Raw genomic sequence first — 1,153,433 nt, 5'->3', positions numbered from 1 at the left:
CAGTTCACTTGTCCTCCAGATCACCTGATATAACGCCATTTGACTTTTTCCTGTGGGGTTACTTAAAGCAGGTAGTGTATGTACAGGAGCCTGAATATCGTGGTCACATTCCGCAACTGATCACCGAAGCATGCAAAGCTGTTTCACCTGACATGTTACAATGTGCAAGCATGTTTTAAGACGTCGTGCTGAAATTTGAATAAACGAAGGCGGTCAACACTTCAAACACTTGTTATACTGAATATACTGGATACCCTAATTCCTACCTATAGACCACCATGTCATAGTCCAACGTTGCTACGTAACATCAGATTAAAACGACCGTTTTCCGGACCAAATTAAATTGAGCCCTTTGGAGCAGGATGATGTGCGGCCACATGACAGTTACTGTAAACGGCGTTAATAAAAAAAGAAGTGTACCAGCCTGGGATTCGAACCTAGTACCAGACAGCTTAGTTGATACAATGGCACCAAAACGTCATTTAGCCACCTTAACTACCCCGAGCGCTAGTGTATAGCTAGCACGTGTAGTCCTTATAGACACTTTTTCTCCAAACGCAAGATATTGTTACACATTCAGTATAGTTTAAATATTAGAAATAACACGGCCGCTAATGATTTCTCCCACATATGCGAGCATCATATAAACGGTATAGTTGTACTAAGGCCATAAAGGAACAGGTACTATTGTTTTTCGGATCAATATGATATACATGTTAGATGTTTTACCTACTTCCTAAAAAATAAGGGGCTGGTAAACCACTCGGTATATATAGCCTAGTGTATATATATTACAAGTTGCTTTACGTCGCACCGACACAGACAGTTCTTATGGCGGCGATGGGACAGGATAGGGCTAGGAGTAGGAGAGAAGCGGCCGTGACTTTAATTAAGGTACAGCCTCAGCGTTTGCCTGGTGTAAAATTGGGAAACCATGAAAAATCATCTTCAGGGCTGCCGACAGTGGAGTTCGAACCGACTATCCCCCAAATACTGGATAGTGATCGCACTTAAGCGATTGCAGCTATCGAGATCGGTCCAATATAATTTACAGGTTAGTTTGTTTTAAAGTCTATATTTCAAAACTGGTTTATTTTTCCAATTCACTACGGCCCCAATAACTGGGAATTTTCAGTTGAACACTCGTTAAGCCATATGCCTATTTCTGGGCTTATGCTAATATTCATTACGGAGGCCACAGTTCCTAACAACTTTAAAGGAACTCAAAAACAACATTGCTATACAGAGATGGCGGTCTCAAGTGACTTGCTGGCCTTGAATGAAAACGCCTAGGTCGCCTATAGCTTGTCGGGATATTTGCGGTCAGCACAAAATCACGGACACTTGCGGTCACTGAGATATATTTGTGCCCAATCACAGAAATTCCCCCAGCGGTCACAGGAGATTTGCGATCAATTGCAACAGGGGGTGGGCCTCATAAGCTTCATCTCAGGGTATCCCAACTGACCTGCCTGGATTCCTGCTCTTTCGTTCTAAATCAACATTCTCTCACGCGCGTTATTCAAAGTCTGATACCTTCAGCCACAAACACCATTCTATATCGAAACTTCCTGGAGTAAGTATTTACTGTTGTATTCTGTAATGGAGTTGACAGTTACTAATACGGCATACAATACTGTACATAAAATTCTGCTGTTTATAGACCAAGGATAAAACAGACCAATGTATACGGACACTTATGCGTTCCACCTGCGATAAAAATATGAAAGTAATTACATATTCAAAGCCTAAAGTAAAATGAAAGGAGAAAAATTATGTTTTAATTGATTTTCTCGTAGGCATATTGGTTATTATTAAACAACCTTCAAACTCCAGTACATATAATAATTTGGTCGACGGTAAGTTATATGTTTTGAAATGCTGATTTCCATTGCACTTCATCCAAAATGTTGATCTAGAGTGAGCGAGCAGGAACCCAGGCAGGTTGGTGGAGATACCGAGGCCCATCCGCTGCTGCAGTGACCACAAATCTCCTGTGACTGCTGGGGAATTTCTATGAATGAGCACAAGTTTATCTCAGTGACCGAAAATATCCGGCAACCGCCTATAAGGAAACAACTCGACAAATCTGCAGCAAGCCTCTCCAGAGGCCATAGGCCATTATTATTACCGCTGTCATGATTTTGTTAATTTTAGTAACGTTCTCGTAATTTACACGGAATAACAAGAACTTTCAGATTAATCACTTTAGGTAACCTTGTACCGTATGTCTTTCATTTGCGAACAAATTCCACTAGATGAGATTTGTAAGTATAACGAAAAATAAAAATTAACAAAACGGAAAAGAAAATTTAATCATGAGAGATTCACTAATATTTGAAATAGCACTTCTTTAACACAAGAAACTTTAAGAACAATAATCACTTTTTTAATGATAAATTAATTTCTAGATTACAGCGTAAATCTGTTTCAATTAGAAAAGATTGCTCTTCAGCAAAATTATGTGACATTACAGGAAGTAATAAAATATAGCTTGTTGTCAACGAAACAAAGCTTCTACCACTGCTAAGAGCATTAACTACCCTATTTCAAGAAGTTTAAAACGGAGTTTAATGCACCTATTTCTCATTCCGAGTTCTCACAATAAGATGCGGAGGAGAAGGCTTTTATAATCCGATTACAGTTTACCAGAATCTCAAACTTTGTCTTGGCTGAGAGAATGGTCGCACCAACTGCTTATTTATTCTCTTTGAAGATAACACCGCAATTAACACGTGCAAAAACAGAACACTTCGACGTTGATTATTCGTTAGTGCGGATTAGCTTCTGGGATTGTGCTTTCTTTCACAGAAGTAGTAAACCGACATTCCTTTCCAGAGGAGGATATAAAACTATTGTGTGTATTTCATGCAAGACATGACTACAGTTCTTGAGGCGATTGATTTATCAAATTCTCCGGTAATAATTGGAGAACAGAATGAGTCCAGAAATATGCTACTGTGTTTCTATATATGTATAGACCGCGTTCAGCAAATACGGTGCACATTGTACAGACAACTTATAACGGTTTATGTCTTTCCATTTGTGTCATGAATACCTAATGTTGCGGAGACTCCACAGAAAACATTGCGAGTTAATGGTTGACGACGTGTGGGGGGTTAGGGTTAGTGAAAAATCCGACGGCCAGTAAAATTGCTTCCGTGGCTGATGATAGGAATATTTGTGTTCCTGAAAGTGAAAGTTATATTCCCTTCTCTTGCCCTGTCTTGGTTATTACAAGGGTCTGTGAATATTTCAAGCGAGCTGCATTACTGAAATTATAGGTATCCATGATGCCGTGTATTGCCATTTCCCATAGGAGAATTCGGTTATGTCTAATGTACAGTACTTCATGGGGCACGGGCGGTAATTTCATGCTGATTTTTCACCGTCTATTATATGTATCAAGCAGCGACGGGTATGTCTAAGCTGACTTTTTTCAACTTGAGTGTTGGTAATACTGTACAACTTTGTCAAATGCGGAAATATAGCAGTGAATTCGTTAGTTGTGAATCCAGAAGTGACACCGAACAATCAGAATGAAACGTCCAATAATTGTACATCAGAACTTGCTGTAACAACCCGTAGTGACGGGTTAATCAGAATTAAAATACAGTACACTAAGTGGAATACTCGAAAAATAATTATTCGTTTTGTGTTTCCTGCTGTATAGACTAAAGGGAATATGGTTACCATCCATTCTCCTTTGCACTTCACTGTACGAAACAATATAAAATAAGATAATGATACACTCAAATGATATTGCGTATTGTTGCTGACATATAGAATTTTAGGAGCTACACGTGAGGGCTATTCTGTATTAAGAACACTTGAAGTGGGTTATTTTATCCAATGCTTCTTTGTACACTACATTCGCTGTTCAGTTACCGTGAGCACAAATGAAGGATGATTTACTGGTACTAACACGGAAGTACGTGACGTACAGCTAGCCGGATGTGGAGCATCTCGACTTGAGGTCATGTCCGGCGTCTCACAGAGCCTCATCCTGTGACTTGATAGCCGTCGCGAGTGACGGACTGACGGGGAACTGCAAGCAGGTACTGGTAGGCAACCTTTGTCGAAGTTGGTCCTACTGCTGCTGTTATGATTGGGATGTAGAAAGGATAGGTGCTCAAGTACTTGAAGTTAGGTACTACATAAGCATTTCCCTGAAATGTTGAGGGAAGGGGACAACTATGTGGAGTGTGTAAGGTAGTGAGAAGATAGGAATGGTAGCTGAGGGAGTATTCATTTTGGTGAAAGAAGAACTTATAAGCTACGAAAAAGTGTAAGGCTCATCTCTAAGGATAATAGACAATTAGATGTATTTGGAGTGTGCAGACAAAGACAAGGTGGTGCTGACGCTGATTCAGAATTATTGTATAATATAATCAGCTATGTGGAAAACGATATGAAAAGGAACCTGATTGTAGCGGGTTTTCTCAATTTGCAAAATGTCAATTGGGGAGAGAATGCGAACGACAAGAAGTATTACCAAAAAATAGAAAATAAAGTTAATATGGGAAGGGCAGTTGATTCAGAAACTGATGGAACCAGCTAGAGGGAAGAATATTCTGGACGTGGTGGTGGTGAAAGCGGAAGAGCTCTATAGAGAAACAGAAGTAATAGATGGTATTCGTGATAACCAAGCTGTTTTTGTTGTAATTAAAAATAAATGTGATAGTGAATTTTTAAAATGTAAGTATGATCGGTTGAAAACGGTAAATAAAACTGTAAACACACACTGGATTGGGTTTAAACAGTTGTTGAGGATTGTAAAAACAGGTTTGTACCTTATCAGGTGGTAAGGAATGGTAAATATCCACTATATTATAACAGACAATTAAAGAGAAATAGAGTTAGAAATGGCTGTGGAAGTAAGGAGAAATTGAAGGAACCTAGCAACCTAGTCAGCCAAAGATAACATGATGGCAAGAATAACTGGCGTAATTTTAGTGAAAAAATGGAAGGGTGTGTATCGGTACTTCAAGGCAAAAACAGGTTCCAGAACGAATCATTAAAAAGCAAGGCGAGTGTATATGCGAGGATTTTCAAAAGGCAGAACTATTCATTTAGCAGTATGTAAAGATTGCTGGTCACAAGGATAATGTCCAGATAGAGGAGATGACTAATACTAAAGAAGTAATAAAATTTGTCCACGCTAATAACGACATTTAAAATAAGGTGCAAAATTTGAAAATAAGAAAAGCAGCTGGAATTGGCAAGGATTTGGGAGATATACTAAAGACAATGGGTTGGGATATATTACCATATCTGAAGTATTTATTTGATTATTGTTTGTATGAAGGAGCTATATCAAATGAACGGAGAGCTGCTATAGTAGCCCATGTGCATAAAATAAAAGGTGAAAATTACTCGCCATAAAATTTGACATGCATTGCATGTAAGCTTTGGGAAAGCATTCTTTCTGATTATATTATACACGTTTGCGAAATTAATAACTGGTTTGGTAAAAGGCAGTTTGTGTTTAGGAAAGGTTATTCCACTGAAGCGCAACTTGTAAGATTCCAGAAAGATATAGCAGATATCCTGTATTCAGGAGGTCAAATGATCTTTGTCGCAATTTATCTATCTAAGGCATTTGACAGGGTAGATTATGGGGGACTAGTGGAACAAAATGTGTGAAACTGGACTAGACTAAAGAGTAACTGAATGGACGGCTCTACTTTTAGAAAATAAAACTCAGAAAATTAGAGTAGGCGAAACTATATCTGACCATGTAATGATTAATAGGGGAATATCTCAAAGCACTATTATTGGACTTTTACGTTCTCTTATATATAAATGATATGAGTAAAGAAATGTAATCAGAGATAAGGCTTTTTGCAAAATTCTGCACAGAGTAATAAATAAGTTACAAGATTGTGAGCAACTGCAAAATGACTTTAATAATGTTGTGAGATGGACAGTAGGCAATGGTATGATGACAAGCCCGGTCAAATGTCAGGTTGTGAGTTTCACAAATAGAAAAAGTCTTCTCAGTTTTATTTACTGCGGCTACAGGGTTAAAGTTCCTTTTGTGGATAATTGTAAGTAACCAGGTGTTAATATGAGGAAAGACCTTCATTGGAGAAATCACATAAATATGAATGTATATAAAGGGTATAGATCACTGCACATGGTTATGAGGGTATTTAGGGGTTGCAGTTAGGATGTAAATGAGGGGACATATACGTCTCTGGTAATAATCCAACTAGAGTATGGTTCCAGTACATGGGTCCCTCACCAGGATTACTTGATTCAAGAAATGGAAAAACTCCAAAGAAAAGCAGCTCGATTTGTTCTGGATGATTTCCGACAAAAGAGTAGCGTTACAAAATTACAGAAAAGTTTGGGCTTGGAAGACTTGGGAGAAAGGAGACGAACTGCTCGACTAAGTAGCATGTTCCGAGCTGTCACTGGAGAGATGGCGTGGAGTGACATCAGTAGACGATTTTCAGTGGTTCATTTAAGTAACAAAGATCAAAATATGAGGGCAAAGTTGGAAGAGGAAAAATTGCGGAAAATATCCGTTCATAGGAAGGGGAGGTAGGGATAAGAATAACTTACCAAGGAAGATGTTAAATAAATTTCGAATTTATTTGCAATAACTCGAGAAAAGTCTAGGAAGACAACTGATTTGGCATCTGCCACCAGGGTGACTGCCCTAAGTGCAGATCAGTAGTGATTGATTGATTGATTGATTGATTGATTGATTGATTGATTGATTGATTGATTGATTGATTGATTGATTGATTGATTGATTGATTGATTGATTGATTGATTGATTGATTGATTGATTGATTGATTGATTGATTGATTGATTGATTGATTGATTGATTGATTGATTGATTGATTGATTGATTGATTGATTGATTGATTGATTGATTGATTGATTGATTGCGGAATTACGTTATTGACAACAAATAACATTGTTATATCTTAGATTAGGTATTACACAAGATTTTGGAGATATTTTTAATAAAGAAGAAGTGAGGAAATATTTAACAAATGATTGTAATTTTCGATTGCAAGGAGAATATAAAGAAGATTTCTAATGAAATAATTAACGATAATAATTCTCTTTGAAAAGATTATATATAACTTGGTTAAATTCTAATTCTAGAACAAAAATATACAATAAATTTATTTGCCGATTAACAAGCCCAGGAGTTTAAAAAGTCAGCTTGGAAACATATTATGCTTTTTTAAATTGTCAGATAAAAGATTAAAATAAAAAATTTCTTCTAAATTAGCTAAAGAAAACGGAATTACAAGATCGGAGGCAACAATTTATGATTATGTTTATCCAGATTTCCAAACAGAAAAGGAATATTATCCATTAACATAGGGTTTACAATTAATAAGGAATAATAGCGACTATTTCTAAAAGGCACCATTTTACTCTGATCCAATAGCTACAATGTGGCAAAATTAACAGGTACGTTACAAAACAGTTTTACCTTGTTTTTAAATATCTACTACATTATGTTTATTGGGTCAAAAAGAACACGAAAACTGACAGATATACAAATAAAAATTGGAACAGATAGTAAAGAAGAGAAAATTCGTCAAATTTGTTTTATCTGCATATAGTTTTAATTATCTACCCATTAACTGTACAGAAGCTCTAGAAGATCTAGACAATTCTAATATTATATCTATAGTCCAAAATTTTGTATTAAATCTGGAGAAACCTATTATTCTAAAACACATATTTTTCTACCATATCCAAAGAAATAAGTATAGAAGAATTAGGATTAACTAGTCCTGAACTATTCTGTTCGTGGTCGAAAAGCATTGATATACTGATAATTAGGGTAATCATATGAGAGTACAAAGAAAGGACATTATATGGTATTTTATTGTGCAATAGTACCTAACATTGCGCGCTTTCCAAGAGAACGTAGCGTCAGAAGCGAGCTGAAGTTCCCAGGATGATCATTAAAATTTATTATCCCAAGCGAACTACTTAACTTATAGCGTGGGACGCGAGCAACTTCATGAGAAACCATGGCGAAGTTTATATTGGAGGGAAATGAATATATTCGACATCTCCGCCTACAAGAGGAATGTAGAACATTGGATGTAATAATTGCAATGAGCATATTTTTCTGCAAAATTTTATATGCTACATGACACTAGTTATAATCACAATGAAGAAATGAATAATTATTCTAAGTACCGTGGCAGAATTTTCATCTCCGCCGGCACGCTTACAAGGGCCCACACACGACGAGCTCTTTAGCGTGGATTCATGATCGTTCTTATATACAGCCGGCAAGTGCGCGAGCCTTATTCTCTGTATGTATTGCTGTCAGGAAGGTGTCTGTCGCACGGCGACTCAGCGAAGGGATGATTACCTTTGTCTACGAATATCGCAGTTAGAGTCTACATTGTCCTAGTAACTTGTAAGTAACAACCATTTGTGATATAAATAAGAACTGTGTACAGCAAATATTGAACTGATTTTCTTTGAGAACATTTCTGTGCTAGTAATTTGTTCACGCAAAGTCGCATAGCATGATCTGATGCTAATATTGTTCAAAACTAATGTTGCATGCTAGTGTAGGCTCGCAAAGTTGGTGTTAATTCAATTCGGTCAGAATAAATATAGGTCAAGAACAAATTAAATTGCTTCTGAGAATTGTGCGACCGCTTCATAAAGAAAGGGCTAGGAGTGAGTCAAGATATTACAAGATTAAAATATAGGCAAGAGGGGAGACGTAGGCATCGAAGTAAGAACACGTGTGTACCGGACGCGGCCCATCCATCACGCTGGGGCCGTAATTTCGAGTGGAGCAACAGAACATCCTTCACGGCATCCAGGTACGAGCGTGGACCACCAGCAACGTCCAGTCAACACATCGACCACGTCGAGGAGGCGGCAATCTACTCACCTGAACGTGTTGCAGTTGAACGTCGCAGCAGACCAGGATGTCACCAGTCACCAAACCACGACTGCTGTTGCCTGCCCACAACGTTAACATGATGACTTAAATTAGCATGTCATTATGCTATCAGAAGACATTGGTCAGACCACTCCATTTCTTAGCATGCAACAGGTAGCACAATGAGAGGATCGTAACAGATAAACTTTGGCCTTCCGCCAACATGTGAATAGGAAAGGTGTCTGAGGGCACATGTATATAGAATTTATGCCCAGGACTCAATGCTTGTAGGATAGTTAATGTTTTGAATGCTATTGTTTCTCGTTTAACTTTGCTAGTGTGACAACTTGATATACATAAGTTTTCAACCTATGTATATTAGGGTCGTGTACTTTCATCTATCCAAGACTTACACAGTCTCGAATGGTTAGAGGCAGGACAAGATATTTAGGGACTAGCTAGATACATGGAGCATGATATATTGTGGTGTTTATTGTGAGATGAATAAAATATTTCTTTAATGCACGAGGAATAGCGTACTAAATTTAGCTGTTCATGAACTAAGAAGCCCATAGGAAATGAGGAATATGTTTGATAGGCCCAGAGTTAAGAGAGAAGACCGTAATAGCATAACGAATGAAGGCCCAAGGTGTAATCTGATAGTTCGGTGTGCCAATAAGAGCACCAGTATGGATTTGAATAAATGTGCCAGTTGTATTTGTGTGGTAAGTAGAATAGAGTGTTGAATTTCATTCTGTATGGAATGAATAGATATGTGGTAATTTCATGTGAATTATATGATTAAGAGTGCACCACGGAGTGTAGATCAATGGACTAGAATGCGAGTGAGAGTCTTCACTTGGATCTGTTTACCAGTTGTCAGCTGAGCGAAACTTATGGCTGCTAGAATATGGTCGCTGAGTTTATACAAAAGCCGGGACGTTTTGAAAGAAAAAAGGTAGGTCGTTCTGATGTCACAACAGGGAAGTCTGCGTTTGTGTAACAATACTGTTTCTGTCAAGGGAAGAAAAGAGCATTGTCCTATACGTACTATTGCTTGGAAGATAATTTTATACACGACTGCATGTGGCATTTAAAGGTGTATGTAACTATTCATAATATGTCTGCACCGTGTAAATAGTGTGCTTCTTATAATACCATAAGTTGTGTTGTCGCAGGATATTTTATAGTCTCGTGTTCGATTCCCAGACGGTAGATTGTGTATTGGATGTTTAGTTTTAGAGCCTACATTAATCATGAGTCCTGTGGCATAGAATTATTTTAGGAATATGTTATGTTGTTTGTAGATATGGTTTGGCTATGCGCAAAATTACAGTTTGTTTTATTTTCATTTTGAGGGAGTCGTTATGCTGGCTGTTGCAGTATCAATGGAATATGATGCTAGGAGTCTCCTACACCATGCCATTAACTTCAGGGGAAGTGCCTCGTTAGTTCAAACATTTTATTTGACAACATTGTCAATTTCACATAGTAATTTTGGTTTATATCCGATCTTCAACTATTATTGTAATAAAATGGCTTACTTAAGCGGACTTGCAGCTCATCTATAATTTCTTATTTGGCTTGAGTTAGTTTATATCCTGATCGTTCTATTCCTCCTCATTTATTTTTTACGGTGACCCATATACACCCAATTTTTCCCGTTTCTGCCTGAGCTACACCGAGCTGGAGAAGAGGATGGACGAATCAGGTAAGCTATGTGCCAGAGGGATTCACCAGGTGGTTAGTGTATTGTCCTCTAATGTACTTAGTCATATTTCAGCATTTGCTTTACGTTGACTAAGGCATTATAGGGCACAGTACCAAAAAGTTATTCTTTTTGTGTCTAGTAAAATAATAAATACCCATAGCAAACTCTGTCCATACCCATTAAAGGAATTATAATTAATAAATTTACAGAGAGGCTCCGTGGCTCAGACGGCAGCGCGTCGGTCTCTCACCGTTGGATACCTTGGTTCAAATCCCGGTCCCTCCATGCGAGACTTGCGCTGGGCAAAGCGGAGGCGGGGCAGGATTTTCTCCGGGTACTATGGTTTTCCCTGTCATCTTTCATTCCAGCAACACTCTACATTATCATTTCATAGCATTTATCAGTCATTGGGTATGGCGACCCCATTGTAACAATAGCCTACATCTGGTCCAGGCATTCCATCCCTGACCCGGTCAATGACTGGAAAGCCGGTGATAGGTTTTCATTTTCAATATATTTACAATCTACTTCATACGAGAACAAGAGCTGGAATCCAAGAGCAAAAGCTCTCTTATTTGGAACAAACAAGATCTATACATGAGGAATATGAGAAAAAAGTAGAAAGAGAACAAAAATAGAAGGCACAGAAAAAGAAATGCGAGAATATTTTAGCAAACTTTGGAAATACTTGGATATAAACAATTGTGGTTATAATATATATGCTTTTGTGGTAAATAATAAAACCAAGTTTCTGTATGTTGGAGCATTATGCGAGAAAGATGGAGTTAAATCTGTTTATTTTATTAAAGGTGCTCTAAAAAAACTAATAAATATAAGTAAAAACTTGCCCAATATTGAGTCGTCGTAGTGCAGACTAACAGTTACCAGTGAATTACTTGTGAAGTTGATTGTGAAGTGTGAATATAATTTCAAGCCATGCTGTATTTCGTTTGGTTAACTAAAATGATACATCAAAAATTACCTACAGCTGATACCAGTTCAAAGGAATACGTCGTAATAACACTTAAAGTGTTCAAGGTACAATTAAGTGAACCAGTGAAGGATAAATTTCTTATAAACTTTAAAATGTCCGGTCAAGAGGATGTCAAATTTAATGAATAGAGTTTCTTTCAGTTGTAATTTCAGAATTTATATTATTTTATTAATTATGTTATCACCTCTATTATCGCATAGGTGATAATATAAAATTGTCCTTTCAATTATAAATTTAAAGAATATATTTTGTTTAGTAACAAATACAATTAATTGTTTTATTAGTAGATCAGCTAACCTCAACTTTTAATGGCTAAACCAAACTTCAATGTCCTTTTCCCAGAACCTATATGTTATGCTGTCAATGTAAGCTTATTACCTCACACCCTAGAGATATTCAAGACTCTCATTCTATTATTGTTACATTTATTTGTAGCTGGCGCCCATCGACAATTGTATGTGTAAGTAATCAGGTAAGCACTAAGTGTGAGTACATAGTCCCACGATTGAATATTTTATTTCACGAGTATTCTTACTCTGATGAATTCTAATTAATGAGTTAACCACAGAGATATAAAAACAAATCCTTCTTTTTTAAAATCTGCTCTGTTTTTACCCATTTTTATTAGTTTTATTTTTAAGAGCACCTATAATAAAATAAACAGATTTAACTCAATATTTCTCGCATAATGCTCCAACACATAGAAACTTATATTTATTATTTACTACAAAAGCATGCGTATTATAACTACAATGGTTTATATCTAAGTCTTTCCAACGTTTGATAAAATAATCTCGCAATTCTTCTTCTGTTTCCTCAATTTTTATTATTTTTCTAGTTTTTTCTCGCATTCCTCTTGTATCGATCTTGTTTGCTCCAAAAAAGGGAGTTTTCGCTCTTGGATTCCTATATTTTCTTCTTTTTCTCGTTATTTAGTAGGTTGTAAATATATTACATTAATTCTTCTAATTTCTTCAATGGTACTTGGATAGAGTTTGCTACGGTTATTTATTCTTTTTCTAGACACAAATTTTATAACATTTTTTGTACAAGTTAATCCTAGTTCCTCTAATTGTTTTCTTTTGGGTATGGTAGAAAACAAGCTGTTCGATTTAGAAAAATAAGTTTCTCCTGATTTAATATAACATTTTTGGACTACAGATATAATATTAGAGTTGTCTAGATCTTCTACACTGACTGACAGTGACAATGCAACACCAAGGAGGAGTGGTTCGAAAGGGATGAAAGTTGGGGAAAAAACAGAGACGGCACGGATGAATAATTGATGTTTATTTCAAACCGATGTGCAGGTTACACAATGCGCACGGCATCGACTCAGTAGGATGTAGGACCACCGCGAGCGGCGATGCACGCAGAAACACGTCGAGGTACAGAGTCAATAAGAGTGCGGATGGTGTCCTGAGGGATGGTTCTCCATTCTCTGTCAACCATTTGCCACAGTTGGTCGTCCGTACGAGGCTGGGGCAGAGTTTGTAAACGGCGTCCAATGAGATCCCACACGTGTTCGATTGGTGAGAGATCCGGAGGGTACGATGGCCACGGAAGCATCTGTACACCTCGTAGAGCCTGTTGGGAGATGCGAGCAGTGTGTGGGCGGGCATTATCCTGCTGAAACAGAGCATTGGGCAGCTCCTGAAGGTACGGGAGTGCCACCGGCCGCAGCACATGCTGCACGTAGCGGTGGGCATTTAACGTGCCTTGAATACGCACTAGAGGTGACGTGGAATCATACGCAATAGCGCCCCAAACCATGATGCCGCGTTGTCTAGCGGTAGGGCGCTCCACAGTTACTGCCGGATTTGACCTTTCTCCACGCCGACGCCACACTCGTCTGCGGTGACTATCACTGACAGAACAGAAGCGTGACTCATCGGAGAACACGACGTTCCGCCATTCCCTCATCCAAGTCGCTCTAGCCCGGCACCATGCCAGGCGTGCACGTCTATGCTGTGGAGTCAATGGTAGTCTTCTGAGCGGACGCCGGGAGTGCAGGCCTCCTTCAACCAATCGACGGGAAATTGTTCTGGTCGATATTGGAACAGCCAGGGTGTCTTGCACATCCTGAAGAATGGCGGTTGACCTGGTGTGCGGGGCTGCCACCGCTTGGCGGCGGATGCGCCGATCCTCGCGTGCTGACGTCACTCGGGCTGCGCCTGGACCCCTCGCACGTGCCACATGTCCCTGCGCCAACCATCTTCGCCACAGGCGCTGCACCGTGGACACATCCCTATGGGTATCGGCTGCGATTTGACGAAGCGACCAACCTGCCCTTCTCAGCCCGATCACCATACCCCTCGTAAAGTCGTCTGTCTGCTGGAAATGCCTCCGTTGACGGCGGCCTGGCATTCTTAGCTATGGACGTGTCCTATGGCACACGACAACACGTTCTACAAGGACTGTCGGCTGAGAAATCACGGTACGAAGTGGGCCATTCGCCAACGCCGTGTCCCATTTATCGTTCGCTACGTGCGCAGCACAGCGGCGCATTTCACATCATGAGCATACCTCAGTGACGTCAGTCTACCCTGCAATTGGCATAAAGTTCTGACCACTCCTTCTTGGTGTTGCATTTGCTCTGTCAGTCAGTGTATAACTTCCATATATTTCATGGGTAGATAATTAAAACTATATGCAGATAAAATAAATTTAACTAATTTTTCTCTTTCTTCTTTATTATCTGCTCCAATTTTTATTAGTATTCCTGTTAGTTTTTTGTATTTTTGTTGCCCCAATTAACATATTGTAACATATTAAAACCAAGGCAACAACTGTTTTGTAACGAATCTGTTAATTTTTGCCGCATTTTAGCTATTGGAACAGAGTAAAATGTGCGTTTCGGTAATAGTTCTTTTTATTCCTTATTAATTCTAAACAATCTGTTAATGGATAATATTCCCTTTCTTTTTGGAAATCTGGATTAATAAAATTATAAATTTTTCCGTCCAATCTTGTAATTCCGTCTTCTTTAGATAATTTAGAGGAAGATTTTTATTTTAATCTTTTATCTGGACAATTTAAAATATCTGTAATATGGTTTCCAAGCTGTTTGTTAACTCCTGGGTTTGTAAATTGGCAAATCAATTTATTGCTTATTTTTATTCTAGTATTAGACTTTAACCAAGTTAGACAATCTTTACCAGCAGAATTATTATCAATAATTATTACATCACAATCTTCATTATATTATTCCCCTTGCATTCGAAAATTTATTTATTTGCTCATTTCTTCTTTGTTAAAAATACCTCAAAAATCTTGTGATATGTCTAAATCGAAGGAAATGTAATGTTCATTTTCAAGTTCTTTTAAAATATCTGGTAATTCTTTTAATAGTGTATCGAATTTAACTTATGACTGTTCTATTTCGTATTGAATAGCGACAGGATTCGTGTATATTTGCTTCATAATTTCTATATCCTTATTAATAATTTGTTTAATACCTTTAATTATTTGTAAATTAGAATCTAATGGATACGGTATTTTCGTTTCAACTTCATGCCCTACTAAATTGAATTTAGAAAATCTAGACCATAAAATACTATTAAAACCGCCGCGTGCTCAATTTTTTACAAGAAATTTGCTATTTTTCATTTCTCCTTCGCAATCCATAAAATATGTCATTTTTACAACCATAATATTATCGAAAAAAGGTTCTGTGATTGGTTTAAATTCTTGTAATTTCTGTTCTCCATTTGCGTAATTAATATCTCCATTACTTGTAATAAGACTTGAGTGATTTAAATTTTCTGTTAGTAACCATAATCCAAATCTATTGTTGGTTGGTTTCGTTTTATTTCCAAATAATTCTGTTCTAAAATCTTTATTTTATTAGCTCTAATTGCTTTTTCTCCTTCCATTTACTATAGATAATAGCTAGCTGGAATCATTTTTAGAAATTTTTATTGACTTGTATTTGTTAGAACTTTTGAGGAAATCCGAAAAAAAGAGAAGTAGCCAGAACATGGTAGCGAAAAGTAAACTTTATTGTTTTGCCTATATGATATATTTTACTAAAAATGGGGGGATTGCAATTTTTTTAATTTTATAGAAATGTTAACTTTTGATATTTTTCCCTTAAATGGGTGATTTTGTGGGAAAAGGTATAAAATTCTAAGAAAATATACGCAAAATTATGAAAAAGTTAAAGAATGGGTTAGCGCGCTAGAGCCGGCAAGTGGCATCTTCCACCTAGATATCCGTAAGCCATAATACAATCCTCCACCACAATAACATGCAGTTTCCCATACACGGGAGACACCGTCCATATTCATCCGAGGACCTGCTTTAGAAGGGGTGCTAGGATTTGTCTAACGGAATTGTTGTTATCTAGAACAATAAATACCAGGCTTATTGTCACCTTATGTGTTTACTTTTGTACTCTTTTCGTTTCGTGGCTGGGTCTCCTGCCATTCCTAAATCTCTGGCAGTACCAGGAATCGAACACAGGCTCCCGAATACGGCGGCTAATAGTGCTAACCGCTACGCTACGGAGGCGGACACTCTTCTAGGTAATCTGTATACTTCCACTCACCTCTCATTGCCCCATCAATGGAGGCGGATAATGAGTACAGCTTCAACCACTTTGCTGTTCCTAATTTGGCTCATTTGTCTTCATTACGAATATTCACCAACTATGGTTTCAACGTGCATGTACAACTAAACATTCTCACTAGTTTCATGTGTTTACCTACAGCTTATGCATATGTTGTAATCTAGTCTACTTAGCTTCAGTTCAGGCAGATCGAAGTTGGCTTCAACACAGAATTATCTGCGGCGAGTTTGGTCAGTGATCTTGCCCACTTCCGTGCAACAAAAGACCTCTGCCTGTAACTTCCAAGGAAACGGTGTTAGCGTTTCAATACATGATCACACAAGATAAGGTCATGTAACGTTCCTGTTGTTTATTATGGTATTTCACAGTTAACTAAGTTCTTTCGTAATCAAAGTTTACTGTCTGGGAATGGCTTATTTCTTCTCTGACATTTCTCAGTATGTTACTGAAAGCACTATATTACTCCCGGCAGTTGCACGTGCTTCGATTTTTGGGCGGACTAAGAGTTTTAACTGCGTAATGTTAATTTCTGCGACTCTGGGGCTGTATATTGTGTCCATCTTAATACGTTTCTCCTCAAATGCATGAAACACACAGTAGGAAACACTCCCTTCCATAAAGATTTGGAAGCAGAAAGAATGTCTACTCGTAAAATGGGCCGAATCCATACTTTTCGCGGTCGCTGAGATGAATAGTGACACTCCGGAAATTTCTAATGGGGCGAGGGAGCAGTAGTATATAAATATAGTCGAATGTAGTGTCTAATCCACAGTTTTCGGGGTCGCTGTGATGAATAGCGGCACTCCGGGTTTTAGTGTAATGATAGAAACCACGTGGGTTTAGGACATTCCAGGTACACTTTAGGGGTGGTGGGGCGAGAGGGGGGGGGGTGAGATATAAAAATCTTCGAAAGTAGTATTGAATCCATACTTTTCGGTGTCGCTGAGATGAATAGCGACACTCAGGATTTTCAGTATCATGAGAAAAATCACGTGGGGGTAAGACACCCCAGGCATCCTTATGGGTGGGGGTGAGGATGGGGTGAGAGATAAAATTCATGAACAGTGACATTACAGAAGTTTATAAACCAAGTTCAGCCCCTTCCGGAGGGGGAGGGGATGAGGAGAGCTATACAAAAATAACCGAAAATAGTGTCGAATCCACAGAGTTCGTGGTCACTCAGATGATTAGTTGCAGTCGCTTAAGTGCGGCTAGTATCCAGTAAACGGGAGATAGTGGGTTCGAGCCCCACTGTCGGCAGCCCTGAAGATGGTTTTCCGCGGTTTCCCACTTTCATACCAGGCAAATGCCGTACGCCACGGCCGCTTCCTTACAATTCGTAGGCCTTCCCTGTCCCATCGTCGCCATAAGACCTATCTGTGTCGGTGCGACTTAAAACAAATAGCAAAAAAGAAAAAAAAAGATGATTAGTGGCACTCCGGATTTTTTAAAGTCCAAATTCAGGCCCCTTTATGGTGGGGGGTGAGGGGATTTGAGATATAAATATTAATGGAAGATAGTATCGAATCCATAGTTTTCGGGGTCGCTGATGTGAATTGTGGCACTCCGGATTTGTTTAAGTCCAAGTTCTTCCCCTTTGAGGTGGGGAAGAGGGGAGAGTGATATACAAAGTAATCTAAAACAATGTCGAATAGGTAGTTTTCGTGGGCACTGATGTAATTCGTCTCACTCCGAATATTTTCTAAGTCCATGTTCAGTTCAGTTTGGGGCGCGGGGAAGTGTTAAGTAAAAATAATCGAAAATAGTTTCGAATCCATAATTGTGAGGTCCCAGAGATTAATAATGACACTCCGGATTTTTTATAAATTATATTTCATCCCCCTTTGGCATAGGGGAAGAAGGGGTAAAACAGAAATTTTCAAAAATGACCGAAATAATGGACGTACCATAGCCTACGTATGTTACAGCGTAGCTTTCAACCAAAATTGATAGAAGTATGACTTACTATCTGGAGAAAGTACTGTTTACGATAAGACACTCCTGGAACCTCTAGAGGAGGGGTGATTTATATACGTAACTGAAAGCGAACAATAATACTTTTCCGGACTACTGGAGCGATTAAAAAAAACCCGGGTACACTTATGAATTACTATCATGAGATAAATTGGATGGGGTGATGACAAATTAGCACCCCTAGGGTAGGTGTTGGAAAGGGTGAGATATAAAAATAATCGAAAATAGGATCAAATCAAAATACTGTGGGGGGAAAGACACCCCTAGAAGCTCTAGACAAGGGGACGAAATATAACAATATTATTGTTGAATCCATACTTTTCGGGACTACGGGAGAGATTTCAAACGAAATTAGTCACTTATGACTTATTATCAGGAGGCAAAGTGCGTGGAAGTACGACAAAGCTAAGCACACCCACGAGGGGGTGAGATGTAGAAATAATCGAAAATAGTGTCGAATCCATTTTTTTCGGGGTTGCTGAGATGAATAGTAAATCTCCGAATTTTTTAGAAGTCCAAGTTCTGCCTCCTTTCGCATCCAGAGTGTCACAGTTCATCTCAGAGATCCTCATACCTATAGATTAGACACAGAAGTTTAATCCTAATTGGCAGGCGAGTTAGAATAGGTAAAGAAAAGAAAATGTCCAAAGGGACAGAGTTTAAAGACGTACGTGTGTATGCTCTAGCATACTTCTCAACCAAACGTGGTATACACACTTTCTATATAGAAAACATTACTGTGGGGTTCAGATACACCTAGCACCACCAGGGGTGAGGCTGAATTATAAAAAGCACAGAAAGACGAGTGAAATATAATAAATAACAGATAACGACAAATATTCGTGTACAGTCCATAATTTTCGAGGTCGCTTAGGTGAATAATGACACTCCGGTTGTCGTTGTTCAGCCCCTATCGGCATGGATATTAGAAGGGTTGGAAAGGAAAATGTTCAAAATGACCAAAAATACGGATCCAGCATAGCCCTCATATAAAATTGGTACACGTATGACTTACTATCTGAAAAATATACCGTTGGGTTAAAACACTCCTAGCACACCTAGGGGAGATGGTGAAATATAAAAATAAACGATTTTTTACAGATATTAATGTCGAATACGTTCTTTACGAGGTCACAGAGTTGATCTGTGACACTCTGGATGGTTAAGTCATACTTCAACCGCAATCAGTATGGAGGTTGAGAGGGGGTGAAAAATGAATGAAATATAACGGATATTACGGATGTACTGTATGTGGGTATGTTCCAGAATTGCTCTCAACGAAACTTCATACACATATGACTTACCATCTTAGAAAAAATACTATGGAAATGAAAAATCACAGCCTCTGCTGGGGGTGGGAAAAGAGAGGGGCTGACGTGCAAAAATGATGGAAAATAATCGATATTAATGTCGAAATCCATTGTTTATGTGTCTCTTATACGAACTGTGACGCTCTTGATACCGTTTATTTTTTATTTTTTTTTTGCTAGGGGCTTTACGTCGCACCGACACAGATAGGTCTTATGGCGACGATGGTATAGGAAAGGCCTAGGAGTTGGAAGGAAGCGGCCGTGGCCTTAATTAAGGTACAGCCCCAGCATTTGCCTGGTGTGAAAATGGGAAACCACAGAAAACCATCTTCAGGGCTGCCGACAGTGGGGCTAGAACCCACGATCTCCCGGATGCAAGCTCACAGCCGCGCGCCTCTACGCCCACGGCCAACTCGTCCGGTTGATACCGTTTAAGTCCACGTTCGGTATTCATTGAGTGTCATTCAGTGTCGAATACACTGCTTTTGGGGTCACTAGGCTGATTGTGACAGTCTCAATGACTGACGAAATTGTGTACATCATTATGTACGGTGCGACTGGTAAATAGATATAATTATTACTTTTATTGGTTTTTTTTGGAAAGAATCAAATACTTCCCGGTCAATTCTAGCTTATACAAAGAAAAGTTTTACTCGAAAATTAAATAATCTAAACTTGAAATCAGATACATCTAAATAACTCTAAAACTACATAATATGTAGTAAAATCAACATCTCAAAAATAAATCAATAAGCATCCACTTCACTCTCAACTAATTGGTAATACAAATACAAAAGGTAAACATTCAAAAGCTACCTGGACAACGCCGGGTACTACAGCTAGTAAATATATAAAAATGAAAATAGACATGAATTAATGAGGCACTTCCAGATATTTCAGAAATTTGAAACTTGGTACGGGAGAAGCTGATGACCCCAGAATCTCTAGAAAAATTCAAAATTCTCAAAATTCCCTGAAGGAGGCACGCTGGGGGCTTCAAATTTTGGGCTCAGCATAAGAACGCAGTCGTATAATTCATCCAAAGCGACAACCTTTAGGTTTCGTGGGCTTGAAAATTATCAGGAATTTCTTAATTTTTATCCCCCTTCCCCCCAAATGTAGATGGTAGCACAATCTGCCAGACGACTTAGAAAATTGAAATTTAATTATAGCTTTTAGCCTCTAACCGACAGGAAAATTCCAAGATGTTCAAAATTTTCACTTTTTACCCCAAAAGATATCGAAATAATGAGGCAATTTTAAAGACTGTGCACACATTCGTTTAGAGGTATTTGTTGTCTAAACGGTACGTCGTATCACGAAACAGATGGCACAATCTCCATTCAATTTGGAGAGATCCACAACTTTGGTACTATGACTTTTTTGTCCTATCTCTCTCCCTTATAAATTAGATTTGACCGTATTTCTGGATTGTTCGTAAATTTGGTGATATTTCATTATTTGACACATTTATAAGAAAGTTAGAGTCATCATGTTTGGTGCGCATATTGGTACGATCGATGGTCATACCTGGACTAAATTTCAAGATTCCAGCTTATACATAAGTATCCAAAAAATAATGTAAAGCGTTCATAGTGTACCAAAATTTCACCCTATTCAAATTTTCGAACTCAATTTACCCCCTAAATATGGGAGATATGAGGAAATGTTTTAGATACAAACAAGTAAAAGGATAAGGCGTCTAATGGCGCAAACTGTTTCTTAATATCATGTGCCGTTTAGGAGTAGTGAATCTCGAAGTGGAGGTCTGCATTTTCAACGTGCTCATCCTTAACCGTATAAATATATAAATATAAAAATAAAAATAGACGTGAATTAATGAGGCACTTACAGAAATCTCAGAAATTTGAAACTTGTTGCCGGAGAATCTCATGACCTCAGAATCCCTAGGAAAATAAATAATTTTCAAAATTCCCTGAAGGGCCACGCTCTGGGGACTTTAAATTTTTGGTAGAGGCCATGGTTTGAACGATGCAATTTCGGTGATCAAGAAGGCATTGATGAGAAAATCGATTGTGCACGTCAAGAAGACATGAGTGAATGGTGAATTTGCTTCTTTGCGTAACTTCCTAATTATGAGAGTGACATTATCAGAGAAGATATTCCTCAAATGTCAAAAACAGATGGAAGGGAAATTATAAACTAACGATCTTGTCAGAAATTATGAAATGCGAACCAATATTATTGTTGTTTTAATGTGATTTGTTTTATGAACAATGATATTGTAAAAATTGAGATTGAAGGTCGAGAAAAAACTGCTTGACACATTCTAAGAGAAAGTTAGTTGAAATTGTGGGATTTGAAGTTATTAAGAGAGAATTATTGAGGAAAATAATAATAATAATAATAATAATAATAATAATAATAATAATAATAATAATAATAATAATAATAATATCTAACATTCATTATAAAATCAAGGCGATTATTTTGGGTTAATATTGAGATGTTGTATGATATATGTATATATGTCGTAGTACTAATTCCGATTGTACAAGTTTCACGTCAGAACGCACACTATGGTTGAAGATTAATTCTGTAATATCATTATCAGATCCATTATGAGGGCCTGAACGGGATTAGTTTCCTGACAGGCCTGGATCTATGGTGAAATGAAATGACAATTTAAATCCAGCCAAATGAGAGGTTGGAGAATAGCTTCAAGAATTCATCAACGATAAGTACCCAAGATATTGTCTTTCCTCTATTCTACATGTAGAATGCATTGTAGTCGCATATATTACTCTTTTATTTGTCACAAGGTGACATGATTAAGACACAACTTGAGTAACCTAATGTGATCGTCGCAAATATTCAGTGATATCCGTAATTGTCGTTAAGTGTTCAATAAGGAGATATTTGAAGTTATTTGTCCCGTACAATATTCAACTTGTAAGCACGCATTTCGTCCTAATCATTCCGGGATTTCTTTATGATTATTCGTGAATATAGGAAATGTTTTCTTCATAATTGAAATGGCATACTATCTATTGTGTAGATAATTCTTGTGAGTTGATGTGATTTAAATGTCGATTGTAATGTCTTCTTATACGATAATTTCATATACGCGTGTGTTGTGCAGATGCGAGTATTTCGTCCGATTAATACCAGGATGATTATAACATGTTTCTGATGATGAGATGGTTCTTCGGATAAAGAGGCCTGTGTTTTTTTCGAATGGATGATTATGAATAGGCATGGTGAATATGTAAGGTATTGTGAATTACAAATGATAGGATCGTCGATAAAATGTGATAAAATGAGGTTGCTATAAAATATGATTTGTTGAGAATAAGCATTACGGGAGTGTAATGTAGTCTTCGAGAGTTTCAATGAATTTAAGGTTGAGAATGATTGAATAAAATGTTCATCATGCAAAATTGAAATGGCACTAGAGATAGACAAGCAATAAGGTTTGATGTTAATATTTTCACATAATGTTTCCGAAGATTATAAATATTGAAACGTGTACACGGTCATCAAAATATTAATTTACGGCACGACAAGATGCGTATGTTATACATTTAAACGGATAGTAATTGACAGAGGATCTTCGACACCAAATGACATTGATATAAATATAGTGAGGCGAATCATACTTAAGCGAGGTTATTGTCACCTGTTGCATTCATTTGAGTAGTTGCTTTATAGCATGGATTTTGGTAGTCAACAGTAGATGCTAATGGATGTTTTCCAAGTCTTCTTATTTATTAATGATGGTATCAGCAAGATATTGTGTATTTTAGGTGCGGCGGATGTGAATTTCCAGAAAATACTGTTCCTGATATGATTGAATTTATTTGTTAGACCTAGTGCCAATGTCTTGGAAGTGCCTTGTAAGAAACGGCAGCGTTGGATATTTGTTACTGGGAAAACTCAAGTTGGTAGATAGTTAATTCATGCGAGAAGCGATAACATTGACGGAATAGAGAAAGATAAAATCTTGGACTAGTGACTGAGAAACACGAGTGAAATAATTGAATATTTTCTCATATTTAATTCTTTGACTGGGGGACAATTTAAAAATAACAGGATAATTTAATGGATTGCGATAATAAGACTTCAGCAAGTTCCATGTTGAATTTTATTACAAGTCAATTCGAATTTAAATTAATTTATTAACAACATGTGATTTCGTTATAATACAAACCAACAAAGTATTCAATATCGATTTCATTATTATATTTTCCAATCATGTTGTAATGAGAATATTATTGTTATTCATTTCACTTACATATTTTGATTAATTAAACTGGAATATCCTTCCAAAAAACTAAAATTCTCGATATTTTCTTTTGCTGAATTAGAAATTATATTAGCCTTACGTAATTAATTGAATGACTTCTTGCTATGGTGGTAGGAACCTAATGTTAAGTAGAAAATGAGATATAACCGGTGTTCGTCCAATGTCCATGCCATGAGTTGAGACTCGTGTAACTCCGCTGACACATGCCGAGACGTACTCACACTACCTTCGAACCCTACGGACGGTCAGAGTATATTTCATTGTTTGACACACTAATAAGAAAAATAGGGTAATGAAGTTTGGTGTGCATACTGGAACGATCGAAGGCCATATGTGTACAGAATTTCAAGATTCTAGCTTATACATAAGTATGGAAAAAATAACATAAAGCGTTTAAAATGTACACAAAATTTCACCATATTCAAATTTTCGAACTCAATTTACCCCCTACATTTGGGAGATATGAGGAAATTGTTTCGAAACAAACATGTAGAAGGATAAAAGGGGCGTCTGATGACGCAAACTGTTTCTTAATATCAGGTGCCGTTTAGGAGTAGTGAATCACAAAGTGGAGGCCTGCACTTTTAAACGTGCTCATGCTTATCCGCATAAAATATAAAAATGAAAATGGACCTGAATTAATGAGGCACTTCCAGGAAGCTAAGAAATTTGAAACTTGGTACTGGAGAAGCTGATGGCGTCAGGATCCCTATAAAAGTAAAAAATTCTCAAAATTCCTTGAATGGGGCAAGCTAGGAGCTTCATATTTTGGGCTCAGCATTAGAACGCAGTCGTATAATTTATCCAACGGGACAACCTATAGGTTTCGTGGGATTAACAATTTTCAGGAATTTCCTAATTTTTATCCCCCTTCCCCCCAAATAAAGCTGGCGGCACAATCTGCTAGACGAGCTAGACAATTGAAGTTTGGCGACATTATAGCTTTTAATCTCTAACCGACGGAAAAATTCCAAGATGTTCAAATTTTTTACTTTTTTCCGCCAAAGATATCTAAGTATAGAGGCAATTTTAATGACTGTGCAGACATTCCTTTTGAGGTATTTGTTGGCTAAACGTTAAGTCGCATCCCAATATGGATGGCTCAATCTCGATTCAATTTGGAATGATCTACAACTTTGGTCCTATGACTTTTTGTCGTATCTCTATCCCTTATATGTTAAATTGGGCTCTCTTTCTGGAATGAACCTAAATTTTGCACCTTGTACACGTATAATTGATGGTTTGAATCACTTATAAAAAATTCATCAAGTTCTCCCCGAATATTGGCCCACCCAGTAGCCATATGTGTGCCAAATTCTATATCTTAAGCTGTCAGATAAGTATCTGAAATGAAATTCAATATGTGAAATGTTTACACCTATTTCACCCTATTCAACGTTTCTAAAACCATCTTACCTTTAAATAGATGAGATACTTGAACATATCATAGGTGCAGCCATTTATATCGCTAAATGAGACCAGGTTTGATGTCCCGTTTAGCAGCAGTTATTATGTAAATGAAGGTAAACATCTGTATACTTTCGTATGACGATCTATATTTATTCAATGAAGTCGATTTGTAGTTATCTGAAAAGGGTGTGTCGGCCATTGTTATTAAAACTTCGCAAATCGATAGTGACTGTCAGCAGAAGGGCGTCTGCTATTGTAATCAGTACTCCCCACATCGACTTTGACTGGTAGTAAGAATGGGGTCGTCCTCCAACTCCTGTGCACCATTGTAATGAATAATTCCCTTCTCGATTCGACTAGCAGAAGGCAAGGGTGCGTGCAATTTTTTTCAAAACTCTTTTGCGCTATTCTTTTTGTCAGTAGGCAAGGGTGCCTCCCATTATAAACAAATTTACCCATCTAAAATGTGACTGACGTTAGGCATAGTGGCCTGCTATTAGAGTATAATGGGAACTCACCAACTCTGTGTGACTGGCAATAAGCTGACTGAAATGAGAAAATACGTCTGCCATTATAATGATAACAACACAACTTAATTTTGACTGGCTGTAGGGAAGGAGCCTCAAGTATAATAAAAATTCCTCAAGTGTAATCTATCTGAGAGTAGAAAATGCGGTGTGCCATTGTAATGAAAACTCCCCAAATCGATTGTGGCTGCGCAGTAGGGAATGGGTTCTGTCGTTAAATGAAAATTACCAACTTCTTTGTGTATTGCAGTAGACAAGTGGAGCTGCCTTTTTCATCGCAACTCCGCAAGTCGCACTTTACATTGGAAACAACGTCTGTGGGATTCACAATGCTGTTTCTCGGATAACGCCAAAAGACATACAATTTAAACTGTGTATTCACTTCATGTACAGTGATTTACTTCGAAATGCGCATACAATGTAGAGTACCGTAGCGAAGCACGGCTACATTTGCTAGTTTATATATGTTGTTGTTTAAGTCATTAGTCATTAGACTGGTTTGATGCAGCCCTCCATGCTACCCTATCCGGTGCTAACCTTTTCATTTCTACGTAACTAGTGCATCCTACATCTGCTCTAATCTGCTTGTCATATTCATACCTTAGTCTACCCATACCGTTCTTACCACCTACACTTCCTTCAAAAACCAACTGAACAAGTCCTAGGTGTCTTAAGATGCGTCCTATCATTCTATCACTTCTTCTCGTCAAATGTAGCCAAATCGATCTCCTCTCGCCAAGTCGATTCAGTACCTCTTCATTTGTGATTTGATTTATCCACCTCACCTTCAGCATTCTTCTGTAACACTACATCTCAAAAGCTTCTATTCTCTTTCTTTCTGAGCTAGTTATCGTCCATGTTTCACTTCCATACAATGCCACGCTCCACACGAAAGTCTTCAAAAACTTCTTTCTGATTCCTATATCAATGTTTAAAGTGAGCAAATTTCTTTTCTTAAGAAAGCCCTTCCTTGCTTGTGCTAATCTGCATTTTATGTCCTGCTTACGTCTGCCATCGTTAGTTATTTTACTACCCAAGTAACAATATTCATCTACTTCCTTTAAGACTTCATTTCCTAATTTAATATTTCCTGCATCACCTGCCTTCGTTCGACTGCACTCCATTACTTTTGTTTTGGACTTATTTAATTTCATCTTGTCCTCTTTACCCAAGACTTTGTCCATACCAATGAGCAGCTTCTAGAGATCTTCTGCAGTCTCAGACAAAATAACAATATCATCGGCAAATCTCAAGGTTTTGATTTTCTCTCCTTGTATTGTGATTCCCTTTCCAAATTCCTCTTTGATTTCCTTTACTGCCTGTTCTATGTAAACATTGAAAAGGAGGTGGGGGCAAATTGCAGCCTTGCTTCACACCTTTCTGGATTGCTGCTTCTTTTTCAAAGCCCTCGATTCTTATCACTGCAGACTGATTTTTACACAAAGTGTAAATAATTCTTCGTTCTCGGTATCTGATCCCAATCACCTTCAGAATCCTAAATAGCTTGGTCCAATCAACATTATCGAATGCCTTTTCTAGATCTACGAATGCCATGTACGTGGGCTTGTCCTTCTTGATTCTATCCTCTAATATCAGACGTAAAGTCAGGATTGCTTCACGTGTTCCTACATTTCTTCTGAAGCAAAATTGATCTTCTGCCAACTCAGCTTCAACTTGTTTTTCCATTCTTAAATAATTCGTGTTAAAATTTTCAGGCATGAGATACTTAATTAATGGTGCGGTAGTTTCCACACCTGTCAGCACCGGCTTTCTTGGGAATAGGTATAACAACATTCTGCCGAAAATCGGATGGGACTTCTCCTGTCTCATACACACTAAATGGAATATCCTTGCCATGCTGGTTTCTCCTAAGGCAGTCAGTAATTCAGAGGGAATGTCATCAATTCCAGGTGCCTTGTTTCTATTTAGGTCGCTCATAGCTCTGTCAAACTCTGACCTCAAAATTGGGTCTCCCATTTCTTCAGCGTCAACAGCCTCTTCTTGTTCCAGAACCAAACCTTGATACAACTGCTGGATATGTTCCAGCTATCTTTCTCCTTTGTATTCTTTCCCTAGAAGTGGCTTTCCATCTGAGCTCTTAATATTCATACACCTAGATTTCCTTTCTACAAAGGTTTTCTTGATTTTCCTGGATGCAGCATCTACCTTTCCTAGGACCATACAACCTTCGACATACTTGCACTTCTCCTTCAGCCAGTCTTCCTTAGCTACTTTGCACTTTCAATCCACATGATTCTTTAATCGCCTGTATACTTTTCTGCCCTCTTCATTTCTAGCTTTCTTGTATTTACGTCGTTCATCAATCAGGTCTAGTATCTCCTGAGTTATCCACTGATTATTAGTTGATCTTTTCTTCCTTCCTAACATTTTTCAGCAGCCCTGCTAACTTCATTTTTCAGGACTTCTTCCACTATTGTGTTTCCTTCAGCCTTTTCACTTAGTCATTTTGCATTATCTTCCTTGAAACAATCCCTCACGCTCTTTTAACTTGTCTAGATCCCATATTTTTGCATTCTTTCCTTTCTTCAATTTCTTCAGCTTCAGAGGGCATTTCATGACCAACAAGTTGTGGTCAGAGTCCACGTCTGCTCCTGGGAATGTTTTGCAATCCAACACCTGGTTTCTGAATCTCTGCCTAACCATAATTATTTTACACCTTCCAGTGTCTCCAGGTCTCGTCCACGTATACAGCCGTCGTCTGTGGTGTTTGAACCAAGTATTGGCAAGGACTAAATTATGATCAGTGCAGAATTCAACCAGCCGACTTCCTCTTTCGTTCCTTTGTCCCAATCCAAATTCTCCTACTCTATTACCTTCTCTTCCTTGGCCTACCACTGCATTCCAGTCTCCCATCACAATTACATTTTCGTCACCTTTTACATATTGTATTACACCTTCTATCTCTTCATATGTTCTTTCATTTGTCTCATCATCTGCTGAGCTAGTAGGCATATAGGCCTGCACTATTGTAGTAGGCATTGGTTTGGTGTCTATCTTGACGGCAATAATTCTTTCACTATGCTGGTCGTAGTAGCTTACCCGCTTCACTATTTTCTAATTCATTATTAAACCAACTCCTGCATTTCCCCTGTATTTAGTGCTGATAATTAGGTAGTCGCCTGACCAAAAATCCTACTCTTCCTGCCAACGTACTTCACTCACACCAACTACATATAACTTTAGTCTATCCATTTCCCTTTTCAGATTCTCTAATCTACCACAACGATTTAAACTAACATTCCACGCTCCGACTCGCAGAATGTCAGTATCCATCTTCCTGATGATCGCCACCTCTCATGTAGTCCCCACCCGGAGATCCGAATGGGGGACTAGTTTACCTAGGGGATATTTTACCCGGGAGGAAGCCATCATCAGTACATCATTCATACAGAGAGAGCTGCATGTCCTCGGGAGTTAGTTACGGCTGTAGTTTCCCGTTGCTTTCGGCCGTATCAACACAGGTAAGCCATGTTGAGTATTATTACAAGGCCATATCAGTCAATCATCTAGACTGCCGCCCTTGCAACTACCGAAACGCTGCTATCCCCCTTTCGATGAAGCATTCCTTAGTCTGGTCTCTCAACAGATACCCATCCGATATGGTTGCACCTGCGGCTCGGCTATCTGCTTCATTGGGATACGCAAGCCTCCCCACCGCGGCAAGTTCACATGGTTCGCAGAGGAGGAGTTTATTTATATATATATATATATATATATAGACCTATAGTTTTCAGAGACTGGCCTTTGCTCGTTGAGAAACCCCAATTGCTCTTTCCTAGGAGGGGATAATACCTCGTGTCATTCCACTGCCGATATTCTATATTTTTCACAGTTTCTTAAATATTTTACACATCTAATAAACAGCTGCCGACCACTTGGTGTAGTGGTAGCATGCCTGCCTTTTACCCGGAGGCCCCGGGTTCTATTTCCGGTCGGGTCGGGGAATTTTGCCTGGATCTGAGTGCTGGTTCGAGGTCCACTCAGCCTACATGATGAGAATTGAGGAGGTATCTGACGGTAAGATAGTTGCCCCGGTCTAGAAAACCAAGAATAACGGCCGAGAAGATTCGTTACGCTGACTACATGACACCTCGTAAACTGCAGGCCTGCGAGCTGAGCACCGGTCACTTGGTAGACCAAGACCCTTCAAAGGCTGCAGTGCCCTGGGGTTAGTTAGTACACAGCTATATTCTTCAAACTGGGCAGACCCATCAATGTTAGTCCTATGACATGAAAGTACGTTTCGATCACGGCATGTTGGATTGCTATTTCCAAATAACAGGCATAAGAATGAACCTCCTATCAAGAAAGATACTTTATAAAATATGGCGGCGTGTTCCCATCCTTTTAAACACAGCGCTTTTTTTGCTAGTGGCTTTACGTTGCACCGACACAGATAGGTCTTATGGCGACGACAGGATAGGAAAGGCGTAGGAGTTGGAAGGAAGTGGCCGTGACCTTAATTAAGGTACAGCGCCAGCATTTGCCTGTTGTGAAAATAGGAAGCCAGGGAAAACCATCTTCAGGGATGCCGATAGTGGGATTCGAACCCACTACCTCCCGGATGCAAGCTCACAGCCGCCCACCCCTAACCGCAAGGCCAACTCGCACGGTCACAGCATTTTTCTACCGGACTATCATGATATAGGGTAAGCTTCTGTCGCCTAGCGACAATCTGCCCATCAAGTGGATCCAATCTTGGTGCGGTTTTGCATTTTAATAAAATTGCGTAAAGTTACTCTATAATAAAAGTACCTATTCGGCTTCATTCAAACCACTTCATAATCCCTCTCAGAAGTAATAGAACAAATTGTGAATTTTTCAGCGAAATCGGTCCAGTAGTTTTTGAATCTATTAATCTGAAATATACCAACATCCAATTTTATATGTATAAGTTAGATATAAATGACAGATAAGCATGGGCGCGTTTGTAAGTGCAGACCTCCGTTTCGAGATTTACTGTTCCTAAACGATACATCATATCAATAAACGGTTTGCACCATTAGATGCCCCGTTTATCGCGCTATATGTTTAGTCTTAAAAACTACTTTCTCGTGTCTCCTATATTTATGGGTACGATTGAGTTACGATATTTGAATGGGGTGAAACTTTGGGTACATTTTTAACATTTTACATTATTTTTCACATATATAGGTAGAAGCTAGAATCATGATATTTTGTTCGCATACAGCCATTGGTCTTGTCAATACGTGTGCCAAATTCGATTACTCTATCTTTCCAATAAGTGTGCCAACCTGTGTAATATACGTGTAAAAAGGCACAAAATTTACAAACAATCGAGAATACAGGCAAATTTAACGAATAAGGGGGAGAGAAACGACAAAATGTCGTAGGACAGAAGTTGTAGATCACTCCAAATTGGACTGAGATTGTGCCATTCGTTTTCTGATAGGACTTTCCATTTAGCCGCGAAGTACCTCGAAACGAATGTTTGCACCGTCATTAAAATTGTCTCCATATTTCGATATTTTTCGGTTATAAAATGTGAAAATTCAAGGATCTTGGAAGTTTTCCGTCGGTAACAGGCTAAAACGTATAATTTTTCCTAATTTCAATTTTCTGGCTCGTCTTTCAGATTGTGTCGCGAACTTTATTTTGAGCTAAAGGGAGGGGGCTAAAATTTAGGACTTTCTGGAAACTAGAGCTAACAAATATGCAGATGGTCGTTATTACCCCTTAAAGGGATAGCTGTATGAAAATTTCGCCAAAATTGTCAATGCACAGACACACGGTCGTCACGATTTTATTTATAGTAGATAGATAAGGAATCTGTTCCACGTACAACACCATTTGGGCTATGTCCACTTGACATAGTCTGCGAAACTGACCTTTCATGATATCCCCCTTATTAAACCTCGAATCGAAATGTTGCATACGAGAAAATTGGTTTAGAAATCTATTTTCATTAAGGCAGGTATATTTCCATTAAGTTTGGTTGTATATATTTTGTGGGAGTGCAAAATCACGGTTTCCGTTTCGTATAAACCCCCAGGAAATTCAGCCATTCAGAAACAATATTGGACCTAAAACCTACCGAAGGACAGGTGGATTCTAAATATGAAGTTTTTGTAGAAATATATTGTAACCGGACTTATTGTTCAAGTCGGCTAGCTAAGCATAAAACTGACACTGGCTGTGTCCGGTTCTTAACTGAAGCGCTGCAGAGAGGAGAGGTTGGCATGACATAAGTATAATGGCATCCTTTTTTAAAATTGTTGAAGAATTTATGAACAATATAAATGTTAAATTCCACATCATCTCGGTACAGAAGATTTATGTGAGTGCCCTCCTTGGTCTGGGCTGGTAATGTACACTGCGGTCCTGCTATTGCTAGTTCACCCCTGCATCGGCTTCCGATGGAGGTCTGGAAGTTGCCGAAATTCTAGAAGATCTAGAAGATCTAGAAGATTATAGAAGGTCTGGAAGCTCTTGTAGACGTGTAAATAGAACACGACAATGCACTTGCGCCCGAAATGTACTCGTTTAGGCAAATGGCTTATGCACAGACAAAATTATTAGTAGTAATGGTTTCAAAATAAATCTCTAGTTACGACAGAATGTTACTGAAATCTGATCGCACTTGAAAAATTTAAGATTTAATTTTACTAAGGTTGAAGTTACATAGTCGAAAATATTAGACCGAGTCGAATGTGAAATTGAACTGAACTCGTAGTAATGCAAAACAGCTACTTAGGAAGAAACAAAAGTATGTCACTTTATCACTGTCAAATGACATCGGCTGAAGAATAACGTGAAAGATAAAGTACCCCACTCGTTATTACTTATACGTTCACACAACTTGCAATTGGAATTAATCACTGTATTAAATTTTAAATTTAAATTTCTATCTTGTGAATTTAGTTCCGTTCACTTCACTTGATTATAAGCAATAATATTGTAACACAAACATAGTCTTTTCGAAAACAGTCCTTGGTTCGATCTATTTACAGACACTAGTTTAAGAACGCGAGAAATGTCTTCCGCACGTTAAACACAAGCTAATGAAGTATCACAAAGTCGTGACAAAGTCCCATTATTCACTTGAGGAAATCTAAGTTCGATTGTAATGTTTTACTCGGTAAAATATGTCAAACACTTGATAAAAATAGACGTACAGTTTGAAGTTTACTATTGGAAAAATATTCTATCACATTTTGAATTTGAACACTGAAATATATTTAATCACTTGGAAAAAATGTTGCACTCGTGAAAGACAAAATACAAGTTCTCACTACACTTGAGCTGGTCACACAAATAATCACTTGAAATGCACAAAATTGACATGTATTTATTCAGAGTGGAACTTCTCTATCACTCATGGATGGTGATGAAATTTCTAATTCCGATACGAAGCATCGTAGAGTTAAACTTATCACGCAGACTTTCAAACACTTAACGAGAATCGAACTCGTAACACACATCACGGCGGTGTAGAACCATCAGCCGATCGTCAGGCCTCGACTGTGGCACGTAGTTGACTGACTTGACATGAAAATATGCCTCTCTTATATACAAGATTCTGGAGAATTGAGGCTATATGTATTTCCTTCAAAACTTGGTGACTATGAGGGTAAAAACGTCAACATGATGACGTTGTTCATTACTTTGATCCAGACAAAAGTTTTTATTGATAGAGCATTTAGAATGTTCCCTCGGCTGACGTAATTTACCCTTGACAGAGATCTGCACGACGTGACGTTACATGCTCGACGTTGCTCGCAGCTGACGCGGCTGGGTGTTAGCGCACGGCGCGGAGTTCGACTTTAAACATCGGGAACTCTGTCTTGGACCAGCATTCCTGGTACAATATCGAGTAGTTTTCAAATTATAGACAAACGGACAAACAAACAGACATATGTACAAACATACACCAAAGCTAAAAGGTATGCAGTTGGTCATTATTACACCTGAAAATGTTAACAGTATGGAAATTTTGCCAAAATAGTCAATGTACAGACACACGGTCGTTATTTATATAGATTTGTTTATTTTAAGATATTTAATATTCTCCACAATTTTTCTGTACAATGACGTGGTTATGTGTAAGAGAGGACCATGAGTCCTAACTTCGCCACTATTAAAAAAAAGCAAAGTCTTCTCCGTACAGGCCATGAAGGCCCTTGGAGGGGTGGAAGGTAAAGACTTCCACTATCCGTAACCTCGGCACTTGATGGGGTAGAGTGGTTAGCTCTACGCCCGGCCGCCTTTGCCCCCTGGAATTAACCTGGTACTCATTTTTGGTGTAGACTGAGTGAACCTCGTGGCCATATGCACCTCCGGAAGTTGAAATCTCATTCCTTAAATTTTATGACTTCCTGACGGGGATTCGAACCCACGTCCTTCCGGGCGAACCGAGCACTCATTTTCCGCCTCGGCCAGGCATCCCCTTCGCCAATTTTAAAGACAAATAAATAAATAAATAAATAAATAAATAAATAAATAAATAAATAAATAAATAAATAAAATAAAATAAATAAATAAATTTTCGTTGTATAGTATAGGCGAATAACCTTTAAAATCATTAAAAACCTTTGCTTATCCTCTTATGTCTTCTCTTAGAGACTCTTCTGATAAAGCAGTGGAATAGTTACTGGCTTCCTCATCATGTCGACGACGGTTCGAGTCGCGGCCAATTTAGGTCAATATGGGATTTTCGAAATGTAATTCACGTGTGAGTGTTTCGGATTGTACGTGAAACAAGAGGTCCCTTGGCTATGATCATGATAGGGACAGTCGCACAAAACATAAAGATTGCTAATAATGCTGTTTTTAATTAAACATTTATATAGACGAAACAGCACCTGTTGTCAACTGTGTGTTGTGTAACGTATAAATTCTCATAGCCCTCTATATGTATATATGGCTGAGATATTCCCATACACAATGAAGAATTCTTCGTGCAGTGTCATAGAGTATGCTTTAAGAAGATGGTGAATGTTGTATGCTTGAATTACAAACAATTTAACGGTATCTAATTAAATCTGGAGAGACAGTGTGCAAGGAAAAGGGAATGGAACGGGCTTGGAGCTGAAAGCTGCATTGGAATTCGATTCCAAGAGTTTGTACGCTTGTGAGAGGAGAAGAGAGTAGAACATTTCCGAACAGAAACTCGGGTGGGGCAGAGTAAAACGGTGCTTTTGCTACGATATATATAGTGGTTGATGATTTAATTGAATTCCACCATGTAACAGAGGCTCACAGGCAAGAATTCAATTTCTGTCTTCTCTTCCACTATTGAATAGAATGAAATCAACTTATATCAGCTGGGAACTTCAAGAAATGATGCTCATACACCAATGTTATGTAGTATTAAAGTGTGAAAGATATATGTGTGTGGGTGAGAATAAAGTTTCACTTTGCCGTACAAAAAGAATGAAGGCATTTTCTTTCGTAGAATCGTCAGTCTCACTTAATAACGTTTCATGATATGCCTGGAAATAATTTGACCTAAAGATTTAAGTTACCTACTCGGATTATTTTACTGCAATCCAGTACGAATTCTTGGCAGGAATGGTAAGCGTATTAACCTTCGGTTATGAGGGCACGTGCTTCGATATTTGGGCGGACCAAGAGTTATAACTGCGTAAGGTTAATTTCTCCGACTCTGGGGCTGGATATTGTGTCTCTCTTAACACGTTTCTCCTCAAATGCATGAAACACACAGTAGGAAACACTCCGTTCCATAGAGGTTTGGAAGCAGAAAGAATGTCTACCCGTAAAATGGGCCGAATACATACCGTACCAATCGCAATAAAAGAGAACGACCCACGTAGAAGTACTCGAAGTTGCTGTGCACGCCATAAGATCACTTACCATTTTCCAATTCTTTCGGATTCAGAATTCATGTCAAGGAAAACATTATAATAGAGTGTTTTCCGTACATAATGTCAGTCACATTCTGAAAATGGGGTTCGAATGTTATCACCGGCAGCACTGAAGATGACTTTCCGTTGTTTCGCATTTTCGCACCAGACAGTTGTGCCTTAATTAACGCCACGCCGCTACCTTTCCATCCGTAGATCTTCCCTATCCTTGCGTCTACGAAAACTTATGTGTTATTGCAACGTTAAACCACTAGAAAAGAAATATTAATTGTTATAACCAGTTCTTTTCTGAATTATTCCTACTGGCACTTAGGCCTACATATTAATTATCCAATAATGTAGGTAAAATCAGCACTGTTGTTATTTTAATCAAATATGAAAAATTCGGTATTTAAAGCCAATATTTACTAAAAACATTTCATTTTGGCTATGTAAAGTATATTTACAGGGGCTGCCTGGCCGAGGCGGTAAAGGCTTGCTCGGTTCGCCCGGAAGGACGTGGTTCGAATCCCCGCCAGGAAGTCGTAAAATTTAAGAAACGAGAGTAGTATAATTGGATGGTTCTGCCGCCTACTCCTCCTCCCGCGGGAAATTTGAATTCTGGCGGGAAATTTGAATTTTTGGCGGGAGATTTGAATTTTGGCGCGTGATTTGAATTTGTAAACAAAGCCAGGTGCTTTTTGACAGCTGTCATCGACAACAACGCATCGCTAACCTCACTGCTGCCATCTTGACGGGCCTAAACCTCAGTAGTGCCAACTTAACCTAACTAGCATGAGGTAAACAAAGCCACGTGCTTTTTGACAGCCACGTGCTTTTTGACAGACAACAACGCATCGCTAACCTCAGTACTGCCATCTTGACGGGCCTAAACCTCAGTAGTGCCAACTTAACCTAACTAGCGCGAGATAAACATATCCACGTGCTTTTTGACAGCCACGTGCTTTTTGACAGATTTGTAAACAAAGGCACGTGCTTTTTGACAGCTGTCATCGACAACAACGCATCGCTAACCTCAGTACTGCCACCTTGACGGGCCTAAACCTCAGTGGTACCAACTTAACCTAACTAGCGCGAGGTAAACAAAGCCACGTGTTTTTTGACAGCCACGTGCTTTTTGACAGACAACAACGCATCGCTAACCTCAGTACTGCCATCTTGACGGGCCTAAACCTCAGTGGTACCAACTTAACCTAACTAGCGCGTGGTAAACAAAGCCACGTGCTTTTTGACAGCCACGTGCTTTTTTGACAGCTGTCATCCGCCATCTTTAAACCACAGAGCGCTGTGCTGCCCTCTTTAGATGTAAAATTCGTCACCTGTCATCGGCAGTGCTGCCATCTTGACGGGCCTAAACCTTAGTGCTACCAACTTAACCTAACTAACGCGTGGTAAACAAAGCCACGTGCTTTTTGACAGCCACGTGCTTTTTTGACAGCTGTCATCCGCCATCTTTAAACTACAGAGCACTGTGCTGCCCTCTTTAGATGTAAAATTCGTCACCTGTCATCGGCAGTGCTGCCATCTTGGCGGGCCTAAACCTTAGTGCTACCAACTTAACCTCACTAGCGTGATTTAAACAAATCCACGTGCTTTTTTGACAGCTGTCATCCGCCATCTTTAATCTATAGAGCACAGTGCTACCCTCTTTAGCTACTTACCTTTTTGAAAAATGCTTTTTGACAGCAGCCATCTTTAAGCACCGTGCTGCCCTCTTAAACAAACTCAAGTGCTTTTTTCTGACAGCTATCATCCGCCATCTTGCATCTCAAACCTCAGTGCTGCACTCTTTAGCTAGATACCTTTGAAATGTGGTGGCGGCAATTTGAAAAATTCTACATTCTCTTGTTTGGAAACAAACCCATGCGCTTTTTTGACAGCTATCATCCGCCATCTTTAATCCAGAGAGCACCGTGCTGCCCTCTTTAGCTACTTACCTTTGAAATGTGGTGGCGGCAAATTCTACGTGCTCTTGTTTGGAAACAAAGCTATGTGCTTTTTTGACAGCTGACATCCGCCATCTTTAATCTATAGAGCACAGTGCTGCCCTCTTTATCGTAGTAGATGTAAATTCGTCACAGCTGTCATCCGCAGTGCTGCCATCTTAACGGGCCTAAACCTTAGTGCTACCAACTTAACCTCACTAGGGCGAGATAAACAAATCCACGTGCTTTTTTGACAGCTGTCATCCACCATCTTTAATCTATAGAGCACAGTGGTGCCCTCTTTAGCTACTTACCTTTGAAATGTGGTGGCGGATAATTTGAAAAATGCTTTTTGATAGCAGCCATCTTTGAGCACCGTGCTACCCTCTTTAGCTAGATACCTGTGGTGGCAGGCAATTCCACATGACAGCAGCCATCTTTAATCAAGAGGGCACCGTGCTGCCCTCTATGTGGTGGCGGCAATTTGAAAAATTCTACATGCTCTTGTTTGGAAACAAACTCACGTGCTTTTTTCTGACAGCTGTCATCAGCCATCTTGCATCACAAACCTCAGTGCTGCGCTCTTTAGCTAGATACCTTTGAAATGTGGTGGCGGCAATTTGAAAAAATTCTCTATGTGCTCTTGTTTAGTAAACAAAGCCACGTGCTTTTTTGACAGCTGTCATCCACCATCTTTAATCAATAGAGCACTGTGCTGCGGGCAATTTCGTCAGCTGTCATCCGCCATCTTTAATCTACAGAGCACCGTGCTGCTCTCTGTAGTAGCGGGCAATTTGAAAAGTTCTGTTAGCTGTCATCCGCCATCTTTAATCAAGAGAACACCGTGCTGCCATCTTTGGCTAGATACCTTTGAAATGTGGTGGCGGCAAATTGAAAAATTCCACGTGCTCTTGTTTAGTAAACAAACTCACGCGCTTTTTTGTCAGCTGTCATCCGCCATCTTTAATCTATAGAGCTCAGTGCTACACTCTTTAGGTACATACCTTTGAAATATGGTGGCGGATAATTTAAAAAGAAAAATTCTACATCAGCCATCTCTCGACGCTAATTGCACAAGATGGTGACTATATATGACTCCTTAAAGGTGCTTATGCAAGATGACCGCTATACATAGGTTCTTATGAGATGCCCTTGGGATGCTTGCGCAAGATGGCGGTTATACAAGGCTCCTTATGAGACGCCCTAGAGATGCTTGCGCAAGATGGTGGTTGCTCTTATGAGACGGCTTAAGGGTCCTTGCACAAGATGACTAGAGACGCCCTAAGGATGCTTGCGCAAGATGGCGGACGCAAGATGGCGGCTATACACGACTCCTTATGAGACCCCTTAAAGGTGCTTGCGCAAGATAGCTGCTGCTATTAGCTTAGAGGCTAACGTGTCGTGCTAGTTCGATTCATTAAATTTGGGGCTTAAATGCATAATGTTAAATATCTCGAAAACGGTGCATCGTAGAGCAAAACGGACAAAATTTTTCTACCCAATACCTCGGTTAGCGGTATGGGGAACAAGTAAAACATAGTCTAATGATGAGATCAACGGTTCGGTTCTAACTTAGGCCCTTTGGCATTAGCTCTGTTTCAGCTTGTAATGAAGCAAGTCTTCGTAACATGATCAGGTCTAGCTATGGTAGAGAATATAACGTACCGTGCAGGTTCGATTCATTACATTTGGGGCTTAAATGCAAAATGTTAAATATCTCGAATACGGACAAAATATTTCCACCTGATACCTAGGTTTGCAGTATCAGGAACAAGAAAAAAACATAGCCTAATGATGAGATCAACGGTTCGATTCCTACTTAGGCCCTTTGTCATTGGTAGCTATCGATTTCTATAAGATGGCGGCTATACATAGCTTCTTATGAGACAGCTTAAGAGCGCTTGCACAAGATGGCTGCTGCTCTTATGAGACGCCCTAGGGGTGCTTGCGGGAGGTCGCAGCGACAAGACGATGACTATACACAGCTGCTTATGATACGGCCTAGAGGTGCTTACACAAGATGGTGGCTGCTCTGATGAAGAAAGCTAGCTTTGCATCGTGCAGGTATTTTTACAGCACTAAACCTCATACCTTTGAAATGTGGTGGCGGGTAATTTGAAAAATTCGACGTGCTTTTTCTTCACAGCGGCTATCTTTAGACAATAGCGGCTATACATAAGCTGTTAAGGCCTCCTCTTATGTCAAGGCATAGCTCTATCGAACAAGTTTAAACCTGCATCGGAATAGCTAGAGTAAGCACGTGCTGCAGTGATGACGTCATTAAGCATGTTTAGACTTGCAAATCACAGAAGAAACGTAACAAGGCTGTAATCGAAAACTGCACTCTATGCCGTTAACTTTATCATGTGATCGGAACATTGATTGAAGTGTTTAGAACACTAAATAAGTAGAACCGAACACTGTACTCGATACAACATGTCAGGGATATCTTTGTTCTAAGAAGATTAGTTTACTGCACATTCCTTGGCTAAAGGGCTAATGGGCTAAAGGGCTAATGGGCAAAAGGGCTAAAGGGCTAAAGGGCTAATGGGCTAAAGGGCTAAAGGGCTAAAGGAGCAACAACCTCATCGATCGCTATCAGCAAGAACGCTTGTACTTTGTAGAAAATTAATCTTTATTTGTAAATGGTTTCATGTTCAGAACAAGGAATGGAACCTAGGGGTTACGTCTTACCTAATAAAATCCCCGAGGTGCGATGAGTTACGTTTTTCGAACTAGTGTTTGGAACACTGCACTTTTCATGATGATAGCAGAGAGTTTAGCAATGTTCTGTTGTTGGATTATAAATTCCGCGCTACAACATGCATAAGGTGGCAGCCCTTGAGGTTTACCGCCGTAAAGATGACGAGAGTGAGGTTAACAATGTTCCGTTGTTGGATTTTAAATTCCGCGCTATAACATGCATAAGGTGGCAGCCTTGAGGTTTACCGCCATAAAGATGACAGTAGTGGGGTTAGCGACGCTCTATTGTCCTTCAAAGTGAGGTTAGGGTTCGTCAAGAAGACAGCTGTCAAAAAATCACGTGGCTATGTTTACCAAACAAGAGCACGTGGCTGTGACTTCACGGTCACGTAGTATGCTGCCTCAGCATGCAAAGTTCAATGTCTACACCTACGTAGTAAACATTCTGCTATGTTCACAAGATTTTTTACACATAACTATTCTTTTTCTTTAAGTTCATGCACATAGGCTATGCTAAGTTAGCAGCACAAACACATGCGAACTTTGTACATTCTAATGGAATAAGTTTAGTACTGCGTGCATCATGGATACATGATGTGTACACGCATTTAAACATGGCTATACTTAATGCTGCTGCTTTGTTTACAAGATTTTTATACATTGCTATTCTTTATGCTTTATGTTCACGCACACTCAAGCGATAGTCGTACGCTCTGGCAGGAGAAGTTTAGTACGATATTCGATACATACATTATCGATAGGTGATATGTACACGCTTTAGAACATAGCTCTTCTTTATGCTTTAAGTTCGAGCACATGGGTTAGGGATACACACAAGCGATTGCTACATGCTCTAGCGGAAGAAGTCTAGTATGATAGTCGATGCATGTAAAATCGATAGGTTATGCTAAGATAGCAGCACACTTACACGATTTTAGCACAATCTAGTGGAAAAAGTTTAGTATGATAATCGTTTCGTGCAAAATCATTAGGTAATGTGTACACGCTTTGAAACAAGGCTATTCTTTGTACATTAAGTTCATGCGTACAGGTTATGCTAAGATAGCAGCACAATCTAGCGCAAGAAGTTTAGTACGATATTTGATGCATGCAAAATCGAAAGGTAATGTGTACACGCTTTGAGACATAGCTATTCTTTGTACTTTAAGTTCATGAGTATAGGTTAGGCTAAGATAGCAGCACAGTCTAGCGTAAGAAGTTTAGTACGAGAGTCGATGCTTGCAAAATCGATAGGTAATGTGTACACGCTTTGAGACATAGCTATTCTTTGTACTTTAAGTTCATGCGTCTTAGTTATGCTAAGATAGCAGCACAATCTACCTGAAGAAGTTTTGTACGAGAGTCGATACATGCAAAATCGTTAGTTGATGCGTACACGCTTTGAAACATGACTATTCATTGTACTTTAAGTTCATGGGTATAGGTTATACTAAGATAGCATCACAATCTAGCGGAAGAAATTTAGTACGATATTTGATGCATGCAAAATCAATAAGTAATGTGTACACGCTTTGAAAGACTATTCTTCGTACTTTAAGTTCATGTGTATCAGTTATGCTAAGATAGCAACACAATCTAGCGGAAGAAGTTTAGTACGAGATTTGTTGCATACAAAATCGACAGGTGATGTGTACACACTTTGAAACATGGCTATTCTTTTTACTTTAAGGTCATGCGTATAGGTTATGCTAAGATAGCAGCACAATCTAGCGGAAGGAGTTTAGTACGAGAATCAATGCATGCAAAATCGATAGGTAATGTGTACACGCTTTGAAACATGGCTATTCTTTTTACTTTAAAGGTCATGTGTATAAGTTATGCTAAGATACCAGCACAATCTAGCGGAAGAAGTTCAATACGAGATTTGATGAATGCAAAATCAATAAGTGATGTGTACACGCTTTGAAATATGGCTATTCTTTGTACTTTAAGTTCATATGTATAAGTTATGCTAAGGTAGCAGCACAACCTAGCGGAAGAAGTTTAGTACGATATTTGATGCATGCAAAATCGATAGGTGACGTGTACACGCTTTGATACATGGCTATTCTTTGTACCTTAAGGTCATGCGTATAGGATATGCTAAGATAGCAGAACAATCTAGCGGAAGAAGTTTAGTACGAGATTCGATGCTTGCAAAATCGATAGGTAATGTGTACACGCTTTGAGACATAGCTATTCTTTGTACTTTAAGTGCATGCGTCTTAGTTATGCTAAGATAGCAGCACAATCTACCTGCAAAAGTTTAGTACGAGAGTCGATACATGCAAATTCGATAGTTGGTGTGTACACGCTTGGAAACATGACTATTCATTGTACTTTAAGTTCATGGGTATAGGTTATGCTAAGATAGCAGCACAATCCAGCGGAAGAAGTCCAGTACGAGATTCGATGCATGCAAAATCAATAAGTAATGTGTACACGCTTTGAAACATGGCTATTCTTTGTACTTTAAGTTTATGTGTATAAGTTATGCTAAGATAGCAGCACAACCTAGCGGAAGAAGTTTAGTACGATATTTGTTGCATGCAAAGTCGATAGGTAATGTGTACACGCTTTGAAACATGGCTATTCATTGTACTTTAAAGTCACGCGTATAGGTTATGCTAAGATAGCAGCACAATCTAGCGGAAGAAGTTTAGTACGAGAGTCGATGCATGCAAAATCGATAGGTAATGTGTACACGCTTTGAAACATGGCTATGCATTGTACTTTAATTTTATGGGTATCGGTTATGCTAAGATAGCAGCACGATCTAACGGATGAAGTTTAGTTCGATGGTCGATGCATGTAAAATCGATAGGTGATGTGTACACGCTTTGAAACATGGCTATTCATACTGCTGCTCCGTCCCCAAGACTTTTAAGCATAGCTAATCCTAATGCTGCTCTTAACGACGTCGAGCTAAGGATTGATTACGTGACCGTGATGTCACAGCCACGTGCTCTTGTTTGGTAAACATAGCCACGTGATTTTTTGACAGCTGTCTTCTTGACGAACCCTAACCTCACTTTGAAGGACAATAGAGCGTCGCTAACCTCACTACTGTCATCTTTATGGCGGTAAACCTCAAGGCTGCCACCTTATGCATGTTATAGCGCGGAATTTAAAATCCAACAACGGAACATTGTTAACCTCACTCTTGTCATCTTTACGGCGGTAAACCTCAAGGGCTGCCACCTTATGCATGTTGTAGCGCGGAATTTATAATCCAACAACAGAACATTGCTAAACTCTCTGCTATCATCCTGAAAAGTGCACTGTTCCAAACACTAGTTCGAAAAATGTAACTCATCGCACCTCGGGGATTTTATTAGGTAAGACGTAACCCCTAGGTTCCATTCCTTGTTCTGAACATGAAACCATTTACAAATAAAGATTAATTTTCTACAAAGTACAAGCGTTCTTGCTGATAGCGATCGATGAGGTTGTTGCTCCTTTAGCCCTTTAGCCCTTTAGGCCATTAGCCCTTTAGCCCTTTAGACCTTTTGCTCATTAGCCCTTTTGCCCATTAGCCCTTTAGCCAAGGAATGTGCGGTAAACTAATCTTCTTAGAACAAAGATATCCCCTGACATGTTGTATCGAGTACAGTGTTCGGTTCTACTTATTTAGTGTTCTAAACACTTCAATCAATGTTCCGATCACATGATAAAGTTAACGGCATAGAGTGCAGTTTTCGATTACAGCCTTGTTACGTTTCTTCTGTGATTTGCAAGTCTAAACATGCTTAATGACGTCATCACTGCAGCACGTGCTTACTCTAGCTATACCGATGCAGGTTTAAACTTGTTCGATAGAGCTATGCCTTGACATAAGAGGAGGCCTTAACAGCTTATGTATAGCCGCTATTGTCTAAAGATAGCCGCTGTGAAGAAAAAGCACGTCGAATTTTTCAAATTACCCGCCACCACATTTCAAAGGTATGAGGTTTAGTGCTGTAAAAATACCTGCACGATGCAAAGCTAGCTTTCTTCATCAGAGCAGCCACCATCTTGTGTAAGCACCTCTAGGCCGTATCATAAGCAGCTGTGTATAGTCATCGTCTTGTCGCTGCTACCTCCCGCAAGCACCCCTAGGGCGTCTCATAAGAGCAGCAGCCATCTTGTGCAAGCGCTCTTAAGCTGTCTCATAAGAAGCTATGTATAGCCGCCATCTTATAGAAATCGATAGCTACCAATGACAAAGGGCCTAAGTAGGAATCGAACCGTTGATCTCATCATTAGGCTATGTTTTTTTCTTGTTCCTGATACTGCAAACCTAGGTATCAGGTGGAAATATTTTGTCCGTTTTCGAGATATTTAACATTTTGCATTTAAGCCCCAAATGTAATGAATCGAACCTGCACGGTACGTTATACTCTCTACCATAGCTAGACCTGATCATGTTACGAAGACTTGCTTCATTACAAGCTGAAACAGAGCTAATGCCAAAGGGCCTAAGTTAGAACCGAACCGTTGATCTCATCATTAGACTATGTTTTACTTGTTCCCCATACTGCTAACCGAGGTATTGGGTAGAAAAATTTTGTCCGTTTTGCTCTACGATGCACCGTTTTCGAGATATTTAACATTATGCATTTAAGCCCCAAATTTAATGAATCGAACTAGCACGACACGTTAGCCTCTAAGCTAATAGCAGCAGCTATCTTGCGCAAGCACCTTTAAGGGGTCTCATAAGGAGTCGTGTATAGCCGCCATCTTGCGTCCGCCATCTTGCGCAAGCATCCTTAGGGCGTCTCTAGTCATCTTGTGCAAGGACCCTTAAGCCGTCTCATAAGAGCAACCACCATCTTGCGCAAGCATCTCTAGGGCGTCTCATAAGGAGCCTTGTATAACCGCCATCTTGCGCAAGCATCCCAAGGGCATCTCATAAGAACCTATGTATAGCGGTCATCTTGCATAAGCACCTTTAAGGAGTCATATATAGTCACCATCTTGTGCAATTAGCGTCGAGAGATGGCTGATGTAGAATTTTTCTTTTTAAATTATCCGCCACCATATTTCAAAGGTATGTACCTAAAGAGTGTAGCACTGAGCTCTATAGATTAAAGATGGCGGATGACAGCTGACAAAAAAGCGCGTGAGTTTGTTTACTAAACAAGAGCACGTGGAATTTTTCAATTTGCCGCCACCACATTTCAAAGGTATCTAGCCAAAGATGGCAGCACGGTGTTCTCTTGATTAAAGATGGCGGATGACAGCTAACAGAACTTTTCAAATTGCCCGCTACTACAGAGAGCAGCACGGTGCTCTGTAGATTAAAGATGGCGGATGACAGCTGACGAAATTGCCCGCAGCACAGTGCTCTATTGATTAAAGATGGTGGATGACAGCTGTCAAAAAAGCACGTGGCTTTGTTTACTAAACAAGAGCACATAGAGAATTTTTTCAAATTGCCGCCACCACATTTCAAAGGTATCTAGCTAAAGAGCGCAGCACTGAGGTTTGTGATGCAAGATGGCTGATGACAGCTGTCAGAAAAAAGCACGTGAGTTTGTTTCCAAACAAGAGCATGTAGAATTTTTCAAATTGCCGCCACCACATAGAGGGCAGCACGGTGCCCTCTTGATTAAAGATGGCTGCTGTCATGTGGAATTGCCTGCCACCACAGGTATCTAGCTAAAGAGGGTAGCACGGTGCTCAAAGATGGCTGCTATCAAAAAGCATTTTTCAAATTATCCGCCACCACATTTCAAAGGTAAGTAGCTAAAGAGGGCACCACTGTGCTCTATAGATTAAAGATGGTGGATGACAGCTGTCAAAAAAGCACGTGGATTTGTTTATCTCGCGCTAGTGAGGTTAAGTTGGTAGCACTAAGGTTTAGGCCCGTTAAGATGGCAGCACTGCGGATGACAGCTGTGACGAATTTACATCTACTACGATAAAGAGGGCAGCACTGTGCTCTATAGATTAAAGATGGCGGATGTCAGCTGTCAAAAAAGCACATAGCTTTGTTTCCAAACAAGAGCACGTAGAATTTGCCGCCACCACATTTCAAAGGTAAGTAGCTAAAGAGGGCAGCACGGTGCTCTCTGGATTAAAGATGGCGGATGATAGCTGTCAAAAAAGCGCATGGGTTTGTTTCCAAACAAGAGAATGTAGAATTTTTCAAATTGCCGCCACCACATTTCAAAGGTATCTAGCTAAAGAGTGCAGCACTGAGGTTTGAGATGCAAGATGGCGGATGATAGCTGTCAGAAAAAAGCACTTGAGTTTGTTTAAGAGGGCAGCACGGTGCTCAAAGATGGCAGCTGTCAAAAAGCATTTTTCAAAAAGGTAAGTAGCTAAAGAGGGTAGCACTGTGCTCTATAGATTAAAGATTGCGGATGACAGCTGTCAAAAAAGCACGTGGATTTGTTTAAATCACGCTAGTGAGGTTAAGTTGGTAGCACTAAGGTTTAGGCCCGCCAAGATGGCAGCACTGCCGATGACAGGTGACGAATTTTACATCTAAAGAGGGCAGCACAGTGCTCTGTAGTTTAAAGATGGCGGATGACAGCTGTCAAAAAAGCACGTGGCTGTCAAAAAGCACGTGGCTTTGTTTACCACGCGCTAGTTAGGTTAAGTTGGTAGCACTAAGGTTTAGGCCCGTCAAGATGGCAGCACTGCCGATGACAGGTGACGAATTTTACATCTAAAGAGGGCAGCACAGCGCTCTATGGTTTAAAGATGGAGGATGACAGCTGTCAAAAAAGCACGTGGCTGTCAAAAAGCACGTGGCTTTGTTTACCACGCGCTAGTTAGGTTAAGTTGGTACCACTGAGGTTTAGGCCCGTCAAGATGGCAGTACTGAGGTTAGCGATGCGTTGTTGTCTGTCAAAAAGCACGTGGCTGTCAAAAAACACGTGGCTTTGTTTACCTCACGCTAGTTAGGTTAAGTTGGTACCATTGAGGTTTAGGCCCGTCAAGATGGCAGTACTGAGGTTAGTGATGCGTTGTTGTCGATAACAGCTGTCAAAAAGCACGTGCCTTTGTTTACAAATCTGTCAAAAAGCACGTGGCTGTCAAAAAGCACGTGGATATGTTTATCTCGCGCTAGTTAGGTTAAGTTGGCACTACTGAGGTTTAGGCCCATCAAGATGGCAGTACTGAGGTTAGCGATGCGTTGTTGTCTGTCAAAAAGCACGTGGCTGTCAAAAAGCACGTGGCTTTGTTTACCTCATGCTAGTTAGGTTAAGTTGGCATTACTGAGGTTTAGGCCCGTCAAGATGGCAGCAGTGAGGTTAGCGATGCGTTGTTGTCGATGACAGCTGTCAAAAAGCACCTGGCTTTGTTTACAAATTCAAATCTCGCGCCAAAATTCAAATCTCCCTTCAAAAATTCAAATTTCCCGCCAGAATTCAAATTTCCCGCGGGAGGAAGAGGATGCGGCAGAACCATCCAATTATACTACTAACGAGATTTCCACTTCCGGAGGTGCACATGGCCCTGAGGTTCACTCAGCCTACACCAAAACTGAGTACCAGGTTAATTCCTGGGGGCAAAGGTGGCCTGGCGTAAAGCCAACCACTTGCCGAGGTTAACAATGGTGGAAGCCTTTACCTTCCACTCCTCCAAGGGCCTTCATGGCCTGTACGGAAGTGACTTTGCTTTGCTTTTGCTAAAGTATATTTACCCCACGATTGTTCTGACTGGTAAACAAAGATTATAAAGTCTATCAAATATATATATATATATTGTACCAGGAAGGCCTAGGTCCTGGTCCATGTTAATTGAAAGAAATGTTATTTCCAGCATTAAAAATCCGACCGACGTACGAACATCCATGTAAAGAATGTTCCAGTATGTGCCAGACCCTACGAGTGCGCTAGGCGGAGTCAAGTGACGTCACTTGTCGCTTGAAGCTCACCTCCCCTAGAGATATTTCTCGAAAGAAATTTTCTTTTAACAGCTTTTTAACGCCTTAACCAATTTCAACGGGACAAACGCTGAATTATAGCAAACATCATAAAAGTTAATCCCTGTAAATTTCAAATTAATTCATCAAACGGTTGTTGAGTTATAATAATTTAAAGTCTCAACGAAATTACGTAATCACGGTCACATGGCCGAGAGAGCCGCCACCCCTCCCTGCGCTGGTATCTATATATGTCAAGGCCAGACAGCCCGCAAACTAGTACAAGGACAAGCAAACAGCTGTGTGAGTGAGATAGCGAAGAGACCGGCCCGCGTACAGTATGTTCGCGCAGTCACGGTAGAAGTACTTTCCGTCGTATCTCCGGAACGCGAAATTCTATCACCGATAGAATTATTAAAGGACGTCGCACTGCAGTTAGTATACCGCGTCGCGATTACAATATAATCCTAAAGACATTTAAGACTGTAACGCGAGTGAACTTATTGGAGTACAAATATTAACTATTTCATTACGTGTGGACTTAGGTAACTTCAAGTAACATTGACCTTCTACTGCGCCTAATACTTAGAATTACCAGAACTCATATTCACGTCACATCAACATAAGACTCACAGTAGTAATTTGAGTGAAAAAGTGAGAACTTTTCTGTGTTAATATAACATTATAGTAACAGGATTAGCAGAAAATAATCCCTAGCAACTTCAGACTGTGTTCAAAGACTGTGCTTATCGACTTACTTTCTTTTTTTTTAATGTGAACTGTGTGATTATGAACGTTTCAATAACGACTGTAAATAGCATTTCGTACAGAAAGGACTGTGATTCTTCATACGCCATAAATAGTGTTCAACAGTGTCAGTGATAAACTACTCACACTAAGTAAATTTTCGTGTGCGAAAATCACCCGAACAAGCTACAACTCAACGTGATCCAGTTCCAGCTGTCATCACCTCATTGGGAACGTCAACATCGCCAATCCTGATTCTACATGGAACATTCCAGACGTCCATCTTTCGACATTTGGTAACAACAGTTCTTGTCATAAGTGAGTAACAAACTGACTAAACTTTTTCATTTATTTTGAACAGTGAAACTACAGTGTCGCGTGTGAACAATTTTCATAATTTCTCAAAAGTGATAAATTTAATTTCAGTTTCATTTCTCATAGAAAGACTGTAGGCTTTCAAGTGTGCTATATATCGAGATTGACGAACTGAGAACTGAAAACTTCGATAATTTTCTCATATCCATTTACAATTACAAAAGTGTGCTTAGGTTTAAAAAGACTTTAGGTGGAAATTCCCCCATATGAAAGACTTTGAAACCAATGATATTTATGCCATTTTTTTTAAGGAGATTATTTTCGACATTTAATTTCTATGCAAAATTTGAGTCAATAGTCATACCGCAGGGTGAAAAATTAATAAATTGTTTTAAGAAAAAAAAAATTATTTACCATCTATTATTCGCTCTGCGAGACTATCCTTCTCTGTATCGGCTCCAAAACCCAGTTCCACTCCCTGAGGTCCTACTCATGCCCTTTGCCCACAACTTTTCCTGGTACAATATATATATATATATATAATCAGTATATACGTGAAATGTTAACGAAATTTCCGCAGTACGTGCTATTCGCGTGATATTAATTTAATAAACAACGAGTAATATAACATTTCTCGCTCGCTATTACACATTGCAATTTTTCTCTGTCCATTTGTAACAGAACGTAACTTCTGATACAGAACAAGGTGAACTGGAATATCTTCGCTATAATCCAATATGTAATATTCAAACTAGAGATTCATGGTTTAAACAGGAGCACAAACTAGTACGGCCGCATGCCCAGACGTTAGGCATTTTAAATCAACATTTAAGACAACTCAAACATGTCTGGAGTTACCTGGTTGACGTGGTCGCAGACCATGCCGACATCGTTAATCCTCAGTCTCATGTCAATAGTTTTATTTCCATTTCCAATGTGATGAGTTCCAGCGGTAAGTTCTCTTTTGACTATCCATCACTGTCCCGTAAGAACTTTTTCGCCTAAAGTCATTGGCGTAGAATCGACGTCTGTACGGCCCCCTTCGTTATCCTAGTGGAGTAGCCGATCAGACACTCGGTATAAAAAAGTCCCCGCCACTAAATAACAGCTCTGGGCGCTTTTCAAGAAAAGGCGTGCGAGTGTCTCCGCGGAGTTCTCAGGCCGCACCTACCCATCTCGCTGCGCTGAGCCAGTACCCCAGGGAGCTGCTCCCACAATAGACGAGCTGTTGTACAGGTGAGGTTGGTCTAGGGTTTTCATGTGTCGATGGAAAGAAAGAAGAAAACCGAGTAGCATTAGAGCCTGTAATAAGCGCTATGATCACATCATACAATCGCATTTCCTTTATATATTGAGACGAATCACTTAGAGGTTTTACCTGGTGTGATTCATATTCTCCTATGCCACAATTGGCAATGCAGCTACAAAATCGTGAACATCTATACGCAACAGAAGTCCGAAATATTAGTGAGCGCAAAATCGTGAACATCTATACGCAACAGAAGTCTGGAATATTAGCGAGCGACAAAATCGTGGACATCTATACGCAACAGAAGTCTGGAATATTAGTGAGCGACAAAATCGTGAACATCTATACGCAACAGAAGTCTGGAATATTAGTGGGCGACAAAATCGTGAACATCTATACGCAACAGAAGTCTGGAATATTATTGAGCGCAAAATCGTGAACATCTATACGCAACAGAAGTCTGGAATATTAGTGAGGGCAAAATCGTGAACATCTATACGCAACAGAAGTCTGGAATATTAGCGAGCGCAAAATCGTGAACATCTATAGGCAACAGAAGTCTGGAATATTAGTGAGGGCAAAATCGTGAACATCTATAGGCAACAAAAGTCTGGAATATTAGTGAGGGCAAAATCGTGAACATCTATATGCAACAGAAGTCTGGAATATTAGTGAGGGCAAAATCGTGAACATCTATATGCAACAGAAGTCCGGAATATTAGTGAGCGACAAAATCGTGAACATCTATACGCAACAGAAGTCTGGAATATCAGTGAGGGCAAAATCGTGAACATCTATAGGCAACAGGAGTGTGGAATATTAGTGAGGGCAAAATCGTGAACATCTATAGGCAACAGAAGTCAGGAATATTAGTGAGGGCAAAATCGTGAACATCTATAGACAACAGAAGTCTGGAATATTAGTGAGCGACAAAATCGTGGACATCTATACGCAACAGAAGTCTGGAATATTAGTGAGCGACAAAATCGTGAACATCTATACGCAACAGAAGTCTGGAATATTAGTGGGCGACAAAATCGTGGACATCTATACGCACCCGAAGTCTGGAATATTAGTGAGCGACAAAATCGTGGACATCTATACGCAACAGAAGTCTGGAAAATTATTGAGCGACAAAATCGTGAACATCTATACGCAACAGAAGTCTGGAATATTAGTGAGCGACAAAATCGTGGACATCTATACGCAACAGAAGTCTGGAATATAAGTGAGCGACAAAATCGATGACATCTATACGCAACAGAAGTCTGAAATATTAGTGAGCGACAAACTCATGAGCATCTATACGCAACAGAAGTATGGAATATTAGTGAGCGACAAACTCATGAGCATCTATACGCAACAGAATTCTGGAATATTAGTGGCATTATCTTTTGGAAAATGAGCGACGTCACCACGACTGTATTATCACTAACAATATGCAATCTTTCCAACGAAAATTGCGTTCTTTTATGCAGAAAGTGAATTGGCGTTTTTATTATCATTATTATTATTAATAATAATTTATTTTGATTAGAAGTAGTATTCGAAGTAGTGGTAGTGTTGGTAGTAGTAGTAGTAATGTTATTTAACAGTAAATGTACAGTATATTGAGAAGTTGTCCTAGTCATTTGAAATGACGTTCTCTAGTGATGTTATCATCATAGTTATCTTTGTTGAAACATAACATTGTTTATTTGTTCTTACATTTTATGTAAACCTCTATTCATATGAAAGAAACATTACCAATTGTGGCCACATGAAGAACTCCTCCAACGGGCTCGTTTTACAAAGATTGAACAAAGTGCCGTACAGTATACAGAATATGAAATTTTTTAAAAGAATGTGTATCTAGCACAGTCTGCTATTCCGTACAGCTACAATCGACTTCCATTTTTAATCTATATTTTTTGCTGAAAGTGATAAGTTCTATTTCCTGCCACGCGAGGTCCATTGCTTAATGTCACGCTAGAAACGCCGCAGTTGTTAATTATACTTAATTTTATTCAAATCCTGATTAACAACGAAACTTTTAATAAAATAATTCCGTTGTTGCTTCGCAAATACTTTACGAAAGTTAACTAGATATTGATGAATAGAGATCACCTGATAATGTCAAGAACTAACGCTGCAGTTCTTGAATCCCGGTCATGTGAACTTTACTTTCACTATCCCTGGTGTTTACCGAGTCGCGGCTCGAGGAATCTTCCTCACAGCTTCTGCTGTTAGTCACATTAATTGTTAGACACTCAATTTTAAGTTCCTGGCGGCCTCTACCTCTCTGATATGACGGCATACTAGACCCCAATCTTCCACACCAATTTCATCAAATCTCTGAACGCAAGGATTTCTTACAATAATCCAGCTTGAAGATTGTATTTTGCTCTACCACACATTGATTTACACCACCCATGATTTATTGATGCTGTTCAAATCGGGATGATAAACCGGCGAGCGAATAACAGTGTGCCCATATTCACATATTCACTCTCCAGAGTATAGCTCTTAGTTCGAGATTTGTTGATCTTCTTAAGTTCACTAGCTGAAGAACGCGGCTATGCTCGAGTACTTTCTTTTAATGTTTAATTTCAGGATTTTTACTAACTGCCTGATGTAAAATTTTGTACTTTTCTTTATTGTGACGTTAATTGACTGGCGCTCTGAGTCACGCAGTATACAGGAAACTCACACACACAGACCGGTACCTACACGCCTCTTCTCATCACCATCCATCACAAAAGCAGGCTGTTCTAACAACACTGGTTAACAGGGCCATAGCGATATCAGACGCAGAAAACCTCGAATAAGAAACACAACATTTCACAACAACCCTCAGGAGAAATGGCTAACTCGCTTAGTAACATCCGACGAGTTTTTAGATAATCAGAAGAAATCAAAGAGAAGGCCGCCGTAAAAGGAAACAACGAGGAAGAAGAACTGACCTGTCCGTAAACAGCGATACTTCCGTACATTAGAAACACTACAGACAGGATCTGTAATATACTGAATAAATATGATAAAAAATCCATAAACCACACCGGAAGTTTTGCCCGTTATCTACCACCAGTAAAAGACACAATATAACTACAGGCTTCTGGAATATACCAGAGTGAATGTAGCTGAGGAACGTGCTATGTCGGAGAAACAAAACGTCTGACCTCTACCTGCCTAAAAGAATACATCCGTCACAAAATGAACCAAAACACAGACATTTCAGCTGTATCCAAGCATTCCCACGAAACAAGACACGGAATATCATTTGACAAGACCAAGATCCTAGCAGCTATCCCATAGAATCTCGAAAAGAAATTCCATGAGGTTATTGAAATCAAAAAACACCCGAACAACATGAATTTAGAAGAAGGATATAAAATCAACAATTCTTGGATGCCTATCTTACATAGATTAAGACATACAAACGTCAACATAAACACGCAGGACGAAAGAACATAACAGCGCGAGCAAGTCCCACTACCTGGCTGAGACACATACATTCCAGAATTCTCACGAGGAGCCAGGGCTACGTCAGCCAGAGAGGGTAGGATATATAAGGACAAGATCATGAACCACTCCCGTAGTGTGAATACTGCCTTGAAGACTGATTACCTCGGATCGAGTAGGGATATTTCAGTCGCCTTGACAAAGAATACTGAAATATATTCGAAACGTCGGAAAACTGTACGGAAGGTAAAGAAGACAACAGAATGGTTTAACCCGGAAAAAGAACTAAATACTACACAACCTGGAAGTTCCACTTCTAAAATTATTATTAATTTTGGAATATTTATTTTAGGATTTGCATTACGTGTCAATTATGTGCGAAGCGAGTTTTTCGTGGATTTCTTTATTGTGATGTTGATTGCTATTTTGTGGTCTTAGAGTCACTGGTATGGGTCTATTTATTTAATTTTTAGATTATTTTGTTTCACGTTAATCTTTTTCCGTGTAACAGCAGAGGTTGTTTGGGAAGTACGTGACCCCATACGAAAGAACTAATTGATAACTGAATATATTTACGCGTTGTGCTGCAGGTTTGATGTACAAGATTCCAATTGTCTTTGAGACAAGTCACCAATAATCCTAGCGACCCAGAAATTTATGGATTTGACACCAGTATAGGTAATTCACGAATAATGTTTTATTTCACCCCGTCCCCTATGGTGCTAGGATGGTCTTAAACCCACCGTATATTTGCAGATATTAAGTGATATGTGTACCATATTTGGTTGAGAGCTATGCTGGAACATACACACATACATCCATAATACCGGATATTTTGGACATTCTTTTTCATCTATTCTCAACCTTCAATCCGACTGGCGCTGAACTATGACTAACATAGAATTCAGGGTGTCACAGTTCATCTGAGGGACCTCAAGTACTCGACACTAATGTATGTCGTTTTCGATTAAGTTTATATTTCATACCCTCCCCTAGGGGTGCTATTTTTTCAGATAGTACTTGGTATGCATACCAAGTTTCTTTCAGAGCTATGCTGGAACATACACACACATACGCTACATAAGCTTGGTCATTTTGGATGTTCCTTTTCACGACTTCTAATTCTCATTCCTACTGGGGCCGAACTTCGAATTAAACGGCATCCAGAGTGTCATAATGCACCTCTGCAACCCCGAAAACTGTTTATTTGACCCTGAAATTGTTCGGGTTTTGTTATATTTGTGGGTTTCACCTTCTCCCCTAGAGGCGCTTTGGGTGCCTTGTTCCCACAGTAGTTTCTTTCCAGATTGTAAGTGATTTGTGTACTAAGTTTGGTTGAGAGTTATGCTGGAATATTCAAACACACATCCTTAATCTCGGTCATTGTGAATTCCATTTCACCCGTTCTCATTCCCCATGCCAATAGGGGCTGAATTTGGACTACAACGACATCCGCAGCGACCCTGAAATCTACAATATTTACGATATTTTTATGACACCCCTCCTCATGCCCGGCTTCTAGTTGTGATAGGAGTGTCTTACCCCACAGTGCTTTTTCCAGATAGTACGTGCTGTGTGTACCATGTCCGGCGCAGTGCTATGCTGGAGCATACACACACATACATCCATTAGGTCCGTCATTTTGAACATTCCTTTTCAACTCTTCTCAACCGCCATTCCAACTGGGGCTGAAGTTTGACTTAAACGCCATCGACCGAGCTCGATAGCTGCAGTCGCTTAAGTGCGGCCAGTATCCAGTTTTCGGGAGATAGTGGGTTCGAATCCCACTGTCGGCAGCCCAGAAGATGGTTTTCCGTGGTTTCCCATTTTCACACCAGGCAAATGCTGAGGCTGTACCCTAATTGAGGCCACGGCTGCTTCCTTCCCAGTCCTAGCCCTTTCCTGTACCATCTTCGCCATAAAACCTATCTGTGTCGGTGCGACGTAAAACAAAGAGCAAAAAAAAAGTAAACACCATCGAGAATACCACAGTTCAAACCAGGAACCCCGAAAAGTACGGATTCGGCACTAATATTGGTTGTTTACGATTATTTTTACATTTCACCCCCTCCTCTGGTGCTGTTAGAAGTGTCTAACCCCCACAGTAATATTTTCCAGATAGTAAGTTATATGTGTACCAATTTTGTTCAAAGCTATGCTGGATCATACACGTACATGATCATCTCTAATATTGGACATTCTTTTAAATCCCTTCTCAACCTCCGTTCCAACTGGGGCTGAACTTTTACTTACGGCATCCAAAGTGTCACGCATCATCTCAGCGACCCCGAAAACTATGGGTTTGACACTAATATCGATCGCTTTGGATTATTATTATTATATTTTAACCCCACCCCCCTCCCCTAGTGGTGCTAGGGGTATCTTGCCCCCACAGTATTTTTTCCGGATATTAATTCATATTTGTACCAAGTTTGATTGAGAGCTATGCTGATACACACATGCATCTATAATTTCGGTAAATTTTAGACATTTTCTTTATCCCCCTTTCTCACCCCCTATGCCGGTGAGGTCCGAACGTGAACTTAAAGGGCGTTGAAAGTGTCACTGTTCATCTCAGCCAACCCGAAAACTTTGAATTCGCCAATATTTTCGATTAGTTTTGGCAGCTCAAGTTCCTCATCAGGCTATTGCGCCACTCTGTGATATAGTGGTTATAAAGTATATCTTGCCTTATCCTTTAAAATAAAATGATGCAATACACACTTTTAAGAAGACGTAGTCATGCTGTGTTAGGAAAGTTACAAGCAGCTTTTTGGACAATTCGTAGCAAGTTTCTCTCGTGCTTAAAAGTTTAGAACCGAGCTCGATAGCTGTAGTCGCGTAAGTGCGGCCAGTATCCGGTAATCGGGAGATAGTTGGTTCGAATCCCACTGTCGGTAGCCCTGAAGATGGTTTTCCGTGGTTTCCCATTTTCACACCAGGCAAATGCTGGGGCTGTACCTTAAATAAGGCCACGGCCGCTTTTTTCCCATTCCTAGGCCACTCTCATCTCATCGTCGCCATAAGACATGTCTGTGTCGGTGCGACGTAAAGCAAATAGCAAAAAAAAGTTTAGACAAATTGAAAATATACTTCATGATACTAATTAGACAAGTTGACGTATAGTAAAATGAGGAACACGGGAAGGAAATTATATTACATGTTCGTTTGCAAGTCGGGGAATTTATAATTGGAATATTTAACCTACTGCAATCTCAGAGCCTCTACCACCACAAAAAACGAAAACAAAGAAAACGTTAGATGCCACAAGGAAAGACCTCAATATCCCCATAATATTGTGTAACCTTCTTCATGATAGTGCTTTAAATACACTATTAAGCAAGTATCAAGTCATTGTATACTAAAACTACTGTGGATCATGGTGTTAAGAATTGCAATAATTTCAGTTATCCTTTTCTTTGGCGATATGAATGTGACTGAGGTGTGAGCGATGCTAGTAATGCCATTTCTTATGCAGCCGGTCTTTGCAATGAATGGTGTGAAAATAACACTTTAAAAGTCGGTTGGAGCGTGCATTTCAGTGGGCTTTTCAGATTTCTGTGTAATAGCAACTTCTGGCTCGGTGAGAAAAACGACGGGAAACTGCCCCACTACTCATATCCTTGTAATCCCTCTTCGGTGACGGCTAGGACATCTATGAAAGCTGATTGTGAATCCATTGAGGATCAAATCAGCCTTCGCCCTCAGTACCCATCATGCATAATTATTGTATGACCTCGCTGCAATTATTATATTACGCTGCTTGCCAATAGAAAGTTATATACTATTGTAAATACTTTAAGTTACATTGTGTTGACTTTGTGTGAAGTTGTATGCTGTTAATTTTAATTTTGTTACACCACCCGTAAATTAATTTTCATTTTCCCGTACTTCTTTATTTTTTCCAACTGCAGGAAGTACTCTCTAAGGATCAGAAAAGCCGACCCTGAGTGATATTTGAGAGTGTCCATAGTGGGCACATATACGGAGAGGAAAGAAGAAGAGGAAGAATAATAAGAAGAGGAAGAAGAAAGAGAATGTTTTAGGCAATCTTTTACAATTTTTCTCTATGTCGTACCGATATAGATAGTTCTTATGGTGACGATGTGATACGGAAGGGCTAGGAGTAGGAAGGGAGTTGCCGTGACCTTAATTTTCCTGGTGTGAGAACACTAAACAACGGAAAAACATCTTCAGGGCTGCCGGTAGTGGGGTTCGAACTCACTTTCTTCCGAATGCAAGCTCACAGCTGCGCGACACTAGCCGCACGGCCAACTTGCTCGGTTGTTTTAGTTTTCTTCTTTCGTGTATATATGTTCGTCTTTGATAGTTTCTGGTAATATTTTGTTTTTCTGAAATTAAATTGTTTTTAGATAATGTACGTTTTTCTTAACTTGGTTGCTGTACTATTGTCAAAAAGCATTGCCATCAGAATATCTCACCTACAATGTATTTTATTATAGTAATAAATCTTGATGATAATTAGTTTCTTCCATTCTGCTATTTAGAATTTTCAGTCAATTACTTTTCGCGTCAGAAAATGTAAATAATAGAAATACTATACTACCTTTCATTTTGGTATAACTGATGAGAAGGTATATAATTATTTCAAAATCTACGAGTATTATTCACAACCTCATGTATTTTGAGGCTCGATGTCTTAACCTGAGTTCACTGCAGATTCATAACAACACACGTGCTGTACATGATTGGATGTGTCTAAAGATTGTTGGTAGAGAGTAACACCTTAAAGTAAATAAGAGACAAGTGAGTTTCTGTTGCAGTATCTCCCTGGACTTTTAGATCTATCAAAAACTCATAAAATACTTGTAAGAGTCACTTTTACTCCGGTTAACTGGAATCTTGCCAGTAGTGCTGCAGCTTCTCCTTCTCCAAACCCACGCAACTCCTTATATAGGTCCATACATCGCAGTTATGAGCTTCTTCGTGAGTGCTTGGGGCGCAAGTACATATTGGCATTTCTAAAGCAACAGACGAGAGGGAAAAATCAATAAGCATTCTTCCAATAGCGGAACACGAGCGACTGAATGCAGTATCATTGTTTCAGACGAAAGCAAAATGTAATAAGAGAAGGAGGCCAACATTTGAATTCGAAAATATTAGATGTTATATTACATTCTATTCCTTAACAAAACGTCGCAATTTTACTTCCAAAAATATGTCTTAATAAAACATTTCAGCTTCTATTTTAGACGCCTCTAATGATACATTAGTTATCTTACTCCTTATACCTTTCCTTTCATTTCTTGACTGGGGACATAGTTGTAATCAATACTGCGCACTTGATGCTTGCATGAAATACAACTTACGAAGATTGGTTTTGTAGTTTTATCACCGAGCAGAGTTGCATCGGCTAACAGTGGTAGCGGCTTTACTGTTTTTTGTTTTTTTTTGTTAGGGGCTTTACGTCGCACCGATACAGATAGGTCTTATGGCGACGATGGGATAGGAAAGGCCTAGGAGGTGGAAGGAAGCGGCCGTGGCCTTAATTAAGGTACAGCCCCAGCATTTGCCTGGTGTGAAAATGGGAAACCACGGAAAACCATTTTCAGGGCTGCCGATAGTAGGATTCGAACCTACTATCTCCCGGATGCAAGCTCACAGCCGCGCGCCTCTACACGCACGGCCAACTCGCTCGGTCGGCTTTACTGTAGCTTTAGAGCTCTGCATTCGGGAGGCGGTGAAGTAGTGCTACAGTCCGATGACCTGAGAATGGTTTTCCGTAGTTATCCATTCTTCTCATTAAGGAAAATGCCGAAAAACTCAATTTATAGAGCACGTACGCTGCCTTCTTATCTTTACCGTACCGCAAGTCACCGCATCACATATCCTGGCCTGAGGGAGGGATTTAAACTCAAATAGGCTCGCCGCACCCCATCAGGGCACAGAATGGAAACAATTTTGTAGTAATAGTAGTAGTAGTGGTGGTGGTTTATACTACGGTACGCAAATGTAATTGTCAATGGTATTCATACTATTCATTGTCAACAAGACAGGAGGGATCCAGTGACGTGTAACGTAGACAGCAATTATCATGGACTTTGCAGGACGAGAAATATGTAGGAATATATCAATGATTTGAGCAATGGCAAAGTGCCACCGAACTACACCTGTTTCTATCGTAAAGTGTAGCAAAGGTGAGGACAGGTATGATATACTGTGGTTAATAAAAATTTGTGGAAAACAGTGGATATGTATATTAGAAATATGTGTCTGAAGACGTTAGTGTGGCACATGAAATTTTCTAAATAAGGCACATGGAAATTAACTAAATATGATTCTGCAGAAAATTATTGAAGGTGAGATTAATATCGGTTCATAAAATACGAATACTGAACGAAGTGCATCATTTGGCGAAATCTGAGAAGGAGAAGCGATAGGCTAAAATGACTCGTCTTCAGATATCCGAGACCTTTTCTGCTGATGGTTTTTCTTTACAACTTTATTTACGTCGTATCGACACAGATAGGTCTTATGGCGACGATGGGATAGGAAATGCTTTGGAGTGGGAAGGAAACGGCGATGATCTTAATTAAGGTACAGCCCCAGAATTTGCCTAGTGTGAAAATGGGAAACCACGGAAGATACATTTTCAGGGCTGCCGACAGTGCCGTTCGAACTCATTGTCTCCCGAATGCAAGCTCTCAGCTGTGCGCCCCTAACCGCACGGCTAACTCGCTCGGTTCTGCAGGAGATGCTATAGCAAAGGAAGGGTAAGACATTGGAGTAAATTTAGGTTAAAATAGTTCCATAATAAGACAATATTTGTACTGGATACAGTATCACTTACGTAAAATCCCCCTATGAATTTTTAAACAAATCTGCAGTGTTTGTAATATTAGTTCCAGCTTGTTTAAATAATCAGTGCTGTAAATTATTTTCATTTTCGTAGTTTGCATTCCTTGTTTGTACATTATTCTTCTTCTTGTGCCGTTCCATCACAGAAATTTGACGAACGTCATGGAGTATTTTGTCCTATTTAGAGGTTCCTCTGTCGGAGTCACTGAATCGTAAATATCGAACAACTGTTGGACATTCCGCGCCCAGAACATCCCCGTTAGTCCTCTACCTTACCTATAAATTCTGTTAGTCGTATAAGACTGAATTTGCCATTTTGGAATGTGTGATCAGTATACACTGCTTTTCTGCGTTTTACGTAGATTAGGACTTGGAATAATTTCTCGGAACGATGGAGTACACCTACCTTGAAAACGTGGCCTACCTATAGAATTATTACGTGCCAGGCACGTCGAAGCCTCCTTCCTGGAATGATCTAGTGAGTCAACTGCGAGTTCCCAACCTAAGGACGTCTCAGGCCTTTCCGTGTAGCGTCCTCTTCGTCTGGCTTCCCTGCTCGTTTCTGGAAGGTGCAGCGATAATGCTACCTCTCTAGCCACATCGCAAATATTCCGGTACTCATCGCCCGAGCTATAGAAAGGAGGCAAGCCGGGAAGAGTGAGTCAGAGTTGGGATCGATGTGTTGGGATGAGAGTTGGAGTGCGGTGACCACGCTGCTGTGACAGCGGTGTTGAATGTTACCAGTGCCCCACCGGGCTCTGAACGAAGAATTGCTTTTGTTGTTGTGTCAGAGTGTCAAGCGTAGTATTGGTGAGCTGAGTACAGAATACCGAGTACTGTGTGTGTACTGCCTTCGAGTAATATCTGTGTACCGACGTGGAGTGAGAGAATGTAGCTTGACGAAAGTAGTGCTGGTAGTCGTCTTCGCTACCCCTCCCATAGAGTCGGAGTATCGACGCGTACAGAATGGAAAATTGTGTGTGCTGCCTTGTAGTACTGTGTGTGTGTACTTCCGTGTACTGAGGGGCATAGTATCAGCGTATGCAGCAGCCGTCGTGAGTGTAAATGGTCGTTATTGTAAAGAGTATTGTCGTTGTGTTGAACTCCTGCTGTATAGCTGGCAGCGTTAAGTAGCTTACTGTGTTTGATGGTGTGAATTACTGTACTGTGTCTGGACTCGAACCAAGGAACAGTCATTGTGTGCTGTGCGGCCAGTAGCCCCGTGTTCAAACATAGCTGTCTGTACGCAGCTACTGTGTGAGGTGATTGGACATGAAGTAGAAGTTAATTTAAGGCGAGTCTGTCGATAAAGATTATAGCCATCTCAGGTAATACCGACAAGCCTGACTACCTGCTGGTTGAAGGGGACGAAGACTTGTAAATAGTGAGTGTGGTCATTCTTGGCTGAATATAATTGTGTGCTTATGTGTGTGTATTTATTGGATGTAAGAACAGGCGGTGTTTCATTCGTAACACAATCTTCAACATTATGCGATGCATCAAAATTTGAAAACCTTGCAGACAATATGGTTTAATATCACAAACACACTTCTTACATTGCTGATTGTATTACCGTTTTTACAGCGGCATCCAATTCTTATATTAGCTAGCATACCAGGTACTTGATTTGTGACACCTTTTCAATGGAGTTCCCATTCAGTATCAAAATATGATATGAATATCTAGTCAGAAACAGAATGTATATCACCGAAATGGAGGAAAAACGTGTATTAACTTCCTAGTAAACGTAAACTGGTGTCCTCATCCCAAAGTGAGTACAGGACCGTAGTTCTTTCAGGCACACCCGCAATGGAGGTGAGTTGCTTGTACTGTTTTAACCACATACCAGCCCTCCTTCCATTCGTAACATTCTGGCAGTACCAGGAATCGAATACTGTTCTCCGCGGACGGCAGCTAATATTGCTAACCGTTACAGTACAGATGCGTACAATTTCTAAGTGATAGACTGGCTATAATTGGAACCACTAGCCATCACATACGGTGACAGTCACAAGCTTAGTCTGTGTTTTGTGACTGAAAATTCACAAGTTGTTTCCAGTCATTTGACTGAGTCAGTAATGTAATGAATAAAGCCCCCATCCAGCGGCGAGGATAGAAATTGTGCTGGCTGCCGAAACCTGTCGCACTCTTCTAAGACAATGATGAAATGACAGATGAAATGAAATGACATTGGAAAGTGTTGCTGCAATGAAAGATGACAGGGAAAACTGGAGTACACCAGGAAAAACCTGTCCCGCCTCCGCTTTGTCCAGCATGGAATGACTGGGATTTGAACCACGGAACCCAGCGGTGAGAGGTAGTGTTGGCTACTGAATGCATGATTCGAAGCAGTGTATCGATTCATTCAAGTGTCCGAGCGAATCGATTCACAGGAAAGGCGAGCTCACGGCACACAATTCAGCTTACTCCCAGCGGACAGTGCTGAGTGGCGCACTCACTGGACGTTGACGGGAAGCCGAGCTTCCACTGCAGCGATACAGTGAATCATGGCACATCGAAAGAATCGTGAACGAGCGCGGCTCAGTGAGACACATGATACACACGGCTCCTTATCGGCTCACTGGACACGCGGAGAGCCGAGCTTCCGCTGCAGCGAGACATACAGTGAGCCATGCTACACTGAAAGAATCGTATGCTATAATGGATTCTCGAGCTCAGCTCATTTGAAAATAATACCCATTTGCATTCACTGTCCTCTTCTTACAGGGAGGTTTAAATAATAGATGGATTTATTTGCAATGTTAGAAAGGTAGTCACAACATAATTCTGAAGCAGCTAGTAAGTAGATAGGCTATTAGGTAATACTATTTATTAGTTTAATGAGTCTTAGTATTATAACTTAGTTGACATTTGACAATTAAACTCGACTCTAGCCTGCCCTAAGACTATGAGTCATGCTCATGACCACTCAAAAGTACCTGTTTTATATTGGGAAGGACGGCTCAGTATTTTCTCAGTTCATATGTCACATCGTTGCACAAGACTTCAATCATATGTGGACAGACGCAATAACAGTATGTTGAATCAGAAAACCAACGGGCTACTGTACATCTCGGGTAGCTTATACAAAATATGACGATTTAAAAAAATCCTCAGCTGATAGAAAAATACATATTTTCAAAAATGACTGAGCGAGTTGTCGTGCGGTTAATATCGCGTGGCTATGTGCTTGCATTCGAGGGATGGTGGGTTCGAATCCCACCGTCGGCAGCCGTTAAGATGGTTTTCCGTAGTTTCCCCATTTTCACACCAGGAAATGCTGGGACTGTACCTTAATTCAGGTCATGGCTGCTACCTTCCTAATCCTAACCTTTCCCACCCTGCGTCGCCGGAAACCTTCGATGTATTAGAGTAACTAGCATTTTTTTCTAAGAAAGGAGTTGATAGTGTGAAGACCAGATGGCAGCTGCGAGCACTGAATGCTGTTGCTCCTGTCTTACCAGCACATACTACACAGATGCAGTAGGAGCGGTGACCAATGAGCCGTGAATCGGATCACTGTATCGATTCAGTGACGTGAATGGAATCAAATGAATCGATTCAGTAAAACGAATCTAATGTCCCATCACTAGTGAGAGGGCGGCGTGCTGCCGCCTGAGCGACGGACGCCCGTCCGGGCCACTCCCGGTGTCTCGCTACACGTGGTAATCTTCGGTTACAGAAACTAGTAGCCGCCCTTGGTCATATCCAAACATTGACGGCGGTGTGTACTGGCTACTTTCGCACCTTACAGTTACTGAATAGTACTCGTTAATGAACACGAGAGTGAGAAATTCTAGATAGATTTTAGACAATAGAATTTAAAACTTTTCAGTCCGTAAAAGCACAAAATGTAACACTTAGAATAATATAATATACTCGTAAAATATCAACTAAGTATTTTTTACAAGTACGTGTTCTCCAATTCAAATCCGTGTGAATGCTGAGAGAGATATCCTACCACGACATTTTTTCTTTGCGATTCCAGCACCAAAAATGTGATCACTTACCAGATTATGCAAACTAGCTACTCACACACCAGGTACATGATGTTATTGTACAAGCGTTCGAGTAGCAAGGAGAGATTGCATCCCCAAATTCTTTTTCTTATTCTTCCTGTCCTGATCCAAATTACGAAGAGTTGGATATTTATGGATTAAGCCACGTTTTACGACCTGATACCTCCCCAAACTATATGAAAGGATTACTTATATCTAGAATTGAGCCTGGGACCCTCTGAACCGAAGGCCAATATGCCAAGAGTCGGACCAAAGGTTACACGTCCATACAATAACGTAGCTATGTTTCCATATTCAGGTGCCACTAAATCTTATTTAGTACTGCAGGGTGTGATACCCGAATCGCTTCGGCTTCTCGCCAAAGCAATCGCGGTGCGAAACCCTTAGAACATCAGCTTTAGCCCTGTGTTACTCTGCGCTCTGCGGGCGAATATGCCAGTCCAAGGTGCTATAAAGCAGCCCTTACGTAACAACTTGACACTGCACTCAACGAAATCTACACAATTATTAGTGGATGCCTGAAGCCTACCCCCGTTGAGAAAATCTCCTGCTTAGCTGGTATTGCCCCTGGGGAGATATGTAGTCAGCAGCGAACCAGGAAAAGTTTAAGGTATCCGCAACACAAACACACCACTATTTTGATATTCATCCGCTAATTTCGCCTTAAATCTATTAAAAGTTTCCTTCGGACTTCATTCGGTCTTGAAACGAATGTTGATACCACTAGAACTAGAATGTGGTAGGAAAGAGCTGGTCATCTCTCCAACTGGATGACCCCAAAAGAAAGCCTCCCTCCTGGTGACAAGGAAGGCTTGGCTCAACAGGCTACGAACTGGAGTCGGCAGAACCACGTACCCCATGTTTGCAACAAAAATGTACGATGAAAGATTTAGTACTTTTTATGTCTAATGCTATTGACATCCCCGCTACTCCGAAAAGAGCACTTAATAGGATGAGGTCTACCAGGCGATCAGACGTTTTTTTTCTTGAACGGTTCAAACGATTTGTGTCTCTGTGTGATGAATACATAATGTTAGTTTTAGAATCTATTTAATGCTGTAATCTTTTTTCATATTTTACGGTACTTTATCTTAATTTCAGTATTTTACTTCTTACTGTTCATCATCTGTGCTGTATTTAACTAGTGCTTCTTATGCTAATAAAGAATGACCCGCTCATTGCATATGGTCATTTTGAGATGAAGAATGATGGCCCTGTTTTTCGTAATCCACGTAAAACTACAGGTTACGAAGCTACGATCATTATATCAAGAGTCATGTAAAGCTACAAGCTTTTATAACTTTCGTGAAGTTAATTATGCTATTTATGATTCCCTAAAATAGTAAAAATTCTCAAAGAATGATTTTATTTCCATTTAAGGATTCATCAGAAGTAACAAACATTTGTTAACTTTGAGTTAAGCATAAATCATGATTAATTCATAAAATAATTTGTGAAATATCCTAACTCGACTAAAAAGTATTACATATTCCATTATTATATATGAGCTCTTATACATGATAAGCTCAAATTTTTTGTTCTTTCCTGATATTCCATTTAAATATGTTCTAGGGATATTTTACGTTTAATTCATTTATTGCAGAATTTCGTCATATTAACTTGAAAGAATGTGTGATTACTGTATATTCGGCAAGGTTTAGTAATTATAATAAACTAACTTTAAAATGGAAGAGATTATTCTGTATTCCTGAATATTCATTTATTGAATTCAGATGAGCATTGAAAGCTTACGTGACTTCTTGTGTATTTGATAGAATAAATTATAATAAATTTTGGCACTAAATGCTACTCTCTGTTATTTCTGGTATACGAGGATACACGGTACTAAGTTACATTGATAGAAAATATCCAAACCACATCAGACTGCGTACCTCTTCTGACTTGATGGGTATTAGCCATCCAGGAGACCACTGTTCAGCCTGATACCTGCAGATAACGAAGTTGCATGTAGTCAACACAACAAAAATATTTTAACGAGGTCGCTATCTCACCGTCAGATAGTTTCCCAATGGTACTCACATAGACAGAGTGAACCTGCAACCAGTCCTCAGATGCAGTAAAATATCCCTGATCTCATTACGAACCGAAACTGGGCCATTCGTGTAACAGATAGCGTCATCACGCCCACGCTGTGGGGCAAGTTGACACTAAATGTCAGCATAGTGAAATACGTACAGGGCATTCGGTATTAAACTTGACCGCTCGCACGCGGCTGAGCTTAGGCCTGCCGGCTGAAAACACTTTGTGACGAGACCAGGGTAATTGGTAAAAGTATAATTTGATAATTATAATGATGGTCCATTTCCTAATGATGGTAATGATGATTGCTATTGTGGGGTGTGAAACCATAGTGACATGTCAGTGACTTCCCAGTAAAACAGCAGCGGTTCGAATTTTGGCCAATGAATGTGGAAATTAAGAGTAAAAGTTCTCCTAGCTGTGTCTTGAAGTACATGTAAACCACAGCTCCCGTGGCTGGTCACTTAACACTGTAAACTTTCCCGCTTTTGATTGGTGCTTAATATTGTGTCCAGAAACCAAGCTCATAAATTCTCGAAAATATGAGAAGTATGGGTATCGATGTTTTATTTCCTTGCCAATGTAACTTGGGATGTTTGTTATTCAGTCAAAGAAAACATATCTGCGATACAATAGTCCATTAAAGGGTATTGGCCTGCCAAGTTAATGGCTAGCCAATCAAATTGCCTGCAGATGTTGTAGGTTCACGTGTTCAGCGTAACGTCATCCTCAGCTCTATTGCAAGGGTTTCGTGACCAAGTCACTGCCTCTCAAATCAGACTGACATCCCCCCCCACTCAGTTATTCCCCTTGTGGGTGAGGGTGGTAGACTAAAACCCACGGTAGCACCTGCCTGTCGTAAGAGACGACTTAAAGGGCCCCAGGGGCTTTTAACTTGGTATCGTGAGCTTGCGACTACGGGGCCCTTAGCTGAAACCTGGCATTGCTTCCACTTACTTGTGCCAGGCTTCTCACTTTCACTTATCCTATCCGACCTCACTTGGTCAACTCTTGTTATTTTCCGACCCACACGGTATTCCGTACGGAGGCCTAGGGAGTTTCGTAATTTCACGCCGTTCTTGGCCTTTCCGCTTCTTTGACCGATACCTTCATTTTTCAAAGTGTCCGACCCCCTTCCTATCATTACCGATATATTGCCAACCTAACAAAGAATTTAACTCCCTAGTTATGGCAAAATGTAAATGATGGTTGCCCAGTTGTATTCCCTCTTAAAACAATAACCACCACCACCTCGCCCTCAGTTAATCTGAAGAGGCCGAGTGAAAACTGATCCACCCCTCAGTTCAGAACTAAAACTGGTAGGGAATCGAACACGAGAGCTCCGAGGAAGAGGTTAACACGCTACTCCTACACCACGGGGATGACATTGAGTTACAGAAATGTCAATCATAACTCTGAAGAACTACTCTGTTGAATTGACCTTGAACAGATACGGAAGAGAGAAGTGTTCCTGTTCTAACAATATTAAGAACAATAACAGTGCAATTAATGGGGGTGGAGTATTGATCAGTAACTTTGAAACAGGAGGAAAAAAAGAAAGGGACCTCGATATTTATTAAGGTAAAATGGTATTCATCCTATCCAGTTATGAAAGTGTCAAATATTCGCGTTGAAATATTTTCCTCTGGATATTGCCTATCAAACGACAGAATCCAATCACAGTTTCGGAGCATGGGTGTTCCGAATGACTCGGCGCCCAAACAGAAGGCTTCCGCTTTTATGTTGGGCTGAGAGTAATAAAATGGATTTATGAAACAAATCAATTCGTTAAAAGCCTGCTACAGGCAGAATTATTTCCAGTGCTGCAGTAAATATACAAAGGTTAGTGAGAGAATGCTTTTTGTAGTTATTTATTGAAATATAATATTTTAAAATAATTGTTGGATATGGCCATATAAACGATAAAACAATCCACTACAACTAGGCCTTTGTACTTCCAAATACTCAATCACATACAGGTTTTGGATAAGAGCTTTCATTTCATATTCTAGGAATTTAATTCATTGGATATTATCGATATATTGCAACCCGAACAAAGAATTTAACTCCATGGCAAAACATCGTAAATGATAGTCGATATTCCAGAAATCTTTCTACCCGGAGTTCCACTGGGACTACTATTTAAACGAAATGAATGAAATGGCGTATGGATTTTAGTGCCGATCTGAGGACATGATCGGCTCGCCAGGTGCAGGTCTTTTGATTTGACGCCCGTAGGTGACCTTGCGCGTCGTGATGAGGATGAAATGATGATGAAGACGACACACACACACCCAGCTCCCGTGCCAGAGAACTTAACCAATTAAGGTTCAAATTCCCGACCCTGCCGGGAATCGAACCCGGGGCCCCTGTGCCAAAGGCCAGCACGCTAACCATTTCCCATGAAGCCGGACTACTATTTCAATGAATTTTGTTAGAGAACCAACTGGGAAACATATAAGTGATATTGAACAAACAGGAAATTCCTCAATAAATATTTGTGTCTCACTGCAAACATCTTCGAAGATTCTCCTTAGGTCAACTAAGGTACTCATCAAGAAACATAAAAAATAACAACCCTTTCATACCAGTCCAGAAGTGTAGGCGGCTCCGCCCACATTTAAGTACGAATTATAAATCCGATTTGGATACTGTTGGTAACAATTTTACACAGTCCTACAGCACAATGTGTATCTTTCTTCCTTTCTTCCTTTCTTAATCTGCTTACCCTCCAGGTTTGGGTTTTCCCTCGGACTCATCGCGAGATCCCACCTCTACCGCCTCAAGGGCAGTGTCCTCGAACGTGAGACACTGGGTCGGGGATACAACTGGGGAAGATGACCAGTACCTCGCCCAGGCGGCCTCATCTGCTATGCTGAATGGGGACCTTGGTGGGGGATGGGAAGATTGGAAGGGATAGACAAGGAAGAGGGAAGGAAGCGGCCGTGGCACAAAGTTAGGTACCATCCTGGCATTTGCCTGGAGGAGAATTGGGAAACCACGGAAAACCACTTCGAGGATGGCTGAGGTGGAAATCGAACCCACCTCTACTCAGTTGACCTCCCTAGGCTGAATGGACCCAGTTCCAGCCCTCGTACCACTTTTCATATCTCGTGACAGAGCCGGGAATCGAACCCGGGCCTCCGGGGTGGCAGCTAATCACATTAACCACTATACGACAGAGGCGGACACTATTTATGGTTCACTTTTCTTTACACATCTGCGAAGGAAAATGCACTAAACGAACAGTGTTCGATGGACTGCATTTCAATATGTGGCTGGGAGGCGTGACACGACAAGGAAAATAATGGATAGGAAGAACATTGTGACATGTGAGGTTTGGTTCCTTCACCGACGATATTTTCTTTGGCTTGATGAAAATTGATTGCTTATTTAAGGGCCCAAGATGTGTATTTCCTCTAGCTTGCTGAGCATTTAATTGTCATTTAAGGGCTCAAGATGTACATTTGCTTTCGCTTGCTGAATATTGTGTTCTCATTTAAGGGCCCAAGATGTTTCTGTTTGGCTTGTTCAACATAGAATTCTCTTTGAAGTACCCAAAATACGTATTTGATTGCTCAACACTGAATTATTTGTTAGGACACCGGAACAGAAGACGTATATTTTATTTGGTTTGCTCAATATTATCTTACCCTGTCTTCTGCTTTTCAGACTTAAAATTTTTCCGATAGAGTGATATGATATCTCTACCGTTGTACTTGCACCAATCAAGGATATCAGAAACAATATTTCACCTCAGTTAACCCAAATGTACGAAGTATAACTAAATGAAAAACTCTTAGAGATACGAGAAAATGCAATTTACATTTTTGTAGGAAGTTTTACACACAATTCTATATTTTCACACCTTTCTCGATATGAATAATAATTTACCCGTTCCTTTGGCTTTAACCGGATAAAGCATGCTTCGAAACAAAGAAAGGTATCTTTGCATGGAAAACTGCTAGATTAAAGAAAATTAAATCCAATATTAACAATTTCTATTGTAGAAAATTGAATTTTAAGTATATTTGGTGGGCCCCATTTTAATAGGATTAAAAGATTTTAAGATTCCTGGACACACAACCTAGAGTACAGAAAGCGGGTTAACTTTTAACAGCATCACAGAGTCCATCCACCCACTCTGTCTCGTTCTCCAATCTCAACTGGAAGTTCTTCGTCGGATAGCATATAGGCCTTGATAGCACTAGGTAGAGCCCCGTTGACGCAAAGGACTGAGTATGCCGTTACGTTGCGGTTCGTCCAGTATTTTGAAATGTGAGTACTGGAATTCTGAACAAAGAAACGAACAAACCCATGGGGCAATCACCCATTCAGTGCCATGATCTGCCGACCAAGGTGTTCCTGAGATATTGGAGAGCCATGTGATCTGCGCATTGGCATTCTGAGGCATATTACAGGACATTCTTCACCGGGTCCGCTGTCACTTGTGACAGCCAGATTCTCACTGTGACTCACGAGGCCGAGATAAACCCATTCCAGTACACAATTCAGAATTTGAAAGGGCTGCTTCCCTTGAACTATCCTAGTTGCAGCACAACTTTGGCAATACTTATCTGATCGTATCTGGCTACCAAGGTACCAAAATAACTTTTTGTAACTTCTTTCCTTCTAGCTGTATGTTTATCTTCTGATTCGCATCTTGTTTTTTTTAATGACTTTGTTATTATTTCATTTATATTAATTTTGCTGACGCCATTGGATTTCATGTTTAGTAGCTCTGTCCGGTTCTCCAGACAATCCCCCTTTCTAAAGGCAATACTATCGGCAAATCTTAAGGTATCTGATGTAACTGTTTAAAAGCAACCCTATAATTTAGTGTAAAATAACACGCACTAATAAACAAAGAATAACATGTTTCGTTTTACGAGAACATCCTCAGATTCAATTAAATCACCTTAAATAATGAAAATATGTTTGCAATGCATTTACATGGCGTAAACCTGTCAATTATTGTGAATTGGTGATGTTCTGAACAAGTGATGCAAATTATGACTTTATTAGTCATTTGAGAATGTTTCCTGAACTTGTCCTAAGCTGCTTATCGTCCATTACCTCCAGCGGCCACGTATAGACTGAAGGCAATTACCTAGCTACGATCGTGGCTGCTATGTAGGAGTACCCGTTCTGATTAAAATAGAGTCGATTATGAACCGTATGCGCCTACCCTTCCATGTGTAGCGGTGAATATCCTTATGCATGCAGAATGTATTCATAACTGCTAAACACATAATAACACATAAGTCCATCAAACACTTACCAATCCAATTAACTTCCATATCTTCCCATATTCACCAATCACCCTTTCGTATCATTCAGTTCAATTTGAAACCCTCACACTGAAATCGCCCATTAGCACTATCCTATCCTTGGTGTTCACCCTGACTACGATATCAATCAATGCTCCATAACACTTGTCAACCTCATCCTCATCTGCATTCTCACATGGTGAATAAACTGAGAAATTCTCGTTATGATTCCTTTAGCTGCCAAATCTACCCATATCATTCTCTCATTACGTGTCTAACTCAAACTACAGCATGTCGCGTGCGGTAGCATTCCTGATGAACAGTCATATCCCACACTCTCCCCTTTTTAACTCCCGTCAAGTACACTTTATAATCTCCTATCTCTTCCTCGATATCTCCCCTTACCCAAATGTCATTATCTCCTCCTCTTTCCTGACTCAGTCAGTTCTACTTTCTTTCTTCCATAATCTCCATTATTGACAGCTCCCCATCGAATTCAATTTCATTCGCCAAGTTGTTTCCAAGGAGTCCCTCGCCTGTCTAATGGGAGTGGGACTCTGTTACTCCCACAAGTCCGAGGCTTGCTTAAAATATTATGAGTGTGCGCGGTGAAACTTCTCTGAAGCAGGATGCTGCCCTTACTTACACATAGTCCCAATGAGGATTTTTCCTCTAACTCGTTAGGGACCACCGGCGGATTATATAGTCCTAGCCGCCTGAGTGCAAGGAGGACCGTGACTCAAAATATATCCGAGATGTCCACTCCGATTCCATAGCAGCTGGTATCCTAAATCGCAAGACCAATATTACTATGCCACTCCACCGTTGCCCATGGTTCACGAACTAGGACGTTCCTACAGTAACCCACACGACGAACCATGTTCCACGTTTTCTCTAAGAATACAGTTTTCATTATCCCTGTATTTGTATTCATATCACTCCTCTCTTGGAGTTTTTTCCTCTTTATTAACTTTGTTCTGATTGTATTATACTCTTCTGTTTTCCGGGTTATTTCATATAGTTGACGTTTCTCCATTAGTACAGATAAACATTTTTTTTAAATGCACGGTTTATCAATGATCTAATTCTTCCTTAGGCAGTAGCCTGTTGATATAGTCTATCATTTCACATATATCGATGTATCTTGACTAAATTCTCACTGGTTCGTTCCGTGGCAAATACCTTAACCACTTTTCTAATTTGTTTATAGCACCTAGATTAGATTTTATGTGATTCGGATTCCACCAATGTTTATGTTTTCCTTGAGTTTTCGTAACTTTATGTCACTGATCAAGTACGGAGGAGAAAATACACGTGGGCTTTGCAAGAAAGTGGAGCGAGATACCATCCAGTCTACATGACGATTAATCAAATACATCAAAACCAAGTCATCATCATCAGTCGGTTTACTCATTGCTGAGCGTCGTGACCTCATTTCTTCGCTACGTTAGTAACTGCATCCTTAACGAGATTTTTCCATGCTGAGTGGTCTTCAGCTCTTCTTAAGATATTGTGAAGAAGTAGACCGGTGATCTTCTTTGCTTGGTCTAACCATCTACTTGTTGTTCTGCTTTTGGTCTGGAGCCTTCAATTTTGCCTTGAAGAATGGTATTTTCTAAATTGTCTCCTTCCCTCCTAAAAATGTGTCCCAGGAACTGGAGGGAATTTCCAGTAACAGGGGACGATAAACGTTTTGTGATGCTCAGTTCTTCTATAATGGAGGCATTTGTTCTTCTTTCAGTCCATGGTATACGGAGCATTTCCTCCAGAACCACATCTCAAAGGCATCTATTCGGTTCTTGTCACTAGCCTTCACAGTCCAGGTCTCACAACCGTACAGGAAAACAGAGAACACCACTGATTCCACCAATCTTATTTTCACTGTTTTGGATAACGCCCTTTTCTGTCAGATCTTTGTGAGTTTAACCAATGCGGCACGACCTAGGACAATCCGTCGTTTTATTTCTTTATCACAATTTCCCGTGTTACTGATTATGGAGCCCAGATATACAAAATCATCACCAACTCCAGATCTTTCAGACATCCTGTTATTTGAATTGGGGTTTGACTTTGTCGGTTGATAACCATTAGTTTGGTCTTTTTCATGTTAATTTCTCGGCCAAAATCCAAACTAATGATTGTCACTCTAGACAGCAATTCATCAAGTCGACATCGCAGCTGATCATAATCCCATTGTACTAATAAGTGGTACGGTTAAGTCATGGCCTTACAGAACTCACCAAGTCCATTTCCTCTCCTCTCCCGTATTCCAAGACCGAAGTTACGTGCAGTTTTCCATCATTCCCTTCATTCACAACTGCATCGCAGCCTCCTACAATAGCTTTCTTTTCCCTCAACGTTTGTGAAAACTTCAATTTGCTCATACACCTCTTCAACGATATCCTCGCGATAGACAATGATAGCCTTCACCCTGGACTACGTCCTTTGGTTCTGCTTCCATTTGAATCATGATGATTCTTTCACTGCATGCTGAAATTCTTTTCATTCTCAGAAAGAGGATACCTTCTGAGCAACCGGAGTATTGCATTGTATAGTCTCTTTCCGCTAGCCAACACATTCCGCTGAACCTTAAGATACAAATGTTCCTTATTTGCATTTATTTCTTTAGATTTCCTAGTTAATGTTTTTCATTGAATCTACAGTCCAACAAGCTATCCTGCAAGGATTTCAATGAATGAAGACCTTGGAAGTCCTATTACATCAATACCATCCATGACATTTTGTGCGTCGGCAGTGATTTTTCCCTCATACTGTATTCTTCTACAATTCCAAGCTGCGTAACGTGGACAAACAAAATTAAGTGGTGATTCTCGTTGCCTTTAAAAAGTAATAACATTATTAATTGTATTATTCTCCAAGAGAACAGTTTTCCTCCATAAGTGACCATTAAATAATTTTCCGCTGGTATGAATGGAAACTCGAGTTAAAAAGCTAAAAAAGACGCAGCTTTCGATGGAATCCAAATCCACTTGTTTCCATACAGCCAACACTACAATGTTCCAAATAAATTTAGTCACATAAATCAATTAATATAAGACCAAGCCCAAACTCCATGGTGAATCGGCCCCGATTGGCCATAGCCTACCAAGCGACCGCTGCTCAGCCCGAAGGTGTGCAGATTACGAGGTGTCGTGCGGTAGACACGACGTAAACTCTCGGCCGTAATTATTCTATAAGGAAGTAGAAATGTACTTGTTGACTCAAGTATTAGATAAGGCAAGTTTAATGGTTAAGTAATGGGTAAATTAAATTCAAATTATAAATTAATATTTCATGCACTTAACTCATTACATAATTACCGTTCTATTTCATGCTAATACTCGGTTTTCTCATAATTGAGGCGTTATCTATGAAATGATTTCTTTCCATCTAAGTGCGTAATTTGTAATAGGAAGTATTGTAACATTATTGGGTTTTGCATAGACTTACAATAAACTGAATTAAATAAATTAAGAAGTGTCTTTGATCACGAGGTTTTCTCCTTTTTTGCAATTTGCTTCACGTCGCACTGACACAGAGAGGTCTAATAGCGACGATGTGATAGAAAAGGCCCAGGAGTGCGAAGGAAGCTGCCGTAGCGTAAATTATATTACATCCCCAGCAATTGTGTGAAAATGGGGTAACCACCGAAAACCATCTTCAGGGCTGCCGACAGTGAGGTTCGAAACTACTATCCCCCAGATGCATCACCTTGTTAAGAAAACTGAAGTAACGTTACAGTTTTAGAGGAAGGAGCATCAATCTTTAACTAATAAAATTGAATATTGAGGGAGTAATCTAACTTAATAAGTGGCATATTTTCTGAACCTTGAGTATTGATGTGAAAGTATTCATGTTGAGTTTTCAAGCTGGTCTCAAACACAGTCGGTGTACAAAGCGTAGGCGACACTGAAGAGCCATGCAAAGAAATATAGAGTGAAAAGTCTCCCCATTGCTTTTCTTACCGATCCAGAAGACGATGCTTCATGTACGTCTGCCAAGCACTCTGAGAAGTATGAATCAATTGCTTGTTTGTACTAGTACAGATAGGTTTCCAGATTAAGTGGAATGAGGAAGTGCTAGGACTGAGTAGGAAGCGACCGTGGCAGTAATTTAGGTGCAGTGCCATTCTGAAAAATGGAGAACGTGGAACTCCAGACTATAGGCCGTGAGTTTCGAACCCATGGTCTCCTAAATTCAGCCTAATGGCTACTCAACATGCACCGTGTGTCCAGCTCGGTTACTATATCATCTGACTCAACAGACCATACTTTCATACTGTTCATCACTGAGACTAGCTGCATATGTCATCATATTCATATTGTCAAAGATCATACTTAGAAAGGTTGATGAAAGTAACATATTTCTCTATCTACAATCAGAGCACGTAACGCGCATCAAACAATACACTTTCCGAGACTGAAGTGCCTGAAAGATGAAGACAGATCTGGAAGGAATCGACTCAGTGGACTATAATCCCTTATAGATATACATTGAGGATTAAAATGTTGGGAAATTTGCACAGGCTCTGTAAATAAAATAGTAATCCAACATTTAGTGGAACTTCAGTATCATTTTTGTCGTGAGTATAGGCACTACATTACCTGCAAATGTTCCCATCTGTTTGCACCAGTATTCATTCTTTGTACTTTCATATCTGTTACACAGTTGATTTTACTTACTTTGATGTCATACTGGGAACATACCAAGTATCTTAATGATCCATACGTTCCAGTTTCCAAATACAGTACCTGAAACTAAACACATTTAGGCTCTTCCCAAATGGCATCATTTAGACATAATGCGCATCTTGAAAATATCATACTCGCTCTAATCATTTTCAGTTACCAAGATATTATATTGCATGACTTTTGCAGTATCTTCCATTAGGACCAAGTTGTTGCCACGGGCCTAACTCCTTACTATGTTTCCAAGCAGCAAATCCCTGCCTGGATTTCTATATTAAACTAGCGAATGTACCCGCGCTTCGCTACGGTATTCTACATTGTATTCGAATATCGAAGTAAATAGTGAGCATGCAGTAAAGAAGATTGTTTTAAAATTGCATGTCTCTTAGCGTTATCCGAGGAAGAGCATGGGGAGGTCCCCGTACGTTCTTTCCAATGTAAAGTGTTTGTTATGGATTTGTGATATAACGGCAGGCTCACTTGCCTACTGCCATTCACAATCGAGTTGGGAAGTTTACATTATAATTGCAAGCCCCATTGCCTACTATGCGGACAGAATCGATTTGGGGAGTTTTCGTTAAAATGGCAGCCCCCCTTTCCTACTTCCAGACAGATTACAGTTTTTATTATAATGGCAGGCAATTACCCTACTATCACTCGAAATTGAGTTGTGCAGTTATCATTATAATGCCAGGCCCATTTTCCTACTTCCAGCCAGCTTACTGCCAGTCACACCAAGTTGGTGAGTTTCCATCAAAATAGCAGGCCACTATGCCTAATGCCAGTCACATTTTAGACGAGGACATTTCTTTATAATGGCGGCCACCCTTGCCTACTGCCAAACACAATCGGGTAGGGGAATTTTAAACAAAACTGCATGCTCACTTGCCTTCTGCAAGTCAAATCGAGAAGTGAACTATTCATTACAATTGTAGACCTTCCTTACTAATGACAGTTACACAGGAGTTGGAGAAGGAACCCTTTCATACTGCCAGTCAAAGTCGGTGTGGGGAGTACTGATTACAATAGCAGACCCACCCTTTCTCGATCGCTACAAATCGACATCAGTGAATATATATAGATCGACATACGAAAGTATATGCGTGTTTACAATATTGAAGACCTTCATTTACAGATTAACTGCTACTAAACGTACGTCATATCGACAAAGGATTATACCATAAGACACGCCGGATTTTGTGGCCTAAATGGCTGGTCCAATGATATGTCATCTTTTCTTGGGTCAGATTGAGTTAGAAACGTGGAACAGGGTAACGTTCTTGTAAGATTATCTCACATTACATTAATTTTCGGATAATTATGTGACAGCTACATACATAGCATTTGGCTCATATGTGGCTACTGGGTGGGCCAATTTTCGTGAAGAGTTTGATGATTCTGTATTTCATATAAGTAATCGAAGGTATGAATTATGCATGTGAAAATTATAAATTGACTTAACATCCATTAATAGAGAAAAATCAAACGTAAAAGGGATACAGATACGGCAAAAAGTCATAAGACCAAGGTTGTAGATCATTCCAAATTGAACGGAGATTGTGCAATCTGTTATGTGATAGGAATTTCCGAAGATCTGCACCATCATTAAAATTGTCTGCATATTTCGATATTCTTCGGGGATAAAAAGTGAAAAATTAAATGATCTTGGATGTTCTCCGTTCGTTACAGGCTAAAACGTATAATTTTGTCAAATTTCAATTATCTTCTTTTTCTTCTGGCAGATTATGCCGCAATCTGGATTTTGGATGAGGCGGGTAAAAATTAGGACTTGCAGGAAACTAAACCAAAAATTATGAAGATGGTCATTATTACCCCTTAAACGGAAAGCTGTACGAAAATTTCGCCAAAATAGTCAGAGTAGAGGCACACAGTCGTTACGATTTGATTTATATAGATAAGGAATCTGCTTCATGTAAAACACCTTTTTGGCTATGTCCGCTGGACTTAACCTGCAAAACTGACCATTCATGATATCTCCCTTATTAATACTCCTGACGAAAAAATGCACATGAAAAAAGGTTTAGAGGTGGAATTCCATCACGTTTGGTCGATTTCCAGTCAGGTTGGTCTTGTTCTGTATATATTGTGGAAGAGTAAAATCACCATTTCGGTTCCCTATAAACCGCCAGTCCATTCCGGAACATGAAATGTTATTTACGTTTAAAACCTACCTTTGGACAGGTGGATGCTAAATATGAATTTTGGTTCGAATGTCTTCAGTAGTTTTCAAGTTGTAAGGAATACGCTTTACACGCACCCGCTCGTGAGTTAAGTCCGATGGGACTTGTACAAAAAAACGGTCCGTTAATGATATCTCCCTTATTAATCCTCGTATCGAAATGACGCACATGAGAAAAAAGGTTAAGAAATTAATTTCTACCAAGGCAGGTAGATTTAAATTAACGTTGGTTGTGTATATTTTGTGGAAGTGCAAAATCACTGTTTCGGTTTCGTATAAACCCCCAGTCAGTTCAGGGATTTAGAAACAATATTTGCCCTAAAACCTACCAAGGACAGGTGTATTCTAAATATTAGTATTGGTGGAAATACATCCAGTAGTTTGTAGCACTCGCGTACATACGGCGTAATTAAGGAAGAAAATAATACAGTTAAGAAAGTTGAAAGTAATAGAAAATGGATTATAACTGAGGACAGCCGGATAACGACAAATATGTAAATGCCAAGTAAATGTATTGGAAAATCAAATGCCCCTCAATAAATTATGCTAGTGTGAGTTATGGATATAATAAAGCGGTAACAGGGAAGAAATTTAGGTCCGTTGATTCCTAGGTAAACAAATAATAAGAAGATGACTAATGGTGTTATTACTTAATCTATTTGAAGGCGGTTATAACATCCAACGATATTCCGCCAATATCCCGCAGATAGGCCGATTGACGCCTCTCTTGCCTTCTACCTAAGGAACTTCTGAAACCACTGGAGGTAGACACTTCATATTTTTGCAGCTTATAGTTGAATATCTTGGTCTTCTACTGAAACAAGCATAATTTTTATAACGACCTACTTAAGGAAGATATTATTTTTTATTTTGAAACTAGATATTTTTGGTATTTTTAGAATATATTCTTGCTAATAAAATTTGTAATATTCAGACAAATTAAAAACTGTTGTTTCAGCAATTGAAAGAGGTATTTGTAAGTATGTCCTACAAATTTCAAGTTCATATATTCAAAACTGGCTGAGAAAATACACCGTAAGTATTAAAAAAGTAAACTTACGGGAAACGGGCTTCAAAGTTAACACATCAATGCATGCCAGGTCCATAGCTTGCATTATCTTTATCTTCTTCAAATTCCTCTTGTAGTCTCTGCTTGGCACCTCTCCTGTCCTTTTTGTCTTGAAAAGCTTTTCTTTTAAAGGGCATTTCAATCAGACCTCAGCCTTACCAGGTCTTTATGCAACATTGCATCAACAGTACGACACCCAACATTCAACCCTAACACTTTCAGAACTTTGCAACTTGTGATGTTTCCCTGGTTAAAACTTGAAACAGCATTATATATACCAAAATGATGAGTGCTGATACCCATAAACACTGTTTTGGGTAGGCGGTTCCAGATGACACTATTGACACATTCCTTTGGCTTTTGTGTTCTGCCGTGCAGGCATTTTTTCAGGAGATTTGTCAAACAGATCCCTGAAAATTGGTTTGATTTCATCCATAATGGCTGGTGGCAAACTATGAGGATGGTTATATTTCTCCCCTGTTACTTTACTCCTGTTATATTTGCACCAGCTGTCTATCCCTGAAAGACACAAGCCATGTACAGGATTTTCATTACTGGAATAAATGTTGAAATATGATGCCCAGACAGCTTTCCTCATTGCTTCCACATTATCAGTATTTTTCCTGATGGTCAGACCACAGTAATTATGGACAGTATCAATGACTGAATCAGTCAATCTGTTCTTACCCTCTAATATTCTACCATCACTAAGTTTCTTTCCCTTTCTGCTTGATTTTAGTCTTCTCAATCTTGTCCCCATACGTTTCCGAACGTGACCAACACATTCCAGTTTGGTTATATTTACATCATTTCCATAGGGCTTAGAATCCTGAACAACTTTGAAAGCCTTAGAGTCACCATCCCGTAAGTAATACAAATACCTAGCATTGTACCACTGAATAGAACGTTGGTCAAGTGACTTGCAAGAGACCGTCAAGTCTACTCACAGCAGAAATCTAGCGTGCATCATCATATAAATTATTTTGAAAAGCACACTTGTAGTTATCATATCATCATAATTCATACACCATTTTAAAGAGGGCATTTGACATATTAAGAAATAACAATAGTATAAAAATGACAAATTTTTGGCAAAATACCCATTCCGTATCCCCTTAATCTATTCGAAGCCGGTTATAACATCCAATGATATTCCGCCAATATCCCGCAGATAGGCCGATTGACGCCTCTCTTGCCTTCTACCTAAGGAACAACCACGAATTTAAAAGCATGATGAGGAAAATGGCAATACGTTACTTCCCTGCTGGCATGCAGTCAGAGACGTTGCCATGGTAACCAGTAGGTTCGTTGTCGGTCTGTCGGTCACTCAATGCAGAGCATGGTACCAGCAGAAAATTGTAAATTTCTCCGTCATGTAAAGAGTAAGGTAAATTATGAACATGACGAAAGTTGTTTATAATGAAGAGACGTTTCACGTACGGTAAACGAAGCTTACAGAAAATCAATAGTATAAGAGAAAATGGAGGAAAACCATTCTGATTTTCCTATAAACCCCCCGTCTGTTCAAAGATTTTAAAATGATATGCATAATGAAACCTTCCCCGGGATGAGTATACTCTAAATATGAAGTTTGGTTGAGATCTATGGAGCCGTTTCGACGTGATGGTGGAAAAACCATTCTGGTTTTCCTATAAACCCCGTCTATTCAAAGATTTTAAAATGATATGCATATCGAAACCTTCCCGGGGATGAGTATACTCTAAATATGAAATTTGGTTGAGATCTATCCAGCCGTTTCGACGTGATGGTGGAAAAAACCATTCTGGTTTTCCTATAAACCCCCCGTGTATTCAAAGATTTTAAAATGATATGCATATCGAAACCTTCCCGGGGATGAGTATACTCTAAATATGAAATTTGGTTGAGATCTATCCAGCCGTTTCGACGTGATGGTGGACAAAACCATTCTGGTTTTTCTATAAACCCCCCGTGTATTCAAAGGTTTTAAAATGATATGCATATTGAAACCTTCCCCGGGAGGATTATACTCTAAATATGAAGTTTAGTTGAGATCTATCGAGCCGTTTCGACGTGATGGTGCAAAAACCATTCTGGTTTTCCTATAAACCACCGTCTATTCAAAGATTTTAAAATGATATGCATATAGAAACCTTCCCCGGGATGAGTTTACTCTAAATATGAAATTTGGTTGAGATCTATCCAGCCGTTTCGACGTGATGGTGGAAAAACCATTCTGGTTTTCATATAAACCCCCCGTGTATTCAAAGATTTTAAAATGATATGCATATCGAAACCTTTCCCGGGAGGAGTATACTCTAAATATGAAGTTTGGTTGAGATCTATCCAGCCGTTTCGACGTGATGGTGTAAAAACCATTCTGGTTTTCCTATAAACACCCGGTGTATTCAAAGATTTTAAAATGATATGCTAATCGAAACCTTCCCCGGGAGGAGTATACTCTAAATATGAAATTTGTTTGAGATCTATCCAGCCGTTTCGTCGTGATGGTGAAAAAACCATTCTGGTTTTCCTATAAACCCCCCGTGTATTCAAAGATTTTAAAATGATATTCATATCGAAACCTTCCCCTGGAGGAGTATACTCTAAATATGAAGTTTGGTTGAGATCTATCCAGCCGTTTCGACGTGATGGTGGAAAAAACCATTCTGGTTTTCCTATAAACCCCCCGTGTATTCAAAGATTTTAAAATGATATGCATATCGAAACCTTCCCCGGGAGGAGTATACTCTAAATATGAAGTTTGGTTGAGATCTATCCAGCCGTTTCGACGTGATGGTGGAAAAAACATTCTGGTTTTCCTATAAACACCCCGTGTATTCAAAGATTTTAAAATGATATGCATATCGAAACCTTCCACGGGATGAGTATACTCTAAATATGGAATTTGGTTGAGATCTATCCAGCCGTTTCGACGTGATGGTGGAAAAACCATTCTGGTTTTCCTATAAACCCCCCGTGTATTCAAAGATTTTAAAACGATATGCATATCGAAACCTTCCCCGGGAGGAGTATACTCTAAACATGAAGTTTGGTTGCGATCTATCCAGCCGTTTCGACGTGATGGTGGAAAAAACCATTCTGGTTTTCCTATAAACCCCCCGTGTATTCAAAGATTTTAAAATGATATGCATATCGAAACCTTCCCCGGGAGGAGTATACTCTAAATATTAAGTTTGGTTGAGATCTATCCAGCCGTTTCGACGTAATGGTGGAAAAACCATTCTGGTTTTCCTATAAACCCCCCGTGTATTCAAAGATTTTAAAATGATATGCATATCGAAACCTTCCCCGGGATGAGTATACTCTAAATATGAAGTTTGGTTGAGGTCTATTCAGCCGTTTCGACGTGATGGTGGAACAGACAAACAGACAAACAGACACGAACAATTTTATTTATATAGATGATGATCCCTGTGAACTATAAACAATAACAGTGAGTTCAAAAAATATGTTTAAAGTTAATTTACGAACAATGGTAAGTTATTCTGAAGATAGAATTCAGAAAAGGTGAAATATTAATGGAATGGCATTGCATCCCTTGAAGGGCCTTGGCCTACCAAGCGACCGCTGCTCAGCCCAAAGGCCTGCAGATTACGAGGGGTTGTGTGGTCAGCAGGACGAATCCTCTCGGCCGTTATTTTGGCTTCTAGACAGGGGCCGCTATCTCAGCGTCAGAGAATTCCTCAATTCTAATCACGTAGGCTGAGTGGACCTCAAACCAGCCCTCAGGTCTAGGTAAAAATCCCAGACCTGGCCGGGAATCGAACCCGGGGCCACCCGGTAAGAGGCAGGCACGCTACCCCTACACCACGGAGCCTATTTATGGAATAGTTTCTAATAATTATTAAATCAGCTCCTTAAATACCTTTTATGCGCGTTGCGAGCTTGTGTAGCATTGCATTTATTCTGTACTATTTAGCGGGACTCGGTTGAGTATCGATAGGGAAAATGTTTAGCACTAATATTTGTAAAGCGTCGTACCCTAAAAATGTTCGTCTGTGCCAATTAAAACAACAGAATAGGCATTGAGTAGAGTGATTGGGATCTGTAAGTGCGTATTCAAATAATGACTGCGGCGAAACTTTTTTTAATTTAGTAGAGTGGACTAAAAAGTGGGCGACACACAATGGGCCTCGATGAGGCCGTGGTCACAACTCAGAGAGGCTATAATTGTTTGGAACGAGAGTTTCTGCTTCCTATGTGCTGGTGTGTTGCATTTTCAACTATCAGTCGGTAAAGTTATAAGCATAAGGCTGTTAGTTCTGTGTACGGAGCTGACGACAGACGTATTGATATTGAAGGTAGGAAATTTTAGCAATTGAATGCTTTACTCTGCAACGAGACACGATTTCCTGGTGACTAGTCGAGATTCGAAATCCTAATTTGGAGCCTTTGAGATATTATGCTCTATTGTTCTCTGAACTTCAGTTTTACTTACGAAATACTAAAACATACATGGCAAATAACGATCTTATTAACAATTATTATTATAGAGTAGTTGGAGAATAGTGGTAGTGATTATTATTTTATGATGACGTGCAACCGGTCCATTCTGTCATCCAGTCCTTCAAAGAATGAAGGTATCGTCAAAAGAGGCACTTGAAGGGCATGAAACCTAATGCCATCGCGGTGGGAAGAGAGCAAGATTTGATCAATGGACGTCGGATAGGAAAGACGCAAGTGAGGAAACTGGTAGAAGTAACTGGAAACAATGCCAGGATAAGCTATAGTCACCATTGTTGCCAATCCACGCTCCGAAAATAAAAGCTCCCCCGGGTACCCCTTTCAGCCGCAGGGATACAGTGGATATATTCTATTCCCCACCCACAGGGGGAATTTGGAGAATAACCTTGGGAAAATATATCACTAACTACTAACACAAGTAGACGTAAGGAGATTCGTGAAAAAGTCAGAATAAGGGGTAACGTAAGATAGATGAAGTAAGAGAAGGATCTATTTTAACGATTAGCTTTCGTCGCACCGACACTGATAGGCCTTATGGGGACGAAGGTGTAGGAATGGAACAGGAGTGGAAAGGAAGCAGCCGTGACCTTAATTAAGGTACAGCCCTAGCTTTTGCCTGGTGTCAATATGGGGGACCACGGAATACCTTGTTCATTACGTCAACAGTGTGTTTCGAACCCACTACCTCCCGGTTGCAAGCTCATAGCTGCATGCCTCTAACCGCACCGCCGACTCACTCGGTAGCAGAAGAACCCTTTCACGGTAAACTGAAAGATTTATAAAACGTTGAAGATAAGAGTGTAGGTGTGTGCCCCACTGCAGAAATAATATCAAAGTAGGAAATGTAGACAGAATAGTAATTTTTAAACCTACAACCTGTTCTCCAGTCATTGACCGAGTCAGGGATGTATGAATGAATCATATATATAGGCTATTAGTACGATAGGGTCGCCACTCACAAAGTGATTTGTATTAATGACTTATAGATGCTATGAAATGAGAATGTTGCTGCAATGAAAGATGACAGGGAAAACAGGAGTACCCGGAGAAAAACCTGACCAGCCTCCGTTTTGTCCAGCACAAATCTCACATGGAGGGACCGGGATTTGAACCACGGTATCCAGCGGTGAGAGGCCGACGCGCTGCCGTCTGAGCCACGGAGGCTCACAGAATAGTAATATTCATTACATATCCTTACAGGCACAACTATCAGGATAATAATGTTAGTTCCTTTACGTCCCACTGACTACTTTTACGACTTTTGGAGACGCCGAGGTGCTGGAATTTAGTCCTGCAGGAGTTCTTTAACGTGCCATTAAATCTAGCGATACGAGGCTGATTTACTTGAGCACCTTCAAATACCACACTACTCATCCGTGACTGGGGGTGGGAGGGTGGTCCTGTTCGTTGTATTCGGGCATTCTAGTGTAGCTGGATGTTTGATTTCCTAAAACTAACAACAGTAGTGGCATGTGATTCTGATGATTGCAGTGGGCGGGTGTTCTCTCCCAGGATTGGTGGTCATCCGTGACTGGGGGTGGGGGGTGGGATTCTCTTAATTGTCTTCATCCATTCATATGTAGTATAAATCAGGTTGTATAATATGTAATGATTACGCAACATAAGTCATATTTTATAACATTTAAGGAAATGGAATTTCTTTGGATTTTTTTTTTGTACTATATTCAAATGTGACTCCATATAATGATTTAGATTACAATAAACGAATACGCTATCCCAAGTTGCCGGTCATCTGTGACAGGGAAGGAAGTGTATTCATTCGTCCATTCAAATACCACAGGACTGAGCCAGGATGGAAACTACCAAGTTGCGGTCAGTATGCTGCACCTCAACCCGGCTGGCTGCGATGGGGTAAGTAACTCCATATAAGGCTTACGATCAGTATGATAGAAGCCAAAAAGGAGGAAGATCCCGTTGGAACAGAAACTAAAATTTACCAATTTCAACTTTGAGGTTTCAGTTAACACCATTTAATTAACGTGTTTAGAGCAGTAAGCAAGTACAGCAGGAGACAAGACAAACACCACTGCAATTAAAAATCAACTCTGAACGTCAAACACTAGCGAATGTCGCCAGAAACCTGCTCTTGCAAAGAAAATCAATGATGCAAGAAGTAGCTGCAGCCTTCACTGCAAGGAAGCATTTGCCCTTCTGTAAAAGACATGTTTGACATCTCCTAATTTCCAGTACCCTTCCCACTCCTTATATTTCAAGTCCCCAGGTGTCCACATATGAGACATGCAGAAAGAATCCGTTTTCCGGTCAGGATGGCCCACCTAGGAATGTTCCCGAATTACGAGAGAAGGTACAATCATTCTTGTGGCCTGGCAGCAACCTGTGTTGTTCAAGATGTTAAACAATTTACAGGACCGTTATGAACACTACCTAAGACGTGAGGGTGTAAATTTTGAACCACATGGTGTACAGATGTAGTAAGATACGTGTAGCCGTCGTCATCTTGCATGTTATAACGACGTATCAGATGTTCAGAGCATGTTTGTAATTTCTTTCTCACAATTCGTTCTACGTCTCCCCGACACAGATAGGTCTTACGGTGACGATAGGATAAGAAATGGCTAGGAGTGGAAAGGAAGCAACCGTGGCATTAAGTAAGGTACATCCCCAGCATTTGCGTGGTGTGAAAATGGGAAACTACAGAAAATCATCTTCAGAGATGTCGACAGTGGGATTCAAACCCACTATCCCCCGGTTGCAAGCTCACAGCTACGCGACTCTAACGACAGGGCCAACTCTCCCGGTTTGTAATTAATAATAATAATGATAATAATGATAATAATAATAATGATAATAATAATAATGATAATAATAATAATAATGTCCGCTCTGTGGTTTAGTGGTTAGTGTGATTAGCTGCCAAGCCCGGAGGCTCTGGTTCGATTCCTGGCTCTGTCACGAAATTTGAAAAGTGGTACGAGGGCTGGAACGGGGTCCACTCAGCCTCGGGAGGTCAACTGAGTAGAGGTGAGTTCGATTCCCACCTCAGCCATCCTGGAAGTGGTTTTTCGCAGTTTCCCACTTCTCCTTCAGGCAAATGCCGGGATGGTACCTAACTTAAGGCCACGGCCGTTTCCTTCCCTCTTCCTTGCCTATCCCTTCCAATCTTCCCATCCCCCCGCAAGGCCCCTGTTCAGCATAGCAGGTGAGGCCGCCTGGGTGAGGTACTGGTCATTCTCCCCAATTGTATCCCCCGGCCCAAAATTCTGAAGCTCCAGGACACTGTTCTTGAGGTGGTAGAGGTGGGATCCCTCGCTGAGTCCGAGGGAAAAGCCAACCTTGGAGGGTAAATTGATTATTACTACTACTACTACTACTACTACTACTACTACTACTACTACTACTACTACTACTACTACTACTACTACTAATAATAATAATAATATTAATAATTGTACCGGGCGGTACACCTCTACGACGCAAGTTCAAATCTTGCGCCAGTTGAAACTTCCCTACTGAAGAAACCCGGAACTTTAACAACTGAACTAATTCTACTGGTTATCAGAAGATGTCACTGTGTGTTTTTGATTTGCTTTTGTTGTTCATTGATCAAGAAGTGTGGACATTCTCTAACAGATGTATCTACCAAAAACTATGATAACGAACTCTGGTGTAAAGGAATGAACCTTCTTGGAGAAATGTTGTATTCATAAGTTTTGTCTTTACTAAATTTTGTTCTGTGGTTTGTAGGTTGGCAATATTAATCCTTTCCTTTCGCCTGTTTTGAATTTAGCCAATCAATAATTTATGTAATTAATTCTCCTCCAATCATAGCTTTCTTCTTCGAATTTCCATGTGTAACTCTTAGTCAACCAATAAAAATTAAGTGGGTGTGACTACTCATTCTTGAAAGGTCTCGAATTTTCCACGAGGGTATAAAAACTGCTGATTTTCTTGTCTCCGGGCCACTTCAGTAACATCTAGCTGAGTGTGTGGATATGTAGCATGGGGCGGGAAGCGCCTCTTTCTTCGGGCAACAGATCTCCAACAAGGTAATGGCCTTTAAACATCTTTATTTCGTGCTAGCTCAGCAGTTTAACTCTCGGGGAGGGTTCGAAACCTTTAATATGTAAACTATTAAACATGTAAACCCTTTTCCTGGTAAACTTCATTTTTCTTGAACTTTAATTCGGGGATATAGAGTGCTTTACCCTCTCGAGCTCCCGTTCATTTGAAATTGAGGTGACTACGTCTTCGCGACCGTTTCTTTTCTTCCTTAATGTATTAAAGTTTTCTCATACGAGTCACCTCCCTAGCTTGGGATTAGCCCCTGTGTATCGGCCTAGCGCCACATAGGTTTTAACAAACTTTAGTGTAGGAGAGTGCAAGTACTCGCCTCCATTCAATTTTGTATTTTGGGCCATTTGTTTAACCCGTTTTGTTTTCCTTCCTGAGAAGGCCCAGTAGATTGGGTACGAGGTACCCCTGTGCCATTATAAGTGTGCCTTGAGGGCAGTTAGTGTAAAGTCAGTTTATGGACTCTTAAATAGGCTTGAAAGATCGAGAGCGGGTCAGCTCTTTTTGGTATTTTGAAAGGTGCCTCGGGGAGGCGTGACATTTTGATTGCTGGGAGCTAATGCTCCATGTAATTAAGGGTTTTCTGCCCTTTGGTAATTTGTGGTTATGACCTGAGGGCTCAGGAATTGTAACTTGGGGCACGAAGCCCAGAACTTGTAAGAACCCGAAACTCGGGCTTTTCTTGTAAATCTACTCTGGTACCTGATTTTGTTATTTCCCTTAGTGGAAACTGGTTTAAGTTTTTATCTAATCTTGGTCTTCTTGATTGTGTACCTGATTTAACTTCTTGTTATTTGTTGGCTCAAAAATTCTATGTCACCATTGTTAAGTTTTGAAAATATAACCTTTATTAAAATTTTAAATCCATCTTTCGGACTTAGACCCATTCCAGCCCGCACCTTCTTTCACCTCTGACTTCCACGGATAACTCCGTAATAATAATAATAATAATAATAATAATAATAATAATAATAATAATAATAATAATAATAATAATAACGTTTGGTAACATCAAGCAAGAACAGACTGCAAGGTTGAGCTCCCCTCAGGACGAAGTCATACCAGCAGAGGTGGTTTTCCAGCAGCTTGTCTTCTATTGGCCTTAACTTAAAGATGCCTCAGAGGTAAAAGAAAATAGAAGACTGACCTACTAGGCTAACATCATGGAGGTTGATGTAACACATTAGTAAGAGGGTGCAGGACTATTATAACAATTTTAATTGATGATGTTTGCTACAAATTTCCCCAAACTTTGCTCGTCTATTTTCCATTTTTATATAATCATGCAAGTGTACATTATCTCCAGTTCATTGGACACATGTAAAATTCATGGTAAGACAAACATTATTTTATTATGAAATCCCTTCGAATTAGACGAGGTATACAAAATTTGACGGTGATTCCTCCGTTCATGGGTACACTCAGTGATTGTGTCTGGAAGTTAACATATGGGATGAATATTCCGATTAGAAAACAGCACAAGCTTACTCAAAAACAAAATCTCCAAATATCTCATTGTCATATAATGAATTGAAAATTTTAGTCAGTACTCTTCATGATTTTCAGAAATAAATGTCAAAATATATAACGGAGCTTCTGTTTGCCTACCGTAGGTCCTATATTGAATCAGTAGAGACAATAATATTTCACGAAATATAGATTATTTTTATACTACAAATGTAAAAATTATTTCCTTACACCGCAGTGAAACACAGAAATCAGTTCCGTCAACCATGAACCATTGTTTGCTCCATATCTTGAATTTAAGATGGACAGATATAAAACATCGAGTTGTAGAAAAATGAACGGATCGATAACCTATGAAAGTACAAATTACACAGACGACATAATGCAAACGTTTTCGAAACAAGCTAGAAAGAAGGCTGTAGACTGGAACCAAGAGTTCTTAGAGACGAGGACAGCCAAGAGTAACCTGGGGAAGAAGGTTCGGTTATTGGACGATTTTTTGTCAGAAATGAAGCTGAAAAATGGCAGAGACAAAAGGAGGTAAATTTAAATACGAAAATATATTTTAAACTTCACGTGTATTCTTCGTGAACTGTCAGGCGACATAACAAAGTATCGCTAGTGGATAGAGAGATGTATGATTAAGATCAGAATTTCCCTTTGGCGTCACATCCGATGCTTAGCGTAATTCATCTTCTTTCAAAAATCGTGTGACAAACTGGAAAAGACCTTCCACTCTTCAGATGTGATTTTAATAACCTCACCGTCTCAGTTTGTGGCAGTGATTAGCGCACGTCAGCGATGTTCAACTCGTTCAGTGGATATTGATTCTCCGTAAACTAAAGATATATGACGTGACGTCTGATAACAGAGATAAAGAGGAACATACTTTTTAGCTATCGAAGTCAGTATCTGTTATGGCTGCACAATTCTCATTGGAAACCTAAAGATTATGGTTCATTTACACCCAAACACTTAAGTAGCCAAATCTAACCGCTGTTGTAATCTGAACCTTGGCTACAAAAAATTACACTACTTCAAAACAATTATAATACTCTAGATTTGTAAACATACAAAATATGTAGCTTTAGCGAGTCGTGCTGTTTTTAAAATACGATTATTTAGAACGTCAGATTAAATACATTCCTACTGCTACAGTTCAAATTTTTGCACCATTGTATCCACCATGATGACTTTTTGAAATCATTGAATAGAAATTAGTCAACAAATGCTAGTACATATATAATGATTCACATGTTCCTATACACATTTGTGTAGGCTATTGAGTGTACGGATGTAATCTTTGTAAACTGCTCGCTACTGAGGTAATTTTGGGATACCGATAAATTTAACGTACACTATTGATTAATTAAATGAATACAATGAAAATTTTATCAAAGGCATTAAAATTCCTCAGACAATATTTTATTCCAGAGAACTTATCTCACCGCAAGAACTGAGTCTGCATTAAGTTCAACCAGTACTGACTGATTAATTGATAGATAGATAGATAGATAGATAGATAGATAGATAGATAGATAGATAGATAGATAGATAGATAGATAGATTGACGTTGTGTGGCCTCCGGAGCTGCGTGGTGCAGGTATCTAGTTGACGCCCATAATGGACCTCAGCGCCTGGGCGAGTGATAATGTGATAGGAAAGGTGTGAAATAACACATACGTGTTTAGCGTGGATAATATCACGGGGTCTGATCAAGGCTTAACGTTTCCATTCGACGTACCAATAACTATCAACAGCGTCATAGGCCTATGACCTCACTCCATATGAGCACTGTAGTGAGGTTTGGAATTGTACCCAGGATTTTGATACGCAATCCAATGATTAGAAATTGTATACACCACCTCAGCCTGCCAGCAAAAATTCTTATGGTGAACGCATTTTTTCCACCAACGGTACACGAACTGGGTAACCATGGTGTCAGACCATAAACAGTTGACGTAAAACGATCATTGCCCCTATTTTTGTACCTTTATTTTAGTTGGAACATCTTTGATAATTCAAATTTATGAAGTCACTGTATGTATTAGTAAAGATAATTTCCTGCCTCTTCTTGATCTTTAGGTGCAGCAAATATAGGGAAATCAAATACCTGTCCTTTGATGAATTTCTGAGGTACAGCCAGAGTATACCACCGTTAAGTCACAAAGTTATACAAAAATGTCATAACACACAAAAAAATAACATCGAAATACAGTAGATGCAAATGCCACAGTAGTAACTGGAAGAGCAAATGAAACACACATAAAACACGAGGGCTAAGTGCAGGCTGACACAACAATGGCACGGCTTGGTGGCGAGAGTAGTAGGTGGGCTGAGCGTCGGAGTCTTTGACCCGAGCGAGTTACGACGAGCGCGAGATTTTGTTAGATTTCTGACGGTTGTTGCGCGAGTGGAAGACCTTAACCGATTTGAACCATTCTTTTTTCTAAATCTTATTGGTTCGAGTAGAGCTATTATACTTAAATATTGACAAGTTGTGCAAGGTAGAAAATTATCGTAAAAATATACATTTTTCCGAATTTCGGCAAACTTTAGAGCACGTGCGCGACCGGAAGAAATGAACATATTTTTTTAATTTTTTTTTTACCCCGTTGTATTCTACCCAATTCGCAACTTTTCCACGGTATTACGACTTGGAAAAAATAATTCGAGTATTTTCGGCCCACCCTAGTGTGAATGTTAATGCGGAATAAGTCAATTATTTGCAACATTGAAAGTATTTAATCGTGGAGGTTATACTGACTAAAGCTTACGTCGTGTAAGTTTCTCATTAAATTGATTCAGGCATTTGGAATATAGCTTAAAGTTACTACACCTTTCTGAATTAGGATTTACTGTATTTCTTTGTTAGTTCTTCTTTCGCCACTGCTGAACTCAGTCGGGATGTATACAAGACTCAATTATCGTACTGTGTGTAGATGCAATATCTATAATGGGGGCGCAAAATATTTGATGTTATTGGCTCGTGAACTAGGTAAAGCTGGTTAAGTATGCATACAATAAAGGAACTGATAACCTCTAGTTACATTTCCCAGATATATATGTTCTTTATTTAGTTAATTACTGAAAGTATGAGTTATTATGGAGGTGGAAATAATTAAATTAATTACCCTGACAGGAAAATCAGAAGTGTTGAATGACTTTGTGGAAAAAGAGAATGTTGCAATGATGGGACTGGGTGAGGTCAATTGGAAGGGAAAGGGAGTGAAGAAGATGAGTAGAGGATACACCCTATTTTTTTTTGCTAGTGGCTTTAAGTCGCACCGACACAGATAGGTCTTATGGTGAAGATTGAATAGGATACCCTAGGAGTTGGAAGGAAGCGGCCGTGGCCCTAATTAAGGCAAAGACCTTGCATTTGCCTGGTGTGAAAATGGGAAACAATGGAAAACCATCTTCAGGGCTGCCGTCAGTGGGATTCCACCCCACTATCTCCCGAATGCCAATTCACAGCCGCGCACCTCTTACCGCACGGCCAACTCTCCCGGTCACACCCTATACTGGAGTGAAGGAGGTGAGGAAAGAATGGAGTAGGAATGATAGGTAACAAGTCCCTTGGATAAAAATGTGGATAAGATAGCGATAGAATAATCAGAGTACGACTGAAGATGGAAGAAGGAGCAAAAGACTTCATCCAAGTTTATCCACCCCAAACTGGAAATTTTAGAGGAATTCTTGGAGGCACTCGGAGAAGTAATCACCGATGTGTAAGTGATAATCATGTGAGATCGCAATGCGCCAGCAAGGAATGCAAGAATTGGGAACGAAGAAACAACTTTTTTTCATATGAAAAAGGAAACAGCGAGGGAGGTAACTGATTGTTTTTTGAGAAAAACACTTGGTTTAGAAAGGTCACTGTCTGGGGTGAAGGAAGGACAAAAACAGTTATTGATTACTTTCTGGTTGAGAAAACAAGTCGTAAACAATCAATGGATGTAACAGCACTACCAGGTGAGGCATTTTGGGAGATCACATAGTAGTGGTAGCAAAATTGAAAATAGTTGAGATTGTGAGAGTAAAAGAAATGAAAATAAATGTATGTAAATTAAAAGATAACGGAACTCAGTAGAAATTTCGGGAGGAAGTAAAACAGAGCACATAACTATATCATAAATGGAAAGTGTAGAAAAATAATGCTCCAAATTTGAAAACACATTTGTAAGCTGTGCAATGACGGTTTGTTGAAGAACTTCGATGAGAGTGGAAAAAATGGAGACACATTTGTGGAATAAAAGGAGAAGGAGATAGTTAAACAAAATAAGAAAAATGACAAGAATGGAATTAAGATAGGAAAGATGGAATTAAAAATTAAGGAAGTTAAAAGTAAGTGAAAAAAACCTGGTAAATAATGAAAGGAAAAATGCTGGGAGGGTTTCACTGAAGAGTTGTAAAAGTATGTAAATGGTGGGAAAAGGATATTTTATGAACTAATAAAAAAAGACACATGAAAATGTTTACACAAAACATGCGAAGGAAGAGAGTGTACATGTAATAAAGACCCAGAGGAGGTAAAGAATCGGTCTAAAGATTACCTCGATAAACTCCTTAATGTGAACATTCTGGCAAAAAGAGTGTAATGATAAATGAAGATGAGATAGGAACGAGGAGTGAAACTGCAATAGCAGAGATGGAAATGGCTCTTGAAAAAATTAAAACAGTAACAGCAGCAGGGATAGATGTCGAAATGATAAAGGCAGCAGGACCCATCGATCTATTTCGGTGATATAGACTGCTAAGTTTTATATGGAGAAAAAAGCAAGTACATGGGGGCTGGTGTAAAGAAGGTTTTCCGTGGTTAACCATTTCCACAGTAGACAAATGCTGGGGATTTACCTTAATTAAGGCCATGTCAACTTCCTTCCCACTTCTAACCCTTTCCTATCCCATCGCCGTAGTCCAGTTTGGTTTTTAAACCAATCTCTTCACCCCACTTGAGTCCGGACACTACTGCAACAGATTTTATACATTGCTTCCAATAATTCCCTTGATTGCTTTCCACATCTTTTCTTTCTAGAGTTTCCCACGTCTTTTCTCTATTAACACCATCTTATGATTTCACTACGTCAAGGAATACCATCTCTAGGTCATTTCCATATTCCATTGTTTATGCATGAGTAATCTGATAAAAAATATGGGGTCTATCGTATACCTGCCCTGTCAAAAGTAACACTGCTCTTCTTCTAAATTTCTTTCCACACAGGCTCGCATCCTGCTTTCTATTAATCTCTACAAAATTTTGGCTACTTCTGAAAACAGTATAATTCCTTGGTAACTGTCACACACAATCCTATCACTTAAACACTGGTATTATTACACCTTTATTTATTGTGTTACCATATTTGTTCTGATCGACGTTTTGTATAATTTTGTTTGTTTCTTAAACGTGTGTTATGATCTTTCATTAGTTTCATTTGTATTAATTATGCTGTTACAACAGGAAACAGAGACAGCTGAACTCCACCCATCTTGGCGAAGGTAGCGTAGAGAAAATAGCAAATAATTTCGTCATGGTGAATGAAACGTTTAATAAAAATAAAGAATAAAGTGTTAGCCATTGTTGGTGATAGTTCGATCTGCAAGATAGTGACATATGGGTTTATGAACTAACAACATGGAATGAAAATGAAAATCCACAGCCTGTTTTCAGTCATTCGACAGGGTGTGGAATGTAATGAATGAAACCCCCATCTAGCGGCGAGGATAGGAATTGCACCGGGGAGCAACACCTGTCACACTCCTCTGGGGCAAGGATTAATGACTGGCAGATAAAATGAAATGATACCGGAGAGTGTTGCAGGAATGAAAGATGATAGGGGAAAACCCAGAGAAAAGCCTGTCGCGCCTCCGCTTTGTCCAGCACAAATCTGAAATGAAGAGGCCGTGATTTGAACTTCGGAAACCAGCGGTGAGAGGCCGACGCGCTGCCGACTGAGCCACGGAGACTGCCTAACAACAATATGGAATAAATAAAAAAAATATTTCATAAATGACAAATTTTTCCGTTTCCTTCTTTTTTTTTTTTTTTGTTATTTGTTTTACGTCGCATCGACACAGATAGGTCTTATGGCGACTATGCGATAGGAAAGGCCTAGACATGGGAAGGAAGCGGCCGCGGCCTTAATTAAGGTACAGCATTTGCCTGGTGTGAAAATGGTAAATTACAGAAACCACCTTCAGGGCTGCTGACAGTGAGGTCCAAACCCACTATCTCCTGGATGCAAACTCACAGCTGCGCGCTCCTAAACACACGGCCAACTACCCAGTTTTCGTAATTTCAATGTAAGTAGTTTTTGGTATTGAAGTTAGCGTAATTGATGCACGTAACCTAAAACATGTAAGTGTCCGTGATTGTATGTTAAACGAATTATTTTCTTACGCAGTTGGCACAGTTATGATTCATTTGCTTACGTAATAATTTCATGATTTTTATGGAACGGAACACTTTATACAACTGTAATCTCATTTGCAGGTTCCAGTGAATATTCTGGAAAGTTAACTTGGCCGAAGCGATGGAGACACCACCAGACAATGAAACTGGAGCAGACGATTTGTAACAATGGAAGCGTAGAGTGCTTTTAAGGAACTGAGGACGCCTAATTATCCAAACAAAGGTAGCCACTGAATTGAAGTGAAGGAACAACCCTCCTACGAAAGAAGTCGATGTCCTATTTCAAGACTAATCGATATCGAGAATTCTGATGGTGAACTAGGAATATTGTGCGAAGAGGTACTTCAAATAGATTCCGGCGTGCACCAAATTTTATTATGTCACGTTTGTAGAAATTTATCTGAGTAAATAAAATAGATAAATGTACCATTTTATGTTAGCTGTTCTATTTCCAAAATTACAATGTATGGGACGTGTGTCCAATGGAAGGAATTCTCTTCCGATAAAACTGATTTATACGTGAATAATATTAAAGTCATGAAGCACCTGATTAATGAGAATCCTTATTATATGTTAATTGTTTCCCGTCTACGTAATTATACTAAAGAGGAAAATCCAATTTGTATTCCCAGCAGTGTTTTAATACAAGGACTATCAACAATAATGTGGAGGCTTGCAAATGTTTGTAGTAGAATTACTTGAATTATTTTCAACTTAATGAAACAATGAAATTTTAATATATACGCACATATACATGTAACGGTACATACAACTTATAGAATATTTTTAACCTTCAGTGCTCTGTCTGAAAGCCTCTGTGAATGATGTAAGTACACCACTAGTCTTTATATGCAAACAGCGTTGTGGCCAAATTTATTGCCTATTGCCTACAATTGTTAAAATCTGAGTCTAAACAATGCCGTAATTTTCAACCGATTTTTATGCCGCGATGGTCGAGTCTATGGTAGAAATCCTACCATAAACTTCCCAAATTAATTAGAAAAAGTTGTAAATAGACGAATATTTTGAAAATATCTGTGAAGATTAGAAAAAGATAACCTAGAGGTAATCTATTACATGAATGCAAAATAGACGATTAAGGATCAGAATGTGAATGATAGCAAATTCTATATATATCATCCATGTGGAAGGATTTTTCTCGTTGATGGCTGCTTACTGAGTCGGTAAAGAGTACTCGGTTCACAAAGTAAGACGTTGATGCGATTTCTTGCTGGGAAGCCGAGCAATTCAGAGACAGGGCTTACACTTCTGGATAGGCATATCACCTTGGATTTTCACAGTCTACGTTAAAAATGGGTAAATGTGGTGGGACGTGTAAAAAATTGGGTCTCTCTATCACATAAAATTCGAGTTCTTGGATAGCAGAAACGTTTACCTTCCACTCTTCCAATGGCCTTCTCGGCCTGTTCGGAATTGGCTTCTCTGGTTTGGTTGTCCCAACTGCAAAAACCTGTTCTAATTTTCGGAAAGAGTCATGTTGCCGTGTTCCTTGAGGGAAGTTATTTCCTGTGCCAATTATATTTCACAACTACTGTACTCAACTGACCGTGGGATTTCACAAATATAAGCTTACAACAAAAAATGATATTATATTAAGTGAGCTTGCAAACCAGCGATTTAAAAATTGCTTATATATTTTACGTGTAACTGACACAGGAAATATCTACCGGGATCGTACGCTGCGTCATGACTCTTTCTCATGTTTTCTCAGTCATTTCTGCACCTGTTCTTTCTACTAATAATTCGAAGTACCGAGCTCGATAGCTGCAGTCGCTTAAGTGCGGTCAGTATCCAGTATTCGGGAGATAATAGGCTCGAACCCCACTGTCGGCAGCCCTGAAGATGGTTTTCCGTGGTTTCCCATTTTCACGCCAGGCAAATGCTGGGGCTGTACTTAATTAAGGCCACGGCCTCTTCCTTCCCACTCCTAGGTCTTTCCTGTCCCACCGTTGCCATTACACCTCTCTGTGTCGGTGCGACGTGAAGCAACTAGAAAAAAAAAATATTCGAAGTAATAAGGCGATGATGGATGGCCTTATCTCCGTCCTCCTCTTATTTGTGATTCATTTCTGAATCTATTGACTATTACTTATCTAATTTGTATTGCACAGATTTATTTATTGGCCAGTGGAAATATTTCAGCGCTAAGTTTCGTAGATTCTAGGGTAATAATATACAAATATCCTACTGGTAAATATTACTTCCAGCTGCAATATAAAGCAGTAATATTCAGTTCCTCATATTAGTCATACTTCATTATTGACATGTTCCTTACCTCTAAAATGAGATTTTAGTTTTCCTATAATCTCATAAACGTATCTAATATTAAAGACACAACTCTCAGGATCAAATGTCCCTTCAAGAAGAGAATACAAAATAACGGACATGTCACATTAACGCTTTGCATAACACTGCTACTTTATACCAGCAAGCTTTTGTAATCCTGCTTACAATGGGGAGGACTATGTACTTCACAGCGTGCATAGTTCTATGTAACTCTTTCTTTTGTTGGAAGGTGATGGATTACTGCTGTTGGGATGGTGCAGTTGGTAAACCGAAACTGATTACTCACACAGCACCATATAATCCTTTGGTTATTCAAAGGCTCATTCTTGTAACAACGTTTACATGGTGTTTATATACGACCAACTCTCTCCCTTCAATAGTCTATAGGTAAGTGAATGCGTGATGAATGACGCCCTAAATAAGGGAAGTTCTATTTTGTTTGGCGGATGTGTTAGTGCCGTCTGGGCCATTCAGTCTAGTATGCATCACTATGTTATACATTAAAACGTATAATTATTGGTCGCAAACATGACGATACTGGATCAGATCGATCTCTACTAGGATGATATTAGAGTAAGTGAAATTCAATCAAAGAGTACCAAAACTCATTCGGAAAACCCACAATTACGATTAACGGCATTCTATGAGAACTAAGTGAGCTCCCTGACGACATCATGGTTATGTCACTCAATTTTCAGAACGATTTTGCTGCTTCGATCTGAAAGGTGAGTAACCTCACAACATATCATTTATAGTCCTTTGGTTATTATGATCTTTCGTGCCATCCTTCTGCACTTGTACATCTTCAAGATCAATCCCTGTTGTGCACCTAGCACTACAGGAGCTTCGTTGTTCACATCTCCAATACCGTCGTAAACAGACTTTACTGAATGAACGGAAGTGATGTGTATAATTATTGAAATGTAGCATTGGTTTATTTCTTTTAGACAAAATCACTTCTGCCAAACTTTTTGCATCAAATCCTTCCAAAATGATATCGCCTAGCAATGTGGAGAAGTATAGTTTTAATTTGCAATAATAATAACGATATTTGACTTGATATTACAACTAGACCAAACTCTCAATGGAATAACTGAAAGTGAACCAAAAAGTAATGGTGGACCATGCGGAATGGAAGAAAAGACCAGTGGACGTTAAATAAAACGGACAAACAAATCAGTGGACATTGGAACTCTTGTGGACCTTACGGTGTGGACCAAACGTCCGCTAATCAATGACAAACATAAAAGTAGTGAGTATAATTCATTCATCCGAGATAAGTCAAAAATGGGAGTTTTCTGGGGAAATATACTTTTGTGTTTGAATTATTCGAAATCACTGATTGTCACCATATGTTGTCGAAAATATATGAAACAAGTTCCTAAAATAATGGTTTTGGTTTGATTTCGTTTTGTTTAATTTCAAAAATTAATGACATTGGACAAGGACAATGGATTCGATAGTGGGCGAAATTGACTTGTCCTATAAGGAACCGCCATTATTTTCTTATGTGGACCAGTCAAAACCAAAATGGTGTAAGACATATTTGTATATTGATAACTAGTAAAATTTGATAATTTGCATTAACCCTTTCAGACCCCACGTTCATTCCAATGGACATAACACATTTTCACTTATATATTTCCACTTATAACAGAAATGGAACGACCGGCCACGGCCTCTTCCTTCCCACTCCTAGCCCTCTCCTGTCCCATCGTCGCAATAAGACCTATCTGTGTCGCTGCGACGTAAAGCAACTTGCAAAAAAAAAAAAAAAATAAAGAAATGGAACGGCTTCCGCAGTTTTTTGCCTGTTTCTCCATCTCAGTTGACATGTATACTCAATACATATTCAGTGCTGCAGCCAGTGTTAGCAGCTGGAATTTAAAGTGGAAATTACAACCAGATAATGTTTAGTGCCTGTAAAAAAGGTCAGGTCTGAAGGTCACTACCAATAATGTATTTATAAGATAATAATGTCCACGTTTACATTAACAACAGAAAAAAACTACATCCAAGTGGCGAGAAGCCACTTTTATCCATTTTACCCCAAACTTTTCATTTTTGGGTAAATGAACACAAATTCATCTTTCTCATGTTCATATTGATCCCATAAACATGTCTCAATCTGGTTTCGAATTTTTAGTGCAGTCTCCTAGAAAAAATTGTTCTAATAATGGAACAGTGGGACCATAGAGGGTCGACATAATACTGCACTCGTTTCTTATGTTTTTAAATCTTTATTTGCATATTATGTGATCATCTTTCTGTTAGTTTTAAACAAGTTTCATATTTATTATAATGCTAAAAGAATTTTTTGTTTGCAGAATTATCATGGTGGATACTTCTCAGATAGGCATTGTTTTTCATAAGTTAGTCGTATCTTTTCGGATATAACTCCTATTGGTGGGCCAGCACAAGGTTGCACTTGACAGTTGTAATTCATGTTGGCACCACTACGAAAAGTAAATGAAGAACGTCACCGATCAATCAGAATCACCAATCTACTACTTTTTTATGTCAGATACAGTTACGCATTTTATTCATGTTAATTCGTATTTCATTCCATATAGTGCGTATCATATTTTATTTGCTTACATAAATATAAGCATTTTAAAAATATTATAAGGTTTAAGCGAGCCACAAAATAAATACGAACTATTTTCAGTTGATTGTTGTTGGCAATATGGGTAGTTTTTCCTTTTTTTTTTTTTTTTTTTTTTGCTAGTTGCTTTACGTTGCACCGACACAGATAGGTCTTATGGCGACAATGTGGGTAGTATAGTGGTGGCATTTATATCTAGCTTGACTACCATGTTGAAGTGTTGCCATTTCGTCTGTCGTCGCTAGCACGTGGTCAGGTGTGATTGGCGCGTTTGTGAAAGTTTTGTTTTCTTTGTGAGATAATTGTGAAATTTTAACTAATGCAGTGCGATGTCACGGAAACTACAACATAGTTATGAGGGGCGAAGTGATAATCCTTTGCGCCGTGGAGTGGCCCTTAATAGTCAGGCATTAGAATTAGTGCGGAGAACTCGTTTTATGAGAGGGAGAGGAAATTCGTATGCTTGTATGGCCATCTCTCTTTTCCTGCAGATCAAGTTGTGTAACGCATATGTCAAACATTAGGGCTTTCAAAGCGCACTGCTATTCAGACAGGTGTTCGCCACCAAGAACAGAAGGAAAAAGGGACTGGAGAATATAGCAGTAGCGGAAATTGGGCTGATAGTGGGGACTTGTTTCACAGCACTCCGGGAAAGAAACGAATTAAGCTATCTCCTGTAACAGGAATTGTCATTGTTATGGGCAATGCACCTTACCACTCCTTAATAATGGACAAGACCCCGACTTTGAGGGCCCATAAAGAACTGTAAGTGGAATGGCTGCAGGAAAGAAATAACCCAGCGAATATGTGTATGACTAAATTAGTCGACGAGGTAGCGAAGGAACAAGGACACGCAGTTATTCTTTTTCCGCCGTATCACTGTCACTTCAACCTCATTGAGTTGGTACCGGCACGGTATGGGGTGAAGTAAATATTACGTACTCACTAATAACAAGTCCTTCACAATTACTGGAAGAATTGTTCCGGGAGAGTATTGCTCGAATGGATGCGGCTTTATGGAGGAAGAAAGTTAGCCACGTCGCAACATTCATTAACTCGGCAATGGCAATACATGGCATCAACAGTGACTGTCAGCAGTTGATGATCTGCCTAGACGACGATGACAATAACAACGAAGGCGACGGTAGTGACAGCAGTGATCTGGAGGATATTGAGCCTCTACCTATAAGAATCAGGTATGAAAATAAGATTTCTGAATTTTCGTAAATTTTATAGATTTTGCTTGAAACCTTTTGTGTTAGCACCGGTGTATATTATGGTGTATTTAAAGTGAGATTCTTGCCGGCCGATTTCTTCCGTATTTTCTAACATCGCGATAAAAGAACTTCGAAGTATATGCATCTCGTATCATTTAGTGTGATGAAAATGTTTATTGTAAACTTAATCGATGTGTTGAAAGTTCGATTTTTGTCGGCCGATTTCATTTGTATTGTGTATCATCGCGATGATACTAAAATAATTTCTCCCATGATTTTAAAAACTCACGTGTCGTGCAATCAGCTGTGTTGCGACGGCAACATCGCTTAGCGCGCCATTGCAGTGTGACCAACATTGGGCGCAGCTGTCATGTGCAACCTTACGCCGGCCCACCTATAGAAGAAATAATGAATCAATAGGAATGTATAGAACTAGCACCGATAGAGCACACTGTTGTTGTACTGGGTAAGCGCAATGTGCCCTTCATTTGTCTCACGTGTACTCATGCCGCTAATATATCCGCGAATTTAAGTTGTTTAAATTGTTATTTTCGTGACTATGCCGAGCTGTTGCAGTGTTCCATTTTCGTTTCACCAGTTTCCACAAAATAAAGAAATGAGGAAGAAATGGTTACATGCTATTAGAAAGAAAAATTTCGGTGAGAAGAATCTCATACATACATACATACATACATACATACATACATACATACATACATACATACATACATACATACATACATACATACATACATACATACATACATACATACATACATACATACATACATACATACATACATACATACATACATACATACATACGTTATCATTATAGACTGTTATGCCTTTCAGCGTTCAGTCTGCAAGCCTCTGTCAATGTACTAAACGTCGCCACAATCCTCTATTTGCAACTAGTGTTGTGGCCTCATTTAGTTCTATACCTCTTATCTTTAAATCGTTAGACACTGAGTCTAACCATCGTCGTCTTGGTCTACCTCTACTTCTCTTACCCTACATAACAGAGTCAATTATCCTCCTGGGTAAGCTATCCTCCTCCATTCGCTGCACATGACCCCAACACCGAAGCCGGTTTATGCGTACAGCTTCATCCATCAAGTTCATTCCTAAATTAGCCTGTATCTCCTCATTCCGAGTACCCTCCTGCCATTGCTCCTACGTGTTTTTTAGCAGCAATCAGTCTCGCTACTTTCATGTCGGTTACTTCTAACTTATGAATAAGATATCCTGAGGTCACCCAGCTTTCGCTCCCGTAAATCAAAGTTGGTCTGAAAACAGACCGATGTAAAGATAGTTTCGTCTGGGAGCTGACTTCCTTCTTACAGAATATTGTTGATCGCAACTATGAGCTTACTGCATTAGCTTTACTACACCTTAATTCAATCTCACTCAGTAAATTGCCATCCTGGGAGAACACACAACCTAAATACTTGAAATTATCGACCTGTTCTAGTTTTGTATCACCAATCTGACATTCAATTCTGTTGAATTTCTTACCCACTGTCATCAATTTAGTCTTCGAAAGGCTAATTTTCATACCATACTCATTGTACCTATTTTCAAGTTCCAAGATATTAGACTGCAGGCTTTCGGCACAATCTGCCATTAAGACCAAGTCGTCAGCATAGGCCAGACTGCTTACTACATTTCCACCTAACTGAATCCCTCCCTGCACTTTATACCTTTCAGCAGATGATCCATGTAAACTACGAACAACAAAGGTGAGAGATTACAGCCTTGTCTAACTCCTGTAAGTATCCTGAACCAAGAACTCATTCTACCGTCAATTCTCACTGAAGCCTAATTGTCAACGTAAATGCCTCTGATTGATTTTAGTAATCTACATTTAATTCCATAGTCCCCCGGTATGGCAAACATCTTTTCCGTCGGTACTCTGTCATATGCCTTCTCTAGATCTACGAGACATAAACACAACTGTCTATTCCTCTCGTAGCATTTTTCAATTACCTGGCTCATACTGAAAATATGATCCTGACAGCCCCTCTGGGGTCTGAAACCACACTGGCTTTTATCTAACTTCCTCTCAACGACTGATGGCACCCTCCCTTCCAAGATGACAGTGAATACTTTGCCTGGTACAATAATCGATGAGATACCTCGATAGTTGATGCAATCCTTCCTGTTCCCTTGCTTACAGATAGGTGCAATTTCTGCTTTTGTCCAATCTGAAGGTACCTTACCAACATTCCATGCCAATCTTACTACTCTATGAAGCCATTTCATCCCTGCCTTCCCACTATACTTCACCATTTCAGGTCTAAGTTCATCTATTCCTGCTGTTTTTTGAGAGTGGAGTTTATTTACCATCCTTTCCACTTCCTCAAGCGTAATTTCACAAACATCATTTTCCTCCTCCCCATGAGCTTGGCTGTTCACAACACCACCACGAAGATTTCCCCTTTACGTTGAGAAGATGTTCAAAATATTTCCTCCCCCTCTTCAGTGATTCTCTGGAATCTATTATGAGTTCACCTGAATTACTCAAAACACTGTTCATTTCCTTTCTCCCACTCTTCTTAAGATGTTTTATTACTGTCCAGAAATGTTTCCTTCTGCTTGACCTAGCCTTTCCAGGTTATTACCAAAGTCTTCCCACGACTTATTTTGGATTCAACAATTATTTGTTTCGCTCTGTTTCTTTCATCTACGTACAAATCCCTGTCTGCCTCGGCCCTTGTTCGAAGCCATTTCTGATAAGCCTTATTTTTACGTTTACAAGCTGCTCTCACTTCATCACTCCAGCAAGATGTTCGCCTTTTCCCATCTTTACACACAGTTGTTCCTAGGCATTCCCTTGCTGTTTCTATTCCCCGTATGCCACCCATTCTCTTTCTATATCCCGAACCTGCTTACTGTCTACTGTTCGAAACTTCCCACTAATCATATCCATGTACTTCTGTCTAATTTCCTCGTCCTGGGGATTTTCTACCCGTATTCGTTTGCAGACAGATTTCATTTTCTCTACCCTAGGCCTAGAGCACCGCCGTCTCGATCCTCCTATACTGCCTGGTCTATGCGAGCCTTTTCGCGACTACGCTGCGATAAAATTTCTCCGCTAGATGGCAGACATAGACGCACAATGTTCTAAACTTATTCTAATGACGACAGCCTACAAAACACTATGGAGTATGGTCATATGTTCACTGAAGCTCGTAAATTACATCAGTAATATTAAATATCGGCCATATTACCTGTATTAAGTCGCAGTTGGCCTCTTCACGCACAATTTAAAGATTTTCCTGGAGGAAGGCTCGGAGTGGCGCCGTACTTTTTATGTTCTTGCCAACGCAATATCAAATAATAGAGGTCTTACGAACTTCGTTAGGATAATATCACTAACAGTTTGCTGATGTTCTTTGACTTCAAACTGTAACAAAACACTTTCTGAAAGGTGGTTTTTGCTATTTGTTTTACGTCGCACCGACACAGATAGGTCTTATGGCGACGATGGGATAGGAAAGGCCTAGGAATGGGAAGGAAGCCGCCGTGGCCTTAATTAAGGTGTGCCTGGTGTGAAAATGGGAAACCATAGAAAACCATCTTCAGGGCTGCCGACAGTGGGGTTCGAACCCACTATTTCCCGAAAGCAAGCTCACAGCTGCGCGCTCCTAACCGCACGGCCAACTCGCCCGGTATTCTGAAAGGGAAGACGTCGCAAGTCCTCGTATTACGCTCGTACGTTTGAAGGACTTCGACAATAGGGCACAGCAGCTTCAATGAACTCCTGCAGATGTTTCACCAAAGCAACAAAACAAGGTTTTGGGTATCGAACTCCTCCTCTGTCCTGATGCACAATCAGTTCCATTTAGTGGTGTCGAAGCTCTAGGCAGTGAGATGTTGCTGAAACTAATGTCACCCTCCATCCTCTCTTCAACAACACGAACCTAGTACCTGCAAGTTAGAATTTGATTTCCTGTTCCTAGTTTGATTGGAATATTATCGTCTGGATATCTGAGGTTGTCCAAAATGTCTAAACATGAAGAGTTTGTTTTGTGATTGTCCGTCACAGTTCTTATCACAAGGAATCCACTATCCTCCACGGTTTTATTCACCTTCTGGAAAAAACCGTCATTCGACCGGGTCAGGAATGGAATGAATGAAGCCCCCATCTAGCAGCGAGGATAGGAACTGTGCCGGCTGCCGAAGCCTGTCGCACTCCTCCGGGGCAATGATTAATGAATGGCAGATGAAATGAAATGATATTCGAGAGTGTTGCTGGAATGATATATGACATGGAAAACCGGAGTATCCGAAGAAAAACCTGTCGCGCCTCCGCTTTGTCCAGCACAAATCTCAGGTGGAGTGACCGGGATTTGAACCACAGAACCCAGCGGTGAGAGGCCGGCGCGCTGCCGCCTGAGCCGCGGTGGCTCCATCACCTTCTGAAATAAGTTGTAAAGGCACAGACGCGAGGGTAATCTGAGGATATCCAATTTCTTCCTTTATTAGGCCCTTGCCGAGATAAAGCTGACAGCCACTTTTCTCTTCTAAACGGTATTTCATGGAGTCGTATCTGTCCTGGCTGCGAACCACCTTGCCGAGATTGGCAACATGGTACACAACAGTTGAATATTTCGGGGAAAGAATCTGAAGTTTCAGTTCTACGAAAAATATGCCTTGCATGAACGGGAAGAAACGAGTACCAACACCTTAATATCACTTTTGAAATATCTATAAGCATAACATGATTAATTCATTTCACAGTTCTATACAAAATATCTCATGTACGAACGGAAGTGACCAGACACGTTTACTCATTGTACGAAATAACTCAGGTTTTCACAGACATTCATGCTCCAATAACACTGTGCTATACCCACACTGACAGCGAAGATTGTGCGTCTACTACTGCATTCTTACGGCGACTTGAAGAAATATTGCTAGTCGCGCCTTCCTGTGTTAAACAGTGGCATAGAGCAGGCAGTATAAGAGGATCGAGACGGCGGTGGCCTAGAGATACTTAGTTCACTACAGATCAGATAGTGGTCTGTATCATCGAAAAATTCCCGGAAAACGCTTACAACAATAGCTGTGTAAATATACGTTACTGACTAAGAATCATTCGATAGAATGTAGTAGCAACTGTGTGGAGGTTAGGATTATCTTTGTTTCAAGGTCCATATTTCACTCTTTTTTACGATATTCGCAAAACTAATGACACTGAGGTGATTGCTTATTGCAATCCTCCTTAACCTAGCAAAGAAGTATTTAGTCATTATGTACATAAATAAAGTTGTAGGGGGGTGATAATGGTTTTAAGATGAAGTACAACTAGGCAACCATCCTCTATATAACACTAATCAGAGAGAAAAAAATGGAAGGGATCTGACATTTCAAAAAATGAAGATTTCGGCCAAAGAAATACCTCCCTTGGTCAACTCTTGTTCTTTTCAGACCCCGACGGTATTACGTATGGAAGCCTAGGGAGTCTTTCATTTTCACGCTCTTCGCGGCCCTTGCCTTCTTATGGCCGATACCTTCATTTTTCGAAGTGTCGGACCCCTTCCATTTTCTTCTCTGATTAGGGTTATGTAGAGGATGGTTGCCTAGTTGTACTTCCTCCTAAACAATAATCACCACCACCACCACCTCGCAGACCGACAACGCAACTGCCGGTTAGCAAAGCAACGTCTCTGGCTGCTTGCCAGCAGGGAAGTAACATGATGCCGTTTTCGTCATCATTCTTTTAAACTCGTGGTTGTTCGTCAGGTAGAAAGCGGGATGTTTGTGGAATACCGTGGAAGTTACAATCGTGTTCGAATAATACTCAGCGTGGCTCTTAATATTTCAGCAGCACCGTGGAGTGAGCATATTTTTTCATGACGTAAAGTGATTTCTGGCATTTGCTCCAATGTTTACTGTATTTCCGTTCTACTTCCGTTTTCTGCGTTAATTTCTTGTCTCTGCCTTGCTTCTTTAGGCTCAAATAATAACACCATAATCCATCTTCTTATCTGAATGTGTAGGAATCCCTGTACCTAAAGTTAGCATCTGTTACCGCTTTCTTAAATCCGTAAATCATATCAACACAATTTATTTAGGGACACTTCTTATTTTTCAATATATCCATATAGTAATTATATATCTTTCCTATCCGGCTGTCCTCAGTTATTATCCTATCCTCAATTAATATCAGATTTCTTAGTGTCTCCGTATGTCTGCGAGTGCTAATCCAGAAACTTGGACTCCCTTTCCTTTGAGTGATACTATGCACAATTATTTTCGAGCATTTTTTCCCTCGCAGTCTATGATATCACCGATCAAGTCACATACCGTACCTACGGTTTACAGTAGGTATTGCACCCAAAATGCGATAAAAATTGTACAGTACGTTGTGATACTTTTGAGAGTTAGTTCTTCTTTCTATGGCAACTAAGAACCGAGCTGCCCTTGGAGAACCTTCGTTCAAAGAATAAACAGATTATTCCATGGCTAGGGCGTCTGAAAATCTTCTAAACTTGAGGCCGGTTAGTATGCGGTCAGATTCAGGAATATATTTTGGGAACGATGCTGATAGCAGGCCAGCTTCATATCGTAGAAAGAATGTCATTGGAAATCTAGGGCGCCTGGCGCTGCTTTTAATAATGTTGCTTTACGTCGCAAGGATTCCGAAGACACCGAGGAGCCGGATAATTTTTTTTTTTTGCTTTACGTCGCACCGACACAGATAGGTCTTATGGCGACGACGGGACAGGAAAGGATTATGAATAGCAGGGAAGTGGCCGTGGCCTTAATTAAGGTACAGCCCCAGCATTCGACACGAGGTTTGCAGATTTTCAGCTTCCCACGAGCGACACCTCCTCACGTACCATCGAACTGGCCAAGATCAAACAAACTACCGGTTTTGAAATTTGTGGCTCAGCACAGGAACGCAAGTGCAAGCATTTATTTCACCCCGTGGGGCATATTTTTTCTAAAATGATGACCTCTAATTTTCATGGGCTTATCAGTTTCCTTAAAGTCCTAATTTTACCCCCACCCCCACTCCCAATCAATATGGCGCACACAATCACCATACGAGCTAGGAAATTGAAATTTGTCAAAATAATATCTATTAGCCTCTAACCGAAGGAAGAATTCCAAGATGTTCACATGTTTAACTTCTTAGGCCTGAAATATCTCGAAATACTGAGGCGATTTTAATGACGATGCAGACCTTCATTTCGGGGCAATTGGTGGCTAAGCGGTAAACAGTATCTCAAAACAGATAGCACAACCACTCCAAAACTTGGAGGGATCTCCAACTCGGTCCTATGACATTTTGTTGTATGTTGATCCCTTGTACGTTAGATAGAGGTGCATTTCCAGATTGTACGCAAAGTTTGAAATTCTGAAACGTATATTTTATTGTATGCAAGGAGGCCTGCCATTGTAATCAGAACTCACAATTGATTATGATTGGCGGTGGGCAAGTGTGACTGCAATTATAATTGAATCTCTCCAATTCTAGTGTGACTGGCATTATGAAAAGGTGCCTGTCGTTATAATGAAAACTCCCCTGCGCAATTGTGAATGGCAGTAGACAAGTGAGCCTGCCGTTTTAGTAGAAACTCCCGAACTCGATTGCGAATGGCAGTAGGAAGCGTGGCCTGCCATTATCATAAAACCTCTCCAACATGCATCGGAAACAACGTGTTGTTTCCAGGATTATGCTAAGAGAAGATCTAATAAAAAGTTACTGCGTGTACAGTAATTTATGTAGAAATCCATACACAATGTAGAATACCGTAACCGTGCACGGGTACAATGGCTAGTATACAATAATTTAGCATATCGTGAATTCAGTGTTGTGTTATTTTCTTCAGTTACGGTTCTCACAACACAGGGGATAAGCATATCGTGGAACATCATTTCCTGTCATACGGATCGGAATGTCAGAATGGGCCTAGTTTACTTCACGTTAAAGAACAGTACCGATGAGCGAATTTATAAATTGGCCCCCAAATAACAGAACAATATTAGCTGTCGTTCACAAGTTCCGCCATACGGGGTCAGTCTTAATGTCCAGGAAAGTGGACAAACAGGGCGCTCACACAGCGCGCGGGTTACGATTTGATGCGCAGTGTGCTGTCATGCAATATTGGCCCGGCACAGAATCCAAAAGCAATGGACCTAATAGTCTATAGAGTTCTCATTATTATCCCGTTCGTGCGGGATATGTGCCGTTTCATCCGCCGGAAATATACACCTCTAACGGGAATAGGAGAAACAATATAGAGCTAGAGCTTACATCGCAAGGGAGTCATTTACCCTGCTGCTATGACTCTTTGGATATCCCCTAATTTCTCGAGGAAGTCTATTCCGTACCCTTCCTGATCCCCATAATTCACGGCAACACATACAGAGCATGTTGAAGCAAATATTTTTTCAAGCCAAACGGCCCGCCTACAAAATATTTCCGAATGAAGGTAGAAGATAACTTCATTTTATGAGCCCTTGTTTCAACCTATTCAATAGTGTCACACTCTAGACCCCAAAATCGTGGTTTCAAACCCAGCAGAGTTGGTCGGATTATTGAAGGGCTGAGAAGAGTCCATTCGGCGCATTTTTCTTGTACGATGCCGGTATGTAAAGTACCTTCGATAACATATTTTGTGTTCACCTGACAAAGTAAATTAAAAGCCATGGATTGTTCAACAGACATCTGTCTGCCTGTCTGCGATCTCGTATTGAAAACTACACCACCCCTCGGAAAATCGATATACCGTGGATCGGTCGAAACTGGCTAGGATCCTGGCTCAGTCCGGTGGTATTTGAAGGTGCTCAAATACGACAGCCCCGTGTCGGTAGATTTACTGGCACGTAAAAGAACTCCTGTGGGATTAAATTCTGACACCTCGGCGTCTCCGAAGACCGTAAAAGTAGTTAGTGGGACGTAAAGCTAGTAATATTATTATTATTAAACTGGCTAGAAACTGCCAGGAGCTGAATCTGGTCCTCTTAGACAAGAGAAATAAAGTATAAAAGGCATAAACCCAAGGCATAGATCAATTAAAGATGATCTGGGGAGATACAGGGAGATAGAAACTCACATATGTAGTCCGTGAGCGTACCTTAAACACAATCACAATCGAGTTAAACTCAACCTCGTGAAATTTTACACTGTCGCAACAGAGGTATCATGAAATGTGACACAGATTATATTCAATTATTTACAGAGTGTGCTAATTAAAATTCGATGCAGAGTATTCCTTCCTCGAATTAGAGGTAAAAATAGTCGCTTTCACGCAAGAAAAATTAATATTACAGCTCCCCAGATAAGACAAGGCTTAAATCAATTATCTAAAAAGGAACATGCCTCCCAAAAGTCTCCAAAGAGACTGCATCTCCCAAAAATCAAAACGAAAGTGAAGCAAAGCTGGCAGAAAAAAAGAACAAATATTGCACCCGCCCCCTACCTAACTGTCACCGGCATGAGATCTACAGGGTCGCTGACAGGTCATGAAGTAAGAAATAAATAGGCGCTGAACTAAAGTAAGCTTAGAGGCGTACAAGGGAGGAGAAGCGGGGCATATAACTAAAAATGAGAACACCTTCGAATTAAAATATTTGACTCACAAACCGGTTTATTGAACCTTAATGATAATGGGAAATGATGCATTAAACAACACTAATGAATTACATTAAAATTTACAGATGCTTGTTGTAGGTTGTTTGTGGACCTCAGTCCGTTATACGTGATAGAAACGAGTACGTTATCGCGAAGCGATGTATCGTGACATATAGCGAATGGAAATTTTATCATAACACTGAGGCTATATTATCGCTAACACATAAAACTAACATGCGTCCGACCACACGTCTGAGCAATCCCTATTCTAATAAAGACCTAGATTTCCCAATGAAATGACAAAAAAATTAAAATACACACATATGATACAACACCTGGGATCGAACCGACCCTCGCTATTCTAGGCATCGTCGAGCTGATGGACAGAACCACCACTGACCTTATGTACAACCACACATGACACAAAAACACATACATGGTACATGATATGCAAGAAAAACACGTAAAAGGCACTTGATCTTCCTTCTGACACTGTAGGCCTCCAATGCCTACGTTGAGCATCGAACTGACAACCTCTTGCGATGAAGGCAGGGTCCTGTAATCCCTATCTAATTATACTTGTACAATTAACAACGATTCATTGGCAAACATTACCATCATCGGCCGGGTCGCGTGTTAATTATTTCACAGCTCTGCCGTGTTAGGTAGATCACATTATTTCGCCGTTCAAAGAAACCAACTTCCCTTTTAACAGCCACGTCCTTCCTTCCTCCGCTTACGGGACATTCAGACAAAAAAAAAAACACGCTGGGCCAAGGCCAGACGGTGGTTCATCCTCCCCTAGGGGTCAACACCCACATTAACAGGCGTAACATTCCCTTTCAAAAGGAAACTGTAACACATCACTCGGACGTACTTCCACAATAAACTGCGGTCTTAAAATGACTCGCGCAAATCACCTTGAAATAAACACACATCTACCCAGCAGTATCATATCATTCTTACAACTCGACTCCCGTCTCATAATGGTAATCTTTGCCCGATTGTTATTATTTTTATTATTATTATTATTATTATTATTATTATTATTATTATTATTATTATTATTATCGTCGTTCTACATAGCTTACCCGCTACCTTACTTATACGTGGCCATCGCGCGGAATCTATACAGCAATTACAACACAATTAAGCACTCGCGCGGCAATTAACATCTGATTACTGACTGCTAATTAATCGATGGTCGGCACACGGCTACTCTATCGTCACACGGCAATACATGCATTAATTAATTAATTTTCACACGAATCGATGTTTAATAAACTTATTATGATCACTTCCTGGCATATTTAATCACAGAATCAATTTAAACTTATCACTCCTTATCTAAGTATTTCAAAGGGTGGAATTTTGAGGTTGTCACGTTGGCCGCTGGGTCTCGTAGTGACGTGCCTTTGCATACTGCAGTACTTACCGTTTTACATACCATGCACTTATCAAATTAATGAATACTCTACTAACTACTCTCACTGCACTCCCATAAACTAATTATTACTGGTCTTCTGACGCAAATAAACAACAGAATCTCCCAAGAAAGAAATAATTGAATGAATCACTATCCCAAGCAAAGCTAAAGTATTATATTCCCTTAATTATTTACACTCGATTACTCAGACCTGTAGTCGGTTTCCTAAGCTAAGAATTAATTACTACGCGCCCATTCCGGCGCTCTATTTCCACAGGACTACATCTTTAAATCCCTTATAGCGTCAGTTTACAATAAATATTCCCATCCCTTCTATGCATGCCAGATATTAGAACTTTGTACTCATCTCTATCACATGATGATGCCTTCGTCAACTCGGGAAGTCCATTCTGAGTTTACTCCTCCTCCATGGGCACCACGGTGATGACTTCCATTATCGTTCCATCTTGAAGTTGATGAGCCATGGTTTGATGATGTTGGAGCTGCTAACACTTAATCCTGCACAGACACAACGACACTGTTTAAGTCACACTCCGGTTAACAGCGTTCAATGTGAACGTCCGGTCACGATCTCCTATGCGACTACGTAAGATTCTTATATTATAGTAATCATAATAATATGACTTTTCACGTCACGGTTTTCCAAAAAGTTAACACTGGCGTCACAGAGATCAAACTAAACACTGTTTATGCAAATTGGATTATTTCACCTTAAATAGGAATTAATTTCTATTGAACAAAGACCTAACGAGGGCTTAACGGAGCGTAGCTGCGCCGTCAATAAACCGCAAACCCGGACTGACGCTTGTCCCTTCCTGCAGTAGTTTTTACTAGGGAGCGGTACCCCTTCCCCTATTTGCGTGGCGCCTATTCCCGGCGTACTCGAGGTAAAATAGTGCGGGTGACCGGTGACCAATATCTAGTTGGTGCGATTGAGACATAACCACTCAATTATCCTTCTGTGAATCTCTTTAAATTAATTAAAATCTGTTCTGCTTCCCCTACCACACGGGGTGAAGTCCCGATCTCGAGGAGCTGTCGTGAGACTAAACAGATGGCCCCAGTACTTTTCCACGCAGAAACAACACAGTATTCCTTCTTCGGCTGAAAGTTATCACGGAAGAGGACATTAAACACTCTAAATAAATGTCCCAATGACATTTATCCCTTTTAAATCGGGAGATGAGCCCCTAATTCGAGTTTTATTAATTTTCTATCTCGTAGGTAATTAAGTTGGCCAGTCCGATTCCAAGATGGCTCCTATATTCCGTTTCGAAAAAGTTAGTTTCCCCTCATTCTGTGAGTCTTGAGGAGGGATGTCTTATCTCGAGTGATGTCACAGGGAATCCCCATTCGTAACCCCTCCCGGGTCTAAGTTGGCTTGGCTTCATCTACGGGGCCCCCGCTACACAAAGGATAATACTGCGCAATAAGTCGCAGACAAAGAAATCTCGTAGAATAATTTTAAAATACACAATTTATCTATCTCAATGGTATGAATATTAATTAGTTTCGGTATGACCTCTATTAATGATATGTATATTAATCATTTTCAGCGTTCTTTCCTTTTAATAGCATTGCGTGCGTAATTATGGAGATCGATATCAACCAAAGGTCCTTGGATCGTGCCCCTGTCGGGTTCAATATGGAACACAAAGAGGTTAAAAAGAGTTGCCATAGTTGCGGAAGCAAATAAATATGAGTCAAATGAAACAAGTAGAATTGAGAGTAAGGTCCAAAAATAGGGTAATAAATTGGCTGAGTAAGCCGCGAACAACAGTAGGATAAAATGATAATAATAATAATATTAATAATATTAATAATAATAATAATAATAATAATAAAAGCAACATCCATAAGGCAGTGGAAAATAACACAGATCCGACAATCACACAACTCCCACACACACACGCACGCACAGACCAAATGTGCAAAGTAGAATAAATAATATAGTATCAAGACACGTTACGATAAGAACCGTAACAGCATGACAAGAGTCAGTCGATGGCTTATGAGCTTGATCTGAGTGCACAGATCACATACCTGGGTCGCCGCAATATAGGTCAGGCTCACCCAGTCAACACCATAACCAAATAACAACACACACGCTACATGATATATTCACATCACACATAAAGGCGGACATGAATCGTACTGCATCAGCGTTAAATCATATTACTGAACATAAGCTCCAACCAGACGTCGAAGCTGAAGAGAATATAAAAGGTATCCATTCAAAAACCACAAATAAACTCATCACACACACGGATCAAATGGATCAGTGTTACCTTTCACCCCTAGATAGCAATGAATACTTAACAATCAGACATGAAGGAAGGGTAAGACACTGAAATAAGTCTGCAGCAAATAAATAAAAGAATAATATATAGAACACACTAAACCAGGATAACTATGGCAAGTCAAGGAAAGGCAAATAAGATAAATACCTGAAGATTGAAGGAATAGATTCCATAGATTCTAAGTAATCATATACACTGACTGACAGAGCAAATGCAACAACAAGAAGGAGTGGTCAGAACTTTATGCCAATTGCAGGGTAGACTGACGTCACTGAGGTATGCTCATGATGTGATATGCGCCGCTGTGCTGCGCACGTAGCGAACGATAAATGGGACACGGCGTTGGCGAATGGCCCACTTCGTACCGTGATTTCTCAGCCGGCAGTCATTGTAGAACGTGTTGTCGTGTGCCACAGGACACGTGTATAGTTAAGAATGCCAGGCCGCAGTCAACGGAGGCATTTCCAGCAGGCAGACGACTTTACGAGGGGTATGGTGATCGGGCTGAGAAGGGCAGGTTGGTCGCTTCGTCAAATCGCAGCCGATACCCATAGGGATGTGTCCACGGTGCAGCGCCTGTGGCGAAGATGGTTGGCGCAGGGACATGTGGCACGTGCGAGGGGTCCAGGCGCAGCCCGAGTGACGTCAGCACGCGAGGATCGGCGCATCCGCCGCCAAGCGGTGGCAGCCCCGCACGCCACGTCAACCGCCATTCTTCAGCATGTGCAAGACACCCTGGCTGTTCCAATATCGACCAGAACAATTTCCCGTCGATTGGTTGAAGGAGGCCTGCACTCCCGGCGCCCGCTCAGAAGACTACCATTGACTCCACAGCATAGACGTGCACGCCTGGCATGGTGCCGCGCTAGAGCGACTTGGATGAGGGAATGGCGGAACGTCGTGTTCTCCGATGAGTCACGCTTCTGTTCTGTCAGTGATAGTCACCGCAGACGAGTGTGGCGTCGGCGTGGAGAAAGGTCAAATCCGGCAGTAACTGTGGAGCGCCCTACCGCTAGACAACGCGGCATCATGGTTTGGGGCGCTATTGCGTATGATTCCACGTCACCTCTAGTGAGTATTCAAGGCACGTTAAATGCCCACCGCTACGTGCAGCATGTGCTGCGGCCGGTGGCACTCCCGTACCTTCAGGGGCTGCCCAATGCTCTGTTTCAGCAGGATAATGCCCGCCCACACACTGCTCGCATCTCCCAACAGGCTCTACGAGGTGTACAGATGCTTCCGTGGCCAGCGTACTCTCCGAATCTCTCACCAATCGAACACGTGTGGGATCTCATTGGACGCCGTTTGCAAACGCTGCCCCAGCCTCGTACGGACGACCAACTGTGGCAAATGGTTGACAGAGAATGGAGAACCATCCCTCAGGACACCATCCGCACTCTTATTGACTCTGTACCTCGACGTGTTTCTGCGTGCATCGCCGCTCGCGGTGGTCCTACATCCTACTGAGTCGATGCCGTGCGCATTGTTTAACCTGCATATCGGTTTGAAATAAACATCAATTATTCGTCCGTGCCGTCTCTGTTTTTTCCCCAACTTTCATCCCTTTCGAACTACTCCTTCTTGGTGTTGCATTTGCTCTGTCAGTCAGTGTACATTGACTCGAAACAGAGAGTCATATTGGGCAAATTATGAAACTTAAAATACCAGTTGCAAGAGGTGAGAATCATTTCGTAGTCAAGCGCCTCCATCTTTCTAACCCAAGCCATTATTGTCCCCAGGTCAGAGAGAAAACGAATCAAAGATACGTTAGAAATAAATCCTTCGGAAATCCTTCTTTACATGAGGTGTCATCTGTCTAATCGGGATGAACTACACGTCAAGTTAGAGAACATTAACCAGTCACAACCGATTGATCTATGACATCGTAAAGAATGCCATATCAAAAGGTAAAACATGACGGTAAATTAGGTGTGGCACGAAGCCGATCGTCAAAACTGACACAAAGGCAGCCTAAAGGGCGTCAAATAGAAATGCCTATACACGGTAACTTAGGCCATTGGATTATAATTATTATTAATATTATTATTGTCATACATGAAGGTTCAATTGTTACATGAATCGGATTATACAGGGAGAATAATTTAAGAGTTCAGACTTCGGCTCGCATGCCGTGGGAATTCCCGACCAAGCGCCATATGTCTTGTGTCAACACTGGCGAGATTAGAAGTGTTCACTGCCAGCGCGCAGCCGTTTAGCACTCTGTCCCTGAGTTCGCTAAAAACTATTGGACTTTTAAAGTGTGTTGTGAGGTTATTATCACGAAGGTTAAATACACTATAGAGCAAAGAATATTTTTGATCGAGTATTATTTGCACAAGAAGAAGAAACCAATTAATAGGTGCTTTCAAAAATTCCGTAGACAATTTCCTGGTGCGACAGTACCCACAAAACGTTACGTGCGTCAGCTCGTTTACAAGTGGCATAGTACTGGTTCCATGATCAATAATAAAAACAAGCGAAGGAGAACAGCTCTCACACGGGAGAGGTTAGAAGATATACAGGCAAAACTCCAGGTCACTCCACAGAAGCCGCTTCGGAGAGTAGCTCAGGAAAGTGGTATTTCATCTTCATCCGCACGTAATGCAACAAAATTGTTACATTTACTGTCTTATCGGACTCATTCAGTCCATAACATACTGCCTACAGATTTCAATGCAAGAATACGATTTTGCATTTGGCTAATGAATAGTGTCCACGACGGTATTGTGGATCCGAACTTTCTTTTTATGAGTTACGAAGCCTGGTTTAATTTGAGTTGCTATGTCAATTCACAGAACAATAGAATCTGGGATACAGACAACCCGCACATTTTACAGCCGAGACCTCTGCACGACGTGAAGGTGGATGTGTTGTGCGCTATCAGTGCCCGATGAATTATCGGTCCGATATTTTTTCAGGACACGATTACTTGTGACCGTTATATTCACAACATTTTGGAACCATGTTTTGCTGAACTGACTGAAGAAGAGAAAAGGTACGGCTACTACCAGCAGGATAGTGCAACGGCCCATACGGCGTGTAGCTCTATGCGACGGTTACGGGAAGTGTTCGATGATGATCAGATCATCATTAAAGGCTTATGGCCCCCTCGTTCACCTGATTTAAGCACAAGTGACTTTTATCCATGAGAAAATGTAAAATGAAAAGTTAACAGGAATAATCCTCGAACTGCAGAAGATTTAAAAATTGAAATTAGGAACATTGTGCGTTCTATCGGTGTCCATGAACTATAAAGTGTGTTTCGAGATATCATTAAAAGATGTGAAGCTTGCATTGCAGCGGAAGGAGACCACTTTCAGTGTCGTCTGTAAATACTGGTGAGTTCAATTTAATTTCCTAGTTGATTTATTTATTTATTTATTTATTTAGTTATTTATTTATTTATTTATTTATTTATTTAATACTGGTGAGTTCAGTTTAATTTCCTAGTTGATTTATTTATTTGTTTATTCATTTACTTTTTTGTCCAGAGCATCTACGTAGCCGGTGAGTTCAGTTTCGTTTAGTTCCTATAGGCGTAATCATGCCGCTTCTTTGAGCCGACTATGCCTGCTTGTCATTGCGGGCACTGCGCTCTCTGTGTTCGCTTCCCAGTGCGTGTAATCCTCGGCACTCCGCTCTGAACCTTTAAATTAATCATCCTGTATATTGTAGAATATGTATATATATAGGCTACATGTAACCTACATAACATACATGAACCTTACTGTACCGTAATGTAGCAATGTATGTTTCCATGACATATTTGTCCACTCTTAGAGTATTATGTATTTAAAGCTCGTTTTCCTGTACACTGCATCGTAGGAAAATGAACACAACGAAAATGTTCTGATGGACTGTATATTAGTACGTGCCTGGGAGGCGTGACAAGTCTTAAGGGTAGCTGCAGTCGCTTAAGTGCGGCTAGTATCAAGTATTCCGGAGATAGTAGGTTCGAACCCCACTGTCGGCAGTCCTGAAAATGGTTTTCCGTCGTTTTCCATTTTCACAGCAGGCAAATGTTGGGGCTGTACCTTAATTAAGGCCACGGCCGCTTCTTTCTCACTTCTAGCCCTTTCCTTTCCCATCGTCGCCATAAGACGTATCCGTGTCTGTGCGACGTAACGCAACTAGCTAGGAGTCTTAAGGGAAGTAATGGATAGCAAGAGCATTGCCAAATTAGCGGTTTTGGCACCGCAGCGACGATATACGACAGTAGAAAGGGAGAGGGTGAAACCCGGTACCGGGACATAACCTACTCCTGTCGAATACTACCAAGGATTCTTCTCAAGGCTTTACATCTCCATCCGACGGACGAATCTCCATCAATAGCGTCATATGCCCTCACTCCATATGCGCACTGTGGGGAGGCTTGGAATTGAATCCAGGCTTTTACCACACACATTGTGTACCATCACCTCTCCTACCCTATCGGCCAGCATTCTGATGGTAAAATTTTTCTTCAACCTACGGGACTCGAACCGGATAATCAAGATGGAGGAACATATGGACTTCATGACTTAACGATCATGGCCACCAGATGACTGAAGTAAATATTCTTCATATTCTTAATCTCTTTACCCTTCAGAATCAGCTTTACCCTCGGACTCAGCGAGGGATCCCACCTCTACCGCCACAAGGGCAGTCTGTCCTGGAGCGTGGGACTTTGGGTCTGGGGATACAACTTGGCAGAATGACCAGTACCTCGCCCAGGCGGTCTCACATGGTATGATGAACAGGGGCCTTGTTGGGCGATGAGAAGATTGGAAGGGATAGACAAAGCAGAGGGAAGGAACCGGCCGTGGCCTTAAATTAGGTACCATCCTGGCATTTACCTGGAGGAGAAGTGGGAAACCACGGAAAACCACTCCCAGGATGGCTGAGGTGGGAATCGAACCCACCTCTACTCATTTGACCTCCCAAGGTTGAGTGGACCCCGTTCCAGCCCTCGTGCCACTTTTCAAATTTCGTGGCAGAACCGGGAATCGAACCCGGGCCTCCGGGGGTGGCAGCTAATCATACTAACCACTACACCACAGAGGCGGAGTGGAGTAAATATTGAGGAATAAAAATGTAAATTTTAACTGAGCTTCATTTCTACTCTTTCCAACACCTCGGGGTGCATTCATAGGTCAGTGAATAAACTACTTTATACAAATCTGGAACACCGGGCGAGTTGGCCGTGCGGTTAGGAGCGCGCAGCTGTGAGCTCGCATCCGCGAGATAGTGGGTTCGAATCTCACTGTCGGCAGCCCTGAATATGGTTTTCACCGGGCGAGTTGGCCGTGCGCGTAGAGGCGCGTGGCTGTGAGCTTGCATCCGGGAGATAGTAGGTTCGAATCCCACTATCGGCAGCCCTGAAAATGGTTTTCCGTGGTTTCCCATTTTCACACCAGGCAAATGCTGGAGCTGTACCTTAATTAAGGCCATGGCCGCTTCCTTCCAACTCCTAAGCCTTTCCAATTTCAATCAATCAATACTGATCTGCATTTAGGGCAGTCGCCCAGGTGGCAGATTCCCTATCTGTTGCTTTCCTAGCCTTTTCCGAAATGATTTCAAAGAAATTGGAAATTTATTGAACATCTCCCTTGGTAAGTTATTCTAATCCCTAACTCCCCTTCCTATAAATGAATATTTGTCCCAGTTTGTCCTCTTGAATTCCAACTTTATCTTCATATTGTGATCTTTCCTACTTTTATAAACGCCATTCAAACTTATTCGTCTACTAATGTCATTCCACGCCATATCTCCGCTGACAGCTCGGAACATACCACTTAGTCGAGCAGCTCTTCTTCTTTCTCTCAATTCTCTCAATTCCTATCCCATCGTCGCCATAAGACCTACCTGTGTCGGTGCGACGTAAAGCAATATAGCAAAACAAAAGTAGCAAATCTAGAACATTCATGCATATCTGTGTTATGTCCTGTGGTTTTTTGTTCAGATTGAGCGCAATATACCAAAATTCACCAATATGGCACTTGCCATATTTCTCGTTTTCACTGTTCATATCTCAAACATGGGCAAGTATGACAACCCAAGAATCAATAATTGTTACCACACATGTTTCTGTGTATTAGTAACATACACACTTCCTCAAGAGGTTTTGTTAAAAGTTGGACTGCAAAAAGTGTTTAATGAAGTCATAAATTTGGATTCCTCAAACGTGTAAGCCCCATCAATAATAAGAGAGTCCTTCTCATTCAATTGAGGATTATATTTCGACAGTGTTTCTCCACACCCTCTAAGAAAATAACTTCAGAGGAGCTTCTTATCAGTTGACGGCAGCACTCAATAAAAGTTGGTCACCCTCACAATTGATCGTCTTGAGAAGACGCGGTGAAGAGAGCCCACTACGACTCCCTTTGCTCCTCAATGGAAACGATAAAACACCCAGTCTCAATGTAATATCGGAGTAATTTGTGCAGACAAAGGAGGGGAGATCTCCTCACTAAAAAAAAAAAAAAAATTATTTTGTACGAAATACTGTACTCGGCGAGTCAATATACCAGGGAACCCAGTCTACATGTTCTGTAAAAAAACTCGACAGAAAAATAACCATTTCCCATACTACGTTAAAAAACACACTTGTCGCTCTTGAAACGGAATCGAAAAATATCCGTGTAAAAAGAGTTTTCCTTCACTCGTAAAATGAAACATACACATAGAGGGCCTCGTTGTAAAAGGTTCCAGTATTTACTGGGTAGGCAGCACACAACAAACATTCCTCATAAACCGAATATCTTTGGAGTTATGGTCCACTAGCACTACAATCAATTATCATGATGTTCCAACAATTTACGGAAGGTCGTATGGAAAAAAAGGTGGAAATACGTTCCTAGCTAAACGTTGGCCGTAATAATTATAATTTCGAGTGGCTATTTCTAGCCGAGTGCAGTCCTTGTAAGGCAGACCCTCCGATGAGGGTGGGCGGCATCTGCCATTTTTTGGTAACTGCGTGTTATTCTGGTGGAGGATAGTGTTGTGTGTGGTGTGAGTTGCAAGGGTGTTGGGGACAGCATAAACACCCAGCCCCCGGGCCATTGGAATTAACCAATTAAGGTTAAAATCCCCGACCCGGCCGGGAATCGAACCCGGTACCCTCTGAACCGAGGGCCAGAACGATGACCATTCAGCCAACGAGTCGGACAACGTTGGCCGTATCATGGTCTTATTATTCTAGCATGTCCGACTCGTTGGCTGAATGGTCAGCGTACTGGTTCAGAGGGTCCCGGGTTCGACCCCCGGCCGGGTCGGCGATTTTAACCTTAATTGGTTAATTCCAATGGCTCGGGGGCTGGGTATGTGTGGCGTATTCAACATTAGAAATCATCCTAGGTAGAGCCCTCATCTTCACAGACATGCAGGCCGCCTAATAGGCCGTCTACTAGAAAAAAGACCTGCACCAGACCTCTCGGAGGCCATACGCCATTAATTATTGTAGCGTGTACGTACACAATCGATGCAGTACATCGTGTGTGTGTGTGTGTATTTCAGCAAGGATCAAACATACTAGTCCAAGTACAGTATTCCACTGCATACAACCGACCGTATTACTCTCACAGTCAAGTAGATAAGTTTGTACAGTAGTGCTCAATTGGCGCATGCTTTTATTATTATTTTTTTTTTGTGACATTGCAGTACTGTATGGTGGGGGAGGTAGCGTTGCTCACGTCCGTAGGTTTAACCTCTAATTGCCCTACACGTGCCTCCTGGGTGGTGCTAACTGAGCAACAGTGAAAACAGGCAGCCAGACTATCCACAGGATCTCCTGGCAATGACATATTTTCGACGAAATAATAGAAACAGTTCTTCTCAGAACTCACTAGTGAGAAACATTGGTCCATCTATCAGACTCCTACAACTGAATGTCGAGGGCATTAGCAAGGCAAAGTGTGACTATTTGTCGAAATTCCTGTTGGACAATAACATCGACATTGTCGCCATTCAGGAAACTCATGTTTCCAACGAAGAAGCATTCCGAAGCAGAGGTCGAATTCCTGGATATACTGCTCTTGGTGCAACTTATCACGAGGTATATGGTATTGCTACGTATGTTCGGAGCAACCTAAACAAGGCTTCACTAATATCTGTTAATGTGGAGGAAGATATACATACGGTTGTCATGCAAGTGCATGATATCACTATAACAAATGTTTATAAGCCACCTAAGACACCCTGGCCCGATTTTGTCTTACAAACTGCAGAACATCCTGCAATTTATATAGGGGACTTCAATAGTCACCATGAATTTTGGAAATACTCTGACAATGATGAGAATGGAAGTATGCTTGCAGAATGGGCTGAAGTGAACAATCTTCATCTAGTGTTCGATGCCAAAGATCAAGGTACTTTCAGGTCAGCTGCTTGGAGTAAGGATTCTAATCCTGACTTATGTTTTGTTACCTGCAATGACAGAGGTTTCCCGATCAATGCCACAAGAAAAGTGATAGATGCCTTCCCCCACAGCCAGCACAGACCTGTAATAATACAAATTGGTTGCACGGTCCCTGTCATACGATCAACTCCACATGCTCGATGGAACTTCCAGAAAGCTGACTGGGCAAAGTTTTCGAGGGAACTGGATAAGTGCATTCGCTGGATCCCTCCATCTCATAAGAACTACCATCGGTTCATCGGTGCAGTAACAACAACAGCTAAAAAGTGTATGCCGAGAGGATATCGAAAAGAATATATCCCAGGATGGAGTGATGAAAGTGAAACACTGTACCAACAATTCCAGCAAAGTAGTGACCAAGAGATAGCTACAGAACTTTTGACCAGCTTAGACTTATCTCGTAGGCAGAAATGGACAGACACAATTGAAAGTATGGACTTTACCCACTCAAGCAGGGAAGCATGGAGTCTTCTGAGGAGATTGGGAGGAAGTGGATCAGTATGCAGGAAACCTTCAGGAGTAACACCTGACCAAATTGCTTCCCACATCATTACCACATCAAGAGTGCCTCCCGACAAGAAACATACCAAACATATCAGACGGCAGCTTCGTGACTTGAAAAAGATAACATCTCCCTCATCTGAATATGCACGCCCCTTCACAGTTTTAGACATTGACATGGGACTGAAGGACCTCAAACCTTTTAAGTCACCTGGTTTCGATGGCATCCATCCAGAATTTCTTATTCATTTGGGAGGATATGCTAAGAAATGGTTGGCAGAGTTCTTTACTGACATCCTACTGACTGGTCAACTTCCACTGGAGTTCAAGAAGGCAAAGATAATTTCTATTCTGAAACCTGGCAAACCCAGCAACAAGGTAGAAAGCTATCGACCCATTGCCCTTCTTAGCTGCTGCTACAAACTTTTTGAAAAGTTGATATATAACAGAATAAGTAGCGCAATCCTAGAGCATATTCCAGTTGAACAGGCAGGCTTCAGACCAGGACGTAGCTGCTGTGACCAAGTATTGTCTCTTACATCCTTCATTGAGGCAGGATATCAAATGAAGCTGAAAACATCTGTAGCATTTGTTGATCTTACTGCTGCCTTTGACACTGTATGGAGGGAAGGCCTTATCTACAAATTTCTTCGTATCATACCATGCAGAAAGATGGCTCAACTGATTAACAACATGTTAAGTGATCGGAAGTTCCAAGTAATCACTGGATGCAAGATAAGCAAGGAGAGGAAGCTGAACAACGGATTGCCCCAAGGATCAGTTCTCTCACCATTATTGTTCAACTTATATCTCTCTGACCTTCCTCACACTTCATCCAGAAAATTCTGCTATGCCGACGACTTGGCTCTAGCTGTACAAGATCAGGTAATGGAGACGACTGAAGAGATTCTGACCAAAGACCTGTCTTTACTGGAAGACTACTTCAAAATCTGGAGACTCCAACCCAGTGCGAGCAAAACAGAAGTGTCCTGCTTTCATTTAAATAATCGTTTGGCGAACGTGAAACTGAATGTTAGTTTCAGAGGGAGAATTCTTCATCATAACTGGAACCCAAAATACCTTGGTGTCATCTTGGACCGTACACTATCCTTCAAACAACACCTCCTGAACTTAGCACAAAAGCTGAAGTCTCGAAATAACATCCTTCATAAACTGTGTGGAACTACTTGGGGATCTTCAGCAACCACTTTGCGATCTTCAGCCCTGGGTTTGGTGTATTCAAGTGCCGAGTATTGTGCACCTGTTTGGATGAACAGTCATCATACAAGGCTTGTTGACACCCAGCTTAATACCACAATGCGCATCATATCTGGCGCAATCACATCTACTCCAGTTCATTGGCTTCCACTGCTAACTGGTATAATGCCACCTGATCTACGCCGATCTAATGCCCTTATGAAGGAATTTCACAAGATCTCAAGAAATCCTAGTCTACCCGTGAATAGTGACCTGCCACTTCTGAATCTTAACAGACTAAAATCACGCCATCCAACTCTGCGTGATGCCTCTAACATGGATGCTAAATATTTTAAATCTCTTGATGAGTGGAAAAGTAGATGGGAAGCAGCAACGGATGTGCGCCTTCATACCTTCTTCTCAGGTCCCAGACTTCCAAGTGGATCCCACCTACCACGCAAGACCTGGACTGCCCTGAATAGAATCAGAACAGGACATGGTCGGTGCAGAGCCGCTCTCCATAAGTGGAAAAAGCTACCTAACCCAGACTGTGACTGCGGAGCTCCACACCAGACTGTTCGTCATATCGTCAGGGAATGTAGGATTCGAGCCTATCACGGTGATGAGGATGACTTCCTGCTGCTAACTCCGGATGCTGCACGCTGGATCGAAGAATTAGACATTCAATTGTGAAGCACAAGTTGCTTTGTTTCTCAGCTGTAAATATGTATATATGTATATTACTGATTATGTCTGTATAAGCCATACGCTAAATAATAATACTGTATGGTGGAAGGCTGTATTGAATGGATGGCGGTCACATCGAGCTCATGTAAAGAGTAGACCAAATCAATTGTTGCGCAGCGGACCATAACCCCGAGGATATTTGATTTGCGACCAATGCTTATACGATATTTTCCTTCGTTTGTTGCGTACTTCCTCCTCTGTATATACTGGAAGCTTCTTCCTTTATACCCTATATTTATACGGATGGTACATCTGCCCCCATTTTTCCCGAACAACCAACTAGAAATTAAATGCCTCTTAGTCCTACCTTACGCAACATCTTACAGCAATGAATTAGGAAACTAATTAGGATAAATATTGAAACACCTTTCATTGGGCCGATGACCTTAGATGTTAGGCCCCTTTAAGCAACAAGCAAGAAGTAATAAGGTTCTGATCTTGCTCCAAGATTGCAAGAAAATATATAATAAAATAAAATTACAAGCCTTTAAGTAGGTGAGGGATTACATGACCCAGCATATAACACACGCCAGATGTAGAGATCGCACATATCGTTAGAGCCCTTGCTGGCAAGATGTAGTGTTTACAGTGCGCCATGTCTTCTGGTATGGGCTAGAGCAATTTGTAACTTTCATTGACCTGTCTCAGTCTCATCCTTGGCTTTCACAATACTAAAGTGACCGAGGCATGAGCGATGCTAGTAATACCATTCCTTATGCAGCCAGTCCCTGTTATGATTGATGTGAAAATAATGCCCACAGGGTCGGTTGGTGCATGCATTTCAGTGGGCTTGGCAGACTGTTATGCAATAGCGACTTCTGGCTCGGTGAGGAGAGCAACGAGAAACTACCTCACTCATCATTTCCCTAGTATGCCTCTTCAGTGACGCCTAGGCTATGATAGCCTTTGGTGGAGCTGTGGAGGATCAAACCAGCCTTCGGGCTGAATACACAACATACATACACAGCGTTAGCATCACGCCAAGATTGAAATTTAGGAAATATAACTTTAAAGTGCCGAAAACACTGGTGTCACACGCAAACAGGTTGAATCCCACGATTTATCATATTCGCTTAACGTTTTCAGGATATGTGAAGCAACATTCTGACGAAGAAAGTTCCAAATGATGAAGTGAAAAGCAGCTTACAATCCAGTAACAGACCATCCCGGCCCCTTTTCGTGTAATATCAGAATAACACTAAAACAATCCTTTGGGCGGTGCTGAAATTATTGGCACTCAGCCATTGTCAAGAAACATAGCTCTAATGTAGGCTAACTGCATCTTCCGGACATCGTGAGGAACAGGGACAGCGACTGTGTTATGTCCCTAAGGCAATAATCGCGTCTCGATTCCAGCTCCCAGAGGTAACACAACATATGCTCGCTACCGGGTGTCGACGATGTTCACGCTACCGTTACCAGTTGAGAGACAAGTCCAGTATAGCATGAGTCGCCGAATAAACAAAAGGCATGTAGAAATAAGGATGCAGATAAGAAACAATATTCTCATGGCCATGGTAAGTATAAGATGGAAAGTACCAAGTTTAACAGTTTCACACGCACAAAAAAAGGAGACGGGAAGCACCCATATACAATATTCTTTTTCCTTTTTCTCAGTCTTTTTGCCCTCTAGGGTTGTTTTTTCCCCTCAGAAACAACGAGGGATCCCACCTCTACTGCAAAAAGGGCAGCGTCCTGGAGCGTGAGATTTTGGGTCGAGATATAAAACTGGGGAGGAGGACCAGTACCTCGCCAAGGCGGCCTCACCTGCTATGCTGAAGAGGGGCCTTGTGGGGGGGAATGAGAAGATCGGAAGGGAAATACAAGGAAGAGGGAAGAAAGCGGCCGTAGCCTTAAGTTGGGAACCATTCCGGCATTTGACTGGAGGAGAAGTCGGAAACCACTCAAAACCACTTCCAGGATGACTGAGGTGAGATTCGAAGCCCCCTCTACTCAACTGACCTCCAGAGGCGAAGTGGACCACGTTCCAGCCCTCGTACCACATTTCATATTTTGTGGCAGAGCCGGGAATCTAACTAGGGCCTCCGGAGTTGACAGCTAATCACACTAACCACTACACCACATAAGTGGACTAAAGTAGTATTCACTGGGAATTAATGATGCTGCAATGGTAGCCTGTATTTGGTGTATGAATATTTCAAAATTAAATAAAGAAAATATTAGTGTTATGTAACTATTAATTCTCTTTAAATAAAATAAAACAATAAATCGCTGGTTAACAAACAATACAACGTACTGTTCAGTGTTCACCCCTCCTAGCTGCTGTAGGAGTGCGTAATTACCTCATACAAACATTCGTGCAGTTCGGTACGGTATGTTTCATTTATTTAGTGTCTGAGTTTCTTTATTTTCAGAGTTTAATACTTCCATATTCGAAAGTCCCGATTCATTTGTGTGAATCCAGATTTTAAATGCCTTTCTTGTTCCATGTTAGAAATACGTTGGTGATATGCATCCTCAGAATTCCTACAAAGATAAATCCTGACTTTTAAGAATTTTGTAACACTAGTGAGATTCGTGGGATATTCCTCTCTTTTTACATTTAAAGATGTTGCCAAGGAACATTTAAAAATAGAGTTTTAATATAATAAAATTAATCCAATTCATTTTCAGTGATATATTTCGTATATCTTTGTATTATTATATAATTACACTGATTTAATATTTATGTGTAGGAAATCATCCTGAGTCACCTTTGGGAGTCACACACTGCCATTTGGGAACGAGGGTCTGCCTTGCAAGGGCTGCACTCGACTAGAAACAACCATACGAAATTTATTATTATTATTGAGTACAATTACATTACCGGCATAGGGGAGCAACCATGAGTGTGATACATGAATGTCTGCAATTTTGAAGACACATACTGAAATAGACCAAACTTATTTCAAATATTTTGCAAAGAGCAAGAAACATACAACTATGGTGCTTTCCCAACCATAAACCGTAAGAGTCGGAACTTTATACAAGATAAAAGCTACGAGATAGAAAGAAAGAAACCAAATGAGGAAGAGTGAAGCAGGAATGAAAAGGAAAAAGCAGGAAAAAGGAAAAATACGCCTACCTATTGAAAAGTCAAGAGTAACAAGAAATACAGCTGCTCGCATATGTATTCGTCCACGTACGTCATGTGAGGACAATGGTCAATAGCACCAATATCATAAAGAAGTTAATGATAAACAAATAACAGTATGTTTTATTTGCCATCTGACGATCTGTAAACATAATGTATAACACTGTAAGTACTCGCATTTGGAAATAATAAAAAACAATCGCACTGCTCGCAGAAAAGTCACGTTGCAAAAGTATTCGTCCACAGTAAGAATTCGAAGACTGTACAGTCATTTCCTAAGAATCAGCAGCGCGTTGAACGTTTTTCGGAAGCAATCACGGCTTGAAAGCTTTTTGGCATGGATGTCACCAGCTTTTCTATCACTTACGGGTCTATTTTGTGCAATTCGTCCGAGAAGTAATGCTTCAAAGCTTCCTTATGTGTAATACGCTGCTTGCTCAGTTTACATTTTAATTCCACCCGTAAATGTTATATGTGCTTTAAGTCTGGGGACTGGAGTGATGTTTGCAGCACATGAGGTGTATTGTAGAGTAGCCATTCCCTAACAACACGAGCAGTGTGCTTAGGGTCATGATCTTGCTGGAAGAAGTACCCTCTATCAAGACCTAATTTTGCTACGCTGGGTGATATGTGTTGTTTTGAATTATTAAAATACAGCATCATATCAATTCGTTCAGGTATTATGTGGCAGTTACCTACCCCAGCCGCCGACATACACCCCCATACCATAATGGAACCTTCTCCATATTTTACGGTTGGTTGCAGACTTTGATTTTCGTGCCCGGCGTTCTTCTTTATCCATACACGTCGCTTTCCAGAGCAATCATAAACAGAATTTGCTCCTCTCAGTAAACAACACGTGTTTCCAGAACGCCGAAGGCTTTCTAACGTACTCTTTGGCAAATGCCAGCCTCTTCCTACAGTTCATCTCAGTCATCCTGGGGCTTCTTCTGTCTTTTACGGCCCTGCAAAACAGCTCTGTAACACACGTCGTACGGTGTTTTTGCTGATGTTCTTCCCAGTGAAGGTCTGTACATCTCTTCGAAGCACAGGTCCAGACACATGGGAATTTTGCTGAACGGTGCGTATATCGCTTCGCTCCTCTCGTGCTGTCAGCTTTCTTGGCCACCCAGTTCTTGTTCTATTGAGTACAATTACACTGGTCTTATATCGCTGAAAGATACTTGCGACTGTATTTCGCGGCATTCCTGTTTTCTCAGCAAATACTCTCTAATAATTATCAATTTGGTAGAGTTCGATAATTCGTTTGTGTTCAACAAGAGCTCTTTTCCTTATCTTACCCACTGTACTCGGGGCATGCACTAGATGTTCACTCACTGACACTGTCCGCATCACTGATTGGCTGAGCTTGGTGATGTGACTGACTTTCTCAATGCTGTGATCGTTATACAAGACAGTGCACAAGGTTGCCATTTCCTAGCTTAACCACACTAATGATTTTTTATTAAAGAGTATTGACCTGCAAGAGGGTATATTCTGCGTTATTATTGTAAGTATATATTGCATATCCACTCCTTACTTATTTCTAAACGTACCTTAAACTTTGTAATGTATTCTTGGTGTTCAATATATGAAAAGGGCAGTCGAACGAATACTTATGAGAGGGGCTGTATGAATTTAAAAATTATTTACTCAACACCAAAGTCCTTCGAAGTGAAGTCCAAATATAAATTAGAAGTGCACCAGTTACCAGTCAGTCACAGCATGAATTCACACTAAGGATTATCAAGCAGGCCGAAATCAAATTATCCGATAAAACTGTTCCAAGAGAGTCACATTGAAACATGAGCAACTGTAAACATGAATGCGAAGCACTGTTCACGTACAAGCGTGCGTAGGACTCGCGGAGTGCCAGATACCGAACACGCACAGCTCGAAAGAGAATTGCAACTTAGTTCATGAATGGAGACATGAAATAGTTTGAAAGTAGATGGAATCTTGGTCTGGATATGCCATGCTGCCTATTGAAATTTCAGAGGAAAATTGTTCCTTTTGAAGCTTTTACAGAAAATGAATGATTTGTTTGTCATAGCTCATCTTGATGTTTGTAGTACTGGCACAGAAAGAGCACTCATGTGCACAAGGTCCGCAAATTACGGAGACGACGTTTAGTGTTCCACCCTCCACACAGGCTAAAGCCCATTTCACTTAATCCGGAGAAAGGCCTAGTTTTTATATGCTAGAGTAGAGGGGAAATAATTGAGGAGAAATACGTCTGGAAGATTCCAGATGTTACGGGAGCATGCGCAACAAACTAATCAGTATTGTATGACGTCAGCAGGCAAGAAGGTAGTCAGTTGACAGCAGATAGTGAAGATGGACAGAACTGAAGTCCGTACAGAGTATGTGATGTCCAAATAAATATATTCACTGAGGTATTTGAGTCCCAGTTGCAGAGTAAAATACGGCGTGTTATCAAATGTGGGTGAGTCCCTATTAGTAAAAGAAAGATAAAAGTAATGTGCATGGCGAATTTCGTTACAGTAGATGCCGGTGAAGTGACGAGTCCGTTAGAATTTGAACCTCATTATCAGTAGCCCTGAAGATGATTTTCTGTGGTTTCGCAATTTCACACCTGGTAAATGCTGGTATTGTGCCTCAACGAAGGCCAAGGCAAGTTCCTTACCACTTCTGGCCCTAATCCATCCATCCCATCGTCGCCAGGTATTTTTCTGAGTAGGTGAGACGTTTAACCACCAGCAAAGGAACATCCCTTTAACATGGTCACGTTTGGCAGTTACAGGCTAGAACTTTGACCCGCATAGAGTCACAAGGTGTACAACACATATCATGAGGTGTTGTTCCGTAGTTCCTCAGTGATCTTGATGTCACAAGGTCCTCTTGCAACTTGTCTCAATTTAAGCGGGATATGCAAACCTAGGCACTTGATCTTATTCAGTTGTTTGCCTTCGACACCGCAAACACCGTTACTTCGCGGCCCACCTTTTCTATGCTTACATGACCGTGCAATCGATGTTCGAGTTCTTGATGGGTCCCATTGACTACAATACTCACACACCACACATAACACTATCCTCCACCACAATAACACGCAGTTACCTACACACGGCAGATGCCGCCCACCCTCATCGGAGGGTCTGCCTTTCAAGGGCTGCACTCGGCTAGAAACAGCCACACGAAATTTATTATTATTATTGACTACAATTACATTACCGGCATAGGGGAGCAACCATGAGTGTGATACATGAATGTCTGCAGTAGCGGAATACTTGCAAGAAAATACCAGGGTGGAGATTATACCGATGACTGAAGTTTGTCAACAAAAATTGAGACTGCTTGGACTGTACAATAGGACACCTCACAATTTTGGAGATGCTAGATTCACTGTACATATGATTAAGTAACATCGTGAGAGCGGAGAAAGTGCCAAATGAGATCATGTCGCATTCGGTTAAATGTATTCTCAATGTGAACCGAACAGTTCTTCTCACGGTTTCGCTCCAGAGGTAAACGGACGGCATAGATGAAAATTCTTGGTCCGCCGCCTATGACGAATTAACACTGATCGAGACTAATGGAGGTGAATTGTTGCAGATGAATATGAATCACACTTTCAATATTTTCATTGAGTGGTATCACAGCTGAATTGGACGATAGTTGAGATATTAATCTAAATTATACATGATCTGCTAGATTGGTTCTATCCATTCTTATCGGTGATTACGTTTCTAAAGGGATCTGTTTATACTCAGGCACTCAACAACAAAGCATCTTCAGTGCATCAACCGAAATATTATCAGAACATTCCCCGACATTTCAATAATTTTATAGGTTTCAATATAACTGATTGTCCCAGCGGGGTCAATGATGGGTCCATTGCTTACTGTCGGTGAATGTGGAATTTTCGCCTTATATTTTATGGCGAATACTCCCTACCGAGCTTCATAATAGCTGGCAGGTTGCAAAAGATATCAAGATTGATATTTCTTATATTGGTTACTTTTCCAGTGTCATAGATAACACATAAAGTGCACGAATTGGTATCTATATGCATATATATATATAACATCCCTATTCTGTCTCTCATTCAGTGGGATACTGAGAAAACGAGAATGTTTTAGCAGCTGTAATTGATATCAGTTACAGTTTGCTAGTCTTCTTTACAAGTAAAATACAATGAACATCTTACGATCACGACTTTCGTACGTTTTAAAAGAAAAAATACGCTTCTACTTATCTATGACTACAATGCTTAAACTCTTCAGTGAATTTTCTTTTTGCTAGTTGTTTTACGTCGCACCGACACAGATAGGTCTTATGGCGACGATGGGACAGGAAAGGGCTAGGAGTGGGAAGGAAGCGGCCGTGGCCTTAATTAAGTTACAGCCCCAGCATTTGCCTGGTGTGAAAATGGGAAACCACGGAAAACCATTTTCAGGGCTGCCGACAGTGAGGCTCGAACCTACTATCTCCCGAATACTGGATACTGGCCGCACTTAAGCGACTACAGCTATCGAGCTCGGTCCCTTCAGTGAAAAATGCTATTTCTTTTCTTAAACCATTTACCCTCCAGGGTTGGTTTGTCTCTCGGACCCAGCGAAGAAACCCACTTCTAACGCCTCAAGGGCAGTATCTGGAGCGTGAAACATTGGGTTGGGGGTTACAACTGGGAAGGAGGACCAGTACCTCGCCCAGGCCTCACCTGCTATGCTGAATAGTGGCCTTGAGCGGGGGGGGGGGATGGGAAGATTGGAAGGGATAGACAAGGAAGAGAGAAGGAAACGGTCGTGACCTTAAGTTAGGTAGGCTACCATCCTGGCATTTGCCTAGAGGAGTAGTGGGAAACCACGGAAAACCAACTCGAGGGTGGCTGAGTTGAGAATCGAAGTCCCCTCTACTCAGCTGACCTTCCGAGGCTGAGTGGACCCCGTTAAAACGCTCGTACCTATGCGAGGCGAGAGCACGGGTGTCGGCTTTCGTCGTCACTCGCCGCAGTTATAGCAGGGACAAGAATCAGTAATTACTGTCATGATTGTTTCCTTAGTTAATATTACTATTCTATATTTTCAGTAGGATTGGCATACGGCTTTTGATGTTTGAGATAAGTTCATTTTTAAAATTATTGTAACTAAAAAATGAAATAAATACCCTAATTAATTTCTCTTCCCCTGCTAACCAAGTAACGTCAATCAATCAATCAATCAATCAATCAATCAATCAATCAATCAATACTGATCTGCATTTAGGGCAGTCGCCCAGGTGGCAGATTCCCTATCTGTTGCTTACCTAGCCTTTTCCTAAATGATTTCAAAGAAATTACAAATATATTGAATATCTCCCTTGGTAAGTTATTCCAATCCCTAACTCCCCTTCCTATAAATGAATGTTTGCCCCAGTTTGTCCTCTTCAATTCCAACTTTATCTTCATATTGTTTCCTACTTTTATAAACGCCATTCAAACTTATTCGTCTACTAATGCCATTCCACGCCATCTCTCCGCTGACAGCTCGGAACATACCACTTAGTCGAGCAGCTCTTCTTCTTTCTCTCAATTCTTCCCAACCCAAACATTGCAACATTTTTGTAACGCTACTCTTTTGTCGCAAATCACCCAGAACAAATCGAGCTGCTTTTCTTTGGATTTTTTCCAGTTCTTGAATCAGGTAATCCTGGTGAGGGTCCTACACACTGGAACCACACACTAGTTGGGGTCTTACCAGAGACTTATATGCCCTCTCCTTTACATCCTTACTACAACCCCTAAACACCCTCATAACCATGTGCAGAGATCTGTACCCTTTATTTACAATCCCATTTATGTGATTACCCCAATGAAGATCTTTCCTTATATTAACACCTAGATACTTACAATGATCCCCAAAAGGAACTTTCACCCCATCAACGCAGTATTTAAAACTGAGAGGACTTTTCCTATTTGTGAAACTCACAACCTGACTTTTAACCCCGTTTATCAATATACCATTGCCTGCTGTCCATCTCACAACATTTTAAGGTCACGTTGCAGTTGCTCACAATCTTGTAACTTATTTATCACTCTATAGAGAATAACATCATCCGCAAAAAGCCTTACCTCTCAACTATTACAGGGTCAGACAAAGCTTCACCTACTCTAACTCTCTGAGATCTATTTTCTAGAAATATAGCAACCCATTCAGTCACTCTTTTTTCTAGTCCAATTGCACTCATTTTTGCCAGTAGTCTCCCATGATCCACCCTATCAAATGCTTTAGACAGGTCAATCGCGATACAGTCCATTTGACCTCCAGAATCCAAGATATCTGTTATATCTTGCTGGAATCCTACAAGTTGAGCTTCAGTGGAATAACCTTTCCTAAAACCGAATTGCCTTCTATCGAGCCAGTTATTAATTTCACAAACATGTATAATATAATCAGAAAGAATGCCTTCCCAAAGCTTACATACAATGCATGTCAAACTTACTGGCCTGTAATTTTCAGCTTTATGTCTATCACCCTTTCCTTTATACACAGGGGCTACTATAGCAACTCTCCATTCACCTGGTATAGCTCCTCCGACCAAACAATAATCAAATAAGTACTTCAGATGTGGTAATATATCCCAACCCATTGTCTTTAGTATATCCCCAGAAATCTGATCAATTCCAGCCACTTTTCATTTTTCAACTTTTGTGTCTTATTGTAAATGTCATTGTTATCATACGTAAATTTTATTACTTCTTTGGCCTTAGTCTCCTCCTCTATCTCGACATTATCCTTGTAACCAACAATCTTTACATACTGCTGACTGAACACTTCTGCCTTTTGAAGATCCTCACATACACACTCCCCTTGTTCATTTATTATTCCTGGAATGCCCTTCTTGGAACCTGTTTCTGCTTTAAAATACCTATATATACCCTTCCATTTTTCACTAAAATTCGTATGACTGCCAATAATGCTTGCCATCATGTTATCCTTAGCTGCCTTCTTTGCTAGATTCAATTTTCTAGTAAGTTCTTTCAATTTCTCCTTACTTCCACAGCCATTTCTAACTCTATTTTTTTCCAGTCTGCACCTCCTTCTTAGTCTCTTTATTTCTCTATTATAATAAGGCGGGTCTTTACCATTCCTTACCACCCTTAAAGGTACAAACCTGTTTTCGCATTCCTCAACAATTTCTTTAAACCCATCCCAGAGTCAGTTTACATTTTTATTTACCGTTTTCCACCGATCATAGTTACTTTTTAGAAACTGCCTCATGCCTGCATTATCAGCCACATGGTACTGCCTAACAGTCCTACTTTTAAGACCTTCCTTTCTATCACATTTATTTTTAGCTACCACAAAACAGCTTCATGATCACTAATACCATCTATTACTTCAGTTTCCCTATAGAGCTCATCTGGTTTTATCAGCACGACATCCAGGATATTTTTCCCTCTGGTTGGTTCCATCACATTCTGAATCAGCTGTCCTTCCCATATTAACTTATTTGCCATTTGTTGGTCATGCTTCCTGTCATTTGCATTTCCTTCCCAATTGACATCTGGCAAATTCAGATCTCCCGCTACAATCACATTTTTTTTCTATGTCGTTTCTCACATAGCTGTCTATCCTATCAAATAATTCCGAATCCGCGTCAGTGCTACCCGTTCCCGATATGTACACTCCAATTATATCAAGTTGCCTATTATCTTTAGATATTAGCCTTACACCTAGAATTTCATGTGTCACATCTTTAACTTTTGCTTACAAATTCTTCTTTCACCAGAATGAACACTCCCCCTCCCACCCTTCCTATCCTATCTCTACGATACACACTCCAGTGCCGTGAGAAAATTTCTGCATCCATTATATCATTTCTCAGCCATGATGCAACTCCTATTACTATATCTGGTAAATATATATCTATTAAATTACTTAATTCTATTCCTTTCTTTACAATACTTCTACAGTTCAACACTAACAATTTTATGTCATCCCTACTTGATTTCCAGTTCCCTGTTCCCTTATCACCGCTCCCTAGGCCATCCCGTTTCCCTGAATGTACCTCCCTATTACCCTTCCAAACAAATTTCCTAACTTATACGTACCATTGCTGTTTAAATGAAGGTCATCTGAGTGCAGATCCCTATGTCCTACCCACCCATTAGGATCTAGAAATTTCACTCCCAGTTTCGCACATACCCACTCCATAGTCTCATTTAAATCCCCAATCACCCTCCAGTCAGTATCCCTTCTACACAGTGTTCCACTAATAACAATCTCCGCTTTCTTAAACTTCACCGTGCTGCATTTACCAGATCCCACACATCTCCAACTATGTTGGTACTTATATCAGCTTGCCTTACGTTGTTGGTAACAACGTGAAACACTACCACCTTCTCCTTCTCCTCCTCCCTGTCTTCTACTTTCCTCAACATCTGCCTCAACCTAATTCCTGGATAACACTCTACCCTGGTACCCTTTCCTCCATACACTTTGTCCACGTGTCTAACGATGGAATCCCCCATGACCAGAGCCTCAACCCTCTCCACCTCATTTGATCCCCTCCCCTCCTGGTCAGCCCTATCTTTCCTGATAGCTGGAGAAGCTACTTCCTCCTCCCTTTTCTCCTTCCCATGACCCTGTTCCACTTGTCTTTTCCTATCCTCTACTCTACATTTTCCTTTCCTACCTTTTCCCTTCCTCCTACTTCCGCACATCTCAGCAACAGTTCCCTGTCCCTCACCTTTCCTCTGTTGTTCTACCTGGAGTGACTCGTACCGATTTCGCACAGACACCTGTCCTGAATTCTGATCCTGAATAGAGCCCTTAGCCTGCAATCTCCTTCCCCTTAGAACGTTAGACCACCTGTCTTCTACAACTCCTCCCTTTCCATCCCCTCCCTCTTGTACACCTACTGTAACCTGTACATTCTTTGAGGGAGTCCTATCTTCCTTCCTGTCTTCTGCGAGAAACCTAATTTTCTCCCTCAAACTGTCCAACACCTCCCTCATACCCCTCAATGCCTCGCCACACCCACAGTAAGTACACTCACGCTCCTTAGCAATTCTGTACGGGGGGGAAAATGAAATTAATAATAAAATAACTTATTTGCAAAAAATAAATGAACGGAGGGATATATTGTCTGGGATAGTACACAACAATAAGGTATTTAATATACGACTACACTACAATACTACTTATTCGTGCTCTATTTTTTTTATCCTACAACCCCTGACAGGGTAAAAACTGCTGTTAATTACTGAATATCGAAAGTAATAGCCTACACAAGAACTACACAATTCCAAACTGCAATTAGGCCTATTCTAATTACAACAACAGTATTTGCCGTAGTGGGGGGGCTTGCGCGGCCCAATGAAGCAGATGGCCGGCCGCAGGTGCAACCATATCGGATGGGTATCTGTTGAGAGATCATACTAACGAAAGGTTCATCGAAAGGGGGGGGGGGGGGCGGGTAGCAGCCTTTCAGAAGTTACAAGGGTGGCAGTCCAGATGATTGAATGATATGGCCTTGTAATTATACTCAACATGGCTTAGCTCTGTTGATACTCCTGCACGACTGAAAGCAATGCGAAACTACAGCCGTAACTAAGTCCCGAGGACATACAGCTCTCTGTGTATGAGTGATATACTGATGATGGCTTTCTCCCGAGTAAAATATTCCGGAGGTAAAATAGTCCCCCATTCGGATATCCGGGTGCGGACTACACGAGAGGGGGCGATTATCAGGAAGATGGATACTAACATTTTGCGATTTGGAGCGTGGAATGTCAGAAGTTTGAATCGTTGTGGTAGGTCAGAGAATCCGAAAATGGAGATGGATAGACTTAAGTTAAATATAGTTGGTCTAAGTGAAGTACGTTGGCAGAAAGAGCAGGATTTTTGGTCAGGCGACTACCTAATTATCAGCACTAAATACAGGGGAAATGCAGGAGTTGGTTTAATAATGAATTAGAAAATAGTGAAGCGGGTAAGCTACTACGACCAGCATAGTGAAAGAATAATTGACGTCAAGATAGACACCAAACCAATGCCCACCACCATAGTGCAGGACTATATCCTTACTAGTTCAGCGGATGAAGAGGAAATCGTAAGAATATATGAATATATAGAAGACTTTATACAATATGTTAAAGGTGACTTGAATCTAATTGTGATGGGAGACTGGAATGCAGTGGTAGGCCAAGGAAGAGAAGGTGAAACAGTAGGAAAATTTGGATTGGGACAAAGGAATGAAAGAGGAAGTCGGCTGGTTGAATTCTGCACGAATCACAATTTAGTCCTTGCTAACACTTGGTTCAATCACCACAAAAGACGGCTGTATACGTGGACGAGACCTGAAGACACCGGAAGGTGTCAAATAGACTTCATTATTATTAGGCAGATATTCATAAACCAGGTGTTGGATTGCAATACTTTTCCAGGAGCAGACGTGGACCCTGATCACAACTTGTTGGTCATAAAATGCCATCTGAAGTTGAAGAATTTGAGGAAGGGAAGGAATCCATTGAGATGAGGTCCAGAAATGTTTAAATAAAAGAGTGTGAAGGATTGTTTCAAAGGACATGTTACATAAGGACTAAATGGAAAGGCTGAGGGAAATACAGTGGAAGACTAATGGACAGTCATGAAGAATGAGGTCTGCAGGGCTGCTGAAAAGATGTTAGGGAGAAGAGAAAGGTCAACTAAGAATCAATGAATAACTCAAGAGTTACTGGACCTGATCGATGAACTTCTAGGGAAAGAAGACAACGCAGAACATATCCAACAGTTTTATCAAGATAAGAAAGTAGATCATATGTTTCTGGATCAAGCAGAGGCTGTTGATACTGATGAAATAGGTGACCCAATTATGAGGTCAGAATTCGACAGAGCATTGAGGGACCTAAATATGAGCAAAGCACCTGGAACTGATTGCATTCTCTCTGAATTACTGACTGCTTTATGAGAAACGAGCATGGCGAGGTTATTCCATTTAGTGTGCAAGATGTATGGGACAGGAGAAGTGCCATCCCATTTTCGGCAAAATGTTGTTATACCTATTCCCAAGAAAGCCAGTGTTGACGTGTGTGAAAAATACCATACCATTAGTTTAGCATCTCTTGCCTGCAAAATTATAACACGTATTATTTACCGAAGAATGGAAAGACAAGTTGAAACTGAGTTGAGAGAAGATCAAATTTGGCTTCAGAAGAAAGGTTATTTATTTTTCTCAAGTTGCTTTACGTAGCACCGACACAGATAGGCCTTATGGCGACGATGGGACAGGAAAGGCCTAGGAGTGGGAATCAGTGTTTGCTTGGTGTGAAAATGGGACACCACGGAAAACCATCTTCCGACAGTGGGGTTCGAACCCACTGTGTCCCGAATACTTGATACAGGCCGCACTTAAGCGACTGCAGCTATCGAGCTCGGTCAGAAGAAATGTAGGAACGCGTGAAGCAATCCTGACTTTACGTCTGATCTTAGAGGATCGAATTAAGAAGGGGAAGTCCACATGCATGGCATTCGTAGATCTTTAAATGGCATTTGATAATGTTGATTGGACCAAGCTATTTGAGATTCTGATGGTGATCAGGATCAGGTACTGAGAAAGAAGAATTAGCTACAATCTATATAAAAATCAGTCTGCATTGATAAGAATCGAGGGCTATTAAAAGAAGCAGCAATCCAGAAGGAGGTGAGGCAAGGCTGCAGTTTGTCTTCCCTTCTTTTCATTATTTATACAGAACAGGCAGTAAAGGAAATCAAAGAAGAATTTGGAAACGGATTCACAAGCCAAGGAGAGGAAATCGAAACCCTGAAATTTGCCGATGATATTGTTATTTTATTTGAGACTGCAGAAGATCTGGAGAAGTTGCTTATGGACGGAGTCTTAGTATGAGGAGAACAAGATGAAAATAAATAAGTCGAAAGCAAATGTAAGGGAGTGGAGTCTTACGAAGTCAGGTGATACAGGGAATATTAGATTAGGAGATGGAGTCTTAAAAGAAGTGGATGAATATTGTTACTTGCATAGAAACAAACTAACGATGCCAGAAGTAAGGAAGACATAAAATGCAGGCTAGCACAAGCAAGGAAGGCCTTTCTTAAGAAATGAAATTTGCTCACTTCGAATATTGATATAGGAATTAGCAAAATATTTTTGAAGGCTTTCGTTTGGTGCGTGGTATTGTATGGAAGTGAAAGATGGACGATAACTCGCACAGAAAGAAAGAGTATAGAAGCATTGAAAATGTGGTGTTACAGAAGAATGCTGAACCCGAGATGGGTAGATCCAATCACGAATGAAGAAATACTGAATCGAATTGGTGAGAGGAGATGGTTGTGGCTAAATTTGACGAGAAGAAGAGATAGAATGATAGGACACATATTAAGACACCCAGGACTTTTGTAGTTTGTTTTTGAGGGAAGTGAAGTGGGTGAGAACGTTGGGGGTAGACCAAGGTATGAATATGACAACCAGATTAGAGCACATTTACAATGCAGCAGTTAGGTAGAAATGAAAAGTTTATCAAAGGATAAGGTGGCATGGATCACTGCATCTAACCAGTTTGTGGACTGATGACTCAAACAACAAGTAATTTCTAGATTTTCCCAGTCTGATATAGTTGATGGTAGTATTGCATCTAGCCACCAAACACAATGGGTATTGGAAAGAAAAAGAGAAGGGGAGATATCTACATCTCACAGCTAGCTAACTAGCAGCATGGCAGATGAAAGTGCCCTAGTAACGGACGCTCGCTGTAAGGATTCCTATAAAACATACAAAGTGATACAAAAACCCTCCGGCCATGATTATGACATCAAAAGTTACGTAAACTATTAGCTTGGTTCCGGTGATTCAGAAGTCCGGCACCATACGAGAACTCCACAACTAGCACGGGTACTGAAAACTGGAAACAGGAGAAAGTTGTTGAAAAAACTGAATGTTTATTCCATTCTAACGTGATTGAAGACATGGTCATACTCTACGTCCCGGTCACTGATAATCCATGGCAGAAAAAGGCAAGGGATGACGAACTGATAAATAATTACCACTGCAACATTACCGGTTGAAACTTTCAGCATTCGAATAATGACGAACTGAAACACGTGTACCATTGCACTTGCGATGTCCCAGGATCTGTTCCGCACTCAACTTCGTTCACGTAAACTTACAAGGAATGTGTTAAAATTGGTTTTCGCTCTGTAGACGACACAGCGGTACATGGTAACGAAAACTTCGGTACACTTTCCTTAATATTGCAGGTGTTATTTTGATACAGGCTACAGTGTCACTTTTCGTGTACATAGCAGATTTGGCAAGCCTCCAGAGGAAGTAGGCTGGTGAAGTCAGATCTTGGAATCCAGCTAACAATTCCACCAATCCACCACCCAGGAACAAACTCATCCAGCCGCTGGCAGTTTGTCCTTCCGAAGTGCAGGTGCTCCATTCTGTCTTCGTGCTTCGGGGAGACCAACCCCATAGGGTCACAAGGAATCTTCGATTTGATTTGTATATTTCAGGAGCCATTCCGAAATACGATACAAATAAGGAAATCCCCGTGTTCTCTACATTACGGATGATGGATCCGTCGTACTAACCTAAATCGAGTTATAGAAGCCATATTAGCAGAACGGAAAAGAAAAGTTACCGGTATTGAAAGAAAATCGATTGCTTATTGCTTGCTGCTTCTTCTTCTTTTCCTACCGCTTTATCCCACACCTGTGGGGTCGCGGTTGCGAACTGCGTCGCACATGGGGATTTGGTCCTGTTTACGGCCGGATGCCCTGCCTGACGCCAACTCTATATGGAGGGATGTAATCACTATTGCGTGTTTCTGTGGTGGTTGATAGTGTGGTATGTTGTCTGAATATGGTGAGGAGAGTGTTGGGACGGGCACATACACCCAGTCCTCGAGCCAGAGAATTAACCACAAGCGATTAATATCCCCGACCCGCCCGGGAATCAAACCCGGGACACTCTGAACTGAAGGCCATTACGGTGACCATTCAGCCAACGAGTCGGACTATTGCTTGCTGTTTGAAACACTAAAAAAGTTGAAAAATATAAATTGTCAGTTTCAGTGAACATGTTCTTAATCCCAGAATATTCACAAGATGGCGGCGAGCATGCTGGTCGTTACAAGTGTTCTCCGTGCATTAATCATAGTTTTGTTGATAAAAAGTGCCGTGACGTACGCGAAAAGTGTAACAGTACATTCGGATAAGTCTTGCGGTGATTTGAAGAAGATTCATCTACTGGAAAAACTGTTGGTAAGTGAGAAATGTTCTCTTAAGTGTCTCACTTGGTGTGGCAGTGAAAGCCTTGGGCTGCTGGCGGTAGGGCGGCCGCGTCGTAATGGGGAAGGCAGAGTTGTCAGACTTCCGATTGCTGGGCGGCCACTGTGGTGCCTAACTCTCGCGCTAATTGGAGACATTGAATTGAACCCCGGACCTCAGCATTGTACAATATGTGAAAGCAGCGGGCGTCGTAATCAACTATTTGTAAACTGCAATAATTGTTCGTCAAGTAGTCACAGGACATGTGCACAAATTTCTACCTCAGAATACAGGAAATTAAAGAAGGGAGGAAGAACGTGGACTTGCTGGCAATGCGAAATGCCGCCACTAACGAACTCTTTCTTTACCAATACAAGTGACGTTACCAGTGACTCTGTAAATAGCTACAACTGTAAATATTTAAATAATAATCTAACTCTCTTTGCGTTTAACGCACGCAGCATTTTACGTCCAGGTAGAAAAGAATATATTCTCGCTTCGCTCTCAAGCCTAGATCCCTCTGTTGTGTGTATCAGTGAAACATGGCTTTCAGACACAATTAATGACTCAGAAGTGCTACCAGATTCTTTCATCCTGTTCCGTAAGGACCGCATTCTAACCACAGGAGGTGGAGTTCTTATTGCCGCAAAACCAGAGTGTAATCCAACTAGACGTCCCGAGTTGGAGACGACAGCTTAAGCCGTGTGGGTAGAAATTACGTGCGGTAGTAATAAATTCCTCATAGGATCTGTATATCGTACGCCGAAGTCCTCACAAACAATGAACGATGCCTTGCTCTCCTCTCTGGATCGTGTGCAACAAGTACAGAATAATTATGACGCAATTTATATTGCTGGTGACTTCAATCTTGAAATTACTTGGTCTAGAAATGCCGCCCCAGTACCAAACAATCCTCTTGCTAATAGTTTTCTCTCCACCTTCTACGACATTTTCCTCCATCAGTTAGTGTTCGAAGCGACTCGTATTACTCAAAATTCCCGCACCACACTAGACCTGTTCCTTACTAACTCTCCATCATCCGTCCAGTTCCTGGACGTAAAACCTGGATTTTGTGATCACCAAGCCATTATTACAACTTTGGGCTACAGAAAACCTTCCCCAAAACTCCACTCCAGAACAATATATAATTTTTCCCGCACCAACTGGAACGATCTTTCCTCTCTTCTATCAAAAAGTCTTCCTATTCCCCTCGCGTCCTTCACCGGCGATATAAATATCAACGAGATCTGGGAAAACTGGAAAAAAGTATTTTTGAATGTGTTGATCAAGTTGTGCCGAAAGTTTCTATCTCTAATAAGCGAAAAACACCATGGATCAATAAAGAGATAACATCAGGTATTCGAAAGAGAAATTGTTTATACAGGAAATGGAAGGAAAACCCAAGTGACAGTAAGTGGGAGAAGTACAGACTGGCTAGGAACTAACTCAAATCATTAATCCATGATGCCTACAGTTCATATATCCACAGCCTTAGTTCCAATAGTAAAGAGCTATGGGCTTTCATTAGAAACAAAAGCGGCAAAAGTGCTACATCCGTTTTCAAGTACAACGGACTATCAGTTTCCTCTCTCCAAGAAATAGCAGACACATTCAATAGTAAATTTAAAAATAACTTCTCCACTGCTGACAAGGATGAAGACATGTTCACTCCAAGGTCAACCCCTCCCTTCCTGCCCCTAACTAGCTTGTACTTCACTGCTAACGAGGTCGTAACAAGTCTTCGGAGAACTAGACCTCATGCTGCGAACGGCCCAGACAACGTGCCGGCCAGAATTCTCCATCGATGTGCAGAAGCATTAGCACCTTCTCTCTGTGCAATATTTAACATTTCAATGAACAGTGGGACTGTTCCAGAAGAATGGAAGAAAGCAAATGTCGTTCCCGTATTCAAAGATGGTGACAGGGAAAATGTAGACAACTATCGCCCAGTCTCTATTACATCTGGCTTATGTAAATGCATGAAACGCCTAATTGTTAAACATGTGCTGGATTTTCTGAATGAGAGAAACCTGTTGAATAACAACCAACATGGATTCCTCCCTGGAAAATCCTGTACTACACTTTTAACAACAGTAATTAATGAGTGGCAACATTCCCTGGACCAGTCTAATATACCCCAAGTGGACTGCGTAACTCTCAACTGGAGTAAGTCCTTTGATCAGGTACCTCATCAACGACTGTTGTTAAAACTTAACAAGTATGGCATTCAAGGCAACCTGCAGGCATGGTTTCGATCATTCCTGGTAGGTCGGACGCAGAGCGTTGTGTTCAGTGGGGCCAGGTCAAAACAAACCTCAGTCACCTCGGGTGTGATTCAAGGTAGTGTGATAGGACCGCTTCTGTACACGATATTTACGCTGGATCTGCCAGGTTGTGTATCGTCTTCTATGGCACAGTACGCTGATGACACCATCATTTACAGAGCCATTCGCAATGAGAACGACGTAAATAAGTTACAGTCAGATCTGGATAATGTGGTTCTGTGGTGCAAAATAAATAGAATGTGTATAAATGTACAGAAATGTAAATATATCCGCTTTACTAGAGCAAGATCACAGTTACAACACGAAATTTCACTGTGTGGTAAAAACCTGATGCCTTGTACCTCAATAAAATTGCTTGGCATTCACATCTGCAGCAATTTAAAATGGAATAAGCATGTTGAGGAAATAAGGTGCAAAGCATACAGAGTCCTGGGATTCATCCGCAGATCTCTACTGGGAGCCAGGAAGAAAGCCGTTCAGACAGCCTATTTGTCATTAGTACGGCCAATACTGTTGTACGGGCTTCCTTCCTGGCACCCTACTACAGTGGAGAACATGACGAAATTAGAGAGAGTTCAACGCCGAGCAGAACGACTAATTACTCAACACGGTCATTTAAATACAGCCAGGTCACTGCCCTCCATAACATCCCTCTGTAAACAAATAGATATTGCTTTCCTGAGAAAATCCCTCGCAGGTAACATTCATATAAACCCTTTCAACCGCTTACAGCTCTACTATAGTTCCGCTCAAAGAGGTCGAGGTGTGTCCCTTTTCCCTCCATTTGCAAGAACAGCGTCATATCAAAGCGGCTTCTTTAGTCGTTCTGCTCGGTTGTGGAATAAACTCCCACCGCAGATAAAAGAACTACCTGCAGAAAAATTTTGTAAAGACGTAAAAATGATGTATATATAACGAAATCCTCTGTACAAAACATAATTTATCTACTGTGTGAATGTTCAGTATGAGTGGGAGGATGGATGAGTTATGGGGTCCCGAGTGATTGAGACGGTAAATGGGAATGAGTGAACCGGCCTAGCTAAAATATATGTGAGGTTTCTGGAGAGAGAGAGACTCTCTCTGTGTGTGTGTGTGTGTGTGTGTGTGTGTGTGTGTGTGTGTGTGTGGGTGGGTGGGTGTGTCGAATTACTTGAATTACTTGAATGTTGATCAGATCTTGTGAGTATTATGTAAATATGCCTATGTATATACGGTAACTGTATATAAGAACACCATGTAGAATGTAATTGTATACTTGTATATTATAATTTTAAGTGGTGATGGAGGCACTTTTGTGTATGCGGGGCTATGCCCTTTCTCCATTCACCATCCCTAAATTGTAACTACAATTAGTGGAAAATAAATAATAATAATAATAATAATAACAAAGATTGGAAACCTACATTTGATGGAACTGGGAAGCTGATTTTGTAATTAGAAACACAGACATTCGACGAGTGACCTGTTCAGTTATCCCGTTCGCGATCGTATTTGCGAATACGACTTTCTGAACGGTCTAATAATAATAATAATAATAATAATAATAATAATAATAATAATAATAATAATAATAATAATATTGGGTTTATGTCCCACTAACTACATTTTACGGTTTTCGGAGATACCGAGGTGCCGGAATTTAGTCCCGCAGGAGTACTTTTACGTGCCAGTAAATCTACTGACGCGAGGCTGACGTATTAGAGCACCTGAAAAATCCAACCGAACTGAGTCAGGATCGAACCTGCCATGTAAGGGTCAGAAGGCCAGCGCCTCAACCGTCTGAGCCACTGAGCCCGACTCTGAGCGGTCTAATATCCAAAGATAAAACATTTCGAAAGTTCCATTTTCCAAAAAGCCCGGTTCTAAAGAACTAATTTCCGAAATCGAATGCATTCCCTAAATCGCTATTTCCGAAGAACCATCACTCCATATATTTAACAAATTAAATAATAACACCAGAGTAATTCACAACTGACTGCTTTTCACTTCTTTCCTTGTTCTGCAATTTCAGCCCCCACCTCCTATATATTGCGAGGGTGCATGTGCTCAGAAGGGCATTTAGGAATCCTTCGAGAAATACACACTTTCACGCCTACTTTCTTATATTTTGAATATTATATTCCCGTTCTTGCTTTTATAATATTTATATGCGTCCATAATCAACTTCTCTATTCAGTTAGTTCCTGGAATGCCTGTCGGTCCATCCAGGAATTTTCACTTGAAATTTTTAAGAATTAATGTTACTACCATAACTAAGCGCAATTACAGAAAACAATGGATTTGAAAGCAACTTGTAGCCTATGGGTCTATTACAGTTTATTTAAGTTTGGAATCAAGTATAGTTTATTACCGAGCGAATTGGTCGGGTGGTTAGTGTCATGGCTGTGACCCTGCATTCGGTAGATAGTGGGTTAGAACCCTACTGTCGACAGTTCTGAAGATGTTTTCCGTGGTTTCTCATTTTCACTCAAGACAAATGCCGGGGCTGTACCATAATTAAGGCCATGGCCACTTTCTTCCCACTCCTAGTCCTTTCCTACCCCATCTTCACCATAAGCACTATCTCTGTCTGTGCGACGTAAAGCAAATTGTAAAAAAAAAAAAAAAAAAAAAAAGGGGGAAATTTTAATTTTGAATTTGAGGAACAGAGTATGTTGGTTTCCGAAAACATGGCCCGGAAACAGTACACTCTAAAATAAAACCATTCTACTCCTCCGTATTTCGAAAATGACACCGTTGGGAAATACAGAAATATATCCGGGAACCAAGTTTTCCTTGAAGACATTGTACCAGTTACTTTGAAATACGAGCGGCTGTCTCGTGCATATTCTGGATGTTGGTCCTCCTTAGGCTCAGGACTACTAAATCCATCAATGGTCGAAACACTGTTAGAGTGAATGAATTCTCACAGAAACGCTTAAGGTATATTTACTGAGCACGATACAATATTTTCGGTAAGCTGTGAGAATGATGAAGTCGCGTGTCAATTTGAGAGGTCGGGATCTCCTTAGGAGAAACTCAGCGAAGTAGAAGACACCACCAATCTCATTGAAAACTGTCGGTTCATGGGAGATATAATTCTTTCTCAGAGGCTTTGCCGACTGAATACTGGAAGACGTTAAAATATATTATGGATTTGTATTTATTATATCGCAATGCTACCTAACTGAAATATTCAAACCTTCCACATTCATTTAAAGCCTAAAGGCCCTAATTTTCCGCCTAGAAATGCAAACATCGGAAGGGAATATGTATAGATGACAGATAATCTTAAACGTACAATGCAATCAAATATGATAATTACATTTGTAATTCAAAAACGTTAAGAAATTATGTTCGCACATGGCTGGTGGAATATATTTTCCATTTACGCTCAATTATATATGGTAATATTATATTTTATCCATTCATTCTCGCGTAGACTGTGTATTTATTAATCATAAGGTAATAAATATTTATATAGAAAATTTAAAGTGTGCGAGGTACATAAACACAATAATGCATGTACAGCACACAAACGAAGCTGTGTTTTAATTTTGGCTCACATTACACTCAGTAGAGTTTATTAAAATATATTTTACATCTAAAAGCAGACCGTATTTCATGTTTCCAAATGCACGGCAATGTGTTTAACATTGTGACACGGGAATTAGAACTGTCACTGCAGTTACACAGGAAGAAGAGTGCGATGCAAAACTCATATGACAATCCATGATATATTTTTATACTAGTCAAAATTTTATCCCGGCCTTCAGTAACATGGCAATGAAACCCTAGGAAAATCCACAAGATTCAGTGTAGGTGGATAGTATTCTGAAGAATGAATTCATTGTTGAACTACTCCAGTGTTGCTTAGTTCGTTTCCAGGAAAAAATCACTTTCCCTGTCTGCCATCGTTCCTGTAGTGTCACTGTGCAAATGAGTTAATTGAAATTCAATTAATATAAAACATCAGTAAGTGTTCAACTAGCGATATGTGACAATTTTACTGATGGCCCTTTCTAAATTCCACAGAAATATTAACAATACCAATATTTATCGAATATTTTCAAGTAAAACAATTATTGCCTTTGTATATTGCAAAGTTAGAGCTCAAAATACCCTCTTACTAGGTGTATACATACGTTTTTGCCGGTTTTATGGTGAACAATCACGCAATTTCCAAGGGAAATTCGTTTTTTCTGTATTCAAAGTATTGGCCACCGGCTTCTACACACTTCGCCCATCTTTCAGGTAGGTTATGAATACCATGCCAGAAAAACTGATTGTACTTCGTGGCAAACTATTCGTCAAGCCATTTTCCAACTTCCTGCAAATTGCTGAAGTGTTGCTCTGCGAGCGCGTGCCCCATTGATGCGAGGAGGTGACAGTCACATGATACCAGGTCGGGGCAGTATGAAGAGCGCTGAAGGATGTCACATCCAAGCGATTTCAAGTTTTTTTTTCACTAGTTAAGTTGTGTGAGACGGCGCATTGTTGTGTAACAAAATTTTTTGCCTGGTCTTCTGGCCCATTCCGGTCGTATTTCGATCAAAGCATGATTTAAATTAATCATTTGTTGACAATAGCGTTGTGCATTGACGGTTTCGGCGGGCTTCAAGAGTTCATAATACACAATACCGCTCTGGTCCCACCAGACACAAAGCATGGTTTTCTTGCCGAAGCGATTTGGCCTTGGTGTTGAAGGACCGGCTTCGTCAGGTGACATCTACGGTTATACCCGCTTCGGGTTTTCAAAATCAATACATTTTTCGTCACCTGTTATAATCCCTTCGTGGCGTTGAAGCAGCATTTCACACGTGACTGTGCGATTTTCCATTTGCCGTTCATTCAAATCGCGTGAGACCCATTTACGGAGTTTACTGATTTCACCATTACTCGTAAACGTCTGCTGATTGTTTCCTGTGACACATTTAACGCTCGTGCCAATTTTTGTTGAGTTTGACTTTGGTCGTCATCCAGTAACGCCTCTAATTGCTCGTCTTCGCATTTTTGTGGCCCACCAGATCACGCGCTGTCTGTCACATTAAAATCGCCACGTTTAAATTGTGAAATCATGTCTCACATGTTCTAATCGATGGAGCTTGTTCACCATATGCTTCTATCAACAAACGGTTGTTTTCCACAGCCTTTTCCTTTTGATTAAATAAGAAAATCAGTGTGTGCCTTAGGTTTTCTTTTTCAGGCACAAACGTCAATATGATCACTGAATGATACATCACAGGCGGTAATGTTTGGCGGATTCAACTCGTGTGTTAGTGGGTTTATGCCAGACAAACAAACTGACGTTCGTGTCATATTCATACGCTGCGTACTGTTCGCTGGCGCCATCTCTTAGTGAAACCCTACCATATAAACTTCAAGTAGTATAGTAGTTCCTGAATATATATTGAAACGCTGTAAAATTAAAGGCATAGAGCAGGCATAGTGCCGTGTTGTATAAAAATTGAAATTGAAGTAAATTAAAGTAACATGCAAAAGATAAAGAAAAAGGGATGACACAAATCTTATTTTTTTACGTAATTTATATAGAAAAATTCGTCGGAAGACTTCATGGTAGACCACATTCATGGTTCGAATGTAACCATCTGCGGCGACTTACCGGTCTCTTCCTGGAGCGGTAAAATGTCGTACACTCGAGAACTTTAGTATCCCGTAGCCAGAAATGTTCATTTCAATTAAGAAATCAGTACAGCCCTCAGAACCGCCCAGTACCTAGTTACACATTCTCTCTCATTGTTCACATCCATTAGACACGTAACACATGCGCACATCTGAAGAGTGAAGGGGAGGTGGAGGGAGTGAATTCCGGGATATCTAGCATGAACGAAACACGCGGAGGGGGAAGTACTTGCTCCCCGCCCTCCCGCACGACCCCCCTGGCTTGACAGCGATGAGAGAGGGGAATGAGGGGAGTCTTTAAGGCAACAGACATGCTGTGTATATCAACTCAATGAGGGTCAAATTCTCTAGCTGCTTTGTAATTCTTGTTCGCGAAGGCTCTCTGATATGATAGCGTCTCGACCATGACCGTTATCATCAAGATCAAAAATCTGTAAGGAAGAATGACCCACATTTTCGTTAATAGTGACCCTATTAAATTAAAGTACCTTAATACTCATGCAGACACTGTCAAAAGAAGAATTATATACTTTGCACTAAGATACACACTGATATCAAATTTGAACGCATGAAATTAAGACGAAAGAAGGTAACTGTTTCATATAAAGATTTAGGGCTTTCCCTTGTACTGAAATATTATATCAATTGTTTTTATTATATCAATGGGATAAAATTACGTATAAAATACAGGATGAAAACAGTGCTTACATTTAAAAGACATGTTAATGAAGAACGTTATTCACAATCCAAGAAACAATGGTAGGTAATGATAAAAGTAAGGTATTCTCATAATATCACAGTAAAATGTCTAAAAAGGAACTTTTTCTTTCGCTATTTGCTTTACGTCGCATTGACACAGATAGGTCTTATGGCGACGATGGGACAGGGAAGTCCTAGGAATGGAAAGGAAGCGGACGTGGCCTTAATTAAGGTACAGCCCCAGCATTTGCCTGGTGTGAAAATGGGAAACGACGGAAAATTATATTCAGGGCTGCCGACAGTGGGGTTCGAACCCACTGTCTCTCGGATGCGAGCTCACACCTGTGAGCTCCTAACCTCACGGCCAACTCGCCCGGTCTTAAAAGAAACAAAGAAGTGCATTGTGTAAGAAAAATATAAATAAATAAAATGAACGCTTCCTGCACACGGAAATAATTGTAGTCGTATAATCTTAAACAGTGCAGTAATTTACCATAAAAATAATAATTTTCTAGCAATTCAAATGATTGGAAGAATCTTTCTTTCATAATCTGCTTACCCTCCAGGGTCGGCTTTTCACTGGGACTCAGCGAGGGATCCCACTTCTACCGCCTAAAGTGCAGTGACCTGGAGCTTCAGCCTCTTGGTCGGGGGATACAACTGGGGAAGATGACAAATACCTCGCCCAGGCGGCCTCACCTGCTATGCTGAACAGGGGCCTTGCGGGGGGATGGGAAGATGGGAAGGGATAGACAAGGAACAAGGAAGGAGGCGGCCGTGGCCTTAAGTTAGGTACCATCCGGGCATTTGTCTGGAGGAGAAGTGGGAAACCACGAAAAACCACTTCGAGGATGGCTGAAGTGGGAATCGAGCCCACCTATACTCAGTTGACCTCCCGAGGCTGAGTGGACCCCGTTCCAGCCCTCGAACCACTTTCCAAATTTCGTGGCAGAGCCAGGAATCGAACCCTGGCATCCGGGGGTGGCAGCTAATCACACTTACCACTACACCACAAAGGCGGACTGAAAGAAATTAATGAAAAACGGAAAAAATGTTCTTCATTACTTTGTCAATAGCAAAGGTGTTTGGAAAACCGTTCCTATGGATTTATTGTCAGCGCTGACCTAACAATTAAATGCCACACGTTTTGGGGCTGGATTACATCGTGCATATTTTTTCACAAGTAAATTACAGTTAATTAATTACTTTCCTTGATAGGAGAAGCCAGTATAGCCAGAATATTTAACTATAGAAGCATCTTAATCAGTTCCCAAGAAAATGGTGTTGGGAGTTACCTCTGATTGTGTAACGGGACAGGTCACACCTCCTGGACGACGAACTTATGTAACGTTGCATTGGATACTTCTCCTTCGTCCTCAGGGTTGGCCAAAATCTTCGCCCAAATGTTACCTCTTTCCTTTTCTATCCGGAACTCTTGTGATCGCGATTGTGCACCATCCGAAAAACGGTAGTGTCTCATAGAAAAATATAGCTGGCCGTGTCTGAATACCAGCTTTGAGCGATAAATGCCACCCGAAAAGAATGAATGGCCCTGTGAGCGATTGATGGCCATCACGATGGCCAGAAGGAGGGTGAAATGCAAGCGCTCAAGTTGGACCAATAAAACAGCAAAATATCAAATTTCTACCGGGTGCTCTCCGACCAAAACATCATGAATTTTGCCGTAATTTGCTAAGACTTTAATTTGCATTTGTGGGGCCCCGACATCTCATCCAGGTGAAACTTTTGTTCGCACAACAAATAGGGGTAATGAAGTACTGTATTAGTTTCGGGAAATAATGGGTTACTAATGTGGGACTTGTTAAAGGAACAACGATTACCGTTATTGCTAAGAGTTTCGATGTTATTTGAGGCTCCGGATGGACCCTTTTCTGAGATATCCAGACAAATATTTTCTTCGTACATTGAGTGGTGGTACGTAATCACTGTGCGGATTTTGGTCAATATAGGGTACAACCTCTGGGACTTATTAAATGAACAATGATCCCCGTTGCTGAGATCGGAACAGGACAAAACCTCTTTTTGTACATCGAGTGGAGTTACTGTGGTGAAAACTGGAGAAATCCTCCAGGGCTTATTAAAGTAACAACAATACACGTTAATCAATTAATATAATACTATAGTTATACAAACAATTAATACAATAGTAATTAGGTAATTAGTCACGTAGATAACAGTTTGCATTCGGGAGATAGTGGGTTCGAGCCCCACTGTCGGCAACCCTGAATATGTTTTCCCGTAATTTCCCATTTTCACTCCCGTTAAATGCTGGAACAGTACCTTAATTATGGCTACGACCGCTTCCTTCCACATCCTAGCCCTATTCTCTCCTATTGTCACCATATGACCTATCTGGGTCAGTGCAACGTAAAGCAAATTGTAATAATAATAATAATAATAATAATAATAATAATAATAATAATAATAATAATAATAATAATAATAATAATAATAATAATAATAATATTTTAACATATAACCTAATTGCTCTAACTCCATTTTTTCCACAATTATCCAACAAGTCAGTGGGATCCACTCAACAAGTACTCATGGCAAGCTTCCTTAAACTTGCCACGAGAGGAAATGCTTTAATGTTTTCAGGGAGGGAATTCCATTAACTGAAGTTGGTAGTATATTTCACTTATTCGTAAATACTCGACACACCACATTTGAAACGATTTGAAGCTCATTTTTTAAAACTTGTGATTGCTGTAGAAACCATACAGTGGAATAAATCTTTATTGGAGAATATTAATTCATAGAGGCATGTGAACTGGCTGCTGAAAGGCATATGATTGTATAATGGAGCTTTGTGTGTTTTTCAGTATATATAAGAATATCATGGGCGTATGCCTGCTTTTCATTATAGAAAAATATCAGGAAACATGTATGATGCCATTCATAATAATTGGTTAGAATACAGACGTGTATCTGAAATACATTTACCGATTTCCTCCTTCACGCATAGTCATCCCTTTTAAAGCCTGAAGAATGGATGTTGTACCGTGACATTCGTACTGAAGATTATGTAATTGTTTTCCTGATATCTGTTTGCTTCGCCACGTGAAATTTCTAAACCCATACGTACATACAAAATATGTGAATAAATACTGAAAGTCGTATGAGAAGTCTTTGTTGCATCACGAAACTGATGTTCTTATCTTCAAATATATATTTCGAAAGTGAATTTTAAAGTTATAAAAACATTGAATCAAATTTTCAGACCATATACATAGATCAGAAGGGTGATCCGAAAAAAAAGTGCAAGTATTGCAAGGACCAGATTTGCTTCTGAGCACGAAGTAATTTTAGTGATTTTCTGCATGCTATGAATACTTGACCCCTATGTGCAAGCCGTAACATATTTAAAATATAGTTCTAAAAGTGATTTGGGCACCTCTGTAGTGCTTGCTTCCCATGTGCTTCAGGACGTTTACAGAATGTCTTTGACATTGGTTGCTCGGTGGTTGTCTGCACTGCGGGTTTACTCTGGTATCAACTGATTAGTAGAAAGAGGTTACATCACGCAGCATTGAGGTGAAGTTTGGAATTCATTTTACCTTACTTATTATTTATATATTCAGCGTGTGGCGATAAGTTACACATATATCCACAAATTTTTGCCTTGGAGTAAATTGTCGCATCAACGTTTACTACAGAATCATTAACACATGGTTTCTTCAAAAACAAATGTACTGAGTTTACTTCTAGGTGTTATGAATAACTCGTTCTGTCTTATAAGTAATTCATTTCACTTGAAATTTTATCATAGCTAATTCTTATTTGAAGTCGTTTATTATCAGTAATGATAAATAGGGTTGATTTATTCGTGTCATAATTAAACAAAATAATGACCGTTATTGATTCTGATTCCCGTATATTTATGAATAAGAAATTTACTATTCCTAAGTTGTGTCGTGACGCGTTAACGTGATTCGTTAACACTTGAATTGAAAACACTAACTCGTAGTTTACTTGTAATCTGATCATTACGTGTGGCCGATTACTGCATGTCACGGGAAGTGAGACGTCCCCGAAATATCTGTATTTAATTATCCAAATAAATTCTTGAAATGAGGGAGTTAAAACATAGAAAATGCCACACTGAGCATCAGGACGCTATGAGCACCAGGTATCCGATCTCGGATTTTTAAATAGTGCATCCATCCTGTCGATTCCAAGTAATTGCACTGGAGTGAGAATATCATGATGTTCATTTTGTGAGATAACTGTTCATCAAACGGTGACCTGACTTTTGTGGGAGGCTTCCTGATTCGACCAGAGGATGAAACAATTTAGAAAATAATTTTGAGGATGGTCAACATTTTATATTAATTCAACATGAATTATTTCGATTCTTTGCTCAAATTTACCTAATAGTAAGCCTTGGTGAAAGTCATTTCATCAACGCCTACCTTTTACCGTATTTCAACAGAAGAAATGATGCCTTCACTTCTCTCCCCCCCCCCCCCCTCCTCTACAGTATCGGGTCGTGAAGACACCTCGAGGAAGCACTAAGGTACACAAGTAGAGCACCTCCAATGTTATTCCAATCCGTGCTCGTCACGTGTCATGGACTACTTGTAGTCACCAGGGAGTTCCGTGCGCCTGCCGAGGATTCAACAGACAAACCCCTCCACTGCTCGTAAATCTAGTCGCGAAACTCCCTGCGCTGGAGGACATGTCATTTGTTTCACGCAAGGGAGATGAAGCTATCCCACTAAGTCTTGTTCAGGCCAAAGACGACGATATACCAAATATTCATACGATATTGTTGGAAAGGTTTCAGAGAACAAAGCGTTGTAACAATAAAATGTATATATATTTGAAACTGGAGTTTAGTAAGGGACTGTAAATCTCTTTCTACACAAAGATGTTGAAAACATAAGACATTTCAATTTATTTCGAGTTATTTAATGGGTCGTATTTAATTGAATTTTCATGTTGTTTAATTATATAAAACTTCAAATGTTTCATCTTTTTAAGTACACGACGTTACACCAATCCATCGCAGGTTTGGAACATGAAGTCATAATCCTGGTGGCTGAACTTTCACGTACTTCTGTAGGTCGCGAGGGTCCTGATCATGAAATAAATGTACATGAAATGAACTTCATGCCGACTTGTATTGTACATATTGCACCCTTACTTGCCGAACGTCAACGACTACCTCCAGCTCTTTCAGATGTACACTCTTCTGGTCTCAGAGTTTTCGAGTTCTTCTGTCACTTGTTGACATAAATCGACGGGTGACACAAGGAAATCTTATTTTTACTTCAAATAAAATTCAAGAAGTGTGCTAAGTTGGATTAATTATATCGAAAGGAATTCATGAATTAAATACGTGTGAAGCATAAAAAATAAGAAAAATAACATTCATAACACGTATGACTGTATTTGAACATAAATGTGGGTTACAACGAAGATTTCAATATCCCGGCTTTATTTTGTCATTAATTAAATTTAACGCGAATCGCCATTGCTAGAATTTGAAATCAAAAAAGAATGAAAAAGATAAGAGCCTGAAACGTATTATCGGATTTGAAGCAATGCCTTTGTCGATTAACTTGATCCATGAAGATCCAGTCTCCGTGACCGGACTCTGAATTTTTCTTAATCAAGGTTACCCACAGATCATAAAATATCAGGTAGGATATCGTTAGCCACCCAATGGATCCTTAATCGAACCAAAACAACCTCTGGTTATACCTGAATCTACGATTGCATGAAATAAAGGAATTTACTTGACAAGTTAATTAGTTCCTTGGCAAGGTAAGGTGCTCCGAAAGTCAATGTTAGCAATCGTTATATCTAAAAATAAAGCAAATTATCGCACCATGTTGTATCAGAACCAAACAACATGAATTTAATTTACTTTAATCTATGTTAATTAAATGAAATTGAAGTTTCTGTTTGTAACGTCAAAATAACATCATTTTACTAAGTGCATATTAAAGTATATACTGCACTTATAACTAAAAACCAATCTTTACAATTAGGTCTGTCTGTCTGTCTGTCTGTCTGTCTGTCTGTCTGTCTGTCTGTCTGTCTGTCTGTCTGTCTGTCTGTCTGTCTGTCTGTCTGTCTGTCTGTCTGTTCCGGCTAATCTCCTAAACCGTTGGACCGATTTTGACTGGACTTTCTCTGGCAGATAGATGATGGTATAAGGAGTAATTTAGGCTACTTTTATATTTTAAAACAATTAGAAAGGGTGAGAGAGATAAAAGTAATAGGCGAAATACCGAATTGGTCATACAGGGACGAGACAAAGCTCATTTTAAGCCACATGACGCAAAGAACAAAAGTCGGTAAGACCTACGGGCCCGGAAACCATGTTTTAAGGCCCTAAAACTAACAATAATGGCGATATTGGCACCACACTACCCCTTCTTTATGAATCCGATAAAGAAACGACCAACCGTAACCATGGCAACATCAGCTCAAGGATTGTACAGCATTGAGATTTGCCACCCGAAATTGGTACACATATGAATCACTATCTGGAAAAAATTATACTGTGTGGTTAAGACACACACAGCACCCGTATGGGCGGGGATGGTAAGTGGGTAAAGTATAAACAAAATTTGAACAGAGAATATATTGAACACACAAATAATTGTGCACGGTGTGCCCCTCACAAACTAGAATTTAAGATTGGCGTGCCCATCGTACTTCACCGAAATTTAAACCTACCGAAACTTTGCAACGGTACTAGATTGCTAGTAGTGTCATTACAAAGAAACGTTATAGAAGGTTGTATAATATCCGGATGAGGAAAAGGTGGGAGGGTATTTATACTACGGATTCCCATCATACCGTAGAATTTTCTCCTTGATATCTCCTATCAATATCAGCTTTGCTGTGACAATCAACAAGTCACAAGGGCAAACGTTGTGCGAAGCTGGCATAGATTTAACTAAGGGTTGCTTTACCCATGGGCAGCTATACGTCGCATGTTCACAAGCAAGGGACGCCACTAGCGTTGCTGTTTTAGCCCAAGGAAATCGTACACCAAACTTTGTATATAAAGAGATTTTACAATGAGATTAATATGAAAAGCAAAAAAAAAAAGGGAAAATTATATCATATGATTTCAAACTTTGACAAGGAAGCTTTATAAGTCAAAATAGCCCAAGGAAATCGCACACCAAACATTGCATATAAAAATTTTTTCCATTGATATTAATATGAAAAGAAAAAAAAAACTTCAAAAGTTGACAAGGAAGCTTTATAAGTCAAAAATAACATTCAACGCGTTCTAACTCGTGGGCACAGATATTAAAAATAAAAGTACTGTATTTTATCCAATTTACCTGCGTAAAAACGATGTGTGTTAATAAAATATAATGTTTCATTTTGCTTTCAAACACGTAGTTTAAAAATCTAACGGCTGAATTAATAAACGCGGGTGAAGCCGTGGGTACGTTGTAGTATTTAAATTATTTAAGTAGAATATTCCACTGAACCACAATATTAATCAATTAAGAACTTGAATTTACATTTAATTGAATACAACAAAATCACTTTCAGATTATGTTTGTTTACAATAAATAATCTTGAATAAATAATACGTCCGCCTCTGTGGTGTTGTGGTTAGCGTGATTAGCTGCCATCCCCGGAGGTCCGGGTTCGATTCCCGGCTCTGCCACGAAATTTAAAAAATGGTCCACTCAGCCTCGGGGGGTCAACTGAGTAGAGGTGGGTTCGATTCCCACCTCAGCCATCCTGGAAGTAGTTTTCCGTGGTTTCCCACTTCTCCTCCAGGCGAATGCCGGGATGGTACCTAACTTAAGGCCACGGCCGTTTCCTTCCCTCCTCCATGCCTATCCCTTCCAATCTTCCGATCCCTCCACAAGGCCCCTGCTCAGCATAGCAGGTGAGGCTGCCTGGGCGAGGTACTGGTCATTCTCCCCAGTTGTATCCCCCGACCAAGAGTCTGAAGCTCCAGGACACTGCCCTTGAGGCACTTGAGGCGGTAGAGGTGGGATCCCTCGCTGAATCCGAGGAAAAAGCCGAACCTGGAGGGTAAACAGATGATGATGATGAAATAATCCAATGAGCGCGGAATTTTAAATTAATTTTTATTCTCCTCCTGAATAATAATTTTAAAATCACTTAACTCAACCATTTATGAACGGTGACAAGAAAAGTAATAAATAAAGAAAGTAACATCGATGGATGGTGCCATAATAAAATATGGAATCATCGCTACACTCCTAATTGCAACGATCGTGAAACTGGTTTTAAACAAATGACCTTCGCCCTTAGATTAAATTGATATTATTGATTTCAATGATAATTACCATCACTGTGGTAAGAAACGAATATTTTACACTCCCTAACATCACATGTAAAGAAATACAATTATTACTTGGGTTGGCAAACACCACCATTATCGTGGACCGAAAGAAAAGCACTATGTGTTATCTGTGATGAATAATGTACCATTATAATAATTTCTGAGCACCACCATTGAGAAAAAATTAAAGAATAGTTATCTTCAATAATCAAAAACGCCGTTTTTCCGTCTCCGTAGCGTAACGGTCAGTGTTATTAGTTGCCGTCCTCGGGGGCCCGGGTTCGATTCCCGGTACTGCCAGAAATTTAAGAATGGCAGGAGGGCTGGTATGTGGTTGAAATGGTACATGCAGCTCACCTCCACTGGGGTGTGCCTGAAAAGAACTGCACCACCTCGGGATGAGGACACGAGTTTACTTTTAACACCACCGTAACAAAAAAATAAATAAAAAGTTAACTTTAATAATCACCACTCTTGGAAAGAGAAACACTTTCAATGCAGACTGAACTACTGAATATTTAACATGGGTAATGATCACCAGTGAAAATAAGTAACGCTATCAATGCCGACTGAACTAATGACTAGTGAACTTGATTTATGATCAGCATTCAAAATCAAGACACTATCATTTCAGAATGAACTAGCGAATAATTAATTTAAGTGATAACCAACATTGATGATAATAAAGCATTATCAATGCAGACTGAAGTAATGAATAGTTAACTTGAGTATTGATCATAATGGAAAATAAGTAAAACACTAACACTGCAGACCGAACTAGTGCATAGTTAAACTGAATAATGATGACCATTGATAACACGTAAAACACCGTCAATGCATACTGAACTTATGATCCCTCCATTTTAATGAATGTTAATTCTTCGCTGTTGACCAGGTCTGAAATAACGACATGATAAATTATATTTGCGTCGTTTTGTCCTTAACCCTAGATGTTTATAACATTATTTAGATCAAACTATCCTATGTTGTCACCAATGCCGTAAAAACCACTCGGAATTCAACCAATAAAATCAAAGTATAACGGCTCATGAAAGCAAACAAATCGATCCAATCTAATAATTAAACAAAATCAAGCATTAACTCCAATATCAGAATATATACAACAAACCTTCCTAGTTTTATTACGATTCTCATCAGATGTCAACAAACCTAAGTACCAACTAATCTCATCCAAAGAATATCACAAAATAACATGTACTTGCGCCTGGTAGACCAGCACAGTCAAAATCATATTTACGAGCTGATGAAAATGCCACAACACGATCTGAATATTCGTGTCCACAAAAATAAATGTGTTAATATTTCGTAGTAGTCATTTTTTCTACATCTTAAAGATCACTGACCTGCGTCAGTCTGATTATAGGCTTTAAAAATTTCAAATTGACCGAGTTATTCATTTATTCATTTATTTACCTGAAGTACCGCTATATCAAATGCATGGAGAATACAAATTACGAAATGTGCTATATACGCATATATACGGTATGGGCACATAGTAACAACGATGGAGGTACTATTACCAAAAAAACTATATTCACAGAAGGTTCAGAGAAGCATCATAACCAGTTACAGCTGGATATTCAGATCGTTAAGCCACTGAATTAAGCTAATTGAGACATGTATTTAGTCTGCTTGTGGTCCTTTTTGTGAGCGAAAAGGTCAGTCGAACATGACATGCTCTATTGCTAGATAATTATGTCACAAGTAGGTGAACTACGGAAACCCACTTATGCTCGCATATTCCCTGTTTCGTACAAAGTCTATTCACTGCCTACGTGGTAGATTATAAGCTCCCAAGGTATGACTTTTATTAAATAACGTATACCATTCTTGAGCTGAGCGTGTCCACTGGTGTCTCCACACTTCAGATAGCTTAAAAGCTTACTCAACTGTTCCTACTGGTAAGTGACGTTATTTCAGTCTTCCTCTCCAGGCATTTGTAGAACATGGATATGCGCGACGCAAGTAACGTCATTCTTTATGAATATTATACTTGTGGAAAGCTGTAAGACGTCGCTCATAGAGTCCGTCAGTGTACGAATTTCAGTGGTAATGCTAACTGATAGTTACGGTTTGACTCGACGAGGAAAGGAACGGGGAACTACTTCACCTCTCGTATATATGACATCAATAGTTTACGGGAAGCTACAGGAGCCCAACTAGCCTTTGGAATGAACACTCGACAGAAGCAATCCTAAGGGCTCAGCCTGCGAACCCAAATCAATCGCGCACACTGCACCAAAATGAGCCACCTCATATGTAACGCACAATGGTTATTAGTTAGACAGTAGCTCATTTCCTTCATCATATGAGTAGACATTGAAAACTAAGTCTGTAGGACACTAGCACTAACATTCGTGATGTTTGCAAGCAGTCCACAGTCCTTTAGACTTTTCGCAAAGGATTTTAGAAATAATAGACCGATAACAAATACTTCAGATCACATTCCTCCTGGAAATATGGCGGAGTACCTTCTTTTCATCATAAACAGGAATTACTTGTTAAATACTTGAAAAATGGGGATCGTCATTATTTTGAACGTCTGGAGTAGGCAATGTTATCCACACGGCACGTTGAACGGTTTTCAGGAGCACGAATTAGATCTCCGATGGTGTTTCTCCTACTTGTACCAGAAGATGATAATTTGAAATATTGCATATGCATTCTATGAAAGAAATGTGAACTCTGATATTTATATCAAAGTCAAACTTTGGTTATCGCTCCAGTTCTATACATCCGGCAACGGATCCGTTGGTATAAGCCGATATGAATTGCTACAGTATTGCACGGTGAGTTTGGATGACTAAGATAGACTGCTGAGATTCAATTGCTTTCTGATAGATACGACCATGAACTCATAGTAATTGAAGAAGTGTTATTACGAACTTACAGTAGGTGGTGAAAAGGGAGGAGAAAGGAGATGAAAGAAACTCTGATTGCAGGTAATGAGGCATGACGGAGTCGGGAAGAGGCAAACGTCAGCGCTTTAGGGGAGCAGAATTTAAAGCTACCATGGGCTGTCTAAAAGCTGTATCTTGTGACTTTCTCTCGTGACAGCAAGCCGCATAGTTCTTTTCGATCTGTCCAGTTTACAGAGCTTATCAGGGAAATCTCAACGGATTACATTCATAATATTTACAAACATGTACATATAAGCACTTATTCCTATAAAAGCTGATGTACCCGTGCTTCGCTACGGCATTCACAGCAAGACTGACTTTGTGGTTTTCCTAACTGAAGTGAACATAGGTCATTACAGAAACGTCAGTAGAGATGTAGCGATCAAAAGCGATCATATAAAATACACGAACAAATGCAAAACCGCACATTTTATCACATTTAACGAACAGTACTACGGTGCCGATCTAACAGTCCAGAGTTCCAGAGCTGGAATGACCAGACCGCAGACAGCCGTGAACACTCCTCTGCGATTACTCCGTTAAATATGCACACTGCTCATTCCAATCAGTGCCTCAGAGTAGGGATTAAATAGCTCGAATGCTATGATGAACCAGTGTGTTACGTACCAGTAGTATCAGAAAATGTACGAACCAGAGGAATGGCATGCTAAAGAAGAAATTTATCTAACTCCCAACCTTCCCGTCAATATTCAGGCAAGCTGTTACACTATGTACGACCCGGCGAGTTGGCCGTATGGTTAACGGCGCGCAGCTGTGAGCTTGCATCCGGGAGATAGTGGATTCGAACCCCAATATCGGCAGCGATGAAGATGGTATTCCGTGGTTTCCCCACTTTCACACCAGGCAAATGCTGGGACTGTACATTAATTAATTAAGGCCAAGGCCGCTTTCTTCACACTCCTACCCCTTTCCTCTCCCATCGTTGCCATAAGACCTACCTGTGTCAGTGCGGCCTAAACAAATAAAAAATCTCGGTATGCAGCAGTAATCTTACCTACCGGAGATGAGTGGCAACAGAAGACACAATGTACATCACAATAAACAATGGTCACTGTAATGTTATTGTTGCTCAATGTGATGAGCTTTCTATATTGTAGGCCTTCACATTTAGTTTTCTTTCGACTCTGTGATTTGTAAAATTCTTTATATCATAGATTGCAGTTCCTTTTTCTCAGACTTTGCATACCGATTTTCATTAACTTCTGTTTACCCATTTACTCGTGAGTCGGCGCAGATATGGACTTAGTAACAAATTTATGAATATCTTTGTGATCATAACCGGTACGGTAACAATGTATAAGACATAAATGATCGGAAATTTAATACTACACAACTTTAGTTATGTAGTTATCGATACGGCCTCTAATAACAAATAGTTGAGAATTAAATTCTAGGCCTTCCCCTAAACTATCATTTCACTCAGTGTGAATAAACCTATTTATGTTCTAGATTATAGAGACTTATTTCCCAACTTTGCATACCGATTTTCATTAAGATAAAACCACTAAGAACATAAATAGTTGAGAATTAAATTTTAGGCCTTCCCCTAAACTACCATTTTTCTCAGCGTAAATACAATTATTTATATCCTGAATTGTAGCAACTTATTCCCTGATATTGTATACCGATTTTCATTAAAATACGACCAATAATAACAAACATTTTAGAATTAAATTTTAGGCCTTCCCCTAAACTACCATTTCACTCAGGTTGAATACAATTATTTATAGCCTAGATTGTAGGGGCTTATTCCCTGACTATGCATACCGATGTTCATTAAATTCTCTTCAGCCGTTTTCTCGTGATGCGTGTACAGACAGACAGACAGACAGACAGACAGACAGACAGACAGACAGACAGACAGACAGACAGACAGACAGAAATTACGGAAAATTAAAATATGCATTTTCTTGTTATTGTGGACATGACTGATACATAAATTTCGTTCTTTTTAAATTCTGAGCAATGTACAGCAAAGCTCTTATTTTATATTATATAGATATGAGCCATATTTAGAAAATAACACGTCCTTGAAAATGACATGCACTAAGTGGCGGTGTATAGTGGTAAGCAGCCATTTCCAGTACATTTCTAAAACAAATGTTTATGGCTCACGAGTTGCACGTTAGGGAGAATGTTAAGTATGTATTGCGATTCACACGCGATGAAGATGAGAACATAAAAACCATCATAAATGGTAATATATATCAGTTTATGAATACGACATCTAAGCAAAAGTGCAATCGTAACAGCGGTGAAGTAAAATTCGTCGGGATCGATGAAAGAGCGGCAAGTAAAGTAGAACGTGAAAGTGTTCTTGATGTTCTTGATTCTATGACTACTTACTTGTCTATTAAATTGTAAACGGCTGGCATTATCTCGAAGAACTAAATTGATTGGGAGAAAATGTTTGGAGAAAAGACCAGTATTGCGGTGAAACAACTCCAACAACGTGCCATTTCGGTCATCACCTATGAAAAGATACATGAAGTTTTGACGAAAATGAAGACAACTGTGCCTGTCTATCTACCCTACATACTTGACCTAGCCCAACTCACTCTGAAAGGACGACGATTTCAGTCAATTGAATAGACCAAACCGAAATCGCTGGTTTAATTGATAAATCTCCTGCCAGGACTACTTTCACAAACAGACACAACGTTAGGAGTATTGTATTAAAACTCTTTCAAGCCCAGTGATGCCGAAAGGCACCATGACCTTTCTTTCTTTCCATCTTTCTTTCTTTCTTTCTTTCTTTCTTTCTTTCTTTCTTTCTTTCTTTCTTTTTTCAGTAAACATAAAATTATGTTTGTGTCAAAATTCCGTTGTTGAGCTGTTCCAACGCTTCCAGTTAATTCCTGATATTACAATTCATGAAATATTAGAAACCATTCTTGCCCCGGCTAGAGTCTGGAACCATCAACTAATTCTCCTCATTCCCGTTTTACTTCCAATGAGAGTATGTCTATCCTAGCAAATAGTTTATTGAAAAATGCTACGAGACGCATATAGAGCTATATTTATCTTTCGCACATCCAAAGAAGGTATATAAAAAGAGGGAAATAATGTTAGCCGTTCTAGGGAACTAGTGGATTAAATGTGGGTTATTGTAAGCGATAAACGCTATATATGTTGACAATTGGAATGCAGTGACAGTTGATGGCAGAATGAGTTCTTGATTCAAAGTTGCTACAGGGGTTAGAGAAGGCTGCATTTTTTCACATTGTTGTTCATAGTTTACATGGAAAATCTAATGAAAAGTAGGTGGAAATATATTAAGTGGTTTGACCTTTGCGGAAACTTCGTCTTACTAGCAGAGTGTTGAAAGCCTGCAGTTAAATATCAATCAATCAATCAATCAATCAATCAATCAATCAATCAATCAATCAATCAATCAATCAATCAATCAATCAATCAATCAATCAATCAATCAATCAATCAATCAATCAATCAATCAATCAATCAATCAATCAATCAATCAATACTGATCTGCATTTAGGGCAGGCGCCCGTGTGGCAGATTCGCTATCTGTTGTTTTCCTAGACTTTCCTTAAATGATTTCAATGACATTGGAAATTTATTGAACATCTCCCTTGGTAAGTTATTCCAATTCCTAACTCCCTTCTTGTAAATGAATATTTGTCCCAATTTTTCCACTTGTATTCCAATTTTATCTTCGTATTGTGATCTTTCCTACTTTTAAAGACATCACTCAAACTTATTCGTCTACTAATGTCATTCCACGCCATTTCTCCGCTGACAGCTGGGAACATACCACTCAGCCGAGCAGCTCGTCACCATTCTCCCAGTTCTTACCAGCCCAAACTTTGCAACATTTTTGTAACGCTACTCTTTTGTCGGAAATCACCCAGAACAAATCGAGCTGCTTTTTTTTTTTCCAGTTCCTGAATTAAGTAAACCTGGTGAGGGACCCACACACTGGAACCATACTCTAGTCGGGGTCTTACCAGAGACTTATAAGCCCTCTCCTTTACATCCTTACTACAATCCCTAAACACCCTCATAACCATGTGCAGAGATCAGTATCCTTTATTTAAGTCCCATTTATGTGATTACCCCAATGAAGATATTTCCTTATATTAACACCCAGGTACTTACAATGATCCCCAAAATAAACTTTCACCCCATCAACGCAGTAATTAAAACTCAGAGAACTTTTCCTATTTGTGAAAATCACAACCTGACTTTTAACCCTGTTTGTCATCATACTATTGCCCACTGTCCATCTCTCAACATTATCGAGGTCATTTTGCAGTTGCTCACAATCTTGTCACTTATTTATTACTCTATACAGAATAACATCATCCGCAAAAAGCCTTACCTCCAATTCCACTCTTTTACTCAAATCATTTATATATGCAGTATACTCTAATTCTCTGAGATCTATTTTCTAGAATTATAACATTCAGTCACTCTTTTGTCTAGTCCAATTGCACTCATTTTTTCCAGTAGTCTCCCATGATCCACCCTATCAAATGCTTTAGACAGATCAATAGCGATACAGTCCATTTGACCTCCAGAATCCAAAATATCTGATATATCTTGCTGGGATCCTACAAGTTGAGCTTCAGTGGAATAACCTTTCCTAAAACGGAATTGCCTTCTCTCGAACCAGTTATTAATTTCGCAAACATGTCTAATGTAATCAGAAAGAATGCCTTCCCAAACCTTACATGAAACGCATGTCAAACATAGTGGTCTGCAGTTTTCAGCTTTATATACAGGGTCTATTATAGCTACTCTCCATTCATCTGGTATAGCTCCTTCAACCAAACAATAATCACAAAAATACTTCAGATATGATACTATATCCCAACGCATTGTCTTTAGTATATCCCCAGAAATCTTATCAATTCCAGCATCTTTTCTAGTTTTCAACTTTGAATCTTATTGTAAATATCATTGCTATCATATGCAAATTTTAATACTTCTTTAGCATTAGTCACCTCCTCTATCTGGACATTATCCTTGTAACCAATAATCTTTACATACTGCTGACTGAATACTTCAGCCTTTTGAAGATCCTCGCATACACACTCTCCTTGTTCATTCATTATTCCCGGAAGTCCTTCTTGGAACCTGCGTCTGCCTTAAAATACCTATACATACCCATCCATTTTTCACTAAAATTTGTATGACTGTCAGTTATGCTTGCCATCACGTTATCTTTAGCTGCCTTCTTTGCTAGATGCAATTTCCTAGTAATTTCCTTCCATTTCTCCCTACTTCCACAGCCATTTCTAACTCTATTTCTTTCCAATCTGCACTTCCTTCTTAGTCTCTTTATTTCTCTATTATAATAAGGTGGGACTTTACTATTTCTTACCATCTTTAAAGGTACAAAACTGTTTTCATATTCCTCAACAATTGCTTTAAACCCATCTCAGAGTCTGTTTACATTCTTATTTACCGCTTTCCACCGATCATAATTACTTTTTAGAAACTGCCTCATGCTGCTTTATCAGACATATGGTACTGAATAACAGTCCTACTTTTAAGACCTTCCTTTCAATCAAATTTATTTTGAACTACGACAAAAACAGGTTCATGATCCCTAATGCCATCTATTACTTCGGTTTCTCTGTAGACCTCATTTGGTTTTACCAGCACCACATCCAGAATATTTTTCCCTCTAGTTGGTTCCATCACTTTCTGAATCAGCTGTCCTTCCCATATTAAATTTGCCATTTGTTGGTCATGCTTCCTGTCGTTCGCATTTCTTTCCCAATTGACATCTGGTAAATTCAGATCTCCCGCTGCGATCACATTCTTTTCCATGTCGTTTCCCACATAGCTGATTATATTATGAAATAATTCTGAATCCGTGTCAGCGTTACCCTTTCCCGGGCTGTACACTCCAAAGATATTGAGTTGCCTATTATCTTCAGAAATGAACATTACACCTAGAATTTCATGTGTGTCATCTTTAACTTTTTCGTAGCTTACAAATTCTTCTTTCACCAGAATGAATACTCCCCCTCCCACCATTCCTATCCTATCTCTACTATACACACTCCAGTTCCGTGAGAAAATTTCTGCATCCATTATATCATTTCTCAGCCATGATTCAACTCCTGTTATAATATCTGGTAAATATATATCTATTAAATTAAGTATATTCCTTTCTTTACAATACTTCTACAGTTCAACACTAACATTTTTATTTCATCCCTGCTTGATTTGCAGTTTCCTGTTCCCTTATGACCGCTCCCTAGGCCACCCCGTTTCCCTGAATGTACCTCCATATTACCCTTCCAAACAAATTTCCTAACTTATTCGTACCACTGCAGTTTAAGTGAAGGCCATCTGAGCGCAGATCCCTATGTCCTACCCACCCATTAGGATCTAGAAATTTCACTCTCAGTTTCCCACATAGCCACTCCATAGTCTCATTTAAATCCCCAATCACCCTCAAGTCATATGGTTTAAAAATCACTGAATGGACGGGGGTTTATACGGATAGCACAACAGTTTTCTTCCATTTGCTTTTATAGTCTAGATATCCTGTAGAATACATGGACTATATGTGAAACGTCCCTTCATTTTAAACCAAAAAATCTTTATGAACATAATTTCGCTCCCTCTTGAAATGACCGAGAAAATTACTACTTGCTGTAGGTGTCATGCTCTGCATTGAGTTGCTGGCAGGCCGACACCAAACCTACCGGTTACCATGGCAAAGTCTCTGGCTGCTTTCCAGCAGAGAAGAAACAGAATGTAATTTTCTTCAACATTCCCATAAACTCGGGGTTGTTCTTTTCGTAGAAGGCGATGGAGACGCTATTCTGCCATTCTGCGGGATAATAAATTGCGGAATACCGTTGGAAGTTAAAATTGTCTTTGAATAGCACTAATGTGTCTGTTAATATGTGAACAGTACCGCAGAGTGTAGCCCACAATTTTACATCTTAAGGTGTTTTCTGGCATTTGCTATAATCATTACTGTATTTCTCCTGTACTTCTGTTTTCCGATTTAATTTCATGCCTCTGTCTTGCCTCTTTAGTCTGAAATAATAAACACCGTAAGTTATCTTCTTATCGGTTTACCGGAGAATCCCTCCGTCTAAATTTCCCCTCTGTTACAGCCTCCTTATAACCGCCAGAGTCCTGCAGCGAGGCCCACCATGCTACTCCTCAAACCCACGGGCTCCGGCAGCCCCGCCCCTGCAGTGCCATTCCTTTCTGAAGCGGCCGCTTTCTGGCCCTCAGCTCTGGTCTCACATTGACTACCGCAGTCCACCGCACTGAGCGGGCTCAGTAGAATAACTTTGATTACTTCCCCGCAATAACATGTACACTGTGTACAACAAAATGTTCACTTCAGAATTCTATTCGCTATACGAATTCCCGTACGCTAATGACGTATTCCAAAGTAGGCTAATCGCATTTGGAAATAAAACGGCAGAGATCACACCTTCTCCGTAATAATAATAATAATAATAATAATAATAATAATAATAATAATAATAATAATAATAATAATAATAATAATAAACAGAAACTTTATTATAAACTATTATTCATCTGCAACTGACATCAAATTAACTGAAAATGAATCTAAATAACATGAAGCATATTCATAGGACTTCATTCGCTTCGCGTTTACCTCAAAATAAAATACAAACTGAAATGACGTGCAATATACCAACAACGAAATTTCTTTCTTTCTTTCTTTCTTTCCTTGCTGTCATTTATTCAGAGTCAAATGTGTGGTGCTCATTGAACTGCAAATTTCTATCCACCTTTATTTAACTCCATATATGTTAATCCTCCTCGCATAACATCCATCGTCCTTCTAGATTCTAGAACAGACGACATTTATTTCAAGCTTATAAACATCTTGAGAAGACAATGTTACTGTAATTTCCAATGATCTCTGAATGAACAGCATCATCGCTTGAAAACCAACCTTTTTTGATTTCCATGACCAACAACTTAAGGATTACTTTTACAACTTGTTACTTTTATACGGTGCACTGGACCTTTCTATGCATCTCTATTTTTTAACATAATGTAGCGCATCTCTGGATTCTTAAGCCTCCACGCGCATCAATTACCTTCCTTCAAGTTCCAAAAAACTGAAAATCCTTTCCAGCATCCATGTGTTTTTACATCTATGAATATCTTAAACATTTCTTCTCAGTTGTTCTTCGAATATACAGCAGCAAATTTAAGAAGCCAGCATATTTGAATTCCTTGACCCATAACTGAAAAATTTCCATTCCTATCAACTTTGTTATACTATCCGGCGCACTGGTCTTTAATCGTAAATAAACGACGTGACTTCGGCTCAGTGGTTCTTCAATACCAGCATCTTAAAGGGGCCAGCATATTCTAATCTCCTTATCCAGCAACTCAAGAATTCTTTTCTATAACATCTCTTTAGTGTGCACTGGACTTTTTAATGCTATACGGCGCACTGGACTTAATTCATAAATAAACGACGTAACTTCGGCTCAGTGGTTTTTCAGGTGGATACCTGCATCCTAAAGGAGTCAGCATATTATTATCTCCTTATCCAGCAACTCAACGATTCCTATCAACAACATCTTTTTAATATGCACTGGACTTTTATGAATCTCTTTCAGAGAGTTATTTTTTAACATAGTGCTGCACAATATCTCACATGGTATGTACTTTTACGAGACCTTACGTGTCTTTACTTTGTTTTATTTCTTCGGTATTTGTTTTAATTTTGCTTTAGGCTGACGATGACCTAGTACTAGGTCGAAACTAGTCCGTAATCATTTATGTAATTTAAACTCTTTATATTTTGTATTGTAAAGGTGGACCCAAATAATACATTAATTTACTCTATTGTTGTTTGTCTGTTTGTTTGTCCTTCTATAACTTGAAAACTGCTGAATATACTTCCACCAAACTTCATATTTAGAATCTACCTGTCCTTGGGTAGGTTTTAGGCCAAATCTTTTTTATAAATCCCTGAACTGACTGGGGCTTTACGAAACCGAGACCGTGATTTTGCACTCCCTCAAAATGTACACAACCAAACTTATTGGAAATCTATCTGCCTTAGTAAAAATTAATTTCTAACCTTTTTTTCTCATGTGCATCATTTCGATAACAGGATTAATAGGTAGATATCATTAACGGACCTTTTTTAGGTACAAGTCCCACCGGACTTGACGCAAGAGCGTGTGCGTGAAAAGCGTATTTCTTATAACTTGAAAACTACTGAAGGTATTTGAACCAAACTTTATATTTAGCACCCACCTGTCCAAGGGAAGTTTTAAAGGCCAATACCATTTCAAATTCCAGAAATTGACTGGGGTTTTATAGGGATCCGAAATCGTGATTTATTTGAACCAAACTTTATATTTAGCACCCACCTGTCCAAGGGTAGGTTTTAAGGCCAATACCATTTCAAATTCCAGAAATGGACTGGGGTTTTATAGGGATCCGAAATCGTAATTTTACTCTCCCACAATATATAAAGTACAAGACCAACCTGACTGGAAATCGACCAAACCTTATGGAAACCCAATTCTAATTTTTTTTCTCATGTGCATTTTTTCAATAGGAGGATTAATGAGGGGGATATCATGAAAGGTCGGTTTCTCAGGCACCCACCTGTCCAAGGGTAGGTTTTAAGGCCAATACCATTTCAAATTCCAGAAATGGACTGGGGTTTTATAGGGATCCGAAAGCCTTTGAGGAGAAAAAGCAGCTCTTAATTAATAAATCCTTAGGTACTGAACGAAAGAAATTGTTTATCAAAACATTCATTTGGAGTGTGCTGCTATATGGCTGTGAAGGATGGACTCTCTTGAAGGAGGACGTGAAACGACTAGGGGCAGTAGAAAAGTGGCTTTGGTGGAAGATGACAAGAACTAGCTGGATCGAGAAGGAAACTAATGAAGCAGTGCTTAGAGAAATAAACACCCAGGGACAATTAATAGAAACGAGAAAAAGGAGAGAAGCGTCAGTTTTCGGTCACTTTCTCCGGCATAATGACTTCATAAAGAACTTGTTCGAAGGCAAGGTGATGGGAAAGAAAGGCAGAGGGAGACCATGGATGAAGATCATTGAAGAGGTAGTTGAGATGATGGGATGCCAAGGTTATGGAGGGATGAAAAGGATCGCAGAGAGAAGAGATCAACGGTTGCAGCGACAAGGCAAATCCTTTAGATAATGATGATGATACGTTTCAACCGGTAATCTACGGAAAACTTCCAAGATCTTTAAATTTTTCAATTTTTATGCCGAAGAATATCGAAATATGGTGGCAATTTAACGACGGTGCAGATCGTCGTTTCGAGGTATTTCGCAGCTAAACGGTAAGTCTTATTACAAAACGGATGGCACAATCACTGTTCAATTTGGAGTGATCTACAACTTTGGTCCTCTGACATTTTGCCGTCTCTATCTCTCTCTCTCTCTCTTTTCTCTCTCTACCTTATAGGGTAGATTTGGCTGTATATCGTCGTTGCCGGGACAAAACCTCCTATGTGATAATATTTTTGGAGATATACTGACCCGCAGCACATACAATATGAAGAGCGAGAATGCCTGGACGATATTCACACAATATTGCACCTTTGGTGAAAGACCCTTACCGGCCAAAGTTCTAAGCAAAAATATTTCACATAGGAGGTTTTGTCCCGGCAGCGACGATATTTCGATTGTTCGTAAATTTTGTATTTCTTGCACGTATGTTAGTTTGACACACTTACATGAAAGATAGTGTCATCGAATTTGGCACGTACATTGACACGACCAATGGCCATATGCGAACCAATTTTCATGATAAGTATGTGAAAAATAATGTAAAATGTTAAACATGTACCCGAATTTAAAAAGCAAGCAAGCAAAGTCACCTCCAGTACAGGCCATGAAGATCCTTGGAGGAGTGGAAGGTAAAGGCTTCCACCATCGTTAACCTCGGCACGTGATGGCGTTGATTGGTTAGCTCTACGCCCGGCCGCCTTTGCCCCCAGGAATTAACCTGGTACTCATTTTTTGTGTAGGCTGAGTGAACCTCAGGGCCACATGCACCTCCGGAAGTGGAAATCTCGTTTCTTAAATTTTACGACTTTCTGACGAGAATTCGAACCCTCGTCCTCCCGGGCGAACCGAGCACGCCTTTACCGCCTCGGCCAGGCAGCCCCTACCCTAATTTCACCCCTTTCAAATAACGTAACTCAATCGAACCAATAAATATGGGACATACAAGAAAATGTTTTAAAACCAAACATGTAGAGCGACAAAGGGACGTCTGAGGGTGCAAAACGTGTGTTGGTATGATCTACTGTTTAGCAGCAATAAATCTCGAAGTGAAGATTTGCACTTACCAACGTGCCCATGCTTATCCGTCATCTATATAAATATAATCGTAACGACCGAGTGTCTGTACATTGACTATTTTGTTGGAATTTCCGTACAATTATCCCTTTCAGGTGTAATAATCACCATTTGCATATTTCTTAGCTTTGGTGTCTGTTTGTCTGTTTGATTGTATGAATTCTTATATCTTGAAAACTACTGAATATATTTCTACCATACTTTATATTTAGAATCCACCTGTGCTTGAATAGGTTTTAAGGCTAATATTATTTCTGAATACCTAAATTTGCTATGGAAACCGAAACCATGATTTTGTACTCCCTCAAAATGTGCACATCCGAAATTAATGGAAATCTACAATCCATAATGGAATTCCTTTCTAAAACTTTTCTCCACGTGTACATTTTTCGACAAAGAATTAATAAGCGAGATATCATGAACGGTCGGTTTTGCAGTCAAGTCCAGCGGACATAGCGGACGTAGAGCATATTCCTTACCTATCTATTCAAAAAAAATCGTAACGATTCAGTGTGCCTGTACATTGACTGTGTTGGTGAAATTTTCGTACAGTCCCCCTTTTGATAGGTTCGTATCTATTTCTCGATTTTAAGTTAATTTGGACGTATTATATGCATAATTCAAACTTTCAGTCACTTACAGGAAAGACAGAATCATCAAACTCTACACGAACATTGACCCACCCCGTACCCATATGTGAGCCAAGCGCTATGTCACGTAATTATCCGAAAAGTAATGTAATGTAAGATAATCTTACACAAATTTCACCCTATTCAACGTTTCTAACTCAGTCTAACCCATGAATAGTTGAGATGCGAGAAAATATCATAGGACCAGCCATATACGCCGCTAAATACTGCGTCTTATGGCACAATCCTTTGTCGATATGACGTACCGTTTAGCAGCAGTTAATCTGTATATGAAGGTCTGCAATATTGTAAATGCACATATACTTTCGTATGTCGATCTATATGCATTCATTGATGTCGATTTGTAGCTATCCAGTAAGTGTGTGTCTGCTATTGTAATCAGTACTCCCCACACCGACTTTGATTGGCAGTAGGAATGGGGTCCTTCTCCAACTTCTGTGTAACTAGCATTAGTAAGGGGGGGCTATCATTGTAATGAATAATTCACTTCTCGATTTGACTTGCAGAAGGCAAGGGAACGTGCGATTTTGTTCAAAACTCCCCTACCCGATTGGGTTTGGCTGTAGGCCAGGGTGTCCGCCATTATAAACAAATGTACCCATCTAAAATGTGACTAGCATTAGGCATAATGCCCTGCTATTTTAGTGAAAAGTCACCAACTCTGTGTGACTGGCAGTAAGCTGGCTGTCAGAAGGAAAAAGGGCCTGTCATGATAATGATAACTCCAGAAATCAATTTTGACTGGTAGTAGGGAAGTTGCCATTGTAACGAAAACTCCCCAAATCGATTGTGACCGCACAGTAGGCAATGGGGCCTGCAATCATAATGTAAATTTCCCAACTCGATTGTGAATGGCAATAGGCAAGTAAGCCTGCCGTTATCATCACAACACTGCAACTCACAATTTAAATTTGAAACAACTTATGGAGACCTCCCCATGCTAATTCTCGGATAACGCTAAGAGACATGCAATTTTAAAACCATCTTATTTACAGCACGTACAATATTTACTTCGATATCCGTATACAATGTACAATACCGTAGCGAAGCATGGGTACATTTGGTAGTTTACAAAATATCTCAAAAACTTAAAATGTTACAGACGTGAAGTGTTATTGATAATCTCTTTTTTAAAATAAAGGATCATGCATTATTTTGTTTTCGGAAAAAAACGCTTACGGAGAGGGGGGGGGTGTTGTAAAAGGACTAAAACGTTGGTTGGCGTGAATTTTTTTAAAGATGAGAATATCTATAGTATATCTCAAAAACTTAACCCCGGTGGATTGGCCGTGCAGTTAGGGGCGCGTAGCTGTGAGCTTGCATCAGAGGGATAGTGCGTTCGAATCCCACTGTTGGCAACCCTGAAGACGGTTTTCCGTGGTTTTCCATTTTCACGCGAGGCTGTACATTAACTAAGGCCACGGCTACTTCCTTCCCACTCCTAGCCTTTTCCTATCCCATCGTCACCTTAATACCTATATGTGACGGTGCGACGTAAAGCAAATAGAACAAAAAATATTTGTTCAACTACCTCACCGAAGCGCACAATATTGATCCAGGTCTATAATTTTTCAGCTTTGCACTGTCACCCGAATTGAAAGTAGGGCATGCACCGATAATTTTCAATATAATAAAATGTTTTTTCACAAAGGTTTCATCACTATCTCAGAACATCCTTTACAACATACAAAGGTATACCATCTTGTCCACTTGATTTATTCGGTTTAAGATTTTTAATTACCTCCCGATACTAATACTATGTATTAGCATGACGTGAGTTCTTCCAAATTATCTGATGGAACCGAGAGAGCAGAGTGTTAACAGTCTTCAAGTACTAAAAATGAATTTCTCCGGTTATTTGTGATAGTGGTCAAACTTGTTAACGTTAAGTTAAATGAATTATCTGCGGAATTAACATATTCTATTTCATATAATAGTAAAAAGTTAGATGGACTTTTTAACTAGGCCCTCTTAACAACAGATCAGAATTTCTATTATTTAATAAATAAATACATTTTTTATTATCAGAGACTTAGATTGTCTTCTGATGTATTTCAGTTTCTTAATATGATGCTTTGAAAATATATATCGCTTTCTGTGATATTCATATAAGAAGAAACTATATGTTATTTGAAACAACATGAAAACTTTCTTTCCTTATAGAACCTTTTCTTTGGCACAACCTCAATCACCAAATTAAATTATTCTGTAGAAATATGGAAGCGCTTCATTTAGATCCATGAGGTTGTTTAATTTCTTCCACGATTCGTCTCGTAGTTGATCATAAAGTTTAAGTAAATTAGCCTTATGAAAATTGTAACTTTCAACCACTTGGGGTTTAATGGGAGTTTTGGTTCGTTAAATAGGCAATTTAACCGAGGGAGTAGAGTGGTAAGAGTCTTCAAATGATAAGAAAGGAGTTTTTCTCGTTACTAGTGATAGTGGTCAAGCTTGTTAAAGTTAAGTCTAGAATTTTATTTTATTCATTCTGCAGGGATTAACAGATTATATTTAATGTATTAGAAAAACGTTTGGAAGGACTTTGTAACTAGGCCCTTCTATCATCTGATCAATATTTGAATTATTTAATCAATAAATATTAATTCACCTTCCATACAACAATTTCTCCATGTTCTCAGATCTATCTTAAACATCCTTATATATGTCAGCACTAGAAATTAGTTCAAATTATGTGTGCTTATTTTATTTACTGTAATTTCTACGCACATGCCCTGATTCCAAATTTATATTAACGATGAACATATCTTCCGAAACACCAATTAGAACTCTTCACATTTACTTTTTCGGTCCCGCCGGAAAATATTGTATCTATTGCAAATTACTTCCTTATTGAAAACAACTCTATGAAGCCGAGTCTCAGTTAAAACCAGAATATCCAGGTCAGTTGCAAGAGAACTCGTATTTCGGTTATTTAAACCTCTAACGTTCTGATAAGACATGAGTAAATTATTAATTTCAATCATTCCTGACGTCTTCAACGATTTTACAGGGTCTTTGTTTAGACCCTCCGGCACCTCATTGATCTGAACACTAGTTAATATTAATCGAGATCATCCACCTGCAAATTCATTTCTTCAACCTCTCACATCAGGGCGGTGTCTTCACTCCTAAAATTGTCTATTAGTCGGTGTACAGTTTCAAATTTTCGGCCTGAACTTTCAATTACGATTTTCTTTTTCAATTCCTTGTGTTAAGAAATTAAACGAATTATTCAGTTGTTTAGTTAAATTTGTGATCTTTTGTTGAATTTATATCAAGAAATAATGAATATCGGTTGGCGTTGTACGCTCGGTAGGATTATCGGGCAGAAATTCGGCCTCGCCTTCTAGATATCCGCGTCTTACCTTGGCCCATGAATTGCGTTTCGTACACCTCAAATATTTAATGCCTCCTTCCTTAAGTCTCACATAGATAGTGCGATACAGATTGCTATTTGTATCTCAATGAACTTTGGCATTTATATCCGCCCACGAAACTGTGTTAAGATTGAAATTGGCTCACCTTACTCCTGACACTTCCCCTCTCACTTGTTTCCGTATCGGTATGACTGTTTACAGCTCAATTACCAGATTACTGAAAAGTATTTCTGATTATTATTGAAAGAAGTTAAGTTATAAATGTTGGCTTATTTGTTGGTAAACAGTATAGGCTACAATACTTACATAATAAGAAGCAACCAACCATTTAACTCTTATTTACATGTTAACTTCACTTTTTCACTTGTAAATGGGAGCACACGTTCATTGCCACTAGAGGAATTGAAAACGTGATCATCTCCTAAACTCCTACGTGATTTCTCATACTTTATTTTTTCCTTCCTTCTTTCCTTCCTTCCTTCTAATGAACAGAAGTCTATCAGTACTTTAGTTACAGAAAGTAGTTAGTAATACATTTTACGTGTCAACACTAATACATATTTAACTCAAGATGTTGCGGATAAGCATAACACATTCTGACAACAGACTAAATAAATTATCTGTTATTTAAGTAAAAATCGTACAGCTAGAGCTTCTGTTCAAGGCGATTTTAATTTGGTGCCATTCAGGCTGTCTGTATGCCAATCTCAACGTTTTGTTTCTATACCAGATGGCAGAAAACTTCTGCTGTATTAAGTTACCCATTGCTTCGTTGTGATTATTTCTCCGATAAGGCTCCGAATGTATCACATGAGAAGATTTTTCATGTTGATTGCGATCTGAATGGAGGGTCGAATGGCATTTGCTTCCAATCTACACAAATACGACCAGGTTTGCCACTTCTCATAACAGGACGTGAAATAAATTTATGTGTATGGGTTTACCACATATGGTGACACTAGAAGAAAATTTGATATATTGTATTAGTATTGCAATAGAGAAAGAACAAACTACCGGGTGGCAGATGAATAAACTAAACGTTTTCTATGCAGCTCTACTACCAACGATACGCTATTATTTTCCATATTCAGTGGGGAAAGTGTTTATGCGCTGAGAACTGTGGCAACAATTCAGAGATAACACATCTGGCATGTGCGTGTGTTTATACAAAAATGTTTGCTTGTTCCTTTAGCTCATCATATGTTTTCATTCTCACAACATATTCTGTCACTTCAAAATAAATATTACTCTCTTATCTGTATATTGCCGTGATGAACAACAGGTACGATAGACCCAAGTATTTTAATTTATCTGATGGCTTTTATAAAAGAATAACTCTCGATAAATTGGAATTGAAATTCGAACAATATTTATGCTCTCTGCCATGTATAATAGAATGTAAAATTGATATGAGTTATCAGATTGTATTTATAATACGAATATCGACGAAAAGAACGTAAATTGTAATAAAAAAATAAGGGTTCTTTCAAACGAGCACGAGCGCAGAACAATTGTTTTACGTGAGAATTAAATTAGTATGCAAAAGATGCGAAATAAATATATAATTCCTTATTGAATTATATATTAAATATATGGAGATATTGCTACGGTATTCTTCCTGATATTCTATATACAATTTAAGCTTTCAAATTACTTAAAATTCGTTGACTATTATTATTTGGACCTACTTAGAAGTCTATTACAAAATTACCTTCTATATAAATAAAATCGTAACGAACGTGTGTCCGTACATTGACTAGTTTGGCTAAATTTCTCTACTAATCCGTTTCAGGTGTAATAATGACCATCTCCGTATTTTGTAGCTTTGGCGTCTATTTGTGTGTTTGTCGGTTGTCTCCTTGTTTGTCTGGCTTCATATAACTTGAAAACTATTGGATATATTTCTACGAAACTTGATATTTAGAATCTACTTCTCTTTGGGTAGGTTTTAGGGGCAATATTATTTCTGAATACCTGAATTAACTGGGGGTTTATCCGAAACCGAAACCATGATGTTTCACTCACGCAAAATATGCACATCCGAAATTAATGGAAATCTGTGTGTGTTTGAGTCATCAGTCCAGAGACTGGTTTGATGCAGCCCTCCACGCCACCCTATCCTGTGCTAAAATTTTCATTTCTACGTAACTATTGAAGCCTACATCTGCTCTAATCTGCTTGTCATATTCATACCTTGGTCTACCCCTACCGTTCTTACCACCTACACTTCCTTCAAAAACCAACTGAACAAGTCCTGGGTGTCTTAAGATGTGTCCTATCATTCTATCTCTTCTTCTCGTCAAATTTAGCCATTTCGATCTCCTTTCACCAATTCGATTCAGTATCTCTTTATTCGTGATTCGATCTATCCACCTCACCTTCAGCATTCTTCTGTAACACCACATTTCAAAAGCTTCTATTCTCTTTCTTTCTGAGCTAGTTATCGTCCATGTTTCACTTCCATACAATGCAACGTTGCACACGAAAGTCTTCAAACACATCCTTCTAATTCCGATATCAATGTTTGAAGTGAGCAAATTTCGTTTCTTAATAGAGCTCTTCCTTGCTTGTGCTAGCCTGCATTTTATGTCCTCCTTACTTCTGCCATCATTAGTTATTTTACTACCCAAGTAACAATATTCATCTACTTCCTTTAAGACTTAATTTCCTAATCTAATATTTCCTACATCACCTGCCTTCGTTCGACTGCACTCCATTACTTTTCTTTTGGACTTATTTATTTTCAACTTGTACTCCTTAAGCAACACTTCACCCATATCCTTCAGCAACTTCTCGAGATCTTCTGCAGTCTCAGATAAAATAACAAAATCATCGGCAAATCAAGGTTTTGATTACCTCTCCTTGGACTGTGATTCCCTGTCCTAAATTTCTCTTTGATTTCCTTTACTGCCTGTTCTATGTAATCATTGAAAAGGAGAGGGGACAAAATGCAGCCTTGCCTCACTCCTTTCGGGATTGCTGCTTCTTTTTCAACGCCGTAGATTCTTATCACTGCAGACTGATTTTTATACGGATTGTAGATAATTCTTCGTTCTCGATATCTGATCTCTATCATCTTCAGAATCTTCAGAATCATGAATCGCTTGGTCCAATCAACATTATCGAATGCCTTTTCTAGATCTACGAATGACATGTACGTGCGCTTGTCCTTCTTGATTCGATCCTCTAAGATCAGCCGTAAAGCTAGGATTGCTTCACGTGCTCCTACATTTCTTCCGAAGCCAAATTGATCTTCTCACAACTCAGTTTCATTTTTTTTCCATTCTTCTGTAAATAACACGTGTTAAAATTTTGCAGGCATGAGATACTAAACTAATGGTGCGGTAGTTTTCTTACCTGCCAGCACCGGCTTCCTTGGGAATGGGTGTAACAACATTCTGCCGAAAATCGGATGGGACTTCTCCTGTCACATACATCTTGCACACTAAATTAAATAACCTTGCCATGCTGGTTTCTCCTAAGGCAGTCAGTAATTCAGAGGGAATGTCATCAATTCCAGGTACCTTGTTCCTATTTAGGTCACTCACAGCTCTGTCAAATTCTGACCTCAAAATTGGGTCTCCCATTTCATCATCATCAAGAGCCTCTTCATGTTCCAGAACCAAATTATCTACATCTTTACGTTGATACAACTGTTGGATACGCTCCTGCCATCTTTCTGCTTTGTCTTCTTTCCCTAGAAGTAGCTTTCCATCTGAGCTCTTAATATTCATACACCTAGATTTCCTTTCTCCAAAGGTTTCCTTGATTTTCCTAAATGCAGGACCATACAGCCTTCGACATCCTTGCACTTCTCCTTCAGCCATTCCTCCTTAGCTATCTTGCTATTTCTATCCACTTGATTATTTAATCGCCTGTATTCTTTTCTGACCTCTTCATTTCTAGCATTCTTGTATTTTCGTCGTTCATCAATCAGGTCTAGTATCTCCTGAGTTATCCACTGATTCTTAGTTGATCTTTTCTTCCTTCCTAACATTTCTTCAACAGCCCTACTGACTTCATTTTTCATGACCCTCCACTCTTCCTCTGTAGTGTTTCCTTCAGCCTTTTCATTTAGTCCTTGTGCAACATGTTCCTTGAAACAATCCCTCACAATCTTTTCTTTCAATTTGTCTAGATCCCATCTCTTTTCATTCTTTCCTTTCTTCAATTTCTTCAGCTTCAGATGGCATTTCATGACCAGCAAGTTGTGGTCAGAGTCCACGTCTGCTCCTGGGAAAGTTTTGCAATCCAACACCTGGTTTCTGAATCTCTGCCTAATCATAATGAAGTCTATTTGATACCTTCCAGTGTCTCCTGGTCTCGTCCACGTATACAGCTGTCGTTTGTGGTGTTTGAACCAAGTATTGGCAAGGACTAAATTATGATCAGTGCAGAATTCAAGCAGCCGAATGCCTCTTTCGTTCCTTTGTCCCAATCCAAATTCTCCTACTGTACTACCTTCTCTTCCTTGGCCTACCACTGCATTCTAGTCTCCCATCAGAATTAGATTCTCGTCACCTTTTACATATTGTATTAGATCTTTTATCTCCTCATATATTCTTTCAATTTCTTCATCATCCGCTGAATTAGTAGGCATATAGACCTGCACTATTGTGTTGGCATTGGTTTGGTGTCTATCTTGACGACAATAATTCTTTCACTATGCTGGTCTTAGTAGCTTACCCGTTGCCCTACTTTCTTATTCATTATTGAACCAACTCCTGCACTTTCTCTGTTTGATTTTGTGTTGATAATTCGGTAGTCGCCTGACCAAAAATCCTGTTCTTCCTGCCAACGTACTTCACTTATACCAACTACATCTAACTTTAGCCTATCCATCTCCCTTTTCAGATTCTCTAACCTACCACATCGATTCAAGCTTCTAACATTCCACGCTCCGACTCGCAGAAAGTCAGTATCCACCTTCCAGATGATCGCCCCCTCTCGTTAGTCCCCACCCGGAGATCCGAATGGGGGACTAGTTTACTTCCGGAATATTTTACGCGGGGGAAGCCATCATCAGTACATAATTCATGCAGATAGAGCTGTATGTCCTCGGGAGGTAGTTACGGCTGTAGTTTCCCGTTGCTTTCAGCCGTGTATCAGTATCAACACAGCTAAGCCATGTTGAGTATTATCAGTCAATCATCTAGACTGCCGCCCTTGCAACTACCGAAAGCCTGCTACCCCCCTTTCGATGAACCACTCGTTAGTCTGGTCTCTCAACAGTTACCCATCCGATATGGTTGCACCTGCGGCTCAGCTATCTGCATCATTGGAAATCTACCATCCTTATTGGAAATCAATTCCTAAAACATTTTTCTCATGTGCACCATTTCGAAAGAAGGATTAATAAGGGAGACATCATCAACGGTTTGTTTTGCAGGAAGAGACCCACGGACTTACGTGTAGCAGAATCCTTTCTATCTATATAAATAAAATCGTAAAGACCGTATGTCTGTACATTGACTATTTTCGCGGAATTTTCGTACGGCTATCCGTTTAAAGGGTAATAATGACCATTTGCATAGTTTTTGGCTTTAGTTTCCTGAAAGTCCCAATTTTTACCGCCCTCCCCCAAAATAAAAATGCGGCTCAATCTGCCAGACGAGCTAGAAAATTGAAATTTGGCAAAATTATACGTTGTAGCCTGTATCTGACGGAAAAATTTGAGATCTTTAAATTTATCGCCCAAGAATATCGAAATATCGAGGCAATTCTAATGACGTTGCAGACCTTCGTTACAAGGTATTTTGTGGCTAAACGGCAAGTTCTATCACAAAGCGGATGGCACATTCTCCGTTCAATTTCGAGTGATCTACAACTTTGGTCCTACGACTTTTTTCGTGTCTCTATCCCTTATATGTTAGAATTATCTCTTTTTCTTTTATTTTAAGTAATTTTGACACTTTTTACATGCATAATTCATACTTTGAATCACAAATTGGAAAGATAGGACCATCAAATTCTACACAATAATTGGTCCACTCAGTATCCACATGTAAGCCAAATGATATGTTGGCCGTGCGGTTAGGAGCGCGCAGCTGTGAGCTCGCATCCGAGAGATAGTTGGTTGGAACCCCACAGTTGGCACCCTTGATAATAGTTTTACGTGGTTTCCCATTTTCACACCAGGCAAATGCTGGGTCTGTACCTTAATTAAGGCCACGGCAGCTTCCTTCCCATTCCTAGGCTTTTCCTGTCCCATCGTCGCCATAAGACCTATCTGTGTCGGTGCGACGTAAAGCAACTAGCAAACAAGAAGTGCTATATTTGTAGCTATCACTTAATTATCTAGAAGTAATGCACTGTGAGACAATCATACCCAAATTTCACCCTATTCAACGTTTCTACATCAATCTGACCCATGAATAGAAGAGATACGAGAATAAATCATAGGACTAGCCATTTAGACCGCTAAATACATCGTCTTATGGTACTATCCGTTTGTCGTTATGACGTACCGTTTAGCAGCAGTTTATCTGTAAATAACGGCCTGTAGCAGTTTCAACACGTATATAGGCCTACTTTTTATGTCGATATATATATATTGGTTTGTAGCGATCAAGCAAGGGTGTGTCTGTAATTGTAATCAGTACTCCCTACATCGACTTTGACTGGCATTAGTCATGGAATCCTTTTCCAGATCCTGTGTAAGTAGCATTAGTAAGGAGGGCCCACCATTGTAAAGAATAATTTCCTTCTCGATTCACTTGCAGAGGGCAATGCAATTTTGTTCCAAACTCCCCTACCCGACTGTGTTTGGCTGTGGGCAAAGGTGCTCGCCATTATGATCAAATGTACCCATCTATAATGTGACTGGCATTAGGCATAGTGGTCTGCAATTTTAATAGAAACTCACCAACATGGTGTGACTGGCAGTAAGTTGGCTAGCATTAGGAAAATGGGCCTGTCATTATAATGATAACAGCACAACTCAATTATGACTGGCAGTAGGGAAGTTGCCTGCCATTATATTAAAAACTCTTCTACTGTAATATGTCTGGAAATAGAAAGCGGGCATGCGATTTTAACGAAAACTTTCCAAATCAATTGTGATTGCGCATTAGGCAATGGGGATTGCCATTATAATATACACTTCCCGATTCTATTATGAATGGAAGTAGGAAAGTGACCCTGCCGTTAACATCACAACTCAACAATTCACACTCTACATTGGCAACACGTATGGTGACCTTCCCATGCTGTTTCTCGGATAACGCTAAGAGGCATTCAATTTAAAAAATCTTATTTACTGCATGTACAGGAATTTACTTCAATATCTATATACAATGTAGAATACCGTAGCGAAGCACGGGTACATTTGCTCGTGATACTGTATAATTACAGAGCAGCGGGCAACATCAAGCATGTAGGGCGAGTGACGTAGGAGTCAGCCCCGCCTCGCCAAGGATAAGTTGCCTCATCCTTAGAAACTTACAAACCTCGCATAACTCGTACAGGATTTGCAATACGAATATATTTACACCCTCGTACACACCATTTTAATATCTCCAATACCACCAAGGTTCGTTAAAATCCACCTCAGATTAATTAAGGTACCGAAAGAAATGAAACAGCTGCAAACTCCGCTATAAAATAGGAGCGAGAATTCAACACGACACAGTCTTGTCCCGCAGTCGATCCAGGACGTTGGCTGATGGAGGTTTGTGGCCCGATGTGACAGTACGGAATTGGAATCTACAGCCAACTATTCGAAATTACGGTGAGAAGTGATAGAAACATTTTGATAGTCTTTGGAACTTAGATTATTAAACTGTTCATTAGTACTTATATTTTCTCCGGTGTTAAATATCTCGAAGTGATTGAAATATTTCTGCAGATAGCGAATTTAGAATATGAACAGTGCATTAGGACCCGTATTCAAAATAATTGAAATATTCCCGCTGATAGCGAACTTAGAACATTGAAGAGTGCATTAGGACTTGTATTTTTCAAGTGAAATCGGAATGTCAGGAAAACATCAAAACTTCACGTGTGAATTAACTTGTAATTTCACAGGACCAAGAGTGAATGGAACCAGTTTTCACGATCAATGTATTCTAAAGCCTTACCAGTGTTATTATTCATGTTTGAACATTAACATGACAGTGCGTGTGAACGGAACTAATTTCGCATGTAAAGTATTTAACTTTTCTACGAATGTGAAGTAATTGCTATTCATAGTGCCATCACAGTGCTAAATAAACTTTGTAAATACATGCAAAGCAATCATGCAGCAGTAGAACTCCACAAATAATTGTGATATATTCTTCGAACGTTAAAAATTTAAGTGAGCCTTTTGTGAACAATATTTTCATTTGTGCAAAGTTTCACGTACGTTAAAAAGGAATGCGCGTTCAATTCAATTGACATTCGGCCACTTGAAGGTAAATTTCTTTATTTTCTCAAGTGACCAGTTTATTTGCGGGTTCGATTCTATTGACGTTTGGCCGAATGAAAGTTAATTTCTCAAGTGACCCGTTTATTTGCCTTTATACATTTTTGTCTATTTCATTGGCATTAGATACGGCATTTTTGCAGAAATTACACCTCAGACTAATCTTCCTCCATGCTCCCATAAATTTGAACGCCGGAATCAATATCCAGGTGTTCTGAATTTAGGCAGCTTCGGCCATCCATCACGCATGATTAAGGGATTTAGGTGCCTTCAGTGGAGTGAGGTGTTATAGAATGTGCTCAGTTAGCTGCTGGTACATACCTGAAACGCCCTGCGTAAATTAGAAATTCAGAAAATTAAAAAATTTCAGACTGTCTGAAATCCCACACAGCAAACTTTGAATTTACTTCAGAATTATAAAGAAAATAATCCTTTCAAAAAGTAAGTTCCCAGAATTGAAGCATAATTCAGTTTCACTCATTTGAAATATTACAATATTCAAGCTTTATATTCTCATTCGTTGAAGTTAAATTAGGGTTCCTTTGTGGGAAGTTATTTTTTGATACAAAAGCCAAAGGCAACAGGCATGATTTCTTATGAGTGGAGGAGCACTTCTTCCCCAGTAAAATGCCACTAAATTGTCCTACCAAAATAGGCATGCAGTAGAGTCTCCATGGCACACTGGCCACAAGCACCATACAAGTATGTGACAATCTAGCTTCAAAAGTAAGGCAAAAAGCTGGTAAAGTCACAAATGATAACTGCTTGAATATTTAGACTACTAGCAACTCACCTCGGCTTAGCACTGGCATCACTCTGAACATATTTTGATAGATTTTATGGACGTCTCTTGTAGAGATGGGGTGCAAGGTTGTTGGATGCGCAACAAAGAGCCTCTCCAATTGCAAAAGTCAACCTCACCTTCCCGTGGTGGTCCCTGTTATCACAGACGAGGCTCTGGCGACCGAATATATGGTGGAATCACAATTAAGGATGCAGTAAATGGCATCCTTTCCACCCGTAACATCTGAGGTGGGAGCAAGTGTCAAGTCTTAAAGGTTGCAGCCCCACCATGACACTCGGTGAATGTGGGCTAATAACTCGCAGTCTCTTAAAACTAACTTAAGGAAACTAAGAAAAGCAGCCGGACGGATCCTAAGACGATGACCTTTGGGTTGAAACAGGACATGAAAATTGGATTTTGGAACGTCAGAACACTGTGTGAGACTGGAGACGCAGTGTGATGGAGGAGGCAAAACAAGAAGGGAAGACCTTTGGAGAAGTCAAGACCGCGGCTCAAAATAGGATACGCTAGCGCTGCTTTGTCGAAGCCCTGTGCTCTGCAAAATAGTAAAAGGAAATAAGTCAAGTAAGTCTCTTGTAGAGTTTAGTTTCTTTCCTCCTGATTAATGTACGTTGCTCAGTTCAGTGCTTTTACAAGAATTTTTCGGCCACCCGCCTGTTACTTTGATTTAAATATATATATATTTAAAACGTTTCTTTGCTTCCACTAAACTTGCGACAACTATGCACCGTAAATATGTTTACCTTAACAGGCCTAGTATTATTGAGGTGATGATTTTTTAAGCTCAACCGTTATTGAGATCTATGAACGGATTAAACGGCGTAAGACCAGAATGCACTCGAATAGCCATGTTTTTCTTTGACTACCTTCACCAACATCAGCAATATTCAGCTCCCTTCGTGTCGTATGATTCATACACCTGAACTTTCCACGATAAATGCTCTAAAAACTCATACGATCATTTTCGAGATCAGCTGATAGTTGGCCTGAACATACTGTACTTCCTCGTAGGTTGTTTCATTAGTCGTGGTAACGAACACCGAACACGGACAGACGCTAACCTAGGACCTCATTGCCTCTTGATCCCGATATTTCTTTATTCGATTTAAAAGCCATTTATAGCTCTATACCTAATTGCCTATACTAATTCTGAAACGTTGTAAAAGAACATGTTAGAAACATTAACTGAATAACAACAGGTTAATAACGATCTTAATTTAGCGCCCTCTCAACTGCTGTGAGTTTTACGAGGTACGATGGGCCATCAAATTTTCTCCTGTAGGAGTTTCTCAATGTTCTGGTAAGATTCGACACAGAGTTGTCAAACCTTAAATGCTACAGACGACCACCTTGAAAACTTACGGACAATTGACTGTGCCACTGAGTTCGGATAATTGAAAAGCCTACTGACGTTGCGTCACAAGGGTCGATAGAATCCATCTCTTTTTGGCGTACGACAGCCAAGATGCTCTGGAGTATTGTGCTGTTCGTTAGGGCCATACCGTCATTACCAGTACCACCATATATTTCTGTAGGTTCATCTGTTCCGTACGCTTCAGCAGAAATGTCCGGTATTACAGAATAACGCCATACTCCGTCATGATAAAGATACAGCTGACACTACGGCTCTCATCAGGGACCTTGTACAGCAGTAGGGGTGGACAGATTTAGGACACCCTCCCTTAAAAGGATTTCACTCCATACGACTTTGCTCTCATTTAAAAACTGAAAAAGGCGTTGAGTTGTATGCGTTTTACAAACACGTCGGCCATCTTTTTGACTTATCGGTGACAGGTGGTGCCCGCCAACCTCGTCGTCGGCAACGATTTAGTTCAGGCGCGAGTCCACAAAGGGGGAGGGGGTAAGCCCCTCCCAAACGGCCTGATGAAAATATTTATTTTTTAATTTTGCAGACATTTTAAAAACTCAAATAGAGCATCTGCGTCTAGGGTCATACGATAATAGAGTATGCAAGTAATCACTGTAAATTTTAATGGATGTACAATTTATTTAGCAACAGGACACATGTTGTGACATTACAAAATGAAATGGCAATAGGTAGGCATGTCGCCGGTTAAACATGCATGGCAAGAGTTACTCTCTTCTCTTGACAGCACCGGACACTTGACCTTGAATACGAGCGAAGAGAACGAGAAAGAAAGAACACTAATATTCAAAGTCCCAAACCCTGGTGTCAATTTATTTTAAATCACGATAAGATTTGTGTTTTTGAAAATATCTGTTGTGAGTCCCTCTTAATCCCATTTTCAAACACCGCCTTTCTCATAGCACAATAGGCCTTAGCTCGTAGCATTTGGTATTTCATGTTTCTAGGGAGGGACAGCTTATTCTTAGTATGCGGACTACTTCCTAATGTGACCACGGATTGCAGTGCATGGAACATTATTTTTGTTACATATTTAACGACGTACGAACAACAGCAGTTTTTGTCGACGATGGAAAAGGAGAAGACCAGCACTAAGAAGGTAGTGATATTGGCTTTAATTAAGAAACACGATGAGAAAAACGGAAATCATGAAAAAGCATTTAAGAGCGCCAATGTTGAGCCTCGAATCCACCTTCTCCAGAAAGCAGGAGCATGCGAGTAATACAGTCATTGGGCCCGTGATTTATGAACACAATATTAGGAATCATGTAAAATTGCAAACTCGCCTGCTTTATTATTTGTTTCCGTTATCATATTTTATTTCGTTTTTTCCTTATGATCTAGACGCTAAATGCCTAATACGAGTCAAGATTGTAGACTAAAATCATTTTTTCTGTTTCCTGTAAATGCAAAATTTTTAAGGATACTTTCAAAATGTTCGACATTTTGAAGAGATTGCAAACATTTTCGTAAGTATTCATATTGGATGGAGATTATTATTACACTTTGAATTTATTATTGTTGTTTTATAGGTTTAAATTTAAGATTCATTAACAGTAGAAATTCCGCTTAAGAGTATTGATGAAGATCAAAGTAGGCTTACTACGTATCACCTAAGTAAGGTGTTAATTTAATTATAAAGTGTGATTTGATTGTTCAAACTTCACTATTTATTTTCATTACACTTTGGTGGCCTCTTCGTGCCTTTAACGCTGGTTCTGGGTTGAGACCAGGTGACTACATGTAATTTTTGTGCTGGATAAAGTTGAGATGGGCTTTCAACGGGATCTCCGGAGGTCAATGACAAGTTTCTCCATCCGGTATATTCCCCTTCTTCGACCTAAATTGTGACTCACCCAACCCGGAACTTCACTAGATTTGTGGTAGACAGTTCACCACGGATCCTAAGATCGTTGGTTCAAAATCGGCAGATGTAATTGATTTCTCTTCATCTTCATCTTATTCCGGTATTCTTCTCATTATAAGTGAGGTTGGAATATTTTGCATTTTACCCTCCACTTTACCGTGTCTTCAGCGTCCGCAAGATCTACAGCTCTCATGCCCTCCTCATAGAGCACATCCACCGCTCCGCAGGTCGGCTGCAAGGCCGTTGAGTATCTGGGATGAGTGGAAATGGTCGCTTCGCGATAGATTCTGCGGCATCTCCTGTCACCTGAACATATCACCTCATTTTTGCCTCTCTCACTGTGTCTGAAATGAAGGAAACGCTAAGAGTGACTTAATTTCTAGTGCGATCTGGTCGCCGCCGTTACGTGCAGGACCTGCCCATGTCTCTCTTTCACCGGCGAATTTCCACTCCATACACTATAACTTGGGGAACGACTGTGCGCTAGATCCTCGATTTGAGACATAGGGGAACTTACTGTCACAAAGGACAGTAAGGACAGTGACTGGTGTTACTTCAGCCAGGCGGCTCTAAATCGAGATCGAGTATCTAAAATGTGTCATCGTCAGCTGTCATGCGGGAGCGAAAATCACGGAAAGCAAGATGTCTTTGGTAGTGGAATGTCGTCGACCAACATTGTCGCACTTATCAGGGTGCCGTACTCCAGGTACTGTGTTTTTGCGAGTTTTAGCCGCAATTCAAATCTTCCCAGCCTTGTTTTCCACTGGGTAATCAATTCCTAAAGCCCCTTTCATGGGTCACTAACCAACATAACATATTTGCAGAAGAGTCCATGGATGGGGTGCTTCTAGATGCGTTGTCACTGTGTCCATGCATTGGATGAACAGGAGTGATGACAGGGCGGATCCTTCATGAACGCCCTCTGAAATTCAAACGGAGCTGTGATGCCAGCTGCACAGCGGACAGAGCTTATAGAGTTGTGGTAGAGGAACTGAACCTTACGGACATGTTTCTCTGGTACACGCACCATGCGTACGGAGTAAATACCAGATCAATTCATAGGGAACCCGGCGAAATACATTTTTGTAAAAAATGGTCCATTCTGCCCTTCTCTGTGTGTCCCTCTGCCAACAACCGGACGGCATGGACAGCATCTCTTGTTTTGCAGCCTTTGTCGAAGCCACGTTGGTTTTATGATACAGTACTGATGCTTCTACGTTTGCGTCAACCACCCGCTCGAAGATTTCCATTGTGTGGCAGAGGAGTGGAGGCAAATTGGGCGGTAATTCGCGCAGATAATAACATCACCCTTGGCTTGTCATTATTTACAATGCATCTGTTGAAGAATTTTGCTAGAAATTCAGTTCCACATTGCCCATCTCCTTCCAGATTTCAAGAGGGTTGTCATCAGTGCCAGTTGCTTTGCTGTTTTTCATTGCGTGGATAGCAGCTGCAACCCCGGCAAGAGTGGTGGATATATATTCACTCTCCAATCGATTGGCTATGGTGATAGTTGGATGTGGGAACTCCTCATTACAAATGACGTGTTTACGCCAGTGTTTAATTAGGGTTTTCGAAGGAGATGTCAGTGTTTATCCTTGATGTGAATGGCAAGACCAATATATTCAGTGGCATAACGACAAGATATGGTTATTTTGTAGATAGTATTAGCTCCTCTGGTTTTGTCTAATTGTTCATAAAAATCGCGAAAGAAATTCTCATTGTGGCGGTAGCCACTGTTCATTTGGTTACAGTTTTGAGTTCCCTGTAGTGGAGAAGATCGGAGTCAATTCTTGTTGATGATGGATTTCACTGCATGCTGAACCTCGTCATTCCACCACCAGACCTGTTTGTCCGCAAAACGCATTTTCGGTTTTGTCAGTCCTACTATGTCTTCCACACTCGATATAATTCGCAACCCCCAACCTATCCTACACAAGACGGTTAGTATTCAGGAGGGAAAATATGGTGTCCATTAGCACTGTCAGACTGGTGGGTGAAACTGAAATTCAAGAACCAGGATATACCTCGTATTCTGAGCAGTTATGTTGTCTGATGTTATCACATTAGAGTCCATTACCAGCCTCATATCCTTCCTCTTCACCACCCTGTAATCGATTTGCAACTTGCGACGACCACTACTGTGTGTGATGATGTGGGACAGGCGTTTCTTGAAAAACACACTTACTTTTCCCAAGTCGCACTCCAAAGCGCGTTGACCAGCATCCTTACACACACCAGAGCCGAATAAACCATGCACTCATTCAAAACCATTCCTTGAGTAGCCAACACGGCTGTTGAGATATCCAACAGATGTTCACTGGCGTCAGTAGAGTTGTATGTACTATCCGTGTCTGACGAGAAGTCGCGGCAGCTTGTAGGAACGGCACGAGTAACAGATACTACACTCTCAGCTACAAACATCCGTCCTGACAGACAGTGCGAGCTCATTGAATCAATGCATATTCATCATCAAACTGTTCATTCTGCAGCCATATATTAATTGTGTAACTAAGGCACAATTGCACTACCACCTTGAAACTCCACGACAGAACCTCACATCACAAGATTCACCGCGGAGTTTAGTGTCAGGCCTTGAAACGTGAGATAGGCGCATGCCCAACAGCCATCCTCACCGCTCGTACCTCTTCACCTGCATCCACCCGACTTCTCGTCAGACGACCATAGCCTAGTATGACTCCATTCCTGTCCAAAATCAGTCTTGTTCCTCCAATGGGCATCCTTCCTGAGGTGCATAACAAGAGACGATGCATACCACTGTTGACCTGATGACAACTGGGGTGTCAAGCAAGTGATCGTATATACAGTCTATGTAGGTGATGGTCCATCACGATCTTTTGGAGACGGCAATTGCCACGCCATTTTGGCAGGATGTTGTGCCATAGTAAAATAACTTTTATCCTCCACCTAAGTAACATGTTTTTGTACCTTTCCGCTTTGTCTACTGGATACAGGCAATATCTACCCATCGTAGCTGGAGAGATTCGACCAACTCGGGGGTGTGTCCAGTATTCTCCCTTGATCAACTCCTATTCTTTTCCGACCCCGAAGGTGTTAGAGCATTTGAAGCCAAAGGAGTTTTTCATTTTCACGCCCTTTATTTCTTTCTTTCTTTCTTTGACCGATACCTTCATTTTTCGAAGTACCGAATCCCTTCCATGTTTACCCTCTGAAAAGTGTTAATAGAGGATGGTTGCATAGTTGTACTTCATCTTGAAACAATAATCACCACCTTCACCACCGCAATTCATTGTCCCATTTTTAATCGTTGCAATTTGGGTAAATTTGCCTAGTTTTAATAACCAGCTCCGCCTTGAATACCTCGCCCATTTCTCACACGGATTGGGGGGAATTGGATTTCTAAAAGATACAAAATAAATTAAAATTTCTCGCCGTTCCATGTGGTACGATATCAGCATGTTATAGATCTCTGGTGGTACATTCGGTGTCTACGCGACACAATTGATTAAGAATTGCGATATGGCGGCAGACTAAAACGAAACGTCGAAACTGACACGCCGGCTGCCTAGATGGCGTGACCTTAATATGCCTTCTCCTCGTGACTGGAGCCTTTCAATTACTATTTTATTTGAAATTTGCCACCAAGCCTAATAACTTTATTTGCAAATAAAACATACTGATTGATTAATTAATTGATTTACTTTCTGGTGCCTAGAAACATTTCAAACATTTTTTAAGTGTAGGGTTAATTATATTTTTTGGTTACTCCAAACCCCTCCTCCTGCCAAATTTTCAAACTCACTAACTCACTAGAACTGACGGTTTATGTCCCCCCCCCCCACAAAAAATGCTCCCTGGATCAGACCCTGATTTGATTTCATCCTGGAGCTAAGTCGAAGGACGTTAAATGTTCGCAAAGGACGTCTGCGTTTAATTTGTAGATCTAAATGCATTGAATAACGATCACGATCAATGCTGGTGGAGAGTACTCACTTCAGTGTTAATGATCATGGTGGTTGGTGATGATGAGGTTCATTTCACGTATTCAGAAACCAATTCAGATTCCCCTTCCGGAAAATCAATTACGATTAGGATGAAATAAGTAATGTATTAGAATTAAGTTAATGCGGTGATTGGGTTTATTATAGAGTTTGATTACGTGAGGGGTGGCTTCTGTGTTTAATGTGTTAGTTACCAGGTCAATAGATACCTGACCCTTATTCCTTGCGAGTATATTTCAAAACTATGGATCTGTAGTAGAGGCGATTGCTAAGAAAAGGTTTATAGATGAGAGGATAATTACGAGATTTTTTAGAAGTGTAGAATAATTCATTGGATGCATGCTTGTGATATAGATGAAAAGTACGTTATTCCCTCCAAAAAAGAATAACACAACGGAAAATCAGAAGGAGGATAATATTATCCCTATGGTCATTGAGACGATACATATTTCCACAATGATAATTAGTGTTACAGCAAGGGGGTGGTTGGCTTGAGTAATCCTACTGCAAGGTGTATACCCCGAATGAAACCAAGGAGCTCTTGAGTGAGTTTGCTAGGGTTGTAGTTGAATGAACGTACAATCGCTCAACAAGGAATGTGCACATTGTATTTTATGCTCCTCACGTTTAATATTATATCAGAACTTTTTTAATAATTATCAAAATATAGTTTACCTAACACAAAAAATAAAGCTTGTGGATACCTACAAAAAACATTATATTTTTAGGTTAAAATGTTTCTGAGAAAAGTGTACCTGCGACGAACTCATAATACCATACGATAATTCCTCCTTTTATTTTAGAGCGACTGTACCAAAAACAGATGGACTTCGGTATGTGAGATCACTAGATATAAGTAACATTACGTATGAAGAGTATCAAAGACGACGATATTTTTTTTTCAGTAAGAAATGAGTATTTAGATAACAGAGGCCTATTGTTTATTGTTAGTTAATCTTGGTTATTTTGTAGCAGCAGAGACGGCTAAACAAGATGAAGCCATATCTTGAGTGTTCATTAGGAAGGAAATGTAACATGGATTAATCCTCATAACGATAGATTTTGTGTTTTAATCAGCGCACATATTCAAATAAAATCACAGTGTAATTTCTGGAAAATAAAATACGTAGAAGCGAATGTATCAAACGATCACTACGAATTATTTGCATTTAGGGCAGCCGCTCAGGTGGCAGATTCCCTATAAGTTGTTTTCCTACCATTTTCTTTAATGATATCAAAGAAATTGGAAATTCATTTCAAGTCACCCTTTGTAAGTTATTCCAGTCCCTACCTCCCCTTCCTATAAACGAATATTTTCCCCAATTCCTCCTCTTGAATTCCAACTTTACCTTGATATTGTGATCTTTCCTACTTTTAAAGACACCATTCAAACGTTTCGTCTACATATGTCATTCCACGCCATATCTCAACTGACAGCACGAAACTTACCACATAGTCGAGCAGCTCGCCTCCTTTCTCCCAAGTCTTCGGAGCAGAAACTTTGCAACAGTTTTGTAACGCTACTCTTTTGTAGGAAATCACCCACAACAAATCGAGCTGCTTTACTTCGGATTTTTTTCAGTTTTCAGAAACTTTGCAACATTTTTGTAACGCTACTCTTTTTTTTTTCGGAAATCACCCACAACAAATCGAGCTGTTTTACTCTGGAATTTTTTCAGTTCTTGAATCAAGAAATTCTGGTGAGGGTCCCATACACCGGAACCTTACTCTAGTTGCGGTCTTACCAGAGGCTTCTATGACCTCTTCTTTACATCCTTACTGCAACCACTAAATACCCTCATAACCATGTGCAGACATCTGTATCCTTTATTTAGAATCATATTTATGCGATTACCCCAATGAAGATCTTTCCTTATATAAACACCTACGTACTTACAATGATACCCCAAAGTAACTTTCAACCCATCACGCAGTAATTAAAACTGAGAGGACTTTTCTTATTTGTGAAACTCACAACCTGACTTTTAACCCAGCTTATCATCATACCATTGCCTACTGTCTATCTCACAACATTATCCAGGTCATCGTGCAGTGGCTCATAATCCTATAACTTATTGGTTACTCTGTACAGAATAACATCATATGCAAAAAGCTTTATCTCTGATTCCACTTCTTTACACATATCATTGATATTTATAAGAAAACACTATGGCCCAATAATACTGGCTTGAGTAACTCCCCTCTTAATTATGACAGGGACAGATAACGCTTCGCCTACTCTAAATCTCTGAGTTATATCTTCTGGAAATATAGGCATCCTTTCAGTCAATCTTTTATCTAGTCCAGTTGCACACATTATTGTCAGTAGTCTCCAGTGATCTACCCTATAAAATGCCTTAGATAGGTCAAACGCAATACAGTCCATTTGACCTACTGAATCCTGGATATCTGCTGTATATTGCTGGAGTCCTACAAGTTTAACTTCATTGGAATAACCTTTCCTATACTCAAACTGCCTTATATCAGACAAGTTGTTAATTTCGCAAAGATATCTAATAAAATCAGAAAGAATGCTTTCCCAAATCTTACATGCAATGCATGTCAAACTGAGTGGCATTTAATATTCAGCTTTACGTCTATCACCCTTTCCTTTATACACAGGGGCTGTCAATTCAAGATGCTTTTCTAGTTTTCAACTTTTGTATGTTACTGTTAATGTCATTGTAATCATAGGTAAATTTTAATACTTCATTAGTATTAGTCACCTCCTCTATCCGGACATTATCCTTGTAACCAACTATCTTTACATACCGCTGACTGAATACTTCTGCTTTTTGAAGATACCCGCAAACACACTCGCCTTGTTAAATAATGATTCATGGAATGTCCTTCTTGGAACCGGTTTCTGCCTTAAAATGCCTATACACACTCTTCCATTTTTCACTAAAATTTGTGCGACCGCCTATAATGCTTGTTTTCATGTTATCCTTACCTGACATCTTTGCTAGTTTCAATTTCCTAGTAAGTTCTTTCAATTTCTCCTTACTTACACAGCCATTCCTAACTCTATTTCTTGCCAACCTGCACCTCCTCCTTAGTCACTTTACTTCTCTGCTATAATATAGTGGATCTGTTCCATTCCTTACCACCTTTAAAGGTACAAATCTATTTTCACATTCCTCAACAATCCTCAGCAATTGCTTTAAACCCACCTCAGGGTCTTTACATTTTTATTTGCCGTTTTCCACCGTGCATAATTACTTTTTAAACTCCCTCACGCCTGTTTTTCCAGCCATGTGGTACTGCCTAATAGTCCTAATTTTAATACCTACCTTTCTTTCACACTACAGAAACAGCTTCGTGATCACTAATAGCATCCATTACTTCGCTTTCTCTATAGAGCTCCTTTGGTTTTACCAGCATCACATCCAGAATACTCTTCCTTATAGTTGGTTCCATCAGTTTCTGGATCATCTGCCCTTCCCATATTAAGTTATTTGCCAATTGTTGTCCATGCTTCCTATCGTTCGCATTACCGTCCCAATTGACTTTTCGTAAATTGAGATCACCCGCTACTATCACGTTCCTTTCCATATCGTTTCCCCACGTGTACTTCAATTAGGAGGGAATTTTAAATTGTGGATTTATAATTTATTCCAAAAACTGTATCCGTTATAATATTGCTTATTTGTGATCATTCGTTAATTTAGAATGTAAAACTCTGTCAAACGTCATTCTTCGTACAAGTATCATCATTATAAATTCTCCCACATGAGATCTACTAGCCTATATTGTGAAAATCACAATGAATTATGGAATTGATGTCATATACTGTGTATTGAATTAGGAGGAGTTAGAAGATGTTCGGAACTTTTGGAACTTCGAAATAAATACTATTTTAGAGAATATGAAATTAGATGTGAATCTTCCGAATTACTTCCCACCTTTATTTTACATATCAACATGCTGAGGTACAGTTTCCTTCTAAGTTTCGTACGTATTACATGTACAATGATCAGCACGGTAAATATTACAAGACCGAGCTCGATAGCTGCAGTCACTTAAGTGCGGCCAGTATCTAGTATTCGGGAGATAGTAGGTTCGAACCCCACTGTCGGCAGCCCTGAAAATGGTTTTCCGTGGTTTCCCATTTTCACACAGGCAAATGCTGGGGCTGCACCTTAATTAAGGCCACGGCCGCTTCCTTCCTACTCCTAGCCCTTTCCTGTCCCATCGTCGCCATAAGACTTATCTGTGTCGGTGCGACGTAAAGCAACTAGCAAAAAAAAAAAAAATACAAGAAATACAATCACTCAGGTATAGAGAGTAAATTCGAATGTTAGAAGGAAAGGACGTTCCAGAAGTGGATAATTTGTTCCTGAACTTTTCGACTATCTGACGAAAAATTGAACCCGCATCCTTCGGCGCGAACCACCTTCGCCTTCACTGAATCGGCTAGGCATGCACCATTTGGTTAAGGCTAAAATAAAATAATGCAGGATTCAAAAAAGCGGCACGGGTGTCATTGCTTTAGTATACAGTAGTGGGAACGTTTAGTGTTTGGGTGGACGATCTATTGTCTGTAAGTACACGAATGGACAAATCTTCACGTACAGATGTGTGAATAACTTATCTGCGTGATAAAATAATCTACATATTTACTATAAAGTACTTTACAGCATAACTTAATCTGCTTTACATGCACCATAAAAGTAAAATAACTCCGAAAACTTTGTGCATTTTTATTACGTACTTTTTGAGTTTTAAATCTAACAGCTGCCGCGAATGAACTAAGCGCCTTCATAATCCATAAGTTATAATTGACAATGCAGTAGCTTCTAGATTATTCTCAAACTCGATATCACGAATTTTCATTTACACCTCATTCTGATCCTCTGGACAATCTAGTAATCTCGATTTCCTTTACATCTTCGAAGCCAAGTCATCCATCTAGTGGTAACCAGAATTCTCATTCATAATTTAGTCCTTTTGCTTTCATTATGGATTTCCTGAAGCAATTTCTTCTTCCAGTTCGAGCCAACAAACATTCTCATTACCTGTGTGTTAATTAATTATTTATTGCTTATGTAAAATATAGAGATGGCTCACCCAGATTTCATTTCGAAACAGCGAAAATGGTATGGATACTTTGTGATGCAAGGATAATATAGACTGTTAATAATCCTTCCTTCGTTCTATATACCGTTGACTGCAATTTGTAAACAACTTCATTAGCTCCCAGCTTCGTATCATTTTTTGTACCCTCAAATTTTTGAAATTATTTCCTTACCACTCCAGACTTGTAAAATTTCGATTTTCTTACTATACTCACGAATTTTCCTTTGAATCGTTTTGTTCTTAATTGTTAGATACAAAAAATTTCATTCAGTTTAATTTAGCACGTCATCTTTTCTCAGTGAAAATCACTTTGCGTCTCTGTCCACCAACAATTCCGTTAGATATGTGCATCGCGGCAGGCGTACTCTCCCGGGATGTGGCACTAAGTTTTGGTAATCAAGGCAAGTGACACAAGACAAGCTGTCTCCTAGCGTGAGATATGTCAGCCTGCCAGATGATTACACCGCAGTACTGAAGTGCGAACATGCATCTCAAACGATCATAACAGAGTTAATCATTCTGATAAACTGGGACCGCTGGTACAGACTGTTGTGGTGGATAATGGTGATCATGTGGCATCACACTATGTAGACGACATTGCGATTTTAGCAGGCACACGAAATAACTGAACAAGTGCACCATAAACTTAATAAATGACTGCGGAACTTAAACCAAATTAAAACTGCCACCATTATGGTAATAAGCGAGAGAAATATTGAAAAACAAAACAATTTAATTGGGCTGAGTCGGGGTCACTGCCGCAAGTTTCGAAGTAGAACACGTGATAGGAACTATCCAAATAAAGTGCCTAGGTAGTATCAATTTGAAATGCCTTCGTTCCCACCTCACCTCACCAATACGTGTTCGGGACTGTCATAATAGCGTAATTAAATTTTTAATGGCATGTGGCCTCAGAAGAACCCTGGTGAAGGTCCTTTGAATTGACGCCATATAGGCGAATTGCACACTGTGAGTTCGGGGTCCTACCTATGATAGATGCTAAAGATGGCACGCACACCCCGCCCCAGAAGTATCGACATTAATTAATGAAAGTTTAAAATCCCCGACCCGGTCGTGAATCGTACCCGGGACTTCCTGGATCAAAGACCAGCACGCTAACCATTTATCCATGGAGCCGGATTAATTCTCCCCGAGGTAGTACAGGTATTTTCAGTCCTAGGAAGTTGTTAAACAGAATGAGTGAGAACAATGAAATACAGAAAAATATTATTCCGTTATGGCTAGCTGTTCCGATTAGGGTTTTCAATTCGACATGAAAGATGCGAATAATTCAGTCTATCAGGTAATGGAGATACGTGAAAGGATTAATCAATATAGGAGTGGTAATATTAGAAATCCGAGGTGAGCTGTATGTAACAATTTAACCATATACCAGCCTTCCTCTCATTCTTATTTTTCTGGCAGTAGCGGGAATTGAACCCGGACCCTCGAGGACGGCAGCTAGTAGTGATAACCGTTACGCTACGGAGGGGGACACTATCAGAATAAAGTGTGTAATTAGTATCAGTTTGAAATATCGTTGTCCCCAGCCCACCTCACCAATACATGATAGGAATTGTCCGAACAAAGTGTCTAGATATTATCAGTTTCATATGTCGTCGTTCCCACCAGCTGAGGTAGTAGATGTGTTCGGCTGCGGCTTCTGTTGCGCAGAACTCGCCTCACGGCGCTCGGCCCCTTAACTTTGAGACGCTCCAGTTAAGCCTTTCGAAGCTCGAGGTGACAAGGTGTCCAAACCATGCTACATTTTAAACAAAATTTGGGGGGAAAGTTTTAGAGACATCGTCTGTCTGGACGTCAAAGGGATGGTCTAATGGCACTTTGTAAGGTACTATAGCTGGTGCTTCCGGGAAGAAATATTTATAATCGAGCATGCGGGACATCCGACGGTTTTCTAACCAACGCTCTCCTTCTATTTAAATTAGAAGCGAACTTGAGATTATCACGAAGAGATGGATCACAACAGATTTTTAAGGCGGTTCGAGCAACAACTGCTGAAAAAGATAAAGGCGAACGGTGTCAACAGGTGTACAACCGGTGCAGCAAAGAGATCAAAAGGCACTTGCCAAACAGGCGTTTAGTAATAAGAGAAACCCTCTAATCAGTGCAAAATTTAGATTTTGGAATTTGGAAGAAATTTGTGATTTCTTTATATGGAGTGAGCTATTGTATGGTTGTGAATTTTGGACAATCAGAGGTCAGGATTGGAAACGACAGGAAGCGTTTGAGATCTGGGTCTGGAGACGAATGCTCAGGATAAAATGGATTGAAAAGTAAAAAAGAAAGAGCTTTCTAGAAGAAATTCGAGGGAAGAGAGAACTGATTTTAACTATACGAAGAATAGGAGCTAAATTCACTAGCCACATCTTGTCACAACACTTTTCGTTCCAATTTTCTGGAAGGAAAAATCACAGGGATGAAAGGCCAAGGACGACTGAGGAAAAAGTTCCTCCAAGATTTAGCACTAGGTCTTCATTATGGTTCATATTATGATACGAAACGAGGAGCTGAGGACAGGAAAGGAAGGTTGCATAGGCAAATCATTGCTTTTAGACACTGATGATGAAGATGATGATGATGATGATGATGATGATGATGATGATTGCCATAATAATAGACAATACCCCATACCACTCTGTAAAGATAGACAAGAGATACTTGAATCGAATTGATAAAAGGATTTGGTTAAACTTGACGAGAAGGAGAGAAAGAATGATAGGACACACATTAAGACGCCCTGTTGATTTTTGAGGGGAGTGTAAGTGGTAATAACGGAAGAGGTAGGGCAAGGTATGAATATGACTTGCAGATTAGAGCAGATTTACTATGTAGTAATTGCGTAAATTGAAATCTTAGCACAGGATAGGGTGGCATGGAGAGATGCACCAAACCAGTCTACAAGCTGATGACTCAAACAAAAACACTGCAGCGCAAATCATTTCTGATAATCATGTACTGTAACGAAGGTAACTTCTGATAACAAGAATAAAAGGAAAGGACAGGAGAGGAAACACTTTGAAGACTCCTAAAATGAATGGGACAGCACACTCAATCAGAAATGCAGACATCTGGCCTTAGGAGATTGATTGATTGATTGATTGATTGATTGATTGATTGATTGATTGATTGATTGATTGATTGATTGATTGATTGATTGATTGATTGATTGATTGATTGTGGAGAGTTACTGGAGTGAAATTAAGCAGAGATACAGGACAATAGCTCGTCAATTCCATTTGATTTGCATAAATTTCACTTCGTCACGGTAAAATGAGCCTTTGATAGAGTGATGAAATGTTGCTACCTAAGAGAAGCTTCTTGAGATATAATATTTAAAATAATGTCAGCGTTGTCATCCACTCGGTGGACGAGTATAACAATTATCTTCCCAGTGTATCAGTATTTTAGAAAACATGGTGGAACATCCCCGAACGACCATGGCGTACCAAGCGACCACTGCTCCGCCCGAAGGCTGCAGATTACGAGGTGTCGTATGGTCAGCACGACGAATCCTCTCGGCCATTATTCTTGGCTTTCTAGACCGGGACCGCCAACTTACCGTCAAATAGCTCCTCAGTTGTAATCACATAGGCTGAGTGGACTTCGAACCACCCCTTAGATGGAGATAAAAATCCCTGTCCTGGCCGGAAATCGAACCCGCGGCCCCCTGGTAAAGGGCAGGCACGCTACCCCTACACCGCGGGGCTGGCAGTGTATCAGTATTGCTGATGACAAAAGATACACATTTTAAAACCGAAAGCTCTAGCACTCTGCTGGTACATCAAGCTCCTAACAGTTGTAGAACTCAATTGTTATTGTCCGTTGAAGATCGCCTGTTAATGGAATATTTTAACTTAGAAAGGTTGGTTCACTACAATAGTCACATGGTTCTTACAGATCCGGATATCCATCCTGTCCCATGGCATGTACGACGATTGAAGACTCCAAAACCACTGCAGCTTTCCAGGCTGCAGGGAAATTAGAGATTTATAAGTTTGCTGCACCTTTACTGATATTTGGAGTGTAGATGAGATTCCCCGTTGTGCACTATTTAATTTTTAATTTCGTATCGGTTACACTTCTATAGTAACAGGCAGTACGGTTCTTACGGGGTACCATAGCAGATCTCACCTGACTAGAATTCCTCAGTGACCCCCAGTAAGGCGCGGCTTACATCTTCCTCCAAACTCACCGAACTGAATAATTACTTTCCCTTTGAATCCAACGTTGAGGACTTCATAGTACCGTTCAGCCGGGCCAGCTGGACGAAGGTTTATGAGAGAAGTGTTATTACTCTATATCCAACCCCCCATCCCCCCATCGATTTGTCAAAAGGTTTCATTGCTTTATTTTGTGGAATGTAGTAATAAACTATGCACAAATTTTGAGAAACAAATTCCAACTTCCTGTATAACGACCCACAGGTGACAATTGACAATGAGGTTAACTTGAAATAAACCCACCTATAAAGCAGCATACATTAAAAAACACTAGTCAAAATACCGAGAAGACGTAACTATTATCAAATTAGAAGTACCATCCCGACGCTTACAGTGTATATCTTCTCAGTAATTCTCAAAAATAATTTTTAAACAATCTCGAGATCATATGTCAGTCTAATGCCCTCTTAATTATGTTTTATTACAAAAACTGAGCAATAACGGAGGCTAATAGACAGCCTCTTTCATACGTTTTAAAGATGAATAGTCTGCGAGTAGTCTACTAAACTATGTTACTTAACTAACAACGGCGTCCCCTTCCAGTATTAACCTGTTGTACAGATCAGTAACCCTTGCTGCCATTGTAAGGAAGATAAAACCCAGGTATAGAAATCAGTCTACTCAACAGATATTACTGATGATAAATATGTAACCTCTGTAGGTTAAATGGCAAGCAGCTAACGTACATTTTCCCCACTAGATTCCATATATTTGCACTCGGAATATAGCCTATAGTAACAGTGTTCTCTTTTCGCGTCCCTTTACGTTCGAAGTAATCCTCCAAATTCCTCATAAAGAGCACGCAATGATCAAATAATCGTTTCAAATTGGTCTCCCAAACCTCTTTAAACAATATCAACAATAGACACGAACTTTACAAATCAACAAATAAAGACATATTCCATAGCAGGGTTAGTAATATTACAAAATGTGGCGTGCCGCTAATCTTGACTACGAACATGGATAATATTCCCCCTTTTCGATTTGGACAGTTATTATTTGTATGAACCTGATCATGCTACTCGACTATCGATTGTGATATTTATATGTTATACTTTATTGTTAAAATTTCCTTTATTTATATATTTGTTGACAGTTAAAGTGCAAGGTGCACCGTTTAGCATAGTGTTGGATGTTTTCCGAATAATAAGTAGATAAATAAAAAACGAATCAATAAATAAATTAATTAATTAATGTAGGATCAGAGAGAGAGGAAGGTAGATGAAGATAACGGCTGTTTAATGTGAAACATTTAAAAAAAATGGCAAATTAATTGCGTGTGGAGTAATCACTAAAACAGTATGTATACAGTACAAGCTCATTACAATTACAATTAAGTCACATAACCTTCCAGGATTCTCCTACTCAAAACAATCCTATTTATATTACTCCACCCATCCACTTATGCCATTATTTCAGTTTCTCCTTTTGTGAATAATTAATTTGGGTCATGTATGTGTGTCTACATATTCTAATTGCCTCTGCTTCTTGTATCTGCTCACGTTAACTCAAAGACTTTCTTTGATAACATTTATAATTATTATCTTACTTTATTTATAACCGGCAGACACCAAACCTTCGCTTCTGACTTTTATTTTTTCTCTAATCTGTCATTTGCGATCATGATTTTAAAAATTCAGCCAATATGCTCTAATTTTCAAATTTGGTTGCTTTTCCATGAAGGGCGCAGTGTAGGAGTGGCGCTCCTACCTGTTACCTGGAGGGCCTGCGTTCGATTCCCTACCTCGTCAGGCATTATTGCCTGGATCTGAGGAGCTTTTGTCAGGCAGATAGCGGGCCCGGTCTAGAAAGCCATGTATATCTGCAGAGAAAATTCGTCGAGCCAACCACACGACATATCGTAATACACAGGCCTTCGGGCTGAAAGTGGACGCTTGATAAGCCACCGGGGTCGTTGCGCCACGGGTTTTACTTTTCTTTCATTAATTTGCTTTACATCGCACCGACACAGGTAGGTTTTATGGTGACGATGTACAGGAAAGGCCTAGGAATAGGAAGGATACGGCCGTAGCCTTAATTAAGGTACATCCCCAGCATTTCCCTGGTGTGAAAAAGGGAAACCACAGAAAATCATCTTCAGGGCTGCCGACAGTGGGATTCGAACCCACTATTTCCCGGATGCGAGCTCACAGCTGCGCGCCCCTGTGAGCCAACTCGCCCGGTAATACGGGGTTTAGTTGTCTTCTTTTTCTCATGAAGGATATGTAGAGTGATTCTGAAAAGAATTATTATATATTTCAGGAGGTCCACTGCATTGTTGACAACGCGAGTTCAAAGAGAGTGGATATTATTGCAACTGCCAAAAAAAAAAAAAAAAAAAAAAAAAAAAAAAGAGTTTCAGAATCGATCAAAACATACGAACTTGAATAGACTCTGAACAGCCACAAGAAGGTGACCGTGAAAATAAAAAGGTATATGAACATTTAGAACTGCAAAAAGAAATACCCATTTGCTAATGTCTCTGTCTTTGGGTCAAAGATCGAAAACCGTAGAATTATTCTAAATTCTGTACCCTTCGATACAACACAATAAGAGGTGGGGAAAAGCATTCTTAAATTTCGCAAGTTATTTTGGATTTCGAAGCATTTAAGCAAATAAGTGGTCGCTCTCGCACTGTAAAGTTCAGTACGAATTATGTGGGACCATTCCCATCATTTATGAAGAAAGGCTCAGTGTATACTTGGAAAAAATCGATTTATCCCAAGGTTCACATCTCTTACCCAAGGTATGGACGGACGTATTGTACAAATATGTATTAAGTATAGTACAGCTACATCACAATACATCAGTTCGACTTCACTTCAGGATGAGAATACTTTTGCAAAGAGATCATTGTTTCGAATAATTTAGAATGCACACCACAGGTATCCACAGCAGCAATAGTATCTAGACAGTTGCTCATGTAGAGGTAGATGGCATGTTGTCCTGTCCTTCCGGTCTCATATTTGTCAGCAGCACGATGATGAACACATCAGAATCTGGCGTTGCCGCGGTGGCAGGCTTGGAAACCCTTGCGCTGTACATAACCATACTGATCAGAAACATTGTTCATACACTGAGAGGCTGGCGGTGAACAATTACTGTTACTACCACTACAACTGTACATCCGAAGGAATTTTACATTTGGTTTCTGTAGTCTCGTTGTTTGTGTTCCTAAAAGTGGTAAACGGCTGGACATATGTTAACTTTACTTCGTATTTATAATCTACCCATTCCGGTAGGTGAATATGACTTCAGGGTTATCACATATCAATCAATCAATCAATCAATCAATCAATCAATCAATCAATCAATCAATCAATCAATCAATCAATCAATCAATCAATCAATCAATCAATCAATCAATCAATCAATCAATCAATCAATCAATCAATCAATCAATCAATCAATCAATCAATCAATCAATCAATCAATACTGATCTGCATTTAGGGCAGTCGCCCAAGTGGCAGATTCCCTATCGTTATTTTCCTAGCCTTTTCCTAAATGATTTCAAAGAAATTGGAAATTTATTGAACGTCTCCCTTGGTAAGTTATTCCAATCCCTAACTCCCCTTCCTATGAATGAATATTTTCCCCAGTTTGTCCTTTTGAATTCCAATTTTATCTTCATATTGTGATCTTTCCTACTTTTATAAACGCCACCCAAACTTATTCGTCCACTAATGTCATTCCACGCCATCTCTCCGCTGACATCTCGGAACATACCACTTAGTCGAGCAGCTCTTCTTCGTCCTCTCAATTCTTCCCAACCCAAACATTGCAACATTTTTGTAACGCTACTCTTTTGTCGGAAGTCACCCAGAACAAATCGAGCTGCTTTTCTTTGGATTTTTTCCAGTTCTTGAATCAGGTAATCCTGGTGAGGGTCCCATACACTGGAACCATACTCTAGTTGGGGTCTTACCAGAGACTTATATGCACTCTCCTTTACATCCTTACTACAACCCCTAAACACCCTCATAACCATGTGCAGAGATCGGTACCCTTTATTTACAATCCCATTTATGTGATTACCCCAGTGAAGATCTTTCCTTATATTAACACCTAGATACTCACAATGATCCCCAAAAGGAACTTTCACCCCATCAACGCAGTAATTAAAACTGAGAGGACTTTTCCTATTTGTGAAACTCACAACCTGACTTTTAACCCCGTTTATCAACATACTATTGCCTGCTGTCCATCTCACAACATTTTCCAGGTCACGTTGCAGTTGCTCACAATCTTGTAACTTATTTATCACTCTATAGAGAATAACATCATCCGCAAAAAGCCTTACCTCCGATTCCACTCCTTTACTCATATCATTCATATATATAAGAAAACATAAAGGTCCGATAATAATGCCTTGAGGAATTCCCTTCTTAATTATTACAGGGTCAGATAAAGCTTCATCTACTCTAATTCTCTGAGATCTATTTTCTAGAAATATAGCAACCCATTCAGTCACTCTTTTGTCTAGTCCAATTGCACTCATTTTTGCCAGTAGTCTCCCATGATCCACCCTATCAAATGCTTTTCACAGGTCAATCGCGATACAGTCCTTTTGACCTCCAGAATCCAAGATATCTGCTATATCTTGCTGGAATCCTACAAGTTGAGCTTCAGTGGAATAACTTTTCCTAGAACCGAACTGCCTTTTATCGAACCAGTTATTAATTTCACAAACATGTCTAATATAATCAGAAAGAATGCCTTCCAAAAGCTTACATACAATGCACGTCAAACTGACTGGCCTGTAATTTTCAGGTTTATGTATATCACCCTTTCCTTTATACACAGAGCTTACTATAGCAACTCTCCATTCATCTGGTATAGCTCCTCCGACGAAACAATAATCAAATAAGTACTTCAGATATGGTACTATATTTCAACCCATTGTCTTTAGTATATTTACAGAAATCTGATCAATTCCAGCCGCTTTTCTAGTTTTCAACTTTTGTATCTTATTGTAAATGTCATTGTTATCATATGTAAATTTTAATACTTCTTCGGTTTTAGTCTCCTCCTCTATCTGGACATTATCCTTGTAACCAACAATCTTTACATACTGCTGACTGAATACTTCTGCCTTTTGAAGATACTCACATACACACTCCCCTTGTTCATTAATTATTACTGGAATGTCCTTCTTGGAACCTGTTTCTGCCTTAAAATACCTATATATACTCTTCCATTTTTCACTAAAATTTGTATGACTGCCAATTATGCTTGCCATCATGTTATCCTTAGCTGCCTTCTTTGCTAGATTCAATTTTCTAGTAAGTTCCTTCAATTTCCCCTTACTTCCACAGCCATTTCTAACTATATTTCTTTCCAGTCGCACCTCCTTCTTAGTCTCTTTTTTCTCTATTATAATATGGTGGTTCTTTACCATTCCTTACCACCCTTAGAGGTACAAACCTGTTTTCGCATATAGTGGGGTTTATAAGATCAAAATTGTTATTCTTAAATAACTCCGTTAATATTAGAATTATCGAAACATATTACATAGGCCTAAGTTGTAAGAAGTGCATTTTTCGACCGTTTATGTTATAAACATATCTATCGTACTACGGATACTGATGGAAATTTAATGAATATTTAATTTTTAGCTGGTCACGTGTGTAACTGAGAAGCGGAGGTAATTTCATAAAAGTCTGCACCAGAAACTGTGTCGTACTATATTCGGCAATCGTCCTCATCCAGTCATGATTTGGTTCCGTTTTACCGTGCTTCACACTACTGTTAAACGCTTTCGGAGATAAATATCACTTTAACATATCGTATTGAACGTGGACAGAAATACATAATAATAAACAACAGAAATATTTTTTTTCCTGTTTGGTGCCTGTCTGTATATTTGTCTTCCTTAAACTGGTAAATTGTTGGACATTATCAACCGAAATACGTATTTACTATATACCGTACCGGTATATAGATTCAAATGACTTCAGGGTTAACGCACGTAGGAAGATCAAAACGGTTATTTCTAATATTGTGCTAAATATTCATTATGTCTACCGAAAATTTTATAAATATGAGTTGCAGGAATTGCAATTTACAGCCGTTTCCGCCACACCCATCTTACGATGGAGCTATTCGGTCTTTAGTCGAAATCCTGTGAGATACTCGTTGCAAATAACCTCATGGCAGGATTATCTTAAGGCGGGCTTGTTGAAGAACAAAACCGTAATTTGGTTTTTTTGATAAGGCAAGTAATAGGGGACATATCCGACATATTGGCTGAATGGTCAGCGTACTGGCCTTCGGATCAAAGGGTCCCGGGTTCGATTCCCGGCCGGGTCGGGGATTTTAACCTTCATTGGTTAATTCCAATGGCCCGGGGGCTGGGTGTTTGTGCTGTCCCCAACATCCCTGCAACTCACACACCACACATAACACTATCCTACACCACAATAACACGCAGTTACCTACACATGGCAGATGCCCCCCACCCTCATCGGAGGGTCTGCCTTACAAGGGCTGCATTCGGCTAGAAATAGCCACACGAAATTATTATATAGGGGACATATCAACAATGGGTTACGTGGTGGGACTCCAGTCGCAGCGCACACCCCCGCGGTGTGATGAACCACAGTTTCAAACTACGCAGCAGGGCTAATTTGCACAACTACGGACAAACTTTGCCGTACTATACATTCGGAAATCGTTACCATTCTGTCTGGATTTAATTCAACTTTATCATACTTCACATTACTGCCACATCCCTCCAGAAAAACATATCATTTCTGCATGCCGTACTTAACGTGTGAACTGATTACGGAACTAGGCTTAAATTAACGGGTAAGAAATACATTCCACTGCAAAATTACCGTTCGAAGAACGGGTATGAATGATAAAAACGTTTGTATTATAAACTAGCTGTTGTACCTGTGCTTCGCTACGGAATTCTACCTTGTATACATAATTCTGGGTTAGGTAGTGTACACGTTGTGAGAAAGATTATATTAACTTGCATAGCTCTTAACGTTACCCTAGAATCACGACGCGGATTTCACCAAACGTCTTTTCTCATACGAAAACAATCAGGTTTGGGAGTTTTCATTATAATGGCAGACACTCACACTCCATCTGCCTTTTTACATCCTCAGAAAGACTGTCTTAGTGGTTTTCCCAACTGAAATGAAAAAGGCCATTACAATGACGCCAGCAGGAATGGCGCGATTAAAAGCAATGCTTTCATATGAAATACTCGATCAAATGAAAAACCACACATTTTCTCACTTTTAACGAACGCTGCCGATCTGACAGTCCAAAGTTCCAGAGCTGGAATGGCCAAGCCGCAGACAGCCGCGAACCGTGAACACTCTTCGTCTTTTTTCGGCAGGGGAAGTCGAATAGTGGAGAGTCCCAGGTCAAAAAACTACGTCTTTTTACTAATCTGTTTCCTAGGAGTACCCGATTAGTCGGAAAATCTCAATAATACAGAGGAGGCGGAGAAATCTATCTGACTTGGAGGTAAATTTTTCCTCCAAGCCAGGGTACAGAAATACCATTGTTTTCCAATTCTGAGCAATGTACGGACAACACTCTTATTTTATATATATATAGATTGTGTTTGACATGCTGCTACTATTTCCTCACTGTAAATAGAGAGGTGGATGATCCGCCTAGACAATACTATGTGTTTTACACACTGCTAACTTGGAACAAAATGAATGTAGAATTTAATTAAAGGAAGAGGAAGAAGCTTTTCTTTAAAAAAATCGCTCTTTTCCGGGTTGAATTTTGAGTTATTTAGTGAATTGTGGTGCTATAATTTGGAATAGGCCTAAATTGTAATCCTAGATCAGGTCATACTACTACTACTGCTACTAAGTGAGCCTCGGCCTTAAGTGGGCACACTGCTCATTCAAAACAGCGCGTCAGAGTAGGGATGAACCAGTATGTTACGTACCAGCAGTATCAGAAAATGTATGAACCAGAGGAATGACATGCTAAAGAAGAAAGTTGTCTAACTCCCCAGCCATTTCCCTCCAATATTCAGTCAGGCTGTTATAATTGGTACACAGCAGTAATCCCATCTATCGGAGTTGAGTAGAAGTATAAGAGACAAAGAACATCACAACAAACAATGGTCAAAGTAATGTTACTGTTGCTCAATGCTATGCACTTTCGATATTATAGGCGTTCATATTTAGTTTTCTTCTGACTCTGAAAAAGCACTTTTACGATAGTCGGTACGGTAAGACTGAATAAAACACAAATGATCGGAAAATGTATTCTCTATAACTTTTGTTATGTAGTAATTTACGATAGGATCAGTAATATAGGTATTTAAAAAATAAATTTTAGGCGCCTTCTCCTAAACTACAATTTCATCCTGGGTGAATAAAATTGTTTAGAGCTTAGACTGTAGTTTCCTATTCCCCGACTCTGTATATTAATTTTCATTAAATTCTGTTAACCCCTTTTCTCGTGGCTCGGCGTTGATATGGATTTAGCAACAAAAATACAAATTCATGAATATGTCTGTTATCATAGCCGGTACGGTAAAAATGTATAAGGCATAAATGATCGAAAATTTAATTATATATATATAACTTTAGTTATGTATTATTCATCGATAAGATCACTAATAATATAAATATTTGAGAGTTAAATTTTAGGCCCTCCCCTAAACTACCATTTCACTCAGCGTTAATAAAATGATTTACAGCCTAGATTGTAGTGGTTCATACCCCGACTTTACATACCGATTTTCATTAAATTCTCTTAAGCCGTTTTCTCGTGATGCGTGTACAGACAGACAGACAGACAGACAGACAGACAGACAGACAGACAGACAGACAGACAGACAGACAGACAGACAGACAGACAGACAGACAGACAGACAGACAGAGAGACAGACATTACTGAAAAGTAAAGTGCATTTCCTTGTTACAGTGGGCATGACCGATACAGAAATACCATTATTTTTCAATTCTGAGCAATGTACGGACAAAACTCTTATTATATATATATATATAGGCCCTATATATTTTGTTTGATATGCTGCTACTATTTCTTCCCTGTAAACAGAGATGTGGATGATCCGCCTAGTCAGTACTATGTTTTTTTAAATTTACATTTCACATTTACATTACATTATATACGTGTCTCGAGAATATGCACTTTCTCTTCTTCAGCTAATTAAGATAAACTTCGTGCATACAATAAGACCTAATGAAAATGGGGGGCCCCCTTTGAGGAGGATTTCCTTGGCAGGATAGGCTAGCTAGAAAAATAATGGACTCGGTCGGGGTGGTTAAGAAAAGTACAGGGAAATCAAGACGAAGATCGTTAATTATATTTAATACAATAGGTAGAAGTGTAAACAATTCAATTTTTACAAGGTTGAGAATACAAAGGAAGGATTTTCTAAAGGGGGCCCCCATTTTCATTAGGTCTTATTGTATACAGGAATTTCAACTTAAGGTATGTGTACACCCAGAATTTTATTTTTTAAATTACAAGGTTTCCTGTTTGGAATTTAGGTTACAGAAATGAGCAAGAAAAAGTAGAAAGATCAGTATGTATATAAACTAAAAGTATTGCATGATTTGTTAATAACAAATTATTTTGTTTATAAATGTATTATATTGTTTTAAACATCATAGCTCCCAAACAACTTGACATTTCTCAAATCTGCAAATTTGCATTCTCTTCACAACACTTACAGGTAAAGCATAAACCTAAAAACATGATCCTAGAATGAAATTGTGCCTGTTGATGTCCATTTACTTTAGTGGATACAAATGTTTTTGTGAGTGTTTATAAACAAATCACATAATCAATAAATTTTACAACATTAGTTACATATCTGAGGTTTGTGCCGTGGAGTAGGCTTCTGGCTTTAATTTAAAAGAATATTCAGTGAAATAGGATAATTAGGTCTAATGTTATGATTTTTAAAAATACTGAGACCATTAAAAATTATTTTCCAGAGAAATCCATCTCAAAGTTTTAACACAGTTTTAGAAACCTCCTCCGTCACATGACGTCCTTTCTAATGCTGTATTCTGGTCTTCCTTCGTCTTTCTTCTTCCTCTTAGGTACCTCGTCCTGGTTTTCTCCTCTAGGGTGTTCTGTAGATGATACATTTTCTGTTTTACAGCTTTAGCCAACTCCACACCGGCTCGAGTATGTTTACCAATAGTAAGTAACACCTACTCGCTTTAGAATTTAAAATTCAATCAATCACTACTGATCTGCATTTAGGGCGGTCGCCAAGATGGCAGATTTCCTATCTGTTGATTTCCGAGCCTTTTCTGAAATGATTGCAGAGAAATTGAAAATTTATTGAACATCTCCCTTGGTAAGTTATTTTAATCCCTAACTCCCCTGCCTATAAACGATTATTTGCCCCAATTTTTCCTCTTGATTTCTAACTTTATCTTCATATTGTGATCTTTCCTACGTTTAAAGACACCATCCAAACTTATTTGTCTACTGATGTCCTCCCACGCCATCTATCCACTCACAGCTCGGAACATACCACTTATTCGAGCAGCTCGTCTCCTTTCTCCCATGTCTTCCCAGCCCAAACTTTGCAACATTCTTGTAACGCCACTCTTTTGTCGGAAATCGCCCAGAACAAATCGAGCTGCATTTCTTTGGATTTTTTCCAGTTCCTAAATCAAGTAGTCCTGGTAAGGGTCCCATACACTGGAACCGTACTCTAGTTGGGGTCTCACGAGAGACAAATATGCTCACTCCTTTACATCCTTACTACAACCCCTAAATACTCTCATAACCATGTGCAGAGATCATTATCCTTTATTTACAAATCATATTTATGTGATTACCCCAATGAAGATCTTTCCTTGTATTAACAGCTAGGTATTTACAATGATCCCCAAAGGGAACTTTCACCCATTCAACGCAATAATTCAACATCTGGTCCACAATTTATAATGGCAAATAGCATTCATAACATAAGAATTCAATGTTTTTAGTCCTACATAACCATCTTTTGGACATCTTCTCCATATCATGCCATTCAAACTTGCATTTTGATTTTGCATTTGCCATGGAGACAACGCCTTAGCATGGCAGGCAGGATCAGTCGGCTTGGAGTACGGTACACTGGGTTGACAGCTTCAAGTGCATTGTCAGGTAGTCCATTTTTAGGCTTATATTTATCCATTGTGCCACGTGGCACTGCTGTTTGGAAGGGACACCAACTGCCTTCACCTTTCGATATCCAATTGCATTGTCCTGCTCTAACCTATCAACTTTCTTCATGTTTGTAAACTGGTTTCCATGGAACTCCCTTACAGGCCATCTGTTAATTTTTCTGTTACTCATGGTTATAACAACAATGTACAACAATATTCAACAAATTAGAATTGCTGGAAAACTTTCTAAAAGTACAGTATATCAATATAAATAGTAGGCCTACAAAATGCAAGGGTGCTCAAATCTTTTAGAGCGGTTTATTCAAATAATTAAGAACAATTCTCATAGACAGCAGCACAGCGTTAGTGTGGAGTGAACTCTATACTGTACATCAGTACTTGTGTCCATAAAAGGGAGCGTGGCTCAGTGTGCTGCATTTTACATAAATGTCAATACCTCAAAAAGTAGTGAAGATACGGTTATGTATTGTACACCAAATGAAACCTAATAAAATAACGAATCCAGTTAATGTGAAATTCAAAATTGGAAAAATGAGACTTTTTGGCAATTTCTGGGTGTACACAGGGAAATCAAGACGACGATCGTTAATTATGTTTAATGAAATAGTTAGAAATATAAACAATTCAATTTTTCCAAGGTTGAGAATACAAAGGAAGGATTTCCTAAAGGGGGTCCCCATTTTCATTAGATCTTATTATATACAGGAATTTCAACTTAATTAGCTGAAGAAGAGAATGTGCATATTCTCGAAACATGTACTAGAATAATGCAAATGTGAAATGTAAATATTTATAAAAATCAACACATAGTATTGACTATGTGGATCATCCATCTCTCTATTTACTGTGATTAAATCAATAAGGACCCAATACTGACCATTAAGGTCAAGATTATTAAAATAATTTCCTCGCTATAATAAAACTGACACTGAGAAGCATGGATGCTAACCGGACTACATTTAAACGTTATTTTCAGAACATCTGTTACTTTAGACTAAAGGACGTGTAATAATAATTAAGTTGTTATATGAAGTTGTCAATTGAGAGAAGGTGAAAAACTGTCGGTCTCCATTATCTCCAAAGGATTTGGTGTATAGGTGATGAAGGCAGCTATAAACGTCTAAAAATTCACCTCAAAATACCCATTATATTTTAATTAAATTCCTTTCAAATGAGTCATAATTATGTTTAATACAATAGATAGAAATATAAATCATTCCATCTTTCCAAGATTGAGAATACGAAGATGGAACACATGGATCATTTCAAGTATTTGGGATGTATGTGTGCTCCGAGGACTGTAAGTGAGATTGAATCAAGGTGAAACAAAGCTTATGCAGCGAGTTTACAGTTGTGATCAAGAAGTCAGCTCCCGGACGAAATTATCTTTTCACCGTTCTGTTTTCATACCAACTTCGCTGTACGGGAGTGACAGCTGGGTGGACTCAGGATAACTTATTCATATGTTGGAAGTAATGGACATGGAAGCAGCAAGAAAGATTTCTGCTACGAACAGGGAGGAACAATGGCAGGAGGGTATTCGGAATGAGGAAATAATGGCTAAGTTAGAAAAAAAGATCGATGAAACTATACGCATGAACCGACTTTAGTGTTGAGGTGATGTGAGGTGAATGGATCAGGATAGGCTACCTAGAAAAATAATGGACTCGGTCCGGGTAGTTAAGAAAAGTAGAGGGAGATCAGGAAGACGGTCGTTAGACTCGGTTTGTAATGATTTAAATATAAGATGTATAGAAATAAACGAGACCATATAGTTAGTTACAAATATGACGCTCTCCAGGACACCATACCTCAAGTCGAAATATCGCATTTTTGCTTATTTTATATTTTAATAGTAGAGGATATTGCGATGATTTTCGTGAAAACCAGAAGTCTCTAGCTTAAAAACTGATCACTTTATGCAACTTTTCATTTGTATAACACGATTTATTGAATTGCGAGAAAATCGATTTGAAAATGGGGTATAGTACTCCTACTCAGGATTTAAGAAAATCTGACTGTTTCACTGAATAAATGAATATTAGATCTGCGTGCGGAAGTAATTTTTCATAAATATTTAGGAGTTTTATTCTCCGAAAATTAAATATGTAAATATGTTCAAAATTTGAAAAACGTTAAAAGGAACTTTTAGTGTTGCGGCACTCATATTCGCAGAAGTTCTGTCTTAAGATGTACAAATAAGTTAAGGATACAATAATTATAATAGTAGTAGTAATGTTAATAATAATAATAATAATAATAATATGGATATTTTAGAAGATCGTTCTGAAACTACACACAGTCGATATCATATATTAATGATTTACAAAATCTATCTTGTATCCTGTAATAAAAAACTAAATTGTTGCTCATTTTCCTGGAATGATCATCTGCGAATACAATCCGGCTCAATCAATCACTCAATCACTACTGGGCTGCATTTAGGGCAGTCGCTACTTGATCCTGGTTCAGCGCCCTTAATGTCGCCTGGTCGTTGGTACAACGAACACCTCGTTTCTGCTGTGCAGTACTCTCGAATGCTGTCGAACAAACATTTCGTCCTTTCTGCAGTCATGCCTTTTACTTCCAACTTTATGTTCTGAGGAAGATTATCTGCTTTGCAAATCTTCACAATTACAGTTGAACAGTCCAGTTTTTGTTGACAAGTAATAACCCCATTTATATATTTATCGCAGTAAAATGATCTAAGGAACTCTTTTCCAATCATATGGCCAGTCACACAGATTCATAAACAGCTCTCCAGTTTCTCTTCCGATTTTGACTCAGCAGTGCTCTCTTAAAAGACCGAGACATTATCTATCACGTGCTACTTCCTTCATACGATACCAGACGTCCAGTCACCAAAACAAATCTCTTATGACGCACTGGCAGAAAATAAATTATTATTTCTTCATTTAAAGCCGACATTTTTCTCCACATGGTAATGTTCATTTTATATTAAACGAAGAACTTGTCAGCATGCAGAAACAAATCACAGCACCTATGACCGGGCTATTACCATTTAGAAAATAAGCAACCAAGTAAATAACTTTAACTGTTCATTATGATGCACAAGCTGATTATTTCATATTTTGGTGCAAGAAGACAATGCAGAACTTCATTTAAGAAACCATACCTTAAGTCGCCAAAGTTAAATTCCCATTGCGACATTTGTTTTGTTAGAATGCACACCTTGCTACCAAGATTATTTTGAAGACTTTTCCGTCACATTGAAATCTCTCTATTAAATATAAATATAAATAATAATGACTAATGGAATTTGGGAGCCATAAATATACAAATAAATAATTCTTAAACTTTGCCGGCTGTTGAAACTCATCTTCAGGGTCGTTGCCTTGTGACAAGGAGATCTGAATCACTTGATACCTAAAAAATTAATATTGGAAAAGGAGTCCATCTGGTAATTTCCCCCACCCATAGAAATTAAACAGAATATATATTAATCTCATACAATTTACTTAGTCAATTAAACCTGTATTTACCTAGAAATCCGAGCAGAGCTCGTCGTGATACACCCTTGAACATATATAACAAAATAAAGAGAATATTGATATAAATAATAAATGTCTTAATTTATGAAATAACTCTCTCTCAATAACTGGTACTCAGTTTATTCCGCAACGCAAAATATTCACACGCAGTCATGACTCATTTTTCAAGAATGGACTCCACTTTGCTGATGGCGTTGGTATAGTTTGAAAAGGCCCAACACGTTACCTTACGTAGACTCTCCGTAGAATTATATATGGCTAACATTCATAACCATAGAATGTTGTTACACTCCAGCATCTTTCTCCCTGGTTCCTTCAACAGCAGATCTCGAACTCCCAACATGGCATGGGACATCTTCCTCACAACTCGTACAAAACACCTCTCAGATTACCACCAGTATCACCTCTGCACACTGCAAGCTGCAACTTCCAACTCTCGACGCGTGCTTGCACCACACTAGCCCAAGCCAACACAACAGCATCTTAAAATAGCCCAGTTCCTGGAATTTTCCACCTCAGCTCCGTCAACACGTAAACCCCCGCTCGGAGACTCGTCACGTACACAACCGGGAGATAAACTGAGTTATCGAAACACACTAGTCCCAAATAAAATATAGAGAGTATCCATAATAACGAGAGTTCCAAAAAGAGTTACTAAGCCGCGACGGCTAAATACACACATAAATGAAATATACACATGAATAAATAATAATAATAATAATAATAATAATAATAATAATAATAATAATAATAATAATAATAATAATAATCTTCTTAATTCTCAATCCTAAGATTGGTTGGCAGCAATTCGTCTTCTCCACTCTTCTCTGTAATCCGCTAATCTCTTCATTTCCACATATGAGCCTGTTCCTACGTCATCTCTGATCTGTCTTGCATATTGCAGTCTGGGTCTTCCTCTTCCTCTTTTACCTTGAATCTTTCCTTCTATGACATTAACTATAAATCAATAATAATAATAATAATAATATCTGACCGGGGTTTGTCAGGTTACAATACTCCCCCTTTGTTTTCCAACAGATGCAAATGTTGGCAAAACAACACAAATCAGGTGGCTGATGGCCCAAGGACAGCTCCTCAAACTACCCATCAAATATACAATATACAACATTAGGGATCCCGATGGTATCTCCTCAAATTGAACACATTATAAGTTCCAATACATTTCCTATTAGCATCAATTAAGGAATATGCACACCTCCCTATCCTTCTCGCAACAATAAAAGGACCCTTAAACAATTGAAAAAACTTAGACATGGTCTTATCCTCAGCGTTAGATGGGTGAGGCACTCGCAACAATACTTCATCTCCTACCTCTAAACTATCAGAGCACCTATTCTGAACTATCCTCGCACGTTTCTGACCAGACTTAACCTGCTTCTCCCTAGCAAGCTGTACAAATAGATCCTGAGGAACCTCCTCCACGCTCTCCAACCTCAATATCTTGGCCAACTGAATATCTTCATTAAAATGTCTAGCCATCCTCCTAACAATATCCTGCTCTGGCAAACTCTCTTCTAAGTTCTGACTAATAGCCACGTGCACAAGAAAATACTCCGTACGAGAAATACCCTCATTACCCTTATACTTCCCAGCCATAATCCTATCTCTTTCCCTACCCTGAATCACCTCATCCCAAAACTTATCCATAAACAACTCCCTGAATCCCCTTAAACCCTTAATATGACCTCTATAAACATCATACCAACTCCTAGCTTCACCCGTAAACGCACTTGCTAACATATCATCTACCAAGTCCCACTCTAACACACCTTCTTCCAAGCTCCTAGTAAAACATTTCTCCACTACCTTGAGAAATTCCAGAGGGTTAAACTGCTTACCATTAAACTTAGGCAGCTCAATTTCCTTAATAATATGCCTTTGTATGCTAGAACTCTGAACATCACCTGAGGACCTGACTGATTGAATCTTTTCGTCAACCCTCTGTAATACATCTGCCTTCCATACATCAATATGACTAGCGTTCTCTCTGACCTGATGTTCAATTACACCTTGTTTACTTATCACATTGTGAATACTGTTAAAGTTATCTAAAATTTTATCCTGACATTTAGAATTATTTTCAACAAGTTTAGCTTCAAGATTATTAGCAACGTTACAAATTACTCGGTTAAATTCACTTTTATTTGATTCAGATATACCCCTCATTTCTTCAATTTGCCTATCATGCTCAGACAATTTACCATTAATTTCTACACATTGATAGTTTAATTCCTTCCTCATCTCCATAATACCTGAATCGACTTTCTCACTTAACCTCTTTACTTGATTATCCATCCTATCACTAATTTCCTGAACTTGTTTTTCAATTTTAGCAACATTAATTTCCATTTTCTGATTATTATCCTCAAGTTTACTTTCAAGTTTCTGTGTTAACTCATCATTCTGCTCTCTAAGTTTACTTTCAAGTTTATTAGTAAATTCACTCAAAATATGAACTAATTGGTCTAGCTGCTGGTCACTATTATCGCTACTCTACTCCGATAGAGATGATGAAGCATTGTCCCCGGTTACCATCGAATCTAACACAACATTTAAATTATTATCGCCCATTGTGGCTTCACTCTCTGAATTAATCATGTCAACGGTATAGTTTGCTCCCCCTGTACTACAATTAATATGCACTTTCCTTTCCACACTCCTACTTCTTAATTTTAACAGATTAATATTTTCTCTCGTCCAACTCATCACCTTGCGTTTCCCACATACGCAAAATTTCCACAAGACATATTATACACTCCACAGCGAACAAGAAATCTCCACAACAACTGTACATATCATGAAATTTGAGAGCAACTATACCATTTCTGTGTGCATACCCTATCGTGACTCAGATCAGTCTTGCCCCACGTTGCTAGCGACATTGAAATCTTTCTATTAAATATAAATATAAATAATAATGACTAATGGAATTTGGGAGCCATAAATATACAAATAAATAATTCTTAAACTTTGCCGGCTGTTGAAACTCATCTTCAGGGTCGTTGCCTTGTGACAAGGAGATCTGAATCACTTGATACCTAAAAAATTAATATTGGAAAAGGAGTCCATCTGGTAATTTCCCCCACCCATAGAAATTAAACAGAATATATATTAATCTCATACAATTTACTTAGTCAATTAAACCTGTATTTACCTAGAAATCCGAGCAGAGCTCGTCGTGATACACCCTTGAACATATATAACAAAATAAAGAGAATATTGATATAAATAATAAATGTCTTAATTTATGAAATAACTCTCTCTCAATAACTGGTACTCAGTTTATTCCGCAACGCAAAATATTCACACGCAGTCATGACTCATTTTTCAAGAATGGACTCCACTTTGCTGATGGCGTTGGTATAGTTTGAAAAGGCCCAACACGTTACCTTACGTAGACTCTCCGTAGAATTATATATGGCTAACATTCATAACCATAGAATGTTGTTACACTCCAGCATCTTTCTCCCTGGTTCCTTCAACAGCAGATCTCGAACTCCCAACATGGCATGGGACATCTTCCTCACAACTCGTACAAAACACCTCTCAGATTACCACCAGTATCACCTCTGCACACTGCAAGCTGCAACTTCCAACTCTCGACGCGTGCTTGCACCACACTAGCCCAAGCCAACACAACAGCATCTTAAAATAGCCCAGTTCCTGGAATTTTCCACCTCAGCTCCGTCAACACGTAAACCCCCGCTCGGAGACTCGTCACGTACACAACCGGGAGATAAACTGAGTTATCGAAACACACTAGTCCCAAATAAAATATAGAGAGTATCCATAATAACGAGAGTTCCAAAAAGAGTTACTAAGCCGCGACGGCTAAATACACACATAAATGAAATATACACATGAATAAATAATAATAATAATAATAATAATAATAATAATAATAATAATAATAATAATAATAATAATAATAATAATAATAATAATAATGACAATAATAATAATAATAATATCTGACCGGGGTTTGTCAGGTTACAACATCACTGTCACTCCTTTCACGAAGAACTTCAAAGATAAGGCTAACAGATCGCGTTCAAATCGAAAAATTGATCTTTGTTGCTCTTCCCGCCTTTCTTCCTTCGTAGCGCAAAATGTCGTCACGCAACTTTAGTCTCTTTCCCGCGGGTTGCGTAGTAAAGCGTACTGGAGTTCCACACTGTCTTCCGCTGGTTGCGTAGTAAAGCGTACTCGACTTTCAAACCGACTTCCTCTGCCATCTGTCCGCTAAACTTAGAACTTTCTGAAAACAGTGAATTCCCTACGCTTCCTAGATACAACAGGCTTGCACGGATTTCTTAGTTAGAACAGACAGGTGACTGAATGCAAACACATTGCCGCAATATGGCTGCTCATAACCAGTTGAGTACGGAGGATATTTGTTACAAATTAGATCAATATGTTGACAAATGCAATGGTAATGAGTTTGAAGTTGTAGGTATGATAATAGAAAAGGTATAGGAAGCAGTTGGGACATGATATGAATCTGAGGGTAATCAAAATACGGCGCATGACAGGAAATGTTCATTCAGGTACCGTCTCCTTTTAAAACATTAGGCCAACTTGTACAAAACGTAATTATCAGTTTTAATTCTGCAGTTAATTCTGTTTCGGACTATGAGCCTCTACTTAATTACATAATATTCCAACTAATGTCAATTTATCTTCGAATCCCATTCAGTGAAAAATTGTTTATAATTTGTATGTCCGAGAGGAAGTATGATTTGCTATCTAAGTATCTTCATCCGACGGACCCCGAAAATGAAATAAATTGGGAGATTCAGGGTAAATTCCTGCGTTCTCTGAATTACCAAGAAAATAAGAGCCCCATCAGATCTAGCAATTCAGACTGAATTCAAGAACAAGCAATTTAATATTATGCACTACATTGGATGCTTCTTGATGTATCATTCTGAACAGGAAAGGGGGGCTCCAGTGTGTAAGTAGGTGATATCATTGTATCATTTTAGAATAACTATCGTGTATTCTCCATTGTTACACAATTTGAAAGCGATATCTTCAGTGGCTTTTGCAGAATAAATTATTTAATGAAGGTACTCCACAACTATACCGGTACCTGACAAGCAAATTATTACTCTAGGTTTCGCCAGACAGTGAGTCAAAGATAGTCCGTAGGAAAGGGTTAACGTATGTTTTCCTGGAGAGTGTCGCAAATAGAGAATTATGGCGAAGTTTAGTGAAGTCACAGAGGCTTTCAGACTAAACACTGAAAGGCATAACAGTCCATAATGAAGATGTATGTATGCTGTATGAACAACAGAAGAAAAATCAGTTCGATGGAAACTGATTCATTACGTTAAATTAAAGCATGACTGAACGTTTCGTTCTGTGGTATTTCCTTGAATTTTTCGTTTGATTTTATTAGTTTATAAATAATATTGTAAGAGGAAATTGAATATTGTAATTTTGTTTGATTTAGCGTATTCCTTTGCGTGAAAGTAGATATACATTTAAAAAACTGATCGGAATCCTCAAAAATGTAGATCATGCTTTGTGCTAGGATTGGAATATCTAACTACTGTGATTTGATATTTCAACTTCAACTTAATTTTCTCAGATAACGTTGTATGAATGATTAGATAAATGTATAGAACTATTGAATTGAATGAGGGAGTCAATGGTTTATGTAAAACGTTTTAAATATAAGGTTTGATTTTAGCTTAAGTATTTTCTGACTTGAAAACCGTGGTCCTGTAGCCATCCTTTGGAAAATATCGAAGCTATCTACGCTGAACAATTTTAGGAAAGACAACGTCCTGGGGAACATATAAGCAATATGAAATTGATACTATTCGCTATGGGCGGGATGGTACATCCCTCATCGTGACCAAGCCGTCAGCGGAACGACGAGCAGAAAACTATGAGTCGCGTTTCAAACAGCCCGCGAGTGAGGTAGGGGTGACAAGCTGCGTCGCATTATCGTCTAGCCATTTTCATGCATGTGATCCTGTTCTAGCACCAGGGCTATGTTAATAAAATTTCAAGGTATGTATCTGTATGAAGAGTGTGACACATTTACTGCATTTAGTGTGCATAATTTGAAGCCGTCTTTCCTCAAAAGACGTTTCACTAATTATCGTGATTCACACAAATAATTGGATGGCAACAACAGCCTGAGAATCAGTCAGGTACTTTCTGATTATATTTTGAAGTTTATCTCATGTAAGAGGAGAATACAATATTATTCTCTCTTTATTTGGTATATATTTTCATTACGCAATACAATTCAATTACTTCATAACTGATGCAACTATATGTCTATCATACATAGATTAAGACATACAGACCACAATATAAACACGCAGGAGGAACCTCTAATTACATAACAGCATGGGCAATTTCCACTACCTGGCTGTGACACATATTTTCCAGAATTCTCACAAGACGGCCGGGGGATTACGTCAGCCAGAAAGGGTAGGATATATAAGACCAAGGTCAGAAATCACTCTCGTAGTGTGATTCCTGCCTGGGAGACTGATTACCTCGGATCGAGTAGGAGTATTTCAGTCGCCTTCACAATGAATACTGCAATGTACTCGAAACGTCGGCAAACTGTGCGTAATCTACAGAAAACAACAACACGGTTGAACCCAGAAAAATAACTAAATAATTCTACACACTGTGGAAGCCTCACTTCTCAGATATATAACCATAATTTACATTATATGCATTTTTGGAAAATATGCCATAACATTTCTTTCCAGGAAGAAGAAACTTCGGTGAAGTTACATTAATACTCCCAAATGCAAGCAGTTACTTACCACTCTGATGGAGTTGCATCTTTCTTCATCGATACGTACCTACATCTCTGCCGTGGAGTTGAAATATTTGTTGGAAAGAGGTAGAGTAGTAGTCATTTACTGGAATTTTAGACTTCAGAATATAATAAGTAACATATACGAAAACGTTTAATAGTGAACACACTTTTCCAATGCTTTTAATTTTTATTTCAAATATTTCAGTTGTCCGATAATTATTTGAAAAATAAAAGCAATGATTAACACTTCAGTCTGTGTGGTTCATTGATACACGCCACAACACATTTTTTTTTCAATCTTCTGCACCTAAAACAATATACAAAGTTCATCACCTAGTCTGAAAAGTCAGTGTTTCTCCATCCACATTTAACCATGATAGACAAATGACGATTATAGTTTCTCTTGTATAGACATGCCCTTACCACTGTATCCAACACCCAGAAACGAACGTAGGTCAAAAGAACATATACTGTAAATGTAGTTCAGAATTATATTTAAAATACGCACAATAATAGTTGTTGGAATACAACTAATTACTTATACAAGCATGAATTTTATCGTAGAAAGAAATTCTTATTTTGAACATGTATATAAAATTTTAGGAAACAACTTTTGAGAATCTGAAATGTTTTGAAATACTGAAACACGAAATACTAAATTGTATTATGGCCCATTTACATATTGAAGTTCATTTTCTTCTCGAGCCCAGAAATTTTTAAAAGCCAAACATTAATTAAGAAACTATTAATTTAATTGTCTTTCGTCTGACAGAATTTAAAGTATTATAACAATTCTGAACATTATTATTTACCTTCGTTTATATGTTCATTTTATGATCACAGGTATTGTCAGTCAAATAATACCCTGACAGAATGCATTTTACTTTGTTTAAGAATAGGCCCGTCGAAATACATATCGATTAAAAATATTCGTGCAAACACAGTATCCTAAACTTTCCTCCAACTATATCAAATTTCAAGACTCAAATACAAGAAGTCTGTTGACTCAAAGAGTTCACATAACTACGAAAATAATATTCAACATATCCGTTTACATTTCTTCAGCATGTGCTTAGTTTGAGATCTAAAGCAGAAATTAGTTAGTGAAAGCATTCAAATTTTAATCTGTACTTACATTCGAAAACAACTTTCAGGGTATTAGGTTGTGTCCATTTCATAGAGAACACAACTAAGAAAAGTTAAGTATGGAATGAAAATGGCCAACCAGACACCAGTGGAATCCGAATCTACAACTTACACCACCATAGATCAATGGTATAGCATCCGATGTGCAACATGAGGGTTTAAAATCTGAAGTTTTTCACCATTATTTACCTACAATTAGCAGTGCATGATAATCGTCACCGTTCGAATTGAGGGTAAAAGAGTGCATTATATTTTGAATTGATACTATACCATTCCCTTACATTAATTTTGAGTAAAACGACATGATGTGTGTATTGGTGAATATTTCTCCTGCACAACAAACATACCATTCGAGGGCATAATAAATTTAGGAAAAACGTATTTCGGCTAATTTAATTTTAAGTCAGTTTTTATACAAGTTTGTATTTAAAGATCATCATATATTCCAAAAATATTCGGTACGAAGTTTTCCCTACCCTATTATTTACTGTATTGTAGGTGAAGGAATGAAAAATTCTTAAATAAATACAAATTGGTACATATGAACTTTTCTTAAGTATTAGAAATGGATTAACTAATAACATTAAACATTGATGCAATATCATATTTTGTGGAACAGAATATTAAGAATCTCTTTCAACTTTCCAGTCTCTGAATTGTGTTGTTCAGGTCTTAGTTTGTCTCGGAACTCGTCCACTGTAAATACGGTTTCTGAACACAATATTTCGGTTCACCATCTAAATGCGGTAGAAATTTACAATATACATCCTGTACATATCACGATTTAATTATTTAAGTACATTTATACCTAATTTAAGTAAATTAACGTACATACATAACGTAAGTTGATTAATTTAGGTACAGTCGAGTGGATAAGTGGCTAAGGAATAAATTTCATACACATTTTTCTCACAATGAATCGAAATATTTATAAGCTATCTAGTCGAAATGCTCCTCTCATATGACCCTTCATTATCTCATTATTATACTACACGTTAGCATATTAATTGTAAAAGAAGTAAACTCTTTCATTTATGCTTTCACTTAATATCGTTACAATGAAGGAGTTATTAAAGGGGAAATGCCGTTCTCAAATAATCAGGAGGCGAAGAGAAGTTATTCGGTGTACTACCTGTTAGAATTATAATTTCATATAACGAACATAAGAGAAAATATTCCTAAAATTAAAAATATCAATATAAATTTAATTTTGTAGTGTCAGTTTCTGAAATTATAAACAAGTGTTTCTATTAGTGAAATTCAGTTGCTCACTACACTGATTAGGTGATAAATATGTTCTATAGAAAAATAGATTTATCGAGACGTTACCCACTGATTTTCTGTTGGCGTTATCCTCCTGTTCTTCGGAGCAAGCACAGTTTCATTTATATCATATCATTATACCTGGTTCATTACTAGCGTTCCGTACCAGGTATAATGTAAAATTTGATGAAAGAATTTATGAAGAGGATATTTTAAAATATGTAGAATATTTAAGAAATTTGATAATACTATTTATTTTCAGTGATTTAGCAGTTCATGACGATCCACGTAAATTAAATAAGCAAGAAACGATGGAGGATTCAATTACTGAATAATAAATCCATTGTGTTGCCAAGATCAAAACAAATAAGTTCTTACGATATTTCAAAATAATTTTATCTCACTTTAATGACTAGAATTTCTAATTTGATGGACCATCTCAGTGCATCTTATTATCATTATTATTCCTTTCAGAGTTTTATGAACTTTTTATTCCACACATTTTGTATCAATTTATTAATGGACTCATAAAATTATTAGTTATTTCGTTCATTCCAAAGCAAACGTGTGTTGATAAGAAACACTACTTCTGTAAGCAGACCAAAACATTTCAGATCATTTGACAACAGTAATTTCACATATTTTGATGTTTTACAGGACATGCCTGTACAAAATTTTACTACAGTACAGTTACATAGGTTTTGGGTTCTAAGATTTTCTTAAAAACAACTAAACTTTATTTGGGAACTTTTTTAAATTTCAGCTTCACAAATAACAGCTAGATTTTCGTGTTAGCAAGGGATAACATTTTTCGAGTTCGTATATTCCTTCGTTTCGAGGAAGACCTGACTACGTCGTTAAGCACATCACTTTGGCACGTTTTCTCCAAACATTAGGGCTTCAAACTTTTTCGAAATTTCTCACTATTTTTACACATTGAGAATAATTACACAGTTTCAAAACGAGGGATTAATAGTTCACAAAAAATATATGTATAGACGATTAAAATTTATATTACCATTAATATGAATCAAACTCAACCACGTATGCCCCAACTTGAATGGAACATTAGCTTAAAAGCTTATCACCACATATAGTCACAGTTCTTAAATGCAAAATGCATCTTTATAACTCATATAAATTTCTTTTACTTTTTCAAATAACCTCATATTTCATTAAAATAAGATTTTGTTAGTAATAAAATATATCCGTAATCCACATTTGCACTAAAATATTCCCAGAAACTAAATCAGTAATGCATGAACTGAATGAATAACCAATGATGTGTCAAGGATAGAAATGTAATTAGTAAATAATTTTATCGAAATAAAAGGGAGTTGTATGTCCATTTTCACACCACATAGTAAAACCGTCACTGCATTTTATTTCACTTCAAAATGTGCCAAAGTTTTGTTTTCAACCAAATCAGTTACATTTCTTCCATTATTACCTTAATATATTTTAATGTTTCCTTTTTCTATCACATAACACACGTATAGACACTGAGCATGCCCAATGTTTGTCTCTTCAACTTTCTAAGTGGTCTTTATCCATCTCGACGGGGCTTGTATTAAGATGCGCTACACAGACCACATATATCTGACGCTCGATGTGAGTCTTTACGGGAACGGTAGCCTCACAACTACACTTAGTCGATGGTAAATGGACCGTGGAAATACAAACAAGCACAGTTGAGGTGACCAGATAAATATTTAAGAGCTCTTGTCTTATGTACCATGACACTCTGGCATATAAGGCCATATCTTATATTTGATAATTACTTAATGTTATAACTACAAAGTAATAACAGCGCTTCTTAGTTTATTAAGAACCTTAGGCCAGATTTATTGGAGTGAAGTAAAATCACCAAAACAATATTCAGATATTTATGTATGTTAATAGCATTATACTCAGTCCTTATACAATTGAAACGCGATTTATGATAGGAGTTCTGAATTGCATAAAGCGTTCAGAGGATAAAGGAAAAAGGATATCTTCCCCAACGCCACGAATGCAGAAGGATGACAACATTAATGCATGTAACTGGCATTGTTTCAGAACTAGAGGTGTGTTGAATTTTGTAAACATCATGAGTCTCTCAAATTCATATAACTATCGTGAGTAAAAGTTACTCACAGAATGAAGTTTGCTTTCAAGTACTTAAGTGAAATTTTTCATACTTGATACCAATGTGATCTTTCTGATAGACATACACTTGTAGTATCAAACCTACGGAGGTAATACAATTTTCAATCTTCGAAGAATTCACTATCTATCGACATTGTTATAGAAACCCGTCATAAAAGACCATTTATTACATGGAATACATGTCGTAATGTAACCACTAATACAAATAAAATCTACATTTTACCTTTCATCTTACAGCCAGGATACGATTGTCACGATAGGATGCTGTAGAGTATGTTGATTTACCTTAACAGCCCTGTATTTATGGATATTTATTTTGAGGTAACAGACTGAATTTCTCACTAACTAGGAGTACGCGTGCATGGGATTCTTATCTGGTGAACCTCGTTGAAATTATGACAAAAAACAAGTAGGTCTTATTCAGGATGGTTAATGAAGCATCGTTAGTCTCCCGTACCCATTAACAAACGAACAGTGGTATCTACGGTTCTAATTACAATATAAGGTGAAGGAGTACCAGACAGAAAAAATCATGACAATGGATTATACTTTGTATGTAACTGAAAACGAGTTATCATTTAAATAAATTTTCTTACTAATTATTTAACATCCTCTCATTTATTTTCTCAAATGCATTCACTTGGCGGGTTCACTGAACAGCTGTACTTGACCTATCGTTCGCTAACTCAGTACTGTATCTAAAGGCTGGGACAGCAGCAACAGCTGAACCTTTCCCGCGATGGATGAAAATGTTGATATTTTCCCGTGTTTTGTTTCATTTTATTAGGTCAGTAGTAATGCGTGATTGTTAAATTAATCAAAAACAAATAAATTTATTTTATTTTCGTCTGTGTCTTTTAATCCTTTTGGTTTGTGAAAATAGTTGGTCTATACAGTTTCATTGCAATATATCACTGCTATGCTGCGTGATAGAAAATGTAAAGTACTACTATCATATTCAATGTCGAGTCGAAAGAAGTTGTGCAAATTAATATGCAGTACATAGAATGTATCTGGGTGTTGCTTTGCGAATGACCGTATTATCGCCTCTATTAGGAACGCTACTTTCCTTTAGGTGTTCAGGAAAAACTTAGGTAAAGTCTTCATGATATCAATGAAAGGTAGGTATTCGAAGATACTAATTCTTAGGACAACAGTCATAACAGATTTTAATTTAGTCAGTGTACACATAGATTTTTAACTTGATCGAGAATGTTCCCGACTGGCTGCCTGTCAACAGTTTCAGAAAGATGAGCCTTTCTTCAAAACTTTTAACTTGTGATTGAACATTTCAGAGATGAGTTCCCTGGTTCACACATTGCAGTCTTCTAAGTAAATTTTGCATTTCTCTGGATTATCATCCGAGAAGCTGAATTTTGATAGAGGAAATTTTTGAAGAAACAGGCAGTTTGAAGTAAATCCAGAAGTGGTTCAGAAAGGTAAGGTATTGCCGAGATTTATTTATCTTTATATACTGTCAGGTGTCAACTATAGAGTGCCTGTCTGTGCCCATCAATGCTTCTACGTTCATGTTTTAGGTTCCTAAATTTTACCTTGTTATTTCTTATTCAGTTCCTTTCCTTGGGGTATTAGGTTGGCGAGACCTAGTGACTTTCATTTTCATGTCCCGCGGAGCCCTTCTCTTTCTACTGTCCAACATCCTCATTCTTCAACTGGTCGAAACATTCATTTCCTTCCTTCCACTACGAGTTAAAAGGAGATAGTTATCAAGTTATAGTTACCCTAAATACAAAATCATATTAACTCACCGCAAATGTTACTGATTATTCCTGTTTGTGTTTTGCTAATTTCTTCTCAACCAATATCAAAACATACATCCAAGTAAAATTTGAGATATAAATTTATTCTCATAATTTATACCCGTTGTTGCAATGGAACGCTTTCATTCCTTTAACTTGTTTGTCTTCCTTTTGACAGATGTAAGGTACCTAGAATTTATGCTTTGAAATATATTTCTTTAATTACAATTCAAATACTTTCAAGAGTAATGTCATGATCCGTCTCTTAAGGCAGATCATTACGAGTACAGTGGTCGCCGGCCACCTGGTGCATACAGACGTTTTAGAAGAAATCAAAGAAGTCTATATGCATATAATAGTTGTACGAATTATTCATTTCTGTATCCATCTCACATATTTACCAATTTTATCAAATTCAAATATCATGATATGTTACGAGAAATAATGGAGCCTAGAACTGATGATTGTTTATCATGCCATGGTTACATGATGATTATCACAACAATCGGAGAAACTACACTGCTGTCAAATATTTAAGGAGACAATGAATATCTGTTTGGCTATCAACTGTGTGGGATGAATAATCTTGAGGTGTGAATCTTATTGAATAGGAATGTGTGATACTGCGTGTGAAGTATTCATCAAATGTGTGTGACCATAGAATGAAGACAATTCGTATTTGGGATTACCAATTTGTCTCATACTTAAGATTAACTATTAGAGGTATTCATCAAGGTAGTATTAATATTTCGTTCTTTTAATACTTGAAACTTAACCATTAAATACGGATTACATGCTGATTTCCAGGAGATACCATAAATTCATGAAGTTGCACTCGTCATCCCCATTCCTGTAAATGTTATAATATTCATACATTTCAATGAATGCTTGGTGAGATACTGCTGTCTGTAAATACCCTACATGCTATGACTTTATAATGAATATCAGCTATACATATATACCTTTCCAAGAGGTGCTTTTTACCTGACCTTTTTAAAAAATGTACATCAAAATGTTTAACAATAAAAATTACTGTCGAACGGCAATTGTTTCAGATCGATAGTTAGTCTAACCACTTCATCCGCAATACGGTAAACTGTGCCTGTCCGTATTTTCACTGCCACAACCAATGTAACACTTGTTCAATCTTGTGAGGAATATTTTGTGAGTACGCGTCAGCCAGGAGTTGATCATCACAGGCATGAGGCAAAGTTCGCTGGTCTATCCTGCTACCTCGCATACAACGCTGAAAGCGCGATGATCGGCAGGATGAGCCATTGGGACTTCCATCGCATCGCCGCGCCACCTGAAACAATGAAAAGTATTCTCATCAAAGTAATCTGAACGCAAACATACAAGAAAAGTAACAGTTTATTACCTCTGCGAATGGTAAGAAGAACTGAGAACAAACATGAATGATAATGAGTTTGTATTTTAGAAAAAGAAAGATATGACAAATGTTTAAGAACGGAAGTAGCAGCTTAGAGATAATAAGATTTCCATGTAGTCTCAAATACTTATACCGGATATGCATAGTCAACCTTACTCGATGTCATTCTGCTGAATAATAAGTAAGTCAGAAGTGTTATACGTAAATTAAATGTACATGCAAATGCAAATTGAAGAGGAATTCAATCGAACAGGACTAGTTATAACGTCCCTATGAAATAGCTAAATTTCAGTTATAATACCCGGTTGGATTCGCACCAGGTAAGGATCAGAGAGAAGTCATGGATAACCATTAATCTTGGAAGTGCAGTCGCTTAAGTGCGGCCAGTATCCAGTATTCGGGAGATAGTAGGTTCGAACCCCACTGTCGGCAGCCCTGAAAATGGTTTTCCGTGGTTTCCCATTTTCACACCAGGCAAATGCTGAGGCTGTACCTTAATTAAGGCCACGGCCGCTTCGTTCCCACACCTAGCCCTTTCCTGTCCCATCGTCGCCGTAAGACCTATCTGTGTCGGTGCGAGGTAACACAACTAGCAAAAAAAAAAACTTGGAAGAACGGTTTGTTGGCCGCAGGGCTCTTAGGTGAGACGTGGCAATTTTTACGTACTTGTAGCAGTTTCCTTATTTTAATTTTTCCTAAACGATTTCCCTTGGGTAGTTAACTCGAAAAAGAAAACACCAATAATATTATTCTAATACAGTTCCTATTAACTTTATTGCTTTCTTTTATAAATGTGATTTTTTGTTATTTTCTTTACGTCACACCGACACAGATAGGTCCTATGGCGACGATGTGATAGGAAAGGCCTAAGAAAAGGAAGGAAGCGACCGTGGCCTTTACTGAAGGTACAGCATTTGCCTGGTGTGGAAACTGAAAAAAACGGATATCCATCATCGGGGCTGTCGACAATGTGATTCAAACCCACTATCTCCTGGATGCAAGCTCACAGCTGCGCGCCCCTAACCGCACGGCCAACTCGTCCGGTAAAAGAAAATATGTTTGGGAGAATTCCTAGAATATTTTAAATGGTTGGATTAGGAACATATTTGGAATGAAATTCCACTTGAGAAACTCCGTACATCTACTATCACTTTTTCAGACTGCGATTCATCAAAATTATGTAAGAAGAAAATACATAATAGAACCCGTAAACAAATGAAAACTCGTTCATCTATATATATAAAATAACTTGTCCTGACTGACAGATTCATCACCGCCGAACCAAGGGATGCATTCATATTAACATGTAGGTGCTCGCTAAGAAATGAATTTTGGGGGGTGAAAAGGGGGGTAAAATTTTAAAATGAGTGTATCTATATCTCAAAACTTTAAAAGTTTACAGATGTGAAAATTTGTATTTAGAATCTTCTTTAATAATAAGGAAAAACATATTTTCTGTTTTCGGAAAATCCGAATAGGAGGGGTGAAAATTTGAAAAAGGAGTTGAATGCCTTTAATGAGGTTACTTATATCTCAGAAACTGAAGATGTAACAGACCTGAAAATTACTATTTGGATCTCCTTTATAAATAAAGAAACACGTATTCTTTGTTTTTGGACAATCCAGTTAACGAAGGGTGAAGAGGGGTGAATTTTAAAAGTAAGTATATCTATATCTCAAAACTTTGAAAGTTTACAGATGTAAAAAAATTGGTGTTTATAATCTCCTTTAAAAGTAAAGAAACACGTAATATTTTGTTTCCGGTAAATCCCAATAGGAGGGGTGAAAATGAGTGAAAAAGGGGTTGAATGCCATTAATGAGGATACTTATATCTCAGAAACTGAAAAAATTACAGACCTGAAAATTGGTATTTGGGATCTCCTTTAAAAGTAAAGAAACACGTATATTTTTGTTTTTGGAAAATCCAATTAATGAGGGGAGGGTTAAAAGGGGGTGAATTTTTAAAATGGGTGTATCTATATCTCAAAACTTTTAAAGTTTACAGATGTAAAAATTGGTATTCAGAATCTCCTTTAAAAATAAAGAAACACGTATTTTTTGTTTTCGGAAAATCCCAATAGGAAGGGTGAAAAAGGGTGAAAAATGGGTTGAATGCCTTTTAACGAGGATACTTATATCCCAGTAACTGAAGATATTACAGACCTGAAAATTGGTATTTGGGATCTCTTTTTAAAATATAGAAAGTAGGGGAGGGAAATTGAAAAATTATTTGAATTATTTGTATGAGGATACTATTATCTCAAAAACGAAAGGTTTTAAAGACGTTAAAATTGGTATTTGGAATCTGCTTTAAAATCAAAGAAACACGTATTCTCGGAAAATCCAATGAAGGGGGAGTGGAGGTGAAAGGATAGAAAAATTAATTGTATTAGGATACTTACATCTAATAAAACTAAAGATGTTACAGACGTGAAAATTGGTATTTGGATCTCCTTTTAAAACAAAGAAAAAAGCGTTTTGTGTAAATCATCTTGGGGGACGGTGGTGAAAAGGAGTTGAATTCCTTTCATGAGGAAACATATCTCAAAAACTGAAGATGTTAGAGTCGTGAAAATTAGCATTTAGAAGATCCTTTACTATTACTGAAACAGGTACTTTTTAACGCGAAATTCACTTAAGGGGGGGAGGGGAGGGAGTGTGAAATGGAGTGAGAAAAATTGAATTATTTTTATAGGGATACCTATATCTCAGAACTGAAGATAACAGACGTGAACATTGGTATTTGGGATCTCCTTTAAACATAAGGAAACACGCCTTCGTTTCGGGGAGGGATGGGGGGTAAATCGACTTAACGGCGGTGGGGTGAAAGAAGGAGTTGAGACCAATTGATTTTACTGTTCATAATGTACTTATTCTGATCATAAACTGATCACGTTTAATCTTTCCTTGGGTTCGTTTTTAGGAACCATCTTTTCCTTTGGAGAACATAAAGTTAGATTACATTAGATTCTCCTGGCATATAAATAAAAATTTAAACACGTTTGAAATAAGCGATAGGAATGACAGTGACCGTGCAATTGTTCACCTCTACAATAAGGTCAATAATGCACAAAAGTATATAATTCGTGTCGCCAGAAACCTCGCGCACTTGCCTACGAGCGACGATGGTGCTGGTCCCATTTTCAGCAAAGACAATGGCAGCAGATGTAATTTACCGGCAGGTAGCGGTATTGCATTTTTCTGTGGCTTCCAGACCATCAATAATAATAATAATAATAATAATAATAATAATAATAATAATAATAATAATAATAATAATAATAATAATAATAATAATAATAATAATAATGTGCTGACCGCGCTGAAAATGGGTCCTGGCTGGGTGATGACGAGATTGCAGCCCGGCCGCGGGTTCAGTACCGCCAAGGCACCCAAGACGACACCACGCCGGATCTCCTCAAGGATTTGATCCATATTAAAAATGCTTATAGGAAAGGATAGCAAAGATTTAGGGACCCAACTGACCGGCTGGAATACCTGGACCTAGCCCGGGAAGTACGAAGAAAGATTGAAAATTAGGAGGAACTTTACCGTAATCTCTCAGAAAACGAGTCAGATCAAGAATTTTAGATCGCGAATTTCGGAGGATTAGATATAAAACGTTAAGCATTCAATTATTAATTTCATTATAATACCGTAGCGAATAACGGATATCTTGCCAGTGTAAACATATGTCTTCAGGAATAATTTGAATGTAATGACTTACTAACCTCGAACAAGACTGAATTATGCGTAGATTGCCATTTAGAACGCGTTGAATGTTGTACCTTTTGTTACGGTACATTACCATCGCTTATCGCTGGAAAAAGAAACTCTCTAATACCACCGGTTGGATTATTCTAGCGCAGTAACCCAGTTTCCTTAAAAAAATCAAATATATTTCACATTATCACATTGGGTGCGGGCTCGTTCACATCATAACGATGCTGAGACTCAATAAGTTGTGTTGTAAACAAGGTTGGGTTTACAAAAACACCTTTATTTACTTCACATGTAAAATTACAATATTTATACTAACAAAACTGAAAGTTATCTCGAAGCAAAATGAACTATGAATTTGGAGAAAGAGTCTGTCTTTGTACACTATATACATGTTGGAGTATTCACGTTCACTACTATTTCGGAAAGATAGTCCTTGTGACATGAAAAGTTCTTGATAGTCGAAAACTATCAGAAGCACTGACGTAAATATCTCAGAGAGTCCTTCCTTGTTGAAGTGTCTGAGTTCATTAACGTAAGTTCAATGACTGAAGAGTTCCTACTTAGCAAAACTAAGTTGATAATGGGAGCTTGCATTAGCTAGGGAATGATAGTGGCATATAATGGTAAGACTGGGCATGGACAGCGGAATAGGCAAGAGGAGCGGTGACCCGAGGTGAGACCTCTTACTGCCAGAAATTCAGTCCACCTGGCCGAAGCACATTTTCAAGAGGAGTAGCCTCCGTGCTCGACGTAGGGTGTATTCTGGAGCTGGACACCGGGGTCAGTGGGCGTCTGGACAGACTAGGAGCTCCTTTTTATAGCACACACACGTTCCAGGCACGCGCACTGAGAGCTGCGCGTCGAGGCTCGAAGAATAACACACTGGCACGCGTGTAGCTGGCTGGCGGATCGAGAAGGGAGCGACGGACATACAACATGTTCGTCACCGCAAAGCATTGTCGCAGCGTGTCCAGACCTTCCTAGACTGACTTTTGTACTCGGTACGCAGCAGTAATCCCATCTATCGGAGAAAAGTTGCAGCAGAAGACACAAAGCAAATCACAACAAAAAGATCATTGTTATATTATTGTTGATCACTTTTATGCGCTTTCTATATTGTAGGCCTTCATATTTAGTTTCCTTCCGACTCTGGGGTATAACGGGATCTACTGTACAGTAGTGTTGGGTACTGAATGTATGATTCGAAGCAGTGTATCGATTCATTCAAGTGTCCGAGTGAATCGATTCACAGGAACGGCAAGCTCACGGCACATGATTCAGCTTACTCCCAGCGGACAGTGCTGAGTGGTGCACTCACTGGACGTTGACGGGGAGCCGAGCTTCCGCTGCAGCGAGACATTGAATCATGGCACATCGAAAGAATCGTGAACGAGCGCGGCTCAGTGAGGCACATGATACACACGGCTCCTTATCGGCTCACTGGACACGCGGAGAGCCGAGCTTCCGCTGCAGCGAGACATACAGTGAGCCATGGCACATCAAAAGAACCGTGAACGAGCGCGGCTCAGTGAGACACAAGATACACACGGCTCCTTATCGGTTCACTGCAGCGAGACATACAGTGAGCCATGCTACACTGAAAGAATCGTATGCTATAATGGACTCTCGAGCTCAGCTCATTTGTAAATAATACCCATTTGCATTCGCTGGCCTCTTCTTACAGGGAGGTTTACATAATAGATGGATTTATTTGCAGTGTTAAAAAGGTAGTCACAACATAATTCTGAAGTAGCTAGTAAGTAGGTAGGCTATTAGGTTATACTATTTATTAGTTTAATGAATCTTAGTATTATAACTTAGTTGACATTTGACAAACTCGACTTTAGCCTGCCCTATGACTATGAGTCATGCTCATGACCACTCAAAAGTACCTGTTTTATATTGGGAAGAACGGCTCAGTATTCTCTCAGTTCATATGTCACATCGTTGCACAAGACTTCAATCATATGTGGACAGAGGCAATAACAGTATGTTGAATCAGAAAACCAGCGGGCTACTGTAAATCTCGGATAGCCTATACAAAATATGACTATTAAAAAAAAAACCTCAGCTGATAGAAAAATACTTTTTTTTAAAATGACTGAGCGAGTTGTCGTGCGGTTAATATCGCGTGGCTATGCGCTTGCATTCGGGGGATGGTGGGTTCGAATCCCACCGTCGGCAGCTGTTAAGATGGTTTTTCCGTAGTTTCCCCATTTTCACAGCAGGAAATGCTGGGACTGTACCTTAATTCAGGTCATGGCTGCTACCTTCCTAATCCTAACCTTTCCCACCCTGCGTCGCCGGAAACCTTCGATGTATTAGAGTAACTAGCATTTTTTCTAAGAAAGGAGTTCATAGTATGAAGACCAGATGGCAGCTGCCAGCACTGAATGCTGTTGTTGCTGTCTTACCAGCACATACTACACAGATGCAGCAGGAGCGGTGACCAATGAGCCGTGAATCGGATCACTGTATCGATTCAGTAACGTGAACGGAATCAAATGAATCGATTCAGTAAAATGAATCGAATGTCCCATCACTACTGTACAGTGAGTCCTCCTTTCTTTCATGAGTGTCTCTTGTCTTATTGTTTAAGCGATCGTTCCGTTCCCCGCGATGAAGGGGTAGTGTGCCTGCCTCTTGCCTGGAGGCCACGGGTTCGATTCCCGGCCAGGTCAGGGATTTTTCTCTCGACCTGAGGGCTGGTTCGAGGTTCACTCAGCCTACGTGATTGGAATTGAGGAGCTATCTGACGGTGAGATGGCGACCCCGGTCTCGAAAGCCCAAAATGACGGCCGAAATGATGTGTCGTGCTGGCCACACGGCCCCTTGTAATCTGCAGGCCTTCGGACTGAGCAGCGGTCGCTGGGCAAGCCAAAACCTTTCAAGGGCGTTAAGTGCCGTGGTTTTTTTATATGATATTTTTCTCATTTTTATAATCATCTTCACAAGTTTCCCTGTCGATGTGGACCGATGACCATGCGTCTTTACATCTTAAGACAATCTTGACAAATACCATCGCCAGTTAACACGATTGAACAATGGAACTAAATGTGGCCCCAGGGGCTTTTAAGTTAGGAGTGTGGGTTGGTAACCACTAAGGCCTCAGCTCACTTCTGGCATTGCTTCCGACTTACTTGTGCCTGGCTCCTCTCTTCTTAAAACGATAATCACCACCACCACCACCACAACAACACTCATCATAGTCGGTACTGTAAAACTGAATACAACATAAGTAATCGGAAGTTGTACTGTCTATAACATTTTTTATTTAGTACTTTTCGATCGGAACAATAGGTATTTAAAAAATTAAATTTTAAGCACCTACTCCTAAACTACATTTCATCTAGACTGAATAAAAATTATTTATAAACAGGACTTAGCATACCGATTTTCATTAAATTCCATTCACCCGTTGTGTCGTACTTCGGCGTTGATATGCACTTAGCAACAAAAGTCGAAATTCACGAATATCTCTATTATTATAGCCTTTAGGGTAAAAATCTATAAGACATAAATGACAGGAAATTTAGTATTTATCGATAGGACCGTTAATAACATACATATTTGAGAATTAAATTATATTTATTCCCCTAAAGTACTATTTCACTCAGCGTAAATAATATAATTTATAGCCTAGATTGTAGTGAATCATTCCCCGACTTCACATGACCATTTTTATTAAATTCTCTTCAGCTGTTTTCTCGTCATGACTTTACATACATGCACACGTACGTACATACATACATCATCATGGACCATTATGCCTTTCAGCGTTTGCAAGTCTATGTGAATTTACTAAACGTCGCCACAACCCTCTATTTGTAACTACTGTTGTAGCCCCATTTACTTCTATACCTCTTATCTTTAAATCTTTAGAAACTGAGTCTAATCATCGCCGTCTTGGTCTCCCTCTACTTTTTTTACCCTCCATAACAGAGTCCATTATTCTCCTAGGTAACCTACCGTCCTCGATTCGCCTCACATGACACCACCACCGAAGCCGGTTTATGCGTACAGCTTCATTCGTCGGGTTCATTCCTAACTTAGCCTTTATCTTCTCATTCCATGTACCCTCCTTCCATTGTTACCACATGTTTATACCAGCAATCATTCCCGCTACTTTCATGTCTGTTACTTTTAACTTATGAATAAGTCATCCTGAGTCCACCCATCTCTCGCTCCCGTAAAGCAAAGTTTGTCTGAAAACAGACCGATGTAAAGATAGTTTCTTGCGGGAGCTGACTTCCTTCTTACAGAATACTGTTGATCGCAACTGCGAGCTCACTACATGAGATTTACTGCACCTTGATTCAATCTCACTTACTATATTACCATTCTGGGAGAACACACGCCAAAGTAGGCCTACTTGAAATTTTCTGCTTGTTCCACTTTTGTATCGCCAATCTTACATTCAATTCTCTTACCTACTGACATAAATTTAGTCTTCGAAAGGCTAATTTTCATACCATACCCATTGCACATATTTTCAAGTTTCAGGATATTAGACTGCAGACATTCGGCACAATCTGCCATTAAGACCAAGTCGTCAGCATAGGCCAGACTGCTTGCTACATTTCAACCTAATTTAATCCCTCCCTACCACTTTATACCTTTCAGCAGATGATCCATGTAAGCTACGAACAACAAAGGTGAAGGATTACAGCCTTGTCTAACCCATGTAAGTGCCCTGAACAAAGAACTCATTCTACAATCAATCCTCACTACAGCCCAATTGTCAATATAAATGCCTGTGATTGATTTTAATTAATCCCATAGTTCCCCAGCATGGTAAACATCTTTTCTCTCGGTACCCTGTCATATGCTTTCTCTAGACCTACGAAACATCAACACAACTGCCTATTCATCTCGTAGCATTTTTTCAATTACCTGGCGCATACTAAAAATCTGATCCTAGCAGCCCCTCTGTGATCTCTAACCACACTGGTTTTCATCCAACTTCCTCTCAACCACTGATCGTACCCTCCCGTCCAAGATGCCAGTGAATACTTTGCCTGGTATATTGATCAATGAGGTACCTCGATAGTTGTTGCAATCCTTCCTGTTCCCTTGATTATAGTTAGGTGCAACTACGGCTTTAGTCCTATCTGAAGGTACCTTACCAACACTCCATTCTAATCTTACTACTCTAAAGCCATTTCATCCCTGCCTTCCCTCTATACTTCACCATTTCAGGTCTAATTTCATATATTCCTGCAGATTTGTGACAACGGAATTTATTTACCATCCTTTCCACTTCCTCACGGGTAATTTTACCAACATCATTTTCCTCCTCCCCATGAGATTGGTTTTTCGTGACACCACCATGAAGATTTCCTTTCACGTTGAGAAGATTTTCAATATATTCCCTCCACCTCTGTAGTGATTCCGTGTGATCTATTATGAGTTCACCTTAATTACTCAAAACACTGTTCAAAACCTTTTTATTCCCCTTCATTTATTATTATCCAGAAAGATTTCCCTGATGCTTGAACTAACTTTTACAGGTTATTACTAAAATCTTCCCATTACTTCTTTTTGGACTCAACAACTATTTTTTCGCTCTGATTCATTCATCTACGTACAATTTCCTGTCTGCATCAGCCCTTGTTTTTGAGCCATTTCGGATAAGCCTTCTTTTTACGTTTACAAGCTACTCTCACTTCATCGTTCCACCAAGATGTTCGCTTTTTCCCATCTTTACACACAGTTGTTCCTAGGCATTCCCTTGCTGTTTCCACTACAGAATCCCTGTATGCCACCCATTCTCCTTTCTATTTACTGAACCTGCTTACTGTCCACTGTTCGGAACTTCTCACTATTCATATCCATGTACTTCTGTCTAATTTCCTCCTCCTGGAGGTTTTCTACCCTTATTCGTTTGCAGACAGATTTCACCTTCTCTATCCTAGGCCTAGAGATAGTGGTCTGTCTCACCGACAAATCTCCGAAAAACCCGTACGTTCCTAACAGTGTTCCTGAATTCGAAGTCGGTTAAGATATAATCTGTTATAGATCTGGTACCCTACCATCGCATGTGTAGTGGTGAACAGCCTTATGCTTTAGGAATGTGTTCGTAGTTGCTAAACCCATACTAGCACAGAAGTCCATCAAACGCTTCCCATTCCTATTAGCTTCCATATCATTCGCAAATTTACCAATCACTCTTTCGTATCCTTCAGCTCTATTCCCAATTCTCGCATTGAAATCGCCCATTAGCACTATTCTCTCCTTGCTGTTGACCCTGACTACGATGTCATTTAATGCTTCATGAAACTTGTCAACTTCATCCTCATCTGCACCCTCACAAGGCGAATACACTGGGACTATTCTCGTCCTAAATCCTCCATCTGCCATATGTACCCACATCATTCGCTCATTTACGTACCTAACAGAAACTATGTTGCGTGCAATAGTATTCCTGGTGAACAGTACTACCCCATACTCTGCCCTTCCCCTTTTAACTCCCCTCCAGTACACTTTATAATCTCGTATCTCTCCCTCGTTATCTCCCCTTACCTGAATATCACTTTCACCTAGCACATCAATATGAATAATTTTTGCTGGCTCATCCAGTTCTACTTTCATTCTCCCATAAGCCCCATTAATATTGATAGCTCCACATGGAATTAGATTTCGTTCATCGCGTTGTTTCCAAGGAGTCCCTCGCCTGTCAAATGGGAGTGGGACTCCGTTATTCCAAAAGGTCGGAGGCTTGCTTAAAATATTTCTGAGCTCGGTAAATTTGCTACCCTGCTTACACATAGTCCAAGTGAGGATCTCTCCTCTAACGTGTTATGGACCACCTGTGGATTGCATAGTCCTAGTCGCCTGAGCACAAGGAGGGGCGTGACTCAGCATATGTCCAAAATGCCCACTCCCATTCCGTAGCAAATGATATCCCGACGCTCAAGACCACTAACGTGGCCACTAGACGTTGCCCATGGTTCACGAAATAGGACTTGACTACAGTAACCCACAACATGAACCATCCCACACCCATACATACAGACAGAAATAGGGAAAATTAAAAAAGTGCGTTTCCTTGTTACTGTGGACACGACCGATACAAAAATATTATTTTTAAATTCTGATAAATGTACAGACAAACCTTCATTTTACATATATAGATGACATTTAAGATAATGAGTAAAGAGAATATGAAGTTGACGAGAGCGATAGTTTAATGGCATATGAACGACATGCAGGTGGAGTATAAGGTATATCTGTCTAGGACAAATGTCCACTGATAATCAGGCTCAAATCGGAAGTGAGTTTCAAGAAACACGTAAAGTAACACACGACAGAATCCAATTCCATATATTTGATACCTGCTTCTTAAAGGGTTAACATTAAATGGTCTCAAGGCATTTTGCTGATCCTTAAAGGGGTTTGAATGAAGCTGGGGCCCGATAACAAAAAATATATTTATTCAAAACCATCTGACATAAGAAGATAAAATTTCACAAGAGAGTCACTTATTTTCCCTAGGTTGTAGGTAAGAGGTCTGAAAATATCATCGTCAGGTATTCAATTGGGGTTAAGTTCCGATATAAAAATGTGCATTTATCCAAATCAAGTTGACGTAGGAACCAGAAATTTCATGTGATGGTTGCTTTGTAATGTCCCAGGCATTATGCAAGAAATATGTTCCAATATTCCACCCCTAATGGATTTCGATGGGGCGTAGTGCCGGAAACAAAAATATTGATTCCTCTGAAACATACGAAGTTGAAATTTCAAATGATAGTTGCTCTTTTACGTCTAAGGAGTTTGAATAGTGGTTATGCACAGTAAGAATAATTTCATCCCTCCGAAACAGTTTGACGTATGAGTTTGAAATAAGATTTTAAACCATGTCACACATTAGAAGTTTTAAATGGGGGATTATTTCCGAAACGAAATGCATTTATTCTTCCGGAGTCGTTTACGAATTTGAAATTTCACCTGTTGGATGCCTTTTAATGTTCCAAATGCTGAATAGATACACTTTAAAACATTCCACCACTGATACCTTGAGAATAAGTTCTTCGTTTACTCCAAAAACAAAAATATTCATTCTTCTGAAACTGTTTTACCTACCAACTGAGGGTGTATTCTACAGGTTCCGCAAACATTGCCATCTCGAAAATGTATAACTTTGATTAAAAACAACCTCTATTCTAAAGTAATAGCAAAGCACGGAAACTTTGACAGTAATATTGCTCTCCCATATATTTGTATAATTTTTCATCGTGTCATAACGGATAGAATATGTATTTCAAAATAATGTTTTGAAAGAACACGTTATATCGTACAATTTTCGGTCATTCAAAGTGAATGGTACTCTAGATACAAACCTGTGGTCAATTTCTTACAGAAGAAAATTAGCAGAGTGAAAATATGATCACAAAATTGAATCGTATTCAGCAGTTAAAATTTGTCAAAATGTTTCGTGAAATATATAAACATATTTTGTTACCAGTATATATTTGACTGCGTTACAAAAGATAAAGTGAACTCGCAAGTTCTAGATAACTCTTCAATTTTCCACCAATTAGATCCTCAAACCGGCCAAAATTTCAATTTAAAGGCAGAAAGGTAAATATGTTAGTATTTTTGAAGATGACTTACATTCAATACTTTATCGTTTTAGCTCCATTGAGAACTTAAGAAGCTAGCCCTTAAAATGAACCAACGTAGATTCACAATGTTCTTGCAAAGTCTGTACCTCTGCGCATCTGCTCGACTCTTCCGTTCCTGCTGCGAAAAGAGGAAATTAAAATTAAAGGCTTAGCCGGTCATCAATATTACTTACACCTTAAGAATAAGTTCTTCGTACTTGGCATCCCCGCGATACTTGAAGAGAAAATGCTTGCTAAGGAAGATGAACACACAGCTCAGTTTATTTTCATTAGAGGACGTCTTAGCTGTTCATGCCACTTATAAAGAGCATTATGATGCATCTTTCTTTGTAAAGGAGCTTTCTTTCCTCGTATACAGGATTAAAGCTTTTGGTTTTTCTTCAATTAGTGCCTCTTTTATGGAATATATTCTTTAGAAATATTACCTTCATAACCATTAATATTCATACTGCTGTATACTAATTCGAATTTAATGGTTACTGTACATGATGTTGCTGATAGATTTTTCTGTGAATATGAATTTTTATCTTACCGTATCCTACAACAGGCTATTTCAACTCTGCGTTTGAGTACTAGCTAGCCCTGGCACTGCCTGTGTCCACCCCCGGCTGGCTGAACCCCTGCTGCTCTCTGACTTCGCCTTTCCAGTCGATATTACAACCATCATGTGATTTTAAATGTTTTCTTGCAAGACAAAAATATGTTATCAGTGCTGTGTGGGACAGAATTCGGGCTTTAAGATGAAAATGTCATTGTTCGAAATGTCTGACTGCAGCACTGATGGTTACTGTGGAGCCCTTAAACAATTCAACATTTGCTTAGAAATATCGAAGGAAAATGTCACCTCAATTAAATATTTTACGACCATATTTCATGTACATTTTGAGCAAACTTCTGGCAAATTTCAAAGAGAACTGATAAGGCTCCAACGCAACAGAAATTTGAAAGATAGGTATTATAATATTCTATGTGGTCTCTTTGAATTTTATGAGAACTAAAGCAAAAAGCATTTCAGTTTCCAACTACTGGCATGCTAATTATTACTACGTTTAGCGAAATATTCTGAGTTACGAACCTGAGTAAAAGTAAGACTAGTGTACGTTTGTCCGTTGTTGCGTTGGAAGCAGGGTTAAGCGTTTATTCTGCCCAAATAGGTTTGCCTGACATCATTGAGTCGGTACAACCAAAGCAATGTCCGGGTCAATCCTATATTTCAAAAATATGTTTGAATTTGTTGTATTATTTTTATAGGCTCCCACCAAAGCAATGTCAAGTCCAATCTTAAATTTAGAAAAAAATAGTTTCAATTTATTTAAATAATTTTTACAGGCTCCTAACAAAGCAATGTCAGATGAAATCCCCAATTTAGAAAAGAATAGCTTCAATGTTTGTATTAATTTTTATAGGCTCCTACCAAACAATTTCAGATGCAATTATGAATGTTGAAAAATATAGTTCCATTTTATTGTATTATTTTTTATGAGCTCTACCAAAGCGCCGGCCCCGTGGTGTAGGGGTAGCGTGCCTGCCTCTTACCTGGAGGCCCCAGGTTCGGTTCCCGGCCAGGACAGAACCTGCGGGCTGGTTCGAGGTCCACTCAGCCTACGTGATTAGAATTTAGGAGCTATCTGACGGTGAGATAGCGGCCCCGGTCTAGAAAGCCAAGAATAATGGCCGAGAGGATTTGTCGTGCTGACCACACGGCACCTCGTAATCTGCAGGCCTTCGGGCTGAGCAGCGGTCGCTTGGTAGGCCAAGGCCCTTCAAGGGCTGTAGTGCCATGGGGGGGGGGGGTTCTACCAAAGCAATGTCAGAAGCAATCAGAAATTTAGAAAAATAATTACGATTTATTTTATTAATTTGTATAGGCTCCTACAAAAGCAGTTCAGGTGCAATTATAAATTCAGAAAAATATAGTTTCACTTTATTGTATTAATTTCTATAGACTCCTACCGAAGCAATGTCAGCTGCAATCCTTTATTTAGAAAAAAGTTTCAATTTATTGTATTAATTTTTATGAACTCCTAGCAAAGCAATGTCAGGTGCAATCCTAAATTTAGGAAAAAGGAACAGTTTCATCTTTTGTATTAAATTTTATAGTCTCCTAACAAAGCAATGCCAGGGTTAATCTTAAATTTAATAAAAATAGTTTCAATTTGTTGTATTAATTTTACGCGCTCCTGCCGAAGTAATGTCAGGGTCAATCCTAAATTTAAAAAAATTGTTTCAATTTGTTGTATTAATTTTACAGGCTATGCAATGTCAGGGTCAATCCTAAATTAACAAATGTTTCAAATTGTAGTATTAATTTTTATAGGCTCTTACCAATGCAATGTCAGGTGCAATCTTTAATTTAGGAAAAATTTCAATTTATTGTATCAATTTTTATGGGCTCCTGCCAAAGTAATGTCAGGGTCAAACCTAAATTTAAAAACTAGTTTCAATTTATTTTATTAATTTTTATAGGCTCCTGCCAATGCAATATCAGGGTCAATCCTAAATTCAAAAAATTGTTTCAAATTGTTGTATTATTTTTTAGTCTCCTAGCAAAGCAATATGAGGGTGAATACCAAATTATAAAAAAATGTTTCAATTTATTGTATTAATTTTTATGGGCTTCAACCAAAGCAATGTCAGGTGCAATCCTAAATTAAGGAAAAAAATTCAGTTTATCGTATTGATTTCTTTGGGCTCCTACCAAAGCAATGCCAGCCCCAATCCTAAATTTAGAAAAAGCAGTTTCATTTTTGTATTGAATTTTATAGACTCCTATCAAAGCAATATCAGAGTCAATCCAAAATTTAAAACAATAATTTCAATTTGTTGTATTAATTTCTTTGGGCTCCTACCAGAGCAATGTCAGATGCAATCCTGAATTTAGAGAAAAACATAGTTTCAATTGTATTAATTTTTATGGGCTAATACCAAAGCAATGTCAGGTGCAATCCTAAATTTAGAAAGAACTGTTTGATTTTGGTATTACTTTTTATAGGCTTCTCGGTAAAGGGACATGTGAAAGAAGAGTTTGGACATATTTCCATTTTTCCGGTCGTACAGTCGGCTTAAGTGCTCCTTTCTAGGATTGATCTTCTACGAGTCATAATTAGGTCCTACACTCTATTACCTTCTGGAGATTTAATTTAACTTTTGCATCATCTAGGTCGTAACTATTATGGATGTGAAATTCCTCTCTACGTACAATGTTCACTGTATTCAAACTGTTTCCCCTCCATAAATTGACATCCTTTCAGTAGTGGCTTTGTGAGCCATTTTTCTCAAATCAGAATAATTCTTCACAAAATCTTGTGGATTTCTTCAAACTGGCATTTCTCAATGACGATTAATGTTCTTTAGAATAAATTTTAGCGTGACGTATTACTTTCTCATTGTGGCCATAATCACGACTAGACGGCAAGTATGAATGGCCAAATATCATGAAAATATTCTTAATTTCTTCGAATTTATATTTAGGCATGAACGCTAAATTGGCTAAATCAACATGAAGATTTTTTCTCCCCAAAGCAGTTGTCTCAGAACATCACAATCGTTTTATATTTATCATCTACACCTGACAGTAATTGATTTAAAAACCTGCTATCTTAATAAAATTCAGGAAACTCAATGGAAAAAGTTACCAGTGTTTCGCCGCAGTGCGGCATGGGCTCATCAGTTGGATACCGCACCTTCCCAAGACACTGGCCGGTTAGATTTAGCTATCTCAATCGGAAGCCATATATGTGGTCAACCTGCAATCTTACATGAACCATGTTTTTCAACTGCTTCGTCACATATATACATTATTGCCTCCCAGTCTTAATGTCCTGAATGCCGCAGCTGTAGGATCAAATCTTCCGTTTGTAAAACTGGATCCTGTTCGTAAGATTAGGAGTTGAAAGAACCTGCTGGAGGTTAAATGTTATGACCAACATGGTTTCAATTTGATCGTTTTTGGAGAGAGATGTAATGAGACCCTGTGGAGCGCGTCAAGTGCAACTGCTTGTCTGCTTCATTTTTTCTTCACTTTTCAGTATTATTTTCAATGCCGTCCTTTAGACTGTTAATATAAAAATCGATTTCGTCGAAAAAGTTACAAGTTGCTTACGGAAGGTGTAATCATAATATTAAAACTGGTATTGAATCTGTCACGATAAGAAAGTTTGGAAATAGTAGCAAATCCTCAGTAATATCCTTCAACCACTGCATATAGAGTTCGGACAGAGCATTCAGGTGGAGACCGACAGGAAGATATTTTCTGAGTGGACCTTTTGTCAACTGTACTGATGAGAGAATAGGCAGAGACTTCATGTCATCCGGTCATCGTCAGTTTAATTTACAGCTTTGTGTTTTCTCCTGGCTGTCCCTGCTGATTGCAATGTATCTAGCACAGTACGAAGGCAATATTCGCTGAACGTGAATGTTTCCCAACGTGGTACGGCACACACAAACAAAAGCCTTCAGTATTACTCGACGTAACGTAACGTTCGGCTCGGCCTTCCTTTAACGTAAATAGGCTCTTTAGATACATTTAGATTATTATTAATAATAATAATAATAATAATAATAATAATAATAATAATAATAATAATAATAATAATAATAATAATATATAATGTATGAAAATGGAAATTCACAGCGTGTTTTCAGTCATTCGAGCGGGTCAGGAATGGAATGAATGAAGCCCCATCTAGTGACGAGAATAGGAATTGCGCCAACTGCCGAAGCCTGTTGCACTCCTCTGGAGCAATGATTAATGAATGACAAATGAAATGAAATGATATTGGAGAGTGTTGCTGGAATGAAAGTTGACAGGAACAATTGAAATACCCGGGGAAACCCCCGTCCCACCTCCTCTTTGTCCAGCATAAATCTCGCATGGAGTGATCGGGATTTGAACCACGGAACCCAGTGGTGAGAGGCCAGTGCGCTGCTAGCTGAGCCACGGAGACTCAAGATATAATGTATATTTATTATAATTATCCCAACGGCCGTAGCCGTGTTGAAACACCGGATCCCGTGAGATCTCCGAAGTTAAGCAACATTGGGCGTGGTCAGGAGTTAGATGGGTAGCCACGTGTTGTTGGTGGGGGTAAGGGAATGGAGGAGCGGAAAGGAACTGGCCACCCTACCGCACGTAAACTCCGACTCAGGAACGCGTCTGCGGGGGTTCGGACCTGCTTTCGGGCAGAATAACCCTTACCTTACCCATTATAATTATTGTTTTGTTAGCGTAAGTCTTTTGGTGCCGGGAGGATCCGAGGACGTGTTCGGCTCGCATCGTACAGGTTTTCTTATTTGATGCCCATGGGTGAACCGCCGGTCTAGATGAGCGGTGATGATAATATTATTTAAGCAGAGAGATGGTGAAACCCAGTGTCGTCATATAGCCTACTCCTGTCGAATAACACCAAGGGGTCTGTCTCAGACTTAACGTTTCCATCTAACGGACGAATTACAATTAACCGCACTCGATAGCTGTAGTCGCTTAAGTGCGGCCAGTATCCAGTAATCGGGAGATAGTGGGTTCGAACTACACTGTCGGCAGCACTGAAGATGGTTTTCCGTGGTTTCCCATTTTCACACCAGGCAAATGCTGGGGATGTACCTTAATTAAGGCCACGGCCGCTTCCTTCCCAGGTCTAGGCCATTCCCATCCCATAGTCGCAATAAGACATGTCTGTGTCGGTGCGACGTAAAGCAAATAGGAAAAAAAAGAAAACAATAAAATAAAATAAAATAAAAATAAAATTACTGTACGATTGAATTAAATTAGTATAGCTGAATCGTTTCTGCCAGTGCAAGAACCAGACTGCTCCACTGAGAGTCTCTTTCACTGTTTCTGTCGGCATAAGAGCAGGGAGGGCTCCCAGAGCAGTATGGTTTTTGAAGTGGAAATCTCTGCTCGAGATAGCACAAGGTTGATAAGTGATTCCTATAGTTGAGATTGGTGAGTTTTATACTACAGTAATCACTGCTGTAAAGGACTGCGATTTCATTAAATATTTAAATATTAAATTTGTCGAAAATGCGTACGTTTTACTTCGAAAGGTATCGACCGAAAGTCTATGAAAGGCTTCATGACGTTCTTTAACCGAAGCAAAAGGACGCTTCTGGAAGACATACTACTCTTTGAGGATATTGTAACGTAGTATTCATTAGTGTCATCAGATTTTTTCGCTGTCATTTTCTTGTGCACTCTTTAGGGGTGCCAAGAACTGACCTGCCGGATAAGTGACTGACAGGAAAAGTGAGGGTTTTCATGATGTACTTTAACCGAAGCAAAAGTACACTTCTGAGGGACTTACTATTCTTTGAACATAAAAACGTTGTTTCGTTGTAACAACATTTAGTCTCATTGCAAGATATCCATGGTAAATAGTGACATTTCTTACGTCCTTCTACACTAAGGACTTTTATTCTGGGGAAGATATACGATAGCTCAAACGTGTATAAAAAAGAAATGAGAGGAGTAAACTATTACACAAAAATATAATCTTAATATTTTATGATTATTTTGCTTCTAAAAGCTATACGTACGTATATTAAACTTGTTTCCTGTTCAATTCCTTTGTATTAAGGATGGACACATTCTCCTTTTATCGACTCAGATAATATAACTTATAGATTTTCAGTCTATTGAACACGAATATAACACTTACACACTCTAACATTCATAATTGTTCATTTTTTTACAGGTATGTTTTAGTGTTCTATAGTAAGTATTATACTCGTATTAGACATATCGAAAAGCTATACGTTATATATACGTTTAATCTATTCATTTTTATCTTAATGTTTCCAGTAAACTTGTATGACTTGAAGCCGTCTGGTTCTTGTGCCACCGGGCGAGTTGGCCGTGCGGTTAGAGGCGCGGGGCTGTGAGCTTGCATACGGGAGATAGTGGGCTCGAATCCCACTGCCGACAGTCCTGAAGATGGTTTTCCGTGGTTTCCCATTTTCACACCAGGCAAATGCTGGGACTGTACCTTAATTAAGGCCACGGCCGCTTCTTCCTAGGCCTTTCCTATCCCATCGTCGCTATAAGACCTATCTGTGTCGGTGCGACGTAAAGCCACTAGGAAAAAAAAGGTTCTTGTGACTGTCTATTAAATTGGAATCCTTGGTGAAACAAAACACAGATTTACCATTCGTATTTGCGTGTTTCCGTTCCAATCCTGAACTTTCTAGTGACCACAATGATATAAACTAAATTTTTGGAAATATTACAAGTAGGAGGCTACCTCAACTACTGATATAAGAAGGAAAGCCAAGCATAATACATAATAAAGCATTAAAAATATTGTAGACAGAAATATGCATACCCTATGCAATGTTAGAAACCTTGCGCGTGGTTTCCGATTGTAGAAAGAGTATTCTGTGAACTATAGTAAATTTGTTTATCTGCCTACAGACCAACAGAGGAGCTGTTAGCACAGATTTACGATGATGGAACATGACTGTAACTACCACTGACAACAGAACATTGAATCGCTGATTAGCTGAGTAGTCCCGGGTCAAAACGCAGAGTTCACTGCCACTGGTGTACATTTTATCCAGTGATTTATATTGATTGGAGTGTAAACAAGGAATCAGTTCCAATCCAGTCTGACGGAATGACAACAACAAACTGAAATATTGCGAGGTCATATGGCAGTGTTAACACACAATTGCTGTGGCAAGATGCCCCGATAGATTTCCTGATTCCATTTCATGGAGAAACATGTACCGTTGATTACCAGTACAATATTAAGCGAACGCTATTAGCAAATATTATATACAACATCGCCAGAATACAACATTTTACAGATGAGCTGATTTAGAGGATGATTACTTACTATGTGCCTAACAAGACAATATTAGCGGTGTTATGAAACACAATATCCTAAACAGCATGAACACAAAGTGGAAAACTAATATTCAGTAAAAATACTAATTTCTTTGAAGTATCATTTGTGTTTTACAGAATGACCCATAAAGTAATTATTGAAGGTTAATTTTTTTAATTTTCCGTGTGGCTATTTCTAGCCGAGTGCAGCCTTTGTAAGGCAGACCTTCCGATGAGGGTGGGAGGCATCTGCCATATGTAGGTAACTGCGTGTTATTGCGGTGGAGGATAGTGTTACGTGTAGTGGTGTAAGTTGCAGGGATGTTGGGGATAGCAAAAACACCCAGCCCCCCGGCCATTGGAATTAACCAATGAAGGTTAAAATCCCCGACCCGGAGGGGAATAGAACCCGGAACCCTCTGAACCGAATGCCAGTACGCTGACCATTCAGCCAACGAGTCGGACATTATTGAAGCTAATTTTGATATAATTACTACAAATATGGATTTGTGTGGCAGAAGAAATCGTGAAGATAATCTTGAAAAATTAAAAATTCATCAATCTCGTAATTCACCTCGTGTCGGTGACGATAACTGAATGCAAGCGATTTAACGTTGCACTAACTTAGATAGGTCTTCGGCGACGATGTGATATAAATGGTCTATGACTGGGCACGAAGGTAAAGGTACATCTCCTGCATACCGTCCCTCAAATGCAAGCTTAGAGCTACACGACCAGTAATATACAGCCACAGCCAAATTGTTGGCAACTGCCTGCACAGAGGAGTCGAAACTGGAATGTTTACCACAGATCGTGTGAAATTTGACCACGAGTCAAACATTCATACATGACGAAGAAAGTGTATTTCATGTACAAGTTACAGTAGTCTCAAGTTATGCAAAATAAATTTCTAACGTAGAGTAATTTATCTCTTCCATGAAATGTGTTTTTAGAAATAGGTTACTATTAAGGCTGGTAGATTTTGATTAACGTTGATCATTGGCATTTTGTAGGACAGTAAAATCACTCCTTCGACCTTCGATCATCCAGTCCATTCAGAAATTTTGAAATGGTATGGACCAAAAAATCTACATTTAGATTGGTGGATTATCAATAAATCAAGTTTAGTTAAAATACGTGCAGACGTTTTCCAGTTATAAGAAATCAGCTCTGCGCACACCCGCTGTTGGATTATGTCCACTAGAACTTAGGTTTTAGGCTATAAAACATTGCGTTAATAATATCTCCCTTATTAACCCTCCCATCAAAAAGTGTAAACGTGAAACAAAGTTTAGAAATTAATTTCCATTAAAGTTGTTGTTTTCCACGAAGGTCGGTCATTTTGGGGGAGTGTAAAATCACGGTTAAGGTCTTCCTATAATTTCCCAGTACATTCAGGGTTTTGAAATAATATGGACCCTAAAAACTATAATTCAACAGGAAAATGAGCCATGTCACCGCTCTGCGGTGGCCCGCAGGTTGTTGGAGGTGCACTCAAGTGAAGATACGGCGACGGATTTGCCCTACAGATCCCCCGATCTTAATGCAACCGAGTAGTTATGGTACTTTTCATTTTGTTCTACCATTTATTGTAGCCATAATAGTTAAAATTCACCTCTTATTCCTTCACCAAACAGGGTAAAGGATTACGATGAGGTAAAATTTTATTTATTATTTCTGAAGTATTTTTCTTTATCTCCTTCTTCTGAGCTTTTTTCCATAGAAGTCTCTCACCCAGCGATGCTGGTGTACGCTCCATGAACCCCGCACAAACTACACAAGAGCAGTTTTGGGTAGCAGTGCAAGATGCGTGTGTCCAGATCCCTCCAGAACGATTTCAACATCGTATAGAGTCCATGCCTCGCCATATTGCTACCGTCGTGAGGGCTCGCGGAGTAGCAATTCATTGTTAACATCACATTCATTGTCTTCCCATGACTTTTGACCACTTAGTGCATCTGAAGCAGTTTTAAGATTATAAAAAATCAAACAAACAGACATAGCAAAGTCACCAAGCTAAAAATTATGTATCTGAAATTGATAACTATAAAAAATCGCTAAAATTATCAGTACACAGACACATGGTCGTTGCGATTTTATTTATACAGAATAAATAAAAATTCGACCCTGCTTGACCTAACATGAAGTAAAACGAGGAAAGTTGTGGTGTTATTGGAATTTCTGTAGGACTATTGCTTATTTCATATGAAACAACTTCCAAATCTGGAGCGCACATTATATTTTGTTTGATAGTATTTGGCATGAATGTATTATTAACTTAATCGCACTCTTTCCTATGAACAATTTTTATAAAATTAAGCAAGGTTACGTTCAATACGTCCCTATCATTGGGACAAATATTTCAGTTCTCCTTATTTGATTTCAGATAGTTCAAGATCACAAATAATATAAGCTACGCTATAGGAACAACATCTACCTCTCTACTGTTTCTATGTATGACACAATTACAGTATTATATACTAACAGCAGGTGACAAATATCAAAACGTGTTTAGGTTAATCTGTGTCTGGAACGGCGAGAGAATTAGAAAGTATTTTCAGATTTGACGTTTACTGACAAGGTTATAGGCTATACAATATGACAGGGAACTTGTTCGATAATGCAATGTAAAGTAAAACAGTTTGAAGGAAAATTGCGTAGGATGATCTTTAACTGACATCTAAATGAAAAACTACTCAATTCATGACCCTTTACATCATTTGGAAGATAATAGGGATAGCATTAACGGACGATGTGAAGTTATAAACCGGGATGTTTTTACACAAACAAACTGGTAGACAGAGCGAGCCACCCAACATTATGCCTTGGCGTAGGGTGGTGCTTAAGGGGGTACGGAATGCCCTATGCTTACAATGATAAAATCGGCTGTTTATATTGTACTTTTTCTCTGAAACCACTGAAGGTAGACACTTCAAATTCTTGCAGCCTATAGTTGAATATCTTGGTCTTCTACTGAAACAAGAATAATTTTTATAAGGACCTACTTAAGGAAGATATTATTTTCTATTTTGAAACTAAATATCTTTAGTATTTTTAGAATATATTTTTGTTAATAAAATTTGTAATATACAGACAAATTAAAAACTGTTGTTTCAGCAATTGATAGAGGTATTAATAAGTATGTAATTCTAATTTTAAGTTCATATATTCAAAACTGGCTGAGAAAATGCACCCGAAGTATTAAAAATGTAAACTTTCGGGAAACGGGCTTCAAAGTTAACACATCAATGCATGCCATGTCCATAACTTGGATTATCTGGATCTTCTTCAAATTTCTCTTGTAGTCTCTTCTTGGCACCTCTCCTGTCCTTTCTGGCTTGAAGGGCTATATTTTAAAAGCATTTTCAGCAGACCTTAGTCTTACCATTTCACTATGCAACATTGCATCAACAGTACGACACCCAACATTCAATCCTAACAGTTGCAGAACTTTGCACTTTGTGATGTTTCCCTTTTTAAAACTTAAAACAGCATCATACACCAAAATGAAGTGTGCTGATACCCACAAGCACTGTTTTGGGTAGGCGGTTCCAGATGACACTATTGACACCATCTTTTGGGTTTTGTGTCCTACCGTGCAGGCATTTTTTTCAGGAGATATTTTGTCAGAAATATCCCTGAAAATTGGTTTGATATCATCCATAATGGCTGGTGGCAAACTATGAGGATGGTTATATTTCTCCCTTGTTACTTTGGTCCTGTTATATTTGCACCAGCTGTCAGTCCCTGAAGAGCACAAGCCATGTACAGGATTTTCATTACTGGAATAAATGTGGAACTATGATGCCCAGACAGCTTTCCTCATTGTTTCCACATTATCAGTATTTTGTCTGATGGCCAGAGCACAGTAATTCTGGAGAGTATCAGTGACTGAATTAGTCAATCTGTTCTTACCCTCTAATGTTCTAGCATCAATAAGTTTCTTTCCCTTCATGCTTGATTTTAGTCGTCTCAAGCTTGTCCTCATACGTTTCTGAACGTGACCAACACATTCCAGTTTGGTTATATTTACATCATTTCCATAGTGTTTAGAATCCTGAACCACTTCGAAAGCCTTAGATTCACAATCCCCTAAGTAATACAAATACCTAGCATTGTACCACTGAATAGAACGTTGGTCAAGTGACTTGCAAGAGACCGTCATGTCTACTCACAGCAGAAATTTAGGGTGCATCATCATATAAATTATTTTAAAAATCACACTTGTAGTGATCATATCATCATAATTCATGCACCATTTTAAAGAGAACATTTGACATATTAAGAAATAGCAATAATATGAAAATGACAAATTTTTCGCAAAATACCCATTCCGTATCCCCTTAACAGATAATGTAACTGTTACAATGGTCCCCATTAATATTAACTGTTTTAATATTATCATGTAGAAACCACGATTAAAGTTAAAATTTCCGTGTTTTGGAACATCTATTGTAATCTTAAATGTTGGCCTCGGTTACTACCATAATTACGGTAGCTGATTCTGTCGGTTAGTTACCAGTATAATTTTCTGATACGAATTTCCAAACAGCTGACTAGATGTACCTTGACACAATTCATGTGGACAAGACACAACTCATAGCAGGTTTCGTTCAGCAATTCTTACTAAATTATTTATTGCTATAAGAAAAGACAGAGAAAAATATATAACTCATTGAAGTACCGTTCCATTATTACTAATATTAAACATATCAGTAGTAACGATCTCATCTACACGTGAGATTTACGTCTGAGTTAAAATTATAGTACAGTCAAAACGAACATTCTATTCACGTGAGCCTAAGACTTTAGCAGTTACTTTAAAGTATAGGAACCAGTTCTTGTGTATACAGAGACTGAAAATAATTTTTTAGTAGTTCACGGTGAAGAAATGTTTCTGGTTAGGTGAAATTTAGTGCAAGGAATGTAGATCTGAGATTAAGGATGATGTTTTGGGGTGTATATATGTGGCAAGGCTGGCACTGACGCTGATACGTAATTATTTGATTGGCTAATCAGCTATGCGAGGAACGACACGTTAAGGAACATTACACTGAGTTACAAAATGAGGTTTTTTTCAAGGCTTTTAGTTTTGATGGGTGATTGTAATGTAGTTTTGCCTCCTATTTATGAATCTGAAATCAAATTTTATGAATCACTTAAGGATTTTACAGAATTTCAAATTAAGAATTTACTTAATCTATAATATCACTTGCAGCGAAGTTGGGGAATTAAACACCAGCAAAGTAACTATAACTAACTTAAAATAAAAATACTTAGAAATACTTAGAATACTTGTTTGTGAACATATAAAATTAAATTCTACAAATGGCAAGTCCAGGACACAATTTTCATGACTTAAACTCTCTTCCTTTTGCTGCGGAGCTGTGTTCTTCATGATCGTCTGACGTGTTGCAACTCCGGATTGTCTCTCTTCATAGACCAGCAATAGACAGCTAACATCACAGCATTCCACTTGCACTGATAACGATTTTCTATCTCTTTCATGTCCCGGTGGAACCGCTCCCCATGTTCTTCATTAAAATCTCCTAAGTTTTCAGGGAAAAAGTTGAGGTGACTATGATGGAAATGTAGCTTGATACTCATATTACAACCTAAATTTTTCATAGTCATCAACAAATCATCTACGATTTTCTTGTAATTCGGATGCTTCCTGTTCCCAAAAAAAACCGTTTATCACGTTCTTGAAACCTATCCAAGCCAATCTTTCCTCAAAGGTCATCAACGCCTCAAATTGTTCATCTGTCGTAAGGCTCCGTATCTGTGGTCCCACAAAGATTCCTTCTTTTAGTTTCGCATCAGACAGAAAGGAGGATTTCAGACAGATGTACTTAAAACAGTCACCATCTTTATTCAACCCCTTTACGAACTGTTTCATGATCCCTAGTTTAATATGGAGAGGTGGCAGAATGATTTTTTCTCGTTTCACCAAACATGATCTTATTACATTCTTGTCTCCTGGATCCATTGTTGTTCTAGATGGCCATTCCTTTCTAACCCAGTGTGCATCACGTCTACGGCTGTCCCATAGGCAGAGGAAACATGGATACTTTGTGTAACCTGACTGTTGTCCAAGAAGCATTCCTATAACTTTTAGATCACTACATACAACCCATTTGTGCTCTGAATACTTAATTGCCGTTAATAACATTGAAAGGGTTTCATAGTTTTCCTTCAAGACGTAAGAAAACGCTACAGGTATCGAACCATACTTATTGGTGATGTGTAAGACTACAGCTTTGATATTGTTTATGGTTCCATCAATAAATAACCTCCATTCATTCTTGTTGTATGTAATTCCGTATCTTGATACTACTCCCTCAATGTTCTTACAGTAAACAAGAGGACCCTGTTCAGTGAAATACTCACGAAATTCTTCTTCTCTTGTTCGATACCAAGAAAGTGTTGTACGTGGAGCTAGCAGTCTTTTCTCTTTTAAACGAGAACCCAGCATTTGTGACAACTCCTTTGAGAGACCCAGATCTCTTACCAAGTCGTTTAGTTTACATTGAGTAAACAACTCTGGTTGTAACTCTTCTGTGGTTATCAAGATTTCATCGCTGCTACTATAACCAGACGATGATGATGATGGCGATGTTGACTGCAGGGTTGCTGGTGGGTTACGCACAGGAATGTCAGGTCCATGTGGTACAGGTCTGATTGCTGATTTCAGGTTTGGATATGCAATGCTTCTAATACTTTTCTTGTTATGGCCTTCAACTTTTACCTTACAAAAATAACAATCATCGATGTGATTTGTTTGCTCTCTCTACACCATTGGAGTTCCAAAAGGTAACGACATCTGCTTCCCCTGAGTTCATTTTCTTAATCTCGTAACACACGTATGACACACGCTGTGCGGCGCAAACCTTTTAACTTGGTCGCCTAACTTGACACCGAAATATGCCAGGTAAGCTTTCTTTACGAATGAGGTTATGTTCTCTCTTCTGGATTTCAAAGTCAATGAGCCGAAAATGAAACAAAAGGAGTTGGGATAGTTTACACACTGTCGTCTTGAGGAACTCTCCATTTGTATACTGATTTGCACTTGTAATATGTATTAAATAGCTATTTAGAGCACGTTTCCAAACGAAACTAAACCAGTTGCAGTGTTCATCTGTAAACATACACATCAGACTATCGATTTTACCGCAATTGATCGCTTTCTATTACTCTAATGTACATATTTTATGGATCAGTGCACATTGTTACGCGGGAATTTAAAGAAACGAAAATTACGTAATTACATAAAAACTGTGGGTGTTACAGGAAATCTGATACCATATTTGTAAACAGCTCTAAAAAGTTATCTACTGTAAATACACCCATTTTCATGTAAATCCCGAAAATGATGTTACCCAGTGCATTATTGTAGCGTGTGATCTCAATTTACCAATTGTTAACCGGGAAGGGAATGCGAATGGCAGAAATCATGTCCAGAAATGGTGAATACGTTATTACGGGAAGGACAGCTGAACCAGAATGTAGTGGCTAGACGAAAAATATTCTAGACGTGGTATTGATAAAACTAGATGAGCTTTACAGAGGAACTGAAGTGATAGATGGTGTAAGTGATCGTGAAGCTGTTCTTTGTCGTGAAAGATAGGAATGTTGTTAAAGCTAGACTATTCAGCAATATCATATGATTGATAAGAGGGGCATAGGGGCATTTTTAAAAAGCAATGATGATCAGTGGGAAATGGTAAATCGGTCTATATATAAATCAATGCCTTTGTATGTATGTGGGTATGTATGTATTACATCTCCTCCTAAACCACTGGAGCGGTTTCAACCAAACTTGATACGCTTATGACTTACGAGGGAAGTACCCCGACTCGTACGGCTAAAGACGACAGAAAGTGGGCTTAAAGTATACAGTTGTACCTATGTCAATAGCTTTCAAGGCCATTCATCTGTAAAAATACGTGTTCGGTCGCCAGCGCCATCTGACAGTCAGCGCACAGGCCGCGCTGCATTGGAGCTGTACACGCAATGCCTGTTAGTCAGTTACAGTATGTCGTAGTATAGTACACACACAAACGTCCGATATGAGTAGGTGGAAGCCAATCAACCCTGTGAATGTTGTGAAGTTGCTGCACGAAACGGTACGCCGACGCTACACACTGGATAGTGAAGATGTAACTGGAGTGGAGGATGGGCATTTGCATGCTTGTTATATGATATCATAACACAGAAATACAATGGATCTGTAACAGAACTACATACTGACACATTGGAGAGTAATGATGACTGTGAGGCGGACGGCGTAGAAGAAACAGCACATGAGTATGAGGTTTACTACCTTACAGACAATCCAGCAACGGAAGGAACTACACGTGACAGCGATTTCGCTCCTTCACTCCCAAAACCTGTACGAACAAGTGTGACACGGAGAACTGATAACCGAACATTGGACAATATATATGAGGATTATCATAATCGCTGTTACAATTCTTATCAGAAACGGATGAAGCGTTATGGCTGCATTAGGTTTTAATCAAACTGCAAGATAATTTTAGATTATGTGACGCGCAAAAGGCAAGACCCGGGTCTTTTCGAGGGAAACAAAACATTGAAGGCTTTAAAAGAGTATATAAAAGCACAATTTGACAGAGTTGGAGATAATGGATGAGTGGTCCACTACTGGCACATTCAAGCATGGGCTCTGGAGGTCGCTAGAGCAGTTTCTCTGGACAATTTTAAAGCTTCGATGCATTTTGTCAGGGCCTTCAAAGACGAATGTAATATTTTGTCCATACATATCACTATGTTCATGGTTCGCAAAGAGATTGAAGGAGAGCATGTTATTATATAAACAGCAGAAACATTTGTGGCAGACGTGAACATGTTTATTCAAGACGGGAATATAATGAAGGAATGCGTGTTGAATAGTGATCAGAGCCAATTCTTTTATGAACTATCGTCTTCTGCAACACTTTCAAACATAGGGGAAAAATCAACAGTTGGTCTGCTACAGTCTGTGCATAGTTCTACGCATAGTTACACAACTGATGTAGCTGTGTCCAAGAATGGGAAATCAGACATTTGTCTGCAGGAAAAGGATGGAACGTTTGGTCAGCAGGTTGCAATGAAACTGACAGCAATGTCTCCACGGAACATCCATGTTGAAGCGAGTAAAAGTGGAAAAATGACTAAACCATATATGAAGAGCTTCTTTAATTCGGTCCTCGCTGAACATGTTGGTAAAAAAGGTCTATTACTTTGCGATTCAAGGTCAGGACATAACGACTACAGCGTCATTGAAAAAAGTTTTCCATATAAAGATATTACAGTAAAGATATTGCCACCAAAGACAACCAAATATTTTCAACCTCTGGATGTATATTTTGTTTAGGCAATACAAGCTCTATGTCAGGCATCATGTTGATTTTGCACGTTTGCCAACAGATAGCACGCAGGCCGCGTTACATGATCGATACTTCATCATCCGTCTTCACTCCGTCATCTACAACCAACTATCTGCACCGAGATACAGACCTATGTTAAAATACGCATGGCAAAGAGCAGGTTATGATGTGGATGTTCCTGTTTCTTCGTTTGATAATGTGATCACCGTGGCATTTGAATTTGGACCATTGCAATGCTTGAACATTGTAAATAATGTAGTATGTCTACATATTGCCCTCGTTAAGTGTGCATACTGTTCCATTCCTCTGTATTTTAATCACTTCATTGAAACTCCACATTTACAGTCGACGTCGAATAAAGCACAACACCGTATATTCTACTGTGGGAAAGATGACTATGTCAACATGGTACTGCATGTGTTAAGAGTTCTTGTTGCAAGCACGTGTTCAACCTTTTGCCAGTACCACATCTATTTCTTGTTAGTATAATGGTCCGAAGTGCCTGTTGCACGGTAGTTTCTGCTGCTAATTGTGTTTCTGCAATCTTTGTACGCCGCAACTTCCAAACATTGATTGTACGCTAATGCGGGGTTTTACAGATAAATACTCTCGAACAGACATATCTTCGTATGCGCACTTCCAGTCGGTTTTAGCCGTTCGAGCTGGGGTACTTCCCTCGTTAGTATCAGGAGACAAACCGTGTGAGGATTAGACACCCCAAGAACCCTTCGGGCGGGAGGTGAGCGAATGGGGTGACAAATAAAATCAAACATAGTGTCGAATCCATACTTTTCGGGGCCACTGAGATAAATATTGACACTCCGGATTTTTTTAAAATTCAAGTTCAGCCCCCTTTGGGGTGGAGGGCGAGGGGGAGTGATATATACAAATAATCTGAAATATTGTCGAATCCATACTTTTTGAGGATTACCATTTGTGGCAAAGCAATATGTGGATCAACTCAGTGAAAATTCAGGCCGATTCTTCTGAGTGTTCACATATCTGATTAGATCACGCGAGACGCTAAACACTGGCAAGTGTGAGTCAATGTTTTCCTGTAGCAGTTACCAGCAGATAAGATCCGATCAGTCTGGGCTGAACAGGCAGTTTCTGCTTGCAGCCACATTCCTCATTCTTGAATTCTTCTCATCTGTACATAGTACAGCCCCCTTTCGGGTGGGGAATAACATATAAAAATAATGTAAAATAATGTAGAGTCCATACATTTCGTGGTCACTGAGATGAATAGTGACACTCGGGAATTTTTAAAATCCATGTTCAGTCCCCAATGGGGTGGGAGACGAGGGTAAAGTGATATATACAAATAATCCAAATAGTGCCGAAGCCATATTTGTGAGGGTCGCCGAGGCAGATAGTGACACTCCGGATTCAACACTGGTGTCGAATCTATACTTTTAGGAGTCGTTGAGATGAAAAGTGACACTCCGGATTTTTTTAAAGTGCGAGGGTGATATATAAATATAACCTAAACTAGTGTCATATCCATACTTCTCCGTGTCGCTGAGGTGAATAGTGACAATCGGTTTCTTAATTCCAAGTACACCCCCCTTTGGTTGGGTGACGAGGTAGGAGTGGTATATAAAATAATCTAAAATAGTGACGAGTCCATACTTTTGGGGGTCGCTGAGATGAATAGTGATAATCTTTTTTTTAAGTCCAAGTCCAGTTCCCCTTGGGGTGGGGGGCAAGGGGAGAAGTGATATCTAAAAATAATCGAAAATAGTGACGAGTTCATACGTTTTGGGGTCGTTGAGGTGAATAGTGACATTCCGGAATCTTTATAAGTCCAAGTTCGTCTCCTTTGTCGGGGGAGCAAAGGGTGGAGTGATATCTAAAAGTAATCGAAAATACTGTCGAATCCATAGTTTAAGGGTTCGCTAAGGGATAGTGACACTCCGTATTTTTTTTCCGTTAGGAGTAGGCGCGGTCACTGAGATGAATATTGACATTCAGGGTTTTTTATGCCTTAGGGATGGGGAAAGATAGGGTGAGATATAAAAAAATCGAAAATATTGTCGAATCTGTAGTTTTCGGTGTCGCTGAAATGAATAGTGACTCGTAGGTGAAATCTGCTAGACGAGCTAGAAAATTTAAATATGTCTAAATATATAAAAATAATGTAAAATAATGTCGAATATATATGGATGGTGGACGAGGGGTGAGATACAAAAATAATCGAAAATATCTTCGAATCTGTAGTTTTTGGTGTCGCTGAAATGAACAGTGTCCTGTCGGCGAAATCTGCTAAACGAGCTAGCCTATAACGAAAGAAAAAATACGATATGTTTAAACTCTGCATTTTTAACCCACGAAACGTTTCGAAATGTGGAGATAATTTTAATGACGGTGCAAACCTCCGTTTCGAGGTATTTGATGGCTGAACGGTAAGTAGAATCACAATACGGATGGCACAATCTACATTCAACTTTGAGTAATCTACAATTTTTGGTTCTATGATTTTGTGTCGTTTCCCCATTCCTTATGCGTTAGATTTGGCTGTATTTCTCGGTTGTTATTATTTAGTACCATTTACACGCATAATTCGTAGCTTGACACACTTATAGTGAAGATAAAATCATAAAATTCGGCACTATCATTGGCCCACTCAGTGGCCACATGTGAGCCAAATTGCATGTTTCTAGCTGTCACAGGTATATCCGAAATTTAATGCAATGTTAGAAAACTGTATACGAATTTCGCCCTATTCAACGTAACCAACTCAATGTAACCCTTAAAAGTAGAGATACGAGAAAAATCATAGGAGCAACAATTTAGACCGCTAAGAGGGGCAAATTATGGTGCAATATGTTTGTCGATATGACTTAATGTTTAGCAACAATTAATATGTAAAGGAAGGTCTGAACAATTTTAAATGTGCGTATGCTTTCGTATGTCGATCTGTATATATTCGCTGAAGTCGATTTGTAGCTACCTGGATAAGGGACGTCTGCTATTTTAATCAACACTCCCCATAACGACTTTGACTGGCAGTAAGAAATGGGGTCCTTCTCCAACTCCTGTGTAACTGGAATTAGTAAGGAAGGCCTGTCATTGTAATGAATAATTCCTTTCTCGATTTGACTAGCAGAAGACAAGGGAGCATGCAATTTTGATCATAACTCCCCTACCCGATTGTGTCTGGCAACAGGCAAGCGTACTCACCATTAAAACAAATTGGCCTATCGAAAATGTGACTTGCATTAGGCAAACTGGCCTGCTGTAATAATCAATACTCACCATCTCGAGTGCGACTGACATCAAGCTGAATGGCATAAGAAAAAGGGTCTGCCATTATAATGACAAAAGTACAACTCAATTTTGACTTGCAACAGGGATGGTGACTGCCATTATAATAAAAACTCCTCACCCTTGCTGGCGAGATGTAGTGTTTACAGTGCACTATGTCTTCTGGTATGGGCTATATCAAATTTGTTACTTTCATTGATCTGTCTCAGTCTCATCCTTGGCTTTGACAATATGAAAGTGACTGAGGTGCTAGTAATACCATTGCTTATGCAGCCAGTCCCTGTTATGAATGGTGTGAAGATATCGCTCATAGGGTCAGTTGGTGCATGCATTTCAGTGGACTTGGCAGACTGATATGTAACAGCAGCGGAGCTGCAGAGGATCAAACCAGGCTTCGGGCTGAATACCCAACATACAACCGTAATGTGTCTGTAAGTAGTAAAATGGACCTGACATTGTAAAGAAAACTCCCCGAATCGGTTATGACCGTGCAGTAGGCAAGAGGACCTGTCATTATAATGAAAACTTCCCAACTTGATTGTGAATGTTAGTAGGTAAGTGAGCCTGACATTACCATCACAACTCCGCAACTCACTCTTTACATTGGAAACAATGTATTGGGACCTCCCCATGCTGTTTCTCGGATAACGCTAAGAGATATGCAATTTAAGGAAATCTTATTCACTGCGTGTACAGTGTAGAGTGTAGAATACCGTTGCGAAGCGTGGGTACACTTCTTAGTGGTAAATAAAAATGTGAACAGTCTACTATATGGATTGAAAGCAATATTATTGACGGGTGTGTATGTACCTTCAAAAGTGGTAGTGAAATGTAAGGATTCATTATTTTATATCAAGGAAGTAAAGGTATTAAGAAAGAGGTGCAGGTTAGAAGGAAATAGAGTAAGGGATAATGACGCGATCAAGGAGAGATTGAAGAAACTTACTAGAAAATTGAATTTATCAAATAGGATAACATGATGCAAACATCATTGACAGACATATGCATTTTAGGGAACAATGGAAGGATATGAACAGGTACTTTGAGACATAACAACTTCCAGGAAGAGCACTTTAGGGATCATTAACGAACAAGGTGAGTGTATAATGTGAGTACTTACGGAAGGCAGAAGCATTCAGTGAGCAGCAGGTAAAGGTGTAAGGATAGTGTGCGAATAACGGAAACGAACCTGTGATAATAGAGACATTTAAGAAAATGGACTAAAGTCGAAAGAGTTGTGATACAGTACCATATCTGATATACTTCTGAGTACTGTATGCAGAAAGGAGAGATACCAGTTGAAAGGAGAGTTACAATAGTAGCCCCAGTGTACAAGGGAAAAGTTGATAAGCAAAAAGCGGATAATTGTAGGAAAGTCAGCGTTACATGTGTCGCTTGTAAGTTCTGGGAAATTATTCTGTCTTATTATATTAAACACGCTTGTAAAATTACTAACTGCTGTGATGGAAGGCAGTTCGTATTTAGGAAACGTTATTCCAGGGAGGCTCAAATAGTAGGATTCCAGTAAGATATAGCATATATTTTAGATTCAGGAGGTAAAATGAACTGTATCGGTATTGATCTATCCAAGGATGTTGATAAGGTAGATCATGAGAGACTGATGTTTGATTAATCAGTCCGTAGACTTGTTTGATGCAGCCTCCATTCCACCCTATCCTGTGCTATCATCTTAATCTCTACCTAACTACCACAACATACATGTGCTCTAATTTGCTTGTCATATTCATACGTTGGTCTATCCCTACCGTTTTTACTGCCTACACTTCCCTCAAAAACCAGGTGAACAAATTCTGGATGTCTCAAGATGTGTTCTATCATTTTGTCTCTTGACAAATTTAGCTAAAATTTTCTCTTCTCACCAGTTCGATTCAGCATCTCTTCATCTGTGATTCGGTGTACCCGCGGGAGGCTACTGACGAAAATGAGGGCAATTGGACTAGACAAAGGAATGGTTGTAGTAACGATGTAAAGGAGAGGGTGTATAATTGGCTTTTAATATCACAATTATAGTATGGTTCAATTGTATGGGACCCTCTCCACAATTACTTGACACGAGTATTGGAGAAGCTCCAAAGGAAATCAGCATTATTTGTTCTTGGTGATTTCCGACAAGAGATTAATGTTACGAAAATGTTGCAAACTTCAGACTGGAAGACTTGTGAGCTGCTCGGCTAAGCAGCATGTTCCAAGCTGTCAGTGTTGAGATGGCGTGGAATGACATTAGTAAAAGAATAAGCTTGAATGGAGCTGTAAATTTAAGATAGGTTATAACATGAAGATAAAGTTTGAAGGTGCTGCTGCCTTGTAGTATGTGGGGTTGGTTCTCTATAGGCTAAGGGAAGAAAACCCTGATTAAAAATTACCCGTCCTCCGGAAGAGGATGGACGTAGGGGTGACACCCCGCTCTGTAAAAAAGGTCAAATTGCGAAACTTCGACGAAAGAAAGCCGGAAATGGCGGATGATTGTTGAAGAGGCCAAGGTTCACAATGAAATGTAGAGCCATAGAAGAAGATAAAGAAGAATAAGAAGAAGAAGAAGAACGTTTGAATTGAAGAGGACAAATTGGGGCGAAAATATTCACTTAGAGAACGAGAAATAAGGGACTGGAAACTTTTATAAAGGGAAATTTCGATAAATTTCCAAATTCTTTGAAAACTTTCAAGAAAAGGCTAAGTAAATTATTGATAAGGAATCTGCCGCCTAAGCGACAACCCTAAATGCAAATGATTGATTGATTGATTGATTGATTGATTGATTGATTGATTGATTGATTGATTGATTGATTGATTGATTGATTGATTGATTGATTGATTGATTGATTGATTGATTGATTGATTGATTGATTGATTGATTGATTGATTGATTGATTGATTGATTGATTGATTGATTGATTGATTGATTGATTGATTGATTGATTGATTGATTGATTGATTGATTGATTGATTGATTGATTGATTGAATATATCGTTAATTTTCCTTAAATAAACGCGTTGAAGGGGTAAAGAAGAACCATCCCGTCTGTACTGTTATATTTTTTCGCAGATGATGAATGTATCTTTGAGACTGTAAATGAAGAAGGAGGTAGTTTTCATTAAATATACTTTCAAGCCTAAAATGTTATTACTAATCCGTTACTTACCATACGTGTTGATGATCAACATCATTTCAAATTTTATGGTATTTGATACGACGAAAACTAATACGGCGACGGTCACTGTAAAGTGTGCTATGAAAATAACTACCGGTGACATAACCACTCATTTTATGGTCAGTTTTATACTGAACGTTTTCAGCTACCTAGCATTCAGCTGTCACTACTCGAAAATTTCTTTATTTCCAAACCAATACTGATTCCAACAGGTAAATATTCTGAAGATCACAGCATATATTTGGTACAAACAAAATCACTGGTTCTGTAGGTCTTACAATTAAAATGAACTCAAGCGGGTATAATGATATTAGTATAGGTCTATGCGAGAGACGAAGTTAAAACCAAATATATGTGCTTATTCTTCTTCTTCTGATTATTATTATTATTGTTATTATTATTATTATTATTATTATTATTATTATTATTATTATTAGCACTAGTAGTATCGATTGCATCTTTGCTTTATTGTGTGGCGTCAGCTACCGTGTTTGTTGAAGCCCTTGTGAATTGTTATTAGGTGGTTCTCATTCCAAAGGTTGCCTAGCCGAGGTGTTAAAAGCATGCTCATTTTATCAAGAAAGACGCGAGCTTGATTCTCCATGAGAAGTGTAATAATTTTTAAACGGGATTACCTCTTCTTGAGAGACAAATGGTTTACTCAGCCTATACTGCACCCATAAGCGAATTTGCCAAATTAATTTACAATTAAATGTTGAATATTTCGCATATGGGATATTAGAGTAGGCTGTGAAACTAGCAGTCACAAAGGAACTTTCTGGCGCCAGTCAGACGGCAAGAAGTATCCATGAAACTCTTCTCTAAGCACGACCAACTTGTAAACCAACCTAAGGGTTCCTTCCAATAAATTTTATGACACCGCGTAGGAGTGGCGATTTGCAGTTTGGTTCTCACGAGAAAAGCACGCGTTGAGGCCTGACCTACTTAGCTAGGACAGAAGGGACAACGACAATAACCGCCAATCCTTGGGAGGAAGTGGAAGTACCCACGTTTGGAAGAGCGCGAAAGTCTCAGCCAATCAGAAAATTCTAAATTTGAATGAACTGTCACAGCGGGAAATCTACAGTCAGTATTTCGCCATCTGAAGCCCGTTGTGGTGGTGAGAAATAGTGTCCTGATTTCTTTATAATATTTGGTGAATTATCACTGCGAATCTGTGGTTAATTAGTGCCTAATTAATAAAATTTAACTTCACACGGAGGAGTAAGAGGACCCAGAAGAATGAGCTGTCATGGCGGGATGAAGCCATCCACCGGAAAAAAATAACACCAGTGACGCGCGCCGTCGTGTGGATTATCCTGTGATCATTTCCCGCGGCGCATTATCACATGTGAGTCAGACAGAATTTAGGAAGTTCTGCATATAAATTTTGAAAACTACAACCTACGGATGTACGATAAAGCGCTCCCGAGGACTAGATTATTACGCCACATCCCTTCCACGGAACTATTTTCCAGGTGGTGGGAGAACCCTTTACAAAACCCAGCGACCAGAGGGTTGATTTCTCAGTGTGTTTCTTGAATTCTCAGTTGTTTTGAGTACTCTCGATGTGTCTTCAGAATTCTCAGTTATTTTGTTGAGTCTTGGCAGTGATTCTGTGTGTCTTAGTGTTACTTCAATATTCTCAATGTATCTACGTTTGACAGAGTGACAGAGTGTGTCAGCTATTTCATTTAGTCAGATTTACTTTTGGCTGGTAAGAAAGCGATTAGACACTTGTAGGCATTTTAGAGAGCCTTGTATTATTTACTTGGGAGAATAGCATTTCAAAAAATGAACACTTTAACAGACTTTTACTGTAAATGCAGGGAGAGCAGGCAAGGGCTACACTTTCAACTTAATTAAACTCACATTACGAGTCGAGAGGAACAAGTCCATGTTTTCAGCATATTTACATAAAAACATCTCTAACCAACGGGTAGTTTCACATGTGATATCAGCATAAAATTTTCTCCACAACATAAACTGTATTTTAGCTTGTTTCTACCATTCAATAAACTGTTTTAACAAGCGAGATATTTACGGCCAGAAACTAGTAAAGACAGACAGGGAGGAGATTGACTTTCTTCAATGCAGGCTGTAGTAGTAAACCTTGAGGAAACAGTTATGTCCCGGTGGGGTTAATGTTCTGTAAGCTGCAGTGTAAACAAAGCTGAGAGACCGGCGAGCAGACCAGCAGGTGATTTCCAGGTAGATAGCGAGACGACCGTCCAACAGGTACAGGAGTTTGCAGTGGTATCATCTAACTTTCACTGGAGTGAGAGAAATGCGAGTGTTTTATGCTAATATAAGCGTGTGTCGCGGCATGGCAAAAATGTGTCAAATTTGCGTGTGTAAAAATCTGGAATACCACATCAGCTTGAAGATGGAATTCTAATTTCACCATGACCGAGGCCGGAAGGTGAGCCAACCATGCCTCCATCACACAGGTATGAGCATCGTTAAATAATGTAAATAAATATGTAGGACCGTGGCTAATTGATGATCAATGTAGTTTAGAGTATTAGGTAGGATTGTAAATAATTCACGGTTGATAATTGTAATTATAACTATAATAATAATAATAATAATAATAATAATAATAATATAATAATAATAATAATAATAATAATGTTAATGTTGCACTTTCAGCTAGGATTATTTGTGCACTTTGTTTAGGTAGATGTTTGTTTGCGTGTTTTTGGTTTATTTCTGTAGTATGTCACTTTGACAGTTAGGTAGCTATGATATTTGATCTATTGAGTGTAATGCCGTTTTATTATTATTTTCATCATGTGTTTAGATCGTTGGTTTTTGAGTCACATTTTGTTGGAGTTTTGATCTTGTAGACGCCGCCGCGATGATTTCAATGTTTATTTTTGCTATGTTTGCGCATTTCAGTTTGTTTTATTTGTGGAGTCATCCTTCAGATGACCGGTTTTGATTGTACCTATCACGTGTATTTTGCGACGATTTTGGTAGACGCGAGTGGTTTATTTCTGTGTAGTTGCGGTTACGCATGTTTCAACATCTGTGTTTTGAGAGGCAATCTCGTCACTTTTTTTTATTTTAAGAAGCAGTGAGTGCCATTGATGAGTCAGCTCTGAGATTTTTGTGATGTGTTAAGCAGAGAATGATCGAGAGATCGAGCTAGATGATTAATATCCCTGATGATCTACGTTGGTAATGGAAATATGATATTTGGACCATGTCATGAGTTGTCGTAAGAAGTCGTAATGCGCACGACAGATATTTTGCCCGCCGGATACGAGCGAGGCTGTATTGTGAGAATAATGAATAATAATGACGTCGAGAATTAATGGGTAAATAGAAACGTGAAATGAAGAATTCAACCACGAGTGTTAAAGGGGTTACGACATGGGTTATGATAGTAGGCAGAAGCCTGTATTTGTTTAAATAATTCCAGGGAAAGTAGATGCTCGGCAAATAATGCTAGCCAATGTACAATGTGAGCAGAGCGACGAGTCAATGTGTTTTGAATAATCATGTAGAGTCATGGATGCCATGAAATAACAGTAATTTGTCCATCAAGGTTAAATAGTATCATGTCCAGACATTTATCGTCTGAGGTTACAGATTGCCGTCAAATTCACAATATTTATTTTTTTTGCTACTCGCAGCGGGGTATATTTTTTCTGGAGACTCCGATTTTATTTTGCGCACTTCCATCCTTATTAATTTCCAGTAGGCCGCGATGGTGGGATCTAGTTTTGTTTATTTGTTTTTCATTTTGATCGTACTTTTCACCGTTCATTTGTAGGACGTAAGCGTATGTGAATTATTTATATTTGATTTGATGTAAATAGATAGGTGAAGATAGGCTAGTTTTTTTTTTATTTCTGTATTCTCTTTGTCGGAGCAGTGTGTCTCCGTTAACTGATGTAATGTTGTAAATAAGATTTCAGATGTTAGGTTTATTGGATCATCGATTATGTCACAGTCGAAACTATAGTAGTGGTATGCTCATACCAGGCATTTATGTAATTACCAAACTTTCCTTTTAAAATCCACTACATTTTTATTTTGAAATGAAGCGATCCTTAAATAAATAAATTGTATAAACTGCCGCAATGAACGAGATAAACAAGATGGCATCTGCCTCCATCTAGTGGTGGTACCACAAATATGAGTTGATAATGAAATGCAGTCAGCGGCAAATCCAATAGAAATGTTAATGTACAAGGATCGCTATCATTTGAAATGTTAACATCGGGTACTTGGCCTAAAATTTGGTTTATTCTTAAGAAGTCCAGTCTATCACAGGTATGCAAGTGAAGTTTAAAATTTAGATGAGTGGTTGGATACACTCAGATTGATGTTTCAATAATTTATTTTGTTTAATCATGAGGTGTTGAATAAGACAAAGGTTATGTAGGAAATGAAGTGTAATGTTCATGGCTGGTTTTCTTCGAATTTTTCCTTATGTGATACACTTGGTTAGTGCAGTCCATGATTATTTAAATTTGGGTATTTTACCAAATGAGCCACATGTGATAGAACGTTTGACAACTCCTATGAGTCAGTGGATTGATGACGTAACAAATTTAATTCACTTTATTATGAGACAACTACTTTAAATGTATTTTTGAGAAGTATTATCTACATAATATAATTCTGTATTTCAAGAAGGTGGTCTTTCTGACCAGAGTTTTAAACTGAGTCATGTTATTAATTTGAGGACAGTGTCAACAGAGTTTGGAATAATTTTAATTAATGTGTTTGACCTTCAGTCAGTTGATTAGGCAGATTATGATGGTGTTTTGTAAGGCAGATCTTCAATCTTTAATTTTATTAGTCTCATTTATTTCATTTTGTTTACATTTTTTTTTACTAGTTCAGTTTACGTTCATTTTAGCATTTTGCATTTTTTTCAATAAATTAGTCTTTTATTTAAATTTTAATTCAGTCTTGGGTACCTTCATTTTTAGTTAGTTTACCCCCCCTCTTTTCATTTCTTCACTCCTTAATCAGCGGGTGGCCTCTCCGGGGATAACGGACGGGCACGACTGAGGAAGAAGAGTCTACATGCAGCGGTGAGTATGATTTACATGTCATTTATTACAGGAGCAGCCGGCGCACAGAAGAAGGAAGAGATCACCGCAGTTGTTGCCTTGAAAAGGGCACAATACCAAATGAATACCAGGTTAACTCCTGTGGAGAAAGGCCGGGGGCATATAGCTAACCGCTGTATCGCACAAGTCCCGAAGTTAGAGATAGCGAAAGTCGTTTCGTTTAACTCCTACCAAAGCTTCTATGACCTTCATGGAGACGGTTTTGCTATTTTCTTATCAATTTCAATGTCCCGATTTCTTAGCCACCTAACAGTGGAGTAGAACTCTACTAGGCAGAGTGGAAGCAGAGTGCTTTAACATGTCATTATCATTATGACACTCGGTAGTGTTGTGACAATTGTGTTTAAAGGAAATACACCTGGCCAATCATTCATTAATACGAAATGGAGGTGGGAATGCGTCTGATCTTCCGAAGAATGAAGGTACCGGCAAATAAATTAAGTACCACGAAGGCGGAGAAACTTAAAGAATTCTTATGTCTCGCAAACCTGATACCATCGGTTCTAAAGGGAACAAGAGTTGACCAAGGAAGCGAGGAGCCAGAAAAGTGTAAGTGAAAGCATTGCCAGACTCAGCTAGGGCCCCTGTGGTCAATTATTCACTTTCCGAAGTTGTAAGCTCCAGTGCGTTCCCCCTCTATCCGCTTCTTACGACAACCTGGGAATACCGTCCACATCCACAGCGGCCAACATTTTCCCTCGTCTTTTAAAAGGGTCATCTCCTGCTGGTAGTAATAGTAGTAATAGTAGTAGTAGTAGTTGCTGTTTTTCGTGTAGTTTTGCAATATCCGTTCACTAGAAAAGCAGTCTTTATAGAGCATTTTTTTGTTATTTTATATTATTTCTTTGTAGTGATGACAAAGGACGAATAACATTGTGACATTCTTTCCTTCCTTAGCTGTCATTCATCTCAGTTTTCAACTTCGAAGTCTTATCTCACCACTACAATACTCTTGGAAGTCGCATTCACGGATCATCTTGCATCCTTGCCTTCCGGTTGGCATGCTCTCACAATAAGAAAACATCACAGAATACTTGCACTTACACTCCGTTACATTCTTATTCAGCGCTTTCATAGAAATCCACGAAGCGCTAAACGCACAACACGTCTCGGTAAGTTCTCCATCACTGTTTAATCTTCCGCCCTATTGCAACTTAATGCAAGCATAACGTATGAGTAAAGCGATATGTTGAACAAAAGGGAGGATATTCTTATATCTCCTTTAAATTTTGATATGAAGGATTTCGTATCGATGACGTACTTGCACCAACCAAGTAAATGTCAGAGAATATTTCTAAGGTACTGGTGGAGATGGAGGTGGTGTGGAGGGTGTAGATTGTTGTTTCATGGGACAAAGCAAAGCGGCCCGTATTAGTAATAATCGTAGGGTAGAGAATAAGATATCTGCTCTCAAAAATCGAAACCTCCCCGATAAAGGAAAAAACTAAAAATTAAGAAAGCGGCGGTCAAGAATGTCTCCCCTTCTATCGCAAAACTGAGAATATAGGATTCTCCACCTATCTAGCTAAGATAAAATCGAGGAGACTGTCACAGATAGGAATGATTAATTGCAGCCGCAGATCAATCCTGTGGTTGTAAAGTTTTGTTGACAAATGGGCAGTACCTGGAGGCTGTTTATGAAAGAGAATTACGTCGTGATTTCATATTAAATGACCGGGCGAGTTGGCCGTGCGCGTAGAGGCGCGCGGCTGTGAGCTTGCATCCGGGAGATAGTAGGTTCGAATCCCATTATCGGCAGCCATGAAGATGGTTTTCCGTGGTTTCCCATTTTCACACCAGGCAAATGCTGGGGCTGTACCTTAATTAAGGCCACGGCCGCTTCCTTCCAACTCCTAGGCCTTTCCTATCCCATCGTCGTCATAAGACCTACCTGTGTCGGTGCGACGTAAAGCCCCTAGCAAAAAAAAATCTTTTTAAATGTCGAATTTCTTTCCATCTGCCACATCAACTATTTAGGCTTATACTATCTATTATCAGAAACTGGGTGGTCGTAAATAGGTAATGCATTACTTAAATCACGTATTGTTTCTGGAATTCTGCATCAATATAAATCAATATACCTTATAAGGGAAGCTTCAGTATTATCACTTACCTGAAACTTTGGTAGCACTCTCTATGTTCCGTGAAATTGCTATCTACTAAATAATAGAACTATTATTGTATTTACGTCCAACTAACAACATACGTAGTATTTATAGTTTTTGGAGAAGTTGAGGTAGCAAAATTTTGTCTCGTAGGAGTTCTGTTACGTGATAGTAAATCTATCAACGTGAAACTGCGGGATTTGAGCACTTTCATATACTACTAGACTGAGCCAAGATCAAACCCACTAACTTGAGCTCAGAGGATGAGCGCCCTACTGTCTGAGCTACTCAGCTCACCTGTTGGTAGCTTAACGTCGCACTAACACATAGACGACTTTCGGCGAAACAAGGAAGGGCAAGGGGTTGGAATGAGCACGTAACAGCTGTGGCATTAAGTAAGGTACAGCACTAGCATTTGACTGGCGTGAAAGTGGGAAACCTTCTTCAGGGCTGCAGACTGTGGTATTTAAATAACCCATCTTTCGAATGCTACCTCTGAGCTATGCAATCCGAATCGCACAGCCACCTCCCTCAGTTTAAAAATTCTAAGTCAATATATATTGGTATGTCAGTTGATATGATGCTATTTGGTTGAATTATACTTCTATTTCAACATTCTTCGCGCTCTATTATAGCCACGCTCTTGGTCAATGATCGTAAGAGAGAACAACCGAGAAATCTATGGAGTTCACTTTCAGCGCCGCCAGGGTTCCATGAAATGAAATGGCGTATGGCTTTTGGTGCCGGGAATGTCCGTGGACATGTTCGGCTCGCCTGGTACAGATCTTTTGATTTCACGACCGTAGGCGGCCTGGGCGTCGTCATGAGGATGAAATGATGATGAAGACGACACATACACCCAGCCCCCGTGCCAGCGAAATTAAACAATTATATTTAAAATTCCCGACCCTGCCGGGAATCGAACCCGGTACCCTGTGACCAAAGGACAGCGCGCTAACCATTTAGGCCTGGAGCTGGACAGGGGTCCATGATCTGCGAGAGATAAAGAAGGTTAAGTATCTTTGAATATTATTTGACAAAGAACTTACGTTTAGTCCTCATCTACACAAATTGATAAATGGAGTGTACAGAACCATTGGTTTTATAGTTAGCAATATCAAATTATGGAAGGGACTAAAGTACGTATACTCTTTTCTACAATGCCCTTGTGAAATCAATATTAGAACATGCAAGCATTGTATGGACTACCAGATGTACAATATTATAGGTTAGGATCCACCTTTCAATACTCCGTAATAAGATGGTAAAAAGTAGTTACAACCTGTTTAATGGGACCGGTTTCAACACATTTTAAGTGTCATCATCAGCCAATTTGCGAAGATCTTAAAACAACTAGCACATTGAATACAGGCAAAAAATTAACATTGTATCATAACGTAGCAATTCAGTAAATGTTCAAAACACATTTACTGAATTGCTACGTTATGATACAATGTTAATTTTTTGCCTGTATTCAATGTGCTAGTTGTTTTAAGATCTTCGCAAATTGGCTGATGATGACACTTAAAATGTGTTGAAACTGGTCCCATTAAACAGGTTGTAACTACTTTTTACCATCTTATTACGGAGTATTGAAAGGTGGATCCTAACCTATAATATTGTACATCTTATTTCTCTATTCAATACGGAACAATAATGAAGTTTTTAACTTTAAATGGACTACCAGATGTTAAAATAAGACATTGCACGAATTGAGAAACGGAAAAGATGTCTTGCAGTATCACAGTACAAGGAAAGAGGGGTATGCTGACTATTCTCACCATACAATTACGTATAAATTGAAAGTTTGATATCCCATAATTCCGAAGGGAGAAATATGCTATCACATTTCTGTACAAAATTATAAATGGTAGAATATTTCACTCTGAATTCCTGGCACTTTTAAAATTTAATGTGGCTAGGGCCACCTGCACAAGGTAAGGGTTATTCTGCCCGAAGGCAGGTCTGAACCTCCGCAGAGGTGTTCCTGAGCCGGAGTTTACGTGCGGTAGGGTGGCCAGTTCCTTTCCGCTCCTCCATTCCCTTATCCCCCACTAACAGCGCGTGGCAACCCATCCAACTCCTGACCACGCCCAATGTTGCTTAACTTCGGAGATCTCACGGGATCCGGTGTTTCAACACGGCTACGGCCGTTGGCACCATTACAAGAACATTTCTAAATGAGAAAGTTAGAACAACTACTCATGCAAATTATCCTCTTCACAGACAATGCACTATGTACAACAGCGCAGTTCGTATTAATGCCTGACTGGATTTCAGCTCACCACTCAATGCCTTCATAATAGACTTCAGAGCTTCAAAAAATCATAAAAATATTTTATCCAGTCACAAATTTGTAAATTAATGTACACTTTCCAAAAATATATAGATAGTATATTAATATTTTACGTGTGTTGATATATTAAATAATTTCATAATTTATGGATATATTCAATCGTAAATTAATTACTAGTTTAGAATATTATTGGAGTAGGCTATAGCATATTATTGGTATTAATATAATGTAATGGTATAAACTATGAGTGACACAGTGCAAATGGGCTAAAGAAATCCTGTACTGTGCAATACTTAAAATAAATTACCTGCATATACATCTAAAGTGCACCGTAATGAAAAAACATGGAGTACTACAAATCATTTTCCAAAAATCAAGGATGAAACTTTTCTTACAAGAAGATAGCTTCACAAACCTTGGTGACCCAGAAAACTTGGTTGCCATAACGCAGTTGGAATGAAGCACATAACAAGAGTGCGTTATCTAGCGAAGCCTGTAAAGACGGCACATCAAGTGCGGTCGCTGAGATTAAAAGTATCACAGAAGACAGCAGATTACAAGCTTAAGAGCTTTCCTGCCCGAGCACTCATTGACCATTTTAAGAGTAATACTCCAGAATCCCGTGGTACTAAGTAAAGATTACGACTGAGATCGTGAATCTCAAGACAAATCCACGGTGTTATTGTAAACAGCAGTCAAGTACAACTGAGGATCAATATAAGTGTTGAGGTAGCGTACCTGCCTGCTACCCGGCAGCTCCAAGTTCGATATAAATATAGTGATTGTAAAACACGACTGAGGTTTGGAATAGGCTTCACTCAGCCCTGTGAGACCAAGTGAGGAGCTGTCTGGATATTTCGAGGTCCGAAATGGGCTTCACTCAGCCTCGTGAGACCAACTGAGGAGCTGCCTTGTATAACAGGCAGCGTACCCGGTCACGAAAGCCGAGCGATTGTCTGGATATGCCTTGCCGCTGACTGCGGGACACTCCAGGTACTGCAGGACATCTGACTGGGCAGTAGTAGTCTTGGTAGGCCAGGTCCTTAAGTATATTACGTCTCGGTTTTGTTTTAAATCGTTGTTGTTGTTTACGAACTCCCAGTTGAGTTTTCTACTATCTTGAATCAAGGTTCGGACAGAGTTCGTATTCTTTCTTGCTATTTGCTTTACGTCGCACTGACACAGATAGGTCTTATGGCGACGATGGGATAGGAGAGGCCTAGGAAGTAGAAGGAAGCGGCCGTGGCCTTAATTCAGGTACAGCCTCAGCATTTGCCTGGTGTGAAAACGGGAAACCACGGAAAACCATCTTCAGGGCTGCCGACAGTGGGGCTCGAACCCACTATCTTCCGATTACTGGATACTGACCTCACTTAATCGTATTCTTTCACGTGTTATGTGTTCACTTAAATTTTCATTAATAGAGGTCTTCTTTTGGCGGGGTTAAATAGGAATAACAAATGTGTGACATAACGTAAAAACTTATGTTTATGCATTGTAGAGGATATTGTTACTGTAAGATGCTTGGTGTATTCTCTAAAATAACTATTTAAAGTTACATTTCCTTTTAAAGGTGCCATTCACTATGACAGTTAAGTTTTATTGCTTTAGTAATTTCAGTGTAAGTGTGGTCTTACTAATAAAACAAAAATAATATATCGTCATTCTGGATAGTAACTTCAAAGTCACGTAATCCTTGCAGTCGAATTATACAAGGGTTACAAAATTATCTCTCATAGCTTTAACTCAGACATATTTTCCTACCGTACCTTCAGCTATAAAATAAAATTTATGGTTTCCTCTAAAGGAGCAGAAACTACGGCAATCACGATAACAGGCACAAGTCTGATATTCTAGATTGACAGACAGGATAATAAAGTTAACAATATGAAGGCAGCGAGGCACTTCGTTATTGAGTCTTAACGCGTAATGGTCTTCCCTTCTCTTCGTACTGCTGCTACTACACATAAGTGAAGTCTTCACACTTAATAAGAAGCAACGAGTGCGAATACGACCTAATGTGCTGATTATATTCCTTCGAAAGGAAGTCGTCATTCACTTCAACGATTTTCTGTCGTAAAAAGCAATGCTGGTTTTCTTAATTTGCCGGAGAAGGTGCTGGTAGGCATTCGACAAAGTTGTAGGTGTACTTTACGATGGGTTGGTAATGACACACCACGGACGTACGGCGAATGGTGTCAATAGCAAAATTGTGCTATGCAATACAGGCGACGGACATGGGAAGGCCGAATGTAACGATGTTCAGGCAGCAGTCTGTGTTTACAAGGAGAGGCATACATTCGATCAAACCGAGTGCAATGCAAAGTACTCTTGGGGAAATTGTAGACATGGTGTTCGTGTGCGGACAAACTAATGGAAACAGTCGCAAAGCAGCAAAAATTGTATCAGTCCAAGTACCCACGTAACGAACATCTACATACAATTTTCCAAGGTTTTAACAGCTGTTTAAATAAACAGGGCATTCTTTACCACAATACCACGGTGGAGGAATAATATGAACAGTACGGAAGTCCTACTGAGAGGAAGCAGTGCTTGATCGCTTGCCTGAGGTGCCTTCAATTGGCAGTCACTCCACAGCACGCCAAAAGGGGTATCGTTCACAGTACTGTCTGTAAGCTAATGTAGGAATAGAAAATGCAAACCTACCACTCTCAGGAAGCTCATGCATTGACCGCTTTTTAATTCGCACCACGAGTCTTGATCAATAAATGGTTTGCAGCGCGATTTGGTGGATACTCATTTTCTTGCGTATGTGCTTTTTCTTCAAGAGAGAGATCCTAAACAGTCGGAATAATCACATATGTACCAATGAGAATACCTGCGCTAGAGTTGCTACACACATGTTCTACTTTTTATGAAATCAAAATTTTTAACTTACGAGGGTTACCCAACAAGTAACAAGTTTTTGTGCAAAAAATCATATTATTTTTAAACGGCTATTGCCTGTACGAAACTTAAAAACTAACTATTGTACAATATAATAAATGATTGTACAAATAACTGCATTAAATTACCTATGATAATCTATATGATATTACAGCAACAGCGTCCACCGCACTCACAGTATTACTATGAGTGCGGACGCTACAGCCCGCTTAACGGCACTGGCGTAACTTGCACTGCGTTTCTGAGGGATATATTTCTCGAGTTCTTAGAGAATATCCCACTTGTTCGCCAACGAATTTTTGTTCGAACACACTTTCCACATGCTGTTTGTGAATATCTTATTCAGATGTTTCCGCAAAATTCGATAGGCGAATGAAGACCTGTTGCATGGTGAGTTCGTTCGCGTGATATGAAACCACTTCACTTCTTCTTGTGGAGTCATTCGAAGAGTCTTGTCTGCGAGACACCAGTAGAGACGGGCGAGTAGCTCCTGGCAAGAATCCTCACTTCCTGTAATATCGTTAGAACGACGGCAGAGTTTTCGAGTGTTTATGCCAGAACTTACTGCCAGGTTTTCATACATACGTAGACTAAGGCCGGGGGATGTCATTTTGAACAGGTGTTATAAATGTGGTACAGTGTGTGTGATACAGGTAAATAAAAGTTATCCCTTGTTCTTAGGTTTGACAAAACAAATATGGCTTATACCCGGCGACTGAAGATTTTCAATGCCGCGGTTCTCTATCGCAAATTGATATGTTTACCCTTCTGGAATATCCCTGAAAGTCAATATCATGGCGAAAGAAAAACATATATACTGGTAAAAAAATTACGGTCAGCTGAACTCTGATGCTACAGAGGGTAACTTTTATTTTGATGAAAAATTATTATTATCATCTTCATCATCATAACAATTGCTTTATATTCGTGTATCCTTGAGAAGCAAACACACTGCAAATTGCGACAGACAATTGTAAAATAAGCGTTACGGTAATCTTAATACGTAGACTTTCACGACCACTAAATGACATTATGATAATTATTTGGGGATATTAGGTCGTGTAATAATAAATAAATACCAGCTGACGCGTTTCAATCCTGCGACCAGGATCATCTTCAGAGCAACAACAAAGCAAAATGGTTACGGTCCCTCCATAGTAACCAGACTCAAGATAGAGAGACCCTGTTATAAATATAGTTCATTCCAGGGCCTCCAGAGTCACGGAGAAAGATGTTGGCGAGTTAACTCTGGAGAGTAGCCATGATCTACTCAGTATATAGCCGTCACCTTTGTTGAAATTATTCGGGCGTTTAGCAATTTCTATCGCCTCACGAATGATTCTGGGAATAAAATGTTTCTCTTTACAAATGACTGAAGTTGCATCAAAAATTATTTCATGGTCATTATGTATGGCATGTTCTGCCACAGCCGACTTCTCTGGCTGGCAAAGGAGAAACATTTTATTCCCAGAATCATTCGTGAGGCGATAGAAATTGCTAAACGCCCGAATGATTTCAACAAAGGTGACGGCTATATACTGAGTAGATCATGGCTACTCTCCAGAGTTAACTCGTCAACATCTTTCTCCGTGACTCTGGAGGCCCTGGAATGAACTATATTTTGTAACAGGGTCTCTCTATCTTGAGTCTGGTTACTATGGAGTGACCGTAGCCATTTTGCTTTGTTGTTGCTCTGAAGACGATCCTGGTCGCAGGATTGAAACGCGTCAGCTGGTATTTATTTATTATTACACGACCTAATAACCCCAAATAATTATCATAATGTCATAAGCGTTACAGTGTTTGGTTCCTTAAGTAGGAAAGAGACTAATCTCATAAAAATAATTAAATCTCAATTGTATACTCCGAGACTGCTTCCCTTTCTACCTTACCCTCAGTTACAGTTACACACAGTAATGCCGACAATGTATCGAATGATTTATCAGAATATGAACTTATGATAAAGATGTTCCTACCATGTAGTGACATAACGCTAGCAATGAACATTAGCGAGATACGAACTGAAGCAATGAATGTTACGACACGATAGTGCTGTCTATAGGGTTTGAGCATAAGTATTGTGCAACTTATTGTTGTTGAAGTGGAACACTATGTACCTAGGCAAAGCTATTTAATATTCTCGTTGAACTTATGATAGACAGTTTTATTACTGAGCATAGTTTCCCGTTTCATAACAAGGACGTAGAAAGTACTGAATCCGTTATTTTAAGGAACATTTTGTTGACATTATGAAATAATGCATAAGTTTAAGGGAATTCCAATGAAGAGGAAATTATTCATGATAGTTTTCACATAAAGCTTATTTCGATAATCAGTTATACCCGGTAGGAAGACAGATTAGGATAGATGGGACGTCAAGCTTTGAAGAGTGTTGTTCAATACAAATTTTTAATATAGTATGCACTATAACAAGCTTACACTCCGTCAAACCAATTATGAGTCATAACCAAACGGTATAATACATATTTTAACATGAACTATGAGGTAGAAGCTTGTAACCGAAGGACACCAAAGAATACACTATTTTGCACTGAAATGAAACAAAGATTAGTGCGAAAACCACATTAAACATTTAATATTTGTGGCGTATGGAATGATAGAAAACTAATCTAATTTCAGTACATGAGGTATAATATACATTACCGGAAAGTAATGATTTTTCTGAATAGTAAGTAAAATTCATCCTCTAAGAATATCACTACAGTGAAAATACTGACCAGAGTGAATTCTATTCGCGTCATGAGGGAGCGAAGGATGTGTGATGAGTCACGGCAGGAGAGGGAACTAATATTTCACGTCAAGAGGAAGAGAACAAATGAGGAGGACAAAATTACGGAAATAAGAGATGGAACTGATCCCTCGGCAAGCACGATAAGGAACAATACTGCTGTCAGGGAGACTCACCAGCCATATGGGGTAGTTCAACAATAGGGATGGAGTTTATCGAGAAAAGTCCACTGCAGCGGCCGCAATATTCAGGGAGAGAAAGGTCATGCATGCTTCATTCAGAAATGAATTCGTGGCGTCTTCACTGGGCTGCTGTTTATCCTTCTCAAAATATAAACTCGCTCACAATCAATAATAAAACCTCCATGGCAGCATAGATCAGAAGGGAGCCGTTTAAGTAAAACATGCACCACTAATAGCGGTAGAAGGTAAATTTAAGAAATTATGCGAGCACTATTCGGTTGCTGAGTGATGTATTTGAAATTACTTAGTAAGAAACATAAATATATATTTAGTATGTCAAATACATTTTAAATTTATTAATTATATCTGTAGTCAATAAGTTATTCCTAGTATTAAGGATAAGTTATTATTAGGAAATAGAAATCGATATAAATTGCATCATATTCTTAACACACAACAATATCGCAACACTTTTACGAAGAAAATGTTTCCAAATTCTCAATTATTACGAACAAAAATTGTATATAATCACGTGCGTCTATTCTTTGAACACTGTCTCAAATGATCTTCACTAGCAATTCTGCACAGTGTGTCACACTTAAACAAATTCCGCGCTGTAAATGATGTACTAATATTTCTGACTAGATGACTATAGGATTCAGGATAGTTTGCCGCCATATTATATATCAAGGAAATATCATGAAGTAAGATTCCAAGAAAGAAAGTGTTGAATGTCTGACACCCAAGATCAGAAAGGATGCGATTTATAGTTGCAAGGAAGATATATACCGCTCTGTGCTGTTCCATGTTTGGAAACGCCTCATCGCTGGCATGCTTCATATATTTCCCAAATAAATATGTACGCGCGATCAATAAGAACTACAAATTCAGAAAACAGGTGATAACTTTTTGGTCTTTCTACAGATCAATTTGGACTGGAATGAAGGAAAATTTAAAAGGATACGCAAGTATACATATATATGTACCTATATGTATGTATGACTATGTAGTGAAACTAGCAAATGTACCCGTGCTTCGCTACGGTATTCTACATTGTATACGGATATCGATGTAAATACTGAGCGTGCAGCAAATGAGATTGTTTTAAAATTGCATGTCTCTTAGCCTTATCCAAGAAATAGCATGGGGAGGTCCACCTCGTCTGGCAGATTGTGCCCCAATCTTGATTTGGGGGATAGGGGATAAAAATGAGGAAATTCCCGAAAATTTTTAAGCCCACGAAACGTATAGGTTATCGTTTTGGATATACTATACGACTGTGTTCTTATGCTGAGCCCAAAATTTGAGCCCCCCCCAGCGTGCCCCCTTCAGGGAATTTTGAGAATTTCCGATTTTCTAGGGACCGTGGGGTCATCAGTTTCCCTCGTACCAAGTTTCAAATTTCTGAGATTTCTGGAAGTGCCTCATTAATTCACGTCTTTTTTCATTTTTAAATATTTATATATACATCGCTCCAGCCCGACTTGCTTTTATACATATAGATGACGGATAAGCATGAGCACGTTGAAAAGTGCAGACTTCCACTTCGAGATTCATATCTCCTAAACGGTTTAAGATATTAAGGAACGGTTTCCGCCATCAGACGCCTCATTTATCGCTCTAAAGGTTTGTTTCGAAACCATATCCTCGTATCTCCCATTTTAAGGGGGTAAATTGAGTTCAAATTTTGAATAGGGTGAAATTTGGGTGCATTTTTAACATTTCACATTACATTTTGCCTACTTATGTATAAGCTAGAATCATGAAATTTGGTACACACATGTCCCTTAATCGTGCCAATGTGCGCACATAACGCGATGATCCTATCGTTCTAATATGTGTGTCAAACAATGAAATATACTTGTAAAAATCACCAAATTTACGAACAATCCAGAAATACGGCCAAATTTAACGTATAAGGGAGAGAGATACGACAAAGTGTCACAGGACCAAAATTGTAGATCACTCCGAATTGAAGGGACATTGTGCCATCCGTTTTGTGATACGACTTACCGTTTAGCCAAAAAATAGCTCAAAAGGAATGTCTGCACAGTCATTAAAATTGCCTCCATATTTCGATATCTTTGGGGGTAAAAAGTGAAAAACATGAACATCTTGGAATTTTCCCGTCGGTTAGGGACCAAAAGCTATAATTTCACCAAATTTCAATTGTCTACCTCGTCTGGCAGGTTGTGCCGCCATCTTGATTTGGGGGGATGGGGGATAAAAATGAGGAAATTCCCGAAAATTTTTAAGCCCACAAAACCTATAGGTTATCGTTTTGGATTTACCATACGACTGTGTTCTTATGCTGAGCCCAAAATTTGAGCCCCCCCAGCGTGCCCCCTTCAGGGAATTTTGAGAATTTCCGATTTTTCTAGGGATCCTGGGGTCATCAGTTTCCCTCGTACCAAGTTTCAAATTTCTGAGATTTCTGGAAGTGCCTCATTAATTCACGTCTTTTTTCATTTTTAAATATTTATATATACATCGCTCCTGCCCGACTTGCTTTTATATAATTATATAGATGACGGATAAGCATGAGCACGTTGAAAAGTGCAGACTTCCACTTCGAGATTCATATCTCCTAAACGGTTTATGATATTAAGGAACGGTTTGCGCCATCAGACGCCCAATTTATCGCTCTAAAGGTTTGTTTCGAAACCATATCCTCGTATCTCCCATATTAAGGGGGTAAATTGAGTTCAAATTTTGAATAGGGTGAAATTTGGGTGCATTTTTAACATTTTACATTACATTTTGCCTACTTATGTATAAGCTAGAATCATACAATTTGGTACACACATGTCCCTTAATGGTGCCAATGTGCGCACCTAACGCGATGATCCTATCGTTCTTATAAGTGTGTCAAACGATGAAATATACTTGTAAAAATCACCAAATTTACGAACAATCCAGAAATACGGCCAAATTTTACGTATAAGGGAGAGAGATACGGCAAAATGTCACAGGACCAAAGTTGTAGATCACTCCGAATTGAAGCGACATTGTGCCATCCGTTTTGTGATACGACTTACCGTTTAGGCAAAAAATAGCTCAAAAGGAATGTCTGCACAGTCATTAAAATTGCCTCCATATTTCGATATCTTTGGGGGTAAAAAGTGAAAAATTTGAACATCTTGGAATTTTCCCGTCGGTTAGGGACCAAAAGCTATAATTTCACCAAATTTCAATTGTCTACCTCGTCTGGCAGGTTGTGCCGCCATCTTGATTTGGGGGGTTAGGGGATAAAAATGAGGAAATTCCCGAAAATTTTTAAGCCCACGAAACCTATAAGTTATCGTTTGGGATATACTATACGACTATGTTCTTATGCTGAGTCCAAAATTTGAGCCCCCCCAGCGTCCCCCCTTCAGGGAATTTTGAGAATTTCCGATTTTTCTAGGGATCCTGGGGTCATCAGTTTCCCTCGTACCAAGTTTCAAATTTCTGAGATTTCTGGAAGTGCCTCATTAATTCACGTCTTTTTTCATTTTTAAATATTTATATATACATCGCTCCAGCCCGACTTGCTTTTATATATATAGATTAGATTTTCCTATGCTATTCATGAACAAGGTTGTGGGATTAAACCTAGCTGATACAGTTCTTTGTTTATTTTATACAAATTTTATAGTTTAACAGTCCCTTTAACATACATGTATTTTAATTGAATTGAATATCCAAATATTTGGATTGTGGTCTAGGGTTTACACAATGGAGATATGTAAATTAATCGATTTACGAGGAATGAGAAAAGACCGTTTTATACGCGTTTATAAAGAGCTTGTTATGACAAAACCATGATCACAATGTAGATATCTTATTTCGTACGTCATTGGGAGCCAATGACAATGTCTTCTACATATGCTTTACGTCGCACCGACACAGATAGGTCTTATGGCGACGATGGGATGGGGAAGACCTAGGAATGGGAAAGAAGCGGCCGTGGCCTTAATTAAGGTACAGCCCCAGCATTTGCCTGGTTTGAAATGGGAAACCACGGAACACCATCTTCAAAGCTGCCGACAGTGGGGTTCGAACTCACTATCTCCCGATTACTAGATATTGGCCGCACTTAAGCGACTGCGGCTATCGAGCTCGGTATATATAATAAATATCAAGAACAAAGTGAGTTACAGATCCAAGTAAAATACATTTGCTGATATGATTTCCAAACCTTTAGGAGAGTAGGAGTTCGAGAGACCTAATAGAGCAGTTAAACGGAATCCTGCTCAAAAAATCAGTCTTGAATACGGCCGCTCGTGTGGACTGGGGAGGTGTCTTGCACGAACTGTATTGTCTTTGTGTACCTTTGTCGTGTCGGGTTCTCCGTGGCCCGTGAACATGAACTGGCCCGGCCACCTCCGAGCTGAAAGAAGTCTCGGCAGAGAAAATCACTTGATCCGAATTACGATTTAACTCCATATCGGCAAAGGTGCACCGAACGACCATTTTTCATCGTGAAAGCCTCTTTGGCAACAGATTTTATGCAGTGGAATCCCCCTTCTCGAAATCTTTTACGGACCGTGTATGGACAACCGGTTAAATTTGATCACCTGGATGAGCTCCGCCGAGTTTAGGAACGGGTTCTTCTGTGAAATTTTGACTAACCTGTTGTCTTCTTCTCTAGTAGAAATTCCCATTAAACCAGTGCTCGGTACGCCTCCAATGTCCCTTGACACCCGCCACTGCTGTCTCCTTTTCTGAGCGGCCCTAGGCGAATCACCACAGCGAATTGCTACCTGGCAAATGCTAAAATTGTCATTTTGGACGAGAGCCAGCACTTGCTCTCTTGACAAAGTATTCATTCAGCACGGAAGTTAGCTCGGCCAATCCTGGTGTGTTCGTAGCCTGATGCATCATGGTGTATTCATTCAGTAACACAAGAGATATCGTTAATGCCGAGAATCAAATCTTAGGTGTTATAGTAGTCAGCTAAACCACTGCGATACGTATGAGTGTACCATGTGCTTATTGCTATATGCAAGTGCATGTCGTGAGGAAGTGAGAGTAGGTATAGGGAGTGGGGGAGAGGTGAGAGGGTTGAGTGAGAGTGACGGATACAATGACTGAGAATTACGAGCCATGCAGCAAAACGTATCCAGGGGAGTGTGCAAAGCCGAATATAACCGAAGTATTTCACGTCTACCTAGCTACTTATAAAAAAATGCCGTATTTCACTGTCTTGTGCCTATTGCCTTATGCAACAAGTAGTATAAACGATGATCTCTGAACAATCGCAAAAAAATAAGCTAACTTCTTTAGCATGACTCTCTTCGAGTAATTTGTGCCTACTGAATTTAGTAAGTAAACTCGTGTCCTCACCCTGAGGTGGTGCAGCTCTTTTCAGGCACACCCCCAATGGAGGTAAACTGCATGTACCATATCAACCATATACCATTCTTCCTGCCATTCTTAAATTTGGATGAATCGACTGATGTCAGCTACGCGGGTTAGTTGTTAGATTTTGTCGAAATGGGTTTTGATGATTTCGGCGTCAGAGGGGAACTTCTTGGAATGATTTAATTGAAAGGTAGAGCAACAAGTCTGGATATATATAATTATTCCTATTGTTTTGTTAGAAATCTTAATGTACATTATATTATAATTGTTTGGCCTCCACCGCTGATTTTGCAAAAGCCACGGCATGTCGTACCACTGCTTAATTCATCAGAAAATTTTTGTGATTTTACATGTCATTTACCATGATTACGGTTTATTGATATTAAATCACAATATGTTACTTAAAATCTGCGGTTTGATAGTCTTTGACCGCAATTATAATTCAACTTTCAAATAATTCCATGAAATTTTCTTGCATTTGTTGTAAATGTGCACTTTATAAAATACTTCTGTGATAAAGTTTATTCTTTCTCCGTATAGGTGTACTAGTTCTAGTGCATCATTTGAACGAGCCATTCCTCATAGACAACTCAAGTATACCAAAGAATCCATCATCTTCCTCCGCCGTCTCTTCCATACCCTGAATGGACCGTCGGAGCGAACCAGTGTTGGCAACCCATAAATACTTTCTCCGCTAAATTTTTGTTGAATATCCGCTAAATTCCGCTAAATTTCGAACTGAAGCAAAATATCGTATACCAGCTATCTATATATATAAAAGCAAGTCGGGCTGGAGCGATGTATATATAAATATTTAAAAATGAAAAAATACGTGAATTAATGAGGCACTTCCAGAAATCTCAGAAATTTGAAACTTTGTACGGAGGAAACTGATGACCCCAGGATCCCTAGAAAAATCGGAAATTCTCAAAATTCCCTGAAGGGGGCACGCTGGGGGGGCTCAAATTTTGGGCTCAGCATAAGAACACAGTCGTATAGTATATCCAAAACGATAACCTATAGGTTTCGTGGGCTTAAAAATTTTCGAGAATTTCCTCATTTTTATCCCCTATCCCCCCAAATCAAAATGGCGGCACAACCTGCCAGACGAAGTAGACAATTGAAATTTGGTGAAATTATAGCTTTTGGTCCCTAACCGACGGGAAAATTCCAAGATGTTCAAATTTTTCACTTTTTACCCCCCTAAGATATCGAAATATATAGGCAATTTTAATGACTGTGCAGACATTCCTTTTGAGCTATTTTCTGGCTAAACGGTAAGTCGTATCACAAAACGGATGGCACAATGTCGCTTCAATTCGGAGTGATCTACAACTTTGGTCCTGTGACATTTTGTCGTATCTCTCTCCCTTATACGTTAAATCTGGCCGTATTTCTGGATTGTTCGTAAATTTGGTGATTTTTACAAGTATATTTCATTGTTTGACACACTTATAAGAATGATAGGATCATCACGTTGTGTGCGCACATTGGCACGATTAAGGGACATGTGTGTACCAAATTTCATGATTCTAGCTTATACATAAGTAGGCAAAAAGTAATGTAAAATGTTAAAAATGCACCCAAATTTCACCCTATTCAAAATTTGATCTCAATTTACCCCCTTAATATGGGAGATACGAGGAAATGGTTTAGAAACAAATATGTAGAGCGATAAATGAGGCGTCTGATGGCGCAAACCGTTTCTTAATACCATAAACCGTTTAGGAGATATGAATCTCGAAGTGGAAGTCTGCACTTTTCAACGTGCTCATGCTTATCCGTCATCTATATATATAAAATAACTTGTCCTGACTGACTGACTGACTGACTGACTGATTCATCATCGCCGAGCCAAAACTACTGGACATAAAGAAATGAAATTTTGGGGATTTATTCATATTAAGATGTAGCTGCTCGCTAAGAGAGGATTTTTGGATATTCCGTCGCTAAGGGGGTGAAAAGGGGGGGGTGAAATTTTAAAATGACTGTGTCTATATCTCAAAACTTTAAAAGTTTACAGATGTGAAAATTGGTATTTAGAATCTTCTTTAAAAATAAGGAAATACGTATTTTTTTGTTTTCTGAAAACCCCAATAGGAGGGGTGAAAAAGGGTGAAAATGGGGAAAAATGGGTTGAATGCCTTCAATCAGGATACCGGTACTTATATCTCAGAAACTGAAGATATTACAGACCTGAAAATTGGTACTTTTGATCTCTTTTAAAAATAAAGGAGCACGTATTTTTTTGTTTTTGCAAAAGCCAATTAATGGGAGGGTGAAAAAGGGGTGAATTTTTAAAATGAGTGAATCTATATCTCCAAAATTTTAAAGTTTGCAGATGTAAAAACTGGTATTTAGAATCTTCATTAAAAATAAAGAAACACATATTTTTTGTTTTCGGAAAATCGCAATAGGAGGAGTGAAAAGGGGTGGAAAAAGGGTTGAATGCCTTTAATGAGGCTACTTATATCTCAGAAATTGAAGATATTACAGACCTGAAAATCGGTGTTTGGGATCTCTTTTAAAAATAAAGAAACACGTATTTTTTGTTTCTGGAAAATCCAATTAAGGGAGGGGGGAAAAGGGGGTAATATTTTAAAATGAGTGTATCTATATCTCAAAACTTTTAAAGGTTATAGATGTGAAAATTGGTATTTAGAATCTCCTTTAAAAATAAAGAAACACGTATATTTTGTTTTCGGAAAATCCTACTAGGAAGGGTGGAAAAGGTTGAAGAAGGGGTCGAATGCCTTTCATGAGTCTACTTATATTTCAGAACCTGAAGATATTACAGACCTGAAAATTGGTGTTTGGGATCTCCTTTAAAAAAGAAACACGTATTTTTTTTGTTTTTGGAAAATCCAATTAATGGGGGGGTGAAAAGGGGGTGATTTTAAAAAAAATTTTGTATCTATATCTCAAAACATTTAAAGTTTATAGATGTAAAAATTGGTATTTAGAATCTCCTTTAAAAATAAAGAAACACGTATTCTTAAGTTTTCGGAAAATCTCAATAAGAAGGGTGTAAAAGGGTGAATAATGGGTTGAATGCCTTTAACGAGGCTACTTATATTTCAGAACCTGAAGATATTACAGACCTTAAAATTGGTATTTGGAATCTACTTTAAAAGTAAAGAAACACGTATTTTTTCGTTTTTGGAAAATCCAAGTATTGGGGGGTGAAAAGCGGGGGGGGGGGTGAATTTTTTAAAATGAGTGTGTCTACATCTTAAAACTTTACAGATGTAAAAATTGGTAGTTGGAATCTCCTCTAAAAATAAAGGAACACGTATTTTTTGTTTCCTGTAAATCCCAATGGGAGGGGTGTAAAAGGGTGAAAAATGGGTTGAATGCCTTTAATGAGGATACATATATGTCAGAAACGAAAGATATTACAGAACTGAAAATTTGTATATGGGATCTCCTTTAAAAATAAAGAAACACGTATTTTTTAGTTTTTGGAAAATCCAATTAATGGCGGTTAAACAGGAGTGACAAATTGGGGTGAATTTTTTGAAAGACTATATCTACAGAATATCTTGGAAACGTAGAATGTTACAGACGTAAAAAGTGGGTGTTTGGAATCTCCTGTAAATGTAAAGAAACATAGGTGATTTGTTTTTGGAAACTCCACTTAAGGGGAACTCAAAAGGGGTGAAATTTTAAAATGAGAATTTTTACAGTATATCTAAAAAAAAACTTAACATGTTACAGAAGTGAAAAATGGTATTTTTTATCTCTATTAAACATAAAGAAACGTGTATTTTTAGTTTTCGGAAATATCACTTTGGTGGAGGGGGGGGGGGGGCGGTAAAATTGACTGAAAATGGTGTTGAATTCTTTTAATTATGCTACTGATATATCAAAAATGAAGATGTTACAGACGTGAAATTTGATATTTTCAATCTGCTTTAAAAGTAAAGAAACACGTATTCTCTTAAAATCCAATGAAGCGGGGGGATGGGGGGGGGGGTTGAAAGAATTGAAAAATTAATTGGCTTAATTGTATGAGAATACATACATCTAATAAAAACTACAGTTGTTACAGACGTGAAAATTCGTATTTGGATCTCCTTTAAAAACAAAGAAAAACGCGTTTTGGGCGGGAAACCATCTTGGAGGGCGGGAGTGTAAAGGAGTCGAATTCCTTTCATGAGGACACATATATAAAAAACTGAGGAAGTTAGAGTCGTGATAATTGGTATTTAGAAGATCCTTTACTATTAAAGAAACAAGTATTTTTTGCGGGAAAGTTCACTTAGGTGGCGGGGGGGGGGGAGTAGTGTGAAATGAAATGAAAAAAGTAAATGACTTTTATGGGGATACTTATATCTCAAAACTGAAGGTAATAGACGTGAACATTGGTGTTTGGAATCTTACTTAAACATAAAGAAACAAGCCTTCTTTTAATTTTGTTGTGGGGGGGGGGGGGCGGTAAATAAACTTAACGGCGGTGGGGTGTAGACGGAGTTGAGACCAATTGATTTTACTGTTATTAATGTACTTATAAGGATCCTCCGTTGCTCAGGCGGCAGCGCGCCGGCCTCTCACAGCTGGGTTCCGTGGTTCAAATCCCGGTCACTCCATGTGACATTCGTGCTGAACAAAACGGAGGCGGGACAGGTTTTTCTCCGGATACTCCGGTTTTACCTGTCATCTGCCATTCCAGCAACACATAATAGTAATAATAATAATAATAATAATAATAATAATGTTCCGGACCGTCGTCAAATGTGCGGACCGCGCTGGTAACGGCTCCTGGACGGGTAATGACTAAGAATGCAGTCCGGCCGCGGGTTCAGTGCCGCCAAGGCGCCCAATATGACACCACGCCGGATCTCCTGAAGGATTTTATCCATATTAAAAATGATTATCGGAGAAGATGGCAAAGATTTACGGACCTAACTGACCGGGAGGAATACCGGAGCCTAGCCCGGGAAGCACGAAATCGATTGCTGGAAAAGAAGATCGATAAATGGGAGGAAACGTGCCGTAATCTAATAGAAAACGAGTCAGATCTGGAATTTTGGTGGATTCTCGCAGAAAACGAGTCAGATCGCGAATTTCGGCGGAGTATATATCTAAAACAATAAGCATTCAATTATAAATTTCAGTATAACACCGTAGCGAAGCACGGGTATCTTGCTAGTTTTAATTAAAGAGATTAACTCAACACTCACCAGTTTCAGAACAGTCCATCTTCTTCTCCCCCCCCCCCCCGCAATATATGCTTTGAAGCAGATGTGCTGGATTGAAGTCCTGTGGTTTCATATGAAGCCACATGGTACCATTTTCAAAGCATATGCTGGCACTTCACAGCAGCAGAGCACATACAGAAGTTTTCAAATCTATTTCGAAAGTTATTTTTATTTTCATTACTTTTTTCATTGTTTTTGTTAAGAGCGGAAAGAAATAATGTCCAACAATTTCGCATTTATATTGCACTGCCAATAGGTGCATCGTAGGTATTTGGGGTCAGTGGAAAGCTCAACCAACTAGTATTTTAAAGTTTAATTTTTTAACCACTCTTTACGAAATATCTGACTACTTTTTAACCTCTTCTTTCGACATACTGACGTGCCAAAAAGAACCTGATATCAAAAGAAACACGTTATCAAACACGACACTCCCCGGCTCCTCAAGAGTAGGTACAGTAGTGATTTTAACATATTCTGACTGAGGCTGTGGGCAAGAGCTGGTCTAGAAAACGAGTCGTAGTATGCAGTATAAGTTCAATACAATGGGAATAAGTAGACTATTTTGCCTTAGTAAGTTCTATATTATTTTTCCTGGCGATGAAAGGTGATATTCTTAACGCTGAAAATCGCTAAAAGAAGTTTGAAAATCCGTCAAAAATCCGCTGTCCGCTAAATGGAAAATGTATACGCTTTTCTATTTAAAATCCACCAAATTTGGCGGAAAATCCGCTGAGTTGGCAACACTGGAGCGAACTGTGTCGCACATACGTATTTGGCTTGTTTTTAAGTCGGACACCTTTCCTGTCTTCGACTCTATATGTAAGGATGATTGGTAGTGCGTTGAGTTGTGTTGTGCGTTTATAAGGATGCGTGTACTGGGACAATCACAAACATCCATTGTCCGAATCACAGGAATTAAGCTGATGCAGCTACAATTCCCAATGTGCCGGGAATACAAACGAAGACCCCCTGAAGCCTGGACACTAGCCTTTCAGGCAAGGAGTAGGATAAATAAATCAATAATTATACGAGTACCGGTACCGGCCCCGTCAACAGTTAATCGCACTTAAATTCAGAAGACCAAAGTAGATTTAGGGCTGTGTAAAAAGAACCCATATCAGAGCAAAATTCCGATACTACCACAGGTATAGTAATATATAGACCAGCTGAAGGGAAGAGCATAACTCTATTAAATGTGTGTGCACTGTATGCATGTGTGTTGATTTGGCCGCGAATTTATTGACAAGACGATATATTCTCAGTGGATATGTAACTTTGCTTTTCACGTTTCCTCCACCCTGTATAAACTAAGTGAAAGGCAATTTGTCCCCATTAAATACGGAAGTGGTGTGGCTTTCAGCGGGACGAGCAACACGTGTCGTGTAGACTGCCACTTTGCGTGTGGGGGCGGGAACGGCGCTCCACGCCTTCGTCCTTAAAGTGTTGCTTTCAACACCACCTGATCCTCCCGGCACGCTGTTATCTGATCGGAAGTAGTTATCCAATCAGGTGTTTAACCACCGCTTATCTAACTCTCTTTCTTCCTAACACACTTTATTTTGTTGTCACGCGATCAGCTATTCGCTAGACTTTCATATTTTCTTTCAAGACTAATTTACTGTGCGCCGTAAGACCTATCTCTTTCGGTGCGACGTAAAGCAAGTAGCAAAAATATTTACTGTGCTGTAAAATTGTATGTCAGCGATGCTAGAGATAATTCCATGGCAATATGTAAGAAATAGAAGTGTTACCTTCATGCTAATAACGGAAAAGCAAAAATAATTTTCCCGCTCAACATCAACGAAAGGGATCGGGGGCTACGGAATATAAGACAAATCCAGAAACGAGTGAGACAGAGTGGTGGTTTGTTTCCCCACCTTTCCAATATTTATATAGAACAACAGATTAAGGAAATCAAAGAGAAATTTGGCAAATACATTGCAGTTCAAGAAGACGAAATCAAAATTCGATTGTATTGGTATTCCATCTGAGTGTAGATGATCTGGATAGGTTAAATTGATGAATGGTAGGGACACAGTGCTGTGGAAGGTGTACTTTTTTTTTGCTAGTTGCTTTGCGTCGCACCGACACAGATAGGTCTTATGGCGACGGTAGGATAGGAAAGGGCTAGGAGTGGGAAGGAAGCGAGCGTGGCCTTAATTAAGGTACACAGGGCGAGTCGGCCGTGCGGTTGTGGGTCCGCAGCTGTGAGCTTGTATCCGGGAGATAGTAGGTTCGAAAACCCTGTCGCCAGCCCTGAAGATGGTTCTCCGTGGTTTCCCATTTTTACATCAGGAAAATGCTGGGGCTGTACCTTAATTAAGGCCACGGCCGATTCCTTCCAACTACCAGCCCTTTCCTATCCCATCGTCGCCATAGGACCTATCTGTGCCGGTGCCACGTAAAGCCAATAGCAAGAAAAAATAAGGTACAGTACCCAGCATTTGCCTGGTGTGAAAACTGGAAACCACGAAAAACCATCTTCAGAGCTGCCGACAGTGGGGTTCGAACCTACTATCTCCCGGATGCAAGCTCACAGTGCGCTCCCCTAAACGCATGGCCAACTCGCCCGGTTGCTGTAAAAAATAAAAATATATAAATTAGTGATAAAATTAACGAGTTGCAGTCGAATACAATCAGTGTATGCATGACATACTAGATTTCTCCTTCATCTAAGTAGTTTTTCCAAACCTGGACCTTGGTGGCCTAGTCAGTGCCCTAGCTAGGTCAGGGCCAGCTAATCAGGCGTCCTGAACCGGACTACTCACCTGGGCTACTCTTCCAGCTAATGGGCATATCCAATATCGTTTAACTTTGGAGATTTTACGGGATGCAGTGTTTCAACATGGTGACCCATTGCCAAATTCAGTATAAATGAAATGTAAAGGAAAGTACATGAATATGTTACAAGAGTAGCAGAGCAGCTAACAATAGCAAAAGTAAGAACGGCATAGAACTTGTGCAAGCAACAAAGGCCTTTATAAGAAAAACAAATGTGCTTACTTCAGGTATAGATATGCGTATTAGAAAGATGTTTCCAATACTTGTTGGGGAATGTGACATTGTAATAAAGTGAAACATGTACTGGTTAGAAAGGGAGGGAAGAGAAGTTTCTAATTGATATATCTGTGTTGATTGCAATAAAAATCCCTAGGTTCAAAGTGCGTAATTGCTGTTCGTAAAGAAGGGTTTCTATTGATTAGTATTTTCTTAATGAATATTGAATTTTCACGATCGTGCTCTACTTGAAATAAACATTTCCAACGTATTAGATCAAGCTTGGTACACACATTATGTACCGAAGAGATATTAAGAAAAGTACAAAAAATGCCAACTGGAATGTGTAGTTTGCTATCTCAGCATGTATTTACAATTTATCAAGACGATAGTGATCATTACCATATTGCGATCAGGTCCAGTGAACTTTGTTCGATAATGAGTCATTTTGTCTGCTCAGCCCTAATCATTGCTGTCTCCCGAGAGTCGTCCCCAAGGCTGATCTGTGTGACGTCTTCGTGTAGCCCGTCACTACACCGTTTCTTCACTCAGCCAGGTACTCTCATCCCGCACGCGACAAAGTAGCCTATATAATCATCACTGGCAGTCTATTCGTACCCACGCAGGCGTTTACATTGCATGCGGCATTTAATATTTTGGATCCTTATATACTTGATCCACCTGACGATCAAGGTGATCACACTATAGACTATACGGAACTTGTGACTACATGAGTAACAATTCAAATGATTGATATTATGATGCGAAATTTTACACGAACTCCAACTTTGTCCATAGAGTTCTTCCCTTGAAAATTTGAGGAAGGTCCCGTAAGTCAGTGTTATTGGGCCGCTGTGTTTTCGTATTCAATAGCCTATATATTATTTGTATAAGTAAATAACTGTAATCACAAAAAAGGTGTTTGTGGATGATTTTATACTGTATAGAGTAATAAATGTAAGGGATTGTAAGCGACAGCAAACTGATCTGGACTGTGGTAAATAGGGCAAGAAGTCAGATTGTAAGTTGCACCATGAGAAAACTTCCTCTCACTTTTAATTACGGTGTTGATGCAGTGAAAGTAACTCATGGGGATAACTGTAAGTACCTAGGTGTGGACGTAAGGAAATATTTTCATTGGAATAATCACATAAGCAGTATGTAAACAGAGGATACACACTTCTTCATATGAGCGTATTTAGGGACCATACTAAGGGTGTACAGGAGAGAGCGAGTTAGTGTATGAAACTCTCATCTGGATTACGTGATTCGAGAATTGAGCAAGATTTAAAGGAAAGCAGCGCGATTTGTTCTGGGCGATTTCCGACAAAAGAGTAGTATTACGACAATGCTGCAAACTTTGAGCTGGAAGACTTTGGAGTAAGGAGACGAACAGCTCGACTAAGCGGAATGTCCTAAGCTGTCAGTGGAAAAGGCCTTTGGCCACAGTGGTCCCGGGTTCGATTCCCGGCAGCGTCGGAAATGTTAACCGTAATTGGTTAGTTTCGCTGGCACGGCGGATGGGTGTATGTGTCGTCTTCATCATCATTTCATCCTTATCACGGCGCGAAGGTCGCCTACGGGTGTCAAATCAAAAGACCTGCATCTGGCGAGCCGAACTTGTCCTCGGACACTCCCTGCAATAAGAGCCATACGCCATTTCATTTCAGTGGGGAGATGGCTTGGAGGCGAATAAGCTTGAGTGAAGTTTTTCAAAGTAGGAAAGATCATAACATGAAGATAAAGTTGGAATTCAAGAGGACAAATTCTCGTTTTCAAAGAAGAATTAGAACAGGAATAATTTACCATGGGAAGTGTTTGATAAATTCCCACCTTCTTTGATATCATTTAAGGAGAAACTAGGTGAACAGCTGACAGGGAATCTGCCACCAGGACGACAGCTCAAAATACAGATAAGTGAAGATTGATTGATTGATTGATTGATTGATTGATTGATTGATTGATTGATTGATTGATTGATTGATTGATTGATTGATTGATTTTGACAAAGCTGACTGTAATTTACGGATGGGGGAGGCAATGAAAGATACAAGGAGTGTAGTGATTGAATAGATCAAGTACATACATAGGATGAAGTCGACAATAGATAGTGTTCGAATGAAGTTTGCAGGCTAATATCCATAAAATCAGAGATTGTAGAAGCCATTCTAAGTCAATCCTGTCACGTGTGTTTGCGTATTAATCATGTTTTGGTGTTTTACGTCCCCCTGACTATTTCTACGGTATTCGAAGAGGCTGAGGTACCGGAATTACGTCCCACAAAATTTGTTTTACGTACCAGTAAATCTACCGACACGAAGCTGTCGTATTTGAGCACCAAATACCAGCAGACTCAGCCGACATGGAACTCACCAAGCTGAGCTACATTCGAAGAACTCACGTCGGTAAATTTATTTGTACCTTTCTCGAATATTGTAATGAAATCAAATTTAATATTTCTTTTGAGTAGTTTTATACATAAGTCTCCTGTATTCTCGACTATACGGACATAAGTTATGGTTTGACTAATTGGAAAACATTGCGCATTTAGGTAGCAAGTACCTCCGTCACATTAAAAATTTAGATATATATTGCGCCGTGTTGTTCTAAGGCGGCAGCGCGCCGGCCTCTCACCGCTGGGTTCCGTGGTTCAAATCCCGGTCACTCCATGTGAGATTTGTACTGGACAAAGCGGAGGCGAGGCCGGTTTTCGCCAGGTAATCCGGTTTTCCCTGTAGTATTTCATTTCAGAAAATCTCTCTCCAATATCATTTAATTTCACCTGTCATGCATTAACCACTGCCCCAGAGGAGTGCGAGAGGCTTCGGCAGCCGGTAAAATTCCTATCTTCGCCCCTTCATTCATTCCATTCCTGACCCTGTCGAATGACTGGACACAGGCTGTGGATTTTCATTTTTTTTTTTTTTTGTGCGGTGTTGAATTGCTCAATTTGGCGGTAATTGAAGGTGCTCAAATATGCCAGCCACGTATTGGAAGCTTTAGCAACACATAAATGAATCCCTATTGGATAAAATCTTCAGCAGCTCGGCGTCTCCGAATACTGTAGTAGTTTATGGGACTTGAATCAAATCATATTCTGTATTGATATAAAATAACGAATAATGAAATCTCGAAGATACAGTCCGGAAATCATGAACATTACCGTAAAAAAGGGAATAAACATAGACTCAGATCACTACGCATCAGTAATAAAGTTTCGGCCAATTCCTCTCAACAAAAAGATAAACGAACCTACCATACTTCGCTTTGATACAAAAGAGCTCAGAGAAAGAGAAAATGAGTTTAATGAATTTGCCCAGCTAGTGGAAAAAGACTTCAACAGCACGAGAAAGCAGATGATACAAGCTCAAAAAAGGAATGGCCGAAATCAAGAAGAGGAAGAAGCACATGTGGTGGAACGATAACTGCGAGAAGACCTTAGGGGATCGTCTGAATGCCTATGAAATATATTAAACCTCAAGAAAGAAGACGATTGGAAGATGTACAAAACACAACACTCAAAAACAGGAAAAAAATAATACGCATTGAGAAACGCAAGTACGAAAATGAACTAATGGACAAGATTGAACAAAACTTTCATAAGGGTGAGACCCGTGAATACTTCAGGAATTTTAAAAAGATGGTGCAAGACTACAAGACACCTTCCCTTTGATTTCTAAGGAAAAATGGAACTCTTGCACCATCAAATGAAGAAAACCGCGAAATCTTAGTTGAGTAATTTAATGACCTTCTAAACTGTGAAAAACCAGCCAACCCCATTAAAACAAACACACCAGTACGCCAAATCGTGATGAAATCAAACGCCATATAAAGAGACTGAAAAATAACAAGACTCCTGGTGAAGACTCCATGATTGTAGAACTGTGGAAATATGCCCCGCAAGAAACAAATGACATCCTACACCAAACCGTTGTAAATACACTGACTGACAGAGCAAATGCAACACCAAGAAGGAGTGGTCAGAACTTTATGCCAATTGCAGGGTAGACTGACGTCACTGAGGTATGCTCATGATGTGAAATGCGCCGCTGTGCTGCGCACGTAGCGAACGATAAATGGGACACGGCGTTGGCGAATGGCCCACTTCGTACCGTGATTTCTCAGCCGACAGTCATTGTAGAACGTGTTGTCGTGTGCCACAGGACACGTGTATAGCTAAGAATGCCAGGCCGCCGTCAACGGAGGCATTTCCAGCAGACAGACGACTTTAGGAGGGGTATGGTGATCGGGCTGAGAAAGGCAGGTTGGTCGCTTCGTCAAATCGCAGCCGATACCCATAGGGATGTGTCCACGGTGCAGCGCCTGTGGCGAAGATGGTTGGCGCAGGGACATGTGGCACGTGCGAGGGGTCCAGGCGCAGCCCGAGTGACGTCAGCACGCGAGGATCGGCGCATCCGCCGCCAAGCGGTGGCAGCCCCGCACGCCACGTCAACCGCCATTCTTCAGCATGTGCAAGAAACCCTGGCTGTTCCAATATCGACCAGAACAATTTCCCGTCGATTGGTTGAAGGAGGCCTGCATTCCCGGCGTCCGCTCAGAAGACTACCATTGACTCCACAGCATAGACGTGCACGCCTGGCATGGTGCCGGGCTAGAGCGACTTGGATGAGGGAATGGCGGAACGTCGTGTTCTCCGATGAGTCACGCCTCTGTTCTGTCAGTGATAGTCACCGCATACGAGTGTGGCGTCGGCGTGGAGAAAGGTCAAATCCGGCAGTAACTGTGGAGCGCCCTACCGCTAGACAACGCGGCATCATGGTTTGGGGCACTATTGCGTATGATTCCACGTCACCTCTAGTGCGTATTCAAGGCACGTTAAATGCCCACCGCTACGTGCAGCATGTGCTGCAGCCGGTGGCACTCCCGTACCTTCAGGGGCTGCCCAATGCTCTGTTTCAGCAGGATAATGCCCGCCCACACACTGCTCGCATCTCCCAACAGGCTCTACGAGGTGTACAGATGCTTCCGTGGCCAGCGTACTCTCCGGATCTCTCACCAATCGAACACGTGTGGGATCTCATTGGACGCCGTTTGCAAACTCTGCCCCAGCCTCGTACGGACGACCAACTGTGGCAAATGGTTGACAGAGAATGGAGAACCATCCCTCAGGACACCATCCGCACTATTATTGACTCTGTACCTCGACGTGTTTCTGCGTGCATCGCCGCTCGCGGTGGTCCTACATCCTACTAAGTCGATGCCGTGCGCATTGTGTAACCTGCATATCGGTTTGAAATAAACATCAATTATTCATCCGTGCCATCTCTGTTTTTTCCCCAACTTTCATCCCTTTCGAACCACTCCTCCTTGGTGTTGCATTGTCACTGTCAGTCAATGTATATGGGAAAAAGAACAACTAACAGAGGGCTGGAAGCTAGCTTTGATCCATCCTTTACACAAGAAAGGAAATATAAGAGATGTGAACAATTACCGTGGTATTTCTCTTCTGTCAGAAGCCTACAAGATCCTGTTACTATCCATCCTTGAAAGACTAGAACAGGAAGTTGAACACAAACTCGGGGAATACTAAGCAGGTTTCCGGAAAGGCCGATCAAGTGCAGAACAAGTATTTAAATAACCATAGTAAGGATACCGTATGATGAGAGATCGAACCTATGTATCGACATTTATAGATATCAGGAAAGCATATGTATCCATCGACCGTGATGTGTTGCTTATCATATTTGCAGAAATGGGAGTCGATGAGAAAATTCTGATGATAATAAAGGCAACGCTAACTAATACAAAATCCAAAATAAAATTCCAAGGATCTCTCTCTGTACCTTTTGAGATGAAGACAAGACAGGGAGATGGGCTGTCACCTCTTTTTCTCAACTGCATACTTGAGAAGGTAATACAGGAGTGGCGAAAGACGTTAAAAGATGATAATATAACCCTGATGACAGAAAACTTCGAAATTGCAACAGAACAGATCAATGTGTTGAAGGATGTAACAGAACAAACACGTTCACAAATTTCCTTTCAAAAGACAGAAGTAATGTCGAACATCAAAGGTGATACGGCACAACTAAACACCAAATATAGAACGATAAACCGTGTTAATACCTTGGGGAATGTATAACGTGTTTATTACATGTTTTGGAGATATATTTGATTGACAAGCATAGGAAATTGGTATCAAAACGCATTTAGGTGCGTAATTATATTTGCCGACGTTAAAGTAATTTAATGTAATTCGTGATGCGATCTACTGAACTTTTGGTAGTACGCATAATTGACGCAGGGCGCTGGAGATCGATCAGTGAATTTCATCTTGGCTGCACTGTGGTGCCATCTGGCCGCATGCGCACTACTTCTTATGCCGTCATTTGTCGAGTCAATTGCAATAGGACAATGATGAGTGTCGTTTCTTCTGCATGGACCGTTGAAGAAGACACGTCGTGCCCTGGTCGCTGGTGGAAGATTTAAGGCAAACTAAGTAAAGAAAGGAGGAGAGATGATGCCAATATTTGACCCGGGTTGATCTAATCGCCATCCGGCGATTGCGCAGAGTTTTGTTATGGTTTCTCCAGATTTTGTTTTCTTATCAATTGGAATAACTGTAAGTAGTTACTGAATATTTGCCTGGTAGCCTGGATTACACTACAGTGATGTCTTTGGAATATCAAGAATAACGAGTTCGGACTGAATAATTAAAAAATCTACTCAAGTCATTGAAATTATTCGACTCTGATTACTATCTAAGATTATTTTGGAGGCTATAATTGACTCAATTAGCTGGTAACATTTTGGTTTCCACAACCTTCTTTGTAAATCATATTTAACACAGGTAAATCTCGCGGAAATTATACGTAAACCCAGTTAATTGAAAATTGTTCCCAGTGGCTATCCGATAATACTTTGGAAGCCATGTTCCTTTTGCTTGGTCATGTGATCTGGTTGCCATGGGTTACATTTTGTAATCTTAAAAGCGGGTGTGGCCACTGTTTTGACATTGGAACATGTGAACTTCGATAATTGAGTCGTGATTGTTCTGGTTGACTTCGTGGATTACATTTGGACTTGAGTTGCCTGAATCTGTATGTAATACCGTTTTAATTGAATTGCTATTCTAAATTAATATTGACTTCGGAAGTTATTACCTTCTTAGGTGTATCATTGTGTGTTTTCTTCCTGATGTCGCATTATTTTTGCCTTGTGGCAGTAATATATTTCCATTTCTTATGAGATTATTGCAAGTCATGGAGAAACAATTCTCTACTCAGCATTAATTTGTAATATTTCTAAGTTATTCGTCCTATTCAGATTAATTAATTAATGATTTTCGTGAATATGGTGTTAAGTTTAATTTCAATCTTCAAATGATTATTTCACTTCTTGGAGACATTCATGTATGTATAGTAATTTCGACCATTTAACTTATTCATTTAACTTTGAAAGAATTTCAAAACTGATTTAATTTTTCATTGTAATTTTGAAAGAAGTTTCTAAACTGAATTCATTTTCATTTTTAAATAAGTTTCAAACATTTTCAATGACTATTTTTATTGATTTTAAAATTAATTAAATTTTTTATTATGGCGTTCCGTCTCTTTTATTTAAGTCATTATATTTGATTCATTTTTTTACTAATCCGCCTGACTTCAGGGCCCACATTGCTTTAATTCATTCACGCTTCTACTTTGGGACTGTTTTGGTAAGTACTTTACTTCTCCCGTTGTGATTTTATTCATGTGAAGGTCCCACGTTGTCCAACAATTATCGCTAGTGAATACCTTGGAGAAACGCGATAGAATGGATCCAGCAAAATAGACTTGAGAAAGAGGCCATAGCTGCAAGATTCAAGAAAATGGAAGTCACTTTCCAAACCACCCGCAACATAGGCCTATAGAACAAACAGTGCTTTTCTCGAAAAAAAAAAAAACATCGTTACTACAACACTGTCATCAAACCAGTATCGCTGTATTCATCTGAATGCCTTATCCTGTCAGATAAATGTTTGCTTGCGGATTTAGAGAGGAAAGGAAAAAAGATCCTATCTACCATACTTGGCTCAAACTATAAAAATGGCATCTACGTTAGAAAATCCAGACAAGAAGTACACTGTAAGATAGAGAAGATCACGGACATAATGCGTAAAGGCAGAGTTCGCTTCTACGGTCATATACGACGGACGATTGACTCTCGATGGACGAAACGTATCTTCAGTATATTTGACTCAAAACCAAAAACGGCAATGCCATGTTACGTTAATGTCAAGAAAGATCTTAAAAAACTTGGCATACAAGCAGATGATGCACAAAACCGAAAACTTTTCAGAGCAGCCATCAACAATTTTGGGACTTTCCGGGATGAAAAACGGGCAACTGGTGCGAAATGGACAAAACAACGTCGTGCTAAACACAGTGAGCTAATGAAGACGATTTATATCAAGCGAAAATTGAACCAGTGCCAGAATATAAAGTGAGGCTTATCGTGGTCCCTAGTTGGCCGACTAGCGAAGTTGAAAGAATAAAATAACATATTCTGACTGACTGACTGACTGACTGATCTATCATCGCCAAGCCAAAACTAATGGACATAAAGGAAGGAAATATTGGGAATACATTTATATTAGAGTGTACGTTCTCACTAAGGGGGGATTTTTGGAAATTCCATCGCGAAGGGGGTGAAAAGGGGGGGTGAATTGTTTAAATGAGTATACTTATATCTCAAAAACTTAAAAGTTTACGGAAGCAATATTTGCTGTTTGAAATCTTCTTTAAAAATAAAGAAACACTTTTTTTGTTTTGGGAAAAATCACATTAAGGGTGCTGAATGTGTTGGTTATTCAGCCCGAAGGCTGGTTTGATACTCCACAGTTTCTCCAATAGCTGTCATAGATAGCCTAGGTGTCACTGAAGAGGCATACTAGGGAAATGAGGAGTGAGGTAGTTTCCCGTTGCTTTCCTCACCGAACAGGAAGTTGCTATTACATATCAGTCTGTCAAGCCCACTGAAATGCATGCACCAACCGACCCTATGAGTGACATTATCACACCATTCATTACAGGGACTGGCTGCATAAGGAATGGTATTACTAATATCAATACCTCGGTCACTTTCATATTGTCAAAGCCAAGGATGAGACTGAGACAGGTCAATGAAAGTAACAAATTTGATTTAGCCCATACCAGAAGACAGAGTGCAGCGTAAACACTACATCTTGCCAGCAAAGGCATAAGGGTGGTGAAAAAAGATGAAAAAACGATTGGATAAATTTTATGAGGGTACTTATATTTCAAAAACTGAAAATATTACAGACATGAAAATTGGTATTTAAAAGTAAAGAAACACGTATTTATCTCGAAATTTAAAGTGTTACAGATGTGAAAATTGGTACTCTTAATCTTTTAAAAATAAAAATAAAAGTATTTTTCTTTGTTTTCAGAAAACACTTAAGGGGGTTAAAAAGTACCGAAAAAGGAGCTGAATTATTTTTATTTGGATACTGAATTTCAAAAATTGAAGATGTCACAGAAGTGAAAATTGGTATTTTATTGCCAAAGACAAAATAAAGAAATACAGTACGTATTTTTTGCTTTCGGAAAATCCACTCAAAGGGATGGGGTGAAGTAATTTTAAAAGATTGTTGAATTCTTTGGATGAGGATATTTATATCTCAAGAACTAAACAGGTTGCATGCGTGAAAATTGGTATATGTAATCTCCTTTAAAAATAAAGAACCGAGCTCGATAGCTGCAGTCGCTTAAGTGCAGCCAGTATCCAGTAATCGGGAGATAGTGGGTTCGAATCCCACTGTCAGCAGCCCTGAAGATGGTTTTCCGTGGTTTCCCATTTCCAAACCAGGCAAATGCTGGGGCTGTACCTTAATCAAGGCCATGGACGCTTCCTTCCCACTCCTCACCCCTTCCTATCCCATCGTCGCCATAAGAAGTATCTGTGTCGGTGCGACGTAAAGCAACTTGCAAAACAAAAAATGTATTCTTTCGTTTTCGGATAATCCACTTAAGGAAGGGGAAAAATTGAATAATTAGTTGAATTATTTTTATGGTTATATTTATATCTAAAAAACGTAAACCGGGCGAGTTGGCCGTGCGAAAGAGGCGCGCAGATGTGAGCTCACATCCGGGAGATAGTGGGTTCGAACGCCACTGTCGGCAACCCTGAAGATGGTTTTCCGTGGTTTCCCATTTTCACACCAGGCAAATGCTGGGTCTGTACCTTAATTAAGGCCACGGTCTCTTCTTTCCCATTCCTAGGCCTTTACTGACCCATCGTCGCCATAAGACCTATCTGTGTCGGTGCGACGTAAAGTAAATTGAGAAAGAAAACTTAACATGTTACAGACGTAAAAATTGGTATTTGGATTCTCCTTTAAAAATGATTAAGCACGGTTGGGGCGAAAATCAACTTGGCCCGGGTGGGGTAGAAGAATGAGTTGAATTATTTTTATGAGGATACATATATATCAAAACCTGAAGATGTTACATTCGTGATAATTGATATATGAAGCTCATTTATAAATTAAGAAATACGTACTTTCGTTTTCCGAAAATTAACTTATGGGTGGGGGAGAGTGGCGGAGGGTTAAAGGAAGTGACAAAAATTGAATTCATTTGTACGGATGCTTACATCGCAACAAAAACTGAAGGTTACAAACGTGAAAATTGGTATTTGGGATCTACTTTAGAAATAAAAAGAACATGACGCCTTTGGGGGTGGGGTGGAGAGAATCAACTTAACGGGGGAAGATGAAAGTGGAACTGAATTCCTTTTATGAGAATACTTAGATCTCAAAAACTGAAGATGTTACAGATATGAAAATTTGTATTTAGAATCTTCCTTCAAAGTAAAGAAACGCGTCTTCTCTTTTTCGGAAAATCCACTTAAGGGGTGAATGAATTTAAAAATTACTTTAATTATTTGAATGAATTCTGTTGATGAGGATAATTATATGACAAAACTACGGACGTGAAAATTGATTCCTTTATAAAAAAACAACTATTATTTTGTTTCCGGAAGGAACACTTAATGGGGCTAAAAAGGATGGAAAAAGGTGTTGAATTTTTAATTGGGATACTGATATCTCAAAACTGAAGGTTATAAGAGTAACATTTTGTGTTTGGAGTCTCTTTTAGAAATAAAGAAACATGTAATATTCTGTTTTCGAAACATCTACTTACGTGGGGGTGGGTTTGGGAGAAGAACTGAGTAAGGGTTTGAATTCCTTTTATGGGGATATTTATATCTCAAATACTGAAGATGTTACAGGCATGGAAATATGTATTTGAAATTTCCATCAAAAATAAACATGTTTTTTTTTCGACCTGAAATAAGACTGTTTCTCACATGTTTAGTTCTATGTCGCCTGGTCATCTTAGCCCAAAAAGGCAATACAACAAATGTAGTTTACAAAGAGTTTCTCAGGTAATTTTTTTTTTGCTAGTTGCTTTACGTCGCACCGACACAGATAGGTCTTGTGGCGACGATGGAACAGGAAAGGGCTAGGAGAGGGAAGGAAGCGGCCGTGGCCTTAATTAAGGTACAGCCCCAGCATTTGCCTGGTGTGAAAATGTTAAACCACGGAAAACCATTTTCAGGGCTGCCGACAGTGGGGTTCGAACCTACTATCTCCCGAATAGTGGATACTGGGTGCACTTAAGCGACTGCAGCTATCGAGCTCGGTAATTCAATTTTTACGTGAGTTGTTATACCTTAGGGTTTTTACAGGTAGTGTGTTACTACAGTACCGAAGAACGATTACTTTTATCAAATTATGAACAACGCGAACGAAACCGCGGGTAACTAAAAACTAAGAATTTGTAAAAGACAAACTGAACTGGACCGCGAGTGCGGAAGTGACATGATTCGCACAGCTATCTGTGAGTACAGGTTTATGAAGGTACTTATTTAAAATGGCTAGGAGACTAAAGGTTGAAAATGAAATGGCGTAAGCTGTTAGTGCCAACAGTGTCCGAGGACATGTTCGGCTCACCAGGTCTTTTTGATTTGATGCCCGTAGGCGACCTCCGCGTCGTAATGAGGATGAAATGATGACGAAGAAAGGATATAACGTTACACATGAATACTCCACTTCCAAAACCGCCTACAAACTTACTAAACGAATTTGTAAAATTCGCGGGAAACTAATAACTCATTTTCTTTTGCTGGCAGTGGCCAATTTTTCTCAGTCTTTTAGCTGGGTGAAAACACGTTTTTTATATTCATAACTGTGAAAGGCAAGGCTCGATATTTGCGAAGTTTAAAAGGTTCTTTGTTGATGCAGAAAGTTTTGGAATTGTACACTGGAATGTGAGAGTATTGAAAATGACTTCGTGACTTAGATGAAAATAATATTATAGTTATATAAAACCCTGCAAGCAGATATCATAAACTTGAATACTATTACAGTGTTATGGTAAACTGTAAAATATTACAATAGCTTTTTTTTTTCTTTTGGTATAGGCAATGTTTGAACTTTAAATGAAAATGAACACAACAGTTAATGTCCTCAGATCATCGTCCTCTTCAGTGGGATGTTGTAATTCATCGTGGTCTTCATTTGAATCTGATTTACCCTACATAGCATAGTTACAGAATGACAACCCATTCTTCTTTCTCCACTCACACCCGAATTTATCTTGGTCTGTTTTGAATAGTTGGCATAAAAGTTTGCAAGGATTGTTCGTATTGTCAAATTACCACAACCATAAACATATTGTTTTTTATTACTTCCTGGACGATTAGCGAGATACATAGACCTATATCTGGAAATAAATAAAAACTACTCAATTTTGAGGATATTGTTTGAAGCATGATAACTCGCGCCCTCGGAATTAAAGATTATGCGTACCCTTACCTGTAATATTCATCTTGTTTTACTTTTCCTACATTTTAACGGATCATTAAATTTTCTTCGTCCTCTACCAGGAGGTGTTAGCAATCTATCTTAAACAATTTTAGTAATTGATGACAACATGAACCTTGTAGAAAAAAGTAAAGGAAGTTTGGAGAGAGTTTTGGAACTCAAGAAACAAATAGCAATATTCTTGCTTATGGATTGAAGAAGTTCTGAAAATAATTCATGGAGGGAAAGAGATATTGTAGCAGTATACGTGCAGGAAGGAGAGAGTTTTGGAATTTTACATCATACTTGAAGCTAAATTATGCATAGAAAGGTTAAGTTTAGCCTTGAAATGGGTAACAGAGTTGTTAGAAGAGTTTGTTGAGAGATTGAAACCGCTATTACTTCATTTCTTTTTTAATGGAAGGAAGCAGTTTTGGAAGCGGAGTCATCACATTTAAATCGACTATACATGTGCATATATAGTGTGAAATTTTATCTTGACTTGATTACATTGCATTTTAAGTAGTTCATATCGAGAAGGCCTGTCAAATCGAGGCTCTTTTACATAGTGTTATTATGAGACGGTACCCACACTATTTAATTAAATATTATTTTACAATGGAAGTTCAATTAATTATAATTAGGCTTTCAAGTTGAGGAACGTATGCTCTCTTTCCGAGGCTCAAGATTGTCTGAAGCAAGTAAGTTGTACAACAAAGAGAAATACTGGCAGACGCTTTTATTTGGCCAGTCTCCTTTTCCACTCGGATAACACCTTATGTACATTCTAAAAGTATAGAGGACTTAATTTTCTAAAGTGCTCTTTAGTTGAGAAGAAAGTACTTTTGAAATAAAAGGAACTGCTGTTTCTCTTTCCACAGAGTTGAGCTTAACAAAGCCTGCCTGTCTGTAAACTGACTTGTATCACGGGAACTTTTAAAGTTGGTCGTGATATGCACAGGGGGCTGTTCTAACGTGCCTCCCCCTTTTCCATCCTTTCTAACCATCTAAACGGTCGTGTTTAACGACTGCGGAAGAAGTTTAACAGGCCTTAGAGACTATAACGGTATTCCACACGGACCTTTACGAGTGGCTACAGACATCAGAATCCCATTCGTACACTCAGTTACACTAGCTAGCAATATACTAACAGGGAAAATTAGAACAATTCGCCACAAAATCACCAAACGAATGTCTATATTGTACTTAAAAGTCAGTTTTTAAATAATGGCAGTCAGTCTTAAAACAGCATAAACACAGTACGGTAGCCAATATTTGCCTGAATACTACGCTGTCATGAGTACCAACATTAAATGTTCAATAGTCGCAATTTTAAACCTGGAGTTTCCATCAAATCAATACCGTACTTGATTTATAATTAGTGAACTTAAGTGGTGATATATTTTAAGTGCTGTGAAATTAAAGTGGAATAGTTAATACCAACATAAGAAGAGATATCTCAAGACCCTACCCTACTAGAAATGTACGTGACTGAAAGAAAACAATACAAAACATTGATAAAGGAAAAGAAAAGAGCATACAGTGGAAAAAGCTCATCAACTGGCTGAAGAAGCAAGAAAAGGTCTATACATTGCACTTATCCCACGACAAGTCCACCAATACAGTATATAAACATGACAGTTTGGAAAGAACACTTCATTTTTATATTGAACAAAAAAGGAATAAATAGATTTACCTAACCACAGAACGGAAGAAGGCAACAGAAAAAATCCCAAGTGACTGGATACCCTTTACAACAGAAGAAGTCCGGAAGACAATAAGAAGAAAAAAGAACAAGAAAACTGCAGGTCCAGACGGCATCTATAATGAAAATATAAATAATCCATAGAATCATTACTCCCAATATTGACCAAGCTATAATAAATACATAGAGACCGGGACAATACCAGAACAATGGAGGAACTCCATGATATTAAAGTTATATTCAAAGGCAAGGGAGACTCGGAAGATCCCAACAAATACAGAGGCATTGCACTAGAAAGTGCCTACTTTAATATACTCTCAGAATTAATAACTGAACCAAAAAGTGACCTATTGATGAGATACTCCCTGAATCTCAATTTGGATTCAGAAACAACAGATCGACACAAATGGCAGTGGAACTATTATTAGGCAACTTAAAAGAAGCTATTAAAAAGAAAGGAAAGTTCTATTCCGTCTTTATACATTTCGCAAAAGCTTTCGACCAATTGAACAGAGCACTAATCCTATCCAAACTTGAAAAATAAGGAAGATAAAAAGTATGGGCAACAGTAATCAAATAAATAGTACAATACAACACTATAAGGATATCGGACGGGCTTTCCATTTCACATGTTATTAGGCAAACAAATGGCGTGCTTCAGGGAGATCCCATGAGTCCACTACTATTCATCTTCGCAACTGAGGAAATATTAAGGATAATGGAAGATAGAGAACACATTCACATTTTTGCACATGCAGACGAAGACGACATAGCAGTTAGCTTTACTAATCTGGAAAATTTACAGAGTGCCACAGATATTGTAAAATGGTGACAAAGCAATAACTTCCACATTAACGAGACAAAAACGGAAATGATGGTCTTCAGAAATGGAGATAAAATACCTAAGAGAACAGAAATTGCCATCTCCAACAGCAAACTCAAAATAGTCGACGATTTAAAATACTTAGGGATCAAGCTACAACCTAGCGGCAAATGCTTTACAAATGACATAACAGAAAGAGCTGAACAAGCTATCCTAGCAATAAATAAAATCAAGCATATACAAGCACTAAGCTTGGAAACAGCAATAAAATTATTCGAGGCCAAGGTTATTCCTCTCCTAACCTACGGCACTGAAATGATATGGCCTGACCTCACCAGGGAAACCTAGCTGCCTTGGAAAGAGTTACAGCTTGCTTCCTAAAAGAAGCCGTGTGTGTATCCAAATCAACAAGATCTCGCCTAAATGTATTAGCTAGAGAGAATTTTCTGCTGGAGGATTTGAAAACAACACTCGTGCTTCCATCTACCAAAGCAGCAGAACAAGAATTACAAAGTTTTAGAGACCGCCGCCTAGAAATCTGGCCAGAGTTCTACAGCATGTGTGCGATGATCGATAGGACCTGGACGTCAGTAAACTTCGAGATGAGACACCTACTAACGAGACTGTCTGTGCATGGCTTTCATCATCACCTCTGCAAAAACAAGATACACCACAATCCGGTGAAGACTTGCATAAGTCAATTGTGAAAAAAAAACGTGTGATCCTTATCACATCGAACTGCGTACAAAGCGAATAATAACCATAAAAGAATATGCAAAACTAAACGCTAGTATAAATAATATTTAAATCTTTTCTGATATACATTTGTACGCATTTCCAATAATAAAAATTTGTTTTCGATATGTTTAATGCATTTGGGAGTTCCAGTTTCGGTCTCTATTAAAGGTCATTTTCAGCTACTGAAGAACCTTAATTTGATCAAAGAACAAACAATAATGTTAAAACACTACTTATTTCTAAGATTTTTTATTTTTTGCTAGTTGCGTTACGTCGCACCGACACAGATAGGTCTTATGGCAACGATGGGATAGGAAAGTCCTAGGAGTTGGAAGGAAGCAGCCGTGGCCTTAATTAAGGTACAGCTCCAGCATTTGCCTGGTGTGAAAATGGGAAACCACGGAAAACCATCTTCAGGGCTGCCGACAGTGAGATTCGAACCCACTACCTCCCGGATGCAAGTTCACAGCCGCGTGCCCCTGACCGCACGGCCAACTGGCTCGGGATTTCCAGGATTCAAGAATACAATTTGTAATAAAACTTGCGTCATATTGGTGTTATAAAGATCTAAAATTATGTCCAAAACGTCGTTTGTGAAGTGTCACTGGTATGCCCTTGATATTTCATTCACAATCACTCGATGAACTGTACATTTCTACATTAAAACAAGTACGTATTTTGGCATGTTTTGAAGGATACAGACTTTGGTAAAATTAGTCACATGTGACGCCTAGGCTGTTTATGACAGCTGTTGGCGAAGCTGCAGAGGATCAAACCAGCCTTCGGGCTGATTACCCAACATACATACATACGTGTTAAAATCTTCGTATCACTAACATTGGGTGCTCGTCGACCTCAGGTCTTGTAGATTCAATTCTCCAATATTTGGAGTAAAATGGTGAAAACATCTCCTTGATTTAATTTGCGTAAATTGTGATCTGTTAGAAGCTGGCACTGATTTGTATCCTCTTGTATCCGGCCCATCACTTGCGAACTTGTCGGGAGAGTGTCGTTTCATGTTTTCAGAAACTTAAGGAGTAGGTCTAAAAGAAATTCGTTCCTATTATTAGTAATAACTAGTGACCTTAGCAGGGCTCAGTGATCTGTCATTGATATACAAGTAGTAATGGAAGGCATTGTTCATTGTTCTAATATTAACACGGCATAATAGTACAAATCGCTGGAAGTATTTCAATATAATGTCATTCTTTTGCTCTTAAGACAGTTCACATGAACACACGTATAGATATTGTTTCTATAAAGGAGAAAGGGGTGTATGAACGAAAATATTCAAAATAGCTTCATTGCGGTAAGCTTATGGGTTGTTCGAAGAGAAGTAGTAGGTTGAAGTGAGCCTGTTTAATTTTCTGACTTGTCTGATGAAATGCTTGGCTTGAAATTATAGAACTTGATGGATTCAAATCGACTTTCTTCTATGATATTCACAGGTTTTGATAGTAACGAAGCAGCGTCATTAAGCCATGTTGTTGACAGAGTCTTAGATGGCGAAGTTACTCTAGTGCTCCCTATCAATGAGTAAACAGTTTCCGACGCGTACAGAGATCCCTCTCATTCCACCTCATCAATACAAAAGTTATTGCAACCCTACGATGATGCTGATAATAATAATAATAATAATAATAATAATAATAATAATAATAATAATAATAAGAGCGTGCACTGTCTTTCATATTAAAATCAGCACGTTTAAGTTGTGAAAATAATAATAATAATAATAATAATAATAATAATAATAATAATAATAATAATAATAAGAGCGTGCACTGTCTTTCATATTAAAATCAGCACGTTTAAGTTGTGGAAATAATAATAATAATAATAATAATAATAATAATAATAATAACAAGAGCGTGCACTGTCTTTCATATTAAAATCGGCACGTTTAAGTTGTGAAAATAATAATAATAATAATAATAATAATAATAATAATAATAATAATAATAATAATAATAATAATAATAATAATAATAATAATAAGAGCGTGCACTGTCTTTCATATTAAAATCAGCACGTTTAAGTTGTTTCTAATCGATGGAGCGTGTTCACCATACGTTTTCACCAGGAAACGATGCCATTCCACAGCTTTTTTTCTTTTTATTAAATAAGAAAAGCAATGCGCAACCGCAAATGATCGTCCTCAGGCACAAACGTCGACATGATCACTGAACGATACAATGCAGACGCTAGTGTTTGGCGTATTCGGCTTGTGGGTGTTGGTAGGCTAATGTCAGGCGAACAAACTGACGTATGTATCAAATTCATACGCTGCGTACTATTTGCTGGCGCCATGTCTTAGTGAAACCGGAAAATACTTAAGCATACACCTGGTACAGTGGATAATGTAGATATGTAAAAGAAATTGCAATCTCATTTCCGATATATTTTCAATTTTGTGCAATTGTTCCTTATTATTTCTTTATTTCCATTTTTCTGTTGTTTTCATTGGACCTAATATTCTTCTCATCATTCATCCTGATAGTACTCCCAGTTTATCTAAACTATAGTTCAGAACTCTTTTTTTTTTTGCTGGTTGCTTTACGTCGCACCGACACAGATAGGTCTTATGGCGACGATGGGATAGGAAAGGCCTAGGAGTTGGAAGGAGGCGGTCGTGGCCTTGATTAAGGTACAGCCCCAGCATTTTCCTGGTGTGAAAATGGGAATCCAAAGAAAACCATCTTCAGGGCTGCCGCCAGTGGGATTCGAATCCACTGTCTCCCGGATGCAAGCTCACAGCCGCGTGCCCCTAACCGCACTGCCAACTCGCCCGGTAGTTCAGAACTAGAGATTCACTTGCGTGAAGATATTATGGTTTCAACGCTGTGTTGTAGTGTCTTACTTTTAGATGTTCTGTTATTTATTGTTGCAAAAATTCCTGGTTATGCCACACGCACTCTCCATTTGTGTAACCTTTCGTATACAACAATTTTTTCTAGATCATTTTCTTGAATTATTTCTCCAAGTTATTTGACTTTGTTTACATTCTCTTCAACGAATCCCTGCCGTCAAATATTTCTGAGAGTTTTAATGTTTTAATAAATTTTATTTTTCTACAAAGGTTTTCAAATGTGTTTTTTGGCTATTTCTTCCAAGAAATTGTTTTGTATTGTTGAATCTGCCAGGACCTCTGAAAGTATAGAAAAATTGTGTGAATATGGCAAGCAATTAATTTCAACACCTTTGTTTCTTCTCCCCCAAAGTTATGGGCGAAATGCTTTCTTTTAATCTTTCATTCCAATTTTCTCTAGGATACATTGCCGTACGCCCTGAACCTATATTTATCTTGATAGGTTTTGATATTTAACCCGTAAATTTAAACATTTGTCTGTATTAGGTTTGCTAATTTAAATTTCAATACAAATACCCGTATATTTTGTCTTAAGTTTCTCTATCAACTGAATCAAAGGCCTTTTTAAAATTCACAAATTTCGCTACTATGTATTTGGAGTTCTGTATTCTATGACGAATTATTGATATGAAATTAAATATTTGTTCTGAGCAAGATCTACCTTTTCAAATTCCACCCAGATATAGCCTACACCTAATTGTTTTTCAAATGTTGTTTCTACTCTTTCGGCAAGATTACTGTTATTACTCTCACTATTATCATTATTATATGTACGTCGACCAACTGAAATTTTTTACTCTCGATTAAAAAGTTAGTGTTTCAATTTATCAAACAGCTAACGATACGTCGGGGTGTAACTTTATATTAAAACTTTTTGTATACACAAAAGGTGCTCGGCATTGTTAAATAGGTGGAATATTCAACTTCTCACATTTTAAAACAAACATTTTTACCCTACATTATTCCTAACAGGAACACGGCCCCTGAATACCCTTGGCGATAATATATAGCAGCAAAAGATCACCCTTGCCATTACTCGGCTCGGTTCGCTACAATTTTTACAAAAAGGAAGCAGAAATCCTTCGGGAGAGTATGTTAGGAGAAGTCCAACGTTATTCCGTGAAACATTAACTGAAACAGAACCATTTTTATTATGTATTTGCATCTCTTCAGCCAAATTGTTTATATTTCCACGTGTTCAATTAAACTGGGCATAGATAGAAATATCTAGTTCGTTATGTTGCGCTGCCTGCGAACTAAAGCTACAAGCTAATTTTCTTTCCCTCAGGTCATTACTTAATTACAAAACCACTTGTTAACACACATTTATTGGAATTTAGCATCAACATAATTATCAGACTTAATTTTTTATCAAAATAATGCACCACCATGTAGATACAAATCCTGTAGATACCCTGAACAAACATTTTATCTATACGTTCAATTGTTACTGAGAAGGGTGTAGGCATACCTGCGAGGAACTTATACAATACCAGATTTCGTTCTTTCTATGATATACATTACCACTATTGTTATCATGGCAACATTCTTTTCGTAAACCTAGAGTGAAAGAAAATTTCCTCGTAAGTGAAAGTAATCTATATTATGTCTCATATCTAGGATGAAAATTGGTCCCATTTAAGACGCAATATAAAAAGCTGTGTCTACGCCTCGGGGGAAAGGGCGGTGGAAACATGAATGTTGCATTATCAGCTCAGGTGATGCGGTAAGAGAAGTAGGCGCCAGATAGTCAAGCGCAAGTTACTGCTCCATTTTAATGATTCTGGCCGTGAGTTACATTATGTATCCATTACTGAACTCGTTTTTTTTTAGTTTCTTCGCATTTTACGTGAATTGTATGAAACACGGCAGCTCACTCTGACAGGAAGTCCCTGGGTCTTAAATAAACAATTGTTAAAAAGAAACAAGTTAACAAAATATTATAGCTTTACGTGGCCTTGATATCGTGCTCATAGACATGCAGTTCCCTGTTTAACATGGAATACGAACCACAGGGACGTGACTTTTCATTCCATACATCAAAGAAAGTATCGGAGGAAACTGAACTGCGGCCGACTTTCTGGGAAGTTAGTGACTTTATTGCACAGCTATCACGCCCGTAGTTCACATAGAACACATTTAGAAAAAAAATGTAAAAGACTACAAAAATTTGTATTATATTATTATTATTATTATTATTATTATTATTATTATTATTATTATTATTATTACAAAACGCAGTCCTATTCGTTTATTAATTTAATTTAGATGCGAAGCAAACTGCTGGTAATAAAGATGCATATCTCTGAGCATTTGCATATTATCTAATATATTAAGGAGTTCCATGCACAAACGAACGTACATTTTTAAAAATATGAAATAATAGCTGTTATACCCGCACTTCACTACGGAATACTACATTATATATAGACACATATGAAGAAGGGTACACAATGTAAGTAGGATTTTATTAAATTGAATAACTCGTGGCGTTATTCATTAAAGACGATGGGGACGTCGCTGCACGTCGTTTCTCATTTGAAGACCGGGTTAGTGAGTTTTCAATGTCATGGCAACTCCCTTGCATATTGTCAGTCACAATCAAATTGGGCAGTTTTAATTGTAATAGCAGACACTTTTCACCTGCCTTTATATCCGTAGAAAGAATATCTCTGTGGTTTTCACAAGGTCTTAAGGGATCTGCCAATGGGCAGAAAACCAACGTGAAAGCAATATCAATGCACTAAAGCGAATTAAAATGAAGATATATTAACCATATTTCCATGTTAGCGATACTCGGCGTTGTAGTATTTATAGATGGGACCACTAATAACATCGTTATTTGAGAATTCAATTCCAATCCTTCCCATAAACTGCCATTTCACCCAGCGCGAATAAAAGTATTTATAGCCTAGCCTGTATTGTCTTATTTCCCGACGTTATATAGCCTAGCGATTTTCATCCATTTCTGATCAGACATTTTCTCGTAACTCGGCGTTAATACGGACTAAGCAAAAAAATTTTAAATTAATGAATATCTCTGTTATCATAGCCGTTACGGTAAAAGTGTATAAAACATAACTGATACTAAATTCTATTTTCTATTTGTTACGCAGTGTTTATCGTTAGGACCAATAATAGCATAGATATTTGAGACTTACCTTCTGGGACTTCCCCTAAACTACCGTTTCACCCAGCGTGAATAAAATTATTTATAGCCTAGATCAGGGCCTCTCAGGGTGCATGCGCTTGGTGCATGCACTGTGCATGGTGCAAAAGACGACTTCGCTTGGTTGACCAGAGTGCAGACCCCCCACTGCTCGATTTGGAGCAATAGCGCTCTCTCTCTCTCTTTCCTCACGCCGTCTCGCTCGCTCCCCTTGTCTCCCTGTTCCACACTTGCTTCGTAGCGCTCCAAATCCGAGCTGACTTGCGCCGAGTAGAGCCGAGCTTAGCCGAGTAGCCCATAGACGAAGCGTTGGTCCGAGTCAAGACGAGCGGGACCGATGCACAGTGCACGGAGCTCTTGCACGCGTGAGGTTTTGGGCGTTTGAGAAGCCCTGGCCTAGATTGTAGTGCCTTATTCCCCGACATTGAATACAGATTTTCATTGTATTCCGTTCATTCATTCTCTCGTGATGCGCATACAGACAGACTGACAGACAGAGAGACAGACAGACAGACAGACAGACAGACAGACAGACAGACATGACAGAAAATTGAAAATGCATTTCCTTCTTACTGTGGACACGAACGATACAGAAATATTATTTTTTAAATTCTAAGTAATGTACAGGCAAAACTCTTATTTTATACATATACATATGAACAAAGAAATAATAATAATAATTAAGAAAATAATAATAATATAATTTTACGGCTCACTGATTTGGCGATTCCGGAAACACCTAGGTACCAACACTTTCTTCTGCAGGGGCTCTCCTACGAGTCTATAAATCTACTGTGCAGAAACAGCTGAATATTTTTTTCAATTTTAGCGAGCAAAGCATATTTTGTAAAGCGAGGAAATTATCAGGGCTTGAGGGCTGGGATCCAATTGAGTTTCAACAGAGACTCCGCCCGAAATTTTAAGTGTTCGCTTTCTCCGAAGACCAGTATTGGACTGACTATTTCAAACAATCACCTCGTATGTTCTCAGCAGAAATTCGTTCTGTTCAATGCCGTGAACAGTTTAGTTCGTCGACCGTGCCGGTCCTCACTGGCGTACATTAATATTTAATATCATGGCCTCAGTGCCGCCAGTGAGGAACTGGATGAAACAGTTTTCATGTCTTAATTGACCAAAGCGTGATCTGGTGCCAGGTGCTGTGTGTTGGTTTGTCCGTGAGAGACGACGGCCGTCTGTATGTAAGGCCTTGGGTCTCATGTAGTAGGTATCTAGAGATGTTATTAGGAGTTTCCACAGGAAGGAGTCCTTTCGTAGATTTTCTGTGTCAATCTCCTCATTCTCACACAATGAGTGTCAATTTGACACAGGTCATGGAGTTGGGTAGTGTGTGTGTGTGTGTGTGTGCGTGTGCTTCTTGGAACACATCCCAAGCCGCAGTTCCCCATTCTTATCAACATGTAGCTTTTGAAAGTGCCAATAGGCAGAAGAGTTGGGAGTTATCGTAACGTAGTAGTAGGCTTATATCCTGTTCCCTCACAATAGGCTGTTCCAGAAGTGTTACGTTTCACTGGAAACACTAATACGAACGTAACCGTCTTAAAGAGACCAAGTTTCTATGGCAGAAGGCGAATAAATTTTAGTCTTCTGTATTAGATTTACCGAGCGAGTTTGTTAAGCGGTTTGGATTGTGCCGCTGTTAGTTTGCATTCAAGAGGTAGTGAGTTCGAACCCCACTGTCGGCAGCCCTGACGATGGTTTTTCCTAATTCCTTAGTTAAGGCCAAGGTCGCTTACTTCCTTCCCATAGTCGCTATAAGATCATTCCGTGTTAGTGCGACGTTAAAGATAAATAGCAAATAAAACATACTGGATTAAAACCTGCTTCGCCCTACGTTTCGCCTGATAGAAGGACCGTTTCCTCCTCCATCATTCCGGCAGCATATGAAGACGCTTGTTCAACATATTTTATGATGTTGTGTGCCAGTGTCTCTTTCAACTACAGATCCTTGGACATCTAGGAATTCATACAGATACCTAACTCGCAAAGCGATTATTTTACAACATGTTTCGAAATATTAGTTCTGGGAGTTTAAATGGGATATTACAAGAATTTCTTGGAATAGTTAAGAATATGAATGACGAGCTGCGAACGGGAAAAGGGAAGAGAAGAAAGCGAGATGAAGTTACATATAATACAGCTATTTATGTCAGGTACTAACTAAGGTGCGGCCAGGGACTGCAAGGGGCGACTTGTAGTACCTTGTATTATACAGTATTACTTGTATACCTTAACAGCCTAACCTAATACTACAGTGGACCGAATATGTTGGAACATGATACTCGGAGGTCATCTGTCCCATCCCTAATAGGCAGTAAGGTCCTAAGGAGAACAGGCGTTCTCAAGGGTGGCTAAATATTCGTAGTGTACAATAGGAGCCTGTTTTCAGTTGAAGGGCTGTTGTCAGCATATATCAATAGGAATAATTGTCGATAAGCTACCATAACTCGATTCTGAGTGTCTGTTACGAGACTCTGGACCAGGGCCTCTCAAACGCCCAAAATCTCACGCGTGCAGATAGAGGCGCAAGAGCTCCGTGCACTGTACATCGCTGCCTCTCGGCATGGCTCGGATCAAAGTTTCGTCTCTGGGCTACTCGGCTAAGCTCAGCTCAACTCGCCTATACTCGGCTGAAGTCAGCCCGGATTTGGAGCGCTACGGCGCAAGTGGGGCAGAGGGAGACAGGCGGAGCGAGCGAGACAGGCGTGAGGAAAGAGAGAGTAAGCGCTATTGCTCCAAATCGAGGAGTGGGGGTCTGCACTCTGGTCAACCACGACAAGTCGTCTTTTGCACCGTGCATAGTGCATGCACCACGCGCATGCACCCTGAGAGGCCCTGCTCTGGACTGAGCTTTATCATCAGCATATAGGTAAATTTCGAAGTTCGAAGGATTTTGCATGACACAGATGAAACTTGTGAAAAAAGAGGGTGATAAAAAACTTCCCTGCGGTACTCCGAATGTTATGGAGCGTCCTTTGGACAGCTTCTTGTTTACGGAAATTTCGAAGTAACAATATTTCAATTAGTGCCATGCAGTGTCCAGGGAATCCGATGGATTCCATTTTATGTGAGAGTTGTGCCATATATTATCAAAAGCGCGTGATATATTTCGAAAAAAGATTATTTTCTTCGTCGTTAAAGTTTTACGGGATATCCTCTCTTAGTATTGGATTTTAGAATAACTAAATGTCGTTACTGTTTCATGATGTTGCTCCTTAATTTAAGTTTTAGTTATTCCATTTTATGAAATTAACTGTAGGTAACCAGTCAATTTCTAGCGTTTAAAAATGGATTGTTTAATCTATTTCAAATAATAATAATAATAATAATAATAATAATAATAATAATAATAATAATAATAATAATAATAAAAGGTAAAGAAATTCAAATATTTGGGTGAGACAATTCAAGAAAATGGTTTAGAAAAATCTGCTATAGAGGAGAGGATACAAAAGATGGAAAGAGCATACGGTATAACTAAGAATACTTACAACAAAAAGTGCTTATCAAGGAAACTTAAAATAAAGCACTACAACACAGTAGTGAAACCAGAATGCCTTTATGCCAGCGAATGTCTAGCACTGAACTACAAGCTTGATAAATTAGAAATATTAGAAAGAAGAATTATAAGGAAAATATTAGGTCCTCCAAGAATTGCAGAGTTTTGGAAATTAAGAAGTAACAATGAAATTTACCAGAACGTAGAAAACATATCAGAAACAATAAGAAAAAGGAGATTGCTATTTCTTGGACACATTTACAGAATGGATGACAATAGACTAACTAAACGAATCTTCAAGTACCTTTGGGAAAAGAAATCAACTACCACCTGGATTCAAGAAGTCAAGAAAGACCTGGAAAGGAACAACATATGAGAAGAAGAATTATTGGAAAGAAAGATTTTTAGGAAGAAAGTCTTACAAATGGAAGGATTCCAAGGGAGGAAGGAAAAGAAAACAGGCACAAAGTGGACTGAAGACAGGAAAAAGAAACACAGTGAAACAATGAAAGAATACTGGAAGAAAAGGAAAGAACAACTAAGGAGGAACAATTGAAATTGTAACGTGGTCCTTAGAAGGCCGGAACGCAAGAAGAAGAAGAACAATAATAATAATCACCGATTTTGAAGTCTCAATGATTCCATTGTCCAATGCGAAGGTGATATTTAAAAAAACGATGTCGAGTTCACCGTTACCGAAAAAACTGTCCTATCAGCATCCAGTTGGTATATACGTCTTTTTGTACTTCAAAATTTGATCACAGTCTTGATTTGTAGAAGTGTTGGAGTCTCACGAACAGAGATAACACATTTTTGACATCCAGTTAAAGATATCAAGGTAGAAAAGTTATAGCTGTTCTCAAATGAGGAATTTCTAAACATACAGTTAATGAGGTCGAAAGAATCTAATGCCTTCGAAGGAATTCCTCGTTTCAATCAGATACTTTTTCTGACATTTCATGAATTATTTTACTTGTGAAATAAATATATTTAATCTACTGAATTTGAGGTATTTTATTAACGGGAGTAAAGACAGGCATTAACATTACAAGCGCACGTACCGCTGAATTTCTGTTTGTTGATCTTTTCACACAGAACTCATCAGGAAACCATTTTTGAGCCATCACTTCCTGTCTTTTTACTGTTAAACAGATGTACTAACAAATGAGAACAGTTAGTTTAAATAACCATCAGGGTTAGGCAGAAAATATGTCGCACATAAGTCTAGGAATCTCAGTGATTGTTACTCCGTATGAGCATCCGGGAGATGGTGGGTTCGATCCCCACTGTCGGCAGCCCTGAAGATGGTTTTCCATTTTCAAACCAAGAAAATGCTGGAACTGTACCTTAATTAGGGCCAAGGCCACTTCCTTCCCATCCCTAGACCCTTCCTGTCCCATCGTCTCCACAAGATCTATTTGTGTCGGTGCGAGGTAGAGCAAATAACTACAAAAAAATTACTCCGTGTGCATCGTGTGGGTGTGTTTATTATCAGTGTGCGAGTGTAATTACCGACGGTGTAATTACTTCATTGGCCGGGCTGAGTGGCTCAGACTGTTAAGGCGCTGCCCTTCTAACCCCAACTTGGCAGGTTGGTATTTGAAGGTGCTCAAATACGACAGCCCCGTGTCTGTAGATTTACTGGCACGTAAAAGAACTCCTGTCGGACTAAATTCCGGCACCTCGGCGTCACCGAAGACCTTAAAAAGTAGTTAGTGGGACGTAAAGCAAATAACATTATTATTATTACTTCATTAAACCCTCTTGGCATACCATAAAAATTCATCGAATTAGTATTGTAATGAAGATTGAAGTACAACATAATGAAGTAAGAAAGTGGCAGAGAATTTTGATCACAATATTTGTAAATACTATTATTGGTTTCGCGTCCACTTATTACTTTTACTGCTTCTGTAGACGCCGAATTGTAGAATGTTTGTTCCACAGGTGTTTACTAGCGTATTTGAGTATCATTAATTACCACCGGACTGAGCTGGGATTAAACCCGAAAACTGGGTAGGAGGACCAGTACCTCGCCCAGATGGCTTCACTTTTTTGGCTGAACAGGGGACTTCCGGGGGAGTGGGAAGATCGAAAGGGATACACAAGGAAGAGTGAAAGAAGTGGTCGTGGCCTTAAGTTAGGTATCATTCCGGCATTTGCCCGGCGGAGAAGTGGGAAACCACGGAAAACCACTTCGAGGATGGCTGTGAATTGAACCCACCTCTACTTAGTTGACCCCCCGAGGGAGAGTGGACCCCGTTCTAGCCCTCATACAAATCAAATTTCGTGGCAGAGCCGGGAAAAGAACCCGGACGTTCGGAGGTGTCAGCTAATCACGCTAACTATTATACCACAGAGGCGGACGTTATTCAAACATTATTTAAAATCTCGTTGGACATGAGAAGTCCTACTTTCATGTCCCGTAGGCCATTCTCTCAAATAAACAGTGCGTCCAGATGAAATTTTCTACTCTTCTTTTCTTTTGGAATCACTTGTCTGGATTTACACTACTTACTGCATGAAAAGATAAGTGTATTTTCCGTGCTGCCAAGCATCGGGACCTCTTTGAGTTGAGCTCTTACAGACTTCCTCAGTTACCGATTTGGGAATTGTATTGCAAGGTAACGCCAAACATTGCTTCAAGGAAACGTTGACCTCTGTAGCGTAGCGGTTAGTGCTCCTAGCTGTCGTCCTCGGAGGCCCAGGTCCGATTCCTGCTATTGGCAAAGATTTCAGATTTGGAGTAGCACTGCTATGTGGTTAAAGTGGTACATGTGTTTCATCTCATTTGGGAATGTGCCTGATAAAAGCTCCACTGCGTGGTTACGAGGGTATCAATTTCCTTTTACTTCAGAAAACAATAATGTTACTTGTTTTACGTATCCACTAACTACTTTTACGGTTTTCGGAGACGCCGAAGTGACGGATTTGTTTCCTGTGGGAGTCCCTTTACGTGCCGTTAAATACGTGATGTATTTTAGCACCTTCAAATACTACAGGACTGAACCAGGATAGAATCTGCCAACTTGGGTTCAGAAAGCCAGCGCCTTAACCATTTGAGCCACTCATCCCGGCTTAAGGAAACGAGGAACCATGGATAAACCGAAATCCACCTGGAACACCTTAGAAGCGTGCAGAATTACGAAGATGGAATTGGATTTTTCGACTGTGAATTCTGAAGTGTGATGGAGCACTAAATTATTCGCACTGCTATGGGAGGGCATGGATAGCGTATTCATCTTGCTGAGGACAAGAGAAGACAGCAAAGGATGAATAGCTGAAATTATTTGCCGCTTCCTTCCCTTTAAAATATATCTTGTTAGAACAGTGTACTGCCTTTAGTGGAGTAGAAGCAGATAGTTTTGTTAGGGAACCATAATGTATTCATCTCCAAAGTCGTGCGTGAATTTCCGTGTGTTAGTTCTACGTTGTATTTTTTCAGGTGCTAGCATGTACGCACGACTTCACCCGCCTTTATTAATTTAACAGCTAATTGCTTTTAAAACCATTTACAGTATTTCAAAGCAGATTAATAATGCCGTTTTTACATACATTGCACAAATTACATTATTTTATTTTAATAAGTATTGCAAATGCCTTTGCTGGCGAGATGTAATGTTTACAGTGCACTATGTCTTCTGGTATGGGCTACATCAAATTTGTTACTTTCATTGACCTGTCTCAGTCTCGTCCTTGGCTTTGACTGAGGTATGAGTGATGCTAGTAATACCATTCCTTATGCAACCAGGCCCTGTTATGAATGGTGTGAAAATATCGCTCATAGGGTCGATTGGTGCATGCATTTCAGTGGGCTTGGCAGACTGATATGTAATGGCAACGGCTGGTTCGGTGAGGAAAGCAACGGGAAAATACCTCACTCCTCATTTCCCTAGTACGCCTCTTCAGTGACGCCTAGGCTATTTATGACAGCTGTTGGAGCAGCTGCAGAGGATCAAACCATCCTTCGGGCTGAATACTCAACATACATACAAGTACTGTAACTCCAATGCTTAAGATGTACCGAGTTGGTGGATGGTACACATAATATTAAAACAACATTACAGAGATTACGTATGAACTATATTAAGTGTCCTTCCATTTGGAGCTAAGATGTATAGTGTGTTTGCCGTTCGAACTCTTGAACAACCCACACAGTTTCCGATGATCCAGTCCTACAGCTTTAAACGATTACCTTTGATCTTGTTTATGTGCATATCGAAACTCAAACAAATGGGGTAACTACAGACGTTTAAATTGAAACGGTATATCCGAAGAGATCATTTGAATCTGAGGAATGAATAGTTTACACCCGTGGCATAACCAGTCATGGTGGAGGCTTCAGTATATTCGGCATCAGTTTCTTGACAGAGAGTCATACTCCTTTCGAGAGTGAAGTAGTATTCATATTACTGAGAAGGATAATCGTTGCCAAAATCGTCCACTCCAAGATGTTCGTGGTACTTCAAGTTGTTCAGAAGCTCTGTAGTGTAGTTGACGGCCTCAACTGTATTTCATGTTGTGTGGATAAACTTGGATATTTGTAGAACAACCGGGTAATTTTTGTAGAATTCTCTTGTTGAAGAAGTTGACAACTTCATTTCCTGGAGCAAGAATTTCTCTTTGACACAGCCAGGCGTGATCGGTGAAATGCTGTACCCAAATATGACAAAACTTTCAGATCTCTGCGTGCCGTAGATTGGGCCCGGCACCAGACAAATACAAGCAAACACTTCCGGATATTACGGACTGAATTTGGCTCCTCGTGTCGGGGAACGAATATGGCTTCCTACGCCATGGATTTAAAATGGCTCCTTGACTTGTATTACCTATCTTATGTACGTTGCCTAGCGATGGTCCATCTATGCTGGTGGCAGCACGTTGGATTGCCGTAAACCAACACACATTTTTCGAAATTAAAAAAAACACACAAAGGGGTCTGTATATCTCACATAAGCAAGTTCATAAATGGCAGCCTTGTTTCCAGTTATCAATCAAATGAAAACGAGTTGGCGTGAGAACATATGATCAGGTAACAGGGAGGTAGTACACTGGAAATCTTTAGTATCTCGTGGTCAGAAATATTCATTTCAGGCAAGAAATCAGTACAGCCCTCAGAACCACCCAGTACATTCTTACACACGCTCTCTCTCATTGGTCAAATCCATCAGACACATGCACACATCTGAAGGGTGAGGGGAGGTGGCGAAAGCGGAAGTACAAGGATATCTAGAGTAGCATGAACGAAACACACACGGAGGGGAAGGTACTTGCTTCCTTGCCTGCCCACACGTCCCACTGGTTCGGCAGTGAAGGGAGAGGGGAATGAAGAGGGAAACCACATGCCTTCTTCAAGGCAACAGACGTAATGTGTACGTCAACTCATTGAGGGTCAAATTCTTCAGTTTCTTTGTAATTCTTGAGTGCAAGGTCTGGCGGAAATGTAAGCGGTCTCGACTATGACTTCATAATCAAATGGCATCGCGCTCAACCACTGTGAGAAATAATGACACTTATTTTCGTCAATATAGACTGTGTTAAATACTACTACTACTACTACTACTACTACTACTACTACTACTACTACTACTACTAATAATAATAATAATAATAAAATACCGGGCGAGTTGGCCGTGCGCGTAGAGGCGCGCTGCTGTGAGCTTGCATCCGGGCCGCTTCCTTCCAACTCCTAGGCCTTTCCTATCCCATCGTCGCCATAAGACCTATCTGTGTCGGTGCGACGTAAAGCCCCTAGCAAATAATAATAATAATAATAATAATAATAATAATAATAATAATAATAATAATAATAATAATAATAATAATAATAATAATAATAATAATAATAATAATAATAATAATAATAATTGTACCGGGTGGTACATCTCTACGCCTCACATTTGAATTTTCCGCCTTAAAGTACTCCTCTACAGGACAAACAGTGAACTTAACACTGGACCTACTTAAACCTCCTCTGAAGATGTCACTGTGTGAATTTCCACGTGTTTTGTTTACTATTTATCAAGAAGTTTGGACATTCTCTCATAGATGTCACTGCCTAAAAACTATGATCATGCACCCTGGTGCGAAGTGAAGGAACTTTCTTGAAGAAATTTTGTACTCATAAGTGTATTTTTTTACTAAATTTCATTCTTTCATTTGTGGGTTGGCAATAGTAATCTTTTCTTTCCGCCGGTTTTGAACTTAGCCAATCCAGAATTTCTGTAATTAATTTTTGACCAGTCGTGTCTTTCTTCTTCGATTGTGAGTGTACTTTCAAGACTGACCAATAAAGTAAGAGGGTGTGGCTTGATTATTCATGAAATGTCTCGAACATTCCCCGAGGGTTTACATACTGCTGATTTTATTGTCTCTCAGCCACTTCATCAACATCTAACTAAGAGTGTGGACGTGACGCAGGAGGCGGGAAGCTCCTCTTTAATCTGAGAGCAGGTCTTTAATAAGGTAATGGCCATTTAACATCTTTATTTCTTGCTAGCTCAGCAGTTTAACCCGCGGGAAAGGTCCTAAACCTTCACCATGTAACCCATATCTATAAATATATAAATTTCTAAAAGCTTATGTAAAAATTTAAGTAAATTTTGTGACTGTAATTCGGGGATAGAGAGTGATTTACCCTCTCGAGCTCCCCTTCATTTTGGTTTGAGGTGACTACGTTTTGTTAACTGAATTTCTTTCCTTCCGTAATGTTCAGATTTGTTTCTTATACGGGTCACCTCCATAGTTTGGGAATAGCCCCTGTTTCATCGGCCTAGTGCCTTTTAGGTTTTAAGAAGTTTCATTTAGGAGTGCAAATTCACGCCTCCATTCCTTTTGTATGTCGGGCCATTTACTTAACCTGTTCTTTTTCTGCTAAGGCCCAGTAGGTTGATTACAAGATACCCCCGTTTCATTTTGTAAGTTGTGCCTTGAGGGCAATTAATGGTAAAGCCTGGTATGGCCTTTAATAGGCTCGAAAAATTGAGAGGGGGGCAGCTCTTTTATGTATTGTAAACGTGCCTCAGGGAGGCCAGATATTGTAATGAGGAGCAAGGGGTACGCGTATTAGGGTATTTCTGCTCTTGAAACAAAATTTGGTTTTGAGCCACCACTCAAAAATTGTAAAACTAAAGGCTTGAAGCCGAAAGGTGTTAAAGATTTAAAATCTGAATTTTTTTCTGAATCTTGTTTTTAATTTGCTATGCAATTGTTATCTCATGAAGTGAGGATTTGTTAACTTCTTGCTGTGCAAAGAAAATAACCTTCCATTTCTGTTTAAATTCTTTCTTGGCAAAGCAGTTAGACCCATTCACCCCAGCACCTTCTTTCACCTCCGCTGATCCACTAACAACAACAACAACAACAACAACAAATACAACAACAACAATAATAATAATAATAATAATAATAATAATAATAATAATAATAATGTTATCTTCAAAAATCAAAGTAAAAATAACCTGGCATAATAATTATGATTATCAGGGACGCAAGGGCGTTTGAAAAACCGTTCCTATGAAATTGTCAGCGTTGATCAAACAATTAAATGCCATATATTGTGGTGGGATTACATCTTGCACACTTCATCGCATTTGAATTAGAGTTAATTAATTGTTTTTCTTGATTAGGAAACGCTAGTATAGCCAGAATGTTTAACCATAGAAACACCTAGTTCAGTTCCCGAAAAACTGGAGTTTGGTGTGGCCTTCGAGTGCGCAACGTCGCAAGCCACACCTCCTGAAAGACGAACACATGTGACGTTGTCTTCGTTACTTCTCCTTCATCCTCCTTTCCCACCCGGAATTCTTGTGATCGCGATTGTACGTGGCGACTGAACGTCATAAATTTGTAAGAAGTGTAAAGTTCAATTCTCACCTTCAAGAATGCCAGGCGCATGATCAGCGTATTTCACTAATCGGAGTGCCTTGTGCATGTGCACTGGTTTGATGCAGGCCTATTTCAGTCAAACGTCCACCAAGTATGCTAAATACAGTATTTTAACTGCTTTTTGTGAAATTTATGAAGTGTTCATTATAGATGTCAGTCACATTATATTTAAAATAAGGCTGAATATCATAATGTACAATTATAAAGGTTATATTTCAGCTAGTAATCCCAATATATTAAGGTGATTGGAGAAAATTATATGTCCCATATATTATAATAAATCATAACGTTAAACAATTATAGTGGTACTTATGGGAATGCAGTACGTTTAAAAATATGATCAGAATCAGTTAGCGTTATTTTTTTAATGTTACACCAACACTTCGAAAGTTTCGGCATAGAAGGAATGGGAAAGGGCTAGGATTGGGAAGGTAGTGGTCGTGGTCTTAATTAAGTTACAGCCCCAGCATTTGCCTGCTGTGAAAATGGAAAACTACGGGAAACCATCCTCAGAGCTGCCGTCGGTCGGATTCAAACCCACTATCTCCCGAATGCAAGCTCACAGATAGCGCGACCTTAACCGCACGGCCAACTCCCTTGGTGGAGGAATGACGTTGTAACCTATCGTAGGTTCCTTTCCTTTTATGGATTTGCGTCCTAAATACTCGTTTATATCGACGGTTTGAAAAATGTAATTTATACTTAGCCACAACAGCCGAGCAGGCTAATGCTCTTGATTTGATTTCGCGGTTAGTTCATTTGTCACTGTATAACGATTTTCCTTAGATACCTTTCGAACTATCCTACAATCAGCTGATCGTGATGTTGGCCTCACGCTGCAGCATGGTTGAAGTGGTGGTATTCGCAATCTGTTATTGCTAATGCTCTAAGCTTTTGACTAACGGTTTTGAATTTTCCACCTGTGACTTTATAATGCGTATTTTCAACATTTCTTTGTCATTCGAGAACCACGTCCCCTTGATTACTTGACCACAGTAAACATTGCTGACGTTCATAGAGTTAAGTTCAGCTAGGTAGCTCTTCCACCCTAACGCGTAGCATTCACTACAGGAATATTTCATTTCTTTCCCTCTTCCAGTTTCCCAGAGAGGGATTACCTGCCATTTTGCCTGTCTCCAAGTGGCTCATTGTTGTGGTTTGCTAATAACACGTAGAGCAGTTCAATGAGAAATTCATACACGTGTAGAAAAAATACCACAGGCTTTTAAATGTGCTATAATTTGTGAATTTTCTTCTTGCTGTAGTTTCTTACATGTTACGCTTTTCGTTACTTATGGCTGTAATTTTTGTTGCTTTCTGAGAGTATCTGTGCAGTGTCCGCTGGTTGCTGCGTAGGATGTGTGTACGGTATTCCCTGCCTCTTTCAAGAGGATACTAAAAGGGGTAACCCTAGGCTCTACGTTTGAGACAGCAGGGCCGCTAGCCATGTCTGACATTGCTTCCATACAATTCTACAAGCTTCACCACATTCATCATTCCATCGGACCTCACTTAGTTAAACCTTGTAGTCTTCCGACCCAGACAGTATTTAGCTTGCGAGACCTAGTCAAACTTTTCATAGCTCCCTAAACACAGTTTGTATGCCCATTTCTTACTCTGATCCGACCCCAACATTGTTAGGTTTGTGAGACTTAGGCAGTGGGCCTGGCCCGGTTTTGCGACTGAATGCCCTCATGACACCAACCCTGTGTAGAAGGCTGTATTGAATAAATATGTTGTTTTGCAGTGGTTGACAGCGTGCTCTGCTGTGTGTGTAATTTGAAGATCTGTAACAGAATTCCATGAAGTAAATAGTATTATTGTTGAGTTTATGTCCTAATAACTACTTTTAAAATTATCGAAGACGCCGAAGTGGCGTTATTTTGTACCGCAACAGTTCTTTAGGTGCCAATAAATCTAACGCATTGAGCCTTCGTACCTGAGAAGACTGAAATATCCGTTTTACTGTTTGGGCTAATCAGCTCGAGACACAGCTGAAGGCCGCCACGCTGGTTATTAAGTCATAAACTGCTAATCTCAAGGTTATTATTGAATGCTATGTGTATTTATTATTACTATTATTATTCGATCTGCTTTGCACTGCTCGTATCTTGGTCTTTCTCTTCTAGTGTAATCCCCTAACAGGCCTTTTAATGCGACACATCACGAATCACCTTATTTATTTATTTATTTATTTAATTAATTAATTTATTTATTTATTTATTTATTTATTTATTTATTTATATACCATAGCGTTCTTTATGCATGTTCACTGTTTACGCTTCTCAAAGACCATATTCCAGAACAAAGCAATTTCTCCAGATCCTGTCTACGTAGGTTCACAGAAAATACACGTATTTTTTTTTTACCTATGTCTTCATGTCGTTGTGAAAACACATCTTTAGATCTCTCCGTTCCGTGAATTTGGCTGCGCATAGCACACATACGTCTTACGTACGTTGCCTAACGACAGTGAATCTATGCATTCAATCTTGGTGACAGCACGTCGAACTGTCATAACCCAACACACGTTTTCCGATGGTTTTTAGTTCATAACTCATCACTGAAAGCGAAAATGTAAAATCCGGATTCGAGGTGCATTCGGACCCCTATCCATCTACCTATTTTCAAAATTTCAGATCTCTGCGTGCTGTAGATTTTGCTGGGCATCGCGCACACACACGCCCATAAAACACAAACACTTCATTGTATTATTATAGATGTTGGAAACAAGATGATACTGGAATTCAAATATTTTTTTAAACCTCAATTATGTGATGAGGGAATGGTTAGATTATCTTCGAATTTAATTGTCATTAACTTTGTGAGTTATGGGAAACATTGATAACCGAATAATAATGAGATAATTCTTAATCAATATTAATCATATTGGTAATGGTAATAATTAAATATGAAACATGAAGGCATGATAAGGCACTAAAGTATTCGCACCGGCATTACTATTATTGTTATTATATTTTGAGTGCCGAGTGTATCGCTTATGGTTTATTAAGAAAAGTGATTCTTATCATTTAGGATGTGTTTGTAAGATGTGAAATTGGTGAAATATTTGACAAAAAGCTTGCTGTGTGGAACATTCATGGATTTTATTTCATCATCACCATCACGATCATCATCATCATCTGTTTACCCTCCAGGTTCGGATTTTCCAGCGAGGGATCCCACCTCTACCGTCTCAAGGGCAGTGTCCTGGAGCTTCAGACTCCTGGTCGGAGATACAACTGGGGAGAATAACCAGTACCTCGCCCAGGCGACCTCACCTGCTATGCTGAACAGGGGCCTTGTGGGTGGATGGGAAGATTGGAATGGATAAGCAAGGAAGAGGGAAGAAAGCGACCGTGGCCTTAAGTTAGCTACCATCCCGGCATTCGCCTGGAGGAGAAGTGGGAAGCCACGGAAAACCACTTCCAGGATGGCTGAGGTGGGAAAATGGGAAACCACGGAAAACCATCTTCAGGGCTGCCGACAGTGGGATTCGAACCTACTATCTCCCGAATACTGGATACTGGCCGCACTTAAGCGACTGCAGCTATCGAGCTCGGTTATACATTTTAACTCCTGGAATAATTATAATGGAATAAAATTAGTATTTCAAAGGGAATGTTACGTAACTTGTATGTTACACATGATTATCTTGCAATTTAGTTTGGATAGTGTTATTTCAATTGTTAACATACCGTAGCAATCCTAGTCAAAATCTCAGTTAGGTAGGTAACTTCGTTTTACAAATTTGAAAGTGCTATAAATTTGTGAATAAATATTAGAGGATAGTGGGTCTGTCACAGTCTTATTAGTATCTGAACTGGTCTGATTTTATTCACCCAACGTATGTATTCCATCCATATGCATCGCAACCCGATCTCCTGATGAGCAGAAGTCAGACATGCGAATGAGGGTAGTTCTATTACGGAGTGAAAAATTTTCAGCAAATTTATTGCTGGAAAAGCAACATTCTCACCTTCCCTAATGAAATAACATTTTGAGATGTGGCATAAAATCTCCATTTATGTCTTTACCTTGAGGTCTCTTTGCCCTGGATATGACTTAAATCGTCCTTTTAGTCCATAAGAACTGAAAAGGCTTAGTAAATTTGAATCACCACATCGCACGACCAGAGAAGTATGCTTATTATTTTGTAGTAGAATACATGCAGAGAGCGGAGGCCACATAATTTGTATTCTAAATCTCATTGCATTTGCGTGCCCTTCCCCGGCCCAACGTGTGTTTTGAGCCCCGCAAAGTATGAAGTGATTTCCCAGGAGGGGGGCGCCAACATAGAAACCACTCAGCAAAAATGAAGCCGTGTGGCGGGAGGGGTAGGGGATGAGTTAGCAGGGAGCCGACAATTGCACGACAACTGGTGGCGTTGAGAGCTTGAGCGATGATCCCACTCAATATCTCTACAAGAAAAACAGATTAAAAATGAAAAGTGGATGCTAAGAAGGGAAAAGTACGAAGGAAAATATGAATCTGGGTCAGAATGCATTGCTGTAAATTAGTAGGCGTTTTTTTTCCTAGGGAGTGAGTTACGAAGCATGTTTACCCACCATGCAATGTAAACGTAACGAATATATTATATTAACAAATTAAAACATTGAAATGGTACAAACAGCGTAATTAATCTACAAAACTCTGCATGATTACTAAGTTTGAAGAGTATGTGATTAAGGAGCCCCTTTCCCATTATTCAAGGTAATAAGATCGTATCCTAGAGCATTAAATCAATAGATTTGTACAGCACTTTGGTGAATGGTCATTGCAATAGCCTTCATTTCCCGGTCGGGCTAATTATTCCTCTGGACCAGGCATTGATTTCCTTTTTTGTCTCAATAACAGATCTCATTTACACGCAATATTCCACGCTACCAACCATCAAAGAAACACTCCATCATGAATACATCCCTGCCGTAAAAGTGAACTAAGTCCACATTGCTGCTCCGATCGCACACTCAAGGTCGCAGCAGGTTGATATAGAAACATATGAAGAACTGGACCTCAAGCTTACCCAGTGAAACTGTTTTTTACCGTTGCCCATTTTCACGCCAGGAAAATACTGAGGCTGTAAGTTAATAATGGACACGCACCCATCCTTCCTTACTATATCCAGTCACCGAAAACATATCTGAATGAGACGTTAAGCCACTAATAAAGATAAAAACCATTTACTTACACGTGGCAATCATCTTATCCTCGTCATCTCTGAAGACTGATAGTACAGTAGTAGGACAGACATTATCGTAGCTTTAAGTAAGGTACAGCACTTGCATTTACCTGGTGTGAAAATGTGAAATCACGGAAAACTGCATTTAGGACTGCCCACAGATTATTAATATGATTATATTTTATTATATATATAATTCACAATTTTACAATTGTATTTATGAGCTTCTTCGTACAATGTACATGGAAGAAGTAGTATTTATAAGCACATATGCTTCATACACATCGGTATATACTTACATTGTTGACAAATAAAATTTACAGATATTTCTGAGATATTTTCTATACATAATTGTTCAAAATTATTAGTGGACGGTATTCATTAGTTCATTGTATATGGTGGATGATTCATGCCAATAAACTTCCTTCGTATATGGCACGTGGCCAGGATTGCTGCTTTTTGCAATTCTCTGTGGGTTTCCACATGGTTTTTATCTCTGTGGCCAGATCTGTGTATTTGGAAATCTTCCCTGTATGTGTTGATTGGAGGTTGTGAGTATTAGGGCATGCTACGTCAATTAAAGCAGATTTTCTTGTTCTTATCTACAAAAGTTATATCTGGTCTATCGCACGTAATAGTTTCATCAGTGATGATACTTCCAACCCAGTAAAGTTTGTAATTTTCACTTTCCAAGATTGATTGGGGTTTGTACTTCCAATACGCTGTGGTACAATGGATTAGTTTATTTTGTCGGGCTAATTTCCGGTGAATGACTTTTGCAATAATAATAATAATAATAATAATAATAATAATAATAATAATAATAATAATAATAATAATAATAATAATAATAATAATAATAATAATAATAAAGAATATGATTATTATTTAATAATATGATTATTTATTATTATTATTATTATTATTATTATTATTATTATTATTATTATTATTATTATTATTATTATTATTATTACGCATGGAAAATGATGTGTTATAAGGTATAAACTTGTGGGGCAGCGGCGACCCGGTCCAGCTGACTTAAAATCCTTTCATCACTTGATTAAATTCCACTGTCCAACGACAATACTATATGTATCGTAGGCCAGTTATTGTATTACTGCTCATGACCTCAAGTTACACAGGCGCGCTCATAACTATCGATGCAATCTCGGCACACATAGAAATTAATAATACAAAAATATTCAGAGGACATGAGAGATCAAACAAGACATGAACGGATGTGAAAGTGAACTGGAACGGATCCTTGATTCGTAACATGTGTAACTGGTATCATGATCGAGAAATCGGATTATTAGTAAAATAAATTTAATACGCTAAGCATAGAAATGCAATAAACAATCATTAGTGGAAATAAACAAAATCATCAAGAGAATAGAAGGAAATGAGAGAAATTATTATACAAAAATTAATTAAAAATATTTCATTAACGTAAAAAAATAGTTAGAAACATCTTTCAGCATAGATTTGAATGGACATGAAATAAAGCGCTAGTTCGTAACTAACTGAAATTCTGCGATAAATCATATTGAATATAACAACATAAGTCTTTGGACAATGTACCCGTGATAAATTAAAATTTAAAAACCTAAATATGGATGTTGAACATGGGAGTAATCCCCAAGCTACTACGCCCATCCTGCATCCAGGTCGGTCAATGTAAAGGATTCGCAGCCAGCTTCTCAAGGAATGTCGAATTTGGTTCAGTTTTACGTGGGATCCAAGAGATTATTCGATGCGCCGATAACCAAGTCATCAACTTTGACCTTACTGATGGACGTCTCCATCCGGCACATAACGCCAATGTTACCCAACTGGAAAATGCAATACCATAATTCTAATACATTTATCCTATTATGTTCATAAAAACCACTCCAAGTTATCCAATTTATTATAACGGTTTTTTAAACATAACGAAGCAAATAAAGAATAGGAAGAGAAAAATTCTCTATGTACAAACTGTATTCCAATAGATAAATAATCATTGAAAACCTGATTCCTCAATTTCTACAGCTAGTCTTCATATCTTACTTCCTACTTTCTCCATTTCATTAATGGAAATGAGTTCGCTTTTCTTCTTTTATATTTTCTTACAAGTTGAGATTGATCAATTACTATTTACATCTGACCATTCACATTATCCTAAACTGATTTATTTACAGTATTCTTCTCAGTGTATACCCTTAATTAAGAATTGGAGCTTACCATCGTATCTAACCAAAATTATACTATTCAGCATCATCAGTTCAATATCCTAACTCAAGTACACTGTTCTTTCACTATTTATTCTAAATCTATCTGATCCGAATTATTTTTGAAATTTCTAATTGGATTTTATTAGCTGACATTTTTTTATTTGATTTATTTACCTGAAATTTATTATCTGAAATTAATTATGTTATCTAAAATTTATTGTGTCATCTGAAGTTTATTATGACCTCAGTCGACTATTTAGGTTTCGGAAACGCTTAACACGTTTCTTTTATGCAACCAACATATGCTGTTATTAACCTGTCATTCACAACGAAACATTACTACATCTAACATACACATATTAAATTCATGTAACACATTAGCAAGGTTCACTAGGTCATATCTATCTTACATTCTATATAAATGAGCATTAGAATTCAACATGTACCAAGAATGTATTGTACTTCCTTCTGTGGTGATATTATAAACTGATATTACATATACTCTCAAGTGCCATTTATTGAATCACCTCATAACCTCCATCTTGACTTGCTCTGGAAAATCGTAGTTTGAGTGTGTCAACTGACCCAATCATATTTCATTACCATGGTATCTATTTGAAGTATAGAGGATATCAGTTGATTAGGGACATTCCTTTGAGTTTGATATAAGGTTGGAATACGCTGTAATCACAGTATTATACTTTATTCTCGACCTTAACTATTGCCATACAATAACTACCAAAGTATGATCCTATTCACGTGTCATCTAATATAAGAATTATTACATCTTTCTTCAAAATCGAAGATGAATACACCTTCATATCTTTTACATTTCCATATTTTTATATTCAACTCTATCACTTCATGGACTATGCATTTCTCATCTCATATCTTCTTAATATCTCTCATTCTTCATAACATTTACCTTCCCTCGACGTTATTGCTTCTACACTGGCTCATACTCGTAATTTCTTCTTTGTATTACACAGCCATCGTCCTGTCTATTAACATTACTATATCTTAGAATCCACCTTAACTTCAACAGCACGTAACTTCTCCAATACTCTTCGAATGACAACGACCTATACCTTCAATATGACTTGGGGGTCTATATATTCTACTTGTAACACATCCTCCAACAGCATTAACAACACTGTGGCTATGAGTGGAATTCGCTTACAACATTATCACTTCCTACACCAATATACATTGATTAGCACACTAAATATTTGTAAGTTCACATGAAATAGGTTAGCTCTGAATATCACGTTTGGCACATTGATTACATGACACTTGAAATTAAGCTACTTAAGTTATTTTCTGTCAAATGATACATAAAAGTTTGAGAAAACAAGAAACCTATCTCGCTTTCTTCGCTTTTCTGGGATGGTCTCTTCTTCTCGGCTGCAACATGTGATCCCCGCGGCTGGCTGCTGCTCCTCCGAGTGTCATCTCTGATCGGGGTGGTCGATCACCTTGAGTTAAATTATGTAATCTTGGGCAGTCCATTCCATCATCTTAGAAGGACGCCATGGTACGATCTCGTTCATAAGATACAATTTGTATGAAATGTCGCCGTTCATTAAATCTCTAGTATAGTTATTTCTCCAAGTATTTATGGTGAAAATGAGATTTCTGGTTACTGACTCTGATTTTCTTGGTTAATATCAGTATTAAACATTTTGTTTTTATTCTTTCTCTTCTCTTGGTGGATTAGCTGAAGTTACGTATAGTGCTCTTCTTTTCTTCCGATGTTATAGATCAATCTTCTGGAATTTTAGAATTTTCTTTGTGACGGCCGAATTGCTACAATACAGGTACAGTAGTTCACTGTGACGGCTGAATCGGTACAGGTTACAGTTACGGTTAGGTTAGGATAATGATACACAGTGACCGTCGGTTATATTTAGATACAGTTAGATTCAGTTAGAGGTGGTTACGATATACAGTGATACACTGCTACGGTTAGGTTAATATAAATACACAGTGACGGTTAGGATTCCACCAGCACTAGTTAGGTTAATGATCAAACTTAACATGTTGGGCACCAGAACATAAAAACATTTTTAAACACTGTAAAATGCCAGGTTAGAAAACATACCAAAGTAACGGTGGCACCAAAAGAGAATCTAGCTATAATGACACAGTAAGGTAGTAGGCGACAGCCAGTTGACAGTTCAATAACAGTAAGAAACCCAGTGCACAGCGATTATCCAAGATTGTGCACCCAGTAAATCCAAATAAATTACCACATAGAGTCACCACACGATAGCAGTTATTGCAATAAGTAAATACAAGTGAAAGGCAAGACAACTTACCTCAAAGGTGAGAATGTGGAAGGTGCCTTAGGATCTTTGCAATCATGACCGTAGATATTAGAAAGGATAAGCCGAGGATTTTTAGAAATATCGGAATTTAATTAAAACGCAAAATGAACATTACATGACGTCAAATAAAAGAAGAATAAGTCAAGTTTTTGAAACCAAAGATCAAAGCATGGAGCAATAGATAATTAATTTCTTTAAATCGCAAATACCAAGGAGAGAAATGAATCCAATCTTTAGCACGGTGTTATTCTAGAACAACCTGCATAAACGAACAGGGCTCGGTAAACAGCAAACCCGAAAACGCAATTCAATGGAAATACACTAATACACGGTACCGGCCTGGTACAATACCAAATCGGTTAGCACGAAGAAACAGCTAAATTCAGAATTAGGAAATAAATCACAGGAAATTCCCAAAATCACACTATCAAGGCAGTGGAGTGCAGAAGAGGGGTAATTCGGCAACACAATCACAACACTTTCAGGAGCGTAACGGAGCAAGCAGATATTTCTGCTAAATACAATATTTCATACTTAAAATCATAGGCCAAAAATCCAGAATGGCATCACAAGCACTGAGAAGTAGTTACCGTAAGGGTCCTCACCAACTCAGTAAGAGATTTCCAGAATACGCAGAAGTTTCTGCCGAATTCAATAATTCACACACATAAATCACAGGAGAGATAACACGGATTCCCCCAACAAACAATCAGATACCGGGGAAGGATTTAAGCAAAACCAATAATAATAATAATTCCCCAAAATTCCAGTCAACCTCAGATCAACCAATTCCAACCGTAATCCGTGCCAAACTCCAACCAACAACACATCAGTCATCGCGTAAAATCAACACTCTCACCAATATCTTTAAGAAGAATAGTCACCAAGACGACCGCAAATTAAAATTAAAAACAAACAGTCAACGAGTGACAAAACACCGATGAACGGATTAGTATTCATTTTTCTCAGCTCCTTTTAAAACAATTAATAACAGTTTACCACCCAGAGTGGTTGGTGATGAAAATTAACCCTACAGAACTGTTAGGCATATTTAGCAATTGCCAAGTTTTAAAATGATGCAGAACTACCTTTTTTTAAAAACACAAGTTTGATGACCTCCAGAAGGGCAGGTCTAAATTAACATAACTGACCATTCGAAAAATAAATACAACAACCAGCAGAAAATGCATTTTAGGAAAAGGGTCAGTTATGGACGAAAGATCAAACAAGTTCCTGTTACTAGCGATAATGCCAGGTCGGGAAGAGAATCCAGAACAATAATAACGGTACAAGCACAATTTACGTCAACAGATATAAGAAATGATAAAAACATACCAAAACTCCCACCCAAAAGGGGTGGAAACCCAGGGAAAACCCTGGAAAAATGTAATCTCTTACATGGCACATCTGTCTGGTACAAAGACAGGAATAAAACTGCAAGATGGCTTCCCCAACAACGGTCAAGGCCCCAGCGTTCTCGCTAGTAAAAGGGAGTGAGGGGGAGGGGGAAACAATACAGAAGTAGGCCTACACATACAATAGTATGTATACCTCTGCTGACATCAAAAGGAGGACGAGGTTCAAGGAGATTGAACTTTAGGTAACAACCTTACATCTTCACGTAATTTTCGCTGTATATCGGCAAATGGATTACAGATTCTTGTTGATCTTCCCCTAGATGAGCTTCTTTCTTTTATAGCGATGATTTCTTTCTTTCATTTCACCTCCATACAGGCCATGAAGGCCCTTGGAGGAGTGAAAGGTAAAGGCTTCCACCATTGTTAACCGCGGCACGTGATGGGGTAGAGTGGTTAGCCTGGTACTCATTTTTGGTGGAGGCTGAGTGAACCTCAGGACCATATGCACCTCCGGAAGTGGAAATCTCGTTTCTTAAATTTTACGACATCCTGACGGGGATTCGAACCCATGTCCTTCCGGGCGAACCGAGCACGCCTTTACCGCCTCGGCCAGACAGCCATGGAGATGATTTTATATAATATTTTACCCTTCCAGCTTTCTTGCGTGTGTCCCTCAGAAAAAGCGATTCAGGAGTCATTTTTTCTTTCTTTTTGTTGTTTCAACAGTTTCCAGCTCCCGCTTCGTGGTCTTTTACACGGTCATTATGATTTTATACCTCCTGCTATGATGCTAATCTGGATTTCAGCTACATTGTGTATTTATTTATCTATTCCGTTTAATGCCTCCGCCGGCCATTGTATTTATTTCGGCCTCCATTTCCATTTTATTACTTGCGTAATGGTACAATACCGAAAGTCAAGCACATGGGAAGTTTAAGTTACAATAGAAAATAGTAAAAGAGCTAACCTTCAAACAAAATGTACTACTTATTTCGAAGTTACCCATCATACAAGCTGAAAAATTACATTCCGATAACAAACTGAAAAACTAGAAAATGTTTGATCAAGGTACAGCCCCAGTGTATTCCTGATGTTAAAATGAGAACCCGCGGAAAACCATCTTCAGTGCTGCCGACAATGTGGTTCAAACCCACTATCTCCCGGGTGCAAGCTCACAGCTGCGCGCCCCTAACCGCATGGCCAACTCACCCAGTAACTATAAAATGAAACCGAAAGAAAATTAACTTGTCTCCGTAGGAATGACTACGAAAGCTCCAGCGGATCATCGTAAAGAGCATCCGACTCGCAGGCAAGCGTTCAAGGTAGTGATCCACACGCTTAACTCGCGCTTGGAAAGACTGTAGCAAACGCACATTGCAAAACCAAAATATCAGCAGATTTTGTCAGAGGACCAATGAGCGTGAAGATTATTTTATATATCCCTTTAGAATTGTTGCTTTTCTTCAGTATATAACGACCTATTTATCAGAGAGACTTCACAGTATACGTCTAATGTAATTAAACTGCTATCTTATTTCATGAAAGAAATAGCTTTCTTTACTGCTCTGGGAAAAGGTAGTCGCATATTCATACCGTTCTCTCGGGCATAAGACGTCTGGGGAAATATTAAGACATGTCAACTCGATGCTCTCCATCAGTTACCTGGTATTTGCAGGAGTAAGTTATAGGGTGAGAATGGATTTACGCACTATGTGCCATAAATAGTTAACTGGGTTAATATCAGGTGAACACGGTGCGTATACAATTTGTTGGAATTATTGTAATATTGGATACGATTCTAGGGATACCTTAAGCCAAATAATTTTACTACTTTCATTAATACTCGATTAGCACAAACATATGAAGGATACTATGACACAAGTGCATTCGGGAGATAGTGGGTTCGAGCCCCATTGTCGACAGCCCTGAAGATGGTTTTCCGTGGTTTCCCATTTTCACACCAGGCTAATGCCGGGGCTGTACCTTAATTAAGGCCACGGCCGCTTCCTTTCATTTCCTAGGCCTTTCCCATCCCACCGTCGCCATAAGACATATCTGTGTCGGTGCGACGTAAAGCAAAAAAAAAACAAAAAAACCAACAATAGTGTTATTCATAACTACGAGCAAAGAGCACTGGAGATGGAAACTAGGGTCATGTGAAGCAGACTTTAGTTAAATTCCCTCTAGCGAAACCGCTTTTAAAACTCGAAATGATCGATAGATGGTTGATTTTCTTTTTCATCCGTGGACCCATTGTCGCCGTCTTAATGCTGTATTTACCGTACTGCCTCAGCTCAAACAAACATTGAATATTGTGACGCGACAATTCACTTAAGCGAGATTCCTGTTATTCTGGGTGGATTCAGAGGCGCTTCAAAACTTTGTTCTCACACTCTCGATCTATACTCTACTATTGTCTTTCATAACTCTCTATATATAACAATGAGCCCTCCAGAATGGCAATGGAATAACATAAACCAATAATTTCAGACTTTTTCCGTCGGTTAGTAAGTCACGGCTACCCGTGATCGGGAGAGAAGAGTGTTCATTCATTCATTTGGGAATAAACACAATTCAATCACGGAAACATCCATTCATCAATTCATCATTCATGAAAATCTTGGTGCCTATCCGTGACTGGGAGAGAGGTGTTTGAATCCGGTCCAATCATTCATGCACTCCGTCATTCGGCCATTCATTCATTCACTCATTTAGGCAGTAAGGATTTCACTCATAATGGGATGTTCAATTCGTCCATCAATTCACGCAATAAATCACTCGTTTATCAATGAATGCTTTTCCCCCAAGTTAGTGGCTATCCTTGACCAGATGAGAAAAGTGTTATTCATTCATTCATGCACGATCACAATTCAACCACGAAACAATCCACTTACCAATTCACGTAGTCATTTAATTCAGTCATAATGTATGTTGTAATGGTAGGATATCTCCATATGACTTGTGATGCAAAAGTAAGCACTAAATAAGCTAAGGGAAAGATACATGTTGTCCTTCTTCTTCTTCTTCTTCTTCTTCTTCCGAATTTGGCCAACTGTGGACCGCATAGAACTTAAGGCTTGTTGGCCTTTCTTCTCTTCTCTTCCCAGAACCTTTTCATTCTCTCGCTTCGTATTTTTCTCTCCTCCTCAGAGATTATCCGGTTGGGCTTCTTTTTAGGTGTTTTGTCCTCAAAAAATTTGATTTTGTTGATTAAGTTTCTAAACTCTTTCCTTTTATTGATCACATCTAGTGTAATTCAAACTTCTTCTGCATCTCTTTTGACCTCTTCTACCCACTTAGTGGTGGCCTTCAATCCTACAATATACTTAAAGTTATTTTTGGTCAGTCTGCTTTCATCCATTCTTACTAGATGTCCGTAGAAGTTCAACCTTCGCTTCCTCATTGTGTCTGAGATATTTTCCGTATGATTATAAAGATCCTTGTTTTTCCTTTTTTTCCAGGTTCCATCAGTAGTTTTCTAGGGTTCCAGAATCTTCCTTAGGATCTTCCTTTCTTTCTTTTCCAGTTCTTGTAGCTCCCCTTTTTTTAATTCAAAATAAGACACTCTGAGACATACAATCCTTCTGGTTTGATTACTGAATGATAGTGTCGGATTTTGGCCATGTAGCATATTGCCCGTTTGTTGCACATACTCTGGGTTAGTTTGTAGGCCAATTCTAATTTTCTGATTATTCCTCTGATAGCCTCTTTGTCTAGCCCATTGGGTTGGATCCATTCTCCCAGGTATCTGAACTTCTCTGCCCTTTTAATCTTCCCATACTTTATCTCCATGTACTTCTCATTTCGGTGCCTATACTCCATATACTCCGTCTTTCCGTAAGAAACTTTAAGGCCTGCTTTTCCGGCGATTTCGTGCAGTTTCTCTATCATCTTCATAGCGTCTTCTCGATTTTTAGCTAAGACGACGAGGTCATCGGCAAAAGCTAGACATTTAATTTCCAAGTTCTGGCCTTCTCTTCCAAGGTGTATTCCTCTTATCCCTTCCGATTTCAGAGCTTCTTCTTCTTCATTATTTTCTCCAAAACTAGGTTGAAGAGGATCGGGGACAGTCCATCTCCTTGTCTGAACCCTGTCTTGATTTCGAACGGGTCAGATATATCTCCGAGGAACTTGACTTTCGAGATGGTATCCGTCAGGGTTTGTTTAATGAGTTCTCTAGTTTTCTTGTCAATTCCAAACTCCTCTAGGACTTTAAATAAGGTTTGTCTGTCTATTGAGTCACATGCTTTTGTGAAATTGATAAAGATGACTACGGTGTTCTGACTCCTTATTGCTCTTGTCCGCAGTATACTTTTGAGGTTGAAAATTTGTTCTGCGCACGACCTTCCTTTTCGGAAACCAGCTTGGTATTCTCCAATGAGGTGGTCAGTCTGTTTCTGAACTCTGTTTAGTAGAACTTTAGAGAATATCTTATAAGCAATTGACAGTAAAGAGATCCCTCTGTAGTTGTTCGGGTCTGTTCGGTTACCTTTCTTGTGAAGCGGATGTATAAGCGCACATTTCCAATCTGCAGGGATCTTCCCAGTTTTCCATATATCTTCTATACAGCGATGAATTGCTTCCGCTGTGATTTCTCCTCCAATCTTCCACATTTCTACCACTACGCCATCTTCACCTGGCGCTTTGTTATCCTTAAGCTCTTTGATTACCTGTTTGATTTCGTCTAGATTTGGAGGTTTAGAATCTGGGTTCTCATGGATTGGTTGCTGGGTCTCTAGTCTGTCCAGAGGTTCTTCACAGTTTAGCAGCTCTTTGAAATAGTCTGCTAGGAGTTGGCAGTTTTCTTTGTTATTGGTAGTAATGCAGCCGTCTGTTCGCTGGAAGCAGAGACTTGGTGGTTGATAACCTTGTAGTTCCTCTTTGAATATTCTGTAAACATTTCTGGTGTTGTTCTTTCTAAAAAATAAAAACATTGTTTAGGTCTTGGTATGACGCTGTTGATGGTGATTCATCTGTCGGATGAGGACATAAAGCTTTGACCAGAACCCTTGGTATTATTCGACAGGAATAGGCTACGTGCCGACACCGGGCTTCACTATCTCCCTAACAAATCATAATTATCATCATCATACCACATCCAGACGCGTAGGTCACCTATAGGCTTTAAATAGAAGGACCTGCACGAGTTGAGCCACACATGTCCTCGGACACTCCCGGCACTAAAAGCCATACGATAAATAAATAAAAAGAAAATGTATATCTGCGATGGTGATATCCTTCGCGATGTCCGTATTATATTTAATTCAACTTGGATAAAATGGCGACAGGCCACTGGAGTCCTTTGTGACGGGCGGTTGCCCAAAAGGATCAAGGCTAAAATATACAAGACTATCGCTTGTCCTGTCGCCCTCTATGGAACCGATTGCTGGCCGGCAACAGCAAGATACAAACAAGTACAACATGTGATGGAGAATTATAATCATTATAAAATATCAAAGCCATTTCTTAACAGTGCTGATGTAGTTATTTTATTATTATTCCGTTCCGTTCTTAAAGCTGAACGTTTGTCAGTACTCGACCAACAGCCCTCCTTCCTATGGTATGTCCGTACCTTTTACAACAAAATTGTAAGTTTATATGTATTGTTTTAATACCTTTACACTGGTTTTTTCTTTTTTCTTCTTTTGACAGTTGATGTCAACAGAGCTACATTTAAACTCATTTTAATCAATTTTGACGACACACTTATGTGATATTAAATTTAAATTTTAACACTGATGATGCTATGTTGGGTCCTTCAGTTAGCCCAATGGGATTATGTGTCAAATGAGACTGTTCGTCTGGATGTGGCTCCAGTCGTGGAGAAGATGCGGGAAACGCTGAGACGATTGCTAACACGAATTTGTGATTGGACTCTGCCGGAAGATGGCCACGCCTAGTAGTCGCTGGTCAAGCAGGTTTGTGGCAGATATGGAAAAAGCCAATGCCACACCTGAAGATGAATTTCACCGCAAGAAATGTCCGACTCGTTGGCTGAACGGTCAGCGTACTGACCTTCGGTTTAGAGGGTCCCGGCTTCGATTCCCGGCCGGGTCGGGGATTTTTAACCTTAATTGATTATTTCCTACGGCATGGGGGCGGGGTGTATGTGTGGTCTTCATCATCATTTCATCCTCATCACGACGCGCAGGTCGCCTACGGGAGTCAAATATAAAGACCTGCACCTGGCGAGCGAAACCCGTCCTGGGATATCCCGGCACTAAAAGCCATACGACATTTCATTTCATTTTACCGCAAGAAATGGCGACGACTTTGCAAACATACGGACCCTGCGATCGCGCAGGAATAATGAAAGGAAACAGAGTGATTATCATTATTATTATTATTATTATTATTATTATTATTATTATTATTATTATTATTATTATTATTATTATTATTATTATTGATTTTTTCATAAGGACTGCGATGTCCCATGAGTTGTCAGATTCGTTAGTTCCATTTAGTGAAAAACTTAGGTTGACGTAAAAAAAAAAAATCATAATTCACTCTTGCGGCCTCACGTCACGTTGGCACTCGTGCGGCAATTTAGCTACCCATCATATTTTTATAATTTTTACTAATTCTTCCCCACTTCAACCGCACCGTTTCAAAATAATTAGGACTGCAACTATGACAAATCTTTGCAAGCATATTTTTGGCCAAAAGTCTTTATTAAGTCATGCACAAAAATGTTTATTACACAAATTACAGAAGTTCAGTTCCTCTAATAATTTTGGACCTCGTTTTTTTAAATAGAGCAACGGGTTTGCTTGCCCAAATTGTTTCTTCATCCTCCAAATTGGTAGTTCACTATGCTTCACCATGAACACTGCCTTCGCCACATTACACTGTGTCACTGCCGTGATTTTCCGCTTCAATTTCTTCTTGATCAAAATCCGTTTCTGTATCGGCATCTTCCATGCATTCACCCCGTGCATCGTGAACTGCTTCTTCCTTCCCCAGTTTATCCAAAATTTGAAGAATGCCTGCATGTTCCCTGTACCGTTGGGCACCGAAAAAGAGAGTAAATAACGAGGTCTATACTAGTCGTTAGTATTTTCTAGCAAAAGAAGGCTATATTTCAAAGAAACAATTAACATGGAAAATATTTACACATACTATTTTACCGGAAGATTAATATATTTCATAAATATTAGCAAAGAAAGGGACAACTATTTTTCCATCTCTCAACAAAATTGTCACTTCTTTGACGTCTCCGTCAACTTTCGGACTATACTTTGAACGTGAGAAGTGATGGGCTGAAATCGAACGCCAATTAGCGACGAGATGAATAAGTGAGCTCTACCTGCTCCTCTCTGGCCTCTGTCAACTATCCGGAGGGAAATGTGCGACATAATATTAAAATGCGGCCAATCCGCCGTCCACGCGAGCGTATGATGGCTGTTACGATCTTGACAATAATAGGTTTCACTTTACAGGTAAAAGTTACTCGCTCCTTATCCATACAATCAGGTTGTACTTTAATGTGTTGAAAATGCTGTTATTTTCAGGATTGAATTTGATTCCATCAATTGAGTCTGCCACTTTTACTAGGAGGGTTCGTACTGAACAAGCTTATTTTAACTAATTTGATTTTTATTTATTTTTTGGTGTGAAGTGTGCCCTGCTTTTCTACATCAGAATCTAACATTGCAAAATAATATTTAATTACCCTCACATGCAGTTTATTAATATATATTACATTATATGATAACGGATGCGATCTGGATGTTGGTTCAGTTGAAGACTTACAAAACTACAGAGATTTCAATTCAGCCGCTCATTTTCCACTACCACCTTTCATTCCCAACAACTTAACTTACAGTCTCGTATCCCTTGCAGAAGAGGAGTAATCTTACTACGTCTGTGGATGACAGGCTAAATTATTCCATTAGTAAACAGTGAAATGTTTTAGATGACCTGCACATTTCACTCATTGACTCTGAAATAGACTTTCCTTGCAGCAATTTACGAGAGAAGGAGAATTTCAAAAACCAAGCAAACACTCCTACGACTGCGGCAGTGAAGCATTACTCACATACATCTTATGAATATGCATGTTACTGGGGGATGTCTTAGCTTCATTTCAAAAGGAGAAGCGAAGCTTCCGTTCTTTCCACAAACAGCTCAAGTATTTATTCAGGTACGAATGTACTTGTGAGCCTTACTGAGAAACCCTACTTTGTTTCTTTAGTCTTTCAACTTCTCGTGGTGTCTCAATTATAATGCAAATCCCAATGAGGAACACAGTGATCGACGATCATGGCAATCATGAAAGTTGTTGTAAGTCGGGTAAAATGTTCACGTTTATTAAGTCCTGTACGGACTAATAAAAATATATTGAAAAAGGGTTGTTTATTATAATCGAAGTACCCAGTTTGTGTTACTAATTGACAGGGGATTTAAGGTCTAAAAATGGCATTTTACATGCCTAAACAGGCTCTTATTGAGCTCTATTTAGATTCTATAATATGCTGAAGAATGGCACTAATATAACGAGATACGATATTTAATGAATGCACATTAAAGAACTAACAGGTATTTCACTCTTTGAAACGTACCCATACGCATATTAAGTATTATGTTTTCTTTACAATGATTTGTTCATCACTGCTGCCATACTCCGTCTCAAAATATATGATAAACATGTTTTCCTAGATTTTTCACGGAATGTTATAGCATTTATCACTTCAAACTAAATTAGAAGTCACAAAACGTGATACAGCGACTGAAGGAACAGGACAATATTTTACGTTTGGAATGAGAAACTGGTAAATAAATTCCCCCTTCTTTCTTCTTTCCCATTAGAATCTTGGCGGCACCGATTAAAGTCTTCACTCCATTGGTTTCCTGCAACACCATGATCACATTTTTGGTGTGTGATGGTTTTATTTTCAGAATTACACAATTACAAATTAGAGTTACAAGTTACCCACACAACTGATTGTGAATACTTGAGAGTGAAAGGACGAACATGATTTTGGTTGGAGATTCGTCGTTGCTATTTCAGTGAATGATTAGTAGGCCTATTGAATTAGAAGGAGTGGGGTTGAGACACTTCTATACAGTGTCACCCATTGCTGGATTTCCCGACAGATGGAAGGAGAAAAGATTGAAGGCAGTATAGTTTGTTCTGAAAAATAGTAGGCATAGTGAAAAGCGAAACATTTGAATAAAAATTAAAAAGAGGCAATAACGTAAAATTAGGCATTGTAGAGACTAACTGTCCATTAAAATCTAAATAACTTAACGTGAAACGTGGATGTGTTAAGGAAAAAGATGTGTTTTTAATCTAAATTCCACTTTCTGTCCATTTTTTTCTTATTAGGGTATTCATTTCCAAGTTCCGCGCTACTTTGGAAGTTTTGTTTCCACAGCTTCCGTTTCCAAGTAATGTACTATGCTGTAATATATTAGAAGTAACGGCACTGTTCTCAAGAAATTGGACCAGTTTTAGCGGTTATTACTCCCTCACTTTCTCTTTTACACCATACAAACACGTTTCACCCTTTACTTTAGCTACAATTTTTTATTGAATTCCACGGTGTTGGAGTGAAGATAGTGTAAACCGTATAGACTTAAAAATTAAAGAAAATCTTAAGTTACTGTAACCGTACCACTTGCTTGGTTACAGACTTCCCTTCGCATTCATTATAATTATTAATAAAATTAATTATATTCATTATATATTTGATCGTATTATTAATTAGGCATCACGCATCTCATATCAACTAATCAATAAAATAAGGGAATTATTCTTGTAATCATTACATATTACCGATCATTACTTATATTTTCAATTACCGTATATATTCAGGAACTCTTCCAGCCATTTGGAAGGTCTAGTGATTCTAGTATCAACGAACACCACATAAAATTATCCATCAGATTACCGCCCTATGCATATACAGCCTCCCCTTTCTAGAGCCCTTGAACTGCTAATACACGAGCAACTAACTGAATAACTCACAAATCATTCACTATTATACCCGTTGCAATCTGGCTTAATGAAGGGCCACATTACGACAACAGCACTTCTTCGGGTAACAGATGATATCAGGCTTGCTATGGATAAACGATAGCTGACGATACTCAAGCTCCTTGATTTTAGCAGTGCATTTGATAAAGTCAACATACAACTCTTCCTTTGAAAATTGCGCTCGCTTGGCGTCGACCGGAGTGCGCTGAAGTTATTTATATCCTATCTCACGAATCGTCGACAGTGTGTCTCAGTAAACGATGTTACGTCCAAATGGGTTATCAGATTATCTGGCGAGCCTCAACGATCTGTGCTGGGACCTTTATTATTCAGCCTGTATATCAATGATATTTCATCCCCACTTGTCCACTATAAATACCAGCTGTATGCTGACGACTTACAGGTATATTGCCATGCTAGTATACACAGTATATGTGAAGCGATCCAACATATGAATACAGTCCTACAACGACTCACGGCATATGCCAGAAACAACGCCTTACTCATCAACCCACGAAAAACCCAAAGCATAATATTTGGACATAAAAAATTACTATGTGCTTTAAATAATAATAACAATCCTCCTCCAATTACCACTGATGATACCGAAGTGCCACAATCCAAGATAGTTACAAACCTTGGGGTCTCCTTAAATAAGACTCTGACCTGGGATGAGCATGTAACTAATGTGTGAAGAGAAGTAAATGTTTTCCTTTATCATCTGAAGCGTCATAAAAATGTTCTCCCACTGTACCTTAAATTAAAATGCATACTAACACTTCTATTTCCAATCCTTGACTAATGTGGCAGTATATTGATCGACCTAATCCGTGAACAAGCAGCAAGACTGCAACGTGTACAGAAATCTTGCATTCAATATGCCTTCCAGATCCGACATGATGCTCATATAATACCATACTGGAAAAAGTGTGGATAGTTACGTTTAAATAATCGTAGAAAAACCCACCAAATGACCCTAGTCTAGCAGTTGCTTTCTTCAAACCGCCCCAAGTTTTAGATTTTCTTCTTCATTACAAGGAATGAACACTTGTTCCGGATCACTACTTGAAATAGCACCGCTTCGAACACATACCTATAATCATTCATTCCTGGTCTCTGCTTCGAGGTTATGGAATACGATCCCGGAAGATATTAAAATGCCCTCTTCGTCTAGGATATTTTAAAACAGCCTACCGTAAATTCCTCCAGAGTACATACAGTTGACTCGAATGAACGTAAGAGTGAATGAAGTGTGAAGGTTCGAGAACTGAATTAACTAAAATCCATCTCAAACATCTCGTATAACTGTCGTATGTATATCAACAGTCTCTATTTATGCCGTCAGGACGTGTGAAATCAGATTAGTTAGCATGCCTGAACATTACAGATTCTACAATAATGGGTTCAGGACCAGTTACAGAACACGGACCGTGTCTTCACGGCAGTACGAGTCCAGGACCACGCCGGTAGCAGATAAAATGTAATTCCAACACCAAACAATGCATACATACATATAGAAGAGAGTTTTCGGTGGCGATAAATTATCATTCTTGACAATGCCAATAGCTTCTTAACGTGCCTTATATTATTATTCATTGTAACAAAAAGTATCACAGGATATAATTTCTTCATTAAATTAATGCAATTTCATTTGGGTTCGACGTTCAATTTTTCATATTACAATAGTTAATAAAATTTCCAATCATAATCCTCAATTGTGAGAATTAGACAATTCCTGATAAATATTCTAGTATTTTGCCAAGTGTTTGAGCTAATTACCCCACACCTTCAGAGTAATAAGAATAAGAGTCATGCTCTATGACGTCGTCATTAACAGTAGTGGCTGGCGCTCTACCGAAAGCACTACTACTAAAATAATTCCGTACTCTGATGGGGTAACGCGGAGCTCCTGGAGAGTGGCGCCTCTCTGATGTCAAGGAATGTTTTGCTGTGATTTGAGGGTCAGTGAAGGTAAGAAGGGCGCCGCGTGGCCTATAAAAGGAACTGGTTTAGATGGTTGTAGAAAGTAAGAAAACTCGTGGTTGTCAACACCGAAATTGAAGGAAGAATTAAAAGGTTCCAGATATAACTGAATCAATAAGAGGCATCGGTATTTAATCTCTTTGTATATATTGAAAATGCTTATTGTGACATCCTATGTAGTGTGAACATCTGTAATTTTCTGAATATGTACTTGTTAAAGAGTATCAAATGACATCAGTAATGCTCGCAGTCTAAAGGTACGATTCTACTGTCTACGGCCAAACGTGGCGTGTACCATGCTACCGGCAGCAAATGTTGCATTTGCCTTAGTCAGGAGAATGGAAAACTACGGAGGAGCATTCCAAAGACAGCCGACGGTGGACCAGCCCGAAGCCTCTCAAATGCTTAGATGTAAAGCAACGGTAAAGCCGCGGCCACTGTTAGCCGAAGCTGTTCTGCTCGGTATCCGAAGGCCTTTATAACCTGTATGGAGGTGGCTTTGCTTTGTTTAAGTGTACTTCTAGCATGGAAATTTGATTCGTTTGAATACCTACATAATGTTACAAAAATGCTTTTAATCAGTATTACCTAGATTAATCTTTATCAGAGGAACGGGAACCAGAACCAAAGTCAACAGACGTGATTTTACAATACACCAGGAAACACATTTCTATGAGGGAATGATCAACTTTCAGATTGCAGTGTCATCTGAAACTTTGTGACTTGAACTACATGTTGAACATGAACTTGATAACGCTGCTGTAAAGACTCAGGAAATGGACATAGAGAGAGAGAGAGAGAGAGTAAAATGATTAACACGAACATATAATTCTATGTTAAGGGAAGTATTCAGTACTATATGTTTCTGTACTGGTTGGTAGTGTATGCATTGTATGTATATGAAGAGGGGAATATTGGAGCAAACACCAGCACCCAAATGCCAAGTAAACGGAATTAACCATATGAAATTAAATTCCTCGACACAGCAGAAAATTGAACTCAGGACCCTTTGCACCGGAGGCTTCGACCCTTATCATCGAGCCAAGGGGTCAGAGAATACACTACTATGTATAACGTACTTTTTATAGCGATGACCATTAAGAGCTCTTTATTGCTTCTGAGGGGTCGAATATCAATCCGCCAGCTAATGACCGAAAACACTGCGGTCCCAACCGTTTGGCAACTTTACGAGAAACAGTTCCGGAAAGATACCGGGCACTTATCGTTGTCCTACAATGATGCACTTACTGTGAAACGTGTACATTGTAACTCATGCAAAACTGACTTCTTATCTCTCCTATAAATCTTAGCGAAGGAGGTTTGTGCGATAATGATCCCGTTATGCTCGCAAGCAGCACTGCTCTTCTCGCCCCCGCCATAACATTTCCATATTCGATCTTTGCATTTTAAAAATTCCACTTTATATATTCTCACGACATTAACTTACATGTTGATGCGACGCGGCGACGGGAATTCTTTTCCCACCTACGGTTTTTTTTACAGTCATTCCGGAGTTCGTATGTATTATATGCTCAGATATTACATCTGAATATTTCAGATCTCGTTCTGCAGATAGAAGTTCCAAAGTAAACCAACTAAATCTGAAGATTTAGATGGTTGTAGTAAGTAAGAAAATTCGTGGTTGTCAACACCGAAATTGAAGGAAGAATTAAAAGGTTCCAGATATAACTGAATCATTAAGAGGCATCGGTATTTAATCTCCTTGTATATATTGAAAATGCTTATGTTGTGACATCCTATGTAGTGTGAAGATCTGTAATTTTCTGACTATGTACTTGTTAAAGAGTTATTAACTGTATCAAATGACATCAGTAATGCTCGCAGTCTAAAGGTACGATTCTACTGTCTACGGCCAAACATGGCGTGTACCATGCTACTGGCAACAAATGTTGCTATTTGTAGCATGCCACTTGTCAGTGGGGCAGAAAATATGCAGTATGCTACATGTGTTGCCGGGTGTAGCATGCGTCACTTGTGGAGACATGTCGCCAACTACAAACGTTATTCCATGAAGGTAACAGTTTCACACCCGACTTTGGCCGAGGAGGATGTCTTTGCAGACTATTGCGGCAGTAGCGTACTTATTATTCAGCACAGTCGTAGGAGAAAATGGTCCCGGTAGTGGAGGCGAGAATTATTCGTTCGATCAAATCAAATAATTTGCAGCATGAATTATTATTTGAGAAGTTGTTGGCTGACGATAAAGCGCATTTGAAAAATAGCTCACGGATGAGCTAGGAAAATGTTGAACCTTTGTTAAGAGAAGGCTGGGCCCATGATTGCAAGTCCGATACCAATTTTCGTGAAACAATACCGCCAAAAGTTAGATTATTGTTTCTCTTTCGATTTTTTGGCTACTGGTGACTGCTATACTTCCTTCCTTGAAGTACTGTTTCAAGTTTCTGAAGCTATCATCTCACGAAGTATCCCGGAGGTTACATAGTGCGGAGTGATCCTTGCTGATAAAGGCATGGAGCCTCTGGGAACCAAGCCACGTCGGAATTCGCAAGTAGCAAAAGCCATCAGGGTTGATTTTATGGAGTACATTGACAGATGAAGGCCGTTTACCATGCCAGGATAGGTATGCTTAGAGATATGGGAAGTTTTAGGAGTTTCTCGAACACTGAAATTTAATCATAATCAATTGTTCTTAATAAAATGTAAAGTAGAATATCCTAACCATAATCTCATTACTTTACCCCCTTACAGTTCTAATAAACTTATATCAGGAGAATGGAAGATAACTCGTGGCAACTATGACAATAAGCAGACGTGGTGAGGAAGAAAACAGACTGCGATGAAACAGTGTTGGAAGACGATGAGTAATTAGAGTAGCGGCGAAAGGATTTCTAAATAAAAAGTATTAAGTGTCCACAGCGATGAGTGTGTCACACGATGCTGTTACGTAGAACATATTATTATTATTAATATTAGTAGTAGTAGTAGTAGTAGTATTTCAAAAAATGTATGTTCAATTTTATCTCTAATTTGTTTATTTCTAGTGCAAACTGTGTTGCCAGTACTACTAACCAGAAAACCAGGCATTGAATAAATCAAAATATTACGTACAAACGTCCATAAGCAGTTAACTTATATTTTATTAAAGGAAAATAGTGTCTTAATATCAGTTAACCTCAAGTTACTCATTGTCACCTGACGTTGAAGTAATTTGCCTCGAAGTATCGATGTTAACAAGAAACGCAAGTAGATTTTTTTTTTTTTTTTTTTTTTTTTTTTTTGCTATTTGCTTTACGTCGCACCGACACAGATAGATCTTATGGCGACGATGGGACAGGGAAGGGCTAGGAGTGGGAAGGAAGCGGCCGTGGCCTTAATTAAGGTACAGCCCCAGCATTTACCTGGTGTGAAAATGGGAAACCACGGAAAACCATCTTCAGGGCTGCCGACAGTGGGGTTCGAACCTACTATCTCCCGAATACTGGATACCGGCCGCACTTAAGCGACTGCAACAAGTTAATTATACCCGAACCACATTTTACCTCTCACCACTAGTTTTCATTTTATGAATTCTTATATCCTATCGGTGGAAAGCAGAATGCAATTTCTTTTATCTTCTTCTTCAGTTCCTGAACACTCAGCCCTATTTATCTAGAGCCATACCAACTTATCATCTTAATGTTATAGTTTTAAAAGCATTGTGGTTTTCATCAATTAAATTCACAGCTTTTTTAATAGCCTTGTCGCACGGAAATTGTAACACCGACCACACACTGTCGGATTCCGGGCGACAGTGTTCGACAAGAATATTTTTGAGGCATGCAGCACCAGAAAGTGTTCGACAGATCACCACATGTCTCATGCCACACAGCCACACGTACATAGCACACCGTGTTTCATCAATATTGAAAGTTGACTGCAACATGCGTCATTGTCGCATGCTCCATGTCGCAAAAATGTTGCTCCAGTGGAATCCCGCCTTAAGAATTACTTTTGACAACGAATCATCGTGGTTATACGTTCAAAATAGTATATGATGAAAAATATATAGCTGATATAAACTGTTAATGAAAACCTTCAATTGAACATATTATTTCTGGCCACTTACCAGGTGACGAAGACTCCCGAGTTCCGAGCACTGACGCCAGGCGCGGGCGTTCTTCCTCAAGTAGAACTTTGGCCTGTGAGTGATAAAGCTGGAACATTGTGGCCATACACTTTACCTCCACTCTCCCAGACTGGAATATGCTGGAATCCATATCCAGCTCGAGTCCAATAATTGTAACTTGCCGAGAACCTACATCCCCGCTTCGCACAGCATGCCTCACCAAGAAACTCTCGTTCATCTGTAAAAAGGAAACAATGCTCATGAAATGGCTGCTAAGTAGAATTTGAAACTGTTTCTTTCCTTAATAATAATAATAATAATAATAATAATAATAATAATAATAATAATAATAATAATAATAATAATAATAATAATAATAATAATAATCCCCACAAATATAACGCTCGAAAGAATTTCAAAATATTGATATTTTTGTGTATAGCATTATACAGAATTAGAACGAAATGCAGTTTTCAGATTTCCGCCATGTCTGATTAGACCATATGTAATATGTATGTACGCTACACCGAGATAACAGCATAACATAATTTAATACGAACTGGTGGTTCAAGATCACGGAGGCACTACATACTACGTTTATCATATTTTTTAATTCACGCTACGTGAAACAGCAACTTAGGGAAAATATCTCAAATATCTCCATTAATACTGACAAAATGTTTCAAACATTTAATTTCTTATCTCTCCGTGCATGTTAGCGTAAGACGAATGATAACAGAGACATTCGCGGTTATTACGTTTTCACAAACATATTAATATCCCCGGCAATATTACCTCTATCTAAGTTGCAATGTAGGTACATAACAAAAATTATAGAAAATCCAGTAGTCAATGTTTTATATCCGATGCTATTTACCGTAGAGTTATTAAAATGGAGATATTCACAAATTTTGATTTTTAATGTCGAGTATATAAACGGCAATTGTACTCTTAAACTGTAAAACTATGTGGTCATTAGCGGCTGTTGATCAGGAATATGACAAATCATGACTATCGAAAAGAAAAGGAAGGAAAATAGTTCTAAAACAATGGGTGCTGAATCAGCATTTTCACACGAGGTCATTCACCCTTAGTAGTGTACCTATGCGGGTTCTGATCTCTAGAACAGTAGTGGAACTATGGGGATTCGCGGATTTTGACAACATGCAGGGGTCTAACCTCACTTTTAGGCCCAGATGCCCTTCCCGACACGGATTTTGCGTAAGAGAGCAAGCCTAACCTTACAGTCGCCAACATGGAGGGGCCTAACTTCAAGTTTACGGTCACATGACCTTCCCGACGCCATCATGAGTAGTAGGACAATAGGGATTTCCTGACGCCATCTTGAGTAGTAGGACAAGGGAGATTCACATAATAGAGCAAGCCTAATCTCATGGAGGGTCCTACCTACACAGAGCCTGGTTCTATGGTCAGATGCCCTTCCCGGCGACATTTTTGAGTGGCCTAACTAGACAGTCGTCTACTTTTGTCCAGTTTTACAGTCAGATGCCATTCCCGTTACCATTTTGATCCTCCCATCAGAGGGGCACATATGGCCTATCCTAGTTATTTGGCCAGATGCCCTTCCCGACATCACCTAGAAGGGGCCTAAATACATAATGTAGAGTTTCACGGTCGGATGCCCTTCCCGTCGCCATTTCTATCCTCCCACCACAGGGCCACTAATGGCCAAACCTAGCTTTTCACGGCCAGATGCCCCTCCCGCCGCCATTTTGGAGGGGCTAACTAAACAGGTGCCATCTTTGGCCCAGTTTTACGGAAACATGCACCTCCTGACGCCATCTTGGAGGGGCCTAACTACACCGTTGCCATTTTGAGCCCAGTTTTACAGTAAGATGCCCATCCCGTCACCATTTTCAAGTGGCCTAACTGCACATCGCTATCCTGGGCCCAGTTTTACGGTCAGATTCCCTTCCTCCTCCTCCTCCTCCTCCTCCTCCTCTGGCCTAGTCACCCCTTGGAGTAGCGACAGATCTGTAACGTAATAAGCACGGGCGATTTAGAAATTCCGTTTTAACATGCAGCAATTACGTCGATATTGTTATGCATGTTTAGACTTTTTGGTTATCAAGGTTACTCTCTAGTAAACTCAAAACTTTATAGATGATAAAAGTGTGAATTTTTTTTTTTTAGTCTCTGAGATAGAGAGTAGAGCGCTTTTTCCAAAATGACAGAACATTAATAGTTAATGTACAAGGACTTAGAGTGAAAGCCAACAAATTTGTATTCGAAGAGGTGCCTGTGTTGGATTACACTGTGTTGTGGGCTCAAACATTCGTCAGTTTAGTACATAGCCCATATTTCCCTTATGGCTTGCGAACAGATGAAGACGAAAACAGACTCAATGGATAGAAAAAATTAGGTCTTCAATGGGAAGAAAAAGGAATAACTTATCGCTTTCCATCTATGAAAATGAACGCTCATTTGTCAAGAGCAGATTTTTTTTAAGAGTTGCGAAAAGAAGGAGTGGTAGCTTGAGTATCTACGATCAACCTGCGAAATTATGGACATGCATGAATTAGGATATCCATCATTCAAAACTCTTCACAAGGAGCGTAGTGGAGAAACAATTAAACAGTCTTTACGACATGTGTTCATGCTTTTTGATTGGTTGTGTTACAGTGCATGCCGGGAGGTAAACAACATATGTATAATGCAATGTATAAATGACGTCAGTGTAAAACAAACATTTGTAGTGTAAAGACGCCATGTCATTTCTATCTGATACTAAGTGGAACGCAGTTGAAAAGGCAATTGTAAAGTTTTATGCTTGCAAAAACAAACTGAGGAATTTTGCTGAAGAAGTGCTGAATGCATTACCAAAAGCATTTTTAGTCAATGTAGCTGCGAATGCTGTAAAGAAAATCTGGGATAAGGTGTCTCGTGAGTGGACTCAAGTTCGAGATTTGTCAGAGCTTCAAACGTGTAGTTTACATCATAAACAACTGAGTTTAGCTAGGAGACCTTCGGTGAGACAGTGCCATATATGTCAACTCATTAAACTGTATCACGGACCTAAAACTAACGAGTTGTCTTCGCTTATAAACACTCATCATGGCTACGAAAAGAGTAAACAAGCTGTGCTGGGAGAAAGGTGAAGAAGCATGCTGGACATGGACTCATCAATAAGGTGATAGATCTTCTTCCGTTTGAGCTTCACCTTCCTAGTTACCAGAACTGTGACCCTGGAATTCGACTTGACGTCCGCTTGACACATGGTGATACTGGTATTAATATGTTAGATGCTGCCTGCAAAGAGCATGATATTGCTTTCGTCAAAACGTGTAGCTGATGAAAATCTGCTTTGTAAAGCTATGCAGCGTGTGTCGTCACCTAGTGTTTCATTTGCTGAGAAGATAGCAGCACTTGTCCTTGCCGGTGCAGTAAAAGCAAAACTGTAGCTGGGTTGTGGCATTAAACAGCGAAGACATAAGGAATAATCTACGTAAGAAAGGACAGAACAGATTTATTGAAGAAAGAAAAATGTAAACATTCTAAAATAAATACGAATTGTGAAACATACTGCAGGTGCTGCAGGTCCTGATCCTTCTCATCAGTTTAAGCCCTTCTGTCTCTGCCACTTTTCCCATAGTTTGGTGGAGTTGTTTTGCGATCTGTGTCACGCATGCCGATTTGGCCCAATTTTACGGGGAGTTGTACTTCCTGACGTCAGTCATGTATGGTTTTCATTTTTCCTAGTGTTAGCACCAACTCAGGTGGGTTTTTGGTGACGATGGATAAGGAAAGGCAGGGAAGGCAGTGGTCATGGCCTTAATTAAAATGAAAATGTTGTGAAAATGGCAAACTACGTAGAACCAGGACTGCCAATAATGGGGTTCGGACCTATCATATCCCGAACATAAACCAACAGCTGAGTGGCCCGCACTGCACAGCTAGCTTATTCGTTCCTGTGTAGTTTATTGTCACGTCAGGACAATAAAGCTTCATAGAACACCTCGCATATTTGTTTTTAATTTGCCTCCTACCTACGGCGATATTAAAAGTGGTAAATCATACATTTAATTTGCCGGGCTGAGTGGCTCAGACGGTTCAGGCGCTGGCCTTCTGACTCCAACTTGGCAGGTTCGATCCTGGCTCAGTCCTGTGATATTTGAAGGTGCTCAAATACGTCAGCCTCGTGTCGGTAGATTTTCTGGCACGTAAAAGAACTCCTGCGGGACAAAATTCCGGCACCTCGGCGTCTCCGAAAACCGAAATAGTAGTTAGTGGGACGTAAAGCAAATAACATTATTATCGTTATTATACATTTAATCATAGTGTATTTGTGAGTACAGTAGAGGAAATACTGTACCTACTGTATCTGCCAGAAGAAAGTGAAGCAACTCTGTATGTCAAGAGCTAGCTCATGTTCCATGCGGAGCGCGAATCGAACAGGGCAGCATCTAGCTGACGTTTCAATCCATCACATTTTCTCGGGATGGACTTGTTCTATATCCAAAATAATCACAGTGCCAAATTTATAATATTTGTAGGTTTAAGGTTGTATGTAGAAAACGGTATAATTCCATTTAATAAATCAAAGTTAGTACCACTACCTCAAAAGATACTGATGCTATGGTAAAGTGCTATTAGTACTATTATCAGTCACTTAGTACCATTACTGAAAGTGAAAACAGAGTATAACAGTTCACGAGTTATTTGAGGTTGATAACGGAATAACCCTGTATATTGTAGTGCCACATTTGTCCGACTCTTGGCTGAATGGCCAGCATTGAGGCCTTCGGTTCAGTGTTCGATTCCCGGCCGGGTCGGGCTTTTTAATCGCCTTTGATTAATTCTTCTGGCCCGGGGACTGGGTGTTTGTGTTTGTCCCAACACTTTCCTCTTCATATTCAAACAACACACTACACTACCAACCACCACACAAATACGCAACAGTGAGATCACATCCCTCCATATAGGGTTGGCGTCAGGACGGGCATACGGCCATAAAACAGGTCCAAATCCACAGTTCGCACCCGCGACACAACAGGTGTTGGAAAAGCGGTAGAAAAGGAAGTAGATTGTAGTGCCACATTTGTTTTCATTTATGTTAACAAAGTGTCTGTTACCGGAAATCAAGAATAAATCTTCTAACGCTACTTGCTGCAGCATTACAGTGTCAACATGTTAGTCACAGCATAATAATAATAATAATAATAATAATAATAATAATAATAATAATAATAATAATAATAATAATAATAATGATAATAATAATAATAATAATAATAATAATGTAATTGGTTTTTACGTCCCAGTACCTACTTTTTGTGGTTTTCGGAGACGCGGTGGTGGGGAAAGTTAGTCCCGCAGGAGTTCTTCTACGTGCCAGTAAATCTACCTACACGAGGCCGACGTATTTGAACACCGTCAAATACCAACGGATTGAGCCAGGATGGAACCTGCCAAGGTGGGATTAGAAGGCCAGCGCCTCAACTAGCTGAGCCACTCAGCAGGTCACAGATTAACTGCCCCAGTAGTTGTATTTTGTTTACCGCTTGATGTAATGAAAGTATGTGTAAGTAACACGCAGGCCTGAGTGGCTTAGATAGTTGAGGCGCTGGCCTTCTGACCCCAACTTGGCGGGTTCGATCCTGGCTTAGTCCGGTGGTATTTGAAGGTGCTTAAATACGTCAGCCTCGTGTAAGTAGACTTACTGAGGGACAAAATTCCGGCATCACCGCGTCTCGAAAACCGTAAAAGTTGATAGTAGGACGTAAAGCCAATTACATTATTAGTAACTAACACAGGAATTATGTAATGAATCGCACAAAGGATGCCAGGCGGGAGAGAACTGAGTACTATTACCCCGTAGTCGGGGATCGTTTGGATTTAAATGCGGCTGTGTGTTGTGTACACCATTCTTCTATAGCCTCGTCGTTTTTCTCTCGTGGGATTCTTGAAGAGTGATGATTCGTGTTTTCTTGGTAGTGTTTACTTCTGAGCCCTTTGTTTCTCCTGGATGTGGAGTTATACTCGTATATCCATTCACCTGTTATCCATCTGCTTGGTGATATGTAAGTCAGGCTATCAGTATATTTGCCTGCAGGAGTTACTTTGAATTTACTAGTTATGTGCGTGAGTCCGGCTCCAGCTTTTCGAACAGATGACGTCAGAGATCGAACAAGTTCGAACTTTACTCGAGCTTTTGCGCTGCAACCTAGCGACTTGATCTTACTAACATCCAGAAAACATGAGAAGGATATGTAAGTTTATTACGCTAAACAGTACAGGTTCGTCCTCTGTTTACTACTATTTCCCTGTCTTTTGTACATTATAAAATTTAGAGCCATATTTGTATATTGAATACAATCAAATTTTGTGCGATGATTAGTTACAAAGGTCTCCATCAGAATAGGCAAAATCAATTATCTACTAAAATGTGTTGCTTGGGCCGCATAAATACAGAGAAGATAAAAGGAGTACATTGTCTTAACATTATATGTGTCGAAATAGATACATATATGGATGATAATAAGGTTAACAAAATAGGATATTTTGTCTTCAGTAATTGACACATTTGTCATCAGTTCTTGCGAATGATCTATACTAGAGCTAAAAATGAGATGCTGACTGTTTTCTTTGTTCCGGATAGGCTTGAAAACTACTGTACCGATGGACGTGAATTTGGTGACGATACAGCTTGAACTCCCGAGTCATGGAAGGGATACTTTTGATTCCAATCAGATAGTTAACACTGTTTCATAATGGTATTTATAAATTATTTATGTTCATAATTGATAAAATATCAATCCTTTCCGAACCAAATTCTTCTATACCACTAAAAAGTGCCATTCTTTCCCAAGGAGTGGATTCTAATCTCCAACAATGAGGACAAAAGGAGCACCTCGCCTGCCGCGCTACGCAGCTGTCCTAGCTGCCCAAAGCATGACAACGTAAGAATATTACCGTATTCATGATATTGCGTCAAGCAAACGGTTGTTACAAGATACAATGCCTTGGGAGGAAATTCTTTTTTTAATACGCGCGGGCTATTACGGATACATGCTTTGTCCTTTTTATAGCATATTATCATAATCTAAGCCTTCGAATTTTATGGTCAGTCTTTATTCCCCTCAAGACATACGTCAATCAATGAATGTAGTAATATATGGCAGCACGCGCCTTCGTTATCAATAACATACATACACCTGCGTGAACGGTGCTTCAATTCATATGTTATTTGTTTATCTACACATTCGAGCTGTAGTCCGAGCCAGACTCCGCCTTCGTTAACGTGACTGCTCGAGCTTGCTTCGAACAGGCTCTAACCACGGTGCGTATCGGGTCGGATCGATCCCGCTCGCACACGGGTATCGTTTGCCCATCACTAGGATTTACTGTTGTTACGTGTTTGTGCTGTTGCAGTGTTTCTTTCACTTTTCCTGTTGTCTAGAAGTCTGTAAATGCGCTGTTAGAGCCATCACACTCCGCAAATTCCATTTTTTAAATTGTGGAAAGGAGAATGGAATTTACTGTAGTTATACATGACTGTACGTATGTTCTCAGATTCTGAAGTTCAATTTCGGACTGTACATTGTCAAGCTGCAAGTGAATGTGACGTACTCCCGACTGTCGTGCGTAATAGTAATGTCTTCGGCCTTTGCTATATTCCTTTCATGAAGAGTTTGTTGGTTAGACTCCGTGGTCTCTTGGGTAGAAGGGGTATATTAGGTTTATTTTTCAGTTATTCCATGATTGTATCTTCCTGTTGATGTGTCCTTTGGCTGTGAGTTATTAAAGAGGAATCTTGTTTCTGATCTGAAACTGATGCGTTCGGTTATGATTTTTGTGTGGGTGTGATATCGGTTCGTGGTAGCCGGTTCTTTTTGTGTTTCTATGTTTGTAGTGTATCGGGTGAGTGATTCTGCGTTCTTTTTGTGTGGGTAACGGTGAATCATTCTGTTTATTATGTTCGGCTGACGCACGGGTATCCATGTTGCGTCAGTGGTTCATCACCACACCGCTCATTTGCCTCCGGGTTTTATTGGTGCTTCTCTCACTGACGCACGGGGTATTACTGCGTGAAGTAATCAGGAGAGTTGCAATAAAAATCGATGTCTGGTTGTCTGTCATAAACTTCCATTGCCCTATATTTGTCAGTGCTGACGGGAGTTTTATGATTTACAAGAAGTGCCCTGATACCACTGTACACGTTACAATTATAATTTACAGACCAGTGTCCATTCCTAATGACCCTTACTTTACCCTGTCTAGAAAATAATGCAGGTATTATTTCATTAGGAAGCTGAATTGGAAGATTCCTTGTAGGATAACTTTAATGTCTAAATCTGCGGATGTAATTTTTACTTGCAATAAGGAACCATGAAATTTTCGTACCTGTGCGATCCCGTTCGTTGCAAGAGAGTTTTCTTGGTGAGCTTAATGTATACTGCATTCTTCACGTTATCCACCTATATGACGTTTTATCTGGTCCACGTTAAAGCTCAAGGTATCTGAAATGCACTCGTGAATTTATTTAGGCCCTGATTTTATTGTCCTTTCCAAGATTTACATGGTACCAAGCGAGTTGGCTACTCAGTTCACGTCGCCTTGATGTGTTTTGGCATTCGCGAGATGTGGATTTGAATTCCTCCGTCGACAAGAACATGATTTTATGTGGTTTCGCATTAGTACCTGTACCTTAAACGAAATCATGGCCATTGCCTTTCTAATCCTAACACTTTCCTGTCCCCTCGACGTCGTAAACATTATATTAGTACGACGTTGAAAATCTAGCCAAGAAGGATGATACTACCAATACCATTTTTTTTTTTTTTGCTATTTGCTTTACGTCGCACCGACACAGATAGGTCTTATGGCGACGATGGGATAGGAAGGGCGTAGGAGTTGGAAGGAAGCGGCCGTGGCCTTACTTAAGGTACAGCCCCAGCATTTGCCTGGTATGAAAGTGGAAAACCACAGAAAACCATCTTCAGGGCTGCCGACAGTGGGATTCGAACCCACTATCTCCCGATGCAAGCTCACTAATACGAATTGTAGAACATAGCCTAATATGAGCAAATTTCAATCGTGTGATTGACCTCGCCAATGAAGGTCAAGAGTTAGAGATTAGGCGGTACTATCTTAGAAACAGCATATTTTATAATCAGGTAATTTAATTTTTAATTAAAATTTTAAATTTAAATTTTAAATTAAATGAAATTTTCTGTTGAATTTTTCCCATATTTGGCCAGCCCAGTGTTCTAGGGGTAGCAAGTCTGCATATTATCGGTAGATCCTGGATTCGATCCAGGCCTGTATACATCGACTAGCTCGAAGTACACTCACCCTGCGTGAGAACAATTGGGGAACTATCAGACGGTGAGTTAGTGGCTGGAAGGTTCATCGTGCCAACTTCGCAGGTCTTAGGGCTGAGCAGCCCTCACTTTGTCTATCAGGGCTGTTGCGCCATGAGGAGTTTCCCATTATTTATCCACAATAATATGCTTAACCAACGCTTTTATCGGAAATCATTATACTACGATTATACTGCTGGGATACACATTATTAGGGACCCGGTTCCTGGATAGTTTCTGTATAAGCACCCTCCTGTATAATAAATTGAGCGCATTGCTTGCTTAGTATTTGCTACCTTTTAAGGGATATCATTGAAAATGTTAAGTGATGTTTTCGTGTCCATGTTATGCTGCATTTCAAAATAAAATATATTACGCTGGCAGAAAGGACACAAAGAAGTTTTAAGGCAAGAATTTTCAATGGAGAAAGTAAGATTTATAACCTCTTCCTACTATGTTTACGAGCAGTAGAAGGAATATAGCCAGATTTTGTTTCCTGGATGAATAAATCCTTATCGTTCCGGGAGATGTGCTCACCAGTGAACACAACAGTTCATGTCCGCTGTTTGTGACGACAGGAAGCCTCGTCTCTGACGTGTTTCCTCCGGAAAGAACCTTGCTACCGTCGTCTTTATCTGAACGCTGTATCCTCCTCCTCACAGCACCTCCTTGGTATTTTACTGTTTAGTTTACCGAACCACCACATTGGCTCCTTAAAGTATTCGAATCAGTGTTCTGATTAATTAAAACTTATTTAACGCGTTTCATTCTTCTCAATACTGGCATTTTCTCAATTATTTGGGGTCAAGAATTAAATTTAGTTTTAATTCCGAATGCCTTTCCCGTCGCCAGTTCTGTGTGGAGGTATTTCTGAGATGGTTGATAGTGCGATGCTTTTTTTTTTTACGTAAATGAGGATGTGTCTTAAGGTTAACGGAAACAAGTAGCCCCTAAGCCAGAGGAATTTACAACTGTTTTAATCTCTGACCCACCCGGGTTTTGATAATGTTACAGAAACTGAGGTATGGGAGACAAATGGAGTACAATTACTCATACATCCAGTTCCGGTGACTAATCGTGTAACAGCGTAGCTCATAGGATCCAATTGGTTTGTGAATTTCAGTAATCTTGGCAAACCAATAAATAATAGCAATTTCTGTCACGATTATGACAAATTTTGACAACCACTTAAGTAAGATTAGCTCCATCAGAGCTTCATAGACCTATGTCTGTACTTATTGGATGAGTCCATTGTTTTCAGTCCAATACAATTCATCCTGTAATCAAACCTCTGAGGACTAGGTAACAATTTGTCTAATTATTTACTTCGTGAATATTCAAATCTACAGGACAAATCAGTGGAAGGACATGCCATCAACACCATTACACCAACAGTGAAATCGGCAACAATTTTCTGTCAAAGTACCTCATGACCAGGGCCGGATTAATGGGGGGCTAAAGGGGCTGCAGCCCCGGGCCCCGCGTGACAAGGGGCCCCGGCCCTTGGCCGAACCGAAAATTGTATAAAGAGGCCTGCTGCTCCACCTCCGTGCATGTATATGAATATTTACGCTCTCAAAATATCGAACACTCACTCTTTCTTCCTTGCTTCATTCCTTCCTTCCTTCCTTCCTTATTATCAGCTGTCGGCGTTAACATTTCATCACTGCTAGAATCAATTACCGTCCGGAGACACGAATCCTCGCTACTCACGCACTGTAATTATTGTAAAGGTTATTGTTGAAGAAAATTTAAATCTGGCAGCTTGCGAGTACGGGCAGAGGGGAAATGAGGAAGAGGTGCCAAAAAAAGTAAGTTCTGTTTTGTATGTCGATTTGATAGTGATGAGACAAATGTAAAATATGTCCAGGCATTATGAAATATTAACATGAAAAATAGAGAAAAATTGTAGTCTATTTCAACACTTCCCTATTCATTAATTTAAGTGGAAGTAGTTCTATAACGACTTCAGTATGCTAGTCTTATGTGGTGTTACGAAGAAGGGGCCCCACATTTTTAAATAGCCCAGGGCCCCCAAACACCTTAATCCGGCACTGCTCATGACTAACACATTTCGTCAACATCTAATATACTTACACAGATTATTATTGAGAGGGTTATTCGCACAACAGTTTCTCCATTAAATGGGTATCTGTATCAAATGGGAAACTATCTTCATTGAGTTGTTAATACGCCTCACGGTTTCCTAGAAACGACTTAATTCGTATGTTCACGAATGTGGATATGGACTGCACTTTAAATTCAAACCGAAATATTTGTGCAGTATTCCAACATGACATGACTAGTGTATACGATACACAGTACAGTACACGATTTTGTCTTTTCGCTGTTGTGTAAATTCGCTGTAAGACGGAATGAAACTACAAACGCAGCCCAAATCCCCAGAGTTAAATACCAGAATCAAAGTTTGGCAACACTTAGGCCGAAACCGGACAGAGTGGCAATTATCGAGTTCAGATCACATGGTGTCTGTGTACGTTTAGTAGTGATTTAAAAGAAAGAGCTCGAAGTGTTATTATTCTACTGTATGTGTTCTCCGTAATATATCCATGGAGTAGGAAATATCATCAAACCATGTAAGCTGTCACAACAATTCACAGATTTTGGCACCAATTGCCGAGAGAGATAAAGTGGTGCTGGGTTGTACATTGAAATTTGGTGACTTTCACAACCCGAGAAGACGTTGTATATGCATGTGTCGGAGTAGAATAGATTATAATTTATTGCATGTATTTTGTTACACCTACTTTAACACAATCCTACAAACACAATATACATTTGAATGGATTAAATGAATGAATGAATGAATGAATGAATGAATGAATGCCCACATGAATTACTGGATATATATTATTTCATGATTGTGTTCGTGCATGAATGAATAAACAATCCTCTCTCCCAGTCACGGATAACCACCAACATGGGAGAGAGAGTTTCATGAATGAACTGAATGAGTTGAATGGCTGCATGAATTGGTGCATGAATGACTTTATGATTTAATCGTATTCGTGCATGAATGATTGAATAAACACTCACGCATTGTGAAGGTACAAGAGCATTACAGGTTAAATACTTGGAAATGGAAAAAGTAAATAAAATGGAAAGAGTATTTGAATATTACGCGATGCATGTATGTTGGGTATTCAGCCAGAAGGCTGGTTTGATCCTCCACAGACCTGCAAACAGCTGTCATATATAGCCTAAATATATGCCGGAGTAACTATCATATTAAATCAAATGGTTACATTACCGTAGTTTGGTTTCCTTCAAATGAAAAAATAAAACAAAAATGGATTCGTCAGATAAACCTGAATAACTGGGGGCCTGGAAAAGTTTCGATTGTCTGCATAAAATATTTCGGTAAAGGAAACTTTTCTACCGTAGAATCATGTTGTGACAGCAAACGAACTTCCACGTGATGCATGCTCAACAACATTTTTTAAATTTATGCAATTAATTTTCGTCAGAGAAGATCTAGATGAAAGATCCAGAAAAAATAACATAGAAAATTTAATGTACAGAACGTAGGATAAGAATTGACTTTGAGGACTCACAACTTCATGATTATAATGATACTATGGTTGATTATTCTCATTTAAAAGCTCATTCCACTTCTAAGTTCGATATAGCTGTGTAATAGATTCCTGTCAGTCACGAATTTATTTGCATAATAGCAAATGTACCCGTGCTACGATACGGTATTGTACATTGTATACAGATTTCTCCGTAAAATACTGCAAAGGCAGTGTGTAAGATTATATTTATTTTTTGATTCAGATGTGGGAGCAGGAATCATAAAATTAGGCTAACGTAAGGCCACGGGTCGTGTTAGTTTGCGTGCCGAATGTGATCCTTCTATACATCCTACAAGTGTGTCAAACGATAACATATTCGTGTAAAAAGTACAAAATTAACTTGATGTCGAGAAATACAGCTCTGTTTAACGTAGAAGGGATAGGGATAACTAAAAGTCATAGGAACAAAGTTATACATCTCTCCAAATTGAAAGGCAACTATGCTGTCTGTTTTGCGATGCGACTTACCGTTTAGCCACCAATTATCCCGAAACGAAGGTCTGCGCCGTCATTAAAATTGCGTTCATATTTCGATAATTTCCGAGGCTAAAAGTTATACATTTCAACAGCTTAGACTTTTCCTCAAAGACAAGTGTGTCCAGGCTTCGGGATTAGCACTCGCATACGTACTGAATAATTAAGAAATAAAGTAATACAGTTGGGAAGGTGAGGTTAATAGAAAATAGGATCATGACTGAGGACAGCCGTCTACGACAAGTAAATACCAAGTGGATGTAGTGGAAAATTTAATGCCGCTCAATAAATGGTGATGGTATCAGTTATGAATATAAGAAAGCGGTAACAGAGGAGAAATTTAGGTGGCGAGATTCTTAGGTAAACAGATAAGCAGATGAAATGTGTAGTTATTACTCAAGCCTAAAGAGGCAGAGCAAAGGCAAGAGATTAAAGCGGAACAAAATGTAGAAAAGAAATACAGTAAAAGTTATAGGAAAATGAACACCTTACCATGTGGGATAATGGGATATATCTGCGGTACTGTTCAAATATTAACAATATTCGAGGACGATTGTAACCTCCAACGGTATTCCGACAATATTCCGCAGAATGGCCGATTGACGCCTCTCTTGATTTCTGCCGAAGGACCAAACACGAGTTTACAGGAATGATGACGAAAATGAAAATACGTTACTTCCCTACTGGCAAGCAGCCAGAGGCGTTGCCATGGTAACCTATAGGTTCGTTGTCGGTCTGTCGGTCTCTCGATGAAGAGCACGAGACCCGCAGAAAGTAGTAATTTTCTCCGTCATTTGAAGAGTAAGCGAAAGTATGTACATAACAAAAGTTGCTTAAAATGAAGGGAGGGTTTACGTATAGTTCACGGATTTATAGAAAATAAATGGAAGTAAACTCTTCTCTTTTTCCTATAAACCCCCGTCTATTCGGAGATTTTTAAATCATATGCATATCAAAACCTTCACGGGATGAGTTTGCTCTAAATATGAAGTTTGGTCGAAATCTATCTAGCCGTATTGCCGTGATGGTGGAACGAACAAACAGACACGAAAAATAAAAACCAATAATACGGTCTTGAGTTGGCCTAAAACTGATAAATATCTGAAAAATAGGCAAAATAAACGAAATTACAGACAGTGGAGCCCCTACAAATTTATTTATATAGACTGACAAATGAACACGTACTTCGCTACTGTATTCTACAATGCGTACGGATTTCTACATACAGTAAATTACTGTTCATACAGTGAGTAAGATTTTATAGACTGCAAGTCTCTTAGCGTTATCTGAGAAACACTATGTTGAGGTCCCCATACATTGTTTCCGATGTAAGGTGCGAGTTGGGGAGTTTTGATGACAATAGCAGATCATGTTTCCTACTGCCATTCACAATCGAGTTTGGGAGTTTCTACTAACGGCAGGCACATTTGTCCACTGACAGTCCCTATGTTCTACATCACTACACATCGATTTCAATGTATACATACTGTACCAGGAAGGCATAGGCCCTGGCGCATACGAGTTATAAATTTTATTTATGAGCATACAATTAAGTTCCGATGCATGAACAACTGTGAGAGAGAAGTTCTCGTTCCCACTGCGCTGCACAAGGTCAAGGTCGAGCAAGGTCAAGTGACGTCACCGCTGCCTATAGCTTACCTCCCCTCCGGAATTTTCTCAAAAATTATTTTATGAACTTTTTAACGCCTGGACCGATCAACACGAGACCAACGCTGAATTGTAGCTAATTTTCTGGAAGTAAAACCCTGAAAATGTGAGGTCAATCCGTCGAGTGGTTTTCGAAATATAATAAATCAAAATTTTGGAAGGAATTCTCGCCCCTTCATCACCTGATTCCGAGCGCTGCTCGCAAGACCGCTATAAATAGGTCAGTGGACCAAGGCCATAACCAGTGTGTGTGTGTGTGTGCGGTAAGTGTGCCGTAAGGACAGTATGCTCCGTCGCGATTCGCGAGGACATAGTACTGGCCACACTGGAACGCTGTGAAAATAGTACAACGACGTCGTACGTAAAGTTTCTGCCGCGCCGCGACGACGGAAATATTCTGATAGTTTCTGAAACTAAATTGTCGTGATATGATACTTGTAACTTTGTTAACTGAGTGAAGCTATAATAGGAAGTGTAAACTGAGGTGTCCAATATTTTACTGACCAGTATACGACATCGTGTAATTTACCAATTTCACGTAATTCTGAACTGTGATAATATTCTAAGTCATTGCGTGTGGTGAACTGAAACCCTAATTTGAGACCATTTCAACCAATCTAAGACGTATTTATCCGACGATATTATAACAGTGAACTGTATGAGACATTATTTCGCTAGACATTCGTCCTATAACAGGGCTAGAATTGACTATTTTCTTGTGCACTTTCTCGATCTTTCGATCACCACCGTGAGAAACCCAGTGAACATTAACGACTTTTTATGATAATATTAAGTAGTACAGACTAGTGTGTTGTAAATACAGCCATAAAATCGGCCTTAATCCATGAACAATGTTATTTCAGAGACTGTGGTAGAGACTGTAATAAATAACATTTTTCAAGTGCTTATGGACTGTGTTCATTACTTTACAGTCGAATCTCAGACATAATTACTGACAATTATGAACTGTGTTAAATCTCAATTCCATGAACTGTGTATTTAAAAACTGCAGCATGGACTGTGAATTCTAATTCAACACCGTAAAATTAATATAAGAATAGAACTGTGCATTACAACTCATGTCAGTGTATAGTATTAATACCCGTGATATTTGTGAGCTCTATAATGCCAATTGAACTTCCGTGTTCCAACATTGCTTCGAAGAACAACGGAAATCTTGGCAAAGTGCTGCGAGATTCTGCTACATCGAACGTCACTTCCAACGAGGGATTTACGTGGTTTCTTCAGTTATGGTACCCATCGAGGAACGTCGACGAGGGAGATTGACGTGGTACCTTCACTGAACATCGCCGGTGCTGAGTTCGAGCCTTGGCCGCACGCTGCGGAATGTTCCAGACACCAAGTCGCCGTACAGCACAACTCCAACACTTGTAAGCAGATCTTCTCGTATTCTGAGTGAGTAATCCAACTGACTGACTTTTTACCAAGCACTTAGTTCATTACAGTGCTCTAACAAGTGCTTCGTGTGAATATCAACTCATAATTTATCATCATTCAAGAGAATTTCATATTTTGCTTTTAAACTATAAATTCCTTTTCAAAGTAATTCATTAATAGAATTCATTTCACCTGGATGACTTTAGGATTTACAAGTGCACAATTAATTTCATTTTTCAACTCAAATGCACAGTAGAGACATACAGCAAGTGACCAAATATTTTATTTAAGCTATCAAATTTTTAATCACACTGTGTGTTCATTTTATGCTCTAAATATTAGAAAGACTGTAGGTCAGCACCATAAATGATGAACTTGATAATACTCAAGGTGCTAAGTGATATTTTTGTGTTTGCATTTATATTAGATGAACTGTAGGTTGTACATGATCTATGAAAGAGTAATATTTATTTTGGACATCCTCAAGCAAATAGACGTCATAGAAGATAGTAACATCAATCTTTTATTTTGCACTTTTTGGGAAAATATTAGCTGGAAATTTAAATTTGAAATTCCAATTGCAGGGTGATATTTCTGTGAATATTTTAATAAATTCCATCAAAAATATTTACTTTCTATAATTCGCCCTGCGATACTATCCGTCTCCGTAACTGCTCCAAAATAAACCGAACACTACCTGAGATCCTTCCCATGCTCTAGCCCAACAATCATTTCCCGGTACAATACAGACATACATACAGGGTTTTTAACTCAAAATGGGGCCGGCCGGTGGAGCGCAGAGGGTAGAAGGGCGAGCTGGTCAGACGGGCACATGGCAACTCGCTAAGGTTGGGGCGGAGAGAGCGCCCGAATGAATCGCACACATAATAACACATAATCTAAGCAAAATAATTACTCGCCGGGCTGAGTGGCTCAGACGGTTAAGGCGCTGGCCTTCTGACCCCAACTTGGCAGGTTCGATCCTGGCTCAGTCCGGTGGTATTTGAAGGTGCTCAAATACGTCAGCCTCGTGTCGGTAGATTTACTGGCACGTAAAAGAACTCCTGCGGGACTAAATTCCGGCACCTCGGCGTCTCCGAAAACCGTAAAAGAGTAGTTAGTGGGACGTAAAACAACTAAAATTATTATTATTATTAATAATTACTCACCTTGTCATAGGAGATATTGAAAATGTCCTACACTCGCAACTACACATGTGTAGCATCGTCTAAGGAAATTTTCATTCACACGCATTAGTTCATCTACCGAGATAGCCTCAATTTCTCTCGTTGTTTTGTTTGAGTTCATGCAGGGTGTGAGGGTTGGTTGCATAAATTTTATTTTCAATTTTCCCCATAAATAAAAATCTTGCGGGCCACAATGGTTTACTAATTACCCTGTTGTTGAAAATTTCCTGAATTAAACTTAATGACTCGTTAGCCGTATGCGCGATTGGCGAGTCTTGCTGGAAATATCCAGACTGGCATTCATTGTCCGTCAATAAAGAACAATAAAGAATGAGTCTATACACCCTCAATCTCATAAACAAGTAATTTTCTACAGTTTAGTTCATCGATCATTAAATGTTCCACTATCCCCTTCTAACCGGAAAAAAGATTTCGAATATATAAATGAACTTGCAAAACTTAACGGGTATAAACCTAACCTGATCAATAAGGTTATTGGTAAAATAAAATCCAAAAATACTACAAATTTAATTCCTGATAAGCCCAAAAGAATAAACACTGCTTCCTTCACCTTCACTAACCCCTCCATATACAGCATTACCAACCCATTTAAGAAGCATAACATCAGAATCGCCTACCGAATTCGCAACACTAATCGGAATATATTTTTTAATTCCAACTTGTTAAATACTTCTCAGGACAAATTTTCGAACTCTAGTATTTACAGACTCAAATGCCCCCAGTGTGAATTTTCTTGTATCGACTAACCGGTCGCAGTTTTAGAACTAGATACTTGGAACATTATAATGCCTTAAAGCATAAAAAGTACTCTGCCATGAGCAACCACATGAGGGATTTAGGCCACAATTATTCTACAAGTGATCAGGACCTCCACATTATAAAATATGTAAATAAAAGCAGCTTAATCACTGAATTGGAAAATACGTATATTTTCTTGGATCAACATTTTAATAATAATTTAAACGATGTCCCTGAGAACAACAGCCCATTAATTGAACAAGTTCCCAAGTTACTCAATAATTTGAAAATAAATCATAACAATTTCACAAAAATCTTCAATTATAAACCTTTAAATATCCCTCCGGTCGCCATAACAGATTCCACCTTACCCAATCCCCATACTCCGCCGCCATCGTTGCGCCTACCCCTCCCGCCCCAACTTACTCTCCGCCTAAGCAAGCACACAGATACAACACACGCAACAGCGGGCATACGTTTAACAGACCCCCTCGAACGGCTAATGTATCCAGTCAACGCTCATGCAACATAGGAGGTAAGCGATCTTAGACTCATTTTGAACTCCCCATTTTCAAGGCCCGAGTACATCTCTTTCCTTTTTCCATTTTTCAGACTTCAGTTCACGCAATTTAGATCTTATTTTTCCGTTTTGGTCTTGAATCCCCAGTAAAATGAAGACACCTGTTATTCGGCTTTAACCATTGTTTTGGATGAAGTGGATATTGGCCTCTACCTTATAAGCAGCGTCAGGCGTGATGAATCCTGTTTGAAGTGTAACTACTCCATGTCTTCAACAATATGTGATTTCTCTTGCCCGACTCACGTATCTATACAAGAGCGAGATTTAATTATTTCTACATTCAAAAGAATATAATCATCATTGTTTGTTATGTATGAACATTCTTATAAATTGACTGGTAGCAAAGAGTTTGATTATTACACTGCCAGCTCTGTGTTGTACCTTATGTTTTTAACCTCTGGCAACACGATTATGTGTTTTCTTCACTTAGCCATGATGAACACTCTTATATATTTTCACTCTTGTTTTATGTTTGAACATTCTGATTGACTGACTGGTAGCAGTGATATCCTAATGATTTTAATTATTTCACTACCAGCACCGTATTGTACTTTCTGTTTTTGACCTCTGTTTCAACACGATTGTATGTTTTTCTCTTAGCCATGTTGTAATATTCTATTTTTTTTCGCACTAGTTTTAAGTATTTGTGGTTTTCTAAATGTAAATGTTGATTCTTAGGTTGCCATATATTTTAAGGACACTAGGTTCGGGGCGCATCTTTTGAACAACAGTGATCCTGTATGGCTTCAATTTTAACATTTTTGTAGCTCGCCGCGCGGTGGTAATCGAAAATTGTTTTTCCTGCAAACGTTTTTGAGCGATTTTGTAGGAGAATGTTCTAAATTTTCTCCTACCTCGCTTCTCCTCAGTAAGCATAGGCTTTTTTACTCTTCGCCTTCTATCGAGAATCGAACCTGGTTTCTGAATTTGTTCACAAGTCTTCTTACAGTTTTTCTACCTGGTATGTTTGCACCCGGGAATTTTCCCATATATCGCCTTCTAACTTCTCTACAGGAATTTGTCAATACATATGTGTCGTATAGGAAAATTCCTGTCCTACTTTGTATACACAGTTTGAGACAATAATCTTCAACACTTAGCAATAAAAATTTTAAACACAAGAACAGTTAAACAATAACCACATACACGTCGTAAACAATAACCTCTAACACGTACATTCGTTATGTACTTATAACACGTATAAGTTAAAATAGGCTATTGACGAAATAACAAAGTCAACTCGGCAAATCCTGCTTGTCAACTGCCTCAGCTACGCGTTGCCATGTGCTCGTCTGACTCTCAGCTCGCCCTTCTACCCCACCTTGAGTGAAAAACCCTGTAGATATAGGGAAGTAAGTGCACGTTTATAGTTGCAGACCCTCTTTTCGAAATGAATTGCTGTTAAACCCTACGTCACATCGACAAGAAGGTTGCGCCGCCAGACGTCATTTTTAGTGGTCCACATGGCTTCTCCTTAGAAACATTCAATATGGTAAACTTCGGGTACAGTTTTCAGACATTACTTTATTTACCGCATAATTATGTTCCAGCTAGAGTCATAAAATTTTGCTCGCATAAACCCACTGTTTGTGCCAATGTGCCAGCTGAATTTAATGATTGTATACTTTATAAGTGTGTCAAACTGTAAAATATACGTGTAAACGTTAAAAATGTTACCCACAATCAAGAAATTCCGCTCTATATAACGTACAAGGAATCGAGATACGACAAAAGTCATAAGACCAAGGTTGTAGATCACTCCAAATTGTGCAAAGATTGTGTTATCCACTTTGTGATATGACTTACCGGTATCGTTTAGCAATAAATTTCCTCAAAACGGAGGTGATTACCGTCATTAAAATTGCCTCAATACTTCCATATGTTATGGAATTTTTCAATCGGTTACAGGCTAACAGATATAATTATGCCAAATTAAAACTTTCTAACTCGCCTGGTAAATTGCGTCTGCCATATTGATTTGGGGCGGAGTAAAGAATTAGGACTTCTATGAAACTATTAATCCCATGGAAAAATATACCCCATTTGCATTCTTGTGCTGAGCCCCAAATTTCAGAACTGGTAGTAGTTTTAATCCTGATTCAGCTTGATGGTATGTGAAGATGAGTGCTTGTGGGAAGCTGGAAATCTGCAAAGATTTTTTCGGGAGATCTCTACATAAATTAATTCTTGCGGCAGAAAATAACCGGCTCCTCGGTGTCTTCGGAAATCATGGGAAGTCGACATTATTAAAAGTAGCCAAAGACGCCGTAGATTTTCAATGACGTTCTCTCTGCGAGCTGAACCTGGCCTGCTATCTGCGTTATTCCCCAAATGTCTCCCAATATCTGACCATATTCAAACCAGCCTCGCCTTCAGAAGCATTCTCTGACGCCTTAGATTTTGACTGGTGTTTCTAGGCCAAGATATTTCAAGGCAAGCTCGCATTTTAGTTGCCATATTAAGAGGCACCAACTCTCAAAAGTGTCACAACCTACCTACTGACGTTAAATAGGTTTCATTTAAGGATGGGTACATTGTACGACTTAATTGTAAAAATCATAGACTGCGAAGGAAAAAAATTCACGAAAGATATAGTGCTTAATATCATTCGAAGGAAAGGGAGTCCACGTTTCGGGATTGGCACTCGCATGCATACGGAGAAATTAAGGGAGAAAGTAAGACAGTTAATAAATTTGACATTAATAATTGAAGACAGGATAATAACTGAGGACAGCCGGATAGGGCAAATATGTAAGTACCATGTGGATGTATTGGAAGAACGAAAAGTTTCTACACTAAATTCTGATGATATGAGTTAGGGATATAAGAAAGCGGTAACAGAGTAAAAGTGTTGGTGCAGGGATCCTTAGGCATTCTGATATGAAGATGATTTATGGTGTTGTTATTAATGACTTAAGAGGCAAGACAGAGACCAGAAAGTAAAGCAGGAAACGAAAAAAGAGGAAAACAGTATGAATTATAGCCAATTCCAGAAAATACCATAGGTGTGAAATGATAGGCTGAACTCCACGGTACTGTTGAAATATTAAGAGCCACACCTAGTACTATTCGAAGACTATTGTTTACTCCATCGGTATTGTGCAAATATCCCGAAGAATGGCAGCTCTACGTCTCTCTAACATTCTACCCAATGAACAACCACGAGTTTATAGGAATGGTGACGAAATGGCATTACGTTACTTCCCGGCTGGCAAGCAGCCGGATACGTTGCCATGGTAACCGTAGGTTCATGGTCGGTCTGCGAGTGTGTCTGTCACTCAACGCAGAGCATGAACCCCCTGGAAAATAATAATTTTCTCCGTCAGTTGTAGAGTAAGCGAAATTCTGCAGATAACAAAAAGTATTTTAAATGAAAGAACGTTTGAATATAGTCAAAAGTTAATACAGAAAATCAATAGCGTGCGAGAAAATATAAGAAAACTCGTTTGATAGCCTTATAAATCCACAATATTTTCCGTGATATGCAGAAAAAACCTGCTCCTGGTAGAGTGTACTTTGAATATGAAGTTTTGTCGAAATATATCCAGCCGTTTCACCGTGATCGTGGAACACATAAATAGACACGAAAACTAAAAATGTAGTGCTCCGGACTTAAGTTGACCTAGAACGGATAAACATCTTAAAAATTTGGAAAATAAATTAAATTAAAGGCACTGGACCTCCTAAAATTTAACTTAAATAGATACAGATCTAATTTTGATTATATGCCGAATGTTATTAATTTCCTAGGAGAAAGTTAACAAGACCATCATTGTTACTGTGATTGTTAGTAGTTATGAGGTTCCAACATCAGAAATTAAATATTTGTATACTGATAGTAAAATATCAAATTGGTATCTGCTAAGTGAGTTCTCGTAAATTACGCAGACGAATGGCATTGGGGATAACATTCTCCAAAGTAGTATTCTCGAAATAATTGATAAAATATTTGGTTTTCATGACGTAGGTTTTGAAGGAACAGGAATTGTAACCAATCTTGCGTTTGTGTGAGAGTTCGAACTGTATACGAAAACGAATTGCTAAAATAATACATGAATTCTTGCATTTATGTTAAGCGGTCATTCCGTTTCTGCTTATACCTCCTTAAGGGAGAATGTGACCTTAATCGTTCGACATACTAAGTACGTGGGGAAATTAACTTCAAGTTTCCCAGTTTCTTCTTATTTATAAAAGTTGTATATCCAGAGTGACGTGGAATCCATCTGATATTTAAAAATATGTGATTCTTAGACCGGATGAAATTTACGTGAATCCATGTCCCGAATATGTGAATGAGGTGTTTATGGATCGGCTAAGAATAACTCTTTAGAAGAAGCAAGAACAATACAAGCTTTTATGGTGCACTCTGCTTTCGGATCGTTTAAAGAAGTCTTCATCTTTCTCTCCAGTTAAAGCACTCTCAGCAGAAATTTTAGCAGAGCTGACAATGAAAGCTACACATTTTTTTCAGGATGCTGGCCTAAAAATAGTATGTAGAACAGTAGAATCACGCTAACTCGACTCTCGATAATTCTACATTCCTTATAACTCGGGAACTTTAGGAGCACTTCTTCCTTTTTGGCTAAAGTACTTTCGTTGGTCAAGATATAAAAGTCAAGTTTCTTCCTCCTAACGTGATCTCGATGTGTCAGCTAATGAACCAGGGCATTTTGGAAGCATCGAAGAAGAGATACATACGTAAACGCCTTTCTTCTCTTGCCTTATCCGTAGAGGTAGGGTATGAAATAATCGATAAACTAGAGAAAATAGACATGTTGGGAATAGTGGAATGGATATCTGAAACTTGGATTCAAATAGAGCATCTGCTGTTAGAACGTCTGCTAATCGAAGAGACTGAGATAAATTAATGAAAATTTAGCGAAAATAACAAAATTCATCTATTGCATAGCTACCACTACATCTCAGCAGAGATGATTAGTACACTCACATTGTATTTAATGTCCCCATCACTACCCTAGTCATTATGTACCAGTCTCACATTTGCAGATATTTTGGAGACAATGTAAAGCACTAGAATATAACACAATATATGGGGATGATTCATTTAAAAACTCTCTCTATGAACAGTCGCAGTAGTTGGGTTCCGACTCGTCGACGGAATATTTCGTTTGGCTATGATATCACATGCTCCGATCAAGAAGAAAATTCAGTGCATTTAGGATGCAATTCGCCTAAAGTTACACAATTTCCCCTTATTTGGATACTATATTTTAACGGTGCACCTGCTTAAAGGCTGTTGTATTAAACCAAAAATTCATAATAATGAATTTTCTCTGCCAAATAATTCTATTGAATTTAAGTTATAATTGAAATCACCCATGTTCGGAGTCAGTTAATAGAGACTGCATTTATTACTTTATTACGAATCTTACTACAATTTAAGAACTGAACACAAATTGAGGACGTAGTCAAGTGATCAAAATGTCAGACAATTCTGTCAGTACTATCGGCAGCAGGTAAGCAGATGTTCATTGCGACGAAACAGAATTAAGGTAGTTTTGAATGAGCCAGTCAAAGATCCTAATTAATTCAAGTGACGAACATTCAGGGTACTTGGATATCTCCGCTTAATTAAATGAGTGAAATATTTTTCGCAGCGAATGTATCCGAATATAACCATACTTTAGAAGTCACTGAAGTGTAATCGGATAAAGGACTGAAATACACTGTTCGTAAGGTTCTTCTACTCATCCTTAGTCGGTGTGTGGTGAAAATTACTGAAGCAACAAAGGTATGTTTGTGGTATCTTATGGGATAAAATAAATATAATGACGTATTTACAAGTGCTTTAGCTATTTTCTCATTCACCAGCTCTGTCCATCCATTTTTTGAACAAAGGTATCGGTAACTGGTATGACACTGCTGCCGTACGTACTAAAGAAAAGATCAACTGTGTTTAGCGACAGGAGGTTTCATTTCTGCATTAGAAAAATAAAACCATATTACTCGTTATTAATTCAACACTTAGCAGTCGATGTATTAATATGTATCATTCGTCATAAATCATAAATAGTTAAACACTTTACATTCTATACATTAAATACAAAATATATTACATATGTTAAAACTTATAGCCGCAATAGAAAGTTCGATTTTCTATCATGAAGATTGCATACGGTGCATAAAAAACCGTCTGCAAATTTTAATAGAAGAATAACATTTTGTCATTGGTTACAAAGTAATAAATAATATTTGCAATCTTGTTATTGGAGTGTAAGGCAACATGGTTTACATGAGAAAGTAAGACAGCTCGCAGAATATAGCAATTTGGTAATTTTGATCATCAGTAACAAATATTGTGCTTTCCATCAAAGTGTATAGCTTACAAAGAATTTTCTCTAACCTTTTAACAAAGTATGTTTAAGAATTCATTTGGACTACACTGAATACTTTTCTAAAAAGCCAGTAAAATTAATTGTACTGATTTATTTATTTATTTATTTATTTATTTATTTATTTATTTATTTATTTATTTATTTATTTATTTATTTATTTATTTATTTATTTATTTATTTATTTATTTATTTTTCAGAACGTACAGTAGGTCTTCATACAATTAATATTGTAATTTAGAAGGTAGAATTTTTAACGAGATCGCTGGGAGTAGACATGCTCCTCCTGTGTAAATGCTCAGCTTGCTCACTACAAACTTACTACTCAAATGGCTCTCTCTTCCTCTTAAAGGAAAATCTCACCACAACTACCACTACGATATATGATGCATTCAACACAGCATCAACAGAACCCAGAGCACATTCTAACCATAATATTTCAACCAACTCAAATATAATAAATTTTTTAAACTCTTCAGTCCAAAAATTAAATTCAGTAGCTTCTAAATAATTTCACGTATACCATTGAACGAACATTGCACATCCAAAATGACATAAGGCTGACGAGTTAGAACTCAGCAGATATTATTTTATACGTTACAAACTCTCTCTGTCCCATTTTCCTCCCTTCATTTAGTCACATGCTTTTGACAGCTCATTATTGCAACTTACTACTTACATGGCATTACGTCACTGCATTTAGGTTGGTTAAGTCTAAGAAATTTCCAGAGCATCTAGGTTTTGACATGCTTAACACATTCGGAAATAACTCGCTTTATTCTATTATCGTTCTGAAATTTCAGAAATCCCAAACCACGAACATTCAATAAAATGAAATTTCATTCTACAATTTTTAAACCTCCAGATTTCATCCATTAGCGAAATAAATTACTTTATAAATGTAATAAAGGAATGTCAAGTATGTGATGAGATTTACGGTTCCCTACTTTGTCTATGAATATTGACAGGAAAATTAATTTAATAGTTGACATCAGTCATCCCTTTCTCCGCTGATTACCGTTACCAAAAGAGTCCTTAGTGGTAGATGTAAAACACATTTTCATTCTTAGAACTGTCATACACAATCATATCCTAATTCTCATGTTCATTTTTTCATATTTATCGATTTCAAAAGAGTCGATGGAAACAGTTCCACGGCAAAGCAAATGTCCACAACACCTTGAATTTCTTCTAATTATTACTATTACTAGCAAATGTATCCGTGCTTCGCTACGGTATTCTACCTTGTTTATGTTTTATGTGAGTTACTGTACAAGCAGTGAGTAATATTATATTAAATTGCATGTCCCTTAGCGCTATCCGAGAAAGAAAACGGGGAGGACCCCATACGTTTTTTCCGATGTAAGGTGCACGTGGGAGAAATGTTTATGGCAATGGCAATTCAAATTTACCACAGCCATTCACAATCGAGTTCAGGAGTTTCTACAATTAAGGCAGGCTCACTTGTCAAGTGCCATTCAAATTGCTAGTTGCTTTACGTCGCACCGACACAGACAAGTCTTATGGTGACGATGGGACAGGGAAGGGCTAGGAGTGGGAAGGAAGCGGCCGTCGCCATAATTAATTGCCTGGTGTGAAAATGGGAAACCACGGAAAACCATCTTCAGGGCTGCTGACATTGGGGTTCGAACCTACTATCTCCCGAATTACGGATACTGACCGTACTTACGCGATTGCAGCTATCGAGCTCGGTCCATTCAAATTGAGATGGATAGTTTTTATAGCAGGTAAACTACCATTTTATGTCAGTCATAATCGATTTAAAGAGATTTGATTATAATTGATAAATGCTGCGCTATCTAAAGTATAAAGAATCAAGATACGACTATACGTCATGAGACCAAAGCTGAAGATTGAGCAGCGATTGTGTAATCGGCTTCGTGAAATATCTTACCGTTTATAAAGTAGTTACGACGAAACGAAGGACTGCAAATAATTAAAATTGCCTCCGCATATCGACATTTTCCGGGGCCTAAAAGTAATACATTTGAACAGCCTGAAACGTTCCCTCAAACGAAAGAGTGTCCAGTGTCCATGCGATATTATGTACATAATAAAAGTTTTATAATAAGAATTAATTGAGGGACGTTCCACCATTCAACACAATATATAATACATAAAACTTATTGAGTGAACCGGGTTCGATTCCCTTGGAATCATCATCAGTTCACAGGAAATAAATAAATCAAAGGATCTTAACAACAATCAATATGAAAACTGCCTTAAATACATTTTAAATGGTTTATTTATTTATTTATTTATTTATTTATTTATTTATTTATTTATTTATTTATTTATTTATTTATTTATTTATTTACTGTGAACTTATGATGATTCCAAGGGAATCGAAACCGGTTTTCACTCAATAATTGTTACGTATTATAAGTTATATTGTTTTGAATGGTGGAACATTCCTCAATTAATTCTTATTTTATAAGTTATACGTCAACACGTAAATGAAAATAATAACTTATGATAATAAAGGTTGTTTAATTTGAAGTGACGTTTCATATATAGTGCACGGATATTACAGAAAGTCAATAGTATAAGAGAAAACGGAAGAAACATGTTGTGGTTTCCCTATAAATCTCCATTCTATTGAGTGATCGTTAAATAATATGCATATCTAAACTTTCCTATGGATGAGGATACTCTATATGTGAAATTTGGTCGAGATCTACCCTGCCGTTTCGCCGTTATGGTGGAACAGATGGACAGACAGACGGACAAACAGACACGAAAGCTAAAAACCATTGATCCGGGGCATAAATGGGATAAATATATGAAAAACTGGCAAAATAACCGAAATTAAAGACAGCGGACCCCGTACAATTATATATGTGTGGGCACGTTAATATGCTCAAACAAACGTTTTTTTTAAATGAAGGGACGTTTCACACTTTGTCCACGGGTTTTACAGAAACTCAATAGTATAAGAGAAAATTGAAGAAAACTGTTGTGGTTTCCCTATACCCCCATGCTGTTCAGTGGTTTTGAATCATATGCATACCTAAACTTTCCCCTGGATGAGTATAACCTATATATGAACTTTGGTCAAGATCAATCCAGCCGTTTAGCCGTGATGGTGGAACAGAGAGATAAACAGACAGACACGAATGCAAAAAACAGTTTCCAGTTGAACTAAATCGGATAAATATCTCAAACATTTGCAAAACAAACTAAATTACAGGCAGCGCATCCAATGCAACTTTATTTATATAGTTAAGCATGCGCACGTTTATAAGTGCAGACTTTCATTTCGATATTGCTTTTAAACGGTACATCGTATGACAAACGGATTCCGCCATCCGGCGCCTATTTTAGTGTTCTACTTGGTTGTTCCTATCACATTTTCTCATATCTCCTATATTTATGGATTAGATTGAGTTAGGTGAAATTTAGGTACAGCTTTCACACATTATTTTTCGGATCTGTCAGCTGGAATCTTAAAATTTGATTAACATATTGCCCCCATTTTTCCCGAGCTAAGCCCAGCCATCGAGCGAGGAATCCCAAGGTGGACCGTTCGATCGTTGGCTATCACTTTCTAGAGGCATTTAAGGGTTGTTAAGGATTGATGACCAAGCAGGATAAAAAGAAATATTAAAACAACACTCTGACATTTATTCACATAAGCAGGCAAATAACAAAATATTCTTGATGATATTTTTCTTTTAACATAACAGAGCTTTCATAATATCGGACTTCTTCCTCGATTTAGAGTGACACGTGCTCATATCTCCAGCTCTACTGTGCTGTAAATGAAACCAAAGAAGTAATTAGGCCACTTGCCTTTTTAAACCAAACATTTGACTGAAAGAACTAAATAAACATGTGTTCAAAGTTTCACCAACTTAAAGTAATCTCAACACGTGGTTTTTCTTACGACGTACACAACTGAATTAGTCATTTACAGTATTTAATGTTGATCAATGACACTAACATGAACTTCAGTAGCAAAGAAAAACTGTTTCCAAAATTCTCAAAATTAATTAATTATTATCTTGATTATTATTATTATTTTATCATTCAATTAACCTGTTTCATTGTCACACGATCGTGTTCTTATTAATTCTCCACCGCATCATTTACCTAATGATCATCATTAGCATTTCAGAGTAATGATTTTTAATTAATTATTAATGACTTATTTTCACAATGTTTCAAAGCAATCATGTGGCTGACAAATTTCTACCTTTGATCTTTGCATTTCGTTTCTATTCAAATTAATCTTAAAGTATTTCAGATTTTTAGAAATTTACATTACCAACGTGTGAGCTAGTTAAATAAATTTTATTTTACAAATCGAGTGCCTTCTCAAAGTAACGAGATGATCTTTCCTTTTAAATCTCGCTAATTAAAAAAAAATTAAATTCCTTCCTAGTCTTCCTTGACTTAATTTAATTAAACTTTCCCTTAAGGGCATGAAATTATTTCTTAAGGCAACACACAACGATGAATGTGATCCGCGTCACAGCGAGTGCACGACCAGATCAAAATTAAATGAAATCAACATGGCACAAGAGAAATATACACATTTACACACACACATTCACACTAGGGAAACACGTTTTTATGTACACTATTTACATCGAATCCTGATTTGGCAATTTTTATTTATGATTTTTATCGATGGTCGGGACGCGTAATGTCTCGCAGAATAATCCGTGTACAGAAATTCTCCTACATTTATGGTGGCTAGTGATCGAAGTCATGGGTATCACTTGGTAGAAACACATTTCACATATCAGCGCAAGTTCATCTAATTCATGAGATTATAATGGAAGATTCTAGTAAAATCCATAAGCACTACCATCATGTGGGCTACAGGTTGAATTTACCGCAAGCGTGAGCCTTACTCGCATTATTTTTACTTCCTACCTGTGAAATACACTCGCAAACACGTGCTCCACTAATTATAATCTATCTTGCGCTCCAAATACACAAGAATAAATCAACATCACCACTAATTCATCATTTACTCAATTATGCAACAAATATCCCTCAGGATAGGCCATATTCCAGACCCTTCATGAACAGAGCACATTCCATCTCACATTTAGGAACTCTACAGTAGTTTTATGGCTCACGAGCGTTTACATCTGTTTTACCCGATCTTTAGTCAATATTATTATTATTTAAGTGATTATTACATCCACTGATTCTCCTGGAATATCGAAAAATTAGATGACTTCATCATAAAAACGACAAGTGATTTTAAAAGACACTAGGTTCGACCCTTTTCACTCAAGATGTACACGCAAATTCTCCGTCCGGTAACTTTCAATATCACAAAGAAAGTAGATTTATCGTGTGGTCAGTGATTATTAAACTTAAGCTCCTTAAGCATGGGAAGTCATTCAAAGACAACCTACTTGTCTACTCTAATAGATTCCAAAATTTCATTCACACGTACCTAGTCTACCACGACACCTTAAGAAGTAGGAAAATGAAATATTTCTAACTACAGCAAACTAACAGATCTACGACTTAAGAAGAAAGACCTCTAGTTGTACAAAAGATAAGACAGATAAATTAAATTAAAAAGGTACTCAAGTTTTTGTAGAGTTCGATTCCCGTCGACAGTCAGTTATTTCAGCATACTCCGGCCAGTCTCCTTCCCATTACCAGAGACGCCTTACATTTTTACAGCTCCATGGAGGCTCTGCGATGGATGTCCCTCGATGAAATGATGTTGGTAATTGCGGAATTCTTCATCTTGAGGTGTCCAATTCCAAGACGTCTTCCGTTGATTGCTGGTCACAAGCTGTAACTGAGATGACAAAATTAAGTATTTTGCACAAGCACACGCAGAATATAAACAGCTCGTCTACACTGTCACACTTAACTTGGCTCCTAGGCGTTTTTATTCCACAGAATTCACTAATTATCAGACTAAATTCTGGTAGAACGGGCGTCGACTTGACTTGAAAATTTTCTCTCCACGTGGTCCGGTAATGTGATGTCTCACGCAGCGAACAAGCATTAAGAAGAGCATAAAGCATTAAGCATTAAGAGAGCGATTCACTCGAAGCAAGGCCTTTTATCTAATTAGCCCAGGGAGGTGTGTTCTTCAGCGAGAACGGTAATTGGCTGATGATCTCCTTTAATTTGCGCAGACTATTCCAGAAACAAGCTGGGTCGCGCGTGCGAAGGCAGTCACGTGGTTTGCTATAACCTTGGCACAGTCTCGCCGATGACGTATCGCACCCCTCTGAACGACAAAAAAACTCGTTCTCACCTCGCCACGACTTCCCAAGTGATGTGTTGCGGCTTCAAGCAGACAATAAAATTTTTGCTTTCCACTTGTTAAAATATTCATAAGGTCGCCAATTTTCACGGGGACAATATGACCACTGGTCGTGTCAATGTTCGTACCGAATTTGACGATTCTATCTTTCATATACGTGTGCCAAACTGTAAGATACGCGTGTTATCAGAACAAATTAACTTAAAATTGAGAAGTGCAGTTTTATCTAACGTTCACGTGTGGAGGTACGACAATATGTCATAGGACCAAAGACGTAGATCTCTCCAAATTGAAACGCGATTGTGCTATCTGTTCTGTTATACGACTTACCGTTTAGCCACCAATTACCCCGAAACGACGGTCTGCGCCATCATTGAAATTGCTTCCATATTTCGACACGATCCGTGGCCAAAAAGTTATACATTTGTACAGCTTTGAATATTTCCTCAATGGAAAGGGTGTCAAGGTTTCTGGATTAGCACTCGCACATATACGGACCATACGGAGTAATTTAAGGAAGAAAATGTTACAGTTATGAAAGTTAAACTTAATAGGAAATAGGAATATAACTGAGGTCATCCGGAGGGGACAAATATGTAAATACCAAGTGGATGTATTGTAAAATGAAATGTCAGTAAGTTGTGATGATATGAGTCACGGATATAAGAAGTCAGTAACAGAGAATAAATCTAGGCGCAGGGATTTTTAGGTAAATAGATAAGAAGATGACTTATGATGTTATTACTTAAACCTAAAGAGGCAAGACAGAGGCAAGATATTAAAGCGGAATACAAAAGTAGAAGAGAAATGCAGTAAATTATAGCTAACGCCAGAAAACACCTCACGGTCTAAAATCATGTCCTATACTCCGCCGTAAACAGCCCATCTGGAGCTATTCGAAGACGATTGTAACCTCCAAGGGTCCACAGAATGACATCAGGAATGTTGACGACACTGACATTATGTTACATACCCGCTGGCAAGCAGCCAGAGACGATGACATGATAACCGGGTTCGTTGTCTTAATGCAGAGTATGAAACCCGCAGAAGGTAGTAATTTTCCCCGTCATTTGAAGAGTAAGCAAAAATATGCTCAAGCAAAAGTTGTTCAAAATGAAGGGAAGGTTTACATGTACTCCACGGAATGAAAGAAAATCAAGAGTGTAAGAGAAAATGAAAGAAAACTGTTGTTGTTTCACTATAAACCCCCTTTCTGTTCAAGTATTTTAAAATCATATTCATACCTAAAACTTCCCCTGGATGCGTTTACTCTATATATGAAGTTTGGTCGATATTTTTCCGTGATGGTGGAATGAAGAGACAGACACGAAAGCTAAAATCCACTGATACGATCTTGAGTTGACCTAAAACGGATAAATATCTGAAAATGTACAAAACAATCGAAATTAAATACAGCGGACCCCCTACAACTTTCTTTATATGGATTAGGTACATCAAGAAATATCATAAGTCAGGAGTCATGGAGGTTTACGATGTTACACTCAGCTGTTAGAATGTATAAGTTTTGCCAAAATATGTCAAGGCCGTTTCGTTCAAGTCAGTGAGTGAGTTTGTATTGTAGCTCAATATACTTTTTTAAGTCGAAAGAACTGTACTATCCAGGCGTGGGCTGAGGGGTGGTAATGAAAGTTCAATGACATCTTTAGATAAACATAGCGAGTTTGATCCTGGCACAGTCAGAATGGCATACAAACATGACAGCCTCGTATGGATATACACTGACAGCTGTACAAAACTTTGGGATGAAAGTAACTTTCGCATGTTGTGTCAATGTCAAGTAACATAGCTTGATGAAAATTCAACCATACATAGGAAGAACTGCTAAAGTATGTTACGGTAGGTGACTGAAAGGAATATGCGATGAGACGAACAGAAATGAAAAAATGTCACTGCGACACATGATCGTCTCCTGGATATCACAAAATAAGGGGTATGGTTCTTAAAAGGGTGTGTGATCACCACGAACAGCGATGCATGCTTTGGAACGTGTTCCTATGCTGGTCAGAAGGTTGGTAAGGAGTTCTTGTGGTAGAGCGTTCCATTCCTCTATCATCGCTGTTGAGAAATGCTAGAAGGTCGTTGGCGCATGTGGACGTGCTGCAATACATCTGCCCATCATGCCCCACATGTACTCGATGGGATTTAAGTCGGGGGAACAGGCAGGCCAGTCCATTTAACGAATATCCTCGCGTTCCAAGAGATCCTCCACCTGTGCTGTTCGATGCGGTCGTGTATTGTCATCCATGAATATGAAGTCAGGGCCGAATGCACCCCTGAGAAGGAGTACATTGTCACAATAATTTTCACCGGTGAGTGTAGCCCGTTCAAAGACTTGGAGGTCGGTACGCGCATGCAACATTATACCTCCCCACACCATAACATTTGGACCACCAAAATGATCCTCTTCGACAATGCCCCTGGGTTCATTACGTGCTCCCACCACTCGCCAGATGAGGGCACGTCTCAGACTAAATCTGCTCTCATACGGGAAGAGTACGCGACCCCACTCCTTGTCAGTCCAGACCTGATGCTCCTGGCACCATTGCAAACAGCGTCACCGATGTGTGGGTGTCAACGAAACACAACGTAATGGTCGTGCGGCAAACACACCATCCCATGCAGTCGCCATGCCACTGTGGAATGCGAGATTGAGTGCTTAGCAGTGCTGTTAAATGTGGTTGCAATTGCACCCGCTGCTTGACGTGAGTCTCTTCTGGCCTGTTGCACATTGTAGCGGTCAACTGCTGCTGTAGTTGACCGTGATCGACCCCCTCCTCTCCTTCGGGCAGCAGGGCCTGTGGTTCTGAATGCTCTCCATGTACGTGAAACAATGCTGTGAGCAATATCAAACTCCTGGGCTACACTCGTCACACTTCGACCTTTTTCCAGTTTCCCGATGATTCTTCTCCGTGTGAAGTCATCTAAATGCTGTCTCCGGGCCATGATGTAATTAATAATACCACCACAGTGCACGTAACAGCTCGCTGATTGACTCACACTGTCTTGTCACGTACCTTCAACTTCCTCGTTTTGTCGGGCCAGACCCACTTGGCGCTATAGTCACCCTGACCTCACACCAGATTTCTATAGACATGTGGGAGGCCTCTGGAAATATGTTACCACACTTTCATTCATTTCCACAAAGTACGTGATGTTATGTTGCTTTATCTATCTCGTCCTTAATGTTTGCACAGCAGTGTTTGAATACAGAACACATTGTTGAGCTTGTAGGCCTGCTCCGGCATTTTATCGAAAATTGCGTTCGGTAAATTCTACAATCTGCTCGCTACGGAGTTCCGTAAATCACATCGGGAAAGTTTCTTCCATATTCCTCAAACTGCAAGCTGATAATGCTTAAGTTTTTATAGTCGTATTGATAGATTTACGACCACGTCATAGAGCTCCCGTGAGACAAAACTTCCGCCCCCTTCGCTTCTATCAAGACCATGAAAGTATTTATTAGGCCGTGAAACCAGTAGCGTTACTACTCTCGGTCACCTGAATGTCACATTTCCAGGTGTGCACTCGTATGCAACATACACTCTAATATTCACGTTACTCCCATGTTTAGAGTTAGACTTGGGAGCTAGACGTGGTAAGAAACGGAAACCACTGTAGTTCGTTGTTTCACTAAAACGACATTCACGTTTACTGTCTACTGGCGAACTGATAGTGCCCGTATATATCTCTTAGTCCATAACCATATGTCACATCATACATTGACTCTTGTGTAAAACTTAATTGTTGTCGTATGAGTTCAAATGAAGTAATTTTGTCAGGTTTAATTTTATATGTGTCTCTATTTAGGAGAAAGTAACGACCTCAATACCGTCTGTCTGTCTGTCTGTCTGTCTGTCTGTCTGTCTGTCTGTCTGTCTGTCTGTCTGTCTGTCTGTCTGTCTGTCTGTCTGTCTGTCTGTCAGGACTAATCTCAAGAACCAATGGATGGATTTTGATGCGGTTTTCACCATTCTATTAACCATTTATGTGTAAAAACATTCACCTATAACCAAAGTAATCCAAGCAGTAAGGATTTCAGTGTAGCAAGTCGAAGATAACTCGGCCGTTCGTGCACCTTTTTAGCTTACGCTGGCTAAAACGTTTATACTATGAGGGTAAGAAGTGTTCAGCATAAAAAGCACAAGAATTTCCGGGACAGCATATATCTATCTTTACAACATATCCCACTATAAGCCGCTTTATGTTACAGTAACGATTTAATTTAAGCAAGTCGAAGAAAATCGGTCCTCCGTGAGCCTTTCCAGTGTATGCTGGGTAAACCGTAACAAATATTTTGGAAATATAGTCGTTGTCATGTTTTAGCGCTATCTCCATTCTAACATATGAAAATGTAAATGATCAGCCTTAGAGCGACTGAGTAGCCAGCGCGCGAGCTATCAACAACTTCAGCCAGCATTCGCTGAACATACTACGATACAATAATTAATAGTTTTCTAGTGATGTCTCGTTGTCTACGATAATCCATCCCGCCAAAACGGGAAGCGGATAGAGTTTGTAGTAAATTGTAATCGAAAAAGTCCGTTTATCACGTAACAATAGAACTCACCAACAAGGGGATTCTCCAATGTGACAGGAGAGATAAAAAATGACTTAACAAAGACAAAGTGAGTCATCCATTTCCAAATGCATTGCCCATGTTCAAATATGTTACTCAGTGCACACAGCATTCGATTGTGAAGAAGCTGTTCATTATCCTACAAAATTTCTAAATTGTTTCCATCCTCACGACTTGCCAACAAGCAAGCTGATTTGGAAAGTTGGGGGTGCCTATTATTTTGTTACATAATCTACACCTCCTGAAGTTACGCAATGTGACATGATTTGCAGTGAACATTTTGAAAAAATGTTTGAATGAAGCTACTATTTTAACTGGCTGTGGCCCAGGAGAGGCGGTCTTAATACCAACAATCCCTATGGTTACATAATATAATATAATATAATATAATATAATATAATATAATATAATATAATATAATATAATATAATATAATATAATATAATATAATATAATATAATATAATATAATATAATATAATATAATATAATATAATATAAAACGAGTAATGTCGTATACAAGAAAATTTTCTGAGTCCTTGGTTAAAAGTAAACTATCGTCTTAAAAATCACAGCTGCTCCCGTGCGATTCTGGGACCGGGTAGCTGGTATATAATATATTCAATAATAGTTTAAAAGATGTCTTTTTTTGCTATTTGTTCGGGGCGTCGACCCATGAGGATCTTTTGCCCCTATTGGCACCATATTGTATGAACCTGCGTGTAATTGGAATGGTGGTAGTGTGGAATGTTGTGTGTGAGGAAAGGAAGATTATGGACGTCACAAATTCCCAGTCCCCAGACCAGGGATATTAGTCATATTAATAATTAAAAACCCCTGACCCTGAATCGAACCCGAGGCCGCCGGGTGACAGGCGGACGCATTTCCCCCTACACCGCAGGGCCGGACTGCTTAATTTATTTCAAACAAATTGAATGGAGGTGGTGTATGCATGGAAAATGAATTCATGACTTCAAATGTACATAATATTTTCGTAAATATATTCAAAATATCTGCTTTCGTGTTCTCTTAATTAATTTATTTCTTTATTCACAAACTGGAAGGACGCTCACAAAAGTTCAACTAATTATTTTCAATATTCGGAAATAAATATTAAAATGCACGTAATTATTCATACAATAACGGCTAACGAAACATTTATTCTAATAATTCAAGATATAGAAAGCCTCCGTGGCTCAGACGGCAGCGCGTCGGCCTCTTACCGCTGGATACCGTGGTTCAAACCCCGGTCATTCCATGTGAGATTTGTGCTGGACAAAGTCCCTGAATCCGGGTACTCCGGTTTTCCCTGCCATCTTTCATTCCAGCAACACTCTCCATTCTCATTTCATAGCATCTATCAGTCATTAATATATAACTTTGGGAGTGGCGACCCCAAGGAACTAATAGCCTATATATGATTCATTCATTACATCCCCGACCCGGTCAATGACTGGAAAACAGGTTGCAGGTTTTCACATTCAATTCAAGATATAGTACTTTGTTATTGCCCTTCAAATTTTAATTCTTGATTTTGACTTATAAATGTTTAATAATAATAATAATAATAATAATAATAATAATAATAATAATAAATTATAAACTACGTTCTTACCGCTAACATGTTGGAATCCTTTACTGTAAGTTTTACTTAACGAAAAAAATCAAAAGACACCGAATAATAGTATTTAACACCCTTAAATCGGTCTGATCTCATTCAGAAGCTAACCCACTACCTTGCCCAAACACGTCCAACACTAACCGATTACACACTAATGTAATGTAAGGAAGAAATCAACTTTTAAATCATCAATTTTAATTTATTATCATTCTAATGCATTCAGTTTTCCTCAGAAGCAATATTAAGGCAGCGAATTGCAGTTGAATGAGTAAACATTTTAAGATGACATAGGTACATATCAATTGCTTAAAGAGGGGGGGGGCTACAGCTATGGGGTCACTGATTTCGTTGAAACTTTGGGAGGTAAATCTATGAAAATTAAACATATACGTGTCCTAGGGCTTATGCCATTGGCCCTTACCTGATGAAATGAAATGGCGTATGGTTTTTAGTTCCGAGAGTGTCCGAGATAAAGTTCGGCTCGCCAGATGCAGGTCTTTTGATTTCACTCCCGTAGGCAACCTGCGCGTCATGATGAGGATGAAATGATGATGAAGATGACACATACGCCAAGCCCTCGTGCCAGCGAAGTTAACCAATGATGGTTTAAATTCCCGACCCTGCCAGGAATCGAACACGGGACCCCTGTGACCGAAGGCCATTACGCTAACCATTTAGACATCGAGCCGGAACTGATGAGAATTTTTAACAGCCTGCATATTTGTTGGGAGTTTCCTGGATAACATCCAAGTCGTCGCTGGTCTAGTAATCAACGTCCCTGACCCCTTAGGGGGGAGTATCTGCTTCGAGATGCTCCAGCTCCTCATTTCTCGTTCTTTCTTTTCTTTTACCTTTCTCTTTTTCTTTTCTCAGTTTTTTCTTTGTCCGTTAAAACTAGGTAATACGTAGATTAATTACAGTGCCGGTATAACCTGTATCATAAACTCGTTTATTCTTGCCACTTATTTCTGACAATCCTTCGCTATTTGTTACACTTCGAACCACTACTCTAGTTGTGATAAGAGAGCAAAATTGTTTATGTAAAGAAATAAAACACTCGTGATAAGAATTATTTACAATGCTCATTGTATTGTTTGCGACATCGTCGGTGAAGAAACAATACCTCGTATGCCTCAATGTTCTTCATATCTTTCATTTTCCTTAAGATTAATCACGCCTTGCAGCCACATATGAACATGCAGTCCATCAGAACAATGTTCGATCTGTTCATTTCCATATGCAAATGAGTAAAGGAAAATACACCTTAAATGCAGTATACTGTAGGAGTGCGTAAATATGTCACGAAAACATACATTCCTTCAGTACTCTAAGGTTCATTTTCCCTTACGCACACGCATGGGGAAATGAACACAACGAAAATTGTTCTGATGGACTGCATATCCATATGTGGCTTGGAGGAGTAACCAGTCTTAAGGAAGATCATTGTAGGAAGGGCATTGTGACATACGAGGTTTATTTCTTCAAAAATGATACATTTTCTTGGCAATCTCATACACTCTCATTCGTCGCAGAATGGATCAGTGCGGGTTAACGTTTTTGTACACCTGTGTATTATCTTCAAACAAACGCATTATGAATTAGAAAAGGAGAAGGAGACGAAATGTAAACGGGACAATCACTCTTTGAACCCGAGACGCCCCCGTGGAAATAAAAGATTCCCCTCGCTAGCCCAGCGGTGCTACTGGCACTCGCACACTAATTGTCTCTATGTATGCAGAATATTAAATGAAAAGGGTCAAAGGGAGAAGCCCTACGACACGCCCCTCATTTTATTCGACGCAGATCAATCTTTCAATGTCTGAATGGAGTTGATTACCCCGTAACTGTGGCCTCCCATTGTTAGTTGAGTATACAAATTATTGTATACAATGATACACTATTAGGTATAACAAAGTGTTAATTATACATTTCTGATTATATTCAATGTACATTTAACTGGAAGATATATTCGATATTTTTGTGCTTTGGGTGAGAGTCTTTAAGTTCCAATGATGTGCAATTTGTGGCATTTACCACGAGGGGTATCGATTTAATGGCTCAACTGTCTTCATAAATTTAAAAGATTTTACGAATAGTTTCCGGAAAATCTACTGGAATGCTGATTGTTAGCAAGGTCATCACTACTTTGTTTCTCTTTTTTAATGCTTTAAGTACACACGTTTACGGCTAACCACTGGTCTTAAAGAATGAAAGTTTTTCTTTGTTCTTTGACCATATCAGATTCACCTAATTCGCTCAGGTGAATCTAGACGAGAAATTACGAGTAAGCTCTCTACACACAGCAATCGCAAAAGACTCATTTAACAATGCGAATATGAAGACTTAGTCTGAAATATTTGAATGCATAACGGTTTTGCGAATTTTTAATTATGGTCTCTGAACTGAGCATAATGTGTTCATCTTAATATTATTTAAGCAAGGAAAGAATTGTATGAATTAAAATATTGTACGTAACAAGAGTGAAAGTGTTTCACGTATTCGTTTCGAAATTCTCGCCTAGCCTGACACCTCAGCTGTAAACATCTCGACTCCCACCGTTCACATGTAAAACTTCAATTTCACCCCTTGTAAGGTAAATAATTAATCCGTGTTTGTGATGGCTCGTTCATAGCCTGACGCAGGGATAATTCGAGACACCTTCTCGTTATTAGTTATGAATGATGGTAATGTATTTAAGCGGATAAGGAATGACGATGTGTCCCGATTACCGTATACAGAATTCTCTTCAAGCGAAGATATCCATCTGGTGGGTAGTAAAGCTCATGTGGCAGAACGTTAACGGCTTGCAGGCGTGGTATGCATGTGTGTTCTTGACTGAGCTAATGGCGGGAACCCATTAACCCCAATCATGTTAAACATCATTTCCTTGATGACATCCAACCAATAGCTCATCGTTATGTACACCCACATAATTACACTTCATGTTCAGAACTGCAGTTAGCAAGGTTACTATGTATTCAACTCCACACAGACACCACAATAATAATTACCCAGTGAATGAACAGCTACTGGGTCCACAACTTAGCCACGTCTTAAATACACCGATCTCTCATAAGAATACATCGATTATTATTAGGTGAAGAGGGGTGGGTTTATATTTCAGAAGAGTCTTGACTTTCTGGAGAAAAAACTGGATTCGAATCTTTAACAGAGCTGAAAACTGAGAAAGAAGGGATTCAATGTGCACGAAGAGGTACACGCACTTGCAATAAACATCAGTTCATAAGTAATTAATATGCTTGCTATAAAATAAAACAGTTCTCGGGGATAAATTTTAGATACAACTGTCAGATTTGACCAAAATTGTCGCCAGTTAGAGGAGGTCAATCTAGAAAAGAAGTACAAATATGAATCTAACATCCATTACTAGAAATCCAAATAACACCTTAAGGTAACTGAGGTAATAAGGCTAATGTTCGGAACTCGTGGTACCATTACTCGTCATTGAAGTGCATCCTTGAAATCGTGAATCTCATCCTCCGAGCCTCCATTAATATCCTGAGACACCACCAGTACAGTGGGAAAATATTGCGCTAGTCATATAACCATCTTTGCATTTTCAGATTTTTACGTTTACAATATTTAACAAGTTTTCTTAATTAGCACAACTTAATTGATACAGTTCGATGTGTATTAATTGTTTCAACGACAGCCTCCAAATTCGGGAGTTTGGTTCCTTAATGGGTGGAAATACATATGTACGATTTTGTGTTACAATAATCTACGCATTACTTGCACAGCCAGTGGCCAGTATCACGATTCACCAGTATTAGTATTAGGGGGAGGAGGAGGAGGAGAAGGAGGAGGATACCTAGTAATAGTCTAATAGCCGCGCTGGTAGTAGTATAACAAACCAGAACGAAAGACTTCGTGAAACTCGATATACGAAGTAGAAACAATCTGACTTCCGAGCACCTTGCTGTACGCATTTCTTACATCTTCATTAATGATGATAATAATAATAATAATAATAATAATAATAATAATAATAATAATAATAAGAAGAAGAAGAAGAAGAAGAAGAAAGGTTTTACGTCCAAGTAAGTACTTCTTATAGTTTTCAGAGACGCGGAAGTGCCGGAATTTTGTACCGCAGGAATTCTTTCACGTGAAAGTAAATCTACCGACAAAAATGTGACGCGTTTGAGCACCTTCAAATACCACCGGACTGAGCCTAGTTGGGGTCAGAAGCTCAGAGCCTTAACAGTCTGAGAAACTTAACCCTGCGGTCGTAATTTATATTTACACTTGAAATTCAAAGTAGTCTCGTTATGTAATACTGATGCATCAAATGTCTGTTGGAATCGTTTCCAAAGTGGAGATCGTAATTCATCTCTACGAATAAAACACACATTCTATCACTACACTATTAAAATTATCGTACATAAGTTCGAGTAGCACGCAAAAATTCCAAGACATACTTTTATGAAACTCGGCATGTATTTTAGAATTGTGTAAAATTAGTCACAAGGCTAATTAAACGCCATTCAGCAAAAATGAACTAATCCACAAAACAATAAAAAAGTCCTTATGAAATTCAGTATTTCCAAGTCAGTGTAAAGAAATTTGGCAGTCACCACTTTCGGCTTTATAGAAAATGAACTCTTTTATATTCTTTAAATAGACAAACTTTATTTATTTAATTTCAGAACAAGTGAGCCACTTGTTTAACTTTGCTTCCATTTCTCTCGGAATGAACTCCATGACGGTTAGTTCCTTTCTGATTAATGCTGTTGGACTGACATTAGAAATTCGAAAGGGATAGTAGGGCTAAGAAGAGTTTGTTGATATTTTGGAAACAGTCACCTTTATTTAGAATCTTTAAACCGTACCGTTCTTTCAATTTTATTTTTAACTTTTTATGCAATTACAGATAATTTGATACAGATATAAATTTATTGCTAATAACCACTGTCGATTTTGAACATGCGATCTTTGAATCCAGGTAATTCTCAGAGGTAGCCCCTTGAAATTATAAATACGAACTCAAAAAGGGTAACAGTTCTGACGGACTGCTGTCTGATGTGTTTTTTGTTTCATAGACAGTCAGCCTGAGAATTCAAATTTCACATCTTCCCGACTTCAGAATTTTCACTAGAACTCTGATCATAAAGCCACAGCAACATCGAAATTGACCCATCTCCATGTAAGAAAAATATTTTGCTGTTATGGTTTTCGGCTACTCAAGGTAGAGGAAGGGCTAGGATTGTAGAGGTAGTGGCTGGATCCTTAATATAAGGAAATACCCACGCATTTGCTTGGTGTGAAGATGAATATTGGAAACAGGAAATTGAAATAGAATAAAATCGTATCAGTAGTTTCTATTAAGATCATTGTAATGTATTCTATAAATGCAGAAAAATCATTATCATGATGGTTCTAGTCAGGAAAAAACTAACTTATGCTCAATTTCGAGGAATATATAACTTATTTAAATACTTATTACAATAAGAGTAAGCACTCATTCGTGTGAATCTTTAATACATTTCTAATTTCCATTCTATGCACTGAATTTATTGCATATTGGCAAATGCCGAAAAATCTATGCCGTAATTGGTATAATTCACAAATTCAGTTTGTGATTCATTAAAACATCTCTTGCATACATTAATCGGAATATTATTATTTATAAAGTCTCAAAAAGTCTGATTACCTACCGGAATTTGCCATAAATACACCAAAGCAATATTGGTCTATAATATTTTCAGTAGTTTAGTGAGACTAATCATCAAGATGAATAAGGTATTTTTCTCTTATTTTGGAAGTGCACACTTACGACGACGTATGATTCTTCTCTTTCACGGATACATACAACTTGCTGTCTGCTCTTCAGCCAGACATATTTCAACACGTGAGAAATTGATCAAAAATAAAATTTTGCATCTGAGTTTATTTTCCTAAGTAAAATTCGCCATGTATATTAAAATATCTGGGACTATTCGTTGGGCAGGATGATGTTCATCACCGAAACACATCACTTTAGCTTTGGAAATACTGCCTTTCACTTCCGTGTACGTTATTACTCTCCTTTGAACAGAGCTTTTATGTCAGTCCATTTCTTATAAACTTCCGAAACAGTATGAAATTTTTGGAATAAATTATTCCATACCCTGTCTTCGTACATTAGATATACAAGGCTAAAATATGTATATAGCCAAACATTTTATTTGACGTTTTGCTTATTCACAGCACGCATTTCTTCATGTAGCAGTGAGGCTCCGTTCTCTTAATCTTTGAAATGCAAGGCATTTATTCCATTTCCTTGTTTCCAAGAGCTACATTTTTTGTGTAATTTACGAGTGTTACAAGCCATTCTTCAGATCCAACTCTTTCTTCCTTTCAACACTTTTACATTCTTTTTGTACTCTTCGAATGCTCCTTAATTCTCCCCATTTCTTCACATCCCCGCTCTACTTAACACCCTTTCACACACACGAGGTTCGTTCTTCCTGCAACCCTTCACCCTCCTATTCTTCCTAGCCTCCTACGCCCAGTTTCTTTCACTAACACCCGTTCTTTTATCCCAGGGACTTTATTTCTCCGCAGAGTTTTACTGTCAAGAGTTCAAAGATGTGTGTACAAGGAATACGAAATGACCAGCCTTTTATTCTGAATCGTGTGTGTGAGAGTCTTGGCGACTCCCGGCCATCCCGGCCTCTACTCTGAGGGAAACCCAACTTTTGTGTTCCAAGTGAATTATGACCATGGCGTAAAGTGGGATTAAATACATTAAATGGAAAGGGAAATGTAAAAGGAGATAATGACATTGCTTGGGCGGGGATAGTGCAAGTGGAAGAAAACGACTGAATATTAGTTTCGCTGTCCTCTAAAAGCAGCCTGGTATGATGCACACTAAACTTAATTTAATGTTTAATGAACCCGTTTCAAACTATTTTTACCGAGCTCGATAGCTGCAGTCGCTTAAGTGCGGCCAGTATAAAGTAATCGGGAGATAGTAGGTTCGAACCCCACTGTCGGCAGCCCTGAAGATGGTTTTCCGTGGTTTCCCATTTTCATACCATGCAAATACTGGGGCTGTACCTTAATTAACCCTCTTGGAGCCAAGAGCCGATCTGGTCGGCCGCTCCCCTTAATTAAGGCCACGGTCGCTTCCTTCCTACTCCTAGCCCTTCCCTGTCCCATCGTCGCCATAAGACCTATCTGTGTCGGTGCAACGTAAAGCAACTAGCAAACTATTTTTGGTGAGATTATCAATGCATGACTGTTTTGGTGTACGTATTATAGCTTTCTCATTTTTAATACACTCCAAAATGTGATATGATAGCCCTCGTTCCAATGCGAATACCTAGGAAAATGTTTGGGATTCCTTAAAAAAAATAAACAATTTTTGACAGCGCTCCTAAAACTTTTGTATTCGCAGAAAACAGAGTTATTTGAATTTTAATCAACGAAACAATGGCAGGAGGGTACTCGGAATGAGGAGATAAAGGCTAATTTAGGAATGAACTCGATGGATGAAGCTGTACGCATAAACCGGCTTCGGTGGTGGGGTCATGTGAGGCGAATGGAGGAGGATAGGTTACCTAGAAGAATAATGGATCGAGGTCGATAGCTGTAGTCGCTTAAGTGTGATCAGTATCCAGTAATCGGGAGATAGTGGGTTCGATCCCCACTGTCGGCAGCCCTGAAGATGGTTTTCCGTGGTTTCCCATCTTCACACCAGGCAAATACGGGGGCTGTACCTTAATAAGGCCACGGCCGCTTCCTTCCCATTCCTAGGCCATTCCCATCCCATCGTCGCCATAAGACATGTCTGTGTCGGTGCGACGTAAAGCAAATTGCAAAAAAAAAAAAAAAAAAAAAATGGACCTTGCTTTGGACGGTAAGAGAAGTAGAGGGAGGCCAAGACGACGATGGTTAGACTCGGTTTCTAACGATTTAAAGATAAGAGGTATAGAACTAAATGAGGCCACAACACTAGTTGCAAATCGAGGATTGTGGCGACGTTTAGTAAATTCTCAGAGGCTTGCAGACTGAACGCTGAAAGGCATAACAGTCTATAATGATAATGTATGTATGTATGTATGTATGTTCTATCCTGAATCTTGATCCGTAGTAGCCATTTAGCTCTTGAGCCTAAGGAAAAGTGAATACAATATCCTAATGGAAATAAATAACAAAATCGGGCGAGTTTTCAGTTTTAAGTGATTCTGAATGTTGTGATCATAAGTCATGTGACCAATAATTTTATAACCCACATGTTTCGCGTGGATTCGAGGCTCACCCTCGTCAGTCCTAAAATGGTTTTCCATGATTTCTCATTTTCACACCACCTTTCCAGTACGGGTGATCTCCTTCCCCACCGTCGGCGAAAATTGCATTTGTTAGTGTGACGCTAAACACGTATCAAGATTAATCTCGCATGCACTGTAATCCATGGACACTTTGGTAAGAAGTCAGCATACTAGGTAAAGATATCCCTCCCTAGAAAAAAAAGTACCACAGAGCTGTCGCAAGGGAAGGACCCGCAGGGAGATGCCACGAGGTAAGGCCTATTATTTTATAAGAGGGACGGCGTTTTGAAAATTTGTTTGGGGATTAAGAGGGCATCACAAAGTATATTTTCGAAAACTCAAGTCTATTCGTGGTCAAAAATTAAACTGGCACCTGGGGTTGGGCCTTGGCACATTTGCGTTCTCTCTGCCACTGCCTTCCCTCCTCCTCAAAGTCAAGTTGACGGTGCTACTCACAGAAGATGGTAACTCTTACCACTTATGATGAACCGGTGACAGGAATACCTATGACCATTTCATGGTATAACGCAGGAATGTGTGTTCTGTTGCTAAGTAAATTGTACATAGATTACAATTCACAGTGATTAATTGCGCATTGTACTATCGTATCACCCAAGGCACAGAAGCTCTCATTTACTTTTTAGAAAAGTCTGTAATTTTACTTTATTCTAATTTGATCAGGCTGTGGATCCGCGCCTGGAACATAATGATGAACCTACAATTACCAATTCATTCAGACGTAGTTGGCAGTAGTTTTTGACGTCTCACATCTAGCAGAATCTAACTAGACCGGAACGATTTAACTTAGTGAGTGGTTCTACGCAGTGAATTCGTAGGCAGCAGAATCGTTGAACTGTGCACCTAAACAGTGAATAAATTCGACTCTACCATAGAGAAAGAATGAGGGCCATGAATGAACGTCAGACGAAATGCTGTAGAAATCGGGTTATAAATCCTAATGCTGGATGATTGTAACACACAACGCCAGGCATTCTCCCTCACCGCCCGGGTCATATCCCTGCAAGCCAGGCAACTAGGGTAAGAGGCCGTATGGCCCAAGGCGCAGTTGACGCACACCGGCGCCTGCCTAGATGCCGAGAGGGCTGTGTGGTGGTGATCTCCAGAAAAGCGATTGCAGCGTACCTGGATCTCAAAGCTACCATGTCGGTGGCCCCATCTCATTCAGATCTGCAACATCTGTGGAGGTCCATAGTAGCAAAGTGAATGTGGGAGGGATTATGGTTGCTGTGAAATATGTCCTCTGGCCAGTTTCGCCGCCAGAGCTAGTGAGAGACCGGGGGTGTCTGGAGGTCAACGCCACCCCTAGACCAGGATGGGCTGTATTTTTAGTGTGCTGCTACCTACCACCGGGCGAAATGACTGCTAGAATAAGTAGTTTATGAGCAACACTGGCTAAAGTCACAGCTGTCTTATACCCACAGGATGTTCTTGTTGTTTGCGGAGACTTTAACAACAGGCGTTTGATTTGGAATCCTGGTCCAGTTATAAAATAGAGATGTGAATGTATCATCTTATTCTTGAAGCCATCAGTTAATTCGGACTCAAGCAATTGTGTCACTTCCCACCATGAAACGAGAACTTCATGGACATTGTTATAATCTCGGAGCAATAATGCGCATTGAGACAAAAATTTAATTGCATCAGAGCTTCGAGCTGTAGAATTCACTATATCCTTACCGCGAGTTTTAATATTAATGTTTGCATGGACTGAGGTCGATTTTCCTCAAATCAGAAATCTCCCTCCGTTGTGTCCTTGGAATTTTATCAAAGTATAACCATCCATTAATGAGGCATTAACCCATTTTTAAAACCCCCTTAGCACTGTAATAAGGAATACTGCACGGTCCCGGATAGTAAGCACACCGGAGTACCTTTGCTGGTACGATACGGAGGTAACAGAAATAAAAGAAAAGGAAAGGCCAAGAAGGAGCTCTCAAAAATGGGACAAAGTAGTGATTACGTGCAGTTTTTGATCTACGCTGTTACTGTAAGCGTCCTCAACTAAAAAAGTACAGAAATTATATAACTTTGATGGAATCGAAATTAGCTGACAAATTAGCTGGAATTGTATGAACAACCAACGGAGGTCATCCAGCCTGCCATCTACTACGCTTCAGGACGAGGAAGAATTACAGGAAAAAAGGAGCATCTTGGACAGTTTTCCAGATACATAAATAAATCAATACTGATCTGAATTTAGGGCAGTCTCCCAGGTGGCAGATTCCCTGTCTGTTGTTTTCCTAGCGTTTTCTTTGAAAAGTATCACTCATCTCCCGCTTAGTGTAATCTGTCCACTTCGAGTGTGATTTGGGTCTGACCGCAATAGTGACCTCTCCTGCAGAGGTATCTTCAATTCTAGCGTCACTGGACCCCTCCAAATAATTTGGTCCAGATGATGTTCCCGCAAATATTTTGAGGGAATGTGCATCTGAGCTGGGTAGGCCACTTAGCACCATAATGAATATGTCATTCTCATCATGTTATTTACCGCGTGTCATATCAGAGTTCGAGACAGGAGACAAAATACTCCTTGATTACTGTCAACTGTAAAGTCACAGCTGTCTTTACCCACAGGATATTCTTGTTGTTTGCGGAGACTTTAACAACAGCCGTTTGGATTGGAATCCTGGTCCAGTTATAAAATAGAGATGTGTTGTTTTGTTATTGTCCCCGATATCAAAGGCGGCAGAGAAGAACCCTCCGATCACTGCAACTATTTCACTGTCGCCTTGTAATCCATGATGTTCATCCCACTCCACCTATTCTACAACATCACCATTGGTAGCTGATTGGAAACTCATAACTTTCTCCAGTAAGCCCACAAACTCGCAATTTTGTCCCTTTTCCGCATTCCTGGAACTTGTTTCCACAATGGTCAAGTAATTTTGTACATGAAAAAAACAAAACTTCAGGCTCAACTTCGTCCACGTTCGATGAACTTCTAACTTCATTGCAATTACACACTATCCAGTCTCTTTAACGCATGTAATTATCAATTTCATTTCCAGTCACATGGTTTTATTTCCTCTTCTTCTCACTCTATATTTTCAGTGGCAAAACCGCACAACACTCAACTTGAACATGTTTCTGCACGACTCACTCAGTTGAACATGCTGTTCTTCTCATCAAATTGTCAGATAACTGGATAGAAGGAAATGTTTTGGAGTGGATTAGAAGGTATCTCACAAGTCCGACTCGACTGAATGGTCAGCGTACTGGCCTTCCGGGGAATTTATCGCTTCTGATCAAATGGAAAATTTCGTGTTGGTTCCTGCATGCTATTCGATCTTTAAAATCCACTTTTTGCTAGAAAATCCACCTCATAAAATGACTGGAAAAATTAGGATTGAATGTACCGGTAACGACTGATAAGTAATTGATTCGATCTGTCCCACGTTCAAAGACTACTACAACGAGGTAGGGAGAAATATTCCTGTTAAGTCACTCGCCACGTGGAACGTTGATATTACAGTATGTTCCAAATATGACCGCCCCCAGTCATACTGCTCGTTCAATGTAAGCACACAAATAAAATAATAAGTCAAATTCATGAGTTATCCCTTATGGAAAACTAAACTTCTGTAGATATCAGAGAGTCGAGTTTCCGGGAATCTATTGAACCCTAAAAATAAAATTAAGAACTATACAATGAACATACAATAACATACTATTTTTATAATATTAAACGGATCATAAATAACTCATGATTAAAACAGAGAGCACGAAACTCCGGAACCCGAGCCTCAAATGTAGGTTCAGGAACTGCTGCACTACCTCAGAAGATGCTTTCAGGAATTCACCCCTCATTTCTAGATAGGCTCATGTCTGGCATCCGAACCTGAAATATCGTCGTTGCCGGGACAAAACCTCATATGTGAAAATTTTTAGCTTAGCACTTTGCCCGGTAAGGTTCTGTCATCTAAGGTGCAATAATGTGTGAATATTGTCTTCACGATGTATGTGCTGCGGGTCAGTATATCACCAAAAATATTATCACATAGGAGGTCTTGTCCCGGCAACGACGATATTTTGTATTTGTTTTTTTACAATTTGCTTTATGTTGCTCAGACACATATTGGTCACATGGCGACGATAGGATAGGAAAGGCCCAGGCGTTGGAAGGAACTAGTCGTGGATGTATACAATGCAGTAATTGCCTTCTCTATCCTGACGATCTGAATATCTTCGAGGTCAGACTTAAAAACCCTAAGTAACTGATCTCAAAAGCGGCTACTTGATTTGAATACCGGTACTTCAAATTGTAATGCTACTTGAAAGCAGTAAATTACCCTTGCTACTTATGCAATTTAAAAATAACTCATGTGAATGAAATAAATGATCTTGGTGTGACACTTTCAAATAGATACGGTTTTTCTTTAGAGAAACCAGATTTATAAAAATGTCTTTAAATTACTTTCTTTTTAATGAAACTGCACCGAATTTGTTTCTCTTAGAACTATAATAATATGTTTTGCGCTCTAATCAGGCCTTCGTTAGAATACTTATGTAGGTGTTGCTACCTTTTCAGCGGTATTTAATACAAAACTTGGAATGAATCCAAATAATGTTCGTGAATTAGATCAGCTACAAAAGTCTGGGTATTTCTCTCTCTACGTCCGATTACGAGTCCTTTTGTGAGACTATGAGTATGAGTACATTACACTGTTTGACGAATAGAGTGGACTGCTCAGCATTGTTGAAGGTGATTCTATTAAAAGTTCCTCGCCGCAATAATAAGCAAAGGTCTATCTGCCTTAAGTGAGACGTGTGGCTCGGGCAAATTCATGGCTGCTGAGGGCACTAAAATCACTGAATGATTTAGGTGAATCAGTGGACCTTTTTCACTCGATCCCCTATAAAATTAATCGTGCCCTAACGAACTCAAGAAGGTAATGTCCCCTCTTCATAAATATGTACTTATACATGCCTCTAGATTTAGTCTAACCATTGCAATTATTAGAGGAAATTCTTTTTGATTTATTTAAGGTGCTGTAAATATGTGTATATAAACGTAAGATTTAGTTTAAATTTGGTCATTATTTTAGGAAGTACGTTTTATTTATTAATGGTGCATTTGTTGTAAATATTTATTGAATAATTTATAAGCGGGTAAACAAGCTGTTGTTGATAAATAAATCTATTTATATAACCGTAAATGATGTGCTTATATATCATTTAACGTTACATTAGCACTAATTTAAGAAAACTTAAACGTTTTCCCCAGTGGAACCCTACCAGATGGAAAAAATCTAAAAGCACATTTTGAGCTCAACAAGTAAAACACACGTGAATTCAGTTAATTACATTCTTGTGAAGGAGAAATGATTTTTCTTTTAGATCAGAATTTAATTTGTTGGACTGCAATTTGGTGGGGATTGTTTTGAATCCTAGTACTGTGCTTCCTTCTAATGTTCAATATCCATGGACTTTTACAGTAGGGGCACCGATGTTATTATTATGCATTACAGAGATGATGTTGATGGGACTATCACTGATATACTAGATACATTTTAGTTTGTGGTATGGTCCTTATCGCAGTAGAATGAAAGTCTCAGAGAATATCGATTATTTTCAATATCGTATAGCAGAACAAGTCCAATGTATGAAGTTAAATACATACTCTACAACCAATACCATATAGTTGGTAAAAGGTGTTTTTAATCCTCGCTCTCTGCACTTTGATAATCCTTTGATGATTAATTCCACATGAACGTAGGAGCAAACATTTCACTTCGTGGATATTTATCTAAATCTCTCAGACCAAGTAGGACCTGTTACTATAGACTTCTGGTGAAAAACAACAGAAATACTGCGTATCGAATGTATATGCTAAAACCGTTCAATTCAAATCATTATATATATATATATATATACGGGATGTGGAACTGCGTTATATCGAAGGGAAATATATCTCACTGCCACACAATGGAATATATACTGAAAAGTAATATGCGTGTGAAACAGATTCCACGTAACATAAAATAACCTTTGTGCGTTCAGCAGGCAACTATAAACTATCTAAACTGCAATCTAGGACGGGGTTTTGTAATGTTGCCCATGTCATACCCCTTCGGCAGCTGAGTGGGATATGTGAATTCTCGTGCAAATCCAGGTTACAAAGGACATTGCTGGTGTAGTCTAGTTTAATTCTACCTCTAATTTCTAGTGAGTATGAAGTAATCATTTACTTCAGATAGCTAGAGCTCTAGGTGTCCGACCAATGCCGTCCTTGGCACACGAGGATAGATAATCCGTACTTAATCGAGAGAGGCGAATTTCGCTTGTTTCTGTCGTGCATTACTCTCCCTTGATAGAGGAAATTTACACTGTGATCACCCTATTCGGAATACATCCAAGACGTAACGTTCACCAAATGTGATTCTTACTACAGTTTAGTCCGTAATAATAATAATAATAATAATAATAATAATAATAATAATAATAATAATAATAATAATAATAATAATAATAATAATAACATGGGCAACATTACAATAATATATTATTATTATTATTATTATTATTATTATTATTATTATTATTATTATTATTATTATCATTATTATTATTACGCCAAAAGGCCTGCTCAATGCTTAACGTCACCTTACGGTGGATGAATCTGCATCAAGAGAGTCATATCCCCTCAGTCCATGTGAACATTGTGGATAGGTCTGTGAAAGAATCCAGACTTCTGGCACTCAGTCTGGTGATTAGAAATTCTGCTAAGTTTCCGGCCAACATAATGAAGGTGATCTTTTTTCCACCAGTGTGACTAGAGCCGGCAGGCCTCGGTGCCAGACCATGCAGACTTAATACATTAACCATCATGGCCACCAGGGCATTTCTTATAGACATAAGACACAAGACACACTTTCTGGGATTTGAAGCTGGGACAGAACGACTAACTACTCTAACCAATTACGTTTGACATGTTTAATTAAGACATGTTTTGTACCGTACTATACATAGTTTCGTTTGAATACAATTCTATTCGTCAGCGACATACCAGTATGTTAATAGGACTAAAGGAACTAATATTGTGATACTTCAAGCTTGATAAGGAAAATGCTCTTTGTTATGAACATAGAGGCTTTAATGGCGTTCTTGGTTCTCGCGGAAGGACATAGTACAATTCCTTGTCAAAAAGTAGGAAAATCAGAAGATATTTATTTCTGGAGAGGCACATGACTCCGAGGTTCATCCAGCCTACATCAAAAAAGAGTTCCAGGTAAATTCCTAGACGAATGAGGACCTGGCGTAGAGCTAAGGACAGTGTCCCACTTGGTACCGATATTTCATACAGTGGAAATTGTTACCATTGGCTCATCTGTGAACCTTCGTGAATTGTACGGGTTTTGTTTTACTTACTTTTAGTATGGACAAAAGCACAAATCAAAGTGAATAAACACTGAAATTGTCACTTATATCTTGATTGTAAGAAAGTAGGTTTGGGATGTAGGCCTGACAGTATTTAGAACTGTCAGAGGAATCCTGATTTGAAGTATTCACCCTTTGGTGAGGGGCAGGGTTGCCGCAAGTTCTCAACTTTTCAGCATGCGTTGTAGCTGCTTCCATTCAATCATGTCAGGCATGTCCTTCCCGCTTGAACACACTTGTTCAACACTTATTCTCTTCCGACCCCGATGGTATATTAGGTTTACGAGGCCCAGGGAGTAACATTTTTCATTTAATTCCTGGGCCTCTTCTTCCTGTTGCCGACATTTTCATTTTAGAAGGGTGGGATCACTTCAATTCTGATTAGTGTTAAAAAAGGATGGTTTTCAAATTGTGTGTCCTCTTGAAACAATATTCACTACCATTCAGAACACTTGAGAACCACTGCATTACTTCTGACGTGGAGAATTTCGATGCTTATGATCATTTCTATGTCTATCTGTGCAGTGTCATGTAAATGGCTCGAAAATTCAGGTTCTGTTTGTTTTGTGTGTACTGGGTGTATGCATAAGTTTTTGCCGGTTTTGTAGTAAAAATAATACAAATTTTCAAGGGGAAATTCATTTTTTTAATTCAAAATATTGCCCATTGGCTTCTACAAACTTTGTCCATCTTTTTTTTTTTTTTTTTACAAGTTGCTTTACGTCACACCGACACAGATAGGTCTTATGGCGACGATGGGGCAGGAAAGGGCTAGGAGTGGGAAGGAAGCGGCCGTGGGCTTAATTGAGGTACATTCCCAGAATTTGCCTGGTGTGAAAATGGGAAACCACGGAAAACCATTTTCAGGGCTGCCGACAGTGGGATTCGAACCTACTATCTCCCGAATACTGGATACTGGCCGCACTCAAGCGACTGCAGCTATCGAGCTCGGTGTCCATCTTTCAGGAAAGTTATGAATACCATGCCATAAGAACTGCTTGTCTTCTGCGGCAAACCATTCGTCGAGCCATTTTCCAACTTCCTCGAAATTGCTGAAATGGTGCTCTTGAAGCGCGTGCCTCATTGATGCGAAGAGGTGATAAATAGCGTCAGGTCGGAGGAGTACGGCAGGTGCGGAAGGTTATCCCATCTATCTGGTGTATCAAAATCACTTTGCCATATCTTCTGGCCCATTCCTGTCGTCTTTCGATCAATGCGTGATTTAAATTAATTAATCATTTCTTGGTTGTGCATTAAGGGTTTTGCCGGGCTTCAAGAGTTCATAATACACAATACCACCGTGGTCCCAGCAGTCATAAAACACCATGTTTAAACTGTCGGAAACCTGTCTCACATGTTCTAATCAATGGAGCGTGTTCACCATATGTTTCTACCAGCAAACGGTAACTTTCTACAGCATTTTTTTCTTTTGATGAAAAAAGAAAAGCAATGCGTACCGCAAATGTTCTTTTTCTGACACAAACGTCGACAGTAGACGTGGTCACAGAACGATACAAGGCAGACGCTAGTGTTTGGCGGACTCAGCTTATGTGTGTTGGTAGGTTAATGTCAGACGAATAAGCTGACATATGTGTCAATTTCATACGCTGCGTACTGTTCGCTTGCGCCATCTCTTACTGAAACCGGAAAAGACTTATGCATACCTCTGGTATATGCTGATGTGTTCCGTGTACCTTGTTATATAATTTTTTTCCGTGTTAACCTGTCTAATCTAAACATTAATGATTGACCCAAGAGATCCAGTGTTCCTCTTCGGATAGACAGAAAACTGAAAGCTCGCCCGCGGGGTAAAATATCTCTATACAGTAGAAACTCATTTATCCGGACCTTAGTTATTCGGTCCCTCCATTATCCGAATGTGAAGAGTTCTTTTTTTCATACAACGCCGATACGGTACGTAATTTTGTGGTTTCATAAGTGTTCATAAATGTTTTATATATTGCACTTTATGTTTCTTATTATTCTTTATGTGCTTCTGTTTTACATTTTTCACATTTTGAATTAGATTATCTGACTGTTTGCTTATTCTAACGAACCCTAGTACCAATAAAACCAGATAATCGCATTCCTACTGTACCATAAAAATAAAATGACATCTATCTGTCTGCCTAAACGATTATAAGACACTCGATGGAATTTTATGAAACTTTCCAGAAACATTCTCAGTGAACACTGTCACCTAAATAACTATATTGTATTTCAAAACATTCACATGAAAGTGTATAATTTATGCAATCACTTGAAAAAGTCGCGTAACAGATTGAAATGAATTGTGGCTTTTTTCTGTACATTTTTCATGCCAGAGGTACAACACCAATTCAGATGAAATTTTGGTATGAGCTGGTATTCAATTCAAATTCAACTCTAATCTCATTTTTAAAAATTAATCATTTAAAATAAGAGCCATTAATACGTAGGCATTTGCTGAACGTGTACATGTTTAATCCAATATAAATACAAACAGTTCACGAGTGATTAGTCTCTCAAAAAACAGACGTAAGTAGGTACAATTAAGCTTCAGTTTTGAACAAAAAGTGCCATAATCATTTTCCTTGAAACATTGGCTTCCCAGGTAATTAACGCTTTTACATTGCACCCTCCGGCTGAGTTATGTTTGGTAAGTTCTAATAATTACAAGAATGGACAATAGAATGTGCGAAGGTATCCCAAGAATTTTGAGTATAGCTGGTATTCAATTCAAATTCAACTCTAATCTGATTTTTAAAAATTAATCATTTAAAATAAGAGCCATTTTGATTTTTAAAAATTAATCATTTAAAAACAGAGCCGTTTTGTACAATTACCATTCTTCTGAAAAATTCAGTTTTATTTATCTATTTGTTTGTTTTTAGTTGTGGTGAAATTAGAATACAGTTAAAGCGAAACGTAAATTCGTTTGAGTAATATTTCAATTACGAGCAACATAAGAACCACTTTAAATACATATATACATGTGATTCTTCGAACTTCTAATTCAAAAATATTTATTAGAATTAATTATATAATTTATCAGGTCAGTTGGCTACGTAGTTCGGGTCATCCATCTGTGTAGTTGCACTCCCAGGATGGTGAATTCGAATTCCACATTGGCAGCCATGAACAATAAAAAAATCAATCACTACTGATCTGCGTTTAGGGCAGTCGCCCAGGTGGCAGATTCCCTACTTTTGTTTTCCTAGCCTTTTCTTAAATGATTGCAAAGAAATTGGAAATTTATTTAACATCTCCCTTGGTAAGTTATTCCAATCCCTAACTCTCCTCCCTATAAACGAATATTTGCCCCAATGTGTCCTCTTGAATTCCAACTTTATCTTCATATTGTGATGTTTCCTACTTTTAAAGACACCACCCAAATGTATTCGTCTACTGATGTTCTCCCACGCCATCTCTCCACTGACAGCTCGGAACATACCACTTAGTCGAGCAGCTCGTCTCCTTACTCCCAAGTCTTACCAGCCCAAACTTTGTAACATTGTTGTAACGCTACTCTTTACCGTTTCCATTCTTTACACTAGGCTTATGCTGGGGCGTACTTTACTTAATAATGTGGTCCAAACTTCTTTAATCCTAGCTCTCTCCTTCTCTTGCGTTGCCAAAAACCTACGATGTGATGAATGTAACGTTAAACTTTAGCAATTTATTTTTTATCTACACACTATCATTCACAATTCGCACCGATGATTTATGCATCTAAGCGGTACTTTCTCTATGTTATTCGGACTCAAACCATATAGTCTGATTCTGTTGCAATAAATAAGCGATTATAGTCAGCTGGGCTGCTGAAGTGAATGGAAAGTGTGGTGACAGCGTTTATTACTATGCTGATAAAAAGCGAAAAGTTAATTCAATTTTCAGGACGGGTAATAAGAAGTCATCCAAGTCATGGATCAGAACGCGAAGTCGACTTATTGAAGATTTCTGAGTTTTTCAAATATTAGAAGGCTGTGAAACGTGTCATAGCGCATCGATTCGCAAACTGGTCTCCTTAAACCATAACATAATGTTCGTTCCCCGCTGAGGTGCCAAACAAAAGCCATTTTTTTCTTTTTTCACTTTCCAAAACAATGTAATCTAGTCTAGTAACTGACATTGGTGAAAATGATATAGCCATCGCCCTTTCTGAAATGATCCAGCGGCTTACCGAAATTTATCGGTACGTTGTATTTGTAGACAAGTAACTGCCAAATTTCTCGAGTTGTGTAATCTCTGTTCGAAAGTTAAATCAATTTAATGTAATTCAGTTCAATCAAAACATTTTTTTTAGTTGGGAAGTAATTTACACAAAAGTAATAACTGTCATGAGAATGCAATAAAAAGCTGCAGCGGCACCCAGTGTAAACAGTGTAAAGAAGCGTGAATATCAGAAGTGTTACGGAAAAATATTGAACTTTGAATTCATATTGTTAATAGATGAACTACATAGTACCGATCTACTAATTTTCATTCTATTTATGATCTCTATTTTCTAAGAAGTATGGTTTGTAAATTCACTGTATTAAAGAGTAACGGCTTGGATTCTGAGACTTTACACTCGCAAGATGTGAGGTTCGATCGCCTCGCACAGATCCGTCCCGCCTGATTAGTATGAGGTGCGAGAATTCGACAAGTGGTTTCTGTTCTGCAATGAGGATCATAATGAGTTTTAGTAATGAAGTGGTCGAGAAACTGCTCCCGTTTACCCTATGGAATAAGTTACGCCTGAAGACACTTAAGGATATGTAAGTGAATTGATGAAGATAGAAAACAGTGTGATTTTTCAACATTATTAAAAGGAGAGCCCAGGAAAAACAAAAAATGTGCGTTCACTTATTTCTAATAACCATTGAACACTCATGCGACGTATTAGACGACCAGAATACATGTGGCCTTGGCCCCAGTACAGCCCAGCACCCAGTTTCTATGAGTCTAATAATGAGTGAAATAATATATTCCTTCTTCTTTTATTTGTGAACTAGAAATGTGTTTATTTTAGCAAAAACTTCTCAGAGAGGGTATTTGAACTTTCCTTCCGTGAAATAAATAATCATGCTCGAGTTAACTTCACTGGCTAAATCATTGCACCTATAAGATCTTGGGTCTCTCTTCCATACCACGGTAAATAATATCCTTATAGCGACGCTCTAAAGAAATCCTCAGATAATAAGGCAGAAAGTTAAGAGTTAAGAAGAAGACTGTATGAAGTTTTTGGTAAATAACTCTTGATGGCGGCGGAAGAGAACTAGGTTGCTTCTCCCTTTCTTCTTCGTTTGTTTGAATGTCTTTCTTCCTTTCTTTCCATTTCAGCCGTATTCTCTCTTAACTAGTCTGTACTAACAACGGGTTGGGAGGGATGGGTTGGTTGAAATGCGGGCCAAGTGTTTACAAAGTCATGATCCGCTCACACAGTTTACTGACTCTCCAAATTCAGATACGTATCTCCTCTCTCACTGGTCAACATTCTTCGCAAACAATGCAACGGATAACTAGTCAGGTCAATCAGTAGGATCAATGACCTTTATACGTTAAGGATGGACGACTGTATCAAACTTGCACTGCCAATGCAAATTTACGCCCGGTAATGAATGTTTGAGAACAGCGGTTGGTTAATTATAATATATGATTTTCGAGTTATATAAGGTCATAGTTCATATGGCAGGAAATTGGTATGTGTGGTATATTGGAAGAGATGACTAAGGCTCTCAACTTGGGAGCGAGGCTTGTAGACCACGTGGCTCCTAGCTGAGTTTGTTACTATTTTCAACTGCATGTGCCACATCTTTTATGTGTTCTCTGTTATCTTCTGACGCGGATGGTGTTAGAGTACTAAGCCTAGAGTGTCTTCCCTTTTCAAGCCCTTTGTGATCCTCTCCTCAATTTTGTCGATATCCCCATTCTTTCCAGGTCCAAAACTCTCCTATTTCTTCCTGTGATTTGAATAAGGAAATGATTATTGTATCTCCCCTTAAAATAATAACCACCTTCTGGTAAACAGACTGGACAATGTCTTGTGTGAGTTGTTGGATCACTTTTCTCGTACCTTATCCTATAACAATGAATATTCACACTCATCTTCAAAGATTCATGAATTATTATTCCGCACATGACAGGCAATGTTCAAACTCGTTCGCTGATGAGATGTCCTCTCGCGGACATATTTCAAAAGTACATTCCCTCCTTGTCTACTTAGATCCAGAGAAAGCAACCTCATTTCCTCCATTGCAACATTATTTAGCTCTCTTTCCAACCTCCCCCTTCTAAACTCCAGTTTACTTCGAGACACCAGTGTATATCTGAGAATTCTGCGATATCATCTCCACGTCCATGTGATCGGTTATAAGCTATTCTTAAGTGAACAGAGTGATGTAAGGCACACCAGATAATATTTACGCATGTGGTTATATATTTTCTTCCATACTATGAAGAACCTTAATGTCGTTCATCTTGTGGCTTAAAGGGAGGCAGAGAGGCATGGAAAGGTCAATGCTGGGTTTTACAAGGAAAGATAAGATGAGAGCAGATGACATCAGATCAGTCACTAAAGTTAATGACATTCTTGAGAAAATAGCGACCTTAAAATGACAATGGGCTGGACATATTGCTCGAGGGGAAGATGACAGATGGACGAAGCTAGTGTTAGAATGGAGTCCAAGAGATCATCAAAGGCCTAGAGGAAGACTGCCAGACAGATGGGACAATGACATCAAGAGAATACCTGGTGATACCTACAGAGAACTGCTCGAGACCGTTCCAACGGGAGAGTTCTGCTAAAGACTTACCTGAGTTCACGACTTAAAGAGGCCACATCACGTAATGATAGAATTGGCTGATGATCATGATGTTAATGATGACTCTGAAGAAACTGACTGCGTTCCACACTCAAAAGAGTACGGAAAATGACGCTTTATGTTTCGGTTCCTACTTTGGGCACACTTTTATTCGAAAGCGTCTATGACTGGTTGAACTCCGCTTCGCTTACCAATAGGTTTCTCTACTTGGTTCAAATATCCTACCTTTTACAGATTTTGCGAACTTACGTTCATGTTCTTCATTTTTCAAGTACACTTCACAATAATTTTAAGGAATTCTAGTTTAGCAGTAATAAAGTTCACATCTGTATCTGAAGTAACATTCATGTAAGTCTTCATAGGATTTAAACACGCCTTCTAAAGTCATATTTGAGTAATTTAAGTTTTAACGTCCTGAATCATTGTTATGGTTAGGAGACATTAATGTAAGGATGGATAGTCAGAGAGATTGTGAATCAGCGAACACCAAACTTAATCTTGTTGAATTGTTTATCTCCCTGACTGCAGCACTGTAGTTCCGTACCCAAGTATATATAAAGTAAGAGTTTTGTCTGTACATTGCTCATAATTTTAAAACATTGGTGTTTCTGCATCGGACGTGTCCACAGTAAGAAGTAAATGCATTGTTTTAGTTTTCCGTGATGTCCCTCGGTCTATCAGTACTTATGTACGTGCATCACGAGGAAATGGATGAAGGGAATTTAATGAAAATCGGTATGTAAAGTCGGAGAATGAGCCACTACATTCTAGGCTATAAATCATTTATTCACGATAAGAGAAATGGTAGTTTATGGGAAGACCTCACATTTAAATCTCAAATATTTAGGTTATTAGTGGTTCTATCGATAAATACTCCATAAAGTGCGTTCTATAGAATTATAACCCGATCGTTTATATCTTTTACAGTTTTATCGTGCCGGCTATGATAAGAGAGATATCCATGAATTTGTAGTTTTGTTGCTAAGTCCATATCAACGCCGAGGCAAGAGAAAATAGGTAAATAGAATTTAATGAAATTGTTTAAGAAGCCTTTCTCGTGGACAGAGCCTCCGTGGCTCAGACGGCAGCGCGTCGGCTTCTCACCGCTGGATACCGTGGTTCAAATCCCGGTCACTCCATGTGAGATTTGTGCTGGACAAAGCGGACGCAGGACAGGTTTTTCTCCGGGTACTCCGGTTTTCTCTGTCATTCCAGCAACACTCTCCATTTTCATTTCATGGCATCTATCACTCATTAATAAATCACTTTGGGAGTGGCGACCCCATCGTACTAATAGCCTATATCTGCTTCATTCATTACATCCCTGACCCGGTCATTCACTGGAAAACAGGTTGTAGATTTTCATTTTCATATTCTCGTGGACAGTCGAGATTTGATTCTGATGACGCAGGGTACAGTTCTCTGCGAAACGTAAAGAATTTCACCTTATTTTCTTGACACGTCATAATCCCAAAAGCCTATACAGTATCATCAGTATATATAGTGGGGGAATTGTAAACTAGAGCCTGCCCCGCGTTGTAGGGGTAGCGTGCCTGCCTCTTACCCGGAGGCCCCGGGTTCGATTCCCGGCCAGGTCATGGATTTTACCTGCATCTGAGGGCTTTTTCGAGGTCCACTCAGCCGACTTGATTACAATTGAGGAGATATCTGACTGTGAGATGGCGGCCCCGGTCTTGAAAGCCAAGAATAACGGCCGAGAGGATCCGTTGTGCTAACCATACGACACCTCGTAATCTGCAGGCCTCCGGGCTGAGCAGCGGTCGCTTGGTAGGCCATGGCCCTCCGTGGCTTTTGCGCCATGGGGTTTGGTTTGGTTTCTGAATTGGAAAATACAGTCTAATCAATAAACAATTTTATTCACCCTGGATGAAATGGTAGTTTAGGGAGGGCATCTAAACTGGAATTTTGAAATACATATGTCGTTGGTACTATCAAAAAGTACTGCATAACAAAAGTTATAGAGAATACAATTTCCGATCATTTATGTTTTATTCAGATTTACCGTACTATGATAAGAGTGGCATTTCAGAGTCGGAAGAAAACTAAATGTGAATGCCTACAATATCGAAAGCTCATAAAATTGATCATGATTAACAATACATTGACCTTTGTTCTTCGTGATGTTCTTTGTCTCTTATGCTGCTACTCATTTCCCATAGATGGGATTACTGCTGCGCACCTAGAGAGCAAGATAACTTTCTTATTTAGCATGCCATTTCTCTGGTTGACATATTTTAACATTTTAACACACTGATTCATAATAGTATTCCAGCTATTCGATCCCTACTCTAACGTGCTGGTTTGAATGAGCAGTGGGCACACTTAACGGAATAATGGCAATATTCAGCAATAGCACCCAAAACCCTAATTGGGTTGATGGGATATAATTCTCAACAGATTCTGGCGTAGCCCGAATCTGTCGAGAGACGGAGGCATGGCTCAATTATGACCTGGTCTAGAATTGCAATTTCGGCCTATTTCAAATTATAGCACTTCACTAAATAACTCAATATTCAACCCTGAAAAGAGCCGTTTCTTAAGAAAATCTCCTTCCTCTTCGCTTTAATTATATATTCCAAATGAGCAGCGAAGAGGGGGTTTCTCCTCTGTCTTTGAAGAAGAATTTGCCTTCAAGTCAGATACTTCTTTTCCTCCGCCAGTGTAATGAATTCAAATTTTCAGACTCATCGATTAATCCTAGAAAACAGATGAGTAAAAAGGCACAGTTCTGCCCTGAGACTCTCCACTATTCGACCCCAACCCCTTCCCAAGAAAATAAAGAGTTCTCATGGTTGTCTGCGGCCTGATCATTTCAGCTCTAGAAGTTTGTATGTTAGATCGACAGCGTAATATTATTAGTTAAAATTGAGAATATGTGTGGTTTTTCATTTGATCGATTATTTCATGAGATGGCATTTCCTTTAATCGCGACATTCCTACTGACGTCACTGTACTGACCTATGTTGGTTTCAGCGGGGAAAACCACAAAGACAGTCTTTATGAGGATGTAAAATGGCATGTGGAGAGTGAGTGTCTGACATTATAATTAAAACTCCCCAACTCGATTGTGAACGATTGTAGGCAAGAGGTGCTACGCTTACATTTAAAATACCCTAACCCAGTCTTCATATAAGAAAATATGTTTGGTGACTTCCCCGTCGCGTTTCTAGAGTAACGTTAAGAGCTATGCAATTTAATACAATCTTACAACGTGTACACTACTTAACCTAGAATTCTGTGCACAATGTAGAATTCCGTGGCGAAGCACGGGAAAATCAGCTAGTCTACACTAAAAATATCGACTCTGGTAGCTTAGTGGACCGTTCACTGCTTCAAATAACATTAATCCTGTTAAGCACATAACACTATGTACACATCTCCTGTCTTTCATAGCAACTCTCTCTCCCTCTCTCAGACACACACGCAACAGTAACTAATCTGATAAGATTATCTTACTCTCACGGGAGGACAATACATTTCTTGGCTGTTGCGTAAATGTCCATTATATGCTATGTTATGATGAAATAGTACGGAAGATTCAAACAGGCAAAAAAATCAATGATTTGTGTAAGGAAGTACACAGTGAAAATAAATGCGAGAGCGAATCAAAAGGTAAGTCTACCTAATATTCTGTAGGTGATCAGGCAACGATAGATCAAGATAAAGAACACACATGATTGGACGTAAACTTTCATGGAGATCATGTTGTTAACAACATTCGAAATACAAATTTGTAATCGATTGTAATAACTTTTGTAATACATAATTGTAATAGATTATAGTTTCAATACTGTACAATTTGCTATTTTCTAAAAGACAATCCTTCCTTTTAATAAATTTCAAAGCATGTTCAATATTATTTCGGAGTATACAAAAATTTGCAGCCGTACCTTGGAATCTGCATGAATAGAGAAACGTTTTTCCTAGCGAAGCACGGTCATTGCTCATTTTCATTTATGAAAATCGTATATTTCGTACGAGGAAGTATAAGAACCGAATTATACTTTCACGGAAATCTTATAATGTATATAAAAATATACTATGAATACCGTAGGCGCATTATCATCAAATGCAACGTGTATGGTCATTTGTGATAGGCCTATATTGTGCAGGGTTTTTAAACTGACACAAAGCTCGTTTTATTCTTCCCATCACTTCTTCACAAAACGCTGGTTTTCACTTGATACAGCGGATTTATAACAATAGTATAACTTATGTAAGTTTCATTGATCATGGATTTATCTTCAGATTTAATACGTAATAATTACTGTATAAAAGGGAAACATTAACCTAGTTTACTTTCTATTTGCACCTGATTACCAAATTCAACAGCCAAGACTATACAATGCGCATTATATCTCAATGTTTTAGTGTAGTGTTTATTTCCGTGTACATTATTTCTAAGTCATTTCGTCGAACGAAACAGGCTTGAAAGGAAGAATGATGATACGTTTTAAATGAATTCTTGAATTAAAAATTATGTTAAAAATCATTTCCCAGTGTGATTATTTTATGTTTCGATTAACTTCTCCACACAATAAGAAACCCATAAATTCGTAGGTATAATTTAATGGAGATAATATTTCTGCTATTTACAACATATCAATGGTATATTATAATTAAAATTTGGAATGACAGTGCTTTGTTGAAATAAACTTTAGTACCTCGAAATGATTCACAGAAATTCAAATGCATGTATAATTCTGGAGATGTTTTCTGGCACATCCTCGCAATGCTAACAGATTGCGAAATTTCTAGGAGTGTAGGAGGTTGAAAAATTATTTTCTAGTTAGTTTAAACCTAAAATTGATTTGCTCTACTACAGGTAACGTATAGACTTCCTACTTCTGTACATTCCTTCAGCGTTAGGGAAGGAGAACTTCAGTAGGTAGGTGGTGGTGTCACAAGGTCCGTATCATAGTGCTACGAAAGTTAATCAGTAGAAATTTCACCTTGAAGCACATATACGGCAACGGTTCCACTACCGAAAGCGGCCATAACAGTGAATTGCTGTTTGAACTTTTCACTCCGGCGAAGAGAGAGCAGACACGTGCCTACGGTGGCTGGCCGTGCCCGGTGTACGGAATAATTTCCGCTCTCCGCTACCTCGCTCGCATTTGTTCACGTTGTTAACACACGAAAAGTTGGCTATTTCTTAAATATATAAATTTCATTCAAATATATTTGCATATGTACAAATTGGTAATTTTCATTCATGCAAAGCTTCCCGTCCTTCTTCTAAATCCATTGCTCTGGACACAGAATGGGCAGATTTAAATATTTCCCTACTTCACTTTGTTCAAAGTGACTACCCGACAGGAGGATAACAGCTTCATCCCCGGTGTACAACTTCTCATGAAAAATGAAATACGATGCCACAAATGCTAATACGTTGGCAGTGAAGAATAATTACGTGACAAATGACGAGCATGAATGTCACTCGGACCTTTGCCGTCTAAGTTATTGCTCCTGTCATCTGGTGACTCCACGAGTTACTATACACTCGTGAGACACCCGCTAGGAACCATGCAGGTCTAACTTTTCCAGCAGTCCACCGTAGCGTATCACAGGAAAGCCGAACAACACACGACTTCTACAGCAGTCCACCGGCCGTGTGGCATTGCTGGCGCACAACTGCTACAATAGTCTACCGGAGTGAGATTTTTAAAAGTGTGGATCAATAGCTGGACAGATTAACTATTTGCAGGTATCATCACTTAAAATCGCAGCTTTCGGGGGCTCTATCCCTTCTTTTTCACTTTATGGTTTCATCCCTGAGTTCTTCGGAGTCTGGATTCAGTCCGGATGGGTGGATTTCCAATCTCAACGAACGATGGATTGGATCGGTGGGTTCGGGTGTGGTCCTACAACCCCTCCCCCCATCCCACCCAAACAAATTTCTTTGCCTTCCTCAGCATTCAGCCACTAGACTGGAAGAGTTGCTCTGTATACATACAATTCGGGGAACTTAATCATGTACCCTTACACACCCTACGTTCCCGCTGCCACCACTACTACAACAACAACCACCACCACCACAATCGCCTCCACTCCAGATTCTTCCTATCTGCTGCTGAGACTGTCGCCGACGCATATCACATGACATTAATGTCATGCTGTGCGAATCCCAACTACCAATCTAGATATATTCCCATGTCACCAGCACCAAATAGGGAAAGTTTACGGATGCATTGCAAGAGAACGGTACCACGTACCGCTCCTGAGGAAGAACAAACCTCACGGCTATTAGTGGCTCACTCAGAACCAACACAACCACGGACACACAAGGCACGGCATTATGGACTCCAAAGTGCAGCTCCTTCCCCAAGCACCACCACCACAACCACAACCACCGCCATCACCACCACCAATATAAACACTATATGAATTATTGTCTTTCAATTCTGGCACCAGGCGCCCCATTAGCAACCCCGAGTTTCCTCAGCTCACCTAATCAGGAACACATTTATTTATTCTCTTTATCCCATTCACGGAATTTATAAACAACACACGCCATTTTCACGCTTCTAAGAAGAAATAAGCGATGAGAAAAAATTGCTGTTATCTAGTTAACAACAAATGTGGTAAGTGTCAAAGCAAACGGAGATAAGGCGGCCAGTAAGCTCACGCACTCTAAAGCAGGGCCTCTCAGGGTGCATGGGCCGTGCAGTGCACGGGCGCAAGGTGCAGGAGACGACTTCACTAGGTTGACCAGAGTGCAAACCGCCACTCCACTTCCCCTACACCTGTCTCACCCGTTCGGCCTGTCTTCGCCTTCTCCACCTTCCTCGCTGATCCTCCCCTCACTGAGAAATGTTTATGTGCGGTGAGCGGTGACACTGTTGTATGGGACAACATTACCGGTGTTAAAACACTCTTCTTTCAATTTGGTTTGAGCAGACAATTTATCTTCTCTAGCTCTTCTTTTCCTTTATCTTTGCAATGATACCAGTTATGCCTGCAACAAGGGGCCGGCCGACAGCAATTTGAAAGCCGTCTTTAAGTTACAATCAGAAATAGGCCTACTCGCACGCAATCTAGTTTTCGTACAAGTCAAAGCGGGAAAAAAATACCTCTCACACATGCATGTGGAACCAAACATAGAAATAATCTTAGCTGCTTCTCGATGAAGCTCAGGAAAATCTTCCTTCGACAAATTCTCGTAGAATTTGAGCAAAGCCGCTGTATCGGAAAATAGATGTTTTTGATTAACTTATCACATAATTATTGTCCCACGGATTACGCATTTCGCTTTATCGTCACGGCTGACAAAGTAATACGAAAGTTCCCAGTTCGATTGAAATGGACATTCAGAAGTCTTTGCTTTCTTTGAAACAGGCTGCTCCATTATTATGTTGTCTTGCGCTTATCAATTTCACTGATAAACAAGCCGTCTATCACCGAACGCTTCGTCGCTCTCAGCGCACTACACCGTCCGAGTCAAGCCGAATTGAACCGAGTCGGAACGATACATAGTGCACGGAGTCTCTGCGCCTCGATATGCACGCGTGAGATTTTGAGCCTTTGAGAGGCCCTGCTCTAAAGGATCAAACTAATTAAGCTCTACCACCCGTCAAATCCTTACCCCTAACACCGCGCCACATTCTCTTCGGATGTGTCAGCGAATAGACCATATCATCCGAGCTGAATGTGAAGGGCGCATCAGCCGGGAAAGACTACTGATTTGGAACGCGACGGGGCCCGCATTCATGGGGAGATCTTTTATAACTTCAGTCGAAGACATGGATTTTCTACTTGCCAGCGGAGTCTCCAGATATTACGACCAACACAGCACAGATTCATTACGTGCCCTCCCATCACAACCCATCCGCTGCGAGTGCTGCCTCGTCCTTAATTTAACATTTCACCGCACAATGTAAACCCAATAGAGCAATACGTGGCCATTGCACCCAACATTACCCCATTTTTAGGTGTCCCAACACCCAGAAACCCCACTGTTGCAACTCTTGTGGTGAAATACATACAAAACACGCTTGACGCTGCAGGACCCGCCCCGCTCCTCCTTCAAACTAGCCGGAATTAATAGCCCTTATCCGAAACACTCACACCCGATAACCTCCACCTCCCATAGTCATGGGTATGATTAGATATGTAACTATTGCTCTGTACAATACCCACCCCTAAAACGGAATCGTTCTCCTCACCCATATACAAGCCGCAGCAAATCAAACAATAAACCAACATTTTCAAACCACTCAGTCGGGCCTAAACTCAAATTTCATTCCACTGAAGACATTATTCTGAAACTAACCCTGACACATCTCTCTAACCACCACTCTTATTTAATGATCTTCATCAACATAATCAACTGCCTCAGTGAATAGAAGATCCGGTGTTCTATGAAGATAAATGGATGTGTTGTGCGTGAATGGATGGAAGGGGTACTGACATTAATACCATCCCCTTATAGGACAGAATTCATCAGCTAATTTGGCATTAAAGCATGTGGGAGAGAACGTGCAACCAATTGCTCATTCATCTGTTCACTTACTAATTTCACTCATCCATTGGTTCAATACATCATTCGCACTTCCAGACAAATACCTATCTATACATCCAATCACACAGCAATCATGTACACGTCATCTCAGGCATAACCAAGACACACGCATCTGCAATTCCTGTCTATCCAAATCAAGCCTCGCTCACAATGATTACCGTTATAAGGCAGAAACACCAATCGCCTATATTCATTTCTAAGATATATTCCAAAGGTATTTAGAGAACTTCAATGTGAAATATTGAATACTACAGAAGAGGTACGTACGTTCAGTATATAATATAATATAATATAATATAATATAATATAATATAATATAATATAATATAATATAATATAATATAATATAATATAATATAATATAATATAATATAATATAATATAATATAATATAGCAGGTGACAGGCAGCCCTGCCCAGGTAGTGACACCCTCGCGTATGTAAGCCCCAGAGCACACTGACACGGTGTGTATAATCTGGTAAGGTTCCCAGCTCAGGGTAACTAGTGAAGACCTCAACGGCAGTGAAGGCGGAGATGAAGATCTTTGGTACGGCGGAACTCGTGGGAGAGGCATCCTTGCTTTTTGGGATAGTAATGAAAAGCCTGTTTAACATCCAAGTGCTTCTGTGTGGTATCCACAGCTTCCTGGTCCTCGTCTGACATCTTGTGGGTGCGGTGGCAACACCAAGCACCAAGAACTATCAATCCCTGGTTCTAAGCACCCAGCATTGCTGGATCTCCTATTACAAGCCAAACATAACTCGTGAGCGTAGTAGCAACATTACCCCAGGTGGTACCCAATCTACCCTTTGCGTATTGACGGCATCCAGGCTTTCGGATTCTGGGGTAACTGGACGACCACGAAAACATGGGAGAAAGTCGGAGCTCTCTGGTAAACTGTCCCACAAAACCCCCACATACATTGGTACATTCAATACCAACACTTTAATTCAACAAGGAATATTATTAAATTTAGTCACAGAACTTGATCGGCACAAAATTCTTATCCTTGCTCTGAAGGAAACTCGATTTACTGATGATGCCACATTGGATTATGGAAATTATCGTATATTGAAAAGTAAAACAGACCAAAAGATTATAAATAGGACACAACAAAAATTGTGCGTCTCTCCACGTTAAGATTAAACAATAAAATACTCTAATCAAACCTGAGGATTTATATGCAGGGGGAACTCCAACACTTCACAAAAATGGCGAGCTCGAAAATATCTTAAAGGAAGAGCGAAAAATCACGAAGAAAATTTTAGGACCAAGGCACACGGAAGAAGGGCCTGCCTCAAATTGCGGAAATCCACATAAAATGTATCTAATATTGCGGCAGACCTCAGGAAAAGTAGTCAAAAATATTAGGGACATGTTAAGAGGCTTCCAGAAAACATATTAACCCACAAAATTCTTGAAATAGTTGATAAACTGAAGAATTTCGCTTGGACACAACAAATAAAAGCGGACATGAAGAACGCATAAATTCAACCTGAAGACATTTTGAATCGAAATATATATAGAAATAAAATTCACAAGTGAGAAGTTACTCCAGAGAATGAAGTACCAAAAAGAGCAGGCACCAAGTGGACGGAAGAAAGGAGGGGGTTTTATTAAACAGATGAAGGCATCCTGGATACCCCGCAAACTAAATTATAAATAAAGCTTTGTGTGTTCCGGAAGTGAACATCATGTAATAATAATATGTATAACACCAGACAACGTATCATCTGAGCGAAGCCAATATGAAATACATTTCACTAAGCACTCGTACAATAACTAAACAAAACATTTTCCATTTCCTTTGTAATTTTGCATAGTGAGCATTTCTCTGTGTGAATCTCTACTTGAAAGAGATGGTTTGTGCAGATGTGTGGGCAGCTTGTTCGAGTGATTTGTGAATGCCATGTTTTCCGTAGAGAGTACATCTGTGTATGTTTTTGTGTGCGCGTGTGCGTGTGCGTGTGCGTTAGGATAATATAATTATGTGATTATCACGCAATGTCACGTGATTTTTACACAGTAAATCAATGCTGGTGGTTAATGTGATGAAATAAGGTAAATTAATTACCTTCTATGTTATTTTTCATAACAATGAAAATGTAATAATTATGTTATTGATTTTACGTCAAAGTAACTATATTTGATGGTTTTAGGAGACGCCAGGTTGGTGGAAGTTTGTCTCGTTGGAATTCGTTTGTGTGCGATTATATTCATATTTGAACATATTCGAATACCACCGGACTGAGCCAGTACATAATGTGCGAAGTTGAGCTCAGCAGGCCTGCACTATGTCCCTAAACTAATCAGTCCAGCCCACGAAAACGTCTGGTGAATATAATATTCAGAAAAAGATTGTTTTAGAGCTCGCGAATAAATTACGAAATTGTGTAACATTATGTTATTACAAATTATTTACACTCTGGCTGGTTCTGATTGCCAGTAAAAGTGACCTCATAACATTATTTTATGTCTTTATTAATTGTAGGGTGCACTACAATTCCTTTCCTTATGAATATCTTAGAGGCTTTACAGCTTATTTACTAAATCGTTACTTGTTCTTGAGTGATGTTTTGTGTATTTTTGCTGCTCCTTCAAAACTCTTGGTTTTCTTCAAGGTCCAGTAACCGAGTGGGTCTCGTAAATGACGTTGAACATCTCTTATATAAAATGCCGGATTGATTATGACGTTTCCCTCATTGGAAATTCCAGTTTTCACCAACACTTAACTTCATACTGTCATACCACTTCATTTTACACAATACCAGCCCAAAACAACGTCTGGTGAATATATTTAATAATATACGAGACTCAAAATACATAACTCAAAGAAAATAATCCTGAAGATTATCAACGAATGACGTGGTACGACATTATAAAGTTAAGTGTTGGTGAAAACTGGAATTTCCAATCAGTGAATCGTCATAAACAATCCGGCATTTTCTTATATAAGAGATGTTCAACGTCATTTACGAGACACACTCGGTTACTGGACCTTGAGGAGGACCAAGAGTTATGAAGGAGCAGCAAGAAATACACAAAACATCACTCACAAAAAAGTAACGATTTAGTTAATAAGGTGTGAAACCTCTAAACTATTCATAAGAAAATGATTTGTAGTGCATCCAGCAATTAATAACGAGATAAAATAATGTTCTGAGGTCAGTTTTGCTGGCATTCAGAGCCATCCAGAGCATAAAGGATTTGTATTAACATAATGTTACACAATTTTGTAATTTACTTCGCAAGCTCTAAAACAATTATTTTCTGAATATTATTTCACCGGATGTTTTCGTGGGATGGCCTTGTTTAAAACGAACACAATGCATCACGTCCATACTCATTAATGCTGGTAATAAAACAGTGAATACTGTTATAAACATGCGTGGGAGGAAACTGAGACACATTTTAAAATTGAATTAAGCGTTAAATTTATCACGAACATTACTGGTCACTAATGAAAAGAGGAAATTAATTTGATGAAAGTTTACTAAACAATACATTAACCATAACTGTTTAATGAATGATATCTGCTAAGAATTGTGCATAATTGAAGGATAATTCGAAATAACCGTAACACATTTCTACCATCCTATGGAGATGCGTAAAGTATAAGTTGATGTTTGCATGTAAACATTTTGAAACACAACCTGTGTCTGAAAAGTCCGGTGAATTATCTTATGAAATAAAGACAACGTAAGTTACGCAAAAAAACTCCTTTATTGGCCTTCAAAAATAATCTCCGTTAGCTACAACGCCCTTCTGACATAGACTGTAAAGCTGCTGGAAGCTGGCAGCAAACGCTCCTTTTGGAATCTCCCGGGGAACTCTTGTCACGCGTTGTTGGATACCTGCTACACTGTCGAACCGTTGGTCTTTCAAGGCTAATTTAAGGCGGGGGAACAAAAATACGTCTGCCCGCGCCAAATCCGGAGAATGCGGAGGATGTGTAAGAACAGTCGCCTTGTGTTCAGCGAGAAACTGGGTCACGCGGATCGCGGAGTGCGGACGGACATTGTCGTGGAGAAGCTTCCACTGTCCACTCCGGGACATTTCAGGCCGAACCCGTCTGATACGTTGCAGTAGCCGTTTTAAAACTCCTTCGTAGAATTCCGCGCTGACAGGTGTATCCTGGGGTACAAATTCGTGATGGATGACACCATTACTGTCGGAAAAGGCGATCAGCATTGTCTTAATCTTGGACTTTGTGTGCCAACTTTTCTTTGGAGGCGGAGAAGACGCTGAACATCACGCCATTGACTGTCTCTTGATCTGCGGATCATACTGGTAGCACCACGACTCGTCCCCTGTAATTATGGTTTTCAACACCTCCGGATTTTGGTCACAAACGTCAATGAAATCACCCGACGTTTCCATCCGAGTTTGCTTCTCTTCGTCTGTGAGGTTGTGCGGTACAAACCGGGCACAAATCTTCTGCTTTTTCAAATGTTCGTGAACAATGGTCCTTACACTGTCCTTGCCTACACCCACTTCATCTGCTATCATTCGTAAGGACAGTCGCCGATCATTCGCGAGCATCTGTCACACTCGTTCAATGTTGTCTGGAGATGTGCTTGCGGTTGGTCGTCCCGAAAGCGTCTCGTCCTCAACACCTTCCTTTCTATCTCAAAAGCGTTTAAACCGGTCAAAATTTCACGTTTTACTCACTGCATGAGCGTGGTAAATATGCACTAACATTGCGTGTATTTCCGTTGCCATTTTGACTAGGTGGAAGCAAAACTTCATGTTAACGCGTTGCTCCGTTTTGCACTCCATTGTGCAATGACACGAGTCCTCACAATGACTCTGTGCGATGTGCTGCAGCATTTAACCCCGTTTAACTGTGTTGAGTTGACCTACAGGGGCACTTGGTGTCATGTCTCGCAATGCGTATGCGCGAGTGCATCGTCCGAACCAGCACGGTGTACAAACTAGGCGACCATTCACCAAAATTTTCAGACACAGTTTGTAGAATAGTTGTTGCAGGAATTGTGTTTCTGAAATTAAGACATCCTGTGCGCAACTGTAACGTCTGGTGCAAAACTCTTGGTGCGTTGTTGATGTAATAGATGCTGTTGTATGGTGTCGAAGACTGGACGCTACAACCTTCTTCAGTAAGCCAACATCAAACGTTTGAAAATGTGTATTACAGAAAATTGAAGATCCTGTGAGTAGGTATCAGCAACGAGGTGGTAGTGCCGGGAAATCATATGAAGTCCTAACCTTAATATAATGAAGGAAAATAGCCTACTTCGGTCACATATTCCAAAATAAATATGGACTATTACCAATAATCACAGAAAGCAACACTGAAGAAAAACGGACATGAGTGGAGGAGATAATTCTGGATACGCAAGCTCCGACAATCCACGGTACGGAAACCCTGATACCGGAAACGTCGAATAGGAAAAGTCGTTACGAACTCCATCTACTCTAATAGATGCAGAAACATTTTCACAGACGAGAAGATAAAACAAATCAAGGTACGTATAATATAGTAATTGTTACTCTGTGAGTAGACAACAGAAGAAAAATGAAGAAGGACTCTCCCCATGCTGCGTTCATGTCGGAATTCTCATTCATAAATATCTCACCTATTTATCTACAGGGGTATCTTTTGGAACTTGGACGTCGTTTCGCAAGAGCCAATGCGGTGAAAGAATAATCTCGAGAGATACATAGGTGGATGCAATATGGTATCCTGTTGTGCTCCCAAAAGCCTTTCTAACGCTAGCAAAAATGTATAATCACCCAAGGAAAACGTAGAAGGCATCGTTTCTTTAATGTACTGGTGGTGCATAGAAAGTCAGCGGACCTTCGGATCATACCTCACACAATGCAGCAAAAGTAAGTACGACATTTTTTTTATTATTATGCAGTAAAAGAAACAGGCGTGCGTTAAATAGTAGTGCAGGTTTTAAGCCCTGTTTTACGGAAATTAAACTGAAGGTACTTCCAAAGTCTTTAGTAGTTTCAAGGGAAATTACTTGGCTGTCGTGACAGCTAGAAGGGAGTAATGTTCACACAGGGGCAACGATGGAATTAAAGTATGTGGGTTCTCTAATGTATCGGTCGTTGTCTCTATCTCTGTGTTGTATCAGGGTGCACATAAGGAGACTAATATGTCTGTGCACTGATTTAATTTCTTTTTTAACGTTCTCAGCTCTAAAACTGGAACTGCGTCTATTACCTTACAGTAGATGGAGTTAGTAACGAATGTCAGCAATCTCCGCACCAGATGCCACGTGAGTTTTGGGCATTCCTTTTACAAGCTTGTGATACTGCATTAACCAACTTAGAAAATTTACTGCGAATAGAAATCCTGTATGATACTCAAGACTTGGCACATCATGGCCACACAAATCTGATACTGATAGGTTGAAAGATCAAATGATGACCAAATGATGTTAGAGAGTAAATATGAAAGAAAGGAGTGGTGTTAGTAGTGGTGATTGTTGTACAACGATGTACTGTACAACTTGTCACCTATTCTCTATTAAAGCTATTCGGAGGAGAAAACGGTAGATAGTCAGCACTTAGAAAAATGATGGTATCAGCGAAGGTAAAGTAAGGATACGAAAGGCATAAAAATAAAATATTTCCTAGGCCTCGCAAACCCACTACCATCGTGGTCGGTCCGTGGGAGGTCTTATAGGAAAGATGAAAGCCGGCAGCCTTGCACATCAATGTGGAAATAATTCTAAACTCTGTTTAGATGGCCCCGAGTTCTATTTTTAAAAGGTCAAGAAACTTGAACTGCGTATCATATACCTCCCGCTCCGGAACTGCGTGTTGTTGTTGGTGTTGGTGTTGGTCTTAATATACCTAGGTACATCTTTCATCTACACACTACACATCGTTAAGCTTCATGACTGAATGGTTAGCGTTCAGGCCTTCGGTTCTGAGGGTTCCTGGTTTGTTTTCTGGTCGGATCCGGGACTGTAATCACGACATTAATTCTTCTGGCTCTCGGACTAGCTTTTTGTGTTTCTCTCAACCCTCTCCTCTTCATATTCAAACAACACACCACATTAACAACCACACAGGGTTGACCTCAGAAAGAGCATCCCGCCGTAAACCAGGGCCAAATCCGTGTGAAACATTTCCATTACACAGGTGTGGGGAAATCGGCAGAAAATGATGAAGATTTACACACCACACTACCGACCACCCCAGACAAACACAATAGGGGACACAACCCGTCTCATAGTGTTGGCGTCAAGAAGATCATACGACCGTAAAGCTGGATCGAATTTACACAAATTATCGACTCCAAGGTAGTGGTGCTCATTATTGTTTAAAGAGGAAGTACAAACAATCACGCTCTTTTAACACTGATCTGTGTGGGAAAAGGAAGAGATCTGTTACTTCGAAGAATTAAAAAACGCCAAAGAAGAAAGGAAGGCCATGAAAGACGCGAAAATGAAATATTACCTTGTTCCCGCAAGCATAATACTTTCGGAGTCGGATGAAAAAAAGAGTTGACCAAGAAATGCTAGACAGCAAAGAGCAAATCGAGGGGCCTGGCATAAGTAAGTGGAAGCAATGCCAGACTCAGGTAGAGGACCTCACGTGGTGACTATTCCATGTTTCAAAACTTGAGAGCACCTGGGGTTACCCTCGCAATTGTCTTATCATCAGACAGGGTAAGAGATGTACTGGATGACCTCTACCTCCTCAACACACAAGGGATGAAATTGAGAAAATAGTCTAGAAGAAGTTTGTTTTCTTCAATGGTAATACTTCGTGTAGTATACATGTCACGGAGGATTTTATTACCGAATTGAAATATCACAGCACTGCTTGAGAACCAACCAGGAGCCATTTCTTTGCCAGGAATATGTGCTATTTCGTCGTATTGTGCCATTTTAGTTCTGTAATATAGCACTAGGTACGTAATAGACAATAATTGTTGGACGAAAAATGTTATCGTGGAAGACCTTCCTTGGTTATGCTAGACTTATACAACTAATATTTGTAAAGAAAAATAGAAAAATGAGAAACCTATAAATGGATCTTCCGAATCACGCAGGCTTCATATTTTCTGGGAGTGACATTGTAACTTTAGAAATTGTATCAGGGTCTCAATATTCTTCTAATTTTTGAAGTATATGGTTAGTTTGCAGAGTAATCAATCAATCACTAGAAGCTAGTTTATTTATTATCAAGCTACCGATACGAGGCCGACGTATTTAAGAACCCAGAAGTGCCACCAGACTGAGCCAGGTTCGAACTCCTGACTTGGTCTCAGAAAGCCAGCGCTCTGAATGTATGAGCCACTCAGTCCGGCCAAATCGTCACAATTGATGTCAGAACATTGAATGTAGTCCTATTAGGGAACTACGAAACTGACAGTAAATTTGCGATTACGTGTCTGTTGTAAGTACGTCGATTCCTTTGGACTCAAACATGACTGCCTTCAACAACGAACACGGACATCTTGCAACTACTCCAGCAGTAAAATATAAATATCAAATTATCTACTTCCTCTTTTACATTTCTTAACTACTTAGTATGGGATATTTATTCTTTTGACGTACAGCACTCCAATAAATTAATTTTGTAGTCTTCCTGGCCTTTGTGTTAGGAGCAAGTCGTTAGAATGGAGTATAAACTTTTATAGGTTTCTCATACAAGGCTTAGATTGGAGGTTCTTTATACACTAATCCATTATGCAAAGTTAAGAAGTTTAATTATAGAACGAGTTTGTAGCAAGAACAGGTGAGGAAGTTGTTGAAGCGATAACAGGAACACCTACAGCGAACAAGAAAGTGTTTTGTTCTTTTCAAACAAATACTTTGTGTGATGTGTTCGTAAATTGCATAATTGTGTTCGTTATCTATCACAGCTGTACAATATAGAAAATAAATGCACACCATATAATACATAACTTCACTAATCCGATCCGAACTCTTTGCGACTCCCTGTGTGCCCCCACGAAGGGATTGTGGATATTGTAAGGTGGGACCACCGACCTATTTAGGTACTATGTCCCATGTGTTCGTAAATTGCATAATTGTGATCGTCATCCATCACAGTTGTACAATATAGAAAATAACTGCACACCATATAATACATAACTTCACTAATCCAATCCGAACTCTTTGCGACTCCCTGTGTGCCCCCACGAAGGGATTGTGGATATTGTAAGGTGGGACCGCCGACCTATTTAGGTACTATGTCCCATGCCAAGTGGTGCGTTTATTGCTTAGTGCAAGTGGGTTGTTTTCAGCTTGCCTATTTTTATTTATTTTGTGCCACATGTTAATATTTATATTATATTATAGTGAAAATGAAATGAAATGGCGTATGGCCTTTAGTGTCGGAAGTGTCCGAGGAAAAGTTTGGCTCGCCAGATACAGGTCTTTCGATTTGACCCCCGTAGGCGACGTGCGTGTCGTGATGAGGATGAAATGACGATGAAGACGACACATACACCCAGTCCCCGTGCCAGCGAAATTAATCAATTATGGTTAAAATTCACAACCCCGCCGGAAATCGAACCCGAGACCCCTGTGACCAAAGGCCAGCACGCTAACCATTTTGCCATGGAGCCGGACATAGTATTAGTTTTAGGTGTACGTTAGGCTACCAGTTTCCGCGATGTGTGAGACGTGTTGCCTGTATGCTCCTAGAGACTTTTACATGGTTGTGTCAGTTGCATTAGGCTCTGGAAGCAAGCAACCCCTCATACTCACCTGAGAGGCGGTTAGACTAGGGGACTATTTGGCTTTGAGAGGTGTTGAGCACTGGAATTGCATTGAGTGTTGCTCCAGAGTGGCAGACTCTTTGTAGTACAGGTGAGTGAAACTTGTAGTCGCGAGTGGGTTTCCCTTGTCTATTATGAACTTATTACGCGATATGCTTATGAGTCATAATTTATTGTGTTATTATTAATTGATTTGTGATATAGGGTACAGTATTGATATTTGATTTTATATTGTTACTAGGATATTATATACAACTGTGTACATTATTATGTTCCGTATATGTCGGATATATACCTTATATATACAGTGTTGTGAACAACATTTTGCACATTAATTGAGCTTTGCAATTATTTTGCTTTGTGTCCACAATTTGTTTACCTTACTAGACGACTGGCTATTGATGAATAAGGGTCTTTAAATGCTAGACAGTTATGTACATTGTTGTGTTCATTTATGTAGGATATACACATTATATTTACAGTATTATACACAACTTTTTGCATATTAACTGTGCTAAGCAAGTTTGCTTTTTTATTAATGATTTATTGACTTTACCAGAAGTCTAGATATTGGGGAATTAGAGACTTTAGACGCAATGCAGCTATGCACATTGTTAACTTCCATGTTCGTAGGCTATATACATTATATATTCAGTATAATATACAACTTTTTGCACATGTACTGTGCTAAGCAGGTTTGCTTTGTGTCCACGGTCTGTTAACCTTAGTAGATTCTTTAGATGGCTTTTCTTACAATACACGTTCTCATCCACATACTTTGATCAGCAGGTTTTGTGTTTCGGGTGCTGTTTCATAAAATCGTTTAGCTTGAAAGATGATTTCTTCTTTAATAGTCTGAATTTCGTATTTATCCCGGATATCCTTGTTTCGAATATGGAAGGGGGTATTGTCAATCATCCGAAGAAGTTTGTTTTGATGTAATTGTAATCTACTGATATGACAATCCTGTGCAACTCGCCAAGCAGAGGCGGCGTACCCTATGGTAGTTCTTATGTAAGCTTTGAAGTGTATTAGCTTATTTGATACAGATAATTCAGATCTGACGTTATTACGTACATATACAATATGACTGCGAAATTTTAGTCGTCTATCAAGGATGACACCTAGATATTTAACTTCAGGATTTTTGTGTTGTATATATTTGCGAAACCTGTTGGTGTGTGATTCCATCTGATAATATTTAATACTGAAACGACCTCATTGTGAAGTATAAAAGTGAATGTCTTCCATTACACGTAACAATCAGTTGAAAAGAATGCCAGTCCAGTGATGTGCATTTCATCAGTGTTCCAGCCATGATAATGAGCATTGTAGCAACTGTTATTGTGGAACGTATCATCGTAAGTATCCACTATTCGCACACTTGGTTCGGCTTCAAGTGGGATAGAGTGATTAGCCGTACACCCAGTTGTGTTTCTCCTCAGAAATCATTCTGTTGAGCTTCTTACGGAGCGAGTTGGCTGCACAGGCCACGCTGTGTTAGAGACAATTCGGAAAATTGTGGGTTCGAATTCCAATGTCAGAGGTCCTTAAGGTGATTTTCAGGGGCTTCCCGTTTCCACACGAGGCAAACGCTTCCTGTCTTCCTTCTTACCTTCCTTCCTTCCTTCCTCCCTTCCTTCCTTCCTTCCTTCCTTCCTTCCCTCCTTCCTTCCTTCCTTCATGTCCTAACCCATTGTGCATTAACACCTGTCAGTGTTGGTGCGGCTTACACAAACACTTACCGAGCTCGATAGCTGCAGTCGCTTAAGTGCGGCCAGTATCCAGTATTCGGGAGATAGTAGGTTCGAACCCCACTGTCGGCAGCCCTGAAGATGGTTTTCCGTGGTTTCCCATTTTCATGCCAGGCAAATTCTGGGGCTGTACCTTAATTAAGGCCACGGCCGCTTCCTTCCCACTTCCAGCCCTTCCCTGTTCCATCATCGTCACCATAAGACCTATCTGTGTCGGTGCGACGTAAAGCAACTAGCAACTAGGCTGGGTGAGCTCTTGGACTTGCACCGCTCGAGAAGGAGGAAGACTCGTTTTTACACTCGCCGTTATTCTGTCAGGGAATAGAACTCACTGGATGGTATAGGCTCCCATTATCCATAACATTTGCACTAGCTGTGGTAGAGTAGTCGGCTATAATCCAAGTCACATGTCACATCTACTGCACGAAATTAACCTAATATTCATCACTTTTCAAGGTTCTGCGAACCCCAGGACCACACGTTTCTCCCAATGTAGAAGACTCATTTCTAAATTGTTCAACTCTCCAAAGTGGAATCAAATCTTCGACATTCAGACCGAACCAATGGACACATGTATGTTATTTATAATGAATTCGTCCACTCAGTGGTACAATTAGCATATATTACGGATCATAATGAACAATTTATATATACCGAGAGAGTTAGCCGCATGTGAGCTTGCATTTGGGAGATAGTGGGCACGAATTCCACAGTCACATTGGCAGCCCTGCAGATGGGTTCTAATTTTCACATCAGGCAAATTCTGGGGCTATACCCTAACTTAACGGCTACTACCTTTCCTACGCCTTCCATGTGTTAGTACGATGTTAAAGGACAAGATACAATAAAAACAGTTTTAATTACCATAAACTATTGACTTGTGGAAGGGTGAAATAGCAAATCAAATCTGGTTTAGAAAAAAAGTTTGGTTTTACGTCGCACTAACTCACGCAGGTATACGGTGACGATGGGGTAGGACGGGAGTAAGACTGCGAAGGATGCGACCATAGTCTTAGTTAAGGTACAGCCCTAGTTCTTTCCAGGACTGAACATGGGAAAGCAAGGAAAACCCCTTACAAGGCTGCCGGGAGTGAGGTTCGATCCCACCATTTCTGAATGCAAGTTCGTACCTAGATTATCACAATAATGCTGCCAAATCGGCAGGTAGAAAGTAAAGGCCCCTGAGAAATTAAATTACTTGAATAATGAAGAGGTAATACGTCAGGAGTTTATTCGACGCCACCGATTTTGGGAGGAGACCGGGGCTTCCTACAAATAACATAAGACTCGTAGAAGGAATCCGTCACTAAAATGCTTTATTATATTTGTCAAGCAATGTAAGTCGTCACTGATTTTGTCGAAGTAATTCGTTTATGCAACAACAGACGTCTATGAACCGTGGGTTTAGTAGTTGATCTCACTCGGTGAAAGCCTTGTAATGTCTAGGTTGTGTAGGCGATTATTTCTTTAAGACGAAGCACAACTGGAAGCCATTAACACCATTCAGAGAAAATTGAAATACTTATGATCCTTTGGAGAAAAATTGAATTGGTCAAGGTAAGGGAGGATCCACGAAAGGCGTAAAAATAAGGACTCTCATGTGTGGTGAAGAGTGCTGTTGTAAGATAAAATGCGGATGGGGAATCAACCTCTCTTGTCACTAATTGCCAAGAAAATGTGAAGAGGTGAATGTGTATCGGCGAAGGAAAGAGAAGGATCAACGTGGGCATCAAAGAAGATTCCAGTGGTGATCGTGGTTATTATGTCTTAACCGAGGAAACAGTGAAGCAGTCCGGCCCTTGAAGAATGACGATATAGGCAAAGTGATAAAGGACGTGAAAATTAGACTCTCTGTAACTCTGCCCGAGTCAGAAGCTATGGAAAGTTGACAAAGGGAGGCTTTGCAGAAAAGTTGAAAATGAGAAGTCTATCACAGGAAAATAATTCCAGGCTCAGCCTGGAGACCCAAGCACTTGGCCAAGTTGAGAGCCGCTAGTGTGTACTCCTTTCAGTCACCTTTTACGTCAGGCAGGGGATACTGTTCCTGTATTCTACGACCCCATGTACCAGTTGTTGTTGGTTGTGCAAATTCCTTCATGTTCATTACGTCAACACCTGACCTGCGAATAACCTATAAGGAAATTCATGAAGCCACCTCAGAGAGAGATATGATCGGAAAAGGCCATTCTGAATATATTCCTACCATAACTGTACTTTTGTCAGTATCACCCGTTAAATCCTTGCTGACAGAAGGAAGGGAAAATACCCATTCTTCACTCGATGACGCATGATGTCGGCATGGAATAGATATCTGGGGTGTCCATTCTGAATGCCTACACACGACAGCTGAAGCTATACGATTATTATCATTATTATTATTATTACTATTATTATTATTAAATAATAATAATATTAATAATACCTGAAGATTGATTGAAAGTAAAACCATGGGAGCCTAATCCAAAAGTATTAGACGGACAATTCGAATTTAACTTCGCCTGAGATTATGAATTCACACACAGGTATCTAGTGCTTTCATGCTGTACTCGGTATATGTACACTGACTGACAGTGACAATGCAACACCAAGGAGGAGTGGTTCGAAAAGGATGAAAGTTGGGGAAAAAACAGAGACGGCACGGATGAATAATTGATGTTTATTTCAGACCGATATGCAGGTTACACAATGCGCACGGCATCGACTCAGTAGGATGTAGGACCACCGCGAGCGGCGATGCACGCAGAAACACGTCGAGGTACAGAGTCAATAAGAGTGCGGATGGTGTCCTGAGGGATGGTTCTCCATTCTCTGTCAACCATTTGCCACAGTTGGTCGTCCGTACGAGGCTGGGGCAGAGTTTGCAAACGGCGTCCAATGAGATCCCAAACGTGTTCGATTGGTGAGAGATCCGGAGGGTACGATGGCCACGGAAGCATCTGTACACCTCGTAGAGCCTGTTGGGAGATCCGAGCAGTGTGTGGGCGGGCATTATCCTGCTGAAACAGAGCATTGGGCAGCCCCTGAAGGTACGGGAGTGCCACCGGCCGCAGCACATGCTGCACGTAGCAGTGGGCATTTAACGTGCCTTGAATACGCACTAAAGGTGACGTGGAATCATACGCAATAGCACCCCAAACCATGATGCCGCGTTGTCTAGCGGTAGGGCGCTCCACAGATACTGCCGGATTTGACCTTTCTCCACGCCGACGCCACACTCGTCAGCGGTGACTATCACTGACAGAACAGAAGCGTGACTCATCGGAGAACACGACGTTTCGCCATTCCCTCATCCAAGTCGCTCTAGCCCAGCACCATGCCAGGCGTGCACGTCTATGCTGTGGAGTCAATGGTAGTCTTCTGAGCGGACGACGGGAAATTGTTCTGGTCGATATTGGAACAGCCAGGGTGTCTTGCACATGCTGAAGAATGGCGGTTGACGTGGCGTGCGGGGCTGCCACCGCTTGGCGGCGGATGCGCCGATCCTCGCGTGCTGACGTCACTCGGGCTGCGCCTGGACCCCTCGCACGTGCCACATGTCCCTGCGCCAACCATCTTCGCCACAGGCGCTGCACCGTGGACACATCCCTATGGGTATCGGCTGCGATTTGACGAAGCGACCAACCTGCCCTTCTCAGCCCGATCACCATACCCCTCGTAAAGTCGTCTGTCTGCTGGAAATGCCTCCGTTGACGGCGGCCTGGCATTCTTAGCTATACACGTGTCCTGTGGCACACGACAACACGTTCTACAATGACTGTCGGCTGAGAAATCACAGTACGAAGTGGGCCATTCGCCAACGCCGTGTCCCATTTATCGTTCGCTACGTGCGCAGCACAGCGGCGCATTTCACATCATGAGCATACCTCAGTGACGTCAGTCTACCCTGCAATTGGCATAATGTTCTGACCACTCCTTCTCGGTGTTGCCTTTGCTCTCAGTGTATTACGTATACGTATTAAATTTAAGGCATTTCGGGTGTTACAATAAAATGCACTAGATATGTTGGTATTTAACCACATGCTTTTGATAAGAAGAGCATCCATGAACATGATCGACGCTAGGCTTCACCTCACATGGTCATAGTCATCACCTGATATGACTCCTTGTAGTAACGAAAATAGGGATGCATTATTTGAACCGAGCATACACTACAGTAGCATCAAGTTAGAAATAAACACAAGCTCTTTACCACACTGCAGCAAAACCCAAATGAGGTAGCTCCTTCCTTCGTAATTTCTGCAGAATATCGAACACTTCCCTTACCTTGGCGGTCACTTCTCGACAAGCGCTAACATAATATACTTAAAATACAGTACTACCTCAGAGGTGCGTGTGTGACGTTCAGTCATCTTTTTAAAAGTGTCTTCGACAACTATGACTTTCGTGTCCACAAAGCTTTATGTTAACAGAGGCATGTAGTGACACCACCTCTTGCTTATGGATGCGAGATTTGGAATATTTGCAGAAGATGCATAACATGCCCACATATATAGCCCTTGGAAGAATCTCCAACATAGTGAAAGTCGTAGGTTCGATTCCTGGCCTGGGTGTGGATTTTAACCAATTGTAGACAATTCCTCCAACTCGGCGATTGATTATCTATTTCTGTCTCAGTGCAATCCTCATTTACATACAATATATAGTACTGCAAACCACTGCGGAAACACACAATTAGCGACCAGATTTCTCCATGTAGGGTTTGCATTAGTTAAGGCATCTCACCATAAAACTGGACTAAATTCATGAAGATTAGCAAAGCTCATATAATTGATAGAAGGCCGGGAGGAGAAAAATAAAAAATGTCCAGAAAAGATAGCCAGAGCTATCTAAAAGGAATACTTATAGTGGACTGGCAGGGCAGCCGAACAGAGCAATGTCGTGGAGGAGGCCAGTATCACGAGCATCGATGGATCACACGCGTCTTCCAAAATATGTGAATCTCGGCGAATGTGATGACGTTCTGAAGTCCAATAAGACCAACTAACAAGTCAATATCAGTAATTGCAGGATGACATAGCAGGTGAAAGCACCTGGGTGAATTACTGGTCATCATCCCCAGCTGTATCCCCCTATCCAGAGTCTGAAGCATCAGGACACTGCACTTGAGGCGGTAGAGGTGGGATCCCTCGCTGAGTCCGAAGGAGAAACTAACCCTGGAGGGTAAACAGATGAAGAAGAAGAAGAATTGCAGGATGTTGGGCCCGATAGGCCAATGCAGTCACGAGTGTGTACACCATTTTGAACAGCATAGACGAAGCCACAATTCCTATAAAACAGATCATGACAAAGAAGAAGGAAATCAAGGAAGGAGTGACCGCCAGGTTTCACAACAAAAACAATTAATTTTGTTAGAATTGATGCGTCAGAAATGCCGCAGAGCGTGTAGTATTAGAATTGGTCCCTTCAGCCACATGAGAACCCTTAACGGACATAACTGATAAACTCGAAAGACTTTCGTTTCACTCGCCAGCGCGCGAATTCCTGTGATGATGATGATGATCAATACTGGCCATTGCAAATGAGACAAGAAGGAACTATAGGGTACATATTTGAAAACCGCCTTACAAGTATAATATTAATTTAGTTAATCTATCATTTATTTGCCGGCCCAATGGTGTAGGGGTAGCGTGCCTGTCTCTTACCCGGAGGACTTGGGTTCGATTTCCGGCCAGGTCAGGAGTTTTTACCTGTATCCGAGGGCTGGTTCGAGGTCCACTCAGCCTACGTGATTACATTTGCGGAGTTATCTGACGGTGAGATAGCGGCTCCGGTCTTCAAAGCCAAGAATAACGGCCGGTAGGATTCGTAGTGCTGACCACACGGCACCTTATAATATGCAGGCCTTCGGGCTGACCATCAGTCGCTTGGTAGGCCATGATGGGCCTTTGCCTGCAGATTACGAGGTAGTGCATGATCAGTGCGACCACACAACCGTGTCGGCGAAGAGACCAATACCATGAGGATCGATGGGTCACACACGTCTCCCAAAGTACGAAACGTTACACCTTCAGATGATATTCCGGACGTGACAATATACATAACTGAGTGAAAGATCCAGGGAGTGTGCAGAATACTAAAAAGCCGCCACATTGTGCCTGCAAGGTAATTATACCAAGATGGACTGAAGTGCAAGCGCATTGTCGTGCAAACTAAATCAGCTGTTACCAGTTCAGATTTCCGATCTTTTCCTTCTCACTGCGATATTGAAGTGACGCAAGGATATCTGCGTACATTGGTCTCTTTACCGTAAGACCTTCAAGAATAAATTATGAGAAAAATAAAGTTTATTTTAGAATAATTTTACCTTTGCTTATTGACTGAGAAGATATTTAGAATTTCCACTCAGACGCCTGACACGTATGCGGCGAGTCTTACAAACAGCACTAAGTTAAATCCCGACTGATTTTATTGCAAAAATAATTACTAGTCCGCCTCTGTGGTGTAGTGGTTAGTGTGATTAGCTCCCACCCCCGGAGGCCCGGGTTCGATTTCCGGCTCTGCCACGATATTGGAAAAGTGCTACAAGGGCTGGAACGGGGTCCACTCAGCCTAGGGAGGTCAACTAAGTAGAGGTGGGTTCGATTCCCATCTCAGCCATCCCGGGAGTGGTTTTCCGGGGTTTCCCACTTCTCCTCCAGGCGCATGCCGGGATGGTTCCTAACTTAAGGCCACGGCCGCTTCCTTCCCTCTTCCTAGTCTATCACTTCCGATTTTCCCATCCCCCGATAAGGCCCCTGATATAGCAGATGAGGCCGCCTGGGCGAGGTACTGGCCATCCTCCCCAGTTGTATCCCCCGACCCAAAGTCTGAAGTTTCAGGACACTGCCCTTGAGGTGGTAGAGGTGGGATCCGTCGCTGAGTCCGAGGGAAAAGCCAACCCTGTAGGGTAAGCAGATTAAGAAGAAGAAGAAAACGAAGAAGAAGAAGAAGAAGAAGAAGGAGAAGAAGAGAAATAATTACTATCTTGGTCAACTATTCTAATTCCCCCATCAAGAATCATTCGGGTATCTTTCAGGAGTAAACTTTTTTGGCACAAACGTTTGAGAAATGCAATGAATGTTCCAATTTATTTCAGTATTGTGTCAACACATCTAAATGAATCTCATCAAAAGTATTTCGTTTGCCACCCCTCATTGCATCGCGCGCACACAGAATGTCTGCTTCGTATGTCGCACTTAAAGGACGACCACAGCGCGGATTATGTTAATTACTTGCACGACCTTCACAAAAACATTTATACCAGCTATAAACCTGCGTTTTCTTTTCTGTTTCAGTCGAAATATTCTTAATGTCTCTAAAGGAAATGTGTGCAATGAAACAGAACATCTGATATATTTACGCTGCTCTGTAGCTGGGATTCTCAAATGCGGCGAAGAAATAGCACACAAACAAGAGACAGCTTCCATGTCAAGTCAGTAACCGGTATGAATATGAAATGTCAGCAGTGTTGCTAACAACTAATATAAAGGCGCTCTACATGTTGTTATTCGTTTTGGCGGAAGAAATATTCTGAGAACATGTTGACCCTAATAGCGAGTTATCTTGGCTAACTGGTTTCATAAAAGGATTGATTTGTACTAACATAAATGTGATGATTATGATGATGATGATGATGCTTTTTGCTTAAAGGTGCCTAACATATATGTCATCGGCCCCTAATAACATAAATAATGATCTCTTCAAAACAGACATTATGTTATTGACATATTGACAGAAATTAATTCAGATAATAGGCTTTATTGATTACTTATTATAAATTGTTTGCATTGATATATTTTTACAGTGATATGTTTGCATTAAGAATTGAATATAAGTTAAGTAAAAATAGTATTTAATGGGATTTTATTACTACACAGTTCTTTACTTCGATTATTTCTTCTTTTATCTTAAAATTAATGCAATGCGGTAGTTGTTGTTATTTACAAGTAGTATTAATCTGTCGGAAAGCATCGATGACTACATATTTACAAAATACTACAAGAAACGTTTAAATTAGTAGCCTAGAACAATTGCTGTTGGAACATAGGGAATGATTCTGAAATACCGAAAAGAATATTTGTGGTTTGCGACTCACTAGGAGAATTAATTTGGGATTGGATATTTCTCCATTCTGTTACGTAACATTTTCATCTATGTTATTTCCTTCTGTTTTAAATCTACATTATCATGTATTCTGTAACGCACTTCAGGGAAATTACTATTCTGCGGCCAGCATCATATTTCTGTCCCTTTTCTACTGGCCATATATCAGCCACATTTCATTATTATCCCTTCAAACTTAACCGAACTGCGATTTTGCGAGGCCCATTCGCAACCCAATCTACTGACTACTTAATAAGTGAATGACACGATACACTTCCAGAAAATAAGTCTCTCACGTATTACCTGACTTCTGTGAGTTCAGAAATATTGATATTATCTGGCAGTCTCCATACCACATATAAATCACACATGTTACCTGCGCTATCCCTAAGAGATTACCTCTCGGCCTGGATGGATGTGAGGGAGAGCCAGGTGTGGCCAGGCGCAAGTGGTGAGAGAGAAATAGATAAAACTGCTCTGTACTTGCTTCATGCTCTGGAGAGAGAGAGAGAGAGAGAGAGAGGGCATATACGTAGTCTAGTGAAATCAAAATAGTGGTAAATGTATTCTGTTATGTCTCTTCCTGCTTCAACATACAATGTTTTAATCAAATTACGTTCGTTATTTCATCAATTTTCGAGCGTCGAAGGGAAAATGCTGGACTTCCACAGCACTGGGAACAAGGTAGAGAGATGTCAGTCTATATAATATTTTTGTCACATTACAATACATATTTTCTGACAACAAACATGTCACATTAACATTTATACCGACAGGCCAGACAAATTATATCTCTCACTGATTCGTTGTATTATCGAGTGAAATTACTGTCTTTATATGATACACTTTGGTTTTGCAGAGAGAGATAGCGTCTTATAATAACTGAATTGGAATTAAAATTCCATAAGAAAGACAGAATCATGTATGATATCATTCTCTGAACCAAACATTGATTTTTATCTACCTAGGCAACAAGCATCATAATACACAGACTGTGCTACACAATTCACACCAATTAACCAATTGACTCAAATTACCATCTAAGGTGTTGCAGCGTAATACGAAATCCATAGTGAAAAAGGTACTAGAAGAAATTGAAAATAGGTAAGAGTTTCCAACAGATTGAAACTTATCAGTGTCTCCAGTGCAGCAATAGCTTTTTTTTCTTTTTTAGGAGAGGTCAGACCCTGCGTCCACGGACACTCAAAAGTAACTCGTGTGTAACTTGTCTTCGAAAAAATGAAGATAAATGCCATGAGGCAGGATCCGCTTCGGAACAAGTGAAGGTGATAGAACACTAAAAGACGAACATACTTTACTTAAATATGTCAGGTCCGCAACCTAACAATTTCCGAAAGATTAATGAATCCACAGATTCCAATGCAAGGCGTATATACTTGTACAGTTGCAATACGGTCAAGAGGAGCAATGGCCGAGTGATCACCGTGCTTATCTGCGAACCGCCACGACGTGAGTTCAAGTCCCGCCGTAGTTATATCTTTGTATACACATTAAATTATTATATGAGGGAACGTGATGGTAAAAATGCAAAAATATGTATTAGGCAAACTGCAGTGAACTTTATTTTCTACCGCAAATTAACATATATAGGTATACAACAGAAGACTATGTATAAATTGAAGAAGGCAAAGGACGACCCATACTAAGAAAAAAAAAACACACTTTTAGAGTTGTCTTAAGAATGATTTATACAAAGATATCTAATAACTAAAGCCATAATGAACAAGGTACTAGAACAAATTGAAAAGAGTTTATATGGATATATACAAAGAGAGAGGGAGAGAGAGTATTCCAGCAGTAACTGTGAGAACGTTTAGGCCTATATTAATTACAGGTAGAAAATTAAGTGTACTGAAATTTGCGTAATATCTTTGTTCCCATTTTTATCTTCACAGCCCGCTCGAATATTAATTTATTTTGTACAGGAATTATAGATGCGACGAGACTTGAACTCACGCCTACGAGATTCGCAGACAAGTACAGCGACCATCAGGCCACCACTTGGTTTGACTGTGATGTAACTCCAATTATATATGCGTTGCATTAAAATCGGGGATTCACCAATTGTTCAAAACTTATTAGGTTGCGAGCCTGAAATGTTTAAGTAAAATTTGTTCGCCTTTTAGGTTCGATCCTGGCTCAGTCCGGTGGTATTTGAAGGTGCTCAAATACGTCAGCCTCGTGTCGGTAGATTTACTGGCACGTAAAAGAACTCCTGCGGGACTAAATTCCGGCACCTCGGCGTCTCCGAAAACCGTAAAAGAGTAGTTAGTGGGACGTAAAACAAATAACATTATTATTATTATAGTGTTCTATCACCTCCACTTTGTCCGAAGCGGATCCTGTATCATGACGTTCGATCACTTTCTTTTTTTTTCGAAAACTATAGCGTATTGACCTAAAACCCTTATACACGAGTTACTATTGAGTGTACCCCCACAGGTACATTGAAGCTCGTTGAAATCGGTTGACCGCAGTGTCTGGCCTCTCCTTGTTAGAGATACTTTTCATGTAATTGTAGGCGACTATGTTCACGAGTGCAAGACAAGAGCGTGTGGAATACTGAAAAGAATTCCAGCTGCCATTACAGCATTAACAAGGCATTAAATAATTTTCCCGCGGTAAAAGAACGCCCGAAAATCATTCAAAAATATCAATTATCACATTTACCCGGTGATGTAGGAACAGTAGATTGCACTAATAATATGGAATGTTGTGATATAACAGTCCATTCTTTCATGTTTCAAGCACACTCGCATACTTTCGAATTAAAATTTATAACAACATTTGTCACGTATTCATCATAATAATGCTTTTGTTTCCTCTTACTACACATGTTTATGCCTTAGCAGTTTGTGCTAACCATAACCTATAATAATATCAATCATCATCATCATCATCATCTGTTTACCCTCCAGGTTCGGTTTTTCCCTCGGACTTAGCGAGGGATCCCACCTCTACCGCCTCAAGGGCAGTGTCCTGGAGCTTCAGACTCTTGGTCGGGGGATACAACTGGAGAGTATGACCAGTACCTCGCCCAGGCGGCCTCACCTGCTATGCTGAACAGGGGCCTTGTGGAGGGATGGGAAGATTGGAAGGGATAGGCCTTAAGTTAGGTACCATCCCGGCATTCGCCTGGAGGAGAAGTGGGAAACCACGGAAAATCACTTCCAGGATGGCTGAGGTGGGAATCGAACCCACCTCTACTCAGTTGACCTCCCGAGGCTGAGTGGACCCCGTTCCAGCCCTCGTACCACTTTTCAAATTTCCTGACAGAGCCGGGAATCGAACCCGGGCCTCCGGGGGTAGCAGCTAATCACGCTGACCACTACACCACAGAGGCGGACAATATCAATCATGCGTGGCAAAATACTTTATGTTAAGAAACAAAAGACGCTCACTGCCAAGCGCGTTCACAAATTTTCATTTATCTTTAAAAATTGTTTCATAACAAATGTTGGAAATGAATTCGTGAAACAGGGCACTTTTAACCAAAGTGTTAAATTAATAACAGTTGTTAGTTAACATTTGGTAAGTAAAATTTAACACAGAGTTGGAGAAACCGGGCCTGAAAATGTTGCGATTAACGGGTCTCAAAACAGGTAACCATGGCGTCAGACCACTTTATGGCCACCAGGCTGATTTAAATAAAACTATTGTAATATAATAAGAAGTAAACCACAACCAAAAATTGATAATCCGGTTTAATTGGTTAGTTGAATTTTTTGTTGTTTTTACAATCTGCTTTACGTCGCACCGACACAGATAAGTCTTATGGCGACGACGGGATAGGAAAGGGCTGGGAGTGATAAGGAATCGGCCGTGGCATCAATTAAGGTACAGCCCCTGTATTTGCATGGTGGGTGTGAAAATGAGAAGCAACAGAAACCTTTTGCAGGGCTGCCGAACCCACTATCTCCCAAATGCAAGTTCACAGTTGTGTGACCCTAACCGCACGGCAAACTCGCTCGGTAAAACGCGTCAGCACGTGTTTGTGAATATTGAGGGCATCAGTGTTGTCGACTCAGAGGATTTTCCGCTGAATTTGTCGGATTTTTAAATGGAACAGCGTATACATTTTCCATTTAGCGGACAGCGGATTTTTGACGGATTCTCAAACTTCTATTATCGATTTTCAGCGGTAACCTTTCATCGCCAGGAGAAAAAAAACAACAATGCAGCACTTACTGCGGTATAAGAGTCCAATTAATCCCATTATATTGAACTTATGCTGCGTACTACCACTCGTTTTCTAGACCAACTCTGGCCTACAGCCTCAGTCGAATTAGTTACAATCGTTACTGTACTCTTGATGAGTCGGGTAATGTCGTGTTTGATATCGTGTTTGTTTTGACATCAGGTTCCTTTAGGTGAAATGGCGTTTGGCTTTTAGTGCCGGGAGTGTCCGAGGACATGTTCGGCTCACCAGGTGCAGGTCTTTTTGATTAGACTCCCGTAGGCAACCCGCGCGGCGTTATGAGGATGAAATGCTGCTGAAGACGACACATACACCCAGTCCCCCTGCCTGATGGTTAAAATTCCCGACCCTGGCGAGAATCGAACCCGGGACCCATGTGACCAAAGGCCAGCACGCTAACCATTTAGCCATGGATCCGGACCTCTTTTAGGTTTGTGAATTGCTGTGAACCGCCAGCACATATTTTGAAAAGGAATAGTACCATGGCGCTTCATATGAAACCACAGGACCTCAAACCAGCACATCTGCTTCAGAGGATATAGTGAGGGTAGAAGATGACGACCTGTTCTGAAACGGGAGAGTGTTGATTTAATCTCCTCTATTAAAGCAGCTGGTATATGTTGTTTTGCTTCACTTCGAGATTTAGCTGAATTTAGCTGATTTTCAACTAAAATTTAGCGGCGAAAAGATTTGTGGGTTGGCAACACTGCTTGACATAGGGAGATCACTCTTAGAGTGATTATTAGGAGAACTGCTGAGCCAAAGATCGGCTGTTTAGCAAGATCCATTCGGTTTAGAATGTGCTAACCCCACTAACGAACGGATATGGCCAATTCAACTATGGTAATGATGATAGTGATTACGATAAAGATAATCGCATTAAAGTAATATAATTTGGCTAGTAAAGCAATGAAAACAGTTACTTTTCGTGACAAAGGCAGTTTATTTTCAGAAATGCAGTCAGCGCATTAGTTACCCTTTAATGCATTTCACCACAGCACCATTTATCCAGGTCCGGTTTGTCATTGTCTCGTTAAACTGCTCGTTAAATTTTAACTTCTAGTTAAGCTTGGAAACGCGTCTGTCAGTGTCACGTTAAGCTGGCGTAAGGCTTTGAAACAACGGAGAACAAAATCAAATTAGCCTTCTACTGGTTTTAGTTACTTATTTAAGGGGTATCACAAGAAGATATAAAATGCTAACATGTTTTAATTCTGTCGTTTTTTTCATGATTTATAACGCCCGTAAATTATTCAGTGATCCCTGAATAGGAATCTAACTCAATTATGACGACTCAAGGAACTGAATTGTGTATCGTGTTAGTATTACGATGAATCAGTGGCGGAATGCCCGATGTATGACCCCAAGTCTGCGAGTTCAGTCCCGACCAAAGCAGTCGATTTTTGAAGAGAGATCGAAAACATGCTATTCCATATCATTTTCGTATTAAACGAGCAAGTGGCCGTGAGGTTAAGGTCGCGCAACTGTGATCTTGCATTCGGGAGATAGTGGGTTCGAACCCCAATATCGGCAGCCCTGAAGATGGTTTTCCGTTGTTTCCCATTTCACACCAGGTAATTGCTGGGACTGTACTTTAACTAAGGTCGTGGCCACTTCCTTCCCGTTCTTAACCCATCGTCGCCATAACACATATCTGTGTTGGTGCGATGTAAAGCAAACTGTGAAATTAAACAAATATTTCAAAAATAATTTTCACGTATTTTTTCTAGTACTGCACCCAGTCTCACCCAATAAAATTCTGCTTCCGTTGCTATACAACGGCATGATAGATATTAAGATTTTTTTTCAGTCAATCAATCAATACTGATCTGCATTTAGGGCAGCCGCCCAGGTGGCAGATTCCCTATCTGTTGCTTTCCTAGCCTTTTCCTAAATGATTTCAAAGAAACTGGATATTTATTGAACATCTCCCTTGGTAAGTTATTCCAATCCCTGATGGCAACATTTCAGACGATAAGCAGCTCGATAGCTGAGGCTACACGACAGCTATATTTTTGCTACGATTTCAGGAAAACATTTACATTCAACTTAATCTACAATTCATGGACGAAAGGAATCACTCAACAAGTAGGAGTTACCCACGGAAATTGATATAGGTGACTGTACCGTAAGGACACGTAATGGGCACCGTGAGATAAATTTCCTTCAGCCAAGCGCTTAGAAATTGTTCAGGCAGACACAGGAACTTGTGATACCTTAGCAGTCGGATCTACTTGTGCTTGTCGATTATTCAGAGGTTCTTCTCTTCTGGTAGTATGTCGAGGGTGTCCTGAGTCATTTTGTATTGTGTGAATACCCTCATCTATCCACAGATCCCGTCATGCTCTAACTCTCCCGTAAGAATATACTAGGTCACAGGTAATTCATCGATAGGACCATTCATTCTCGCGTATTGAAATGACATACTCTTCTTTCAAACTCAAAATCGGTGGAATCTCTTCGATTGCGCTATGGAGTCATGCCATGTGGTCCATGAACGCTACACAACCATAACCTGCTTTTTAGTAAGTATGAGTAACTTCTGTGGGCCTTTAGATAGGTGACGGGTGGAAGCAAGTACACAACCCCTGGTTGTTCAAATAGTCACGTCACTTCGCTAATCGTTGGACTACAGGCTTGAGACATAACTATATGGAAAGTTTTATAGCTGAGACATATTTTCTGACATGTTTTACAGCAAAACATAAACTCTTTATTTTACAGTATTTTTGTTGTTGTTCTTGATGATGACGTGTGTATTTGTACTTAAGACATTACCATCACACGTTCAAGTCCGATGTATAGTCCTCTAATAGAGAGGTCCGCAACAAAACATCAAACACTCATCCAGATCATTTTCCTAGCGCATGTAAATTATGATTGTTCAACTTTGCCTATCACTAATCCTTAAACAGGGCGAGTTGGCCTTGCGGATAGGGACGCGCAACTTTGATCTTGCATCCGGGAGGTAGTGGTTTCGAGCTTCAATGTCGGTAGCTCTGAAGAAGCTTTTCCGCCATTTCCCATTTTCACACCAGGCAAGTTCTGGGGCTTACCTTAATAGAGGCCATAGCCACTTCCTTCCTACTCCTAGGTTTTTCCACTCCTGTCGTCGCCATAATACCTATCTGTGTCGGTGCGACATAAAACAAATTCTTAAAAAAAAAAAAACGAGAGAGCTTGAGACGATTACAATTCCTCAAAGAATAACGATGACTGGAGCTAACAAATGATCAGTGTTTCAATGTTGTACGTTATTGTTTATATAATTTTATCGTAATTGATAAGACATGGAGTTCATGATCAATTTCATTCAGTCACCCTAATAGCAAAGATAAAAGGTCTGAATTTCTATGAATGTCGGTGAATCTGCTGGAAGATGCATACGAGTGTTCTGCCAATCATGTCAGAAATGCGCCAAACGTTTGAAAATGATACATACTTCTTCCTTAACAAAGCTTGAAGAAATTAAAGCAGAAAAGTAGGATAATGTAGCTGTGCAAGTTGGCTGTCCTGATATATCATGCTCTTAGGAAAGTTAGCAGAAGACTGTTATTAATGCCAGTCTACAATGACATTTATAAGGGCTGCCTGAGTGAGGCGGTAAAGACGTGCATGGTTCACCCGGAAGAACGTGGGTTCAATTCCCCGTCAGGAAGTCTAAAAATTTAAGAAACAAGATTTCCACTTCTGGAGGTGCACATGGCCCTGAGGTTCACTCAGCCTACATGAAAAATGAGTACCAGGTTAATTCCTGGGGGCAAAGGCGGCCGGGCGTAGAACTAACCACTCTACCCCATGAAGTTCCGAGGTTACGTATAGTGGAAGCCTTTACCTTACACCCCTCCAAGGGCCTTCATGGCCTGTACGGAGATGACATTGCTTTTACAATGACATTTACCAGAAATTCATTAGAAATGGAAATATATGGAATAAACAGTGCCTGAATGTCAGCGTTACGAGTTATTATGTCAGGGAGGGTGCGTATCATTACCGGAAGAAAAATGAATTGTGCAAGAATTTAAATTGTAATTTCCTGTATATTCCAGAAGCTGGTCGTGATGTATTGTATGCGAAAAATGTTCGAACATTACTCACCTCAGAAACTTAAGTTGTTTTGGCCACTAGGCCTGCTCTACAGTATTATTTCCACTATAATAGAACTTGTTGAGAATTCTGCATTAGCATTCTCTCCTATTTCTCTCAACAAATATTCCAGAAACCTTCAAAGTTTGAGAGGTCACGTTGAAAAATCGAAAATACCAAAATGCCATGGTAATGGAATCATACAATTGGCATGTCTATAAGCATTGTAACATGGATTGCTATTCCCTGCTTCATTTAGGATTGAAATCTGAGGAATCATCTCACTGTCACTCTTCTTGCCTTACGCATGTTAATTGAGCATTTAGAATTTCCTCTTCATACACACGAAATATATGTTCTAGAATAATGAGGTTCAAACCTGCAGTGGATATGTCTGACTTTCACTCTGACATCATTTGCAATACTGCGAATCTCTAACATTTCACCTTAAACGAATAGCGTCTAAACAACGAAACATTTCCTCCAGTCACTAAATCCTTTTACATCATTGTTATAGTAAGTGATGCTACCAAATTTTCCGTCGACTGACATGTAATGTTTCATCCGTCTAACGCAACTTAAAGTACACATGACACCCGATATGTGAGGCACATGGTGCACGCTCTATGGCAGCTTAGACGTTCATTCTCTTTTAGTTCCATTCTTGGGTAACATGTACACGAGCCTTTAGATGCATTCCATCCACAAATATTGAAGAATGGGAATGGGAATGGGAATGTTTACAATCTCATGTCACATTTCTGATGTCAGATTTCTTAGACACAGTTCAACTCCCTCAACGTGGTCTTATTCGGATACAACTTGTGGATTGATACAAATTTTACCAGTGAACGTTTTTGTGCGTAAAGTGCATCAACGTTGCGTAAAATGTCTCTAAAGAAAATACATTACCCAGACCCCTGTCCTACAATTATTTCCATTCAAACATCTTCATAAAGAAGAGCTATTAAGTACCCTTCCAAACACCAGTTGAATTTCGTTGCGATTTGACTGCTTATATTAATTTCGAATCCTGGATTAAGACGAATATTCCGCACACTGTGTGCATTTTGACTTGCTACTGGGTTGCGTTCATGCATACACATTTCTATAAATCATTCACCTTTACACTGATTAAGCTTCAAGAGGACGATGAAATATTTCAAACTGAAAAGTTTAGAGAGTTAATCCTTGTGGGATTCTTTGATTGTTAGGGCATTTCACTGGAATATCAAAACACCATTAATATTGTGATTATATTGTCTGTGTAGATAAATGTGCAAGCATTAAATGAAGTATTTTATTTCACCGTAGCATGAAAATTACGTTTTGTTGCCCTGCGTCTCCAATCCCATCTTGCACCACTATGAAACCTAATGAAATGGTCTGTGTTTACTATAGTAAAACGCATTCTTGTTAGCATGGTTCGTCCCTTAGACATACATTTAAAGGAACGAATTTTTAATATTCTCTCACTCATATCAAACCGAGGGAGGGAACGCTCTGAGATGTTATCTTTAGAAATTTCTGACCCAATTAATTGCAAATACGTACACCTCAATAATAGTCTTATCAAACTGTCTCCCGCGTAAATACAGATATATAGTTCATAGCCGTGGCGTATACTGAGGACTACCGAGGCTATCAGAGAAGCCCAAACCTCAAGTGAGAACGATAGAAATCTGAAGCACATTTCAATGTAAACATGTGACACATTGTTCTATTTACAAAACTTGAACGCAATGAGAACAAACTTCGTACGTATTTCTGAGAGCAAGGCTCGGGAAACTGATATTGCAGTCCAAGCACTGAGTCCCCCTTCCTTCGCCGCACATCGCGCGGCATGCTGGTGAATGTCAGTTGGGTGCGGGGACCGGGTAATAGGTGTGCTAGGCTTCGCTCCGTCAGATCGCCGCTGCTAACGAACAACCAACCATGCGTTATTCATCGTACATACTTCATCACCTCATAATTCTGACTTAATTGTATGGATAAAAGAGTGCTGGTATTTCACTCTCGTTTGCTTCCACCTCTCTATAGGAAGACCCTGCAGGGCTGCTCTTATAGGAGTAATATAGTTTTTTGTAGGTAGATCTGCTAAAATAAAATGCAATCTTTCAGGTTTAGTTATCTCATTTGTTGGTTGGAATAGAACTCGTGATCATGGGTCGGACACCATCACTGATCTCACGAGGAAGCTAATAAACCAATGAACGATGGGTACGACCACTAGCAGTGCTGTAAAATTTCGAATTTCAAATTTGTATAACAATGTTAATAGTAATAGCAATAATAATTGTGCTTGGTGTCTGTAGGATGAGGTTGAAATGAATGGTGAAGACGTCATAAACTCCCAGTCCCCAAGCCAGGGGAACTAAGAGTACGAGGTGGTTGATTCTGACAACTAAACCGGGGTCATCAGACCAAAGGCTAGCATTCTATCCATTTAGCAACAAAGCCGGACTTTTACCTTAGGCTACCCTCCCCTCTGATCAGGTGTTGATTATTGACAGTAGCAGAGGCCGGGGCAGTAGCTTGTGAAACAGCCTTCACAACATAGCAGGCTACTTCGTTGGCTGTTTGCTGCAGCTCAAAATGCTTAAGACATGACGTACACTAAACCAACTATCGAAAAGGGATAACCTAAATCTAGTGTTAGCCCGCGTATTAATCCCTGTATACGCCACTCGTTCATAGAACTCTTAACTTAGAATTGAAATAATACGACTTATGATTTTTGGATGGTAATAAGGTGCTTTCCTATGAAAACATCGTGACTTTCTTTCAGAACGACGTTAGAGTGGATGGAATAGTATTGACTTCTTTCATGTCTTCACTGGTAGGCGACTGATTATCAAGTTTTATTCTTGTACTCCAGATTGCAGGTTCTACTGCAGCCATAGTTGGCTGATTATCAAATACTACAAAATTGCTATCTTACCATGTCACTCTTATTGGCATGTACTTGGACGGTGATGTTCACAGTAGTGTCCTTCGGACGTATTTAATTGGTAACTTGATTTTGCTCTGACTGTCACAGTGACTACAGCGGAAGGAACAGTGCAGTAAAATTTAACAATACATCTCTAGATGGCGTCAGATAAAAATTCGTATCATTGGTAACCGAGACCATACGATCAACATTAGATTTTAACTACTTCCACACTCATTTTTACATACACCTCTACTTCGGTGCTAAATCTCCATCTGGTGTTCAGTAAACTGTTGTTTATTTGGAAATGTTCATGTATAATCTTTATGTGAATCGATAAGACGTACTTTTCAATTTATTTTAAGAACATTCCTCCGAGGATACTGTAAAGAAATACTACCTATTACAGTTGTGAAAATAGTTTGGTGTTTTTTCTTGCTATTTCTCCACCAAGCTATTTATTTGAAACTACAACAATTCATTCATATCTAACTGGGGGGAAGGGGGCTGAGGAATCAAATTGTTTCGAATAAATTAACTAGCCTAGCCCCGTGCTGACCTTGGATACACCACAGAGCAGCGGGCGTGGCACAAGGCGAATGATGGGCTCCCCGTCATCGTTGTGAGATATGCTGTGATCGATAGCCGCACACTATTAATGTGAGGAGACAAGTAATGCAGTGCCCATCTCACCTCAGTTTACGGACTCACACATCACGACCAACTGGCTGTGTAAGGTAACTACCGAAGAATGCTTCGTGATATGTTGTGTAGGGGTGATCTAGGGAATAACCTCAAACAGCAGCCTAGTTCATTAAAATACCTAGTCTATATTTACCCACTATCACAAAAATCTAAGTATTTTCTAAATAGTTTTGTACTTGAAAAGAAGGCTTTCATGTACACTGTGTTAGGTTACCTCACGCCTGTGATAACTTGGCCGGTCAGTGCATGACCCAGTGCAATACATCACTGCTTTTGTAATGTAGCATAACGAAGTTAGTGGTTATTTCCAGTTCAAATACAAAGGGAAGATTTTATAAAAAATTCGTGTGGCTATTTATAGCCGAGTGCAGCCCTTGTAAGGCAGACTCTCCGATGAGGGTGGGCGGCATCTGCCATGTGAAGGTAACTGCGTGTTATTGTGGTGGAGGATAGTGTTATGTGTGGTGTGTGAGTTGCAAGGATGTTGGGGACAGCACTAACACCCAGCCCCCGGGCCATGGAATTTACCAACGAAGCTTAAAATCCCCAACCCGACCGGGAATCGAACCTGAGACCCTCTGAACCGAAAGCCAGTACGTTGACCATTCAGTCAACGAGTCGGACAAAGGGAAGATGACACATTATAAAAACAGAACAACGGAAGATATTTCAACAACTTAATTATACGTTGTGCATAACTTTACGCATGTTACTTTAAAGAGGCCTATATCTTGAAATAATTGAATGAATTCAATGTAATATATCAACATATCTCAGTTCCCTAAAACAATCCATACCAAAGCCAACAAGAAAGACAAGCCTGGGAGCGAGCACGAGCGAGCGAAGTCACGTGGCCCGTCTAGCCTTTGCTGAACTTATGAATGATCCTTGGATTTGCTCATATGAATAACCTAGCGTTTTACTATTTTACAAACATTCGTACACTGTTAACAGTAAACTCTGCATCTTACACGGCCAGCTACGTTATGAATCGCGAGAGACTGAAAAAAAGGAATCGTTGTGAAAAATGCAAAGGTAATAAACAGCTTAATTTGAGGATTGAAATGTATCACTAGACATTTTAATCAGGTGATCAGTGTAATTCTTCGTGATTGTGAATTTTACACTTTGAGTAATTTGATATGTACCGATTAGATTAATTAATTACATTCATTTAACGCAGTACACTTCCTTCACATTTATTACTGCATGAGAAAACAAAACATAACTTACCAGCTTACCCCAATTTTCCATTGTCATACTTCCCTCTTCCGTCCTACTGAAGCAATGCTAAGATCGTGAAATAACATTCTTTTGCTGTATTTGTTCATTTATATTTCCATGAGTAAAGTCATTTAAGTTGAGTGCACTGCAGTTGATGTCTCTGAGATAGAAGGGAGAGGTTTGGAGAAGGTAATAAATGATTGCTTTTGAAAATGGTGAAATAACTTTTGCCATTAATCATTTCTGAAAATTATTTATTATTATTATTATTATTATTATTATTGTTATTATTATTATTATTATTATTATTATTATTTTATTATTATTATTATTATTATTATTATTATTATATGGCATTTACAAGCATAATGTCCAAAAATATACAATGAACATATTAATTAAAATACATACGTAATTAAACTAGAATATCCAGCTTCGACAACCAGTCGACTGCACTTGGCATCAGTTCATGCAGAGCCCGTAAACCGTCCTTAAATGCTGACAGTGGACAGCTCTCAACAACATGAAGCAATGTCTGCTTCTCAGCACCACACTCACACGCAGCACTTTCACAATATCCCCAGTTTTTCATCATATATCGGCAGCTGCCGTGGCCTGTTCTGAAACGGCAGACTTTTGACCACTTATGTCTAGGAAGATCGAAGATCGAAACCTGGCGCTTTCTTCGTTGGGTCTTTAATCCGAAAAGCGTTTGTGGGTGGACATTGTTCCCATCTCTGTCTCCATTATGCTGTTACACTGTTTTTTTTTTCGTGGGAATGTAGATCAGTCCAGGGTGTATTCCGGGATGTTAAACTCATCACAGGTGGATCTCGTAAGGCATTGAACAAGAGTGAGTTTCTGTGTGTTGAGGTCTTCTTGAGCAACTGTACTTTCGCTGTTTTTCTCCTCAGATCTGGAGGAGCAATGTTTGTTAAAACAGGCAGCCACTGATTAGGAGTGGACCTCACTGTGCCAGTTAAAACTCTCATGGTTTCATTGAGCTGTACGTCAATCTCGCCCGAATGTGCGCTCTGTCTCCACACAGGAACGCAGTACTCACCAGCGGAGTATGCTAATGAAAGTGAAGCAGTGCGAAGGGTCTTTGCATCTGCACCCCAGTTTCTGCCAGCTAGTTTATGCAGCACATTTACTCTTGCACTCAGCTTCTTTGACAAAAGCAGGCAATGCTGTTTGAACGACAAGGATCGATCCAGTGTGACACCCAGATATTTTGGGAAGAAGTTGTGGTAGACTTCTATTCCGTTAAAAACCACATGTAGCTTCCGATTAGCTTCCATGTTATGCAATTGGAATCCTGTTACTTCTGTTTTACTAGAATTTGGCTGGAGTCTCCATTTGTGGAAGTAGTCACACATGGTAGCAAGGTCCTCTGTAAGTACACCCTCACAGTGTGCCAAATCCGTACTATCATCTGCTTGTTGCTGTGTAGCAGCGCCTTCGTGGAAGAATCAGACGGTGTACCACCCTTGCCCAGGGAACGCTTTATTTCCTTTAATTTGGTGCATTTCGGGCGTTGGCACACTGGAAAGACGACAGGGTAAAAATGACTTTTAATATAGGGTGGGTACATAAGTTCGTTCTGTATTCTTTTCGGTTGTCAACAATGCGGCGTGAAGGGATTGCATATCGTTATTCCGTTGTTTTAACTGAGTTTGTGTGTTGTGAAACACAGATTTTCTTGATTGTGAACGTATTATTTGTGTTTATTTCAGACAAACGGATTTGGAATATCAAGATGAGAAAAGTGAGCCTTTCCGACACATTTTACTCATTGAGTTTAACGGAGGATCCAGTGCAGCGGGAGCTGCGAGAACAATTTGTGAAGTGTACGGGATTGAAGCAATTGGTGAAAGAAAGCACAAAAATGTTTTTTCCGCTTTCGAGCATGACGGCTTGACTTGCCTGGTGATCCACGTTCTGAAAGACCTTCAGATTTTGACGAAAATAACTTGAATGAGTTGCTTCAAGAGAAGCCTCGTCAAATAACGCGGGAAATGGCGCAAGTTTTTTAATGTGATCAGTGAACTCTTAAACGCCATTTGCATTCGATGGATAAGGTACAGTAATTGGGTATATGAGTACCACATGTGCTAAGTGTCAGTAACAAAATTCAACGAGTAAACATCTGTTCGTCATTGCTTGCCCGGCACCGGTTGGCTTGTGATAGGCAAGAAGCATTCCTTTCAAATATTGTCACCGTTGACGGGAAATGGTGCCTGTATGCCAACATGATGTAGAGGAAAGAGTGGCTCAGCCCATCAAAAAAACCAATTCCCCGTGCCAAGGATAGCGCCCATCGACAGAAAATCCTGTTGTGTGTTTGGTGGAACAAAAATGGCATTCTTCACCTTCAACTTCTTCCGAAAAACGTAACGATTACCTCTGCTGTGTATATTGACCAGCTAAGACGGCTTGCCGTTGCTATTGACAACAAAAGACAAAGACTACAACCAGTCTTTTGCTCCATTATAACGCCTGTCCGCATACAGCGCAACTGACCAAATGTGTGATTCCAGAACTTGGCTGGGAACCTCTTCCTCATCCCCCGTATTGCCCTGACCTTGTACTCTCAGATTTCCATCATTTTCACTCTTTCTAACCACATTCAGGGGCAAGTGCTTCATTACGAAGCTTCTCTTGACCAATGGCTAGCAGATTTATTTCAGTCAAAACCAAAACAATTCTTCAGCCGAGGCATTCAACTGCTACCTGAACGTTGGCAGAAGGTCATACAGTGGAGGTGAATACATCACTGAATGGTTGTGATTGTGAGTTACAGTGCGTTAAAGTGACAGTAGAATAAAATAAAATAAAATAAAATAAAATAAAATAAAATAAAATAAAATAAAATAAAATAAAATAAAATATAAGAACCGCACGAACTTATGCATCGATCCAATAATAAGCTTCCTTGTATTCACTATATCTTTGCATTGATAATATTTGTGCTCCATAGATTTACTCATTTTCCTCTGTATGTACCTTCATACGGATTTGTTACTTCTTTCCCTAATTGCGTCGAGGAATAAGGTAATATAATGTACCTTTAAGTACGAAAATAAGCCATTTCAACCCTTCATTAACAGAAAGTTTTGTGGATTTGAAACATTTTCTGGCCTCTGCTCTTGAATAACTTGTTTCCAACAGCAATAACGAATATTTGAAAATTAGTTACAAGCAATAATTACTAGTATGTTAAGCGCTGACAATGTTTGACGGGCAGTAATAATGTTCACGATTGTGTGAGAGCAGTCTTGATAGAGATAATCATTTCGTCCATGGAACCATGCACGAACTGACAAATAGGTCCATGCAAAACGTGAATAAGCGTACTGTTCCTTATAGCCTGAGAATTTCGTCTTCTAGAGAGCAATATCAAACACAAAGCGGTACGAATCTCCTCCCAGGCATTCTACGTTTTCAACACATACTCAATACACTACAAAAATATATATCAAATAAAATGTCACATACCGGTACTGCTTTCGAAACATGAACGCGAGATGAAAAATAAATATTCTGAACCAAGCCATGGTTCAAAATTCACTACCGATTAGAAGTCGATGTTAACATCATTTTAGCATGTCATCATACTCCATAGAATGTAAGAATTCCTCCAGATACTGTTGGGATGATATTAAACTCTTTGGGCTCTATCGGCGAACTGAAATCTCAGATAATCCCCTAAATAGACCATCAACTTGCAGTTGAAGCAGAATAAAATTATAGCACATGAATTATGTTGAATATTTTGAAAAAAGAAGTGTGTTACAGTTATATCAAAAACTTTAGGTTACAGACGTGAAAATTAATATATGCAACCCCTTTAAAAAGAAACAAGCACGTATTTTGGGGCGGGGGGAATCAACTCTACGGGGGAAGGGTGTGAAAAATGTTGAATTGTTTTATGAGGATACTTATATTTCGAAAACTGAAGATGTTACAGACGTGAAAGTTGATATTTGGATTTTTTGCTAGTTGTTTTAGGTCGCACCGACAAGGATAGGTCTTACGGCGACGATGGGACAGGAAAGGGCTAGAAGTGGGAAGGAAGCGGCCGTGGCCTTAATTAAGGTACAGCCCCAGCATTTGTCTGGTGTGAAAATGGGAAACCACGGCAAACCATTTTCAGGGCTGCCGACAGTGGGATTCGAACCTACTATCTCCCGAATACTGGATACTGGCCGCACTTAAGCGACTGCAGGTATCGAGCTCGGTCGGTGACATTTTATACTTTAGGCATTTTTAGATGACACCTTAGTAGAGTGCCGAGAAATGATTACTTTAATCAAATTACGAAATCCTCGCGACCGAAGCCGCGGGTAACTGCTAGTTTATAATACCGGTACTTAGTTTGAATTATCTTCGACCACTGAATGTAAAAACTATAAATAATGCAACAGTCACACATCTGTCACCGAGATTCTTCCAAATTAACAGTGTACACTTTCAACAGGACGGAATAATCCCTTCCAAATTAGCATTCGGACGTGGACAGGACTCTTCCGCTTAAATTATGACATTGTGTGATAAAGTGACGCAAATCCCATTTTGTTTCTTCCAGCGTGACTGTCCCATCCGCTTGAGCGTCAAGTTTTTGCGCGCGTGGCGTGCCAAACTCTATCAGCCTCACAAGTGGTCGGCTTCCTGTTTTCTTTATTTCCACTCCACTCAGCTAGCCAAGTCAGCATCGTCCACAAAAAACTCTCCCGTACTTTCTTCTGTTCTTTTAATCGCTGCCAGTTCATTTGGCCCGCCATCTCCACTCCCAGTGGCGCGAACCAGCTTCACTAATTTCACCTACTCATTAATCAGAATGTTAAAAAAGTAGCTAGGTCTTATTTTTTAACATTCACTGAATGTCTTGATGTAATTTGGGAAATCAACAGGTTGTTTTTCTTAATACCATTCAGATACCTGTAAATCACTGTGGGAAGTAAGCTTCCAGTAACACTGACTCCTGTAATTCGTCTTACATGTTGGCAGATTAATCGTAAATAGCACTTCTCGCTGATGAAGAAATCCTAATGGAAACTTCATTTAAAGTAACGATTAACTCAAATACAGGTGGCTATTGCAATATTTGGTTTGCATACCTACAGTACGTAGTACAACGACGTGGATAATCAATATGAGATGGATATTCAATGACTCGGCAAATTGTATTTATTAAGAACTAGGAAATGATTCGCTATTGCATTCCACATTCTATACAGACTTTGCGTAAACTGGTGCACATGAAGTGAGTAAGGTTATATTAATTTGCAGTTCTCATAGCGTTATCCAAGAAACACCAATGGAAGGAGCCCATACTGTTTTTTGAGATGTAAGGTGCGCGTTGGGAAGTTTTGATGAAAATGAAAGGGCGTGTTTCCTACCGCAATTCACAATCCAGTTCGGGAGTTCCTACTATAACGGCAGGCTCACTTGTATTCTGCCATTTACAATGGAGACGTAGAGTTTTCATTTTCCTAATGCCAGTCAGAATCGAGTGGGGGATTTGATTATAATCAAGAAATTCAGCTCAAAGCTAAAAACGAAGTGGATGTATTGCAAAACAGAAATGTCCCTCACTGAATTGCAACAATATGAGTTACAGGTTTTAAAAAACGGTAACAAAGAAGAAATTTAGGTGCAGGCATTCTTAGATAAGAAGATGACTTACGGTGTTATTACTTAAGCCTAAAGAGGCGAGGCAGAGGCAAGAAATTAAAGCAGAAAACGGAAGTAGAAGAGAAATGCAGTAAAATGTATAGCACATGACATAAAACACCATAAAGGTGCGAAATAATGGCCTACAGTCCTCAGTATTGTTGAAATATGAACAGTCTACCTCAGTGCTATTCGAAAACGATTGTAACCCTTAACGGTATTCTGAAAATATACCGCAGAATGGCAGCTTGACGTCTCTCTCGCCTTCTACCCAACAAACAACCACGAATTTACAGGAATAGTGACGAAAATGTATGACATTACGTTACTTCCCTGCTTGAAAGCAGCCAGCGATGTTGCCATGATAACCTGTAGGTTCGTTGTCGGTCTTCAGTCACTCAGTGCAGAACATGAAAGCCCCAGACAACAGTAATTTTCTCCATCGTTTGAAGGGTAAGCGAAATTATGTACATGTCCAAAGTTGTTTAAAATGAAGAGACGTTTCACGTACGGTCTTCAGATTTTAGAGGAAATTAATAGTATAAGAAAAAATTGAAAAATCCTGTTCTGGTTTTCGCATAAACCCCCAGTCTTTTCAGTGATTTTTAAGTTATATGCATATCTAATCTTGATCCTGGATGAGTATACTCTAAACATGAAGTTTGGTCAGGTTCAATCCAGCAGTTTCGCCTTGATGGTGGAACAGCCGGACGGACAAGCAGACACGCAAGCTGAAAGCCACTGATATGGTCATAAGTTGACTTAATCCGGTTAAATATAATGGCAAATTTGATAAAATAAACGAAATTACAGACAACGGACCTCCTACAACTTTATTTCTGCAGATATGCCGGAAGTATGAATTCAAGGAACAGACTCAAAATGTACGTATATAAATAAATGTATAAAGGTTTTTCAGTTGAAATAGAAAACCATTTTCAAGGCAGCCGAGGGTGGAATTTGAATAAACTATCTGCCGAGTACAAGATCACAACTTCGCGCCCCGAACCGTGCGGCCAAGTCTCTCGGCCAATTATTTCTACTGATTAATGTTAAGAGGAGATTGTTGTCCAGCTATACTTCCTCTTGAAACAATAATACCACCATCACCGACTACCGAAAGACTGCTTACACCTACACGATCCGTGCCACTTAGCCAGATCGGTTGGAATATAGAAAGAATGTTCTCCCCATGAAGAGCGTGTGTGTCTGTTAATGGAATTAATGAGTTGGGTGAGAAAATGAAGGATTCCTTATGTCTCGAAAACGTACGGTACTAATGTCAGGGTCGCGAGAAAATCGGAGCTAATCAAAGGCGGTTGGACAGAAAATAAGAACATACCATAAGAAGCTGACGGCATTTATCGGAAGAACTACTACTCTCAGCTGAGACGTTATAGCCGCAATGAACACCTCAGCTGTTGTGAACCCCTGAAGTGAGGTGTCGATTAGGAGAAAACCGCTAAGCAGAATAACAATGCATTAAACCGCATATACTTGCAATTACAATTTTTGAACCTCTAGTCTAGAATATAATTTAAAACTGTGTCCACATTTAAAAACACACGTAGTAAGGGTAGAAAAATAGTTACATCGAATTTTAGACCCCGAAGTTAAATTCTCAGTTTTGTTTGCTGTGTCAGCATCCCACACCCGAGTGACTTGTTAGCATGAGCAATGTTGGGATCCATTAGGCAAAACACCCCATCAACAACACCGCTCTGCAAAGTTCCAATTTGCATTGGAATAACACATTACTTGCGGACATCATCGCGAAACATGGTTTAATGTTTGTTTGCGCCTGCACCACATTCACTCGTTGCGTGCCATGCCGGAGTTTATGTCCACTTACTGGCACAGAGCTTGTCTCATTAAAATGTTAGCAATAACTTCCTCTTTAAGAATTTTTATAAACAAGAGAAGATAATGTATTTGAACTGAAGTAATTGTAGATTATTATTATTATTATTATTATTATTATTATTATTATTATTATTATTATTATTATTATTATTATTATTATCTATATATTAAAAAATTGATGAAAACTAAAGTCAGTCAGTACGGCCATCCTATCCGGTCGATTTCCTTCATTTAACTGAAAGGTATTTATGCACAGATTTGTCATCAGGCACTATAAATCACTTAACTTTCGCCTTCCTCAAATTATTAGATTTTTTTAATTTTCTTGTCTCTTTGAAGCTATCATATCGTTGGCTCTAATTGAGGTACGGAGTTCGTTTTGACCTAAGAACACTCAGTGGATCAAGCTCTTTCATTTCAGCTCTTAACTATTCAAATTGGTTGATTCTGAGGAAAGTTATGAGTGCACATTCAATTTGACGTCCCATTTCTTCAACATTCTTTTTCTCATTGAAGCAATTAAATCTTTCGTTCTAATTGAGGTATGCAGTTCGTTTTGGTCTAAAACACTCAGTGGATCAAGCGCTTTCTTTTGAGGTAATAACTACTTAAACTGCTAGATTCTGAGAGAAGTTATGAGAACATTTGTCTCCATGACGAAGATCTTTCAAGGACTTTTCAACAATTCAGCGCGTAGTGTTGTTCCAAGGAACGTTTAATTCAATTTCTTTGTGTGATGTATTTTCAAGTGTTTTGTTGACATAATGTTACATTCTAATACAGCAGCAGATCATGTGCTTTATTTCATTAAGTCGGAACTTTGCAAATACATCCGTGAGGAGGATAACGAACAACACCATACTTTGCACATTGCGGGCGGAGCCAGCGGGAAATTGCTAATCTATATTGCACCCATAAGCGAATTTGCGTAATTAATGTATGAATTAAAAGTTGAATAATTCGCATATTGGAATACAACAGTAGGCTGTGAAAGCTGGCAGTCACAAAGCAACATTCTGGTGCCGGTCAGACGGCAAGGAGATCCGCAAAACTTTTCTCATGGCACGAACAACATATACCTGGCCTAAGTGGTACATCCAATAAAGTTTATGGTGCCGACAAGGAGTGGGAATTTTCTACTCGGTTCTCACGGGAAAATCACGCGTTGAGCCTGACCTAATTAGAAGTGCAAGAGAGAAAACGATAATACCCGTCAACCCTTGGCAGAAAATGGAAGCATCCATGCTGCGGAGAGCGCGAACGTCTCAGCCAATCACAAAATTGCAAATTTAAATGTCTTGTCATAGCGGGAATCTACAGCCAGTATTTCGATATTTGGAGCCCGGAGTAGTTGTGAAAAAACAGTGTCCTGACTTCCTAATAATATTTGAAAATTTATCGGTGCAAATGTGTGATTAATTAGTGGTTAATTAAGAAAATATTAACTTTACACGGAAGAGTAGTATCGCCCAGGAACTGAACCATCATGGCGGGAAGAGAGGATTCGCAGGAAGAAAATAACGCCGGTGACGCGCGCCGTCGTATGGATTACCCTGTGATCGTTTCCCACGGCGCAATATAACAAGTAAGTCAGACCGAAATTAGGAAGATTTTGTACATATTTCTTAAAGCTTTAACCTACGGACGTATGATAAAGCGGTCCCAAGTGCTAGATTACTACGCAACATCCCTTCCACAGAACTATTTTCGAAGTGGGGGGAGAACTGTTCACAAAACCAACGAGCAGAGTGGTGAATCTTCAGTTAGTTAGTTGGTGTTTAATCCAGACGTGTTGATGTTAAATTCAGTCTTGTACGGAGTGAGTTCAGTCTTGTGTGAACGTTTCTTTGTGAATTCTGAGGCTGGTAGGAACGCGATCAGAGACACTTGTTGGCATCCGAGTGAGCCATGTATTCACTTGTGAGAGTAATATTTCAGGAGAAATGAACACTTTAACAAACTTTTATTTTTATTTGAATTTATGCAGAGATAATCAGGCAATAGCTACACTTTACAACACTTGCCTTAAATGAACTTACACAACCAACCGAGAGGGACAATGGAACATGTCGTAAGACGTAACTGCATAAAAAATTTCTAATCCACGTGTAGTTTCGATATTTGTTGAAAGGTCATTCTTTTATTTTGGAGGACGATTAGTATAAAATTTTCTCCACACATCATTGGAAACAGTACTTTTAGCTTGTTTTCATCACTTTCAATAAACTGTTATGGCAAGAGAGATGTTACGGGAGAGAAATTAGTTAAAGCAGTTACAGGGAGGAGAATGACTTTATTTCACTAATGGAAGGCCGCGGTGTTAAGACCTTGAGTACACTGTTATGTTCCGAAGAGGTGAACAACCGGTAAGCCTTAAACAAACAAACTGAGAGGGATGTGAGACACAGCAGGAGACGCCAGGCAGGAAGAGGAGAGAAGACTTCCGACTTCACGTCAGGTGTTTATGCAGTGTTATTGTATAATCTTATTTGAAGTGCTAGAAAATGCGAGTGTTTATGTAAATGTGAACGTGTGTAACGCCAATATAAAAATGTATCAAGCATGGGCGTGTGACATTTCGGATTACCACCTCAGCTTCAAGATGGAATTCTAATTCATCATGACAGAGCCCGGAGGGTGATCCAACCTGCCTCCAGCACTAAGGTAATGAGCAACAAAATGTATAAATAAATATGTAGGTCTATGAACCAATCGATGATCAAATGTAGCTTAGGCTATTAGATAGGATTGTAAATAATTCACATAATAATAATAATAATAATAATAATAATAATAATAATAATAATAATAATAATAATAATAATAATAATAATAATAATAATAATAATAATAATAATAATAATAAGTGTGAGCTAGTATTATTTTGCGTATTTTCTTTCAGTTAATGTGTTTTGCATATTATTTCTGGATCAGTTGTAGTAAGTCCTTTTGACAGGTTAGAATTCTATTTTGCGAGATTTAAATAAGTGTAATGCTGATTTATAAATATAATAATATATTAATAATTATGTTATTATAACGTTGGTTATGAGCGATATTTTGTTGAAGTTATGATCTTGTAGATGCCGCCTTGTTCATTTTCAATGTTTACTTTTGCTACTAGCGCATTCAGTTTATTTCATGTTGCGTAATCTTCATTCAGATGACCGTTTCCGGTAGCTCTTATACCGTGTATTTTTTCGACGATTTGGTTGACACGCGAGTGTTTATTTCTGTGTGTAAATGCGGTTACACTTTTCAATAGCCGTGTTTTTTAGAGGCAATCTCGTCATTTTAGTAAAACAGTTAGTGACAGGAAGCCATTGATAAGTCAGCTATGATATTTGTGATGTGAAGCAGAGGATGATCAAAAGATCGAGCAATGTGAATAGTAATATCCCTGATGATCTGCGTTGATAATGGAAATGTGATATTGGACCATGTCATGAACAGTGTCGTAAGAAATAGAGATGTGAACGATAGATATTTCGCCCGCCGGATACGAGCGAGGCCGTATTATGAGTTACTACGTCGAGAATAATGATGAATAAATAGAATTGAGAGATGAATAATTTAACCAAGAGTGTTAAATATGTAACGACATGGATTATGATTGTAGGCGGGAAGCCTGTATTGTTTCAAATAGTTTCCAGGTAAAGTAGATGCTCGGCAAACATGCGAGTTAGTGCACGAGGTAATATGTGAGCAGAGCGACGAATCAATGTGTATTTTGACGGTCATGTAGAATCATGAATGACATGTAATACCAGTAATTATTGTCCACAAATGTTGAATATGTGTCATAGCCAGACATTTTTCGTCTGAGGTTAGAAGATTGCCATCAAATTCACAATTTTGTTACTTGCAGCAGGGTAAATTTTCTTTATACTCCGATATTTGCGCATTTTATTTATTTTTAACTTTCAGCAGGCAGCGATGTTTGGGATCTAGATTTGTTTATTATTATCCTTTCTTTGTGTATATTTTATCACCGGTTTATTTTAGGATCTGATGACGTGAATTGTTTGTATTTCATTGATGTAAATAAATAGGTGTAGTTAGGTTAGTTTTGATTCCTATATTTTTTGTTGGAGCAGTGTTTCTCCATTAACAGTTCATTTATGTTAATAAGATTTCATGTGTTAGGATAAGAGATCATCGATTAGTGCATAGTCAAAACCATAGTAGTGGTATGCTCATACCAGACATTCAGTAATTACTAAGCCTTAGAAATCCACTACATTTCAATTAGGAAAATGAAGCGATCTTTAATAAACCAGTTGTATCATAAGTGCCGCAAATGAATTAGGTAAATGAGATGGGATCTGCCTCCATCTAGTGGAAGTACCACAAATATGAAGTCATAATGAAAATGCAGTCAGCGGCAAATTAAGTAAAATTAATAATGTAAAGGGATCGCTTTCATTTAAGATGTAAACATGAGGCACTTGGCCTAATTAATTTTTATTTTAAGAGGTCCAGGCTATCACAGTCATGCAAGTATGATTTAAATAATTAAATGAGTGATTGTAACACTCAGGTTTATGTTTCAATAATTTTCTTGTTTCAACCACGAGCAGTTTAAAAAGTGGCAATGGTTACGTGGTAGATGAAGTACAATGTTCATGGTTGTTTCTTTCAATTCTTTCTCTTATTTGTTATACGTGGTTAGTGCAGTCCATGATTATTTAGATTTGGGTGTTTCCCAACTGAGTCACATGTGTTAAATATTTGATAAACACCTCTGAGTCAGTGTTGATTTGATGACTTAATCAATGAATTAATTATTCAACTACGCAAGTTTATTTTGATAGACATTTTCAATGTATTACAATTCAGTATTTCAAATGAGGTGGTATTTCTGACCAGTGGTATGAATTCATTCACGTCATCGTCATGGAGACAGTGTATCGACGTAATCTTATAATTAATTTGATCGACCTTCAGTCAATTTTATTAGGCAGATAATTTGAGTTATTGTAAGGTAGATCTTTAATTTTTCTAATTTCAATTTCATTTTACTTAGTTTTATTTTTCACCAGTTTATTTTCAATTTTGGCACTTTGCACTTTGTTCAATAAATCATTTTATTTATTTAAATTTTAATTCAGTCTTTGGGTACCGTCATTTATAGTTTAGTTTACCCTATCTTTTCATTTCCTCACCTCCCGATCTACGTGTGGCCCATCACCCGTGGGATATTTTTGGACGCACCACGACTGAGGAAGAAGAGTCTACATGCAGCGGTGAGTATTTTTAAATGTCATTATTTACAGGAGCAGCCGGCGCGTATATGAAGAAAGAAGATCACCGCATTGGGTGCCTTTGCAAGGGCACAATATATTAAACAAATTTATGAAAATTAAAGCCAGTCAGTCCGGCCATTCCATCCGGTCGATTTCCTTCATTTTTTCTTTAACGTAAAGGTATTTATGCACAAATTTGTCACCAGGCACAATAAATCACTTAATTTCCACCTTCCTCAAATTATTTCATTTTTTCAATTTTTTGTATCTTTGAAGCAATCATATCTTTGGTTCTAATTGAGGTACGGAGTTTGTTTTGGCCAGAGAACACTCAGTGGATCAGGTTCTTTCATTTCAGCTCTTAACTATTCAAATTGGTTGATTCTGTGGTAAGTTATGAGAGCACATTAAATTTGACGTCTCATTTCTTCAACATTTTTTCCCATTGAACCAATCATATCTTTCGGATTGAGGTACGCAGTTCGTTTTGGTCTAAAAACGCTCAATGGATCAAGCGATTTCTTTTGAGGTAATAACTACTTACATTGGTAGATTATGAGAATAGTTGTGAGTACATTTGTCTTCATGACGAAGATCTTTGAAGGACTTTTTAATAGTTCGGCACGTAGTGTTGTTCCAAGGAACGTTTAATTCTATTTCTTTGTGTAATGTATTTTCGAGTGTTTTCTTGACACAATATTATATTCTATTACCGCAGCAGATCATTTGCTTTACTTCATTAAGTCGGGACTTTGCAAATACATCCGTGAGGATAGTAACGAACAACACCATACATTGTACAATGCGGGCGGAGCCAGCGGGAAACTGCTAGTTTTTATTATTATTATTATTATTATTATTATTATTATTATTATTATTATTATTATTAATATTAAGGAATGAATAAATGAATGAATAAATGAATGAATAAATAAATGAATGAGTGAATACTCTTCTCTTCCAGTAACGAATGACCACCAACTAGGGAGAGAGTATTCAGTCATTATAATCATAATTAATACAGTAACTGGATGTTTGCAATACACAATATAGAAGATAATGCAGCTTTTAAAAATGTTACGAAATTACTTAAATATCCTTACTAACGCACATTATTTCCGTTAAATAGTATTTGGAGTATCTGCAATTAATGATTATACAACTTTATCATTTGAGAAACTTCCTAGACTTTATCCACATCATAGAGTCTAGGATACCCGCACATGCATATCCTCACTACTAACAACATGCATCTTCTCTGTTTCACCGTCTTAAATTTTCTTTTCCCAAATTCCCCTTATAATATTACACATTTTTCTGTTCTCTCTGGTCTCTTCCATTCTCTGTTTAATAACTTAACACGAGTGTAAAGTTCAGGTTCATGTCCGATTTCACCTATCTTTGCCCCATTTATATAATTATCTCCGAAATTTTTTTGTTTCCATATAATATTTTAGTAGGTGTATCACTTCCATACATTTCTTGCATCAAATGCATTGATTTTCCTCATATTTTTCTTACAACATTATTCTTGTATAATCTCATCATCCACATAATTGTGTCTCTCATTTTCCTCTTTGTTAATATTTCAGTCCGTTTTACTTTCTTTCCTTTTTTCCTAATCCGTTTTCCCTCCAGGGTTAGTTTTTGCCTCGGACTCAGCGAGGGATCCCAACTCTACCGCCTCAAGGGCAGGGTCCTGGATCATGAGACTTTCGGTCGTGGAATACAACCGAGAAGGAGGACCAGTACCTCGCCCAGGTGGCGTCACATGCTATGCTGAGCAGGGGCCTTGTGGGGAGAAGGCAAATTCGGAAGAGGTAGACAAGGAAGAGGGAAGAAGCGGTTGTGACCATAAGTTGGGTATCATCCCGGCATATGCTTGGAGGAGAATTGGGAAAGCACGGAAAACCACTTCGAGGATGGCTGAGGGGGTAATCGAACCCCTCTCTACTCAGTTGAGGTCCCGAGGGTGAGTGGATCCCGTTCCTGCCCTCGTCATTGCAGAGCCGGTAATCGAACGTGGGATTATTCCTTATTTTATAAAATTCATCAAATTTTCCTTTGCTATTACATTTTGTCGTTATTGTTTGTCTTTCATTGTCTTCCAGTCTTTAGACCACGTTCTTACACAATCCCATAAAATCTCTTGATAAATTTATTTCCCAATGTTACCCCATGCCTACGTAGTTCAGTAGCTTCTTTACGCCATCCACCCAGTAACCCTCATTTTGAGGTTTCGTTTGGTTCCGGTACACTACAATTAAAAATTTTCTCGTGCCGCTGTCTCCATCCTCAGCCAATATTCAATTCTTCGTTTAACAATATCTGCCCGTATATTCACCCCTTCTCACATCGTTCTCACTCCACTTTTTGCAGAACAGCTTGGCAATCCGATTATTATTTTGGAAAATTTACTTACAACTGCATCACATGCTACAATTCCAATATCTGCTCCCCAAATTTCTGCTCCATACAATAATTTCATTTTAACTACTGAATGAAATACGTTTTTCTAAAATGTTTTTTCGACGTACAGAATCTTCCTGTCCAGTATCGTTATTTACTCCCTTCATTTTTGCTATATTTTATCTGTTCTGTCCATCTGTTACTGTTGCATATAATTGTCACTAGGTATTCAATGTTTTTAACACTACTAGTTTTGTCTTCTAAACACCATAACTCCAAGTTTTGTGTGGAGCACTTTTTATTTTTTATTGTTTACAATAATATAGTACGGTATTCTATTGATATTATTTTAAGCACTATGCGTATCTAAATACACACTCTCAAGACTTGTATATGAACTGACTCTAGAATTTTCTTCACTGAGGACCTACAAACCTACTACGACTCTACAATCTACAAAAGAATATCAAGAGTTGTTACGTGAATTAAAGTCGAAGAATACATAAATTTGGAGTGACTTTTACATAGCGGATGCGATGAAAACAGACAATTGGTGCCAATGTTGCTTCGATCATAGATCTCAGGCAGTGCTCTACTTAGTTTTCACACCTTGATTGTGTGTGCCGATGGTGTGAAAGATTTTCCGGTCGTCACCACGCCCTGGAGTGCCCGAAGAGGCATTGTTCTCTGTCAAAAAGTTGTAGCGAATAACTTTATATTCTTGCACAGTGTGTGCTTTTCTATTTAATTATAATAAATACTATTTTGTATTTTGGCCGGTGTTAATGTGAGTAGAAGGATATCGTCTGCGAATATGACACACATAATACGGTATCTAAGATCTCGAGACATGGCAAATCATCTTTCTCAAAGTCCTCGGATTGGAAAGTGTCACTTATAAATAAATATTATAATATTGGTGACAAGTTTCAACTCTGTTTGAGACCCAGTTTTGAAAACATCTTTCCCACCAGTACCCCATCTTTAAATTTATAGAACATTTAAATCCTTATCATCTTCCTTGATATTCCGATTTGACTCAACTTATATACGACTCACCGAAACTTAGTCGAGTGCCATGGTGTTAAGTTTACCTCTTTTCTTCTCCACGTATTTATATTTTAACAACAATTATGTTATCACTCGTTGTGGTCCAGATAGAAAAATAAATCTTAAAAACTGAACGAATATTTATTTATTTATTTATTTATTTATTTATTTATTTATTTATTTATTTATTTATTTATTTATTTATTTATTTATTTATTTAGTTATTTATTAATTAATTTATTTATTTATTTATTACAATTCTATACTGAAGTGTAGAACGTTCAGTGAAGAAGAGTGTGCTTCACGTACACATGAAGTGACTCCTAGACGTATATTTAAATTATATGTTATTATTATTATTATTAATTATTATTAATTACTATTAATTATTACTAATTATTTATTAATCATTATTATTAATTAATTAATTAATTAATTAATAATAATAATAATAATAATAATAATAATAATAATAATAATAATAATAATAATAATAATAATAATAATAATAATAATATTTACGCGCTTTACTAAGTAAGAAAAGAAATGATAATGTAAAACAAACAAGGACAAATTATTTATCACTGCTCATTCATTCCCCCAAATCACACTTGACTAATCAATTTCAATCAACCATTCATTCAGCCATTCGAGTGTTCACATATTGTAGTTCGTTCTACAAGACTGTAAATTCTCTCAATCCCTCACACACTAAAAGACATGTGCAACAGTTCATGTAAATAACTTTGTCCTTTATGTATACTTATATAATAATAATAATAATAATAATAATAATAATAATAATAATAATAATAATAATAATAATTTATTTTGTAGTAGTAGTAGTAGTAGTAGTGGTAGAAAGAGTATGTCATGGTCCATATCCTCCTCCTTGCACGTAGCTAAGATAATTATGATGGGAACTGTTAGGTACTGCAGGGCTGGTGTATCAGATAAAGCTTCTCGCCATCTTGCCTGTCTGTCGGGGACGGTATTCTTGAATATAACGAGGCTGCCATCAGAATGCTGCTGGCTGTGACTTGCTCATCTCCCTCATGGCATCTCCTATCTCCGACACAGGGTCTTCACAAGGGTCCTCTCGTTGTAGTCCCCTAAGGACGTACTTCGTGCGGAACGTGGTCTCTTCTAACCCCACCCCACAACTGCAGATACCACACACAGACTGATCATGACTGAGAACATGTGGGGTTTAACGTGTTATAAGGTGCTAGCCTTAAATATATGAAATTCGTGAGGACTGCAATTTGTTTGTCAAGTATATGGCAAAAGTCTAATGTAGGACTGAATCTAATGTACGCTAAGAAAACTTCTTGCCTCTAATGATGATGATAATGACGATGATGATGATGATGATGATGATGATAAAGTAATAATAAATAGTAATTGGAAATTAAAAAAACGGATATTTATGGAATATAATTTATTCACCTGTAGAAAAAGTAGTGACCAGGATAAAAAATAACACTGCGATTCAGAATAAACATTTTAAATTTTATAGACAATTCCACTGAAAGAACGATCGTTCGAAGAACTGAAAGACCCTAGGTTTTTGACTTGTTATATACCATTACATTAAAGTCACTCATTTAAAAAATATTATTCTTTACTTCAAAGGATTATTTGAACTGAGCTCTACTATGTTCATCAGTAACAAATGGAACAGCTCAGGAAAAGTCTGTGAGAGCTCATTGAATTGTTTCCTTCAGCTGATATATTCTTTTATGTTCACTGTGCTCAGTTTGTGTCAAAACTCTCCTTTTGTTAATAATTCAACGATATGTTGACCTGTATATAAGAACATGTTATATCTGTTTTTAATATTATATCATATTATTTTAGTATTATATCGGACTGTTGCCTTTGCTGGCGGGACCTAGTGTTTACAGTGCACTATATCTTCTGGTATGGGCTAGAGCAATTTTGTAACTTTCATTGACCTGTCTCAGTCTTATCCTTGGCTTTACAATGTGAAAGTGACGGATGTATGAGCGATTCCTTATGCCATTTCTTATGCAGCCAGTCCCTGCTATGAATGATGAGAAAATGTTGCTCATAGGATCGGCTGATGCACGCATTTTAGTGGGCTTGGCAGACTGATATGTAACAGCAAGTTCTATCTCGGTGAGGAAAGCAACGGCAAATTATCTCACTCCTCATTTCCCTAGTACGCCTCTTCAGTGATGCCTAAGCATCTCTGACAGGTGATTGAGGATCCAACCAGCCTTTGTGTTGAGGACTGAACATACAAAGGTATCGGACTGAGCAAGTAATGGCCACTGTATTTTATCTCTGGGCTATACATACGAGGAAGGGGAGGAAGACGTGCTTTACTGCCGACCAATCAAGTACGGTACGTGCAAAGTGAATTATCCGTCAACAATACACAAAGCAGATTTTCGAATATATTACTGAATCTTTAAGTTAGGTGTTATTAATATATATTTCTATATATGGCCTACTAGTTCACTTCACTTATTCTTATGTTCACTTACTGAAATATGAAATCAATGCCATCTCCATACAGGCCATGAAAGCTCTTGGAGGAGTGGAAGGTAGATAGCTGCCTGATACCTCGTCACTAGTGAGATACGAGTGCTTAACTCTATGTCCGGGCACTTTTGCCCTCAGGATTTAACGTGGTACTCTTTTTGGTGTACTCTGAGTGAATCTCATGACCGTGTGCTCTTCCTGAAGTGGAAATCTTGTTTCTTACATTTTTTGACTTCCGGGCGGGGAATGGAATCCGCGTTCTTGTGGGTGTACCGAGCACGCTTTCACCGTCTCGGCTAAGCAGCAACTTACTGAAATATACACAGAAGTACTATTCACATGTTTAAGTTGAGCATTCAGTACGAAAGCTGGTTGTATCCTCAACAACTCCATCATCAGCTGTCGTAGATGGTCCAGGTGTCGCTGAAGTGGAGTGCAAGGGAATGTGGAGTGAGATATTTTCCCGTCGCTTTCTTTACCGGGCCATTCAGTTTTTAAGATTTATTTTTCTATCGGGACCACAACGAGTGATAACATAATTGTTGTTAAAACAATAATGGATAATTACGTGGAGAAGTAAATATGTAAACTTTACATCATGACAATCGATTAACATTACATGTTAGCCTGCAACGATTACTGAATTGCACACATCTGCGGGCCATATGAGTGACATTTATACACTGTTATCACTGAGAAGGGTTGCATAAGGAATAGCATTACTAGCATCTCTCACACCTCAGACACATTTTCATCACTCTTAATCATTACAGGATAACACTTCCCACCGAGAAAGTTGGCTGTGGGATTAGGGGCGCGCAGCTGTGAGCTTGCATTTCAGAGATAGTGGTTCGAACCCCACTGTCGGCAGCCCTGTACATAGGTCTCCGTGGTTTTCCATTTACACACCAGGCAAATACTGAATCTGTACTTGAATTAAGGCCACGGCCGCTTCCTTGCTACTCCTAGCTCTGTCCTATTCAGTCCACAGATGACTAAACCTGGCCAATGGAATTAAAAGGAATTCCACCCGAACGGCGAGAAAGTAGAAGTAGAATAAATAAGAATGTTCAGTAATATTGTTTAGCTGAATAGGTTCGCTTGCGTTTTTTACCCATATCTTCTTAGAGACTGTAGCCTATATAGAATTTTCTCCACTTGTACAGACTAGAAAAAGTTATAACTTACTTACAACGCAACTAATAAAGGTTATGATTATGACTGCGTGGATAATATTGAAATATATGTGCGGTTGAGCTAGGAAATCCAGGGCATGGCTAGTACTTGTGAACGCTAGGAAATATGTAGCTCATGGGGTGAGTGGCACTTTTTGTCACACTGAGGAAAGCAATGGATAACTAGGCCAAGCCGTACATTGTCTAAAATGTCTTACTGTGGCGTTGCCTAAGTTTCCGGTGTTTTCCTGCAGTTAACAATAATCTAGAGGCTCATAACTTAATAAATAAATTACTGACTGTGATTGGTTTAATGATAGAAGCCAGATATTTCTCCCGACATTTATAAAATCAAAATAAAAAAAATATTCATTAAAGATTCATGTATTCTTCAATAAAGTGTTTATGGGTTTCATTTGTATATTTTACATCCACGGGTTGATTTCACCAATATTTCTAAAAGTTTTCACTTGTAACTTAGGCCATTTTGAAGTACCTATTCTGTATCATCGTGGGAACCTTGAAATGCATCAAGAAGATCGTGAAATGAAAGAATCACGATGAAAAATCAAGAACAGTTTTAGGTAGCAAAATGTAGAGATGTATAATATATTGGTACCTTTTCGCCGTTGACAAACCAGGTAAGGTTGGTGGGTGGGTTGGATGAAGGTGATGTGCAGTTTCCACGAAGAGTGTCACCTACAGCATATCGGTGCTTCTCCATGGATAGTTTGGGTTCACCTTCAGGAAGATCTGAAAACGTGAAAAAAAAATGGATGAGCCACTTTTTTTCTAAATAACTTAAAACCATGAAGAAATAATCATAGGAGGTGTCACAAGGTCCATAACGTCCGCATATAATTAAAAGCAATGAAACAAAACACATATCTTATCAACTGTATTCAAAATTGTAATTGTGTTACAGTCTACCAATTATTTTTTTAAAATTCTATTGCATATATTGTTATGATTGTTCCACTCTATAATGCGACTGGACACTTTATAGCATTACGAATTTCTTTCATTCTTTTACAATTTGCATTACGAGACACCATCGCAGACAAGTCTTATGGCAACGATAGGATAGGAAATTGTGAGGAGTTGGAAGAAAGTGACCGTGGCCTTAAGTGTGAAAATGGGAAACCACGGAAAACCATCTTCAGGTCTGCTGACGATGGAATTCTATTTTATTTAGTCTTAACAGTTCTGTCTGCCCGTTGCTTTTTCTTATTGATGCAGTAATCTTGCATCTATCTCTTGGCACAGAATAGAACAAAATGCAGTCTCAGATTCAAGTAAGGCTGTGATAGTATGAAAACTGCTGACGTAAGGGTGGTGCTGAGTAGTGACATTCGGAACACGACTAGTTCCTCCGAATGTTACGAGAGATACTCATAGGATGGGTCGTACTGCAGTAGCACTTTCGGCCTAGTGAGAAAATCAAGTGCAAACTACCTCATTCCGCATCGTACCTACTAATCCTCATTATGGAGCCGTCTGGTGTGTTTGCTATTTCCCTCTAATCGTATAACCTTTGGCAATGCTGTTTCCAACCAGCTGCCGGGCTGATGATTTAAAGTACAAAATCTGTTCCATAAAATAGAGACAAGCAACATCATTTTTCTTACGTGTATAATGAAGGAAATTTCATGCAAATAATGGAATGTATGCTTACGCAGGTGGAAGATGTATTACAAAAACTGTCGAATAGTTATTCAACTTCTCATTATATTTAGCGAGATAACTTCGCCGTGTGATTCAAGCATATAGCTCAATATGGCCACCAAATGTAATGCGACTTCCATTTTCATATTTTCCAAAACGTATCATGAAAACATGTTTGTACATTCGGAATGCTAACAATAAAACTCTATGTTAATTTCAGGCAGTTTGCATAACGAATATTTCATTTAAGACATCCTTCATGATTGACATTTTTCGTACTTGAAATTTGCTGAACTTCTAAACGTCACATGCAATATAAAAATGTGTGTATGAAGGTGAAAACTAATAAAATAATATTTTTAATAGTATAAGTAATCCTAGATTCTTAATTCTTTGAAGTTCACTCAACGACAATTTCAATGTTTGTTGACATTTCAATTTATCTTTTACCAAATTTGAATATATTTTTCAGCATAAAACAATGGCACTGTTGTTTGTCTGGTCGTGAAATAACTTGTTAATAATTTTTATGGGAATTGGGTAACATTTGCATCACATGGGACATCGAACATGACAAAATATGACATTATGATTAAAACTGAGTTTAAAATCAAAACACAAAATACTCTAACATCAGTCAACATTTTTTTCTTAAAACTCAAAAGCACCACCTGTTTGGCGTTCATGCTTTTTCATACTTTCCTCCATTTGCACCTTAAGATCATCAGCTTTCCTCCCATCTTTTTCCCTCTGAGTAGAGCCAGACCGTCGACTGACAAATTTTCTCCTCTAGTCTCCCCGTGTATCTAATATAATAGATATTGTTGGAGTTTATTATTTATTAGAACCAATTTCTGTTCCAGCGTTGCACTACATCCCATGTCAAAACCTCCAGTGGCTTGCGGAAACAACTGTGCTCAATCTGTTGTAATGACATGAAGACCTCATTTGGACATTCCCTCCAAGTCTATGTATGCATACTTTCATTGATAATTCTCTGTAGACCCTTATAAATATCTTGAAAGGAGTTCTGTTGAACCTAGTGACCTATATGCGGGCAACATCTTGTGTAGCAATAATGAATCTGTCCATAAATAAAGGTGAAATAATACAGAGAATGAAATGGCCGTACATGATAAATATGACTGCAGCTCACTCAGAAATTTTCTCACCGGTGCAACACCAGCTTTCCCGATAGAGGTAGCTTCAAGCCGTTCCTGTGGGCAAAATTTGAAAATTCAAGAACTACATGTTTTCACCAACAAAATTTGTCCCATGTTCTCTTAACTGTGTCAAAGTTGTTATTTACCTTTTAAGAAGCAGAACCTGGCAAATACTCTTTTACTAAGTTGCCGGTCATGTAGGGTAGCAGTAATGTGATGCACTGTATTCTCAAGTCACCTTCAGATAGAGGAAGCGAGTTACCTACTTAGTAAGCGTCGGGTAGATGTAAACATACATTCTGGAGCTGGTGTGTATGATTCTTGTGGTCGGCACTTCTGAACGTTGAATTTGTTTTTCCCTGTCAAGGGCGTGTCTATTGCCTATACGAATTCCCTATGAAATATTTACACCGTCCCTCTTAGCACGCTGTAAACGCTTTACAGAAATTATTCAAAAATACAGTACTAATTCATAGACGAGTATCTTCAGCTCTTAAGCCTGAATAGTAGCCTACTATTCAGAGGTACCCTGTCTCGATTCCCGACCGAGGCAAAGATTTTAGATGCAACTGGTTAATTCCCAAGCCAAGCCTCGAAGTCTCAGTGAATGCCTTTATCACAATACACACTTACACACAATACAACACACTGCCAGGGAACACGCAATAATTGAATTCGTCTCTCAATTGGTCACAGGAATAGTGACCGGTCGAAAAACTCGCTTAAGTTCACCCCCGTGAGAAAAGCAGTGGAGAAACAAGACTTCCACAAATACTCGTACAATAGCCTTCTATTCACGTTCGGTAAATGAAATGAAATGTCGTATGGCTTTTTGTGCCACCAGTGTCTGAAGTCATGTTCGGCTTTCCAGGTATAGACCTTTTGATTTGACACCATTAGTTGACCTGCGCTTAATGATGAGGATGAAGTGATGATGAAGGCGATATATACACCCAGCCCCCGTGCCAGCGAAATCAAACAATTATGGTTAAATTTCACGATCGTGCCGGGAATCGAATCCGGGACCCCTCTGAACAAAGTCCAGCACGAGAGTACGTAAACCACCATGACTTTCAGAAAGGTATTATCGGAGTGTTTACTTAGAGACGAATTTGAAAGGAATAGAATTAAGAAATTTAATTGATATATATACTTACCAGATACTGTAGTAGGAGTTGAATCAAGTCTGAGAAATGACATAATGGATGCAGAAATGTTCGCACGGAACTAAAGTATGTATCGTACGGATAGAATAGGAATGGTAGGAGGGGGACTATTCATTCTGGTGAAAGAAGAATTTGTAAGCTACGAAAAAGTTAAAGCTGATAAACATGAAATTCTAGGTGTAAGATTCATCTTTAAAGACAATAGGCAACTTTATATTTTTGGAGTGTACAGATCGGAAAAGGGTAGCACTGACGCTGATTCATAATTATTTGATAAGATAAACTGCAATGTGGGAAACGATATGGAAAGGAACGTGATTGTAGTGCGTGATCTCAATTTACCAAACGTCAATAGGGAAGGTAACGCGAACGACAGGAAGGATAACCGACAAATGGCAAATAAGTTAATATTGGAAGTACAGCTGATTAAGAATGTGCTGGAACCAACTGGGAGGAGGGGGGGAGAAGAATATTCTGGACGTGGTGCTGGTAAAACCAGATGAGTTATATAGAGGAACCGAAGTAATATATTATATTATTGATCACGAAACTGGTTTTGTCGTGGTTAAAAATAAATGTGATAGAAATGAAGGTATTAAAAAGAGGACTATTAGGCGGCACCATATGGCTGATAAAAAGCATGAGGAAGTTTCAAAAAGTAACAATTATCGGTGGAAAACTGCAAATAAAAAGGTAAATAGACTCGGTGATGCGTTTAAAGCAATATTAAAACAGGTTTGCACCTTTAGAGTTGGTAAGGAATGGAAAAGACCCACTATATTACAACAGAAAAGTAAAGACACTAAGAAGGACATGCAGGTTGGAAAGCAATATAGTTAGAAAATAGCTGTGGAAGTAAGGAGAAATTGAAGGAACTTACTAGGAAATTGAATCTACCAAAAAAGTCAGCTAAGGATAACATGATGGCAAACATAATGGGCGGTCATACAAATTTTAGTGAAACATGGAATGGTGTGTACAGGCACTTTAAGGCAGAAGGACGTTCCAGGAATCATGAATCATTAATGAATAAGTGAAGTGTGTATGCGAGGATATTCAAAAGGCAAAAGTATTCAGTCAGCAGTATGTAAAGGTTTTTGGTTACAAGGACAATATCAAGATAGAGGAGGTTACTAATACTAAAGCAGTATTAACATTTACTTATGACAACAACGACATTTACAGTAAGATACAAACTTTGAAAACTAGAAAAACGGGGATGTAATGAAAACAATGGGTCGGAATACAGTACCATATCTAAAGTACTTATTTGATTATATTGTTTGCGTGGAGTAGCTATACAAAATGAATGAAGAGTTGCTATGGTAGCATCTGTGTATAAAGGAAAGAGTGATATACATAAAGCTGAAAATTACAGGCCTGTCAGTTTGACATGCATTGCATGCAAGCTTTGGGAAAGAATGTTTTCTCATTATATTAGGCATGTTTGCGAAATTAAAAACTGATTCCGTAGAAGGCAGTTCGGGTTTAGGAAGGGTTATTCCTCTGAAGCTCAACTGTAGGACTCCATCAAGGTATAGCAAATATTTTGGATTCAGGAGGTCTAATGGACTGTCCTATCTAAGGGATTTGGTAGGATAGATCATGGGAGGCTACTGGCAAAAACGAGTGCACTTGGACTAGACAAAATAATGACTGAATTGGTGGATATATTTCTAGAAAATAGATCTCAGAAAATTAGAGTAGGCGAACCTTTAACTGACCTTGTAATAATTAAGAGCGGAATTTCTCAATGCAGTATTATTGGACATACAGTTTTTCTTATATATATAGATTGCCTGATTCAAGAACTGAAAATAATCCCAAGAAAAGCAGCTCGAATTATCCTGGGTGATTTACGACAAAAGAGTTGCGTTACAAAAATGTCGCAAATTTTGGGCTGGGAAGACTTAGGAGAAAGGAGACGAGTTGCTCGACTAAGTAGTATGTTCCGAACTGTCAGTGGAGACAAGGCGTGGAATGATATTAGTAGACGAATAAGTTTGAGTGTCTCTAAAAGTAGGGAAGATCACAATATGAAGATAAAGTAGGAATTCAAGAGGACAAATTGCGGCAAACATTCGTTTATATTAAGGAGAGTTAGGGATTGGAATGTCCACCAAGGGATATGTTAAAAAAATTCCTATTTCTTTGCAATCATTTAAGAAAAGTCTAGGAAAAGAAAGGGAATCTCCCACCTGGGCTACTGCCGTAAATGCAGATCAATTGCGGCTGATTGACTAAAACAATATTGAGGATGACAGACATTAATTCGAACCAACTCTACCGGTGCTCACCACTCCAACTAACACGTAAAAATGTTTGGCTGCTCTGTTAGTTGAATAAAATACTCAGCTGCCCTTGACACCAATTACTTTTGCTATGAGATTTTCGTAGACGTTCTTTCTGTTCGCCTCATGAATGAACACCCGGAACACACTTGGAAGAATGTTACGAGTAACGCTATTCCAATATTCCATGCTAATGCAAACAGATCGGATGGAGGCGTTGAGAATTGTTGACTCAATGTATCAGCTTCGCTTGCAAAGAAAAGCACAAAAGTAGCTCAGGACAGTGATCACAGAAAGTTATGTTCATGGAACTCCAGCTCCATGGCTGGCAACTAAGAAGAATCGAAAAAAAGCACGTTAGTCAGGATTCGTAGTTTACTGAATAGTTTCTACAGATTTCCGATTTAATATTCTGAAGTATTCAGGATGACAGAAATATTTAAGTTTTATCCGGAAGCGTTGGGCTGATTAGGCATTATTTATTTTTTATCATAACCAGGAAATTAATGACCGAAAACGTTGAACATTTTCCACCAATTCAATTATTCTCTGAAAGTCCATGTAGGAGTGGAACCTGAAAACTTCCACTATCCACTACCTCGGCACTGTGTGAAACAGAGTTGTTAACCGGACGTCATTGTCCTCTAGATGTACACTGAGTGAACCCTAGTCCTTTGTACTTCTCCAAAAGTTGACATCTAGTTTCAAAGTGTACATTTTCTGACGACAAATCGAACCAGTGGCCTTCAGGATTAACCAAGTACGCCCTTACTGAGAGTCAATTGCTCACTCTTACAGTGACCACATCGACATACATACATACATACATACATTATCATTATAGACATTTACGCCTTTCAGCGTTCAGTCTGCAAGCCTCTGTGAATTTACAAAACGTCGCCACAATCCTCGATTTGCAACTAGTGTTGTGGCTTCATTTAGTTATATACCTCTTATCTTGAAATCGTTAGAAACCGAGTCTAACCATCGTCGTCTTGGTCTCCCTCTACTTCTCTTACCCTCCATAGCAGAGTCCATTATTCTCCTAGGTAACTTACCCTCCTCCATTCGCCTCACATGATCCCACCACCGAAGCCGTTTTATGCGTACAGCTTCATCCATCGAGTTCATTCCTAATTTAGCCTTTATATCCTCATTCCGAGTACCCTCCTGCCATTGCTCCCACCTGTTTTACCACCACTCATTCTTGCTACTTTCATGTCTGTTACTTCTAACTTATGAATAAGTTATCCTGAGTCCACCCAGCTTTCGCTCCCGTAAAGCAAAGTTGGTCTGAAAACAGACCGATGTAAGGATAGTTTCGTCCGGGAGCTGACTTCCTTCTTACAGAATACTGCTGATCGCAACTGCGAGCTTACTGCATTAGCTTTACTAGACCTTGATTCAATCTCACTTACTATATTACCATCCTGGGAGAACACACAACCTAAATACTTGAAATTATCGACCTGTTCTAGCTTTGTATCACCAATCTGACATTCAGTTCTGTTGAATTTCTTACCTACTGACATCAATTTAGTCTTCGAGAGGCTAATATTCATACCATACTCATTGCACCTATTTTCATGTTCCAAGATATTAGACTGCAGGCTTTCGGCACAGTCTGCCATTAAGACCAAGTCGTCAGCATAGGCCAAACATCTTACTACATTTCCACATAACCGAATTCCTCCCTGCCATTTTATACCTTTCAGCAGGTGATCCATGTAAACTACGAACACCAAAGGTGAAAAATTACAGCCTTGCCTAACACCTGTAAGTACCCTGAACCAAGAACTCATTCTACCATCAAATCTCAATGAAGCCCAATTGTCAACATAAATGCCTTTGATTGATTTTAATAATCTACCTTTAATTCCATAGTCCCCCAGTATAGTGAATATATTTTCCCTCGGTACCCTATCATATGCTTTCTCTAGATCTACGAAACATAAACACAACTGCCTATTCCTCTCGTAGCATTTTTCAATTACCTGGCGCATACTGAAAATCTGATCCTGACAGCCTCTCTGTGGTCTGAAACCACACTGGTTTTCATCCAACTTCCTCTCAACCACTGATCGCACCCTCCCTTCCAAAATGCCACTGAATACCTTGCCTGGTATACAAATCAATGAGATACCTCGATAGTTGTTGCAATCCTTCCTGTTCCCTTGCTTATAGATAGGTGCAATTACTGCTTTTGTCCAATCTGAAGGTACCTTACCAACACTCCACGCTAATTTTACTACTCTATGAAGCCATTTCATCCCTGCCTTCCCACTATACAACACCATTTCAGGTCTAATTTTATCTATTCCTGCTACCTTATGACAATGGAGTTTATTTACCATCCTTTCCACTTCCTCAAGCATAATTTCACCAACGTCATTTTCCTCCTCCCCATGAACTTGGCTATTTGCAACACTACCAGGACGATTTCCTTTTACATTGAGAAGATGTTCAAAATATTCCCTCCACCTCTCCAGTGAATCCCTGGGATCTATTATGAGTTCACCTGAATTACTCAAAACACTGTTCGTTTCCTTTTTCCCTCCCGTCCTAAAATTCTTTAATACTGTCCATAATGGTTTCCCTGCTGCTTGACCTAGCCTTTCCAGGTTGTTACCAAAATCTTTCCATGACTTCTTTATGGATTCAATAACTATTTGTTTCGCTCTGTTTCTTTCATCTTCGTAAAAATCCCTGTCTGCCTCTGCCCTTGTTTTGAGCCATTTCTGATAAGCCTTCTTTTTACATTTACAAGCTGCTCTCTCTTCATCATTCCACCAAGATGTTCACCGTTTCCCATCTTTACACACAGTTGTTCCTAGGCATTCCCTTGCTATTTCTACTACAGCATCCCTGTATGCCACCCATTCACTTTCTATATCCTGAACCTGCTTACTGTCTACTGTTCGAAACTTCTCACTAATCATATCCATGTACTTCTGTCTAATTTCCTCGTCCTGGAGATTTTCTACCCTTTTTCGTTTGCAGACAGATTTTACTTCCTTTATCCTAGGCCTAGAGATACCTAGTTCACTACAGATCAGATAGTGGTCTGCATCATCGAAAAACCCGCGAAAACTCGTACATTCTTAACAGATTTCCTGAATTCAAAGTCTGTTAAGATATAGTCTATTATGGATCTGGTACCTCTAGCCTCCCATGTGTAGCGGTGAACAGCCTTATGCTTGAAGAATGTATTCGTAACAGCTAAACCCATACTAGCACAGAAGTCCAGCAAACGCTTCCCGTTCCCATTATCTTCCATATTTCCCCCACATTTACCAATCACCTTTTCGTATCCTTCAGTTCTATTCCCAACTCTCGCATTGAAATCGCCCATTAGCACTATTCTATCCTTGCTGTTGACCCTGACCACGATGTCACTCAATGCTTCATAAAACTTGTCCACGTCATCCTCATCTGCAACCTCACATGGTGAATACACGGACACAATTCTTGTCCTAATTCCTCCAACTGACAAATCTACCCACATCATTCGCTCATTTACGTGCCTAACAGAAACTATGTTGCGTGCAATGGTATTCCTGATAAAGAGCCCTACCCCAGACTCTGCCCTTCCCTTTCTAGCACCCGTCAAGTACACTTTATAATCTCCTCTCTCTTTCTCGTTATCTCCCCTTAACCGAATTTCAATTACTCCTAGCACGTCCAGATGCATCCTCTTTGCTGACTCAGCCAGTTCTCCCTTTTTTATTCCATAAGCCCCGTTAATATTGATAGCTTCCCATCGAAATCCATTTCGTTCGGCAAGTTGTTTCCAAGGAGTCCCTCGCGTGTTAAATGGGAGTGGGACTCCATTACTCCCATAGGTCCGAGGCTTGCTTAAAATGTTCTGAGCTCGGTAAATTCATGAAGCAGGATGCTACCCTACTTGCACATAGTCCAAGTAAGGATCTCTCCTCTAACGGGTTATTGACCACCGGTGAATTTTATAGTCCTAGCCACCTGAACACAAGGAGGACCATGACTCAAAATATGTCCGAGATGCCCACTCCCATTCCATAGCAACTGGTATCCCGACTCTCAGGACCACTTACTAGGCCACTCAGCCGTTGTCCATGGTTCACGAACTAGGACGTGACTACAGTAACCCACAAACATGAACTACCATCGACATTATTCAGAAAAAAAACTATACTTTAAATCATGGTATATTTGTTTTACTTTAATTGCTTTGTCAATAATATTACAACTCAGGAATTACTTATCACATGCTACACAAAAAAATCGTAGAGAACGTACAACGTTAAATGCATATTATCACGGTAGTCGACTGCGTTGCATAGATTGATAATATTAATAAAGAGAATAACCAGATCCATAGCCTTCATCAATTTCTCCTTCCCTTGGTCTCCCCCATTTTAGTGAGATCAGCGCTGCATTGAGATTTATCCCAGTTTTATGGCCGGATGCCCCTCTTTACGCCAACCCTGTAAAGAGGGACGTTTTCACTTCTTCCTGTGGGTGTCAGCAGAGTGGTGTTTTCTGTCCTGATGAAGATAAAAGTAATAAGACCAACACAAACACTCAGTTCCAGTCCCCTAGACTCAGAAATTGATCGTGCTGATTTAATGACTTCGACCCGGCCAGCAATCGAACCCGGAATGCTCTGAACCGAAGGCCAGTACACTCCCTACTCAGCTAAGGAGCCCAAATCCTACTTTATAATAATTTAAAAAAATGTTATTTACTTTACGTCCCACTAACTACTTTTACGGTTTCAGGAGATACCGAGGTAGCGGATTGTGGTCCCGGAGGAGTTCTTTTAAGCGCCGGTAAATCTACCGACGCGAGGCTGGCGTATTTGAGTACCTTCAAATACCACCGGACTGAGCCAGGATCGAACCTGCCAAGTTGGGTTCAGAAGGCCAGCGCCTCAACCGTCTGAGCCACTCAGCCCGGCCCGGCTTCTTCTTCGGGTTAATTGGCCAATATGCATTCAGTGAGATATATCTGAAAATTATTTCAAAATTTATTTAACTTGTATTACTTTATACGCCCGATTGCAGAAACGGTATTTAGACAATGTCTAGGGGTAAACAATGCCTAAGTACGGCTACCGCATTGAGAAGACATTACTTATCATTTAGACACAGTCTAAAGCCGATGTTCTACAGACCATGTTTAAACACTGTCGAGGACACTGTTTAATGTGAAAATCTATGAGCGAATGGCAATCCGAATTCACGAACCAAGAAAGGTGTAACTTGTATTGTCATGTTGAGACGATTCTGGGAGAAAAGTAGTTCGACGGTCCCCTGTAGCAAATCATTTGAAATGTCCGGGGAGGTACAGTTTAAAATACGATTTCCCTTTTCAAGAGATTTCAAGGGGCTGGTTTCGTGAGCGTAACACAGGGGGTAATCAGGTAACTGTCAACCTGACTACGATTCCTGGTAACGGACATATATTATTTTTCTTGGGATAATTTCCCAGGAGCAGGCGGCAGCGCGCCGGCCTCTTGCTGCTGAGTTCCGTCGTTCATATCCCCGTCACTCCATGTGGGATCTGTCCTGGGCAAAGCGGAGGCGAGACCGGATTTTCTCCTGTTACTCCGGTTTACCTTGTCATCTCTCATTCCAGCAGCACTCTCCAGAATCATTTCATTTCATCTGTCAATCATTAATCATTGCCCCAAAAGAGTGCGACGGGCTTCGACAGCCGACACAATTCCTATCCTCGCCACTAGATGAGGCTTCGTTCATTCTTTCCATTCCTGAGCCAGTCGAATGACTGGAAACAGGCTTCAACTGAACAATAAATGCCATTTGTAATTATTCCTATGGTCTTATTTAATGAGAGTTCATTACAATCCCTTCGAAGTTTTGTTTTCATTCAGTAAAAAAGCTGAGCAAAGTTATCTCTGTACAGGCCATGAAGGCCCTTGGAGGGATGGAAGATAAATTCTTCCGCTTTCCGTAACCTCGGCACGTGATGAGGTACAGTGGTTACCTCTACGTCCGGCCGCCTATGCCCCTAGAAATTAACCTGTTACTCATTTTTGGCGTAGGCTGAGTGAACCTGAGGGCCGTGTGCACCTCCGGAATTGGAAAACTCGTTTCTTAAATTTTACGACATTGACGGGAATTCGAACCCACGTCCTGCCGGGCGAACAGAGCACGCTTTACCGCCTCGGCCAAGCAGGCCCTCTGTTTTCATTCAGTGGTTGGTGAAAAATAGAAGGGGTACATATCACTTGTAATTGACAAATTCTTCTTCTTCTTTTCTTAATCCGTTTAACCTCCAGGGTTTGTTTTTTCCCTCGGACTCAGCGAGGGATCCTACCTCTCCGACTCAAGGGCAGTGTCCTGGAGTGTGAGACTTTGGGTCAGGGATACAACTGGGGTGGATGATCACTACCTCGCTCAGGTGACCTCACCTGCTATGCTGAACAGGGGCCTTGTCGGGGGATGGGAAGATTGGAAGGGATAGACAAGGAAGGAAGGAAGTAGGAAGGAAGAGGCCGTGGCCTTAAATTAGTTACCACGCCGGCATTTGCCTGGAGGAGAAGTGGGAAACCTCGGAAAACCACTTCGACGATGGCTGAGGAGGGAATCGACACCCCTCTACTCAGTTGACCTCCGGAGGCTGAGTGGACCCCGTTCCAGCCCTCGTACCACTTTTCAAATTTCGTGGCATAGTCGGAAATCGAACCCGGGCCTCCGGGGGTGACAGCTAATTACACTAACCATTACACCACAGAGGCAGGACTTTAAAAAATGTCATCTTCTGTGACGGCGAATTTTTGTGGGATTGAGTGTACTGCCAAATATTACTAAAGTAAATTTGCATTATCCATAAGGAATATAATAGAATATTCCCATTCCCCAGTTTCAGATCACCTGAAACTCTACATTACTACATTAAATATTACAGTTAAACTTATTAACTATTTCAGTCCAGTTCCTAAATTTTAAATTTTTAATTTGAAGTTTATTTCTTTACCTTATCCTAGACGTTAACAAAGTTATATATTCTAGGACAAACATGTATCTTACCCACGCTAAATTATATTAGTGCTTATGTTTGTGTCATCAGACTTTATAGAGTTATTCTACAATTATAACATACATTTTCAATGAATTGAATAAATGAAGAAATGAATGAGTGACTGTATGAATCGGTGAGTGAATGATTCCATATTTATTGTGTTCGTGCATGAATGAATAAATAAATACTCTTCTCACCAGCCACCAGGTGGGAAGGAAGCTTTCATGATTGAGTGGATGAATGAGAATTATAGATAAGAACTCTGCAAGTCTGTAGGCTAATGAATTAGAAATATAAAACGCTAATCTAAATTATTAATTTGTCAGAAGCCTCGTTTTCTCTAATTTGAACTTTGCCAGTATAGAAAGCAATTATTATTATTATTATTATTATTATTATTATTATTATTATTATTATTATTATTATTATTATTATTATTATCTTTATGTCACCATTTTTAATTGCTTTCGTCCATTTTGCTGTCTGCTATGGAATTTTGGATGGTAGTACGGGGCAATCTCATTTGGCATACCTAACGTCTTCAAACAGATACAGATGCAAAATAAGCAGCAGTCAAAATGTGCCCCACCTAAACCTTAAGCTGTGTAACGTACCGATTCAAATACATATAAATTCTGCATAATCCTGGATAATCATGCTCTATGTGCTGAAACTATGATGCTCTTTCTGTTGATGAAAGCTCAGTAGTGTCACCTTACAAATGCGTAAGCAAGATCTTGTGGCTCACAATAGAAATGCATCAACTACGCGATCATTTGAAAGCAATTCGAGGAAAATAAAACCTTGAGAATCACACCAAAAGCAGAGCATCACCTCGTCAGAAAGCATATAGCAGAGTGGAGAGCGCTTTCAGTTATTGTCACAAGAACCTTGGTTTCATTCTCCGCTTGTGAAGTACGAGGTGGTGAGTGGCATATCTCCTGCCTATTTGTCTGGATGGCTGTTGTTCTAATCCTAGTCTATCCTGGACAAGGATTTTCATCTAAAAAGTCACATGGGTTTAGAAAGTTCATCCGGTCTTGGCCCACCAGCCAAACCCAAAGAAGTGCCGGAGTACTTCTTGCGGCTGAATTAATGACTGCAATGCACTATCACACTTGCGGATATCTAATTAAACAAGGATTTTAAAATGCCGGTAAACAAGCTACCGCACTGGGGCATCTTCAACCGATTGTGTTCAGCCATCTTCAACAACTGGCACCTGGAAGGAGAACCCGTGACATCTTGTGCTCGTTAGCAAGACTTTTTTCCACAATTTTGCCTTGTAATGTGTGTGATTTAAATTGTGTCTGATCACTGCGGTCTTGGGTGTTTTCGTAATACAGTATTTACAGTATACTTATGTTTCAAGTTGATGTTGAGTGTTAAAGCCTTAGGGCGGATGTGGGTAATTTATATGCTTGTGCTGATGTGAGTTTCTTGGGTCCAGTGTGTAATGAATGGTTTACAAATGCGGATTCTGTTTTATATTTGAATGCCCTAACCTATCATGGGTAACTAGTTTTGCTATTTCGATCGGCTTATCGAAAATATAGTATGGCCTTACCCTATACGTATGCCTTTCCAATCATTTGCGACAGAATTATTATAATTTATGGCAATAACACAGTCTTGAGGGAGAAGTGCGAAACGAAGGAGTGATCCAAACGAACTGTATTGGAATGCAGTCGAATTAAGTCAGATGTATGTCTACCGATCAGCCCCGTTCCCTAACGCGGAAGGGGGGAAAGGGTGAGGCGAAATTATATGTAATGCTATTACGTCAGGATGTCTTTCCTCAGTCGAGGAGCTAATGGAGATGAAATGAATGGTGGTGAATGAAATAGAATCAGAAGGTGGAAGCAATCGGTTATGGCCTATGAACAGGAATTGTTCCGGCATTTCCCTGGGAGTGAAAATAGGAAACAGCAGAAAACCATTCACAGGACTGCCGACGGTGCGGTTCGAATCCACTGATTTTTCGTATGCAGAGTTTGGCTGCATACCCGTAGTGCGTTGAAAGGCGTAAAGTAAAATGAAGACTGGCACAAGCAAGGAAGGTCTTTCTAAATAAAATAATACTGTCACTTCTTATACAGGTACGCAGTTGAGAAAAACGCTCTTGAACATTTTTCTGTGCAGCCATCCTCATGGAAGTGAAATATGTACAATGACATTGAGGGGGAATAAGAACTCTTAAAATTGTGGTGTTACTGAAGACTGCTGAAAGTTAGATGGGTATATCGGATGAAACCTGAAGTAGGGTTGGGCAGACCGGAACATTCACTTGTTCCGCAACATTAGGAACTTGAGGCGGAGTGTTTCGGTACAGAGTGCCGAGACACGGGACACAGGACACAGGACTGTAACTGCGTCCTAGAGAGAACTTCGAGAGGCAACAGTACATGCTCCACTTCAGCTGGAATGTGCCTGAACCGAACGTGCTGTGCCAAGGCCACACTAGATAGATTAGTTGGCCTTGGCTGTCTGCCTGTCGATACCGGCTGTATCCCACCCTGTGTTGGAGTGTCAACATTTTTTCATCCAGTTATATCTTTAATTCCAAAGCGATGACCCGTATTTTTCTTGGGCTTAAAAGTTTCCTTAAAGTCCAAATTAATTTTTAACACCATTCCCCGAGAAAGTGTTGAGGGAAATTTTCGAGATATTGAAGTAAGTAAATGGAAGTTGAGAGGGAAGGAATTCGAAGTGCAGAGAGCAAAGGCGCACATTGGTACGCAGAAGAAGCAGCTAAAGCAGTGCAGCGCAGAGCAGATTTTTGTAATCCACACAAATCATTGCACCATCGCAAGTTGACAGACAAGGCAGGACAGAGCAGAGCAGGCCGGTTCTGCACCTACTTCCGCCTACCACCCGCAGTCCTCGACATACAGTTTCCTCCGCACGTGTCACGCAGTTAGTTAACAAATGGAGGAGAAAATGACCATAGCCATTCAGTCTCACCATGTTTTGTAGGTACTATGTGAATCATGTGCAGTATGTACGTATATATGTGTGTATGTATGTATGTATGTATGTATGTATGTATGTATGTTCGTGAGAATGGCTGAACAGAATTTAATGAAAATCGGTATGTAAATTCGGGGAATAAGGCACTACAGTCTAGGCTATAAATCATTTTATTCACGCTGAGTAACAAGGTAGTTTAGAGAAAGGCCTATAATGTAATCCACCGAGCAAGTGGCCGTGCGGTTAGGGTCGTGCCTCTGTGAGCTTGCATTCGGGAGATAGTGGGTTCGAACCCCACTGTCGGCAGCCCTGAAGATGGTTTTCCGTGGTTTCCTATTTTCATACTAGGCAAATGCTGGGGCTGTACCTTAATTAAGGCCACGCCCGCTACCTTCCCAATCTTCCACCCTTCTTCCGTCGCCGAAAACCTTCGATATGTTAGTGTGACGTTAAACAAACAGCAAACAAAAGAATGTAATCCTCATATATCTATGAAACAATCCGTGACCCAAGTTCTCGCAACATATAGAATTTAAGACAAAGATCTAATGCTGATTATGGAGAGCATCATCGCTGACTCCGTCGCCGTCATCCATCATCACATTTATGTGAAGAGATAAATACGGAAAATCATTTATCATGTCTTGTCAAATATAAATGCAAACGCGTTCACAACAGATTGTCAATGTTGATTGATTTTAGTATATTGTGTCTTGTGACAACTAGATGAAAATCTAGCAGTACATTTGTAAAGACATATTTTTCCCTCTCCCCCACTGTGATCCTATTAATGAATTTACCATGCAAGTTGGTCGTGCGTTTAGGATCGCCTTGCTATGAGCTTGCATTCGGGAGATGGGGGGTTCGAACCCCACTGTCGGCAACCGTGAAGATAGTTTTCCGTGGTTTCCCATTTTCACACCAGGCTAATGCCGGGGGGGCTGTACCTTAATAAGGCCTCGGTCGTTTCCTTCCCATTTCTAGCCCTTTCCTATTCCATCGTTGCCATAAGACCTATCTGTGTCGGTGCGACGTAAAAAATATAAAAAATAATCATGAATTAAATTCTTTGCTTAGTCCATATGAACGCCGAACATCGGTAACATAGAAATATTGTTCAGTCTTGTAAACTGGCGAAGGTGGTTGTTTTTATTGCGATTGTCTTAAGCTGAATAACCGCGTTGCCATCAGCACAAGGGAAATTGTGAAGATGACTAACAAATGAGAAAAATCGTGAATACTTGAAGAAAAAGAAACAAAGAGCCTTTTTATACTGGATGCCCCAGTATCACAGAGTCTAAAGAAAACATGTTATTTCTGAAAACCGACGAGACCCTGCGTGGCAATGTGCGCTCACGTCCACTTCGCAATTTCGTAAGCTTCGCGCTGTTCTGCTCTGCTCTTCCCTGCTCTGCGGCCAACTGCTTCTCAATGTGCGCCCGGCCTAACAGCACGAAAGTACAACAATGTATTCATCCAGTTATATTTTTAATTCCAAAGCGACAACCCATATTTTTCTTGGGCTTAAAAGTTTCCTTAAATTCCAAATTAATGTTTAACGTTTATCCCCGAGAAAGTGTTAAGGGAAATTTTCGAGATATTAATTACTCACTAATTACTCACAATACAGGCCAATACATTCAACTGGTGAAAATATTCTTGAATTGGTTACTTTTAAACACCTGCACTGCAATTGTAACCGTGTTATGTGTATTTTATATTGACCGGAAAAATCTTAACCTAAAAGCAGCCTTTAACGTGATTATTGGGCGCGAATTTCAGTGTTCCGACTGTGCGTTCACGTTCCCTGTAGCTTTATGCTGGACCATGGCCATAACTACACACAGGCACACACCACACAGCACGTTCCGTACAGGCACACTCCCAGTTCCCACTGGCGCGGAGCATGTAATGTTGCCTCTCGAAGTTCTCTCTACACTGCGCAGTTACAGTCCTGCGTCCCGTGCGCCCGCTGCACAGTTCAGCTAGTAGGCGAAGGGCTGTGCATAGTGGCGCTTCTGATGGGATAGCGAGTCAGTGTCTCCGGCTAGCTTGAGAATGGTTCGGAACAATTGACACTCGGTGTTCTGGAACAGCGGAACATAACTGTGCACCGGCACCTTGTGCCGAAACAGGGACATAGTGCCCAACTCTAACCTGAAGAGAGATAGAATAAGTTTGCTGGTGGGATAATAATTTGGTGAAATTTGACCAGAAGAACAGATAGGCAGATAGGACACGCCTTGAGACACATAGAACTTAGAACTTATTCAGCTTTTTAGAAATGTGTATGGTATAAGAAGGGTAAAAGAAGGCAAGAGAACGAGTATGACAAACAAATTAAAGTAAACAGAGTGAGGTGGCCACGCGGAGCGATCGTGTAGGTGTCAGTTTATGTTCGGCAGATAGTGGGTTCCAATCCCATCGTCGACAGCCCTAAAAGTAGTTTCTCATTTTCGCACCAGGCGCAGCATTATGAATCCTAGGCCTTTACTTTCTTGTGTCCTAAGTTTTCACTGCTTATGCTAGGCAGCGCCTGGTAACGAACAATGTTTTGGAGATTATTCATTTCCATACTTTCGTAGCCAAAACAACCCATAAAGCCAGAAAAAGTAACAATCTCCTAATTGTTCACGACAAAATTACATCTCTAGCCTGTAATAAGAGAGGAATGTGTTGGAAATCCGTTATACGATTAGATCGTATTTGGGGGGGGGGGCGATGACATTCGACGTTAGGCCCCTTTAAACAACAAGGATCATCATCATCATGATCATCATCATCTTATCGGATTTGGCACCTCGAGTGTTACTGGTTAATTTAAGATATTTTAATAGTACGCGGTATTGTTGCAAGCATAACTTAAACCGCTGTATAACTTGAATAAGGCTATAAACTGCCTGAAAGGCTGTTCCTCCACATAGTGAGCTTTATCACTGATACGTACCAATCTGAAGCCGTTCTGTGAATTAAAGTCTTCATTGTCATACCAGTTGAATGGTAGCGCAAACATCAATAGTAAGTCTATGTATGTTCCCCGGAGATGTAGCCATATGCTGATACGAAAGCCGTTTAAAAGCACACGAGGGAAATTCTCCACTGACGTAAGGATGGATCGCCCAACTGGGACAACGTTACCTACCATTCAAACATGTGTTTTCTCTTCTTTCCTGACATTTGAAATCTCATACAAAATAAAACATTATATTTGTCTTACCACTTATTATTATTATTATTATTATTATTATTATTAATAATAATATTATTGTTATTATATTGAGAAGCTTGTCAAGAATATTTGTAAAATATTGTACTTCATTTACGATTAGATATCACGGCACACTTTTACTATGAGAATAAAGCTAGATTTAATTGATATTTCATATTATAATAACAGACATACCGGGCTTAAATCTCTCTAATGATGAAGAATGAAAATGACTTTTTTTACCACTTGAAATATGAGGCTATTGAACGGTGGTAATGTCTAGTATAATCTAATAAATGCATTGATTCAATGAAAGAACAGGTATGAGTGTACTGAATAAACAGATAGATGAGAAAATAACTGATGTCCTTGGTTTCCAAGCATAAAACAAAGTTAAATTACAGAAATCGTACACACAGTGATTTTGGGCTGGTTCAGCTGCCTCCACCCTCACACAAATCTAAGAGTGCAAGCTTAACGCACATGACGTCATAACCTAACGCTGACTAAGAGTGCAAGCTTAACCTCATAGGCTTGGATTCGACTCCTTAGCTAACCCTAACCACGCAGACTCAAGTTCGACACACAGGCTAACCGCATAAGGGTCCAAGATTAACCTCAAATCCGAAGTCATCAAGTATTCTACCCTAACCTGACAGCGTTGCTAACCCCGCAGACCCATGTTCGACACGCAGGCTAACTGCATACGGGTGAAAGATTGACCTCACAGGTTTGGATTCGATTCCAAGCTTAACCTAACTGGGCAATATTACTGCTATACGTTGATTTTATGGGGCTAACTTTGGAGAGCTACCTCAGAAGCTCACAACTAGTAGCTTTGGAACTACTAATCTCATTGCTAATGGGCTATATGGTCACTAAACTTTACTCTTATATGGCTGACTCTAAATAGCTACTTCAAGGGCTCACAACTAGCTACTTTGGAATTATTAGTCTCAAGGAACCAACACTAGAGAACTGGAGTAAGGGCTACTGGGCATGATGACTGTTATACTGTACTTTGCGCTTATGGGACTAAATCTGGAGAGCTACTTCAGAAACTCGCATCTTGTAAATTAGGACCTATTGGTCTTATCGGACCAAGCCTGCGTGTGTTTTAAAATACTTAAAGCATGAAGCAGTCTTTGATATCATCATTACAGATATAAGCCTATTTTGTTTATCGCACAACTAAATGTCTTAGAAGCAGACCAATGCTCGGACAACATTCTCAGGTTACATTAGGTAAGGATATACAGTAGGATGCATGGTCAGTGTTAAGACTGACAGACGCATGAATAAAGAATGCGCTGAACAAGTCAATACCGCGACCTTTTAACACTTCACAGCTTATAAGTAACCTGTACAGACCTTCTGCCCTCCTGATACTGATGAGTTCTTCACCGAGAAAAATTCCAGGTTGGTCATGCATGCCTCATCAAATCCTAGTTTCCGCAACTAGTTCGATCGCGTATATGGACCACCTTCTAGTAACAGAATTACTAGAATCTAACAGGTAAAAACCTTTGAACTTGAGCTCAGAAACCTTATATATCGGGGATCGAACCCTTAATCATAGTTGAGGAAGGCTAACCTGAATGAGCTAACATACTCCATGGTGAGGTACTGCGCACGCACAGCGTCATGTACTCCTTCTAGAAGCCCAAAAAACTAATGCGTGGCCGTTGTAGCCACTTGTGCCAGCTTCTCAGAGTTAGTCCCTTAAGAGCAATACACAGCAGCCATTTTCTTGATCAGTCCCGGCACAGTTCCGAGACCTGGAGGTAACCATGTTCTAGTTCCTTAAAATTGGTACTGTAAGAGCAATGTTTAGAAATCATCTTAGCCAGTAGCAATTTCGCAACCTCCCCAGTCTCTCTGATAAGACTAATATATCCTTAGTTATGACTTGCGAATCACGGAAGTATTTCTTCAGATTTAACCCCACACCAGTAATGCATAGAAGCCTTCTTGCTTATTAACCCTTGCGCCTGCTCTCTGGAATTAGTCCGATAAGACCAATAGATCCTAAGCCCCAAATCGCCAGCCCGTGAGGTACCTCTCCTTAGTTAATCTCATAAGAGAAAATTATAGCAGCCATCTTTCCCATAGCAGTTGCTCCAGCTCCCTGGAGTTAACACGATAAGAACAATAGGTCCTAAGTTACAAGTTGTGTCACCCTGAGATAGCTCTCCAGAGTTAGCCCCTGAGACACGTATAGCAGTCATCTTGCCCAGTAACCCTCTGTAAGCCCCTGACAGTTATACCCATAGGACTAGTAGCTCCACAGTTACTACTTGTGAGCCCATTGGAATTTAGCTATAAGAGCAATGTATGCAGCCACCTGCCCAGTAGCCCTGCGTCAGCTTCTCAGATGTAGCCCCGTAAGGTCCTCTTGCCCAGTACCACAGTTAAGTTAAGCACTGTTTCGAATCCAAGCCTGTGAGCTTAAGCTTGCGCTCTTATGCGATTATCCCGGGTATCGGGTTTGTGAGGTAAGTGATCTTCTGAGGTTAGAGCATGTTACGTGATGACGTTGGCTGTAAGGTTAACCTTCACACTTATGAAGTTAGCCCTGGTGTCGAACATGAACCATAAGTTTAAGCGCGGAGTCGAATTCAAGCCTGCGAGGTTAAGCTTCCACTCGTATGCGGTTATCCCAAGTATCCAACTTGGATCTGTGAGGTAGCGTTACTCAAGGACTCAAATCAATACCTGTGAGGTTAAGCTTACACTCTTTGTCAGCATTACTTTAAGACGTCATATGAAGCTTACACTCTTAGTCAGCGATAGTTTATGACATCATGTGAAATTAAGCTTGCACTCGTAATATGCACATGTGTGTGGAGAAGGTAGTCTCTCAGGTACGTGTGGAGGTAGAGGCCACCTAATACACCCAAAACCACTACTCGTAACGAATATATGGAAGAGAACAGTCTAGCACATGTTAATAGTGAGATTTGTAGATCCTAATGGGTTGATAGGAGATAGGAATCTACGTTCAGATGGACTTCAACTGAACCGCAATGATACCTACAAGTTCGTTTTCTTACAAGAGTTATAGCGAGGTACATTTAGATAAACGGGGTGGGAGAACGAGTGGTGGTGATAGTACAGGAAATCAAGTAAAATTAGATAAAATTACTATTAAATTGTAGAAGTATTGCAAAGAATGGTATAGAATTCAGTATTAATAGATGTGTAGCTACCAGATATATTAGTAGTAATTGAGTGGTGGCTGATGAGTGATATAATGGATGCGGAAATTCCCTCATGGAGCTTTAGTGTCTATCATAGTGACAGGTTAGGCACGATAGAAGGAGATTTTTCATACTGGTGAAAGAAGAATTTGTAAGCTATGAAAAATTTAAGAAAGGGAAACCTACAACTTCTAGGTGTAGGACTTACCTCTAAAGAAAATAGACAACTTGAAATTTTACGGGAGTTCAGACCTCCTAAGACTGGTGCTGATACTGATGCAGAATTATTTAATAAGGTCATCAGTAATTTGTGGAGAAACACAGAAAGAAAGTTACTGTAACGCGTGATCTCAATTTTCAAATTTTACCCGAGAAAAGGGAATGCAAAAGCAGAAGGCATGACCAACTAATGGTGAATAAGTTAATTTGGTAAGGACAGATAAATCAGAAAGTGACGGAACCAGTTATAGAAATGTCTAAGCTAGACGAGCTGAAGAGGTGCTGAGATGAGCTCTAGAGAGGAATTAAAGTGAGAGATGGTATAAGTGATCACGAAGCTGCTTTTGTCGTAGCTAAAAATAACTGTCATAGAAAAGAGAAGGACTATCAGACAATGGTATATGGTTGGTAAGGTAAGGACTAGTGGAGGGGAATAAAAGTTTAATGAGTCTCTGCCGGCTATAGCCCCCTGCTGGCTTTGATGTCCGAAGAATATCTGTATTGATGTAAAATACAAAAGCAAGGATGCACCGACGGAACAGAGAGGAAACAGAGAACAAAATCCAAAATCAAAAGTTCTAGCGAGCGCTTCAGGCAAGCAACTCAATGTTGAAAACACCTTAGGGAAGTGAATTAGAGGTAGTTCGCTGTGAGACGTGCAAGCGGAAACATCGAACGCGCTGTTCTGCTGTGTGCTGATCGAGTGGTATTAGTACGAAGTGCAAGAAAATGGCAAGCTTTAATATTAGGAAAAATGCAGTAAAATGTGCATTTCCTGATAAACTAAACAAACCCGGACCGGCAAAAATTCATGAGTGGATTGAACTAGTTTTAAAATTAAATGTTGATCAAGTGGAAGCAATACAATTGGACAATTTGGAAACAGCAGTGTACATAAAATTAGCCAGCAAACTTCTGATGGAGCGCATTCTGACTTCAACAGCAGGAAATTCCCAGGTAAAGAAATTCAATGGTTCACTTTCGGAAGTAATTATAACATGTGCTGATGTGGACACGAAACTAGTACGGATAATGAATCTTCCTGTTGAAATGGCCAATGAACGCGTGGCAACTTATTTCAGTAAATATGGGAAAGTTAAGGAAATACGTAATGAAAAATGGTCTTCTACATACACATTTAATGTATTTAGTGGAATTAGAGCTATGCGTATGGAATTACAAAATGCTATCCCCACAATAGTGACAATTGACGGATATAGAGCTCAGGTACCTTATGAAGGACAACCAAAAACATGTTATTATTGTAGTGGTAGTGACCATCTCCCACAAGAATGCCTGGTAAGGTGAGGAACAACTTCAACAGGTGAAACAGGACCTAGGGAACCCCACTGCCCCATCTCTCGCGAGCGACACAGTTGTAAACACAGGCAGGAGCGACAAGCTGGAATCACAACAGTTTATCGGTCTTCAGTCACAACAAGTCACAACAGCCGGGGTCATAAACAAGATACACTACACGAAGTTCAGGTTAGCACAACGCAAGCACAGATACATCCCCTTCCGAATAACCTTGTGATACATGGCCAAGGCAACTCAGTAGATGTGAACGGACCAGAAATAGATCCACAACCAGCTCATGTCGGAACTGTAGGACTGAAACAATCTACGGATCACATTCAAGTTGAAGAATACTCACCCCACCATAACTCAAATGTCACTGAACTTACGACAGGAAACGAACTTATTAATTCTGATCTCGCAAATACAGTCTTTGACGTAACCAGTTTGTTGGCAGGCAAGTTAAATAGTTCTAGTTTCCCCAACACTAGAAGTCCTCCGAAGGAAGATATGGAACTAGATACCGATGATAGTAACACCACCGAAAATTTGACAGGTCATAGTGAGATTCCTAAACAGCTGTGGTCAGATGACCTTGAACCCTCGCCTCATACACTGCTTAACGATATTAGCGAAATTCCCTCAAGTCAGAGTGTTCCGCCAGTGAAAAACGTTAAAAATCTAAAGACTACCCAGTCCACCAAAGATGGTGTCCATAAGTCAGTACAACCCTATATCAGCCCAAAGGACCCTCGAAGACAAGGAGGGAGGATAGGTGGGAGACGGTAGTTTGGCAATGTCTGTTAGATCCAAGGGCTCGACAGTTCAGTTTGGTATCAAGATGAATGTTACATTCCTCATGCTAGTGACGTACACTATAATGACTTTAAACATTAACTGTGTCCAGATATCCAGCAAGCAGCAGCTTCTTAAGAAATTAATTCGTGACCAAGATGTTGATATGAGAAATAGTAAATATCAACGAGACCAGACGAGGTACAACTATATACGTAAACGATACAATTCCCCATACAGCTCCAGCATTTATTCCCAGTTCCCGTAGTATCAGTTGCAACATAAAAGGACTTCTAATTGCAAATATTTATGCACCTTCTGGTTCTCAGGCGAGAGCCGAATTAAATGAATGCTATACCAGTGATATCATACATCTAATTAAAAATCATAGAGATCGCATGGTTATTGGAGGGGATTTTAATGCAGTTATCAATGCCAGAGATCAGAGCAAGAGTTTTCAGAACTGTATAGCCTTATCAACTCTAGTGAAAGGGCTCAAACTGATAAATACCTGGGAATTACAAGCATTATCCGACCCTGGCTATAATATTCTTGCACTACAGGAACTTCGAGATTACAGTAGACCGAATATATGTCAGTGAAAGTCTGCAAGAGCATGTTGGGAAAGCTGATGTGCGCCCTGTCGAATTTTCGGACCATGCAGCATATATATGTAAAATAAAGCAATCATAGCTGGGAGTAGCTCGGGGAAGGGGTGTGTGGAAACTCAATACGAATATTCTCAACAGTGAAGAACTGAAGGAACAGTTTTCTGTGCAGTGGCAACTATGGAGGAAACATACTTCACGTTATACAACGAAACTTGAGTGGTGGTTATCTTATGCAAAGCCCAACGTAATCAAATTCACGAAACGGTTGGTTTTTCCCTCGGACTCAGCGAGTGATCTCTCTACCGCCTCAAGGGCAGTGTCCTGGAGCGTGAGACATTGGGTCAGGGGATACAACTGGGAATAATGACCAGTACCTCGCCCAGATGGCCTCACCTGCTATGCTGAACAGGGGCCTAGCGGCATTTGCCTGGAGTAGAAGTGGGAGCCACGGAAAACCACTTCTAGGTTGGCTGAGGTGTGAATCGAACCTGCCTCTACTCATTTGACCTCGCGAGGCTGAGTGGACCCCGTACCAGCCTTCGAACCCGGGCCTCTGGGGGTGGCAGCTAATCACACTAACCACTGCACCACAGAGGCGGACTTGGTATACTTCAATAAATATAAATCACTGTCTTAATTTTTCACAAGTGTACAAGAAATTATTTTTAGATCTTCAAGATATTGATTTCTTTTATTGGAGTGTACCAACAGATCATAAGAATTTTTAAGTATTGTGTTATATCCTCAGGAGAGTAAGATATTTTAGTGGATGTTGAATATTAAATCTGAATTATTTTCAAGTAATATGCTACCCCTTTTTGTTATATGTATGGCCAATTTGTTTAACTGTATTAAGATCTTATGACTGATGATGGCCTATAATAAATAACACAAAACTAGTAGCATGATTAAAATAAAATGATGTACCTATTTTATATTTTATTGATTAAGTGGATTATCTCGTTGTCTACAATCATTCTCAGAATGTTTGCTTAATTATTGAGACAAGGGTTAATGACATCTTCATCAGGTAGTCTGTCGTAGACATTGAGATATAAACTAACGATCTCTCTCTAAGCAGTCCATCTACTTAATCAACCTGCCTCACGTGATCTTTTATTGTTTCTCTAAATAATGGTGACATGTCCTCATATCCCAAAGGAAGGGATAAAGAAGGGTACAGAATTGTATTTGTATTTCTTAGTAGGTTTCTTCAAGGTAAAGTCAGTAAATTACAAAAGATAGCACCTTTCTCTCTGACAGAATAATTCTTCTTTCCTTGGTTTGATATTTTCCAAACCCTCCATCGTTCTTCCAACCCGCAGCACTTAGACGATGACCTGTTTCTCTCGCTCCGGCGTTTGATTGATTGGTTATGGCACAGTGCAAGACAGATACTACTTTTCTGTGAGTCTACTATTCTGCTCTCCGATTTGTGGCGCTTGTGTTACATTCAACCTACAACATTGTACAAAACAAACGCGGCATTGGGAGAAGAAAACCTGATGTATGTATATTTACAAATACTTCAGAATACTGTTAATTTCATATTTACGTTCCTGTGTTTACCGTCACTAAATATGGATATAATGCTTTTTGAAAGAAGAAAACAGAGGTCTTTGTACATAAACATCTAGAGTTCAATGTTTTATTATATTACAAATTAATAAAAACCTGAAAGACGCCATAGCCTTCAAATTCATCGTACGTAATTTCGAAATATATTATGAGGAAATAACCAATCCGGGTAAAATTCACACTTCAGAGAATACAGTAGGTTATCTGACAAAATATTTTTACACTTTTGACACTGAAAGTGATTAACTAAACATTTCTAACTTTCCGAGTAAATGCACGACCAAAAGGAAGGCCCACATAATCATGGAGATTTCTCCGATTGCGAATATAAATAACTTTATCTGTATTTCATCAATGAAGGAGAGCACGTAAGCGCCATAAAGCACGTTTTGTGAGGAAATGTACACTCCCGTGGATGAAAAAATATATTTTCCTATTCAATATTGACAAGTTATATATGCCTTCTGGAAACTTGCGAGACGGAACTAACCCTACCAACCACGCAGGCTCTGATGTAAGGTATGGATGGATGGTCAGACAATGTTACCTAGCAACCATGCATATTGTCTTATGACTGGTGGTCATCTGAAGTTACCAGCAGTTGATGGATGGCCATGACCGATAGTCATATTTAAGATCATTTTATTTCCGCAAAGGAAAAAGTGGTTTTCTTTTTATTTCTCTCCCTCTTATTCTCGCTATTCATTCATACTCATTCACTGCCTTCGCTCAGTAGCACTGCAGTCTCTCTCAGTCACATAGTTACTTCGTTGCCGTTGTCACAGTCCACAGTTTACAGCCCGAAAACGACATTCTCGCAATTCAGGATAATATACGTGGTACACTCACTCCAGTAGAACTCCGTCCAGAATACGTGACGTTCACCCAGAACAGCCGGACCATAACAAACACACACACACAGGATGACAGGGATACAGAACGAGTCCCCAGCTCCAACAGGTCGACACTCCAACAGACTACTACACACAGCTCAGGCTGTAACATACACCGCACTGTCTCGGCTCTAATAACTGACAATGAACCTACAACACCAACTAAACCTACCTTGCAGGTGTCCTTGAAACTGGTTCCAATACACACAGAGGAGGCAGCACGCAACAAACGAAGGAAAAAAGGTGTTATAAACACTGGTCACAAAACAAATATCTTCAGAGTTATGGTTCGCTATCACTGCCATCAATGATCACCATGTCTTTGATCTACTCTTCACGACATTCGATCGATGTGACCACCATCCATTGCAATGTACCCTTGCACCCTACATCAGTTGGAGTCACGCATTCGTTAAACACCACTGGCTGTTATCGAATTGCATCACAGGCATTGAATACGCGTTCTCATAGTGTATCCAAATCATTTATGGGGGCCGCATACACCATGGCTTTAAATGTCCCCAAAACCGAAACTCTAAAGGGTTATGGTGAGGTGAATGGGCAAGCCAACGTATTGGCCATCCCCCACCAATCCATCGCTCATGGAAGACCCGTCTTAAGTGTCGCTTAATCCTACGATGAAAATGGGCCGTTGCCCTATCATGTGTGTACTACATTTGCAGGTATTTACGACCAAAATTTAGGGGGAACGTATTTCCGTCTTTTGTTGCGTACGTCCCTCCGTAAATTATTGGAACCTCGTGATCATTGATAGTAGTGATAGCGGACCATTACTCCGAAAATATTGGGCTTGTGACTAATATTTATAGGAACTTTCTTCCTTCGTTTGTTGCTTGCTGCCTTGTCTGTAAATACTGAAATCTTTTTCAATGATACCCTGTATATACGTGGGCGCTCCTTCGAGATACATCGACCAATCGAACTCCGTGGAAACCTCTAGACATGGGAAGCTCAAGGTCCATCAGCCTATAATTTCTGCGCCCCTCAAGGCCTCCAGCGACGTAGCTACCAAAGACGGTAACTGCAACAGGGTCTGTCCAATGCGCGCCGGCCCTTCCCTCATCATGTAGGCTGTGCAGCGGGTAGCGAGGAGCTGGAACGTGGGCATAATGGGCCGCTCTCCCACAAGCCTTGTTCCATAAAATAGGGAACCTACCAAAATAAACTTCAAGTATAACTTTCTGTCGAAACTAATCCAAAATTAATTCGTATTAGCAGACTAGTGCTGCTCCGCAACATTCGTTATAAATAGGTCAGATAACTCGTCATGATATCTCTGTCCATTCATAGTTTTACCTCACCTTTTCAATACATTTATGAACATTTAATACCGATAAATAATAACTGATTCATTCGTAATGTGGTTTATAACACTTCCTCCCATATAATATTCACTGAACTTCGACGATTCGGGCGTATTTGGATCTCAAAATTTTCAAGCTATCTAGCCCGAGACAGTGCCCGAGACAGTTGGCCGTGACTGCATACTGCTCCGGGAAAGTATACACCAGCCTTTTCAAGAGTTTGTCCCTGCGCTTTATTAATAGTCCTGCAGAAGGCTAGTCGACTTGATACCTTCCCGTCTGTGCGTACGTCGAGTGTTTTCTCTTAGCAGTATGTAAGTTATTAGGAAAGTTCTGACATCTGTCGAGTATATTTAGAAGCTGGGGAAGGTCAGATAAACAAAGAATATCTAGCAGAGAATAGTATTCTTTCATCATCAGAGGAAGTGTGCACGCTCCGGCTTGACAGGTGGGATCAACGTTGACTACATGCAATCACATTACTAAGAGAGAAAATCACATACACAAAAAAGTTCAAAAAATTAGGGAACATGTTTTGTAACGTCTAGTATGTGAACATTAATTTTGTAGATGGGGCTCCAATGGTCGTACAGAATACATTGAGACCTTGTCTACTCAGGGTGCGTCAAATCCAAGTTATACTCGATATGCAGGCGTAGCCATGCATTAAACTGTCGGGTGACCCCTCAAAACACAGGGAATAGCTGTGCGTCCGTGTGTCGTTGTGAGGTACAAAGATTATTGCGGTCATCTGAGCACGTGAGCACGTTGTACGTAAACCAGCACATCCCACGTGGCGCAACGGCCGTCACTTTGATCCAGGGAGGATGGACTTTTCGTCGTGTTGCTGTGCATCTCAATGTCTCTCCGTCAGTTATTCACCGCTTGTGGAATCGCTACAATGAGCCAGGCCAGTTCACAAGGAGGGTTAGACTAGGCCGTGTACGCATGACAACCCCACAGGATGACCGATATGTGACCATCTGTGCGTTGCGGTGTCGTTCAGCAACTCCCAGAGAACTGCAAAAAGACCTCAAAGGATCACTGGAGTCACGGTGTCTGACGAGACAGTAAGGAACTGGTTAAGAGAAGTATCCTTACGACCCAGACGTCCTGTTCGAGTGCCCTGTTTAACGCAGCAACATCGCGCAGCTCCCCTTCTGTTTGCCCGCACCCGCGTCAACTGGCAACTTCTCCAATAGAGACCTGTGTTGATCACATACGAGTACAGATTTGCCCTGACACAGCGTGATGGGCGTCAACGTGTGTGGAGACGCCGTGGTGTGCAGTACATGCCAAATGTTATCCAGCAAGGCGACCGATTCGGACAAGGTTCTGTGGTGATGTGCGGTGACATCAGTATTGATGGCCGTACGGATCTTGTCGTCGTCCGCGGTAATCTTACCGCTGCGGGGTACACCGAGCAGATACTGCTTCATCTTGTGTTGGTTGCTGCACATGGTGTTGACCAGAATTCGTACTCAAGCACGACAATGCCAGGGCTCATGTAGCGCACATCATCAGAGCTGTCTTGCGAGAAGTGGGCATTCAAGGGATGGTATGGCCAGCAGTGAGTCCCGACCTTAATCTCATCGAGCATGTGTGGGATAGGCTTGACAGAATTGTTCATGGACGTCGTGTTCCACCAAAGACTCTCCAAGACCTCGAACAGGCTCTCATTGAAGAATGGGACCAGATACCGCAACGTGTCCTCCGTCAACTTATACAGAGGATGTAAGGTAGGTGCCAAGATATGATAAATGCTCGTGGAGGACATACACCATACTGAAGCTGACTGTTATAAAAATCCACCCTGGAGGACTGTTCTCACTTTGTTTCCGGTCCTATTTGGAAATTTCCCTTTGTGTTCTGAAAATGAACGCGAATCCATCGATGTTTTATTGTATACTTGAAAGTAAAGAATGAAGGTTTAATTGGTAATACACGTAGGTGTGAGGTGGTTCGTGCGTTGATGAACGTACCATTTGATGATAATTTTCGCCGTTTTCGGTACCTTTCATATTTCTCTAAATTTAAGTTACATGCTGTTCTTACCTTAATTACTTTTTTCGATCTGGCTACTTTTCGTTGATTGCTTACAAGTTTCCTTCGACGTGCACTCATGTTACCGGTTAAACGAACTCTGTGCACATATTTTCCTTCACTTTGCGCTGCCCTACGTCATTCCTTCTTGGTTTTTGATTGGTTGCAGCACCTTAACATGACTGCTTACGCCACTGGTAACTTTTCTCTTGATTGGTACCGAAAGTGTATCCTTCCGCGCTTTCTTGTTCTTTTATTGGTTCTTTTCGTTATTTGCATTTAGTATTTATTATACTTATTAATTGTAAATTTTAAGGATATTCTTTCTGGGTTCCCCTTTTCTTATTGTTTGGTTATTTTTTGTTGAGATTTCCATGCACAGTTTGTAAATTACTTTTGTTAGTTTTCCAGTACTATGTTGCGTCGCATCTGGAATCTTCCTTTGTGCTATTTAAGCGACATGCCTGCCTGTATGCTTCGCCTTATCATTCCGGATTTGGCCGGAATCGCCGCCTGGTGTTCCGCAGCAGTTACTATGCTTTACCTTCTTGAGAAACATATTCGCTGCACGCATATGTAATAGCAACTCCTCTTCAGCGTGCATCCTTGCTACAGTCAACTCGAGGTTGTTTACCTCGCCTTCATCGCTCAGGTCTGATTTGCTCTAAGCATGTTGGCCAGCCAGCTGCACCGACGTGGCCTTGTCGGCCTCGTACTTTACATTTGAACATGATAACAACACCGGCTTAGGCTTGGTCTTCGCACCAGTATCTATTGAATTATTTTTAATGACTGGTTTTACCTAATTGGTGTCTAAGGACATATTTTACCCAGATGTCGGCTGGTTCGTCTGCAAACTCATTTACTACAACTCTTAAACGAATAATGAAGATATTGGACAAAAGGTCCCCTTTTTCTTGAACTTATTACTCCCCGGTGGAGACTTGTGTGTTAAGACTCAATTTCAGTACTATTGTGCTACACCGTAAATTTTTTCAAAATTCCTATCTTTAACCTTGTTGTTTTGATAGCTTTACTTTTCAAGTATTTATAATTATTCCACTTATTCGGTCTGGTTTTTTAACCAGCCTTCAACGTAAATTAATTATTTGGAGATTGTAATCTCATTTCACAGCTATCGTAAGATACAGTCTTACCTATTTTTTCTTGTTCGCACAGCCTGTGGCAACGTTTTAGCTCAAGGCCAAGTGCTGAAATATAATATAATATATAATATATTCTTAGAATTTTCCCAAATTTTTTGTTATTTCTACATTATTTATTTAATAAACATTGTAACAGCTGATTTCCTTTCTTATTTCCCGAGAAACCCTGGAAACACCCCTCCGGCTTTCCACTGTTTTCTCCATGAGGCATTGTTTTGTGGAGCATGGCATACGTTGAAAATTTCCCCTATTTTTTTAACTGTGCATATCAGAATATTAATGAAATTGTTAGTCGCTTAGGTACCCGGTAAGTTACAGAATGCTTTGCGGGCTAGGGTAAGCTTTCCTCCGCAATTGTTGGAGTGGTAGTTTAGTGATTTGATTTTAGGATTGCTCAAAGTTAACTGAACTTAGAGACCTGTCAATGTCTCGTGATTCACTGGCAGGTAATTCTAGAGAAAATTAAACAAAAGAATGAAGCAAATCGGTCCGGAAGAACGGCCGTAGAAACTAGACATAGCTGTTTTAGTAAACTTTTTAAAATATACAGACTAGAAAATACCTGAAAAACATGTATATTGGCTTAGCGTTGGAAACCTGATACCGTATGTGTAAGTGAATCCCATAGCATATTACATTCATACATTTCCTAAATTTTTGCCGTCGAGTTTTGGAACAACCTGTATATCTTCGTTATAGAATGTTAGGCATTACGACGTCCAGTCTGCAAGCCTATGTGAATTTAATAGAAGCCACCGCAGTTCTCAATAGCTCTGAAGCCTTCTTTACTCCTATACCCCTTATCTTTAAGTCATTAAAAACTGAGTTTAACCATCGCTGTCTTGGTCTCCCTCTTACTACCCTCACACTCCATGGCCGTCAGTCCTTCTCCACAGTAACCTATCCTCCTCCATTTGTCTCACATTATCCTACCACCACAGCCGGTTTATGAGTAAATTTTCATCAATCGATTTAATTCATAACTTAGACTGTACACTCTCATTCCGAGTACCTTCTGGCCGGTGTTCCCACCTGTATATATCAGCGATCATTTTCACTACTTTCAGGTGTGTTAGCTCTAACTTATGATTAATTTATCCTGAGTCCACCAGCTTTCATTCCCGTAAAGTTGGTTTGAAATCACAGCGATGTAAAAATAATTTCGTCCATGTGTCCACTCCTTTCATACAGAATATTCTGGAACGCAACTGTGAGCTCACTGTAATAGTATTGCTGCAAATTGATTCGATCTCTATACTAGCATCCTTGGAGAATACACGTCCTAAATACTAAAAATGTTCGACCTATTCCAGTTTTACCTATTCAAACTGTCATTCATTTCTCATTGGTTTCTTACCTAGTGGCATCGTTTTAATCATGATGAGGATAAGTTTCATATCATACTCATATCACGTACATGCAAGTACCAAAATATTAGATTGTAGGTTTTTAGCACAATCTGCCATAAAGACCAAGTCATCGGCATAGACAAAACCGCTTGCTAGAGTTTCCACCTCACTGAATGACGCCATGCCTTTTTATACCTTTCAATAGATGATCAATGTAATCAAGCCCCTGTAAATATCTTGAACCAAGATATCTTCATATAATTAATTCTCACTCCAGCTCAATTGACAAATTCAATGCTTGTGATTGCTTGAAACAATGTACGTTTAATGGTATTGTCCTCCAGTACGCGTAACCTTCTTTCCCTCGGTAATCTGTCACATGCGTTCTCTAGATCTATGAAACATATACACAGCTATATATTCCCCTCATAGCACTTCTCAACTACCTGGTGCATGCTGAAAATCTGTCAGCACTTCTGTGCTATGAAACCTCACTGGTTCCCATCCAACTTAATCTCAACAACTGATCGCACCCTCACTTCCGAAATGCCAGTGAACACATACTGATCTATGAAATACCTCGTTTCTTGGAATTCTTCCTGTCTCCTCGTCTATAGATGAGAGCAATTGCTGCTTTCGTCCAATCAGAAGGTACGTTGATACAATTCCATGCTAATCTTATTACTCTATGAAATTATTTCATCCCTGAATTTGCACTCCTTTTCAACATTTCAGGTTTAACTTCATCTATTCCAGCTGCTTTATGACAATTGAGTTTATTTACCATCCTTTCCACTTCCTCAGGCATAATTTCACCAATATAATTTTCCTCCTCCCGATGAGATCGATTGTCCGGGACATCACCAAAGATTTCCTTTTACTTTGAGGAGAATTTCAAATTATTCTCTCCGCGTGTCCAGTAATTCCCTGGGATATATTATGAGTTCACCTGATCTACCCAAAACATTATTTTTTTATTTCCTTTTACCCTCCTTTTGTAAGAATTTTTTATTACTGTCCAGAAAGGTTTCCCTGCTGCATGACCTATCCTTTGCAGGTTATTACCAAAATATTTCTACGACTTCTTCTTGGATTCAACAATTATATGTTACGCTCTGTTTATTTCATCTACGTACAATTCCCCATCTGTATCAGACCTTGTTTGGAACTATTTCTGATACGCCTTCCTCGTACGTTTACAAGCTTTCCTCACTTCATCATTCTACCAAAAGGATTGCATTTCCACACAGTTATTCCGAGGGATTACCTCGCTGATTCTACTATCGCATCTGAGTAGGCCACCCATTCTCTATCTACATCCTGAGCCTGCTTACTGTGTACTGTTTGTGACGTTTCATCAAACAAATCAATGTATTTCTGTTAAAATGTAACCTGACCCATCCTACTTCCAAAGATAAAGCAAGCAAATAAGCAAAGTCACCCCCGTACAGGCCATGAAGGCCATTGGAGGAGTGGAATGTAAAGGCTTCCACCATTGTTAACCTCGGCACTTGATGGGGTAGAGGGGTTAGCTCTAGGCCCGACCGCCTTTGCCCCCAGGAATTAACCTGGTACTCATTTTTAATGTAGGCTGAATGAACCTCAGGGCTATATGCACCTCCGGAAGTGGAATCCAAAGATAAAACGATTGCAAAAGTTTAACTTACCTAGGAAAGGAACAAGAGGCTTGATATTTTGGTCAAGAAAAACACAGGGATGGTTTGAATTTAGACTCGTCAATCCTATCACTACGGAAACATGAGGAATTATACCGTAAATTCAATCACGGGATATGGGAACACCACAAATTTCATTAAAATATAAGGTAAGAATGAAAATGTAGAGGAGAAACATAATGATTTCATAAATTGCACGTAGTTTTGATTCTATTTTCATGACAAATTGAAAAGGTGGCTTTTGAATGAGGTTAATAAATAAATTAAAAATTTCCCGTTGCAAGGAAAGTAAATGGTTTTTTTATTTTTTATTTTTGCTAGGGGCTTTACGTCGCACCGACACAGATAGGTCTTATGGTGACGATGGGATAGGAAAGGCCTAGGAGTTGGAAGGAAGCGGCCGTGGCCTTAATTAAGGTACAGCCCCAGCATTTGCCTGATGTGAAAATGGGAAACCACGGAAAACCATCTTCCGTGCTGCCGATAGTGGGATTCGAACCTACTATCTCCCGGATGCAAGCTCACAGCTGCGCGCCTCTACGCGCACGGCCAACTCGCCCGGTGAAGTAAATAGTAACAAGGAATATAATGAAATAGGGATAACAGAATAATAATAATAATTATTATTATAATTATAGACATAGTACAACTTATGAAATTCAGAGAAAATCACCAGATAATGTACGGAAAGTTGAGCAAATTATTATTAATCACTCATGGCTCCGTAAGAGGCTGCCTGGCCGAGGTGGTAAAGGCGTGCTCGGTTCGCCCGGAAGGACGTGGGATCGAATCCCCGTCAAGAAGTCGTACAATTTAAGAAACAAGATTTCTACTTCCGGAGGTGCACATGGCCCTAAGCTTCACTCATCCTCCACCAAAAAAAGAGTACCAGGTTAATTCCTGGGGTCAAAGGTGGTCGGGCGTAGTGCTAACCACTCTACCCCATCAGGTGCCGAGTTTACGGATGGTGGTAGCCTTTACCTTCCACTCCTCCAAGGGCCTTAATGGCCTGTACGGAGATGACATGACTCCGGAACATTCTTGCCTACAAGATTATTTGACTTGTGGTTCAGGGTACTTTATGTGGAGCCCCAGTCTTGTAAATAAGGTTTTTATTTTATTTTTTTATTTTTTTTGCTTTACGTCGCACAGACACAGATAGGTCTTATGGCGACGATGGGATAGGAAAGGCCTAGGAAGGAATTGGCCATGGCCTTAATTAAGGTGCAGCCCCAGCATTTGCCTGGTGTGAAAATGGGAAACCACGGAAAACCATCTTCAGGGCTGCCGATAGTGGGACTCGAACCCACTATCTCCCTATTACTGGATACTGGTCGCCCTTAAGCGACTGCACCTATCGAGCTCGGTGAATAAGTATTATTTCGTTATGAAAAAGCTCGCAGAAGAAATCTCACCACAAAAATGCGTCTGGAGTAGCAATTTCAGTTACTCACAAGACCTCCTTTCCACCAAAATAAAATTCTAGACCGCAGAGAAGACATGACGTAAAAGGTCCCAAAGGAGGAAGGCGCATTTTTTTTTTCCTTTTGGGTGCATGACATCACAAGGAAACGTAAGCCTATAAATGAAACACCAAGCGAAATACGTCATAAAAGGAGAGATAAGACATGATTGCCAAACTGGCAACGGTACAAATAAAGATAATTTAAATAGATACACACAGAGACTCTTATCCCACACAGCGCAGCTTAGATAGCACTGGAGGGAAAGCAAATTTCATGTGATGAATCAGAGAAGAACTCTACTTTATCCACAACTGTACACGGAAAACGCAGTTCACGTAGTCAGAATAAATTTATGTTCTCTAACATACCACAACGGACATACATTCATCCTCACTTCAAGAGTAAACATATAACTTTTCATAGAGAACCTGATACGTCTGCGGTACATAAGTAACTATATGGATTTCCACTACGTTGTACCAATAGAAATCCGAATTTATCATATAGACTGCGTTACCAAAATCCACAGAACAAAACTCGGCTTCCAATGAGAAACATTAGAACCGGAGATGAACTAGACATTCATACGGAATACATACAAAATACTTCGCATTTATAGTAAGAATAGTAAGTTGAAAGGTGGCACGAGGTTCTGAGGATGACTGCTGTGGTGACTCTATTTTGGGGGTTTTACGGTTCCGGAGTATCCAACGAACCTCATGGCATGCCCAGGGGATACGGTAATTTCTTTCCTTACCCTTTTTTGTGATATGAGTTGTCCATTTTTATTATTATTATTATTATTATTATTATTATTATTGAACCCTTTAGGTCCTTATTGAGGGATACCTACCTTCCTTACCTATCAGCAAAGTTCATGAGATCTGTCTCTTGGGTCGTTTCGGGTTCTTCGTCACTTGCTGAGGTAAAGGTAGGGTTCATTAATTCTAATCTATCTACTGGAATGAAAGGTCTGTTTAAAAGATTCCTATTTATTCAGGAAATTCTGAAGCAATCTGTCAATGGTATCATAGAAGTCAACTGTATCCATTGGACACCACAATCATTTTTACATAATGGTCAGAACACTGGTGTGAGACTTTAACGTAATTGCCTGATGGGCATTCTTACTAGAAACCATTGTCTCAATTATTAATCATTTAAGAAAGGAAAGTCTGGAAATCCTTAAATTCGGCTTCCATGTGAGATCACATGTACCATCATAGTGATTCGTTATGGTCCAGCCCTCGTAACACGAACTCTGGACTCTTGAGTATAATTAAGGCCGTCCAATCGGTGTGTGCCACACAGTGGTTCCACGGCATGGACCCTTAATTGAATCGATGTGACCTGCGTCTATGTCATGGACCGACATCTAATCTTCTAAGTTACTTTAAAGTCATTGTGGATGATGACCGCAGGGAAAGGATGCTACAATGGCATATGGCCCTAATCTAAGTCACTGAGGTTGATGACCCCCTGACCATCCATGTTTCTAGGCTGAAGGCTAAACACAATTAAGTTACATCGGTTGATGACCAAAGTTCCACTTTACTATCCCCAGCACATTCACTGCTCAATCAATCAAAGTTCAATAATTACACCAACAACAATGCTCACAAACTTTGTGGCAGAAAATCCATTTCCTTCGGATATGTCCCTTTTATCTTTACTTTATTTTTTTTAATATTCCCCAGACAACAAATTAAAATTTCCAGAATGCATCTCCAAGTTATTCGCTTGATTAAAGTTATTTCAAAATGCGGTTTCACTGAATTTAATAATTTAATAAATTTAAATGATTTAACGAAATATTAACAAACAACAAATTTTATCTCCGCGGACTCTGGTTTCCTCACAAATTTCTACGCAGCTGTGATGTAAAATTCAATATTGCGATGTTTATCTGGCTGGAAAAGAATTTGTTACATCATTCATGTCCAGCTATATATCTCATCTCGTGATATCATGCTTAAAAATCTAATCTAATCCTAACCGTTTAACACTTGGATATCCTAATAATCTACGTACAAACCAAACAACTCGCCATATAATTACGATGTCATATCTCGTCATTACCATTATGAATTTTGCACACCCCTCACAGACAAATCGATCATCACGACCATCGCTCTATATTTTGGACAACCCTGAAATTGGGTTACTCTGTTCCTTATACTCAAAGTTCATGGTTTCAAATGTTCATTACGTCCCCAATTACAGTATTTCACAAATTTAGATCATTACCGGCTATGAATTTTCAACTAAATCCAGCATTTTAACGTTTTCCTGGCCGAGAATTAAAGTACAATCTCGACTCCACTCCTATTCCCGTTATTATCCCCGCTGTCCGCTTAGGTCTCTCACCCCATGCTCGCTTGGCAGTTACAGGAACCACCTGGTTCGTTCTACCTGACTGACTTCTCAAAATGTTCCCTTTAAACTCTGCCGACATAATTAAACAAATACGATATTCTAACCAACAAAATGCACAGATATGCTTCAAGATGCCCACACTAATTATACGCGTTGCCAATTATACCGCTATAGATTTCTATGAATTTCTTTCCATTCCCAACATTATAAAATATTCCTCGGGCTATCATATCCCGGCTTCAATGACAGGACTCTAACCTGATTCGCACATCTCATCTCAACTCATATAAAACACTCCTCGGGCTTCAGTGTCCCGGCTTCAATGACAGGTCCAACCTGATTCACAAAACTAACCTCTGTTTCCCAGCTCCACAATTATCATCGACCAAGAACTGGAATAAAATCCCCACTAGAAATACCGACGTATAATATCGCACAATGCATTAATCATGAATAACTTCGCATAAATGATATCGTATTTAATAACTTGATTTTTACGAGAAATGACTGAAACATTCTACTAGATCTTTTTATTGTCAGTCAGACACAGTTTAAAATGGGCATAGAAAAACGTTTCTCTCCGTGACCAAATTCATCCCCTAGGTTCTCACCCGACAGCGCGCTTCCACTCGATTGAAAATGAGTGACCATGGATTATTATTATTAACGTCAAATTGCAGTCAGAAGAATTTTACGTCGAATGAACATCTTACTTTGACATCACAAAATATAGGCAGTACACTCACACGGATGACGATCTACATTGGACGTGATATCACTTCCGAACCCTATTCAATAACTTTTTACAACATTATATGGCACTCGCAAGACTTCAAAAATTTATCCAAGTGGAAAATAAAACAAATGACTCTTTTAGTCGTACTCTCACATTTACAAAACTTAGTAGGGCGACCACTGCGTCGTATATCCCCATGCAAATACACTTTTAGAAATCACGATACGATATATAAGAGGTAGTAAGATGGAAAGTCACATTACCTTATGTAGTCACACCATTGTTCGTCATAGGGCTCACCTGCGACCCTGGCATTTTATTTAGCCATTTTTACATTCATGGCTGTACATATCATTGTGTTTCTTCAGGTTTCCTGGAATAAAGCATAAAAAAAAAGAAAATACCCTTCACTTGATTGCTTGAACGCACACGATGGATTATAATTACTCCCGCACACGAATTACTTAATCACATTAGAATATTTCAGTACTTTGACCGTCCTATCTGATACACTTATTTCTCTCAAGAAAACTATCTCCCCATGGAGTCAAGACTTAGCCGCAATGGCTAAAATCTGCAGTCGAACTCAGTCTACTTTCGTTGATTTGATTTCGCAGAGCAGCTCAACAATTTCGTCCGCTTTGTATCACAAATGCCGGAGAAGGGAGCTTCGTCATGGCGTCCCTTCATATTTATAGCAGTTACCCCCTCTCTTCGGATCTCTCCCTTTGCCGCCAAGAAAATTTCTCTAAATTTTCTGACTTACCTAAACTGTAATTTCAAGAGTTTTGAAAGTGACTACATGCTTGCTACATTTCTGATGGTAGTGTTCATGGACATTTAAAAATTTTACGGGTTCGATTTGTGAGATGATTGACCTCCTTTGATAGGCACTATATTTTTTTGACTTGGCGTGGTCACGCCGTGTACACGCGCTTTGAAATAGTTCATAAAAATGACTTGAGATTCTTCCGCCGTCGACACGTGTGGTTGACGTCACGTACCCCAGAGCGTGGGACCGAAGGTAATCACCCCCTCGTCACGTGTCAAATCCATGCTATCAAGAATCCAACTTTTAATTATTTTGTTACATTATGCATAATGTTCTTAGGGCACAAAGGTCATGGGTTCATTATTATTATTATTATTATTATTATTATTATTATTATTATTATTATTATTATTATTATTATTATACTAGGGCAGGTGCTTTTTTCTCACCATTCATGCATATTAGGGGGGAGTAAGGGAGGATGGGCAAGTGAGAAAGACGGGGTGGGTAAGGCCCACTCCAAATAAGCCAAGGAAGGGAAGAATACGATAGGTTGGATAGGGGAGGACAGAGGATGCAGTTAGATGTGGAGCGTCGTAATGGAATGGTGAGAAGAAAACACACTGTTATCTGGTAGGATGGTTGGGGTTTTCCTTAGGGCCCCACAGTTAGGGCCGGCCGTGTCATCATGGGGAAGGCGGCCTTCTTCTCACCAGGGGGATGGCGGTCGGACGGTAGCAGCAGTCAGCTAAATTTGTTTTGCTTTACTTTATTATTCTCTATTATTTATTTTATTCTGTATGTGAACATGTATAGGGGCGAAGTCGCCTGTTATGGTCAATAAATGTTCTACAGTTCTACAGTAAGTTGAAAGGGAAAAATAAATGAGATCATAACACGAAAACAGTAACGCCGCGTGAAATAACTAGCCAAAAGTTATAGCAATAAAATAGAAACAGTACTCCAAGTGGAGAGATTGCTCAAACGAAAAGGAAGTATTCGCCAGACACCCAAAGTAAAGAAACATAAACTACATTTATCAATAATACTATTAAAATGTTTTCATTCTTCCCCTGAAGGGGGAAGGCGGGCATCTTAGATGGTGACGCCGTCTCTCAGGCTGGGAGGTTTGCCACTGTGAAGGAGATGCTCGGAGAAGGTGAGAGGCGTTGGCGGCCGTTGCATATAGTAAGAACTGTCCCGGCATTGGTCTCAGTGCAGGAGAATGGAAAACCATTCTCGGGACAGCCGACGGTTGGGGCGAGCAGGGAGGTCCAGCCCTGTCCCGTCTCCCGAATGCAGAGGAGTAGAGCCACGGTAGAGCCGTGGCTACCCCTCCCCTGCTCGGTTGGCCGGTCGGAGTGCAGAGCTGTTGGACCGCGGACCAGCTGTGGCCACTTATGGGCCGAGGCCCACTCTGAATCTCTCAGCTGTTGCTGCTGCTGCTGGTATGTGACACACGGGTTGATCATAGCATTCCAGCTATTAAATCCCTATTCTGAGGCACTGATTGGAATGACCAGTGTGCACTCTTAACGGAATAGTGGCAGAGGAGTGTTCGCGGCTGTAGATTGCATGCAGCCATGTTTGATATGTCAAATCGTGCTCCATGGCTAAATGGTTAGGGTGCTCGCCTTTGGCCACAGGGGTCCCGGGTTCGATTCCCGTCAGGGTCGGGAATTTTAACAATCACAGGTTAATTTGGCTGACACGGGGACTGGGTGTATGTGTCGTCTTCATCATCATTTCATCCTCATCAAGGCGCGCAGGTCGCCTACGAGAGTCAAATCAAAAAGACCTGCACCTGGGGAATCGAACATTTCTTCGGACACTCCCGGCACTAAAAGCCATTCGCCGTTTCCATTTCATTTACCACGTGTCAAGCCAGCAGAATGTACAAATGCAGTTGGAGAGTGAGTGTCTGCCGTTATAATTAAAACTGCCTAACTCGATTGTGACTAGTAGTAGACAGGTGCGCCTGCCATTGAACTGAAATTTCCCTAACACAGGTTTTACATGAGAAAAGACGTCACATTTCTGAGGTAATGTTACGACCTATGCTATTTAATACAATCTTACAACGTGTATGTTTTTAACCTAGAATTCTGTATGCAGTATAGAATTCCGTAAAGAAGCACGGGAATATCAGCTAGTAATTTTATTTTTAAACGGGTCCTTCAAAATGAGGAACTGATACTTCAGGAAATTCCACATTTTGTGTCTACAAACATCCGTAGGAGAAAGACGATTGAAAATAAAACTAAGTCCCAATATCTGTCTCTTCCCTGAGCCATTTATCTCAGAAGGAAATAATGTGAAAATCAACACGTTTCTTGCACACCAAGGTCCAAGCTTTATGGATATTTAGAGACATCCATGCAAGAAAGTAACCATGAACGGATTTTTTTATAAAACAAGTCTTTCCATAAATACTCCATCCGTCGTCCGTCAAGATTTTATGGGTTTTCATTTTGTAAGAATAAGAATAAGAATAAGAATAAGAATAAGAATAAGAATAAGAATAAGAATAAGAATAAGAATAAGAATAAGAATAAGAATAAGAATAAGAATAAGAATAAGAAGAATAAGAATAAGAATAAGAATAAGAATAAGAATAAGAATAAGAATAAGAATAAGAATAAGAATAAGAATAAGAATAAGAATAAGAATGAGAATAAGAATAAGAATAAGAATAAGAATAAGAATAAGAATAAGAATAAGAATAAGACCTAACCACTTCTGTGGACTTCAACTCCTACTACCTTCTGCCCATTGGCCAGGCCGCCGTATACAGGCCCTACACAAACACAGGGCTACACTATTACAGAAACCGTTCCTATACAATTTGCCTCTGAATACAGGAAAATTTCACTCTAAATTCCTTGGCCATTGCCTGCGAAGCTTGAATTTCAACGTTTAATCAAGTCCTAGTTGACGAGCATTCACCCGGTGAAGCTAAATTGCTCCACGTTTTTAAATTACTTAAAATTAAACCAAAGTATTGCACAGTTTGCAAGGCAACGTGCTTCATTTTCATCTTGACGGAGAAGAAAGGGAAGAGCTCTTGGAGCCTTGTGTAATACAATCTGGTATTCTAATGCTAATAGCGAAAAAATATTTCGTTATCACTTTACGAAATTTGGGGGACCTGGTCTAACAGTTGATACTCCTAACAATATTGCCTTAATAAAGTTCCAGCACGCAATTTGCTGACGTTCATTGCTACTCTACCTCTTTGTCTGTTTATTCTTTAATTTCGTGCTTCTCTCTCTCTCCATCTCTCTCACCTGAGCGCTCCTACTCATCTTAGAATTTATTCATTTTCTTTTAATTTCCAGAGTTAAGAGTATTCTTGTATATCGTTGTTCACTTTGCTTTGCCTCACAATAGCTCTTGGTAATTTTAATCATTTGTAGTTTAGTGGTGCAGCCAAATTAATTCATATTAGTGATCATTGTTGACAGTTTCTACCACGATTTTGCATAATATGCACCAACTTCCTTAAACCTCACTTAAATTGGGAAAACGTGTTATACCAAATTCATCACCACACGATCCATGAAGGCCCCTGAAGGAGTGTACGTCAATGCTTCCACTACAGTAAACGGCGAAGAGTAGTTAAATCTACATCTAACCGCCTTTACCCCCAGGAATTAAACAGGTACTCATGTGTGGTGTAGGCTGAGTAACTGAGGGTCCAAGTGAATCTCAGTGTATCAGACAGTAGAAAGATTGGTCTTCAGAGTCCAAAATAGTGGGTTCGATCCCAGCACAACACAAAAGTGCTCAAATACGCCAACCTCATATCGGGAGATTTACCGCCATGCGAAATAAATCAAGTGGGAAGAAATGGCGATATATCGGAGCTTTCAGTAACGATAAAAGTAAGTAGTCGGACGGAAAGATATTTTCGTTAAATTTATCATTATTATTGACTCCAAAGACAGAAAAATTTCTTCACTAAATATTGGAATTACGTAAGCTGTCAGGGTAAAACTTGCGGGTTTTTTCTGCTAAATTATATTTTAATTTTCGGTGCCATTTGTTGTAGGTACTGCATCGTAACTGGTGTGAAACCTTCAAATATGATGATTAATATATTTTAATTATATTTTATTTAATGCTAAATTCTCTTTTATTTTATGTTAAATATGACTAATAAACGGTTTCCCTGTAAACATGTATTATAAATTCCTATAACCTCAAATTATCCATCCCTTGGCACAGGCCAGAGTAAAGTGTAGCTTCCACCGAAGTCCCAGTCTCATCCATGGCTGTGACAATATGGAAGCTGCTGGGGTATGGGTGGTGCTGAGTATTGACATTCAGAGCACGACTAGTGCATCTGAGTGTTATGAAAGGTGTTGCTCATAGGGTCAGTCGTGCTGCAATAGCACTTTCTGACCCAGTGAGGAAAGCAATGGCAAACTACCTCACTCCTTGTCTTGCCTAGTACGCCTCATTTTGGTGCTGCCATTGGTTTTTGCGGTTTCCTTATAACCGCATAGCCTTTGGTGGTGCTATTTGAGGATCCAACCAGCCTCTGGGCTGATGACCTAACAGACAGATAACCTCAAATACGTACTGTGTATAGGTTTAACCTCAAAATCTATATAGTAGAAAGCGGTAGAAAACTTTATAATGTTCGTATATTAGATTCACGGTACTATAATTTGGTATGCATGAAGGGTTCTGGAAATTTACTGTAAGGTTTATTGTCCAGATACATGTAGAGACATTAGGAATGTTGGAGAAATTTCTATGTGTATTGGTAAACAGTAAACAAAAGTTCGAGCTGGATCCATTAATGGAGTACTTCATTCGACTAGCTGGTCGATCGATGTTTCGAGTTTGTTCCATTAGAGAGTTGTAAGAACTCTTCCAGAAAAGATAATTATAGATTGGTTGATCGAACAGTATGTATATCGAGCCGTAGTTCAGTGAGGCGGTGAGTTCAAGAGAGTGTATGTTATATTGCGCGAGTCAGCGTTGTTGTATCTCTACTTGTCAGAATCGACTTCCGGGTACTCCGCTATTAAGTGTTGCAGTGTCACTTACCAGTGTGTATAATTGTCTGTTGTGACTTACAGTGACAATAAAGTAATTTATACAAGGAAGTGTGATATTTATTTCTGTCAAATAAAATCGCGTTTGAGAACAATAAATTGGCGACCGCGACAGGACGGGACAGGACACTTCGAGACTCGGCAATGAAGATCGATCAAATGACCGTGGTGGTGTTAGGGAAAGCGCTGGCATCCCGAGGTTTAGCGACAGCTGGAAGCAAAGTGGACTTAAAAGAGTGGCTGTGCCAGGATTTAACAGACAACGAAGAGGACCCAGGCAATTTCGACTTCGAAGTCACCTCGGAGGAAGAAACCAACGACCGGGTAAGCATAATGTTCGCACAACTAACTGCTGTGATTCAGGCCCAGACTGAAAAAATCGAGGCCCAATCCGAAAGACTCGAGTGGAAAATCGAGGCCCAGTATCAAGAAATAAAGGATCAAATCAATTCTTTGGACAACGAAGTGCGCTCTTTCAGAACCGAGGTGATCACTGACGTCGTGCAGGACAACAACGAACCGGACGGGAAGCGGTCCGAAGTGATGCTTGCGGTTGTGGAGTCCGTAGTTCAAAGCCCAGCGGATAAGTCGAGTGCGCTGTGTGAAAGTACGACAGTCCTGGAGACACGGGTGAAGCCTGCAAGCAGTGATGGCGATTCCGGCGTCGTGAAGATGGCAACTCCACGGGACGACGGGAACATTGTAGCGATGGTGGAGTCCCTAGTTCAAGGCTCAGCGGAAAAATCGAGTGCCATGTATGAAAGCACGACACCTCTGAAGATACAGGTGAATACAAAAGAGTAAATGTATTATTTGGGTCCACCTTTTCAATAAAAATGTAAATAGTTTAAATTACATAAATGATTAGGGACTAGTTTCGACCTAGTAATAGGTCATCGTCAGCCTAAAGCAAAATTAAAACACAAATACCGAAGAAATTAAACAATGTAAAGACACGTAAGGTCTCGTAAAAGTACATACCATGTGAGATATTGTGCAGCACTATGTTAAAAAATAACTCTCTAAAAGAGATGCATATTAAGTCCAGTGCATATTAAAAAGATGTTATAGATAGGAATCCTTGACTTGCTGGAATATGCTGGCTCCTTTAAGATGCAGGTATCCAATTGAAAAACCACAGAGCCGAAGTTACGTCGTTTATTTATGAATAAAATCCAGTGCGCCGTATAGCATTAAAAAGTCCAGTGCGCACTAAAAAGATGTTATAGAAAATAATTCTTGAGTTGCTGGATAAGGAGATTAGAATATGCTAGCTCCTTTAAGATACTGGTATCCAGTTGAAGAATCACTGAGCCGAAGTCACGTCGTTTATTTACAATTAAAGACCAGTGCGCCGTATAGCATTAAAAAGTTGATAGGGATGGAAATTTACCAGACCTTACGTGTCTTTACATTGTTTAATTTCTTCGGTATTTGTGTTTTAATTTTGCTTTAGGCTGACGATGACCTATTACTAGGTCAAAACTAGTCCCTATCATTTATGTAATTTAAACTATTTACATTTTGTATTGAAAAGGTGGACCCAAATAATACATTAATTTACTCTATTGTAATCACAGTTCAATACGGATCTATCATTATGAAACTTATTTTATTTAATTAGACACAGGTGAAACCTGCAAGCAGTGATGGCGACTCCGCGGCGTCGTGAAGATGGCAACTGCACGGGATGATGGGATCATTGTAGCGATGCCAACAACACGGCCAGGGGGACTCCCACAATGAGATGGAGAACGAATATGGATCGAACCAGCAACCAACAAACGAGGGTGCCACCTGACCAGGACACTAGTCCCGTCACGAAATCATATGCCGGTAGGAACATTGAATTCAGCACCCCGGAAAAAGAGGAGACTCAACAGGGTCAAGTCCGCGATGTGCGAGCCTCTCCACACAGGTGGACTACGAAGACGCGTGGGCCCTGACAGAACACAAAGGTGCGAACGAGGGGAAAGCCAGTGGAGCTTCGACTACCACGCGAGGACCTGCCGATCATAGCTATCGGGAACAGGGACACCGTCGGCCAGACCCAGCGGATAACCCATGAAAAGGTGGTGGCCACCGATCGAACTATCTGGCTGCGAAATGTGTACTGCAACAGCGCCAACGAGAAGACAGTGTGACTGAGGTAGTCTAAGTGTAATTAAATGGTGAGGACTAGGAGAGACGAAGACATAGAGATAAGGACATCTAGATATAATTTAAGACCTAGAGTAACAAATGCACTGGATAGATAATGAAGGTTTTAGGGGGGATAATGGGCGACCAATTTATCGTTCTCAAATGCGATTTTATTTGACGGAATAAATATCACACGAGAACACGTTCACTTCCTTGTATAAATTACTTTATTGTCACTGTGAGTCACAACACACAATTATACACACTGGCAAGTGACACTACAACACTTAATAGCGGAGTACTCTGAAGTCGATTCTGACAAGTACAGATATTATCAACACCGACTCGCGCACTGTAACATACACTCTCTTGAACTCACCGCCTCACTGACTGACGGCTCGATATATGTACTGTTCAATCAACCAATTTAGAATTATCTATTTTTGGAAGGGTTCTTACACACTCTAATGGAACACACTCGAAACATCGATCGACCAGCTAGTCGAATGGAATACTCTAGTAATGGATCCAGATCGAACTGTTGACCAATACAAATAGAAATTTCTCCAACATTCCTAATGTCTCTACATGTATCTGGATAATAAATTTTACAGTAAGTTACCAGAATCCTTCACATATACCAAATTATAGTACCATGAATTTAATATACGAACATTATAGAGTTTTCTACCGCTTTCGACTATATAGATTTTGAGATTAAACCTACACACAATACGTATTTGAGGTTATACAAATTTATAATACAAATCGTGGTTGGCTCCAAATTTATTTCTGGACCTTACAGGTTCGAATTAATTAATTTCAACTTTATATGCATACTCCCTTAATGGCATTTAACTCTCTGGCTGAATGAGGCCGTAAGTTAAGAGGGTCACGGTTTCTATTCCCGGCGGGTCGGGGATTTTCATCGTATCTGGTTAATTCCTCTCACTCGGGCACCTGATTATTGTGTTTATCCCGGAAAACTACAGTTCACATTACACTACCAACTAGCACAGGAGGACGCAATTGTGTATGTATCGCTCGACATAGAGTTCATGTCGGAAAGGACATACGGGCGTGAAACAGGGCCAAATCCACACATACTATACAGTTCACATCCGGGACACCATCGGGTCTGGGAAAGGGAGAAAAAGAAGAGTAATTCAATTTAACTTACAACTGCACTAATACGTAAAACATTATTTTTGTATACGAAAGGAAAACAAAGTAAAATAATATCGTGTCCCTGCAGGGACTATCTGAAGGAATTGGTTGTTTTAAAGCTGTCGATTATTCTTTATTCCGCGCTTCGAGAGTTACGTAAATGGTTACGTAATATTTTTTCCTGTGCCACGACAACCGCTAGCTTGAATCTGGTGAACGGAAGGAAGCTCTGTAAGTGGAAGGTGCGATATGGGGCTTCCGTTATAGAAGAGTCCAAGGAAAACAAGATGCTCTTGTAGGAGCTGGAAGGAGTTTTATCACCTAAGAAACCAATTATAGTAGAACATCCTCTCCAAATGTAATGCGTTCGTCTCAGTAAATTCACATAAAGAAGTATTATAAAGTTACTGTATCCCCTACTTCAGCTACAAAGTTAAACATGTGAGGAAATAGGTTACCTGTAATTTATACATTTATACTGCTATCGTAGTGAGCAATGGATCGAATATATTCTTTAAGAATAATAGCACTGATTGCATTGACAATAACCTGTTAAGCTACCTGAATAAGATGGAATGGTGTTCTTAAAACTATGAAAGATCACAGCATGAAGATAGTTGGAATTCGAGGGGATAAATTGGGGCAAATAACCTTTCACAGAAAGGAAAAGCTTTCCACTGGAGATATTCGATAACTTTCCAACTACTATGAAACTATTTGAGAAAAGACTAGGTAAACGAAAGATCGGGAATCTGCCGCCTGGACGACTACCCTAAATGCAGATCAGTGGCGATTGATTGATTGATTGATTGATTGATTGATTGATTGATTGATTGATTGATTGATTGATTGATTGATTGATTGATTGATTGATTGATTGATTGATTGATTGATTGATTGATTGATTGATTGATTGATTCATTCATTCATTCATTCATTCATTCATTCATTCATTCATTCATTCATTCATTCATTATATTATAACAGCAAATGTTTATGTCAATAAATCCTCCAAAGTGGATCCTGTGTTTTGGGAAGCCAGGACAGAGGGCGAGCGAGTAACACCTCTTTAACAAAACTTGGCCCATTTGGCCGGGCTGCTAGTTCCTTGTAAGGGCCACTATAAAGGGTTACGGAAGAAGGTGGTGACCGGTCTTGAAGGCAGATAAAGACCTTAAATCCCAACGGCCGAAGGAGCTGAAGAACAAACTGCATTCAGCATCATCTCTACTTCAGGGAAGTCTGTACTCCAGAGGAGTGGCCTGCATTGACACCTACCAGCAGGTATGCTGTAAAATTCCTTCAACGTCAGATAGAGCGGGTCATTAGTTGAAGTATTATTGTCTTATTTACATCATGCAATGTCACTTCAGGATTAGGAACAACGGGCTAAGGCATCCCCCTCAAGTGACGAGCGCTGTCCCCGCCTGAACGACGTGCAAAGGTGGTGAGCGCCACCCACAAAGGGACGAAGTGGGCTAAGGAAGCGAGTCCAATTACGTTTTACGCACTCAACACCGATAGGTACCATGGCTGGTAGAAGTCGTTAGCTGCCCAGTGTCCTTAAAGACCGATAGATGGCATCGCGTAAGTTCAATAAACTAAGTGGAAAGAAGCAAAGTGAACGGGCATAAAGGTAGGTGTCAAACTTACTGATAACGACTATAAATAAACCTTCAATAGTATTGGTGTAGTGGTCGGTGAGAAGATGCGAGTCAATACCTTACAAGTCGACCGCACATCTGATCACTTAATATCGGTGAATATTGACTTCGATACAGTGAACAGTCGAGCCATCTCCTGCTAACAATTTCCCCTACGATGAGAAGAACAAATTCTGGGATAGCCTTAACACCCACCTGGAATCAACCGGATAAGAGACTATGTCGCTGTTGGAGGCGAATTCAATGGACATGTCAGACAAAAAGGAGATGGCTATCAATAGCAACACAGTGACCGAGGATTTGGCAAACGTAAAAAAGAAGGTTACAGGACAATTCACGATGCTAAAACACACGGCCCTGCAGTAACGAACATGCTTCTTAAGAAGAGACCATCCCATCGGATCACTTACAACACTGGAGGCTAAACAACTCAAAAGGACTAGTAGGTGAACCGCTGGAAATACTTAAAATTCGTGACAAATTTGAAGGTTATTCCATCAGATTGCATTGCCCCTCAGCGTCTGCTTGTCCTGGATATGAGTCTGAGCGTTATTCACCAGAAAACAAGCAAAATTATATAGTGGAAATGATCAAGTGGTGGTGGTGGTTAAGTAAATAGAAATAACAGCTCGTATATGCATGAAATGCGAACAAGTCATAGAGGAATTCTTTATGATCGGTGGATGCCCGAAAAGGAACAAGACATATATGTATAATACCGTAGTTAATCCTGTCACCCTCTATGTAAGCGAATACTGGCCAGCAACATCAAGAAACGAACAGACACTCCGTGTAATAGAGATGGGGATGTTGCGTTGGAGCCTTGAGTTGACACAATGGGATCATGTAACTAATGGGACTGTCCATTTGCGGTTCGACGGCTCCGATCGTAGAGAAGATTCAGGAAGTGCGGCTGAGAAGGTACAGGCACGTTTCTGAATGTACCGTGCATTCAATCGCTAACAGGCTTGGAGATTCGATCCGGTCGGTAGACAGACCCTTGTTAGATCTAGGAAGCGCTGGTTAGAGAAAAATATGAAAGACATGAAAACAGCCAATGCCATACCTGAAGACGCATTTCACCGTAACAGGTGGCGACGTCATTGCAAATGATGGAAGGAAAGAAACAGATATTTCTGTGAAAAGTCACTACTCGATTAGAATTGCTGGTTCTGTAATTAAAGGATAGTGTTAAGTAAAGGCCTTTAAGACAATTAAGGCCCTTGAATGAGTGGAATTTAAAGCTTCCACTATCATTCACGCTAAGGGTAATTGCAATTATTGACTCGGGAACAAGCAAGCTTGAATGATATAGCCGGGCATATACGAAGTGTGTTCCGTCGTTTTCAAATTTTAAATCAAAGAGAACTGGACAACATACCACCACGTCGTTTCGGTTTCAGCCAGTAAACGTGTCCGCTGTTATATCCTCAATGCCAGAAAGTACTACTAAACCATAATACGTTCCATTATTCTCATAATGTACACGTTTTAATCGCAATTCACTCCCTGTTATTCAGGTTAATGAAAAATCGAAAAATACGGATAACCCAATTCAGTGATAAATCATGGAATAACTTCGCTTTCTCTGTCCGCATTGTCCTCGTGATGACAACTTTTCCACCCTAATTTTGGTTGAAACTCTGTACAAGCATGACATTTAAGTCCTCATAAGGAGACTTACTAACACTTACCTTTTTAAGGTCCTTCAATATCACGGTTAACGAAGACCTTGGTCAGCACATTCTCAGAAGTTGACTTTCTTCTACTAATACAGCGTCGCCAAAATCCTACCTGTGTTTGTGCGATATCGAACGGAAGATTAATTATTAGAATCAGGTGTTAACTTGAGGCAGATAATAAAATGGGAGTATAAAGCGTCCACAGTTTTAAGAAAATACACGCAGGAGAATTTCTTGCTTAAGATACTGTACATTACTTGATGTAGACGTGGCAATCTGTGATGGAACATCGTCATTAGCTGCGAACAGTAGTGTCCTGCCGGAAACAATTTCGGCACTTCAGTGTCTCAGTAAAACGTACAAGTAGTTATGGTACGTAAAACCAATATTAAATTCATGTGATTATTGCTTATCTGCTCCAACCCTTGCAGAGCATATCCTCCGACAAACTTTGGAGGCATCTACCACGCATTTGAAACAGCGTGTTTTTGTGCTGGAACGTAATGTTACATATGGTGCATGAATGATGGACTGTTGGAGACAACAGTTGCAAGGGAATTAACTATTATTAAAGGGAATTAACACAGATTAACCATTCTCACCATGTGGACAACTCGCATGCTTCAAATTAGTATTATTAGAGCTGTCGATGTAATCGATTAATCGAACCGATTAACCGATTAATCTAAAAATCCGATTAACCGATTAATGTGCTTTAACCGATTAATGGAACCGATTGAAATTACATTGTGGTGAAGGAAAAAATGTGTTTTGCTTGACACAAGACCAGTGTCGGGTATTATGATTTGTTATTTGGTGGCAAGCCGCAGCTATTATATGATTGACAGGTCATTAAAGTAAGCTGATGCTCATGTCTTTCTTTCAGAAAGGTAAAAGCAATAACACAGCATTAATTGCTTTCTTCTAAAACGAGGTTTATGACCATTGCTTCTACTAACTGTTGTAAAGGAAATATCGGACAGGCTACAGTAGTATATTTGCGGACCTTTACAAACACAGTCAGGCGCCATAATGGGTGAGAGGGGGGGGGGGAACTTGAAGGGACTGTCGTTAAGGCATTTCCAGGACATATGCGAAAGGACAGATACCAATTGTCAAAAAGAAACAAACAGTGGACAATGTGGCAACTTGAAGCTCAGTTCGTGTGGGGTTGGTCAATGGAAGATAGTATATTGAGCCCAATTGGCTCATATCATTGTCTTTAAAAATATTAGAAATTAAAAAAATGGCATATGAGGGAATAGCCGCAGTTACATTATAGGCCGGATGTGTGGCGCCATTTCGCTTGCCCAGGTTTAAAGATAGTTCCACGTGTCAAGGTCATCTTATGATGAAATGGAAAGCATTGGAATATTCCATGAGGTGTGATGACCAAAGTCACCAGATTTAAGTTGGCAACATTTTCAGGCAGCGAATCGCAGCAGAGCAGGTTTTGGAATGATGGGGGTAAATTAAAGATGGGTGCCGCATAATTGACTTCTAAAATAATTAAATCCACCAGGGGATAAGGTGAAAACAAGATTAAACCATTTTGGGAACAATAATTAAAGACGGCGTATTTGCAACAATTTATTGGAATAAATAATCGCAGGCATATGTGACGGGATGTTACATCATTGTTGATGGGGTTCCCCGAGCTCACTATCCAAGATCCAGCGTGCATGAAGGAGACGCGTGCCGCTGAGAAGAGGCACTCTGCTACGGAAATTTGAACGTGTCGGACGTACGTGTATGTGGTTCACGAGAACCCTAATCTAGAGCATTTCCTATCAAATAACTAGCTGTCGAAGATACTACGGGTCCGATAGACTTTGCATTTAACTCAATAATGACCGAAATTTTTGTAAATTCAAGAAGGTGAATTTTTACAACATTAACTGGAAAATTAGGATCGGAGCGAGATCAAACAAGGACGCATCGCAGTGCCACGTGTAAACTCGCGGAAAGCAGAGACAAAGTGTATATTACAATTGTGAATAAGTGTATGTGCTAGAATAATTTAACTATATCTGTGTTTTTTTATATGTATTTTAGTGTAGTAAGAAGTGATGAGCGTGTGATTTCATGAAAGCAACAAGAGTGAAGACCATGGTTGTGGAGAATGGTATGGGTTCAGGTTCTCAGGCCGTTAGCATGATGGCTTAAGTACATCATGGGGCCGACCTGAAACCATGAGGCCGTGGAGCTGAGTATGGAGCGTCGCCGAGTCGATAAGTACCCTGATTCATTATCTAGCATGTGCATGATTAGCTGTTAACTGTAAATAAATTAATGCATGATTATTCGTTTATTTTCCTTTTTAAGTATTGTAGCAAGGATAGTTAGGTTTTTTTAGGTTTATTTTATGCTGATGCCTAGGGAGGTGTACATATTGTGATATTAGCGTGTGTTAAAATATGGTCTTCGCGAGTGTGAAAATAATGTGTGTAAATAATGATCTTCCATTACGGGTGTGAAACATGGTTTTTTTTGTTTTCTTCTCAGTGCGTGATCTTCTAGCAAATATTAGCGTGTGCGTGTGTGAATATTTAATGATGTAGGAGGTATCAGTAAGGATTAGTTAGAGGGAATAGATAGATTAACCTGGCATGTCGCATGAAAGTTCATCAAGAAAATTTCCATGGCCAAAGTTTCGAACCTTGATCTTTCCGGCACATTACAGTGGGATTTTTGAAATAGATGTCATCAGTAAGTAACAGGTAGTACTAACCAGTGAATTAAAATTTTGTGCTGTAGGAAATAAAGTGTCATTCTATTAATTTATCCGGAATATAGCTAGCTAGTATTGAAGCAGGGACCTCTAAGACACAGATTGCCAACCGCAGGGTCGAACCAATGATATTGTACAACGCCACAGATGTAAAATACCGGCATAGTGATATATGTGTTCCCGAGAATGTTGAATGGAAAAGGTAGTACAAATATACGTGAAAGATGGAACAAAATGAGATGTATTGAGAGTGTCATATATAATTAGTTACTGTTCGCACCGAGAGTAAGAATACGCAGATATTGTGGAGGAAACATATGGCTTCATTTAGAGCGGAGTGAGAGAGAATATTAAGTGGGTGCGGACAAATTAGAATGCCGTGTCAATGAAACGAGTCGGGTGTGAGATAAGGCAGCAGACCGGGACGGCGTGTTGTGTATTAGAGAAGCTATGGTAGCTGTAGTAGGGTCTTATAAGTAAAATATATTACAGTCATTTGTTAGATAATTCTGTTTTGGAGAACTTAGGACAGCACAATAAAATTGATTAATAACAGATATATTTCGTGACAGTTTATTGCGGCAAGCATAATGATAGGTCACTGTAATGATGCCATGTTGAGGGTCGGAGTTCGATGCCCGGCCGAGCCAGTGTATAATGATTTTCCCTGTGACTATATGATTGAAATTATGTTGTGTTTGTTTATGTTATATGTTCTTCAATATGTGGGCAATGCAAATTTTGATTTTGCAGTTGCAATATTTCTTGTGATGTTGAATTCAGTTCACGATGGTTGTTTATACTTGCGGCAATGAGGTTTATCCCATTGTCTGTAGAATCAGTGTAGGTTAAGATGTATTTAACATTATAGTTTAGGGTTTCTTGCTACAGGGTAGGCATATGTTTTGTGTATGATAAAACAGCTAATTAAGCATATGTGAGATATTTATCTTTTTAATGAATCGGTAAATTAATTTAATTTATTTATGTCAGGGTTACTTTTCGATTTCGTGCGTGCGTTCCATATTATCAGCATTATATGAGGGGAGGATGGTACTGAGAAAGAATAAGTTAAATAGTTTCGGACTCAAATTAGGGACTATTTTTTATATAAAATTTGTGATGAATAATTTTATGATATATAAAATTTTGGATTGAATTACCAAATCTAACAAACGTGATTGGATAAATTTATGATTTTCAAGGTAACAATTATACCGACATTGATAACTGCGAATTTGTAAATTATAATGAATTTAATGGATTTAATTAATTAAAAGATGAGTTGTGAATTACACGGCGGATGTTGCTTAATGAATTTACACAGCCTCATACATTTCATTTTGAAGAGTGTATTTAAATAAATAATTTGGTATTTAGTAAATGGTAACTACAAGGTTTATAATATGGTGAGGAAATAATTTAAAGGTATGGAGAGCAAATACGAATTTGTATTCAAAGAATGAACGGAAGAAGTTTTGGTTATATTAACATTTTAGAAAGGTACTTTGACAAATTAACAAAGGTCATGATGATAGATTATTATAATATTTTATTATTGAAAATTTTGAAATATGGTGGTACCAAAATATGAGTGGAATGGAATTGGATTAAAATTTTTGAAGTACTGAAGTAGAGTTGATGAATAAGATGAAAGGGAATTGTAATAAAGATGAAGTAATGTGTTTAGAAGGATTTGAAATCTATGAGTCATGAGGTTGATATTTTATAGTCGAGGGTGATAGAGGTTGTGAACGATATTTGGTCCGAAGAGTTTATTGTTTGTATAGAAGTATATTTGCTTTGCCAAAGTTTAGCCTTTTCAATAAATTTTGCCTTCGTAAATGTTCTCATTCGGATTTTTATTTAATTATTTTATTTCTTCTCTTTTATCCTTCCCGCTTGATTAATTTTAAGGTTAGTTTATAATATCTGAAGATATCTCTGAGGGTAGTACCCAGTCAGCGACCCTGGGATGTCTCGAGCCGGCGCCACATTTCAAGGCAGGAAAGGTAGAGGGTTGAGTTGTCGCCCGTGACGTGGGGCACGATTGTGTGTTTACCCATTAAGTGGAACCAAGTTGATCATGGTGATGATAGAAATTTGGAAAAATTTTTGGAAAATCCTAAATTTCGGGTTTCACGATTTTTGTTAGATATTTTATGAGTGACATGTAAATGTAGATTATTTTGCGAAACTGAATGAGAACAGATCGTGAGTACCATTGTTATGGACATAGGCTCATGGCAGTCACTTAATAGAAATGCCCAAAAGAATAGAGGGATTGTGTTAAATCCAAACGAGGTTAAAAATGTCTGGTTTATTCTTCAAATAAATTCAGCCAGGGGCAATAGTTAAGAATAATTGTAGATTTTCGTGGAAGGATGAGATGACCTCGGTCTCAAGTTGTGGAAAATGGCAGTAACAAATGTTATGGTGTCAGTTTACGACGATATGGGCCATTGTTTCGGTCATATCCGCCGTAATGCTGACGGCATGTGTTTGTATACTGGCATGTACTGTATGTGAAGTACTTAATAATTCGAAAGCCCAATGATAGTATCGCGATATTCGGTGGTTCAATGTTAAATTTCTTTGGGGCTGTGTTAATTATTTGTTAGCGAATTTATTCCGGGTTTTGCTTTCTTTGTATGGAACTTTGGCAAAATGTAGATGAAATAGGGACAGCTTCTAGATGGCAATGTTTGGCCAAATTTTTGATTGATATTATCCACGTAACGTAAAGTAAAGAAGCTGGAATTAAATTATATGATAATAATTATGGAAATTTGAACTTATTCTTTCTCATATCCACGGCACATGGTTAGAGGGAAGGCCCGTCTTCTCAGAAAGATAATATGGTAGATGTGGAGGTGATGAAGGGTCTTATGACCGAACTAATGAATGAACTGAGGGAGGACATGAATGAACAATTTAGGGAAGCGAAGGAGAGCACTAATGAACAATTTAGGGAAGCGAAGAGGAGCACTAATGAACAATTTAGGGAAGTTAAGGAGAGTGCGAATGAACAATTTCAAGGTGTTAACCAACAATTTCAAGGTGTCAATGAACAATTTAAAGAAGTTAAGGAGAGTGCGAATGAACAATTTCAAGGTGTCAATGAACAATTTAAAGAAGTTAGGGACCAGATGGTCAGTATCAAAGATCAGCTATCCACAGAGATAACTATAGTTAAAGAGGGCTGCGATAGGAATGCTCAAAGATTAGAGAAGCAGATAGAAGAGGTCCGAATGGAAGCAGTTACCCGCAGTGACAAGTTGGAAGAAAAGATAGATCAGGTCGCTTTAACAGTATCGCAAGTAGATGCCAGGTTGTCGGAGAAACTGAGTCAAGTCGAAATAAACGTCGAGGGTCAACAGAAAGCCGTAAATTCGATCAAGGATAAGATGGTTGATATCGAGGAAGCTATTGTATTGACAGACGCCAAAGGTACCAAGTTACAAGTAGAAACACATGAATCGTTTGTCAAGACTGCCGAGGGATTTAATGACCGGTTGTTGCAATTAAGAGATAATGTCCATGGAGAAGTTAAGAAGGTAGAAGACCAATTGAAAGAAGAGATGGCTGAAAATAGGAAGGAACTCTTGGAGGAAATAAATGGAGTGCAAGCGGATCTTCGAGCTGAAGGTTGCGAAGTAACTAAGCAAATTAGTGAATGGGCTCATAAATGCCATAAGACGGAAGTGAAGGTGGACATACACGAAGAATTAATGAAAGAAATGAAAGAGGAGATCGGACAAATCAAGGGACTTAAGGATGATGTCGAGATATTGAAATTACAGGAGACTAAGGGCGAACTGCTTATGCGATCAATGATAAATAAACAGAACGTCTTAGAGCAAGCAGGAAGCCATTCTAGTAGTGTAGGATTAGGAAATGGAGTAGATCAGACCCGTTTACCTGAAACTACCAACCAACCATTCGAAGAAAGAACTTCAACGCCACAGATTATGGGACCAATTCCATATTTTGAATTGATGAGATTATCAGAGGGAAAGCCAAGGAAATTCACTGGCGGACCCGAGATAACACCGAAAAGTTTCCTTAGAGAGATGACAGAATATATTCAGGACAATAGAATTCATCCGGATAGACAGTTGAGGATTGTAGAGCGATTTCTAGATGGACAACCATTGATCTGGTTTAAAGCATTCAAATATTGTTTTGACGATTATGAAGGATTCAAGCGTGCCTTTTTACAAAAATACTGGGGTCAGGAGGTTCAACAAGGACTCAGACTTGAACTGTATTCACGAAAATACCAGAGCACAGTACCCACGAGATACGCAGACTTTTTCAGTGGGCAACTTTTGAAGCTTAGGGAGTTAGACTGTCCGCCTCCAGAAGAAGAGTTAATCGCATCAATCGAAAGACAGCTACCTGTGGATGTGCAAAGGACATTGATAGCTGCGAACGTGAAGACAGCTGTAGAGGCCGAAGTATTGTTAAGGCAATTAGATCAAACGTCGAATTTGTATAATCCTAGGAGTCGGAACATTGAAACAGTCCATACCATTGACTTGACCAAGGAAGAAAATTCAACAGAGAGGAAGACCTAGGGAACCAACACGTACAGCCACAAGAACGATGATAATCAGAATAGAGAGTATCGAGGAGGATACCAGGGAAGAAATTGGAAAGCTCAATCATTTGGAAAGGGAGACTGAGTTACCAGATTTCGGGGACAAAGTCAAGAATAAAGTATCAGAAGCCATGATAGGAGAAGAAGATAAGTCAAAATTAAAGGGGATTTTAGGCCACCATAAAACAGTATTCGGATCCAAACCGGGGAAGATTCCAAATTATAAATATGAGCTGAAAGTAAATAGTTGGGAACCGTTTAAACAAAGACCTTATCCAGTAGCAGAGAAGTTTTACCCTAAAGTTAAAGAAGTAATCAAGGAAATGGAGGATAACGGTTTAATATCTAAAACACCTACACCATTTTTGAATCCTTTGGTGATTGTTGAAAAACCTAATGGAAGCATCCGTGTGTGCTTGGACGCAAGGGCCATAAATCAACGACTTGTGCCTGAATACGATAAGGCCCCTCCTATCAAGGAATTGTTGAGAAAATTCCGAGGCAAACATTATTTTACGACTATTGACTTAACGTCATCGTATCACCATATTGAGTTGGATGAAGCTACTAAGGTTTTGACAGGATTTCTGTTCGACCAACAGGCGTATATCTTTAACCGATTACCTTTTGGTTTGAAGACAGCTGGTTCTGCTTTGATCCGAGCCCTAGATAAGAATTTAACGCAGGAAGTCAAAGATTCTACAGTCAGATATGTAGATGATATCATGATTGCAACGGAGACTTTGGAAGAGCATTTTGATGTACTACACAAACTTTTGGAAAATTTAAATCGTGCAAATTTTAAAGTAAATCTTGGAAAGTCCCACTTTTGCCAAAGGAGTATCATGTTTTTAGGTCATATTATGGACGGCAATGGCGTCAAACCCAGTCCTGTAAAGATCAGATCCATACAAAATTTTCCCAGACCCATGAGGATCAAACATGTTCGTCAGTTTTTGGGAATGTGTAACTTTTTCTCAGACCATTGTCCTTTGTATACGGAAGTTGTTGCACCTCTTCAGGATTTGTTAAAGAAGGATAAGAAATGGAAATGGGATGAAAATTGTGAGAATGCATTTTTGAAGACGAAGGAATTATTAGCTAATAGTGTGAAATTGGGGTACCCAGATTTCGGAAAACCATTCATAGTTCAGACAGATGCCTCAGTTGTGGGAATTGGAGCGGTCTTATATCAAGAGTCGGAAAACAAAGATCATCAAGCAAATTATTTGGCTTTTATGAGTCGCAAATTGCGGTCTCACGAAATTAAGTACACTACGACGGAGTTGGAGATGCTTGCCATTGTTACAGCATTGGGACATTGGAGGAAGTATATTTATGGCTATCCTATTATCATTCGGACGGATCATAAAGCCTTAACCTTCCTTTTCAAGACAACTATGTCAAGCGAGAGGGTTAGCCGATGGGGCTTATTTGTTCAGCAGTATGATGTTACCCTTGAACATTGTGCTGGCAAGTTAAATGTGATTGCAGATGCGTTGAGTAGAAATCCTGAATCTGGAAAAGCAGAAGTAAATTTGATTGAAATTACACAAGAGGATAATCAGTTTTTGGAAAAACTTAGGAACATTTCGGAAGCACAAGAGTTGTGGGATGAGGCCAAGAAATTGAGGGATTATTTTCAGAAGAAATTGCAGTCGGGAACAGTTGAATATAGAGAAGCAGAAAAACAAGCTATAAATTACAGTTTCTTTAATGGCATACTTCACAAATTCATTGATGAAGAGCACACGAAATTGAGAATTGTTGTACCACCACAGTTGAGATGTGAATTGATCTGGCTTACACATCATTCGATAGGACATGCTGGGATTGATAAGGTGACGGCGACCATTAAGGAAACCTTTATTTGGCCAAATTTGAGAGACATGGTGCGGAAAGTCATAATGACATGTGATATATGTCAGCGAATTAAACCTTGTCCATTTTTAATGAGACAAATTCCTAGGCCAGTGCTGCCCTCTAAGCCTAAAGAGTTGTTTGCAATGGATTTCTACGGCCCTTTGCCACGTGCAAGTAGAGGATTAAAATATATTCTGGTATGCGTTGATGTGTTCAAAAAATTTGTGACATTATGCCCTATCCAAAGAGCAACTACGAAAGCCGTTATTAGTCAAATAAAGAACAAAATTATACCTCAGATGGGAAAGCCGGAGTTTGTACTAACGGATCATGGGACTCAGTTTACGTCCGAAATTTTTAAAAGGGATACTCAGAATTTGGGAATAGGACATGTACTCAGTTCAATTAGAAATCCCCAGTCAAATCCTGCTGAGAGAATTATGAGAGAGATTGGGAAGTTTTGTAGAATTTATTGTCGGAATGAACATTGGAAATGGATCAGAGTATTGCCAATCATAACTGAGAGTATTAATTCAACGATACATGAATCTACTGGCCAGATACCCGCTGTCATACACCATAATGAGTATCCAAAAAGACCATGGGAATGTATAATCCCGTTACCAAGTGATCCAAGACCTTCACACGAGCTTTGCGTCCAGAATACATCTCAACATCTCAAGGAACAAGCTGAACGACGTTTGCGAAGAATGCATAATAAGAGGTTCCACCGAAGTTTACGTGTGGGAGAATTGGTGCTCGTGAAGAAACCTGCAGTCTCAAATCCTAGTTCAAAATTTTATCATAAATTTGCTGAACTTTATATTGGGCCATATGAAGTCATACAGGACTATGAGAATAATTCTTATAAAGTCAAAAACTTAGAGACAGGAGTTGAAAGCACTCATAATGCTGGAAATTTGAAATTATATTATCCCACAAGGAGAAATATTGACCAGGAAACAATGGTTGACGAAGACGATCTTGAAGGACATCCTGAAGAAGATGAAGGAGGAGAAGAAGATGGTGGAGAAGACGATGAGATGGAAGATGAAGAAGAAGAAGATGTTATGTTAACCTACGATACTACATACGAGATGCCAAGAGGAGAAATGGATGAAAACGAAAGTTCTGGCGGAGAATGTGCCTGTGAAGAATTAATTGAATTAAGAGGAATGATGGAGAAGGTGGTTACTAAGTTAACAATGAATAATACTCGTCTTAAGGAAGAAAATTTGAGTCTAAAATCTGGATTTGTTAAGTAAATAATGGAAAGACAATGATATATTTGGAAGATGTGTGGTTGGAAAAATCCTTTGTCAGTAATTTTTCCAAAAAGAAAGTGGGGGAAAGATGAGCCCAATTGGCTCATATCATTGTCTTTAAAAATATTAGAAATTAAAAAAATGGCATATGAGGGAATAGCCGCAGTTACATTATAGGCCGGATGTGTGGCGCCATTTCGCTTGCCCAGGTTTAAAGATAGTTCCACGTGTCAAGGTCATCTTATGATGAAATGGAAAGCATTGGAATATTCCATGAGGTGTGATGACCAAAGTCACCAGATTTAAGTTGGCAACATTTTCAGGCAGCGAATCGCAGCAGAGCAGGTTTTGGAATGATGGGGGTAAATTAAAGATGGGTGCCGCATAATTGACTTCTAAAATAATTAAATCCACCAGGGGATAAGGTGAAAACAAGATTAAACCATTTTGAGAACAATAATTAAAGACGGCGTATTTGCAACAATTTATTGGAATAAATAATCGCAGGCATATGTGACGGGATGTTACATCATTGTTGATGGGGTTCCCCGAGCTCACTATCCAAGATCCAGCGTGCATGAAGGAGACGCGTGCCGCTGAGAAGAGGCACTCTGCTACGGAAATTTGAACGTGTCGGACGTACGTGTATGTGGTTCACGAGAACCCTAATCTAGAGCATTTCCTATCAAATAACTAGCTGTCGAAGATACTACGGGTCCGATAGACTTTGCATTTAACTCAATAATGACCGAAATTTTTGTAAATTCAAGAAGGTGAATTTTTACAACATTAACTGGAAAATTAGGATCGGAGCGAGATCAAACAAGGACGCATCGCAGTGCCACGTGTAAACTCGCGGAAAGCAGAGACAAAGTGTATATTACAATTGTGAATAAGTGTATGTGCTAGAATAATTTAACTATATCTGTGTTTTTTTATATGTATTTTAGTGTAGTAAGAAGTGATGAGCGTGTGATTTCATGAAAGCAACAAGAGTGAAGACCATGGTTGTGGAGAATGGTATGGGTTCAGGTTCTCAGGCCGTTAGCATGATGGCTTAAGTACATCATGGGGCCGACCTGAAACCATGAGGCCGTGGAGCTGAGTATGGAGCGTCGCCGAGTCGATAAGTACCCTGATTCATTATCTAGCATGTGCATGATTAGCTGTTAACTGTAAATAAATTAATGCATGATTATTCGTTTATTTTCCTTTTTAAGTACTGTAGCAAGGATAGTTAGGTTTTTTTTAAGGTTTATTTTATGCTGATGCCTAGGGGGGTGTACATATTGTGATATTAGCGTGTGTTAAAATATGGTCTTCGCGAGTGTGAAAATAATGTGTGTAAATAATGATCTTCCATTACGGGTGTGAAACATGGTTTTTTTTTGTTTTCTTCTCAGTGCGTGATCTTCTAGCAAATATTAGCGTGTGCGTGTGTGAATATTTAATGATGTAGGAGGTATCAGTAAGGATTAGTTAGAGGGAATAGATAGATTAACCTGGCATGTCGCATGAAAGTTCATCAAGAAAATTTCCATGGCCAAAGTTTCGAACCTTGATCTTTCCGGCACATTACAGTGGGATTTTTGAAATAGATGTCATCAGTAAGTAACAGGTAGTACTAACCAGTGAATTAAAATTTTGTGCTGTAGGAAATAAAGTGTCATTCTATTAATTTATCCGGAATATAGCTAGCTAGTATTGAAGCAGGGACCTCTAAGACACAGATTGCCAACCGCAGGGTCGAACCAATGATATTGTACAACGCCACTGATGTAAAATACCGGCATAGTGATATATGTGTTCCCGAGAATGTTGAATGGAAAAGGTAGTACAAATATACGTGAAAGATGGAACAAAATGAGATGTATTGAGAGTGTCATATATAATTAGTTACTGTTCGCACCGAGAGTAAGAATACGCAGATATTGTGGAGGAAACATATGGCTTCATTTAGAGCGGAGAGAGAGAGAATATTAAGTGGGTGCGGACAAATTAGAATGCCGTGTCAATGAAACGAGTCGGGTGTGAGATAAGGCAGCAGACCGGGACGGCGTGTTGTGTATTAGAGAAGCTATGGTAGCTGTAGTAGGGTCTTATAAGTAAAATATATTACAGTCATTTGTTAGATAATTCTGTTTTGGAGAACTTAGGACAGCACAATAAAATTGATTAATAACAGATATATTTCGTGACAGTTTATTGCGGCAAGCATAATGATAGGTCACTGTAATGATGCCATGTTGAGGGTCGGAGTTCGATGCCCGGCCGAGCCAGTGTATAATGATTTTCCCTGTGACTATATGATTGAAATTATGTTGTGTTTGTTTATGTTATATGTTCTTCAATATGTGGGCAATGCAAATTTTGATTTTGCAGTTGCAATATTTCTTGTGATGTTGAATTCAGTTCACGATGGTTGTTTATACTTGCGGCAATGAGGTTTATCCCATTGTCTGTAGAATCAGTGTAGGTTAAGATGTATTTAACATTATAGTTTAGGGTTTCTTGCTACAGGGTAGGCATATGTTTTGTGTATGATAAAACAGCTAATTAAGCATATGTGAGATATTTATCATTTTAATGAATCGGTAAATTAATTTTATTTATGTCAGGGTTACTTTTCGATTTCGTGCGTGCGTTCCATATTATCAGCATTATATGAGGGGAGGATGGTACTGAGAAAGAATAAGTTAAATAGTTTCGGACTCAAATTAGGGACTATTTTTTATATAAAATTTGTGATGAATAATTTTATGATATATAAAATTTTGGATTGAATTACCAAATCTAACAAACGTGATTGGATAAATTTATGATTTTCAAGGTAACAATTATACCGACATTGATAACTGCGAATTTGTAAATTATAATGAATTTAATGGATTTAATTAATTAAAAGATGAGTTGTGAATTACACGGCGGATGTTGCTTAATGAATTTACACAGCCTCATACATTTCATTTTGAAGAGTGTATTTAAATAAATAATTTGGTATTTAGTAAATGGTAACTACAAGGTTTATAATATGGTGAGGAAATAATTTAAAGGTATGGAGAGCAAATACGAATTTGTATTCAAAGAATGAACGGAAGAAGTTTTGGTTATATTAACATTTTAGAAAGGTACTTTGACAAATTAACAAAGGTCATGATGATAGATTATTATAATATTTTATTATTGAAAATTTTGAAATATGGTGGTACCAAAATATGAGTGGAATGGAATTGGATTAAAATTTTTGAAGTACTGAAGTAGAGTTGATGAATAAGATGAAAGGGAATTGTAATAAAGATGAAGTAATGTGTTTAGAAGGATTTGAAATCTATGAGTCATGAGGTTGATATTTTATAGTCGAGGGTGATAGAGGTTGTGAACGATATTTGGTCCGAAGAGTTTATTGTTTGTATAGAAGTATATTTGCTTTGCCAAAGTTTAGCCTTTTCAATAAATTTTGCCTTCGTAAATGTTCTCATTCGGATTTTTATTTAATTATTTTATTTCTTCTCTTTTATCCTTCCCGCTTGATTAATTTTAAGGTTAGTTTATAATATCTGAAGATATCTCTGAGGGTAGTACCCAGTCAGCGACCCTGGGATGTCTCGAGCCGGCGCCACATTTCAAGGCAGGAAGGGTAGAGGGTTGAATATATTCACGTTCACTGTTTATGAAGTTCACAAGGATGTCACGCAGCGTCATGGTCGGTTCCGCTGTATCCCACAAGATATAATGCAAAGACATGGCAAATCGAAATCGTGTGGGCAGAAGGACAGGAAATTGCCAGAGCGGCGATAAGCAGCTACTGAAAAGCGTGGGCTAATGTTCTAGAAGAGGTTTTACAAGAAGCTCTCAATTCTCACACTTACCATCTTCCCTCTAGAGACACGGTAACAAAAACATTGACAAGTTGTATGATTTTGAAAGGTTAAAATTATTAGACGGACTGAAATTTGCAAAATTTGTTAGTCTCACGTGGAATTTTTGGTCTTCCATACCTGACCGTAGCTACTTGGGGGTTACATCTCACTGGATTGATTCGAATTTGGAAAATACCATAACTCAAGATTACAAATTGAACCTGTAACAAAAAAAAACAATGCCGCTAACTGCACTGAAGAGTTTGAAGATGTAGTTCTGTAATGAGGTTTTGAAGATAAAGTAGGCGCTGTTTGCACTGACAATGCAAAGAATATCGTTCTAGGATGTGAAGGAGCGATGTTCGGCCATTTTCCGTCTGCAGCCCACACTCTACATTTAAATTTAAATAAAGCTATCAATGATGCTGTTATCAGAACTTTACTTTCGAAGTGCAGGAAAGTAGTGGGACATTTTCAACACAGGTTTTTTTTTTAATCTAGAAAATCATGTTGATAAGAAACTTAACGATTAAGGCCTTGATGTTTGTAAATTAAAATAGGGCCTAGTTACTCGATGGAATAGCACCTATTTTATGTTCTAGAGGCTTATGATAGCTAAAAGTTGTATTATGGACGTTCTATTGACCCAGTCATTTTATATCAAACCCCTATAAACGATTAAATGGGAGATGGTAGAAAAAATGATTGTGTGTCTTAAGCCACGCTTATAAATAAATATCAGACCTCCAGGTAGTGTTGTATTGCCTGCGGTAACAAGCTTGAAATTATCTTTACGTTGCTCAGATATTGATCCTGGGAACATAGTTAGATTTAAAAGGAATCTTGTAGAATATTTGTTAACAATGATGAATGATTGTTGTAATTTGAAGACCTATCAGGAAGCTACTGTTCTTGATCCAATATTTAAATATCTCAGATGTATTGAAAAAGAAGGACCGGAATCCGTGTGGGAAGGAATTTCGGAGAGGGTCGTGGAAGGAGCTCAAGTTCCATTAAAACCGTGCAGCAAGAAGATGATGAAGAAGAAGAAGAACCTGAATTTTGAAACCGACGAAGACGAACAGGATTCTGATCGTGTGATTTTGGTTTCAAGTTCGATACCACTTGAGACGGAGATTGCAGTCTACAAGTCGTTGGTGGAACTGGAAGATGACTTCGCAGACCCTCTGGTGGAAAATACATTCAGTACAACTTCCACATCTCGCTCGCATAGCGAAAACAAATGCTTTGCATTCCAGCTACTTCAGTTTCTTGTGAGAGTGTATTCAGTGATGCTGGAAATCTGATTATTAAAAGAAGGGCGGCTCTTAGTTCTGAACATGTCAGCATGTCTGAAATCCTGGAGCAAAGAGGTGTGACTGTAAGTAACTGTCAACCTCAGAAGTTCAAACGTTTTTACCATTAAATTACCAATATTGGAATATGTTAAAAATATTAACAGAGCCTCCGTGGCTCAGGCGGCAGCACGCCGGCCTCTCACCACTTGTTACCGTAGTTCAAATCCCGGTCACTCCATGTGAAACTTGTGCTGGACAAAGAGGAGGTGGGACAGGTACTCGGGTTTTCTCTGTCATCTTTCATTCCAGCAACACTCTCCATTAACACTTCATCTCATCTGTCAGTCATTTATCATTGCCCCAGAGAAGTGCGACAGGCTTCGGCAGCCGGCACATTTCCTATCCTCGCCGCTAGATGAGGGCTTCATTCAACCCATTCTCGACCCAGTCGAATGAATGGAAACAGGCTGTGGATTTTCATTAAAAATATTAACATAACTGCTTTTTTAAATGTTTTATTACTTGCATGCCACCAATACAATTAAAATTAAAAATAAAAAGTACCGGCACGTCTCCTTTATAGTATATCGATTTATAAAAAAATATTTCATGCCACGTGTTTCTCTCGAAGTTATAGTGTGTGAAACCGATTAAAATTCGATTAATCGCCCGATTAATCTATTAAAGTCATTCGATTAACCGATCAAAATATTTAATCGATCGTCAGCTCTTATTATTATTATTATTATTATTATTATTATTATTATTATTATTATTATTATTATTATTATTATTATTTCACACGTAAAGAGCATTGCTTTACGGATTCACTGCATAACGCATTTATCACACGTCTCGAGTCCTATCGTTGGTTATTGATCAATGTAACCATGATACTTTCGAAACTACAGTATTACCGGCTGTTACAATATTATGATCATGTACGATATTAGGGGTTATATATCGAGTGAATCAACTACGCGGTATGCGTTGTGTGGCTGTCAACCTGCGTTCACGATGTATCTGAATATAAAGGATTCCTGGCTGGATCTCAGGATTTTAATTCTCTTTCAACGAGGCGTTGGCTGTGCTGGCCTCAACAGTTCATCACTCATGTATCATGCAGGACTCTCCCATAAATCCAGACCGTCCAGCGGCGTTTCTACTCTCCGAGGCCAAAGCAGCTGCACGGGTAGCGCGCGCATAGTTCTTGACCTTGCAAAGAGCGTGCACGTGTTCGAACTAGGATCAGTAGCCAATCTGAATCTCAGCTGTTAACATGGTGAGACTGCTATCATTGTAACGCCGTATTTTCGTATGTAAAATTTATTTTTAAGTACGAGTCGGCTGAACGGGGACGCGGTGCATTTGTTCAGCGATTTCTTGGTGAGCACAGATTTACGTAATTGCAAATAATTTTGAAACTACTGCCTTCGTGCTCAATATAAGCATGAACGATCATAAACAGTTTTAACAGAGGAAAAGCTAGACGACATAGATGTGAATCTTGAACAGTCACCAAATAAATTACTCACAAATTAGCAAAATTAGGGGTTGCAATTTCTTCTGCATCAAACCGTACAGTGTACACGGGCCCTCTGTTTAAAACCTGCTGATCGACCCATAAGAGTGCGATATTTTGAGTGGTATCTTGCATAATTGAATGATCGTTTATTCGACCCACAGCTTGTGTTCTTTTCGGATGAAGCCTGGTTTCATATTAAAGGGCGTGTGAACCGGCATAACACTTGCTATTGGTGTGCAGGTAATCCTGTTGATGTTCATGAAGTCCCTCAATATGAAGAATGACACTTCCAGCATCTTTTATAAGGTAAGATTTCATATAAGATTGTATACATGCTTAGAGCAGGGCGCCCGTGTGCGACGTAATTTGGGCTGAGGCAGTTGCCGTAGCGCAGAGAACAAACACCCTGCGCCCGGTCTGCGTTCATAAGATAGACCCTGTATGGAACATTACGTTCCACATCAATAACACATGGTAGACGCCTCCAACGTTTGTCGGGGGTCTGCTTTGAGAGGGTTGCACCAGATAAGAAATCGCCACACAAAATTAGTGTTGGTTTTACATACCATTAACTACTTGTACGTTTTACTGATACAATGGAGTGCCGCAATTCTTTCTCTCAGGATTTCATTTAACGTGCTGATTAATCTATAGACACGAGCCTGTCGTATTTGGGAACCTTCAGATAACACCGTATTGAGCGAGGTTAGAACCCACCACCTTGGGTTCAGAAAAGCAGCGCATCTTCATCTTAGCTACTTAACCCAATACAGGATTTATTATTATTGTTATATTTGTGCTAATAAACCCGTTAGCACTGCACAAAGAACTTATGGGCGTGCATTTGCCTTCCTTCCTGTCCATATTTCTTACATTATTTTACTGTGGGCTTCCTTTCTGCCCTCAGACCAGGTTGTTCCTGTCTTCTACTTTGGTCTTTCCTCTTGGTCAACTTGCCATTTGTAAATTTTGGATCTAAAGATTGCCCTGTTTTGGACATCTGCCTGTTTCAAATCGGTTTTGATTTCACCAATCCATTTCATTGTGTCTGTTTTGGCTTTACTCCTGTTTTCATAGAATTCGACTATTTTTTTGTAAATTTGTCTGGATGCATTCTTTTAATATGTCCATAGAATCTCAGCATGCATTATCTAATGTCACTGTAAATATTTGTCTGTTGTTTGATTTTCTGTCTGCCTCTAAGTTGGGCCTAGAAATTTTGTTATGATTTTGCGTTCCTCTTTCTCAATGTTTTCAATGTCAGCTTTCCCGTTCAAAAATATTATTATTACGATTATTATTATTATTATTATTATTATTATTATTATTATTATTATTATTATTATTATTATTATTATTATTATTATTATTATTATTATTATTATTGCTATTGGCTTTGCGTCGCACCGACAGAGATATGTCTTACGGCGACGATGGGAGAGGAAAGGGCTAGAACTGGGAAGGAAGCGGCCGTGGTTCTAATTAAGGTACAGCCCCAGCATTCGCCCGGTGTGAAAATGGGAAACCACAGAAAACCACCTTCATGGCTGCCGACAGTGGGGTTCGAACCCACTATCTCCCGAATTATTATTATTATTATGAATATTATTATTATTATTATTATTATTATTATTATTATTATTATTATTATTATTATTATTATTATTATAATACAATTTGCTTTACGTCGCACAGACACAAATAGGTCGTATGGCGACGACAGGAGAGGAAACACCTAGGAGTCGGAAGGAAGCGGCCGTGGCCTTAATTAAGGTACTGCTCCAGCATTTGTATGGTGTTAAAATGGAAAACCACGGAAAGCCATCTTCAGGGCTGCGGACAGTGGGTTTCGAACCCACTATCTCCCGGATGCAAGCTCACAGCTGCGCGCCAATAACCGCACGCCCAACTCACACGGTATTATTATTATTATTATTATTATTATTATTATTATTATTATTATTATTATTATTATTATTATTATTGAAATTTATATGAGTAAAACCTAATAGGCTTTTACGTGATATTCGAGTACAATGTATTGCGTTTAAAGCTTCACCATTTTAAAAAATCTGATTTATTACATTTCCATATGAACCTTTGCAAGTGCCGAGTGAGGAAACCGTTCAAATATATTGGTTTACTAGTCTATTTATAATTCGACACCAGCATATTGAGTCGTCTTCTGTACTCCAGCGCACGTGCGAGCGTTATTGCTCACTCCTTGAAGCACACACTTCAGCCGTCCGTCTCACACTCGCTCTACTTTATCTCCTTCTGGAAGAAAAATCTAACAGAGGGTCGGAACCACAAGCTTCGATTGAAAACGAACTTCCCTGTCTTAATAGTTACAAATGAAATGAACGCTTCAGTTATTTCCTCGACCGAAGTAATTCTACAATACTCAAGGGACCATTTTGAGCTTCCTGACACCTTTCTAGTATTAAATATATACATCTCTATAGTAAGAGGCATTATGTCACTATAAACCAGTAATTTTCGCCCTACACTGTCTGACAAGAAAAGTTAAGCACACAGAAGGAGTGGTCCAATATTATCCCATTTTAGTATACATGTATACCGTTGATATATGAGTAAATCTACATATATATATAAAATAAGAGTTTTCTCTGTACATTGCTCAGAATTTTAAAAAATATGGTATTTCTGTATCGGTCGTGTCTACAGTAACAAATAAATGCACTTCTTAATTTTCCGTAATTTCTGTCTGTCTAGCTGTCTATCTGTATGTATGTACACCCATCACTGGGAAACAGCTAAATAGAATTTAATGAAAATCGGTATACAAAGTCGGAAAATAAGTCGCTACAATCTTCGCTGTAAATAATTTTATTCACGCTGAGAGAAATGGTAATTTAGGGGAAGGCCTAAAATTTAATTTTCAAATATTTACGTCATTAGTGGTACTATCTCAATGCAAATCGGAATGCAAAGTCAGGGAATAAGTCGCTACAATCTAGGCAATAAATCATTAAATTCACGCTGAGTGAAATGGTAGTTTAGGGGAAGGCTTAAAATTACTTCTTAAATATTGATGTTATTAGTGGTCCTGTCGATAAATACTACTTTCCGATCATGTATGCCTTATACATTTTACCGTACCGGCTATGATAACAGAGATATTCATGAATTTGAATTTTTGTTGCTTAAGTCCATATCATCACCGAGTCATGAGAAAATGGGTGAACAGAGCTGAATGAAAATTAGTAGGGTATGTGAAGTCGGGTAATAAGGAACTACTCTCTACGCTATAAATAATTGTATAAGGCGCCATAACATCACAGAGTCGAAAGAAAACTAAATGTGAAGGCGTGCAATATAGAAAGCTCATAAAATTGGTCAACAATAACATTACATTGACCATTGTTTGTTGTGATGTGCTATGTGCTTATAGAATATTATTTAAATTTGCTTTACGTATCACCGACGCAGATAGGTCTAACGGCGACGATGGGATAGGAAAGGCTTAGGAGTGGGTAGGAAGCGACCGCGGCCTTAATTAAGGTACAGTCCCTGCATTTACCTGGTGTGAAAATGGGAAACCACGGAAATCCATATTCAGGACTGCCGACAGTGTGGTTTGATTCCACTATCTCTCGGATGCAAGCTCATACCTGCGCGCCCCTAACCACACGGCCAATTCGCCCGGGCGTACCGGGTATAACAGCCTGCCTGAATATTGGCGGGAAGTAAGTAGGGAGTTAGATAACTTTCTTCTTTAGCATGCCATTCCTCTGGTTCATAAATTTTCTGATACTACTCGTACGTAACACACTAGTTCATCATAGCATTCTAGCTACTCCCAACTCTGTAGCACTGATTGGAATGAGCACTGTGCACACTTACATAAATAATGGCAGAGGAGTGTTCACGGATGTCTGTGGCCTGGTCATTCCAGCACTGGGACTTTGGGCTGTTAGATCGGCACCGTAGTGCTGTTCGTTAAAAGTGAGAAAATGTGCAGTTTTTCATTCGATCGAGTATTTTATATGATAAAATATGCTTTTAATCGCAACATTCCTCCTGACGTGTTTTGTAATGATTACTAAGACACTCTTTCTGAGAATCCTGTAGCGAAGCACGGGTACATCAGCTAGTGATTACATATACAAGGATCTGTAGTATGTTGAACGCCCACCAGAGTGCATTCGTGATGGCACCGTCCTGTTGTTGATAAGTTGTTACAAGCCAACTGCTGTGAGTCAGACAGTCCAGCAACACGTGCAGAGAGGACATCGTACTGTACGAAACACCCGAGTTAGACAGCCTATTCACCAACTGATAGTATTTGACAGAGGCCGCATTGTGGGTCTGCATGTAGCTGGTTGGTTGTATCGTGCAATTGCCGGGCATGTGGGCCATTCAGATGTCACAGCGGCCCAGGGTTGGACTCAGTGGGTACATGAGGGCACCCAATCATGTCGAGCAGGTTCAGATCGACCAAGAAACACCACTCCGAGGGAGGACGGTCGTATAGTGGGCCAAGCATTGAGGGATCCCGTAACTTCGGCATCCGCCATCCACGAACATGTACTGGAGACTCTGCAACATCCTGTGCGTTCCCGCAAAGTGTCTCGATGACTCGCATCCGCCGGATTGGGGTCCTGCCGCCTCATGCGTCGGTTGCCATTGACACCAGAACACCAACGCCTGCGTTTGGAGTGGTGCCTTGCCCAAGAGGCATGGGCAGAAGACGGCTGGCGTCGCATCATATTCAGTGATGAGTTCTACTTCTCCATAACCTCCGATGACCATTGTCTGCGGGTTTTGCGCCATCGACGGCAGAGGTCAGATCCTCCCATATTGTGGAAAGACACACACACACACACACACACACACACACACGGGTAATCCCTGACGTCATAATGTGGGGAGCCATAGGATATGCGTTCAGGTCACCTCTTATAGTGCTTCGGCAGACTGACGACACAGCGATACGTCACATACATTCTGAGTCCGCACATCCTACCCCTTATGGCAGAGCACACTGGGACAGTGTTCCAACAAGATAATGCATGTCCACGGACTGCCTAGAGAATGTTGAGGTTCTCCCGTCGCCAGCAAGATCCCCGGACCTCTCCATCACTGAACACGTGTGGGATGACATTGGAGAGGGACTCCGTCCCAGTACCAACCTACGGATCTGGAGGGACAGTTGCAACAACTGTGCACGAATTGCCTCAGGAGGTGATCCAAAGGCTGTTTGACACCCTTCCAAACAACATGAGGGCATGCATTGTGGCCCCGGGTGGAGGGGGGAATGGAGGAGTCGTTGCGATTCCCTACAGAACTGGCGCCAACATTCCACCTGTAACTGCCATCGGCCTAGTCTCTTTCACCCATATATTAATCAGTTCAATAAAGACACATAGTCTCAGCATATGTAGTCACGTTCACTTTCAACCACTCCTTTTGGGTGCTTAACATTTTTTGACAGGCAGTGTATTTGATTTTTTCAATGTATCCTTTATTGCAGCGAATCTTCTTCTTACCGAGCTCGATAGCTGCAGTCGCTTAAGTGCTGCAGGTATCCGGTATCCGGGAGATAGTGGGTTGGAAATCCATTTTCACATTGTTAAATCAGGCAAATGCTGGAGCTGTACCTTAATTAAGGCCACGGATGCTTCCTTCCCACCCCTAGCCCGTTCCTATCCCATCATCGGCATAAGACCTATCTCTGTCCGTGGGACGTAAAGTAACCTGAAAAATCTTCTCCCTCTGCCACCGCTATTGCCCACACGGGTGTGAACTTTATTGCACATGAGGTATTGATCCTCCTTACGGTTAGTTGCCCTTCTACACGCCACTCTGTGTGAAGGAAATTAATCAATATTGTGCGTTTCTGCTATGGTTGGCAGTGTGTTGTGTTGTGTGTATTCGAAGAGGAGTGTATACGAACAAACATCTAGTCCCTGAGTTAGAATAATTAACCAGAGGTTGCTGCAATCCTCGACCTGGTCAGGAATAGAAGGCGGGTCTCTCTAAACCGAAGACCTTGAAGCCAAGGAGATGGACCTTTATACAATCTATGTATCTTAAATCGCACTCACATTCTGTTACTTGCAGTTAATAATAATAGTAATAGCCTCAAGTCTGGCACTTTAGCTGAATGGTCAGCATAGTGGCCTTCATATCAGAGGGACCCGGGTAGGGGATTTTAATATTTAAAGGTTAATTCCTTTCGCTCGGGGAGTGGGTGCTTGTGTTGTTGACAATACCCCTTAAACTCATACACTGCATACAACACTATCCTTCCCCACAACATCATGAAATTTATGCACCGAAGTTGCCGCCCATCCTCGTCGGAGGGTCCGCCTTACAAGTGCTGCACGGGTCAAGGAATAGTCAAATGAAGAGAAATATATTCTCCTTCTTCTCCCTCCTCTTATTATCATTATTCCGCACAGTTTTGGAACGTCTTAGTAGAAAAATGGGACATTAATTTTTATTTCCAACTAGCGGTAGCTGTTGTACCCATCGTTGATGGGTTACTTTCTTTATTTACATATGGAGCAATAACTGCCTCTGTGGATCAGTGGTAGAGTGTCGGCCTCTGCATCCCAAGACAGCGGGTTCAAACCCGGCAGAGGTGGTTGGATTTTTGAAGTGCGGAAAAAAGTCGATTGGTTGTTGTATCGGTAAACTTCCGTATTTTATTCTGCTAACTGTATCTAGAGGACTGGCTGCTTCTAAGGTCAGTAATTCTGCAATAATTTTTACTACTTTTCCAGTATCGGTAGTACTATATTCAGTGTTATTGCAATGAATTCAGGGCCTACTACGGAAGTACCCATACCATTATGTGGAATAACCGGGAATTAGCTGACGTAATACGAGTACCATTCAATGAATTAGCTGAAAGAGTGAATGACAATACTATTTTGAGGAATTAAATATGTCAAAAGTAACAGCTGTTCCAGTGCATAAATATTATTTAGATAATCATTATCAGAAAGCGGCATACTTACAATTTTGCCTTATGGATACAGTACTTTTGCATCCATCTCTTGGCACAGGCCAGAGTAAAGTGTAGCTTCCACCCAAGTCCCAGTCAACATCCATGGCTGTGACAATATGGAAGCTGCTGGGGTATTGGTAGTGTTGAGTAATGACATTCGGAGCATGACTAGTGCATCTGGGTATTATGAAAGGTGCTGCTCATAGGGTCAGTCGTGCTGCAATAGTACTTTCTGACCCAGTGAGGAAAGCAATGGCAAACTAACTCACTCCTTATCTTGCCTAGTATGCCTCATTTTGGTGCTGCCATTGGTTTTTCGGGTTTCCTTATAACCGCATAAACGTTGGTGGTGCTATTTGAGGATCCAGCCAGCCTCTGGGCTGATGACCTAACACACAGACATTGTGGATTAAGCTGAATCTCTCCTTTTGGTATAACAGTAGTGAAACAATTTACATAATTATTATTCTTCGCTGAACATTTAGGTTATCCTCCATAGAGGATCTATTAGTCCTTCCAATCCCATCGCTCGAAATAAAAACATCAGAACTCACGTCGCCATGTCAGAATTCATTGGATATACAAAACAGGCATTCATTTACAACTGTCTACAGTTCCTTCAGACATAGTGTGATAAAATGTGTCAACATGCAAGACGATCTGTAATAAAATCGAACACCTTGTAGCTATTCGGCACCTCGTTATATTCCATACACACAGATGTCGTGACAAAAGAACATATCAACAATTCCTGTTTCCAATATTTATGGTGGAAGGATCAAAGCCTTGAGCTATATTTGAGAATAAATATGTCATTCAGCTGCGAAATGGACATTACTGGATATCATTCTTGATACAACCCCCATACGTGGACTTCTTTTCATATTCAAAGGGAATCCTCAGGCCCATAACAGTTTATTTATAAAATTCAATATATATTCGATGCTTGCTGATTCATAAAAATGAACCCATAATTCAAAGAAAATATGTATCAAGAACTAAAGTAAAAAAGGAGAATCCTGTAACGATCGCAGTGATGATAGATGACTTTACAGTATTTGTGTTTTTAGCAGAGCAGTTGGAGGCCCTTTGCTTCTGTGCCATGAAAGATACATAACTAGTGTAGCAACTGGTCTCTTCTCCCTGTTCATGATGTGGACACTAATGCTTGGCGTTGTGCCTGAGTGGACTGCTGTGGAATCAGATCCAGTTTGTCTTCCTCAGAACTACTCAGTGCTGTTCAACACAAATATACATGAAATGTTTATACTAGATTAGATTGCAAGTTACTCTTCGGGTGGAATTTTTGAACCGGCACAAGAAGGTTTTAACAAGAAAAAGCTTATAAATCTAATCTCCTGTTATATTTAAAAATACTTGATTTATAACCTACTAGATTTTGAGTTATAGTTCAATGTGTGCTGCAGCTCGAGTCCATATTTTTCATGTTACTCTATGAATGAATAATATTTAAGTAGCAATATTGTGTCTTCCAAACCAGCCATGCTCATGAAGGGTAACCCTCACCGAGAGCTTGCTCACCACCCGGGATCAGGGAAGAAGGCATACTGCTTCGACAGGCCAGAACTTCATGTCTCTGCAGAGATTGAACTGGGTGATCAATTCAATCTTATTTCCTCCAACCTTGTAATATCCTCAATCACACTCTAGTCGGTATCCTTCCAGCACAGTATCCCACTGGTAATAATCTCTGCTTCCGTGCTGCCGTAACCAGATCTCACATATCCCCAACTATTTTAGTATCTATTCCTGCTTGCCTGACGTTAGTGGTACCAACGTGGAATATTACCATCTTCTCCTTACCCTCCTCCTTCCCTTCAGAGGCGGAAGAATAGACTCAGGAAGCTTAATTGGGAAATAGACTGGAAAGTAACATTCTTCACTCAACACGAAGTCTGATACGTGGTATCGTCATCGCCCAAACAAATATATATATATATATATCTTCGTTCTATAGTGTAATACTTTTTCAAGCCTTTGTGAAACAACTACTCACCTGCACAACCCTCTTATAATTAATTTGGAGTGGAAGTATATTAATAAATATTCTGATTTGTATTATTAAATCGAAAGGGAGTATTGTACAAAAGTGGTTGGCAAAAGCATGGTCAAAGGAGGTAAATCGACTGCATTCAAGTAGATCAATCTATCCGGATACTTCACACCTCACAGTATATACACAAATAATAGGTAAATCGTTGTATTTGAAGAGTATACTAAGAAAAAGTCCCTTTCATTAATGATGTAGTGCAAAGATATAGTCTACAACCTGTGACAATAACGTTCGGTGAATGAACTCAGAACGGTCGATTCGGCAACACTGGCGACACACAACGCTCCACCTGCGTAGCAGCAGGTTTTGACCACCTGCTCCCAACGTTATTCAGTTGAGCATCGTGTGTGTGCTGTGTAAGACCTGTTTGACACAGTGCGTGCTTGAGTGCCTTGGTTCTGAACTGTGAACAGGAACATGAACGACCAAAAGATCAATGTACAGTTTTGTATTAAGCTTGGCAAGACACCGAAAGAAACGCATGCGATGCTTATACGTGTTTATGAAGATCAAGCACTGTCCTTGAAGTGTGTGTACGAGTGGTTCGCCAGTTTTTGGGGCGGCCGGGAAAGTATCTCTGACAACCCCCGTAGCGGAAGACCGGCGACCGCCGTCAGTGACGAAAACGTTGAGAAGGAGAGGACATTAATCACGAACGATCGGCGATTAACTGTGCGCATGATAGCGGATGAACTGCAGATTAACCTGAATCCGTGCGACAAATCGTTACCCAGAATTTAGGGAAGAGGAAAACGTGTTCTAGTCTTGTGCTACATCACTTGACTGACGATCGGCACGTTTAGAGGCTTCACGGGGTTTTGTCGAAACGGCGGATGCGACACCAAATTTCTTGAACTGTATTGTCACTGAGGATGAAACCTGGTGTCTCAGGTACGACCCTGAAACGAAACGTCAATGCATGGAATGGCGTTCTCCGAGATGCCCTCGTCGGAAAACGGTCAGAGCCGAAAAGTCTCGCATCAAAACGATGCTCATCACCTTTTTCGATAGTCAAGGTATTATCCACAAGGCATTTCTACCTGAGGGAAGGACTTTGAATGCTGCACGGTATATTGAAATTTTGATCCGTTTCACGAAACGTCTACGCAGGGTACGACCCCAATAGGCACAACATAGTTCATGTTTTTTTGTCCATGACGACGCTCGCCCACACAGAGCCTATATCTTCAAACAGTTCATGGCAAAAAAGGAGGTGGTTCAACTTGTGCATCCCCCATACTCGCCAGATCTCAATCCTACAGACTTCTGCCTATTCCCACGACACAAACTCGCTTTGAAAGAAAAGAGATTTGAAGATATTCCTGACATCCAACGACACGTGACGAGGCGTTTGAACACCATCCCAAAAGAAGCCTTCTTGCAAAGTTTCCAGGACATGTATCGCCGATCGCAGCAGTTCATAGTTATGGGAGGGGACTATTTCGAAGGACAGTAAGGTCACTGCCGTGCATTGCTCATCTATGTTGGTAATACAGGACTATTCACCGAACTGTATTGTCACAGGTTGTATTTATGCTAAACTTAATGTATTTTTGGAAAAACATTGGTTTGTTTTATCAAGTGGAAGTGAAGTGACCCCTCTTATTTATCTTCTTATCTTACTGATAATTTATTATGAAAAGTAGCCGTTCATGTAATTCTTGGAACAATTTATTCGAAGACACCAAAATACTTCACAGAATAACATATTGTATTTAATGAATCCATCACTGCATTCATTTATGCCGCATTCCTCACTATACCCTTCCTTCACATGTATACCCGAAGGCAAATTCAGGACAGTTTTTTCTACAACTTGCTTTACGTCGCACCGACACTGATAGGCTTTATGGCGACGATAGGAAAGGAAAGTTCTAGGAGAGGTAAGGAAGCGACCGTGGCCTTATATAAGGTACAACCCCAGCGTTTGCCTGGTGTGAACAGGGGAAATCACGGAAAACCATCTTCAAGGCTGCTGACAGTGGGTTTCGAACCCGCTATCTCCTGAATTCAAGTTAATAGCTATGTGACCTAAACCGCACAGCCACTTGCTCGAAGACAGTTCTCATCGACACTTGCTACTTGAAACTACTGTCGAGAGCAAGTGAACCCTTAAACGGAACAATCACAAGACTGTCGTATTTAATCACTTATAAATATCAACTTAGTGCCAGTATTCGATCCAGCAACCTCGATCTTAGGAGACGAGCGCGTTAGCTGCAGACTGGTGGTTGTTATTATTGTTTTAAGAGAAAGTACAACCAAACAATTGAAGAGTGAAAATGGAATGGGATGAATTCCAGTTTGTGGTACTTTCATCCATTTCCATTTTCTTTCTTCTGTTATTCTCAATTAACTGACTTACGTAGTCAGGCGTTCTATCTTGCGAATGAGCGTCTTCTGCAATTAAGTAAAAGGTGGGCCAATATTATTTCATTTGCAACAATGCTTTTAAATATAACGCACAACGCTATACCTGAATTGTCAGCGTAGTCGCCTTCGGTTCAAAGGTCACTAGGTTCGATTCCCAGCCAAAACCAGTGATTTGAGTCACTTTTAGTTAATATTTATATCCTTGGGGGATGGGTGTTGATCGCCTTAATATACATTTTCATGCAACCCATCACACTACCACCATAGTAATAATAATATCAGGTCTTTCGAGTTGACGCCTGATAGAATGGGCCCTACTTACGATTAATTCTAATGGTGAAAACGGCACACACACCCATATCCCTAACCATCGGAATTAACCAATGGATGATAAAATCCCCACCCCGGCTGTGAATCGAACTCGGGACCTCTTCGAACAAAACCCAGAACGCTAATAATTTAGCTATGGAGCCGGGCACCTAAGAAATAATAGTGAATACATCCTACCGCATAGATGTGGCGTCAAGATGAGCATCAGGCCTTAAAACTTCATTTAATCCATATATGTGCCGATACCAGGTAATAGGGAAAAATCCAGGAAGAAGTATCATTAAGAGAAAGTTGTTTGTCTGTAGATCTGTGATGCAGCTCTGAGATGTAGGGATAACCTAACAGCCTCTTGCCTAGAAGTCCAGATTTCGATTTCGATTCCGGAACAATTGAAAGTAATAATTCTAGACCGAGGGATGGAACGGGCTCATCAAACTTCGTGAGATCAACTGAGGAGCTATCTGTTCGGAGCATGTCGAAATGCCGACATATAACACTTGAAAATATCACAGCTTCAAACCTGGCAGAGGTAGTCGAGGTTTTGAAGGAGAAAATAAGTTAATTCAGCACTCCATGTACAACGATGTCAAAATGCAAACATTTCTGGTGAAATTCCATGTTTGCCCGACAAAACTAATTACAAATCAGTCACAGAGCTCTATTTTCTCTACCATTCCCTACAGAACGTAGAAATTGATACACAGTGATCCTAAATAATGTCAAATGAAATTAGCAACACGTGGTATCTGATTTATTCTTCTTCTCTTCCGTTTCATTATTATTATTATTATTATTATTACCATTATTATTATTATTATTATTATTATTATTATTATTATTATTATTATTATTATTATAAATAACAAATCTAGTCTTTATTTTTCTTTCTTTCTTAATCGCTTTATCCTCCAGAGTCGGCTTTTCCCTCGGACTCAGCGAGGGATCCCACCTCTATCGCTTAAGGGCAATGTCCTGGGGCGCGGGACATTGGGTCGGAGAATACAACTATGGAACAGGACCAGTACCTCTCCCTGACGGCCCCACCTGCTATGCTCGACAGGAGCCTTGTGGAGTGATGGGAAGTTTGGAAGGAACAAGCAAGGAAGAGCGAAGGAGGCGGCCGTGGCCTTAAGTTAGGTACCATCCCGGCATTTGCATGGAGGTGAAGTGGAAAACTATGGAAAACCACTTCGACGATGGCTGAGGAGGGAATCGAACCAATCTCTACTCACTTGACCTCCCGAGACTGTGTGCAGCCCGTTCCAACCCTCATACGACTTTTTCAAATTTCGTGGCTAAGCCGGGAATAGAACCTGTGCCTCCGAGGGTGACAGCTAATCACGCTAATCATTACACCAGAAAGGTGGACAACAAAACTAGTGATCTCGAATTTTTTCCCGTAATTCTTCACAAGAATCTTAGGTAGATTCGCTTCTTCACCACCCTTAGTTCCTTTTCTTCGTTTCAAGTACCGATTGTACCCAGCGAGTTGGCCTTGCGGTGAGAGTCGCAAAGCTGTGCGCTTTCATTCGGGAGATAGTGGATTCAAATCTCACAGTCGGCAGCCCTAAAGATGATTTTCTGTGTTTTCCCATTCTCACATCAGGCAAATGCTTGAGCGGTACCGTAATTCAAACCACGGTTGCTACCTTCCTTGTGTTCTTGCGACGTTAAACTACTGGCAACAGGTTAGAATAGTTATTAGGCATTTCATGTAATTCTTGGAAGAATTTATTGGGAGACATTAAAATACTTCACAGAATAACATATTACATTTAATGAATCCATCGGAGAATGTGATCGTTGTGGGTTCGCATCGCACTAGTGTCGGTTCTGTTCGCAACATCTCTTCCGTACGCACTATGTGTACTGCACTCCAGTAATACTTTGAATGTGTATTTCGAGTACAATGTATTCGCGAAAATTCAATATTTTCAATTCAGTAATCATTGGCCCACAACGGGCGATTAGTAGTAGGTTAGATCATTTCCAACAGAACACGTATGACCTAGGTCACCACAGCTCAATAGACAAGGGCACTGGAATTGAAATCAGAATGTTGTAGGTACGGATCACGCCAGTATGTTAATGTCCACTTTTGTTTCTAATTTACTATATGTACTGAACACCCCCTAATACGCTGAATGTTTATTTCGAGCACAATAGGGTCGTGAAAATTTATAGTATCCAGGGATTTTTTATCGTAATCAACAGTAGTTTCTTCAAGGTTTAGTGGATAATATGATTGCAAGACTTCCAAATACTAGTTCATTTCTAAAGACTGTGAAGTTTTAAAGGAAATGTGGTAACGCAACAAGAAAATTAATTAGTGTTATTTGGCGATGAGAAAATCGAGTACCGGGAGAATTGGCCATGCGGTTAGGGACGCACAGCTGTGAGCTTGCAACCAGGAGAAAATGGGTTCGGACCCCACTGTTGGTTTTTCGTGGTTTCCCAATTTTACACAAGGCGAATGCTTGGGCTGTATCTTAATTAACACCACGGCCGCTTATTTACCACTCCTAGGCCTTTCCTCTCCCATCGTTGCCATAAGACCTATCTGTGTCGGTGCAACGTAAAACAAATTATGAAAAATAATCGAGTCCTTATGTAACACTCTGAAATAAGTGCCTACAAACGCCTAAATTTCTATTATTGTGAAAATTTTGAAATAATTTCGCCTGTTTAAGCAAGTGAAAAAATGGAATTTTTTGATATAATCTTAAAGGAACTGATGCAAAGAATACAAGTAATACCAGTGTCTTCCGCAGAATGTGAAATGGGTTTTAGTGTCATGAATAATACTCTTATTAATTTGAGTGCAGAGTAGAATGCAAAAAACATTCTCTAGCGTCTGTGATGTATGTGAACATTAATGGGCCTTGTCTAAAAGATTTTCCCACCAAATGATTTGCAGCAGTGTGGATAAGGTGAGGGCATCATTCTGCAAGGGTCATTCCTCACAAGGAAGAGTCTTCCGGCATTTCCTCACATCAAGGAAAACTGTTCCTGTTAATTCGGTTTGTGCGTTCTTCATCTACGTTTTCTTCTATAGATGAAATGAAATTGTGTATAGCTTTTAGTACCGGGAGTCTCCGAGGAGAGGTTCGGCTCGCCAGATGCAGTATTTTTAATTTGACTCCCGTAGGTAACCTGTGCGTCCTGATGAGGATGAAATGACGATGAAGACGACAAATACACCAAGCCGCCGTGTTAGTGAAATTAACCAATATGGTTAAAATTCCTGACCCTGCCGAGAATCGAACCCAGAACCCCTGTGACCGAAGGCCAGCACGCTAATCATTTAGTTTTGGAGCAAGACTGTTCTATAGATTATTTATATCCATTCAACAAGTTTCCTGTTCACCTGTCTGGTATTACTACATTTATGTTAGTACATTGAACCCACATTTAACTTCTTCCTTCGCGTTTCACTGATGGAACAAGATATTCCTTTTGGAGGCTCGCTATAATGTTGCCTAAGGAATTATCGGTTAAGTGGGTGTATGTTGCCTTTGGTTTTCGACTGTTTGTTCCGAAGTGAGTGTGTAATTGGAGAAGAATCTAGCAAACAACCCATCTTAAAACTCCGTTTATTCAATGTATGAACTTAAAATAGAATGGAATGGAACAACGAAGAAATTTAACTTTTATGAAGAGGAGTAATTATACGGACTGAACGAAGAAGAACATCCGTGCTCTGACGATGAATCATCCTCCATGGTAAGTTCTCTAAAACGTCCAGCGACATGTAATCCGTCATATAAATTCAGAAAATACGGTAAGGTGCATTTATATGCAGAAGAAAACTGTAAACCTTGCAAAAAATCCCCTTAATTGGAGTATAAAATAATTACAGAAATACGATGGTAACTTTCTGAAATGAAAGGAACATTAATAGGTGTGCGAAAATTATATTAAAATCGATGGAATACGAGTAGACAAACAGAACAACACTAATAAATAGGCATTCAGACGATCTGTGGAAGCAAGAAAACATACAATGCCAGTCACTTGTACACTTAGTAGTTTAGTAGTTTTCAACGCTTGTATTTCAATTAGCAGCATCGTATGGGTGACTGACATCCTTTAAAAATCCAATTAGAATACGTCAACGCAAAGAAATCTAAAGAAAACAACTCTCTCCAACAAAAATTCTGCCGAAAAGTTTCAATAATCTGTCACTCCATAAATCCAGATGAAATCATATTAGACCGACTGTGAATGCAGAGCAAATGTAAGACGTACTTTAATATATAAATGGGATTAGATTTTAAGAGAATATTGGTGGCATCACTTACACATTATTCTAAGGCCTAGTATAACATTACAGGTCCAGCACACTATTACCGTTTGTCTTTCGTGTTTCTAAGAACTAACCGCACTTTTAAATAAGAATGCCCCAATTATCGGATGAATGTATGAACGTGCATCTAATAGTTTGAAAATCGAGCGAATTAAATTCTACAACTTTTGGAAGTTTTCTTTAGGAATCATCGTATGTATGGGAGAACAAATTCTTATTTTTTTTTTATTCTTGGGGTGGAGAAACAAATCCTACTTTTTCAATGAGAAATTAATTGACGTACAAAGGTGAATGTAAAATTCAAGTGGAAATAATCCGACTCAGGTGTACACCTTTCTCTCAACCATGCGATGTGTACATTTTTGGACAGGTAAAGATCCTTATTATTCAAACTACCAAATAAACCATATATATCACAATAAGGACGACAGATTAGTGAACGAGACGATGAAGTGACAATTTATTCATTTGTTCACAACCAATTAAAATCTCAAGTGTTCATGACTTATGATTTGCTCTTAAGCTACTTTCTGAACGAACAGTGTTTATGAACGTCAACGAATAGGGTTTTCCTAGATAATTTTTATCGATAAAGTGTAACTGTTAACTGTTGGAACTTTTCTTTTATAAAATGTTCCTAGTGTATAATGATCTTGTGTAGGTCTACTTTCCCCAACATCTGCCTTAACCTGACTTTTTGGAAAGCACTCTACCACGGTTCCCTTTCCTCCACACACTTTCCCCACATGCTTTATTGTTTGCTTTTATGACACGAACCATCGTAACATTGCGCCCGTTTATACTCTAATAGCGGCGGTGAATAAGTGATGTACTTGAAGTATTGTGTGACTTCTGTTGGCGAAAATAATATGAAATGAAACAATCAAAAACGAAAAATGTAAAAATGAAAACTAGAAAATGGAGAACATTGAAGGTTTTCTGTGAATTCAACACAACCCACGTAGTGTCTGAAAACTGGCCGCTCGCAGAACGTGATGTAGAGACAGGTAAGCGCCCCATAAATTTTACGCGCAGCACCGTAGTGATATTTTGAAGTAAATAAGTAAATTGCATATCTTATTTTAACTAGATTTTCCGTAATATAATTTTTTGACATAGGTAAATAGTCTCATGAAGAAGAGAAGTCAAAAATTTTCAATTTCATGCCCGGTACTGTAAGCCTTTAAATAAATTTTAAAAAATCAGCTGACAGGGAAAAGTTGTCAGGAAATACATGCGAATGGAGTTAAAAAATTAAAGTATATGTTGTTTGTCTGTCAAATCATTATCCAGAAAGCATGCTGGATCCTGAAAGAGCTCCGCAGGAAGGTTACGTCGTCATGGGAAACCGAAAAAACCGATGGAGGCACGATAATGAGGTAGGCAAAGCACGAAGAGGGCTGAGATACTTTGAATTTACTATTTTCACTGAGTTAGAAAATACTATAACAGCACATCTAACCCTTCGAGAACCATATGTCTTAACATCTCCATGCACTAGGGCATGATTCATCACAACCCATTCCTCAGTAGCTTTCATATTGTGACAGACAAATGAGACTGAGACTTCAGTAGAAACTACGTCTTAGTCTGGCCGGGAGAGGGCACGATGACATAGATGTTAGGCCTTTTTAGCAACAATGATCATCATCTTGATCTGGCCTGTCCCAAGAGACAGATAGACTAAAAATTTCTGAATCCATCGATACATAGCAACAGGTGGCAGAGATGCATACAGTTCTGTATCTAATGTGCCTCAGTTGATGAGGAAGGTCATGAATTTTGGTCACCGTAACATGTAGAAACTTGTGTGATATGAGACATTTTATACGTTTAATTATCACTGAGGTTTTCCGTGGTTTCCCATTTTCACACCAGGCTGTACCTTAATTAAGACCACGGCCGCTTCCTTCCAACTCCTAGGCCTTTCCTATCCCATCGTCGCCATAAGACCTATCTGTGTCGGTGCGACGTAAAGCCCCTAGCAAAAAAAAAAATGTCACCGAACTGAGCTAGGATCCAATTCACCATCCTAGGCTTACAAATCCTACGTTCTACAACCTGAAGTACTCAGCCCGGAAATTATATCATTCGCCTGAAATATAACTGATACATTCCATGAATTTATTTCGAGAGAAATATGAGACACATCGCAATTTATGGATATATAGTCACATGAAGCGATAATCATCGGTACATTGTTTTGTATCAAATTAATTTGAATGATAAAATCTGATATGCGATTCAGTCCGTAATCCAGCACATTAATGGATTCATGTGAACTGTTCAGTTAAACATATACTTTTATTTCAATAATTTTTAAATTAATAATCACCTGACGATTAAATCAAACACACCACACTTTTTTGGCCAACAAAAGTGGGTACCTCTAGCATAAATGTATGTTTTTACAGCTCGGAATAATAGATGTCATATTATCATCGATCGTGATTCACATCGAAGGAAGAGGTGCAGGTCTTCGTTAAACGTAAACTTCATCTGTAGCTCATCTCTTTCATACAGTGAAAACCCATTTTTCAAAACAAAGATTTGATCTGACATTTCATTATCATGTCACAAACGGCAAATTACGCAGGTGTTATGGATTGCACCAATAGCTGAAAAGACGAAAGCTATCTTTGCTGGTATGGGCACGAATTTCGACCGAAGCCAGTTTTGCGCGTACAGCTTCATCCATAAAGCTTATTCCTAATCCAGCCCTTATCTTCTCATTCCAAGAATCCTCCTGCCATCGTTCCCGTATGTAAGTATTAGAAATCATGTACGGTACAGTCATAACTATTACTTCTAACGCATAATATACCGTGAGTACACCCAAATATTGCCCCCGTACAGCAAAGTCAGACTGAAAGTAGACCGATGGAATGATAGATTAGTTCGAGTGGTGATATTTTTCTTACAGAACAACAACGTTGGCTGCAACTGTGCACTCACTTTATTGGCTTTGCCGCAGTTTGATTCAAATCCAGCTGCTATATTCCTGTCTGTCTGTTAGGTCATCAGCCCAGAGGCTGGTTGGATCCTCAATTGGCACCACCAAAGGTTATGCGGTTATAAGGAAACCGCAAAAACCAATGGCAGCACCAAAATGAGGCATACTAGGCAAGACGAGGAGTGAGGTAGTTTGCCATTGCTTTCCTCACTGGGTCAGAAAGTGCTATTGCAGCACGACTGACCCTATGAGCAACACCTTTCATAACACTCAGATGCACTAGTCGTGCTCTGAATGTCATTACTCAGCACCACCCATACCCCAGCAGCTTCCATATTGTCACAGCTATGGATGAGACTGGGACTTCGGTGGAAGCTACACTTTACTCTGGCCTGTGCTAAGAGATGGATACAAAAGTACTCAGGAAAATACACATCCTAAATAAATAAATGATCCCCCTTTTCCAATTTAGAACTCCTGACCTGGCATTCAGTCCTGTTATGTTCACTTTCCTACCGACATCATAATAAAATTAATAATCAAATAGCTGAGTGTCCAGCTTCTTGGATGAATGGTCAGAGTCACTATCTTAAGTTCAAAGAGTTCTAGGTACGATACTCAGCCTCTTCGTGAATTTTAGCCGCTAATTTATCTAGGCTGAGGATTCGGTGTTTGTGTTTATCCTATTGAACATCTCTTTATATACACACAAAACAGTAAAGACTATCTACCACTACAGCAACACGCAATAGAATACATTCCCCCGCATAGAGTTGGAAGGGGCACCCTACCGTGAATGTGGGGTAATTTTACATGTGTAGCTCAGTTCACACCAGGGTGTAGGAAGTTCTGGAGAAGAAGAATCAAACAGCTGAGTAGCATAGTTAGTTGGGGCATTCGCCTGCTAAGCTCAAGTCAAAACGTACAAATCCAGGAGCATCCTGTTGTAACTAATGAGTTCAACTAAACGAAGGCCTTTCGGGGCACGATTATGGCACTTAGGCATCTCTTAAAAGTTACAGCAATCGGACTCACCTTAAATATGTACCTATAATATTTCTTCTTAATCTTTCTTAATCTGTTTTCCCTCCAGGGTTGGCTTTTCCCTCGGACTCAGCGAGGGATCCCACCTCTACCGCCTCAAGGGCTTCAGACTCTATGTCGGGGATACAACTGGGGAAGATGACCAGTGCCTCGCCCAGATGGCCTCACCTGCTAAGCTGAACAGTGGCCTTGCGGGGGGATGGGAAGGTTGGAATTGATAGACAAGGAAGAGGGAAGGAAGCGGCCGTGGCCTTAAGTTAGGTACCATCCCGGCATTTGCCTGGAGGAGAAGTGGAAAACCACGGAAAACCACTTCCAGGATGGCTGAGGTGGGAATCGAATCCACCTCTACTCAATTGAGTGGATCCTGTTCCAGCCCTCGTACCACTTTTCAAATATCGTGGCAGAGCCGGGAATCGAACCCGGTTCTCCGGGGGTGGCAGCTACTCACACTAACCACTACACCACAGAGGCGGTACCTATAATGCTACGACTGCTAATGTTACTACTACTACTACTACTACTCTTCTACTACTACTACTACTACTACTAATACTACAAGTATCTAGGAGGGTGGATCAATGCAAACCAGAGTGAGAACATAGACATAGACACCAGGTGCACCAATTTTGAAGGGCCAATCCTGCAAAAGCATCTGCGCAACAAAGTACCTCTCCAAGAAACTCAAAATCAGGCACTACAATGCGATAGTAAAACCATCTCCTGAGTGTCTCGTGATGATCAGGAAAGGTCCTTCCAGGAAACTAGAACTCAAAGAAAGGAAGATCCTGCTGAGGATAATACCGGGGCTCGTAAGAGAAAAGGTAGGCACCTACAGAATTCGGCACAACGATGAGCTATACGAACATCTGGAAGACATCGTTACTTGTAAAAGGATAAGGCGCCTGGTCTTTTATGGGCACCTAATCCGCATGAAACGCTGCAGCCTTACCAACAGGATTGTCGCTGTGGCAGACAGAGGGAAGTAATCCAGGAACAAGTGGATCTCTTCGGCCAGGTCGGAACTGGAACAACTGCGGTTCCCGCGTGAATCTATACATGGCCTCCCGGAGTTTCTGCAAGCCATCCAGCGCGGAAATTTTCAAACGTCACTTACCAGTAGGAAGAACGTAGGGACCAGCAGACTTATATGGATGGAGGAAAGAAAGCTGACTCACAGCCAGAAAATGAAGGAGTACTGGAAGAGGAGAAAACAGAAGGCCCAAGTGACGAGACGCTACGAGGTCCGTGATCCTCAGTAGGACGAAACGACAAATAATAATAATAATAATAATAATAATAATAATAATAATAATAATAATAATAATAATAATAATAATAATAATAATAATAATAGAGCCTCCGTGGCTCAGGCGGCAGCGTGCCGGCCTCTCACCGCTGGGTACCGTGATACAAATCCCGGTCACTCCATGCGAGATTTGTGCTGGACAAAGGGGAGGCGGGACAGGATTTTCCCGGGTACTCCGGTTTTTCTTGTCATCTTTCATTCCAGCAACACTCTCCAATATCATTTTATTTCATTAACCATTCATTAATCATTGCCCCAGAGAAGTGCGGCAGGCTTCGACAGTCGGCACAATTCCCATCCTCGGCGCTACAACGGGGCTTCATTCATTCCATTCCTGACCCGGTCAAATGACTGGAAATAGGTTGTGGATTCTCATTTTCAATAAGAAGAAGAATAGAGCCATGCTCGGTACTGTATCGTGTGCTATCTAATGCAGTCTATATGTACTCTATATATTTGTCGTATTCATATCTTGATGCCAATAGACTCCGTTACACATTCTCTTAAAAGTATGTGAACGTGTCCAGATTATCTATTCTTTGTTCCGGTGGAATTTCACAATATATTCTTTTTTCATGAAATTCACTCAACATCACTTAATTCGTAATCCGGTTGCCCATTTCGTTCTTCATTAACATCGTATTTCAAGGCGTCTATTTCCTTCTTCCAGTACCATTTACAGTACGTCTTTCTCTTCAAGACAATGTCATTCTACATATACATGTCTTAATAAACGTATTTGTTATACACGCCTGTACTTTGTTTGTCTGTCTGTCTATCTCTTTGTTTGGCCATCGACCCGAAGGAAGATTCGGTCCTCAAGTAACACCAACAAGGTTACTCGCTTATAGGGAAACTGCAAGAAACCTTGGCAGTTCCACAATGAGGTGTACTAGGGAAGATAAGGAGAGATGTAGTTTACCACTGCTTTCCGTAATGGGCCTGAAAGTGATACTGCAGCACCGACTGGCCCTATGACCTCGCGTGTTGTGCTGAGAATGGCATTACTTCAGCACCAATCATGCCTCAGCAGCTTCCATACAGTTAAAAACATAGGACTAAGACTTCGGTGGAAGCTACATTTTTTCTCTGGGCTGTGCCAAGAGAAAGATAAAAAAAAGTGTTCGTCATAAACAGCAGCAGGTGGTGTGAGTATATTAGAAGGCCACATATTTCTCTTGTACAGATAGACTTTTCTTTACATGGGCTCGTTTATATTTTATTCCCGTACTTCTATTACAATTAATGATAATATACGGGAATACTTTAAGTGAATTAGTGTACGATGGTGTTCTATTTCATTTTTATTCGGATGTTGGAAGCTTCCTTTATAGTCCAAGTTTGTTCAAGTCTCTAGCCTTGATTGCCTCCCTCATATTTTTCACAGTGTTACAAATTTTATGAAGCCTTGGGCTGTTAGGACAATTTTCTCAATTAGCACAGCTAAAGTGGAACCGTTTTAGACATATTACGCATTTTATGGCGTTATTAATGCTTATAATATACGTAGAACACTTAACTACAGTCTCTGCTTCGGTAACGGTACCTAAACATCACAGTCCACTACAGATCCTGAGTTCAACTCAACTCCGCCAACAAGTAGCAAGTCCGTTATAAGTAGGGATCGGATTCATATGCCCTAAAACTCGGAAAATATGCACTAAACATAAAACAAAATACACTTACCAGACTCAAAAAATGCACTAACGTTCAAAATATGCATTTGCATATGCGCATATGCATTTTTAAAAATCCGGGCCCTACTTATAACAACTACCAAGAATCATAAGTAACAAGATGCGGAATGATCTCACTGTCGTACGAAGGTGGGATTCAGCCCATGGTCAAACACATCGGAGCTCTGGAAAGACTCGTCCTTCCACATCGTCAGACCTCTAAAGTCATATTTGTGATGTAACTTATGTTTTTATTTACTATTGTAGATAGACATTGCCAGCTGCATATCTCAGAGTTTCTATGCATTTGTTAATAACAACCCAAAACGTATATCGGCTTAGGAGCTCACTGCATTATATTTGGAATGTATTTATATAATTTTCCAACCATTATGTTCACGCATTTGAAATAGCCTAAAGTGCTTCAGTTCTAGGCAGTAACTCTGTGCTCCGTTCACATCGCAGGGCAGTGAGTTTGATCCCGGTCTAGAAAGCCAACAATAACGGCCGAGAGGATTTGTCATGCTGACCACAAGACATCTGCAGGCCTTCGGGCTGAGCAGCGGTCGCTTGGTAGGCCAAGGCCCTTCAGGGCTGTAGTACCATGGGAAAAACTGTGAGTTCGATTCCCCGCCAGGAAGTCAAAACATTTAGAAACGAGGTTTCCAACTCTTAAGCAGCGCTTAACTTTGAATAAGACATTAATTCCTGAGGGTGGCCTGCCTCGCGGTGTAGCGGTAGCATGTCTGCCTCTTACCTGGAGGCCCCGGGTTCGATTCCCGACCAGGTCAGGGAGTTTTACCTGGACCTGAGGGCCGATTCGAGGTCCACATAGCCCACGTATTAAAATTGACGGTGAGATGGTGGCCCGATCTAGGAATCCAAGAAAACGGTCGAGAGGATTCGTCGTGCTGACCACACGACACCTTATAATCTGCAGACCTAGTGGCTGAGCAGAGGTCGCTTGGTAGGCCATGGCACTTCGAGTCTCTTGTGCCATGCGGTTTTTTAATTCCTGAGGGCAAAGTTGACCGGGCTAATCCTTGTATCCCATTTAGAGACAAGGTTATGGATATATTGCAACACGGGCCTTTGCTTCCTTGCTTTACTATTTATTACCTTTGTGTGGATGTGAAATCTTTCTTCGTATTAAAAATACTGTATGTTAATATTTCCCTAGAATTCGACGCGTTGCTAAACCAAACCGTTTGCCAAGTATAAAGGCATTATGGAAGAGAGGAAGTTACGACAAGAAAAGAAAGACCTAAGCAATGTAATTAGTCTCAAAATTTGTTATCAATATTTGTGTTTCGGAGCACCCAAAGCCACAAAAAAACCTGGCAAGTTCTAAATAGCCCGGTTGTTATTGACTTGTTCACACTCGTGCCAATTAGATATCTTTATGTGGGGCTCATTTCATTTGAACGAGCCTCCCTCTTCATTATCATGATGTCGCAAACGACACTGCCAGACAAAAGGGAGGCCCATAGCTATCACAGCCTTTTAACGACGTCTGTCAACGGTAGCATTCCACTCCTGTAAATAAAAGGATCGTGGATTATTGTAAACAGTCAATCACAGCTTATAAAGGATTTCACTTCCTTTTAAGATTAATGAATAAATTCACGGAGAATATAAAGCAATACAATTGTTTTATAGGGGCTGCCTGACCGACGCGGTAAAGGCGTACTCGGTTCGCCCGGAAGGACGTGGGTTCGAATCCCTGTCAGAAAGTCGTAAAATTTAAGAAATGAGATTTCCACTTCCGGAGGTGCATATGGCCCTGAGGTTCACTCAGCCTTCACCAAAAATGAGTACCAGGTTAATTCCTGGGGGCAAAGGCGGCCGGGCGTAGAGTTAACCACTCTACCCCATCAAGTGCCGAGGTTACGGATAGTGGAAGCCTTTACCCTCCACCCCTCCAAGGGCCTTCATGGCCTGTACGGAGATGACTTTGCTTTTTTTTACAATTGTTTTATATCTCGAAAAGTGCAGGAGTTTTATGTAATTTTAGAGGCTAAGAAGTTATTAATTAGCCTTCTACTGTCTGTGTGCAAGCCGACTGATCTGAACGATTACTACAAGGAAGAAATTTTGACAAGATTTCTGAATCAATGCCATGATGATAGGGGTGACCTTACTGACCTTACGTGGGGTAAGACACCCCTAGCACCCCTGGCGGAGGGGATGATACTAAAAATAATAGAAAACGAAATTCATAGTTTTCTGGGTCGCTTAGATAAAAACTGACAGTCCGGATACCTTTAAGTTGAAGGTCAAACCCCGTCACAGATCTCAACCAAACGGATATGACTTACTATTTCGAAAAGATACCGTAGGGGTAAGACACCCCTGGGGGAGGGGATCACAAGTAAAATGATCGAAAACAGTCGATATTAGTGTCGAATCCTTAGTTTCTGAGGTCACTGAGATGAATAGTAGCACTCCGGATATCATTTAACTCCAAGTTCATCACCAATAGTCAAGGTGATTAAGAAGGGGGTAATAAAGGAAATGTCCAAATTCATCGATATTGAAGTTTTTACACAGTTATCGGTGTCGATCGGCTAATTGGTAACAGCTCCAGTGACAGTTGGAATCGTGTACATCATATCTATAATGCGACGCGTACGTTATAAGACTGGGTTTTTTTTTTTTTTTGAAAGGATCAACTACTTCCCAAACAATCTGGGCTGCCACAAGGATATACTTTAACGCGAAACAAAACATTCTTAAGCTATAACGTACACTATTTTTATTTGTATAATTATTAAACACATAAAAATATTTCTATATTTACAAACTTGCACAAGAATTCATAAACAATCAGTCAACGTCACAATTAAGAAAACTTAGAATACAGTTGGAATACAAATTCCAAAAGTAAAAGATGTGAAAGGGAAAATTACCCAAATTGTAGATGAACTTGTGTATAGTATCTTTCAGAACAGTTCTCAACCGAACTTCGTACAAATACGAATTACTATCTCGAAAAGATACTGGAGGAGTATAGCTAAATGGTTAGCTTGCTGGCCTTTGGCCACAGGGGTCCCGGGTTCGATTCCCGGCAGGGTCGGGAATTTTAACCATAATTGGTTAATTTCGCTGGCACGGGGACTGGGTGTATGTGTCGTCTTCATCTTCATTTCATCCTCATCAAGACGCGCAGGTCGCCTACAGGTGTCAAATCAAAAGACCTGCATCTGGCGAGCCGAACTTGTCCTCGGACACCCCCGGCACTAAAAGCCATACGCCATTTCATTTCATTTTCACTGGAGGAGTAAAACACCTTCTAGCAAATCCAGGGGGAGGGAATAACGTACAAGAATAATCGAAAACGACCAATAGTGGTGTCGAATCCATAGTCTGCGTTGTCACTGAGTTGTATTGTGGCACTCTGGATTCGGTTTAAATCCCAGTTCAGCAGCGCAGGCATGGCGAAAAGTGGTGGTGAATAAAATGTCCAAACTTACCGAGATTAGTTTAATGAACGAGAAACAAAATGATCTATAAGACTTCAAATTGAAATTGAACACATAACAATAACTTCTAAACTACGAAATAGCTTAAAATGTCAACGTCACAATAACGAAATCTACAAAAATTATATTCACACATAATTAACATCTAATAATATACGCAAAAGTAAACGATCCATGAAATTCCCGGGCAGTGCCGGGTAATATATCTGGTAATATTCATAAGATATTTAATAGCATTAAAGTATTAATGCACAAAATTTACAAAACGTTCGCACATTCCTTTTTATTATGACATGATTATAATATGAGACAGTGAAATTGTTTTAAATGCCTCCCGATTTTATGACAAAAATCATCGCTGTTGCTTTAGGTAATTTGGACAGCATTAAACAATCAAATTAAAGGAATAATCAAAATACTTACAATATTTAAAAAAATAATAATATGCGCTGTAAATCGCGGAATGTGTTAGTACACAGTGTATTGTTGTAGCTAATATCCTGTTTACCTCATGCCCTGAAAATGAAGCAAATAAATGTTACTAAATGAAGTGAATGTACAGGGTGTTTCAAAAATAGGGGGCATAATTTCAGGTGTGTATTTGTTACATGTAGACAATCAAAATAGTGCATTACAACATGTGTCCGGAAATGCTTCATTTCCGAGTTATGGAGTTCGCAACACTGTACTTCACCGGAACGTTTTTCTTCCACAGGTCATTGTCATTACAGAAGAAGTTAAAAATATCCATCTCCTGCTTGAATACAGACCTCACATCGATGTCTCATTGACTTGCAAACACGATCCCAAACTCCAGGAATATTGCGTATGTCCTCACACGATGCCACAATTCGATTCCGATGAGTTTTCGCATCAGGCACCGGAGACGAATACACCGATGATTTTAAATGGCCCCACAAGTAGAAAACGGGAGGGTTAAGATCAGGTGAGCGTGGAGACCAAGCAATCGGGCCACTTCTACCTATCCATCGATCAGGAAACACTCGAACCAAGTCATCAGGGCTGATGACAGTGGAGTTCGAACCCATTATTTCTCAGATGGAAGTTCAGATCTGCGCGTCCCTACCCCTAACTGCACGGCTAACTCGCTCAGCAATCCCAATTTTAAAGGAATTTTAAAGCCAACTTTAGAAATTGAAACATATTCTATATGAAATTAAATTCGCCAAATACTTTATTATAGCTTGTCGATTAAATGAGCTGACACAATTTTATAAATAAGTCCGTAGATATGTACAAAAATGTTACATTCTTCTCATAATATGCAAAAATATGTAACAGTATTAAGAATATGTAAAAGTATGTGAAATGGAACATAGATATAACCATATCAGATTAACAATGCGCTGACATTTTCGGTTGTTTAGAAGTAAAGGAATGAAGTATGTTATTACATAAGAATCAGGGTCCTAATAACGAGCAGACCTTACGTGCAGGTGTCTACGATTCAGCTTTGACGAATGGAAGGTAAACAAAATGTATATCTTTAGTAAGACTGAACCAAACTCAGGTCTTCATATTCTTCGAAGGGCAGCTCTTTTCATATACAGTCCCCACATATCAGCCTCGCTGCCAGTGTCATATATCTGGCAGTAGAGTGAATAACCCTAACCTCCAAGGACGACAGCTAATAGCGTTAGCTGTTACACTGCGGGGATAGAATATATCGTCGTCGCCGGGACAAAACCTCCTATGTGAAATATTTTTGCTTAGAACTTCGGCCGGTAAGGTTCTGTCATCTAAGGTGCAATTTTGTGTGAATGCTGCAGTTTGTCCCCTCTCCTTTTCAATGTTTACATAGAGCAGGCAGTAAAGGAAATCAAAGAGAAATTTGGAAAGGGAATCACAGTCCAAGGAGAGGAAATCAAAACTTTGAGATTTGCCGATGATATTGTTATTCTATCTGAGACTGCAGAAGATCTTGAGAAGTTGCTGAATGGTATGGATGAAGTCTTGGGTAAGTACTACAAGATGAAAATAAATAAGTCCAAAAACAAAAGTAATGGAGTGCAGTCGAACGAAGGCAGGTGATGTAGGAAATATTAGATTAGGAAACGAAGTCTTAAAGGAAGTAGATGAATATTGTTACTTGGGTAGTAAAATAACTAACGATGGCAGAAGTAAGGAGGACATAAAATGCAGACTAGCACAAGCAAGGAAGGGCTTTCTTAAGAAAAGTAATTTGCTCACTTCAAACATTGATATCGGAATTAGAAAGATGTTTTTGAAGAGTTTCGTGTGGAGCGTGGCATTGTATGGAAGTGAAACATGGACAATGACTAGCTCAGAAAGAAAGAGAATAGAAGCTTTTGTAATGTGGTGTTACAGGAGAATGCTGAAGGTGAGATGGATAGATCGAATCACGAATGAAGAGATACTGAATCGAATTGGTGAGAGGAGATCGATTTGGCTAAATTTGACGAGAAGAAGAGATAGAATGATAGGACACATCTTAAGACACCCAGGACTTCTTCAGTTGGTTTTTGAAGGAAGTGTAGGTGGTAAGAACGGTAGGGCTAGACCAAGGTATGAATATGATAAACAGATTAGAGCAGATGTAGGATGCAATAGTTACGTAGAAATGAAAAGGTTATCACAGGATAGGGTGGCATGGAGAGCTGCATCAACCCAGTCTATGGACTGATGACTCAACACACATTGTCAAGGCATTCTCGCTCTTCATGATGTATGTGCTGCGGGTCAGTATATCTCCAAAAATATTATCACATGGGAGGTTTTGTCCCGGGAACGACGATATTTTGCTTAACTTAAAAAAAATACCGTACTAATATAAGGGTAGAGAGGCGAAGATAGGATCCTATTAAGGATGGAGTCCTTCAATTCATCGAGTTCTAGGGTGCCACTCGGTATTTCATTTCCTCGGTTGAAGTTGGTCTGACTCTAGACCGAGCAGCTCGCTTTCAGCACGATGTCTGGTCTCTCCCACTACAACCTGCTTTCATGTCCACATAGTAACATGATACTTAGTTATAGAAGATGCTGTACTCCCTAGCTTACGTGAAAAATTAATATTTATTGCTCTGATGTGTTCTTGAGTATGTTTTATAAGTAGCTTCGTTTAGTATTGGGAAATAACTTACGATTTGGTAAATTGAAGCCAATTCCGCGTCTCTTAACTCTCACAATAGCACCAGGCACTTTGGAAACCTAACATTGCTGCATATAATTTCATGATCTGGCTGTAATAAAATTCAATTGGAACTTGAGGAGAAGTTAAACGAGAAAGTTATGAAAACAGCATTTTCAAGACTATGGAAATGAGATAAGAAAAGTTCAATGAAATCTGAATGTCGAGATGGAGTCTAGAGATTTAACTGATTTGATCATTTCAAGTATATAAATTGAATATTATCCCAACATGGCAGTAAAGTACGAGAAATGGAAGCGGGGTGCAGGTCTGTGCATTGCATTCACAACTATTCAATTTTGGTTCGGATTTTAGACTGGTGTGTTGTCCGGTACATTGGCAGAATGACCAGCGTGGCGGCCTTTGTTTCTGACGGCCTGGGTTTGGTTTTCGGACGGAGGACGGAGTGAGGAATTTATCCACGTGCAATTGCTTCCTCTAGCACGGAAGATGCGCGTTTGTGTAAATACATATTTTCGTTCGAAAATAATACATCACACTACACACCAACACAGAAACCACGATCTTGTGTGCATCCGTCCAAATTGGTCTGGAGTCAGGGAAGTCATCTGATCCTAAAACTGGGTTCAACCCACGGGTAGTGCCGACCCTACATAAGTGTAAAAATGACATGAAGAAGAAGAAAATAGGAAGAAGAAGGAGAAGAGATAGTTTTAGGCATAGTTTCTATATAGGGATCTACTTCGGGTTTAATTTGAGCATGTTCAGAATGTTCAAGGTAACTGAAGAATGTTTGGATTATGGACTACTTGAATGAGTTTTGCTATTTGCTATACGTCGCACCGACACAGATATGTCTTATGGCGACAATGGGATAGGAAAGGCCTAGGAAGTGGAAGGAAGCGGCTGTCACCTTCATTAAGGTACAGCTCCGGCATTTGCCTGGTGTGAAAATGGGAAACCACGGAAACCATCTTCAGGGCTGCCGAACCCACTATCTCCCGATTACTGAATACTGGCCGCACTTAAGCGACTGGAGCTATCGAGCTCGGTACCGGAATGAGTGAGCCAGAATCGAACACACCAATAAGGGGGCATAAGTCCAGCTTTCTACTATCTGAGCTACTCACCTGTGCTCGTATAATACACCCATCAAATACTGACGTGAGGGTATTCGTAATTGTTAAAATTTTAACTAAAGGACGGACAATTCTGGTAAGGTAAATATCCGCTAGTTCCGATCACATGGTCGTGTAAAGTATGAATGCACGAACAGAATACAATTCTTTATTAAACACAGATGACCAACAGCTCAGTATTGAATGTGCATACTGTTAGTCACTTATAATACAAATTATTGAAGATATTTTCAGCAACAAAATTTACAACTTGATGTATTTTTAAAATTTAGTCAAACTTGAACTTCATTAATTGTCTTCTAGATTTTCATTAGGTCCTATCATTTTTGTTCTCATCTGCCGTGGATCGCCTCTATCATGTTCTCTGATAATATTACATCGACTTAGCTGTTTTTCCTGGTTTCAACATTTCTTTGTGAGAAAACAAAACCGAAATGCAAAATCCAACGCCAATTTCACTTTTTACAGTCGCAAAAAAAAAAAAGAGAGAGAACGAAATTGTAGGCCATAAGTTCCTCGGCGGTACACTTTTCTCAGAAGCTGTTTAAATCTATAGACAGCCATGCCTAGGCACAAGGTTTGGTTATATTCTACAGGGAAAAATTAGAGCTTGGTAATAATTAAAATGAAGTGCGATATGATAAAATATGAAATGCGAGAAACATACATTACCACACGCTCATTCTCCTTTGATAGTATATTATTTTATTCTTGTTTATATCCTCTCCGGTTTTACGTGCTTATTTGTAAGCTTTTCGGCTTTGAGTGCCATTTCTTAATTTGTATTCCTTAATATGCAATTATCTACCTTTATTATTTTGTCTAATGGTTTTCTCCTATTCACTTCCATTAACCACTAATATTTTTTCATCTTAGTTGACATTTTGGTGGAGAATTGGATGACAAATGAATACCTCAGTGGAAAGACGACAGATCCCAACTCACCGGGTGTTATTCTTTTGCCCTAGTAAGAAGCTGCGAATCTTGTTTGGTCGTAACCTTTAGTGCTTGTTGTGCATAATCTTTTGTTGCGTTCTATCCCAAGGGAAGAGCGGCATATCCCAGTTAGTCTGAGCATGGAGACCGTAACGATTTGATTGGTGAACGCTGTTGATGTCGAGCAAAATCAATTTGCTAAAGGGTCAGCTAAAAACGAACACTAAAGCCCAAAGCGTGTGTGAAAAGTAAACTAAAATGTTGTAAAAATAAAGGGAGCAATATGCAAGTGGATTGCACAAGTATGTTTTGGAAAGGAGTAGGGTGAACTTGGTCCCCTGCTGCCGAATGCCCGAGTCGGTATGTCCACACAGCAGCCTTACCACTATAATAATAATTTTGTGTGGCTATTTCTAGCCGGGTGCAGCCCTTGTAAGGCAGACCCTCCGATGAGGGTGGGTGGCATCTGCCATGTGTAGGTAACTGCATGTTATTGTGGTGGAGGATAGTGTTATGTGTGGAGTGTGAGATGCAGGAATGTTGGGGACAGCACAAATACCCAGACCCCGAGGCAATGGAATTAACCAATGAAGGTTAAAATCCCCGACCCGGCCGGGAATCCAACCCGGGACCCTCTGAACCGAAGGCCAGTACGCTGACCGTTCAGCCAACGAGTCGGACAGACTTACTACTGAAATGGAGACACACTGCGAAAACTACTGTAGACAAAACGCCTGCCTTCCTTGTCTGATTGAAAAATTTACGAAGAGCAACAGTTATGTAAAAGACAGAGTGCATCCAGACAATAGACCAACAAGTACTGTGTTATAGTTAAAAATCGGCAAGTTGCTGTATATCAGAAAGCCTTGTTGTCAATATTCTGTTTGTCAGTACGGAGAACACAAACAGTACGAGATAGGGCTATATATGTTTCGTCCGTAATAGTTTCTGGTGGGCATATGAGATTAAACCATAATTATGATAATTGTATCAGGGGTAAACCTTCCCTTTGTGTTCGTTTTGTGCGCCTTCTCCACTACGACAATCTCTGATAGCAACTATGAACTTTTGAAATGTTGTAAACCTTTTTATTAAAATCGTTTGATGACTCTAACGTATATTTTTTAATGAACTCTGGAAGAAAAATCCCAAAACTAATTTTTGAGAATGTTTGAATGTTGAAGTTAGTAAACCTATCGTTATGTGTATGTTATATGTTGTGTTTCCACAGTTGTCAATAATATCTTCTACGCCTCCTACAATTCTACTGAGCCACATCACTATATGCATCCATATATTTATGAGAACTCTGTGGCATAATATTATTTAATACATCAATGAGTCGTAGAGAACGAATGCAGGAACACTGGAGGGCCATGCCATAGCTCATGAGAACCCCGTACCGATGCGGTAAGAACGGACTCCTTGAGTTCAAATTGATCCGTTAGCCGTGAATTCAATCATGCAGACCCCTACTTTAGCATCAAGTCCAACTGCTGCAAGGTGGAAGGGAGGATATTTGAACGCGGGGATCCACAAAACAGTCGAATCAGGTTGACAAACTTCGCTATCCCAGGGCTGGAATCACCTGAATTTAAGCCAATATATCCGCGACTGAGCTAGATTCCACAAGTACGACTTGATACGAAAATAAGAATAGAATTATCATAGGCCAGGAGGCAATAATAGTGACTACTTGTGCTAATTTGAAAGAAATGTGGTGTTAAAGGCGAGACCGTTGGCCCTTGCTCGGCCATTACAAAGAAGTAGCCGACGTTTGCCGGGGATTCACCTCGACAGCGGCATCATGTCAAGGCTATATAAGGTTGCATGGAGGGGGAAGCGTTCTCATTTCGTGCTCACTCGTAGTCAATCTTCCAAGTTCAGTTGATCGTCGTGTACGTATAGTGTGTTACAAAGACTTGTTAATTATCATCGCTTTGAGACTTCCAGTATTCAGTGTTTTCTAATTTGACTTTATTAACAGTAATGATATGCCAAGGGCGGCCTGGCGTAATTTGCAATTTACCTAGTTACATTTAATTGTGAGCTTTATAAGATCAATGCCCAATGACTGTGATTAAGTTCATCAGATAAAATCGCTAGCAACCTGTATAAAACATTGAATACGGGTCCGCGAGTCGCGAGTTAACGTGTGCGTTCCGTGCAAAGAATTACCGCTGGGAAAGACATTTCGAATATACCGTAGATCAAACTCTTGCACCCCTTGCAAGTCGAAATTTTTTTTAAAATTCTGAAATTGTATTTTACGAATTTATATGAAGAATGCTTTGTTCCAAGAACTAAGGTGTATTTTATTTCGCGATCTAGAAAATAAAAAATATAAAATTTCGAATATAACCCCATTTTGACCCTATATAATTCAAATTTTGTAAACCTTTCCTTAGAACTTCCTTACAGACACATATACAAATATATTCTAGAATTTGATGTCCCTATCTTTAATGGTCTCGTCTGGGGTGTCAGTCAGTCGGTCAGGACATTGGTTTTTATATGTATGATTTTAGACAAAATCATTCTTAGACGTATGTTGAATAATTAATGAAACCTACCTTTCCCAGTGATTCCTTACACTTTAACACAGTCGTAGAGTCTACGATACATACTCTTGCACAGGGCCAGGCTATTTCTTTATCAGCGACAAACGCGAAATGTAAAGGAGAGATTCAGCAAGACGTACAGTATTTGCAAGATTTATAACAAATATGAACAATTTTTTACTCTAATTTTACCGCCTGAATTTTTTAGATTTTTCTCCCATATTCCTCCCAAGAGAATAAACTTATGGCGTTAGCATGTGAAGCCAATCAAATGATCATCTATTAGTACTTTGTGAGTTTTTACACATTTTAACATGTAAACGGCACTGTCTGTACAGAATGCCTTTACGTTTGAATAATTGATGTTTAAATCACTAATAGTTTTTATGACCGCTTGGCTCGTTGTGGTGGAACTTGCTGCTTTTAGAAATGACCACGTTCCAAGATTAAGTCTCTGATCTGATATTCCTTGTAGAGTTACAATATGGACCGCAGGATTCCTTCGTTGCTTTGAATTACAACTTGATTACAAACCCCATATTAGAGTTTCAGACACGTACGAAACCTGTAGCATACTTATTAATTTCAAGAATTGTATCTCTAAAAAGAAAATGTGAATTAATACATTAATACATTAATGAATTGAAGTTGTTGATTCTAAGAATCGAGCTGCTGTTTACATAAGTATGTGCTGAATTAACATTTAAAATTCTAGAAGCCATGCTACTGAATGATGAACCTAATATTGTGATGTTTCAAGCACTAGATTATATTTTTGAACCAACGAAATTGCTCTCTAAGATCGAGGTGAATCATTTGATAGCCTTAAAGCAATATTCAAAAAATTACCGGAGCTTGAAAATGCTAGTAAAAAATTATTTCCTTCTAGATTATGTTCAGTTATGCAGGTTAGCTAAGGATGTATTCATTGACATTAATGATGATGATATTCATAAATCTTCGCTCATTATAATTGACATACTGGAAGCATTGAAAAAAAGAGGTGATTTTAAAGAATTTGAGGAGTGTATCCTGTCATTGTGATATCCAGTATTCGGGAGATAGTAGGTTCGAATCCCACTGTCGGCAGCCCTGAAAATGGTTTTCCGTGGTTTCCCATTTTCACACCAGGCAAATGCTGGGGCTGTACCTTAATTAAGGCCACGGCCACTACCTTCCCGATCTCCCACATTTCCGTCGCCGAAAACCTTCGATGCGTTAGTGCGACCTTAAACAAATGGCAAAACAAGCTTCTGAAAAATGAACAGACAATCCCCGGCCCTGCTCATGCACATCCTTACCATAGCGAATAGGAATAGCACGTGAGTGCACTTCGGCTCACTTCACTTCAGCGCAATGGAGAAACTAGTGGCTGCGATGCGGAGAGTTGCTACTGCAGCGTAACGGTCGCTTTAGATGCGTAGGTGGCATTGTTTATACCGGGTGCGCGCGTCCTTACTTGTTTCGGGAGTGATTTTTTAGAATATTAGCTACATTTGGGAATATAGTGAGTGTGAAAATGCCATTGTGCTTTGTGCCCAGATGTCCATCTGCTCACAGATCAGATAAAGTTAAAAGTTTCTTCCCACCACCTGAAAATGATGAGCATGTCTCTAAGTGCGCTAAAACAATCCCAAAGAAAGACCTGCTGCTTACGCATAAGTCTAGGATTTGTGAGTGGCACTTTTCGGAAGATCTCATTATAAAGGTAGACTCGTTTACTTATTCTTGAACATGAGTTAAAAATACTCAACTAGTATATTTGGCCACAGCTGATATACCTATTCTAGTGCACACCTCTTTAAATCTGACAGCAACATTTCTCAGTGACATTAACAAAGTCATAAAGAGCTCTGTTACAGAAATCACCGGTTTAACAACGGATGGTCCAGATGCTGTGATGTATGAACCACGCTGCCTCGGAGAATTGGTATCTTTAAAGTAGAATGGGAAGACTTCATTCAACATATAAATATGAACAAAAGACTGATGACTGTAAATAACCAATAGACGCAACCGGAGATCTTCAAACCTAAAATAATCACAGTCTCCAGCGCTTGACGCGCACCGAAGAGCAAACTGAACATCTCGTAAACTCCAATGCTAAATCTATCACAAAATTGCTCCATGAAGTTTCTTTTAGGAACTGAACCTTGCTGCCATTTAAAGAAAAGGGGGAGTAATGTTATTTTTTATTAAAAGGAAGACAACACTTAAATAAGAAAGGAATGTCAAGTGAGCAATGGACGGAATCAATTAAAATTAATCCCAATGTCATTCCTGTTCGAACTCTTCCTGGAAGGAGCCTTAATACATCCCGTTGCAGAAGACGCAACAAGTTCGAAACTCTTCCTCGTGTATTGGGGTCTTGTCCCAAGGGAGAGCTAATGAGAATCAACCGCCACAATGCAGTGCGTTCTGTAATCGATGGAAGCCTTAGTAGAAAATACCACCTTGAAGTCTATCAAGAAATCGGATGCCTTTCCGAAGACGGTTCAACACGTCGAGCTGACAGCATGGTGATAGATCGAACTAAGGATCAGCTATGGTCATCGACCAGCTGTGAGATTTGAGAAAAAAGAGTACTATGCAAACAACATCCGTGATGAGATAAAGGCCATCTACGACACACCGGGGTCCTTAAGAGAGAGATTCATAATACAAATTTGGGAAGTGGTTCGTCTGATGACAAGTGCCAGAGGGAGTATACCTAAAGCTACTCTGGAGTTCTTAGGAAGATGGAAACATCTGAATCCACCATCTAGGCTACAGAATAATTGGCACTAAAACATTCGTTTCAATTATCAGACACCACCAATATTCCGCAATATGATAGTGAAAATTCTTAAAATTTAAATAAAGTAAAAGACAGGAGATCTTAGAGATAACCATAAGATAACCATACCAGGTATAACCTGCTTGCAAGCAATAAATCATAGAAGAAATATAAAATTAATTCTTATAAATATAATTCTGAGTGAATTAGGAGGCCGATCGGTTAGTTTTCCTAATAGTGGCGCCTATCTGTTGGCTCATGAAATGGGAGATGCAATTTTGAGGTCAGAATTTTAGCGAGCTTTGTGAGTCCTGAAAAGCAACAAGGCACCTGGAATTGATGAGATACCCTCAAAATCACTGACCGCCTTAAGAGAAACCAGCGTGGGGAGGTTATTTCATTTGTTGTGTAAGATGTATGATACAGGAGATGTGACATCCGATTTCGGGCAGAATGTGGTAATACGTGAACCCAAGAAAGCAGGTGGTGACAAATGCGAAAACTACCGCATGATTAGTTTAATATCTCACAGTTGCAAAATTGTTGCCAGGTATTATTTACAGAAGAATGAAAGACAAGATGAAGCTGAGTTGGAAGAAGATCAGTCTGCCTTCAGATGAAATGTAGGAACACGAGAAGAAATCCTGACCTCACGTCTGATTTAGAGGATCGAATTAAGTTGGCATTCGTAGATCTAGAAAAGGCAGTCGATAATGATTACTGGGCCAAGGTATTTTCAATTCGGAAGGTGATCGGGATCAGATACCAGTTCAGAAGAATTAGCTACAATCTGTACATAAATCAGCCTCATGTTATAAGCATCCATGGCTATGAATAAGCAGAGCAATCCAGAAAGGAGTGAAGCAAGGCTACAGTTCATTTCTTCCCCTTTTGAATGTTTGCGTACAAGAAGCGATAAAGGAAAGCAAATACGAATAAAATTTGGAAAAAAGAATATAAATCCAAGGAGAGGAAATCAAAACTCTGAGATTAGCCTACGATATTGTTATTCTCTCTGAATTCGCAGGAGTACAAAATGAAATGTATCACCAGCTCCAAAGGTGTGCGCTATTCTAATGAATGTATATTATATTGTTTGCTTTTGAAAATCAAATCGCCAAATGGTTGCAGACATTGTTTGAAGCATTATTCATTTCCTCTCCTTGACGAAGCTCATTTCAGACGACTATGGAAAGGGTACATTTGTAATTATTGTGTCAATGGCAATACACTGAGTGCATTTAGGGATTTGTATTTAAACGAGCAAGACGAAAAAACCTGAGTACAAATAATGATTTCAATATAGGCCTACGTGAAATTGAGAAAATAAGTTCGATTTAATCCAACTACTCCGACAGTTGACGGGTTTGTTGACTTAGGAGATGAATCTTCCATTGACAAAAAGAATGTCCTTGACAATCACACGATTGTGATTTTGCTTGTCCCTTTGTTACATAGCTGCATCCAGCCTGTAGTAGTGCCCACTAACATGAACACAACTTCTGGAAATCTATTGCCAAAATATTAATTCAAGCCATAATTTAACTGGAAGAACCTGGGGTGAAATTAATTTGTTTTACATGTGATGGAATTCAGTGTAATAAAAGGGCATGGATGAATTTGAGATTTTCATGGAAGAATGATGTCATGTTTCATTTAAAACCCAGTAGATAGTTAGAGGCAAGTATGGTTTTTTTCTGATTCCATGCATATTTTTAATTGCATACGTAATTATTTCCACGATAAAGTTATTTTGCTGTAGAGGGACAAAGAGGTAATTTACAATTTTTATAGAGTTATTTAAAATTCACACTTCTCCTGAGTGTTCCTATCATACATAACCAACCTCATTTCAGAGGATAAACGTGATATTAACTTTTCAGTTATTCAGTAAAAGTTTAGTCGTGCTAATTAAGCTGTTTAGAGAAATTAAGACTAATTCAGCGGTAGTAAGCACAAGGAAATTTTCAAAAGAAAAATCAATAATCCTGCAGATTCCATTAATTCCATATTAACCGTAACAAAATTTTACAAAGTTTCTCCGTCACACAAAACATTACTTAAAATTTTAGAGAACATCACATCTCAGAAGAACACATTTGCATCCTTGAGAACTTTGGAATCGTTAAGAGCAACCTTGAAAAGTACTCTGTAAAAGGCGGAGTATTTGTGGAGCAGAGGATGCAGGTATGTCTTGAAGGCAAAATATAATCATGATCCGTCACAAATCCATGTTCATTTCGGTCCTTTGCGTTCCCTTAATTGTGATGATCACCCTTCCACTGTGGAGGTTTAACATGTACACATGCTGCAATATGTGTACATATCTACCAAACTCGCCTTAAATTCGAACGCAATCTGTGAATCAATGACAGATTCCCCCCGCCAATTCATTTTTGTCATATCCGTGGGATGGCTAAGGAAAGTGAATGTAAGAACAAAGAAATCAAAGACTCCGCGGAGGCCAAAATTAAACAACAAATCGTACTCAAGGACTTAGAACATGAGATAATTCTTCCTTACGAGGGAAACCTCGCAAAACTGAGTTTATTATTTGACTTAACAGGTTACATGTTAAGAAAAAGTGACAAATATGTTACTGCTTATATTGTACTCGCGCTCTTCGTTGTGAGGAGCCACCTGAGCTTCCACTGGCAACATGCACACTCGTTGCACGAAGGAAGGTATCGTATACTTGGCATGTCCTTTACCATGTGTGTTCGTGATGATATGGCACGTAGAAGAGGTCGTCTCAGAAAAACTGCGATCTGAACAAAATTTATGGGAGGATATATTTTTCGCAAGTTTTGACATGTTTTAACACAGACTTTGGATGTAGCAATGATCACAGATATGATATTTTGTGAAAATTAGTGTTTTGTTACACTAAGTGCCGCTTCTTCTTCCATACGAAGCAAATAAGGGGAGAGTTGTTGTGTGTTAACCACTTCCCTCCATTCAAATATTCCAAGAACATGCACACATGGCACTTAAAACGTAATAATTCAAAAGCCGTTCTGTCAAATGGACATCTTACAGCTTCTCCTTCCTGTATACGTTCTGTGTATTGTCACGCCCACTTAATGCAAAATGCGAGCAGCGCGGTGCATCCATAACTACACTAGCGCAGGATACCGCCACTGCCAGAGCACTCCCCTTTCCATGCTCTTTGTCCATACTAACACTTTTTCCCTCCCACATTCCTGTGATATCATTACACATAATTGCTGTTCTCCTTTGTTTATTTCATTCTTTTTTTATTAACTTAGAATGTTAAAATCATGTTCGTATTCAATTTTTAGAAACTCCAATCTATAAATCATTCAGTGAATTTCCTTGTTTCTTTGCAATATTTTATTTAGCGGGCCATCTCCATATTGTCACTGAATAAAATGCCTAATTCTAAGGCTGGCCTTTGGTCCAAGGAGCCCCGGGTTTGGTTCCTAGTGGGGCCGGCGATTTTAACCTTCATTGGTTAATTCCGATGCTTCGTGCCGTATTCAGCGTTAGAATTCATCATAGGTCGGACTCCACTCTCAGAGACTCCTGTTAGGCACCAACTTGAAAGACCTGCAACAGGCCTCTCCGGAGGCGGCTCATTATTTTAAGATTAATTAATTTGCTGATTATTTTGAATTGTGGATGTATTTGGATGCGTTCTAGACAATTGTTGCGGAGTGTGAAAACAGATATGTACCTTGAATTGGTGGTAAGACATATTAAAGATCCACTATATTATAACGGAGAAATATATTTCAGAGAGAAAGTGCGGGTTGGAAGGGAACAGTTAGTAAAAGATTGTGGAAGTAAGGAGAAATTGAAGGAATTTACTAGAGAATTAAACTTAGTGAAGGAGTCAACACTAAGGACAACATGCTGGCAAGCATAACTTGCAAACTTATGAGTTAGTGAAAAATTGAAGGGGATGTAGGCCTACTGGTACTTTAAGGCAGTAACGGGTTCCAGGAAGTATATTGAAACAATTATAAATGACTAAGGGGAATGTATATGAGAGGATTTACAGAAGGCAGAAATATTTTGTCAGCTGTATGTAAAGGCAGTCGGATAACAGGAAACATCCAGGTGGAGGCGATGACTAATCCTAACGAAATACTAAAATTTACCTATGATAACAAAGATAACTACAAAAACCACAAGAGTTGGAAACTAGAAAGGCAGCTGGAATTATTAAGATTTCTGAGGATATACTAAATGCCATGGGGTGGAATATAGTACAATATCTGAATTACGTACTTGATTACTATTTGCATGAAGGAGCTATACCAAATGATTGCGGAGTTACTATAGCAGCGGGGATGGTGATGGTGGTGGTGATTTTTATTTTCAGAGGAAGTACGGGAAGAACACTGACTAGAGGTAAAAAATGGAAGGGGGTTCAAAATTTCAAAAATATGAATGTATCGGGTGAAGGAACACAAGGGCTATGAAGGGTGGGATAACAAAAAAAAAACTCCGTAAGTCTGGGAAACCTAATACCGTCGAGGTCAGAAAGGAACAAGATTTGACCAAGGGAGGTCAAAATAGGAAGGATGAAAGTGAAGAGCCTGACACAAGTAAGTTGAAGCAAATCCAGAATCAGCTAGAGGAACCGTGATCGCTAACCCACGCTTAAAAGTTCATAGCCTCTGATCGCCTCTTTAGTTTCCTTTTACAACAGGCACACGATATATTGGATGAATTCTAAATCTCCCACCCACAGCGGGATGTAGTACTTTTACGATTATAAGATGATCGCAAATACCCAGTCCCACAATTAGGGGAATCAACTTAACGGGCTAAAATCTGCCACCCGGCCGCGAATCGAACGTGAGGCACCTGAGCTGAAGGTCACTACGGTGGTCTTCCAACCAAGGACGGGGTATTATTATTATTATTATTATTATTATTATTATTATTATTATTATTATTATTATTATTATTATTATTATTATTATGATAGAAGTACGGTACGGGGGAAGAAAAATAAGCTTAATATATGTGTACGTAGAGGGAAGTAGATTTCTCTGAACACCAATGCAAAAGCTTCCTTCGTTCATTTTCTGTATTGCCAGAAGGTAGTGTATTGTCAACAATACAAAAGCAACAACATTTGTAGAAGAGTACTATTCTTTCTTCAGGTTTGGCTCGCTTTGAACTAAGTCTTTTGTTTCCAAGTTGGACGTATTCATGATAGCAATGGCAACGCTCAGGCTGAGTAAATGGAGTCTAAAACTCAGCTACTTGGTGAGATTACTGGGGCAGCTATTAGAGCCCATAGTCGCCCGCCCGGGCAAGTCCCCACCCCATCTGTGGACCGCCCGCACGCATTTCAATCAATAGCAGCCCGCACTCTACATGCCAATTTTTCTGCTTGTTTGAACAAGGCGAGACAAGCTCTCATTCTTTTAATCAATGTAACTAAATGAATATGGAGTATCTGAGGAAACGAAAGCTGCTAGCAGCAAGCGAACACGCTCATCGATGTCTGGCTGGCGTCACAAATGATGTTCTAGAAAGTAGACGTAACATAATCAACACCATTGTGACTGATTACATATTTCACTTCTCTGCTTCCTGCAGGAAAACGTAGGTTATAAAGAACTTCGGAAATTCTACAGATAGATGTTCTCTATTTGAACACTCCGTCTCGAAATACCCGTATATAATTCTAGATCTAAATGTACATATATACATACATTATCATTATTGACTATTATGCCTTTCAGTGTTCAGTCTGCAAGCCTCTGTGAGTTTACTAAACGTCGCCACAATCATCGATTTGCAACTAGTGTTGTGGCCTCATTTAATTCTATACCTCTTATCTTTAAATCGTTAGAAACTGAGTCTAACCATCGTCGTCTTTCTACCTCTACTTCTCTTACCTCCATAACAGAGTCCATTATTCTCCTAGGTAACCTATCCTCCTCCATTCCCCACACATGACCCCACCACCGAAGCCGGTTTATGCGTACAGATTCATCCATCGAGTTCATTCCTAAATTAGCCTTTATCTCCTCATTCCGAGTACCATACTGCCATTGTTCCCACCTGTTTGTACCAGCAATCATTCTTGCTACTTTCATGTCTGTCTCTTCTAACTTATGAATAATATATCATGATCCACCCAGCTTTCGCTCCCGTAAAGAAAAGTTGGTCTGAAAACAGACCGATGTAAAGATAGTTTCGTCTGGGAGCTCACTTCCTTCTTACAGAATACTGTTGATCGCAACTGCGAGCTCACTGCATTAGCTTTACGACACCCTGATTCAATTCTCACTTACTATATTACCATCCTGGGAGAACACACAACCTAAATACTTGAAATTATCGACCTGTTCTAGCTTTGTATCACCAATCTGACATTCAATTCTGTTGAATTTTTTACCTACTGATATCAATTTAGTCTTCGAGAGGCTAATTTTCGTACCATACTCATTGCACCTCTTTTCAATTTCCAAGATATTAGACTGCAGGCTTTCGGCATAATCTGCTACTAAGACCAAGTCGTCAGCATAGGCCAAACTTCTTACTACATTTCCACCTAACTGAATCCCTCCCTGCCACTTTATATCTTTCAGCAGATGATCCATGTAAACTACGAACAGCAAAGGTGAAAGATTGCAGCCTTGTCTAACCCCTGTATTTACCCGGAACCAAGAACTCATTCTACCATCAATTCTCACTGAAGCCCAATTGTCAACATAAATGCCTTTGATTGATTTTAATAATCTACCTTTAATTCCATAGTCCCCTAGTATAGCGAACATCTTTACCCTCGGTACCCTGCCATATGCCTTCTCTAGATCAACGAAACATAAACACAACTGCCACTCAGCCGTTGCACATGGTTCACGAGCTAGGACGTGACTACAGTAACCCACACCGTGAATCACAAAATATAATCTAGTCTTTTTTTTTTTTTTTTTTTTTTTGCTATTGGCTTTACGTCGCACCGACACAGATAGGTCTTATGGTGACGATGGGATAGGGAAGACCTAGGAGTCGGAAGGAAGTGGCCGTGGCCTTAATTAAGGTACAGCCCCAGCATTTGGATGGTGTGAAATTGGGAAACCACAGAAAACCATCTTCAGAGCTGCCGACAGTGGGATTGGAACCCACAATTTCCCGGATGCAAGCTCACACAACCTAGTCTAATAGTAATAGTATTAATTAGGCGAGTTTCTATGACTTTTAATTTTTATAATTTTCTTTACTAACGCAAGTTAATTCGAACATATTTTTATTGTTTTTTTCAACATGGTGATAAGATTTTTCTGTCATATAACTGCATACTTTACATATTTATCGTTAAGTCATATTATACTTGTTTCAGCCTATCTCCAAGTATTGTTTACGTACTTTGTGTAGATAATGCCAAGCGATTTTCTTTGTGTTTGGTTACCTTCGATTTCCTTTCTTTAGGCATATCTTGTAGTTAAATGAGCATCGATGGTAAAGGGTTTTGCGAGCAGTAAGTCGTTAAATTAGAGAGGAAGGAACAATGTTTGACCAATTTGCTGCTGGTCTTCAAAGCAAATTTTGGGCAAAATTTAATTTCCTTTGAGTCGAATTTCCTGGTGTTTGTGTAATATTTTAGTGTTTCTTAGAACATAAGTGTATGTATTCCTCCATTTCCGCTCAGTCCTGTGGTATTAGGGAATGCTTAGTTACTGCAAAGGAATTAGATCCGATAACCAAGAACTCAGGCAATTAACGCCTAACCGACTTCGTTACTTAGCCCTCGAGTCATGACATTTGGATATAAATAAACAAAGGAACGAATTTCAGCAATAACATCGTGTTATCAAGCAGAATTCTAAACAGTCATTGAAGAACTTGAAGAACATATTATTGAGTCCATTTAACAATCTAACATTTCTGGGAGATTGTTCTAGATATCAGTTTCAATATGGGCTCCTTGTATAACTGTCCTTGATAGGTGAGACATATATATATATAATTTCATGTAGAATTTTGACTTTTGACGACCTTCGCGAAACTAAAGCCATATTCATACAGACAATGAAAGCCACTGCGACAGGGGAACATAGTTCCACAATCTGTAAACTTGGTTCGAAGTGAGATGGCATGTAAAGCGAAATGTCAGTCTATTCAAAGATACTAATTTCTGTAACAAAGTGAGTGAAATGCAGGGTATGTTCTTTTAACCTTCGCAGGGAGGATCAATCCTGCCTGAATCACAACCCTCTTTATCAACTTCGGTAGGTTGATCTTTTATTTACTTTATACAGAAAAATATAACCGTTTGGGCTATGAAAGCTCTTGAATGTGTGGGAGGAAAAGACTTCCACCATCCATAACTTTGGCTTCAGGCAGGACAGAGTGGGTAGCACTATGACTACCGCGAGGAATGAACCTGCTCTTCATTCGTACTCATTTTTTTGTAGGCTGTGTAAACTCCAGGATTCCTTCTCCAGAACTACATGTGAACCAAATGTTTCTACTTTCTGAGAGGAATGTTCTGTGAGCCAAGCACGACTTAACATCCATTCTTGGGAGGCCCCATTTTTGCTACAGTTATTGAAATGTTGATTCTTTGTGGGTTTGTAATAAGACTTTTCTCATAGATTACCGGTATATAATAAGTACTTCGTGTACATATTAAAGATGTAAGCATTTTACTTCACATATAACGGTAAATGACCATTATTAGGTAATTTCTAACGAGGACTAAGGCAAAGATTTGTATCCATCCGAGTTTACGTTCGTTGAAATGAAATGAAATGGCGCATGGCGTTTAGTGCCCGGAGTGTCCGAGGACAAGTTCGGCTCGCCAGATGCAGGTCTTTTGATTTGACGCCCGTAGGAGACCTGTGCGTCTGGATAAGGATGAAATGATGATGAAGACGACACATACACCCAGCCCCATGCCATCGAAATTCACCAATGATGGTTAAAATTCCCGACCATGCAGGGAATCGAACCCAGGACCCCTGTGACCAAAGGCCAGCACGCTAACCATTTATCCACGGAGCCGAAATTTACTTTCGTTCATTACATACCACAGTTTGTTGTTTCCTAACGATTATGATATTTGAACATAAATTTTCCACGTATTGATGCTGATTCTCTGTTTCTAAACTCTGAGACCTTGTTAGCTGTTTCCAATTCCTTATATTCACTCAAAAATCCAACCGTGCCAACAAATGCTTAAGAAAGTAGTGAATAATAATACAATATTGATTATTCCGTAGCAGGTTTTCAAGATTGTTATTTGAACAATTTGTTATTTAAAATATGCCCACACATTTACAACAAAGTACCAGCTTTAATACCATAAAAATCTGTTGGCAAATGTCCACATAACGCCACCATAGCAATTATATTTAAACAAATTTGAAACACAGGCAGCAAAGCCGCCTCTTAATTCAAATCTGAAACAATCCAATTTCCATCATCAGTATGTTTGGGTACAATATATCATGCTCATATATATTATTATCTTATAAATAAAAAGCCAGCCTACTAACAGCACTGTAAGCACTCATAAATATTGTATTTTCTCTGTTTAAGAATTTAAGATTGTATGGGATCACCTCTCTGTTGGTCACTGCAGTAGATACACTTCCAGACATTACCCCACGAGTGAAATAGAAGTGTTTCTAAGCATTTATAACGGGGTGTGTATCTCCTGTGTACGAATATACTGGATAGCAGCACCCTCTGCTCGAGTCCGGACGCATACAGATGCAAATGTTTTAAAGTTCCAGTGATCTTAGTTACATTTACTGCCAAGAATCCCCAAAACACGTAGGACAGAGGCTATCAAGAGCTCCGAAACACAGAAGTACACTCAACTGAAGATCAGAATATCTTATGTTCTAATCTGAAAAATTAACAACCACAGAAATCGTAAATTTCCTGACAGTCGAGAAAACCTGTTCTCGTCCTTTTCTCTAGATTCCACATGGTCCCAAATCTTAAACCTGAAGGAGCTTTTCTTCCATGGTTCAATGTAATTGGGAGAAGAAGTGATTGCACCTTCTTTTTTACACTTGGCTTTACATCGCACCTACACAGATAGATCTTATGCTAATAATGGGATATGAAAGAGCTAGAAGTGGGAAGGAAGCGGTCGTGGCTTTACTTAAGATGCAGGCATTTGTCTGCTGTGAAAATTGAAAACCAATTTCAGGGCTGCCGACAGTGGGGGTTTGAACCCACTATTGCCCGAATACAAGCTCCCAGCTGCGCGCCTCTAATCGCACGGTCAACTCGCTCGGATGGTCTTTTCTTCAATATCATTGAAATACGTGATCAGTTCGATTAAAATTTTAGTGCAATGCTTAAACTTCAGCTTCATTTAATAGCTTTGCTTCTTCTACTTCTGCTTGAAGTGCCACGGCCGTCACTTGGACGCTGAAGATAGCTGCGTTGAGGAGAGACCAAACTGCGGATGTAGGTGCTTCTTCTGCTTCATCTTCTTTTGCTACCTGTCATGATAGGGTGGGGAAACCATCGGAGTGTAGAAGTAGGCATGCTTCCTAGTTTTTATTGTGTTCAATATTTTCCAATTCTTTCTTATTTGTACAAAATGTCTGCGTTCGGGATGCTAATGGTGAATGCCATTAGGATAATATCTTTAGCTCTTTCAACGATGTTTCTGTTATGATCCATGAATTTACTTCACAAATAAGGAGTGAAAATATACATCAGTGGAGATGAATTTCCCAGTTGTTTACGTATCGGTACCCAAGGCAGACTATCTCACAGTTCCGCATTTAGGGGAGGAAAATGAAATGTCGTATGGCTTTTAGTGCCGGGATATTCCAGGACGGGTTCGGCTCGCCAGGTGCAGGTCTTTTTATTTGACTCCCATAGGCGACCTGCGCGTCGTGATGAGGATAAAATTATGAAGATTACAACACATACACCCAGCCCCCGTGCCATTGGAATTAACCAATTAAGGTTAAAATCTCCGACCCGGCCGAGAATCAAACCCGGGACCCTCTGAACCGAGGGCCAGTACGCTGACCGTTCAGCCAACGCGTCGGACTTAGGTGAGGATACTGTATGCTTCACCGAAACAGCATTCCAATGATCATTACGTCCTTATGTACCCACTCTTACAACTCTTGATACCAAGCAGAAGAATGTCTAGTAATGAAGAACTCTCTTCTACACGACAGAAAGTGAAATCCCAAAGCAAGAAGGAATTGAGCTTGAGAAATGAATTTCTGGACTAGTGTATGCACATCTAAACGGTTTAAACGATGACGCCTATTCATATTTGAGCGCTAGTCGACGAAGAATGGTGCTTGTAGGGCCACTATGACCTTGCAAACCAAGTTCCCGGTGTACACTTTGTGAGCGTTAGTTATCACCCGTTGTTGACGTTGTGATGTAGGGGCGAGTCAAACATGCCTTTAAGGACACGAAAAAGGCAGTATCAGCAGCTTACCGAGTTTGATCGAGGAAATGTAACAGGACTACGAGAAGGTAGCTTGGTAGGGACATATCTACATTCCATCGACGTTGGCAACACTGATCACGTGAACGCACTCTCTCAAGAAGACCGGAGTCAAGCCGCATACGCGCCACTACGGATTTACTACAATTCTCCAGACGCTTATGACAAGTTGTACAAGGTGGAGATCGACATATCACCTGCTGATTTATCTATTCGCCGTCTGTGTAATGAATGTTCTTCATTTCATCAGCAGTGCAAAATTGTATATCCTGTAAACGCCTGGAGATTGACTCACGGTATTCAAATAATTGTAATCAAGAGGACTAACAACTGTGGGCAACATTTTCTTATTCAATATAACTCGCAGTATTCAAAGGGGAGCTTCGAGCGGGATAACACTCATCCTCACACCTCTGCTGTAACCCAACGTGCTCTATAGAGTGTCGACCAGTTGCCTTGGTATGTAAGATCACCATACCGTACGCGCACATTTTAGCGATACATGGACACCCTAGTGCTAAATAGGTCGACCTCGGGCATCTTCGAGATTCGTATTGGCAACCTTTGAAACACAAACTATGAATCGCTTATGCATCTCTGTGTGACATCTGGCGTACACTTTACGTGCTAGTAGTGTTGTTGTTTACACAGCAAAGCCAAACTATAGAATTCATGCTGGGAACAAGATTCGCATCGAGAAATGTTACAGCCTATAATGTTATATAAAGTGTGTATGACCCAGTTGTTGGCTTAAGATAATAAAGGTTTAGAAAATTCATATCGATCGAACGTATTTTTGATTCAATTCAGATTTCATTTTCATTCAGTTGGCAGTATTACCGGAACCGTGAGAGGCCCCTCCTTACTCCTCCACCCCCCCCCCCCGTACAAAGATATATCGTTAAAAGGTGCGCGGACTACGTGTATACATTTCGCCCTTTGAGCACGTATGGGACATTGTTGGACGACAAATCCAGCGCCAGCTAATACCAGCATTAAACATTGCTGATTTGCTGATCACGTGCACCAGGCTTGCAATTCCATCCCAAAAAATTACATACGTCACCTGCACGACACAATGCATTCACGTTTACATGCTTGCTTTGAAAATCGTGGCGACTACAGCGGTTATTAACGTATAATCACGTCGCATGTCTTGTCGCGCATACTTGAACATGTGACCTGGAAATTTAATCGAATCAGTATGTTACTCAGACAATTGCTTAGCCTAAATTTCACCCCTCCAAACTAATGTCGTCTTTGTGTTGGGAATTCATTTTCCGCCAGTGTAGTTAGTCTGCTTCGCCATCGATTACCTGCCGCATTCTATACAACCTGAAGAGTTTGATTCCAGGCTCAAACGTATAGCACATCAACTCATTATCGATTGCTTAGACAATTTAGAAGGATATCACAGGAGAAATTATCACTTAATACCGTTCTTCCGTTCTTTAATACAACAATCATTCAACAATCGATAAAGAAGCACGTGATTGATTATATCTCGACCAAACTTAACATTTAGAGTCAACTAATTTAGGAGCAGGTTTTACTATGCATTTATTTTAAGAACAACTCAATATACGGGGGTTTATAGAAAGACAAGAAGAGATTTTAAATTCTCTATTGCATTAATCATTTCTCCACTAAACTTCATATTTAGAGTATATTCATTCAGGAGTAGGTTTCGATATATACACTGACTGACAGAGCAAATGCAACACCAAGAAGGAGTGGTCAGAACTTTATGCCAATTGCAGGGTAGACTGACGTCACTGAGGTATGTTCATGATGTGAAATGCGCCGCTGTGCTGCGCACGTAGCGAACGATAAATGGGACACGTCGTTGGCGAATGGCCCACTTCGTACCGTGATTTCTCAGCCGACAGTCATTGTAGAACGTGTTGTCGTGTGCCACAGGACACGTGTATAGCTAAGAATGCCAGGCCGCCGTCAACGGAGGCATTTCCAGCAGACAGACGACTTTACGAGGGGTATGGTGATTGGGCTGAGAAGGGCAGGTTGGTCGCTTCGTCAAATCGCAGCCGATACCCAGAGGGATGTGTCCACGGTGCAGCGTCTGTGGCGAAGATGGTTGGCGCAGAGACATGTGGCACGTGCGAGGGGTCCAGGCGCAGCCCGAGTGACGTCAGCACGCGAGGATCGGCGCATCCGCCGCCAAGCGGTGGCAGCCCCGCACGCCACGTCAACCGCCATTCTTCAGCATGTGCAAGACACCCTGGCTGTTCCAATATCGACCAGAACAATTTCCCGTCGATTGGTTGAAGGAGGCCTGCACTCCCGGCGTCCGCTCAGAAGACTACCATTGACTCCACAGCATAGACGTGCACGCCTGGCATGGTGCCGGGCTAGAGCGACTTGGATGAGGGAATGGCGGAACGTCGTGTTCTCCGATGAGTCACGCTTCTGTTCTGTCAGTGATAGTCACCGCAGACGAGTGTGGCGTCGGCGTGGAGAAAGGTCAAATCCGGCAGTAACTGTGGAGCGCCCTACCGCTAGACAACGCGGCATCGTGATTCCACGTCACCTCTAGTGCGTATTCAAGGCACGTTAAATGCCCACCGCTACGTGCAGCATGTGCTGCGGCCGGTGGCACTCCCGTACCTTCAGGGGCTGCCCAATGCTCTGTTTCAGCAGGACAATGCCCGCCCACACACTGCTCGCATCTCCCAACAGGCTCTACGAGGTGTACAGATGCTTCCGTGGCCAGCGTACTCTCCGGATCTCTCACCAATCAAACACGTGTGTGATCTCATTGGACGCCGTTTGCAAACTCTGCCCCAGCCTCGTACGGACGACCAACTGTGGCAAATGGTTGACAAAGAATGGAGAACCATCCCTCAGGACACCATCCGCACTCTTATTGACTCTGTACCTCGACGTGTTTCTGCGTGCATCGCCCCTCGCGGTGGTCGTACATCCTAATGAGTCGATGCCGTGCGCATTGTGTAACCTGCATATCGGTTTGAAATAAACATCAATTATTCGTCCGTGCCGTCTCTGTTTTTTCCCCAACTTTCATCCCTTTCAAACCACTCCTTCTTGGTGTTGCATTTGCTCTGTCAGTCAGTGTATATCATTTAAAAACACTGAATAGACTGGAAGTTTGTAGGAAGACCAGAAGAGTGATTTTTTCAATTTTCTTTCACATTACCGGGTGAGTTGGCCGTGTGGTTATGGGCGCGCAGCTGTGAGCTCGCATCCGGGAGATAGTGGGTTCGAACCCCAATGTCGGCAGCCCTGAAGATGGTTTTCCATGTTTTCCCATTTTCACACCAGGCAAATGCTGGGGTTGTTCCTTAATTAAGGCTACGACTGCTTCCTTCCAACTCTTAGGCCTTTCCTGTCCCATCGTCGCCATAAGACCTATCAGTGTCGGTGTGACGTAAAGCAAATAGCAAAAAAAAAAGAAAATCTTTCACATTATTGATTATATCCCGACCAGAATTCATATTTAGAGTCTACTTATCCAGAAGCAGGTTTCGATAACCATATAATTTAACAATCACTGAATGGGCTGGGGTTTTATAGGACAAGAAAGGCGTTTGGTTTTCAAATTTCTCTTACGCTATCAAGGCGCAAGTTCCCGTTAGCTTATCGTTTAAAAATTACTCAATAGAGAGAGGATTTATACGAAATCCAGAAGAGTATTTTTGAATTTTCGCTCACACTATTGATTATATCTCAACCAATGTTCATATTTAGAGTCTACTCATCCAGGAGCAGGTTTCATTCGATTTGCACATGATTTAAAAATCACCCAGTAGATTGGGGCTTTATAGGAAGACCTAAAGAGTATTTTTCAACATTTTCAACATTTTTCTTACATTATTGATTACATCACGACCAAATTTCATATTTAGCGTCTACGCATCCTGGAACAGGTTTCGATACGCACATCATTTAAAAATCACTGAATAGACCGGAGGATTATGGGAACACCAGACGAGTTTGTTTTCAATTTTCTCTTACACTATTGATTATGTCTCTAAAGACATATTTAGTGTCTAATCATCCAGTAGGAGTTTTCTCTGTACATATCATTCAAAAATCGCTCAATAAGCTGGGCGTTTATAGGAAGATCAGAAGAGTTTTCATTCAGTTTTCTTTTTTACATTACTGATTATATTATTTTCGACACTTCATTTTAAATAAATTGTGATATGTGCATAATTTCGCTTACTCTTCAAATGAAGGAGAACATTACTATTTTCTACGAGCTACACGCTCTGCAGCCAGTGATGGACTCCCTCGCAGACCTACATTCATTTGAATGATCCATAAGCGGAGGAAATCAGAAGATGTATAATATTTCACTCAGCTTGAAAATTAACCCCCGCCTATTATTTTATTTTATGAAATACCTCGTCTCATGCAGAGGCTGCCTAGCGACAAAGTATGCTTTTACATTTATCTTTAGAAGAGAAATAGATATACTGTACTTGAGAAACGTTGAAGGTAACCTAATTGTATCAGTGATTTCTTAGAATTATCAGTGAACCTCTTAATGCTATGATGGCAATCTCCCGTAACGTTGTAACTGGCAGAGACATCTGTTTCCAGAAATTAGCGGCAAAAAGGGGAATCGTTCCCCTAGCTCCAATCATCAGACCTACTATGTCGATTTCCTCTGGCTGGTATTTCTGCCTGTAGTAAGGAATTGTTGGTAAGTAAATATTCCTCTTCTCGAGGTTAACATCTGAGAGCTGCGACGTATGGCTTTCAAAGCGAATTGTGGGGTCGATGATGTAACCTCTCTTCTTATTCTTAAAAGCAATGGTGTCGATCCTTCTGTGCCTTCCGTTCTCCGCTAAGCCATGAACCTCTTCAAATTCCTGGAAACCATGGTCTTTCAGCGTTATCGCAATTAGCGAGCGGATGTTATGATGACGCGTATTCCTTAAAAGTTCACGATGAGGACAAGATCCCAGAACATGCACAAGAGTTTCAATCTCCTTGAGGCAGCGCCTACAAATGGAATCGTTCTGAGATCTTCCTAGTACCGATCTAACTGCTGAAATGTTTGCTGTCATCCTAACTGTTTCAGGCCATTCACTACATGATAAGCCTTGATGGTCTCGAATCCAGGAGTTGGCAGGAGTATATTCATTGTACAAACACACACCTCTTCCTTTCTGCTGCAAGTTACACCACTCACTGAATGTCCTTTCTGTCAGTACTCTTCTCACTTTCCTGCCATCAGTTATTTCTAGGAAACATGAGGTAGAACTCTTCCCTTTGGTGTCTGTCTGTCTGTCTGTCTGTCTGTCTGTCTGTCTGTCTGTCTGTCTGTCTGTCTGTCTGTCTGTCTGTCTGTCTGTCTGTCTGTCTGTCTGTCTGTCTGTCTGTCTGTCTGTCTGTCTGTCTGTATTTTGCTACAAGTGGAAAAGTATTGGACTTATTTCAACCAAACTACGTACTTGGAATCTCACTCAAGATTGTGTTATAAGGGCATATGATGGATTTGGTATTTACATAAAAATGTTTCTCAAATATCTTGTTTAACATCTGGTCTATCAACAACTGTGGATAATAAATGTTTAAGAATATATTAATTACGTTCCATTATGGCATGTACGTATTTATTGCACGACGGATAATAACGCACATGATATTGAAAAGTGTTTAGTCCAAGTCCCATGGGACATGTCGTGCATGTCACTTCAAGGTGGGCAACGGGAAAAAGTAAAGGGCCATTTTACTATTTTCATTAGGGCAGATATTAAGGGAGGTATCATCAACCACAGAGCGCCACGTCAGTAGGTCACAAGATACAATATGCAACCTGATAACCACGGAGAATTTCGCAGAACTTCGTACCAGGAACTGCACCGTACAATAAATAAGGAAATCATCCTCAATCTGTATGAACTTTGTTCAGCTTCGTCATATTTCACGTTACTGGCACGCGCTGTCGTAGGAAAATATCATTTTAACGTGTCGCATTAAATGTGTGAATAGAGCCATGTTACTTCGCATAAATTCCTGAAGGAAGCACGTAAACCTCTGCAAGTTTCCGTGCGATGAACGGGTACAAATGCCAGTATAAAATAGGCCTAATAGTTTTGTCTGTACATTGCTCAGAATTTAAAAATAATAGTACATCTGTATCGGACGTGTCCGCAGTAACAAGAAAATGCGCTGTTGGATTTTCCGTCATCTCTGTCTGTCTCTATGTATGTACATGCATCACGAAAACATGGCTGAGGAGAATTCAGTGAATATCGGTATGTAAAATCGGGGAATGACGTAAGTAGTGGTTTTGGGCGGGTTCTGCTACCACCTCCATCTCCGGCACCCTGGACGCGGCCTTACACCTCATTGACTGTGCTGTCTTAGAGTACATGCTTAACCTCACATGACCTCACTAGAGCGGTTGGCTAAGAGAGTGCTCTTAACCTTACATGATCTTAGGCTGTCTACATGTCCAGGCTTAACCTTACAGACCATGATAAATTTAGCCTTTTGTTTCTTATTCCATATCAACGCCGTGCATTGCTGGCATGGGCATAGAGCACTGTTCAATCGTGTTAACTAGTGATGGATTTTTCTCATGATTGTTTTAAGGTTCAAAACCACGTGGTCATCGGTCATCGGACCAAGACAGAAGAAAGTCATGAAAGAAGAAAGGACTCCTATTATTTTAGATGTCCTAATATCACAAGAGTTCCGAGCTCGATAGCTGCAGTCACTTATGCGCGGTCAATATCCAGTATTCGGGAGATTGTAGTTTCGAAACCCACTGTTGGCAACCCTGAAGATGGTTTTCCGTGGTTTCCCATTTTCACACCGTTCAAATTCCGGGGCTGTACCTCATTTAAGGCCCCACGGCCGCTTCCTTCCCTCTCCTAAACCTTATTATCCCATCATCGCTATAAGACCTATCTGTTTCGGTGCGACGTAAAGCAATTGGTAAAAAAAAAAAAAAAAAAAATCACAGAGTCGGAAGAAAACTAAATGTGAATGCCTACGATATCAAATGCTCGTAAAACTCATCAACAATAGCATTGCATTGGCCATTGTTGCGATGTGATTTGTCTCTTCTGCTGCCAATAGATAGGAATACTGTTGTGTCCCGAGTAAAACATGTGCCTGATTATTGCCGGAAAGTAGGTGGGGAATTAGATAATTTTGCACATGCTATATGATTTTCCTGTCAACGACAGGTTCTGCAGCTAGTGATATCTATAAATCGCCAGAGAATGAATTCCCAGCACTAGCACGTAACAGTGACCAAGAACATAGTGAAAAGCTGAAGTGCGGCAATATTTCCAAAGAGACTCGAGCACAGTGGACTTCCTTAACATCCTATTATCAGCTGCCTCTGTGGATCCCAAGATAGTGGCTTCAAACCCGGCAGAGGTAGTCGAATTTTTGAAGGGCGGGAAAAAAGTCCATTCTATACTCCATGTCGTACGATGTCGGCATGTAAATGATCTCTGGTGATACATTTGGTATTTACCCGACAAAATTCATTAAAATCTCAGCCACAGACGCCCAAGAGAGATCCGGTTTACTCTGTCTGCCATCTAGTGTGCCTAGAGTAAAACGGAACGTCGAAATTGACGAGCAGACAGCCAGATGGCGTCAAATCGAAATGTCTGCACACGGTAGCTGAGGCCATACAATTATTATTATTATTATTAGTATTATTATTATTATTATTATTATTATTATTATTATTATTATTATTATTATTATTATTATTATTATTATTTATTACAGTTTGAACGAGTAAATTAGTAATACTGAACAATCAAAATCTCTAATTACTCGTAGACTACATGTGACAGTTATACTGCTAGAAATTTCAGATAACTTGAAGGGTTTTCGACCACCGTACATGTAAGATAGCTCTACTGTATAATGTATTCAGCACATTCTTTCAGTTCGCCGGGGAAGCAGCTGGCGACCAGACTTCGATAGTATCAGCTGTTTATTGGATACACTTTGCCGCGTCCCATAGCGAGTCAGCAGGTTGAATGAGGCGAACGACGATAACGAAACCATTTTAGAGTTCATGTGACGCAGTGTAATGGCGAGCAAAATCTGTGAAGCTTTCCAGCCGTTTGTTTCATTGGCTTGTGCTGCTGTAAAACATTAGTCTTCTTTCAGCGTAGGGAAAAAATTATTCTGGAGCAGTGAGTATGGTAACAGTGTAATTAATAATAATTGTCACATGAGTTCTCATTGACTGATCTCAATTCCCTGCAACTGTATTACTACAGAAAGTATGTACAGTAGCCACAGAAAGTATTCGTACACCAACATTTTAATGTATACCTTGTATATTAAGCACCATGAAGTAATATAAACACATCCAGTGAGACATGTGCATAAAGAAAAGACACCTAGCTGTACATTTGCTATGAGATTTGCAGCGCTCAACATAATAAACAAATAAACTCGTCTTTTAAACACAACAACACAACCAAAAGTATTCGTACACTACTAGATAATTCAAACACTTGCCGAAGTCTTTGTTCAAACACAGTCTTAATACTTTGTATGCATGCCTATAGCTTGGATGACCTGTTACAGACGTCTTGGCAATGAGTTAACTAAACGTTTGGTGTACTCTTCAGATATGTTGGACCATGCACCTGAGAGTAACTCTTTAAGATGTTTTTTACTAGTAGGATGGCATTTTTACACTTCTTTGCCTAAATGATCCCACAGGTTCTCTATGGGATTGAGATCTGGACTCTGCGGTGGAGTGAGAAGTCTTCTTGGGGCATTGTACAACAGCCATTCGCGGGTTATCATGGCACAATGCTTAGGATCATTGTCCTGTTGGAAGTGAAAGACTCCTTCCAGATGAAGCTTGTGTGCACTGCTGCTTAAATTATGGCGCAACACATCTATGTACTTCTTGGCATCCATAATACCATCAATATACAGCATGTGTCTCTGTTATTCGTACAGGCTTCAATTTCTTATTAAGTCTCGTATATTCACAGTAACGAGTGAAAAACTGAAATAAATCGTACATTACGGGTAAAAACATGATTTGTCAATGATAATTCGTTAGTCAAAACCATACTTTTCTACATACAGGCACGACGATTTTATATGAATATGCCGGCATCGACAAACGTGTGTACCAGTTGTATTCGTACACATGGACAGGATGAAGCACACAGTTTACTTGCGATGCACGGAAAAGTCTCAGTGACGGCATACGACTAGTCAAGTGTGTTAGTCTCCTTCCTAATGTATCTGTGGTGGACATGGGTAGGCGTGCAGAGTTAAGTACGGAACTTAAGAACACTATGTATATATATCAACTGCCACTTCAAGGATTTTCATTACGAAAAATTGGAGAGCTGGTCAATAGAATACATTCAACGGTGCAATATGTGGTTGATAAATGTAAATAGACACCACAGTATCAAGAACACTCCAAGGAAACCCAGGAGAAAGTGTTTAACTGAAAGGAAAGAACATTTTCTGTTCGGCTACTAAAGTCAGATTCCAAATTAAGTACACCAGTACTGATGCAACTCACGGAGTAACGACCTGGAAAGATCAGCAACTCCACCATCCGTCGGATCCTGTATCGGCATGGGTTCTAGGGAAGAATTCCCTGGAAAAAGGCCATTCGTAAGTTGAAAAAACAGACGGCTTAGAGTGACATTCGCTAAGGAACATGTGTATAAAGAGAAATAATTCTGGAATTACGTTATTTGGTATGGTGAGACAAAAATGAACCTATTCGGGTCAGATAGCATCCACAGAATATGGAGAAAAATTGGTACAGACAATTATTTGGCAAATACACTCCCAGCTGTAAAATACGGTGTTGGGTCTGTAATGTTTTGGGGCTGTATGTTAGCCAGAGGTGTGGATAACATATATTTCATTGACGGAATAATGAACAAGGAGGGCTATAATGCAATCCTAGGGCAAACGTTAAGCAGAGTACCGAAAAAAATTGGGGTTTCCACCTGTTTATACGTTCGAGCATGATAATGACCCAAAACACACTGCTGACATTAATATGACATGGTTGATCTGGAATATTCCTAAGCAGCTAAGAACACCTCCCAAGTCTCCGGATTAAAATCCCAGCGAAGATCTTTGGGCTACGTTAAAGAGGAATATCCGTAGGGAACGTGTTCGTACGAAGGAGGAACTTAAAAGCGTGATTCTTCAGGAATGGCAGAAAATCAGCTCTGAAATGTGCAAGAAATTAGTGTATCTATGCGGCGACGATGTCAGGAAGTTAAAAAATGCTAGGGACATTCCACTAGATACTAACAAATTTCAGGAACCCTTTATTTTTTGTTTATTTCAAGTGTTCAGTTTGTTTGTACGAATAGGAAATATACATGGTTATGTGCGCGCTTTTCTTTATTAGAAGCTGTATGTTCTGTTAACACGGTTGCAAACAGATGTAGTAGATATATGTTTTAGGCTTTTTTGAATATATGTTCAGTGAATAAAATCAGTTCATTATTTTCTGGCAGTGCGTTGAGGTACTAAAGCAAACAGCCCGTACGAATGGAATAGGTACATACTGTATGCCAGGTTTCCCACTCCATTCCCAGCCATGCAGCCCCAACACATCACACTCCCTCCTCCGTGTTTTACCGTGGGGGTTACATGTTGAGGTTCAAGTTCGGTGTTTGGCTTCCGCCATACCTTGCTGGTCTTACCAGATCCAAACTGTGTAAACTTCGCTTCATCAGAAAAAATAACAGTGTTCCAAAAGTCCATTGTCTTTTCACAATACTCTTTCGCGAACTCTAGGCGCAGACTTCTGCCTATTTATTTCACTTATAAGTGGCTTCTTTCGTGGACATCTGCTGCGCAGGTTCGCACTATGCAATACATTCCTTATAGTTTGCACACTCACCGTTTTGTTGGATCTTGAAGCTACTTGTGTAGCAATGGATGCAGCACTCCGGAATGGTTCCTTTCGTGCCGATTGCACAATAATGCGTCGCTCCCGTACTGTCAGCACGTTTGGACGACCAGATCTGGGTTTGTTTACCGTTTGTCCACTGTGCTTGTATTTATTAACTATTAAACTCGTCGTAGTATAGCTAATGTCCAGCTGTTTTCCAATTTTACGATAACTTTTACCTTGTTTATACAGTTGACTCACTGAAAGTTCTCTCTTCTTTCGCCCCATACTAAATAACCTTGTGGCAACGCCAGCACAGTGATGACTGAAGAGGTAACAATCCCCCCTCCCTGCAGGCACAGCGGCGTAAACCTGTGCGACAACTGGTTTAACTAGTCACAAGGCAGTACATCCGCACTGTACGAATACTTTCTTGGCGGTACGATCTGCAGTTTGTATACAGTATCGTGCCGATCATGTTACATTTTTTAACGATCCGAATGTTCAGCGTGTGTATCTGATGTCTGTCGTTATGCCGTTTATAAATCTAACTTCAGCTCGTATGCCGTAATGATGTTCCATCATATTCCATAGGTGTACGAATAGTTTCTGTGGCCCCTGTACCTATTCTATTCGTACGGGCTGTTTGCTTTATTACCTCAACGCACTGCCAGAAAATAATAAACTGAAAAGGATTTTATTTACTGAAAATATATTCAACAAAGTCTTCAGAAAGCATACACCTACTATATCTGTTCGCAACCATGTTAACAAAACATACAGCTTCTCATAAGGAAAAGCGGGCCCAGAATCTTACATCTTTCCTATTCGTACAAGCAAATTAAACACTTGAAATAAACAAAAGGTAAAGGGTTTCTGGAACATGTTAGTATCAAGTGGAATGTGGAATGTCCCCTAGCCTTTATAACTGCCTGACATCGTCACCGTAAAGAATACACGAATTTATTGTACACGTCAGAGCTGATTTTCTGCCATTCCTGAAGACTCACACTTTTAATAATAATGTTATTTGCTTTACGTCCCACTAACTACTCTTTTACGGTTCGGTTTTCGGAGACGCCGAGGTGCCGGAATTTAGCCCCGCAGGAGTTCTTTTACGTGCCAGTAAATCTACCGACACGAGGTTGACGTATTTGAGCACCTTCAAATACCACCGGACTGAGCCAGTATCGAACCTGCCAAGTTGGGGTCAGAAGGCCAGCGTCTCAACCGTCTGAGCCACTCAGCCCTGCAACTCACACTTTTAAGTTTCTTCTTCGTACGCGCACGTTGCCTATGAATATTAGCCCAAAGATCTTCGATGGGATTTAAATCCGGAGACTGGGGAGGTGTTCTAAGCCGCTTAGGAATGTTCTAGATCAACCATGTCTTATTAATATCAGCTAAGTGGTTTGGGTCATTATCATGCTGGAACATACAGTATAAACAGGTGACATCCCCATTTCTTCGGCACCCTGCTCCACGTTTGCCCTAAGAATTTCATTATAGCCCTCCTTGTTTATTATTCCGTCAATGAAATATATATTACCCACACCTCTAGCTAACATACAGCCCCAAAGCATTACAGACCCACCACCGTATATTACAGTTGAGAGTGTATTTGCCAAATCATTGTCCGTACAAATTTTTCTCCATATTCTGCTGATGCCATCTGACCCGAAAAGGTTTATTTTTGTCTCATCAGACCAGATAACGTCCATCCAGAATTCGTTCTCCTTATTTATATGCTCCTTAGCGAATGTCAGCATAAGCGGTCTGTTTTTTTACTTGTGTATGGCTTTTTCCGAGGGATTTTTCCATAGTACCCATGACGATACATGATCCGATAGATGGTGGAGTTGTTGGTCTTCTTTCCAGGTCGCTCCTCCGTGAGTTGCATCAATACTGGTGCACTTAATTTGGAATCTGACTTTAGGAGCCGAACAATGTTCTTTCCTTTCAGTTAAACGCTTTTTCCTGGGTTTCCTGGGAGTGTTCTTAATAGTGCCTTTCTATTTAAATTTATCAACCACATATTGCACCGTAGAATGTGTTCTATTGACCAGCTGTCCAATTTTTCGTAATGAAAATCCTTGAAGTTGCAGTTGATGTATAGTGTTCTTAAGCTCCGTACTTAACTCTGCACTCCTACCCATGTCCACCACAGATACACTAAAAAGGAGACTAACACACAAGTTGTATGCCGTCACTGAGACTTTTCCGCGCACCGCAAATATATGGCGCGCATCATCCTGTCCATGTGTACGAATACAACTGGTACACTCGTTTGTCGATGCCGGCACATTCATATAAAATCTTCCTGCCTGTATGTAGATAAGTATGGTATTGACTAACGAATTATCATTGACAAATCATGTTTTTATCCGTAATGTAAGTTTTATTTCAGTTTTTCATTCATGATTGTGAATATACGAAACTTGGTAAGAAATTGAAGCATGTACGAATAACAGAGCCACATACTGTATATTGGAATATGTAACCCGACTTTCTAATTATTTTACTAAACTCATGACCCTTGACCTACTGAACTGTGTGTTGCCTAGCCGAGGTGGTAAAGGCACACTCGGCTCATTCGGGATGACGTTGGTTCTCTTCTCGGCCAGGATTTCGAAAAACTAAGGAAATAGATTTCCACATCTAAAAACACGCATGGCCCTGATGTTTACTCAGTCTACACTAAAAATGAGTGCCAGGTTAATTCCGGGGACTTTTTTAAATTGCTTTACGTCGCACCGACACACAATACTTTGTCTTATGGTGACAATTGCATAGGATAGGGAAACGACCGTTGTGGCTTTCATTAACGTACAGTCCCAACATTTGGCGATGCGAATTTGGGAAATCGTGGAAAATAGCCTTTATGGATGTCGACAGTGGGATGACAACCCTCTATTTCCCGAATGCAAGTTGACAGGTACGTGGTGCAAACCACGCTGCAACTCGTTCGGTTTTGGGGGCAAAGGTGTCCGTGACTGACCATTAAACTGACCATGCTATCCCAGTCAGAACCGAAGTGGGAGCAATTACATTCCTATCTTGCGGGGCCTTTAATGGCTTTGCTTTGATATGGCCTTCTCAACTGCTTCGACCAATATGTGTATAGTGAACAATAAGTGTACCATATAGGCTTATCACTTTTCATTGTAATGTGTTATACCACTCAGCGTTCAGTCCGCAAGCCTCGCTGAGTTAACTGAACGTCTGCACAATCCTCTATTTGCAGCTAGTTATGTAGCCATGTTTACTTCCATGCTATTCATCTTTAAGTCAGTGAAAGCGAGTTTGATAGCTGCAGTCGCTTAATTGAGGCCAGTACCAGTATTCGGGAGATAGTGGATTCGAACCACCCTCTCGGCAGCCATGAAGATGGTTTTCCGTGGTTTCCTATTTTCACACCAGACAAATGCTGCGGCTGTACCGTAATTAATGCCATTGCCGCTTCCCTCCCACTCCTAGCCCTTTCCTGTCTTTTCGTCGCCATAAAACCTATCTGTGCCAGTGCGACTTAAAGCAACTTGTAAAATGGTTAATCTAACTATCGGTACCTCGATATTCCTTTGCCTCCTAGACCCATTTTCATTATCTGCTAGGTAACCTCTACTTTTTCATTCCTCCCATATGACCACACCGCCGAAGACGGTTCATACGCACAGCTTAGCCTTTATATCCCCGCTGCGAGTGGCCTCCCACCAGTTAAAACCTATTCGTTCCAGCAATCTTTCTTGTTACTTTCGTGTCTGTTATTTGCGTGTTCAAAATGTGGTTGCACTCAACCATGCCATGAACTCCTGCTTGTATACGGCCAGTATTCTGTAATCCTGCCTTGTCATGATGTATAGTAACCAGCTAAATCTCTGAATGCTCAATGAGTCAGTCGGTCAGCCCCTGGTGATACAGTGGTTCCTCTTGCCCTAACGTCGCTATTCCCTAAACGCTCAACATTCCATTCCGAATTCGTCGTATTGTTTTTGAATTCGTAGCACCCATAAATTCTTCTCTGAAATTCATCTTGTCCTGTCGGTAATGCAAGACATATGTGGTGATTGAACTCGATCCACCCACATGTCCGCTGCTCACTCCGTTGTCATCAACTAACTGCGATGAACAAGCATTAAAACCGTTTCTTCTAAGTGCACTCGTATTTTGAATACGACATACCTGTGGAGCAAAGATGATCTGACACAATTTGCTTTACGTCGCACCGGCATAGATAGGTTTCAGGGCGACAATTGGATTGGAAAGGCGTATGAATGGGAAGGAAGCGGCCGTGGCGTCGATTAAGGTACAATCCCAGCATTTTCCTAGTGTAAAAATGGGGAAACTACGGAAAATCACCCCTAACCGCACAGCCAACTCGCCCGGTAAGATGATCTGACAACTCAACAGTGTGACGATAACAGTTTCGGCCGAGATTTCACTCATTCCTCACAGGAACTGCGAGCTCACTGCACTGACGATTTCACTTGGAAGGATCGTTTGCGAAGTGCCATACTGATAATTGTCATCATCATCATCATCATCTGTTTACCCTCCAGGTTCGGTTTTTCCCTCGGACTTAGCGAGGGATCCCACCTCTACCGCCTCAAGGGCAGTGTCCTGGAGCTTCAGACTCTTGGTCGGGGGATACAACTGAGGAGTATGACCAGTACCTCGCCCAGGCGGCTTCACCTGCTATGCTGAACAGGGGCCTTGTGGAGGGATGGGAAGATTGGAAGGGATAGGCAAGGAAGAGGGAAGGAAGCGGCCGTGGCCTTAAGTTAGGTACCATCCCGGCATTCGCCTGGAGGAGAAGTGGGAAACCACGGAAAACCACTTCCAGGATGGCTGAGGCGGGAATCGAACCCACCTCTACTCAGTTGACCTCCCGAGGCTGAGTGGACCCCGTTCCAGCCCTCGTACCACTTTTCAAATTTCGTGGCAGAGCCGGGAATCGAACCCGGGCCTCCGGGGGTGGCAGCTAATCACGCTAACCACTACACCACAGAGGCGGACACTGATAATTGTACAAAATAAAATACAACCGAAAGTTCAGTTTAATCAATGCTCGTTGTACCAATTTTGATGATGATGATGATGATTCTTGTTGTTTAAAGGGGCCGAACATCTAAGATCATCGGTTTCTATGTACCAATTTTAGCTGCCAAAAACGGTAATTACACGTTTATGAACGTAGACAGGTAATGATATGATTATGAATACAACAGAAAACTCAGTTATAAATAAATTATTACTTTCCTAAGTTTAGCTATCCTTGCGTGAACATGTTTTTGGGTCTTCGTGTACAAATATGTTAAGCACAAATATAAATTATTTTTAACATTTTCTTTCGGTTGCTGTTAGTTGATCATTTCCTAGGAACTGCCAATATCCAATAGATAATATGTCATTATAAGGCATACTTTCAATAATACACCCTGAACGAAGCATTTGTTTATAGGAAAGTTTTCCCTTGTTTTGGTGTTAGGAACTCACCCCTACCGTTTGTTCAAGTATTTCTGATACACCCGGTATAATGTTAAGAGGCTTAAATATAATTTAAGATTACTTCAGTAGGTGCATATGGCCCTGAGGTTCACTCAGCCTACACCAAAAATTAGTACCAGGTTAATTCCTGGGGGCAAAAGCGGCCGGGCGTAGAGCTAACTACTCTACCCCATCACGTGCCGAGGTTAACAATGGTGGAAGCCTTTACCTTCCACTCCTGCAAGGGCCTTCATGGCCTGTACGGAGGTGACTTTTCTTTTTATAATTTAGGATTTGGAGGGTCCTCATAAATTATGATTTGGCCGAATCCCTTTCCTAGGAATAAATTAAGTGTGATTCTCCTTACTGTGTTGTGTTCTGTACTGGTTGACGTTGTATACAGCCCAGGGTTGTAACTCATAGCGACAGTTTCGTTGAAGGACCATATCTACTACATGTATCCGTCTGTACTCGTTGCTCGAAAAGGACCTTCTTCCTATTTCTTGTCCCATTTTTTCCAATCCTACAGCTATACCAGATGCCCCTTCCATTTCTATTGAAATGTATCCTGCCCATAAGTACGAACTGTTCGGTACTGTATCTCCCCACTAGCCCCAGGAAAAGGAGAGAGCTCAGGGGTTATATCAAGTTACTAAAGCCTATTTGACCTTGAAATGAGTAAGTCACTGGTAGGACCAACTGTGTCAATTCAACTGGCCGTCACTTTCATATTTAATCCGATCACCTCTTCTCCTAACTTGTGGATTTCCCGGTGCGGGAGATACCTTGGCAGATCTGTTTTTATGGTACACAATGTTTTTCAGCATTTATTTCTGAAAGAGCCAATAGTTATTTTTTTTCTATTGGCTTTACGTCGCACCGACACAGATAGGTCTTATGGCGACTATGGGACAGGAAAGGGCTAGGAGTGGGAAGGAAGCGGCCGTGGCCTTAATTAAGGTACAGCCCCAGCATTTGCCTGGTGTGAAAATGGGAAACCACGGAAATCCATCTTCAGGGCTGCCGACAGTGGGGTTCGAACCTACTATCTCCCGAATACTGGATACTGGCCGCACTTAAGCGACTGCAGCTATCGAGCTCGGTGGGCCAATAGTTAAATCAAGCGATCTTTTCTCATTCTTATTCTCGTTTAAAACTATTAGCAGTGATTTTAATACTGCAGTGTCCAACTATTAATCAGCTTCTCTGATCGTATTATTGTAGCTGATTATTCATGTAACAAATGTTTTCCCTCCAACACTTGAAACGCTCGAAGAATTCAAGCTTTCGTAAATATTTTCCAGAAACAGGAATTAGTTATAATTTAAGAGTGAATGTCCAGATCATGTCATTGTTTGTTCTTAATTATTTATTTATTTATTTATTTATTTATTTATTTATTTATTTATTTATTTATTTATTCCTGACTTACATTTGTGGCGAAGTTATGGCTCACGGCCCTCTCTTACACTTAACCACTATAAAAAAAATTAAAAATGTAAACATAAAAGTAACACATAGAAATTCTAAAAGGACATAATACTACGGACAGATAATTCTAAGACTAAGTTAGGCCTACGTATCAGTACGGCAATTAGTGTGACAATAATAATAATAATAATAATAATAATAATAATAATAATAATAATAAAAATGAAGAAAACTCATTCACATAACAAACACACAAGGATTCACACAACTCAGTTTTATGTTCCCAGGAAAAACTTTCGGCAGGCAGATTTGAATTTATGAGAGGAAGTAAGGTGCCGAATGTCTATTGGGAGTGTATTCCAGAGTCTCGATGGAGTAACTAAAAACGAATGATTGTAGGAATTCGTTCGACTTAGTGGAATTTCAAGTAGGGAACCAGAACGGGTACTAATTTCACGGAATGAGGAAAGGAAACGAAAATGAGAAGAGAGGTAAGTAGGAGTGTTCGTCGACAACACTTGGTAAACAATTGTCATTAGGTGATAATTCCTTCGTTCATTTATGCGTAGCCATCCCAATGTTTTGAAATAGGTGTGACATGATCGTCATGTCGCAGTTGGAAGGCATATCGTATGCATGAGTCTGAAGTCTCAAAGCTTGTTCAGCATTTAGATTGACTAGTACCGTATCACAGTAGTCTAGAATTGGGAATAGTAGTGCTTGAATTAATTTTAATTTAAGGTTTCTTCAAATATTAATAAGGGTAAGTAGTGCATCATATATTTTGGAGTTATGCCAACATTACATTTGGCTAGCCAACATTCATATTTGTATAGTTAGATAAACTTATTGTGATTTCTTTGGTCTTCAGAAATTAATGAGGATACATCACACATGGCACCCATCTGAGTCACATATATTAATCCAGATACAAAATATTGAGATTTTTTGTTATAGGGAGTGTTTTATTCACTTAATTACCGTATACACCAAATTACATAAAATTTCTGATGACATAACTTGTACGTATGATACATTCGGGTCACGTTACCTTTAAAATTGAAAATGTCACTTCCCTTTTTGTAGAATAAAAGAAGGGAATGCCACGAAGAAGACGAAGAAAGAAAAGAGTGGTGAAAAGAGGAAATGGAAGGTGAGAATAGGTTTCTCTTTAACTGACAAATGTTCTTTTTCTTTAGCTGGCGACTAAGGAGTTGAGGGGTGGAGGGATGTATGTGTAGAGGAAGGCTTGAGGGGTTGTGGATCCTTGTCCCTACCTGCCCTAGAAGGCGAAAGACTCAAGTGGATTTGGCAAGGACTTCATAAGTCGTTAACTGTGAGAGCGTATAATGTCCCTGCTCCTGCCAGCACCAAAAGATTCCGTACCTCGTCTTCACCCCCTTCCCCTCCCGTGAAACCCTTTCCAATCTACTAGTAAGATGTATGTGATTTAATCAGGCACAGCGTCACATAGGTCCATGAGCAGAAGAAGTGTAAAGAAAAAGTAGCAATGGAGTGGGAGTTGAATTTTTGTATAAAAGGAACGGTAGAACGAGGTCAACAGAGTGCAGGGGAAGCCATAAAGCGAGGTCAATCCATGCACCCAAATATCTCATTCTGGTCAGAGAAGATGAAGCAAGAGAATATTACCGAATAAATAACAAGGCTCGCTTGGAGCTCATATGTTACAAGTCCAGTCTTTCGCTGGAACATTAGTTCTCCAAGATGATAAGAAGTGAAATATACTAGGTTTAATAGTCAACAGACGTACTTTTAATCAAACCGTACACTGTTAGACATCATACATCTTTCATAAATTCACAATAAATGAGAATTAAAATGCGTGAATACAACACAGGGAATATATATTGTAAATGCTAAGGCCAACGAAATGTTCATTTATTATTATTTGCTAGGTTTTCTCGAGTTTGTCCAGTGTTTGGTTCCATTAGGCGGGTTTAATATCCAAGCCTAGTCAAACACTATTGATCTTTTCAAGAAAGAATATCCAATTGATAGCCGCTCATATTAGCGAATTTAATCGATCGGCCTCTAATCAATTCACACAGAACAATATTTATGACAATAACTTTATATTTTTGTTGTATCTTATTGCTATTGTTCTAGCAAGAAAAATACAAACGGTATGGTTATCTGTTGGATTTTCTGTCCTTTACTTTATTAAAAAGTTAAGCATTTTGATATTCATGTCGAGGAATACAGGAAATGAATGATAATTGATAACAAGTGTTTTAGCACTATAGCCTGGAAGATGGATTCAGATAATCTTCCTCAAGAAATCCGCAGTTTCTTTAAGTATAGTCCCTATGGCATCTTTCATTTTTTTGCGTTTTATATCTTTCTTTAAGATCCTCACAGGATGGGTCGTAGATAGCATTTTTCTCATCACAGACGTCTTCTGGTTGGTGGTCTTTGTCCTGAAATATCACAGCTGGGGCGATCACCACAGCTGCTCATTTAGCTCAGACGATCGCTATGCTATCAGCTCGACGTGTGATCCTTCCACTCAATTTCAGTTAACTGTAAGTTGATACAGAATGATTGCCTTTCTTACACGGGGGAGCTAGTCGTAGAAGACCCCTATGTCGCTAAACAATATTGTATTCAACCTTTATAAATAATTATTCATTATTATATCATTATACTCCAAGAAAATATTATACTAAATATTATTTTTAAAATCACTGAATCTGCACGATTTTAACACATATCTCTTATTTTCTATTGTAGATTCCAGCCGTATCCTACTGCGGCCTGTTCGAGTGAGCTGACGGATGTCGCAGTGTTGCCAACTTATATTTTCAAGATCCGCTAAATACTACTAAAAATCCGCTAAAATTCCGCCAAGAAATCCGATCTCAAATAATGAGCAATAATAATAATAATAATAATAATCTGATCTGTGGGTTTCATTACGATTAACCCCCCTGTCTGCGAGCCGGCGAACTAAAACTTGTAGGCGTTTTGCTGCCGGGTGCAAACTAGGTAAATCCCCTACCTCAAGGGCCACACACAGAACAGGTCATTTCATTAAACGGTCTTCCTTCATAGCATAAATATAAATGCTACTCTCTCACAGTTTCATTATCTGTCGTCATTCGCCAACTAAGAGATAAGTAACCTTTCCCCGCGCATTACGAATTTATCATACCATGTTCTCATAACATCAAATCCAAATAACATGTTTTCCTCATGTTACCGCTAGCTCCTGACAAGAAATACGCAATAGCTGTGAGACAGACTGGAGTACTAATTAAGAAAATTAATGTAAAATGGATAAAACACTAAATTCCGCTATAATAAATCTAGAATTCCGCCAAAAAGTCCGCTGTCCACTAAATGATATATTTCTCCGCCGACAGTCTTTTAATTCCGCCAAATTTAGCGGAAAATCCGCTAAGTTGGCAACACTGGTCCTCAGCAACATATTCAGCAGCTGGATTTGCCATGGTTGGTGGTAAAGTCTCACGTCCGATTGCAGTCCGTGTCCATTTCCTGTGGTCACATGAATTAGGGTTCTACCACTTGCTTCTCAGAGCCGTGTACCCCAGACCGGGCACAGTGACGGTTCCAAAGTTTGCCCCCAATATCCCTCACTGAAAATTATTTATTTATTTGTCCTTTTCTCCGTAATACTATACAATTGGTTGTGCAGGATAAGCCCATGCGGGTAACGCTTTATTATTATTATTATTATTATTATTATTATTATTATTGAAAATGAAAACCTACAACCTGTTTTCCAGTCATTGACCGGGTCAGGGATGTAATGAATGAAGCAGATATGGGCTGTTAGTACGATGGGGTCACCACTCCCAAAGTGATTTATTAATGAATGATAGATGCTATGAAATGAAAATGGAGAGTGTTGCTGGAATGAAAAACGACAGGGAAAACCGGAGTACCCGGAGAAAAACCTGTCCCGCCTCCGCTTTGTCCAGCACAAATCTCACATGGAGTGACCGGGATTTGAACCACGGTATCCAGCGCTGAGAGGCCGACGCGCTGCCGTCTGAGCCACGGAGGTTGCTATTACTATTATTATTATTATTATTACTGTATCTTCTTCCGTAATTTGGGGGCACGCTTACAGCGTTTTCCAAGCGGATGATCCAACTAAGAACGTTCCCGAATTTCAAAAGAGGATACAGTAATCAACATATTTGACAAACTACAGGAACGTTATGAACAATGCGTGAGGCATGAGAACATATAGTTTGAACGCATCCTGTACCGGCGCATTTAGATACGTGTTTCTGTCGTCACATTGTATGTTAAAATGACGCATCTTTATCTCCAGAGAATGTTTGTAATATGTTTGTTTGCCGCAAATTGTATTTTAATATCTAACTAATTACATTTGAGCTAATTAGGGCTACTTATACGGGCCTGAAGTTTATAGAATAATGTCAGCATTAATGCTCTATAGGTCAAAGAATTGTAAGTACAATAATATTAGACGAAGCCCTGGCAAATGAGATGTCACCTGTCTATAAGTCAGTTCATCTCCTCCTAGATTACGTCGTGGACATTGTTACTAAATCGTAGTAGCTCCATCCTTAATGCTACCGCAATTCAACACAGAACCTTACTCGATCTAGCCAGCTCATACCTTTCAGTTTCAATTACAGCGCTGGGACGGGAGATTACTTTTGACGCTGCCTGGCCTCTGTTTCTCTCAAGAGGATCGTCTTTGTTCTCCACCCATTATCTTTTCTCCTCCAAATCCCCCTGTCGTAACACTAATTTGGAATTTACTACTGCACATAATTTGTTTTCTGTAGTTAATTTCCTGAAAGATACTTAGGGGAAAGAATAAAAACTCGAAGATAGGTATGTTGCACTCGAACTTAAAAATCAAAAGTAGACACCGGCAGTATAGCGCATCAAGGTAGTGCCAAGTCAGATCTATCTATCTAGGTATTCTGCCTTATGGCAGGTCTTCTCATGGGATGAACCTCTTCCACTGTTGCCTGTCCTGCGCCAAGTTTTTCATGTCCGAATATTTATTTCCTTGGATATTGTCCAACATTTGATATTTTTTCCTTCCTCTTCCTCGTTTGCCTTTCACCATTCCTTCTACTCCTTCTTTCAGTAAACAGTCCCTCCTCAAACAATGTCCGATCCATTTCAGAAAGTAGGATACACGAGGGTTCGAATCTATTGCCATCCATCTAAAAAATGTTAAATTCCAAGTATACCTAGGTGTTTGGTTGGTACTTCTCAATGCCTCAAACATTTCCTTCCTTCATCTAACTCTTCATTACAATTACAATGAATTATAATACACCAGTTCAGAGACCTGGGTGACACCAGATACAAGTCACATTTCACGGGAAAGATTACTACGATGTCTGAAGAATTAAACAGTCCCTTATCCTATTTCGTTTCTCCGTATTAGCACAGTCTATTACACACAGTCGCGAGGCTAGGCTCATATTTTTTCATCCATGCCACTGCAGCGCTCCACGTGGCCAGCAAGCTACCGGTCTACTGAGATGTGTAAGTTGCTGTACATTTTGCGAGGTAAGCGTGTGCTAATTCCATTATAGATGATTGGGTTTTGATTAAAATAACTAGCCTCGGGTGGCCAACTGAGTAGAAGGGAGTTCGATTCCCACCTCAGCTATCCTCGAAGGGGTTTTTCATGGTTGCCCACTTCTCCAGGCAAATGCAGTGATGGTACCTAACTTCAGGCCACGACCGCTTCCTTCCCTCTCTCTTGTCTATCCCTTCCAATCTTGCCATCCTCACAAGGCCCCTTTTCGGCATAGCCTGGGCGATGTACTGGTCTTCCTGTCCAGTTGTATCCCCAGACCCAAAGTCTCACGTTCAAGGACACTGACCTTGAAGTAGTAGAGGTGGGATCCCTCGCTGATTCCGAGGGAAATCCAACCCGGGAAAGTAAACGGGTTAAGAAGAAAGAAAACAAATTGCTTATAAATTGCAGGAGGGCTGATCTATTGAAGAAAAATGTGAACTATTTGTACAAAAACACAACGTTATGTTCGAATCATTTTGAAGACAGCCAGGTTATGTCAGCAGAGAAGAAGAAATGGGTATAGAATGCAATTTCATTCCAAATAAACCTCCGCAGATTTCTTCGAAACGAAAGTTATTGATACGGGATGATCAACCCGTGTCAAAGGAGCACAACACACAGTTATATGTCGCACGGACACGGATAGGCCTTTTAGCAACGGTGGGATAGAAAAGGGCTTCGAGTGAAAAGAAAGCGACCGTGTCCTTAATTAAGGTACAGCCTAGTGTGACAGTGGGAAACCCGGACTGCTGACAGTGGAGGGTTTGAACCCACTATCTACGGAATGTAAACTGATAGCTACGTGTCTTCGCGGCTATTTGCTCGATTTTCAGAGGAGCAGAAATTATCTTGTAGGAATTCGAGGAGAATTGGGAGAACAGAGGCTGTTGTTAGGAATTTCCTGTATGTGTTAGGAGAATGCTCACGAGTTTGGATGTGGTGTACTGTTACAGTAAATCCCTAATGTAAATACCTGATTTTCCACATTCATGCTGTGGAGGTACGTACCAAGTGTTGAAATTATTTGTGAAACTAAGATTAGATTACATTGCGAAATTTTGCAATGATGTTTTCAGTGCTATAGAACAAAAACTCAAAGTAGCATACTTAAAATTCAGTCATTTAGGTTACGCATATCTTTGAATATTATTTGAATTGTGTTTTAGTTCATTAGTAGTTTTATGATTTATGTGAAATTACCAAATTAAGTTCAATAATAGGATTTCAAAAATGGCTAAAACTTCAACTACAGTGTTGGTCACTTATTCCTTCGAAAATAAATATTATTTTATTCCTCCAGTATTATTACCACGCTGTAGCAATACGTAGTCTTGTGTATCATCTGTTTTCTTAAAATTCACGATTAATATAGTTCTTGAGGTGGTTACAGTTTATAATTTTTCGTGAGAAGGTGTAATCAGCTGTTGGGTAGAGAATATTGCTCCTGACAGTTAGAGCTTGCTGGCCGCTGTGAGCGCTGGCGTCGTTCTGTCTGTCAACAGGATGCTATTACATCACTAAGGATCTTCGCGACTGTGTATATTACATTCTGGTATTAGGTCACACTCTAAGAACGGGACAAAGCTGAATGACTCACACGGGGCTTTTTGACACCAAGAAGGTGGACTCGATCCCGGCTCAGTCGTGTGGTATTTGAAGTTGTTCGAATACGTCCGCCTCTTGTCGGTGGATACACCACCCCTTAAAATAACTCCTGCGGGGAAAATCTTCGTCCCCTCAGTGTCTGCGGAAACCATAACACTGGTTAGTGAGACGTGAAACCATTTTATATATATTATATATATACTCCTTCATATGGGCGCTATGCTGTTTTTTGTTTTGTTTTTCTGTTCATCCGTCCAGGCTCTTCCCGACTTTTCAGTTCTTTCCAGTTGAAACCCTTCCAAATTTTGAATCATGGTCCGAAATGTTTTCCTGTTTAATATCTGAACTTCCTGGATGTTGGACTTCTTTAGAACTTTATGAACTTCCTCAATCCATGCCGTCGTTATGTTCTTGTTCCACAGGTAGTCGAATAACTTTGTGTTTAGTCTGGCTTTGTCCGTTCTATACAAATATCCGAGAAATGATAACCTTCTCTTTTTTCACGGTCTCTGAACTTTTCATCACATTTTTGTAGACTTAATTGTTGTTCCAAAGTTTCCAGCCGGATTCAGTCTGGATTGGGCTCAAGATTGTCCGTATTATTCATATTTCTAGGATCTCCAGCTTCTCCAATTTGTAATTCATTGAGAGACATGTACGTTCTGTTTTTACTACAGTGTTGTACTGACATATTTTGGCATTCCGTGAGATGCATTTCTTGTTGCAGATGTTTAATTATTATTATTGAATCCTTCTTCTATTCTTCTTCTGCTTCATGTTACACCGGAATGAGTGGTTCAGACTGTATAATACTGGCTACCTCGATTCCGACTCAGTCCGATGGTATTTGAAGCTGCTCCAATACGCCAGTTTCGTGCCGGTAAGTCTTCTCCAGCGGGACAAAATTCCTGTAAATTAGTTATTTACTTTTTTCTTTCTCTTAAATTCATTACTATTAAAGTTTCCGTTATAATGAAAGTAACATAATGAATTACTTATTTTCTCAATATTATTAATCACACTCAATTAGAAACTTCCTCTTCATATCTTTGAAATATTAGCATTGGAATAAATTTAACAGTTTCATATATATCCTTGTTCCATTCCATTCTGCAAAGTCAATTAAGTGTGAACAGTGATGTAGAAATGACAGTCTGTGATCTGACGACACTGCAGCGTTTTACATAGCTGACACCCGCTTTGTTTACTGAGCTTTGATCACATTTGTCTGGTGGGACAGTAAGGCCTGTCGGTCGAGAATATGACACGCTCTTCATTCGAATGAAGTCTATACGTCAATCACAATACGAGTATTGAAACTAAAATAGAATTATGCCTCTTGGCAATGAAAACGTGGCGTTTAAAGGACAGTTGATACGCTTCAGAAATAATTCATTTCTATGTGGCCACCAATTTATATCTGCAATTCAATTTTCTTTCCTTTGAGTACGGTGTTTTTCATATCATGTGGTGCATTCCGTACCTTAGGGGAAAATAAGTGAGCTACATTTATATTCTGGGATTCACAATTCATATGCAAGGACTGCTATGATTACAAAAACACATGAGCTGTCAGTCACTATGAATCTTTTTATTACCTTTATAATAAACAATCTGTGCATTTATTCTTTGATATAGAATACGCCTATCGTTTCGTCCTAGCACTGGGCCCCTCTAGAATGTTTTTTCCGTTTTTCAAAAAATCATACACTAGTCAGTCGGGACCGCGACTTGATGACCTACCTCTAAATGTTATTAGTTTCATCTACGCGAGTTCTAACGATAACTGTAATAATATTTCAGAAAACTTGATTTGGCATGAGAAAAATTGTGAATTAATTATGAATATTTAATGACATTTGGCGCACAACTAGTGTCTGAGTGTTATGAAAGGTGTTGCTCAAAGGATCAGTCGTGCTGCAGTAGCACCTTCTGGTCCAGTGAGGAAAGCAATGGCAAACTACCTCACTCCTCATCTGGCCTAGTACGCCTCATTTGGGCTCTGCCATTGGTTTTTGCAGTTTCCCTATAACTGCATAGCCTTTGGTGGTGCTATTTGAGGATCCAACCAGCCTCTGGGCTGATGACCTAACAGATAGACATTTTTAAAATGCCTCAATATAAGTTCAAACAGGAAAAAGAATGAAAAAAATTAATAGAGCAAGCCTAAAATATTCGAGACTGAGCATTATTAACTTGCCAAAATGATGACACAGAGTAGCAAGATTTGTATTGAAAACCTTGGTCGGAATAGAATCCATCCGCGAACTTGCGATAACCTCATTTTGTTCTAACCACTGGTTGACCCAGGTAAAAGTATTGGGGATTATGAAGACCATATGTTTATGCAGGTATTATACGTTCTCGAAGACTCACATTGTTATCAGTTACTAGCGAATGTACCCGTGCTTCGCTACGGTATTCTATATTGTATTCGAATATCGAAGTAAATAGTGTGCATGCAGTAAATAAGATTGTTTTAAAATTGCATGTCTCTTAGCGTTATCCGAGAAAGAGCATGGGGAGGTCCCCGTACGTTGTTTCCAATGTAAAGTGTTTGTTACGGGTTTGTGATATAACGGCAGGCTCACTTGCCTACTGCCATTCACAATCGAGTTGGGAAGTTTACATTATAATTGCAGGACCCATTGCCTACTACGCGGACAGAATCGATTTGGGGAGTTTTCGTTAAAATGGCAGCCCCCCTTTCCTACTTCCAGACAGATTACAGTTTTTATTATAATGGCAGCCAATTACCCTACTATCACTCGAAATTGAGTTGTGCAGTTATCATTATAATGTCAGGCCCATTTTCCTACATCCAGCCAGCTTACTGCCAGTCACACCAAGTTAGTGAGTTTCCATCAAAATAGCAGGCCACTATGCCTAATGCCAGTCACATTTTAGATGAGGACATTTCTTTATAATGGCGGGCACCCTTGCCTACTGCCAAACACAATCGGGTAGGGGAGTTTTAAACAAAAGTGCATGCTCACTTGCCTTCTGCAAGTCAAATCGAGAAGTGAACTATTCATTACAATTGTAGACCTTCCTTACTAAAGACAGTTACACAGGAGTTGGAGAAGGAACCCTTTCATACTGCCAGTCAAAGTCGGTGTGGGGAGTACTGATTACAATAGCAGACCAACCCTTTCTCGATCGCTACAAATCGACATCAGTGAATATATATAGATCGACATACGAAAGTATATGAGTGTTTACAATATTGAAGACCTTCATTTACAGATTAACTGCTACTAAACGTACGTCATATCGACAAAGGATTATACCATAAGACACGCCGGATTTAGTGGCCTAAATGGCTGGTCCTATGATATGTCATCTATTCTTGGGTCAGATTGAGTTAGAAACGAGGAACAGGGTAACGTTCTTGTAAGATTATCTCACATTACATTACTTTTCAGATAATTATGTGACAGCTACATAGCATTTGGCTCATATATGGCTACTGGGTGGGCCAATTTTCGTGAAGAGTTTGATGATTCTGTATTTCATATAAGTAATCGAAGGTATGAATTATGCATGTGAAAATTCCAAATTGACTTAACATCCATTAATAGAGAAAAATCAAACGTAAAATTGATACAGATACGGCAAAAGTCATAAGACCAAGGTTGTAGATCATTCCAAGTTGAACGGAGATTGTGCAATCTGTTATGTGATAGGATTTCCGAAGGTCTGCACCATCATTAAAATTGCTTGCATATTTCGATATTCTTCGGGGATAAAAAGTGAAATATTTAATGATCTTGGATGTTTTCCGTTCGTTACAGGCTAAAACGTATAATTTTGTCAAATTTCAATTATCTTCTTTTTCTTCTGGCAGATTATGCCGCAATATGGATTTTGGGCGAGGCGGGTAAAAATTAGGACTTTCAGGAAACTAAACCAAAAATTATGCAGATGGTCATTATTACCCTTTAAACGGAAAGCTGTACGAAAATTTCGCCCAAATAGTCAGTGTAGAGGCACACAGTCGTTACGATTTGATTTATATAGATAAAGAATCCGCTCCATGTAAAACACCTTTTTGGTTATGTCCGCTGGACTTAACCTGCAAAACTGACCATTCATGATATCTCCCTTATTAATCCTCCTGACGAAAAAATGCACATGAAAAAAAGGTTTAGAGGTGGAATTCCATCACGTTTGGTCGATTTCCAGTCAGGTTGGTCTTGTTCTGTATATATTGTGGAAGAGTAAAAATCACCATTTCGGTTCCCTATAAACCGCCAGTCCATTCCGGAACATGAAATGTTATTTACGTTTAAAACCTACCTTTGGACAGGTGGATGCTAAATATGAATTTTGGTTCGAATGTCTTCAGTAGTTTTCAAGTTGTAAGGAATACGCTTTACACGCACCCGCTCGTGAGTTAAGTCCGATGGGACTTGTACAAAAAAACGGTCCGTTAATGATATCTCCCTTATTAATCCTCGTATCGAAATGATGCACATGAGAAAAAAGGTTTAGAAATTAATTTCTACCAAGGCAGGTAGATTAAAATTAACGTTGGTTGTGTATATTTTGTGGAAGTGCAAAATCACTGTTTCGGTTTCGTATAAACCCCCAGTCAGTTCAGGGATTTAGAAATAATATTTGCCCTAAAACCTATCAAGGACAGGTGTATTCTAAATATGAGTATTGGTGGAAATACATCCAGTAGTTTGTAGCACTCGCGTACATACGGCGTAATTAAGGAAGAAAATAATACAGTTAAGAAAGTTGAAAGTAATAGAAAATGGATTATAACTGAGGACAGCCCGATAACGACAAATATGTAAATGCCAAGTTAATGTATTGGAAAATCAAATGCCCCTCAATAAATTATGCTAGTGTGAGTTATGGATATAATAAAGCGGTAACAGAGAAGAAATTTAGGTCCATTGATTCCTAGGTAAACAAATAATAAGAAGATGACTAATGGTGTTATTACTTAATCTATTCGAAGGCGGTTATAACATCCAACGATATTCCGCCAATATCCCGCAGATAGGCCGATTGACGCCTCTCTTGCCTTCTACCCAAGGAACAACCGCGAATTTAAAAGCATGATGAGGAAAATGGCAATACGTTACTTCCCTGCTGGCATGCAGTCAGAGACGTTGCCATGGTAATCTGTAGGTTCGTTGTCGGTCTGTCGGTCACTCAATGCAGAGCATGGTACCAGCAGAAAATTGTAAATTTCTCCGTCATGTAAAGAGTAAGGTAAATTATGAACATAACGAAAGTTGTTTATAATGAAGAGACGTTTCACGTACGGTAAACGAAGTTTACAGAAAATCAATAGTATAAGAGAAAATGGAGGAAAACCATTGTGGTTTTCCTATAAACCCCCCGTGTATTCAAAGATTTTAAAATGATATGCATATCGAAACCTTCCCCGGGAGGAGTATACTCTAAATATGAAGTTTGGTTGAGATCTAACCAGCCGTTTCGACGTGATGGTGGAAAAACCATTCTGGTTTTCCTATAAACCCCCGTGTATTCAAAGATTTTAAAATGATACGCATATCGAAACCTTCCCCGGGAGGAGTATACTCTAAATATGAAGTTTGGTTGAGATCTATCCAGCCGTTTCGAAGTGATGGTGGAAAAACCATTCTGGTTTTCCTATAAACCCCCGTGTATTCAAAGATTTTAAAATGATATGCATATCGAAACCTTCCCCGGGATGAGTATACTCTAAATATGAAATTTGGTTGAGATCTATCCAGCCGTTTCGACGTGATGGTGGAAAAACCATTCTGGTTTTCCTATAAACCCCCGTCTATTCAAAGATTTTAATGATATGCATATCGAAACCTTCCCCGGGAGGAGTATACTCTAAATATGAAGTTTGGTTGAGATCTATCCAGCCGTTTCGACGTGATGGTGGAAAAACCATTCTGGTTTTCCTATAAACCCCCCGTGTATTCAAAGATTTTAAAATGATATGCATATCGAAACCTTCCCCGGGATGAGTATACTCTAAATATGAAGTTTGGTTGAGATCTATCCAGCCGTTTCGACGTGATGGTGGAACAGACAAACAGACAAACAGACACGAACAATTTTATTTATATAGAAGATTAGACCGTCTACACAGTGTAGTTGGTTCATCATGCGCCTCAAATATTCAAAGTTGTGTGATGCATAACAGAGCAATCGATTGGCATTTAAGAGTATTTAAATTCTAGAGGCCTAAATCAACCGAAAGGGAAAATTCTTGGTATTCTAGTGGCTCATTAACCGAACAAGTTGTTGCGCGGTTTCGGTCAAGTATCTATCAGCTTGTATTCGGGAGATAGTGAGTTCGAGCCCCTCGGTCGTTTGCACTGAAGATTGTTTTCCGTGGTTTCTCCAATTTCACATCAGGCAAATGCTGGGGTCGTGCCTTAATTGAGACCACGGACGCTTACTTTCCATTCCTAGTATTTTCCTGTCCAATCGTTGACACACGACCTAAGTGTAACGGTGCGATGTAAAGCAAATTGTAAAAAGTACAACAACAACAACAACAACAAAAAGAATCATGAAGCACATAGAATTCTTATACTACATCAATCTGGCCCCGCTGTCTAGAAGTAGGGTACTTGCCTCTCACCCGGAGACCACGGGTTTGATTTCAGCCAGGTCAGTGAATTTTACCGGGTCAAATAAATATGCATTTTGAAAAATCTGACCAAAGTATATCTTTTTCTTTTGCTATTTTGCTTTACGTCGCACCGACACAGATATGTCTTATGGCGACGATGGGATAGGAATGGGCTAGGAATGGAAAGGAATCGGCCGTGGCCTTAATTAAGGTACAGCCCCAGCATTTGCCTGGTGTGAAAATGGGAAACCACGGAAAACCGACAGCGGGGTTCGAACCCACTATCTCCCGATTACTGGATACTGGCCGCACTTAAGCGACTGCAGCTATCGAGCTCGGTAAAGTATATCTTATCGTCAGATATTTTCTCAATTGTAATCAGTAATCACATACTTTTAGACTGAGTGACCTCAGGTTCAGGTAAAAATCCCTGACCTCGGAGAGAATCAAGTTTGTGGCCTCTTGTTGAGGGTTAGGAACACTATCCCTACACCACGGTATATGTTTTTGTATAGTAGATTTATTATAATACATTAAATATATCTGAATATATACTTAGAAGGTATTATCATCATCATCATCATCAGTCGGTTTACTCATTGCTGAGCGTCGTGACCTCATTTCTTCGCTTCGTCAGTAACTGCATCCTTAACGAGATTTTTCCATGCTGAGCGGTCTTCAGGTCTTCTTTATTCTTCTTTGCTTGGTCTAACCATCTACTTGTTCTGCCTTCTGGTCTGGTGCCTTCCATTTTGCCTTGCAGAATGGTGTTTTCTAAATTGTCTTCTTCTCACTTCAAAATGTGTCCCAGGAACTGGAGGTAATTTTCACTAACACGGGACGATAAACGTTTTGTGATGCTCACTTCTTCTATAATGGAGGCATTTGTTCTTCTTTCAGTCCATGGTATACGGAGCATTTCCGCCAGCACCACATCTCAAAGGCATCTATTCGGTTCTTGTCACTAGCCTTCACAGTCCAGGTCTCACAGCCGTATAGGAAAACGGAGAACACCAGTGATTCCACCAATCTTATTTTTACTGTTTTGGATAATGCCCGCTTCTGCCAGATCTTTGTGAGTTTAACCATTGCGGCACGACCTAGGACAATCCGTCGTTTTATTTCTTTATCACAATTTCCCATGTTGCTGATTATGGAGCCCAGATATACACAATCATTCACCAACTCCAGATCTTTCAGACATCCTGTTATTTGGATTTGGAAGTTATATTTATACCGAAGTACAAACAATTATACCCTATGTATATGAAACACACACGCAGGTCGTTTCCTAAATCATGACAACGGTTTTATAACGTCTGAATATGTGACAGCAGGGAAAGGTCGCTATTACGTATGAAATCCAATGACATACGATAATGGAGGCTACCAAGAGATCGTGCCTGTGGGCACGGATGGCTAGATATCAGGACTAGCCACAATCCGTGTGGTCTGGCCTTACTCCAAGATGGATGTAAGTGTAATAACGGCTATACTGAAATTACATTTCTCCCTGACAGAAATGCTGATCAGTGACATGCGGAGCTTCAAGGAACTGTCGATGATAGGGCGTTGCCATATTTTTCTGTTGCACTTTGGATAGCGCGCTTCCAATGCTGTCGCATAACAACTGAGAATCGGGTTCGCAGTTGACGTCCCCACTCCTCCGTAAATAAATATCCTTGGCTGTTTTCGAACAGCGCTTAACAGAAGGCCCATGATGTAGTGTGCAGGTATTATCAACACAGCATACAGGTATGTCTGCGTCAACAGTGCTCTGTATTTAAGACAGCCGTTGTAAGTGCATAGGAAATGTTCAAAGAGTGTGCCACACCAGTTAACTGAAGTGATACGGGACTTGGCAATTTCAGCGCAATGAGACTGACATGCTTAATCGCATTGTTGCAATTGACAAAATATGGGGGGCTAGAGTACGGAAGAGAAATGAAGCATCAATGTGCTGAAGTACATCCTCGTATGCCAGAACGACGACGCAAGTTACAACAGAATCCATTTCGCACGAAGTTTGGCATATAACAGGGAAGGTGTTCTTGAGTTTCATTCTGTTTGTTGGACCCACGCAGTTGATGTCTTGTAATACTGCACACTTCTTCGTGGTCATTTGCATCCTACATTTGAGTGAAAACGTCTAGCACTGCTGGAAAAACGCGTAACTAACCCCACGACAATGCTACAGCCCATACAACGGCTTCCGTCAAGGACTTTTTGAAGCGGTGGGGATGGAAAATCCTAGATAACTTCTGCCATTCACCAGAAATCAGTCCATGTGACTTTGATCTTGTTTCGTAACTCCCGGAACCATTGTGTGGGATGCGCTCGCAAACAGTGTGACCATTGTAACAACATGTTAGTGAATGATGCTACACATTGTGTCAACAAAAACCGTAAGTGGCATTTAACGCCTTCCCCATCCTTGGTCACGATATGTCGAAGCCCTGGAGAACTATTGTAGAGAACGTCAACCAAGCGCTTGCCTACTTTAAGGGTACAGGATCACGTGCCCTTCAATCAGAGGTAATTAATGCTATGGGAAAAACATGACAATTGTTTCAAATATCTCCCCTTTTAAAACTTGATTTCAAGATTTGTATGCCTACGCAAACTTGCCAGTATGATGACGGGCGTGAAGGCCGGTGCGAACTTGCTGATGCATTGCTTTAACAACATTACATACATTTAGCTGGGGATGGTGACGGGAAAGTGGGTGTATGACAAATTATTTGTCCATGGCACATAACATTTTGTGGTTTTTCACTGTAGCGCTGCCGTAAGTTCATTCGTATATTTATTTCTGCATGTGCTAGTGATTAGTTTCCTTACTGTAGCGGTACCATAATACTGTTCGTAGAGTATGATTATCACTTTTATAAAAATATTCTTTCTCTTCCCTTTTTAATGGCTCTTCTCTTCTGATTAGAGTCTAAAAGGTAAATAATGCGCGACAAAGCTGTTTCTGGATGAGGATGTTTCTCAATACTGCAGTTAATTCCAGGAGAGAGAATTTCAGAGGACCCTCAAATTATTTCCTAAACTAGACGCTACAAAATTGCTAACATAGTTGTAGGGTCAAGAATATCAGCGTAGTGCCATCTTATGCAGTGTCTCTAGGATGAAATATGTTGATCCTCTGAACCATCTTACCTAAATCCGATAGGGAGGCTTAATTGTTCCATTGAAGAAGGTAAGCGAATTGTAGGTGCAACCATATCGGATGGGTACCTATCGAGAAATCGGTCTAACGAATGGTTTGTCGAAATGAGGGTAGAAGTCTTTCGGAAGTATTAAGGGTGGCCGTTTGGATGATTGACTGATTAGGACTTGTAATAATACTTAACGTGGCTTAGGTATGTGTATCCTGGTATAGGGCTAAAAGCTACGGGAAACTACATCCGTAACGAACTCCAGAGAACGTGCGGCTCTCTCTGTATGAATGAATGATGGGATTATGATGGTTTCCTCCCGGATAAAATATTCCGGAGGTAAGATAGTCCTTCACATGGATCTGTGGGTGAGGAATAATTGAGAGGTAGCAAACAGGAAGAATAATATCAAAATTCTACGAGTCGGAGCGTGAACCTATCGTTATGGTAGGTTAGAGAATCTTAAAACGAATTGGATAGGCTAAAGTTAGATGCACTTGGTATAAGTGTATTGAATTTTCGAGAAGAGCAGGACTTTTGGTCAGGCGACTTCAAAATTAGACCTATCAACACAAAATCATACAGGTGAAATGCAAAAGTTGGTTTAATAATTAATACGAAAAGTGGGTCAGCGGGTGAGCTACTACAACCAAAATAGTGAACGAATTGTTGTTGTCAAGATAGACACCAAGCCAATGCCACCAAGTTAGTGCAGGTCTGTATGCCTACTAGTTAAGCCGATGACGAAGAAATCAAAATAATATGTAAAGAGAGAAATATGATTCAATATGGCATGTAAAAAGGGATCGTAAACTACGGTAATTGTGATAGGAGAATACAATGCATTGGTAGGCCAAGGAAAATAAGGTAATTTAGTATAATAATTTGGACTAGGACAAAGGAATGGAAGATGTTGTCGGTAGGTAAATTCCTGCACTGGTCATAATTCAGTCCGGCTAATACTTCGTTCAAACACCGCGAACGCCGCTGTATACGTGGACAAAACCTGCAGGCAATGAAAGGTATCACGTTATGAACGGGCAGATATCCAGAAATCAAAAGTTGACTTGGACGACCTGTGCTGGAGCAGACGTGGAATCTGTCTACAATTTGGTATCAAAGTTTATAATTTTAATTTTTCGTATTGATGACAATATAATTATTGTAGATAAATGAGGTAATCAAAGTAATCAATACAAAAATACGTTTTAATCATGGTACGAGTTTCGGCCTAACGATTTATTTTTATTGAAGTAGATCAGAAGTATTTTCAAGTATTATTCTATCTCTTATTGTTATATGTGTGGCCAATTAGTTTTCTAAGTGTTTTAATACCTTATGGCTGATGATGGCCTAATATCAATAGGCCGAGTGAAGTAGAGGAGTGTGAAAGAAGGAAGTATTACAAGAAGATATCTAGATAATTTGAAGGAAAAGAGATAGAGTGGGACACATTGCAAAAGGATAAGTGACAGCGAGTGGTTAAAACGACTAGGGATTCACTGCTTTGAAAGTAACGTCTTGAAATTTATTTTTACTACATGTTTACATACTTGTAAAATAGTGGTATTTCTTTATAAGCAACGTTACTTTCCTTTTAAGACATACGGTTGCACTTCGAAGAAGTTACCGAAAATAACGAGAGACGAAAGTGAGAGAATATGAGATGAAATTACCTTAAACTGCTCCAGTTTCACCCGAGGTTGAAGACATTGCTAGCGTATAATTAACTGCTTCAAGAACGTGTTAGATAAGCTAGTGTTATTTATGCCTTGACCTATTTTACGGTTTACTTTTCATAAACACGTATTACAAATTTAAAATTTACATTAATTCTATAAACTTAGGTTACGACTGCCTACTGACGCTACACAAATCATAGTTACCAAAATATTCTGGACCATTATGGTTAATTGTCGGCCGCAAGGTGTAGGGGTAGTGTGCCTGCCTCTTAACCGGAGGCCCCGGGTTCGATTCCCGGCCAGCTCAGGGATTTTTACCTGCATCTGAAGGCTGGTTCGAAGTACAGTCAGCCCACGTTATTACAATTGAGGAGCTATCTGCCGGTGAGATGGCAGCCCCGGTCTAGAAAGCCAAGAATAACGGCCGAGAGGATCCGTCGAGCTGAACACACGACACCTCGTAATCTGCAAGCCTTTGGGCTGAGCAGCGTTCGCTTGTTAGGCAATGGCCCTTCGGGGTTGTTGCGCCATGGGGTTTGGTTTGGTTTGTGGTTAATTAATCAAAACTACAAAATCGTGAAACTCAAATCCCTTTAGAAACTACCGCATAGGGCAAATTTTAACCGCGTGCCCTCTTTAACAGTGCTTTGCATAATTTCTTGGCTAGGCGACGTAGCTCGTGTCTGTACTCGCCCACTCCCCAGCGATACCTGGGGAATGTTCTCCTTGCCTTCCACAGCCCCGTACCTTGCGCGCCTACTTTACGTCCCATAGATCCACGCCCTTACTACAGAAATTGAACCTCTTCGATGGCCGAGTATTGATGTCAAAATTATCGCTACGTTTGCGAATATAAATAGCTGATTAAAAGATTAGCCCCTTAATGAAGCATTCGACTGTGAGTTGTCTACTTGTAAGGAGTTCACAATAGAAACACAATAGATGCTGAGTGGACAGTCGTGCAGTGTAAGATCAAGAGGGTTGAGGAGGATATGGATAGGAAGAAAGGTAAGATCAAGTAAGAACCAGTTGATAACTCAGGAGATGCTGCACCTGATCGACAAACGGTGACTGTTACTACAGGAATGAGAATTTCTAGGCTTACTGTTATGAAACTTGGGGTCATTTAACTGAGGTAGAAACTCTCTTTGATTTTTCGTTACAGATTCTATAACAGTTTATCTTCTTTCAAAAGTGACTGAACAAGTGATATGCTGCAGAATTGATTATCCATTGCTACATTGCGATGGGAATCTCTTATAGATGCACCAAAGTTTTAACAAAGTCGTCCACGGAAGGCTGGCGACCTGAAACAATTCCTTTTCTAACTAAGGAATAGCATCCACAACGTACTTGGTTGAATTGCTACACATTATCACAATTTGGATTTCGTACTCGATTAGTATAGAGGGGATATATATCCTAAACGGACTTCTATTTCAAAATTCTACCTAATTCTCGTCATTGGTGACATAAAAATCTTGTTTTTAGAAATTCCTTCAGTTACTGTTAAATAATTTCAAAATTTCAGATACAGCTGCCAGTCGGATTTTCTTTATACGATCAGGTCAGGTATCTTTATCGTCAAATCTTAAACAATTTGTCAGAAAGTTAAATCTCTTCTCGGACAATGTGGCTCGATATCTATTGCCATTATACTAACTGTCAAAGAGGATTTAGATAGTTAAATATATTCCCTTTAATGCAGATGATAATACAATAATTCCAAGCAAAGCGTGCATTTCGGGCATCGTTACATCCACTAAATTTTCACTATTTTGAACTTTGTAATTTAGTGTTTGGCGAATAATGCCTTCATTTGTGTTAGGAAATATTAGTTGCATAATCTTACTCGAAAAATATAAGTTGAAGCATTCTTCTGGTGCGTTAGCAGGCACAGCAACTACAGAAGGACAGGGTCTTATGTGACCGATGTTCCTTTTAGTAACTTTTCCCTTAGAAATTTCACTGCATTTGTTCCACACAATTCCATTCTTCCCAACAATTTGATTACTGTCTGAAATCCTAACAAAATTCCGCACACATCCATTTTCATTTTCGTCATGTTGCTGTTCATCACGCTTCCTTTTCTTTCCTGTTACATTCGAAATTCTTCTCCCCTCAGCAGTTGGTCCAGCATGCTGTTTTGAGGTTCTAATGTCTTCACGAATTCATTTCCGAGGATCCAAATCATCTGCATTGGGGATAATGTCTTTGCCAGCATCAATTCATCTTCTGCTTCATTTCATTCTTCAAGTAAATTTTGTTCATCGTGCTCATCATCAGAATAATTTTATTCCAATATCTGTAGGATAGGCTCTGGACCCATGCATGTGGCCATATTGTTTCTGAGAAAAATGGAATAGAATTGTTGGACCCACCTGAAGTTAAAAATTCTAATTAATATAGAATAATCTTGACGTATCAAGTGCAATGTGTGCAATGCTACATGAGAAACCACAACCACAGTACTTAAATAAAGTATCCGGATAATAAATTTAAAAGAAAAGGACATGCAGGAATTCAGTGCGTGGTTGTTTATTATGTCCAACAGTTAAGCATTCACAATCGGTAACTATGCGTACCTTTTGCGTATGAATCGTAACAGGCATTGGAAGATGCGTAATACTGCTTGCGTCGGTCTGCTGCTGAGAAGGAAGCTTACACAGGTCTCGCCATTCCTCCGTCCTCACGACAACTAAACGAGGGTACAATAGCAGTAATCTTAGAGAGCTAATCCCCCTCCACTCAGCGATAGGTCACGTGGTTATGCATTGTATGTGCGTAAAATTTACTCACGTTACCATTCTATGGTGTAACAATACCACGTATCTGACAATACTATTTCTATCCACTATATTCCTTAAGTCTCTTCACTTCTTCCAGCCGCATATAAATATGCAGTTCATCAGAACAATTTTCATAGTGTTCATTTTCGTACGCTTGTGTGCAAAGGAAAATTAACTTTTTGTTCATCATAGTGTTCGAGTGCGTAAATACGCCATAAAAAACATTCCTACAGCACAATGTATTCAAGATTTAATTTTTCATTTCATGTCAGCATAGCAAAATGAATACAACGAAAATTGTTCTGATAGTCCTCATATCAATACGTGATTTGGACGCGCGACCAGTCTTAGGAATATAATTGATAGGAATAGCATTGTCAGATACGTGGTATTAGTGACGATATGTATTCAGTATGTATGTTTCGTGTGCTGGAGCTATATAGGCAAACCGCTTGACAAATATGGTTTGCAGTTTGCCTATTGGCGCCTATCGGCATCTCTCTTCTCGCAGATTAGAGTATCCTGCTAGGTTAAAAATGCGTTGCGGGTGCAAGTGTCACCTGTGCCCCTGCGATCGTTGGTGTATGTTTACAGCGAATGTAATGGCTTAGATAATAATAATAATAATAATAATAATAATAATAATAATAATAATAATAATAATAATAATAATAATAATAATAATAATAATAATGTTGTTTATTTTTCGTACTACTAACTACTTTTAAGGTTTCGGAGACGCCGAAGTGCCGGAATTTTGTCCTGTAGGAGGAATTTTACGTGCAAGTAAATATACCGACACGAGGCTGACGTATTTGAGCACATTTAAATACAACCAGATATAACCAGGATCGAACAAGCCAAGCTGGGCTCTTAACTAAGAGTTTCAGCCTTAGTTCTTAACTCTATTAATATAATTTATTTACTGTATAGCCTATTTACAGGTTTTTAAATAAGTACCAGTCATAAGGAATATAATGGATAGGAATAACACTGTGAGATATGCTGTTTTTGATTAACAAACTATCTATCTGTTATGCCAGAGGGAGTTCTCTTAAAGTAGTCTTATGTTGTAATTGATTATTAGTTGACTAGTAGAAAATATTTACATTGTACTGTAATTACCCGTTGATCAGACTAGCGTCTTCACTCCACAGTTGAATGACACTTTGTGGTTATACTGATTACAACACATTGAACAAAACTGTAAATACGTTAATTGGTAGTGGGCTCCAGCTACTAACAAAAGTAACGATTAAATAGAGCATGACTCATATTTCTACAAGGTGTGAGTTAGTAAATTTACTTGACAAACATGCCACGGATAGGTTTTGGAAAGGGGTGTGGTGGTTTGATTCCCACATTGAAATAGGGATTACTTGGACTTTATCTTCTGAAATAATTAAATTACTGCGTTGGAGAACAAACAAAATTTTATTCCATAACTTTAAATCTCAGATGGTGTGATTTGTTGTTGATGCGTAATGAAAATTTAAGGAACTGTAAAATGGAAAATAAAAGGAAACTATTGGCATTTATGTTAAATTAAACTCTTCCGGACTTTTCTCATCTTCTTGAAGTATAGTTAATCTGCACAGATTCGCGTTACCTTGGACAGCCAGGAACGCTTCCGGCTGGTGTTATCAGCTATCTCGCTAGTCCCGCGCGAACAGTTAGTTTCGCTTATGTCACCAAGTCCGGGGGAATCCGTTCTGGTGGCCCATATTCATATTGGTGGCCAACTGCCACTAACGGAGGACTTTCCCATAGTATTGCCTCATACATTTAGACGTACTGTTTCCAGATATTGTTTAACGTCAAACTCGTATAATACTTGATACTTAGACGACCAGATGACAATACTAGCTCTTAGACATTAAATATAAGACATAAGATATCAGACCCAAAGTTAGAATTTGACCACTCTCGAAGGGATGCAAGCCCCTTTAATCACTTTGTATGGTCACATGGCTTTTCCTCCCATCAATCTTCGCCTCTTCTGATTCTGAAGTCGGTTAGCTTATGGAGTCCCCGACTCACATTCTACGTGATGATGCTTCACTAGAAATGTTCCCACTTCGAACGGCTTGGTTACATGACCCAAGGTGTTAATTTCATGGTGTCGTGTGTCAATTTGCCCTAGGACAGGATTTTCATGTCCACACTCCTAACTATTAATAGGTGTGTTGTGCAACCATGCCAACTTACTACAGGAAAGCATTTAACGCTCTTCAAAAAATATCAACGTATATATAAGATATTGCCCTCCGTTCTAACACACATAATACATAGTGAATGAAATGAGATGGAGAAAACAATAAATAATTAATAGTGAAATCTGATGATGAAATTGAATACAAAAAATTATAGTTAATTTATAATAATATTGATAGTGAGTAATATTTGTAACGGGGTTATAACCGTTACAGTACGTACAGAATATTAAAGTAGCCTTATACTCTAATATAGACGTGTGTTTCCATATATTTCATCTTGCAACCAAAACTACCCACCGCAGACCGCTGGTGTTTGTGTGTGGTAGCAGCCTCGAGTATCGTATTGCGCACTATGGTGGATTCGTGTCGGTAGCTGTGGTGGTGTGGTAGATATGGGGCTTGAAAGTGACCAACTGCATATAAAAATAGACATGTGTGTTTGTATATTTCACCTTGCGCCAATACTATCCACCAAAGACCACTGGTGTTTATGTGCGGCAATAGTCTTGAGTCTCCCATCATGAACTATAGTTCTTGCGTGTCACTATATGTAGTGGTGTGTTAGATGTGGGGGTCGAAAGTAGCCGACTATACATAAAAATAGACGCGTGTGTCTGTATATTTCACCTTGGAGCCACAAATACACTACGCAGACCACTGGTGTTTTTATGTGACAGTAGCCTCGAGTCTCCCATCGTGTAGTATAGTGGTTGTGTGAATGTACCCGTGGTGTTGTGGCAGATATGGAGGTTGAAATTGGCCAATTATATATAAAATTAGCGTGTATATTTGTATTTTTCACCTTGCAGCCATAAATATCCATCTCAAACCACTGGTAATTGTGTGTGGCGGTAGCCTCCAGTATCCCATTATGCACTATGGTGATTGCGTGTCGATGAATTTGGTGGTGTGGGAGATATGGTGGTTGAAAATGGCCGACTATATATAAAAATAGACTCTTGTGTCCATATATTTTACTTTGGAGCTACAAATATCCACCGCAGACCACTGGACCACTGGTGTTTGTGTATGGTAGTAGCTTTGAGTTTCCCATCGAGCACTACGGTGGTTGTGTGTCGGTAGCTGCAGTGGTAAGGTAGATATGGAGGCTCAAATGGCCAACTACATATAAAAATAAACGCGTGTGTTCGTATATTACACCTTGCTACCTCAACTACCAGACTCAGACCACTGATGATTGTGTGTGGTGGTAGCCTCCAGTCACCCATCGCGCACTATGGTGATTGCGTTTCGATAACAGCAGTAGTGTGGGAGATGTGGGGGTTAAAATGACCGACTATACATAAAAATTGACGCGCGTGTCCGTATATTTCACCCAGCAGCCACAACTATCTACCACAGACCACTGGTGTTTTGTTGTGGTAGTGGCCTGCAGTCTCCTATCGCGCACTGTAGTGGTTCATTGTCGGTAGCTGTGGTGGTTTAGGAAACATGGGGGCTGAAATTGTCCGACTACACATAAGAATAGACGTGTGTGTTCGTATAGTTCACCTTGCAGTCACGACTACCCATCGCAGACCACTGGTTTTGATGTTTGGTAATAACCTCAGTCTCCAATTGTGTACTATAGTGGTTGCGTGTCGGTAGCTGTGGTGGTGTGGGAGATGTGGGGTTTGAAAGTGACCGACTATATATAAAAATAGACGTGTATTTTCGTATATTTCACCTTGCAGCTACAAATACCCACCGTATACCACTGGTGATTGTGTGTGGTAGTAGCTTGATTTTTTATCGTGCACTATAGAGGTTGTGTGCCAGTAGCTGTGGTGGCGTGGGAGATGTGGGGGGTTGGACGTGACCGACTATATATAAAAATAGACGTGTGTGTTCGTATATTTCATCTGCAGCCCCAATACCCATTGCAGATCACTGATGCTTCTGTGTGGTAGTAACTTCGAGTCTCCCGTCGTGCACTATAGGGGTTGCGTGTCTGTAACTGTGGTGATGTGGGAGATGTCTGGCTTGGAAGTGGGAAACTTCGTCACTGAATCCATTAAAATTAGTGAAAATGTACAGGAAGGATCGGAGTGAGAATGTATTTTACAAGGCTGTAATGTGTACTCCCTGGTTTTATGTACCATCTTAGATTCATCTCGCAGGAGTATGGCGCAAAACGATAACAGTTTTCTGCTTCAGTACATCTGTGAGTGTTTTCTGTAATTCTTGAAAGCAGGTACTTATTTAAACCGCTCCTTAACAATATCATTGAGGCAGTAATCACAACCGACAGAGGAAGAGGAAAATCGGTTTTCATACCAAGAATTCTATTGATCTCAAAGGATTTGTCATTTTGTTTCAAACGATTAAAATTTGCAGTGAGATTAGCTTATAGTATGACTATCAGTATGACTCAGCGTCAAACGTTCCACAGTTGTGGAGTTAATTTGAAGGATTCCTGTTTCACAGCTGGTCAACTCAATGTTGCTTTCTCCGATGTAAGACAAGCAGAAAATCTGTTTGTGCATGCGCCAGGCAACAAGACTTCAAATGCAGTGTATAAGAATGTTTTTCTATGAAATGAGTTAGAATGTAAGATATTTATGTACCCCGAAAACATAATAAAAACGAAAGGAAACAGAAAAAGAGTGGTTTTTATTTCATGTCTTCTGTATTATATAGATAAAACCGCACGGATGTACAAAGGAAAAATAACAAGCGAAGCGGGTTTTCTTCAGCTAGTTAGTTATATTATAGTATTTTCATGGACATATACACTATTTACAGAGTAACATAACCATAAGAGGGTGGTACTAACTGTGACGGGTGTCAGAGTAGTATCAATATTTTGGCGGCTTCTTTTTGTAGAAGACCTTCGTCATCTTCATGAATTTCTTTAATTAATCTATTGTGTATCCCTGAGTTAATGTTATAAAATATTTTGGCCATCTTGATTATTTTCTCCCTGATGTTTGGGAACTGGATTTTATCCCGGATGACTCTATTACGGACATGTCGAGGTGCGTTAGCTATCATTATTATTACTTTGTTCTGATGTACTTGCAGACTTTCTATGTAGAAATATTTGGCAGAACCCCAGGCACGAATGACGTACAACTATGCGGTTTTAATGAGAGCCTTGAAGACTATTAATTTGTTATGTTGTGAGTGTATTGATCTACGAGGGATTAAGCTGTAGGCTAGACGCTTGAAGTTGTCTTCCTCGCTCTTCAAGATTGTTGTTGCGGTGGCTACGAAACTTTAAGCTTTTGTTCAAAGATAAGCCGAGATACTTGGCGCTCGGCCTGGTCACTTTATACAGGAGTAAAAATTGAGTTTACTCCGAATAACTTTACCTTCCCAACCTCTCGTAAAAACAACATCCTCATCTTCCATCTTTAAATAATTGAACCGGTGCGCCCTTGACCCGGTGCGCCGTACCGGAAGCCCTTTCAGATATTATTCAATCCCACACTGCTGTTATTGAGGAGTCACACAGTAACACCTCCACCAGTACCCATATATCCCACCATCACCACACAATACTAACGCATCCGAAACTCGAACTCCATCCCCATCAAACCAAATACATAATCTCTCAAACAACCACTTCACTATTAACTAGATTCACCAAAACGAAGCCACAACAGAATAGAACCCGTGACCTTCCCAAAAACCTTCACCAAACATTCGGAAACCAAGTATCTTACTACACCCACGTCTTTCTCCATATTAACAATTAAACCACTCAAACTTCTCTGGTAACGCCAAGGTACCCAACTCGATTCCAGACACAGCACCCAGAACCGGCGCTTGCACATCAACTGAAATTGAGTATATGCTAGCACAGGTATCGACCTCGGTCCCAAACTAAATTTCCACGCAGACATAGATACCCTGCCCCTAAGCCTCCCCGAACTCGTCACCCCTACCGTAAAACAAACCACTATGCTCACAATACAATGTTATAATTGCCTAAAATTAAACCATTCTGCAGCTTCCTGCAATGCAACCATCAGATGCACCGAATATGGAGGTAGCCACCGATACACTGACTGCACGGTGCCTCGAGATAGGCAAAGTGTGCTAATTGCCACGGCAACCATGGCGCTTCGTTCCCTGGCTTTCCTGATATTAAGAAGGCAATTGCAGCACAGCACAAGCTCCAAATCAAACTTATATGCCCCCCTCCCGCCTAAGCCTCTACGGGAGTCCCTCTTCAAACTTCACCTAGCTTACTAACCTCACTCCGTTTCCACCACATCTTGATCATAATACCCTCCTCCTGTCAATCCTATTAACTCTACTAATGAAACACAATACCTAACACCATGACAATAAAGTTTTCTCCCTCCCAGGTTCTCCCCCTCCCACTAAATACTAGCATCCCCTCCCTCTTAAGCCAGAACTAATCTCCCCTCAAACCCCGTATCTTATTACGTTCACCGCAACTTTGCCATTCTTAAACCACCACACGAAACATCTCTAGTTCTCCACTAATACCCTATCCAGTTATTGTTCCCAATTTTACCTCAGAAGCACGGGAACTTAGCGACCCACCATTAGTAGTTGTCTGTTAGGTCATCAGCCCAGAGGCTGGTTGGATCCTCAAATAGCACCACCAAAGGTTATGCGGTTATAAGGAAACCTCAAAAACCAATGGCAGCACCAAAATGAGGCGTACTAGGCAAGATGAGGAGTGAGGTAGTTTGCCATTGCTTTCCTCAATGGGTCAGAAAGTGCTATTGCAGCACGACTGACCCTATGAGCAACACCTTTCATAACACTCAGATGCACTAGTCGTGCTCTGAATGTCATTACTCAGCACCACCCATACCCCAGCAGCTTCCATATTGTCACAGCCATGGATGAGACCGGGACTTCTGTGGAAGCTACACTTTAGTCTGGCCTGTGCCAGTATCCATCCGGAAATGGCAGCAGGCAAACCATTAGTAGCTATGACGATTAAATAATCGTCGCAAAACTGACAAATTACAAACAATTTGAACCAAGCAATCATCCACTCCGTTATTTTAGGACAGAGGACCTTACAAGGTCGGCGATCCCACCTTTCAAAACCACTTGTGTGGCTGTTGCATATTCGACTGTGAATGTGACTCTGAATAACTGAATGCACAGACAAGTGGATAAGGGAAAGTAGTAAGAAGGGTAAATTGCTGTTATCAATCAGTGGAAACGCGCTACAAGGTGTTTTGTAATGAACAGAGTAATACTAAATTACGAATAATTATGTTAGATTTAACTGTACGTAGTAATCAATTTCAGTACTGGGGTGTTGTGAGGCGAGTAGACGAAGTTGTTTATATAAAAAGCCACGGTACGTAGAATACAAGGAAGGTATCACAGGAGAGAAGCGCGGTAGGAAACCAGAGCTGTGACGTCACGCAGGACGCTTGCGTTGAAGCTGTCCTGAATGCGGTTGAGGTAGTTCGAATAAGAATCGCTGTGCACACAGAAGCTAGGAGCTAATAATACACGATAGTAACATATCTTTGGTGTATAAGAAACCGTGTGTGTTTACTTTATGTGATAAAACGTAAAAAGCAGTAATAGTGTACACTTTTCAGTATGGTTTGTTGTACCATCGCAGGCTGCACAAATCATAGCAGGCACGCGAAGGAACGAAACATACACTTTTATGTGTTCCCTAAAGCCATTGACCTAAATGAATGGTGGCAGTAAGAAGTAATCAAGACATTATTAAAAGCGTTCTCAGCATCAAGGGTTCGGAAGATTATAACCAAATCCTCTTCCGACAGCTGTAAAGCAAAGGATTTCTTCTCAGCCTCAATGCTTCCGAGGCAATAAGAAATTCCAACTTTTCTCCGGAAAATTATGAAGCATTACGTCCAAATATGTTATATGCTACTGATGAAGTCGATCAAAACTGGAATATCGTGTGCCAGTCTAAGGCCAGCGTTGAGCTCACAACATTTTATTCCTTACCGGAGGATGAGCAAGGGTTCGTCAAAGCCCTTAAAGAGCTAGTGGAACAGCTCGGGGACAGTCGCGAAACCAAAGATCGTGATGAACTGCTTGAAGACTCCACTGGCTATATGGCTTTCAGGATAAGGAAGAAGAACCTCGATTTAGAAAGCGATTATGGAGGGAAAACAGGTCAACCTACAAGGGATGGCAATTAGTTTTCAAAGACGTCTAGAAACAGTTTGATGCAGCCTACAGGGAGACGGCACACCACGGTAGTGCAAATGGAAAAATAATTCAAATTTTACCACGAGAAAGAACTGAAAGAGGGTTCTAACATAATCACGAACCTTACGGATATCCTGAAGAACAAAATTCCACGAAATTAATGAGTTTGCAAGTTGCTTCGTGAGAATCTGTTACTTTATTCGAATGAACGCTTTATACAAAAGTAAGACATTCAAGAGATCGGCTTTCAGTTAATACAATACCGATATAGAAAGAAGAAAAGCAAAGAAATTCCACTGATACCGGGCGAGTTGGCCGTGCGCGTAGAGGCGCGCGGCTGTGAGCTTGCATCCGGGAGATAGTAGGTTCGAATCCCGCTATCGGCAGCCCTGAAGATGGTTTTCCGTGGTTTCCCATTTTCACACCAGGCAAATGCTGGGGCTGTACCTTAATTAAGGCCACGGCCGCTTCCTTCCAACTCCTAGGCCTTTCCTATCCCATCGTCGCCATAAGACCTATCTGTGTCGGTGCGACGTAAAGCCCCTAGCAAAAAAAAAAAAAAAAAAAAATTCCACTGATACAATAGATAAGTGTATTTGATAATACTTTCTTAAAATATCAGCAATATTCTTTGTGTATAACACACCTGTTATTTTTTATGAGAGGCAGTTTATTATATTGTATATGAAACCAGTGCTAAGAATGTTAGTATACAGGCTCATTAATTTATATAGCCTCTTTGATGTTAACGTGTAATTTGTCAGCTCCTGGCACTTGGAGGAGAACATTTACTGTACTGTTTGTGTTGTGCACTGTCATAGTTTCCTAACATACGCTTTGTATTGTTGACAGTGTAGCCTATACAGTTTCCTTATATTGTTTGTAACAACGGACATACTTTTTGCAGTCATCAAGCTTTAATGTTCGAGTCTGTAACAATTAGACACCCCTTGTTATCGTAGGTGTTGAGTCCGACTCGTTGGCTGCACGGTCAGCGTACTGGCCTTCGGTGCAGAGGGTCGCGGGTTCGATTCCCGGCCGAGTCGGGGATTTTAACCTTAATTGGTTGATTCCAATGGCACGGGGGCTGGGTGTATGTGTTGTCTTCATCATCATTTCATCCTCATCACGAAGCGCAGGTCACCTACGGGTTTCAAATAGAAAGACCTGCACCTGGCGAGCCGAACCCGTCCTGGGATATCCCGGCACTAAAAGCCATACGACATTTCATTTCATAGGTGTTGAGAATATGAATCTTTTATACAGATCGAAATAATTCAGAAACGCTGCTAGATTCACACTGCATTTGATCTCCTATAATTACTCTAATGTAATAATGAAGTGGTATGCCTTTTCTGAGGTGATGTTAAAATTGCGATAAAGTTCTCTTATCTCTAACTTGTGGCTAAAACAGAAGAGCTCACAGCTGTGTATTACCTCATACAGAAGACAAGGCGCTGGGGGTTCTCCATGACGTCACCGTCGTGGTGAGACCAGCGCGTGATCCCTACCTCTTACTCTATGTACCTTCCTAACAAGCTAAACACCTGCCTGTATGCATGACGAACAACACATTTATAATACCCTTGAACTGTGGATAGTGGAGACTCCATGTTGCTGACAGAGTATTGTGCAAGGGTATAGTTCTCCAAAGAGATTTGTTAACTCAGCACTGATAGTAATAACAGTTTATATATAAAACAAGAGAAGATATAGTTTTATAACTTTCGCCTTGTATTTAATGAGTATTTGGACATATTATCACGAATTGGAGTCAAGAACAGATAAGGATGATATAGACGTCATCGACATGTTCTCTTGAAGTCTTTATCACGCACTCCAATGCAACCGATGACAGAACCATGTTCTCATTACTGAAAACTGCTGACATAGCCGAGAAAAGGCGAAAGGAGAATTGGGGAGAGAAATTCCTCAAAGACATCAAAATGGACTGTCACCTCTTTACTTGGCGCAAAGCATGAAACACTCTTGGGAGAGGCAAACAGGCAGACGAGAGTGAAGAACTCCTTTACCAATGAAACGTCAACGCCAGAAATGTTCTCTAATGCAATCTCGGCATCTACGAGACGAGACGAACTATTGACGTCACACAAGCAGGCGAGATCTTCTTGGGTCGCGCGCGCTGGGACACGGCGAAGTGACAGCGTGGCTGACTGCCTGGCTTGCAGACAAGACAATGAGACTTCATTATGTGCGTGCTGACAGAGAGGAATGGTGGACAGGAGAAACACTTCGAGAGAGAGCAACAAAAGACCATTCGAAATTGCTGGCTATTACTGCGAGTAACTCCAAGGATTTGCTTCGTCTATTGTACCTTACAATCTATTACCACCAACCAGGCTCGTGTCACTTTAAGTGATGAAAGTGGCTAACAAATTGCATGAGTGGGATATTACCCTGAGCAGTCTATAAGGATAATTGTATAAATCTCTTTTCATTAAACATTAATTCGTAACAGTTCAGAATATACATACTACAATCATAAAAATATAATTAATTTCCATATAGTTCAAGTTACGACATTGAACTTGGTAGAGTTTTACCCTGACAAATTTCTATATAAAATAATTGCCATAATAACAACTGCTGATTCCGAACTTTGAACTCTATCTAAGTTATAAAGCGTTTTAAATTATCAAAGGAAGTTTAGGAATTTTATTTAAATTATTCAAGTGTTAAGAAACATGCAGTCACAATAATCATAAATTTGTCGTGTGTATCTGTGTTTCCTTTTCAGTTATTTACAAGCATATCTCATTTAAATATACTTTAATCCAAAATGTACTGCAGTATCCAGAAAATGAAATTAATTCATCTTTAAGATAAATTCAAGCTATCAAATAATGTAACATTATCCTTTATATAACATCAAGTAGTTTTGCGAAAATGTTGCAAACTTTGAAATGGAAGTAAGGACTCGAGATGCTCGACTAACTGGTATGTTCTGAGCTGTCAGCGGAGAGAAGGACAAATAAGGTTGAATTGTGTTTCTAATGGTAGGAAGAATCATTACGTTAAGGTAAATTTGGGGTAAAAGGGAGATGTTCGATAAATTTCGAACTTCGTTGAAATCTTTTAAGAATAGAGTAGACATGCAATTTATAGGGTATCTGTCTCCTGACAGACAGCCCTAAATGCAGATCAGTGCTAAGAGAATGAATGATTGAATGAATGAAATGAATGCGTAAACTTAATCCCATTGCGAAAGTTATTCACGTGGCAAGAGGTGTAGTTGCCATAAGGGACCATTCCTAAAATAATCTAATCACATTGCGTTTTGATTTCACCTCCTATATTGCTTTTCACTATATACAGTATCTTTATCACATCCGGTTATTATAGAGGATGTTTCTTGATATGTATTACGAAATCTACTGTATATCATTCGAGTACTGCCGTTATAGGTACAGGTTCACTGATTTTTGTAACGCATTTATTGCGAGTAATGTCCATTACAACTGTTAGATAAAGATAACGAATCAGATAAAGCAAGCTAAGAATGTGACAAAACAAAGACATTCCGTATTAGCACTCCAAAATAAAGCCAGCAATTAAAGTGAGATTTGTAAAGTGCACTCTAACAAACGGCGCTGAAAAACGATAAACCACCCAACAAATGCGCAAGTGACTATTGGTAACGGAATGAGAAATTGGACAACGTGCTGTAGATTTATGTTGTAAGTTTGGGTTAGAAAAATTCGTGAAATAAATGAATTTAAAAACAGACATGGAAACTACTGACGCAAAGAGGTTGAGATGGTACGGACACTTTTCCTGAATGGAGGGCAGTATGTGACTTAAGAAATATTATTAGAGCGAATTCCTTATAAAAGGAGGTGCGCCGGGATGAGTGGCTCAGACGGTTAAGGCGCTGGTCTTCAAACGCCAACTTGCCTGGTTCGATCCTGGCTCAGTCCGGTGGTATTCGATGGTGCTCAAATACGACAGCCTCGTGTCGGTAGATTTACTGGCACGTAAAAGAACTCCTGCGGGACTAAATTCCAGCACCTCGGCGTCTCCGAAGACCGTAAAAGTAGTTAGTGGGACGTAAAGCAAGTAAAATTATAAAATTATTATTATAAAAGGAGGTGCAGATTTACCCCAAAAATAACCTGCAAAGTCTCTGTGCACTAATAGAGGGAAATTGAAGTGTAGCGATGTATAAAGGTAGATACTGAAGTTATTATTTTTGTTTTTACAACGTGCTTTTAAGCAAACCAGAGCGACTGGAGTGGGACATTGATGATTATGATGATGACGATGATGATGACAACCGACACAGGTAGGTCATATGGTGACAATGGGTTAGGAAAGGGCAAAGAATGGGAAGTAAGCAGCCGTGGTCTTAATTAAGGTTCAACCCCAGGATTTTACTTGTGTGAAAATGGGAAGCTACGGAAAACCATCTTCAGATCTGCCGACAGTGGGGTTCGAACCCGCTATCTCCCGAACGCAAGCTCATAGCTACGCGCCTCCAACCGCACAGCCGCTTGCACGGTATATTGAAGTTAAGATAGTTACAATAGCATGTGACGTTTTCAGGCACCGTATAAAGTTAAATAGAAGCTTCGAAAATTAATTCATTTTTCTGCGAGGTTCGAGTTGGAATAGGGAACGTTCAAAAACGGGATAAGGTATATGATACCGTAAGAAATGTTTTCACTCGCTGAGAATTTTTCGCAGAATAGTTATATACACCTTTAACATCAATGTCCCGAAGAATGTTCTCGTGGAGCCTCTCAGTCCATTTGACACACAAATTTGTCGATGGGTTTGAAAGTCTGACTCTCTCTCCCCTACCCCCCTTTCCTATAGCGTAATGCTGAACCTGTTACCGTCCAGCTCTATAACTGAATGGTCAGCGTCGTGGCCTTCAATTCTGGGGATCTCAGATTCGATTCCTTACTGGGTCAAGGATACCAGCCTAGTCTGGTTAATTCTTCTGGCTTTGGATGGGCGATTGTGTTTAATTTTTTAAAAATTTAGGTATGACTTTAATACCGGAATAGTCCAAGGAGGCGTTCGGCTCACATGGTACAGTATTTCTATTTGACTCCCTTGGGATACTTGCGCATATGGGAGTGAGATTGTGATGATAATGAGGTATTTACCTTGGGTGTACAACAGCTGATAGTTAAGACATCAGATGCAATTTCACTGTATGTAATGTGAAGAAGACAAAATGTATGGTTATTAGTAGATGAATGATTTTTTCTCATTAACGATAAAAGCGACAAAAAATATTTCGAAGCGATTTTGAGATATCTTAACGAATCGTGTGATTCTGGTTAAGAAATTTTTGATTTGTTTTCGCGAATTGCAGTGAATTAAAACGACAAGGCCAGTATAAAGCAAAATTTACTTATTTTGCGATAAGTGAGGAAATGCAGTGACATTCATGGAAAATGTCTTGAAATTGTATCCCAATATCACGTTGTGAAGGGAAACAGAAGAGAGAATAAGGGTTTCTTATTTCGATAGAGGTACCTCATGGTAATACTATTCTATAGAATCACTTAATGATATGGCCATATAGGGTAAAACCTATGGCCATATAGGGTGAAAGTGTAATTTGTTATTTAATCTTGATTAGGGCTATATTAAAGCAACATTGCTTCTCTTTATTTACCTATCCTTCACATAAATAATTCACAAAATATCATGAATTAAACATTTTATGAATATGTTAAGGAAAGGACTAAACGAAATTAAAGCGAAGTGGTCAGTCCTATTTCGCGAAATAACGCGAAAAATTGCCTCCCTTTCGCGAAATCGAACGTAAATTAATGCGAAAAATCATGCCTATAGTTATAATAAACAATAAAACATTTGAAGAAAAATATTTCTACCGGGCAAATTGGTCGTGCGGTTAGGAGCGCGCAGCTGTGAGCTCGCATCCGGGAGATAGTGGGGTCGAACCCCACTGTCGGCAGCCCTGAGAATGGTTTTCCGTGGTTTCCTATTTTCACACCAGGCAAATGCTGAGGCTGTACCTTAATTAAGGCTACGGCCGCTTCTTTCCCATTCCTATGCCTTTCCTGTCCCATCGTCGCCGTAAGACCTACCTGTGTTGGTGCGACGTAAAGCAACTAGCAAAAAAAAAAAAAATTCTAAATGGTACAGATAGTGAAGAAATTTATCTAGGTAGCATTGTGAAAACAGACTGGGACCGATCAGTCGAAATCGAATGCCGAATAGAACAGGCGAGAAATGCCCATGCAAGATTACTTCTATTCTCGAAAGTCATAATTTGTGAACTCCAGACTAAATTTGGATTAGTGAAATGCTGCGTCTTAACAGACTTGCTACAGTCTACGGTGTAGAAAAATGGATCCTAACACCAATCACTTAGAAGTGTTTGAGATAGTGGTCTACAGACGTATATTAAGAATTTTCTGGACAGAATACGTAAGAATTTTTTTTTCTAGTGGATTTACGTCGCACCAACACAGACAGGTCATATGGTGACAATGGGTTAGGAAAGGGCAAGGAATGGGAAGTAAGCAGCCGTGGTCTTAATTAAGATACAGCCCCAGCATTTGCCTGGTGTGAAAATGGGAAACCACGGAAAACCATCTTCAGGGCTGCCGACAGTGGGATTCGAACCCACTATCTCCTGGTTGCAAGCTGACAGCCACGCGCCTCTAACCGCACGGCCAACTCGCCCAGTCTAAAGAAACCATAACCCTGAACATACAATGAGATATCCTGACAAGCTTAATCTCCTTCAGTTAATATTTAAAGGGAAAGTAACATCAGACTTAAGGATGGAAGACCTGGGAAGATTAGGAGGTTTGGTTTAATACTTCATCGACAGAACTACCTTCAAACTGCAGTCAACAAAAGTAAAATTACCATGTGAAGCGCGAACATCTGCTATCGGATCAGCACTCTAAGAAGAATAACAAGAAGAAGAAGACAATAAAAACGTAAGTATTCAGAAAATACAAACAACCGAGCGAGTTGGCCGTGTGGTCAGGGGCGCGCACCTATGAGCTGGCATTCGGGAGATACTGGGTTGGACCCCAACTGTAGCAGCCCTGAAGATGTTTTCCGTTGTTTCCCCATTTTAACACCAGGCAAATGCTGGGGCTGTACCTTAATTAAGGCCACGATAGCATCCTTCCGACTCCTAGCCCTTTCCTATCTCATCCTCGCCAAGGAGAACACCAAACGTTGTTTCCGATATAAGATAGGCATTCAGGAAATTTCTTGATAATAGGCAGGCCACATTTCCTACTGCCAATCACAACCTAGTTCCGAAGTTTCTACTATAACGGCAGAATAACTTGACAACTGCCATTCACAGTAGAGGTCGGTGGGGCGTAAAGCCAATTATAAAGACAAAAACATTTTTGTCATTTATCGACAGATTGTTAATACTGACGCAAGTAATTTTTCTCCATGCTAAACGCCTTAAGAAACTCAGATGAGGCACTATTGGTCTTAAAGCCTTCATCTTCAGCTAAGGAGTTACTTCCTAACTAATTTTACAATTTCAGTATGTTTTAGTGAACTTGTTCTACAAGACAAGGACGAGTTCCAAGAGCTCCAGCACAAGTTCATGAAATACTGGAATCTTCCCATGATACAGATGTATACTTCAATACCTACATTCATTCCTTCAACCAATATACGAACTTTTATGGATAACGCACCTTACCGGATTGCAGTAGCCGCAAATATTCCCGCTACAATACTCGCTCACACTGAAGCTGAGAGGTGTGATCTATAATTTATAAGCACGTCTGCATAAACGTGACCGTAAGTCGATCTGTATCTCCCAGTTATACGTAAGCAACTGAAGTGCTATTACAAATCTGAGAGGTAATTCACATTTCTTATACTAATGTTCTAAAATATTCAATTGCTGGTCTTGTTGTTCTGACTGCAATAAAATTGCGAACTGTGTCCTAGATAAATTTTGCTACTAAGTTCCTTAAACATTTCGTTCAAATTTTGGTATTGAAACATTGTATTTGTATGGTAAATATGCATTATGTTTTATGAGTGAATACGTATAATTGAAGAATATCAGCAAAAGAACTGTTTTAACCATTACATTACAAGTTACAAGCGTTCTTCGAATAGCGGGAGCAAACTGAATGAATGAGACTTAAAAATAAGCAAAATATTTAAAGTTAGACTAGATTTTCAATTCATTGTATCGCAATTATGAAGCTTGTAGCACATAACCTCGGTGTGAAAATATCGAAAGAGTCATATTACACGTCCCACCTAACTTTAATTGTGGCGTTTATATAGAGCTACGTTTATGTATATAAATAAATTTGTAGTGGGTCCTCTGTCTGCAATTTTGTATATTTTGCCAATTTTAGCTCAACTCAAGACCGTATAAGTGTTTTTCATTTTTCGTGTATGTCTGTCTGTCTGTCTGTCTGTCCGTCTGTCTGTTCGTTCCGTGTGCATGTGATTTAAAAATCTCTGAATATACGGGGTGTTTATAGGAAATCCAGAACACTTTTCATCCAGTTTCTATTATACTATTGATTTTCTGTGAAATCCTTGGACTATAATTGAAACGTCCCATTTATAAGGAACTTCTGCTATGTACATAATTTCGCTTACTCTTCAAATGACGGAGAAAATTACTATTTTCTGCGTGTCTCATTCTCTGCATTGATTGACCGACAGACCGACAACAAACCTACACATTACCATGGCAACGTCTCTAACTGCTTGCCACCAGGAAAGTAACGTATTAGCGTTTTCGTAATCATTCCTGTAAACTCGTGGTTGTTCCTTGGGTAGAAAGCAAGGGAGACGTCAATCGGCCATTCTGCGGGATATTGGCGGAATACTGTTGGAGGTTACCAATCGTCCTCGAAAAAGGGGCGTTGTTAATAGGCTCTATTTGAAAAGTACCACCGGAATGTAGCCCATTATTTCACACCATAAGGTGTTTTTTTTTACATCTGCTATAATTTGTGTTGTAATTCTATTCTACTTCCGTTTTTCGCTTTGCCCTTCCTTTCTTCACTTAAGTAATAACACGATGAGTCATCTCCTTATCTGTTTAACTAAGGATCCTTGAAACTAAATTTCTCATGCGTTGCTGCCTTCTTATATCCGTAACTCAAACAATCAAAATTTATTGTGAGACATTTTATTTTCAAATACATCAACTTGATATTTACATATTTGTCGGCTGTCCGCAGTTATAATCCTATTTTCTATTAATTTTAACTTCCTTACCTGTATTGTTTTCTCCTTAATTACTCCGTATGTATGCGAGTGCTAATCGCGAAACTTGGACACTTTTTTCTTTAAGGAAAAATCCCAAGCCTTTCAGATGTATAAATTTGACCCCGGAAAATATCAAAATATTGATGGATTTTAATGAAGGTGTGGACCTTCGAATCGGTGTAGTTGGTGGCTAAACGGTAAGTCGTATTACAAAACAGATAGCACAATCGCAGTTCAATGCGGAGAGATCTACAAATTTGGTCCTATGACTTATTGTCATATCTCGATATTGAAACGTTAGGTAGTGCATATCTCGATTATAATTAAAACTATCCACCTCTACTGTGAATGGCAGTTGCCAAGTTATCCTGCCATTATAGTAGAAACTTCGGAACTAGATTGTGAATGGCAGTAGGAAATGTGGCCTGCCATTATCAAAAAACTTCCTCAATGTCTATCTTACATCGGAAACAACGTATGGTGTTCTCCATGTTTTGTTTCTCAGATGGCGCTAAGAGACACGCAATTTAATATAATCTTACTCACTGCATTTACAGTAATTTACGGAGAAATCCGTATACAGTGTAGAATGCCGTAGCGAAGCACGGGTACATTTGCTAGTACAGTATATATTTGATTGAACATCAAACAGTACACTGTAGGTAAAGAAGTCTAATGGCTTATAATATAATGCATACGGTAACACAATGAAGTGAAGAGTAGCTTTAAACGCGTATGTATGTTTTGGTGTGTACAAGTCTCTATGATTTTAAGGACTTTTAATTTTACTGTGTATTTAAGGGAGTTAATTACATAACACTTTCCGGCCCTTAACGTCTGTTCACTTTACTTTCCGGTCCTTAGCGCCCGAAAGCGCGCAGTTGCATTATCTACATACGTCTGCGATATATGCAATAATTTTGTATTTTTTGGGCAGTGAAGTGTTTATAAGGCATTTATGAACACGCAGTACAATCTACAAGGCTCGAAGTAAAATATCAGCTATAATCTGTCTTGAAGTTGCCTAGACAACAGCCTTGAACTTCCGCGAGCGCGGATCACCTGTTTCGTTCGTAAACATGGTGGGATTGAATACTGCGGAAATTGAAACTGAGCTGTTTATAGGCTTAGAAAGTGACACAGAATCGTTGAATAGGGGTGGAGATGAATTTTTTGTGAGTGAATAACATATCAACGAAGGTAATTTTAGTGATAACAGCGATGTAAGTGAAAACAGACATCAAGAAATTGGACCTGATGGTGATACAGCGGCATTTCAGGTAACACAAACATTTCGTTTTTGTTACTCCGAATGATTATATATGGGTGATGTTGAACCTGTCCATAATTTGGAAAGAGTATAACGAGAAATAGATTGTTTTACGTATGTTAAGAGGAGGCAAGCTATTCACTGACATAACCAATTGCATATATATCAATGCAGCATTCAAACAGACATATTCCGGTAAAATAGATACAGAATGGGAATACACGTGCCCAGAGGAAATACGATCTTATATACATGGACATCATTCCACTTCCAAATCGCGTGATTATTGGTTTATAGGGAATCACAGAACGCAAGAATGTGACAAATACAGTCTACCTTTGTGTTGAGTATCACCAGCAAGGGAGGGAGGTGGTAGGGGGGTAGGTTTTAACCAACAACCTTATGACTCTATGAAGAGAAAAAGGGATGTGATGGTATATTTTCTACTATTATTGAAAATTTGAGTGCAGTGCGATCAATAGTTTTATTATAATTAACTTTATCTGAAACAATGCGCTCTGCTTAAAATTTTCCTAAATAATAGTTTGAAACCTGGGGTTATGCGGAGTGAAAATGTGGGCGAGAAAGGGATAATTTAATGTATTTGACATGGACGGGCCTGTGATTATCACAGAAACGTACCTGCTGACTTTCTACTTGCTTGGTGGAGGTTTGAATCTCAACATATCCGGGATTGCAATACGCACTTGAGTGTGTTATGGAGTCAAAAAAGCATCTGCCCTTAATCCCCGATGAAAGCTCAAAATTACCCGGAAAGGCTCCCATGACCCCAAAAATTGCTAGGACAAACTGAAGAAATATTTCTTCAGTGTACGTGGCTTAATACAAAAATCGTGTTGATCAACGGTACGTACATAGTAGTATTCACTAATTTATTCTTGGAATATTAAAAATATGAAGAGTAATATGTAAACTTCACCTAAAGCACTCTCTGGACTCACGTTGAGATGTGTCTGCCGGTAAAATTTAAAACGATTAGATAATACCTCTCATGGAATACGTACCAGTTTTGTATTAAATCACAGGAGTTCCAATGACATTTACAATAAGGTACAGAAGTTCAAAACTAGCAAAGCGGCTGAAATTGATAAGATTTCTGGTAATATTCCAAAGACAATGGGTTGGTATATAGTGCCATATCTGAAGTACTAATCTGATTACTGTTTGCAGGAGCTATACCTAATGAATGGAGAGTTATGGTAGTAGCTCTTGTGTATAAAGGAAAGGGTGATAGACATAAATATGAAAATTACAGGCCAGTAAGTTTAACATGCATGGTGTGTAAGCTTTGGGGAATCATTCTTTTCTGATTATATTAGACACGTTTGCGAAATTAATAACTGGTTCGACAAAAGGCAGTTCGGGTTAAGAAGGGTCATTCCATCGGAGATCAACTTGAAGGATTCCAACAAAACATAGCAGATATCTTGGATTCAGGAGGTCAAAAGGACTGTATCGCAATTGACCTGTCACAGGCAATTGATAGGGTGCGTCATGGGAGACTACTGGCAGAAGTGAGTGCAACTGGACTAGACAAAAGAGTGACTGAATGGGTGGCTATACTCTTAGAAAACAGATCTCAGAGAATTAGAAAAGGCGAAGCTTTATCTGACCCAGTAATAATTAAGAAGAGAATTCCTCAAAGCAGTGTTATTGGACCTTTATATTTTCTTATTTATGTATAAATGATATGAATAAAGAAGTGGAATCAGAGATAATGCCTTTTGCGGATGATGTTATTCTGTATAGAGTAAAAATTAAGTTACAAGGTTATGAGCAACTGCAGAGTAACCTCGATAATGTTGTGAGATGGACAGCTGGCAATGGTATGATGATAAACGGGTTTAAACGTCAGGTTGTGAGATTCACAAATAGGAAAAGTCCTCTCACTTTTAATTACTGCGTTTATGGGGTGGAAGTTCCTTATGGGAATCATTGTAAAAACCTAGGTGTTAATATAAGGAAATATCTTCATTGCGGTAATCACATAAATGGAATTGTAAATAAAGGGTACAGATTTCTGAACATGGTTATGAGGGTATTTAGGGGTTGTAGTAAGGATGTAAAGGAGAGGGCACATAAATCTCTGTTAAGACCCCAAGAAGAGTATGGTTCCAGTATATGGAACCCTCATCAAGATTACCTTATTCAAGAACTGGAAGAAATCCAAAGAAAGGCAGCTCGATTTTTTCTGGGTGATTTGCGACAAAAGAGTAGAGTTACAAAAATGTTGCAAAATTTGGGCTGGGAATACTTGGGGGAAAGAAGGTGAGCTGCTCGACTAAGTGGACTAAGTGGTTTGCTCCGAGCTGTCAGTGGCGATATGGCGTGGAATAACATTAGTAGACGAATGAGTGGCGTCTTTAAAAGTAGAAATTATCACAATATGATGATAAAGTTTGAATTCAAGAGGACAAATTTGGGGAATTATTCATTTATAGTAAGGGGAGTAAGGTATTGAAAAAAACGAGGGAAATATAAGTAAATTTCCAATTTATTTGAAATCATTTAAGAACCTAGGAAAATAACAGATAGGGAATCTGCCACCTGGGCAACTGCCCTAAATGCAGATCAGTAGCGACTGATTGACACCATTCACCTTTGGCTGTGATAATCAATATCCGAATGTGTGTATAATATTTGAAGTAAAGGAAGATAAATTTAATGTTATCAATTTTTAACGTAGATATAACATATGCCCATGTGTTTAATCACGTAACCCTGAAACCCATGAATCTGAGAGCAAAAATGAAAAACAATTGCGGAGATAAAAGGCGCAGAAAAACAGATCGAAGTATCTTGTTTATCGTTAGCAGTAGGCTATATAATAATTGCACCTAGATATTTCGTGCGATACCGTAGTATTTATTTTGAAAATATACAACTAACAGTGCCAATAAATCTTACGTTTAATATTGTGCCCGTTCGCATCTCGTAGACCAACAACAAAATGGCGGCGTAGGAAGGTATGGCCCATGCGATCTACTAAGGCAATGAACTTCGTATCAATGCAACGTATAGGAGGCTATGTACGTCACGGAAAGGATAGGTTTCGAAGACACTGGAGAACAGTAGAGGCTCATTTGAATTGTTTTAAAAAAATATAGCAGCGGGTGAATTGTTTAACGAGACTCTAAAAATTACTTTCATGCAGAGAAGACGCAGATGCGAGCTGATCTACATATTCAAGAATAGATTTGCCTACTGAAGAAGAATTTTAATTATATATATTCGCGACAGCATATAATTAAAGTATTCATCGCTGTATGCCAGTAGATGAGCCGAGAAAGAAATATAAATATATAAATTTTGGTGATATACGACGGATTTGGAATATCAAGTAGCAACGTAACGATCGAAAGAATCGGAATTCACCATTGTGAAATATTTAATATCTACACACGAGAAGAGTATAACTCCCGTAGCAGTAAAAAATAATAATTATTTACGGAGAAAACTTTTTACAGAAAGAAAAACTTTAACGATTATTTTAAATAACAGAAAGTGCAGAATATCATGACTAATTACTGCGCACAGGGAATTCTTTTCATTGTCAACAGATACATGATGATGATTGACTGCTAATTCATCAAGATGGACCGAACTGGGGATATGTACCGTCGAATCAGATGACCAGGCGGAGACTATTGGACAGACCAACCAGTGGAGATGATGACGTTGGATGAGCGTCGGCCAGCCGAAAGACCGGTTGATACGAAGTCGTCTGACGAGCTATGTAACCAGCAGATGACCGTGAATGTCCAGTTCAGACAGAGATCCAGTTCCAATCTGAGGGTCTAGCAGCAAGTGAAGGACGGAGCAACCACCAGACCAGATGTAGCAACTGACGAGCTAAGTCCATACTTTTCTATAGTAGAGTAGTTTCTTGCAATCTGCACCCTCAATCTATTTTGGCATGTGCTGAGAGTTTGGTGATTTATGAAGTAATTAAGAACGCGTGTGTAATATAAGTAATGTGTGAAATACTTAAGATTTTAAAATTAGATGGAAGTGATAAATTAGAATGACAATATGACATATACTGGATACTGCACTAGCTCAACGACAGTGGAAATAATGTCCGATAAGAGAAAGGTATGTTACTTGAGTAGAGCTAGAATCAATGAGTCTAAGTTACTAGTAAAGGTTCGATTAATCTCGTTTTACCTGAGTATAGTTTACGTCACGAATTACCTGCGCAATACGATGATCATTGACAAATTAAGTATTCCTTTCGTCAGAGAAAGAGGGCATATGAATTCATATTACTGTTATTAAAAATAGAGGTTATTGACTGCGTATTTTGCTAAGCAATTCTTGAATATTTAGCATATGGTTTCGGAGTTATGGCTATATGCATGCGGCTAAATGGAAGCCGATAGGATGTTAAAGTATCGACGGTAGTGTATTGAAATGTGAGTATATATTGTTGAATGGTTTAAGTGAAGAGATTTAGTTATGTTCTACGGGAAGTGTAAGAATTGCTATTTGACGTGCTAATGATTTATTAGTAATATAAGGTGAGTTTCTATGCCATGTTTGAAAATATACGTCAAGAAGAGAATTCCGCGCAGATGACCATTTCAAGGTAAGGTAAACATGAATTAGGTAGAATTGTGTATTGTGACAGTGATATTGTGTTTGACTTGGGTGAATAACAGGTACTGCGTAAGAGAGAGTGTTCTTATATATGATGCAATAGACTCATGATTGATTATATATATCTAGTATTTCATGGAGCGGTGATCTTACAGGTTGATATGAAATACCTGCATTCTATACTATCCATACACGTTCAGTAGCACGTATATAATTGAAATATTGAGACAGTGCAGATCATAAAAGTACATTGAGCCACTAATAGATGAGTGTGTAGATTAGAAACTATTCGAAGAGTTAGTTAGATTTTTTTTTATTTCTACTCAGATAAATATGATTTTAACTCAGTATATAAAAATGAAGAATATTACAATGGTTAGTTAGGAGCCAGATATCGTAGGCACGAGGGTGGTATTGCTTTAGCTCGTAAGTCGTTACTTGTTCACACTAGAAATATATTACCTAACACTCGGAGTTCAAACCTATGAAAGACTTTAACTTATGAATGGAAGGTCGGTGAACACTGCCACAATTTAATACACGCGAAAGTGTATACTTGGGAAACATGTCTCATATGTTGAGAGGATAACTTTAATAATTAACAGAGCAGTATTTACAATATGAAAATTTTATTTGATTCCTTGAATGCTCAATGATCGCAAATATTATTTAAAAAAAAATGTAATACTTTCGGAACATGGCTACGAAGGTTCACATGTGTATTTATTGGAATTTGAACTTATAAATGAGAGAATGTTAGCATTTTTTTTTAAGTTTCACTATTTTATCTTAAATGAGCCAGCGCTGACTCAAACTTATTTTCAAATGATGAGATAACATGGAATTAATACTACCCAGATTTCACTATATCTCGAACATTAATTTTTGTCAATAAATAATCTTATATATTTTCTTTAGTATGTGACTGAGTTATGATTTCTGTTCTGGTAACGTTTAGAGTTAAGTTAGTTGTTACGTTTTCTAGATGTAAGCAATCGACAAGTTCTTACAAACGAAATGCGAGATGATTTCTAGATATCGGTCGTCATTCTCGTGGATATTGATACTCCCATCACGAGTACCCCAGCGGCCAATTTCTCTTCCGAAACCACGTTAAATAATTACATATAAAATCTCAGATTTTATGGGCGGAAAAAGGATACCCTGAGAAGAATTAAAGAGCTACCGGGATAATCTTGCACTGACCGTTGCAAGAGCGGGTGCAATATCATTACCTTTTAAGTGAGTTATTCCTAGTACTGTATGTATACTGAAGTTTTAAACATGTTGCGCGCATTCATAACCGAATTAAGTTCAGCTCGCGTTGCAAGGGATTACACCGTCGAGAGCCCAAAGCTTATTACATGGACATTCGTTATCAGAGAAAAGAATTAATATAACACGGAAAAGGACGTTAGTTCGTTTAAACTGCGAAGTATCTGACGCATCATGTATTTCGGCTGGTAATTGTTCAATATCCTCTGCAATACAATACATCTTGGCGAACTCGCAATAGTAATCTTTTGAAATCTGTATGACAAAAACTACTTACACCAAGAGTCTTGTTTAAATTTCTTTTTGATATCTTATCAACATCTGGGGAGTTTTATTTTATGAGTACTTACATCTTTTTGAGAATTCTGTACCTTTGCTTTAATTAATCCTGAGTAGAATTAAGCTGCAGAAGAAGTAATTTAATGACCAGACGTGCATGGATTAAGTCGAAATAAAATAGCTTTACATTTTTAGTTTCCAAAGAAATACATCCTACTTTCAACGAACCCATCCCACATCGAGGTCAAGAAAGCCCAGTGTTGTAGATATATTTAAAACCGTAACTCAAAATCGAACCCGCATGCATGTGCCCGGTAGGGGAGGAAAATTAAAAAACTTAATATTGGATGGCTAGGAAGCTGATCAGTAGGGGACTTACGTTAGAGACAGTCCTACAGAGACAATCGTTCGAAACATTTCTCCTTAAACTAACTGTATATAAATACCCGGCAAACTACAATTTATCATACAAGAACGTCACTTTAGAAAACGTCCAGCATACATCATCTTAGAAACGACAATGTTATTCTTCTACTACAATGTCCGGCTCCATGGCTGAATGGTTAGCTAAATGGTTAGCGCGCAGGCCTTTGGTCCAGAGGGTCCCGGGCTCGATTCCCGGCCTGATCGGAGGTTTTAACCTTAAATCGTTAATTCCCTTAGCTCGGAGACTGGGTGTTTGTGCTGTCCCCAACATCCCTGCAACTCACACACCACACATAACACTATCCTCCACCATGAAACACTCAGTTACCTACAGATGGCAGATGCCGCCCACCCTCATAAGAGGACCTGCCTTACACGGGCTGCACCCGGCTGGAAATAGCCACACAAAATTATTATTTATCTACTTCAATCAGTCGTTCCATTCTCTTGTGTTAAATCTCTTAATTTTTTATTATTTTTTCTAGGATTAAAGGTTTTTGTGTTTTCTTTACTTATTTAATGTATGTAATGTACCTTGTAAATGCTGGTTACAGAGTATTTTCTTGCTGGTGAGTGTTTACATCATCCCGCATAATTATAATGGAATATACTGTACAGGAAAAGAAAATACTGATAAAAAGTATCAATCTTTCATGACCATGACCACTGACTTCAATATATCATTGTGAGGAAGAATTTTCATTTCTGAGAACAAATAAGAATGGATACTTAATGAAACCTATGGAAGCACTGAATACTAAAACTGATTGCGATATTATTATTATTATTATTATTATTATTATTATTATTATTATTATTATTATTATTATTATTATTATTATTATTAACTTCAGTTTAGAAGATCAGGGCTCTTCCGTCTGAACTATTCAGCCCGGCTGGAAGGACTCAAGCAAGAAGTGTACGGTGTGTACAAGGACCCTCAAAAGTCTGTCCCTTTCCCAGTAGGTTCACCTCACCCAGCACTAAAGCTCGTCATGAAATAAACACGGTATAGCCTACAGGAGACAGATGCTGGGAAGGAATCTTTACTATGGTCCCGGTAACATAACACACAATTTCGATTACGTGTTAAGAATTCTCTTTGTGCTGAACTGTTCCTCTGAACCAACCTTCACTTTTAACAAAAATCACAAAATGAACTGCTAAGATTCTGATTTCCCTTGGCCCCAACTTAAATATGAAATGCCATATTTTATGATAACACAACTTGCCTTATTTCTGTGATGCTGTAACAGACACAAAATTATACCGGCCGATGAAATGTAAAATGAACCTGAAGGTGGCCATTACTTAACCGGTACAATTCAAAACTGATTATCGTGTTAATGTTCAAAATGTACAGAGATAAATAGTGCCACAAATATTACTATTCATTAACTTCAGTTTCATTTGGACGGTAAGTACCCTGAATAGTGTGCAGTTGAATTGACAATTCCACGTTCACTTCCAGCATTAGACTGTCCATTACACTGCAAGTGCGGCATTCCTTAAGACTTAATTGCACTTTGACAGACATGAACGTACTTTGTTTGTATCACTCCATAATTTATGTTCGCGAGTACGTCAACATCCATTTCACTAAGCTATGGCAGGGAGGTGATGTTGACAAGTGAACTTACAGAAAACAACTCGGAGGCAGTGAGGTGATGGCAATGTGCAGAAAATATTGCGAGCTAGACGAAAACGGAGAGGAGTGTATGTGCGAGAGAAATGAGCAAACAATGAGACAAAGTGTGTCACCACACGCTGCTAGTTAAGTCAAGTCTCTAAAGTCAGAGGGAACGTTAATCCGCTTTTCAGTATTGATTTAGAAGGAAATTCAGACCGTTCTAGTGAGCGTACTGATCTTCGTTTCAGAGGATTCTAGTCTCGATTCCTAGCTGGGATCTTTTTTTTTTTTGCTAGTTGTTTTATGTCGCACCGACACAGATAGGTCTTACGGCGACGATTGGACGGGAAAGGGCTAGGAGTGGGAAGGAAGCGGCCGTGGCCTTAATTAAGGTACAGCCCCAGCATTTGCCTGGTGTGAAAATGGGAAACCACGGAAAACCATTTTCAGGGCTGCCGACAGTGGGGCTCGAACCTACTATCTCCCGAATACTGAGCTAGGATCTTAACTACGTATAATTAACCTCTCTGGTTCAGTGACTGGGTATTTATGTCCGTCTCAATACCTGACTCTTCATCTACACACAACACATCACACCGACAATCAACAAGAAATTCATTCCTCGCATTTAATGCTGTCTATAAATTGCATCCTCAATGTTCCTTTGATCCGTCTGCCTCCCAGTTTTCCTTCAAACAGGGTGGTGTACCAGTCAGAATGACAAAACATGTGGCGAAAGAATCTATTTCTTTTCAACCAAGGTACGTGTCACATTTACTTTCTTGAGAACGTTCTCGTTTCTGACTCAATCAGTCAAAGGTTTTCTTAGGAGTCGACAACAGCACCACATCTCAAAGGTCTTGAGTTTCACCATTCCAGCTCTCCGCTGACCCGTAGCTTACAACAATCCATATAAAACTCCATATGCTCTTTCGTACCTCCGTGCCGATGGCCTTAGATGTTAGTAGACACTTCTTTATAGAGAAATCTTCCTTCGCCTGTGAATTAAGCGCGTTTGCGTCTCTCGTACTTTTTCCGTCATTTGTGATAATTTTGCCTAAATGCCTGAATTCCTTTCATTGATCCATTTTTTTTCAATCCAGCAACGTATTGGCATTTTGTTCATTATCCCTCGTACAGGTCATTATCTAGGTCTTCTTTTTTGCTTATTCTCACACCGTCTGTCCATTTAGCGATTCTTTCATGTGATTTAGTGCATTTTCATATCCTTTCATTTTCAGTTACCAGTGCTGTATCATCTGCAAATCGTACGGTACTGTACAGTTTGCCACTAACTTGTATGAAATGGCTGTTGCTAGCTAAACATTCCTTTATAGCTTCTTCTGTATGGATGTTAAATATTGTGGTTTAGTCCATATTCTTGTGTTACGCCATTTCAAATTCTTGCTTCCACTCTTTTTTGCCATTGCTTGCTGCCTGGTTCATCTATAGGATGTCAAGTATTCTGCTCTCCCTGTAATATATTTTCAGGATTATTTTTATTTCAAACAGCACATTTCAGTTTATGCTATCAAAGGCTTCCTCTATATCAATGAACACAATTAACATTTGTCTGCCTATTGGTAATTTTTCGATAATGGTTCCAAGACTTAGGGTGGCTTCACGTGTGCATCATCCCTTCCTACATCCAGACTATTCTTGTGAAATATTATCATCTATCTTCCCCCACATCGACTTATGATTTTAGAGGCAAGGGAGAGGAACCTCATCGTTCTATGGTATTCACACATCTGTGTTCTATGCTGTTATTGGATAGGAATACGAATAGTTTGCTAAAAATATTTTGGGATACCTCCCGTTACGTACATTTCATTTACTAGCTCGTAATATCTGCAGGGATTTAATCTGGTCCTCAAGCCTTTATGTGTCTTAATCTCTTTAGAGCCTTATCAAATTCTTCTCTAAGTACTGGTGGTCCTAGCTCAACACATTCCAGCTGATCCTCAATTTCAAAGATATCTATATCCAGAATTCATTTCTAGAGTTCTTCTGTGGGCTCCTTTCAACGTATCGCTACTCCATTTTCTTCAGTTATAGCTTCGCCATTCTTACTCCGTATGATGTTCAACTTTCTTTCTTGGTCCAAATCGTTTTCGTATCTCGACGCATGCTCTCTCGCTATTACCTTTCATCATATTTTCGTCTATATATTTGCACTTCTTTTCGTACCATTGTTCTCTTATTCTGCTGTTCATCTTCTTCCGTTGTCTTGCAAATTCCTCAAGATTTCCTTTCGTTTTGTACTTGTTTGTACTCTCCTTTCATTCCTGTTTCTAAGACCATACTTTCCCTAACGTTGCCTATTCTACGGTCACCTACTACAGCATTCCAGTCCCTCATGGTAATTAGGTTATCACAATTTCAGACGCTCACGAATACTTCCTTCCAGCTTTCCGTATAAGTCTATAATCTACTTCATCATCAGAGTGTCCACATGAGGAGGATGTATGTCTTGATTAATGCTGTATCAATAGACTTTGTTTTTAGCGTGATCATGATCATTCTTTCGCTAAATCCCCATACGATTTGGTCTTGAATGGCTGGTTTTAATTTTAATAGGAAAGCAAACCCTCCTGCTACTTTTACATCCCCTAAATACGTAATTATGCAGTCACCACTGTCGAAATCTCCACTTTATTCATCTCACTTATCTCAGCCCTAGTTCGTCAATCTCAAGCCTATCGATTTTGTTCTCCAGTTTTCTAGTCCAACGGAAGAACCCTACTGTATATTTAGGCGCATGACAGAAGGGGTATTATTGATGCATTGGTGTACATTCAATTAAAATGAGACAAACTTTAAGCAATACAGTCCTCAAAATGTTATAAGTATTGAGGTTTAATCTTTCAATGGAAACTCTCGAAAATTCGATGAGAAACAAATATATTGTAATTACTCGAATTATCACACGATATATTCAACGGTTTAATATCACATTATGCCATGTATGACCATTTCATAAATTTAAGCTCAGATTATGGCTAAGTAATGTGATTTTTTTTTAAATGTACATAGTAGTTTCAATATTTGAGATAGGCCAATGGAATTTTGCACACATATTTAAAACATTTTAACCGCTATCAGAGATGATTTTTGACATTTAATGGACACTGTAATCTTCCATCCACTTTTTATTCCTTTTAGTTATCACCAGGCAGAGGGGTTTTGGTAAATAAACAGAGCAACTTATTACTGCACGTAGTACTGATGACGTCAAGTACTGTGACGGACAGTCCTCTCCCCAACAGCCGGTTTCGTTGCGATTGTTCCAGTTGTTCGCATCGTACAGACAATTGGAGAACTGTGGCAAAATGTCTAAAGTAAAAAGGAGTCGTACAACGAAATCTGCATCGCTTTTGGCGGATACTTCAGCTCACATGGTGATACAATCAAATGAAACGTGCATCACACCGAGTTCAAGGAATGATAAAATGATTATTGAGGCAATGGAACAGGTTTCGGAAACACTGAGTCAAGTGCCAGCGGGATAGAAGCAACCATATCGAACAAGTAAACATGACAGCCAACTTGAATCAGCTACATACCGTGCACTCCTTGAATAATGAAGGCAGGAAATATCTGACAGAACAGAGGGAGTGTCGAATTTTAGATTAATTAACATATTAATAAATTTTACCTTAGGCATGATATATTGTGAATAAGCTATCAAAGCATAGATTGTATAAAGATTATTTGAAATCCATAGTAGAATTAGGGGCTCCCTGGTCTCTATAAGTATTGAAATTAAAACGACGTGGCGCTGGAGCCCAGATGTGCCTTGGCCTGCCAAGTGACCGCTGCTCAGTCCAAGGCCTGCAGATTACGAAGTCAGGCGTCTTCGGTGCGAAGAGTCCTCTTGATTGTTATTCTTGGCTTTCTAGACCGAGACTGCTATCTCACCGTCAGATAGCTCCTCAGCTGTAATTACGTAGACTGTGTGGACATCGAACCAGCCATCAAATTCAGGTACAATTCTTTGAACTCGCCGGGAGTAGTAGGGCAAGGCCGATTCTAAAACACCGAGTCAGCGCTGAGTCAACACACAAGGTCATTGGCCCCTAGTTGAGTAGTAAGACTAGGGGGTTTTGACCCGAGGTCACTGACCCCTAGTTGAGTAGAATGGATATGGTGGATCCCGGATTTTGCGTGCGGACGAGAGCAAGGCTAACCTCATAGACGCCATTTTTGAGGAGCCTAACCTCAATCTGGCTCAGTTTTACGCTCATGTGCCCTTTCCTCCTCCTCATCTGACCTACTTTTACCGCGATTTGGATCTTCAGCTGCAAGATAAACATCAAAATGTTCAATTCCATTTTCTGTTAGCCATAAAAAGTTTTTATATGGTAAAGCCTGTGACATTGCATAGCCGTAGATAATTTTAACATTAAAATACATAAGATAAGTATCTTCTTTCTATGAATAATATTTGTTGAGGTATGGATTATTTGCAGGTGCACGTCTGTTAACAAGCGAAACAAGTCCACCTCGAATTCCGCGTTCAAAAAACAAAAGCATGCCAACATCGGTAAGAACACTTAACATTGCATCCCACGAAAAACCAGTAGAGGTGTAGTAATAGTAAGGGTCTAATCCACAAACAGTTAAATACAAATTTAGAGAACTTTTTGTTAATGTACCAAAGTTGTTAACACTTCTGCTGGTTCCTCCTAGATTCTAACCAACTTAGCAGATGCTTTGAAAAATGTTCTCTAGCCAGTTAAAACCACGGATGTGTATAGGAATTCAGCCTATCAGTAAAGAGTTCTGGAAGCTTCCCTTTATGGTACTATAAATGCACGGCACTTTAGGACTGTATGGTCTGAATTGCTCCAGTGTTTGGGGAAGGCAGGGGCGAGGACTGCGTGAGGAAGGTCCAGCGACGAAATGAAATGGCAAATTTTACCTAGACATGTGAGCTCCTGCGGCTAGCTTGAGGGGAAGGTTTCAACTTCTTTTATTTAATGTAATTTTATAAATTGGTGGCTTTTTCGATAAGTCTGAGGACCCTGTTCTATTCCCTACCGGGAAATATGTAATGTAAGGGAACAAAGAGTGAATACCCTCTGTCATTTCCCATTCAACCTTGCATTGGGTGACTGCAGTTTTCAAAATCTCTAAATTTAGTAAATCTCCTTTTGGCATTAATATTTCTCATTTGGTCACCAGGGTGTAATGTAGGATATCCTCTGTGTTATTGGGCTATAAGCCAACTTAGAATTTTAACAATTTCTATAAGGTGTGCAGATGTTTTGCCTCCTTGTATTTTGTTTTTGGTCGGTTAAGTGCAACCATTTTCTTTGTCATTAATGCCATTTAGTACAGGCAATATTATGCCCCTGTTTATTCGGTAACTGTTTCTGAGTCCTGGTTCCCTTTAGGAAGAGTACTTAGTGTCATTATGATTGCGAAGCAATTGATGAACACTCTGATATGAGGTCACCCGATGGGTTTCCTAGTGTAATTTATGTATAGCAAAGGAAACGGATTGCCTCTGCGAGGCTAGACTATGTTATTTGGAGCTCCGACTCCTGAGTAGTGTAATTTCTTGGAGAAAATCCTCCTCTTATAACATATTTGTACCTGGCAAATGCAACAATGCTCTTCTCTGTGCACATTAACAAATTGATAATTACCTCAAATTTTGTACCTGATTTTCGGACTTCAAATTCCCTGCTATTGTTAGAGCTGGCGATCTCTTTAATAATCTGTACTATTGGCTTGTTATTCTTTCAGATTCCTATCTATCAATATTAAACTTGACAAAAAGGAAAGAAATAACATTTACAAATTCGTTATCTTAAAAGTTGCTCTAAGTAATTTCTTGTCCAGCCATTCAACTTGGTGCTTCCTAATCCTCTGTGAGACACTGAAACCACATATCAACCACAATAATAATAATAATAATAATAATAATAATAATAATAATAATAATAATAATAATAATAATAATAATAATAATAATAATAATAATAATAATAATAATGAAATAGATACAATAGAATACAGGACACGTTTCAGAGAAGTAACACGAACTATGTGACCTTGCCGCGGTGGGGAGGCTTGCGTGTCAGAATGATGCAGATAGCCGAGCCGCAGGTGCAACCATATCGCATGGGTATCTGTTGAGAGACCAGACTAACGAATGGTTCATCGAAAGCGGGGTAGCAGCCTTTCGGTAGTTGCAAGGGCGGCAGTCTAGATGATTGACTGATACGGCCTTGTAATAATACTCATCATGGCTTAGCCGTGTTGATACTGCTACACGGCTGAAAGCAACGGAAAACTACAGCCGTAACTAACTCCCGAGGATATGCAGCTCTCTCTGTTTGAATGATGTACTGATGATGGCTTCCTCCCGGGTAAAATATTCCGGAGGTAAACTAGTCCCCCATTCGGATCTCCGGGTGGGGACTACACGAGAGGGGGCGATCGTCAGGAAGATGGATACTGACATTCTGCGAGTCGGAGCGTGGAATGTTAGAAGTTTGAATCGTTGTGGTAGGTTAGAGAATCTGAAAAGGGAGATGGATAGGCTAAAGTTAGATGTAGTTGGTATAAGTGAAGTACGTTGGCAGGAAGAACAAGATTTTTGGTCAGGCGACTACCGGATTATCAACACAAAATTAAACAGGGGAAATGCAGGAGTTGGTTTAATAATGAATAAGAAAATAGGGCAGCGGATAAGCCACTACGACCAGCATAGTGAAAGAATTATTGTCGTCAAGATAGACACCAAACCAATGCCCACCACAATAGTGCAGGTCTATATGCCTACTAGTTCAGCGGATGATGAAGAAATCGAAAGAATATATGAGGAGATAGAAGATTTAATACAATATGTAAAAGGTGACGAGAGTCTAATTGTGATGGGAGACTGGAATGCAGTAATAGGCCAAGGAAGAGAAGGTAGTACAGTAGGAGAATTTGGATTGGGACAAAGGAACGAAAGAGGAAGTCGGCTGGTTGAATTCTGCACTGATCATAATTTAGTCCTTGCCAATACTTGGTTCAAACACCACAAACGACGGCTGTATACGTGGACGAGACCTAGAGACATTGGAAGGTATCAAGTAGACTTCATTATCATTAGGCAGAGATTCAGAAACCAGGTGTTGGATTGCAAAACTTTCCCAGGTGCAGACGTGGACTCTGACCACAACTTGTTGGTCATGAAATGCCATCTGAAGTTGAAGAAATTGAAGAAAGGAAAGAATGAAAAGGATGGGATCTAGACAAGTTGAAAGAAAAGAGTGTGAGGGATTGTTTCAAGGAACATGTTGCACAAGGACTAAATGAAAAGGCTGAAGGAAACACTATAGAGGAAGAGTGGAGAGTCATGAAAAATGAAGTCAGTAGGGCTGCTGAAAAAATGTTAGGAAGGAAGAAAAGATCAACTAAGAATCAGTGGATAACTCAGGAGATACTAGACCTGATTGATGAACGACGAAAATACAAGAATGCTAGAAATGAAGAGGGCAGAAAAGAATACAGGCGATTAAAGAATCAAGTGGATAAAAAGTGCAAGGTAGCTAAGGAAGAATGGCTGAAGGAGAAGTGCATGGATGTCGAAGGCTGTATGGTCCTGGGAAAGGTAGATGCTGCATAGAGGAAAATCAAGGAAACCTTTGGAGAAAGGAAATCTAGGTGTATGAATATTAAGAGCTCAGATGGAAAGCCACTTCTAGGGAAAGAAGACAAAGCAGAAAGATGGCAGGAGTATATCCAACAGTTGTATGAAGGTAAAGATGTAGATAATTTGGTTCTGGAACATGAAGAGGCTGTTGATGCTGATGAAATGGGAGACCCAATTTTGAGGTCAGAGTTTGACAGAGCTGTGAATGACCTAAATAGGAACAAGGCACCTGGAATTGATGACATTCCCTCTGAATTACTGACTGCCTTAAGAGAAACCAGCATGGCAAGGTTATTTCATTTAGTGTGTAAGATGTATGAGACAGGAGAAGTCCCATCCGATTTTCGGAAGAATGTTGTTATACCTATGCCCAAGAAAGCCGGTGCTGACAGGTGTGAAAACTACCGCACCATTAGTTTAGTATCTCATGCCTGCAAAATTTTAACACGTATTATTTACAGAAGAATGGAAAAACAAGTTGAAGCTGAGTTGGGAGAAGATCAATTTGGCTTCACAAGAAATGTAGGAACACGTGAAGCAATCCTGACTTTACGTCTGATCTTAGAGGATCGAATCAAAAGGACAAGCCCACGTACATGGCGTTCGTAGATATAGTAAAGGCATTCGATAATGCTGATTGGACCAAGCTATGTATGTTTTTTGAAGATGATAGGGATCAGATACCGAGAACGAAGAATTATCTGCAATCTGTATAAAAATCAGTCTGCAGTGATAAGAATCGAGGGCTTTGAAAAAGAAACAGCAATCCAGAAAGGAGTGAGGCAAGGCTGCAGTTTGTCCCCTCTCCTTTTCAATGTTTACATAGAACAGGCAGTAAAGGAAATCAAAGAGAAATTTGGAAAAGGAATCACAGTCCAAGGAGAGGAAATCAAAACCTTGAGATTTGCCGATGATATTGTTATTTTATCTGAGACTGCAGAAGATCTCGAGAAGTTGCTGAATGGTATGGATGAAGTCTTGGGTAAGAAGTACAAGATGAAAATAAATAAGTCCAAAACAAAAGCAACGGAGTGCAGTCGAACGAAGGCAGGTGATGCAGGAAATATTAAATTAGGAAATGAAGTCTTAAAGGAAGTAGATGAATATTGTTACTTGGGTAGTAAAATAACTAACGATGGCAGAAGTAAGGAGGACATAAAATGCAGACTAGCACAAGCAAGGAAGAGCTTTCTTAAGAAAATAAATTTGCTCACTTCAAATATTGATTTCGGAATTAGAAATATGTTTTTAAAGACTTTCGTGTGGAATACGCCATTGTATGGAAGTGAAACATGGACGATAACTAGCTCAGAAAGAAAGAGAATACAAGCTTTTGAAATGTGGTGTTACAGAAGAATGCTGAAGGTGAGATGGATAGATCGAATCACGAATGAAGAGATACTGAATCGAATTGGTGAGAGGAGATCGATTTGGCTAAATTTGACGAGAAGAAGAGATAGAATGATAGGACACATCTTAAGACACCCAGGACTTGTTCAGTTGGTTTTTGAAGGAAGTGTAGGTGGTAAAAACGGTAGGGGTAGACCAAAGTATGAATATGACAAGCAGATTAGAGCAGATGTAGGATGCAATAGTTACGTAGAAATGAAAAGGTTAGCACAGGATAGGGTGGCATGGAGAGCTGCATCAAATCAGTCTATGGACTGATGACTCAAACAACAACAACACGAAAGGCAGGATTTCAGGAGAGAAAGAAATTAACAACTGGAAGAAAATGGGCTCAAGCTGAAACGGAACAACAATCTCAGAAAATGAAGGAAGTTTGGAAACGAAGAAAGTTAAATACAAAGAAAAGTAACCAAATTTAATTTATCGTACCCTTAAAAGAATTATCCTAATAGTAATAATCATCATAATAATCATAATAATAACAATAATAATAATTAGCTGAAACCCGCCAAGATATGACGGTGGTGGTGATTGCTTTAAGAGGAAGTATAACCAGTCAACCATTCTCTATATAACACTAATCAGAGAGAAAAACTGAAGGGAACTGTCACTTCGAAACTGGAGGTATGGGACAAAGAAAGGCAAGTGCCACGAAGGGCCTGAAAATAAAAGACTCATTGGGCCTCGTATGCTCTGCTACCGTCGGGGTCGGAAGTAAAAGAGTTGACTAAGGTCGAGTAGGGTGGACGAAAGTGAGGAGCCTGGCACAAGTAAGGGGAATCAATGTCAGAACTCAGCTAAGGGTCCCGTCGTCACCAGCCCACGCTCCTAGGTTCAGATCATCTGGGGCCCCTTTTAGTCGCCTCTTACGACAGACAGGAGATACCGTGGGTGTTATTCTACCACGTCCAAACACAGAGTGTCAAGACATTATGGTGACTGTGGTAAATATTTATTGAAGAATTTCCTTATATGCATTCCTTGTGAAAATTGGAAACCACGAAAACCCACTTTCAGAACTGCCAACATTTGGGTTCGAACCCACTATCTCCTGAATGCAAGCTGATAGCTACGTGACCCAAACAATGAAGTCACTTGCTCGGTGCATTCCTTGTACAGTTATATTTTGGTACTACTGCAACTTTAAAGTATCGCTTTCTAGACACTGCAGCATTTAACTGGCCAATGCTGAAAATTGCCGAAAGTAAATAGAGACCTTCACGTCCGATGAGATCTATTGATCGTGATACAAAATCCCAAGCGTATTGGAAATTGATGCCTCTTGAAAGAATATGGAAGTGTTTTATCGAATGTTGTTCAGTCAATTCGGGGGATTAGAGCTCTTTGTCTGTCGAAATCTAACAATTTTCGTACATACCTCTTATATTAGGCCTTATTCTGGTTCCGTTTCGGAGCCATTGGGAAACGTTCCGATTTCTAAGGAGCATAACGATGGCTGCAATAAGAATTTGTGGAAGCAAACCATTAACTCCAAGTGTCTGGAGAATTATGCAGGAAGTAGAAGTTACTAGCTTTCATCTTCAGTATCAATCTCTTGAGGCTAGTGTATAGTTTGGAACTACCGGGTATAAGCCCAATGATTTTCAAATTAACTGAGAATGTCAATTTCCGGGATAACGACATCATTCTCAGAAGTGAACGTTTTGATATAAATTTCTATCACGTTATCATTATGTGCTAAATTCTGACTGGTAGTTCAATAACATTTGATCCGTCATCATCTACAGAGGGGTAGTAGCCGTTACCGATTTCTTTGTCGTGCCCGCATACTTTCATGTCAGTGACGTATTTTAAGGCAGGGCCAAAGAAGAAAGATTTGTTAAAATAAGCAGCGAACCCAAATTGTTGTGGTTTTAACCGCATAATTTATGAAAGTGGCGTAGCTTGGAGAAGGGTCAAAAAGGAGTTTTTTATAGCAAACAGGCAGCGAACTCAATTTTTCGTGGTTTAGCCCGCACATTTTTATGTAAGCGGCGTAGTTTGAAGAAGGGTCAAAGACGAGAGTACTTAATATCTCCTCAACACGTACTAAATGTTCGTAACACGACCTAATAGGTTGAAAGTCGGTTTCAAAAAAAATGTTTGGCGATAAGCATGTGGCAAAACCGAGAAATCCTTTATAAAATCTTCCCCAGGAACAGTCATTTTCCCACCATAAGTAGTGGAATGTCGTTACATATGATATATTTTAGAAGACGATTCACACATATTACTGAACGACTCTTAGTCACTGGGGCTTTATCCATTATCGAGCCGTGCTAATCGAATATCGTCAGCTGCTTTGAAATTCAACTGAATCCAGACACTGAACTCCCATTTAAATTTAGAGCAATTTTGAATGTAATGCGCACTATTCAACGGCTAGGCAGAAAAACAGCGGCTATTCCTGTCCACTAAGTACAGTTGTCCAGAAAGACGTCTGACCGTGTATGCGTGCTTACCCCCTTCCATCTCTACTATCGTGACATGCCTCAGCGCTCTCACGACTCAGATGGCATTGATTTACTGGCGAGCGCCTTAGCCAATCAGAATGCTATGTAAAGACACTATGCAAATCTACAGGCCAAGAGCTTTCGTCAGAATGCTTTACTATGTCGACCGGTCCAGCTGTTGTCTCAAACTCGCAGTACCAAAATCAGTCTAGTATTTGAAATATATAGATGTCATTGGATTTACGTCCAATTTGCCGAGACGTCGAAGGGCTGGAATTTAGTCCCACAGGAGTTCTTTTACGTGCCACTAAATCTACGACAGGAGGCCGGCGTATTTTAGCACCTTCGAATACCACCTGTCTGAAGCAGAATCGAACCTGGCAAACTGGGATCAGAAGGCTAGTGCCTCAACCGTCTGAGCCATTCAGCCCGGTCAACGCCTTACCCAATTGCATTCACATTAATTAATTTAATCTTCATTAGCACCTTGATGGAGGTTGATGTCAAGAGTGCATCCTGCTGTAGAACACGTGCCATATAAATTTATCTCACCTCATCCTCGACCCCGTTATCAAGAAACGACACGAAGTGGTACAGACATACACTGGCCGACCTGATATTGAGTATTAATTTATTTAGTCGGATAACCAGATAAAGCATTTCCACAGCTCTTTTACATGCCAACATCTTACTATACCGAGTATCTAATGGACTTTTCAGCATTTCAGAAATCCTACTTCTCTCTAGTAAAAATCCCCAATCATGGGATGCAATGGCTACTGCCTAACAAATGGAGCTATCATGCTAGTAAAAAAAGGTAGAATTCATGCACGTGATATTCTCAGTGTACTATGATTTTTTTTCAAAAACATTCTCATAAGGATAATTGCATGGTTATACAAAGTAATGAGCTCAACGTACAACTTATAAGTAACTTACAATAATTTGTTTGAAATAGCAAAACATGTACCTGCACCTACAGTATTTCACATACCTTACTAACTGTGTTCGACAAGAGAACTAAGTTCTTGGATTTGTTCTTCACACAACTACTTTTTGATCCCTCGAAAATTTCCCCGGATCACAAAAGCTGTAGCACCTATACAACAGCAATCTACACAAAAACGCTGTGTGTTTGTTCCTCGATCATCCACAACTTTTCAATTTGAAACCTTCACAATAAAGTACATATACAGTCCATACAATTACATATTTTGTAATTCGATTTCAGGAAAGTGTTTGGCAGAACTGCCTGTATTTCTAGTTTCTAATTGTTATCATAAATAGTTCAAGAATAAAAAATACATTTTTCAGGGAGAAAGGAAGTCCATTAACTGACAATTGAATTTCCCACGACGGAAGCTTGGACTGTAACTCTCAAATCAAAACGAAGTTTCAACTGCTTGTCCAACCGGAAATAATGCTTCACGGCCTTCTTCACTACTCCTAAGTGTGATACCGTCAACTGCTTGACTAAACAGACGTATAGGCCTATAAATCAACGAAGATGAAAATACCATGCTTGAAAAAAGAGGGCGTGGCACCTGACGCGCGGGTGTTAGGAATTTAAATTTTTAAGTGCACTTAGGTACTGAGATCAACCAAATTCTTCTGGGGCTAGATCCCCAACATAATGAGTTAGTAATTTCAGCAAAAGTATTTTCATGCTTTTGAAGGATTTCGTATACGTGACCCCTTAAAAGTTCCTCTCCCGTCAAAGAAATAAAGTCTCCCTTTAAATGCTCCAAATTATCTCTATCAGACGCCCACGTTTCAAAGATATACAGGGATATTTTCGATACAAGTGAAAGTAAAATTCTCACCTGAAGTTAGGAACTATGAATTCATTACTCTTGACATTTCTGCATATCTGTCTGTCTGTTAGGTCATCAGCCCAGAAGCTGGTTGGATCCTCAGATAGCACCACCAAAGGTTATGCGGTTATAAGGAAACCCCAAAAACCAATGGCAGCACAAAAATGAGGCGTGAGGTTGTTTGCCATTGCTTTCCTCACCGGGTCAGAAAGTAGTATTGCAGCACGACTGACCCTATGAGCCTCACCTTTCTTAACACTCAGATGCACTAGTCATGCTCTGAATGTCATTACTCAGCACTACCCATACCCCAGCAAGTTCCATATTGTCACAGCCATGGATGTTGACTGGGACTTCCGTGGAAGCTACACTTTACTCTGGCCTGTGCCAAGAGATGGATGCAAAAGTACTGCATCCATCAAGAAATGACAGCAGGCAGAATTTTTGCACAATACGTTATTTATGTATAATCAATTGCAATTAATGAAACAAGCATGTAAGATAAATAAAGAGCCAACAATAATAAAATTGATTATCAATTATGAATACAATTCATGGAATGAGTATGGTAAGTTGGTGAACACGTGACTGTAGTGCTCTCCTTCGCTCACTGGCTGAGCTCATACAGAACTCATTACTAAACTAACCTCGCACGTCGCGCTCGATGAATAACACCTGGGCGGTCCTTCCAGATACATCGGTCACTCGAACCCTGTGGAAAACTCCAGATATGGTAGGCTCTCGGTCCGCCGGTCCCGTCTGTTGGAGCTGAGGACTCGTTCTGTACGACTGCCGTCGTGTGTGGCCTCTTGAGCCAGCTGCTGTTTTAAGGTCGTTCAGTGTTCTGGTACAGCGTGGAGGTGAAGATCGGATATCGGCATGGGGCTATGAGCGGAATTCTACCGGAGTGTGTGGACAGCGAATACCATCCCGAACTGCGAAAGTGACGTGTACACTGTGGACTGTGATGGCAGCCATAAAGTAACTGTGTGACTAAGTGAAAATTTAGTGCTAGTGACCAAAGTCTGAGTGAACTAGTGTGAATGAACAGTGAGGAAAAAGGGAGAGAGAGAGAAAATGCGCGAACTGTGTTATTTTATAACATGTACTAAGAGTGTATATTGTTATGTTGGTATGCCTGTGAGTGTTAACGTGTAGACTAAGCAATTAGTTGATAAAGTTCAGTGCTACCGGTCTCTATAATAATTTATCTACCACCGAGCTCGATAGTTGCAGTCGCTTAAGTGCGGCCAGTATCCAGTATTCGGGAGATAGTAGGTTCGAACTCCACTGTCAGCAGCCCTGAAGATGGTTTTCCGTGGTTTCCCATTTTCACTCCAGGCAAATGCCGGGGCTGTACCTTAAATAAGGCCACGGTCACTTCCTTCCCACTCCTAGCCCTTTCCTGTCCCATCGTCGCCATGTGACCTATCTGTGTCGGTGCGACGTAAAGTAAATAGAAAAAAAGTATCTACCCCATCAATGTGTCACAATATCAACATTGATAAGGAATAATAATAATAATAATAATAATAATAATAATAATAATAATAATAATAATAATGATAGTTTTATCCTACTATTTACCTTAACGGTATTCAGAGATTGGGAAGTGCCGGAATTTTGTCCGGCAGCAGCTGTTTAACATGCCAGTAAATCTATCGACATTAGGCTGACTTATTTGAGCACCTTCCTTTCTACCACTGGATTAAGGCAAGATCGAACCCGCCAATTTGAGCTCAAACAGGCTCTGTCACCTGAGCTACTCAGACCACCAAAATTAATAACGGAATAATAGCTAAGTTAATACTTCAGTATCTACTAACTAGCTTAAAGTAGAAATTATTCTACTGAATTTGTGGCAAACATGAAGAAATGAACTGAAAGTTATGTTTTGACTTGTTCGTTGTATTGGAGATGAATTCATTGAGGATTTTTCATTAATTCTTCGATGCCTTGCGTCCAGGTTATGCACGTACATTCTATATGACCGTTCGTAGAACAGAGCTGAATGAAACAAAATTTGATATTCATGTCGTGAAATATTTCGTTACAAACTACGTAATTATGAAACAAATTCTCTCCTCTCCGTAGAGAACTTGGATTATATATTCAACAAAGTAGAAGTCAATGTAAAACAGAGGAAGTTACTTACAGACGACATGCATGTGGCTGGCGACTACCTCGGTGTGGAAAGTGGGGGCATCAGCTGACACTTCACAGCGGTACTTCCCCGCCAGTTCGAGCTGCACGTCTCGCAACACCACCTGGTTGGCACCCGATTGGCTTACCTGAAACATGTAGTACGACAAATAATATGCAGACATCTTAAGTGGCAACTGTAAATCATACAAAGAAGGACACTAGACAGACTTCTGATTACTACTACTACTAAACGTTTTAATTCCTCCCCTGAAGGGGGAGGCGGGCCTCTTAGTTGGTGACGCCGTCTATCAGGCCGGGAGATTTGTTGCCGTGAAGGAGATGTGCGGAGAAGGTGAGGGGGTGGGCCGCCGTTGCCTATACTACGAACTGTCCCGGCATTCGCCTTAGTGCAGGAGAATGAAAACCACGGAAAACCAATCTCAGGACAGCCGGCGGGTGGAACCAGGCGTGAAGTCCGGCACTGTGCCCCAGGCCCGTCTCCCGAATGCAGAGGCGTAGAGCCACGGTAGAGCCGTGGCCAACTTTCCTCTGCTCGGTTGGCCGGTCAGAGTACAGAGCTGTTGGCAAGGGACGAAACCCAAGGGTCGAAACCCACTCTGCATCCACCGACCTTCTGATTGTACCACTGTTGTCGTTCTATTATAACAGAGGAGGACGAACCTCCGGCTCCTTGACTGCATGGTCAGCATATCGGCCTTCGGTTCAGACTGCCACAGGTAAAATTCCACCCGAGCCTAGGTATAAACTTTATATAGTTCATTCCTCCGGTTATGGAACTGGGTGTTTGTGTTCGCCTTAGTACAAAATGTCATCTAATGTATAGGTCTACGCAATGCATCACTCTACTAACCACCTCTGAAGCACGCAGTACTGAGTTCCTTCCTCCACATAGCGTTGGCGTTAGATGGGATATCTAGCCGTAAAAATGGGCTTAATCCACATACGTACAAACGTTAGATTATTGGAAGAAGACTGAGAAAGAAAAAAAAGAGGTGGGAGATGGACAGCATGTTTGCTAGCAAAAATTCGATTACAAACAATGTACAAACTCACAAGCCATGCTGTAAATTAACATTATAGCGTGACACGTAACTTCCTCTTGTTACTTATAAAAACATAAGTGTGTTCATTGTGGGCATTTAACACCACGATCGGAAACAAACACTACTATTCGTGGCTCCTAGCGGTACACCACTAAAACGGAGCACTCAAAACATCATGCTTGGTGCTAGAATAAAGGAACGTAGGATGGCTTTGGATTTCATGTAGCGAGCAGCAGGCAGGAAATTAACAATCTAAATCGCTATTGTTAGCAAATAAAGAAAGATGACCAGCGAGGTGAGCCGCTGACTTATTGTTCGTTTCTCTCAGTCTGAGGGTGGTATTTTCGAGGTTAAAATATTTCTAAGCTTCTACTTAACGGATACAGGTAAACTTACGTGCAGGGATTTTCTGGATGTTACTACTTTAAAACTGGCAAATTGCTCACAAAATGGGTCAGCAGTTAGGCGAGTTGGGTTAATCCTTTAACTCAGGATCTGAGTAATTTTCTTCGAGTAATACACATTCCCATTTACACACAACACATCACATTACAAACCAGCACAGAATCACAAAATAGTGCATACAGTCCTCCACCAGTAGCTGGTATGAGGAACTACATCCGTCCGAAAAACTATTCTTAATCTACATACAGCAACGACCCCAAATTTCTGAGAAAAGGCTAGGAGGGAAGCTTGTGGCCACCCTCATCAGTTAGCGTTACATTCATAAACATAAGTTATTCACAATTTCTATTCCGTTTAATAAATTAGTATATCATAAAATGCTTGTAAAGTTTAAGTTGGGAAAGGCGGAGGTCCTTTATCTCTTATTGTAATCCCATTAACACTCCATTATTTGTCATCGCAGATGTGTGGCTGACTCTGATCCTGAAATTTGCTGACCAATAAGGATGGCTGCAACGATCCAACCCCATCACATCTTAAAGTGTGTTAAATATAAGATACTGATAAGGAACTCCGTTGTACAGACGGTAGAATATGATTCTGTGAATTAAAACGATATGCCCCCTTTGATACACATATTTCCCAATTACGACACACTTTACTTGCATAGTAAGGTAAATCCGGGACAGATGCCGCCCCGGTAGAGATGCCGCATACACTGTAGCTAAAGGTTCCCATCGTTACAGCTAGATGGCAATATGTGTGGTTTTTCAGTTTCTAAGGAAGAACTACTGTCTGCGTGTGTGACGAAATTTGCTCGTATATTAAGCCAATTATAGCCGATATCATGAGGCGAGTACATGTTTCCTCCTGACAAAGTTTTTGCGTGTGTTAACTTATTGTATATTAAGTTGGCTTCAAATACTTAAATCAGATGTTTTTAGTACAGAAGACGTCAGAAGCATAACTGTAGTTGAGTGTAAGCTAATTTTGGGCCATGATAGCCTTGAGGTATGAAAACAGGAGGGTGCGGCGTCTCTTCCTGATAGTTGGGAGAGTTGCCGCACAACAATCCGGCTGAGATGCCTCATTGCTATCAGATTCTACAAGCGATCTGGAAACATTCAATACTATTCAGAGTGTACCGGTATTTTTCATTCGAATATTTTATCGTCTCACGATTCTTAATATAGATAATCTATTTTTATTAAATTCATTGGTAACATTATTGTATTATATAAAATTATATTATTTTCAGCAATAAAAATTTTCGACATGCCTTCTCAGTATAAAAGTAAGGGCACTGTTAAAAGACCTCAGTGGACACAGGAAAATTTAAGAGAGGCTGTTAAAAGACTGAAAGCCAAGGAAATACTGATCAGGGAGGCATAATGATACTACAGAATTCCGGAACGAACACTGAAACTTAGAATGCAGTCACGAAATCTGGAAAAAGGCTCTCTGGGTCCAGCAGGTATAGCTACTTCAATAATCACTGAAGTCAAAATGATATTCAAAAAAGGATGACTGTATCCAGTGTTTGAGTTAGAAACAGTGACTGCATGAATCTTGCTCTACATATAACGACTGTTGCAGCAAAATTGCTAGAGAACAATGTTTTAAGAAACAATCTGTAAAAACTTGTAAGAGGATAAACATCAGTTTTTGATTCAAGAATCTTGCCTTAGACATGTTTCCAAATTACTGTGTCAGGACAGAATTATATTCATTAAGATTTTGATGTTTCCTTTATATAACACGAGGGCCCCGTGGTGTAGGGATAGCGTGCCTGCCTCTCGCCCGGAGGCCCCGGGTTCGATTCCCGGCCAGGTCAGGGAATTTTCTCTCGACCTGAGGGCTGGTTCGAGGTCCACTCAGCCTACTTGATTGGAATTGAGAATCTATCTGACGGTGACATGGCGGCCTCGGTCTCGGAAGCCCAGAATAACGGCCGGGAGGTTGCGTCGTGCTGACCACACGGCTCCTCGTAATGTGCAGGCCTTCGGGCTGAGCAGCGGTCGCTGTGCAGGCCAGAGCCCTTTCAAGGGTGTTAAGTGCCATGGGGTTTTATATAACACAGTGAAGAATCCATTGCACATGCACATTTATAGTAAATCGAAATTAAAATATGATTAATTTAATGTTGTAAATTATCAGATAGATTCTTTTACCATTGAATGATTATATTATGTGGATATAATTGTCTTGTAGTACGTCTTAGTGTTCGGTTATATTAAAGTTGAAGGAATTGGCTTAAATTTGATTTTGTCATTAATTATTTTACTTGCGGCATCTCTCCCGAGCAAAGTCGGCGTCTATACCGGGATCCAGGGAGAGACGCCGCAGATGCAACAATTCCTTTGTTCCCTCCTTTCTCCCATTTACTTTCAATTGCCAATATTTTGTTCATCTCTGATCAAATGTACATGTTTTCAAATTATGCTCGATGAATTTGCAACAATTTTTAAAGTAAATATACCGAGATATAACAAAAGACATAAAAAGTGCGGCAACTCTACCGGAATTACCTTATCAATGTTGATATCCACGGTATTGCAATTCTGAAAAGGTAAGCAGAAAATAGGGAATGAAACACTCTCCCCCCATAGTGGTCACGAGTCTCCTCTGAGGAGGTGGATTGAGAGAAAATTTAATAGTGGTAGTATGTTTTCATTGTTGAATAGTTCACTATATGAACTGGAAGTATCAGTACAATCGGAATGTTGAAATTGACACCTGAATGGTACCACTTTAGGGGGTCTGTAATCTTGATGGTTGAGCCCATAAATTTATAATTTGTTTTATGGCGCACCGACACAGATAGGTCTTATGGCGACGAAGGGATAGGAAAGAGGTAGGAGTGGGAAGGAAGTGGCCGTGGCCCTAATTAAGGTATAGACCCAGCATTTGCCTGGTGTGAAAATGGGAAACCACGGAAAACCATCGTTAGGACTGCCGACAATGGGATTCGAACGCGCCCATCTCCCGAATGCAAGCTCTAATGGAACCCGAGTGTTTGTCGTAGAGACAGAGTGGAAGCGGTAGGAGAGCAGTATTTATACTGGTGAAAGGGGAATTTGTAGGTAATGAAAAAGTTAAAAATGAGGAACATGAAATTCCAGGTGAAAGTCCCATCTCCAAAGATAAATACGGCAACTTGATGTTTTGGCGTGTACAGAACTGAAAAGGGTGAAGCCGATGCAGATTTAGTTTTTAAGACAAACGGCTGTGAGGAGCATAGAAAGGAACGTTGCTGTAGCGGGTGATCTCAATTTGTATGTTCAGTCCGTCAGCGCTTCCGCTGGTGGGATCCTCAACAGCTCTGCCTTCAGCTATCATAGATGACCTAGGCATCACTGAAGAGACGTACTAGGGAAATGGGGAGTGAGGTAGTTTCCCGTTGCTTTCCTCACCGAGCGAGTGTTGCTATTACATATCAGTCTGCCAAGCCTACTGAAATGCATCAACCGATCCTATGAGCAACATTTTCACACCATTCATAGCAGGGACTGGCTACATAAGGAATTGGCATTACTAGCATCGCTCATACCTCAGTCACTCTCATATTGTCAAAGCCAAGGATAAGACAGAGACAGATCTATAAAAGTAACAAAGTTGCTCTAGCCTATACCAGAGGACATAGTGCACTGTAAACACTAGGTCCTCCCAGCAAAGGCCTGATCTCAATTTAGCAAATGTTAATGAAAATGACAGAAAGTATGACCAAAATCTCTAAATAAGTTAATATGCAAAGGACAGTTAAATACGAAAATGATGTAATCAGTTAGAGGGAAAAAATTCTAGACGTTGTGCTGATAAAACCAGATGAGCTCTATAGAGAAACTAAAGTGATAGAGGATATAAGTGACTACGAAGAAGTTTTCATCGTAGTTGGAAAATAAACGCGATAGACAGGAACTACAACTTTTAGACAATATTATATGACTGATATGACAGGGGTTTGCTGGGGGGGGGGATATTAAAATAATTAAATCAGCGGAAAATGGTCAATAAAAACGTAAACCGCCTATGGGATGGATTTAGAACTATCATTAAGGAGTTCGAATATAGGCATATATCTTTGGACGTGGTAATGAATAGGAAAAGCATCGTTTTATTATAACAGAGAAATAAAGAGATAAAGAACGTGTTGCGGATTAGAATGAAGTAGAGTTTGGGGTGGTTGTAGAAGTAAGGAAAAAATGAAAGAACTTACAAAGAAATTGAATTAATCAAGAAAGTCAGCTGAGAATAACAGAGTGATGAACCTAATTGGCAGTCATTTTAATTTTTAGTGTAAAATGGAAGGGTATGCACAGGTACTTCAAGGAAGAATATTGTGTTACAGGTAAGACATTCCAGGGATCATTGAAGAACAAGGGGAGGATAAACGTTAGAACTCACACATGGCTGAAGTATTTAGTCAGCAGTATGTAAAATAGTTGGATATAAGGGTAATTTCCAGGTTGAGGAGATGACTAATACACGCGAAGTTCTGAAAATTACCTTTGATAATAAGTACATCTACAAAATGTTCCTAAGTTGAAAGTTAGAAAAAGAGCTGTTGTTGATAAATGATCTGGGAATATGTTAAAATGAAAGGGTTGAGCTCTAGTACCGTATCTGTAATATTTAATTACTGTTTGCGTGGAAGGAGACTGGCAATAGTTGTCCCTGTGTACAAACGGAAGTGTGATCAACATTAAGCGGATAATTAAATGCCAGTGAACTTAATATATGTTGCTTTTAAGCTCTGGGAAAGCATTATTTCTGATTATATCAGACACATTTGCGAAATTACTAATTAGTTTGAAAGAAGGAAGTTAAAAATTCGGAAAGACTATTTCACAGTGAGCGTCAACGTGTAGTATTCTAACAATTTACCACAGATATTTTAGATGCCGGAGGTCAAATGGTCTGTATTGCTATTGACCTGTCCAAGGATTTTGATAGGAAAAATCATGGAAGACTCCTAACGAAAATTAAGGTTATTAGAATAGAAAAAATAATGGTTGAATGGGCGACTAAATTTCTAGAAGATAGAACTCATAGAATTAGAGTAGGTGGGGAGTAATCTGATCCTGTAATGACTGAGATGGAGTACCGTGGGGTACTATTATTGGAACTGTATATTTTCTTATGTATACAGGTGTACCGTGAGGATGTTATAAACTATTAGGGATGATGGAGGACGGAAAACAGAACAATTTGAGATGAGGAACCATAATCCGGAAACTTTCGAATCAAACGTTATTCTTTCTTTCTTTCTTTCTTTCTTTCTTTCTTTCTTTCTTAATCTGTTTACCCTTCAGGGTTGGCATTTCCCTCGGACTCAGCGAGGGATCCCACCTTTACCGCCTCAAGGGCAGTGTCCTGGAGCTTCAGACTCTGGGTCGAGGGATACAACTGGGGAGGGTGACCAGTACCTCGCCCAGGTGGCCTCACTTGCCTTGCGGGGGAATGGGAAGACTAGAAGGGATAGACAAGGAAGAGGGAAGGAAGCGGACGTGGCCTTAAGTTGGGTACCATTCCGGCGTTTGCCTGGAGGAGAATTGGGAAACCACGGAAAGCAACTTCCAGAATGGCTGAGGTGGGAATCGAACCCATCTCTACTCAGTTGACCTCCCGAGGCTGAGTGGACCCCGTTCCAGCGCTTGTACCACTTTTGAAATTTCGTGGCAGAGCCGGGAATCTAACCCGGGCCTCCGGGGGTGGCAGCTAATCACACTAACCACTACACCACAGAGGGGGAGATCAAAAGTTATTAATAATAAAATTTGTTTAATTTCCGTCCGTTCTTAATAGCTTCTTAACCACTCGTTCACCTGATCTCACCCCACTTGATTACTTCTTGTGGGGACATTTGAAAAGTCTTGTGCATGAGACACCTGTCGAGACTGAAGAGGCAAGATTCTTGCTGCCTGCGACGCTGTTCAAACGACACCGGGGATATTCGAAAGGGGTCGACAGAACTTTGTACGACGATGCCACGTCAGCATTGACGTAGGGGAACGGAACGCCATTTGGAGCATTTGTTGTAAATGGAACAGCTTGTGAAACTTGTGAAGTTACACGGATTTTAATGAGTAGAATGCTGTTTAAATTTTGACTCGATCGCTTCCATCATGCTTCCTTATCTCAAATTGTCCGACTCGTTGGCTGAACGGTCAGCGTACTGGCCTTCGGTTCAGAGGGTCCTGGGTTCGATTCCCGGCCGGGTCGGGGATTTTAACCTTAATTGGTTAATTCCAATGGCACGGGGGCTGGGTGTATGTGTTGTCTTCATCATCATTTCATCCTCATCACGACGCGCAGGTCGCCTACGGGAGTCAAATAGAAAGACCTGCACCTGGCGAGCCGAACCCGTCCTGGGATATCCCGGCACTAAAAGCCATACGACATTTCATTTCATCTCAAATTGATCCGTTTGCCGCCCTGCATCATCCGTGAAAATTTATAACATCATCACGGATAGGCCTACACTTTGCATAAATTATAAGCCTGAAGAACGGGAATCACAAATAGGACTTTTTGCAGATGATGTTATACCGTATAAAATGTTGTGAGATGGACAACAGAGAATAGTGTTTTGGCATACGGGATGAAATGTCTGCATGTTTCACTCGGGAGAAATTCATCCCAGTTTTAATTACGCGGAGCTCGATAGCTGCAGTCGCTTAAGTGCGGCCAGTATCCAGTATTCGGGAGATAGTGGGTTCGATCCCCACTGTCGGTAGCCCTGAAGATGGTTTTCCGTGGTTTCCCATTTTCACACCAGGCAAATGCTGGGGCTGTACCTTAATTAAGGCCACGGCCGCTTCCTTCCCACACCTAGCCACTTCCTGTTCCATCGTCGCCATAAGACCTATCTGTGTCGGTGCGACGTAAAGCAAATAGCTAGCAGTTTTAGTAACTCTGGTGATGGTGTGAAATCACCACATGGTGATCAGTGTAAATAAGTAAAAGTCTTGATTGGTTTATTCGCTTTAACGAGGTTGTAAATTGGTCCGATCTTGTTATGCGAGTGCCTACGTATTAGTGATAGTAAGGATCTAAAGGTGAGAACGTATGAATCTCTGGCAAGACCCTAGTTAGAGGGTATGACACTCAAACCAAGATTGCTTGATACAGAAGCTAGAAATTATCCAAAGAAAAGGAACACAACTTTTTTTTTTTTTTTTTTTTTTTTTTTTTTTTTTTTTTTTTGTGGTTGACTTCCAACAAAAGACTCGTGTTACGAAAATGTTGCAAACGTGTTATGTTCGACTAAGCTGTTCGACTAAGCGGAATGTTCCAAGCTGCCAGTAGAGAAATGGCGTGGAACAACATCATTAGTAGAAGACGGATGATTGGAACGGGAAAAGGTAGAAAATATCATAATATGAAGATATAGAATTCAAGATGACAAATTGTGGAAATGTTCATTCATAGGAAAAGTAATTGCAGATTTTAATAATTTATCAAGGGAGATGTTCGATACATTTACGAGATCTTTGAAATCATTTAAGGAAAGGCTAGGTAAATAACTAATCGGAAATTTGCCACCTGGGCGACAGCTGTAAGTGCACATGATTTATTTATTTATTTATTTATTTATTTATTTATTTATTTATTTATTTATTTATTTATTTATTTATTTATTTATTTATTTATTTATTTATTTATTTATTTATTTATTTATTTATTTCCTGCAATGGTTGGTAGCGTATGAGTTTTCTACAAATCAAGACTTGAATATTCCTACAACTCTAGTTCCCGTATGATAAGAATTAAACTTCTAAAGTGTATTTATATATTAACCCATCAGAGTAGCCAAATATTTCCTAGACGTTTACAATCGTCATATTGAATTTAATTTTATGTTCACCTACTAAAATTCTTTTCAATGTGGATAGTCCAGTTTCGTGTATACCGTTCGGATCTCTAAGGATTTGATTACTGTTTTTTCTTTCATAATGTAGAGACAAAATTTAATGATGTTATCCCCTGGCGAAGCTGCTAGCTTACTCCAGTATTATAAACGAGCAGCTCGAGTGTTTCAATGTAATCTTCTGAGGAATACGCAGTGCATGCTAAACTACCCGATGGAGGAAGTAAAACAAAAAAGGATGAATATTTGATATGAGTATGGTGTACTCTGAGGTTATGTACGACCGTAGATACACGCTTCCAGAGAGGTGAGAAGGCGTGAGCCTGCAATTGATCTGAATATGAGTGGGGCATGCTCTCTTATTTAAATGAGCCCCACCCTCCCGCAACAAACTCATCACCACTGTCACGCCCCACGGCTTATATTGACCCACTTGCTACAGAGCTTCGCTACGTAGTTACAGCTGTGCAACGTCCTCTGACCATTAGGTTTCTAGACGATCAAATAGACAATCACAGCCCGTGAGTCAGTGATATAAGAACATAAACACTAATCATCAAATTTAATAAATTGGTTTATAAGTATTAGAGAAAATGTATGCGATACCTTGCAGAATAGCCCTTAAAAATGGTCATATCTCTATACAAACGGTAAAACAACACGACAAACTCAGGATCTTCAGTATTTGCTTCATAACATACATGACTTAAAGCTATATATTCACTAAGATTTATATACAGAGTAAGTTAATAAAAACGTAATAATAATAATAATAATAATAATAATAATAATAATAATAATAATAATAATAATAATAATAATAATAATAATAATAATGTTATTTGCTTTACGTCCAACTAACTACTCTTTTACTGTTTTCGGAGACGCCGAGGTGCCAGAATTTAGTCCCGCAGGAGTTCTTTTACGTGCCAGTAAATATACTGACACGAGGCTGTCGTATTTGAGCACCTTCAAATACCACCGGACTGAGCCAGGATCGAACCTGCCAAGTTGGAGTCAGAAGGCCAGCGCCTTAACCGTCTGAGCCACTCAGCCAGGCCAATAGAAACGAAGATCTAAAATGCACCCAGATTCGTTAAAGATCTTGGAATTCTGTTTTCGTATTCTCACATGCTATTAAGAGGTTCATGAAAAGATATTAACAAAAATAATGATATGAACTTTCTTTCTGAAAAGGAATTTCACGGCTTTTATCTGCAAATACAGCAGTGTTAAGCTGAACAAATGTTGCGGTGTACTTTGCAACATACAGATATCGTCAGTGATGGTCAGCAGTATATTGTTTCTATTTAATTAAGTAAAGTGAATGCAGTAAAGTTTTAATTGACATTTGGTTTTAAAACAAGTATGATATATTACAACATTCCCTTCCTGTTTTGTGCATCGATGTACAGTATGTTAAGTAAAATGCATAACATGATTTCGAAGATACAGATAATTAATTAGGATTCATTTAAGAAATCGAGGATACACTTGTCATTACAGAGGAAGATTTCCTTGGACTTAATGAGCTATTTTCTACAGATGTGTAACGAGCGAGTCTGAGCTCATTCCCTAGGACTGTACGTCTTCACTTTTGCTACTCAGCTGATTTGGTCAGAGAACGGGACCTGCTGCTGATACAAGTCTCGGAACACTCATACATGAACGAGTCTGGATAGAGTCTTACCAGATTGCTGTTCGATCAAAGTGGGCAGTATTTGAATAGCGGACTCTGTGCCTCAACCTAATCTAGGCTTGGTATACAAGTTCATCACTTTTTCAGTCGTCCAGTGGGTGACCAGACCGCGAGCTATTGCCTTACTTTTGGTTCACCAGCATGCGTTACGAGTGTTAAATGCAGCGGTGGTTCAAGGAAGAAGACGGAAGAAGAAGAAAAGCGGCTGGAATTGATCAGATTTCTGGGGATATACTAAAGACAATTGGTTGGGATATAGTACCATATCTGAAGTACTTATCTGATTATTGTTTGGTCGGAAGAGCTATACCAGATGAATGGAGAGTTGCTATAGTAGCCCCTGTGTATAAAGGAAAGGGTGATAGACATAAAGCTGAAAATTACAGGCCAGTAAGTTTGACATGCATTGTATGTAAGTTTTGGGAAGGCATTCTTTCTGATTATATTAGACATGTTTGTGAAATTAATAACTGGTTCGATAGAAGGCAATTCGGTTTTAGGAAAGATTATTCCACTGAAGCTCAACTTGTAGGATTCCAGCAAGATATAGCAGATATCTTGGATTCTGGAGGTCAAATGGACTGTATCGCGATTGACCTGTCTAAAGCATTTGATAGGGTGGATCATTGGAGACTACTGGCAAAAATGAGTGCAATTGGACTAGGCAAAAGAGTGACTGAATGGGTTGCTATATTTCTAGAAAATAGATCTCAGAGATTTAGAGTAGGTGAAGCTTTATCTGACCCTGTAATAATTAAGAGGGGAATTCCTCAAGGCAGTATTATCGGACCTTTATGTTTTCCTATATATATAAATGATATGAGTAAAGGAGTGGAATCGGAGGTAAGGCTTTTTGCGGATGATGTTATTCTCTATAGAGTGATACATAAGTTACAAGATTGTGAGCAACTGCAACGTGACCTCGAAAATGTTGTGAGATGGACAGCAGGCAATGGTATGTTGATAAACAGGGTTAAAAGTCAGGTTGTGAGTTTCACAAATAGGAAAAGTCCTCTCAGTTTTAATTACTGCGTTGATGGGGTGAAAGTTCCTTTTGGGGATCATTGTAAGTATCTAGGTGTTAATATAAGGAAAGATCTTCATTGGGGTAATCACATAAATGGGATTGTAAATAAAGGGTACCGATCTCTGCACATGGTTATGAGGGTGTTTAGGGGTTGTAGTAAGGATGTAAAGTAGAGGGCATATAAGTCTCTGGTAAGATCCCAACTAGAGTATGGTTCCAGTGTATGGGACCCTCACCAGGATTACCTGATTCAAGAACTGGAAAAAAAATCCAAACAAAAGCAGCTCGATTTGTTCTGAGTGATTTCCGACAAAAGAGTAGCGTTACAAAAATGTTGCAATGTTTGGGTTGGGAAGAACTGAGAGAAAGAAGAAGAGCTGCTCGACTAAGTGGTATGTTCCGAGCTGTCAGCGGAGAGATGGCGTGGAATGACATTAGTAGACGAATAAGTTTGAATGGCGTTTATAAAAGTAGGAAAGATCACAATATGAAGATAAAGTTGGAATTCAAGAGGACAAACTGGGGCAAATATTCATTTATAGGAAGGGGAGTTAGGGATTGGAATAACTTACCAAGGGAGATGTTCAATAAATTTCCAATTTCTTTGAAATCATTTCGGAAAAGGCTAGGAAAGCAACAGATAGGGAATCTGCCACCTGGGCGACTGCCCTAAATGCAGATCAGTATTGATTGATTGATTGATTGATTGATTGATTGATTGATTGATTGATTGATTGATTGATTGATTGATTGATTGATTGATTGATTGATTGATTGATTGATTGATTGATTGATTGATTGATTGATTGAGACTTTACAATAAATATGTGCCGGTGTGGCAACAGTGTACCAATGAGTGAATCACTTGAACTTCCGCGTTAACGGATAGTGGGTACGAATATCACCGTCTGCAACCCAGATGTTTTTCTGTGGCTTACCATTTTCACACCAGACAAATAATAGGGCTGTACCTTAATTAAGGACGCGGCCGCTCATAGACCTTTCCCAACCTTCTGTCACCGAAAACCTCCGGTGTGTTAGTGCGAAGTTAGACATGTAGCCATAAAAACCTTCGTTCTTACAGAACATCTCGATCTGTCCAGACTCGTTTCTACTCATTGTGATCAGATATCATAGGCAGTTCGGTAAACCCATTGTTGAGTGAAGTTGAGCGTTTTTTCAGGTTTGGTTCTCTCAAATGCTTATTGGACAGAGTGCTCGAGCAGGAAGTTGAAACCTATCTCTTGTAAATGAGTTTGAACGAGTCTACACGTTGTTTTGCACTGATGTTGACCTACGCCAAAACTGTAAGTTGGTGCCTACCCTAGTACTTTTCCTCTACTTTTGAGGTTTGTAAGAGTCAGTTTCAAACAGTTAAAAAGCTATTTTCTTCAACTGCGAGTGAAGATTCTATTATCTTTGTAAAGTAGAGGACGAGATATTAGCTGATATACCAACACATACATTAAATATTAAAATGTTGATCCATGTGGGGGTTTATTTATTTTATGCGAAAATGTATGTGCCACCACATAACAGCATATCTATTCTACTACTGCGAGATGAAGGTGATCTGAAGAGTAACAGGTAGAGTGTATTTAGCAAATAGGTGAGCCGTTCTGAGAATTATGGTGATGAGAGAATTGAAATTCGTAACAGGGTTATGTTTCTATTAAAGCGTATTATAGTAGAAAGGACATTCGAGTAATTTTCTAAGCTTTCGCTCTGAAAATGCCCCAGATATTCGTTGAGGGATGTTAATTTGGAATTAAATCCAGTCTTACTAATTTCATAGGGCATAATTGTTCATCGTGCATGTTCTGAATTGGCCACATTCTGCTTTCTAAATACGCTTATCAACAAAATTTAAGCATATTTGCGTTTTACTCACCAAAGTCTAATATTTGTTCATCATTTATAGATAAGTAATGCGTTATTCAAATAATGAGAAACCTACCTTTTTCGCACCTAGGGGTATTCGACTCACGACTCTTAAACAAATAGAATCCACAACAGCTGAGGCGACGTCCAAAGAAGTTTATTAGTGTGCCTCGCTTCTGGACACAGTACACTAAACTGTCTTGCCATATCATATCAATATATATAAAATAAGAGTTTTGTCTGTACATTGCTCAGAATTTGAAAATAATGGTATTTCTGTATCGGTCATGTCCATAGTAACAGGAAAATGCACTTTTTACTTTTCCGTAATTTCTGTCTGTCTGTCTGTCTGTCTGTCTGTCTGTCTGTCTGTATGTATGTACACGCATCACGAGAAAACGGTTGAAGAGAATTTAATGAAAATCGGTATGTGAAGTCGGGGGATGAGCCTCTACAATCTAGGCTATAAATCATTTTGCTCACGCTGAGTGAAATGGTAGTTTAGGGGAAGGCCTAAAATTGAATTCTCAACTATTTATGTTATTAGTGGTCTAATGAAAATCGGTATGTGAAGTCGGGGGATGAGCCTCTACAATCTAGGCTATAAATCATTTTACTCACGCTGAGTGAAATGGTAGTTTAGGGGAAGGCCTAAAATTGAATTCTCAACTATTTATGTTATTAGTGGTCTAATGAAAATCGGTATGTGAAGTCGGGGGATGAGCCTCTACAATCTAGGCTATAAATCATTTTACTCACGCTGAGTGAAATGGTAGTTTAGGGGAAGGCCTAAAATTGAATTCTCAACTATTTATGTTATTAGTGGTCGTATTTTAAAGAAAATGGGTATGCAAAGTTGGGGAATAAGTTGCTATAATCTAGGCTATCAATAATTGTATTCACGCTAAGAAAAATGGTAGTTTAGGGGAAGGCCTAAAATTTAATTCTCAAATATTGTTGTTATTAGTAGTCCTATCTTGGTGAAAATCGGTATGCAAAGTCGGGAAATAAGTTGCTATAGTCTAGGCTGTAAATTATTTTATTCACACTGAGTGAAATGGTAGTTTAGGGGAAGGCCTAAAATGTAATTCTCAAATATTTCTTAATAGAGGTGTAATCGATGAATACTACATAATTAAGGTTATATAATATTAAATTTCCTATTATTCATGTCTTATACATTGTTACCGTACTGGCTGTGATCACAAAGATATTCATGAATTTGGATTTTTGTTACTAAGTCCATATCAGCGCCGAGTAACGAGAAAATGGGTAAACAGTATTTAATGAAAATCGGTATGTAAAGTCGGAGAATAAGAAACTACAGTTTATGGTATAAAATATTGTACAAATCACAGAGTCGAAAGAAAACTAAATGTGAAGGCCTACAATATAGAAAGTTCATAACATTGATCAACAATAACATTACATTGACCATTGTTTGTCGTGATGTGCTTTGTGTCTTCTGTTGCCCGTCATCTCCGGTAGATAGGATTACTGTTGCGTACAGAGTATTTTTTATTTGATTTACGTTGCACCGGCATAGATAAGTTTTATGGCGACGATGGGATAGGAAAGGGCTAGGAGTGCCTTAAGCCTTCATTAAGGTACAGGCCCAGCACTTGACTGGGGTGAAAGTGGGAAACCATGGAATACCATCTTCAGCGCTGCCGACAATGGGGTTCGAATCCACTATCTTTCGGATGCAAGCTCACAGTTGCGCACCGCTAACCACACGGTCAACTCGCCCAGTCGTATAGAGTGTAACAGGCTGTCTGAATATTGATGGGAAGTAGCTGGGGAGTTAGATAACTTTCTTCTTTAGCATGCCATTCCCCTGGTTCATAAATTTTCTGATACTACTGGTACGTAACACACTGGATCATCATAGCATTCGGGCTATTCAATCCCTACTCTGAGGCACTGATTGGAATGAACAGTGTGCATATTTAGCGGAATAATGGCAGATGAGTGTTCATGGCAATCTGCGGCCTGGTCATCCCAGCTCTGGAACTTTGGACTATTAGATTGGTACCGCAATCTAACCGCAGCACTGTTCGTTAAAAGTGATAAAACGTGCGGCTTTCCATTTGATCGAGTATTTTATATGATATTGCTTTTAATCGCTACATTCATACTTACGTTTTTGTAATGACCTATGTTGATTTCAGGTTAGGAAAACCACAAAGTCAGTCTTTCTGAGAATCCCGTAGCGAAGCACGGGTACATCAGCTAGTATTGATTATGGCAGATGGCATCAACATCGTTTCCTTTGATGCAACAGAAATTGAGAAACTCTGACGTTGGCAACGTTGTTCGCGTTAACCAAAGTGTTATCTCTAGGTTGAGGAGAAAGGTCCAGGACATCCATTCAGTGGCAGATCGATATTACGTAGTTCGTCATCGCAAAATAACAGCAGCTTACGACCGGCATATCCGCTCATAGACACCCTACAACCCCAACTACCACTCTGTGCCGCGAGCTTCGAGATGCCACACAAGTTACTGTAAGTACCCAAACTGTGCACAGTAGACTCCAAGATAGAGGATTAAAATCCCTCAGGATTCCTCCACTTCGACGACATTAGAGGGTGGATCGCGTTTGATGGGACAGGGGACATCAGACTAGAAGACGGGATCAATAGTGCAGAACGTTGTTCAGTGATGGAGTGCGAATTTGTTTACACCCTGATGATAGCACTCTGCGCATGGACTATTCTGAGTAAGTATAATGTTCGGCCCCCGTACACCTCTCATTCGTATTCGAGAAAACATGATAGTTACAGTGTAAAATACAACATTCTCCGACCCACAGTAAGTGGTTCTGCAGAGACTGCAGGAGATGGGTTTACTCTACAGTACGATAACACTCTCGTCCACTTCGTTTGAGCAGCTATGAATGGATACCTGGAGAGGCGTAGGATCCGCAGACTACACTGGCTAGCGTCTTCCCTGTACATGAACTGCATATAACATGCGTGGAGTCCTTCTGAAATGAGCAATTTCAAACCGTCAACTTACCACGAACGATTCAAGCGCTAAAAGACGCAGCAATCCAGGAGTGGAACAGTTTGACTCAAGAAGTGCTCAATGATTTCGTACTAAGCATGTCTTATCGCACTCATGAGTGCTTTGGGGTTCGTGGAGGATCAACAGGTTATGGATTCGTGTAACTGAAACTCTGTTTATAATTTGGGATGTTCTAATCGACGAGTTTCTTTAATTTGCTTACTTTAGTCAGATACTGAGTGTTTTTGTTTTCATATTGTGTTAAGCGTTACCGAATAGTGTACGTTTTCATCAGTGTTTACTATTATCGGTTTCGAACTGTAAAATGTAATTTTGGTTCTACCTCAACGCAACGGAATCTGGTATATGTCAATCTTTTGTTTATGAGTGTAAATTTGTAGATAGCTTTGGCTTTATTAGACTTAGCATCGTGCCTTTACATACAGAGGTATGAAAATTATATGACTGAAAATTATTTCTTCCTATAATGAACATATTTTATGGTCTAAAAACGTATTTTCACCAACTGAACAGTATATTAGTATTTTGTGTGCATAGTTTTCTTTTCGAAGAGCACTCCAACCTGCCTTATCATACTTTCTATAAATCTTGGATGAGTTAATTATATCTTCATCATCATGCCATATTATTTGAATCAGCTTCTTGAGATGTCGCAACTTCTTTGTCGCGTTGCTCATTCTCAACTTTTCTTTGACGATTGTCGATAGATTCTTTATAGGGTTCACATCTGGACCATTAGTAGGATATGGTAAAATAGTTTTATTGCTTTCAGCTAAGAACTTTCTTCAGCATGTTAACGAGGAAGATTACATTTATGACAAGGTGCATCGTCGTGCATGAATACAAAATCACGATCAGGTAACTAGCCTTTCACTTGGGGTAGAAGCCTCTTTTCAAGAACTTTCTTATACTGAATTTGATTCATAATTCCTTCCACAATATAAAGACGTGACACTCCATACCGTAATAGATGATGGATGATTTACGATTGGTGCTAAGCAGAGCCCGTAATGTTCTCCTCTTTATCTTGGTATATATTGGCTAATTTCTTCAAATATGGACAATACCGCCCTGTCAGAAAAACCACCACTTAAAAGAACGAAACATTTTATACTTGACAAACCCATGATTTCAGATTATCCATACCCATATGAACAGTACTGAACATAGGAAAATTTCTCCACGCCTTTTTACTAGATTTGTGTTGAAATTAACTTTCAAAAATAATTTTCACATTTTTTAATATAGTGTATTCACCTTGCTCCAATCATCTCTACACTGACTTCTGACTTCATGAGCCCATTTAAGTCTATTTGCAGCCATTGCAGGGGGAAATTTTGCTTTCTTGCGCGGGCAACGTGTCCGAAGCCCTGAGCTAATGAGCCTTCTGTCAACCGTGGAGGTACAAACGTCCAACCCATGCTTCTCCAGAGACTTCTTTGAATACTGGTTGGTAGTTCTTCTGTTGTATTTGGTTGGCCATCTGGAAAAGTCTGCGTTGAGTTCTCGAGGACAGCTTGCTCTTCCGTCCACACTTCCCGCGTCGTGCAGAACTGACGTTTTGGCCATCCTTGCTGCTTGGAAAAAGTGGCTCGCAGATTTTTGAGAAATATGTAATCTATGTGCTTTTGCACGCTGTGAATACTGTTTTTCTTCCAGTAACAACTTTACATTCACAATATTTCTTCGCGAAAAGTCATTTTTCCTATCCATAACCTGAAAATCTGGAAACAAGAGAATTACCGGTACTCGTAATATTGGAAATATCTCTATATTTATTCCTAAAATTTAAAAAAACTGCCCATAAGTTATTATTTTATGATAAATTAAATATAAAATGCACACAGAGCACCTTCCGGATTTATTAAACTCTCCCATCTAGCTATTCAGCACCACAAGGAAAAAAATTGAATGCTTAAGCACTGCTACCATCAACCTTTTCTGCACAGTGCTGCCAAATTCTACGTCTTAATGAAGTTAAAGTTCGCCTCACGCATTCAATTGATAAGCTTATCAATATCGCATGGATGAATAACTCTCTATTGAGGGAAACTAGAAAGTAGCAAACTTTTTACCTTGAGTCTAATCATTTTCAGATCACTGGAAAGTAATCTTGAATACAATTAGTAAACTGCCTTAAGAATCAGGAAGGTAGTGTGATTTAACGTACAAGAAACTAAGAAGTTTAGCGTACCGGTATAGCAAAATAAATAGTGTAGATGTAAGTCCTTGTTTCTTCAATGTCGTATCCATGAAATAAGGATATTATTGATCTTCTTTTACTACTTTCTTTGAAGCTAATTTTAAACAGATAACTATTTGAACTGTGTGTAATAGTCCAGAAATGCCATCCCTTATTCGAGACTGCATACATTTAATTACATACGTAATAACTCGTTGAAGATATTTTATTAAGTCTTTACCGCATTCCTCGTGAATTAAGTATGCTTTACCTTAAGTAAGCACCTAATGTTGTTGGAGAAAAGGGTGCAATACAACAGTTGAAAATAAATGTGCGTATATGTGAGATTATGTTCATTTAAGAAAATAAACATAGGTGAAACATTCACCTGCTCTAATGGAAAAAAATTGTATATTCTACTTTCACCAAGCGTACGAAATGCCTACTTATACTTTACAAGTTGCTTTACGTCGCACCGATACAGACAGGTCTTATGGCGACGATGGGACAGGAAAAGGCTTGGAGTGGGATGGAAGCAACCGTGGCCTTAATTATGATACAGCCGCAGAATTTGTCTGGTGTGGAAACCAATTTCAGGGCTGACGACAGTGGGGTTAAAACCCACTATCTTCTGAATACTGGATACTGGTCGCACTTAAGCGACTGCAGCTATCGAGCTCAGTGAATATTTATTACATTCAAAATATCTCAATAATAGTCAACTTTTCCGTTATAGCAATATGAGTCAATACTACTTTCTTCCAAAAGGAATAAATTATGACTAAATGTTCACTATCACAACTGTATGCATAGTTGCTTATAATGCCAAAATATGTTACTTAATAATATACGTCATAAATGTATTGTGTGGATATTAATTTTAACTTGCTCTATATTTTCTTATGAATCTCCCTGTTTGATTATGTTTACCTAACTAAACCTGCTCTATTTAAAAGTATACACAATTATTGACAGTTTAGAATTTCAATCAGATAATCAGAAAGGTTAAATTCATGTATTACAGACTTGTTTACATTCAACCGATTCGTTGGCCATGTTGATTTTGTGTTAAGGTCTGATGCTGTTGGAGATGATCTTGTTCGACAGTTCCGTAAATCAACTAGTAAGATGACGCACTGCTCCTATTAACCCTGCCCCTTGCAGCAGGAAGGCAAAGCTGTGTTTGTTTGCATCGTCTGACCATCTCTGACGATGTCTGTACAATGTTATTATATTAGGATAATATCAGTATGTCCGCCTCTCTGGTGTAGTGGTTAGCGTGATTAGCTGCCACCCCCGGAGGCCTGCTTTCGAATCCAGTCCCTGACACGAAATTTGAAAAGTGGTACGAGGGCTGGAACTGAATCCACTCAGCCTCGGGAGGTCAACTGAGTAGAGATGGGTTCGATTCACACCTCAGCCATCCTGGAAGTTGTTTTCCGTGGTTTCCCACTTCTCCTCCAGGCAAATGCCGGGGTGGTACCTAACTTAAGGCCACGGCCACTATCTTCCCTCCTCCTTGTCTATCCCTTCCAATCTTCTTATCCCCTACCAAGGCCCTGTTCATCATTGCAGATGAGGCCATCTAGGCGAAGTACTGGCCATCCTCCCCAGTTGTATCCCCAAGCGCAATGTATCACGCTCCAGGACACTGCCCTTGAGGCGGTAGAGGTGGGATCCCTCGCTGAGTCCGAGGGAAAAACCAACCCTGGAGGGTAAACAAATTAAGTAAGTAATTTTCTGTTTTAATTTTATGATAATTTAAATATAATTTGAATGCTACAGTCTTGTACTGATGTTAATAGCATATTGTATGTATTCTTTCAAGCGTAAATAATCCGAGCATGTTTGGACCCAACTGGTGAACGTTGAAGTATTTTTTTGTAAAACTAGCGTGTCACAAACACCAGTGGGTAAAGTGCGCTTTGCAATAAATTTTTGTTATTGTTAGGTTAGGTGTGACGTACCTTATAGCACAGTAGACAAAGCTTTCAGCAGCTGTAACTTCATGTCACCTAGACTCCATTTCTTTTTAAATAACGTCTGTGGGACTAATGCGCTTAACGGTACCTAATGTTCAGTACAAATTACACACTGAAAAAACTCCCGCAGACCAGACATATGTAGGGACGTACACCTGTCGCTAGTTTACGTTTTGTAAAATTCAATCTTTATACCTCTATGCTTGATACTAAAACAAACGTTTACATGCTTAATATATTTAAATAATATTCAAATCTTTTCAAACCTAGTAATTACTTCAACATTTAAAAAAATATATATTATATCGATATATATTCACTCTTTGTAGCCTAATATCTGGCTCCTTGTTAAACGGTCAGCGTCGAGGCCTTAAGTTCAGTGGGTCACGGTTTGAATTTCCGGTCGTGTCAGAGATTTTAACCGCATCTGGTTAATTCTTGTGACTTGGGGACTGAGTCATTGCGTTTCATGCAGCGCACTCTTCCGTATATACAAATGCCCACCTGGTGGCCGTGGTCATTAAGGCGTTGAAGTTTCATCCTCTCTCTCACGTCATTCATTTCATCGCATTAACTCCTCTGATGAGGTTGACGTCAGGAAGGGCATCCGGTCTTCAAAACCCGCCATGACAGATTCATCTCACCTTATAATCGTCCCCGTAGAGAAACGGGACAAGGGTTGAGTAAACAAACAAAAACTTCCGTATATACAAACAACTCAACACAGCACACTACCAACCACTACAGAAACACTCATTAGTCAATACATCGTTCCAGTAAGGTTGGGTCAGATAACAAATCCGGCCTTCGGACAAACGACTCAACCCAGGTGTGGGGAAAGTAGCGAAAGAGGAAGAATTCTTAGCAGATAAATAGGGTCTCCACTTTGAATTCAACCTCATTAGATGTTTCCAAACCGTAAAAGTTGTTTGCTGATGACGCTGACAGCTTCAAATCTAGGAGAAAATGTCGCTCTTTGACAGAGCCATGAGTGATCGGTGAAATGCTGTGCCCACGTATGTTAAAAATTTAAGATATCTACGTCCCGTAGATTTGGCTGAGCATCGCACACATAAACACAAACAAAAAATTCCGAACGTCATGCACAGAACGAAAGTAGCTTCCTATGCCATGGACTTAAAATGGCATCTTGACTGATATGTTTATTACTTTTTTGCTATTTGCTTTACGTCGCACCGACACAGATAGGTCTTATGGTGACGATGGGACAGGGAATGGCTAGGAGTGGGAAGGAAGCGGCCGTGGCCTTAATTAAGGCACATCCCCGGCATTTGCCTGGTGTGAAAACGGGAAACCACGGAAAATCATCTTCAGGGCTGCCGATAGTGGGGTTCGAACCTACCATCTCCCGAATATGTGTATTATTATTATTTTTTACAAAACTGGCTTTACCTCGCACCAACACAGATGGCAAGGATGGCATAGGAAAGAGCTTGGTGTTTGAAGGAAGCGACGTTGGCTTTAATTAAGGTACAACCCCAGCATTTTCCTGGTGTGAAAATGGTAAACCACGTAAAACACCGTCAAGGCTGCCGACAGAGGAGTTCGAACCCACTATCTCCCGAATGCAAACTCACAGACGCGCGCCCCTAAACGCACGTCCAGCACGCTCGGTTTACTATTCCTTGTTTATCTATCTTATGTATTACATGTTTCTTCTGAATAAAATAATAAAATATAAGATTGAGTTTGTTGAAAGGAAATACCGTTCACGTTTTATTGCTGGCATTGTGAAATCCTCGTATTCGCTAACAGTTTAGTGAATGAAATTAATATCGGGTAAATAAGAATTAAGTAAATCTTATAAATTATTAAAACGATTAAAAGCATATAAATAATTAATGTAAACAAATAAATATTCATCGAACAATACACCTATGTCAAAAATGTTCATATCTCTGCGTGCCGTAGATTTTGCTGGGCATCGAACAGACAAACACTTCCGGGATATTAAAGAATGAATGTGGCTCTTCGTGTCTGGGACCGAAAATGGCTTCCTACACCATGGACTTAAAACGGCTCCTTGACTTGTATTACCTACCTTATGTACGTTGCTTAGCGAAATTGAATCTATGTGCTTAATCTTGATGACAATACGATGGATTGTCATATCCCAACACACGCTTTCCGACGGTTTTCAGTTCATAACTCACCAACGAAAGCGAAAATGAAAAATCCGTCCTTGAGGTGCATTCGAACCCCCTTCCATCTACCTATGTCCAAAATTTCAGATCTCTGCGTGCCGTAGATTTGGCTGGATATAGCGCACATATACACAGACAGACAGACAGACAGACAGACAGACAGACAGACAGACAGACAGACAGACAGACAGACAGACAGACAGACAGACAGACAGACAGACAGACAGACAGACTGACTGACAGACAGACACTTCCCTTTATTATTATAGATAAGTAATTTGAAAATGTATTTTGATAATTGTGTACCTTCCTCTCAAGGTATTTAACAATAGAAAAGACAGGTCTGCCTGTCATAATCGGCGACTTCAATAATGACCTTTCTCTTAAATCAATCAATCAATCAATCAATCAATCAATCAATCAATCAATCAATCAATCAATCAATCAATCAATCAATGATCTGCATTTAGAGCTGCCTTCCAAGTCGCAGATTCCCTATCAATTGTCTTCCTAGCTTTCACTTAAAAGTTTCCAAAAAACTTGGACGTTTACCAAGCATTTCCCTTGATAATTTATTCCATATTCCTACATTAAATTATTTCTTGCAATTTGTCCTCTTGAAGTCCAAATCTTTATAATATGAGCACCACTCAAGATTATTCGTCTACTAATGTTATTCTACGCCATCTATCCACTGACAGCTCGAAATATATCACATAGACGAGTATAACGTCTCCTTACTCCAAAGTCTTCCCAGTTCGAACTTCGTAACATTTTTGTAACACTACTCCTTTGTCGGAAATCACCTAGAACAAATCGTGCTGCCTTCCTTTGATCTCTTCCAGTTCTCGTATAAAGAAGTCCTGGTATGCGTCCCATACATTGGAGCTATACTCTAATTGGGAACATACCAGAGACGTACACGCCGTATCATTTAGATACTTACTACAGCTCCTAAATGCTCTCATAAGCATGTGAAGAGATCTATAACCTTTCTTAATATGCTTACCCCAGTTAAGATCATTCCTTATAATAACATCTACTTACAGTGTTCCCCACGAGGTAGCCTACTATCACCTCACCAACATCTCAAAACTGAGAGGACTATTCCTCTTGGTGAAACTTAAAACTTGCCTTTCCATTGCATTTACCATCATACCATAGTCAGTTGTCCATCTCATATATGTCTACAGCCCTACTGTCGATCACAAACCTACAACTCACTTACTACTCCGTCCCGTATAACATCATCCCCAAATAGCCTTATCTGTGATTTCAGTTCTTTACTCAGATCATGTAACTGCCCAAAGAGGAATGGAGAGGTCTATGCTTGGGTTTACAAGAAGAGATAGAAAGAGGGCTCATGACATAAGAGCAGTCACAAATGTCGTTGACATCATAACAAAAATTTCAACCCTCGAATGGCAATGGGCAGGACATGTGGCCCGAAGAAGGGATGACAGATGGACCAAGGTTGTTCTCGAATGGAGCCCAAGAGATAAACTGAGACCGCGAGGAAAGCCACCGGATCGCTGGGACAAGGACATTTGTAAAAATGCTGGAGTTGATTGGCAAGATATCGCTCAAAATGGAAGCGGAAACAACTCCTAGATACCTAGGTTTCAGACTTCAAGAGGCCAAATCAGTTATTGATAGAACTGGCTGATTGTGATTTTGATTGTGATTGTGAATGCGACATACGTACTCTTCTTTGTCTTCTTCTTCTTCATATTCTTTATCTGTTTACCCTCCAGGGTCGGTTTTTACCTCAGACTCAGCGATGGATCCCACCTCTACCGCCTCAAGGGCAGTGTCTTGGAGCTTCAGACTCTGAGTCGGGGATAAAACTGGGAAGTATGACAAATACATCGCCCAGGCGGCCTCACCTGCCATGCTGAACAGGGGCCTTGCGGGAGGATGGGAAGATTGGAAGGGATAGACAAGGAAGAGGGAAGAATCGGCCGTGGCCTTAATTTAGGAGAAGTGGGAAACCACGGAAAACCACTTTCAGGAAGGCTGAGATGGGAATCGAACCTACCTCTACTCAGTTGACCTCCCGAGGCAGAGTGGACCCCGTTTCAGCCCTCGTACTACTTTTCAAATTTTGTGGCAGAGCCGGGAATCGAACCCGCGCCTGCGGGGGTGGCAGCTAATCACACTAACCACTACACTACAGAGGTGGAGCTACTCTAATTCAATGGATATAATTCTGTAAGTGGGAAAATGGTTAAAGATACGACACTAATCTAATAAACAATGATAATACGGCAGGTATTCTCGATCCTATCGTACAATACAATATTATCATAACCTGTCAACATTTTCATCTCTACTTTCTGAATTTCGTATGTTCATGCTCGCCTGTCTTCCATATATACTACAATTTTTCTTGTATAGGAATGCTATTCGGATCTAGTTACCATATCTTGTATTCATCTTCCTGGCCATGTTTCTAACATACTGGAGCCGGAAAAATTCTAGATTTAGCCCAGTTTTAAAGTCGGATGCCCTCTGTGACGCCAACCGAAAAAAGGTGATATTATCACTGTAAGGTGCCTCTGTGGATCAGCGGTAGAGTGTCGGCCTCTCGATCCCAAGATAGCGGGTTCAAACCCGGCAGTGGTAGTCGGATTTTTGAAGGGCGGAAGAAAGTCCATTCGACACTCCATGTCGTACGATGTCGGCATGTAAAAGATCTCTGGTGACACATTTGGTGTTTACCCGACAAAATTCATTAAATCTCAGCCATAGACACCCAAGAGATTTTCGGTTTACTCGGTCTGCCATCTAGTGGGGGCCTAGAGTAAAACGGAACGTCGAAATTGACGAGCAGACAGCCAGATGGCGTCAAATTGAAATGTCTGCACACGGTAGCTGAGGCCATACGATTATTATTATTATCATCATCACTGTTAGCTGTTTATGTGACGGTTCGTTGTGCGGTGTGTTGTATTTAGTGATGGGAAAACGACACGCGTATTCGAGAGGGATCGATTCGAACCGATACGCACCGAGGTTGGAGCCTGTTCGAAGCAGCTCGAGCAGTCTCGAGACCGAAGGCAGAGTCTGGCTCGGGCTACAGCGCGAACGTGCAGATAAGCAAAAACCATATGAAGTGAAACACTGGTCACACAGGTGTGTGTATGATATTGATAACGAAAGTACGTGCTGGTATATACTATTACATTCAGTCATCGGCTTGTGAGGAATAAAGGCTGTCCATAAAACTTGAAGGATCAAGTGAGTTGGCCGTGCTGTTAGGGGCGCGTAGCTGTGAGCTTTCATTCGGGAGATGGTGGGTTTGAACTCCACCGGCGGCAGCCCTGAAAATGGTTTTCCATGCTTTTCCATTTTCACATCAAGAAAATGCTGGGGCTGTACCTTTGTTAAGACCACGGCCGCTTCCTTCCTACTCCTAGCCCTTTCATCTCCCATCGTTGCCATAAGAACTGTGTTTGTCGGTGCGACGTAAAGCACATTATAAAAGAAAAACATTTAGGAAGGTTAGAATATTTTAGTGCCGGGAGTGTCCGAGGACAAGTTCGACTCGCCAGGTGCAGGTCTTTTGATTTGACGCCCGTAGGCGCCCCACACGTCGTGATGAGGATGAAATGTTGATGAAGACGACACATATACCCAGTCCCTGTGACAGCGAAATTAACCAATGATGGTTAAAATTCCCGACCCTGTCGGGAATCGAACTCGGGACCCTTGTAACCAAAGGCCAGCACGCTAACAATTTAGCCATGGAGCTGGACTAGATCGTGGTAATATGCCATGAGAAGAACAAGGCATGTTTTCGTTATATTTCCCAGATTTAATGGAAGTATTTCCTCACAAAGAAGTTCTTGTGTATCTTTTAACAACCGTAAATTTGAGGCAACATTATGAATACGGTAATATTATTCTTACGTTATCATGCTTTGGGCGTCCGACTCGTTGGCTGAATGGTCAGCGAACTGGCGTTCGGTTCAGAGGGTCACGGGTTCGATTCCCGGCCGGGACGGGGATTTTTACCTTCATTGGTTAATTCCATTGTCTCGGGGGCTGGGTGTTTGTGCTGTCCCCAACATCCCTGAAACTCACACACCACACATAACACTATCCTCCACCACAATAACACGCAGTTACCTACACATGGCAGAAGCCGCCCACCCTCATCGGAGGGTCTGCCTTACAAGGGCTGCACCGGCTAGAAATAGCCACACGAAATTATTATTATAATTATTATTATTATTATTATTATTATTATTATTATTATTATTATTATTATTATTATTATGCTTTGGGCGGCTAAGACAGCTATGTTGCGCGGCAGGAGAGGTGTTCCTCCTGTCCTCAATGTTGAGGATTTTCCTTGGAATAGAATTAACCTTTTTGGTCGTATAGAAGAACTAGAAAGGATTAATAATTCATCGGTCGTAATAAATGTATGAATATCATTATGCAGCAACGTTAACTATCTGATTGCGTAAAATATATCAAAATCAAAAGTATCCCTTCCGTGACTCGGGAATTAAAGTTGTATCCAATCCAAATTTCACGTCAATCGGTCCAGTAATTTTCGAGCCTATCTGGAAGAAACAAAACGGACAAAATCCCATTTTTAGTTATAGTATAGATGACAAATGTGTCAACAACTGAAGAAGAAACCATTTTTAACCTTATAACCATTCAAATATGTTTTGACACCTGTAAAGTTAAGACAATCATTTTTAATCTTATATATTTTGACACCTGCGATTTTCACGTTTTAGTAGATAATTCGTTTAATCTGAGCAGACATTTGTAACGAATTATCGCACAAGCACAAATTCTGACAGCCTCTAACATACAGACACGGGTCGATGTGATATTATGTAAAAAGATACGGAAGTAACAGCAAACAAGAGGACGAGCCGGTACTGTCCAGGAAAATGCTCTTGAAGTGCGTCCACACACGTGTCAGATCACCGTATCTGTAACATGATCGGCCTTGTGAAAGGGAGTTCTGTATCAAGATCGTGTATCAAATATGAAACAATTATCGGATCGCGGATGTTCCCACCGTTTGCCGTCGCATCAAAGGGAAGATACGCGATACAGATAAGGACAGTTTGGACGGAGCGTGCTCAAAGCTCCCCTCAATATTCCCTTCGCCTCTACAATATTGACCATTGTTAGTGGAACTTCCGATTTGAAGTATAGTGGATTCGGAGTAGTCCATGGAAAATATCCATGTTATTATCAACAAATACTTTTTTGTGGGACGCAAAGGATCCACACCATTATAATCGGTTGAAAAATAATGACGCATAGGCGGAAATCGCGAAAAGACTTTGGGAGCCCTACCGGATCGTGATAAGAAAATGGAATGTCTGATCGCGGCTCTTAGAAGAGCTCGCAGCAGCCAGCTGTAGTTGAAGAGCCAACACTCAACAAACGATACAAGACCGATGTGTGGAAAACTAACAGATAGGGGAGGCCGGGGATTATTGTTACAGGGGTAGGTTGCAACACTCACGTTTATTCGGAAATTTCCAACCAAGTGCTGTCACACTGTGACAGTTCATGCACCTGCTCTAGATCTTTAGTTTGAGTACGCATGTCAGAAAATCCGGTCGTTTTGTATTGTGCTCTGAGACTTAGTCCATTTTTCTGCCTGGCGAGTAAATTTTTCTGACCCTGACATATTCAGTACATAATACCATTTAGAGTTATTGTCCTAATTTTATATGAAAATGAAGAGGAAATTATGTTACTTCAAACCTGCAATAAGTGTTTTAGCCTCCGTTTTGTTTGACTGCCAATTCTGTCAAGGTATGCAAAATGGGGCATTTTGCAATAGGTATTGCAACTAACCCCAGCAGGTGATCCAACTAACCCCGAGCAAGCGGCTGGGCTGCGGCGCGCTCAAGAGCTCGAGCAAAGCTCGAACTTGTTCGAACTCTGACGTCACCTTTCGAGCAGTTTGAGCCGGGCTCAAGCATATCACTAGTTGTATGCATTGTACATGAAGAGCAATGTATTAATACTAACATAAAAACCCAATTTTCGAGCCAAAAGAATTAAAAACACGCAGTTAAAAGCTCTTGACCAGCCGGAAATCGAACCTGGGTTCCTCTGAACCGAAAGCCGTGATTGTTGCGTTACAGCTCAGTAGCAGACGTATTTCTTCTTTGTTATTGTCCCACCAAGGTTTAAAGACGGTCTCGAAATGAGCTGCGGAATATTTCAATACTGGATCGAAGGGTTAAATGCACCCGAATTAAGTTGAAGCATGAACAATAGTAAAACGACTTGCTCCTGGCTTAAAAGCAGAGCAGTCTTAGTACAAGACATAGGTTTCCATTAGTGCTTGTGCAGTAGCGGTAGGTGCGGCTAATGGAAGGTCTAAGTAGTGTGCAGTACCACTGCTCTTCCGAGAATAATAAATGCAATAAATAATTCAAAGTAAAATTACAGGTCTGAGCGTGGGCACGGCTTGCAACAGGTCACAGGCCGCTTTACGTCCTGCTGTCTCTTCCCATAACACTTCTCTTCCAGAATGAATTACAGATGTACTCAAGTTCATTCCCTTTCTCTCTCCGAATAATTGGCCTGCGAAATACTCGGTCAATATATTACTGAATTTGAATTCTGATCATAAACGTAGGCCCCAATTAACGTTCATATAACAATAATAATAATAATAATAATAATAATAATATAATCATCATCATCATCAGACGTTGCATCTTGAACTTAGTCCCCGCTCATGATACAGGGTCAGACATGAGGTGAGAAGAAATGGTGTGACTGGCGGCTGGATGCCCTTCCTGACGCCAACATCAGTTGAGGAGTCATTGAAGATAAAATGAATCATGGTGTATGAAAGTAAGAAACAAATAGTAACGAAAGTTCATTGAACTTCACCGTATGTGTTTAAATTGTAATGTGGAATAGATTAAACTATTCGAATATGTTTAATTTCGATTTCACGCTTTATCGCAGGAAATAAACACAGTCATGTTTCCAGTTTCGAGTTCACTTTTGTTGTGAATTTCACTTCATTGTGTTAAAGTTTCGATTTCGCCTGGCAGTATGAGTGATGTGTAGATACCATAACGTTGGTTCAACGATAGATTAAGGATTCCGCGTGTATTATATAACTTAACCCTTTATAAGGCAGTACTCAATAAAACTCTTTCCTTTCTAACTAACTTTATTTACAGGCTCTATAAGTGCTAAATAATACAATTTGACAGAAAAAAAAAAACAATCCAGTGCTAAGGTCAGTAATAAGATGGGAACATACTTCCCACGCCTGCTGTCTGCCATTTAGAAATGGGAACATATTTCCCATCTACGGACACAATTTCAGTTCAGTTAGTTCACTTTTTATTTAGCAAAAATATTTCGGACACCTATGGGAAGCATATTCCCACATACAGTGTGAAAGAAATTTATAACTCAGAACTCTTCAGTTGGTAAAAGGAAGTAAATAATCTCAGATCAAATGAGAAAAATGCACAATAAACAAAGAAAATTAATGTAAATAGTATATAGACTTATAAAATGTTGATTTTTTACCCTATTTTCACTTCATAAATCTTGTTCACATCAGGCGTTGCGCTGGCACAATATCGTTCTTCAGATGTTTGCCAAAGAAGCTAAGGATTAAGATTCCAAGGCGGAGATCAGAATAGTTCCACAGATATTCCCAAGAGTGCAGCACACATCAATACATGGGAAATAAACTCCCAGCACCCCGAAATGGTAAAAAACCGAGGTGGGAAAATAATTCCCACCGCCTTATAAAGGGTTAAGACTGAGTAGATACTGTACGTTGACTCAACGACAGGATTAGGACTCAGTCTGTACATAGCCAATTCATAGGTTAGGCATTTTTGCGAATCGACTTGAACGATTTAGCGTTCGCAGTAGTGGATACGAGTGTAGAAAATATTAGCAGGTGCTATTTAGGTCATGTTTCGGCATAATTCTTTCTAGCCGGAAGGCGCTCCCATAATAATGTTGCACCAGTAGCGGCATGAGTGTAAGTGTTGTCCCACCTGGAAACCTGGTTAATAGAGACTGATCGCTACTGTTTAGCCGCGTGTGTTTAAGTTCGGGTGTCCGGTATATTATGACAGTGCCATGTATTGACACAGTTGATTTACGTAGGATTTACACTGTAAATGCCAACGGCCGTAGCCGTGTTGAAACACCGGATGCGGTGAGATCTCCGAAGTTAAGCAACATTGGGCGTGGTCAGGAGTTGGATGGGTTGCCACGCGCTGTTGGTGGGGGATAAGGGAATGGAGGAGCGGAAAGGAACTGGCCACCCTACCGCACGTAAACTCCGGCTCAGGAATGCCTCTGCGGAGGTTCGGACCTGCCTTCGGGCAGAATAACCCTTACCTACCTACCTACACTGTAAATGGGGTTTCGATTCGCCAGCTGTTAATATATTTTACTTTCATTTTTCGTTATTCACATTATTTATGTGAGACGTTGATCTACCGATCACTTGTAGTCTGGTTTAATGGGACAAGTGTAGGTAAACAGATTTGTAATTGTAGCCGTAGTTATGGAAAATTGGAATGATATCCTGCTGTTTGTTTTGTATTGTGGACTTCTATTTTAACGAATGTAACGACGTAATTATTTCATAACCTGAAAGTTGGTTTAGTAAGAATATTTTCAAGTGATTTATCACTTTTCTTTAACTTCAGTATATTGCGTTTCTTCTAAACGGATAATGAATTCATGTTTTCATGCATTTCGCAGTTTAGTTCCTTTAGAACGTAAGATCCCATCGTATCAAGTGTTGTTTGTTCCTTCTGAACATCTGTTTGGGGTGATGCATGTTTCAGCATCGGGATTCATCTGTAACTTAAGGATGTCACGAGAAAACCATACATGGTGGAATTTTATTTTTGATCGTGACAATTGCTGTTAACTTGTGATGGAAACCATGCGTTCAAGTAATATTTCGCACCCTATCCAAAGCAACTGATAGTCGATTTGTTTCGATTAAGGATCCATTCGGAGGGTGTTCCAATATCCGATAGGATATTATACTGGTGGATAAACTTAATTAAATGTAAATCTGGAATTCTTCTTGTTGAATGTCATATTCTGTACGGATAGTGTGGGTTAACTCTCAGTTATTGTTTGGATCAATGGTGCCCGATTTTCAGGTTTTTCTATTCTTGTTTCTGGTTTTTGCTGCCCACGAATTTTACATTGCGTTCTCATTCTTTTGAAGACAACAGTATACAATTTCAATATAACTTTACCACTCACGTTATGCATTGTTAAAACATGTTGTGAAAAATTTAACCGATTCTTCCTGCCTATTTAATAAACAAATTATAGTGACTTACATTGAATAAATATTTTAGTAAGCACATTTTTGCTCCTGATTTGAAGTAGCTACGCTCTTCTCGGAACCCTATCGTTTGGTCGGTGAAGTGACAGAAAGGGGAAAAAAAACTCTCATCGACCCTCAAGATCCAAGAGTATGATATTGCTCTATCGAAGCAGACGAGGCTGACGACCAACGATGGAACGGTAAGTTCAAGGGTTCAACACTTCCAACTACTACAGAAACACGCAATGGCGAATACATCCCTCCACATAGGATAAACGTCAGCAAGGCCATTCGGCCGTAAAACAGGGCCTAATCCACGTGTGCGACACAGTTCAGATCCGTGACCCTACAGGTGTGGTAAAAGTTGTAGAAGACTATTATTATTATTATTATTATTATTTCTTTTACGTCGCACCGACACAGATAGATCATATGACGACGATGGGATAGGAAAGGGTCAGGAGTGGGAAGGAATTGACCATGGCCTTGATTACGGTACAGCTCCAGCATTTGCTGGTGTGAAAATGGAAAACCACGGAATACCACCTTCTGGACTTCCGACAGTGGGGTCCGAACCCAATATTTCCCGAATGAACGTCAGCATCCTGCGGCACTATATTCCAGCATATCGGCGTCTCTGAAAACCGTGAAAGTAGTTAGTGGGATGGAAAGCCAGAAACATTACGAGTATTATTATTATTATTATTAATAATAAGAAAGATTTTCGGCGATGTCATGATGGGAATGCCGTAGCTTTAATTAAGCCATAGCCCCTGTATTTACCTGATGTCAAAATACCGGAAATCTTCCTCAGGCCTGGCGTAAGCTCACACGGCTACGTGACCAGAACCGCGTAGTCATCTTGCTCGGTTCTTTAGGCGAATGAACCTTTTTCGGTGAGGACATAGGAAAAATTTTCGGTATCCCCTGACGATCGTAGCGGGCCACTAAGGAAGAAAAGAGGGCTCTCAGCGGGCTGCTAACATGAGAAGGTGTGTGGGCGACCGCAGGATCTCTATCTGTCATTGTCATTGTTTCCATTTTCTTGTAAATAAGATGGAGCTTGTAGTTCCACGTGACGGTTGAAATAGTAATCTGAATCAAGCGAACTTGTCTTCTCATTTAAAAAAATCTCACGTATGTTGACGAGGATTCGAACCGTTGCCACACTGAGACAATGTAATCGACTATCATGACACACCCCATACTTAATTCTTGACACTTTCCTTTGTTGTCGATACCCTCAATTTTCGAAGGATCCGAACTATTCCCTTTATCCTCTTATTAGAATTAAGAATGGATAGTTGTTCACTTGTATTTCCCTTTAAAACAATCCCCTGCTCTAGTAGAGTGAAAAGGGTGTTTATAAAATAATAGAACCACTACGAAGTATCCCCTCTCCAGCGTCTTGCGTGTTTCCTTCTACCGAATGAAGCAGATCAACGTAGTTGTAAATTCCAAATGAGATGAATGTAATAGCCCACAGTGCATGCGCTGTGAAATTATGAGCAAACACCCATTGGACCACAGTGCAATAAGCTACCGTATACAGTATTTACTCCAGTACAACACTGTATAACCTGTTCTATAGCCAGTTTAATTAAAATCTGGCCTCAAATTACAAGACTTACTGATGCATACATTCCAGCCTTCAGTTTCGGAATTTATTTTAAAAGGGTGAACTGTCATTTACCGTACTTTGTAAGCTTTCTGGTAAGGTAGAAATATCATAAGCCACAATACTAGCTGTGCGTAGAGGATGACAAAGGGTCTTTGATCATCAATAGAGACATGGAGACCAAGTGCGTACAGCTACAATTCTCGTCAAATCCGCAGGCTGGTTGCATCATCGACGTAGCTCTACCAAAGTTTACGCAGTTATAGGGAAAACTCAAAAACAAAGGCGACGTCACAAAGAGACATACACATGATAAGAAGTGAGGTAGTTTCCCATTCTTTTCGCCAATGGGTTAGAAATTGCTATTGCAGCGCGAACAGAAATATGAGTAGCAACTTTCGTTACATCCGTGCTCCGAATTTTGTCACAGCAATGAACGACACAGAGACTTCATTACAAGGTACACCTTTTTCTGACCTGTGCTAAGAGACAAAAGAAAGAATACTACATCCATCGAAAAACAGCAACAGGCGAAAGGTATAAATGTATGTAGTGATAATGAATGCATGAACGTAGGAATGTTCGAATGTTTATCTCTGAGCATAATAATTTTTATATACGTAAACTAGCTGACGTACCCGTGCTTCGCTACGGGATTCTCAGAAAGACTGACTTTGTGGTTTTCCTAACTGAAGTCAAGATAAGTCATTACAAAACCGTCCGCCTCCGTAGCGTAACGGTTAGTGTTATTAGCTGCCGTCCTTGGGGGCCCGGGTTCGATTCCTGGTTCTGCCAGAATTTTAAGAATGGCAAGAGGGCTGGTATGTGGTTGAAATGGTACATGCAGCTCACCTCCAATGGGGGTGTGCCTGAAAAGAGCTGCACCACCTCGGTATGAGGACACGAGTTTACCTTTTTATTACAAAAACGTCAGTAGGAATGTAGCGATTAAAAGCAATGTTATCATATAAACTACTCGATCAAATGAAAAACCGCTCATTTTCACTTTAACGATGCTAATCTAACAGTCCAAAATTCCAGAGCTTGAATGATCAGGCCGCAGACTGCCGTGAACACCTTCTGCCATTATTCCGTTAAATATAAACACTGCTCATTCCAATCAGTGCCTCAGAGTAGGGATTGAATAGTTCGAAAGCCATGATGAACCAGTGTGTTTCGTACCAGTAATATCAGAAAATTTATGAACCAGAGGAATGGCATGCTAAAGAAGAAAGTTATCTAACTCCCCAAGTTACTTCACATCAATATTCAGGCAGGCTGTTACACTCTGTACGACCAGGCGTGTTGGCCGTGTGGTTAGGGGTGCGCAGCTGTGAGCTTTCATCCGGGAGATAGTGGATTCAAACCCCACTACCGGCAGCGCTGAAGATGGTATTCTGTGGTTTCCCACTTTCACACCAGGCAAATGCTGGGACTACACCTTAATTAAGGCCAAGGCCGCTTCCTTCACACTCTTAGCCTTTTCCTATCCCATCGTCGCCATAATACCTATCTGTGTCGGTACCACGTAAAGCAAATAAAAAATAGTCCGTACGCAACAGTAATCCTATCTACCGGATATGAGTGGCAACAGAAGACACAAAGCATATCACAACAAACAATGGTCAATATAATGTTATTGTTGATCAATGTTATGAACTTTCTATATTATAGGCCTTCACATTTAGTTTTCTTTCGACTCTGTGATTTGTAAAATTATTTATAGCGTAGACTGTTGTTCCTTATTCTCCGACTTTACATACCGATTTTCATTACTGTTTACCCACTTTCTCATGACTCGACGCTGATATGGACTTAGTAACAAAAATCCAAATTCATGAATATTTTTGTGATCATAGCCGGTAAGGTAACAATGTATAAGACAAATGATCGAAAATTTAATGCTATATAATTCTAGTTACGTGGTATTTATCGATGCGACCTCTAATAACAAATATTTGAGAATTAAATGTTAGGCCTTCCCAACTACCATTTCACTCAGCGTAAAACATTATTTAAGATCTAGATTATAGGGACTTATTCCTCGACTTTGCATACCAATTTTCAGTAAGATAGGACCACTAAAACATACATCTTTGAGAATTAAATGTTAGGCCTTCTCCTAAACTACTATGTTTCTCAGCGTGAAGACAATTATTTATCTCCTAGATTGTAGCAAGTTTTTCTCCGACTTTGCATACCGATTTTCATTAAAATACGACCACTAATAAGATAAAAATTTGAGAATTAAATGTTAGGCCTTCCCTTAAACTACCATTTCATTCAATGTGAATAAAATTATTTATGGCCTACATTGTAGCGGCTTATTACTCGACTAGCATACCGATTTTCATTAAATTATCTTCTGCCGTTTTCTCGTGATGCGTGGACAGACAGACAGACAGACAGACAGACAGACAGACAGACAATTAAAAAGTGCATTTTCTTGTTACTGTGGACATGACTGATTCATAAATGTCATCCTTTTTAAATTCTGAGCAATGTACACACACAACTCTTATTTTATATATATTGATTCTGCAATGGAAGACCTTGCACCAGTTTCGAAACACAGTAATGTTCGAGTATGTATTTTACACATTCTCATCATCAATTCAGGGGGCTGTCTAGATGAGATGGCAAAGGCGTACTCAGCCAAACCGGAAGAACGTAGGTTCGATTACCCGTCAGGGAATGGGAAGTTTAAAACATGTCTTCAATTTCTGGAGAGGCTCATGGCTGGATTTTGCTCAGCTAACACTAGAAATGATCAACCTGGTTCATTTCTGAGGTAAAAAGGCGGCCAGGAACCGCTCTGACCCACTCAGTACTGAGGCCTTTCCCTTTCATCCCTCCATGAGTCTACTTGCCTTACTTTGTTTCTAGTACCCTTTCAGTTTCAGAGACGGAGAGAGATGTAAAATAGTATATGTTTAGAAGTGATAAGGTCAATGAATGAAAAACTGGCGAGGATAGTAAAGAAATCATAGAAGAGAAGAAATGTAATATAAGCAACAAAATTCAATATATTCGTGTCCAACAAATTCTCTACTTAAAAGGTTTGACAGAAACTATCACATTATAAATGTCCCGGTATGACATAATTCCTGTAACATCGTTTCTTGGAAAACAGCAAAAATCAATTTGTAGAATGCGAAACCATCACCATTATTATTATTATTATTATTATTATTATTATTATTATTATTATTATTATTATTATTATTTCCTCTCCAGCAACTCTCAACTAGATGGCGTGGAGTGGTGACAAAGGTTCTATTATCTGAGGTCAGCATTGCATCCATTTACGTACGGTCATACCTAGGTCTCCACTTTATTATTCCCATCTAGACTTCCCGGAAATCTCTTGTTCTTTTCCAGCTCCGACGGTATTAGCTTTGTGAGGTACTTGATAGGTAGTCTTTCATATTATGGCCGCATCTTTTCTGTTGCTGATACCTTTGTTTTTCAGAGTTCGTTTCTTGTCCTATGGTTAAAAGAAAGTGGTTATCTTGTTTCATTTAGTCTAGACAGATAATAATAACTATCAGGAACGACGTTATAATTCAATGTACTATGATTAGAACAATGGTAGTAGTACTAGAGGAAGTAAGGGTTGTACATCTAACCGGATCCTTGCATTTACAAGGAAAATTGAGTTTATAGCATACACTAGGTAAACTGTAAATTGTAACACCATGAAAGATTGTGTCTACAATGCCCCAAGTGCGCATGGTGGATGGTTGTGGGGTAGTGATGCGATGTTAACACGCCCAATTGCATTTGTGAGCACATGTATAAAAAGGGCAGTACATCGTGTGTCCATCCCGAGCTGCAATGAAATGCTGAATATTGCACGGTATGAAGTCAAAAAGGCTCTGGATTACGTCCCGCAGAATTTCAGCCCTTGCTTGCTGCACCACTGGGTGGCTAAGGGGCGTTGTGCAGATGTCTACTCATTATGGCTAACTCATGTTCAATAAGGCTTTGGTGCTGGGAACTAGGGGGACAACTGTGGAAGTGTACACTAATGCCTTAGAGAGCTTACCTGAAGGTGTCTACAGTGTCAGGGAGGGTATTGTTCTACTGAAATACCCCATTCTCAGAGGCAGTAATCAATGCGAAAACCATTGGACTGTTAACCCTGTCCATGTACTGTCGGATAGTTATTGTGCCTTCAACATTCAATGACGGTCATTTTATACACAAGTCTTTAGCTTTCAAGAGTACAGCCGGAGAAAAGAATAAGCCCATTAAGGTCCATGGCATGCCAAGATAAATTCCGCGCAATCGAGTGTCTTACATATGTTGGAGAGTCATGTGGACAGAGTAACGACATAATCAGCTTTATTCCTTATCTTCCTTGATCGTATCTGCTGCTTCTTACTTTAGACAGTTCCACAACTGAATTCCCGAGCCGACTGAAATCCATTTCAGTCCATAGTCGAAATGAGGTCTTAACACGTACCATTAATATTATGAATGGTTTCATATTAATTGCAGTATGTCAGTCTTCTCTCTCCTTTTACAACTTGCAGAAGTAAATTTCCGCGATTTATGTATAATTTAACGAATTAGAGGATCGTAATTTATACCACAATAATCATGATACTGGTGCTATCAAATATCCTCAAGGGAACGAAATACTAGAGGTTTTGTGACGCGTTTCGTAACGTTGCTTGTGATGTAGACCTTGCCACGTACAACCCCAGAGGGAATGACCTCACCTGTACTGCTGAGCATTTGCTCTGTTTATGTGCTACGTTTAGTTACGACTCTGCACATTTTGACCGTCCTTGTGAATGCTACAGAAACTGTAAATTAGATTCGTTGCAGAAGAATGTCATAAAGCCTCATTTATTGGTAAAGTTATGCGGAAATTGCTGCGTACTATCGGTACTATTGTACTTGCTTGACTATGCTAATTAGTGTTTTCACGTTACTCTTTTTTTTAAATTATTATTTGCTTTACGTCTCACCAACATCGATGTGATAAGAAAAAGCTAGGAGTGGAAAGGAAGTGGCCCTGGCCTTAATTAAGATGAAGCGTCAGAATTTGCCTGGTATGAACCAGGAAACCATGAAAAACCATCTTCAGGGCTGCCAAAGGTGAGATTCCAACCCACTATCTTCCGAATACAAGCACAAAGCTGCGCGAACCTGTCTGCAAGACAAACTTGCATGGTAAATTTTTTCCACATAGAGCCAATGTGCATGCAAATAGAAACGGTTTACACTATACAACGCAGTGTCTCATATTTATAAGTTTTATTCAAAACGTAGGGACATTCAATTTGTATGTAATTAATTCAAGATATCGCAACTATTGTACTAGTCCGGTTATCATATTCATGTCAGTCTCCCCATACTCTTCGTATCATTTCTTCACTACATAATTTTCTCCAGAACTATATGACTTATATCTGGATATTTATAATTTATTCTACAGTCTGTAGTTCGGTCTATTTCTTAATCCGTGTCTGCAGGAACTACAATATTTTCCCCCATGGATGTCATTTTGTCTTCCTGATGGCCATAGACCTCATTGTTGTGCCTGATCCTATAGGTACTATCCTCTTAACGAATGGGTCTTAACATCCCCCTTAATATTTCCATTCCTTGAGCTCTATTTTCTTGAACGATTCCTTAATGCTCATCAAGAGACATCTAGAAGATTAGAGTGCAAAGGGGTTTTACTGAGTTGTGATGCTTAATTTTAAGATTCTTGGAAATGTATTTGGATGTGCAAATACTATTGCAGGAGTGGTACACCCTCTCCAAATTCTCACATCTGCCAATATTTCACTCTTATTGGCTGATATCCACTCTCCTAGGTACTTGAGTGCATGGACTTTACGAAAGGTGGTACCTTCTAGTGGGGTTGTGACTTAATGTTAGTCATAAATTAAGTTTTTTATAATACTGACCTTCAGACCACCTTTAGCTGTGATGTTGTGAAGGGCCCGTAGTTGGTGAGTATCCTCTTCCATGTTGTTAACTAACAAGGTAACGTCGTCAGCAAAGGCTGCGAAGAACATACGGAGGTTATCTTTTCTGTATCCACACTGTAGTTCATTTACTGACGGTAATGTTGTAGTCTAATCCCTGATAATCTTCTCCAGTACACAGTTGGAAAGGATGCAGAAGAGGCCGTCCCCTTCTCTCACTCACTCACGTTAGGACGGGGAAGCTTTCGGCGAGCTCACCTCTGAAATTGACTTCCTCAGGGTAGCCTGAATTAGTCTAGAGGTCTTCTCATACAGGCCGAGTTCCCAAAAGGTGGAGAAGAGTGTCCGTCTGTTTACCTGACTCATATACCTTCTGGAAATCCACCGCGTCTCCAGTGTGCAAGGATGGTCTTAAGGTTCTATATCTCTTCTGCACAAGGTCTACCCGTGCGAACTCCGCCCTGATTATTCACCCAGCTGGGAGTCTAATTGGTTGGTGACTGTGGTATGCAGGGATTTAGAGAGGATATTGTGTGTGTCAGATAATAAAGAGATTCCTGTGCAACTGTCGAGACCAGTCAGTCTTATTACCTTTCTTGTGTAGAGAATGGATCACAGCTGAGATCCAACCCTCTGGTATGGTCTCTGTTACCCATATGTCCTGTATGATCTGATGGATGCTCTATAGAGGTTGTTCATCTTGATATTTTCACATCTCCGCTACTAAGCCGTCTTCACATGAGACCTAGTTGTTTCTGGGGTTATTTATAATATCCTATTTCTTCTTTTATTGGTAGTATTGTGTCTGGATTCCTAGCAGGGGCCTCATGGAAGGTGAGTCTCCGTTTAGGTTTTTCTGCGTTAAGGAGATTTTGTAAGTACCCTGCAAGGGTACTGGTGCAGTTCCCATTGTTGAATTGAAGCCTTTCATCGTGTCCGTGAATATGATAGGTGGGCACGACCTACTGCGTCGTCTGTTTCTCGAGTTCCCTGTAGAAATGCCCTAAGTAGATCCTCTTGATGACTTTCTCTGCTTGTTATATTAGGATCTTGTTGTAGTTCCTCTTGGTGTCCGGCTCCATGGCTAAATGGTTAGCGTGCTGGGCTTTGGTCACATGGGTCCAGGGTTCGATTCCTGGCAGGGTCGTGAATTTTAACCATCATTGGTTAATTTCACTGGCACGAGGGCTGGATGTATGTGTCATCTTCATCATCATTTCATCCTCATCACAACGCGCAGATCGCCTACGGGAGTCAAATCAAAAGACCTGCACCTGGCGAGCCGAAAATGTCCTCGAACACTCTCGGTACTAAAAGCCATACGCCATTCCATTTCATTTCCTCTTGGTGTTGCGGATAAAATTGGCAGTTATATGTCTTGCGTAAGGAAGGCCTGGTAATTGGACTCATTTTAGTGCTGGTTTCACCGGACCAAGGCTTTGGGCGCTTTTTTTCTATAGTCTGGTCACATTCATAGGTCCACCAAGGAAGCTTGCTTTTTAATGAGGCAGGGATATCTTTGTGTGTGGCATCCAGTAGAGACTTTTGTAGGATGGGCCACCCTTGTTTCTGTGTGTTTTTTTCCTTTGGTGGTCTTGAGGTCACAGTTCCCATAATGTAGTAGTAGGATGTTCAACTTGGTTATCTTAGTCCTCTTTGTAGTAATATGTGATATCCTCAATGTTTGCAAGTTGTCTTTTACTAGGGCGAGGAATTGGTCAGAGTCTAAGCTAGTTCCTCTTAGTACTTTGACGTTCTGTATCTCCATGTGTTACCTCTTATCTATAACCATATGATCTATCTGGAATTTACGTAGCATAGGATTTGGGCTCTTCCAGATCTCAGACTTTCCTAGGTAAGTGTTTAAAGGCTGTTAATTTTAGGACTAGGGCCAACTTGTATTTGGCACGAAGGTCTACAAGGCGTTCTCCATTCCTGTTTGTCCTCTTATGGGCTGTGTAGAGGACCACTATCCTACGAGAATTTTTTCTCTTTACTGATTTCTGCGTTGAAATCACCTATGAGTACGGTCGTGTGGTGTCGTGGGATCATGTCCAGGATTTCCTCCAGAATGTTTCAAAAGTGTTCAACCATGTTTAGGTCAATCAATGTATATGCTCTATTCTGGAAACAGAAAGTTTACGAGGAAGTCCAACTATTGGGTGAAGTGCGTTATGTGATCGTCCATCCTACGATGTTATAGTAAAACCAGCGCCCTGGTGTAGCATTGATTTCATCGCCCTGGCGCCTGTTTTCCCTTTGTAGATCCTGTATTCTTGGAATCGCATCGCGTTTCGTCCATGAATCGAGTCTCTTGTAATGCTGCTATTTTGATATTGTACTTGCTCATCATGCCTAGGGTATGTTTACGTTACCTACTTTTGGCAAGGAGATGAAGTTGATTGTAGCTATGTAGGTATATTTCTGTAGTTCTGCTTTTGTTTATATTGAGGAATACATTAAAGTGAGGTTCCCGAATCCAATAGCCTGCTTGCCCATGAAAAGTAGGGGTGGACAGGTTACAACCTGGAGTATTCTCTTTGTTGAAATTTCCGTTCAGTTGAGTCAAACGAGTATATACGTATTGCCAATCTAGTGAGTGAGGGGTTGTTTACCTTCAAGATTGTTCCCTGAGATTTGTGGGTATTTGGTCCGGGAGAATTATTTTATTTCTCTTAAGTTCCACAACAAGCCGGTTAAGACCCCACTATCCACCACCTCGGACGCTCCATGTGGGAATATCACCTCTACCCCTACTACTATTATGATGATTATAATGATGATGATGATGATTATTATTATTATTAAAAACGGCATATGTTTAAATATATCAAATACTAGCTTTCGTCCTGTATCTCGTTATCCTGTGATTGCATTTCTTGAATAAAATCGTTCTGAATGTAGTAAAGCTTACTGTTCGGACATAGCTATGCAGTCATCCTGCTATGCTTTGTGTCGCTCGCTGGACATGCTATTGTTGCGTCATCTGCCTTGAACCTTTAAGCTTACGCTCTATGCCGAGTACTGGCTTTCCAGTTTTCTACAACTACTATGCTTCCGTCCTAAGAACTTCCAACATTTAGCAAGTGGGCAACTTCCTGATTTACAAATTGCAACACTTTTTAAATAGAAGCTTAATTTTTGTTTTATAAATTAATACTAATAGCCTTTTTTACTATATTTCAGAGTTACGGCTACATTGTTAAGGGAAACATGATACTGCTAATTTTCGTAGGATTTAAATAAACGTTTGAGATGTGGCATAATTCATTACTTTCTAAATGTGATACGACTATTTGCTTAGGTAAAAGGTAAAGTGAACTCTAAACATTATTGTGGTGATAAAGGAAAGTTACAAAAATGTTAGATACACCTTTTGGCTTAGGACGGCAGTAGAGTGTAGTGTTCTATTAAAAGGTAGGGACAGTAGGACGGCTGGACGGCAGGACGTCTTGTCTGAACACAGCAACGTCTACATTAGTTCTTCCACAATTTTTGGATGATCTAACTAAGTCAACAGTAAAGAACCATACAGAATTGACATCGATTATTGCCCTTCAAATATGGTCTTCATCGGCCGTTTCGAGTCCCGTTTGTCGTAAACGTTTTCACCATCAGAATGTTGGCTGGTAGGATAGGAGAGGTGGTGGTATACAATTTGTAATCACTAGTTGCGTGCCAAAATCTCGGATCCAGTTCCAAACTTCTCCGCAGTGTTCATATGGAGTGAAGGTATATGACGCTATATGTGGAGATTCTTCCGTTATATGGAAACGTTAAGACTTCAGCAGACCCCTTGGTACTATTCGACAAAAGTAGGCTATACGCGGGCACAGAGTTTCACCCTCTCCCTTCTTACAATCAAATATCACGACATTCATTTCACCTCATTAACTCCTTTGATGTTGACGTCAGGAAAGGCATCCTGTCATAAAAGCTCACTGCGAAGTTTCATCTCACTTAATCCTACAGTGGTAACGTTGGGTCCACCAGACCCAGATCAGAATGTAATATCTACATACCTATACCTGGCAACACTGCACACGTCTTAGCTCCCGTCTATCTTTCAATGTAACGTTCCCCTTTGTTAACAACTATCAAGTTTCATCCTACAGTTCAGCATTGTTAAGAGGACGTTTCCTAGTCTTGGGTCAGTCAGACCCAACGTTACCAGCGACAGTATTATTTGAACATCATCTCTCTGGTAAGTTAGTGTTAGATTTTCAAGGCTTCTAGTAACGATTTACTTCTGCTTTCGTATGTTTATTCAAACTGCGCTTTCTTGCAGATAGACAACAATGGCTGAAAGTTTTGAAGCAAGGAATGACCGAATACGGATGATGCTAGAACAGGACCTAGATGATGTCTCGTGCGAAGAGGAAGAAGATAATCAATAGATCTTGATTTCTGTATATACAGTGATCATGATACTGATAGCGAAGCAGAAACAGGGGAAGCAAATGTAGTGAATAGCGATACAGATACGGATAGCAATACATACTTTGTGGGAAAGGACAGTACAACGAGGTGGAGGAAAGAGATGAAAACTGTAAATGTTCGTACTCGACAGTGCAACATAGTTACTTCAAGGCTACTAGCTGTCAAACAAACTGCGAAGAATGCGCGGACAGTCTTAGAATCATGGTCTTTGATTATAGATGATGACATGCTGAATTTGGTTGTAAACACTACAAACAAGTAAGTTATATAGAGAAACTGACCCGTAATTATTCCGAACAAAGATTTACACACTCTACCAGTATGATTGAAATAAAAGCACTAATTGGTTTGATGTATATGGCTGGTATTTTGCATGCAGGATGGCTGAATGTGGAGGAGTTGTAGGAACGATATGGTACGGGTGTGGACATCTTCTGGGAATCAATATCCTTACGGTTTCGATTTCTGAGTCGTGCTTTACGATTTGATGATTTTGAGACACGACCTGAAAGAAAAGCCTTGGACCACTTAGCCCCGATTCGTGACTTCTTTAAGGATTTTGTGGTTCATTGTAAGAACAACTTTTCAATTGGAATGTTTAATACTATAGATGAGACACTTGTAGCATTCTGGAGAAGATGTAAATTCTGCATGTTTATGCCAATGAAGCCCGCCAATTACGGGATAGAAGTGATCAGCCTTGTTGAGTATTTTATACCGCGATCATAGAGGAGTACGTCGGCCAACAACCAGAAGGGCCGTTTACGACAAGTAATAAACCTGGTGCTGATGTCAAGAGGCTGTGCCAACCAATTTACGGATCATCTCGCAATGTGACATTAGACAATTGGTTCACCGGCTATGATTTAGTCAAAACAATGAAAGTGACTACAAACCACAATTGTAGGTACAATCCACAAGAATAAGAAAGAACTTCCCTCCGTGTTTGTAAACGCAAAGAACAGAGAAGAATTCAGGAGCTTTTTTGGGTTTCAAGATGATTGTACTATTGTGTCCTACATACCGAAGGAAAACCGATGTGTTGTGTTGATATTCATGATAATAAAATTGGTATCACTACTGGAAACAAAAGCACATCTGAGGTGGTAATGTTCTATAATGACACAAAAGGAGGAGTGGATCCAGTTGACCAGATATGTCAGGAATATAATACTGTTAGAAATACAAGACGGTGGCCAATGGCATTATTTTACCATCTACTAAATGTGGCTGCAATAGATGTTGGAGTTGTCCGTTCAGTAAACGCTAGTACTAAACTGCAAAGGCGAAAGTATATAAAAGAATTGGCCAAGTCCTTAGTACAAGGTCATCTACGCGAAAGAGCACAAAATAAACACAATCCTGTGGATCTAAGAAAGGCAGCTGCTAGACTGGGTGGAATGACCTTGGAAAATTATGCTCTATCAGTCCCGAAACAAGGAAAGGATGGAAAAAAAAGGACGCTGCCATCTGTGTAAAGACAAAAAATCACGTTTTGTCCAAAGTGCGATAAATGGCTCTGCTTGGGTCATGCTCATACGCTGTGTGCTGGTTGTCTCGAAAAAGACGACTGAACTTCCGCCAACTTTTCTAGTGCTGTGATGTGATATTAGGCTAACAGTTCCATTGATCCAGCAAGGCAGTTGAAGTCCACCATATGAGTTGGCTCCGCGGCTCTTGTCTCGTAGGCGTGAGCTTGCATTCGTGAGATGCTGGGTTCGAACCGCCTCGTCGGCAACCCTGAAGATGATTTTGCGTGGTTTCCCTTTTTCATGTCAGACGAAGGCTCGGACTATAACTTAATAGGCCAAGGACACTGCTTTTCAATCTTGCCCCTTCCTCATAATTTACCTGCGTCGCTGAAAGCCTTCAGTGCGTTGATGAGACGTTAAAACTAGCAAAAGGATACGCTGACTAATCTCGAGAATAACTAACAAATAAACACTAAATCTTATATTTCACAATTAATGTGGAATCAATTCATCTTGGGCTTAAATTTATTCAGCTATCTATGTTAATAGTTCAATGAAAACTGAGTTCTTTTCAAACAAGTTTTGTAACATAATAACATTGGCATCTCGGGGAGAATAAGAAGATACGTTTATCTTCACAAAAACACTAACATTTCCCTTCATAACTTCTTGTTACAGACCTCTCCAGGTCCAACAAGAATCCTAAACAATATTTGTCATGTTTGGAAGTAAATCAAACTCGTAGAACACTTCAGAAGTTTATATACGGAGGAAAACTTTGAATTACCAATCCCCAAAAACTTCTACCCTATCTACAATAGTGATTAAATTTGAAGCGAGGGTGAAAAGGGGTCAGACTAGCATCTTCCACTTGTGAAATGACCATGCAATATGAACTTTCTCTCATATTATGTCTGTTTGGTTATTCTTGAGGACCCAATAAAAGCCACACCGTGTGTTGCGCCTTCCCTCGTGTAGATATTAAATGGTCTGCGGACTGAGGCGATTTCTAGGCACGTACACATTTTCTGGACCGCGCTTTTGTTATTTTAGGGCGTACACAAACCCCTTGAGAGGCTGACCCTCTTCCGTTCAAATGAAGGGCCTGCAGCACTAGGCTGCCAACTCTGTACTGAGTTACGTCTACAGAGAAGATACAGCAAACTGATTAACTTCTCCACCATGGAGAGAAAAATACTTGGCTTGAATGTAGGCCTATAAGGAACTGGAATATATTGTACATACGCTAGAGGAAGAATTAAAAACAGGAGAGGTACAACTCGTAAATTATGAATGAACCTCGTTTATTATTAAAGAAATACAAACATATGGCAGTTCTAGGTGCCTCAAACTGGCGGTACAGCTCATGGGTAGGTTAAAAAAAGAACCATTGCCATAATGCATATTAGATGCGACGTGCTTATGGGAGATAAATAACGAGGTTGTCAGATCGGACAAGCTTATTTCAAATTTAATTCTGTTTGAACATTATTTCAGATGAAAACTGCCTCGCTAGATCAGTGGTCGAGTATCCAACTTATGATTTTTAGTTCGTAGGTTCAATCTGAGCGATGGCAATCGATACATGAAGTGATACCAAAATCCATGGCATTTCATGGCATAAAATTATCTCAGTGATAGGAATCATCCGGTAGCTGCACAAATCGAGTGCCAAGAATGGTAGCCAAGCTATCAACATGGCGCCACTTCCGAGCATATTCTATTCGGTAGCTGAGACCTTATGACTGTATTTATTATTATTATTATTATTATTATTATTATTATTATTATTATTATTATTATTTCTTCGTTGTGCCCAACTAAAGAGCGCGATTGAACTTATTTCGATGATGTTGTTGCCTTTTCCTTCTCCCAAAATCTCTTCATCCTCTCGCTGTGGATTTTCTTGCGACCTTCTGACCAGGTTTTGTTGGTGGTACTGTCTGGATGATGTTTAAAGCGGTGATTGTCGACTAATTTTCTGAACTTAGAGCTGTCTGACATCATCTGTGATTCCTATTTCCTGAAGATCTTTTCCGATTTCGAGCAGCCAATTGCTTTTTACCTTCATTGATAGGGCTAGATTCAGAATTCTTTTGGTCTATCTCTGAGTACTCATTCTGAGAATATGTCAATAAAATTTCAAACGTCTTTTCCTGAATATCTATGAGATTTATTATTATTATTATTATTATTATTATTATTATTATTATTATTATTATTATTATTGCTATTTGTTCTACGTCACACCGTCACAGATAGGTCTTATGGCGACGAAAGGGTTGGAAAGACCTTAGGAGTGGGAAGGAAGCGGCCGTGGCCTTAATTAAGGTACAGCGCCAGTATTTGCCTGGTGTGAAAATGGGAAACCACGGAAAACCATTTTCGGGGCTGCCGACAGTGGGGTTCGAATCCACTATCTCCCGGATGCAAGCTCACAGCCGCGCGCCCCTAACCACATGACCAACTCTCCCGGTACTACTAATACAGCATTAACTTCGAAATAAAAGTTACAAAAAGACAAGCTTGCCAGTATGTCTTAGTTTTTCCTAAAATTCAATGACATTTTCCTGATTTCCACATGTAAGAATACTATCCTGAAGACATCGCGATTCATGGCTCAACTCCAGACCTATTTTTTTTTAAGTCATATTTGTTCGTGGCGTCAACCTCTGTAGATCTTTTGCCACTACTTTCACCACATGATAGGAACCTGCTTGCAAGTGGAATTGTGGAAGTGTAGAGCGTTGAATGTGAGGCAAGGAATGTTAAGGACGATACAAACACCCAGTCCCCAGGCCAGGGATAGTAATCATTACAATTAAAAACCCTTGACCCGGCCGGGGCCACCGGGTGACAGGCGGGCGCGTTGCCCCCTACACCTCGGGGCCGGACCCAGACGTATGTTACTAATGTGTTCATATTTTTTTTTTTAATATGACTGGAAAAGAACCGTTCCTATTTATAACCGTAGTTCAGCTTCATTATTAGCGTACGTTTCACTAAATTAAGAAATTCCGGACCTCCATGACCTCGACGATGAACAAATAGGACGAAAGGGAAGGCAATATTTAATTCATTAAATCGCCCATCATCCGCCTCTGTGGTGTAGTGGTTAGTGTGATTAGCTGCCACCCAGGGAGGCCCGGGTTCGATTCCCGTCTCTGCCACGAAATTTGAAAAGTGGTACGAGGGCTGGAACGGGGTCCACTCAGCCTCGGGTGGTCAACTGAGTAGAGGTGGGTTCGATTCCCACCTCAGCCATCCCGAAAGTGGTTTTCTGTGGTTTCGCACTTCTCCTCCAGGCAAATGCCGGGATGGTAACTAACTGAAGGCCACGGCCGCTCCCTTCCCTCTTCCTTGTCTATCCCTTCCAGTCTTTCCATCCTCCCGCAAGGCCCCTGTTCAGCATAGCAGGTGAGGCCGCCTGGGCGAGGCACTGGTCATCCTCCCCAGTTGTATCCCCCGACCCAGAGTCTGAAGCTCCAGGACACTGCCCTTAAGGCGGTAGAAGTGGGATCCCTCGCTGAGTCCCAGGGAAAAGCCAACCCTGGAGGGTAAACAGATTAAGAAAGAAAGAAAGAAATCGCCCATCCTTAGAAAGGCTTTGTTCACGAGGATTCGGAACTAAGATAGTACACAAAAATTACTTATATTTAATACAGAAATACACGTTTTTAAACAATATATTTGAGATTAATGAAACAACAGAACTAGCTCTGGAAAATTTGAATCACACGTGGAGGCCTTCTCAATAACACAATGAAGGAATAATTCGTGAAATATATTTCATGATCTGAACTACAATATTTCTAATTATCCGTGAATGTTGATACTTGGTCCCAGATGCCGAATAGTGGAAACGCCACAGACCAACAAGAGATTCTTAATAACCCACTTTTATGATTGTCCACTTAATGCGTTTCGATAGTAACTCCCTCCGTCCTAATAGTTACTCGATAACCATTGTCTTCAGTTGCTACACATTTATCAGGCCCACGTGGTAGCTATGGTCGTAAAGATTTTGCGATCTGACAGTGTGGTTAGCTATATTAAGTACCACCAGAATGATGGAGATGTGTTGATATATTGTTTCTAATCACTAGATCGCGTGCTAAAAGTATGAATTCAGTTCCAAACGTCTCAGCAGTGTTCATATGAGGTGAGGGGGTATGATGGTGATCTCGGTTCGGACCAACGCTTCGTCTCTGGGCAACTCGGCTCAACTCGGCTCAACTCGGCTCAAATCGGCTCGGATTTGGAGCACTACGGAGCAAGTGAGGAAGAGGGAGACAGGAGGAGCGAGCGATATAGGCGTGGGGAAAGAGAGAGACAGCGCTATTGCTCCAAATCGAGGAGTGGGGGTATGCACTCTGGTCCACCAAGCGGAGTCGTCTTTTGCACCGTGCACAGTGCATGCACCCTGGTGCACTCTGAGAGGCCCTGCTATAGAGGCTACCAACCGGCTTTAAATAAGAATCTTGTATTCTGCAAGGATAAATGTGGTAGTATCTTCTTCTTATTTTCCTACCGCTTTTAGCACATTTGTAGGGTCGCGGTGTGAAATGCGTCGGACATGTTAAATTGGCCCTGTTTTACGGCCGGATGTCCTTCCTGACGCCAAACCTATATGGAGGGTTGTAATCACTATTGCGTGTTTCTGTGGTGGTTGGTATTGTGGTATGTTGTCTTAATATGATGAGGGGAGTGTTGGGACAGACACATACACCCAGTCCCCGAGCCAGAAGAATTAATCAGAAAATCACCGACTCGGCCGGGAATCGAACACGGGACCTTCTGAACCGAAGGCCAGTGCACTGACCATTCAGCCAACGAGTCGGACAAATGCGGTGGTATCTCTGAGGTTAAAATGGTTGTTACTATAAAGTACTGGACGTGTTGATCTAACATCATTAGTTACTTAACTAGCAAACACACAACAGCTCCACTGTATGCGAATACCAGGCCAAACATTTGTTTTGTGTTGTGACGCTGTTTATAAAGCCCAACTATCCACATTACCGCTTTCAATATGCAACTCGCCAGCTTATGAGTGAGTGGTATTGGATTCTGTATGTAGGCATACCTATCAGTTCGAATGTACTCCGTTACCCTAAAAACATAGATACATTTTATTTAGATACATTGTTTTCAATAGATTAGATACATTTTATTCAATAGATTAGATATATTTTATTCAATCGATTTGATACATTTTATTCAATAGATTAGATACATTGTATTCAATAGATTAGATACAATTTATTCAATAGATTAGATACATTTTATTTTATTCTTTCTTTCATAATCTGCTTACCCTCCAGGGTCGGTTTTTCCCTGGGACTCAGCGAGGGATCCCACCTCTACCGCCTCAAGGGCAGTGTCCTGGAGCTTCAGGCTCTGGGTCAGAGATACAGCTGGGGAGGATGACTAGTACATCGCCCAGGCGGCCTCACCTGCTGCGCTGCACAGGGGCCTTGTGGGGGGGGGGGGTTCGGAAGATATAGACAAGGAAGAGGGGAGGAAGCGGCCGTGGCCTTAACTTAGATACCATCCCGGCATTTGCCTGGAGGAGAAGCAGGAAACCACGGAAAACCACCTCCAGGATGGCTGAGGTGGGAATCGAACCCACCTCTACTCAGTGACTTTCCGAGGCTGAGTGGACCCCGTTCCAGCCCTCGTACCACTTTTCAAATTACGTAGCAGTGCCGAGAATCGAAACCGGGCCTCCGGGGGTGGCAGCTAATCACACTAACCACTACATCACAGAGGCTGACTTTATTTTATTCATGTTGACATGGGACTCGTGCTTATACACTGACTGACAGAGCAAATGCAACACCAAGAAGGAGTGGTCAGAACTTTATGCCAATTGCAGGGTAGACTGACGTCACTGAGGTATGCTCATGATGTGAAATGCGCCGCTGTGCTGCGCACGTAGCGAACGATAAATGGGACACGGCGTTGGCGAATGGCCCACTTCGTACCGTGATTTCTCAGCCGACAGTCATTGTAGAACGTGTTGTCGTGTGCCACAGGACACATGTATAGCTAAGAATGCCAGGCCGCCGTCAACGGAGGCATTTCCAGCAGACAGACGACTTTACGAGGGGTATGGTGATCGGGCTGAGAAGGGCAGGTTGGTCGCTTCGTCAAATCGCAGCCGATACCCATAGGGATGTGGCCACGGTGCAGCGCTTGTGGCGAAGATGGTTGGCGCAGGGACATGTGGCACGTGCGAGGGGTCCAGGCGCAGCCCGAGTGACGTCAGCACGCGAGGATCGGCGCATCCGCCGCCAAGCGGTGGCAGCCCCGCACGCCACGTCAACCGCCATTCTTCAGCATGTGCAAGACACCCTGGCTGTTCCAATATCGACCAGAACAATTTCCCGTCGATTGGTTGAAGGAGGCCTGCACTCCCGGCGTCCGCTCAGAAGACTACCATTGACTCCACAGCATAGACGTGCACGCCTGGCATGGTGCCGGGCTAGAGCGACTTGGATGAGGGAATGGCGGAACGTCGTGTTCTCCGACGAGTCACGCTTCTGTTCTGTCAGTGATAGTCACCGCAGACGAGTGTGGCGTCGGCGTGGGGAAAGGTCAAATCCGGCACTAACTGTGGAGCGCCCTACCGCTAGACAACGCGGCATCATGGTTTGGGGCGCTATTGCGTATGATTCCACGTCACCTCTAGTGCGTATTCAAGGCACGTTAAATGCCCACCGCTACGTGCAGCATGTGCTGCGGCCGGTGGCACTCCCGTACCTGCTCTGTTTCAGCAGGATAATGCCCGCCCACACACTGCTCGCATCTCCCAACAGGCTCTACGAGGTGTACAGATGCTTCCGTGGCCAGCGTACTCTCCGGATCTCTCACCAATCGAACACGTGTGGGATCTCATTGGACGCCGTTTGCAAACTCTGCCCCAGCCTCGTACGGACGACCAAGTGTGGCAAGTGGTTGACAGAGAATGGAGAACCATCCCTCATGTCACCATCCGCACTCTTATTGACTCTGTACCTCGACGTGTTTCTGCGTGCATCGCCGCTCGCGGTGGTTCTACATCCTACTGAGTCGATGCCGTGCGCATTGTGTAACCTGCATATCGGTTTGAAATAAACATCAATTATTCGTCCGTGCCGTCTCTGTTTTTTCCCCAACTTTCATCCCTTTCGAACCACTCCTTCTTGGTGTTGCATTTGCTCTGTCAGTCAGTGTATATCGACAAGATTTTTCGAAAATACATTATGTTGGTGCTATATGGAGGCAAGTACTATCTGAACGATCTTTGGAAAAGAGTCATTCATTGTTTGCTTTGTGGTCGTAAATTTTAAATTATTGCAGAATTTATTGTAATAATTTCCGTTATTCTATATGAATGCAATAACAGAAAATGCTTTCCTCTGACGTAAAAACGAACTGTGTCAATCAGATCGATGTTGGAGTGGGTAAACAAATCTTTACTGTTAACTATCGATATTTTGGCATGGTTGCTAAGTGAGGGTTGTCGCTAGCTTCACACCAAGATTCTTGTGGATTGAATGTTAGCCAATTTATTGAGAATTTTGAAAGCAATGGCATATGACTAGCAAATAATAGTCACGTAAAACACAAGCTTTCTTTCTTTCTTTCCATTTCTATCAAACACACATCTGAGGAAATGGATGTTAAATTCGTTACCTAAGCAAAATAAATAATTTCGTTCATCCTATTTCGATACATAGAGGAGGATGTCTAAAATTTGTAAACTCGCAACTGTGAAGTGAAGTGAAGTGAAGTGAAGTGAAGTGAAGTGAAGTGAAGTGAAGTGAAGTGAAGTGAAGATGTTAGCTTGTGCCCAGGCCCCTTTCTTCCGGGAAGTAATTTGATAGATTATTTATTTCTGCTGTAGGGTGAGTGAAACGGTCGTGTTTCAAAATTTCTCGACTAACTGTATGAATCATTGAAGTCTAAAATTTATGCTTGGAAAATCATAGAAATATTACAAAAAGGAAACTCATCTATTAAGGTCCTTGGAGGAGTATAAAGTGTAGGCTTCAATAATTCGTGACTTCGACGTTAGCTGGGTTAGGATGTTTACCATTATGACTAGTAATGTTCACAAGTATTATTCTGGTATTCGTTTGTGGTTTAGGTTGAGCGAAACTCGAGCCAATTTTTCATTCAAGAAGTGGAAATATCGTTTCTAAATGTTTAGACTTCATGGATGGGAATCAAACCACATCCTTCCGGTCCTTCCGGACATCATTTTGATTCGCCAGCACTAGGGTCAATTGGTAAATGATATATTATTCGAGTAGTCACTTTCCTAGTTCTCATCATGCGCAGTATAATCAACTGTTTCGTAGACTCTTGGAGCGATTGTCCGGCTCCTCAGTTGACTGATCAGCGTAGTGGCCTTCGGCCCAGAGAGCTGTGGGTTCCATTCCTGGAAAGGTTGGTTATTTTAATCTTAAATGGTTAATTACATTGGCTCATGTGGGTGTTTGTACCCTCATTAACATCCCTATAACTCATACAACACGCAACATAGTTTTTACGTTAAGCGCTTAAATGAGCAAATGATGTAGTTAGATTTAGCAGTTGGAGAAACTAGGACAAGAATTATCTCATTCTATTCACCATATGATGGTGCAGATTAGGAATAAGCACTGAGTGGCATCGTAGTGTGGGTCAGCAGCAAGGATAGTATAGTGCTAATGGACGATTTCAATGCGAAATTTGGGAATTGGACTGAAGGGTCTGAGAGAGCGATGGATAAATTTGGGGAGGATTTGGAAGCTCATATGTACTGGACTTCTTTGTTAGTATAGTATTGGAAGTTAGGCATATATTCTTCAAACATAAGACTAGTCACCGTTGCATATGAGAGGATAGAGGCACCAGATTCATAATAAACTATACGTTACCATAACCGACTTAATTAGGAAACCTGTTAGGAATGTGTGGGTCTTCCGGGGATATTTCCATGATACAAACCGCTATCTGATCTGTAATAAACTGGGTATCTCCAGGCCTAGAGTAGAGGAAGTTCAATCTATCTATATATATAAAGAAATGAAATTTTGGGGATACATTTATATTAAGATGTAGGTGCTCGCTAAGAGAGGATTTTTGGAAATTCCATCGCTAAGAGGGTGAAAAGGGGGGTGAAATTTTAAAATAAGTGTATCTATATCTCCAAACTTGCAAAGTTTACAGACGTAAAAATTGGTATTTTAAGTCTTCTCTAAAAATGAGGAAATACGTATTTTTTTGTTTTCAGAAAATCCCAATAGGAGGGGGAAAAAGGGTGAAAAAGGGCTTGAATGCCTTTAATCAGGATACCGGTACTTATATCTCAGAAACTGAAGATATTAAAGACCTGAAAATTGGTACTTTTGATCTTTTTTTAAAATAAAGAAACACGTGTTTTTTTGTTTTTGGAAAATCTAATTACTGGGAGAGTGGGAAGGGGGGGTGAATTTTTAAAGTGACTGTATCTACATTGCAAAACTTTGAAAGTTTACAGATCTAAAAATTGGTACATAGAATCTACGTTTAAAATAAAGAAACACGTATTTTTTTGTTTTCGGAAAATCCCAATAGGAGGGGTGAAATGGGGTGAAAAATTGGTGGATGCCTTTAATAAGGATACTTATATCTCAGAAACTGAAGATATTACTGACTTGAAAATTGGTGTTTGGGATCTTCTTTAAAAATTAAGGAACACGTATTTTTTCGTTTTTGGATAATCGAATTAATGGGGGTGTGAAAAGGGGGTGAATTTTTAAAATGAATGTATCTATATCTCAAAACTTTCGAACTTTACAGATGTAAAAACTGGTACATAGAATCTACTTTCAAAATAAAGAAACGCGCTTTTTTTTGTTTTCGGAATATCCCAATAGGAGGGGTGAAAAGGGGTGAAAAATGATCGAATTCCTTCAATATGGATCCTTATATTTCAGAAACTGAAGATGTCACAGACCTGAAAATCGATATTTGGGATCTCCTTTATAAATAAAGAAACATGTACTTTTCGTTTTTGAAAAATCCAGATAGTGGAGGGTTGAAAGGGGGGTGAATTTTTAAAATGAGTTTATCTATATCTCAAAAATTTTAAAAGTTTACAGATGTAAAAATTGGTACTTAGAGAATGTCCTTTCAAAATAAAGAAACACGTATTTTTTGTTTTCGGAAAATCCCAATAGGAGGGGTGAAAAGTGTGAATAAGTTGTTGAATGTCTTTAATGAGGATTCTTATACCTCAGAAACTGAAGACATTACAGACCAGACAGTTAGTATATGGAATCTTCTTTCAAAATACAGAAACATACATTTTGTTTTTTGGAAAATCTAATTAATGGGGGTTAAACAGGAGTGACAAATTGGGGTGAATTTTTAGAAACACTATATATACAGTATATCTCAGAAACGTAAAATGTTACAGATGTAAAAACTGGTATTTGGAATCTCCTGTTAAAGTAAACAAACAGGTATTCTCGGAAAATCCAATGAAGGAAGGGTGGGTGGTGGTGGGGGGGGGGGGGGTTAAAAAATGAAAAATTAATTGAATTAATTGTAAGAGGATACTTACATCTAATAAAATCTTAAGTTGTTACAGACGTAAAAAGTGGTATTTAGATCTTCTTTAAAGATAAAACGACGCGTTTTGGGGGAGGGGGGATCGGGGAATCAACTTTGGGGGCGGATGTGAAAAGGAGCTGAATTCGTTTCATGAGGACACATATCTCAAAATCTGAAGATAATCGGTATTTTGAAGATCCTTTACTATTAAAGAAACAAATATTCTTTGCCGGAAAATTCACTTAAGGGGGTGGAGGGAGTGTGAAAGTAAGTGAAAAAAGTTAATTATTTTTATGGGAATACTTATATCTCAAAACTGAAGGTAACACACGTAAACATTGGTATTTGGAATCTCCTTTAATCATAAAGAAACACGCCTTCATTTTGGGGGGGGGGGGGGCGGGGGGTAAATCAACTTAACCGCCGTGGGGTGAAGACGGAGGTGAGACCAATTGATTTTACTGTTCCTAATGTACTTATAAGGAGCATCCGTGGCTCAGGCGGCAGCGCGCTGGCCTCTCACCGCTGGGTTTCGTGGTTCAAATCCAGGTCACTCCATGTGAGATTTGTGCTGGACAAAGCGGAGGCGGGACATGTTTTTCTCCGGGTACTCCGGTTTTCCCCGTCATCATTCATACCAGCAACACTCTCCAATATCATTTCATTTCATTTGTCATTCACTAATCATTGCTCCAGAGGAGTGCAACAGGCTTCGGCAGCCGGCACAATTCCTATCCTCACCGCTAGCTGGGGGCTTTATTAATTCCATTCCTGACCCGGTTGAATGATTGTTGATTTTCAATGGACTTATTCTGATCATAAACCGATCATTTTTAATCTTTCCTGGGTTAGTTTTCAAGAGCCAACTTTTCCTTTGGAGAACCTTCTTAGATTACAGTAGATTCTTCCGGCATATAAATAGAAATTTAAACACATTTGAAATAAACGATAGGTATAAGATTGACTGTGCAATTGTTCACTTCTCTAATCAGGTCAGTAATGCACGGAAGTATGTCATTCTTATCGCCAGAAGTCCTGCGCACTTGCCTACGGGCGACAATGGTGCTGGTCATACTGTGATCAATGACAATGGCAGCAGATATAATTTACCGCCAAGTAGCGGTCTTGCATCTTGCTGTGGGGTCCAGAACATCAATAATAATAATAAATAATAATAATAATAATAATAATAATAATAATAATAATAATAATAATAATAATAATAATAATAATAATAATACCTAAATTCAACTAATTTCACCCACCCTAATAATAATAATAATAATAATAATAATAATAATAATAATAATAATAATAATAATCTGGGCCGTCGTCAAAATATGCGGACCGTGCTGGAAACGGGTCCTGGACGGGTAATGACTACGATTGCAGTCCGGCCGCCGGTTCAGTACCGCCAAGGCACATAAGAGGACACCACGCAGGATCTCCTCAAGAATTTGATCCACATTAAAAATGCTTATAGGAAAGCATGGCTAAGATTTAGGGACCCAACTGACCGGGTGGAATACCTGGACCTAGCCCGGGAAATACAAAATCGATTGCTGGAAAAACGATTGAAAAATGGGAGGAACTTTGCCGTAATCTCTCAGTAAACGAGTCAGATCGCGAATATCGGCGGGTTATATATAAAACGTTAAGCATTCAATTATAAATTTCAGTATAATACCGTAGCGAAGCACGGGTATCTTGCTAGTATATATATAAAATAACATGTCCTGACTGACTGACTGATCATCGCCGAGCCAAAACTACTCGATATAAAGAAATAAAACTTTGGGGACACATTTATATTTGAGCATAGGTGCTCACTATGGGAGGATTTTTGGATATTCCGTCGCTAAGGGGGTTAAAAGGGGGTGAATGTTTTAAATGAGCCCATCTATATCTAAAAAAAAATAACAGTTTAAAAATATAAAAAATTGTATTTACAACCTCCTTTAAAAATAAACACGTTTTGTTTTCAGGAAATCCCCTTAAAGGGGGTGACAAAATGTGGAAAAGGGGTTGAATACATTGTATGAGGATACTCATATTTCAAAAACTGAAGTTCTCACAGACATAAAAATTGGTACTTGGGATCTCCTATAAAGATAAATAAAACGTATTTTTTCTTTCTGGAAAATCCAATTAATGTCTGTGAACAGCAGTGACAAAGGGGGTGAATTTCTAAAAATAATATGTCCTCAGTATATCTCAGAAACAGACATGAAATTTGGTATTTGGAATCTCCTGTAAAAGTAAAGAAACATAGATAATTTTTTTCGGAAAATCCGCTTAAGGAGAACCGGAAAAGGGGCGAATTTATAAAATGAGAATATCTACAGAATATCTCATAATCTTAACATGTTACGGACATGAAAATTCATATTTTTAATCTTTAAAAAAAGTGTATTTTTTGTTTTCTGGAAAACCATTTACCCATTTACCCGGGGGAGAATTGTTAAAAGGACTAAAAACGGGGTTGAATTATTTTTATTAGGATAGTGACATCTTAAAATCTGAAGATGTTACAGAGGTGAAAATTGGTATTTGGAGTCTCCTTAAAAATTAAGGACCTGGCGAGTTTGCCGTGCGCGTAGAGGCATCCGGGAGATAGCAGGTTCGAATCCCACTATCGGCAGCCCTGGAAATGGTTTTCCGTGGTTTCCCATTTTCACACCAGGCAAATGCTGGGGCTGTACCTTAATTAAGGTCACGGCCGCTTCCTTCCAACTCCTAGGCTTTCCTATCCCATCGTCGCCATGAGACCTATCTGTGTCGGTGCGACGTGAAGCCCCTAGCAAAAGAAATATAAATAAAATTTAAGGAATACATATTTCTTTGTTTTTGAAAGATCCACTTAAGGCGGGGGTGGCTGGAAAGAATTGGGAATCAACTTTAAAAATAAATCAACACGCATTTTGGGCGGGGAGATCAACTGGGTGTGGGGGGAGTTGATTTTTTATGAGGTTACATACATCTCAAAAACTGTATATGTTACAGTCGTGTTAATTGACATATGGAAGCAGCTCTATAAATGAAGGAACACGTACCTTTTTGTTTTCGGATAATTCACTAAAGGGGGAGGGTGAGAGGAGATGAAGACATTGAGTTCTTTTTATGAGGATATTTAAATGTCAAAAACAGAAATTTACAGACGTGAAAATTGGTATTTGGAATAACAAAGAAACAAATAAGTATAACAAAATATGAAGAAACACTTTGGGGGATGTCAACTTAAAGGGGTGTGGGGGTGAAAAAGGAGTTGAATTATATTTTGAGTATATTTATATCCCAAAGACTGAATATGTTATAGACATGAAAATTTGCATTTGGAATCTTCTCTCAAAGTAAAGAAACACATATTGTTTCGTTTTTTGAAAAATTACTTAATGTGGGGTGAAAGAATTGAAAAATTTGTTGAATTACTGTATGAGAATACTTATATATAAAAATCTGAAGATATTACAAATTTTAAAATTGGTATTTGGAATCTTCTTTAAAAAATAAAGAAACTTGTATTATTTTGTTTTTGGAATATCGGCATAAGGGGTGGTGGGGTGAAAACAAGTAAGGGATTTGAATTCTGTTTATGAGGATTCTTGTATCTAAGACTCTAAAGATGTTATAGACGTGAAAGTTGGTATTTTGAATCTCCTTTAAAATAAAGAAACACGTATTTATTGTTTTAGGATAATCCACTTAAGTGGGGAGAAGGGGGAAGAAGTGAAGAAGTTGGCACTTAATGAACATATTTTCCGGGCTTGTAGGTCGTGGTCCCATTCTGTTCCTTGTTCCCTATGTCTTGCTGGGAAATGTGCCCGGCATTTTAAGGGATCCATTCTCGTTGGTGGCAAGTCGAATCCAAAGGCACCACGGCCTACAAGTCCGGAAAATAATTTCTATATTCTTCGTGATGTCGGCATTGTAAGACTTGGCTACAGGCCCTTAGTTCAGAAGTTAGTATCATTTCTGTGGTACCGAGCTCGATAGCTGCAGTTGCTTAAGTGCGTCTAGTATCCAGTATTCGGGAGATAGTAGGTTCGAATCCCACTGTCGGCAGCCCTGAAAATGGTTTTCCGTGGTTTCCCATTTTCACACCAGGCAAATGCTGGGGCTGTACCTTAATTAAGGCCACGGACGCTTCCTTCCCACTCCTAGCCCTTCCCTATCCCATCGTCGCCATAAGACCTATCTGTGTCGGTGCGACGTAAAGCAACTAGCATTTCTATGGTACACCTACGCTGTACACGGAATAATCTGCCAGCCTCTTACAGATCTCGAAGATACGTAATCCAACCTTAAGAACAATGCGAATATTAACCTGCTTTCTGCCAATGTATCAGTAATATGAAACGAGTTAACTACCCACAGGAAACGTGACTGTGTACAATCCTCCTCCGGAGAGGACAGAAACATGCAGTACTTTATATTCCTTGTTTTTATAATACGTGTATCGGTAATGCGATTAAGTTAATAGGTTGTTGACACTGATCTCTTCTGGGTTTTTTTGCAGGCTACAGTATATTTTTGTGGCGAAACGGTAAGGCACCGGTTGTCTGAGAAGGGCTCTACGGTTCGAATCCCACCATGCATAGATCTATTTTTAGGTATTCTTATCTTCATTGTATGCATGTACAGAAAAGCATACACATTTGAATGACAGCACAAAAAATGTTACGGTGCCCGAATGAAAGCCGCAACACAAAACTCATCCATTCGTGTAGTGAAAACCAAAATAAAAACGTAACTTTAAAAAGGAGTAGGCATGTGGCCATAACCCTTTCATAGTTCAGTAATATGTAGAATCGAAGAAAGAAAACCTGACCGCATCTACTTTGGATTAGAAGATGCCATTGCACAGCCTAATTTCGTATAGTAGTGCATGTGGCGCATGCTTTTGCCACATTACCTGCTGTAAAATCTGGCTTGTGGTAGGAAGATTGTCGTCTTTATCTTGTCTCTTCCTAGTCTTGATGATTAACACAAGTGTTACTCGCATCTGTGACTATTCTATGCGTTAGCTAGATCCTTTGTCACCTGAACACAAACATAACGCTGTGTTAATCCTGAACAGTAAGAGGGATCGATGTCGTTAGATTGGCTATACATTATGGCTTGCATAAACTTAATTATAGGAGGTTTGTTTGATTACTCTGTACAAAGGTGTACCGGTACGGAAGATACCATCCAGTAACCACAGGCCTTGATAAAGGGGGATAAGGACATTGAGAAGAGATGATAAGGAGCCAAATTTCCTACTCTCAATTTTCATCCAGAGTCAACTGGGACAAGGAACGCACTGTAGCTTTAGAGGAGGTCTGCGGCCCAAATATCCCAAACTTAATTTTTTGAAAGTATCCCCCATGACATCTAAAAGCATATTTATTTTGCGAAACACACTAGGAGGTCATCTATATAGGCCTAGAGAAATCTTCAATCACTACTGAACTGCATTGAGGGCAGTTGCCCAGGTGGCAGATACCCTATCTGTTGTTTTCCTAGCATTTTCTTAAATGATTGCAAAGAAATTGGAAATAACATCTCCCTTGGTAAATTATTCCAATCCCTAACTCCCCTTCCTATAAACGAATATTTTCCCCAGTTTGTCCTCTTGAATTCCATCTTTATGTTCATATTGTGATCTTTACCACTTTTAAAGACACCACACAAACTTATTCGTCTACTAATGTAATCCCACGCTATCTCTCCATTGACCGCTCAGAACATTCTACTTAGTCGAGCAGCTCGTCTCCTTTCTCCAAAGTCTTCCCAGCCTAAACTTTGCAACATAACTTAACTCTGCGGTCATGAGCTGTTAATATTTGCTAAAACTAGAAGTCATATTTTTGCTAGACTTAGCAGAACGATCGAGGAGACCGTCATCGGATAAATTATGGCTGAAAATCTATTCCCCACATGACTCCGAATTAAAGTTGCACATTTTAATTGATCTAATCCCCTTTGTCACGGCCTGTGGTTGAACATGAATATTCTCAGCCTGTTTCCAGTTTCAACCGAGTCAGGAATGGAATCCACCGGCGAGAATAGGAACTGCGCCGGCCGCTGAAGCCTGTCGCACTCCTGTGGAGCATTGATTTAATGACTGACAGATGAAGTGCAATGAAATGGCGTATGGCTTTTAGTGCCGGGAGTGTCCGAGGACATGTTTGGCTCGCCAGATGCAGGTCTTTCGATTTGACACCCGTAGGTGACCTGCGGGTCGTGATGAGGATGAAATGATGATGAAGAAGACACATACACCCAGCCCCAGTGCCAGTGAAATTAACCAATGATGGTTAAAATTCCCGACCCTGCCGGGAATCGAACCCGGGACCCCTGTGACCATAGGCCAGCACGCTAACCATTTAGCCATGGAGCCGGACAGTGCAATGATATTGGAGTTTGTTTCTTGAATGAAACTTGACAGAACCGTTGTACTCGCGGGAAAACCTGCCCCGTCTCCGTTTTGTCCAGCACAAATCTCACATAGAGCGGTCAGGATTTGAACCACGGAACCCAGCAGTAAGAGGCCGGCGCGCTGCCACCTGAGCCACATGGCCTGTGATCATTGTCGAAATTTATCGTATACGGTGCCCTATACATAGGCTACATATAACATGCAGGAATCAGAAGTTAAAACTCGTCTGGTTAAATATTATACGTCCATCTGGAACTGATTCTAGATATTAGGAAGTTAATATGCTTGAAATTCTGACGTAACAAACATATGTAGAAAGCCTTTCACGGACAGCTGTATCAATGAATGAGTGAGAAGCAAGCATCCCTCATAAACGATGGCGTGACTTCCCCCCGTTGACTGGACTCCTTTCTCACACAGCTGCAGTAAAGTTAATCGCGGCCTGCTCTGAAAGGGGCTACACGACAAGGACTACCTGTCCGCTTTGCGTGACCAACCTGCTGAAAAGCGGTTGTAAATTACTGCAGGCAGGGGATGGCAGTGAAAAGCAGAGCTCTCAGGGGTAAAACGAGGAGTGTAACTGAAGCCTGAATAACATAGCGTCGCATTGCACTAGCAGACGGTAACATCCGTGATGTAATTCCCGGATTACGCTATTGTCCCTTAATGTATTGAAGTGAAGAAGAAACAAGCCGCGATAAATTTAATTCATGGCGCTGCTTGAGCTCACTAGAAAGTTTTGAATGGTTTATTGGTTACAAATAAAATGAATTTAATGTTTTTAAGAAGTACATTATATTTACTGTATTCCCAATAATCATGTTATTGATTTTAGGCCACACTAATCACATTTTAAAAGTTCTCGGAGATGCCGAGGTGTAGGAATATGGTCCCACAGGAACACTTCTAAGATGTCCGCCATCGTAGCGAAACGATCAGCACTATTAGCTGCTGTCCTCGGGGGTTCGGGTACTGCCAGAGATGCAAGGATGGTGGGAGGGCTGGTATGTGATTGAAATGGTAGCTGCAGGTTACCAGAAAAGAGCTGCACCACCTCAGAACGAGGACACGAATTTACTTACTTCTAACAAACCAACCAGTCAACCAACCGAGCAACCATATGGCGCTAAAGATTTGATGATCCATGTCTTACCGAGTGACAGTTGGTCAGCCTGAAGGCCTGCAGATTACAAGCTGAGGAGTGAACAGCAACCATTTTGGCCATTATTCTTTACTTTCCAGACTTGGCCCGCTAGTTCACCGTGAGGTACCTCCACGATTATTCTTACATAAGCTGAGTAGACTTCGAACTGGCCTTCAAAACCGTACAAATATCCTTGACCTAGATGGGAATTGAATCCGGGATCTCCCTGCAAGAGTCAGGCTCGTACCTCTAGACCGTGGGAACGGCATAGGAGTTTCTTTACGTGACGCTAAGTCTACCAACACGAGATTGGAGTATTTCAGTACTTTGAATGACCACCGGACTGAGCCGCGGTCGAACCCGTCAACTTGCTTAGGAGACCAGCACTCTAGAGTGTAAGCTACTCAGCTTAGCGCATTTATTGCCATGTCGTGTTTGCATATTTCTGAACATTTTACAATTCTGTCCTTCCTCCATCGTTAGAGTAGTAAGCCCCGGTCTGGCACCCAGTGTCTATTACTTTGGATCCTTGAACCAGTACCTGGGTAGCAAGCGACATGACAAGTGACTTAAATCACTTCAGCAGTCGGAGCCCTTTACTAACTCATTGTGGTCGAAAACTCTATACGTTTGGTGCTATATTAAACTGTTAAGTACAATGAAAACGAAAATTCTAGGAAACAAGTATTCGAACAATTATTATTCATTTAAGTTTTTAGAAGGACGAGCCATCTCGGTTATATCTTTAGTTTGAGGTTGTACTGAATATGGTACTCTTCAGGAGTTTTCCACTGTATCCAGAAAAATTCTAGGATTATTTCAAGTTCCGAATCCCCAACCCAAATCCTAAACCAAAAATGTACAGTTGTGGTATAAACGTACAGCTACCACTAAAGCGTTTTGACATATTTAAGTACACGGAGGTAAAGGGCTACAATGTCCCACCCCTAAAACTAATCAAGGATAACCTCACATTGGCAGACTATTTTAACTGATATGCTCTCTGTCTCTTCGGTTGCCTCTCATGTTCATTACATATCATTCTTGCTATGATTGCATAAAAACTAACCCCGCAAGGATGGGTACAACGGTTATAAAATTGCAAATAAACATGCGCTTTACAGTCTTTAAGAATTTGGTCCTAAACGACGATAACAGACTACAGCGTGCGGTTCCAGCGTTCTCAATGAACTTGCTGCTGATACGAAAACAACAGTGTTCATAAAAGTAGTTTGGTCCCATGAAGATTCCACTGAGACCACGTTAGAAAGGCATAATACGAAAACCTCCCATGTTTGCCCTCGAAATAAGGGAAGAAAAATAAGTATATGTTAAAAGGCTCTATGTATTGGAGTGGTTAAATACAGCCAATATTGAGTTCAAGAGAAGGAAAGTGGATCCAGAACAGGTTCAGTGTCATTTTTCACGATGTTTTGCTTGAAATATTTAGGTACTGTATTTCATTTCATTTTTAACGTGTTTAATTTCGTAAACCAGATTTAATAAAACTCTGCCTGTGCCAACGCAATTTTGAGGATATAATCTTCTGTCTGTCTGTCTATTTATCTATCTAAGGAAGTGTTCTTTCTTCACCCTGACGGGATGGGTGGGCCACCTAGAGGGCAACACCCTTGTCTGGTCAAGAGATGAAGTGATATGGATATTTCGAACATAAATGAAATGAGGAAAAGTGATGTTTACAGTACTGTCATTGAGGAAGAATTGTTGACATCCTGGCTTAGGGGTGATGTGGGAGGGATTCGGGGGGAATGGAGGTGTATAAATATTGTGTTTTGTATGGCTGAGTGGCGGATGAATATCTGGTGTTTGTGGTACCAATGTATTTTTAGGGACAAGTTGACAGCGGATTATTGTGAATGGATGTGAAGTGGCTATGGTTCTTTGTTATTTATATAATTTGTTCACTTTTATGAATGGAGGGGCTGCCTGGCCGATGCAGTAAAGGCGTGCTCGGTTCGCCCGGAAGGACGTGGGTTCGAATCCCCGTCAGGAAGTCGTAAAATTTAAGAAACGAGATTTCCACTTCCGGAGGTGGATATGGCCCTGAGGTTCACTCAGGCTACACTAAAAATGAGTACCAGGTTAATTCCTGGGGGCAAAGGTGGCCGGGCGTAGAGCTAACCACTCTACCACATCAGGTGCCGTGGTTAACAATGTGGAAGCCTTTACCTTCCACTCCTCCAAGGGCCTTCGTGGCCTGTACGGAGGTGACTTTGCTTTGCTTTTACTTTTATGATTGAGTGAGCAGAAAAGAAGGTGATTAAATGATTGAATACCTGGGTGGAACGTAAGACGTTTCAGTGTGGGAATTAAATCGAAATGAATGAATGAATGAATGGTTTGATGAATGTGGAAGGGAAAATGAATCGTCTTCTAGATGGATCCATGGATGATGAAGTGGATGCTTAAATACAAAGTATGGTACGTTGATCATCTATATTCATCATGCATTTAACTGTATAAGATTGGACCTTGTGAGGGGGAGGTGGTGTTTGGACTGGTTAGAGTGACCAGCTCCGAATTACACCAGGGTTTCTAATCCTTGAAATTGGAAATGTGTGTTTAAGCTGGTGCGTGTTGACTGTAAGCGAAGATTAAGTTCTAAATTACATGAAGCTTGGAGGTGGCCTGAGGTCAGCCCCGTGGTGTAGGGGTAGCGTGCCTGCCTCTTACCCGGAGGCCCCGGGTCCGATTCCCTGCCAGGTCAGGGATTTTTATCTGGACCTGAGGGCTGGCTCGAGGTCCACTCAGCCTACGTGATTAGAATTGAGGAGCTATCTGACGGTGAGATAGCGGCCCCGGTCTAGAAAGCCAAGAATAACCGACGAGAGGCTTCGTCGTGCTGACCCCACGACACCTCGTAATCTGCAGGCGTTTGGGCTGAGCAGTGGTCGTTTGGTAGGCCAAAGCCCTTCAAGGGTTGTACTGCTATACGGTTTGTTTGGTTAGATTTTTGGAGGTGGCTTGAAACTAAGTTGCTGTATAATCGGAAGTTGTTCATCAGAGACAGACGACAAACCTGATTTTTTATTAGGATATGAAATTTATAAGTTTTCTTTGCCTATTTAATATCATTAAGGATATTTATATCATCTAATTATGGCGGTGCCTGAGTAGATAGTCTGTCCGGAATGTGGGTGTATCTATTGCCCTGAGTGGAGCAATCACAGCTGATCGCTCAGCGGGTGGGGCGGAAGGGCTCTTGCACTGTTTCGAGTTCGCCGAATGAGCATGGAAACAAGTGTGGCACTGAGGTAATGCCCTTGCGTTGGGGAAGCGAGGAATTGGAGTCAGACTGTCTGCAGTATCCACAACTTGGCCGCTCAGCTCGGCGTTCACACATACAATGGTTATTGAACCGCAATCATCGCTCACAGCGAACTGGTGAACGACAGGTTCCACTCGGTAGTAGTGCCGTACTAGCAACCTATCAATATTGGCAGTGGTCGGAAAGAAGAGACGGGCTACACGTCCTCACGGTAGTGATTTTAATTAAAGAAGCCTTCAGTATCGGAATACCATTAAGTTTCTTGATTATGGTATATTTTTGATGTCCGGTTGACCCCCAGACCCACGTAACTGAAGAGTTAGTGGCGAGGGCGTGGGGATGGAATCTTGACGGCGGGCTTTTGAAAGTACTGAAAGGATACGGATGATCCATGTTCAGCCGAACCAATTTTGTTGGTGATCTTGCTGGCAGCTTCATCGCCATTCACGTTTAATACAATGGAATTTCCTGTTGGGTGTATACCAGCAAATTCGCTCGCATTAAACTGGTTAAGGTGGAGGTGCACGAGAGGCACCACTCGGTAGCTCTGCCGTAGTATAGATACCCCTATTCCAGCAACCTGTCCATATCGGCAGTGGTTGGAAAGAAGAGACAGCCTCTAAGTCAAATCCGGTGGTGCTTTCAATAAGAAAAGCTTTCAATATCGGGATACCATTACGTTCCTTGATCATGGTTTACGGTATATATCACAGTCTAACATACACAGTCGCGAAGCTCGGCTTATTTTTTTCATCCATGCGACTGCAGCGCTCCACGTGGCCAGCAAGCTGCTGGTCTTCTGGGATGTGTAAGTTGTATACGTTTTGCGAGGTAAGCGTGAGGTAATTACATTATAGATGATCGGTTTTCTATTAAATTGACATGGTATGCACGAAAGGAGGTGTGTGTGGCTCAATAAATTGCTCAGTTACAAGCAGACACCAGAGCTATCATTCTTTAGGCTTTCTAAAGAACCTGTACATAAAAGCCTTAATTACTGTTTACATTTTCGGATAAGAGAACAATATTGTGAAGATTAAGAAATTTAACTTCAGATAAGTAGGCATTTCGTTCATCACTGATTCAGGAATGTAACTCATAGTAAAATCCATCCAATAATATGAACTTAAATAACGTTTCAACACAACCGTAACCTCTAACACGTAGCGGTGTTTTGATTTTCAATGTGTAGAAAATTGCTGTAGTGGTTAGTGTGATTAGCTACCACCACCCGGAGGCCTGAGTTTGATTCCCGGCTCTACCACGAAATTTGAAAAAGTGGTTCGAGGGCTGGAACGGTCCACTCATCCTCGGGAGGTTAACTGAGTAGAAGGGAGTTCGATTCCCACCTCAGCCACCTTCGAAGTCGTTTTCCGTGGTTTCCCACTTGTCCAGGCAAATGCCGGGATGGTACGTAAGTTAAGGCCACGATCGCTTCCTTCCATCTCGCTTGTCTAGCCCTTACAATCTTTCCATCCCCCACAAAGCCCCTCTTCAGCATAGCTGGTGAGGCCGCCTGGGCGAGCTACTGGCCCTCCTCCCCAGTTGTATCCCACAAACCAAGGTCTCACGCTCCAGGACACTGCCCTAGAGGCGGTACAGGTGGGATCCCTCACTCAGTTCGAAGGAAAAACCAACCCTGGAGGGTAAATGGATTAAGAAAAGAAGAAAGGCAAGAAAATTGCTTGTAAATTGTAGGGGGATGATTTATTGAAGAAAAATGTGAACTATTTGTACAATAACATCACGTTATGTTCCAATCATTTTGGAGATAGCCAGTTTATGTCAGCAGAGAAGAAGTAATTAGTATGAAAACTCCGCAGATTTCTTCGAACCGAAAGTTATTGATAAGAGATGATTAGCCCGTCTCAAAGGAGCACAACACACAGTCATACGTTGCACCGACTCAGATAGGTCTTTTGGCAACAGTGGGATAGGAAAGGGCTTGTAGCGAGAAGGAAGAAACCATGGCCTTAACTAAGGTACAGACTGTTTTGACAATAGGAAACCACGGAAAACCATCTTCAGGGCTGGCGACAGTGGAGTTCGAACCCACTATCTCCGAAATGTAAGCTGATAAGCACTTGCACGTTTGTCAGAGGAGCCGAGAGAACGTGGGCTGTATGTTCACTAACTTCGATGTAGTATACTATTAATTCCCTAATGTTAATACCTGATTTCCAACATTAATGCTGTGAAGGTACTAAGTCATTAGTGTTGAAATTATTTGTGAAACTAAGAATAGATTACCTTGTGATATTTTGCAATGAATGTTTTCAGTGTCATAAAGCAAAAAAGCTCAAAATCCAGCCATTTAGGTTCCTGAGATGTTTGAATATTATTTGAATTGTTTTTTAGATCATTACTATTTTTATGATTTATGTGAAATTACCAAATTCAGTTCAATAATATGATTTCCAAAATGGCTAAGACCTTAACTACAGTGGTATGATCAGCTGTTCCTTCGAAAATAAACTATTGTTGTTTTCCTTCGGTATTATTACCACGCTCTAGTCTAGTGTATCAACGTATTTTATTAAAATGTACGATTAATATAGTAGTCGAGGTAGTTACAGTTTATAATTTACGTGGAAAAGTGCATTCAGCTGTTGGGTAGAGAATTGTTCCGGACAGTTAGAGCTTGCTGGCCGCGTCGAGCGCTAGTGTCGTTCCGCCTGACAACAGGATGCCATTTCATTACTAACGAGCTTCGCGACTGTGTATATTAGACTGTGGTATATATTTGCCGACAGTAGAGCTCTGCTGGTGGTGACGGTGGTGTAGTGTGAATAAGTGTAGTCTATACATTGCCCTGCCGTTGCTTCTAGCTATTTTATGCGTAGGATAAATTCGGGGAACGGGATCGACGAAGAGAAAGAGTGGTGGCCTTTAAATTGGGGCTGGAGCAAAGGTGATGAGACGTTAAACGGGAAAATCTGCGTCGAAGGTGGTGTTGTGGGTGTATGGTCTCTCATCCATTGCTAAGAAGCTGCATTAGCGTGTGGCATTGGTTGACCCATTGTGATGCGGTGAGGAACAGGCTTAACTTCATGTGGAGTTTGGAGTGTCGTGCGCATGTACCTGTTGAAAGCGATTTTCATTCTGTGGGGCAGTAGCACAGGAGGATGGTGACGGTATTTGTGATGCTTGACAGACGAGTGCCGTGTGGTAACCTACATCTGCAGCACTGGTGGCTGACTGATCGGAGTAAGTGGTGGTGGTAGAAGTAGTTGTGCGGGTAGTGGTGGTCAGGGTGGTGGTGGTGGTGGTGGTATTAGACGCAGGTTTATTTTTACAAGTTGTTTTTTGTCGCCTTTTTAAGGTTAGTGCTAGTGTTTTATAAATTTGTAGTTCGAGCTCGATAGTCTGAAAGACATGGATTATATTAACCAAGTGTACACTGAAATGAATGGCTTCTACTTAACCCATGTGGAGCAGAAATCATTGAGTAGTGATGTGATTTCTATTGCAACAGATTTCAAGGCACGTCGCAAAGTCGAAATTTCGTATTGCAGAAGTTGTAATGTAGAAAACTTGTACCTTTCAGATGATCGACACATAAAGAAAGTCAAAATTCATTTTGGGTGAGTGTTCAGTTGAAGTGCATGCGCGTTTGTTACATTTTGGTGAGTTATTTACGGAATGAAGCCCCATGATGCGGCCATAATCTGAATTTGCTTTTAATTGGAACATATAGGAACAGATGACCCAGTATACCGAAATTCTGAAGCGAAATATACTTTAGAAACACGGAACAATTGTCTATATCACATTCGCATTCCACGCGAACAGCGACAACAATGTTACTAACTGGAATTAGCTGTTAAGGTTTACCGTATTGAGTGAGTAGCTGGACAGGGACGGCTGTTAGCTGTCGTCAGTTTTCGAACGGATTTAGGGTATCGTCGGGTACGGAACGGAATACTTAAAGCACTGTGTGTGTGCTTCTATGGACCGAGGACTGTCGTTGAGTCAGTGATCGGAGCAGCTATCGTGAGTGTAATTGGAACATTGTTAATGCTCGTTGTTGTGAGGAGTATTGTCCTGCTGGTTTGCACTGTTGAGCTGCTGTTGTATATTTTTCAGTGTTTAGTTGTTCACTGTGTGAATTACTGAACTGTCAGTGGCGTCTAACAAAGGGACAGTCATTGCGTGTTGTGTGGCCGGGTAGCCCTGTGTTCAAACCTAGCTCGCTGCTGTGTGAGGTGACGGGATTTGTGAACTGTGTGAAAAGAACGAGGATGTGTAAATAGCCAGCAATTAGTAAGGGTGGTCATGTATGATTGAATAGAACTGTGTGTGTATGTGTGTGAGTGCATTTATTGGGTCATCCTGGAATAATTATTACAATTTTGCTTTAAGTTGCAGATACACAGATAGGTCTTAATGCAACGATGGGATAGGAGTGGGAAAGAAGCTACAGTGGTATTAATTAAGTTACAGCCCCAGCATTTGTCTGGTATGAAAATGGGAAACCGCGGAAATCCATCTTCAAGACTGCCGACAGTGGGATTTGAACCCATTTTCTCCCGGATGCAAGCTCACAGCTACGCGACCCCAACCGCACGGCCAGCTCACTCTTTCATCCTGGAATAAATTAGAGTGATAAAACAGGTAGAGTTTAATTCGTAACAATAGTTCAGTGACATCACCGCTACCTTCGAACAAACTGTTTGTTATTCGAACGCCAGTAAATGAAAGTGATAATGATGAAATGGAAGACCACGTACTTTCGGTTCATTTTTTCACATAAACTGTAAATCGTATGGTTTAGAATCACTTGATTAACAGTCATATAAAGCTTCATTCCTTTTCCTATAAAATTAACAGCGTCTCGTTGAGAAAAGTGCCTTGATTTCATACTTTAATTAGAAGAGAATAACTGGAGGTCCTACATTAACGACGGGCACTCCTGTGTACTCATTTGTGGTGTATCTTCTATCCTGAACTTTTAGAGTTGTTCTCGTTTCCGCCAGTAATGGAAACGAAGCCGCTCAGTAGGTGAAGTCTAATGGAAAGTCATCGTAACCGCGCGTTATATGGTAAACACCAGTGTGTGTGGTAAATTTTAATGATAACATTGTGACTCCATAATTAGATTTGCGGTGAGGTTCAGTTCATAAGCAGCAGACTATATGAAGCCAGAAGCATCTGACGCTTTACCCGCATTAGTTTAATATTGCGGAGCCCACTAATGCTCTTGCTAAAGAGGGACTCTACAAAAATCAAGGGGGTGTAGGTGCCAGGGGTTAATGCGGATCTGACAGACATAAAGGTGGCAATTGCATGTGTATCATCTGAGAGAGGAGTTACATGAAACCTTCCATACTGTAGACGCCAAACACATGTTGGGTTGCGTGGAATAATCTAGAGAGCTGCCTCATTTGGCAAACTTTTATTAAGTAGAAATTATATGACATCATATAATGTCATTCTCATTCAAAACGTATATGTAAAATCATAAGTAAAAAATTATCCAGATTTAAAAAAAATTATTTTTACCCAATCATATACATGGTTTCCATTGATGCTTTCACGGACCGTACTTATAGACATGATGCTGTGTAGGCTTTTGGGCTTATGCCATGTCAAGAAGTCGACATTTTCTTCTGATGACGCAGAGCACAGCTTTCTGCGAAACGTAAAGAATTTCACCTTATTTTCTTGACATGGCATAAACCCAAAAGCCTATACAGCATCATGTCTATATTTACACGGTTATCAATTACAAATAATGCATTGGGATATATAAGCTAAAATTTGAATCGATTAGAGAAATGTTGGGTTCGAGTATGCAGTCTTGAAAAGTTACATTTTAAACAGCATCTTACGAACGAGATTTCTGGAGTATTACGTAGCATAGTGGGTAAGGTGGCGCAAGCTATATTCATGTTTGCAGGACAATATATGTTATGCAGTAAATTAAAATGTTTTAATCCTTCAGTATTGACGTGGCATTTCTGTTACGTTAATACTGACGTATGCTACCAGGGACCACATTCCGGTGGCAGATAATAAATGAAAATGTTATAAATAACAAATAAATAAACAGAAATAGGTATTAATGAAACAAAGATAAACCATTAAAAATAGAAACCTGAAAATTAACCATTTTATATTTGACACTTAATATACAACTTTCAGAAAGAAAAAAGAAAAAAAAAAAAGGAGGAAGAAGCATCATCCGTTTCACAGCGCTACGAGTGTTTACTTGAACTACTGTATCAACGTAAAATACACCGAATGGCCAAACGCCACTGGAAGGGGTGTCCAATTAGAAAATGTGCCGTGTATGATCCTGAGCGTTGCGGCTAGCTGCGGCGTACTCGAGCAATCTGTCACAGACACCAGTGTCGTGGAGATGGTAATACGTCTCGAGTTAACCGACTTTGTACATGGGATAATCATCGACGCACGACGCATTGGTCACAGCATTTCGTAGATTACATGCAAATTCGGGTTACCGAGGTCAACACTGTCGAGTACCGATCTTCAATATCGCATAGAGAACTTAAGCACCCACGTAAGCCGCCGCACGGGAAGACCACAGGTGTTTAACGAACGGACATCACGTCGCCTCCGCAGAACCATACTGGGCGCTCGACGGGCTACTGTGAGTCAGATCACCACCCAGTTCAATGTTGGGAGTTAGGAACCTATTTGTACCAGGACTGTAAGGAGGAAACTGCACCGCATATACTTCACCAGCCGACGACCAACTCGTGTCCCTTTGCTGACACCTCGACACAGAGCTCAACGACGTGTATGAGCCCGCGAACATCGACAGTGAACCACGGAACAGTGGCGGCGTATGGTATGGTCCGATGAATCCCGGATCCAATTGTCTAGAGGTGATGGGCGCATGAGAGTGCCGTATGCCCCATGAAGCTATGGATCCTGCGTGTCAACAAGGTTGTGTCCAGGCGGGAGGTGCTCAGTTCTGGTCTGGGCGGCGTTCTCATGGTCGCAATTCGACCCCATTTACCGGCTGCAGAGAGCGCTGACAGGTGCACGTTATGTGGATATTCTTTGCTATTTGCTTTACGTCGCACCGACACAGATATGTCGTATGGCGACGATGGGATGGGAAAGGCCTAGGAAGTGGAAGTAAGTGGCCGTGGCCTTATTTGAGGTACAGCCCCGGTATTTGCCTGGTGTGAAAATGGGAAACCACGAAGAACCATCTTCAGGGCTGCCGACAGTTGGGCTCGAACCCACTATCTCCCGATTACTGGATACTGGCCGCACTTAAGTGCCTGCAGCTATCGAGCTCGGTGTGGATATTCTCTCAGACCATCTGCATCCCTTTCTGGCTCTAGAGTACCCTGGTGGAGATGTCATGTTTCAACAGGACAATGCGTCATGTAGTGGCACCCATGTGGTTGGAGGAGCACTCCAGTGAAGTTACAACCATGGATTGGGCCACCAGATCCCCCGATCTTAATCCAATCGAGCATTTATGAGATGCTGTCGATGCTCGTGTTCGCTCCGTGAACCCCGCACCAACTCTACAAGATCAATTGTGGGTAGCAGTGCAAGATGCGTGGGTCCAGATCTCTTCAGAACGATTCCAACACAATGTAGATCCGATGCCTCGACTGTTATAAATACCATATTCAGTGTCTTCCCATAACATTTGGCCACTCAGTGTATGTACGGTGTACTACATCAACAGTTCCCACACCGAAAGCGATACAACAGCTAATCGCTTTTTAAAAACGAGGACCGCCAGGTGCACCGAGTATCTCTTGGGAGGTTGCATGTCTCGACGTCTCTACTTTGAGACTTTTCTAACCCCTCTTCATAGTTTCGGGGACTGGGTATGGGATTCGGGATTGGGTGAATTGTGTACTTTTATTTTTCAAGGACTGGGTTCGCTCTTCTCCCTCATTCCTTCCCCACCTCCGCCGCCCCCCTTCCCAGTTTCAGTCAACCGATGTCGTTGATGGTATTGCCTTTAGTTAGAACCAATAGTAAGCCAATGTATACCCTTATACACCGTCAACACCACCAGATAGTTAGTTTGAACCCCACTCTCGGCAGCCTTGAAAATGGTTTTCCGTGGTTTCCCATGTTCACACCAGGCAAATGCTGGAGCTGTACCTTAATTAACTCCACGGCCGCTTTCTTTCCACTCCTAGGCATTTTCTACCCATCGTCGCCATAAGACCTATCTGTGTCAGTGCGACGTAAAAAATTAAAAAAAATAAAAGCAATACTGAAACTAAACGCGCATGGAATTAAGATCTTTAGAAGAAAATATTTGGATATTCCGATTAAATGAAACTCGTACTTTTATTCATAAACTGTTGTGCGTCTCCGTAACGTAACGGTTAGTACTCTTGGCTGCCGTCATCCTTAGTCCGAGTTTAATTCCCAGTACACCGGGCGAGTTGGCCGTGCGCGTAGAGGCGCGTGGCTGTGAGCTTGCATCCGGGAGATAGTAGGTCGAATCACACTATCGGCAGCCCTGAAGATGGTTTTCCGTGGTTTCCCATTTTCACACCAGGCAAATGCTGGGGCTGTACCTTAATTAAGGCCACGGCCACTTCCTTCAACTCCTAGGCCTTTCCTATCCCATCGTCGCCATAAGACCTATCTGTGTCGGTGCGACGCAAAGCCCCTAGCAAAAAAAGAAATACCAGTACTGCCAGAAGTTTAAGAATGGCAGAAGGGCTGGTATTCAAATGAATACGTTTAATGCAAATTATTTCCATTGATGGTGCACCTGAAAATTGCTGCACTATCTCAGGACGAGGATACGAGTTTACTAATAAACTGTTTTCGTCTTCAGGCATGTGCTAGCTGTTTCATAACATTTATATCTTGTGTTAGACAGACTGGACAACTTGAAGGTTGTATTTTCTTACACAAATAATTAAGACTACCGAGCTCGATAGCTGCAGTCGCTTAAGTGCGGCCAGTATCCAGTATTCGGGAGATAGTAGGTTCGAACCCCACTGTCGGCAGCCCTGAAAATGGTTTGCCGTGGTTTCCCATCTTCACACCAGACAAATGCTGGGGCTGTACCATAATTAAGGCCACGTCCGCTTCCTTCCCACTGCTAGCCCTTTCCTGTCCCATCGTCGCCATAAGACCTATCTGCGACGGTGCGACGTAAAGCAACTAGCAAAAAAAAAAAAAAAAATAATAATAATAATTAAGACTGAAGTTAAATTTCAAGTCCTTCGAACCTGTTGCATACATTCATCACTTGGCAGCACTACAATTGTTCTCAAACACGCTTTTCAGCACTTACACGTCTAAAGCAGCATTAACATTCAGAGTAATAACGTGAAAGTGTATTGGAACCCCAAAGGCAAACGCAATAAAGAGAACTACTTCATTACTGGTATTCACTACGAGATCGCATTCCTGGCCGGTGTTCTTTGCTGAGCTTTGGTCGAATGCAAATGCAACAACACAGTTTCTCCTGAAGTACAGTAGGTACAAGAAGTGCTGCATTTCCAACAAAATAATGGCTATCAGTTGCGGGTTAACGAAAATGTGGAATGAACATTGTATTATTATTCTTCTTTCTTCTTTTCCTGCCGCTTTTTCCCACACCTGTGGGGTCGCGGGTGGAAACTGCGTCGCACATGTGGTTTTGGCCCTGTTTTGCGGCCGGATGCCCTTCCTGACGCCAACCCTCTATGGAGGGATGTAAGCACTATTGCGTGTTTCTGTGGTGGTTGGTAATGGAGTATGTTGTCTGAATATGATGAGGAAAGTGTTAGGATGGACATATACACCCAGTCCCCGTGCCAGAAGAATTAATCAGAAGCGATTAAAATCCCCGACCCAGCCGGGAATCGAACCCGGGACCCTCTGAACCGAAGGCCAGTACGCTGACCATTCAGCCAACGAGTCGGACTGAACATTGTATTATTATGATCTTCGTAAATATCCCTTAGAGTTTAACCATAATTCGTCTATATCACTGATATCTTGGAGTTTATATACGTGTGTCTTGAAACTCCATTATATAGGCCTACTGCATTCCAGCATTCAATTTAATAAGAACCTCCACAATCCTCTTTTTATTTCAAGCTCGATAGCTAGTTCAATTCCACACTTCTTACCTTCGGTCATCAAAATCTGGATCCAACTTGGTATCCCTCTACCCCTCTTGCCATCCATGTCCGAGTCATTATTCTCCTAGGTAACCTATCGTTCTCCATTCCCTTCACATGATCCCAACACAGAAGCCGGTGCGTACACATTTGTCTATAGGGTTCATTCCCAACTTAGTTTTTATCTCCTCATTCCAAATACCCCTTTGCCATTGCTGCCACCTGTAAAAAAAAAAGTAGATAAAATTCTCCTCAGCAGTGTACACATTTATACACCCGAAATATCGCAGGTAATTAGTTTCTGGAACCTTAACCAAGTGAAGTTTATGTAAATGTCTATAAAAACGCCAAGTCCATCTTTACCACACAGTTTGCATCTGTGACCACATCAGGATGTCGGAAAATCAGTATAAGAAGGAGGAATTATACATTCTTTTCTTTAAAACTTTCTTTGTGTCACGTCGATACAGATAGGTCTTATTGAGACGATGAGCTAGGAGTGGAAATGACGCGATCGTATAATTATAGTATAGCATTTGCATTTGCCTCATGTGAAAATGGGAAACCACTGAAATCCAACTTCAGGGTTGGCGATAGTGGGGTTCAAACCCACATCTCCCAAATGCAAGATGACAGCTATGTAATCCAAACCGCGCAGACACTTGCTCGGCGACGAAGTATGCCTTAGTGCTGAAGAATCAAGACAATTTGAAGGTGAAAACCACGGCACAAATTTTCTTCTGGTAGGACAAGTGATGTAGCCTCCGTGTCTCAGGTGGTAGCACGTCTGCCTCTCACTGCTGGGTACTGTGGTTCAAATCCCGGTCACTCCATGTGAGATTTGTGCTGGACAAAGTGGAGGCTGGACAGGATTTTCTCCGGGTACTCCGCCTTTCCCTGTCATCTTTCATACACTCTCCATTATTATTTCATTTCATCTGTCAGTCATTAATCATTGCCCCAGAGGGGCTTGATTCATTCCATCCCCGACCCGCTCAATGACTGGAAAACAGGTTGTAGGTTTTTCAGGAAAAGTGGTCAGTTTATTCCATAAAATGCAATCTTTCTGTTATTTCTCCGCATGTCTTTATCTGCATTTGAATGTGTAAATAAATATTGTGTCGTTGATCACACACATTTGTGATCATCACAAAGAATCATAAATTCGTTTTCACTTTGTGCTTTATCTCCTAACCCTTTCCTAACTCATCGTCGCCATAAGACCTATCAAATCATGGAAATGCAAGACAAGGAAGAAGATGCCATCGACAAGATCAGGACTATTAGCTATAACGACATCTATATTCACGATCCAGTCGTGATTGAGACAGTGGAGTGAGCGGATGTGATGACTAGAGTGCTGAATATGGGCGATTCACTAATGCAGTACAGGGCAGCTATAGGAAGGTGGAATGAAGGAGTGAAATGTGAAAAAGTGATAGGAGAGATGAAAAGTGGGCAATAAATGGTTTATTGTCAACCCTGATGGTAGCCACAGTGATAACAATCGTATTGGAAATTGGTGGAGTTGAGCTAAACCCAGGGCCTGGACCAGTTGGTGTAATCGGATGGGAAGAATTCGAAATGATTAAGGGACTGATCAAAGAAGCATGTCAGGATGAGCAAACAAGAGGCCCAATTAGAGAACAAACCAAGGAAATAAATAAGGAAATAGAAGCGTTAAAACAGTGTGTTAAAGAGGTGACGAATGTGATAAAAGAGAGAGTGGCTCATAACAGGAAGTAGAAAGACTGAAGACCAAAGTCAGGGATTTAGAGGAGGAACTGAGTCAAGTAAATTGGCCTGAAAACAGGACTAACCAAGAGCTCAGGAGAAAAATCCTTTTTACTTATGGTGTGCCGGAAGGAGACAAGGAAAGCAAGGTGGAATTAGTATATAAAGTGGTAGAAGCAATACAAAGTAAAATGAAGATAAACTTTAGTGAGGTGGACATAGACGATGTATATAGAGTGGGGAATGTGAAGGGTAGGAGACCGATCAAGGTTAAATTAAAATTAATATATGCATGATGAAGGTGAGCCTGACAAGTTTGATGATTCTCAAGGTAATGATTATTTTTCCTCACAGTGAGAATATGAACCCTCTCGAGAACGTGAATGTCTGACTGTTGAGTATCTGTAAATATGGCTTTATTGGACATATGATGGTATGAGAGTACCAACGATTTGAACTAAATGCCCATCAGATGGATAGCCTAACGTGATACTCATTGTGCAGACAACAAATTGGTGTGGGGAATGCAGATGGAGTGCAACCAAAAATCACCGTATGGACTGTGTCGTTGCAACTAATGGTTTTATTCATGATACTATATTACGCGCAACTACTCTGAAACATAAAGAAGTTTTCAATAAAAACATACCATTCACAGTGATGGCGTTCAAACGTCGGAATAATATTACATCTAAAATATTACCCTTCGATTAGGATGAAACTGTTCAGATACACACGCTGGCCTTCGAAATAATGCGCGTTGTTTCATTGGAAAAGTGAGAAAATTTGAGATTAGGAAGAAACTTCAGACTTCAATATTGACCAGGGTGGATCTGGCAAAGGCGCTCACAGATTACACACACATCGTACAAAGGAGACAAACTCGTCATTTCATCGTAGATCGGGTAGTAGCTAGCTTTCATTCGGATATGCCAGTCATTTCCGCATACTATCAGCTTAATTCTCTCCTGTGGGCCTATATGTTAGTTACAGAGTCAAATTACATATTTCCTAATAACATTCCAGACCCACCTGAAATTTTCAAGTAGAGTAAAGTGTAAATATGACGGAAACTCATTTACGACTTTCATTACGATATATATTTTTCAAACGGTCAATGAATGAACTATTTTCCTGAACGCTGACTCCTGGAGTGGGTGTAGTAATACAGATGGTCACTTAGCACATCTTATTCCAGATAACATCAACTTTTCATTGTAAAATGCTTGAAAATGCAATAATAATTATGTTATTGTTCTTTACGTCCCACTAACTACTTTTGGACGGTTTTCGCGGACGCCAAGGTGCCAGAAATTTGTCCCTGAGGAGTTCCTTTACGTTCCAGTAAATCTACCGACACGAGGCTGACGTATTGAGCACCTTCAAGTACCATCGGACTGAGCCGGGATCAAGTATGCCAAGTTGGGGTCAGAAGGCCAACGCCTCAACTGTTTGAGCCACTCAACCCGGCTTGAAAAATGCACTGATCATATGCAACCACTTAACGTGCATTTCTCCCATCCGTATAAAAATGTTCCTAAGCATATTACAGGCATGTCTTTCATCCTAGCACGAGATTGCAATATATGGCACAGCCATAAACTCTTCAAATTGCAAGCATTTCTTCTCTTCCAGTTTTCCGCTCCTTGCTTGCAGAACTTAACCACGTATGCTTTTCACAAGTGTGGCTATTTAGTTGAAGAACCTGCTCCATTCATGACAACTGTACATTATTGCACAATTTTAGGACATTCGGTGCTCTCCATTGTCCATTGGGACTGATTGCGTATTCAATTTTAAGGGTCACTAGCGTACTTTTTCCTCTGTCTTGCTTCACTTTTATTTCGCGAAAAGGACCACTTAAAAGATGGTGCGGTAGTACGTAGCCTGTGTGTTAACCACAGGTACCAGTTATCAGTTTGCCAAATTTGAGCTCCATCAACCCAGTAGTTTTTATGTGAAAAAATCACAGACTGGCAAAGGTACTAACTTAGAGATTTATTATCGCTGCTATTATTTTCCTTAAATCACTGTTCTCGCGGGAACTCTTCATATTCCGTGATGATACATAATCTATGTTACCCGGTGAAAGAAATATCAAAATCGGTCCAGTTGTTTTTATGATTACGTGTGCTTATTTATTAGTATAGATCAGTATACTGTAGATGAAGCGCTGGCCGTCTGACTCCAGCTTGGCAGGTTCGATACTGGCTCAGTCCGGCGGTCTTTGAGTGTGCTCAAATACGGCAGTTTCCTGTCGATAGATTTAGTGGCACGTAAAAGAACTCCGGCGGAACTAAATTCCGGCACTTGGACGCCTCCGAAAGCCGTGAAAGTAGTTAGGGGGACTTGAAGCCAATAAATAACATTATTATTAATATAGATGAAGCCTTAAATCTCTTCAACGTACGGTCATCAGCCGGAACAGATTTCATTTTACAATTCAAATATGTGCCCATGCTTTCTACACCGCCATGAAATACTCTTAGCCTCTATGTAATACGCATTCACAATTCGAGTGCTGGGGTTTTGGGTATCTTCTGTGCACTGCTGCTAGGCGATAAGCATGTTCATATCGCGTTCACCCTGCTGGAGCTTGCTACGAGAGATATGACATTTAAATAGTTGGTTAAGTAAGTTATGTGCGAGATAAAAACGTGCTTTATTCGGAAGCATGACGCACTTCCAATTAATAATAGAACGACACGTGAACAAAAAAGGGAACCGTCTAGCCAAGGTAATATAGGTGAGTTTATTTCACCCGAAAGGCCATGGGAATCGAAGAGTTTAGGAACGGGATAACGTGACACGTAGCTCTGCGTTCCATCAGCAGACAGCAAATAATTCTAACCCACTTACAAGGTACCAGACATAATCCAATGACACTTGGATGAATGATCACTTAACATATTGTACATTTAATTAAAATAATCATTTTGCCGTAAAATTGACGATAGTGTTATACAGAGTGTTTCAAAAATGAGGGGCATAATTTCAGGTATGTATTTGTTATATGTAGACAATCAAAATAGTTCATTACAACATGTGTCCGGAGATGCTTCATTTCCGAGTTGTGGCGTTCACAACACTGAACTTCACCGGAACGTTTTTCTTTCGCAGGTCATTGTCATTACAGAAGATGTTCAAAATGTCCACCTCCTGCTTGAATACAGACCTCACATCGATGTCTCATTGACTTGGTTCCAATGTTTCCTGATCGATGGATAGGTAGAAGAGGTCCGATTGCTTGGTCTCCACGCTCACCTGATCTGAACCCTCTCGTTTTCTACTTGTGGGGCCATTTAAAATCATCGGTGTATTCGTCTCCGGTGCCTGATATGGAAACTCATCGGAATCGAATTGTGGCTTCGTGTGAGGACATACACAATACACCTGGAGTTTGGGATCGTGTTCGCAGGTCAATGAGACATCGATGTGAGGTCTTTATTCAAGCAGGAGGTGGATATTTTTAACTTCTTCTGCAATGACAATGACATGCGGAAGAAAAACGTTCCGGTGAAGTACAGTGTTGTGAACTCCATAACACGGAAATGAAGCATTTCCGGACACATGTTGTAATGCACTATTTTGATTGTCTACATGTAACAAATACATACCTCAAATTATGCCCCCTATTTTTGAAACATCCTGTATTTGATTGCTGAAAATACCTGGGTAAGTCGGAGAATTTAGCTGATGATGGCATTGACTTTGTGTGTGAATTGAGATGCACCGATCGTTTCCTAAGTTACAAGAACACTTTATAACGAAACTGAGATTTTGATAACTCTAACAGAGCTTGACGATCTTCAACCCTTCTTTTTTTTTTTATTTTTTTTTTGTTAGGGGCTTTACGTCGCGCCGACACAGATAGGTCTTATGGCGACGATGGGATAGGAAAGACCTAGGAGTTGGAAGGAAGCGGCCGTGGCCTTAATTAAGGTACAGCCCCAGCATTTGTGGGGTGAAAATGGGAAACCACGGAAAACCATTTTCAGGGCTACCGATAGTGGGATTCGAACCTACTATCTCCCGGATGCAAGCTCACAGCCGCGCACCTCTACGCGCACGGCCAACTCGCCCGGTCAACCCTACTTTAGTAATACGCGCAGTGTAGTGGGTGTCTCATATAAACCCAGACCTAACGCTCGGTGTTTCTACTCTGCGCTACGGCAGCTGCCTCTGCCGAACTTATGTCGTGCGCGCCCGCCCTGCTTTAAGCGTGTATACAATCTTATACGAAATCCTACCTTGTAACAGTTGCTGGAAGTGGCCTCCTTCCTGGGCTATAAACGCACTGTATCCGGTAACTAAATTCTAGCTGACGCTAGTGACTTCTGGCACTGTAATGTTTCTGATGTCATTCGCAACGTTTTCTTTCAGTTTCTACAATGTGTGAGGATTTGTTCGATACGCTTTTTCTTTGCAGTTTACTTCACGAGTAAAAATCGCACACGGTTAGATCTTGAGAACGACGGGGAAATAGACCAGCACTGATCACTCTGTCTGCAAACACTTCCGAGATTGTAAGAAGGGAATCTTATGCTCTATGAGCAGGGGGTTGAATCTTGTTGAAATAACGCATGCGATTGTTCTTCTTCCGTTAACTGATGGAAGAACGGCGTCAAAATGTCATCTTGGTACCTGATTAGAAAATTCTAAATTCCCATGGAGGGAATTAGATTTTTTCACCAATAGAGCATCTCAAAAACATATCAGATGTAAGGCTTTTCAGGCGTTTGCTCTATTAACCAGACCAGACCTAAGACGAAACGCTGGTTAATAGAGCAAACGCCTGAAAAGCCTTACATCTGATATGTTTTTGACATGCTCTATTGGTGAAAAATATCTAATTCCCTCCACGGGAATTTAGAATTTTCCATTCGGAATTGCTAGGCGAGCAATTATTCCATTGTGGAGATTTATCTCCCGTATGCAGTTATCAGACTGTGCCTCTTATATAGACTTCTGATAAGTTCACCCGCATACACTCAGCGTCAGTGAGTAGGGTCTTAACACATCCCACTCTGACAAGTCTAGTGTCAGACCTAAGACGAAACGCTGGTTAATAGAGAAGACGCCAGAAAAGCCTTACATCTGATATGATCTTGGTACCTCTCTGCATTTACTGTCGTCTCGAAAATAATAGGCCCAGTTGTTCGTCTTCCACTAACAGCACACCAAACACCAATCTTCCTATCATAATGCGTGACTTCATAAACACCATTTGTATTTTCTCCACACCAATAGCGATAGTTAATGACTGTTCACACGACCATTAAGATGAACCCAGGCCTCACCCGAAAGAACACAAGCTGTGGGTCGAACAAACTATCATTCAATGATCCATGATACCACTCACAATATCGCACTCTCTTGGTTTGAACAGCAGGTTTTAAACAATGGACCCATGTAAACATGTACGGTTTGATGTGTAACAGCTTTGCAGCTCTGTGTGCAGAAGAAACAGAAACCCCTACTTGTTGTGTTAATTTTGTGAGTGATTAATTCAGTGAACGTTCAAGATTCGCACCAATGACATCTAGCTTTCTTCTGTTAAAACAGTTCATGTGTGCACATGTTTTAATTGAGCACTGAGCCAGTAGGTTTTGATTTATTTACAATTACGTGAATATGTGCTCGCGAAGGTGGCACTTCACCAGGAAACTGCTGAAAAAATGCATCGCGCACCCGTCGAGCCGACTCGTACTTGAAATAACTTGTACGCACGAAAATACGGTATTGCAATGATAACTGTCTCACCATATTAACAGCTGAGATTCATACTGGCGACTCATGCTTGCCAGGTCGAACACGTGCAGGCTGCTTGCAAGGTCAAGAACTACGCGCGCGTCTCCTACACTGCAGCTGCCGTAGTGCAGAGTACAAATACCGTGCGTTCGGTCTGGTTTTATATGAAAGACCCTCGATTTGTACATCGAAATACTGCTGTTTATTACCGGGTGATTTGGTTGTGCGACTTTAGTGGAACACATTGGAAAGGTTTAAATGATTTCAGTTGGGCATTATGCAGCCGACTGAGTACAGTTTATGAAGATACACGGACCTCGATCATCTTCAAGAAGTCATCTCGTCATTTTTTGAGCATTCGGAGTTGGTCTCATCTGCGCTGTTACGCGGATATGCGCATCATGACGTGACGTTGTGAACCTCGGTCACCCTCTGACTGTCAGTCACATAATTGATCTCGTGGTACATTTCGCATATTTGTACACTGCACTTTGGGTAACCCATACGATATGCGATACTGCTGCTTCTGTATTATTATTATTATTATTATTATTATTATTATTATTATTATTATTATTATTATTATTATTATTATTATTATTATTATTATTATTATTATTATTATTATTATTATTAACAAATACATCGCAAGTGGGAAATATCCCGGTTGCGATGGTCACTTAAAGCAGACTGATAAAAAAGTAAAGTTAAAATATAATTACCTAACAACAACAAACAAACAACGACAACAAAAATAACAACTACACAAGAGTAGGCCTACACAAGGTAATTCCCGGAAAGAAAATATTACAAGAAATACTACTCGTCCAACATTCTAAATCTAGATCATCATATACAAATTCACACATAACTTAAGTATTTCCAGTGCTTCACACTACGGCTTACAACACTATAATTATGTTGAGCTTACTACTAGTTGTTTTTTCTAGTGGCTTTACATCGCACCGACACAGATAGGCCTTAATTATGGTACAGCTCCAGCATTTGCCTGATGTGAAATTTGGAAACCACGGAAAACCATCTCCAGGGCTGCCGACAGTGGAATTCGAACCCACGATCTCCCGGATGCAAGCTCACAGCCACGAGCCCCTAACCGCACGGTCAACTCACCCGGTTTACTACTAGCTACCGTCATATACAAATTCACACGAACCTTACATATTTCAAAATTTTACACTATGACTTACAGCAACAACAACAACAGCAACAACAACAACAGCAACAACAAGAGTACAACAAACAATTCTCTGGAAAGAATGTACAGTATGTCCACCCCGAATCAATGCCACAATTTTGGCTCTGTGAAACTGGGAAATACGCATCGCACATAAAACGTACACACTAGCTGAAGCTTGTGCTGCACTGTATAGCCTACACTACTACTAGTCTTTAACTGAAATGCCATAGTTCACTCAGGCAGCGACATCTGCTGTATTGTAAACACGCTATTGTATTCCTTTTGTGTATACATTATTCTCTACCACTTACAACAGGACTTCATACGCCCTCTCCGATAATGTGCCTAATCCCACAATTTTCCATTTTTTCTTTTTATTTCCTTAGGTGTAACCCTACTACCTGCCCAGCCCCGCGGTGTAGGGGGCAACGCGTCCGCCTGTCACCTGGCGGCCCCGGGTTCGATTCCCGACTGGGTCAGGGGTTTTTAATTGCAAAAGATTAATATCGCTAGCCTGGGTACTGGATGTTTGTGTCGCCCTTAACGTTCCTTTCCTCACATGCAACACTCTACACTTCCTCCATTCCAATAACACGCAGGTTCATATCACATGGTGCAAGTAGGGGCAAAAGATCTCTATAGGTCGATGACCCGAACAAAGAACTTAAAAAAAGCGTACTATCTGCGTCTAACGAGAAGTCACGGCATTTTGTAGGTACGGCAAGAGTAACAGATACTACACTCTTAGCTGCAAACATCAGTTGCATGTTCATTATCTCAGTAGATGTGAAAATAAGGCCCAATTTCACTATCATTTTGACACTTCACGACAACACCTCAATTCGCAAGAGTCGTAGAGGACGGAACAAGTATTTATTGTCAAGCCTTGAGACGTAAGATAGCCGCATGCGCCGCAGCAGTGCTTACTCTCGCTCCGCTTACCCCACCAGACGACCATAGTATATATGTAAACTATGCATGCTATTAATATAATATTTTACTAGCACAAATAAGGGAACTGGAGAATTCCCATTCAGAATTCTAATTTTGTCATGCTATGTAACTACGCACCTCGTTTTTACGATCCCCCCGAATTACCGTCCACTTGATTCGTATAGTCAGCATAGGGGAAGGGTAAAGCTACTGATGTAAAACCTCTACTAATCGTCACCGCGTACGAGGCAAGTGTATTTGGTGTTCTAACTGTACCGTTTCACCATATTGCGATCCTGAGATCAGCATTTTAAGTAATAGGAATATTTGAATATAGCACCAAGCAGAACCCGAATTCCGTGTCTTAGGGGGACGCGAACTCCGTAGCACAAGCTGCAGTCCTTGCGGTTACTCATGTAAAACCCAGTATGAATAATGCTTTATTTTGAACTTACTCGTGAAGACCCCGGAGATCGCTTAACCAAGAGAATCAGAAAAGAGAGGGAAGATCGCTAGAAGGAGACGAGGATGTTTGAATTTGTCGCGTGGAGCCAGTAATGCCAACAACACGTAGCCATGTCTGGGCACTCTAGGCCTGGCAGCATGCTAATTTGAAATGTTATTTCAGCGAATGTAAAACACTGAAAAATATTGATTGAAATTATGGACTACTATTTGCACCTCTACTCAGCGATGACAAGTAGGCATGTTAAAGGTTTTCCTTGATTGGATGCAAACAGCCGTTGGAGAAACGCTGCCGGTACACAAAGAGCATCTATTGTTAACACGAGGAGGTGCCCAGGCCAACGGAAACTGGAATATACTATGAAGTGAAGGCTTCCGAATCAGCTTGAGGCTTCTTGCTGACAGACCGGTGCGTAGTGCATGTCGCTCGCATCAAAACTTCTGTGTCTTAGAGGGACGCGAACCCCGCAAGCACAAGCTGCAATCCCTGCGGTTACTCACGTAAACCCCAGTGTGAAGAATGCTTTATTTTGAACTTACTCCTGAAGACCCCGGAGACCGTTTTCCCAAGAGAGTCAGAGAAAGAGAGGGAAGATCGCAAGAAAGAGACGAAGATGTTTGAATTTATCACGTGGAAAATCGCATTTCATGAGCGGACTAGTTCGCCCGAGCATTTACAGTCGGTGAATAAAGTAACTAGTTCGATTTCTTCAATTTAATGCAGTGCGCGTGAGTTAACTGCCATACGGACTGGTTGTGACCGGGTATCATAACCGTAATAGGCGCTACTCATGGTCGGACTGATATCATAAGTAGCAGATATAGTCAATTGTGTCTGGCCAAGGTCACGACATTGTATGCAGGTACATACAAGGCAGTGAAGAGGAGAGTCATAATACAACATCCAGTTTGCAGGACTTACCGAGGATCGAAGAAAAAGACGGCATCTGTAATAACGTTCCCAGGAGTCGATTGCCAGACTTCAGGATCCAGTGTACACAGCGCTAAAATGTGCTAACGCAGCGCTGAAAGGCGCGCTGAGGCAATGACGGATGGTTTGACTTGTAGCTACAGATTCGACTCAGTGCCTTTTTTCACTTATGTAAATATTAAAGATGTCACTTACAATGCCATAGGTATGTTTATTTCAAGTGTAGGTTGAATAATTCAATTTTGGGTTGACCGCCTGCGCCAGCCATGTGTTTTATTAGTTTCGCATTTATATAGTATGTGGATAATGATATAGGTTAGTGGGTATTACGTGATTCTGAATGTAGGTTTCTTATGCGCCATGTGACGTAAGTATTATATTGATGTCATTGTCTTCAGAATGAGTTGGAGGTCAGTTTACCTCTAAAGATTCGAACGGGGAATCCAGTATCGAAGAAGACGTAGCTAATCACATTAGGATGTGCATGGTTACACATGGCAATATTTTCCAGCTTGTCGCGAGAGCTGAGAGATATTTACACCGTTGCGTTTTGACACAGAGAAGGTCTTTTATATTATCTCGCGACAGACTAAACCATAGCGGTGTGGGGGATGCGAACCTAGGAAGGATAGGTGCATAGCCGAAATGCGTATGTGACTCTGCAGTGAGATATTTGTTGAAGTAGCCTGAGGCTACATTACATAATAGGCCAAGTGAGATCCTGGATGCGAACCTGGATATCTTAGATACGAGGCCGTGAGGTGCCGTAAATGGAGAATGCTATCCTCATATTGTGATGAGAATGATGTATTTGAGTACAAGCTGATGAGTGGCCTAGATTCGGACTTGTATGGCGCACAATCTGTGTGTCGTAACAAGACTCATGACCATATGTTGAAAGGCCAGACTGTTTTCTGTTAGCCGTGAGGTGAAATGGGCTATTGACTTAATAGCGTATTTATGTAGGTATAAACACGACGGAGAGTCACCTAGACACAAATGAATGAACCTGGTGTACACAAAAAACCGTTAACCCGCCCAAGGAAGGTTGGTCCGTTCGGGTGTAAAATATTAGTTATTGACGTTTCTATCGGCAGCTGACCGGGAGTTGTTAATTTAAACTGGCAACATTCCGCTGTCGTATGCACGACGGTTGACGTCAAGAGCCGTAGAGGTCTTGGGTTCGACACCTAAACCCCGACGATGACATCCTTTATATATTTGTTTTCTTTTCAAATTAGTGTGTGTGTCCAATGTGGTATTCTTCCGTTGTTATTGAGTGCGTCGTTGATCGGAGCGATTTCAACACGTGCTGATTTCGAGGTTGTGAGGTTCTGTTCCCTCTCCAATTTATTCCGAAGTGGACCCCATGATTTTATATTCAGTGTCTCTTGGAGGGTATATGCCAAACCCAAACAAGTATTTGTTGTATTTTTTACCGACTAGTTCCGATTAATTTAATCAAACCGAGATGTGCGAATCTATAATTTTAATTTCATGTCAAGAGATGATTCAGTTCGAGGGTACGTGCCATGCGCAGTTAATTTATTTGAACCTCCGTCAAAACGCAATAACATCACCGTATTCCACAAAATGATTGTAAATTGGGTTCGAGACCCGTGTTTATATTTGAATCAGTAATAGCAAATGTTATATTGTTATACTTCTATGTATTCTTTTTTTACTGGGAAGATTACTATTCTTACCTCATGCTAATTTATTAAGCAAATCTTTCCACCCAATGATTTCTTCGAATTCTCATTTACGAATATGTATTCTAGAACATGTCCTTTGATTTTAAGTAAAGTTTAGATAGAACTTTCGGCCCATATTTTATTTTCGAACTATCACTCATCGTCTCCACTGAGCTAGGCCAAGTGAGGACGGAGGAAGGTACATAACATTTAGCCTAGATTGCTGCATCCATCTGACGGACGTATGTTTCGCATTGTGAATTCGTGTAGTACTATAATTTTAATAACATGAATACTAATTAAATAATAATAATGACAATGTTGCCAGCCCCGTGGTAGCCCCCGTCGGTATTTCTAGGAAGAGGCTAGTGACTGAGCCAACCTGGGATCTCCAGCTGGCTTGTGGATTGGGGCCGGCCTTTCCGTGTATTGTTCTCGTCGGCCGCCTTACCTGTGAGTTTCTTGGGATGCAACGGGAATGTTCTTCCTCTAGCCATCTCGTGAAAATTCTGGCTCAAATCATCCGAGCTATAAAAAGGGAGGCTAACCGCGGACAGTCAGTCACAATTAGGCTGTGTGGTGGAGCTAGAGTCAGTTTAGGGCTCCGCGCAGGAGCCATTGTTGGTGCTGGACTCAGAGTCACATTTGGGCTCCGTGATGGAGTTAGTGTTGGGCTCCGTTGTAGGGGCAGTGTTGGTGTTGGACTCAGAGTCACAGTTGGGTTCCGTGGTGGAGCCAGTGTTGGAGCTGGCCTCGGAATCACAGTTGAGCTCCGTGGTGGAGTCAGTATTGGGCTCCGTGGTGGAGTCTGTGTGAGACGCAGTGGGTTGGGATTCAGTGGCTGGGCTGAGGGCGACAGAGGTGTTGGATGTCGCTAATGTCCCACCGGGGTCTGAAAGAGGAGCTGTTGTTGTGTTTTCGGAGAATCCAGTGAGAGTTGGGCAGGAGACGACGGAATGGAAGACCTGTACTGCCAGAGAGTACTGTGTGTTTGTGTATTTCTGTGGACTGGGGATTGCCGTGAGTCAGCGAGAGAACCCGCTGTCGTGAGTGTGGGGGTAAAGGGATCTGTATTAATGTTCGCTGTTCTGAGTATTGACCTGCTGTTGAATACTGTTGAGCAGTTGTTCATTGCATGTGACTCTGTGAATTACTGGGCTGTCCGTGAAGTGGAGCCAACGAACGAACAGGCCCTGTGTTCACAGATACAGTGGTCTACACACACCTGCTGTATGAAGTGACTGGACTTGGGGGAAGCGAAAGTAAGGATTAACCGTCCGCAGGTATAACAACGGGCTGGACCGCCTGCTGCGCCGTAATGTAGAGGAACTTGTAAATATACAGTAATTAGTGAGTGTGGCCATTCATAGCTGAATAGATGTGTGTGTATATATGTGCGCGATTTATTGGATCATTCTGAAATGAATTAAAGTAATGAAACAGATAGAGGTTATGAATTATTATGATGAAAAATAGGCGTTAGTTATTTAACATTCACGTTCATAGAACTCGACGAAATTCAACGTATTTTCTTTGGTAGTTTTCAGGACGCACACACGCCACTACACTTAAAAGGTCGCAGCTCGTAACTGAATATATTTTTAACACGCTTGAAACCTTTGTAGCATGCAAAAAACATTGTCCGAGCGCCCTGAACAACTACAACGTGTAACATCAAGAAGTGGCCGGTGATTCGAGAACGTCCTCTATAAGGCAAAGTACATTCCCTATACCTATGCTTCTAGTGACTATTGAATTTAGCGTCCTATTTTCACACATTGCCCTGATTGATAATGCTTTATATTTGTATTTCTCACAGTTTACAGACCATACTTAGAAAATGTGTGTCAATCGCAAAGTACCACGCTTTAGGTGGCCGTGAAGCTAGTTACAAGTTGAGAACAGGTTCCAATTTCTAATTATAGATGTCACTCGTATGGGCTTGCTATCTGGTGGCACAAACAACTGGACATTTCTATCTTTCTGTGTGATTCAGCCATACTCCATTTAGCCCTTTGGAAAGTTCCGTTTCAATCAGCCTACAAAGTTTCAAATTATGACCGGCAGCAAACAGAAGAGAAAAAGAGTCTCCCTTTTGAATCTATTGAAATTAAGCTGGCTCCAATCGCCCGGAAGCGTAAGGAAATATGAGAAAAGATTCCATTGGTAAATGCGCCGCTGGCGTCGCATTTTCAGGGTGGTTGGAATCGACCAAGCAAAAACGGTAAAGAAGAATGGGAATTTGCCAGAGAGTGAATTAAACACAGGGACAAATCAGCTAAGATGAAGAGAAATCTGTTCTTCTAGTGCAATGATGTGTCTGACTACAGTTAGGGCAGTTCCAGTTTCGAATCTTCATCTAATACCAAATTTAATATAACCTCGTAAGTAGAAAAGGACAGTCTGTCTCGAAAGAGGAGATACGGCTTCGTAACCCCATTTTAACATTTTCAGAACCTGTGCCCATTCCTGGAGTAACAACTACAGAAGACGGTACTTCATTTGGAAATATTGAGCCTATTGAGTGCATTTAGAATTCAGTTTCCTATAAACGTTTATATGTCTTTTCATACTAACTCAAAGAGTGGAAAAGTACATTTCCGTGTTTTCACGAATGCCTTATCCGAAGAAAACCAAAAGAATGGGAAAACTGATAGTCTCTCAAGCTAAGGCAGCAAACTTGCAAGATGTGGAACTAAATTTCCTATACAAATGCTCACATGAATTTTGTTCGTAATTCGAAAGCTTTCTTTTACCTGTTGAAGGAGCATATCGGGTAAGCTGCCCAGGGCGCTCATACGCCCAGCACAGAGTATATTACTCGCATGGGGCGCTGAAGCACTGCCATTCAGTCGCGAGACATCAGTGATTCGCACGTCCGACTCCATGGCTAAATGATTAGCGTGCTGGCCTTTGGTCACAGGGGTCCCGGTTTCGATTCCTGGCAGGCTCGGGAATTTTAACCATCTCTGGTTAATTTCTCTGGCACGGGGGCTGGGTGTATGTGCCGTCTTTATCATCATTTCATCATCATCATCACCACCATCACGACGCACAGGTCGCCTACGGGTGTCAAATCGAAAGACCTACATCTGGCGAGCCGAACATGTTCTCGGACACTCCCGTCACTAAAAGCCATACGCCATTTCATTTTCAATGATTCGCACGTCAACTCAGTCACTTTTCCCACATCCTGGCGGGTGCTATCTGCTTCGCACAAGAGGACGTGCCCCATTTTTTTAGAATCAGATGCTCTACATGAAGCCACCCTATGTGTAAGGATGTATTATATTATTTCCTGCTTCTGAGGTGGTTGCTGTGTAGCTTCTTGTGTGGAAATCAAGACGAACTCAAACGGCCACTTCCCGAATTAACGTAATTAACCAGACACGGTTAATTACCTCAATCTAGCTGAGAATAGAACCCTAGACTCTGTAAACGTAAGGTCATTGCAATGACTACTCGGCTAAGAAGCCGGACAAGACGATGAGTATTAGATTATAAACATTACTTTGGGTTCCGCAATGGTTTCAAATCCGCAAGGGAAATGCATGAAAATCATATTTGTTCACTCAACACTACATTTAACTGAAAACCACAGAAATAAGGATGATAAATATTAAACGTATTTTATATGCTAAAAAAACTTGAAGTTCGCCTCTGTGGTGTAGTGGTTAGTATGATTACCTGCCACCCCGGAGGTCCGGGTTCGATTCCCGGCTCTGCCACGAAATTTGAAAAGTGGTACGAGGGCTGGAACGGGGCTACTCAGCCTCAGGAGGTCAACTGAGTAGAGGTGGGTTCGATTCCCACCTCAGCCATCCTGGAAGTGGTTTTCTGTGGTTTACCACTTCTCCTCCAGGCAAATGCCGAGATGGTACCTAACTTAAGGACATGGTCGCTTCCTTCCCTCCTGCTTGTCTATTCCTTCCAATCTTCCCATTCCCCCTCAAGTCCCCTGTTCAGCATAGCAGGTAAGGCCGCCTGAACGAGGTACTGGTAATTCTCCCTAGTTGTATCCCGCGACCCAATTTCTCACGCTCCAGAACACTGCCATTGAGGCGGTAGAGGTGGGATCCCTCGCTGAGTCCGAGGGAGAAACCAACCCTGGAGGGTAAACAGATTAAGAAAGAAGAAGAAAAAATTTGAAAATTTGTTCTTAAGTAGTAAAACTATGTATGAAAATTACAGAAATATGCTGTTTTAGTATCACAGAATATAATGTAATAAAAAATCACTCACTGGTCATACTAAGTCAGTGATGTGTTAAGATAGCTCACTGTTCCAATGAACAGCGAAGCTTTCTCGAAGTTTCCCATCGTCATATCAGTTATCTTAAGGCAATCCATAAGATCATTAGGACTGCTCCACATCACAAGAAGATAATCTTGCATATGCCATTGAAGGAATGACACTGGGGTACAAATTCTCCATTTCATCAATATCTTTTTTTCCTTCCAAAACTTCGTCAACTTTCAGAGTAAAAAGTCTCGCATGGAGGCCATGATCTTAAAAATGTCAAGTGTAAACGGTATGACACTGTGGCTAGCCGGTTCGAGTTCCACCGGTGGAGAAAAACATTTCCCCATCAGAATGTTGGTCGGCAGGGTAGGAGAGGTGCTGTCATACAAATTCTAATCACTATATTGTGTACCAAAAGCCTAGGTTCAATTATAAGCCTCTCCGCAGAGTGAGGACATGTGACGCTGTCGGTAGTGATACGTCCGTCCGTCGAAGGGCGACCTTAAACCTTGAGCGGACTCATTATTGTCATTCGACAGGAGTAGTGTGTGCACCGACACCAGGCTTAAGCCTCTCCCCACCTCATTAAATTCATTCTCACAACATACATAGAGGTTGCCCATGGACGTCAACAAAAATGGCCATCTCTAGACCTCTCTGAAGGTCACAAATCACATAAGTGTGAAAATCATAATTTATTTGAACACAATTATTTTAGATTTCTGTTTAATAGTTTCTACTTCGGAGCCTTTGAGCGACTGAATTCTTTTTGTCATGCACTTCATCAACTGCCTCAGTAAAATGTTGGTAAATGTTCCCATATTCCTTTGCAGAGAGCCAGAAAAAATATTTTTTTGCAGATATGTAAGATAATTCGTTTTTAATGAACTGTCCATATGTAAGTTCTGTATAATCTCAGTTCACGCAGCGTAACCCTTATGCAGTTCACCTGAATATTTTCAAATTGCCTGTATGGCACACTACCGTGTTATCCAACAAGTTGATGTGGTTCTAAGTGGAGGCGCAAGATCTGGTTTCTATTATTTGAACAAATTAGTTCTGTTGGGGCTTTCTTTCTTTTTTCTTTCTCCGTCTTCTTCTTTTTCTTACCCTCCTGGTTCGGTTTTTCCACCGGACTCAGCGAGGAATTTCACCTCTACCACCTCAAGGGCAGTGTTCTGTAACTTCAGACTCTGGGTCGAGAGATATAACTGGGGAGGATGACCAGTACCTCGCCCAGACGGCCTCACCTGCTATGCCTTGTGGGGGTTTGGAAGTTTGGAAGGGATATAAAAGGAAGAGGGAAGGAAGCGGCTGTGGCCTTAAGTTAGGTACCATCCCGGCATTTGCCTGGAGGAGAAGTGGGAAAACACGGAAAACCACTTCAAGGCTGGCTAAGGAAGGAATCGAATCCCCCCTCTACTCAGTTGACCTCCCGAGGCTGAGTGGACCCTGTTGCAGATCTCGTACCACTTTTCAAATTTCGTGGCATAGCCAGGAATCGAACCCGGGCCTCCAGGGGTGGCAGCTAATCACAATAACCACCACACCACAGAGGTGGACGTTGGGGCTTTCAGGATTATATTTTTGCAATTTGAAATGAATTTGTCCACTTCAGGATATAAGATACGTACCTGCTCGCATACTTCATGTATACCATGTATTACACATGTAGTTACAGCACGCGTATCATGCTTGGGGAGTGTTGGGAATGCACTTCGAAAACGATAAAACACGGGTACAATTCCACAATAATCTAACACATTTATTTTAATACACATATATACATGGAAGCCATCTTGCGAACAACAAAAATGATACCAAACTAAAACTTGAAGTGTGTTTCTTTGCTTATTTCAAAGCTCTCGTAAACAAATCTCAGGAGTAACAAGAATCAAAGAGGTTACACTAACTGATCTCACACAACATCCTCCCACCTAAGTCAAATGAATGTTAACATGAATTGACTTACACTCTTTATGCACAAATTGCCACTTTCATAAAATAGTCCTGAAACAATTACAAAATGATAAAATTCAATAATATAAACACAAATAAATATGTTGACACATATCACAAATTTAACTTTTCTGGCTTGTGAACCAATCGTCCTAGACGAGTTATTTTCACTGTCTGCTTTGAAACTTGAGGACCATCTTCAGGAGGAGTAGAAGAGTCACATGCTCTGGCCTCGTGATTATCCTTTATATTTTCCTCACTTGGAACAAAGTCTTTCCTTAGGTGGTTTCGGATTTCCTGGGTATCCTCAGGTGGTTGAAACTCGAGTTCTAGTGGGTATATTCTTTGAACTGGCCTTATAAGCTCGCCTGAAGCAGTGACGACACGAACTACTCTAACATTGCAATCCTTTCCCTTAACAAGCTCGACAACTCGTCCCAATGGCCAATCCATTCTTCTAGTGTCATCATTGCCAACCAAAACAATTTCTCCCAGTTTGAGATCATGTGGCTTATCCTTACTGGCGAATAACTTCAACTGACCTAAATACTCAGTACGAAATCTTTCTCTAAGATTCTTTTTCAACTGAAGGCGATACTGCAGTCTTTTCCGAAGATCAGTTGCTTCGAAAAGGTCATACTCAGGTGTTCCTACTTCTTCTATGTCGTGTAGAAAAATGTTTGGAGTTAGAGCAGCCAGATCTGTTGGGTTGTCAGACAAATAGGTTAATGGCCGAGAATTTATGACGGTTTCGCAGTCACAGAGGATTGTCTGCATCTCTTCATAGTTGACAGATGATCGACCAAGCATTCGATGGAGAAGAGTTTTGAGCATTCCTACTAGTCGTTCCCACCAACCTCCCCACCATGGCGAAGCTGGAGGATTAAAACGCCAATCTATCTTCCGCGCTGAACTGTATTGTGAGATTGCATTCCAGTCCAGTTTGTGACAGGAGTTCTTAAACCCAACAAAATTTGTTCCCTGGTCACTGTAGACAATGACAGGTCTTCCTTGTTTGCTGCAGAAACGTCTGAAAGCTTGTAGAAAGCTATCTGTTGATAACGAAGACACCAGTTCCAATCGAACTGCACGGTAAACTCCGCAAGTGAATAAGCAAACCCATGCCTTCTTCGAGGTTCCATCATCGGCTTTGATGTAGAGAGGACCAGCAAAATCCACTCCAGTAACTTCAAAAATTCTTGCGTCACGCACTCTACTCTCAGGTAAAGGTGAAGGATGAGCTGCCAACTTCTTTGAACTATGACGTTTACAAATCATGCAGGAGTTAATAACAGCTCTAATTGTTTGTCTACCTCCTAGAATCCAATACTCTTGCCTCAGAATTGACAAAAGCATCTGCGTACCAGCATGACAGTTGCTAAGATGGGCGTCCATAATCAGTCGCTGAACGACTGGGTGATCAGCCTTTGGGAGCACAATGGGATGACAAAAGTCCCTGACATCATCCCGGTTTGATATCTTGGTCATCAAACGAATCAATCCCTGTTCGTCAACAAACGGAAGTAAGCTCTTTAGTTTGGAATTGAAAACATCTATGAACACTTCCTCCTGCATCCACCCTAAAATCTTCCTTTCTGCCGTGACTAATTCCTCACTTGTCAGGTCACGATGTATGCGTTGAGCTTTGCTGATGCGACAGTTGGTCAGAAAGCGCAACATCCAGCCTACCATCCTTACAATTTTCTTGTACTGAGAAAAGTGTCGGTAATACCAATCTTTACTCATGTCTTCTGAATTACTTGATATCAATGAAACGACATTCTTCCTTCTCTCCGAATTTATCTCTTCCTCATTATAAGAAAAGACAGCTTGTGGCCAGCAGTCTGGATTTCCTCTCAACCAATCAGGGCCTTCCCACCAACGGCATTGTATCAACTTCTTCACAGAACATCCACGTGATGGAAGATCTGATGGATTTTCTTTTCCAGGAACATGTCGCCATTCGCAACCAACTGACAGTTCTCGTATCTCTTTAATCCGGTTCATGACAAAAGCATCCCACGCTTCACTTCGCTGAATCCAAGCGAGAACAGTTGAAGCATCTGTCCAAAAATTGCCTTAAGATCGGGATTACAATAATCCTTTACAATCGATGCATATAATCTCGTTGCTATTGAAGCTGCTAAAAGTTCTAACCTGGGAATGGTCAATCCCTTGCCTGATTTTCCAGTTGGTGCAACTCTTGACTTGGCAGCCACCAAGTGAACACTCACTTCACCCCCTTGCTCAACACGCAGGAATACAGTCGCTGCATATGATGTCTGACAGGCATCTGAAAAAATGTGAAGTGTCCAGGAGTCGTCTGGGCTGTTGCAGTTAGACAACCAACGAGGAATCTTGACTTGAGCTAAAAGAGGAACTTCTTCAAGCCAACTCACGAATTTCATTTTGATCTCTTCATCCCATGTCAAACCTTCCCTCCAAGTCTGTTGAAGCAACAATTTTGGTATTAATGCTACACTACATGTGACACCCACCGGATCAAAAATTCTATGGGCAGCACTCAAAATTTCTTTGTTATTTTCTTGAAGCTAATCGAAAGAAGGTTATCTATGTTGATTGCTAAGGAATCGTCGGACTTGTTCCATAGGAGTCCTAACACAACTCCCACCCTCGAAGACAAAATTGCCGTTCCCTCATGACACCTGAAGCTACATCAATAAAGTGTTTAGCTTGTTCTTCATCGTCCAAACTGGCAAGGCAATTATCAACATAGAAGCTATGGGTAAGAAGTTCCACAAATGACTTGGGCCATGGTGACTTCCCTTCCTCACACAGTACTAATGTATTTTCAAGGTGAAGTTTGATGCATGATTCTAATAGAAAAGGACTTGGAGAGACTCCAAATACAACACGACAATGTCTGTATGTCTTGAGACTTCCATTTCTGTCTAACCACAAGAATATCAAAACATTTCTGTCTCTCTCGCGAATGATGATCTGGAGAAAAGCTCTTCTTATGTCTCCAACATCTCCCACCGTCTTCAGTCGGAAACGATCCAATACGGAAGGTATTTTCTCAATTAAATTAGGGCCTTTCTTAAGACATTGATTGAGGCTGGGCTGTTCATTTTCTTTAGACGAGGCATCGAACACGGGGCGCACTGGTGATGCTGATCCAGGTTTTACAACGTGACGATGAGGCAAATAGTGGCAATGAACATCCATTTCCTGAGGAGGCACCTCTTCTATCACCCCTTCCCTCAGCCAATCATCTAGTACTTCCTGATAAGCATCATAGTAATCTTCAGTCTTCAATCTCCTAACAGTAGACATCAGTCTCTTCAGTGATAATTGGTAATTATCAGGCAGTGGAGGATGGTTCTCAACCCATGGGAGGTGAACTTCAATCACTCTTCTTCCTTGACTGATACCGTATCAAGGAAATGTTGCTGTGTAGTAGACTCAATCTCAGATCTGCTGCGTTTCTCAGATGGATCGCTAATCCCTAAAGTATCTAGAGTCCACAAATCAGTGATGGTGGCTTCTCTTGTTAGCATAGCAGTCACCACCATAGCCATACTTTCTTCATTCCTATGTTCTGAAGGTACTTTGCCCATTAAAATCCATCCCAAACGAGTTTCCATGGCCACTAGTCCAGTACTTAGTATCTTGTGGCCTCCTGTAAACAATTTGCCTGCAACATCAGCTCCAATTAATATTTCTATTGGTCCATAAGATTCAATGCCACTCAAAACAATGTCCTGACTACTTAGTTCTTCAATCCAAGGACCTTGATGTACTGAAGGTATGGCACCACAAATTCTTGTTTGGTCTAATGCTTCAAAGTGACAGTTGTAGCTACCATCCAGACTAGAGAGATAAATAGTGTACACACAATGATGGTACACTCCAGTGGTTGTACCTCCAAGTAGCGAGTGTTGGATATTTTCCTGTCTGCCAGTTTGATATCCCATATGCGTGGCTGTACTCTTCAAAATGTAGGAACGTTGTGATGCTGAATCAATTGATGCTCTTACAGTCCGCTCAACTCCTTGGCCCCGAACCTTGACAACTAGTGTTTCCATCAGCACCCCACAATGGTTCGACAAACTAGCTAAAGCCGCATCTTTCTGGACTTGCGCACTAGAAGCCATCTTGTCTCCTGTTGAGTTCGGTCTCTCTACGGCTGAGTCTACCTGGGTTTGTGGCAACTTATCACAGATAACCACAAAGTGTCCTCGACTACAAATGATGCACCTAGGCCTATTTCTACATTTCTTCGCTGGATGTCCGACCTTGAGACAAGAAAAACAGCATCTTTTAGTCTCAAGTGCAAGACGACGTCCTTGCAAAGTCATCTTCTGGGCCTTAATACAGTCTTGAGACTTGTGATTAGACGAACAAAATACACACCCTGCTGTTTCTCTACCAGATGCAGTAAGTAGACCTGCTGCTGTGGGAATGTTCTCATTCGGATTAGTGGTGTAATTCAAGCTCTTTTCCTTCTTCTTTGGACCTCCCTTGACAGCTACCGAAGACAAAACACCAAACCCTGACATAGCCAAAGTAATCTTCTGTTCCTGTTCTACTTCACATCTAAGAAATTGCAGCAAACTGTCTAAAGATTCTTGGAATTCACACTCTGGTCACCAACACTAGCGCCCCCTGGTTCAACAGCTGAATTTGAAGAAGACTGGCCAATTAGCGTGATTGAAGAAGTTCTCTCCCAAGTTCTTAGAATGTCCTCAGGCAAACATGACTCTACTAGTGGTAAAAGCATGGAATTACACTTGTCCGTTGTGACACCTAAGGTTCCTAGGGCTCCTATGTGGCTCTGAAGCCTATCATAGAGGAATGATAAACACACCTTATTAGGGCTCACAGCATTCTGTAAGATTAAACTTAACAACTCCCTAATGTACAGTTCTACCAGCAAATCATCCTTCCCATAGCGTGCTTTGAGACTCGATATTGCTTTACAGTAATTTTCTCCGGTAGCAGGAAAGCTCTCAACTAAATCTCTTGCTCTGGATCCAGAAGTGGTGGCCTGTATGAGGTATTGGAATTTATCACTAGGGTCTAAAAGAGGGTCCTCATCAATTTTCTTAAATTGTGACCAGAAAGGAAGCCAATCGTTTAGTTCACCTCCGAACTTTTTCAATTCCAACAAAGGCAGTTTGTATGAACGCTTAACTTGGAGTGACGAGTTAGAATTAACTGATACTGCAGTAGCTTCTGAGTTCCGGTCTTCATTTAATAATTTCGTAACAACAGTCTTAACCTTATAAAATTTGAACTTTTACTCGTCAGCCATACTGATTTCTTTGTCTAACTCGTCATCCCTAACCTCCACGCTCTCAATCATATTAGTGAAGATAAGAGTATCCATACCTGTTAATTCATGAAATTTCGTTTCTATAGATCCATATGTGCACTAATACTTTCCGTATCTTTCTCCGGCATCTGTAGTAACGCGTCGAGCTCATTGTAGATCTTGGTTATTGATCGCCGTAATACCGCTCTTGATTTCTTTGCCACAGCTATATTCACTTCCATGCTTGAAATACTATGTATGAAACTGTTTATATGATTATATAACTGTCTAATGTCCTGTCACGGTCGCCAAATGTTGGGAATGCACTTCGAAAACGATAAAACACGGGTACAATTCCACAATAATCGAGCACATTTATTTTAATACACATATATACATGGAAGCCATCTTGCGAACAACAAAAATGATACCAAACTAAAACTTGAAGTGTGTTTCTTTGCTTATTTCAAAGCTCTCGTAAACAAATCTCAGGAGTAACAAGAATCAAAGAGGTTACACTAACTGATCTCACACAACAGGGAGCTTACAGGAAGGCATTATGTTACCTTAATCATACCCGGAGCAGCAGCCAAGGGAAATGATCATTGAAGGTTAAAATCTCCCACCCGGGGCGCTCTGAACCGAAGGCAAATACGCTGAACATTCAGCCAAGGAGCTGGACTATGTACCAGTAAAGTCTAGAAGTCTAGGCACTCATTTTATTCAAACGAATCGTTTTATTTCATAGACACGGGATGCCGCTTCAAAGGTGAAACGATCGAGTCAACACGTGCAGTTAAGGTGAGGGTGCAATACCTTTAAGGGATAACTACATTCATATTGAGTTTGAATTACTGTGTGCATCACCCAGCGAGTTGGCCGTGTGGTTAGGGGCGTGCAGCTGTAAGCTTGCATTCGGGAGATAGTGGGTTCGAACCGCACTGTTCGCAGCCCTGAAGATGGTTTTCCGTGGATTTTCATTTTTACACCAGGCAAATGCTGGGGCTATACTTTAATTAAGGCCACACCACTTCCTTCCCATTCCTAGCCCTTTCTTGTTCCATCGTCACCATATGACCTATCTGTGTCGGTGCGATGTAAAGCAAATTGTTGGTAAATTGTTGTTGTTGAATATCCACAGTAATTCGAATTAGTTTGTGTGTTGAACTGACAAATTACATCTGAGTACAAATTACAATTTAAATTACAAATACAATTAATGTATTTACAGCAGAATTATTGAAAATATTTATTTACACATAAACCGCAGCGGCAATTCGGGATTAGAAGTGCGTGGGAGGGGGTGTCAAAATTTATGCTCAACTAAAAGTAATCGGGATTGAAGCATATAACAGCCAGAGGGCGGGGTACATATGAAGGCTGGAAATATTCTTCTTCTTATTATTATTCTTCTTTATCTGTTTACACTTCAGGGTCGGTTTTTCCCTCGGACTCAGCGAGGGATCCCACTTCGACCGCCTCAAGGGCAGTGTCCTGGAGCTTCAGACTTTGGGTCGGCTATACAACTGGAGAGAATGACCAGTACCTCGTCCAGACGGCCTCACCTGCTATGCTGAACAGGGGTCTTGTGGGGGGATGGCAAGATCGGAAGGGATAGACAAGGAAGAGGGAAGGAAGCGGCCGTGGCCTTAAGTTAAGTACCATCCCGGAGAAGTGGGAAATCACGGAAAACTACTTCTAGGATGGCTGAGGTGGGAATCGTACCCACCTCTACTCAGTTGACCTTCCGAGGCTGAGTGGACCCCGTTCCAGCCCTCGTACCTCTTTTCAAATTTCGTGGCAGGGCCGGGAATCGAACCCGAGCCTCCGGGGGTGGCAGCTAATCACGCTAACCACTACATCACAGAGGCGGACAAGGCTGGAAATAAAATTCAAAATGGTCTGCTTTTTATGCCCTCTGAGTGAATTTCGACAGAGTGGTAAAGGTTAACAATCCACCAACATACGTGCAGCAATATTACTTTTTTGACACTTTCTTTCAATACGCCAACGGCCGCAGACATGTTGATACACCGGATTCCGTGAGATCTCCGAAGTTAACCAACATTAGGCGTGGTCAAGATTTGGATGGGTTGCCGCGCGTTTTTTGTTGGGGGTAAGGTAATGGAGGAGCGGAAAGGAACTGGCCACACTATCGTACCTAAACTCTGGCTCAGGCACACCTCTACGGAGGTTCGGACCTGCCTTCGGGGAGAATACACCGTTACCTTACTTTTTCTTTCAATACTATAAAAGAACTTTCACCAAATGAATAATAATTACACATGTATTACAATTAAATAGAAGCACAGCGTGATTATGCAGTTAGAATCATTTAATATTTGACTGCACACTACGAACCTAAAAAAAAGATACTATAAAGGGACTGACAGTTGACGAATGCACGCGGCAAGCGGGTGAATCATACCTCAGTGTCCACGACCTTTGCAACAATATACTTTTGCTACCCTTCCTCACAGCACATGCTACACGCCACTACGCGAGTCTCCACTACTTTCTGTGGCGCTGAACGAAACGGTTAGTCGCGACGAACAATATTTTGTGCGTATTTCCGCAAGAATTGTGTTAATAATTAAATGAACTAAAGGAAAGGTTTAGCTGATAAAACATCAGGGCTTGTACAAGTTCACTTTTTAATCGTTCTTATAAAATCTACATTCAGGTGGCTAAAATTAAATAAAATGTAATGTTTTATCTGCAAAGTGGGGCGGGGTGGGGGGTGGGTATTTCCTACCCCTCGACCCCCGTAATCGCCGCCACGACAGAGAAATATTTTTGTTTTCGTAAAAATCGGTTATCTAGTGCAGGCATCGTCAATCGAGAGCGAAATGCTTTCGAAGCCAGTTTGCTGCCCGCTCTCGAGGAAAGAGAGCAGCTTATCGAGCAAGTAGGGGAAGTGCATGACGTAGTATGTACTGAAGGCCAGTGGCGCTAAGGTATAGCACATCTCTCTGGACAGGTTAGATTGCGGCACGTTACGCGTGAACTCATGTGAGGTGACAGTAGTGCGTTTCCGTCTTTATCCTCACACCACACGGCGTTCAAATCTAGTCTGTAGATGTTGCATTTACAGTGGAATAGAGTTCAGCACAGCGTAGGTCACCGATGCCAACAAGTTTCGAACCTTCCTGTGAAGAAGAGTATTTAACAGTTGAAAAAATAACACATCAAAATGTCTGATACGTAATAAAATATTGAATCACATTACAAAACATTAGAAGAATACGAAGAGGTTTTAATGTCACCATATGCCGATTTTGAGAGTAGGTCTCACGATATTCAGGCATTAGAAAAAGATCTAGGTTTGCAAACACAAACAGTTTGACTGAATTTCTGTTCGTCTTTCATGGGAAAGATTTGCTAGATTGTACACATTTAATGCTCATATTGTAAGTATAATCGGATCAACTTATTTATGTGAACAGATGTTTTCAATAATGAAGTTTTGTAAATCTAGACACAGAAGTAGGCTCACCGATGAAAACTTGAAATGTGTTTTGCGACTTGCCAGTACGCAAACGATAGAACCAAACACTGATACAATACTATCTAAACGAGCCTAAAGGTCCCGTGAAGGAGGAGTACACCAGTGATATGTTTCAGTTCGCGTATTTAATTTGTTGTCATAGTCATAAATGCCATACAAATATTGAAATGTATGTTAGTGAGAGTGCAAAGAATATGTACATATCATATAACTTGTTTTCTTTTGGTAAATGTATGTGTCCCAAAGCTTCAGTTAATCGTGAAAATGTATTTGTTCAAGAAATATTGCACACTGCTGAATATTTCCTTTGTCAAGGAATAATTATCTTGTCCTGTTATACTCTATAATCTGTGTCCTGTTCGTCTCACATGATCCATGCTCCAAATCATTATTATTATTATTATTATTATTATTATTATTATTATTATTATTATTATTATTATTATTATTATTATTATTATTATTATAGCTGCTGTTCATATGGTAACATTTCCGAGCGTCAGGTACAGTATGGTCACGGTATGCAACCCCCCTGTCTGCTGCTCTCTTGTCACGTGACAAACAGCCGTCCCGAACGGAGCAAGTAACACCGGCTCCGTAGAGCAACTACGTGATGACCTCTGATCTAGTGATAGTGTCTGAGCCATGGTTAACAGATAATAGCCAGTCGTCTTTGTGTCATCTTGAAGGCTACTCGCTTCTGAGAAATGACCGCACTCACAAACGCGGTGGAGGGGTATGTGGCTATTTCCTAACTAGCCTCGAACCTAAGCTGGTCGGTCATTCACCAGGCATGTATGAGAGAAAACCAGAATACATGCTCGTAGAAATAACAACGAACGGGATTAAAGCGCTTGTAGGAGTAGTTTACAAACCTCCGAATACAGGTCACTTACAGGATATTGAAGCTGACTTTACTAAATTACTGCCGGACTACCCTCACACAATAATTATGGGAGATTTCAATACGGACTTAACTGACGCAACTTCTTCCGAATCCACACGAGTCAAAACATTTTTTCAAGCCTATAATATGGAAATCTTACCTCTCTCTCCGACTCACCATACATCTCATTCGCACACATTATTAGATCTTATGGTTACCAGCAACTCAGACAGAGTTCTCAATGTTGGTCCGTACCTGGTATATCTGCACATGACGCAATATACATCTCGTATAACCTCTGGCCACCGAAACCCTCCCAGAAATTTATCACCTACCGACCATTGAAAAATATAAATAAAGATAGACTCTTAGAGGACGCAGGCAAAATACCCTGACATGAAATAACGAACTATAACAATCTAGATGACAAAGTTGACTTCTTTAATAGCAATGTAACGGAACTATTTGACAAACATGCCACATAGCGGCGAGCGAGAATATCGAAAGGACCGTCCCCGTGGTTAAATGACGAAATTAGACAACTTATGAAACAAAGAGACTGCGCTCACAGACAGTACAGAAATGACCCTACCGTACAAAACTTTGACGAATATAGGAAGTTACGAAATAAGACAACACAACAAATACGAAATGCTAAACTGCGACACGCTTACAGTTTAATTACGCCTGACGGTAGAACAGCGACGACATTTTGGTAATCTATTAAAAGGCTTGGACTTACGAAGAACAAGACCAGAGAAGATGTTGCAGTACCTCTCGAGACTCTTAACGAGTACTTTACTGCTAACTGCTCCGCAGTACGAAATGACGACAAACAGAGACTTATGAATTATTATGGTACACACCCTACCCCTGACAGAGAGAAATTCTATTTCAGTCACGTGACGCCCCTCCAAGTCAGAAAAGCAGTCCTCAGAATAAGCACGAAAGCAAAAGGAATTGATGTCATTGGGACTGACATGTTCAAACTAATTCTCGATTGTATATTACCAACCTTAACTCATATAATCAATTTCTCTCTTCTATACTCCACGTATCCAACTCTCTGGAAGAAGGCTATTGTGCTACCTCTTCCGAAAAGTCAAACGCCTTCGAACGAAGGATCGTCCAATCTGTATTTTATCAGCTTTATCAAAAATCTTAGAATATGTCGTTCATACACAAATGTCTGAGTACCTTCGAACGCACAATCTCCTTAATCCTCTCCAGTCCGGTTTCCGACAAGGACATAGGACAACTACAGCCTTACTTAAAGTGACTGAGGATGTTAGACAAGCAATAGACAGAGGACGATTCACAGTTCTGGTACTACTAGATTACAGTAAAGCTTTCGACAGCGTAGACATTGGCATTTTACTTGTAAAGCTGAGGGCTCTACATTTTTCTCAGAGTACGATTGCTTAGATTCATTCTTATCTTCACGGACGTCAACAATGTGTGAAAGGAAATAATGGAATCGTTTCCTCGTAGCGCCACGTGAAGAGAGGAGTCCCTCAAGGCTCTGTACTTGGTCCTCTTCTTTTCGCACTCTTTGTGAATGACATATCATCCAATATAAGACACTGCAAATACCATATGTACGCTGACGATCTTCAACTCTATACCGACTCTACAGCACGAGACCTCCAGGAAAATATCGACTTACTAAATATTGACTTACAGTCTGTTAGTGATGGTCTGTTACGCACGGCCTGAAAGTGAACCCTACAAAGTCGCAAGTAATCCTTCTTGGCCATCAAAGTCAAATAACAAGTATAACTAAACGTCCGTTGCCAAGAGTAATCCTGCAGGATGTTCCAATTCCTTTTGTATCACAAGTGAAGAATCTCGGTGTTATCATGGACGAACGCATGACTTGGTCTGCACATGTCTTACATATCTGTCAAAAAGTTTACTCAGCTTTACATTCTTTATATAAATATAAACACATATTTCCAATAAAGCTTAAAAAGAAATTAATTGAAGCCCTTGTAATGCCACATTTTGACTATTGTGATGTTGTTTTCAATGACGTCTGGCCGCAATTTTCCCTATGGCTACAGCGCGCTCAAAATGCATGTGTGAGATATATATGCAATTTAAGAAAATATGACCACGTGTCACCATCTTTCCTAAAATTAGAGTGGTCGCGACTCCATGTTCGTCGTAACCATCATACTTTGTCTCTCCTCCATCGAGTTCTTACTACATCTTCCCCATCTTACCTTTCTTCACGTTTCCATTACTTCTCAAATGTTCATGACAGACATACAAGGGCTCAAACATCCAACCTTCTCATCATCCCTCACCATCGAACTGCCGCATATAGCAGCTCCTTCTCGGTGTCTGCCGCACGAGAATGGAATCGTTTACCGGACGACGTCAGAGGAATACCAACTACATTGTTATTTAAAAGAGCGTTAAGAGGTATAACAGGATGCGAGTGACCTGCGCATTTCTGGCCTTTCAGTGATCGTGCTACTACAATATAATAATAATAATAATAATAATAATAATAATAATAATAATAATAATAATAATAATAATAATAATAATAATAATAATAATAATAATTATTCTCTCTTCTATACTATATTATTATTATTATTATTATTATTATTATTATTATTATTATTATTATTATTATTGCTGTTGTATGTATGTCTCACTGTGGTGGAATTTTATTTCAGTTGTACTTTGATTGTGTTTTAATTTAGTCTTCTAGTATTAATTACGGTAGTATTACTTATGACTTTAATGTATACTAATTGGTTTAGTGTAAGAGAAGGCTCAATGACCTTAACTACGCCGATAAAGACATTTATCTATCTATCTACTTATTTACTTACTATCCGCACACTTTATCTTGGTGCATTTACATCCTAGTGCTGAATCGGTCGACCTCGGCGATCTTCGAGATTCATACTGGCAACCTCTGAAACACAAACTATGAATCGCTTAAGCATCGTTGTGCGACATCTGGCGTAAACTTTACGTACTGGTACTGTTGTTGTTTACACATCAAAGTCAAAGTATAGAATTCATGCTAGGAACAAGATTCGCATCGAGAGATATGTTTTATAATGTTATATAATGTGTATGTGACATAGTTGTTGGCTTAAGATGATAACGGTTTAGAAATTTCATATCGATCGATCATCTTCTCGATTTAATTCAGATTTCATTTTCATTCAGTTGGCAGCACCAGGCAGCACTATCGATACCGGGACAGCTCCCTCCTTACTCCTCACCCCGTACACAAATGCATCAAGATAAAGTGTGCGGACAGTACTTACTTACTTACTTACTAACTTAATCTGTTTACCTTCAAGGGTTAGTTTTTCTCTCGGACTCAGCGGGGGATCCCACCTCTACTGCCTCAAGGGCAGTGTCCTGGAGCGAGAGACATTGGGTCTGGGGATACAACTGGGGAGGAGGGCCAATACAACACCCAGGCGACCTCACCTGCTATGCGGTACAGGGGCCTTCTGGCGGGATGGGAATATTGGAAGGGACAGACAAGGAAGAGGGATGGAAGCGGCCGTGGCCTTACTACGTAATTGCCTGAAATTCGAGGATGGCTGAGGTGGGATTCGAACCCGAGTCTACTCAGTTGACCTCCCGAAGCTGAGTAGGCCCGGTTCCAGCCCTCGTACCTCTTTTCAAATTTCGTAGCAGAGCCGGGAATCGAACCCGGGCCTCCGGGGGTGGCAGCTAATCACACTAACCACTACTACACAGAGGCGGACAGTGATAATGTAAAGAATGAAAATTAAGACGAGGATGAAAGAGAGAAATTGGAACAACCTAATAACAGACGAATTTTTCTCATACCAAAAGGTTACGTCCATTTAACCATGTCAAGCTTTGATATCTCACAGATATTTGTCACGTCTCTCGTCATGTACAAGGAAAAGAGTCATATGTTGATATTGGGTTTCTCAGTGGTTTCAAATCCATTTCGGTGTAAATATCCACAAAGGATAACATGATAATCACATTTGTTTACTCAACTGCAGGTTTACGTTCAGAGCCAGAGAGATTATGATGAATTTTTGTTTTGTATCTCAGCTTTATTTCGCATAAAACTGCATATGTCGTGTTGACTTAATCCCCTCTGTTTCACGCTAGTTTTGTTTTGACTGCTGTCTAGTATTTTACAACATGAAACATGTACATGTAGCGCCTGAGCATGAAAACAAGCACATGTTTTGATGTAGACAGATGGAAAGTGAAGTGCAGTTCCCATTATCCCTTAAGTGGATTGGGAGCGGGATGGGATCAAGCTTTCCGCGCACACAAGCCGCAATCCGGACTTGACCATGTGTGACAATTGGGAGTGAAGTGCTGCCCTGCTGTTAGGACGCCTGGGGTTGGGAGAGGGGAATTTCCCGGCAATATTCCACAAAAACCACATCCGCTAGGCCGCGTTCAGCTCAATGGTGTGGGGCTACAGGAACAGCCGTTGACGTAACGATCCAGCATACATCACAGGCATTACCTCATTAAGTAATGAGGTAGGTAGTAGTTCACCCCTCCCGCTTAAGAAGACGTCTACACCACCACCCAGTCATAAAGCACACAAAATACTTACCTCGTGGACCGGTCGGTACAGGCTAGAGACTGCCAGGAAATGAAAGGAAGTAGAAAAGGCATGTATCCACAATAAAAGCTTAGGATCACAAGAATAGGGTTTATTAACATAACATGAAATTCAAATGATTATGCAAACAGGAAAAGAAATAGGGGATACATAGGAAAAGGTACTCACGTTTACAGACGTAAAAAGCATTGTGCACGCAGTCATGTTTTTATTTTATTTTTTTACCACAGAATTCTGCTTTATAAACATCAACGAGGATGAAACAGAGGCGTTAGGAAATGTGTTAATAATAGCGATCATAATAGATCTATCTTGGAGAAATAAATTAACACTTCACTCAAAGCATTCCTTTCTCCAGAGTGAGAAGTTGGACACGCGTGGAAGGAAAAAACATATACTTTAAAAGCCATACAATTAAGGCAATCGGTAATGCTAGACTTTAACTCAAATTATACATTTAAAGACGCGAACACAACAATTATCTCCAAAGAGACCGCATCCCCAGGAAAAAAGAAAAACACCGAAAAGTAGCCCGGCAAATAAAACAAAACAAAACACAACAAGGAGAGCGAGAGGTTGTCATAGTTACGAGATCAATAATCATATCAAACAATCAAACGAATAAAACAGAAAAATCTATTAAAAGAAACAAGTACTCGGGCGTGTAAAGCCGAGAGAAAAAGTAATAAGAGGAATAATGATGGTGTAAAAATAACACCTGTGAGATGCGGAAAAATAACATAAATCTAACCAGCCAATCCACACAAACGCACGCACGCACAACTTAGAGACCAGAATATTCTAGACCAATTAGGTAATGCCGTTAAGACACGTTGCAAGACAATCCGTACAGCATGCCAAGCAAAATCACAGGCTCCCGAGCTTGATTCAAATACCCAGATCGTAACCCTGGATCGCCGCATGGCCAGGCTCATCCAGTTACAATCGTGAGTGTCAAACAGTATACGCGCTACAAGACATATTCATATCGTCTCGCCCAAGGCGAACATGAAATGCATATCATAGGCTTTAAACAATATCAACACCAAAACAAGGTCAGCCAGTAGGTGATACGAAGAAAAGTAATAAAAAAGCGGACGAATTGGCCGTGCGGTCAGGGGCGCGCGGCTGTGAGCTTGCATCCGGGAGATAGTGGGTTCGAATTCCACTGTCGGCAGCCGTGAATATGGTTTTTCCATGCTTTCCCATTTTCACACCAGGCAAATGATGGGGCTGTACCTTAATTAAGTCCACGGCCGCTTCCTTCCAACTTCTAGGTCTTTCCTATCCCATCGTCGCCATAAGACATAACCTGTGTCGGCGCGACGTAAAGCCACTAGCAAAAAAATGAAAGGTCTCAAATCAAAACCACAGGCAAGCACCTCATTCACACAGATCGATGTACGAAAAACAGACGCACAAAACGAAAGATATATAAGGTCTGCAGCAAATGAATAATAAATACCCTGCAGAGCTGTAATCTCAGAACACAATGTCAGCATAACTATGACAAACCAAAAAATGTTATATAAATGCCTTAAACCTCGTAGGACAGAACCCGGCGATTCTATATAATTATGAAGATGGTGTATGGTATATAGTAAATAGTAAATCCATTTATAATACCATTTAAAATTTAGCATAATCATTTCACAGCCCGACATTTCCATCTTCTCAACACCAGTCATTGTTGACTCCCTCAGAGAGCAAAAGGCAAAGAATAGTATGAGAGAAATAGGGCCGATGACCTTCGATGTTAGGCCCCTTAAAACAACAAGCAACAAGAGAAATGCTTCGTCAATCTCTGATGGCAAGAGGCGCCATCTGTCTAATAGAAGCGAATTACATGTCACGTTCGGGAATATTGCAGTCTTGTATGTCTGTGACATCGCCAAAGAATGCGATGTTAGAATGGTACAACACAAGGCAAACATGGTATGGCACACGTCTCATAATGTTACATAGACTACAACTGCCAAAATATCTCGTGTATAAATTTTCAGGTAGTGGGATGAATATCAACTCAAGCCCTATTTCTGCTAGTATTACGGTTTGTATATTTTCCTGAAATGCTCACTACTGAATAAACTACTATACTAATTTAATACTTACCATGGCGTAAGCTAATAGTATGTTACATACGTACATACATACATACATTTCTGACCGAGTCATTGGATGAATGATCATTGTAGTGTTTTTTGTTCAGTGAGCACAAGGTTGAATCGTGGCCGAGTCGAGTACTTTTCACTGTGTCTAGTTAATTCCTCTATCACGGGGTCTAGGTATTCGTGTTTTTCTTCACACATATATTCCAATTAAACACAACACATCATATTACCAACTACCACAGAAACAGATGTGATAATAGTTATTACATCCCTTTTAGTTGGGGTTGTCATCAGGAAGAGCCCTCGGCCGCAAAACCCGATGCAATAACCAAAAAGGCAAAGAAAAGAATTATATACACTTTCATACACACATGCCGGGCTGAGTGGTTCAGACGGTTGATGCACTGGCCTTCTGACCGCAACTTGGGATGTTCGACATTGGCTGAGTCCATTGGCATATGCAGGTGCTCAGATATGTCAGCCTCGTGTCGGTAGATTTACTAGCACGTAAAAGAATTCCTGCGGGACAAAATTCTGGCACCTCGGCCTCTCCGAAAACCGTCAAACAGTAGATAGTGGGACGTAAAAGAAATAACATTATTATTATTATTATTATTATTATTATTATTATTATTATTATTATTAGTTCCGTTTGGCCTGATATGGCCCACGTGGTTATTATTTCTAGCAGCTTTCTTCTTTTACCAGTACTCCTTCATTCTTGCACTGTGAATGTCCTTCCGCTCCTGAGTAAATTGCACACCTCCTCCCGGACGTACTGATTTGTTCTGTTACTGACTGGAGAGAGTTTGATGTTCTGATCAACGTTCTGTATCTATTCCTGTTTACTGGGAGCAATGTCCAGTTCTTGAAGGTCTTTTCTGAGAAGTTTTCCCCACTTGGCATTAGCCGCTTTCCCTCTAGAGATGGTGTGGAAGATTCTGCAGGTGAGCCTCTGATTGTCCATTCTCATGACATGACCATAGAAGTTCAATCTCCTCTTCCTCATAGATGTTGTAATGCTCTCCAATTGTTGGTACAGTTCGTTGTTGTGCCTGATTCTGTACTTGCCTTCTTTAATAGGGCCCATGATTTTTCTCAGAATTTTCCTTTCCTTCAGCTCCAGTGTTCTAAGTTGCCCTTTTCTTACCATGTTTAGGCATGCTGAGGCATCAGTACAGTACGGTATCAGTACAGTAGTATGATGACTGGTTTTGAGGTTAAGGGAGAGGGATTTGGATTTGGATTACATAGGTGGTTAGGCGCTTTCCAATTTGATGCATCTGCTGTTCATGGCCTGATCTTTATTCATGTTTGGGGTTATCCATTCTCCTAGGTATTTGGAGGAGTTAGTCCTTTGTACTGCTTTGTCGCTGATGTTAGTGATAAACTGTGCTTTGTTTATGGCCATCTTCAACCCTACTTTAGCTGCTATGTGGTCGAGAGAGGATAGTTGATGGATAGCTTCCTCCACACTAGATGCTAGGAGTGTAAGGTCGACTTGTCTTTCTTGTAGCCTATTAATCCAGAGTCATCCTTTAGCATTTTCGCCCGCTCACGAATGACTTTTTCGAGTAGGCAGTTAAAGAGGACTGGAGATAGGCCATCCCCTTGTCTAACACCTGTTCTGATCTCAAAGCTCTGGGACAGTCCCCCTCTGAATTTCATTCTGGCTTAGTGTTGGTAAGAGTTCCTTTCACAAGATTCAAGGTTTTCTTATCTAGTCCCACTTCAGCAAGTGCCTGGAAGAGTGACTCTCTGTATACTGAATCGTAGGCCTTCTGAAAGTCGACAAATATTGCCACGTAGGGTGAGGCGCTTAGGGACTTGCGAAACCCAGCCTGGTACTCTCCTATGCAGGAGTCAAGTTGAGCCTCTACTCTTGTGAGTAATACTTTGGAGAGATCTTGTACGTTACTGATACGAGGGAAATCTCTCTACAGTTGTTGAGATCTGATTTGTCAACTTTTTTGTAAAACGGGTGGTTGATATTATTATTAATAGTATTATTATTATTACAATTAACTAACATTCTTCAGTTTATCCCAGATGTATATGAGGTCCCTGAGGCCATTTTGTTCAATTAAGTGTGATTAAATATTAAAATGCTAGGAACATACTGTACGACACCACGTGCTCATTCTTTCTTTAAGAGAATATACAGTACATACTGTACCCTTTACATGCCGATTCATGGGTGCAAACCATACACTTCCATTACTGAGGTGTCCGCCAGCGTCATGTCTGTAAGCCTCAGTGAATGAACTAAGCACTTTCACTACCCTCTTGGGCAGATGACCTTAGATGCTGCCCCTTTCAACAACAATCAACAAGCAAGCGCACTAACTTTTGTTTGCAGTGGCATCTTATATTCTAATAGTGGTACCCTTGCCCTTTGTTGAAAGAACCAATAACAATGATGTTTATGAAAGTATCTGAACGATAAATGGAAAGTGTCAGATAACACAATATTAATGAAAATTTGAGCCAGAAACATAGCATTTCTAAAATCAGATGAAAAAATTATATTCAGTGAGATAGGTCTACGCATGTGCGTTACTTCTTTCCTATAAATTCATAGCGCAGATTGCAGATGTCAAAACCGATCAAGGAACTTCAGAGACGGTCTCAGTCAGAATATACTTTCATACCGTGTCGAACGACCAATGTGACTCTAAACGATAGATAAAGTCTAGTACTGAGCGGGCATGGAAACAATTACTCTTTACCGTGAAGTTCTTTGTAATGTCAGATCTTAGTCAGCAGCTACGAATCCGCACGATCCCTCGCTACATATTCTCCTACACTTAAGAAAATGAAAATTGCAACAACATGAAGGCATTAGTCGTTTGTGTTGATTTTCAAGATGTTGAACGATGCCATGTAGGTATGTAAACGATCAAAGATTCAGACCCATTGGATTGTTGCTACACGTCTCGCCACGTGATTGGTCGCGGAGGAATCAACCCTAGTATACGGACTCTGGTGTAGCGTAGTTGACTTGCAATCTGTGCAGTGAAGTGTTCCCTGTCAAACATGCCTCGACGACAGAGAAGAGCACGCTATCAACAACTATCGCCGTTTGAGAGGGCTCGGATAACTGGGCTGTGTGAGGCTGGATTATCGCTAAGGACTGTCGCTGCACGTGTTAGCCGACAGGCATCTACGGTACAACGTGTATGGCAGCAGTGGTCAAATGAAGGTACCCACACTCGTAGACCTGGCACAGGCCCAGCGCGACGGACAACTGTGAGAGAGGATCGCCGCATCGTTCGGATGGCCCGGATAGAACCCCATCCAACAGCAGCGCAAATTCGAGCAGCTGTGGCACCCCACGTTACACAACAAACAGTTGGTAATCGCCTGCGTGCAGCTGGCTTACGAGCCTGTGTCCCTGCAGAAGGTGTTCCATTGACCCCACAACAGCGACGTGTAAGGCTGGCCTGGTGTCGAGAAAGATCAAGGTGGGTCGACGAATGGCATAGGGTCGTCTTTAGTGATGAATCGCGCTTATGTCTTGCCCGCAGTGATCGCCGAAATCGTGTGAGCCGACGTACCGGGGAGAGGGGCCGCCCAGATCTTATTGTTGAGAGGCGCACAGGGCCAACACCAAGTATTATGGTCCGGGAAGCTATTGGCTTTAATGTGAAATCAGAATTAGTGCTTGTTGAGGGCACTATGACTGCTCGACAGTACGTTGATATGGTACTCAATCCAGTGGCGAACATTGCTAATGGGATGTTTCAGCAGGACAATGCCCGGGTTCACACTGCTCACATCTCCAGAGAAGCTCTCCACGACATCACAACCTTAGAATGGCCCGCCAGATCCCCGGACCTCAGTCCTATTGAGCATGTGTGGGACATGATGGGTCGACAACTGGCCAACCGTCCTCAGCCACCCACAACTCTGGAACAACTGTGCAGCAAGCATGGGCCAAAATTCCTCAGAAAGCTATTCAGGGCCTTATTGACTCCATGCCTCGACGAATTCATGACTGTATTGCAGCTCGTGGTGGGCACATCCTGTATTGATTGTTGTCCAAACTTGCGGTTAGAGGGACCTGAAAGTGTAATCATCGAATCTCAACCAAACACTCGTCCTGCATGTTCAATTGCAGCAATGTAGCACCACTCCTTGTGGGTGTTGCAATTTCAATTTTCTTCAGTGTATACGGAAAATGAAGGCTGCACACTGGACCCAAGCATTGAAAAAAGCATCAATGCCTTCGAAATGTATCAGTATTGTCATCTCTTCCACATGCCTGAGGCAATGAAAATTTCAAATGTTGAGGTCCTTCATCGGATGTAAAAAAGCAAAAAATACTGCTACTTATTATAAAACAAAGGATATGAATAACCTATCAGTTATAATTATTGAAGGAAAGATACAAGGGGGAAACGGGAAATTTCAGGGCTAAAAGACGTTCGAAATGGCACGGTATTTAGTGAAGTTATTTCCAATTGTTCAAAATAGTGTGCACAAGATCAACATCACCCTCTATTACAGTACCTTGCCGGGTGGCGTAGCATCGATTATTTCTGTGATAATTGTTCTTGTCACTGTGGAATAAGAAGAGCTGTATTATACAAATCCAGAAACAGTAGTTAAAACTGCAATCTTCACCTTGTATATCAAATAAACAGTTATTTTATTCACGGACATTGCAATACAGTTCTTGTAGACTTCAACGTCTCCTGTTTTGTTCGCTATACGATCCAACAATTCGAAGTGCTTCTGGTTCCTATTACCAAAGTTATCCCTTCGGCTCCTATTTGACGACCTTGGTTTAGCCACATATGTACCACTGCCACTAGAAGTGACACTTCTACGGTACAACGTGTATGGCAGCAGTGGTCAAATGAAGGTACCCACACTCGTAGACCTGGCATAGGCCCAGCGCGACAGACAACTGTGAGAGAGGATCGCCGCATCGTTCGGATGGCCCGGATAGAACCCCGTGCAACAGCAGCGCAAATTCGAGCGGCTGTGGAATTCCACAGAAGTGACACTTCTAGTGGTGATTGATAGGCATGATCTGGTTATCCGACTGTCACCATCCTGTATAATTTGAGAAAGTGTCACATGTTCACGATTGTTTTGTTCCTTTTTGAGTTATTTACATAAGGAGGGTCTATCTCATTGCACATCCCTTAAAATTTCCAGTCGCTAAAATAGTGGCCTATTTTTCGAGAACGATGGTGCAGCAGATGCAGTAGACAGTTCCCTTTAGTCGTGTCTTGTATTAACTATCCCCTATGCCTTTCCACCGCATCTCAAAGCAGTCAGCTGGGTAGGACATGGCGAAATGTTAACCTATGTAAATCATAAATTATGCCTTGATAATTTATCTTTCAAAACTTGCCTGTTATGAGGATAGCTTTCCATGTTAAAAGTTAAATTTTGTTAAATTCATTATTTTTTGCTAGGGGCTTTACGTCGCACCGACACAGATAGGTCTTATGGCGACGATGGGAGAGGAAAGGCCTAGGAGTGGGAAGGAAGCGGCCGTGGCCTTAATTAAGGTACAACCCCAGCATTTGTCTGGTGTGAAAATGGGAAACCACGGAAAACCATCTTCAGGGATGCCAACAGTGGGGTTCGAACCCACTATCTCTCGGATGCGAGCTCACAGCTGCGGGCCCCTAACCGCACGGCCAACTCGCCCGGTAAATTCATTTTCATGCATTCCAATCGTTCATATTCATTTTCATGTTACAGGTAAAATAAGACTCGTGTATGAGTTTTAAAAATGTGATTTGCCAATTATGTAATAAAATGCTGTTATGTTTGCAATTGAAAGATATAAATTTACCATCTTTCCCAACAACTTCTGCAATTTTCAACTATGCCTTGTTCAACATATTTTAATTCCGAAATAATCCGTGTTCGTGATAAATATCATACAATGACTCGGTACATTCTCTGTAAGGGTTTCTCCATCACAAACAGTGAAATGTTTTATATATATATTCACAACTTCACGACGAAAACTGTGGTCGAGCACTTACTGGATGCCTGTGCAAGTGGCTGCGTGGTTTGGGTCACGTAGCTATCAGCTTGGGTTCGGGAGATATTGGGTTCGAACCGAACTCTCGGCAGCCCTGGAAATGTTTTTGCGTGGTTTCCCATTTTCACACCAGGCAAATGCTGGGCCTGTAACTTACTTAAAGCAACGGCCGCTTCCTTCCCACCTCTAGCCCTTTTCTATTCCATCGTTGCCGTAAGACCTATCTGTGTCGGTGCGACGTAAAGCAACTTGTAAAAAGAAAAATGAATAAGACTTCCTGGACGTAACAGTTGATTGCTGTGACTGTTTCTGGAAGAGTCTAAAAGCGGCAGTGAGCTGTCCACCGATACTACGTTTCGACCGCTAGCTGCAATTTATTTGCAGCGAAAGTGTTTAAATCACAGAAGTAGTTGAAGACCGCCAACCGGTACTGTCAACCGCGACTGTGGGAAGATACAGCGAATAGTACCTTTGAAGCCGAAACGGTAAATGATATGAGGATCTCATTAATTTGCTAAACATTTCTTTAATCAAATTCAAAATGAAATTCACGTACCCTACATTGTTAAAATTATCATTCTCGAAGTCTATGAAACCTTTTCATAACATATAAAGATCTTAGAGACCAACGGCTCAGTTTCTTCCCGTCTATCTATCTGTATATATTGCATGTTCGAGCATCAAGCAAAATATCGCTGGGCATAGTTTTATGTAATTTTACAATAACGGTGTAAACTTGCATACGGGGATAATTTTCTTTAAAAATGAATCCCTCAAGCGGCTCTCGATCATTCCCTGATAAAATATTTGCCTATTTCAGAAGCTAGTTCTTGTCCTAGTAAACATGGTGCTGATGATTTCCGAGCAAATTTACCGGATTTTTGGCATATTTTAATGTTGTGTTTATGAAAAAATATCCGCAGCAATTGACAAGTTTTAGGGAATTTTACATGCCGAGTTTCAAGGTGTGACTGTTCTGGAGAAATAGGGAGAAAGAAGTGTACATCTGAAGACTGTTAAAACGAACCCTCTCCTGTACCGCACTCCGGCTAGTCCCACAATTTAATTTTGATGAAGCAAGAGCCTCGATTCAGTACCCAATCTCTAACAGTGAACACACAGATCGAACGAGCAATAGGAAATCATGTTTGTTGTTTGAACCAGAGCCTCACACCATCGTTTATTACACACATCATCCATTCAAAGTAGACGTCGATCTAATGCAATTTAAGTCGCTGTTATGATACATCTTTGTATAATATATATTATTGTCAGTCCAGTCTGTGAAACACCTTACATAGCATAGTGATTGAGCTGTCCGAATTGAGAACATTCTGCCACTAATACTCACTGCAGTCCAATTTTCAACATAAATGTCTTTGATTGATTTTAATAATCTACCCTTAATTCCAAAATCCCACAGTATGGCGAACATCTGTTCCCTCAGTACCCTGCCATATGCTTTCTGTATATCTACGGAACATAAACACAACTGTCTATTCCTATCGCAGCATTTTTAAATTTCCTGGCGCTTTCTAAAATCTGATCCTGACAGTCCCTCTGTGGTCTGAAACCACACTAGTTTTCATCCAACTTCCTCTCAACCACTGATCGCACACTCCCCTCCAAGATGAATACTTTGCCTGGTATACTAATCAATGAGATACCTCGTTAGTTGTTGCAATCCGTCCTGATCCTATGCTTACAGATAGGTGCAATTACTGCTTTTCTACAATCTGAAGGTACCTTGCCAACACTCCATGCTGATCTTACTACTCTATGAAGCCATTTCATCCCTGCCTTCCCATTATACTTCACCATTTCAGGTCTAATTTCATCTATTCCTGCTGCTTTATGACAATGGATTTTATTTACCACGTATTTCCACTTCCTCCAGCGTAATTTCACCAACATCATTTTCCTTCTTCCCGTAATATATTTTCTTCGCGACACCACCAGGAAGATTTCCTTTTACGTTGTGAAGATCTTCAAAATATTCCCTCCACCTGTCCAGGGATTCCCTGAGATCTATTTTGAGTTCACTTGAATTACCCAAAGCACTGTTGAATTCCCGTTACCCTCCCTTCCTAACATTATTTATTACTGTCCAGAAGGTTTTCCCAACTGCCTGACCTAGCCTTTCCAGGTTATTACCAAAATCTTCCCACGACTTCTTTTTGGATTCAGCTACTTGTTTCTCTCTGTTTCTTTCGTCTACGTACAAATCCCTGTCTGCACCAGCCCTCGTTTGGAGCCATTTCTGATAAGCCTTCTTTTTACGTTTACAAGTTGCTCTCACTTCATCATTCCACCAAGATGTTCGCTTTCCCCCATCTTTATAATCTGTTGTTCCAAGGCATTCGCTTGCTATTTCTACTACAGCATCCTTGTATTCCACCTATCCTTAACAAACATCCTACGTGGCTTTCTACCGGGTGAGTTCGTCGTGCTGTTAGGAGCGCGCAGCTGTGAGCTTGCATCCGGAAGATAGTGGGTTCGAACCCCACTGTCGGCAGCCCTAAAGATGGTTTTCCGTGGTTTCCCATTTTCACACCAGGCAAATGCCGGGACTGTACCTTAATTAAGGCCAGGGCCGCTTACTTCCCAGTCCTAGACCTTTCCTACCCCATCGTCGCCATAAGACCTATCTGTGTCGGTGCCACGTAAAACAACTAGCAAAAAAAAAAGAAAAAGAAAAAAACACGTGCCTTTCTGGAAGTTAGGCAAAAGTGCTGTGAAAGTACTAATTTTCAGATTCGATACCATATTACTGTAATTTAGAACAGTCCATGGTTTGAGTGTTATGAAGGCTTCATTCATTAAGCATATAAACACATCCAGCCACCTGAAGTGCAATCAAAAGTAGGCTTTTACTGCGCAACAGTTTAAGAGATGTTCTGGTCTAGGAAGCCAAAAATAACGGCCGTGAGTATTTGTCGTGCTGACCACACGACACCTCGTAATCTGCAGGCTTTCGGACTGAGCAGTGGTCGCTTGGTAGGCCATGGCTCTTCGAGGCTCTTGCGCCATGGGGTTTGGTTTGGCCTTAAGAGATATTAACCTAGAAATTCGTGCAGAATTCAAAGTAACGACAATAGAATGAAAATGGCCGATTAGGAATTTGAAACGCGGAAAAGCTTTCCCCTCCATGATACAGATCTCTTTTAGCGGAGTGGAAGAAATCTAGTAGTTGGATGTCGACATCAGATGGATTATCTCTTCTCGTTGGACGAACGCCATAAAAATGAACTGCAATGATGTCGCTGTTCGTAGTGTTCCCGACAGAATCCAACTTGACAGGTTTGAACCTGGAACGTCGGGTGATATTTGAAGGTGCTCAAATACGTCAGCCCCGTTTCGGTAGATTTAATGGCACGTAAGAGAACTCCTGCATGATCAAATTCCAGCACCTCGGCGTTTCCAAAAACCGAGAATGTAGTTTGTGGGACGTAAAGGCAATAGCATTATTATTATTATTATTATTATTAGTATTATTATTATTATTATTATTATTATCTGGTGGATAATACTCTCATACTGAACGACAGCAAATAAGGGCGATGAAGTAACGCAGTAAGAAAAAATGTATAATTTAATCAAACGAGGTGTGGACTCCTTTGTTCCCATTTAGCGAAATTATGATGGGTGAATTACCAAACTTTCTCGTTACTAAATTTATCTAGGAAATGCTCTCTATTTAACAGAAATATGACGATTTTACTCCATTAGCGTTTAGGTTAACTCTAATTGAGTATCTTCAAAAAGACATGCACAGTGAGTGATTAACAGCAAGTAGTATATTTTGCTAAATGAAGTGCTCGTCTACTTGTAGAGAAGGGCTAGTTTAGTGCAAAGGGAATGTAACCCAAAGCGATAAATCGAATACCTCAGTAACAGACTTAATACAATCTGAAAATTAGTGGTACTTATGGCGTGTTATCGTGTTATATGTTATACGCCTCCAATAAGTCATGAAACTGAAATGGAAAGTTTAAATGTAGTTCTTTATATCTCCGAGATTTTCACATAATTTCCTCTTTCAGTATCAATAATGTTGTGTTGAGTACAAGTCCAAGGTCCAAGAATAAGTAGCTCGGACGGTACATCCGTCTGAGCTCAAATTGGCAGTTTCTATAACCTGCTCATTCCGGTGTTATTTTAAAGGTGCTAAAATACACCAGTCTAGCGTCGGTAGATTTATTGGCACGTACCAGAACTCCTACTGGACAAAATTCCGGCACCTCTGCATCTCCTAGAAAGTGTAAAATTAGTTACTGGGACGTAAAAAGTATAACATTATTTTTATGAAGTTCAGGTTTGCACGACCTAACCCCGTCGCAGTCGAAATATATTTGAAATTACAGTAGATTTAATGGCATCATACGGAACACATTTTCAGGGAAGATTTTGTTAAGCCGAATTCTCTGCAGAAATGACTGTTTCGGGGCCATTAATTCCGTCCGGTAGTTTATTATATTAGGATAATTTCGATTGCGAACTCACTTCTTCTTGCGATATACGAGTATTATCAAATCTACAATCAACAAAATCACGCGCTTTACAGTATAGCATTCTCTTCACAAAAATTCGAATATACCAATGAAAATAAACTATATTATTTAATTGTAGTTAGTGTTACTTAGTTCTCACGCAAGAACGTCTTCGACACATAGCACTTTAGACAAAAAGGTTTCTGGAGGCAGGGGCGAATGGGTCGTCCGTTGTACCCATCGAAGCTGATTACGGATCCTTCATATAAAGAGTTTATTCAATTGAAACCTATTCTTCCAGTTTGTCTATTAAAATCACATGATTAATTATGTATAATGATCACGGAAATTGGCAAATAGTGAATAGTGAATAAATAACGAACACAATGAGCTACAGAGATCTAGTTGAACTCATCGAATTATTTATGTTATTCTGTAATAAATTCATGATTATTGATTATTCACTGTGTGAACAAAATTTGTGTACTGATTTATTCTGCTTACTGTTTCTCATACGCTTCCATTATTCATTGTGACTGGCGAGTGAGAACTCGTTAATGTCTCACCTTGATCATTTGACCACTGTGTTCACAAGTTCCCTGAGCACATTCCGTGAGGATGACTATTTGAGATGAGATCTCATTTAGTAACATGCAGGCAGTTGTTGCTGTAAGTGAATAATAATAATAATAATAATAATAATAATAATAATAATAATATTAATAATAATAATAATAATAATAATAATAATAATAATAATACGGTATAGCGCAAATTAAAAAGAACTTTTTAACTCTATGTGTACGTCAGACTGGTAAACTACACTTCCTAAACATCCGATGTTAATCCATTCTAAGATATCGGAATCATTTCTCTTTGAATACAACACATGCAATCATATGAGGTAATGAAATCATGGTTATGTCTAGTTTTTATTTGCATCTGTTGTCATAATTTGTTCATCCAGACTACGGGCTCTTGATATGTGTGCATTGAAAATCACTAGACTGCACTACCAAGGGAGGGACACTTCGTAGATAAATTATGGGGAAGATCAAAACACAGGGAAGAGACCTATTTCGGCTACATTTTCCGAAATGACATATACAGCTAGATACATCTAATCATAGAAGCAAAACTTGGACGTGCAACCACCGATAATTGTTAGACATCCACGGAATGACAATCCTTATACGGGGAGGGAAAAATGGGATTAATTACTCCACGATGATCGCTAACGTTCTGTGATAAGAGGACGTCAAAAAACGAAGAAAATGTAGCTAAGAATCTGTTATCACCTACACTTACTTAGGAGACTTCTCGTTTTTACGGCGGAAACGCACTACTGTCACTTCACGTGAGCTCTCTCTGAGCTGAGTCAGCGTGGAGTCATGATGTCACTGCATGCAGCGTGAAGACAGGAAACACACTGTCCTCACATTCACAGATCGCAGTATACTTCGCCCAGTTCATCGCATTCTGATGATCTTTTCATTGCCTGTGATGTTTCTGTTGCCACGAGTCTGTCGCAAACAACTGTGGGTATATGAAAGTTATTTGCGGTGAAAACCACAATTCAGTTAGGGAGCTAAATGGACATCCAGAAAGATTTCAGATGTACTTCAGGCTCAACAAAGATGAGTTCAACTACTTACATAGTCCCATCAAGGATGAAATATTTGGTCGAAGTACGCTCTGCATTTGCAACTGATTCGGAAGAGTCCTACACAGGCTTTTCAGATATGAGAAAATTTCAAAAATTGCTTCAACTCGCTTGAAGGCTATGTGCCATGGCAATTACCAACAGTTCGACGTGGAAGAATAAATTGAACGAAGAATAAACGTTTATTCACCGTCCTCTAATTCAGCAGGATAATTTGTATTTGTAATTTGTGTAATATCTAATTTATTATTATTATGTTCGGCTCCGTGGCTAAATGGTTAGCGTGCTGGCCTTTGACCACAGGGACTTCGGGTTCGATTCCCGACAGGGTCGGGAATTTTAACCATCACTGGTTAATTTCGCTGGCACGGGGGCTGGGTTTATGCGTCGTCTTCATCATCATTTCTTCATCATCACGACGCGCAGATCGCCTACGGGAGTCAAATCAAAAGACCTGTCCCTGGCGAGCCGAACTTGTCCTCGGACACTCCCGGCACTAAAAGCCATATGTAGTTTCATTTGTTATTATTATTGGGATAATAATCATAAGTACAATTGTGGTCTGTTTTCAACAACTGAATGCCTATTAAAATTAGTACGTACGATCTTTAATTCCTTTCCTATTTTACTATGCCTCGTGCCACAATTGCTGATTTCTATAGTTAATCGAGCACATGTCATACAGATTCTCGTGCACACGCACCAATTCAATTAACATTTCTTCTATATCGCTAAAAGAAACTGCTTCTATGCACACTTCACGTCGCCAAGAGATGTGCTAGAGCAGAAAATTGTGCTCCGCGTGAAGAGCGCTGTCACCAGATTCTACGTCACAATGACGTCAGCCGACGTCAGCAGCCGTGACATGAGTGCAGTGTGATCATTCTACATTTCATACAGTGTGGAAAAGGCATAGCACATCTTTCATGACAGGTTCGATTGCGTCACGATACGCGCGAACTCACGTGAAGTGTCAGTAGTGTGTTTCCGTCTTTTAATTCCTCCACACACACACACTTAGGAAGCTGAAGTTCACATCTATCTCGTAAAAGCCACAGCTGTATTTCACCGAATCTACAGCTTTGGATGGCTGCCCCAATATTCTAAAACATCTACGCATGCCTGTCTATACAAAATGTCCTTCCTATTACCCAGTGTGTAAGCGAAGATTTGCTTGCAAAGAATGCTGAAAATTTAGAACACTGACCGCATTGCAGATAGCGTTGTGGTACAATGGCTTGACAAGCTCACACATTTCTGTTACGTGACACCGATATCGGTTAACTGGCCAGATACTGCGGATGTCTAAGCATCATACCACAGTCTCTAATACAGGGTCTTTTTTTAGCTGGTTCCGCAGCACCACTCACAGCAACATATCTCTCGGCAAATGAGTCACCCGGCTATCGCCTTCTGTGCGTGTTCCCCTGACACTCGGAGCAAGCCATAAAAAAGACCCTGTATATGCAATCGCGAAGCTCTGATGATTTCTTTTCATCCGAGGTGACTACAGCGTTCCAAGTGGCGAGGTAGAGGCAATTTTTTAGCAGACAAGAGGGAACGAATTACCACTACAGTCTAAAATGATCATAACTTCTGAACCATTCATGGAAATAATGTCCTGACAAGGTTATTGTTATCCTTATGAAATAGTGGAGGAGTTCGAGGACAATATCGAAATATTTATTGAATCATAAGGAGTTACTTGTTTTACCGCAGACTATAACATAAAAGCGCTTCTAGAGGGCAACCGGTTGGAAATAGGTAAATACCATAGCGGAATTTTTTGTAGAGGTGTCTATGCTCTACAATTCGTACGCTTACACTGGGAGTCTATCGTTGACGGTTCAGACAGCATAAGCCAAAAAAGCAAGTGACCGACCAACCGACATCGAATCTGCCAAGTTGGGCTAAGAAGGCCAACGCTCTACCATGGTCGGTCACTTGCTTTCTTGGCTTACACTGCCCGAACAGTCAACGATAGACCCCAAGTGTAAGCGTACGAATTGTAGAGCATAGAATCCTCTCGAAAAATGTCCGGGATGGTATAAACCTATTTCGAACCGTTTGCCCTCTAGAGGCGATTTTATGTTACAGTCCGCGGTGAAAAAGGTAACTCCTTAAGATTAAATAAATATTTCGATATTATCCTCGAACTCCTCATCGAAATAAATTGTTTGACCTCCTCAATTATTTAATACGGATTAGAATAACCTTGTCAGGACATTATTTGCATGAATGGTTCAGAAGTTATGACTATTTTAGACTGTAGTGGTAATTCGTTCCTGTTGTCTGCTAACAACTTGTCGCTAGAGGTGCTAGTGTCGCTCCAGCTGTCAAGTGGATGAACCTTCCTCTTAACAGAGCGTCGTGACTGTATACATTACACTGTGATCATACTCTCGACCTAGTGGAGATAATTCGTCAGGGACCTCAAACTCGTCGTCATATCCTGGAAGGAAATCTAAGTGCCCCGCTGGACCAAAGGATGTCGAAAGGTTTTATAACGCGGTGCATTTTAAACGGCATTAAAGGGGTTGAGATTGAGTCTCATAAAATTAGTAATTATGTGTAGACATGTGTAGTTATCTGCTCAATGTACCATACTTACATACAAGCCCACTGGTTGTGATTTACTAACTTACACGCACGATACTGAAAGTCATTGCCGAGTTGCTATGAGGTCATAATCATCATCAATCATCATTAGTCGTTTATTACTGAGTGTCGTAACCTCATAGCTCTATCATGTCTGCGTTGCAGACTTAACGAGATAACTCCACCCATAGCGGTTTTCAGCCTTCCTTAACATGACCTCAAGAGGTAGGCCAATGATCTTCTTCGCCTGATCTGACCATTTACTTGATGTTCTTCCTGGTGGTCTACTACCTTCAACTTTCCCTTGCAAAACGGTTTTTTCCAAGTTCTCTCATTCTCTTCTGAAAATGTGGCCAAGGAACTGAAGGTAACACTCATCACACGGGAAGATAAATGTTTTTTGATGACAATTAAAATCTTTAAGGTTCCACCTTGTTCAATACAAATACACTGTTGTTAGATGACTTTTTACAACATATATTTTATTGCAGTAGTAGTTTCGGCGCTCTTTTAAGGCACCATCATCAGCTGCGCAATAAGTAGAGAAAACTTGAAGATACAACAATACAAAACAACATACTGATATAATTAACTGCTTAATTTCTATCTAATGGTAAGTTTAAAACACTAAGTTACAACGAATTCGAAAAGCAAAAATTAATTAGCATGAACCCTGGCCTACCAACCGCTAAAGCGCTGCCAAAAATCCACAAGGCCGATGTCCCCATCAGGCCAATTATAAATTACAGACCTAGCCCCCTTTATAAACTGGCGCAGTATATCCAAAAATTCCTAAAACAACATTACAGATTCACTGCAAATAAATCCATTAAGAATTCCGTAGAATTGATAAAAGAACTAGGTAAATTTCGATTACAAGATCACCTCACAATGCATTCTTTTGATATAGTGAATATGTTTCCTAACATTAAAACTTCAAAATTGCTTCCTATCATTGCTAGGAATTTGAAGAAATATAGTCACCTAAGCAATTTCGAAATCGAAGAATTTATGGGGTTGTTAAAGTTACTGGTCAACAACAACTACTTCACATTTGATCAGATCATTAAATGATCATTTATAAACAGGATGGCCTCGCAATGGGGTCACCGGCCTCGGGGATCTTGGCAGAGATTTATCTAGATTTTTTAGAAGATACACAAATAATTAACAATGACAAATTTAAGAATATTGTATTTTGGTCCAGGTATGTAGACGATGCCTTTGTTATTCTGGATGAACGCATATCTGACGCCTCTAACACTCTGAATAATCTCAATACAATCGATACTGATATAAAATTTAGTTTGGAATCTGAAATAGATAAATCCATTAATTATCTACACTTAATGATTGATAGACATCCCTCTTCATTTTCATTTAGTATTTACAGGAAGCCCACACAAACTTCAGTTACAATACAAGACTCTACACACCCTGCAGCTCATAAACGCGCGACCTATAACAGCCTGGTTAATCGCGTGTTTAGCGTACCAATGTCCAAGCGAGACTTGGACAAGGAACTGAACATTATTCGAGCTATGGCTAAGGCTAATGGTTTTAAAGGGAATTTCATAGAGCGGATAATAAGTAAATTAAAATATCGCCCCCTCACAACCCTGAATAAAGATAAACTTGAATCAAAAGAAATCGCAACCTTTACGTTCAAGTTTATAAGGTTACGAACATTTTTAAGAAACGTAACATTAGGATTGCGTTCAAAACGGATAACAGAAGAACTGAAATTTTGCATAATGCGTCAGCTGTTAATAAGGTCAACCCATACTCTAAATCAGATGTATACAGGTTCGAATGCAAAGACTGTGGGAGCGGATATATAGGGCAAACTGGACGCAGCTTTAATGTTAGATATTGAGAACACCTCAATGCTGTGAAATAGATTTTCAGCCGTAGGCCAACACGTCCATGAATATAAGCATAAATTCACAGACATAACTCGCGATCTTGAAATAATGGAAACACTATCCAAGGGACCGAGGCTTGACATTACAGAAGCGTGTCTAATACATCTAGACCAGTATTATAATGCTAACCTAAATTTGAATGAAATTTCCGAGAAACCCAAAGTATTATACGATTGCTTGATTCTGTTACTGGACAAGGTAAGAATTCCAGAAACTTCGTCAGTCTTTCGAACCCTACGTATCAGTTTCTCATTCTACTGTCTTCGTCCGCAACGTCCCCCCGGACCCTCTCCTACATTGCCAACGTTCCAGAAACATTCCCCTTGTCGCCCCTACTTCCCATTCCTTAGCGCTTCATCACATCGCACTCGACACGAGCAGACACACTCGTCGTGCTGCAGACGCCGCGCAAAGTACATAACCGTTGAGGTGAGTCAACTTCAATAACATTTTGATTCAATCAGGTTCCTAATATCTTTATCTAGCTTTTCTATTGAGGACTTTCATCATTACAGGGTTATTGAACTGAGAGGCTATGCCCGCTTAATAACATCAGGTCAAATAATCAGTTCCAACCACTAGAAACACAACATAAGAACTAAGCTTCCACATATCAACAAACATCGGAAGACGGCACAGTCTGGCAATTTAATGAATACGACGAGTTTTTATCCAACACATGGCAACTAATGCATCTGTGAAATGAACATTTTAGCATTTTAGGACTTGATTCAGCTTTAATTTCACGATTTTAGGAATGTTGTTGAACTTGAATTTTACGAATGTATAAAATTATAGCCATCACAGAATTTTAAGGACAACTCATGAGATTTTACAATTTCGACTCACAAGGGTTATCTTGCTTGTAACTTAGAGTTTTAAACTTACAATTAGATAGAAATTAAGGAGTTAAGTATATCAGTATGTTGTTTTGTATTGTTGTATCTGCAAGTTTTCTCTACTTATTGCTCAGCTGATGATGGTGCCCTAATAGAGCGCCGAAACTAGTACTGAAATAAAATATATGTTGTAAAAAGTCATCTAACAACAGTGTATTTGTATTGAACAAGGTGGAACCTTAAAGATTTTAATTTTAATTGTGATCTCAGTTCAATGCGGGCAAATAATATGAAGTTCCTCACGTTTAATGTTTTTTGATACACAATTCGCCCATAATTGAAACATTAGTTCTTCTTTCCGCCCAGAGAAAACATAGCATTCACCGCCAACAGCACATCTCAAAGGTACCAGATGTTAGTGAGTTTAACCATAGAATTCCTAAGCTATTTTATGAACGATAACTCAATAGTGATGGGACATTCGACTCATTTTACTGAATCGATTCATTTGATTCCGTTCACGTTACTGAATCGATACAGTGATCCGATTCACGGCACATTCGAGTCACTGCTCCTAATGCATCTGTGCAGTATGTAATGGTAAGACAGCAGCAACAGCATTCATTGTTCGCTACTGCCATCTGGTCTTCATACTATGAACTCCTTTCTTAGAAAAAATGCTAGTACTCTAATACATCGAAGGTTCCCGGCGACGTAGGATGGGATAGGTCCTGGATTAGGAAGGTAGCAGCCATGGCCTTAATTAAGGTACAGTCCCAGGATATCCTGGTGTAAAAATGGGGAAACTACGGAAAACCATCTTAACGACTGCCGACGGCGGGATTCGAACCCACCATCCCCCGAATGCAAGCGCATAGCTATGCGATTCTAACCGCACGTCCAACTCGCTAAGTCATTTTTGAAAATATGTACTGTATTTTTCTATCAGCGGAGGATTTTTTTTAAATCGTCATATTTTGTATAGGCTACCCGAGATGTACAGTAGCCCACTGGTTTTCTGATTCAACATACTGTTGGTTAAGTTAATGTGTCAGTCAGCTCACTTACTGTCCACATATTATTGAAGTCTTGTGCAACGATGTGACATACAAACTGAGACAATACTGAGCCGTTCTTCCCAATATAAAGCAGGTACTTCTGAGTGGTCATTAGCATGACTCATAGTCATAGGGCAGGCTGGAGTCGAGTTTAATTAATTGTCAAATGTCAACTAAGTTATAATACTAAGATTCATTAAACTAATAAATAGTATAACCTAATAGCCTACCTACTTACTAGCTACTTTAGAATTATGTTTTGACTACTTTTTTAACACTGAAAATAAATCCATCTATTATTTAAACCTCCCTGCACGAAGAGGACGATGAATGCAAGTGGGTATTATTTTTATTATTTACAAATGAACCGAGCTCGGGTGTCCATTTAGCGTACGATTCTTTCAGTGCACCATGGCTCTGTATGTAATGCTTCAGAGGAAGCCCGGCTCTCCGCCAGGGTCCACTGTCCAGTGTGCAGATAAGGAGCCGTGTGTATCTTGTGTCTCACTGAGCCGCGCTCGTTCACGATTCTTTCGATGTGCCATGATTCACTGTCTAGCTGCAGCGGAAGCTCGGCTCCCCGTCAACGTCCAGTGAGTGCGCTACTCAGCACTGTCCGCTGGGAGTAAGCTGAATCGTGTGCCGTGAGCTCGCCGTTCCTGTGAATCGATTCACTTGGACACTTGAATGAATTGATGCACTGCTTCGAATCATGCATTCAGTAGCCAACACTATAGCTTAAACGACGAGTCTCCCAGACTCGTATTGTTTTAAGATAGGTAAAAATCAGGTTTACTTCTCGTGCAGTAGCATGACTAAAGAATTACTTCTGCAAAACAAAACATAAAAATTCAAATTTAACCTACTTTAGCATTATTAGTGTTGAAGTACATAAATAGAATAAGAAAATATTATCTATTTACAACTATAATTGAGAAAATCTCACGCACAAAAGATAATATTACTGGATGCATTTGACACATTTTATGATGGACTTTGAATGTTCACCACATACATTTCGTCCACATTTGCAAAACACAGTTTTCTGCATTCTTCCTTTCTTGTGCTCACATAGTGTCCCCGTCAAAATTGTGCTTTCCGCGTAAATAATTATGTGTCCTTTAATAGCCAGTGCCATTCCTACTGTATGTGCTATTTTCAAGATATTAGTGGTGACAGATTCTTATCTCATTCAGCCAGGTATGTGGAGAGCAGAAATCATTTTGTTTAATTTTCTTTTTCACCCTCTACGGTAAAGCGTGCGTGTGAGATCACCTGATATGCTGGCCCGGTTCAAGGCTAAACTCGTTTCTATGGCGTGTGTGCGACGTGAAGCTTTCTCTGATGCAAGTGAACCAATTATGAGAAGCAAATGTATAGTAAAAACACCAATCGTAATGTTTCTAAAAGCCATACCTCCAACCGCAAGAATATTTAACCCCACTGATACCGCCCAAACCTTCCCTTTTTCTTCGAGACATTCACCGAGAGAGCCTCCTGTAGTTAAGTTTCGTGTGAAACGTGAAATATTTATTCTGGTCTGGCACGGGGATTCCGTAATTTTCATTCGTCAGTTTCAGCTTATACTCACTTCGTTCAGAAGAGGACTACGGACCCAGGATCGAACTACAGTACCAGGTTTACTGTACAATGCCATCTGTAAATACAAGAGGATCACTTCAGTCAACGTGGGATTCAACATCAACTACGAACATGTGGCACTACACATGTAAGCATCGCCAGCATCGAATGAAGGACATGACGGGCAAAGGAACCTAGCAGACCACGGACGGAAATCTAGTTTCATCATAAAATGTAATTACAATTAAATATTATCTGTCCATCTATTCAGAACATGTAACGATCTTCTTCAGCAGAATAGTAGTTCTATTAGTTATGAGTAGTGTTGAGATATTTCCTTATTTCATTCTTATCCATGTACAGGTAGCTTTGAGAGTGAACATGTGCGTATTGGGTTCCATTAGACTAGAAGTACAGAAGATTGTCTTCTAAAAATGTTTTTACTTCAGTGCAATTTTTAAAAATAAGGCTTTAATAATCATTACCCTCCCGGATAAAAGAGAATGTAAAAGAATCATTTCTGAATCGTATAGAACATCGTGGGATAAATTCTAGGTTGTGTTTCATTCATTGCATTGCCACGCGATATTGCAGACTGTGTTATCTTCTAGAAATATTTATTTCAGACGTGTATGGTAGACTTAAAAATCAATGCTCATAAGAATGAATAGTTAGAAATCGGGTTAGATGGAAATACAATGGTCGTGAGTGATAAATTAAGTTAGAGTTTTTCATGTGGAATATGTGAAGTTATATTCAGCTGTAGTTGTATTTACCTGGAAAAAGGAATGGCTGCGGCAATTATATAATTTTTGGAAGCATTAGTAATGATATGCAATGCGTTCCGATGAAAGTGGAGCACATATTGAAATGTATTTTAACATTTGAATGATGATGATAATAATAATAATAATAATAATAATAATAATAATAATAATAATAATAATAATAATAATAATAATAATAATTAATAGACACTCAATGACCACGTGCTACAGTATAGTCAATTTTTTTGCTATTTGTTTTACGTCACCCCGACACAGGTCGTATTGCGACGATGGGATAGGAAAGGCCTTGGGAGTGGAAGGAAACGGCCGTGGCCTTAATTAAGGTACAGCCCCGGCATTTGCCTGGTGTGAAAATGGGAAACCACGGTGGCTCGAACCCACTATCTCCCGAGTACTGGATAGTCAATGTTAACCCAGACCATGTGCATAGTTATTGCTTCTATCCAGTCTTCTAAATAATATCATGATTTTGGAATATATCGTCGTTGTAATATTAGAGTAACGTTCAATTAAGTGATAGTTTTTGTTCAATAACAAGTTACGTCAGGTGTTGAGAGTATAGAATTTAATAGCAGGTCATCCATCAATGCAACCTTCTACTCACCATAATATTAAGAAAAGGCAGATACGGAATCTGCCACATGGGCAACTGCCCTAAATGCAGATCAGCATTGATTGAATGGATAAAAATAAAGCCTAGGATTCGAATATAACTTTGTAAATTAATTTCTATTATCCTGAGTGCATGGAATGAGTGTGATTGTAGTTAGAATTTTCAGTGTCATTTATTTGAAATGTGGTTTCTAATCTGAGCACGTGTTCATCACGGTGGGCCAGATTATTCCAGCGTTGTCAGTGCTTTTGTTCGTTTATTGTGGACTTTTATTGTATTCTTAAGGTAAAGATTAGTGACAGAATGAATGCAGTGATAACATGATTAATTAATTTGAACTGAATAAGATCGATTAATTTTCTAAATACAAGGAAGTTCAAGCAAAGTAAAGGAGAGTATTGCAGCTTAAAATGGATATAACGCTCATCAAAGTTTTATGTAATGCCATAATCTACTATAATTATTCAGAATAATTTTCCGAGGAATTCTTTATTCAAATATTTTAATTAATAATCGTAACTTGTGTTAGTTGAGAAACTATCTTCATTTAAGACAGAGCCTATATTTCAAGAATTATACATTAAAAAATATACTATGATTATTATTCTAATGAAATATTTATTACGTGGCCTGCGAAGTTTTGAGGGGGTTTAAATCAATTTAACAAAGTAAAATTATCAGTATGTGGTAGAGTGATTTTCTGTAAAATAATGTACAGATTAGGTTTAGTGAGAGCGTGGTCATTCACCACGAGCATTAAGTGGACATTTATTATTTTGTTTAAAATAATGCAGCTTCAAGATGGTACAAAGATCATTTATGGATGTCATTAGGAAGGGGTTCCTCCATTTTTAATTCTTGTGCAGCCAGAAGATAAGGGTATTTGTTTCTTATTTATCCCTGTGCAGAATATTCCAGATATGTTAGCGTCAGCAAAATCCAGGCATATGAATGTATTTATGTATACTTATTTTGCAATTGTAAATTCGTGAGTTAATCATGCAACGTTCAGCAAGGGATAACTTTGTTAAATTTTATTTATATGGGCATATCTTAAAATAAATTTCAAGCCTGTTTTTAAATCGTTTCTTTTGTACTGTCGTCAGCCCTTGTCCTTTAAATGCCTGTAAAATTGGGACAGCTAGCAAAGGAACGGTCCACCTTGGGATTTCTCGTATGCTCGTTGAGTTAGGCCGGGTAAATAGGGGGTAATATTTAGCATCATTTCTTCCTTGCATATGTTGAAATCACAGAAACTTAACTCTGAGTGCCATTTGCAATATTTTGACTGCAATGAATTTCAGATTTACGGAGTTCTCACTTCGGGCGTCTGCTGATACGGGGTTCCATCAAATTCTCCGCTAGTTCAGCAAGAAATACCTGACGTTTATATTTCTTTTTCTTGACATTCCAGGTGGGAGTTTTCTCCAAGAAAATTACATATGCTGCAATTCCACACACACATCAGTACACTTCATAAACAATGCGGGAGGCCACCTTCGGGTCTTTCCCTTGCACGTGTATGTTTGTGACATACGATGAAGCAAGTCCGCGCTCCCTTATAGTGTATTGTAGTAAAGAATCATGTAAGACTTTTCATCCTCTTCAATGATGATATCTGCTCTGTGATGCATTGTTTGAAGAAGTACAACGCATTTTACTTTCTTAGGCACACTAAAGAATGTTTAGTAGTGAATCCAAACACGAAACATTTTTCCTCGCGGATCTTATTTGGCCAAATTTCTTTAGGTATGAATGCCTTGTTCTGCCTTACGGTACCCACATTTGTTAGACAATTGCGGAATAAATTATCTGACAAATCCAATGATGTAAATATACAACCATTGTAATATTCCCGTGACTTCCAAGAAAGGCGAACATTAAATTTTGCCTAGTTCCTTTATATAAATTAACATTTAATAAATATCTTACACTAAGTTGTGAGACAACATTGAAACCAACATTTGTACTTCTCTTGCCCCCTTCTTTTACCAAGTATGGCTATCTTCTCAATAGATATAAATCTTTAGAGTCACAAATTAAAAAAAATAATTCGTATTTATCCGGCTTTGACCTCATATATTGCCAGAATCCACAACGTCCTCTGCAAGGAACTAATTGTTTATCCACTGCAAAATTCTCCCCTGGAAGGTAATTTTACCCAAGAGTGTGACTTATGGCTTCTGATATGTCCCTGAAATCAGCAAATTTGTCCTTCTTTCTTCTTTCACTACTTGTATACTTGACATCAAAGCGCATAAACATCAACCGTTCCTCAAATCTCTGACGACTCATTGTTGCACGAAACACTGGTGGTCCATATTTTTTGCTCCATAATATTCTGATGTTAGACAGGTTGTTTGTCAAATGGCCTGCAGCGATGAGTAGTCCAATCAATGCTCTCAGTTCAATACTGTAATATTTTTCCAACATTTTCCATTTCCTTTTTCACTCTTTCCTTACCTTGCTTTGTTCTGTAAGGTGCACATTCCAGACACAGCCATTTCTTCCAAATACACACTGTCCGTTGGTTGAAGTGTACTATCAGTATCACTAAGATCAGTACCAACAACTTCACACATATCATTTATTTCACTCACTACATTGACATTATCCTCCTCATCACTGCCATTTTCATCACTTTCTGGTATATAATCTGTCTGATTCATCTTCACTGAAAACATCTTCACTCGAATCATCCTCACTCTAAAATCACACCGATTTCAGATTCTGTAAGCTTCCTCTTACTCATTTTGAATGAATGGTTACTTGTAAGAGCCAGTTTACTTGGTACCGGTACTGTTACGATAGAAACGAGTACATTATCGCAAAAGAACAGCCAACAGAATACTGCCGATGTATTCTAGATGGGCCAGACAATACTTACGAGTCCATTAGACTCAGTCTGGGTGTCAGCGTAAGAATGTGAAAATAAAGCGCGTACTGTAATAATGAAGAATGAGTAATACAATAACAAACGAAACCATTGTTATAAAACATGCTATTCATGAGCATAAATAGACGGAGAATTTCCTGCAAAGGAAAGAAAAGAGTAAACAATACAAAATACAACGAGGTGAATCTGAGAGACTTCTGTCAGGAGTTCTAGGTTTAACCATTGCAGCTCGACTTAGGACACTGCGTGTTTTGATGTCTTTTTCACAGCTTCCCGTGACATTGATGACTGGCCCCAGACACACACATTACTTTACTATCTGTAGATATCCTGTAAACCGATCAACTACGATTAGTTTGGTCTTTTACATACTTAGACCATAGTGGAGACTAATATTCCTCACCCTTGTAAACAGCTCAGTAAGTTCTTGTTCACTTCTAGCAATAAGGCAAGTATCATCTGCAAAGTACAAGTTACTAATTTTTCTGCCGCCAGTCGAGATTGCACCATTCCAGCTCTCTTAAAGACACACTCTGCATATATGTTGTAGAGTTGATGTGATACTATACGACCTTGCCTCACTCCAGTTGTCGCAATGAAAATGTCTGAGAGATCACCATCCACATTTATGGTTCCTGCATTTTTCTTAGAGATCATTCAATAACTATATTAAATGCAGTGGAACTCCGAATTCCTGTAGCACCTGCCACAACTTGTCGCACAAAGGCCTTCCTGTAGTCAAGGAAGCAAGGACAGACGGAGATACAAAACTCACGACTTTTCTCAATTGACTGCCTCATGTTCAGGATTGACGCTCGTGTTCCGTTACCTGTGACAAAGCCTGCTTGTTCCACGGATATCTGAGATTTCAGGAACAGTTTTAGGCGTTGATTTATTATGTAGATCAGGACTTTGCTTGCATGGGAAATTAATGCAATAGTACGGTAACTGAATTTTTACAGATGTTGTCCAGTCCTTGGGCCATTCACCAGTTTTCCACACTATATTACATACTGAATGCAAATTACGCATGCCATCCTCCCAGATCACTTTCAGTACCTTTTCCGGAAATACCATAAAAATACCATAATAATAATAATAATAATAATAATAATAATAATAATAATAATAATAATAATAATAATAATAATAATGGCGAGTGGCCTCCGAAGAGGCCTGGTGAAGGTCTTTCGAGCCGACACCGTACAGGTGACCTTCACGTCTATGAGAATAGGACCCTACCTATGATGAATTCTAATGCTGAAGACGTCACACACACACAGCCCCCGAGCCATCGGAATTAACCAATGAAGGTTAAAATCCCCGGACCGGCCAGGAATCGAATCTGGTACCCTCAGGACCAAAGGCCAGCACGCTAACCATTTAGCCATGGAGCCGCACACTCACGAAAATGCAATACGCTAAAACTTTGATCAGAATCAGGTCGTAACCTATCGCAGGTCCGTTTCGTTTTAAGGATTTCTGTCATAAATATCCTAATTTATGTCCACGGTTATTTCTTTCTTTCTTTTTTTTTTTTTTTTTTTTTTTGCAATTTACCATAACAGCCATGCAATTTCCTGATTTTGTGGCCTATTCGTATGTAAACTTTCGGCTAACGGTCTTTAATTTTGCACCAGTTATTCTATAATGCGTAATTTCAGCATTTTTCGTCATTCGAGAACCACGTCCCCTTGCTTATGTGACCACTGGAAACATGGCGGACGTATGTTCAATTAGCTTCAGCTGGGCTGCACTTCCGCCTCTCTATGTCATTCTACCTCGTTGATGCGGCATCTGTCCCGGAGCGACATCTGTACCGGATTTTCCTTATCATTAATAAGGTTGTCATCTTCATCTTCAGTCATCCATGTATTTGCTTTAAACGTTCCTGTGTCATAGACATAATTCATAGACTTAATTCCACTTTATAGGGCTACATTGCTGGAAATACTGTTGTTTACTTTTTTTTAAAGATAACGTGTTTGATTCAACATTTGATGGTGGTCTACTTCATTATTATTATTATTATTATTATTATTATTATTATTATTATTATTATTATTATTATTATTATTATTATTATTATTATTATTTATGTATTTATTTATTTGATTACATTTATATATTTATCTGACCAAAGATATATGTGTTTGCAGTCTAGCAAAGAGCAGCACGACGGAGTATCTCTACGTTGATGAAGTGCTGCAGAATTAACTGAAAATACATTTTTACTCTATTTACTACAATAATACAGGTTATTTTTTATGCTAGTGGGTTTACGCCGCACCGACACAGATAGGTCTTATGGCGACGATGGGATAGGAAAGGCCTAGGAGTTGGAAGGAAGCGGCCGTGGGCTTAATTAAGGTACAGCCCCAGCATTTGCCTTGTTTGAAAATGTGAAACCACGGAAAACCACCTTTAGGGCTGCTGACAGTGGGATTCGAACCCACTATCTCCCGGATGCAAGCTCACAGCCGTGCGCCCCTAACCGCACGGTCAACTCGCCCCGTACCAACAGGTTATGTGACAACTTACAAGGGTACACAAAAAGTCAACGAACCGCAAGATTCTCCCAAGTACTGGAAAGCGAAATCTTTCCTGCTTTACCGAGAGAGTTAGCCGAGTGGTCAGGCGTGCGCAGCAGCGAGCTTGCATTCGCTATATAGTGGGTCCGAACCCCAATATCTGCTAACCCTAAGATGGTTTACCGTCGTTCCCACTTCCACACAAGATAAACGCTGGGTCTATACCTTAATTAAGGCCACGGTTTATTCCTTCCCACTTCTACCCCTTTCCTATCCCATCGTCGCCATTAGACCTATCTGTGGCGGTGCGATGTAAAGCAACTTGTAAAAAGGAAATGAACTTTCCTGTTTCATAGACATAATTTAACTCCACTTCATACATTGCTGTAAATAACTACTCAAATGAAAGTTTTGTAATTTACTTCACTTAATTAATAATAATAATAATAATAATAATAATAATAATAATAATAATAATAATAATAATAATAATGTCGAGTCTCAGCTTGGTCGGTGATTTCAATTGTGTCTGATTAATTCTCTTAGCTCGGGAAATGGGTATTTGTGTTTGTACCTTCACTCTCCTCTTCACATTCAGACAACACACCACACTACCAACCACCACAGAAATACGCAATAGTGATTATATCCCTCCGTATAGGTTATTATTATTATTATTATTATTATTATTATTATTATTATTATTATTATTATTATTATTATTATTATTATTATCATCATATGGCATTTACAAGCATAATCTGTAAAAGTATACAATAAACGTACAAATTAAAATATAGAGGTAATTATACTAGAATGTCCAGCTTCGGCAACCAGTCCACTGCACTTGCTGTCAATTCATGCAGAGTCCGTAAACCGTCCTTAAATGCTGACAGTGGACAGCTCTCAACAACATGAAGCAATGTCTGCTTCTCAGCACCACACTCACACGCAGCACTTTCACAATATCCCCACTTTTTCATCATATATCGGCACCTGCCGTGGCCTGTTCTGAAACGGTTGAGTTCTGACCACTCATGTCGAGGAAGATCGAAACCTGGCACTTTCTTCGTTGGGTCTTTAATCAGAAAAGCATAGGTTTGGTGTCAAGAAGGGCATCTGATCGTAAAACAGCCAAATCTGCATGTGGTACACAATTTGCTCCCATGACTCGACAGGTGTGGATAATAATAATAATAATAATAATAATAATAATAATAATAATCGTATGGCATGAGTTACAGTGTGCAACATTCTTGAACTCGCACCACCTAGGACATACGTGTGTCAATTTCGGTTTTACCCCACAAGTTGACTGAGAAATAATAATTTTTTCGGGAGACCTATCGGAGGGTTTCAGTTTATTTTGTGAGTAAACACCAATTATGGAACTAAAGATCTGTTACATGACATCTTTCATCAGAGATTGATGAATGGATCTCTTCTTGCCACGTAAAATTCCTGCAACCTCTAGCGCGTTTGAACTACTCGGCACGTAAGCCGACCTCTTGTCCACAGGGAGAGCTAACATAATCCTATGATAGTTTTGATGTTAATGGACAGTTTATTTATTTATTTATTTATTTATTTATTTTATAACTTCCCAATGTATGGTTGCCGAACAAAGTATACCATATCAAAGTGTTGAAAAAATAATGAACAGTTGTTGTTAAATCGGGTGGTAAAATTGATTGCGAATAATTTGAAGTGACTCCTTGACTGCTAATATTGATACCTATAAGATGATGATATTAGGAAACCCCATATTTCACAGATGTTTTTGGAACAAAATATTTGGCATTGTTCTTCTGGCACCAATTAAGATTCCATCGAATTTAAGGCTAGAAATTCTGTAGGAGTGTTTCAAAGATCCTATTGTTGGCTAATAAATGGCTCTCTTTTCCCACTCTATCTCCTCAGGCTAGCTAGAGCTCACTTCAGATTTGATTGTTTGATCCAAGATCACAACACTATCCTTTCTTCGTTCGATGGCAATAATGCCAATCTGCCTGTTGCTCCCTCCAGTTGCAATAGAGGAAACTTCTTCCTACACTTCCTGGCCTTGTTAGGAAATGGCAGGTGTGATCTTTGTCCGGATTCTGTGATGTAGTGTTTATAAGGAGTTTCCTCTTCGGTAAACTGTTAGCATTTCTCAAATCACTAACCATTGACATTAGTGATATTTAAAATCAAACCTTCAATATCTTATTTATGTTTCAACTGAAATGGGTGAGAGAATGAATGAAAGCTGGGAAAACCATATCCACACAGAAACATACCGTTTCCCACAGGACTTAGTGTACCAAGTAATTACAATCATTCTATTATTCAACGCAAAAGATATCATTTATTTGTAAACAATGAACAAAATAACAAAAATGAATCAGACACAACCCGTAAATTTCTCAACTAACATTTACATTTATATACACATTACTATTGTAGAAGTCCAGACCGACGTCATTTAAATGCGCAGCGTTTCCTGTTGGTGTATTACAAACATTTTTCATGAATTATTCAGGTCACTAATTCCATTTTTAATGATGGTCATAGAACACCTAATAATGAGGTTCTATAATTCAATGTTCAATATATTTCGTTGAAAGGGGAACATTTTAATTAAATTACACATAAAATACACATTAGAATACGAACAGTGTTTGTGAATTAATTTATTCGATTATTTTTGTGGATAACACAATTTGCACATTAATTGCAAAGGCTAGCAAAAGTTACTATTATAATGTAATCATAATGTTTCTGAAAATGAGTTAATTTGCCTATTATACGTATTTGCAATATAAAGAGTATATAATTTCGTAGAGTTCACCTCTTAGTTCTTGTGTTCAACATGAACTTGACTTACATTGAACAACATAAACTGTCAAATTATTGGCATTAGCTATGTTTGGTTGATCGGAAGTCTGAAGGTAGAAACTCTAATAAATGAACTTATAAATGAAAGAAAATGGTAAATAGCTACAAAGAAGAATCAAGAAAGTAAACATCAACAGTTCAAAAGTTAGTATTGAGAAATTCACTTTAGAATATTAGTAAAAGTTCATAAATTTTACTTCCGAAAAAATTCAAAACTTATTCTCCGCCTTAATGGATGTCACGTCTCAGAGACAGTGAAATGTTGACAGTAACTAATGCATTTCTACTTGAAGTCCATCCCTGCTAAAACTTAATATAACATTAATAAAATGTATTTACAAACAGCGAAACATTAAAATATTGTTGGAAACCTTCAGAACAAATTATTTTAATTCCGGATGCATTTATTTTGCAAAGAGAAAAAAATAATCGTATTAATAATATTCATGATGATAATAACATCGTAAGTTTATTTGAAGATACCTCTGCAAGGAGGCCTTTTACAAACTTGTTCTAAGATCACATTTTTGCTGCTGCTGCTGCTGCTGGTGCTGCTACTGCTGTTGCTGCTTGTTTAAGATCAGTAGATAGAGAAGGCTTTTTACAAATTCACACGGTGTGTGAGACTTCAGTCAACCTAATAATTTCGCAGTATTCTGTGCACCTGTGGGGTCTTCCTAACGTGCTGCTCAGTCGGAGGGATGAATGTTTCATAGCGCATGTAGTTATCGGGTGTGATTGGTTACCCTTTTATCTTGATGGATACGTAAGAAGGAAAATTATACGTACATATCTACTTTACAGGAAAACTTACGTGATTTCTACTTTTAAATAAATTTATTACCATAGAAAGTTAACGGGCGTGGAAAATAAGATGATGAAACAAACAAACAAACATATATTGATATATTATTATAGTGGCTTTATTATTTAGATGAGATGGTTCAGTTGCAACCTGTTGCTTTCCACTCCACTTTCCTGTACAGATCAACATTTAGAAAGCACATGAACCATGGTTTTCGTTGAAATATATATATATATATATATATATATATATATATATATTACAACTCTTCTTGCACTTTTACTCACCGAGCTCGATAGCTGCAGTCGCTTAAGTGCGGCCAGTATCCAGTATTCGGGAGATAGTGGGTTCGAACCCCACTGTCGGCAGCCCTGAATATGATTTTCTGTGGTTTCCCATTTTCACACCAGGCAAATGCTGGGGCTGTACCTTAATTAAGGCCACGACCGATTCCTTCCCAGTCCTAGCCCTTTCCTCTCCCATCGTCGCCATAAGACCTATCACTGTCAGTACGACGTAAAGCCAATAGAAAAATAAACAGAGACTTTTACTGTAACGATATGTCATCATGTACCTTGTTCCAATATCAACAGGTTGTAGAGCACTTACGATCATTCTATGACAAGTCCAACTTCAGTATCATGGAAATATTCAACCGACGATGGTGGTGTTGTTGACTATAGTTTTAACAGGAAGTACAACTAGAATATTCAACCACAACAACATCTAACTTGGGGAGTAATCATCAATGAACCTAGGACTTTTCACAATGCCTACCAATCCCATATACTGTATTCCAATATCAACGTCCAACTCAGGGATAAATCTTCGATGAAAACATAACTTATACAATGCCTAGCGGTACCGCAATTTAACGTACGAATTGTACAATGCCTGGAAATACTACAAAGAGCATAGGACTTACACGACGTCTATCAGTCCCATCACAAAATACTCGAGCTCCCATAGCCAAAACGACATCTTCATGGCAGAGAATACTTCACTTCCTATCATAACACTTTGTCTCACTGTAACTGGAAAATTCAACCTTGGTGATAATTCCTGCATTACTCCAATCGTTCATAAAGTGAGATATAACAAGCTCTACCATAGCTGGGCCCCTACTGAATGAAAATTAGGCTTTAAACAAAATAAATTCACAAACTGGTTGGAATACGTAACTTATAATATTTAACGTCTGTCAAAATCATTCTATCTCGTAGGAAGTGTAGCCTATAATTACTGTCTCCCATCTAAATAATGCTAGACATGAGTTACAATATTATTTTAAGAACGGAGTCGTTAGAGTTATTGTTGTTGGTTATTTATACACGCATCAAATCTAAGACTTGATTGCAGCCATACAACGTTTTTTTGTGTGACACCTCCGTACAGGCCATGAAGGCCCTTGGAGGAGTGGAAGGTAAAGGCTTCCACCATTGTTAACCGCGGCACGTGATGGGGTAGAGTGGTTAGCTCTACGCCCGGCCGCCTTTACCCCCAGGAATTAACCTGGTACTCATTTTTGGTGTAGGCTGTGTGAACCTCAGGGCCATATGCACCTCCGGAAGTGGAAATCTCATTTCTTAAATTTTACTACTTCCTGACGGGGATTCGAACCCACGTCCTTCCGGGTGAACCGAGCACGCTTTTACCGCCTCGGCCAGGCAGCCCCTACAACGTTTTTACCTGGATGAAATAAATATTATTTTATCCAGTATTGTGTAAGTTCCAACACACATCGAACTATTACTTTGGCCGATATCACACAGTACACACATGCATACAAACATCATTATAGACTGTTATACCTTACAGTGTTCAGTCCGAAAATATCTTTGAAGTAAGAAAACGCAGCTACAATCCTCTATTTTGTAACTAGCTCTGTGACCACATTTAGTTCTATAACTCTTAGCTTTAAATCATTAGAAACTGAGTCTAACCATAGTCGTCTCGGTCTCCCTCCACGTCTCTTACCCTCCAAGAACGAGTCTATTATTCTCCTAGGTAACCTATCCTCCTCCATTCACCTCACATGACGCTACCACCAAAGCCGGTTATGCGTACACTTTCATCAGTTGAGTTCATTCTTAACTTAGCCTGTATCTCCGCATTATCCCCCTGCCATTGTTCTAATCTGTTTGATCTAGCGAACATTCTCGCTACGTTCATGTCTGTTACTTCCAACTTATGAATAAGATATCCTGAGTCCACCCAGCTTTCACATACGTAAACCAGAGGTAGTCTGAAAGCAGAACTGTGTGAAGATAGAATAGTCCAGGAGCTGATTTCTTTCTTAAATTTTCATACCATACTCGTTGCGCCTATTTTAAAGTTCCAAGATATTAGACTGAAGGCTTTCAGCACAGTCTGCCATTTTGACCAAGTCGTCTCGGCATAGGCCAATCTGCTTACTACATTTCCACCTAACTGAATCCCTCTCTGCCTTTCGGTAGGTGATCCTTGTCAAGTATGAGCAACAAAGGTGAGAGTTTTCAGTTTTTTATAACCCCTGTTAGTATCTTGAATAAAGAACTCATTTTACCATCAATTCTCACCGCAGCCAAATTGTGAACGTAAATGACTTTGACTGTTTTTATTAATCCGCACTTGATTCCACAGTCCCCCATTAGTACGCCCAACAACTTTTCCCTCAGTATTCTGTCAAAATACCATTTCTAGAACTACAAAACATAAGCACAATTGTCTATTCCTCTAGTAATATTTTTCAGTTACCTGACGCATACTGAAAATATGATATTGACAGCCGCTCTGTTGTCTGAAACCTCACCGGTTACAATCCAACTTTCTCTGAACCACTGATCGCACCATGCCTTCCCAAATGCCACTGAACAGCATGCCTGGTATAGTGGTCAAGAGAATAACTCGATATTTGTTGTAATCCTTCCTACATCCTTGCTCATAGATAGGTACAGTTACTACTTTCGTTGAGTCAGAATGTCCTTCACCGATATTCCCCGCTAATCTTATTACTCTATGAAGCCAATTCAGCCCTGCCATCGCACTATCACCATTTCAGGCCTGGTTTCATCTATACCTGTTAGTTTAGGATAATGTAGTTTGTTTACCAATTTTTTTTCCACTTCCCCAAGTGCAATTTCGCCAACATCAGCGACATCACCAGAAAGATTTCCTTTTACGTTGAGAAGATTTTCAAAATATTCCTTCCACCTGTCCAATGATTCCCTGGGATCTATTGTCCGCTCACCTGATTTATCCATAGCACTATTAATATCCTATTTCAATCCTTTTCTAGGATACTTTATTACAGTCCAAGGATGTCTCCCTGCCGATTGACCTAGCCTTTGCAGCTTATTACCGAAATCTTGGGTTTAACAATTTTTTATTTCGATCTGTTTCTATCATCTACATAAAAATTCTCTCTCTGCGTCAGTCCTTGTCTGGAGTCATTTCTCATACGCCTTCATTTTTAGGTCTACAAGCTGCTCTCACTTCATCATTCCACCAAGATGTCCACTTTTCTCCATCTTAACACAGTTGTTCCTAGGCATTCCCTTGCCGTTTGTACTACAGCATCCCTGTATGTCATCCATTCTCTTTCTATATCCTGAACCTATTTACTGTCTATTTCTTGGAGCTCTTCACTAATCGTATCCAAGTAATTCAAATTTCCTCGCCTCGGAGATTTTCTATGCAGTCAGATTTCACTGTCTCTATCCTAGATCTACAGTTACTTAGTTCACTACAGGTCAGATATTGGTCTATATCATCAAAATATCCTCACATTCCTAACATATTTTCTGAATTCCAAGTCGGTTATGATGGAGTCCAGTATGGATTCTATGTCTCTGCCCTCCCACGTGCCCTATTCTTGAATAATGTATCCCATACAAGCACAGAAGTCCGGTAAACACGTCTCATTCCAATTACCTTTCATGTCTTCCCCTCATTTACCTATCACGTTTTCGTATCCTTCAGTTAAAATACCTACTCTCACACTGAAAGCTGTAATTAGCGCTATCCAATCCTGACTGCGATGTCACTTAGTGTTTCATAAAGCTTGTCAACTTCATTCTCATCTGCAACCTCACATGGTGAGCAGACGGAGGTAATTCTTGTCCTAATTCCTCCAAAGCTAAATCTTCCAGATAATTCGATCAGTTACGTGCCTAACAGAAACTACATTGCGTTCTTGACGGACAGTCCTACCCCACACTCTTCCCTCCCCTTTTTAACATCTGTTAAGGATACTTCAGTATCCCTATCTCGTTATTATTATTATTATTATTATTATTATTATTATTATTATATGCCGGGCTGAGTGACTCAGACGGTTGAGGCGCTGGCCTTCTGACCCCAACTTGGCAGGTTCGATCCTGGCTCAGTCCGGTGGTATTTGAAGGTGCTGAAATACGTCAGCCTCGTGTCGGTAGATTTACTGGCACGTAAGAGAACTCCTGCGGGACTACATTCCGGCACCTCGGCGTCTCCAAAAACCGTAAAAGAGTAGTTAGTGGGACGTAAAGCAAATAACATTATTATTATTACTTTCTCGTTATCTCCCATTACCCGAATATTATTAACTCATAACACATCCATAGGCATTCTCTTTGCTGAATCAGCCAGTTCTAATTTCTTCCTATTGAATTCCATTTCGTTCGGGGACCCTCCGAACTGAAGGCCTCAACGCTTACTATTCAGCGAACGTAAGTACTGTATAATGAATGGTTTAATAATGAACATGCATCTGTTTCAGACAGCTCGCACAGTCTTCACGACGAATGTTTGTAGCTTAGACTGTAGTATCTTTTACTCGTGCCATACCTACAAGCTGCCGCGACTTCACGTCGGACGCAGATTGTACGGAGACTCATTTTCCCTCGTCTTTTTTTATTGGAAACTTCTGCCCCTAAAGGAAAATACTCCTTCTTTCTTCTTCTGCCACATTCGCCATGCTTTGGTGATAACAGTGTCGTCTCTTTTACAGTCATATGCTCTTCCTGACGCCACTATTGTGTGTTTCTGAGGTACTTGGTAGTGCGGTGTTTTGATCTACGTAAGTTATATGAAAAGGTGTGCACTAAGAAAAGACGCATGGATCCAGTCCCAGAAACAGAGAAATTAACGAGACGTAGTTAAAATCCTTGACCCGACCGAGAATCGATATTTTTTTTAAAAATTTGCTGTAAGTCACACCGATAGATAGTTCTTATGGCGACGGTGGGATGGGAACGGCCTAGAAGTGGGAAGTAATCGGCCGTGGCCTTAATTAAGGTACAGCCCCAGCATTTATCTGGTGTGAAAATATGAAACCACGGAAACAATTTTCAGGGCTACCGGCAGTGGGGTTCGAACCAACTACCTCTCAGATGCAAGCTGATAGCTGCACGCTCCTAAACTGAACGCCAACCCGTGGGGTAGAATCGAAACCAAGATACTCTGAACTGAAGGCTAATAATAATAATAATAATAATAATAATAATAATAATAATAATAATAATAATAATAATAATAATAATAATAATAATAATAATTTCGTCTGGCTAATTTTGACCTGTTGCAGCCCTTAAGCAGACTTTTCAACAAGGGTGCCATGTATGGGAAATTGTGTGTCAATGTGGTGAAGGATAACGATGTGTGAGTCGCAGGAATGTTGGAAACATCATAAACACCCAGTTCCCGAGCCTATGGAATTAATTCCACAAGATTCTCTAGACCCGTCCAGAATCGAAATCAGAGTCCTTTGGACGCTTAGCATTCAGCCACGGGGTCGGTCAATTCTTTCTAACTGGACAAAATTTTTAGTTTTCTAGAAAGATATCCGAACGAATTTCAAATTTACCCCGTACAAAGAGTGGAATGTGAACAAGTTGTCTGTTGTTAGCAATAGACTCATTCTGTGATCGTAATGTAGATATGAGCGTGTAATAGTAAAAGTAAGAGCCTGGACTGAAACTATTCTGAACAAGTTCTCTAGAGGGAACAATTTAATTAAAGGTGGATGAGTTTCGCTGCGTGTTGCAAGTGATATCGTGTGTTGTTGTAGCAAATAGAAACATTTTATCTGGAAAGACAAGTTATCAGATCCAAGACTCACGCAACCTTTACAGTTACATGGAATTAAATGCTCGGTAACTAGTTGCTCCTTGGCAGAAAAGTAAGGGAATGTTCCAAAGGTTCATTATTACCGTAACAAAGGATAGCTATAGAACGTTCTTTAAAAAACTCACTAAATACGTAAGTTCGTGTTTACACGCTATAAGAATAATAAAATAAAGCAATGTCTATTAAATGTTTTAACAAAGTCATGAACTCTACGTTGAAATTACACAACTTTCTTTTCGTGTGGCTATTTCTAGCCCGGTGCAACTCTTGTAAGGCAGACCCTCCGAAGAGAGTGGGCGGCATCTGCCATGTGTAGGTAAATGCGTGTCATTGTGGTGGAGGATAGTGTTAAGTGTGGTGTGTGAGTTGCAAGGATGTTGTGGACAGCACAAATACCCAGCCCCCGAGGCACTGGAATTAACCAATGAAGGTTCAAATCCCCGACCTAGCCTGGAATCGAACCCGGGACCCTCTGAACCGAAGGCCAGTACGCTGACCATTCAGCCAACGAGTCGGACATTACAAAACTAAAAGAGTATGTAAATTCGTTACAACATGCTATGAGTATTTAAATGATTAGTTCAGTAACGGTAATTTTTATGTGATAATCGAAGAAATTGTGAGCCTCCGTGGCTCAGCTGGCAGTGCGCCGGCCACTCACCGCTAGGTGCCGTGGTTCAAATACCGGTCACTCCATGTGAGATTTGTGCTGAAGAAAAGTAGGTCGGGTCAGTGATTTTAACCTTCATTGGTTAATTCCAATGGCTCAGGAGCTGGGTGTTTGTTCTGTCCCCAACATACTTGCAACTCACACACCACACAAAACACTATCCTTCACCACAATAACACGCAGTTACCTACAAATGGCAGATGCCGCCCACCCTCATCGCAGGGTCTGCCTTACAAGGGCTGTACTCGGCTAGGAATAGCCACACGAAATTGTTATCACTAGGAAGTCAATATTTGTTGACTAGTGTTGTAAGTAGCGACCATTTTTGAACCAATTTCCCGTATAAAAATTTACAGTAAATATTTTACACGTAAAAGCAACAAAGTCATATTCGAAAGAATTGCTGTAACAAAATCTCCTTTAATTTTCATGCGGGATTGTGTTCACTTGAGTAATTTACTATTTCTGCCCAAGGTTGCAGGTTCGAATCCTGATAGTCAGTTGAAATTGAAAAGTGAGAGACCTGTTTAATAGATTTCTATACAGATTCACATCTTCTGTCTATAATTTATCTCAAAATTATGACAATAGAAAGGGAGTAACACATTACTGTTATTACTATTATTAGTATTGTTAATATTATATCCGGCTCCAAGGATAAGTAGTTGGCATGCTAGCCTTGTGTTCATGGGGTTCCGTAACTGATTCCCGGCCTGGTTGGGTGCTTGAACTTTCATTCGTTAACTCCTGTGGCTCGGTGGTTGGGTTTTTGTGCCGTCTTCAGCATTAGAATAAATTTATCTTCGATGGGACCTCATACTTACAGACGTGCAGGTAACCTATAGAGTGTCAACTCAAAAACCTGCACCAGGCCTCTACGGGGGCCACTCTCTCTTTATATTATAAATGATATTCTAGGGGGTTCGTTGTCTATAATGTCATTTTTTTCGCCAAATTCGGTATATTTACCCGTTTCAGGTCAATTGAAGGTCGTATCAGTAATTTTTTGCTTTCGTGTCTGTTTGTTTGTTTATTTGTTCCAACATCATGGGTGAACGGCTGAATAAATCTCGAACAAACTTCACATTTAGAGTCTACTCATTCAGAAGAAGGTTTCGATATGCATATCATTTAAAACTCACCGAATAGACTGGGGGTTTACTGGAAGACCAGAAGAGTATTTTTCAATTTTCTCCTACACTATTGAATATATCTCGATCAAACTTCATATTTAGGATACACTCCTTCAAGAGTAGGTTTCCATATGCATATCATTTAACAATCACTGAACAGACTGGAGGTTTATCGGAAGATACGAAGAGTTATTTTCAATTTTCTCTGACGCTATTGAATATATCTAGATCAAACTTCATATTTAGAGTCTACTCATCCAAGCACAGGTATAGATATGCATACCGTTCAAAAATCACTGAAATGACTGGGGTTCTTTACGAAGACCAGAATAGTTCTTTTCTATTTTCTCTTACACTATTGATTATATCTTCAGCAAACTTCATATTTAGAGGCTACTCATCCAGGAGCAGGTTATGATATGCATATAATTTAAAAATCACTGAATAGACTGGGGGTTGATACGAAGGTTAGAGTTTTCTCCATTTTCTCTTACACTCTTGATGTCGATCAAACTTAATATCCAGGAGCACGATTCAATATTCATATGGTTTATAAATCACTAAATAGACTTGTTATATGTGGTTATATCTTGACCAAACTTCATATCTAGAGTCTACTCATCCAGGAGCGTGCTTCGATAAGCATATCATTTAAAGCCGGGAGAAATATGATGCATCCTATGATTTTCTTCTGTTAGGGATCCTTCAAATAACTGTATACCTGCGAGTGTGTCCGTCATTGGCTGTAAAGCATGAAGCCCGTAGAAAATAGTCATTTTCTCCATCATTTGAATAAGGGAAATTATGTACAACAATATGAAATGAAGGGGCGTTTCACATGGTTTTAGTCTACAGACTTTACATTTATAATCAATAGTGTAAGAGAAAAATGAACACCGAGTTACCATGAGGTAGAACTTTTCCCTTTGGTGTCTGTATGTTTGTCTGTTCATCTATCTGTTTGTATATTCCTAAAGGGGAAAACTGCTAGACTTATTTTAACCAAACTACGCATTTGCATTCTACTCACTCAGGATTGTGTTATCAGGTGCATATGATGGAGTTGTTATTTATAGGAAGATGAGTTGGTTTTTATAGGAAGATTATTCTCAAATATTTTCGTTAACATTAGGTATACCAAAATACTGCAGGGCTATTTAACAAACAAAGAATATTTTATTTCCGTTCCTTTACGCCAAGCGTATTTATTGAACGACGAATAATGAGCATGCCACATGAAGTTGGAAAACGGGAAAAACTAAACAGCCATTTTACTCTTTTCGATAGGACATATATTAAGGGATGTATCGTCAATGTCAGAGCTCCACGAGAGTGATCAGAGATACAATATGCAATTTCAGAACCATGGAGAACTTCGCACAACTTCGGACTAGGAACTGCATTGAACAATAAATTCGGAAATCATCATCATTCTCTCTCGACTTCGTTCAGCTTCATCATATTTCAAGTTACTGGCACGCGCTTTCGTACGATATCATTTTAACATGTCGAATTAAACGTGTCAATAGAGCCATGGCACTTTGTATACATTTCTGAAGGCAACATGCAATTTACTGCAAATTCCCCTGCGATTATTATTATTATTATTATTATTATTATTATTATTATTATTATTATTATTATTATTATTATTATTATTATTGACAACTCTTAGTATAGGACCTGCATGACTGACTCTTACCCAAAACCAGTGTTCGATTCTGGGCCAATCCAATTATATATTAATTCTGGGCTGAGTCCTGGAACACGTGTTCACTCATCCTTGTTAGACCGACGAGGATCTGTATGATATGGGAGAGAGTGGGTCCGTAGTGAAGGCAAAGGAATGGGACTAAGGATATCGTCACTTCAATACCTACAGGTCATCTGACTGGGCAGCACTTGTGTACGCAAATCAAGTCCTTAATGAACTTACATCATGTGTTTGTTTATGGTGTTATTATTCAACAACCTTCGGTAGTAATGCCAATGACAAGCAATTTCTGCATGGAAATATCCGGAAACATTTGATGGTGATTGTGCTATCCATATTTCGATATTTTTCGAGGATATAAAGTTAAATATTTAAACTTCTCGGAATTTTCCTGTAATTTGCGTCCACCATCCTTGTCATCCCTTTGCAAAAATATATCCCACTGGGTGAAAGAAATGCTTACACTTGCAATCTTGTGCTGTTCCCCAATTTTGAAATCTCCAGCCTGGCCTCCTCTGAGAATTTTAGGAATTTTCGATTTTTCTAGGGATTCTGAGGTCATCTTCTATGGTACCAAGTTTTAATTTCCTAAGATGCCTCAAAGTGCTTCATTAATTCACGTCTATTTTCATTTTTACACCTTTATAGATCACTCCAAACCGTCTTTCATTTATATTGTTTGTATATTTGAGCGTAATAATCAAGTTGTATTATCACCGACTTCCGGCCAAGGTGTCTGTGGTTCGAGTTCCGGTGAATGCATGTAGGTTTTAAAAGAAACGTCGTGTCTCTGCGGCTCGGATTCCAAATAAAACAGTATGCCGCGAGTTTATGATCACGACACCAACGATGACGTAATGATACAAGACTCTTGCCCATATATCGATTGTAAGTATATATTGTGGTTTTATATGGTAGAGGTGACGTAACCTATAATTAGGTGAAACTGGCGGGGCGTATTCACTGATAATAAATACTGACAATTACATTAAAGTTAGAGTTACTTTTAAGTTGAGAAGTCACCCGTCGACGATCGTGAATGAAATTTTATTTGAATGCAGTAGTAACACTTAAGTTCGATTTTAAAATGGAAAGTGTCATCCCACCATCACTTCAAATCCAAAATTAATTTCATTTTGTAGCATCCGATCTACAGCGCATGTGAACTCTCTAAGGTCAGTAGAAATCATCCAAGAGCTGTCGTCATTTATTTAGTGTTACACCTTTGTGATCATTAACGTGTGTATCGCCTGACAAGCTCCCTCTATGTAGGGCTAGAAAAGGATGCGGAGTGAATTACGAAACTCCATTATTCTTCTTTGTAGACTCACTCTTAAAAAATAACTTATACAAATTCCTATTTAGATGTTTTGAATCTAACGTACAAAATGCGTCGCATTCTTGCAGTTGTAAGTTCCTTTTCTTGAAGTCTTATCTGAATCATACTTTACGCTAAACTAACATTCAAATGATTATTTACGACTCCGTTGCAATTCATATAGGGATTTGGCTAAGTGCAGCTTAGTAAGAGCAGCTGGCAGTCCCAAGAATCAATACACAGGCAGCCAGCGGGTGGCAGCCGTCCCTATCCCTTCCCGCCCTCCTAGTTAATATCTTTGGAACCCATGACCATTGCCCAGCCACTGCACTACCCTCCGGTATCTAGTAGATAATTAGTCCTTGACCGCCAGCTCTATCTGAGGCGTTATGGAGCTAATATGGAACGATTACTTACTCTTACGTTCATTAGAACAACATAACATTTATTGTAAGCGAAGTCAAGAATGATCGTTCAATATTTCGCTAGTGAAGATTAAAAAAATATAGTCATATTCATAACGAACAGGACGACTGATTCTAAGCCTCGTTTCTTGGTTTCAAATTTACTTCCTTAATTTCCTGAAAATTAATTTATAGTCGTTCAAACAAGGAATGAGTGCATGGTATTGTATGCAACTCGCTCCCCTTTATTAGATTTATTTTAAAATTTATCACGATATAATTCACCTCCCATATAGGCACAAAGACTGTGTATAGCCACACGAAACATCATATGTAGTGTATTTGTTTCTGAGAAAACTATTCCTGTGAGGAACTTACATAACACCATGCGTTTATTCTTTCATTGAGCGACTGTTGTTCATACATCACACTTCAGATATAATGTGGAACTGAGTTTGTTCCATTGCAATTCATTGGCTTAATATCTAACGATAGGAACAAGAGGAAATGGTGAACTTCAGCTTTTGTCTGTCATCAAATGCAGAAAAGGTTCCTATTTAAGACGTGCGCTTACAGGCCAAAATTATCAGTGCTTCACCTAATACTGAAAGACATGATAGGAGGCAGACGAAGACGTGCTAGAAGACAAATGACCTGGCCTCAAAATTTAAAAACGTGGTTATGGATTCGCACAACTGAAGAACTGGAGACAGGAACGTCTTCACCATAATCATACCCGACGTTCAGGGGACCATGACACCTGAAGAAGGGGAATATCGAACCAACGTACCAATTCGCTCACCTAGGACTATGAAGTTCAGAATGGAAGAAGAGTCTTAAAATTACTTTCATGTGTCAAGACCAAGAGCCGAGCCGGGAAGAAGTCACTAAGATTACCACTCTAGGTGAAACCTCAGTGACATGGAAACACTTCTTGCTCATGTGCATGGCTTCTGTACCCGCGGCGAAGCACTCCGAAACTCAAGACAGTACGAAATCTGTTGCATGTTAGCAATATATTTGAAGAGGCAAGATTCATGAACTCATGGTGGTCCAAAGAGGATACATTGCTGCTTTCAAAGAAGGGAAAGTATTTAGACTATTTTAGATCCCACAGTTAGATTTGAATTCTACCCCGAGAAGCCTTTAGAGGTAAATGAGGAAAAGAAAACGATCTACATACAAACAACCCCATATCAACAAAGATAAATACCTACCACCTTAAGAATACGGAAGTCATCGTCCTGCTAATTGGTGCACGTGGTATTATACCTCCTTTCTATGTCGAAACCTGCAGAAAATGTGGCATCAGAAAGCTAGGCTAAGCTAAGCTACGCAGTGTTATGAAACATATCACTCCCGTTGCATTTAAGTACGAAGACAAACACAGGCCGCTATGTTAAGCTATACTATGCCAAGCTAAGCTAAGCTGAGCTAGACAGATCGCTAGGCAGGCGATTTTCTTGGCTGTAGCTCGCCTGGCGCAAGCGCTTTTCATTTCTGAACAGTTGGTCTGGCGGGCTGTCGTAGTCACATACCTTTGAGTTGTGTGTTTAATTGTGTCGTGTGACTCCCTTAATGATTCTGATAGAACTTCGTTTTATTAATACAATGGATAACAGCCCAAAAGAAGAACTATTAATTGAGGAGGTGAAAAGGTATCCCTGCCTTTATGATACGGCATCAAATTACTACAGAGACATGACAAGAAAGGAAAACTGTTGGCAGGAAATAAGTACAGTACTTCAAATTCATTGTAAGTAGGCTACCATTTATAAATTAGCTATATCGTAGTACTTTAGACAGTTCTAATTGATTGAGAAGAATACATTTTTTTCACATGTTTTCACGCAAATTATTTACAATATCAGTTACAGTTGAAGCGCCCGTTCTGAAAGTGTACGTCATATTCTTATATATATCACCAGTTACTAAGAAAGTGAAAGGTAAAATAATAACTTGTAACATTTTAGGTAAAGAACTTGCGAACTTACGGAAAAGACTGAGAGACTGTTTTAGGGATGCACTAAAGAGACAAAAAAGAGAATATAAGTGGACAGGAAGGGAAAAATGGAGTGGAGATCCCACAAATAGAATTTTTCTGTCTTATATTTCTAAGAGAAGGTGCGCTGTCATTTTAACGCAGTTTGGCTAATATTTAAAATAATGTTAAGATATTAAAAATGGATATAGTTATAACTGAATTTATATGTTGGGTATATTATAATTTAAAAAGCATGTAATTCATTCGAGGTTATAAGAAAATAAGAACGTCTCAATTTGCCATGTTTTGCAGCAAAGATGTGTAAACTTTTCACTAATAAAATGTACAACATGAAAAACAGTATTTGAAGCACAAAGACTAGGTCAATTCAATACGCTCATCCTCCATAAACAGATCTCCTTGTGTCATTTCTTGATATACATTTGGAAGCTTATTAACAGCTTAGTGTTTCTTGCAGCACACATTCAAACATTGACTGGTAGGAAACATATCGAGGTCAAGAGATAACTGATGTCGCCAACCAGTTGACTGAGAGTCCGGAATGTGATGACCAGGGTTAGGATTTTCAGGTGCAAATTTCAGATGAAAAAAGGAAGGGAAAAGGTGCTCAAAGGGACAAAAAGTTGCTGGTTTATTCAACTAATTCAACGATTTCTCTCTCCTCTATTCCAGTTGATTGAATTACAAACAAGTACATTAAATTATCACTCATCGTCCGACTCGCTGTCTGAATGGTCAGCGTACTGGCGTTCGGTTCAGAGGGTCCCGGGTTCGATTCCAGGCCAGGTCGGGGATTTTAACCTTCATTGGTTAATTCCAATGGCTCGGGGGCTGGGTGTTTGTGCTGTCCCCAACATCCCTGCAACTCACACACTACACCTAACACTATCCTCCACCACAATAGCACGCAGTTAGCTATACATGGCAGATGCCGCCCACCCTCATCGGAGGGTATGCCTTACAAGGGCTGCACCCGGCTAAAATAGCCATACGAAATTATAATTATTATTATCACTCATCAAAAGAAGGAAAACATTAAGCTGTTGTACTTCAAGATATTAAGCATCTGTACATTTTTAAAAGTAAGTTTTACCGGGTGAGTTGGCCGTGCGATCAGGGGCACACGGCTGTGAGCTTGCATCCGGGAGAGAGTGGGTTCGAATCTCACTGTCGGCAGCCCTGAAGATGGTTTTTCGTGGTTTCCCATTTTCACACCAGGCAAATGCTGGGGCTGTACCTTAATTAAGGCCACGGCCGATTCCTTCCAACTCCTAGGCCTTTCCTATCCCATCGTCGCCATAATACCTATGTGTGTCGGTGCGACGTAAAGCAACTAGCAAAAAAATGTAAGTTTGTTTCTATTAGGAGATAGAATGTCTTTGTAGGTGCTAAAGCTTCGCTCGACATCCACAGAAACCAGTGGTTCAAACCTTGTATTCACTCGGAATGGCAACTCTACAGTTGTGGCGAATTCCTCAAAGTCTGGATTCTTCTGAAGACGAGACTCAAGTTTGTCTTTTTTGCAAAGCCATCTAACAGTTTCCTCACGGAATTAAAAATATCACATTGTTTTTCCTTTTCCAGAACTTGTCCTTCTAATCATTTAAAAACTGTAGTCAGGCACTTGTAACTCTGGACACAACATAGTTCTGTCTGCAAATTGTGTATTTTCTCCGGTAACAGAAGTTGCTGTGCCTTGGAAATCGCACCTGCGTCGCGTCGACTGGATCCAAAGAAGACACAAACTGTCTAATTTTGTCAAAATGTTCACACAACCTACCAGCACACTCAATCCATTAACCCCAGCTAGTAATGACCGGGAAATTTTGAAAGGGCAGGCCAGTGATTTCCTTGTAGGCATCAACACGACTCCGAGCTTTCAGTAGAATTTCAGGGCAGAAATGAATTGATTTGCGATGTCGTACTCGTTCCTTATGGATTCACACACCCTGTGAAGGGCACGAACCAAGCATGCCACATGCTTCAACTTAGGAAATAAAGGTTTCAATTGGCTTACAGCTGAAACCACGTATGGAGCTTGGTTCGTAATCACAAGAAGAAGTTTTTCAAACTCGATACCAGTAGCCCAGAGTTTTTGGCATAAGTCCATAATTGATTGCATTACTGTACTGGCATTGGCTTTCTGCAGCTCATAGATTTTTAACAACATGGGTTTAACGTTCTCCCCTTCCAAGGGGAAAACTAAACTGTTCAAAAATTCATTCCATTGAGTCTATGGTTTCATCCACAATGATACCCACATCGCAATCAGACACATTCTCCTTGATTCTTTGTGTGGTTTCTTGGTAAACAGGCTCCATGTAGTTTTTGCTTAAAGTACTCTCATCGGGCATTGAGATCTTTGTGCATCTTTCAAGTAATCACTTGAAGGTTGGATGGTTTACCTTATTGAGTGGAATTCCTGCTTGTGTAAGAGCTGCACACAGATCGGTGTTTAATTCCTTCAAAGTTTGGGTTTTTTAAGAACTCTGTTGAAACGAATTTCGTAATAGAGTTTGCCGCGATTTGTTTGCTTTAAGAGTCTTATTCATTTGATGCTTGTTTGATGTGATCTGGCTGGTGTTTACAACTAACAAAATTCTTGAATCACATATAGTACATTGCATAACAGTTCCATCAGTGTCTATAAAATCTTGTTTTCATTCCTGAGCCAGAGCAATAAATCGGGAACTGGACACCTTTGGCATGGTAAAATTTAGTAGTACACTCGTTTAGTAATGTAACAAAGTGCTAACACCAGTTCACTTGCTAACTCTATGCGACTATCACACAACTCACTTTTGCGCTCACTCGCTCACTTGCTGTCCACACTCTCTTATAACACAGCGAAATACCAGAATGTTCTCGTTCATGCTCGAACTGCAGTCTCAGCGATTTCTAGTAGCTTCGAGCAGAACCCAGTCTCAATTCTCGCAAGAACGCGGGTGCGGTTGCTGACGTCTCTGTGTCATCAGCCTCCGCCTCCATGCGAACAGATGATGTCTCTCACAGTAACAAACTCACATTCACGAACAGCAGGCTACTTATTCTGTTTGGATAGAATCATTCATTGTGAAATGCATTATTGCGGGCTACATTATAGCGGTATAGAGAGAGAAAGAGGTTTTGTCGAACACACAATTATTTTCCATTGTTGCAGGTGTGCCTTCAACTCCCGCGCGATGTTTACTGAAAGAGGTAGGCTTACTATTCGCACCTATACAGCAAGCTGAGGAGAAGTTAATTGAAAGTTAAATGTTTGATATTGAATAGAAATCTTATAGAATAAATTGGAATTAAAAGAAAAAAGGTGATTATGGACAACAAAAAGGGCGCGCACCTAAAAATCCTTATCACATATATCTGCTTCATCATCTGTTCCATCCGACCCCACACCTACACAATCTCAGCCAATCGAACCCTTCGAAGAGATAAAGAAAAAACATGCCACCGAGCAGGAATGCAGAAAGAGTCATTGTTTATTTACAACAGCGAAACAATAAAACTGATACAACAGACATTTTTTCAGTCTATGAATGAGGCAACTAGGACGTTGCCAGAACATATGCAAATGCGCATAAATCGTGTATTTAATAGTGTATCCACTGCAGAAGAGGAATATTTAGCTTTAAGGAATAATAATCTTCTTGTATTATCTTCACATATGCCCTAATACCCATACTGGTCCATCCAGCCTCCAAAAACAAAATGTCATTATCATTAACGAAAGAGACGGAGGCAACTAATTAATTTAGTCATTCATTCATTCATTCATTCATTCATTCATTCATTCATTCATTCATTCATTTTTCTACTTTTAATTTTCTGCAGGAATGTAGTCAGAAGAGGGTGGGGAGTCCGTATTCTCTCCGAAAATAAACCGAGAGACAAATTTTTCGTTTGACAATATTATCATATTACTCTTATATTCTTGTTAGTAGTGCTGGTGTTAGAGTTTCAAGTTAATTCTGTCAAATAATATTATTAACCTTAGAGTACTGAATATAACGATAATATAAAGAATCCAATAATATAATTTCCAAATATCATTTACAAATACTGTAATAGGCAAAATTGGACAGTTTCAGAAAAACGTCGACATAGCTATAGTGACCCACTATTTTTAATTGATAAATTTGCAACACCTGTACTCCCACCTGGCTACGTTCCTATTTTCTAAAGTTACATATACAGTATTAAAAGAAAATTAATTTATAAAGCAGTATTAAAATAATATTATCATTCTAATTCTATCCTGTTATATCCCTCGTTATAAAGGAAAAATACATTTGCATTAATAGGAAAGCATGCACTAATCAGCATGAACTAATGAGAAATAAAAAAGGAAATCTTTTTATTTTTTTGTATTGAAGTCCATGTTCTTGAAGTTAACAGCGCTATATATTCAAACTTAACTAAGCATATTGCTAATCTTTCTCATGGTTAAAGCGAAACTCTCGGATTTGATTTTATCATTATTGCCTTTACATACATTTTAACCCTATACTCCATAATTTAGCAACTTCTTATTACTTCACTAGTCTAGATATGCTTATAATAGCATGAAATTATGGATGGAAAGCAAGAGTATGTTGCTAGTTCATGAGTAGTTAGTTAATTTAGAAAAGTCGGTCGTATTTACGGCCTCTATGAATGTACGCAATTTGCCATGGTACACTGCCTACATTCTTGAAATATTGCGTTAACTCGTGTCTAACACTGAAATCCTCTTGAGTGGCTTTACAACCTACGAGTGGAATCGGATCAAGGCCTGCATCACCTGCCATTATTTTCAGTTCGCAGTGTCCTGCTGGTGTCACTTGTATAATCTGCCACACGTTATTATGAAGAACAGACGTTGTCTTTACAATTGTCGTAAACCTGATCATGGGGGGAAAGGGCGCATGAGGTATCTCTTCAACGAGAGGGCCTCATCTCCAACAAATACGAAAGGCAAACTTGGGCCGTGTGATACCAGTAGTTCACCTGCAGTTATATGTATCGACCCACCTTTCAATACACAAACAAATGCACCATCACACTTTATTCCTTCGGCCCCCACATCGTTCACTGTAAAACGGTAATGTGCGTCTACAACTGCTAACAGAACGATTGTAAATATTTTCTTGTACGAATTGTAGAATGTTGTTCCACTATTTAGTGGGGTTCGAATAGGTACATGCTTTCCATCAAGAGCCCTAAACAATGGGGAAAATTCCACAGATATGCAATATTTTGCAACCAGTTTCCACTTTTCCTCTGGAAGGTATTTGTAGCACTTAGTTAATTAGTTAATTAACTACAGACGCTTGTGCTCTCTTGAATGCAGATTAATGAAATAAAAATACCTAATATTTATGTATTATAAGAAACAAATTATTTCTGACTGAAAATCATGGAAATAATGAAGCCTTGAGAAACCTACATTGTTCCCTCAAGTAACCACACATTATACGTTTTATTCAGTTTAATAATCACTTCATGTTGAGAATTCAACAAGTTCTATAAAGTTCTACAAATCTATAAATAACAAATCGGCACTGCCAAACTCTTACTTCAAAATGTATGCAGTAAAATAAATCCCAGTTGGGAAACATAGCAGCTAAGTGTTTAATATTATAAGCAAATTTTAACATGGGAATCGAGCCTAGTTCAATAAGTATCTAGGTTTTACGTTTCAAGCGGAAATTCTTGAGCATTGTTATTCTAGTGTGATTATTATCGCAACCATTTTGAAGACAGAGTGTTCTGCATTCTGAACACAATTAAAGTGGGTAAACTAGTAAATCTTTGTCCTTCTTTTAACGGTCCTCAGCTCTCCTGAGACTGAATGCAAAGAAAAGTGCTTGTCTTGTTCTTTATTTGCGGAGTTTCGTGATACCATCGTTCCAGGTCATATTGTGAGGGTTATAAGAGCAACAGTCGGTGCAGTTTGAGTGGAATAACCAGTGGAGTTGTTTTAAGTTATTACAAGCTGGTATTAGAAAAGTACTTCGAACTGCTCCACTCACTCTGAAACTGCAAGCAAGCATAAACCAGCGGAGAGCATTGGGGTGGTCCCAACAGACAAATTACCGGAATGTTTCTCCGACATTCTACTTCGCTCCATAACTCACTGGCTTACACACAAGTACAGTGCGTTGAGAAAGCGAATTCTTTGCACAGTTGCTACAAGAAATTCTTTTTCTTGGATATTATACCGGTGGAGACTATTGCCAATAGGCAAGTAACTGTACAACTAATTCAGTGACGTCAGTGGTAGAGTGTTTTCTATGTTTAATTTTTCTTTTTTCCTAATCTGTTTACCGTCTAGGGTTGGCTTTTTCCTCGGACCCAACGAGGAATCCCACCTCTACCCCCTCAAGCCTAGAGCGTGAGACATTGGGTCGGGGGATACAACTGGGGAAGATGACCAGTGCCTCGCACAGGCGGCCTCACCTTCTATGCTGAACAGGGGCCTTGGTGGGGGATGGGAATATTGGTAGGGTTAGACAAGGAAGAGGAACGGAAGCGGCGTTTGCTTTAAATTAGGTACCATCCCGGCATTTACCTGGAGGAGAAGTGGGAAACCACGGAAAACCACTTCTACGATGCCTGAGGTGGAAATCGTACCCACTGTAAAACGAATCAGAATTAAAATATCATGAATGAAATAAAATATTCAATCGTCGGACTATGTACTCTCACTTAGTACTTAGCCGATTACTCACACATACCATTGTTGATGGGCGCCAGCTACAAATAAATGTAACAATAATAGAATGAGAATCTTAAATAACTCTAGAGTGTAAGGTAATAAGCTTACATTGACAGCATAACATATAGGTTCTGGGGAAAGGAGATTGTCGTTTGCTTTCCCCAATAAAATTTGAGGTTATCTGATCTACTATTGAAATAAAACAATTAATTGTATTTGATGCTAAAGAAAATATATAATTTAAATTTATAATTGAAGTGGCAAGACTTGTTACGATAATATAGATGATAATATAAAATTCTGATATTACAACTGAATGAAACTCTAAGCATTAAATTTGAAATCTTCTTGACCGGACATTTGAAAGTATTACAAGAAATTTATCCTTCACTGTTTATGTTGACTGTACCTCGAACATTTTGAGTGTTGTTACGACGTATTCCTTTGAATTGGTATCAGCTGTAGGTCTCTCAAACTTAATTTGGTGATGTATCATTTTAGTTTCACAAACGAGATACATCATGGCTTAAAATTATTTTCACACTTCACAATCAACTTTGCAAGTAATTTACTGATAACTGTTAGTCTGCATTACGGCGACTCAATATTTGTCTGTCACCAAACTGACACAAGAACTCGACCGACAGATACACGAAACGCACTCCGAACATATAATCCATTTGGTCACTGACGACGATGTATCCATGTCACTGTTCTATCTTCAACTGACTGACCAACTTTGGCCTCACTCGCCATATGACTATCCATCGACCGAGGCTCCATCCATCTCACTACAACAATTCATGGCAAACCTCTCTTTCCAACTCAACTGCCGCTATAGGATACACCTCTCTATATAGACATTAGTTGTCACACCCACTCCATCCCTAAAAGAGTGTATGATGTCACTCCCACTCAGCTCCAAAGTGTTACAGACTGTGATGTAAATGCCTCAGGCAAAGTAGGAACTCCCGGAATTACCTCATGCTGCTAAATGCATACAATGACAGAGCGATGACTCGACAGTTACTGTAACAGTATTGCACCATATGTTGTAATGTTTTGAAAGTAGTAATATCACAAATAAAATATCCATATCCGATATTAGGCAGTAAGTCTCACTCTACATTGTTTTGATGCTAACATGTATACACACGCACACACACACACACACACACACACATATATATATATAAATTAAATACAATAAAGCAAGCCCGCCTCTGTGGTGTCGGGGTTAGCGTGATGAGCTGCCCCCTCCCCGAAAGTCCGAGTTCGATTCTCGGCTATGCCAGGAAATTTGAAAGGTGGTACGAGAGCTGGAACGGGGTCGACTCAGCCTCGGAAGGTCAACTGAGTAGAGGTGGGTTCGATTCCCACCTCAGCCATCCTGGAAGTGGTTTTCCGTGGTATCCCAGCTCTCCTCCAGGTAAATGCCGGGATGGTACCCAACTTCAGGCCACGGCCGCTTCCTTTCCTCTTCGTTGCCTGACCCATACAATCTTCCCATCCTCCACAAGGCCCCTGCTCAGCATAGCAGGTGAGGCCGCCTGGACGACATACTGGTCATTCTCCCCAGTTGTATCCCCCGATCCAAAGTCTGACTGCCCTTGAGGCAGTAGAGGTGGGATCCCACGCTGAGTTCGAGGGAAAAACCGACCTTGGAGGGTAAACATATTAATAATAATAAGAAGAAAATAAAGCAAGCGATAATTAACTGATTAATACATAGCAAAATCAGATTATAGAATTGAATCAAACCATAATATTTACAATAATAGTAATAATAATACGGATACAATAATAATAATACAAATAAAGTAATAATACAGACATATTCGTAACGGGATTTGAACCGTTACACCAACTCCACTCAGCCGTTATAGGAAAATCCTAGGTGAACAACTGATAGGGAATCTGCTACCTGGGCGACGGCCCTAAATGCAGACCAGCGGTGATTGATTGTGGTTTGGTCTATTTATCAAAATGTCTATTATCAAGAATGAACAAATAGGAGGAATTTCTACTGTACTTCTTGACTTATGTGGAATTAGTAGGCCTACTATGGGGGAAATACGGTGATTTATTGCAGGAAAGAGTATCTTTGTTAGTCAATATACTTCAAACAGGGAGTCTACGTAAGCATTGACGATTGTTGTAGCAGCTCGAGAATGGTAACCTAGGTGATGCAGCGTGCGTAGCACCTATCAGGTGACCACTAGGGCTCTCTAAAGACTAGGTATGCTCGCCCGCCATTATGGTTCATTCCTGCGCTACGTTGCTAAGGCAGTTGACCGCCCCAACCTTGTATATGCTTCCTTTTTACTGTTCTCCACGCTAGAAAATAACGCTAAACTAACATACTGTAAAAATACTCATTCTCAGCATTACTCAAACGGTTACTCAACATAAATATTAGTATATTTCGTACATTATTGTGTAATTTTCACTCGAGACGGTGATTATAAAAGCAAGGCCGTTGATAATTTGCCATTTAATAAATAAACTAGGCATGTACTCTCACTGGATACATATTAGAAAAAAAACCTTACTAATAAAACAGTTTTATTATTATATTATTATTGATAAGTAGAATAGGTTGTTCGTAAGCTATGCGCCGCGGTACCGTCAAATGAAATTAGTGACACCGTGGTATTGATATAGGCTACTGTCATTCTTAAATCGAGGTATTTGACGTGGTAATCGGTCAGTGACGAAGATATATAAATTGTGATATAATATTTTGATACCATATGATCTCAGTTGGTATTTCATACCTGCGTGAAATTGATTCAGCGCTATTTTCAATGTTGTCGAAATAATAAGAATATTCTTCGAACAAAAATAACGCTGAAATGTGATGTACGAAGACGAACACACCCAAGTAGCTGGGATTCTTTAAGTTTATTCCTGTCTTCTAAAATGTAGTCCCTTCTCTTATTTAGTAATATTTAAAAAATACATTCTATGTGCAAAATAAACTTAATTTTTGGTGAGTGTCATGAATCTCATCTGCTTATGCAGTTGTAATGAACAGGGAATTTTAGTTTATTCAACCGAAAATTCATGAAACAGTCCGGCTCCATGACTAATTGGTTGGCATGCTGACCTTTGGTCACAGGGTCCCGGGTTCGTTTCCCGGCAGGGTCGGGAATTTTAACCATAATTGGTTAATTTCGCTGGCACGGGGGCTGAGTGTATGTGTCGTTTTCATCATAATTTCATCCTCATCACGACGCGTAGGTCACCTACGGGTGTCAAAACAAAAAGACCTGCATCTGGCGAGCCGAACTTGTCCTCGGACACTCCCGGCACTAAAAGCCATACGCCATTTCATTTCATTTTTTTCATGAAACAAATGCTATATTATTATAAACTACATTCGGGAAGAAAATAGCTGAATCTTCTTTCCCAACCTGAATTATTGCACTGATAATCAGATACCAGTGATTTGTAAGGGGAGTGACCCAAATATTGATCATTTTGACTTTGGCAAAGTTAGCAGTATATTTTTTCACAGAGATTCCTCTGGTTTTAGCAGAAGTAGTATTATTTTTCAACACGACTCACCTTATTAAACTTCAAAGAGTTACAACATTGGTTAACTTGCTCAGGCAGCACATTTAAAAAATATACGATATTTAAGTAATACTTTACAAATTTAATGTCTCCTTTATTACAGTATTTAAAAAACAATAACATTCCATTCCTTGTTTACATTTTTATCTTTTCCGAAGAATACCCATGCATTTTACCTCGTTTCCGTACATTCTTGTTAGTCAGCATAGGATCAAATTTTGAAGAAGTGTCTAACATTTTTTCGTTTAAATTGCAGCACGTTGGAGAACATGTACTGGTAGATTTATCATTCAAAATTTTCTCCGTTACAAGATTTGCACCATTTTGCATTGTATAATGCTTATAGTCCTATAGAAGACCTCACAGTTACAAATTAATGTCATAACTTCTCAATTTAATTTCCTTAGACTACCCAAATTTTGTAAAAAAAAAAAAAAAAAAAAGTACGAATGTTTTAGAGCCTGATTCAGAAAGCTCATAGTTTAAAACCTGTCAGCAAATAGGCCTACCACAGATCTTGGTTTTCAATAATGTATTTCTTGTACTACGGTACCACCAACATTAAACAAATTAAGGTACTGTATTTGTTATATGAAGTTAGTTTTGACAACTATTGTAATTGTGGTGTTTGGATGTTGAACTCCTGTTGCCGCACTTTGGGGGCAGAACTGAATATTGAATGATCAGTGTGACTGAATTAAAGAGGTGTAGGCCTAGTAATGTCAATGGGAGCTGGGTGCAGGTTTAAGTCAGCAGCTGAAGTAGATGTAAAACAGAGGCAGTGGAGGAATAATACAGACCAGAAGGGAATCTTAACAACCTGTATCCCGCAGTAGAGACGCTACTACTACTACTACTACTACTACTACTACTACTACTATAACAACTACACCCACCATTATGTAATAAATATCCCCACGAATATAGCACTATTCTGTCCATGCACGCGGTGAATAAAGCAATACGTTCAATGTGACGAAGCGAGCGCTCGTAGGAGAAATTAGAGTTTGATCACATGGCTCATTGCGCGTGTATGAACCAAAATGGCGGCTAAGCATACCCATCTTATAGAGCCTTAGTGACCACGGTGACGTTGTTTGAACCATCGACTTATGTGCACTACACGCCTCTCCACTGTCCACGCGTCGTCTGCTTTCAAGCGATCACGTGATGGTTATCGTATTTTCCGCAGGAGCTCTAGCAGGATGTAATCACCTTGCGTGTGTAGGCTCCCATCTTGACGCTGAGACCGTGGTTTTAAGTTGAAATTAACTGGTATTTCATACTGTATTACTAAGTATTGTGTATAGTTTGGTGTGAAATACTGTGGCATCGAGCTCGATAGCTGCAGTCGCTTAAGTGCGGCCAGTATCCAGTATTTGGGGGATAGTAGGTTCGAACCCCACTGTCGGCAGCCCTGAAAATGGTTTTCCGTGGTTTCCCATTTTCACACCAGGCAAATGCTGGGGCTGTACCTTAATTAAGGCCACGGCCGCTTCCTTCCCACTCCTAGCCCTTCCCTGTCCCATCGTCGCCATTAGACCTATCTGTGTCGGTGCGACGTAAAGCAACTAGCAACAAAAAAAAATACTGTGGCAGTCCTAGTTATCTTCAGAGTGGTATGTGCGAGAATTTAGCGTAATTCCGGAAATATGAAAGGCTCTACACGTCTCTCCGCTTTCTACGCATCCTGCATTTTCAAGTGAACACGTGATGGTTTCCGGATTTCCAGTGGTGTTTAATACTGTAATAAGAAGTATTGCGTATGGTTTGGTGTGAAATACTGCAGTGCTAGTTACCTTCGAATGGTATGTACGAGAATTCAGCATAATTCCGGCAATAGTGAAAGTTATCGGTACATATAGTAGTCTACATATGTAAATTTATATGTCGGTACGTTAAAATATGTACATGTGTATCTACAAATGCATGCCCGCTAAAGGAATAATGTCGTGATTAATTCACACGACATTTACTTTAATTAAATTAAGAACCAGCAAAATAACCACATTGTAGAATAGTTAGTGTTTAGTTAATACAATGTATGGCCTACTTATAAAATGAAAGCTGGCAATCATTTAATAAAAATATATAATTTTGCACTTACAGGTACCGACACCGGCATACTATTTATACAATCGCTTATTGCTGTGTGCCGTATTGCAAAAGCCAGTTCGGCAAAAGTAAAGACATTTCGTTACACGAATTCCCATGTGATGCAGATCTGACCGAAATAGCTGGAAAACGTGTTACGAGACAGTTTTGTTCCAAATTTTTAATTCAAACCATCCCATGTGTTTGGTCTGCATTTTGATGAAGCACATTATTGTTCCGGACTAAAAATAAGGAAATTAAACAAAATATATTATTTCTTCCGTATTTAAAGATTTTCCCGACTATAAGATTCCAAAATAAAGATAAAAACTAGAAAGGCGACCAATAAAGAAATATGAATTAGGACAAACACTGAAAAGAAGAGGAAGAGAAATGAGAATTTCGATGATGCGTCAGATGTTTACGTTAACAATTTTTATGTCGGTCAGCTGACAGATAGTGCCAGTAAGTCTATTGTAGTACAGATAATCACCTAGTATTTTGAAGCCGACAAAAACAAAACCATTTGAGACTGAGATTGTGGCGCTCCAATCAGAAAATAACGAAAAAGTAAGATGATTTGAAAATGGAAAAAGCTTAGATGGATGAGCTCAGCAATCAGTATCATACTAATTTAAAAGCAATAATGGACACCAAGGAGTGCAATGCTGAAGACTCGAAGACCTCATTCGCACTGGACAAAATTTTAAATTACAACAAGCTGGCATCCCATTGGTCAGAAAACTATACAAGACAGTGCATTATCTGACAATTTCTTCTCCGAAGGTTTATGCTTGCGCACGAAATCACTTATCCAAGTTGCTTTCGTGGAGCACAACGTGCCTAGCTGAGTGACAGATCTCGTGAAAAACAAAATAATTTTCGTAGAAAAATGGGTGAGTCCAAAAAGTGTGCTCCCGCATTATTGATAAAATGACAATAAAGCAGCAACTGTTATGACAAGACGTTGGGCACATTTTTGGTCTAAGGATACATCAACACATGTATAGGCTAGTCGAAATGTAGACATTTCTCGAAGTATATGCATTTCAACAGCAGTGGAAAAAGAGGCAGCTCTTGCCAATAGTTTCTTATGCTTTCTTATAGGTTAGTGTATGTGGCATATCTACCTCTTACGAACTTTCTGTTGTCTATTTCTTTTCGAAGAGGCTGTCTGGTATTGAAGTGTATAGTCTGACACTCTCAGTCATCAAATATGTTGAAACTATTGGTTTCATAATTTTCAGATTGGCTACAGATAACCATAAGACAAATGTGAATATGATGAGACGACTATTCAATGGAAAAGTCCCAGATTCCTCACCCTACCAATCAAGACCGACCTCTATTCCTAGCCTAGCCTTCGACCAGTATCACATTCCTTCAAACGCCAGGATATCACTTTTGGAAAAGACCATGCACGATGGCAAAAATGAAATTAGTGCCTGCCAGTGGGCTGACCGACCAACATCCTTGTAGCGCTAAGACGTGAGTAGTGGAGAAATTGTACGCCAGTTCAATGCACGCGCTCTCAGCCGGAGTGGAAAGGCGTGTAGTGCATGGCAAAAGTCTTAAGGATTCAGAGGGAAAATGTGAGGCTACTAAAGGAGGACACAGAGCCAGTTGCAAATAGAGGCTTGTGAAAATGCTTAGATAATACACATAGGCTTGCTGACTGAAGGCTATGAGGCATAACACTCTATAATCAAGTTCTATGATGTTTATTACTATTATTATTATTATTGTATTAATGTGGAACCAAAAGTATGCACTTTACTTATTCCTGATTTCGTTTTTCATTCTTACGCAAGTTCAACATCCACCTGAGCAGTAGTCGTTTAGGTAGGTCAATGGAATATTTGTGGCACGAGGACAAAGGTTACGAGTAAAATATGCATTACAGATTGTGCAAAGTGCGCAGTATCTAGTCCTAATATGTAGTGGATATTATTAATTGCATTATTATTCCACGTATCTTGAATATTCACAGCTACAATTTTAAGTTTGCGATTGAAATATTTCAGCATACTCAGCAGCACATCAATCTAAGGTGTCTTAGCTGCCAGTGTTGATAGTCTCAAACACTGCGCTTCTGGATTAATGATCCTCGGATCGTTCATCGCAGTATGACATTAATTCAAACTTCCCCCTTTGAGTAATTCAATAGACTACTGAGTTCCATAGAAACCTCCGGTTTACTGCCTCACCTTCTTGTAAAGCTCATTATAAGTTGGGAAACACGGTTTGGCTTCGCGGATGAGCGCTATCCGTACACTACATTGCGCCTTTGGTCCAAGTTGCGAACTTATTCCAATGTCACACACAGTTAATGAACTCACATAGAAATCGTGAGCTCTATGTTATCGTGGAGTATGCTATTCGTTCACTAGATGCAAGATGTAGGATTAATTTCCCTTCATCAAGATTCTACTCTCGTTCTAATCGATGACATATTCGACCTATACGAGTATATAGATGAAAGGGTTAATAAGAAATAATTACTTATTCATGAGGAAGAACCGGTGATGGGGTTTCAGATATGTACAATATATGAAGCCAAAGATTGTAGAAGAATTTAAATAGAAATTATAACTTTAAAAAAATAGACAGTAAAGTTCAACCTTGTTACCTGGGTCCTTATAGTATGGCTGTTTTTCTAAAGAACTGATTTACTGTTCCTAGAGAATTGATGTTCTGACACTTATAATTCCGTGTGGTTATTACATGAAGGTACTACCCTTGTGATGTAGACCCTACGATGAGGGTGGGAACAGTCTGCTGCGTGTGGGAAGCTGAGTGGTAATACAGTGAAAGATGGTGTGTGTGTGTGTGTGTGACTTGCAGGAATGCTGGGTCAACACAAACACTCAGTCTCCGAGCCAAAGAGATTAATAGCTTACACTTAAAATCGCTCAAACCAACCGGGATTCAATCATGGCCCCGAGATCCGAAAGCCAAAGCAATGACCACTCAGCCATGGTGCCAAACAGTATTTTGGCGGAATTATCTACACAATGGTAAAAACACCGTTTAAAAACATCATTATTATCTCTAGATATGAAATAATTATTTTATACACTAATTTTTTTGACCCACACATCGCTCTTATCTCGGATAAGGTATACAAAATACATAAAAGTTGAAAATGGGCTCAATACAATTTTTATCTGTTTTTACGCAGGAATACGACTAAGCAGAAAGAGAGTTTGGCGATTGGCGTCGTGTGTACAAAGTTATGTATTATTTGATTAGTATACCGTAGCCATGAAAAATTAAAGAATAGAACTTTTGAAATGTGGTGTTCCAGAAGAATGCTGAAGGTGAGATGTGTAGATCGAATCACGAATGAGGAGTTACTGAATCGAACTGGAGAGAGGAGAATAATTTGACAAAATTTCACCACAAGAATAAGAACGATCTGAAGACACTCACAGGATTTGTTCAGTTGGATTTTTAGGGAAGTGTATGCGGTAAGAATGATAGAGGTAGACCAAGGCATGAGTATGACAGACAGATTAGAGTAGATAAAGAAAGAAATAGTTATGTAGAAGTGAAAACGCTAGCACAGGATACGGTCAGAGGAGAGCTGCATCAAACCAGTCTATTGACTGCTGAACCAAACAACAAAATCTGAAATGTGTAAATAATAAAAATATAGGAAATCTAACGACGAATCATTTATATCCGTTATACGTTTGCTGTACGAGATGTTGTAATGAAATATTCACGAACTTAGGTTGTTATTACGAAGTCCACCAACGGCCAGCGTCACTATCCTTGAAGTTTTGTTTAGTAATCATGGTAACGAACTAACTGCTGATGATGGTGCTTGCCGTGATTGTTTTATAAGCTAAAAAACTACATGGTCATCAACTCCTATTCACCAGGAAATAATGAAGGCTACCAAAATGGGGAGAAAATTTTAATGGCAGTATTAGGAAAAGAAAAGTCATACATTCAGTAGAACGGGAAGGGAAGACTTCTTAAATATTGAATATTGCCGAACCGCAAGGAAACAACATTTGATAAGTCCTAAAGTGCACTAAACTCCCATGGCCCAGGGTATTTAACTTGGGAGCGTGGGTTGGCGAACATGGCGCCCTTAGTTGAGTCCTGGCGTTGCTTACACTTACTTGTGCCAGGCTCTTCACTTTCATCCAACAACAACAACAACAACAATAATAATAATAATAATAATAATAATAATAATAATAATAATGTTATTTGTTTAACGTCCCACTAAATACTTGTTGACGGTTTTCGGAGACGCCGAGCTCCCGGAATTTAGTCCCGCAGGAGTTCTTTTACGTGCCACGAAATCTATCGATACGAGGCTGGAGCAAGGACACCCTACCCGAAGACTGATCCATCCATTACACCAAAAAAAGGCAGCATGAAGAACATCAGCAACTATAGAGGAATATCTTTGCTACCCGTGACTTACAAAATGCTATCACTACTCATACTGGAGTGTTTGGAAGAACAAATCCAACATCAAATAGGTGAATACCAAGAAGGGTCGAGAAAAAGTCGCTCAACAGCTGAAAATATCCAAAATCTCCGACGATCATCAAATATTGTGCACTAAGGTCCAAGCAGTATGTGTCTGTCTTTGTGGACTTCAAGAAAGCGTACGACTCCATTGACCGGGAAGTCCTGCTAAACATCTTAAATGAATTTGAAGTTGATTTGAAAATGTTGGCATTAATTAGAGCCACCCTGACCGATACAAAATCCAAAGTGAAGTTCCACGAATGTCTCTTGCATTCCTTTGATATCAACAAAGGAGTCCAACAAGGTGATGGGCTATCCCCGATATTCTTCAACTGCGTTCATGAAAAGATCATCAGAACCTGGCAGGTGAGATTACAGGAAACCAACTACAGTCAACGAAGAATAGGAACCAAAGCCAAGGGGATCACAATAGACTGCTTAGCGTTTGCCGAAGATATTGCCGTTCTCTCAAACGACGTAGAAAGCGCTAGAGTTCAAGTTGAAATTATAAAAGAAATTGCCCATCAAACTGGTCTGCAGATATTGTTTGAGAAAACAGAAGTAATGACTAACATCAAAGAGGCCCCGCAAAACTCCATACAAAATACGGGGTCATCACCCGAGTAGACAAATTCAAATCCCTGGGTGAGATCATCATGAAAAATGGGCTGGACAAAGAAGCACTTCATGAACGAGTACGCAAACAGGAAATAGCCTACCAAACATCTCGCACAATCTACAACAAAAAATGCCTGTCCCAAAACACCAAGATACGTCACTGTGAAACAGTTCTGAATCCAGTAGTTCTATATGCAGCCGAAACCATATCTCTGAAGTCAACAAGGGAATCCTTGAAGAACTGGAGAAAAAAGAGCTCAAAATTGTGAGATAAATCTTGGGACCAAAGTACAGAAATGGAATCCATCAAAAGAGATCCAACGAGGAAGTCTACAGCAAAATAGAGAAAATTACCAACACGGTCATCTGAAAAGAATGGACGGAAGAAAGATAACTAAAGAGATCTTTCTCTTTTTTTATTCAAACCCCAAAACCACAATTCCCTGATTTAGAAATACGAAAGAAGACTTGCGAAAGCTACATATCTCAGCTGAAGATACCTTAACTGAGATCGATTCCGCGAGAAAATATTCACGAAAGGGCTAAACCTAGACGAAAAACCGAATAGAAGACACGGTGCCCCTTGGACAGAGGAGAGTAAGCAGGCCCACTCACAAAAAATGAGGGAAATTTGAGCTCGAAAGAAGGCCAAGTTCAGTGAAAAATGCAACAAGACTTAACGTGGCCCTTGATGGCCTCAGCGAATTAAATATAATAATAATAATAATAATAATAATAATAATAATAATAATAATAATAATAATAATAATAATAATAATAATAATAATAATAATAATAATTATAATAATAATAATAATAATCATAATAATATTGCCCGTGTGGGGATTTAACGGTTACCTCCATCGGGCGCGTCCCATTGGAATTGGGGAAGCTCGCTTGCTCTGCCGCCAGCAGAGTCAGAGGGTAGTAGGGAAATATAATACTGCCGTGAAAAAAAACTGGTCCCTTGCCAGGGTTACAGCGAAGACTGGTAAATGACCAGAAGCCAGAAAACATCTTGAGGCAACCTCTAGGGCTAACAACCCTAGTTGTAAAAGGATGGGTACCCGTCCAAAGCAAAGTCAAGTCAAAAAGCATGATGGCACAACATTTCAAGAAACATACCCCAGGGGGTAAATCAACGGATAAATCCCTCGTCGTGAACGCCACGGCGCACGAGTCTCGTTCGGATTCTGGGGGAGACTCGACATCATGCAAGAGACGAGTCGGAGCGTCTCGGTGTACCCCGAAGAGTCAAAAACTCAGGCCAAAATCTTAAACCTTTCTAGCAACTTTCAACATAAATTCACTTACACAAACTGGCAAGCTGAAAATCCTCACCAAAGCTCTTCACAAAAATCAGATATCCATAATGGCCCTACAGGAAACAAGGTACCCAGATGAAGAGATTTTTGAATCCGAAGGCTACCGATTTTTCAAGAGCAAAGCGCAAAGAGGAATCCTCAATGGAGCTGTGATGCTTGGAACCGCGTTTGCTGTTAGAACCAAGATCCTTAAATCGGTTGCAAATTTCGAACCTGTGAATGACAGATTGTTTATACTCATAATTAAATGCGCGAACAAAACCTACGCCCTAGTTAACGCACATGCTCCTACAAATGATAAGAACAAGTCTGATCCAGACGAAGTTGATAATTTCTGGGACCTACTGGAGGTAAAATTAAACAAAATCCCCAAACACCATGTCAAGCTTCTTTTGGGTGACTTCAATGCCCAACTAGGTCGTGAACAGTATTACAAGAAAGTTATAGGAAATTACCCTGCTCACAAAGGAACCAATCCCAACGGCAAAAGACTGGTGTCCATTTGCGAAAATCACAACCTGCAGGTCATGTCGACCCACTTTCGCCATCTACCCAGAAAGCAAATGACTTGGCGTTCTCCCGTCCAAGCGCTCAGAGAGTTCCAAATTGATCATGTTGCAATCTCCAGGAGAAACAGCCCTGAGATTATGAATGTCAAGGTAAAGAAAGGCATCAATGTGGCCTTAGATCATTATATGTCTCTTATCAAATTCAAACCAATGCCCGCAAACACAAGGAAGACAACCAAACAGATCACACGCTTCGACAATGATAAACTTCGGCAAAGGGTCAAGGAGTTTCAAGAGAAGGCTAGACCAAATGACTGTGACTTTAACAACGCCAAATGTCTCCTTGTTGAGGCCGCCAAAGACGTTGCAGAAATCAAGAGAACCAAAAAGCATGCCTGGTGGAATGGTACCTGCGAATCAGTCCTCCAAGAAAGACTCAATGCGTGGAAACAGTAATACTCTACGAAATCAGAAAATTATTGGGAAACCTACAAAACCCAACGTGCCCAAGCAGCTAGGGTGCTCCAAACTGAGAAACGTAAATACAAAAAATCCCTCATTGAAAAGATAGAACAAAACTTTAGGAAGAATGAAAGCAGAGAGTACTCCGGAGCCTTCAAACGCAAACTCACTGGCTATAAACCACCATCTCTATGCTTTGAGCGAAAGGACGGCACACTGCCGACGTCAAATGAAGAAAATGGCAGATTACTTCAAGAATTTACTTCATTGCTCTAAACCGCAAAGCGCCATTGAGGCCAAGGGACCCTTACTCAGGGAGCCAGATTCCAGACCACCCGACAGAGATGAAATCAAGCGGTACATTGCCCGTCTCAAAAATAACAAAGCCCGGGGGAAGACTCAGTAGTAGCAGAACTATGGAAATATGCCCCAGAGGAATCACTTGATATCTTGCAAAAGCAAATAGAAGAAATTTGGAACAAGGAGACCCTACCCGAAGATTGGAAAATATCTTTGATCCATCCATTACACAAAAAAGGCATCATGAAGAATATCAACAACTACAGAGGAATATATTTGCTACCCGTGACTTACAAAATTCTATCACTTGCCATCCTTTAGCGTTTGGAAGCACAAGTCGAACATCAAATAGGTGAATACCAAGGAGGGTTCAGAAAAGGTCGCTCAACAGCTGAACAGATCCAAAATCTCAAAACGATCATCAGATATTGTACACTAAGGTCCAAGCAGTATGTGTCTGTCTTTGTGTACTTTAAGAAAGCGTACGACTCCATTGACCGGGAAGTCCTGCTAAACATCTTAAATGAATTTGGAGTTGATTTGAAACTGCTGGCATTAATTAGAGTCATCCTGACCGATACAAAATCCAAGGTGAAGTTCCACGGATGTCTCTCGCATTCCTTTGACATCAAAACATGAGTCCGACAAGGTGATGGGCTATCCCCGAAACTCTTCAACTGTGTTCTTGGAAAGATCATCAGAACCTGGCGGGTGAGATTACAGGAAACCAACTACAGTCCATTGAGAATAGGAACCAAATCCAAGGGGATCGCAACAGACTGCTTAGCATTTGCCGATGATATTGCTGTTCTCTCAAACGACATAGAAACCGCTAGAGCTCAAGTTGAAATTTTAAAGGAAATTGCCGAACAAACTGGTTTGCAGATATCGTTTGAGAAAACAGAAGTAATGACTAACATCAAAGAGGCTACACCAAAACTCCATACAATATACGGGGACATCACCCGAGTAGACAAATTAAAATACCTGGGTGAGATCATCATGAAAAATGGACTGGACAAACAAGCACTTCAGGAGCGAGTACGCAAACTCGAAATAGCCTACCAAACATCCCGCTCAATCTACAACAAAAAATGCCTTTCCCAAAACACCAAGATACGTCACTATGAAACAGTTCTGAAGCCAGTAGTTCTATATGCAGCCGAAACCCTGTCTCTAAGTGCCAACAAAGGACTCCTTGAAGAACTGGAGAAAAAAGAACGCAAAATTGTGAGAGGAATCTTGGGATCAAAGTACAGAAATGGAATCCATCAACAGAGATCTAACAAGGAAGTCTACATCAAAATAGAGAAAATTACCGACACAATCAGAAAAAGACGTGCACGATTTTACGGTCATCTGAAAAGAATGGACGGAAGAAAGTTAACTAAAGAAATCTTTCACTTTTTGGATTCAAACCCCAAAACCACAATTCTCCGGTTTAGAAATACAAAAGAAGACCTGCAAATGCTACATATCTCAGCTGAAGACGCTCTTAACAGAGATCTTTTCCTCAAGAAAATATTGACGAACGGGCTAAACCGAGACGAGCAACCAAAGAGAAGACACGGTGCCCCTTGGACAGAGGAGCGTAAGCAGGCCCACTCACAAAGAATGAGGGAAAATTGAGCTCTAAAGAAGGCCAAGTTCAGTGTCAAATGCAACAACACTTAACGTGGTCCTTGATGGTCCCAGCGAATTATATATATACACTGACTGACAGAGCAAATGCAACACCAAGAAGGAGCGGTCAGAACTTTATGCAATTGCAGGGTAGACTGACGTCACTGAGGTATGCTCATGATGTGAAATGTGCCGCTGTGCTGCGCACATAGCGAACGATAAATGGGACACGGCGTTGGCGAATGGACCACTTCGTACCGTGATTTCTCAGCCGACAGTCATTGTAGAACGTGTTGTCGTGTGCCACAGGACACGTGTATAGCTAAGAATGCCAGGCCGCCGTCAACGGAGGCATTTCCAGCAGACAGACGACTTTACGAGGGGTATGGTGATCGGGCTGAGAAGGGCAGGTTGGTCGCTTCGTCAAATCGCAGCCGATACCCATAGGGATGTGTCCACGGTGCAGCGCCTGTGGCGAAGATGGTTGGCGCAGGGACATGTGGCACGTGCGAGGGGTCCAGGCGCAGCCCGAGTGACGTCAGCACGTGAGGATCGGCGCATCCGCCGCCAAGCGGTGGCAGCCCCGCACGCCACGTCAACCGCCATTCTTCAGCATGTGCAAGACACCCTGGCTGTTCCAATATCGACCAGAACAATTTCCTGTCGATTGGTTGAAGGAGGCCTGCACTCCCGGCGTCCGCTCAGAAGACTACCATTGACTCCACAGCATAGACGTGCACGCCTGGCATGGTGCCGGGCTAGAGCGACTTGGATGAGGGAATGGCGGAACGTCGTGTTCTCCGCTGAGTCACGCTTCTGTTCTGTCAGTGATAGTCACCGCAGACGAGTGTGGCGTCGGCGTGGAGAAAGGTCAAATCCGGCAGTAACTGTGGAGCGCCCTACCGCTAGACAATGCGGCATCATGGTTTGGGGCGCTATTGCGTATGATTCCACGTCACCTCTAGTGCGTATTCAAGGCACGTTAAATGCCCACCGCTACGTGCAGCATGTGCTGCGGCCGGTGGCACTCCCGTACCTTCAGGGGCTGCCCAATGCTCTGTTTCAGCAGGATAATGCCCGCCCACACACTGCTCGCATCTCCCAACAGGCTCTACGAGGTGTACAGATGCTTCCGTGGCCAGCGTACTCTCCGGATCTCTCACCAATCGAACACGTGTGGGATCTCATTGGACGCCGTTTGCAAACTCTGCCCCAGCCTCGTACGGACGACCAACTGTGGCAAATGGTTGACAGAGAATGGAGAACCATCCCTCAGGACACCATCCGCACTCTTATTGACTCCGTAACTCGACGTGTTTCTGCGTGCATCGCCGCTCGCGGTGGTCCTACATCCTACTGAGTCGATGCCGTGCGCATTGTGTAACCTGCATATCGGTTTGAAATAAACATCAATTATTCATCCGTGCCGTCTCTGTTTTTTCGCCAACTTTCATCCCTCTCGAACCACTCCTCCTTGGTGTTGCATTGTCACTGTCAGTCAGTGTATATAAAATATTGTGTGCATACGATTTGAAATATAGAAATTGCACGGTCAGCAGCCTACAAGGTTTCATATTTTGCATAATGAGAAAAAAAAAAACGTGTTCCTTTTTGCTGTCGAACAGGTAGTATAGTGATCATTGTGAGCCGCAGATTTCACAAAGGCAATCACTGGATACCCGGTGAAAACATTTCTATTACAAATAAGGTGATAAAAGCCATGAATTGCTCCTCTTGTGTACAGGTGACTTATCTCAATCTTGGCTTCATTCTATTTATCTTTGTTTATGGCGTAGTATTAAAGGATTCTGGGTCTATTACTGCAGTTTTATGGAGTCGTTAGTTCAGAAATGTTTTGGTAGCTGGGGTTGATGTCAGGATGGTCTTAACTGCAGTTTGGAATTGTGTAATTCTTGTGTATTCCTTTCTGTATTCAGTAATTAACGGCAGTTCTTATCCTGTTGTGGTGTTGCAGGATAAAAATAGAGTACGACTAAGTAGTATTGTAGTAGGATATTAATTACCTTATTGTCGTGTGAATTTTGTGTACTACTGTATCCTAGACTATATTTATTTCCTTTTAATGTTTTTTTGCACATAGTAAGTTATTTTATTTTTTCTTTTCTTTTCATTATTCTGTAAAGAATTGCTACCAACAACGTAAGGCAAGTTGATATAAGTACCAACATAGTTGGGGATGTGTGGGATCTAGTAAATGCAGCACGGGTGAAGTTTTAACGAAACGGAGATTGTTATCAGTGGAGTACTGTGTACGTAGCATACTGACTGGAGGGTGATTGGGGATTTAAATGAGACTATGGAGTGGGTATGTGGGAAACTAGGAGTGAGATTTCTAGATACTAATGGGTGGGTAGGAGATAAGTATCTGCGCTCAGATGGCCTTCACTTAAACCGCAGTGGTTCATAAAAATTGGGAAATTTGCTTGGAAGGTAATAGCGAGGTAAATTCAGGGAAACGGATTGGTCAAGGGAGAGCTGATAAGATTACACGGATTTCGATATCAAGTAGGGACTGCATAAAAATGTTAGTGTTGAACTGTAGAAGTATTGTAAAGAAAGGAATAGAATTAAGGAATTTAATGGATAAATACTTACCAGATATTGTAATAGGAGTTGAATCCTGGCTGAGAAATGGTATAATGGATGCAGACATTTTCTCACTGAACTGGAGTGTGTATAGTAGAGGTGGGTTGGGAATGGTGGGAAGGGGAGTATTCATCGTGGTGAAAGAATAATTTACCGAGCTCGATAGCTGCAGTCGCTTAAGTGTGGCCAGTATCCAGTATTTGGGAGATAGGTGGTTTGAACCCCACTGTCGGCAGCCCTGAAGATGGTTTTCCGTGGTTTCCCATTTTCACACCAGGCAAATGCTGGGGCTGTACCTTACTTAAGGCCACGGTCGCTTCCTTCCCAGTCCTAGGCCTTTCCTGTCCCATCGTCGCCATAAGACCTATCTGTGTAGGTGCACGACGTAAAGCCAATAGCAAAAAGAAAAAAGAATAATTTGTAAGCTATAAAAAGTTTACAGATAACAAACATGAAATTTTAGGTGTAAGGCTCATTTCTAAAGATAATAGGCAACTTGACGTATTTGGAGTTTACAGACCGGGAAAGGGTAGCGGTGACGCTGATTAAGAATTATTTGATATGATAATCAGCTATGTGGGAAACGACATGGAAAGAAATGTAATTGTAGCGGGAGATCTGAATTTACCAAATGTCTGGGAAGGTAATGCGAACGACAGGAAGCATTACCAACAAATGGCAAATAAGCTAATATGGGGAAGACAACTGATTTAGAAAGTGAGGGAACCAACTAGAGGGAAGAATATTCTGGATGTGGTGCTGGTTAAACCAGATCAGCTCTAAAGAGAAACCGAAGTAATAGTTGGTATTAGTGATCATGAAGGTATTTTGTGGTCGTTAGAAATAAATGTGATAGAAAGTAAGGCTTTAAAAGTAGGACTATTAGGCAGTGCCATATATGGCTGATAAAGATGGCATGAGGGAGTTTTTAAAAAGTAACTATGATCGGTGGAAAACGTTAAATAAAAACGTAAAGAATCTCTGGGATGGATTTAAAGCAATTGTTGAGCAATGCGAAAATAGGTTTGTACATTTAAAGGAGGTAAGGAATAGTAAGGACCCACCTCATTATACGTGTATTAGAAAAATAAAGAGACGAGGAAGGAGGTGCAGACTGGAAAGAAATAGAGTTAGATTTGCCTGTGGAAGTACGGAGAAATTGAAGGAACCTACTAGGATATTGAATCTAGCAATGCAGTCAGCTAAGGATAACATGATGGCAAGCATAATTGGCAGTCATACAAATTTTAGTGAAAAATGGAAGGTTGTGTATAGGTGCTTTAAGGCAGAAACAGGTTCCAAGAAGGACATTCCATAAATCATTAATGAACAAGGGGAGCGTATAAGTAAGGATCTTCAAAAGGCAGAAGTATGTGAAGGTAGTTGGCTACAAGGATAATGTCCAGATAGAGGAGGTTACTAAAGTTAAATACCTATTAAAACTTACATATGATAACAATGAGATTTACAGTAAGATACAAAAGTTGAAAAATAGAAAAGCGCCTGGAATTGATAATATCTCTGGGGATATACTAAAGACAATGTGTTGGGATATAGTACCACACCTGAAGTACTTATTTGACTATTGTTTGGTTGAAAGAGCGATACCAAATGAATGGAGAGTTGCTATAGTAGACCCTATGTATAAATGAAAGGGTGATAGACATAAAGCTGCTAATTACAGGCCAGTAAATTTGACATGCATTGCATGTAAACTTAGGGAAAGCATTTTTTCGGATTATATAAGACATTTTTGCGAAATTAATAGGTGGTCCAATAGAGGCAGTTTGGTTTTAGGAAAGGTTATACCACTGAAGCTCACCTTTAGGTTTTTAGCAAGTTATAGCAGATATCTTGAATTCAGGAGGTCAAATGGACTGTATCGCGGATAATCTGTCTAAAGCATTTGATAGGGTGGATCATGTGAGACAACTGGAAAGAATGAGTGCAATTGGACTGAACAAAAGAGTGACTGAATGGGTGGCTATATTTCCAGAAAATATATCTCAGAGAATTAGAGTAGGCGAGGCTTTATCTGACCCTATAACAATTAAGAGGGGATTTCCTCAAGGCAGTATTTTTGGACCCTTATGTTATCTATAATAATAGAAGGAAGTGTCTGTCTGTCTGTCTGTCTGTCTGTCTGTCTGTCTGTCTGTCTGTCTGTCTGTCTGTCTGTCTATCTGTGCACGATGCCAGCAAAATCTACAGCACGCAGAGATCTGAAATTTTGAACATAGGTAGATAGAAGGGGGTTCGAATGCACCTCGAATCCGGAATTTCCATTTTCGCTTTCGTTGGTGAGTTATGAACGAAGAACCATCGGAAAACATGTATTGGGATATGACAATCCAACGTGCTGTCACCAAGATTAAATGCATAGCGTCACTGTCGCTAGGCAAAGTACATAAGATAGGTAGAGAACACAATTCAAGGAGCCATTTTACGTCCAGGTCGTAGGAAGCCGTTTTTGGTGTCTGTCTGAGAGCAATGCCCAGCAAAATCTACAGCACGCAGAGATCTGACATTTTGAACATAGGTAGATGGAAGGGGGTCCGAATGCACCTCGAAGCCGGAATTTTCATTTTCGCTTTCGTTGGTGAGTTATGAACGAAAAAACCATCGGAAAACGTGTATTGGGATATGACAACGTGCTGTCACCAAGATTAAATGCATAGAGTCACTGTCGCTAGGCAACGTACACAAGATAGGTAGAGAATACAATTCAAGGAGCCATTTTACGTCCAGGGCGTAGGAAGCCGTTTTTGGTCTTATATGGTGTGAGGGCATATGACGCTGTTGATGGTGATTCGTCCGTCGGATCGGGATGTAAAGTCTTGAGCTATTCGGGAGGAGTGGGCTATGTACCGGCGCCAGATTTCATCCTCTTCCTTCTTACTATCATACATCATGTCATTCATTTCATCTCATTAACTCATCTAATTAGGTTGACGTTATGAAAGTCTTCCGGTCGTAAAAACTCGGTACGAAGATTCACCTCATTTCATAGCCAAATCCCGTAGAGAAAGGGGGCAAGGGTTCGACACATATACATTTAGGGGAAACATATAGGACACAAGATAGACGATAATAACAAACAAGAAATAATAAGTTGCATATATCAGTAAAGATGCCATTTTAAGTCCGTGGAATAGGAAGCCATTTTCCTTCAATCCATGATGTCTGTCTGTCTGTCTGTCTGTCTGTCTGTCTGTCTGTCTGTCTGTCTGTCTGTCTGTCTGTCTGTCTGTCTGTCTGTCTGTCTGTCTGTCTGTCTGTCTGTGTGCGATGTCCAGCCAAATCCACGGCAAACAAAGATTTAAAATGATTGTCATAGGTGGGCACAGGTTTTCACCTAAGACACATGGCTGTGTCTAAGAGCAATTCTTGCACCAAGACATGAAGCTGTCAACCTCATCAACAAGCAACACTCACAAGAATTATCCGGTTTTCTATAAATTTGAAAGTCTATCGACACGACATGTCATACAGATCAGGCTGTCAACTACACGACACAGATATTGAACACTTTGGAGTTACCTGAAGCACCATCGAACACCTTGGGGTGGACGATTGTGGCACCGATTATCCTTCCCTCTGCAACGAACACGGCTCTGAAACTGATGACGAATATTATTGACCGGGCGAGTTGGCCGTGTGGTTACGAGCGCGCAGCTGTGAGCTCGCATCCGGGAGATAGTGGGTTAGAACCCCACTGCCAGCAGCCCTGAAGAGGGTTTCCCGTGGTTTCCCATTTTCACACCAGGCAAATGCTGGGGCTGTACCTTAATTAAGGCCACGGCCGCTTCCTTCGCATTCCTAGACCTTTCCTGTCCCATCGTCGCCATAAGACCTACATGTGTCGGTGCGGCGTAAACCAACTAGCAAAAAGAAAAAAAGAATATTATTGAAGCCACCATCATGACCGAGCATGCCGCGGGCGAAATAGTATTCCTCGGACTGTAAGTCCATTCAGTAGGAAGCCATTTTCGGTCCGCGATGCGAGGAGCCACCAGCCCGTAATATTCGGAAGTGTTTGTGTGTGTGTGTCGTGTGTGTGTGTGTATGTGTGCGTGCGTGCGAAGCCCAGTCAAATCTACGATACACAGAGATCTGAAATTTTGGCATAGGATAATCGCTTAAAGTTGTAGGACTCCGTCTTTGAAAACGGTGCTTTTGCCATTGTCAACTGTACGTGGATTGTTCAAGAGATCCAAAGGCAAACACAATACAGTATACATTTTACCTCCAAATGGAAGGACATTAATATACTTTATTTCTAAGCTCTATAAGGAAACAATATATTTTGTATTATATAACATGGTCTATTACATGGAATAATAATAATAATAATAATAATAATAATAATAATAATAATAATAATAATAATAATAATAATAATACAAACATTCAATTATTCATAAATACGAGCACGTCTGTAAGCAGGACATCCCGTGTTATATAACTGTATGGGATAGCACTAGCACGAAATAATCTCTTCTATTTTTCACGTATCGAAACATTGGAAACTAAATTCTACTCCATTAATTACTTACCAGCTTCCAAATCCGTCGAATACGCTCCTACCTGACTAGATCCCTCACGGGGATTCAGCCTGTGAATCCGAGTGTTTGTTTTCGTTGTGATTCAATTTGTAAACCAACTAAAGACACGAGGGAAAAGGAACTAGAAACTAGAGTGTTTTTTCAGTCCAAGCTAAAAAGCTATCCAACAAAGATTAAAATCTCCCACGAGAAACCGTATTTTTATCTAGATCAAGAAATAGACTAGAAAAACTTTCTTCTTCATTCGCGTAATGTTATCGTTTTATTGTGGAATAGCAAATTCACGATGTATATTTATCTATTTTTGCCTGACGTTAGATGTGTATAACACCCAAGGATGACCCTTGAGGTAAAGCCATAATTACTACCAATTATACTTTCCTTGTTTAAGCCTATTTTGACATTTGAACAGTTTTCTCTCTTACGGTAGTTGTAGTCACTATATGTGTCCCATTAATCTTGACCACCCATAATAACTCCGTACCGGAGTTCCAAATGAAGAAAATATGTTTCATACAAACGTTGTTTATCTGGTAACAGGAAATACTTCTGTGGAGTCATCTTTATATCATTATTAATTAGTGAGATACTTGGACTAATACATTTTTAAATGGCACTATGTATTTATTGGTGAAATGTTCCATGAAGCTCGTTAACACCTATTTAAAAATGTATCTCAATATATACATTTTATAACATGAACAGTAGACACAACATAGCCAATAGTTTGTAGGTGAGCATTGTCCGCTTGCAGTACTATTCATATTGTTACTGCGAGGGTTGAAACAATCCTCTTAGGGTACTAATATGCCGAGTGGATTACTCCTTACTCAGTGTACATAGCAGTAGTTTTTCACTCACCATTCATCATTCAAAGGCGCACATACCGGGTGGGGAACCCCCGCTCTTCCTTCATTATCGAGGAAACGTTTCCCATCCAGTTATGATCGTGCAGCATCCCCGAGAAGATCAGGTTGTGTTCTTTGAATTTAATTTTGTTTTTATGCAAATGTTCATAGTTATGTGTACATAGTTGTTAAATACAATAGTATTAGTGATAATGAACTTACGGTAGCAAGCAAATGGCACTTGATTTCAAGTTCTTATAGAAGGTAAAGCGCACATCCAATTAAAAAAAGAAGGCAGAAATTCCCATAATCCCATCATTTACACTAGGAAGTGAAGAAATACCCACAAAAGCTTCAGGACTGTTTAAGAATGTCATTGCAGACATTTCAATGTCCGACTTCTTGGCTGAATGGCCAACGTTATGGCCTTCGGTTCAGAGGGTCCCGTGTTCGATTCACGACCAGGGCGTGGATTTTAATCGCGTGTGATTAATTTTTTCTGGCTCGGGAACTAGTTGATTTTGTTTGTCCCATAACTTTCCACTTCATATTAGGACAAAGCATTACACTACCAACCAACAAAGAAGCACGCAATAGTGATTACATCCCTCGATATACTGTAGTGTTGGCGTCAGGAACGATATCCGGCCGTAAAACTGGGTCAAATCCACATGTGCGACAGATTTCGCACCCGTCACCCAACAAGTTGCGAGAAAAAGTGGTAGAGAAAGAAGAAGAATGCTAACATTTCAATACTTGCTAAAAGGTGGTGGTGGTGGTGGTGGTGGTGGTGGTGATTATTGTTTTAAGAGGAAGTACAACTGCGCAACCATTCATTTTATAAAACTAATCAGGGAGAAAAATTGGAAGCGATCCGACACTTCGTAAAATGAAGGCATCAGCCTACGATGAGGCCACGGAGAGCTTGAAACTGTAAGACTCCCTAGGCCTCTAATACCGTTGGGGTCGAGAAAGAACAGAAGTTGACCAATGGTGGTTGGATACAATAGATGAAACTGAGAAAGCTGGCAGAACTAAGTGAGAGCAATGCCAGGACTCAGCTCAGAGCCCCTTGGTCTCCAACCCTCGGCCCTAAGTTAAGGGCTTCTGGGGCCCCTTTTAGTCGCCTCTTATGAGAGGCAAGCGTTACTTTTATTTGCTGAAAGGAACTGAAGGCAATATGGAACCACGGTAGTACAGCAACTATCATTTCAACCCTATATCCATTGAAGAAAAACTGTTCATTACAATAACGTTAACAATAGAAACGTAATATTATTCTTCATTTTAATAAAGTACGTCATCGAAAGATTTAATATGTAGAGTATAAGGATAATATTAAACAAGTAGCCTACCAATTTCTTTCTTTCTTTCTTTCTTTCTTTCTTTCTTTCTTTCTTTCTTAATCTGCTTACCCTCCAGGGTTGATTTCTCCCTCGGACTTAGCAAAGGATCCCACCTCTACCGCCTCAATGGCAGTGTCCTAGAGCGTGAGACATTGGGTTGGGGGATACAACTGGGGAGGATGACCAGTGCCTCGGCCAGGCGGCCTCACCTGCTATGCTGAACAGGGGACTTGCGGGGGATGGGAATATTGGAAGGGATAGACAAGGAACAGGGAAGGAAGCGGCCGTGGCCTTAAGTTAGGTAGCATCCCGGCATATGTCTGGAGGAGAAGTGGGAAACCACCGAAAACCACTTCCAGAACGGCTGAGGTGGGAATCGAACACACCTATACTCAGTTGACCTCCCGAGGCTGAGTGGACCCCGTTCCAGCCCTCGTACCACATTTCAAATTTCGTGGTAGAGCCGGGAATCGAACTCGGCCCTTCGGGTGTGGCAGCTAATCACACTAACCACTACACCACAGAGGCGGACACCTACCAATTTAATATTCATATTTTACTTTCAGTGAACATAGGTCGTTAATATTATGGGTAGGCGACAGTGGCCTAGGGCCAACCAATCACAGAACAGCACTCAAGAAGCACATCGCTCCAAAATCAAAGCGATTTGATTCTTAAGGGAGGAGCGGAGAGAAGAGAGATGAGTGAAGTACCGGCATGAACGCTACTAGTGAAATATATCGGTTTGTTTTGCATCTGTCAGCTTCCTGTGTGAGGAGGAAGGAGTGAAGTGCGCTGAGTGAGGGATAATCCAACCGGCATATTCGTACCCTTAGATGTTCGAAGTGATGACCATTGGCAGCAATACACTTGTTCAGTTCAGTCGCAGTCCGGCTCCATGGCTAAATGGTTAGCGTGCTGGCCTTAGGTCATAGGGCCCCCGAGTTCGATTCCCGGCAGGGTCGGGTAGTTTAGCCATAATTGGTTAATTCCGCTGGCCGTTTTCATCATCATTTCATCCTCATCATGACGCGCAGATCGTCTATGGGTGTCAATCAAGTGACCTGCATCTGGCGAGCCGAACTTGTCCTCGTACACGCTCGGCACTAAAAGCCATACGCCATTTCATTTCATTTCATTTCATTTCATTTCATTTCATTTCATTTCATTTCATTTCAGTCGCTGGATGAATGATAATACTGATTCTTCTGAAGAGCACAGTAAGTTCCTGCATGTTGTCTGGAATTGTTGGCATATCTAGCCATACAGTGCCTTTGAGTTATCCCTAGAGAAAGCAGCAAAGGAGGTTAAGGTTAGGATCCCCCTCTGGAAGCAGGCTGTGGAAAATCACCCACGGCATGTCGTAAGGGGCGAGTAAAAGGGGCCTCTGGGCTTCTGAACTTTGGAGCGTGGGTTGGCATCCACGGGGCCCTTAGCTGAGTGATGGCATTTCTTCCACCTGCTTGTGCCAGGCTCCTTACTTTCACCTATCCTGTTTGACCTCCCCTGGTCAACTCTTGTTCTTTTTCGACCCCGACGCTATTAGGTATCGAGGGCTAGGGAGTTTTTCATTTTCATGCCCTTCGTGGCCCTTGACTTTCTATGGCCGATATCTTCATTTTCAAAGTGTCGGATCCCTTCCATTTTTTCTGTATGATTGGTTTTAATAGAGGATGGTTTCCTAGCTGTACTTCCTCTTAAAACAATAATCACCACCACCACCTAAGATCAGGAGACTAAACAGACCATGAACAATCTGAGTAACAGGATGTTTTCGGTCCAGAACACGACGTTCATACACAGCATTATGTACTGGACATCCACCACCAGGTGCCACATTATCATTCTGTTCCTTAGAGACATAAGCTCCAGAAGACCAGAAACACTGTTCGTATGAATGTGGCAAACCCCTTGCCTCCTCAATTACCATTGAAGAAATAATACCCTATAACTCTCGATGGCCAAATAATACATGCTCAACTTATTCACTTCGCCTGAGTATAAGGATGAAGATTTATCGATAAAAATAACATCCGAAGAAAGCGGCTGACTAGGCGCTAATTTGATGCTCAGCCCAACGACAGAATTCTACACGATTCTGGAAATAATGCATAGTGTACGTGTAGCCTACGTTGTAGGGATGGATCATCAAATACAAAGCATCACCGCCATACTGTATTGTACCATACAACGCTGTCACTCCGCAACTCATCAATACCGAGTCTTCACTAACCATTCTGAATCCAAATTTCTACGTCGGTTTTTAACGATCTGTTTATTAAAATGATACACATTGAGATATATTTAAGAGGTTTTGACTAAGTGCATTGAACTTTTGACCTATACAATTCGACGATGCTGCAGGTCAAGTGGCCTCTGCCCATCAAACGACCACTACTCATCCAGGCTGCCTACAGATTAGGAGCGGCACGTGGTCAAATTGACAAATGCTTTTGTTATTCTTGGCTTTCTAGACTGGGGTTGCAAACTCACCGACCGTTAGCTCCTGAATTAATCTCATATAGGCTTAGTGGAAGGAGCTTTTAGATCCACATAAATATCCCTGATATAGCCTGGAATTAAATCCCGGCCCTCCACATGAGAGGCACTCTCGCTACTCCTAGACCGTGGAGCCGACACTATAGAGCCTACCAATGCTGAACGAGTGTTGTTACAATAATTAACAAAGCTTTAAGATAATTAAACTAAACTATTGCAAAAGCGTTCGTAGCACATTAATGACCCATCTTGTTCTTCTTGTTCTACTTCTTCCTGGCCTGTTACTAATTACACGAGGTCGGATTTTTACGGCCGAATGGCGTACTTGACGTCATCTGTATGCGGAGAGACGTGTTCACCATTGCATTCTTATGGTGGTTTGTGATGTGATGTTTTGTACAGATTTGTATTAACAAGAGCAGAAATATCCCGCCCTCGTGCTACAAGAATAACTAACCAAAGTTAAAATTCCCAACCCGGCCACAAATCCAACCCGGGGTCCTCTAAATGAAAGCCACAACACTTACCACTCAGACAAGGTGCCGGACTAGTAAATAATTAGACTTATCCATAAAATCAATATTGAATAAAATACTGTAAATAAGGGGAAATGATAAAAATTCAAAACATAAAGAAAATTGTTCAGCAAACTTATAGTACAGAAACACGAGAGCTAGAGAGACATACATTTGACAGCTTTAACCTTGGCAGGGTAGAATATATCAACTCGTCTTAACACATCATGTGTCTCTATTTCATATCTTTCATTTCTGCCATTTGTTCCTTTGCTTACAGTGTTTGACGGTCATGATAGATAAGTGAATTCGTGTTTAGATTCTCACTGAAGATATGGAAACTCTTTGAGATATTTGATGTAAAATTGTCCTTGTTACCTATTCATGACAAAAGCAAGGCACATATGAAATAACTTTAATCAGCAGTTCATCAATGTTGATTACGGCAAGAGGTGACGTCTTGCATTTAATGGAATTTCTGACTATGTTGTCGCAGAGTAATACTGTAAGCAACTACTTCGGTTTGTGATTTTTTAAGATGACATGGTTGTATTTTATTTTATTTTTACAATTTGGGTTACGTCGCACCGACAAATGGATGTTGGCGACGATGGGTTAGGAAAGGGTTAGAAGCGGGGAGGAAGCGACCATGGCCTTAATTAAGGTACATCCCCGGCATTTACCTGGTGTGAAAATGGAAATCATCTTTAGGACAGTGGTGTTTGAACCCACTATCTACCGAATTCAAGTTGATAACTACGTGACCAAAGCCACCCAGCCACTAGCTCGGTGAGACAATACTAATGGTTTCTTTAAACAATAAAAACGGTGCTAATCTACAACACATCGAGCAATATTTTAAGTCCAGGAATGAAATGGACTAGAATGGCTACCTATTTCAATATAGAGTTTTGTAACAACTGGAATGATATTTCATATCCCCGTGGGTTATTCAACATGAATCTTAAATTATTTATTACTTAATTATCTGTTAGGTCTTCAGTCCTCAAATAACACCAGCAAGGGTTGTGAAGTTATAGAGAAACAGCAAGAACCGATGGCAGTGCCGAGGGGTGAGGTTGCTTGACATTTCTTTCCGCACTCGGCTAGAAGTGCTACTGCAGTACAACTGACGCTATGAGTAACACCCTTCATAACATATTAGGGTTACTATTCGTGCTCTGAATGGCATTTATTCAGGCCCAACCAGCTTCCATACTGTCATGGCCCGTGACTTCAGCGGAAGCTACATTTGGCTCTGGCCTGTGCTAAGATACAGGCAGCCATCGAGAAAACAGGTGGGATTACTCAATTACAGTCTGTTTATACAACGCCCGACACCTTGGCTGAACGGTCAACATAGTGGCATTTTGTTCAGTGGGACTCGGTTTTAATTCCTGTTTATGGTTAATTCCTGAGGCCCGGGACTGGTTGCTTGAGTTATTCTTGACACGCAACACACCACACTACTAACACCAACACAATAAACACGAATAAATTAATATATCCCTCTGCGTAGGGTTGACGTAAAGTAGGGTTATTTAACTGGGCCTAATTCACATGCAATTCCGACCCCAATAAGTTGGGAAGAGGCCAGGAAGAAAGAGAACATAGTCTCTTAATACAACAAAATACTGAGTCTGGGAGTTGGCAGAGTATGTAGGACCGAGCTCGATAGCTGCAGTCGCTTAAGTGCGGCCAGTGTCCAGTATTCGGGAGACAGTGGGTTCGAGCTCCACTGTCGGCAGCCCTGAAGATGGTTTTCCGTGGTTTCCCCATTTTCACACCAAGCAAATGCTGGGGCTGTGCCTTAATTAAGGCCACGGACGCTTCCTTCCCATTCCTAGCCCTTTCCTGTCCCATCGTCGCCATAAGACATAACTGTGTCAGTGCGACGTAAAGCCAATAGCAAAAAAAAAAAAAAAAAAAACAGAGAGTATCTAGGAATTCAGGAAAGTAGCATCCATGAACATTTTACTAAATATTAGTTACTTTTTCCGTAATGAAGCTATTGCCGGCCTAATACAGTCCTTGTAAAACATACCCTGCGTCGGGGGTCATTGATACCTGCCTCGCACAGGAAACTGCCTTCTATTGTGGTGGAGGATAGTGTTGTGTGTGGTGTATGAGTTGCAGTAATGTTGGAGATAGAAAAAACTCAGTCGCTGAGCCAAGGGAATTAACCTTTTAACATGAATATCGCCGACCCTGACGGTAATCGAACCCGGGTTCCTTTGTACCAAAGATCACTACACTGAAAATTCAGCCAAACTGACGGAAATAATTTTACATTATATTGTATTGACATTTAAGGACATGAAGTTGCACTTTTCTCTGGTTTATCAATTTCTATGACTAAACAAAGAATACGGTCCGAGCGCAACATATTATATAATATTTTCTTTTAAAATAAATTATTGCTAATGCATTGCGTTATTTAATACATTTCCATTGCAGGCGCTTTCCTTTAGAACTGCTCTATTCATGCTTATTATTGGATGAAATAAGAAACATTACGAAGTAAGAGTGTACATTACTCAATTATAACGCCTGCATTATAAATACTATATTATAAGCGTGACCTTCAATTTTGTAAGGGAAGAAAATACTGAATTATTCATCAACGTAATGTACAAGATAAAACTGCTGTACTATAGATCGTGGTCATCACAGTGCAAATATTGCTATTTGTATTTATAGAATAGAGTTCGTAAAGAATATTTTAGAACTTTGGCATGCTGCCTTCCGGATAAGAACACTTTCTAGTTATGAGTGTCATAATTTTATGTTCTTTATCAACTTCATATGATTTATGACCGCCATCCCGCTGGTAACCTTTCCTCAAAGTTTGAGAGTTAACAAAATAAACTCTTATATGGTGTCATTAAATTCTGTTTTGAGTAGTTTACGTTATCATATCTGTACGAGCAGTAGATCAATACATTCATTGTATCTATCAGATGTAAACGAAAGTGCTGGGGTGACTTTCACAAGAAGAAACAGAGGCTGTAGTTTGAACAGAAATAGAATTCATAACAAAAAAAAAATCCATTCTTTGTAAAGGCAATACAAGAGAGAGCAGAACAGTTTAGTGAACAACAGTAAAAATCGAATTTGCTCTACAACGAACTCACTGATTGTTTTTAGAATAATGAAGAATATTAATCTGCCTCTGTCGTGTAGTGGTTAGTGTGATTAGCTGCCACCCCCGGAGGCCCGCGTTCGATTCCCGGCTCTGCCACGAAATTTGAAAAGTGGTACGAGGGCAGGAACGGGGTCCACTCAGCCTCGGGAGGTCAACTGAGTAGAGGTGGGTTCTATTCCCACCTCAGCCATCCTGGAAGTGGTTTTTCGTGGTTTCCCACTTCTCCTCCAGGCAAATGCCGGGATGGTACCTAACATAAGGCCACGGCCGCTTCCTTCACTCTCCCTTGTCTATCCCTTCCAATCTTCCCATCCTCCACCAAGGGTCCTGTTCAGCATAGAAGGTGAGGCCGCCTGGGCGAGGTACTGGTCATCCTCCCCAGTTGTATCCCCCGACCTAAATTCTGAAGCTCCAGGACATTGCCCTTGAGGCGGTAGAGGTGGGATCCCTCGCTGATTTCGAGGGAAAAGCCAACCCTGGAGGGTAAGCTGATTAAGAAGAAGAAGAAGAAGAAGAAAAAGAAGGAGAATATTAGCCTTCTTTGTGGTCTAGAGATAAACATGAAAACGACCAAATTAATGGTAGATAATCGGCAAGGTCAAATCCTACTTACATGACGTAGGTGAGGACGTGGGAATAGTAAAAAATTGGTATACTTTGGGGCAGTCATCAATAAGACGGAAAGCTGTGAAATAGGGATGAAAAGACGTAAACGTATTGTTCTAGGTCGTGCTGCAATGGTTAAACTCACTATAATCTGGCAGAACCAGGCAATATCAAAAGCTACGAAGATGCTCCTGGTGGCATCCCTAGTGTCCTCAATCTCTCTACATGGCTGTGAGATCTGGACCGTAAATGCTAGAGATAAAAGTTGAATTGATGCATTTGAAATGTGGTGTTGGTGGAGAATGCTGCGTGTACCCTGGGCGGAAATATAATAACAATGTTTCCGTTCTAAACGAACTGACCATCAAGAAACATCTATCTTCCCTTGCGGTTACGTCGCTGGTCAAAGCAGGGAACACTCCTTTCCTATACAGAGCGAACGCGTGAGGTTGATAGGTGCATATGTGGTGTGATATGCGGTCTATTTCCTGTTGCCCTGCTTACTCGTAATTTATGCTTAACTTTTGTACACTATTGTATTAGTTCCTTGAGGTGAACACAATATTTATTTTAATAAGGATAATCTGATTTATTTAAAACTTAAATTTGACGTTTTTACTGCAAACTCTAACATAAAGACTGTTTCAGTGGGCTGTGCTATCTCGGGTTTTTGTAGAACTTGTTGTATTGAACAATTCTTACCCCTCATAGTACAGATGTAGCTTTAACGGCTTAGCCAGTGTAAGCGAAAAAGACGCCCGGCCGACTGTTTCTTCTTCGATTTGTTTTTCATATGTTATTTCAGAGTGAATATTCCATGGAAAAATAAAAACAACGATATCTCCTGAAATATAGATGAACCTTGCATACTGTAATTGTGGAATCTACATTAGTTACTTGAGGTGAATAAACATTTTATCTTGATAAGGATTAACTCTGATTGCTATCATTTCTTGATGGATACAGTACGTTTGCATCCATCTCTTGGTACAGGCCAGAGTAAAGTGTAGCTTCCACCGAAGTCCTAGTCAACATCCATGGCTGTGACAATATGGAAGCGGCTGGGGTATGGGTAGTACTGAGTAATAACATTCAGAGCACGACTAGTGCATCTAAGTGTTACGAAAGGTGCTGCTCATAGGATCAGTCGTGTTGCAATAGTACTTTCTGACCCAGTGAGGAAAGCAATGGCAAACTACCTCACTCCTCATCTTGCCTAGTACGCCTCATTTTGGTGCTGCCATTGGTTTTTGGGGTTTCCTTATAACCGCATTACCTTTAGTGGTGCTATTTGAGGATCCAACCAGCCTCTGGGCTGATGACCTAACAGACAGACAAGGATTAACTGATTAATTTAAAACGTTGTTTCTGAATTTCACGTTGGTTTTCTTACTGAAAATAGAAACTAAGAAACTAGGTTATGTGTTATATATATATATATATATATATATATATATGCTGCCCAGGACTTTTTGTGGATTTTTTTATGTCGAGCAATTCGTACCCGCACTGTATAGATATATACCTCTAATGGTTTAGCTAGCGTAAGCTAAACAGCGTATGGACGATCGGTTTTCTTCCAAATTGCTTCACTGAAATCGTTACTGTTCATCTTCCTGTTGTCATAGATGAATGTTTCTATACATAAACCTTTCTCAAAATCGCTTTATAGAATGCTGAAAACGGTATTAAATTACATCAAGCAGTTCTCGAGATTAACTGTTACAGACAGACAGACAATCAGACAGAAAGACAGAAGGCATCGAGGACTTTATTTTATACTCTGTAGAGATTGTTAGTAGAAGTAGTGCTAATGGCGTAGCCATGTTGAAACACTAGATCGTCTTAGATCTCCTAGCTAAGCAACACGAACGTGATTACTACTTGAATGGTAGCGCATAAGCTGACAGTTAGATAAGGTTCCGGAAGAACAGGTACCCCAAATTACTGTTATATTGAGGTTTAGGATGCGTCATGGGGAGTCAGCCAAGTTTTGGGCAATCGATAGATAGACGAAGTCCAGATTTGAATATGGCAAATACATTTAGTTACAGGAAAAAGTAGTAGTAGTTGTTGCTGCTGTATCGTCTATAGAAGACCTGAAGTTCGTAAAGAACAGTATACGATTCTATCATCTATTTTGATGGTAATAATAATAATAATAATAATGGCGTATGGACTCCGGAGAGGCCTGGTGCAGGTCTAGTAGGCGGCCTATTAGGCGACCTGTATGCCTGTGAAGATGAACATGAGGGCCCTACCTAGGATGTTTTATAATGTTGAATACGCCACACAAACCCAGCCCCCGAGCCATTGGAATTAACCAATTAAGGTTAAAAGCCCCGACCCCGCTGGGAATCGAACCCGGGACCCTCTCAACCGAAAGCCAGTACGCTAACAATTCATCCAACGAGTCCGACAATTTTGATGGTAATTCCTTTCGACAACATTTCGAAGGAAGAGCATACTCATAAAGCTCAAGTTTCTTGCACTTGAGTGAGACCCTTTTGGAAGTGAGTGCGGCGTTTTATGCAAATTTTAGTTACTCCCAAGATAATTTTGCCGGCCCCGCGGTATAGGGGTAGCGTGTCTGCCTCTTACCCGGAGGCCCTGGATTCGATTCCCGACTAGATCAGGGTTTTTACCTGAAATTGAGGGCTGGTTTGAAGTCCACTCGGCCAATTATATTACAATGGAGAACTAGTAGGCGGCCTATTAAGCGACCTGTATGCCTGTGAAGATGAACATTAGGACCCTACCTAGGATGATTTCTAATGTTGAATACGCCAGACAAACCCAGCCCCCGAGCCATTGGAATTAACCAATTAAGTTCAAAATCCCCGACCCGGGGATGATGATGATGAGATGGCGGCCGCGGTTTTGAAGCCAAGAATAACGGCTGAAATGATACATCGTGCTGACCACCCGACACCTCGTAATCTGCAGGCCTTCCGACTGAGCAGCGGTCGTTTGGTATGCCGTGGCACTTCGGAGCTGTTGTTTCATGTCCATTCTTCAATATAATTCTACAGCAATTCCCATCTTCTCAAATTGTTTCTTTAGAAGCTAGAAATATCGTAAAATATCGATTGCATGGTAGCATATACTTATATTTTCAGTAAAGCAAGAGTGAAATCATCACCGTTTTGAAACCTTGGGGAAGAGGAATGTAAAATCTTCGGCTATCCGAAACCTAAGTGCTAAGTGGGACAGGTTGATTATACAGACATAGCACTAGCTACCTTTCTCTGCCGGAATTAATTTGGTACTCATATGATGTAGGCTGAGTGAATGTCAGAGACGTGTGACTCTCCATAGGTAGAAATCTCATTTCTAAAATTTTTGACTTCTTGTCAGCAAATAAAACCCATGTTATTTCTGGTGAACCGATAACACTATGTACGCAGCTCCTACTTACTTAAGAGAGGCCCTGAGTTGCAAAGATGACTCGTAACATGATGTCTTGTGTTCCGTTTGACTATTATGAAAACTCCACGATAGAGAGATGTTTCATCTCATTTGTGAAATGAAATGAAATGAAATGAAATGGCATATGACTTTTAGTGCTGGGTGTGTCCGAGAACATGTTCGGCTCGCCAGGTGCATACCTTTTGATTTGACTCCCGTAGGCGACCTGCGCGTCTTGATGACGATGAAATTATGATAAAGGCGACACACACCCAGTCCCCGTGCCAGCGAAATTAAAAAATGATGGTTAAAATTCCCGCCCCTGCCGGGAATCGAACCCGGGACCCATGTCACCGAAGTCAAACACGTTAACCATTTAGCTATGGAGCATAACTAATCTTACTGGTATTCATTCTTAATAAACACACATTTAATTTTCAGGTGTCTAAATGCTCAGTTTTAGAGCCAAAGTTGTAAGGGAGTAAAACACAAACCTGTCAGCTTAAGGTCCAAACAATGCATCTACATTCCACTGTATCTGCACTGCCCTTTGGTGATTATCCGATTTTCAGTAGTATATAATCTGCCCACTGCGCTGTTTGGAATCTTAATTAACGCGTCACTATGAGCAATGTCTGATAAAATCCGAATAATTTTCCATATATTACAGAATCCAGTAAAAATAGAAGTCACTCAGACTCCATATTGTGATTAAACGTTTTATTCACGTACAGATGATCAAGGCACAGTACATGTTGAACAAAAGCGAGGACCGGCTAACTTTGCTGTCCTTGAGTGAGTGTAAATATTATTCATAATATAGTTCATAATCTTCACGAAATATCATCATCATCATCATCATCATCATCATCATCTGTTTACCCTCCAGGTTCGTTTTTTCCCTCGGACTCGGCGAGGGATCCCACCGCTACCGCCTCAAGGGCAGTGTTCTGGAGCTTCAGACTATTGGTCGGGGGATACGACTGGGGAGAATGATCAGTACCTCGCCCAGGTGGCCTCACCTGCTAAGATGAACAGGGGCCTTGTGGAGGGATGGGAAGATTGGAAGGGAGAGGCAAGGAGGAGGGAAGGAAGCAGCCGTGGCCTTAAGTTAGGTACCATCCCGGCATTCGCCTGGAGGAGAAGTGGGAAACCACGGAAAACCACTTCCAGGATGGCTGAGGTGGGAATCGAACCCACCTCTACTCGGTTGACCTCACGGGGCTGAGTGGACCCCGTTCCAGCCCTGGTACCACTTTTCAAATTTCGTGGCAGAGCCGGGAATCGAACCCGGACCTCCGGGGGTGGCAGCTAATCACACTAACCACTACACCACAGAGGCGGACACGAAATATCAAAAACATTTTTATCAGTAGCTCCCCATCGGGTAACTCCGTTCCTCGTAGGCTTTTTACAATGTCAACAAGACTTTGGTAGTTACGACTCTTTCTCCTAGGAATTGTCACTGCTAGATTAGCAACCACCAGTCGATTTGGCCGTGGGGTTAGGAGCGCGCGGCTGTGAGCTTGCATCCGGGAGATAGTGGGTTTCGAACCCCACTGTCGACAGCCCTGAAGACGGTTTTCTGTGGTTACCCATTTTTACACCAGGCGAATGCTACGGTTGTACCTTAATTAAGGCAACGGCCGCTTCCTTCCCATTCCTAGGCCTTTCCTGCCCATCGTCGCTATAAGACCTATCTGTGTCGGTGCGACGTAAAGCAAATAGCAAATAGATTAGCAACCTAGTCACTTCCACTACATTTGAACAGAGCAACCAATTGTCCAACAACAACAACAACAACAACAGCCAGTGTATTGACTCTTGCCAGGAACGACATTCCGTAGCTTCGAGCATGTCAAACGTGTAGCGTACAGCCAGCGCTTGTTGCCCAGTATAAAGTATCGAATACCTTCCCTACACTTACAGCTGTTGCAATCCAACCATTCACTATATTTAATGACCGGAAAGGTAAGAGGCTTTGTGGTGTAGTGGTTAGCGTGATTAGCTGCCACCCACGGATGTCCGGGTTCGATTCCCGGCTCTGCGACGGAATTTGAAAAGTGGTACGAGGGCTGGAACGGGGTCCACTTAGCCTCGGGATGTCAGCTGAATAGAGGTGGCTTCGATTCCCACCTCAGCCATCCTGGAAGTGATTTTCCGTGGTTTCCCACTTCTCCTCCAAGCAAACGCCGGGATGGTACCACGGCCCCTTCCTTCCCTCTTCCTTGTCTATCTCTTCCAGTCTTCCCATCCCCTCACAAGGGCCCCGTTCAAGATAGCAGGTGAGGGCGCCTGGGCGAGGTACTGGTCATTCTACGCAGTCGTATCCCCGACTCAAAGTCTGAAGCTCCAGGACACTGCCCTTGAGGCGGTAGGGGTGGGATGTCTCGTTGAGTCCGAGGGAAAAAACAACCCTGGAAGGTAAGCAGATTAAGAAGAAGGAGAAGAAGGTAAGAGGCATGGAATCAGGAAATAGGCCTATCACTGTGTAAGCCGGAAATCCATGATGCATTCACTGATGCTGGAATATTGAACAAGTAGTATAATGGGAGAGTTCGGCGGCCACCGCCACCTCCGGCTCCCAGTGGCCACCTCCACCTCAGCCAGTGGCCTCTTCCAGTACTGCCAACTTAACCTAACTAGCGCGACAGTACTGCCAACTTAACCTAACTAGTGCGAAATTTGAATTTGTAAACAAAGCCACGTGCTTTTTGACAGCTGTCATCGACAACAACGCATCGCTAACCTCAGTACTGCCATCTTGACGGGCCTAAACCTCAGTAGTGCCAACTTAACCTAACTAGCTCGAGATAAACAAAGCCACGTGCTTTTTGACAACCACGTGCTTTTTGACAGATTTGTAAACAAAGCCACGTGCTTTTTGACAGACAACAACACATCGCAAACCTCAGTACTGCCATCATGACGGGCCTAAACCTCAGTAGTGCCAACTTAACCTAACTAGCATGAGGTAAACAAAGCCACGTGTTTTTTGACAGCCACGTGCTTTTTGACAGATTTGTAAACAAAGCCACGTGCTTTTTGACAGACAACAACGCATCGCTAACCTCAGTACTGCCATCTTGACGGGAATAAACCTCGGTGGTACCAACTTAACCTCACTAGCGAGAGGTAAACAAAGCCACGTGCTTTTTGACAACTACGTGCTTTTTGACAGCTGCCATCCGCCATCTTTGAGCACCGTGCTGCCCTCTTTCGTCACCTGTCATCGGCAGTGCTGCCATCTTGACGGGTCTAAGCCTTAGTGCTACCAACTTAACCTAACTAGCGCGAGGTAAACAAAGCTACGTGCAGCTGTCATCCGCCATCTTTGAGCACAGTGCTGCCCTCTTTAGCTACTTACCTTTGAGGCGGATAATTTGAAAAATGCTTTTTTTGACAGCAGCCATCTTGCATCGCAAACCTCAGTGCTGCCCTCTTTAGCTAGATACCTGTGGTGGCAGGCAATTCCACGTGACAGCAGCCATCTTTAATCAAGAGAGCACCGTGCTGCCCTCTATGTGGTGGCGGCAAATTCCACGTGCTCTTGTTTGAAAACAAACTCACGTGCTTTTTTGACAGCTGTCATCCGCTATCTTTAATCCAGAGAGAACAGTGCTGCCCTCTATGTGGTGGCGGCAAATTGAAAAATTCCACGTGCTCTTGTTTGAAAACATACTCACGTGCTTTTTTTGACAGCTGTCATCCGCCATCTTTAATCCAGAGAGAACAGTGCTGCCCTCTATGTGGTGGCGGCAAATTCCACGTGCTCTTGTTTGAAAACATACTCACGTGCTTTTTTGACAGCTGTCATCCGCCATCTTTGAGAACAGTGCTGCCCTCTATGTGGTGGCGGCAAATTGAAAAATTCCACGTGCTCTTGTTTGAAAACATACTCACGTGCTTTTTTGACAGCCGTCATCCGCCATCTTTGAGAACAGTGCTGCCCTCGGCGGCAAATTCCACGTGCTCTTGTTTGGAAACAAAGCTTTTAATCCAGAGAGAACAGTGCTGCCCCGGTGGTGGCAAATTCTACGTGCTTTACAAAGCCATGTGCTTTTTTGACAAAAAAAAAATTCTGCTCTCGAGATACTTACCGAACTATACTCACGAAACTGCTCATCACCTTCTTTCTTCTATGAGTAATAAACAAAAACTCTATCTTGCAAATAAGGAGTGGGAGGAAGGTAATACCTAACCTAAAATAAAAGAATATGCCAATTCTACATTATTTATTTACATCTTGTATGTACAAGTTTTATCTCGAATCATTTCACCCTAGCGTACTTCTCGATGCAATTCTTGAATGTACAAGTTTAGACTTGCCGTACCAGCGTTCTTCTCCTGAATTGTGATGTAAGACAGCGTAACGTAAGTACACACACCTCTAGCATAATGTTTATGTAAAGTAGTACTTATCAATACTACTATGCCCCCAGGCTAGCGTGTTGGTAGAATTTGGAATGACAAACCGTTTACAATCATCGCTATTAAGGGCTACCTTACTAATTAAATGAGTGTACAACTGATGCTTCTTGCTTCTAATGACAGACATTTGCTTATGCAAAACAGGTGGATTACTTTTAATGCAATTGTTATAGTTTTCAAAACTTAGCTGATTCTGAACGACATTCTTTTTAACCCCCTTCAATCTCTTTATTTGTAATTCATTTAAGAGTTTTATGCAATATGACTTGGATTTAGTACCTACAAATGAATCGATAATATTCCCAGCACATTCATCTTTCATTTTACCTAGAACCTTTTTGTTCACTAGCGGTAGATGATATTGATTATCTGCAGGATAGTTACTCGTATCAAACCTACCCAAGTCAGGCTTTATATCATTGTAATAGTCATCAGTTTTGATTTGATAAATAAACGAATCGGTATCTGTGTAGAGCAATTGCGCATTATGCGCGTACTTCTTCATCATATAATCGTAATGGAATTCATACATGAGTGTTTTAGCCAATTCAAGTACTGTGAAGCCGACGTAGGTAGGTTTGTCATACTTAACCTTGACACGATTCATCTGTATAATAACTAAATTCTCATGTATGATGGTGCAGCTGTGGAAATTTGGTTTACTTATTAAATAGTTAGCACCATACCTTTTCTTAATATTATCCCAGTTTGTAATCAATTTTACATCAACGCGTTTGTCAACATTCTCCATAGTCTTACCAAACACAATATTATTCATGAGCTTGTAGAAATCTTTTTCAAACTCGTTAACCGCATTCGTTCTTAAATTATTGTTCAGATCGATATATGGCTTTAGCCACGGTGACTGATTAAATTCTAGTACGCGATGAATTTTGGATAACTTCAAACCATGCTGCAAACACTGTTTTAAATTTCGGTAATGAATGATATACTTAGATTTATCGCATAAATTAGCAATGAGCATTTTCGTCGTTGATGCAATGTACGGGGACTTCATATTTTCAGGGCAGAACGGTAGGTCATTATGAGAAGTGTGTAACTCTTTAGGATACTGTAAGTCAACTTCGAGGAAATAACCTTTATCAGCTTCATCACCTAGGGCGTGTAGCTGTAAAGCATCAATTTCGCACTGCGTCAGCCAGCGGAAACCACTCACCGGTAGATGCTGACTCATCGCCCACCCATACTGATTATTAGCATCGAGGTAAACGATATACCGAGATTCCTGACTGGAATCGAAACTCGGCATGTACTTATTATTAGCACTCGAATACCGGCCGCTGCACTGACTCAGACCGCCTCGAATGGATGCTTTTATAAAGTGCACCATATCAATATCTGTTAGCAGCTCCAAATTCACACGCGTGTATTTTAACATCGCGTCCCAACTTAACCCAGGTGCAGTAAAATACTGACATGGGTCAAGGCTGTAGGTGTTCATGCAAACACAGCGAAAATTTTCAAAAACATCAGCTAACAAAAGTACATCTGTCTTTAAATATAAATCGGAGTATTCACCTAGCGTTTGAATGTGGAACTGCTCCCAGATATGTTGTGCATGTAAATAGTCATCATCACTAATATCTGCTGAATTCAGCGAGCTGTAAAAGGATTGTTTCGATGGTAAGGCACGTTCTTCGAGGCGGTCTAAGCAGTCGAGATATTCGTAACAAAAAACACCCTTACGCCGAAGTAAATTAAACTGCGCTTCTTCAGGGAAAACGCGTCGAATTTCTGTAAATTGTTCAGGCTGTAAATGACTAGAAAGTTTATCGAGGCTACTCGCCATAAAGCGAAACGAGTCAAGGAATCTCAGTTTTATAGAATGCTCAGCATCTACTTTTACAGACTTTGCAAACGCAATGTACCGCTCTTTATTCTGAGGGATCATACCTACTTTTTCATCCGAAGCTCCAAATTGTGAAATGATGAAATGAGAGTCGTAACCAGATGAGTTATGAAAAATTACAGGGATAAATTTAGGAACTCTATACTTAAGATTACAGCTATAATGAGCGGCACATCTGTAGAAACCAGTTAAATGATCATGATCAAAAACTTTAGGGTCATTTTCGGAAAATTCCCCATCACAAATGCTACACTTTGTAGCACGTTCATGATCATTTAACTGAATGTCGGTGAGTGGCTTCACAGGAATATTACTATTCAGAATACGACCGAGACGAACTGCATCACTTTCAAGTCTTTCTAAAAATACTTTAGCAGCATCATGTCCTCGATACAGCTCTAACTTGTTAAGCGTACTATCGTAACTACACTTGATGTAATACGCGAAGCTATACGGGACATGCATGTGCGTAGTATTTGTGAAAGAGTTGTCAGGATTAGGTGAGCATGTGTTGCATGGCGTGAGGATGGCTTCAAAGTCTGCATAAATCGCGAACGGTACCCACATCTGCTTATGAAAATTTGTAAATTTTAAAACATTATTGCCTGTAGTAGGTATCTCCATACGTACATGATTGCAGTCATTCTTGGAATGCTTCGTTAACTGATCTTCGGTTTTAAAATACTGCAAGCATCCATCACATAGCCACTTTTTACCATTACGTTTTGACAACTGACTGCCAACAAGTCTACTCAGATTTTTAATCCAGCAAAAGTGGCTATTCTCACTGTTTTCAATATAGAGTAAATTAACGTGAGTACTCTTCTTATGACATGTATAATACAGAGGACCTACTACAGACTTTTTCTCTACACCATACACATTGATACTAATGTTATTTAGTTCCTCAAAGCGCTTAATATCCTTTAACTGTACGGGAAATTCTATACTATCGAAATTTAGCTGTGTTGAATAGTGTAGATAGGATGATGTTCTCTTAGCTACGTCTGATTTCGCAGGATTTAAAGCCGACATCACCGCCCATGCGAAACATGCTTCGTCATTGTTTTGGATGTTTACAACAGCTTCTTTTCGCTGAATCCATGCCGGCAGCTCGATGTACGATGAACCTCGCATGGGATTGTACTTATTGATGTTAACTTCTAGATACATTATCTCAACTAAAGCCCACCCTGATTCCTTTTCCTGAAATTCCTCGCTCTTAGTTGAAATAATGTTAGAGACATCCCTAAGTACATCACCAAAATTAGTCGACTCACTTATGACAAAATTCTTCGTATTAAATGATTTAATGTCCGTTATTTCGGATTCATCCGTGCTTTTAATGTACAAGGCGAAAAGTTCAAAATTAACTTTAAATAAACTATGATTGGACAAAGATTTAGCAAGAAGCTGTTGTACATCCGGTTGAACGCAATTTAAAAAGTTTGAAGTGCTCTGAAACTTTTGACTGGTGCGAATTCGGTAACTAGCAATCCTACTTTTAAATGCTGTATTAATTTCCTCAATGTTTGCGTTACTACCACTTCTACACGCATTATTTTTATGCGCATTACTCCGTAAGTGTCCCTGAAAATGCGAAGATGGTACATCAGTGTTACAGTGCTCGCAGTGAATAGTTTGAAGTTCATTTTTCCTAGGTTTTTTACTACTAGTACTTTCTACAGCTACATCAGTAGCTGCACGCTTTTTCCCTACTACTACCTGAGGGCAAGTAGATATTTGATGTACCTCTGCTAAGTGAGCCTGGTATTGCTCTACATTAGCGAAGTACAGCCCGCAAACATCACATAAAGCAGATGTTATGCTAGGGTGTTTTGCTTTTATATGACGTGCGAGGTTATCCTGTCTTGCGAACGTTGCCTTACACCGCTCGCAGGGGAACATAGTAGGGTTATAGTCGCAAGCAGATAGCTGATGATGTTTTGTTTTTACATGGCGTGTAAGGCTGTCACGTCTTGTGAACATTGCCTTACACAGCTCGCATGGGAACATAGTGTCTTCTCTTTCTTCGAATAAAGTGCTTAGGTGAACAGCGTATGCAACAAGTTCTGAAAAGAGAACAACCAATAGAGATTAGCCTAAAGTTGCGATGTTCAACCTATAGAGGTTGGACATGGTTGTGAGTTAGACCTATAGCATGAGGATTGAAGAGAACGACTAAAGTTACGATGTTCGGAAGAAACCAAGTTTCAACCTGTTGAGGACAGACATAGCTACGTGTGCGTGTTTGAAATTATACTACGTCTATAGTATGTAGATTAAAGAGAACAACTATTTATCAATAGACTAAAGTTACGGAAGAAACCAAGTTTAAGCCTGTTGAGGACGGACATAGCTATGTACGCACCTCGTCTATAGTATGTAGATTAAAGAGAACAACTATTTATGATTAGCTTAAAGTTACGGAAGAAACCAAGTTTCAGCCTGTTGAGGGTAGACATAGCTATGTACGCACCTCGTCTATAGTATGTAGATTAAAGAGAACAACTATTTATCAATAGACTAAAGTTACGGAAGAAACCAAGTTTCAGCCCGTTGAAGGCAGACATAGCTATGTACGCACCACGTCTATAGTATGTTGATTAAAGAGAACAACTATTTATGATTAGCTTAAAGTTACGATGTTCGGAAGAAACCAAGTTTCAGCCCGTTGAGGGCAGACATAGCTATGTGTACGTGTTTGAAATTATACCACGTCTATAGTATGTTGATTAAAGAGAACAACTATTTATCAATAGACTAAAGTTACGATGTTCGGAAGAAACCAAGTTTCAGCCCGTTGAGGGCAGACATAGCTATGTGTACGTGTTTGAAATTATACCACGTCTATAGTATGTTGATTAAAGAGAAAAACTATTTATGATTAGCTTAAAGTTACGATGTTCGGAAGAAACCAACTTTCAACCTGTTGAGGGCAGACATAGCTATGTGTGCGTGTTTGAAATTATACTACGTCTATAGTATGTAGATTAAAGAGAACAACTATTTATCAATAGACTAAAGTTACGATGTTCGGAAGAAACCAAGTTTAAGCCTGTTGAGGACGGACATAGTTATGTACGCACCTCGTCTATAGTATGTAGGTTGAAGAGAACAATTATTTATGAATAGCTTAAAGTTACGGAAGAAACCAAGTTTAAGCCTGTTGAGGACGGACATAGCTATGTGTGCGTGTTTGAAATTATACCACGTCTATAGTATGTAGATTAAAGAGAACAACTATTTATCAATAGACTAAAGTTACGATGTTCGGAAGAAACCAAGTTTAAGCCTGTTGAGGACGGATATAGCTATGTGTACGTGTTTGAAATTATACCACGTCTATAGTATGTGGATTAAAGAGAACAACTATTTATGAATAGCTTAAAGTTACAGAAGAAACCAAGTTTCAGCCCGTTGAGGGCAGACATAGCTATGTGTACGTGTTTGAAATCATACCACGTCTATAGTATGTTGATTAAAGAGAACAACTATTTATGATTAGCTTAAAGTTACGATGTTCGGAAGAAACCAACTTTCAACCTGTTGAGGGCAGACATAACTATGTGTGCGTGTTTGAAATTATACTACGTCTATAGTATGTAGATTAAAGAGAACAACTATTTACCAATAGACTAAAGTTACGGAAGAAACCAAGTTTAAGCCTGTTGAGGATGGACATAGCTATGTGTGCGTGTTTGAAATTATACCACGTCTATAGTATGTAGATTAAAGAGAACAACTATTTATGATTAGCTTAAAGTTACAGAAGAAACCAAGTTTCAGCCTGTTGAGGGCAGACATAGCTATGTACGTACCCCGCGTGAGGATTAAAGAGAACAACTATTTATCAATAGACTAAAGTTACGATGTTTTAGAAGAAACCAAGTTTCAACGAATAGAGGTCAGACATACCTTAAAATCTTCGCGCTGCAAACTGTTACTCGGATGTATAAAATGCGTGCGTTCAAGCCTGAAACTCGAATGATAATATTCTGGTCGTACCTAAAAAAAAAGAAGAAACATATATGAATGTAGTGTAGGGTGCATCATCTAACCTAATTATCTTTACAACTCAAAGTTCGAAAACATACCTTAAAAATGCACGTGCTGCAGACTGTTACTCGGATGAATAAAATTGCGTACTTTCGAACGGTACCTAAAAAAGAACAAACATATATGAATGTAGATGTCTAGCGTAGAAGTTGCTTTGCAAATAAAAAAAGTAACTAACAGTTCTAGCTTACCTTAAGATAAAGGCTGAAGAATAATATTCACAGCAGACGGGAGATGTGTGTGTACGTAAAAAACGCATACAGAGAACTGTGAGCACTTCGCGCAGACTGCAGCGGCTAAATATTCTGCTTGTTACCAACCGGATGTGAAAAAATCGCTGACAAACTGCGGGTACAGTCGGGACGAATGCAAACAAGAGCTCCTACCTGCAGGCTGACGTATTCGAACCTCCTGTTGATGCCGAGGTGTCAGAATTTAAGAGTTCGAGCCTTGGAAAGTTAGCGTGTGATCCTCGACTTCTCGAGGGTACATACGCGGTATTCCTTACCTGTAGGTATTGAGCTAAAGTTAGATCATGTAATGACGATCGCGCAGACCCCTCGCCTAGCATTTACGGCTTCTAGTTCGAACCCGCTATCTTCTGAAGTAGCGAGAATGATTGGAGAGTGTTGAGGGTGATTCATTCGTCGGATGGAGGCGTTAAGCTATGCGCAGGCTTCTTCTAGTCGGGGTACGCGATTCAAATCCTGGTAACTTATGCCGTCGGGAAGGGCATCTAGCTAGATCATGTTATGACGATCGCGCAGGTCCCTCACCTAGCATTTACGGCTTCCAGTTCGAACCCGCTATCTTCCGAAGTAGCGAGAATGATTGAAGAGTGTTTGAGTGTGATTCATTTGTTGGATGGAGGCGTTAAGCTGCCTTCTTCGGTAGGAGTAGGCTATGTCGGGATATCGATTTAAAATCCTAGTCAGGAAGGGCAGCCGGTCGTATAAAACTATGGTGTGAGGCGGGGCGTGCAAAAAAAAGCTAGCAATAAGTAAGGGCTGTTGATGGGGACGTTAAACCTTGTGCAGACTCCTTCGAAAATGATTTTTTGAGTACAAGAGTGTTGATGCTGATTCATTTGTCGGATGGAGGCAATAAGCCTTGTGCAGGCTTCTTCAGTGGAGTAGGCTATGTATCGGTACCGGGATATCTAGTTATAAAACCCGCTACAACAAATTTATCACGTATACTGCGATTTAAAATCCTAGTCAGGAAGGGCAGCCGGTCGTAAAACTATGGTGTAGGGCGGGGTGTGCAAAAAAGCCAGCATTAAGTAAGGGCTGTTGATAGGAGGCGTTAAACCATGTGCAAGCTCCTTCACCAGGAGAAGCCTACATGCCGCTACCGTGCAGGTTCTTTCGATAGGAGTAGGCACTGTGTGTGTTTTAACCTCTCCGTACAATCATGATATTTTACGTTAGGAACTTACATAGGCTAAATGCTACACATTCCGTGGCAGAGCCAGGAATCGAACTCGGACCTCCGAGGGTAGCAGCTAACTACTGCACTACAGAGGAGGACTATTTCAGAATATTTTACAACCTTAATTAGTACTGTGTTTTAAGAGCTTGAATGGTACTCAGCTAAGAAGACGTTCGCGAGTTACAAGCCGCTTGTCAGCATGTAGTGTCCTCGCTCAAGGTCGAGCCGGAAGATACGTGTACAATTTCAGCTAACACGCGCATTCCACACAACTCGCTCAGAATGACTGTGCCGATACTTCGAGGACTGTAGAACAAATCTATAGCCTACAGTATGCATGCCTCTCACCCGGTAGTCTCGGGTTCGATTCTCTTGGGAATAAAAATGTGTTTAAATCACATGAATGTGTTGAGTTGTCCTTCCTGATGCAAAACTAGCAGTATCTAACCTCATACACTATAGTTTTACGACCGGTTGCCCTTCCTGACAACTCGGATTAAGAATCTGTTTTACAACGTCTAACACGGGAATCGGGGATTTACAGCTAGATCCACTTCTTAGATTTTAAATCACGAACTATTGTTTTACGGCCGGATGCCCTTCCTGACGCAAGTTCCCAACAAGAGCACGTGGAATTTGCCGTCACCCGGCAGCACGGTGATTAAAGATGGCGGATGACAGCTGTCAGAAAAGCGCATAGGTTTGTAAAGCACGTGGAATTTACCACCACCACATAGAGGGCAGCACTGTTCTCAAAGATGGCGGATGACGGCTGTCAAAAAAGCACGTGAGTATGTTTTCAAACAAGAGCACGTGGAATTTTTCAATTTGCCGCCACCACATAGAGGGCAGCACTGTTCTCAAAGATGGCGGATGACAGCTGTCAAAAAAGCACGTGAGTATGTTTTCAAACAAGAGCACGTGGAATTTGCCGCCACCACATAGAGGGCAGCACTGTTCTCTCTGGATTAAAGATGGCGGATGACAGCTGTCAAAAAAAGCACGTGAGTATGTTTTCAAACAAGAGCACGTGGAATTTTTCAATTTGCCGCCACCACATAGAGGGCAGCACTGTTCTCTCTGGATTAAAGATAGCGGATGACAGCTGTCAAAAAAGCACGTGAGTTTGTTTTCAAACAAGAGCACGTGGAATTTGCCGCCACCACATAGAGGGCAGCACGGTGCTCTCTTGATTAAAGATGGCTGCTGTCACGTGGAATTGCCTGCCACCACAGGTATCTAGCTAAAGAGGGCAGCACTGAGGTTTGCGATGCAAGATGGCTGCTGTCAAAAAAAAGCATTTTTCAAATTATCCGCCTCAAAGGTAAGTAGCTAAAGAGGGCAGCACTGTGCTCAAAGATGGCGGATGACAGCTGCACGTAGCTTTGTTTACCTCGCGCTAGTTAGGTTAAGTTGGTAGCACTAAGGCTTAGACCCGTCAAGATGGCAGCACTGCCGATGACAGGTGACGAAAGAGGGCAGCACGGTGCTCAAAGATGGCGGATGGCAGCTGTCAAAAAGCACGTAGTTGTCAAAAAGCACGTGGCTTTGTTTACCTCTCGCTAGTGAGGTTAAGTTGGTACCACCGAGGTTTATTCCCGTCAAGATGGCAGTACTGAGGTTAGCGATGCGTTGTTGTCTATCAAAAAGCACGTGGCTTTGTTTACAAATCTGTCAAAAAGCACGTGGCTGTCAAAAAACACGTGGCTTTGTTTACCTCATGCTAGTTAGGTTAAGTTGGCACTACTGAGGTTTAGGCCCGTCATGATGGCAGTACTGAGGTTTGCGATGCGTTGTTGTCTGTCAAAAAGCACGTGGCTTTGTTTACAAATCTGTCAAAAAGCACGTGGTTGTCAAAAAGCACGTGGCTTTGTTTATCTCGAGCTAGTTAGGTTAAGTTGGCACTACTGAGGTTTAGGCCCGTCAAGATGGCAGTACTGAGGTTAGCGATGCGTTGTTGTCGATGACAGCTGTCAAAAAGCACGTGGCTTTGTTTACAAATTCAAATTTCGCGCTAGTTAGGTTAAGTTGGCAGTACTGTCGCGCTAGTTAGGTTAAGTTGGCAGTACTGGAAGAGGCCACTGGCTGAGGTGGAGGTGGCCACTGGGAGCCGGAGGTGGCGGTGGCTGCCGAACTCTCCCATTATACTACTTGAACAGTCTATAATGAAGGTAAACTTACACTCAACCGCACAAAATTTGCCGGAAAAAAGTAAATTCTCTTACACATTCTGGAAACCAAAGTTTTCTCGTAAACTGGGGTTGCATAAGCGCATCAGTCATTCAATGCGACAGCGGGTCGATGCATGTATCAATGCTAGCGGAGGTCATTTTGAAGATTTCATGTAAGAATTGTATTCGTGTGCTATGCTGGTACGTCTGTTCTTATTTGTTTCCCATGATTAACGTACTAAGTAAAGTTGTAGAAACTGATCATGGAAAAAACGTCTCCGGATCCATGTCTATATAATTTCACCGGACAAAAAATTAGTCATCCCTGGAGAAATCATTACAAGCATCATTTAATACCTTGTAACTCATCCTCTGGACTTGATAACCGCCTGGATTCATCATCCACAATGTTTAAATAAACATGCTGGTTCGTGTTGGTGGACACCTCAGTGAGGGGGCCCAATCCATGATACGATAAACATCCCCAAAACATCACAGACTCACCTCCTGCTCACGTTGCATTCGTTGAGGATTTGATCGCGCAATTCCACCAAATTGCGGGTGTTGTTATGTTAATTATTTGTGTATTGACTGGAGTAGCATTCCTTACTTTGTTTGAGCGTAAGGTTTTAGGTTGTATTATGATTCGCAAAGAACTATGTCGACGTTTTACCCGCTTTTCCGTCCGACTCGTTGGCTGAATGGTTAGCGTACTGGCCTTCGGTTCAGATTCCCGACCGGGTTAGGGATTTTAACCTTCATTGGTTGATTCCAGTGGCTCGGGGGCTGGACGTTCGTGCTGTCCCCAACATTCCTGCAACTCACACACCACACATAACACTATCCTCCACCACAATAACACGCAGTTACCTACACACGGCAGATGCCTCCAACCCTCAACGGAGGGTCTGCCTTACAAGAGCTGCACCCGGCTGAAGATAGCCACACGAAATTATTTATTACCCGCTTTTCCAAGATGTCCCACAGATTTTCAATGGGACTAAAATCAGGTGGTTTTTCAGGCTAATAGATATGTAATAGTATGGCGGTGTGTTCATAAAAACATATACGTTCAGAAAGATGAAATTTGCAGTTGTCCTTTTGAAAAATCGGGGTATAAAAAGTATACTCATCATGTAGATTTTGACTGAAAGTCAACACCTTAATCAACCACAATGTTTAAATAAACATGCTGGTTCGAGTTAGTGGACACCTCAGTGAAGGGGCCCAATCCATAATACGAAAAACATCCCCAAATCCTCACAGACCCACCTCCTGCTTGAGCCTGACCTTGCACACATCCAGGATGAAATACTTTATTTGGCCTTCGGTGCACTCGACGACGTGCGTCATTGGAATACAGGCAGAAACATGATTCTTCAGACCACATTACCTTCCACGTTCGATAATTTCTAGCCCATAAAGACGAGCAGCTTTATGTGCCGGTGCGAGAAATGTTCTCTTGCCAGGTGACCGACTCCAAATGTTTATTGAATACAGTTCCCGTCGCAATGTTCCTCGCTAACAGGTAGTGATGAACCTTCATTCACTGACCGCAGCAATTTCTGTCGGGTTTGGAAGCGATTTTTATTCGCAAGACGTGAAACGCTTCTCCGGTCCCTCTCAGTCAGGATCACTTTCCGACCACAATTCTGAAGTCGTGTTTCGTGACCAGGTATAGTATATTACTGCTTATAGACACATTGAAAAATCCGTTGCGAAACGCGATAAAATCCAGCAACTTCACGCACCATTTGGCAATGGGCACGTCCAAACACGATCTAGCCATGTTACGTACACTGTCCTCTTGAAACATCAATGACTCACTGATCGCTACTGCCTTACATTCACGTAGGGACAGTGCGCGTGAGGTTGAGCACGGGATTCGTTCGCTGCGCCATCCGCAGAGCCTTAACGATCCATCTGCGCGTGCGAATTAGGATGACTAATTTTTTGTCCGGTGAGCTTATATTTTCTTCTTCTACGTGTGAAGAATATGTCGAAATTTGACCTACCTTATTTTTACACTCTGCATACTGCTGCACCCACATCTTATTTCATCTGCACCTCGTTTTCCTTCACGCTGAGTTTCATTTGATTTATATATTACTAGCAAAACCCGACAGACGTTGTCCCGATGAATTTCGTTTCTAAGATCAAAGGGTTTATGCAATCGGCCCTAGTATCAACAAATCTCACACCCACTTTCCCACATACTCATTCCATAGTCTCGTTTTAATTCCCAATTACCCTCCAGTCAGTATACAGATTTTTTATTGCAACTACTTGCAGACAGAAAAAGCAAGCAAGATATTGTCTAATAAGAATAGTTATGCTAGAATTATAAACTGCAGTTAAACTTATAAAACACTTGATTCTACTTACGGTGCTAATACTACATTCCATTGCTCACACACATCGACCCGTACATAACAAAACGTTCTTCGAGGAGTGCAAGATGTGCACTCGTCATGGCCTCTAGGGACAGAGGCCCTACCTAGGTGATGATTCTTAGAATGGAGTTTCATAACTGATTTGGGAGTCATTTTTGCGATCCCGAAAACTATGGTTTCTACATTAATATTTCAACCCCCTTCAACCCCACCCCTAGCGGTGCTATTCAGGATGAAATGACTTAAACAGCATTTTGAGTGCCATAGTTCATCTCAGTGATCCAGAAAACTATAAATATGACACTAATATCGGTCGTTTTCGATTCTTTTTACATTTCATCCTCTCCCCCTGGGCTGGGAGGGGTGTCCTTCCCCCACACTATTTGATAAAAGCAGAAATAAGTTTTTAAGGAACACATCATAATCTTCACATACTGTTGGGTAGGCAACCCGCTGATCGGACTTGTCTTGCGGTTTGCTTACCTACCCCTATTTTATTTTTTACCCCTTAGTGCCGAACTACCAATCAGATTTCGTTTAAGCTACTTCATAATCCCCCTCAGATGTAATAAGAACAAACCGTGAAAATTTCAGCGAAATCGGTGCAGCAGTTTTTGAGTCTATTAGCTTCAAACATACCAACATCCAATTTTATATATATTGAACCCATGAGGACCAAAGGGTTCAATATAGATTAGTAAATTATCCATAAAACAATCATGAACAAACCCTGGTTCATGCGGCTGGAATCTACCATGATAACCCAAGGCTAAGGTGGTGAACCAGGGTTTAATTACTGAATTGTAACAAGGTGGACTCAGACTGATGCCAACAGCTGAAAATAGAAAAGCCTCAAAATCTAAGCCATACCAGTTATTTCTTCGGCCTTCGGGTTAATGCCAGGATGACATATAACGTCCAGGTCAAGATCGTTTATCTTTCGTGTGCTAAGCAGTTTGGGCCAATACTTGCCAGCTGTGGCACCTCAGCAACTCTCGCATGCAGTTAACTGATATGGCGTAGTGTTGTCGTGAACCGATACGATGCCTTTCCACAAAATCTCAGGTCCATTTTAGGACGACTTGAGATATTTATTTAAATGTATTTAAATGTTTGACCACATTTTCGTCCGCCCCACCCTCTCGCAACTGATGTTTTAACGGTATAATTCATATTATATCCGACACTTACAATCGTGAAGGGAAGCTGTGATATTCACGCTCAGATTTTGTGTGTGATATTACAATTAAATGGGAATGGTTCACATGTTAGTTTCCTTATTACGTACTCTGATTGAACCACCGACGTAAATACTAGTGCCGGGCTGAGTGGCTTAGACGGATGAGGTACAGGCCTTCTGATTCCAACTTGGAGGGTTCGATCCTGTCTCAGTCCTGTGGTATTTGAAGGTGCTAAAATTCCCCAGCCTCGTGTCAGTAGATTCACTCGGACGTAACATAACTCCTGCGAGACAGAATTCCGGCACCTCGGAGTCTCCGAAAACCGTAAAAGTAGTTAGTGGGACTTAATGCCATTAAGATTATTATTATTATTATTATTATTATTATTATTATTATTATTATTATTATTATTAACTCCTCACTTTAATCTATCCTGTCCGACCTCCCTTGGTCAACTCTTGTTCTTTTCCGACCACGACGCTATTAGGTTTGCGAGGGCTAGGGAATCTTTAATTTTCACGCCCTTCGTGGCCCTTGTCATCCTTTGGCCGATATCTTCATTTTTCGAAGTGTCGGATCCCTTCCATTTTTCCCTCTGATTAGTATTATATATAGGGTGGTTGCCCAGTTGTACTTCCTCTTAAAACAATAATCACCACCACCGTTATTATTATTATTATTATTATTATTATTATTATTATTATTATTATTATTATTATTATTATTATTATTAAATGCCCACACATATGCACACACACCATAATCACCCAGGTTATTAGATACACTTCATAAATGTAACTTAATGTGTCCATAGGAGGGAATATGTTGACCTCATAGCAGTTCATTTAGCAACATTTCCATTTAGTTTCGTTACATCAACACACATTTAATAACGAAAGTTCGGATGTAAACTGTGTTTCCAATCGAAATTCACCTGGCAATTCACAGCGTGCTCTGAGAATTGATAACCATCATTGAAGTTCTAACACCAGTAATTACATGAAAACGCTGCTCTAGCAAACCGGATCAAAATCTGCGAAGCATAAATACATTATGAGTCCTGGCTTGCTTTGACTGCTATTGTCCAGACAAATGGCCTATAGTTGGTGAGGTGTTCTAAGTAAATTGGACTTCATACAACAACTTTTGGTCTTTTGAAGTGTGTCTAATCAGGCCAGGGCGCATTCGAGACAGAGAGTCAGGACTGCGTCTTCGAAAGCCATGGAAAAATGTGAACACCAGCCGCCGCTAAACTCGAGCATCTCGAATGAGAGGAAAACAGAGGACATCGTCTCACTCGTTGCATTTCCTCCTGTAACTTTCATATATTGAAAATACAGTATCTTATGAAGCATGATATTGTCATTGCAAACGAACAGTCGTTAAAAAAGAAGTTCCAAACTGGTACACTTCTCTCAGAAACAATTGAACCTCTCTGTATATGTATAATTTTTGTTGTAAGTATCCACAGGTTTTGTGTCTACATGGAAGTGAGTTATATTTTGATAATAATTAATAATAAATCTGATAAAATATTACATGGTGGGAACATAAAATACCACGCGCACATTCAGTACTTTTCTTCAGTTACTATACAAACACATTTTGTGTACGTAGTTTAGTTATCATGAATAATTACTGCAGGAAATCATTTCGACGGTGACTTCACTTGGTTTAACGCTGATGAACAAGCACATAATTATATGACTTAAAATTAGCACTCTTCAATCAATCAATCAATCAATCAATCAATCAATCAATCAATCAATCAATCAATCAATCAATCAATCAATCAATCAATCAATCAATCAATCAATCAATCAATCAATCAATCAATCAATCAATCAATCAATCAATCAATCAATCAATCAATCAATCAATCAATCAATCAATCAATCAATCAATCAATCAATCAATCAATCAATCAATCAATCAATCAATCAATCAATCAATCAATTAATCAATCATTGATCTGCATTTAGGACTGTCGTCCAGCTGACAGATTGCTTGTCATGTTTTTACCTAGTCTTTTCTTACAAGACGTTCGGCTGTATGGCTAAATGGTTAGCGTGCTGGCCTTAGGTCACGGGGGCCCCGGGTTCGATTCCCGGCATGGTCGGGAACTTTAACCATAATTGGTTAATTCGCTTGCACGGGGACTGGGTGTATGTGTCGTCTTCATCATCATTTCATCCTCATCACGAAGCGCATGTCGCCTACGGGAGTCAAAACAAAAAACCTGCACCTGGCGAACCGAAGTCCTCGGGCACATCCCGGCATTAAAAGCCATACGTCATTTCATTTTTCGTACAAGATTGCGAAGAACTTAGAAACTTCGTGGAACATTTCCCTTGATAAATTATTCCAAACCCTAAATCGTCTTCCTGTATATGGACTTTTGCCACACTTGTCCTCTTGAATTCAAAATGTCCGTACAAATAGGCACAACTCGCCGAGGTACTAGGCCTGCCAAAACGACTGCAGTCCCGCAGATATTGAAGCGATATATGGTTAATGTGGTGATCTCCTCAGCTGTAATGACTGGACATTTTGACTGGGTCCACAGTTTCTCACATAATAATAATAATAATAATAATAATAATAATAATAATAATAATAATAATAATAATAATAATAATAATAATAATAATAATAATAATAATAATAATAATAATAATAATGTTATTTCTTTACGTCCCACGAACTACTTTAGCGGTTTTTGGAGACGCCGGGGTGCCGTAATATTGCCCCACAGGAGTTCTTTTACGTGTCAGTAAATCTACCGACACGAGGCTGACGTATTTAAGCACCTTCAAGTACCACCGGACTGAGCCAGGATGGAACCTGCCAAGGTGGGGTCAGAAAGCCAGCGCCTCAACTGTCTGAGCTACTCAGCCCGGCCCTCTCAGATAAGGCAGCTCATTTTTTTCCTTCAAGAACATCATTGATATCCATTCCTGATCTTAGTCTGGATTTAAAATCGCCGGAAGATCCGAAAATGGAACCTGTGCTCTCTGGCAAACAAACTACTGATTCGCTTGTTGTATACGCGTATGATTTCTAATGTGTTCCAGAATTTCCTTAATATATTCCACGCACCATTTAACCTGTATGTTGCAGCACAGAGCGCTAATTGGTGACCATTATTGAAGTTCTAACACCAGTAGTTACATGAAAACGCAACTTTAGCAAACCGAATCAGAATCACAGAAAACCACAGAAAACTATCGCGCGGCTGTGAGCTTGCATCCGGGAGATAGTAGGTTCGAATCCCACTATCGGCAGCCCTGAAAATGGTTTTCCGTGGTTTCCCATTTTCACACCAGGCAAATGCTGGGGCTGTACCTTAATTAAGGTCACGGCCGCTTCCTTCCCACTCCTAGGCCTTTCCTATCCCATCGTCGCCCTAAGACCTATCTGTGTCGGTGCGACGTAAAAGCCCCTAGCAAAAAAGAAAACTATCTTCAGTACTTCCGACGTTGAGATTTGAGGAATCTATGAGGAAGCCTTCCCCTGGTTGTCTATACCTATGCGCCAGCTCATGTGAAGTAATTTTTCAGTCAACGACCGATGACTCTAGGACCGTTTAGAAGATCTGCGCTGTATGTAGTGTGACAATTTATAAACCACTAATAAAATACAACTAAACTCTTGTCAAAAGGATATACTGTAATATATTGTTCAACACAGAATGAGGAATCATTCATTTGATTTTCGCTGTTATTCGACGATTAAGACCTGGAATTAATAAAATTAAATTTGATTCTACGGCCTCCTCTTTCTTAATTCAGTTGGTCAATGGTTCTTTCCACTGGAGGAAAGGAAGTGTCCATCCACACAGTCACGAGGTTACTTGTTCAAACGATTTTAATAATAATAATTTCGTGTGGCTATTTCTGGCCGAGTGCAGCCCTTGCAAGGCAGACCCTCCGATGAGGGTGGACGGCATCTGCCATGTGTAGGTAACTGCGTGTTATTGTGGTGGAGGATAGTGTTATGTGTGGTGTGTGAGTTGCAGAGATGTTAGGGACAGCACAAACACCTAGCCCCCGAGCCATTGAAATTAACCAATGAAGGTTAAAGTCCCCGACCCGGCCGGGAATCGAACCCGGGACCCTCTGAACCGAAGGCCAGTACGCTGACTTTTCAGCCAACGAAGTCGGGCACGATTTGAATGGGATGTAAAGACACTGTCTACTTCTGTTCACCTCACTGTAAAAATGAGATTTTTCATTATTATTATTATTATTATTATTATTATTATTATTATTATTATTATTATTATTATTATTATTATTTGCTAGGGGTTTAAAGTCACACTAGCACATCGAAGATTTTTGCTGAGTTAAGGTTGGGGTAATGTAGCAGCTATGGACTTAATGAAGCTACTGCCCCACCATTTCCCTGGTGTGAAAATGGAAAATATGATATTCTTTTGAGCTCATACCGTGGGAAACGGCAGTAAACCATGACTATCGTAACAATGCTGAAATATACGACAAATCAAGATACTATTCTGAAAAACTGCAAGAATGTGTGCGTTTCTTTATACCAAGTTTCCATCGCCCCTGTGTGTCTTTTAACTGTGTTGCTATATTGGATTGTCGTACAGGGGCGGTCGTACATTATGTGCTGAAGTGCTGCAGTACATTGTCTATTTCAAAAATAAATTACTTTAGTAATATTATCTACAATCAAATATAGTGCAATGCAAGACGCCAGCCAAAGAATAACAAATCATTTATTTCCCCTCACAACGAGGTAACTAGTCGTGCTCCACCCCGGGTGCTGGCTGTGCATATCACAGCTCAGCGAGAATTTCTAAGCCTTTTGCCAGAAAGCAGGAACTCTGCCTTTTGCGCATGCGTTCCCAACTGTTGCGATGTGCTGTGGAAAGGACAGCCAAGACATCACTTCACAGCGAGCCTTCATTCGACCACATAGAGGCAACGCTGGTCCCACCAAGCATTTCGACCGAAATGAGAACGTGGCAGGTGGCACAATTCTGACTCGGCGATAATATTTAAGAGGGAATCGCTGAAAGCACACGGGTGTTTTAGTAGTCTCAACTTTCCTATTCCATAGCCACATTTGTAAATCGATGAACTACACTGACTGACAGAGCAAATGCAACACCAAGAAGGAGTGGTCAGAACTTTATGCCAATTGCAGGGTAGACTGACGTCACTGAGGTGTGCTCATGATGTGAAATGCGCCGCTGTGCTGCGCACGTAGCGAACGATAAATGGGACACGGCGTTGGCGAATGGCCCACTTCGTACCGTGATTTCTCAGCCGACAGTCATTGTAGAACGTGTTGTCGTGTGCCACAGGACACGTGTATAGCTAAGAATGCCAGGCCGCCGTCAACGGAGGCATTTCCAGCAGACAGACGACTTTACGAGGAGTATGGTGATCGGGCTGAGAAGGGCAGGTTGGTCGCTTCGTCAAATCGCAGCCGATACCCATAGGGATGTGTCAACGGTGCAGCGCCTGTGGCGAAGATGGTTGGCGCAGGGACATGTGGCACGTGCGAGGGGTCCAGGCGCAGCCCGAGTAACGTCAGCACGCGAGGATCGGCGCATCCGCCGCCAAGCGGTGGCAGCCCCGCACGCCACGTCAACCGCCATTCTTCAGCATGTGCAAGACACCCTTTCCCGTCGATTGGTTGAAGGAGGCCTGCACTCCCGGCGTCCGCTCAGAAGACTACCATTGACTCCACAGCATAGACGTGCACGCCTGGCATGGTGCCGGGCTAGAGCGACTTGGATGAGGGAATGGCGGAACGTCGTGTTCTCCGATGAGTCACGCTTCTGTTCTGTCAGTGATAGTCACCGCAGACGAGTGTGGCGTCGGCGTGGAGAAAGGTCAAATCCGGCAGTAACTGTGGAGCGCCCTACCGCTAGACAACGCGGCATCATGGTTTGGGGCGCTATTGCGTATGATTCCTCGTCACCTCTAGTGCGTATTCAAGGCACGTTAAATGCCCACCGCTACGTGCAGCATGTGCTGCGGCCGGTGGCACTCCCGTACCTTCAGGAGCTGCCCAATGCTCTGTTTTAGCAGGATAATGCCCGCCCACACACTGCTCGCATCTCCCAACAGGCTCTACGAGGTTTACAGATGCTTCCGTGGCCAGCGTACTCTCCGGATCTCTCACCAATTGAACACGTGTGGGATCTCATTGGACACCGTTTGCAAACTCTGCCCCAGCCTCGTACGGACGACCAACTGTGGCAAATGCTTGACAGAGAATTGAGAACCATCCCTCAGGACACCATCCGCACTCATATTGACTCTGTACCTCGACGTGTTTCTGCGTGCATCGCCGCTCGCGGTGGTCTTACATCCTACTGAGTCGATGCCGAGCGCATTGTGTAACCTGCATATCGGTTTGAAATAAACATCAATTATTCGTCCGTGCCGTCTCTGTTTTTTTCCCCAACTTTCATCCCTTTCGAACCACTCCTCCTTGGTGTTGCATTTGCTCTGTCAGTCAGTGTATAAAAAATATTCTTTTTACGTTATAAAACTTAGGACATGATATTGTGATTTCCTTTAATTACAAAATGTCTAGCTTATAAATTTTACTATAACAACATAACATGTAATTTTTCATTACGACGTTGTTGGTTTTATTTCAATGATTTTGATACCGCTGAGAAGTTCTGTTTTTGCGCGCTCACACCAAGTGTTTCTGAGTTCGTGAATGTTTTGTTATTGCAGATGTTACTGTGTGTTTAATTAGTTTTGTATGAGGAATGTGTATGTGTGTTGGAGTTGTTTGCGTGTGTGTTCAGTATGAAAAACTCCATGGAGAGCCTCTTGAAAACCACTTATGTTTCTAAATATTTTTATTTTTTGGAGGGGGGATGGGTTACAGCATACAACTGACATTCTGTACCAGCCGCCACTGCTGTCGTATGCAGACAGGAAAGACGACCCTAACCCACAGACAGAACGCCCCGTTCACATGGGAGGCATTCAGTTCAAGTGGTAGCACTGCTGCGAAAATATTAGAGGTGTTATAAGCGTCTACAGGATAGCACGACACACATTGTCAACATGTGAACATGTACGCGTAGTCACATTGTGTCAAGATGAAAGTTCATGAAGGCAGTGCCTCGAGAAGTGGGCCGTAGGCAAAGTTATGTGGTTCGAACCTAGAAGCGGTACAGGGAGAAAATAATTGTTGATGACTTCTTTCGCACAAGTCGTCCAAAGGCTTCAACAACAGACGTTGACCGTTACCTTCGAATTTCAGCTCGGAGGAACTCGGAACGTAACTCCACCATGCTGAATAATAACCTTCAGGTAGATACAGGTCGCCGTGTTCCAGCTCAAACTGTGAGAAACAGGTTGCAGGAGGTACACTTTCAATCTCAACGCCCATGTCTAGAATTAGCTATGAAACTTAGATAGTACGGAGCGTGTACAAATAGGCCCAACATTATGCTAAAAGTTCTATTCAGAATAGGCATAAGGTCCTTCTTACCCTTTTATCCTGACGATTCTCGGCAAGGTGTTTAGAGGCAATCTGGTCAGGCTTCACGTTTCTGATACACTATCCAGCACGTGCAGCAAAGTGGTGGTTCGCTAGTGTTTTGGGGTGACATGACGTGGGGCCATCGTACGCCACTTCTAATCATACAGGGCAAGGTCACAGCTGTCCGGTACAGGAACCATGACCTCGTAGTGACCGTTGGAATTTTGGAGGAGAATTCGTCTTACTGGACGATAATGCGCGCATCCAATGTGCGGTTCCCTTTAATAACTTCGTTCATGATCATGATATCGCTGGACTAGTGTGGCCGCCGTGTTACCCGTATATGAACACTATCGAACATGCCAGAAAGAAATTAAAAAGGTTGTTTGTGAACATCGCGTTCCACCAAGTACTCTGCGAGATGTACTCCGAATCACCATCAAGAAGTGGGAAAATTCGGACCAATATTACCATGATGAACAAGCGGGCTGTGTGCGAGGACGAATTCAGGTATGCATCATTGCAAGGAGATGTGTTACCCGGTGTTAAAGGTACTGTTGCGTGCTATATTCAGTAACACAAATTAAGAAATCAAGGCTGTATTGTTATAGAAGCTCTCCTTTCTTGTTTTTTGGGCAATTAATAACCCTGATGTTGCACCTCTGTACGTCCCTCTGTCATTTTTCGGAAATATTCAAGAACGCTTTGGTCAAAGCTGTTGAAAAACTGTTTTATTTGTGTTTGTTTGCGTACAGTGAGCCATCTTGCGTCGATGGAGGGTACCGTTTGATCAAGAGTACAACAACGGGTATATAGCGCAACACCCCGTTAGGATATGGCCTGGCAACACGATTTTTGCCCAGCCAGATGACCCGCAGATGCTAGAGTGGCACATGGTCAGCATGTGACATCTTTAGCCGTATTGGTCTCAGGATGCTGAGTTGACCTCATTCCACACCTCAGTTCAGGTAAGAGACAAGGAAACTACCCCTACTCTATGGGGCCGGCAACAGTTAATTTAAACCTTCCGAAATATTTCTGTCAAACTGAGGTATTTGCTACATATATTGAAGTTTTACTGCACTTGTATAGAATGAAAAGTTACCTGGTGAAGTGCTGATAGACCACTGTGTGTATACTCCGGAAAGTATATTACTTACATGCGAACGTTTAGTGCATGCGTTTCCGACTGTTTGCCATTTATTGGTTTTACGTGGGATAGGCAGTGTTAGCGCTGGGAAGGAATCACGCGTGGATTTAACTAAGGTATAGCGGCTGCTTTTGCCTGTGCGAAAATGGGAAACCTCGTGAAACAATCTCATGGCTGCATATATTAGGGTTCTAATTCACCGTTTTCCAAATGCAAACTAATAGCTAACACGCAGAAAAATCACTCTGTGAGACTGTTTATATTCGTGGTCTTCACTCGACCAAAATTGTAGGTACAAAATAATTATTTTTTACACTGGCGGGAAATTAATTCACAACACCAAGAATGAATTGTGCTGGATAAATGAAATTCGGGAGGCATGCCTGCACATAAGAAATACGACGCCTATTCAAATTTTCTCGCTAGTCAACGAAGAGTGTTGCTAGTACAACCATTAAAACCTTGCAAAGCTAGTTTGACTTACTAGTACACTTCGTGAGCGTTAGTCACCGTCCGGAGCTGACGTTGTGGGATAGGTGCGAGTGAAATACGTCTTTATGGAGACGAGGAATGCGGTATTAGCAGCTTACTGAGTTTGAACGAGGCCGTGCAATAAGGCTGCCCTCAAGTGGATGTTCTTTCCGCGATATTGCAAAAAATACTTCGCAGGAATGCATTTACAGTGTACATCGGTACTAGCAGCACTGGTCGTGGGAAAACATTGTCTCAAGAAGACCGGGGTCCAGACACATACGGGACACTACGGAGAGGGAAGACCACCGTATTTACTGCATGGCATTGGTAGATTGAACGGTATAGGTAGCAGTCATTAGAGCTTAAGTTGGCGTCCGAGTGACACAGCGAAGTAACAAATCGATTACGCGAGGGACAGCTCCTAGCGAGATGTCCTGTAGCGTCCATGCCAGTAACTCCGAATCACTGCCATCTGCGACTTCAGCGGTGTGAAGCTAGAGCTCATTGTAGAGTGGAGTAGAGATCTGTTGTGTTCTCAAGTGAGAGCCATTTCTCTTTTGGTGCCAGTAATGGTCGTAGGTTGGTAAGAAGGAGGCAAGGTGTGCGCTTGAAACCAAACTGTTTGCGGCATGGACACACTGGACCTACACCAGGTGTTATGGTGTAGGGAGTGATTTTCTATGAATGCAGGAGCACTCTCGTCGTTATCCCGTCGTTGTACGTCAGCTTGGTGGTTGTCCTGCCATTTGTTTGCAGTATTCAAAGGGGTGTTTTCTAACAGTATAACGTTTGTCCTCATAACGCCGCTATCACACAACGTGCTCTATAGAGTGTCGATCAGTTGCCTTGGCCTGATAGATCACCAGACCATTCGCTCATTGAGCACGTATGGAGCATTATATGATGCAAATACAGCGTCATCTAATACTAGCATTAAACGTTACTGACCTAACTAACCAACTAAAACAAGTGCAGAACTCCATAAAACGGTATATGGCACTTGTAGGTCACAATGGATGCATGCTTGCATGCTTGCATTCAAAATCCTGGTGGCTTCAGCGGTTATTAATGTACTACTATGATACATGTCTTCTCGAGCATACTTGAACCTGTGACCTGGGAACTTAGATCAATACTAGACTATTGCTTAGCCTAAATTGCATGCATATAAACCAATGTCTTCTTGGTGTTAGGATTTCATTTTCCGCCACTGTATGTTTTCTTTTCGTCGCACTGCCACTGACAGGTCTTATGGCGGCGATTGAGTAGTGTGCCATTTCACCGTTCTATAGTTGCTGTATTAGGAACAAAAATGGCGCTCCGGCTATTAACGGATCAGAATAAAAGCAATTAACAGCGGTACGAGCTGAAGAGACAATAAATTCAACCGGCAATCACGGAAAGAACCACTTTTAGAAGGCGGTGCGAAAGAATGACGAGAGCGGATTATTTAAACCGATTATTGAAAAAAAAGTCTTCCATTAGAACAAATCTCAGTCCAGCACTGCATCGAAGAAAGGACGGAGTCGAGTAAAGAAACCAGTTATTTATCGGATTCTTTAATCAATTATTGAAGAAAAGATCAAATCTGCGATAACCCGCTTAACATCAGCTGTGGTTGACACATATACGTGAGATTATAGACCAGCTGTTAGGAAACGTCAAGTTGGTTCTGTACTACGTCACGGTTGGGCTTGGAACATTGTATTTGCCCGATACTGCACAACGTCAAGAGGGCTGAATTAAACGGAAAATAAAGTGCAATTCTAAAAGCACGTAAAATTCACACCGTTTCAGCAAGCAAGGCAGTTGAAATAAGACGATATTTAGAGCTGTTATAAGCAAATTAGACGGACCAAATTACATATATACTTTTCGCATTAGCACTACTAAGCAGATTACAGCATGTATAAATCAACTAATGCCTTGTGTTATTCTGTCCTTGACGCAATGAAGACCACTATGATGTTCTAAGAAGCTGAGGCAGAGACTACTCCGACTATGGTGGCGCTTCACGAGATTGATGACCCAGGAGGGCGGTAATCAGCTGTGAGGACGAGATGGACCCGATTACCTAAGCCGAACCATGGAGCGAGGCCTACCATCCCATGACGATTAACAGCGAGATGGAAGTCAATGCCAAATAAGCAAAGTTAAGTCCCCATTTGAGTCGTGTCGTAAGTAGAAACCTTTATTCTTTTGGTTAATATATGATGTGCATTATGACATTGTGTGTGCGTAGTTAATATACGAGTGTACTTACAAGGAAATAGGTATTCATCTGAAGTTACCGTAAATCCCAGACATAGGTGTAAAATACCAGTGAATGCCGTTCGTTTGTCAATATGGTATTGAAGAAGTGATTGATATTTTTCTTAAATCGTTGTCAGTGAAGTGTTAGAGTATTAAGAGGAAGCTAATACATACATGCGTGATGGCTTCAACAAAATAACAAGCGTAAAGATCGTGTTTAGGGAATGTTTACAATAAAATATAGTGGCACAGTTTAAGGTTACGATGTGCTGTTCTTTGATACTATGACAGTAATGATAATGGTTTTATATGTGTAGGTTATGGCACATATGTTGCGTATTTGATGAAACGAGTGCTTTGATTATGAATGCTACGCGATAATTGAAATGTTAAATGGTGAATGTAATAAGCATATGAGTTGATAGTATATTTTGATGGTGATAGTTATTGTTATTTAGGAAGTTGGTCATAGTATTCTTCGAGAGATGGTAGTATGTGTAGGTTGCACATGCTAAGGTATATGTATTGAAACGTACTGTTTCCGATCGCTATTTTATTCCCTAATATATATATATATATATAATACAGATTAGGATACGATCTCAATGCCATCAGTATAGAATTAATTGAGTGAGTAGGATCATCAGAAGAGCCGAGAGGCCACTTACGTCAATATTTAGGCCTTCACTGACATACCTATGATTGTTTTCATGTATTCTGACAGACGGCAATTTAACTTGTGATTTTATGGGAGCAACTTAACACGTCACTGGTAACTTAGTCTTTCATATGTGGATTTTAGATGAAGATAGAGTCTTCATATGTGTCAATTTTTCCACCTATGGTATTATTTCGTTGGAGGTTAATTAAATACACTTGGTAATGCTATATTAAGTCATATACGCATTTTAATTGAATTTCAACCATGAATGATTTAGCCACATAAACCTTACAATGGAATTAATTTGAGATTACTTACGACTTAAAGTGGACTTAGATTTGCTTATATGGAGGTCAGTTAATATGAAGTATGAAACATACCAAAATTTGAAATATCAACTAGTGAAAATCCCTAATGGACAGACATTATTTTCTCACACGATTTTCCTACTGTGCGTGGACATTGATGTGAAGTATTCAGCCGAGTGATATGCATTTCTTTCATTGCATGTGAATTTAGGTTCAGACGATTGAATTTTGGTAATTTTAAGAAGCAACCCAGCTTGAATTGGAAAGATTCCAGATCTTAATTAATTAATTAATTAATTGATTGATTAATTATTGGCCACCTTCTTTGCGTTTTCACATTTTCAATTGAAACTCAATTTGAACATTGTATATAGTAGGGAGTATAGCTTGTTGTACTTAAATCATTTGGATGCATCCGGTTATTACAATTATGTTGAATAATTTTACTTGATTATATAATTTTTTTTTCATTTAATTCTCTTGGATACTACTTAGTCACGATACAATTCTTCGACAGGCCAGGATTAGGACATAGTTAAATGAGGCCTGATTTCATTTCTTTTCTATGTTAGAGGTTTCCCTAAACCTGTTTTCTCCAACGCAACATAATTACATCATTTAGAGATGCTGATTGCGTATGAGAGCAGCCACATTATATTTATAATTTCTCAAGATATTCTACGTTTATTTCAAAACATACTTAGACCAATTTATTTATAAAAGCTGAGTAGTGAAAACATTAAATTCTTTCAATGTCTACTTAGAATAAGTCCTAGATATAAGCTTATAATGACTAATTCTGATTGCGATTATGATGATGACATATACGGAATTCTTGACAAGCCATGATAATCTGATTTTTACGATAAAATTTCGGTATCATACAAGTACGGTATCCGACTGATAGCGTGTTGAAGACGTTCATCTACGTAGGTTGGGATTTACCGTAGGCCATCGGTGTATTTTCTCACGCGGAACTCGCAACCCAGCAATATTTGGCAGATGGAATTGTTATTAAGAGCTAGTCTGGAACTCGTGTATCCCCACCTGGACGCGGGAGTGGTACAGTAGGTATGTTCTACGACTGGAAATGGAGCGATTGTGGCCATAATTAAGCTAAAGTCCCAGCATCTATATTGAATTAAAATGGAAACCATGGAAAACCACCTTCAGGACTACCAACAGTGGGACTCGAACCGGCTTTCTCCCGAATGTTAACTAACACCTACGTAACCCAAACAGCACAGTCATTCGCTCGGTACCGTAATGATTAATCCTCATCGATACCTAATCAATGCTAAGCTTTTAGACGTTATTTCTAGAGTTCTACCTGGCCGATTTAAATATCTTTATGTAATTTATGGCTAAGTGGATTCCAACAAATGATGGTGGTTTCTAGGAAAATCAACGATAAAGTAGGAAAATCTTTCATTCTTTAAGGACTAATATAGTTGAGATCTCTTTCCTAATTGCATTCGCCAACCCGAGGAATCAAGGACGTTTTGTATCAAACTAAATTTCGTAAACTTTTCCGCTTACTTTCTTGAAAGACATCTCGAATAGATATTGGCTGATTTTAAGAATACTACGAAAATTGTTCCCTATGTTGTCAGTTTGAAGTTGGACAGAGCATCACGAAAGCCATGGCGAGTGACGGAACGCCAGGTATCTGTAATAAAACATCACGTGATTGTGGTGTAACATGGGGCATTCGGTACGTTATTCAGTCGGCATGGTTTGAGCGCTGGTTAGAACTTGCATGAGTCTCGGTTTAAAGAGCTATGAAAGAACGAAGTATCAAAAGGAGCACAGAAATAATATACATGTCGTTATAAATGGCGAAATGGAATGGAAACCTGCTCAAACGTTATCCACACTTATTTCCGTGTACGGAAGAGGTAGAGCCACCTAGACAATTTTGGTTTCACGTGAAGGAAATTGCTAAGATCCTTTTGCTAGGTTCCGTTGTATTTTTCCTTGCAAGGGGCTTTATTGACTGTGAGAACGTAATAATGTGACATCAGCTTCAGATAAAATATCACGAAGTAAAATCTGCGGATCAGTATCTCCATGAATGCATGTTCACCACAGAATTTGCGATTACGAATATGTCAGAGGTAAGATAATGACGTTAAGCATGTTAGTATGATTTATATTATATAATATATTAACTTTAAAATCTTCAAACTCATCGATAGTATGCTATCCTCTGATACATCACACAACCACCAAAGTGGAATTTTCAATATAGTATCTTTACGAACTCTGAAAAAGAAAGGTACTTCTAAATGTTTTTAAATTTTGTTATCACTGTGCCGTTTACTCATTGCTCATACTGCAGAAATATCATTCTAAAAAATGAACCACACTGATTAGTCCTACAACCGATAACATTTTTCTGTAAAGGCAATTTTGAAATAATAACAAATTTGATCCTACAAATTTTTCAAATTTTTACCGTTCTGCGACTGGTGAAAAATCTCCTGTTCTTCTGGAATATGTCAGGTTGTTTTATCCCAAAGAAGGAAAATTATGAAAAACGGAAAATGAATTGAAGGGAGTCCATGATGTTGAACCAGTTACGAGTAATTTCAAACAAGTTTTGGGATCAACTTAATAATTAATAGTTGGTTAATGTTGGTAATTCGTCGCTTTCTACATAAGTGAGTACGAGCCAGAGTTGGATAAATGACATTGCACGCATTGCACAGTTAACTTACGAAGCTAATTTGTTGTATCTTTTATCTTAAAATGTATATCCTTTTAGAAAAAGTTATTTTCTCCTAAAATTGCAATTTAGGATTTTTTACTTGTGTTTACAGTGTATAAAAACTAAATTCCTCCTATATTACCACTTATTATAATAACATTTGGAACAAAAAGTTATATATACGACTTTTGATTATAAACGCTCCGACTGTGTTAGCAGTAAGTCGGCAAAAGTACGCCGAGTAGTTCAAAGAAGGAACTGCCAACAAGAAACGACCCGCTCAACTACGACATACACTCACAGTAATGTCTTTGCTGGAGGAATTCACTTCTTTACTAGGATTAGTAATGACGGTAATTCTCAGGGAGTGTGAGAGAACAAAATTAACTCTATTCCTCTTGTGAGCGACAGAAAGCTGTCTTGAGGAAGCCACCTTGACAAGTGAACGTGACAGCATAACGTGCTATGACAGGCCGTCCCGTCTCTTGTGAAGCATTCTCCATTTATGCAGACCGGCCAGCAAGGGCGGAAGCCCTGTGCTTTCAGGCGATGATTGTGGTGGCGGTTGAGAAGAGTAGTTTCCGCAACGGAGATTGCTAGTGAGTGCTGGACCAACTTAAAGCTCCTTGTTAAATTAATTAAACAGCCCTACGTGAGGACGTCTTCCTAGAGAAAGCAGCTTCTCATACTATTCCTTGCTTACTTCGTTAACACTGGACTAAACGCTATGCAGGATGACTCAAAGGAAGCAAAACAGAACCTAAAATAGACTTGTACTTTTGTATGAATGTTGATTTTGAGTCTATAGCTTCCTAGGCACTTCCTATCCCATCGTCACCGTAAGATCTATCTGTGTGGGTGCGACTTAAAGTAAATTGAAAATAATAATAATAATATTAATAATCATAATAATCGTATGGCCTCATATAATTCGTTATATATATTTTGACTTAACATAATTTGGACGTTCCCCTTATTTACCAGATGGCAAAGAAATCTGAACGTGGTTTGGTGAGCTACGGCTGCAGGTTTTATTAATACTGTTGAGTATACATAAAACGCATCAATAGAGATATTTTACAAGCCAACTTCGTTTGGCACTATGTGACGAGGGCCGATGACCTTAGATGTTAGGACCCTTTAAACAACAAGCATCATCATCAGCAACTATGTGCCGAATGAATTTTATTCAAATCCGACTACATTTGGCGCGTTTCGTGATCTTGAACTACACGCTCCTAATATTTCGCAGAAGGAGCTTGTGCCGAACACATGTATTTTTGTACAATTGTTCAGTAATATACACGCAGATATGTTCCTTAGTTGCGAAATAATGCCTTCGTAACCCACAACTTTTATTATAAGTTTAAATAAACTGCATTACATTATCAGCCTGCGCTTGTCTTTTAAATTTTATAATATATCTGCATTATAAAATGCGAATTGTATTAAACTAAATCATATTTTGAATGACAAAAGAGAATTCTTTTTTTGTCACGACATTGCTTTTGAACTACAACATATGTCTCTTCTTGCTAAAAGAGTTCGATTACGAAGTTTGAAGCAATGTCCTATCCTGTGTATAGCTAGGCATTAGCGGTACTACTATGCCCTCTCACAGTAATTTATGCAGTCGTCAATCGTCGGCTTGCGTCAAGTAAGGCACAGAATGAAAAAATGTATAGGCCTACTCGAGGTACCGTGCAATAAACATTTCAATTACGCCGTAAAAGTGTATTCCAGCACGAGCTGAAAATGTACAATTCGGCAATGTTTTAATTAAACCTTCTCAACCATTATATATTAGTGCGTAAGCTTTGAGAAAAAGTTTATTGGTAACGACATATTACACGCATGTTTCTGTACGCACACGAACAAACAATACACAATACACGGTGCTGTACGTTGCTGTAAATAACACGAGATGATTTCTAAGTTTTACATTATAATTTTTATAAGATGGTCGAGGCTTTTACTAGGTTATATCTGAAGGGCCAGTGCTGTAGGAGGATGAACAAGCAACAGTTCAAAATAGACACAGTAGACAAGATAGCGATGTACTAAAATAAGCTCTGACAACTGATAAGTCTACCAAACTGTATAAAAAGAATGGGGTAGAGACTCATGGTATGGTATGTACATCCGTTACGAGTTCACCTGTTAATTATGTATCGGTTATTATAACGAAAGGTGTACTCATTGACATCGACCGGTTAAAATCGTATAGTGGTAACAGAAATGATATTTATGAAAACTACGCAACAAACTATAACGATAAATTGACGAAATATTCATCCTGTTTTACAGCTCTTCCCAACACCAACCTCATTATTTGAAGGCATTTCTTTCACCATTGCGTACTTCTGTAGTATCTAAGTGTACTTTGTTGTGCATATATGAAGAGTTGTGTATCCAGTAAACACTAATTCAGTCTGTGAGTCACAAGAATTAGTCAGTCGTAGCTAAAATCCTCGCCCGAACCCTAATCGAAACCGAGATCCTATGAATCGAAAGCTATTCATATTCATTCATAATTACCCCCAAGTTTCTAACTGTTTTACTGTAGGGAATAATGATACCATTCAGTAGGATAGGCGGGATTGCAACATTGTTCGAGCTGTTCAGTCATTTTCGTGATCCAGTTATGATTGCCTGAGATTTTGTGCAGTTCAGTATAAGAGAATTTCGTTGTGCATATATACTGAGTCGTCGGAGGTCATAGTTAATATCTTGTATTGTTTCATCTAAGTCTGAAGTCTTGCAGTGTCGATAAATGTGAAGATCGTCAGCATAGAGGTGGTGTATGTTATTTCCTGTTATAGATGGATGTCAATGATATAAATACAGAAAAGTAAAGGCCCTAGAATACTGCTCTGTGGGGCACCACCAGGTTTCATTTTCCATTTAGAGGCCTTGTCGTTACTGTTACACGCTGTTGACGGTTACTTACTCAAATAGAAACTAAAACACTTAAGCGCAGCCAGGTCAAAATTTAGCAGTTTCATTTTCTTTATCGTAGTCTGAAAGTCTATAGTGTCAAAGGTGCTACTGAAGTCAAGAAGGATAAGTACAGTGAGCAGTCGTTTGTCCATAGCGTTTCTAATGTCTTCAGTAACCTTCAATAGTGCTGTCGCAGTACTGTGACCCTTCTTAAATCCAGATTGCAAAGGGTCCAAGAGAGCATTTTTATTTAGGTACTCCACAACTTGCTCGTATAGTAAACGTTGAAAGGCTTTAGAAAGCGCAGGGAGTATGGACACCGGACGATAGTCAGAGGGTGAATGAAACACTTGATTGGTCTGATCACACGAAGAAAGTATGTAAAACGATCGTTGGAGTGCTTCACCCTCTTAAACGGCAAAGGGATATATTTCCATTTGAGCTAAAGGCCAAACTAATACAGACACTGGTTTTCCCTATTCTTGATTATTGTGACGTTGTTCTAGTTGATATGACGAGAGAAGAAAAACTTAAACGAGCACTGAATTCCTGCCTGCGATTTACGTACAATATCGGGTACGATGTTCATATCACCCCATACTATAAGGCTCTCTCATGGCTGAAGCCTGATAAACGTCGGCAGCTACACATTTTAACGATGGTGTTTAGACTATTAGCTGAAAGTCAGCCACTGTATATTTCTTCTAAATTCACCTTTTTATCATCATTTCACAACGTAAATACACGTTCCAGATCCTCTTTTTCTATTCCAGTGCACCGCACAAATAAAATTAATAGATCATTTGTAGTGACCGGCGCCAGATAATGGTATTCCCTGCCAGCTCAGGTCACCTGCCGAGACTACCTGCTGAGTACAGCTGAGTGAATGGTTGAATGGTGTGCGCACCTGAGGATTAGTCATTATTAAGAGTTTTTAATATTAATTAGTTTTAGTATTAACTTAGTAATTTATTTAAATTTATTCTCAATTCTATTAATTTTTGTATTTTCACTATTTTGAGTATCTCAGTATTTGATTAGTATGTGGTTAAGTGGATGAGAGGGCCTCGAGCCCTAACTTCGCCACTGAAAAAGGGCATAAATAAATAAATAAATAAATAAATAAATAAATAAATAAATAAATAAATAAATAAATAAATAAATAAATAAATAAATAACAGTAATAATAATAATATTGTAATTATAAAATATATAAGAAAAATATAAATAAGTATAATGTAACTAGATTTTGGAGTGGAAGCCAGTGTCCTTGAGGAAGTTGATGACTTGATGACTCAGTGTTGGAGAAGCCAGTGTCACTTCCATTTCATTAGGTATGTTGTGATGTTGACATTTCGAGATGATATGCTTGACAGTGAGAGAAGAGTTACGTTTATTGCAGGTGGGAGATTGTTTCTTTTCTAGGAGATAGTTGTGGGTGATCTTCGTGTGTCCTATCCTTAGTCGGGAGATTAAGACTTGTTCATGTCTGGTGAGGTTTTGGAGAGGATATATTCAAGAGCATACAGTTCACCTGTAAAACATGTGAAAAGATCTGGTAATCTGTGTAACTTACTATAGTCTTTATATTTCAGCGCACAACTATTTATCTCATTGAATTTTGATCCATTAGTATAAATTGCACTACATGATTAGTATCTATTGCAAATTTCACTAATAACTGTTGGAATTTCGCTATGTCAATTTGAGCTTTAATATTGTTGTTCAGATCCCAGTTGATTGGGCAAATGAGCTTTCCATAGAGGGGTATCTAGGGAGTTGTGTGAAAGTAAAATAGGCGGATAGCTGAATTTGTAGTTCTTTGAGGATTGTATATTATAATGTTAAAGGATTGGGGTTGAGATCCACTCAGTTTTTCTTTATGTATCTTTGAAAATATGAGAGGTCTTAAGTAAGTAGTGGTTGCTTGTGCCAGCTATCTTGAGTGCGTATGTCAAACTCAGCAGTTTACGTCTGATTTCAAGTGGTGGTTCGTTGGCTTCAATCTCGGTACTAGCTACGGGTTGGTGCGATGGGCTCCTAGGGCAATTCGAAGAGCTGAGGATTGGATGGAATCAAGAATATTGAGAGTAGATGGTCTGGCAGAACATTGTTATACTGCCATAATCCAGTTTGGGTCTGATTATGGCTCTGTATGTGTTCATTAGGACATGGTAAACTGCCCCTTTTTTGCTGAGAGAAATTACATGATATTAATTCTTCTTTGACACTCGACATTAAGATTTTTAAGGTATGGGTACAGGTGAGTGTGCTATCAAATAGAAGTCCTAGAATTATAACAGTTTTAACTGATTCAGTTGTATGATCTTCAGGGATAGGGATGGTACGTTTACTTTTGGAGAAGAGAATACATTAGGTTTTAGTTTTAGAAAATCTGAACCCTGTGGTTTTTTCTTTCTTCATGGGGCCTCTAAGTATTAGTTCCTAATTAGCGTAGACCTCTAAGATCGTTTGCTACAACCCTGTTGTTTAGTCCAGTTTTGAATATTTACAATTGATTCTTGTAATAGAAGTTGAGTCGTAATTCTTTCCCAGGGTAGAAGATTATCAAATCTTCTACGAAAACGCAACACTTTACTGGTGAATGTATGTTGGAGACTATACCATTAATTGCTACGAGAAGCCGCGTTACACTGTTAACTGATCCTTGTGGGACTCTATTGTTGATTACTACTTCTTTTAGCAGCATTCCATTTACTCTAACTTGAATTCGGCGCATTTGGAGAAAATTATATACGAAATATAGCATACTTCCAGATATATGATGTGTCATTACATAATCTTTCCATACCAAGTCACATGCCTTATTAATATCTAAATTGACTGCTATTAGACGTTGGATATCTATTGAGGAACGCTTCCAGACTTATCAAAGTGTCTGTTGTGGAGTGTGCTTTACGGAACACGTCTTGCACATTACTGAAAAAATGTATGTGCTCGAGATACCAGCGTAATATTTTGTTGACTATTTTCTCCATGAGTTTACACAACGCATTAGTTAGAGCAATAGGACGATAATTTTTTACAATGGAGTTGTCTTTCCCTGGTTTGGGTATTGGTTCTACAATGGCATTGCGCCATTGATCAGGAAAAGTCTTAGAACTCCATATGTGGTTGAAAATGGCCAGAAGATAATTTATTGCATTTAGTGGAAGCTGTTTTAGAAATTTATAAGGGACCGTATCTGGGCGAGGACCTTTTGTCAAGTTCAATAATTATTTCCTGTGGTTGAAAAGCATCGTTTAGATTAGATTATATAGGCAGATGTGGATTTCCTTAGATCAGTGGATTCACTGGATATCTTTGCATGGATAATTTCGGGATCATAATTGTTGTCACTAGCGATCTCGGCAAATGTGTCAGCTAATTTATCAGCGATGGTTTGAGGTTTGTTTATGAAAGTTCCATCAGCCGAGTTTCTGAATGAAGTAACGTAGAAGTGATTATATTTGCCATTTATTTTTTGAAGTTTATTCCACATTTCCTTTTGTGGGGTTTGGGAACTTAGCGAGAAGGCAAATGATAGTCATGAATTCTTTTTGCTGAGTTTTATTTCTTTTCGAGCGATTGCTATACATTTCTGAAATTGGGCTTTATTTTCAGGTGTGGGTTTTCTTTTGTAGAGGTAGAAAGCGCCATTCTTATTCTTAATAGCCTCCTTTCAAGAGTCGTTCCACCAAAGTACTGTTTCCTTAAAGGAATTTGAGATTACTTTTGGAAAACTCATGCCCGCAGATTTAACGAGAACTTCTGTGAAATCTTGAACAATGGTATTTATGTGCTTAGAAGGGAAATCATTTGCAGGAGTTAAGTCATTTAAGTGATTATTGAGTGTCTGTCTAAATGTCGCCCAATCTGCCTTATTTAAGTTTCATTTAGGGTTGTCAATAAATGAGGAGTTGACAGAAGATTTACATTATTAATTAGTATCGGGAACTGGTCGCTGTTTCCTTGGGGTGTTGAATAAACAGACCAATAGAAAAGGGTTGCTATGTCCGGCGTGCAAATGGTTGGGTCTATACTACTACAGGTGCCGTGGGCTATGTCAAAGCGAGTTGGAGCTGTAGAGTTCATTAGAATTAAATCGAATTCATCAAGTATCGTTTCTATCTCTTTTCCTCTTGCATGAGAACTATGACTACCCCATAAAGTGCTGTGGCTGCTGAAGTCACCTACTAAGATGAATGGTTTTGGTAATTGGTGGACAAGGTTTCGTATGTCGTCACCTTGAAACAAATGACTGTTCGAATTACAAACATTGCAGATACATATAGAAGGTGGTAGACGGACTAAAATTGCTACAGCTTCCAAATTAGTGTTAACAGTAATTCCTTTGGCATAGATATTGTTTTTGATATAAGTAGCTACTCCTCCACTCGCATGATTCACATTAGGTCTATTATTGTGGTAGACACTGTAGCGATCTTGGAACTCGTTCTGAAAGTTTGTTTCTTGGAGACAGATAACGGATGATCGGTGTTTATTTATTAGGAGTTGTAGTTATTCTAACTATGATCGATAAATGTTAAGGTTCGATTGGAGTAATGTTGTCATAATAATGATAAAAATAACAGATTTATCTCCATTATTATACTGGGAAGCAATTGCCGTCACTGGAATAGTCTGGCGTTACATTCATATTGATATGAGTTGGGTCTTCACTTTCACTGGCGGCAAGAGCATATCACTTGTTGTTGATTTTTGCGTGTCTGTCTTGGGTTTCTTAGAAGCGTGACTTGTCTTACGGTTTTCGATTTGTTCCGGAGAGGTCAGTATGGATTTGTTGCTATCAAGAGGATTTGGGTTAGTTGTTTCACTACTAGCTAGTGAAATTGGCATTTTACATCCAGAAAAATTTACTGTTGTAGGGGTGGAGTTTGTTTCCAGAGGTGCTGCAATTTCTCTCTCAATTTGAATTCCAGAGAAGGGAGGATCATTACAGACTTGGCTAAGTGCTAAGTCAGTGTTGGTCAGTAAAGTGGCTTCTTGAATAGGCCTATCTTTTGGGAGGGAGCTAGATGTACCGATGACAGTTTTGGGGTATTCGATCTCTGACTTTTGTGAATTCTTTTGGAGCAGAGGAAAGTTATTGGAAGAGGATTCATCTTTTGGAAGTGAAACGTTATTAAGACAATCTTTGGCCAGCCTTCGGTATGGCAAAGAAAACAAGTGGGTAAGTCGGATGATAGGTAAATCCAGTAGTTAGTACCATCGTATTTAATATGGAGGGATTCGGGGAGTTTATCAAAGTCTTCATTTTGAATGTACATTTGTCTTCGAAAGCTTAAAATGTGGGAGAATCCTGGAGTTGACAAGCCTGCTCTAATTGGGGTGATCCTAGACATGATTTTCACGCCGAGTTTTAACAATTCCTCTTCGATAACATGGTTTGGGATCACAGGACAGACGTTGAATAATACGAGGGCAGATCAGAAAATAAGTTGCACTTCCCAGTTATGGCCATTTATTACACCACCTATACAACAGCAACACGACTATAACAACATACACTGTAACGTCAGTTTTCCGCATAGTTTCCAAGAGACTCCAAACATTTCTGCGAACGCACAACCAACTTGTCGATGCCGGATGCATAGAAATTTCCTCCAGCGTTCTTCAACCACTCGGAGACAGCGGCCTTCACCTCCTCATCGGTCTGGAAACGTCGACCACCGAGCTCCGTTTTGAGCTTACCGAACAGATGAAAGTCACATGGCGCTAGGTCGGGACTGTAGGGTGGATGTTGCCAGACCTCCCACTTGCAACGCTGCACCAGTTCTCTCGTTTGGCGGGTCCTGTGAGGTGTTGCGTTATCGTGCAACAAAATCACACCGGCGCTCAATTTTCCCCGGCGCTTCTCTTTAATTGCTTTACGCAACCGGTGCAACGTTTGACAATACGACGCCACGTTGATCGTCGTTCCTTTTGGCATGAATTCCACGTGCAGCAAACCCTCCATGTCAAAGAACACTGTCGCCATAACCTTACCAGCTGAAGGTTGAACCTTAGCCTTCTTTCGTTGTGGTGATGAGGGGTGCACCCATTCCATTGATGTTCGCTTCGTTTCGGGGGTGAAGTGGTGGACCCACGTTTCGTCTCCTGTGGCGATTCGCCGCAAAAACCCGTTGCCGTCTGTGGCATAGCGTTGCGAAAATGCCAGGGAAGATTGGAAACGTTGCCCCTTGTGCTCATCGGTGAGAAGACGTGGGACCCATCTTGGACACAGCTTACGACATCCAAGGTCCTCGTGAACAATGGCGAACACACTGCCATACGACATGTTCTGCTGCGTCGCGATTTCTCTCAATTTAATGCGCCGGTTCTGTCTAATGATCGCATTCACACTGTTGACCTTTCCACGGGTCCTGGACGTTGCGGGCCTGCCTTCGCGATGGTTGCCCGTGATATCCGTGCGTCCGGCTTCGAATTGCTGACACCACTTCACGATACCTTGTCGGGAAATGGCCCGCTCCCCATACACAGCACTAATTTCACGATGAATGTCCGTGCAGTTCTTCCTTTTGGCCCATAGGAATCGGATTGTCGTACGCACCTCATAGGCTATTTGGAGTGAACGTCCAGTTGACGCGCCATTGCATTTGGCCGCTATTCACACAATACTAGACGAGACACCACAGCGACCTGCGTAACAGACGTGTGGGCAGTGTCTTTCCCTTCCTCCGCTGTGCCCACGTTTGCGACACACAGCGCGCTGCTGTGCTACTAACCTTTTGATCCACCTACGTATAACACGTTTGGTTTTGTTTATAAGTGGCCGTATTTCCAGTGGTACATTGTTTACTAAGATCTTAGGTTTTGTCCATATCAGATCTTCAACAGTTTTCCTAGCAGAGAGAAATATGCATATCCTTCCATTCGATATACGTGAAACAAACCGAATGTTGCTAGTGGTTGTAAGTTTCCCTACAGCTAGCACATAATCCTTGGTACTGATCCCATCATGAAATTCGATTACAATAGCTTGTTCTTTGGAGGGGTACGACTGTATTGCAGCAGAATAGCTTAACCTTGAATTACGTTCGTTACTAGTTGTGACGGTTGTAATTTCCTTACCTGATGCACTGTTGGGAAGTGGAGGGTTATTTACGGTGTTGTTATTTGTTGGCTTACTTGGTGTCTGTTGTAAAATATCATTAATTTCATTCATTGAATTCGATAGATGCCGACCTCTATCAACAGAGGTGGCCATTTTGAGTGCGTCAACGAAGGGTTTTAGGTTAGCTGAATAGTTTTTCACCTCTCACAAAGACTACGGATATAATGTCAGGTATCTTACTTACAAGAATATAGTAGGTGATCCAGATATTTACTTCTGATCACTCATACACTAATGTAAGGACTACGAACCTCTATTATACAGCAAAACTTGAGCAAGAGAATTATTCGCGAACATCATCAGTCACTGCCTTCTCGATAGTCAGTCACATATTGTAGTCAAAACAACTCGATAAACAATCCTATTTTCGTAAATATGTTCATCATTATCCATCGTACGAGAAATCTGCACCCAGAATAAGCGATCGGAAATTGGAATTCATACAAGTTTTTACATACATTTTTAATCGACCTAATATTAACTCACGTATTTAAAAATAAAGGTTTCGATTTTGCGAAAAATCTCTGTTCATTGCAACCCAGAAACGGTAGATTCTAATTACGTAGTTTCCCCGTCATATGACCAGCCGTTTTCCAGAATGCAAATACTCAGACAGACAGCAACAGTAAACGAACTTCATATGATTAATATTACGTATGTAAAAAGTATATATACCGGGCGAGTTGGCCGTGCGGTTACGAGCGCGCAGCTGTGAGTTCGCATCCGGGAGATAGTGGGTTCGAACCACATTGTCGGCAGGCCTGAAATGGTTTTGGTTCCATTTTCAAACCAGGCAAATGCTGGGGCTACACCTTAATGAAGGCCACGGCCGCTTCCTTCCCATTCCTAGGCCTTTCCTGTCGCATCGTCGCCATAAGACCTATCTGTGTCGGTGCGACGTAAAATAATTAGCAAAAAAAGGTATATAGATTACTTGGCTCCATCCACAGTTTAATATTGCATGATAAACATATTTTTTCTCGAGAATCATATGGGAATAACGTGAAGTGTGTTTAATCTGAAACAATCATGACAGAATGAGGACGATTTCCGAATGGATAGCACAGGATACAGTTTCTTGTTCAAATTGTACCAAATTTCTTCTGCTTCTTCATTACAAACTGTAGCCCAACAGGACCTTTTCCAAAAATATATTTTTCATAAATATCTACTATCGGAAATAGCATAATCAGTAACGTTCTTATATTAGAAGTTTTGATGGACCTACTACCAACGGAGATATTAATGGAATAATGCGACATGGGATGATCTTAAAGTCATATACACCCTGTAACACAGCCCCGAGTAGGAAGATCTTAAATACGGAGTTTATGTGACGTATGTTCAACAGTTTTCTAGTTTTAGAAACACAAGCAGACAGACATCAAAAGTAAAATCTTTCAGATGATCAGTATTACATATGAAACGAATACCTATCAAGGAACTTTGCTGAAATAAATAGTGTACACACACATGTCCATTTGGATTATTTTTATATAGATTACACAATAGCATTCTTATAGATTAATTCTACTAAAAATTCGTAAGGTGTGTGATCGGTATTCACTTTTAAACTATGAATACATTTTCCAAATTACAGTACAATAAAGTAAAGGTTTACAAAACATGTATATCTTTGTTGAGCAACAAGTCTAAGGAGCTGTAGGACTAAGTCGATATTAGACTATTACCCATTAGTAGGCCTATAATATTCTTACTGTTCTCATTTAAGGGATCAAAATAAGCAGCATCACGGTTCAAAGAAGGTGAAGGAAGAGCATCTTCCGTAATCGAGCAGAGAATATGTAGTAGAAATTTACACAGCTAACTAGGCAAGTTTGTGTAGTGTAAAGCAAGAGGAATAAAACTATGTACCTGAAGGTCCAGAACACCAAATGCGTATCATTTTTTATCTGCAAAACTTGATATACAGTACAGTTCATTAACGCGGAAGTGTCGTCTGTGACCATTTTTCAGATAATGCGCTGTATATCTCTTTAATTTCCGCCGACGAAAGCACTTTCAAGTAGTAAGTTCGCTGGAGAAGCCTGAAGACATTAACTTAATTTTCTCTCCACCTTCGTACTCCCGCCTACGGCGCTTGTTTGCTAACAGAAGGAGTCGGAGAGAATCCCTGACAGCTTATAACATGATCTTCACGAGGAGTAATAATATTATTAAAAAACGAGCATTTTATCTACCTTGTGGTAGGGAGGAGGTGGAATAAAACAGGAAATAATTTCCTTACATCTCACTACATTTTAAGGAAATGAAAAATTCTGCGACAGATTCCCACAAATACTGGACGCTGTAAACTGTTCTCCTTTAATATTGAGAATTATTTTTACTTTCATACCTTGTTTCCCTAAACCAAGCAAAATTATTGTACCTGTTGTAACTAAATGTAATTCTAATATTTAAAATATTTTCTTGATTATGATATGAAGTAGTGCAGTACGAAGTTCTCACGAGAGTGACATTGTTTGGAATACTGGAAATTATATCACATATATTCGAGAGGCAACATTACTCCTCCTGTGATTTGGATGAAACAATCTCTCGCTTGTGGTCATCAGACTTGTAATTGCAAGAAACAAACAACCTACTTACTGATTATAACGTGTGAAACATGCAAACTGCGTGGAAACTTAACGTTTCGCGACGACTTTTCTTCGCTTCCTCAGAAGTGAGCCTTTACTGACCACGACTGTTCTAATAACACCGAAAAGTTTGAATTCAATTGACTGTTGCTATATTGATGGAATTGTACTCTTATTAATCACCAGATGGCTCCTCATTCGGTATCGCATTCCATGGTTGCTCCAGCTCTGTTAATTTGTGGGCTGTGACTTAGGAAACAAAATACTACAATCATCAGGCTATTAAACGAGAGGAGGAATATTCATGAAACATTAAATCAAGAAGAGCTAAAGGCATATAGGGGATATAGTCGAGGAGGAAAGAAGTGAAGGGACGAAGAGCAGATTAAAGGGACGAAAAAAAGGAAATGATTTATTACGGAGCAAAAGTATAAATGTATCTAAGTGATCATACATTTAAGGGTTCTGAACCGAAGTTTTGGTGCAGTTTCCCCGCAGTATGTCTCTTTCAATCGACATAAAACCAAATGCATACAATTCGAGACAGTGAACGCATAAACTTAAAATATTATCTGTTATGTGTACTTCTACAAAATCAAAAAATAGCGTGCTACATAATTCACAAATAAAACTATACGAAAAATTACTGCATAATAACATTTTGTAAACAAAATTAAAACTTCAAAGTAGATGGCAGCTGTCTCGTGGATAAATAGGAGCGAAATTTGCGGAATAAACACACGCATATTGCGCATTCTGTCCTCCTCAGCCCGTAAGTAACATGTACTCTCCATGCAGTTTTGTACACTCACAATATCACAACACAACACAACACAAAAAAGTATAATAATATAATTGTAGGAATATAACCTTTCAGTCTTGATGTGCTACACAGCCTAGTGAAACATACTAATATTTTTTGTTAATATTTTGAAGTGATTGTGGCCAAATATATCAAATATATCAAGAATATATTTCAAAAACAAATTTGGGACTCAGGAGGCTATACAAGAGAATTAAGAAAATTATTTATTCGTGCGCCGTAGCAATGTGACGGTTTAGGTTGTATACTGTATTTATTGAAAAAGGAATATAAGTATTCAAATACAGTTATCACTCTGAGTGATTAATTCTTTGTAATTTGTCTGAACGTCCCTGGAAGGTAGTCAGTATTGCGGTTAACCAGGTGAGATGTCGATCCAAAGCTCATATCCGAAAGTATTTGAAGGGATTCCAGGGGTACTGATTTATTCTCTACGTTCTGCTTAATGTGGCTCCATTGTGAACGCAATAGCAGGAGTCCTTCCCTGCCAACGGTAACCCACTTCACTCACTAAATATCCACACTATCTGTGTTTAATTGAGGGGCGTGAAAGGCGAATGGCATAGACGCCACATTTTCTCCAAGGTCGTTGTGGTTTGAATCCAGGCCAACCAATATAGGATTTTTGGGAATACATTTTAGTCCCAATGGTCCGAATTCCACGCAAAAAAGACGTAGTTGACTGTGCTATGTACATCCGATAGAGTTATTTACATGCTTTATAGTTAGGAATACTAAACAAGCTGGCATTTTGTCATCGATGTATTTCTTTATTTACATTTTCAATACCGATATTTTTAGCACTTTATTGTCTAGAGTTTATTGAACAATGGTGAATGCTGTGGGTTAAGGATATGTGATACATAATGATGGATGAAATGGAAAGAGTACGGGAGCCATATAATTAAATCAACTAGGTTTAATTAAAAGTCACGCAAGCACGTTTTGTCCTATCGTTTCAGAAAGTGGTGAAGACCCTGCTCGTAAAACTCATTTAGCTAATACTGGAGCCAGTTACGAACATTGTCCATGACTTATTTGTCCAAGTAGAGGCGCCGATCCTTCAGCGCCGTTTTTTTCGACCAAGTATTTGGAAGTCACGTGGAGATTGATCAGGGCTATACGGTGCCTGTTCCTGCACTGTTCAGAGAAACGTCATCAACGTGTTCTGTGCATCAGACCCTTATCAGATATTGCATATAAGGGGATATTTTAAACATAATTTTAAGTTAGAGGGATTACAGTAATGTGCAAGATGCGACCGCGGTAGCTGACGTAATCCTGCCATTTGAAAATCGGTTACCGCGACGTGTATGTCAACATCTAGATAACGTGAAGAGACGAGTGATGTGTTATTTTGATTCTTCTCGAAGAGATATATCAGAAAAACTACAAAAATTGAATGTGATTCTAAGCTTTTAAAATATTGGAGGTTTCGTGACTGAAAATTAGTCATATTTTACAACCATTTTCTAATAGATTGCTAATAATAATTAGCCAGTACAATATAGATTGTATGATGCAACGTTATACTGGAGTTTAAGAACTATTTCAGGAGGTCAAGTGTCACTTTAAACTACAAGCTTACTCTTCCTTCACTTCTGCCATCATTGATTGTTTAAATATCCAAATACCGCAAATTAACCTACTTTCTATAAAACATTATTTACTAATCTGAATCTTTTGACGTTATTTGACTGCGTTGCATTACTTTAGTTTTAATTATGATCTTGTATTCATTTTTTTTTTTTGCTATTGGCTTTACATCGCACCGACACAGATGGGTCTTATGGCGACGAATGGACAGGAAAGGGCTCGGACTAGGAAGGAAACGTCCGTGGCCTTTATTAAGGTTCAGCCTGGCGTAAAAAGAGGGAAACCACGGAAAACCATCGTCAGGGCTGCCGACAGTGGGGTTCGAACCCACTATCTCCCGATTACTGGATACTAGCCGCACTTAATCGTCTGCAGCTATCGAGCAATAGCTGCAGCAATACGTTAGTTACGAATAGCAATCTTATGTCTCAATAATTAATATCGCATTTGATATATTAATGCACGGAGTAGAATGCAGGACATTAAACATGAGTTTGGTGAATGAATTAAAAGTGTTATAAATGTGTGTCCATTCAGAATGTTGCACGTTCCTGGACTAATCTACAGTCTTATGTATGTCGAGTAGAACAGACTGGTTGCGACAATTAATAGTCTCAACATTTAGGCCACATTTTATGAGTAGATACGCATCGCCTTCTCCAGCTGTTTCTACCGGAGAATATAGAGGGGAAACGTGATGAGAGTCGGATATCAATTTCACGGGTGAACAACATTAATACCTGGACAAACATTGGCAAAGCAGGCGATTTCTTCAGGACAACTGAAGAAAGGAAATTTCTCTACATTGATCAACAACGTTCGGGAGACCGAACGAGCCACTTAAGACAAAACTCGTTTTTTAAGTTGTGATTATTATTATTATTATTATTATTATTGAAGTGTTTATGCCTTTGCTGGCAGGATGTAGTGTTTACAATGCACTATATCTTCTGGTATGGGCTAGAATAAATTTGTTACTTTAATTGATCTGTCTCAGTCTCATTCTTGGCTTTGACAATATGAAAGTGACCGAGGTATGAGCGATGCCAGTAATGTCATTCCTTATGCAGCCAGTCCCTGTTATGAATGGTGTGAAAATATCGTTCATAGGGTCGGTTGGTGCATGCATTTTAGTGGGCTTGGCAGACTGATATGCAATAGCAACTTCAGGCTCAGTGAGGAAAGCAACGGGAAACTAACTCACTCCTCATTTACCTAGTATGCCTCTTCAGTGACACCTAGGCTATCTATGGCAGCTGTTAGTGGAGCTATAGAAGATCAAATCAGCCTTCTGGCTGAATACCCAACATACATACATACATACATACATACATACATTGAAGTGTTTCCTTGAATCCAAATTTGCCTTGCGAGACAAAGCTTATAAAATCAGTGGTGTCAAATTTTACTTTGGAAAATCAAATGATCATAAATATGTCTTAAATAAATGAATCTGAAATTGGTAACTATTAATTTATTTGCACCTAATGAATAGCGTTCGAGAGACATCTGTATAGAATTTGAAGTCGACAATTGTAGGATTCAGAGCATCGACTCATCGACTTAGGGCCTATGAAACCACCACGAATGAATTTACGGTTCGATGGCCATCCATAAGTCCTTCACATGACATCCTACACAGATGCTAAGTATCATCACGTCACACTGTTTGTACCACTAATATTTTGACCTAAATTTTCAAATGACTGCCAGTCATAGATGGGCATTTGATATGTCTCTCAGTCATGGCCAGCCATCAGTACTTCGAAATCTGTAGTCAAAAGCTCCTCTTTGATAATGTGTCTCTCAGTCACGGCCAGCTATACGTCGAAATCTGTACTCAAAAGCTCCTCTTTGACAATGTGTCTCTCAGTCACGGCCATCTATCAGTACTTCGAAATCTGTACTCAATAGCTCCTCTTTGACAATGTGTCTCTCAGTCACGGCCAGCTATACTTCGAAATCTGTACTCAAAAGCTCCTCTTTGACAATATGTCTCTCAGTCACGGCCAGCCATCAGTATTTTGAAATCTGTACTCAAAAGCTCCTCTTTGACAATGTGTGTCACAGTCATGGCCATCCATAAGTCCTTCACATGACATCCTACACAGATGCTAAGTACCATCACGTCACACTGTTCGTACCACTAATATTTTGACCTAAATTTTCAAATGACTGCCAGTCATAAGGCATATTTATGCCAAAATATGTATGTGGAGGTACGGTACATGTCATTAGTATTATTGGCGAATCCTTTTCTTAAATTGAGTCCTATTCCATGTTTTCCTTCATTTTCTTGACCAACTGTCGTGTGTTCAGCATTAGAGGAACGAAAACAAAATGTATAACCCGTTTCTTTCTGGATATTTGAATGTGAGATTTATTCCTCAATTCTTAACACTGCAATTTGAAATATCACCTATTAATCCTTTAGTCATCTTCTTCTCATTAATCTGTTTTCCCTCCAGGGTTGGTTTTTTCCTCGGACTCAGCGAGGGATCCCACCTCTACCGCGTCAAGGGCAGTGTCCTGGAGCTTCAGACTCTGGGTTGGGGGATACAACTGGGGAGGATGACCAGTGCCTCGCCCAGGCGGCCTCACCTGCTATGCTGAACAGAGGCCTTGCGGGGGGATGGAAAGACTGGAAGGGATAGACAAGGAAGAGGGAAGGAAGCGGCCGTTAGGTACCATCCCGGCATTTGCCTGGAGGAGAAGTGGGAAACCACGTAAAACCACTTCCAGGATGGCTGAGGTGGGAATTGAACCCACCTCTACTCAGTAGACCTCCCGAGGCTGAGTGGACCCCGTTCCAGCCCTCGTACCGCTTTTAAAATTTCGTGGCAGGGCCGGGAATCGAACCCGGGCCTCCGGAGGTGGTAGCTAATCACACTAACCACTACATCACAGAGGCGGACTTAATCCTTTAGTCACGGCTTAAATCACCTGCAAAATATAGAATACTTTGAGGTGCCGTTTACTATTGTCAAATGTATCTTTACATCTACAAATACTATACACCTGGGTTTCCTGTTCTGTATTCGATTTACATGTCTAAGCGTGTAGTTAGTATCCTTCCAATGTTATTCAGAGGCCCAAATAGACTTCTTCATGTTCAGTTTCACGTTGTATTCCCATTCGTCTGTAAATTATTCGTGTTAACATTTCACTTGCGTGATACACGAAACCAATGGTGTGGTATTTTACACTTGCCATTTACTGACATGGAATGACATTTCTCTTTCCTAATAAATAATAATGTTACTTGCTTTACGTCCCACTAACTACTTTTTAAGGTCTTCGTAGACGCAGAGGTGCCGGAATTTAGTCCCGCAGGAGTTCTTTAATGTGCCAGTAAATCTACCGACACGGGGCCGTCGTATTTGAGCACCTTCAAATACCACCGGACTGAGCCAGGATCGAACCTGCCAAGTTGGAGTTAGAAGGCTAACGCCTTAACCGTCTGAGCCACTCAGCCCGGCTTTCTGTTTCCTTATAGATCGTACATACCAACTGGAATACAATCCGGCCCCGCGGTGTAGGGGGCAACGCGTCCGCCTGTCACCCGGCGGCCCCGGGTTCGATTCGCTGCCGGGTCTCGGGTTTTTAATTGTAAATGATTAATATCCCTGGCTTGGGGACTTTGTGTTTGTGTCGTCCTAAACGTTCCTCTCCTCACATTCAACACTTTACACTTCCACAATTTTCAAATACACGTAGGTTCCTAACATATGGTGCAAGTAGGGGCAAAAGAAGTTTCTAGGTCGACGCCCCGAACAAATAATATTTTAAAAAACTGGAATATATAAGCCATGCTTGAATATACCAAGTTAAATGATATTTCTGAAGGCATATCAGCCGAAGACATTATCTTGTCCTGAACGCGCAGTATATGCAGTGTGGAATCTTTCGCTGAAATTGTTCAGTGTTTTCCTTACTTTCACACCAATCATTTGTTTGAATTTTGCTTCAAACGTGATCACTTCCTACCCAATAGTAGCTTTATCCTTTCACAAAGTCGGCTTTATTAAGCAACCAGTGAAAGGAACCAACTAATGAATAGACAAAATTACATGTCTCATCAAATTCAAAACGTCTACATCAGTCAGAGTCACACTTTGTATGATTTCGTTATGGTGCGTAATCAGCGAAAACACTTGTAAGTCACATAAAACATAAACGTCAAATTAGGACGTTTATGGACCATTATGCTCTATATTTCGTCACTAGACATCATTCTCCGTCCATTTCTTCGAAGTAAATACGTGAATACGTTAGAACCACAGTAGAAATTTGCTTTCTAATATTTTCTTCCCATGCCGGCATTATACTTCTCTTTCTTTCTGTTCCAGGAGTTGTATTGTTCAAAATTATGTTCATTAGAAACAAGGGGAAGACACGAAGCGAGAAATCGTGAAGTTATCTGCTTGCTTGTTGCAGGAAGCGGGAGTTTTCCGCTTCGGTCGGTCCATGTCAGCGGCTTGGAAACCCTCGAGACTCCGTGACTTGCCCGCAGCCAGCTTACCGGACCAGATTAAATCTGCATAAGTGTGGCCATATTCTAGGCATAACAATGAGGCAAAGGTCCAGTTTCTCCAGGCCATTTTAGTTGACACATCCAGGTAGTGTCACTCTATCATAGACATACAATATCAAAGTGTCCCAGCAAGCAATGCGGCGTTTCTTTTCAGCCCAGAAATGAACATTTTGTGACTGTATACCATTTCAGATACGTCATTTGTATTCACGTATTTATTTATTTATTTATTATCAGCAGAGTAAATGCTACTCCAATTTATTGCAGATGGTATAAAATAATAATGTCCAATATGTATAAAACACAGATACAAGGTACATGTAGAATGTGCATAATTATAAATAATTATTTATCGATGTCAAATGACAGATAAAGAAAGAAATAAAAATTTAATTTTCTGTTTAGAATAGGAAACAAGGAATTTACCCAGGGGACATCCGTAATATCCCACTAATTTCATTCAGTCATCGTAGGGACCGCATCGACCAAGAATAATTTCAATATTTAATTTTGGTAAGTGGACGATAAAAAGATTTCTGCTGCTACAGGAATGACCATCGATTAGTAGTAACCCGAAAAAATAGCGTTTTCTAACAATTTCGTTCGATCAGCTATCAACAAAGACATACTCTGCCAGGAGAACAGAACTAGGATGCTAATGATGATGTTGATAATGATGATGAAAAGCAAATTCCCTATATATCTGTATTCACGTTTATTGCCTCGAGAAAAAAAATCGTAAACCATGACGATTAACACTGATAAAACATAAAAGAACCTAAAACAGAGAAAGAAATATTATCAGTCTTTGGAAAAATGAATGATGCTCCTTTGATCCAATTTAGGTAGTTACAGATTATAACATAAGATGCCCCTAACACTTAAATTTGATCAAAGTACTATCATCCTTTTTACCAAAGACTGATAACGTGTCTTCCTCGTATTGAGATTTTCTAAACTCAGTTTAGGTTATTTCATTTCTTATCAACAAAATGACATGCAACATGGGAAAGGTATCTGACTTGAACGGTGCTTCATACCGAAGTACTTGGGTGTTATCCCAGGTATAAACTTATCACGAGAAGAAGCAACATACTCTGAACATAATATCGAAGTGGTTAGCGCACTTATGAACATAAAATGCGAACCTTCGTATTGTTTGTGTGATAATCAAAGCGAGTGGCCTACGTCCCGATGCGAAACAGATTGTACCATTGAATGAAAACATTCCTGGTTACCTCCGGTAGTTATACTACCCAGCTGGACCTCATCACCACTCATTTCTACATTCGCCGACAGTTAACAACAAAAGTGGAAGTTCTAAAGGCATTAATTTCTTCCACCGTTATAGGTTATCAACTTGTCTAACCCACATTAAAATCTACGGTGAGGATTCTTCGGAATTTTAGGTCCTATAGTCAGCCAATAGAAACTTCAAGACTAACTATTGTGACCCGGAATATCTCGTCACATTAGTTTGATGGTGCCTCCTGCGGTATATCAAGAAAACCGTACATTTGTTGGGCTCTGTGAATCGTCTTCTGACCGGGGTTAACTAAAACGAGGAGGGTCTGCAGTAATAAGAATTTTCTAGTGGTACAGTCGAATATGCATGTTGAGTGGAGGAAAAATTTCCCTCCGTATTTTCAATACAAAACCTTAAAGACCTGATATTGGCTATACGAAATTAATGTGATAATTTGTGCTATTAGACTAAAATGATTGTTTGCACAGTGCCTGATTTTCTACTGGTATGGCAAGCAATTGTTTAATCAAGGCGTTAAAGACACCCTATGTAATAATTATTAACTACTTAAAAATAGGTGCTGGCAAGATGTAGTGTTTACAGTGCACTATGTCTTCTGGTATGGGCTAGAATATAATTGTTACTTTCATTGACCTGTCTCAGTCTTATACTTGGCTTTGACAATATGAAAGTGGCTAAGGTATGAGTGACGCTAGTAATGTCATTCTTTATGCAGCCAGTCCCTGCTATGAATGGTGTGAAAATGTCGCTCATAGGGTCGGTTGGTGCACACATTTCAGTGGGCTTGGCAGACTGATGTGCAATAGCAACTTCTGGCTCAGTGAGGAAAGCAACGGGAAACTACCTCGCTCCTTATTTCCCTAGTACGCCTCTTCAGTGACACCTAGGCCCTCTATGACAGCTAATGGTGAACCTGTTGAGGATCCAACCAGCCTTTGGGCTGAATACCCAACATACATACATACATACAAACATACTTAAAAATGTCTGGAAAAGAGCTGATGTTCACTACAAGAGTAATTTGATGTGAGCTATAGTATGTACTTTTGCAGCAAGCTGGATTTTGTAAGCTGTGGTTTGACCATCATTTTCCCATTCTACATCTGCTGCAGTATGGCAAGTTCTCAATTCGCTTCAAAAGACTGGACAACGCTCTAATATTTGTTTTACAATTATTCGCAGAGCTGAGAATTATACCTAGGGTTTAAAGCTAACAAGTAATTACTATAAGATAGATTATGGTACTTACAATTCACAAATATAGACGGAAATTCATTGGTACTTAATTTTATAATCGTGACTCATAAAGGATTGAAAAGTTAAAAAAATACGTTATTTCTAGATAACTAATATGTTTTATTTCAAATAAATTGTGTAATTTCTGCTCTATTGACCAATACAGTAGCAACGACTTTAATTGTCTACAATAAATATACGCCCATTCCTTCTTCATTATAGCCTTGGTTTTCTGAATACAAGTTGGTGGATTCAATCCCTGTGTAGTGAAACCGTACAGTGTCCTGTACAGCTCATAGGAATTATAGGTGCCTTTCTACTTCGTTAAAATTACTCCTAAAGGTCCCGTCATTGGTGATAGTATGGGCGATGGGGATCGAGCGGCGTCCGGCCACAATGGAACCCGCGAAAGAGCGCCTGCAAAACAAAGGGAAGACAGAGCAAGAGCCAAGCCCCCACGGAAATACCCTCTCAACTTGCAGAGGGAGATAGAAGAGGACGCGATGCTGGAGTAGTCAGATACGCCCCGAGGTGTGGCTTGGCTTCCCAGAGTTCCAAACTAACATAAGGAACTTCCGGTTTTTTATGCACGTAAAAATGGGATGATATTTTGATCCAGACATAGGAAAATTATGTGAGACACACCATTGAATAGAGCGGAATTTTCTGCGTTTCCCAGACTAAAAATATGTAATAACTTATTCATGGGAAGAAATGAGGTCACCAGCTGTCCAGATGTAACATATCGTTAACACATGTGAATACAACGGCGTCACCCAAGCTAGGAGTCGCGCTCAAAAGATGACTCCACCCCCCAAAGGACGCTATGAATTAATCAAAGGCGGGAAGCAAATTGCATAAAAACTGCCGATCGTAGGTCCAGCACGCCTTGCTCAAATGAAAGAGCAGATGGAGGGCCGCAAGATGCACTATTTAAATTTCTTCAATTCTTGGTATGAAAGGAGCTCTTGTTCTTAATGAACCGTGAACGTTTACGCCCCCATGCTTCCGGCGGGCAAGATAATATAGGCCGGGCAGGCCATCGCAGAGACAGTTGTTCTTTGCGGGTCATTGAGAAGGACACTGTGTCCCGCGGTGCTCCAGTTTACAGTCCGAAACCATTGACCGCTTGCTGAAAGTGCGATTGTGTCCATCGCCTTTGTGAAGTGTAACGGGAGGCCAAACGAGCCTAGGTGAATTGTCTCTGTGCTGCGTGTCAAACTAGTTAATCCGCGAGCATAATTTACAAACAAGTAGCAGAATACGGCTGAGACAGTGCCGGCTTTAATGAGTCAGTGAAATTCATAATTTGGTATCACCCAAAGTGTTACTCTGAATCAGGGGGCTCGAGTCTCGTGAGCCACCCGATCCCTGCTGTGAACGCGCCCACCGTGATTTGAAAGACCGTCTTATTCGTGGTGTAAACTCTGGAAATAGAGGCCGTGTGACGAGTGTAAAGTGTCACCCATTTTGGATTACTGTAAGATTTCAGCTGTGAACGAGTTTCCCAGGATGTCGGACTTGTATGGACCATGGATGAAGGACTGCACGCCCGCCACCAACCGCGTTGTCATGCAGTACTAAGAACTTCACCATGGGTCTCCCGTGGAAGGAGAAACAACGGCCACCAAACAGATGAGTGATGTCCAAATCTAATTTCTAAGCATGATAACATAACCGGGGGATAGGATTAGCTTTCTTTGTAAATATCAAATTGTTGTAAGATAATGCATGTCCTATATGGAAATTTTATTGATCTTTATAATGTTGGAGTAAATTCAAGGGAGCTAAATTCCCGGACGACTCATTTTTTTTCTTAATGATTAGCTTATCGTGAGGGTTATATTTTTAGTAATATGTAGAATGTCCTAGCAAATATGGGAACAAGGTTAGGAGAATATTTGAGTTTCCCGTAGGGGTGGCTGGAACAATAATGCTGGCGAGCAGGGAAAACCATGTCAAAATGTTGGTAGTTACTGTCCCACTTGGCTGTCGTATATGCCAGGGAAACTCATGGGTCAGTCAGACAATGCATGCCTAGCGTACACATATAATCTGTGCATGTACAGCAAGAAAGAAGAAATCCCGACCGGGAGAGGTATATGTTGTGTTATTTAGGTAGGTGTGAGGGACCATGTGCAAGTCTCCCGTGATTTTTGATTAATTGGCCAGAATGGTTTGGAGTGTTTTTTTTCTAATCTATAGCCGGGGTGAGGCCCAGAGGCAGGAGTCCCTAATCTTTGGTCAGAAGATTTTAATATAGGTATATTTCCTGTGGTAGGAGCGAGGAGTGTGAAAAGGTGGACTGAGGAGTCATGAGAGCCCATGCCCAAGGGAAGAAGATACGCGATATGAGACGTAGTGAGAGGGCCGAATGCCCGAGGAATTTACGATGAGATGAGTTAGAAGTGATCGTGCCCACAGTCGACGCTCAGCGATAATAATGAGAAGGGAGAGAATAAAAGAGTATTTCAGGGGAATTCCACGATAATATGAATAAACAAATGAAGTGGGTCATGGGTATGTGTCCCCGAGATGAGAGGGTGGACGTGTGAGGGAGAGAAGAATCTGGCGTGGCCAATGAATGAGAAATGGCCGTGCGAAGTGAATGGCCGCCCTCCTTTTTTTTTGTGAATGTCTGGCTCTCGCCCTCGTGACAGAGGGATCCCGTTGCACCACTGTGTTAAGACTTGGAGCCCTGGGTCTACCCGTGCTCTTCTGTTTGGTTTAAATGGCTTAGCTAAGAATACTTGTATAATGATAATATCATGGTGATTTTAAAAGGTATTTAATAAATGAGTAGGGATCTCCCCCAGATATCCGGTGATATGAGATTGGAGCTATTCTAGAGATCTTCAGAAACCCACAGTACCTCTCGGTCGGGAGTCGGCCAGTTCGACTCTGGATTATGATGGCGCCCTTGAGCGAGCTGCTCCAGGCTTGCGCCTTGGGCCGGAGACAGTGATAACTATGCTGTTTCTTTCTAGGAGTGGCTCTACTTTATGCATGAAGTGTATATACCCATATATCTGTGTATGTTTCGTAATTATGTGCATATATTTTTGAGTTCAAACAGATCCTATTATAACCTTCCAATGTATGTTAGGATGAGATTGGTGAACACATTGGAAGTTTATGTCGAAAAATAATGTCAATGAAATCTTATGTTCGGTTATCACACTTCCAGGTGAATTAGAGTTCGTCTGACTTGGCTAATTACGTGAACGGCATCGCCGAATTGAAGATATCGGCGGATTGATAATAAGCTCTAAACCCCGTGGTATCTCGGAAATGTTAGTAGACAATTAAACATTGTGAAACATAGGGCAGGATTGAATGAATAATACGCATTCCTCAAGTAAAGTTTCTGAAATGCATGGATGGCAGAATGTCAATGACAGAATGTTACTGAGGGCCATGAAACGTGCGAATAATAAGTTTATATGAGAGGGCCGTACCTTGTACATCTAGTCTCGCATGATTCGACGAATCGAGATGAAGAAATGAAACTGTCGATTACTAACCTAAATACGAGGCGGCAATTATTAAATAAGTTCCTTTGCTAGTACAGCTGATTTATACGAGATCGTCTTGCATTATGTGTCAGATGTTTCCAATTGTCAAGAACATATGGGAGGTAGAAGCTGAGAAGAATTCTAAAAAGCAAACCGTCTGCGATTATTATGTTGTAATAGAATCTGTTTTGTCTCTGAGGAAGTTCACTCTCAATCTGTATCTCAGAAAGATCGGAAGCAGAAAATCGTAGAGAAAAGATTGTGTTGAAAGGAAATATTAGCGAGATATTGGCATATTATAAACATATTATATTGTAAAACAAGATATCTTGTTATTGAAAGTACAAAGGCAAGTGTGTCATTTGAATTGTAAAATTGTACCAAGGTGTATAACCCTGTCCTAATTGATATCTCTAAGTTTCAGGTAACATGGAATCGTCAGTTGGTTATATACATGCCATGTCTGCACGCATTAACATGAACAACTAAAATAGAGGGACCTCAAAGGGTCTGGCCAGAACTGTGACGGATACAGCTGTATAATGTTAATAAATGAGAGCTGAGTACGGAAGGTGACACGATCGTGGAGCAACAACCCAGGATGAGTACTTGAATATCTTTTATATATTCCGCCACGTAATTGCTTATTGTAGATGTAGAGTAGTATTTATTTTAATGTCGATTTTGACATGTATAATTTTAACTTGAAGGCGACCGTTATTCGTTAATCATTGCGTTGTATTACTTATGATCGTTGCGTCTAGTGCGGTGAGCCAGTCTACGTTGAGATAATATGTGATGGTAGTGTAAGATTTCCTGTAATGTTTGCTAGCAAGGTTTTACGGATTGATTTTTCGGCATCGATGTTATTGGTACCGTAATGGTGTTATGATGATGAGCGTTAACTTAACTCGGAGCTCAGAATACCTCGGAGGAGCTCGGTATTTTGCGACGTGCGATGTTGTGGTCTTCAAATATTATGTGCTTGTGCAGAAATACAGTGATTGATAATGGAAGTGTGATATTATTGTGGTGATATGGTGTTAATGCGGCAACGTATTCAGTAATTTTATGTAATTGCCTGAATAGATTGTTCCTTAGTATTGTGAATTCGCTGTGCATGACGATTTGTGCGACGTGATAAGGTGTTGGAAACGGTAGGATCTTTGAAAATATTTACGTGAATAGAAGGATGTGGATGATTATAGTCGAGTCATTAGGATTGCGTATTTTATGATGATGTAATGTGAAGGTCCTGATGATGGCATTGATGGTAGGGATTATGTTGGTCATGCGTGAATTTGATGACGTTGTGATGAATAATTTATTTAGGTACGAAGCCGTATTTTAGAATAATGTCATAGGATTTTGTACTCACGAACACTAATAGATGGTCATCACACTTATCCTATTTAAATACAAGATTGACCAAAGCGCACGATATTAAAGGGATGTTTAGGATCTTCGCAATATAATCGGTAACGTAAAGATATTTGAGTCATGTCGTAAAGGAAATATGATCTCCTATGGTAAGTAAATCATTTCTTTGCTAGTTGGATGTTTCGTAGATTGTTTGAAGTTGTTGCATAGTGCTGATGTAGTCATTTCAGGTCAAACGTCGCAGTGGAATCCGGAGGCGCAGAATCAACGTAGTTAGAGTAGGTTATGGTAGATGTTGCAATGTCTTTGATGTCCTTTATCTAGGTGCAGCCTTTGATGAATGTTCGAGAGGATCGAGCCTGTCTTTTAAATGCATGATTTTGATGGATGTCATTTTATGTTACGAACTTGTATCTTTCCAACATTTCTTTTGCATTCATGACGAGTTATGTATTTTGAATAACGGTGTTTTCAAGTCGTTAGGTAGATAGATTACCGATAGATAATACGATGATTTTAAAGGTGAAATGACGGAATATTATGAGATATTTGAGTTGGAACTGCATTCTGATATGGACGATACAATTATTCCCAATTATTTATTTTGAAATGCGTGATTGATAATTGATTTATTCATTGTAAGCCTTCAGCAGAGGGACACTTTGTCTCTTTTATTTTCCAATTTCCTCTTGATTGTCGATGTTTTAATTATTTGTAACAAGAGCTCGAAGTTAGGTGATTATTTTTTTTAATTTTAACATAATATTTTCCTTTCTATATCCATTTGTATTGCCAATAATTTGCTTTTAATGTAATCGATATTTGAAGTTATTTTGAGTCATTAAACGGAAAATCCTTCCATAAATGAACATTTTACAGAGTTATCATTTAACGTAGCGTAGGAATACTAGGATAGTTATTTAATTTAGGATGAAATGTAAGGATTGTCAATGTATCTTAATGAATATGCCAATATCCGAGATCTCTTAATACTCAATTGCGGAATATTCACGTAATTTAGGCAGAAGAAAAGATGATTGCATTCTACGTTTAAACCACGATGATAACAGTCCATTAAATAAACCTGTGATCCGACTCGTCGGACTTGCACGTCCCTTGAGTGGAGCCTTCATGGATCTCCGACTGCATTGCTTTGCCGCGGCATAACCCAACACTGAGATACAGAATTAAGATGTGCAAAATGGTCACAGGGATTGCTGTCAGGGCTCACTATGTGCACGTTGTGTGGTCTTGGTGATAGATGAGGAGTCCGGGGTTTAGATAAATGGTATGTGTGTTTGTTTGTGTATCATGCAAATGTTTCTTTTAATATGATAATTGTATGTAGCGTAGGCCCCGGTTATGTTCGTGCTAAGAACAACAAGTAATTTGTGAATAGGGACATCAGATCATCTCACGGTGTGATCGACAGAATAATATAAAAATTTCATGAACGGTCTGAACTAATGAGGAAAGATGAACGATAGCAAATCGCAAAAACCTCAATCATACCGTTATGCAGACGACGCCCATGGGCGATTCATATTTTAAAGTGATCATTATTTTATTTTCCTCCCATATGTGGAGAGTTCATTGTATAGAGCTGTGTCAACTTCTTTAATATGTCATATTTGAATAAATTCGTATTCGTAACCCCTATCTTATGATTCTTGTCATTTGTAGCAGTGCTAAGCAGTATCCACTAGGCATTTGAACCCAGAGATCCTACTTTCATATTATAGACATAAGGCTCCATCTTAAGTATTTGTTTTTTTTTTTTCTTTCTTTCGAACGTACCACTCCCCAAGTGCTCAGGCTGCCCGGGCAAGCACAGAAAGTAGGAAGGGAAGCGGTTCGAAGCTCGTGAAGCAATTCGACCCGTTCTTCAATCCATCCCATCCGTAGGTGTTTACCCCGTTACGTGGAGGCATTCTTATGCGTGGGTCATCCATTCGAGGCGCGGAAGGGTGTATACTTGGCGCCCTTCGTGGCAGGCCTTTGTTTATAGTTTACACTGGAGCATTTTGAGTAAGAGATAGGCCGCCCACAGGGAGGATAGTGTGCTGTGATGGAGTCAAATTGCCAGGTTCGTGCCACAATCTGATTACATTTGGTATCGAACGGGTTGGCAGTTATTTGGAATGGAGTACCCGCCACGTAACCGAACGGATGGAGAGGTTAAGCACATGTCCGAAGTGCTAAGATTCATAATTGTAGATTGGATACTGCAAGGGTTGTTCTGATCGTGTGATACTCAGCAGGACTGTCATGGTCATCGTACGGGTGTGCGTAAGTCACAACTCGTGATGATAACTCACACAAGATCAGCCATGAAAGGGAGCGACGTAAATAATAAATAGGATATGAAAATGACAATAACAGAAGAATCATGTGTCCAGTTTAAGTGGAAATCCGCATGAGTGTCGCTCATAAACTAAAATTGGTACCCGGGACAGACTATGAAGTTGTCAGTTCGTTGGGAGACAATGTTATGGTTCTCTCAGTGTGAGGTTAAAACGGCCGGCAAAATTCTTAAAATTTCGCCAGTTACGGTTATCGGCCAAAGATTGTGCGCTGAGGTAACGAAATTTGGCAGATATAAATATTTTTTCGAGAGAGCTTTAGACGCCGTGGATAAGAGCAGGGTACCTCAACCCAGGCTCTAATTTTTGCGCAGTGACGGATGCGATGTTGCCAGTTTGAGACGGGTAATTGTCTGCTAACGTCATCTTATCAATCTCAAGGTGATAACATCCATTTGTGACTGGGGTATGCCATGTTTCCGGCATACGTAAAATCGAGCCCACGGTAGGCCGCGCGCGTGACCGGAAAACTTATTCCAGGTTAAAAGGGCTGACGTAGAATTATTATTATTGTTATTATTGTTGTCAAATGATATGACGAAATTTCCTATGCAATGAATTGTGACATTAATATGTTAGGGGGCGTGACACAAGCCGTTTGTAGGCCCAGTTTGGATTGATTTGTTGGAATTTCGAGTAATGTTAGGTCACGCTGAAATTTGTATTAAATATTTGAATGTATCTATGCTTTCTGTCGATCACCGGTGGTCTATTTTCTGCCCACGGGAGATCCGCTTTCTCCAAGATTGAATTTAATATGGACATAGAGGTCATGAGGGATATGATGCGCCAATTATTGGCAGAACGCGAAGAGAAGGCAAAGGAAGACAGGGAACTTTTAAGGGAACAATTAAATCAGCAGGCGGCAGACGTTAAAGCGCAGCTAGACAAGCAGGCGGCAGGCGTTAAGGCGCAGTTCGAGAATCAGGGGGAACTTTTGAAGGAACAATTAGACACGCAGGCAGAGCTTTGCCAGGCTTAGGCGGCCACGAATAAGGCTTCGTTAGACGAGCTCGCAGAGGATATGAGATTAGGACGTGAACGTAGCGACGAGAACGCCGCGAGGCTGGAGGCAAAGATGACTGAGGTATTAGAGGGGAAGTTGGAGGACGTCATCCAGCAATTAAAGCAAGTGGAGATTAGGGTGACAAATAGGATCGACGTGACGGACACCTGGGTAAGCGCCTGCGAGGAAGAGATGGAGAGGGTGAGCACCCGCGTAGAGGATGTTGCAAGAGACATGCAGGAGGCCAAGGCGGAAGTCCGAGAACTAAGGACACAGACGACGGAGGCCCTCGACAAGGTGGCAAAGGAGGTCAGTGACCGTCTGACCCAAGTGCAGGATATTGCGACCGCCAAGCTCAAGGAAGTCCAGACTCAGGCCCATGGAGAAGTCATGGAGCTTCGGAAGGAGGTGACCGAAGAGATGGAAGCGGAACAAGAAGAAGTCCGAGGGAAAATCCAAGGCCTGAACCGACAGGTGGAAGAGTGGGGTAACAAGATTCACAAGGCTGCCGTCCAAGTAGAAGTCCACACGGAGCTTATTAAGGAGATCCGGGAGGAGGCCGAGTTGTTAAAGTTCCAAGAGGCGAGAGGTGAGATCGTGATGCGATCGATCCTCAAGAAGCAGGATAGCGTTGACAGAGTGAGTCCGCCCAGTAGTATTGGTCACGAGGCCAACGTTGACATTTCGCAGGGAAATGAAAATGCACAATTGCATAATGCACCTCGGGGACAATCGACCCCGCAAGAGAGTGGAGCAATTCCAGTATATAATCTCCTCCGGATGACGAATGACGAGCCGAAGAAATTCGGGTCAAACACCCATCTTACCCCGAAAGGTTTCCTTGCTGAGGTAGACCAATACTTCATTGATCATCGAGTTCCAGCGGACCGGAAACTCAGAGTAGTCGAACGGTACCTAACGGATCAGCCTTTGGTCTGGTACCGGGCGTTCAAATATTGTTTCGATGGGTATGAGGAGTTCCGGCGGCGCTTCCTCGAGAAGTATTGGGGGATCGAGACGCAACAGAATCTGAGTCTGGAATTGTATTCGCGAAGGTATTCTGGCGCAGGGCAGACCCGTTTCTGCGAGTACTTCGTGGGCCAGTTGTTGAAGTTTAAAGAATTGGATAGTCCTCCCAAAGAGCTAGAGTTGATTTCCGCCATCGGTAAACAGCTCCCACCGGAAGTGCAGAAGGTGCTCATATCGGCGAATGTCCGAAATGCGGTCGATGCTGAACAAATATTGAGGCAGCTCGATCAAACGAGTGGAATGCAGGCGCGACATCGCCATAGCGAGGCGTTCCATGTTGTCGACCTACCTCAAGATGAAAGCCCACCTAAAAGGAAGAGCCAGGGGACTAGTACGAATGAAGTTCGGGAGATGTATCCCTCGAGAGTCAGGAGTGATTGGGGTCCGCAGACATGGAATGGACCGAAACGGGAATACCCGGATGGCTGGAACACCCGCGATCCCGGGAGAGGATGCATCAGGGGTCAAGGCTCCGGTATCGCCAGTATGGACAGCGGAGGAGTCCGTACCAGAACTGGGGACCGAGCGGACAACGGTCGACAGGGCAACGACCAGGAAGAAGAGAAGAGTACATACGAGATCGCAGGAATGAATCACGACAGTATGTGGAACAACTGCGAAACACGCCGCCCGGTATTGACAAGTGGCAGAGACCCATACAGGGTATGGCCGCCACGGGAATGTGCGAAGGGGCAGAAAGCCTGCAACTGCAAGCCCACAAGAAGGAAGGACGTGGAAGAGAATTGAACACCCAGGCTCCGGAGTATGCCAGTAGCTCCGGAGCGCAAAAAAAATTTCGCATAACCAGTGAGGAGATAGCCTGCGGTTCGGGGAGCAGCCATTCTTTCGATTCGCAGAGGACGTCAGTTACCATAGCTGCGTGGGTGATCCAACCCGAGGATTTGATCGAAGACGCACACCGACAGAATAAGAGGATTATCAGGGAATTACCAGTGGTGTACATCAGAGCTAATGGATTGCGCGTGCGCTCTCTTGTAGACACGGGAGCCAGCGTAAGCGTCGTATCTTAAACGCTCATACGGGAAATCCAATCGAAGGAGCAGATCCCATTATTACCGGTCTCTAACATGAAGGTACGAGGAATCATCCCAGATCGCACCACAGTGTGCAAGGCTCAAGTTTATTTAGATTTGCAGATCGGAGAGGCCATTACTTCACACCCATTTATCATCCTCGAGAAGATGGAATACAACATTATATTAGGCGCCGATTTCTGGAGGGACTATAAGGCAGTTATCGACATGCACCGCAATGATATCAGGCTAGAGATCAACATGCATTCCGAAGGGGTGAAACTAAATGAAAGTGGAGACTGCGTAGTCGATGAGAGGATTTGGACAACTCAAGGGACCTACGACGAGGAAGTCCATCCTGAGCAAATTCTGGATGGGAAACATCAGGAAGAAGAGATAATAATCGGACTCGAAAGAATGGTTGCAAACTTGGAACAGGAAGAGGAAGAACCGACATTTGAGGAGGCAGTGCTATCAAAAATTAATAAAGCAATGATAGGTGAAGAGGGAAGAGCTAGACTGAAAGAAATCTTGGAACGCCACCGCGATGCATTTGGGTCACAACCGGGAAAAATTTCGAATTTCAAATACAATTTCGTCGTCACAAGTTGGGAACCTTTACGACGGAATCCGTACCCGATTCCCGAGAAATATTATGCCAAGGTACGACCTATCATCAAGGATATGGAAGAAAACCAGTTAATTTCCAAATCTCCGACGCCATTTTTAAACCCTTTAGTCATCGTGGAGAAGACGAACGGTTCGCTGAGGGTGTGCCTAGACGCACGTGCAATTAACGAGCGCTTGGTACCAGAGTACGATAGGGCACCAAACATTAAGGATATTTTGAAGAAGTTTAGTCACAAAAATTATTTTTCTGGGGTCGACTTGAGATCGTCCTACCACCACATTGAGTTGTCAGGGGAATCCAAGGTACTGACGGGATTCATGTTTGACGGACAGACGTACGTCTACACTCGTTTGCCGTTCGGCGTCAAGAACGCAGGATCGGCCTTGATAAGGGCACTTGATAGGAATTTGAGCGAGCAGGTGAAGAACTTTACGGTGCGTTATGTAGACGACATTCTGATTGCGAGCGAGACTCTGGAGGAGCATTTGGAACACTTGAACCTGTTATTAGCAGAATTGAATAAAAACAACTTCAAAATTAATTTGGATAAGTCGAACTTTTGCCAGAAAAGCATTTTGTTCCTGGGACACGTCATAGATTCGGAGGGTGTCACTCCGAACCCCGTTAAGATTCAAGCTTTTCAAAATTTCCCCAAACCAACACGAGTCAAACACATCAGGCAGTTTTTGGGAATCTGCGGGTTTTTCGCCGATCATTGTCCCAGTTACACTGAGGCGGTAGCTCCTCTTCAGGACCTCCTGAAGAAGAATAATAGATGGAAATGGGATTCGACCTGTGACGAAGCTTTCCAAAGGACAAAAGCATTACTTGCCAACAGCATCAAGCTTGGGTACCCCGATTCTTCGAGCAAATTCGCAGTCCAAACCGATGCATCCATGATAGGTGTAGGGGCGGTATTGTACCAGGAGACGACGGATCAGGAAAAACGCAGAAACTACATCGCGTTCATGAGTCGTAGACTTCGGGCTCATGAGTGCCAATATACCGTCACGGAATTAGAAATGTTGGCAATTGTTACAGCCCTCAGTCACTGGAGGAAGTATATATACGGATTCCCGGTCGTGCTGCGGACAGACCATAAAGCTTTGACCTTCGCTTTGAAGTCGACGATGGCATCCGAGAGAGTAAACCGCTGGACGTTATTCATCCAACAATTCGACTTAGAGATCGAACATTGTGCAGGAAAAGACAATGTGATTGCTGACGCATTAAGCCGAAAACCCGAACCGGAAGCCCAAGTTATTCATCACATAGAGTTGAGCGGGGGTGACGTGAGACGTTGGACAGGCTGCAACGCATCGGAGAAGAGCAAGAGAATTGGCCCGCGACCAGACGATTGATCGATTTCTTCAGGAAGAGGATACCAGCAGGAACGCCTGAATACCAGGAGATTGAGAGACAGGCATCCAAATATAACTATTTCAACGGAATCCTTCACCAGTTCATAGACGAAGACCATACGAAGTACCGTATTGTTGTTCCGCCCGTGCTACACGTGGAACTGATTTGGCTCGCACATCATTCCATCGGTCATGCGGGAATCGATAAAGTTATCTCGACACTACAGGAGACCTTTGTCTGGACGAGAATGAGGCGGATGATTAGGACCGTGTTGACAACATGTGATACTTGTCAACGAATCAAACCAAATACCTATCTCTTGCGGCAACCACCTAAACCGCTGTTGCCAGAGAAGCCACGAGAGCTATTTGCGATAGACTTTTACGGGCCCTTACCCAAGGCAATTAGAGGGTTACAATTCATTTTGGTCTGCGTAGATGTTTTCTCGAAGTATGTGATGCTGTGCCCAGTACAGAAGGCAAACTCCAGGTCGGTACTGACACAGATCCGAAATAAGATCATTCCATCTATGGGGAAGCCAGACAAGATATTGAGTGACCATGGGTCTCAGTTCACGTCCGCCATGTTCAAACGCGAGATCGAGCAACTCCAAATCCAGCATATCTTCAGTTCTATTAGGCATCCCGAGTCCAATCCATCAGAAAGGATCATGCGCGAAATAGCAAAATTTTGCAGAGTTTATTGCGCCAGACAGCATTGGCGATGGGTTGATGTCCTTCCAATCATCATGGAGTGCATCAACGGGACGATTCATGAATCTACGGGGCAGATCACGATAGCGGTACATTTTGATCAGAAACCAGAGAGACCGTGGCACCGCGTGCTACAGTGCACAGAAGATCCCAGGCCTTCGGCTGAACTCCGTGTGAGGGTAGCTTTGGACCATCTCAAAGCCCAGGCAGAGAAGAGGCTCAGACGTCATCGAAACCGGAGATTTCATCGGCCACTTCGTGTGGGAGAACTAGTTTTAGTCAAACGACCAGCCATGTCAGACCCTCCGAGGAAGTACTACCACAAGTTTGCAGAACTTTACATCGGGCCGTATAGGATAATCCAGAACCTAGAGAATAATGCCTACAAAGTACAGTCAATGGATGGGAGAACAGAGGCCACTTACAATGCTGCGAATCTCAAACTGTACCACGCCCCAGGACAACAACCTGAAGAAGGTCCGGAGGAAGAAGAACTAGGAGAAGCCGAGGATGACGAGGACAACCCAGATCCAATAGAAGAAATGGAAGCCGATGAAGAAGATGATGCCGTGAATCACATTGTTTTGGAAGAAGGGAGCGAGTCTGAGGCATCAGCCTGTGAAGATTGTCCAGAATGCTCTGAGAGGACCGGTCATAGGAACACTTTAATTAATCTATGCTACCAGATACAATTGGAGAACACAGAGTTGACCGAGAAGGTCTATCAATTACGCGAACATCATCAGTGACTACTTTCGGAGACTGTTGAAAGGGAAAGAAAAATCCCGAGTTCGTGATTTTTCTTTGATGAAGCAGGGGGAGAATGAAACCGTACAGTGTCCTGTACAGCTCATAGGAATTATAGGTGCCTTTCTACTTCGTTAACGTTACTCCTAAAGGTCCCGTCATTGGTGATAGTATGGGCGATGGGGATCGAGCGGCGTCCGGCCACAATGGAACCCGCGAAAGAGCTCCTGCAAAACAAAGGGAAGACAGAGCAAGAGCCAAGCCCCCACGGAAATGCCCTCTCAACTTGCAGAGGGAGATAGAAGAGGACCGATGATGGAGTAGTCAGATACGCCCCGAGGTGTGGCTTAGCTTCCCAGAGTTCCAAACTAACATAAGGAACTTCCGGTTTTTATGCACGTAAAAATGGGATGATATTTTGATCCAGACATAGGAAAATTATGTGAGACACACCATTGAATAGAGCGGAATTTTCTGCGTTTCCCAGACTAAAAATATGTAATAACTTATTCAGGGGAAGAAATGAGGTCACCAGCTGTCCAGATGTAACATATCGCTAACACATGTGAATACATCGGCGTCACCCAAGCTAAGAGTCGCGCTCAAAAGATGACTCCACCCCCCAAAGGACGCTATGAATTAATCAAAGGCGGGAAGCAAATTGCATAAAAACTGCCGATCGTAGGTCCAGCACGCCTTGCTCAAATGAAAGAGCAGATGGAGGGCCACAAGATGCACCATTTAAATTTCTTCAATTCTTGGTATGAAAGGAGCTCTTGTTCTTAACCCATATATGCCCACCGCCCCATTTTTGGGGCAGCTGGAATTTTATTTTTATATTCAAGGATTTTCTTCCTGAGGTAAGTTTGGTGTTATATTTCAAGAGGGTTGGCATTGGTAGATAAGACCTGGGTCCCTGCCAACACACAGCTGCTTCATCAGAACAGTTATTCGTTGTTGACTACAGCTCATTGTGAACATGCAACATGACCTCTCAGAACAACTAAGTATTTTAATCATTTTTGATCATTATTAATATGTTTGTGTGATTCCTTATGGTATATAACTTGCATAATGTTGCTGTAATATAATATAGCTGGTTATTTGTAATTTGAGTACTGTTTCCAGGCATTTCTTTCAATGCCCCAAAAATGGGGCTATGGGCATGGGCGGGTACACCATATTTTATGATACAGTCTTTATGGCAGCATATGTTCTACTGACTAAAATACTTTGTGGTATGATATGTAGATATATACGAGTTACAGATTTCCTATTCTACGTCGTCATTGGTTAGAATCCAGCAAAAATGTTGTAAAAATAATGGAACGTATGAGTGTAGGCTAACATCTGCATTATATCAGTATTGTTACCTACTGTAGATATATCGTTAAAATATTTTCACGTGTTTCTTATAATATTCTAGGTCGACCATCGATGAAATCTTGGCGATTCTTGAGAGCGACGACCAACAATTTGCAAGTGCTACAATATACACTTGTCCCCCACAAAATCATCTTCATAGTGATGAAGAAAGTGGTGACGAAGATGGAAACATCAATCATCTATCTGGGAACCAACTTCGGGCTGAGGGAGAGCTGCGGGCTACTGTCATTATTGAAAATCGATTTGGAGAAGTGGTATGGGGAGTACCTGATGTTAGGGATGATACAACTAGCCGTGCTGACCAAATAGCATCATCAGGTAGTCACAATGAACAGACTGCATCTTGAGCTATTTCTAGCGATAACTACATGTTATCACCTCCCCGAAAAAAGAAAACATTGCCACCAACACGTAAGTGGGAACATGTTGATATACCCACTAAACCTGAACGTGAATGGACAAGACCAGAACTTTTAAACACAACAAACACAAACAAATCTACTGTAGAACTTTTCGATTTATTTTGGGATGACCAAATGATAAATGCCATTGTTAATTAGTGAAAACGATATGCCATGTTCAAAGGTAACCATAAATTTGATTTTGAAGTTAATGACATCAGGTTACTTATTGCCATATTACTTTTGAGTCGATATTGTACTGTTGCTAGGCATCGTCTCTACTGGGATTCAGGTGCTGATAATTACCATCCCGGATTCGCAGGTGCTATTTCAAGGAATAGATTTGAAGAATTACTTCGCTACATACACATTGTTGATAATAACACTCTAAATCCCAATGATAAATTCGCAAAAGTACATCCACTTTCGGATCATGTAAATGAAAAATTGTTAAAATTCTTTCCTAAAGATGCGCACTTGAGCATTGATGAATCCATGGTCCCATACTTTGGAAGACATGGAACCAAAGAGCACACCCAAAACTGGATTCAAAGTTTGGTCTATGTGTTCGCGATTAGGGTATCCTGTTCAAGCTGAGCCTTATCAAGGTGCCTCTATAGGTAACACAAACCCTAACCTGGGTGTAGGAAGATCAGTAGTTGTAGACATGGTGAGTAAACTGACTCAAGGTGCGGCATATAGTATATTTACTGATAACTATTTTACATCCCTGCCTCTCTTATCAAAACTAGGAAGAAATTGTCATGACTGCACTGCCACGATTCGTAACAATCATATTGAAAAGGCCCCTCTCCAGGAGCCTGCTGTAATGAAAAAGCTTCCAAGAGGTAGTTATGACCAAGTCACAGATGTAAACTCAGGAATAACTCTCGTAAGGTTCAACGACAATAATATTGTAACGCTTGCATTTACCATAACAGGTGTTTCGCCGATGGGTATGTGGAGTTGTTGGAGTTCCAAGGAAAGAAAGAGGATATCCCTACGACAGGTAGCGCTTGCTTGCTCAGTATAATCTATCTATATATGGGAGGAGTGGACCAGCTGGACCAAAATGTGTCAGCTTATCGGCCTGGCATAAGGATGAAAAATACTCTTCCCGTTGAGCTGCAGTATCAATAATAAATATTACCTGTATAGGATGACTCCTGCAGGAATGGATAAATGCGCTTGTGATTTTTGGGCTTCATACGTTATATTGTCCAATGTTACCTAGGAAAATACACCAATCATCGTCCTGCAATTGGTAGACCTCTGAAACCTGCAAAACGGCGCGTGCAGGATGAAGTGCGGTTGGATGGTGTTGGGCATATAATAATATCAAACCCAACCCATATTCGATGTGCAGAATGCCATAAGAACACTACCAAGAAATGTAGAAAATGTGATGTGGGCTGCCATGCTAATTGCTTTGAGAAGTTCCATTGTTAAGTGACATAAAGCAAGTGATATCTATCAAGCGTTCTTATGTGTTTACGTGTATAATGGTGACGAATGGAAATAACTTAACAATCTCTCTAACTTGGAACACTATTCTTTGTTTATTTGACGAGTTTTATATTTTGTATTTTTATTTCTTGTGATATAATTCAATGTGTGAACGTAGTAAACTTCTAGTCGAAAGGGAAAGTAATTTGCTTTACATGTACCCTCCCATGCCCACCGCCCCATTTATGGGGCGGCACTTTTCTCACGACTGGAATAGGAAACAATTTATTTTTCATTTTTTACAACATCAGTGCATCCATTTGACCATTTTATGTGAAGATGGAAGATATTCGAAACGAAAAAAAAAGTTGGGCATATATGGGTTAATGAACCGTGAACGTTTACGCCCCCATGCTTCCGGCGGGCAAGATAATATAGGCCGGGCAGGCCATCGCAGAGACAGTTGTTCTTTGCGGGTCGTTGAGAAGGACACTGTGTCCCGCGGTGCTCCAGTTTACAGTCCGAAACCATTGACCGCTTGCTGAAAGTGCTATTGTGTCCATCGCCTTTGTGAAGTGTAACGGGAGGCCAAACGAGCCTAGGTGAATTGTCTCTGTGCTGCGTGTCAAACTAGTTAATCCGCGAGCATAATTTACAAACAAGTAGTAGAATACGGCTGAGACAGTGCCGGCTTTAATGAGTCAGTGAAATTCATAATTTGGTATCACCCAAAGTGTTACTCTGAATCAGGGGGCTCGAGTCTCGTGAGCCACCCGATCCCTGCTGTGAACGCGCCCACCGTGATTTGAAAGACCGTCTTATTCGTGGTGTAAACTCTGGAAATAGAGGCCGTGTGACGAGTGTAAAGTGTCACCCATTTTGGATTACTGTAAGATTTCAGCTGTGAACGAGTTTCCCAGGATGTCGGACTTGTATGGACCAGGGATGAAGGACTGCACGCCCGCCACCAACCGCGTGGTCATGCAGTACTAAGAACTTCACCATGGGTCTCCCGTGGAAGGAGAAACAACGGCCACCAAACAGATGAGTGATGTCCAAATCTAATTTCTAAGCATGATAACATAACCGGGGGATAGGATTAGCTTTCTTTGTAAATATCAAATTGTTGTAAGATAATGCATGTCCTATATGGAAATTTTATTGATCTTTATAATGTTGGAGTAAATTCAAGGGAGCTAAATTCCCGGACGACTCATTTTTTTTTCTTAATGATTAGCTTATCGTGAGGGTTATATTTTTAGTAATATGTAGAATGTCCTAGCAAATATGGGAACAAGGTTAGGAGAATATTTGAGTTTCCCGTAGGGGTGGCTGGAACAATAATGCTGGCGAGCAGGGAAAACCATGTCAAAATGTTGGTAGTTACTGTCCCACGTGGCTGTCGTGTATGCCAGGGAAACTCATGGGTCAGTCAGACAATGCATGCCTAGCGTACACATATAATCTGTGCATGTACAGCAAGAAAGAAGAAATCCCGACCGGGAGAGGTATATGTTGTGTTATTTAGGTAGGTGTGAGGGACCATGTGCAAGTCTCCCGTGATTTTTGATTAATTGGCCAGAATGGTTTGGAGTGTTTTTTTTCTAATCTATAGCCGGGGTGAGGCCCAGAGGCAGGAGTCCCTAATCTTTGGTCAGAAGATTTTAATATAGGTATATTTCCTGTGGTAGGAGCGAGGAGTGTGAAAAGGTGGACTGAGGAGTCATGAGAGCCCATGCCCAAGGGAAGAAGATACGCGATATGAGACGTAGTGAGAGGGCCGAATGCCCGAGGAATTTACGATGAGATGAGTTAGAAGTGATCGTGCCCACAGTCGACGCTCAGCGATAATAATGAGAAGGGAGAGAATAAAAGAGTATTTCAGGGGAATTCCACGATAATATGAATAAACAAATGAAGTGGGCCATGGGTATGTGTCCCCGAGATGAGAGGGTGGACGTGTGATGGAGAGAAGAATCTGGCGTGGCCAATGAATGAGAAATGGCCGTGCGAAGTGAATGGCCGCCCTCCTTTTTTTTTTGTGAATGTCTGGCTCTCGCCCTCGTGACAGAGGGATCCCGTTGCACCATTGTGTTAAGACTTGGAGCCCTGGGTCTACCCGTGCTCTTCTGTTTGGTTTAAATGGCTTAGCTAAGAATACTTGTATAATGATAATATCATGGTGATTTTAAAAGGTATTTAATAAATGAGTAGGGATCTCCCCCAGATATCCGGTGATATGAGATTGGAGCTATTCTAGGGATCTTCAGAAACCCACAGTACCTCTCGGTCGGGAGTCGGCCAGTTCGACTCTGGATTATGATGGCGCCCTTGAGCGAGCTGCTCCAGGCTTGCGCCTTGGGCCGGAGACAGTGATAACCATGCTGTTTCTTTCTAGGAGTGGCTCTACTTTATGCATGAAGTGTATATATCCATATATCTGTGTATGTTTCGTAATTATGTGCATATATTTTTGAGTTCAAACAGAACCTATGTGCACGTTGTGTGGTCTTGGTAATAGATGAGGAGTCCGGGGTTTAGATAAATGGTATGTGTGTTTGTTTGTGTATCATGCAAATGTTTCTTTTAATATGATAATTATGTAGCGTAGGCCCCGGTTATGTTCGTGCTAAGAACAACAAGTAATTTGTGAATAGGGACATCAGATCATCTCACGGTGTGATCGACAGAATAATATAAAAATTTCATGAACGGTCTGAACTAATGAGGAAAGATGAACGATAGCAAATCGCAAAAACCTCAATCATACCGTTATGCAGACGACGCCCATGGGCGATTCATATTTTAAAGTGATCATTATTTTATTTTCCTCCCATATGTGGAGAGTTCATTGTATAGAGCTGTGTCAACTTCTTTAATATGTCATATTTGAATAAATTCGTATTCGTAACCCCTATCTTATGATTCTTGTCATTTGTAGCAGTGCTAAGCAGTATCCACTAGGCATTTGAACCCAGAGATCCTACTTTCATATTATAGACATAAGGCTCCATCTTAAGTATTTGTTTTTTTTTTCTTTCTTTCGAACGTACCACTCCCCAAGTGCTCAGGCTGCCCGGGCAAGCACAGAAAGTAGGAAGGGAAGCGGTTCGAAGCTCGTGAAGCAATTCGACCCGTTCTTCAATCCATCCCATCCGTAGGTGTTTACCCCGTTACGTGGAGGCATTCTTATGCGTGGGTCATCCATTCGAGGCTCGGAAGGGTGTAGTAGTTCGGTGGTATTTGAAGATGCACACATATATCAGTCTCATGTCGCTAGATTTTACTCGCACGTAATAGCACTTTTGATGAACAGAATTATGGCACTTCGACGTCTCCAAAAACGTTAATGGTAGTGGTACGTGAAACCAACAACAAAGTTATTTCTACTAACACTGTCTACATTCTTATTGCATATAAAACTTCGCGCTTGAACTATTTCTCCACTAAACGGAAAGGCATAGAATCACTGATACTGTTTTGGGCTTAGATGACGAGAGAGTGAGTGCAGATTCCTTGGTTGAACCCCTTTAGTAGCCTCTTACGTCATACACGGGATGCAGATATTGCATCCTTTCACTCCTCCTACAGCGGAGATAAAGATTTCCGATAAATCGAAAGAAAATTGAGTGTATCCACCAAAGAATGGTAAGGCTAACGAATTATGAGAAAACTAATGACATTCTAGACCTCGTAAGTACATTATTTTTAGTATCATTATGTGCTGTAGGGGTAGCGTCCCTGTCTCACGAGGATTTTAATTCTACACTCAAGAGTAGAAATGTTCCCAAGCTCTTAGTAACACTGAAAAGAAAGGGTACAGTGAGTCCTAGTATACACAGACGAACATCCCCTGTGGATGGGGGCGTTAGAATTTCACCCACGGTATCCCCTGCCTGTCATAAGAGGTGACTGAAAGGGGCCGCAGGGACTTTTAAATTGGGAGCGTGGGTTGGCGACCACGGGGCCCTTAGCAGAGTCCTGCCATTGCTTCCACTTACTTGTGCCAGACTCCTCACTTTCATCTATCCTATCCGACCTCCACTGGTCAACACTTGTTATTTTCCGAATCCGACGCTATTAGGTTTACGAGGGCTAGGAAGTCTTTCATTTTCACGCCCGTCGTGACTCTTGTCTTCCTTTGGCCGATACCTTCATTCTTCGAAGTGTCAAATCCCTTGTATATTTTCCCTCTGATTAGTTAATAGAGGATGGTTGCCTAGTTATACTTCCTCATAAAACAATAATTACCGGGCGAGTTTTCCTTTCGGTTAGGAGCGCGCAGCTGTGAGCTTGCATCCAGGAGATAGTGGGTTCGAATCCCAATGTCGGCAGTCCTGAGAATGTTTTTCCGTGGTTTCCCGTTTTTACATCAGGCAAATTCTGGGGCTGTACCTTAATTGAGGCCACGGCCGCTTCCTTCCCATTTCTAGGCCTTTCCTCTCCCATCGTCGCCATAAGACCTATCTGTGTCGGTGCGACGTAAAGAAAAATAGCAAAAAAAGAAAAACAATAATCACCACCACCACCACCACCACCACCACCACCACCACCACCACCACCACCACCACAGACGAACACTAGTTGCCATGAGTACAATGGCGTCGGGAAACTGATGTTGCTAATCTCAGCCCACAAATGTCCCGATGTTAACAATTTTAAACACTTTCACATGATCCACAGGATTCCCGGAGAGTTGAAAGTCTTAATCAGGAGAATCAGAGTCGAATATTTGGGAAAATCAAATCGCTGGATGGACCTATGAAAAGATACGTGTCGTAACTCTGGTACACTACTTGGAGTATTTATTGACATCATATCACTCGACATTGATATACATTTTTAAGAATGTTTGATAATAATAATAATAATATATCAAAAATAATATAATAATATAACTGCCTTTACATCCCACCAAATACTTTTACGTTGTTCGGAGACGCCGAGGTGCCGGAATTTTATCCCGAAGGAGTTCTATTTACGTGACAATAAATCTACCGACACGAGACTGACGTATCTGAGCACTTTCAAATACCATCGGACAGAGCCAGGATTTAACCTGCCATGTTTTGGTCATAAGGCCAGCGCCTCAACCGTCTGAGCTATTCAGTCCAGCTTTTAAACGTTTATCTATAGTTCTTTTGAAGTAGTAATAACGCAACGTATTTGACATGCTTTACCTTCATTCTTCCTCGTAATTAGGAATATTTATCGTCTGGGGTCAAAAGCGACCTCTTGTACAGTTCTTATTGCAAATCTTGATGATTGTGTTCAAATTTAGTTCCTGGAAATCACCACGAATGGCTCGCTTATTCCAGGAAATGTTGCTCACTTCCGTAAATCGTACGCCAATCAGCTATTACGCCGGTGGTTACAGTGAGGAGCAAATGTGACACATTTTAGAAGATGCTGAAAAAATATGGAAGATGTGATTTATAGTAGTTCTGGCTGCGATGTCCAGAGTTATTACATTATAGAACAAGATATTCTTGATGTAATTGAAGGGGATAACGAGAGTGATGAAGCTTGTGGTGCAAAAGGAGGAAACAGCCAGTTGGGTAATAAAAATAAGACACCTAAAGTAATTAAATAACCCGCGAGGAATATTATCTGACAGTCATCATCAGTTCCTGTCAATGTAAAGGTACGTCTAAACTCTAAGAATTAATTTTTTTTTACATTTTTAACAAACGAAATTATGCAAATTTTGTAACCTTTCCAATAATTGAGCAGAAGAAATGGAGTAATAGCATGATTATCTTACAAGGTGAATCTGACAGCTTTTCTCTCAGTTTAACTTCTGTATGATATGCAGAAGGGAAGTATAAAGCTTTGCATGAAATATGGTCAACAGAATATGCTTTTTCTATATTCAGACCCATTATGAGCATGAATGTTGGTATCTCACTTTCCGCCATTGTAATTGTTGCAGTGAAAACTGGCGTATCTATTTAAACTTCCTTTAATTACTACAAGAAACACAGTACATGGTAGCTGTGAAGACATTTGCGTAGAGAGGAGGAGACTAAGGCCAAAGAAGTAATAAAATTTACATATGATAACAATGACATTTACAATAAGATACAAAAGTTGAAAACTAGAAAAGCGGCTGGAATTGATCAGATTTCTGGGGATATACTAAAGACAATGAATTGGGATATAGTACCATATCTGAAGTACTTATTTGATTATTGTTTGGTCGGAGGAGCTATACCAGATGAATGGAGAGTTGCTATAGTAGCCCCTGTGTATAAAGGAAAGGGTGATAGACATAAAGCTGAAAATTACAGGCCAGTAAGTTTGACATGCATTGTATGTAAGCTTTGGGAAGGCATTCTTTCTGATTATATTAGACATGTTTGTGAAATTAATAACTGGTTCAATAGAAGGCAATTCGGTTTTAGGAAAGATTATTCCACTGAAGCTCAAGTTGTAGGATTCCAGCAAGATATAGCAGATATCTTGGATTCTGGAGGTCAAATGGACTGTATCCCGATTGACCTGTCTAAAGCATTTGATAGGGTGGATCATGGGAGACTACTGGCAAAAATGAGTGCAATTGGACTAGACAAAAGAGTGACTGAATGGGTTGCTATATTTATAGAAAATAGATCTTAGAGAGTAAAAGTAGGTGAAGTTTTGTCTGACCCTGTAATAGTTGAGAGGGGAGTTCCTCAGGACAGTGTTATCGGACCTTTATGTTTTCTTATATATATAAATGATATGAGTAAAGGAGTGGAATCGGAGGTAAGGCTTTTTGCGGATGATGTTATTCTCTATAGAGTGGTAAATAAGTTACAAGATTGTGAGCAACTGCAACGTGACCTCGAAAATATTGTGAGATGGACAGCAGACAATGGTATGTTGATAAACGGGGTTAAAAGTCAGGTTGTGTGTTTCACAAATAGGAAAAGTCCTCTCAGTTTTAATTACTGCGTTGATGGGGTGAAAGTTCCTTTTGGGGATCATTGTGAGTATCTAGGTGTTAATATAAGGAAAGATCTTCATTGGGGTAATCACATAAATGGGATTGTAAATAAAGGGCACCGATCTCTGCACATGGTTATGAGGGTGTTTAGGGGTTGTAGTAAGGATGTAAAGGAGAGGGCATATAAGTCTCTGGTAAGACCCCAACTAGAGTATGGTTCCAGTGTATGGGACCCTCACCAGGCCTACCTGTTTCAAGAACTGGAAAAAATCCAAAGAAAAGCAGCTCGATTTGTTCTGAGTGATTTCCGACAAAAGAGTAGCGTTACAAAAATGTTGCATTGTTTGGGTTGGGAAGAATTGAGAGAAAGAAGAAGAGCTGCTCGACTAAGTGGTATGTTCCGAGCTGTCAGCGGAGAGATGGCGTGGAATGACATTAGTAGACGAAAAAGTTAGAATTGCGTTTATAAAGGTAGGAAAGATCACAATATGAAGATAAAGTTGGAATTCAAGAGGACAAACTAGAGTAAATATTTATACGAAGGGAAGTTAGGGATTGGAATAACTTACCAAGGGAGATGTTCAATAAATTTCCAATTTCTTTGAAATCATTTCTGAAAAGGCTAGGAAAGCAACAGATAGGGAATCTGCCACCTGGGCGACTGCCCTAAATGCAGATCAGTATTGATTGATTGATTTATATTTGAAGTGGTTCTAAATGGTTCTCCCATCATTTTTTGTTATCAATTTGGATTATTTATGCTGTAAATTCAATGTCAGTTTTAAGAAAAATGGATATAGAACACAGTTCTTACGTAGTATTTTCTTGACAGAAAAATCTTTACATAATCTCCACAACTATCACACGTGTGGTTCGTTTCCTTTGTTTCCTTGAACAGCAAATATGTGGTTGAGTTTTCGTGTAGTTCTTGTAGGAGACGTTGAAATTCACCAGCATCAAATGCAGCTCTGATAGTGGATGTTTATTTTGGGTGGTTCTTAGTCCATCTCTTTATTCCTGCTCTACCAACTCCTTTGCTACATTCACGAGAGAGTGCCTCCTTGCCCCTTTCGTGTTGTTCATTGTTGGATATATCTTCGAATGCATAATATATTGCAGCCGTATCCACTATATCATAATATATGGCTAATTGCCATCGTCGTTGAGTAGTGCGTCGGAGAGTAATGTTGAAGTGTTGTCGTGTTGTTGTTGTTGTTGTTGTTCTTAGTACTGGTCGTGCTGTGTTATTGTCGAGTGATGTGTATTGATTAACAAACAAGTTCTGACTCTGAAAACAATCAAGGGCTTGGTGACAGAATAACCCTGGGGATTCAAGACTTTGCAATGGTCCACATGAAGTATATAAAAATGCCTGCTGTTCATTTTCGTCACACGTAGCTTTCTGAAGGCCACCTTCTTTTACTTTGAAAATAATACCGGACCAGTGACCTAGGAATAGCGCACCGGCCTCTAAGCCGGAGATCCCTGATTCGATTCCAGGGCAGTTTTTATCTGGAACTGAGGACTAGTTCGAGGTCCACTCAGCCTTTGATATTACGACTGAGGAGCTATCTTGCGATGAGATAGCGATCCCGGTCGATAAATGTAAGAATAATGGACGAGAGGATTCGACGTGCAGACCACACTTCAACTCGTAATCGGCAGACCTTCGGGCTGAGTATAGAATACAACGTTCCAGCCTCACCGAATCAGACTGACTACCTCAAAACTTTGCCCACATGACGATTACGATGATGCGGATGTGAATCATGTAGTATTTCCTTGTTCCAGGAATGAACAACAACGAACAAAGTTACTCGCACAGCTTGATCACTACATATCCCATTCCCCACAAACATCAACATTATTCTTCAAGACCACGATAACAAAATCTGCAGAGCACTGATCCAGTTTCTGCAAGCCACCAATCTAACTACATAAACCCTGATGCAGAAGCCACCAACGGAAATAGTTAATAAAGATAATCTCCTAACTGTTACACCCCGTGGCCTTCCCACCCTATAGCAATGCCATGACTGGCCTCATGGCGAGACGACATAGCATCATCCTATCCTTATCCCTACCAGCTGGCCAAATGGTGTATAACCAAAGGCCATTGTTGTAAATAATAACTTTAAAAAAATGTTTCGACCCTGTTGGGCGAGGTTACATACCCCGACACATTTTGGTACACATAAATAAAAATCACAGCCATTTCGGTGCAGGATATAAATAATCTTGATTGATTGTAAGGTAAAGGCTTGCGCTATTGTTAATCTGCACTAGGTAGGACAGCTGGTTTGATTAGTTCAAACGGTTACAGTGCGAGCTATCAGAGCCCAAGCTGGCAGGTTCGATCCTGGCTCAGTGCAGTGGTATTTGAAGATGCTCAAATACCTTAACTCCGTGTCGGTAATTTTCCGGCACGCAAAATAACTCCTGTGGATTGAAATACAGGCACGTTGGCGTCTCCGAGTAGCGGGACGTATAGACAATAAGATGATGATGATTATGATTATTATTATTATTATTATTATTATTATTATTATTATTATGTGGGACAGAGTGGTAAGTTAGCTCTATACACTACCCAATTTGGCCCAACAATAGACCTAGTGCTCACGTTTGCTGTAGGTTTAGTGAACCTCAGATCTGGATGCCCTTCTGGAATAGGAAGTTTCCTTCTTACACGGAATCGAAACCGCAGCCTTTTAGATGAACCGAGCACAACTTAACCACTTTGGATAGTCATCGCCTACTTCCTAACAAAATTTGGTGGTAGCATATTTTTTATTTTTCCCTTTAAAATAAAACTCACCATCAGCACAACAGAGCACAAATCTTACCAGTAGATCAAGCATATATTTTTTAAATTCGGGTGTTGACCACAGTGTACGACGTCCCTCTATATATCTGTGTACCGGAGCCAAATGTCACTAGGTCCATCTTTTACGAAATTGAGGTTTTGACATATATTTGCCAATTTTTGCGCTTTATTGCGGAATGCGAAACAACAAGTCCTACGCGCAATTCTTCGTCTTCTTCAACTTAACGTTTGTCCGCAACTGCATGGTCCTCCCTTCGAATCAACAAACGCCATTTTAAGCGATCAGAAGGAATGTTTGGTAGCAGCTGAGCAATCTTCTTGTCTGCAGCTAGGGTGTCTTGCCATCGTTTTCTCGGCTTACGCGCGGTACTCTGCCAGCTAAAATAAAATAAATTAAAAAATATGTAAACGAAGACTACGAAACCTTTCCTTAAAGTGAAATAAACGCTGAAAATCATTCATTGAACTCTCATGTAAAATTTCATATCAGTGACATGGTGCCCTTTACCTATGGGGGTACAGTTATTTTGGAAAAGAATGCAGTTTTACGCGACTGGAATTTAACCCCGAGGTGTGGCTTTTTATTTCTCATAAATCTCACATGCATTGAGGAACGGTGTAAGATAGTTGTGTTGACATAGTCCCCAATTTCTCACGTAGGGGGCCGTGGTTTGAAACCTGATCAATGAGTGTAGAATTTTTGTAATGAAAGTTACAATCCTGTTGTTTAGATTACGCGTAAAACTGGAGGTCCCGTGGCTATGATCACGACATAAACAGCCACGTAAATTTAAAATCTTCCCTTTATTATTTCCTTCTTTCTTTCTTTCTTCGTTTCTGTCTTTCTTTCCTTCCTTCCTCCTTTCTCCCCACCTTTCTTACACCGATGTAATTTTGAATGGTGATCGTCTTGATGGCAAATGTTCATTCGTCACACTGGGACAAATATTTCGTCAACACCAGAACGTGAAGCGTTTTCCAGAAAAAGGGAGAAAGATAAACAGAGATGAAACTTTTTCTAGAGAATTAGTAATAATGTAAAAGTTTAGGTGCTCTAAGAAGTGAAATATGGACAGTATATCAAAATTTAATTTCTGAGACAAAAACAAAAATATAATTTCATCGATTGTGAATATTAATGTTGTCAAACTCATTGGGCGTTTCAAGTCGTGGAACGTGTAGCAATCCAACTGATGACCCCACTGCTACACTGGGGAGAAGCGCTAGTAATATCACGATTGAGAAGGCTGAATTAACGTGAATTCTTTAATGAAATATGTAGTTCCTTTGGCTGTGTACTTCAGTAGGGAATTTCATGTATTTATTGTTCCTCAAGATGAATTAATGTACAAGCATGCAGGCACTGCAATGAATTTATTTGGTGTATAATTCCACACTGAATTTGCTTCAAGGTAATAGGTGTTGTAGTTGACAAACAATAGTGTTAATGAACAGAATTAAATGAGAATAGTTCTGCTATGAACATCAATTTGATATCTTTATAGGACAGTCTAAAATATGTCGACTTCTGCTAATCATTCCTTATATTGTAGTGTTTTGTGATTACTTACGTCAACGTTCACTCCAGGCAGCGGAAAGACCCTTGTATGAGGCAGTTCTTTGGGGACGTAACGAAAGAACTCCTGACGACCTTTATACCACTTCACGGTATACAGAGGATCCCCTTCGAGGTTGTAGGAGCACTTCAAAGTGACGGTATCCCCAGGCGCCACAGCCAATGGTACACTTACTGCCACATCTCGTAGGCCACCGACACCTGGAAGAATGAAAGAAACTGTAAACAAAATGTTTACATATAGCAATGTGTCAAACGTTACTCCTTGAAGGCGTTACTTTAGACTCAGGATTTTATTGCAGACTTCAATTACTGCACAAAGTATGTGGCTAATGTAATGGAATATTATTAAATATTATTAAATATTTTACTGCAATTCAAATTATGCTGTGTGATCTTTCGGATATTTTTTCTGGTAATTAAATGCCGTAAACATATCATACTTTGTGCGCATTTATTAGTTGTATGAACTGCCGTTTTATAATGTCGCCTGTAAACCTATCACAACGTTTTTAATTTCTTAGAGGTTCTACCGGAGTTGCCATACTTAGCAATTGATGTAGTAGATCCATGCTATTGAGGAAAATAAACATCAAAATGTCCGTGGTATAGGTCTTGAAAAGAACTAAAACGCAGTCTTCTTACGCGGTTTCCTTCTACACCAAAGCTGGGGTTGGCCGTGATTGCCCCATTTATGTTCAAAATTAATTTATTAAAGTATCAGAATGCCGAAAATGTTAGCAATTTAACACACATGATGTACTCAGATATTACAAAAAGTACGGAAAAGAAATGATTGTTAAACCAGAAATTACGAACTTGAACTTATATGCACATCATAAGTACTCATATCATATGTACAGATAACAAATGAATGTTAAAGCAGAAAGTTACGAACTTCAGTTATGAACATAGAATTGTTACATCCAGCTGCATATGCCCTAAGTGTCTGTGCCCATTGGAGTTGTAGCGCTTGGGATATTGTGTCTCAGTACCATCAGGCCCCAACCGGACTACCCAACGCCGCTGAGACAAATCCCTTTTTAGCAAGTCTCTACGTCATAAAAGAAGAAGTTATGAACAAAGAAATATTATATCCAACAGCTATGCCCTAAGGTGTGTGTCTGTTGGGGTTGTAGCGCTTTTGATATCTCAAGGCCACCACCCCCTGCAGGACGACCTAACGACTCGGAAACAAATCACAAAAAATAAGCTTCTGACTTAAGCACATTTTAACCGAACGGTGGTTAACATTATCTTTGTTTAGTTAAAATGGGGGAAATTATTCATTTAGAGAAATTCATGTTCTTGTGGCGAATAATTTCATACAGAGGTTAGGCTGAAATGATTAAATCTGTAATAAATATATCTATCCCATTAGAGAAGATCATTGTTATCAGGCACGCTGTATAAAATTCCAGGGACGTATTGTTTATAAACTCATAAAGGGTTGTATTGTGGGAAATTCTGAAACACTTGTTTAATTATTTATGTTGTCGAGTATTTACTCCTTAAGGTGCTGATTTAAAAACATGTTTAATTATTTACATTTTGGAGTACTTTTCGCAAGATTTAACTCAAATACGCGTTAAATAACGTTTCCATACATAATCTTTTAAGCTCTCTGTGACATTCTTGATGGAATGAATTTTCAAAAATACCCTCTTAGTGGCACTCTTCACTATGAAGTGAAACTACTGACCAAATTTCATATTTACAGTTTCAGTGGTTTCAGCTGCGTGATGGTGAATCAGTCAATCAGGATATGTTATTATATGTATAGAGATTATATCAATAAAAATAGTATACAGTATGTTATTCCTCCTCCCCTGTGAACCATGTGACCTTGCCGCGGTGGGGAGGCTTGCGCGTCCATATGGAGCAGATAGCGGAGCACATATTGGATGGGTATCTGTCGAGAGACCAGATTAACGATTGGTTCGTCGAAACGGGGGTAGCAGCCTTTCGGAAGTTACAAGAAAGGCAGTCTAGATGTTTGCCTGATATGGCCTTGTAATAATACTCACCATGGCTTAGCTCTGTTGATACTGCTGCACGGCTGAAGCAACGGGAAACTACAGCCGTAACTAACTCCCGAAGACATGCATCTCTCTCTGTATGAATGATGTACTGATGATAGCTTCCTCCCGGGTATAATATTCCCCCATTCGGATCTCCGGGTGGGAACTACACGAGAGGGAGCGATCATCAGGAAAATGGATACTAACATTTTGCGAGTCGGAGCGTGGAACGTTAGAAGTTTGAGTCGTTGTGTAGGTTAAAGAACCTGGAAAGGGAGATGGGTAGACTAAAATTAGATGTAGTTGGTATAAGTGAAGTACGTTGGGAGGAAAAGCAGGACTTTTGCTCAGGTGACTACAGAATTATCAACACAGAAACGACCAGGGGAAATGCAGAAGTTGGTTTAAAAATGAATAAGAAAGTAGGTCAGTGGGTAAGCTACTACGACCAGCATAGTTAAAGGATTATTGTTGTCAAGATAGACACCAAACTATTGCCCACTTAGTGTATCACCCTACTAGTCCAGCGGGTGATGAGGAAATCGAAAGAATATACGAAGACATACAGGATTTAATACAATATGTAAAAGGTGGCGGGAATCTAATTTTGATGGGCGATTGGAATGCAGTGGGAGGCCAAGGAAGAGAAGGTAATGCAGTAGGAGAATTCGGATTGGGGCAAAGGAACGAAAGAGGAAGTCGGGCGGTTGAATTCTGCACCGATCACAACTTAGTTCTTGCTAACACTTGGTTCAAACACCAAAAACTGCTGTACACATGGACGAGACATGAAGACACTGTAAGGTATGAAATAGACTTCATTATGTTTAGGCAGAGATTTAGAAACCTGGTGTTGGATTGCAAAAAATTCCCAGAAGAATACGTGGCCTCTGACCACAACTTGTTGTTCATGAAATGCCATCTAAAGTTGAAGAAATTGAAGAAGAGAAGGAAACCAGTGTGATGGAATCTAGCCAAGTTGAAAAAAAAAAAAGAGTGTGAAGGATTGTTTCAAGGAACATGTTGCACAAGGATTAAATGTAAAGAATGAAGGAAACACAGCAGAACAAGGATGGACAGGTGCTGAAGAGATATTAGGAAGAAAGGAAATATCAACTAAGAATCAATGGATAACTCAAGAAATACTAGACCTGATCGATGAGCGACGAAAATACAAGAATGCAAAAAATGAAGAGGGCAGAAAAGAATACAGGCGATTAAAGGATGAAGTGGATAGGAAGTGCTGGGCAGCTAAGAAAGAATGGCTGACGGATAAGTGCAAGGATGTTTAAAGTTGTATGGTCCTAGGAAAGGTAGATGCTGCGTACAGGAACATGCGAAGCAATCCTGACTTTACATCTGATCTTAGAGGATCGAAATAAGAAGGGCATTTGATAATGTTGATTGGACCAAGCTTTTGAGATTCTGAAGGTGATCGGAATCAGGTACCGAGAAAGAATAGTTATCCACAATCTATATAATAATCAGTCTGCAGTTATAAGAATCGAGGACTATGAAAAAAGCAGCAATCCAGAAAGGAGTGAGACAAGGTTGCAGTTTGTCCCCCTTCCTTTTCAATGTTTATATAGAACAGGCAGTAAAGGAAATCAAAGAGGAATTTTGAAAGTCCAAGGAGAGGAAATCAAAGCCCTGATATTTACCGATGATATTGTTATTTTATTTGAGACTGCAGAAGATCTGGAGAAGTTGCTGAATGGTATGGGCGAAGACTTGGGTGACGATTACAAGATAAAAATAAATAAGTCCAAAACAGAAGTAATGGAGTGCAGTCTACGAAGTCAGGTGACACAGGAAATATTAGATTAGGAAATGAAGTCCTAAAGGAAGTAGAAGAATATTGTTACTTAGGTAGTAAAATAACTAACGATGGAAGAAGTAAGGAGGGCACAAAATTCAGGCTAGCACAAGCAAGGAAGGCCTTTCTTGAGAAAGGACATTTGCTCTCTTCGAATATTGATATAGGAATTGGAAAAAAAAATTGAAGACTTTCGTCTGGAGCGTGGAATGTATGGAAGTGAAACATGAGCGATAACTCACTCAGAAAGAAAGAGAATAGAAGCTTTTGAAATGTGGTGTAACAGAAGAATGCTGAAGGTGAGATGCGTAGATCGAATCACAAATGAAAAGATTTTGAATCGAATTAGTGAAAGGAGATCGTTGTGGCTAAATTTGAGGAGAAGAAGAGATGGGATGATAGGATACATCTTAAGACACCCAGGACTTCTGTAGTTGGTTTTTGAGGGAAGTGTAGAGAGTAAGAACGGTAGAGGTAGACCAAGGTATGAATATGACAAGCAGATTACAGCATATATAGGATGCAGCATTTATGTAGAAATGAAAAGGCTTTGTTTCTAGTTGTTTTACGTCGCACCAACACAGATAAGTCTTACGACGACGATGGGAGAGGAAAGGGTTAGGAGTGGGAAGGAAGCGGCTGTGGCCTTAATTAAGGTACAGCCCCAGCATTTGCCTGGTGTGAAAATCGGAAACCACGGAAAAACATTTTCAGGGCTGCCGAAGTGGGGTTCGAACCTACTACCTCCCGAATACTGGATACTGACCGCACTTAAGCGACTGCAGCTATCGAGCTCGGTGAAATGAATAGTTTAGCACAGGATAGGGTGGCAGGGAGAGCTGCATTAAACCAATTTATGGATTGATCACTCAAACAACAACATTCTTTTCCTTGCAATTACATTACCTACAAGAATAAAAACGTACAACTAAATCACAAATAATAATCTGAAACTATGTTTAATTAAGTGGGATATATGAGAAACAACTTTATGGTGCCTATTAATTACCACGCTACCTCCCATGTCCATACAAAAGCTCTGCTTGAAGATGTTTAACCAGTAAGAACAGCGGCTAACCATAGGGTAGATGTGCAAGCTGGTGTTAGGATACAGCTGGTCGTTTATGAACTGATCATATATTTTGGGGATAATCGCTGTATTACCGTTTAAACGTAGAGAAGAGACAGTTGCCATTCCAATGCGTTGCCTCTTCATAACAGTCATTTTCCTCCCGGCGACAAGTCCTTTGATTCACTGCACATCAAGCATATTAGCCTGAGCTCTGCATTACCCATCCACTAACACATGATTGTCTGTCTGATAATAATTTCGTGTTCTGTATTCAAATAGTTCTTGAAACTATTTCAATGGAACATAAGTGTTGTTGTAGCGAATTATGACCCGACTAAGTCTATCGATGTATTCTTTATTAATTCAAAACATACAATATGCTGATGTTTTGAGTACTTCTGTCCACAAACGAAATAACAGACATAGGCGTTGTTAAGAAAATGTAACAGGTAAAATAATCGAGTACAAAATCAGGCAGAAGTAAATAACAACTGTCGAAGTCAAACCTAGTCGTCGTAGGTCAAGATGTCGGCAAAACCACTTCAAAATTAGGCTACTTGAAAGATGTTAATAATATACAAGTAATTTTTCTTGAAGATGTTTGAATGTGGTAGAGTGGGAGCAGATACAGAGCATGGATTGTTACAAGATGAACAGAACTGAAATGAGTAAAGAATTCATACGCCACAATTGACCTACAGAAACACGAGAATAATTATCCTCAATTTTCTCTACGTAAAAAATATGACAAATAATATCCTTTCTCTTCATGATTTCGGGAACGTAGTTGTTCATTTTATTTTGTGTTGTCCATTAGTGTTTGATCTTAATAATACGCAGTTTGTCATCTTCCGTTTGTATGATTCCTTGTAAATTACGCAGCGATTTTTATTCTGCGTTTAAGTTGCATTCCTTCTACAAACATCAAGGGAGTTGGAGGACAGAACTCAAGTGGTTTATCGTGTAGGCGGGGATCGTCGTAAGCCTTAAAGGGAATACGCCAGCATTTGACTCATGTCAGGCAGAAAACGACCGTGAGTTCTGACTAGAGATATTATTTTAGACGTTGATCGGTCTTATGAGCAACCAGGCTCATTCAGCATGACATTTAAATGGAAAGTGCCGTGCATAAATTAATAGAACCCGAAAGGTGAAATAATTAGAAATTTTATATCAGTTGGGAAAGATTAAATCTACCTAATACAATTATTATTCTAGTTGTGTTAGATAATCGCTAATATTAAACGAATGTGTTATATGCCTCTTGTACAGCGGGTTGTTGTGTGTATTGTGTGAGAAAGTTTCATGTGGTATGCGGTAATCTACGTTATGTTCTTGAATGCTATATGAAATTACTTCTGAGGTGAAAATGAAGACTTTCCGGAACCATTTCCATACAGCAAAAAGTAGGTTCTTTCTCTTTTTAAAAACTTTGTTTTACGTCGCACCGACACAGACACGTCTTGTGTCGACGACGGGATAGGAAAGGCCTAGGAGTGGGAAGGAAGCGACCGTGGACTGAACTAAAAGATACAGCCCCAGCATTTGCTAGGTTTGAAAATGGGAAACTACGGAAAATCATTTTCGGAGTTGTCGACAGAGAGTTTCGAACCCGCTAACTCACGGATGAAACCTCGGAGCTGTGCAGCCCTAACCGCACAGCCAATTCGTCCGGAATTTTTCTTCCTATATGTGTGAGGAATGTAACCTGAACATTTGGCCCACCTTATTGTTACCGCTTGTATATATCGGGTGGTACAGCTGTCCCTATCTTTTCCCGTACAGATGCAACCATCTAGTAATTAGATGTCTCTTAGCCCTGTCTTGCACAACATCTACTGCAATTTTTTATGCAGTTAGCCCCATATAGACTTTCCCGCACAATGCAAAAGCGGTACAAGAGGCAGTAAGTTAGGCCCATCTCAAAAACACTGTACCATTGTATGCAGAGCATAGTCCAATATTCCAGTCATTTTTACGAAATATTGCTGTACTGGTCTGCCTATGTGGTATAGTGGTTAGTGTGATTAGCTACAACCCCCAGAGGACCGGGTTCGATTCCCGGCTCTGCCACGATAATTGAAAAATGGTACGAGGGCTGGAACGGGGACCACGCAGCCCCAGGAGGTCAACTGATTAGAGGTGGTTTCTACTCCCACCTCAGCCATCCTAGAAGTGGTCTTCCGTGGTTTCCCACTTCTCCAGGCAAATGACGGGATGGCACCTAACTTAAGGCCACGGCCGGTGCCTTCTCTCTTCATTGTCTTGTGGCATAATCACACAAGTAGCTTTTCCACTCAAGTAAAATTATTATTTAGAAATATTCTGACATACACCAGGCTCCATTTCGTTATCTCTTATCTGTTATGACTTGAGTCAGCCTTCCTTTCAGAGAGGAAGCAAACGCAGTAAATATAATTATCTATGTCAAATGTACTCGACTCTGTATTGGAATGTATTTGTATTTGTACTGGTTAGTTGCCGACAGGCACTATCTGATGTTAGCATAACGACCCTAAGTGGTGAGTTCACTTATCATAATGACCATTGCGGTCTTTTCGTTCTAAAAGGAACTTCACAATATACTGTATTATTATCTAAGAAAACAGGTCATTATGGCAGGCCGGAAGACAGTAATCATCCTTTGAAAGGGTATTTAAGCTTAAGGAAATGTATATGATTTGTCAGTGCACCATCATAATATCTGCTATGTACTTGTAGCTGTGCACTGGAGGACTTAACTTCACATCTTTAATAAACCTATCTACTTTGAAAATTCAAATCTTCGACTTCTTATTTAAAGCTTCTCTATGTGTCTGAAGAACTGCGACTACGTTAGGTAGCCTACACTTGGCAGCCTTAAATAATCTATCTTCTGTAAGACTTCCAATTTAACATCTTCTCTGGACTCGATTTAAGGCTCAGGTCCGAACCCAAGTAATCATTTTCGGCAACAGTATCAAAATTGATTAAAGTGTCACGGCTCGCTACGCGACAGTCTATCCCTTCCAATCTTCCATCCACCGCAAGGTCCCTGTTCAGCATAGCATGTGAGGCCGCCTGGGGTAGGTACTGGTCATCTTCCCCGATTGTATCACCCACCCAGAGTCTGGCATTACAGGACACTGCCCTTGAGGCGGAAGAGGTCGGATCCCTCGCTGAGTCCGAGAGAAACCCGACGCTGGAGGGTAAACAGATAAAGAAGAAGAAGAGGAAGAAGTTATGTACTGTACAAACCATAGCCACTCTTTTAGCCGTCGGTAGAGTACTGCGCACCTGATTGGTTCAAGGAGCAATTTTATTTTTGGTAGAAAAGGGGTGATCACGGTATCACAGAAAGCGTGATAGGTTAGAACCAATTATAGACGTCAATTCACTGCCATTTTGTATAGTCTATTCATATCGAATATAATAGAAATCTGTTTTTCACAGTATGTTATAATCTATAGCACGCAAATGCCGTACAGCAGAGTTGATAGCTTACGCCATGTAATTACTACCGTTACAGCGTTCAATAAAATCATAAAATTGGATCATAAGGCTGTAACACATCCGTAACTTTACGAAGCGAGAACTTTCGCTCTACTTGTGAATACAAAGTTGCAGGAGCTGGACGTTCACTCAGGAAGAAGCTGCACGGAATTAGGCGTGTTGCATGCACCTGGACAAGCTATAGGGAGCAGTGAGGGTTCAAAACCGTATTAAGTCATGCCTTTTGTTAATTTTCATTTCGTACAATTATAGGCGTCCGCCTCTGTTGTGTAGTGGTTAGCGTGATTAGCTGCCACCCCCGGAGGTCCTGGTTCGATTCCCGGCTCTGCCACGAAATTTGAAAAGTGGTACGAGGGCTGGAACGGGGTCCACTCAGCCTCGGGAGGTCAACTGATTAGAGGTGGGTTCGATTCCCACCTCAGCCATCCTGGAAGTGGTTTTCCGTGGTTTCCCACTTCTCCTCCAGGCAAATGCCGGGATGGTACCTCACTTAAGGCCACGGCCGCTTCCTTCCCTCTTCCTTGCCTGTCCCATCCAAACTTCCCATCCCTCTACAAGGCCCCTGTTCAGTATAGCAGGTGAGGCCGCCTGGGCGAGGTACTGGTCATTCTCCCCAGTTGTATCCCCCGACCCAAAGTCTGAAACTCCAGGACACTGCCCTTGAGGCGGTAGAGGTGGGATCCCCCGCTGAGTCCGAGGGAAAAGCCAACCCTGGAGGGTAAACAGATTAAGATAAGATAAGAAGACAATTCTAGGCATCTTTTGCGAAGGCTTGACTTTTCTGAAGATTCTGATATTCCTCTAAGAAAGTTATAATAAACAGACATATTAATTACCACCACGTAAGCACCGACTACCGACAAATTCATTGGAATACTACATGAAACCTTATGCTGGACTCATTCAACCCAGTAATAGGTACATACACTACGCATAGAAAATGCTTCCATCTATCCGGGTTTGAGAGAGACAGGATTCTTTACCATACTGTGATGCTTGCAGCAAGGTAAACCTGTCTGTTCACTCGAGTTCAGAACTTGTAATGTACAAGATCAGTTTCGAGCGATAGCGTAGATTATTCCATTAGTACACAAATATGAGACCTACGTTTTCTTGCCTGGAGTGACTAACTGATTCGAAACGCAGCCAGCATGTACTTTTTTCGACGTATTTAGAATTCTAATCTAGCTACGAGCTTTTCATTTCAATTTTTATACTCTTTAAAACATTTGTTATTAAGGTTTACCTTCCTTAAGCCACAAAAGTCACTTTTCACAATTAAAAAGAAAGCATACATCAGAAAGGAATAATAACAAGTGACTTTCAAATGGCAAACGGCTACAGCGAATGAAATTCATTGCATTTGAATCGTTTTTTGCAGAAACAGCACTTCTCCAGTTTTTGACACTATATGAGTTATTAATACTGCCATGATTAATGCACGAAGGGCTACCATTTTGTGCAGAAAAAGCACTTCTACCATATACCTCTGCCTGTCAGTCGCGGATGAAAGTTTCCGTTTTGTGCAGAAAGAACTTATCCTGGAGAGGTGTTGTTTTTACTTCACTTGAGTCGCTAGGAAGAGGTGTGAAAAAAGATGCAAAAGTCGCGTTTCATGTAAATCAGTTTATGGACTTTCAGTGTGAGGCAAATCATGTCTTAGGAAAATACTCTATTGATGGACTGTGCATTCATACCTTCAAGTTGCTTATTTCTGCAACCCGTCTCCCTGTGTTTCCAACTAGACTTGCTTATCCACAAGGCTGTGTTCCATTGAATGAAAAGAAATTAGCAGACATAAAGAACTTGCAATCTTAGATACCAGAAGAACACCATGAGTTTTATAATAAACTGTTTGAATGGACAACATCAGCGCAATAGAAGTGAGAAGCATTGTTCAAAGGTAAGAGACATACATGTTACTTGTATTATATTGTGTTGTTTTGTTTTACGAACTTTGGAAAGGGACATAAAAGGAGTATTCTTCTGTTTAATTTTCTATACAATGTGGTCTAATCATAATATGTGCAAATAAGTAAGTCTTACAAATAACTATTAAATGATGGCTTTAAACACTGTATTTCCTCAGTACAAATTTTGTAATTTATTTAATAAAGTTCTTTTGAAATTGAAATGACGTTAAAATCAATGTTACACTTCCTTATATTCTCAATAATGGTGTTTGTTGCAGAAACAGCACGTCTCCACCATTTTCAACAAAGTCTGTAAAGGGACGTATTTGACTAATTCATACAAACAACCTATCTGTCATAGTCATTTCAACAGTAGAATAAGCATAATAAATATCGGAAGGATAGATATGACATTACACACTACAGACAGTTTTTCCTGTTTTCTGAACAATTTGGTACGTTGGAGGAGTGTCGTTTCTGAAACAAACGATTCATTTATTGTCAGCATTATAAAACACCCATTCAACCAAGCAACTGCGTACCTTCGACTTGAAGAACGACTGGACTTCATACGTAGGGCACATGAAACAGCACATAGTAATCTTTACAGCAAAATGCTGGCAGGTTCCACCACATACGTTGCAGCACGCAAGAATGGCTCACCTCTACCCTGCTCATAAATATGCATTAACGAAGAAGGTGGTTTACCCTCCAGGGCTGGTTTTTCCCTCGGACTCAGCGAGGGATCCCACCTGTACCGCCTCAAGGGCAGTGTCCTGCAGTGGCAAACTGTGGGTCGGGAGATACAACTGGAGAGGAGGACCAGTACATCACCCAGGTAGCAACATCTGCTCTGCTGAACAGGGGCCTTGTGGGAGGATGGAAAGATTGGAAGCGATAGACAAGGAAGAGGGAAGGAAGTGGCCGTGGCCTCGAGTTAGGTACCATCCCGGCATTTGCCTGGAGGAGAAGAGTTAAACCACGGAAAACCACTTCCAGGTTGGCTGAGGAGGGACTCGAACATATCCCTACTCAGTTGACCCCCGAAGGCTGCGTGGACCCCGTTCCAGCCCTCATACCACTTTTCAAATTACGTGGCAGAGCCGGTAATCGAACCCGGGCCTCCGGAGGGTCGCAGCTAATCACGCTAACTACTAGACCACAGGGTTCCCGGCACGGTCCGTAATTTTGACCATAATTGGGTAATTTCGCTGGTACGGGGCTGGGTGTATGTGTCGCCTTCATCATCATTATTTTCATCATCACGACGCGTAGGTCCCCAGCGGGCGTCAAATCAAAAGACCTGCACTTGGCGAGACGAAAATTCCTCGGACACTTCCGGCACTAAAAGCAATACGCCATTTCATTTACCAGGAGTGATACAGGAAGTGCCTGAGGACATTAAATTCAGTAATGTTGACGTTTTGAGAGAAGGTTTGTAACTGGACGTTTCCAGTATAGACAGTTAAATGATTTCAAGTTAATATAACCACTACTGATCAGTACAACAGGAAGTCACGTAACAGGAAGTAATTTGAATTACAAGTCAATATACAGACATGTGTACAGGAAGTGGCAGCTATTCCAATTCGGATTCTGGAACTATTCTGGTCGATAGTGCCAGCTACTCCAGTTTGCTGGTGGTCGCATGTACGGGCAAAGTCTTAAAATGAGAGCTATTACGTTTTGCCGGCGGTAGTGCATGGCAATTATGGGAACACAAGTTTATTTTGCTCTGATATTAATCAGAAATGTAGCTCATTCACATAATAACGTTTTTGACATCTTGAGAGTCCTGAGTGTTCTGTCACAGCTCTCAATAGACTATTGTATTCCGCTTGAATTAAGTGAGCACTGATTTTAATAACGTCCGAAGTCTCTCTATCTGTTAGAAATCCTTCATCGCTTCAGCTATGAGTCAGATCTACGTCGAGACTCCTCTGCAATTACCAAACTAAAACGGAAAGGATGACGTTTTTAAAAGGTGAACATGTTATCTCTATAAGAAAGTTGAATTTCCAAGCCAGCAACTGGAACAGGAAATACGATTGGTAACGTGGATAGACTCTGCACCTCAGAAGAACCTAACCGAGTAGTACTGAATGAAATCAAACATAAATCAATAGAGAATGATGGTGGGAATTGCGAGTAAAAGGAAAACCGTGTAAACGAAGATTGTCCCAATATAAGGTTTGTTTGCTTTAATTGTTACATCTTATTTTTATATAAATTACTAGCTGATGTACCCGTACTTTGCTACGGGATTCTCAGAAAGACTGTCTTTGTGGTTTTCCTACCTGAAGTCGTCAGAATGAATCTAGTGATTAAAAGCAATGTTATATAAAATACTCGATCAAATTAATAAACAGCACATTTTCTCACTTTTAACGAACAGTACTACGGTGCCGATCTAACAATCCAAAGTTCCAGTGCTGCAATGACCAGACAGCAGACACCCGTGAACACTTATCTGCCATTATTCCGTTAAATATGCACACTGCTCATTCCAATCAGTGCCTTCGAGTTGGAATTGAATAGCTCGAATGCTATGATGAACCAGTTTATTACGTATCAGTAGTATCAGAAGTTTATCTAACTCCACAGCTACTTCCCGCCAATTTTCAGGCAGGCTGTTATACTCGGTACGACCGGGTGAGTTGGCTGTGCAGTTAGGGGCGCATAGCTGTGAGCTTGGATCTGGGAGGTAGTGGGTTCGAACTCCACTGTCGACAGCCCTGAAGATAGTTTTCCGTGGTCTCCAGTTTTCACATCAGGAAAATGCTGGGGCTGTAACGTAATTAACGTAGGGGCTGCTTCCTTCCCACTCCTAGCCCTTTCGTATCCCATCGTCGCCATGAGTCCTATCTGTGTCGGCGCGACGTAGAGCAAATTTTAAAAAACTCGGTATACAGCAGCAATCCCATCTATCGGAGATGAATGGTAAAAGAGACACAAAGCAAATCACAACAAACAATGGTCAATGTAATGTTATTGTTGATCAATGATATGAGCCTCCTGTATTGTAGTCCTTCACATTCAGTTTTCTTGCGACTGTGTAATATTAGGCCATCTTATAAAATTAATTATAGCGTAGACTGTAGTTCCTTAATCCCCGACTTTACATACCGATTTTCATTAAATTCTATTTACCCATTTTCTCGTGACGGCGCTGATATGATCTTAGCAACAATAATCCATATTCCTGAATATCTCCGTTATCATAGCCGATACGGTGAAAATGTATAAGACATAAATGATCGGAAATTTAATACTATGTAACTTTATTTATATAGTAATTGTCCATAATACCAATAATAACACAAATATTCGAGAATTAAATTTTGGGCCTTCCTCTAAACTACCATTTTGCTTAGCGCGAATAAAGTTATTTATGGCCTAAATTGTAGCGACTTATTCCCCGACTTTGCGTACCGATTTTATTTACGATGAGACATGTAATAACAAATATTTGAGAATTAAATTTTAGGCCTTCCCCTAAACTACCATTTTTCTCAGCGTGAATAAGATTATTTATGGCGTAGATGGTAGCTACTTATTCCCGGACTTTACATACCGATTTTCATTAAATTCTCTTCAGCCGTTTTCTCGTGATCCGTGTACATACATACAGACAGATAGAAATGACGGAAAATTAAAAAATGCATTTCCTTGTTACTATGGACATAACTGATACAGAAATACCATTTATTTTCAAATTTTGAGCAATGTACAGACAAAACTCTTATTTTATATATATAGATGGGACAACTAATAACAAATATTTGAGAATTAAATTTTAGGCCTTCCCCTAAACTACCATTTTCCCAGCGTGGATAAGGTTATTTATGGCGTAGATTGTAGCGACTTATTCGCCGACTTTGCATACCTATTTTAAGATAGGACCATCAATAACATAAATAATGGCGAATAAAATTTTAGGCCCTCCCCTAAACTACCATTTCTTTCAGAGTGAATAAGATTATTTATAGTTTATATTGTAGCAACTTATTTTAGAACTTTACATACCGGTTTTCATTAAGATAAGACCACTAATAATATAAATATTTGAGAATTAAATTTTAGGCCTTTCCCTAAACTACCATTTCTCTCAGCGTGAAAAAAATTATTTATGGCATAGATTGTAGCGACTTATTCCCGGACTTAACATACCGATTTTCATTAAATTCTCTTCAGCCGTTTTCTCGTGATACGTGTACATACGGACAGACAGACAGACAGACAGACAGACAGACAGACAGACAGACAGACAGACTGACTTTACGGAAAATTTAAAAATGCATTTCCTTGTTACTATGGACATGACTGATACAGAAATACCATCCTTTTCAAATATTGAGCAATGTACAGACAAAACTCTTATTTTATATATATAGACTAGCTGATGTACCCATGCTTCGCTACGGAATTCTAAATTTTATACAGAATTCTAGGTTAGGTAGTGTAAACCTTGTGAGCAAGATTATATTAAGTTGCATAGCTCTTAATGTTGCCCTAGAAGCACGACGAGCAAGTCACCAACGTCTTTTCTCATATCAAGGCTGGGTTAGGGAATTTTCATTGTAATAGTAGGCTAGCTTGCCTACCGTCAATCACTCAGGTTGGGGAGTTTTCATTATAATGGCAGACACTCACTCTTCGCCTACCTTTATAGATTCTCAGAAAGACTCTCTTAGTGGTTTTCCCAACTGAAAAATGAACATGGGTCATTACAATGTCGTCGGTAGGAATGGCGCGATTAAAAGCAATGCCTTCATATAAAATACTCGATCAAATGAAAAACCATACATTTTTTTCACTTTTAACGAACAGTACTATGCTCCCGAACTAACAGTCCAAAGCTACAGAGCTGGAATGACCAAGAAGCAGACATCCGTGAACAATTGTCGTCTTTTTCGGCGGAAGGGGCAGGGTGGTGTTCAAATAGTGGATAGTCCCAGGGCAAAAACTATGCTCGTTTACTTATCGGCTTCCTGTGAGTAACCGATGAGTCGGAAAATCTCAATTCACTACACTGGCGGGGGAATGAACTATCTGACATGGAGGCAATTTTTCCTCCAAGCCAGAGAAGAAACCACATCTTCGCTGCTAATTTGGAATAAAATTAATGTAGATTTAATGAAAGTGAAGAGGAAGAAGCTTTTCCTAAGAAACGGTTCTTTTCAAGGTTGAATTTTGAGTTATTTAGTGAATTCTGGAACTATAATTTGGAAGAGGGCTAAATTGTAATTCCAGACCAGTTCATACTACTACTTCTATAACTACTAACTGAGCCACTGCTCATTCAAAACAGCGCGTCAGAGTAGGTATCGAATAGCTGGCATACTATGATGAACCAGTGTGTTACGTACCAGCAGTATCAGAAAATGTATGAACCAGAGGATTGGCATGCTAAAGAAGAAAGTTATCTAACTCCTCAGCTATTTCCCGCCATTATTCAGTTAGGCTGTTATACTCGGTACGCAGCAGTAATCCCATCTATCGGAGTTGAATGTCAGCAAAAGAGACAAAGAACATTACAACAAACAACGGTCAGTGTAATGTTATTGTTGATCTATTTTACGTGCTTTCGATATTGTAGGCCTTCACATTATTAATTGTCTCCCGGTTCTGAAATACCACTCTTATCATAGTCGGTACGGTAAAACTGAAAAAACATAAATGTTCGGAAATGATATTCTCTATAACTTTCGTTATGTAGTACTTTTCCGTAGGACCAAGAACGTAGGTATTTAAAAATTAAATTTTAGGTGCCTTCCCCTAAACTACTATTTCACCCAGGGTGAATAACATTGTTTATAGCCTAAATAGTTTTTTATTCCCCGGCTCTATATACCGATTTTCATTAAATTCTGTTTACCAATTTTGTCGGGGCTCGGCGTTGATATGGACTTGGCAAGAAAAATCCAAATTCATGAATATTTCTGTTATCATAGCCGATACGGTAAAAATGCATAAGACGTAAATGATCAGAAATTTAATTCTACATACCTTTAGTTATGAAGTATTTATCGATATGACCACTAATAATATAAATATTTGAGAATTGAATTTTAGGCCTCCCCCTAAACTACCATTTCACTCAGCGTGAATAAAATAATTTATAGCCTAGATTGTAGCGGCTCACCCCCCCCCCCCCCCCGACTCTACATACCGATTTTTATTAAATTCTCTTCAGCCGTTTTCTCGTGATGCGTGTACAGACAGACAGACAGACAGACAGACAGACAGACAGACAGACAGACAGACAGACAGACAGACAGACAGACAGACAGACAGACAGACAGACAGACAGACAGACAGACAGACAGACATTACGGAAAAGTAAAAACTGCATTTCCTTGTTACTGTGGACATGATCGATACAGAAATACCATTCTTTTCAAATTCTGAGCAATGTACAAACAAAACTCTTATTTTATATATATATAGATGATGTTCATGAATTTTATAAAAGTTGCTTCACGTTGCACCGACACAGATAGGTGACGGTGGGACAGGAAAGAGCTAGGAGTGGGAAGCAAGCGGCCGTGGCATTAATTAAGCATTCGCCTGGTGTGAAAATCGGAAACCACGGAAAACCATATTAAGGGCTTCCGACAGTGGGGTTCGAACCCACTATCTCCCGAATACTGGATACTTGCCGCACTTAAGCGACTGCAGCTATCGAGCTAGGTATTATGTTAATAAATCTGACAAGTGAATTATTTCATAGTAGCTTGAAGGGTTTTGTAAGAGAATACCAGGTTTTCCTCATGTGTCCGCTACCTTCATATAGCATTGTCACGTTTCTACCGTTTTTCTTTATACAATTTCAGATCACAAAATTACGTGCCAAAAGCCCGGATTCAATTCCAAAGTTCTCCTATCATTCCGTATGGAGCGAGGGCATGTGAAGCTGTTGATTATTTGTCCACCTGATGAGGACGTTATAAGCCTTGAGCAGACCCTGTGGTGCCATTGGACAGGAGTAGGCCATGTGCCGGCTCGAGTTTTGCCATCTCCCTTCCTACTATCATACCTATATCACGTCATTCATTTCATGTCACTACTTCATCTGATGAGGTTGACGTTAGGATGGGCATTTAGTCGTAAAAACTCGTCATAAAAGTTTATCTCACTTCATAACCAATCCCATAATGAAACGTGCGAACGGTCGAACATACAGAGGATATACTATTAAGTATCTAAATTTTGAGAGAACCTTTGGTGACCTATGTCGCCCATTTACCACATTCTTTGGAATTTTTTAGTTATTATCATTATTATGAGATGTAAGTGTTTGACTTATTGCAATTATCACCCATCAGAGAGGAAAAATCTCTTAAATATTTACAATTGATACTCAAACGTGGAGCGAATTTAATATTAGTATGTTCTTATAGTCACAATCGTCACCCAACTGTCGGGCAAAGATCAAGAAGTATGTTCATATTATTAGGACCCTTACGTGAAGGAAGAACAAAGTAAACGTCATTGATCCTAGAATGTTAATTACTGAGGGAATTGACTGTCTGGTACGGACCGCGAAGCAGTAAGCTTATAATCGGGTTGTGGTGGGTTCGTAAAAACTATCAGATTGACTTGAGAACAAACATACGTAGGCAAGTCAATAATTATCTGCAATTTTGCTCTAATTGTCTTCATGTTGCTTCTAAGGCGTTGTGTCTTCATCAGCCGCTAGATAGCACTATTATCTACATCTGTGGTAAGTTTCAGCTTTATCAGATCAGTACAGCTTGCATTGTTGCGACGTAAAAATGGCCGTACCATTCTTTGTTTGCACCAAGGAAGAACAGAGTTCCGTAATCCGTTTCTTGTGGTCTTCATAGAAGACTTTCAGCACAATACGGGGACAATATTTTGCCACAACGAAGTGTTTACCAGTAGGCTGAACAGTTCAAACGGGGTCCCAAGAGCGTGAAGGATCAGGAAAAATCCGGTCGTCCATCTGCAGCCTTAACTGATGCAAATGCTGAACAAGTGCGTGATATGACCCTGAATAACACACGAGTGACTGTTGATGACGTGGCAAACCATATGCACATTAGGTATGGTTTTGCATATGAAATCATGCATAACAGGCTTAACTTTCACAAAGTTTGTTCGAGATAGGTTCCAAAACAATTTAATGAAGAGCAGAAGCGCAATCGTATGAGAATCTGTCAGCACGAACTGGACCGTCATGCTAACGAAGATGAAACGTTTCCGAAACGGATCATCACTGGAGATAAAACATGGGTTCACCACTTCGAACCAGAGAGCAAACGTCAGAACATAGAAAGGAAGCATTCCGGATCCCCAGTAAAAGAAATTCAAGAGTCAACATTCCTCAGGAAGAGTGATGCTTCTAGTTTTTTGAGACTCTCAAGGGCCAACCCTGGAACATTACCAGGAACAAGAAACAGTAGAGAATGAACGTTGCAGTGATTCTGGTAAACAACCTGAAATCTGCAATTCGCAACAAACCCAGAGGTCGATTGTCGGAAGGAGTTCTTTTGTTGCATGACAATGCGCGTCCAAATACCGCCGCCCACACCGCTCAAATTCTTCAGACGCTGCGTTTCGAGGTGTTGGAGCATCCTGCGTGGAGTCCTGATCTCGCCCCGTTGGATTAGCATCAGTTAGGTCCATTTAAAATGCTCTAAGAGGCCGTCAATTCATCTCCGATTAACAGCTGAAGGAAGCGGTGCATAGATAGATAGATAGATAGATAGATAGATAAAAGCCTTTATTTTCTGTGGTGAAGTTAGGGCTCTTGGCCCTTTCTTACACTTAACCACACACATACGTGGCTTGCTGCGCAACAAAAATAAACTTTTCTTCAGAAGGTATCAGAAAGCTTGTGAAACGGTGGTCCATGTGCATTAATTGTAATATCAGTTATGTATGATTAATTTTCCTGGTGTAAGGACTGGACTGTTGTGTTAGTCTTAACGCACTTCTCTTCATACACACACAACGCAGCATTATACTAATCACGACAGAAACACGTGTTAGGAAACACATCCTTCTGCATAGTGTTGGCATCAGGAGGGGTATCTGTCCGTAAAACTGGGTCACATCCACCGAATGTACCCACCCCAATAAAATGAGAAAAATACTTTCTTTACAAGTCATTTTACGTCGCACCGACACAGATAGGTCTTATGGCGACGATGGGATAGGAAAGCTCTAGGGGTTGGAAAGAAGCGGCCGTGGCCTTAATTAAGGTACAGTCCCAGCATTTGCCTGGTGTGAAATGGGAAAACATGGAAAACCATCTTCAGGGTTGCCGACAGTGGGATTCGAACCCACTATCTCACGGATGCAAGCTGACAGCCGCGCGCCCCTAACCGCACGGCTAACTCGCCCGGTAGCAGTCATGGCCTTAATTAAGGTACCACTCCAGAATTTCCTGGTATGAAAATGTAAACCATGGAATACCTCTTTCATGGCTGCCGTCAGTGGGGTTCAAACCCACTATCTTCCGAATGCAAGCTCACAGCTGCGTGCCCCCTAACCACCACACGGCCAACTCACTCGGTTTGGTGGAGGACTACTTCGACGGGGATCATGTTACCATTCCAACAGTGGAATGTGAAAGAAAGTTTTTGTTGTCGTCACCGTTTTATTTTTAGCTCATGGCTCTTATTCCCGGGAGTGTCTTATGACATCTTCGTCTCGACAGTTCACAATCTGCCTTTCCCAGTACCTTCCATGGGGATGAGCTACATATACCGCTGTGTTGAGGGAGTTACCATCATCATCATCATCATCATCATCTGTTTACCCTCCAGGTCCGGTTTTTCTCGGACTCAGCGAGGGATCCCACCTCTACCGCCTCAAGGGCAGTGTCCTGGAGCTTCAGACTCTTGGTCGGGGGATACAACTGGGGAGAATAACCAGTACCTCGCCCAGGCGGCCTCACCTGCTATGCTGAACAGGGGCCTTGTGGAGGGATGGGAAGATTGGAAGGGATAGACAAGGAAGAGGGAAGGAAGCGGCCGTGGCCTTATGTTAAGTACCATCCCGGCATTCGCCTGGAGGAGAAATGGGAAACCACGGAAAACCACTTCGAGGATGGCTGAGGTGGGAATCGAACCCACCTCTACTCAGTTGACCTCCCGAGGCTGAGTGGACCCCGTTCCAGCCCTCGTACCACTTTTCAAATTTTCGTGGCAGAGCCGGGAATCGAACCCGGACCTCCGGGGGTGGCAGCTAATCACGCTAACCACTACACCACAGAGGCGGACGAGGGAGTTACCTCTAGGAGTAATTGTTCGAGATAGGAATATGAAAGGATCTGCCATGGAAAGGTACCATCCCGGCATTTGCCTGCACTTGAAATGTTAGACCATGCAAAACCATTTCGATGATGGTTCAGACGTTATTCGGTCCCATCTGTCTCTCGGGTACAGAGCTAGCAAACATAACTGGCCGTAACACAAGGCACTGAGTTAAGCTGTTCAGTTGTTGTTGTTGTTGCTGTTGATCTTAGTGGATTAACCCTCATGGGAGGGGTGGGGGTAGGGGTTGCGACAATCAGTAGTTTCACGACATCTGACTTCTTCCAAAGGCAGAAAAATTGAATATAATCATAATATGAGTTGTTTACAAATTAATGTATAAAGTTAGGAGAAACAATACTTAGAAGTAATCTCAAAAACTGAAGTTGTCACAGAAGTGAAATTAGGTATTCGGAGTCTGCTTTGAAAGTAAAGAAACATGTATTCTCGGAAAATGCAATGAAGGTGGGGGGGGGGGGGGTGAGGTGAATGAATTGAAAAATTAAATTAATTGTATGAGGATACTAACATCTAAAAAAACTAAAGTTATTACGGACGGGAAAATTGGTATTAAGATCTCCTTTTAAAACAAAGAAAAACGCGTTTGGGAGGCGGGGAATCATCTTGGGGGGCGGGAGTGAAAAGGTGTTGAATTCCGTTCATGAGGACACATATCTCAAAAGCTGAAGATGCTAGAGTCGTGATAATTGTTTTCTAGAAGTTCCTTTACTATAAAGAAGTGTTTTTTGCCGGAAAATTCATTTAAGGGTGGGTGGGTGGGGGATTGTGAAAGGAACTGAAAAAATGTGAATTACTTTTTTGGGGATACTTATATCACAAAACTGAAGGTAACAGACGTGAATATTGGTATTTGGAATCTCCTTTAAACTCGAAGAAACACGCCTTCTTTTCTTGGCGGGGGGGGGGGGGTGTAGGGGGGAATCAAATTAACGGCGGTGGGGTGAAAAAGGAGGTGAGACCAATTGATTTTACTGTTCATAATGTACTTACAAGGAGCCTCCGTGTCTCAGGTGGCAGCGCGCCGGCCTCTCACCGCTGGGTTCCGTGGTTCAAATCTCGGTCACTCCATGTGAGATTTGTGCTGGACAAAGCGGAGGCGGGACAGGATTTTATCCGTTTAGTCCGGTTTTCGCCGTCATCATTCATTCCAGCAACACTCTCGAATATCATTTCATTTCATTTGTCATTCATTAATCATTGCCCCAGAGAAGTGAGACAGGTTTCGGCAGCCGGCATAATTCCTATCCTCGCCGCTAGATGGCGGCTTTATTCATTCCATTCCTGACAAGGTCGAATGACTGGAAACAGGCTGTGGATTTTCAATGTAGTTATTCCGATCATAAAGCGATCATTTTTAATCTTTCCTGGGTTCGTTTTCAAGAGCCATATTTTCCTTCGGAGAACGTTCTTAGATTACAGCAGATTCTTCTGGCATGTAAATAACAATTTAAATACATTTGAAATAAACGGTAGGAATGAGATTGACCGTGCAATTGTTCATCTCTATAACTAGGTCAATAATGCACGGAAGTATTGAGCCGTATCCGACCGGCCCATAATAATAATTGGAATATTATTTGACCAAATATGTGAATTTTATTCATAAAAAGTTACAGTCCAATATGTTAAAGTATCGTATCCCAAGATAGTTAATACCGGATGTTGAGCAAGACTGTAAGTCGCTGGATGTTGCTTCATATTTCCGTATGACCGTGAGAAAGTAAGCGTACCCACGCGCTGGCAAGGATCGACACGTGTATTACATGCTGACCAAGCAAGATATTTCAGCCAATGGGAACTTAAGGACTTGGCAAACATGGAGGCTACACCGCGTCATATATTAATTCCAGGATGACCAACATGCTCTGTGGATAAAGTCAGTTTCTGTAGACAATCGGTTTTCCACAGTTTCTGAAGTTAGATATATTTGGAAATATATTATAGAAATTGGTGGAAGAGATTTGCTAGTGTTTGAGCTGTGTTTTATAAATATATCACAATAAGTATTGTATCATCATACATGACGAACTCTCTGATTGGTGGTTGGTTCAGATACCCGGGAACCCCAACATTATTAGCGTCACCGAAGCCTCCTCAGTAACCCAAGCTCTGGAGAGCGTCACTCTGTAGTTGAAATTTGAGCAGTACGGATGTACTAACTCGGCACTCTGTAGTTGAAATTTGAGCAGTACGGATGTACTAACTCGGCACTCTGTAGTTGAAATTTGAGCGGTACGGATGTACTAACTCGGCACTCTGTAGGAAAAGTTTGAACAGTGCGGATGTACCAACTCTGTGACTGGTGGTTGTAATTAACGTGGCGTTATTCCAGAAATAGTAACTGGTTCTCATTGATGCTTCAAATTGTGCAGTCGTAATATTTACTGTGCTTTGATAGAGTTTACTTTTAATCGATAAAGACGGTGTAGTGACCGCTGAGTAACAAGTGTTGTGGAAACGTGCTAGTGTTTCACTATTTCGCGACGGGCGCGTATTCGCGTGGAACTTCCGTACCGAACCGTGGGCTGCTTTTAAAACTGTAATTTTACCCTTTAAGTGAAGTGTGTTATATATATGTGAATCAGTGTGTTAGCTGATCTGGTAAAAGAAAGGTATTTCGGCTCGCAGCATTAAGCAGCGAAGAGATTATCAACTATAGTCTTCTGTGTTCCAGTGAATTGTTTTCCAGCAAGATGATGGATACGCCTGCAGAGGAAGGAAGTGCATTCCCACATGTTAATGCTGTGATCAACATGGTGTAGATCCCAAAATTAGTGGGGATGTAAGCTGCTATCCTGGTTCCCCGAGAGTCATCTAAAGTAAGACGCACGTATTATATATGGCATGATATGTAAGTTATGTTAAGGTACTAGGGCAGTGTAGATAGAATTTTTATTTTCATTTAAAGTAAGCCTGACGGCATGTATTGGTTTAATTTGGTTACTATGGTAGATTCGGATACGAGATTAATGCATGTTTATTTTATTTTCATTTTGCTTTATGATTAGATGTTTGGGAAAATGAGGGATTGATAGGATCAGTTATTGTTGTAAATATAATACTTAGAGTAGGATATTCCGAGTTTTCCTTAAATATATGCTAGAAGGGCTAGATTGACAGGTTCATTTTTATATTACGTCAAACACGTATCAATTCATTTTATTTCGGTTATTCAGAGAGACAGGTATAGCTATTTTGCATGATGCATGGTTTTACAGAAGCTGCCAGAAGGAGCTGCAGAACGTCGTTGTTAAATTAAGATCTTTGAAGTTAAGTTGGATTTTGTTTGCCTGATGGTCTGCCAAGGACTCGAACAGCGTCTCGTTATGTGGAAAGGCCAGTAGGATTCATGAGGAATGATGAGATAATAATTGCATGCTTAATTATAATGTGTTGGTGCAGGCCGATTGTATGCCTGACAAGATAGAGAGAAATTGTGCAGATGTGTGCGCCTGCCTAGCGTCTTCTGAGTATATTGTGATCAGAATGGACAGTGTTAATTCCAGACTATTGAGCCTGATGTTGTTAAATGGCCCAAGCATGCTAAGAAGCAATTAATATACAGGAGTTTTCGTGTAGTTGATGATGGGCGTTATCTCATGGTAAGCTGATTCCTGGCCTATGTTATCGGCATGTATGAAAGAGAGAGTATTTCCTTGTGGCGGCCTCGGGAGACAAAATTCAATCTTTAGCGTAGTGGAGTTCAATATTTCGTTACAGTTCGTAATCTACCCGGAAGTACATGACGGATGACCGCGCTGTTGAGCGCTCAAACGCAGCAGAAGGAGGCAATGTTGCCCATTGCTTTCTTCATGACATCAAGGATTATTTATATGTTTTTCTCTTACAGGATGGTTTTACCTTATTATTTTGTGATTGCATACCTTGTCTCGTTGTTGTTAAAGGGAACAGCCCGAGTGCTGATGTATCGTTGGTTCATCTAGTTCTGTCTAGATCTTTTGTAGTGAACCGGGATTCACATTAGAAGCAGTGTAGCATTTAAGACTTTACTCGATATCCGATGTATATATATGTTTAGTTTGATTATTTGAATTATTGTAAATATAGTGTAGGATTTGCCCCTAGTATTTTGCATTACTTACATAGCGTCCGGTGCGTCTTAATTAATTTTCTTTCCGTCGTAAATTTTCATATGATGTAACTTTGATTTTACGGAAATAGTTTGATGACTCTCGGGAGTAACTTAATTTTGAAACCGTATCGTTGGGATGCGATAGTGTGAAACTCCATATCGAAATACCATGTGGCAGTGTTTGCGTACACTTGTTGCCATATAACATAAACATTGGACTATGAGAAGATACTCAGTCTTGATTGATATAAATGTTCTTTGGTGAACTTGTTTTTCTTTTAATGTCAAATTTGTACAATTATTCAATTAACGTTTCTAATTTCGAATTATTTTTACACTTTGAGTTTATATTTCTTTTACAAAATTTTCATTGTTTTTTATTCAATTATTTTCGTGTGATTTGATCGGGGATATTTGTTAATAAATCCATCTTATCCCCTATGATTGTTTCTCATTCGTGTTATACCTCCATTTCCTGTCATTGATTGCTATTATAGTGTAGAACTTCGACTTTTTATCCTGACCCAATCGACAACCAACCCACACTCTGCCCAACCCTGAGTTAGTCGGATGTTCATACAGGAATGGAGGCATCGTCCTAAAGGGTATTTTCCCCTGGGTACGGTACAGTATGTCATTCGTATCTCCAGAAATCCCGCGCAGTTGCCTACGCGCGACAGTGGTGCTGGTCACATTGTCAGCAATGACAATGGCAGCAGATGTAATTTACCGCCAATTAGCAGTCTTTCATCCTACTGTGGGGTCCAGAGCATCAATACTAATACTAATAATAATAATAATAATAATAATAATAATAATAGTAATAATAATAATAATAATAATAATGTTCTGGACAGTCGTCAAACTGTGCGGACCGCGCTGGACACGCGTCTTGGACGGGTAATGAATACGAATGCAGGCCGGCCGCGGGTTCAGTACCGCCAAGGCACCCAAGACGACACCACGCTGGATCTTCTCAAGGTTTGGTCAATATTAAAAATGCTTATAGGAAAAGATGGCAAAGATTTAGGGACCCAACTGACCGGGTGGATTACCTGGACCTAGCCCGGGAAGTACGAAATCGATTCTTGGAAAGAAAGATAAAAACGGGAGGAACATTGCTGTAATCTCTCAGAAAACGAGTCAGATCGCGAATTTCGGCGGATTATATATAAAACGTTAAGCATTCAATAATAAATTTCAGTATAATACCTTAGCGAAGCACGGGTATCTTGCTAGTATAGTACACTGACTGACAGAGCAAATGCAACACCAAGAAGGAGTGGTCAGAACTTTATGCCAATTGCAGGGTAGACTGACGTCACTGAGGTATGCTCATGATGTGAAATGCGCCGCTGTGCTGCGCACGTAGCGAACGATAAGTGGGACACGGCGTTGGCGAATGGCCCACTTCGTACCGTGATTTCTCAGCCGACAGTCATTGTAGAACGTGTTGTCGTGTGCCACAGGACACGTGTATAGCTAAGAATGCCAGGCCGCCGTCAACGGAGGCATTTCTAGCAGACAGACGACTTTACGAGGGGTATGGTGATCGGGCTGAGAAGGGCAGGTTGGTCGCTTCGTCAAATCGCAGCCGATACCCATAGGGATGTGTCCACGGTGCAGCACCTGTGGCGAAGATGGTTGGCGCAGGGACATGTGGCACGTGCGAGGGGTCCAGGCGCAGCCCGAGTGACGTCAGCACGCGAGGATCGGCGCATCCGCCGCCAAGCGGTGGCAGCCCCGCACGCCACGTCAACCGCCATTCTTCAGCATGTGCAAGACACCCTGGCTGTTCCAATATCGACCAGAACAATTTCCCGTCGATTGGTTGAAGGAGGCCTGCACTCCCGGCGTCCGCTCAGAAGACTACCATTGACTCCACAGCATAGACGTGCACGCCTGGCATGGTGCCGGGCTAGAGCGACTTGGATGAGGGAATGGCGGAACGTCGTGTTCTCCGATGAGTCACGCTTCTGTTCTGTCAGTGATAGTCACCGCAGACGAGTGTGGCGTCGGCGTGGAGAAAGGTCAAATCCGGCAGTAACTGTGGAGCGCCCTACCGCTAGACAACGCGGCATCATGGTTTGGGGCGCTATTGCGTATGATTCCACGTCACCTCTAGTGCGTATTCAAGGCACGTTAAATGCCCACCGCTACGTGCAGCATGTGCTGCGGCCAGTGGCACTCCCGTACCTTCAGAGGCTGCCCAATGCTCTGTTTCAGCAGGATAATGCCCGCCCACACACTGCTCGCATCTCCCAACAGGCTCTACGAGGTGTACAGATGCTTCCGTGGCCAGCGTACTCTCCGGATCTCTCACCAATTGAACACGTGTGGGATCTCATTGGACGCCGTTTGCAAACTCTGCCCCAGCCTCGTACGGACGACCAACTGTGGCAAATGGTTGACAGAGAATGGAGAACCATCCCTCAGGACACCATCCGCACTCTTATTGACTCTGTACCTCGATGTGTTTCTGCGTGCATCGCCGCTCGCGGTGGTCCTACATCCTACTGAGTCGATGCCGTGCGCATTGTGTAACCTGCATATCGGTTTGAAATAAACATCAATTATTCGTCCGTGCCGTCTCTGTTTTTTCCCCAACTTTCATCCCTTTCGAACCACTCCATCTTGGTGTTGCATTTGCTCTGTCAGTCAGTGTATTTTTTTTTCAAATGCTCTACGTCGCACCGACACAGACAGGTCTTACGACAGCGATGGGATAGGAAAGGGCTAGGAGTTGAAAGAAAGCGGCCGTGGCCATAATTAAGGTTCAGCCCCAGAATTCTCCTGGTGTGAAAATGAGAAACAGCGGTGAACCATTTTCAGGACTACCAACAGTGGGGTTCGAACTACCAACCAAGTAACTTGAGCGATCATTAACAAACAGGACGATACAATGTTAATTCATGCAGAAAGTAGATTGGAATGAAACTCTCTACGAATATTTCCATGATGTCCATTACAAATGTAATATATAAGATCGTTAATAGCACAAATCCATGAACACATAGTACTTTCCGTCTGCTACTAATTCAGAATTATTTTCTTCGCACATATTATGTACAGATCACGTGGTGTTGCACATTCCCTTCAAGAGCAATGCAAATTCACTTTGCATGAGAGTGGAAATAAAAGCAAGCGAGCAGGTTGACAACCCTCTTTCATCACTTAGCCTGCTCTCTGCCCATGCAGACAACGATAAGCAGAACATGACATGCATCCGTAATAGTGCTGCCACTTGCTATACAAAGCTAGGCTCCTAAACGCCTTTCAAGTTCACTTCTCTTGACTGCTATTGCTGTGAACATCGACAGCAGCAGCAGCACACGCATTCTGAGTTTAAAAAGAAGAACATTGTTGAAGCCGGCCTGCCTGACACTCTCATCAGGCAAAACTGTCAGTAACATGTGTGTTAATCCTTCAGTGAGTGTACTAGTGACGTTAGAAGTGAGACAAGTGCGTATCACATCAAGCAATGACGTGACGTTTGCATAATGCGCTAGGTTTATGACTTCAGGACAGCCTTTAATGTACAATAGATACCTCTTCATATCTCAACAGTGAGTTTCTAGCCTTTGTCTGAGTGCACGACTCAAATAACTGTCTATAAAGGATGTAAGTGCTTTGCACATGAAAGCTTCATTGGCCTTAAAGTAGACAATACCTTCACACGTGCAAAACTCCAGTCACCGTGCTGTCCTATTATATTTTAACGGATTTCTACAAGGAGTACTTTAAGCGGAATCCCACAGAATCATTTATGGCACGAGAGAAAGAATTTAACGTTCGATTGTTAACATAGATTGTTCAGCATTAAAACAACTACCGCAAATTAAACATTTTCCAATCCAATTCTCCTTTTCGTTACTACCTCTGTGCAATGTTATGTATTGGAAGAAAACATCTCACACATTTTATTTCAACGGAACCTGTCCACGTTTATGTGGGGTCGGCAGAGAAGCCAGGCTCATTTTCGAACTTGGTCGGGGATTTGAGACGAGACACCCTTCCTGCCTACACACATAGCTCTAAGTTAAAATCTCACCCAAATTCAGCGTAATATGAGACTGGAACACACGGTTTGGGGGTCGGGTGGCTATACCTCTTGTTTAGTTGTTAGCTTATACCACTGAGTCACTCGAGTAAGTCTACCTCATTCGAGTTTTGACTTGAAATTTAAGCCCGAATGCCCTTCCTGACATTACGTGATTTTTGAGATGTAGATTTCAACCTATGGTCGGCCGTCAGGATGGAAAACCAGCTTCCAAAGTATTGCGCTCATTACGTCTGAATGTTGGCGGGCCTGACGTAGAAACAATAACATTATTTTGTTATTGTATTCACTTTTGCATATTTCTGTGAAAATCATCAGTGGCGTGTAATCACATCAATAAAAAAGACCTAGTCCCTGAGCCTGAGGACCAGACGTGACTAAAACAACTGTGCTAGGCAATAGCATCAAAAGTCAAAGGCCGCTACGCTGACCATTTGTCCAAGGAGCATGGTAGAAGCGAATTATGCGTATTATTTATCTTTTTGACGAAACATGTGGATAGATAGGTCTAGTTGGTTTCATTCCATTTCATTTTAAGATTATTGTTCCCTGGTAAACGGAGTGCCATTGAAAGAAATGGTCTAGAGGAGAAGATTGTTATTTTAAGGAATCATCGCGAATATCAAGAGAAGGAGTTAGGACCTATGGAGAAAGAAGGCGTCAACTAAATAAACGAAGGATCAAGAAATGTGGTAAAATATCTGACTATAGAGCTTAGAAAAGTAAAATCATAGAAATCAGAAGAGAACTTTACTGAGCAAAGAAGGTCAAACATCAACGATCAAAATCTGACACCAGTCACAAGTCGCAGTAATAGACTGAGTTTGTGCTTTACCTTATTATTATTATTATTATTATTATTATTATTATTATTATTATTATTATTATTATTACTGTTGTCACGGCTGCTTCCTTCCCAGTCTGAGCCCTCTTATGCTCCATCGTCTCCGAAAACCTATCTGAGTTAGTGCTACCTTAAAGCACAAAAACAAAAACAAGCATACTTAGTTGTAATTTCGTGGAACAGGAACAAATGTTAATGTTATGTAGTCTACAAATTATATTATTCTTTTACCATAAAGTAAGTTCACACATAATAGGTTCAGAGGAATAAGAGAGCACTGTTCATGAATTGTGTTCCAAGATTAACAGGAAACTTTGGGACAAATTCAACCGATACACTCTCAGTATGTACTTACACTATGCGCCTATTTACTCAACATTCATTCAATGATTTCTTATTTCACCCATAATTACTCACATGTCTACCAGCGAATCATTTCACCTGTTCTTTACCGTATCTTCTTATTCGTTTTACATTCTTACGTTGGAGTGGGTTTCGCTTAACCTCGTGAGACCAGCTGTGGAGCAGTCTGATTTAAAAACAGTGGACCAGATTATTGGAAACAAGCAATAGGGCTGGTGATATCATCACGCGGTTCACGTGGCACTACAAAAGTTGAAGACTATCTGACTTTGCAGCAGTCATCTTGGCAGCCAAGGCTCAATTACATCAGTTGTCATCCCAACATTCTTCTGAAGTTGATGATTTCTAGGAGTGAAATTTTAATACTTTTATTTCGTCGCGTTACTTAAGGCTGAAGGGGCTGCCTGTCCGAGGCGGTAAAGGCGTGCTCGGTTCGCCCGGGAAGATGTGGGTTCGAATCCCCGTCAGGAAGTCGTAAAATTTAAGAAACGAGATTTCCACTTCCGGAGGTGCACATGGCCCTGTGGTTCTCTCAGCCTACGCCAAAAATGAGTACGAGATTACCTGGGGACAAAGGCGGCCAAGCGTAGAGCTAACCACTCAACCCCATCAAGTGCCGAGGTTTCCACAAATCCCTTTCATTTTTCTTTGCTTCGTCCACCGTAATGTTCTTATACGCAGCGGTTATGAAATTTTCCACTTCATTTTTCTTGAATGATACGTTATGATATCGGATGTAGTTTTTCACCAGGGACCACACAATCTCAATAGGGTTTAACTCGCAGTAATAAGGCGGGAGACGTAGAATCTGCCGACCTGCCGCTTTTGCCATTTCATCTATTCTCTGCCTATCATACAGAGCCCTATGCTGAGAAGCGATGTGCAACAATTTTCGCTTGAGCATCCAGTCCACAAAAATATATATATATTTTTACATAACCACTGTACGATGTCATCATTTCGCCAAGAAGTCACCGGCAAAGTTTCCAACTTACGGGAATGATAAGCGGCATTATCCAGCACGATCACGGCACCTTCGGAAGTGTTCGGCAACAGTTGTTCCGAAAACCGCTTCTCATAAATTTCACCAGTCATTTCCTCGTGGGCATCGACCGTGCTTTTAGGGCATAAAAATGTTAGTTCAGCATTGGAACAAATCCATGTTCATTACCCGCGTGGAATGAGGCAAATCGCGGTCCTCGGTTTTTCGGTGGCCTAGATCCCGAACTCTCCCCTTCAATGGCGGCCTGCCGTGAATTATTCACTGTCGTATTGCTCCATTCTTTTGTCACAGTCTGCCCAATATTTACCCATGATTCATCTGTGTAAATTACAGCTTTATTTTTTGCCCTTAAACGTTTAATCTCCCTGAGATATCTGTGCCTCCAATTAATAATTTTATCGGTTTCAATCAAAGTTGCTTTATTACCTCGTCTTAAATAACGGAAGCCTATATCATGTAAGAAGCGATACAACGTAGTTTTGAAAAATCGTGGCAAAGAATCTTCTCCAATGACTCAAAATCACGTTCAATGTCGGTGGTATGTTAGCAAATAAAAGAGAGTGAACCAACCGACGCACTCCACTTTGCACTATTTCGTCATGATTAATTTTCCTTGCATTTTTCTGCCGTCCTTCTCTTTTTAGATTTTTTTTTTTTTGCGAGAGTTCGCAAAGGACCATGTCCGTGTTCCTTATAGCATAGATTGTTCTTTCGGAACAACCTGTAGCTTTAGCTGTTTCACTGACTGCGCTACTCACATTCACAGTCTTTAAAAAATAACCCAGGACACTCATTATATTATTGTGTTCTTTTCCCCTGAGTTTACCTACGGAACGTTTATTTTTAATTTGACGATCCATTGTACATCCTTCTGCACTTTTTCTTCGAGCACAACTACACAGACTGCACAAACATAACAAACACGATCCACTTGTCCTCAAGAACTATACATTTATCACTGATCTTTATTTAATCAGTCTTATAATACTGATTAAATGAACACCACTGCACACGGCTGTCAGTATATTTAAAAACTCACTGTTTGGGAGATCCATACTGGCCAGCCAGCCAGCCGAAACTCGTGAAACGTAAACAAACGAGCACGTCTCGAGCACGAACTCACGAACCACATAAACGAAATACACTTGCCCTCAATAATTGTACATATGTCACTGATATGTATTTAATCACTATTATGCATACTAATGATAAAATGAGCATTGAACTGCATGCGACTGTATGGAAATGTTCAAAGCGCATGTTTAGGGGATCACTACCGGTACCTCAGCCAGCCAGACAGACAGCCAGCCGAGTCATGCGTGAAACCACAATTCAAGGAGACATTCTTCCTGTCACAAATTAAGAACTAAGCAAGATAAGAACTTCGGGATTGTTTTCAAAATAACTTTCATACCTGAAGTCCATTTGCCTCGCTTTGACCCCCCCCCCCAATGCAAATTCAATAGGAAAGACGCTGGCCAGCGACTGACTTTTTCGTGCCTGCACATAACAATCCCTATTCATTTTACAGTGTAAGAAAGTAATCATACTCTTTAGTTTCGATTGCCTTAGAGCGCTGACTTTTTCGCAGTTTGGTTATTTCTTATACAAAAATATCATATTCCTTCTCCCTCTTGATGTTCCTGCCCTGTGCAAGCAGCTTACGCTTCTCATCTGACAAACTCTCATCTATGTAGATGACATTGTCCCCAGATAGACCAAGATGGCGGGTGGAGAAGTTCCTCTTCATACGAAGGCGTTTCATAAATAGCCCCTTGTCACACTATAGGATATTTTTACCTATAGTCCCTTTAAGCTGTTGATTGGGGGATTGGCGAGGCGATGACACATACCCACTGTTTCATCCCGTACGCCAATGTCTAGCGCCTGACCCACCTTTCACACGGTGTCCAGTGTATACTCGTTTAGGATTTCGGAACCTTCTTGGATATCTATTGAACCCATGACCTTTGTGTCATAAGAAATCAGAGTCCTAAAGTTACCACTTGAGGCCCCATATTAATCGCAATGAAGACCTCAGATACATTTTTTCTTCTCGGAACGACACGTGGCATGGGGGAGAATATCTCTCTTTCTCACGCTAAGAATAATGACGTCACTCGCACGTGTAAATGGAGCATTGATACTATGAAAGTGTTGGTTTGGTAAATATATTATTTACAAAGAGTTAGCAGCGAAAGTAATATAATAAATGTCCTGTCACTGTGTGTGAGACAATTGGTCTTTAGTAATACAGACTTTAGATTGCTAAGCAGTTTCCAAGGGAAAATTGGCAAAGGACGCGCGTGTTTGTTCAACCTACGTCACGTCATCAAAATATAGTGCCTATCAAACGAGGTCATTTAACCAGTCCATTTTTACGAGATAATCGTAAATGTTCATAAACAATGTCACTATTAAATTAGCAAGTACTGGGTTACTATCAAACCTGCCTTCCACCTGCTTTCCACAATGTCGGAAAATATATGTAAATATTGTTGGCGGCGAAGGAAAAAATGCCTAAGAGAGGGGTAAAGACTATATAAATGGGAGCGCCATCTTGAAATTACCCGCATTGTTTCATTTAAACTTGAGGAGGAACCTCGTACGGTTGTGTAATTTATCGGCGATTATTAAACTAAGTCCAACTGAGAACTTAGATTTTGGCCGAAGTGGCTGGAGTTTCGTCTCCAAGCGGAGATAGTGTTTTAAAGTAATGTGTATTTAATAAACATGTAAAAATGACGATCATTCGTATGCCGCAGTCTTATAAGTGAAGTTTTTAATAATATCGTGTTGAATGTATTGCGTATTCGATCGATATTACAACAGTCGTGTTCGGACCGCAAGAATATTGATGGAAGGGTATTTTCATGTACTTTTTCAGGTGAACCAAGATGAATGAAATTACCTGTGAAGCTAGAAGTGTTAAAATGGCTAAATAAATATCAGAATGTTACTGGTGAACTCACATAATGGAAGCTGGAGTGCGTCCAAGGTAGGTGAATGATCACCATGACCACCTGTTTATTAGTTTCATGATGCCAGCATTTATTTTGTATGTGTATTTGTGACGCAGTTTGGTCACCCATTTATTTTCGTGAAATATCAGAAATATGACGAAAGGTCATTGGTTTTTAACGCTTGGATAAAATTAGGAATATTTGCGAAGTATTGTGTAAAGTGTTGTAAAATAGTCAATTGATGGTTATGAAACGATATAATGTCCGAAGTAGATTGTCATTTACGTGCGTTTATTTTTCTGTATTTCGTGGTGTCAAGTTAATATCTTTAATCTGATGTGAAATTTTTCTGTTTGAAATTATGACGAAAGTTGTATAAGAAATCCGTGGTTATTCGTTTTCAGTCGAATGAAGGCACGATGTGTGTTGAGCAATGTGAAATTTTATTAAGGAAAGTTACGAGGCGACATCGATAAATAACCGTTACGAAGGGATTGCTATTTCTATGTCCGTTTTAAACTGTGTATAACTGACGTTGGAAATAACAGTAAATTTTGTCAGTCATTTTTATGAAATCCAGTTCAGAAATACGAGGTCACGTTATGCGGAGGTGTTTCATTATCAGAGTATCTGTGTGTGTACAACGTTGTGGATCATTAAGAGTTACATTCCATTTAAGTTCGTCGAGATTATGTCGTATTTAAGCAAGTGGTCAAGTCTTGCTAAATGTGAGTTGGGGTAGGATTTGTGAATCAGGTGGTTGGTAGCCTGTAAATGATGCCGGGAGATTCTGTGTGAAATCCGAGGAATTCATTTGTCTAATGTTTGAGATGGAAATTGGGATGGATTCCACGTAAAAAGTGTAGGTTCGTGATATGTATGAATATTGAGTGACATCTTAAAGTAAATCTCTGCGTATATTCTGTTTGGGCCAGGAATGTCGTATTTGTAATTTTATCATTCTTAGACTAGTTATAACGTGAATAGAACATATGGTTCCTGTCAGGCGAAGACAGGAGGGGTGGCTCACTCCGCTGGACAGCCGATCAGGTAGACCGCTGCTTGGAAGATAACAGTAATTTGCAGTCCTTTTTATAGTCAACGTGTTGAAAATCATATTGTATTCTTTAGAATAGAGCTCGTAATTTTGAAAGGAACTAATTGAAATTCTCATCATTGAGTAATGTGTATGTTATTAGATCGCATTCTTTAATATTAACTTGTTTAACCGACATTTGAGTACATTTAAAGCGACGGAAATGATGCAATAATGAGCGAATTTAACCATTTCCAGGGATGTCCAAAATAGAGTATTGGTGGTAGTTATTGATTTTATATTTGAAGGTGCACAAACCCTTATTTTAAATATCATGTTGGAATGTGGCATAGTGTTGGCTTATTTTATGTTGAGTTTACTTGTGCAAATTTGTGTACTTAATAATTAGGGTTATCCAAGAAAGTGTTAATAATTGTTAGTGTTAAATAAAACTTGTGGTGTGACGTCATGAAATTGGAAATAAATGTACTTTCCCAGCCTCCACAAACCGTGTGACGATAAAATGTTATAATATAAATGACGTCAATAAAATTGAGTAGGGACTTGTTAAAGAAACCATTCGTTCGCGGAGATGGAATTTGTTGTTATTTAGAATTTATAAAAATCATTTCAATTTATTAAATTATTAAACTCAGTGGAAACCGTGTTAGAAATAACTTAAAACCAAGTGATTAACTTGAAAATGTATTCTGGATATCTTAGTTTATTTTGCTGGGAAAATTCAATTGTTAACGCAACGATTAAAGTAACATGTCCGAATGTAAAGGATTTTACTGACACAAAGGTTGTGAGCATTGTTGTTGTTGTATTATTTGACTTTGACTGATTCAGCATTAAATGTGCTGGGATTGGTATAGTGGAAACCTTGGTCATCAACTATTGTAACTTAATTGTATTTAGCCTTCAGCTTGGAAATTTGGATGGCCATGGGGTCATCAACCTCAGTGACTTAGATTAAGGTCATCTGCCATTATAGCATCATTTTCCTTGCGGTCATCATCCACAACGACTTTAACGTAAATTGCAAAGTTATATGTCGGTCCATGACATAGTCGGAGGTCACATCGATTCAATTAAGGGGGCATGCCGTACAACAACTGTGTGGTACATACCGATTGGACTGCCTTAATTACACCAAGAGTCCGTGTTACGAAGGCTGGATCATCACGAAACGTTATGATGGTACATGTAGTCTCACATGGAAGCCGAATTTTAAAGATTTCCAGACATTCTTTTCTTTTCTCCTATGACATTGGTTTCTAGTAAGGATGCCCATCAGGCAGTTGAGTTAAATCCCCTCAGAGCAGTAAATCTCTCCACTGCGTTGTAATTATCAGTGTTGATTAGGTTGAACGAACACGTAGGAGTTCGAGTTATAATGGTTTGTTTAAAGTTCACATTCAAATTATTTCTTCAATAAACCACGATTTTTATAGATTTGATTTCTAATTTCGTAGATAGATTAAATTTAATGAAACCCGCCTAATACCTAAGCAAGGGAAGATGAACCCGTAAAAGACCCAAGAGGCAGATCTCATGCCGATTGCTAATAGGTAAGGAAGGTAGGGATCCCTTATGGACCTTAAAGGGTTCACTATTGAACCCATGACCTTTGTGCCCTAAGGACATTATGCACAATGTAACAATTAAATTAAAAGTTGGATTCTTGATAGCATGGATTTGACACGTGACGAGGGGGTGATTACCTTCGGTCCCACGCTCTGGGGTACGTGACGTCAACCACACGTGTCGACGGCGGAAGAATCTCAAGTCATTTTTATGAACTATTTCAAAGAGCGTGTACATGGCGTGACCACGCCAAGTCAAAAAAATATAGTGCCTATCAAAGGAGGTCAATCATCTCACAAATCGAACCCGTAAAAATTTTAAATGTCCATGAACACTACCGCCAGAAATGTAGCAAGCATGTAGTCACTTTCAAAACTCTTGAAATTACAGTTTAGGTAAGTCAGAAAATTTATAGAAATTTTCTTGGCGGCAAAGGGAGAGATCCGAAGAGAGGGGGTAACGGCTATAAATATGAAGGGACGCCATGACAAAGCTTCCTTCTCCGGCATTTGTGATACAAAGCGGACGAAAATTTGTTGAGCTGCTCTGCGAAAGCAAACCAACGAAAGTAGACTGAGCTCAACTGCAGAATTTAGCCATTGCGGCTAAATCTTGACTCCATGAGGAGATAGTTTTCTTGAGTGAAATAATTATACCAGATAGGACGGTCAAAGTACTGAATAAATTCTAATGTGATTAAGTAATTCGTGTGCGGAAATAATTATAGTCCATCGTGTGCGTTCAAGCAAATAAGTGAAGGGTATTTTCTTTTTCTAATGCTTTATTCCAGGAAACCTGAAGAAATAATAATAAATTGTGAAGCCATGAATGTAAAAATGGCTAAATAAAATGCCAGGGTCGCAGGTGAGCCCTAAGACGAATACTGGCATGAAGACATGAGGTAGGTGACTTTCCATCTTACTACCTCTTATATCCTGTCTCGTGATTTCTTAAAGTGTATTTGAATGGGGATATATGACGCAGTGGTCACCCTACTAAGTTTTGTAAATGTGAGAGTACGACTAAAAGAGTCATTTGTTTTATTTTCCACTTGGATAAATTTTTGAAGTCTTGCGAGTGCCGTATAGTGTTGTAAAAAGTTGTTGAATAGGGTTCCGAAGTGATATCACGTCCAATGTAGATCGTCATCCGTGTGAGTGTACTGCCTATATTTTGTGATGTCAAATTAAGATGTTCATTCGACGTAAAATTCTTCTGTCTGCAATTTGACGTTAATAATAATAATCCATGGTCACTCATTTTCAATCGAGTGGAAGCGCGCTGTCGGGTGAGAGCCAAGGGTAATGAATTTGGTCACGGAGAGAAACGTTTTTTTAATGCCCATTTTAAAGTGTGTCTGACTGACAATAAAAGATCTAGTAGAATGTTTCAGTCATTTCTCGTAAAAATCAAGTTATTAAATACGATATCATTTATGCGAAGTTATTCATGATTAATGCATTGTGCGATATTAGACGTCGGGATTTCTAGTGAGGATTTTATTCCAGTTCTTTGTCGATGATAATTGTGGAGCTGGGAAACAGAGGTTAGTTTTGTGAATCAGGTTGGACCTGTCTTTGAAGCCGGGACATGGAAGCCCGAGGAATGTTTTATATGAGTTGAGATGAGAGGTGCGAATCAGGTTAGAGTCCTGTCATTTGAAGCCGGGACATGATAGCCCGAGGAATATTTTATAATGTTGAGAATGGAAAGAAATTCATACAAATCCATAGCGGTATCAATTGGCGACGCGTAGAATTAGTGTGGGCATCTTGAAGCATAATCTGTGCATTTTGTTGGTTAGAATATCGTATTTGTTTAATTTGTCGGCAGAGTTTAAAGAGAGCATTTTGAGAAGCCAGTCAACTGTGAATAAAACAGGTGTTTCGTGTAACTGCCAAGCGAACTGGGGGGGTGAGAGCCTCAGCTGACAGCGGGGATGTAACGGGGCGTGTGGAATTGAGATTGTATTGTAATTCTCGGCCAGGGAAAACGTTAAAATGCTGGATTTAGTTGAAATTCATAGCCGGTAATGATCTGAGTATTGTGATGTACTGTAATTGGGGATGTAATGAACTTTTGAAATCACGAACTTTGAGTATAAGGAACAGAGTAACCCAATTTCAGGGTTGTCCAAAATATAGAGCGATGGTCGTGATGATCGGTTTGTCTGTGAGGGGTGTGCAAAATTCATAATGGTAATGACGAGATATGACATCGTAATTATATGGCGAGTTGTTTGGTTTGTGCGTAGATTATTAGGATATCCAAGTGTTAATAACGGTTAGGACTAGATTAGATTTTTAAGCATGATATCACGAGATAGGATATATACAGCTGGACATGAATTATGTAAAATTCTTTTCCAGCCAGATAAACATCGCAATATTGAACTCACATCACAGCTGCGTAGGAATTTGTGAAGAAACAAGAGTCCGCGGAGATAAAATTTACCGATCTTTAACATTTCGTTAAATCATTTAAATTTATTTAATTATTAAATTCAGTGAAACCGCATTTTGAAATAACTTTAATCAAGCGAATAACTTGGAGATGCATTCTGGAAATTTTAGTTTGTTTTCTGGGGAATATTAACATGTAAAGTAACGATTAAGGGGACATATCCGAAGGAAATGGATTTTACTGCCACAAAGTTTGTGAGCATTGCTATTGTTGTAATTATTGAACTTTGATTGATTGAGCAGTGAATGTGCTGGGGATAGTAAAGTGGAACGTTGGTCATCAACCGATGTAACTTAATTGTGTTTAGCCTTCAGCCTAGAAACTTGGATGGTCAGGGGGTCATCAACCTCAGTGACTTAGATTAGGGCCATATGCCATCGTAGCATCATTTCCTTGCGGTCATCATCCACAATGACTTTAAAGTAACTTAGAAGAGTAGATGTCGGTCCATGACATAGACGCAGGTCACATCGATTCAATTAAGGGTCCATGCCGTAGAACCACTGTGTGGCACACACCGATTGGACGGCCTTAATTATTCCCAGAGTCCAGAGTTCGTGTTACGAGGGCTGGACCATAACGAATCACTATGATGGTACATGTGGTCTCACATGGAAGCCGAATTTAAGGGTTTCCAGACTTTCCTTTCTTAAATGATTAATAATTGAGACAATGGTTTCTAATATGAATGACCGTCAGGCAGTTACGTTAAAGTCTCACACCAGTGTTCTGACATTTATGTAAAAATGATTGTGGTGTCCAGTGGACACAATTGACTATGACACCGTTGACATAGTAAATTACTTCAGAATTTTCCTGAATAAATAGGAATCTTTTAAACAGACCTTTCATTCCAGTAGATAGATTAGAATTAATGAACCCTACCTTTACCTCAGCAAGTGACGAAGAACCCGAAACGACCCAAGAGACAGATCTCATGAACTTTGCTGATAGGTAAGGAAGGTAGGTATCCCTCAATATGGACTTAAAGGGTTCACTATTCTATCTTATTTCTGCGTGAATATTGTTCTGCTTCAGATAAAGGATATTCTAGGGACTTGAGTTGTGCATTCATATTAAAACTATGACTCTGTCTCTGTTTTCTCCGTGCAAAGCGCGATATCTCGTTGTTGTTTAGCATTCAAACTATCATTATCTTGCAGTTCAATAGTTTAATAGTTCTGATTCCTGTCTCTTCTGTTCCCCCCTTCATTACCCTTATCTCCTGGCTCAACTATTTAAAAGGTACAATATGTCGTACAAAGTTGGTATACTCTTATCTACAGTTATAATTGCCTCACTGATACTCTTCATATCACCACACGCTCCACGCACAGCCACACAGTAAATTTGTTTCCAGCCTTTACACATTCCTTGCGGTAGCATTTACCGCAAGAACCACACTTCAGTTTGCTTGCTTTCCCCGTAGTTTAGCGCATTTTGCACAGGTGTTCACAATACGGCTGAATAATAGTGATACCCTTTCTTATGTCACTTATTTTAAATGTGCGCTTTTAAAGTTGACTTACACAATCATTACGATATAGCTTAAGAGGGGGAAGTTTGATCGCTGAGTTTATACCTTCTGTTCATTCAACAGGTTGAGTTTTGCTTTGTTAATAGGATTGGGTGGACACAAACCAAACATAACGACAATTCCGATAGTTGGTTATTAAGGTCCCCTTCAAATAAAAATACCGAACTTGAAGATATATTTGTTTACACTTACAAGGCCACTTCATGGTCCCGTGCTCCACAGTAACAAGGAAGGAAAAGTGTTCAATAACCTCTAAGTGTTCCGTCTTATTATGAAATAATTGAAACTAAGTAGAATGTTCTCTAATCCATAAGAAGGATTACATGAAACATACTTGTGTATCTACATGTTAGTAAATTACTCATCAAAATCATCATTCACAGGGTTCCATCCGCCAGTGTAAAGCCATATTCAAACGTAATCACAGACATCTGTGACCGTCTTGCTCGCGGAGTAAAAAATAAAATAAAGGAGAATGAACGAACGAGTTGAAATCACCTTCTGAGTTGTCACAATTTACATGCAGTCACAGAAACGTGTTGCAGAGTGATTCATGGTAAATGTGATTTTTTGCAATATTGGTAGTTCTGGCCCTCCGCCAAATAATATCTCGGCCTCACTCCCTGAGTTTTTGCAGCGTACGTATGAATTTCCGTTACCTTTCTAACGTTAAAGTACGTTACATTATATTCAGAATATGAAGCTGTAATGATACCGGGGAACCTGAAATTTATGTACAATTTCCGGAGGCCTAAATAACGCTTTATCGTCGCGTAGAGCAGTAAAATAACTTCGTGACTAGTCAACAAACTTATCTTCCTTCACATACTATCAAGAATTTTGTTATTTGATCTTGTGGATTTTTCTAGTAATTAATATTTCAAGTAGCCTATTCAGAATCAAAATATAATATTCATGTAATGAAACACGGAACACTTAAAACTCTTTATCTATGCCAAATAGTATGCCTTCCTCTGGTTTGAAGAATTTAATGAAGAAAATGATCGTTTAAAAATTACAATCAATGTCTTTTGCACCCAAAAATTATCATAACCGAAACGAGGGTATCAATAATATTATTTGCTTAACGTCCCACAAATTACTTTTACGGTTTCCGGAGACGCCGAGGTGCCGGAATTCAGTCCCAGAGGAGTACTTTTGCTTACCAGTAAATCTACCGACAAGAGTTCGACGTATTTGAGCACCTTCAAATAACACCGGACACAGACAGGATCTAACCTGTCAAGCTGTGATCAGAAGGCCAGCGCCTCAACTGTCTGAGCCACTCAGCCCGGCAAAGGGGGGTATAAGAAACACACTTTACATGAAGGAGATCCCGAGGAAGGTATGCGCTTGTTTCAAGGAAATTAATCAAACGACTAAAACTATATTGTCAAAGAACCCTTGATCTTCAACTACTCGTTGTACAAAAAGAAGGAAGGCCAAAAAACGGCTAAGCCCAACAGATGAGACCCAAACAACAACTTCGGAGGATCTATAGTAGCGCCTCCACAAGCAGCCCACCGTCGGTGGAAACTTCGTCTATGATTTGTTTGGTGTGAAAATGGAAAACAGTGCAATGGAAAACCATTTTCAAGTCTGTCCATGGTGAGTTTCCAACCAGTCTTCTACCGATAGCTACCTAGTGAATTCACTCGATATAATAATAGTAATAATAATAATAATAATAATAATAATAATAATAATAATAATAATAATAATAATAATAATAATAATAATAACGATTAAATACATTAATTAAATAAATTATCAATAATAAGTATTAAAGAAAAACCAGACGTTAAGTCTTTTTCTTTATTTGGAGCATTTCTATCGGTTTCGTGTGACTGAGAGGAAAATTAGGAAATTCGTGCTCTCATAAAAATGGTGTACATCTCATGCATTTCTCAGTCCTCAGGATGTCTGCAATGATTACGTGGAGATCTAATCTGAGGACCCCGGAAACGTGAAAATAACCGAGTTCTCTGATTATTTCGCTGAGAGTTGGTTAGAAAATGAGTAAAATCAAATACAGCCGTACAACTGCCGTATAAGACGACATAGGACCACAAACGCTGTTGAAGGCCAAACCCCACAGTCAAAGAATTCATGCAGTGTTTGAAACCAGGAACCGAAAATTCAACCTGCAAGTACCGTCAACCGCACAAAAATTGGCCGCCCAAATATATGATTTTATACATTCTAGAAACGCTAAGATATTCGTAAACTGTGGATGGCCGGTAGCCGATGAGATGATACTTGGAATCCTACCACCTGCGTAATATTTTCATCCGTTTCAAACAAGAGTATTTATGAAGGAAAGTCATCTGCGACGGCCAGTTTTTGTGTAGTTGAATGTACATGACAATACAATTAAATTTCGAAGGAAAGAGAAGAAAAGTCTAATATTATAAGCTGTACAAGAGTATAGAAAAAACAGTGAAGACGTATGAGGAAATTGGTAGCGTGTCTCCTGACTCTCTCCTAACTTCATAATTTAAAGTGAATTGAAACTCAAAACGAAAGGAACCTTGTTGCGGAAATTATTCACAAAGCTATCTTATAGTGATTTTAAGCGTTCCTAAATTGCAGAAATATGTTTCTATGATACAGCCGGTCGAAAGCCTGGATAATTTGTGATGGGTATCAGTGTACGTTTACAACAAAATGGGTATTAGAATGGACTTGACACAACTTTTATGCATCCAACTAACCGCTCAGACATTAACATAGAGATGTTAGAACGCCTTTTCCAGAATTACTGCTCTCCTCCCTACCACACACTAACCCTCCCTATTCCCCCCTGTTGAACCAATGTGGTTTCACCGCTCGCTTTTTCTCGGGACGCCCATACTTATGCCTTCCACCTAACTTTTTTAACCCATTCCTCTGCAGTTATGTGAACGTCATTGCATATTTTTCAACGAAATGCACATCTGTCTATATCTATTGAATTATATTTTTTCCTATATTACCGGTAGCATTTGTAGCCGTATTATTATACCAAGGTCATTTCTCCAGTGTGTAAATGTTGCTTCTAATGCTGGGTGATGCAGCTCATGGAACGATTGCTAGTAAGTGAAAAGTCTTATCAAAATCGAGAAGAAAGTAGCACAAATCATTTTTCTTAAAATGAGTGGTAATTAGGGGCTGGAAAGACTAAATAAGGGTATTTGTGGTAGATGTTTCAATATCGATCATTTCCTTATCGCGTACTGAAATATTCTAGTTAAAGTAATTTTTAACTCAAGGTGTTCAAATTCATGACTGAAACACAATATGGAAAGGTATACGTACGGTTCACAACAGTAAACGTAAATAAATAACGTAATCCTAGGACTCTTTTCCATGCGATATGATGGTATTCCATTGGTCTGAACAGACAGAGACTATACCCTTGGCCCTCCCTGTACTACTAGACTGACTCTCACTCTATCTTCTCTCCACTATAACCACCCTCACTTCCTTTTTACTGCATACTTGGAGTCTCCTTACTGCCTCTTCTGCGCATTCATTAGTGTGAGGGTACATAATGAACCGATCATGAGCGCTGCCTAAGGTAATGGGTAGCTTGCGTGACAGCCCCGTCGTTTCAGGAACCGTGCGTTATGATAGAAATCTTAATGTCTTCTACAAAGAATATAATTCGTAATTCGGCTGGAATACCGTTATACTTTCAAATGTATTGATTTATATCTGAAACATCATCAATGCCCTTGCTTTCTTATCGAACGTAAAGTCTCCAAATCTCACCCAGAAGAACTTCGATAAGGATTAAATGACTCCGTACGAGAATTATGGCACGGTAGTTACGTGCGTAATCTAGCCGTGTGATGATCTAAACCTTCAGATGATATCATTCACGTTCTTATGTTCAAATAGGGTGTTTGTGTACTTATTCGTTTGTATAGGCTGAAGTATTATATGAATCCGATTATTTTAGGTATAGAAAGGTGTCCTTGTAACTAAATGCATGAACTGAAACTTACTGCGTCGGGTTCGAGTTTGAATGGCATCAGTGGCATTTGAAGGATTTAAAAGCGACACTGGCATCCAGCGTGTAAAATAATGGACATCGTGTGCAAGCAGTTTAATTTGACGCCATCGGGCTGTTTGGTAGTCAATTTCGAAGTTCTGTTTTACTTCTGGCCTCGTATTCGGCAGATAGTAGGTTCGAACCCCACTGTCGGCAGCCCTGAAGATGGTTTTCCGTGGTTTCCCATTTTCACACCAGGCAAATGCTGGGGTTGTACCTTAATTAAGGCCACGTACGCTTCCTTCCCACTCCTAGCCCTTCCCTGTCCCATCGTCGCCTTAAGACATATCTGTGTCGGTGCGACGTAAAGCAACTAGCAAAAAAAAAAAAAAAAAAAAAAAAAAAAAACACTTCTGGCCACCTAGATGGCGGAGTAAACATAATCTGTCTTGTGATTCTTAGGCTGAGTTATAATTAATTTTGTCGGGTAAGCATCAAACGCGTTACCAGATATATTTTACATCGTACCACATAGATTGTCGAATGGACTTTCTTCCGCCCTTCAAAATTCCGATTACAAGTACCGGTTTTTAACCCGCCACTTTGTGAACCGAAGACCGACACTCTACCACTGATCTACAGAGGGAACTGTCCAGCGTGTTACAGAGAGAGCGGAATAACATTTCGATATGTTGGCTTCTGTTACGACCGTTGCCAGTTTGGCAGACATTAAACAAATTATATTTTCATGTGATTATTAGGCATTCAAGACCATATTGTACCTGAAATATACTTTCAGTGTTTCGGTCGTATCGAGTGCAAAAAACACATGGTGAAGATGTAGAGAAGAAATCCGGTCAACGGGACACCAATGAGAATCGAACCTTCAACCTTTCGGTTTCACTCCGAATCAGTCCACAACTGGAAATAAGCACGTAGTGTACATTTGTGATGGTAGTAGCTTCAGAATCTGCCTGTGTTGTGTAGTGGTTATTGTGATCAGCTGCCACCGACGGAGGCCCGGGTTCGATTCCCGGCCGCGAAATTTTTGAAAAGTGGTACGAGGGCTGGAACGGTGTCCACTCAGCCTCGGGAGGTCAACTTAGTAGGCGTGGGTTCGATTCCTACCTCAGCCATCCTGAAGTGGTTTTCCATGGTTTCCCACTTCTCCAGGTAAATGCCGGGATTGTACCTAACTTTAGGCCATGGCCACTTCCTTATCTCTTCCTTGCCTGTCCCATCCAATCTTCCCATGCCTCCACAAGGCCCCTGTTGAGCATAGCAGGTGAGGCCGCCTGGGCGAGGTACTGGTCATTCTCCCCAATTGTATCCCCGACCCAGAAACTGAAGTTCAAGGACACTGCCTTTGAGCCTGTAGAGGTAGGATTCCTCGCTGTGTCCGAGGGATAAACTGACCCTGGAGGGTAAACAGATTAAGAAGAAGTAGTATCAGACCTGTGGCTTAGATTTCTTCCAACGGAACGAGTATGACCGAGGCCATCGTACCTCAATCAGCAGAGCATTCGACGCCCAATCGAGGGTTGTGGGATTGATTCCCATCGATGTATAGCTGGCCATTTTTGAATTATGTACTTAATATCACTTCGACATTTACTGTATGTATTCGTCACGATCTAAATGCTGAAGGCATATTTCAAATATATTCACGTATTTATTTATTAATTTATTTATTTATTTATTTATTTATTTATTTATTTATTTATTTATTTATTTATTTATTTATTTATTTATTTAATCGCATAATCACCTGGTATTGGAGAGTCATGAAATTAGCTACATGTCTTCGAGACATGAATAGAAAAGTCATTAAATCAGGTGGTTTGCTATCTCGTAACTTGCCACGAATTTTCGTGCTTTCCATCAGTGACGACACTGACTGTCGCAATACTTAGAAGAGAATTGTCCTAAATGAGACAAAAGTGCCTGAGCTCATTCTTCACAAGTTTACTTTTTAAATGTTATGACTGTTAGGTTATTCAGTCTGCAGAAACAATTTTTTTAATTTTTTATACTATCTGAAAAAGAAAATATATGGCAGAATTATACCTGAAAAAGAAATAACTTAAGTAACTGTCGGGTAGTTTATAGATAAATTAGTTTCGGCAGACTGAAGAACCAAACAATTATAAGTGGACTGAGTCGAAACTGAAATCAGATGACTTCATGTATCCGAAAATATTCGTATGCCAATATTTGCACCTCGAAATTGCTCAAATGTAAATATTCGCGAGGCCAAAAGTCGATAAAAAAAAGAAAACCTCCCGAAAAGAACAATTCCACGAATTGTAGCATTGTAATATTATTGCTACGAATAAACTGCAGAATGAAAATATATCTCATAACATAGCTTTGATAGCAGAAATCAGAGAAAACCCCAAAACAAATCTGCAAATACTGGACAAAAATTTACTGAGTTAAATAATTTGTTTCTAGAGTTCCTCGGCTTGTATCCGCAGTGTAGATCTGTATAATGGTCACACGTGCTCATTTCCTTTGTCATTGTTTTCTGGCACTCTTCTTAGATTACTACAAGGAAAAGATTTGTAAACGAGGTCTGAGAACATTGTACGGGCATCAACCTTGAGTAAGTGAGGTAATTGCTCGGTGAGAATCTCAGATTGCTTAGTTTAGTTTATCAATGTTATACTTTACCTGGAAAGATTAAGATGTCCTAAATGGAAACGTCACAATTTTCAAGCACGTTTTATTAACAAGCATCCGAATTCAGCAACTGATCACTAGTCATCGAAGTTAGTCTGAATAGAGAAGGAATTTAAGTTTTACTGTAGTTATCTCAATCGGAAGCCATATTTTGGTTAGAGAAGGAAGGGTGTTTGTTGTCTTGTAAGTCTGACTTACATGCCTTATTGGAGAGACGTCCTGAATGACGTGAACATCAAAGCTAGCAATTAATAACAACAACAAAAAATCTGGATGCTGTAAAGGTGAAATATCGGGCAATGGCGCACTGTGAACCTTTGGAAAACGAATGTACAACCGATCCCATTATGATTATGGTGTAGAGTAATCCCAATCGGACATTGCCTCGCTAATAATCAGTTAATGAGTACATGGATAAAAAAATCTAGAGTGATCAACACACACTGTAATTTATTGTGACATATCCCAGCAATACATCAATTATTATGAAGCGACATCTAATACATCGGACACTCGTGATGACAATTGTCATCCGCTTTCATGTTACGATTCACACTTTTAATATTCAGTATAATTTTTATTCAAAATGTGACGAAAAGACTGACATTTAAAATGTGTAAGAGACTACGTCACGAATCTAATGTTGCGAACGATGAACTCGTTTAAATAAAGAAGTGTGGCACAATTTTGGTTCAGACGAATTAAAACGAAATGTTCGAATACAGGTGAAAATATACAGACAAACTATCATAACAATGCTATTCGTTCTAGTTCACGACGAAATTAGATTTTGTTAAAATATTCCTTTGTTGGAAGTTCTAGAGGGAAAGTATGTGAATTGTATTTTCTTTTCTGCATACGATTTTGGTTTCTACAACGTACAACATTGCATATTCTGAAGGGAGGGTCCAAACTGCTCAATAAGTAATGTTCACCATTTTGAAAGTCATATTCCTTGCCGAATTCTAATGCCAGTTAACCTAACGTACCTTAATACAAATTCTAAGTAGATTACAAGATAGAAGCGTAAGGTTGAGAACTTCAGATGGCGATTTCAGTGATAAGAAGCGTTAGAGCAGGCAACAGTAATTAAAATACCGATACACATTATATTCATCTGTACTTTATTGACAAATTAACAACGGTCTGTGTAAATTCAGATTTAAAAAGTTCTAGTCGTAGTACCTCTGCAGGCCTTCGGGCTGAGCAGCGGTCGCAAGGCAGGCCAAGGCCCTTTCAAAGGCATTAAGTGCCGTGGGGTTTGGTTTTGGTTTTCAGCCGTAGTACCGGTCGTTGTCGGAGCAATCATGCCGCAGGTGCAAAGTTATCTAACTCACCAGCTAATTTTCGCCAATATTCAGGCAGGCTGTGTTACTCAGGACGCACCAGTAATCCCATCTATGGAAAATGAGTGGCTGCGGAAGAGACAAATCACACCACAACAATGGTCTCAATGTAATGTTCCTGTTGATCAGTTTTATGAGCTTTCAATATTGTAGGCCTTCACATTTAGTTTTCATCCGACTCTGTGATATTAGGTCATGACTCTCTCTTGTCTTATTCTTCAAGCGACCGAAAGACAGACAGACAGGCAGAGATGACGGGAAATTAGAAAGTGATTTTCTTTGCTACTGTGGACATGACTGATAATGAAAGTAAATTGTTTTTAAATTCTGAGCAATATATAGACTAAACTTTTATTATATACACACATATGTAAGGAGGGGCCCCGTCACACATTCTTAACTGCTAAGTGGGGAGACCCAACTTAACGTAGGAAAAAAAATGTTAATATTCATTCAATTGTTAAATATGCTACAATTGCTGTTGACAGTTGCTGCACATATCCCAGTTTTGGCATGCTTCCTGTCAACCAGAAGTAACATCAATAATGTCAAAATTCTAATAATTATAATATTTTAAAATAAAATGTTCAAAACTTCCCGCCTTTTTTAACAATAGGCTATATCAATGTTTTTCTTATAAATTCCAAGTTTATAAGAATTTTCGTACTTTTCCTATTTTAACACGCGAGAGATCGCACCCGCGGCAATTTGCCGGACGATTTTAAATATTTGTTAATAATTTCGTTGCTAGCCGCTGTAGGGCTTAGGGCGCTCGTTTCTTCCCTCCCCTCCCTCTCTCCCGGCTGACGTTGATAATGGTCAGTGTATTGCCTGCTGCGTTCCGGAGTAGTCTTCTTTCACTCTCGCATCTGCCGCGGTAAGTTGCCTTCGAGCGACCCCTCGCGTAGTGTATTCTTACATGACTTCATTTCCTAGAACGTTTCTTCAGTAAAGTTCACGAGGTTTAAGGTGGCTTTCAGTGAAGTGTGATGCTGCAGTTTTATCTTGAATTGTGACCAAATCATTCAGTGAAATGTACAAATGCAAACGTTGAGGCAATTTGCTCACGCCTCACGTGCGACCTCTCGCATTCTTTAAAACCTACGTTTATTTTACCAGATTTTGCAAAAAACATTTCATTAATTTTTTACATTGAGAAAATATTGTTACCGGGTAATTATGTTAGTACTAGTTGAAAGACAGTTAATCAGAGTACATATTAATATTTTTATCAGAGCATTTACTGCAAAAGGAAAATAGCAGCTCATTAGAATATTAAGCGTGAGCAACTTGCCTTCGCGCGACCTCTCGCGTTCCAAAATGGGTGCGATCTCTCGAGTGTTAAAGTGTGTATCAAACCTCCACTTACAAAATGAACCTGAATTATTAACATAGACTGTGATTTAGATATTTTGTCGAGTTTTTATTGCGAGAACCTGAAAATATCAATAATTTTGTAAATAAATCTGTTATATAAAATCTAATATAAATCCTATTGTTCTGAATGAGGTACAGATTGAAGTACAACACCATGGGAGTAAACCCTGAAAAAATTATAATTATCCGTGAAACAGTAAGATAGTTATGAAGAAAACCGTGATATATTGTTAAAAAGGCGAGAAAATTTGACATTTTATTAAAAATTCTTATAATTAGAATGTTGACCTTATTGAAGTTGCTTCTGATTGCTAGGAAGCAGCATTTGTCAACAACGTTTGTAGCATATAACAATCGAATGAATTTAGGCCTATTTTCCCCGTGTTAAGCTGGGTCACCCCTCTTTTTAAGCTTCAGATATTTCAGGAAGCTCTAGGAGCACATTTCGAGACAAACTTGGTCACCTACATCAAATCACCCTCAAGCTGTGCAAAAGCCCAAATCAAAGCACATCTAATAAGACTGTGGAACAACCCCTGGACAACAAGTACAAAATAGTCTGTGACAAGAGAATTATTCTGCCTGACATATAGCGGACTCCAGTGCAAACCATTAGTGCCCGAATTCAATCTCACTCAGTTTCTCCCCGCACATGGAAGGTTTAAGTTCTACTTTAAACGCTTCAAAATTAACATTGCAGGCGATTACTTGTTCTTTGTGGATCTTCACAAACGTGGATCATTTACTGTTCGACTGTGTCATGTTTGGAAGAAGAAGATTCGAACTTGAGTGTCTTCTAAACAATTGTCCGCCTCGTTGGCTGAATGGTCAGCGTACTGGCCTCCGAGTCAGAGGGTCGCGGGTTCGATTCCCGGCCTGGTCGGGGATTACAACCTTCATTACTTAATTCAAATAGCCCGGGGGATGGGTGTTGTGCTGTTCCCAACATCCCTGCAACTCACACACCACACACAACACTATCCTCCACTACAATAACACGCAGTTACCTACAAATGGTAGATGCCGCCCACCCTCATCGGAGGGTCAGCCTTACAAGGGCTGCACTCGGCTATAAACAGCCACATCGAGCTCGATAGCTGCAGTCGCTTAAGTGCAACCAGTATCCAGTATTCGGGAGATAGTAGGTTCGAACCCCACTGTCGGCAGCCCTGAAAATGGTTTTCCGTGGTTTCTAATTTTCACACCTTAATTAAGGTCACAGCCGCTTCCTTCCCACTCCTAGCCCTTTCCTGTCCTATTGTCGCCATAAGACGTATCTATGTCGGTGCGATGTAAAGCAAAAAAAAAAGAAATAGCCACACGAATAAAAAGACCTAAGCAATTGTAATAAGGATCTTTCAAAGCCAATATACCATATGTTTAGGAAATCCTGTTGCTACAAACAGTTCCTTAAGTTCATTCATACATCTTCAATAATTTTGTGCGAAGGACTGATAATTAACAAAACTGATCAAAACTATAACCCTAATATACTCATGTTTAATAAGGTTCATACTGTTAGTATATTTAATAAATAAATACATTCGTGATGGAAAACAATGGCGAGCAATATGGAAGAAAGGTATGGAAAACAGAATGAGTTGTTAAAGTTACCACCTGCCCGTTTATCACCGATGGAAAAGGAGGGTGAACAGTGTGGAAGAAAGGTTTGGGTAATAAAATACAACACACTGAGATATTACTGCGTCCGTCCATCTGCCATCCATCCATTTATCCATTTGGAATAAATTTCAGTGTAACTATTCTTCAACCCTCCAAGCAACACTCCCGTTCTCTGATTGTAATACACAGAGCCGACACAGTTGACTTGTTAATCAATATGTATCAGAGTGCAGGATTTATTTACATTTCATACTTTTGACAACGAGCATTCTGTTCCGTTCATTAGCCCCACATCGCACATCAGTCAACTTTACAATTCGATTTCCTGATTGGCATCCTTATCGTCCGGCCCATCGTTTACGCAAAACTGTTATAACTCGGCCTTTATACAGAAAGGTGTGGTAGGGGGGAATTCAAATATTTACAAAACACAATCTGAAATGTTATACTGCATCACTTCTAAGATCAACGGATTTCGTGGAGATAAATAGTCAGAGAAGATGTTGACGTCGTCGTTACTGCATGAAAGGGAATCATAGTAATGCGGCTTGTAATGTCCTATGCTCCGTAGCTCTGTCTGATAACCTGTATCGGATTGAGTGGTTCAGGCTGTGTAGTGCTGGGCTTCAGAGCCCAAGTCACTGGGTTCGGTCGCACCTCAGTCCGGTTGTAGGCTGCATGAGTAAACAGTACGCGAATCTCTGTTGAAACATAGAGAGCTTAACGGAGAGTTAAAATACAGCCTACAAATTTGAAATGATCCCGCTGAAAATGAATGTGGTGTTTATTATTATTATTATTTGCTATTTGCTTTACGTCGCACCGACACACCGTCTTATGGCGACGATGGGATAGGAAAGGCCTAGGAATTGGAAGGAAGCGGCCGTGGCCTTAATTAAGGTACAGCCCCGGCATTTGCCTGGTGTGAAAATGGGAAAATACGGAAAACCATCTTCAGGGCTGCCGACAGTGGGGCTCGAACCCACTATCTCCCGATTACTGGATACTGGCCGCACATAAGCGACTGCAGCTATCGAGCTCGGTGGATTTAATTTTAGTTTTAACGAGTTTCTTCCAAGAGAACGGTACGCATGCATGTATGTATGTACGTATGTATGTAGGTTGCTATAGCAGCGAGTAGTTCCTTACGTAGAACATATGCCGCGTACTTGTTTGTACATCTACCTTCAGTTTCTCTTTCAGATAAAATTCACGCGGTTGCATATTTGGTGACAAGTAAGGCTACAATCCTTGGAAGATAAAGTGATTACTGAAGAAGTCTTCTAGAAGTAGTAGTCTTGTGCGAGAGTTGCGAACAGGCGCACCGTGTGACTAAGACTCTCCTGGGCGGATTTCACGTTCCTTAAGTTGGAATACAAATGATTAGATATTTTGGAAACAATGCCGTTCTGAATTTTATTTCGTGGATAAAATACGGTTCTATGAGGCATAGGCCATATCAGAAATGCCATATCGAATATGAACTGTCTTACGGTGAAAATGCAATTCTTGAAATTGCATGCATGAGGATTTTCATTACTTATCATGCGGTTCAAATTCACAGACATGTAGAATTGCACCTCATCAGTTGAGAATGCCATATACATATTAGGAGAGGAAGTTCAGAAGTCACATAAATATGGACCTCACTCTAGGTGTCTGTTAGTTGACACGGGTGGGTGTAGAGCTCATGTGCACTAGCTGACAAAAATTGCAAATTTCTTGAGCGCCGGTGACACACTTCACACTAATTAAGTCACTGAAAGAGAGGGGATGATACTGGCATGCATACTATCACGCTAAGTTACTAACATGTTTGATAGATTTAGCAGAAGCAGTCCATTTAATTACTTCATTCTCGTAAATGTGTTCGTTAAAGAAAAGATATTTGCAATTTTGAGTGACATAGAAAAGAAGCCTCCTGACAGCTGAGCCGTCTACCCCGTTGCTTCTCATCACAGCGGACGGTGGTTCAATTTATTAATGCATCGCTATTTCTGACCACATTTGACGATCTCAGTTTTACAAAATTTAACATTGTTTACAACGCGACACCCTTTCTTTTTTCATCGAAAAATATCTTATTTGCTCCAGCAAATTTTCCCTTCTATTTTCAGGCGGTAGGTAAAGCATTGCGGTCGGTAGTTTCTGCACAGAAACGCACTTCATGAGGTGCTCTTCAAATCTCTCTGTATATTCTGAATATGCTGAAAGTTTTAAGAAACAAAAGTACACATTGCTCACCGCATAATACAAGTTATCTCTATACCCAGTTGACTAATCAGCCGATACAAGAAGTTTTGTTGTCAATTGACGAAAACCTGAATGATTATTGATCAACGTGCATAGAGAGACAATTGTCTGTTATAAACTATATACTTCCACGCTACAAATTGCATCCATTTCATTCAAATTAATTTCACTTTTTTCGTATTTTTACATTGCTACAAATAGTTTATTGTGGTTAGAAAACTGGATATTCACCGATGGTTATTTCTCACTCGCAGAGATTCACGTTCCTTAAATATTTAAATAATATTTTAAATAGAGTGTATTTTAATACAAATAATTTTTGGCAGTGTTTTAACGTCGCAGTAACACATCGCGGCATTTCAGCTATGCAAGGATGGAAAAGGATAGGTAGAGGCCGTGTTCTTAATCGAGGTAGCCCTTCTCCTGAATTCAACATAATCTATAAAAGAATAATTTTAGTCCACACTCCCTTTTCAGACAATCGAGGGTATGGTGGTATATGGTTGGAAGTTAATGAATTCCTCTTAATCCACTTGTAGAATGGCAATATTCAAAGCCTGTATAGATCTTCTTTCTCTGCCGCTTTTTCCTTAAGTAGATGGGGTCGCCGGTGTGATCTGTGTCGCATATAATGTAACTGAGCCAGTTTTATGGGTGGATGACTTTCTTGCTATCCCCATGTGGAGGGATATAGACTACTACGTATCTCTGTAGTCGTCTTCTTCTCTTTCTTGACCGTTCCCAAATTGGAGTCAGCAAACCATAAAATTTGGCTCAGTTTAACGACGGGACGGCCTTCGCGACGTCAACCCTGCATGGAGAGATGTAGTCTTTAAAACTTATTTCTGAGGGGTTTCGTTGCATTGTGTGTTTTGTGTAAATTGATGTGTATAGAGATGATCATTGACACCCAGCCCTGAACTGGAGAAGTAACTCGACGCTGGGAACTCAAACCAGAACCCTCTGAAACGAAAGCCACTATGTTGATCAATGAGCCAAGGAAGTGGCCATCAATGCCTCTGACAACTATGAGATAATATTTATCAACATGTTTTACCTGCCTAGTTGCTTGATTAAAGAAATAGTTTAATAACCAACCTTTCAGGGGCAAAAGATCTCTATAGGTCGACGCCCCGAACAAATAGCATTAAGAAAACCTTTCAAGCCTTAATAATTTGAGTCAAAGGAATGCAAAAGCATCTGTAATATGTGATAATTGAGGATAATTTGAGAATATACTAGAGTTAAACACCTTACTACACTAACGTTACATTAAGATCATAATTAGCTGGACATCCGTAGCCAAGTGAGGCATCCCTATATAAGTGTCAAAGCCCTCCCTTATCCACTTGTAGCCTCAGGTTTCTGCAATCATAGGTACTAGTAAGTGTATGGCTGGTGAGCGGTTACGCTTCCTCCGCTTCAACATTTTACGTAAGTTCAGTTGCTTTCATAAAAATCATTGTATTTTTATACTTGTTTTAATCCGTTTAATATAGTTTCTTCTTATTTTAGAATAAGAAGAGCAAATACAAACCACTATTTCAAGGACATGACGGGAGGTTTGATCCATTCTGTCGAAAGATCAACACCAATAAAGTACGATTTCGCCAGACCTCAATAATCAATTACACATTTAGAGTTTAAGGAGCCAAGAAAGGTTCCTAACAATAACAAGGCGAAGATTTTAACTGTGGTAATACAAATAAAATAGTTTATTTTTCAATACACCTACGCTTAAGTGGGCTACAAAAGAACAAACTGTAGCAAGAAACATTTTGTCTTTGGCCGATTTTCTAAGGAAACCATCTGACGTATTATTACGTACTTTAAAGTGTTATACAACATAACAATAACCAGTTGAACTTTTTATAAGTGTTTTAAAGTGTTCCATTATGCTTTAAAGTGTTTCGTGATAACAAAAATTATCAAGAAATGGTCATTTTGTGTGTATTTGTAAAAAACAATAATCTTATATATTGATGATGCATCATGTAAAACTGAATTATGTTAGATCATAAGATATGGGGAATATTGGTATATGATGTAGAAATCGCTGATGAAGTGAGTTGGGGATCAGAAACATGTACGAGTGAAACACTGTAAAAATATTAGAAACTGATAATATATTGAAAGGACGGACCAAACAGTCACCCGTTTTTTGTTTTTTTTGCTAGTGGCTTTACGTCGCACCGACACAGTACGGTCTTATGGCGACGAGTGGATAGGAAATTCCTAGGTTTTGGAAGGAAGTGGCCGTGGTCTTAATTAAGGTACAGTCTCACCATTTCCCTGGTATGAAAATGGGAAACCACAGAAAACCATCTTCAGGGCTGCCGACAGTGGGATTCGAACCCACTGTCTCCCGGATGCAAGCTCACAGGCGCGCGCCTCTAACCGCACGGCCAACTCGCCCGGTACACAGTCACCCGTACTATATTATATGAACACAGTCAATACGGACCAATTAAGGGACCAAAAATGATTAAATTTGTCGAATCCCTATAATACCTGCGACAACACGTACCATTGTCTGAAAGAGGTTGGGTCTGGGGATCGAATGCAGACGAGCATGGCGACAAGCTACTATGTAACGGCGGCGAACGGTCTGAAAAGGAAATACTAGTTTTCATTATCCACGCGCACGGAATGTGACTTTGTGGTCTTCAATAAATTGGCGAACACTATTGCTAGTAAGTTAGTTCTGTGAACGTTTTGTCATTAACGTTGCATGGAAAAGAGAAAGAGCACGCGATACAAAGTTCTATCATTGATCATTCCATTAACGATATTCATTTACAGCATATTATGACCTTTTTAGAGATTAGTTCCTCGCATTGCCAGCTAGTAAACGTTTCTCACTCAGTTTGTTCGACGTTCAAAAATAACGCGTGGGAGACAATTACATTTCATCGAATAACTTGGTATTGCGAGTAGTGTTATGGTTGTTGACATTGATGATGATGATGATGATGATGATGCTGATGATGTCGATGTCGATGTCGATTATTATTATTATTCTTTACTGGTATAATTTCCAAGATTCTCCACAGTTCATTACCTACACTTAATCAATAATCATCCACTTCTAGATAGCTTGAAAGGCTGTTCTCCTGTATACCTCTTACAATGTGAAGAAGACCCTAGTCTCGAGATTTCCTCTTCATCAGACGTCTTTTCATCGCGACGATTCAGTATCGTCGAGAGTAATTAATGAAGAAGACAATGAAGCCGTAACACGAATATATATATATATATATATATATATATATATATATATATATATATATATACCGGGTGGTACAGCTGCCCCTATTTTTTCCCGAATATATGCAACCAGCTAGGACGTAAATGCCTCTTAGTCCCATCTTGCGCAACACCTTACAGCAATGTTATATGCAGTTAACCCGATGTCGACTTCTCCGCACAATGGAAAAATGGTACAAGAGGCAGTAAGTGAGGTCCATCTCAAAAACACTGTACCATTTTATGTAGAGCGGTGTCCAATGCTCTACTAAGTTTTACGAAATGTGACTATACTGTACAAACCATAAACACGCCTATAGCTGTCGGTAGAGAATTGCGCACCTGATTGGTCCAAGAGGCCATTTTCTTTTGATAGAAAGGGCAGTCGTGGTATCATAGAAAACGTGATAGGGTAAGACCAATTACAGACATGTCAATGCACCACAATTTGTACAGTCTCATCACATCGAAATTGATAGAAACGTGTTTTGCACTGTAGTTTATAATCTGTGGCACGCAAATGCTGTACAGCAGATGTGATAGCTTACGCCATGTAATTACTACCGTTAGAGCGATCAAAAAAGGCATAAAACGGGACCATAAGGCTGTAACTCATCAGTAACTTGTCAAAGCGGGAACTTTCGCTCTCCTCGTGAATACAGAGTTACAAGGATGGCGCTTGTACGTTGCAAATAGCTGCGCGGAATTACGTATGGAAGACGTACCTCGATAGGTTACTTGAAGCAGGAAGGGTTCGAACCATTCTTGAGTCGTGCATTTTTTAATGTCATTTCGTATTCGCCTAGGCATCGTTTACGAAGACCTTTCTGAAGTCTCCGATATTCTTCTACGGAAGTTATAATAAACAGGTATCATAAATATCGCCACATACGCACCGATTGTGAATACCACCTGAAGCATAACGCTGGACTCATTCAACCAAGTAACGCGTAGAAAATGGTTGCAACTATCTGGGCGTAAGAGAGACGCGATTCTTTAGTTCACTGTGGTGTTTGCACATTCGAGTTCAGAACTTTTAACATCAACGATCAGTATCGAAGCGATAGCCTAGGTAATTCCATTAGTACGAGAGGTACGAGACCAATTCGTTGTCGCCTGCAGTGGCCACTTGGCACCAATCGCAGCGAGCATACGATATGTTAGCAGGCATTTAGAGTTCGAATCTAGTTACGAGCTTTTCAATTCCATTTTTATATCATCCTTGTAAGGCCATTCGTAATAAATATTTAACGTTCTTAAGTCTCAAAAGTAATTTGCCACCTTTACAAAGAAAGCATACATACGAAAGGAATAATAACATGCGACTTCCATATGGCAAACGACTACAGGGAATGAAGCGCAGTGCACGTGTTGTCAACATTCTGACCCACCCATTCAACAAAGCAACTGCGCACGTTCGACTCGAAGACCAACTAACAGCGGTCTACACTTCATACGTAGGGCACATGAAACAGCATATCGTAATCCTAGCAGCAACGTGTGAGCACGTACTGTATGGTTAGCACGAAAGCAAACATTATGTATTCACGGGATGATTATGTGAATATGGTACTACTTTATGGAGAAGCAAGGCAAAATGTACGGGAAGCCAGACGCTTGTATCAAGAACGATTTCTTGGACGAAGGCTGCCAACTGCAGATACATTTCGACGTGTTGAAAGACGGTTGCGTGCAACGGGGTCATTTCATACATTACCCACCCCCTGTTCGGGATGCTCCAGTGACGTCTGGAAATAACGACGAAGCTGTTCAAAATGCAATTGCATACAACCCGCACACAAGCTCACGGGCCATAGGAAATGAACTGAACATCAGTCATGTATCTATACTGCGAATATTGCACCGCCATAAATTCCACCCTTTCCATCAACAGCTGCACCAGGAACTTCACGGAGATGACTTTCCAAAACGGATAGAATTTTCGCAATGGATATTACAAAGAGTTGAAGCTGATGCGAATTTCTTAATGGACATTCTCTTTAGTGATGAATCCAGATTTCACAACAACGGAACTGTTAATCGTCACAACTTCCATTACTGGAGCGTTGAAAATCCTCACTGGATCAGGGGAGCTCGATTTCAGGTACAATGGGGCGTCAACGTGTGGTGCGGGATACTAGGTGACAAGATAACTGGACCATATTTCTTCGAAGGAAACCTCACGGGACGACGCTATCTAGAGTTTCTTCGTGAGTACCTCCCATTCATATTGGAGGATGTGCCCCTTATGACACGGTTACGGATGTGGTTCCAGCAGGATAGAGCTCCCCTACACTGGTCGTTGGCAGTACGCAACCACTTGCATAGGACATATCCTGGACGATGGATTGGACGAGGGGGTCCGGTCACATAGCCGGCTAGATCACCTGACCTTACTCCACTCGACTTTTTCCTCTGGGGTTATTTAAAGGAAAGAGTCTATGAGCAGGAGCCTGAGAGCCCGAATCATTTACGGCGGCTCATCACGGAAGCCTGCAGGCAGATTCCACCACATATGTTGCAGCAAGCAAGAATGTCTCTCCTCCACCGTACTCAGATGTGCATTAACGAAGCAGGTGGTCATTTTGAACATTTGCTTCATTAATCGAATGGCCATGCATAAGCCCATCGCACCGCTGTCGGTACAATCTCACTTTATTGCAAATAGCTCTTTAAGAGCTCCTTAAAAACAAACATAGCTGATACCTGCAATATGAGAACTGATCATGATTTAGATTTGTCGTCAACAACACGACTCTCACGAACATCAACAACGCAATAAAAATATTCGTCGTACACAGGACTCGAACCGCCTACTAACGCACACCGGTACTCTCCTCTAACTTTTAGCAAGCTCGGCTATCACGGGTTGCTGTTTAGCGCTCTTGAGTTGCTGCTACTTCTAGTCATTCACCAATAATATTCTCTGTACAGGACGTTTCTGCGACACACAATTTTCACGATTCTTTACCATCAATCGGTATTTTATCATTAATGCTGATTTGCTTGACACGAATAAACGAATTATGGAAAGCGTTGTAAGAGCAGACATTGTAGTGAGTAGTCAAGGTCAATATTTTTAGGTTCGACTATAATCTGTGGGTTGCATAAAACTGCGTGAATAGGGGCTGCTGTACCACCCGGTATATATCATTATGTATACATGAATTTTAATGGAGTAATTGTCTTTAAACTTAGTCTATGATGGATGACTCAATGCTGCGACCTAGTAGCTTCAGAAACCCTGCTGGCATTTCAAATTTAATACCATTTAGACTGACGTCCAGTCAGTTTCAATGGCAGAGAAAACGAATTTCTGATGGACTGTCTCTAGTTAATTTGTAATTGATTTGTGGGAGAAAATTTGAAATTTTAAGATTCATCCCGTACGTGACAACACCAAATGAACGTCTTTCTACCTTAGAAAGTTCAATAGCTCTGTTGAGTTTGGACCTACGATCTTGAGACTCTGAGTTTGACTCTATGCTACTAATCCACAGAGGGAGACAATGTAGCACTACTGATCAAATTGAAACCACACATCCAATAGGTTGAATCAAAGTACATTAACAACACAAAGTCCGACGCGTTGGCTGAACGGTCAGCGTACTGGCCTTCGGTTCAGAGGGTCCCGGGTTCGATTCCCGGCCGGATCGTGGATTTTAACCTTAATTGGTTAATTCCTACGGCACGAGGGCTGGGTGTATGTGTTGTCTTCATCATTATTTCATCCTCATCACGACGCGCAGGTCGCATACGGGAGTTAAATCTAAAGATCTGCATCTGGCGAGCCGACCCGTCCTGGGATATCCCGGCACTAAAAGCCATACGACATTTCATTCAATATCACAAAGATGAAGACTAATGCAGATCAAGTTAAAGTCATTCCAGACATAGGCCTACATTATGTCAGCACTACTGACTTCCATGTAAAGTCTAAAACATCAAGGAAACTTTTATCTTTACGTAACACTACAGTACAGAGGTTAATGCCTACGAATCTCCTGATATGCGTGGGATGCTAAACCACATGGACGTTACTTTCGCATATTTAAAAAATTCCCACATGGCTGGGATGCAAACAACGGCCGCTTTGATGAGAGACTCATTGCATTGTTAATAGGTTTTCATTCCCTCCATCGAAACGTCGTACGGACACAAATAGGTTTTATGGCAACGATGGGATTGGAAAAGACTAGGAGTGGAAAGGAAGTGACAGTAGCCTTAACTAAGCTACAGCCCAGCATACGTCTAATGTGAAAGTATGAAAATACACAAGACCATCTTCATACACTGGGGTTCGAGCCCATTTAACTTACTTGGTGAGTAAATGGGAAACTACGAAATCCCATCTACAGGGATTCCGTCAATTAATGAAACCCAAATAAAGTTATATAAAATATAGGAAACCAAATAGAAAATTTAGAATACAATTTTTACAAGTATCAAAATAATAGGCAAATTAACTATTGAAACGTGTGATGTAATGCATTAAAGAATAACCTGTAAATCTGTAATAATAATAATAATAATAATAATAATAATAATAATAATAATAATAATAATAATAATAATAATAATAATAATAATAATAATAATTGCATCGGGAGTTCATCTTCTTTAGTCAGTTAAACTACGCGCCTTCTATATGGCCATCTACGTAGGATAGTCAACTCAAATGTAAAACTATTTATTCCCGACCTTATTTTAGATTTGTCTTCAAGTTCCACGTGTGAAATTGGTCTTTTTCGCTGCATCTGACGAACTTAACGATGATTCCTCTGCTTGACTGGCCTGGGTTATCGCTTAAACGATGACAAACACCAATCATGTCGTTGGTAACAGAAATACATTATTTTTGCAAACTGCTTTACGTCGCACCGACACAGTTAGGTTTTATGGCGACGATGGGACAGGAAAGGGCTAGAAGTGGGAAAGAAGCATCTGTGGCATCATTTAAGGTACAGCCCCAACATTTGATTGGCGTGAAAATGGGAAACTACGGAAAACCATTTTCAGGGCTGCCGACAGTGGGGCTCGAACCCACTATCACCCGAATACTGGATACTGGCCGCACTTAAGCGACTGCAGCTATCGAGCTCGGTGGTAACCGAAATATATAACACCTGCCCTACTCTTGTCACGGTGTCATAAGGGTCCTCGTTTGGCTTATCTGGAATCCTATTAATTTACTAATGTGTTTCTTCTTCCATATTTTTCTTCGACGTCTATTTGCATTTTTTACTCACATAGCTTTTTCTTTACTGAATTATTCCTGCTCTCTAGATTATCTATTGATATTAAACACGCCAGAATAGCCTCTGCTTGCTTCTACAGAAGAGAAAAATTTTCATGCAATTTCTTATATGCTAGTTGAAGTCATTTTCGAAGTTCTTCTTCTGTTCAGCGATTTTATCCCGTAGGCTTTTTACTTTTTGGTCTACGAAAGAATTATTTTGTATAAGTCGCTAAGTAAAAGAGGTTCCAATTCATCCTTGATAACCGAAATTTTACAATATCCACTTTCAAGTCTAGATTTTATATACTGAAATGAGTGCCAATGGTTTTCATGAGAGAATAAGGATTTAATTTCACCTTCCTTTAGCTGTATACATGCTCAATAGAACCAGTGATTACAATCATAGCATTCAAGTTTGGCATGGCCGAGCCAGAGAACGTTCGTACAGAGATCCATGTTGATGATAATGTAGAGAAAGGCAAACGGGAAGAGGGAAATAGATCCATAGAGAGAGAGAGCACAATAATGAGGAACCTCTTTGCCCCTGTCAAATACGCAAAGACAGTACATCTTGAACTAACAAGCGTGGGTTACCGATAGTTGACATGTTACGTCCGAGTGTACAAGCAGTTCAATGATGTAGGTGTCGGTAAAACTTAATTTTTCATACGCTCCGAATGCATGGCGAAATATTACATTAAACCAAATTAAGTTGATAACCACTTGATCAAGCCATTTCCAAAGAAATATATTCGATGTGTATGAGGAAACAGTAACAAAATGATAATTTATTTATTATTATTTTTTGCTTTACGTCGCACCGACACAGGTAGGTCTTATGGCGACGATGGGACACGGAAGGGTTAGGAGTGGGAAGGAAGCGGCCTTGACCTTAAAGAAGGTACAGCCCCAACATTTGCCTGGTGTGAAAATGGGAAATCACGGAAAACCATCTTCAGGGCTGCCGAAAGTGGGGTTCGAACCTACTATCTCCCGAATACTGGATACTGGCCGCACTTAAGCGACTGCAGCTATCGAGCTCGGTAACAAAATGTTTAACACTGACGCCTCTGGTGGTACCGGCAAGACATTCCTAATAGATTTGTTACTTCCTAAACTCAGAGGAGATGGCAAGTTTGCTGTCTTAGGTGCATCTTTCGGAATCACCACAACTCTTTTACCACGGGATGAGCTTGCACATTCGATATTTTAAGTACCCATTGATCTCGACAAAACACCACCAAAAATTTAGCCAATGTTTTAGTAGACTATACACAGATTGTATGGAATGAGTGCACAATATCAAACAAAAAATATATAGAGGCAATTAACAGGATGATTCGAGAAGTTCACAGTTGTAACACATTTTTGGCAGAGTAAAATTCTCTTCTCATCTCTTCTCTTCTCTTCTCTTCTCTTCTCTTCTCTTCTCTTCTCTTCTCTTCTCTTCTCTTCTCTTTGTACTAATTCAATCATAAACGCTCTCTCACTCGAAATATGAGAGTCGATCTTGGAGGCATTTGCGATACAACACGATTTTTCGAGATACACCTATCTATTGGCAATAGAGCGATGGGGACAAGTGATTGAATAATTATTCTATCAGATTAAATGTTTAAATCACTTCTGAATGTCGATTTACCGGGCGAGTTTGCCGTGCGGTTAGGAGCACGCTGCTGTGAGCTCGCATCCGGGAGATAGTGGGTTCGAATCCCACTGTCGGCAGCCCTGAAGATGGTTTTCCGTGGTTTCCCATTTTCACACCAGGCAAATGCTGGGGCTGTACCTCAATTAAGGCCACGGCCGTTTCTTTCCCATTCCTAGGCATTTCCCGTCCCATCGTCGCCACAAGGCCTATCTGTGTCGGTGCGACGTAAAGCAAAAAAAAAAAAAAATAGCAAAAAAAATGTCAATTACGCCATCAGCAAAGTATACCGCATTATTCGGTAAAAAAACATGAAATCGACTGAATGGGTTTTTGAGCGAATAATACTACGGTAATTCCGACCGGCTATCAATGTATCCATCATGAATGGAGTTCAAGCGCAGGAGATTGTGTGTAAGTCGGTGAGCCAAGTCGTCAATGGGGATGACGCGGTCCACTATCCTATTGAATTCCTCAGTTCCATCACAGCCCCCAGGCTACCGGCGCATATTATAACTGTGAACATAGAAGCACCCATCATGCTGCTTAGGAACCTGTCCCCTCCAAAACTCTGCAATGGCACTAGGATACAACTAACGGCATTGCACAGGCATGTGATCGAGGCAGTTATACTCACTGGCTGTTACAAAGGAAAATCCATGTTCATACCATGAATTCAGCTGAGTCTTACGAACTACTCATTCCAATTACAAGTATTTGCAGTCCTCCGTCAGTCCGTGCTTCATGATGACTCCGAAAATTACAGGAACCTCAGGTCGAGCTGCTTCTCACACGGTTTATTGTATGCTGCACGCTCCCTTGTTGAAATTAAATGGCGTATGGCTTTTACTGCCGGGAGTGTCCAAGGACATGTTTGGCTCGCCAGATGCAGGTCTTTTGATTTGACTCGCGTAGGTGACCTGCGCGTCATGATGAGGATGAAATGATGATGAAGACGGCACATACACCCAGCCCCCGTGCCAGCGAAATTAACCAATTAAGGTTAAAATTCCCAAACCTGCCGGGAATCGAACCCGGGACCCTGTGACCAAAGGCCAGCACGCTAACCATTTAGCCATGGAGCTCCCTTGTTAGTAGCACACGATTCTTCGAGATACACCTATCTATAGGCAATGAAACGATGGGAGCAAGTGACTGAATAATTGTTCTTGAAACTCGTACATAATTGAGATTTTCTCTACTTCGCTAGCAGTGGACCCTGAAAAATGCTTACTATTCGGAAAGTCTGTTATATCGAAAAGGTATAATGTAGAATGGCAATACAAGACGAAATACGCTCATTCGCATGATGCTGTTGTAGGTGATGATCGAATAAAAATACTATTCTCATGAATTCAATGAACTGGGAAAGTCACGAAACACTAGAACACTGCTCAAAATCTGCCATAAAACTGTGTATTAGGTTTTATTACTTCCATTATGCTTTACTGAACGTATAACAGAAATTTTACTTTTCTTAGTGGAAATTATATCATTTGCAACAAAGAAATTGTAAATCTAAGATGACATGCCACAGCCCAGAATTTTTCTGCATTTTTCAAACAAACAAACAAACAAACAAACAAACAAACAAACAAACAAACAAACAAACAAACAAACAAACAAACAAACAAACAAAAAAGATGAGCACATGGTGTTGTGTAAGTTTCTCACATGTACATTTTTTTTTTCAGAATCAGCTTTTTGTACCTCTAGATATAATGTTTGTTATGGGTATCCACCATGTATTTACGAGTATATGAGGGGTGAATTATACGCTGATGACAATAAAATTAAAACTGATAAAATATTAAAGTGCGAAGAACGTACAATAAAATCGTGCTGTGGGAATAACTATCGGTACGAGGTATACGGTATTATCGGACTAATGATGAGTGCAAAGGGTGCTATAAAGTCAAGATTCGCAAATATTCGGAATTTACAGAAAAATGACAAAGAAATATTAAACAGGCGCCCTTATAAGACCACGCGGAATCACTTTTATATTCCCTGGAATATCATAAATTTTAGAGTTATTTCCTCTTTTCTTGTGAACCTATCTGTATATCTCTGTGTACGTAACATGACAATGAAAGTCAAGAGTGCGGGGCTCCCGTAGAATGGAATGTGGACGAGAGGCGACAATGCCGACGCAGCGGAGAGAATGTGGATGGGGCCATTAGCGAGTCTCCTTTGAAGAAGCTGGAAGCTGGCTGCAATGAATGATCTGGAAGTGGAAACTGCGTGAATCATCCACTGGCCTTTATGGTGAAACGGATTAGAGACTTCTGTCAATCTTATATCAATCACGAGTAGTGAAGTTCAGTGAGTTATAAACATTGACCTGCGCTATAAGAGGCCGTCTTGTAGCGCATGAGGTGGATGCGCCGGAGGGCTGTATTTCCGACCATGATTTTGAATATAACTGTTTGAATTGCTAAGATCGAACACGAGTGAATATGTAAATAACTTTAAGTAGTTCTTCAATAAATGTAGTCGATAATAATATTCTTACCAGATCAAATCAAAGCTTGTCTAATGTGGCATTATGAAATATTCCTATTTCATACTATCTGATGATCTGGAGTAGTTCTGTACGAGCTTGAGTTTCCAAATAATTACATCCATCAATGAGGTAGTTGAAGTAAGTAGGCTCAACACGCAAAAGTTGAATTACTGACCTCTACCCGAATGAACTCAGTCTGGTGAACAATTCGTTAACAAGACGCTAATTGTCTATAATGTTAATGTACTACATGTTAACGAAGTGGAACGTTAACACGAGAAACTTTTAAAATTTGTTTTAGTAAAATAAATATATTTCTGGAATCTTCTGTTTGGCTTCCAGTAGCTACATATGTTCCATCTCCCGCTATCTATTATTCAGTATGTGAAATCGATTCTCTGGAAATTCATAAATGCAGAGTGATGCAGAGACATAACCACGAGGTAAAAGGAATAAATAAACAAGTGAGCGAACTGAAAGAGACATGTGCTGTTTTTTGAAATGTAAGGCATGTAAATGGAATGCTTTATCTCTGTGCCTATGGTTATGCACGACCATTGTCACATAAAATATATGTTGATGTGTGTCCCTCCGTGATGAGGTGTGGTAATCATAAAACAGAACATATGTTTACTTCATTTTATCCATGTAGTACACTTTTCCAGCTTCAGAGTGTAAGGTTTGTCACACTTTCACGATATGTTGTCTTTTATCACTGATCGATTACAGTTAAGCAGAAAGTATGCACGTACCCTGCAAAGATTAAATATTTGCTAAAAAGTTTGAACTTCCACCAAGGTATGATATTTATGGAAGAAGTTGGAGAGCAAATCATATTCCGGAACATATTCTTCCTGAATATATCTTGCTGTATGAATTTCTCCTGCATATGAGTATATTTTTGACTGATCCTTTCATTTTCATCAAGGCAGTATTGCTTCTTGATATCACTTCAGATCTTCAATTCCGATATCGAATTCATCACCAACACAACTAACAGTCTTTTCAACAATTATCTGAACTTTCCAGGGTTTTATTCTCCATATGACGGCAGTAATTAAATATATATATCCAAGAGTGCATTATTCAAAGTCTTTATCTAACGATATATAATATGCTGCGGAATTTTCTATTAGGTTAGTTGTACAAATTGTGCGTGGCAACGAATCCATCTAAATCTACCAAGCGAGTTCGCTAGACGGTAGAAGTTGTGTAGCTATATTCTTTCATTCGGAAGATGGTGCGTTCAAACTTCATCATCGGTAGCCCTGAACATGTTTTCCCGTGATTTTTTCTTTTCATACCAAACACATGCCTGGGCTATATCTTACTCCTAGATTTCTCCAATCCCAGTAACACAAAAGAAATTAATAGGCGTTTGACACTGATCAATAGAACTTACATACGTACATTAACACGTAGGGTAGTGGTATCCATTACTGTTTCAAGGGGAAATACAACGTGATAATCCTTTCTTCACCTCTATTCAATTTCTCTAAATATATTATTATCCTGGAGAATATTTTCACTTAAAATAGTTCACTTTGTACATTTTCATACCCTTTCAATTGAAATGAATAAATCATGAAGGGACTGATCACAGGATGTAAATGACAAAATTTACTACACTATTTAGCTAATGAATCAGTGACGGATACTGTGTAAGAATATAAGGTATTCCAAATAATTACCGGTACAATTTTCTTTTAATTTCATCTAAGTGCACTTATCTTTATGTAAGGTAGCTACCCACCACGGCTACGCACTGGATCAGTTATGAATTTAAGGCGATTTGTTACTTTTAAACGAGAACTTGTAAAATTTTCTTGTATAAGACTAGTCGTTTTTCCTCCAGTAATGAACACGAAAACATTTTGATTTTATGCAACACGTGGAAGAGATACGTAAAGCTGTTTATTAGAAAAAAACATTCTCCACTGAGATCAACTCCAGACACGTTAAGTCTCTATTACTGTGCTTGTTGTTATTGTCATGCCAAGAATCTTACCGAAACTTGGACTCATTTGAAATCAGAGGGCAGATCTGAAGGAAACACAGTGATTGTTGGCATTCAGACTGCTTCGCCTGTGCCACCGTCATTTAAATTAGTAACTTCAATCAAACGGTTCTTCAAATGGTTCCCTACAAATCGCGTCTCGTTGCATATATTAGGCCGGTCTAGATTAAGCAACAGTATAGTAGGCACCGTCTATTTTCAAAACCAGCTTGTGTGGTGGTAAGCCGCAAAGATGTAAAACATCTAGAGATTCGATACTGTAATGAACAGCTTTTTCACTATCGACTGCTGTGTATATTGAGTAATATACTGGAACATAGACAATGAATTTCGAGAAAGATGACTCCCTTATTCCTTGTGAAGTCCTTCTTCCTCTGTTCTCTGACATTAGGGGACCCCTTTGTTGATCAGTTTCATTGTACAGTGATAAACGCATTTTTTCGAATGCAATGCACTACGACCTATATTCGCTTTTTCTCATAAGGATGGGTTATCATAGATTTTATATAAATAACGAAAAATCACTGGAAAATTCTTAATTATGGCAGATCTGAAGGAATCATAGTGATCGTTGGTATTAAGACTGATTCTCCCGTACCACTGTCAGTGAAATTAGTAACTTCAATCAAACACGCTGCAGCACTGGCTCGCAATCTACGTGGCCGCTCTGAACATGGTCATTTATATTTCCATATTTCAGAATGGACATTGAACGAAAAAAAGGAAAACGACGATATTTGAGAAATTATAGATGAAAATAGCATTCTGTAAATGACATTTTATTCTCCATTAATTACCCGAGGGGAATAAACAATTTATTTTGAAAACGATTAACTAATTCATTTAAACAATTATTTTAAAATGTGACGATTTTGTGCTGCAAACAGTGACATAAAAACAGTTATTGTGGGCAAGGACGTTTTTGTGTAACTCATTATACTGAACAATTCGTACCCCATGCTACAGGTGTATCTTTAACGATTTAGCCAGCGTAAACTTAAAAGGCGCTCGGACGAATTTTTTTTTTACTTGCTTCACTTAAATCGTTACTGTAAGATAACAATACAGCAGGCTATGTGCCAAAGGTAATATATGCTTTCCCGTACATTCTTTTAGAACTTTTTATGTCGAACAATTTTTATTCGTATAGTACGTATCTTTAGTTTAGTCAGCGTAAGCTAAGAAGGTGCGTGAACGGCCATTTTTCTTCGACTTGTTTCACTGAAATCGGAGTTGTTGCTGCTCGGCTTCCTTTGGTCAAATGTAAATATTTCTAGACATAAACATTTCTCAAGAAATGCTTAACATAATGGTGAAAACTGCATCAAATCAATCCAGTGGTTCTTGAGATTAGCCCTCACAGATAGATAGACAGACAGACAGATACGATGGAGAACTTTATTTTATACTAAGTTAAGATTCATCAGAACCGCATCTTTAAGTCGTCTTCACTAATGCACTTCGTCGAAGAGTGCACAACGTTGTTACACTGATCATCGCAGCCTACTAAGCCTTTAACTCACCCTCACTTAAACGAATGCAAAAATTCTCCGCTAGTCACCTCGCAGCGCTACCAGGTTGACAGTCCTCCAAGACAGTCCGCGGCTTAAACTCGATGCATCTTCCGACAAATCGGATTGTTACTGAGATATTGAGAATGCTCAAAACGTTGTCGCCAAGTTGATCAAAAACAACTGGAACTGTGATTTCTAAATAAGCTTGCTCAACAGTTTTCGACAGCTGACAGATTACGCGTACTTCAGAAAAGGTGATGCTCTGTCGAAGCCAATAACAGACATTTTGCCAGTCCACAACCCAGAGTTTAAAGTGGAAAGTAAAGCAGTATATCAAAGACAGCGCACGCGTCGAAAACACCAGAACGGCAGGGCAGAATGGTGCCCTGGATCAAAACTTCAATGATCTGTTACTCTCTGCTGTAACAAACAAGGAAGAGAATGAGCATCCGAATGCATTCTGACATTTAAGAAAATGTTTAAATACTTCATTTTAAATGCAATTATGTCAGGAAAGGAAAGCTTATCTCTATAAAATTCTTCTGTGTGTATAGGTCGGTGAAAAACCATAGTCACTTTGTTATACGGCATAGGAGAATTTGAAGGCTGCTCTTATTGCGTTTTCTTGTTCTGAACAGGTGAAAACCAGACCAAAACATTCAAATCAAATGCCTGCTATTTATAATTGTTTGTTTTATATGTATTTAATTTTATTATCACGACTTAATCAATTTTCCGTGATGAGTGGCTCAGACGGTAGGACGCTAGCTTTCTGAGCCCAATATGGCAGTTTCGATCCTGGCTCCGTCTGGTGGTTTTTGAATGTGCTCAAATACGCCAGCCTCACGTCGGTAGATTTACTGACATGTAAAAGGACCCCTGTGTCTCCGAAAGCCGCAAAGAATGTTAGAGGGATGTAAAACCAATAACATTATTTTATTATTAATTGCTTAATCTTGTATTTATTTACTAAGTAGTAAAAAAAGTATAATATTTTATTACTCGTTTAACGCAGCACTAAGACATTCATGGTTTTCGGCGACGGAGGGGTGGGAAAGGGCTAGAACTGTGAAGGTAGTGGCAGTGACCTTGATACACAGCCCCATCATTTGCCTGGTGTTTAAATGGGAAACAACGGAAAGCCATCTTCAAGGCTGCCTATGGTGGTATTCGAACCTACTACCTCCCGAATGCAAGCCCATATCTGCGCGAAGCTGACCGCATGGCCAACTCGCTCGGGAAAAATAGAAATAAAAATTCGAGCTCCAGTTTTTCTCTACAAATGAATTATGGAGCTCTCGTTATGTTACTATAGGTAATAAACTCCTGGATGAAATAAAATGACAACTCACCGATTGTGTACTGCACATATTAAAACTTTACATCTCTGACAAGGATCAAAATGCACTTTTTAGGCTGAATGTTTGTTAGCCTGTCACTGCCTCAGGACTCCGTCGTGATGGATCATGAATTCCTGCTTGCAGTATGATAAATACTAAAATGGCTCTACATCACTTTCTGGTGAGCTATAAAGGTGAATAAATGGTACTACGAAAACTAGTTCATAACCTTCGAAGCGGCTATTCAGCGTCCCGAGTGGAACATTTTCCTTATAACATTTAGATAAGATTTAACTGAAATGCATACGCTAACGTTTTCAGAATATCGTAACTTATATACTGTCACTCTCCCACACCTCCTCACAGCTCTACTGGTTGTCGAGCGATAAATCAAAGACAGCGCACCCGTCCAAAACACCAGAACAGCAGAGCAGAATGGTGCCCTGGATAAAAGCTTCGCTGATATGTTACTCTCTGCTGTAACAAACAAGGAAAAGAATGGGCATCTGAATGCATTCTGACTTTAAGAAAAGTATTTAAATACTTCATTTTAAATGCAAATATGTCAGGAAAGGAAAGCAAATCTGTAGAAATTTCTTCTGGGTGTACAGGTCGATGAAAAACCATAGACACTTTGTTATACGGCATAGGTGAATTTGAAGGCTACTCCTATTGCGTTTTCTTGTTCTTAGCCGTGATGATCAAAGCGAAATCATGTTCACTCGGCATTAGTTGGACGTTAATAAGTAGTATGTGAATGTTTTGAATGTTGATGATTCTTGATCTTGTAGCAGCTAAGAAAACTAGAATCCTTTTAAAGTTAAAAACTTCATCACTGATCCGTATTGAACTAATAGTTACAATGCTAAAAAGAGAAAGATGTTCCACCTTTTCAATACAATAACACTGTTGCACGAATCAATGTAGCAACATATTTAATTTATTAAGGGACCGGTTTCGACATCTGTCCATGTCATCATCAGCCTACACAAAAATGGCAAGAAGTTAACACAATTGTAACACTTATGACACGTTTCTTGAATGAAAAATAGTTCATGTAGAGGTTCTTGAGCATTCTTGCTGATCTTGAGGTTAAAAAATGATGCATCATTAAATATGTTGCTACATTGATTCGTGCAACAGTGTTATTGTATTGAAAAGGTGGAACATCTTTCTCTTTTTAGCATTGTAAACTAGAATCCTTTCAAAAAAATTCTGCCGGCATACAACTGAACGGCTACTACATAGAAAGAGCGACGCACAGGAGACCAGAGACTACCGATTACTTTCAGAATCATGATTACTATCGTGACTATACCATTATCACTGCCGTCGCGCTTCTAGTCACCAGCTTCCCTACCTTTGGAACATTCGCACAAAACCACGTCGTTGTCTTCCTTTGAATATCGAACTCTCGGTAAGATATATTATATTTTCCACTATATTGAATCTCAACAATGTAGTGATATTGTGGAACGAAAATTACATTTTAGGATATGTTAAAAACAAGAAGATACAAATACCGCCATTAAAATGCTTAGTAATAGATAAAAATAATACTAGGTGTACTCGTAACAATCTGGAAGTTAGTTCGTAACGTGTAGAATTTTTCACAACCATGCACCGTTCGAATCAAAATGAAAGATAGACACAAACTGTCCAAGAAATAATTTAAACTTCGTATTGTAAGTCTTTTTGAGAGAGAGAGAGAGAGAGAGAGAGGTAGCTTAACGGAATATGAAGGGCCTAAAATCCAAGGTAGGGAAAATATTAATCTGCGAGTATTTCCGCGAGTGTAAATACAGAAATGCCGTTCTTTTTAAATTCTGAGCAATGTACAGACAAAACTCTCATTTTATATATATATATAGATTGCTCAGAATTTAAAAAGAATGGTATTTCTTTATCGGTCATGTCCACAGTAACAAGGAAATGCATTTTTTCTTTTCCGTAATGTCTGTCTGTCTGTCTGTCTGTCTGTCTGTCTGTCTGTCTGTCTGTCTGTCTGTCTGTCTGTCTGTCTGTCTGTCTGTCTGTCTGTCTGTCTGTCTGTCTGTCTGTCTGTCTGTCTGTCTGTCTGTCTGTCTGTCTGTCTGTCTGTCTGTCTGTCTGTACACGCATCACGAGAAACCGGCTAAAGAGAATTTAATGAAAATCGGAATGTAAAGTCGGGGGATGAACCACTGCACTCTAGGCTATAAATTATTTTATTCACGCTGAGTGAAATGGTAGTTTAGGGGAAGGCCTGAAATGTAATTCTCAAATAAGTTATTTATGTTATTAGTGGTCGTATCGATAAATACTACATAACTAACATAACTTTAGTTATGTCGTAAGTTAGTAGTAGTTATGTAAGAAGTTATTAAATTTCCGATTACTTATGTTTTATACATTGTTACCATACCGTATATAATCACAGAGATATTCATGAGTTTGGATTTTTGTTACTAAGTATCAGCGCCGAGTCACGAGAAAATGGGTAAACAGAATTGAGTGAAAATAGGTATGTAAAGTCTGAGAATAAGTAAGTACACTCTACGTTATAAATAATTTTGTAAGACTCCCTGATATCACAGAGTCGAAAGAAAACTAATGTGAAGACCTGCAATATAGAAAGCTCATAAACTTCATCAACAATAACATTACATTGACCATTGTTTGTTGTAAAGTGCTTTTTGTCTTCTGTTTCCACTCATCCCCGATAGATAGGATTACTGCAAAGTACCGAGGTTTTTTTCAATTTGATTTACGTCGCACCGACACAGGTAGGTCTTATGGCGATGATTGGATAGGAAAGGAATAGGGGTGTGAAAGAAGCGGCCTAGGCTTTAATTAAAGTATAGTCTGGTGTTACTGGTGTGAAAATGGGAAACCACGGAATACCATCTTCAGGGATGCCGGCAGTGAGGTTCGAATCCTTTATCTCCCGGGTGCAAGCTCACAGCTGCGCGCCTCTAACCACACGGCCAACTCGCCTGGTCGTACCGAGTGTAACAGCCTGCCTGTATATTGGCGGGAAGTAGGTGGGGAGTTAGATAACTTTCTTCTTTAGCATGCTATTCCTCTGGTTCATATATTTTCTGATATTACAGGTACGTAATACACTAGTTCATCATAGCATTCTAGGAATGATAGAAAAGGCAGAAAGGGAGAGTTTTTATTCAATAACCATAGGTCTGAAATCAACAGCTGACGTACATTTTGAGGTGGTTTTAAAAAAACTACAGTATTACCAGGCAATTTAAGTGTAATCTTTCACAAAATCTGTTCAAAAAGGGTTAATCGATTGAGTAAAGTCGGATTCAGTGAAATCCAGCAATATTATCTCCATAATACTTGACATGATACGACTAATTCTTTATCAGAAGAGCCCACTGATTGAGGATAGACTTGAATCTTCACTTCAAGGCAAACTGCCTTCAATTATTAATATCGCTCATTTCATGCCTGCTTGCGTGCCATCTACAGAACCTGTCTACAGCTATCTACACATTGTGAATGACTTCCAGCGCCATCTAAAATTGCCGACGGGAACTACCCGAAGCTAGATACAGATTGGAACCATATGCCCCATTAAACGTTCTATTGTGTCCTGTTAAGCAAATATTACGTAGAAACAGGAGAATTTGACGCGCATATAGTCAACATACTTATCTTTGCTCTTCAGATTTATGCACGTGTTCGCTTCCATATGGCTTTGCTGTCTGACCAATGAGAGAGCGTGTGAGTCGGTACTGGGCGCTTCTGAGGGTTGTACAGATTTCCTTGCCTGAAATGAATGTTCCTGGCCACTAGATACAATTGATCGTAGTGTTACTGAAATACTGACCCGCGGCACATATATCACGAAGAGCGAAAATTCCTTGATAATATTCACAAAATACTGAATATTAGATGATCAACCAAAGTGAATATTTGCTGCTCCGAAAAACTATGAGACTTGTGCACAATATGGTTTCGGATATTTTATGTTTTGTGCCACTTTTATCTTACGAATTATAACAATGAAGATATTAGAGATTATTTCATTTTCCTTAACTTCTAAATATCTCCAGAAATATTACTTCCATGTACATCAAAAAGATTTAGCAACATAAATGTTCGATCATTTACATCCCATGAATATCTACCGTTATAGGTTATGCTAACAGTTATATTCACGAGTTTATCCTGCTGACACGCAAACATTAATTTAAGACTGTTAGGTTCTTCAGTCTACCGAAACTTTTCTTTCTTAATCTCTCGGACTCAGCGAAGGATCCCACCTCTACCGCCTCAAGGGCAGTGTCCTGGAGCTTCATACCCTGGGTCGGGGGATACAACTGGGGAGAATGACCAGTACCTCGCCCAGGCGACCTCACCTGCTATGCTGACCAGGGGCCTTGCGGGGGGATGGGAAGATGGGAAGATTGGAAGGGATAGGCAAGGAAGAGGGAAGGAAACGGCCGTGGCCTTAAGTTAGGTACCATCCCGGCATTTGCCTGGAGGAGAAGTGGGAAACCACGGAAAACCACTTCCAGGATAACTGAGGTGGGAATCGAACCCACCTCTACTCAGTTCAACTTCCGAGGCTGAGTGGACCCCGTTTCAGCCCTCGTACCACATTTCAAATTTCGTGGCAGAGCCGGGAATCGAACCCGGGCCTCCAGAGGTGGCAGCTAATCACACTAACCACTACACCACAGAGGCGGACTAGCGGAAATAATAGAGTAAATAGGTGTATAAACTTCAGCCACCTGAAAAAGGAAACATAAACATACGAATAAATGTATTTATTCAAATGTTTCTTCTTTTCAGGTAGTTTATAAAAGTATTTATTCAAAATTAGTTTTTGCGGACTGATGAACATAAGTTATAAATTAACTGAGTCGAAACTGAAGAGAGATGCTTCAGATATCATTTTTAAAAATCATATGTTGTTCAATCGTCATGGTAACCAGTTGGCGGATGTAGTTGTTATGATCCGTTATATAAGGCAAAAAATGCGTGGTCGTCAGCCCATATTGATCAGGAAGTGAATTGAGATAAGCAAGGAAATGAGGTGAAAAAGGCGATGAAATATAGTAGGAAAAGTGTGGTCCTGAAAGGGACGTGAAAAAGAAAGACTCCCTTGATCTCGGATGCCCTTTTATCGCTATGCGGGAAGAACACTACATGCGATGACCTGCAATGCCCTAAAAACAAAAGTGACCAACAGTAACGATACAATGATGTTATGATTGCGACGTTCTATTTTCGGCTGCCACTCATCTCTAATAGATGACCAAATATGGGCTCGACAGCTAAGATAAAATTCATTTCATGTCATAAACAAAAACTCAAAATGAACTCTGCAAATTATATACATTAACAAAAAAAGGGTTATTGCAATTTTCCATAAAGTATAAAAAAGCAGGACCACTTTGAAGCAATTATTTCATTCTCCTTTATCATAAAAATGTCCGGCTCCATGGCTAAATGGTTAACGTGTTGGCCCTTGGTCCAGGGATTCCTGGGTTAGATTCCCGACCTCGTTGCGGTTTTAACCTTCATTGGTTAATTCTGATGGCTCGGAGCTGGGTGTGCGTGCCACCTTCATCATTATAATTTATCTTAGGCAGAGCCCCGTCCTCACAGAAGCACATGTCGCCTGCACGGTGTCAACTCCCAAGAGCTACACCAGGCCTATTCAGGGGCCACACGCCATTATTATTTACACTATTCATCATTACAATTTCATAGATGTTAGAATATAATCAGTTTCATTTTCATTAGTCTTTTATTTATTTAGCATTAATCTGATACAAGTACGAGGTACTCCATTTTACACTGACTGTATAACAATATAAAATATTGACTATAATAAAATAAATAACAACATGTAACAGCATATAACAAGAAGAAATTCATTAGAAGTTAAATTATAACAAAAATAAGTTACAAGAGGGAAATATATATAAAAATGTCCGTGTCACTAGCAATTTTCTGGCCAGGTTGTCAACGGAGAATCGAGAGCTTATTCCTTTAGTATAACATAAGTTTGGTTTAGAAGAGATGATAGCGAATGATTTCGTGCAAGGCACATGCTGTTTTGAGAAAGCGGAAGAATATGGAGCGTTGCTGGAATGTTAGACGCACATGAGGAATCTGGAATATTGGTCTATTTCGGATCTATACGCGGATGAACTTGTAACGGGAAATTATTTAACAAAAATGTTCATTTAAGAGAACCATTAAAAATTCTGCGAAAAAAACAGAGATCTGCGTACTTCAGACGTTTACTCAGATCCTTGACGTTATATGAGAGAATACTGTTGGTACTGTACTGTCTCAGGTCGGGGTTACGAGCTTTCACATTGTAGAGAAAGAATGAGAATGGGCCGATGACAAATATGTTTGGCCCTTTTAACCAACAAGCATCATCATCATCGTCGTCGTCGTCGTCAAGAATGGGAATAGGCAGTTAATTTTATACATATTTTTAGGTGCAGCTGATGTCTAGTTGGGGGATCAGAAATCATCGATAGGAATGACATAAGTACAGATTAATTAAAGAGCGTTTTAATAACAAACATGTACAAAAGTCCAAGAGACCTCATGGCAGGGGATTTGAATTGGTCTGTATGAAAATAGAAATTTAGTTTGCTATCAGGAATTATTAAAAGTCTACAACAGCCTTCAGTGGAGGGCCGTTTATTTCATATCTGTGGCTAAACTCATGTTCATTTAGGCAAACCGATATTTTAACATATTTCTCAGCATTAATTTTCAGTCTCCATCTAGTAACCCAGTCGTAGCAAAAATCCACATCACATTCACAATCACTGGAGTTCACTATGTTTTCGAAAATGTTCAGATCATCTGCGTATCGTAAAAAGGGAGCATTTATTTCATCTGTGAGGTTAACCACAAGGAGAGAAAACAATAGGTATGATAGAAATCCCCACTGTGGGACCCCAGACCAGACACTCAGCCATGAGAAAATAGATCCAGAAAGTATGACTCACTTTTGACGATTGAAAAGTAGATTTCGTTATATTTGAAAGATTGCCATGAAAATGATACCTGTGGAATAGTTTTCATATGAGCAGATTGTGGTTTATTGAGTCAAATACTTTAGCCAACTCAATGTAAATGACATCCAATTGTGTCTTGTTAGCGATGGCGGAGATAGCATATTGGTTGAAGATATTCGGTAATAATGATGACAAACATGAAGAAGAGCAACTTACCTGGTAATGTCACAAGAAGTGTCTTGTGAGTGAAAACTACTCATGTGCCTGCCGTGGTCTCCACAGGCTAAATCTCATTCAAAATTGATCGATGTAGACTGATAAATTATTTCATCAGGGCTTTACTTCATTGTTACATAAATGTTACATTTGGAAAAATGTTGATGGTGACGGTATGCAAGTGGTGTCTACCCCTGTCGTTAAGGAAGTCAGAGAATTGCAATTTCAGCAGTCTATCCTTTTTAGTTCAATGTTATAATGAAGCAGTTTCCATTTTCTTCCATGTGAGAGACAGTTTCAATGTCAAGGTTTCTTGATTCATACCATCTTTACTGTTTACTATTACGAACCCAGTTAATAGTTTCACATGACTTACGCATACTTGCCAGAAAAACAATAACAACAACAACAACACCTGAACATGAAAACGAAGATGTAACGTTTGTAGCACAGTTTCCATATCTACTACTACTACTACGGCAGCTACCGGCCAATCCACCACACAAGGAAGAATTAGAACGTTAAATAATTTGGTATTCGGTTTTATACTTGTATATGTCTGATCTCATATTGTACTGTTGGTCAATCTCCATCACTGTTTTCACTAAAATGCCTCCTTAACATTTTGACACCTTGACTTAATTTTCAAATATCTTCTTTTTCACTATTATCTTTTTAATAAGTTGTCATTTGTTTTTAAATAAAGATTAAAATTATGTAAAACTAGCTGATGTACCCGTGCTTCGCTCCGGGATTCTCAGAAAGACTGACTTTGTGGTTTTCCTTACTAAAGTCAACATAGGTCATTACAAAAACGTCAGTAGGGATATAGCGATTAAAAGCAATACTATCGTATAAAATACTCGATCAAATGAAAAGCTGCACATTTTTTCACTTTTAACGATCAGTACTATGGTGCCGATCTAACAGTCCAAAGTTCCAGAGCTGGAATGACCAGGCCACAGACAGCCGTGAACACTCCTTTGCCATTATTCCGTTAAATATGCACACGTCTCATTCCAATCAGTGCCTCAGAGTAGGAACTGAATAGCTCGAATGCTATGATGAACCAGTGTGTTAAGTACCAGTAGTTTCGGAAGATTTATGAAACAAAGGAATGGCATGCTAAAGAAGAAAGTTACCTAACTTCCCAGCTACTTCCCACCAATATTTAGGCAGACTGTTACACTCGGTACGACCGGGCCAGTTGGCCGTGTGGTTAGGGGCCCGCAGCTGTGGGCTTGCATCCGGGAGGTAGTGGATTCGAACCCCATTGTCGGCAGCCCTGAAGATGTTATTCCGAGGTTTCCACGCAAATGCTAGGGCTATACCTTGATTAAGGCCAAGACCGCTTCCTTCACACTCATAGCCCTTTCCTATCCCATCGTCGCCATAAGACCTAACTGTGTCGGTGCAACGTAAGGCAAATTTGTACAAAATTCTCGGTACGCAGCAGTAATCCTATATATCAGAGATGAGTGGCAACAGAAGACAGAGCACATCACAACAATCAATGGTCAATGTAATGTTATTGTTGATCAGTTTTATGAGCTTTCTATATTGTAGGCCTTCACATTTAGTTTTCTTTCACCTCTGTGATATTAGGGCGTCTCATAGACTGTAGCATAGACTGTAGTTCCTTATTCTCCGACTTTACATACCGATTTTCGTTAAATCCTGTTTACCCATTTTCTTGTGACTCGGCACTGATAAGGACTTTGTAACAAAAATGCAAATTTATGAATATCTCTGATCATAGCCGGTATCGTAACAATGTGAAAGGCATAAAGGATCGGAAATATAATACTGGATAACTTTAGTTATGTAGTATTTATCGATACGATCACTGATAACATAATTTCTTGGGAATTAAATCGTAGGCCTTCCCATAAACTACCATTTCTTTCAGCGTGAATAAAATTATTTATGGGCTAGATTACAGAGACTTATTCCGCGACTTTGCATACCTATTTCCATTATGATAGGACCACTAATAACATAAATATTTGAGGATTCCATTATAGCCCTTCCCCTAAACTATCATTTTTCAGCGTGAATACAGTTATTTATAGCTTAGATTGTAGCGACTTATTCCCCTCCTTCCCCTACCGATTTTCGTTAAGATACGACCATTAATAACAAATATATGAGAATGAAATTTTAGGCTTTCCTCTAAACTACCATTTCAATCTGCGTGGGTAAAATTATTTATGGCCTAGGTTATAGCGACATATTCCCCAACATTGTATACCAATTTTCATTAAGATACGACCACTAATAATACAAATATTTGAGAATTAAATTTTAGGCCTTCCCCTAAACTACCATTTTAGTCAGCGGGAATAAAATTATTTATGGCCTAGATTGTAGCAACTTATTCCCCGACTTTGCATACCGATTTTCATTAAATTCTCGTCATCCGTTTTCTCGTGATGCATGTACATACATACAGACAGGCAGAAATTACGGAAAAGTAAAAAGTGCACTTCCTTGTTACTGTGGGCACGACTGATACAGAAATATCATTTTTTTTAAATTCTGAACAATGTACAGACAAAACTCTTATTTTAATGTAGATTTTAATGTCACAGATCTGCACTTCTATGTACCATGTTATGATCTAAATATCTGTTGTTACAATAGATAAATAAGCTAATAACTAAAAATACTTGAAAACAACCAGCCAATATAAATACGAACTTAAAATATCGGCACTGCAGTATATTCTGATTGAAATATACACGGCACTTACAGCATGTCAGGCCATCAAATATCAAAGTACCTAGCCACAACCATGCATCGCATGGTCAGGTAGGGAACGCAATTCACCCCCCACCATTATTACAGTTTGGGTGTGAAATTTAGCGTGTGCGAAATGAATGAAATCCTCTAGAGTAGGGACTGGGTTTTCAGCGTATTACCACTACGTGAATAACCACACTGTTTGGTTGGCATCACGTTTCATTGTATCATTAGAGCTACCGGGCCGTTTTAATCAACTCATTACGAGCAGATGCGTTCACGTTCTCCATTGGCTTGACGGATATCAATAAGCTAGATTAATAGATGAACCAACATTTCTATATTCTACGTCTATTTTCGATTTGTTTGAAACGGCATTGTAAATAGGAAACGTTTGTCTAGCTTCCGTGCTCTAATTGGGACATTGCAAACAAACTCATTTGTCATCGAACGAACAACAGAAAAAACAAGAGTTACTGTTTCTTCCGTAAATAAATGGGTCGATGCGTCGAAGCTATTAACCACTCCGCTTCCACTGATATATTTCCTCCACATTGGGCCCGCCCATGTCAGTTCCTCTTTCCATTTTAGTACTCAAGGGAATTCTTTATAATCGACATTTGGCTAAACCTTTAATTATAACCTGAAATATCGTTCAGTTTGATAGTAAAAATTACGTGTATTTGAGAAAGGTATGCTGTGACAGACAAAATAATGTTGCCTAATAAATTGAGTGTTAACCATTCTGCAAGCGAGAATAGAGTTTCCACACTACAACAAATCATTTTGATCAAAGTTATCATGTGTCTATAACTTATTAGTTAAAGAATTCAATTTGCAAATAACTTAAGATTTCTAATCAGATAGTATGTTATTTGGAGTAAAAATAGCCGATGATCGGAGAAAAATCCCTACATTTCTCGCACAACTGTGGAATCCTCTTGGCCTCAACCGAGCACGAATTCACGACATCGCAAGCTATGGCCACAATACGAGTTTCACTAACCGCACTCTTCAATCATTTGTATAGTATTTGACGAAATTTACATCATACTATATTTTTAATGAATTTCTGAACCTCCTGTTATTTTATATCTGAGACATTTTATTCGTTTCAGCAGTGACTTCCAAAATCACACAATTGTTTGCAAACGATATACTTCGTCCTTGTGACAGCCCCCTCACGGAGGAGTCAAAATTTGAGCTTAAAGTCATCATAAATAAATAATTGGGTAATTTAAGGGATAATTTTTCGATTATATAACCAGGATAAAATGTCATTTCAGTGAGATGTAAGTTAAGCAATACCAATACTGAGTTCGGTGATTGGGAACTCCATGCAGTTAGTTAGTGGGTAAGTGGTAAGGAACTTGTCTTCGAAAGGAAAGAGGTGAATTATCAATCTCTGAATACCAATACCATGGTTTCAAACGCATCTGAGCTTGCCGGACTACCGACGAGTGGAATCAGTCCATTCGGCACTTTAAGTCGTACGATGTAAAAGTTATCTGGTGACGCATTCGTTGTTTACCCTAATAAATAACAATAGACCACCCAGTAACTCTCTAATTTCTCTGCCATCTGGCAGAATAAAATGAAAACATTAAACTATAAGTTAGAGCAGCCTAAGTGGCGTTGTTTTAAAATGCCTCATCACTGTAGTCCAGACCTTCTTCTAATTATTATTATCATTATTATTCACATACACATTCAGATTCTTACACTTTGTCGAGTACTTATAGTCGATGCTGCAAAAATATTAACTACTCAACAAGAATAGTTAATTCGACTCCGGTGGTGACCTAACCCAGAGCCTTCGTATTTCGCGTCCAGTGTTCTATTCACAATTGGGCTACGCATTCGCGAACTATACTAGAACACGTGCAGCCCAGATCTCATACAACAGAAATGATAATTTAAGGCAACAGTGGTTCACTGGTAGAGCACGTACCGCCGATGTGATTCAGTGGAGTTCAGTAGGCCACTTTTTTTTTTTTTTTTGCTACTTGCTTTACGTCGCACCGACACAGATAGGTCTTATGGCGACGATGGGATACGAAAGGCCAAGGAATAGGAAGGAAGCGGCCGTGGCCTTAATTAAGGTACAGCCCCAGCATTTGCCTGGTGTGAAAATGGGAAACCACGGAAAACCATCTTCAGGGCTGCCGACAGTGCGGTTCGCACCTACTATCTCCCGAATACTGGATACTGGCCGCACTTAAGCGACTGCAGCTATCGAACTCGGTAGGCCACTTTTAATCTGTACTCAACATTTCTTCCGTGTGTCCGGTAGTGGAGTAAATTCTGGAGATATTTTATCATTTTGCTGAATATTTTTAATTATCAAGCTGGACAATCATGTCTTAATGTTCAGTGTACCAAAATGTGAGCAAACTAATTTATAATTTCCGGTTACCTACAGTATTTAGCATAACAACATCTGTAAACAAGTAAAAGTAGTATTTTGGCACACTTTGGTACGGGTTATTTTAATAGCTGTATGTTATTAGTTTGTTGGATTCTGATTAGATCACTGCCTCACTTCTTCGTGGCTGTCACACTAAACCACAAATGGAAGATTGCCTCTAAGAGCTCCCTTTTTCTGCTGGGATTTCGTCGTGATGGCAGAACTTAAGGCCTTGATCACAAGCTCTCAGTCGAGTTGAGATCAGGACTGATTTCATGCCAAGACAGAATAGTGACACAACGGTCGTGGACAGTAGTAGTGATAGAGAATTAGAAGGGAGTGGGAGTGGGGTGCACAATAATTTATACACAACAAAAGTACCCGGGTTTTGTGTGATATAGCGCACGGCCAGGTGAGGGGGTGGGGGAGGTTGTATGGACCAAAACTGAAAGAATAACTACAAAATGGTATGTCTGATGCTCTTCGAGCGAATTTCGACGGAGACGTAAAGGTTGACAGTTTACCAACTTAAATGTGTTAAAAATATTTTTGAGATTTTGATTCAATACTATACAATAAAACTTCCGGAACAATAATTACACATACAGGGTTATTCACCCAAGATTTTACACGGAAATAACGTCTGAACCTTTAAAGATATCGGTATTCTGTCTCCATATTCGTAAATTATACCCAGGGGCTTGTAAAATAATGTGCTGTGTATTCTCATGGGATGATGAATAACCGAGATATTGATACTAACTCCATATTTTTTAATAGAACGGCACAAATTCATACAGCTGGCCTAAACGTTCAATGGCTCACAAGTTCAAATACGTAAGTATTTTCAAAATCGGAGAGTTAAGTTTTGAGATATCAATAAGAATAGCATGCGCGGTTTTGCATGCCGCATCTGACAGCATGCAGTCGGACAAGGATATATTGACGCGCAAGCAGATTCCGGGGTGTCATTCCAGCCACAGAACGGATACCAGGCACGTAAGCTTATTGTACACATGTGATGTACTGTATTTGCAAAGTGAGTATGACAGGAAAACTCATGAAAGTGATTTTCATGGTGCCCCTTGTTCAACCCACGTAAATGCCGGATTGGTACCTCAGAGATAGGCCACGGCCGACGTCCTTTCCAAATCCTTCCCATTCCTATCTGAGGGGAAAGACGGAAACTGAACGCTACTTGTTACACAAGGATTTAAAAACAAAACAAAGCAAGAAAAAACTTTAATCTCCATCCTCCGTTGTGCGTTCGCCAGTCATACAATAACGCTGCACACCCAGGGTATGTTACGGTACATCACATTATGTGTATGATAGTTTGCAGAACATGCCTGGTATCCGTTCTGTGGCTCGAATCCATGCCAGGAAACAGCTTGCGTGTCACTAGGCCTACGTCCTTGGCCAACCGCTCGTTGTCTGATGCGGCACGCAAAAGCCCAAATGCGGTTTTTATTTCTTCTTCTTCTTTATCTGTTTACTCTCCAGGGTTGGATTTTCCCTCGAACTCAGTGAGGGATCCCACCTCTACCGCCTCACGGGCAGTGTCCTGGAGCTTCAGACACTGGGTCGGGGGATACAATTGGGGAGAATGACCAGTACCTCGCTCAGGCGACCTCACCTGCTATGCTGAACAGGGACCTCGTGGGGGATGGGAAGATTGGAAGGGATAGACAAGGAAGTGGGAAGGAAGCAGCTGTGGCCTTAAGTTAGGTACCATCCCGGCATTTGCCTGGAGGAGAAGTGGGAAACCACCGAAAACTACTTCCAGGATGGCTGAGGTGTGAATCGAACCCACCTATACTCATTTGACCTCCCGAGGCTGAGTGGACCCCGTTCCAGCCCTCGTACCACTTTTCAAATTTCGTGGCAGAGCCGGGAATCGAACCCGGGCCTCCGGGCGTGGCAGCTAATCACACTAACCACTACACCACAGAGGCGGACCGTTTTTATTTATATTTCAAAAAGTAACTGTCCGACTTTGAAATAACTTGCATATTTGAACTTGTACTCAGTTAAACTTTCAGGCCAGCTGTATGTATTCGTGCCGTTCCCTTTTTAAAATATTGAGTTAGTATCAATATATCGGTTATTAATTACCCCATGAGAATAAGTAACACATTATTTATGAGCCCCTAGGTATCATTTACGAATATGAAAAGGGAATACCGATATCTTTAATGGTTAAACGTTATTTCCTTGTAACATCTTAGATGAATACAATTAAATTGAAGTCCGACTCGTTAGCTCAATGGTCAGCGTACTGGCCTTCGGTTCAGAGGGTCCCGGGTTAGATTCCCGGCCGAGTCGGGGATTTTAATCGCTTCTGGTTAATCCTTCCGACTCGGGGACTGGTATTTTTGTCCGTCCCAACACTCTCCTCTTCATATTCAGACAACATACCACACTACCAACCAACACACAAACACGCAATAATAATTACATCCCTCTATATATGGTTTGCGTCAGGAAGGGCATCCGTCCTTAAACCAGGGTCAAATCCATATGTGCTACCCAGTTCGCACCCGCTACCCCACAGGTGTGAAAAAAGCGATAGGAAAAGAATAAGAATAATTAAATTAAAGTCGGCGTGATTTTACATTTAAAAATCATTTAGAATTTAATTACACACTTACAAACTAACATACATTAAAGGTATTGCCAGACTGACGAATTTGCGTGGCTAGCGGGTGAATCCTACCTTGGCAACAATATACAGTACTCCTGCTACCGTTCCTCACAGCACACGCTGAACGGTGCTCCGACGTTAAAACCAGAAATGTGGTATATACCTGGGAAGTTTTCAAGATGGCATTAACATAATTTTGCCCCAGACTGGCTATCTTGTAGAGAAATGCTGCAGACTCTACGACGCACTTGAGCAGTTAGTTTTGGTTTTCCACCAACTATTGGAGAAGTACTTTTACTGCCAGTTCATCAATCAGTCACTACTGATCTGCATTTAGGGAAGTCTCCCAGGCGCAGATTTCCTGTCTGTTGCTTTCATAGCCTTATCCTAAAAGACTGCAAAGAAATTCAAATTTATTTAACATCTCCCTTGGTAAGTTATTTCAATCACTAACTTCCCTTCTTAAAACGAATATTTGCCCCTAATTGTCCACTTGAATTCCAACTTTATCTTCGTATTGGAATATTTTCTACATTTAAAGACACCCTCACATTTGTTCGTCTACTAATGTAATTCCATACCATCTCTCCACTGACAGCTCGGAACATGCCACTTAGCAGCTGCTTCCTACCACTTGCGAACTTTCCTAACGCCTGACGTTCTATCATCACCATCATAATTTTTCGTTCATTCATCATAAGAATAACCTTTTTACCGAAGGTTTACCGCCTTACTCCTTTTACTTGATAACCATTTAGCGCGTTTTCTTGTATACTTACTTCCAATTAAAGTATCACTTTTCAACTCACTCTAAAATAGGCTACGTTGATTTCACAAAAGTCAGCTGGTAACTGCTGTAGCCTACAGTGCAGCAATGACGATCACACTTGAGCTAGGTACTTACAGGATGAAAAAATCGCACACAAGTGCCCTGCTGGTTGAAAATAACAATATAATAAGACTGCAATGCAGCACTACAATTTTTTAAGTTACTGAGCGACGTCACTTAAACTTGTTTTAATATTTCTGCCCGCAATATAGCATGTTCAATATTTTAAAGGCAATATATATATACAGTATATCATAGGCAAAATAGTATCCTCATTCGCTGATATATCGTAGAACAACCTTCGTATATCTTGCAGGATTTTAAAAAGTTTAACATTTTACTATAAGTGTCCAGAATGAATGCCACTATTGTACTATAACAATTATATATTCGACATGATCTCAGAAGCTGGAGTTTGTCTGAAGTACGATATAGTCATAAAAGTTTAGTATTCAATAATTATTATCATGTTGTTGTTGTTCTTGTTTTAAAGTAATAAAATAATATTATCCACGTACATAACTATTTCAAATTTTAGGTCACTCATTACTCTGCATCATGTTAAATAAACTCACATTTGAATGGTAGTAACAACAAATTACCACTTAAACTGAGATTATGCAACTAACTACGCGCTTCACGTCACATCCAAATGCAGTTCTACAGTATGGTTGGCGCTAATACCTAGATAATATTCAGATTATGCGCAGTATACCCCAGAGTTTCGAACCTAGATTACACAGGGTAAAGCAAACAGCAAATATAACTGTAACACACTAAACCCTGGATTAACTTCGCTTAGATGGAACCATGCATAATAGCTGACTGTCACTGCCATGTTGTCATTCGAAAGGACACATGTCACAATCGACCACATATGTGTATGTTTTAGCCCATACTTCATTGGCTCAATAAGCACGTCATTTCCAAGTCATTACTTGCTAATTTAATTGTGCATGCATGTCCATATGGAGAGAATATACATGACTCCAAAATAGACCACTTTGGGGACAGAAATAATTCAAGCATATAGTTTATCGTTATTATGACGTAGAGAATTACGCATTAGATTATTCCAGAATATTGGACGCGATTCATGGTATATTGGAGAAGAAATCACATGATATAAAAGTAACTAGTGAATTAATGACGTTCAAATCTAGTGATGTTAGTTTAGGAATATACCGAGCTCGATAGCTGCAGTCGCTTAAGTGCGGTCAGTATCCAGTAATCGGGAGATCGTGGGTTCGAGCCCCACTGTCGGCAGCCCTGAGGGTGGTTTTCCGTCGTTTCCCATTTTCACACCAGGCAAATGCCGGGGCTGTACCTTAATTAAGGCCACGGCCGCTTCCTTCCACTTCCTAGGCCTTTCCCATCCCACCGTCACCATAAGACATATCTGTGTCGGTGCGACGTAAAACAAATAGCAAAAAAAAGTTTAGGAATGCCTTCCAATATGTACTACGCTTGATTTTAAGCCGCGTATACGTACATGCTCTGTGCACAATTTTCAGCTTGCTATGTCGAATGATTTCGGAGAACCAATATAAGGAAGAACTTGAACACAATAAGTAGAAGACGTAAAAATATAGCGCAATTTAACGTATTACGACTGTTTGCGTACTGAATAACAAAGGGCTAACTAAACGTTGGCCTAAACACTTTACAGTATATTACACCGTAATTGGTGTCCCACATTAACGAAACTATAATCATGCAACACCAGAAACCTGAGTTTTTAAGTATGAAGACAAACATCAACGAGGTACCTTCCCAGATAACAATACATTCAAGCAATATAGATATTTCATTTAACGATATGATAGTTCGGGTCATATGCAGGTGAAATGGTGCATAGAACATAAATAAAACAGCACCTCTCTTACACTGAGGCTCTTCTCGATATCTGGGGGTGTCGATTGAGCAGGGTTCTTTGTATATTCTCCTTCAAAGTTGGCCCAGGAAAATTGTCCATTCGATCTCGTGAGATGAATTTACAGTTATTAGTTAAGTACAAGATCTGTGTTAAAAACGGAACTCTGAAAATAACTCTAGAGAGGGCTTACCTGCAGCCTAGTCAGCTTTGTCCCCTTAGAAGTACTCGACTCCCCTATTAATAAAATGCTCCCAACGCCGTTTCCATTTATAGAAGCAGTCCGTGAGGGCAATTTAATAGATTGCGCGCAGCTCCACCTGCTATATAAGTTAGGTATATTCAACAGACCGAAATCGTTAGCCTTTCAGAGTGAATTTTAGTTTAGGGAATAGAAAAATGTCTGGCGGGAGTAGGTCATGTAGGTAAGATGTAACGGAAAGCACAGTTGTCTTTGTGTTCATCAAAAATTCATCAATCAACAGCGATGCCGGAGCTGGCGTGCTGTCGTAGTAGGGGCTTCAGGAGTTGTTCTTAAACAAGTCAGGGCATTTTCGCCGACATTTTATCTCAAATGTCTCAGCCCGGAGACAGGTTTGGACCTCAACAGCTCCGCCATCAGCCGTCATAGGTGGCCCAGGCGTCACTGAAGGGGCGTATGGTACTATGGAAATGAGGAGAGAGGTAGTTTCCCGTTGTTTGCCTCTCCGAGCCAGACGTTGCTGTTTGACTTCAAGATAATACCAGCGGTTCACCGTTCCACACTCAAGTAGAAATATATAGAGCAATACATATTTGATATTAAATGATCGTCTGCAACACCTTCACTTTCGACCTGACATGCCGTGCTTTTTTCATACAGAAGAATCGTTATAAATTGTCTACATCATTCGGTTTTAAATAGAAGCGAATGTTGATACACTGGTCGTAATATTAAGACATCTCAACAGTCGCAGAACGTACTCAGCACACTTGAAAATTAACAGTTTTTTAAATTAATTTTTTTTTTAATTTTTTTTTTTTGCAAGTTGATTTACGTGGCATTGACACAGATAGGTCTTATAGAGACGATGGGACAGGAAGAGGCTAGGAGTGGGAAGGAATCGGCCGTTGCCGTAGTTAAGGTACAACCCCAGTGTTTGTCTGGTGTTAAAATGGGAAACCACGGAAAACCATCTTTAGGGCTGCCGGCAGTAGGGTTAGAACCCACTATCTCCCGAATGATAGACACGGGCCGCACGTAAGCGACTGCAGCTATCGAGCTCGGTAAACAGTTCTTGAGCTATTACATGTTTAATGTCATGTATACGTTTCTCCAGTCTGTGGAAATAGGTAATACTATTCTTTGAGCTCTATAAAAATAAAATATACTACTTACGTAATGACACGTTCACTTCACAATAACATCCTCAGATACAACCAAACCGTACGTACATATGAATACAATATTGTTTACGTTGAGTAAACTTGTCAGTGATTGTTAATAGGTTATATTATGGACAAATGTTACAAATTATATGAATGTTGAAGTCCGTTATTGATACTTCAGTAGATTTGAGAAATTTTTCTGTACTTAAATTACAACCATTTCGGCTTCACGTCCGTTATCTCCAGCGCACAAGCTGGACTGGTATCGGGTCACTGGCCTCGATTATGGTTTGTACTGAAAGGCGGAGGCTGGACAACTCTGTTCAGTGGAGAGAAAGCTAAGTACTACGTGTATATAGTCTATGCGCCTTTATGTGATAATGAATGGTAATTAGTTTTGAGAGAAATTTGTGTGCAGCAATGAACTAAAAAGTACTTTGTATGACTTTAGCTTTAGTGATAAAATAATAGACGGTCCCAAATGGCTCGCCGCTGCCTAAATTCATAGAATTAGTACAGATAGGTATTACGAACGATTATAAGTTGTTTAAAAATGCCTGATAAATGGGTAGTTACCGTACTTAAGAAACATATTACTATACAGCGTTACTTACCGGAAACGCCTCGTATTCCCCTATTGCGTCGTATTTTCAAAGTTATGTTATTTCTCACTGGCCTCATAAATATATATGTACTTGAACCACCGTGGTCACCATTAATATACAGTGTAATCTGACAGGAGGAGAAAAGGATGCAATATAAATAGACAAGCAAGGAAGCACTTTGGAGCATTTCAGTAGCTTCACCAACACTTGGTGCGATGCTTGATGTATTGGTCAAGAAACGAGTTAGAAAGGCTAACACCGAGCTCGATAGCTGCAGTCGCTGAAGTGTGGCCAGTATCCAGTATTCGGGAGATAGTAGGTTCGAACACCACTATCGGCAGCCCTGAAGATGGTTTCCCGTGGTTTCCCATTTTCATACCAGGAAAATGCTGGGGCTGTACCTTAATTAAGGCCACGGCCACTACCTTCCCACTCCTAGCCCTTTCCTGTCCCATCATCTCCATAAGACCTGTCTGTGTCGGTGCGACGTAAAGCAACTAGCAAAAAAAAAAAAAGGGCTAACAATGTACATTATCAAATGAATCTGAGTCTAGTTGGGAAGAAGGAATTCCCAGTAAAAACAAATATTAAAATTTATAAGATAGTTTACCTAGCTACTCTCACATATGGTCCTGAATCCTGCATCACGCTGGTGACGTACGAAAGTAGAGTAACTGTTTGTGAGTTGAAATATCCTCGGAAGATAGTAAAAAAAGGCCAGAAGAGACAGAGTGCGAAATGCTGCATTCCGAAAGCAATTATAGGTACAATCTGTAGTGTATGCCATCCAGTCACAAACCAATAGATGTTAGGACACCCCACATGAATGAATTAATGAATGAACGAAGGAAGCAGAAGTCAATATTTGAGACTAAGCACGAATAGGAGGACGTCCTTGTTAGGAATGAATCTAGTACGTCGGTGGCAAAGAGGAAGAGAAAAGCACTGCAGAAAGCCAGACAGCTCACCGGGGACTGAAATACGTAATTATAGTCGTTGGCGGACCCAACGTTGAGAGGTAGAAGGCGCAGGTGGTGGTGGTAGCAACTGTATTATTTCCACTAGATATTGGAATAGGTTCTCAGGCACTTGAATGAGGTAACAGTTTAACATTCTCCCAGTAGTGAGTGTAGGAAAAACGAGTCATCGCATTGAACATGAAAGTTCACTCCATCTACACCAACTCCTTCGGTGTGATGCATCATTCAGAGTGGTTAGACGTCTAACCTCTCTAGAAGAATGCATAATGCATTATGCATGTTTAGTAGCAAGGAGTTGAGAACTGGTTGATTGTTATTGAATGTGGTACAACTGTGGTGAACTTTCGTGATTGGCTGCTCTTCGTTCAAGTTAGAAATCTGGTTTGATCATTTTCCTGACCGTTACGACGACATCATTATGAAATGCACAGTACCTACCGTACTTATCCTATAGATCACCGCCGTAAACAAAATCAGATGTACTTCTCAACACCTAATAGTACATGTTGTCATTGATGCTTTCACGGCCCATACTTATAGACATGATATTTTCTTGGATGTTCTAGTAAGAAAGAAACCGGACGGCTCCATGGGACATACCGTCTATCGTAAGCCTATCCACACAAATCGCTACATTCACGCAGATTCTCACCAACATCCAACACAAAAACAAAGCATTCTCACGACACTCGCCAAGAGGGCGAGACGAATTTGTGAGCTATCACATATCCAGGTGGAGATGGACTCGCTCAAAGTCGCTCGCGTTCAAGGGTAAAGGTTACAGCGACTTGCAGATTCATACAGCCCTGCATCCCAGAGAAATTACCAAGCAAAACTCACAGAAGGAAGAAATGAAGGGAACCGCCTACTTGCCTTACACTTACAACACCACAGATCGAATTGTCAAGGTCCTCCGCAAACACAATATAAAAACCGTGTTTGGCACCACGACTAAAATTGCTCACAGTTTGAGTAAAACCAAGGACAAATTGTCCCGACTTTTACATCCTGGGGTATACGAAATTCTCTGTACTTGCGGTAAGCTATACATCAGCCAAACATGCCGGTCCATTGGCACCCGTATCAAAGAACATGAACGTAATATTCGTCTCAACCAACCAGACAAATCGGCAATAGCTGAACACGCTCTATTGTCGGGCCATGATGTCATGTTCCAAGATGCTCGAGCTCTTAACCACACTAGACACTGCAGGTCCAGGATTATAAGGGTACCTGTGGAAATACGTAGAAAGCATAACAATTTCAACAGGGACACACGATATCAATTATGTAATACCTGGTTGCCAGCCATGAAGCATTTACGTCCCTTCACTATTGTTATTTCGTCTCGGTGTTCTGCAAATTCGTACGTTCCTCGTCGCCAGATGTTTCATTCCAGGCTTTTGCCCATGTCATACACCTTTCAATGCCATATGTTACGTACACACGTTATGTGAACCGCTTAGACCGGTTCTGATGGTTCGGTCAGCTTCCGTTTCGAACGCTAGCGTTGTGCCACTTTCTGGAAGCCATCTGGTGGCAAATGAATATACCATTCCCACTTATATTATAACGTCTGAAATCAAGGAGTCATTGTTTAAGAAGCCTTTCTCGTGGACAGTCGAGATTACTTCTGAGGACGCAGCTCTGCGAAACGTAAAGAATTTCACCTTATTTTCTTGATGCGGCATACACCCAAAAGCCATACAGTACCTATTAATAAAGTTTTCCATTAACAGCTAATAATTGCTCATGAAAAGTTGTGTGGTGCCTTCAGCGACATAAAAAATATTGAGGTTTCCCAAACTCGAAAAAGGATGGTTCTCTCAAAAATCAGCAGTTATTTCGCTATTTGCTTTACGTCGCACCGACGCAGATAGGTCTTATGACGACGATGGGACAGGAAAGGGATAGGTGTGAGAAGGAAGCGGCCGTGGCCTTAATTAAGGTACAGCCCCAGCATTTGCCTGGTGTGAAAATGGGAAACCACGGAAAACCATTTTCAGGGCTGCCGACATTGGGGTTTGAACCTACTATCTCCCGAATACCGGATACTGGCCGCACTTAAATCAGCAGTTATAGGAGAGGAAGAGATCGAACCGATGGAGCATGAAACAAGGAATTTTAAAAGTATTGCAGGGTTAAGAGCAGCGTGATGAGACGAAATTAAGAAAAGTATAGAAAATATATCGGGTGTACGGCTCCTTGGCTCAATTGTCAGCGTAGTATTCTTCGGTTCAGAAGGCCCCTGGTTAAATTTCTGACCACTTCGGAGATTTTAACTTGAAATGGTTCATTTCCTTGACTCGGGGACTGGATAATTGTCCTGTCCCCAACATCCACACAGCTCACACACCTCACACGACATTCTCCTCCACCACAATAGCACGCAGTTTCCTATGCATGGCGGATGCTGCCCACACTCGTCGGAGCTTCTGCCTCACAAGGGCTGCAACCGGCTAGAAATAGCCACACGAAATTAATATTGACTATGTCGAATGTTTTAATATGAACATTGTTTATGTTTCGGTAGCAGATTTTCAGCACTTCACTATTTAAAACATGGGTTGTTTTGAAATGTGATTAAGCAAATCGTAATTAATTTCTGGTTCTAAAAACCTGTTAAATTCCATCCCACGGATTGCAGTTTTAAGAATTGAAAATGCACGTGCAGAAGTGACTTAATGTGTAACGTGAGATGCAATGTATGATACATCTCTATTCTTGCTCAAGTTATTATATTCCGATGGTTGGAATACCTAGCCATTCTGAAGTGTCAGATCTTAGGGAATAGCCATTAGCCGCACCGCAAATTTTGTTGAATTGTGGTTAACACATCAATCAGCTGCGATCTGCTCAGAAGTAATTCGAAATTCAACAGGCAAGTTAATCATGAACTAACGTAAAAAGAAATTCTCAGCCAACTAGAAATTGCACAATTGCACATACCACAAATAATGGCGGACAGTGCATTGTCGCGAGTAAAGCACCAGGTTAGCGAAAGTTAGGATGTGTTATTTTTTCAGTTTAACGATTTGTGACGCTGATACATTTTCCTCGCATTTTTTTTTTGCGTATACGCAAGTGTTATTGAAACGATACTTATGATCATCATCTACCATCAGACAAAAATATCATTCCACGTAAAGTGAAGCAACTGGCGATAGGGAGCTTGTTAAACCAAGCCGTTCAAAATGCGCCGTGTAGCAAGGACATTCTGATTAATGTTGCCAACAAGTACAGAAACAAATGACAAAGGTAATAGTGGAACAATTGCAGGAGTCTATAAAATTCAATACTAAGCTAACAGAAGACTTACGTCGTGCTCTCGAAGATGGGAACTAAGTCATGAAAGGACTAGAGTCCCAGTTATAGGAAAAGACTCTTAATATTTTTTTCAGTACAGAACCAACCTATAAATATTATTTACCTTCCTAGTAACGGGTGGATGTCAGAGTGCGCCAATTTTGCTACCTGGTCCCGTGATATTTAATAAGGGTCAGAGATTACTGTCGTCACACGGTGATATCACCGGATCAGAATTTTTTAAACAATCGCTTTACGCATTCTTTGTTAACTATGTCACTGCCTCGAAATGTTTTTTTAATGAAGATGCAATTTAACGAGTTCTTGATTTTTCCAATTAACGGTTAGAACGTTAAACAGAGTGCACTAATTTCGCTACAAGGTCCCATAAAATTTAATGAGGGCCAGAGTTCACTAGTGTCATGTCACAGGATAAAATTTTCGGAACAATCGCTTTAAGGTTTGTTCGTCAACTGTGACATCTCCAAATACTTTGTTAATGCTCGTGGCTGCGTGCGCACAATTATTACTAAGTTATGCATTCGTACACTGTTTGCTTCCACGTGTATCTATACAATTACACTGCTAAAATGAAACCATGCAGATGTATTTAAAATGTACTAACACGCTGGCATCATCTGGCTCTGGTGTTTAGTATGAACATTCCTCCATCCCTAAATCCAATATTTGATGTGCGATAACCTGATGGATCACCAAGTAATTTCCACCTAAATATAGTACATGAAACGGTTATACAAATAACGTATCCTTTGTAACATAAATCGTTTAAAGTCACAGCGCAATTCGAATATCATAGGTTCAAATCTTGATGTATAGTTTGGATTTCTACACTGTCCTTTATTGTCCAACATTTACAGACTCCATCCCGGAGAATACCAGGATATTATTTTAAGTCTCACGGTCCTACGTCCTCAAAATTTAATTTAGCCCCTTTCTACAGGCACAAGCACGATCTGATAATCAAGGATACCTTAACGTAAGTGTGTATTATGCCCGAAAACAGGTCCGAACCTCCGCAGAGGTAGGGTGGAGTTCCTTTCAGCTCCTCCATTCCCTTACCTCTCACCAACAGCGCGTGGCAACCATCCAAATCTTAACCACGCCCAATGTTGCTTAACTTCGGAGATCTCACGGGATCCAGTGTTTCAACCTGGCTACGGCCGTTGGCACGGACACCTTTTTATTATTATTATTATTTATTATTATTATTATTATTATTATTATTCCTGGCCATTTTTCATTTATTGCGGTCGCCATTTGTTGTGAACGCGGCCCATTTTTACGGCTGGATGGTCTCCCTGACGCCAACAGTGTTCATAAGGAAGTTTTCACGATTCCGTGTTTCTGTGGTATTTGGTAGTCTGGTGAGTTGTGTGTAAATGAAGAGAAGTGTGTGGAGAGTGGAGACAAACGTAAACCCCCAGTAGCCTAGCAAGAAGAATTAACTGCACGCCGTCAAAATTCCCGGGCCGGCCGGAAGGTCTACACTGACCATTCAGCCAAAGAACTGGACTGATCAGAGATATATTCAGTTCTCTAAAATATTTCATTGAAGAAATGATTAACCGCATATGCGAGTGGAATAGAAAGCGAAATTTAATTTAAGGCTTCATCAATCATTTGTAAGCAGCACAGTTAAACATCAAGCAACTATTGTTGCGAATATTACGTCCGGTGTTAGAGTTGAGATTGCGAGTGGAGACGCAAATTGTTTGAGAGAGTTAAAAGCGGGTATAGACGGGCAGTCATACAAAACTTTCTGACCAAATCATAATATACGGACTCGGCTTCCCCATGTGCTAGGAAAGCGTTCACAAAGTCTCCAGATAACGCCGAAGGTTACACACCCCACCTACGCGGTGGAAGTTAACCTGTTTCAGGATTGCATGCCTATTTAATTTAGCTTCTTTCTTCAGACAGAAGTGCACGATCTGGTAATCAATCATATTATTATTATTATTATTAATATTATTATTACGGAGTTCTCCGTGGTAGTTAGAGGTGAATGAAGGTGCTGGGATGAACAGGTCTCAACTTACGAAATTAAAGTTAATTTAAAATTCAACAAGGTTATATTTTCTTTTCAAGATCAAGAAATAACAAGTACAACAGGAACTTGGTTATATAGCAACAAAATAAGAATATACAATTACAGTTTATTAATGTATATTGGGCTTCGAGTTCCAAAAACACAATCCCTGAGCAATGAGCCCAAATTTACTTATACACAAGGTTTAAAAAAGGGGCAGAAAACCCCAATCATGCCCAGGAGCACTCGTTCCCTATTACTCAGTAAAGCCTGCTCGAGGCACGCAGAAACCAAATTTAAGAAAGAGCAACCCCCTCTCAAAGTTCAAGCCTATCAAAGGCCACACCAAACTCCACCTTCAAGCTGTCCTCCAAGCACATGAAAACAGGGGTAAAAATACCCAACCTACTGAGGCCTACTCAATAAAGAAACAGGACAATTCCCAAAATACCAACTTGAGAGGAGGCGTAACTGCACTCCTAATACACTTCTTTAAAACCTATTTGGCACTAGGCCACTTATGCAAGGGCTAATCCCATACTACGGAGGTGACAAGATTGAAAAATGTTATGACATTACGAGTAGAACGGAAACAATTATAAAAATGTAGTCACCTCAAAACAAAATGAATGGGAGCTCGAGAGGGTTAGGCACTCTCTATCCCAATTTGTAGTTAAGAAAACAGAATTTATACCAAGTGTCTTTTACATTTTAAATATAGGTTACATGAGGAAAATTTTGAACCCGCCCCGAGGGTTAAACTGCTGAGCTAGCAAGCAAATAAGTTATAAAACGGCCATTACCTGATGGTTGAACTGCTGCCCGAAGAAAAGGCGCTTCCCGCCTCCTGCTACATAACCACACAAAGAAAGATGTTACTGAAGTGGCGAGGAGACCAGAAAATCAGCAGTTTATATACCCTCGCGGAAGATTCGAGACGTTTCATGAATGATTACAAACCGCCCACAAAATTTTATTGGATAACAGCAAAAACTAATACACCAGACGAAGAAGAAACACCTTATTGGTGGAAAATTAATTACAGAAATTCCTGATTGGCTATATACAAAACAGGCGGAAAGAAAGGATTGTATTGCCAACTCTCAAACCACAGAACAAAATTTAGCAAAAACAAAACTTATGAATGTTAAATTTCTTCCTTTACACCAGAGAGCGTTATCAGTTTTCGTAGAGACATCTGTTAGAGAATGTTCAAAGTTCTTGCTATGGAGCAGACAAACACGAACCGAAATTGACATAGTTCAGAACACTTCAAAATTTACAGAGGAGACATCTTCTGAAAAACTTTAGAATTAACATGGTTGTTAAAGTTCAGGCTTCCTCCAGTAGAGGAGTTCCAACAGGCGCAATGTTTGAATTAGCGACGCGGAGGTGTACCGCCCGGTACAATTATTATTATTATTATTATTATTATTATTATTATTATTATTATTATTATTATTATTATTATTATTATTATTATTATTATTATACCTGGCATTTTTTCCATTTATTGCCGTCGCCACTTTATGTAAACGTGGCCCACATTTATGGCTGGATGGCTTTCCTGACGCCAACACTGTTCATAAAGTTGTTTTCACGATTCCGTGTTTCTATGGTAGGCCTATTTGGTAGTCTGGTGAATTGTGTGTGAATGAAGAGAAGTGTGTGGAGAGTGGAGACAAACATAAATTTCCTGTACCCGAGCATGAATGCGTATGTCATATTTATTGATCTTTACGGTTTTCGGATATTCCAAATTTTTACTGGAATTATTGGTAATAGCCCTACCTCGCATATCCCATATCCAGTAGCTGTAGATATATCTGTATACAAAAAGTCTCCAAGTGCTGGAAAGGATGAATGAAAGCCCATGGAAACATTTCACACACACACACACACACACACACACACACACACACACACACACACCGTGTTCAGAGATGATCATCTTTCAAAATCATTAAGCAAATTGGATGATATTTATCAAGAGAGATCGGTTCACATATTAAATTTCAAACTGTTCACTCCGTCGATGTTCGGCTCCATGCCTAAATGATTAGCGGGCTGGCCTTCAGTTCAGGTGTTTCGGGTTCAATTCCCGACGCGGCCAGAAATTTTACTCTTCATCGGTTAATTCTAAGGATCGGAGACTGTGTGCGTGTTTGTGTGCCGTCTTCAGCATTAAGATTCATCATAGGTAGGGGCCCCATCTTCACAGTAATGCAAGTCACTTCCACGGCGTAAACAGGAAAGTCCTGCACCAGGCCCCTTCGGAGGCCTTTGAGCGGTCATTTCCAAATAACTCAGATGTACTCCTGGACAAACTGAAGGAATTCAGCTATGCGAATTATGTCAGACTAGCGAATGTACCCGTGCTTCGCTACGGTATTCTACATTGTATTCGAATATCGAAGTAAATAGTGTACATGCAGTAAATAAGATTGTTTTAAAATTGCATGTCTCTTAGCGTTATCCGAGAAAGAGCATGGGGAGGTTCCAAATACGGTGCTTCCGATGTAATGTGCTTGTTACGGATTTGTGATATAACGGCAGGCTCACTTGTCTACTGCCATTCACAATCGAGTTGGGAAGTTTTCATTATAATTGCAGGCCCCATTGCCTACTGCGTGGTCACAATCGATTTGGGGAGTTTTCGTTAAAATGGCAGCCTCCCTTTCCTACTTCCAGACAGATTACAGTTGAGGAGTTTCTATTATAATGGTAGGCAATTACCCTACTATCACTCGAAGTTGAGTTGTGCAGTTATCATTATAATGCCAGGCCCATTTTCCTACTGCCAGCCAGCTTACTGCCAGTCACACCAACTTGGTGAGTTTCCATCAAAATAGCAGGCCACTATGAGTAATGCCAGTCACATTTTAGATGAGGACATTTCTTTATAATGGCGGGCACCCTTGCCTACTGCCAAACACAATCGGGTAGGGGAGTTTTAAACAAAACTGCATGCTCACTTGCCTTCTGCAAGTCAAATCGAGAAGGGAAATATGCATTACAATTGTAGGCATTCCATACTAATGACAGTTACACAGGACATGGAGAAGGAACCCTTTCCTACTGCCAGTCAAAGTCGGTGTGGGGAGTACTGATTACAATATCAGACCCACCCTCTCTCGATCGCTAAAAATCGACATCAGTGAATATATATATAGGTCGACATAGGAAAGTATATGCGTGTTTACAATATTGAAGACCTTCATTTACAGATTAACTGCTACTAAACGTACGTCATATCGACAAAGGATTATACCATAAGACACGCCGGATTTAGTGGCCTAAATGGCTGGTCCTATAATATGTCATCTATTCTATGGTCAGATTGAGTTAGAAACGTGTAACAGGGTAAAGGTTTTGTAAGATTATCTCACATTAAATTACTTTTCGGATAATTATGTGACAGCTATATACATAGGATTTAGCTCACATATGGCAACTGGGTGGGCCAATTTTCGTGAAGAGTTTGATGATTCTGTATTTCATATAAGTAAATGAAAGTATGAATTATGCATGTGAAAATTCCAAATTGACTTAACGTCGATTAATAGAGAAAAATCAAACGTAAAAGGGATACAGATACGGCAAAAAGTCATAATACCAAGGTTGTAGATCATTCCAAATTGAACGGAGATTGTGCAATCCGTTATGTGATAGGAATTTCCGAAGGTCTGCACCATCATTAAAATTGCCTGCATATTTCGATATTCTTCGGGGATAAAAAGTGAAAAAATTAATGATTTAGGATATTTTCCTTTCGTTACAGGCTAAAACGTATAATTTTGTCAAATTTCAATTATCTTCTTCTTCTTCTGGCAGATTATGCCGCAATCTGGATTTTGGGTGAGGCGGGTAAATATTAGCACTTTCAGGAAACTAAACCAAAAATTATCGAGATGGTCATTATTACCCCTTAAACGGAAAGCTGTACGAAAATTTCGCCAAAATAGTCAGTGTAGAGGCACACAGTCGTTACGATTTGATTTATATAGATAAGGAATCTGCTCCATGTAAAACACCTTTTGGGCTATGTCCGCTGGACTTAACCTGCAAAAGTGACCATTCATGATATCTCCCTTATTAATCCTCGTGACGAAAAAATGTACATGAAAAAAAAAAAGGTTTAGAAGTGGAATTCCATCACGTTTGGTCGATTTCCAGTCAGGTTGGTCTTGTTCTTTATATATTGTGGAAGAGTAAAATCACCATTTGTGTTCCCTATAAACCGCCAGTCCATTCCGGAACATGAAATGTTATTTACGTTTAAAACCTCACTTTGGACAGGTGGATGCTAAATATAAATTTTGGTTCGAATGTCTTCAGTAGTTTTCAAGTTGTAAGGAATACGCTTTACACGCACCCGCTCGTGAGTGAAGTCCGGTTGGACTTGAACAGAAAAACGGTCCGTTAATGATATCTCCCTTATTAATCCTCGTATCGAAATGATTCACAAGAGAAAAAAGGTTTAGAAATTAATTTCTACCAAGGTAGGTAGATTTCCATTTTGGTTGTGTATATTTTGTGGAAGTGCAAAATCACTGTTTCGGTTTCGTATAAACCCCCAGTCAGTTCAGGGATTTAGAAAGAATATTTGCCCTAAAACCTATCAAGGACAGGTGTATTCTAAATATGAGTCTTGGTGGAAATACATCCAGTAGTTTGTAGCACTCGCATACATACGGCGTAATTAAGGAAGAAAATAATACAGTTAAGAAAGTTGAAAGTAATAGAAAATGGATTATAACTGAGGACAGCCGGATAACGACAAATATGTAAATGCCAAGTTAATGTATTGGAAAATCAAATGCCCCTCAATAAATTATGCTAGTGTGAGTTATGGATATAATAAAGCGGTAACAGATGATAAATTTAGGTTCAGTGATTCTTAGGTAAACAAATAATAAGAAGATGACTAATGGTGCTATTACTTAATCTATTCGAGGGCGGTTATAACATCCAACGATATTCCGCCAATATCCCGCAGATAGGCCGATTGACGCCTCTCTTGCCTTCTACCCAAGGAACAACCACGAATTTAAAAGCATGATGAGGAAAATGGCAATACGTTACTTCCCTGCTGGCACGCAGTCAGAGACGTTGCCATGGTAACCTGTAGGTTCGTTGTCGGTCTGTCGGTCACTCAATGCAGAGCATGATACCAGGGGAAAATTGTAAATTTCTCCGTCATGTGAAGAGTAAGGTAAATTATGAACATAACGAAAGTTGTTTATAATGAAGAGATGTTTCACGTATGTTAAACGAAGTTTACAGAAAATCAATAGTATAAGAGAAAATGGAGGAAAACCATTCTGATTTTCCTATAAACCCCCCGTCTTTTCAAAGATTTTAAAATGATATGCATATGGAAGCCTTCCCCGGGATGAGTATACTGTAAATATGAAGTTTGGTTGAGATCTATCCAGCCGTTTCGAAGTGATGGTGGAAAAACCATTCAGGTTTTCCTATAAACCCCCCGTCTATTCAAGGATTTTAAAATGATATGCATATCGAAACCTTCCCTGGGATGAGTGTACTCTAAATATGAAGTTTGGTTGTGATCTATCCAGCCGTTTCGATGTGATGGTGGAAAAACCATTCTGGTTTTCCTATAAACCCCCCGTGTATTCAAAGATTTTAAAATGATATGCATATCGGAACCTTCCCCGGGATGAGTATACTCTAAATATGAAGTTTGGTTGAGATCTATCCAGCCGTTTCGACGTGATGGTGGAAAAACCATTCTGGTTTTCCTATAAACCCCCCGTTGATTCAAAGATTTTAAAACGATATGCATATCGAAACCTTCCCCGGGATGAGTATACTCTAAATATGAAGTTTGGTTGAGATCTATCCAGCCGTTTCGACGTGATGCTGGAACAGACAAACAGAAAAACAGACAGACAGACAAACAGACAAACAGACAAACAGACACGAAACGTAAAAACCACTGATTCGGTCTTGAGTTGACCTAAAACGGATAAATATCTGAAAAATTGGCAAAACAAAACAAATTACAGACAGCGGACCCCCTACAATTTTATTTATATAGATGCTAGGCAGAACGGTTAGGCCCCAAGAAGAAAGTATTATTTATATATGAGATATTAATGCTGCACCTTCGTAGAAGTAATACTTTTTGAAAACCATTAGAACAGTTCCCTTTGTTTGTTTGTTTGTTTGTTTGTTTCTTTCTTTCTTTCTTTCTTTCTTTCTTTCTTTCTTTATCTGTTTACCCTCCAGGGTTAGTTTTCCCTCGTACTCAGCGAGCGATCCCACCTCTACCGCCTCAAGGGCAGTGTCCCGGAGCGTGACACTTTGGGTTGGGGGAGAACTGGGGAGGAGGACCAGTACCTCGCCCAGGCAGCCTCGCCTGCTATGCTGAACAGGCACCTTGAGGAGGGGATGGGGAGATTGGAAGGGATAGGCGAGGAAGAGGGAAGGAAACGGCCGTGGCTTTGAGTTAGGTACCATCCCGGCATTTGTTAGCAGGATAAATTGGAAACCACAGAAAACAACTTCGAAGATGGCTGACGTGGGAATCGAACCCACCTCTACTCAGTTGACCTCTCGAGGCAGAGTGGACCCCGTTCCAGCCCTCGTACCACTTTTCAAATTTCGTGGCAGAGCCAGGAATCGAATCCGGGCTTCCGGGTGTGGCAGCCAATTGCGCTAACCACTACATCAAACAGGAGGACTAGAAACGTTCTTATTTTCTATCAAGTGACCAAGAAACAAAGGTATATTTTAAAGCAATTGCATATTTGGACTCCTTGCTAGAGGAAAGTGAATCTACTATTTCATAATCACGAAACAGTCTGATGAAATTCAACCGAACTTGGATATTATTCAAGTAAGTAAACTAATATCAGTTTATGATCCGCTTGGTTGATGAAATTTCAAATCTTCTTCGTTCCCGGGAGTGTTCCCAAAAATATGAGAAGTAATCGATGGTGAATAGTTCACGAGAAATCAATACAAAACTTCCTTATGAACACATAAGTTATGTCATATAATCGATCTTTACGATTTACGGTTATTCCTGACTTTTACTGGAATTATTGATAGTAGCCCTTCCTCGCATAGCCCACTTCGAGTAGCTGTAGACATATTTGTGCGCAAAAAGTGTTCAAAATATGCCACAAGCATGGTGTCTGTTCTGCTTCTCAAAGGGCGTAATTTTGAGTTTGTTGGAAATCGATCATGACGTTATAGAGGAGAAAAGCGTGCATTATTTTGGCTATGGAGGAAGAACAGTGATCATCCAACTCGTAATGATTAGGTGGTAAATTAAATTATAAAGACCTATTTATGTCCACAGGGTTGAGAACGATCTGATTTCTGTATCTGGTTGAAAACCATTGTGCTGAGATCGGGTGTTCATTTATTCAAATATCTTCGAACTGCATCAGAAGGATTATTCAGCTGCTACATCATGCATGATTTATTGCTGTTTGTTTATCTACGGTTAACCAATAAGAATATTTGTATAAAGCTCTTGTAGAGATGTAAATGCATATGCATGAACGTAACACTCAACTTGTCATTATCAGGTGTTCACAAATTGAACCAATATTTGCAGTGCGTTGTTAAAGACCCAACAGGACCTAAAACCTTGTTCCTGTCACCTTGAAATTTCGAATGTTTGTAGGTAATAACACCAATTACCATTGTAGAAGGTCAAATATTTCCACTGATTCTGAACGAAAGAAGACACATCATCAGTGATCTAGCATTTTGCTTTCTTATAAGAGAATCGAAGAATAATTTTTGTATCAAATCGAAAGGGTTCCAAAGTCTATTTTTAAATTTATAAAAATATCTTTGAGTAAACAAGGACATGAAATAACATAAAAAGTTACAAGTCACAAGTTTTATTAAATTATTTATTTCACAACGCGTTTCAGAATCTCTGCTTCATCATCAGGAGGTGCAAATGGTGATGTCACCCCAACAGAAAAATTATTCACAATCATGGACTAGTCCATTCTTAAATGACATGGTTATGTTCAAAGTGAGGACATCGTCCCCCCCCGCCATGCTTCATCTCCACTGTCAAATACATTAATAACGTATATATTATTATCGTGATAAATGGATTAAGAGAGAATTCCTGACTTCTCCCCATTCCAGATGATATTATAAACGGGCATAATTAAGAAGCGATTGATGATAGGGTGTATGTTCATAGTTACATTCCTGGAGACACCCTGTACAGCTGTTTAGGTTCTTCTTGGCTCATAACGAAAGGAAACCGTTTTTCTATTAACTTTATTTGAAAGGGTTCTAATTTGAAGGTAATTCAGACAACATTTTAGTTCATTCACCAGTTCATTATCTTTCGCTCTGCAAATCAGCAATGACTGGCAAACTTTCAGCAATGTGTTGGTATATCCATTGCTTATACAGAACGCGATTAATAGGTTGGAATAATTTCGTAGATTGTAGAGGCTTACACTTTGATCAAACTATCTTGGTTGTAACGATAACAATAATAAACCAATATCCACAACTTACGAAATTGAGAAACATTGAAGAAATTTCTTCCCCTAATAAGTTTTTATTGCCTTTGTCATATTTACGGTATATGAATGAATAAATGAATGAATGAATGAATGAATGAATCAATCAATCAATCAATCAATCAATCAATCAATCAATCAATCAATCAATCAATCAATCAATCAATCAATCAATCAATCAATCAATCAATCAGTCAATCAATCAATCAATCACCACTGATTTTCATTGAGTGAAGTCTCCCAGGTGGCAGGTTCCCTGTGTGTTGTTAACATAGAATTTTCTTAAGGAATTTCAGAGAATTTGGAAATGTATTTGGTACATTATTCCATTCCTAACTCTTCTTCCTGTAAACAAGTATTTTTCCCAGGTTCTTCTCTTGAATTCCTATTTTATCTTCATATTGTTATGTTTCTTACTTTTAAATACACCATTCAAAGTTATTCGTCTACTAATTTCATTCAACGCCATCTCTCCACTGACAGCTTGGGACATACCGCCTAACGATCAGCTAGTCTCCTTTCTCTCTAGTCTTCCCGTCCCAAATTTCGCAAAATTTTCGTAACGTCAGTCTTCTGTACGAAATCCTCCAAAACAAATCGAGTTGGATTCTTTCCCGTTCTCGAATTCAGTAATAGTTGTGTGGGTCCCACATAGGCTACTGACCTTTATTTCTTTCTTAATCCGTTTACACTCCAGGGTTGGTTTTTCTCTCGTACTCAGCGAGGGATCCCATCTCTACAGCCTGAAATGCAGTGTCCTGGAGATACAACTTGGGAGGAGGACCAGTATTGCCTGCTATGCTGAACAGGGGCCTTGTAGAGGAATGGGAAAATTGGAAGGGGTAGATGAAGAAGAGGGAAGGAAGTGGCCGTGGCCTTCAGTTAGGTACCATCCCGGATTTTGCCTGGAGGAGAATTGGGAAACCAATGAAAACAGGAAAAGCACTTCGATGATGGCTGAGTTAGGATTCGACTTCCCTCCCCCCCCCCCCATCAAACACTGATTCCATATTTTAATTTGGGTCCTGGTTTCACTAATCACCTTTACATCATTAATACAACCCCTAAATACATTCATACCACGTGAAGAGATCATTAATCTTTATTTACAACCTCGTTAATATGATTGCTTAAAAGAACACCTTCCCTTGATTAACACCTAGGCACTTACAGTGATATCCATGAGGAACTTTCAGCCCATCAACACAGTAATTACATTTGAGACGACTCTTCCTCTTTCTTAATCTCATAACCTGACATTTAATCCCGTTTTTCATCATACCATTGCCCGCTGTCCATCTCACAGCACTGTCGAGGTTTGTTTCCAGTCACTCATAAGCTTGTAATTTATTTCTTACTCCATACAGTACAATATCGTCCGCTAACATCCTTATCTTTACTCATATCAGTTACATATATAACAAAACATAAAAGCGCAGTAATACCACCTTGAGGATTTTCAAGTTTCAGTTAATGCTTCACCTACTCTAATTCTCTGAGTTGTGTTTACTAGAAATATAGCCACTCATTCAGTCATTGTTTTGTCTAGTCCAATTGCACAAATTTTTGCCAATAGTCTCCCATGATCGTCGGTATCAAACGCATTAGATAAGCCAGTCGCGATGTAGTCCATTTCACAGCCTGATGTAAAATATCTTTTATACATTCCAGAAATCCTACAAGTCGACCTTCAGTGTAAAATTCTTTCCAAAACCAATAATTTCGCGAACGTGTCTAATACAATCACAATGAATGCTTTTCCAACGCTTACATACGACACATGTCGAACTGACTGGCCTGAAATTATCGGCTTTATGTTTACAACGCTTTCCTTTATACACAGGGGCTACTACAGCAACACACTAACCCATTGCTTTTAGTAGACGATATCCGCAGAAATCTTAGCCATTCCAGCAGGTTTTCAAGTGTACAAGTTTTGTATCTTACTTAAAATGTCTTCTTTATATAGGTAAATTTAATATTTCGTTGTTATTAATCACCTCCTTTACCTGGATATTATTCTTGTAACTAACAATCTACATATACTACAGACTGAATACTTCTACCTTCTGTAAATGCTCACATGTACACTCCCTTTGTTCAGTAATGATTTCTGGAATGTCCTTCGTGGAACTTGTTTCTGCCTTAAAGTACCTATACTTACGAATGCATTTTAGATTAAAATGTTTATGACTTCCAATTATGCTTGCCGTCATGTTTTTCTCAGCTGACTTCTTTACTTCTCTGTTTAACGGATATTTACCATTTCTCACTATATTCAAAGGTACACATCTGTCTTCATATTCCTCAACAATTACTTTAAACCCATCCCGCACACTGTTTACGTTGTTATTTACCATTTTCCGCCGATCAGAATTACTTTCAAAAATCTCCCTTATGTCTGCCTTTTTAACCATAACCTACAGTACTGCCTAATTGTCCTTCTTTTACAACCTCTCTTGTTATCAAATTTATTTTTAACTACGAAGAAAACTGCTTCGTAATTGATCATGTCATCTACTACTTCAATTTCTCATAGAGCTCATTTGGTTTTATCAGCACCACGTCCTGAATATTCTATCCCGTAATTGGTTCCTTCTCTTTCTTATCAGCTGTAGTTCGCAAATTAACTTATTTATCATTTATTGGTCGAGTTTCTTGTCGTTAGTATTACATTCCCAATTGGCATTTGCTAAATTGGGATCACCTGCTACAGACACATTCCTTTCCGAGAACTGTGTTGTGACCAGAAATCTTAAGCAACGACCGCTTCGCATTCCTACCAACCTTCAAGTCGTGGTAAATGTGTCTATGACTATATAAGGAGGAGTACTGTGATTAACGAAACAAAAAATCATCGGTGTCATTGAGACATTCATTGTAAGTAATCAGTCCAGTGCTATGTCATTCGTGATTTATTCGTTGAAGCTGAATCTCGGTGTCTTTCCTTCAATGAAGCCTTCTCCTACAGTGTGCGTAAATTCGGAATGGATGAGATATGTACTAAATATTCATTCTGGTTTACCATGCTAATTGTCTTGAGATTAGAAGTCTTATCTTTCTACGAAATTTTAATAATTTTCGATGAAATTAAACAAGTACGTCGCTTTCTGCCTTGTGTAAGGTCCAGGCTAATATTCAAAACAAAGACTGGGCTGACTACCATGTGAAAGAGAAAATAGTAGTAAATACGAGTTGCATAGCTTTTGGGGGTGTGATAGCTCACTGGCACCTTGGCTGCCCTCATCACTAGGGTCATTATTGCATGTGAGATTTTTGAAATGAAATGTCACACCTCTGTCGTTCAGACTCCATGAGAAACTTGAACTTCCACGGCTACAATCAAGATATAGAAAGTCGCCTAAAGCTAGTTAATTCATCACGTGATTAAGTATGTGCATCTATGTACCTCATGGCCCAGGACGCTTCTGTGAATTTCGAGCCACTTCATCTCTTGAATTTTTAAGATTCGTTGGGTATCACAGAAACCAGGAAAAAAAAAATACTTACATCCACTCACAAAGCTTCCTTCAAGTGGTCAGGGCGCAGTTAAATTAGCGGTGCAAACAATCATTCACGGCCTATGGGTTTTGGAACACCATGTGAAAGTTCAAAATATATAAGTGAAGTAAGGTCTTTAAATGGCATTATGATTTAAATAGTTCAGTTTCACAATAAATAAAAATGTAAGGAAGTTCTATGCCTCTATCCTCTTCTTCAGGTGGCTAATAAGTATATATTTTGTAAAAAAAAGTCTTTGTTTTTTGTGTATGAAAAAACTGGAGTTAGTTCTGGTTTATATATTTCAAAGAGTGGGAGTTAAAATTTTATCAAGTGGTTTTACATCGGAGAGAGCTACACATGATTAGGTTTCAGTGAGTTAACTCAAGGCTAGCGAGTGTGGAAAGTAGATTGTGAAAAGTAGATTAGAACACATGATACTGCTTGTTTCATGCAATTTGTTTGAATAGTGTGGTAGGTGTACATTCTGGAGTACCATTGCTTAAATAACAATACATAAAATTATTATAAACTATTAATGCAAAAGGTATGTAAAATAATTCCGAAATGTGAGCAATTTGCAGGTTTTAAAATTGAAATAAATTCATATTTCTGTCTAATTTATATGGTCACCTAGTATATATTTGAAATTTAATTGCACGTGGTTGAAGTGTTGCGAGTTTTGCTTAACACAGTTGGTAGATGAAGCAGAGCTATCAATTGACACGTCAGAGTACAGGCATCACATGAGTCTCGCATTACCGACAGGATAAGATAAAGTTTAGAGAAGAATTTGTGAGTGCAACAAATGTGAACGCAATAAGAGAAATCCAGAACGGAATCTGCGTTCACCGTTCAGGAGCTAGCGACGGTACAGTGAAATAAACAACAATACCACTAAGGACTGCTCAACTAACTGAACAGCCATAGATTTACCGCACTACTGCACCCGGCGACGGCCAAGGATGACAGAAAATTGTGCGTAATGGAAAACAGTAGTTCATGCCATGGCCGAGTGTTATCCTTTCTTTGAACACGTAATACCACTCCTGTTCCTTTCGTCGATAAAGAATAATTCAAGTTTGGAAGTGATATACATTGTAAAATTATAATAATAATAATAATAATGTTATTTGTTTTACGTCCCACTAACTACTTTTTAAGGTCTTCGGAGACGCCGAGGTGCCGCAATTTAGTCCCGCAGGAGTTATTTTACGGGCCAGTAAATCTACCGACAAGGGTCTGTGGTATTTGAGCACCTTCAAATACCACCGGGCTGAGCCAGGATCGAACCTGCCAAGTTGGGGTTAGAAGGCCAGCGCCTTAACCGTCTGAGCCACTCAGCCCGGCTCATTGTAAAATTAACAGTTCCGAAAACGTATCTTCCAGTATCCAGTATTCGGGAGATAGTAGGTTCGAACCCCACTGTCGGCAGCCCTGAAAATGGTTTTCCGTGGTTTCCCATTTTCACATCAGGCAAATGCTGGGGCTGTACCTTAATTAAGGCCACGGACGCTTCCTTCCAACTCCTAGCCCTTTCCCGTCCCATCGTCGCCATAAGACCTATCTGTGTCGGTGCGACGTAAAGCAAAAAAAAAAAAAAAACCGTATCTTTAACCTAGCACATGTATATGTTGGTAATCTCCTCGCTCCATCTCTTTCAACCCAGTTTCTCTCCGGCTGTTTCAGTATTCGTCATGTAAAGGTTGGGCGTGTTACTTGCTTAAAATCGTTTTTCAATATCGAGTCTCTTCGTCACGGCGGTGTATGCTGGCCACATGGAGGTCTTTACCCCCCCCCCCCTCCCTTCCACTCTTCAGCATTGGTGGGGAACTAAAGGAGAACCATCAGTGCAAAGCGCAGTCTGACCTACTTCCCGATACCATTCTCAATCTGCAAACACAGAATAGTGGTTTAGTCAGGGAAAGTGAACTCTTGATAAGTCTCCTATTCAGATGTGTTGAAGTTCCCAGCAGGAGATTCATTGAAAGTTTAATATTGTATAATGTTGGATAGCAGGATTATAACTGAACATTTTCAACAACTTCGTCGAGAAAATACCAGCCCCATGATGTATGGCTATGGTGTCTGCCTCATACCTGAAGTTATCGGATTCAATTCTCGACTCATTCAAGGATTTAAAATCTTGAACAGATCAGGCTCATGAGTACAGCAAAGGCACTGCCTGATTTGAAAAGTAGTGGACCCAGTCAAAAATGCCTAGTAATATGGCAGAGGAAATCCTCAGGATAACCATGTGGCACTCGATAATCTAAAAATGATCTCACTGGGTAGCAGTCGTCTTGGTAAAACACTTCATTGGATGTACATATCAAAGCAAACAGAAACAATTAAAAACAAAAACAAACCCCACAGGCCCTTGGCCTACTAAGTGACTGCTGCTCAGCCCGAAGGCCTGCTACGAGGTGCCGCGTGGTTAGCACGACGAATCTTTCGGTCATTATTCCTAACTTTCTGGACCGGATACTCTATCTTAACGTCAGATAGCACCTCAATTGTAATCACGTAGGCTGAGTGGTCTGGGTAAAATTCCCTGAGCTGGCCGGAAATCGAACCCAGATCTTCCGGCTATGATACAAGTATGCTACCCCTACAGCACGTGACCGGCAACAGGAACAATTAGCAAAAGCTATTTTGATTCTGTTCATCGTTTGGCCCGCAACAATCTAAATCATCTAGAGTGAATGATTCTTTTTTCTATGAAAAGTTACTCACTTTCGTGGAAGCCGATTTTCTGCAAAACTCTCCCACAAGAATTAAGTACCGGTAAATATATCAGCTATATGTTAGTTTATTTGAGCCTGGATCAAATCCACCAATTTGGGCTCAAATTACCATCGTTCTACCATCTGAGCCAATAATCTCGGCAAACTACCGATATGACTCTACTTTGGATTTCTTTGATGTGACTAAGTGGTATGTTCCGAGCTGTCAGTGGAGAGATGGCGTGGGAGGGCATCAGTAGACGAATAAGTTTGGATTATGTCTTTAAAAATAGGAAAGATCACAATATGAGGATAAAGTTGGAATTCAAGAGGACAAATTGGGGCAAATATTCGTTTATAGGAAGGGGAGTTAGGGATTGGAATAACTTACCAAGGGAGATGTTCAATAAATTTCCAATTTCTTTGCAATCATTTAAGAAAAGGCTAGGAAAACAACAGATAGGGAATCTGCCACCTGGGCGACTGCCCTAAATGCAGATCAGTAGTAGTGAATTAGTGATGATCGTATGGCATCACTAGCAGATGTAACGTAAGTTATTGTGGAAATTTTCTTAATTCTCCAGGCACAATAATCATCTGTTACGATGCATATTATTCTTACTTCCTGGCTTTTCTCACAATTTCCTGGGGTCGGGTCTAATGTGGATTAAGCCCAGTTTTGCGGACAGATGCCTTCCCTGACGCCAACCCATTGTGTAGGAATATATTCACTGTCTGGTAGTTCTGTGGTGGTTGATACTGAGCCAGCTTTCATAAAATGAAGATATATATAATTACGATGACAAGCACCCAGGCCCCTAGCTGGAGGCATCAACCAAACACGGCTACAGTACCTTTCCTACCCGGGGTTCGAAACCGCGGACTATGAGCCGGAGGTCACCACGCTGACCATTCAGTCAAAGAGCCAGACAGTTGCAATACATACCGGTATTCTACTGTTACCATGCATATTCCAGGACAACTGTTTCTAAGAGAACAGCTTTTAAATTTCACAATCCAGCTGTTCAAATCATTGCCATTTGAAAGTAGACTTAACTGCAGTCTTGTGATAGTCTACAGAACCTGTTACTTTACTTCTACAATATCTATGGTAAAATAACATGTCTGTCTTATAAATAAAGTTGTCCGCTGTCTATCGTGTCATTTATTTCGCTATATTTTCATATATTTATCCATTTCTGGTAAACATAAGAGCGTATAAGTAGTTTTCAGCTTTCGTGTCAGTCAGTCTGTCTGTCTGACTGTCTGCCTGTCGGTATGCCTATTTGTTGTTTGTTTTCTTGTTTCTTCCACCATCACGGGTACACGACTGAATAGAGCTTGACCAAACTTAATTTTAAGAGTCTACTCATCCATGAGCAGGTTTTGATATGCATATCATTTAAAACTTACTGAATAGACTGGGGATTTATAAGGAGACCAGAAGTGTTTCTTTCAATTTTCTCTTACACTCGAGCATTGACCATAAAATAGGCCGGATCAATTTATAAAAAAACTTGATTAAGTTTATATCTCGACTAAACTTCATATTCAGAGCCTACTCATCCAGGAACAGATTTCGATATGCATATCGTTCAAAATCACTGAACAGACTGGGGGTTTATACAAAGATTAAATGAGTTTTTTTAATTTTCATTAATGTGCATATAATTTTCAAATTATTGAATAGACTGAGGGTTTATAGCAAGAGCAGAAGAGTTTTTTTTTTAATTTTCTCTTACACTATTGATTATTCATATGTAAAATCTGTAGACTGAAGGTGAAATATCCTTTCATTTAAATTATTTTTGTTATGTACATAATTTCGCTTATTTCTAAAATGATAAAGTTAATGATTATCTCCTGCCGGCTTCATGCTCTGAACACCCTCACAGATTTACAGTTATTTGAAGGATCCGTAACAGGAGAACATCAGAGGATGCATAATATTTCGCTTGGCTTGAAAATTAACCCCACCTACTGTAACAGAACACCGAGGAAGCATGAGGTATGACTTTTCCCTTTGGTGTCTGTCCGTCTGTCTATCTGCCTGTTTGTATATTCCTAAACGTGGAAAAATGCCAGAATTAGTTCAAGCAAACTATGTATTTGTAATTTACGCACTCAGGATTGTGTTTTCAGCTGCATGTGATGTCGTGGTAATCAGATGGATTTGCTATTTATAAGATGATTATTCACAAAATAATTCGTTAAAATTAGGTCTATCAAAAGGCTGTATATAACAAACGTTTAAGCTTATGTCATTTCCGTTCCTTTATGCCATGTACGTATTTAACGAACGACGGATAATATCGCAGATGATTACAACAAAATTTTGAATGTTATTTCACGTCCCATGGGACATGTTTATGTCACTTCAAGGTTAGTAACGTGAAAAACTGAAGAGCCGTTTTACTCTTTTCGACAGGGCAGATATTAAGAGAGGTATCATCGTCGTCGGAGCACCAAATCAGTAGTCAGAGATACTGCATGCAACCTGAGAATCACGGAGAATTTTGCACCACTTCGGACCATGATCTGTACCGTAAAATAAATCTGGAAATCATCCTCATTCTCTCTCGACTTCGTTCAGATTAATCCTATTTCACGTTACTACCACGCGCTTTCGTAGAAAAATACTATTTTAACATGCAACGTTAAACGTGCGAATGAAGCCATGTTATTTCCCGTAAATTCCCTAAGGGAATGTGTAATCTAATGCAAATTTCCGTGCGAAGAATTGGTATAATTATTTTGCTGGTGGAACCTAGTGTTTACAGTGCACTATGTCTTCTGGTATAGGCTAGAGCAATTTTGTTACTTTCATTCATCTGTCCCTGTCTCAGCCCTGACTTTGACAATATTAAACTGACTGAGGTATGAGCGATGCTAGTAATTCCATTCCTTATGCAGCCAGTCCCTGTTATGATTGGTGTGAAAATGTTGCTCATAGGGTCAGTTGTTGCATGTATTTCAGTGGGATTGGCAGACTGATTGCAATAGCAACGTCTGACTCGGTGAGGAAAGCAACGGGAAACTACATCAATCCTCATTTCCCTAGTACGCCTCTTCATTGATGCCTACACCATCTGTGACAGCTGATGGCGTAGCTATTGAGGATCCAGCCAGCCTTTGGGCTGAGGACTAAACATACATTAGGGTGTAGAAGATGTAAACTAATATTGCACGGAACCAACAGGAGGAAAGAGACTGAGGGACTTAGTGAATAATGAGGCTAAATTGTTTGAAAATAACTCAGCACATAGGTGTTTATGCGTCAGGAAATACATAGCACTTCACGGATTAGACAAGAAATAGTTGATAACGTATTTTATCACGGGACAAAGCATACAAAAATTGATGTTGATTTTTCCGTACAAAAATGGAATAAGTTTTTGTGTGAGTAATACTTAGTTTCTCCCCATTCTGAAGAAATGTGGAATGTAAAATTCCCATAGCTTATATCTCGGGTCGCTATAGCCACCCTTACTCATTTTGTGCTTTTTTCACAAAAGATTTCCGACGCCACGTAATATTTCAGGCGAAATACCAACTCAGGGTCAATAGGGACAACTTCAGCCATCCAAGCGCAAAGCCATCAGCTAAGTCGCCTTCTGTTAAGTTCATGTACAAGGTAAGAGAGCATAAATCCTGATGATATGAGTGAAATAACTTTTCTTTTGAATTAATGTGCACTTGTGTTTGACTTTGCTCATACGATGAGCTGCGCCAATACCACACTACTAATCAACTGCTAATATTGTAGGTGAACTACCACGATATAAAAATCACTTTGGTTACTTTTAACACAATGAAAAGTTATTAATAGCTATAATAATAATAATAATAATAATAATAATAATAATAATAATAATAATAATAATAATAATAATAATAATAATAATAATAATAATAATAATAATAAGAATTATCCCATGGTGGTTTGCATGTTCCTCTATCGGGCGCGTCCCAGGTGGCGGATCGGGAGGTTCGCCGGACTTGCCCGGAGGGTCTGAGGGAAACAAAATACCTCTCGCGGACCAGAAAGAGTTACAGCCAGAAAACATTATGAGGCAACATCTAAGGCTTAGTTGTACCGATGAGGTTGACGAAGGTCAATCTCCCCATTTTCTTCGAATCACTAGCATGATGGAAACGTCAGTTCAGGACACTACTACCCCAGGCCTTAGTATTCATAGTAGTCTTTCTCAGTCATCGGATTCTAGGTGACCGAAGACATCATGCAGGAATGGATCGCAGCTTTCCAAATCTATTCGCCTAAAGCGCGAACATTTCATTGGTAGCTTAAACATAAATACTTTTCTTAAGATTGGAAAGCTAAAACAACTAAAAGAACATACTAGATAAATTCAACGTCCCATTTTTAGCACTCCAAAAACCCAGGTCTGCTGATGAAAATCATTTCGATTCAGACAGTTACAGAATTTACAAAGATAAACCAGCTATCTCCCTCCCTAACAGGCCATATCAGTTTGGTACTGTGTTTGGAGTGAGGAGAAATCTTACAAACACAGTACTGAACTTCACGCCTCCTTCTGAAAGAATTTCATTACTCTCCATTAAGTCAGGAAACATAGCCCATACGCCAACCAATGCACATGTACCTACAAACAACTACAATCAAAAAGATCCACAGAAAGTAGACGACTTCTGGGAACACCTACAGGAAGCTACAACCAAACTTCCGAAGCATCATGTCAAAATCATTTTGGGAGATTTTAATGCCCAAATTGGCAAGAAAAGTAGTTCAGAACCATTCTGGGACTCTATCCAGCTTACCAGAGAACCAACAGAAACGGAGAAAGATGAGTTAGCTTCTGCAAGAGTTTTTATTTAAAATTAATGTCAACTCATTTCCTGGAACTACCACGAAAGAAGACGACTTGGATTTAGTGGAATTCCAGTTAGATCATGGAGCGATTTCTAATATAGATCAAAGGGAAATTATGAATGTTAAAGTCAAGAAAGGAGTTATTGACTCTGATCACCACTTATATCTAGTTAAACTCAAATTTCAACCTAACAAACCCAAAACCAGAACAAACAGAAAACTGTGAATCGACCCGGAACATTATAAGGAAACTCGGGCTCCTTTATTGCAAATATTTCCAACCACAATCCATCCAACTGGTCAGAACTCAAAGAAATATTTGTAGAAAGTTCAAAAGGTATAGGCATCCCTCACAGGAAATGCAAACGCAGATGGTGGAATGAAACCTGCAACAAGGCCATAGAACTTAAAACGTGAGACAGGAGAGTTTGGAATTCCCATAAAACTCGAAAAACTTGGCAGGAAGTCATCAATATCCAGAAACAAATCTCAAAAATCATGAGATATAAGAAACGTAAATATAATCACAGAAGATTGGCAGAAATTGAGCTGGAATTCACAAAAAATAACACACTAAACATTTACAGAACTTTCTGAGAAAAAATATCAAGTTACCGGGCACCTAGCCTTCGTTTCAGACGTCCGGATGGAATTCTAGGCACAAATAACCAGGAAAATTGCAGACTGCTAACAAACCATTTTCAGAAACATTTAAACTGTGACTCTCCTGGAGAAAATCTCACCTTTAATAAACCCACACCAAATCCAGATTCACAACCAGCTACGTTATAATAAATCAAACAAATTATCAGTGAACTGAAAAATACAAAGCTCCAGGTGAGGAGGGTATAATTGCCGAAATGTGGAAAATTAGTGGCTAAAGTCATGCCTCGAAACTTCATGCTACTCTCAGCGGTATCTGGATCGCGAAAAATATTCCTGAGACTGTAAATGTGCACTAATTTACCCACTGCACAAAAATTGTGTTAAAACTGACATCAACAACTATAGAGGTATCTCCTTGATATCAATTACCTACAACATTTTCTCCAAAGTTCTACTGAGGAAAAGACAAACAGATCACCTCATTGCAGAATATCAGGCAGATTTTTGAAAGGGAAGATCATGCACAGAACAAATACTCAATCTCAAAACTATCTTGCAAATGCGCAAAACTAGACAAACAGTGATCACCTTCAAAGACCTCAGAAAAGCATATGACTCCATAGACCGACAGACACTTTTCAAAGTACTCGAAGAATATGAAGTAAAACAGAAAAACAGGAGAATTGATCACACAAACATTAACTGACACCACTTAGAAAGTTAAATTCTTAGGAGAAATAGCTGCGCCTTTTGATGTCAACATAGTGATTCGACAAGGAGATGGACTGTCACCGTTCAGTCTTGTTCTCGAAAAAGTAAACAGAACCTGTTAAAAAGAAGTTAAAGGAATAACTCTTGGTAGACAACTGAAAAACAGAATTCACGTGCGCTGTGTAGCTTTTGCAGACGACCTGGTCATTCTATATAATAATTGGCAAGAAGCAATCCATACCCTCGAAAGCCAAAAGGGGACTTCAAATATCATATGAAAAAACCCATGTGCGCAAAACTAGACAAGCAGTGATCACCTTCACACACCTGAGAAAAGCATATGACTCTATAGAGCGACAGGCACTCTTCAAAGTACTCGAAGAATATGAAGTAAAACAGAAAAACAGGAGAATTGATCACACAAACATTAACTGACACTACTTGCAAAGTTAAATTCTTAGGAGAAATACCTGAGCCTTTTGATATCAACACAGTGGTTCATAAGAAGCTTAACTGTCACCTCTTTTGTTCAATCTTGTTCTAGAAGAAGTAAACATGGAAGTAGCCTCTTTGTTTCTACATGGGCAAGCTATGATGACTGAATGTGTACAAATTTCCCAAGTAAATATATTCAAATACCTTGGAGAAATCATACAACCTTGTGGATTAAATCGTGAAGCAAATAAGCAGAGAACTATTAAATTACAGAAAGCATATCGAAACACTTGGAACACATATTAAAACAATCATTAACTCGGAAAACAAAACGAAGACATTATAATCTATATAAAGTTGTAGGGGGTCCGCTGTCTGTAATTTCTTTTGTTTTGCCCATTTTTCAGATATTTATCCGTTTTAGGTCAACTCAAGACCGAATCGGTGGTGTTTACTTTTCGTGTCTGCTTGTCTGTTTGTCTGTTCCAACATCACGTCGAAACTGCTGGATAGATCTCAACCAAACTTCATATTTAGAGTATACTCATCCCGGAGAAGGTTTCAATATGCATATTATTTTAAAATCTTTGAATAGACGGGGGGTTTGTAGGAAAACCAGAACAGTTTTCCTCCATTTTCTCTTATACTATAGATTTTCTGTAAACTCCGCGGACCGTACGTGAAACGTCTCTTCATTATAAACGACTTTCGCTGTATTCATAAATTTACATTACTCTTCACATGACGGAGAAATTTACTATTTTCTGCTGGTATCATGCTCTGCATTGAGTGACCGACAGACCGACAACGAACCTACAGGTTACCATGGCAACGTCTCTGCTTGTCAGCAGGGAAGTAACGTATTGGCATTTTCCTCATAATGCTTTTAAATTCGTGGTTCTTCCTTGGGTAGAAGGCAAGAGAGGCGTCAATCGGCCTATCTGCGGGATATTAGCGGGACATCGTTGGCAGTTATAACCGCCCTCGAATAGATTAAGTAATAACACCATCAGTCATCTTATTATCTGTTTACCTAAGAATCACTGCGCCTAAATTTCTCCTCTGTCACCCCTTTATTATATCCATAACCCAGACCAGCATAATTTATTGAGGGGCATTTGTTTTCCAATACATTCACTTGGCATTTACATATCATTTTGTCGTTATCCAGCTGTCCTCAGTTATAATCCATTTTCTATTAATTTCAACTTTCTATAACTGTATTATTTTCTTCCTTAATTACTACGTATGTACGCGAGTGCTACAATCTACTGGATATATTTCCCCCAAACTTCATATATAGAATCCACCTGTCCTTGGGTAGGATTTAGGGCAAATATTGTTTCCAAATCCCTGAACTGACTGGGGGTTTATACGAACCGAAAACGTGATTTTGCACTCCCACAAAATATACACAACCAAACTGAATGGAAATCTACCTGCTTTAATGGATATTTTCAAAACCTTTCTTCTCATGTGCATCATTTCGATACGAGGATTAATAAGGGAGATATCTTGAATGGTCAGTTTTGCAGGTTAAGTCCAGCGGACATAGCCCAAAAGGTGTAGTACGTGGAGAGATTCATTATCTATCTACATAAATAAAATCTTCACGACTGTGTGCCTCTACATTGACTATTTTGGCGAAATTTTCGCACAGCTGCACGTTTAAGGGGTAATAATGACCATCTGCAAAATCTTTTGGTTTAGTTTCCTGATAGTCCTATTTTTTACACTCCTCACCCAAAATCCAGATTGAGGCATAATCTGCCAGACGAAAAAGAAAATGGAAATTTGACAAAATTATACGTATTAGCCTGTAACGGACGGAAAACTTCCAAGATCTTTAAATTTTTCATTTTATCCCCGAAGAATATCGAAATATGGAGGCAATTTTAATGATGGTGCAGACCTTCGGGAAGTCCTATCACATAACGTATTGCACAATCTCCGTTCAATTTGGAATGATCTACAACCTTGGTCTTATAGCATTTTGTCGTATCTGTATCCTTTTTATGTTTGATTTTTCTCTATTAATCGATGTTCAGTAAATTTGGACTTTTCACATGCATAACTCATACTTTCAATCACTTATAGGAAAGATAGAATCATCAAACTCTACAGGAAAATTGGCTCACACAGTAGCCATATGTGAGCCAAATGCTATGTATGTAGCCGTCACATAATTATCCGAAATGTAATGCAATGTGAGATAATCTTATAAAACGTTTACCCTATTCACCGTTTCTAACTCAATCTGAACCATGAATAGATGATATATCATAGGAACAGCCATTTAGCCCGCTAAATCTGGCGTTTTTTGGTACAATCCTTTTGTCGATATGACGTACTGTTTATCAGCAATTAATCTGTAAATGAAGGTCTGCAATACTGTATACATGGATATACTTTCGTATGTCGATTTATATATATTCACTGAAGTCGATTTGTAGCGATCGAGAAAGGGCGTGTCTGCTATTGTAATCAGTACTCCCCACACTGACTTTGACTGGCAGTAGGAATGGGATCCTTCTCGAACTCCTGTGTAACTGGCATTAGTAAGGAAGGCCTACCATTGTAATGAATAGTTCACTTCTCGATTTGAATTGCAGAAGGCAAGGGAGCATGCAGTTTTGTTTAAAACTCCCCTACTCGATTGTGTTTGGCAGCAGACAAGGGTGGCCGCGATTATAAACAAATGTCCTCATCTAAAATGTGACTGGCATTAGGCATAGTGGCCTGCTATTTTGATGGAAACTCACCAACTTGGTGTGACTGGCAGTAAGCTGGCTGGAAGTAGGAAAAGGGGCCTGACATTATAATGATAACTGCACAAGTCAATTTCGACTGATAATAGATAGTTGCCTGCCATTATAATAAAAACTCCTCAACTGTTATCTGTCTGTAGGTAGGAAAGGGGGCTGCCATTGTAACGAAAACTCCCCAAATCGATTGTGATCGCGCAGTAGTCAATGCAGCCTGCAATTATAATGTAAACTTCCCAATTCGATTGTGAATTACAGTAGGCAAGTGAGCCTGCCGTTATATCACAAATCCGTAACAAACACTTTACATTGGAAAGAGCGTATGGGGATCTCCCCATGCTGTTTCTCGGATAACGCTAAGAGACATGCAATTTTAAAACAATCTTATTAACTGCATGTACAGTATTTACTTCGATATTCGAATACAATGTAGAATACCGTAGCGAAGCACGGGTACATTTGCTAGTACAGTAATAAATCCCGAACCATTGCACGCATCGGAAACCCTAATCATTGTGGTAGATCACTTATCTTAGTGAGTCTCGAAGTGGTGTTTCTGTTTACGAGAGTACCTATTGATGGTGTTGTGTCTCTCATCAATGATATTTTTTACTGATGACATCGAAAACTTTTCTATCACTGCATGACCTCCTCCTATTTTCTAGAAAGCTTTGTCATCGACACGATGCAAACCTAAGATCTGGTAGCGATATGTGGATGATACGTTTGGACGGAAGATGGAGACAATATTGGTTATTTCCTGGATCACCGTAATCGCCAGCACCCGTCCATTTGTTTCACCATGTAAATTGAATCTGACGTCAAAATACCATTTTTAGATCTTCTCGCCACTAAGAAAGGGGATGGATCTATAAGACACATGGTTTATCGTATGCCTACACACACCAATAGATATCTCCACGCATTTTCTCATATCAGCCTGCCCAGAAACTTGTTGTCATTACAACTCTAACTACCAGGGCCAGGGGGATTTGTGAAGTGTCACCTCTACAAGAGGAAATTAACACCTTGAGAAGGACCTTTGAGAACAACGGTTACAGCAAATCTTCTCTACGTTTCTGAAACCGACGCATAATCGAATGTTTATTTTTAAAAAAAAAAGATGTAAAAGGAAATGCTGACCTACCTTACATACGTAACACGATGGATCGTATTGCTAACATCTTACATATGTACAATGCACGAACTGTATTTGGAACTTCAATTAAGATTAATCAACTCTTGCGACCAACTAAGGACAGTTTGCCTAAATTGCAACAACCTGGCATCTACAGAGTTCCCTGTACTTGCGGCAAGGTTTACATTGGGCAGACTTCGAGAACGATACGTCCCAGCCTCAAAGAACATGACAGGTGTATAAGACTCAACCAACCTGATAAATCAGCTGTTTTTTTCTTTTTTGAAGTTGTCATTCCCCGCCCGAAGGGCGGGGCGTGATCCCTAGATCATAACGCGATCTCTCGGGCCAGGAGGTAAGGATAACTGAGAGATGCGAGAAATGAAAATGTGGGTAAGCGGTTTGACAGACTGAATGAGTAGGCTACAGTGCTGTTGATGAAAGAGGATGTGTATAGGCGTGAAGTTTTTAAGGGAGATGGGAAAAGTGAAGGTTTACACAAAAGTGGCGGTATGGAAGTTGCTGGGAAGGGTGAGGTGGTGAAGGGTTGAGATGATATGGTAGAGGACAGTTGTGAAGTATCGTAGATGTTCAAGTGACGGCGGTGGGGGGAAAGAGATATTAAGATGGAGAATAGATTGTCGGGCGTGGTGTGTACGTTGAAAAGGAGAATGATCGAGCCGGGTGTGACGACGAGATGTGGAATGAGAATTTCTAGCGTGGGGAAGGAAACGAGAAGGTTGGACCGTATGGCGATGGCCGTAGAGAATGACACCGTGGGAGATACTGTAAAGTGCTCAACTCCTGCTGCGCTGGTGAGCTGGAGACCGATTAGATATGTTGGACCCTGATTGTTAAAGATGCTAAATGCCCTCCAGATTGGTACCGCATGACGACGAAGTTGATGGTGAACTTCTGCTAACGAGATGAGGGGGTCGACGCCGCGAACGACGCAACTGAACAGTGCGGGTGTAGTTGAGTTCGATGGCGTTGGGCTGTCGGCGGCTGCCGCTGGTGTGGTTGATGACTGTGGTAACACTGTTGATGGCGGCAACGAAGGTTGACTGGCTGCTGCTGGTGCGGTTGAAGATGGTGGTACCATAGTTGATGACGGTGCAGTTGGGGTTGGCGTAGACAGGCGGTAGATGCGAGGTGGGTCGGGGTTGATTGACTTGGAAAGGAAGGCTGACATAATAAGCGATGGATGGGACGATGTAGTAGTGGTGATAGAATGTGAGGAGTAGGTGTAATAAGAGAACGCTGTGGTTGTGGTGGCGGTGTTTGTAGGCATGGTGGGGGAACGTATTAGGGATGCTGACGTCCAAAGAGGAGTCGGCCTATATGCTTTGTTGAGGCCGATGGGAGCTGATAGTAAAGATCAAAAATAGCAGGAGAGTTTTCTGCGACGATTTCTGAAGTCCACTTGAGAGACATCGATGTGTTCTGAATATAATCAGCTGTTGCTGATCATGCCTTAACACCGGGTCATGACGATATGTTCCAAGGAGTGGATGTTCTTGCTCGTATAAAACAATATCGCCCCAGAATCATACGGGAGGCGGCTGAAATATGTAAACACCCTGATAATTTCAAGAGCGATACAGGGTACAACCTCAGTGACTCATGGCTACCTATTATCAGAACCATTAGAAAATAATGCTTTGCTGTTGCCATTCATTATCTTTAACACGGGTCTAAAATTGCGTCCCTATTACATCATAGGGCACCATTTTAAATTCCTTGTTGCTTTCTCTTAGCAACCTTCGATGCGTCATGTTTCATTTTTCTGTTTCTCCTGATGAAGAAAGACACGGTTCTTTTTGAAACGCGTTCAGAGTGTTTATACAGTTCATTACACCGCAAATATATATATATATATATATATATATATATATATATATATATATATATATATACGTACGTCATGAATAGTTGCACGGGCCATGAAAGTCTAAATGATAATAAGAATGTTATTTGTTATTTCAGTTGCTATAGATCTTAATAGCCCCATATTGGCGGAATTTCGGTGACGATTTAACTTGTTATTTGGACGCACAACTGCATAATCATCTCCTAAACCAAGTGAGTAGGCTGAACGGTACGGAGCTGTAATTTTGCATTCAGGAGATGGTAGGTTCAAACGCTATCATCGGTAGCCCAGAAGATGTTTCTCCGTAGTTTCACATTTTCACACCAGATGGACGCTAAGTTTGTACCTTAATTGAGACCATGGCCTTCTTATCTCACCCATCGTCGTCGAAAATATATTAGAGTTACTGTGGCGTTAGTCCGCCTCTGTGGTGTAGTGGTTACCGTGATTAGCTGCCACTCCCGGGGGGCCCGGGTTCGATTCCCGGCTCTGCCACGAAATATTTGAAAAGTGGTACGAGGGCTGGAACGGGGTTCACTCAGCCTCGGGAGGTCATCTGAGTAGAGGTGGGTTCGATTCTCACCTCAGCCATACTGGAAGTGGTTTTCAGTGATTTCCCATTTCTCCTCCAGGCAAATGCCGGGTTGGTACCTTAAGGCCACGGCCGCTTCCTTGTCTATCCTTTCTAATCTTCCCATCCCACGCAAGGCCCCTGTTCAGGTTCAGCATAGCAGGTGAGACCGCCTGGAAGAGGTACTGGTCATCCTCCCCAGTTGTATCTCCAGGACATTGCCCTTGTGGTGGTAGAGGTGCGATCCCTCGGTGAGTCCGAGGGAAAAGCCGACACTGGAGGGTAAACAGATAAAGAAGAAGAAGAAGAAGATATGGCCTTAAACCACTAGTATAAAGAAAAGAAGTAAGAGAAGGAAGAGAAGTAAGAGATTCGACCTTTCCAATAATAAAAAGATCAGTAAAAGATAAGAAAAATTCCCATGAAAGTAGTACTGTTGACTTCGGGCAGGTTCAAGCGCTTGTGAGGAAGAACATTTCAACAAACTGGTGTCTGCTAAATCAGGTAACTGTTGGAGTATTATTATTATTATTATTATTATTATTATTATTATTATTATTATTATTATTATTATTATTATTATTATTATTATTATTATTATTATTATTATTATTATTATTATTATTATTATTAATAGTAGTAGTAGTATTGGCCGAGGCGGTATAGGCGTGCTCGGTTCGCCGGGAAGGACGTAGGTTGGAATCCCCGTCAGATTTAAGAAACGAGATTTCCACTTCCAGAAGTGCGTGTTGCCCTGAGGTTCACTCAGCGTACACCAGAAATGATTACCAGGTTAATTCCTGGGGGCAAAAGCGGCCGGGCATAGAGCTAACCAATCTACCCCATCACGTGCCGAGGTTAGGAATGGTGGAAGCTTTTACCTTCTACCCCTCCAAGAGCCTTCATGGCCTGTACAGAGATTACTTTGCTTTGTTTTTTCAGTATTATTATTGGTATTATTTGAAAATCACGTGATATCAGATAGGTTATCCAAACCTTAACTCTCGGATAAGAACTTTACAAAAACCCACTAATAAGTGGGGTAGCTTCGAGGACATTTATTTTTATTATAGGCATGGTATTGTTATTTGGAGTTTCATCTGAATTACCATACATCACCATATCTTAATATAAACTGGTGAGGAACAATAACATGCACCACTAAGACCATAATAAAACGGGGCGATATAAAATCCCACGCGTTTAACAAAATGTTAATTAACATGACGGATGTTCTTTGGCATGCATCCAGTTACAGTGACAGTTTTGAAGTATGGAATGCTCATTTTTCAGGTGATAACATTGTGTATTAAAGCCTATACTATGCTTCTATGTCTCAAATATCTGTTGTTCATTTTGTTGCGATAGCATCTGTGGGACCCGTCTGTTCTTCCGCACCATTTCATCAATGGTCTAGCTGTGACACGTCTGATTGTAATGAAAGACTACAATACACCTTGTCATTCACAGGTGTTCCACCGACGGCCAGCTCACGGCATCATTTCACACTTGTTGAACGGGTATCACAACTGTTCCATACACAGGAACAGACTGTCAGTGGATGTCTAAAAGCTCTGGTCACACAGAAAACGAAAGGCTGCAGGCCAAACATCTTGATCACTCTTTCTGCACTCTCGCTATACGTTTTCTAGGAAATGCATCAAGAAAATTGTCTTACAGAATAAATGATACATTAAAATAAAATATCCCGTTCATACAGCACACGGCTCAAAGAAATAAGCTAGTTTCGTTTTAAAAGAAAAAGAACAACGAACTGTTTATAGGGTCTAGATCTATAATAGAACGCAATGTGAATTATATTTTCTGAAGTTTTATACATCAAATTTCTAGGCGTCGGAGGAATACAATAGAATTAAATAGAATGCATTCCCTATTAGTATATAATAACCAGAAGCTGAGGAGGGAGTAATGGTGTATTGTAATGAAACTTACAATCATGCATTTTATGGCAATCTTTATTTTCTAGTATTGGTCGTTATATAATTAAGAGGGCCTATATGAATAGTGTTGATTATAAATACTGATCCTAAGTCCTAGAAGTTTAAGGATTTTGTGTTTCAAGACTATTGTATGTGTAACTCACGTTTTAATAATCTTAGTTGGACTTTGTTTCCTGATTTTCCTTCCCTATACATTGTGCATCTTCAATGCAAAAACGTAATCTATTTTCGATTAAACATTTTTTCTACAATTCACTCTCGATTTTTAACTTATCCGTACCGGGTGAGTTGTCCGTGTGGTTAGGGGCACGCGACTGTGAGCCTGCATCCGGGAGATAGTGGGTTCGAGCCCCATTGTCGGCAGCCATGAAGATGGTTTTCCGTGGTTTCCCATTTTCCCACCAGGCAAATGCTGGGGCTGTAAATTAATTAGGGCCACGGCCGTTTCCTTCCCACTCCTAGGCCTTTCCTATCCCATCGTCGGTATAAGACATATCTGTGTCGGTGCGACGTAAAACAAACAGCAAAAAAATTATCCGCATTTTCCTGTTTATTAAATATAACTCATTCCCACTTCATCCGGTCTAGGAAGCCAAGAATAACGGCCAAGAGGATTCATCGTGCTGACGACACGACACCTCATAAAGTACAGGCCTTCGGATGAGCAGCAGTCGCTTGGTAGGCCAAAGCCCTTCGGGGCTGTTCCGCCATGGGGTTAGGTTTTGTCTATATGCAGACTGTCAATTCGGGCATCTGTATCATTGTCTTCATTAAATATGAATCTATGTCTTAGATCTCTGTCCATACACAAGCACGTTAACCACCACGGTATTCCTCGTATTCCCCATTTGTCAGTGTTTCTTTCTCTCTCGTCATGTTTCGGTGAACTTGCGTGAGTAAAACTTTAGTACTGCATCAAATTATGTTATTATTATTATTATTATTATTATTATTATTATTATTATTATTATTATTATTATTATTATTATTATTATTATTATTATTATTATTATTATTATTGGTAGTAGTAGCAGTGGTAGTTTTGTTATACTATTTTTGACCAAATCGTGACTCAGACGGATACTGATATTTAACCAATCCTTCCTGAGTTCAAATCATGATGAATGCGTGTAAAATGTATACTAGAATAAAGGCCTGTTATTCATCAGGTTTTCCGGCAATACCTGTAAATTTAATTCCAGTAACAATCCATTTTAACTCGTTGCACCGTAGGATTTGTCAGCCAGGTCTTTCGCATACCTTGACAATAAATCTATGTCACCTCGTCGGGTACTTAGTTTATGTAGATGATTCAACTTCTATCAGAGCCATTGGCAGGAATTATTATATCCAACAAAGTAAATGAAAGTTGTGGTCGCTTCAGCGGTTGCCGTAGCAATTGGCACAAAATATTTTTAAATATATATAGAGTAGAAACGTATCGGATATAACGGCGAAATCTAACGGTCCCGTCTACTGTATTTGAAAAATCGCGTTGTACGACATAGCTTGTTACGACATACCGTATCGTAAAAAACGGCGTATTTGTATCACATTTTTGGAGAAATGTATCGACTACAACGTCTAATGTCGATTTTTGTGTTACGCATGTCGGGATTACTGACAATACAAAGCTTATTTTCAAACTCTTTTCTTTCAGTAGATTTTAGACTTCGAATCAGTCAGTCTATTAACTATTCAAGGCAAACATCGCTGTAAAAATGTCGCAAAAGAATGGTAAAGGGTTTAATATTGAAGAAAAGTCACAAATAATATGGCGATTGCAAAATTGGAAACAAACATCTGCGTCGGCAAGGAATTGGGAGTATCACACTCAACGATTTCTACAATTTGGAAGAACAGAGAGAACATGTCATTTATCAGCAAAGACCGTGTGTGATATTATTGATCAATTTAAATTGTTGCTACCTCCTCCTTCACTTGCTATCTTATGTTTTGCTGGCATATTATTGCTGGACGTACTGTGTAAACATTAAAAGAAAATTTCATATCAGTCATACTCCACAAATATTGTATTGCAAATTCAGTAATTATTTCACTTATGTTTTTTGAAGTTTTAATTTTATTATGTTAATTATCAATTTGAGTGTGCAGCCTAAATCTTACTGATACATTTTTAGCATCATCATCATCATCATCATCATTATCTGTTTACCCTCCAGGGTCGGCTTTTTCCCTCGGACACAGCGAGGGATCCCACCTCTACCGCCTCAAGGGCAGTGTCCTGGAGCTTCAGACTCTTGGTCGGGCATACAACTGGGGAGAATGACCAGTAACTCACCCAGGCGGCCTCACCTGCTATGCTGAACAGGGGCCTTGTGGAGGGATGGGCCGATTGGAAGGGATAGGCAAGGAAGAGGGAAGGAAGCGGCCGTGGCCTTAAGTTAGGTACCATCCCGGCATTCGCCTGGAGGAGAAGTGGGAAACCACGGAAAACCACTTCCAAGATGGCTGAGGTGGGAATCGAACCCACCTCTACTCAGTTGACCTCCCGAGGCTGAGTGGACCCCGTTCCAGCCCTCGTACCACTTTTCAAATTTCGTGGCAGAGCCGGGAATCGAACCCGGGCCTCCGGGGGTGGCAGCTAATCACGCTAACCACTACACCACAGAGGCGGACACATTTTTAGCAACTAAATAAATAGGTTTCTGCTACTATCGCCTAATGCAACCGTTATTGATATTAATTGGCGGTCCCCTTCAAGTCGTTTTAACAGGTTTCGACTGTAGTTTCTTACAATTTTAGCTTTCACGGCCCATTAAATTGCTAATGCATTCTTCGCCTAAATTGGACTGTCACTGCTCTACGTGCATTAATAAAGAGTAGTCAATCTGTCGAACATTCCTTATCAAGGCGATTGATGTAACTAAAAAAAAATTATTACAGAACAGTGATACTGAACTCAAAATAACAATCTAATAGTCTGTATATACATATCCCTATTCTATCTGCCATTCACAGCGATACTGAGAATACGAGGATGTTTCAACAAATAAAATTCGCACCAGTTACAGATCGTATTCCCTTCTTAGAAAATTCAATGGACTTCTCTCGATCAAGAATTTTTTACATTTTTAAAAAGAATTCCCTACCTGTACAGCTACGAGCACAGAATAACACGGTGAGGAGGACACGTATTGCATTGTATTCGCTCGCTGAGGCTGAGATTCATGCCCGTCGCCAAACTAGCAGCCAACAAATATTGAATAAGAAAGTATGGAACAATCCACCAAGTTCGTTCGTTCGTTCGTTCGTAATCTGTTTACCCTCCAGGGTTGGTTTTTCCCTCGGACTCAGCGAGGGATCCCACCTCTACTGCCTCAAGGGCAGTGTCCTGGAGATTCAGACTTTGGGTCTGCGATACAACTGGGGAGAATAACCAGTACCTCGCCCAGGCGGCCTCACCTGCTATGCTGAACAGGGGCCTTGTGGAGGGATGCGAAGATTGGATGGGACAGGCAAGGAAGAGGGATGGAGGTGGCCGTGGCCTTAAGTTAGGTACCATCCCGGCATTTGCCTGGAGAAGTGGGAAACCACGGAAAACCACTTCCAGGATGGCTGAGGTGGGAATCGAACCCACCTCTACTCAGTTGACCTCCCGTGGCTGAGTGGACCCCGTTCCAGCCCTCCTACCACTTTTCAAATTTCGTGGCAGAGCCGGGAATCGAACCCGGACCTCCGGGGGTGGCAGCTAATCACGCTAACCACTACATCAAAGAGGGGGACATTCACCAAGTTGGTGCCAGAAATGAAGAAAATAAGCACTCATGGAAGCAATATTTTTTAGGCCACAATATTATTGATCAAGTTAGGTTATTCAATGTAAACACTAGGATTCCGTATTATGTTTTGAATTTTTTCACATGTTGAAATGAGTTTCAATAAAAATAATGTTGTACATTTAGGAAATAAATCAGTAATCTACGTATAAGTGAAGGGTAATTTAAAATGACATTCATATTAGCTGCAGAAATATTGAACTACTTAAAACGACTTCAAGTGTTAATGCCAGCCAATATTTGCTTCCTTCTTCTCAGCAAAGCAAATCAAAATTTTCTCCGTACAGGCTATGAAGGCCCTATGGAGGTGTGGAAGGTAAAGGGTTCCACTATCCGTAACCTCGCCCGTTGATGGGGTAGAGTGGTTAGCTCTACGCCCGGCCGCCTTTGCCCCCAGGAATTAACCTGGTACTCATTTTCGGTGTAGGCTGAGTGAACCTCAGGGCCATATGCACCTCCGGAAGTGGAAATCTCATTTCTTAAATTTTACTAATTCCTGACTGGGATTCGAACCCACGTCCTTCCGGGCGAACCGAGCACGTCTTTACCGCCTCGGCCAGGCAGCACCTTCCTTCTTCTTAGCCAACTGAGAAATCAGTTTCTTTCCTGACAGCAGTAGATGAGTTCTGAGTATTTTGAAAGGTGAAAGAATCATGTATATTGGAACTGACTAAGAAAAAGCTGTTGAATTCGTTATCTCTGTTCATCCGTCACTCATTTCACATCACACTATAGATATGAAAGTCGGATGCCTTCGTACTATTACAATCTAAATACTATTGCTGGTTTGTGTAATGGAACGAGTTCGACTCAGGGAAAGCTAGACAAAAATATTCTTCATGCAGAAATTATCATTAGGTCAGCTTTAGGAAGAATGTGTTTTATTTCAAGAACAGGTTTGGAAATTCTGACGTAATATTCGTTCACAAATGGGGGCAATCTATATATTAAAAGAGTTTACTAAAAAGAGCTTTGCAAATTCGTCCGTTGGTTCTACTGGACCGATTTGATTAATTTTTTTTTCTCTCCGGAATCACCTGCCGGTGAAACATGAGACATGGCTAAGTCACATAGTTCAGCCAATTTTGAGTAATCATAAAATCCAATCATTATATGATCACTCCAATAATTGCAGGCGAAGGCTTACCCTTAACCTGCAATACATTGTGTACTTAGCAGTTTGATAAGCGACTAATACTTTTATTAATATTCATCCTTAGTAATGTCATTGCTTGTAGCCATGTTTGATGACTATCTGTCAAGCCAGAGAATATACACTTCCTCCGATCAAGAATACTAATCCCTGATAGATACTCTTTGATTCCCTAACCTTTCCTAGCTTCCAAATATATTCAACAGATGGCAGAGCGTTCCTAAGGGCTTACATGCCGCTAAGAGGAAAAAGTCTACGTACAAACAGACTCCATCATGACATACGCCTATAGGAACACATATCAAAGGATAACCTAGCTACTCTAGATAGAGTGAAGGCCATGTAACTTAAAAAATTTCTCTGCCTGGCAAAAGACGCCCGATCGAGACTAACCTATGAGCGCACAAGACAACCGTTCTCTAGAAGAAATGAAATGGCGTATGGCTTTTAGAGCCGGGAGTGTCCGAGGACATTTCGGCTCGCCAGGTGCAGGTCTTTTGACTTGACTCCCGTAGGCGACCTGCGCGTCGTGATGAGGATGAAATGATGATGAAGCTGACACATACACCCAACCCCCGTGCCACCGAAATTAACTAATGAGGATTAAAATTCCTGACCCTGCCGGGAATCGAACCCGGGACCTCTGTGACCAAAGGAAAGCACACTAACCATTTAGCCATGGAGCCGGACAATTTCACGTAATAATCTTGACTGTCGAAGACTTACTAGTAGATAAGTTACATAATGAATTTTTAATTCTGAAGAAAGTAAAGGAAAGGAATGGTTTATTCAAACGCCAGGAGTTATATAAACTAATTCTACTGCACGTATGTTTTGTAAATTACTTAGGATGATGACAAAATTCTGATCATTTTCTATGGGTGTTCAAGGTACATCTCAACAATGTGGTGAAGGACGTGGTAGCATAGGGTGAGGACGACAGCAGGCTTTATAGGTGGGACTATTCATTCACCTACGGTTGTAACGTTCCAGACGTTACAGTGTAATTATGTTAATTTTATTATGTGTAATTAATTCAGGAATTTAACGTCATGATATTTATTTTGGTATGTAATTGTATTATAATTCATGTTTAATCATTTGCTCACTATCATTTCATTACTTTGTAACTACGACTTGTAAACGAGGGCTGAATATCCTAATATTCACTTAGATTCTTGCGACATTCGTTTAAAATTAACTTGCAGTAGATTTCCTCTATCTTGCCACATCACCGAGGAAGAAGGAAGGACAAATTTAGACACCAAGTTCTGGGAAAAGCGAGCACGTGTTCAAGCGTTCTAACGTAAGCTACCGTATTTCGACCAGAATTATTCAAACTGATCACCGCCTATATTTTCAAAGGAGCGTCATGTTGCCATGGATACTGAGTGAAAGGACTAATAGAAGAACAGTTGATATCAGGGTTAAGACCCGTCAACTCTAATATCTGGAGTGGGGAGAGACGTGTCATCTGATTGGACCACGTGTAGCGACCTGTAATTAGCGCCAGAGAAGGTTATAAGAGGGCGTGTTGGAGCTCTTGGCTTCATCTTCTACGTGATTCTTATTGAGTTTCTACAATCTTCTACTTGATCTTCTACTTGATTCTTCTACTTGATTCTTCGGATTCTTCGTTTGATTCTGCATTCGTATTCTACATTAATTACTTCATTTACCACGACGTGGTACTTAGAAATTCTGAATGAGGGGTGTATAGCCACTCTCATCAGGAAGTACGTACAGCTCGGCTACAAGACCGGTTTGAACCAGTCTAAGTCAATAGGTAGTATTAATCTAGATAGAAATGAAACTTCAGAGCACATTTTCAGTAAAGTTGGAAGGATTCTTAATTGAGTATCCTCTCCATAAAACCCAAGGTGGTTCTTCTAACTATGACTTAGGGCTTATCTCCAATATATGGGATAGAGCATAATAGGGAGTGTTAGTTTTGAAGTCATCTTCCAATTAGTGGGAGTTGCAATTTGCAAGGTAGGAATGGTACTTAGCTGCAGATGAAGAGATCTCAAAGACGACCGGTGATGTTCCAGCTACAAGGATGGAAGCTTTCCAAGGACCAGCCAAGACTACATGGTGAGCAAGCGAGTTAAAGATATTGCAAGTTTTCGCGAAGTAGAGTCATTCAATTTTTTGTTAAATTCATTTTCTATTTTAAATTCAGTTCTCGTTAAACCGTCGTCATTTATATTCAATATAATAAATAGTATTTTTCTAGTTCACTTTAATCAATCTGCCTTAATTAGCCTTTTGATTTCTAATTCTCCTGCTTATTGATTAGTGCACTATCACCCCACCCCTGTGATAAGAGTCCGTCCAAGCTTGATTATAAATTTTTATCTTTAAGTCCTCAACTTAAAGATTGGCGCCCTTAGCTTGAATGGTTGCATTTCTCGTTCGATGATTGTTCTCCGAGAGGGGAAGTCACATAACTGCCGCTCCAACGTGTGGCGAGAAAATCATTAAGTACGGAGCAGTTAATGACAGTAACGATATCAGAATTCGTATTATGGGCAAAATTTGGATATCCACGTTGCATTAGATGTGTTTGATTGTGGGAAGGGTCATGGCTGATCAGACGAAAGAGGAGAGGATGTTGCGCAGTGGACGGGCGATAAAAGGCAATAATGTATTGAGTTCAGAGGAAGAGTTGTGTAGTCTAGTAGAGGAAATTGAAGATAGAAGTGTAAGTAGTATGGAGAGTGAAGGCAAGCAGAAAGAAGTCAGTATGGAGTCAGATGATAGTAGGATGGGGGGCGAAGCGGAAGTAAACACTAACAATGAAAGTAATAATAATGATCAGTTAATGGGAATGATGCAGTTAATGTTAAGTAAGATAGAGGACAGTAAAACTGAAATAAAAAGTGAATTGGAACAAATTAAAACAGATGTAGAACAAACTAAATCTGAGCTTAAAGGTGAATTAGAACAAACTAAATCTGAACTGAAAGAACAGTTAGAACAAACTAAAGCTGAATTAAGCAGGGAGATGAGGGAAAATAAGGAGGAAGCGAATCGGAGAATGGACGAACACAGTAGGCAGTTACGCGATCTGGTGGTAAAAAATGAACATTTTAATAAGCGATTAGAGGACCAGAAAAATGAATATGTACGGCAAGGGAAAGAGGTAGAAGAAAAGTTTGCGGAGCAGAGAAGTGAATTCCTGGAATTAATGGGGAAGGAAAACAACTCTACTAGGGAGGAAGTAATGAGGCAGGTCACTAGTATTGATAAGAGAGTTGAGACTCAAAGAGGGGAAATACGAATATGCAAAGACCACGTCCAACAAGAGATTGACACGGTAAAGCTTAGAATAGAAGATGAGACCCGGGCAAGTGAAGAAAGGTTTGCGATAGCTGAAGAGAATAAGATTGAAATTAGGACATTGAAAGAGAAGCAGGTTAATTTGGAGAGAGAAATTGATAGGAGAGACAGAGATGTAGAATGCCGGATGGAGAAAGCAGAAAATAAGTTAAAACAGGTGGCAAAGGATAAACAGGTTTTCACGGGAAGGCAATGTCTAGGAAATAGCTACATTAGGGAAATTGAACTACCTAAATTTAATGGGAAACAAACGAACCCGCTAGATTTCCTTAAGATGATAGAAAAGATTTGAAAAGCGTCTAGAGGAAGGGTCTATGGACTGGGAAGACGTTATGGAAAATATTGACCATGCTTTTGTAGGAGAAACTCGGTCTTGGTTCATGGTATATAGGCAGACGATGATGAACCTGAAAGAATTCAGAAATAAGTTTAGAGAGAAATTCTGGAATGAAGCGATACAAGCTCGGGAGAGAGAAAGGGTGGTATTTGGGAGGTACAAACAGCATGAAGAAGTTACTATGACCGAGTACTTCCTGGCACATGTCATGATTTGTCAGAACTTAGATGGTATAACCGAGGGGTCTGATGTAGTAAGACTACTTTTGAGACATTTGCCGGACAGGGTGAGAGAAGCGGCCTGCATGCAAAAAGTTTGAACTATTCAGGAGATGGAGAACCTACTAGGCAGTTTTGATGCGTTAGGTAACCTTAGGAGTAGAACGGAGAATATTCAGAACTTTAGTCATCACAACGGAATGAGACATAACGGTAGAATACAGAATCACGAAGCTCGCAATCAGTTCAGACCTCAGCAGAACAGCAGGAGCGGAGCACCTGAATATAGGACAGGAAATTCCCAACGGAGGCCAGAGCAATGTACTAATGAGTCCAACGTCAATACACAAAGGGAACCTTTAAACTAACTAGAGGCTGTAATGTTAGGTCAGAATTCCAGCCTAGTAAGAAGGTAGCGAAGTGTCTTGCCATGAAAGTGTTACCATATGACCTAGATGTTAGAGACGATTTGTTGTATGAACCCGAGCAGAATAATGGACATTCAAGTAATAAAGTAGTCAATCCCGTTGTTAAATTGAAAGTCTGGGGGGCGTGGGTTAAAGTTTTGATTGATTCTGGTAGCCAAATATCATGTATTAGTTCTCAGTGGTATGAGTCATTAGTGAAACAGGGTATTCAGTTGGAGGAAATGCCTGTTAAGTCTACTTTCATCATTACGGCTGTTGGAAAGAGGTCTAAGTAAATTTGTAAACAAGTAGCTGTCCCGATCTGCATTAATAATTCTATTAGCGTTCAGATATGTTTGGTAATTCCGCATTTAATATTTGATCTTATCTTGGGATCTGACTGGTTAACGTTAAAATTGGCTCAGTTAAATTACAATGATCTAGTGCTAAATTTGAGGTGGAATAATGAGGATATCAAGGTCAAGTTTGAGGAGGAAATTCAGAGGAAAACGGAAGTTAGTACAGTGTGGAGAATGAGAGAGGTTTCTAAAGTAAATGAAGAGGCTAGTGAGGGCCTGAAGTTGTGCCAGTTGTGGATTAATGAGGATAAAATATGTGGCTTGAAAGAAGCCGTAAGTAGAAATCAGTTGAATGAAATCCAGAAGGACAAGTTATATGAAGTGTTATGTGAACCCGTGGAGATTTTCTCCGAGAAACCTGGTGTTACCCATCTGTATGAACATTCTTTTTCTGTGCTGGATAAGACTCCATTCAGCGGACCGCGGTATCCGATACCACACAAATATTCCAAAGCCGTAGAGGATCAAATTCAAGCTATGTTAGCAGACGATGTGATTGAATTATCAAACAGTCAATATGTTAATCCCTTAATTGTCGTGCCTAAGTCTGATGGATCAATACGTTTGTGTATTGATGGCAGGGAGATGAACAGACGTATTGGTGCTGATCAGTTGAGATCACAAACCATTGAAGAGTTGATACAGAATTTTCAGGGTAAGAGTTGGTTTTCTACGTTAGATCTTAGGAGTAGTTTTTGGCAGATACCTTTAAGATCAGAAGACAGGCCTCTTACTGCTTTCAGCTATAAGCATAGTTTGTACCAATTTAGGCGTGTTCCTTTTGGGACCCGTACGAGTTCGGCAGCTCTTATTCGCGCACTAAGTATTGCCTTGGGAGATGATACTGGAGATTATGCTACTATTTATATCGATGATTTGGTTATAGGATCTAGTACCTTTGAAGAGCACTTGGACCACTTGGAGAGGGTTTTTTTTCTAAATTAGAGTATGCTGGTTTTACTCTGAAACTTGACAAATGTGTTTTCAGTAGACGAGAGGTGACTTTTTTGGGGCACCGTGTATCGGCAATGGGAGTGACGCCTGAGAGCACAAGAATTAAAAAAATATTGAATACTACGACACCTAGAAATATTAAGGAGCTCAGATCGTATATTGGTGTATGTAATTTTTTCAGACGATTTGTAGTGAGATTTGGTAACTTACTAGAGCCATTTAGAGAACTATTGAAAGCTGGCAGTAAGTGGGAATGGACACAAGATCATAATAGAGCTTTCCTAAAATTAAAAGAAGGATTCAGGCAGGCGGTTGTTTTGAGATACCCCATGCCCGATAGGAAGTATGTGTTGCTGACGGACGCATCTCACTGTGGTATCGCTGGTGCACTATGTCAAGTAGATGATGATGGTAATTTAGGGATTGTGTCTTTAGCTTCCAGAGTTTTAAGTGCTGCTGAAAAGCGTTATACTATAACGGAACTTGAATTCCTAGCTATCGTATACTCCCTCAGTAAATTTAGGATGTATGTTTTAGGTACCGAATTTGAAATTAGGACGGATCATCATGCTCTTTCTTTTGTATCCAAGTGTAAATTATCATCTAACAGAGTTAGTAGATGGATACTCGCCCTACAAGAGTATGATTTTAAGGTAACTCACATTAAGGGAAAGAATAATGTCCTTGCTGATTTATTGTCACGTGATCCGAAGTTGAGCGAAGAAGGTAGCCTTCTAGAGCCACGTGAGGGCATTATTATATGTACATGTCTGTCTAAGGAAAATAAAACTGCTCTAAATAGACTACGTAACCTATTGGTTGAACAGTCGGTAGACGAAGAATGTCGGGAACCTTTGTCTGTACTTCAGGGAGGAGAGCAGCTCACTGTGTCGCATGGTAGGCACACGTACAAACTGGTTAACGGGTTTCTAGCCAGGAAATGTGGCGAGGATCTCTGGGGGATTTGTGTACCCAAAGCGCTACGTGTGGAATTGATTTGGTTTATCCACAAGGAATTCGGACATTTTGGAGCTAATAAAGTTCTGTATGAGATCCGACAGAATTTTATATGGGACAAGATGGGAAGAGATATAAGAAAAATTCTTTCCACTTGCGATCTGTGTCAGCGTAGCAAAGTTCCTAACTGCTATTTAGAAGGACCTCGTCAGGCAGTAATCTCAGAAAGACCTGGTGACTTGGTGTGTACTGATTTATTTGGACCTGTGGTAAAGGGACAGTTCGGCTTCCAATATATTTTAGTCATTATTGATGCCTTCTCGAAATTGGTCAGATTATACGGTATGAGAAAAGCCACTGGAAAATCTTGTAGTCGTATAATCAAAAAGAAGTATATCCCTGAATTAGGTACTCCTCTTAGAATATTATCAGACAGTGGACCGCAATTTATTTCGAGAAAATGGAAGTCCATAATTAGAGAGCTAGGTATTACACAGGTTCATTCATCTATTAGATACCCTCAGGGCAATATGTGTGAACGCGTTATGAAAGAGTTATCTCGCATGTTTAGATGCTTAGTGTTCGATAAGCATACAGCCTGGGTGGCTCATTTATCCCGCATAGAGACATAGATCAATGCAGTTCAACATGAAAGCACTAGATTGACGCCGTCACAAGTTCATTTTGGTTGTAAGCCTCAGAATGAACTAGTGAGAGTGTTAGGTTTGCCTGAGGAACCACCTCGTAATGCTGAATTTTACGTCCGACTGGCACGGGAGAACCTGATTAAATCTGGAGATAAACGTAAAAGGCAGCAGAAACGTAAGGTACTGGATAACTTTGAGGTAGGTGATATGGTTTTGGTGAGAGTTCCAATGTTGTCAAACAGTGAGGATAAGGTAACAAAGAATTTTTTTCTTTTATATCAAGGCCCTTATAAAGTACATAGAAAACTAGGACCCCGTGCTTACAAGTTAGCGGATGGCGAGAGCGTAATGAATGGTTCATATAACATTAGTAGTTTACGGAGATACCTGTCGTGTGAGGTGGCTGAACCGGATTGTGAGATATAGGTCAGTAACTCGGGGAAGTTGCTACTTGTTATGTCAGACTACGAGCGGAATGAGTTTACGTCTCAATTGTGGTGGTATTTCCTAGTTGTGTTTGTAAACAAGGGAGGTGTTTGTGTGGCGGTAGATTTACGCTCGTTCATTGACGATAGATCATCTGTTTTCCGTATGTGAGGCCATGAAATTTTATATATTTGTTTTCTGAGATGTTACAGAAGGCTAATTAAAGCTGACGACGGCAAATAATTAATTTTCCCGTATGTGCATTTCTAACTTGCAATAATTTTACCGTGAGGTTAAATCACGTGTGTATTCGTGTGAAGTGTATTGCATCCTGCTTCAAGATAAGGTTGAAACATTCGAAAGAGTGATAAAAGTGTAAATTGTTTGTATCATTTGATTTCCATGGTTCTAATGTAAAAGAGTGGAAGAGAACGTGTTACTGCTATCTAGCAAAGAATGTCGGAGAGATGGGGAGTAAAAGGACAAATAGACACTCGGCAGAGTCTGTAATCTGAATTGTATATATATTATGTTATATTCTCTAGGATAATCTTGTTTTTTACAAAAATGGAAAGTTGCTTGTGTTGGGCATAATTTAGTATCTAAACCTCAAGATGAACTGAAATAACAGACATTCGCAATGGTAAGCAGTCTAAGAGAGATATGGAAACAGTGAGATATAATTAATTGTATGAAAATAATGTCGCTCGTTATGGGCAGGTAATAGAGGTATTTCAAGTCAATGTGGGAGTAAGTGTGTGAGTTCTCAACTCATGTGATATTTGTTAAGAACTCATGGGGGCGTATGTAACGTTCCAGACGTTACAGTGTAATTATGTTAATTTTATTATGTGTAATTAATTCAGGAATTTAACGTCATGATATTTATTTTGGTATGTAATTGTATTATAATTCATGTTTAATCATTTGCTCACTATCATTTCATTACTTTGTAACTACGACTTGTAAACGAGGGCTGAATATCCTAATATTCACTTAGATTCTTGCGACATTCGTTTAAAATTAACTTGCAGTAGATTTCCTCTATCTTGCCACATCACCGAGGAAGAAGGAAGGACAAATTTAGACACCAAGTTCTGGGAAAAGCGAGCACGTGTTCAAGCGTTCTAACGTAAGCTACCGTATTTCGACCAGAATTATTCAAACTGATCACCGCCTATATTTTCAAAGGAGCGTCATGTTGCCATGGATACTGAGTGAAAGGACTAATAGAAGAACAGTTGATATCAGGGTTAAGACCCGTCAACTCTAATATCTGGAGTGGGGAGAGACGTGTCATCTGATTGGACCACGTGTAGCGACCTGTAATTAGCGCCAGAGAAGGTTATAAGAGGGCGTGTTGGAGCTCTTGGCTTCATCTTCTACGTGATTCTTATTGAGTTTCTACAATCTTCTACTTGATCTTCTACTTGATTCTTCTACTTGATTCTTCGGATTCTTCGTTTGATTCTGCATTCGTATTCTACATTAATTACTTCATTTACCACGACGTGGTACTTAGAAATTCTGAATGAGGGGTGTATAGCCACTCTCATCAGGAAGTACGTACAGCTCGGCTACAAGACCGGTTTGAACCAGTCTAAGTCAATAGGTAGTATTAATCTAGATAGAAATGAAACTTCAGAGCACATTTTCAGTAAAGTTGGAAGGATTCTTAATTGAGTATCCTCTCCATAAAACCCAAGGTGGTTCTTCTAACTATGACTTAGGGCTTATCTCCAATATATGGGATAGAGCATAATAGGGAGTGTTAGTTTTGAAGTCATCTTCCAATTAGTGGGAGTTGCAATTTGCAAGGTAGGAATGGTACTTAGCTGCAGATGAAGAGATCTCAAAGACGACCGGTGATGTTCCAGCTACAAGGATGGAAGCTTTCCAAGGACCAGCCAAGACTACATGGTGAGCAAGCGAGTTAAAGATATTGCAAGTTTTCGCGAAGTAGAGTCATTCAATTTTTTGTTAAATTCATTTTCTATTTTAAATTCAGTTCTCGTTAAACCGTCGTCATTTATATTCAATATAATAAATAGTATTTTTCTAGTTCACTTTAATCAATCTGCCTTAATTAGCCTTTTGATTTCTAATTCTCCTGCTTATTGATTAGTGCACTATCACCCCACCCCTGTGATAAGAGTCCGTCCAAGCTTGATTATAAATTTTTATCTTTAAGTCCTCAACTTAAAGATTGGCGCCCTTAGCTTGAATGGTTGCATTTCTCGTTCGATGATTGTTCTCCGAGAGGGGAAGTCACACGGTGAGACAGCAGAATACCAACTTTGGGCATAGCCTTTCGTAAATAGGACGAGTTGGCTAAGTTTTAGGCGTTGCACAGCCGCAAGCTTGCATTCGGGAGATAGTGGATACAAGCACCATTGTCATCCGATCAGAAGATTTTTCCCCCGTAGTTTTTTTTTGTTCATTTCTTCTTTATCTCTCTGTCACCGAAAAGCAGTACGAGTTAGCGGAACGTTAAATGGCAAACAAAAATTGCAAATTATGTGCCAACATGAGGGACATTCCAGCCGTTGTAGGTTTCCGTCCAAGTACCCCAGACGCTGACAAATTTCGTTCACATCTACGAAATTTAAGGGCTGTCGGTTTTGTTGAACTTGTCAAACAGCATAGATCAGTATCATATGAACTTACTCGCCGCTGGAAAACATCGATGGTGAAAATTAGTAATAACCATTATGTTCGCTTCCACTAGATGAGTGAATGAACACGCCTTATTTCGTGACCTTTTCTTCACAGGTCCAGAGTTCAGGCAGCATACATGCTTAATACTAAGATTGTGTCATCGTTTCAAAGCAGACGCTGTAGCGTACATGGGTGAAGTGAAGCCGAAAATTTTTCAAAAATATATGTACAGGAAACATTTTTGACCGTGGACCAATTTTCAAATCCCAAAGATGACTGCTGCCTTACTGATCTATCCACAATGGTCACTTAATTTATTTTCGCAGGAAATGCCCTCCTAATACATGACAGTTCCACTACGACATTCAGCCTCCATGATATGTCTTCGGATCATGTTTAAAGTGTTCGTTTCTCATTCTAACTCAACAGATCATATCGCATAAGAAATTAACTAGTTTGTGTTAGTAGTACGGGTATTCAAAAAGCGCACTGTAAACATTATGTACGTGGAATGGTCCTTCCACCTAGGCTCAGCGTGAAGATTGCATAGACGTTTTCTTTGCCTTGCTTTGCTTTGCTGTAGTACTCGGGGGATAGCAAGCAGAGCAGTATCGCCGTTATGGATTATCAGTGTTAGATGAGTTATGTACCATCATGAATTGCAAGGTGTGCGGTTGCGTATAATCATGAATATAAGGTGTTGGTGGATCACTAGGTCCATATCAAATGGAATCGAAAGATCTGTATCACCCTGTGAATAAATAATGTAAAACACCTGCAAATCTTTTATTCTATTATATTTTTATCCTCTTAATGCGCTATCAGTTTTTGATGCTGAGAATAAAAAGTACATAGAGTATAAATATGAAAATTATTGAATGTTTCGTTTTTTTTGATTATATTTTTACACTGTATTAAGGCCAATCCTTCGACATCACGGCGCAGGTTTATACTTTGAATAAAAACATATACTAGAAGAAAGAGATTCTGATTATTGATGTTTACACATGTTTAAAAGCAACCATTTAGATCAGCAAGACATCTGTCCTTTCTACACAGAATGTAGAGCTACCTGTCAGCTTTCGGTTAATGGAATAACAATTAATGAATTTCCGAAGTTTTGTTGGATATGCCCTTTCTTGTTGGCTACATGAAATAATCTAAACAACTTTATTTCCCTTCTAATGTGTTGTCTATCATTCAGGAAAAAGTATGAGCAAAGAATTCTTGGATTAATCTGAAAAGAGTCTTTACCTTTTCGTGGTCTAGAAAATGGGATTATCTATCAAGTATGTTGAAAATATGATTTTAATTTCTTTACTCCGTTTTCCGTTGCTGAACGTAAGAGGATTGGTCAGATTCTTTTTATGTATTGGTGAACTGCCTAGTTGGAGAAAGATTTTGTGGTTGAGATTGCGATCTCAAGGGACGTGAGCTATCATACTTCTGTTTCCTCACCCTCCACCCCTTCTTGACGTCCAAAGAATCGATATCATCTGTTATAACCACGATACAGAGAAAGGCCGATCCCAAGTCAAGCAAGCATGCCTCCTGGCACTGTATGGCAAAAATCAAAGTCTGTGGCATCTCTAGTTCTTTTGGAAACATTTCCTGGTCGTATTGCAATCTGATTACTTTTAGACCAACAATTCAGTTGTAGAAATTGTTCAATGTTCGATCTAATTGGTTATTCCCTTGATAGCATTTCACAATGTAGTCTGCTCGTGACATGGTATTGAAATTCTATTTACTTACTTAAATGCAATACTTTCCCATGTAAGGATGTTGTTAAATAAAATATATAATATTATAAAAAGTATCTGAATATCAACTCAATGCTGAAATATGACTGTTTCTGTGATTTACTTCTCAAGTCATCTGTTACAATTTGGAGTTTCTATAACTTTGATATCTGGAAAGTATGTTTTCGTACGTCATCCCTTTGTGTTATCACCACAATAATATCACTTACAAGTATGTTATGTAGAAATTTATTTTGTCCGATGATTTAGTCGACGAATTTAATTTTTATTTTTCATTGGTGGACATAATACGGAGTGGGCCATCTCGTTACCTTTATACGAGCTATAACTCCACCAGAGAGATATTATAGCCCATGTCTAAACCGGCCTGGTGGAATTCTTCCTGCAAACCTGGGTCTTTAGTGTCTGGAGTGAAGTCGCCGTTCTAATTTATTTCCGATGGGTAATTCTATGGAATTCAGGTCAAGGATCTGGACTGGATAGTCCATTTCTGGAATCTTAGTGTTCACCTTGTTTTTTTTGACAAGGTTTATTGCCAAACCAATTTGAGCAACAATAATCACCAAACTTGTAGACAGTACTGACATAGTCAATACTTCCTTGCACTCGTCTACATTTAGAGTTTGGTGCAGCACTAAAAGGGGATCAAATCTATTTAAGAAAATTCTCTACCTATTACACTGTAATATACCCTCCTCCAAATTTTACTGCACGTTCTAGTAGGAACTGACCACACCCACACCTTTCAGTTTTTGAGTAATCAGTCGAAAACCAATTTCATTTTGTCCACTCTTCAGAGGCGTTAATCCTTACACCATTTTAGAGATTCTTTACGTTCATGAGAGAAATGTTTGGGCTATAGACAGATGCTGAACCAGGAAACATTCTTCCTCTTAACCCTCGTCGCGCCATTACCGTGCAGGTTGGAATTATTTCGTTCGATGTCTGGAGAGTTTCTTCACCATTCGACAGCGGTCTGCAGATATTTCTGGTTGATCCGTTCTCTAAAGCTAAATACATCAGTCCTATAGGTATCCTATTCTGCTCTATTCGTTTTACGTGGCTCTGCTATCGAACATAGTTCATAAGCATTACTTCAATGTATAGGCTGAATAATTGTCAGCGAATACGGTACTGATAAACATATTATTGGAAAATAGCAATTATTCACCATGGTTATTTTAAATAGTTCTTTTAAATTGAACAATTGACCCTGGAAAGAGCAAAGGAACAAGCAAACAATGTGTAGATTACGGACAAAACACATTAACGTGAATGCAATAGACGTATATTACATTTTAAATAATTGTTGTAAATTAAAATAAACTAGCTACAGACAACCAGTGAATTCTATCATTCAATCAAAAGAAATAATACTTTTTTGAAAGAGTTACTTTCCCCTGCAGAATATGACTAGCTAGAAGAATCTCGATCTAGGATTTTTTCTTTTTTACAATTTGCTTGAGGTCGCATCGACGCAGATAGGTCTTATGGCGACGATGGGACAGGAAAGGGCTAGTAGTGGGAAGGAAGCTCTTTTATTGCTAGTGGCTTTACGTCGCACTGACACAGATAGGTCTGATGGCGACGATGGGATAGGGAAGGCCTAGAAGTTGGAAGGAAGTGGCCCTGGCCTTAATTAAGGTAGAGCACCAGCATTTGCCTGGTGTGAAAATGGAAAACCATGGAAAACCAACTTCAGGGCTGCCGACAGTCGGATTCGAGCCCACTCTCTCCCGGATGCAAGCTCACAACCGCGTGCCCCTAACCGCATGGCCAACTCGCCCGGTGGGAACGAAGCGGCCGTAGCCTTCATTAAGGTACAGTCCCAGCATTTACCTGGTGTGAAAATGAGAAACCAAAGAAAACTATCTTCAGAGCTGGCGTCAGTGGGGTTCGAACCCACTATCTCCTGAATACTGAGTACTGGTCACATTAAATCGATTGCAGCTATCGAGCTCGGTTCACAACCGAATATCTCACTATACTGTAATTATTGAGTTAAGATACATATTCAAATAGTTTATATGTATTTAAATTCTGGCATCACTCTCTAATTTTCTCAGTTTGTATTTCCGGCGCAATGTTTCCTTAATTGTGCTTCTGTATACACAAAAAATATAATTCGTGAGGGCTGGAATGCATAAGCTCGCTCATCGAATGATTTTGAATAGTCAGAGTCGGAAACATGACAACAATGAAATGCTACCTGATAAGCAAATCATAATATTTGTAACTAAGTCGCATTTTATTATACAAGAATAATTATCATGTACAATTCACAGCATAAAGTTCGGGTATCTCTTGTCCTCGTAAATAAGGTACTGTCAGGGACACACAAGTACGATGATGGTTGTAACTGTTGTTTCGGTTTAAGAGTACGTACAACTGAACGATCATCCTTCCCTAAAACTAATAAGAGGACCAGATGGAGGAGATCCAACGCTCCGAAGGTTGAAATCATCAGCAAACCAAAAGGAAGGGACAAAAAGGGCACGAAAAATTACGGTTCCCTAGGGCACAAACCTAATATTGTCGGTGTTGGAAGATAAGAATTGATCAAGGCGAAATTCGCACAAACAAGTGGAAGCAACGTGGAGATCAGCGAAGGCTGGGGGGTGTGATCGTCAACCTAAATCAAACTCCATGGCGCAACAGCTCCGAAAGACCTATGACCGACCAGATTTTGAGGTGTCGTGTGGTTAGCACGACGCATCCCCTCGACCGTTATTCTTGGCTTTCTAAACCGAGACCGCCATCCCACCGTCAGATAGCTCCCAAACTGTAAGCACGTAGGCTGAGTGTACCTTGAGCCAGCCCTCGGATCCAAATAAAAATCACGTAGGCTGAGTGTACCTTGAGCCAGCCCTCTGATCCAAATAAAAATCCCTGACCTGGCCGGGAATCGAACCTGGGTCCTCCGTGTAAGAGGCAGGGACACTACCCCTACACCACGGGGCTGGCTTCATGACCGTCAACCCACCCTACCACACCGAGGCCCTCTGAGGTATATCACTCTTACTTGCTTCCTACGACAAGCAGGGGATTCCGTGGATATAGTCCAACAACTCCATCCACGGGGGTGGACATGTCTAAGTCAAAATAGAAAATATCAGAACCAAAATACGGACATATGGTAACTCTACAAGCACGCTACATTACATTATCTCAATTGATTTAGTTTAATTACACCGTGCAACTAGAACAACAAATAAACGCCAAAACTTGAAACTATGAAATATTTGTGTTGTTGTGTACGCTGAATTAGAAAATACAGAAACTCATTCTACCTTCAATTCTCACTGCAGCCCAGTATTCAACATCAAAGCGTTTGATTGTCTTTTATATCCCACCCCTAATCCCATAGTCCCCCAGTACGGCTAACATCTGTTCCATCGGTACTCTGTCATATGCCTTCTCTACTGTACACTGTATCTACGAAACATAAACATTACTGTCTGTTCCTCTGGTAGATTTTTTAATTATATGGCACATACCAAACATTTATCCTGACAGCCCCTGTGTGGTCTGAACCACACTGGATGTTATCCAACTTATTCTCAACCACTGATCGCACCATCTCTCTTTTCTAAAATGCCAGTGAATAACTTGCCGGGTACTGATCAATGAAAGACCTCGATTGTTTTTGCAATAATTTATGTTCCCTTGTTTATTGAGAAGTGCAATTACTGCTTTCGTCCAATCAGAAGGTACCTTACTAACATTCCATGCTTACCTTATTAGTCTATGAAGTCATTTCATCCCTGCCTTCCCATTATATTTCATCATTTCAGGTCAAATTTCATCTAACCCTGCTGTATTATTATTATTATTATTATTATTATTATTATTATTATTATTATTATTATTATTATTATTATTATTATTATAGCACAATATTCCGTGTGGTTATTAGGCCATGATACAGCTCTCATTCACAAATCCTGCGATGAGGATGGGCGGTGTCTGCTTTGTGAAAGGAACTTTTGTCTAATCACTCCAATGTATGGATTTTGGGCGGGAAAAATCGTTCATCTCCAAATATAGAAGAATTAACGATACATATTTCAAAACCCATGTTTCAGCCGAGAATCGAATTCAGCACACCACTGTCCAAAAACAAATACACTGATTTTTTTACCGCCGTCTCCAGTAAATTAAATGGCAAGGTAGTGGGAGCTGGGAGGGATCAAATGTGGTTGGGAATGTCACTTACCAAACATTTCGCCATGAGATCGAATGATTCTACCGTGCTTAGAAGTACACCTAGATTAGGGAATTATCACTAGGATACATTCTCAACAGTGATCTTTATCTGATTATCTAGTCATGGTCATCTTACTGAACCCGACAGGGGCATGATCCAAGGACCTTAGGTTGATATCGATATCCGTAATTACGCACGCAATGCTATTAAAGGGAAAGAACGCTGAAAATGATTAATATTCATTCATTAATAGAGGTCATACCGGAACTAATTAATATTCATGCCATTGAGATAGATAAATTGTGTATTTTAAAATTATTTTGCGAGATTTCTTTGTCTGCGACTTATTGCGCAGTATTATCCTTTGTGTAGCGGGGGCCCCGCAGATGAAGCCAAGCCAACTTAGACCCGGGAGGGGTTACGAATGGGGATTCCCTGTGACATCACTCGAGAGAAGACATCCCTCCTCAAGGCTCACAGAATGAGGGGAAACTAACTTTTTCGAAACGGAATATAGGAGCCATCTTGGAATCGGACTGGCCAACTTAATTACCTACGAGGTAGAAAATTAATAAAACTCGAATTAGGGGATCATCTCCCGATTTAAAAGGGATAAATGTTACTGGGACATTTATTTAGAGTGTTTAATGTCCTCTTCCGTGATAACTTTCAGCAGAAGAAAGAATACTGTGTTGTTTCTGCGTGGAAAAGTACTGGGGCCATCTGGTTAGTCTCATGACACGTCCTCGACGGAGGGACTTCACCCCGTGTGGTAGGGGAAGCAGAACATATTTTAATTAATTTAAAGAGATTCACCGAAGGATAATTGAGTGGTTATGTCTCAATCGCACCAACTAGATACTGGTCACCGACCATCCGTACTATTTTACCTCGAGTACGCCGGGAATAGGCGCTACACAAATTAGTGGAAGGGGTATCGCTCCCTAGTAAAAACTACTGCAGAAAGGGAGAAGAGTCAGTCGGGATTTGTGGCGTACAGACGGCGGAGCTACGTGCCGTCGAGCTTCCAGCGATCTTTTGTTTGAGTGAATTTCAATTTAATTTACAAGTGAAATCGCGTACTGTGCGTAAATATTGCAGAGATTGGATAGACGTGATGCTATTGTCTAAACTTCAAAGATCAGGGACGTGTCGCGAACATTAAATATAATTTGTAATAATATTATTATTATTATTACTACGGCGCTACTGTGTCGAGTAGTAACAAAGGTACGCGGAATCCGATACTGAATCGCGGATTGCGGAGTGAGGTCCGATATCGGGGCTGGACGTTCACACTGAATGTAACTACACAAATCTTGGAATAAATAGTGACGTGTTGTGTGCCTCAGGAATACTGCCAGCGGTTTCGTCAACCTAGAACAATGGACTCCCGGTTGGAAAGAAGAATGGTGCCTCCAGTAACTGCTTTGGTGCCTATGGGTCAGCACTAAGCCAGCAATGGACTCCCTGAGCTGACAACGGGTCATCGAGATGGAGATGAGTATAAATCATAATTAATATGACGAAATCAGATTGGGCGGGGAACAGTTATCATTACCTGACGCTATAATGTTAAAGATTGTAACTTCAGTAATGTAGATGTGCTACCATGATACACGTAGCTTCTATTTACTTTATTTAGTTAGTAACACGTCTGAGCAATCAATTGTAAATAAAGGGGTAATACGATAAGTTTGCATGCAGTAGTATTTTGACTTTATCATTTTATTTGGGGAAACTTGTAATTATTGATGCGTCAGGAGACTAATTGTTAGTAATTCAGAGTAATTCAAGTTAGGTTGTAGTTAGTCCAGTGATGAAAATGCATGGCTGGTAAATAGTGTAATTTTATTCCGTGAGCACCCAGAACTACGAGATGTGACTTCGGAACTGACACCCAGGCCTCCACTGACATATATTTAGATAGGAAGTGTACGATTTTAATTGGAAGGCTTATCACAATTTAAGTGCAAATTGAGGAATATTTAATTCATAATTGTATTACCGTGTGACGATTTTATGAGAAATCACAATTTAGATATGGATTAATTACACCGTTATTACGAGGAAGTTAATTATGATCATGCAGTATGGTTTAATTTCTAGGTAAGTCGTGTAGGGAGGTGGTGTAATGATGAACCCAATAATAATAATAATAATAATAATAATAATAATAATAATAATAATAATAATAATAATAATAATAATAATAAATTGTAGTTATGGTAATCATGCAAGTATTGGTATCATAGAAACCGGTGTCGCGTCGCGGGATCATGATATTGTAAACGAATGTGTGTGTTGAATTGAAGTGAAGTATTGAGAGCCGATGTAATTTTGTTTAATGAACAATGAAGTTCAGTTTATTAGTGAACGATCCCCGAGATGGGGTGTTTTGTTAAGAAAGGGCGTTATGCCTGTGAAGGCCGAGGCCACTGACCACCCGCCGTGCAAAGGGGCTGGGGCAGTTGACCTAGTGAGGAGAAGTGTTGTTTTTTTTGTATGCTCTTTCGCTCGTGTAAGGGGGAGCCTTGAGTTGAAGAGAATGAGGGCGGAAGAATCGCCCAATAATGAAATATTCAACACGCCAGAGTGATGTAGTCGCTAATAAATGACACGGCGATTGTTACCAGTACTTGTCAGCTTACTGTCATTACACACTTGAGTATAATCTAGCTTAGGGTTTTCAGAGTCCCACTTCCATCCCAAGGGGTGTTAGTTCAGTTCCCGACAGCGGCATTGGTACCCCAATGCTCAACCGAAGGCTGGATGTCTCACGTGTTTACTGTATATAATTTGTGTTCTTTAAGGGTTTATGTATCTTGTTGTGATTATAATTGAGTTGCCGATGGTGTTGACCATCGGGGTGGTGAATTGTATACAAGTGAGGGTCGGTTCAAACCCGGGCGTTTGTTCCACATTTTTATGAGTTCGTTCTTGGCATTTCGTTGGGAAATAGTTGTGTGTTTAGTATAGGGATTGCTCAGATTCGTTGCATGCATGTTAATCCTATTGATCAATGATGTCACATAGCCTCAGTGTCTATGATAAGTGTTTTCCCGTTCGAATCTCGTCATAATGGATCGCTCTGCGATAGATAATACTCGGATCCATCACATACGACTAAAAGTCGATAACAAACAACAAAAATTGATAATAATCCATGTAATTCATTTGTATATAAATGCGTCATTACCATCATCATCATTAAGGCCTAATAAACCACTTGTATTAACCTAAACTTCAACCCGAATGTGTTCTCATTGTAATTAGGTATGATCCGTCTCCTACCCTGTAGGCCTTTAAGTTTAGTCTAGTTAAGCGCCTATTTGTTTTATTCCAACCCGTTAACGCCCTGTAGATATCATGCCGGAGCCATTAGGCGTAGGGACGGGTGCATACTAAATGGCGATTCCAACGTGGTGCTAGATAAATAGGCGCGTATATTTATTCTACATGACTTTTACACGTTGTGCACCATACTAAAATGGCGGCCCAATGTGGGACGTGTTCTAATGTTAAATAGGCGCGTATATTTATATTACCCGACATTTACACGTTGCGCACCATACTAAAATATCAGTCCAACGTGGTGCGAGATAAAAGGGGGCGTAAGTGAACTGTGGGGGCTCGATATGTCCGTAAATAAGGGCTACCCAGATTTAGGAAATTTAGCGCCATATAGAATGACATCCAATGTCTGGCTATATAAATACGGCCCAAGGTGGGACATATTCTACGGTTTAATAGGCGTATTTTGATGTTTAATAGGCGCATAATTATCCCACCTATTGCATACCATTAATGCAAAGATAGGGGCGTGTTGTGTTGTGTATTAGGCAAGGCATACTTGTGCGGCTTCCAGGAGTGGGCACGATTAGTTTGGTAACCCATGTCTGCTTCTGACATTTCCACGCGAGGCCCAGTTCATAATAGTTGAATAAGTGATACCTTGATGTCAATATTAAATCGTTTTATGAATGAGAACACAGTCATGGTCCAATGATATGGGCAGAGCCATGACATTCGCGTAAGCAGGGGCGTATCCAAAATTCAAGGGGATTAGTTCGAATCCCGGGAAACTATAAAATGAATTTCCCATAAGTGAGGTTTGAAGTGAATAGTGGCTTTTTCTTAGTGCATATCTATTCACGGATATTAGCCAGTGGTGCGTGTTTCGTCACCAAACAACCTGCTATTAGGAAATATATTTTACGTTAGTATAACCGGGGATGAGAAAAGGTAACCTCACGCCTACTTTTCTTTTTCGAGTGGCAGTAGGTTGATTTCATGGGTTCAGTTTGAGATTCTGATGACTTTGTGTGTTTGAAGGACCTCAATGCTGAGGGCATGGGTTGATTTACTGGCACTATACCACATGTGTTGGTAATTAAAATCGAGCCCGATTTCGAATCACAGGTCAACCGGCAACTGTATTAACTGAATTTAAGGGCTAATATTACAATCATTTTCGGAAATCTCCCGTTGCTTCTTATATAAATTTCATGAACCTTAATGATGTTAGGCGGTTAGGCAGCTTCAATGATAGCCGTTTTTGAGGCTTAATTTGCAATGATGATTAAAGTAAAAATTATTTGAAGCTGGAAGAACGTAAAGTTTGGATAGAGGAATCTTTTCCTTTAAAATAAATAATAATTATGTATTGTTGTGGTTTGTTGACGCCGACGTTAGCGAGGGGGGTCCTGTCATCTCAAAGGATAGCGACATGGATAGTGAAGCCATGCGGGCTTTGATGGAGGAGATTATGGTCAGCGTGAAGGACGATATTAAGACGCTTGGAAATAGGATGGAAGAGAGCAGTGCGCAGAGTAGGGCACTTGAAAATAAGATGGATGAGACTAGTGCGCAGATTAGGGAAATGAAGGACGGTGTGAAGGATGATTTAAAGGCGAATCGGGAGGAAATGAAGGACGATATTAAGACGCTTGAAAATAAGATGGAGGAGAATAGTGCGCAGATCAGGGACAGTGTGAAGGACGATATTAAGACGCTTGAAAATGAATGCAAACAGGGGCGTGCAGAGGTCAGAGAACAACTAGAGAACTTTGACGGTAAATTAACACATTTTGAGGTTAAATTGGAAGAAAACCGAACCGAGACTAGTAAGATGATCGAGGAGAAATGCAGTAGTTTAATGAACAAAATTCAGGAGGTTCAACAACAATGCGAGAAGGGAGCTAAGGAACTAAGCGATAAAATAGACGCGGTTTCTCAGCTCAATGCCGTTGTTGAAATAAAGGTCGAGGGAATAGTTGAGCGGCTTGATCAGGTTGAGACCAGTATCGAGAGAGACATAACTCGCGTGAATGGCGAAATCGTGGATGTCAAAGGGAAAATCGATCAGCTGAATGGTGAAATGGAACAGGTCAGGTCCAAAGCGAATGACCGCGACACGAAGATCGAAGAGATAGTGGAGCAGGTCAAGGACAACCAGATAAATATCAGGATCGTTGAAGAAAGGACGGAGAAAGCCTTGGCGGTAATCGAGGACCTAGACGAAAAGATTACGTCAGTATCGCAAGCGGCGCAGTCCGATACGAAACTAACTTTTGCCAGGTTACGGAAGGAAGTGTCAGGACAAATAGTAGGAGAGACTGCTAAACAGATCCACGAATGGAGCGAAGAGAAAGGCTCGAAAATGATGGTGAAATTGGAGATCCACGAAGAACAAATTAACGCGCTTCGCGAAGAAATAGAGGGAATGAAGAAATTAGACATTCAGGATGAACCACATTTCAAAATGGAGAATATGGAAGACGAGATGAAAGCTGAGGACGGAGCAGAAAGGAAGAGATCATCAGGTCGATACAAGAGACGACAACGCAACAAGCAGCGCCGAATTAAGTATGGATGGCTTACCAGTGAAAGAGGGACATGTTTAAGAAGAAGACGTCGTGATACCAGAGGTTCGAAGCTACAGCATGTGAACTGGAGAGACGAAATGAGAGATGAACGAGTTCTGAAACCCAAACGCTACGTAGAGCAATTGAAACGTAAGCGAGGAAGCAAGAAGGGCCAGCCCTTGGCAATATTACAAGTAACAAGAAGAAGTGGAAGTCTTGAGTTCGTAGCACGTGGGGACTCAAGCCGGAAGAACCTGAAGGAAATTGACGAGACTACAGAGGATCCAGGAGGATGTTCAGTGGCTTAATGAAGGCAGACCTAACTTATCGACGGTCATCTTATGTATGTAAATATTTGTAAATATTATCATCCAGGCGCAGCAGATGAATTACATTAATTACCCGAACGTGACAAGATCCAAGAAGAAGTGAACAACGCAGAAGAACTTGGGGCAACGGATGAAGAAGACGATGAGGAAGAAGGAGAAGAAGATCGACGTGACGTGTCAGATGAAGAGTCGGGACCAAATGAGGAAGCCGAAGAAGTCAATTATTTGGAGAATTTGTTTTCACAGAGAGACCTTGGGGATGAAGAATGTCCAGAATGTCAGTACCTGGAGAACTACAGAGAAGCATTGCGTCAGATAGCATATTATTTGGAAAGAGAGAACCAGGAACTTCGCCAGAAAGCAAAGGTTTGGAAACAGTTGTGAATCGATATTGCCAATTGAATATTTAGCGACGAAATGTGTCCAGTGCCTGTACCCATTTCTTCTCGGGGAGAGGGGAATATGAACCCGACAGGGGCATGATCCAAGGACCTTAGGTTGATATCGATATCCGTAATTACGCACGCAATGCTATTAAAGGGAAAGAACGCTGAAAATGATTAATATTCATTCATTAATAGAGGTCGTACCGGAACTAATTAATATTCATGCCATTGAGATAGATAAATTGTGTATTTTAAAATTATTTTGCGAGATTTCTTTGTCTGCGACTTATTGCGCAGTATTATCCTTTGTGTAGCGGGGGCCCCGCAGATGAAGCCAAGCCAACTTAGACCCGGGAGGGGTTACGAATGGGGATTCCCTGTGACATCACTCGAGAGAAGACATCCCTCCTCAAGGCTCACAGAATGAGGGGAAACTAACTTTTTCGAAACGGAATATAGGAGCCATCTTGGAATCGGACTGGCCAACTTAATTACCTACGAGGTAGAAAATTAATAAAACTCGAATTAGGGGATCATCTCCCGATTTAAAAGGGATAAATGTTACTGGGACATTTATTTAGAGTGTTTAATGTCCTCTTCCGTGATAACTTTCAGCAGAAGAAAGAATACTGTGTTGTTTCTGCGTGGAAAAGTACTGGGGCCATCTGGTTAGTCTCATGACACGTCCTCGACGGAGGGACTTCACCCCGTGTGGTAGGGGAAGCAGAACATATTTTAATTAATTTAAAGAGATTCACCGAAGGATAATTGAGTGGTTATGTCTCAATCGCACCAACTAGATACTGGTCACCGACCATCCGTACTATTTTACCTCGAGTACGCCGGGAATAGGCGCTACACAAATTAGTGGAAGGGGTATCGCTCCCTAGTAAAAACTACTGCAGAAAGGGAGAAGAGTCAGTCGGGATTTGTGGCGTACAGACGGCGGAGCTACGTGCCGTCGAGCTTCCAGCGATCTTTTGTTTGAGTGAATTTCAATTTAATTTACAAGTGAAATCGCGTACTGTGCGTAAATATTGCAGAGATTGGATAGACGTGATGCTATTGTCTAAACTTCAAAGATCAGGGACGTGTCGCGAACATTAAATATAATTTGTAATAATATTATTATTATTATTACTACGGCGCTACTGTGTCGAGTAGTAACAAAGGTACGCGGAATCCGATACTGAATCGCGGATTGCGGAGTGAGGTCCGATATCGGGGCTGGACGTTCACACTGAATGTAACTACACAAATCTTGGAATAAATAGTGACGTGTTGTGTGCCTCAGGAATACTGCCAGCGGTTTCGTCAACCTAGAACAATGGACTCCCGGTTGGAAAGAAGAATGGTGCCTCCAGTAACTGCTTTGGTGCCTATGGGTCAGCACTAAGCCAGCAATGGACTCCCTGAGCTGACAACGGGTCATCGAGATGGAGATGAGTATAAATCATAATTAATATGACGAAATCAGATTGGGCGGGGAACAGTTATCATTACCTGACGCTATAATGTTAAAGATTGTAACTTCAGTAATGTAGATGTGCTACCATGATACACGTAGCTTCTATTTACTTTATTTAGTTAGTAACACGTCTGAGCAATCAATTGTAAATAAAGGGGTAATACGATAAGTTTGCATGCAGTAGTATTTTGACTTTATCATTTTATTTGGGGAAACTTGTAATTATTGATGCGTCAGGAGACTAATTGTTAGTAATTCAGAGTAATTCAAGTTAGGTTGTAGTTAGTCCAGTGATGAAAATGCATGGCTGGTAAATAGTGTAATTTTATTCCGTGAGCACCCAGAACTACGAGATGTGACTTCGGAACTGACACCCAGGCCTCCACTGACATATATTTAGATAGGAAGTGTACGATTTTAATTGGAAGGCTTATCACAATTTAAGTGCAAATTGAGGAATATTTAATTCATAATTGTATTACCGTGTGACGATTTTATGAGAAATCACAATTTAGATATGGATTAATTACACCGTTATTACGAGGAAGTTAATTATGATCATGCAGTATGGTTTAATTTCTAGGTAAGTCGTGTAGGGAGATGGTGTAATGATGAACCCAATAATAATAATAATAATAATAATAATAATAATAATAATAATAATAATAATAATAATAATAATAATAATAATAATAATAATAATAATAAATTGTAGTTATGGTAATCATGCAAGTATTGGTATCATAGAAACCGGTGTCGCGTCGCGGGATCATGATATTGTAAACGAATGTGTGTGTTGAATTGAAGTGAAGTATTGAGAGCCGATGTAATTTTGTTTAATGAACAATGAAGTTCAGTTTATTAGTGAACGATCCCCGAGATGGGGTGTTTTGTTAAGAAAGGGCGTTATGCCTGTGAAGGCCGAGGCCACTGACCACCCGCCGTGCAAAGGGGCTGGGGCAGTTGACCTAGTGAGGAGAAGTGTTTTTTTTTTTTTGTATGCTCTTTCGCTCGTGTAAGGGGGAGCCTTGAGTTGAAGAGAATGAGGGCGGAAGAATCGCCCAATAATGAAATATTCAACACGCCAGAATGATGTAGTCGCTAATAAATGACACGGCGATTGTTACCAGTACTTGTCAGCTTACTGTCATTACACACTTGAGTATAATCTAGCTTAGGGTTTTCAGAGTCCCACTTCCATCCCAAGAGGTGTTAGTTCAGTTCCCGACAGCGGCATTGGTACCCCAATGCTCAACCGAAGGCTGGATGTCTCACGTGTTTACTGTATATAATTTGTGTTCTTTAAGGGTTTATGTATCTTGTTGTGATTATAATTGAGTTGCCGATGGTGTTGACCATCGGGGTGGTGAATTGTATACAAGTGAGGGTCGGTTCAAACCCGGGCGTTTGTTCCACATTTTTATGAGTTCGTTCTTGGCATTTCGTTGGGGAATAGTTGTGTGTTTAGTATAGGGATTGCTCAGATTCGTTGCATGCATGTTAATCCTATTGATCAATGATGTCACATAGCCTCAGTGTCTATGATAAGTGTTTTCCCGTTCGAATCTCGTCATAATGGATCGCTCTGCGATAGATAATACTCGGATCCATCACATACGACTAAAAGTCGATAACAAACAACAAAAATTGATAATAATCCATGTAATTCATTTGTATATAAATGCGTCATTACCATCATCATCATTAAGGCCTAATAAACCACTTGTATTAACCTAAACTTCAACCCGAATGTGTTCTCATTGTAATTAGGTATGATCCGTCTCCTACCCTGTAGGCCTTTAAGTTTAGTCTAGTTAAGCGCCTATTTGTTTTATTCCAACCCGTTAACGCCCTGTAGATATCATGCCGGAGCCATTAGGCGTAGGGACGGGTGCATTACGAATAGCTAAAATATTAACAAGCTGTACAACCCCATTAATTTTTCGTGTGAGGAATCGAAGACTAGAGCCTTTTTCAATGAATTCGGTGTAAATGTATATATTTATACGACAGTCATATAACATTAAGTCAGGCTAGCTAGCCGAGGCAATTAAGGCGTGTTTAACTCCTCCAGAATACCAACGGTTGGATTAGCTGTCAGGAAGCCTACAAATTTACAAACAAGCGTATCACTTCTGTGTAGAGGCACAGGATCCTAGGGTTTGCTTAGCTTCCATTCGAAATAAGTTCCAGATTAATCTCTAGGTGCTAAAGCTGCCGAGTGTGGGGCAAGAAATTCCTTCGTAATTTCTGCCTACAGCAAAAATATTGGAAGCGTTTACTTTTCGCTTTCTGGGCCTTCATGACCTATACAGAGGAGTCTTTGCTTTGCTTTTTTAGTAATTTACGTTTGTCATATTCTGATTAATTTGACATGATACCATCAAGGCTAACCGTCCTCTATTGTACTATTCTGAAATCATGACAAATAGTGAGTCAGCCCTTGTGTAAAGATAGAGTATCCGTCTTTCACCCAAAGACCGACGTTCAGTTTCTGACTTATCCAAGGATTTTAATTCCACACAGAGAGCTGGAGCGGGTTTCAATCATCATGGCGGGTACAACAGAGGAGTTGTTGATATGAAAGGCAGAGTGCTCTGTCAAGAAAGCTAAGAAATACGTCAGAAAACTTCGACACACTGTCAACGTTGGTGCTCCAATATCTGCAGGCCATTATTTTGGGTAGCAGTTGCCTTAGCGTCCGCCTCTGTGGTGTAGTGGTTAGCGTGATTAGCTGCCACCCCCGGAGGTCCGGGTTCGAATCCCGGCTCTACCACGAGGGCTGGAACGGGGTTCACTAAGCCTAGGGAGGTCAACTGAGTAGAGGTGGGTTCGATTCCCACCTCAGCCATCCTGGAAGTGGTTTTCCGTGGTTTCCCACTTCTCCTGCAGGCCGGGATGGTACCAAACTTAAGGCCACGGCCGCTTCCTTCCCTCTTCCTTGTCTATCCCTTCCGATCTTCCCATCCCCCTGCAAGGCCCCTGTTCAGCATAGCAGGTGAGGCCGCCTGGGCGAGGTACTGGTCATCCTTCCCAGTTGTATCCTCCGACCCAGAGTCTGAAGCTCCAGGACACTGCCCTCGAGGCGGTAGAGGTGGGATCCCTCGCTGAGTCCGAGGGAAAAACCGACCCTGGAGGGTCAGCAGATTAAGAAAGAAAGAAAGAAAAAAATGTTGCCTTAGCAGCCACGTATTTTAATGGATATGTCTAACACAAGGTTCAGAATGACAGAATATTTCCACTTCATCTTCGCATTACACCTCTTTTTCTTCTTACGTCATATCAATGCTTCATAAATTTAATCATGGGAAATACGGAAATACAGAAGGGACTGACCACAATGCCATAAATTCCTTACGAAAATCCGTGGAGATATTGAAGAACATCTCACATGGTGTATTGTAAATAACTTAGCTGTATGTACGTATATCTTGGAAAAGGGATAGTTTGCCTATATTGGAGGACGGAAATGCGTCAGTCGGGTCATTTTCATCATCAGGGGCGAATCGTTCCACTGACTTATTTAATGATGTCCATATTTTATTATTGTAAAATGTTCCTCGGGATCATTCGATTTATAGCTCCACATTTAGAACTGAATTTGTTCTCTTTTCTATCCTGAGCCTGGTAAACTAACTGTTTCTTTTTATCCAAAACATATAAAAAGCAGGCATTTCCAAGTCTATGTTGTCTACTCCACAATATCCTGAACATTCAATGAAACTTCGTTTGACAGTGCTCTGTGATCCAGACATTATAATAGCAAGTAGTGTCACGAGTGCTGGTTTCTGCACTGGTTGCACCTTCGTGCACCTTTGTGCAACCAACATTTTTTTTTTATATTTTAATTAGAAATTGAAAGTTATTATTTCTGCGTAGTGATTCGTAAGTTTAAATTTCTATACACCTTAGTTCATGTTCAGTCCAGCGGAATGTGGATGGTGCGTATTTACTTTGCAGTGCATTCTCTACTCATTTCTCAAGTACGTGCACTTCATTAGCTTCTGTACTGCTAGTGTCGTAAAGCATTGTCGGAATAAACCTATTCACAGTTGACTCGAAATCATTGTGTATAGCAGTCAATAGTGCATAGAAGCTGCAATTTTAATTAACTGTGATTAAAATAGTTATTTTCACAATGAATTTAGTGTCAAATTAGCTGATAAAAGACTTTAACTTGCATTCAGTGGAAGAGAAGCTGGAAATTAAATATTTAGGACACCCCACACCAGTAATACAAACAGAGTAAAGAAACAGTAGTCCGGCACCGCGGTGTAGGGGCAACGCGTCCGCCTGTCGATTCCGATTACAGTGGATAGTGAGTACAGAGATTCAGTCTATGTGCATATTAAAACGTTTGAAAACACCTGACCGAACTCGATAGCTGCAGTCGCATAAGTGCGTCCAGTATCCAGTATTCGGGAAATAGTGGGTTCGAACCCCACTGTCGGCAGCCCTGAAGATGGTTTTCCGTGGTTTCTCATGTTCACACCAGGTAAATGCTGGGGCTGTACCTTAATTAAGGCCACGGCCGCTTCCTTCCTATTCCTTGGCCTTTCCTATCCTATCATCGCCATAAGACCTATCTGTGTCGGTGCGACGTGAAACAAATAGCATAATATAAAACATCTGATCCTTTAAACCACTAGCGGTACGCGGGGTCGTCTGAAGAGATACACACGTTTATCGTAGTTTCTGTTTTCGGTGCGGCGAGCGGTTCAGAGAAGAGTTGAGCCAACTCCTTTTCAACAAAACCTTGTTTTGAGTTAGTGTTTCCGCTTTTACCGCCCTAAATTTGAAAAGTGGTAGGAGGGCTGGAACGGGGTCCACTCAGCCTCGGGAGGTCAACTGAGTAGAGGTGGGTTCGATTCCCACCTCAGCCATCCTGGAAGTGGTTTTGCGTGGTCTCCCATTTCTCCTCCAGGTAAATGCCGGAATGGTACTTAACTTAAGGCTACGGCCACTTCCTTCCCTCTTCCTTGTCTATCCCTTCCAATCTTCCCATCCCCCCCACAAGGCCCCTGTTCAGCATAGCAGTTAAGGCCGCCTGTAACGCTACTCTTTTGTCGGAAATCACCCAGAACAAATCGAGCTGCTTTTCTTTGGATTTTTTCCAGTTCTTGAATCAGGTAATCCTGGTGAGGGTCCCATACACTGGAACCATACTCTAGTTGGGGTCTTACCAGAGACTTATATGCCCTCTCCTTTACATCCTTACCACAACCCCTAAACACCCTCATAACCATGTGCAGAGATCGGTACCCTTTATTTACAATCCCATTTATGTGATTACCCCAGTGAAGATCTTTCCTTATATTAACACCTAGATACTTACAATGATCCCCAAAAGGAACTTTCACCCCATCAACGCAGTAATTAAAACTGATAGGACTTTTCCTATTTGTGAAACTCACAACCTGACTTTTAGCCCCGTTTATCAACATACCATTGTCTGCTGTCCATCTCACAACATTTTCAAGGTCACATTGCAGTTGCTCACAATCTTGTAACTTATTTATCACTCTATAGAGAATAACATCATCCGCAAAAAGCCTTACCTCCGATTCCACTCCTTTACTCATATCATTTATATATATAAGAAAACATAAAGGTCCGATAACACTGCCCTGAGGAACTCCCCTCTCAACTATTACAGGGTCAGACAAAGCTTCATCTACTCTAACTCTCTGAGATCTATTTTCTAGAAATATAGCAACCCATTCAGTCACTCTTTTGTCTAGTCCAATTGCACTCATTTTTGCCAGTAGTCTCCCATGATCCACCCTATCAAATGCTTTAGACATGTCAATCGCGATACAGTCCATTTGACCTCCAGAATCCAAGATATCTGCTATATCTTGCTGGAATCCTACAAGTTGAGCTTCAGTGGAATAACCTTTCCTAAAACCGAATTGTCTTCTATCGAACCAGTTATTAATTTCACAAACATGTCTAATATAATCAGAAAGAATGCCTTCCCAAAGCTTACATACAATACATGTCAAACTTACTGGCCTGTAATTTTCAGCTTTATGTCTATCACCCTTTCCTTTATACACAGGGGCTACTATAGCAACTCTCCATTCATCTGGTATAGCTCCTTCGGCCAAACAATAATCAAATAAGTACTTCAGATGCTTTGGACAATAGTTTTATCCCTGATTTCGTTATAAAGAGAAATGTCTTTCAACTTATTTCCAGAATTTACAATTTATATATTTACATTTCAAATAAACTGCAGCCATGTATAAATTACGCCATGGACCACCGCTGATTGTTACTATTAGCTTGCAACATTAAATATTTAGTTCCTTCAATACAACTACTGAGCCAATCTGCATATTCCCGCGTGGCAAATTGCTGTATATATAATAACAGGAGCATAAACACAATAATTATTTCATAAGTGATCCCTAGAGCATCAGTTAAATAAAACCACAAAATAACCGCGTTTATGATGGCTCAGCACTTTGTGAAACCATCTATTCTTTTAGCTCAGTTCATATATAAATTATTATACCCAGTATTTACCACTGCTTTATGTGAGATCCGTAAGGTTTAATAACAATCCCTGAGTGGGAAATTAATTTAACACGTACAGGGACACAAACCAGTACGATACATACAGTATCTTTCTTAATCCGCTTACCCTCCAGGGTTGGTTTTCCCTCGGATTCAGCGAGGGATCCCATCCCTACCACCTCAAGGGTAGTGTCGTGGAGTTTCAGACTCTGGGACGTGGGATACAACTGGGAAGGATGACCAGTACCTCGCCCAGGTGGCCTCACCTGCTATGCTGAACAGGAGCCTTGGTGGGGGATGGGAAGTTTGGAAGGGATAGGCAAGGAAGTGGGAAGGAAGCGGCCGTGGCCTCAACTTAGGTACCATCCCGGCATTTGCCTGGAGGATAAGTTGGAAACCACAGAAAACCATTTCCAGAATGGCTGAGGTGGGAATCGAACCCACTTCTACTCAGTTGACCTCCCGAGGCTGAGTGAACCCCGTTCCAGCCCTCGTACCACTTTTCAAATTTCGTGGCAGAGCCGGGAATCGAAACCGGACCTCCGGGAGGAGGGGAGGTAGCTAATCACACTAACCACTACACCACAGAGGCGGACACATACAGTACCACTCATTCAAACTACTTGATTCATACATTTACGTTTTAACACAAAATAATTGAAATTTCAATCTGTCTTGAATATACTATATTTCAGGAAAGATGATTAAACTTACCGTATTAGAAAGGTTATCCTCAAGGTGCTTGCAATCTAAGATATGTTGTTCTATATCATTTCTTAGATTATTTTTTATGATCAAGGAAACAATGATCATTACATACGGAATATTGTTTTCTAACAGATTTTTGAGGTGATGCATCCATTTACAGGGTGAGCTTTGGTATGATAAGCCTAATCATCACCTTGTTGGGAACGCCAACGAGCGCTCGTTGCGGAGTGAATTTCTCTCCTGTACCCAGTATTTTAAATTAGGAAAGCGGTGATCTAGGGCTGGGCTACTAAAAGTTAGCATGTGAATAATTTTAGTTGTTACACCATTGCAGCATAAACAAAAAAAAATGAACATATTGTTTCTTATTTCTCTGTTTTATGAATTTTTACATTATGCATACCCTTTACACACGAAGGTAAGAGATCAGTGAGAATCTTATGAAGTGGAATAATAGAAATATTCAAAATTACAACTTCTGTTCGTACTTTACATCATTGCAATTTATTTTGTACAAATCAGGACACAATGTACGAGAAAATTAGCCTGTGTTCTGTCTAACAATTTATTACACATCAGTCGGCGTCGACTTTTCAAAACGCCTGTAATGCTGCTCAGGTAATGAAGTAAATGGGGTTGCCGCTTTTCCCGTCTTACATTCGACATCCCACATTTCAGGCAAAAACGGAGTGCCCCGTATTATTTGTTGTTGTCCTTAATTTTTCAATAACAATAACAAATAAATGATTCATGAAGGGGAATATGTAATTTTATTATGAATCTATAAAAGATCTCCTACAGCACTACTATTTCTCTGGAGATTACAACAAAGCTAGAAGTTATCAACACTGTGCAACTCTGAAGTAGAATGAAACAACTGTACAAACAGTGGAAGCTTCACTTCTAAGAAAGCAACAAGTATTCAGTTTGACGAAGCATTCACTTTTCTTGTGTGATAGGTGGAATATCATACATATTCTTTTAACGAAGGAGATTGATATGGAAGAGCTCCCTGAAGAATTTTGAATTTTTGGAATCCTGGCATATGGTGAAGATGCATCGTATAAGAGGGTAAAACTATTTACATACACAATGAAGTGGATAAACTTAGGACCTGGAAACATTGGCATGTTTTTTGCTTAGTGTTCCAGGTTCAAATGAGCTTCACGTGTACAGATACGAGATATAGATGCTCAGTGTCACTAATATAGAGTGGATTTTGATTTGAGTGAACTTCTGATTTCAGGAAATGTTATAGTATCACGTTATGAATTCCATACCATTATAAAATCTGATGCTAATTCTATCTTGTTCTCAAATCAGCTATATCCATTATGTTCCTGAAATATCTTGCATTTTCAATGATGTGCCCCTTATTTCGTTTGACAAAAGTGAGAATCCTGGAAATAAGATGAAATATAAAGGTTAAATCGTGGAAGAAGGCGGGGCGATAGCTGACTAACACCATTTCGTAGTTCTCGTCTAAGTTGCAACGGTTCTAATTCCGGCCAGTGTATTGTAGAAATAAAACGCCAACGACATGTATTTCAAACTCCACGTCCTGCAGCATGTTTGCTTGATATTTGAAAGTGAACTGTCAATATGCGATGACATACCTGTTCACGCAAAGTAAACAATATATATATATATATATATATATAAATGGATGTATGTGTGTTAATTACACATCTCCTCCTAAACAACTGGAGTAATTTCAACCAAACTTTGTACACTTATTACTTGACATCTGGAGACAAGCTCTGTGGGGGTATGTCATCCCTATCCCCATTACGGGTGGGACTTCAGTGCGGAAAAGTTATAAAAATAATCGAAAATAGTGTCGAATCCATAGTTTTCGGGTCGCTGACATGAATAATGGGACGCCGGATTTTTTAAAATACGAGTTCATCACCCCCACCCCTAGGCGTTGGCGGGCGAAGGGGACTGGTATATAAAATAATATAAAATAGTATCGAATCCATAGTTCCCGGGGTCCCTGACGTGAATAGTGACACTCCGGATTTTTTAAAGTCCACGTTTTGACCCCTTTTTGGTAGGGAGTGAGGGGGAAGTTATATATGAAAGTAATTGAAAAAAGTGTCGAATCCATAGTTTTCGGGGTCGTTGAGGTGAATAGTGACACTCCGTATATTTTTAAAGTCCACGTTCAGCCCCTTCTGGTATAGGGGTGAGAACCAAACCAAACCAAACCCCATGGTACTACAGCCCTTGAAGGGCCTTGGCCTACCAAGCGACCGCTGCTCAGCACGAAGGCCTGCAGATTACGAGGTGTCGTGTGGTCGGCACGACGGATCCTCTCGGCCGTTATTCTTGGTTTTCTAGACCGGGGCCGCTATCTCACCGTCAGATAGCTCCTCAATTCTAATCACGTAGGCTGAGTGGACCTCGAACCAGCCCTCAGGTCCAGGTAAAAATTCCTAACCTGGCCGGGAATCGAACCCGGGGCCTCCAGGTAAGAGGCAGACACGCTACCCCTACACCACGGGGCTGGCTATAGGGGTGAGAAAGAGTGAAAAAATAAAATGACCGAGCTTGTGAAAGTACTGTATGTGTGTAACTGTCAACTAAATTTTCTACAAATATTACTTACTATCTGTAAAAAAAATGCTGTTGGGGCAAGACATCCCTAAAACTCCCAGGGGAGAGTGTAAAATATAAATAAAACTAAAATCGACCGATATTACTCACGAACCATAGTTTTCAGGACTACTGGAGCGATTTCTGCCAAACTTGGTACACTTACGACTTACTGTCAGGAGACTGAAATGAAATGGCGTATGGCTTTTAGTGCCGGGAGTGTCAGAGAGCATTCTGGGCTCGCCAGATGCAGGTCTTTGGATTTGACTCCGTAAGCGACCTGCACGTCGTGATGAGGATGAAATGATGATGAAGACAATATATATACATAGCCCTCGTGCCAGAGAAATTAACCAATGATGGTTAAAATTACCGACCTTGCCTGGAATAGAACCCGGGACTCCCGTGAGCAAAGGAATCGAATCCGTTACGCTACGGAGGCGGACTTTTTAATGGCGTATGGCTTTTTTGTGCCGGGAGTGTCCGGAGGCATGTTCGGCTCGCCAGGTGTAGGTCTTTTGATTAGACACCCGTAGGCGATCTGCGCGTGGTGATGAGGATGAAATGATGATGAAGACAACACATGCACCCAATCCCCGTGCGAGCGATATTAACCAATGACACGGGACCCCTGTGACCCAAGGCCAGTACGCTAACCATTTAGCCATGGAGCCGGACAGTGTTCTAAGTACAACAATATACTGTTCGAAGGCATCCGGGAGATAGTAGGTTCGAATCCCACTATCGGCAGCCCTGAAGATGGTTTTCCGTGGTTTCCCATTTTCACACCAGGCAAATGCTGGGGCTGTACCTTAATTAAGGCCACGGCCGCTTCCTTCCAACTCCTAGGCCTTTCCTATCCCATCGTCGCCATAAGACATATCTGTGTCAGTGCGACGTAAAGCCCCTAGCAAAAAAAAATACTGTTCGAAAAAGAATAATAAAATTGAATTTGCGTTTCTTTTTTCAGTGCTTTAACAAGTTCATAATGTTCGTGAAGTACTGTATAATACATCCACATATTTCAATAACTTCTTATATTTAATGTGGTAATAGAAAATCTGTACACATTCTCTTCATGAAAATATTGAGGTGATTAGTGTTCTAAGGTAAAAAAGCGTGACAATCTTCTCTTAACTGTACATACTTAAAGGGAGGAGAAAGAATACCGAATGAAGGTATTGGCAGTACAAGGAGTAGGGTCACGAAGGGCGTGAAAATGGAAGCCTCGTGGTCGGAGGAGATAAAGAGATGGGCAAGGGAAATCAGATAGAGAAGTTTAGAGTGAGAGGGAGCCTGACTCCATTAGGTGGGCATAAAGAAAGATTTAGGATTCAATGATCCCAAGCTTACAGCCTCTGTGAGTTATCCCTTTAAGTCAACTCTTTCGATAAGCAGGGGATACCGTAACCGGGCGAGTTGGCCGTACGGTTAGAGTCGCCCAGCTGTGGGCTTGCATCCGGGAGATACTGGGTTCGCATCCCATTATCGGCAGCCCTGAAGATGGTTTTCCGTGGTTTCCCATTTCCACACCAGGAAAATGCTGGGGCTGTACCTTAAGTAACGCTACGGCCGCTTCCTTCCCACTCCTACGCCTTTCCTATCCCATCGTTGCCATAAGACCTATCTGTGTCGGTGCAACGTAAAGCAAATAGCAAAAAAAAAAAAAAAAAAAAAAAATTGAGAAAAGAAGGGCCGGTAGATACGAATGCTAGAAAGGATGAGTGGCGACATATCCATCTATAAGAAGTCATTTGTTGTAGAACCACCATACCACTACAGGCCTTCAATTCCTGCACGACAATTCCTGATGTGGTAATGCTTCTCCTGTGAGGACATCTTTGGAACGGTTTAGTTGAATAGGTCCTGAAGCGTTTACCCAATTCACCTTACATGAGTCTTTGTGATTTCGTTTTGCTCCTTCGAGGGAAGCATTTCCATGTACGAGGTGCCATTCTTCAAGCGCTAGGGTGCTCCGTCTCGGACATCAACGAAGGCGGAACTGCTACATTGGAATGCTGTGCCTTGCACACATCTGGCAACGGGTGAAACTTTACATGCGATTGCGTTGAAGGCCTGTAGAGGTATGATGATTCTAGAATAAATATCTTCGTAAATATGTACTCCATATGCTGTCGCTACTTTCTTCCGACCCCCATGTACTTTATAACCCCCACATACAAGAGGGGATTAGGAGAATCGTGTAATTTCATGTTAAATTTTTTTTTTTTTACAAGTTGCTTTACCTCACACCGACACTGATAGTTTTTATGGCACCGATGGGATAGGAAAGGGCGGCTCGGAGTGGGAAGGAAGTGGCCGTGGCCTTAATTGACGTACAGACCCAGCATTTTCCTTGTGTGAAAATGGGAAACTTCGGAAAACCATCTTCAGGGCTGCCGACAGTGGGATTAACCTTTCGATTATTTCATAAATTGTTTTCGATTTACTGTAAATTTTATCGATATTGTCACATGTATTATTATTTGAGATTCGTCACCTGTAAGAAGTTTTGTATTCGTACCCATAGCGATTAGATATTCTTGGTAAGGGTACACTTATAATCAAGATAATTATTACGTAGTTTTGGTAACTATAATGCACTTCTACAATACTAATATTACTACCATATTTTCCACTCTATTGTAACAAACTTGGTCTTTACTCATAAGATTATTTGTTTAAATTCGAAGTGCAACTTCGCATTAATTACTTTCTCGTTGGTTTAATTAGCACAGATCATTCTGTTTCGTTATGCACTCTGTAACAGTACTCTAGCAACAGAACAGAACATACCAACTCTGTAGAATTTGTTCTGAACCAACAGATAACGTTTACATTTCAAACACAGGAATGAATTTGTGTAACACTGGAGCTTGTTACGACACAGCAGCAATTCTCTACAAACAAGTTTGCATTAAATTTGATTTCTGTTGAACAATTTCAATTGACTGACATGTTTTATCTACATTCATGAGAAAACGAAAGGACCAATGTTGAAAGGCATGGGTTCGATCTGAAGTATTTTTTATTTATTTATTTATTTTCCTTCTTGGCCTCTTTTGTGTCACGCCTATACTAACAAGGGAAATCTCTCATATGAAAAGTTGATATCAATGTGAAACTGATCCGGAACAGTACATGTGTTGAAACGAGTACACGTGGAGTGCTGCTTTCCGGATTCATTCGCCGCGCTCCGAGCTCGATAGCCGCAGTCGCTTAAGTGCGGCCAGTATCCAGTATTCGGGAGATAGTAGGTTCGAACCCCACTGTCGACAGCCCTGAAAATGTTTTTCCGTGGTTTCCCATTTTCACACCAGGCAAATGCTGGGGCCGTACCTTAATTAAGGCCACGGCCGCTTCCTTCCCACTCCTAAACCTTTCCTGCCCCACCGTCTCCATAAGACCAGTCTGTGTCGGTGCGACGTAAAGCAACTAGCATTCGCCGCGCGATTTTGAAGAGCGTCAAAGTTTGCATAATGTACTAGATGATGATATTACAAAACGCCGATGATGCAATGAAGAAGATGAAGATGCCTTTATAACGTGTTCGTGGTATGAACTTCATTGTACATTCTGATCGTGCAGAGAAATAGACTTTGGTTGAATCATCGCTATGATCTCAAATATATGGCTATTCAAAAACTAAAAATGATTACCGGGCGAGTTGGCCGTGCGCGTAGAGGCGCGCGGCTGTGAGCTTGCATCCGGGAGATAGTAGGTTCGAATCCTACTATCGGCAGCCCTTAAAATGGTTTTCTGTGGTTTCCCATTTTCACACCAGGCAAATGCTCGGGCTGTACCTTAATTAAGGACACGGCCGCTTCCTTCCAACTCCTAGGCCTTTTCTATCCCATCGTCGCCATAAGACCTATCCGTGTCGGTGCGACGTAAAGCCCATAGCAAAAAAAATTATTAAGTGTATCGATTTTAAATTTATATACGTTGTACGCTTGTATTATATCGTATACCTTCTGTTTAAATTATACCTACTACGTGCTTCAGATACATACATCTCAGTAAGTTGGGTGAGCTAACTTCAGAAGTAGGTACTTCGGAGAAGTATATTTTCAGTCCAAACTCTTGATATGTCAACAGCCTCTGTGCTTTACCTGCTCTTACCAAAGGTGAAAACTCCAGGTCTATATTAGAAGTAAACGAGTCGTCCTGTCACTCACTAGATTATGAGGGGAGGGTATTATTTTGACTTCGCCCAAAGTAGAGCATTAATAAACGTACCGGTTGTATTTTGTCTGATACTGAAAGAAGCAGGAAATTTGTGGTAACGAATCGTTGGTGGATATATTGTTAGTGTATGTCAGAAGTCGATGAAAATGAAATGTCGTTTGGCTTTTAATGCCGGGATATCCCAGGACGGGTTCGACTCGCCAGGTGCAGATCTTTCTATTTGACGATCGTAGGCGACCTGCGCGTCGTGATGAGGATGAAATGATGATGAAGACAACACATACACCCAGCCCCCGTGCCATTGGAATTGGCCAATTAAGGTTAAAATCCCCGACCCGGCCGGGAATCGAACCCGGGACCCTCTGAACCGAAGGCCAGTACGCTGACGGTTCAGCCAACGAGTCGGACAGAAGTCGATGAAATGGTTTATTTTTGCAGGGCTATATCTGTGATATTATTCATTAATCTGGGTTAATCTTTAAGGAAGAATTAGCACAGCAAGTGAATGTGTTACACCTTTCATGCTCTCTAGGGTAGAAAAAACCGTTATGAAGTGTTCAGCACGTTGTTTTGAACATTAAATAAAATGGTGCTGCGCTGGGACGAAATTTATCTGATTAATTCATTTTCGTCATTCCAACACTCGAGACTTTCAACTTCAGAATAGATCGTACCGCTGCAGGGACAAAGCAGAGAGGTTGCCGACACATCGATAGTTTAAGACAGTCAATCTCTTTATACGATGCATCAGTTAATTTAGGTAACCCAACTTACTGACTTGTATGTACTGTATCTGAGGTACTCTGTACTTTACAATATCATCCAGAAACTATACTGATCATAGGTAAAATCAGTTTAATTATTTTTTAAACATTCCTTGTTGCTATTGCATTCAATGTTTACATCTACCTCTATTTCATTTCTGGCCATTGTATTAAAATCTTGTCTTCCACTCTGTAGTTAAACGAGAATTCCGCACTAGTTGGAGAGAGACAGATGGACTAGGCGTTTCGAATAATATTTTGCAAATTTTGAAACACCCTGGAGCGTGGCACTACACGAGTTTTCTTTCCAATGCACAAACAGTGCACAGTCAATGTTTCACAGTAATTCCACATTCCCACGGAGGCAGTTCCCCTGTAAAATCCGCCACGCAACTGCGAGCTTTTATTCAGTCTGAATAGTGGGTTCGAACTCCACCGTCGGCAGCCCCGAAGATGGTATTCCGTGGTTTCCAATTTTCACACCAGGCAAATTCCGGGGCTAGAACTAAATCAGACCACGGCCGTTTCCGTCCCCTTCCTAGACATTTATTATACTATCATCACCAAAAGATGTAACTGAGTCATTGCAATATTAAAACACTTGCAATAATATTAAAGCAAAACCCGTCTTTGTTAACATCTTTAATAAGGAACATGGACAGATATTCACAGTTAATTACACTCACACGGATTGGGCGGATGCTAACAGAAGAATGTAGACTTACAGAACAACACATTATCATGGAAATCGTTGGGTTTCAAAACGTTTACCACCAGAGTACAAGGGAGTAAATGTAAGCGGTCCGATACTAGTCTACGGAAAGTTCCATTTTTCATCCCGTATAACTCTTTCAGTAGCGTATTTCCTCACTCGTTCCAAACGCATGGGGCGTAGTGTCGTACTCTGTAGTACATTCCGAGACAACTATCCATTTTCATGACCATAATGACTACATTAATACATGTGAAAACTCTAGGAGTTCCATTCGATTGTCACGTTGAAACACATGCATTTTCTGAAAATTATGACGAACATGCGCGGCTACAATATTTTGCAAACTGCAACATGCTTTATATGTATTTATTATTGTAAAGATATAGTACAATCAGAAACTATGACTACTGCTTATGAACCCAAACCCCTTGGCACTACAGCGATCACTGCTAAACCCGAAGGCCTGGAGATTACGAGGAGTCGTGTGGTCAGCACGGCGAATCCTCTCGGCCGTTATTCTTGACTTTCTAGACCGGGGCCGCTATCTCACCGTCAAATATCTCCTTAATTCTAATTACGTAGGCTGAGTGGACCTCGAACCAACCCTCAGGTCAAGGTAAAATTCGCCTTAAGGAACGTTAGCAGTTTAACAATCTCGATCCTTGGAACACAAAGTGTCTAGACGAGCGGCAAATCTCCGGAGAAGGGTAGGTACTCAGTGTGAAAGTAGATGAACTTCATTCGACTGAAACCGATGTGTATTAATATTCTGCAGTGTCCCTATCGATTCTTTGTTCACTAAGACGGTATTATTCCTGTTGAATTTGTGTCTGTAATTTGTAGTAAGGTGACCAGCATCTGCTACGTATAATATGAAGGGAAATGTTCAGGTGATAGGACTGTTTCTAGTGGCCGCTGAATGAAAAATTCTAGCCCTTTTATTCACGTGAGGTATTTTCTCATAAGATACTTCTGACACTATGGACAGAAAATTCACTAGGGATAGTTTCCCAAGAACAAATGTGACCGCAACATTAAAATCTCACAATTATGTGTTTAAAATAAATATGTCTTTTCAATTTATTTTTCCAGATGTGAATTAACGTAGTTTATAACTGTATATTTTTGACAGTCAAACCTATCCCATTGCACCCTATGCTATGCAGCTATCACCGATGAAGGATATTTTTTTGTTCAAAAATTCCGTACAATTGTTTGTTGACAATGAACAGTGAATTTCTTAAAACGTTTGTGCTCTGGGCATTTAAACCTGAAATAGGAATATTAAAACGGAGGGAAAACATAATATTTTGTGACAGATCCAAGTGCGTGAAATAGTAAGCCAGTCACTTCCCAGCCACTAATAGTTACGTGGTCCTTTTCTTCATGTAGGCCTATGGAAAGCAAGGCTCATAGTGTCCCTAGTTTTCAGCGTCAACTTTATTGACCTATATGTGATTTTGCCTCGAACCCAAACGTTGAATGGATAACAAATGTGACGTTCCGTTTCCGATCTATTGCCATAATGTGAGCACACTTATGTGTTCAATCTGTTGAGACAATTCACTTCTTCGTAAACTTTTCGGAGAAATTACATGAATTTTCTTTGCAATGGTTCCTCTTCTTCATCTTCATCTCCTCCTCTTTCTTTTCCTGGTGCCTTCTCCTCACAGTAGACTGGCAGCCGACATGGAGTGATAGTTCTATTTTGTGCTTCCCATGTCAGGTTTGCCGCGTTGTGGATATTCAGCAGCTGTCGGAGGTTTCTCGTCCAAGTCCACGTTTCTCATCTATCTTGCTCTTTGTCGTAATTTTATCAGGCTGTGTCTGTCATTCTGAAATATCTAACTGAAACAGGCGGCTTTCTTACATCTAGTGAGGGTTAAGACTTCGGATGATTTCCCGGTATTAGTTGTTGGCATGGTCTACCATTCTGCGATACAAACACATTTCAAACGTTTGCAATCGATTCAGACTTCAGACTACCAGACTTCTGCATAAAAATACCAGCATCGATGGCACATAACTGGGCGACACGCCGATGAGTTTCGAATGAGAGTTGACGGTTGCAGACATGATGTCTTAATTTGAGAAACAAACCTTTTGCAGTACTGATTCTAGTTTTGATTTATACATCCTGAGATGTACTGGAATCCTACGTACATGTTTTAAAGGTGTTTCCGTCCAGGGTGTAACAGCAACTGAGCAAGTTGTTATGTGGTTTGGGTCATGTAGCTATCAGCTTGTATTCGGCAGACAGTGGATTCGAACCCCACCGTCGGCAGCTCTGAACATGGTTTACCGTGGTTTCCAATTTTACATCAGGAAAATGCTGGGGTTGTACCTTAATTAAGGCCACGGCTATTGCCTTCCCGCTCATAAACGTTTCCTATCTCTTCGCCGCCACATAACCCATCTGTGTCGTGAGACGTAAACCAAAATTTATTGATTGGTATAACAGCATTGTTTATCGGTAATTATTCTTCATACTAAACGATTATTCCTTCCTTGTCGTTCATTTTGATTATTAATAGAGTATTTGAATATCATTAATGGTTATAAGCTGAAAAGTTAAATAATGGTTTTACGTCCAACTTTTCAGCTTTTCGAGGACACCGACGTCTCGGATATCTGTCCCGTACATGTTACAGTAATGTTCATGCCATAAATCTAGACGCGAAGCTGACGTACTTAACATTCTTTTAAATACCAATGGACTGATCCGGGATCGAACCTACCAATTTGAGCTCAGAACACCAGCACTCCACCATGCGTGCCACACAACTTGTCCTATTCAAAAGGAGTGACCTCTCTTTAATCGGAGAGGCTGTTCAAGGATAACTTAAAGAGAGAAGTTGGCTCGAATAGATCTAGTTGAAAGGTCTAATGAACTGGAAGAGAATGCCTCCACCCACATCGGTTCAGTTAATCTCAAGTAACGCTCACGATAATCTATGTGAAGCTCTCGTTAAGCGCAGTGTGGAATGGATGGACACGCATAAGGATGCAATACCACGAGGAAGTTCAGATGTTTAACTATATACCAGCAAACTACGTCCATTGACTGATGTCTGAGTCGTTCTGTGCTTCCCCTGACACGCTCAGTGAGCAGAAACGAGTGCTTTCCCTTTTTTTTTTGTTGGAATATCATGCAGAAGAAATTTGAGCTGTATATCACTTGGCTTGAAAGAACACTTTAAAATGATGGCCGCTGGGATGGTCCATCAAATCTGAATGGAATATATAAACAAGCGGTACAGTAATTCAGCCGTTTGCTACGTGTTCTCAACATTGTAGATTTGGCCCCGCCTAAGGTCGATGGTCTTATAAGACTAAGATTACTGAAAACGGCAAGTGGGTGCCAACTGCTTTCAACACTACAAAGACATTCCGTTGGACAAAATTACGACACTTTCGTGCCTGTTTAGACATTTATCAGTAAGAATGGACGTAAAACAATATTATTATTTACAATGAGCTTTGCGTCGCACCGACAGATGGATTAGGAAAGACCTTGGAGTGGGAAGGAAGCGGTCGTGGCCTCAATTAAGATACAGCCCCAGCATTTGCCTGATGGGAAAATGGAAAACCACGGAAAACCATTTTCAGAACTTCCGACAGTGGAATTCGAACCCATGATCTCCCAGGCGCAAGCTCACAGCTGCGCGACCCTAACCGCAGGTACAACTAGCACGTAAAATTATTATTATTATTATTATTATTATTATTATTATTATTATTATTATTATTATTATTATTATTATCATACTCTCCTCATTCATTATGGAACATTTAAACTTAAAATACAGCTATGTATTCAGTAGTATTCCATCAATTCTAAACCAAGTGAAATGAATCTGATAAGTAGGCTATACGCATTCATCATATGGATCTAAAACATAATAATAATAATAATAATAATAATAATAATAATAATAATAATAATAATAAAACGATTTTTAACATCCCTTAAGCTATGATTGCGATCCTGCAATATTTAGCTATGGAGGAGAGTGTCTACCCATTGAATATATATAACCTCACTCGCATGGCGCTTGAATCCTTATGGTGCTTGGCTTACCAAGCGCCCGCTGCTCATTCCAAAGGCCTGCAGATTGTGCAGTGACACATGCTCAGCAGGATGAATCCTTTCGGCTGTAACATCGGTTATCGCATACCTGGGGTATACTTGGGGTTGATGACCTTCAGTATAAATCCCCTAGAACTATTGAATAATAATATCACACTGACTATTAGTTAAGCTGCGTTTATGACAGTTTATTTTGAGTGGTATAATTTATACTCCTTCTGAAAGCAAACACCCCCTTATTGGTAATTATATAAGTGCAGTGTCGATAAACTTCCGCATAACAAACAAACAAGATGTCTCTATGATAATTTGCTCCTTCGTATAGGTCGTGCACGTACTCGAGCACTTAGATATTTCAGCCGATCACTTTTGTGTCAGGATGTGTTCATATACTAGTGGTTATCTGGGGCAATAACTCTAATTTATCGAAAATGTTTTAGCACATTTCCATGAAATGAGGAACTATTTTATTAAGACTTGTCCTTCATTAAATTCAGCAAATCAGTCTTAGCGGTAGAGTTCATCAGTAGGGATATCTGTGTATACATATTTTTGTATATTCCGTAACACCATCTCAGTATTACTCACCCATTCGTTTATGACTACCTGCACATCTGTTACACCCTTCGACCCACTAAGCGCAACGCCATGGCCAAAGGAAAAAGGGGAAGGTGTGTTTAGGCAGATGAATTCCAATTGGAATTTATTTATAGCCATTGGGAATTTTAGCCGTGACGGGAATGGCAAACTTGACATAAACAATGACAGGCTTGAGGCGGTTGATATCAGCTTTACCGGGCGAGTTGGCCGTGCGGTTAGAGGCGCGTGGCTGTGAGCTTGCATCCGGAAGATAGTGGGTTCGAATGCCACTGTCGGCAGCCCTGAAGATGGCTTTCCGTGGTTTCCCATTTTCACACCAGGCAAATGCTGGGGCTGCACCTTAATTAAGTCCACGGCCACTTGCTTCCAACTCCTAGGCCTTTCCTATCCCATCGTCGCCATAAGACCTATCTGTGTCGGTGCGACGTAAAGCCACCAGTAAAACAAGAAAAGATATCAGCTTTAAAAACTATGACTCCGTACATAAATCCCAGCCCTTGAGTTACAGAATTAAAAAATCGGATTTTAAGTTATGGTACAACCACGGACCGGCAACTGGTTATTGTCGAACTTTAATTTATATGTAATTGTTTAACGCAACATGGTACCGGTACTGTGAGGATCAACTTTATTTTTACCAACGTCCTGAAGTTATGGTCTGAAGAATGATCAATCTCCCGAGGTTGCGTTCCAAACGCCTATGACTTTGTGATCCATACAAAATTGCATGTAAAAAAAATCACCGGGCGAGTTGGCCGTGCCGTTAGGAGCGCGCAGCTGTGAGTCAGCGCCCGGGAGATAGTGGGTTCGAACCGCACTGTCGGCAGTCCTGAAAATGGTTTTCCGTGGTTTCCCATTTTAACACCAGGTTGAGGCTGTACCTTAATTAAGGCCACGGCCACTTCCTTCCCATTCCTAGGCCTTTTCTGTCCCATCGCTGCCACACGATCTATCTGTGCCGTTGCAACGTAAAACAAATAGCAAAAAAATGCATGTAACATTTTATATCTGAATATAGGATTATGGTTAATTTTTCCCTGATTGTCCTTCGAAGGTCTCTGCCACTCACTGTAATTAGATAACTGTATGTAAGTGCACGGAGCTGTGCAGACACAGTGGCGTAATAGCTGATTAGCATTGTTTCTGGCTTCTCATCAAGGTGGCTAAATACATAACCCCGGCCGTTTACACATGGGACTTTTTAACATCACATTCCTATGTTTCGGATTTCACGCAATGTTAGTATTACCATGGCAAAGAACATGATATTCATTGCCACGTAGACCTATAAATTTGCTTGCATTCAATCGTTAAGTTGATACGTTAAGTCCTTGTCTTATTTTTACATAAAGGACAATCATACAAGTTATTAGAGACAATTCATGTTCTTCTTTACTTAACGGTGCTGTTCATCGCGATGTCTGGAGCTACTTGCGTGCAGCAACACTGACTATTTTTGTTGTTGATGACTTAGCTGAGAGCGTGGAATATTTCAATATATTGTGTGAATAATAATTGTTACTGATTTTACATGCCAATAACTACTTGTACGGTATGCAGAGACTCAGAAATACCGGAATTTATTTGTTATGAAATACGTTATTTGCTTTTACATCAAGGCCGATACGAGGCTGACGTATTTGAGTACCTACCATGTTGTGGTCAGAAATCCAGATTCTCAACGTCTGAAACACTCAGCCTGACGTTATGAAATAATTAATACTGTTACCAGCCACATGTTTTATTAATTTATATTCCACAACGCGTTGAGCCTATACTATATCGTCACATCGTGAAATGGTGAGATTCAATCGTTACTCTATTTAATACACTATTCTTTTCAAAGAATATTATACCATTTCACTAAAGAGAAGAGGCTGCGTGCATTATGAATTTATTGTCCGACTCGTTGGCTGAATGGTCAGCGTACTGGCCTTCGGTTCAGAGGGTCCCGGGTTCGATTCCCACCCGGTCGGGGATTTTAACCTTCATTGGTTAATTCCAATGGCTCAGGGGCTGGGTGTTTGTGCTGTCCCCAACATCCCTGCAACTCACACACCACACATAACACTATCCTCCACCACAATAACACGCAGTTACCTACACATGGCAGATGCCGCCCACCCTCATCGGAAAGTCTGCCTTACAAGGGCTGCACTCGGCTAGAAATAGCCACACGAAATTATTATTATGAATTTATTACATCTATGTGGGGTCTACTATAGGTGTGTGCCGACTCAAAAGTTGCTGCTAAATCTAAATATTCACCGAGCTCGATAGCTGCAGTCGCTTAAGTGCGGCCAGTATCCAGTAATCGGGAGATAGTGGGTTCGAGCCCCACTGTCGGGCGCCCTGAAGATGGTTTTCCGTGGTTTCCCATTTTCACACCAGGCAAATGCCGGGGCTGTACGTTAATTAAGGCCACGGCCGCTTCCTTCCAATTCCTAGGCCTTCCCTACCCCATCGTCGCCATAAGACATATCTGTGTCGGTGCGACGTAAAGCAAATAGAAAAAAAATCTAAATATTCGTTCTCAATGTTATTATTGTGTATGTGTTGAGGATCTACTAACTGATGTCTATAAGTTTCTAGAGTTTCTAAAATGTTCAATTTCATTCCTTTCAGATGTGTGTGTAAAACTGTGAGAGATGCCCTTCCCGACGCCTGTTACATTTGAGGAGCCAATGAAGATGAAATAAATGATCGTGAATGAAATTGGATAATGAGATAAAAGGAATTGGCTGAGACCTATGAATAGGAACTTCTCTGCCTTTGCATGCAAGGCAAAGCAGGAAACCACAGAAAACCATTCTCAGGACAGCCGACGATGAGGTTCTATCCCACTTGTTTCCCGATTGGAGAGCTAGACTCCACTGCCGAAGCACGTTAACTTGCGCGACCATTCAGCTAGGGAATAACTGAACTATGGTAAAAGAATAATAATAATACTAATATGATTAGTTTTACATCTAACTACTTTAACAAGTTGATCAGTGTGAATTGGCTGATGATCTAGTCGTGAATACGAGCAAAATGAGGGTCATGGCCTGAATGTTTGACGTAAAAGTATCGCATGTTAGGTATTGTTGAAATAAAGTATCAAGTCATCATTGGTTAGGCATTTTATTGTTGATATTTCATTTCTTAAATTTTAACAAATTTATACATACTGAAGGCGAAGGCCATCAAAATAGGGTCATTATTTTCATCCAGGTATTCCAAATCGTTAAATACCACTGGGGCTCTCCACTGAGAGTCAACTCAAGACCTCAGCGGTCCCTTTGATGTTAGTCAGACTTCTCGTCGGTGAAAAGGCTTCCGCATCGCTAAATAGTTCCCTGTGTTTGTTACTTGTTCCTGAAGTCAGGAGATTCCTTCAGTTTGATTAGTTATTCGGGAGAACTGACTTGACGAATTAAAAAAAATGCCCTGTATAAATATGGGAAATATATCACAGGTTGAATGTTATTCGGGTTCGTTGCCAACTCATATATTTCATACGTAGATGGCTATGAATAGTTATTGTTCTCAGTAGTGCATGTAGCAAAATAATAATTATTTAATATGAGATCGATATCTTATTGCACTGTGTACTTAGTAAGCTTTGTTCGAGTTCATTCCATTACTGATAAGTTCGCATAATATTTGCGACGTTGAAGATGGATACAAGAAAACTGTTGGCAATACTGGTTGCAACAGCATTTCAGTATTCATAATGGCTGCCAGCTGTGAGCAACATGTGGGTGATGCTGTAGCGCTTGAGTCCCCTGTGAAATAAAGCTAACAAGAGTGGATAAATATTATGTAGGAAATCTAAACAAATTGTTTTAAGTGTTTACAATAGCCTACGAGATTAGAATCCGTTGTGGACTGTGGAAGACGTGGTGAAAAAGACCATGCAGCTGACCGGCGTTTCTGTGTACCGGTACAGTGTTTACGCCGCTCGCGTGGAATTTAAACTCCACGGAAAATCCAAGTCTCCAGCGAAAGGTCGAAAGGGAATTCTCATGTTTTCTTGTGGTATTACATCGTATGCTCTCCTGTGGCTTTTTATATATGTTGTGAATCTTTCTGATGACACGTTTCTGTAAAGTCGCTGAACATTTAGTTTTAAGAAAGTGTCTCAATATGTAAACAAGCAAACAAGGTGATAAGGAAAATGTCACTCATCTAAGCTGCATGCCACATTTATGTGATAGAAAACGAGAGCGGAATCGTATGCTTACGTTGGAAGTCCCCGTGTGCCTAACACAAATTGCTTTATGAAATAAAAATAAACCTTGCTTCTCTTGCCTCGGTATTCCTCAGTAATCTGTAGGTCTTACATAGTCAATAAAGGAATAACTAGGTATGGTAAGTAATCAAAGTACAGCTATGTGAAAAGAAGTGATTTCTTTTGATGCTTCACCATTTGAGAATGAAGTACTTGTCAGATAGACGCACGACGTTAATAATAAGCTGGTTTTGGCGGAGATGGGGAACGGAGACGGAAGGGGGAACAGGGCTCGTGCTCACATGCGGAAGGATACTTTTCCTAAGCTCCTGACTTGACTTTCAGTATAGATGTCCTCGACTGGGGATCAAATAGCTTTTGAGCACAACTCACGGCCCTCGGCCACCTTAAACATTTGAAAGAGGTAGACGAGTTAGTGTACAGTACCGGTAACTCATTACATAAATGTGATTCTAATTGGTATATACACTGACTGACAGAGCAAATGCAACACCAAGGAGGAGTGGTTCGAAAGGGATGAAAGTTGGGGGAAAAACAGAGTCGGCACGGAAGAATAATTGATGTTTATTTCAAACCGATATGCAGGTTACACAATGCGCACGGCATCGACTCAGTAGGATGTAGGACCACCGCGAGCGGCGATGCACGCTGAAACACGTCGAGGTACAGAGTCAATAAGAGTGCGGATGGTGTCCTGAGGGATGGTTCTCCATTCTCTGTCAACCATTTGCCACAGTTGGTCGTCCGTACGAGGCTGGGGCAGAGTTTGCAAACGGCGTCCAATGAGATCCCACACGTGTTCGATGTGTCAGAGATCCGGAGAGTACGCTGGCCACGGAAGCATCTGTACACCTCGTAGAGCCTGTTGGGAGATGCGAGCAGTGTGTGGGCGGGCATTATCCTGCTGAAACAGAGCATTGGGCAGCCCCTGAAGGTACGGGAGTGCCACCGGCCGCAGCACATGCTGCACGTAGCAGTGGGCATTTAACGTGCCTTGAATACGCACTAGAGGTGACGTGGAATCATACGCAATAGCGCCCCAAACCATGATGCCGCGTTGTCTAGCGGTAGGGCGCTCCACAGTTACTGCCGGATTTGACCTTTCTCCACGCCGACGCCACACTCGTCTGCGGTGACTATCACTGACAGAACAGAAGCGTGACTCATTCCCTCATCCAAGTCGCTCTAGCCCGGCACCATGCCAGGCGTGCACGTCTATGCTGTGGAGTCAATGGTAGTCTTCTGAGCGGACGCCGGGAGTGCAGGCCTCCTTCAACCAATCGACGGGAAATTGTTCTGGTCGATATTGGAACAGCCAGGGTGTCTTGCACATGCTGAATAATGGCGGTTGACGTGGCGTGCGGGGCTGCCACCGCTTGGCGGCGGATGCGCCGATCCTCGCGTGCTGACGTCACTCGGGCTGCGCCTGGACCCCTCGCACGTGCCACATGTCCCTGCGCCAACCATCTTCGCCACAGGCGCTGCACCGTGGACACATCCCTATGGGTATCGGCTGCGATTTGACGAAGCGACCAACCTGCCCTTCTCAGCTCGATCACCATACCCCTCGTAAAGTCGTCTGTCTGCTGGAAATGCCTCCGTTGACGGCGGCCTAGTATTCTTAGCTATACACGTGTCCTGTGGCACACGACAACACGTTCTACAATGACTTTCGGCTGAGAAATCACGGTACGAAGTGGGCCATTCGCCAACGCCGTGTCCCATTTATCGTTCGCTACGTGCGCAGCACAGCGGCGCATTTCACATCATGAGCATACCTCAGTGACGTCAGTCTACCCTGCAATTGGCATAAAGTTCTGACCACTCCTTCTTGGTGTTGCATTTGCTCTGTCAGTCAGTGTACATACAAATATACATATTTTTCAGGAGATGTCTGCACACTTCTTTGTATCCAAGAATCAACTAACAGGACTGAATCTCCTGATAGACAGCCATCAGACATTGTATGCTTACCAGTAGGAAGCAAGGACTCCATATTAAGTTAACAAATATGATGTGTGATATCGCAGAGCTATGCCATAATGTGACTATATACTGGAAATATTTGGTTGACTAATATATCAACTCATGTTTATGAATTTCCTTTGTACTGATGAATACTGTAATTAAATTGGACTTTCCAACTGTTCGCCAAATACTTCCAGCTGTTGTCCACTACTGTATGTAGCTACTTGTAAGCCTAGTTTGCAGTGCTGTGCAGGAACATTTTCTGTATTTCTATTAATACACGACCTTACTCCAAATACTTGGTATCAATTTGTTTGATTTTTTTATTTTTTTGCTATTTGCTTAACGTCGCACCGACACAGACATGTCTTATGTCGACGATGGGAGAGAAAATGCATAGGAATGGGAAAGAAGCGGCCGTGGACTTAATTAAAGTACAGTCCCAGCATTTGCCTGGTGTGAAAATAGGAAACCACGGAAAACCATCTTCAGGGCACCCGACAGGGGATCGAAACCCACTATCTCCCGGATGCAAAGTTTGTTGTCTGGCGTGTTTATCGTTTTCCTTCTAGAGATTAATTTATCTTTTTTTTAAAAAAAATATCAGATTGCCCAGTAATTGAAATAATGTCACAGGAACATGAACTCTGGGCAGAATTGTAATAATATGAAGATATGCAATTATGTAAAAGTATAGTGCTGTAGCACGAATAAAATGCCATGAGATTACTGATGGTAATTATGTAATAAACGTCAGGAGAGAGTTCTTTGTTGTGACTCTTGTCATTGAACTGATTCTCACGTTTTAACCTTTTACGGATGATGATCATCAATGGCATGATATGTATGTTTTCATCGTTTTGTAATTGAATTTAAATGGATGAAAATATTTTATTTCTGCTGTTACAAAGGCTAGGATGAATTCATATAGAGAATAATTTTGATGAATAAATGTGTGTACAATGATTAAAATATCATTGAAATGTTCCCAGTTCTTCGAAGCTCGGCATTGGCGAGTTTGGAATTCTGATAAGCCACTCTATCCTTTTGAATATCTTTGCGATATTTTTAAGCTATTTATTGCCAATAACTTGCTACATTTAGTGAAAGAACATTTGTCAAACTTCTTTGGACCACACAATTGTCTGAAATATTCACTACTTTATATTTTTTGCCATAAATACTCTTGTAAAACTCAGTGCTACCACTCCCACCCCGTAGCCAGAGCTCCACTATTTGCGCGGCACGGTGTTTTTTCAACTTCAAGGTGGTGGCACTTTTTTTTTTTTGCTAGTGGTTTCAAGTCGCATTAACAAATTGAAGGTATTTGGGGACTCAAGTATGGGACAAGGCTAATATTGTGAAGGAAGCGGCCGTGGTCTTAATTAAGGCACAGCCAAGGCATTTGTCTGGTGTGAAAATAGAAAGTCACGAGAATCTGGAACTTGAACGAGGTTTATTCTGCCTCATGAGACCACTGAGGAACTGCTTGATGTGAGAGTCATTGGACCAGGTCATAAAAGCCTTGCAATAGGCTAAGGATGTCGTTTCGCTGACCATGTGCCCTCCTGCACATCGAGAGGGTCTGGAGTTTCAGTAGTCATCTTGGCAGTCCAAGGCACTGAATGGGATGAAAGTACCTCGGGTTTGTTTTTAGGATTTCTTCGCATAATTGACACAACATGCAACATCAATGCTAGTAGCAATGAATCCATCATGTTTTCAATGTAATTTTCACGTTAATACTAATAAAACTGATGCTTGGAGGGTTTAAAGGGTTAAAAATGAATCCTTCTCTTTGAATTATTTAAAAATAAACTACTCCATGATAGCTTTCCCTTAGCCTATGATGAATTGTGGAACAATAATCCATGCTGCACTTACAGTACGTAGGCTATATAGCCATCTTAATTGAGAACAACTTACTTGGGAAAGTAATTTAAGTTGGTTGTCCCATTGTACCATCCCTTCAAGACAAGATGGAGAGAACTTTAATAGGTTTATTATTCGGGACCTGGTAAGCGATTCCGTAATAACCGCCAACTCCTTCTACCGCTATTGTCAACCCTCACCTCGTCTAACACCCCACCCCCAACCCCACCCCCTCCACCCAACAACCACACTTCCTCTTTGCAAATGCTTCAGCATCTTTCTTTATATAGTTGTTTGTGTTATAGGTGGTACCTAATTACCACCTGAATAGACAAGGTTAATTTGCTTGGCGAATTCTCAATTGGAGTATTATTGAGAAGCGAGATAATTATTGTAAGAGGAAGAGGTTGACGGTGGAGGATTTACAGGAACCAAAACTTCATCTCCATAATGCTTGCGTTTGAAAATTAAGTTCTTACCGCCATTGGTTGGTGTTTGTAAAATGTACTTTTCTCGCTCTTCGTTTGACAATAGCCTTAATCAACTGAGTACCTTCTTTGACGATACTGTGTTTTCTCTTGCTCGCTAAAGAGTAAAATGAATTGAATATGTAAAACTTCCGAAACAATAGGATTAAATAGTAAGTTCCCTTTTATTTTTACTTTCCTGAAACTAAGGAACGGTGGGGACGGTGGGGGAGGGTATTTCGCAAACTCTTTATGTACCAAAACTCGTGCGATATTTCACATGCTTTCAGGGATATTACTTCTAAGTTTTAATCATTTATGAATTCATGTACTCGCCTTTTAAAATGCCGTAAGCAGCATCTGTCTCCCACTCTCGCGTTAAAAATGAGTGCATTATACTGTAATGAATTAACTGTAAGTGATGTTAGTATGTCCGCCTACATAGCGTAACGGTTATAGTTATTAGCTGCCGTCCTCGGGGGCCCGGGTTCGATTCCCGGTACTGCCAGAAATTTAAGAATGGCAGAAGGGCTGGTATGTGGTTGAAATGGTACATGCCATCGCACTTCCATCAGGGGTGTGCCTGTAAAGAGCTGCACCTCCTCGGTATGAGGACACCAGCGTGCCTGCCTCTTACCCGGAGGCCCCGAGTTCGATTCCCGGCCAGGTAAGGAATTTTTACCTGCATCTGAGGGCTGGTTCGAGGTCCAATCAGCCTACGTGATTAAATTTGAGGAGCTATCTGACGGTGAGATAGCGGTCCCGGTCTAGAAAGCCAGGAATAACGGTCGAGAGGATCCGTCGTGCTTGACACAAGACACCTCGTAATCTGTAGGCCTTCGGGCTGAGCAACGGTCGCTTGGTTGGCCATGGTCCTTCGGGGCTGTTTTCTTCATTTATGTTCGTTTTGAATGCTAGTATCCTATTAGATACCTTCCTACATTGAAACTAGATGATTAACACTTTGTGTGCCAGCCTTCCTTGCAGTCTCGCCTACATAAATGACCAAGCTATTTTCTGTTTATCTGAATGATGCATGCTATTAAACCGTGTAAACACCGTGTAAAATGTGTGAATCTTCCTGTTAATCCTTCTGTTCCAAAGCTAATATTTTTAGATACAGATTTTCAAAAATATATAACTCACCGTTAGATTTAGGCTACAAATTTCCAGACGATCAATATGATGTATACTTTAACCGGATTCAGCATCCCCTCTTCACAATGAGTAAGAGTGGAAGTCACTCCTTGTTTACATCCACCTAGGATATTGATCATTTAATGCTCATTTGTCGAATGCTGTCTGTGGTCTATAGTGAAAACATACGGTCAAAAAATTCTTGAAATTTCTTCTTGATTTACGGGGAATGAATTACAGTGTGATACAATGGTAATGATATGGAGAACGTAGGAAGGAAACATACAATGAAAATTCGAGTGTGTGATACCGGCCGAAGATGTCTAAGGTAATGTTCGGCTCATTCGGAAGGACGTGCGTAGGAGTTCCCGCCTGAAATTTGAACAAAGAAACTAGACTTATGTCCGCCCCTGTGGTGTAGGGGTTTGTGTGATTAGCTGCCACCCCCAGAGGCCCGGGTTCGATTCACGGCTCTGCCACGAAATTTGAAAAGCTGTACGATGGCTAGAACGGGGTCCACTCAGTCTCGCGAGGGTAACTGAGTAGAGGTGGGTTCGATTCTCACCTCAGCCATCCTGGAAGTGGTTTTCCGTGGTTTCCCACTTCTCCTCCAGTCAAATGCCGGGATAGTACCTAACTTAAGGACACGGCCGCTTCCTTCCCTCTTCCTTGTATATCCCTTCCAATCTTCCCATCCCCCGCAAGGCCCCTGTTCAGCATAGCAGGTGAGGCCGCCTGGGCGAGGTACTGGTCATTTCTCCCCAGTCGTATCCCCCGACCCAGAGTCTGAAGCTCCAGGACACTGCCCTTGAGGCTGTAGAGGTGGGATACCTCGCTGAGTCCCAGGGAAAAACTGACCCTGGAGGGTAAACAGACTAAGAAGAAGAAGAACTAGACTTGTTCTGGACGGGCATATAGCAATGAGGTTAATTTATCCTACACCAAAAATGAATACTAGGTTAATTTCTTTGGTGGAATGACGGCTGGGGAAAGAGCTATGCACCCTATCGCCTGTACGGGTCTGACTTTGCTTGTTTGTGATACTGAGTTGGAAAGAACTTCAAGTACACTGGCTGAGCAAATGTCATGGGATAGCGGAGCACTGATGCGCGAACGTCTGTTGTCTGCGCACCACTCGCTCCCTGTGCCAGCGGCAGTTGTATAGGAGACATTGTGAGTAGTGGATGTGCATGTGACAGGTGTAACATGGAACGTCGTCGTGAGCTGACACCGTTCGAACGGGGTATGGTGGTCGGTGCCCGTCGGTTGGGAAGTGCGATTTCGGAAGTGGTGCTGGAATTCGGCTTCACACGATCAACCGTGTCCAGGGTGTATCGTGAATGGTTGAAAGCGGGTGTCACTGTCCACAACAGACGAAGGACCGGTCGTCCAGCCAACCTCGATGACCGTGACCGGCGACATCTGAGACGGATTGTCAATATAGTGACAGACGGGCAACCGTGCAACAAATCACGACTCATTTCAACACAGGCCGTGCTAGACACGTCTCCCAGTGTACAATCCGTAGGAACATGGGTTCTATGGGGTATTAGAGCCAGCGCCGCACACGGGTGCCACTGTTAACCTAACGTCATCGGGCACAACGACGCGCATTTGTCGCCAGTCACCAGGGATGGACACTGGAAAGATGGCGTAACGTGATATGGTCGGACGAATCACGATTTAAACTGCACCATGTCGATGGGAGGCACCGTGTATGGCGCAGACCACATGAAGCGGTGGATCCCGCCTGCCTCGAAGGTATGGTCCAGGGCGCCGGTGTCTCTGTAATGGTCTGGGGTGCATTTTCCTGGTATGGAATGGGCCCCCTAGTCGTTCTGGAAGAGACTTTGAACGGTACGCGGTATGATGAGCTGCTCGGAGACCATCTCCACCCATTTTTGGCCTTCCAGCGCCCCAGACGGTTCTGCAGTATTTCAAGATGCTAACGCGCCACCACATCGCTCCCACGTCGCCCGGGAATGGTTCCACGAACACGCAGCGGAGGTCCAACGACTGCCATGGCCACCCAGAAGCCCCGATATGAACCATATCGAGCATATCTGGGATGTCCTGGAACGCAGGCTCCGTGCCATGGATCCTGCACCCACGAACAGACCAGCATTGGCGGCCGCTCTGCAAACGATTTGGTGTCAGCTGCGTCCAGAAGACTACCAGGGACTTGTCGACTCACTTCCACGGCTTCTCACTGCAGTTCGCAGGGCCAGAGGAGGCCCCATACGCTATTAGGTGACTATCCCATGACATTTGCTAAGTCAGTGTACTTTATCAATTCAGGTAGGTAGATAGGTCTTATGGTGACGATGGATAAGGAAAGGTCTAGGAGTGGGAAGGAAGCGACCGTTTCCTTGATTACTATTTGCCTGGTGCAGAAAATGGGAACCATGGGAAAACCTCTCCAGAGCTGCCGACAGTGGGGGTCGAACCCACTACCTTCCGAATGCAAGCTAATAGCTACCTGATCCAAACCGCACAGCCATTTTCTCGGTATAAAACAATTCAAAAGGAAATAGTAATATGAATTATCGGTAATTTACATACGACGACTTGACTGTGTTTTTATCCTCAAATTTAATAATAAAATGCATTAAATGAATTAAATAAGTAGGGAAAACCAGACAATAACTGCTCTTAATATTATCGTCTTAATTCAAATTATAAATATGATTAAATAAGTTGTGATTTTCGTATGTGCGCCTGGCGTTCAACATTTCTTTATACCGTATGAGGTCCCGTCATTAATAACGTTCTTGCCCGCTGCAGTTCGCTCTGGCTATGTATCACAAGTTTCATTATGCATCTGCTCGGTTCAAATGTCAAATATTAAACACACAGACTGTATATTACAACAGTAAACAACGGTTTCTTTCTGGAACTTGGCCAAGCAGAGAAGGGAGGAAAACACTTGTTGGAAGTCCGGTACAGTGTTGGAGCTTCAAATTAATTTGAATCGTGGCCAAGCAAAACTTTTTGTAAGACAGGGGAGGGCTCTTAAAGGAGAATAAATAAACCAAAACATAGGAAATACTGAGTCTTAGATAAACATCTTGCTTTATATTTTATCGATCATTTATATGTACATCACTGAAAAAGTAACTTAAGAAATGTACGGACTAGGAGAGCTCTGTGCGTTTGTGATTTGACCACTCTGGCTAATATCACTGGGTTCATGGTTCAACACCGTGAGATACATAGTCACTTTATAGCTCCCTATTGAAATAGTTTTCGGCGAATTAAAGTTTTTATATTATGATTTGTTTAACCTCGTCGGACTTATTCATTACTGGTAAGAGAAGTTAAAGAGGGCCTAGGATACAATGGTTAGACCTAACTGCTAAGCACTTCTCAGTAAAACATCTAGCAGTAAATACAATGAAATGGCGTATGGCCTCCGGTGAGGCCAGGTGCAGGTCTTTTGATCTGACGCCCGTAGCGGGACCTGCGTGTCGTGATGAGGATGAAATGTGATTAAGACGGCACATACACCCAGTTCCCGTGCCAGGGGAATTAACCAATCATGGTTACAATTCCCGAACCTGCTGAGAATCGAACCCAGGACCCCTGTGACCAAAGGCCAGCACGCTAACCACTCAGCCGCGGAGTTGGACGTCTAGAAATAGAAATAATATCACTACTCCCAACATACTATGGGTAGAGTTAACTGTTCAATAAATCAATGTAAGATAATAAGTTACGTAGCCGTAGAAAAGTCCCAATGGTTTTACAGGCATTTAATGCGTTATTGAGATCTGCAGATTGACCTCTGAAAGGTAAAAGTATATAATTAACATCTTAAAAGACTTCAGGCTAACGATCTCACGGAGGTGATTAAGACGGCACATACACCCAGTTCCCGTGCCAGGGGAATTAACCAATCATGGTTAAAATTCCCGAACCTGCTGAGAATCGAACCCGGGACCCCTGTGACCACAGGCCAGAACGCTAACCACTCAGCCGCGGAGTCGGACGTCTAGCAATAGAAATAATATCACTACTCCCAACAGACGATGGGTAGAGTTAACTGTTCATTAAATCAATGTAAGATAATAAGTTACTCAAATGCCAGTACTGGAAGTATTACATTTTTATTTAGAGAATTTCGACAGCGGGTATTCAACGCCAGGTAATTGAATACACGCCCGGAAGGACGTGGGTTCGAATCCCCGTCAGGATGTCGTAAAATTTAAGAAACGAGATTTCCACTTCCGGAGGTGCACATGGCCCTGAGGTTCACTCAGCCTACACCGAGAATGAGTACCAGGTTAATTCCCGGGGCTAAAGGCGGCCGGGCGTAGATGTAACAACTCAATCCCATCAAGTGCCGAGGTTACGGATAGTGGAAGCCTCTACCTTTCACCCCTCCAAGGGCCTTCATGGCCTGTACGGAGATGACTTTGCTTTGCTTTCAAACTAAATACAACTGTGGGATAATTTCCTGTATCTGCATTTCCTAGAAGTGGATTATTGGATTCTCAGTTTAACACTGATGTGCCTAAGTTACAGGTCGTGGATTATATCTTGAAAATCCCGTTACTGATTTATTTATTATTACTGTATTTTATTATTATTATTATTATTATTATTATTATTATTATTATTATTATTATTATTATTATTTTATTATTAACAAATACATTGCACATGGGAAATATCTCGGTGGCAATGGTCACTTACAGTAGAGTAATAACAAAGTAAAGTTAACATGATTACTCAACAACAACGACAAACAAACAAACAAACAAACAAACAAACAAACAAACAAACAAACAAACAAACAAACAAACAAACAAACAAACAAACAAACAAACAAACAAACAAACAAACAAGAAGATGGTTTTCCGTGGTTTCC

General features: G+C 40.0%; 1 protein-coding gene across 1 annotated transcript; it reads right to left on the bottom strand.

Moving 5' to 3' along the window:
* Positions 1-359,586: 359,586 nt before the first annotated feature.
* On the bottom strand, positions 359,587-993,476 carry LOC136859459 (synaptogenesis protein syg-2-like). Its single transcript, XM_068225805.1, has 5 exons — positions 993,377-993,476; positions 962,396-962,601; positions 681,202-681,337; positions 481,721-481,854; positions 359,587-359,868 (listed from the first exon to the last, which is right to left on the bottom strand). The coding sequence occupies exons 1-5, from the start codon at positions 993,474-993,476 to the stop codon at positions 359,587-359,589; spliced, it is 858 nt and encodes a 285-aa protein (XP_068081906.1).
* Positions 993,477-1,153,433: the final 159,957 nt, after the last annotated feature.

Source organism: Anabrus simplex, chromosome 1 (genome assembly GCF_040414725.1).
Source record: "Anabrus simplex isolate iqAnaSimp1 chromosome 1, ASM4041472v1, whole genome shotgun sequence".
Classification (NCBI taxonomy): domain Eukaryota; kingdom Metazoa; phylum Arthropoda; class Insecta; order Orthoptera; family Tettigoniidae; genus Anabrus; species Anabrus simplex.
The sequence above is the reverse complement of the archived record's forward strand: the minus strand, read 5'-3'. Positions and strand labels throughout refer to the sequence as shown.

Bases quoted from the DNA above. Each gene is read 5' to 3' on its own strand.
- LOC136859459 (XM_068225805.1), bottom strand. From the start codon at position 993,476: ATGACTGGTGAAATTTATGAGAAGCGGTTTTCGGAACAACTGTTGCCG. The intron at 681,338-962,395 runs GTAAGTAATCAC...TACATGTTTCAG, and splicing joins TGCCTGGAGTGAACGTTGAC to GTAAGCCAATCGGGTGCCAA. The intron at 359,869-481,720 runs GTACCAATATAT...TCCTTTTTACAG, and splicing joins GGTTTGTCAACGGCGAAAAG to ATGAACGAGAGTTTCTTGGT.